Genomic DNA, 1,050,471 nt, shown 5'->3' on the forward strand with positions numbered 1-1,050,471 from the left:
CCTCCTGTACAACCCCAGACAGGCAGCCCATATAAACACAAAGGAGATGCCTACCTATTAATGATGTCCTAACTGAATTGAAATGCAATGCTTCTATCCATCACATTAGTTTGGTAGACCTTTGGATTTGAAAGTGATTTGTTTATAAGAATCGGCTAGTGAAAAATGTTAAACCATAATTTTTAAAAGTGCTGGGCCTCATAGCAGTCTACCTACAGGTGATTCACCACAGCATTCCTGGTAAATGTGGGCAAAGTGAACACGCATTACGAGCAAACGAGTCTGGGCTGGCCATCGAAAGGCTTAGAATCCTACAGCCAAGAGGGATTTTAAGAGACCCCATCCCTTGGCTCCTGACAGCACCAAGACTCTGATGAAGGGCATGTGCCTTAGTGTCAAGGTGGCCCTAGGTTCAAACCCCAGCTTGGCCTGGTGGGACCTTAGGCAAGATCTTAAGCTCTTCAGACTTAGTTTCTTCATCTGCAAAATGGGAATGATAATACATTCCTCACAGGATTGCTGTGAGGATTCATTGCAATTGTGAATGGACACGGTCTAATAGAGTAGCTGGAACACAGTAAGTGCTCAATAATGCTCTCTATATATGTTGTTAAAATTACAAATAAATATCTCCAAGAATGGAGCCTCACTTAGCAGTATAATGAACATCCATCCCAGCAAGATAGAAATAAACATGATAATCTCTGCTTAAATGGTCAGAGACCACAGTGACTTACCCAGGTTCAAGGCTGAGTACACAGAAGAAAAATCACTTGCAGTTCATCTTTCATTCATTCACACTTTGAAATGTTTAGCCTATACAGAAAATATATCCTGTATGTTAAATTTCCCTAGCAGTTTTCCCGAAGGATGCTTCTTAAAAGCAAGTTAGAATGGTATATTCATAGAGTTAGAAAAAAATGTTTGTAGAAGTTACACAAACAACCTTTTTTTAATTTGGGAAATCTTTTTATAAGCTTCTCTCCACTGCTACCACTGGCAAATAGTGAATCAGCTGTTTCCCCTGGAATTCCTGCTACAGGCAGCTCACAATGTGACAAGGCAGTCCTCACAAGTTACTGCCGCTCCATCACCATCAACATCTAAAATACACAGGCAGTGAGCAAGACTCTAAGTCTCATGGAAGCTGAGCCCAGGTTACTGGTTCACTGCCATATGCCCAGAACCTAGCAGCACAGTGATTTGTGACCAAGCAGGTGATCAAGAGATATTTGTTGGATGGATGGATAGGTGGATGGATGGATGGATGGATGGATGGATGGATGGATGGATGGATGCATGGACAGATGGATGGATGGATGGATGCACGGACAGATGGATGGATGGGCAGATGAATGGACAGATGGATTGATGGATGTATGGATGGATGGACAGATGGACAGATGGATGAATGATATGCCCTCTCTGGGTGCTATAGAATAAGTTAAACCTGTTTATTCTCCTTTCATACTATGGCTTAGAGAATACCCTGTCCATTCACAATTCCATTGAATCTAAAGTAAAGATTTGGGGATATTTTATGTGATGCAATTATAGAACTGTAACTATCCTAAGACCTGTAAACAATCCCAGGTTTGCGTGTCAGCAATAAAACTCTTTAAAGTGAATTACCCACTGATTACAGGGGTAGTTGTCAAGTGAAAACAGTCCATTGATTTTCAAATATTAACACTTACAGATGCCTGAGAGATAATTATTAAGAATTGCATTCAGTTCTTCTTTAATCTGTAACCACATATAAGCTACCATCTATTTTGAACTTAATACAAGGCCTAAGTCCTTAATAGAAATGTATGTAATTCTGAATTGATCACAAGGACAGACTTGACAGAACCTGCTCATATTTTTCAAAAATATGTGTCTACTCATTGACAACATGGTCTCTTTCTCAAATTAGTCATTGGACTTACGAACTGTTGTATCTGAGAAGAACCAGATTATTAATAACTCAAGTTACATATATAAATTAGTGCATTCACTTTGATTAATAATAAATGAGGCAAGTCACCCTGCTCCAAACCGATCGTGCCATATCTTGCGTTGTTTTCTCTTTTGCAGAATTTCTTTTCATTTGCTGAAAGTTTTAAGTCATGCCCAATGACTGATTTATTGTTTTCTTCACAGGAGGAGGGGGGAAGCATTAGGTACCTGGTACCCAGCAAAAGCCCAACAAGCAAATTTATCAGTGGAATTCCTCAATGTGACAAAGGGCTGGATGAGGGGTTCCTTGCTGGTACAACCAGGTCACAAGCCTAAGAAGGCTTGACGGGTGTGGCTGGCTCTCCCCCCACGGCCCTGCTCTGTTCCCGATCTGGGCTTTGCTGCCCTGGGCTGGGCTGCTTCTCCTGGCTCTCTGCAGGACCTCCAGGCTCCAGGAATTTGGACCGAGTGGTAGAGACATCGCCGGCAGAGACGGCAATCGCCAGCTTCCTCTCTGTGCTGTCTTGTGATTCAAAGCAGATTCTGCTCCACTTTTTTAAAAGGGGAGCACATGAATGCTGGAGACCCACAAGAACAGAGTCGAGCAAGGAAACGTGCAACAGTGATACAAAAGTCTGTGAGTAAGTGGCTCATTCGAGGTGAGCCATGACAGGGATTTGTTCATGGGGAGCCCAGGGGCATCAAGGTCTGATTGCTGAGAGCGTTCTTGTGGGAGGTGGGAGGTTATAAGAGCTGCGAGAACCCCGGGGCTTAAGAGTTTTGCAAATGACCCTGGGCTGGGACACACACACACATAGAAAGAAAGAGAGAGAGAGCCCTATGTACCAAGGTCATCCAAGCACTGCATTTGTACTTGGCTGTAGGGAGGAAGGGTTGGAAAAAAGAGAAGATGTTTTCTATCTTGGACCTTTACCTAAAATAGGCACCATCGTGCTCAGTGGCCTTGCTTGTAAACTTCTACAGGAGGGTGAGTTGGAGAGAGTGAGTGTGAGCGTGAGTAGCAGGGTGAGCTGCTCACTGGTGAGTCCAGGAAGTGACTCTGGACCTCTTCTTACATCAGTTTGGTATGATACCACAGTCAGACAACTTAACAAAAACTGCTGCTGGCTGGATGTGTGGCATGGTCATTGAAAACATTTTTTTACTTTGCCTTTCTCTTCTTGCATTATTTTCTAGTTAATGATCTCTCTTCCTTGGAAGAGTACATTTCTGGCGTAGGAACTATCTTTGTGAAAATATTCTTTTTTAGAGACTAATTTGCATCACAAGAATTCTGATATTCGAGGTTCAATTAGTTCATGTATCAATATTTTAATGCACATAGGTATTCTCAAAATTTTATATACCACTCATAGAAGACCAGGAATTGAGTCACAGCACTGTTTCTTTCCCCATACAAATGAGTCACTGGGCCTCAAAGGTTCAATCATCCTCTTTATAGATGAAATATAATAACAGATACTAGTAAGATTGTTGGGATGATTAACTGCAAATGTACAAAGTCCTTTTTAACATAGTAGATAATTATTTATTATTATTCCTGATAGACACAGCACAGCTATAAGCTGACTAAATACCAAGAACAATGAGTAGGATTACCTCTTACATTTCTTTTCCCAACATAATGCTTTGCTTCTGATCTGACCAGGGCTTTGCTAAAGTCACACATCCAGTAAGTGGCCGAAGCAGATCTTCAGACCCACAGTTTGGCTGCCAAAGGACCACAGTGAGTATTTCTAATGCTAAAACAAGAGGGTGCAGCTCTTCAGCCCAGACGGCTGGGCCTCAGGGTGGGTAACCAAGACAGCTCAATGCATGTCTCCCACAGCCGTCCCTAGCCCCTAAAAACAGAGCTGGGGGTCCCAGTCCTCTGTGGGACATGGCCCTCTTTCATCACCAGCTTCCAGCCTACCCTGCATCTCTTCCCTCTGAATTGCAGGAACCCTCCCAGCCTCCATGCCGCCTTTCCTGATCACCCTCTTCCTCTTTCACTCTTGCTTCCTCCGAGCGAATGGCCACCTCCGTGAAGGAATGACATTGCTGAAGACTGAGTTTGCACTTCGCCTCTACCAGAGTGTGGCCGCGTGTAGAAATGAGACGAACTTTGTCATCTCTCCTGCTGGTGTGTCCCTCCCCCTGGAGATCCTGCAGTTTGGAGCAGAAGGGAGCACTGGCCAGCAGCTGGCAGATGCCCTGGGGTACACTGTCCATGGTAAGAGGCCTGCCCACGTGCACACTCACCCTCCTGTTCACACTCACACTCTCTCCAGCTCACCCTCCTGCTCACACTCACACTCACTCTCTCCAGCTCACCCTGCTGCTCATACTCACACTCACTCTCTCCAGCTCACCCTGCTGCTCAGGCTACCTGGGAGATAGGGAGCTCAGCTCCCTATGGTATGCACGTGGGGAAGAGTGATCACTGGACAGGTCTGTGACAGAAGGCATTCAGACTTTGGGATGGTGGTGACCCTTGAATTTTAAGGTTCCCTTCTAACCTAATAGGTTTCATGGCAATGTTTCAGTTTCATTTGACACACCCTAGCATAGTGCCTTCCTAGGTGCCAGGCAGTGCTGGAGGTACTTACAAACATTAATTGAATTAATTGTCACAACAGCTCTGTTAAGGATGATAATTTTATTATCATCCCAATTTCAGAGATGAGCAAATAGGCATGGAGAGTTGAAGCAACTTGCTCAAGTTCACAGAGCCAATAAGTGACAGAGTTGGGACTCAAGCCCAGGCTGCCTGGTTTAAGAGCCCATGCTTTCGACCAACCTGCTTTTATAAATCTGTGACTTCTAGCCAGTGCCAGATCTGCCAGCTTATTTCTATGGATTATGTATTTTAGAGCAGCTCTGCCGGCAGCAGCATGAGTCTTTCGAATGCCGGGTCAGCTTCCCCTCTGCTTACGCTCAGTGCCTCAGCTCAATGCCTGGCCTCAGAACCAATCTACCAGCCCCAGCTAAAACAGATACTCACACACATTAACATTTTTCTTCCTAGACTAGGATCTAGGAATTCAGCAAAGACAGAAAAAAAAAAAAAAAAAAAAAAAAAAAAAAAAAAAAAAAGAGGCTACGAGCTCTGCGGCCTCACGTTCATTCAAAGTGGAATGAAGCTGTCCTAGGCAGGGTCATCCCGGCCTACCCATTCTTCACCCTGTGGGTGGGCAGGGCAGTAAAGCCCCACCACCTATACCTGGGTGACACTAAGCACCTTTATTAATCTGTCTGGGCCTCTGCTTGCTCATATATAAAATGGGGATAATAATAGCCCTCAATTCACAGGACTGTCAAAAGCATTCAGTGTGATCAGGAGTGTTGAGTGTTTAGCACAACGTCTATGAACACAGTCAACCTCCGGCATTTTTTACCCTGTCATTGCATATTCTGGCAGGTCTAAAAATGTTCTTCCTGTGTGCAAATGTGCATGGACAAACTAGGCTAGGGCAGAGAAAAGATTTCCCACAAAAATTCACTTCAAGCCAACTTACTCTGCTATTTTAATGTTTCTGACTAAAAGAATGCGGGTCCCCTGGCCCAGAGAGGGTGGAAAGATGGAGAGGAGAGTTCTGTGACCATTCCTCAGGTCACACCACACTATGGACAAGGGAAGTGTTTCAATTCTTCTCTGCAGACAGTCAACATTCCTAGGAATGTGATCTCAGAAATATATGTGACCTTCCTCGATAGAGTAAAATCTGATTATAAGCATGTTTTTATCCATTTTTTTCTTACTACACTCAAATGCAAGCACTTAAGTTAGGCTGATTCGTGAGATCAAGATTCTGAGTCAGTCTTTTGCAATTGTGGATTCTCAGGAGCAGCTTCGGTAGTGAACATATTGTGGACAAGTGATGTCTGCCTACTATTGTCCTCTGCAGCCTCGTTTGGCTGGGGGCCCTGGCCAGGGTGGACTCTGGGTTCCCGTGCCTCCAGAGAACATTAGCCAGGAAACTCGGGGGTCTGCTGCTGCCTCCTGGCTTGGCTTCTGCAACATGAAGGGTGTCAGAGGGGACAGACCCCAAGTGAGTGAGAGTTTCATCCCAGTGAAAACCAGCTGGAGCCAGCTAGTGGAGGAAAAGATACCCAGCATTTTGTCTTACAGGGAGGGTTTGTAGATAACTGCAGGGCTGTGCCTAAAAGGGAGTAGAAGCAGCCTAAGCAAGGGGGCTTCACTTCTGGAAACACTCAGCTTGCATGTGTCAGGAATGAGAAGCTTGGGGTACGCCACTGTGTCTGGACTCACCAGTGGGCAAGAGCCCTCGTTCCAGCTATGGGATGCCTGGGGGAGAACAGAAGCTGCAGCTTGTGAATAATAACATGAAAACAAAATCCACTATTGATCATGGAAAGAAGGAAGCAATCTCCTGTATAAACAGTAAATAAATAGAAGTCCAGCTGCCATCCACGAAGGTGGAAGCTATCGACTCCCTCAAATGCTTATTATTTCCTTGACATTCTTGCAGCCTTTCACTGACATTAATAACACAACCTGTCTGCTGGGTCTTAGGGAAAGGGGGGATGGGAGGAGTTCTTACCTTTCCTCTGTATTTCTCAAATTGAAAGCATAGTTCTACACAAGGCTGAATCCAAATGTTACTCAGGCTCATGACATTCAGTTGTGGGAATGGATTTAAAGCCCCGTACAAGACATATTGACAGCACAACATCCTGGCCACCTCCCATCATTGTCACTGTGACATTGCACATAAATCTCCTGATGTGTTTGAAACCCCATCACCCTGCACCCTGGACCTGCTGTTTTCCCAGCCCTAGAATCTCTACTCCAGCACACATCAACCTTCCTAAAGCAGAAAATTAAGGAAGAATATCCTCTATTCATCTACCGGATGTTGGTAGTGTTTTTCTATTTGACTTCATTGCAGCTTGATTTCTTTCAGATCTAGCATGGTTTCTTCCCAACTTTTAATTGGTGGATCCAGGCTGATTCCTGAGCACATTAGCTATGACTTTTCCAAACTGGCTTTGTATGGTAGATGAACCTTATGAGCAAGAGTGGAGTTGCTGGCGTTCCATCTCAATGCAATGTGTGCTGGAGGTTGTGCTAACTCCTTACTCACACTCACCATTGTCAACTTATCCCAACTTGTTTTTCACAGACAAAAGGGTGAAAGATTTCTTGCATGCTGTTTATGCCACACTACCCACCTCCAGCCAAGGTGCCGAGATGGAGCTGGCCTGCAGCCTTTTTGTGCAAGTGGGAACGCCACTGTCCCCCTGCTTTGTGGAGCACGTCTCCTGGTGGGCTAACAGCAGCCTGGAACCAGCCGACCTCGGTGAGCCCAATAGCACCGCCATCCAGACTAGCGAAGGGGCCTCCAGAGAGACTGCAGGTAAAAGAAAACTGTACATTTCAACAAGGCTAAGGCAGAGGGCTGCAGAGAAAGAGTCTCACCCATCACTTGTCAGAGGCCATGGTGCTCAGGCCACCTTCAATTACAGCAGAAGTCTGTCCTCTTAGGAGATCCTACCCTTGAATGACAGGGGGACACTGAGTCCCTTTCTGCCTCTCTTCCTGCTCTGACCCTCCCCCACACAAATAAACACATGGGCACACACACACACACGAGCCACGAGAGCACACAAGAACACAGAATTGTGCTCTTCAGAGCCTCCCACCTCGGAGGACCCCACAGGCTTTCTCCCATGCAACTGTCCCCCCACTAAGCTCTGCTCTCATTTATAATAAACCACCTGTGATGGCAAAATGCAACAGGAGCCAAAAAAAGTGGTTTCCTGGGAATTTAGGTTAAGGAAATAATTTAAGAAAAAGTTACACACAATAAGATGTTTAGCTCAGTGTTATTGAAGAAAGAGACTTACAAACAGCCTCGCTGCCCGGCAATGAGGTGTGAATCAGTGTAGCACAGCACCTGCATGTTATACGGTTGTAATTATTATGAAAGATAATTAAAATCATGAATGCTTACTGAGTGTTTAGTTTATTTAGTTAGCACCGCTCCCAGTTGATTGTCTCAGTTCACCCTCACAATAATCCCAAGGGGTAGGCGCTATTACTCTCCCCATTCTATAAATGGAGAAACTGAGGCACAGAAGGCTCAGCCTCCTGCCCAGGGTCCACAGGCCAGGATTCTAACCCAGGTGGTCCAGCTCCAGCATCCTTGATCATTTCAAAAGTTTCACAGCAATGTGGAGAACATTCAAGACCCAGTGTTGGTTAAAAAGCAAAATAGGATTGGGAGGCCAAGGCGGGCAGATCACGAGGTCAGGAGTTTGAGACTAGCCTGGCCAACATGGTGAAACCCCGTCTCTACCAAAAATACAAAAAATTAGCCAGGCATGGTGGCATGTGCCTGTAATCCCAGCTACTCGGGGAGGCTGAGGCAGGAGAATCGCTTGAACCCGGGAGGCAGAGGTTGCAGTGAGCTGAGACTGCGTCACTGCACTCCAGCCTGGGCAACAGCGAGATTTCATCTCAAAAAAAAAAAAAAAAGCAGAATAGGAAGTGATATGTACACTATGACTGAATGGAAAACAGTGAGTGTGTGGACAAGGATGGCAGAATTAAATGCAAAAATTAACATCTTTTGTGATAAAGTTCTCTCTCATGCTCTTTTATTTTACCATGTCTTTTCAATTTACTTAAATATGTTTAATTCCCTGCTCACATCCCTGTGCTGCCAGGGCGTAAGGCCAGAGAAGCAGCTCCCAGTGCAGGCTGATTGTCCTCTAAGAAAAAGGGGCAGTTGGCTCAGTTGCTCAGAGCACAGAGTCCAGAGCCAGGCTGCTTGGGTTCAAATCCAAGCTTTCCATGGAGCTGCTAGGGTTCTATTTCAATGCAATCCACATTGCATTGGGTAACTGGGTGGATGGTGGCTTCACCCCTCATAAGTATGTGACCTTGCCCAACTTCTCTGAGCCTCAGTTCAGAGAACTGTTAGGAGGAGTCGGTGAGGATTTGCTAAAGCACTTAGAACAGAGCCTACCACAAAGTGTGTGCATATTAAACAAATAAACAGCTGGGACAAAAACTATCCCCTTAAGGGTGGTCTGTCAGCTCCTCTTTCTGACACTGCATGAAATTTTAACTGCAGCCCTCCAAAGACCATACCTTGAATATTGTTTTCTAAGCAAAGGCTCAGTGAGAGATTCAGCTCAGCAGCGGGGCAGGGTGGGGACTGGGGGCGACAATGTGCAGGATCTCCCATCACAGCACATACTCCTTCCAAGGGTCTGCCTGGGGAGGGAATGTCTAATAATTCCTAGGAAATGGCCCCAAACAGAACCAGGAGCAGCATCCCAACCTGTTCAGAAAAGAATAAAAAGCAGGGTCTTCAGCAACAGCTGGTTATAAACACATATCAATTTGCAATGAACAGATTTTAATAAATACGCTACCAACCCAACTCCAGAGATGACTCACTGCCCCCACCTCCCCTGACTGGTCACCCAGGTGTCAGGACTTCTGAGTTCTCACTTTCCATTTCCCTCTCCACACCCTCATCCCCCAGCAGGGGTTGTCATTGTCGCCCCCATACCCAGCCCTACAGAGCCTCTGACTCTGGCCCTGTGAGGTTATCTTAAAGACTCTAGGTCTAGGATTTTTATAAAATGACCATATCGCTCAACAGTCCCCAAAAGTTGAGAGCAGCTCCTGGTGCCTTGGGTCCCTGACAGCACAAGGAGCTGAGACAGGGAATTAAATATTCTTAAGTAGACTAAAAAGATATTGTAAGATGAAGAGAGAGATCACCTTAAGCAAAAAGACCTGCATTTTCGCATTTTAACTCTGCACTCCTTGTCCGCACACGCACTGGGTTCGGTTCAGTTTCAATGCACATTTAACCCACGGCCCCCTTGCTTTCCTGCTTGCAGGTGGGGGCCCCAGTGAGGGCCCTGGTGGCTGGCCGTGGGAGCAAGTCAGTGCAGCATTTGCTCAGCTTGTGCTTGTGAGCACCATGTCCTTCCAAGGCACTTGGCGGAAGAGATTCTCCTCCACAGACACACAGATCCTGCCTTTCACCTGTGCCTATGGCCGCGTCCTTCAGGTCCCCATGATGCACCAAACGACCGAGGTCAACTACGGTGAGCCCTGCTGGTTTGTCTAAAGGGAGAGGAAGCCTGGGCCTGAGGGCAGGAGAGAGGAGGCCAGGTCCCTGCTCCTAAGGGATCGGGATGTGTTTCCGCAGGGTCCATCTGCTGGACTGGGCATGCATGGCGGAAGGAAAGACTAAGGTGCCCGGAGACTTTAGAGAGGAGTGTGGGACAGTGTGCTCTGACAGGACAGTGAGGACACAGATGTGGAAGAGAAACTCAGTTTCATGCCTGACATTTCCTTCTGCACTAGTAGAGTTTGGACCAAACTGCCACCCTGGGCAGGCACAATAGGCCGGGATTGAATGGCTGCTCCTTTAAGACCGGGTACAGTAGTACCCTGTACACTTATCCATGATTTTGCTTTTTTGAGGTTTCAGTTATCCGCATCAGAAAATATTAAATGGAAAATTTCACAAATAACTCTCAAGTTTTAAATTGCACGCCCTTCTGAATAGTGTGGTGAAATTTCCTGATGTCCTTCTCTGTTCCACCTGAGATATGAACCATCCCTTTGTCCAGCATCCCCAGGCTGTCTACAGTATGCCCGTTAGTCACTTAGTAGCCATCTCAGTCATCAGATCGAGAAAACATAGTATATGCAGGGCTCGTTACCATCCACAGGTTCAGGCCTCTACTGGGGTTCTTGGAGCATATCTGCCAAGGATAAGGGGGCACTACTCTATGTGGTTCTGCACGTGCCATCATCCCCCCCCATACCCAGTCCTAGAGAACCTCTGACTCTGGTCCTGTGAGGGTATCTTAAAGACTCTAGGTCTAGGATTTTTATAAAATGACCATATCGCCCAACAGTCTTTGGCCTGAAACTGCCTCCTGAGGGTGAGGTGGATGCTCGGTTTTATTGTTTCCAGTCCTCTGAGCCAGCCTCTCTCAGGGTCCGACACTGGTTCATTCTCCTGGCTCCTGGGACAGAGCTGACCTCTGATCCACTGTACTCTCAGGTCAGTTCCAGGACACTGCAGGCCATCAGGTGGGGGTGCTGGAGCTTCCTTACCTGGGAAGTGCAGTGAGTCTGTTCCTGGTGCTGCCCCGTGACAAAGACACCCCCCTGAGCCACATCGAGCCACACCTCACAGCCAGCACCATCCACCTCTGGACCACCAGCCTGAGGAGAGCCAGGATGGATGTGTTCCTGCCCAGGTGAGCAGCTGAGTCCCCCTCACAGGTGCTGTGCAGCCAGCAGTCAGAAGAGCGTGGATTTGCACACAGGTGGTCTGCCTCCAGGGTCTGTGCTTAGCCACTGGGATGACTTGTTTAATATGTACCCCCAGAAGTTAGACCAAGAGGAAGTGACCCTAGAGTTTGAGTTCATTTCAGAGCCACCGCTGGCTAGCTCACGGCACAGACTGAAATGAACTAACTTCCCAGAGTCTTTCCAAGACAAGATACTCTGCCTTCACTGGGCTGGACTGGAGCCCCCCAGGACCCCCTGATCCAGCCCTAGGCTGGACCAGTTTTTGGAAAGGAAATGCTCGTGGTTCCCTTGTAGGAACATTGCCCAAATCTCATCCCATCCTAAGAGTATACAACTGTCATTTTCCCAAAACCAAAGAGATAAGATGACTTATGTAATTGAGTCCCCCCAGGACCCCCTGATCCAGCCCTAGGCTGGACCAGTTTTTGGAAAGGAAATGCTCGTGGTTCCCTTGTAGGAACGCTGCCCAAATCTTATCCCATCCTAAGAGTATACAACCGTCATTTTTCCAAAACCAAAGAGATAAGATGACTTACGTAACTGAGCAAGTACAGATAAAATTCTGATCAGAAGCCAAATTAAGGCATAAAATTTTGACACTTTAAGTCTCTATGCAGAAGGTTCTCATTCTTTCTAAATGGAGGTGAACTCTCCTTTAAGAAGACCCAATAGGTACAAATACAAATCAAAAAGTGAAGTGGTGGCATTCTATGTTGCTTTTTCAAAACAAAATCTATTAGCAAAACTCATAACTTTACGAAAAGACTCCTCTTAGGGCTTCTTTAAATGACGAGCTTCTGTGATGTATTTGAAATCAGAGTAAATTTATAACCATTTTTTGACCAGCATTAAGCAAGGAATGTTGTCCAGTAGCCACTAGATGCCTTGGCCTCTCTCCACTGCCTGGGCTTCCAGTAGGCAAAGGCAAAGTCCTTGGCAGTACTCCCTTGAGGAGTTAAAAGTAAATCTATGCACTAGAAGGAAAAAATACGAAGAGAGACCCAGCAAGTTAAGGGCCAAGGTCTAAAGTGAGATCTGGCATAACCCAGGGCAAAAGGTGCACTTAACTCTAAGGTAAAGTGTATCTCTCAAAACTAAATATTTGGACCCCAAACCAAAACCCAAATACTGGATATTTCAACAGATCTCTCAGGGAGGGAGCAGAAGCAACCCTAATCTTCCTATTATATTTGAGAGAAACTCAGCAAGGGAAGGAAGAGCAGCGTTCCGTGTCAAAAGTAGAGAGAAAAAGGAGGCTGGTGCGGGAATTCGCCACAAACTTTTTGGGTTTAAGAGACAGATGGTGGGACTCATCCTCGAGCAGTTCTTCCCTGGAAGAGACCCCGGGGAAATTCCCAGCTCCACTGAGAACTCTCCACCATCCTGATTCTGCTTTTAGGAGCCTCAAACCCTCAAGCAGTGATCCTGAAAAACACTGGCAGGCAGGGAAGGCAAGGCAAGGCAGAAATCTTAGTAACACAACTATTAGTTAGCACTTAACCTCATTCTGATAATTTTTTTTTAAATCTCCTTAAGACTACCAAGACTGCTGTCCAAGGAGGATAGAGGTTTTTAGGAAAATGAAGTTATTTCACAAGTAAAACTAACCAAGTTTTTTCTGTTTGTTTTTAAGCTAGCTTTAAATCCTTTGGGGAACAAAACAAAAAAAGTAAAAACTCTCTTAGGTCTAGATTTAGATATAAACTTTGGATCATGGTAGACACAAAGTCAGCTTTTAGGCAGGGATTTACCTCTCATTCTCTCAAATCACTCATTCTTCTTTTAGTATGACTTGCTCTGCAGTCAGCAGGCATTTTTCATTTAACAAGAGCAAAAAAATTTTGCACACTGTGGGTAGCAATGCAAAATTGTGTGACTATGAGATGTGCTTTCAGGTTAGACATCACCAAGCAGTGCACTAGTAGATTCTGGATGAATTATGGTGTCTAGCTTCCAAAGTAACCTTTTATTTATAAATAAATAAAAAAGTGCATAGGGACTGTTAATCTTCATGAGGGACGCTTAGCATACTAAAGGAATAATCAAGAAAACCAAGAATGTGTTAAGGGTTGTTTATAACCCCAATCACATGATGTCCCACAAGAAAGACTAATAATGCCAAATATGTATGTAATGAATAAAACATTTGATTATTAGGTCAACATAGAAGGCTGAGCATGAGCATGTTTTGATATTAGATATAATATATATCTTCTTAAAATCCACCAGATCCCACATATTCAAAAGGAGTTTTGCCCTTCCTCCCAGGAGCTGCTGATTATCATGGTGTGTGGTTTATGCTTTTCTAGGAGTGTTTCTTTTTTAAAAAATCAAGATATAATTCACATATTATAAAATTCACCATTTTAAAGTACACAATTCAGAGGTTTTCAGTATGTTCACAAAGTTGTGCAACCATCACTACTAATTCCAGAGCCTTTTCATCACCTCAAAAAGAAACCCCATATCCATTAGCAGTCACTCCCAGCTCCCCTCCCCACCTCCCAGCAACCTCTGATCTACCTGCTCTCAATAGATTTGCCTATTCGAGAATTTCATGTAAGTGAAATTATACAATTACATATTGTACAATTATACAATATGTGGCCTTTTGTGTCTGGCTTCTTTGCATAATATTTTCAAGGTTCATAGTAGCATGAATCAATACTATCTTCCTTTTTATGACTGAATAATATTCCATTGTATTGATATAGTACATTTTGTTTACCTATTCATCAATTTATAGATATTTGAGTGCCTAGACACATTTTGGCTTGTTTTAACTTCTTGGCGACCAGAAACAATCAAGTGCACATTTTTTTGTGTATATATATTTTCAATTATCTTGGATATACACCTAAGAATGCAATTACTAGGTCATGTGGTAACCCTACATTTTACATTTTGAAGAACTATCAGACTGTTTTCCAAGTCACTGCACCATTTTACATTCCTACCAGCAATGTGTGTGGAATCCAGTTTCTCCACATCCTTGTCAACACTTGTTAATGACCATCTTTTTATTTTAGCCATTCTAGTTGGTGTGAAGTAGTATCTCATTGTGGACTTCATTTGCATTTCCCTAATGACTAATGAGGTAGAGCATCTTTTCATGAACTTGGAGAAATGTCTTTTTTGTAGAAATGTCTATTTCACAGGTTTTTCCCATATTTAAATTGGTTGTCTTTTTATTATTGAGTTGTAATAGTTCTTTATTCTGGATACTAGTACCTTAACAGATATATGATTTGTAAATACTTTGTCATTTTGTGGTTTTTCTTTTCACTTCTCAATGGTGTGAATTGAGAAGTTGTTAATTTGGATGAAGCTCAATTAATCTATGTTTGCTTTTGTTTCTTGCGCTTTTGATGCCATATTATATTGAATAGACACCACTGTCTAGTTAGGGTCACAAAAATTTAGGTGTATGTTTTTTTTCTAAGAACTTTATTGGCTTAGCTCTTACATTTAGGTCGTTAATCCATTTTGAATTAATTATTGTATATAGTATGAGGTAGGGATTCAACTTTATTCTTTTGTGTGTATCTATCCCTTTGTCCCAATATCATTTGTTAAAATGATTTTTCTTTCCTCCACTGAATTTTCTTGGCATCTTTGTCAAAATCAATTGCCCATAAATGTCTAAGTTTATTTCTGGACTTTCAATTCTATCCTATAGGCATAGATATTTGTATATTTGCCAGTACCACACAGTCTTCATTACTGTAGTGTGAGTCCTTCAACTTTCTTCTTTTTCAATATTGTTTTAGCTATTCTGGGTGCCTTGCATTTTCATATAAATTTTAGAATCAGCTTGTCAATTTTTGCCAAAAATGCAGGAGGGATTTAGACAGGGATTGTGTTGAATCTGTAGATCAATTTGGTGAGTATTACTTTCTAACAATATTAAGTGTTCTGGGCCATGAACTCAGAATATCTTTCCTTCCGTTTAGGTCTTTCTTTGTTTCTTTCAAGAATGTTTTGTGGTTTTCATTATGCAAGTCTTGCACTTCTTTTATTAAATTTATTCTAAGTATTTTACTCCTTTCAATTTTTACTCATTTTCAGATTGTTCTATAGTGTATACAAACACAATTGATTTTTGTATCTTAATCTTGTATGCTGTACCTTAATGAACTCATTTATTAGCTCTGATAGGTTTTTGTGTGTGTGTGTGGATTCTTTAGGGTTTTCTATGTATAAGACCAAGTCATCTGTGAATAGAGATAGATTTACTTCTTTCTTTCTAACCTGGATGCTATTTCTTTTTCTCATGTAATTGTCCTACTCGCCCTCCAGTACCATGTGAAATAGAAGGGGTCAGAGTGGACATTCTTGTCTTGTTCCTGATCTTAGGGGGAAAGTTTTCAGTCTTTCACTGTAAAGTGTGATATCAGCTGTGGGGTTTTTGTAGCTGCCCTTCATCAATTTAAGGAAGTTACCTTCTATCCAAAGTTTGTTGTATGTTTGATGTTTGTTTGTTTTTAGTCATGAAAGGGTGTTGGACTTTGTCAAATGCTTTTTCTGCATCTATTGAGATGGTGATGTGGCCTTTGTCCTTTATTCTATTAATATGGTATATTATATTAATTGGTTTTCATATGTTGAACCCACTTTGCATTCCTGGGATAAATCCCACTTTGTCATGGTGAGATTTATATGGTATTGGATTCAATTTGCTAGTATTTTGTTGAAGATTTTGCATCTATATTCATAAGGTATATTGGTCTGTAATTTGTCTTTCTTGTAATATCCTTGTCTGGTATTGGTAAAGGGTATTTTTTTACTCAAGTTATTTTTGTAGCATTTCTGCTGGATCTGCCTTCATAGCCATACAAGACAATCACTCTAATCTTTTATAGTCATATCTCACTTTTACTGATGTTTTTAGTTTATGAAAAATGATATTATCCAGTTTTACTACCCACCATAATCATATTTAGTTTCAAATAGCCCTTAATTAACTCTTTCTCAACATAATTGAAAAATAATTTAAAAATCACAATGGTAACAATAAGTGCATGGGCTGTGCTGGGGATTGTTCCAAGCACTTTACAAGGATTCATTCATTTAATCTTTACAACCCTACAAACACGCATTACAATTATGGTCATTTCACAAGTGAGGACTGTGACAAAGAGAAGTAAAGTAACTTCCCACGGAGGTAAAGTAACTAGTTTGCAGGTAGTTACTTGATCCAGGATTCAAACTCAGGCATTGGATTCCCAAGTCCATGCTCATAACCACTGTTTCAGCATTTAGAGTTTTCAAAAAGGATGTGTTTTCAGTACTTAAGAAAATTTCGTAAGAGATAGTCCAAAATTTTTTTGAAGAAATGTCAGCATACTTGGAGAAAGTATATTTCTTTTTTGGAAACTATTCTGAAGATTCAAAACATACCTTTATGAGAAAGTGTGATACTTTTGTTTACAGTATGAGTCATACTGTCTTGTATAGCAATGAAGACCTTTGATATTAAATGGTCTTGTTCAATATTTTTACTCTCCTGCAAATTCTGTATTATTTATAGAAAAAGACCATCTAATTTCCATTTTGATCTTTTTTATTTTCAAAGAAAAATAATATCAGCAGCCCTTTTAAAGTATCCTTCAACAGTAAATTTTTAAATGCCTTGTCCCTGGGGAAATATAAAATTGGTGTACTGATTCTTTGTGCTCAAAGGGTTTACTAGGAAAACCAAGGCTTTAAGTTCCATTCTTTTCCCACTGTGCTCCAAAGGCATAAACTGCACACAGCAAATATGAAAATATATTTTATCCAGTATAAACACTCTATTAAATAAAATACTCTATTAATTGTCAATAAGGCAATTAGTCAACAGCCTCTTTTCTGCACCTACTATATGTGAGATGCCACACGAGATGGGAGGTAGCAAAATGTAGGTGACTAGAGCATGGGCTCTGCACACACACAGGCTTGATTTGAATCGAGGTCCATCACATACTCATTATGTCATCTTGGGCAAGTTTCTTAAACTCTTTAAGTCTTGATTTTCCCATCTGTAAAATGAGGATAATAATAACATAGTTATATGAAGATGAAATGAGATAATCCACATAAAGCTCTTATAGTATCTAGCATAATGTAAGCACTCATTAAATATTAATTTTTATTAAGAAATACAAATGAATTGGAGCCTGGCACAGTGGGGCACACCTGCAGTCTCAGCTACTCGGGAAGCTAAGGCAGGTGGATCACTTGAGGCCAGAAGTTTGAGTCCAGCCTGGGCAACATAGGGAGACCCCATCTCAAAAAAAAAAAAAAAGTGTTTAAAAAATGAATTGGGATAGCCACTTTTCTCAGGTAGTTTACAATAACATAAATGACACTAATAGGAAGCCGAATGTTCTATATATCGTAAGAGCAGAACAAGGTATTAATGGGGCTTTAAGAACCAAAGGTCACAAAATAGCTGAAGAAAAGAGGAGGAGGTAACAACTGAAAAATGGATAATAACTAAAAGACAATCAAAGTCAATGGGAAGACTTAGAATGAACAGCAGGAACAAGAGTACAGAGGTGGGGAAGAGCCCTGTGTGGTCAGATTAGGGCTTATGGGAAGGTGCCATGGAAGATGAAGCTGGAAATAAATCTGGTGGAGCCAGCCTGACTTCCAAGTTAGGGACTTTGGACTTCATGTGGTGTGTATGAAAGTATATTGAGTGAGAATTTTGAAAGTTGATGGTTTGTTTTTGCCTTTTAGGTTTAGGATCCAAAATCAATTCAACTTAAAAAGCATTTTAAATTCTTGGGGAGTCACCGATCTTTTTGATCCACTCAAAGCTAACTTGAAAGGAATTTCAGGTAAAAACGGTTCTTCTTCCAAACTTTCTAGCCTTGTATTTGGGGCAGTTTTATCATACTTTGATTAAGGGATTCTCATTTCCACAGAGCCTTCAGTGGTAAACAATCAGAGTCAACATTATGTAAAAGAATAAGAAAGGTGCTCTGTTTTATATAAGAATGTGTTGCTTCTAATAACTGTCAAATTTGGGTTAGATCTTGTGAGGAAGGGATGTTTCTTCAGGCCTTAATCATGGTTTTCAGAGACAACCTTCACCATGGGGTCAATGTCCACAGTACACAGTAAACAGACTCTCCCTCTAACCGTCATGACTAGGAGTGTACCCAAGGCATTGCTGCAGCAATAGATTCTTCATTATGACCTCCTGCTGTCCTATCAGCTTCAGTCACCCTTTGTTTCTATACCCTTTTCCTCCCTCCTTCCCTATACCTTCTCTGTCCTCTTCTAATAAGCTAGTCTTGAAACCTTCCCTCATCTGTCCAATTTCCTTTTTTCAAATTACCCATACTCTTACAACCTTGCCTTAAAATGTTCTCCTTTCCACCAACCACATTGAATTTCTTTGCACAAAATTGAATTGCTACTACCAATCAATAGGTGCTGTTTGCTTATGATATTATAGGAAATTTATATCAAATATAAACAGGGAGTGAATGCCAGAACCTATGTTCTACAATCCTCTCAAGACACCATTGGCTAAACTATTGCCAACTCAAAGGCTCAGGTTTGTTTCTACTCTGGATAGTAAATTATCTGTGCAAAGATGATACTGTAGCTGGTATTTCCATTGGCCTTGACATTTCCCTTACCTGAAGGGCTTGAAAATCACTATTTTGAATTCTAGAACATCATAATGTGGACTTTTCTAAATCTTGGCTCAGAATCTTCCTTCTTAAGGAATCACAGGAAAATTGAGATTTTGATCCACAAGAGAAGTCTTGGTTTGGGCTTTAGATGTGACCAGATTGACAGTTACGTATCAAATAAAACACAGGAGTGAGAATCTATTCTAGAGAGTTTAAAATCTACCAGCCCTGTACTCATTGCCTGAACACGCAAAGAGATAGCAAAGCAATAGTCAAGTTTGGGCATTGTGTCCACAACGATGCTTGGCACACAGTTGGATACCAAGTAAATACTGTTGACTTGGTTAAATGACTCAAACAGAAACTTTCCTTACTGACACAGGCATAATCTGACATTTCAGGCAAAGGAGGAATACTGAAGTGAAAAGATCGGAGGGCAAGGAAAGAGCAAGGGATGAAGAACTTAAGAGAATTCTATGTTTGATAATGTGCAAAATCTAACCAGTGTCTTCTTGCAACTCCAGAGCTCAGCCATGGCATCCCTGTTGTTGCTGGTGATTTTGATGATCAGAGTTAAAAACTGTATTTTCTTCTACATCACTGTATTCAATGAATCACTAGGGCTTACTGACTGTCCCTTCATAACTCCTAAAGCTCTCCCTTTTATGTCCTAAAAGTACATCCTAATGTGCCATCAACCCTCTGTCCTCAAACAGGACTGATCTTAACACACATCATGTAGCTCCCCTATTGGTAAAGGCTTCCAAGGTCCACAAACTCCTCTGGCAAGATCTAATAAATAACCTAGTTTTAAAAGTACCTTTTTGGATACGAAACCTCTTTTTTTTTTTTTAACGCTATTCAAATCTACTTATATTTGCTCAAACCAGCAGAAAGGTAGGCAGGCAGATCTGGCTTATTTAATAATTATGAAGCAATTATCATGTGCCAAGTGTGAAGCTTGCATTCACATTTCCTACTGACAAAACATGCCAGTCTGTTAATTTTCTTTCATGAAGTTTTGTTCCTCTAAAGCAGGGGTCAGCAAACAATGGCCTACCACCTGCTTTTGTAAAGTTTAATTAAAACATAGCCACTCTCACTCATTCATAAATCATCTATGGCTGCTTTCCTGCTACAGCAGCAAAATTGAGTAGTTGAGACAGACACCATATGGCCTGCAGTGGCTAAAATATTTAATATCCGGCCCTTTATAGAAAAAGATTGCCAACCAAATTATTGCTTCTTAATGTCCTTCTTTAAACATAATCAAGAGACTAACCACTTCTCTGCCCAAATGGGCTTTCAACTTAATATTCTAGAGACAGGGCCACCAAATCTCTCCAAGAAATAGTTTCCTCATTCCTAAAATGGGGTAACTACCACTCACCACACATCTTAATTGCAGAAACAAAATCATTTACTTATAGTATGACATCAGCAGAGATGTTGCCAGAGAGTAAGTGATCAGAAAATGCTGGCCTCTCCTCTCTTCTTCCAGTTTACGAGGGATTACCAAGCAGTTTTGTACTATTGATGGAACTCCAACCACCACAGCAAACATTTGGCCTTTCGGTCCCAAAGCCCAGAATCATTTTACTCAAATTCTCTTTCCCCATTGACAAGTCACTTATCTCTTCCTTCTTGGCATCAAATATTTTTTTTGCTGCCTTAAGGACTCATTCAATATTATCTCAAGGCCCAACTGAAACCAGAGTGTAGTTCCCCCCAGTCTCCTTGATATAGATGTTACGCAGCTTTTAAGAGTAATTCCAGTTTCACTCACACTCAAGATGCCAGCTAAAGATAACTCTTCTTAAGCAATCCCAATGGCTTTAGGATCAGCAGGCTTTGATATAGACCCATGCCTCCTAGTCCACAAAATACTCCTTGTGCACAAACTTGAAACTCTGAAGAAACTGTCTTGTTCTTGGCTTTTATAAGTAGGTAGTTTCCAATCTCTGCTCGGTAAGAAGTATAAATTCTCTGTTACTATGACTTAAATGAACAAACCAGAGTTGTTTGGTTGAGTATGGAAGTTATGTAAGTTAACTTATGCCACACCAGATGTCTGGTCAGAATTGCAATAGAAAGAGGTGCGGAGTGGGCTAGAGGAGACAAATGGAGAAAGCAACTAACCATAGCCTAATTTCAAAGGCCATTTCAGATTCTTCTTAGCACTCTCTCTCTCTCTCCTGGGCCGGGTGCTATGTGTCTCTCTCTCTCCCCCCTCTCCCTAACACTTAGTGTTAGCAACTAAGTGACAAGATGAAAAACATAAACTAGAAGCAAGTTCTGGCAATAACATTTTAAAAGCCACTAACACTGCCTACAGCAAATAATTGTAAAGACAAAAGAAACAACAAATGATATGTTTATCCTGATTTATGAGAAGCTGAGGATGAAATGTTGGGACACAATGTTTATACAACGTCATGTTTTGAAGACTTTTAAACCTTTTGAGTATGACCAGCCATACACAAAGAATAATGGTGTCCACCAACAAAGCACTGAAACAATCATTTGGCTGAGACTTGCAGATGACCCATTCTATGCCACGCCTTTATGGTTCTACAAACACCAATCAGCATTTCCTTACAAGTTTAACAAGGTTAAAGAACATTAAGGCCATTCGTATAGTGGTAAGGGGTGTCTATTATTAATTCATCAAGCATTTACTAAACACATTAATGTACCAAGTATTTTTAATGTAAGTTGGGCAAAGAAATATTTAAAATGATTAAGACATCATTTATGCTTCTAGGAGCTAATAGTCTAAAAAGGAAGGTAAAAACCCATAGAAGATGTTATGGAAGAAGAGTGGAGAGTATGCCAGGAGGGAGGGTAGGAAGAGTATCACCCCTTTGCTTTGTATATAGAATGTTGTATTGTAGGAGCAAGCGGGTTTATGGTGGGCTACAGTTTCCCAAAGTATGTTCCCAAAATGCTAATCCTGTAAATCTGGGACAGAGAATGGTGTGGGTGGTTCTATGGTTAAACGCTATGTATTATAATTGTCCTGTAGAGATTCACTATAAAAGTTAGCAGATTAGCAGCTCTAAGAAGTCCCCTACTGAAAACAAAAGTGCAAAACTGTTTAGCATCTCCCACATATAATTAATCATGGAACCCTTTTACAGAATGCCACCTATAAACAATCTTGAGAACAACTTTTGGGAAAATAGGGCGTATGTCCCTCAATGGCACTAAGCAGCTGTCAACACTTCAGGGGAGTAGAAAAAGACCAGGAGAATCCCTTTGTGCTTGACTTCTAGGTTCATTTCATTAGTTCTGTAATATTTCAATAGCTACTCAATAAAAAATAATAGGAATCTGTAATACAAGATCAAGCGGGAGGAAAAATGCAAAACCATAGATGACTCTCAAATTCTCATTTTTATCGCATATGTTGGTCTTTTGAAATGTCAACTCTTACCAGAGATAAAATTTAAAAGATGCTGATGCTGGGGCATGACATAGGCTATGGACCTTGGTTTATGGCTGTGCAAACATATAAATGTCAATTATTGGACCACTCCTATAGTCTGATGGAGAGAAACTGTTTAAATGAAACTCTTCAGTTGCAGTTTCAAAATACTGAAATAGCCTGGCCCATCTAACCAGACTCATCCACATCAACTGGTCTCATTTCTCACACTGCCAAGGTGCCCAGACTAATACAGACACATTTACTGTATTTTAGCTGATAAGGGGTTTCATAGTGAGTCTCTGCTTATTTCACCAACATTCATTTAAAATGTTCAGACACCATCCTATATAGTAATGAAGTCACGGAGATTAGTAAAAGCCTCTCATGACTGTCAAATAACCATTCTTTAACCCTAAAGCTCTTTGTAACTTTGGCACTGCATTTCAGTTTGCTTAATTAGCTAGTAAGAGGGGCTAATTATTGATAGTGAAATTTGTTTCTTAAAGACCCTACAGAAAAAGACCGACTGCTAAAATAAATCAAATTCTTTGCTGATTTTAGGACAAGTGACACTAGTGAATGTTTCTATTGATTTTTACTTCCTCTGGCCCTTCCTGTCCCCTTCACTGATGCTGGAAAATAACTGTTCCTTACAGTGAATATAGCCAACTCCCAACATCCTGTGTACACCTTACAAGATGGATGGAATGCCGCATATTCTTTATTTTGGTCTGGTTTTATTCTCTCATGGCATTCATGGGCTATCTCCTGTATGTGCATGACAAACACAAACCAATTTAAGCATTAATCTAAGATGAAACAAAGCTCCCTCACACAATATGTGTTCATCAAACTGATCATTTTAACATTCATGCCACAGATACCTCCCAGTGGCATGTTGGAGTTGACTAGCATACACTTTCTGAAAGGCGGCAGTGTTTGAGTGGAGAGGAGGGGTGGGATGGGAGTGGGCTTTCAATCAGAATATTCTCAACTCTGCTTTTCAAATGTGTGATCTCAGGTGAGTTCACAGCTCACTCTAAAATGAAAGGATTGGACTGAATGATTTCCTAAGTTTCTTCTGGTTCTAAATCTTTCATTTTTTACTGTGTCATCACGTATCCTTTCATCTTTGGAGCTGTTTAAAAATGGTTAATGATTAGCTTACAAAAATCAGCCAATTCCTCTAAATTATCACTTAGTCCTATTTGCTAAACTTATAATCTGTGAAACTGTTAGCACATAGAACATTTATACTAACCTCTCATTCGCTTTGTAGATTCTAGCCCATGAGGCAAATTAATTGCATAACTGATACACCTAAGTATACAGAATACAGTCATGCAACACTAGACACATTCATATTACTCTGAATTGTGCCTCAATAAAGCCTGTAATAAAAACCTGTGAGTTTGTCATTTAAAAGTGGCTCTTAAAGTGCAGTCCAAAAAGGCATTCAAGGGAAATGATCTCTGAAGCTTGGTGAAAATGATTCCTGGGCTACAGAATCTGCATTTTAACACATACCCTATGATCACTGAAGTTTAGGAAATACTGGCTGAAGGAGGGATTGTAGTTTTAACTAGAAATCATTTCTGAAAATGAACCACTGAAAAAATGGGGCAGTGCTCTGAATATTATTTTGGGAGAGATTACATATATTTAACAAATTAAATATATATAACAAATTAAAGTTTGGTAACATATTGAGTCTTAAGAATTTTCCAAACAGCTACCTGAGCCTCCAGTAAAAACAAAATTTTCCACTCTTTCCCTAGCTACACAGTAAGCAGCATTGGATACTATAAATTTTGTAAGTACATTTTTAAAGAATGTGTTCTAAATGTGTTAGAAAAATGTTAATGAGCAACTCACATTTTTATCATTTTCTGTGGTTAGGCCAAGATGGCTTTTATGTTTCTGAAGCAATCCACAAGGCCAAGATTGAAGTTTTGGAGGAAGGCACCAAGGCATCTGGAGTCACAGGTATGTTCAGAGAATACCCAGTCACACTGCTTACCCATATCTACCTTTCTGAAATTTACCTAGTTGAATCTTCACACTTCTGAATCTTTCCATAACCCCCAAGTTCAGGTGTGGTATAGCATTTTTTAAAAAGGAACACTAAAGAAAACAAAAAGTTTTTGAAAAATGACGGGGAAGAAGAGATATCCATCCCATAAAAATAATTCTGAAAGTTACCTTCAATAAGGAATTTATTCCATGGAATGTGTTGAAAACAGGAAACAGGATTGGCTAAATGGCATCTTTTCTCTTTAATTTTCCCATCTGCACCCCCATCACAACAGTAAACAATGAAATGCCATTAGGACGCTTTGATTTCTTAAAAAATTAACTTACTTCATAACCAATAGTTATTTTCTTAAAAATGCACAGAAAATGCAATGGGATTTTTCTTTCTTTCCTGCAGCTCTGTTGTTATTGAAAAGGTCTCGGATTCCTATTTTTAAAGCAGATCGGCCATTCATCTATTTCCTGAGAGAACCTAACACAGGTATTACAGTATTTTTTGACAGGATTCAGATAATTTATCAGTGTCTCTCTAGCGACAAGGGCTCATTTGTCCACTATCCCCTCAAAAATAAGCATTCTTTCTAGCTGTTTTTATGGTGCTTCAGAAGCTTCCCAGTTGCTGTCTTGTATCCTAAGAAAGGGGACTATTTCATAAGTACAAAGGAAACTTATCCTCCATGTTTTTTACCTTCTCATTCTCTCAGCTCATATATAGTTAATGTAGATTTTTTTTTTAATGCTATAGGTTTCTACTTCTGAAGATACTTGGAAAAATCATGAAAGTAAAATAAATTATAAATCTTGCCCTTTTTTCCCTTTGTCCCCTAGCTTTCTTGTCATTTTAGAGAGTTTTTTCAGGTCACTAGAGTATACCAGAGTAGTCCTCTTGTGATCCTAGTATTCTAATGAATGCACCTGGATTTCTATACTGTTCTGTTGATCTTTCTCAAAAATCAAATGTTTGCCCTAGTACTTTTAAGTCCTACTACATAACCTTATGGTAATCCAAAGATGGTGTGGTACCGGCAAAGCCTCAGTACATCAGAAGGACACACAAATATTCTTAGGCTTCGACAATATTGAACAAAGTCTTTAGATTATTTCTCTTAATGTTCTTCCTCCCCCACTCACAATTACTTAGCCTAAGAAGGAAAAGAGATTCTCAGTTAAGAGTTGTTGGCAAGTCTAAACAGTGTATTAAAAAGAAATAGGATAGAACAAGACTAATAAAATCAAGCAAAGGTGGATCTACTTTAACTAAACATCAGGCATTACTTTTATTTATGGAGAAAAATGTCAAAAGTTAGAATGAAAATTATGCATAGTTTTACATAAATTGTTAAGGAAATACTGTCAACATCATTTTATCTGAGAATCATTTGCATCCTGCTGTACCTTGTGCTAGAAATCAAAGGAACATTTTTGTGACGAGAAAGATATAAACCATTCACTAGAAAATAATCTATTTGGGATTATTTGGAGAGAAAAAGTCCATCAACAGAGTATGTCTTCCTAGTATTTCACCATAATCATCCCAACCACATAACGATTAGATGAAAATATCACTTATCACCCAGAACAGGCGGCAGAGAGCCTTCTCTTAGAAAGGACACGTCAAAAAAATGAAAGATGAGAAAAAGGACAGGTTCTACTCCCTAAGGAAACAAAGAGACAAGACTACATTTGAACAGAAAGGTCATTGCCAAAAGCCAATAGCCAATAAAGGTTGATAGGTAAAAGAGAGATTCTGATTTTGGAATTCAAGTGCATAAAAATGATGTAAAATCCTTAAACAAGGAAAAGACACACCACTATTTCAATGGTAGGAGTTTTCAGAACTGCCTCAGTAATCAGAATGAAAATATAAGGATAATCCAAAACCAGTTCCACAATCCACTGGAATTCTAATAGTCCTTGTGACTTTATTTACCTCTATCTGGGAGGCATTAGCCTACATCACACAACACAGTGGCTGCTCTTCTGGTGATGGTTATGGAAGAGTTTAGAAATGAGTCTCAGCCTTCATTGTTTCCAACTGACAAATCTTACTAAGAGCAACTAATGAATCAATCAGCAAATGGGAAACATGGGAGACATTAAAAAGATTTGAAAACCTCAAGATTAAACTTTCCAAGAATATCATTTGTCGAGCCTTAAGTCATTCAGTGACATAAAGGGCCTAAAAGACATGATGTTTCCCCTAGATGTATTTCCCTTCCCTTTTGACAATAATTCTACAACAAGTATTCTAATTTAACTAATATACCCATTTTTTTTTAAATGAAAAAAGCCTGAGGGAGATGAGATATTAACCTTTAGCTCTGATAGGTTTCAAACCCTCCTGACCAGGTTTTAGGATGAGATGAGAACAGTGGCAGAGAGATAAAGGACAAAAAGAAGAGATGAACAAAACTGCTACTTCTCACCTCCCTCCAGGGTTCATTCAGAAAAATGTATTAAAGGTCATGAGCAATCTGTGAAATGGAAAATAAAACTTTCTGATAAGGAAAGCTGCTCAATATTGGGATAGGCTGAATCTCTTTCCTATATACTCTTGTTAAGTATGAATTTTTATCTGAATGACTTCTAATCCCTCCTACTAATTCCAGAATCTAAATATATATAATTTAGGAACAGACAATATATTCTGGATTTTGTGTAACTCTCAATGAATTTAGCAATGTGACTACAGGCAATTACCTTAACAATTCCATCTATTAAATGTTATCTTGCATTACTTAAAAGTATTTGTATAGAAGTAAACAAAGCTTAAAGAACTGCATATGAAAATACTGTATAATATTAAATTCTTCTTTTTCTTGACAGGGTTTGTCTTCAGTATTGGGAGAGTTTCAAGTCCCCTAGACTAAATGCATGTTCTCCACTTTCATCAATGCTTTTCTTCATAAAGTTATAATTTCATTTTGCTATACCCTTGAAATTTAAAAAAAATGTCTGATAAAGTGTAAAAAGCTAAGGGTATGTGATCTTCAATATTACAAACCTAAAAATACTTCAATTTTTAAATTTTATAAGTTTATTTTGCCTACTCTTAATCCAAATCTATTTTGACCTTCTTTTCTACTGCTTACCCCCCAAACCACTAAAAGGCACAGCAGTGATCATGAATGGTGAGTGAGTCAGGCCATAAGATTGCTTCCTCAGTAAGGATACTCTAGGCCATGTTGAATTGAGGGTGGAGAATGAATAGCGTGGTTTTCCTTATCCTGTGAAACTCAGGGGGGATGCAAAATGAGCAAAGTCATCTTAAAGGTATTTCCTTTCCATTTAGCTTATAAATAAAACAGAGTTTAAGTGTGAGAACAGCAGAGCAGAACAAAGAGGCCTCCAATTTGTTGTGGGCTTTTGCAAGCATGGCATGAAGCTGCTAAAGGCTAGATATTTCAGAGCATGTACTGTACTCCAAACCTACCACTCCCTAACAGCTTCAGCTTCGTGCCATCCACAATCCTAGTGATAAAGGAAAAGGTGTTGAAGTAAGGAAACCAATAATATCCAACGTTGTCTGCTTTTTAAATAGCTTTTAAAGTATCTGTCTATCTGCCCCATACAAAGTCATTCCCATAATCTAGGCAGAAATGGGAGTATGTTGGCATGGCCAACGAAAACTACGAACATATAGTAAAAAGGCAATGCAGATTATGTAACATGTAATTACAGTTAGGCTTAACAAACATGAACTTCAAGTGGTGTATTTTTCCAATGCTAAAAAGCAAGGCCTTTAAAATTCCATTATCTTAGGATGTTTTTAAATGATTACTTTAAATGCGATTATTTCCTAAACCACACAAGAGTAAAATAGAGCATTTATTGATGGAATAACAAAAGTGCTTTTCTTAAATATTCTTCAAAATACATTTGTACAACTTACAATAATATATCCAAAATAACTGTATATACAAAACATTACCTAGTTTTAATGTATGTGCTTTTTTCCCCAAAAATTACAAAGTAACTTCTTTTTTTTTTTTTGGCAAAGTTCAACCTTAACAGAGGTGACAATTTTAAAGGTTGGTTTAAGAAAATAGAACCTGAGGGAAATTGACACGCAAGAGTCAATGACAAGCAAGAGATTTGGAGGAATATTTTTAGTTTGTTAAATTAAAAATGTTTTTTAGAGTGATACTTTTCACATTACAAAAATAAACCAAAATGAAGAAAAGGTCACTGTAAAATGATGGAAAAAGGATCTGTAGATTTGCTTTTAGTATTTCAAATAGCCAACAATGCATGTCAGAAAATGAATGCAAGATCACAACAGTCTTGTATTTACTTTGTATTTGAAGAAGATAGTGAAATAAGTGGCCACATTCTATTTTCTTTTAATTGCTATTAATATGGTTGATCTGATTGGCTCTTCGATGAATTTCATCCAAGAAGTTCTCCAGTTGTTCTATTAGCATTCGTTTTTTAAACCTGTATGAAAAAATAAATAGTACTCTCAATTACTTTTTAATGAATAGTATATATCAGTATAATTTTTTTAAGAAAGGAGAGAAAATTTTGGGAAGATTTTTCAAAGTGAAATGAAAATAGAAAAATCAATACTATGACAATATAAAATATGTTGAAAGATTAGCAAATTATTATCCCAGTACAGTATTATAGTTTGTCCCTAAAACACTCTAGGGCTAAACAATGGGAAAGAGGTTGTTCCTTCCACAACCGAAAAGAAAAAGGAAAAAACAAACAAAAAAACAAAAAACTAATATATTCAAAATATATTCAAGGGCTGCAAACACTCTAGTGAAATTTGGGCTCCCCAAGCAAATACTTCAATAGCTTCTTCTCATGCTCTTCGTAAGCTGAATGTTGAAAGGAATGGGAACAAAGTATGAATATAATCTCCCACAAAATGGAAGAAGAAATGAAAATTGGTCAGCAGCATTTAAAAACCATGGTATTCTATTACAATTTGAGAGCTAGCAAATCAAGGATAGACATATATAATACAGAGTATAGCAAGCAGTCAAAGTTCAAGTAACAACTTTTAAAGATTTTCAGTAACAAATATGGACAGACTAAAATTGCATCTGTATACGTAACTGCTGATGGTTTTAAGAATATCCCAAGACACTGGACATTTTATTCCTACTTCCTTGCTACTTAGAAGCTAATATAAATAGCCACCACAATACTACACAACTCTCTAAAAGGTGGCAGAAGTGAAGTACAGATACCAGGGATATAAATTCCTAATGAGGTTTTAGCTGACAGAATGTTACCATAAAGAGCATAATAGGTTAAATACTCAAAATTACATGAAAAGTTATATCCTTATCTTGATCCTGCAAACTGGCCTATGCTCTAGCCACTCCAAAAGTACAAAAAGAAAAGAAAACCAGAAACAAAAAACCAACTTTATCTAAAATCTTCATGTGTAGCATAGAAGAGACAGGGGGACAAAGTCTAAGTGTGTTTACATTTAGAAGGTGGGACGTGATAAGCCCCAAGTTTTCTTATAATACTAAAATCCCCAAAATCTTGAAGGGAAAATAAAAAATGTTTTTAAACTCATACAACTATGTTTTCCAGTTAATTGCACTTCTTAATTACCATTTATAACCTTTATCCACCTTCTTTACGCAGTGATCCCTCGGTATCCATGGGGGATTGATTCTAGGCCTCCCTATGAACACCAAAATCCACGAATGCTCAAGTCCCTTGTCTAAAATGGCCCAATATTTGCATGTAACCTATGTACATTCTCCCATATGCTCTAAATAATCTCTACATTATTTATAATACTAATACAGTGTAAATACGATATGAATTAGACTGAATTATTTAGAAAATGACAAGAAAAAAAAAGCCTGTACATATTCAATACAGATACAACCATCCATTTCCCCGCCTCCAAATACTTTCAATCTGTGGTTGCTTGAATCCAATGAATGTGGAACCCAGGGATACAGAGGGCCAATGTACTAATGATCCTGGGCTACTGAAACAATCAGAATAAGGCCCATTTGTCCAATTCTTGTCTCCTTAATTACGTTTTCCCATGTAAAAATAAATGACACTCAAGTACGTTATTTTTAGTCACCAATATTAATGTATAAAGGAGAAAAATTAAAGGTTATAAAATATTAATGTAAAGATATCAAAAAGCTACAGAGAAGAATAACAAGAATTCTCCAAGTATCCAGTAATTTGTAGGGAGAAAAGGTCCATAATTCCTGAAGAATGTATGTGTGGCTGTTTTCTAAGTGAATTTCTTTCAATAAACTAAAAAAGAATAAGAATTTATTTATATGTTGGTATGCCATATACATTTATAAACAATACAAGTGCAAAACGGATACTATTAAAATACTGCCTATATAAACTGTGGACTCATTTCATCACCATTTCATTATATGCAATAGTTTATTTACCTTGATGCTTCTTTAATGACATTTTGTAAAAATATTAGTCTTGTTTGTAAACTGCCTTGCACATGCTTCAGTAAAGTGAAGATTCTTTCATATTCTTAAAGCAAAAATAGGAAAAAGAAAAATTAAGTGCCTTTCATTTGTATTCTTATTCAATATTCTTCTTTTGCAGTTTATTATATTAAGATATACTGAGATAAAAACATTCTACATAAAAATTTCACCACTCATTAGAGATTTTATATTTTAACATATATGTAAAAGCAAGTACACAGCAACAAAGATAAAACAACTAATCAAACCCTGCTTTGTAAGTAAAAGTTCCTATTAAGGTATCAAACATAAAGCTTAAAAGGATGAGTAAATAGCTTTATGGTAGTATCACTAAAAAATAAGAACAAGTGGCCTTTACAAAACTCCATCCTTACAGTTTAAAATTCTAACAGCTAACATGGGGGTAACTGGGAAGTGGGGGTAAAAACCAAACAGGTTAAGAGTGTTATTTCAGTTTAAAGTTTTCATATGAAACTCTGCAAGGGCTATAAACATCTGAACTCCAAGGACTGATTTGTCCCCATTTCTGGACCACCCAGGTCATTGTACTACCCCAGGGCAAGTGATCTGTTAACATCCTCTAAAAGAATGCCAATAATACTGAACTTTTTCCCACGAAGTTCTTTTGTGTTCATATACCAGAGAGCTTTCATAACTTTAGTTTTTTGGCCTAAACATATCCTATAATATCATAGTTTAACTACTAAACATAGTGGTAGGCACTATGACAAGAACTTTACAGACATGAAGTCATTTAATTTTCACTATATCTCTTGTGAGCTAGCTGCTATATTAAAATTCCATCGTTGGTCAGAAGAATATTCAAGACTATGGGTTCCTGTCAATTTATCTGTACAGTGTTGCTCTGCTCTCAGTCCCTGCTGCCTACCACCATACCCAGTACCTTGGAAACAGAAGATATTCGGTGTTGGTCAGATGAATAAAGGATCTTAACTGAGATGTTGTTCAAGACAGATCTAGAATCATATGTATTCTTTTACTACAGTTACTTGACTTTTTTTTTTTGCTTTTTGAGCACATACAGAAATCAGATCTGAGGTTCGTCTCTTATTATACATACTTCTTCCTGGCTTTCGGATCTCTTTCATTATTTGTGCTTTTAGTTCAGTATTGACCTCTTCATGGCTTCTGCAATGCATCAATTTCTTTCCTTTGTTGAGTGAAGATGCTGGTATGTTCTCTTCAGCACATTGTTCTTTATCTCTTGGCTCCTCATGATTTTCTAAAAATCCACCAACAGTGAGGTCATTGGTTCCTAAATGGTCATGACCAAGAGCCTCCGTATGATTGGTTGGCCGTTCCAGTAAACCGGCTGGAGAAGATGCTGAAAATTCCGTATCCATAGCATTTGGTGTAATGTCTGATGAAAGTTGGTCTGCAACATGATTTTCAACCACATCATGTATTATCGAATCATTAGTGGTTTCTGAAACTAAAAACAAAGATATGGGGAAAAAATTATGGGATCCAGTCTCAAAGCATACAGTAAAAAAAGCTACAAAAGAACATTACTACAGCAAGTCACAACTGTTTTCCTTGACTAATGCAAGTTAACAAATAATGTGATATAGTTTCTAAGCGTTGCCAAAGATACGGTAGATTTCAATGTGACACATACACAGTATTTACAAAATATTTACAATTTTTACCCTTAGAGGAAAAAATAAAGCCAATTTCAAGTAGTTTTTAGTTTTCTGGTTTATTCTATAGCAATTTTATTGAAACAAGTAGGTTCTTGATACTTCAATGAAATATCTACGATCAAAATTATCACAGTCATCCATCTCTACCTTAGAGAGCCCTAACTCACACATATGCCTTATACATCTGGTATCATTTAGAGGCAAAAGTAAACACTGGGTAGTTTTTACTTTCCACTTATACTTCTGCCTTTAACTGTTCCAAATTCTGCAGGGAACATACCACCAAACAGGTAATGTTTTACAGTATACCCTTCTAACTAGAGAATCTAGTCATCATTTATTTACCAGTGCAGAGCAACCTGGTGCCCACTTCAGCTCATTAGACTACTAAAACTGAAAGCTCACAAGCCTTCCTCTTAACACCAGATTATTAGACTTGCCCCACAGAAAGCAGCTGAATTTTAAGTTCTCTGATTGTTCACCAACCTCCAGGATCCCAGCTGAATTCATCTCTACTGTCCTCATTTCCTGTCCAAACTATAAACTTAGTTTACTCATATTCCCCTATACACTCATTTCCACAAATCCCCCAAATTCCTGACTCTCTCCTAAATTCGATTCCATGATTTGCAAACTCCTCTTTACTGAATATTCTCTACAACAACTTATGTTTTAACTGAAACCCAGCTCTCCTGTATGGAGACTGCTCTCCTTTCCAGACCAAAAGTAGAAATTGCTTTCTCTTGCACAATCTCCATAGGCATGAAAGGACATGGAGTCACTGATTCCTTCACTTCCTAGTGCTATTGCAAAATTACTCCCTTGCACTCTTGTGAGACTCAACCATGACACTCATGCTGTCTCTCCTTATCACTATCTTAGGCCAATCTCCAGGGTACAAGCCTGTAAGACACTGTTGTCTCTGGCACCCAGTTCATAGCCTTCCTTCTGTTGTGCTGAGCCCCTATCAACTCCAGTGGGGATGGCACCAAGTTCAAGAAGCCAAAGAAGAGACCCAGAGCCAGCAAACAAGACAAGGCGTTTTGTTGGGGGCTACATAAAGGGGAGCAAGCTCAGTGGTGGCAAGCTAGGCAGGAGAACCACCTTACATACAGTCCAATGGTGGGCTGGACAGGATAACTGCACGGCCCAGTGGCAGCAGGCTGGGCAGAAAAATGGCATCTGCTTGCAAAAAGTATGCAGTTTATATCGTATTTTCACTTAGCACTCTTCCCCCTAACAACCTCCACCTGGCAACCTTCATTTAACCCAAAACAAAGGGCCTCAATCCGCTGTCTGGCCTGCATTCACTTCACAATGGGTTAGGGGCACAGATGTTCCTTATAGATAGGGAATGGATCTTTGGGTTAGCCACCCTATTCCCTAGCTCAGAACTCCCAACCGCATGCAGGTGTTGTCTGCAAGCAGGGTCATTCTCAAGGTATGCTTCAGTTATTGCTATCAAGCACATCTGCCATGCACATTCCACCCCCAAAGCCCTTCTGACTTCATTCTTGGTTCTTACTACTACTCGAAGTCTGGTGTGTGGACAAGCAGCAGTAGCACCAACAGAGAGCTTGCTAGAAATGCTCATCTGCCTCAGACTGAATAAATGAGAATCTGTAGTTTAACTAGACCTCCCAGGTGATTCACATGCATATTCAAGTCTGAGAAGTGCTGTGGTGACTTCAGTGTTTAAGCAGATCACCTGTTAAGAACCTGGCCTCCCCATTCCCCACCTTCTCTCTAAAGAACTTACACTTACACCTTCGCCTTTCACATCCAGACAAATTCAGAGATGGAGGAGTATCATCTTCACAGTACTCCCGCTACTGCTCCTTAACTCAGCCAGACTTTGACTCTAGCAATTCCTCTACTTTCTTCCTCCTATTAACCATATCCCTTCTAAGTAGCCAATTCTGTATCAGGCTTATATCCCTGTAAGTAAAAGTGATATATCACTTTTACTAATGTCTTAATTTCTCTTATTCTACTGTCTTCCCATAACATCTGCCAAGCAAAATCCCATCTCTTGACTCACTAATCTGCTTGCCCCAGACTTGCATTTGGAATCATGAGTGCTGCTGGAGAAATACGGCCCAGCTCTACAGAGTGGTCACAATCACCATCTCTACTTGGATCCCAGGCACTGTCTAGCAACCTTATCACAATCTTTTCTCTCTCTCTCCCACAGAGATTGTTAAACTCCCTCACTCTCTTCAAACCTCTGACTTTCCCAATATCCCCTTCCGTCCCAGCAGTATACTTCACCTTCTACCTCACAGAGCTCGGAAGAAAAGCAAAGCCATGATTAAGGGACTTCCTTTACCTTCCTCTAACTAAATTGCACACACCCTCGCCCCACTTCCCCCCACATTCAGCGTCAATGGAGGGAGCATTCTTTCATCTGTGCTCTAGACCATTCCCTCTTGCGTTCTCAGTAATTTGTGCTGAGTATGCCTTTTCTCATTTTCATTTTCAACCTCTCCCTCTTTACTGGTTCCATCGCCAGCACTGAAACATGCTCAAGCATCTTTGATACTAAAAACAAAGAAAAATCACCATTTTCAAAACCCTGTGAACTCTTCCAGATACCATGCTCTTTTCCCATCTTCCTTTTACAACTAAACTTAACTGGTCGTTTATACTCATAGCCATTGTTTCCATTTTCTCACCTCTCACTCCTCCCATAACCCCTTGTTAGGCTCTGCCCCTTTACTCCACAGAAATTGCTCTTGCTAAGATCGCCAAAGACCACAGAATCTTTCCATTTCTCTTGATTGAACTGTTTTTTTTTTTTTAAAGTATTTGGGACAACTACCCACTCAATTATCTTGCCCTTTAGCTTCCATGACATTAAATTCTCCCCTATTTTCTCCTAGCTCTAAAATTCTTCCTTCTCAATCTCCTTTTCTGCTTTCTCCTCTTAACTTTGGCACTTTCGAGGTTCTGTTCTGAGCGTTTTTTCTTCTTTTTGCCTTGGTGAGATTTTACTCAGTGCAATAGGCAGTAACCTGCCTCTCATACTACCCCTCTAGCCCAATCCTCTTCTCCTGAGTCCAAACTCAATATTCATCTTCTAACTTAGGATCTCCACTTGATGACCTAATATGCACTTCTAAACTAAACTCATTTATCATTTCTTCTTCCACCCACCCAGTGTCTCTCAAGACAGACGTCTGACTCCTCCCCTGCTCTGGTCCCAACATCCGACCAGTAACCAAGTCCTTCAGTGGTATGTCCAGGTATTTCTCAAATACATATTCTTCTTGAAACCCCACTGTCAGGTCAGCAGCATCTGTTCCCCGGGTTTCCCAACTGATTCCTGTGCATGCACAATTATTTAATAACATCAAATATACAGTCAGTGTCCATATTCTCCAACATGTTTTCTGTTAGTGGAAAAGTTTGATTTTGTTTGATTCTGAGTACAGTTAAGGCCTATACATTGCAACTGGCTTATATATCTCTTAAACTACATTTGAATCTGTAAAATCCTTCCATACCCCTTTTATTTTTCTGGAAAAAATATTTTTTTTCCAGGAAAAAAACCCAACAGATTCTTTGTCCTGTAGAGTTTTCTACGATCTGGATTTTACTAATTGTATCCCACATGTTTCTCTGTCCCCTGTATTTCCTATAAATTGGTTTGATTACATTGATGTTCAATTTTGGTGTTTGGTTTTTTTTTTTTTTTTGGTAAGACAACTTCAAAGGCAGTATTGGATACTTCCATCAGGAGTCATATAATATTTTGTTTCCCTTCAGTTAACATGCTGTAAGTATGACCACTATATATAATTGATAAGTCCATTAATTCATTAGGGTTTCCCTACATTCATTCTTGCTCCTCTCTGATAATAGTCCACACACATTACAGTCAACCTGGTCTTCATAAAATGCTAATCAGATTAGGTCACCATCATTTTAAAGCCTTTCAGTGGATTCTCACTGTCCTTAGAATAAAGTTGAAAATAGCTTCCAAGACCTTCCATAATCTGGCTTCTATCTTTCAGTTCTCACCTTACCTCATTCCTAACACCCTTGCTATACTGGAATTCTTTAAATTCCCTTAATGTCTTTCTCTTTATGCCTCTGCACATACTATTGCTCTAGCATAAGCAAACGGCACAGCTTTTGGCTTAAGCATTAACTTCTTCAGTTAAGTGCCTTGACTTCATTGACTTAAATCCTCTTGCCAAATGCTTCCAGAATATACTTGACATCTTTTTCGTAACATTCAACATACTTCCAATATCTGTTCAATGACTGACCTTCCTTGCTGATTATAAATGAGGGCAGAGATCACTCCTGTCTTCAGTGGTATACCTCAAAGCACAGCATTATCCAAAATAGCATACATATTTAATAATTAGTTGACTTCAACTGAAATTGAAAACCATCTTTCTGTGGATAGTGATAATGCTCCTTTCGAAAGTATTATTTTGAAAGATTTGCAAGTGTATGTTAGAACATAATAGCTAATAAAGCATCATAAATATAAGAAATGTTCAAATGTTCATTAAAAAGACATACAAAAATGATTACATGCTCATTTAAACAAATTTTCTATACATTCATTCACTCATTGTACTACTAATCAATTTCCTTCTATAATCTATAACAAAAATCTCTTCCTTGAAAAGGAACCAAAAGGCAGCAAATAATGTTTAAGAAAAAAACAATTCTTACTTTTATGAAGAGGAAGAGGTTTAATAAGATCTGGCTGTGCTTGAGTTGTAGGTGCAGGTGGTCCTTTTCCCCCAATATGATTGTTTACAACAGGATTCTGCTGTCTGCCTCTTAGTAGTGGAGACATACACCGACGTCTTTTAGGGATCCCTTGCATATTTGGTTCTCCGGGTCGTTTATGTTTATTTTGAGGTCCGGCCACAAATTCATCTGCTTCATCTATCATCATACCCTTTAGCAAAAAAGAATACAACTTTCTTGAATTTACAAACAATGTTTAAATGGCACAACCAGTGTCAATTCCAATGAAGGTAACTATATTCTGTTGATATTTATTAGATACTCTACCAGGAAAATAGCTTCAGCTTACTTTAGTTAAATTAAGAACTATAAAACTGACAGTGCCTACCAAAAACAAATTACATAATAGAACATTTCAAAATTACCTTCTTATCCAGCTTAAAGGGGTTGCCAAATGTATGCAACCTTCGCGGCTGATCAGGATCAAGTTCTCTTAGTGGAGAAGGTACTTGCTTGAGGTATTCCTGGTAGTTCCCCATTTGTGCTATAGGAACACTGTGCACTTGATCTTTCAAAAAGAATACAACAGCAAAAAAAGTTAACCTCCAATTAGTTCTCAAATAATGTTTCCTTATATATGAATGCTACCTAGTGTTATTCTAGACAGTCTTCTTTACCAACATATTCTAAATTTGTTTGGTGCAATTATAACCACTGCGACAAAATATTTTAAAATAAAATTTAAAATACTGATCTCATCATCTAAACAAAACAAAAATTGCCATTAATTTCACACATACATACATTGCCATTAATTCCACACATACAGAAAGTATGTGCGGCCAGGCGCAGTGGCTCATGCCTGTAATCCCAGCACTTCGGGAGGCTGAGGCAGACATCCGGATCACTTGAGGTAAGGAATGAGACCAGCCTGGCCAACATGGCAAAACCCCATCTCTACTAAAAATACAAAAATTAGCAGGGCATGGTGGCACGTGCCTGTAATCCCAGCTACTAGGGAGGCTAAGGAGGAGAATCGCTTGAACCCAGGATGCGGAGGTTGCAGTGAGCCGAGATCACACCACTGCGCTCCAGCCTGGGCGACAGAGCAAGGCTCTGACTCAAAAAAAAAAAAAAAAAGTATGTGTGATCTTACCGTGAAAGACGTATCTCTTCTCTTCTGCGCTATTCCAAATAAACAGAATTTAATTATAGTAGAATTTGTAGAAAATGGAAGTACAGTATGGTAAAAAAAAGAGAAGTCACATAGCTCTTTTATATAAAATTATTGTTAGAACGCTTAAATCAGAGGTGGCAAAGGTTTAAAGTCTCATCTGACTTGATTTATAGTAGGTGCCATGGATAAAGGTGAAGAAGGAATTATCAGAACATGTCATGAAACTGGCCATCCAGAGTTAAACCATCAGATACTGGTATTATCTCAAGAAAATGATTGAGATAAGAAAAATCACTTATTTTAAGTATACAGTTTGATAAGTGTGTGTGTGTGTGCGCGCGTGCATGAATGCATGAGAAAAGCTATAAAAGGAAACTAAACTGTTAAGAAAGGTTGTTACCTCTAGGGAAGAGAATTTGGGGCAACAGTGATGGTAGGAAGAAAGGTAGAGAATCAGGGATGATTCACCTTTTACTTCATTTGTTTGAACTTACAATAAGAATGTTATAGTACTGCAATAATTCTTTGAAATTTACATCACCATGCTATGCTTTTTCAGACTATAAAAAAAAAAAATTAAAAATACCAGTATTGAAACTATGATCTAACCTTCGTCCTGTCCTTTCAGAAATCTGCGAGTGCTCTTCAAAAGATTAGATCTCATTCTTGTTAAGTGATCCAAAAGATTTCGTCTTGGTATGTCATAAGCATTTCTAAATGTCTGTGGCTTCAAATCCTATTAAACAACATTCGAGGACAAAATTTATTGTCAAACATAGAATTACAAGAGACTAAAATCTCTAGCCTGCAGCATAGGTTTGGAAATAAGATATATAAACTAGTTAGCTTAAAAAAAATAAAATAAAGACATATGATATAATCTTAATGTACCGGTTCAGGGCCAAAAGATGAAAATTTGGTAGTGAGCTCAACCAAACAATCGCAATTCACCATCTAACTCTAAAGATTTTATTATATATTCTGGATAAAAGAAGTAAACTCATTTAAGTAAAAATCAATCTCCAAATTTTAAAAACTGAAGTTTTTTAAAAAACAGCTTTGATGTGTAATTTATATACCATAAAATCACCTATTTTAAGTATATAGTTTGATGAATGTTAGTAAATTTATAGTTGTGAAACCATCATCATAATCCATTTCCACCATCCCCAAGTTCATTGTACCCACTTGCAGTCAATCACTATTCCTATCCCCAGGCAACCACGTGATTTGCTTTCTTTCTATGCGCCATTTTATAAATGGAATTTTGCAACATCTAATCTTTTGTACTTGGCTTCTTTCAATTAGCATGATGTTTTTGAGATTCATTGACATTATTCATGTATCAGTAGTTTGTTCCTTTTTATTCCAGAGTAAGTAGTCTATTATATGGACACACCACATCTTTATCTATTCACCAGCTGATGGGCACTTGGACTGTTACAAGTTTTTGGCTATTATGAAAAATGCTGCTATGAATTGGCATGCTAAGCCTACAAGTAGAATGACTAATTATACAGCAAATTTATGTTTACACTTCTTAAGAAAATATCAACTATTTTCTATCAGTAATGTTAGGAGAGTTGCTCCACATTCTCATCAATCCCTGTATTTTTTGTCTTTTAAATTTTATTCATTCTAGCAGTTATGAAGTAGTATCTTGTTATGGTTTTAATTTGCATTTCCCTAATGGCTGATAAGGCTGAGCGTTACTTCATGTTCTTATTTGTATTTGCATATTTTCTTTGGTGAAATGTCTGTTCAAGTATTTTGCCCATGTTTGTCCTTTTATTATTGAGTTATATGAATTCTTTATATATTTTGATACAAGTCCTTTATGTGATATGTGCTTTTCTCCCAAGCTGTAGCTTCCCTCTTCATTTTTAATGTTTCTTTTAAAGAGCAAAGTTTATTTTTTATTTTAATGAAATTCAATTTATCAACATTTTTGCTATGTGCTTTTAGAAATCTTTGCTAACTCAACATCACAAAGATTTTTTCCTATGTTTTCTTCTAGAAGTTTATAGTTTTTGTTCTTACATTTAAGATCACGACCACTTCAAATAATATGAGGTAATGGTCAAATTCATTATTTTGCATATGGATATCTAATTGTTCCATTTGTTTAAAAGACTGTCTTCTTATCCACTAACTTATTTTAATATCTTTGTTAAGAATTGACTGTGTGTGTGAGGGCCTACATCTAGACTCAATTCTGTTCCACTAATCTCCTATGTTTATCCTTATGATGGCACCACACTGCATGGATCACTGTAGTAAGTTTTACAAAAGTTTTAAAATCAGATGATATAAGTCTTCCAACTTTATTCTTCTAAAATTGTTTTGGCTATTCTAGGACCTTTACATTTCCATATAAATTTTAGAATCAGCTTGCCTATTTCTACAAAAAGGCTGCTGGGATAAAGATATCTGTAACCATGAGTACTCACAAAGCATTTTTGGATCATGCTGTGGGCCTAATAGGGTCATCAGTTTAAGTACAAAACTATAGTGAATTCTACCATCCACTACTGCAACTTAAAGCAATTTCTAAACCTCTGTTTTCTCATCTATAAAATAAACAAGTTAGTTTACTCTTCATCAATCTATTCATTCATACACACCATGTACACTGTTTTAATTCTAGCAGTGACAGTATAATGATCATTAGTCTACAAGGGTACAGAAGTACTCTTTAAAGTCTGGATAAACTGAATGTCAGAGTTAACAGAAAATGTGATTTATCCAGTAACATAACAGAACATAACTAGAGTAGCACTAAATTCATGATTATTACCTTATTCAGCAAAGCAACTTGGAACCCAGTGTATTCCTTCATATTAAGGTCTAGCAGTCTGTGAGGGACATCCTCTGAAATTCCCTGGAGGAGTTGTTGAAAATCTTTCCTATATGCCATTGATAAACCATGTGATCGGCTCCGGACTTTTATTCCAGTCTCCTGTACTACTTTTTTGCCTACAGATCCAATGACTCGATCAGATTCTATTTTGGCCTAAAGTAAAAATCAGTCAGAATTATCTTGATAAAATCTAAATTAATAAATCAGATACTAATGGTTATGATCTTCTAGAAATTAAATATATATTTTTTAAGTATATAAGAAGTTAAAAACTCAAGTAGCATAGTTTATGTCAAGTATTGGGTAAATCAAACATAGTTTAAACAACAATGTCTTATGATTTTAAATCATTACAACTCTAAACTTTTGGAGCAGGACAAACACAATTTCAATTTATTATTTTATTTATTAATACCCACTATACTTAAACCATGAAATGTAAACGCACACTAAACAAAAATGTGTATTCCCAATTCAGGGGTGACAGTAAATTATTTTTTTAAAATCATCATTACATAAGACATTTTTACTAGCACATCAATATGGCAAATAATTATGCAGTTCTTCCCTGGAAAGCAAGAAGCAATGTTTTGACTCCTCCCAAACTGCCTTTTGATTTGTAGTTAAGGTAGCAATGTCAGAAGTACTGGAGAAATAATGTATTTCACAGGACATTAATAATTTCACAGTCAGTTAAACTATATACTGCTTGACTACTATAGTATTTATTAATGTGATTTATGGCCAGAATGACAAAATTCAGTGTTTTCTACAAACATTTCAAAGAAACTCCCATTCTGAAAGAAAAATCTGCAGGTTTCAAAACATAAAGAGTTTTTTTTTTCTTTTTTAAGGAAAAATGACTTTCTAATCTAAATTTCTCAAAAGATAAATAATGTTCACATATAACAAGTCTAGGACCACACTCATGAAGCCATTTTCATAAATTAGGAATTATTATACAATTTTCAAATTAATGTTTCAAAACACAGCACACCATGTATGTGAGACAGAATTATGTAATATATGGCTCTAAAATGTAATATATTAATATAATGGAATTCCATTAGAACCATCAAGAACTAGCTTTTAACCTGTTTAACTATCCTAGCCAAAACCATTCAAAATACTTAATGGCTCACTCTATTTCTTGATATTACCTGTTGACTCAGTTTTTTGAGGTATGAAATGACACTGTAACTAAGTCCATATTCCATACTGTCTGCTATTAGGTTAGGTGCTCCCATCATCCTAACAGCTTTCTTCAAGGGCTATAGGAAAAAAGAAAACATCATTCAATATTAAGCTTATTAAAAACTTATGGTTCCATCTATAGTCTGTCTTAAAATTTTCTCCAAAAATTTATTTCCCCTTCTTTTCCTCAATAAGGAAGTAACACAATCGTATTTATGTTTCAGTAAAATGTTTGTCAGTGGGATGAAAGGCCGTTTGAAGTAGTTAAAAAGGATTAGAGGCCATAATAACTCCCCAAGACAAGAAGGATAAGATACTGGTCTTCCTTGGTACCACTGGGAGAAACTAGGTTTGGAATAAATGGACAGAAGACACATTCTAGAGGTAGCTCTGATAAAACATGGGTAGTAAGTGAAAAACACTCAAGGAAAATGCAAGATTTCTACTTTGAGTAATTAGCTGCTCAACCACTCACTAGTTATATGATTCTAGATCAGATTATAAATAAGCTCTCTGTGGCTTAGTTTCTCATTTGTAAAATGGGGATAATAACAATACCTACTCTTACAGGGTTGTCATGGGATTAAATGAGTTAATACACATAAAGCACTTTATAAAACCATTGGGTACAAATTATTAATCATTACTATTATTATCATATGCTGAGCTGAAAAAAACAAGCTCTGAAGGAAACATAAGCATGAGGAAAAAACAATCTAATATTTATTATGGATGTGGTAGTTGAAAGTTAAAAAAACCTTTCAATTGTAAGGAGAGACTGAGAAGTACTTTATACGATGAAAAACATCACTAGCAAGAGTGTCTAGCATTTGTGAAGCAGATAGAGCCAGAAAAAGGATGATAATCATTGACATATTAGAAAGTGTATAAGCACTGGTGTCAAACTGAAATCAAATCCCAGCCCTGATATTTAACACCTATCTGGCTTGGCTAAATCCTCAGGGTTGCTATGAAACGTAAATGAGTCAACATATGTAACAGTTCCTATTCGAAGTGTTTGTTCTTTTTTGTCCTTCTACTTGCCAGGCACTGTGTGCTAGACATTCAACACATCTGTTAGAACTATAAAATGTCATGATTTTTAAAGCTCAAGAAATTAATCTCCTAATTATATTAGGGATGATTTAGAAAGATTATTTATAGCCAAATGCTATAATATTCCTGCATCAAAACAGAATACATAAGTGATTTTAAGTACTTTTGTTAAAAAGTTATCTTTCACAAACTAAATCATGTATTTAATAAAATGCACATTATTGGTTTTACCTACTATGATACACTATTTTGAAGTAATCAAGTCCTCTAAAGCATATGGTTCTATAAGAATATACACTTATCCACCTTACAAAGTGTTTCTAGAGATTTGGGAAATAATACAACAAAAACTATTGTGCACCCTTAAAAAGAAATATAGTCGGCCCTACGTATCTGTGGATTCCGTATTCTGTGAATTCAACCAACCACAGACTGAAAACGTTAGGAAAAAAAAATGGATCGTTGCATCTGTACTGAACATATATACAGACTCTTTTTTCCTTGCCATTATTCCTTAAACAATACAGTATAATAAGTATATACATATTAAGTAACCTAGAAATGGTTTAAAGTATACAAGAGAATGTGTGTAGGTTATATGCAAATACTATGCCATTTTATATGAGGGACTTGAGCATCTGTGACTTTTGGTGTCCACAGGTGAGCCTGGAGCCAATCCCTCACAGATACTGAGAGACAACTATAATCATAAAACTGTAATTTTAAAAGGTAGTGCAACACTCGAGGTTAAAAGCCTAAATCTAAGCCAGACTGAATTTCAGGCTCCTCATCCCCTCACATATTAGCTATGTAGCCTTGTGCAAATTATTTAATTTTTAATGCCTTAGTTTCCTCATCTATGTAACAGAACCAATAATCATTTCTACCTCATAGGGTAACTGTATAAATTAATGATGTTGCTTAGGACAGTACCTGGCCTATGTAAGCAGTACATAAATGTTCTCGTGATCATGATCATCATCACTACTCTGCAAATCACTGAAACCTCTCTTTACCTTTATACCTATAGTGGTCAATTTTCATGTCATTTAATCTATAAAAGCAATAAATAAAAGTTTATAATACCCACAATAAACCATAAGCATAATATAATTAACAAGTTTTTTGTTTTTTTTTGGAGACGGTGTTTCGCTCTTGTTGCCCAGGCTGGATGGAGTGCAGTGGCACAATCTCGGCTCATTGCAACCTCTGCCTTCTGGTTTCAAGCGATTCTCCTGCCTCAGCCTCCCGAGTAGCTGGGATTACAGGCGCCCGCCACCACGCCCAGCTAATTTTTGTATTTTTAGTAGAAACGGGGTTTCACCATGTTGGCCAGGCTGGTCTTGATCTCCTGACCTCATGATCCACCCGCCTCGGCCTCCCAAAGTGCTGGGATTACAGGCGTGAGCCACTGCGCCCGGCCAACAAGTTCTTTTAAATAATATTCTTACCCCGAGATAGTAGGGAGGCATTGTCTTCAAATAACTTTCAAATGACTGTCTCCACTTCAATGTTGGTTTTGCTTTATGCACTTTAAACAAGTCATCTAGAAACGTATAATGTGAACAAACTATCACTACTCATTATTTTCACACATAGAAGTCAAGTCAAAGACGTTTCCTTTTTAAAGTCTGCTTTGTTATTTTTGAGACAGTAACATCAGACATTTTTTAACAAGAAAGTAAGATTTACGGTTTTGTCATTTTCTATCAAATGAAAAGATGCCAATTATGGTCTAAAAGTACATGCAGGAATTAAGTTAGAATCAGAAAATACACAAGGAAAATCTATGCCCTCCCTAGACCTAGACACAAAAGCAGATTTGAAGACAGAAACAAAGCATGCACAATGTTTTCTATAAAATATACCTACTAATATTTTGACTATAACTTTTAAATTTAATGTGATTTCATGGAAGGTAAGTTTTCTCCAACAGCACTCCTCAAAAATGATAGCTAGATTGTACCCAGAAACTAACTTTAGGCTTTTATCAAATTATTTTGGAACAAATTCCTTTATTTAAAACATATTTGCCAAATGAAAATTAAAGTGTAGATAAATTCTTAGAAAATGCACTCAGATCTTGTTAACTATACTATGCGTCTACAAAATGTCTCATTTCAAACAGAAAGCCTACATTACCAATTCTGTTAGAAATCTAACTTGCAGAAAAGTTAGAATATTTAATTAAAAACTTTAAAATGTAATATCTTTGGCCAGGCACAGTGGCCCATGCCTGTAATCCCAGCACTTTGGGAGGCCAAGGCAGGCAGATCACCTGAGATCAGGAGTTCAAGACCAGCCTGGTCAACATGGTGAAACCCTGTCTCTACTAAAAATAAAAAACTTAGCTGGGCATGATGGTGTATGCCTGTAGTCCCAGCTACTTGGGAGCGAGGCTGAGGCAGGAGAATCGCTTGAACCTGGGAGACAGAGGTTGCAGTGAGCTGAGAATACGCCACTGCACTCCAGCCTGGGTGACAGAGCGAGACTCCGTCCACCCCCCCGCAAAAAAAAATACCTTTATTAAATTGCAGACTAAAAAGTGTTTCAATATCATCTTTTAATTTATTGTAAACACGAACAGGTTGTTATATTTTCTTAAAGATGTTCAACATTTTAGAATATTCAAAATATTTTCATTGATTTCCAGAAGACAAGAAAAACTACAAAGAAATGCGCTTTAGGAGAACTTTTATATGCTAAGCCAAGGAGAAAGTGACAAGAATGACTCACCTAAGAGGGGAAGAAGGACTGGATAATTGTAAGGCATCACAAATAAGTTGACACAGTTCAGTGCTGTACTGGCTTTCAAGTAACCAAAAGGATGACCAAGTTCACTGTATTTTGCACTATTGCTCACGTACACCTGTTAAAAAGGAGCAGTTAAAACTTTAATAACCTTTAAAGAATGTTACATAAACCATTGATTCAATTCAGCTTTTTAAGAAACGCCTCACTTAAATTTTGGGGTCACTGTAAGTTGTTCAGCTCACCTGCCAACATGTTTGAGGAGATTTCCTTTCCAGGATAAATTGAGTCAGTGGTGAAGGTTCCAACTCATATTTGTCAAAAGGAAGTTTATCAATAACCATTGGTTCACAGTCTGTACAGGAAAACTTCACTACAGGATGAGATGTACGAGGCGGCTAAAGGGGAAAGTCTTGTAATTACTACTTACATGAAATTTCAGAAACAAAACTAAATATTCCTCATTATCAAAATTTACTCAGTTCCTCCGTCTTGCTAGTAAGAGTTTGATTTACTGCTAAAAGCAACATTAAGCTGAAAGAAAACACTTGAAAATGTAATGCTAAAGTTATGTAATATTCACAAGAAAAAGATAAACACTTGAAAATGTATAGAAATGAAAATATTTTTAGGTCTTATGCAAAATTTAGTAATTGAGTATTCATTAATTTTTACACCCAAAAAATGAGAAATGTATATAGAAACTCTCACAAGTCTTCATTTGTAGCAATTACTTATAGAGAGTAGTGACTTCCAAAGTAATCATAGATCTTGATCAGTTTTTGAACACACTATATATTTCTAATTATACAAATTATAAATGTAGATGTGCGTAACAAAATATATACCAAAATGGTATGAAAATAGGAGAAAAATAACCATAAATAGAACTTCTAATGTTTCCTTCCCTATTCCAGCAATCATTTTGGTAAACTCTATAGGATACACACCCTTATTTTAGAAACCCCTGTTCTAGAGGTATAAAAAAGTAATACTTTTTTTAAAAAGGCATGTTACTCCCCAATCTACCTCTTAATAGTCCTCTTCCTAAAAATCTCACAAATTGTGAACAAAATGAGCTATGAGGAAATAATTTTAAATGTCATAGCTATAAAGGACTCTATTGGCCTCAGTTACTGCTTATACCCTGGTGGTTCACAAATCTACTGCTGGGGCCAGATGGCTCCTATTTCTCTGCTGTATCTAACTACCCACTAGACATAACCTGAATCTTCCACAGGTCCCTCAGACACAATATGTACAATTTGTTTCTTCTCCCCCAAGCTACAAAACCTGTTCTAAAAACCTAGCCGTTATTCTTGATATCTTCCCCTCATCCTCCATATTTAACTGTCACAAAGACCTGGATAAACTGATATCACAAATTCTAAGGCACTTACCAGAACACATAAACATGGTAGGTAGTCATTACTAGTTGCTGCCTTCTGTCAATACTAAACTCTCATCTCTCTAGAAATGTTATCTTCTATTTCTTACCACTTTAATTTGGGCCTTCATCATTTCTCAGATTAGACTAGTACAAATGCTTTTTGCTTTGTTTAGTTTCTAATCAGTCCCTCTCTGATCAATCCTATGGCAGTGAAATATAAATAGGATCATATAATTTCCCTATCTAAAACTGTTAGGTAAAAGTAACAGCCAATCACCTAAAAATAGGGTCTAGACACTTAATATCACATATAAAGATCTTCGATGATCTGGTCGCTATCTGCCTTCCCACCACCACGCCATACAGATTCCATGCTTCAGCCATGCCAAGTACTTATTTTCTCCCTTGCATATTGCAAACAAAGTTTAGAAAAATGAGTTGGCATGTAACAACCTCTAAAAGACCTCTTCCCTCATACCCCTTCCCACTCTGTACTCCAAAAACACACCAGGCTGTCAGGCCCACCTCCTCTGGCTCTGCCCCACCCCTCCATTACAGTTGGCACACTGTACTCTATGATGTGTACGTGTCTGACCTGCCCAAAGATGGGTAATGTTCAGAGGGGAAGCACTATGTTTTACTCATCTTCTGCTCCTGTGCCTAGCATGCACCTGACACACAGTTTATTGAATCAGTCCACAAAACACACTTATTCTGTGAATAAAAATACTGAGATCCAAGAGGGAAAGTGGAGGGAAAGATCCTCTAGAACTTGGCCAAGAAAATTTTGCATATATGATTTTGTTTAATTCCCAAAACAACCCTATGAGATGGAGCTATAAGCCACTTAACAGATGGGAAAATGCTTACAAAAGATAACCAAAGGCACTAATTAATAACTAATAGTGCCGTGATTCAAATTCACATCTTGTAAATTACACTTAACTTCAGTAGGAATATTTCTTCAATATTGTAATTTATAAAAATTTCACTTCCCCTAATATCCTTCAGTTACTAAAGTTTGCCAGTTCTTTCCAATATTATTTATTATTCTCTCTTCCATCATCATAATTCAACCACTTAAAATCTCTTATGTGAACCATATCAATAGCCCTCATAGGTAACCTACCTGCCTTTCAACTCATCTCCCCTTCTAATTTTACTGCATATAACCACCACCAAATCAATTTTTCTAAAGACGTCTGTTAAAAACATCTTCGACTGCTCTTTGAACTCCACTGTTTAAAAGCTAATATTCCTTAACCCTGCATTTAAAGTCATAAGCAATTTGGTTAGTTTAATAGTACTCTCAATGTCCTATATACATGTTATGATCCACCCATACTCAGCTACTTGTTACTCCTCTAAACATACCTTGTTCTTTTTCACTTCCATATTTTTTTCTCATACTATTTCCTTCTCCAATTGAAGTCCTACCTACCCTCTATGGCTTGTAAGAATTTGTGATAGACTGCTAGAGCAGCATTAATAGATAAGGGTTCTGATACTGGTTTTGGATTTCTTTCCATTACAACTCAGGTACTGTATGTTCTCCTGTACATGTTAAATAAATAGAATAGAATAAATAACCAACATGACAATATTTCATACAAATACGGTATCTGTTCTGTAAGAGTTGAAAGAGCTCCAGAAAAGAAAGTAAAATGACCAAAGAAATTGGAAGTTTCTCCATAAAGCCAGACTAAAAAACTATGATGCTTCTATCAGAAAAAAAGAAAAGGTATAATGAAGATACTTCAATGAAATTTAGAAAACCTTAACTTCATGCACTACTTTATTAAATCCCTAATGAATAAAGGAAATATCACTTTATAAACTCAAAATAAAAATTATCCTGAAAAGCTGATACAAGTTTGAAGTACAAAAGGTTTCAAAAAGGTTTTGTTGTATCAAACATTATTAGACTGCTTAATGATCCCTGAAATATAATTCTTATTTTCTAAGGGTAAAATCAAGGAGAACCACTGCCATGCTCTCCCACAAAATATCCCTTAATGCCCTCAGATACTTGGAAAAAAAAATGGAAAAAAAGAGTATACTAACACGACTAAATGGATATTAATTTGTATAAATGTACCCTATTATTTTAAGAATTATATAATGAATACTGATAATTCACCATGATCGCTCAGCAAACTTCATTGTTCCTAAAAATAATTCAGGTAAACAAAATCAGAAAATCTGTTCTAGCTTAAACCTCCAATCTGCAACACTGTATATAACTAAAACCATATATATCAATATGAATTTAAGACTAAGTCCTAAAAAATTGCAGGCAAACTATCAAAATTATTTTCTAAGCCTTCGTTTAAATCCTAAATTGTGTCCCAGAGACAAATCCTCATTTAGAGTCTAAAGAGGAAATTTTGAACCCAGAAGCCAAGAATAAAAATCGCAAGCATAGTACTAGATTCTAAACGAAGGAGATGCCTTTTTTCTATTACTTCATAATAAACAAAGTAACAGGGTTATCATAGCAAAGCAACATAATAAAGCAAGTAACAGGGTATCATAGCACTTTGAACATCTGTCTAATCCCCATAAATTAATCACAGCTTTGACAACAGAATTTAAAACTAATAGGAAAGACAGCTGAATGGTTACTATTACATAGTTACAGTCTCTGGTACTTACTAGTGTTGGCGAATTTTGATCTGGCCAAAAAGACTCTGGAACAGGCCAATGACCTATAGGAACCCCAGTTTTAGGATTTGGTCTGACATATATGAGTTTGTGACAGCTATGCCAAGGCTGAGATCCAAAAGGCCTTGATATATCTGGCTGCCCATCTATAGCAAAGAAATTAAGACAAAGAAAGCATATATCACAAGGGGGGGATAAGCATAAAAAGTTAAATTATATCCATTATTACTTAAATTAATAAAAAATTCCTAATATCTTTTTCCAGGTGTTCCTATTTTTCTTAAATGGCAGAACACTATGTCTGCTGAATATTTAGACTAGATTGTAATTCATTAGACAATAAGTACAAATTCCAACTATGAGTTCGCCAGTTCAAAGGAGGTCCGCAGCATCCTTTGCCTTCCCAACTGGAACACATAAAACATACTTTACGGTGAATATCTGTTTGATGAATGGCATGTTTTCTTCATCAGATGATAAGAGCAAGCACCCAATTTGCCACCTTTATCATCATATCCCAAATGTCAAAAACAGTGCCAGGCACACAATAAATACTAGAATAAATAAGTTTTGCAAATTGAGTATTTCTTAGAAATCATTTTAACCGAAGCCTAAAAAAAAAACTTAATAAGCAAATCTAGACCAAAGCACCTACCTTTAATCTAAAATAACTTTAGCAAAACAGCAACTATCTTCAACAATTCAGCAAACATTTACTAGTACCAAACTCTAAACAAAGCATTAAAATAATTTAAAATAAATACACTGTAACAATTAAAATTTTTTTAAGTTTGGTTTTGTTAAAGCAGACATGACACAACTTATTGTTATCACCCATTCCTTCCCTATAGTACCCTCTCAGTGCCCCCATTCTTTCATCTCTATGATCTTTCTCTTCTCCCAGGTACCTACTTTAGTGGACCACCTCTGCCAATTATCATTAAATGATTCTCTAAATCTTTGTGTGTGTGTGTTTTTTGTTTTTGTTTTTGTTTTTTTGAGATGGAGTTTCACTCTTGTTGCCCAGGCTAGAGTGCAATGGTGCGATCTCCACTCACCGCAACCTCCACCTCCCGGGTTCAAGCAGTTCTCCTGCCTCAGCCTCCCGAGTAGCTGGGATCATAGGCATGCGCCACCACGCCTGGCTCATTTTGTATTTTTAGTAGACATGGAGTTTCTCCATGTTGGTCAAGCTGGTCTCAAACTCCCAACCTCAGGTGATCCACCCGCCTTGGCCTCCCAAAGTGCTAGGATTAGGGGTGTGAGCCACCGTGCCCAGCAATGACTCTTAAATCTTGAAATAGGTAACACACAATGCAGAGGGTCTCAACTATAAACCATCCATTAGTTCTACTATAACTCCTTATATCCACTGGCTATTGGAAATAGTTCATGATTACAGAAGCCAAGAAAAAGCCAGGTGGGACTCAGCTAGAGTTAGAAGAATCAAGCTTAATGGCAAAGCCTGGTTCCTCATTTTTGACCCACATAAACCATTTAGTTTCAATCAGTTTGATCCCTGGTACAAAAGTAGCTAAGGAGTTAAACATCTAGGACTGAACACTTTGGGAATTAAAGGGCATAGGAGAAGCATATATATGTTGAGAGGCAATTGTATAATACTACAAAGAAATTATAAAGTTGCTTATCTATAAATTTTTGAAAAGGCTTTTGACTCATCAAAATGTCAGGCAATAGACAATCATTAATACAAAAAGGTGATGCTACTAGACTACCATTAGTTTACCTTGACTTTCCTATTTAATCTTCCCTCTTTACCAACAGCCTTTCTGTCTTAACAATTTGGCCTTGGCTATCTTAAGGCCAAATCACAGTAAGTTTTCAGTTCTAGTTGAATAAACAATAAAGCAAGTTTTGAATGTCTAAAAGAAAAGTCCAATAATACCTTCTACAGGGGAAGGATCTGGTCCTGCTTTTTCAAAGTTTATTACCACCCCACTTTGTACTTTCTGCACCAAGGACTCCAGACACTGATTAAGCATTCTTGGAGAACACACAGAATATGAACGGCCTGAGATTAAAAAAAAAAAAAAAAAAAAAAAAAAAAAAGAAGAAGAATATAGTAAACTAGTTAGTTGCAAGAATTCCTATCTTTAGCAAGAAAAAAACAACTGTGGGGTTTCTGACAGTACTAATTAACAAAAGTTCAATGGTAAAAGTTGTACTAATTTCATTATCTTATGAAAGAATCCACAAAAATCATTATTTCCAACCAACCAACAATCCCATTTTGTGAGAGTATGTAAATTTTTTCTTCTAATTACAGGTATTTGGAACATAGAATTCTTGGTCTGAACAAAACACAATGAAAACAAGTCACATATTTTATGTTTTTTAAAACATATATATAAAAAACACTATATCCAACTGTTATGCAATACAATTTATCTTTAACACATATACACACACACATCTAGTAACTGTTTCCCCAAAATCTTATTCCTGCTTAACAAAAGTATTATCACTAAGATTTACTGTGCACATAGTAGGTATGCAATAACTACTTGTTTACTGGCAGTTTTTAAGTATTTTAAATATTTGTGTTTTAATATACAGATGGTAGCATGTGCTTTTCTGAATTTCACTTAGCTTATGTAAACACCTGGGAATTACCTGTCTCACGTGAATTCCCCTTTTGTACGTTTTAACTTATACTACTTCTGGTTCAGAAGCATTAAATACTAGTGATTTTTTTAAAAAGATACCAGTGAAAAGATCTTTTAAAGAGGAATTTTCAACAAAAATATCTAGACCTTTTCTATACAATACTTTATATACTAGACACATGTAGCTATTGAGAACTTGAAATATAGCTAGTCTGAATTGAAATGTATAGTAAGTGTAAAATATACACCTGATTTTGTTGGCTTAGTATGAAAAAATATAAAACATCTCATTAGTAATTTTAAAATATCAATCTCATACTGAAGTAATAAGGATATATTGATTTAAGTATATTATAATTAATTTCATCTATTTTTAATTTTTAAAGTGGCTACTATGAAATTTTTTATTACATATGAAATTTGAATCAGATTTCTATTATACAGTTCTGATCCAGACCAACACTAAAAACCCTGACAGCTAAAACTCAATCTTTGGCCAAATATTTTGCAACATTATTTGTAATAAGCTCAATATGATGCCCTACTCTTTTACACATTCAACCAATTATTTCACAACACAAGCTACATCATTACATTTGACACATCAAATTACTCATATCAACTTACACTTAACGTGATTTGTTAAAGGCTACTCAGAAAAGAGAACATTATAAACAATGGCGATTCAAATCCTCAAAGTCAGCTTTACTTAGAAAAAATAAATATAACAACTTAACTGTATAAAATAATGATGATTATAACCTTAACAAATATCTACCAATTACTGAGTATCTATGTGCCTGGCACTGTTCCAATCATTTTATGATTATTAATTTCTTTAATCTCAGCAACAATTGTATGGGTTATTTTCCCCATTTTACAAATGAGAACACCAAGGCACAGAGAGGCTAACTAACTTTTCCAAGTTAGTATAGTGATAGAGTTACAATTCAAACCCTTACAGTGTATCAGAAACTATTCTGGATATCCTTTGTCCCTTGGAAATCCTCTGTGAATTTGAAATCAGTACTTAAAATACAGCACCTATATGAAGTCATGCTTATTTGAAAGAATTGGTAAATTCAAATTTTTTTCTAAGTCAATTTAAGTATATACAAAAAGCAATCCATAAAAAGGCTAACCATCTTTACATGCAAAATATTAGAAGTTTACATAAAGGTTGAGTATCTTATTTCATGAAATTTAAGCATATTCCTAAGATGTCATTAAAAAGCAAAAATTTTAAAGTATATAAACCATGACAATTATCTCTGCTCTCCTAAGTTGTGTCATCAATTAAGAAAACATAAGCAAATTAATCTTAACACGAAATAAAATTACTAATCAGTATATTTTACAAAAATTGGAGAAGAAGAATAAAGTGAGTCACTTGGCAAATAAAAATCTATTAATTATTTTAAAAGTTAAACAGAAATAGCAAATTTTGCTTTCTTTACAAAGTGAGCCTATATCCTCCGTAATGTTCCTCATGTGTACTTATTGTCTATGTCAAAACTTACTCCTTGGGATATACAACACTTTGTGCTAATGCATAAAGTTTCTAGGATCACTACTTGTATTTGTGAAAAAAGTTTTATTAGCACACACCTTCAAGTCAAGAAGCTGTCTCACTTTGGGTTATGTAGAGTCCACAAAAGTCAAACTAAATACAGTGAGTCTAAAGGCAGTATTAGCATCTTTGTCAAATAGAGAAGAAGCAAATGAACATTTCTAAGTTGGTCAATAGTCCTCACAGAGGCTAAGAAAGTTAAGTGTATTTAATCTAGAAATATCTATAATTTTTATAAAATACTTAAAAAATTCTTGATATATTCAACAACATGTCTATTACACATTTTAAAATTTGCTATCATCCTTGCACCTCCCCTAAACCTGCTTCTCCCCAGTGTACCATCTCAGTCCTTGGCACAGCCATCCATCTCTAGTGGTTCAGACCAACTGAATCATCTGGGAACCATCCTGGATTGCTTCTTCCCTTATCGTCCTCATCCTTGGTTCTCTTTTGCATTAAGCCACCTCTCAGGACCTCCAAAGCTAGCATAGAACAAAGTACTACTACTAGTCTTCCTGCTTTCATTCTTGCCACTCTATATTCTCATCTAACAGGTGAAGTGATATTTCAGAAATAGAAATCAGATGTCACCTCCTATAAAAAGCCTTCAAAAGGCTTCACATCATACTTGGAATATAAAAATATATTTATTGTAGCCTAAAGAGCCATTCAATATTTGGCCCCTGCCTACCCTCTAAACCTAGCTATTACTCTATTCTCCGCTATGTAAGCTCCAGCCATGCCAGCCTTCCTGTTGCTTCCAAACATATAGAGAGCATGTCCCTTTCCTTGCCATTTCCTCAAAAAATATTTATTGTAGCCTAAAGAGCCATTCAATATTTGGCCCCTGCCTACCTCTCTAAACCTAGCTATTACTCTATTCCTCCCTATGTAAGCTCCAGCCATGCCAGCCTTCCTGTTGCTTCCAAATATATAGAGAGCATGTCCCTTTCCTTGCCATTTCCTCTGCCTAGATATTTGTGTAATTAACTCCATTATTCAGGTCTCTGCTCAAATGTTACCTCCTCAGACGAAAACTTAGGTAGAATATGCCTAAGTTAGTCTCTGCCTTAAGTTAGTCTCTACTCCCTTACTCTGTTTTGTCTTCATAGTAGGTAGCACCCTACTATCTACTACAATAGTAGTAGGTAGTACTACTATAAAATATCATTTATTTATTTTACATGATTATTATCTGTCACTCAGTACAAAGACGTAAGCTTTCTATTGTTCCTGCTGTACTCCCAACACCCAGTAACAGTTATTTGGCATAGAGTGGGCACTCATTAATTACCTGGTATCTAAAGAAAAATGCTCACAATGACTACAATTATGCAATTAAAAAAATACATAGAAAGAAATATATTATTATTTTGGCAATACAGATGAATTTTTTCCAACATTTCCTTAGTGAACATGAATTACTCCATAATGGGAAAAATAAATGTACACAAATACACACATAAACAACTACTTTAAATTTTTTTTTTTTTTTTTTTTTTGTGAGACAGAGTCTCTCTCTGTCAGCCAGGCTGGAGTGCAGTGGTACGATCTCAGCTCACTGCAACTTCCACCTCCTGGGCTCAAGCAATTCTCCTGCCTCAGCCTCCCGAACAGCTGGGATTACAGGCGTGTGCCACCACGCCCAGCTAATTTTTGTATTTTTAGTAGAGACGGGGTTTCACCATGTTGGCCAGGCTGGTCTCAAACTCCTGACCTCAGGTAATCTGCCCGCCCTGGCCTTCGAAAGTGCTGGGATTACAGGCGTGAGCCACCGCGCCCGGCCAACCTTAAGTTTTAAAAATGCACAGGAATTGTTAGCAGTGATTACATATTTGGATAGTGCAATACCAGTGGGTATTATCTTTTTTGTTCTTTCTACTTTTCTGGTGTTCTCCAAAACTTTCTTTAGTGAACATCCTTTAAATTAAAAAAGAAAGGAAACACATTATTCAGAGATATGAAAAGGTGAGTGACATTTGAGCGGCTTACTCATTGCTAGTAAGAGCATGAAAACGGGCAAATAAACTATCACATCAGGAAGGATTTAGAATGTATATTTAGGGAAGACTTCCTAATTTCTTGACTAAGATTTCTGCATCATTGAAAGATATCACCAAGGATGACTTTGGAACTTCTCTAGAGATGTTCCTTTCAAAGAATAAGCAAAGTAGCTTTAATACATTACTGCCTAAAGGCAAGACTGCTACATGATGTCTCATGGTTCTTTTCAGACTCTTTGATTATACCACTCACTTGACTTCACACTCTGAATATTCCTGATCCTAGTGACAAAAGTTATAGTATATTTAAGTCCCAAAAGTTCATCATAATTCTAAGTCCAAACTAAGTAATTCCTAGTAAGGAATTTCCAATGTGAGAATGTTATAGCCTCCAAGCCTTTCAGAACCTGTTAAGTAAAATCCCCAGAGTTTAAAAAAAAAAAAAATCAGAATTTTTAACAAGTGTGCCAGTTCAAAGCTGGAAACTAAAATTTCATGAATATAAATGTGCACCCTCCCACAGAAAAAAATACGACTGTCACCAAAAAATATTATCTATGTAACAAGAATTGTTCATTAATTTTCAAATGTAGATGACAGGTTGTCCCTTAAAAAAATTACATATATGCCTTTTTTACCCTTTGTTAATTAAATTGTGAAGGCATTACAAAAGTTCACAAAAAGCATTTCTATAAAATGAAAGCATTTAATGACATGAATAACAGTTTTCTATCTATTTCACACACCTGTGTAAGGTTAATCCCTTTTTGTCTGTGAATTTTGCAGATTTCCAAAATCCATAGAATTTTAGAAAAAATGCACCTAAAATATTAATTAGAACTTACATTTTCTCTTATGTAGCTGGCAATGACGAATCTCATTAGCGCACCAACTGTGTCTGCAGATTATGTCACAGGCCCTTATCATAAGTAAAATAGTGGAATGCTAGACTTGCACATTTTAATATCAAATACAGAATTTGATATTAAAATTATTTTAATACAATTCTCAGGTGAGAACTGAAATGCTCCATGAAAGCAAAAATGCCGTGTCTGTCTTACTGACTACTGAATGCCAAAAGCATGGAACGATACTTGGTACACAGTAGGCACGCAATACATACCTATATGAAATCAATCCACCTGTTAGCCAATTCTATATTAAATGAGTTCTGAGTTGATTACATATTGTATTTCAAGATTTCCCTTGATGTTCACTTAGCATAGTACCTACCTAATCTGATGTATAAGTGAAACAGAAGCTGGATAAGACCTCACTATCTGTTTCCTTTAATCTATCAATCTCTTTACCTCTGGGAAAAATTGCACTTAACCAAGCATACCTCATCAAATACACAGAGATGATTCTCAAGACAGTTTTTGCAAAAAATAATGCTATGGTACTTCTAAATCATTGGCAATCTTTGTAGATAAGAAAATTAGTTTAACAACTTCAAATACTAGCATTTTCTATACAAGTAGAAAAAATATTACCATTCCTTGTCATGTCCAATAGTAACCCACATTCTATTCAAATGAAGATCATAGACCATTAGCAATAAATGTACTGTTAAAAGCATATATGCCTATTAATTCCTAATATTAACTTGTTAAATAAAAACAAACATGGAGCTTTTGAATGTACACTTTTAAAACATTCAGATAAAATCTGCTTTAAGTTACCAAATTACTGCCAGCAAAAAACTTACCGCCTGTCACTTCACACATTGGTGTGATTGCAGAGTCATCTAAAGGCACACCTGTCAACTGTTCTGATTCTACTGACATGGTGCCAGGCAACCGCAACACTAATGCAAAGAGTCTCTGATCCCAACGAAAAGGTTCCTTGGTCAATTCACTTCCAGGCAAAGGAGAATTAAGAGGTAAATGAAGCTGAAAGTAGGGAGGAAAAACAGTAATAAGAATTCCACAGGCTATTTTTTCAAAAAGCCTACTTTAATTACACTTATGTTAGAACTGCATCAACTCTACTATCACTTGAAAAACAAGCTCAAATATAAAAGCTTACTTGTTCAGACATAGCTAAAACAGCACATGATACTGTTTAATTTTCTTAAACTTACTTTGAAGATATAGACTGAAAAAAATCTGTATTGTTGGAATGAATTTCAGATTTAGACTCAATTAATTACTGGGTGCTGAATTGCTTCCAAATAAATCATTTCATTTAATCATTAAAACAACCCTGTGATAGATATGTTATTTTTCTTTTCTTTTCTTTTTGAGGTTGCAGTGCAGAGGCACGATCTTGGCTCATTGCAACCTCTGCCTCCTGGGTTCAAGCAATTCTCCTGCCTCAGCCTCCCGAGTAGCTGGGATTACAGGTACGCAACACCACGCCCAGCTAATTTTTGTATTTTTAGTAGAGACAGAGTTTTGCCATGTTGACCAGGATGGTCTCAAACTCCTGATCTCAGGTGACCCACACGCCTCGGCCTCTCAAAGTGCTGGATTACAGGTGTGAGCCACCATGCCCGGTCTTATTATTTTCTAAATGTAAAAAAAAATAGACCTCAAAAAAATGATTTGGCCTCCTGTGTCCAGAGTCAGTACTTTTTTATTACACCACAGCAATCTCAAACATCTTCACAGCTCTTAATATTTTAAAATATGCTTCATTTTATATAAGATAAACAATCTCAAAGCATTTGTAGAAGAGTAAATTTTTGTCACTCTAATTACATTTTAAATGTAGTGATTCTTACCACATCTGAGTAAATGTAGAGAGGTTTGGGGGTTTTTGTATGTGTTGCATGTTTTATTAATAATAGATGTTTCTTCCCTTACGCCTGCTAAGTTAGAATCTTTTCTGAGATTCTTAAGCATCTTAAAAAGTTTTAAATGACTATAATGGGCCCTTCTATACCAACAGAGTAACGGTGTACAAACAGAATCCACATATTCATCTCAGTATCACTCAATGAGGATGACCAGACACCATGTTTCTCATGACATGATGCAATACCACAACATCAACTATAAAGGATTCTTACCAAAAAAAAGAGGAAGAAAGAAAAGATTCGACCTGAATTGAATCAAGCCTTCGGTTCTAACTACCAGTTTGCAGGGAATAGTGGGGATATAGGATCAAGTTAAACACCAGCACAAGGGAGCAATCAGTCAAATCCAGAATGTGCAACATTATTCAGGACAAATGACCTGGTTTCTTCAATAAATCAGTGGCATAAAAAAGCAAAGGGAAGGGAATCCGAGGAGTTAAAACTGTTATAAAAGAGGCAAAAGCGAAGATTTTTGAGACAATCAGGAAATTTCAAGATTATATTACTGGAATTGTTAATAATCTTTTAAGTGTGATAATGGTATTTAAGTATATGGTGCTTAGGAAAACCAAAATCCTTACCACTTACAAATTTTTTAAAAATAAAATCAAGACTCAGTTTAGGGCTTTTTTCTACAAATACTGGAGTATATTTTTATATAAAACATGCTTTAAAATGATCACTTCTAAATTAATTGTCATTTTTATACTAATTTCTTCACAAAGCAAGACCTAATTGTATTGTGTACAGCCTTTCTAAATCTCACACAGAGACGACTTCCAAACTTGATGGGGGTTGAAGTCATTCTACACTAAAATAGACTCAAGTTTCTTCATTGACTTACATCAAACCATTAAAAAAAGAAATCCAATTCTATTCTAGGAAGAGTTTTCCTAGTGAAGCTATGTTATACTGGCACCTCTCTTCAAAAGATTCATGCCATGAGAATATGCTGCAAGACTCCTTCATCAAGATTAGCCAAGATTTTGTGACTCTGGACAGAAGTCATGAGTTCTTTCTCTGGCACGTAAGGCAGAAGGCAGAAGCAACAGAGAAGGAATGCTGAAGAAATCTGGGCCAGGATATTCTCGAGGAAGGTTTCCCAGCCTCACAGGCTCTGTGACAACTGTAAACAGCTCAGGAGCTCCAGGCCCTTGCTGCTATTACCACACCCTGACAGAAGATAAATAAGCAAGCACTATTTACATCATCTCCTTTTACCCTTTAAACCACCTTTAAAGTATTTGGGAAACACAGCTACCAAGTACTTGGTCATTTTCTCTCTAATATCACAAAAATGTCAAAGCACCAGTGGTACTGGGTGAAGTTTCAACTGTTAATGCAGTTGCTTTGCAGAATAATGGATAGATACATGGAACTGTCTTGAGAATGTGGGGGAAAACAGGCACTGCGTGGACCACACACACACACACACACACACACACACACACACACACACACACGCACACACACACAAACTAATCATGTAATGATGAGCATCTGCAACGCAGACAATATAAAATGAAATAAATGGCCTTTGGCTGTACAGTGCTGAATCTAGAATGAATTTCAAATGTATAAAAAAAAAACCCAGCAAGGTTCACAAGCATACTCTAAGCATTTTACACATAGCTATATCAATTTTATAAACTTTAGGCAAATTTTTATTTATTTTTCTATTGCTTCTCATTTCTCCCTCCCCAAATCACCACCAACCTCTCAAAACCAAAAAAGGGGAAAATCCGCTATAGTTTAAATGAATTAGTAAAATAAGGAGTAATGGCAGGCAAACAGAAACAGGAAAAAGATTAAAATCTGAAGGAAAAATCTCAGGAGGATTGACTTACTCCAGGTTTAAAGTTTACAGGTGAAATTCCACTAATGTCTTAAAAATCAAAGGGGGTGGGGAGGTCTTCCTGAATATATGGACTTTGAGAATCAAGGAAAATTGCACATAAATGAAGAAAAATATAAAGTTAGTCACTAGAAAAATATGCAATAAAAATAGACAATTCCCAAAAGCAAAAAATGGGCAATAGATAAGGATACCTATAAACATGTAGGAAGATGATCAAATACACTAGTTAACAGATAACACAAATTAAAATATTGATATCATTTCACAATAAGATTAGCAAAAATTTTTTAAATTTGACAATACCAAGTGATGACAAGAATATAAAGCAATAGGAACTCTCCAACACTTCTGGTGAGCCTATAATTATACTACCGTTTGGAGAACAATTGGATAGTATCTGATGAAGCTAAACATGAGCATACCCTAAAACTCAACAATGCCAACTCCTAGAAGAACTCTCATATTATTTGTATAAGATGTTTAAAAAAAAAAAAAAAAAGCAATTGACTACAGCATTATTTGAAACAGAGGAAAACTGGAAACAATTTAGAAGTCCAATAAGGGAATCAATAAATAAGCTGCAGTCTGTTCACACACCACATCTGAAATGAATAAACTAGAACTCTTAACATCCAACATGGATAGATCTCAAAACAATGTTTTTTGGGTAATATAACATACATACATATAAGAACATATATCCAGAAAGCACAGCTTAACAAATTTTCACAAGTTGAATGCCTTTGTGTAACTAAAATTTGTATCAAGAAAGATAACTTTACTAACTTATGCCCCTCCCCAACTGATTAGTTTTGCCTGATTTTGAACTTTATAAAAATGGAGTATTGTCTCTTTGGTTTATGGCTTCTTTCATCATTGTAAAGGTGAGAATCACCTATACTGCTACATACAATGGTAGATCGTTCATTCCTATTGCCAAATTGTTTATCTGTATATCATAATTAATTTATTTTTACTTTTTAGAGACAAGCTCTTGTTCTGTCACCCAGGCTGGAATGCAGTCACATGGTCATAGTTCACTGTACCCTCAAACTCCTAGACTCAAGAGATCTTCCTGCCTCAGCCTCCCAAGTATGTAGGACTACAGGCACGTGCCACCACACTCAGCTCACTTTTTAATATTTTGTAGAGAAGGGATCTTCACCAGGCTGGTCTCAAACTCCGTAATTATCCTTTTGAATTGTTTGGGTATATTATGAATAGTGTAACTACGAAATTACAGTACATGTATTTGTGGAAAATATATGTATGCATTTCTGTTGAGTATACACCTAGTTGTGGAATTGCTGGATATGAATATGTTTACTTTCATCAGATACTGCCAGTTTTCCAAAGTGGTTATACCAATTTATACTCCTACTAGCAGTGTATAACAGAACCAGTTGCTCTGTATCTCCTTCATCAACACTTAGTTTTGGCTGTCTTTTTCATGTTAGCCATTGTGTGTGTGTGTGTGTGTGTGTGTGTGTGTGTGTGTGTGTGTGTGTGTGTGTGTGTGTGTGTGTGTGTGTGTAGTGGGGTTTTAATTTCCCTGATGTTTATGGAAGTGGAATACCTTTTCATACGCTTATTGGCCATTTCAACGTGCTCTTTTGTGAAGTGACTATTAAAGTCTTCTGCTTATTATTTTTAATTGGGTTGTCTAGCTTTCTCTTATTGATTTGGAGGATTGTTAATCTATTCCAGATGTCTTTTATTGCAGGGATCCCCAAGTTTGTGGCCTGTTAAGGAATGGGGCCGCACAGCAGGAAGTGAGCAGTGGGCAAGCAAGTATTATTGCCCGAGCTCCACCTCCTGTCAGATCAGCAGTGGCATTAGATTCTCATAGGAGCATGAACCCTATTGTGAACTGCACATACAAGGAATCTAGGTTGTGCGCTCCTTATTTGAGAATCTAACTAATGCCTGATAATCTGAGGTGGAACAGTTTCATTCCAAAACCATACCCACCCATGTCCACAGAAGAACCGTCTTTCTTCCAGGAAACCAGTCCCTGGTGCCAAAAAGGTTGGGGACCGCTGCTTTATTGGATACATTATAGTACTGCAAATATCTTCTACTCTGTTACCTCTTCCATTATTTTAGTGGTATCTTTTGATAAACAGAATTTATCTAAATATATTTTTCCTTTCATAGTTAGTGCTTTTTGTTTCCTCATAGATAATGAAGATGCTCTCCCATGTTTTCTTCTAAAAACTTATTATTTTCCCACTTAAAATCAAACCTGAAATACATCTGAAATTGAGTTTGGAGTATGGTCCAAAATAGGGGCAAAGATACATTTTTTTTCCCAAATGGATATCCAATTGATACAGGCCATCCTTTCTATGCTGCACTAGAATGTCACCTCTTTCTTATATCGGGTGACTGTACACGTGGTAGTCTATTTCTGTGTCAAAAACAATATTACATGGGAGGAAAAAAAGGCAAGATGCAAAATGATGCACAGAATAGCATCTCTACACATTGTTAAAAGTAAACAATGTTTAGAACAGTTTTAGATATGTGTAGTAAAAATAAGAAAATGTGGACTAAATGACTATAAATCAAATTTGCAATTGTTGATTACGGGAAGGGAAAGACGGAGGAAAGTGACACTGAGTAGGGGAACAAGAGAGACTACACACTATCAATCTGCAATGTTCTGTTTCACTTATTAAATTTTTCAAAATCCAAAACAAAAAGAACAAGGCAAATATGGCAGAAACTTTTATATTCCTTATTCTTATCCAAAGTACTGAAACATATTAATATGAAGATAATTGTCAAAAGCCAGTAAATTATTCAAGTAGTTTTCTGTACCTCTTTTACAATAATGTCATTATTTTATACAAAACCAAAGACAAGAAAACTTCCTATATGCCTCAACTGAACAAGAGAAAGATTAAGTACAGTAATTACTAACTCCAAAGCTCAGACATTTGTAAGGACCCCTAACAAAGAGTTATTCTTGATCAGCCATTAAAATACACTGCAAGAAGGTAGACTACTTCCTGAAAACTATATATGCATTCACTCATCATTTTTTATGTACCTACCAAATATTAGGTATGTTTAGGCTCTGAGGATTTAAAGATAAATAATAAAATACACCCAGTACTTTAAGAGTTCTAAACAGAAGGATTATGTTCCTGAAGGAATCTGTTTCAGAGCTGTATTTAACAGAAAGAAGAAAACTGAGAATCACAGTACTAGCTAACAAGATATTTAATAGGATTTTTATTTCTGAACACTGGATGGGATAAGAGTTTCATAAGAGCTGTTTTCTGAGAGTTAATCCCAAGAAACTCTAGTACGAGTATTCAAATGGAAGTGTCTGAACTAATGATGCTTTAAAAAAATCTAGCCATTAATAACAATAATACTTTTATAGTGGTTACTATTAGATGCCGCAAGTTATTCTAAACCCGTTATATATATTAATTCATTTAACTCACAAAATAAACATATAAGATAGGCACTATTATAATCCTCATTTACAAACAACAAACAGAGCTTCAGGACTTGTCTGAAGGTACACAGTAAGTGCTGAGGAGACAGAATTCAAACCCAGGTAAGTCTGGCTCTTAAACACTGTGCTCTTAAACACTGTATTATACTGCCTAACCAGGAGTGGAAATATAATCTGCATTTTTTAAAAATCAAATGTTGAATGATTAATATTAAAAAAACTAATTGTATTCAATGAAAAAAGAAAACCTTAATTATAAAAATGACTACTTCTAGAAAAAAATTTTAAATTAATTTCTGTATCAATCTAGTGATTTTAAGTCCTTAATTAATACATCTTATAAACACTGTAGGTTATTTTTTATAATGCACGGTCCTATGCTTTTCCCCTAGTTACTCTTCATACAAAGGAGCGGCAATATATTTTTCTCCCTCTTGCTTTTCCCTTCCATTTCTTAAAACATGGGCAATAACAATAAACAACAATAGCTAGCATATTCTGAACACTTACTATGTGCCAAGCACCATTCCATGAGCTTTACATACAATATTTACAACAAGCAAATGGGATAGATACTATTATTATCCCCTTTTCAGAGATGAACTGTAATATAAGATTGTATGTTAGGAGACATCTGTTTGGAGAACACACTCAAGTAACCCATGCTATATCATCAAGTCTGGAACATCTAGGGAGGGAGGACTGCAATTTTAAGAACTGAATAAACCATGTGTGATTCAATAATATAGTAATTTTCCCATAACCATGATATTGTGGGCCTTTATTAGAATCTTATAAAATTATACTGGGCAAAGTTTCAGTCTAATGGACTAATAAGCAGAGAAAATTATTGTTTACATTCAGTTTATTTTTTGCTTGAATACAAGTGAGGTTTTCCATATTGTTATTTTAAATGATTAATTTTAGTAATATCGCCAACCCAAATATCTTACGTCATCATCTTCGTAGCCAACAGAAAAGGAAATGCAACTTCAATTTAAATTTGGGAAGACTGTCCTATTTTTCCTAGTTTCCCTTGAAGACTTTACTGCCCCTTCACCTTTGAGTCCATCTTCAACTTCTTACCAAAAGAAAAAGAATAAAACCTACTTCTCCATTGGTCTGAAAAACAAATGGCAGATTAGGCAGGTGACAGTTATCACCAGGTATGCTCAATTTTATGTACTTATAAAAGTGCAATTTCCTCTTTATTTGTGACTTTTCTAAAATTAGACTAAAGCTCAACTTAAATTTTAATTATTTAGTTATTCATGGAGCACCTACCATAAACATAGCACGATTTCAGGATTTAATGTAGATAAATTACGCCAAATAAACAAGATTTGAGATCACATTTTAGCTAGCTCACTGTAAGAAAAGCTATTATAAAACCTCAGATAACCAAAATTCTCATACATTATTACTTATTTTTTAAACTGTAGAATGTAAAACATAGAAACCAACAAACAGTAAAAAAAGATAAGTTTATTTTTAAAACATCTTCAACTCAGGAATCTAAACAGATGTCTCCTAGCATATAACCTAATTGGCTGGATGAGGATCAAACCTGAGCCCACCATGAGTCAGGACTGATCTGTACCAACACAAAATTTCCCCTTAGCTGGGCGTGGTGGCTCACACCTGTAATCCCAGCACTTTGGGAGCCCAAGGTCACGGATCACGAGGTCAGCAGATCAAGACCATCCTGGCTAACACAGTGAAACCCCATCTCTACTAAAAATACAAAAAAATTATCCGGGCGTGGTGGCACGTGCCTGTAGTCCCAGCTACTCAGAAGGCTGAGGCAGAAGAATCGCTTGAACCCAGGAGGTGGAGGTTGCAGTGAGCCCAGATCGCACCACTGCACTCCAGCCTGGGGGACAGAGTGAGACTCCATGTCAAAAAAAAAGAAAAAAAAAGAAAAAAAAGAAAAAGAAAAAGATTTCCCCTTTCTTGAACTTGGAAGTTCTGCCAACTGGTTCTATTATCAAAGTAATTCAAATTATATGTACTCTCATAATCATGCTTCCCACTTAAGTTTTAATGACCTTTTTACTTCACAGCCTATCCCACGAGTTTGGAAAAGGGAAAGGAGAAGGATCTGATTCTTTTGTTTCCCCCACAGTATTTGTCATATGAAATAATGCGGTCTAAGCAAAGTAAAAGAGATGCAAAGCTAGAGTTATAATCAGATCACAAGCACCTCTCAGTGTCCTGCCAATAAAAATTGTGCTCCTAGCCAGATGTGGTGGTTCACACCTGTCATCCTAGCACTTTGGGAGGCTGAGGCAGGCAGGATTGCATGAGGCCAGGAGTTCGAGACCAGCCTGGGCAACATAGTGAGATCCTATCTCTACAAATACACACACACACACACAGACAACCCAGGCGTGGTGATGCACACCTGCAGTCCCAGCTACTTGGGAGGCTGCAGCGGGGGGGATAGCTTGAGCCCAGGAGGTTGAGATTGCAGTGAGTCATGATAGCACCACTGCACTCCTGCCTGAGTGACAGACGGAGACTCCATCACAAAACAAACAAGCAAAAACTAAAAAAAAAAAAAAAAAAAAAACTGTGCTCCCTCCACCCCAACACACATAGATACAAAGTTTCCATGCTAATGTAAGTCACGAGTCACAGAACCAGTCTTATCTCCAAGAGCTGGAAGTCTTATTCTTTCCCTGTGTGTGTAACCGGTTCATCTCTATGGCCCTTGTATGTGCCCATACATAGAGAATACAAACACATGAGCTGCAAAGCCTACCTGACACCTTGAACAAGGTGTGGAAAAACACATATTCCATAAGCTGGCACCATAACAAACACTCCATCCAGCTCAATGTATAAGATGCATACTGAGAATTTACATACGTACATACTTCCACTGAGGCCCACATGAAACATAACCTCATATATTCATTCTTGCCTTATTAAGAGATATAAAAAACTTGACCATATATTATTTCTTGTAATTTTTAACTTCATATACCAAATCATAACTTTTCTTTACAGTTTACTGCAGTGGCCTAGTACCAATGAACTCAGCACAGTATCAAAGAAGTAATCAGGTCATGATAAATATACACATTTTATTGTCAACATGTGGGGCCTTTTAAAAAAAATTAAAATAGGGATCAGAAATCAAGCTATAACTCAGGAGTTATTTAATGAAAGGCAACACACTACACATTGTAATCTACTTTCAAAAACATGTAAGTAAACAATTATGTGTTATGATACGTACAAACAATAAAAATATGCATAAAGTACAAAAGAATAAATGATTAGGGGACAAACCAGGGAAGACTTCTCAGAGGAAGTAGCATCTGAGCAAGTGTGAAGAATAATAAGTTTACTGAGAATCCAGAACCCCATGCAAGTTAGGGAGTAATGAAGAGTGAAGATCATGATTAAACACACAGGAGACAAGAAATAATAATAATAAATACTGGGATGAAAACTAAATTAAACTTCAGAACTGGTGGAGAATACAGTGCAAAGGAGGAGAGAAAGATTTTTAAGAAAGCCTTTAATCCTTTAAGGATGGGTTGGATTTTAATATAGGGAGATAGAGAAATAACGTCCAGGGAAAAGGAGTACATGAGGAAAGAAAGAGGAAGTGTTCAGGAAATTAGCAGCCCAGTTGAGGTCAAGCTTAAAGAAAATGCGGAGGAATAATTAGGAAATTTTCTTCATTCCCCAGTCCTCTCAATGTATCTGTCTTTTGGAGTTATACTTAACCTATCAATTCTTGGATTTCCCTACTGTTAATTTTTTTTTCACAAACAACTCTCATACTAAGTCATCAATGGGTTTTTGTTTTGTTTTGGCTTGGTTACTCTGGTAGATGGCACAGTACTCCGAAGCACTCAAAGGTATTCAGAGTCTAAGTCTTACTAGGCCTAGCAGCTTTATTTCCACTTCCATGGAAGCTGGCTACCATGTAAAAAAGCTTGAATTATGCTACTAAATGATGGAGACAGAAGCCACAGAGATGAGAAGCCAAGGTCCCCCAGAAAACTGGCAGCACCAAAGCCCCAGACATATAAATAAGACCATCTTATACGTTCCAGTCCTGGATAAGCCTGGGGCTTATGTAACAAACCCACAAATTCTTAAGAAATAATAAACTGTTGTTTTAAGTCACTAAGTTTTGGGATGATTTGTTACACAGCAGCAGATCTCTCCTTGAGTCATTAAATCCATTGGAGATTTTCAAATCTGGCTTCCAAGCAGCATTCAAAACTACTTCCCAGTCTTTTGAAAGGAATCTTCCTTTGGCTTTCATGCTGAAATATTTTCATGGTTTTCCTTCTCTCCTCTGGCTGCTACTGCCTTCCATCCTCACCCCTAACCTAGACACAACCTCCAGTACCTAACTAGTAAGTGCTGCAGATCCGCAAGAATCAGTCTTAGGTCTTGCCCAATGTATAGTCTCAACCCCCAACCCTACTACTCACAGCTTCAATTCCTATCAATAATCAAATAATAAAAACTGTATTTTGAGCCTCTATCTCTCTCTGAGCACCAAATATTCTGCCTCGTGACACACCCTCCTGAATGGCTCAAAGGGTATGTCAAACTAAACATGTTCAAAACTGAACTTAAGATTTTCCTCTACCCAAAATGGTCCTCTTCCAATATTCCCTGACTCAGTAAAACGGCATCATTTATCGAATAATGGATAACCACCTCCTCCCTGTTTCTTACGTCACCTCCTCCCTGTTTCTTACACCCCCAACTGTATTATATGTCAGCAGGTTTTACTGATTTAACCTCCTAAATATCTCTTGAAACTGAAACTCTTCTGCCATCACCAACCTCCTTGACCAAGCTACTGTCAAAACTAAACAACAATGCTCCAACCACCACTTTTATCTCCCTCTCCTCCACCCCCTACCTCTAAATAAAACCCTTGGATGGCTTCTTATTGCTTTTATATTAATAATATTACTCAGCATGGTCTGGAAGCCCCCTGTATGGTCAAGTCCAACCTTCTTTTCCATCTTGTACTACTATCCCTCTTGTTTTATGCTCTAAGCCAAGTTTGTCCAACCCGTGGTCCACAGGCTGCATGTAGCCCAGGATGGCTTTGAATGTGGCCCAACACAAATTTGTAAACTTTCTTAAAACATTATGAGATTTTTTTGTGATTTTTTTTTTTTTTTTAGCTCATCAGCTATCATTAGTGTTAGTGTATTTTATGTGTGGCCCAAGACAATTGTTCTTCCTTCCAATGTGCCCCAGGGAAGCCAAAAGATTGGACACCCCTGTGTCTAAGCCACAATAGCCTTCTTTCAGCTCTTCATTCTCAAAATATACTCCTTTCAGAGGAAAAAAAAAAGCCTTTGTACATACTAGTCCCTCTGTCTGGTACAATCCTCTTTTCTATTTTTTTGAGTAACAAATCCTACTCTCTTCAGATCTTGGCCCTCCAATGACCTCCTTGACCAGATCTAATTCATTATAAGCTCTCATAGCACATATTCCTCCATCCTGTCTGGTTCATAGAACCTAATAAATATGGCTGAATGAATAAATGGATGGATGAATTAATAATGTGACTGGCTAAGTTGTGAAGGGCACTGAGCAACCTAGTAGACAATGGAAAGCAATGAAACATTGTGAACAGTAGAGTAATACACTCAAGTGGTATGCTTTAAAATAATTTTGCAACCTGCAGGACAGACTGAAAGCAGCCAAGACAAGCTAGAAAGCTAATGCAATCATTTAAAAAAGCACTAGGATGATTGATAACAAAAATAATAGGAATGAAAGAAACAGACTCATAAAAGCAAAAATCCAGGGACTGATACCAAATACAGAGGAAAAAATATAGAATACGGTATGTCCTAATGTTCTGTCTACCTTAACTATTATAGTGTTCATTTAACATATTCAAAATGATAACAAGGTACTATAATAAAGTATGATTTTAAAAAAATACTATAAAACTAAGTTCCAAATAGATGCATACATACACCATAAGAGTGTTTCTGTACGGTATGGCCAGGCATAGTGGTTCATGCCTAAATCCCAGCACTTTGGGACTTGAGGCCAGGAGTTTGAGACCAGTCTGGCCAACACAGCAAAACCTCGTCTGTACTAAAAATACAAAAATTAGCCAGATATGGTGGCACACGCCTGTAATCCCAGCTACTCGGGAGGCTGAGGCTGGAGAATCGCTTGAACCCGAGAGGCAGAGGTTGCAGTGAGCCAAGATCGTGCCACTGCACTCCAGCCTGGGCAACAAAGTGAGACTTGGTCTCAAAAAAAAAAAAAAAAAATTACAATAACATTATCAATGCTAAACTATAACTATAGATAATTGTTAAATAATAGCCCAAATTATTCAGAATCTACCATAAAACATTTAGACTAGAATAAACCATTGAGGTGGGTTTTTTTTTTTTTTGAGATGGAGTTTCACTCTTGTTGCCCAGGCTGGAGTGCAGTGGTGCAATCTCGACTCACTGCAACCTCTGCCTCCCAGGTTCAAGTGATTCTCCTGCCTCAGCCTCCCGAGTAGCTGGGATTACAGGCGCCTGCCACCATGCCCAGCTAACTTTTTGTATTTTTAGTAGAGACGGGGTTTCACTATGTTGGCCAGGCTGGTCTTGAACTCCTGACCTCAGGTGATCCACCCTCCTTGGCGTCCCAAAGTGCTGGGATTACAGGCAAGAGCCACTGCACCCGGTCATTGAGTTTTATTAATAAGTCAGAAAGTTCATTTAAAGCACATTGGCAAGGAATCTTAAAAATTATAAAGGAAAAGCTTTGAATCATTTTGGAGAGCCATTATTTTTCCAGGTAACTGAGAGCACTTAATGCCTCAAGCACAAAAACATCAACAGAAACTTTCTGTAGTATGTTATATATGTCCCTATTTGTGAAACTAGGTTGTATTAAAAAATAATAATCTCTTTCTTGATAACTCAAAGAAGTAGGGAGACGGAAAAAAACTTAAAGACCTCTTGACCACACCAAATATTGCCCATAATCACACAAGTTAAGAGACTGATAATTCATCATTTACTGAATGCTTATAATGTGACAAGGTTTCAATGAGTTACCTTGCTTTAATCATCTTATTTAATCCTCCAACAAACCTAAAACCTATAACTTAGAATAAATTCTAAGGTGTATCATCAATTTAATATATTTCTTTGCTTCCCCAAATTTAACATTAAATGTGCATAAAAATTTTTCCAACTATAGCATAAAATTATCTAGGCAGCTGCATATCCCTTTCTTCTTCCATATCATAGCTCCATAGCATTTGAGTATCACAGAGTTTGAGCCTACGCCTTCCCCAGACTAAGTCTACTAATTAAATTCCTTTTGGCCATTAGAAGTTAAGCAGAGCATCAGGGTCATATTTTATAATGTGTGCTTAATGATCTTGACCTTTTTAGCTCCTTGAGTTTGAAAAATATAATTTCAGCTGGGCACAGTGGCTCACACCTATAATCACAGCACTTTGGGAGGCCGAGTTGGGCGGATAGCTTGAGGTCTAGAGTTCAACACCAGCCTGGCCAATATGGTGAAAACCTATCTCTACTAAAAATACAAAAATTAGCCAGGCATGGTGGCACATGCCCGTAGTCCCAGCTACTCGGGAGGCTGAGGCTTGAACCCAGGAGGCGGAGGTTGTAGTGAGCCGAGATTGCACCACTGCACTCCAGCCTGGGTGACAGAGTGAGAATCCGTCTCAAATAATAATAATAATAATAGTATAACTTCAAGGTATACTAAAGACTCTGAGTATTTCATTCGTACTTTCTATGAGAATATTTATATTCTTATTTCAATTACAAACTACCAGCCAATATAACACTTATCTTTTAAATGTTGGCTTTGGACAGATATTAGATTCCTCAGTAACAGTTTTTCATAGTCAGTGAAACAGTTATGATACCATCTCATAGCTTTGGTAGTTTTATTTGTTTTCTCAGAAATTTGGCAATGTCAACTGCCTTCATTTGTGCTGTCTGATATAGGTTAGGTAATTTATTATTTGTATTTTTTTTGTTACAATGCTAATTCATCATAGGTAGTATTTTTTTTTAATTTTAAGGAACAATTGGTGTTCCTTAAAATTAAATGTCAATGTTAACAAATTAATGTTAAGCTTCTAGATTTCAAGACAAGACAACAATGTCCATTCTCACTACTTCCACCAGTACATTGAAGCAAGAAAAAGAAATAAAAGGCAGACAGATTTGGAAAGGAAGAAGAGTACCTGTCTATATTCAGACAAGATGATTTTGTACGTAAAAAGCTTCAAGGAATCTAGAAAAGCTACTAGGTAACAAGAAAATTTAGAAAGGTCACAGGATACCAGGTAAAGATGCAAAAAAATCAACTGTTTATGTACTAACAACAAATCATCAGAAGTTGAAAGTAAAAAGACCAATCAATAATAACATCAAAATATATAAAATACCCAACATATGTATAAACTCCCATCTGAAAACTACAAATATTGCTGAAAAAATCAAACACTTAAATCTGAAAAATATGCCATGCTCATGGATCAGAATAGCCAATAAGGTAAAAAGTGTCATTTTTCCCTCAAACTGATTTATAGATTCAATGTAATTCCAATAAAAATTGCAGTAAGCTTTCTTATAAAAACTAATAAGCCTGATTCTAAATTTACATGTAAACTCAAAAGACCTAGAATAAACAAAGCAATTTGGATAAAAACAAAGTTGGAGACTTAACTAAATGATTTCAAAACTCGTTATAAAACCACAGTAGTTGACACCATGTTGTATTGACGAAGACACAGGTATCAACAAAACAGAATAGAAAGTCCAGAAACAGCCACACAAAAACATGGCTAACTGACTCAACAAAGATGCTTCAGCAATGAGGAAATGGTAATCTCTCCAATAAAAATGCTGATATAATTAATTATCCATATGTCAAAAATAAACCTCAACACTTTCCTCCCATCATACACAGAAATTCTAAATGAATTATTTATCTCAAAGTAAGGGCACAAACTATAAAGCTCCTTGGAGAAAATACAGGAGAAAATCCTTAGTATCTCAGACTAGGAAAAGATCTCTTAAATAAGACACAGAAAACACAAACTAAAAAGAAAAAATAAATATAAAACTTTACTCTTCAAAAGACACTCTAAAATATAAAAAGGCAGCTAAAGACTGGGAGAAAGTATTTGAAAAACATATATCTAATAAAGAACTTGTATCCTATCCAGAATATGTAAAAAATTCTTATAACTCATTAGCAAGAAGACAGACTACCCAATAAAAAACAGCCAAGAGGTCAGGATGCTCACTTCACCAGAGATACAGATAGAAAATAAGCACATGGAGCTGGGCACCATGACTCACACCTGTTATCCCAGCACTTTGGGAGGGCGAGGCAGGTGGATCACCTGAGGTCAGGAGTTTGAGACCAGATTGGCCAACATAGTGAAACCCCGTCTATACTAAAAATAAAAAAATTAGCTGGGTGTGGTGGCGGGTGCCTGTAATCCTAGCTACTCGGGAGGCTGAGGCACGAGAATCGCTTGAACCCAGGAGGCAGAGGTTGTAGTGAGCCAAGATCGTGCCACTGCACTCCAGCCTGGGTGACAGAGTGAGACTTTGTCTCAAAAATAAATAAATAAATAAATAAATAAGCAAGCAAGCACATGGGCCAGGTGCAGTGGCTCATGCCTGTAATCGCAGCACTTTGGGAAACTGAGGAGGGTGGATGACCTGAGGTCAGGAGTTCGAGACCAGCCTGGCCAACCTGGTGAAACCCGTCTCTACTAAAAATACCCAGATTAGCTGGGCATGGTGGCGGGCACCTGTAACCCCAGCTACCCGGGAGGCTGAGGCAGGAGAATCATTTGAACCTAGGAGGCAGAGGTTGCAGTGAGCTGAGATCGCGCCATTGCACTCCAGTCTGGGTGGCAGAGTGAGACTCCATCTCAAAAAAAAAGAAAAGAAAAGTAACACATGAAAAGATTTTCAATATATTTAGTTACTTGGGAAATGCAAACTAAAACCAAAAAGAGATAATAAAACTTTAAAAACTGAAAAAATTCAAGTGTTGGAAAGATGTAGAGTAACTAGGACTCTCATACATTCCTGGTGGGAATACAAAATAGTACAAACACTTTGGTAAACAATTTTGCAGTTTCTTATAAAGCTAGATATACATTTATCATATGACCCACCAATTATGCTCGTAGGTATACACCCAAAAGAAATAAAACATATGTCTACAAAAAGACTTGTATACCAATGTTCACAGTAGCTTATTCATAATGGTCAAAAAACCCAAATGTTCCCTCTGGTGAATGGATAAGCAAACTGTAGTATAGCCATACAATGGAATATGGCTCAGCAATAAAAAGAAACAATCTACTGACATATGCAGCAAGAATGAATCTCAAGAGCATTATGCTAAAGAAGCCAGCCACATACTATACAGTGTATAGTCTTTTATAGTGTATAGTTTTTTGTGTCCACTGTATAATTCCAAATTCTAGAGAAGACAAAACAATAGTGACAGAGAGCAGGTCAGTTCTCAAGAGAGGGTTACAGGAACTACAAAGGGGAATGAGAAAATTTCTTTGGAGTAACATATATTTTATACTATTGTTGTAGTATTAAATACATTACTTACAATTTGTCAGAATTCATGAAGTTTTACACTTGAAATTGCTACGTTTCATTATATATAAATTATACCTCAACAAAGGGGACAATAACAACAACAAAAATAAGCATATGCAAAATATGAGTGTCATGTATTTAGTAGCCAAACAAGAAAAGGTTCTAGAATGCAAATGCCATTTGACTTAGGATCTAGTGTCTTATATATTGTACCATGCTGCCTCCTTTCTCAGAATACTTCCCTAAAGATCCAGGTGAATATTCTCATTCTGAATCTTTCCACGCGGACACAAAAGATGCAGCACAGAGGTGCTGAGGCTCACAAGCGCACACGTGAGCTCTCTCTCTCCCATGGGAGTACTACAGGTAATTCTTGGGAGAATAACCTGTATGTGCAGCTCTCTCCCTCTTAAGGCAACATAATAAAATGGAAAAACCAGAGTGGTTTCATTATAAGGGATAACTGAAGTACTTTAAACTCTCGTTAACAATAAATTACTTGGCACACATTTCACAACATACCAGTATATCCACATTGTGGCTCAGAATCTGATCCAAACAGACTGGAACACCAGCAAATTCATTCATTTACTTTCAATAAAAATTGATAAAGAACTAATGCTATCAAGTGTGCAAAATTCTCCAGAGTAATTAAAGTTATTGACTTGGAAGAAACTAGATCCACTAGTAGGCAACCCTCAGTAGGTAAACACTGAAATAAGTGCAGAATTATTTATGTATATAATCAAATGTGAAATTTTGTGATATTTATAAATGCTTCAAAATTTTATTCAGGGTCGGAACAGCAACTGTGTTACTATTATGTGGCAGGCACTGAAGGTATAATGGTAATCAAAAAGAAAGACAGGATAGTCCTTCCTTGTCACTGTGGGACAGAAAGGCAGTCAGACAGTAAGCAAATAAGCACAAAAACTACTATTTAATTACACACTATGATAAACACTATAAGAAAAAAGTTTTTTTTTTAAAGGGTCAAAATAGAATCCTATGCACCAGCCTTGACAAATGCAGATCACAGCCTCTGCTGGGTCCCTTACCTGGGTATTTCTTCTCACTAAACCTCCATATCCCATTTAAAATTCAATCTTCCCTGATGGCACAAGTGTCTCTAAGTCTTCTCTAACCCCTGTAAGAAGAATTAGGGGTCTCTCCTTTTTGTATTGTGATAGAGAATAATAAAATCAGTAAAAATTTCTGAGGACTTATCTCATTTAATCATATGACAACCATGAGATGTAGTTATTATCCCCATTGTAAAGATGAGAAAACTGAAACTTAAAATGAGCAAAAAAATTATACCTCTAATAAGTTGCAGAACCAGGAATCAAACTTTGGTCTTTATGACTGAAACACATTCTTTAACATTTTAAATACCTACCTTAAAAGTGAAATGCAAATAGTAGTATGGATTCATGACCTATTTTCTCTTTCAGAAAAAAATATTTCCTAGCTCTGTACTGAAAAAGCCTGAAAATGATGATTAACTCAATGGCGATGCACACTTTTCTAAAACCCATGCTATGGTTTCCATATACCATGTCCTAATACATGGAACCTGACCTGATTTCAGGTCTGAAGCAAAAATGTACAAGATAAGCTCAGAACAACCTGTCACACTAGAAAGCAAAGAAGCTTTCAAGTTTACTTTATCACCCCTTTAATTTCTGATAACTGCCCGTCCACATCTAGTCGCTCCTTCCTTCTACTAATTAAACTCCCCAAATTTTAACTGGACTCACAGCCACCCAAGCAGGGATTAGTTTCCACTCTGCCTTACAGCTAAGTGTGGCCAAATTCTAGTTGATGGACTCTCATTGCAACGTCATTTATGTTTTAGGTCATGCTTATATTAGGAAGCTGTGTGCCTTTACTCCTTCCCACAGGCTGAAATCCAGTTGTATGATGTGCTGTGAAACCAGCATCAACCATTCAGATAAAAGCAAAGACAGAGGAACAAAGTAGAAGAAACCTGGAACCCTAGACAATAGCTTAGAGCAGAACCACTCCACCTCCCTGACTACTACCAGTTCTATCTTTGATGTGAAAGGAAAAGCCTTCTGCATTTTTAAACCAGCTATTTTTGTCCCAAATAGAGAAGCTGAACCAATATCCTAAAAAATATACCTTGCCAGAAGCTTTTCAGAATCCTTGAAGGTTCAACTAGTTGTTTGCTAATTTGTTTTTCTTTGTTGCAGAAAATATGCATTCAAAGAGGCACTGTATGTGTGTTAAGGGCAGGAAAGCACCCATTCTAATCAAACTAATGCTAAATCTTTCCGTGATTTAATAAATAGAAAGTTGGTCCCTCCAACATCTAGTCCAACTCTAGTCCCAATTATTCAGATTTGCTTGGATAATGTAGATGGAAAAGAAGCTTAATAAAAGCTTTTTTTTTTTGAAGCAAATAAAATTTTAACATTTTTGGTGAAACTGAGTGGGTATTTCTTAAATCCTATTTCTCAAATATAATACAGCCGCAGGTCCTATTCATAACATAACAGACAATAACAAGAAAATATGTAAGTACTATCAGGCCTTTATAGATTCATTTCCGTTTCTTCCTTCTATATATGTATGTATGTAGTTCTTCTATACACACACACACACACACACACAGTTCTAAGACTCAAGATTGAATTCCTCAACTTCCTTTCTCTCCCTATGATTTCACCCTCCAACAATCCCAATCCCTACTTTTTTCTAATTATTTCCAAGAACAATTCAAAAGTCAAGAATATCCAAACTGAAATGATGCAGTGGAAAAAGGTATACGAAACAGATCTGCCTATCCTAGAATATATAAGAAACTCACAATTAAAGAACTACTGCATTTTGTTATAGCAACTTAATACCCTGACAAGTATCAGAGTTTTTTTTTTTTTAAAGGAAAGGATGTACTAAATGGCACAGAACCGTTCACTTAAAAAAAAAATCTTTAAAAATCTCTCTATCTGAAAAATTTCAATCTCACAGAAAAGTTGCAGTGATTGTACTATGAGCTCCAGGGTCCCATTCATCTAGATTCATAGACAGTTTACATTTTGTCACATTTACTTCTTTCTCTTTTATATAATAACAATAATAATAATGGTGATTGATATGGTTTGGCTGTGTCCCCATCCAAATTTCATCTTGAATTCTAACTCCCACAATTCCCATATTTTGTGGGAGAAACCCCCATGGGAGGTAATTAAATCATGGGGATGGGTCTCTGCCATGCTGTTCTCATGATAGGGAATAAGTCTCACAACATCTGATGGTTTTAAAAACAGGAGTTTCCCTGCACAAGCTCTCTCTCTTTGCCTGCTGCCACCCATGTAAGACATGACTTGCTCCTCCTTGCCTTCCACCAGGATTGTGAGGCCTCCTCAGCCATGTAGAACTTTAAGTCCATTAAACCTCTTTCTTTTATTAATTGCCCAGTCTCGGGTATGTCTTTACCAGCAGCATGAAAATGGAGTAGTACAGTAATATATAATTATTAATATTTGACAAACTATTTGAGAGTAAGTTGAGTCACCAAGCCTTTTAGGCCAAATACACACACTTCTGTGCAGATGAACATGGATAAAGCCACGGGAATGAAATTGTCTAAGAGTATGTCAGTAAACATGTAAGAAAATCTAAAACTAAACCAGTAACACTTAGGGACAGGCAAATACACTAAGGTCAAGGATGGAAATTAAAACAAAACAAAAAGCCAAAGCAGAGCCAGGAAAGTGTAAACACAGAAGTCAAGAGAAGCTTTAAAAAACAGTGTTCAATAGTGCTGGCAAAACATCATGAAAGAAAAACTAAAAAGCAAATTTGGATTTGGAAGATAAGGACATTATTAGTGATCTTATTAACAAAGGTAGAATCAAAAGTCAGACTGTAATAGATTTAAAAGGAGGTAGAGAAGTCAAGGAGATAACAGAAATGATCTCTAAATTTGTTGCAGAAGGAAATAAAGAAGATAGGCACCAGAGAGGAAAATAGTGTGGGTGTATGAGAGTAAAGATACAAGTTCTTCTATTTGTTTCATTCATTTATTTAGAGTGGCTGAACCAGGAAGTCAGAGTTGTACAATCATCACCACTGTCTACTTTCAGAACATTCTGATCACCTGAAAATGAAACCCTTCTATATACATTAGCATCCTACCCTTACCCCAAGCCTCTGGCAACCACTTATTTCTGTTTCTATGGATTTGCCTATTCTAGACACTTCATATATAAATGGAAACTTGCATCAAGTAGCCTTTTGTGTCTGGCTTTCACTTAGTTTTCAAGGTTCATCCATGTTGCACTATGTGAGAGAATTGTATTCCTTTTTAAGGCTGAATAATAATATTCCATTGTATGGATATATCATATTTTGTTTATCCATTCATCAGGTAATAGACATTTGTGTTGTTTCCACCTTTTGGCTATTATGAATGACATTAATATGATGTTCACTTACAGGTTTTTGTGTAGACATGTTTTCATTTCTTTAGGTATATACCCCAGAATAGAATTATTGGAGTTAGCATAAGGTAACTCTATGTTTAACTTTTTGAAGAACCACCAAACTATTTCCCAAAGCAGCTGCATCATTTTACATCCTCACTAGCAAAGTATGAAGGTTACAGTTTCTCTACATTCTCACCAACATTTGTAACTGTCCATCTTTTTTATTATATGTCATAGTAGGTGTAAACTGCTATCTCATTATGGTTATAATCTGCATTTCCTTCATGACTAATGATGGTGAGCATCTCTTCATGTACTTACTAGCCATTTGTATATCTTCTCTGGAGAAATGTCTAATTAAATCCTTTGACCATTTTTAAATTGGATTGTCTTTTTATTTTTATGTTGTTACAGTTCTTTATATATTCTGGATATCATGCCCTTCACAGATAAATGATTTGCAAATATTTTCTCTCATTCTGTTACTATCTTTTCACTTTCTTGACAGTATCCTTTGAAACAAAAGTTTTTAATTCTGAAGTCCAATTTGTCTAGTTGTTCTTTGTGCTTCTGGTGTCATGTCTAAAACTTGCCTAATCCTAGGTCAGGAAGATTAAGCCTATGTTTTCTTCTAAGTTTTAGCTCTTATATTTGGGTCTTTGACCCATTTTGATTTAATTTTTGCATATAAGGTAGAGGTTCAATTTCATTCTCTTGCATGTGCACGCGTATTCAGTTGGCCCAAAACCATCTGCTAAGAAACTTTTTTTTTTTTTTTTTGAGACAGAGTCTTGCTCTGTCACCCAGGCTGGAGTGCAATGGCGCGATCTCGGCTCCCTGCAACCTCCACCGCCCAGGTTCAAGCCATTCTCCTGTCTCAGCCTCCCAAGTAGCTGGGATTTACAAGCACATGCCACCACACCCGGCTAATTTTTTGTATTTTTTAATAGAGATGGGGTTTCACCGGGTTGGCCAGGCTGGTCTTGAACTCCTGAGCTCAGGCAATCCACCTGCCTCGGCCTCCCAAAGTGCTAGGATTACAGGCGTGAGCTACTGCACCCAGCCAGAAAATTATTCTTATCTCATTAAACTGTCTTAACTCTTGTCAAAAATCGACTGACTATAAATGTATGGGTTTTGCTGCTAGACTCTCAATTCTATCTCACTGACCTATATGACTGTCCTTATGCAGTACAATACTGTTGCTTGTTTTTTTCTTTTAATCCCATACTACAGTGTAAAGAGCAATGGACCTGAAAAAATAAAACAGTCAAGTCCTAGCTCTGCCTCTTAGGTAGAAATCAGCCTTACTAAGACATTTTCCTCACTGTCACAGAATTGAGAATTACAGGAGATGTGAAATTACCTTGTAAACAATAAAAGTTAAACATTTAAGTTTACACATTTTTTAAAATGATTAAGCTCAACCTCATACATTATTTTAGTAGCCAGGAATAAAAGAAAGTAATACAGTAACAGTCCTTCACAATCTGTTTCTAAGAACAGTGCCTAGGCACATGGTAAGCCCTAAATACATATTTATTGAATGAAATTAACCATTTTCCAATTGTTTTGCATTCTCTTTATTCATTTCCTATAACTGCTAAGATCATGAGGAAACAATTTATAAATTTAAAAGCATCCTATATCAGCTTTTTCTTTAGTATATTTCCTTGAAAAAAAAAATCAAGTAAATTTCCCTTAGGCTATTTCTAACTTTAATACTATTATCCAATATAAGCAATGAAGAAGGTTCTCCTCATATCATATTTACTAAGGAAAGGAAAATTAAGAAATTCTAGGCAACAAAGCAAGATCCTGTCTCAAAAAAAATTATTAAAGTCAAAGTGAATCCCATAAAACTTAATGCCAACCCAATTATTTATTGTTAGTTCCTATTGTTACACTCTACAGTTAAAAATGTATATCCTTAGGAATATCCAATGTACATCCAAAAGGAATTTTTGATTAAAAAATCAAAACTTTTTTTTAGCTTCTAGTAGTTTAAGGTCAATATTTGTTCAGAGGAAAGAGCAATCACTTGACAACCTGCAATACGGAAATACTTTCTTCAACAAAGTTTTACCCCAACAAATTGCAAAGGTAAAGTTTTTCTAATTTTTTAACAGCTTTATTGAGAAATTCATCCATTTTATGTGTTCAATGAGTTTTAGTAAATTTACAGAGTTGTACAACCATCACCACCATGCAGTTTTAGAACATTTCCAACATCTTAAAAAGATCCCTGCGCCCATTTGCAGTCAGTCTCCCAAACACTTCCAGGCAAGCACTAATCAACTTTATGGACATTCCATATAAATGGAATAATGCTATATGAGGTCCTTTGCATCTAGGGTAATGTTTTTCAAGTTCATCCATGTTGTAGCATGTCACCAATTCATTCCTTTTTATTGTTAAATAGCACTCCAAGTTTCTTAATTTTATGTCTGGTATAGTTCAACCTACAATCATGTCCTCTTTTATGAGGAAGTAAAAACAGATGAGGTGCCAAAAAAACCTGGTCTTTGTATAGTCCACGCTACTTCTTTCTAAAATGCAAATCTAATAACTTTCTCCTCTACTAAAATCTCTTCAATCCATAAGGTTCCCATCTGTAAGGTTCAATCTATAAGGTTTCCATCAATCTGTAAGACAAAGTCGAAACTCCTTGGCAGAGAATATAGGACGGGCCATGCCAATCTATCTAAGTCTCATTTCCTGCTGCTGTTTTTCTTGAACACTTTGCCAGCTATCAATACTGAGGTACATACAGTTCTCCCAAACTCTCTTCAGTGACCTTTATGTCTTTGCATACATCTACTTCACAAACTTGAATTAACCTTTCAAAATCCAACTCAAGACATTTCCTAGAGCCAGCTCCGGCCTCACTTTCTCAACAGTACCATCCTATTAGCTTGTGCTTTAATAATTTTACATCTTACACTATGCCATAACTGTACCTCTCATATCAAACTCATGAGCCAGTACCTAACCCTGAGTCTGAACTTCACTACTGTTCAATAAGCATCTGTTCACTTTAACAGAATACACTCTACTAGTGGTGTTCTACCCACTTCATAAAGCAAAAATCAATTCCATAAAGTCCACTCTCTAAAACTAATGTGAGAAGAATCTAACAGAAGTAGTACAATACAACTCCAAGGTCTAGAACAGTAGTCTACAAAACAGGGTATACACCAGCGATCAGCAAACTATAGCCCACCAACCAAATCCAGCCCAGAGCCTATTTTTTGTAAATAAAATTTTATTGAACACGGCCACTCTCATTCATTTAACATACTGTCTATGGCTGCTTTTGTCCTCCAACAGTGGAGTAGTTCCAATACACACTATACAGGCTGAAAAACCTAAAATGTTCACTATCTGGCCCTTCAAAGAAAATGTTTGCTGACCCCTAGTATAAATCATGATCCATGTTATACAAGAAGCAAAGATCAGAATTTCCTTTGTATAAATTTTTTCATCTCATCTTTTTAAAGTTCTATTTTAATATATGTTTTTAACATAATAATATTAATGCAGTAGTCACATATATAATTTCTAAATTTAAAAATGTGCATACATTGGGAATGGTACATACTTAATTTTTTTTTTTTTTTTTTTTTTACTAATATAGGTGGTTCAATTTAAAAAAAAAGTTAAGTCTTAGGACAAGCTTTAGCGTTTAAATTTAGTAATCAACATTATTAGCAATCAATGTTACTACATGAATAACTGAGTTCTGTGAGTGCTTCAAATCACAGAGAAAGAGGCCCAGAATTAAACTTTTTCCAAAATACTCAAAACATCTCTGGAGAATCTTTTTCTGGTGCTAAAAAATGTCATTGAAATGATGCAGGTAGTACTAATATTCTTCAACAGAATGCAATAAAATACGAGCTACATAAATCCAAACTTGGTTCAAAGGTAGCTATGTTTTTTTTAAAAAGTTTATTGTAACAGACAAAGCAAATGCAAACTTATCCTTCCAAACCCTGATAATTGGTAATACCAAATAACTGGTATCTAATAAATATACAAATCAAGAGAATACCTTGCTAGCTAAATTAAAAAAAAAAAAAACTATCCATACTTAACAACCAAGTGCAATTTTGTAACCAAAGTGTTCCTTAGCTATGATAGCAAGGCTATTTCCGTCTAAGACAACAGATACTAACCTAAAGCTGTGAAGAGCCCCAGGAAATACCAAGTTCCTCACTTACAGATCTTAAGCTTAGCAAGGTGGTTCTACTAACTCAAAAGCTGGGGTCTGATAATCAGCATCAACCAATTTATAAGCTCAAAGTTAATTACCAATTGAACCTGGATTTATCAGGTTAGGGTTGTCATTCTATGTCGAATCAGATTCTCCAACAAATAGTCATAGCCCCCAGAGAGAACTACACTCTACTCTGCTCACCTTTAAGGCTTTTTCTGAGGCCTTCCGAGATGACTAGCATCAGACTTTTGAGGAAGGCTAGCCATTAGACAAGGCTTTTCCCCACGATCTGACTGCTTGAAGTGACATCCAGGATCAGGTCGATCCTGTATCCAGGAATCATGACCCTCCCTGAGGCACCAGTCATCATGAGACAGTCAGTGCACTTTGGCACTTCTTGAAAACCACTGGGCTGCTCCTTTAGCTGAAAGGAAAAAAAACATCAAAACCACAACAAACAAAACAAAGGGGGAAAAATCAGTAATTCAATCTGAAAAGACAGAGCGTGGGGAAAAATATACCAAAACAGCCTTGTCTAGATCAAAATACAGCCTTGCCTTGATGTAAAGCCCATAGTTTCAATGTCTTTCTAGTCACTGCACTAAGGTTATTCCTAATATAAAAGTCTAAAAAGCTTAATATCTACAGTATTACATCTGAAAAGAACATGTGAAAGTGGAAGTTAAATAAAATCACTATGGAAATACAGCTAAATAAGTATAATCAAGGTATTTATAAATGACTAGCAGCCTAAGGGTTATTTACAAGAGAGTGCACCATCAGAAAACCACATACTCAACATTTTCATTCTCTCAAAATTGAAATCTGACATGGAGAAGCATGAAACACCCAAACAGGCTAAGTTTAACAGAAAAGTGCCAATCTATTAAATAAAAAATTAGGCTAGTATCCTTTAACTCACTTGACACCAGTACACAGAGTAAAACACACACACACTGCTCTTAACCTAGCATTCTGTAGAATTTTCAATGCTTGCTTGAAATAAGCAATTTTAAATGTTCATATCATATGTCCTTAAATTTCAAACAAACTTTAAAAGCTGATTTAACGCTTATTTATTTAAATCTGCTTCAAAGTAAAAAAAAATTTAACTATCAGAATCTGCTCATTTCAATTTTTAAATACAAAATATTTTCCTAAAACATAACGTTAAAAGGCAAGAAAAAGTCTTTGAGGTAATTGTTTTAAATGTTAAATTATAAATCCTTTAAAACATCCTTACCCGAAAGGTAATGATACTTTGTCTGTCAATTACTTTACCTTCCTTTCTCCTCCTTTATTTTTTATCACCCACATCTCAGTTAACATTACCAAATATCCACATAGATGCCCAAGTTGGAAAGTGGAAAATAATACTAAACCAGTATATTTTTACTTATTTGAGAATATGATTAAAGCTATGGATCTCTTTACCCAGAAAAAAGTTCATGCACACAGATGGACAATGTGTAGACAAGATGTCAGGGAATTCACAGAACTCTCTTCAGACCAAGCATGGACCCTAGGTTCAGGGCTCCTGTCAAATACTTTCCTTTTTTCTCCTATCTTACAAATCATCTTTGAAAACCTGCCTAGCTTACCTACCGAACCTCTCAGAATTCTGCCTTCCTGTCCAGCACTAGCTAAGTTTTGGCATTCCCCATATCTTCTAGGTTGTTACATGTAGTTTGCTAACTCTTCCCATCTTACCACCCTCCAGTCCACCTTTCACCTTGCTGGCACAGTAATCTTACTAAAATGCAAATCTGATCATGTGACTCACCTGCTTAAAATCTTCAATACCTTCCCTGCAAATCCTAACAGAATGAAGTCCTGTCTCCTTAGGGTGCTATTACCTGCCCTCTACCTACATTTCAAGCTTCTACTCTTCCTACCTATACTTTCCATACTCCAGGTGTACAATTTATAATCTCCTGATACACTGTTTTCAAGTCTTCATGCTTTTGCATACTGTTTTCTCTTCCTGATATGTCATGGCTCAATTCCTTACTCTTCCCTCAAAACTTTACTCCTTTCTTTACGCTGTCTCAGAACCTTCTGTTTATTTCTGCCATGAGATTTATCTTAATGTATTACAAATGTTTATTTACTTGCCTGTCTTCAAAGATAATACGTTTTCTAGCCTTGCTTAATTCCATCTGTGTGTCCCCAGTACCTAGAACATAAATATAGAACTAAATATAAACGTATGGAGCTGCCGCTATTCTTATACACAGCCAAAGTTACTATGTATCACAACGAAAACTGTTGCTGAATTAATTTAAAATATACTTTCACAATTCAAAATCTAAAGAATTCATTCTGGAAGGGTATTTTTGCAGCAACTGTCTAGAAAATTAAGTGTAACTATCACCAATTCTTTATAAACTGCTCTCATCTGGTAAGGTAGGGTGTGTGTGTGTGTGTGTGTGTGTGCATGTGTGTGTGTATAATGCTAATTACATGGACATCCAAATCAGGAATTATGGCTTAGTAAGGATACCAGAATACTATACGATCCTTTGGATAAAAATTCCTAAGCCAGGGATAAGAAACACATGACAGATAATATAAATTAACTGCTCTTCTCTTCTTAGCCTCTCTCCTCATATATGGGGTCTAAGGAGAGTCCTCAATATAGCACACTGTAAGCAGTAACTGCAGATTGACTGCAGTCAGCACAGAATTTTTGGGGGCTATTCAATAACTTATTCTAAAATATCAAGCAAATTAGAAATTATCCTATTAAAAATATTCACAGAAGGCCAGTTCCATATCCCTTGGAAACCCGTTCCCAAATTTAACAATTCTAAAGGTCAAGAATTATTTTTATCCTAAAAAAATACTTTTTGGTGGCCTTCTAAGTCAAAAACATTTCTAACTTTCTAACCTGTTTTGTTAAAGTTGTTCATTTTCACATGCTTTTTGTGTAGCTTAAAAAAAGTTGTGGTTAGATTGTGTTCTAAAACTATAGTTTCTAAATTTGACTGTACATCAGAATCACATGAGACACTGTAAAAATACAGATTCCCAGGTCCTTACCCAGATCAACTGAAACAAAATCTCCAGAATAAGAACAAAGGCATGTGTATTCTATAAGGCACACCAGGTGATTTTGATGCAGCCTGCAGCCATTTCAAAGCTACTGTTCTAAATACCACAGTACTTTATATATATAAGAGCTAGAATTGGATAATAGAAACATCTCTAAATAAAATTTTCCTTACACATGTAGACTCTCTTATTGCTTATTGGTTCTAATAGGCTAATAAACACAGGGTGAAATTGCTTCACCCTCTGAATAAAAACTATTTTGATATATCTTAACAAAGAATTCTAGATAGCGGATTAGTTACTGTAGCCATACAGCTTTGTTAGAATGATCAACCAGCATTTCTTTTAAATTTCTCCATTGTTGTGTTTGCCTAGAAGTACTCAAGAGTCTTTCTTACTACATGATCTTGAAAAAAAGTATATCAATAAGAGTACTGCAAATGTAAATTGCTGAAAATTTACTATATTAAATTGAAATATTTCATCAACTTCTTTAATTATGCATTATTATAATTACATATTTTTAAACTACTAATAATTGCAGATGTATATATTCCTATAACATACCAGCAGTAATAAATCCAGGGGTTGAGAGAACAGGGCCAAAAATATGAGTAGAAAAAGAAATACAAATGGTCTACATTTAATAAATTCTTATTAAATGTTCTTAGATGAATTGACAGAGACTAACATATACAGTAGTGTTATGCATGTATTTAGAACATCTGAATCGCAAATCAGTAAGACAACAGCTAATCTTCAGATTTTTACTGAGTCCCTAGTAATATCACTATGAAGAGGCTACTACAGGATAAACATGAAAATTCAAACACATGTAACACAGATAAAATGTTTGATATTTTCTATCACACCACTGTGGCATCCCTCAAAATTCCTTACAGATCTTTTTAAAAAAGAGAAAGTTCTCCAAAATTCTAAGTGTCTTGGGAAAAGCAACTATTTTAAATATATGTTTAAAAGTATACAATGAAATCAGAGTTTTGACACCCTATGGCAAATATTTTTAGTGATTTTAGTGAATAAAAACATTTTATGGGAGGTAGGGGAGGGAGCTGTGGTTTTTTAATCATTTCAGATACTAGAAACTGATTTCAAAAATTTCTGGCCTGTCTTTTAATCATTAAGAATTAAATGCACATCATAATTATAATCTTCACCAGTTAAACTAAACCCATTTACAATGCCTAGAATTATCCATATCTCAAAGAATGGTGGACTTTTGCATCAATTTTTGAGAACCCACAAGTTGGAATAGAAGACCCCAATCTACAGCCATTTGAATACACAGCTGAGACTACTCATTCTCTTTCTTATGAAGACATGCCCTTACCGAATATCTATCCCATGAAGTTATAAAAGTAGTTGTCCTAGTTGGGCTTAAAAAGCTGGGACAGCTAATAAGCAAGTAAAACTCTTCCCAACAGATTACTTTGGCTGCAAATACCTCCTCTCAATGTTAGCCTCCACAGCAATCATAACATTGGTAAAGAGATGCAGAAGGACTCGTCAGCATATAGAAATCTCAATATTTGAAAGACAATACTACTATTAGCACTTTCAAGGAAGAGAAAAATAACTGCTACACTATCCTGGAATGTCATTCATCACTAAGAAAGTACTGGCAGGATTTCTTCTGGGCTCCTTTATTGAGCAATATTCGTTAGCCATGATTCCTGGAATCATAGTACAGAATAGTTTTCCATTGCAAAGCAGTACTAGAGAGGATTATCTGCAGATATCAGAAGAAAATCCTTTTCAATAACTCTAATTATAATTTGTTGATTCTACCAAAACATTTGATATATCAGTTATATAACATGACAAACAGTACTGAGTATCTGGACACAGGTATGTTTATCAACATCAAAGGTAACTACTAAGGAAGTAAGTAATATAGTTTTATCGTGTTTCAGAATTCAAAGTCTTATCAAACACACTCCTCGTAAGTGAAAATGCTACAAACAACCAGTTTTATCAAATAGCTGCATTAAAAAAAAAAGCCAAATATATACACATAAAATTCAATCCAAACAATCATCAAAAATCCTAGACAGTTATCCAAAAAGACTACACTAGAAACACATTCATGACACCTCAGACAATGGCCTGGACTTTTATTAAATGAGGCCCAAGGATATAATTAAAATCATAAATTAATGTAAAATGATCATATACAGCTCAAGATTTTCATTCATAATATATCTATTACTTTTCTTTCCTAACTCATAACACATTGCTAAGTGACGAGCTGTCCCAGAGAACAGTATTCCTACATTTTTCTGACAAACAAATTATAAGAAATTGGTTCATTTGGGCCTATACATACTTAGGTCAAGAGACAATATGGCACCACATTTTTCCTGCCGCTAGGAAAACTATTTTCTAGGCTCAAAACAACTTTACACTGGGCTTCTTCCTAAAATTCACAGATATAAGGTAGGAGCCACACCCTATGCCAAATCATCCATAAGATCCTTGAATTCAGTCATTCAAAAATGAAATTATACTATAAAAATTCACATTATACAAGATTTGACACACGAAAGGTAATATTAACCCTTCCCCTGCTTTAGTACTCCCACACACTTAGTATGTATCCTTATTTTATCATTCATAAAACCATTTAATAGGTGATTTCCCCCATAACACTGTGAACTTAAATATTAAGAACCAGATATGTCCTGTTTATCTTTGTTATCCTCACTGCCTAGAAATGCTCTGGTCATAATAGTTTTTCATGGAACACTGAATAAGAACAGAATACCTAAAAGACACTTATGTAGAAAGCTGAAGTAGACAAATAAGAAATCAGATAAATAGAAGGTAAATTTTAAGAACACACAAATTTAGAATCAAGCAAAAAGGCTGCAGCCATATCAGGAAGAAAGCACTGGTCTGGAGGTGCTGGAATGTCTTTGGAATTGATAAATTCTAATCTAGATTTTGGCAGTAGCAAATGTTATAACCTAAGCAAATCACTCTGACTCCCTGGATCTCAATTTCCTCATTTGTAAAATATAAGACTAAATGAGTTCTATATTTCCTCATATGATATAAGGATGATTTTAAAGCAGCAAGAACATTTACTCCTGAAAAACAGCACCAACAGAACAGATATAATATACAATGTTGGATAACATGACTCTTAAGCAAAGGATATCATACAGGTGGAACTATACAACTCCATAAAAAGTAATAGGTCATACCAACACCAGCCACAAGCCAAACAGGAATTATGTACACATATCTCTAATGTGGAAATTAATGACACATTCATACACTGAATAAATCTAAAAAAGAATCAAGTTCTGCCAGAGGCAAAGGTTGAGAGATGTGAAAAGACAGAGATATAAAGGCAAAATTGTTATTCCCTAGTAGGAACCAGAATACAGATCATATCTAGCATTCATGCACGTGCACAATACAAACACAGAAGAACAATACAAAAAGCATCTTTATGCTTTTCTACGAATTGAAAACCTCCTTAAAACAAATCCCATAATTATTTAGGCTAGAATATTTCACAATATCTCACAACATTTAGCAAAAATTAATCTAGGATAACTTTCTAATTGCTCCAACAAGAGAGTCTTGTTGGTACATTAAGAAGAAAACACGCAGGGAATCAAAGACATTCCTAACCTTGAAACAACTCACCGGCCTATGTTCCAACTTCAAAATAATTTACTTTTGCTTTAAAACAAATGAACCTTCCACCTCAGATAATAAGGTGCAACGGTAATCAGTTTTGAACTCAATGACTACCAGATTCAATACACCAATGTTTATAACCAATACTTTTTAAAAATATAGGCTCTGTTGTCAATACTATGCTAGTATTGTAAAAGATAAAAGAGAACTAAAAGGTAAGATCTCTGCCCACAGGAAAATCTTCCTAATCTTACTAGCAAGGTAGTTTCAGGTTATTATAAACACATTGCCCTATTTTTCCAAAATCCTTCCCAAGGAAAGACATAGGAAGAAAGGTGAGCAATTCCAATACACATGTATATTTCAAGATATTTTTAAGCTAGAAGAGGTCCCCACAAAACAAATTTTACAAACAAAACAGATCCAGACATATGGAAACAAAATACATTGTACCCCAAAGGGCATTTCTACAAAGGCAGTAGACAGCACCTCAAATGCATCACCTCACACATAAGAATACTTTACAACAGAAAACAGAAATAACTTCTCAAGCAAAATCATTATGGATAAAAACAAAACAAACATTCAAAAGACTTTTAATTTATTAATATATAAAGTTGAATGAAGCTGTTAACTATTATGTGTCCTATTAAGAAGAAAAATTAATTTGAGAGCTTCAAATTTAAAATGACTTTTTCTTTTTTTTTGAGACGGAGTCTTGCTCTGTTGCCCAGGCTGGAGTGCAGTGGCACGGTCTCAGCTCACTGCAACCTCCGCCTCCTGGGTTCAAGTGATTCTCCTGCCTTAGCCTCCTGAGTAGCTGGGATTACAGGTGTGCGCCACCATGCCCAGCTAATTTTTTTGTATTTTTGGTAGACACAGGGTTTCACCATGTTGGTCAGGCTGGTCTTGAACTCCTGATCTCATGTCTGCCCGCCTCAGCCTCCCAAAGTGCTGAGATTACAGGCATGAGCCACCAAGCCCGGCTAAAATGAATTTTTATTGCTTGCTTTTTATATAATCCACATCTACCTGTTTCTGAAAGTAGCAGGACCACAATTGGCTGCACATGTCAACTAATCTAAGAAAGCCCAAAAGCCCATCAAGTTCAGCTACGGAGCATTCCAAGGCTACTGATTATATATAGACTATAAATTATTTAATCATGGATTATAATCTACCTAAATTTTTCAGCTCTATCTCCATGAATTATATCCTAAATTCCCTTTATTATCAACTGTTCAAATAAAACAATTTTAGCTCTTTTCCCCCAAATAAGAGCAGAGAATTACATCTCTTTAGTGGTTCCAATGCCTCATGAAAGAATAATACTATATACTTTTCTTTACAGCCTACTAAGTACCTTCATATACATTATTTCAAACTTCCAATAACCCTATGAAGTAAGGCAAATGTTATTCTCTTTTTTTCATGGAGAAGGATAGAAATTAGGAAGTCAGGTCACTGGTACAAAGTTTACTGCTAGAAAGTAGATAAACAAAGACTAGGACCCACATGCCCTGACTCCATGTCCAATTTATATTCCACAATGTCACACAAATAAAGTAATTCTAAAAGCTACTGAACTTAAAATGTATACTTTTCCTGCTTAATTAAACCCTTATAAATACCACGGGAATTAAGATACTAAAGCAAATGCAAACAATAAAGCACCATCAAAACAATCACCTTTCTATATCAGCCCATGTTAAAGAGCAGTTCAAATACCATAGAAAAAACACCTTAAAATTAAAAAAATCTATTATATTCATTATACCACACCACACACAACTCTGCATAATGAATGTTGCTGTAGAATAGATAAGGTTAGCTATAAATTTTTTATACAGCTGGGTGCAGTGGCTCACACCTGTAATCACAACACTTTGAGAGGCCAAGGCAGGTGGATCCTGAGGTCAGGAGTTCGAGACCAACCTGGCCAACATGGCAAGACACCATCTCTACTAAAATTACAAATATTAGCCAGACATGGTGGCTCATGCCTGTAATCCCAGTTACTCGGGAGGCTGAGGCACAAGAATCGCTTGAACCCAGGAGGTGGAGGCTGCAGTGAGCCAAGATCGTGCCACTGCACTCTAGCCGGGGCAACAGAGTGAGACTCTGTCTCAAAAAAAAAAAAAATATATATATATATATATATCTATGTATAATACATTTGACTTAGAGGAAACAAAAATGTCCAAAAACCTTACTTTTCCTAGTCTTAACACCTCTTCTTGGCTTTGCTATACTCTAGCCAAGGAGTTTCCACAGTCGTTGGACTGCCAACGACAATCCACTGAAATATAGGAAGAAATTATTAGAATGCTGTTTCCCTTTTTTTAAATCTGAAAAAAACTAAGGAATTCATTTTACTATTTATGACACAGACTGAAACTGTCACCCTCACATAAACTCATAATTACACGTACAAATGAGGTGTGGGTATGCTCAAACATTTCTCACAGAAGAGATTCTTATTCAAGAAAATAAGAACACTGCTACAAACAAAGATGGGCCATAGGAGACAGATGACTCTAAATTGCATCAAATAATCAACGAGAGAACCTATTAAATGTGTTCAGTATCCTACAAAAATAAAGGATTGTTCAACTGCATTTGCATAATCCATGTAATATAAGCACAACTTACTTCATCCTGGACTCCACTGGTGGTAGTCAACTTGCTCCCATCAGTAATTGTGATAATTATTGCTGGCTCCAAGAAAAAAGGGTTTCTTCCCTAAAGTCAAAAAACACATTGATCATACAAAGGTTTAGACTTTGGCTTACAAAGTAAAAAGTCAATTCTCAGAACAGCATATATACAATCTCCCTTTCTAGTTTCATTTTACATGTAGTATGTACCTGTTTGTACATTTTAAGAAAAGATATAGAACGACACATAAACTAAACAGTGATTAACCCTGAGAAAGAGGGATTAGGTAGAGAAAGAGGTGGATTTTTCACTTCTTTATAAATTTGTGTATTGCTTTCATTTTTAGAGGGAGTATATTTATGTTACTAAGAGTATTTAATTTCTTGAAAGGGACCCTAGTAGTTCAATTCTAATAATTTGATTTTTGTAGATATTACAAGTTACAATAAAAAAAGAACATTTCCTGAGAAACTTTCTTAAAAAGGAAGGCAAGACAGTAGGTGAACATTACCACAAGGTATGCATGTAATCGAAATGTCTAAGTAAATAACTAGGTAAATGATTTGAAAGATTTTAAGAGCTATTTCTATGGACATAGTAGAGCTACTCTAAATTCAGCAAAAATTTAACAACAGTACAAGATGAAAAGTTAAAATTAAAAATGGTTACCTAAAGAAAATGCTTGGAGAGAAAAGTACAAAAATAGTGGTAGCAAAAGCAATGGAACAGAGTAGCATGGGTTCTCAAATGCTCTATATAGAAGGTGAGATAACTTCAATAGCTTCCATTCAAATCTCTGGCCAACCCACTCTACTAGCACAATGATCAGTTCTAGGCGACACATCTGTAAGGGACTAAGACAAACATAAGCTTGCCTTTTACATATAAATGGCTCCCATTTGAAGGACTGACAGAACTAAGACCAAAGGATATAAATTTCAAGAGGGTAAACCTTATATTTGAAATCAAAGGTATCAAATTCTCTGCCACTAATGGTACCACGAATTGAATGAAGCTTTCTTGGATAAAATGTAGAACTGTGTATGACAATTTCTTAATGTGCATATGAGCCACTTGGAGATCTTAAAATGCAATTTCTGATTATGTCTGGGATGAAGACTAAGATTCTTCATTTCTAACAAGACTGGCAGCTAGAAGACACTAATAGCCACAGACCATACTTAGAACAACAAGAATGTGGAAGAGTTATAAACATATAATATTCTATGGTCCTATAACCTTTCTCTTACAACTCTCAATTCCTAACATATTATAATATATACGCAATATTTATTGAATGAATTCACAGTTAGTTATATGATTATAACCTAATCATCGTAAAGTGGGAAGGGGGACATGTAATAGATCGTCTTGATCAAATCATTCAACTTGTAAGTGACATGTGCACTTTTCTAATTGGTGCCCAAGAAAAAAATGGTTCTTGGGGAGAAAGATTCCTTTGGTTAAATAAACTTAAAGTATGTTAGATATAATCTCTAGAAGATTCTAAATGCATAGCAGCATTAAAATGTCACAGGAGTCTTGCAGGGAGAAAACATGAATTAATTTATCCCTCCCTTTTCCTCTGTAATATTCATGTTAAAAAGAACTCATTTTGGGGAATTATTACATTACATTATATTGTCTCTCATACCATTCACCCCCAAAATATATAATAAATTCTAATAATATAGGTCTTCTCAGGCAATGTTCATTCCCAACTCTTAGCTTTGATTGTTTCCCTAAAGCAGAATGCTTTTCCTCTTCCCTCCTCAAACCTACCCAACTGCCACTCATTCCTTAAGGCCCAGTTTAAATCTCTGCATTTTCCACGAAGCCTTCCCTGATTACTATGGCCTTTAGTAATCACATCTTTCCATCTCCATATTCTAATAGTGGTAGTTTTTACACTTTAAATTAAATAAATAAGAAGGTAAATAAAATGTTTCTTTAAAATTGGATTTGAGTGGTTCCATGGAGCACAATTTGAATAGCACTTCCCTACAACATCTATCCTCCCACCTTTTCAAATAATTTTTAAATATGAATACACACCATCTTACACAATGTGAATATATCTAACACTGCAGAAGTATACACTTAAAAATGGTTAAGACAGTAAATTTTGTTGTGTTTACCACAATTTATTTTAAAAAAAACACACCATCTTGTATTGCTTGCTATTTTTTCATGTGTTTGAATATGTTGAAGGCAAAGAATATGTCATATTTCTTTCCACACCATTAAGCAGGTACTGGGCACAAAACACTTCAACTTATTCATTGACTCACTGAATATAGCTTAATACAAATCAGCCTGGGTTCACAGAACCATTTAGAATTACTCAAACTTCAAAAAGATTCAAAAAATGTATGTTACCTTTACCTCAATATAAATGTGTACTCCCCAAATTCAACGCATAACAACTCATGAATTTGCTGGGCTACTAGGGTATAAAAAGGAGCACTATCTCCCTCTTGTGTCTTTCAGCCGTCCACTATCTACTCATTCGTGTTGGCCATTCAAAGATTTGAGTGATTACTATTAAGTGTATGATACATAATCTCTACTCTCATACATAATAAACATATGTACACATAACAATAAATCTCTCTCTTGGTCTCTACCAGTATTTTAGCTCAAAAATTGCCTAAGGGAGATAAAGAAAACCAAGAGGTCCTAATAGCTTCGAAACTATATTATCTTGCTTCCACCCTTAAGCTAAACTACTTTTGTTGACTTGGTGCCTTTCAAAAACAAATCAGCAAAGCTCTAAAAGCCACCACAGCATGGATCAAATATTTGTAGTAGGGTCTTCTATATCACTTCTACATTTTAACATAAAACAAAATCAGGCTGGGCGTGGTGGCTCATGCCTGTAATCCCAGCACTCTGGGAGGCCAAGGCATGCGGATCACTTGATGTCAGGACTGCGAGACCAGTCTAGGAAACACTGTGAAAAACCTCGTCTCCATGAAAAAATAAAAAAATTAGCCAAGTGTGGTGGCACATGCCTGTAGTGCCCAGCTACTCGGGAGGCCGAAGCAGGAGAATCCCTTGAACCCAGGAGGCAGAGGTTGTAGTGAGTCAAGATCGTGCCACTGCACTCCAGCCTGGGCGACAGAGTGAGATTCCATCTCAAAAAAAGAAATCAGATTTTCTGACCAAAAGTCTGACACCCATTCACTTTTATTCCTGTATAAGCACACTTAGAATTATCTTTCAGAGGCAAGAGATTAATCATACTTCTAATTAAAGAAAAATAATCTACCATGTAGCAGACTCATATAGATGATGACATCCACCCGAAAGGTAATACTTTTTAAAGGCCCATGTCTACAAAATTAAATTAAAATATATTAAAACTTAACAGAAAGTCTGAGTTATTAAATTTAATTAAGCTAAATTCAAACACTAAAACCAAAGTTACTTTTTCTTAGACAACAAAACAAAGCTTTTAGTTGAAACTTGACTAGTCTTACACAAAATACTCTCCACAGAGGATACCCTTAAACGGGCCTGAAATTACTATAATAACAATAACATTACTGCTATCGTCTTGATAATAACAATAAAGCACTTATCTCATTTGACCCTAAAAAAACTTAGTGAGGTAAAATATTCAGGGAGATTAAATGATATAACTCAAGGTGGCCTAGATGGTGGCAAAGCCAGAACCTTATTAAGCTATTCTAATTCTAAAATCCACATGGTCTTTCTGCACCACCTGGAGGTCCTATTGGCAGCTGCTAAATTCTCTTGGACATAATTCCATACTAACCTGGATTGTGCCATATTTACCCAATAAGGAATGGTATTATAATCAGATTGTTTTCTTTTTAATATATCCTTTCTGCAATAAAATTAACTATAGTAAAACTATTCCTTTACTTGGTAGATTCCTGTGATTCTGTAATTACTTAGCCATTAATTTCTTCATGTATAAAATCAGTGTATCTTCCCCCAACACAAACACACTGAAACAAAACACAATATATACTAATGTTTACTTTTAAAAACAATATAACTTCAACTTTCAGAGAGTATATACACAAACACAAGATAAAATAATAAGTTCTTTAGTGACTTTAAATTTTGGAAAAGTCAGATAAAGATCAAACATAGAAAAGAAAAAAGAAAAATATAATTATTATCCTCATTGTACCTACCAATTATCCCCTGCCATGCCTAAGATTCTTTCCTCTCTAAGATTAAAGAGCTTAGTCAAGAATCACACTAAGAAAAGCAATAATCAGTTACTACAAAAATTAGAATAATGATTAAGTTAATGTAATTTATACACACAAGGTTGTTTTATTATTTCTTCAGGAAAAATGTACTCCCATCTCTATTATATAAATGTTTGACATTAACAAATTTATTTAAGCATGAATTTCTACATCACTAGCAGAAAGTGAACATGCAGTTCCAAGAAAGTTTTCTTATATACTGTTTCGCACTGTTTCTTGCTGCATAATGTCATCTTTCTCTGTCAACATTGTTTACCCAGCAAATTAAAAAAGTTTTAGTTGTCTGCCAGTATTGTTTTTTGTCATGTTTCACAAAAAAATTAAGTTTTAACACCTCCAAAGTCTAAATGAGAGTTACAACTTAATTACTGCAATATAATGTTATTCACTATCTGGTGTCAAGCCTATGCAATTTAATAATTCCCAAACCCTTATATTTAAGAGCAATTATTTTACATTGTTATTCCTAAGTATGTTTATAAAGTCACTCAGTTGGGAGACAATCCTTTAGAATTTCTGTCAATATTCACCTTGGCCATAAAGTTATAAGTAGCCTTTATCATAATTATAATGATATATTTAAAACAAAAAAAAAAACTAAGCTCTGCTACAACAAAGACAGCCAGTAGAGGGACTAAAAGTTTACTTTTGCTATTAGCAGAATAAATTCACGTTTTACTCTCAGAGCAGTGGTTCCTGTCATAAAGAAGTCCAAACATATCACTAGAAAATATAATGCAAAATATAATGTTCTAGCTCTAGAGCTACTTACTAACAGGTGTCAATCTTTCTGTCATTAAAAATTTTTCATTTTAATTTTGGTCAAAAACCTCAAGTAAGAGTTCTGCCACAAGATAATATAAAGCAAAACCTTTTAGTTCACTTAAAATTTCCTATTATAGTTCTCTCAACAACCAATTACCATGGTGTTAAATTACTCAGTTAAAGCATAAAATCTCAATAATAAGAAAATTTAAAGAATTAATGTAAACAGATATTATCTATTATAACCTATGTTATTTTTGAAAGAAAATGCTTTTGAAATGTTACAACAAATTTTGAAAAAAAATTTTGAAAATATTAAAAAAAGGTAATTTCCTCCAAATATAAACTAACCTGATCTCAGGAAAACAATTATTTTCACTTACCTAAGAAACTGAAAATGTAGTGGAGGAGGGGCATAGGAATGCTACCTTACCCTTAAACGGGTCATAAAATCTTCTGATGTGCTAATCATGTTTGTCAAGTCAATAATTCATTGTCATTAATACTGTTAATTTTTTTAAAGGTGGAGGAGGTTCATTAAATTATGGGGATAAATACACAAACTGGGTAATAACATATTACAAACAAAACAGAATTACTTAAGTCAATAAAGGCCTAACAGGCTTACATTTAAATCAATATTCCAAGGCCAGAATTACAAATTTCACGTTTGTTTTAGATTTCAGTAAGATTATTATTTTTATTGTTAAAATCTCAAGTAGTGTAGTATAAATGAGTCTTTTGATGTAGAACTCTAAAATATTCATCTTAAGACATTAACCCTTGTAAAACCTTTGACCACATAAAAAAGATCTCTGAAGGATACGTTAGAAACTGATTAGCCATGGTTGCCTCCATAGAAAGGAAGTAAACAATTGGGTAACTTTTTATAATACTTCAACTTTTTTTTAACCATGTGCATTTATTATATGTTCAAAACAAATACTCTTCAAAATTAAAAATGTGTTTGGTATTCTAAAATAAAATCTGCTAGTATATAAAAATCTGGTAACAGAATACATTAAGGTCTACAGCTACAGAAAACATGTTAGAATTCCACAGTATAAGAAATATATTTTTAGTTTCAAGTAACTCCGTTACACGATTGTGTTCCGATACAATTCCTTTATTCAACCACATAATTCCTGATGTTGAAAATACAACAGCATTAAAAACAGATGGAATACTATGACTTAAGCAAAAGCGGGGGGAATTCCATATATCTGTTTTAATGCAACGACTAAGGAACTCCATCCTGGAATTTGATTTAATAACAGACTGAAGAGTAATAATGTAAGAAATCGTAAGTCACCATAAGAACTGCAGAATCACTAAAGTTTGACTTTGTAAAAAAAAAAAAAATAACATTAGGGAAATTCAATAATTGATAGGACTAAGTATAACTACAAAAGACGATAATATAAACTCAATATATCTGAAATATTAATAATTTGGCAGAATTTAAGTTTTATACTTGAACTGGAATCTGAAGTTTGAATGAAATTAACAAACTGGTCTGGGGAATGCCTAAAAAGTAGTGCCAGGCAAATAGTGTTTATGCTGTCATATAAGGAGTAATTAAGCTATCAGAAATATAACTTTACTTAATAAATAGTAATATTCTAAGAATCTAATACATACATTAGATGGACTGGGGCCAGGCACGGTGGCTCACACTTGTAATCCTAGCACTTTAGGAGGCCGAGGTGGGAGGACTGCCTGAGGCTAAGATTTCAGGATGAACTGGGTAATAATAACTTGGGAAAATTTTATTCTAGTGAAGCATGTAATAAAAAACATGTTAGAAATATGTTTTTTAAAAATAAACGTATAAATAAAAACCAGGATGTAAACATATTTTCAAAGATAGGTGAATGGAGTTATACAGCAATAATGGTCAAATTTAATTTGACCTAAAAGAAATCTGTCTAGTCTCTCAAGATTAATCACCTCCTTGAGTAGACTGCTACAAAATCTACAGATGCTACCTCTGTAAAAGTCTGGTTAAATCCCATCTTGAACTCAGCACTGAACTCAATTTTAAATACTATCACAAGCAGACCTTGAATGTAGGGCAAAGAAGCAGATAAAACCATTCTGGTTACTTCCTTCTACACATCACACTACAAATATGGTCTCAAAAAAAAAAAAAAAATCAATTCACACACACAACTGTCCTACAAAAGAAGATGGCATTCTATGACAGCCTTCTACATAAATATCTTAAAGCCTACAACTGAAAATGAAGAACTGCCTAATAAATGTTTCAGATCAGGAAAGTTAGCAATAAAGCATTAAATTTTAAAAAGGGAAAAAAAAATTCATGAAAAGCACTTGGAAAACTCTGACAGTATATTGTTTCCCATATGCTATGGCTGAAGGCCAATCTGAAAATAATTGGGTAAGGCATAATGTGAGGCTGGGCGTGATGGCTCACACCTGTAATCCAACACGTTGGGAGGCCGAGGCAGAAGGATCACTTGAGGTCAGGAGTTCCAGACCAGCCTGGCCAACATGTTGAAACACTGTCTCTACTAAAAATACAAAAATTAGTCAGGTGTGGTGGCACTTGCCTGTAATCCCAGCTACTGGGAAGGCTGAGGCACAAGAATTGTTTGAACCTGGGAGGCAGAGATTACAGTAAGCCAAGATCATGCCACTGCCCTCTAGCCTGGGCGATAGAACAAGACTGTGTCTCAAAAACAATAATAATTTAAAAAAAGACATAATGTGAGATTAGTTTTAAGGGGCCCTGGTTCGTAAAAAATGTGGATTTTTTGTTTTCAAGGAAAGAAATGGTACTAACCCAACATTGCTAAGATTTTTTAGGAGGAAACAAATTTCTCTAAATCCATTACACAGTACATGTACAGGAGTAAAAGTTTCTAAGAATCCTTTCTTGCTAGATTCTGATTGAAACATTTATTGATGCTTGTGCTAAACACCTTCCCAAGTGTTTATAGATTTAAAATTTTCAAAGTAGATAACATTTTCCGGAAACAAAAAAAATCTAACTACATAATACTTGTGCCTATCATTAAAAAAAAAAAGTTTTATAAGCCTTCCTAACTATACATACAAATCCACCAATAGTTTTACCTTAGAAATGCACTTCATGAAGAAGCAGATGTCACATATGGATGACTGCACAGATTGCTACATGTTTTAGAATGTTACTATAGCTCATTAAAATGGAAACTTTAAGAACATGGCAAGATAATCCCTTGTTACATTAAGATTTACATTCACTATAATCTCATTTGTGATTAGACACTGCCCATTCTGAATTAAAAATAAAATTTAAAATAAAGACCTTCTATTCTTTCTACTAACTATTTAGGCCTGATCTTGTGGATGCAATCTCTTGGTTTTCCTTTCTAACTTATTGGTTTAAGAAATGTGATTACACAAAATTCAAAATTATACATTCATTATTTCATTACCTGCCAAAGTATATAAATAAGCAAGATAGTTCACAACTCAGAAATTACCAGAGGACACCAAGACATCATTTTGCTAATTCCTGATAATCCAAAAGCACTGTACCTTGTCATTGTCTTCCAACATCACCCACTGTCACTTGCAGCCTGACCTTTCACACTGCATATTCAATTATCTTCAATTCCTTATTTAAAATAGATTGTTTTCAATTATTTCAGAATAATTCTGTTATTAGATGCTTCCAGTGTTGAAACCCCATAATAACCAAAAGACTGTTGTTGTTTCCTAGTACCTAACAAGGTTCACTCACTTTAAGACAAAGGGAAAGTTTTACTCTGACACACCAGCATCAACTCTGTCATTTCCTAGCTGCAAACTGCATCACCTAATAGTATACAATTACTTTTTCTCACATATTCAGAACTGTTATCATGTCCATAATAAAGTTTTATAGAAAATATAATCCTTCCAAGGACCTTCACTAGAAGTCCCACACCTCATTTGGGCAAAACTAATAGAAGGAAGATGTCAAAATGTCACAGATAAAACAGGCAATAAAAACAGGTTATATGAAAGCTAGAATAATTTTTGATAGGACTAATCACTAGACTGACATAAATTTGTCCTTTGGTTACAACTAATCCTAACTGTAAGATTTTTTAAGTTATAGTACTTTTCATGTACAATTCTCTCTCTCCATATACCAATAATCAATTTAAAATTATATATGTCCTTCAAAAAAAAATCTTCATATAAAAAAATTCTTCCTAGGCCTATCCTATTATGTCTTTTCCTACACAAATCTACACGACAAATAAAAGGAATTATATATTTTACACTTGACTTTTCTTCTGGAGGAGAGCGCCTCCCCTAAACCCCCATCCCAACCATCACCAACGTGAATTCTAAAATATACAAAGTCCTAGAAATAAACTCTAAATTTTCTCAAAGAAGTTTAAAACCTTTCTTGCTTTGAAAATTACTTTAGCTAGAAAAACTGGATAGCTACTTATGGCTTCTCATGATGGATGTACAGTAAGACACCACATAATGTTTTGGCCAGTGACAGACCACCATATACATGACAGTGGTCCTGTAGGATTATAATACAGCTGAAAAATTCCTATCACCTCCTGACATCTTAATGATCCTGACCCTGTGTGGGCCTAGAAAAATGAGTGTAAATCTTAGTTTTTAACAAAGGTTGGGTGCGGTGGCTAACGTCTGTAATCCCAGCACTTTGGGAGGCCGAGGCGGGCGGATCATGAGGTCAGGAGATCAGGAGGTCAGGAGATCATGATGGCTAAGACGGTGAAACCCCGTCTCTACTAAAAATACCAAAAAAAAACACCAAAATTAGCCGGGTGTGGTGGCAGTAGTCCCAGATACTCAGGAGGCTGAGGCGGGAGAATGGCGTGAACCCAGGAGGCAGAGCTTGCAGTAAGCAGAGATCGAGCCACTGCACTCCAGCCTGGGCGACACAGAGAGACTCTGTCTCAAAAAAAAAAAAAAAAAAAGTTTTTTTAAAAATAAAAATTTTAAAAATAGAAAAAAGCTTACAGAATAAGGATATAAATATTTTATACAGCTATGTTTGTATCTTAAATCTTACTAAAAAAAGTTAAGTTTTAAAACTTTAGAAGTTTATAAAGTTACAGTAAGCTAAGATTAATTTATTATTGGAGAGAGAAAATTTTTTAATAAATTTAGTGTAGCCTAAGTGTACAGTTTATAAAGTCTACAGCAGTGTACTGTCCCAGGCCTTCACTTCACTCACCACGAACTCGCTCACCCACCCAGAGCAACTGCCAGTCCTCAAGCTACATTCCTGGTAAGTGCCCTATCTAGGTATACCATTTTTTATCTTTCATACCATATTTCTGCTGTATTTGTCAATGTTTATATCTGTTTAGACACATGAATGCTTGTAAGTGTTAAAACTGCCTACAGCAATCAGTACAGTTACACGCAATACAGGTAGATGTATAGCCTAGGAGCAATGGGTCATATACCATATAGCCTAGGGGTATAGTCATCTATCCCATCTAGGTTTCTGTAGGTATACTCTATGATGTTCCCACAACAGATCTGCCTAATGGTGCAGTTCTCAGAACCTATCTCCATTGTTAAGCGATACATAACTGTATGATAGGTTATGGAACAACCTTAATTCTGTTTTTGTCAAAGGTTTCAGACGAAAAAGCTTTTATCCTGTTAAGTGTTTACCGTAATACTGAAGATGATGATCATCATCATAAATGAGCCCCTACCATGTGCCAGGCAGGCACTTTTGCTAGATGATTAACAAATATTACTTCCAATCCTCACAAAATTTAAGCATTGGTATAATCACAATTCTATGGATGAGAAACTTGATGCTCAGAGAGATTAAGGGACTTTTCAATACAATATAAGCTAGTGAGTGACAGAACTGCTATATTATAACAGGCACAGCCAGTTCTAACATAGCAGTTCTTTCCATACCACCATGCTGCTTGTTCTGAAAAAAGCAAGATTTAAAAAACCTCTAGTACCCCATTTTTCAATTTTTAAAATTCAAATAAGAGAAAATACATAAAAATGATTAATAGGTTGTGTTACAATAATAAATTATGTTGTACATTCCTTAATCTTTATCACAGTTCTGCAAGATAGGTCTTTTCATTCTATTTGTCTAATGGGGAAAGTGAGGCTGAGAGGTTATATGACTTGTCAGGTCACGAGTGGAATGGAAATTCATAAGTGGATCTGGTCTTATCTTTCTGAATCTTAAGATATAATGCTTAGAAATTTTCAAAACTACCTTAAGTTAAATGAAAACATGGTAGTTAACTCATCAACTCTCCAGGCAAAAAGTTATAAATGTAACCCTAACACTGGTTGGCATACTACATTGGAAAAATCGACTAATGAACAAGGTTAATAGCTCTATATTAACTAGCTACACATCAGAAACTTAAACTATGAAGCACAAAACCAAAAAGTGCCATTAAATACTTATGTATGTTATTAGAATCTAGGCCTTAAAGTAATTACAGTATAAAATCCTGTCAACTATCCCATACGTCCCCAGGCCTCCCCACCTCCGGCCTTTTTTTTTTTTTGAGACAGAGTCCCACTCTGTCACCCAGGCTGGAGTGCAGTCGCACAATCTTGGCTCACAGCAACCTCCACCTCCTAGGTTCAAGTGACTCTCCTGCCTCAGCCACCTGAGTAGCTGGGATTGCAGGCGTGCACCACCATGCCTGGCTAATATTTGTGTTTTTGGCAGAGATGGGGTTTCACCAGGTTGGCCAGGCTGGTCTTGAACTCCTGGCCTCTAGTGATCCTCCCTCCTCAACCTCCCAAAGTGCTGGGATTACAGGTGTGAGCCACAGGGACAGCCTCTCCTATGTTTTTGACCATGATTTTTTTTTTTTTTTTTTTTTGAGATGGAGTTTCGTTCTTGTCGCCCAGGCTGGAGTGCAATGGCGCAATCTCAGCTCACTGCAACCTTCGCCTCCCGGGTTCAAGCGATTTTCCTGCCTCAGCTTCCTGAGGGTGCCTGTAGCTGGGATTACAGGCGCCCGCCACCATGCCCAGCTAATTTTTGTATTTTTAGTTTCACCATGTTGGCCAGGCTGGTCTCGAACATCTGACCTCAGGTGATCCACCCACCTCAGCCTCCCAAAGTGCTGGGATTACTAGGCATGAACCACCGCATCTGGCCATTGATCATGATCTTCACTCTGCATTGCCCCCTAACCTGCAAGGGTTCTGGGTTCTCAGTAAACTTCTATTCTTCAGATGCTACTACCTCTAAGAAGTCTTTCCTGGTTTATCCCCTAGATCGGGGTCCCCAACCCCTGGACCCCATCAGGAATGGGCAGCACAGCAGAAGGTGAGCAGTGGGCAAGTGAGCATTACCGTTGGGGCTCCGTCTCCTGTTAGATCAGCAGCAGCATTAGATTCTCATAGGAGCACGAACCCTGTTGTGAACTGTGCATGCAAGGGGTCTATGTTATGTGCTCCTATGAGACTCTAACGCCTGATGACCTGAGGTGGAAAAGTTTCATCTGAAACCATCCCAACCACCTCTACCAATCCATGGAAAAACTGTCTTCCACAAAACCAGCCTGGTGCCAAAAAGGCTGGGGACCGCTGCCCTAAATTCATTTACTTTCTGCCAAACAAAGGGAGGAAGGAATCCAACTAAAGCTAATTTTGTAACAAACAGTACTTAGATAGAATGTTACGAGAAAGACTAAATGTAACAGAGACAAAATGAAAAGCTTAGCTTTCAAACAAGAACTGAAAGAAATCATACTGCATTACAGAACTATAGACAAAACTGAAGAAAGCAACTCAGATCCACTGCTTATACATTTAAATAAAATGTTATTAAATAATATACAAATCCTTAATAAAATCTGCATAACTGTTCTATCATCAATTACAGTTTTTAAAAATATTTCATAAATGTGAAGAAATTAAGCCTCTGAACCTTTCTAGGCCTTTTCTTCACCTACAAAATGAGGAAAATTGAGTAAACTTCTAAAATCACTTCCATTCTAAAGCCCTATGAAAATAATAATAAAACACAGAAAGTTTAATGAAAACTTCTGTCAGTAAATGCAAATGTTCAATTTTTTTAAGAGTGTATATTTTAAAATTCACTAAGCTTCACACTTCAGATTTGTTTATTTAAGTTACACCTCAATAAAAATGTTAGAGATCAGAAAATACAAACCAAAACAAAACTTTTAAAAAATTTAGTATTTTGTTTAAAGTCTGGCAACCATGGTAAACTTTTATAGACTAATAGTAAGACTAAACAAAAATAAAGTTTATATAAGGAAATTACTTTTTTAAGCTGAGTACAATGGCAAGAACCTGCAGTCCCAGCTACTCCGATGGCTGTGGTGGAAAGACTGCTTGAGCAGGAGTTCAAGACCAGCCTGGGTAACACAGAGAGACTTTGTATCTAAACATTTTTAAAATTAAAAAGCCCCAAAAAACAAGAAAAGTCCACCAAGACTAATTTAATTGTAGAGTATAAATCTGAGTCAAGGTTATTATGGCCAAAAATCATTTTATATATTTGAGAAACATTTCAAACTATAAAATATTATATAATCTCTTTGGAGAAATCTATGACATGAACATGACTAAACAATCCTTTTAACTAATTTTGACCACAAATGACCTTAATTCAAAATACACAAATAAGTCCAATGATGTCAAATATTAGATTTGTTCCTGATCTTTTAATTTCCAGCTGTATATAATTTAATACATAATTATCGATATTCTCCTGTATCGAAAGAAAGTAAAATGCTCTTTAAAGTAGAATATATTATTTGGTTTTTTGAGACAGCCTATTGCCCAAGTTGGAGTGCAGTGGCACCATCTCAGCTCACTGCAACCTCCACCTCCGGGGTTCAAGCAATCCTCCAACCAGGACTCAGGAGTCCTGAGTAGCTAGGACTACAGGCACATGCCACCACCCCCCAGCCATTTTTTTTTTTTTTTTTTTTTTTTAAAGTAGAGATGGGGTTTCACCACATTGTCTAGGCTGGTCTCAAACTCCTGACCTCAAGTAATCCACCTGCTTTAGCCTCCCAAAGTGTTGAGATTACAGGTGTGAGCCATGGCACCCGGCCTATTTTTGACTTTTGTATTTAAGATTTGTTTTGAACAATTTCTAATTAAGAATGCAATAATGGTCAGGAGCGGTGGCTCACGCCTGTAAATCCCAGCACTTTGGGAGGCCGAGGTGGGCGGATCACCTGAGGTCAGGAGTTTCAGACCAGCCTGGCCAACATGGCGAAACCTCGTCTCTACCAAAAATACAAAAATTAGCCGGGGGTGGTGGCGGGAGCCTGTAATCCCAGCTACTCAGGAGGCTGAAGCAGGAGAATGGCTTGAACCCGGGAGGCAGAGGTTGCAGTGAGCCAAGATCATGCCATTGCACTCCAGCCTGGGCAACAAGAGTGAAACTCTATCCCCCCCAAAAAAAGAATGCAATAACATCCTTAGGATAGTGTTTTTCATTTTTCATTTTTTTTTTTTCAGATCATGACTGGAGAATTTTTTCTTTTAGAAAACAGTTTTAGAGTATAAAATTCTGAAGAAATATTTTGCAAATGTTTTAAAAGAAAATAAAATCTGGGTTTGGGGATATTCCTTCTCATATAAATTATGCCACCATTAAATTAATGCTCTATAGGAAATAAATCATATCCATTTTGTACTACTTTGAGCTCAGTTAAATCTTATTAAACTATCCCTTGATTTACCCAACATATGTGCTCCTAAAAGGTTCCCTGCAAATCAAACTTGTGTAAATCTCATCTAAAACGCACTAGGGGGAGCTCCCTATTTGAAAGAATCCTAAAGCATGTGCTTTTTTCACATAAGTATTCTTGCAAAAGAATGACTTTCTGACTTACCTGCTAAATTATTTAAATTGTTTTAACACTTCTTTAAAAACATCATCCTATGCTTATTAAATGCCACTGAGACAACTTTGGCCAAGTTATATTACTTTTCTTTCACACCTGCTTTTCTGGGATACAATACAAAGCCCAAGGAAAAACATATACTTTGTGATACTAATAGATGTTTAAAGCATGTAATAATCAGCTTTAAAGATTTTTATAATTTTAATTTCAAATTTAAAGCTGAAAAAATAGAAAACTAGAGGTAAACATACTAATCTTTTGGAGGAAAAGGATGCTTTTGTCTAGTGAGCACATCCTAAGTACATTTTAAATATATCATCCCATTTAAACCTCTCATCAATTCTATATTAAAGGTACAATGGCTTCATTATTGCCAACTTGGAATAAGAAGTAGCAGAGGCTCAAAACAGTAATGTGAATGCTCAATGTTACATAATAATTCAATGGCGAGGCCAAGATTGGGATTCCAATTCTCACATTTCTAGCCACTGCTCTTCTTTTACACAATAAAGATGGGGAAAAAACATTTAAGCAAGTTTGACAGGAGAGTGCCCTCTCCACCAATAAAAATTATTGAGGCTCAAAAGTTCAGGGATTTGCAGAGACCATTCAAAGGGGAAAGGGCAAGTCTCTTCAACATGGTGGTGGAGAAACTGGATATCCACATGCAAAACAGTGAAGTTGGACTCTTATCTTATACCATATACAAAAATTAATTCAAAATAGATTAAAGACCTAAACAGAAGATCTAAAGCTATAAAACTCTTAAAAGAAAACACAGGAGAAAAGCTTCAGTGACATTGGATTTAGCAATGATTTTGTGGATGACACCAAAGGCACAGGCAATAAAAGTAAAAATATGTAAATTGGACCATATAAAAATTAAAAATTTTGTGCATTGAAGAAACAACAGTGTAAAAGCAAACTACATAATGAGAGAAAATATTTGCAAATCATTTATCTGATAAGGGATTAATATCCAGAAAATATAAAGAAATACTAAAGCTCAACAACAAAAAACAATTTTAAAACGGGCAAAGGACTTGAATGAACATTTCTCCAAAGACAGTGTACAAATGGCCAACAAGCGTATGTTGATGCTTAACATAAATAATTATTAGGGAAATGTAAATAAAAACCACAATGAGATACGACCTCACACCCAATAGGATGGCTAATGTCAAAGTAAAACAGAAAATTGTGTTAGTGAAGATATAAAGAAAGTGTAACCCTTGTGCACTGTTGGTAGGAATGTAAAATGGTACAACTGTTACGAAAAACAGTATGGTACTTCCTCAAAAAATTTAAAATGGAATTACAATATGATCCAGTCATTTCATTTCAGGGTATATATCCAAAAGAACTGGAAGCAGGATCTCAAAAAGTTACTTACACAACCATGTTCATTGCAGCATTATTCACAACAGCCAAGAAGTGGAAGCAACCCAAGTGACTATCAATGGATATGTGGATAAGCAAAATGTGGTACATACAATAGAGTATTATTCAGCCTTAAAAAGGATGAAAAAATCCTGACATGCTAAAACATAAATGAATGTTGAGAACATTATGCTAAGTGAAATGAGCCCATCTAAAAAGGCAAATACTGTATGATTTCACTTAACTGTGATATCCAGAGTAGACAAATTCATAAAAACAGAAAGTAGAATAGAGGTTTCCAGGGACTGGGAGTTACTTGACATAAGAGTTTCAATTTTGCAAGATAAAAAAGTTCTGGATATTGGTTGCACAGCAATATGAATATACTTAACAACACTACTGAACTGCACACTTAAAGATGGTTAAGATGGTAAATTTTGTTAGGTGTTTCTTACCACAATTTAAAAAAAATTTTTAATTAAAGGAATTAAAAAATTTACAAAATACTATTCATCATTGTGTTTCCAGTTTATATTCAACACAGCAGTATTTCAGGTACAGTAATTAACTTACTCTCATTTGAAAAGATGTCTATAGCTTAATAAATATCAAACTCTTATTCATACATTTGTCGATAATCTAAGAGAAACCAAGCACCCAAATGGAAATGGAGTTCTCACTACTTCACCTGCCAGCCTTCAAAAAGAAGCCTGTATTTCACACCACCTATTAAATGGGTACTATTTAGGTAAAGGGAAAAAAAAGTAGTATTAGAACTATAACTGTATTATCTCCTAAGTTTACAAAATAGACCTTTATGCTCAAAAACAAAATTGGTTAAAATTCTTTTCCCTGAGAATCATTAAATTTGATATTGTACGAAAGCCACCATTTTTCAATGAGGTAAACATTCACCATAGAAAATCCTCAAAAAATTAAGCACATATTTTATCTCCTTTTAAGATATCTGTCAAGGATTGTCTTCACCAAGGGCACATAGTAGGAAAGGTGCCATTCTAACTCCTGGAACAATTTAATCAGTACTAATATACTTCAGGTAGCAGGGGTGTGGAATCAGGTCAGTAACAAAAATGGACTTGCAGGCCAGAGTAAAGATATATTGGCTAATCTTAACTAACATAATTTACTGAAAAAAAAGAAAAAAGACAATGTTGAAAATATCGGGCCGGGTGCTGTGGCTCACGCCTGTAATCCTAGCACTTTGGGAGGCCAAGGTGGGCAGATCACCTGAGTTCAGGAGTTCGAGACCAGCCTGACCAACATAGAGAAACCCAGGCTCTACTAAAAATACAAAATTAACCAGGCATGGTGGCTCAAGCCTGTAATCCCAGCTGCTCAGGAGGCTGAAGCATGAGAATGGCTTGAACCCAGGAGGAGGCGGCTGCGGTGAGCCGAGATCGCGCCACTGCACTCCAGTCTCGGCAACAAGAGAGAAACTCTGTCTCAAAAAAAAAATATATATATATATATAGATGGAAAACAGGATGAGAATAAGTTAATAAGAAAATTAACTCATCTACATATAAAACTTTAATCAGACCTCTCACATTTTATACATTTCCTAATTTTAGATATTAAGGCTGCTTCAGACTTTCAGCAGGTCTCAAAGGATCAGCATTATTTGAAACTCTGTTGAACACATGTGAAAAACTTGTGTATCAAATTTATCTGCAATGATATGCAACTTAATAAAGTACTGCTATAAAGGAAAAGATTGACTGAAGGCTATACATTGCTCCATTACTGTAGAAATATCAGTAAATGGTACTGATTATCAAAATTAAATATTTATAACAATGTCTGTAGGCATGGAATTTTTTAGTGGGATATCCAAAGTGCTTGAGGAAAACATTCACTAAGAACCATTCTTTTTTCTCAGCTACTTTAACCTTACTAATGCCCTGCAAATTCTGATAGCATCCTAGCTAATAATTCAAAGATGTTTTATTTGTAGGTATGTTAACTAAGTTAACAAATGCAATATAGATTTAATAGTCTTGTAATTAGTTATGAAAAATCATATATGTGCATATATGTGGGAGAATGGTGGATATCTACATAAATATACAAATATATATATTAACCCAGACATTTAAGAAAGTAATTCAGAACATTAAAGTTTTTAGATGTTCTATAAAATATATACGTTCTATCTTCCACCTAACCTTTTCTCATTTCCTTCAACTACTAACGTTACATACAAGTATTTAGTACTGTGAACGCCACAGATCCTAGTATAGAGCAGGAAAGGGGAAATACTTATGTAAAGACATTGAAGTTACAAAATAAAAGTATTCCACAGCAAACAGGCAGATACAAAGTACTTTTACAAAGAAGAAAACACATGAACAATATCCAGTATTAAATATTTGAGACATCCAAAATTCCTAATCATTTATCCTTGTTGTGAATAGAAATCATGAAATGTTTAAATCAGATAGTTTTATGATGAAAAAAATCTTCTGGAAGAATGTTTTCTTCCAATTCAATACTCTTTACTCATATTATCATTTTCATTTGAAAACAGTGGCTTATTTTAATGCTAGTGTCATTTTTAATGTGCCAATTCAAGACATAAGCATTAATATTATGCTTTGCAATCTTTGCTGATTCATCAAAATAAGTGAGAAGCATCATCCCTCCCTGTTATTGAATTAATAAATCCTGACATGCAAAAACATCCCAATCTCCAGGTTCTTCTCTTGGTCAAAGTGGTAACAGCACAGGACCACCTTTCCCGCAAACTTTTGGTAAGCCTTATAGACAAGAACTAAAGTGTTCTCTGGGGGCAGATATCAACTGGGAAAAGGAAAATACAGGTTTAAATTACAAATGTCCTCAGCCTCTCCATGACAAGCAGTTTTTCGAAGGAAGCAATCTTTAAGAAGTATTTTTAATAGGTAATAGGAGGTGAATATGTCCAAATGCCTTGACCACTTATGAAATGTGATGCAGAAAAAGAGGAAACTAATAGTTCTGCCATACACTAACAACATGACAACCAAATAAAGGTAACCAAATAATGGCAAGTTTTAAATATCTCTTTGAACTCAAAGAGGTAAGGATGAAAACCTTAAGCAGTAAGACTGTGTTGCACTACATATCACAAAGGAATATAAAAGAGAAGGAAATCCACTACTATTTTACAGAAACAAACCAAAAAGTTCATTGCAAATCTACCTAAATTATTAAAAGTTGCAAAATAAAAGCAGCAGAGATGGGAAAAACATAAAAGTATTAATGTGGTAAGAAAGTACATATTTACCTAATTAAAGGATGGAAGTTCAATTTGGTAAGCTCACTCTGAATTTCAGTGTACATTTTAAATGTTATAGAACTAAATTCAGCTATTTCCAAAGACACTTAAGCACTGAAGTTATCCCTAAGAAGCTTAAAATTTCCTAAAACAGAAACAAGTCCATTTCCTTCAATAGGAAGCAAATAAAAGTTGTAGTCACAGAAAGAATTTCCCTGAAATGTACGAAACTCACAAAACTAGGGACTGTGGGACTTGGGAAAAGAATACAACATATACCCAATATATAATTATAGGAATAGTGCTTTTCACTACAACATAAGAACTGAGCTCCTTGGAAATAATATTCCTTTGTTACATGTAACATTATACATTGTTCAGTATCTTTTATTTCCAGGGCAATAATATCATAAAATGTTACAATGGATCACCTTGCATTATTCCTTAGTGAATTATTGTTGATTTAAAGCTCCTCTCATCCTCAAATACATGAAAGTAAGTGCAATAAAAGGACTTGTGGGGGTTAAGAAACGAAGGGTTCTTTCATATTTTCCAGCAGTCTTTTTTTCCAAGGGTTTGGAGTTTAAATCAAAACTCTGGGCCTGAAATTTAATTCAGAGTTCTTCCTGCAATAGTTGTTAACTGTGTATGCTTCAAAAGAAAACTTAATGTTCTCAGCCAGTGACGGTACTCCACTGAAAAACTTCTTACCTTTCAGAATAGTTATACAACATGGTCACATTAAACCCTGATGCAACAAACAGATTAATTTCCTCTAACATCTTTACTAATATAGAAACGAAGAACACGAACTAGTGTCTCTAAGCCACTACAATAGTTGCACATACAACATGAGTGTGGTGTGGTAGGATGCTTTTCCTTTTAGGTCTTTACTGAACTTTCAAGGGATTAAAACCAATGTATGTCAACTTTATAGCAAAAGATTCAGATTCTAATCCTGAATACCAATGCATTTTAGAGGGGGAAAAATGAGGGATGTAAAATATATATAGTAGGGTAAGAGTTTTGCCTTTGAACAATGTGCATATTCTATTTTAATTTGGAATGTTTTATACTTGCATTTCATGTTATGTAGTTTTTGGACTGGACTGTGTTTTTCCACAAAATGAAAAATCAACTATTTTGCCACCTTATTATTCAACCTACCTGCCCATAGTTGTCTATGCCAGTTACTAATCTATTTAAATTTAATAAATCAAAAGCTGTCCTTAGGGATTGGCCAAGAGTCGTAAGTCCTTCAGCCTGAAGGTTTTTCAATTCATTCATAAACGTTGCATGGTTTTCTTTCCATCCAGCCTGAAAAGAAAAACGTAAGATTTTTTTTTTTCATTTTTTAAAGCCATGTACACAGAGCCGTTATAATCTGACGTTCAGCAAGTAGCAGCTTGACTTTTGGTTGGTTTGGCTTGGTTAACGTGTTAATACTGTACCGCTGCTGAGGAAACTCTCTTCCAAAGGTGGCCCAGGAATAACCCAGCTTCCTCTCTAGGTTTTGGTAGTTAACTGCCTTAATACTTTATAACTTCACTGACAAATTTACTACCTAATCTAATACCCAAAATTTGGGTATGTGAAGGTACTAGTGGAAGCAGATGGGAGCCGGACTTAGGAAGTTAACCTGCAGCTGTCCCACCGGCCCTCTTAGGACGAATCTGACAAGACCAATCCTGGCAGCCCCGCATCTGGCTTCCGGGCCGGCCGGGCCGATTCCCCTTTAATGCAAACCGGGGCTGTGCGCGGCCGGGCCCGGCTGTCACTCCGGCTAACTTGAATAAATATCCCCCACAGTTCATTGCTGCCGCTCACGCCGCGGAGGGGAAATGTCGGCCATGTTGATAGCAGCGCCGCCGCCGCCGCCGCCGCCGCCGGGCCGGGCCGGGAGGGGACGGCGGTGGCCCCGCGACTCCGCGCCGCGCTAGGACGCTGCCGAGCGGGGGAGGGGGTGGGAGCCCGCAGGGAAGAGACCTCAGCGGCTGGGAGCGCAGCGGGTGGGGGAGGGGAGCATAATGAAGGGTGAATGGGGGGGCGGGGAGGGCGAGCGAGGAAGGAACAGGGAAGGGAAGGGAGGAAAGGGGGAGGGCGAGGGCTGTTACCTTGATAGCATACGGCGGCTCTTCGAAAGTGACCAGCATATACCTGTCTCCTCTGCTGGCAGGGTCCCGGGCACGGAGCTGCGGGACGGGAGGAGGAACAGGGCGGGCGACAGGGAAGCACAGAGGCGAGGTTACGAGGCGGAGAAGGGGCGCCCAGCGGCCCCGCCACCCCCACAGTACCGCACACGCAGCGGCCACCCCTCCACGCCGTCCCCCACACACAGATCGCTCCCCACACACCGCCCGGGGCCGGAGCCCGGGCCCCGGCCAAGCCCGGCTCGCAGCGCCCGCCCGCCCGCGCGGTGGGGGAGGGGGTCCCCGAGCCCGGCAGCTCCCGCAGTCAGGTCCCCGACACCCCCGCCCCGGCCGCCCTCCCCCACCCTGCCGCCCGCGGGCCGCCGGGCCGGGGTCGCCGCCCGGGCTCGGTCAGTCGGTACCTTCATGAAGGTCTCTACCGCGCCTTTGGCCGTGTCCAGGTAGGTGGTGCCCAGATGGCTGCGCTGGTTCATAGAGGCAGACGTGTCTATCAGGAACAGTAAGATGGGCATAGTGCTGGCCGGGGACACCGGGGCCCGAGGTGGTGGAGAAAGAGGAGATGGTAGAGGTGGAGGCGCCGGTGGCGGCGACCGCCGCTACGCGGGGCGGGGGAGCACGGTCCCCGGGAGGAAAACACTGTCTGGGTCTTTCCTCCGGCTGCGGGGAGTTTCTCCCCCGATAGTTGAGAGGAAACTCCCCAGACCCAGTGCTCCCCGTCGTACCCCCGCCTCCGCCTCCTCCTGCCTGCCTGCCCGCTGGGGCGGGCGCCCAGCCGTCTGTCTGTCGGTTCGTCCCCCCCGCCTCGGGGGTCCCGTCCCCGCTCCCGGCCCCTGTGTGTGTCCCGGCGGGAGACGGGCCTGGCTCCCCACCCCACCCCCGGTACAGGGAGTGGGGACCTGGGAGCTGGCGAAGAGGGGAGTGGGCTGAGGGGAGATTGGCCCTGGGGCTGTTGGGAGAAGTTTCAGGGACTCCCTCCGCACCCCGGCGGTGTCACCACTTTCTCAGCCCCTCTCGCTACTGAAGCGCTTTTCTCTCTCACACTCCGGTTTTAACTCGGGCAGGGGCTGCGGAGGCTCCGCCCCTGACACGTCCCCGAGCCACGTGATACACCGCCTCGCCGTTCTACTGGTCAGGCCCTATCCTCTTATTAGCATATTTAAACAGCTCAGGGGCGGGGGAAGCTTGTAGGCCGGCTCCGGGGACAGTTACTGAGCACGCGCAGAGGCGGGGCGTCGGGTGCGCGCGAGCGGGCGGGCGGGCCGACCCGGAGGCGGGCTTCGGGAAGGGGCGGGGCCGGACTGCGGAAGGACCGCGAGGTGGGGGCGGGGGCCGCGTCCGCGCGCGCGGGGCGGCCGCGGCTGTGAGCCTGCGCGTCAGGGCCGCCGGCCTCTCCTTGGCTGTTGGAGGTGATAGGGGTCGAGGGGTGGGAGAAAGGGGCTGGCGTCAGCTGCCCCTGTGAGGTGGCCGTAGCGTGGACGAGTAAGAAGGGTTGAGTAAAGTGGACAAACACCTGGTTAGGAGAAGAGGGCAGGCCCGCAGCCGCCCTCCGGAGGAGGACTCGGGGCCTCGCGGGCGCCGGAGGAGGTTCCTGGGCCTCGGAGGGCCGCCCCGGCGCGGGCGGGCGCGAGCGGGCGCGGGCGGGGGTGGGGAAGTGAGAGGTTGTTTATGACCGGGGACTAATCTCCTCCGCGAGTCACAGCGCTCCCTCTGGGGAGTGCGGTTGAGGGGCTGTCCTCGCACGGAGCCTCTCTCGGCCTCGGGGGAGCCACGAGAGGTGGGAGTTGGACCCGCAGCGGGCCAGGAGCCCTGTCATTGGAGGACCCGCCAAAAAGGAAGCAAACCCTCTTTTTCTTTATCCAACCCCAAATAGGGCCTAGGGGAAGACTCGCATGTCGATAAATGGTTTGTTGCCCGTTTTATTCTCTGGGAAATACAACTGATCCTACCAAAGAAATAACCTGTCTCTTGCCGTGTTTACTTAGAGCCATAGAATACCTGTTTCAGAGCTGAAGGGGACCTGAGCCCATGATAATCCATTACCTCGTGTGAAAGCGGAAAAACTGACTTCAGCTTGCCCAGATGGCGCAGAGAATGGGTTTCCCGTAACCCCGCCTGTGTCTTTCCTTCAGCCTCGTCCCAAATGCCGTGGGAGGGAAGGCACTCTGTCAAGCTGCTGTCACCTTACCTGAAGTAAGGAGTCCATGCCTGCATGTCCGAGGAAAACAGTTTTCTCAAACACATTAGTTGAAAAACTGGAGACGCTGCCTAAAATACAAGCTGAGTTAGAGACAGCCCTTGTAAGACTAGGTAGGTATTTACAGGGCCTCTCCCACTAGCTTTGTTTTTCCAGAGTTTGTTCTTTATCCGGAAATTCTTAATTTGCCTACTGATCATTTAAAGAAAGGGTTCTATTAACATTGACAGAGAAGAGACACTTTGTGGCACTTTTTAAAAATCTGAGTCTCGTGACTTGGTATAACTTCTGAAACTTGCTGTTAATTTATAGCAGAGCTATTTGAGTAATATGCTCTTCCATGAGTATGAACAATAAAAGAAATGTGATTTTTAAAGAGATTTGGACTACAAAATAAGAGCATGGAATATAGGCTTTACAGCCAGTACTTGCTGAGGATGTACTGTGTATTAGGTGTGGTGCATATAAAAAATAAATAAAATGTGATCGCTGTCTTCAAAGAGCTTATGTTTTCTAGGAAAATGCTACATATTACTAGCTACTCCAAGGCAGAAAGTTGTTAGACACCAAATCAGAAAAAATAAAAATGTATTACCTTGGGGTGATGCAGGAACATTTTCCAAGGTTTCAGCTTTGCCTTAGTGTTTCTTAAACAGATCATAGATCTGAAGATAAGAATCAGAGTTCTATGGCAAAATACGAGTTATTTTACCAGTTATAAAGATGAAATTTGTCTTTCAACTTGATCATTTGCATAATTTTATACAATTGCTCTTTAGTTCTTTATGTTTGTGCTTTTCAAACTGGTCTGTGGACCCCAGCCTACTGAAAACATTCTCTAGGATCATAAGAATTTATTTTAGGAGTCTGTACATTATTCAGTTTTAAGAAACACTGTCTTAAAGGACTGGTAGGATTTGGATGTGGGTAAAGGAAGGGGAAGCTGCTAGTGAAAAGATCTTCCCGACATTGAAAATGTGAAGAAAGAAAGTTAGGACAGCATTGCTGAGGGCTTCCTGAGGAACAGTGAAGTTCAGCTAGGTTGGAGCAACAGGTGCATGTAGAATAGTACAAGATCTAGAAACACAGGTGAGATCTAGACAGTAGAGGGCCTTTATTCCAATCTATGGAGGGTTTTTTCCCCTATAAATTGGAGATTTATTTTTCAATTGCGTTGCTAAGTACAAAGCAATGTTTGAAAGCAAACTAGACTACTGAAGGTTAACATGCATTCACAATGACCTTACCTATTATTACAGTTATTTGAAATCATTTTTCAATGGAGCCATTGTCACAGGATCCTTGGAGTGTCACTTTTCCAGCTGGAAAAATGGCACCTCTGCCCGAGTTTTGGTCGGGCTCATTCTGCCCACCAGGCCCAGCAGGTTGCACTCTGCTCATACTACGGCCTGGATCCCACGCCTGCCAAGTGCAAGCCAGGTGCGGAGCAGCGAGGGGTGTGTGAGCGAGCAAGCGTGGGGTCCGGCCACTGTATACAGCCTGGCATGCCAGCTGCAGGAGGACAGGCAGCTCTAGGGGCTGGCCCCCTGCAAGGCTGTGGCTGGTCCAGGTGTACTGCAAGCAGCTTCCACAGCTGGCACCAGGGAATGCAGTGGCACCTGGAAGCTTGGAGATGCCAGGAGCTGCAGAGCCCCAAAGAGGTTGTCACAGGGAGCTCCTAGGTCTGGGCTCCCTAAAGGACCACAGCTCTTCTCTCCTCTCTTTTCCCCTCTCTTTCCTTTCTTTTTCTCTTCTTCTCTCTTCTCTCCTTGTGTTGCCCACAACATGGCAAGCAAGGGGCATATTTCAGCCCTGTTTGTGTTACAGCTCTTTCAGCCATGCCATTTGGCAGGTCCCGAGTTATTGTCCCACATCCAGGAAGAATGAGGTATGTGGACAAGTGGAGGGTGAGCAAGGCAAAGAGGTGCTTTGTTGAGCGACGGAACAGCTCAGAGGAGACCTGAGGGCAATGAGTAGCTTCTTTCTGCAGGCAGGTGATCCCAATAAGTGTCCAGCTCTCAGCAGAGAGGAGACCCACAATGGGTAGTTCCTCTCAGCAGGCAGGTGGTCCTGTCATCTGCTCAGCTCTCCACAGAGAGGAGACCCACAGTGTCCATAGACCCACAGTGGGTAGCTCCTGTCTGCTAGCAGGTCATCTCATTGTCTGCCCAAGTCTGGTTCACTCCAGGGTTTTTATGGGCTTCTGAGGGGAAGAAGTGTGTGCTGATTGGTCCATGGCGCAGCCATGGGCAGGCCTGGAGAAAGCACCATAAGTTCTCACTCCGTTGCATGGAACTGGCAGCCTGACCCCTGGCGTTACCGGGGACCCACCCCTTTCCGCCCAGGAGCCTGTCTGGCTCCTGCTGCCATTAACCTGCCATCCACAGTGCCCATGGCACCCAGGTTGTTCATGCTGAGTGATACCTACAGGCCTTCACTGAGCTGTCCTTATTCCCCCCTCGGCCTGCCTCCCTCGTGTGCTCATCAGCACCCAAAGTCCAGAGGGGACCGAGGCAGCAGGGGGCTTGCGTGTCAATGCTGCCCCAAGCACGTGCACACCTGGCCGGGTCGTGTCAGCACCCAGGCTTGGTCACAACTTTGCTCTGAAATCAGAGCGGGTGCTGGGAGCGGGGAGAGGCCAGGTAGTGGGAGCAGGCACTTCCAAGCCTGCAGGAGCAGGGGGCTTCCTGGTCCCCTGAGAGTGGGTCTCCTCTCTGTAGAGAGCTGAGAAGATGACGGGATGACTTGCCTGCTGAGAGGAACTACCCATTGTGGGTTTCCTCTCTGCTGAGAGCTGGACACTTATTGGGATGACTTGCCTGCAGAAAGAAGCTACCCATTGCCCTCAGGTCTCCTCTGAGCTGTTCTGTCGCTCAACAAAGCACCTCTTTGCCTTGCTCACCCTCCACTTGTCCGGAGGTGAATGGGTCCACAACCATGACTGGGTGGCTGCAGCTGCACCCAGGAGGGCAGGACTCCCACTCTTCCAACTTGGAAGGGGGCAGGGCTTCTGCCTGTTCCCAGCTCTTGCTGGCTCCATGGAGCACCGCGGCTGTAGCCGTGCCTCCCCGATTGTAGCCAGCGTCAGGGCAGCAGCCACTTCAGACGGGCCGCTGCCATCATCACCATCATGGCTCTTTCTTCCCTGACTCGATGGTGTTAGCAGGTTGTCATACTAGGGTCATAAGTGAAAGTATGTAGTAGAGATAGGGTTAGATGCAAAGGTAAGGAAAGCCAAGTCCAGTCAGCCAGCCATAATCAGAACCTATGCTTATGATGATGACTTCTGAGATCAGAGATTACATGTCCAGTTCAGAAGTCCAGACATAGTGGAAGGTGAGGCGCTGAGGCAGAACAGGAAAGAAATGAGGACATACATAGGTGGCAGTCAGAAACTGGGAAGCATTGACAAGCAGTCCCTAGACAAAGTTGTGAAATAAGCCAAGTTTATTATTATTGACTCTGGTTGACAGTTTAGCTATTGGTGGATGATAGCCTAAAGCAGTGGTTATTAGCCAAGAAATGCACATCAGCATCTCCCATAAGGCTTAAAAAAGTAATGTGCCAAGTGCCCATCCCCAGAGGACAGGAATTCAGTAGATTTGAGATAGGCCTTGGTCATTTCATTTTTTTTTTAAAGTTCTTCAGGTGAATCTTATACATAATTCTGATTAGGAACCACATGCTTAATGTATAAGAATAATGTATGTACCTGGCATCTAGTAGTACTCAGTAATAACTTAAAAAATTCACAAAACCTTAGAGTTAACTGCATTTTTAAGTAGAACTCCTAAAATAAATCTGCACACTAGAGGGAAAAAAAAAACAACCCTGGGTGATCACCAATATATTTAACAATGGATTTGTATCATATGCATATTTATGAATTCAACTATGTTTGGCAAAAAAGAAAAAGAGAAAACCAAATACTGCTGGAGATTCCCGCTCTTCCCTTAGTGAGCTTAGGTCCTGGAGTGAGTAAAAGATGAAAAACATGAATCTCTTCTTCACTCAACTTCTATCTGTGATTCTAGAAAGATTCTGGTTATATTCAGCCTTATTTTTCTAAAATATGGCCCCCAAATGCAAGACAAGTATTTCACCAGACTCACCTGAAGAAAGAGTGAGCTCTTGCAGTGCTAGAGAGAAAACTAGTTAGAGTAGTCTGTGCTGAGCCTTGTAATGTTACAGTCTAAAGAATTAGGGAAGATTTTTCTGGGAGGGCAATGGTCAGAATAGGTATATTGGAGAAAACTTCATCTTTGCTGCTGCTTTTAAAGGAATGTTTTCTTAATGCTCTTGCTCCAATTTAAAAGGGCATAAATAAATTATATGAAAACCTTTGAAAGAATGGTGACCCTGGCTTAAATAATAACCTAAATTGTTGAAATGGAGCTATTCTAACAGAATTAAAACTGATGAATTAGATTCATTTGTAAGAGCCAACCAGAGCCCTTTTAAATTATTTTAAACCAATTAAGCAGGGTAACACAGTTTAAAAATGATTATGTGCCAATGACTTGGTTTATGATATCTAGATGTGCCATCTGAGCAGGATAATCAGATACACTCAGTGTTCCTCATATGTAACCTAACAAAGTTTCTTTTGGCTGTCTTACCATTTCCTCAGCGTTCTGCTATACTACTCTCTTTGAGATCACATTAGTCAATGATATGGAGAGGTTGAGAACATCAAATAACATAAAAGTTATAAGCATAAAAAAATTAGATGCAAAACTGTCCAGCCAATGTAATCAGTTAATACATATCTAAGGAAATTTAATTTTGGTCATACTAATGTTACATCAGCCCTCAAAAGAAAATGCTGGTAGAGATGACTATTAAGAAGAAATTAGATCTTTCCAATGAATGGTGTTTCACAGTAATAGTTGAAGTCTCAGACAATTCAAGATCAGCCCTGAAAATGGGTACATCCAGATTGACAATTAGAATCAAAGTGGAACAGCAGAAGAACATGAACATTGCAGTCATTCTTTCAACTAATATTAATTCCACACCTAATATGTGACAGCCACTGTGTTAGGTCCTCAGAGAATTTATAATCTAGTGGAAAGACAAGACAGATAAACAGATAATAAGAATACAATATTATGATGTCAGCAGACCCCAGGCATAAAATAAGATGACTTATAGGGTTCGTTTGACAATTTGAGGTAACATACCATATTTTATCAATTTTAAGACCATGAGTTGTAACAAACACCATTATTTTTGGACCATGGAGGGGGCTGGAGGGAAATGCTGCTACTTAAACTATGACACATAGAATTTTTCCACATTGTATTGAATTCTGCTAAGAGCATTAGTGATGCAACATTTTTTAAAATAGTATTCCACTATTATCTTTGGGGTTTTTTTTGCAAGCTGTTGGGGTCCATTTTATGAGTTTCAATGCTGGTGCTTTTTTATTCCAACTCAGAGGTATCAATGAAGGGTTTTCAGATCACAACCAGGATTTAAATCCTTTCTTTAAATGATTAGTTGACTGAAATGTCAAGGGTTTGCAGTTGTCTAATCATGCCACCAGGAATAACCAGGAAGTTTGCACATGTTCAGGCTAAGACAACTACATCACAACTACCTTCTGGTGACAGCATTGTAAGACACCATGATTGTAAGATGCCATTCCAGTTTTAGAAATATTGGAAAGATGTACATCTTAGATTTGGCAAAATATCATTTATTGCTGGCAGCTATTAAAATATGTGTTATTAGGAGAATGTACAAAGAGCTCTGTAAGCATTGAGGATAGAGCACCTAACTCTCACAAAGGAAGTGATATTTGGGCAGACAGAAGTCATGAGGATGCATGAGTGGGTAAGAAAGGGCAGTTTAGGGCTGCAACTACATGTGTGGGAGAGTGGTAGGACCGTGTCAAGAAGGGTTTCATGTGCTCAACTAAAAAATTTTTGAATCTTATTATTTGGGTGATAGACAAAGTTTTGGGGTCAGGGAGTGACCGTGATGATATAATTTGGCTATATCAAATCTCATGTTGAAATCTGATCCCCAATATTGATGGTGGGGTCTGGTGGGAGGTGATTGGATTATGGGGACAAGTCCCTCATGAATGGCTTGGTGCCATTGTCTGAGGATTGAGTGAATTCTCACTCTTTGTTTCTGCAAGGTCTGTTCTTAAAAAGAGCCTGGGACCTTTCTCCCATTTCCCTCTTGCTTCCTCTCTCGTCATGTGACATACCACTCTCTTTCCCCTTCCACCATCGTTGGAAGCTTCCAAAAGCAGAGGCTCGCTCTTTCCTTGCCTAACGCAGCCATGGCTTGTGGTCCCAGGAAGCATCTGAAGCGAGTAGCAGCTCCAAAGCACTGGATGCTGGATCAATTGACCAGTATGTTTGCTCCTTGTCCATCCACCAGTCCCCACAAGTTGAGAGTGTCTTCCCCTCATCATTTTCCTAAGGAACAGACTTAAGTATGCCGTGAAAGGAGATGAAGTAAAGAAGATTTGCATGCAGCGGTTTATTAAAATTGATGGCAAGGTCTAAACTGATATAACCTACCCTGCTGGATTCATGGAGGTCATCAGCATTGACAAGACAGAAGAGAATTTCTGTCTGATCTATGACACCAAGAGTCTCTTTGCTGTACATCATATTACACCTGAGGAGGCCAAGTACAAGTTGCGCAAAGTGAGAAAAATCTTTCTGGGCACAAAAGGAATCCCTCATCTGGTGACTCATGATGGTCGCACCGTCTGCTACCCTGATCCCCTTATCAAGGTGAATGATACCTTTCAGATTGATTTGGAGACTGGCAAGATTACTGATTTCATCAAATTCGACACTGGTCACCTGTGTATGGTGACTGGAGGTGCTAACCTGGGAAGAATTGGTGTGATCACCAACAGAGAGAGGCACCCTGGATCTTTTGACATTGTTCACATGGAAGATGCCAATGGCAACAGCTTTGCCACTCAACTTTCCAACATTTTTGTTATTGGCAAGGGCAACAAACTATGGATTTCTCTTCCCTGAGGAAAGGGTATCTGCCTCACCATTGCTGAAGAGAGAGACAAAAGACTGCCAAACAGAGCAGTGGGTGAAATGGTCCCAGGGTGACATGTTAGATCTTTGTATGTAATTGAAAATAATGTGGCAAGATTAATAGCAAAAAAAAAAAAAAAAAAAAATCAGAGTCTCACGCCAGGCATGCATCTTGTACAGCCTGCAGAACCATGCGCCAAATAAACCTCTTTTCTTTCTTTTTTTTTGAGACAGAGTCTTGCCCTGTTGCCCAGGCTGAAGTGCAATGGTGCTATCTTGGCTCACTGCAACCTCCACCTCCCAGGTTCAAGTGATTCTCCTGCCTCAGCCTCCCAAGTAGCTGGGATTACAGGCACCTGCCACCATGCCCAGCTAATTTTGTATTTTTAGTACAGACGGGGTTTCACTATGTTGGCCGGGCTGGTCTCAAACTCATTACCTCAGGTGATCTGCCCGCCTCAGCCTTCCAAAGTGGTGGGATTACAGGCGTGAGCCACAGCACCCAGCTTAAACCTCTTTTCTTTATAAATTACCCGGCCTTGGGTATTCTTTTATAGCAATGCAAAACAGACTAAGACACCCAATAATCAGATTCTTATTTTAGAAAGATAAATTCAGTAGTGATTTGGAGAATAGATTAGAATGAGAGGACAGTGGGCAAGGAGACGAGTTAGACAATTTCTTTTTTTTTTTTTTTTTTAGATGGAATCTCATTCTGTAGCCTAGGCTGGAGTGCAGTGGCACAATCTGGTCACTACAACCTCTGCCTCCCAGGTTCAAGCAATCCTTGTGTCTCAGCCTTCCAAGTAGCTGGGATTACAGGCATGCACCACCACACTCAGCTAATTTTTGTGTTTTTAGTAGAGATAGGGTTTTGCCATGTTGCCCAGGCTGGTCTCAAACTCCTTGACTCAAGTGACCCACCCTCAGCCTTCCAAAGTGCTGGGAGCCACCGCGTGAGCCACAGTGCCCAGTTGACAATTTCTGCATTAATCCACAGAACACATAAAAGCACTGTGGAAGTGGCAACAGGGAAGGTGAGAAGAGGATTATCAAAGACATTGTGATGATAGAATGGACAGGACTTGGTGAACTGAGTTGATGCAGGCAGAATCATGATATTGTGTGATGAAAGCCATCTTGTGTCATATAAGGTGAATATCATCAAGCTACTGATAACTAAATTCTAATAAGATGTATAACTCATTTCTAAAGGACAAATGGTGTTTATTCAGTCATTTGCTTAACAAATATTTATTGAATGTCTACTGTGTGTAGGAGCTGGGAATGTAGGAATGAATAAAACGGGAAATAATGCCTGTCCTTATGAAGTTTACATTCTAGTGGGAGAGGTAGACAAGTGCAATATGTGGTATATTCACATTAAGTGTTAAAGAGGAAGAATAAAGCAGGGAAAGGAAATGAAGTGCTGCAGAGGGAGGTTGGGAGTTTAAGACATGGAGAACGGAAAGGCGTCACTGAGGGTGTCGATGTTTCAGTAGAGAGTGGACAGAGCTGTGCAGATACCTCAGGAAAACCCAATTTTATCTATTTATTTTACTGGAGTGCTGTAGTCTGAATGTTTGTATCCTATCAAAATTCATATGTTCAAATCCTGACCCCCAAGGTGATGATATTAAGAGGCAGGACCTTTGGGAGGTGATTAAGCAGAGACCTCATGAATGAGATTAGTGCCTTTATAAAAGAGGCCTGGGGGAGCTCAGTCACATCATGTGATGACAGAGCAAGAAGGCACCATCTACAAACCAGGTCCTCACCAGACAGCAAATCTGCCGGCACCTTGATCTTGGACTTCCTAGTCTCCAGAAGTATGAGAAATTTCTGTTTTTTGTAAACAATCTGGTTTATGGTTTGTTTTTTTCTTTTGTTTTTGACAGAGTTTCGCTCTGTCATCTGGGCCAGAATGCAGTGGCGCGATCTCGGCTCACTGCAACCTCCACCTCCCAGGTTCAAGCAATTCTCCTGCCTCAGCCTCCCAAGTAGCTGGGATTACAGGTGCCTGCCATGACGCCCAGCTAATTTTCTCGTCTTTTTAGTAAAGACGGGGTTTCACCATGTTGGCGAGGCTGGTTTCGAACTCCTGACCTCAAGTGATCCACCCGCCTTGGCCTCCCAAAGTGCTAGGATTACTGGCGTGAGCCACCACGCCTGGCCAGTTTTATGGTATTTTGTAATTGCAGCCCAAACTGACTAAGACGTGAAGTTTAGGTAAACATTTGCAGTTTGCTATGCTGATATTAAAGTATTATCTGTTGGTAAATATTCTTTGCTGATACTTAATAAGTATTCTTATTAATAACAAGTATTAATAATATGTATTCCTCACTAATGCTTAATACAAATCCTTACTAATAGCAGTATTAGTATTAATTAGTATTAATCAGTATTCTTTGCCAATAAGGGTTCTCACTGACAGAAAATCAATTGTTCATTAAATATTATTGAGATACTTCTTGATCTTATAGTAGACAGGTACTGTTTTAGATTCTGGGGATTCAGTCGTAACTGAGATGGATGTAATCCCTACCCTCAAAGGGTTGCCAGAGAAAACACAGGACTCAATTGAATTGGAATTTCAGATAAAAAACACATAATTTTTAGTATAAATATGTTTATGTGATACTTATACTAAATATACCATGTGATATTTGGAATATACTTATACTAAAATGTACACTAAATGTGTTGATAACCTGAAATCCAAATTTAACTGGGCTTCCTATGTTTTTATTTGCTGAGTCTGGCAATTCTATGCCCTCACTACGCTTATAACCTAACATGCTGGAAGCAGAGATTTGTAAATACAAATAGCGTACAGTGAACAATGCTGTATAACCTGGGAAGCCATAAATTAGAAGGCACTGGGACCCTAAATGTATGGAGAAAAACTGTCAGCCAACCAGGAACATCCACCCTTAAAGCAAGAAATAAACTTCTGTCGTATTTGAGCCATTATGTTTTGGAACCATTTGTGCCATGGTCTATTTGTTATGCCAGCTTAACCTAACTAACAATATGTCCTGAAATCTACTATCATTTCCAAATTTACTACAGAATCAAAAGTTTTAATATACCAACAACTAATAAAATATATGTAAATAAAGGCAACGGGAAGATGGGGCAAACCCTAAAAATGCTTATGCTGTAGTCATCATTCTATTAACAATATAGCTTTAAACCTAAGTATTTTCAAAATGGTCATGAGGGACATCAGATCATTTTAGGAAAATTACATAACTCGATGGCTTCCCTAAGCAACTAATACTACACATTTATACATTATTCCTGGTGATTAAAACATTTTCTTTCAGCTAATTATCGAATGTAGAGACAGGTTTTGTAGGCTCTAAAATTTTAATTAAGACATGGTTTTTGCCTTCAGAAAGTATATGGCCTAATAGAGGAAATAAAGATACAAAATACTAGCAGAATATGATCAGTGCCAAAAGATATGTGCAAATTATATCTCTAATTGGAGTGAGAAATCCATTCTGATTAGAGGGGATTAAAAAGAAGCTGAATGAGGAAGCATTTTTTCCCTCAAAGCTTTACAATTTTCTGTCTTTTTTGAATTTAAAAGTAGAGCTTATTGTCAAGAATTTGAAAAATACAAATATAAGAGAGAAAAACAAATATCACTTCTAATCTCACTACCCAGAGATAGCCACTAATAACATTTTTGTATGTATTCCCTCCTTTATGTTTTAAATAAAATTGGGGTCTTATTATATATTCTTTTTTTCGTGTTTTTCCACTTAACATAAGGTGAGCATTTTTCATATCATTAAATAATTTGTAAAAATATGACTTTTTCATAAATGCATAATTTATCCCATAGATGTATTGTGATTTATTTTCCTCTTATGACAAGACATTTTTGTTAATTTCTAAATGTTTTACTTTTATAAATAATGTTGCATTGAACAGCCCTATACATAGATATTTGTAATAATTCAACTACTATTTTTTGAACACTAGTTACTGCTATGAATGTTGGCGACACATTAGTGAACAAACAGTCCAAAGTCCCTGCCCTCATGGGGAGGAGGAAAGAGAGACAATAAGGATGTAAACCATAAATTACATCAAATAGTGATGAGTGCTCTGGAGAAAACTAAATCAGGGATGGGGAATAAGAAGTGATGATGTAGGGGCCTTGGGATTATAGTTTTAAATAGGATGGTCAGGAAAGAATGATAAAATGGCATTTGATGAAATACCTGAAGGTGGTGAGGCAGCAAACCAGATGGATATTGGAGGAAAACATTCCAGGCAAAGAGAAGCATGTAAAGACCCTGAGTTTGGAGTGGATCTGGCATATTTAAGGAACAGCAGCAAGCAGGCCAGAACAGCTGAAGCAGAGTTCATAGGAAAGCTGTAGGAGGTGAAGAAATCCAAGAGGAACTTCTGATGCTAAGTGGAATTTGGCCTCTATGCCCAGAGATAGGAAAGCATTGGAGGGTTTTGCACAGAGGGCTATCTGATCATTTTGGCTATTCTGTGAAAGTAAACTATAGAGGGTAGAAACAGGGAAAGTCAGGAGGTTATTGCTGTAATCCAGGTGGGCAATGATGTTGGCTTTTAGACAGTGGGGATAACAGTAAAGGTGGTGAGAAATGGGTTTTTATTGGCTTAGTGTGGGGTTTGAGAAAAAGGAGTCAGGGATGACTTAAGGCATCTCCAGTTAGTTCCTTAGGATAAATGTCAAGAATGGGAATTTATTAATGCACTTTTAGAGCTCTTTATACATATGGCCAGATTGTTCACCTGGAAAGTTAAGTTAGTTTATATTTGCAGTATTCTCCATGAGAAAACAGTTTATAAAAGTTTTTGAGAAAAAGCGTTTCAGCTAGAATTTTTTAATAGCTTTGCAAATTACATAAGCCTTCATAGAGAATTATTAGAGATCTGAACCAGTCACTTAAAGCTTGCATGTATATGTTACTACATTTTAACCAGGAAAATCTTTCTGATAGAGATTACCAAAGTCCAGGTGTTTCCCTTTTGAGCCTGTACTATTGAAATAACTAAAACATGGAGTGGGATTTGATAAATGCCAAAAAAAAAAAAAAAAAAGAGTTCCAAATACTATGAGGAGCATTTACCCAAGAGAAAAGGACAAGAAAGAGGAACTTTATAAATTATTAGAGAAGAGGGTATAGAACCAGGGACCTGACTTCTCAAAGCAAAGAGAAAAAAAAATTTATCTTTTGCTCTTAGAAAAGCAAGTAGTTTTTTAAAAAAATTACCAAAACATCAAATGAAGCAAAGACTAAGATGTTAGATTAAGAAAGCCATTGTTGACTTCTATAAGTCTTTTTTTTTTTTTTTTTTTTTTTTTGAGACGGAGTCTCACTCTGCCTCCCAGGCTGGAGTGCAGTGGCGCGTCTCCGCTCACTGCAAGCTCCACCTCCCGGGTTCACGCCATTCTCCTGCCTTAGCCTCGCACGTAGCTGGGACTACAGGTGCCTGCCATCACGCCTGGCCAATTTTTTTGTATTTTTTTTAGTAGAGACGGGGTTTCACGGTGTTAGCCAGGATGGTCTCGATCTCCTGACCTTGTGATCCGCCCGCCTCGGCCTCCCAAAGTGCTGGGATTACAGGCGTGAGCCACCACTCCTGGCCTATACGTCTTTTTAGTGGAATATAGATACAGAAGAAATAAGGTAAATTAGATCACTAGGAGTTGTAGTGAATGAAGTCAGAGAATATATAACTTCTCTTTTTGCACAAAAAAAGATAAAGGAAAAACTCGAATATGTTTTTAGGTAGAAAAAGAGCAAGGAAAAACTGAGGCTGTGAGAAAGTTATAATTGGTATGGCAGGTCTCTGGAGCAGGAGAGGACAGGGTCAGCTTCATAGATGGGGTCATTAGGATGTGAAAGATGGAGCAATGACTTCTCTGAGACCAGAAATAATGACAAGAATACAAGCAAAGTAACTAGCACAATTCCCAGTGTGATGGTTAATTTTATGTGTCAACTTGACTGGATCACAGGATACCCAGGTATTTGCTCAAACATTATTCTTGGTCTGTCTATGAGGGTGTTTCTGGATGAGATTAACATTTGAATCTATAGACTGAGTAAAGCAAACTGCCATCCCTAATGTGGGTGGACCTCACGCAATCAGTTGAGGGCTAAATAGAACAAAAAGGCTAAGTAAGAGAGAGTTCCTTCTGCCTGACTGCCTTTGAGCTGGAACATTGGTGTTTTTCAGGCTCAAACTGTAATACTGGTTCTTCTCAGGTCTTGAGCCTACTTGCCTTCAGATTGGAACTTTACCATCTGCTCTCCTGGTTCTCAGGCCTTCAGGGAAGACTAGAACTATGCCACTGACTCTCCTGGTCTCCAGTTTTTCAACTTCAAATCTTGGGATTTAGTCTCGATGATCATGTGAGTCAATTCCGTATAATAAATCTTAGATAGATAGATAGATAGATAGATAGATAGATAGATAGATAGATAGATAGATAGATCTTTCATTGCTTTTGTTTCTCTGGAGAACCCTAATATAACCAGTATTTAGTAAATGTTTAATATGTGTTGAATGACAATTATAGAGGAAATCAGAAGTGGAGAGGATGTATGCAGAGGGAGCTGTGAGAAGTGAACAGCTGCCCACACTAACCAGTGAGACTAAAGACCCAGCCAAGTTCTTCAGGGAGATTGCTTTGGTAGCTATGAGAATAATATGGACAAGCAAGCAAGTCATCTGGACTCTTGATGGGCTGAGATGCCACGCTGGCAAGCAGGTGGTCAACCTCTAGGAGATTCAACAAGCATGCCTGTGAGGGTTCAGAGTGCTGTGTCAGGAATGTGATGGGAAGTAACAGGCAAAGGCAAAATATTACTGGCATTAAGGAAATGGCGTTAAAGAAAACAGACACTTCACTGTCTACTTGTGTCAGAGCTTCCCCATGGTCATTTAATCTAACACACCTGTAGGCTAAGTGTTCCTACTTTTTCAGAAAAAGAAATGGAAACTAAGTAACATGAATTAACATAGTCCAGGGTCACAAAGCAAAATGGAACAAGAACCTGGATCTGAATTCAGAGGCAGAATGCTGGGTAAGTATGACGGTGCTTATTGTTGGCCCACCTGTGGGAATTGGGGGTTAGGGACAGGTTTCCCAACCTTGTGATGACTACAGGAACCGGGATTCAAGGGAGACACAGGCATAAAGGAAGATGTCAGGGAGACCATTGACAAAGTATCTTGTAAGGCAGGAATTTGCTCACAGGAAAATGGGAAGGATAAAAGGGGACGTTAGTGAGAATATCATTTTAATATTCAGTTCACTAATCTCCAAAGACCCATGTTCTAAAAGAAAGTGTGAATAAAATAGTTTAACATCTTATTATGCAATATCTATCACTGATGATAGGTACATAAGGAGTTCTCATTACATCTAATTAATTTGCCAGATTAACTGATGCTCCTTGTTCCTTCTTTCTTTACTTTTTCTTTTTAGAGATAGGGTCTTGTTCTGTCGCCCAGGCTTGGGTGCAATGGTATGATCACAGCTCACTGCAGCCTTGAACTCCTGGGCTCTAGTGATTCTCTTGCCTCAGCCTCCCTTGTAGTTGGACTACAGGTACAAATCACCACGTCTGGCTCTTGTTCTTTAACACATGCTTGTAGCTCAAAACTAGTAGAATTCCCTCTGATACATTTGTGAACCTCTGCTCCTGCTACAAGTTTTATGGTACTGAAGTCAGTTGCCTTTTTCTCAAACCTGCTTATACCAATTAAACTTGTTATTGAAATTAATTAATTAAATAGATAAACCAGTGAAATATGAAACAAAAGTCAGTCACTAAAGAAATTACTGGCAAATTAAGTGTAAGCAAAACAAGTGCAAAAGTCTCGAAAAAGTGAGTAGAAATTTACAGATATTTTGCTGGCAAATGAAATACATTTGTAGTTTAAGTTAAAATTTAAAATTAAAGATATGTATGTATCATTTTTAAATTTCTCTGTTTAAATTGACTTTTTCCCTTCACCAATCACAATACCAGTGTTGGATAAGGGAACTTTCACTATATTCTGTGTTGTATTTGTATGGTACTTTTGATCATTCTTTTAATAAAAGCACAATCTATCTAGAAAAGCAAAAATAAAGACTGGAGTCCATGTTCTTTTAGTGACTCCATTCAGCACTTTCATGTGAATTCTCAGTACTGCATCTAATACTACATATCTTCGTAAACTGTTCCTCTAACTCTTAGGGAGAATATGATTCTTACGTACTAAAGTTTGTATCATGAACATTTATGGCTCACTTGTATTCACAAGATTATGAGGAATTATGCATTTAGGAGCAGGTTAGGTTGTCATCATCATTGTTTTTTCATGATAAGCCAATGTGTACAGCATGTTAATAGTTTTCTCTGTAAGGAATCTTAGAAATAATTGAGTGCACTTCTCTAGTATTAAAAATGAGTAAATGGACAGGCATAGTGGTGTGCACTTTTAGTCTCAGCTACTCAGGAGGCTGAGACAGGAGAACTGATTGAGCACAAGAGTTCTGGGCTATAGTGTGCTATGCCAAGTGGGTGTCTGCACTAAGTTTGGCATTAATATGGTAACCTCTCGGGACAGGGAACTACCAGGTTGCCTAAGGAGGGGTGAACTGGTCCAGGCTAGAAATGGAGCAGGTCAAAATTCCCATGCTGATCAGTAGTGGGATGGCACCTGTGAATAGCCACTGCCCTCCAGCCTGGGCAACATAGCAAGACCCCATCTGTCTCTAATTTTTAAAAAATGAGTAAACTGAGAACTAGGGTTAAATAAACTTGCCCAAGGTAGAAATTTATTGAAATAAAATTAAGGGAAATGTTTATATAGCCCTCAACATTATGTCTTCTCCATGATATATAACACTTTAAATCCAAGGATCTCAAAACACTTTTAAATCAGATCATTAATTCTTCTGATATCTATGTATCAAATTATTCTGTTTTCTACCAGCTGGTTGTTCCTTGTCAGACTAAAAGTCAACATTTTCTTTGTGGATGAATCAATTCAGAGTTGCATTCATCTAGGAATAACAAGGGTTCACCTGAAAAACAAGGGTTATTTTTATCACATATGTCTGAGGTAGTCAGTCCAGGCCTCATCTGTCCACTGTGTACTTCATAATGTCATCAGGAACATTAAGCTTTCTCTGTTTTCTTGTTCAGCCATTCTCAATATGTGTTTGTCAACTCATAATTACCTAATTCACCTCAAGTATTGTAGGTTTGGTTTGGTAGAACTAATAGGAAGGAGAAAAGAAAGCATGCCAGCTGAGCTGGACTTCCTTTAAAAAAGAGATTTTTCTGGCTCACACCTGTAATCCCAGCACTCTGGGGAGGCCAAGTTGGGTGGATTGCCTGAGGTCAGGAGTTCGAGACTAGCCTGACCTACATGGTAAAACATCATCTCTACTAAACATACAAAAATTAGCCAGGTGTGGTGGTGGGTGCCTGTAAGCTACTTGGGAGGCTGAGGCAGGAGAATCGCTTGAACCCAGGAGGCAGAGGTTGCAGTGAGCCGAGACCGGGCCATTGCACTTTAGCCTGGGCAACAAGAGCAAAACTCCATCTCAAAAAAAAAAAACAAACAAGAGATTTTCTAGAACTGTGCCTAAGTGTCCAACTATTGATCTGATTTGCCAACTATATCACATGGCCATTTCTATTTGCACAGGAGGCTGGGAAATGTAGTTTTTGGCTGCACATATGGCCACCTCCAACCAAACTGAGGCAATTAGTAAGGAAGGCGAGGCTAGGTGTCAGGCGACTGGTGATCTTTGTCACCGCAGGGCTGTTGGCAAGATTAGAAAGAATGTATGTGTGGTTCCTGGTTTGTACCTGTCATCTAATAGATGCTGAAGAACGGGGAGCTCTTATTTTGTTAGAAAAGATAAAACAAGTGGTAATGTTTCCAGATTTCTTTCATAGTAATTGTGCAGTGTTTTCATACATGCAGTGAATTCAATGTGGTAATAAGATAACTTTACTAGAAGAACAAATTTTTACTAAACTGCCATTTTGCACTAAAATACTGGTACCACAACTTTTAAAAACTAATTTGATTAACCAGATTATCATTTGAACAATGGACAATGAATGTGCACTACAGTCTCAAAATTTTAAAATATAAGTAACTTTTTCCTCTACTTGTGTTTTATGAGTTGGAAAATGTTTGTTTATTGTACAGTCACATAATGATGTTTCCGTCATGGATGCACCACATATATAACTGTTCCATAAGATCATAAGGGAGCTGAAAAATTCTTAGGGCCCAGTGACATCAGTTGTAATGTCATAGCACAACAGCTTACTCATATGTTTGTGGTGATGTTGGTGTAAACAAACCTACTATGCTGCCAGTCATATGAAAGTAAAGTATATACAGTTATGTACACTACATAATACTTGATCATAAATGACTGTTACTGGTTTATATATTTAGTATATTAAACTTTTTACCATTATTTTAGAGTATGTTCCTCTATTTATAAAAAAAGGGTTAACTGTAAAATAACCTCAGGCAGCTCCTTCAGGAGGTATCCAAAGGCATTGTTATGGTGGGAGATGACAGCTCCATGCCTGTTATTGCCTCTGAAGACCATGCAGGACACCATGTGGAGACAGAAGACGGTGACATTGAGAATCCTGACCTTATGCTGGCCTAGACTAATGTGTGTGTTTGTGTCTTAGTTTTTAACAAAAAAGTTTATAAAGTAAATAAATAGAAAATAGCATATAGAATAAGGATATAAAGAAGGGAAATATTTTTGTACAGGGGTACAATGTATGTGTGTTTGTTTTTTCTTTTAGGGGGTTTGTTTTGTTTTGTTTTTTTGAGACAGAATCTCACTCTGGTTGCCCAGGCAGAAGTGGCGCCATCACAGCTCACTGCAGCCTTGATTTCCCGGGCTCACGTGATTCTTCCACCTCAGCTTGCCGAGTAGTTGGGACTACAAGCACGCACCACCACGCCTGGCTAATTTTTTGTATGTTTAGTAGAGACAGGGTTTCACCATGTTGCCCAGGGTGGTCTCGAACTCTTAGACTCAAGCAATCCGCCCGCCTCAGCTTCCCAAAGTGCTGGGATTACAGGCGTGAGCCACTGCATCCAGCTGTGTGTGTGTGTGTGTGTCTGTGTGTGTGTGTCTGTGTGTGTGTGTCTGTGTGTGTGTTGTTTGTTTTTTCTTTTTTTCTTTTTTTTGAGACAGAGTCTGGCTCTGTCACCAGGCTGGAGTGCAGTGGCATGATCTCAGCTCACTGCAACCTCCACCTCCCGGGTTCAAACGATTCTTCTGCCTCAGCCTCCCGAGTAGCTGGGACTACAGGCACAAGCCACCACCCCCAGCTAATTTTTGTATTTCTAGTAAAGACGGGGTTTCACCGTGTTAGCCAGGATGGTCGCGATCTCCTGACCTCCTGATCTGCCCGCCTGGGCCTTCCAAAGTGCTGGGATTACAGGCATGAGCCACCACGTCCGGCCGTGTGATTTAATCTAAGTGTTATTATAGGAGAGTCAAAAAGTTTAAAAAGGCGGGCGCGGTGGCTCACTCCTGTAGTCCTAGCTCTTTGGGAGGCCAAGGCAGGTGGATCACCTGAGGTTAGGAGTTCAAGACCAGCCTGGCCAACATGGTGAAACCTCGTCTCTACTAAAAATACAAAAAAATTAACTGGGCGTGGTGGTGCGCGCCTGTAATCCCAGATACTCGGGAGGCTGAGGCAGGAGAATTGCTTGAACTCGGGTGGCGGAGTTTGCCGTGAGTGGAGATCGCGCCATTGTACTCCAGCTTGGGCAAGAAGAACGAAATTCTGTCTCAAAAAAAAAAAAAAAAAAAAAAAAAAAAAAAGGCCAGCGTAGTGGTTCACGCCTGTAATCCCAGCACTTTGGGAGGCTGAGGCAGGCGGATCAGGAGGTCAGGAGATCGACACCATCCTGGCTAACACGGTGAAACCCCGTCTCTACTAAAAATACAAAAAATTAGCCAGGCGTGGCGAGTGCCTGTAGTCCCAGCTACTCGGGAGGCTGAGGCAGGAGAATCGCTTTAACCTGGGAGGCGGAGGTTGCCGTGAGCGGAGATTGCGCCACTGCACCCCGGCCTGGGCAACAGAGCGAATCTGTCTGAAAAAAAAAAAAAAAAGTTAAGAAAATAGTTTATAAAGCAAAACAATTGCAGTAAGCTAATTATTGAAAAGAGAAAAACATTTTTATATAAATTTAATGTACAGTATTTATATAAAAAGTCTACAGTAGTATAATGTCCTAGGCCTTCACTTTCACTCAGCACGCACTTGCTCACTAAGAGCAAGTTCCAGCCCTATAAGCTCCATTCATGGTAAGTGCCCTATCCACGTTACCATTTTGTTCTCTTATATCATATTTTTACTGTACCTTTTTAGTGTTTATATACACACACATAACATTGTGTCACAATTGCCTACAGTATTCAGTACAGTAACATGCTGTACAGGTTTGTAGCCTAGGAGCAATAGGCCATACCATATAACCTAGGTGTGGAGTAGGTTTATACTATCTAGGTTTGTGTAAATACACTCTATGATGTTCACACAATGATGAAACCATGTAGTGGTGCATTTATCAGAATGTAACCCGTTAAGCAATGCATGACTATATTTATCATTAAATTATGTATCGTATCATAAATAAAGCCTATTCAAATGGGCGACGTGTTTAAAAAATAACATCTGTTGAACCATTAAAATTTTACCATAAATATTTATTTGTACTACTCATATATTGTTAAGTAAAGATCTTGACCTTCAAAAGATGTGTATGTGGGGATCACTGGAGTTGTTTGTTTGTGTTTTAGAGACGGGGTCTCACTATGTTGCTCAGGTTGGACTTTAACTCCTGGGCTCAAGCAATCACATGCCATCATTCCTGGTGGGTTTTTTATTTCAGTCACAAGAATTTCTAGTTTGCTGTAGGCATTACCACTACAATGGCAATACCAGAAGTTTTATATAGGGTACTTGATTTTGTGAAGCAATAAGAGGAAAAAGACAAATATTTATTTGTCATTTTATGTATTTTTAAAATCATTTTTCACACATAAAAATGTTAGCAGAATTTCATAGGTATGAAAACAACTAGACTAACATCTCTCACACACAAGATACATTGTGTGCAGTCAATACAATGATAAAACAAAAAGCTGAAAAACAATCCAATGTTTTGTTATACTAGATTTTAATCATGTAAGTCATTGTTTTTAAATAAGTGGGCAAAACAGTTCATATAAAATCTTTGCCTAAATATTTTTCTTTAATGTGAACTAAATAGGAAAGGAGTGGATGTACATGTGTGTGTAAAAAGGAAGGGACTCTAGCCATTCTAAAAGTTCATTGAATTCATTCTGTAAGTGATGAATTCAGTCAATATATAAAGTTCAAACCCAAACTTTTCCCCTTTATTGCAAGATTTATTTTTTCTACATAATTACTAAAATACCTGACTCCATTATCCAGTTAATTAATATGTATATGTATATATATATATATCTTCAAATTGCAGTTTTTAAGCTACCATAGTTCCACCAGTAAGTTGTACATGCTTTTTTCTTTTGAACTTTTTCTTGCTTATTTTTTCTAAGACTTAGATTTTTCCCATCACCTGTAATTCAGCTTATTTTAGATAACCTTTGTCTTTCTTTAACTTATTTCATTTAGCCTAATTTCACTTCTTTCATACTGATGCCACAACCCCTATTTTACCCCAATTTAGCATATGTCTTGTTCTTAATAATGGTACTTATGTCAACACTATCATTTCATTGGCAACATTCTCACTGCTTGAAGTCAGGCTCAATGATGAAGGAGAATTTGTTTAATTTTATTTTTTATTGACAAATAATAATTGTACGTATTCATCATTGTGATTTTTGGATCCCATAATCTATAGGGATCAGAGAGAGTAATTAGCATATCCATCATCCCAAACATTTATCATTTATTTGTGTTGGGAACATAATCCTCCTAGCTATTTGAAACTATGTTATTGTTCACTACAGTCATTCTATATCTATACATGGTATAGAACACTAGAACTTTTTCCTCCTGTCTAGCTGTAATTTTCTATCCTTTAACAAATCTCTCCCTATCCCTCCCTTCCCCCTGAGAATTTGTTTAGGTATAAATATATTTTAGAAATAGCTGAAATAAAATGCACATGTTTAATTCTTTCCATTTTTTCCTAAACTTCTTAACCATCCAGATGGTACTTTTTAAACTTGTTTTCTTTACTCCTTCCATATTTATATTTCTTTCTAGTTTTTCATGATCTCCATTGTAGAATCTTTGTAATACCCAACTTGTTTTATGTTCCTTCCCTTCCCACATAAATAGAATGTGTACTCATTTCACTAAGCTTAATTAAATTGTAGTTTCTCAGGATAACTATATCTTTTATGACTGCTAATATAGTTCTCTCCTTATTTCTGCATTGCCCTCTCCCCCAGAACTCCATTTGCCATCCTCAGCATCCCCTTATCTAGCTAGACTCCTTATCACTGTTCCAAACCCAGTTCAGAAAACCACTCCTGACTCTTGAGCCCTTGGTTCAATACTCAGTTCCAGTATGTAGCAGAGCTTGAGACCATGTCTTACTCATCATAATATCTGCTCAAATATTTGTTGAATTAGTGAATGATTAGGTTACGTGCGTTATTCTAAACTCCTAGTCCGATTCATCTATATTTTTCTAGGTAGAACCCTCATTCTACAGTAATACAATTTTTTTCATCTTGAGCTTTTCCTAAACATTTCACTCTTGTTACTTGCTGTCTCCCTTTAATCCATTCAGCCTTTTGCAGATAAAAAATTTTAATTTAAGTTAAAGTGCTCTTTATTTTTCTCACCAACAAGATCCTTTTATACTTTAAGGACCATTTTCACCTTCATAAGCAATCTGAAACCTATTCAGATCCAGTAGTTTGCTCTTTTTCACAGATCAAGCTAAGCAAACTCCCCTGGCAGGAAGCCACCAGAAATTCCAGTTACAGGATACTGCCATATTCTTTCACAAAAAAGGGCCTGGTAAGTGCAAGTGATGCCCTATTTCTCTTAGCTATCTCTAACCCTTACTCAAAGAAAGGGTAAGTAAAAATGGGTGACATGTTAGACGTTTAAAAATGAAATAAAAATGCATACACATATGGATAAAGTACTTCCTAAAGTATGAGCTGCCTTATTTTCTCAGGTATAAAATTATTTTAGGGAAGTTTCAATAAATCAAATGTTAAGAAACTGCTAAAACATTTTTTTGTGAGTTGCTTTCATTTTGCCTGATTTATAATTTCAACACTCTGCTCTATCACAGAGTATGTAGGTTTGTCTGTCATATCATAGCTTTCAAAGGGATATTCTTATTTTAAATCTCAACATCATCATTAAATTGTTCTAATAATAAGAGGCCTAAATTTTAAATCCTCAGGGACATCAAGGCATCTCATCTGCTATGTTATTCAAGCACTGACAGCATATTGCAAAACATCTAGGCAATAGAGGGCAACAACAAAACCTAATGTTGTTACCTTATTGACAGTTCCTAAGATACATCATAAAATTATAAAATGTTTTGTTTAAAGCTGGTAGGCTATTTTAATAAGCGAAGAAAAGGGGATGGAACTTCTAAGTGTATCTATTTCAAGATACATCTTATAATTGACCCTTTTTCCTCCTTAAATAAATGTATTCCTCCCAGTACATAGCTCAGAGCATTGTTATAACATCCTTGAGAATGAGTCATTTAAAAATGGAGTTAAGAAAAGTTCACATTTCAGCCTTGTAAGTGGTTTAGTTACGTGATGACCTTGAAGATTTAGCTCCAATTGTACAGTCTCGTAAAGGGTACCTAGAATAGCTTAGAAAAGACAAGACCCCAGAATTCACTTTTACGCTACTAAATATTTTTGCTTATTATGGTTTTGTTGAGGAAGGATTGGAGCTGGTAAAAAGGCAACAGGCATTTGTGTAGTGGTCTGAAGTTTGACGGCCAAAAATAAACATAGGAAAAAAATCATGACTTTCAGATGTGTGACTTTGAGATTTGGCACAGGCTGAATTCAAGTTTACCTTTGCACTATTAAAAAAAAAGTTTGCTAGGCAGATGGGTAAACAGTAGAGTTTATCTTACTTTATAATGAGTGTTAAACTATACATGATCTTTAGCCTCAAAATTGTTTATTCACAAATAATAAAGAGAAGCATTGCAGCCATACCTAAAAAAGACCTCATTTTCATACCTGATTCTTTTATCTGCCTTTCACTTATGTTGCTGTGTTTTTAAAGTTATAGCAGTTGTTAAAAGTTGTAAACTTATTTATAAAAACTTATGAAACTTTTAGAAAACTTCTGGTATACACACACACACACACACACAAAGCAGGGGCGCATGCATTTATTTATTTTTAATTGATACAGGCTTTCCCCCTGTTGACTCTCAGCCAGAGACATTTAACTGGGAAACATTTGGAAAGGTATGAGGGCACTTTTCATTTCTCAGTGATGGATGAAGGTCAGGCAGTGAACCACTGACTTTCAGTGCCAGGAACTAAGGATATGAAACAGTCTACAAAATGTGGGACTGACTGTCCCGCACAACCATGAATTATCCCATCCAAAATGCCAATAATGCTGTCACCCTTAAGAAACTCAAAGAGCTCAGCTATAAAAATAAATGAAGTGTTCTTCTTGAACAAGTACAGAAGCAGAGGAGTGTAGGAACTCCATGTGGACTGCAGAGACAGCTTGAGTTCAAATCCAATTTATAGCTGTATGACCTGCATGTTTAACAACATTTAATAATGATCTGAGACTCAGTTGTCCTATCTGTAAAATGGGTATAACAGTAATACCTGACTCATAGACTTGTTTTAAGAATTAAACAAGTTAAAAGATAGAAAATGCTTGGCATATGGTAATCTCTCAATTGATGCTGGCTAGTGCTATTACAAGTTCATTCCAGTCTGTTTTATGTTAATTAGTATTGGCGAGAAAATGTACAAATATATTTTTTGAAACCTGAAGCTTCTAAATTAAAAAATCTTTAGGTCAGAATTCATTATGCATTAGAAGATATTTCTTGATAATGATAATCATAATGTAAACATGTTCTCAGTCACTAAATATATTCAGACAAAGCAGTAGGAAAGGGTTAAGGGAGCATTCCCAGGCTGAAAAAAATTTCTGTGGTCTGTGGAACAGAGAGGGTGTCAGGGGGATGCTTCACAGGGTGTAGAGATGCAGAGGAGGCCTAACTGAATTATAACCGCGAGTTTGCACAGTGGTGAGCATAGCTGATGAGATGCAAGCAAAAAAAGAGTATTGCTGACCTAGGACCATGAGGAAAAACCAAATCCAAATTAGTCAAGTTGGAGGACATTTGTTGAAAACTCCACACTTCCATGAGGTCTGTAGCCTTGAGCCTATCAGTGCCGACACAGAACATTCTGAATAGTTCAATGCCTCTTTCTGTTAAAGAGGAGACGCCTCACTCTGCCGCTCAATCTTGGACTTGTTTGTGCACAGAGGTCCTTGCTTATGTAACACTCGCTTTTAACTATAATTCACAGAGTCCTTTGAACACATAAAGGGAAAGCCACTTTCACTCCTGTTAAGGATGTATAAGCACAAAAAATGAACAGTGAATTAATCCTAGTGTTTTATACATTTTTTTTTAAAAAAGAATCTAAGCCAGAATGAGGTTACTGCCTATGCAGAGAAGAAGACAGCTCATCACAGGTGAGTGTAACACTTTTTTCATATGTACAAATTAAGCAGCCTGAAACAAAAGGCACTCAAAAGGTAAAAGAATACCAGTCACCCCTCTGATTTGTCAAATCAAAGTTCTGTCAACTGTTAGATGTGTTATGTGATAATGCAAACGATAAATGCCTTAATCACAAATAGGATTGGATAATGTCACCATTAGTAGGAGACTTCCAAAAATAGCAATAATAGTACTATGTTGACTCATTCTCTTTCAAAGACTGAGTCACAAAGTACAAAATCCAGTGAGTTAGAATTGATGACAGTAAATATCCTATTCCCCTGTCACTCTTGCTTCCTCTTCCTACTCTCTAAACCTTCACATTGCTATTCAGTCTCCTCCATTATGTTCCCTAGTTGTATATTTACATCTTGTACACACACCCACTTTTCTTCAGAGACCCTCTCTAAAGTTTGCCTTACTTAGATAGCACTGCTGTGAATGTTTCTCAAATCTCTGTCTTCACTATTGTCCCCTTCCTCACACTCCAGTCTTCATGTTACTGGGAGCTTTTAGATAGTGCTACTTAAATACAAATATTCCACCCTGAAATTCACACATTTTCTTCCTACAGTTCACATTCAAATCATCAACATATCTGGTCTGCTATTTACAAAATACATCTAGTATCTGACCATTTCTCACCGCCTCCACCCTGGTCTAAGCCACCGTTAACTCTTCCTGGGTTGTTATAATAGCCTCCTCACTGATCTCGATGCTTCTACCCTTATTCCACTTCTCTCTCTCTCTCTTTTTTTTTTTTTTTGGAGACTGGGACCTCACTTTGTCACCCAGGCTGGAGTGCAGTGGCATGAACATCATGAGGTCTGTAGTCTTGAGCCTATCAGTGCCGACACAGAACATTCTGAACATTCTCACTGCAGCCTCAGCCTCCTGGGCACTCGAGTGCCTCCCACCTCAGCCTCCCAAGTAGCTTGGACTACAGATGTGCACCACTATGCCCGTTTCCACTTCACATTATTTTAAACACAGCAGCCAAAGTGATGCTTTTAAAATAGAGGTCACATCCATGACACCAATCTCGTTCAGAATAAAAGCCAAATTCTTTACAATTTATAAGGTCCTACACAATGAGACTCTGACCTTGTCTGTTACTCTCCTTCCCCTCAGTCTTCTTGTTCCCTCTGGCTAGAATGTGTCTCCCCCCACCCCTCAGGCATCCGCATGACTTGCTTCCTCACCCCCTTGAAGTCTTCACTTGAATGAATTCTCCACGAGGTCTCCCCTGACTACCCTGACCCTAGCTTATTCCCCTTTCCCACTTTTCTTCACAATGCTTTGTGCTGACATAAACTTATTTACTTATTTATTTTTTGACTCTCCATACTGGAAACTGTAGGGACAGGGGTGTTAGTCTGTTTTGTTCACTGATAGATCTCTAGGGCCTAGAATGATGCTTGGCACACGATTACCATTAAATGAACACTTCTTGAATAAATCCCAAATCTCTAACTCTTCTAAAAATCAGCTCCAAATATGGACTATCCTACTTTTCCTGAAGGTCCAGTTTTCTCCTGCTAAAAGTCTATCCAGTTTCAAAACTGTGCAGTTATCTCCTTGTCTCTGTCCATCACTAAGACTTATTAGTTGACAAATCCTTTCAATTCCTTAATGTTATTAGAATCGGCTCTATTGCTGCTATCTTTTGTTACTAACAGCCTTGTTTGGTTCAGGCTTGGACCTGAATCCTATCTCCACCATTTACTGATTGTAAGATCTTGGGCAAGTTTATTTGGGCAGAGGGAGGGAGGAGGTCTCAGGTTTTCTTTATTATTATTATTGAGACAGGGTCTCACTCTTTTGCCCAGGCTAGAGTACAGTGCTGCAATCATAGCTCTCTGCCACCTTGAACTCCTAGGCTCAAGCAATCCTCCTGACTCAGACTCCCAAGAAGCTAGGACTATATAGGTGACTGCCACCATGCCTGGCTAATTTTTAAAATTTTTTTGTAGAGACGGAGTCTCACTTTGTTGCCCAGGCTGGTCTCTTACTCCTAGCTTCACGTGTTTCTCTGGCCTCAGCCTCCTAATGTGCTGGGATTACCAGTGTGAGCCACGGTGCCCAGCCTCAGGTTTTCATTGATCGGATAGTATCTACTTTACAGAATGCTTATGAGCATTACATGAAATAGTGTATCTAAAGCACATATTCATACCTGACACATAGTAAGTGATCAATCTATTCCTTCATGCCCGATCCATGGCAATGGAGTTCTGTTATCCCTTCTCCTTGTCTTATTCTATTTCAATACATCATACCAATGCTACCAAAAAATCTTTTATAAGTGTTGCTTTGATCATGCTACTCAATTACCTACAACTTTCAAAATCTTTCTACAGAGGAAAGGAATTATAATTTGTGTGCCACTATGCCCCCGGTGCTATATGTACATGACATAATTTAAAATGCCAAATCATTCATCTAACATTTATAGCCTACCCAACTCTGCCTTTCCTCTTTCTAGCTTCGATGGTTAATTTTATGTGTTAACTTGGGCAGGCCATGGTACCCAGATATTTGGTCAAGCACCTGTCTAGATGTCTCTATGAAGGTATTTTTTAGATGAGATTAACATTTAAATCAGTAAGCTTTGAGTAAAGCAAATTAGTCATAATATGGATGGACCTCATCCAATCAATTGAAGGCCTTAGGAGAAAGAGTTGAGATTCTTAAGAGGAAAAGGCTGAGGTCTCTCAAGGAATAAGGAAGTCTGCCTCCAGACTGCCGTGGGACTCTGGCTGTAACATCAACTCTTCCCTCCTGGCCTGCCTTGCAGAATTCAGATTTGTCAGCACCCACAATTACATATGCCATTTTTTAAAGGCAATCTCTCTCTTCCTTCATCACTCCCATTCTCCGCATCCACATATACATCCTATTGGTTCTCTGATTAATATACTAGCCATATAAAGACCTATCAGAATCCTATATGTTTCTTATGACCCATCTCTTCACTAATCTGTAACTATTCCAGCCAAAAATTTATTTTTTACTCTAAATTCCTTGAACTCCTCAAACATCCTTCTTTGCATTGATGTAATTTGTATTTGCAATGATTTCCCTACCAGGAGGTCTGCTGTCCCACCCCACCACTGAGTTACCTAGGCAAAGTTTTTTTTTTAGAGTAGAATAACTTTTGTTTATTATACTTTAAATTCTGGGATACATGTGCAGAATGTGCACATAGGTATACACGTGCCATGGTGGTTTGCTGCACCCATCAACCCATCATCTACATTAGGTATTTCTGTTAATGCTATCCCTCCCCTATCTCTCCTACCCCCTGACAGGCCCCGGTGTTGTTCCCCTCCCTGTGTCCATGTGTTCTTATTGTTCAACTCCAACTTACGAGTGAGAACAAGCGGTATTTGGTTTTCTGTTCCTGTGTTAGTTTGCTGAGAATGGTGGTTTCCAGATTCATCCATGTCCCTGCAAAGGACATGAACTCATCCTTTTTATGGCTGCATAGTATTCCATGATGTATATGTGCCACATTTTCTTTATCGACTCTCAATGATGGGCATTTGGGTTGGTTCCAAGTCTTTGCTATTGTGAATAGTGCCTCAATAAACGTATGTGTGCATGTGTCTTTATAGTAGCATGATTTATAATCGTTTGGGTATATACCCAGTAATGGGATTGCTGGGTCAAATGGTATTTCTGGTTCTAGATCCTTGAGGAATCGCCACACTGTCTTCCACAATGGTTGAACTAGTTTACACTCCCACCAACAGTGTAAAAGCATTCCTATTTCTCCACATCCTCTCAGCATGTGTTGTTTCCTGACTTTTTAATGATCACCATTCTAACTGGCATGAGATGGTATCTCATTGTGGTTTTGACTTGCATTTCCCTGAAGACCAGTGATGATGACCATTTTTTTTCATATGTCTTTTGGCTGCATAAATGTCTTCTTTTGAGAAGTGTCTGTTCATATCCTTTGCCCACTTTTTGATAGGGTTGTTTGTTTTTTTCTTGTAAATTTGTTTAAGTTCCTTGTAGATTCTGGATATTAGCCCTTTGTCAGATGGATAGATTGCAAAAAATTTTTTTCCCATTCTGTAGGTTGCCTGTTCACTCTGATGATAGTTTCTTTTGCTGTGCAGAAGCTCTTTAGTTTAATTAGATCCCATTTGTCAATTTTGGCTTTTGTTGCCATTGCTTTTGGTGTTATAGTCACGAAGTCTTTGCCCATGCCTATGTCCTGAATGGTATTGCCCAGGTTTTCTTCTAGGATTTTTATTGTTTTAGGTCTTATATTTAAGTCTTTAATCCATCTTGAATTAATTTTTGTATAAAGTGTAAGGAAGGGGCCCAGTTTCAGTTTTCTGCATATGGCTAGCCAGTTTTCCCAACACCATTTATTAAATAGAGAATCCTTTTCCTCATTGCTTGTTTGTGTCAGGTTTGTCAAAGATCAGGTGGTTGTAGATGTGTGGTGTTATTTCTGAGGCCTCTATTCTGTTCCATTGGTCTGTATATCTGTTTTGGTACCAGTACCATGCTGTTTTGGTCACTGTAGCCTTGTAGTATAGTTTGAAGTCAGGTAGTGTGATGCCCCCAGCTTTGTTCTTTTTGCTTAGGATTGTCTTGGCCGTGCAGGCTCTTTTTTGGTTCCATATGAGATTTAAAGTAGTTTTGTCTGATTCTGTGAAGAAAGTCAATGGTAGCTTGATGGGCATAGTGTTGAATCTATAAATTACTTTGGGCAGCATGGTCATTTTCACGATATTGATTCTTCCTATCCATGAGCATAGAATGTTTTTCCATTTGTTTGTGTCCTCTCTTATTTCCTTGAGCAGTGGTTTGTAGTTCTCCTTGAAGAGGTCCTTCACATCCCTTGTAAGTTGTATTCCTAGGTATTGTATTCTCTTTGTAACAATTGTGAATGGGAGTTCACTCACGATTTGGCTCTCTGTTTGTCTATTATTGATGTATAGGAATGCTTGTGATTTTTGCACATTGATTTTGTATCCCGAGACTTTGCTGAAGTTTCTTATCAGCTTAAGGAGATTTTTGGCTGAGACGATGGGGTTTTCTAAATATACAATCATGTCATCTGCAAACAGGGACAATTTGACTTCCTCTCTTCCTATTTAGGTACGCTTTATTTCTTTCTCTTGCCTGATTGCCCTAGCCAGAACTTCCAATACCATGTTGAATAGGAGTGGTGAGAGAGGGCATACTTGTCTTGTGCTGGTTTTCAAAGGGAATGCTTCCAGCTTTTGCCCAGTCAGTATGATATTGGCTGTGGGTTTGTCATAAACAGCTCTTATTATTTTGAGATATGTTCCATCAATACCTAGCTTATTGAGAGTTTTTAGCATGAAGGGGTGTTGAATTTTACCAAACGCCTTTTCTGCATCTATTGAGATAATCATGTGGTTTTTGTCATTGGTTCTATTTATGTGATGGATTATGTTGATTGGTTTGCATATGTTGAACCAGCCTTGCATCCCAGGGATGAAGCCAACTTGATCATCGTGGATAAGCTTTTTGATGTGCTGCTAGATTTGGTTTGCCAGTATTTTATTGAGGATTTTCACATCGATGTTCATCAGGGATATTGGCCTGAAATTTTCTTTTTTTGTTGTGTCTCTGCCAGATTTTGGCATCAGCATGATGCTGCCTCATAAAATGAGTTAGGAAGGAGTCCCTCTTTTTCTGTTGTTTGGAATAGTTTCAGAAGGAATGGTACCAGCTCCTCTTTGTACCTCTGGAAGAATTCAGCTGTGAATCCATCTGGTCCTGGGCTTTTGTTTGGTTGGTAGGCTATTAATTACTGACTCAATTTCAGAACTTGTTATTTGTCTATTCAGGGATTCTAACTCTTCCTGGTTTAGTCTTGGGAGGGTGCATGTGTTCAGGAATTTATCCATTTCTTCTAGATTTTCTAGTTTATTTGTGTAGAGGTGTTTATAGTATTCTCTGGTGGTAGTTTGTATTTCTGTGGGATCAGCAGTGATATCCCCTTTATCATTTTTTATTGCGTCTATTTGATTCTTCTCTTTTTTCTTCTTTATTAGTCTGGCTAGTTGTCTATCTATTTTGTTAATCTTTTCAAAAAATCAGCTCCCGGATTCACTGATTTTTTTTTTTATGGGTTTTTCGTGTCTTTATCTCCTTCAGTTCTGCTATGATCTTAGTTATTTCTTGTCTTCTGTTAGCTTTTGAATTTGTTTGCTCTTGCTTCTCTAGTTCTTTTGATTGTGATGTTAGGGTGTTGATTTTAGATCTTTCTTGCTTTCCCCTGTGCGCATTTAGTGCTATAAATTTCCCTCTAACCACTGCTTTAGCTGTGTCCCAGAAATTCTGGTATGTTGTGTCTTTGTTCTCTTTGGTTTCACAGAACTTATTTATTTCTGCCTTAATTTCATTATTTACCAAGTAGTCATTCAGGAGCAGTTTTTTCAGTTTCCATGTAGTTGTGTGGTTTTGAGTGAGTTTTGAGTGAGTTTCTGAGTTCTAATTTGATTGCACTGTGGTCTGAGAGACTGTTTGTTATGATTTCCATTCTTTTGCATTTGCTAAGGAGTGTTTTACTTCCAATTATGTGGTGAATTTTAGAATAAGTGTGATGTAGTGCTGAGAAAAATGCATATTCTGTTGATTTGGGGTGGAGAGTTCTGTAGATGTCTATTAGGTCTGCTTGGTCCAGAGCTGAGTTCAAGTCCTGAATATCCTTGTTAATTTTCTGTCTCAATCTGTCTAATATTGACAGTGGGGTGTTAAAGACTCCCACTACTATTGTGTAGGAGTCTAAGTCTCTCTGTAGGTCTCTAATAACTTGCTTTATGATTCTGGGTGCTCCTGTATTGGGTGCATATATATTTAGGACAGTTAGCTGTTCTTGTTGTGTTGATCCCTTTACCATTATGTAATGCTCTTCTTTATCTTTTTTGATCTTTGTTGATTTAAAGTCTGTTTTATCAGAGACTAGGATTGTACCCCCTGCTTCTTTTTGCTTTCCATTTGCTTGGTAAATTTTTCTCCATCTCTTTATTTTGAGCCTAGGTGTCTTTGCACGTGAGATGGGTCTCCTGAATACAGCATACCCATGGGTCTTGACACTTTATCCAATTTGCCAGTCTCTGTCTTTTAATTGGGGCATTTAGTCCATTTACATGTAAGATAAACATTGTTATGTGTGAATTTAATCCTGTCATTATGATGCTAGCTGGTTAATTTGCCCATTAGTTGATGCGGTTTCTTCATAGTGTCAATGGTCTTTACAATTTGTTATGTTTTTGCAGTGGCTGGTACTGGTTTTTCCTTTCCATATTTAGGGAAAGCTGTTTAACATATCGGAGCCTCTATTATTTCATGGTAAAACAAGAATAATAACTTCCTTATTGAATTAATATATGGGGAATGTCCATGCTTACAGTTTTGCAAAACACATAGCATAGTGTGAAAAATGTACCTAATACTATTAATCTCCTGGAAACCTTGTGTGGCAATGAAATGAGCCATATTATGTCCTGTCAGGTTTAGGAATGAAGACAGATCTGCTGGGTTAGGTTGTAAGTGACAGTCTCAGAGCACAGCCAATCTGATTCTAAAATGAGCACATGAGGATGTAAGTATCCAAGACAGATCCACAACCAAAAAGTTAGTTCAAGACAAAGACTGCTGACTAGACTCAGTACTCAAGATCCAGCATACCCACCTGTTCTGGGAGAATGCAAGCAATCACCAGTACTTTACATGGATGGAATGCTCAGGTCAAGAAATTCAAACAGTAAGAATCCAGAACCTGGAAGTGAAAGTACAAAGCAGGTAGGTACACAGTCCTAGGGACTGAGTTCCCCACATCAATGCAGGATGAGGAGTAAGAGTGACTCAGTGTAAAATCAATGAATAACATTATGCCCACTTACCTAGGGCCAGAAATGGTTCTAGAAACAAGATTAAGGCTAACTGTAGGTGATAGCTAGATGACTTCAGCTGATCTGATTAAAACATTTAGAGGAAGAGAGTCAGTAAGCCTGAGGACTTCATTGGTAGCATCTTGAGTGAATCAAGACCTAGGGATACCTCCCTTTTATCTGTGGGTGTAGTCACTTTCTTCATGCATAGATCAGCATCTTTATAAAAGTGTGGTATTCATTTTAGGCAGCTCAGTTTGATTACCAATGGCCCCTCTTACTCAGTTGCATGGCAGGATCTATACAGGAGTCCAAGGACTAGATAGAATTATGGTTGAAATTAAATTTTGCTGCTGATGCCAATCAGTGAAAGGAGCTATTGATTAAGGATAGAACAACCTCAGTGTTCCCAGTCATAGGCCTGGTCAACACTTACTGCTCATGTTAGGATTTACCAGGTATAACAGGTATATCAGTCTGGGTCCCAACAGGAAACAAAGAGAACACTCAAATCAGGACAGTTTAGGAGAGTTTAGAAGGCACTAAATACAAGGCAGGGTTAAGGGAACAACAAGAGATAGAATGAATTCAGATAGCAGCTAAGCAACTACCTCTTGGGCCCAAAGGGAGGAGGAAAGGAAAAGTTATGGAGCCTGTAAGGAAAGAGAATCAGCCCTTGCAGGTGCCTTGAGAGGAGCAATGAGTGACCTTTGGATAAGGACCATAACCAGCTTAAGGCAACCTCTCACTTTCCCCACTCTTCTTGATCCCCTCTGACTAGACCCATCCTGAAGACAAAGGTCATGGTGCCATACAGGGTAGTAGCCTCTGGGGCTGACAGCAGAATGAAGGGTAGAGAATGAATCTGGAGGAGCAAACATAAGCTATCTGGCACCCCTGGGTTTCCAAAGCACAGTAGGATACCTTTCTTACTCCTCCAACCAATCCTTATCTCTTCTTCCTCAGGTTCTTCTTAAACATAGCCATCTGCCAAGGCTTCACTCTCAAAGGAGTCCCTTCAGAACTCTAGCTCCCTCTTGCTCTTACTCATGAATTTCATTCTCACCACTATGCATGATTCTTGGGAATGTAGCCCTACCTCTAATCTAATCCAACTACCTGCTCAGTAACAACCAGATGGCCATTGGCACCTTAAAATCAACGGATCCCAAACCACACCTATAATCTCCCACTATCTCACCCCCAGACTGACTTCTCCTCCTAACTCGTAACTCCTAACTTCTGTTAATATTAGGTTGGTGCAAAAGTAATTGCAGTTTTTGCCATTAAAAGTAATGCTGTGCTAACCAGACAAGTAAGAGGGAGTTATCAAAGGCTTTTTAAAGCACTGAGTTTTGGAGGTAGGTGATGTGGAAAAGCAGTTTCTCTGGGCCTCACGTTGTTACATGCAAAATGATTTGCACCATAATCCCTCCAATTACTCATCATTGCAAGCTCAGCCATGCCTATCTGTGCTTTCCTTTTTTTTCCCCCTCCAATGATTGCAAAGTCCTATAGTTTTCCCTTCCCCTATGCTTTTCTAGTGTGGTCTAATCTCACACCTGTCCTAGTTATGGGCCTCTACCTTTTACCTGGACAGTAGTAATAGATTTCTAAATGCTACCCTGGCTCCAATCCATTCTACACCTATTCCAGTGCACAAACATGTGTTTGTTCCACCAAGTTACCTCACTGATACAGCCATACCTTTTGCCTCTGCCTCCTTGAAATGGGACATTTGAGGAGACGGAGCAATATATAAGATGAATCTTCAAAAAGCATGTTACTCCTTTCAACATGGAGCCTTTATAGTGTGTGTAGACTTAGAGAAGGAGTAGCACATCCCCCCATTTTGCATGTAACAACCAGAGGCCCAGAGAAACTGCTTGTCCACAACATCTGCCTCCAAAACCCAGTGCTTTAAAAAGCCTTTGATAACTCCCCGTTACCTGTCTAGTTAGAAGAACATTGGCTCTGCAGCTTGTCGTTCTACACTATTTCCACAATGAGTTCCCAGCTCATGTTTTTAGTTCTTTATCCTACAGCCACCCTATATATACAGACTATCCTCTGCCTAAAGACAGCATTCTGGAATGCCACTTGTTCTTGTCCTCATTAACGTCTTTGCACATGCTTTCTCTTTGCTTGTATTGGCCTTCTCTCCCATCAATTCTTCAAATTCTACCTGTTGAAAATCTATCCACCCTTCAAAGTATATACCATGGCACTTTTCCTTTAAAATATCTTTTTTTTTTTTTTTTTTTTGAGATGGAGTCTCACTGTGTCACCAGGCTGGATTGCAGTGGTGAGCTCTCAGCACACGGCAACCTCTGCCTCCTGGGTTCAAGCGATTCTCCTGCTTCAGCCTCCGAAGTAGCTGGGACTACAGGCGCACGCCACCACACCCAGCTAATTGTTGTAATTTTAGTAGAGATGGAGTTTCACCATGTTGGCCAGGATGTCTTGATCTCTTGACCTCATGATCCACCTGCCTCAGCCTCCCAAAGTGTTGAGATTACAGGCATGAGCCCCTAAATATCTTTTATATTTAAAAGTGCCAGGCCCCTAAAATATCTTTTATAAAACCTTTCTGGATTTTCTTGGACCAAATATGATATTTTCCTCCTTTGAGTCTCTGAAAAACTTTCAGCACTGTTATTTTACCCTGATCTTTAGAGTATTCATATTTCTTGTCTTAGCCCTGTATAATATTATAATCTTCTTATAAGCATGGCTTATGTTACCTTCTTCAACTGTATATTTCCTATAATATTAGTGCAGTGTATTTTACAGAAATATTTTTAATTCCTCAACCATTTAAAACCGTGGACTTGGCCAGGTGCGGTGGCTCACGCCTATAATCCCAGCACTTTGGGAGGCCGAGGCGGACGGATCACGAGGTCAGGAGATCGAGACCATCCTGGCTAACATGGTGAAACCCCGTCTCTACTAAAAATGCAAAAAATTAGCCAGGCGTGGTGGCCGGCGCCTGTAGTCCCAGCTACTTGGGAGGCTGAGGCAGGAGAATGGTGTGAACCAGAAAGGTGGAGCTTGCAGTGAGCCGAGATCACGCCACTGTACTCCAGCCTGGGCAACAGAGTGAGACTCCATCTCAAAACAAAACAAAACAAAACAAAACAAAACAAAACTGTGGACTTATGATACTTTTTCTCTTTAGAAAGAATTGACTATTTCCGTATACTTTCTCAACCATATCTCATGTGTAATCCACTTGGCAGGAAGGGGTAAGGTTTTCTTTTTAGTGTTGGTCTCTTGTTTACTAAAATGACGATATTTAGGAGAGCATGTCCCATTCCTCTGATTCCATACCATCTTCCTTATCCAGTTGTTAGGAGATAAAAAACAACTAGTCTAGTCTATTTTGTAAGTGAAGTCTCTTTTCTAGTTAAATATTGTGTGCAATATATTTTGAAGTAATGAATGAGTAATCAAAAGATTTCATACATATTGTCTTAGTCTCTGTGCTGCTGTAACAAAATACATGAGACTGGGTGACTTACAAAGAACAGAAATCTATGGGTCACACTTCTAGAGGCTGGAGGTCCAAGATCAAACTCATTTGGATGGTACCTTGTTGCTGCATCCTCCAAAGGGGAGGAACACTGTGTCCTCATGTGACAGAAGGAATGGAAGGGCAAGAGAGAGACCAAACTCCCTCTGGCAAGCCCTTTTTATAAGCGTTAATCTATTCATGAGGACAGAGCCCTCATGGCCTAAACAACTCCCACACAAAACAATATTAAAGTATAACTTTAAGCAGCTCAAGGTCAACATGGCAGTTTTACAATGTCTGGGACCCAGGCTTTTGCTGTCTTATTGCTCTGCCATCCCAGGGTGTGGCATCTGTGTCACCTCCTAAAGGCCCCACCTGCCAACACTATTGCATTGGGGATCAAATTCCCAACACATGAATTTAGGGAGGCAAATTCAGACCACAGAACATATAATGACTGGTATTAGGCATGCTTTCTGTCTCATTGGATATATTTCTGCTGTAATCCTACCTCTGCTACTACCTATCCAGAGGACCTTGGGAAAGTCATTTAATTTCTCTGAATTCTAGAGAGTATGGACTAGGTCTATATTTTCAAGATTTTCTTTTGAGATGAAGAATTCTTTCATCAAAAACAAAAAAAAATTACTTACTCGGACATGCACTATGTGAAACTGGTGAAATCAGAGTTGATGTAGTTTTGTTGAAAACTGAGGAGGGAGTTTGAAAAATGAGGTGTGAAAAACTGTAGGCAAAGTGACCTCAAGAGTTCATTTATGTCTAACTGCTCCATTAACTGTTTTATCAAAGAATACAATCAGGGCTAGAAGAATCAAACTAGTACAGACTGGGAGGGGTTTCTAAAATGGTAACTGATCAAGGGCTTTCACATTGAGAGGCAGATAGCACTTCATACCCATTAGGATGGCTGTTATTAAAAAAATAATAATAACAAATGTTGGTATGGATATGGAGAAATTAGAATCCTTGTGCGTCGTTGGTGGGAACATAAAATGGTGCAGGCACTGTGGAAAACAATATGGTGGCCCTCAAAAATTAAATATAGAATTACCAAATGATCTAGCAATTTTACTTCTAGGTATAAACCCAAAAGAATGGAAAGTAGGGACTTGAGCAGGTATTTGTATACATTATTACAGAATTATTAAAGCAGCATCGTTTATAAAAGCCAAAAGTTAGAAGATACCCAAGTATCCTCTGACAGAAGTATGGATACATAATATGTGGTATTCATGCAATAAATTTTCTTTTCTTCAACTTAAATTTTAAGTTCAGGGGTACATGTGCAAGATGTGCAGGTTTGTTACATAGGTAAACGTGTGTCATGGTGGTTTCCTGCACCTATCAACCCATCACCTAGGTATCAAGCCCAGCATGACTTAGCTATTTTTCCTGATGCTCTCCCTCCCCCCACCCCACCCCCAAAAGGCCCCAGTGTGTGTTGTTTCCCCCTGCATGTGCCCCTGTGTTCTCATCATTCAGCTCCCACTTATAAGTGAGAACATGCAGTGTTTGGTTTTCTGTTCCTATGTTACTTTGCTGAGGATAATGGCTTCCTACTCCATCCAAGTCCCTGCAAAGGTTGAACTAATTTACACTTCCACCAACAGTGTAAATTAGTTACTTTTTCTCCACAACTTTGCCAGCCTCTGTTATTTTTTGACTTTTTAATAATAGCCATGGCAGAAATATGTTTCAAGACCTTCAGTGGATGCCTGAAACCTCAGATAGTACTGAACCTTATATATACCATGTCTTTTCCTCTACTACATACCTGTAATAAAATTTAATCTATAAATTAGGCACAGTAAGAGATTAACAACAAATAATAATAACAGAACAATCATAATATGCCAGCATCACCACTCTTGCACTTTAGGACCATTATTAAGTAAAATAAGAGTTACTTGAACACAAGCACTGCTGTCCTGCAACAGTTGATCTGATAACCAAGAAGGCTAAGTGACTGATGGTCAGGGAACATCTATAGTGTGGATCTTCTGGACAAAGAGAGAATTTACATCTTGGGTGGGACAGAGCAGGGCAGTGCAAAATTTCACCATGCTACTCAGAGTGGTGCACAATTCAAAAATTTATTGTTTATTTCTACAATTTTGCATTAATATTTTTGAACTGTTGTAGACCCCAGGTAATTGAAACCTCAGAAAATGAAACTGCAAATAACAGGGGCTACTGTATTCCCAATTTCACCTTGAGGTTTTGTTAATGAATATCTTATCCTAACCAGGCTTTGTTCATGAGTTAGACGAGGAGGAATGATCCAAACTAGGAAGGTTAGAAAAAAACACACGACTTTAGGCAAAGACAAATAGTTAAATATGAAAGTACACTAGGATGTTCTTGTGGCAGGGATAGCTTGCAGTCAGATGAATTCAGAAAGCAGATCCACAATCAAGATGTAAATCCTAGATAGAAAGGTCCATTGAGAATATGAGTTCCTTTACCCAAAATAAACAGAAAGAGGTTAAGGATCCAGCAATAGGCATTGAGACCACAAAAAAATTTTTTTTCTATCTAGAATGCATCTATTCCTTACGCTTAGAAATTTGTGACACAAAATAATGACTGTTAAAAGATATTCCATGATCTACTGTTATGATTAGAATTAGAGGTTAAAAGTTGCACAGTGAAGTTTGGGACTTCTGCATCCATGGTGGTGAGTCTGGAGCCAGTGGGAGGCTCCCATGTGGAGGCTGAGAATGGCATTACTAATAAGGAAATAAAGATAAGGTGTGGATCCTTGTGAATCTTGAGTTCTGGATCATATTGGAAGTACACTAGCCTGAACTATTCATTCAAGTCAACAATTCCATTTTTTGCTTAACCCATTTTCAGCTGAAATTTCTGTTTCTTGCAACCAAAAGACTTCTATGTTGTATAATCACTGATATAGCAAGCGATTTCTATATAGTTAGAACACTGCCACAAATTTTAGGGTAAAAAAACCTATATTCATGACATAAATATATAATATGTGTTTCTATAAATGGAAGATATATTTCACTGATTTTGTATCTTCTGTCAAATAGTGATATAGAATTGATGTTGACTTAAATAGTAACCATGCTATATATATATGTTTTTATGTGGTTGACATAATTACTTATAAATGTTAGATCTGAAAGGGACTTTAATCCAACTATCTTATTTTATACATGAGGAAACAAGATTCAGAGAAAATGAGTAAGTCTTCAAAGGTCATAAAGACAGTTCTAGAACCCAGGAGGTTTCTTGGTATGTAGTTAAGACCTCTTTCCAGTACATTGAATTAGTAGGACATGATTTGACTTACTTATATTTAAGTCAATGCCATAACATGCCACATATTATTTTAACATTACAATGCATTAAATCAAATACCAAGTTGCAATGGCCAGTTTTAGGTGTCATTTGTCCCAAGTTATTCAATCAAACATGAATCTAGGATTTGCTGTGAAGGTATTTTGTAGATGTGTAACATCTACAGTTGACTTTAAGCAAGGGAGAATATCTTAGATAGTCTGGTTGTGAGTCAGTCAGTTGAAAAGTGTTAGCAGCAGAGCCAAGATTTCCCAGAAGAAGAAGAAATTCTGCTTATGGACTGCCTGCACCTTTCTGACAGCCTGCCCTATAAATTTCACACTTGTCTAGCCAGCCACTATAATCATGTAAGCCAATTCATTGTAATAAATCTCAATATATATATCCTATTGGTTGGCTTCTCTGATTAAACCCTGACTGACACACCCAAGTACTATAAAGTCATTTTAGTAAACTTTTTAAAGAAGAAATCATCAAGTAACGTATTTTTAAGTATATTATGAATAATTATTAAAATTATAATTAACTACAATAGCTTTAATGAGCTTAAAGATATTATTCTACTATAGCACACCATGAATGATAATATTAAAAACTACTGAATTTACATTTATACACTGACTTCCATGCTCCTTTTTAAAAATAATGAATTTTAAGCCCTGGCCATATAATTCAGTAATTTTGATGAGAAAGACATCATCTCTTTTTATTTTTAAAAATAAGTTTCTTGAAATCTTGTCACTGGCCTGTGTTAATGTTCTCATTTTCCTTGTGGTGAATTTATAATCTTTTCTAAACTCTCCATAAAAAGAAAAACTCATAGTCTTTCCTTAATGTTTCAATCTCATTTTCAGTGCCTTAATTTTACTTTCACTGTAAAATGAAATAGAATTGCTATGGTAAGCAATGGTGAATCTTTGATGCATTGCTTTTTTTTTCATTGACACTTTTAATTCTGTCTTAATAGAATCTGATTTCAAGCTCTGTTCTGTGGCCTACAGATATTCTAAGATGGTTTAAACAGTTTGGTTAAGCAATAAATTTCAATATATTGATTACCTGAGTGTATGTATCTATTGATTAATTGTGAATGAATGACTTCCTTACAGATTATGTTATTTCGCATGCTCTTCACTTCTCTGAGTGAGTAGTTCTCAATTATCCATACTCAGAGAAAAAACAGTGGAATGAAAAATCCAAAGTGGCAGATCTTCCAAAAATTATTTACATTTGACCTCATATTTAAACACATGTAATTAAACCAGACAGACATTGTAAAGGGCCTGGAATAACACTTAACATTTTACATATCTGTGGTTCTCAATCCTGGCTATGCAGCAAAATCAAATGTGGAAGTTTTAACATGCATGCCAAAGTCTTGCTCCCAGCGTTATTTGATTCAGTAGGTTTGGAGGGGAGCCTTGGCTTGAGAACTTGCTTGCTTTCCTCTTCCACAGGCTCAGCCAATTCATTGAGGCTCTTCATGTTACTCTGGAATCACAAAATGTAAGAATAAAAGGGGTAGAAAGTCCTGTTGTCCAACCACTTATTCAGTACTCAAGAACCCTAAGCAACAGCCTGAAGTGGTCACCCAGCCTTGCTTAAATCCCTCCAGTGACAGCAGATTAAATTCTTCCTAAGGCAATCTGACGCATTTCTGAAGATTGCTAGAATCTCCCTGAATTTTACATTCATACTTCCCTTTTCAGTCCCCAAGTTAGGATGCCTTACTGTCATTCTTTTGTTTTGTTTTTTGGCTGTTACAAAAGTTTATTTACAAAAAGTTTAATATGAAAATACACATGACCCAATATTTACATCATAGCAAAACAGGCCCTTTGGAGAGGGGACATAAATGTCTCTCCTGAACACAGCCATTATATATCCTTGTTCCAAGATTTCTAACAAGATGACACCATTTCCTTATATCACCACCTTTCCAGTACTGCTCTGTTGCCCACCAGCTGCCATCTCCACACATTCATCCATTACAAGATTCATGAAGGGATCGAATCCCCTGCAATATTCCTTGGACATGTCTGCCACCATTTAATTTCAGTGATAACGTCTTGTCCATAAATAATTTCAACATGGAAAGGTAAGCTTTGCTCATGGTGTCTACTCCATGGACTCACAGAGGTCTTGAAACAGAATTCCCCTTACTGTCATTCTATCACATATACTCCTAGTCTATCAACTGTTGCTGCAGGAAGTCACAAAAAAAGTATTAATTGGATCATTCCGTATCTGAATTACCCACTATTGCTTGCCAATACTTGTAAATTCATATTTTTTTCTGCTCCTCAAATTCCCCGTAACAGCTGAACCAAAACTTTATATATTCTTAAACCTCATCCCCATTCCCACATTCCCAAAAGATGATCTCACCTCTCAGTTTTTTATGTTTGTTTAGAAGATTAAGACTATCTTTTTGTATTTGTCTTTTCCATCTCTACAATTGCCTATTTTCACCATTTAAGATGATACTTATGATGACCCTCTATTTTTAAGAAATGTTCCATATTTTTCCAACTCCTAACAAATTCACTTATGTCCATCACAGTCTTTCATGCCTTGTATGGAACATTTTTCCATAATTTGCCTATTCTTTATTACATATTTACTCTTTTTCATTGCCCAAAATCCTACTTGGTTCTCCTGTATTTTAAAAACAAAATGAAAAAATTTTTTTCAGCCCTGACAACCACTCAATCTACTATTCTCTCTCCCTATTTTTTACACAACATATTTCTAGGAGAAAAGATCCATTAATCTCTATTAGCTTCCTTGAGTTTCTCACTTCATGGTACACTGTCCTCTCCACCTCTGGCATGGTATTGACTTTCTGCTCTACTACAACAGACTTTTCTCAGCCTCACCTTCTGTGACCTCTTCCCAGAATGTTACATGCCTCCCCTTGATGTGATTTCTGCTTTCTGCATCCTTTCTAGCCTTTGATTGATATGCATTCCTCCTACAGCACCTAACCCCTTCTAAAGGGTGTTACAGTATCTGCTGCTTGTCTGATCTGTCCCATTAGACAGGAGGCCATGTATAGCAGTGACTTACACAGAGAAGGCAATCTGTACATATTTGATGAACAACATTCAACATTTTAGAAATTTATAAGATTTTAAGTAACAACGAAGCCACATAGTAAAAATATGTCTGGGTACCCAGCCTGCCTTTTTCCAATTTTCCCTCTCCTTGCTCCTCCTCACTTTCTTCTTCACATTAAAAATAGCTTTTATAGCTGATAAAATTTATGTGAGAAACCAAGCTGAAGCCCAGCTTAACCTCCCTCAACTTTCTCTTTTTCTTTCTGAGGTAGAATACATTTATTATTCATTAAATCATATTTGTGTGCGTGTGTGTGTGTGTGTGTGTGTGTATACACATGTGATACATTCTTATAAAGGATTCTCACCAAACAAACTAAAACATAAAGCGTCCTGCCACTGACAGTTTGACGGGTATGTTTTAAGTTATTTCTTCTACGCAATTAGTACCTTCAAAAAAAAATGCAAGCCAAGATTTGCTATAAATAATCCTGATCAGGATAATCAAACACTGTAGTCATGCGACTTCCTATTTTTCCTTCAGTTTGATTTATATCTGCCATGTTCTTTAGATACAGCTCCTACTGTTTATTGCTGTTAATTCCTTGACACCAAATCTTTCTGAAGGGTGTGTATCATTTTCCATTTTTCCCAAATGTACATGTATGTTACAAATCTTTCCTCTAAGTGGGGAAATTTATAGCAAACAAAAAAATGTTGCATCTGTTCAAATTGTCAAAGAATTTCTGAAAGAATGGAAGTGAGTAAGTTTAGCTGAGCAACAACACCAAAATGATAAATTCTGGGGAAAAATAATGACTTGGGAAAATGCAGATTACAATATATGGACAAAGTCTCAAAATGAGCTCTGTGACATGAATGCAGTATATAATTCGTTTTCAATCATAAACGGTTCATTTGCATAAGCACTTATTAAGTATCCAGCACTGTTCTAAGCACATTGCATGGATGATGGGATTCAATCTTCACTCCATCACTAAGAGGCAGATACTGTCATTATTCACATTTTATCGATGAGAAAACTGTGCCCAAGTCACACTATTTGTAAGTAGTAGATCAAGTATTCAAATTCAGATCTGTCTAACTTGAAAGCTCACTGTTTCATTTCTTCAACAAGTATTAATTGAACACCTACTCTGAGCCAGACATTGAGAAACAAACAGACAATGGTCACTGTCCACATGGAGTTTACAATCTAACAATGGAGAGAGGCATTAATCAGTTAGTAAAACAAATCATTATTTGGATTAAAATTGTCATACACATCACAGGCAAAGGAATATTATGTGATCTATTCCAAACCTCTAGACAGTGACTGTTAGAGGTCCAATAAATTCGGATGAATATTGAATAAGATTGCTTTGAAAGTAAAATGTGGTGGACTTAACCCTGTCTTGGTGGAGGCCAGGGAAGGCTTCCTCAGAAGGTGACATTTAAGCTGAGACTTGAAAGATTATTTGAGCCGATAGGAGGTAGGAAAAGCTTGCAGGGAAAGGGTGTTTTAAGCTGTGTGCCTACAGTGCTTGGCAAGGAAGAACCTTGGCAGATAGAAGGATAGAAAGTAGACCAGTAAAGTGGAAGCATAGATGGCAGGTGAGCATGAGTACATAGGGCGGCCCAAGACAAACTGAGGAGGCAAGAAAGCTATGGTCACCCATAGGTACATGAGCCATATAAAGATTCTCATCTTAATTTTAAAAGCAATATGTTGCCAGGAAAGGGTTTTAATAAGAAGAATATCAGCAACAGATTTCCACTGATCACTGTAGCTAGAGTGCAGTCAGTGAGGAAGTCAGTTACCAGTTGCAGCAGTTCAGACTTGGACAAGGATGCCAGCAGCAGAGAAGAGGAGAAGTGAACAGATGAGTCTTGCTTAGGAGATGAGTGTCTAGATATGAAGGGTAAGACAGAGTGATCAGTCAGGGTGCCTGTATTAGTTTTCTATTGCTGTGTAACAAATTACTCCAAATGTAGCAACTTCGAACAACATCTATTATCTCACACAGTGTCTTCAAAGGTCAAGAATCTGGGAGCAGCTTACCTAGTTCTGGCTCAGTCTTTCAAGAGGTTGCAGTCAGCCTGTTGGCAGGTGTTGTAGTCATCTAAGTTCGGACTAGGGCTGGAGGAGCTGCTTTCAGTCTCGCTCACATGGTTGTTGCAGACCTTAGTTCCTTACCATGTGGGTCTCTCCATGGGACTGCTTGACACAGAAGCTGGCTTCCCCAAAGTGAGAATTCCAGAGAGACTCTGAGACAGGGAGGTGGTGGTGGGGAATGGGGAGAGAGAGGGGGTGAGGAGATAGAGATAGAGATAGAGATAGAGAGAGAGATAGAGAGAGAGAGAGAGAGAGAGAGAGAGAGAGAGAGAGAATGAGAACAAGAAGGAAGCTGCAGTGATTTTTAGGATCTAATCTCAGAAGTAATGCATCATCACTTCTGCCATATTCTACTGGTCACATTGACCAAGTCTGATACATTATGGGAGAGGACTACACAAGTTCATGAGTACGAGGAAAGATATCACTAGGGGCCACCTTGGAGGCTAGTTACCACCACCATGTGATGGCACTTTCAAATTAGGGTAATTTGTGAAATTTCTCATGCACACATGAGTGGATGTGTATGAACAGTTTGTTTTCTTACAAAGGGACAATTTACAAAGATATGTGCAGGGATTAGGCAGACCACAAAGGGATCATGCAAGTTCCTAGAGCTCAAAGGAGAAAGAATTGTGGAGTGCAGGGCCACCTTGAGAGGAGTCATGCTGGGAGACACACACACAGGTATGTGCTGGAGTCACCTCATGGGACACATGAGAGCTGACTGCATCTTTTCCCAACTTGTATTCAATGATGTCACACTGGTAGCCTAAAATCGGTCATGATGGGAATATGGCACCATGGTAATCAGCAAATACTATAAACCAGAAGTTTTTTTTTTTTTTTTTTTTTTTGCAGAAAGCCAGTTAAACATTTACTAGCACACCACTAGGCATAGACAGACTGAAGCAACCTCTTAAGGTGGTAGCTAAGAGAACTCACACCCAGACCCTACTCTCTCAAGGCAGAGGGAGGACGAAACTCAACCAGGAAGCCAGAGAACACAGGAGCCACTCTACATGCTCTACCCAAACCATCCCCTGGAAAAGATAGCAGGGTACAGACTAGAACCGCATAGTAAGGCTACCTATCATGAATGCACTCCCGCCTGGGTGACAGAATGGCTCTCCAGTGTCTTCTTCAAGCAAGTGTGTGGACAGTGATTCAAGTAACTGAAAGAGAAACCAACAAAGTATCATTTGTCACAATATCTCAATTATTCTCTCTTAACCATCCTTATCACTCTTGATTTCCCACATCAATGGGGGGAACTTTGGCAGACAATTGAAAATATCACGTTTTCCGGTCAGGTCAGTGAATGAGTTTTGCTTTGTTTTGGTTTTTGTAAACAATGGAAACTGACCCTGGCTAAGTTAAGAGAGAAGAGAAAGATGTGGGACAGCTCCCAGAATGAAAAAAGAACCTGAAGAGTGAGACTCAGAAAGAGCAGCCCTGGGGTAGAAAGTGGTTGATGATCTCTTCAGAGCATCATTGTTGAAATCCTGGTCCTTTTTTTTTTTTTTTTTTTTTTACACAGTCCTTGACTTACCCTGCTCAAGATACACTAGTCTAGAATAAAATTTGATTGGCCAACTCTCTTGGCAAGAAGCAAGTTTCCTTAACTAGCAGTCCCACTGGGACTGCCACAATGAGGAGCCATTAGTTCCCAACAAGCAACTCACAGTGCTCTTAGAAAGAGGAACAGGAGCTGGGAAGCCAAGGAGCAGCAAACGTCCTCAACAATCTGGGACACAACCTTGCTCCAAGGTCCCTCCTAAGTTGCAGGTGGAGGGGAGCAACATTCAGACCGGTAAAGTGGAAGTAATTGAGAATTAGTTGTTCTTTTAAAATCTTCAGGCATAATGTCAATAATTCAGAATGCCATAGAATCTGACCTTAGAAGAGTTAACATTTAAAAATCAAAGGTATTAACTAAACATTGGAACTAAAATAAATAGGAAACTGGAAGAAAAGCTGAAATGTGCTCCTGTATAAAAGGAAAATCAAAGCCACTGTTGTGCCATATCTGATGACCACATAAGTATGTAAGTATTGTGAGTTTGTAGGAGACTTTCTGGTACACATTGGTTGTAAATATGAGGTCAGAGAAAATTCTTGGCTTTGGCAGGACACGGTGGCTCAAGCCTAGGAGGCCAAGGTGGGCGGATCACATGAGGTCAGGAGTTCGAGACCAGCCCAGCCAAATGGTGAAACCCCGTCTCTACTAAAAAAACAAAAATTAGCCAGGCATGGTGGTGCATGCCTGTAATCCCAGCTACTCAGGAGGCTGAGGTATGAGAATCGCTTGAACCCGGGAGGCGGAGGTTGCAGTGAGTCGAGATTGCACCACTGCCCTCCAGCCTGGGTGACAGAGTGAGGCTCTGAGAAAGAAGGAAAGGAAGGAAGGAAAGGAAGGAAGGAAGGAAAGGAAGGAAGGAAGGAAGGTAGGAAGGAAGGAAGGAAGGAAGGAAGGAAATTCTTGGCCTTTAGGGCTGTGGGTCCCCCTGGTCTGCATTGTTCTGCTCTCTCCACTCCTCCAAGCCCTGCTGTCCTTCAAGACTCAGCCCACATGTTTTCCCTATGAGTCTTCCTGGACCAAATCCAGCCCAATCCATGATTAGTGTTTGTCATCTATGCCATGTACTTGGCACTTTTCAAATGTCCCCTTAGCTTGTTACACACATCTTAGGTATGAGTCCTGATCTTCATTTAAGGTTCAAGAATATTGGAGGCAGGATCTCTGTCTGACAATGATAAGTTGGCTGTTGGAGGTTTACTACAACTTTATAAAAACTTGATCTTTCTTTCTTTTTCTAGTTCCTCTTCTTCCTAACCTCAAAAATATGAACCTTCACAAAGGCTTGCCCTTCTTCTCTCTTTTTTCTACCTCACAATGTTATGTGTTAAAGATTGATTAATGAGAGTGTACATATGAAAGCCCAGGAAGGACTTAGGTGCAGATGTTTTAATTTTGTATGATGCCCTTCCCGCTACAAGGTCCCCCAGCACATGCACATCCCTGTAATGCTTACTAATATTGATAGTATTTGCCTCATGCTACATGTACTTTCTCAATGATCTCATCTACTTGGGTAGTTTCACTGTGGTATTTTAGGAGACAACTCCCCTTCTGCCTCCAGCTGACTCATCTCCCAGCCCCAGGCCTGTATTTCTGATCAGTTGTTCTGTATCCATCTCAGACTCAGCACATCCTGAATTGAACTTATCCTTCCATACAAGCCTAGTCCTTTTCTTCATGGAAGCACTGGATCTCAAGTCATAACTGTGCTAGATGTGAGTCATACTTGAAGTCTCAGAAACATTTCAGCTCCAGAATACCCCTCTCACCCTCCCCTACCCAATATTGGTTGCCAAATCCTGGTTGAGCCTCCCAGTCTTCCTAACGTTCTATTTTTTCTGTATTCCCATGTCCGACCTTCATTAAATTTCAACTCCGCTCCCCTACAACCATAGATCCAAGCTTTTAGGACTCCTGCTGTTACATGTCAACAAGCTATCCACAATTTGTAGCACCAACCAAGCTTTCTGGCCTCATCTCTTCTGTAATCCTCAAATCCAGTACCATCTCCTTATTTCATATTCCCAGAATACACCCTCCACCATCACACAATTAACTTGGCTGAAGCGATTTCCTTTGTCTTGAGTGGTCTTGCCACAAGGATCTTTATAATCCTGCATCCTCCAAGACACCTTACAAATTTTACCAACTAAAATTAATTATTCCTTCTAATAGTAATAACTGCCCATTGTAGAGAACTGAATATGTGCCAGGGCCTTGACATACATCATCACATTTAATACAGACCACAACCCAGCAAGTTAGTTATTATAGGTCCACAATCCCTTATCTAAAGCCATGAGGCCAGTTGTGCTTTCAAATTTAAAATGTCTTTTTTTCAGAAGGGTAATACACTGGTATGTATCTCGGTTTCCCCACCTGTAAAATGGAGGATAAATACAAGCACAGTACGTCCCTTATGGGATTGTCATGAAACAGGCAAGGTGTCCCTTCTAGAAGACCCAAGTGAAATTCCCATTCAAATGCATTTTTTGGGGTCTATTTGTTTGACCGTGATTTTGGCTTTTGAATAATGTGTTACTAGGGAAATAAATGGTTCTAACTTTACAGTTTCCTAGTGTGTAGCAGGAAGGTGATTTGAGCCTTCATTTTCATTGCATGTTGTGTTTCTTTTTTTTTTTTTTTGCAACTGTTACTTCTTTCTGCTACTTAGCCTAACCCCCCCACCCCCCCGTCCCCACCATACTCAGCGTTTTCTATCAAAAGCCCAGGCCTCCTGCCACTGCAGTTAGAACCCTTTCTTCACTTTTCTGGCCTCTTTTATTATTAATTCCTAACTTTCTCTGGCAAAAGAAAAATTATCTAGACAATGATTCGCTTCTTTGACAAAACCACTTCATGACAATTATACTAAGTTTTAGGAATTCAATGTAAGCACCATGAATACATTTTTTCCTTTTATATCACCATGGGTCTGGATGCAGAAGAGACCAAGAATTTAGTACTGGAAGAGACCTTGAATCTCAGCTAGCACATATGACCTGGGTTTGTCTAATTATCTATTATATTTGAGGAAATGAAGGAGCAGGAAGGTCTAGTGACCTGCTCAAGCTTGCACGACTAGTTAGCAAGACAACACTGGCTAGATCTAGCTGATTTCACCCTGCATCTGCTTTCTGTCACTATTGATTAGTTTGTTTTTCCCAAAATTTCAAATAGAATCATATGGTGTGTGTTTTTTGTATCTGGCTTCTTTCACTCAGCATAATGTTTTCGAGATTCATCCACATGGTTGCATATATTGGAAGAATATGCTTCTTTATTGTTGAGTAATGTTTTTTGTAAAGACGTACCACAATTTATTTAGCTGTTCTCCTACTGATGGACATTCAGGTTATTTCCAGGTTTTGCTATTATAAATAAAGCTGCTATGAACATTCTTGTATTAATATATGGTGTTTTGTGAACATATATTTTTATTTCCCTTGGGTAAGAAATACTTATGAGTAAGTTTGATGGGCCATAGGGTGGGCGCACATTTTGTTTTATAAGAAATTGGTGGTTGCTTTACATCCTCACCCACAGATGGGGTTGCCAGTTTTTTAAATTTTAGTTTTTCTAATGGACACGAAGTTATATCTTATTGTGATTTGGATTTACATTTTCTTGATGATTAAGTTGCATTTCCCTGATGGATTTTCATGCACTTACCAGCCATTCCTCGTACCTTCCTTTGTGAGGTGTTGGTTCAAATCTTTTGCCTATTTAATTGGGTTGTTTTTCTTCTTAATAGTGAGTGGTAAAAGTTTGTTTTATATTCTCATTAAAGTCCTTTGTCAAACGTATGTGTTATAAATATATTTTTCCAGTCCGTGGTTGGCATTTTCGTATTTTAAAAGAAGTCATTAGAAGAGCTAATTAAAAACAAAATTTAGGCCAGGTGCAGTGGCTCACACCTGTAATCCCAGCACTTTGGGAGGCCGAGGCAGGCGGATCATGAGGTCAGGAGATCGAGACCATCCTGGCTAACACGGTGAAACCCCGTCTCTACTAAAAATACAAAAAATTAGCTGGGCGTGGTGGCGGGCACCTGTAGTCCCAGCTACTTGGGAGGCTGAGGCAGATGAATGGTGTGAAGCTGGGAGGTGGAGCTTGCAGGGAGACAAGATTGCACCACTGCACTCCAGCCTGGGCGACAGAGCAAGACTCTGTAAAAAAAAAAGAAAAAAAAGTTTTAATGAAATCAAATTTGTCATTATTTTCTTGTATGGATTGTCCTTTTAAAATTTCATTTTACTTTATTTTATTATATGTGTTCAGTATTTCTGTCATAGCATGAATCATGCTTTTCTTGTATCTTATCAAAAACATCTTTTTCTTTGCATACTCCACTGCCACAAAGATTTTCTCCCATTTTTTCCAGAAGTTTTATCATTTTAGCTTTCATATTTATGTCTTTAATCCACTTTGAGTAAATTTTTATGTATGGTGTTAGATAGGGTTGAGGTTCATTTTTTTCATGTAGATTTCTAGTTGCTTTGGTACCATTTTTGAAAAAACTATACTTTCCCATTGAATTATATTTGTACCATTGTTGAGTATCAGTTATCATAGGTGTACGTGTTTACTTATGTATTCTATTTTATTATGCTGCTCTACATGCCCATTGTTTGGACAAATCACACTGTCTTGATCACTATAGCTTCTTGAAATCAGGTAGAGTAATTTCTCCAACTGTTTCTTTTGCAAAATTATTTTGACTATTCTTGGTTCTTTTAAAATCCATTTGTCAGTTTTTACAAAAAGTCTGATATACCATAAATATGATATATCACGGCATTTATTTAGACCTTTTTAAAATTCAGCAGTCTTCTATATTTTTCAGTCTATAGGTTTCATGTATATTTAATTTTCCATAAGTATTTCATTTTTAATGTTACCATAAACAGAATTCTAATTTCATTTTCCAGTTGTTCATTGCTTGTTATATTGTTTATTTTCTTGTATAGAAATACAATGGACTTTTGTATATTAACTTTATATCTCTTCTCTTTTTAATTTGAGACAGGGACTTGCTATGTTGCCCAAGCTCACCTCGAACTTCTAGGTGCAAGTGATTCTCCTGTCTCAGCCTCTTAAGTAGCTGGGATTATCGGCACATGCCACCACGCTGATCTATAGCCTTATTTCTTGAGATTTCATAAGTTCTGTTATATTTCTTCTTGGTTCTTAGGGATTTTCTATTAATACAATAATTTTACCTGTGAATAAAGCCAGTTTTACTTCTTCGTTCAAATTTATGTTTCTTCTGTTTCTTCCCTTCTTTTTCCACCCTCACCCTCCTTATTGTCTTGACAGATCTCTAGCACAATGTTGAATAGAAATGGTGATAGTGGATACGTTTTCTGTATTCCCAGGGTTAGGAAAAAAAACATTCAATCTTTCAACATTAAAGATGATCTTAACCTTAAGTTTTTTGTTTTTGTTTCTGTATTGTAGATGTCCTTTACTAGGTTGAGAAAGTTACCTTTTAATCCAAATCTACTGAGAGATTTTTATCTCTTAATAAATGATGAGTTACATTGATTAATGTTCAAAACATTAACACAATGTTAACCAACCTTGTGTTCCTGGAATAAGCCTTCACTTGTTCACTACATATTATCTCCTTTTTATATCTTGCTGAATTTGATTTGCCAAAATTTTATCTTGAACTTCTTAGGCCTGAGAATCAGGAGAGTCAATGGTATTAGTGCTTGTCCGGAAGCCATCATGCTTCAAAACCAAGAAGAGCTGATTTTCCAGTTGGAGTCTAAAGGTAAGAAAAGACTGATGTCTCAGCTTACGCAGTCAAGCAAGAGGAGTTCCCTCTTACTCAGGGTTTTTGTTCTATTCAGGTCTGGAATTTATTGGATGAAGTCCACCCACGTTAGGGAGGGCAATCTGCTTTATTCAGTCTTCCAGTTCAGATATTATTCTCACCAGAAACTTCCTCACAGGTACATCCAGAGTATTGTTTGATAAAGTGTCAGGATATCCCATGGCCTGGCCAAGTTGATACATAAAAGTAACTATCACACCTCTGAAACAAACATTTGGAACCTTTAAATTTCAAAGTTGAAAGAGAATTAAAAATTCTCTAGTCAGCCACCTTGTTTTGCATGCAATTAAGTGATATCGAGAGATGTAAAGGGCTGACCTAAAAATCACATACATTCATTCATTTACTTAAAAATTCAACATTTATTTTAAAAACATTTATTAAGTGTTAACCATATAATTGTCATTGAAGATATAAAATTAGTAAAAACAGAAAGTCATTGAATTGTGTATTTAAACAAGTCAGTGTTATGGTACATAAATTATACTTCACATAAAGCTGTTACAAGAAATAAGATCCAGTTCTTTCCATCAAGGAGATGACAGTTTAGTGGAAGTGTGAGACAAGCATAAATGATTACAATAACTTGTGAACACGCTATAACAGCTGTATGCTTAGCCACTTAGCACTGGAGTACCAGGGCTCAGGCCTTGGACCGTTTATATTTTCTTCCCATAACCACTCCCTTCATTATTTCATTCAGTGTCATGGCTTTAAAAATCAATTCCATTTTGATGACTCCCAAATTTTTATCTTCAGCAGATATCACTCCAAAACTCTGAGCTCTTACATTCAACTGACAACCTGTTATCTCTCTTTTAAAGGCTAAAGAGCATCTCAAACTCAACATGTACAAAACCAAATTCTTAGCCTTCCCCTCCAAATCTGCTCCCTTCTACAACCTTCATCTCACTTCATTAGCAGCTTCATCTTTCCAGTTGTTCAGGCCAAAAAACCTTTGACTCATCTTTAATTTCTTCCTTTCTCTCATACACTGCATTTAATCCATCATGAAATCCTATTGGGCCTACCTTCAACATAGATCCAGAATCTGACCACATCCAACTAACTCCTCTGCTACAATCCTGGCCCAGGTCCTCATCTTCTCTTGCCTGATTTATCATCTTATCCCCTAACCATCCATATTCTATAGCAACCAAAGATTCTGGGAACCTTTGAAAATGTAACCCAGATCAAGTCAGTTCTCTGATCAAATTCTCCAACAGCTTCCTATCTCAGTCCTAGTAAAAGCCAAAGTCCCTGGGCATGGTGGCTCATGCCTGTAATCCTAGCACTTTGGGAGACCGAGGCGGTCAGGTCACCTGAGGTCAGGAGTTTGAGACCAGCCTGGCCAACATGGTGAAACCCCATCTCTACTAAAAATAGAAAAAAAAATTAGCTGGGTGTGGTGGCGGGCACCTGTAATCCCAGCTACTCAGGAGGCTGAGGCAGGAGAATCACTTGAACCCAGAGGCTGAGGTTGCAGCGAGCTGAGATCGTGCCATTGCACTCCAGCCTGGGTGACAAGAGCGAAACTCTGTCAAAGAAAAAAAAAAAAGGCCAAAGTCCTCACAGTGGTCTGCAAGACCCATAAAATCTGGGCCTCCGACTCTACCTTTTGCCAATCTAGTCTTCATTACTCTTATTTCTGCTCACTCTATTCCATCCACGTGGGCTTTCTAGCTGTTCTTGAAATATTGGCAAGCTCCTACTGAAAGGCCTTTGCATTTTCTGTTCCCTTTGCCTGGAACTGTCTTCATCCGCACTGGCCACTCCCTCACCTCCTTCAAGCCTTAACTCCCATGTTTCCTTCTCACTGAGGTCTTCCCTGACTACCCTATTTCACGTGGTAAGCATCCCCTCTACTCCACACACACCCCCTCCCCTAGCACTTCTTTCCCCCTTCCCTGCTCTATTTTCTCCATAAACACTTACCATCTTCTAACATCCTACATAAATAATTTACTTATTTAGTTCATTGTCTGTTTATCCCCATTAGGCCAAAAGCCCCATGGAGGCTTGTCAGTTTTGTTCACCACTGTTTTCCTAGCATCCAGAACAGTAGGCATTTACAAAATATTTGGGTAGTGGAATAATATGTACTTCTCCAGGACTCTTAAGAGAAGAAAATGAGCGGATTTCTTCTGTGACCAGGTCCGAGTGTTTTTTCGGGTGAGGAGTGCGAAGATGAGGGAAAGGTTGCTGGTTGTTAAGGAAGAGTCAACTGTAGAAGTCACAGTTTAATTGAGTTGTGAAAGATAATCAGGAATTTTCCAGGTGGAGAGGTAGATGGCATTACAGTTAGATGGAACAGTGTGTACAAGGCCAGAACATTTTGCAAAAGCACAGCATGGTCAGAAAATGCTGAAGAGTTGAGTGTTGGATTGGGGAATTGTGGAGCAGGGAAAGAGAATTGGTGGGACCAGAAAGGAGGGCTGGGAGGCCATTCAGAGAAAGCTATGGAAGACAAAGGCAAATTAGACCCCAGTCTCCCAACTTCCTCTCCAGCACCTTGTCTATTGCTTCATACAGCCTCCATTTTAAGTCTAAAACACATTTTTCTTTTGGCTATTATAGGTTAATACCTTCACTACCCATGTCTTCCTTTAGAAAAAAGAATGCTTCATGATCCCAGAGTGTGAAATTTAAGGCAGGTAGTTTAAAAAATACATGCATTTTGAAAAGCAAAAAGCTGAAAGAATTTATGTTTTAAATTAGATTATAAATTATTTATTACTCAAATCCAAAAGACTAAAATAATGGAAACTTCAAAAGAAATGACAGCTGATGCCTAGTGCCAGCCTATTTTCATAATCAATTTTACTCTGTAGAAAACAAAGTGCCATAGAGGGCTGTGGAAATAAATGTAAATTTGGGGGGATTAAAAAATATCCTTTAAATTTTTTAGCAACAGGCAAATGGTTTTTTTAAAATTTATTTTAATTTTATTTTTATTTATGTTGTATTTTTCCATAGGTTATTGGGGTACAGGTGGTGTTTGGTTACATGAGTAAGTTTTTATTTATTTATTTAAAGTTCTAGGGTACATGTACACAACGTGCAAGTTTGTTACATATGTATACATGTGCCACGTTGGTGTGCTGCACCCATTAAATCGTCATTTACATTAGGTATATCTCCTAATGCTATCCTTCCCCCTTCCCCCAACCCCACGACAGGCCCCAGTGTGTGATGTTCCCCACCCTGTGTCCAAGTGTTCTCATTGTTCAATTCCCACCTATGAGTGAGAACATGTGGTGTTTGGTTTTCTGTCCTTGTGATAGTTTGCTGAGAATGATGGTTTCCAGCTTCATCCATGTCCCCGCAAAGGACATGAACTCATCCTTTTTGTGGCTGCATAGTATTCCATGGTGTATATGTGTCACATTTTCTTAATCCAGTCTATCATTGTTGGACATTTGGGTTGGTTCCAAGTCTTTGCTGTCGTGAATAGTGCCAGAACAAACATACGGCTGCATGTGTCTTTATAGCAGTATGATTTATAATCCTTTGGGTATATACCCAGTAATGGGATGGCTGGGTCAAATGGTATTTCTAGTTCTAGATCCCTGAGGAATCGCCACACTGTCTTCCACAATGGTTGAAATAGTTTACAGTCCCCACCAACAGTGTAAAAGTGTTCCTATTTCTCCACATCCTCTCCAGCACCTGTTGTTTCCTGACTTTTTAATGATCGCCATTCTAACTGGTGTGAGATGGTATCTCATTGTGGTTTTCATTTGCATTTCTCCGATGGCCAGTGATGATGAGCATTTTTTCATGTGTCTTTTGGCTGCATAAATGTCTTCTTTTGAGAAGTGTCTGTTCATATCCTATGCCCACTTTTTGATGGGGTTGTTTGTTTTTTTCTTGTAAATTTGTTTGAGTTCTTTGTAGATGCTGGATATTAGCCCTTTGTCAGATGAGTAGGTTGCAAAAATTTTCTCCCATTCTGTAGGTTGCCTGTTCACTCTGTTAGTAGTTTATTTTGCTGTGCAGAAGCTCTTTAGTTTAATTAGATCCCATTTGTCAAGTTTGTCTTTTGTTGCCATTGCTTTTGGTGTTTTAGACATGAAGTCCTTGCCCATGCCTATGTCCTGAATGGTATTGCCTAGGTTTTCTTCTAGGGTTTTTATGGTTTTAGGTCTAACATTTAAGTCTTTAATCCATCTTGAATTAATTTTTGTATAAGGTGTAAGGAAGGGGTCCAGTTTCAGCTTTCTACATATGGCTAGCCAGTTTTCCCAGCACCATTTATTAAATAGGGAATCCTTTCCCGATTTCTTGTTTTTGTCAGGTTTGTCAAAGATCAGATAGTTATAGATGTGTGGCATTATTTCTGAGGGCTCTGCTTTGTTCCATTGGTCTATATATCTGTTTTGGTACCACTACCATGCTGTTTTGGTTACTGTGGCCTCGTAGTATAGTTTGAAGTCAGGTAGCATGATGCCTCCAGCTTTGTTCTTTTGGCTTAGGATTGACTTGGCAATGCAGGCTCTTTTTTGGTTCCGTATGAAATTTAAAGTAGTTTTTTCCAATTCTGTGAAGAAAGCCATTGGTAGCTTGATGGGATGGCATTGAATCTATAAATTACCTTGGGCAGTATGGCCATTTTCACGATATTGATTCTTCCTACCCATGAGCATGGAATGTTCTGTCATTTGTTTGTATCCTCTTTTATTTCCTTGAGCAGTGGTTTGTAGTTCTCCTTAAAGAGGTCCTTCACATCCCTTGTAAGTTAGATTCCTAGGTATTTTATTCTCTTTGAAGCAATTGTAAATGGGAGTTCACTTATGATTTGGCTCTCTGTTTTTCTGTTATTGGTGTATAAGAATGCTTGTGATTTTTGCACATTGATTTTGTATCCTGAGACTTTGCTGAAGTTGCTTATCAGCTTAAGGAGATTTTGGGCTGAGACGATGGGGTTTTCTAGATATACAATCATGTCATCTGCAAACAGGGACAATTTGACTTCCTCTTTTCCTAATTGAATACCCTTTATTTCCTTCTCCTGCCTGATTGCCCTGGCCAGGACTTCCAACACTATGTTGAATAGGAGTGGTGAGAGAGGGCACCCATGTCTTGTGCCAGTTTTCAAAGGGAATGCTTCCAGTTTTTGCCCATTCACTATGATATTGGCTGTGGGTTTGTCATAGATAGCTCTTATTATTTTGAGATATGTCATATCAATACCTAATTTATTGAGAGTTTTTAGCATGAAGGGCTGTTGAATTTTGTCAAAGGCCTTTTCTGCATCTATTGAGATAATCATGTGGTTTTTGTCTTTGGTTCTGTTTATATGCTGGGTTACGTTTATTGATTTGCATATGTTAAACCAGCCTTGCATCCCAGGGATGAAGCCCACTTGATCATGGTGGATAAACTTTTTGAAGTGCTGCTGGATTCGTTTTGCCAGTATTTTATTGAGGATTTTTGCATCGATGTTCATCAGGGATATTGGTCTAAAATTCTCTTTTTTTGTTGTGTCTCTGCCAGGCTTTGGTATCAGGATGATGCTGGCCTCATCAAATGAGTTAGGGAGGATTCCCTCTTTTTCTATTGATTGGAATAGTTTCCGAAGGAATGGTACCAGCTCCTCCTTGTACCTCTGGTAGAATTCGGCTGTGAATCCGTCTGGTCCTGGACTTTTTTTGGTTGGTAAGCTATTAATTATTGCCTCAATTTCCGAGCCTGTTATTGGTCTATTCAGGGATTCACCTTCTTCCTGGTTTAGTCTTGGGAAGGTGTATTTGTCCAGAAATTTATCCATTTCTTCTAGATTTTCTAGTTTATTTGCATAGAGGTGTTTCTAGTATTCTCTGATGGTAGTTTGTATTTCTGTGGGATCGGTGGTGATATCCCCTTTATCATTTTTTATTGCATCTATTTGATTCTTCTCTCTTTTCTTTTTTATTAGTCTTGCTAGCAGTGTATCAATTTTATTGATCTTTTCAAAAAACCAGCTCCTGGATTCATTGATTTTTTGAAGGATTTTTTGTGTCTCTATCTCCTTCAGTTCTGCTCTGATCTTAGTTATTTCTTGCCTTTTGCTAGCTTTTGAAGTGTTTGCTCTTGCTTCTCTAGTTCTTTTAATTGTGATGTTGGGATGTCAATTTTAGATCTTTCCTGCTTTCTCTTGTGGGCATTTAGTGCTATAAATTTCCCTCTACACACTGATTTAAATGTGTCCTAGAGATTCTGGTATGTTGTATCTTTGTTCTAGTTGGCTTCAAAGAACATCTTTATTTCTGCCTTCATTTTGTTATGTACCCTGCAGTCATTCAGGAGCAGGTTGTTCAGTTTCCATGTAGTTGAGTGGTTTTCAGTGAGTTTCTTAATCCTGAGTTCTAGTTTGATTGCACTGTGGTCTGAGAGACAGCTTGTTATAATTTCTGTTCTTTTACATTTGCTGAGGAGTGCTTTACTTCCAACTATGTGGTCAATTTTGGAATAAGTGAGGTGTGGTGCTGAAAAGAATGTATATTCTGTTGATTTGGGATGGAGAGTTCTGTAGATGTCTATTAGGTCTGCTTGGTGCAGAGCTGAGTTCAATTCCTGGATATCCTTGTTAACTTTCTGTCTCACTGATCTGTCTAATGTTGACAGTGGGGTGTTAAAGTCTCCCATTATTATTGTGTGGGAGTCTAAGTCTCTTTGTAGGTCTCTAAGGACTTGCTTTATGAATCTGGGTGCTCCTGGATTGGGTGCATATATATTTAGGATAGTTAGCTCTTCTTGTTGAATTGATCCCTTTACCATTATGTAATGGCCTTCTTTGTCTCTTTTGATCTTTGTTGGTTTAAAGTCTGTTTTATCAGAGACTAGGATTGCAACCCCTGCCTTGTTTTGTTTTCCATTTGCTTGGTAGATCTTCCTCCATCCCTTTATTTTGAGCCTATGTTTGTCTCTGCACGTGAGATGGGTTTCCTGAATACAGCACACTGATGGGTCTTGACTCTTTATCCAATTTGCCAGTCTGTGTCTTTTAATTGGAGCGTTTAGCCCATTTACATTTAAGGTCAATATTGTTATGTGTGAAGTTGATCCTATCATTATGATGTTAGCTGGTTATTTTGCTCCTTACTTGATGCAATTTCTTCCTAGCCTCGATGGTCTTTACAATTTGTCATGGGTTTTCAGTGGCTGGTACTGGTTGTTCCTTTCCATGCTTAGTGCTTCCTTCAGGAGCTCTTGTAGGGCAGGCCTGGTGGTGACAAAATCTCTCAGCATTTGCTTGTCTGTAAAGGATTTTATTTCTCCTTCACTTATGAAGCTTAGTTTAGCTGGATATGAAATTCTGGGTTGAAAATTCTTTTCTTTAAGAATGTTGAATATTGGCCCCCACTCTCCTCTGGCTTGTAGAGTTTCTACCAAGAGATCAGCTGTTAGTCTGATGGGCTTCCCTTTGAGGGTAACCCGACCTTTCTCTCTGGCTGCCCTTAACATTTTTTCCTTCGTTTCAACTTTGGTGAATCTGACAATTATGTGTCTTGGAGTTGCTCTTCTTGAGGAGTATCTCTGTGGTGTTCTCTGTATTTCCTGAATCTGAATGTTGGCCTGCCTTGCTAGATTGGGGAAGTTCTGGATAATATCCTGCAGAGTGTTTTCCGACTTGGTTCCATTCTCCCTGTCACTTTCAGGTACACCAATCAGACGTAGATTTGGTCTTTTCACATAGTCCCATATTTCTTGGCGGCTTTGTTCATTTCTTTTTATTCTTTTTTCTCTAAACTTCTCTTCTTGCTTCATTTCATTCATTTGATCTTCCATCACTGATACCTTTTCTTCCAGTTGATCGAATCAGCTACTGAGGCTTGTGCATTCATCATGTAGTTCTCGTGATGTGGTTTTCAGCTCCATCAGGTCCTTTAAGGACTTCTCTGCATTGGTTATTCTAGTTAGCCATTCGTCTAATCTTTTCTCAAGGTTTTTAACTTCTTTGCCATGGGTTCGAACTTCCTCCTTTAGCTCGGAGAAGTTTGATTGTCTGAAGCCTTCTTCTCTCAACTCATCAAAGTCATTCTCCGTCCAGCTTTGTTCTGTTGCTGGTGAGGAGCTGTGTTCCTTTGGAGGGGAAGAGGTGCTCTGATTTTTAGAATTTTCAGTATTTCTGCTCTGTTTTTTCCCCATCTTTGTGGTTTTGTCTACCTTTGGTCTTTGATGATGGTGACGTACAGATGGGGTTTTGGTGTGGTTGTCCTTTCTGTTTGTTAGTTTTCCTTCTAGCAGTCAAGACCCTCAGCTGCAGGTCTGTTGGCATTTGCTGGAGGTCCACTCCAGACCTCGTTTGCCTCAGTATCAGCAGCAGAGGCTGCAGAATGGCGAATATTGGTGAACTGCAGATGTTGCTGCCTGATCGTTCATCTGGAAGTTTTGTCTCAGAGGAGTACTCGGCCATGTGAGGTGTCAGTCTGCCCCTACTGGGGGGTGCCTCCCAGTTAGGCTACTCGGGGGTCATGGACCCACTTGAGGAGGCATTTCTGTCCATTCTCAGATCTCAAGCTGCGTGCTGGGAGAGCCACTACTCTCTTCAAAGCTGTCAGACAGGGACATTTAAGTCTGCAGAGGTTTCTGCTGCCTTTTGTTTGGCTATGCCCTGCCCCAGAGGTGGAGTCTACAGAGGCAGGCAGGCCTCCTTGAGCTGCAGTGGGCTCCACCCAGTTGGAGCTTCCCAGCTGCTTTGTTTACCTACTCAAGCCTCAGCAATGGTGGGCGCCCCTCCCAGCCTTGCTGCCGCCTTGCATTTTGATCTCAGACTGCTGTGCTAGCAATGAGTGAGGCTCCGTGGGCATGGGACCCTCCGAGCCAGGCGTGGGATATAATCTCCTGGTGTGCCGTTTGCTAAGACCATCAGAAAAGCACAGTATTAGGGTGGGAGTGACCCAATTTTCCAGGTGCCATCTGTCACCCCTTTCCTTGGCTAGGAAAGGGAATTCCCTGACCCCTTGCACTTCCTAGGTGAGGCGATGCTTCACCCTGCTTCGACTCACACTTGGTGTGCTGCACCCGCTGTCCTGCACCCACGGTCCGACAATCCCCAGTGAAATGAACCCGGTACCTCAGTTGAAAGCGCAGAAATCATGTGTCTTCTGCGTGCCTCACGCTGGGAGCTGAAGACTGGAGCTGTTCCTATTCGGCCATCTTGGCTAGCCAAAAACTACCGCAATTTCTTTATCCAGTCTATCACTGATGGACATTTGGGTTGGTTCCAAGTCTTTGCTGTTGTGAATAGTGCCACAATAAACATATGTGTGCATGTGTTTTAACAGCAGCATGATTTATAATCTTTTGGGTATATACCCAGTAATGGGATGGCTGAATCAAATGGTATTTCTAGTTCTAGATCCTTGAGGAATCGCCATACTGTCTTCCATAATGGTTTGAACCAGTTTACAGTCCCACCAACAGTGTAAAAGTGTTCCTGTTTCTCCACATCCTCTCCAGCACCGGCAACAGGCAATTGTTAAACTGACATTGATTTTATATTATTACCATTATTATTTGAATTTTTAAATTAAGCAATGAGGGGTGGGAAATTGTGTGTAGTGAGCTGATCATGGACTATAATATTAGGTTTTTATTCTTAAAAGTACTTTAATTCTCTTTGATTAGTCAATCTGAAGATCGGGTATCTTTTATTATATTAAAAATAGACAGCCTGGGCAACGTGGTGAAACCCCATCTGTACAAAAAAATACAGAAAAAAGTTAGCTGGGCATGGTGGTATGAGCCTGTGGTCCCAGCTGCTCAGGAGGCTGAGGTGGGAGGAACACTTGAGCCCAGGAGGCAGAGGTTGCAGTGAGCCGAGACTGCACCACTGCACTCGAACTGTGCAACAGAGTGAGACCCCCGTCTCAAAAATAAATAAATAAATAAAAATAAAAACAATGAGCAGAACAATTATACATTCATTCATTTATACTTTTTTCTACATCATTCTATGAGCAAGAAATGTAATTTAGTTTTGGATACCAAGTGACCACAAAAGCAAGCAGCTATTTCTCTTTTATTAAAATTCCCATGAGGAGTGCATTGATCTATAGTGTGGAGAACAACCATTCAAATGAATTTTTGAGTGTACAGTCTTATTTTATTAAGATAAAATAGTCATGAGAATCTTCCAAAATTCCTATGGAAATCATATCATTTCCATTGACTTGTATGTATAAAAACTGACTAAAACGTTGTTAATTTCAGATTCTTGTAGAAACCTGTATTTGCCTTCAAATGTCTCTAAGACTTCCTACATTGGAGTACACTCAGCCCTCATCCAGCTTATGCAGGCCTGATACTACTATAACAAGACCTATTTTTCTATACCTAAGCAAATATATTCATAGTATTTTAAAATTGCCTTTTTTGCAACATTTAGCAAGAACCGCACAGTTGTTCTGTCACTCTGACCTAGCAATCCTGCTCCTAGGAACTTACCCATAAGAACTAATTCCACAAAAGCAAAAATCCAGTTGCACAAAGATTTTAACACTATCTATAGCAACCAAAATCTGAAAGCAAAATCATTTTCTACAACAGGAAAATGACTTAGAAAAGCATAGTGCATCAACAAGATGTCCTATATGTGATCATTAAAAAGGACACTAGGAAGTGGTAGAAATGTCAAAAATATTTTGGTAAACCTTAAATTAAAAAGCAGTATTTTTTAAATGACATTTATGTTGTGATTATAAATATACAAAAATAGACGAGCTAGTGGAGGACTAGAAGACAATTTGGAAAATAAAAACAGTTGCTCAGGGTAGGATAGAGGAAATTAGGAGTTTATTTTACTTCTTATAAAAATGTCTCAGAGGCCGAGGCAGGCGGATCACGAGGTCAGGAGATCGAGACCATCCTGGCTAACACAGTGAAACCCTGTCTCTACTAAAAATGCAAAAAAATTAGCCAGGCATAGTGGCGGGTGCCTGTAGTCCCAGCTACTTGGGAGGCTGAGGCAGGAGAATGGCATGAACCTGGGAGGCGGAGCTTGCGGTGAGCCAAGATTGCACCACTGCACCTCCAGCCTGGGCGACAGAACGAGACTCAGTCTCAAAAAAAAAAAAAAGTCTCAAGTTTTGTTTTACCTCAGCTTTTCAATTGAAGTAATATAACTACTTGCTATGGAGAATCAATTTAAACCATAAAAACACGTACACATAGGTCAAAAATAAAAGCTGGACTTTTACAGAATTGATCCATATGTGTTCTCTGTGCATTTCCTCCTATAGCTAACTTTCTAGTGCCATCATTTTTACCAATGTCTTTAAACCTTGTGGAATTGCTTCCAAGATCATGCTGGGCTCCCATCAAACCTATGATACCAAAATCTCTGGGGATTGGGCCTAGGTATATGTATTTTAAATCCACCCTTCCATCCCCATGTAATTCTAACATGCAGTTAGGTTCAGAATCAGAGGCCTTAAAGATGACCTTTCCAAATTGGAAATTTAAAAGCAAACAAAACCTCATTTTAAAGAAATACAAAAGTTATAGTCAACATTCAGGTGACTACTTTCAATTTTGATTTCTTGGGATATAGAAATGAGTGGCAGATGTGTTCACAGTACTACAATCCAAGGCATGATTTTGTGCTGTCCTTGGAAAGCACCAAACTAAAGAAGATCCTACAGAACATAGATGATCCCATCCCGGACCATATCCTCAAGTGACCGGCTCCTGTGCCCACGTGGCCTTGCCAAAAGGCAGCTAGAGGTTCTCAGGTATTTCCCAGAAGGCAAATATTCCTTTCCTCATTAAATTTGCATATGGTGCTCAGAATGCTCTTTGTATCCCAGAATTTCTATTATTTTGATTTCTAGCCATTTTCAGATGCCCAGCTGCTCCCCTCAGGAACATAAAATTCTGTAGCCACCAGGATCCACATAGCAGAGTGGAGGGACACAGCAGAGCTTGGAGTAGGTGCAGGAGGAACAGAGCCCACCATAAATTGTTCTCTCAGTTCCAGCCAGATGCAATGGGGTCTGCCTCTCAATCTGCCTTTTTCTCCAAAATGAGTGCATTGTAATCCATCTTGGCCCTTCCCTTTTCTCTGCTTTGTGGGTTATATGTTATTTTTCCTCACTTCGCAAAAACAGGCCATTGTCACAATTTAATATTAATTTAGAAGGAAGCTGACCCAACAAATTTGAGAAAACCAAGTCCCAGAGAGGATAAATGACTTGCCCACAGTCACGTAACTTGATGATGCCAAGCTGATTTCCTGCCTCAAAAGCCACTTTTCATTATTATGAGGAAATGCATATGATTAACCCACAGTCTGGAGGGCATGTGTTTTAGGTTGTTCTCATAGCAGGGACGATTGGCAGTGACTTCATCCACACCCTCCTACCCAGCCATCCTGAACGGGTGACACACAGCTGAGACATCTGCTGTGGAGTAGGAAGGCTTCACACTGGGGCATGCTGGAGGGACACTTGAGAGATACAGAACCTGTGGTGCTGTCCTTGTTAACAGCACACATTCTTAAGATTAGAGCATCTTAGAGTGGAAAGGAGAAGGGAGATTCATTTGTGTCTCCAACCTACCCTAGGTTGCATGTTAAACCACTCACCACAACATGCAGAGTGGGAGGTAAATAATTCAGTGTATACAGGTTCTGCATATATGTCATCAACGATTGATATGTTTCTGTATTCAGGTTATTGTCAATATATGAATGAGATATAGCCTATATTACTCCAAAGAATTTAGTATTTAAAATTCTATATTCATTTTTGTTAGAGAAGATATTACTGCACAAAGGCCTACTTAGCCCCATATTACTGGATGTGACACTGATGGTTTCAGGAAACTTAACTGCTAAGGACTGAATTATGTCCCCCATCCCAAAATTCTGCAGGTTGAAGCCCTAACCCCCTATGTGATGATATTTGGAGATGGGGCCTTTGGGAGGTAATTAGGGTTAGATGATGTCATGAAGCACAGTCCTCCTGATGGGCTTAATGCTCTTCTAAGAAGAGACATCATCGAATTTGCTCTCTCTCCCCCATGTGAGGACACAGGGGGAAAGTGGCCAACTGCAACCTGGAAGAGGCCCTCCCTAGTACCCGCCCAGGCTGACACTGTGATCTCAGACTTCCAGCCTCCGGAACTGTGGGATAATACATTTCTGCTGTTTAAGCCACTCAGTTTGTGGTGTTTTTTTTTTGTTTTTTTTTGTTTTTTTTTTTGCCTAAGCAGACTAATCCACCAACCTCCAAGAACCATACTAATTCTGTTGGCACACAGCATGGGTACTAGGAACACCAGATGCTCTTTGCTCTGGGCTGCCAAACGTCCAGCTTTGGAGGGAGGTCAAGGATCCAAAACAGTAGCATAAGTTCTAATGCTAGCTCTGGAAGCTATTCCTGTGCAAGGTATCCAGAAATTAGGCATGTCATAGATAAACATAAAAGTACAATTGCACAACGATGTATGCATTCACTCATCCAACAAATATTTATTGAGCATCAGCTATGTGGCAGGCACATAGGTGCTGGGGATATAGCAGTGAACAGAACAGACTCAAATCCCTGTCTGTTGGGGAGGACAGACAATCCATGAAATAAATAAGTAAAATATATAATCTACTAGACAGTGACAAGTGCTAAGGAGAAAAATTAAGCTGCAAGGGTCCTAAGGGATACTGGTGGTGATGTTAAATAGAGAGGTTAGGGAAAGTCTTATTAAATAGGTGCTGGGTGAGGTGAGCTAGGGAGCTGTCTGTATATCACCAAAAGAACATTCCAGAATGAACACAAAAGCAAAGGGCATGAGATGTGCTGGGAAAATATCAAAAAGGCATGTGTGGCAAAAAAGACATGAAAGGAAGTAAGAGAGGGCAGGGGGTGGCATAGATCATACAGCATTCATACCATTCCATCGACTCCCCTTCTCTGAGCAGAGCTGCAGCACGATCTGCTCCACATTTCAACACAGTCTCTCAGGCTGCTGGGTGTGCAGGGTTGCTCAAGTAAAGGCAACTTTGAAATGCGTGCTGTGTGGGTGTCCTAGGGCTGCCAAAACAAACTGCCACAAGCTGGTGGCTTAAAACAACAGAAATGTATGAGCTCATATTTCTGGAGGCTGCAAGTCTGAAATCCAGGTGTCTGCAGGGCTGATTTCTTCTGGAGCCTCTGCCTGAGAATCTGCTCCATGCCTCTTTCCCAGGTTCTGGTGGCGGCTGGCAATCCTTGGCTTGTGGCTACATCATTCCAAGCTCTGCCTCCATCTTCATATAGCCTTTTTTTCCCCCTGTGTGTGTTTCTGTATCTCTGGGTCTCAATCTCCCACTCCTCTCTCTTATAAAGACACCAGTCATTGGATTTAAAGCCCATCCTAATCCAGTGTGACCTCATCTTAATTAATTATATCTGCAAAGGTGCTATTTCCCAATAAGGTGACACTGAAAGTTCTGGATGAGCATGAATTTTGGGGAGAACACTATTCAATTCATTACTTATCACTAAAATACAGCCTTTAGGTTTATAAACTGAAAAAAATAGCCTTTAAAAATAATCAGTACTAAATTTTAGTCTGTTCCTGCAGTTTATAGGAAGGTAAATACCATATGAAATCAGGGTTGGCCTCTTAGCAAGTTAGAATTGGCTGAAAACAAAGTATAATAAAGAAGGCCAGAGTCCAGGGACTCTAAGGGACTAATCTGGCTTTTTTTTTTCAAAGTAATAGTGAACATATATGAATATTTGAAAAGAAAACAAAAAGATATTTTCACAAAACTTTCAGTAATGATGACTTTGGTCCTGTCCTTAGTGAATGGCCTTGACTCTGGCCAGGTCGTTCAGTAGATCTGTGCCTGGGGTCTCCAGTATACAGTCAGGGTAAATTGTTCCAATCCTTTACCAGTGACTTTTTAAAAGAGAACATGTTTGTGCTCCATGAAACAAAAATGTGAAATAAATTCAACCTCTACAAATAATAATCATCAAACCTGAATTCTTATACTGGCACATCTTTTCCCCAAACTCACCCCTTGGGCACTTCTCTCTACAATGCCTTCCAAGGCCAGGTCACCAAACTCCAGGCAGTAGTCTCTGGAGAGAAGATCACCAAGGACAGCATGGGTTACTGCTTCTTTTTTCTGTCCAGTTTGCTGTGGACAGCCATGCTCCCCTAATGGCATTGTCTGAACATGTTTTTATACGGCTGTGCGCCCCTCAGAATAATGTCCTTCTGGGGAGGTTATTTCACCCCCAACACCTGACCTTGTCAAAGGCCTGCCCCTCAGCCCTCGTACGCTAATGCTGCCCACCTGATGATACCCAAGTATGCTCCTGCCCCCTTCCCATTTGCTGATGTGGCATATAGAGCTTTAGCTGGATCACACATGAAATCAAATTGCCTGCAGGACAGCTTCATGTAGCTTCATGTACAGTCCACAGTATGTTGAGAGAGAGGCATCCCACCAAAGCCTCCAGCGCAGCACCCATGGAGACCAGCAGTACAGATATCCTTCATTGCCCTTCTCCCCCTAGGCTACCACCCCCAGGACCTGTGCTCATATTTTGGCACGTTAATACTAAGCCCGGAGATACTGAAAGCATTTATTTTTTTGCATACCTTTTCATTAAAGTTCAGTCTTTTTTGCCTTTCTTTTTGGTCTCCCACTTTTTCATTTAAATGGTAGCATATTAAATACACTATTGTACACCCTGCTTTTTATATAACTGTATTGATGTACATTTTGCATATCATATAATTTACCCATCTCAAGTGTGTACAGTTGAATGATTTATTTATTTATTTATTTATTTATTTATTTATTTATTTATTTTGAGATGGAGTCTTGCTGTGTCGCCAGGCTGGAGTGCAGTGGCATAATCTCTGCTCACTGCAACCTCCACCTCCCGGGTTCAAGTGATTCCCCTGTCTTAGCCTCCCAAGTAGCTGGGACTACAGGAACACACCACCATGCTTGGCTAATTTTTTGTATTTTAGTAGAGACGGGGTTTCACCATGTTGGCCAGGATGGTCTCAATCTCCTGACCTCGTGATCTGCCCACCTCGGCCTCCCAAAGTGCTGGGATTACAGGCATGAGCCACCATGCCCAGCCTTCACTTATTATTATTATTATTATTATTATTATTATTATTATTATTATTATTATTTTGAAATAAGTCTTGCTCTGTCACCCAGGCTGGAGTGCAGCGACACGATCTCGGCTCACTGCAACCTCTGCCTCCCAGGTTCAAGCAATTCTTATGCCTCAGTCTCCTGAGTAGCTGGGATTACAGGCACATGCCACCACACCTGGCTAATTTTTGTTTTGTGCTTTCTGTTTTTTGAGTTTTTTGTTTTTTTGGTAGAGATGGGATTTCACTATCTCTACCAAAAGATGATCTTGAACTCCTGACCTCGGGTGGATGGCCAGGCTGGTCTCGAACTGCTGACCTCAGGTGATCTGCCTGCCTTGGCCTCCCAAAGTGCTGGGATTACAGGCATGAGCCACCAAGCCCGGCCTGAATGATTTGTTTTTTGTTCTTAGTGAATTTACCAGGTTGTGCAACCACACACCATAAATCAGCTTTTGATCATTTTCATCCCTCAGTAAGATCCCTCGTGCCCATTTACAGTTACCAGCCCCCTCCTCACCCAACCCCAGGCAACCTCCTTTGCTCCTGATGAGCAACTGTGGTAAAGTAGTTCTTGGTGTTGTCATTACAGTCTAAACGGATTTGGCCAGTTTCCCTCCCATCCTAGGAACCAGACTTTTTCACCGTGGCTGTCTTTCTGGTCTGAGCCAGAGGGCAGTCTCAATGGTGACGCCAAAGGCTGGGGGAGGAAGGAAGGAAGCTATGGCTGGCACACCTCCATGTGCTTGAATCCACAGGCCCCTCTGCCCCAAACCAAACCACACTGTCTGCCTCCTATGCCAGCTCTGCTGAGAACAACTTTTTAAAAAACTTTAAAACAAAATTTTCAAGAAAAATGACTAAATGCCTCAGTCTTAAATTTTCTCTAATTTTAAAAAAATTGATGTATTTTTAAAAAAATCCTGGATTATAATGACCAAAAATTTTTCCTAAGTGAAAAACACCAAGTTGAGGTAAAATAACACATTACCATGCTCAGGTACACAAGGTTATGCCTGTCACTGACTATTTGGAGTTTTGGTTTTGTTTATTAAGGAAAAGTCAAAGCAAACACAGGAATCGAGAACCACTGAACTCGAATGATGCCTCCATCAAGGCCTTTTTGAAGAGCAATGGTCAATCACAGAATTAAAAGAAAGGCAATCAGGTCAAGTTGTAATGCAGTATGACTTAAAATGCATGTGCATAAAACAGCTATTTCTGCCTCCACCTTCCCCTTTGCTCTGTGAGAACAGGAACATATAAGGTCGTCTATTAATATTTTTTTAAAGAATGAATAAACAAATGAAGGCCTATTATGTCCTAAGCATTATGTAGCCCTGATGTCAAGAAATCCAAGTATAGTGGAGAAGTGGACCCATAAACAAATAATTTCTATATGCAGTAGTCCTCCCTTATCCATGGGGAATACATTCCAAAACTCCCAGTGGATGCCTGAAACCACAGATACTACCAAACTCTGTGTATACGATGCACAAATTTATTTTTCCTTCTTCACAATATCACAGATAGAAGTTTCATTCTTACTGTAGATTTTAGCAACCTTAGCATATGAGTTTTTTCCCTTAGTAGTCTGAGAACTTTTACCTTTTTACTTAACGTAAGCACTTGACAGCATATCCAAATTGCCAGCATCACCACTCTTTCACTGTGGGACCATCATTAAGTAAACTAAGGGTGATGTGGACACAAACACTGTGATACTGTGACAGTCAATCTGATAACAGAGAGGGCAAATAAAGTGACTCAGGGGCAGGGAGTGTCAACAGTGTGGATCTGCTGGACAAAGTGAGGATTTCCATCCTGGGCAGGACGGAGAAGGATGGTGCAAGATTTCATCATGCGGCTCAGAGTGGTGGAAAATTTAAGACTTATGTTAATAAATTGTTTATTTTTAGAATTTCCCATATATTTTCCAACCACAGTTGACCACTTATAACAAAATCACTGAAAGCAAAACTGTGGATAAGAGGGACTACTGTAGTATGATGATCAACAGAAGTAATGTCAAGGTATCATAATAGCTCACCATAAGCAGTGGTTAATTTGGGTTGAGGAAGAGGGCAATGATGAGGGAAACTTTGCCTATGCAAAATATGAGCTATTTAGGAGAAATAAGCATTCTCCAGGAAAGCAAAGACAAAGAAGGTCATTCCAGGCAGATGAAATAGCCTATGCAGAGGGAAGAAATAGTTTAGTCTAGCCAGAGCATAAAACGTAGATAAGTTTCCCCCTGTAGCCATGAGGCACAGGGTAAGCCTGAAAGAATGAAGTCCTGGGTGAGGTCAGATGTGGGAAGCAAGAAACAGTTTGATGGCTGTATTAGTCAGGGCTCTTTAGAAAAGTAGAGCCAATAGTATATACCTATACAATACTACATTGCTTAATGATGGGGATACATTCTAAGATGCTTTGTTAGGCACTTTTGTCATTGTGTGAACATCACAGAGTGTACCCACAGAAACCTGGATGGTATAGCCTACTACACACCCAAGTTATCTGGTATAATCTATTGCTCCTAGGCTACAAACCTAACATGTTACTGTACTGAATACCGTACACATTGGTAACACAATAAGTAATCGTGTATCTAAACATAGAAAAGTTACAGTGAAAATGCAGTATTATAATCTTATGGGACCATTGTTGAACATGCTGTTTGTTAACTGAAATGTATTATGTGGCACAGTGACTGCATATATATTCATATAGAGAGAGACAAAGAGATTGTATCAGGCTGTTCTTGAATTGCTACAAAGAAATACCTGAGGCTGGATAATTTACAAAGAAAAGAGATTTAATTTGTTCGTGGCTCTGCAGGCTCCAACATCTGCTTCTGGTGAAGCCCCAGGAAGTTTCCAATCATGGCAGAAGGTAAAGAGGGAGCTGGCATGTCACATGGTGAGAGCCGAAGCAAGATACAGAGGGAGGAGGTGTCACACATTTTTAAACAACCAGATCTTACATGAATCAGAGCAAGTACTTACTCATCACCAAGGGGATGGTGCTAAATCTTTCATGAGGGATCCACCCTTATAATCTAATCACCTCCCACCAAGCCCCACTCCAACACTGGGTATCACATTTCAGCATGAGATTTGGAGGGGACAAATATTCAAACAATATCAGAGATTGATTATAGGAATTGGCTCATGTGATTATGAAGGCCAAGTCCCACAATCTTCCATCTGCAAGCTGGAGAACCAAGAAAGCTGCTATAGTGATTCAACATCAGTTCAAAGGCCTGAGAACCAGGGAAAGCTGATGATGTAAGCCTCAGTCTGAGGCTGAAGTCCCAAGAACGAGTAGCACCAATGTCTGAGGCAGGAAAAGATGGATGTCTCAGCTAAAAAAGGAAGAAGATTTGCCCTGCCTCTACTTTTTTGTTTTATTCAGACCCTCGACCAGTTGGATGATGCCTGCCCCTACTGGGGAGGATGGATCTTCTTTGTTCAGCTGCTGATTCAAATGCTAATCTCTTCCAGAAACGCCCTCACAGACACGTCCAGAAATAAGGTTTTACCAGCTACCTGGGCATCCCTTAGCCCAGTCAAGCTGACACATAACACTGACTATCACAGTGTTCAAGTTCAAGGAAGTTGGGAGAAGAGAGAACTGGGCATAAAGCAAAGGGTCTTCAACAGAGGACAGAACAGACAGTGTGAGCAATGGTGTAGAATAATGAAGCAATATTTTTGTACTAATTCATTTGCAGCTGAAAGCTGAGAATGTAGGGAAGTGGCAGTTGTAGAAGCCATTGTTTTGATGGACTAGGTGGCATATGGAATTGTTGTATGTGAATTTGAGGATAGGGAGGCAGGTGTACCAGATAAAAGTAAAGCAAGGCAAATACTCTTCAAATACTCAGTTTGTCAATATTTTGTGGATAGGGTTAGTGAATGGGTAAATGTGGACTTGAAGAAATTTTAACAATATCCCTAAAACCAGTAGAAAAACAAAATACTTGAATTATAAGTCAGGTATAAGGACAATTAGGGTGGGCTGAGTCAGGATAAATTAGCATCATGTGAGATCTGCAAACAGTTGCCTTTGTGGTTAAGACATACTCCCCTCCCTTGGCATCCACCATTGCTGAGGCTTGGGTAGCTCACAGTGTAAACAAAGAGGCAGGGAAGCACGAACTGGGCAGAGCCCACTGGAGCTCAGCAAGGCCTACTGCCTCTATATATTCCACCTCTGGGGGCAGGGCATAGTAGAATAAAAGGCAGCAGACAGCTTCTGCAGACTTAAACGTCCCTGTCTGACAGCTCTGAAGAGAGCGGTGGTTCTCTCAGCATGGCCTTTGAGCTCCAAGAACAGACAGACTGCCTCCTCAAGCAGGTCTCTGACCCCCAAGTACCCTGACTGGGAAACACCTCCCAGTAGGGGCCAACAGACACCTCAAACAGGTGGGTGCCCCTCTGGGATGAAGCTTCCAGAGGAAGGATCAGGCAGCAATATTTGCTATTCTGCAGCCTCCACTGGTGATACCCAGGCAAACAGGGTCTGGAGTGGACCTCCAGCAAACTCCAACAGACCTGCAGCTGAGGGGTCTGACTGTTAGAAAGAAAACTAACAAACAGAAAGGAATAGCATCAACATCAACAAAAAGGACATCTGCACCAAAAGCCCATCTGTAGGTCACCAACATCAAAGACCAAAGGTAGATAAAAACCACAAAGATGGGAAGAAACCAGAGCAGAAAAGCTGAAAATTCCAAAAAACAGAGCACCTCTTCTCCTCCAGAGGATCGCAGCTCCTTGCCAGCAAGGGAACAAAACTGGATGGAGAATGAGTTTGATGAGTTGACAGAGTAGGCTTCAGAAGATCGGTAGTAACAAGCTTCTCTGAGCTAAAGGAGCATGTTCTAACCCATCGCAAGGAAGCTAAAAACCTTGAAAAAGGGTTAGATGAATGGTTAACTAGAATAAAGGGTGTAGAGAAGACCTTAAATGACCTGACGGAGCCAAAAACCATGGCACAAGAACTTCATGACACACGCACAAGCTTCAAAAGTCGATTTGATCAAGTGGGAGAAAGAGTATCAGTGATTGAAGATCAAATTAATGAAATGAAGCAAGAAGAGTTTAGAGAAAAAAGAGTGAAAAGAAATGAACAAAGCATCCAAGAAATATGGGGCTACTGAAAAGACCAAATCTACATTTGATTGTTGTACCGGAAAGTGACAGGGAAAATGGAACCAAGGTAGAAAACATTCTGCAGGATATTATCCAGGAAAACTTCCCCAACGTAGAAAGGCAGGCCAGCATTCAAATTCAGGAAATACAGAGAACGCCACAAAGATAATCCTCGAGAAGAGCAACCCAAAGACACATAATTGTCAGATTCACCAAGGTTGAAATGAAGGAAAAAATGTTAAGGGCAGCCAGAGAGAAAGGTCAAGTTACCCACAAAGGGAAGCCCATCAGACTAACAGCGGATCTCTCGGCAGACCCTACAGCCAGAAGAGAGTGGGGGCCAATATTTAATATTCTTAAAGAAAAGAATTTTCTACCCAGAATTTCATATCCAGCCAAACTAAGCTTCATAAAAGAAGGAGAAATAAAATCCTTTACAGACAAGCAAATGCTGAGAGAGGCCTGCCCTACAAGAGCTCCTGGAGGAAGCACTAAACATGGAAAGGAACAACCAGTACCAGCCACTGCAAAAACATGCCAAATTGTAAAGACCATCGAGGCTAGGAAGAAACTGCATCAACTAACAGGCAAAATAACCAGCTAACATAATGACAGGATCAAATTCAAACATAACAACATTAACCTTAAATGTAAATCAGCTAAATGCCCAATTTAAAAGACACAGACTGGCAAATTGGATAAAGAGTCAAGGCCCATCAGTGTGCTGTATTCAGGAGACCCATCTCATGTGCAAAGATGCACATAGGCTCAAAATAAAGGTATGAAGGAAGATCTACCAAGCAAATGGAAAACAAAAAAAAGCAGGGGTTGCAATCCTAGTCTCTGATAAAACAGACTTTAAACCAACAAAGATCAAAAAAGACAAAGAAGGCCATTACATAATGGTAAAGGGATCAATTCAACAAGAAGAGCTAACTATCCTAATTGTATATGCACCCAATCCAGGAGCACCCAGATTCATAAAGCAAGTCCTTAGAGATCTACAAAGAGACTTAGACTCCCACACAATAATAATGGGAGACTTTAACACCCCATTGTCAACATTTGACAGATCAACGTGACAGAAGGTTAACAAGGATATCCAGGAATTGAACTCAGCTCTGCACCAAGCAGACCTAATAGACATCTACAAAACTCTCCACCCCAAATCAACAGAATATACATTCTTCTCAGCACCACACCACACCTATTCCAAAATTGACCACATAGTTGGAAGTAAAGCACTCCTCAGCAAATGTAAAAGAACAGAAATCACAACAAACTGTCTTTCAGACCACAGTGCAAGCAAAGTAGAACTCAGGATTAAGAAACTCACTCAAAACCGCTCAACTACATGGAAACTGAACAACCTGCTCCTGAATGACTACTGAGTAAATAATGAAATGAAGGCAGAAATAAAGATGTTCTTTGAAACCAATGAGAACAAAGACACAACTTACCAGAATCTCTGGGACACATTTAAAGCAGTGTGTAGAGGGAAATTTATAGCACTAAATGCCACAAGAGAAAGCAGGAAAGATCTAAAGTCAACACCCTAACATCACAATTAAAAGAACTAGGGAAGCAAGAACAAAGAAATTCAAAAGCTAGCAGAAGGCAAAAAATAACTAAGATCAGAACAAAACTGAAGGAGATAGAGACACAATAAACCCTGCAAAAAATCAATGAATCCAGGAGCTGGTTTTTTGAAAAGATCAACAAAATTGATAGACCACTAGCAAGACCAATAAAGAAGAAAAGAGAGAAGAATCAAATAGATGCAACAAAAAATGATAAAGGGGATATCACCACTGATCCCACAGAAATACAAACTACCATCAGAGAATACTATCAACACTTCTATGCAAATATACTAGAAAATCTAGAAGAAATGGATAAATTCCTGGACACATACACTCTCCCAAGACTAAACCAGGAAGAAGTTGAATCTCTGTATAGACCAACAACAGGTTCTGAAATTGAGGCAATAATTAATAGGCTACCAACCAAAAAAAGTCCAGGACCAGATGGATTCACAGCTGAATTCTACCAGAGGTACAAAGAGGAGCTGGTACCATTCCTTCTGAAACTATTTCAGACAACAGAAAAAGAGGGACTCCTCCCTAACTCATTTTATGAGGCCAGCATCATCCTGATACCAAAACCTGGTAGAGACACAACAAAAAAAAGAGAATTTTATGCCAATATCCCTGATGAACATTGATGTGAAAGTCCTCAATAAAATACTGGCAAAAGCTTATCCACCACATCAAAAGCTTATCCACCACGGTCAAGTTGGTTTCATCCCTGGGATGCAAGGCTGATTCAACATATGCAAATCAATAAATGTAATCCATCACATAAACAGAACCAATGACAAAAACCACATGATTATCTCAACAGATGCAGAAAAGGCCTTCGACAATATTCAACACCACTTCATGCTAAAAACTCTGAGTAAACTAGGTATCGATGGAACATATCTGAAAATAATAAGAGCTATTTATGACAAACCCACAGCCAATATCATAGTGAATGGGCAAAAACTGGAAGCATTCCCTTTGAAAACTGGCACAAGACAAGGATGCCCTCTCTCACCACTCCTATTCAACATAGTGTTGGAAGTTCTGGCTAGGGCAATCAGGCAAGAGAAAGAAATAAAGGGTATTCAATTAGGAAAAGAGGAAGTCAAATTGTCTCTGTGTGCAGATGACATGATTGTATATTTAGAAAACCCCATCGTCTCAGCCCAAAATCTCCTTAAGCTGATAAGCAACTTCAGCAATGTCTCAGGATACAAAATCAATGTGCAAAAATCACAAGCATTCCTATACATCAATAATAGACAAACAGAGAGCCAAATCATGAGTGAACTCCCATTCACAATTACCACAGAGAGAATTAAATACCTAAGAATCCAACTTACAAGGGATGTGAAAGACCTCTTCAAGGAGAACTACAAACCACTGCTCAATTGAAATAAAAGAGGACACAAACAAATGGAAAAACATTCCATGCTCATGGATAGGAAGACTCAATATTGTGAAAATGGTCATACTGCCCAAAGTAATTTATAGATTCAATGCTATCCCCATCAAGCTACCACTGACTTTCTTCACAGAATTGGAAAAAACTATTTTAAAGTTCATATGGAACCAAAAAAGAACCCAGATAGCCAAGACAATCCTAAGCAAAAAGAACAAAGCTGGAGGCATCACACTACCTGACTTCAAACTATACTACAAGGCTACAGTGACCAAAACAGCATGGTACTGGTACCAAAACAGATATATAGACCAATGGAACAGAACACAGGCCTCAGAAATAACACCACACATTTACAACCATCTGATCTTTGACAAACCTGACAAAAACAGGCAATGGGGAAAGGATTCCCTATTTAATAAATGGTGCTGGGAAAACTGGCTAGCCATATGTAGAAAGCTGAAACTGTACCCCTTCCTTACACCTTATACAAAAATTAACACAAGATGGATTAAAGACTTAAACATCAGACCTAATACCATAAAAACCCTAGAAGAAAACCTAGGCAATACCATTCAGGACATAGGCATGGGCAAAGACTTCATGACTAAAACACCAAAAGCAATGGCAACAAAAGTCAAAATTGACAAATGGGATCTAATTAAACTAAAGAGCTTCTGCACAGCAAAAGAAACTATCATCAGAGTGAACAGGCAACCTACAGAATGGGAGAAAATCTTTGCAATCTACTCATCTGACAAAGGGCTAATATCCAGAATCTACAAAGAACTCAAACAAATTACAAGAAAAAAAAAAAAACCCATCAAAAAGTGGGCAAAGGATATGAGCAGACACTTCTCAAAAGAAGACATTTATGCAGCCAACAGACATGAAAAAAATGGTCATCATCACTGGTCTTCAGGGAAATGCAAATCAAAACCACAATGAGATACCATCTCATGCCAGTTAGAATGGTGATCATTAAAAAGTCAGGAAACAACACATGCTGAGAGGATGTGGAGAAATAGGAATGCTTTTACACTGTTGGTGGGAGTGTAAACTAGTTCAACCATTGTGGAAGACAGTGTGGCGATTCCTCAGGGATCTAGAACCAGAAATACCATTAGACCCAGCAATCCCATTACTGGGTATACACCCAAACGATTATAAATCATGCTACTATAAAGACACACGCACACGTATGTTTATTGCAGCACTATTCACGATAGCAAAGACTTGGAACCAACCCGAATGCCCATCAGTGATAGAGTCAATAAAGAAAATGTGGCACATATACATCATGGAATACTATGCAGCCATAAAAAAGATGAGTTCATGTCCTTTGCAGGGACATGGATGAAGCTGGAAACCATCATTCTAAGCAAACTATCACAAGGACAGAAAACCAAACACCACATCTTCTCACTCATAGGTGGGAGCTGAACAACGAGAACACATGGACACAGGGTGGGGAACATCACACACCAGGGCCTGTCAGGCAGGGGGCGCTGGGGGAGGGACAGCATTAAGAGAAATACCTAATGTAAATGACGAGTTGATGGGTGCAGCAAACCACCATGGCACATGTATACCTATGTAACAAACATGCACATTGTGCACAGGTACCCTAGAACTTAAAGTATAATTAAAAAAATAAATTTTAAAACAAGACATACTCACCTCCCTCTAGAAGAAGTCAACTGTAAGAATTATAAGGGCAAAAAGAGTAGAAAGTCCTGCCTTCAATATCTGGTGCCTCTTGGGATGCACTGGAAAAATTCTAATTGACATTGAATAGGGAGAGAGCAGCTTCTACTCCCAAACTTGTGATGCTTTCTCTAGCACACACAGAATTCTTTTGGATAGATAGGATGTGGTAGATACACTCTTAAAGTGGGTTTTGAAAACCCATTTCTCAGAATTTGCCAGGGTTCAATGCTATATAGACAGTGGTTAAGAACTTTCCAGACCAGAGGACCATGAGATGTGTGAATCATCACTTTCCACTACCAAAGATCACACAAAATGCTGGGCATTAACCCACAAGTTCAGAGAATGCCGTTGTTGCAAGTGGAGAATCCAGTTGACTTGAGTTAGGGTACAGAGACTCAGAACTGGGTGTGGGAGCGTGGCCTTTAGCAGTGGGATACCAGAAAAAGGGAAACACAGTCTCTGTCTCAGGCAGTAGTGAACTTGGGGAGGAAGGTGCAGTCTGAGGTATCAAATTGCAAGGGCACAAGAATTAGATTACAATGGAAGTGAAGATCAGAAAGATTCCTGAGACTGTGGTATGCAGAGAAGGGAACTTACTGTGGAGTCCTGTGGTCTGGTCCAAGGACAATTTGAGAGCTGTTTAAGCTGTTACTGATTGAAATTCCTCTCCCCTCACCCACTAAAAAACACTGCTGGAAGGTTTTCAGTTCTTTCAAAACTGTTCTGAGAGATCTCACTAGAAAGATATGGAGAATATCAGAAACCTTTAAATTTGTTTGGGGAAAAAATAATGCAAAGAAAATTGCGTATTTCTATGAAATACAGTTCTAATTCTAGAGAGTAACTTCATTGTCAACAAATGTTTTGTGGTTTTTATAAACTTCCAAGTAAATAAACTCTTCCGGTATTATTTATTATTGTTGTTATTTTAATTTTTGAGACAGAGTCTCGCTCTGTCACCCAGTCTGGAGTGCAGTGGTGCCATCTTGGCTCACTGCAACCTCTGCCTCCCAGGTTCAAGCAATCCTCCCACATCAGCCTCCCAAGTAGCTGGGATCACAGATGCATGCTGCCATGCCCAGCTAATTTTTGTATCTTTTGTAGAGACAGGGTTTCACCATGTTGCCTGGGCTGGTCTCAAACTCCTGGGCTCAAGCAATCCACCTCCCTCAGCCTCCCAAAGTGCTGGGATTATAGATATAAGCCACTGTGCCAAGCCTGTATTATTATTATATATACCTGGCTAAGGTGAGCAATATCTATTTGAGTCCAGGTCTACATTTCTGGAGTAGACAAACCCAAGCAAACAGTTCTGTTGCAGAATTCTTTTCTAAAAGTTTTTAAAGGGCTTTTTGTTTTGTTTTGTTGGCCTAGATATGCACTTATTCATCTACATAATAACATAATAACTTGTAGACAAAATAATCACTTGGTGACTTTGTCTACAGGAAAACAAATCATGAATAGTTCTGTTTTCATGTTGACACACTCCTGATAAAGGAAATATTGGGGACTAGAGTGAAGGCAGCTCAGTTGATACACTAATGTCTCATTCAAAGAAAACGGAAGCTGGAAAATGTGGACTGTGACTTCATTACCTGAATGAAGTATGGTAGTTTAGGGGGATGAGGTGAGGATATTTGCCCTGTTTCTCATTGCTATAGCACACACTGGTTCTGGAATCCTAGCAAAGCTCCCTGTAGGTCACCATGCCCTCTCCGACCCACGGGAAGTCACCACCTTTTCTTTGCATCATAAATTATTTAGCAAACTATTCACAAAAGCAAAAAATTATAAACTTCCATGAAAATTATTTTGAGCTCTGAATGACTATATCCAAATCAATATTATTTTATTGTACATGATAGTCTTAAAAGGTAAAGCTCAGCTGAAGCTTCAACTAGTTGATTATTTGGCATTTTGAGAAGCCAGGGAATACAAGAGACAGCCTCTTGCTTTACACCACTAACCCTGAGACAGCCGCCGCCACTTCCTGGGTGAGGTTTCCTGAGGCCACTCCTTTAGGCCCATGATTGAAACATGATGTCCTACACCCTGGAAAGGGGGCATGGCCACACTTTGGCACATCTGCCCAATTTGAATGCTCCCGAAATGTTAACAGCTGCAGCTGGGCCTGCCAAAGGGCTGCTTTAGTGACACAAAAAGCCATTCATTATAGTTCTCAATGCAATTTGTGATGTTTTAGTTCTTCTGTTGTTACTGTTATTCTTGAAGGTTGCTTCTTGTTTGGAGCACTGGTTAAAATGGGGATGTCTTTTCCTTAGACCAAAATTATTTTGTGCACACAGACAGTAGTATATAAGTACATTAAATATTCCTTTGGCACAAATGATCTTCCAGATGGAATGAAAACACCTGAGCTATTCAATACAAACCCACATTTTTCATGTGACATACCATGTCTTATATTTTAGTGTTGTATCCTTCAGACTTCAAGTCTTCATCCTGCTTTAAATGTGAAGATTTTTCTTTAATCCAATTTCTTAATGAAACAAGAAACTGTTAGGGAGATAAAAAGTTTAGCATTTTTAAATGTATGTTCCAGGGATATTGATTTATTCACTTTGTACCCCTTGGTGATACAAATGAAAAAAAGGATATCAAGCTAACTTAGAAGTTAGCAGGGGTTTTCCCTTGTAGGATTCTGTGCAATTAATTAGGACAACAGGGAAGCCTTTCATGAAAGTTGTATCTTTGGGCTTACCTTCATGTTCTTTCATCTTAAAATAATATGTTGGTTTCTAATCCCCCTCACCCCACACACACAATTGGTGTGGGTTAAAAGCCAATCAAAAAGCAAAGAGGCTTTCTAATATTCAGATTTTAATGTAACATGAAAAATCATATTTCTAATTTCAAATTATAGCTTTAATTAACAGGGGAAATGTCTTTATAAAAGTAAAAGGGGAAATATCTTTATAAAAATTACCATCTTCAGGCCGGGCACAGTGGCCCATGCCTGTAATCCCAGCACTTTGGGAGGCCAACCGTGGATGGATCACCAGAGGTCAGGAGTTCAAGACCAGCCTGGCCAACATGGCAAAACCCTGTCTCTACTAAAAATACAAAAAAAGTAGCTGAGCGTGGTGACTCACGCCTGTAGTCCTGGCTACTCAGGAGGCTGAGGCACGAGAAGGAGGCACGAGAATCACTTGAACCTGAGCTCAGAGGTTGCAGTGAGCTGAGACCACGCCACTGCACTTCAGCCTGGGCAACAGAGTGAGACTCCATCTCACAAAAAAAAAAAAAGGTTGCTGTCTTCAAACCACAGTTAATGTTTCGATTAATTTATTTTATTTTTATCTGTCAAAAATATTATTGAGTTCCTAATAGCATCTTAGCAATATGATATATTTTATACTTCTTTTGAGCCCAGTATAAAATGGGGATCTGTTGATGAGGGTCTTGTTAACTAGTGGGAGAAATCGTGTATGAAGACATCATTACCAAGCTCTTCTTTGGCATTATAGCAGAAGCTGCAGAGCCTTCTGAAGGACTGTGGTGCTCACTTCTTCAGCTGCTGGGAGTGATGGTGACTGAGCACCTTCAGTGAAGTCCTTCTCCCAGAATTGCCCTCATTGAAAGACTGCCACCTTGCCCAAGGTCATGCTGCCCCCATGAAAGCAGCCTGTATCAATGACTGGTTGGTTAGGGACAGGGCATAGAGGCCCCAGGCCCTTGCCTTAAGGCAGGGTAACTCAGAGGGGTCATTCCAGCTCTGAGCACATGGGGAATCACTTGACCAGCTCAACTCATTCCTCTGCCCAACCCTAAATCCTTCACTCCCCTATAGGTATTTACCCCAAGGGCACTCCCCATTGTGTTTCTTGCAAGCAAATCTCTGTCAGGGTCTGGTTTCTGGGAGGGACCCAGCCACAGTGGCCTTAAATACTTATATAATAGAATTTGGAGGCCCTGGTTTTGTCTTGCTCTGGCCACCATGTTAAGTTACCTCTCTCAGCTTCATTTAGAACTAAAGGTTGGACTAGATCCCCAAAGTAACTTACATCTCTAAAAGTCTATGATGTTTCACAACAAGCACTCGATCTTGATTGCTCTTCTAAAAATCCTAACTATTATCAATGGAAAAGAATATGTAATCAAAATTCAATGACTTGATGGCCAGGCATGGCAGCTCATGCCTGTAATCTCAATGCTTTGGGAGACCAAGGTGGGAGGATCACTTGAGGCCAGGAGTTAAAGACCAGCCTGGGCAACATAGTGAAACCCCCATCTATTAAAAAAAAAAAAAAAGCCAAAAAATTCAGTAACTTGGATTCGATTACTAGTGTGTCTGGCAATACAAAATAGATTTTCCCACAAAAATCCAAATATCCCTTTGACAAAACAAGATACTACTGTAAGTCATCATATTCTGAGTTTAATTCCACAGCTTTCAGCTCCTTTCTTTTCTCTGAAGGGTTCGTAGGTGCAGAGGTAAAACCACTCAATATCTCATTTCCATTTGGAATATGGCGAATGGTCTCAGAGATGGTTGGTTAAATTCATCTGGAATCAGATATTTCAGAATCAAATAATACCGTATCAGTATTCTTAAGTGGTGAATTTTAAAAGAAAGAAGGGACTCTTTTATAACAATTTAACAAAGATAATATGAAAAAATTGTGACCAGTTAGGAAATGAAATACACATATATGAGCTACGATATCACTATTTATGATACATGACTCCACTACTTAAGGCTTCACATCCTTTGTGTCTTGTTTTATCCTCTTGCTTTTTCTGATGTAGATGTGTTAAAGCCATCGCAGTGCTTGCATCAACCCTCTCCTTCTTGGTAGGTAGCTTAAGAGAACTTAAACTTCCTCTGAAAGAGGCACATTGTCAGCTACCACCATCAGCACCAGGTAATTCTTGCTAGGACAAAGTGGGGCTTTTCTTTGTTATCATTGTTGTGTTTTTGTTTTAACAGTGATGAGAAAGAATCTTGGTCCCTGTCCTACAGAGGCAAAGACAAATGGGAAAATATGTTCTCTCCTTTGTTTCTTTGCATATGCTGTTCCCTCTGCCTGGAACACTTCTCCACCGTTTTTTCATCTGGTTAATTCTATTTTTTTTTTCTTTTTCTTTTTTCTTTTTTTTTTGAGATGGAGTCTCGCTCTGTCATCCAGGCTGGAGTGCAATGGCACGATCTCAGCTCACTGCAACCTCCGCTTCTCAGGTTCAAGCAATTCTCCCTCCTCAGCCTCCCGAGTAGCTGGGATTACAGGTGCCCACACCACACCCAGCTATTTTTGTATTTTTAGTAGAGATGAAGTTTCACTGGGTTGGCCAGGCTGCTCTCGAACTCCTGATCTCAAGTGATCTGCCCGTCTCAGCCTCCCAAAGTTCTGGGATTACAGACGTGAGCCACTGTGCTTGGCCCTTCTGGTTAATTCTCACCATTTTTCACATCCTTAAAACTCTCAACTTTGACATGATATCCCCACAGAAAAGCTTTCTGATGCCCCAGCATCGGTTAGGAGGCTTCCACAGTCTCCCACAGACTCCTGTCATGTTCTTAGCAGACAGTCATTTGTCTGTCTCCTTGCTCTGACTAGGCTAAGAAACTTAAGGCCAGGATGGCAGACCTCAGCTTTGTAGCCTTAGTACCTAGCACTTAGGTGTCTGCTATATAATATGTGCTAAATATGGGGTAATTAAATTAATGATGATGAAAAAACCTGGTAATCTTTACAAGCCAAGAGGACTCTTTTCGAACAGCCATGCCATTGCTCTAACAAGAAAAGATATGTACTGTACTGAAATCGTCATTTAAAAATGGCATAATAAGCCAAATTTTATTAAATCCCTTTTTCCCTCTTCCTGGGTACTAAATTGTTGTGGAAGTTACATAAAAGAACATAACTAAGTTAAATGGTGAGAAGTTAAAATAAAATGTCATGTTATCTCAATGAGGTAACCATGGAGCTAGTAACACTAGTCCAAAAAGCCTAACAGACAACAGCCAGGCTGGAGTCATTTTTACACAGCAGCACTGATTTTACTCCTTTATAGAACTGTGGGGGAGAAAGATTAATTCCTCCACATTAGAAGTATTTTACAGAATACCTTTTAAAACGATAAAGACATTGTCTCTGGTTGTTATGGAGAAACAATAGACGTTAATCAAAGTTAAGTGAGTGGTTTTGGTTAATGCTGGGGGATTTACTGCTATGATAATCCAGGCTATGGTTTAGGGTTACCTGAGAGTCAGGTGTGTGGGCTTTCTTAGTATCACGTTACCATATCAACCTTCAGTATGCAGGGAAGGAAGACTTTAGTAAGAATGTGTAAAAATGGTCCCTCCCCAGGAAAAGGGTTTCAGCTTTTCTTTCTGCTTTACCTCCCACTCTGATGATCTTTGGTATACTCGCCACCCACGGGTGTGTGCAGCTCCCTCTCCCATCACACATACAGCCTCATCTCCACCCAGCCAGGGGCCTCGTGCTTTCTCCCGGGCCTGTTAGACCTGGAGCCAGTGAGGCCATAACCATGAGGGTAAAAATGGCCCAGAAAGTTGAACTTGTGATCGTAGGCAGGGCTATCAGTATTTTAATAGATAAAATCTTAATCCAAGAAAACAAATTCCTGATTTTCAAAGTTTCAGGCATCAACAAGCAAGCAGTGGAAGGGGTTTTGGGGCCTTGCCCATGGCAGCTGTCTGCCCCACCTACTTAGACGGCTGATGTGCCTTAGATTTTAGGTTCTTTTTTTTTTTTTTCCATTTTTTAAAAAATGTCTCTTCCTTCCTCCATAAAAATTTGCCTAGGGTTGTGGCCCCTTAAAAAATTACAATCAGCTGGTTGCGGTGGCTCACGCCTGTAATCTGGGAGGCTGAAGCCGGTGGATCATGAGGTCAGGAGTTCAAGACCGGCTTGGCCAAGATGGTGAAACCCCATCTCTACTAAAAATACAAAAATTAGCCAGGCGTGGGGGTGGACACCTGTAATCCCAGCTACTCAGGAGGCTGAGGCAGAGAATTGCTTGAAGCCATGAGACAGAGTTTGCAGTGAGCCGAGATCATGCCACTGCACTCCAGCCTGGGCGACACAGCAAGATTCTGTCTCAAAAAAACAAAAAAAACAAAAACAAAAAACTACAATCACGTGTACTGCTTTGAGGAAAATCCATGATTATGAAAACCTCAGGGTAATGTTTCTTCCCAACATTTCATATTATCTGGAATTATCAAACTTAATATGGTTACAACCTCCCGCTCCCCAAATCTGATCAGAGAGAAAAAAGTTTTGAAGTTAACAGTCTTTCCCCAGCTAATACCATTCTGGAAAAAAAAAAGTCAGCATTCAATCAAGTTTAGACAAGATTTTTTTGGTTGTTGTTTAAGATTGCTGCGATGGTTTCATATTAGACTCCCTTGCCCCTTTCCAAATTGTTTACAATCACCCCTCCTTCCCCAGGGGTTTTAGAATGAATCATCAACTTTCCTTTTTCAACTACACTATTAAATTAGGATACAGCCTGGAACCTAACATTTGTTCTTACAAGCATTTCTTTCATGTCATCAGCTGTAATAGAAACCAGAAATTCAGTAGACAGGCCTCATCTCCAACAGTGCAGAATCAGGACATCCAGGCCCGCACATCTGCCATTGTACACCATTTAAATACACTTAAGAATCATTGTTAAGGGTTGGAGAATTAGTGCTAACATAAAAAAGGCTAAATTAAATGTATATGAAAATTCATAATTTATCTTAATTCAGAAGCAACATATGTCATTTATATTGAGTAAAAAGTTCAAAACAACTTCCTCCTCTGAATCTCAATTTTATGTCCAGTGCCTTTAAAAGACATCCACATGTTAAACAGTGATTTTCAAAATCCAGCTTCAAGAAATTAAAGATGCTTTTAATCCTTTTTTTTTTTTTTTTGAGAACGTTTCGCTCTTGCCACCCAGGCTGGAGTGCGGTGGCACAATCTTGGCTCACTGCACTGAACCTCTGCCTGTCAGGTTCAAGTGATTCTCCTGCCTCAGCCTCCCAAGTAGCTGGGAATACAGGCACCCACCACCACGCCCAGCTAATTTTTTTGTATTTTTAGTAGAGATGGGGTTTCATCATATTGGCTAGACTGGTCTGGAACTCGTGACCTCAGGTGATCTGCTCGCCTCGGCATCTGTAAAAATCCATGGTTATAATAACAGCTGCCATTTAGTGGCATATTATTATGAAAACCAAACCTTTACCAAAAGATATAACTGAGAGGTAAAAGCACCTAGCATCATTCATGAATTCATCCATTCCACAAATAATGCTCTCACTCTGCCACTATGCTAGGGACTAGGGATGTAGCAGCGGACACAATGTACTAAAACCCCTGTCATATGGAGCTTTTAATACAGGGAGGGTGAGGTGAGAGAGATTATAAACAAAATATATCAATAAATATACAGTAAGTTAGATGGTGAAATGCTATGGAGAAAATAGAGGTGGGAAGAAAACTACTGAGAGATGCGGGTGGGGAGGAAGTTACAACTTTAAGTAGGATGGTCAGGGAAGGTGGTATTTGAGTAAGCCATGCAGGAGATGTGACTTTGAAGGAGAGGAGGATTCCAGGCAGAGGAGACCATAAGTACCAAGGTCCTAAGGCAGGAATGCCTGGCAAGTTAAATGACAGCAGAGTCCAGTGTGCAGAATGAGTAAGGGGGAGGGAGTTAAGAGATAAAGTCATAGAAGGTGCTGAGGAGGGGGGTAAGCAGGTTATATAAGCTTTGTAGAGCATTATCAAGACGTTGGTTTTTACTTTGAAGGCAGTGGGAAGATTCTGAACAGAGAAGTGACATGATCGAACTTAATCCTCTAGAAGATTATTTTGGCTACTGTGTTGCAAATAGATTTCAGAAAGGCAAGAATGGAAGCAGGTAGATACTAGGTGCTCTGGAAACACTTGCTTATTGTAAATTGTATTTTTACATTAAGTTCTCTCTCCTTTTTTTTTTTTAATTTACTTTACCTTTAAACAAATTTATTTGTTTTCTTATTCTCCACGTATTTAGGGTGCAATATATTCACATTTGGAAGCAATACAATTGCATTTCTTTAAAACATGGAATAAGTTTCAGACTTTTCACCATCAGGTCAAACTGGTCTCTCATTTGACGTTTCATTTTCTTTTCCCTAATTTGGGCAAAAGGTTAAAAATAGTTTATTCTTCCTGAGCAGAGACAACTGCAAATCAACAGAAGTACATAGCAGTAGCCATAACACTAATGACCAATAACTTTTGAGTGTTCTACATACACTAGGCACAGTTCTAGGTGATCAGCAATGACTTAGCTCCTTTAATCTTCACAGTGACTTGCTGAGGTTGGTACTATTTGTCATTCCCATTTTCACTGACAAGGAAGAGAAAAGTTAAAGAACTACTTGAGATTACCCAGCTGGCACATGGCCAGGCGAAGATTGGAACAAAGCCTGCGGAGCTCAGAACCTGTGCAGTTGACTGTCACATTATATCACTCTTACCTCCCAGCGATCTACAGTAAGGCCCCCACCAAGAGATTGAGGAGAGAGGGAAGACTTCAGGAGACTTGGACTGGAGAGTGTGCTGTAAACTGAGTCTGGTCCACATGATATTATCGTGGTCTGTATCTGGAGGAATGATATGTTAACAGAAGGGACTGGAATGAAAAGACAAAAAGAGTAGAGACCACAGGATAACATATATCTGGGTTTTCCCAGCATTGCCCATGGAATAGAGAGCTGTATTCATTGACCAGGAGTACCCTGATCACGCAGAGTAAGAATACTCTATTGCAGAATGGGACAGCAATATCAGGTTTTTCTGCAGAGTGAATAAAACACCCTTCTAATCCCCCTGTGCTGGTTAATGAACAAATGGCATTTCTGTTTATAAATCAGCCTTTTGTGAGTTTGGTTTGCTTGAATCAGCACCTCCCCCTTCCCTACAACCCCCTCTCCCCCTCAATCACCTGCTATTCCTCTCCCATCTGCCTCCACTGCCCAGAGCTTCATCAGTCCCTCCACTTCCCCCGACCCCTGGGCTGAACTATAGTGACTACGAAAGCTGCCGGCTTGCACCAGCCAGCTAGCTTGCCAGCTTTACTCACCACCATTCTGAGCGGCTGTTCTGAGTTGTTTACAGCATAATACAAATTTATCTGGGGAACGGCTTTTAAGTTATTTTTGTGCCATGGTTTTGATTTATTTAAGCTTCTCCCAACTAATTGAAGAAGCTTAGTACATTTTGGTACAGAAATTTGATTTGTCATTTTGCGCTCTTGATCTGTTGCCTCCCAGGAATGTGTGGTTCCTATCTTATTTGCCATCTGACGCAGGGGAAAGCTTAGGTGGTGGACATTTATATTTTGTGCAGTTAATGTGGCATGGATTCTAGATTTATCTTTTGCTGTAACTTGGTGAGAAAATGCATTTGGAGTTTAAATAAACTGGTAACTGACAATATTGGAAAAGTACCAGAGTTTTTTCATCTGCTTCTCTCTCTGTTTTTGAACAGACTCCCAGACTCCTTCTCAGGTCTTAGCCTTCCATTTGATTCCTTAAAAATACTTAGCACACTGTTTTGTTCACATAGATAAATTTTTGTATATATTGCATGTATTTTGTATATCTGTCTCCCCGTGTGTGTGTGTGTGTGTGTGTGTGTGTGTGTGTGTGTGTATTATATAGGTATATACTTTTAAAATTTGTTTGTTTTTAAAACTCTGCTCTAACAGAATACAGCAGTTGCTTACAGGGAGAAGAACGTGGTGGCCAGGGAGAAGGGTGGAAGGAGATTTTATTTCATTGTTTATACTATTAATATTTTAACTTTTTCAAATTTGCATGATATTTGTGAACTAGCTATTCAAGTTCACTAGTTGATTTACTTTCAAAATAAAACTACTTCAGATTGAAAGAAATTAATTTTCTCCTTATGCAGGGTCAAAAGCACCATATCATTTATGAATAAGAACTTGTTTTCTTAAAAAAATTGAATAATAGGCTGAGCACAGTCGCTTATTCTGGAATCCCAACACTTTGGGAGGCTGAGGCAGGAGGATCGCTTCAGCCCAGGAGTTCAAGACCAGCCTGGTCAACATAACAAGAATTCATCTTCAAACAAAAAAAATTTTTAATTAGCTGGGAGGCTGAGGTGGGCGGATCACTTGAACCCAGATGTTTGAGGCTGCAGTAAGTTATGATTACGCCTCTGCACTCCAGCTTGGGGGACAGAGTAAGATTTTATCTCAAAAGAATAAATAAAAGAATGAACTGAACATGAAATGTGGTAGGCCTGTGCAAAGAATCTACAAATCCTGACCAAGAGTCATAAAGACATAAATAAATGGAAGGATAAACTCTGTTTCTGGATATTTTAATATTATAAAAACTAAGTTCTTCCTAAATTCAAGTATAAATTAAATGGTATCTCAGTGAAAATCCCCCCAAAAATCTGGGAATTGGAGGAAACGGGGAAATGTGCCAAAATTTATATTTAAAAAATATGGAAGGATAAATATGTAAGAATAATGGATATTTTGACAAAGAAGAGTATAGTTAAACATAAAATATAATTTTAAAAAATATAAAGAAGAGATAAGTCATATCAGATATCAAAATGCATTATAATTACTTTAATTAAAAGTATTGTACAGGTATAGAACTCATAGACAAAACGAGCATTAGAATAAAAAGTCCAGAACTGGTTTTAATATACTGAAGAATTTTTATATATTAAAGACACCATTTCACTTGAGGAGAGAAAGGAATGGATTATTTTGTAAATGTTGGAATTGCCAAATAATGGGAAAAAATAAAATTAGAGTCCCATCTCGGAGCTGTAATCAAAAGTTTAGTAGGTTAAATATTTAAATATAAAATTTTAAAAATGAATCCATAAATTACTGAGAGAAAGTATAATTTCCTCTTAGATCATTCATCTTAGATCTTGGGTACAGAATGTCTTTTTTTAAGCAATGCAACATAGGTAGAATTATAGATAAAAAATGTCATACATTTGACTAATTTAAAACTCTTTGTGCCATGAAAATCAAATTTAAAATTAAGAAAAATTGGAGAAAAACTCATTAGATCATATGTAATTTTACATATATGATAAATATGTAGACAGAGCTCTTAAAACTCAATAGAGAAATATTAGAATTCAATATTTAATGTTCAGAGGACATGAATAGGCAGTTCACAAAAAAAGCAATATGCATAGCCAATAAGCATTTTATTAAAAAATTCAGGCTTATTAGAAATCAAAGAAATGCACCCAAAACCAAGATCTTGCTTTTCATCTATTTCATTAGCCAAGATGAAAAATAATTATATATTCAGGGTGACAAGGGTGTGGGGAAAGGGTATTCTCAACTACTGCTGGTGGGAATATAAATGAAAACAATTTAGCAGTGAGTGTTTTTAAAAATCTTAAATATGTACATACTCTTGGATCTAGAAATCCCACGTCTAAGAATTTGTTCTACGGAAATAACCAGCTAAGTGTACACAGATTTATTCACAGGGATGTCCACAGACGCACTGTTTATATAAATAAAAAAAGTTAACATTAAAACATACAATATGTTTAAAAGCAAGTTATTGACAAAATAAGTTATGATGTATCCATACTATAAAATATCATGCTTTTTTTTTTTTCTTTGAGACAGTGTCTTGCTCTGTCACCCAGGCTGGAGTGCAGTGGTGCAAACATGGCTCACTGCGGTCTCCACCTTTTTCTTTTTTTTTCTTTTCTTTTTAATTTTTTAATATACTTTAAGTTCTGGGGTACATGTGCAGAATGTGCAGGTTTGTTACGTAGGTATATATGTGCCATGGTAGTTTGCTGCACCCATCAACCCGTCATCTACATTAGGTATTTCTCCTAATGCTATCTGTGCCCCAACTCCCCACCACCTGACAGGCCCCAGTGTGTGATGTTCCCCACCCTGTGTCCATGTGTTCTCATTGATCAGCTCCCACTTATAAGTGAGAACATGCAGTGTGTGGTTTTCTGTTCTTGTATTAGTTTGCTGAGAATGATGATTTCCAGCTTCATCCATATCCCTGCAAAGGACATGAACTCATCCTTTTTTATGGCTGCATAGTATTCCATGATGTATATGTGCCACAATTTCTTTATCCAATCTATCATTAATGGGCATTTGGGTTGGTTCCAAGTCTTTGCTATTGTAAACAGTGCCACAATAAACATACGTGTGCATGTGTCTTTATAGTAGAATGATTTATAACCGTTTGGATATATACCCAGTAATGGGATTGCTGGGTCAAATGGTATTTCTGGTTCTAGATCCTGAGGAATCACCACACTGTCTTCCACAATGGTTGAACTAATTTACAGTCCCACCAACAGTGTAAAAGCATTCCTATTTCTCCACATCCACTCCAGCATCTGTTGTTTCCTGACTTTTTAATGATCGCCATTCTAACTGGTATGAGATGGTATCTCATTGTGGTTTTGATTTGCATTTCTTTGAAGACCAGTGATGATGACCATTTTTTTATATGTCTGTTGGCTGCATAAATGTCTTCTTTTGAGAAGTTTCTGTTCATATCCTTTGCCCACTTTTTGATGGAGTTGTTTTTTTCTTGTAAATTTGTTTGAGTTCTTTGTAGGTTCTGATTATTAGCCCTTTGTCAGATGGATAGATTGCAAAAATTTTTTCCCATTCTGTAGGTTGCCTGTTCACTCTGATGATAGTTTCTTTTGCTGTGCAGAAGCTCTTTAGTTTAATTAGATCCCATTTGTCAATTTTGACTTTTGTTGCCATTGCTTTTGGTGTTTTAGTCATGAAGTCTTTGCCCATGCCTATGTCCTGAATGGTATTGCCTAGGTTTTCTTCTAGGGTTTTTGTGGAGTTAGATCTCACGTTTAAGTCTTTAATCCATCTTGTGTTAATTTTTGTGTAAGGTGTAAGGAAGGGATCCAGTTTCAGCTTTCTGCATATGGCTAGCCAGTTTTCCCAGCACCATTTATTAAATAGAGAATCCTTTCCTCATTGCCTATTTTTGTCAGGTTTGTCAAAGATCAGATGGTTGTAAATGTGTGGTGTTATTTCTGAGGCCTGTGTTCTGTTCCATTGGTCTATATATCTGTTTTGGTACCAGTACCATGCTGTTTTGGTTACTGTAGCCTTGTAGTATACTTTGAAGTCAGGTAGTGTGATGCCTCCAGCTTTGTTCTTTTTGCTTAGGATTGTCTTGGCTATCTGGGCTCTTTTTTGGTTCCATATGAAATTTAAAGTAGTTTTTCCCAATTCTATGAAGAAAGTCAATGGTAGTTTGATGGGGATAGCACTGAATCTATAAATCACTTTGGGCAGTATGACCATTTTCACAATATTGATTCTTTGTGAAAGAAAAATCAACATCCGTGACATTGCAGAGTCTTGCACTATCGCCCAGGCTGGAGTGCAGTGGTGTGATCTTGGCTCACTGTAACCTCTGCCTCCTGGGTTCAAGTGATTCTCCTGCCTTAGCCTCCTGAGTAGCTGTGATTACAGGCGCCTACCACTACGCCTAGCTAATTTTTTGTATTTTTAGTACAGATGGGGTTTCACCATGTTGGTCAGGCTGTTCTCGAACTCCTGACCTCTTGATTTGTCCGCCTTGGCCTCTCAAAGTGCTGGGATTATAAGTGTGAGCCACCGTGTCCAGCCAAGTCTCCACCTTTATGCATCTATTAAATAATATTTTAATGGTGTGCTTGTGGCATGGGCTATATTTATTATGTATTGGTAAGTTAAATTATAACATGAGAAATATAGTTAAAAAATTATAAATTCTATATGCATTATTTTGGCAAAAGTATGAAAGCAAATAAATCACCATAATATGTGGTTTATGAATTATTGATAATTTTTCTTTTTCATTTATCTTATTTACATCTTTCTATAATTATGTAGTAAAAATGACTTTCGGCAGGGTGCAGAGGTTCATGTCTGTAATCCCAGCACTTTGAGAGGCCACGGCAGACAGATCGCTTGAGCTCAGGAGTTCAAGGCCAGCCTGGGCCACATAATGAAACCTTGTCTCTACAAAAATACAAAAAAAAATTAGCCAGCAGTGGTGACACACACCTGTAGTCCCAGCTATTCAGGAGGCTGAGGTGGGAGAATCGCCTGAACATGGGGAGATAGAGGCTGCAGTGAGCCATGATGTGCCACTGCAACTCCAGCCTGAGCGACAGAATGAGAACCTGTCTCAAAAAAAAAAAAAAAAAAAAAAACTTTCAGCAGGAACGACAAAATTCAAAGACTGAAAAGGAAATAATGGGGAAATAACCTTCAAAAAATAAGAGAATCCTGAAGACAGATCCTCTTTGTAACTGAATCTCTGCATGTAAGTTAGGCTATGTTGCTACTATGTAAAAATACTTTGGACTTTGCCAAACACTGAGCTACAGCTACCCAAGCGGCATAAGGGAAAAGTCTGAACATTCTTTGCAAATTCCTACCTCCACAGCACTATTTAAAAATCTAACTAATTTTTATTACATAATTGTAGAAAGATGTAAATAAGATAAATGAAAATAAATCATAAACCACATATCATGGTGATTTATTTACTTCTATACTTTTGCCAAAATAATGTTTTTAGAATTTATAAATTTTTAAACTATATTTTTCATTTTATAATTTAACTTACTAATATATAATAAATATAGTCCATGTCAATAAGCATACCATTAAAATATTATTTAACACATGCATGAAAGTGGAGACTGCAGTGAGCTGTGTTTACACCACTGCACTCCAGCGTGCAGTGGTGTAATTTTTCATTTTATATTTTTCATTTTATAATTTAACTTACTAATATATAATAAATATAGTCCATGTCAATAAGCATACCATTAAAATATTATTTAACACATGCATGAAAGTGGAGACTGCAGTGAGCTGTGTTTACACCACTGCACTCCAGCGTGGGTGATAGAGCAAGGCCCTGTCTCAGAAAAAAAAAAAAAAAGATGCGTGATATTTTATAGTATGGACACATCATAACTTATTTCATCAATAACTTGCTATTAAACATACTGTTAATTTTTAATGTTATCTTTTTTTAAGTTGTAAAGAATCTCAAAAAGTGAAGCCTGAATAAGTTTTGATGATGGAAACAAATTAGTAGAAACGATCTATGATCTAGGAATTGTTATGTGTATAATAAATCAATTCAAAATCAAAGGCCTATATTTTAGATGCAGCCACAGAATCCATACTGAAGAATTCTTAAGGAGCTCTGCTGAAGTGACAAACTCATTTTATTTACTCTTCATTTTTTCCAACTATACCCTGCCTGAAGCTGGGCTCCCTGTTGTTATACATCTTTAAGAAACAAAAATAAATTCTAGCATAATGGGATCAAAACTTGGTAGTCTCTTATGGTAATGAATTCAGAGATCAGTTATAATGAGCAAAGAGACTACTTCCTGCGACAGCCAAAATCATATGGTACCAAACAGACCTAAGATATTTCTCTTCCACGAATGTATGTGTGATATATGCGAAGCGCATACAGCATGCCCTGGGAGTGTCTGATCATGTATTCTATATTTTGAGCATTATCCACCATGTTTGCTTTTTTTACACTGTGGCTTAACCTACACAAAATGTAGAGAAATCTGTATCATTTGATTATTGATTACTTGAACATGCTGTTAATGAGGTCTTCTTGTGTCTTAGGTTGGGTTTCCCAAGAAGTAGATTCTGAGACAGAGAGTTGTGTGCAGGAGCCTATTGAGAAAACACTTGTGAGGGCATGAGGAAGTAGGACAGCGGCAGAGTTTGGCCTGAGGTGACCTCTTGGGGAGGGGCGCTCAGGAGGTGGGATGACTCATTCAGGTTGTCTGGAACTGAGTCAAGAGGAGTGGATCTTTGCGTCTCCCACCCCTGTTGTAGCCACCCCCTCACCCCTGTGGATAGGAGACCTTGGGAGAGGCCACTTCCCTCATTGAAGGCAAGTCTTTGGGAGGCCTCAGCTGTAACCTGTCAGCAGCCAACACTCTCTGCACCAGAGAGTATGAGGGTCTCCAGCCTGAAGGGGGTTCTGGGCTGGGTGCTATGCAATGGACCAAATATCTGTGTTCTTCCAAAATGTATATGTTGAAACCCTAATCCTCAATGTGATGGTATTTGGAAATGAGGCTTTGAAAGGTAATTAGGTTTAAATGAAGTTACGAAGGTGAAGCCCCTGTGATGAGATTAATGCCCTTATAAAAGGAGGAGACAAAAAGCACTCTCTCTCTCTCTCTCTTTCTGCACTCGTGCACCAAGGAAAGGCCTTGTGAGGACGTAACCAGGAAGAGAGTCCTCACCGGAACCTGACCATACCTGCACCCTGATCTCAAGCTTCCAGCTTCCAGAACCATGAGAAATCAATGTTTGTTGTTTTAGCCACCCAGTCTATAGAAATTTGTTATAGCTACCCTAGCTGACTACCACATTGGACATCACAGCAAACACTACAACCAGTAAGTCTCTGCTTGTATTAACTGGAACATTTCCAAAGCCTGTCCTGCTCAGGATAAATGCACAAAAGAAAATTAGTAGTTGACGGCAGAATTCTTAAGAGAGCAGTTTTGCATTTTTTACCAAGTAATACTTATTTAACTTCTAGGGCAGTAAAGTAAGAGAAATTGTTACTCTCCACCTCCTGCCATTACGAATTTAGGAAATGTAGAAAGTTATTCTGTTAATAAAGATGTGAACTTGCTGTTGAAGAGAAAATGTTTCCGTTATATCTGTTTCCCTGTGTTTTTGCCACTGCAAGATTCTATCCTGTAATTTATAAAGCACAGAAGTTTATTTTTCACAATTCCAGAGGCTGAGAAATCCAAGATCAAGGCTCTGGTGGGTTTCGTGTCTGGTAAGGGGCAGGTTCTCTGCTTCCAAGACTGTGCCCTGTTGCTGCATCTTCTGAAGGGAAGGACAAGAGGGCCAAAGGCTAAGTGAAGGCTCTTTTATGAGTTCCTTAATTCCATTCTTGAGGGAGGAGACTTTATAGACTAATCATCTTTTAAAGGCGTCAACTGTTAATGCCATCACGAGCCATTATGTTTCAACCCCCAAATTTTGGAGGGGACACACTCAAACTATAGCAGTCCTTTTGCATTTTGTTCAGGATATCAAAAAGGCCACTTACATTTCATAGTAAATAGTGAAAAAGCTTGCATTCAAGCTTTATCTTGAAAAATGCAATACAAACTGTGAAATCATATTTATTATACTTCATATGTAACAAAATATAAGCTATAATGACATCTACATACTTACTGTTAGAACTAAGAATAAATGGATTGGAATTTGGGGATGTAATTTTTCCAATGAAATTTTGTAATAGCCCAAATGACATTCTTCACTTTATATTTTATTTGTACAGCATGATAGTGAAGATGGACATTTTGACAAAAACGTTCAAGGATTTTATGAACTTTTCCCAGGGCCTCTCAATCCTTTAATTTTGAACTCATTATTTTTGGAAACATCTCTGCTGTCATTATCCTCCTTGATGTTTCTCTAGTTGTAGACATGTTCACTTCGACACCTAACAGGCATGCCAGTATTAAAAATGTGTCCAAAACAGAACCCTCGATTCTGTTTTCCTTGCATTTTCTTCCCACCTTCACTCTATCTTCTCTTCTCCTCCAGTTGCTCAAGACAAATATCTAGGAATTATTCTTTATTTCTTTCTTTCTCTCATACACTATATCCACCAGCAAGTCCAGTTGGCTCCACAAGCTTGAGCTCACCACTTCTCACCAGCTCCACCGCTACCTCCAAGTAAGTGCCAACCACCTTCAGCCATTGCCTGAACTACTTTAGTGGCTTCCTAAATCGGCTCCAGCTTCTACTCTATTTCCCTACAATCCACTCTCCATAGAGCTGCCAGAGTGATTTTTAAATGGATTTGTTTGTATTAAGTACTACATTGACAAGGTTCAAAATTTAACACACTATAAAAAGAGATGTTCAGAGAAGTCTTGCGTTCACTCCTGCACTTCTCACCCCAGCCCTCCAATGATATCCCTTCCACCCATATATTTTTAAAATCCTCCTAGGGTTTTTAAGGCAAATACAAGCATATTCAAATATATTTTCTGCCACCTTACTGCACAAAAGATAGCCTACCGTATACACTGTTCTACATCTTGCTTTCTTTCCCTTGCCATATGTCCTAAAGCTCTTTCCATATGTATCACTACATAGAGAGCTTCCTTATTTGTTTTGACAGCTGCATGTCATACCATTGTTTATTTAACCAGGCCCCTTTTGCTGAATATGGGAGTCAGATCCATTTTTTGCTCTTACAAATAATACAACAACAAATAACCTGATGCATGTGTTGTTTCTACAAGTGGATATGCATCTATGACATAGAATCACAGAAATACAATTGCTAGATTATATATTTTAGTGTATTTGCCGATTTCAAAATGAAAATTTTAGAGGTGAATCTGATGACAGTTCTCCTGCTTAAAAGACAATCAGAGTGAAAACCATTAGTGAAACCCCTAAGGCCCTCCCTAATTTGGCCCTTGTCTAACTCTTCAATACTGAAGCTATGCCCAAAAGAGTTAAAGAAACCAATGACTAACAAATTCTTGAGTTTGCAGAATGACAGATTAAAAAAAAAAAAACCTACTGAAAGGCTGAAATGCCCTCTGCTTATCAGATAAAAGAAATGGCTGAAATCCTTTGGAACCAATATGACCAACTGGAGTCGGTGCAGAAGGAACTTGCTGACAACACAGCCTGAATTTCCACCGTATGTTTCATACCAACTCCCCCTGAATTTGCACATGTGATACATGAGATAGCATGAAGAGATAACTGAGCATGCCCAAGGACTTTCCAGACTTCTGCTTTCCTTCCACCAATCACCTGCTAATCTCAGAATCCACCCCCTGAAACTTTTCTAATAAAAATACTGTTTTGAAGGCAGCACGGGGAGACAGATTTGAGCTTGACTTCTGTCTCCTTGGGATTGACTTTCAATACAAAGCTTTTCTTTTCTCAAAAACATGGTGTCATAGTATGGGCTTCTAGTGCATTGGAGAGTGAGCCCCTTTTACTCGATAACAATATCAGCTATATTTTTCTCCCTCTTTCACTGTGGACTAAGCATTCAGCTTCCGCTTATTAATCCCATAAAATCCTATACCATTTGCGAGATTTGCTTTATGCATATTAGCAATACAGTACAAATATAGTGTGTTTGATTTGCACTGTAGTTGTATTGTATTGCCACTCTGTATAAAAATCCAGTCATCAGCTAGATACCTACCTAACAAAAAAGTTGCTCCTAGAAGGAAGGAAGCAAAGCTAATGTTTAATGGATATGACTGAGTGGCTTTTATAAGCAGTCATTTGATAAATAAACATTTCTAGGTTATGATGACTTTTAGTCTCCTATACTGCTTCAGACTTCAGGGACTCAGATAATGAATGCTGAGATAATGTAGATGTTTTATCATTCTGTAGCATTGTGATCATGGATTCCAGACACATAAAGGTAAAGTTCTAACCTTATAAAGAAACGACATGCTCAGTGAAAGAGCACTGGGCTGGAAATTACAAGTCCCAGGTCCCGATGCAGAATCTGCCACTAAGTAAGCTGTGAGGGCTTAGGCAAGCCATTTCACTTTTCTCTGGCTCATTTTATTTGTATGAAAAGAAAGAAAAAGGAATTCATTGTGATTCTCAACCTTTTCACTCCCCAAGGATCCCCTTTATTCCTCCCCCCATTTTCATATGTTGAGAAATTGTGTCTACTAAAATATATTCATTAGTAGTTTGTTCATGTTCTCATGTTCATTATTATTAATATAGTCATGTTCATTGTTAATTTATCAAAAAAATATATATATATAATTTCCAATTCAGCTTAGCATTACAAAATTGATTGACATTGGTTGAGTTGATGTAATACCCTCCAAAGCAAAGAAACCAGATTAATTTGTCTGGGTGGTTAATCTTAATTCCTAAGAATTAAGAGGCTGCAGGTTGGGACTGTCTGCATCCAGTTGACTATAAGTTTTTTGTTTTGTTTTGTTTTGTTTTTACAAGTCTGAGAGTCAATGCTATTTATATTTGTATTTCTATTCAGTCCAGTGCTTGTACAAATGGTACCTCAGAGGGTCCTGTGGGTTCAGCAAAGCAGCTCAGGAGCAGAAATGGGGGTGGGAAAAGAGGAGTCTTAGGGCCCCAAAACCTATTTCATCTAGAGCAGCCTCACTTTTTTCTGCTTTAAATGCTAGATTCTGCTTAAGATTTTCTTTTTCTTTTCCTTTTTTTTGAGACAGAGTCTTGCTCAATTGCCTAGGCTGGAGTGCAGTGATGCTATCTTGGCTCACTACAACTTCCCCTTCTTGGGTTCAAGTGATTCTCCTGCCTCAGTCTCCCGATTAGCTGGGATTACAGATGTGTGCCACCACCCCCAGCTGATTTTTGTATTTTTATTAGAGACAGGTTTTCACAATGTTAGCCAGGCTGATCTCGAACTCCTGGCCTCAAGTGATCTGCCTGCCTCAGCCTCCCAAAGTGCTGGGATTACAGGCGTGAGCCACCACACCTGGCCTTAAGATTTGCTTTGAAGAAAGGGTTTAAACCATAAAAATAATTTGAAAAATATGACTTAATTAAACTCAATTACATAGATGAGAATAATGAGGCATAGAAAAATTAAATGAAACTGGCCCAAGGTTATAGAGCTAATTAATGGCAAAATACTCATTCAGTCAATCAACAAATATTTATTGAACACTGTAGAAATAAAAATTGTAAAGCTAAAGCTTTGATTTGGTCTTAGTTTAAAAACAATCTGTGAGTCACTGTATTGGATCAGAAGCATTAGGATGAAAGAATCTTGTTTTCATAAATTGATGGAGAACTGACATTATCGTGTATGTTACTATTGTTCAATAAGACAAGGAAGAGAGGGCAGGGGCATATTTGCATTCAGGTGACCACAGGAGGTTGGGGACAGGTCAGGTTTGGTAAAGGGCTTGTTTCAATTTAAATCTATGGTGGCTCAGGCTCTGATTGTCATACTATTGCTCTCATTAATGTGCACAGGGAAGGAGCCAAGATTAACATTAAGGTTTTGTTTCATTTCCCAGATTAAATATGTGATTAGCACCAAACCTGGAAAAACCCGTGGCTATAGGATATGTGTAATTTAATCTATAAAATGTATTTGTAAAAGCCAATTGGTTGTACATGTTCAACTTAATAAGTTCACTGGCATTATGATAACTTATCCATGACTGGGTATTGCATATGCTTTCCAGTTAGTCCAAAAGTTATAGCCCTTCTAACTTTCTCTTTACAAACTATTTGCAATAAAGCTCATCTTTAGCAGATTCAAATCCAAATATAACACAAAGCTTTGTTCTTGGCCAGCACCAGTCAAGAGCCAGCCCTTCTAGGCATGGAGGATACAGCAATGAACATGTTGGGAGAGTTTCCTGTTTCTATGAACTAGCCCTGGGTCTCTTGCTTTCTGGTCCAACTCTGTTTCCAACACAGCATGCAAGGTTGAAGACGCATTCTACTCTTCTGCAAATACTTGTCGTTACAGCTTCTGCTTATATCTCCACATTATTTATCCATTTATTCAACAAATATTTGTTGAATAGCTTCTATTACCAGACTATACTAAGTGCTGGGCATCTTGATATGAATTAGCTCTCAAGGTGCTCACAGACTTATGAGAATATAGACTCGTACACAAATTTTAAACCAGCATAGTGAGTACAACAGTGGGAGGAGAACAAGTTTCAGTCATAATACACAGCAGCAACTGATTAACTCCCTCTGGCATGATATCCACACTTGAATTTGAAGGATTACTAGAGGTTTCCTGGGCAAACCAATGATAGTGGGAGTGGGAATGGCATATGGAAGGCTACACAGGCAAGAGAGAACATGGCTCATTCTGAGAACCACACCCTGGTTTGAAGGAATATACAGTACAAGGTGGCAGGCAATTGATGGGAGGCAGGCAATTGATGGAATTTCAATCTAATGGACTCTGTTTTCTCTGTGAGATGAGAGTGACAGGATGTTTTGAAATGTAGGCAAAAGCTGGGTAGGAAACTTGGAGGGAGGTTTAAAAGGACTGCTGAATTGTTGGTAAAACAGAAAGGATTGGGAAAAACCTAAAGGCCTATCAAAAGGGAACTGGCTTAACAGATTACAGTCCACCCATGCAATGGAATACCACACAGCCAGGAAAAAAGATATGTATTGATATATATTGATATGGGAAGATCTGTAAGACATAAATTTTTCAGTGAAAAAAGAAAGTTCAGAACTATGTGCTCCTTTATATTTTATGTAAAAGAAAAAAAATTTCCTAATATGCATAAAATGTCTCTGGAAGAATGCAGCAGTAAGTCACAGTGTTGTTGCCCATGGGTAGAGAATCTGGATGGCCAGGAGAAAATGGTTGAGAGAGTTGACATTGTACACTTCTGAATTTTTTAATCATAGGACTGTATTATTTATTCAAAATGAATGAAAAAATATCTAAAATCCATTTGGTAAAATAAAAAAGAATAATTTCTGAGGTCAATGGAAAATTGACTAAAATTACTAAATTTTGTCCTAATGGCTATGTTCCTCTGGAACCTTGTGCTTAAGGCTAACTTGGGAAAATATGAAGGAAATATTTCTTTTCATTAGGAGTTTCTGTTTGGGAAAGGTAACTTGGTTGAGTCATAGGGATCAGAGCTGGAGAGAGATTTACAGAGAAACCTAACCAAGGTTGCTGACTTGGCCCCTCATAGCAGGGTCCCCAGCCAGGGTCTCTTCAGCATCCTAGCAAAGCTGCTTTGGTTACATCAAAGCGGCACCTTAAAAAGGATTTAAAATACTTTACTGCACCTGTTGGTGCAAAATCCTGTTGGTACTAAGCGAGTTAAAACCAAACTCTGCCCTTTAGGAGCTAGGTAGTGGAATGGACACTAATTATTGCCTGACACATTAACAAATAATAACCAAGACTGACTTTTGTGTGTGAATTGTTGAATCAGATTCATTATCTTATAGTCATACCCTTTTATCTCTAACTAAATACAAAAATAAATATTCTGGGTGTTTGACAAGGCGCCTGTGAAGTATTGTCTCTGTGCCAGATAATGTTAGGCATTGGCAACACAAGGACGACTAAACCATTGTCCTTGGTGTCTGGGACCGTATAGAGAAAGACACAAAGAGAAAATTAGAATAAAATGTGACCTATCAGAGAGGCGTGAAGAGAATTCTGTGGGAACCCCGAAGAGGGAGGGAGTAACTCTACTTGGAAGGAGTGAGGAAGGGCTTCATTGAGGAGAAAATATGTAAACCGAGTCTTAAATGGGGAGTTGAAGTTGAGGGAGGATGATTGGGACATTCCAAGCAAAGAGAATCCAGTGTGCTAAAACAACACAGCTCAAAATAACACAGTGTGTTCGCGGGACACCATGCAGCTGGCTCTGACTCCAGCATCAGGTGCCTTTCAGGGAGTGGTAAGAACTGAGGCTGGACAGGCAGGTTGGGACAGGGTTATGAAGTACCTCAAGGGCCTGGCTAACAAGTTTAGGCTTTGTCATGTCGGCAAAACACTATGTTCTCAATCAACGCGCTGAGAGATGGATTCCTTTGCCATTGCTGTCTAGCCTCTTTTCAAGCAGGCATCCTTCTGTCAGCTTCCATATTCTTGTTAAAGGCGGAACCATAATATGGAAGGCAGGTTTGCAGACTTGGTGTTACCTTTTCCATTCTTCTTTTCTATTCTTCTTTCACATCTAATTAGTTCTCAGAGTCTGTGACTCTTCTGTCACAAGCTCTTTCTTTTTTCTTAGCTCCACCATTTAGTAACCATGGCAGGTACAGGGCTAAGCGCTTTATATGAGCCATCTGATTCAATCCCCAAAGCAACACAGTGAGGTTGTATTCCAGTCAAGGTTCTTGGTGGCAAGCAGCAGGTAACTCAAGCAGAAAAGGAACTTACTGGAAGTGTATCAGGCAACCCACAGCATACATAGGAAGGTGAAGCACTGGGAGCCAAGGGAAGAAGTGGAGCACAGAGTTAAGGTTCTACCTCTGCAACAATTTCCCAGGACATGTTCTGCCATGCGTCTGAACTCTCATGCCAACCACAGCAGCCTTGAAAATCTCAAGCTGACCACAGTGCCTTTGCATCACTACCCCTAAGTACAGAGAGATGTGTGTGCACCAACTGGCCCTGCTCAGAGCACGTGTCTATGCCCTAGCTGCCAGAGGGAGGCAGAGAAAGTTTCCCCTTCGTGGCTTCCCACTTAACATTGAAATTCACTCAAGTCAGGAAGAATTTTCAGATACCGGACAGCAAAAAAGACAAACTTCTACTAGTGTACTATTATTTCCTGCATTTCGTGGATGATGGGATAGACTTAGAGCAGGTAGGTTAGTTACCCAATTACCCAAGTAACACAGTTAGTCAGTAGTCGAGCCAGGATTGAAGCCCAAGTCAGTTTATCTGAAAAGCCCACACTGTTATGCAATCAGCTGCATTGCCTGCTCTAAACCATTCCAGCTTTATTTCACAGCCCACACACGAGTCCAGGCTCCCCGCACCTCGTTTGCATTACTGCCTCCTCCCTGGTCTTCCTGCTTTGTGTTCCCCCATCTCAGTTCGTCCTCTACTCAGTTGCTAAGATAATATTTTTCGAGTACTAACTACATTGTGTCAGCCTCTTGTTCAAAAATCCTGTGACTCACCCCTTCAAGAGCCTGCCCTGACTAATATCATTCCACACTGATCACTCCCTCCGTAATCAGTCAAATAATGTTGCTGCTGTGCCATCACAAATGTATAATTCGTACTATACTATCTTGTACTTATTAATAGTCTCTAGTCATTACATTTATATGTGACTTCGCTGAGGGCATGGAACCTGTCTTCTGCTGCCTTTGTGACTTTAACGACAGATACTAGCATTTAACACAGTGTGTGTCTTCTCATTTGTAATCCCAGGACCTTCCAGAATATGTGCATTATGCTTATCAGTGTTATTCTTTGCTGAGCACTTCTCATTTGCTAATTCATTATTAGCTTCCCGTAAGTTGCCCAATTGCTTTCTATGTTTCTTTGCCACATGTACTGTGCCCTACCAAGAATAAGCATATTTAAAAATTGTTGCTAATGATGATAGTTTTATTTCGTCTTTTGTAAATGTTTAACTGTATGATAGTGTAAGTTGAGGAACTTACTCAACTTAGAGTGGTATGTTTTTCTCAGAACTGTGAGGGGAAAGGAAATAGTATTTGGGCATCCTTGCTCCCTTCCTTCTGATTAGGAATGATAAAGGGATCCTAAGCGTGGAGCGTAACGTGCAATTAGGTCATCTGGCTGGCCGGGTTACCAGCTTGAGGTTCCTATTGAGAAGCTTCTTGCCTGGTTCCTACCTTCAAAGGGCAGAGGTCATCTTTAGCAACTAATAATGCCCTGCACCCTCAAAGACTTTTAGATTCCTCCAAATCCAGACTAAGAGAGCCAAGACCAGAGACAGAGACATAAGCCACTTCACCTTCCATCTGCCTGTGCCCCTGTCTCCAGATACTTCTTCTGAGGACCTGTCTCTTTTTTGAGTTTATGATGTCAGATAAGGTCACACCTACACACAAAGCACACAACTTGGTGATCAATATTTAAATTATGAATCAGAATTCAGAAAACCCAAATTTATCCAAAGGATATTCACATGTGCTCTGGGCATTTCACAGATGCCAAAAGTAAAGAGAAATAAGAGTTTCTGCCCTCAAGGAGTTAAGCTTCTATCTGGGAAGACAAATCCATTAAACAAATAATTGATGAACAATGGGAAAAAACAACAAATTAATTCTGCACTGGGTATAAGAATGGCACATGGAAGGGTGTGATCTATTGTATTTGGATGAGATCCCAAAAGGCTTTACAGAGGATGAGATGCTTGAGCTGGGGTTGAGGGAAGAATAAGAGTTATCTAGACAGTGGGGAAGAGCATTCCAGGAAGAGGGCAGGGACATGTACTGCAGAATAAAATAATTAGGCTGGGTGCAGTGGCTCACGCCTGTAATCCCAGCACTTTGGGAGGCAGAGGCGGGTGGATCATGAGGTCAGGAGATCGAGACCATTCTGGCCAACATGGTGAAACCCCGTCTCTACTAAAAATACAGAAATTAGCTGGGCATGGTGGTGCACACCTGTAGTCCCAGCTACTCGGGAGGCTGAGGCAGGGAATTGCTTGAACCCAGGAGGCAGAGGTTGCAGAAAGCCAAGACCGTGCCACTGTCCTCCAGCCTGGCAACAGACTCTGTCTCAAAATAAATAAATAAATAAATAAATAATAAAAATAAAAATAATTGTAAGTAGTTTGGATTCTGAAGATGTTTATCCAGCATCCATTCTTTCCTTCCCTCAAAATTTCCCAGCCATGGAATTGAGGCTGCAATTGTATAATTGATCTCATGCCCAGCTCCAGGGATGGGCCTTGATTGTCCTTAGCCAGTCCACATAATCCACTCCTTGCCACAGTTGGTTCTCAGACAGACATGTCCTCCAGGCCTAAGCAAATTCACCCTGGTATTGCTCAGGCATATTAGTGTAGGGCTGGATATGTGTAACCAGAAAGAAGCCCAGAACTTTGGTTTGATAGTTGGGGAAAGAGATGCACTCACAGTTATTGGACATAGAAGAGGAAGAGGAAGCACATAAACGTGAGCTGTGAGCTGTGGGTTTCTATTTTCTTACCTTATGAGAAGCCAACCAGAAGACAAGGGAATTGCAGAGAAATGGAGCCAATGACCTAACCAAACTCTGATTAAGTGGCTGCTGGTCTCCCCTTCATTGTTTAAAAGATCAGATGAATGATTTGCAACTAAAATCACTGAATTTAGGGCTTGGTGGGGTAGAAGGTAGGAAATGAGATTGTAGAAGGAGGCATGCATGGGCCAGATGATAACTGTAGGCTCCATTCTAGAGACATGGTAAGCTCTCAAAGCTTTTAGGCCATGGTAGGGAGTAACATGATTTGATGTCAGTTTTAGGAAGATTATTCCAGCAGCAATAACAAGGGTGGCTTGGAGGGAGCAAGTCTGGAGACAGCAAGACTACTGTGAAAACAAAGCCACATTTCCACTTCCTTCATCATGTCACTCAAGGTGCTAGTTATAGTTCCTTTTTACCAACCTCAAAAGGGAACCATCTTTTAAAAAATACTTAATTCATGGACATATGTTATAGGATATAAGTTCTTTAGAATCTTATGCCCTGGAAGGAAAGATGCATGTTTTAGAAGCCCATGGAATTTTTCCAGAATTTAATGTAGGAGATCAAAGTTTGGGTTATACTAATTGGGCTATCAATTATATCTTGGTCTCTTTCTGTTTCTGCTTAGGACTTCCAGTTTATTCTATACTGCATCTGAGCTCTTTTTATTTATTTGTGGATGCCGTCTTTTTTTCTCATTGTTTTAGAGTTTTTTGTTTGTTGGTTTTAGCCCTTTTTCCCTAGAGACAGAATGGCAGTTGAAGGGAAAGAATAACATTAGGTCCTTTGGCACAAAAGCCCTTTTCCCTAGGTGTGTGCTGCTCTTGAGGGAAATTAATCTGATCCCAACCAATTTAACTCAAGGGAAGGCATCTTTGATAACAAACATTTGCCCTGATCTCTTTGGCTTCCAGTATTAACTGCCGAGTAAATTCTCTTGGATAGGAGAAATATGGGTATGTGACTCTTCTCTGCTCCATTTCACTGGAAACTGCTGTGCAAAGCTAGTAAGAGTCAATCAGTCTTTCTACTGACTTGTCATTACTGAGCTCCCTTTTCGTGCCTTGCACAGTGCTTGATACTTGGGGCAGTACAACAGGAGAGGAAAGGTGAGTCTTTTCTTAGAAAGGGCTTACAAGATGGAGTGTGAGTTTGGGAAATGCTTTTCCTAAAACCATGTCTGTGAGACCTAAGCATACACAACAACAGCTGGTTCATCTATAGAATGGTTATACTGTGTTAACCCTTGATGCTTATAAAAAGTTTTTTAAAGTGTCATCAGATATATCCAAGGAATTTCAGATGTCATTCTGCCAGGACTCCTCCAGTGACCACATTAGAATTTTGGTCATTAACCATTGACCTTTAATCACAGTCCTTGAGGATAAAGATGATCTCATTCTTTGTTAACAGAATCATTTATCTCCACATGTGTATAATTTTAGGTGGTATATTAAACCAAAAGCAGGCACTAGATGGAAACTATGTTATACCCAAAAGTTCTAGAAAGATACAAATTGTCCATTCCTGTGTAAAGCAACTTTAGTTATACATGAGAGTTTGGGACAGACTCTTCCAAATGAATAAATCATTTTGCCTAAATGGCAATATATCTCATATCTCATTGTGCCCCCCATTTTGCTATTTCATATGGCAATCTTCATTCTCCATAGGTCTCATTTAATTCCTTTACACATTCTATTAAACATTATTTGATGCAGAAGACTCATAGCAGATCTGACCACATAGTTATGCTCTAGAACTTTGACACAAACATGGCCTTTACTTTTAAAGCAAATGCTTGTCATGCTAACTCCTCTTTTCTACTTGCTCATTGTGCCCTAGAGCCAGTGGCCCTCTAATGATAAACTCAGCATGTGAGCCACGTTGAGCTCTGCCCTTGACTGTACGAGAGAGTTAATTATATCGAGCACCCAGCTCACTCCCTGGCACGAGGCAGGCTCTGAACAAATATTTTCTGGAAGAATGAATGATTTCAGACCCTCGAATGACAAACTGAGGAAGAGCTGAGGTCTTCATTCATGGTTTCAGTTAATATTTTTTGAGAGAAACCTTGTTCTAAGAATAGCAGACCCAATTCCTCTTAACCAGATGCACTTGGGATTCCCCTGCTCTCGGTCTCCTAAGGAACAGACCTCACCAGCCACAGTCCTTGTCTCTGACTTTAGCCCAGTTCAGGACTAGTGTATGGGTGGGTCTGTGGTGGCATGGAAGTTATTAGTAAAGAGAAAGCAAAGAAGGAACAGAAACATAAGCTCCCTTCCCTCCGTCTTTTTTGTCACTATTTTACTCTATCACCACTTCCCTAGATTGGTTCCCACTCCCACTTCATCCTACCTTACTCTCCGCGTTCCTCTGCAGAAAATTCCAGGAGAGCAGGTTTTCCTCTGAAATTTAGATAAACCTCTCATTCACTGCTGGTGGGAATGCACAATGGTACAGCCACTTTGGACGCAGTTTGGCAGTTTCTTATAAAACTAAACATACTCTTACTTATGATCCGGCAATCACACTCCTTGGTATTTACCCAAATGAATAGAAAACATATGTCCACCACAAAAAGACCTGTATACAGATGTTTAGAGTGGCTTGATTCATAGATGCCAAAATTTGGAAGCAACCAAGATGTCCTTCAATAGATGAATGGATAAATAAACTATGGTACATCCAGGTGATGGAATATTATTCAGTGCTAAAAATAAATGAGCCATCGAGCTGTGAAAAACATGGAGGAAGCTTAAATCCATATTACTAAGTGAAAGAAGCAAATCTGAAAAGGCTCTATATGGTGTGAGTTCAACTGTATGGAATTCTGGAAGATGCAAAACTATGGAGACAATTAAAAAAAAATCTGACTGGGCATGGTGGCTCATACCTGTAATCCCAACACTTTGGGAGGCCAAGACAGGAGGATTGCTTGAGCCCCAAAATTCGAAACCAACCTGGGCAATATAGCAAAAACCCCATTTCTATTAAAAAATAAAAATAAAAACAGAAAAAGATAAAAAGAACAAAAATCAGTGGTTGCCAGAGGTTGTGGAGAGAAAGGGGTGAATAGATGGAACACAAAGGATTTTTAGGACAGTGAAACTACTCTGTATGATACTACAGTGGTGAATACATGTCATTATACACTTGTCCAAACCCATAGAATGTACAACGCCAAGAGTGGATCTTAATGTAAACTACAAACTTTGGATGATAATGATGTATCAATGCAGGTTCATTGATTAACAAATGTACCACTGTGGTGGGGGGGTGTTGACAGTGTGCTTGGGGAGTGGGCAGGAGGTGGCACATGGCAACTCTGCACTTTCTGCTGTGAACCTAAATCTGTTCTTAAAATATAAAGTCCATTAAAAAGGATAGATAAGCCTTAATTTAGCCCTTTATGTATAGGAAAACCTATTGTTAGCACACACTTGCCTAGTTTAAAGAGGAATGGAGAAGACTGGAAAGGTGGAGAAAGTGTAGAGGGAAGCCTTGCAAAAACCTTAGGCGGCTTCCAACACAGGTGAGTAGGGGGAAAGCTGCAGCCTGTGTTGTGTTACTCCTTGGTCTATGGGAAAGAGAAACTTACTGCCAATAGTGGAAAGGCAAGTAGGCTGGCTGGTCCCTCATACTGGGAAATAAAAGGAAATAAGAGATGTATCCCATGGTTGGAGGCCTTGCCCTCCATATTGCTGGTCATTCTTCCTGCACAGTTCCACTGGATTCCCAGGTCCACAGTTTCCACATTAGACGAAGCATGGAGATGAAGCCATTTGCATTAGAATAATCTGGAAATACTTTATAAAAATTCAGGTTCTCAGGCCAAGCTCCTGCAAAACCAAATTCAGTCATTTGGGAGAGGGTCCAGGAGTCTGTATTTTCAAAAAATTCCCAGGCATTCTGGTGTGCAGCCAGGCATCCGAACCACAAAATCTTATTGCTGAAGGAGTTACATGCCTGCTGCCAGCGAACCAGGAAAGGAAGAGGAAGACAAACTGGAAGATGTTTATCTGATCTTCCTGGTTGTAACTAAAAGACATTCTTCTAGAGAAGCATTATTCATCATGATAGTTAAATGCCAAGTGACCGTTGGTTTTATACCATAAGGATTTTGTGAGCACATCTGAGAACTACCAATGCATAATTAAGTCAGCAAGAACATTCACTTGAGTTCATTCTAAACACCTGACTTAAAAATGAAGGTAGAAGTTATCTGTAACTCTCTAGTCTCAGAATTTTGATCTTTGGAAGGTTGGGCCTTCCACAGCAAGATGGCCTGGCCTTGACCTGTGACTCAGTTCTGATTATTAGATTTCTTCCTTGTTTTGTGACATCCTCTCTACTCCCTTTCTTCTGTCTGTCCTCCCTATGGTTCCCTTCCAACTCTTTCTCATATTTCTCCTCTTCCCTTGGAGTAGCTGTTTGTAGCTATTTGCCAACACTGGATTTGTTCCCTCCAATGAATGTTCATATTTATTCTTCACAACTCTGTAAGATTGGTGTTGTGATTATCCACATGCTACAGATGAAGAAAGGGCAGGGTTCCAATTGATTAAGTGATTTGCTACAGGACACTCTATTAAGTGGTTCTACTCCTACTTTGTTCCTAATTCTGACACCTAAGATCATGCCTAGGTCTCCTGCTCAGAACACCAGTTCCTTGAGCCCCAGTGCCCTGCATTGATTTCCTAAGCTACCATCACAGATTTGAATCTTGCCCTTGATCCTAGCCTGGAGGTTGATGCACAGTCTGCTGACTGACTGCCTAACTGGGTCTCAGAACACTGTCTGCTCCTAGATTCCTCTTGCTTTGTGTGGTTTCATCTGATGAAGCCAGGAGCCCCAGATCCCAGCCCAGCTTTCTGTTGCCAGTTCGGGTTGCTGAGAATGTGCCAGAAAAATGCATGCTCTCTACCAGTAGCAAAGGCCTTTGACTCTGCTATGGGACTTCTTTTCTCCAGCCTCAACTCCATTTCCTAATTGACCTTCCAAGGCTGAGTAGTCGATCCAACAGAAATTACCTTAGTTCAGCTATTGAGAATAATCCCTTTAATCCTCCCCCGACCAAAAAGCTCCAACCACGACCAGAGCTGCGGCCCCACTTTCTGTTTCCTAGACTAGAGTTGTCCAAACTGTGGCCCATGTAATGTGACTCAGGTCTGTGAAAACTTGTCAAGTGGTACACCGACAAGCCTCATTTTAAGAATATCCGTTTCCAGTGCTTGCTTCGGCGGCATATATTCTAAAATTGGGATGACAGAAAATTAGCATGGCCTCTGGGCAGAAAAATAAATACAAGTAAATATAAATCTGTTTCCAGAGCTTTAATTTTTTTATTTCTATTTTTTTAGATGGAGTTTCTCTCTGTCACCCAGGCTGGAGTGAAGTGGCGTGATCTCAGCTCACTGCAACCTCCACCCCCTGGGTTCAAGTGATTCTCCTGCCTCAGCCTCCCGGTAGCTGGGATTACAGGCGCCCACCACTACGTCTGGCTAATTTTTGTATTTTTACTAAAGAGAGACAGGGTTTCACCATGCAGGCCAGGCTGGTCTCTAACTCCTGACCTCAGGTGATCCACCCAGCTCAGCCTCCCAAAGTGCTGGGATTACAGGCCTGAGCCACTGGGCCCTGCCAGATCTTTAATTTTTGTAGGTACTTTTTCCTAAAACCAGTTTGCCTGAGGATGTGCTAACATTCACATCAGACATTCTCCCAATTTCATAGCCTTTATCCATCCTAGAATGTGCTGTGATGCAGTGCCCTGGGTAAGATTAAAAAAACCTCTTGGGCAACAACAACAAATACCAAAATATTGATTTGCAGGAAACTGTGATGATTAATAAGGCAATTGAACCTATAGATCTTTCTGGTGTTCCTTGCCTTTTAAATATTTCTGTTAAGGGAGAAAAAAACAAGGATATTCTGACTCTTCCTTGGAGGTTCTGAATATAAGTATAAGGTAAGTAGAGTGGTGAAAGTAAGGCAGTTTTTGTTTATGACTTTCTTTTATATCGGTCTGCTGTTAAAAAAAAAAAAAGCATCGCTCTGGAAGGAGAGTGCTGTGAGGGTGAAGCTAAGTGACCTGCAGTAGGAAGACTGAATGACCCAAAGACCTTTTCTCAAGTATTTTAAACTAAGCATCTCTTTTCAGATATTCTCAATACTACTCATCCCTAGCATGAGGAATAAGAAAGAAAAAACTTCACAAAAGCCAAATTAGACAAAATTAGTGATGGTGATTCTTTTCTGTGCAATGCGAAGATATTTTAGTACTACCAAGTTTTCAAAACATATTGTAAACAGAACTTACTGTTAAACTTATTCTTTTAGATTCAGCTATTTATTAAATAAGGTACAATGTATTTATCAAACCATATGAAATATTTATGATCAATCACCAACTTATTTTATTCTATAACATGATTAATAGTTTCTACTTATTAACAAAAAATTAAATTATATGCTAGTCCCAGACCAATCACTTTTTTTTTTTTTCTGAGACAGAGTTTTGCTCTTGTTGCCCAGGCTGGAGTGCAATGGCACCATCTTGGCTCACCACAATCTCTGCCTCCTGGGTTCAAGAGCCAATCACTTTTAGTGTATATATTATTTAGTGTATATATTTATGTGTTTATCTTTCCTTAAATATATAAGAAAAGTGTATATCTTTTCTTAAATATATAATAAATTTTTATTATGATTTCCAACCAAATTAATGGAATCATTTATGATTTTTATATTTGATACTTATTTAATTATTCATAAAATTACAACAGAAGAGTTCAACACACACACAATTACTAAAAGAATATCATATCAGGGTTCCAAGATGTCTGAATTGGAACTGCTCCAGTCTATAGCTCCCAGAGTGAGCGACGTGGAAGACGAATGATTTCTGCATTTCCAACTGAGGTACCGGGTTCATCTCACTGGGGACTGTTGAACAGTGGGTGCAGGACAGTGGGTGCAGCGCACCAAGTGTGAGCTGAAGCAGGGTGAGGCATCGCCTCACCCGGGAAGCGCAAGGGGTCATGGAATTCCCTTTTCTAGCCAAGGAAAGGGGTGACAGACGCACTTGGAAAATCGGGTCATTCCTACCCTAATACTGTGCTTTTCTGATGGTCTTAGCAAACAGCACACCAGGAGATTATATCCCGCGCATGGCTCAGAGGGTCCTATGCCCACGGAGCCTCGCTCATTTCTAGCACAGAAGTTTGAGATCAAACTGCAAGGTGGCAGCAAGGCTTGGGGGAAGGGCACCCACCATTGCTGAGGCTTGAGTAGGTTAACAAAGCGGCCAGGAAGCTTGAACTGCATGGAGCCCACCGCAGCTCAAGGAGGCCTACCTGCCTCTGTAGACTTCACCTCTGGGGGCAGGGCATAGCCAAACAAAAGGCAGCAGAAACCTCTGCAGACCTAAATGTCCTTGTCTAACAGATTGGAAGACAGTAGTGCTTCTCCCAGCACGCAACTTGAGATCTGAGAACGGACAGACTGCCTCCTCAAGTGGGTACCTGACCCCCAAGTAGCCTAACTGGGAGGCACCCCCAAGTAGGGGCAGACTGACACCTCACATGGCCGGGTACTCCTCTGAGACAAAACTTCCAGAGGAACGATCAGGCAGCAATATTTGCTGTTCACCAATATCCGCTGTTCTGCAGCCTCCGCTGCTGATACCCAGGCAAACAGGGTCTGGAGTGGACCTCTGGCAAACTCCAACAGACCCACAGCTGAGGGTCTTGACTGTTAGAAGGAAAACTAACAAACAGAAAGGACATCCACACCAAAACTCCATCTGTACGTCACCATCATCAAAGACCAAAGGTAGACAAAACCACAAAGATGGGGAAAAAACAGAGCAGAAATACTGAAAATTCTTAAAAATGAGAGTGCCTCTCCTCCTCCAAAGGAACGCAGCTCCTCACCAGCAATGGAACAAAGCTGGATGGAGAATGACTTTGATGAGGTGAGAGAAGAAGTCTTCAGATGATCAAACTTCTCTGAGCTAAAGGAGGAAGTTCGAACCCATGGCAAAGTAGTTAAAAACCTTGAAAAAAAATTAGACGAATGTCTAACTAGAATAACCAATGCAGAGTAGTCCTTAAAGGACCTGATGGAGCTGAAAACCACGGCATGAGAACTATGTGACAAATGCACAAGCCTCAGTAGCCGATTCGATCAACTGGAAGAACGGGTATCAGTGATGGAAGATCAAATGAATGAAATGAAGCGAGAAGAGCAGTTTAGAGAAAAAAGAATAAAAAGAAACTAACAAAGCCTCCAAGAAATATGGGACTATGTGAAAAGACCACATCTATGTCTGATTGGTGTACCTGAAAGTGACGGGGAGAATGGAACCAAGTTGGAAAACACTCTGCAGGATATTATCCAGGAGAACTTCCCCAATCTAGCAAGGCAGGCCAACATTCAGATTCAGGAAATACAGAGAACGCCACAAAGACACTCCTCAAGAAGAGCAACTCCAAGGCACATAATTATCAGACTCACCAAAGTTGAAATGAAGGAAAAAATGTTAAGGGCAGCCAGAGACAAAGGTCGGGTTACCCACAAAGGGAAGCCCATCAGACTAACAGCTGATCTCTCGGTAGAAACTCTGCAAGCCAGAAGAGAGTGGGGGCCAATATTCAACATTCTTAAAGAAAAGAATTTTCAACCCAGAATTTCATATCCAGCCAAACTAAGCTTCATAAGTGAAGGAGAAATAAAATCCTCTACAGACAAGCAAATGCTGAGAGATTTTGTCACTACCAGGCCTGCCCTACAAGAGCTCCTGAAGGAAGCACTAAGCATGGAAAGGAACACCCGGTACCAGCCACTGCAAACCCATGCCACATTGTAAAGACCATCGAGGCCAGGAAGAAACTGCATCAACTAATGAGCAAAATAGCCAGCTAACATCATAATGATAGGATCGAATTCATACATAACAATATTAACGTTAAATGTAAATGGGCTAAAGCTTCCAATTAAAAGACACAGACTGGCAAATTGGATAAAGAGTCAAGACCCATCAGTGTGCTGCATTCAGGAAACCCATCTCACGTGCAGAGACACACATAGGCTCAAAATAAAGGGATGGAGGAAGATCTACTAAGCAAATGGAAAACAAAAGAAGGCAGGGGTTGCAATCCTAGTCTCTGATAAAACAGACTTTAAACCAACAAAGATCAAAAGAGACAAAGAAGGCCATTACATAATGGTAAAGGGATCAATTCAACAAGAAGAGCTAACTATCCTAAATATATATGCACCCAATACAAGAGCACCAAGATAAATAAAGCAAGTCCTTAGAGACCTACAGAGAGACTTAGACTCCCACACAATAATAATGGGAGACTTTAACACCCCACTGTTAACATTAGACAGATCAGTGAGACAGAAAGTTAACAAGGATATCCAGGAATTGAACTCAGCTCTGCACCAAGCGGACCTAATAGACATCTGCAGAACTCTCCACCCCAAATCAACAGAATATACATTCTTCTTAGCACCACACCACACCTGTTCCAAAACTGACCACATAGTTGGAAGTAAAGCACTCCTCAGCAAATGTAAAAGAACAGAAATTATAACGAACTGTATCTCAGACCACAGTGCAATCAAACTAGAACTCAGCATTAAGAAACTCACTCAAAACAGCTCAACTACATGGAAACTGAACAACCTGCTCCTGAATGACTACTGGGTACATAACAAAATGAAGGCAGAAATAAAGATGTTCTTTGAAACCAATGAGAACAAAGACACAACATACCAGAATCTCTGGGACACATTCAAAGCAGTGTGTAGAGGGAAATTTACAGCACTAAATGCCCACAAGAGAAAGCAGGAAAGACCAAAATTGACACCCTAACATCACAATTAAAACAACTACAGAAGCAAGAGCAAACACTTCAAAAGCTAGCAGAAGGCAAGAAATAACTAAGATCAGAGCAGAACTGAGGGAGATAGAGACATAAAAAACCCTTCAGAAAATCAATGAATCCAGGAGCTGGTTTTTTGAAAAGATCAACAAAATTGATACACCGCTAGCAAGACTAACAAAGAATAAAAGAGAGAAGAATCAAATAGACGCAATAAAAAATGATAAAGCGGATATCACCACTGATCCCACAGAAATACAAACTACCATCAGAGAATACTATAAACACCTCTATGCAAATAAACTAGAAAATCTAGAAGAAATGGATAAATTCCTTGACACATACACCCTCCCAAGAATAAACCACGAAGAAGTTGAATCTCTGAATAGACCAATAAGAGGCTCTGAAATTGAGGCAATAATTAATAGCTTACCAACCAAAAAAAGTCCAGGGCCAGACGGATTCACAGCCGAACTCTACCAGAGGTACAAGGAGGAGCTGGTACCATTCCTTCTGAAACTATTCCAATCAATAGAAAAAGAGGGAATCCTCCCTAACTCATTTGATGAGGCCAGCATCATCCTGATACCAAAGCCTGGCAGAGACACAACAAAAAAAGAGAATTTTAGACCAATATCCCTGATGAACGTCGATCCAAAAATCCTCAATAAAATACTGGCAAACCGAATCAAGCAACACATCAAAAAGCTTATCCACCATGATCAAGTGGGCTTCATCCCTGGGATGCAAGGCTGGTTCAACATATGCAAATCAATAAAAGTAATCCAGCATATAAACAGAACCAAAGACAAAAACCACATGATTATCTCAATAGATGCAGAAAAGGCCTTTGACAAAATTCAACAGTACTTCATGCTAAAAACTCTCAATAAATTAGGTATTGATGGGACATATCTCAAAATAATAAGAGCTATCTATGACAAACCCACTGCCAATATCATAGTGAATGGGCAAAAACTGGAAGCATTCCCTTTGAAAACTGGCACAAGACGGGGGTGCCCTCTCTCACCACTCCTATTCAACATAGTGTTAGAAGTCCTGGCCAGGGCAATCAGGCAGGAGAAGGAAATAAAGGGTATTCAGTTAGGAAAAGAGGAAGTCAAATTGTCCCTGTTTGCAGATGACATGATTGTATATCTAGAAAACCCCATCGTCTCAGCCCAAAATCTCCTTAAGCTGATAAGCAACTTCAGCCAAGTCTCAGGATACAAAATCAATATGCAAAAATCACAAGCATTCTTATACACCAATAACAGACAAACAGAGAGCCAAATCATGAGTGAACTCCCATTCACAATTGCTTCAAAGAGAATAAAATACCTAGGAATCCAACTTATAAGGGATGTGAAGGACCTCTTCAAGGAGAACTACAAACCACTGCTCAATGAAATAAAAGGATACAAACAAACGGAAGAACATTCCATGCTCATGGATAGGAAGAATCAATATCGTGAAAATGGCCATAGAGCCCAAGGTAATTTATAGATTCAATGCCATCCCTATCAAGCTACCAATGACTTTCTTCACAGAACTGGAGAAAACTGGGCCGGGCGCAGTGGCTCACGCCTGTAATCCCAACACTTTGGGAGGCCCAGGCGGGTGGATCACGAGGTCAGGAGATCAAGACCATCCTGGCTAACACGGTGAAACCCCGTCTCTACTAAAAAATAAAATAAAATAAATTAGCCGGGCGTGGTGGCATGTGCCTGAAACCCCAGCTACTCATGAGGCTGAGGCAGGAGAATGGTGTGAACCCGGGAGGCGGAGCTTGCAGTGAGCAGAGATCGCACCACTGCACTCCAGCCTGGGCAACAAACAGAGCGAGACTCTGTCTCAAAAAAAAAAAAAAAAAAGAATTGGAAAAAAACTACTTTAAAGTTCATATGGAACCAAAAAAGAGCCCACATTGCCAAGTCAATCCTAAACCAAAAGAACAAAGCTGGAGGCATCACACCACCTGACTTCAAACTATACTACAAGGCTACAGTAAACAAAACAGCATGGTACTGGTACCAAAACAGATATATAGACCAGTGGAACAGAACAGAGCCCTCAGAAATAATGCCACACATCTACAACTATCTGATCTTTGACAAACTTGACAAAAAGAAGCAATGGGGAAAGGATTCCCTATTTAATAAATGGTGCAGGGAAAACTGGCTAGCCATAGGTAGAAAGCTGAAACTGGACCCCTTCCTTACACCTTATACAAAAATTAATTCAAGATGGATTAAAGGCTTAAATGTTAGACCTAAAACCATAAAAACCCTAGAAGAAAACCTAGGCATTACCATTCAGGACATAGGCATGGGCAGGGACTTCATGTCTAAAACACCAAAAGCAATGGCAAGACAAGCCAAAATTGACAAATGGGATCTAATTAAACTAAAGAGCTTCTGCACAGCAAAAGAAACTACCATCAGAGTGAACAGGCAACCTACAAAACGGGAGAAACTTTTTGCAACCTATTCATCTGACAAAGGGCTAATATCCAGAATCTACAAAGAACTCAAACAAATTTACAAGAAAAGAACAAACAACCCCATCAAAAAGCGGGCAAAGGATATGAACAGACACTTCTCAAAAGAAGACATTTATGCAGCTAAAAGACACATGAAAAAATGCTCATTGTCATTGGCCATCAGAGAAATGCAAATGAAAATCGCAATGAGATACCATCTCACACCAGTTAGAATGGCGATCATTAAAAAGTCAGGAAACAACAGGTGCTGGAGAGGATGTGGAGAAATAGGAACACTTTTACACTGTTGGTGGGGACTGTAAACTATTTCAACCATTGTGGAAGACAGTGTGGCAATTCCTCAGCGATCTAGAACTAGAAATACCATTTGACCCAGCATCCCATTACCGGGTATATACCCAGAGGACTACAAATCATGCTGCTATAAAGACACATGCAGACGTATGTTTATTGTGGCACTATTCACAATAGCAAAGACTTAGAACCAACCCAAATGTCCAACGATGATAGACTGGATTAAGAAAATGTGGCACAATACACCATGGAATACTATGCAGTCATAAAAAATGATGAGTTCATGTCCTTTGTAGGGACATGGATGAAGCTGGAAACCATCATTCTCAGCAAACTATCACAAAGACAGAAAACCAAACACTGCATGTTCTCACTCATAGGTGGGACTTGAACAATGAGAACACTTTGACACAGGAAGGGGAACATCACACACCAGGGCCTGTTGTGGGGTAGGGTGAGGGGGGAGGAATAGCATCAGGAGATATACCTAATGTAAATGATGAGTTAATGGGTGCAGCACACCAACATGGCACATGTATACATATGTAACAAACCTGCACATTGTGCGCATGTACCCTAAAACTTAAAGTATAATAATAAAAAAAGAATATCATATCAGGTCTTTTATTTTTCTTGTTTCCCAAAAATTTATAACTTAAGCCACACATTAGCTTATATTAAGTAATAAGAAAAGCATATTGGTTTACTATTTTAATAAATTATTAAAAATTGATAATTATTGTATATATATCATTGAAATCTTGACTACATTTAATAGTCCATCTTAAAAGATGCATTCTATTATATTATTACAGTATTCTTCAAAATGATATTAATATTTTTGGATGGAAAAAACGAAGTTGGATTTTTATAACAGAAAATGAGTCTGATTTACCTAATTGGTTTGACAATAGCATTTTGATAAGTAGGCTACACAGTGGACTTTTTCCATAAAAATCTGCAGCTCTAATATTTGGTGGAAAATATGTAAGAATGTGATGCCGCCAGGTGTGGTGGCTCACACCTGCAGTCCCAGCACTTTGAGAGACTAAGGCAGAAGTATCACTTGAGCCCCAGAGCTCAAGACTAGCCTGGTAATGAGAACATGTCTCTACAAAAAATGTTTAAAAGTTAGTGGGGCATGATGGTGTGTGCCAGTAGGCCTAGCTACTTGGGAGGCTGAGGTAGGAAGATTGCTTTAACCAAGGAGTTTGAAGCTACAATAAGCTATGATTGTGCCACTGCACTTCAGTCTGGGTGACAGAGTGGGAATCTATCTCAAAAAAGAAAAAAAATTATTTTTTTGCTGAATACTATCACACTGTATGGATATATCACTTTTTTTTCTTTTTCTTTTTCTTTTTTTTTTTTAGGCAGAGTCTTGCTCTTGTCACCCAGGCTGGAGTGCAGTGACACAATCTCGGCTCACTGCAACCTCCACCTCCCGGGGTTCAAGCAATTCTCCTGCCTCAGCCTCCTGAGTAGTTGGGATTACAGGCACCCACCATCACAGCCGGCTACTTTTTGTATTTTTAGTAGAGATGGGGTTTCGCCATGTTAGCCAGGCTGGTCTTGAACTCCTGACCTCATGATCCACCTGCCTTAGCCTCTCAAAGTGCTGGGATTACAGGTGTGAGCCACCACGCCTGGCCGGATATACCACATTTTATCTATGTATCAGTTGAAGGACATTTGGGTTATTTCCACTTCTTGGCTATTACGAATAATGCTGCGTTGGACATTTACATTCAGATTTTTATATGAACCTAAGTTTTTACTTCTCTTGGGTAGATAGCTAGAAGTGCAATTGCTGGGTCATATGGTAACACTATGTTTAACATTTTGAAGAATTGCCAGACTATTTTCCAAAGAAGCAGTACCATTTTACACTCCTGCCAGCAGTGAAAGAAAGAAATTTCACCATATCCTTGCCAACATTTGTTGTCATGTCATTCTAGTAGTTGTAAAGTGCTATCTCATTGGTTTTGACTTGCATTTCCTTGATGGCTAATGATATTGAGCATCTTTTCATGTGTTTATTGGCCATTTGTTTATCTCCTCTGGAGACATGTCTATTCGGATCCTTTGCCCATTTAAAAATGGGGTTGTCTTTTTATTATTGAGTTGTAAGTGTTCTTTAGATATTCTAGATATAAGAACCTCATCAGATATATGATTTGCAAAAATTATTTCCCAACTGTGTGATTTTTCACATTTAACTCAAAAAGACTTCAAAGAACTGAGTGGTGGCTGGGTGCGGTGGCTTACACCTGTAATCCTAGCACTTTGTGAGGCCAAGGTGGGTGGATCACCTGAGGTCCGGAATTCGAGACCAGCCTGGCCAACATGGTGAAATCCTGTCTCTACTAAAAATGCAAAATTAGCCGGGTGTGGTGGCACATTCCTGTAATCCCATCTATTGGGAGGCTGAGGCAGGAAAATTGCTTGAATCTAGGAGGCAGAGGTTGCAGTGGGCCAAGATCGGGCCATTGCACTCCAGCCTGGGCAACAAGAGTGAAACACCGTATCAAAAAAAAAAAAAAAAAAGAAAGAGAAAAAAATAACTGAGTGGCATTGTTACACCAAAACTCTCTCCATTCCCTCCATTTACGTAAATGAGGTTGCTCAGTCCTTACATTTACAAAATAAAATATAGAAATAGAATTGATCCTGAATCCTGCTTAATTCTAACAATAAATTATTATTTATTTTTGAATACAGGGAAATATAAAAACCCAGTCTTGTTCATCTCCAATAAAAATTTTTATTAAAAATTTACTTTTGGCCAGGCATGGTGGCTCATGCCTATAATTCCAGCACTTTGGGAGGCTGAGGCAGGTGGATCACCTGAAGTCAGGAGTTCAAGACTAGCCCGGCCAGCATGGTAAAACACTGTCTCTACTAAAAAATACCAAAAAATTAGCCAGGCATGGTGGCCGGTGCCTCCAGCTACTCAGGAGGCTGAGGTAGGAGAATCAATTGAACCAGGGAGGCAGAGGTTGCAATGAGCCAAGATCATACCACTGCACTGCAGCCAGACTCTGTACCTGAAAAAAAAAAAAAAGAAAGAAAAGAAAATTTACTTTTTTGTTTAATAGTTTTACATAAAACTGTAATATATTTTGGTTCTTTTAACTATTGTGAACTAACCATTGTAATGATCAGTTAATCTAGAAGAAACTGCAAAATTAGAGCTTATGGCCTTAGTATATTAAACAAATTACAGAATTTTAATTTATGTATACATAGTCACACATAAATATTTTTGTTTCAGATAGTATTACAAGGGGAATCAATAAGAGATTCTCAAATGTAAAAATCTTTATAATAAATGTTAATATTTACAAGGTGCTAGAATTCAGACTCAAACATTTAAAATTATACTTAATTTCTGCAAGGGGTTAGAAGTTTTTCAAAATTATTTAAAGTGGTATATGAACAAAGAAATTTGAAAATCATTTCTCTAGAAGTCTACTCCTTTCTGTCCTTGATCCCCATCAGAATGCCCTTTCTTGTGTGGTAGGGAGTGGGGCTAAGTAGTCTTACATTTTCCCAGAGCAGGCAGGAATTCTCAGGCTGGATTTCTGATGGTTTTGTGCCTTCTGAAATCGCATGTAAAATTTAGTTTGTACATGGGTACATGCCTCCTCCTCTAGCAGATGTATAATGTTGATCTGATTTTTAATAAGGTCTGTGACCTAAAAGGTTAAGAACTACTAGGGTAGTCTTCCTCTATCAGGAAGTCCAGAAGCTGTAATTTTTCAGTTTCTCCTACCTGTCTATTAGGACACCTCATTTATTTCATGCTATGCTTTTCTCTTGGATACAAATTACTAACATGTTGCCTTTACCATACTGATATTTTCCTATGCCTGTTGGACATACCTGCAGTTGAGTATTTTTTCCCAAAGTCAGACCCATCCCACAAATTAGGGCAAATTCCAGATTCCAGTGTTTCCATTATGCTTTAATGGAATAGAGTTAAACAAATCTGGACCTGCCTCTGGCTAGTCATTCATTCAACAAATATTTAAAACATGCCTCCTAACATGCCAGGTGCTACTTTAGGGGCTAGGAATACAATGGCGCACAGACAGTCAAGATCCTTTCTCTCCCGGTGCTTCTCTTCTAGAGAAGGGAGACTAACAAATGCACAAGAAACAAACAAGACGATTTTGGGCAGAGGTAAGTACTGTGAAGAAAATAAAGTGATATGACAGTGAGTGTTATGAAGAGGTGGGGTACTTTAGAGGTGGTAGGTAAGACTCTTTTTTTTTTTTTTGAGATGGTGTCTCTCTCACTCTGTCACCCAGGCTAGCAGCGGTATAATCTTGGCTCACTGCAACCTCCATCTCCTGGGTTCAAGTGATTCTTGTGCCTCAGCCTCTCAATAGCTGGGACTACAGGCACATGCCACCACACCCAGTTAATTTTTGCATTTTTAGTAGGGACAGGGTTTTGCCATGTTGGCCAGGCTGGTCTCGATCTCCTGACCTCAAATGATCTGCCCGCCTCAGCCTCCTAAAGTGCTGGCATTACAGGCATGAGCCAATGTGCCCGGCTAGGTAAGACTCTTTTAGGAGCTAACATTGGAGCTTAAGCCTGAACGGTGAGAGGAAAATAACTAGGAGGTGCACATAGCTGGTGCAAAGACCACCAGTAGGAAGGAAGTTTGTGTTTCTGTGGACTTTCTAAGCCATTACTGAGCAGGAGGAGAGGTGAGGTTGGTGAGGCGTTTTATCCCAAGTGTAATGATAAGCACTGATGAATTGAAAGCAGTGGAGGAATATAATATGGAGGAATATAGTATGGTTTATATTTTAAAACGAAAATCACTCTGGCTACTGTGATAAAAATTGATTGCACGGGGTTGATGAGAAGAGTTCAAGAGAAGAAGCAGAGAAACCAGTTAGGCTACTGTGCTAGGGGCCAGAGATTATGGCAACTTCGACCGTGGTAGAGACAGCATAAAGTGGGACAAGTCAAGATATACTTCGGAGGTGGAGCTGACAGGACTTGTTAATGGTTTGGATATGAGTAATGAGAAAAAGAGGAGAATCAAGGATGACTCCTAGGAACTTACTTTTGAACAACTGGGTGACAGATGCAGTAGATTTAAAGATACTGTTTGGGAACATTTAAAACATCTATTAAACAGTAAGTGACAAAGTGGAGAAGTCATTAGATATATTAGTCTGGAATTCAGGAGTGAGGTCAGAGCTGGAGATGAGAATTTCGGAGTAAGGTACTTAAAACCACGGTTGGCTGAATAACAATTCCCCAAATATGTCTACGGCCCAATCCTTGGAACTGACAAATACTGCTAAAGGGACTTTGCAAATGTGATTAAGTTAAGGATCTTGAGATGAGGAGATTATCCTGGATAGCTGGGTAGTCCCATGTAGTCACAACAGTCCTTATAAGAGGGAGGACTGGCCGGGTGAGGTGGCTCATGCCTGTAATCCCAGCACTTTGAGAGGCAGAGGCAGGCGGATCACGAGGTCAGGAGTTAAAGACCAGCCTGGCCAACATGGTGAAACCCCGTCTCTACTAAATATACCAAAATTAGCCAGGCATGGTGGCGTGGGCCTGTAGTCTCAGCTACACTGGAGGCTGAGGCAGGAGAATCACTTGAACCTAGGAGGCAGAGGTTGCAGTGAGCCGAGATTGCGCCACTGCACTCCAGCTTGGGCAACAGAGTGAGACTTCATCACAAAAACAAAAACAAACAAAAAAAGAGGGAGGACAGAGAAGTTAGAATTGGAGAAGGTGATGTGGTAACAAAAGCAGAGACTGGAGTGCCACAATTTAAAGAAGGAGGAAGGGGTTATAAACTAAAGAATACAGATGGCCACTAGAAGCTGAAAAAGGCAAGAAAATGGGTTTTCCCCTCAGTGCCTCATAAGGAATCAACCCTGTTGAAACTCTTGACTTTGGCCCAGAAAGACCCCTTTTGGACTTTTGACCCCCAGAAATACGAGAGAATAAATTTGTGTTGTTTTAAGCCACTAAGTCTGTGGCAATTTGTTATAGCAGCAATAGGAAACAAATAGAGCCGTTAAAATTAGATAAGATCACCTAGAAAGACTGTGGATAAAGAAGAGAAGAGGGCTGAAGACTGAATCCTAGAGCACTGCAGAATTGAAGAGTGAAGTCCAGGAGGAGATAAGTCAGTGAAGAGTACCAGCATCCTAGGAGGAAAACTAAGAAAGTGTGAAGCCATGAAAACCAAAGGAAGAGTGTCAAGGCAAGAAGAGTGGTCAATTGTGCTGAATGCTTCTGAGAAGCAAATTAAGATGAGGCGGAAGAAATGGCCATTGCATTTGGCGAGACAGAGGTTGTTTGATCTTGTCAAGAGAAGTTCTAATGGTGTGTAGATTTAGGAAGATTCTTAAGATAGTTGAAGAGAGAATGGGAAATGAGGATGTGGAAATTCTAAGTCCAAACAAACTGAGTAGTTTTCTGAGAAGAAGAATGAAGAAATGGAGGAGAATGTGCAGCTAGAAGAGTTTTGTGGTTTATTTATTTATTTATTTATTTAGACCGGGGGGTCTCACTCTGTTGCCCAGGCTGGAGTGCAATGGCACGATCTTGGCTCACTGCAACCTCTGACTCCAGGGTTCAAGCAATCTTCCCACCTCAGCCTCCTGAGTAGCTGGGCCCACAGGTGCATGCCACCACAGCCGACTAATTTTTGTATTTTTTGAAAAGACTGAGTTTCTTCATGTTGCCAGGCTGGTCTCGAACACCTGGGCTCAAGTGATCCACCTGCTTCAGCCTCCCAATGTGCTGGGATTACAGGCGTGAGTTACTACGCCTGTCTTGTGTTTACTTTATTTAAAAAATGGGAGACAGAGTAGTGCACGTTTATACTCCACTGGGAAAGATCCAATAGAGAAGGAAAAAGTGGCGCAACATAGAGAGTGAATAACTGCAGGAATCTTCAATGAGGAAAGAGAGGTTTACTCATGCTGGCCTTGAATGGGAGCAGAGTCTTTTTCCGTTGTTACAGAAGAAAGGCAGAGAGTATGGAAGAATACGGATACAGATGCAGGCAGGTTGATAGATCTGATGACATGAAGATGAGACAGCTTCTGATTGCGTCTACTTTCTTTTTTTTTTTTTTTTTTTTCTGAGACGAGTCTTGCTCTGTCACCCAGGCTGGAGTGCAGTGGTGCGATCTCGGTTCACTGCAACCTCTGCCTCCCGGGTTCAAGCGATTCTCCTGCCTCAGCCTCCCAAGTAGCTGGGATTACAGGCATGCGCAACCAAGCCCAGCAAATTTTTGTATTTTTAGTAGAAATGGGGTTTCACCATGTTGGCCAGGCTGGTCTCGAACTCCTAACCTCAAGTGATACGCCCACCTCGGCCTTCCAAAGTGCTGGGATTACAGGCCTGAGTCACCGCGCCTGGCCAACTTTCTAATTAAAGAGAATTACCAGAGACCTACAGTTGTGAGTCTAGAGTGAGACCAATCAGAATGTTTGTGCAATTTTCATCTGCCAAGTTCAAAGCAGATATGAAGTAAGTGAAAAGTTGGATTGGTCAGGATTGGAGTTTTGCCTGCCAAGAATGAGAGAGAGGCAAGGATGCCATGGGTGTTTGCAAGAGACTGTTAGGATAATGGACAATGGGAGTTAAGTAGTGAAAGGAGGGAAGTGAGAACATGAAGGGGATAATGGATAATAATAATATAATGGCAAACCCTACATGGTGGTTACTGGGTGGCAGGCACTGGTTTTAGCTCATTACATATAATAACGTGTAATCTTATGACTACATTGGACAGTGAAAAGTGTGATGGTCAGTGAATAAGAAGTCTCCTAGGAAGCCAAATAATCAATGGGGTGGGAATATTTGAATAAATGAACCTGGAGGCAAGAGAGACAGACAGACTTGAGTGTTTGTAACCCCTGTCATCTGTTATAACTGTGTGACTGCAAGAAAGGCAATTTGCCTCTCTGACTTTCTACGGCATAAGCCAATAATAACCTATGCCTTTCTTTTTTTAGCCAGTTGTGTTTTTGTTACCTGCAACCAAGGGTTCTGACAATTATAACACAATTGTAATTACACAATTACGAGGATAGAGTGCTGGAGTGTGTGGCTCACAGTGAATTTCTACAGTCACTAGCTGTCTTCCTTTTCCCCTTCCAACGATGACCTCCAAGGGCAGTAGATGTCTCTTGTATCATTCCAGGAGCTTGAACTTGTGCTGGTCACAGCAGAGACGTGCTCTGAGGACACAACAGTTCTCCAGCACATGAAGGTTAAAACTCAAGCTCCTAAACAAGGAGCTTGTCCACACCTGTCCATATTTCCAGCCCAATATCTTGACCTTCCTCCCTCCTCAAACTTTGCCCTCCAGCTACTAGAGGTTCCCAGAAGAGATGAGGCAATTCTCTCAACTTCTCACCTCTTGCACATGCTGTTTCCTCTGTCTGGATTTACTAGTTCCAAACTCCAGATGAGCTCTTTCTGCTCCAGAAAACTTTCCCTGATTTAACAGCCAGACACAGGTCAGGGTTTCCAGTTCTCACTGCACTTCACAGCACTTTCATTGTAGCAGCTGCCACACTGATAGTAATTGATAGTTTGAGTACCCATCCCACCTGAAGATGATGTGGCAGGGTGCATCTCTTCCAACCAAGAACAAGGGGCATCAGGCCATGGTCCAAACTCAGCTCCTGTAATGTCGTCACCTTCACCTCTCTCTTCATAAGTCTTTCATTTTCCTAACAAGCATGCAAGGACTGCCCCCACTTTACTCACCCCTCTCCCGAATACTCTTTGAGCTCATGTAACCAGACTGCACCTGCTCACCCTTCAAGACTCTGTCTAGCCTCTACCTCCTCTATGCAGCTTTTCCTGCCCAACCCTCTCCACTGCAGGTCCTGTTAGGCATTTCTCCTGTGTTACCTCAGCTTCCTGAGTCCCCTATTATAACTCTTGCCATCATCACTTCCCTGCCATGACCCGTTCTTTTATCTGTCTCTAGTGATCTGTGAGATTCTTGAGAATTGAGAGGTTTGCATTCAAATCTGTGTTCCCCCTGCCTATCACTAGTAGTTAGTATTTAATAACTACTAGTTATTAAATACTTGAATGATTGACAAGACAGAGATTCTGGCTCTTTGGAATTGAGGGTCAGACTCAGGGTTATGGTAATGCTATTCAGGTTCTAATTCCCATAAAGCCTGGGGTGGGAGCAGCCAGTGCTACCTCCTTTGTAACTTTAAGGGGATGGGGGAAGGTATCTGGGTCATAACTGTAATTGCCACCAGAACCACCTGATGTAGGTGTTATGCCCTATTTAAATAGATGTGGAACCTGAGACTCAGAGAAGTGAAATGCCTGCAGTAGGTCCTACAGCTGGAAAATACCTCAATCCTATTTCAATGTGCTTACAGAATTTCTGCAAAATGGGAGGTGGTAAAGAGTTGCCCTGTGTGCTTTGAGACAAGTTCTTTGCACCTGTTCTCTTATGTCTCTAGTGATCTGTGAGATCCTTGGCTACCAAACACCTACCTTAGAAATACATTTCCACAAGGCCTGTCCCTTTCTTTTCCCAGCTATGGCATTATTTCTCTCACTTTCAGAGCGCTGCAACTCAATCACACCACCTAGACCATTACTACTCTTCGGCTAACTTAATTCTGGGATTGTTCAGTGGAGGTTATCACATAACGACTATTGATGAAAAGAATTAAACTTTGTAAAATATTTTAAGAGATTTATTCTGAGCCAAATATGAGTGACCATGGCCCGTGACATAGCCCTTAGCAGGTCCTGAGAACATGTGCCCAAGGTGGTCGGGGTACAGCTTAGTTTTATATATCTTAAGAAGGCATGAGACATCAATCAAATACATTTAAGAAATACATTGGTTTGGTTCAGAAAAGTGGGACCACTTAAAGCGGGGGCTTCAAGGCTACAGGTAAATTTAAACGTTTTTTGGTCGACAATTGGTTGAGTTTATCTGAAGACCTGGGATCAACGGAAAGGAATGTTCAGGTTAAGGTAAAGCATTGTGGAGACCAAGTTTTATTGTGCAGAGGAATCTTTTAGATAGCAGCCTTTAGAGACAGCAGGTTGTAAAATGTTCCTTACCAGACCTAAAACGGTGCCTGGCTCTTAGTTGGTTATCTCCTGGGTGTAGGAAGGAAGGAAGGAAAACAAAGGGGAAAGGGGATATAGAATGTGGTTTTTCCCACAAGAGACTTTGCAGGGCAATTTTAAGGCATGGCAAGGAAATATAATTTGGGGTAAAACATTTTGATTTTCTTCCTTGTTACGCCAGAGTCAGACTGGAAAGTAAGTCATGACATACATGGTCAAAACCCATCTGATGAGAATTTATGGTTTTTGTAGGCCATGACTCCCCAGACCCCTTAGATAGGAATTTGGGCAAGATAAAAAAGCAGAGCTTAGTCTTCACGATCAACCCCACATGCCAGGCCTTCTGGTAGGCACCTAACATTCAGTCAGTAACTACAGTAACTCTGTCCGTTGTATCTGGAGCAAGCTAAAAAGGCTGGATTGCTGGGGAAATGGAAAGAAGCCAGCACTAGGGGTCTGGGTTCAAGTCTGGAGGGAAGGAGGGGTTGTTTAGCCCTAACTTTGCACTAAAGTAACCTTGGCTGTGTAATTTAGCCATCTAAGAAAACGAGGGGATAGACACCCCATATGATCTCTGAGCTCCCTTGAAGATGTCTGTATGAAAGATTCTCTCCTTTCCGTGTCCCTTCCGTGCCACTATTCCGAGCATCAGTCTGACCCTAGGAGTGGTGACGTCCTACTCAGCTGGGGGCTGCCCCTCAGTTCCCATAGAGGCAAGTCTGGGTCCTGACTTGGCCAATGGCCCTGGAGGCCGCTGAGCTCCTCAGGCCCATAGCGCAGAGAAGTGGGCGATAGGTCATTCCAGGACAAGGGGGCGGAGGCTCCAAGAAACTACGACTCCCAGGAGGCCACTGGGTTCCCTCCGGCAGCCTGGGCCTGGTGCATGTTGGGAGCAGTAAGCGGCCTCCCGCCGCGCTTCATTGTTAAGACCGCTAGGCCAGGTAGCCCGCGCGCATGCCCAGTCACGTCCCAACTAGTTGGGCGGCTTTCCTTCCTGCTGGCTTCTTCTCTTTCCGGTCTTGCTGAGGCGCTCCTTTCCCCGCCCCACCTCCGCCCTCTTTTCAGGGAATTTCGAAGGGGCGTGGCGTCTGGCAAGCGCGTCCCCAGGGGTGTGTATACGCGCGTTCACGGGAGGTTAAAGAGGGAGGAGCCTAAACCTTGGGCGTGGAAGGCAGAGAGAAGACCGCGGGGAACGGAGAGCGCATGCGTCCTAGTGGTGCTGCAGCGCCCGGGGAGTCGCGGAGGGGAGGGGTGAAAATGGGCTTGTGGGACTGACGCACGCGCATTGGGATACCAGAGCCCCGCCTCCGGCTCCAGGTTTCCCCTCCTCCTTCACCACCCTCCCGGAAGTGGAGCCGCCCTCGCGCCCACCAGCGGCTACCCCCTGCGGCAGGCCCCGCCCACAAGGCTCCGCCCCCCCGGCGCTCCGCCCCCTCCTCTGGTAGTGGCGCCGGCTTGCATCCCAGGTCTTGGCGGTTTTGGTGCCTGAAGCAGGGAGCGCGGAGTCGTTCCCGAGAGAGGCGGCCAGGCTATGCTCGCCGGTTTCCGGCGTTCCGCTCCGGCCAGCCAGAGTCTCTGTCTCAACCTGTGTCCGTGCTCCAGCAGTCTCCTCAGCCCGGCCCCGCGGCGCCGTTGGCGGCGGCGCCCCAGGCGCGCCCCCTCCTCCGATGGCGGCGGAGATCCAGCCCAAGCCTCTGACCCGCAAGCCGATCCTGCTGCAGCGGATGGAGGGGTCCCAGGAGGTGGTGAATATGGCCGTGATCGTGCCCAAAGAGGAGGGCGTCATCAGCGTCTCCGAGGACAGGTATGGACTACTGCCATTCGGCCGCGAGGAGGGGCGGGACGGGCCGACGGCCCTCGAGCCCGCGTCAGGGGCTGTGCCTCCACGTCGGCGAGTGTAGACTTGCTCCCCCAAGTTTTATTGTAATGCGCATCCTGGTGGTGCCGGTGTCCAGCTGCGCGCCGCCTCCGCTGTGTGGCTCCGCGAAGCGGAGCCGGGACGGCGGCGAGCGCTCCGGCTTCACCCCGGGCTGGGTAGTGCCTGCGGGAGCCGGGTGGCCCTCGGGCTAACGGTGCGCTGGAGGGACTTTGGTCCATCCCTGAGGACAGGAGGGAAAGAGGGGAGGAGCCGCCCGGCTCTGCAGGTGTGTGCTTGGGGAACGATGCCCTGAGCCGCCTCTGCAAGATAACCAAGGGGTTCGGGGTACTCTCGTACAGCTCCCAGGGTTTCAAACGGAGAAAGCAAATGCCACTCCTTCTTCCCAGACATTCCTACTGAATCCAGATAACCCAGACATCTTAGGCTGAATTCAGTGAATATTCTAAGTTGTACCAAGAGTAAGTTTAGGCTTCTGCGTGGTGCCTTCTTTCCTTTCCCCTCCTTATCTCTTGGAGCTCGAGGAGAAGCGCGTAGAACTTGTAACGGATCACTGCTGCAAATAGCTCTTGAGTTCCTTCCCTTTGCCTGTTTCCTTTATTTTTGCTTAATTTTGCTTAATTTGCAGAAGTGGAACTAGTTGTTCTGCCTCCAAATATTCTCTCTGTTTTGCGTTTTCGCTTTAACTGAATTTCCTTGAATATGCAGGAATAAAGCTGATGAAGCTAATTTCTAGAGTAATGTTGCTTGAAGATAGTATTATGATAATTTATCTGAAATTGTTTCTTTGCTAAAATCTATATAAGCATTCTTACAAAAGAACACTGTAGAGGTACATAACACGGGGATTTTACAGTAAGTAGGTTTTCTTAATATAAGTTCAAATCATGCAGAGGTAAAGTATCCTTTCTTGGTGACTCAAAATTGAGAGGCTGAGCAACAAAGTGCTCGTTGCTGTCTTTATAGTCATTTCCGCACTTAGCATAGTGTGTGGCCTCAACAATTGAGCTCGATAGGTTTGTTCATGTCTTAGGTTCTTCAGTATAACTAGGATGAGTATATTAATGACATGTTCTTGTCTACATCATGCTCAATACAAATGGCGCCTGATTAATTTCCTATGCAGATCCAATGGAAAACATTGTAAACATACACCAGTGGCAAGCATTCTGCAATGAACAGAAGAAATTCATGGCTGAAATGGAGTACATGGATGTAGGACCCTTTTGAAATTCACTGAGAAGCCTTATGAGAAAGTTTGATTTTTTCCATAAAGGCAAAATTTTATTAAAAAGACTGCTTCTGGACCTAGAAATTCTTTGGCACAGTATTGTTTTTATGGGATATATTCCATAAAATATATTGAAGGAATATATTGGTAGATGTCACTTTCCCAGTCTGTAACTACTGGAGATGGAACTGATCAATTTCTAACTGCTGTGGAAAATTCATAAGCAAATTCGTGGAATCAAGAAAAGGAGAAGGGTAGTTAAACCTAAGCTGCTTTAATATTTTATTTATTTTTTTAAGACTAGTTAAGTACGGTAGTGAGAAGGGGAAGAGAGTAGAACAAGGAGTTCAATCTGTAACTGACTGTGAACAATTGAGATAATAAAACTACCTTCAGACCAGCCTAAGCTCCTTTAATATTAAGGTGTTATTATAGTATTGAAACTTCTGATTCCCATTTCACCACATTTACCTTGAAGGAAACAGCTTTACTGGGGTATATTTTCAGGTGTTTGGAGACGCTGAAGTAGTGTATATTAATGAAACTGAAGAATAAATTTCATTTGATTATAGGATGAAAGAAATGCAATGTTCAGCTATATCTTAGCCTAATTTTCACTTTCCTAGTGTACAATGTAAATAATAGAAATTATTTTGTCATGGAGTTACTGTTAAATAAGGTTCACCCATAAGTCTGGAATTATTATTAATATACTTTTTATTATTCAAGTTGACAAGTCTGTGCTTCTTTGGGTCATATACTCAAACATGAACATAACTTTGTTATTTAGAGCTCAGTTTTGGTTATGGTTTTCATTAAAAGAATTGATCTATATTCTTGCTTTCCAAAATTCAATGTTAATATCACTTGATACAATGCTAAATATATGAAAATGGAATATTGATTTTCATCACAACCTACAAAGCCATTACCATTCACTGCTTTAGCTAGAAACTAGTAATCTTCATTCCTGAACTCTGAGGTTAAAGCCGCAAGTAATGTTCCATACCTGAATGGCAGTGTTCCATAAATTCTTATGAAACCCTGGTTTATCTTTTTGACCTTTGACTTCTTCATTGCCTTTATGTGTGCCTTTGAAAACACTTAACATTTTCCATTTTAAACGGTGTTATACAGTATATACTTCATGTCCATTTTATTTTCTCTTCTGTGAGTTCCCTATGGAGCTTTGTGTGTCTTATTCATTGTATCATCATTAGGGCCTAACATGGTACCTGGCATGCAATACGTCCTCAATACACGTTTGTTGTATCAGTGACTGATCTGTTTTTTTGCTGTTCCTGAAAGCACAGCATCTTAACTACTGTAGGCTTTTAGTTGATATTTGTTGAATGAATTATATGATGACCTATGAAAGGCTTATGTGGACAAGTATACACTTGTAGGAAAAGTACTGGACTAGGTGGACTTTAAAGTACTTCAAAACTCTGAAAGTCCATGAATTGCTTCATTTATTCTGTCAACAAACATTTGAGTACTTACTGTGTTCCAGTCACATGCATACATGGTAATGATGAAAATGATAAGGTCCTTTCAAGATGCTCACAATTTAGTGCAGGAATTTTAGAAGAATATTGCTTAATAAAAACAAAACTACTACTTCTGAGATTTAGTATTGGAAAGAGAATTTCAGATGAAGAATGGCTGGATTTCACAATCTGTATTGTCCCCTAAATTTTACCTCCCTTTGGAGGATTCTTTGACTCAAACTGCCCTCAATAGTGGCCTGATAATACTCAAATCCTCAAGCCCAAGAGTGGATAAAAATTCTTGCCTTCAAGTTCCTTTTAGCAGAGTTCAAACAGCCTTGAACTTTACTCAGTATCAATGGAGGAAATATAAAGGAATAGAAGAAATGTAAAAACAATTTGATTTACAAATAAAGATTTCTGGTGCTACCATAATACAGAGCCTGTTTCAGGAACTCCCCACCCTTGTCTGAGTCTGTCTTTGCTTTAGTTGTAGTTAGATTATATACCCAAAGGGCATACCAAACTTTGATATTTTGGATACCTCATTTCCCAGCTTCTTTTCGGACTGTCTTTTCTGGGTGAATGCCATTTTAGCATTCCCTGCCTAGGAGCTTCCTTTCAGACATCTCTGCTCTGTTTTGGTCAAGACTTATGTTTAGTCTGCAGCTTAGCAGGGGCTCCTTTGTTTAGTGGCAGCCTCTTCAAGTGATGAAAGCCAGGAGGGACCTCTCTCCAGGTGGGACCCAGTCCCATGCAGACCTTTGTATCTTCATAAGTTCTTTATAAGCATATCAACACAAGTCAGTAATCTTAGCATTCATACAGAGACTTTCAGTAACTTGGTAGTTTCATTTAGGCAATTATAGTAAATCATTCCCTTCCTAGGAGTTAACAACAGGTACAAACATTGTCCTCTGGGGTTGCCAATGAACCTCCTGCTTGTGGTGGTTAGAGAAGACCAACAATCTCTTCTACAGATGGGTCTTGCAGGGTGAGTAGGAGTTCTTGTGAAAAAGCCTTTCCTGTAGAGGAAAGGGCATTTTAGATAGAGGAGGCAAGAAAACTCTCATTCATTAAGAAGCACTAGAATGTCCTGATTAAGGGTGGACAACGGAGCCAATTGGCTTGAGTTCAGAACTCAGCACTCAGTGTCCTCACATTTTGAGGAATCTGGAAATTAGTATCTGCAGGAGGAGTGACTCTGATAGCAAAAATTACTGAACCCTTTGGTTGAGAGATTTCAGGGTTCTTTTTCTGGATAAAAAGGCCTGTGTTGGTGGTAAGGTGTAGAGAAGGAGGCTGTGGGAGAGATAACTATAGAGAAGAAAGTTACTGGGGAGGGCGATATGGGGAACTGCCTTTCTATATTCTGACTTTATTCAGGACCAATTTATACAACATAGGCCCTGCTATGTTCTCTCTAAGTCCTGAGGGCAGAGCACAAGCAATTGTTAAGAGGGGGGTGAGATTTTTAATCCCAAAATAAGGAGATCTGATCCCCAATGCCTAGCACAAAGGAGATATGCATTATATGTTCCTTGAATGAATTAAGCAATGACTGGTGATCACCTTTTTGAATTGAGATGGACCTGAGGATTTTGTGAGTTTCTGTCAGCAAAGGTATTTAAGTTGAGCCTGAGAGAAGTTTAGCAGCTTGCTTTAGGCCAGGGTAATCAACAATACAATATGGGATGGGAGTGGGAAGGGGCTGGGATGAGGAGGTTGGATTTTTTTCTGCTTCAAGGGCCTTTTTTTCCCAACTCTAAATTACTATGATTCGAAGTGGCCATGACTACTTGACTATTTCCTGAAAAAAATATGTTAAAATTTTATTTCATCTTATGAATCCTCATTGTATTGGTTCATTTACCATTAATTCTTTTTATTATGAAATTACGCTACCCAGTTCTCTGCTTCAACCATTAGTTTGATAATTAGACCTTGGTGCAGTTCAGTTGAGCTCCTGATAGAGTTTTATGTACCATGTATTTTATAACATTTGCACAATTTTCTTAAGAAATGCAAATCAAAGTTTTATAGTGCCAAGCACAGTTCTGAAAGTTGAGGACTTTTCAGAGTGAGGGAGTGAGCGCTCTGAGGTCAGCAAAATTAGAACCCATCTAAACTAATTTTTCAGTGTGTGAAGTCTCTAATAGCATAAAATTAATACACTTTCCACTGCGCACTTGAGACTCATCACTTGGTGGTAATAATTGTAGATTTCAAGGTCCCAAAGAGGGAACTTGTCCTGTATGATTGTGGAAAATTAGACCTTTACTCCGAATTCAAAACATGAAGCACTCTTCATGCTAGCAAATCTTTCTGGAAACAGGCTGCCTCTGTGTCTCCAAAGGTCAGAAATAGACTGACTTTTTAAGGAAAGATCACTATGGGAAAGCTTATTTGAGGAGGCTTACTAGAGGAGGATTAGCTTCAAGTGATCCCAGAGCTCCTGACAGTTCTGAATTTCCTGTTTTTATATTATTAAACCAGAGTCTGTCCAGTACCTCACAGATCTTAATCAGTATATATTCATCCACATATTGCAATGCTATGGGAAAGTTAGGGTGGCAATTCTGACACTCTTAAAATGAGTAATTTTTAAATCTTGAAATCCTGACCAGCTGTCTTACACCTCAAGTGCTGCTAAACTTACTTTGAAAAAGAAATATAGGTAAAAATCATAGGATTTAAGTAGCTAGAATAAACTTTAGAGAGATGGCCTTTTCCAAACAAACAAAACCAAAACTTTAGAAAAGGAAATGTGAGTTTTTACTTGCACAGCGTCTTTCTCTGGCTGTCTGTTTTCACTTTGCATTTGGCTTTGAGAAAGCATGGAGAATCATCTTGATGTCATTAAAAATAACAGTATGGGGGAAATTAAAACACTTTGTGGCATTTAGAAATCAATAAGTAGATTGTGATTTAAGACTACTGCATGTGGTGATTTGTTGATATCTGTAACACTAAACTAAACTGTGTACAGTATATACTTAGAAGAGAATGACCACCATACCAAGCTTTTCTTCTCAACTATTGTCAGAATAGAAAGAATTTAAAAAGAGATCACACTCCTTTATTTTTATATGAGTAGGTCTCCCAAGGAGAGTGTTACAATTAACCTAGAAATTCCCTAACAGAGAAAAAAAAAAAACAAAAAAACTCCCCTTGTGCAACTTCAGCAAGCAGTCTTCTCTTTAAAAAATTTTTTTGTGTTTCGGGGCAGGGAGCCTCTTCATCCAAATATTTTATTTAGTCCTTAGTAAAAATTAATTCAGAAGTATGAGAAACTAACCAGTAAGACCAAAAAAGAAAAGGTCATCTCCTTGTCTCTTGGCAGGGAGTGCTGCTTTATGGTCTCCTGTGCCTTTAATTTAAGGATTCTTGGAAAAGAACTGGGAGTCTGATCTCAGCTCTACTCTGCATTGACCTTGGCATTTTCTGGGGCATTTCATCACTCTAAGCTTCAGTTTGTCCATCTGGCAAAGGAGGGGGTTAGATTTCCTAGCTATGACTCTTGTACTGTGATGTGCTTCTGTAGTGACTAGATAAGTAGTCTCTGCAACCATATCATCCTAAAATCTCAAGTGGAGGAAAGCACGCATTAGGGAAAAAGCAGCATGCTTGTGTGAAACTGTCAGCACCTCATGTTGCAACTGTAAAACGATGCTTTCTAGAGCCTTTGGATGGCAGCGGTTATTTATTCCTGGATGAAATATTAAGAAGTATTTGTTTTGTGTTAGTGCCTAACACCCAGTTGAACTAGATTCACTGCATTCCTACTTCTAGATGAGTCCTTTACTTTCAAACTCTGGGTGGTTTGCCAGCAACCAAGTCAGGGCCTGGGTTATCTAGATTAATGCTTTGGAAACTTTTTAGACCATAAATCATAGTAAAAAATATAGTTAGCATTGCTACGCAAGACTGACATACTCTCTCACACATAGACACACATATGACAGAAACAAAGGTTTTATGAAATGGTATCCTCTTAATGTGACATGCACACTATTTTTTGTTCTGTTGCAGCCCTTATAAGATCCTAGTTGTGACTGTTTCAATTAATTTCATGACCCACTAAAGGATTGTGAACAAGAGTTTGAAATATTACAGAGCTTTAGAAGAACTGGTAATGTTTTGTACCTTCTTTTTCTCCCGTTATGTAGTTTCAGTTTTCTAGAAGATGGAAATGTAATTCAACTTGGGGACCTAAACCCTGCCAGCCTACCCCACCCCTGGCCTGGCCTGCTTTTCTGAAATTCCCATTGACATTATAGAATTGACCCAGTCTGACTGGAAGCCTTCAAGTTAGGAGATAACTGTTCTAAAGCCTTTCAGCCCAGAGCCAGAGAGGGTTCAGAAAAAAAGTAGGAATGTTGGGGGGAGAGGGGAGGGATAGCATTAGGAGATATACCTAATGTTAAATGAAGAGTTAATGGGTGCAGCGCACCAACATGGCACATGTATACATATGTAACAAACCTGCATGTTGGGCACATGTACCCTAAAACTTAAAGTGTAATAGAAAGAAAAAAAAAAAGAAAAAAATTAGGAATGTACCAAATTGAGCATTTGCTATTGTTTGAGTGGCTGCATTTTAACTTCCTGTCCTATGTTAATTTATTACTGAGTTAGGACTCAGAAATGATGCATCACATCTAAATTATGAATGTCGCCAGGTGGGGTGGCTCACGCCTGTAATCCCAGCACTTTGGGGGGTTGAGGCGGGTGGATCACCTGAGGTCAGGAGTTTGAGACCAGCCTGGCCAACATGGCAAAACCCCGTCTCTACTAAAAATACAAAAATTAGCTGGGTGTGTTGGTGGGCACCTGTAATCCCAGCTACCCGGGAGACTAAGGCAGGAGAATCGCTTGAACCCAGGAGGCGGAAGTTGCAGTGAGCCGAGATTGTACCACTGCACTCCAGCCTGGGCAACAGAGCGAGACTCTATCTCAAAAAAAAAAAAAGACAAACATAAATAAAATAAAATAAAAATAAATAAATAATGAATGTCAGTTGTTGACCTCTCTGTGTGACTATGCTTTTCTTTTTAGCTGGGCAGATTTACTTATAACACAGAGCTATTTAGAGATTTTATGTATTTTCCATTGGTTATTAAATTATTATCTCTTTTCCGATTTCTAAGGATCAACTTAAATTTTAAATAATCATCATAATAATCGCTCTGGAGTATGTTTACATTTTAAATAAAGATAATATAGGCCAGGCATGGTGATTCACACCTATAATCTCAGTACTTTGGGAGGCTGAGGTGGGAGGACTAGCTTGAGGCCAGGAGTTCAAGACCAGCTGAGCAAGATAGCAAGATCCTGTCTCTACAACGAATAAATAAATAAAAGATAATAACCACAATAAAGAATTACTGCTCATAGATCCCTTAGCACAATGACTGTTAGTATTTCATATATTTCCTTCTAGTAGTTTCTCTAATGCAGTTTTCAAAAATAAGATTGTAATCATACACTTTTATGTTCTTGCCCTCACTTAAACTTTTGCCAGCACCTACCTAGATTTTAACCATCATTTTAAGTGGCCTCATATTTTTGCTTTCCTTCAGTATTCACTCATATTTATTTAATGATTATACTGTATATACTTGGCCTCTGATCTCCCATCATGAACAAGGCATATCCTACTCTCAGGGTACTGGTGATCTAGTCAGTACATCATAATTTATCTTCTCCCTATTGTTTATTTACATTATTTTCAGTTTTATAAATGTTATGATGAGCATTTATAAATTGTTATACCTATAGGTGTCCCCTTCTATCCCCCACCCTGAGTTTTTTGATTATTTCTTTAGGAAAGATTGTAAGAAGATTGCCATATTATTTTCCAAAAGGTTTATGCCACTTTAAAATGCTTATAGTTATGTATGCGTATGAGAATATTAGTTTTGCCATACCTGACCAGCCATGGATATTATTATTTTAAAATTCTTTTTCATAATTTGCTTGATAAATGGTGGTACTTTATTGATGTTTAATTTGTATTTTTTTGGCTGACTGGTGAATATTTTTCTGTTCGTTTATTTCTAGTTATTTTTCCTTTTGTGAATTGTCTGTTTCTGTCCTTTGTCCATTTCTCCATTGAAGTCTCTTGGTTCTTAACAATTTCTTTTACATATATTCTATAGATAAATTAAGAATATTAACCCCAGGCCTGTTATATATCCAGATATATCTTACATTTTGTTGTTTGCCTTTTCATTTTTTATATAGAAAACATTTACTTTTAAGTTTAGCTGTCAAAATTTATTTATTTTAAAAATTTTTAAATGAGAGACAGGGTCTCACCACGTTGTTCTGGCTGCAGTGCAGTGGCCATTCAGAGGCACATTCCCACTACTGATCAGCAAGGGAGTTTTGACATGCTCTGTTTCCGACTTGGGCCAGTTTACCCCTTCTTAGGCAACCTGGTGGTCCCCAGCTCACATGAGGTCACTATATTGGTGTCTAACTTAGTGTGGACACCTAATTAGCATAGTGCACTATAGCCCAGAACTTCTGGGCTCAAGTGAACCTCCTGTCTCAGGTTGCTGAATAACTGGGACTACAGGTGTGTGCCACCACACACCTTTTTTTAATAATTGAAATTTCTTCCGTCACTCCTAATTTTTGAAAGTAACACTTTTCCTAGGGAGCCACTGATACTCATTTTTCTTTCATCTTAGTTATATAATTTGATGAAAAAATAACTTTTTGATTGGTTTGAGGTGTATTTCATTAGGTGGCATAATTTGGGAAGTATAAATGGATTTTCCTAAAACTTGCTGTTAATTATTTCAACATTACTTATTGAGTGGTCCTTATATTTTCTTTTGTATTTATTTGTGAAACGACTTTTATCACAAATTTCAGTTCTCATAATCAGCAGGGCCTGCTGTGGCCTCTGTTGTGTCTTAGGGAATCTCTTTGCCTCTTTTAGCACCAGTTCTACACTTTTAATTATTGTAGCTAATGAGTTTTTCTTGATTGCTTGCCACTATGTGTCTGCAATGATAGCCCTAATCTCTCTGGCCAGGTCATCTGGCTAATGGGAAAGGAATCAGATATTGGCTCTTTCCAAAGCCTTACGATTTTACAGTCTCAGTTTCCGTGTCTGCAAATTGGGAATAATGACTCGTCCTAGTGTTGTTGGGAGGTTTACATGAGATGATCTTCCTGCAGCACCTGCAGCACTTGGAGCATAGTTGGTGCTCAGTGAAAGTTTGTTTTATTTTTTGTTTATAACACCAGCACACCTCTAAGCAGGTAAGCTTTTTCTGTTGCCATGGTTCCATTAAGACTATTTTAAGACTCACTTTGGATGTACAGAGTTTGGTCTGTTGAACTTTTTTTTGTTTTTGTAGAGTTCTGAGCCCCTTTTTTCTTCTCTATTATAAAAGGGCGAGGTTAACTCTGTCATCTTTATACCACCACTTTCCAAATTTGCCCTGTGACAGCCAGTGGTAAGGAGAGGTGTGTAGTGGGTGGGTGCTGTGTTCTCCTTTGCAGGCTTCTCTCTCTCTCTTCATTTGCTATCTTGCCCTGAAATGGTATGTCCCTTGTCCCCACTGGTCTCCTGGACAGCAGGGGCTGTGTCTTCCATGGCTTCCATAAGGAATACATTTAGGGAAGGATAAAAGTTTAACTAAATTGTTCTTAACCGGAAGCTTAGGCATTATAAACTGGCAACTAGCAGACTGAAGTCCACCGTTGGACAGATTTTGAGTGGTCCACACACAGTGTTTTTAGAAGTTTTGAATTTGTCGGCAAGGTTTAAACATATGGACTTCACATAAACACCCAGATTGCCAGCTTCTCTTGACACATGGGAAGACGGAGCTGTGCCAAGCCATGAAATTATCGCCTGCAGACCCCTTGCTCCTGCTCTGCCTGTTGGGGCTAAGGTCCTCTGAGCTGGCCATGAGAGGTGAAGGTATGCTGCCATGGCTGCCTGCTGGTGGGAAAGCAGCACACGAGACCCAGAAAGCCTTCCTCTAAAATCTGAAGTGCTTCCCCTTTTTTGGACTAAGTAGTTAGAGCTTTGATATTTAGAAGAAGAAAAAGAAAAAAGAAATCAAAAGATAGCCAGAAAACTCATGTTTCTAAAAACTTAGATGTGGGCCAAAGGAGGAAGCATATAGGTAAAAAATCAAGACACCTTTTATAACAGATGCTGATGTACCCAGTAAATATATAAATAAAGGTGGGTATTGGTAAATTAAGGACGGCATTTACCCTTCCTGATTCCCTCTCTGGAGGCATTTTTTTGGGGGCCAGGGACTGGAGTCAGAGAAGCCTGGATTTGACTCTTTGCTCTGCCACTTCATATTTAAATACATTTAAATTCTAGTTTTAGAAAAGCTTAGATTACATTGTTGCTTTTTATTTTGTGCATCTGGATTAATATTCCTGGAGTCAGTTTACATGCCTTGCTGTTAGAATCTCAGTAACCTGTTTTAGTGTTCGCTGGGGGAGAAGGAGTGTTGGAATGGCTAATTCATTTCATTATATTTTGATTTGGGGGATATTTTTGAATTTATATTTGAATAATTAATTCTCTTTACATGTCAAAGCTTAGATTGTTAAACAGTTTTGAAGGATGAATAATTTTTATCTAGAAAATAAAATTAAATTAAGGAGGTTAATCTGCATGCATAGTTAGCTGAATTGGCATGCTGTTTGAATGGATTAAATTGGTTTGGAGTTTGGTTGCAGTGTGACTTTTCTGAGTTATTTTTCTTATTGAGCTTCCATTTGGGAAATTTCTGTCACATCAGATGTGCAAAATATAAATCTTTGAGCTTGATGTGGATAGGATAGGGCAAAGTTTGAGAAAGTAAAGTTCACTGAACCCTAAAAGGTTCTGTCAACCTTAAATAATGAGATTCAGAAAATATGATTTAAATACAGTTTATTTGAGTGCAAAGCTTGAGGATGATCACCTGGAAACACTGACTCCAAGTGAATGGGCTCAGTGTTCCAAAGTGAAGTCAAGGGTTCACTTACATGGGTAGAGACAGAGAAGTTCCAGCAAGATTGCATTGTTCATATAAGACCAGAACATACACCACAACGATTTGATTGGTTACAGATTGCTACATTCCAGGGAAGATTCCTTACTCCATGAGAAGGGACAAGGATCTGAGGGGGTCTTATCTCTGGTGCTGCTTGGCCTTTTAATTATTTACAGGAAAAAAGGCAGAAGTTGCAGCTGTACACCATGTGACTTGGGCTGTGTAGCCGTATTCCTCTCAAGGCTCAGAATAAGTTAAAATTCCAACAGCTTTAAGTTGGAATTATTTTAAGTTTGAACAATTTAATTTCACAGTTCAGTGTAGTATACGGAGAAGAAGTGGTCCAGAAAAGTTCTCTTGAGGCTCTGGGGGCATGTGTGGGCTTGTCTACAGGTAGATTATATTTCTCCAGTGTGTGGTCCTCCTCCCACCTCACTTTAATTTTTTGTTTTCTTTTTAAAAATGTTCTACTTTACTCTTTAATAATTTCTCATTATTGAATTAGTGGAAGTATAGATCATTGTCAGAATTGAACCCAGAAGAACTGTATACTATATACCAAGTTGTTGCTTTATTGATAAGTGAACAAACGGTTGAGTTCTTGAGATTACTGTGTTGAGATTTCCAGTGCTCATAGGCACTTTTCTAAGGGTCTTTGGCTATAATTGAAGTTCTTATATTTTGGTCATAAGAACTTCATTGATGTCCTTACCATTGTATAATTACTGGGAAACTACATTCTTAAGCCTGAAGGACTGAACTTGAACTTGAAGACTTTTGAAGCAATGAACTGTTTTCACATTGCACAAGTAAGTTTGTCCTTTGAGGGATGCTGCTATAGTCACTATTTTCAGGACCCGGCATTGCTTATTTCTGCTTTTTCAAAACTTTTGCTTAAAAAGTTGATCTGTCGCTTTTGTTGCCTAGTAGTTCATGCTTATGTATGTGGAAAAGTGAGGTTAATGATGGCAACAAATCCTGGATGGATTTGCAGAGAGAATGGGATCAAAATGGCAGAAACATTTAGTTACTTGAAATGGAGTTTAGCTAGGAGATTGCAACAATTCGAAATAAAATAATCATAGTACAAAAGAAGTAAGGTTTTAAAAATGTTACTTATTTGGTAGTTTGTTTCCCTTGAAGAAATTCTGAATATTTGAATGAAAAACAGCAGGTAGAAATAGATACTAGCATTTACATTTACAAAATAATCAACCTTGGTGGTTTTTAGTTGATGGTACATGTATATGCAAAATTCAGAAGGCTATGATGAGTGAAGTCTTCCTCCCACTCATGGGTTTTAAGATTTTGTGAAAGGAAAACTGATAGGATTTCCACAAGGTCTAATATATATGCCCTGATATGGATCTCAGTGGGCATTTCTGCTTCAGCTGCGTTAAACTTTTCCCTTATAAAACTGCTTTGGCAGGGGCAGGTGTGGTGGCTCACGCCTGTAATCCCAGCACTTTGGGAGGCTGAGGTGGGCAGATCACCTGAGTTCAGGAGTTCGAGTCCAGCCCGGCCAACATGGTGAAACCCTGTCTCTACTAAAAATACAAAAATTAGCTGGGTGTAGTGGCGGGCACCTGTAATCCCAGCTACTCGGGGGCTGGGGCAGGAGAGTTGCTTGAACCCGGGAGGTGGAGGTTGCAGTGAGCCGAGATTGCGCCACTGCACTCAAGCCTGGACAACAGAGCGAGACTCTGTCTCAAAAAAAGATACAAATACAAATAAATAAAACTGCTTTGGGAGGTCAGGGTCACAGGGATGCTAAGATTGCTGCCTTGTTACTTTTCTGCTGATGCCACAGTGGCCCCCTCTCTGAAAAACACAGCCCTCCTAGGTCCAGGGGGCATGCAACAAGGATCTTTCACACAGGGCAGCCAAGTCTTACCCCTCTACCTTCTCTTCCTGAATATGGAGAAAAGTTCTTGGCCTGATCCCTAAGGAATTCCTCATTTCTTTATCCTAAAATCACTGTAATAGGACTATGTGTACTCAGAAATGGCTTTATCTTGTATTCTCTATCCAAAGAAATATATATGGTTATCCCGGAGAATTTTGCTACTATATCAATGGTAGGGTTACTTGTCTATGTAAATAAAAATATTCTCCTCTATTGGAGAATTTGCTGATGAACTCAATGAACAAAAAATTGTCCAATTAGAAGAGGTGAAGCAGGCTTTCCTCAGACAAATTCAACACGAGATTGATTTGGAGAAGTCACAGCAGGCACTGGTCCAGAAGTGCCATTTACTTTTTTTTTTTTTTTTTTTTGAGACGGAGTCTCGCTCTGTCACCAGGCTAGAGTACAGTGGTATAATCTCGTCTCACTGCAACCTCCGCCTTCCAGGTTCAAGCTATTCTCCTGCCTCAGCCTCCCGAGTAGCTAGGACTGCAGGCATGCGCTACCATGCCCAGCTAATTTTTGTATTTTTAGTAGAGGTGGGGTTTCACCACGTTGGCCAGGATGGTCTTGATCTCTTGAGCTCATGATCCGCCCACCTCTGCCTCCCAAAATGCTGGGATTATAGGCATGAGCCACTGCTCCCGGCCTTAGAAGCGCCATTTACTTTTTTGACACCCAGAGGAATAACATTGCTTTGGTCTTGGAGGCTACTTACTGAGAATAGCTGCATAAAGTATAGAAGGCTATAAAGAATTGCCTGGACTATCATATCTCTGTGCAGAATATTATGGGAGAAGCACAAGGTGCAGAGCATCTCTGCACAGCAAGAAAAGGAGACATTTGTGAAGCGCATGGCACAGTAAAGCTGCTCACAAAGAAGGCTCAAGCACAGCCAGCTCTATTAATGTATCTATCCCAGTTGAGACAGCTGGAAACAGTTGACTGACTAAATGGAAACTAATCTATGTAACAACATGTTTTTGTATTGCTGTCTGCTGAAGTTACTGTATATGTTTCCTAAAAATGAAAAGTTTGAATTTCATGTAGTGAGAGAACTAAGTCCATTGGCCAGTCAGATGTTTCTCACCCTTCTTACTCTGGACTTTGAGTTGTTCCAGGATCACTTTTGAATAAGGAGCTTACTTTTGTTAAAACTTGCTGCCTTACTAAAGATTATAAGTTATAGTTTAAATTTGTAATTAATTCTGCCATCTTGCAATAAAGCGACAATTGAAACAAGGTTTTCCAAGTTGCATAATTTTATGAAGTACTATTCAACTTTTGTCATGTGGGTGAAAGTTAAAGATGCCATTGAACTACAAAAAAAAAAAACAAAAAAAACAAAAAAAAAACAAACCAAAAAAGCCAAAAAACCAAAACTGCTCTGGGGCTTGCAGTGCTTGCATGTGGCCACTGTGACACAAAAACCTTCTTCCTTCCTCCTTCTCCCCTACTTCTCCCTCCCTCATCTCCAGATAGCTGCATTCCCTTAGCACACTCTTCATGTATTTATTAAAGCACTGCCTCACATTGAAATTATTTATCTTCTGCCCTGTGGTCCTTATCATTGTATCTCTCAAGACCTCTAGATCAGGGCTGAGAACACAGTAAGTAAAATTGAAACAATATAGGTTTGTGTTGTGTATTAGGTCACACTGAGGGAGAGAGTTACTTTGAAAATCAGTTGTGTCCTAATGATATATAATGATGGAGTCCCTTAGGTTTCTTTGATACAGAAACCAGCTCTGGCATTTCCTGGTAGGAGACTCAAGTATCTTGCAGAATCCAAGGGATGCATTTGGGCCTTGGGAATAGAACTGAAGACTGGAGCACATGGATAACCAGGAAGTCTCTTCTCCCTACTGCTCATCGGTTTCTGTGTGTCTGCCTCATTCTTTCTTGCTCACACTGACTTCCTCTGTTTCTTTCTTAGTCCACATGGCATAACATGGCTGCCGGCTGCTCCTGAATTTTACATTACAGTCTAGATAAGCAGGGAGAGATTGATCTCAGACTCCCAGAATTGCAGAATTCCTTGGGAAGGAACCTAGTGGTCTGGCTAGGGTCAGCTGTTCACTCTGGAATTATGGCCAGAAGTAGAGTCATGTTGCAGGGATATGGCAATCCCCACTGCAGTCTGTGGATGGGGAGAGGAGGGAAGGGAGGAGGGGGATGTCTCAGAAAGAGATGAAAGATAAACAATCCAGTAGGTGCCCACTACTGGACCCTATGGGCATGAGATGAACCCATGCCCTTTATCGTTGGTCATTGCTTTAGTAGTAGCGGAATAATGAACACTCACAGACTCTTGTGTTTCTCCTGACCTTCATTGCTATTTTCCTTGAAGTCTGCTCATATAGCAGGTGACATGTTCAGATGGCCATTTTCTCATTGCTTTATTTGCTGATTTGACATGTGGACTCTTTTCCTGTAGTGAATATAAGATGAAGAATGGGTAGGTATTTCAATATGAATGTTCTGAGCAAAAGCCATTGTTATGGGACAAATTTTAGCACTGGTGAGTAGACCCCATATGATAACCATATTTTCTAAACTCCAAGTAAAAACACATGGCTCAACAAAATATTTTTTCTTCTGATGGATGAAATTATTAAATTGCATTTTGTGATATATTTAATCAACTGAAATCCAAAAAATAACATGAAACTAGACTACCAAGCATATATGGGCACAGCATATATCCTATCTCAGGGAGGAAGTGGAAAAGCCTCAAGTATATTAATAGTAATTAGTACTAGGTTACTCTTTCTGAATATGTACCATCGGCCAGACACTGGGTTAATCTGTTTATGTGCCTTTTCTTATTTAATTCTAAAAATGATTGTATGAAGTTAGTAGTTTACTTTTTTTTTTTTAGACATAGTTTTGCTTTTGTCGCCCAGGCTGGAGTGCAATGGCGCAATCTTGGCTCACTGCAACCTCTGCCTCCGGGGTTCAAGCGATTGTCCTGCCTCAGCCTCCCGAGTTGCTAGGATTACAGGCACCCGCCACCATGCCCGGCTAATTTTTGTATTTTTAGTAGAGACAGGGGTTTTACCACGTAGGCCAGGCTGGTCTCCAATACCTGACCTCAGGTGATCCACCCGCCTTGGCCTCCCAACTAGTTTACTGTCATTTTAAAGATGTAGAAACTGATGCAGCTAGGAAGAGGCAGAGTGGGGAAGGGCACCCTGATTCATCGGACTCCACACCCCTTCTACTCCACCTCACGATACAATGCCACCTCTCCATGAGGCGCTCTGGAAGAAGATGCAGAGGCACGAGTATGGAGCCTCCATGGAAATCACAACAGGCTGAACTTGTTTTTCAGAGGAAAAGCTAGCAAGTCAGCTAGCCAATCAACAAATGACAATACAAATTAAATAGAAGAGGGCAGATACCCCTAAGACATTCCTTTTAAACCCTTGCAACTCCCTTCTTTACTTGCTGTGAGTATTGGCATTACACAATTGTAGATATGACTTTGAGTTATATTAGGAAAAGCTATGCATTTATTGTTGGAACAGGGTCTTTGAGGAAGTACTTAAGAGCTGGGTGGGGCTTTTATCAGTGTGGTCTAACCAAGTGTAATTAATGTGTTGCATAGCAACATTTCTATCAACAACAGACTGCATGAATGACAATGGTCCCATAGATTATAATGGAGCTGAAAAATTCCTATTGCCTAGTGACATTGTAGCCATCTTAACATTGTAGTGCAACTTTTTCCGTGTTTAAATCCATTCAGATACATAAATACTTTCCATTGTGTTACAGTTGCCTATAGCATTCAGTACAGTAACATGTTGTACAGGTTTGTAGCCTAAAAGCAATAGGCCATACTCTATAGCCTAGATGTGTAGTAGGCTATGTACCATATGGGTTTGTATAGATACACTCTATGATGTTTGCACATTGATGGAATAGCAACTGTACTGGTTTATTTTTCTCACAACAAAACATGTGGAAATAGGTGCTCTTAATCTTTTACTTCTCCATTATCCCCAATATGTGGCTTTCATCCTTGTGGTTGCCCCATGGTTGAAGATGACTCTTTGACCTTCAGCTTCACATCTGCTTATAAATATGTCACAAGACCACCTAGCTGCAAGGAAGGATGAGGGCATTTGTTCATTAGTTGTTTTTAAGCAATTGTAGTTTTTTAGCTGAGCACATTGATAATTGAACAAATTTGGATATTGGAGAGATAAATGACTAGTATGACCTCCCATGAGGCCTTTGGTTAGGGGAAATCCTTGGTACTCATCTGACCAGTGTTCATGCTTTAAGCTTAGGAGTAGCTTTTTCTCCAAATGGGTTCCATTTGCATTTTGTATCCTGTAAAAGTGTTTGTAACTCTTCCCCCTACTCCCAGCTCTGCCCCTTCGCTTGTATTGCAGGATTGCCTTTGCTGCTTGGAACATGTTTCCAGATTGGACTGAATGCTGTGATCTAAATCCTTATACCTGGGGACTTGTGGTTTCTTGAGTTCAAGCATATAGGCCTGGGACTTTTATGACTGATACAAAGTGCTTTGACCATGGACCAACATAAAGTTCATCAATTAATACGGCAAATGGAAATGCCAGAAAGATTGCCGATTTTTGACTGCCTTTAAGAACCACCAGGAATCATTCCTTTGCTCTTCTTGTTTAGACACCACATATTGAACTGCTGGAGGAATTAGTAAGAGCCCAACCACTGCATGTTTCCTACTAACGTTTTTCTTCCAGAACATCTGTAGTAGAAGTTCCCTTGTGGGGCATTGGGTTACAGGTATAGTGAGGTAGTAATGCCTGGTAGGGCCTGGAGCAGCAGGAGCCTCGGGGTTGTGTGCTTCCAGCTGTTAGAAGCCCTGGTTAGTTCCTTGGGGTGCTGTAAAAGGGTGAGAGGCACCTCTTTGGGGATACTCATGACTTCTCATGTTCTGTATACATCAACCTGGCCATACTTTCTCTGTGACATTTTCAGCAAAATATTGAAGGATGTTTTCTTTACATTCTAATGTAAGAAATTTGCCCGCAATTTAAATGATAGACTTTTTCTTGGGCTGTTGTCAAGCATTGTCTTGTAGCAAAAACAGCATGGAAGAAGGAGTTGTAAGACCTGAGTTAAAACCATGCTTTTCCAGTGTATACTTAATTTTTCTGAGGGCCACTTTTCTAGTTTACAAATGGGAAGAATAATGCTTCCTTCTTCATAGGATTTTGGTAAGAATTAAGCAAAATAATGGATACGAAAAAAATCTTTGTAAAGCTTTATTATTAGGGGTTGCTGACTCATATGGCCTTAGGCACAAGGCAGGTAACATAAATGAGTAAAGTGGCATGCTTTACCTGGGTATCAGAAATATTATACAAGAGGGAGCAGTGGGGATTGTGGCAACTGGAGTGTTTGCCTAGTGAAAGAGGGCAGCAGCTTCTTGGCATTAGCTGATGTTTGCCATGTAGGAATGCGGACCCAGTGTCTCCAGATCACTGGATTTTTCCAGAAGTGCTAGAAATCAATTTTTGTGTGAAATATTTACATTTTTAAAGTTAATGCAAAAACATTTTTTTTTAACTCTACAGGACCAAGCATAGTATTAATGCACGCTGGAGCCAGTCTTTTGTGCTGTGAAGAATAATTTCTTTAGAAAATAATACATGCCAATTTGTAATATTTATCGACAAGGTTTCCAACTAGAAAAGACATTTCTATCTGAGTGACCTCCCTCATCTTGCCGCCTCAGAAATCTCTGCTTCAGATTAGCCACTGAATGAGTTGAGAGAAACATCTATGATTCTGCTTCTGCCAAACAGAAACTCAGAGAAGAGGCCATTTTCATGGGAATCAGACTATGTCTTGATTTTTTAGTCAAGAAACAGGAATGTCCCCAAAAACCTAAGGAAAGGGGAGTTTATTATGAGCCTACAGAGTAACTCCTGGAAGCCAAGTTCAGAAGGAAGGTCACTAGACATTATGAATGTCAAGGTTTGGGACAGAGAGACTTGAGGACTGTGTAGGACAATGCTGTCCCATATGGTAGCCACTTGCTACATGTGGCTATTTGAGTTTAAATTTAAATTAATTAAAATTAAATAAAAAATCCTTCAGTGGCACTAGCCGCATTTTAGGTGCTCAGCAACCACATGTGGCTAATGGCTACCATACTGAACAGTGCAGATTGTAGAACATTTTCATCATCACAGGAAGTTCCATTGGACATTGTGGATAGAGTGTCAGGGGGCATAAAGTGGGAGGTCTAGTTAAAGGTTAAACTAAATGATGGTGGTGCCTGAACTGAAGCATTGTCAGGAGGGCACATTGAGAAGGATTTCAGAGTTACTGAGAGGTAGCATAGTTCAGGGATTAAGAGCAAGGATTGGGTCAGATGGTCCCTGCTTTACCTTTACTTAGCTGTATGCTCTCAGACAAGGTACTTAAGGCTCAGTTTCCTAGATGATAAGTGGGGATTATTGAAGCCTTGGGGATGGATGCAATATTGCAGGAAAATAGGTAGAATGAAAAGAGAGGAGGGTGAGACAGCGATCAAAGAGAATGCCGCGGAAGCTGGCACTGAGGAATGGCCATCAGGGAAGGCCTTGGAAAGAGATGGATGCTCACTGTGTTTCAAAAGATGAGTGGATTCTGGATCTCTAAGTTGATCATTGTCCACATATGGACAGCACATTGGATCAAGAGCGGGCAATGGAGTCAGACCTGGGTTCAGTGTTACCACTTTCTAGCTGTAATTAGATATGCAGCAGTTAGCACACAACACCCCATTACCTGGACCTTTGTTTTCTTAGGTACAAAATGAGGATAGAAATAGAATTTATCTCAAAGTTTGTGAGGATTAAGGGATATAATTCATATGAAGTTGTAGTAAGGGGCCTGATAAGTGATAAATACTCAATAGATGTTAGTGTTTGTTATTAGAATCCATCCTTGAAAGGTGAAAGTTCAATAGAGTATCATGGTAGACATGGGTTGTATAAATATGAAGAATTTTCACCAAATATGTATTATGAAAATACCCTGTCAGAAATTTAGAATGTGAAAGAAATAATTTTGGTAAAAATGGAAAGTTTCACATTACATAATTATTACCCGTGAAACTTATTACCCAGAGCTTTGTAGAGAAATAAGTTTAAGTAAAGTTTAGAATTTTGAATTCATTGATGATAAATCCACACTGGGTGATGAAGGAGAATGCAAAGGGTATTTGGTGCATCTGAGAGAGCATATTAAGATTCAAGAGCCATTGTAAATGTTCTCCTTGGGGACGAATGCTCACATGCCTTATAGGAAATGGGAAGAGGACTTTGCCAGCATTTTATTATGATGAGTTGCTTCCAGGACAATTCGTCTTTCATTGTCACTCTATGAGATTTTCCTTCTCTTTCATTCTAACATCAATCGCAGTTAGTCTCTACTCACTTTAAATAAAAAAGCACAACGCAGAGATGGCAAAAGGCAGTGTTGGATGGTGAAGAAAGCCAGTAACATCTACTTGGACTATATCCCCGCTCCTCCACTGACTAGCTGTGGGACTTCTCTCAGAGAAATTAAGTCATTTTAGAAATGTGTCATGGTATTGTGAGGATTAAAGGACAAGTTATACGTAAAGCTCCTAGCACGTGATAGGATTTTTAGATATTACAGAAATGCTTTAATTCAGTTGGTATCTCTAATTCAAAAATTTCGATTTGATTTTTGTTGAGGATTTTGTGTCCCTGGTCTCAAGTACAGCATCAGGCATGTTGTAAGCACCTCAGTAACTGTGCATTAGATTAATCCAAGAATTTATCTAACTCTGTATATTTGGAGAAGAAATTACCTATGCTATTATTTCTATTGCTTTTTTTTATCTAAAGTGATATATCCAGGTTAGATGCTTTTATAACTAGGTATTTGGGAAACAAATATTGTAAATGGGAGCTATTATAATAATCCAGAACTTGGATTTTAAAAGCAACAGCGTGGAAAATTTACCTTTCACAGTGAAACTGGCATTTGACCTTTTATTAACAAATATATTTTGTTCATATCAATGGAATATGAACAGCAACGTCACAACATGCCTATACATGCAATATTGTAATAAGTAAATATTATTGTATTTAGAATTGCGTTAGTTAAAAAATTGCAAATGTAATAAGTCCTGGAATGCACAGTATGTCACTGTATTTTCTGCTTTATAATATAAATATTTATTTTATATAGTAAAATGGAAAGACATTTTCCAGTGTTGTCACTCTTAATTTATGATTCATACTGCCTATCTAAATAACAAAATAATAATTTTTCACCATGTAATTCTAGAGGTTGCTAGTTTCTTTCTCATTGAATGGACAAGATAATTTATCTTGCTGTAATATTCTGTGGCAGAAAGCAGTATCCCTTCAGTACCAGCCGTCACTTGTTCAGTGACTTAAGCTATATGAAATGTAACTGAAAACCAAAAAATAAACAAAAATAACCTCTAGCAGCCAAAATGTGGCATAAAAACTCTGTTCCCTAAAATTTGTATGCTTTTCTCCTCTTAGAAACACCCTTTAGATACTTATATACTGATACCATAACATAGCATATTTCATTGATTCAAAAATCTAGTTTTTCACCTTTAAGTATCTCTGAAATCAGGGTTAGTGACTTAAAACAACAATCATAATTTGTGCAAAGTCCAGTGAGTTGTCTAGGGGAGGCTGGGGTAGCTGGCATGGCCATAGTCTCCTTCCTTTAGTAGACTTGCTTGGATGTGTTCACATGGTAGAAAGGCAGCAGCAAGAGGCCACTTTCAGTGCACCAGCACTTCTCCAGCCTCTGCTCAGATCGTGTTTGCTAATGTCCTGTTGTAGAAATAGACTGCCTCTTGATAAGAGGAGGACTCCAGTCATGTTGCCAAGGAGTGTATATCTTGGGATGGGAGAGATTTCTGAGAACATTTTTGCAAACAATCCACCATGATATTACAAGAAATATCAAAGTTGAGTGTTTTTTTTTTCTTTCTGAGTCATACATAAAATAGTGTATCTTATCATCGATGGCATCTTAGAGTTGATAAAAATATAGTCTGTTGGGTTTCTAATTAAAACAACAAAACATTCAATGTAAAAAATAAAAATAATATAGAAGTATCAGAGTGAAAGTACTCCCCTACTCCCATATGCCATGTCTCAGAACTTAGCTGCACAACAGTTCAGCAAATACTGTTGTGATAGGCTGAATGATGAGGCCCCCCAACATGTCTATGTCCTAGTCCCCAGATCCTGTGATTATGTTACATGTAAAAGAGATTTTGTAGATATGATTAAGTTAAGGATCTTGAATGGGGAGATCTTCCTGGACTATCAGGATGTGCCCAGTATAACCACAAAGGTCTTTGTAAGAGGGAGGCAGAAGGATTAGAATCAGAGAGGACAAGGCAACGTGTAGATTGGAGTGATGTGGCCACAAGCTAAGGAATGCTGGAAGTCTTTAGAAGCTGGAAAAGGTGAGGAACAGATTCTCCCTAAGTGCCTCCAGAGGAACCAGCCGTGTTGACACCTTGATTTTAGCCCCTTAACACTCACTTTGGACTTTTGACCTTCAGAACTGTAAGATAATATATTTGTGTTGTTTTAAGCCACAAATTTGTAATAGTTTGTTACAGCAGCAAATGGAAATTAATATATTTGTTTATTTAATTTTTATTACTTTAAAAGAAATACATGGTTATTGGCCAGGAATTCAAATAGAATCAAATGGTAGAAAGTAAAATCCCCTATTTTTCCTCATGAACTACTCCTGCATCCTATAGGTTACCACTCTTAACATTTTCATATGCATTCATTTCTTCAGAAATAGTCACGTTTGGCTGGGTGTGGTGGCTCACGCCTGTAATCCCAACACTTTGGGAGGCCAAGGCAGGCAGATCACCTGAGATCAGGAATTTGAGACCAGCCTGGCCAATATGGTGAAACCCTGTCTCTACTAAAAATACAAAAATTAGCTGGGTGTGGTGGCGCATGCCTGTAATCCAGCTACTTGGGTTGCTGAGGCAGGACAATCGCTTGCACCTGGGACATGGAGGTTGCAGTGAGACGAGCTTGCACCACTGCATTCCAGCCTGGGTGACAGAGCGAGACTGTCTTAAAAAAAGAAAAAGAAACAATCACATTTTATTTTCTCATTTTTGGACAAGTAAGATTATATCAGATATGCATATTTTGTTCTTCAACTTGCTTATTTAATTAAATATATTTTTGAACATATTTTCAATCAGAATAAATTGATCTACCTCATTCAGTACCACAATGTATTTTACCATTTCTCTATTAGGGGGCATTTAGGTTATTTCCAGGGCATTTTTTCTTTTCGCCTTTTTCTGTTATCAACAATGCTTAAATGAACTCTCTTCTACAAATATCATTGGCTGTCATCTACAGATATAATTGCAAGCAGTGGAATTGCTACTTGAATGTTGTTGTTGTTGTGTGTGTGTGTATGTGTGTGCATGTGCTGAAGTGAGAGTAGGGGGAAGTGTATCTTCCTATTCAACTCTTTGCCTATATGTTATTTTTAACTTAAAAAAATTGTGAAATATACAGAAAAGCACATATGACATAAATGTATGCTTCAATGCACTATTGAAAAGTGAACACTCATATAATCACCATTCACGTCAAGAAATTGAATATTGTTAGCACCTTGTATACCCTCTACTGATCACAACTCCCAAGAGGGAAGCACGGTTCTGCCTTTTATTTCCTGCTGTTATTTTGAATAGAACTCTAGCAAACTTGGTCATGTGTCTTTTTAGTACTCAAAAGATTAGATTTGTGAAAAGGGCTGATTAGGGTATTCATAATAATACAATCAAGCATTGATAGTTGACCTTGGAAAAAGTATAGAAAGTAGATACAAGAACTAAAAATAAAGTGAGAATTTGGGACATTTAGTGTTGGTATAAGCAACCCTCTCTGCAAGACTGTAGCTCCTGGGACAGGATGCCTCCTGTATTTAAGGCATCAAAAAACAAAACAAAACAAACAAACAAAAAAACAATAAAAACCCCAACCCCCCCCCCCGCCCTCCCCAAAAAACCAGGTTAACATATGTTTAAGAACACAGGAGAATATTTTAGAAAGGAGACCATAAAAGTGATTAAAAGAAAAAAAAATAGTGTTTGAAAAGCTATCTTCTTGTTACCTTGAAAATTCAGTGTGAGAGATTGCCTTAATGTACTGAGATATCAAATATATGCATCTATTATATGGTGCATTAAGCAACCCCATCTTTATCTTTAAAAGCTAAATTGATTCTAAGGGAAGTTCCTAGGAGATCTGATTTAGAGCAGCCTTGAAGGTCTAGTTCTTAAGTCTATTCTGCTTTGTAAACTCCCTGGAGGAGTTCTTTCTGATCAATGCTGATTGGTCAAAGATGGAACTGAAACCTCAACATGTATGATTCTTGTCTTTCTTTTTCCTGATTTATACCCAAGTCCAGAGGGTAGCGCTGAAAAAGGCAAGAATGAGCTCCTTCTCTATGAAAGACTTGGCTAGGTTCTGGGGTTGGGGTGGTGAATGTGTGGAGAGGGGTGTGCATAGATGGAGAGTCTCATCCCTCATCTGAAATGGCTTAGAGCTGGGAATGCCTTTTGAGTTGGACTCAGAGTTATCATCTTTGCTAATTTTGCTTCCAAACTTATTTGACTGTTTTTTTTTGGGGGGGGGGGAGCTAAAAGCCAACCATCTATCCCTTTTCGTTGATGATTTTTATGAATATAAAGTTTCAGGGATTTGGGAAGCATGAAAATAATTAAAATGGAAAGTTTAAAGGAATAGTAATGAGTATTATATATTTATAGTATGAAATTTCCTTTATTGTATGAATTTGTTGTATGAATTTTTTTGTATGAAATTACTGGAGAAAATTCTTTTGACTAGTACCCAGGTGATGAATATTAGATTAAGCACATAAAGTTCATTCCCATTTTTAAGTTGTATTACTCTAAGGTATCATTTAACTTCATTTGAAGAGTAAGACAACCAAACCCTCTTTGCATCCAATAATGTTATCTTGTTTAGTAAGGATTGATATGAATGTAACATTTACTTGTAAGACTCCAAGATAAAAGTAAAATGCCAAATCTACTATCTATTAATGGACAACAGTCATGAAAAACATCCACTGTAGTTTGCTCTTATGATTGATTTTCTGGTTGTCTGTATTTTGTGTGTATTTGGTTGTTTTTATACTGTAGATATTGCCGCTATTTTAGTTCTGCCCTTTGCAAGTGTCATTCTGAAAGGTGGCCTTCCTCTTTGGCATTCATCTGGAATTGGGGGGAGAAACAGAGGAATTTGAGTAACTCATCCTTTGCTCTGTTGGTGAGCACCTGTCAATTTATTTCCCCTAGATTCATGATTTTATTTTTGGGTGGTATGTGGAAGTAAGAGAAGTAAACAAAAACTAAAGTTATTGGAATTAATTAAAAATTACATGTGTTCTGCTAATTGGAGTCCAGCTTATGCTAGTAATTAAGAATGCTTGTCTCCAAAAGTATTTATGCAGTTAAGTGTACAGTGTAAGCACCAACAAGGCAGGGATTTTGCTCTGTTCACTGATGTATCCCCAGTGCTTACATACTGCCTAGTACATAGTAGGTGCTCAGAAAATATTTGTTGAATGTAAAATGGAAGTATGTATTGACTGTAAAACCTATTGCTGATGCTTCATTTGGTCAATCTGCATATACTTGAAGAATATGTATAGTCAACAGTTTTTCAAAACCTCACATTTTACTGTGTTAGAAATGGTGGTCATTATAGTTTGCTATTTTGTGATTTTTTTAAAAAAAGAATATCCTTTGTTTTCAATGAATTTATTTTATCGTTGAGATTTTGCCTCAGCATACAACAAATCTCCTTAAATGAATAATAATATATTGGATCTATAAAGCATTTTATACTTTGCAGTTTTTTCTTGCTTTATCATTTGATCATCACTATGGTACTGTGAAGTAAGGGGTTCACAACACTGTTGGTTATCTGTTCAGTTGTCTGCTTCATTCTTTCTTGCTGGTCGAACCTCAATTTTGTTTAGGTATTTACCCCTACCTCACACGACTCAGGACTGAATCCTGATGACTCCAAGTCTGTTATGGTAAATTCATTCCCTTTGCCAGGGGTTTGGTTTAGGATTAGGCATGAGACCCAGTTCTGGCCAGTGATAGGAGCAGGGAAGTCTGCTGGTCATAAGGAAGAAGATACCTCTGGGAAAGGAAAGTTCACTCCCTTCTGGGAAGAAATACACAGGAATGATCCCTGTTTTTCTGCTGCCTGTTGTCATGACTGAATGTGACTACTTGGAGCTACAGTCATGCGCCCATAAGGAAAGGTAGCCTGAAAATAAGTTGACTGGCTGAATGTGGCAGAAAAGAAATATGGAAAGAGCCAGCCGTCAAATGAACCAACCCTGGAGCTGCCCTACTGCTTGACTTCTTGTTACCAGACAATACATTTTCCTTATTCTAGTTGAGAGCATCCTAATTCATATTGATATCATTATTACCTTTTACAGGCAAGGAAACTGAGAATTACAGAGCTTTACATGGAATGATCATCATTAGATGGTGAATTCACTTGTGAAGCTAGGAGAATTAAGACACATACTGATTTCTAGTCTATGGCCTGTTCCACTGTGTAGCTTCTCTATAAAGCAGCCCTGCCACCCTGTTTAGGAGGGAACTGGATTACCAAATTTAGGTATTTATGTATGAAATCCATTTTAGACAGTTCCTAAGTATTTGGTGATTGATTACCTATGACAGATACTGCTTTGGAATTCTTACTGATATCTTGTTACCTACTTTTCTTAACTTGGCTGACATAAATTAGAACTTTGAACACTTTCAAATTGTGTTTCAAATTAACACTTAGAAGTCTTTTTGCAATTAAATTAAATTTTTTTTACTGTTCTATAGGTACACATTTCAAAAAGTTTGTTAAGCTCTGTCTATGCTTGTAGATACGTATGCCAAAAAGTGTATTAAACTCTGAGAAGTGATATAGTCCATTTGTAAAAGGAAGTATTAAAATAATAACTAACCAATGCTTTGGACTAGTTGGGAATAGGGGATTTATGTCTGGCTTTGGCAGTTGTATAGTTCTTTGTTAATGTGGAAAGTTTATGGTTGACCATATACATTATGTTCTGTGCATTGTCCTTCTTTGTTGACTTTCTTCTCTGTTTTCTACTCTATTCTTTCTCCACCTTCCTCCCCCTTACAGGTAGAGGGTGCAGAGATTGTGATCAGTAGCATGTGGTACATTTCTTCTTATTACAGAGGCATATCAGGACAGTGTTCAATGTGAGTAAGGGAGTTTATTCATAGTTGAAAAATTCAATTTAAAAATATCTGATGCCATGTGAAAGACACTTTGGTGGGGGAGGGTTAGGTGTTTTTGAAAAGAAAATTATTCTTGGTGGAGGCCATGGTGGCTGATCATGAAGAAGCTGCAGCCATGTGCGGTGGTGCATGCCTGTAGTCCCAGCTACCTGGAAGGCTGAGGTGGGAGGATCACTTAAGCCCAGGAGTTTGAGGCTGTAGTGTGTGATCATCATGCCTGTGCATAGCCACTGCACTCCAGCCTGGGTGACATAATGAGACCCTGTCTCTAAAAAATAAAAAAAAAGAAGAAGCTGCAAAGATGACAAAGCTCCAGTCTCCTGGAGCTTACAGCATATGCCCCCCATCTCCCCTTCTTTCCCAAGCTGAAATGACTGCCATCCTGGAGAGGACCTCTGTCGAGGGCTCAATCTGCTCTTCTTGCAGGGCTTTTGCTCATTCTTCGGTTCTGAGAGGCTGGCTAGCTAAAGTGAGGACTAAAACAGGACTACATTTTGAGATTGTTCTTTCCAGTAGTAGAGTGGTTAAATAGTTCCGTCAGCTTGTGCATTTCCTTCCTTATCTAGTGAAATACTTTGAAGAACATGATTTTGGACAGTGGTGGGACTTTCCCTGGGCACATTCTGTAATATTTTCTTAATTCTTCATTTCAAGCTACAAGTGAGCCCAAATTCTTGGGAATGGATTAATGACAAAAATACATACTCAGTCTTGTATAATTGTTAAGAATTCCTTCTTAGCTGTGATTTTTTTTTTTCGTGGAAAAGTCTTAGATGCCTAAATTTTATGTCACAGCTAAAACAAGCCATGTGGTGTGCTGATAAGGGTAATTTAACACCAAGTTAGCACAGGTGACACCATATGTTGCTGATTACTGACTTCTCCTTAAGGGTGTTCTTGAATTTTGTACTTGAAGTGTTTAATGATTTGATTTCTCCTTTTAAAATTAAGTATGTCTGTGAATAAGGCCAGGCGTCCCATGTAATCATGCCTGTAATCCCAGCACTTTGGGAGGCTGAGGCGAGTGGATCATGAGGTCAGGAGTTTGAGACCAGCCTGGCTAACATAGTGAAACCCCGTCTCTACTAAAAATACAAAAAATTAGCTGGGCCTGGTGGTGGGCGCCTGTAATCCCAGCTACTTGGAAGGCTGAGGCAGGAGAATCGCTTGAACCTGGGAGGCGGAGGTTGCAGTGAGCCAAGATCGTGGCACTGCACCCCAGCCTGGGTGACAGTGCGAGACTCGGTCTCCAAAAAAAAAAAAAAAAAGTGTATCTGTGAATAGAGAACTTGCCTTTCAAACCAGCATAGCTTTTCTTCAAGGGATTATCTCAAGCTATGAAAATGAAAGGGTTGTTTTAAAATTTATATGAAGATGTTGAGTGAACCCTGATATATAGTTTAGATTCTAGATTTTGCTGCAACGAACAGAAAACCTGACTCATTCACAATGTCTTAAACAAGTAAACGGTTATTTTCCTTTTATACCAAGAAGTCCAGAGGTGGGCATTCTAGGGTTGGTCAGTGGCTCAGAGATGCTATCAGAGACCCATGGTGCTGCTGCCTTTCCATTCAGCCATCCTTAGTGATCTTGTCCCTTTGAAGCCTCACGATGGCTGCTCTCCAGTCAGCATTGCATCTGCTTTCCAGGCAGGAAGGAGGAGAAGGGCAGATGGCAAAAGGCACATACCAGCTGTGCCTGTTCTCTTTCAAAGAGCTTCCTGGAAGCTCAGTTCAGTGACTTCCGCTTACATGTCATTAACCAAAACTGTGTCACATTGCCACCTGTAGCTGCAGACAAGGCTGGGAAATGTAGTTTTGGCCGGGCACGTTGTCACCCTGAACACAACTGGAATTCTATTGGAAAATATTTTAAAAAGAATTATGTGTCTGTTGTCTCTAAACTAATGGGACTCAGGAGGAATGAAATAAATGAACATTTATTGAAAATCTACACTGGGTGTTTTGCTGGGTTCTTTGAGTGCCTTAGCACTCAGAGATCATATACACATTGATGTAAAAGAATAAAGTAAGCTCAGAGTGCACATAAAGAGGTAAAAACACGGGGTTAATTGTATCCTTTGTGGGTGTGTTCTCTCAATTGATTTATTAAGCTTGGAATTAGTTTAAAAACTGTATCTTGAAACCCAGAAATTATAATGGGAAATTGTGACTAATTTAACCATATTCATATGTTGAAAGCCAGCATTCATAAATGAAGAGTTAGAGAGAATATTTGCAACACAAGTTGAAAAGTCTTAGTATTCATAATAGATTAAAAGCCTCAAATAATATAAAAAAGCTAACCCTATTAAAAAATAAAAAATATGGACAGGTAGATATTTCTCCAAAGACAACATACAGATAGTAAAAAATAAAGTTGGAAACAAATAATTAAATCAGTGCAAATTAAAAAAAAAACACTGAAACATCATTTTTTGATTCCCAGATTGGTAAATATTTTTTAAAATGGATAATAAGGATCTAAGGAGAAAAGGCACTTTTCATATATTTTGATAGTACTGTTGATACCATCACTCTGAAGAACAGTTTGGCAGTACCTGTCGATGTGAAATATACACACCCTTTGATTGTTTAACAAAGGCCATTTAAACAGGCCCATTTCTTGGGACAAATTTTACTTCTTGGGATAAATCATGCATTGCAATTAAATAAAAATGTGGAATAAGCTGAAATGTCCATCAGTAGGGACATGGTTAAATAAATTATGTTATGACCGTACAATATAATTATTAACTAGAAAGCTGTTAAGTAACGACTTTGCAAAGTAATATTTATACTCTTTTTGTGACACCATGTCTCTTTCTTTTAAAAAAAAATGTATGTATGCCTATAAAGGAATCAAGGTAAGAGATTTGGTTATTTTTTACTTTTTATACTTAGGGGTTTGAATTTTTTGCTAGGTGAATTATTCTGTGTGTGTGTTTTGCAAGGATAGATTTCTATTTTTTAACCAGTAATGACTTTTTAAAAAGCAGAATATTTGAAAATAAAAGAACAGGCCACATGTGGTGGTTTTTGCCTGTAATCCCAGCTCTTTGGGAGGCCCAGGCAGGAGGATCACTTGAGCCCAGAAGTTCGGGACCAGCCTAATCAACATAGTGAGACCTCGTCTTTATAAAGACATTAGTCGAGCGCAGTAGTGCATGTTCCTAGTCCCAGCTACTGGGCGGACTGAGGTGGGGGGATTGCTTGAACCGAGGAGGTCAAGGCTGCAGTGAATTGTGATTGTATCACTGCGCTCCAGCCTGGGCAACAGAATAAGACCCTGTCTCAATGTGAATAAATAAGATACTGTATAAATTCATGATTCTCATAATGCCAAAATTCAGATAGCGATTTTTATGACTTGTTTTCTGGGAGACTTTGGGGAGCAAATGATATGGCGGGGAGAAAGTCTGGAATAATGAACAATCTGAATTCTAGAATATTGGAAAAGAAATGCTGTCTTCTTTTTTTCAATTACCTAGTACTCACCTGCATCAGTCAGGATAGGCTAGGTTAAATTGCAATAACAGGTAACTTAAATCTCAGAGGCTTTTAACCCAAAGATTTATTTCTCACTCATGGTCCTTGACTCTTGAGAGTCCTGTGTGTCTCTTCTAACAGAGCTGATAGACTAACTGAGGCTCTACCAACTTGAGCATTGCCACTCACCATGATAGGGGAAAAGATTTGGCAGATCCTGCACTGGCTTTTAAAGACTTCTGTCACCCAGAAGTGACACGTGTTTCTTCCACTTATTCTTCATCAAAGTTAGTCGCATGGTCATGGCTAAATTTAAGGAGGCTGGAAAGTGCTATCCTATGATGTGCTTAGAAGGAGGAGAATCAGAATATTTGGTGACACTTCAACAGGGTACTATGAGATGAGTTACCATATGTAAAGCTTTTAGAATAGTGCCTGGCACATAGTTCTAAGTGTTTTTATTTTTAGAGATACAGTCACTTACACCAAGCTAGAAGAATTTCTTAAGAAATACGTAAGAAATGGTTTTCTATTTATTAAATCAAAAGATGTTTGTTGAGTTCATGTCCTTGTGACAAACCTGTGAAAGATAAAATGATTTGTATATATTTAGGAGAGATTTTGTGAAAACTTTTCTTAAATTTTTTGAAAATCTCCCCCACCTCTCAAACATGTTTATTCCAATTTTATAAAGGAAATTTCTGTGGAATTTTGGTGTGCTTATACAAAACTCTTAGTGTTAACTCTAACAGAACTCTAACTTAATCTATTTAATAAGAATTCCTATTTCTGTTAGCCATCAGATGTGTTTAACAGCAGTAACTCCTTAGGTCTGCTTCTAGGTTTGGCTGAGTGGGAAGTTTCATTCCATTATGAGAAAGGAAATCTTTTTAGATCCTTTATATATGAAGTCCAAGTACAGAATTCTTTTTCTTTTTTTTTTTGAGATGTAGTCTTGCTTTGTTGCCCAGGCTGGAGTGTAGTGGCGTGATCTCAGCTCACTACAACCTCTGCCTCCTGGGTTCAAGCGAGAATTCTTTTCTTATTATGATGTTCATCATTCAGTACAAAGTTGTCCTCATCTGGACATCATGAAGTCATTCCTCCCTCTCTGATCTTCTTTTCCCCCATAATCCTCTGTTTTTTCATCCTTAACTGTCCTCAAGGACTCAACTCTTGACTGTAAGTTTCATTCTGTTTTCCCATAAATGAGCAGATTTTTCAGGCCTTCAGATTCCTTAGGGTGGAACATCTATAAGACAAACAAACCTTTCATCTGCAATCTCGGAGGAGGTGGAAAATTCCTTCTGAGACTTTAGTAAAACGGTGAGTTAAATCTCAAGAAATTTCAAGTCATATGTCCACAGCCTGCTTTATTTGAGATGCGGGCTAACATTCTAGGCCTTGAATTTTCCACACTTGTTTGATTTATTGGTTTTATTTTTCTTTAGCCATTGACTGCAAAAAGCTAAGTCATTTTCATATTTAAAGAAATTCATTTACAAAAGATAAAGCTGCCCATTTGTTTCTATTTACTGTTAATTTCAGCCATCATTATTCAGCAGCCTTGGTCTAACTATAGATACTAACATCTAGTTAAGAGAGCCATCACACCTTTTTTGATGTAGACGTACACATTAATGCCCAAATTTGAGATACCTGTTAAGTACAAGTGACAAGCATTCTATTTATTCAATACAATTTTATGTCATTATCTTCAGGCCCCCTGTTGTTAGCGCTATATTTTGGCAGCACTTCCTGAAGCATATTAGTATCAGCACTTCTTTAAGAGAGTACAGGAGAGAGAATTTGTATTTTTTTGAGCACTGACTATGTGCCAGTGCCATGTTATGACATACCTTGTTAGAAGTTTGCTTTAGGCTCACAGATGGCCTCATTTCTCCTACTAGTAGCAATGATATTGATAATAAATGGAGAATTGACAGTTTGGTGCTTTATCTTTCTCTGCTAGCTTCTGAGTCTGTTGAGTGCAGGGATTGTATCTTGTTCTGTGTATCCACAGTGGTGTGGCACAATGTGTTATTAATAAAATTAGTTAATGAATGCCTGTGTATGTGGATGAATAAGTGCACAAATGAGTGGACATAGAATCAGTTATACCACCTGGTCCCTTATCTGGATAACTTTATAATTAATGAATCTTGAAAATGATTAGTGAATGTTAAAGGGTTTCCTAATGTATAGAGTATAATGAAGCTTGCCTACCTTGTATAAGGTGAGCCTACCTCTTCCTGTCACTCATGACACCGATGCAAACCCTCATTGCTATTATGTTGCATCACGGCCTGTGGCTAATTAACCTATATTCTCACAGATTGTTGCTGGGAATTTCTCTGAACACAGAACATCTCAGTTCTAGAAGATGGGAGGTCTGCCAATGCAAAACAATAAAGGCTTAGAGTCCTTCTCCCTGCCTTTTGCCATTGTGAATAGTGGAGGAGGGTGTGTTGAAGAGAGAATGGGCAGTACCACATACCTTTCATCAAGCAGCAATCACAAGACTGCTGGAGCTCATCCACCTTTGCTAAGGCTAGGGAAGTGAACCAAATCTGTGATCCCCTTTGCTGCTCTAAAAATGCTATTACTCTAATGGTGAGCTACAGAGCTCCAAGTAGGAAAAGCAGATTGTGTGCCTCACTGTCTTTCTTTGATTTTCTCTCACATCTATGTCTTTTCTATTATTCTTCATAAGACCTACTTCCTCCATCTTCAAAAAGAGGCAAATAAAGAACTCGAGGCTGCATGTGGTGGCTCACGCCTGTAATTCCAATACTTTGGGAGGCTGAGGCGGGCAGACTGCTTGAGCCCAGGAGTTTGAGACCAGCTTGGGCAACATGGTAAGACCCCGTCTGTAACAAAAAATACAACAACAACAAAAAATTAGCTGGGCATGGTGGTGCACGCCTGTGGTCCCAGTGAGGCAAGGAGATCAAGGTTGCAGTGAGCTGTGATCACACCACTATACTCCAGCCTGGGCAACAGAGCCAGACACTATCTCCAAAAAAAACAACAAAAACAAAAAACAAAAAGCCTCCAGAAGGTATCAGAAGATATTTCCATCCCCTATTTAAATTTAGATAATGAAAACTAGGACTTTCAGATACAACTGGGGACTATTTTCCTCATTCTATCTCATATGTGAGCAATTAAAATAAGGGTCAGAACAAACAATGGTTATTTATGGAGCATGCAGGCAAAGAAAATAAGTCCTGTTAAAAGAAAAACTTTAGACAAATTAAACAGAGCTTAAATGAGCAAGGAATGATTCATGAATTGGGTAGTCCCCAGAACCAGAATAGGTTCAGAATGACTCTAGAGCTGCCACATGGTCAGATAACATTTATGGACAGAAAAAGGAAAGTGATGGATAGAAACAGAAGTGAGGTACAGAAACAGCTGGATTGGTTACAGCTGGGTGTTTGCCTTATTTGAACCTGCCTTGCATAGTTGGCTGCCTATAGTTGGCTGAGACTCGCCTATTTGTTCATCAGGTTAGGTTATTGTTCCCTATGTATGGAGAAACCTTTAGGCCTAACTTAAAGTATGTATGGAGGCAGCTTTAGATCAAACTTAATAGTCCTTCTTTTCTAATAATCTGGGCTGATCCTCCTTACAAGCCCCTTGCCAGTACAGAAATACAGGAGAGGAGGCAGCGCCCAAATCTGGTTCCACCCAGTAAAATTAGTCTGATGCAACAATTTAATACCTTTTAGATAAATGTTCCTTTTAAAAAACGTAAAATGCTGTGCTTCTCATATTTCCTCACTAAGATGGCATCTGGGTGTGGGGTGGGTGGGTTGGGAGACTGTGTGGGTGGATGGAATCCATAGACCCCCATGGAGTGACCTCAGGTCCTTTTTGGCTCTGCCATGGAACAGCTGCTCTGGCCTGTTGCCTGGACTGGAGATGGCTGAGGATGGCATCCCTCCCTGGTGTCCTCTGTTGAAGAGGCGGGTCCTTGCCTGTCTTTGCTTGGCCATGACTGGTGGTGCTCTGGCGGGCTCCACTTCACTTCATCTCTCATGGCATGATTCCCCTCTGGGTCTCTGTCTTATCCTTCATCCTGCTCTTGCCCTAGTGGTCCCTGAAACCTTTGTAGTGGCATTATCTCTCCTGTACCACTGTGGGCTCTCAACCCATTGCAGCCCGTCTGCACCTGCTCACTCCCATCCACCTCTATCCAGACAGGATTTTTCTGGGTCTGTGTAAACAAAAGTCAGGGCCACAGAGGAAGGATACACTCTAGCCGTTGTTCTCTCTGACTTTGCTGTAGCACTGAGTTTTCTTTGATGTAGCTGAGCCGGGGATGGTGTGGTGTGGCCTGTGAGGCAGTCTTTCCCCAGAATCCTAAATGGGAAGTGTGGCAGAACCCCTCACATGTCGATATTTCTCTCATCCGGTGAGCACTGCTTCCAAGAGGGAAGTCGGACACACTCATCTCATCCACTTCCTCTCTTGCCTCTGGCTCTCCTCCTATCTCCCGTTTTCCTCTGTTCCAGGCTTTCCCTCTGTCCTCATCCTGTCAGAGTAGTACTGCCTGCCCTTACACACAATATATAAAACTCTGCCATCAAGTCCTGTTGTTTTTAATATGTTTATTGATGTGAAAGGGATTTAGAATAAATTTTCTCTGAATAAAGCCTGAGGTAAACTTTCTGTCCTCTTCTCTCTTCCCCCTTCCTGCATTTCTGCTGTAGTACAAGCCTTACCTACACAAACGCATACTTTTAATAGATTGGAAGTGGTTATGTGCAGAACAAGTATATTAATAGCTTTTGAATATTAATATACTTGGCCGGGCGCGGTGGCTCACGCCTGTAATCCCAGAACTTTGGGAGGCCGAGGAGGGCAGATCACCTGAGATCAGGAGTTCGAGACCAGCCTGGCCAACATGTTGAAACCCCGTCTCTACCGAAAATACAAAAATTAGCTGGGCGTAGTGGTGGGCACCTGTAATTCCAGCTACTTGGGAGGCTGAGGCAGGAGAATCGCTTGAACCCAGGAGGCGGAGGTTGCAGTGAGCCAAGATCGCGCCACTGCACTGCAGCTTGGGTGACAAGAGTGAAACTTCATCTCAAAAAAAAAAAAAGAAAATACTCTCTTCATTAAATCTAGAGGAATTAAAGGGGTATCAGTTACCTGGGAAAGCAGACTTTGATGCAGTTGAGACTATTTTGAATTGAAGATTCTTATGGACTTCATGTCCTAAACAGAGTTGCAAATAATAAAGTGGCGACTGCCTCACCTCTCTGAAAGTTTTAAAGAACGCAATGTGATACTGGCCAGATTCGTCCTTTTGGGTTCCCTCAGGCCTAAATGGCAGTCAGCATCAGAAAAAATACAGTTAAGATTAGACTGGTTCTGGAGCAGCCATGTGGTACTAATGACTCTAAAACTTGGGTGGAGGGTTGAAAAAAAAGAACTGAAGTATTATGAGAAACAGTCCCTGTTTCTCCCATTATTGCAGTGGGACTTTCTGTCTTTAATTCAATTAAAAATCACATCTCCATCCTTTTTTCTTAAATTTGGTTAAGCTTTTTTTGCTCAGTTTAGCTTGATGTAGAAAGATGAGTGTGTGTGTGAGAGAGAGAAGGGAGGCGGGAAAGATGGATTGTTTAGTTTCATCTTCAACATTATATTTTGGGTTTATAAAATTGCATTGAAATTGGAGGTCATTATTAGTTCTCTTTTCACTAAAGCACAGGATTAATGCGAAGCACATTTGTGCTGTGATTGCTGCAGGAGGCCATGTGCCAAACGTGCTAAGCTTTGCAATATTTGTATTCCTGAAGATGATATTTGAATTTTAAAAGAATGTTTAAGTGGAGCAGTTGACATTCCTCTCTCTCCCCCCCTCCTTTTTTTTGAGTCCCTTCTCCTTTAGTTAATTTCTCTTTGTTTTTATTATTGTTTTTTATTTTAGCCTTGTGAATCTGTCCAAATATTTATAAGCCCACATACATTTCTTTGTAGCCACTGTCTCCTGTGGTGACCCACAGGTGAGTAAATGACTGTTCTTTACTTGGGCAGCAACACACATTCACAGCATTTTCTAGACCATTGGCTCTTTCTCTAATTGCATTAACCATCTCAGATACAGCTGAAGCAGTTTATAAGTTTCAAATTCTGAGCCTGGTGGAGGGCAGATTCCCTCTGTAAAATGAAAATGAACCAGGAGGCAGTTTAGGATAACATTCATGCATTTGTTCATTTATTAAACATTTATTAACAGTATGCCTGGCACTATGCTGGGTTGAAAGCATAAAAACACAGGATACACATAACTGTTCTCAAAAAGTTCACAATTCAGTCAGGGAGGTAGGTAAGTAAATAGTTACAGTAGAGTAGGGGAAAATAAGGATGATCATGATCATGTAATTATAGTTCGAACTGGAATACCTTTAAAAGTGAAGGTATGCTTTACACTTTTTTTTTTTTTTTTTTGAGATAGAGTCTAGCTCTGCCACCCAGGCTGGAGTGTGGTGGTACGATCTCGGCTCACTGCAGCCTCCACCTCCCGGGTTCAAGCAATTCTCCTGCCTCAGCCTCCCGAGTAGTTGGGATTACAAGCACGCACAACCATGCCTGGCTAATTTTTATATTTTTAGTGGAGACGGGGTTTTGCCATGTTGGCCAGGCTGGTCTTGAACTCCTGACTTCAAGTGATCTACCCTCCTTGGCCTCCCAGAGTGCTGGGATTACAGGCAAGAGCCACCGTGCATGGCCTTAACTGTACACTTTTAAAATGATACAATTTATGTTACTTGTTTTTTTTAAAGCGTAATTTTTCTAAAAAAAAAAATGAAGGTAGGTGCTATTAATATTCAGGGCAGGCCAAAAGACATAAACCAGGACAGTCCTGGGCAAATGAGATGAATGGGCAAGCTAAGTAAGAGCAATATGACTGGAAAGATGAAAAGGAGGCTGGAGGAGGAGTGGGGAGAACGACAGGGATACTTTCCTCATGTATAAAATGGGCATGAGGTTAGCACCTAATTCATAGCAGTTGTGAGGATTCAGTGAGTTAATTCAGGGTCCTGGATTACTGCCTAAGGTGAGAGTTCCATTAAAAAAAAAATCTCCATTTTTTAAATAACCACTTGTGACTATACTTGGTTATAGTTGCTGATTTTTTGTGTTGTGTTTTTTACAAGTAGCCTCTCAACAGATGTTTGTGGTTTAATCTTTCAGACCTCATCATTCTATCAGTCAATACCATCTATCTCTCCAGTGCACCACGTGTCAGAATGCACATCCTGTGAACATTGGGAAGCTACCTCGTTTCCAACTTTTTCTCATTCCCATAAGAAATTTTGGTTATTCTGTGGTTCCTGTCCTTCTAATTTTGTGGTCATTTCTGTCTTTCCACAACAGGCAGTTTTTACAGAGTTTTTTTTTTTTTTTTTTTTTTAAAGGAATAGGCACTTTTTTTTAATCTATAGAAGTTATTTCTTCTGTGTCTCCACACCATCCCTGCCCTGCACACCAAGCTTTTAAAACAAAGAGGCAGAATAAAGAAACATAACTAGCCATGTTCCCAGTTTTGCTCAGCATTCCTTTAAAGAGCTGTCTTGGAAGTGATTGACCCCTATTTTAAGATAATAAAGGATGACGAATTAGAGAAAGGACCAGGTTGGGAGAAACCTGTATACGGTGAAATTGATTCATTTAATCAGAGGCTACTCAAGGCATGCACTTTTTCTTGGGGCAGTTTGGACAGATTACTGCTGGATTCTGATAGAGTCAGAACTTGCTGAAAGCGGGAGTTCAGATTTGATTCAATGTATTCTAACCCTATGTCTCAGGCCTTAACTGATTATTTATAGTTAAATAATCAGTTTATTTAACTGCCCCCAAGAACTGTGGTGCTAGCCATTGCTCCTGCACTTTTTCCACCCCTGATTTGCTTTTTCCTGTTCCATTCATTGCTGGAAGTGGCAAGAGTCTTGTGTGTTGAGTTCTTGATATGACTGTATTATCAGACCACTTTCACTCTGCTAATTTTACTTTAATTCACCATGTGTTCAACAACTGTTAGTTGAGCCCCTGACTCTGCACCAGGCACTATTCTAGGCATGGGCTAATATTAGTAAACAAACAAAGATCCCTGCCACCATGGAGCTTATGTTCTTGGGGGGAAAATACATAATAAGCAATGATCATGATTGATAAGCCTATGTTAGAAAATGGTAAGCACTGTGGACACAAATACAGATCAGGAGTAAAGGACTGAGAATGTAGGTATGAGTGGGGGAGGAGGTGAAGTTTTTCCTTTTAAAAAAGGAATGGCTAGGGCACTTCTCACGGAGGCAACATCTGAGCAAAGATCTGAAGGAGGTTGGGGGGTTTGCTCTGGGGCTATTTGGACATGAGTCTTCTTGGCTGAGGGAACAGCCAGTGCAAAGGCAGGAACGTCCCTGGTTTTCAGCAGGCCAGTGTGTCTGGGAGGAAGTGAGAGAAAGGAGAGTATTAGGAGGCAAGATTAGGGGGATGTCACAAGACAAAAAGTGTTGTAGGCCATGGTGAAGATTTAGTCTTTTGCTCTAGTAAAATGGGGAGCCACTGCAGAGTTTTGAGCAGATCAAGATTGGGATTTCACTCATTTTGATAGTATCAACTGACTGTTGTGTGACAGCCAACTAGGTGCAGGGTGGGGTGGGTGAGGCCAGAGGCTGGAGGACCAGTTAGGAGGACATTGCAGTAGGAGACGTAAAAGTGGCTGTGACCAAGGTGATGTGATGGTGGCCAGGGTGGTAAGAGGTGGTAAGTCTGGATATACTTTAATAGTTATTTCATAATTCAGACTTGGCTTGGTATTTCTGGTTAAGTACATCTGATTGGACAGCACTTAAGCCAGAGACATTTCTAGTATCTGCATGGTTTCCTCCTCACTTAAGAGTGCATGTGCCCAGCATTTGTGTGTGTAAATGTTTGCACTGTAACGCTCCTGTTCATCAGTTTTAGTTTGTTCTGTTTTAACGTGGGAAGGAATGTAGCTATCCTTTAGCCTTAACTAGTAATAAAAGAGAAAAGGTAAATCTGTTTATCTTAAAAGTAGTATATCCTTTAAAAAACAAATTGATATTTTGCTTTGTTTCCTCCCATCCCAAGGCAACCATCACTAAAATTCGGTACCCATTCTTAATAAGAGTCCATTAAAAATCCTCCTCAATTCAGAGGGTTTCAGAAATTGGATAAAAAGGTGGCAGTCATGTATAGAATAAGTATCTCTGAACTTGAGAGCTAAGCAAAAATATTACTGAGGCCAACTGAAATCCTATGGAATTCAGCCAAGATTTCACCAGTCCAGAGCACTGCCAACACTGGCTGAGGGCGGAATGCTGACGGGGCAAGGATGAGGCGCAGCCAGGACTTCGAAAAGGAAGCTGATACCAATGGAGGGAATTTTTCACCTGATGCAGCATTTCATATACTTAACACTCCAGTGAGTTCCTCCTGTTTGATTGTTTTAATGTTGTCATGCATTGTTTATATATTTATAAATAAGCCCAGGTAACAATTTTTCACGCACCCTCTGGTCATAGTTGGGTGGCCCGGAGCACCCTGGCAGCCAAGCATGGCCTGCTGGCTGGTACACCAGTGGCCTGACAGCACAGATCTGAAGGAGGACAGATGCAGAAGGGGAAAGAATGTTTCACATTTCACTTGAAATCCTGAACTCTTAAATAAATGAGGGAATGAGGCCCAAGCTTGTCTTTAGAACATACATTCTTCAACAATAAGACCTGGATCTCTTTCCATTTTGTATAAATACTTGAGGCAGCATTTGTACAATAGAAAGAAGATAGGGTTTGGAGTGAGACTGGGCTGGTTGAAATTCAAGTATCTCTTTCTGCTCTCTGTGAGGCCTGAACAACTTAACCTCCTAAGCCTCCATTCCCTTCTCTGTAAAAGAAGTTTTTTAAATATCTGCTTACCAGAGGTGTTCTAAGGATTATACCAACATACACAAAAATATAGGAACATACACAAAATACAGGAAGCACCTTCCATAGCACAAGGCTCAATAATAGCTCCTTTCTCTTTCTCCACCAGTGAGGTTCACGCCATAAATTTTGATGGATGATTAACAGGTATTTATAGTTCAATTTTGTATATCAAATATAATTAACAAGTTGTGTGATTAGTGTGGCAGGGGCTAAAAAAATGAAACACATCTAACATAAATTTTTATTTTAGCATGCTTTTTTTACTATTTGGTGTTCATAAATTCCTCTCTTCAGTGTTTCATATCACATTACTAGAGACAACCACAATAATAAAAAGAGGCAGAGATTAATTTCCATTCCTTGTAGAAGTCACGGGATCCTTGGGGTGTTGCTTTGCCAGCCAGGAACCTCTGTGGCCAGTGGTGCCTTCTGCCTGAGTATTGCTCATGCCTGCTGGACTCATTCCACCCATTCAGCCCAGCAGGCTGTGCTTGGCTTGTGCTGCCAGCCCAGATCCCATACCTACCAAGGGTAAGCCAGGTGCAGAATGGCAATGGGGGTGTGAGCCAGCCAGCATGGGATCTGGCCACTGCACACAGCCAGGCATGCTGGCTGCTGTGAAGGGCGGGCAGCTTCAGATGTTGGCATGGGTGCCGGCTCCATGCCAGCCTGTGGCTGGACCAGGTATACTGCATGCAGCTTCTGCTGCAGGCACCTGTGTCCAGATGAGGGGAACATGGTGGCACCTGGAAGCTTGGAGACACCAGGAACTGCAGAGCCCCAAAGAGGGTGTCACAGCCCTAGCTTGGGGAGCTCCTTGCTCTGGGATCCCAAAAAGGCTGCAGGTCTTCTCTCCTTCTCACTGTCAGTGTGGTGAGCGGGAAGGGGCAGGGAGGGGGACATGTTTCAGCCCTGTTTATTTTGCAGCTTTTTCAGGACCTCCATTTGATGGGTCCGTAGTCCTTTTCTTTTCTTTTCTTTTTTTAATGGAGTCTTGCTCTTGTCACCCAGGCTGGAGTGCAGTGGCATGATCTTGGCTCACTGCAATCTCCACCTCATGGGTTCAAGTGATTCTTCTGCCTTAGCCTCCCAAGTAGCTGGGATTATGGACACCTGCCACCACACCTGGCTAATTTTTTTTGTTGTTGTTATTGTATTTTTAGTAGAGATATGGTTTCACCATGTTGGCCAGGCTGGTCTTGGACTCCTGACCTCAGGTGGTCTGCCCGCTTCAGCCTCCCAAAGTGCTGGGATTACAGGTGTGAGCCACCATGCCCAGCTGGGTCCGTAGTTCTAGTCCCATGTCCAGGAAGAATGGGGCATGCAGACAAGTGGAGGGTGAGCAAGGCAAAGAGGTGCTTTATGCAACAGAACAGCTCAGAGGAGCCTGCAGTAGGTGGCTCCTCTCCATTGGTGGGTTATCCCATTGTCTGCTTAGCTCTCAGCAGAGAGGAGACCCACAGTGGGTAGCTCCTCTCCACAGGCAGGTGGTCCAGTCATCTGCCGGAGTCTGCCTGAGTCCAGGGGGTTTTTATGGGCTTCAGAGGGGAGGAAGTGCATGCTGATTGGTTCGTGGGCAGCCATGGGCAGGCTCAGAAAAAGCACTGTAAGTTCTCGTTCTGGGCCCCAGACTCTAGCTGGAACTGGCAGACTTCAGGCCATCCCTGGCTTGAAGGTGGGGTTTCACTGGGGACCCACCCCTTTCTGCCCAGGAACCTGTCTGCGTCCTGGCATCAACATGCCATCCAGGGCACCCAGGCTGTTCGTGCTGAGAGGCACCTGCAGTCCTGCGCTGAGCCGCCCCTCAGGCCCCACTGGGCTCCCTCCCTGAGCTCCTCAGTGCCCAAAGTTTCAGAGGGGGCCGAGGCGGCATTGGGGGTGCTGGTGTGCAGTGCTGCCCCATGTGCATGCATACTCGACCATGTCACGGCAGTGCCCGGGCTTTGCTTCCACTTTGTTCTGAAATCAGAGCGGACGCCGGGAAGTGGGAGAGGCCAGGGCGTGGGAGCAGGTCTTTTTGAGCCTGTGGGGACAGGAGGGCTTCCCAGGCCCCTGGGAGTCCAGGGATGCTCGTGTCTGGAGCTTCAGCTGGATGGCTGCAGCTACACCCAGGAGCACTGGGTTCCCATCCCACCAACTCGGTAGGGGGCACGGTTTCCACCTGTTCCTTGCTCCCACTGGCCTCACAGAGTGAGCATCCCTAGCGGCACCCCCCCTGCTGCAGCCGGCCTCTTCCGAGTAGTCCCTCCAGATGGCCACGGCTGCCATCAGAAGAAGAGAGGCAGGATGAGCTAATAGAGCCCTTGATGCATCACAGATGCCAGTTAGTTGCTTTACTCTGCAAGTCATGTTTAACTGAATGGAATTTTCTAACAGGTGGAATTGCAGTGTCTAAAAAGGGCCTTAGAAACCCATTGACCAGCATTTAAAAAATAGTGTCGTAACTTTAAGATTGAGCAGCAGACTAAATTCTTCCAGGGTTTTGACCTCTTCTGAAGACATATTTGTGTGCTCTGTGGGACTTTTCTGTTTCTGTGATCCATTTTGGTGGTTTTAAACTATACATTGACAGATTCCTTGTGTGTGAAATGAAGAGTTTGAATAGATTATTTCTTAGGTCCCCTTCAACTTTGAAATTGAAATTCTGAGACCCAAATTTTTAGTTTTAAGCTATGGAGAAGACAGTCTTGGAAAATGCCTATGAAACTAAGGGATAAGTGATACTCCTCACGTGGGAAGTCTCTCAAGCTGTTCTCTCTCTTCTAGTGAGGAAGGCTAACAGAGGAAGACCATGAAGCACACCAAGTGGATAGTGTGGGTTTCTCCCTAGCCTGCTTTGGTCTCTAAACGTTCATGTATATAGATTACAGTAGATTTAGGAATGCAGATGGTTACTGGTATTAATTAGATACCTAAAAGAATTTTAAGTCTTTGGCAATTGATATAACCATGTATTTGTTTTAGTATTATGTTTATGAAGCATGGTATATGAAAAGAGGATGTTATTTGGGTTGATTTTAAATTTCTCAATTTAATATGACTTTGGAAGAGGTTCCTCACTACAAAATGGTCTATTTACCTATTTTTTAATTTTCTCTATTTATTTATAAGGGTTGTATTCAGTAATATAAATGAAATAAAGGTGTGTGAAATGCTCTGTGAACTGTTCTGTACAAGCATTGCACTCTACATAGAGGATAATCATTAATAACATCATGAGCTTCCTTTTTATACAGAACTACTGTGTGTGTCATGGAGAATTTAAAAACCTCATAAACCAATCAAGTTGAAATAATTCTAATTGGAAAACAAGGAGAAAGTACCTATGTCACTGTGGCCAAGGGGTGATTGAGCCTTTTTGTTTTCTTCAGTAACATTTCTCTTTAGTTCTTTGATTTTTTTTTTCTTTTCTTTCTTTCTTTTCTTTTCTTTTTTTTTTGGTTTATACATGTATTACATCTGAAAAATATTGAAAGTACAAAAACAGTATGTGAAGCAGGAGGTATGAAACCACTCATGATCCCACAATCTTGGAGCAACCACTAATGTTAGCAAACATTAATATGTTTCCTAACTACTTCTTCTTTGATCTTAGTATAGTTAAAATCATTTTATATACACAGTCTTATAAACCTTGTGTTCACTTAACATAATATCTCCAGCACATTAACAGTGATAGAGCAGAAATATGGAGCCTTAGCCATTAAAGACATTGAGTTACTGAATCAACCTGGAACTACCTTCTAGTCGTTTTGTTTTAGGTCAGACCCTGTTTTCTTTAAATCACTGAGGTTAGGTATTGTTATTTGCAGCCCAAATCATCTTAAACTGAGAAAACTGTCCTAAATTTCTTATTTATTCCCATGTACGATTTCTTACTTTTATAGCATGTGAACGTAAATTTCTGTAAGTGGAATTTCTGAGTCACAGATTACATACTTTGTTTTTGTTTTCTGATTATTTGTTTTATTTTCCTGTCAGCTCATCATAAGACTTTAAAAAATTATTATTTTAGTGAATTTTTTTGGTGTTTTAAACTGGTAGAGTTCCCTTTCTTTTTTTTTTTTTTTAATGTTTGGGTCACCACAGTGCCCACAACATTATTTCTTTCTTTATGCATACTTTTTGAACAACTATATGTGTGGCACTTTTGCACACATTGCCTCATTTAATAACCCAGTAAGATGGGTGGTATTTTGTTCTTTTACCCAGTTGATGAGGGGTTTCTCTTTTATAGGGGTATTTAACCCATTAGCGTTTACTGAATGTTTGGTCTTACCCTTGGCTTTTTGTGTTATGTTTTCAAGTTATTATGCTTTCTGATTGTTTAGCTTTCACTGAAATTTTTTTTTCAAGTTTTTCTTTTTTTTTTTTAGTTTCTCTTTTTTGAGACAGAGTTTTTTGCTCTTGTCACCCAGGCTGGAGTGCAGTGGCGCTATCTCGGGTCACTGCAACCTCCGCCTCCTGGGTTCAAGCGATTCTCCTGCCTCAGCCTCCGAAGTAGCTGGGATTACAGGTGTGTGCCACCACGCCCAGCTAATTTTCTGTATTTTTAGTACAGACGGGGTTTCACCATGTTGGCCAGGCTAGTCTCGAACTCCTGACCTCAGGTGATCCACCCACCTCGGCCTCCCAAAGTGCTGGGATTACAGGCATGAACCACCATGCCCAGCAAGCTTTTCTGTTTTTTAAGGAAAGAAAACAAGCTGGGCATGGTGGCTCACACCTGTAATCCCAGCACTTTGGGAGGCCGAGGCAGGAGGATCACTTGAGCCCAGGAGTTCAAGACCAGCCTGGGCAAGATGGAGAAATCCGTCTCTACAAAAAATGTAAAAATTAGCTGGGTGTGGTGGCTTGTGCCTGTAGTCTCAGCTACTTGAGAGACTGAGGTGGGAGGATCACTTGAGATCAGGAATTTCAGTCAGCAGTGAGCCATGATGGTGTCACCGCACTGCAGCCTGGGAGATGAAGCAAGATCCTGTCTCTAAAAAAAAAAAAAAAAAAAAAAATTTAAAAAGAAGGAAAACAATTCTCTGTGACTTGGAAGTTATATGTCCAATTTTTGTTCTTCTTGTGGGTAATTAAAATTCGAACTTACTTGTTTATCATTAGAACAGTATCTATGGAGTTCTCCTAAGCCATGTGATCACTTCAGCACATTTTCTTCTTTTCTTCTCCTTACCGTCTAAATTTTGTTGAAATAATAAGAAACATTTGTTCATTTTTTTTTACATTATGCTCCTTCAAGCATGCTTTCAACTTACAATGTTGAAAGCATAATTTGCATTATGATTTCAACATTGACACACATTATTTAGACGAAGACCTTGCCATGTTGCCCAGGCTGGTTTTGAACTGTGGGGCTCAAGCAATCCTCCCATCTCAGCCTCCCAAAGTTCTGGGATTACAGGCGTGAGCCACTGTGGCCAGCCTAGACCTCTCTAGCTTTGTTAGCTTTATTGCTCACTGCTGTTTCTCTTATACTTCTATTTATCTTTTACTTTCTTGAGTTTTTTATTCTATTTTTTCATTTGATTATATATCCTCCCTTCCTTAAGAATATTTCTACAGATAAGGTATGTGGAAAATATATTTTTGATTCCCCTGTTTATTAATGTATTTCTTCTATGTTATAGTAATGATAATTATAGTATTGATAATTCATCTAAATTTAGAATTTGTGTGTCATAGACTTATCCTTTCAGAGTCCTATAAATCTTACTCCATTGTCTTTTAACACTTAGTATGGTAGATGAGAAACCCAGTGTTCATCTCATTCATGTTCCTTTTTATTTTGTTAATCTTGGTGGAGGAGCGGATGTCTATTGGACTCTTTTTCTCTCTGACATTCCAAAGCTCTCCTGGGATGAGCATGGTTCTTTTGTGATTAATTTTGCCAAGCTCTGAATGAATAATTATATTCTTAAAAACTCATTTTGAGTTCTGTTTTTTTTCCCAGTATTTGTTACTTTTTCTTTACTTAAATATTATTTCTTCTGTTTTCTCTTTCTGAAATACCTATTAGACACAGATTTGATCTTCTACCATTCAGGTGCTATATTTTTCAGTCATAATTTCCCATTTTTCCTTGTTTTCTTGTGCTTTCTGGGAGATTTCATGGAGCAGGTCTTTCAGGTTCCCGTTTGGTTTTATGCAGGAGCCAGTCTGCATTTCAGTGCATCTCTTCTTTAGGCTACCCGTTTTGCTTTTCACTTTCATTTGCTATGTCCTATTGCTCCTTTTTCATCTCTCTTCATAATAACTTTTGTAATCAATGATACAGATACAAAAGTTTAAATCTCACTGAGAAAATTTTAAAATGTGCAATCTTAAAAATTTTTAAATGTACAAACTTGTCTTGTTTCTAGCAGTTACCCTAATTATTCAAAGATTTTCACTTCACCTAAAATACTGGGTCTTTCCCCTGTCTAGTTTGCTAGCTTCTCTGTTCACTCATCTGCCAAGTAGGTCTAATTTGTTCATTATTGGTAACTGAAATATGCTTTGTCAGAGGTTGTGTAGGTCATTATTCAGTTCTTTTCATTCCAGGCAAAAATAGGGAAAAACGTTAGATTTACTGTGATTTTTTTTTATCTGCAGCTTAGAGTTCTAATAGTTTGTGTGGGGCAGGGTTGAAGCTGTAGGCAGTGGGAGACAACTGCAGGGCAGACTTTGTCTTTGTTCAGGAACAGTGTCCCTTTTGTGTCTGCCTTGGCAGCTTCTGGCCCACTGGGGTAGTTTCCCTTCCCCCTGAATAGCTGCCTGGCCTAGGCATCCAGGCAGAAACTCCAACCAGCATGGCTGCTGCTCCAGCACCGGCCTGGCCTCCAGCCTCTGCTCCGATCCTGAAGCTGTCAGTAGGCTCTGAAGTGGGGATCCTGGTGGACTTGGCCACCCCATGTGTAGTGGAGTGATTAAGAGTTTAAACTTGAGTCTGATCGCCTTTGTGTTCCAATCTTGGTTGTGCTACTTGAGAACTGTATAACATTGGTCATCTTGTTCAACTTCTGAGCCCCAGTTTACTCGTGTGTATAATAATATTGAAATTTGTTAACGGCTTAAGGCACTTAGTAGGGTATCTGGATCTAAATAATTGATGAATGGCAGCAGTTTTGTTGTGGGTGTTCTGGGAACTGGCTGCTAATTGGCCTCTCCGCTCACTCTGCTGTTTGCTAAATCATTCCTGTTAGCTCTTCTTAAGGGGTCACTTTTGTGGATGGGTCACTTATGAAGTAGCCAGTCAGTGGTGGAGACTTTTTTTCTCCTGAATTAGTTGGATCATTTTAGCAAGAAGTGATGAGGGGAGGGAGTCACATGCATCATCTTGATTCTAGACCATCACAGGTAATTCTTTAAACCACCTGAAGTTTTTAGAACCAAATAAATAAATAGGGCAGCACCTTTTATTGTGTAATTCATTTGTCCCCGTATGATTTTTAATAAATTTTTAATATGCTAATTAGTATATATACTTTGGTCTGTTTCTGAGCTTTCAGTTCTTTCCCATTGGTCATTCTGTTTAATCTGGTGCAGTGCCACACTATTTTAGTCTTTCTTCAGTGACAGGAGAGAATCGTTGTTAAGAGCATGACATTTGGAGACAGGTTGCCTGGGTTTGAATTCTGGCTCCTTTGATTAATTTCTAAGAGGTTAAATTAATTACTTACCTAAATTACTTAACTTCTTTTTGCCTCAGTTCATCTGCTCCAAAATGGACATGAGGATAATCCCAATTTAGAGGACCATTGTAAAGATTAAATAATTCTCAGGTCATTAAAACTGAGCTTGGCTTTATGAGAGTTATTTGAATTATTACAGGGCTTTAACAACCAAGAACTGATAGTGTAGTCTTGCAAAGCCCTAGAAGTGTTTTTTTTTTCAGAAGTAGTGGATGAAAATCTTACTCTGTGAGTTCTGTGAGGGCCAGGAACCCATTTTTACCCTCTCTGTATTCCTAGTACTAGACCTGATTCATGATAAATACTCAATATATATTTACCAAACCTAAGGAAAAGTAGTACTTTAGCCTTTTAATTCACAAAGATTTAAAAATATATCATGAATCCAGGTAAGAGTCAATTAAGCTTTTATAAATTTATAATACTTGTTAGCACTAAGATTGGAAAAGGCAGCCAGGTGCAATGGCTCACGCCTGTAATCCCAGCACCTTGGGAGGCCGGGGCAGGTGGATCACCTGAGGTCAGGAGTTTGAGACCAGCCTGACCAACATGGCAAAACCCCGTCTCTACTAAAAAATGCAAAAATTAGCCGGGTGTGGTGGTGCATGTCTATAAGATTGGAAAAGGCTGTTTTTTTTGTTTTTTTGTTTTTTTCCCCATATATTCAGTACCAGGAAAGAACTATAGTAGAGCAAGGAGGACTTTTTTGTGAAGACATTTGTTTATTGATCAAAACAGTAGGGTGCATCATGGTTGGGTTAAGTGGATTTATCCATAGGTCAGAGTTGGAGTAGAGGGAAGGGAAGAATGCAGAGTCCCCCCATAAGGAAGCCCTAAACATTTATTTACTTATTTTTTAATTTTTTAGTTTTATTTTTTTGAGATGGAGTCTTGCTCTGTTGCCCAGGCTGGAGTGCAGTGGCACCATCTTGGCTCACTGCAACCTCTGCCTCCCAGGTTCAAGCAATTCTCCTGCCTCAGCCTCCCGAGTAGCTGGGATTACAGGTGCCTGCCACCACGCCTGGCTAATTTTTTTTTTTTTTTTTTTTGTATTTTTAGTAGAGACAGGGTTTCACCATGTTGGCAAGGCTGGTCTTGAACTCCTGACCTTCAGTTATCTGCCCATCTTGGCCTCCCCAAGTCCTGGGATTACAGCGTGAGCTACTGCACCCCCAGCAGGAAGTTCTAAACCTTTTAAATGGCAAGAGTTGAGAGAGAAATTATGACGTGATCATCATTTTTCATGCCAGCCTGTGAAGAACAGCAGCTTTGCGTAATTGAGAGAATTTCACAGAACAGCGTGTATTTTGTCTCTGTACCTTGAGGCATAAATTAGACGTGATCAAATCCAGATCTAGCTAATGCACTGTGCAAGGTGCTCTAAATGCCTATAAGCCATTTTTTTCGGCTTCCTGTCTTCTGTTTTCTAAATAGTGAAAACTTTTCACCAAACTTCCTCCATTTCACCTTTTGTCCTCCATGTCTGATTTCTTCCTCTCTCTGAGCATTCAGCCAGCTTCAGAAATAGTCTCATGGTAAGGCTTAGGCTTTTGAGTCAGACTCCCGGGAGTAACTCCTGGTTCTTCTTCCCCATGGCTTGGGAACTACAGACAGGTGAGGGTCTCCACACTACAGTTTCTCACTTCTAAAGGGGAAGTGAAAACAGGATCTCTCTTCCTCCTAGTACTTTTGTAAGGATTAAATGATACAAAGCAAATAAAACACAATGTGTCTGAAAATAATGAATGCTCAATATGTTATTAGTCCTTCTGCTACTATTTAATTTTTTCAACTAATGGAAGGAAAACTGGCAGCTTTACTGTAACCATACCCTCATTCCCCATTTCTCTTCTGGTGTCCCTATATCTGGGCAGTACCAAAGTGTAATTCCCTTCTCAGATATGGAAGCACCTACATACACTTTAACCTGGCTTGACTCTCTTAATGGAAGGAATGCCCACCGGAAGTTTCATCATGTTTTTTTTCAACATGCTGGGTACACAATTTTGTCTTCCCTTACATATATCAGGAACCCCAACAATCGTCCATTGGGTAATTGGTGATATTTCTTGAAAGATTTTGGTTTTTGCTGAGTTTTGTTCGTTTTCAGGTCGATGAGTCTGTTAGCTTCAGCTACCTCTGTAACACACATTTATACATGCATATTTGCAGTTCACACACTGGCACACACACTCTGATTTGTAAACACACTTCAGACTAAAAAATTCCTCATTTTACAATGATCTTAGTTACCTTGGTCATGGTTAACTGGTTATTATCAAAACAGGCCTGTAGGCTATGATCAGCCCTCAGTTAACCTGGGAAGTGCCAGTTCTAGCAGAGAGGCAAAGAGGGAATTAACCTTGACCCATTGAGGCATGATGGAGAACAGCCAGTCCTTGGGCTTCGTGATAAGAAAGGTCTTTTTAATGACGGAAAGCAAAATACCACAGCAATTACCCAGGGTCAGGTATGGAAAGTACTCATGAGACTCCAGAAAGTATATTTACCTAAGGCTTTAATAAAGACAGGATACAGTACAGCAGGGGAAAGAAAACAAGGCAAACGTTCAAGAGGTCTGGGATATTCCAGGTCCTCTGTCATCTGACAGAATGCTCTTTGTCTTTGGATCATGATCCATCTAGATACATGTGAGTGAGATCACTTGGCCTAGACAAATAGGTCAGTGGAACAGGATAGAGTCCAGAAAGAGACCCACATGTATATGGTCACTTGATTTTTGACCAAAGAGCAACAGCAACTCCGTGGAGAAAGAACAGGCTTTTCAACAAATGGTGCTGGAACAATTGGATACACACATGTGAAAAAATGATCTTCGATCCATACCTCATACCACATGCAAAAATGAATACGAAGCAGATCATAGACTTAAATGTAAAACCTCAAATTATAAAACTTCTAGAAGAAACACCAGACAAAATATTTGTGACTAGAATCTGCATTTTAACAAGATCCCTAGGTTATTCTTATGCACATTAAAATTTGAAAAGGACTGCCTGGCACTATAAGGTGTGTTAGTTTTGCAGGTGAAAACTGGGGGTGGAGGAGGAACAGTTGCCTCAGCAGGAGGCCAGCATGTGCAGGGACATAGAGGTATGATGAGTTAGGGCAGGGGTTTCATTGAGCAAGTTCATGCAAAAGTTTTTACCAGTGTGCAGTGAAATTTTTAAAAAAGGGGATGGGGCAATGCAATGAGCATTTTATTTCTAGAATTAAATTTCTTTGTGTTTTAAAATGATAAGATCATGTTTTTCTTAACTTTTTGTAAAATGAAAGTGCTAGCAAATTGTAGATTTTGTTTTTGTTTGAAATAATTTTTTTTTTTTGGCAAATGAAAAGTTGGCAACCCTCTGTTTCACTCACTACCCTTTTAGTTGTTTTTGTTATTGTTTTTTTGACCTATGAAATCCAAATGTTTGTCAGCTACCATGTTAGAGAACTGAGTGTTACAGGAAAGAGGTCCTTATCCAGACCCCAAGAGAGGGTTCTTGGATCTCTTGCAAGAAAGAATTCAGAGTGAGTCCACAGTGCAAAGCAAAAGCAAGTTTATTAAGAAAGTAAAATGGTGAAAGAATAACCACTCCATAGACAGAGTAGGGCATTCCTGAAAGTAAGGGGAGGAATGCGTCCACCCTAGGTACAGTGCTTGTACATATAGGATAAAAAAGATCATGGGGAGATGTGCTCTGCTACAAGGGTTTGTGATAAAGGATTAATTGTCTTAATTACTGTATTTTGCAAGAATTGATATTATTTAAAGCAAAATTAGGAATGCTTTTGTTCTCAAGATATTGGGATATTAGGACACTCCCAAGTCTGGGTCTGTTTAGTAAACATTACCAGTTCTCTTAACCGTAAACATCTAGAGGCTAGGAATACCTAACTTTCTGCGAATGCAGCCCAGCAAGTCCCAGCCTCATTTTCCTAGCCCTCACTCTAGATGGAGTCACTCTGGTTTGAATGCCTCTGACAAGAGTAGTTTACTAATGGGGCCAGCGTTGGGCAGCTAGGATGGATAGGGTCAGAGAAACAGACAGAGGTCAGATGCTGGAGGGCCTGGTAAACTATAGAGTTGAGCGTGGTCCTCAAATCTTTGAAGGTTCTGACATAATTAGATTTGGATTTTAGAAAGATGACTTCCAGGGCCTGGGGGAAGAAGGGATCAGAGAAGGATGAAAAGGAGTAAGGAGACCAGCTAGTATGCTCCTGGGGGTGGGGTATTAATGAGAGAGTGAACTAAGGCAGTACGGATAGCAGAGAAGACAGATTTTAGTCACATTAAGGAGGAAGAATTTGACAGGGCTGAGCAACCTATTGGATGGAAGAGATAACTTTATTCTCTGCGTTTAAATTTTGGTGAATTTAGTATTCCCAAATAAGTGCAAGTGAGTGGATTTCTTAAAACTCTTAGATGGATTGATTTAAATGACTATAGAATGATTGAGCTTCCGTGCAGTGTAGTCCCTCAAAGACGAAAAGAAACTCATTAAAATGAGATCAGAGGGTTAATCCATTTGCACACAAAAATACCCATTCATGAAAAGCTATGCTGTGTGAGTCAGAAAATGCTGATTTCATTCATTTTATTACCTACATAACTCCTTGAAAGTATGCTGGCTAGTAAAAATATTGGGCACTGCTAAACTTTTTGGATTTTTATTTTTGCAGGGCTTAACTTGATACTGATGCATAATGTGCAGAGCAATGATTTACATGTTATGCTTCATTACAGAATGGCCTTTGGCGAAGGGACTATGTGGCTTGTCAGCCTTAGCTCAAGCTCAAGATTCTTTGGAATTTCAGAATCTTTTTGCAGTTTGATAAATTCTTGAAGAAAATTTTAGAAAATAATTTAGTTACAGCTATTGCTTTTACCCCACTTAGCCCTAATAAGGGCTAATAAACAGAAGTTTCTGTTTCTATGGCTTCTCTGTGCATTTAATGAGTTTACATGTATGCTTTTTTTATTGTCACAAAATCAAGGGAGGTCAAGAATATAATGAATTGTCTCTGGCAAGAGACTTTTCTCAACCAAAAATGTAAAGAAATTTTGCTATCGTGGGTTCATCTGCACTTTTGTACACCATGTACTTTGATATATCAAGGAACATTGATGCACAATTCTATAGAAGCTTATGGGAAAGGCTCAATGTGGAAGAAAAGGTAATGTGATTTTGATTTATGGGATTTATTAACATTCATGAGTATACATTATGCATCACAAAAACCCACAGGAAGAAAGGTTGATTATAGGAGGAGGGGTTATCTGTATACTGTGGTTTTCCAAGATAACATGAGACTTTTTTCAGCCATTTATTCAAAATCATCACTTTATTCCAAGCAAAATTGTAGAGGGTAGTAGTTACTGTCGTTTGTTTATTTGACTTGGCAGAGGAAAGATATATCATTGTCTTTTAGATTTTTTTGTTTTATACCTCCTTTGTATCCCTACAAAACATATCAGATTTATTTAAAGTTTGTGAGAAATGGTTAGTCTTATTTTTTAATATAGGCTGGATTATGAGGGCTTTTATGATTCCATCCAGAAACTCAGTACTTGTCTCTTTGTCATAAGGGAAAGTAGATGGATATTCGAAATAATGTAGATTATGTAATGTGGAATCTGAATTATTTTATGCCATTTGGTGTTTTTCAGTAGTGAGGAGAATTTAATCTTCTAATGAAATACATTTAAGCACTGCAGAAGTAGGCATTTTCATCTACTCTGCTAACTTCAAAGACGCCCATATGCTGTTGTCTCCTTTCTCATTGACATATACTACCATCATATATATTGAGAATATTTGACATGAGAGCTTTTAAAAAATTTCTAGCAGGATTATTCTGATACTGTGAATCAATTATTATTATTTTTAACATTTGGGCAAATATGCTAGATAATTAGCCTCAGCTGTTCAAATCTTTAAAAGCACAATTTATTCAAGGTGGTTCATTCATTTTAGAAGCCCAGAATTTGTTTGTTATCTAGAGATAAAGTGTTTTATCTGTGAACTTTTTATTAATATCAATAAAGGATATTAAATCAATTCAGATTGCTAAGTAAATGACAAAAGTGTTTAGTACTGCTTGAATTAATAATCACTACTATTTTTCTATTTATAATCTGTGCTCCCAGAAGAGGCTGTTGTATATAATTTATACAATTGTTGATATGAGTCAAAAGCTGAAGATTTTTAAAAACAGTTTCTTGTGGGCAATTTCAAATATATACAACACACAGAAATAGCAATATATCCGTCATGCAGCTTTAGTTATCAACCTTTGTCAGTCGTATTTCATGCATCTACTCCTTCCACCCTTTGTTGGGTATGGATGTTGGGATTTGCTGTGAACAAATTTTAGATTATTCTATCATTTTACCTGTTAATGCTACAGTACATATCTGTAAAGGATAACTGGTTCCACATACCCTAGTGCCTCTTTATCACACAGAGATAAATGAATAGGCCAGGTGCGGTGGCTCATGCCTGTAATCTCAGCACTTTAGGAGGCTGAGGCGGGTAGATTACCTGAGGTCAGGAGTTCGAGACCAGCCTGGCCAATATGGTGAAACCCTGTCTCTACTAAAAATACAAAAAAATTGCTGGGTGTGGTGGTGGGTGCCTGTCATCCCAGCTACTCCTGAGGCTGAGGCAGGAGAATCGCTTGAACCCAGGAGGCAGAGGTTGCAGTGAGCTGAGATCACGCCATTGCACTCCAGCCTGGGCAACAAGAAACTCCATCTCAAAAAAAGAAAAGAAAGAAAGAAATGAGTAATAATTTCTTCATATCATTTAACATTTTCAAATTTTCCTAATTTGAACATCTTTTTATTATTGATTTATTCAAACAAGTAGACAAAGCTCATACACTTTATTTAAGACAATAAGATTTTGATGTGGCTTTCCCCACCATTTTCCTATATAACATTTATCGAATCATTTAATTCCTCTAGAGTCCTAGCTAGTACCTTCACACACCTGCTGGGGATGATTATATCTTTGCTGTGCTCACTGGGATGATTCATAAAGGATAAAGAGAAATAGAGACAGCGCAGGCAGAAGAGTTGGACTTTCTGTCTTCTGCTCTGCTGTATTTAATTTTGTTAGTGGAAGTTATTTTCTAAAACCACGTTCTATCCAAGTTGGGTCCATCTTATTCATGGAGCATTTATTTATTTATTTATTTGGAGACAGAGTCTCACTCTGTTGCCCAGGCTGGAGTGCAGTGGTATGATCTCGGCTCACTGCAACCTCCGCCCTCCGAGTTCAAACGATTCTCCTGCCCTAGCCTCCCGAGTAGCTGGGATCATAGGCGCCTGCTGCGCCCGGCTAATTCTTTGTATTTTTAGTAGAGACGGAATTTCCACCATCTTGGCCAGGCTCGTCTTGAACTCCTGACTTCGTGATCACCCACCTTGGCCTCCCAGAATGCTGGGATAACAGGCGTGAGCCACCGCAGCCAGCCTGTTCATGGAGCATTTCTAGTCACCACTGAAATATAAGAGGTGGTATTGAAAAATGTGTTTGGCATGTTTTTTATGAGAGCATAGCAAAGAAAAGTGGTTATAATCTAATGATGCATGATTGGATTCCTCTTTTCTCTGAAGAGGTCTGCATGCATTCCTATAGAATATTTTGTCTAATGTTCCAGGATATCAGGAAAATGGGAGTGTAGTTGAGTTACAGTTATCGTAATAATCTTATTTAATCTGGAAAAGGAAATACATTTTGATCTGATCTTGAGCTAATTTCCTTGTCATTAGTTGTCTTCATTTTAGGATTGGCATTTTTCAAAATTTATCTAAGAGTCTGAGATATCTCTCAATTATTGACCCTTTCCCCATTTTCTTATTAGTCTTTCCAGTTATCTATATCTTAGACCTTTTCATTCTAATCTTTTTTACCTTGTTTTTCATGTTCAGCCTTTCACATTTTCCATATCTTTGTCTCTGTGAAGACCGTATTCTATTAAGAGATTGCTTTTCATTTATCTTACAATTTATATATTCTTTCTTCACTTGTAGCTAATTTGATTTATTTGACCCTTGAGATTTTTATTTTATTTTATTTTGTTTTTTGAGACAGAGTCTTGCTCTGTTGCCCAGGCTGGAGTGCAGTGACACGATCTCGGCTCACTGCAACCTCCACCTCCCAGGCTCAAGTAATCCTCCCACCCCAGCCTCCACAGTAGCTGGGACTACAGGTGTGCTCCACCACTCCTGGCTAATTTTATTATTTTTTTTTGTATTTTTGTAGAGATGGGATTTCACCATGTTGCCCAAGCTGATCTGGAACTCTTGAGCTCAAGTGATCCACCGTGGCCTCCCAATGTGCTGTAATTAGAAACGTGAGCCACCATGCCCAGCCAGAGGTTTTTATTTTAATAATAACATTCTCAACCAGAATAACTTCTACAAACCTGCTTTGTGACCAGCCTGTGGGCATCTGTCTTTTTTTTTTTTTTTTTTTTGAGACGATCTCACTCTGTTGCCAGGCTGAAGTGCAGTGGCGCAATCTCACCTCACTGCAACCTCCACCTCCCAGGTTCAAGTGATTCTCCTGCCTCAGCCTACCGAGTAGCTAGGACTACAAGTGCGCACCACCATACCCAGCTAATTTTTGTATTTTTAGAGATGGGGTTTCACCATGTTGGCCAGGATGGTCTCGATCTCTTGACCTCGTGATCTGCTCACCTTGGCCTCCCAAAGTGCTGGGATTACAGGCGTGAGGCACTGCGCCCAGCCATGTGGCCATGTGTCTTTAATTGCTGCACCTTTGGCAACTCTATGAAGACTACAGTTGTGGAGAGAGAGAATCATTCTATTTTCCTTTTTTTTAAATTGTAAAATATATATAACATAAAGTGTATCATTTTAACTATTTGTAAGTGTTCAATTCATTGTCATTAGGTATAGTCACAGTATTGTGCAACCATCACCACTATCCATTTCCAGAATTTTTTCATCATCCCAAGCAGAAATTCTGTATCCATTACACAATCACTCCTTGTTCCCCTTCCCCCAGGATCTGCTGCATTTTTAAGATGACTATCCTGGAAGACAACAGTTAATCCATCTCAGATTCAGAACAGTAGCAGCCAGGGGCATCCTCTGAATCACTGCTCTTTCCATTTACTGTTTCATTGTTTCTACTGAGCATTTTTCACATGCCTGCCACTGTAACTGGCTGGAGGAATATGGTGGTGAGTAGGATGACACAGACCATGCCCTCCCACTGTGTATACAGCCAAGAACAATATTTAAATCTATATTATTCCTCTAATGATATCATCCCGATTTCTCCTACAGGGTGGTATTGATGAACACTCTCATATTGTTGAATTGCTTAGGCTGCCAGTTCAAGGGTGGTACTCATGTTTCTCTTGCCTGTGAGGGACTCTGGCTGTGTTGCAGATGGCATGGCTGATGCTAATAACTAGGGCCCTGTCCAGCCTCCATGATCTTCTGGTGCATTGATGTTCCTGCTACTTCCTTGTGGGTTCTTCCTCACCACTGCTTGGACAATATTCGTTTTTCTCTTTAATTTCCCTTTCTTTTTTCTTTTTTTCCCTGTATTTATATGACCTTTTAAAAGCACTTCCTGTATGCTAAATACTGTATGTGATAAAAATGAAAGTATTGTAGGTACTCTAAAAAAACAAAAATGTTTGAATCTTTATTCAAATAAGGAATTATTGATTATTCAGGGAATTTCTTGTGTCATAGGAAGAAGGACTTGCTAACTAACATTGATTAATGTGATGTGTCCTAACACAGGCCTGTGCAAGGTACAATGGGATTCTGGAGCTTAGTTTTGCCTGAGGAATTGCCAAGGCTTCATAGGGAAAGTGGATATGTGTGTATCTCTGGGGAGAGACAGAGGGAGTCAGGGAAGTATAAAACCCACAACTATGCAAGGACAGGAAGCAGTGCTTAAGCGTTAGTCAGTAAGAGTTAAATTACTAAAAAAAACAAAAGCCAAGTCTGCAATACAAGGGCACTATCTGCAGACACAAAATAGTGCTATTTGTAAGAAAACTACTCCGAATTAAGACCTTGTGGATCATCTTTTCCTTCCCTCTCTCAAGGGTCTTACTACTGACTGCTTAAGACAACCATTTCCAGGTATATTGTTTGTAATTCTCACCTGTTACATGGGTCCAATTAACCTCATGTTGAGACTTCATTTTATAGATTTTAAAAACACTGAAAATGTTGTCACTTGACTGTAATTTTAAAAATTCTAAATTGTGAAGGCTTTCACAGCCTTTGGATTAAGAGAAATGACCCAACTGATAAAAACTCCAAGGGGAGATGGCTGGAATAAATAATACACCTTGCTGATGCAAATAACTGCAAATAACTGGAATGGCGGTGTTTTGAAAGCAAGAGTGCCATTAAAAGCCCAAGGTGTTGAAATATAAAATAGCCATACCTCTTCTCTAGCCACTGATTGCTGAGTTGCTACAGCTGTGAGGAAAAAAAAAAGTCCAGGTGTAAGATTCAGCAAAGTTATTTGGGTCTGTTGTACCAAGGTCATTAATGTGAGAACTGAGCTCCTTGGCAAGAGGGGACCAGAGGCTGGACAATACTGGACAACACCCAGCTTGAGTCTCTGAGTCTTGAAACCGCTGGCCACCTCAATTCACTTGCAGTTTCCACACAGTAGCATCTGTCTATCATGGAGAAACCCTGGAAACAAAAGATACACAGTGCATTGTAGAAGATTGGGTTTAGGTTATTTACTATATGTGGTTGGAATGCATTTGCTGGGAACCTCTCCGTTTGTTTTTATTACAAGTAATTAAAGAAATCTGATAATCATAGAGAAATCAACTTTTAAAAAATCAGCTATGTTTTCTAAGAATCTCTGCAACATTTTCTGCGTTTGAAGCGTTTTTTTTTTCTCTTTAAACAAATGACTATAAAAACTACATCCTGTTGCTCAAAGTTTTTCTATTAGTTTGCAGATCGCTAGGGGCTGCCTTCCTTCTGTTTGTATTGCTGTTGCAGGGTGTGATCTGTAGAAAAGTATTCCCTGGAAATTCAGGGCCTTCAAAACCCAGTGGGCTTCACTTCTCCCAGCCCCTACCCCAAGTTACTTCAGTTGTGGCAAAAATAACAATTGTCCCCTGGGAAATGAAGCTCATTGCTATGGTAACTAATGAAGGTTGCATCATTCTAGGGCACATTTTTAAAAGCCTGATTTCAACATGGGTAGACGCCCCGTCTTATTTTATTCAGTAGCTTAGCAACCTGTGGTATACTGTTTGTTGCCACCCCCAGCCTTCCCTTTTCTCTCAGAAAAATGACCTATATAGATAGTGTTTTATTGTAGGCACGTTTCCACTGTGAATATAGTTCAGCTCTTAGGTGTGCTTATGATGACCTTATTTTCTGGACCAAAATTCAGGACATATTTTGTGTCTGTAAAGTAAAGAAGGATTATTCTTCTGCCTCTCTGCTGGCTTGTGCTAAGGTCTTTGCAGATGTCTTTCTCTTGACCACCCCTTAACTCTTGGTGTTTGTCTTTGTTGTTGGCCTTCTTTTCTTATTCTCTGGTAACTACTCCTTATATGCTGATGTCTCCCAAATCTTAATTTTCAGCCCAGGTCTTACCCCTGAACTTCATGTAGACAGTTTTCTCTGCAACAGCCCTAACTGGATTTTCCCTGCACTCAGGGTGTTCAAGATGAACTCAACATTGCCTTCCACAAAAATCACTTACTGATGAATGGCACCACCATTCATATGACACCCTACATCCAGCCAGCCCCCAAGTCCTGATGCTTCTACTTCCTGACTGCTCTAAAATCTGTCCTCTCTCTTTTAGGCCTTCATCCTTTTTTACTTGGTTTGCTGCCTACATCCTCCAAACTGGTTACTTCAGGGTAACCCGCCTTTTCCAGGCTGCCCCCAAACAAACAAGAACGAGCGTGGTTTTGTGACCAGCTCCTCATCCTCAGCATCGGTGGCCTTCTGCCTGTTCTTTGTCCAGGCTGGATTCTCACGACTCCTGCTCGCCTTGCCTCCCTGGGCGGCAGAGGCAATGCTCCTGCAGAATGTGCTCCTACGCCCTCTCCACTTTCCTCTGCCAAATGCCTTTTCACCCTGCATTTCAGACACCATTATTTCTGAGAAGCTTTGTCTAACCCTGCCTGAGCCCGGGCTCTGTAGTCAGAGTTAGATGCCCCCACGTGCTCCTATCACAGCATGGGCATCTCCATACCTTAGCTCTTACCTTGCTGTGTTGTAATGTTCTATGACCTGTCTCCCCCTGTGAGCTTCCTGACAACAGAGGTGGCACTTGTTTTTCTTTGTGGTTCCAGTGTGTTTCACATACCAGTACCTAGTAGGTGTTTGATAAATGTTTGTCGAGTAAATTAATGAATCAACAAGTCAATGAATGAATGTATATAAGTGCACTTGTGAGGCAGTGGGGGAGAATTCCTAACTTCTAGAGTTTAGTAGTCTTGGAAAATCCAAGTTGTCAGAACCTGTTGTTCACTATCTGCATCACTATAAGCAGACTCCTAAAGATTGCTAGAATATAGCACAAAGGATATGTCTTTGCAGGCTAGGATGGGTAGGGGCATGAACCTGGTGTGGTGCTTTGCCATATCCAGTTGGCCCTTCTTATCTGTGGGTTCTGCATCCATGGATTCAACAAAACTTGGATGGAAAATATTTGGGGGAAGTGGGGAGGAAGGATGGTTGTATCTGCACTGAATGTGTATAGACTTTTTTTCCTTATTATTTCCTGAACAATACAGTATAACAGCTGTTTACATACCATTTACATAGTGTTAGGTATTATAAGTAATTTAGAGATTAAAGCCTACGAGAGGATGTATGTAGGTCATATGCAAATACTGTACCATTTTATATTAGAGACTTGAGCATACAAAATCTGGGGGAGATCCTGGAACCAGTCTCCCATGGATACAGTCATGTGTCACCTAACAGTGGGGATACATTCTGAGACATATGTCATTAGGCAATTTAGTCATTGTGTGATTGCCATAGAATGTACTCACACAAAACTATATGGTCTACCCACTACGTACCTAGGCTGTATGATATATATAGCCTGTCACTCCTAGGCCACAAATTTGTGTATCATGTAACTATACTGAATAATGTAGGCAACTGTAACACAAATGGTGAGTATGTGTGTATCTAAACATAAAAAGCATAAGGTAAAAATATGGTATTAGAATCTTAGGGGGACTAGGTTCAGTGGCTCATGCCTGTAATCCCAGCTCTTTGGGAGGCCAAGGCAGGAGGATCACTTGAGGCCGGGAGTTCCATACCAGCCTGGGAAACATAGTGAGACCTCTGTCTCTGTAAAATTTTTTAAAAAATTAGCCATGTATGGTGGTGAGCATCTGTAGTTTAGCTACTTGGGATGCTGAGGTGGGAAGATCACTATTTGAATTCAGTAGTTCAAAGTGACAGTGAGCTATGATTGTGTCACTGCCTTCCTGCCTGGGCAACAAAGCAAGACCATGTCTCTCTTAAAAAAAAAAAAAAAAAAAAAAAAACCTTATGGGACCACCATTATATATGTGGTCCAATGTTGACTGAAACATTGTTACGCAGCCCATGACTATGTATGTGTATGCATGTATACACACACACACGAGTCAGTTTAGCGACTGTGTCTGATAAAACTACTGCCAGCTTATGTGTGTCAGCACAGTTTAAAACAAGAAAGTCAAATACAAACTAAAAAATTGGGATCTCAGAAAGGGAGCATATGATTCCCTGCTTAGTTGAACATGTGAGTCCCCCTCTGCCTGATCAGACTGGCTACTGTGCTGAGTGCTGTCCCTGAGGTCGCACTTGTCCTGGTTAAGGTTGTAACTGAGGCAGGCACTGAATTTAGTCCTTTGGAGAGAGTTGGGGTGAGATGGGAGGCACGTGGGAATTCCCTGCCCGTCAGTATTTCTTTAGGAAATAAGGGCTGGAGCTGTGCAATTAAGGATTCATAGTTCCCTCCCATCATCTTATGCAGCACAGTGTATAGACTTCTCAGTATCAACCTAGCTTCCTTGCTGCCTTTTTGCACTAGGTGTCTGTCCAGGTGCAATCAGAGGACTTTCTGACAGTGGACAGGTAGGTTGGGGTGGCCATGGCCATAGGGAGAGATTTTTGATTGATTCTTTTAATCTTTCACAAACAATGAGCACCACTTTTGGGCCTGATGTAGTGCTTGACCTTGGGGCAAATATCAAATATGGTAAAATGTGGTTCCTTCTCTGCTTGCATTTATAGCCCAGTCAAGGAGCAAACCAGCACTGATCCTAGTAGAACTTTGATATAAACACCACAATTTATCAAACATCCGTTTTAACCTTAAAGAAGCAATTTTGGGGCTAGGGGAGGGAACTTAGAGGATGGGTCAATAGGTACAGCAGACTACCATGGCACACTTATACCTATAACAAACCTGCACGTTCTGCACATGTATCCCGGAACTTAAAGTAAAATAAAATAAAAATCAATTTTGTTTTAGGTCTACGGAATAGGGCTGATATTTAAAAGTAATTTTAACCTGTTGAAATATGATCAGCTGTATCCAACACAGAATGAAATTATGCTGTTTTTAAATAGCTCAGGCCAGGCGCAGTAGCTCACGCCTGTAATCTCAGCACTTTGGGAGGCCAAGGCAGGTGGATCGCTTGAGGTCAGAGGTTCGAGACCAGCCTAGCCAATATGGTGAAATCCCGTCTCTACTAAAAATACAAAGATTACCCGAGTGTGGTGGCATGCACGTGTAATCCCAGCTACTCAGGAGGCTGAAGCAGGACAATCACTTAATCCTGGGAGGTGGAGGTTGCAGTGAGCCAAGGTCGTGCCATTGCACTCCAGCCTGGGCAACAGAGTGAGACTCGGTCTCAAAAAATAAAAAATAAAAATAAATAGCCCAGTTGCTGAACTGCTTGAGACCCACTATGGGCTACTTCATCTTGGTATTTTTAGATGAGCATTGTCTTCTCCCAGTGTTGGTTTGTGCCTCGTGCTGGGAGCTTAGGAGAGAGGAAGAGGCAGGGAGAGAAGAAAACAGCACGTGCGAGATGGACTGTGCAGTGCATTTGGCCCTGTCCTGTTACTGCGAACCCAGGGCTTTATGTGGGGGATGAAAGGACACTTTCCCTGCATTTCAGCGGTCAGACTTTTTTTTTTTTTTTTTTAAATACTTTAAGTTTTAGGGTATATGTGCACAACATGCAGGTTTGTTACATATGTATACATGTGCCATGTTGGTGTGCTGCACCCGTTAACTCGTAATTTAACATTAGGTATATCTCCTAATGCTATCCCTCCCCCCACCCCCTACCCCACAATAGGCCCCAGCCCCAGTGTGTGATGTTCCCCTTCCTGTGTCCAAGTGTTCTCGTTGTTCAATTCCCACTTCTGAGTGAGAACATGCGGTGTTTGGTTTTTTGTCCTTGCAATAGCTTGCTGAGAATGATGGTTTCCAGCTTCATTCATGTCCCTACAAAGGCTCTGTTCTGTTCCATTGGTCTATATCTCTGTTTTGGTACCAGTAACTTGCTGTTTTGGTTACTGTAGCCTTGTAGTATAGTTTGAAGTCAGGTAGCATGATGCCTCCAGCATTGTTCTTTTGGTTTAGGATTGACTTGACAATGCGGGCTCTTTTTTGGTTCCATATGAACTTTAAAGTAGTTTTTTCCAATTCTGTGAAGAAAGTCATTGGTAGCTTGATGGGGATGGCATTGAATCTATAAATTACCTTGGGCAGTGTGGCCATTATCACAATATTGATTCTTCCTACCCATGAGCATGGAATGTTCTTCCATTTGTTTGTGTCCTCTTTTATTTCGTTGAGCAGTGGTTTGTAGTTCTCCTTGAAGAGGTCCTTCACGTCCCTTGTAAGTTGGATTCCTAGGTATTTTATTCTCTTTGAAGCAATTGTGAATGGGAGTTCACTCATGATTTGGCTGTTTGTCTGTTATTGGTGTATAAGAATGCTTGTGATTTTTGCATATTGATTTTGTATCCTGAGACTTGGCTGAAGTTGCTTATCAGCTTAAGGAGATTTTGGGCTGAGACAATGGGGTTTTCTAGATATACAATCATGTCATCTGCAAACAGGGACAGTTTAACTTCCTCTTTTCCTAATTGAATACCCTTTATTTCCTTCTCCTGCCCGATTTCCGTGGCCAGAACTTCAACACTATGTTGAATAGGAGTGGTGAGAGAGGGCATCCCTGTCTTGTGCCAGTTTTCAAAGGGAATGCTTCCAGTTTTTGCCCATTCAGTATGATATTGGCTGTGGGTTTGTCATAAATAGCTCTTATTATTTTGAGATATGTCATATCAATACCTAATTTATTGAGAGTTTTTAGCATGAAGTGCTGTTGAATTTTGTCAAAGGCCTTTTCTGCATCTATTGAGATAATCATGTGGTTTTTGTCTTTGGTTCTGTTTATATGCTGGATTACGTTAATTGATTTGCGTATGTTGAACCAGCCTTGCATCCCAGGGATAAAAGCCCACTTGATCATGGTAGATAAGCTTTTTGATGTGTTGCTGGATTCGGTTTGCCAGTATTTTATTGAGGATTTTTGGATCGACGTTCATCAGGGATATTGGTCTAAAATTCTCTTTTTTTGTTGTGTCTCTGCCAGGCTTTGGTATCAGGATGATGCTGGCCTCATAAAATGAGTTAGGGAGGATTTCCTCTTTTTCTACTGATTGGAATAGTTTCAGAAGGAATGGCACCAGCTCCTCCTTGTACCTCTGGTAGAATTCGGCTGTGACTATATCTGGTCCTGGACTTTTTTTGGTTGGTAAGCTATTAATTATTGCCTCAATTTCAGAGCCTCTTATTGGTCTATTCAGAGATTCAACTTCTTCGTGGTTTATTCTTGGGAGGGTGTATGTGTCGAGGAATTTATCCATTTCTTCTAGATTTTCTAGTTTATTTGCATAGAGGTGTTTATAGTATTCTCTGATAGTAGTTTGTGTTTCTGTGGGATCGGTGGTGATATCCCCTTTATCATTTTTTATTGCGTCTATTTGATTCTTCTCTCTTTTCTTCTTTATTAGTCTTGCTAGTGGTCTATCAATTTTGTTGATCTTTTCAAAAAACCAGCTCCTGGATTCATTAATTTTTTGAAGCATTTTTTTGTGTCTCTATCTCCTTCAGTTCTGCTCTGATCTTAGTTATTTCTTGCCTTCTGCTAGCTTTTGAAGTGTTTGCTCTTGCTTCTCTAGATCTTTTAATTGTGATGTTAGGGTGTCAATTTTAGATGTTTCCTGCTTTCTCTTGTGGGTATTTAGTGCTATAAATTTCCCTCTACACACTGCTTTGAATGTGGCCCAGAGATTCTGGTATGTTGTGTCTTTGTTCTCATTGGTTTCAAAGAACATCTTTATTTCTGCCTTCATTTTGTTATGTACCCAGTAGTCATTCAGGAGCAGGTTGTTCAGTTTCCATGTAGTTGGGCAGTTGTGAGTGAGTTTCTTAATGCTGAGGTCTAGTTTGATTGCACTGTGGTCTGAGAGACAGTTCTTTTACATTTGCTGAGGAGTGCTTTACTTCCAACTATGTGGTCAGTTTTGGAATAGGTGTGGTGTGGTGCTGAGAAGAATGTATATTCTGTTGATTTGGGGTAGAGAATTCTGTAGATGTCTATTAGGTCCGCTTGGTGCAGAGCTGAGTTCAATTCCTGGATATCCTTGTTAACTTTCTGTCTCGTTGATCTGTCTAATGTTGACAGTGGGGTGTTAAAGTCTCCCATTATTATTGTGTGGGAGTCTACATCTCTCTGTAGGTCTCTAAGGACTTGCTTTATGTATCTGGGTGCTCCTGGATTGGGTGCATATATATTTAGGATAGTTAGCTCTTCTTGTTGAATTGATCCCTTTACCATTATGTAATGGCCTTCTTTGTCTCTTTTGATCTTTGTTGGTTTAAAATCTGTTTTATCAGAGACTAGGATTGCAACCCCTGCCTTGTTTTGTTTTCCATTTGCTTGGTAGATCTTCCTCCGTCCCTTTATTTTGAGCCTATGTGTGTCTCTGCACGTGAGATGGGTTTCCTGAATACAGCACACTGATAGGTCTTGACTCTTCATCCAGTTTTCCAGTCTGTGTCTTTTAATTGGAGCATTTAGCCCATTTACATTTAAGGTTAATATTGTTATGTGTGAATTTGATCCTGTCATTATGATGTTAGCTGGTTATTTTGCTCATTAGTTGATGCAGTTTCTTCCTAGCCTCGAAGGTCTTTACAATTTGGCATGTCTTTGCAGTGGCTGGTACTGGTTGTTCCTTTCCATGCTTACTGCTTCCTTCAGGAGCTCTTTTAGGGCAGGCCTGGTGGTGACAAAATCTCTCAGCATTTGCTTGTCTGTAGAGGATTTTATTTCTCCTTCACTTATGAAGCTTAGTTTGGCTGGATATGAAATTCTGGGTTGAAAATTCTTTTCTTTAAGAATGTTGAATATTGGCCCCCACTCTCTTCTGGCTTGCAGAGTTTCTACCGAGAGATCAGCTGTTAGTCTGATGGGCTTCCCTTTGTGGGTAACCTGACCTTTGTCTCTGGCTGCCCTTAACATTTTTTCCTTCATTTCAACTTTGGTGAATCTGACAATTATGTGTCTTGGAGTTGCTCTTCTCGAGGAGTATCTTTGTGGCGTTCTCTGTATTTCCGGAATCTGAGTGTTGGCCTGCTTTGCTAGATTGGGGAAGTTTTCCTGGATAATATCCTGCAGAGTGTTTTCCGACTTGGTTCCATTCTCCCCGTCACTTTCAGGTACACCAATCAGACGTAGATTTGGTCTTTTCACATAGTCCCATATTTCTTGGTGGCTTTGTTTCTTTTTATTCTTTTTTCTCTAAACTGCTCTTCTTGCTTCATTTCATTCACTAGATCTTCCATCACTGATACCGTTTCTTCCAGTTGATCGAATCGGCTACTGAGGCTTGTGCATTTGTCACATAGTTCTCATGCCGTGGTTTTCAGCTCCATCAGGTCCTTTAAGGACTACTCTGCATTGGTTTTTCTAGTTAGCCATTCGTCTAATCTTTTTTCAAGGTTTTTAACTTCTTTGCCATGGGTTCGAACTTCCTCCTTTAGCTTGGAGAAGTTTGATCGTCTGAAGCCTTCTTCTCTCAACTCGTCAAAGTCATTCTCCGTCCAGCTTTGTTCCATTGCTGATGAGGAGCTGCGTTCCTTTGGAGGAGAAGAGGCACTCTGATTTTTAGAATTTTCAGTATTTCTGCTCTGTTTTTTCCCCATCTTTGTGGTTTTGTCTAGCTTTGGTCTTTGATGATGGTGACGTACAGATGGAGTTTTGGTGTGGATGTCCTTTCTGTTTGTTAGTTTTTCTTCCTTCTAACAGTCAGGACCCTCAGCTGTGGGTCTGTTGGAGTTTGCCAGAGGTCCACTCCAGACCCTGTTTGCCTGGGTATCAGTAGCAGAGGCTGCAGAGCGGTGAATATTGGTGAACAGCAAATGTTGCTGCCTGATCGTTCCTCTGGAAGTTTTGTCTCAGAGGAGTACCTGGCCGTGTGAGGTGTCAGTCTGCCCCTACTGGGGGGTGCCTCCCAGTTAGGCTACTTGGGGGTCAGGGACCCACTTGAGGAGGCAGTCTGTCCGTTCTCAGATCTCAAGCTGCGTGCTGGGAGAACCACTACTCTCTTCAAGGCTGTCAGACAGGGACATTTAAGTCTGCAGAGGTTTCTGCTGCCTTTTGTTTGGCTATGCCCTGCCCCCAGAGGTGGAGTCTGCAGAGGCAGACAGGCCTCCTTGAGCTGTGGTGGGCTCCACCCAGTTTGAGCTTCCTGGCCACTTTGTTTACCTACTCAACCCTAGGCAATGGCAGGCGCCCCTCCCCCAGCCTGGCTGCTGCCTTGCATTTTGATCTCAGACTGCTGTGCTAGCAGTGAGCAAGGCTCCATGGGCATAGGACCCTCCGAGCCAGGCGCGGGATACAATCTCCTGGTGTGCCATTTGCTAAGACTGTCGGAAAAGCACAGTATTCGGGTGGGAGTGACCTGATTTTCCAGGTGCCATCTTTCACCCCTTTCCTTGGCTAGGAAAGGGAATTCCCTGACCCCTTGTGCTTCCCGGGTGAGGTGATGCCTTGCCCTGCTTCAGCTCACACTCGGTGTGCTGCACCCACTGTCCTGCACTCACTGTCCGACAATCCCCAGTGAGATGAACCTGGTACCTCAGGTGGAAATGCAGAAATCATTCGTCTTCTGCGTCGCTCACAGTAGGAGCTGTAGACTGGAGCTGTTCCTGATCGGCCATCTTGGCTCCACCCAGACTTTTTTTTTCCCCCAATACCCTAACCTCTGCTGGCTTAATATGACTCGTAACCATAGTTGTCATTTTCTGAAAATTTTCTTCAGGGAAAAATGTTTTTCATGTTGCTTTTAAAATAACAATTTTCAGAAAAATTAAAATTTACTTCTAAGGCTTTGTATAGTAAAATTCACATTCATTTAGGAAATTCCTAACCATCCAAATGGCACTTTTGATCTCTAAGATGCAGAACCTTTTTTTTCTGTTTTAAACTGCTCTTGTACCTCAGGAGATAAGAGAACAGATATTTTTATATGCCGTACTTTTATTTTTAGGTGTAAAGATTTATCAATTGCCTTCAATACAAGTTGGTATAAGTAGGGTAGTACATTTAGTGAAGAGAGCTCTATTTAATAGGGTATTGTAAAGATTAAATATATATGTAAAGTGTTTTGGGGGCTGTAATTTCTTTAGAAATATTTGTTATTAGAAACACAGATGGTTTCTGTTTGCTGATCTTGCACCTTGTAACTTTGCTTAATTAATTTAATTAGCTTCAGTCGTTTTTTCTTGAGTGGATTATTTAGGATTTTCTATAAGTAGAATTATGTCATCTTCCAATAGAAATAGTTTTACATGTCTCTTTCCAGTTTGGATGCCTTTTATTTCTTTTATTTGGCTAATTACTCTGGCTGGGACTTCAAATAATGTTGAATAGCAGTGATGAAATTGAGCATCCTTATTACTGATTTTAGGGAGTATGTTTTCACTTTTTATTGAGTATGATGTTAAGTGTGGATTTTTCATGAATATCCTTTATTAGATTAAGGAAATTTTCTTCTATTCCTAGTATGCTATGTTTTTTTTTTCGTGAAAGATTGTTGAATTTTGTCAAATGCATTTTCTGTGTCTGTTGAGGGGTGTGTGTGTGTGTTCATTCTATTGATGTGCCATATCACATTGATTGATTTTTCTTATATTGAACTACCCTTGCATTCCTGGGATAAATCACACTCAGTCATGGTATATAATCTTTTTAATGTGCTGTTGAACTTGGCTTACTAGTATTTTGTTGTGCAGTTTTGAATCTGTCTTCATGAAGATTTAAGTCTGTAGTTTTCTTTTGGTATCTTTGTCCAGCTTTCATAGAATGTGTTATAAAGTATTTTCTCCTCTTCCATTTTTCTGAAGTTTGAATAGGATTGTTGTTCATTCTCCTTTAAGTCTTTGTTGACTTCGCCAGTGAAGCCATCTGGTTTTGCACTTTTCTTTGTTGAGAAGTTTTTGATTATTGATTCAATCTCTGCTTGTAATAGGTTTGTTGAGATTATCCATTTCTTCTTGAGTCAGTATTGGTAGATTGTATGTTTCTAGGAATTAGTTTATTTAATCTAGATTATCTAATTGGCTGGCATATAAATTTTCTCCTATAATCCTTTAAATTTCTGTTTAGCTAAAGGTTTGTTACTTTTGCTGATCTTTTCAAAGAACTGACCTTTTGTTTCATTGATTCTCTATCTTTCCCTTTTTTTTTTTTTCTGCTCTAATCTTTGTTATTTCCTTCCTTTGCTGGCTTTGGGTTTAGTTTGCTTTTCCTTAAGGTATAAAATTAGGTTATTGATTTGTGATCTTCTTTTTTAATATAGGCATTTATAGCTATACATTTCTTCCTGAGTACTGCTTTCACAGCCCCCAATACATTTTAATGTGTTGTGCTTTTGTTTTCTTTCATCTGGAAGTATTTTCTAATTTTCTTAGTAACTTCTTCCCCAGTTCTTTTTGTTATTGATTTTAGCCTCGTTCCCTTATACGTGGAGAAGATACTTTGTATGATTTCAATTTTAAAATTTATTAAGAATTGTTTTACAGCCTAACAGCTGAGCAATCCTAGAGAATGTTCCATGTGTACTTCAGAAAAACATGTATGTTCTGTTGTTGTTAGTTGGAGTGTTGTTTATATATCATTAGATCTAGTTGGTTTGTAGTGTTGTTCAAGTCTTCTGTTTCCTTATATGTATGGATGTTCTATCTTTTATTGTAAGTGAAAGTCTCCAATTATTGTAGAAGTCTCTATTTTTCCCTTCAGTTCTGTCAGTGCTTACTTTTCATGTATTAATATTTTAGGGGCTCTGTTCTTTGGAGTGTATATATTTGCAATTATTTTTTTTTGATGAATTGACCCTTTTGTTAATACATAGTGTCCTTGTCTCTTGTAATAAGTTTTGACTCAAAACCTATTTTTTCTGTTATCACTATACCCACCTAGCTCTCTTTTGGTTACTGTTTGAATGGAATGTCTTTTTTATTGTTTCATTTTCAACCTATTTGTGTCTTTGGGTTTAAAGTAGTCTCATTTAAGTAGCAAAAAGTTGGACCATATTTTTTTAAAATCCATTCTACCAGTCTCTGTTTTTAATTTGTGAGTTTAATCCATTTATATTTAAAGTGATTACTGATAAGTAAAGACTTCTGCCATTTCGCTATTTATTTTTTATGTCTTAAATCTCTTTGTTTTTTGTTTCTCAATTTCTCCACTATTGCCTTCTTCTATGTTTGATTTTTTCTCATATACCATTTTGATTCCCTTATTTTTCTCTTCTGTATACCTAAATTTATATAATCTAGTTTGAATTGATATCAATTTATTTTTACTAGTGTACATTAACTCTGCTCCTAGTTAGCTCCGTTCCTACCCCTTTTGTTGCCCATTTACATAGACTTAAAATTCTTGTTTTATGCATATGTCTGTTAATCCATTTAGGAAACAGAAAGAGGAGTTATAAACAAAATATACAGTGATACTTACTTTTATATTTACTCGTGTGGTGACCTTTACCAGTAATCTTTAATTCTTGTATGGCTCCAGGTTACCATCTAGTGTCCTTTTGTTTCAGCCTGAAAAACTCCTTTTTAACATTTCTTGTAAGGAAGATCTACTAGTAATGAATTTCATTAGCTTTTGTTTATCTGAGAATGTCTTAATTTCCCCTTCATTTGGAAGGATAGTGCAGCTAGATAGAGAATTCATCTGTGTTACTATAGGAATTCCATATTGCATATGTTGGTACACTTGATGATGTCCCATAGGTCTCTTATGCTCTGTTTGTTATTCTTTATTCTTTTTTCTTTCTTCTTCTCAGACTGGGAAATTTCAGTTGTCCCATCTTCAGGTTTGCTGTCTCTTCTGACTCTCAAACCTGCTGTTGAGCCTCATTATGGAATTTTTCATTTCAGCTATTGTACTTTTCAATTCCAGAATTTCTCCTTGATTCCCTTTTGAAATTTCTGTCTCTTTATTGATACTCCCCATTTGTTCATACAACCTTGTCCTGATTTCCTTTGTTCTTTGTCTTTTTAAAACTGTTAAAGTCTTGGTATAGTAAGCCTGTTTTAGCTTCTTCATGGATGGTTTCTGTCAATTTCTTTTTTTTTGTTTTCTGTGAATTTCTGTCAATTTTCTGTGAATTTTTCTGTCAGCTTATTTGTTTTTCTTTTCCTTTTTCTTTGTATACTTTGCAATTTTTGTTAAGAACTGGACGTTTTGAATATTATAATGCAGTAATTCTGGAAGTCATATAATTCTCCCTCTCCAGAGGTTGCTGTTCTTACTTGTTGAGTGCTGTAGTTATCCATTTGTTTAGTGACTTTTCTAAACTATTTTTGCAAAGACTATATTCCTTGTTGTATGTGATCACTGAGGTCTCTGTTCTGTTATGTCTAAAGTCAGCCAGTGATTTCCTTAAATGCCTGCATCCGATAAGGATAAAAAAGTTTCTGTCTCTAATTTCTTTTGAAAGACACTGCTTGGGAAGCCCTTCAGCCCTAAGGGTTTGAAACAATAGCCAGCCTTTGCTTAAATCTCTCAGTGAATTTCCAGACAAATCAAAACACACCCCCTACAAACTGTGGAGGACAATGTTCGCTTCCTGGTACAAGCAGGCCACTCAAGGAACATGAGCCGCAATCTCCATGGCTGCCTGCCGTAGGGATGAGGCTGACAGTTCTTGCCAGCTTAGTAGTTGATTTACTGGAGGGACTGATTTTGGACTGTCTTACTCCACCGTCTTCTGTGATATTACTCTGGTATTGATTCTTATTGAGGTAATAATCTCAATATAACAATTTTGTATTAACATGTAAAAAGAACTTGTTTAAGAGAAGAGTGAATGCTGATATGCGTATCGCTATATTAGCAGTATGTGTATGCATAGATTTAATTCTTATAAGTTATTTACCATTGTATCTGTTCACCTCACAAATTAATATAATTGACCAAAAAGACTGAATTTTGCATGTATATGCAAACTTCACATCATAACTTAAATGTTCTTTCTTTATTATATCTGTAGTTGGTCTAGTCTTTTTCCTACTAATTATTTATTTATTTATTTTTAAATTAATTTATTGTTTTTGAGACAGAGTCTTGCTCTGTCTCCCAGGCAGGAGTGTAATGGTGCCATCTTGGCTCAATGCAACCTCTCCCTCCCAGGTTCAAGTGATTCTCCTGCCTTAACCTCCTGAGTAGCTGGGATTATAGGCGTCCACCACTGCACCCTGCTAATTTTTGTATTTTTAGTAGAGACGGGGTTTTGTCATGTTGGCCAGGCTGGTTTCGAACTCCTGACCTCAGGTGATCTGCCTGCCTTGGCCTCCCAAGGTGCTGGGATTACAGGTGTGAGTCACCACGCATGGCCTACTTATTTATAGAAGACCTCCTGATTAGCTGGAGTGGGGCAGGTGGCAGATATCCAATATAATTTAAAACTTAGTCCATTGTGATGACTTAAATAGTATTTTTAGGAAGTATCCAACTCTCTCTGAGATAAAAGTGCTCAGTTTGTCACTCTGCTTTTAACCCTGGGATGGCTTAAGAGTGTGGGGTGAGGTGTGTGGCCTATGATCCCCTGGCAGTGGGACACTGACTTTTTCCATCTGTTTGATGTTCACTATTTCCTCTGGTCTCCGGGATAATACCTTTCAACCTCCTACTTGTGTTTGCCTTGCTGGCGTATGCTGATGATGTTATGGCTAGTATAATTCATGGTCGGGCCTTTTTGTTTGGTCAGAACATCATGATACTTCCCAGCTAGTTGAGTCTTTGGTGTCTGCTCTCTGACTTTTCCCAGGTGTCTGCCTTGTCTCTCTACAGCTGCTGGCCTGGAACTTCATGCACAGCCTTTGCTGCAGCATCACTCTGTTCCATAGCAAGCCTCATGGACGCCACTAGCTCAGAAAATCTGCCTCAGAGCTTATAATTACTTGAGCAAGTTTAGAAAAACTCCCTTGAGACAATGGCTTGGCTTACGAGACCATGGACTGTATAATCATTCTGTTCATGTCAGATACTGCATATTTTTTCATTTGATCTCTTTGTAGTCCCTTCACTAATAAAACCAAATAGTTCCCCAGCCAGATGAATGCTTCTAGCCGTCAAGGGCAAAGGTCAAATGCTTGGAAAGGCAAAACAACAAGAACGAAAATAATAATTTTCAAACACTATCATGATTACACGTGTGGCATGATATTTAAAGAGTTATATATAATTCTGAATATGTAGAAGCCACAAGTTTAAGGAATATAGAATCTTTAGACAGGTATATATGGTGTTCATATATATGTATTTATGGTTAAGATACATAGGTGTGTTAAGATATTCTCTCTCTCTCTTATGTTTTTTTTTAAGACGGAGTTTCTCTCTGTTACCGAGGCTGGAGTGCAGTGGCATGATCTTGACTCACTGCAACCTCTGCCTCTGGTGTTCAAGTGATTCTCCTGCCTCAGCCTCCCGAGTAGATGGGATTACAGGCGCACACCACTACTCTCAGCTAATTTTTTTTTTTTTCAGTAGAGACAGGGTTTCACCATGTTGGCCAGGCTGGTCTCGAACTCCTGACCTCAAGTGATCCGCCTGCCTCGGCCTCTCAAAGTGCTGGGACAGGCTTGAGCCACCGCACCTGGCCTCTCTATATATAATATTAAGAGATTTGTTTTCTATGTATCAGCATTTTCCCATGGCTAAGAATAGTGTGATTTCATGTACATATTTTCTTCTGTTGTAGGACAGTTCGTGTTTGGTTAAAGAGAGACAGTGGACAGTATTGGCCAAGCATATACCATGCAATGCCTTGTAAGTATCCAAATCTCTGTCTTGAAAAACCAGACATGTCCTTCCCAGATTGCCTTCTCTGTATTTTCTTCTTAAGTAGAGAAGACTGAGGTTGGGATTCTCATTATGATGAAAAGTACCATATTAAATCATTTTAGATTTTCTAAGGCTTTCACTATGTAAAGTAAGAAAATTGTTCTGAAATTGACTCTATATTCATAGCTTCTGAATAAGATTAATGGAAGAAGGGCTACAGCACGTAGGCTTTCTGATTACAGCAGTCTCCCTCTCTTTTCCAACTTTTTGTTCAGCTATTTTGTAAAGTATGTCCTTAGGCAATTCAAAATTTTGTCCAGTGATTACATTTGTGAAGTAAATTTGTCCTTGCCTTATTGTTATATCATTTATTCAAATTCAAGACATTCAGCATTGAGCATTCAGTTCTCAAAAGGATTTGCTTAGGATTGAAACATTCTAATTAGAAGTTGATTTCATTTCCCCAAGATCTTATCTGAGAATTATGTCCTTGCACTGATAAATAATGAATCTTCCAAGTACACTTTTAAAAGAAATGTGTGATTCTTAGATTATTCCACTGGCAGAAGTTCCCCCACAGCTGAAGAAGACCTGGCCCCCCAAAATAGGAAATTTCTTTTTAGTCTAGTCTTTTATCTTTAAAATTAATGAAGTTTGGGCATCCTATCCCATGTTTATTTTAGCGCAAAATAATTATTTAAATTTATTATTACTTGTATTAAACATTTCCCTTACTTCCTGCCCTTCAAACCTTAATTAAAATTGACATTGTAGAAAAATCCCCCAGGTTTGTTGTTTGGAGTCCTATACCTTCTGGCTTGCTGCAGTGTACACCTCATCTCTTGATATAAGTATCCCAGTTTCAGAAGCGTATGCCAAAATAAATTCATGCTAAATTGTAGATTTGCTTAAAATTCTGCTTCTGGCAAAAGAGTACTGTAATAAGTCAAACAACAATTTTGCTTGTTTATAAACAAATGATTATTAATGATATAATAATTTTAAATGATTTTCAAATTATCTTTGAGGCTTTGCATGTCTTTAGAATTTTGTAGTAAATAGACGATAATAACCAAGCTGAACAAAGTATTCAATGCTTTTTTTGGGAAGAAGAAACTTCTTGTAATTCTGAATGCTATATCCTTCCTTTACCTGTTTTGCTTCTAGAAGATACTGTCGTGCATTACAGGATCAAGCTGAACTTTCTTTTTAAGCCATGGCAGTGATGAGGGTTTAGATAAATGGAAAAGTAGAGAATTCTCTAGGTTTTTTATTCCTGTTTTTTTGTTTATTTGTTTGTTTATTTGTTTTTGAGATGGAGTCTCCCTGTGTTGCCTAGGCTGGAGTACAGTATTGCAATCTCGGCTCACTGCAACCTCCACCTCCCGGGTTCAAACGATTCTCCTCCCTCAGCCTCCCGAGTAGCTGAGACTACAGGCGCATGCCACCACACCCAGCTAATTTTTGTATTTTTAGTAGAGATGGGGTTTCTCCATGTTAGCCAGGCTGGTTTTGAACTCCTGACCTCAGGTAACCCACCTGCCTCGGCCTCCCAAAGTGCTTACAGGCATGAGCCACCGCACCTAGCCTTTTTTCCTGTTTTTTAAATGATATAACCAGTATTTTTTCTGGTCTTGCTTCTTCATCAAACCTGCCACAGTATCTAACTGTAAGAGATGAGGGAGGGCTGTAATCCAGCAAGTTGAAGTTGGCCTCAGAGATCAATAGGTCCCATGACACTGCAAATAGGAGAGGCTGACCTGGGCAAAATGATGGGGATTTGGGGATGGCAAGCAAGGAATCTTATTGAGATAAGATGAGCGTTAATAGGGACCTCCTGAAGGCACAGGATCCTAATTGCTAACTCATTCCCTTTCCCCTATACAAATACACATACATTTTGGTGTCATCCTGTAATGCTGTCTTTATTTGGATATCACTGAGATACAGAGAGGCTTTTAGTTGTGTTTTCATCATTTAGTAAGCTATATGCAAGAATGACTTAAGTTCACTATAGCTCTTACACCTGGCATAGGTGCTCAATAAATACTTATTGAAGGATTTGGTCTGATAATAAAGATGTGTTTCCCTGAGAGGATTACCATCCATTTTCCTTATGACTGAACATGAACTTTGAGAAAGAGGTCCTTGTGATTATTTGTATACTTTGCCTTCGGTGTTCTACTAAATAGAGTTAAAAAGGGATTACTTTGCTATTCAAAATGTGGTCTGTGGGCCAGTAGCATCAGCATCACCTGAGAACTTATTAGAAATGTACTCTTGGGTTCTACCCCAGAGCTGCTCAATCAAAATCTGCATTTAACAAAATCCCTAGATAGGCTGGGTGGGTTAGATCATGTCTGTAATCCCAGTGTTGTAGGAGGCCAAGGCGGGAGGATTTTTTGAGGCCAGGAGTTCAAGACCAGCCTGGACAATATAGCAAGATGCCACCTCTCTCTCTCTGTCTCCAAAGAAAAAAAATGAAACAAACCCAAACCGTAGATAATTTGAAGATACATTGAGGTTTGAAAACATTGTCTTGTGACATTATAGCAAACATGTTGATGATCTATGTACATGTTTATATGAACACATGTAAAGCCACGTGTATATAGTGTTGATTGGTAAATATATGGATGTAAGTATACATGCTAGTCAATCAGATATTTACTGTGCATCTACTGTATACAGGCCACAGATCTAGATGCCAGGGATTTGCAGACAAACAAGATGTATATGGTCAAGATGATTTCTCTTGAAATCATTTTGAAATGATCTTTTGAATCCATTCAAAAGATTACTACTGTGTAGAGGTGAAAAAGAAAGTTATCTTCATCACAATTGGTTAGAAATTGGCTTTTGTGTTCCTAGGAATCTTACGCATTCAGATGACATAATAATTGACCTGGGCAAGAATTTAAGATTTGTTTAACTTGAGAGAGGCAGAATCTTATTGCATGAGGAAATAAGCTACATTTCAATCAGTTAGAGAACATGAAATAGATTTGAGTTTCCAAGGAATTGTTTTGTAGTCCTTCCTATTGAGAGGGGTTTTGTTAAGAGGTTACTCAGTATTATTCTTAAATAATGGTTATGTGATATTGGTTTCAAAATAAGTAAAAATGCACAATATATTCAGAGGCTATAAAATAAATACCACAAAGCAGATATGATCATATTTTATGTTTATTCTACTACATAATAAGTAGCATTCCAAGTACAGAAGAAAATAAAAAGAAAATATTCTGTGCATTTATTAAAATGACTTATTTGTTAATTTTGTCCATTAAAATACCTTTTAAATATAGTGTTTGTCATATTCCAGGTAAGAGAGTAAATGCATTACAGCTTTGAGAATAATTTGAAGTTTAATGAAAGGAAGAAAGTGGAAGGCATTGAATGAGAAAGAATAAATAGTGAAGGCCAAGTTTGATGACAGGAAACCAGCTTAAAAGGCAGAGTGTGATGAGGTTGAGTGATCTTGGGGGAGTTGCAGACAAGAGAAGGAAGAGCAGACGCATCATGGTCGAAAACACAAGCACTGCTTTGGGGATGTCTTCCTACCCTGTCTTTTCTGAGAAGCTCCTCCTCCGTAGAAGGGAGCCAGGAAAAACCAAGCTGGCCTGGTTAAGGCTGTTTGTCCCTGGGCCAATCTGATTTTCCCAGGAATTTAGAATTTGGAGGCAGAAATGCTAGTCTCAGCCTGGGCAGGGCCATTTTACTGGGAACATATAAACCCAAGCGCTGTGAGGCGTTTGTGTGCATGGAGAAAGAGTAAAAAAGCTGATCTGCAGAAAAGGTAGGGTGAACCAGGGAAGGAAGAACATCTGGCTCCTGATAAAGAGAAAGCCCAAGCAAGTGATGCACAAGATTTTCCTCATCCTCCTAATCCCCTGAGAATCCTGGCTGTGTTCTGCCTTTTGAGCTCAAAAGATACCACTCTCTCTTATTGGATATGCCCATTTGTGCCTAAGTTCACCTGAGCAGATTTCTGTTACTTGTAACTGCAAGTATTTGACTAAGCCCAGGCCTCATAGTACACCTCCTAATTCCTACTCTTTCAGTTTTTCCTGAATCTCTGTGATCTTTAATGAGAAAGGACTGAGTCATGGCCCTATTGGTGACACGGTAGAGTTGAGCTTAACATAGCCTGGGAAAGGTGAGGGCATGTGAAGAAGGAAAACAAAAAGTAGTATTTGATCTTGTTTAATTTCTTTGGATAGTTCATTCAACAAATGTTAAGCGTTTCTTCCACATCCAACATTGTACGATGTACTAAGGATGTAGTAGTTAAATATGGCAGATGGTTCCTGTCTTTGCAGTGTTTACAGTCTGGTGGGGAAGGCAGACATTACATGAATACCAACCATCATGTATGGTGAGTGTTTTAATGTGGGAAGCAGGCATAATGGGGACATGGTCACAAAGTCTGCCTAAGGAAAGTTCATTTTAAACCCTACTCTCTATAGAGAATTTGGGGATGACTGCTGGCTTGTTTTGTAGTTTGCTATAAGCTAGCTGATTTTTATGGATGAATGAGAAATCAGAGCCTTTCCTTATCAAATATTCTTTCAAAAAGAATATCCCCTTGGTGTATCTTATGTAGTAGCTGCACATTGCCTGTGACAGTATCAACTTACAACACACCTATCTGGGACCCTGCATGAGCTTGTAAACCAGGCCCTCAGATTAAGAGTGGAAGTTTCAGTTACAGCCATAAATGTGATTATTTGTTCCAGGCTTCTAATAGATGTAATTTCAACCACCACAGTTGGATCACACTATAGAGAAAAATCATGTAAAAAGCACAAGCATTTCTATTTCTGTGGTTGATTTATTTCATATTTACTTTACAAACTAGGTTTGCCATTCATGGGGTCAGACCTTTGTCCTTTGAGAGGTAGCAGAGGAACCTCTTGCAGGAGTTGGTGGAAAGAGTTGGAGATTTTTCTTACTCTATCAGAGGATTGGATGTCAAGCCTGGCATGTATTGCCAACTTCTCCCTGGGTATGGAGAATAGATCGATCAACTTGGCTGCCAAAGATGTTGTGAATAGGAGGCTTGAGAGGGCTGGAGCCTCAGGCCGGGTGTGTTGGAGAATTGAAAACCCACTGTGGGTTCTGTTCCTGCCAGGGCAGGCAAATGGAATTTACTTTGGCTCCTAAGTATTTATAAATTTTTCCACAAAGCCAAACAAGACATTTTTTTCATTTTTTCAAAGGTAGTTACAAATAAAGAGACACACCTAACGTAGCAATGAAATGACCTGTCTTGTCACCTTCCCAGTTCTCTGCCTTGGCCTGGTGGGATGGCATTTACCCAGTCTGAAGTGTGGTTGGGCCGCTCAGTTTTCACACGAGTGTGGATACCTACCATCTGTTCAGTTAACGTTTAAAGTACAGGAACTCAAGTCCTCTCTGAAACGTGATTTTGAACTGCTTGCTTCCCAGTTTTTATCAAAAGCCTGTTTGAGAGAAAGGCTGTTTGTGGTGAACAGCATGAACGATAGTCTGATTATTCCTTTAAATTTGGAGTTTTCCCACTTGTGTTAGCCCTCTGCAGAAATGCCTTCATTCATTGTGCCCTCAGCTTACACTGATGTGTACATTATATGAAGTGCTTTATGGCTGTTTTTGAAGTAATCATCTACCTTAATGTACAGTGCCCCTTTTATGAAGGAGCAAAAAGGTGGAATATTTTTCAGACACGAGGGCCAGGAACTCTGCTCTCTCAAAGGCAGAACTTCCCAGCCTATGTGACACAGCCTACTGGTGTGGTCTAAATGGATTACATTAGAACATGAGAACTGATCCTCTTAGCTGAGCAGGGAGGTGGAGAAGAGGATGGAGGGAGGGCTTGTCTCTTCTGTTTATTCCAGTGGCTGTACAAATATAATTTTCCATGTGTATTATGAGGCAGAAAAGATTGGGAGCAGTAGCCCTAGGACCTGGTACTTTGTCATTATGGATAATGTGAAACATGAAACTTAACTGAATCTCCTAACAGATCTTTATTTTAATTTTCTTTCTGTTTATACACACACACACACACTCTCTCTCTCTCTTAGTCATAACTTATTTTTGCTTATTTGTATTGTTTGGTTTTATTGGTTTTATTGTATCTGCTTTTAAAGCCATTTCAAATGGTAGGTAATACATTAAATAATCTTAGTTAAGATATCTATGGAAAGGATATTTGAACATAGTCTATTGTTTACATTAAATTCAACTTCCAAAAATGTATTGTTTCCAATTGCAGTATTCAAAATGGCTTGTAGGTTAGACCTTGTGCCTGGGTGGGAAACTGGAATTTCATTTTCATTTTTGCTACAATTTGCTGAATCACTTTGGGCAAGTCCTTCACATTTTCTTTGTTTTGAAGCCTAACAGATAAACTGTTATCTTTGTTCTCAAATTTGCAAAGATATTTTGGTTATTAGATATACCAAATAACTATTTGTAAAATGGCTTCAGGTTCTTGATGTTTAACAATATTACTGTCATTGCTGATACTAACTCAGAGTTATTAGGAAAAATTGGCTACTTTGTGAGGTTGTGGCTGGGTTGGTTTCTTTTTGTCATTTATTGGGACTATAATCTTAAGGTAACAGATAAGTTAAAATTGGGGATTTGGAAAATGAAGTTGATTAATGTGTATATGCTTTTATCTGGAATGGAAATGAGTTATTTTGTAAGTAAGTTGAAAGTGTTAGTTTTCCCATTGGTAAGGAGGACTTTCGGTAACTTCAGACCGTGGAGGTGGTGTTTGTGCTTATTCCACCTCCTCTGCTGGGTGTTTTGGAGTTGGGGAAATAGTTCATGTGGGTATATTAGTGGTATTATAGAATGATATTTCCAATTATGAACTTGGCAGTTCTGCTTTTATAAGGTGGTGATTGTTTTCCTGACTTTTAAACATCTTTAACTCAGTTGAGAGAGTTTCTTGGCAGATTGGGAGAACGTGTGTATACTTGAGATATGCTCATTCTGTTGTTTTAATTTATACCTTACTTCAAAAAAACCTCTGGGTTCCTGGTTGTGAAATGTATTGATCCATTTATTGCTTTCTTTTTGGTATAGGTTATATTATGGAACCATGTGTGATTTGTTGTTTTTACTATTCATATTCTTATAAACCATAATGTAATGTGATCTTTTAATTCTGTACTTACTAAGAAGAAAAAGGTACCTGAGGAACTTCTTTCTCTCTCTCTCTTTTTTTTTTTTTTTGATATGGAGTCTTGCTCTGTCGCCCAGGCTGCAGTGCAGTGGCACGATCTCGGCTCGCTGCAAGCTCTGCCTCCAGGGTTCACGCCGTTCTCCTGCGTCAGCCTCCCAAGTAGCTGGGACTACAGGCGCCCGCCACCGCGCCCGGCTAATTTTTTGTGTTTTTAGTAGAGACGGGGTTTCACCGTGGTCTCGATCTCCTGACTTCGTGATGCGCCTGCCTCGGCCTCCCAAAGTGCTGGGATTACAGACGTGAGCCACCGCGCCCGGCCCGGAACTTCTCATTTTTAATGGAAATGAAGCTAATGGAAATCCAAACTAAACATGCTAGAAATTATTTAATCTGATTAAGTGCAGCATTTATTTAGCATACTCTTCTTTGATTTTCATCTGATGGGGCATTTTAAAATTTAGTGTAGTTAGATCACTTTAGTGTAACTTAAAACTTGTCTGGGAGTGACCACTTCTAATTTGCTTTGCTGATATTACTCAGCCTAGATGAAAAGAAAACCAAATAGTTAATGTTAGTAGAGTAAATAAAATGTTGGATTTAGATGTAAAATGCTTTTTAGTGCTAGAAAATTGAAGTCCTAAATATAGGTATGCTTAATAAAATAAAACGTGTTGAGTACTGCAAATCTAATAAATATTATTCTATTATAAACAGGGCTGAATGAAATAGTGTCCATGAATTAAATTTTTGCTTTGTCGGGCTGTATTGCTCATTGGAGGCTCTATTGAAGACCCTCTTATTGTGAAATCTTGACATTCAACTTCACCAGGATACCGTTAGCACCTGAAGTTTTTATTTGCAGAAGTCACCATTGTTTATTTAGTTTTAAAGTTTGAACCAGAACATCTCATGAGGAAGATTAGTGTCTCCTGCCAAATAATGCCCTTAGCATTGTGAAGCAGTGTGATTGAAATCCGCAGCTTAACCTTCAATGAAACTTGTGTTTATTTGAGCAAAGTTCAACTGGTCAGCAAAGGACAGAAAATACATTAGTCATAAAATGAAAGAATTATTGGTGTACGATACAGAAATTAGAAAACTTTCCTCCCAAATCGAAATATTTTGAGATTGCCTCCTCTTAAGTACATGATTTTTAAATAAACAAGGGCAATTTTAAAAATACCAATTTTGAGATAGAAGTATTAGAAATGCAAATAGTCACTTTCCCTCTAATCCATTTAATTATTGACTCTGCTGAGATTTTTATGCTGATCTCTTGGGTCCCCTTTGTCTAGGGCTATGTCTCCTGTGCTTTCCTCTCTTCAAATTATATGGCCATTAATTTAATCGCCCATACTGGAGCTTCTCTTTGTTTTGATTTTCACTGAATTTTAAGCTGAATATTTGTCTTAAGTTACAAAGACTTCATTTTACCAAACACTCAGTGTTATGAAAGTGTTTACTTTTATTTTCTTTCTTTATTATTTTACCAAATATCCAGAATTCAAGGAAATAAAGGGTCTAATTTTAAAGGTGGGACTCTGACAGGCCAGTCAGATCTAAAGTCTTGATACTAATATAAGAGAATAAGAGGTCACATTACTCATAGACCTGCACAGTTTCTTTTTTTTTATCTTATTTGTGCATTTCATTGCTTCCTAAATTTTTTCCAGTATATTTCTTTTGACTGTCATTAGTCCGAGACAGAAAAGGTAGATGAGAAATCTTATTCAGGTAACATGGAAAATGAGTCCTGTACTATTTACCAAAAAACTGTAATCATTTTTTTCCCTAGATTTTAATAAAAATGTTGGGGAAAATATAGGAAGCTAGAATATAACATCAACAAAACCAGTGGCAAGGCCTTGAATTTCAGTTATTGGGTTAGTAAAGAAGTCTCAGGCGACCTACATATACCATGATATATGTGAGAAGTCTTGGCAAATGGCATCACCTTACACATTTCATTCTATATGGTTATTCTCATGGGGAAACAGTTAAAAGTGGGGGTCATAAATAGATGTTCACAATTTGTATCATGCTATATTTATTTCATCTAGAGTTCAGGAATGCAGTTTTGATAGAGGAAGTCAGTGGAGGGCAGCTGTATTATAATTTTATGGGTCTGGTCAGGCACTTCACTCACCCTTTGGAGAAAGTAATTTTAAGGTGGGGGAATAGACCAGTCCCCAGCCAGTTTGTCTGTAATTTGCATGTTTGTCGCTTCCTCTTATTCTTCCTGCCAAAGGATTCCCTTTGCCATTGGGTCATAGTTACTTTTACTTTAGTGTCTCATTATCCTTCCCCAGAGAGTTTTGCCCCTTTGATATTTGTCTTGCATGGGTGGGAGCCCATTTTGTATGGGCCACAGCACTAGTTTTTTTGCTTTTTTGTTAATTTCTGGTGAGTTGAAGTTAGAAGGATCTGTGTGTCAATCTGTTTACTCCTCTGATCCATAAAAGAAAAGGAAGACTTTACTGTAACAACAAATCGGGGCATCAATATTCTTTTGAATCGGCTCTCTGCTTCTTTGATCTACCAGGGGCCAATCCAAGGCCTGTTCCTGTGGGAGTGTCACAGTTGGAAAATGGTTTGAGGAGCATTGTACGTCTCACCTACTGTGCGCACATGCACACACACACACACACATACACACAGACGTTTGCCTGGTGTTTTCCCAAATGCCTGTTTGAAGGGGTGGTTATGCCTTTGGATGTGCCTGGGAGCTAATGCTGTCTAACTCTGACACTCCCCTTTCCAGAACATCTTGGGTTCAGGCATATGGGTTGTAGAACAGTAAGATTTCTGTTCAGATTTCTTTTGTTTATGCTCATTTATAGAAGCAGTCTTTTTTTTTATTTCAGTAGGTGTTTGGGGAACAGGTGGTGCTTGGTTACATGAAAAAGTTCTTTACTGGTGATTTCTGAGATTTTGATGCACCTATCACCCGACCAGTGTACACTGTACCCAGTGTGTAGTCTTTTATCCCTCACCCCACTTGCCACCCTTTCCTTGAATCCCCAAACTCCATTGTATTATTCTTAGGCCTTTGCATCCTCATAGCTTAGCTCCCACTTATGAGTGAGAACATACGATGTTTGCTTTTCCATTCCTGAGTTACTTCACTTAGAATAATGGTCTCCAATTCCATCCAGGTTGCTGTAAATGGCATTATTTTGTTACTTTTTTGTGGCTGAGTAATATTCCCTGGTTCACCACAATTTCTTTATCCATTTGTTGATTGGTGGGCATTTGGGCTGGTTCCATGTTTTTGTAATTGTGAGTTGTGCTGCTATAAACATGCGTGTGTGAGTATGTTTTTCGTATAATGACTTCTTTTTGTCTGGGTAGATATCCAGTAGTGAGATTGCTGGATCAAATGGTAGTTCTACTTTTAGTTATTTAAGGAATCTCCACACTGTTTTCCATAGTGGTTGTACTAGTTTGCATTCCCACCAGCAGCGCAGAGGTGTTCCCTTTTCGCCACATCCATGCCAACACCTATTATATTTTGATTTTTTGATTATGGCCATTCTTGCAGGAGTAAGGTGATACCGCATTGCAGTTTTGATTTGCATTTCCCTGATCATTAGTGATGTTGAGCGATTTTTCATGTTGGCCATTTGTATATCTTTTGAGAATTGTCTATTCATGTCCTTAGCCCACTTTTTGATGGGGTTCTTTGTGTGTGTGTGTGCTAATTTGTTTGAGTTCCTTGTAGATTCTGCATATTAGTCCTTTGTTGGATGTATTAATTGTTTGTTGTGTGCGTTAATTGCTAAGATTTTTTTCCCACTCTTTGGGTTGTCTGTTTACTCTGCTGATTGTTTCTTTTGCTAGGCAGAAGATTTTTAGTTTAATTGAGTCTCATCTATTTATCTTTGTTTTTGTTGTATTTGCTTTTTTTTTTTTTGAGACAAGGTCTTGCTCTGTTCCCCAGGCTGGAGTGCAGTGGCGCCATCTTGGCTTACTGCAACCTCTGCCTCCCGGATTCAAGCGATTCTCATGCCTCAGCCTTCCTAGTAGCTAGGACTACAGGTGTGTACCGTCACGCCCGCCTAATTTTTGTATTTTTAGTAGAGATGGGGTTTCGCCATGTTGGCCAGGCTGGTCTCAATCTCCTGACCTCAAGTGATCCGTCCATCTCAGCCTCCCAAAGTGCTGGGATTACAGGCGTGAGCCGCTGCAGCTGGCCTGCATTTGCTTTTGGGTTCTTGGTCATGAAGTCTTTGCCTAAGCCAATGCCTAGAAAGGTTTTCCAGTGTTATCTTCTAGAATTTTTATGGTTTCAGGTTTTAAATTTAAGTCTTTGGTTCATCTTGAGTTTATTTTTGTATAAGGTGAGAGATGGGGATCCAGTTTCATTCTTCTACATGTGGCTTGCCAATTATCCCAGCGCTGTTTGTCGAATAGGGTGTCCTTTTTCCACTTTATGTTTTTGTTTGCTTGTCAAAGATCTGTTGGCTGTAAGTATTTGGGTTTATCTCTGGGTTCTGTTTCCTGCTCTATTGATCTGTATGCCTGTTTTTATAACAGTACCATGCTGTTTTGGTGACTATGGCCTTATATATAGTTTGAAGTCGGGTAATGTGATTCCTCCAGATTTGTTCTTTTTGCTTAGTCTTGCTTTGGCTATGTGGGCTCTTTTTTGGTTCCATATAGGTTTTAGGGTTGTTTTTTCTAGTTCTATGAAGAATGATGGTGCTATTTTGATGGGAATTGCCTTGAATTTGTAGATTGCTTTTGGCAGTACGGTCATTTTCACAATATTGATTCTACCCATCCATGAGCATGGGATATGTTTCCATTTGTTTGTGTCATCTGTGATTTCTTTCAGCAGTGTTTGTAGTTTTCTTTGTAGAGGTCTTTCACCTCCTGGTTTAGGTATCCCAAGTATGTTATTTTATTTTTCTGCAGCTACTGTAAAAGGAGTTGAGTTCTTGATTTGATTCTCAGCTTGGTCACTGTTGATGTATAGCAGAGCTACTGATTTGTGTGCATTAATTTTGTGTTCTGAAACTTTGCTGAATTCATTTATTATAGGAACGGTTCTTTACTTTGAAATATGGTGGTGTTTCTTACTATGCATAAAATGATTTGAACCAATAGGGTGAAATTGTCTTACAGTTCCTATGTACCTTTGGTTTCACAATCTATAAATTCTTTTAATTCCATGATGGCAGCAGTAATACCTTATATATCATTGTAGGACATGCCTTGAACATAGTAAGGATTCTAAATTTTTCTTGAAAGAATAACAAGAAATATAGGAAATTGGGGAAAAAACAAGGAATAAGGGAATGGCAATGAAGATTTAAGAGTAGCCTATGCAGTGTTGTAAAAAAGTATTTTAAATCACATTCAAATTTCAGTGGGTTTTCTAATTATAGCATAACCGGATATGGACTTTGGAGGAAATCACACAGGAAATACTTTTAGATGGTCAAGTGGGCAGCTAAATGATAAGGTTGTTCCTGGCTAGTCACTAGCCCCTTGAGGCTGCAATCGAGTTTTGCTTCATATGCTCATACTTACATCTTCATAAATTGTGAGATATTTAAAATTCATTTTAACAGGAATGGCAAAATAAGAGTAAAGACAGTGTTATAGAAATAATCTTGTCATTTGAACACAAGAATAATTTTTCCATGTATCCTTATACTTATGTGTGTATGTACTTTACACAATTGTAATCACAGTGTATTTTTTCTTTAGATTTTTTTTCAGCTAACAATTTTCCATGAGATTATTAGATTCTAATTCTGCACACATGTTATGGGATTATGAGACCTGGCATCTTAATATTGTATAGAAATTGTGCCAACATAGTTTACTGGTCAAGGGCAATAAAACTGACTTTCTTAGGGCAGTGCATTAAATATCATTTGATTGCTGTTTTCAGGAGTGTACTCTTGGGAATCTGGTTTTATTTTGTAGCTAAGTAGAAAGAAGATAGTCTGTTATACTGGTGGAAGTTTTTGGGGGAAATTCTACTAGTTTTTATTTTCTGAATATATCATGATAGAAAATTAGTAAAAAAGTAAATATGCAGTTTAGAAGGTGTTTTTGTTGCTTTATTCAGGGCCCTTTTATAAAGAATGAAAAATATGTTACTAAGTGATATGTTCACTTAGTGGCTGTCAGTAGAACTTGAAATTCTTTTTTAGTTTAAAAATAATCTAAGTTGGTTGTTTGAAAATGGGACTGTGTGTTTGAATGATGTCTTTGAACCTTCTCCAGTGTTTCCTATGTGACCTTGGGTAAAACATCTAATCATAACTGTGAAAAGTAGGAATAAAAAATATTTGATGCTGATTGTGATTATGATAATAGGTAGTTCATGATCTACATGGCTTCTGTGAATATGAAGGGAGACATATAAAAACTGTGCTGGGCTCTTTAGAACAACTATTAAATATTTCAGTATTGGGTAAATTGTCAAAAGACCCCCTATTTAGTGGGAGCAGTTAGGAGCAAGCACAGGTAGAGAAGGCAGGGGCCTGGGAGCTGACTGTTTAGTAAGCACTTGTTGACCACACGTGGCTTCCAAGCATACTTAATTTGCTTAGGCTCGGGTGTACTCAGGCCGTCAGTCCTGCGGAACACGGAGACCCAGTCCAGGCCTGGGTGTACTGACTCACCTGGTTTCTTTCCTACAATGCCAAGCCCTATGATGAGTTGGTTCTTTTTTAGATTGAGACAAATCCTCCTCTGTCATTTTCAATCAGCAGACTCCAGCACACCCCCCAAAGGCCAAAAGCAAAAAACTCCTGTTAATTCACACGCCCCGAATCAATTCTGAATAAAAAAATAGACTTCTAGATTCCTGTGTGTATGTGTCTGTATGTGGGTGGGGAGGGTGGAGGGATAATAAGATCTTTCTTTTGTTTGTCTAGTTCAGAAAGGATAGGTTATTTCTATTTAAGATGGAATTGGAGTGGTACAGAGAGAGTGGTAACAGAAACGTTACACAGCACAAAGTATTGTTAATCTAGTTAAGCAAATTTAGAGTCCATACTGACAGAACCAGCCGAGACCAAGCCCCTTGGAACTTGCCCAGTTTGAGAATATCTTATTTGTTATATTCATTAAAAGGATAACTGAACAACTATGGGGTGGCTGTAAAATTACTGTTTTTATTTTTTGGTGAGTGGATGTTAAATGAAATGTTTTCCAGGAGATAGTGGGGAAAGTACAGCCCCACACTTTTAGCTAGTTAGGCACTCCTGAGTCGATAAGAATCATGGTTTTGTTAATTTCATCAACATGTTCATTTCTTTCAGCTCCATGTTCATGCATGTCTTTTAACCCGGAAACAAGAAGACTGTCCATAGGTCTAGACAATGGTACAATCTCAGTAAGTACACATAAATAAGATTTCCAGTTGAAATACTTCCCTTCCTGTGGAGTATGTATATGTATTTATTAGTTTTTTCAAGTTAACAAAAGAATTTTCTTGCTAAGTAGAATGAAAATTGTAGCGTAGCAAATTATGGCGAGGTAAGAGATTCTAATATAGGGAGAGCTATCATCAGTATCCACTTAAATGCTGACAAGGTTCAGCTTGACCTACCCTATACAGAGTGGCTAGGATGGGGGCAATCGGAGGCCAATGAGTAAACTGCATGAATCTGCATTAGTGAGAGCAAGCTGTGATACCAGTGGCTTTAATCAGATGGTTAATCATGGTGCCTTAAGCTTTGCCACATAAGCAACAGAACAGGAGGAAAATGCTTTCCCTTATGTCTGCATGTCTGATCCTGTCTTTGATACTCTGTGTTCTTTCTTTGTTCCTTCTGCTTCTTGTTTTTTCCAGCTCCCTTTAGCATCTGAATAGAATTCTGTAAATTTGTATGAATTTGTGAAAAAAAGCACAGAATCTAGATTTAGTCTGTAGATAGATCCACATAAATATTAGACCCTTTGATTATAGATGTTGGGGGAACTGAAGTGATTAAAGATTGGAATTTTGGCTTTTATTTACCTACTTAATCTTTCTACATAACTAAGTTTCAACTAGTATATTAACTAATAACAAGACTGATCTAGTAAATTCTCCATTTGGTAAATTATCCAGCGTTGCCTTTAGTCCTGGGCGAGAGAAGCCCTGCTTCAGAACCTATGAATTAGAAGGCCCTGCTCTGCTCACACTTCTGCACAAGGTGGAGGATCTGAGGGCTCAAGGGGATGTATGTGATCAGCCCAAGTCCTCCCTCTCTCCCACTCCATCCTCCCACTACCAAGATCCTGGAATTTCCTGCCCCAAACTGCTCAGAACCTGCTTCCAGAGTCTTCACTGACCTTTTTCCTAGATGTGTCCTTAGAAAGATAAAACCAGTGAGTATGCTCTTAGGCCTGAGAGGTGGCAAAGAGGTAGCAGTTTGCAGTAGACAGGATGTCCACCCTTGAGTGCAGGGCCCCTCAAGGTCTTGACAAAACTGGGAATAGAAAGAGAGGGGGAGTGGGCTGGCCCCCCGTGTCACCACAATATGGCGTGGAACTTAAAGGAGACTAAGAATTCTAAATTTGAACCTGTACCTCCAGCTGGTGAAGGGTGTATTTGTCAAGATTGGAGGATGAGACCATATTTTATTTAATAGTTCAACTGGACTTGTAACTTTTAAACATGTAAACATGGAATGTGGGCCTCCATTTGTAATCTTGCCCCAGCCCCTACAAATGTTAGTGGGCCTAAAGTTTTGTCTTTGATCTTTAGTCAAAACATTTGCTTGGTGTCCTTTCGGGGACTATTAACAATATTGTTCAATATAAATCAGCCTAGTGACAAGTATTTATGAAATTTGTGTAATATCCAATACATTTGGTAGATCTGTAAACTCTGTTTCTTAGGTAGATAGAAGTTTATGACACAAAGTTGTCTACTTTAAGGAGAGCCATTTTTAAAAGGAGGTGTGCGTATGAGATAAATTTATTTTTAAAAGATAAAGGGAGATCATTATTCAGTGGACTTCTGAAGTGTTCATTACAAAGGAAATATGAAAAGATGAACTGAGATCCTTCCATTTCCCAACAGTTATAGGATAGTTTGCGTAACGCTCACTGTCCATGGAAAAACTTAGGTTTACATAACATAGGAGTGGTTTGTTGCACTTTTGAAGTTAATGTAGGTGGTTAATGGATACTGATAAATTTGGCTTTGAAGGCAAGAAAGATGAGCAAAGTAAGTTATGGAGAATTCTAGCTATTTAGTGTATATAAGAGGCGAAACCATCTTAGCCATTATTCTTTTAGTAAATGAAACTGCCAGGGAAGCAAAGCATCAGTCAGGGTCCATCTTTCCAAGTATGTCAGTACAGGGTTGAGACATCAAACCTTAACTTACTCCAGTCTTCTGAAAAAGATTCAGGACCCTGGCTTATATGAAATAATTTCCTTAAAAGTACCTCCTTTGTATTGTTGAGGAAGATGAATTGCATACCCTACCTCTTCTCATCTGTGGAATTAGAAAGAGTTCTATGTTAGGGAAAGATACATTGAGAGAACAGCATGTTTAAGGTTCGGGATTCACATTGATCACTGCAATAACAGGCTCTTTACTGAAAATACTTAGTCTCAGCTGTTTTAATAATTTACTTTTTAGACACGAGAAATCCTAGTCAGAGACTATATATTCTGTTTCCTGGTTATAGCAAATAAATTTTAAGAAGAAATAGTGGTTAACTTATTTTAAAACTAAGAGTGTGAAATCAGAAAGTAACATCATTATTTCACTTTATTTTACTGAATAAAAAGAACACATTGTGTAAGATAGATAGTTAAACTTAGGCAGCTGAGTAGTGAATTAGAGATGAAGTAGAAATAAGACGTAGAGACCATTCTTTCAAAAAATGTGGCCACAAAGAGCAGGAGAGAGAGCGTGAGTACTGGAGCAAGATCTGGTAGGAGACAAGCAGCAAGAGGGTCCTGAACAATTTGGAAAAGTTAGCTGTGGGAAAGAATGGGGACAGTTGAGAGAGCAGGAAAGGAGAGAGAAATGTCATTCAGTTTTGCGATATAGGAGAGGAATGCCTTTTATTTTTTCCTGTGAGGTAGCAGGCGAGGTCATCTACTGAGAGAAGGTAAAGATAATGAGGTGAGAGTAAATTTTCCTGCCTATACCTTTTGCTCTTTTCTAATCATATAGCTCAGAATTCTGCTCTGCCATCTTGGTCTACAAAGTTTTAATTATCTTCCCCACCTCATTAAAATGTTATCTTTTTGTTTGTATTTTTATTTTTGGCAGATGATTCCTGAGCCCTACCAATTGAAATTAGTCACACACGGTACTCAGTAGGTTAGCTATGTTGTATTGTGTATTTAACTTTTGCTTTGCACAATGTTGAAAAGTCTGTCTCTTCCATTAAACCGTTGGGTGTTGAAGAGTTGGCCAGTCCTTTATTCATCTCTCCTCTGGTAGATCTTATTGTGGCTCCTTTTACAAATTGGGAACTCAATGAATAATTTGTTAGTTTATTGACTAAAGTATAAACACTATTATTATTTAATATAGCTGATTGTAATAAGCACTTGCTTAAATTCTGAGATAGTTTATTTGTACAATTCTATTACCATTCAAAGTGTTTTTCAAAATAGAATGACCTTCTGTAGGGGAAAAATTTATGCCAATAGTTTAATTTGTCTTGACCTTTTTCAGTAATGTCTTCTGTTTTAATATTGAGAGAAGTTAGTCAGATTGTGCTAACTGCTATTCATGCTGAAGTGGAACTTTAAACTTTGCATTTTTATGTCTCATGTATTCTAGCCAACTAACAAATATTTAAATATCAACTCTGTTCAAAAGATTATGCTCAATTCTAACATAGTGTGGCTTCTGGTCTCAAAGACTTTATAATTCAGTTAGGGAGACAGTTTTCATTTTTATGAAAAATGAAATTATGAAATAAGTAACACAAAGTAAACAAATAATAGCAGAAGTACCGGTACACCAATGAGTGTGATGTTGGCAAAGCAGTGAGGTCAGAAGACAGTGGGAGATAATGGTCTAGGACAGCTCCCTGGATATGAACTGGATTTAGAAGACTGGCTAGGATTGGATTAGCTAAAGATAGGAAAGTAACGTATTTCAGACAAAATTAATGGAGTGGAGGAAAAAAACCACCGAAACCATGGAGGTACCAAAGGACAAAAGATGTTTGGAGAGATATAAACTAATTTGGTAGAGAATTAATGAAATAATGTGAAAGCCTTGATTCAGGATGAGTAGTAAGCGTTATGTAACGTAAAGGTACTGGATCGTAACATGGAAGATTCTCCCCATCCCACTCCAGGACTTCATACCATATTTAAAGGGGATAATTGACTGGTGAGGAAATGTCAACACAGAAGTAAAGCATTTCCATTAAACTAATTTTCACCAACCCTGAGTAATTGCTATAGGATAGTATAGGGTGGAGAGAGATATATATATCTTTATAAATACTTGTTTTCTTCTCCATCAAAACTTACAGGGAGCCACAGTTTTTATTAATATCTTGCTAAGATAAATGCATGGTCATTGAAGATTTTTTGAAAAAGGCCTTAAAATGGTAAAATCTCTATTCTCTGAAGATTAATCTCATGTGTGTGTTATGGGAAGTTTGATTGGGATGAGAGGATTGATCTATAAATGGTTAGCACTCAGAATAGTGATTATTGTCTAAAAATAACTGACATTGACTGTGTATGGATTTATTGTTGTTTTGGTAGTTCTTGTGATTGTGATTATTATACTCTTACAGTATACATTACTGTTAGTTCATGTGGGTTATGTAGTAAGTTAGTTTCCTAGGGCTGCCATAACAGTACCAAACAGCAGTTTTTCTCTCATGGTTCTGGAGCCTGGAAGTCTGAAATCAGGGTGTCAGGAGGGCCATGCTCCTTCTGAAAGCTGTAGAGCATTCCTCCTTGCTTTTTCCTAGCTTCTGGTGGTTGCTAGCAATCCTTGGCATTCCGTGGCTTGTGAATGTGTCTCTCCAGTTCTTGCCTGCATCTTCACATTGCCTTCCTTTCTATGTCTCTTTGTCTTCACATGGATTCCTTTAAAAAAACAAAACAAAACATGGAGTCTCGCTCTGTTGCCCACGCCAAAGAGCAGTGGTGCTATCATAGCTCACTGCAGCCTTGAGCTCCTGGACTCAAGTAATCTTCCCACCTCAGCCTCTGGAGTAGATAGGACTGTAAGTGTGCACCACCATGCTTGGCTCATTTCACGGATGTTTATTTGTTTGTTTTAGAAACGGTTTTGCTTTGTTGCCCAGGCTGGAGTGCAGCAGCATGATCATAGCTCACTACAGCCTCAAAGACCTGGGCTCAAGTGATCCGCCTGCCTCTGACTTCCAAGTAGCTGGGACTACAGATGTGCACCACCATACCTGGCTAATGTTTTGGCTTTTTTCGTAGATGGGGTCTCACTGTGTTGCCTGGACTGGTCTTGAATTCCTAGGCTCACGGGATCCTCCCACCTCAGCCTCCCAAGTAGCTGGGATTACAGGTGTGAGCCACTGTGCCTGGCTCCACGTGACCTTCTTATGAAGACACCAGTCATTGGATTTATGTCTCCCCCTAATCCAGTATGATCCTGTCTTAGTTACATCTGCAAAGACCCTATTTCCCAAATAAGGTTGTATTCTGAGGTTCTGGGTGGACATGAATTTTGAGAGGATACTGTTTAACTCAGTACATCTGGTAATATTGTATCTACTGTGTTTCCCTAACAGTGTTAGAGCAGTTGATTTGGAAACAGTTTTCTCAATGTGAGACATGTTGTCTTCAGGAAGAAGTATCCAAGGATATTAAAAGAAGATGATTCAAAATCCTCTTGTGGGAGATAAGAAAATATAATTGAAAGGATCTTCTTCTGCAGCTAATGCCACTCTCCTCTAGACTAAGTGATATCTTGAATAGGCCCCATGTCGGGATAATGGTGGCAGAGCTAGGACTTCCCTGAGCCCTAGACAAATTTTCATTGTATTATCCAGGCCAATTTTTTCGTACAAGTAGGACAGCCCAGCTGCAAGGAATTGACCTAGGGTATTCACTAGTGAATTAGGAAGGAGCTTGTGTTATTCTGTGCATCCATCCACTGTTAAAAAATATGTGTTGGGTTGGGGGCAGGAATTTCAGCATTTAATCTAACAAGCTGTTTTGGATGAGTTGTTTATTACCGTGGATTATAACGAGCCTATGGGGAACTGAACCCAAATGGTAAGGTCATGTTCTACGGTGACGACAGATGGCCTCTGAATAAAGCACTTCAGCTGTACCCAAGCAAGTTGACTGTACAGTTAGTTCACTCCGCTGGAGAGACAGTCTTGAAAATTTTCACCTTAATCAGCTTCAAAACAGCAGTGTAATAGTAGACTCTCACTCATCAGTCATCATGATGCATTCCAAGTTTTGTACTTACAGGAGAATTGATGTTGCTTCTGAAATTTTCTGTTTTCCAGGATTTCTAGTGTGATACCATTTATGAATAATATCCTTATCATGAGGGCATAGAAGGTGAATTTGAAGAAAATTTCAGGAAGCTCTGTGTTCAGAGAAATGTGTGCGTGGAATCTATGGGGCCTCCTCCTTTTAAACTGTTACATAACCCTGCCATTATTTACACTAGCTTATGATTCTGTCATTATACCATGGTTTCTACCATAGAAGACCAGCATTTCTGAGTCATTTTATCATTCTGAGTCACTGGACTTCCTAATGTGAAGAGTTCATTTTATACAGCGTTAAGTAGACATTTTCTTCTCAGCTTGTGCTAAGTTACAATAAATTTAAACATATATATTACATATATAATATATGAAAATATATGCATATTTTAATACTATAGGTGTGGAGCTATGCTTAGCAGGAAAATAGTCTTAGAGTGCTGACATTCCAGTTGCTTACTATTTATTCATTTAATATCATTTGCTGAAGCTTCTTTTATCAAAGAAAACTCTTGCTGTATTGTGCCCTTGGTATTTGTGTGAATCAAAGACCTCTGAAAAACTAACCTTCTCCCTCAGTTATGTCATTGCACATGTAGCCCTGTCATCTTTTGCTCAGCACCTACATGTTATCTAAAAACTTGGTCAAGTAGTTGTGAATGCAGATACCAAGAGCATTTTTTGACCTGAGATTAATTTGTTGCACTTCCATTGCAGTTGTGAATTTTCAAAGGCCTTCTTGAATCGACTTTTAGACCAGTTCTGTAGTGTGAATACCCGTAGGAGCACCCAGATTGCTCTGTGTTTTGAATTAGGTACTGAAGAGATTCAGTAGAGTGAGTGGTGGATTGAAATCATTTATGCACTATCTACAGGAGTTACCTTGGCCACATCAACACAGCACATGTACACTTCAGAAAGGCAATGGCTGGGAACTGATGAGGGTATTATGTTCCAAGTTACTTTCCCTTTGTCCTAGGAACCTTATATCTAAATAATCTATCTCCCCTGGAATAATAACTGATGTAATTATTTTATTAATGGCATATATTCAGCATAAACTCTGCAAAGCAGGGACTGTGTGTACTTGACTCTGTTACAGTCTGGCACCCAGTACAATGTCCGTGAATTTTAAGTGCTCTGTAAATATTTATAGACTGAATTAATGAGTGAGTAAATGAATGAATATAGTTTATTGAGTTGATATTACATAGAGGTTCGGAGCACAAGCCCTGGTATCAGACTGCCTCTACCCCCCTCAAGTTGTGTCACATTGGGCAAGTTGCTTTACTCTCTGTGTCTCAGTTTCCTTATCTGTAAAATGGGAGTAATAGTTGTACCAATTTTATAGGGTTGTTATTAGGACTATCTGATATATACATGGAAAGCTCTTAGAACAGTCCCTGTATGTATCAAATGCTCCATAAATATTAACTCCTGTCAGTGTCATTATCATCATCATCAGTAGCAGCATCCTCCATTTGCAGTAACCAGGAAGCCTTGGTTAAAGTCTATGTCATGAGCATTTAGTGGGCCAGTTCCAAGGGGAGGAAATGTCTTAGTCATGGCATATTCCTTAGGATGATTCAACTTATTTCTGGTCCCATCTTTAGTCTTTGCTGTTGCATCACAGGAATTTACCAGTGATTTGCAAAACACGGGCTGTCTTCTGACATGGACACTCTTTTTTCTGCAAAGGAGTTTCTTATCCAAGTTGTTGCCATTTTAATCTTCATCATCCTCAAGAAAAGGGGTTGGGCTTGGAGAGGTGTACAGAGTACTGAAGATGCTCTGAATGGATGACTGGAGAAGATGTAGCAAATTTGTCATCACAAGTGACTCCCTTATTTTCGTGGATTGAGAGTATGGAATAAGGAAAAACTGCAAGCCATTAAGGGTTAAATTGCTTTCTATTGTTTTAGGAATTTGGATTTGATAGACCAGTGTCCAGAGAGCCATCTGTGGTCCTTCAACTTTTAAAATCAACGATAGGAATCAGTCCTGTTGGTATCAAAATTCTTTTCTTAACCATTTGCATCTACACATTTGAAAATATTCTCTGTATACACAAATATTTTGCTGATTTTTACTTTGACTTCATCTTTTATACAAACTAGAGGTGAACCATGGTTCCCGTGTCACTGTCATTTGTATTGCAAGGTTTCAAGCCCAGATGGGCTGGTGTGTGGCATTTTACTGTTACTCACCTTGGAAGGCATTCCTTTCAAGAGTACCTTGACAACAGCAGAGTCATGAAATATATCTTCCAGGGAATCATCTGACGTTTATTCTTTTGCTGTAAAGCTTGGGAACTCACAAGAGCCAAAATGCATGAAGGAAGCACTCATTCTTTTATAGCCCCTGTGGTTGCGGAACTGCTGTCACCTGGTGTTGCTCCACCTACTGTGTGATCTGAGGCAGTCTTGGCAAAAGCCTTCCCCCTTGCTGGCTAGATGCTTACATTAGCAGAGAGGGGAGTGGTATTAGGTATGTCCTAGTCTCTGGGGTTTAGTGCTGGGGTTAAATGCTGGGCTTATATGTCTTTGCTTGGCTGCAGTTGGATGCTACAGTGACCCAGGTTGGTGGAAACCTGAGTAGTTTTTCTTTCCAAGATGTGTGCCCTTCCCTGTTTATTTACAGCTCCTCCTACACTAAGCCTTGAATGCAGGCTCCACACCTCACTCTCCTGCAGCTTCACCTCATTACAGATGGAGGAATAGCTCTTCTCTCAGTTACCAGTGAATGTTTTACATTTTTATAAATACATACTCATTTAGTGTAGGAAGACAACCATCAGTATTAGACCTTAAGCTCATTGAAACAAATTTCACGGTTGCAAAAAGACTTCTAACCATATTGGCACAAAGAACAGAAGAGCTTTTCCATCTGCAGCAATCATGCAAGTCCAGCTTGTTTCCTGGATTGGAGAGAAGTCAAAACATTAGGGCAGCTTCTTCAGCCCAGAGCTATTGCTATGGGTAGAAAAAGAAAGGAGCCAAAAAGATGCCTTCTAGTGGATTGAGTCATATCATGGTTGAGTATTTGGTGTTTTTTTTTTTTTTAAGTTTAGTAAACCCTGAGTTACCTCCAGATTTTTCTGTTGGTTCTTCTTTCTCTGTTAGAGCCTTAGATGTGAGGCTCCTGAAGGTTCTGCCCTCCTGCTGCTTACTCTTTTTTTGGTGATCTGCATCTGTGGCTTAATTATCCTATACCTACAGTTCTCAAGACTGTGGCCCATTCTGTTCTCCTGAGCCTGAGACTGCACTCCAGTTTAGCATATTCTAAATAGAAATAATTCTCTTTCCCTCCAAATATGCTCTTCTCTCTTCCTTCAGTAAATGGCATCAATGAGTAACTCCAACCAGAAATAAGCCCCACATTTTCCCTCTAACCTCACGGTATCAGTGCCCATGGCCTGCTGACTTAGCTCAGACCTGTCTCCAGACTCTGGCCTTCTTTGTCTATTCCCAAGAATACTTTTGAAATTTCCATCTCTTACAGGTTTACTTGGATTGTTGCAATAAGCCCTAGATTGGTTAAACTGCCTGTTGTCTCTAGGTTTCTCCAGCTGCTCCGCCGTCAGATATCCAAAGTTCTATACACATTCCCCTGTGTATAGACTCTCAATCACTTTTAGAAAAATGAAGCTCCAAGCCCTTCATTCTCCCCACTTGGTCAGTCTCACCTGTCACAACTTTCCCACCAAACGTCAAACTTTTTGATTCAGACATCCATGCCTGTGTATATGCAGTCCTTTGCCAAAAATAGATGTTCTCCTTCACTGACCTCCTGCCGCCTCTATGGAACTTCTACCTTCAAGAATTAGCTTTAAGCCCCAAACCCATTCTTATGAGAAGCCTGCCTTAACTACAGAGCAGGGTTGAAAGACTCTTTGTAAGAATTCTCACAGCCCTTAGTTCAAATTTCTACTTTAGTATTTGTGTATCATTAGATTACATGTACATTTCATTTATATAATTTTGTATTAAGTAAGATGTATATACAGTTGACCTTTGAACAATGTGGGGGTTAGGGGCACTGACCCCACCTCCCCTTCCAGTTGAGAATTTGAGTATAACTTTTGATTGCCCAAAAACTTAACTGCTAATAGCCTACTGTTGACTGGAAGCCTTACTGATAGCGTAAACAGTCGAGTAACACATACTTTGTATGTTATATTTATTATATACTATAGTCTTACAATAAAGTAAGCTGAAGAAAAGAAAATGTGACTAAGAAAATCATAAGGAAGGAAAAGTATGTTTTCATTAGATGGAAGTGGATCATCATAAAGGCCTTCATCCTCATCCTATTCACGTTGAGTAGGCTGCTGAGGAAGAAGAGGGGTTGGTTTCAGGGGTGGCAGAGGTGGAAGAAAATCCATGTATAAGTAGATCTGTGCAGTTCAAATCCATGGTTCAAGGGTCAATGTAGTCCCTAAACATGTCTAGTAAATAACACTTAATTTCATTGTTTTCTTTATCTCCATTAGCCGGAGCAACTTGGAGGCAGGAAACGTATGCATTGGCAATTCCAATACCCGGTAGAGAGCCCTGTGCAAATTGGAATGGCAATATTTATTGAGTGAATAAAAGCCAAACCAGTTTCCTTTGTGTTTCCCTCCAGAAGTTCGTTCTCCTTTCACCTTCATTCTCATAATCTAGTCATCCTTATAGAAGTCCTTTCTTCCCAACATTCTGATAGGGAAGCAATTGTTTTATTCTCTTCCCTCCCTTTATCAGGTAGAGCTTTCTCAGAGTTTGTGGGAGAAATGATTAACATACCTTGCCTTCATATAGCAAGGACAGATGTGGTGGTGGTTGAGGTATGAACTTTGCTCCCATAAAGGTCTGTATCTGTAATCTCAGGTCTTCCATCTTCTAGCTTGATCATCATGAACAAGTTGGTTAACTTCACATACTCCTCAGTTTACTCATTGTTGATTGAGGGTGATCTGTGCCTCATGGGGTTGCTGTGAGGATTACATGAGGTACCTTAAAGGTCTTGGCACTCAGTAAGCCCTCAGAAAGTGGTAATTACTGTTTTCATGGCAGAAATTATATTCATTTCAGCAGTAGGTGAACTTTTATTTACTTTTAGATAAGGTTAATTTTATCTGAAGTTAAATAGTAGTGTATTTTACACAATTATTTGCCACCTCAGATTTAACAATAATTTTAAAAACTCATTGTTTTTAAACTAGTTTCTTGTGCGTGCCATTTTTGACAAAAAAGATTGGGTTTTACATGTAATATTGGCTTTCTTTTGGTGTTCATTACTTGCCAAATGTATATTTTTGTTTGAATAATGTTCAGGACTGAAAATATATGAATTTAAATATAGAAAAAGAGATAATTATAACATTTTAGTGTGGAGACCATGGTTATAAACAGCTTGAAAAAGCAACACATTACTGTGTTTTCTATTAACGCAAGAAGTAAAGCATTGGTTATTACTGAGATTAGAGTCAAAAGTATGTACTGTTCTATTTTTCAGTTTTGATTAGGAAAAGTAATAGCTTAGCAATTAGGCTCTCTTTTGTTTTCTTTTATTATTTGAATGTCTGGTAATTGCACATATTTTCATTCAAAATTACTGTGGATAACATTGAACCCCCAATTGAGAAATCTAGTTCCTACTTTCAAGCCTACTATTGATGAGCAAATTGTTGAATCTTTCTTTGATGGCCTATCTAAATGAAAACACTAATAATGTCACACTTATATATATATATAAAGCCACTGAAAAAATTATACTTAATATTTTATAGTATATTATGTATTAATATTTTCATATATTTTAAAAGTATATTAATAGAGAGCTACTATGTAAATTAATATAACACTTAAAATAACATTTTTATTCAATTTTTAAAATATATATTGAACACCTACTATGTGCCAGGCAGTGTTCTAGGTACTTGAGATACATCAAAATATACCCTCCCCTGCTGAAAAACCCCTCCTCTTGTTTATGTTGCATTTACTAATCTCTTTATAAATAACATTATAATTTATATATGTTAGAAGGTCATAGAAGTGATACATGCTATGAGGAGAAATAGACAGAGTAAGGGGGATTGGGAATGTGAGTGTGAGGTAGAGGGAATGGATGCCAGTAGGTTAGGCTTCATTAAGAAGATATCATCTGAGCAGAAGCCTTGAAGGTTGGAGGAGTGAGTCCAGCATTTGTCTTGGGAAGAGTGTTTAAGGCAGAGTAACAGTCAGTACACAAGCCCCACAGCAGGAGTGTTTATAATAGTAGTACAACGAAAATCCTGACTTGAGCTAAAAAAAAAAAAAAGGAGTATTATTTCTTTATTTTTAATATTAATTGATTACCTCTCATATATTGTATATTAGGAACGATGCTGGACATGTTGGGGAGACATGTTAGGAAAACCAGAACTCCATTCCTTAAAATCTATAAAGAAAGATAAAATGATCTGATCACTGATAGCTTTCATTTAATGCAGACTGTGATCAATAGTCTAAAAGAGCTAGAGTCTCTTGAAATTCAGAACAGAAAGCTCCATCCTGCCTGAGGTGATTATATGAAAGCAGACCATTCAGAAGGATAGGTTTGAAAAATGATGACAACTGGGGAAATGAGACACTAGATCAAAGCCTAGGAAATGGGGATGCGCAGGTCACTGTCAAAGATAAACGTAGTTTACTTGGACATGCACTGGAAGGGGCTTGGATTCAAGAAGGATGTGAGGATCTGATGACTAAATGTGTAGGAGAAATTGAGTGGGGAGAAGGGGTAGTTGGCAAAAATAACTCCCAACCAAGCTTGTGTTCAGTCAGTACACAGTTGCTGCTGTCTGCAGCCAGTATCTGTTCTGATTAGCCGGTGTCCATGGCCAACCATTTGGTCCTGCTTCCAGGTGTCAGACTTGGGTAACAGGGATCATGATGGAGGCATTAGTGGTGTGTGGTGCTTTCTGCTTATTTTTCTTTTGTGTTCGTTGTAATGCGTTGTCACCTGGATTTTCTGAAGAGTGTAGTGACTTCAGAATTTGCACTGTAGTTTTTTTCTTTGCTCATAGAGATTCAATGAAATACTCTCCTGAGTTTTAATGTCATTTTGAGGGGGCTCTTTGAGGTTTGTGTGAGTCAAAAGATCAGTGGATAAAAAATCAAGAGACAGATCCACATTTTAAGTGCGGGCTATGCAACATGCAACCAAGTAAGCCTCTGACCCTGAGACTTTTTCCTTAGTATCTCTAGACTTTCATTTCCCCATCTAAAAAATGAGTCATTGTGCTAGGTAATCTCTAAGACCCCTTACAAACTCTAAAACTCCACAAAATCCAAAACTTAACAACCAAAGATCCAAACTTCTTTCACCAGCAGCTTTCCTGAGTAGAGAAACAGTAATTGTCAGCCTCATAACCATTAGGCTAAATATTATGATGTTAGGTGTAAGCAGTTTTCAATTTCAGCAGGCAACTTTTTTGTTCAGAATAATTTTCTCAAAAGTTTTGAAGTATTTTTTCTTTTTAAAAATAAATATCAGCAACTAAACTATCTAAACTGATCTCATATCATTTGCTGTTTAATATTACAGCAGAATTTTTATCGTGTATAAATGTTATTTAAAATGTACAACATCCTCTTTCACTGAAGGGTGGCAGGGACACAGAATACTTTAGCTAGCAGCTTTCTTTGTGTGATACATCAGTGTTCTGGCTTCAGAGTTTGGCCATGAGCAGGATATTCCCCATTCACTGAATAACTTCCAAGAGCATCTGTCCTTAAGATTCTGAAATTTGCCAGAGGCGGTCTTGAAAGTGGTTACATCCAAACCTGTGTCTTTTCTCCCTTCCATCCTCTTGGGAGGGATATGATTGAGAAGCCAACTGCATATGGTTACTTGCAGTCAGTGTTGGGGAACTGGGGGTGGGAGGGCGCAAAAACCTGTTACCATTGATGAGAAAAGATGATGACAGGTAAACCGTGAAGCATCCAGGCAGACTAGAGGGGCAGCAGCCAAACAGTTCATGTGTGGAGAAACCTTGAAATTGCTTTGTTTTGTGTGTTATATGTGTAAACCTGAATTTGAGGAAGAATTTATAGGAAGAATTTGTAAACCTGAATTTGTCTCTTTGTAGGTGATATGTGGAATCTGGAGAGGGAAGCAGCTGCTGTGGTTGCACAAACCCCAGTTATCTTTAGTTTTCTTGTTTCCGACGCTTCCATGTAGTATGGCATATGCCCATCTTAGAAATGTGACATGGGGTTTCCTTATGGAGTTCGGAGCCTAAGTGGGGGATTTGCATTTAAGGCATCCCTTCCCCCAACTTTTTAAAATACACGTGGTCAGAAAAGATTAGGCTCATAGGCATTTGACCGGAGAGGAAAAAGGCACATACCCTCTGGGTTCCTGGGTGAAACAATGTCCCATTGTTTGGTAGCCAGTGAAACCTCTTTTCATAATTATAAACAAACAAGAATAATCTTTGAACTCTGTAGGCACATTTGCAGAATCTGAAATGAAGATTAAGCAAAGCCTAACATAAGTCAGTCACTGAAACCAGTAGTTTTCAAACTGTGATCTGTGAGATGAAAGCTATTTTCATAATAATACTAAGATGTTACTTGCCTTTTTCACTCTCATTTTCTAAGAAATGTGCAAATTGTATGCAGAAGCAGGATGGGGATCTGTCTTCTGTTAAGCTACGCATTAATGAGATTTGCTAAAATGGAAAACAGTGCCACTCTTCTCACTAAATTTTTTGTTTTGGAAAAAATACTTTTTTTTATAGATTGTTATTTATATTAACATGTAATACATTTGCTATTGTTATTTTAATGAATTAATATTTAAAAAATTTTTCCATTTTGATTTAGAACATGATATATATATGTTTTTTTATTATTATACTTTAAGTTTTAGGGTACATGTGCACATTGTGCAGGTTAGTTACATATGTATACATGTGCCATGCTGGTGTGCTGCACCCACTAACTTGTCATCTAGCATTGGGTATATCTCCCAATGCTATCCCTCCCCGCTCCCCCCACCCCACAACAGTCCCCAGAGTGTGATATTCCCCTTCCTGTGTCCATGTGCTCTCATTGTTCAGTTCCCACGTATGAGTGAGAATATGCGGTGTTTGGTTTTTTGTTCTTGCGATAGTTTACTGAGAATGATGATTTCCAATTTCATCCATGTCCCTACAAAGGACATGAACTCATCATTTTTTATGGCTGCATAGTATTCCATGGTGTATATGTGCCACATTTTCTTAATCCAGTCTATCATTGTTGGACATTTGGGTTGGTTCCAAGTCTTTGCTATCGTGAATAATGCCACAATAAACATACGTATGCATGTGTCTTTATAGCAGCATGATTTATAGTCCTTTGGGTATATACCCAGTAATGGGATGGCTGGGTCAAATGGTATTTCCAGTTCTAGATCCCTGAGGAATCGCCACACTGACTTCCACAATGGTTGAACTAGTTTACAGTCCCCACCAACAGTGTAAAAGTGTTCCTGTTTCTCCACATCCTCTCCAGCACCTGTTCTTTCCTGACTTTTTAATGATTGCCATTCTAACAGGTGTGAGATGGTATCTCATTGTGGTTTTGATTTGCATTTCTCTGATGGCCAGTGATGGTGAGCATTTTTTCATGTGTTTTTTGGCTGCATAAATGTCTTGTTTTGAGAAGTGTCTGTTCATGTCCTTCGCCCACTTTTTGATGGGGGTGTTTGTTTTTTTTCTTGTAAATTTGTTTGAGTTCATTGTAGATTCTGGATATTAGCCCTTTGTCAGATGAGTAGGTTGCGAAAATTTTCTCCCATTTTGTAGGTTGCCTGTTCACTCTGATGGTAGTTTCTTTTGCTGTGCAGAAGCTCTTTAGTTTAATTAGATCCCATTTGTCAATTTTGGCTTCTGTTGCCATTGCTTTTGGTGTTTTAGACATGAAGTCCTTGCCCATGCCTATGTCCTGAATGGTAATGCCTAGGTTTTCTTCTAGGGTTTTTATGGTTTTAGGTCTAACGTTTAAGTCTTTAATCCATCTTGAATTAATTTTTGTATAAGGTGTAAGGAAGGGATCCAGTTTCAGCTTTCTACATATGGCTAGCCAGTTTTCCCAGCACCATTTATTAAGTAGGGAATCTTTTCCCCATTACTTGTTTTTTCAGGTTTGTCAAAGATCAGATAGTTGTAGATATGCGGCATTATTTCTGAGGGCTCTGTTCCGTTCCATTGATCTATATCTCTGTTTTGGTACCAGTAACATGCTGTTTTGGTTACTGTAGCCTTGTAGTATAGTTTGAAGTCAGGTAGCGTGATGCCTTCAGCTTTGTTCTTTTGGCTTAGGATTGACTTGGCGATGCGGGCTCTTTTTTGGTTCCATATGAACTTTAAAGTAGTTTTTTCCAATTCTGTGAAGAAAGTCATTGGTAGCTTGATGGGGATGGCATTGAATCTATAAATTACCTTGGGCAGTATGGCCATTTTCACGATATTGATTCTTCCTACCCATGAGCATGGAATGTTCTTCCATTTGTTTGTATCCTCTTTTATTTCATTGAGCAGTGGTTTCTAGTTCTCCTTGAAGAGGTCCTTCACGTCCCTTGTAAGTTGGATTCCTAGGTATTTTATTTTATTTGAAGCAATTGTGAATGGGAGTTCACTCATGATTTGGCTGTTTGTCTGTTATTGGTGTATAAGAATGCTTGTGATTTTTGCATATTGATTTTGTATCCTGAGACTTGGCTGAAGTTGCTTATCAGCTTAAGGAGATTTTGGGCTGAGACAATGGGGTTTTCTAGATATACAATCATGTCATCTGCAAACAGGGACAATTTGACTTCCTCTTTTCCTAATCAAATACCCTTTATTTCCTTCTCCTGCCTAATTGCCCTGGCCAGAACTTCCAACACTATGTTGAATAGGAGTGGTGAGAGAGGGCATCCCTGTCTTGTGCCAGTTTTCAAAGGGAATGCTTCCAGTTTTTGCCCATTCAGTATGATATTGGCTGTAGGTTTGTCATAGATAGCTCTTATTATTTTGAGATATGTCCCATCAATACCTAATTTACTGAGAGTTTTTAGCATGAAGGCCTGTTGAATTTTGTCAAAGGACTTTTCTGCATCTATTGAGATAATCATGTGGTTTTTCTCTTTGGCTCTGTTTATATGCTGGATTACATTTATTGATTTGTGTATATTGAACCAGCCTTGCATCCCAGGGATGAAGCCCACTTGATCATGGTGGATAAGCTTTTTGATGTGTTGCTGGATTCGGTTTGCCGGTATTTTGTTGAGGATTTTTGCATCAATGTTCATCAAGGGTATTGGTCTAAAATTCTCTTTTTTGGTTGTGTCTCTGCCCGGCTTTGGTATCAGGATGATGCTGGCCTCATAAAATGAGGTAGGGAGGATTCCCTCTTTTTCTATTGATTGGAATAGTTTCAGAAGGAATGGTACCAGTTCTTCCTTGTACCGCTGGTAGAATTTGGCTATGAATCCATATGGTCCTGGACTCTTTTTGGTTGGTAAGCTATTGATTATTGCCACAATTTCAGAGCCTGTTATTGGTGTATTCAGAGATTCAACTTCTTCCTGGTTTAGTCTTGTGAGGGTGTATGTGTCGAAGAATTTATCCATTTCTTCTAGATTTTCTAGTTTATTTGTGTAGAGGTGTTTGTAGTATTCTCTGATGGTAGTTTGTATTTCTGTGGGATCGGTGGTGATATCCCCTTTATCATTTTTTATTGCATCTATTTGATTCTCTCTCTTTTCTTCTTTATTAGTCTTGCTAGCGGTCTATCAATTTTGCTGATCCTTTCAAAAAACCAGCTCCTGGATTCATTAATTTTTTGAAGGGTTTTTTGTGTCTCTATTTCCTTCCGTTCTGCTCTGATTTTAGTTATTTCTTGCCTTCTGCTAGCTTTTGAATGTGTTTGCTCTTGCTTTTGTAGTTCTTTTAATTGTGATGTTAGGGTGTCAGTTTTGGATCTTTCCTGCTTTCTCTTGTGGGCATTTGGTGCTATAAATTTCCCTCTACACACTGCTTTGAATGTGTCCCAGAGATTCTGGTATCTTGTGTCTTTGTTCTCGTTGGTTTCAAAGAACATCTTTATTTCTGCCTTCATTTCGTTATGTACCCAGTAGTCATTCAGGAGCAGGTTGTTCAGTTTCCATGTAGTTGAGCGGTTTTGAGTGAGTTTCTTAATCCTGAGTTCTAGTTTGATTGCACTGTGGTCTGAGAGACAGTTTGTTATAATTTCTGTTCTTTTACATTTGCTGAGGAGAGCTTTACTTCCACCTATGTGGTCAATTTTGGAATAAGTGTGGTGTGGTGCTGAAAAAAATGTATATTCTGTTGATTTGGGGTGGAGAGTTCTGTAGATGTCTATTAGGTCTGCTTGGTGCAGAGCTGAGTTCAATTCCTGGGTATCCTTGTTAACTTTCTGTCTCGTTGATCTGTCTAATGTTGACAGTGGGGTGTTCAAGTCTCCCATTATTATTGTGTGGGAGTCTAAGTCTTTTTATAGGTCACTCAGGACTTGCTTTATGAATCTGGGTACTGCTGTATTGGGTGCATGTATATTTAGGATAGTTAGCTCTTCTTGTTGAATTGATGAATTGATCCCTTTACCATTATGTAATGGCCTTCTTTGTCTCTTTTGATCTTTGTTGGTTTAAAATCTGTTTTATCAGAGACTAGGATTGCAACCCCTGCCTATTTTTGTTTTCCGTTTGCTTGGTAGATCTTCCTCCATCCTTTTATTTTGAGCCTATGTTTGTCTCTGCATGTGAGATGGGTTTCCTGAATACAGCACACTGATGGGTCTTGACTCTTTATCCAGTTTGCCAGTCTGTGTCTTTTAATTGGAGCATTTAGTCCATTTACATTTAAAGTTAATATTGTTATGTGTGAATTTGATCCTGTCATTATGATGTTAGCTGGTTATTTTGCTCGTTACTTGATGCAGTTTCTTCCTAGCCTCGATGGTCTTTACAATTTGGCATGATTTTGCAGTGGCTGGTACTGGTTGTTCCTTTCCATGTTTAGTGCTTCCTTCAGGAGCTCTTTTAGGGCAGGCCTGGTGGTGACAAAATCTCTCAGCATTTGCTTGTCTGTAAAGGATTTTATTTCTCCTTCACTTATGAAGTTTAGTTTGGCTGGATATGAAATTCTGGGTTGAAAATTCTTTTCTTTAAGAATGTTGAATATTGGCCCCCAGCCTCTTCTGGCTTATAGTTTCTGCCGAGAGATCCGCTGTTAGTCTGATGGGCTTCCCTTTGTGGGTAACCCGACCTTTGTCTCTGGCTGCCCTTAACATTTTTTCCTTCATTTCAACTTTGGTGAATGTGACAATTATGTGTCTTGGAGTTGCTCTTCTTGAGGAGTATCTTTGTGGCGTTCTCTGTATTTCCTGAATCTGAATGTTGGCCTGCCTTGCTAGATTGGGGAAGTTCTCCTGGATAATATCCTGCAGAGTGTTTTCCAACTTGGTTCCATTTTCCCCGTCACTTTCAGGTACACCAATCAGACGTAGATTTGGTCTTTTCACATAGTCCCATATTTCTTGGAGGCTTTGTTCGTTTCTTTTTATTCTTTTTTCTCTAAACTGCTCTTCTCACTTCATTTCATTCATTTCATCTTCCGTCACTGATACCCTTTCTTCCAGTTGATCGCATCGGCTCTTGAGGCTTCTGCATTCTTCATGTAGTTCTCGAGCCTTGGCTTTCAGCTCCATCAGCTCCTTTAAGCACTTCTCTGTATTGGTTATTCTAGTTATACATTCGTCTAAATTTTTTTCAAAGTTTTCAATTTCTTTGCCTTTGGTTTGAATTTCCTTCTGTAGCTTGGAGTAGTTTGATCGTCTGAAGCCTTCTTCTCTCAGCTCGTCAAAGTCATTCTCCGTCCAGCTTTGTTCCGTTGCTGGTGAGGAGCTGCATTCCTTTGGAGGAGGAGAGGTGCTCTGCTTTTTAGAGTTTCCAGTTTTTCTGCTCTGTTTTTTCCCCATCTTTGTGGTTTTATCTACTTTTGATCTTTGATGATGGTGATGTACAGATGGGTTTTTGGTGTGGATGTCCTTTCTGTTTGTTAGTTTTCCTTCTGACAGACAGGACCCTCAGCTGTAGGTCTGTTAGAGTTTGCTGGAGGTCCACTCCAGACCCTGTTTGCCTAGGTACCAGCAGCGATGGCTGGAGAACAGCAGATTTTCATGAACCGGGAATGCTGCTGTCTGATCGTTCCTCTGGATGTTTTGTCTCCGAGGAGTACCCGGCCGTGTGAGGTGTCAGTCTGCCCCTACTAGGGGGTGCCTCCCAGTTAGGCTGCTCGGGGGTCAGGGGTCAGGGACCCACTTGAGGAGGCAGTCTGTCCATTCTCAGATCTCTAGCTGTGTGCTGGGAGAACCACTGCTCTCTTCAAAGCTGTCAGACAGGGACATTTAAGTCTGCAGAGGTTACTGCTGTCTTTTTGTTTGTCTGCCCCCAGAGGTGGAGCCTACAGAGGCAGGCAGGCCTCCTTGAGCTGTGGTGGGCTCCATCCAGTTGGAGCTTCCGGGCTGCTTTGTTTACCTAAGCAAGCCTGGGCAATGGTGGGCGCCCCTCCCCCAGCCTTGCTGCCACCTTGCAGTTTGATCTCAGACTGCTGTGCTAGCAATCAGCGAGACTCCGTGGGCGTAGGACCCTCCGAGCCAGGTGCAGGATATAATCTCCTGGTGCGCCGTTTTTTAAGCCCATCGGAAAAGCGCAGTATTGGGGTGGGAGTGACCCGATTTTCCAGGTGCCATCTGTCACCCCTTTCTTTGACTGGGAAAGGGAACTCCCTGACCCCTTGCGCTTCCCGAGTGAGGCAGTGCTTCGCCCTGCTTCGGCTAACGCAGGGTGCGCTGCACCCACTATCCTGTACCCACTGTCTGGCACTCCCTAGTGAGAAGAACCCAGTACCTCAGATGGAAATGCAGAAATCACCCATCTTCTGCGTCGCTGACGCTGGGAGCTGTAGACCGGAGCTGTTCCTTTTCGGCCATCTTGGCTCCAGCCCCCAATCAAAATTGTTAATGTGATTTTTCTTTTTTGCTATTAAAAAGATTATTTATGTTCATCTAGCTACATTTTTCTTTAAGAAAAGAATTTAGGAGCACATAGCCTTTATATTAACATATAAGTTGTATCTACTATAATTAAATCATTTTGGTTCTGGCAAAGGAATAAAACAGGGTTGGAGAACCCCCAGACAGACTCAGTTCATTGAAAGCAAATAAAATATGGTAAAGATGACCACAAATCAGTGTGAATGGGAAAAGTTATTAAACAAATGGTGCTGGAGCAGTTGGTTTGCTTTTAAGAAAAAGATCGATTTTAATTCGCACCTCTTGTCTTATACCAAAATTAATTCCAGGAGCATGAAGCAGCATTACATGTAAGTAAAGCCTTAAAAAAGAAAAAGAAAAACTAGAAGTCAGTTGACTGGACATTTATAAACAATCTATCAAGAAGAATGTTGTAAGCTTAAAAGAATGGAAGTCATAAACGAAAATATTATTATATTTAACTACATAAAATGCAGAACTTCCCAGCATTAAGAGAATCTACTTAAATACAGTTTTTTAAAAGCAACAAATAGTTCCGTGGAATATGACAGAGAAAGGAAAATATCCTCAGTCCATGACAATCGTATGCAAATAGATAAGAAAAACAATAAAATCCTGTAGATAGAAAAGTCATGAAAGAGGAAATACTAAGGGCCAGTAAACATTTTAAGGTGTTAAAATGTTTTAATTCTATTTTTATCTAAGTTGTAGTAATTTTAGAATATACGTATCAGCTAGAATTAAATAAAGTAGGCACTCTAGAATACTAATGGAAAGGATATAAATTGGCACAAACTGTTTAGAAAAAATATTGGTAATATTCAGAGCTTTAGAAATATTTTTCCTTTATGTCAATAGTTTCGTTTCTAGAAAACCATCCAAAGAAAATAATCATAAATATACACAAAGATTATTCATAAGGATATTCCTGTTTTTATAATAATAAAACATTGGTGTCTTAGAAATGTAACAGACCGGATGCAGTGACTCACGCCTATAATCCCAGCACTTTCAGAAGGCTGAGGCAGGCAGATTGCTGGAGCTCAGGAGTTCAAGAGCAGCCTGGGTAACGTGGTAAAACGCCGTCTCTACAAAAAATACAAAAATTAGCCAGGTGTGGTGGCTTGTGCCTGTAGTCCCAGCTACTCAGGAGGCTGAGGTGGGATGATCATTTGAGCTTAGGAGGTTGAGGCTGCAGTGAGCTGTGTTCACGCCACTATACTCCAGCCTGGGTGACAAAGCAAGATCCTGCCTCAAAAAAAAAAAAAAAAAAATGAAATGTAACAGTTAAAGACTAATTAGGTAAAATTCTTTATTGCCTTCCAATGGGATATTATGTAGCCATTAAAATTCACTGTTTCAAAAAATAGGTAGTGACATGAGAAATGCCCATCTAATAGTGTTAAGTTAAAAAGGAGAGCTACAAAACATCATCAGTAGTACTACTATTCCAATTGTATGTGTTTTTGTGTATACACGGGGAAAAGCTTAAGAAGCTGAATTCTAATTCTTCAATTATAATTGTTCAATATCTTCCAAAAGATTTAAAGAAAAGCTTCTTAATCCATTTTTTAAAATTAGCTCTCATAGAGTACTTATTATGTGACAGGCACTGCTTTAAAATGCTTTATAAATAATAACTCAGTCCTCATACAGTCTTATGAGGCTAGTACACAGAAGGAAAGTGAAGCACAGAGCTCTTGAGCAACTTGTCAAGATCATTTAACAAGTATGTGTTTTAGCTCGGATTTAAACTGGACAATTTGGTTCCAGTGCCCAAGCTGTTAACCACCGTGCTTTGCTATCTTTAAACCAGAACCCAATGAAGATAGCACCAAAATGGAAAACTATAGACCAATAATAATCTTAAATGTATATGTAAAAATTCTTATTGAATATTGCATATCAAATCCAGTAGTGTATCAAAGGAAGAATACATCAGGGCAAGTTTGAATTCTTTCAAGAAGTTAAGAATGGGTCAGTATCAGAAAACTGTTTAACAATAATCAATTACTTTTATAAATTGAAGGATTTTAACAAATTTTGTTTAATAGATATCAAAAACAAATTCCATTCAATTTAATTAAATTTGGCAGCTACTCTTAAAAATTCCAGATAAAACTAAAATAGCAGTGATTACCTAATCTTGGTCAGGGTTTAGGTAAGTCAACAACAAATACCGTGTTAAATGCTGCAATAGCATACTAGTGCTATTAATACATGTGTATCCCAAAACCAATAGCTATTTTCATTATGTGTGAGAAGTAATTCGTTGAAAATTGAAATGGGGTTGGGGGAAATGCCATTTAAACTATTAAGGAAAAATTGTATATAAGTACTTGAGTATATTACAGTTAAAATATTATTCCTTCCCAAATTAAAACTTAAAAGATATAATGCAATTTTAACTCATAATGCCATGGTTGTTTGTTAAGTAAAAAAAATAAAACATTTCAGTACTACGAAAGATTTAATAAAATTCAAAGGCAGACTATTAGGAGAGAAAATACTGTCAATTCACATATTAAACAAAGGATAACTATCCCTAATAATCAAAGAATTTCTACAATTTAGTAAGACAATTACAAATGCAATAGACAAAAAGAACAAAAGGATATGCCTGGACCATATCATATATACTGCCTCAGATTTTCTTGATTGTACTTGTTTCCTGGGCTCTCTTGGCACCTTGTTCCACCCTGAGGCCAAAGCCCAGAGGATCTGGTTCCCCTGCTACTTCTGAATTACATGAAGCACAGCTCTGCAAGGCCACAGATCTGACTTCCCCAGTGGCTGCAACAGGGCTAGGTGGTACAACTTTCTACAAGGAGGGAGAAATTAGATTCATGTGGAGCTATGATTAAAATGCAAAGGGATATGGGAGACAGATGGCAGATAAATTCCCTCTCCATCCCTCCCTTCAGTGGATTTTTCCAAAACCTGGTGTTTCACTTCTGTCTGTCCAGAGACTTCCTGAATGCTGGAGAAGCAGCTGGGCATCTTGTGAAACTCAGGCGAGCTTGGTAATGCATCACCATCTTTCTCCGCTTTGCTTTGCTTTACCCTCACTTACTGCTGCCGATATTGCACCTTCAAATAAAGCATTAGACTTACGCTTTGCTTCACGCTGTTTTTCAGAGAACCAGGCTACAGCAGAATTTGAACAGAAAATTCATAAAACAAGAAATGAATGAAAATAGCCAATAACCAAAAAGTTATCCAGCTCATAGTGTAATGAACATAAACCACAATGAGATACCCTCTTGTTTCACACATCAGTTTGGCAAAAATTGAAAAGATGAATAGCATCCAATGCTGATAAGATGTGGGAAAATATGCTGTCAAATGAAGATGGGGGTAGGTGAGAAAGTGCATGGCTGCATGCTTCCTGGAAAGTAATCTGGCGGTGTTTATTAAGACATTAAATGTACATAATATTTGAGCCAGCATATCTTCTACATAGACATTAGTTCATATGGATATACTTGCAAAGACCTTTCTCAAAGTATTGCTATGATTGTAAATTATAGCAGACAAATGGAATGTCCACTTAAAATGTGAAGTACTTGAATAAAGTTTGGCATATCCATTTTATGGAATATTATACAGCCATCAGAAAGAATAAGTTAGAACTACGTGCTTCTGGAAAATAGTGCTCTTCTGTATTTTAGGTGAAAACAGAAAGTTACAGAATAATATCTATAATGTGATCCTGTTTTTATACGACAAAAAAAGTATATATGTTCATATATGTTTGTATAAGGGTTTAAAAAAAAGACATGGAGGGATACGCCAGACTGTTAACATTGGTTGCCTCACAAGGGTGAGATTGAAGGTGAAGACAGTTGTTAGCTTTTTGCTTGTATATCCTGTATTGTTTGAGGTATTACAGTGAGCATTAAAAACAACTAAGTGATAGATGGGTGGACAGCTGAATGGAAAGAAGGAAGGATAGAAATAATAAAAAAGAAGGAATAGAAACTATTTTATCCAAAATATTTCAAATGTGTATATCTTTGATCTAATTTCTTTTGAACTTTGGTTGGTCAATCCTAACAAAGTAATTGCAGCCAAACCTTTACATTTTAATTGTTCGTGAGTATTAACAGATAAAATCTTTTAAAAACTCAATTTGGCCATGTCTATCAAAATTTCAATGGTCATACTCTCTGATCCAACAATTCTTCTTGGACTTTTATTTTATAGAAATACTGCTGGAGACATATAAAGATATAATACATTTAATGTAATATTTTCAGTAAGGAAAACTAGAAACAAAGACTCATCAATAAAGAAATATTAAAGTAATATTATGGTCAGGCATGGTGGCTCATGCCTGTAATCCCAGCACTTTGGGAGGCCGAGACAGGCAGATCACCTGAGGTCGGGGGTTCAAGACCAGCCTGACCAACATGGGGAAACCCTGTCTCTACTAAAAATACAATAAATTAGCCGGGCGTGGTGGCGCATGCCTGTAATCCCAACTACTCGTGAGGCTGAGGTAGGAGAATCGCTTGAACCCAGGAGGTGGAGGTTGCGGTGGGCTGAGATCGCACCATTGCACTCCAGCCTGGGCAACAAGAGCGAAGCTCTGTCTCAAAAAAAAAAAAAAAAAAAAAGAAAGGTTATACTACATCCTATGCAGTCATCAAAAAGAATGAGGTTGATGAGTATGTACTCATGTGGAATTGTATGCATGAACTGTGAAAAGAAAACAGCATTGCCAAGTAGTTTTAATGTTTTGTTTTATTATACATTATTACAACTGTACGTTCCATAATGCTTATCTTTGAGAAATGGTATCACAAGGGATTTTTAGTGTTTATTTTTCTTACATTTCTTAGTGTAGTATATTGTGTTTCTATGATCAAAAAAGTAATAACAAGGCTGGGTGTGGTGGCTCACGCCTGTAATCCCAGCACTTTCGGAACCCGAGGCAGGCGGATCACGAGGTCAGGAGTTCGAGACCAGCCTGACCAACATGGTGAAACCTGTCTCCACTAAAAATACAAAAGTTAGCCAGGCATGGTGGCACGTACCTGTAGTCTCAGCTACTCAGGAGGCTGAGGCAGGAGAATCACTTGAACCCAGGAGGTGGAGGTTGCAGTGAGCCAGGATCACGCCACTGCACTCCAGCCTGGGTGACAGAGCAAGATTCCATCTCAAAAAAAAAAAAAAAAAAAGTAATAACAAAAGCTGACAAAATATAAATTTTCTCCATAATTATATGTTTTTATTATCATAGGAAAAATAAATGACCAAGAAATTAGGTTTACCAATGCAGTGAACTGGTAATTTTATTTTTAATGTATATATTAAATCCTAAATGCAAACCTCTATTACGTTGTGTTATTTTATACCTTACATTGTTTTGAAAGGAATTGAGGTATCTTTTGACCAGGTCAGAGAACCATTTCAGTATATTCAAAATAATATGAACAATATGAACTCAGAAAACACTTGGCCAGATAACAGTTGTCTTTAATAAATTTATTTGTGTATGTGTCACGATATTTGGGACCCTGTAAAGTTGGGGGTCAGGGTCAAGGTCCTGTTGCCTGTGATTAAAAGTTGCTAGTGAATTGTTGCTTAGGTACCTCCCAGGTTTCCTTACCCACACTATAAGCACTTTATAGGCCAGCTACTTTACTTCTTTAAAAATTAGTCTGCTCTGGCCAGGTGCAGTGGTGCACACCTGTAATCCCAGCACTTTGGGAGGCCGAGGCGGGCGGATCACCTGAGGTCAGGAGTTCAAGACCAGCCTGGCCAACATGGTGAAACCCCATGTCTACTAAAAATACAAAAATTAGCTGCGCATGGTGGCACGCACCTATAATCCCAGCTACTAGGGAGGCTGAGGCAGGAGAATTACTTGAACCTGGGAGGCAGAGGTTGCAGTGAGCCAGGATCGCACCACTGCACTCCAACCGGGCAACAGAGCAAGACTCTGTCAAAAAAAAAAAGAAAAAAAATTAATCTGCTGTGTCCAGTTGTAGGTCTAACTCTTCCAAAACAAGAAGTGGATGTAGTGCCACTCCTTGAAGAAATAATTATATGAATTTTTAAAGTGACAAGTTGAATAATGTTATTACTGAGAAAATCATGGTGAAGAAAATTCATTTGTAGATAAGCTTCTTAAAGGGGGCTGGAATAGAAAAATGAATAAGCAAAGGAACTTCATTGCTTTGCATATTCTCTCACATCATCTCCTGCTTTACCTTTGTGATGTTTATCACAATAAAATAATATTTCCTTCTAAAAAATTACACAAACTACTAAACTCAGGAAGACCCGGATAGCAAGTAAGGCATTTAGGTGTCTGTCTTCCCATCCCCCTTTTTTTAAGTTATCAAAGAAAAATCCTGTATGCTTCCAAATATTTTGAAAAGATTAATTGTGTTGTTTCTAAACTCAGATGAAGGCATCAATTTATTATACTTTGCAGCTTTCCTTATGTTTTATAATATACTCTTAAAGAATACCTGGATATTTTGCATTTGAATGAAGTCTAAGGACTCAAAACCTGGCTGGATCTCATAAACAATCAGCTTCTACATACAGGTCACTGTATACGCAGATGCATGGGTGAAACAACAGACACTTATGTGTCCCCACAAAGGGTATATATAATGCGCGATACAGAAACTGATTTTTTCAGTAAATTTGACATTCAGACTAATCTCATTACATTGAGAAGTGCCTTTGTGTGACCATTATTAATTACCTACTGTGCCAAGGTACTGTGCCCGGTGTCCTGGGGATACAGGGATGAGTAAGATGCAACCTTCAGATGCTTATAGTAAGTAAGGGGAAATAAATTACTAATCTTAGAAGAAAAATCTTTAAAATATCTAATTTATTTCTTTAGCAGAAATGCCATCCATTTCCTTACTGGTTAGAGCCTTGCAAATTTTTAGCTGTGGCACCCTTGAAAGAAAAATATTTTGAATTAGGTTTATCTTCAAAATTGACCAGTATCAAGATGCTGAACTGATCTGGTTTTCTTCTTGTGCATACACAAAATGTCAACACTTATAAGGTAAAATTATGATAACTGCATTGGATCATAATTTTGATTGTTACTTTTAAAAGGGTACAAAAATTCTGAGTTGATGGGCAAAATACTAATGTTGGATGTAATCGTCATGACAATTTGCTTTATTCAATCTGGTTTTACCAAATATAGTCATTCACTTAAAGAATTTATTTTTGTTTAATATTTTTCTTTTCTTTTACAGGAGTTTATATTGTCAGAAGATTATAACAAGATGACTCCTGTGAAAAACTATCAAGGTAGGGAGTGAGAGGAGTACCTTCATTACCCAGATTCTAAAATACTTCTTGGTGGTTTTCACTGCCACAAGAGAATACATACTTTACAATCATCAGGGAAACAAAACAGAGCAACCTTTTGAGTGAATGTTATCCCTGTGTTTTGAATTAAGAAACTGAGGCCCAATGAGGTTGGGTGGCTTGCCTGGGGTTCTAATTAAGTGCAGAGCCAGATCAGGTCAGCTTGACTCCCAAACCCACAGCCTTTGTCTTCCTACTATACCATGCTGCTTTTCAACAGTACAGCAGGTTTAGAAAGTGGGTCCAGTAAAAAGCTGCCTTAATAGGACTCATCTTGTATTTGGTTAAATGTTTTAAAAGTGCTCAGAGTGTGTTGTCCAAGGGGAAGAATTGTGGTTTTATCATGTCTTCAACATTGACAGGCCATCTGACAACAATTTTTGGAAGGGATTTCTTTATTCAGACTAACAATGTTGTGCAACCAGAAAGTTTGAGGTAGACCTTTTAACACTTAGAGGTCATTTCATCCAATTCTCTTGACTCGCCTTTAATGAGAGGATGATCATCCAGCCTCTACTTTAGTACCTCCAGAGACACAGGAACCATTATGATTTTGGAAAATTCTAAGCATTAAGTTCTTTATTTTAAAATTTGGAGCTAAAATTTATTTGTCTTTATTCTTTAATTTTCTCACATATCATTCATCAAATATTTATTGAGTGTCTATTGTGTTCTAGTGACAGAATTGTAATAGTGAACCAGACAATAGTATCTATGCATAAGCAGTTTATAATCATGGAGAGGATACGGATGGTAAGCAGGCCATTAAAACATTGTGTGATAAGTGCTAAATGTTCCTCTATTGGCGTTTGCTTAGCCTGTTGGACCTACAGAAACTGAGTAGTCTCTCTTACACATGACAATCTTTCAGTTATTTTAAAACAGCAGTGAAAGTTTCTGCCCCTACCCTTCTGTCTCCTGTTTCAATCTTGAGTGTTCTGCTCTCACTTCTCTTTTCCAGCCTATATATTTTACATCTGTAATTTTTATTTTAAGTTACCTGAGCCTTTATTCTTTAAAACAGTTTTTACATGTATCCTATAAATATATGCAATTATTATTTATCAAGTTTTAAAAATACATTACTTAAAAAAATTTTTTTAATTGGCTTGGTCACATATTTGGGATATCATATGGTACATTTAAGACCATTTGAAAATATGATACCTTGTGGTAGGTAACCTTTAAGATGGTTCCTAATGATCATTGCCTCCTGGAATTTACCCTGTACCTCCAGTGTGGGCTAGACCTAGAATATGGCAAGTGATGGATATCACTTCTGAGATTAGGTTACAAAGATACCAAAACTTCCACCTTGTTTGCCCACTCTGTGCTTTTGTGTGCTTGCTCTGATGAAAGCCAGCTGCCATGTTGTGAGCTGCTCTGTGGAGAAGCCCACGTGCTGAGGAACTGAGGGAGGCCTTGTCAACAGCCAGTAAGGGACTGACACCCTAGTTTAATAGCCCACAAGGAACTGAATCCAGCCAGTACTACGTAAGAGAGTTCGGAAGCAGATTCTCCCCATCAAGGTTTCAGATGAGACTACAGTTGCATTCCACACCTTGATTCCATCCTGTGAGAGACTTTTTGACAGAGGCATGCAGCTAAACTGCAGCAATACTTCAGACTCTGAGATAATTAACATTTACTGTTTTAAGGCACTAAGTTTTGGGGTAATCTGTTACACAGCAATAGGTAACTAATACATGCATGTAATCTGATAAGTACAAAATTATATTTCCCTTCTCTCTTTTCCTGAGCACTGTTCTTATATAGGGTGAATTTCTGGCAGCCATTTTACACTGTGGGCTCATATGGAGCAATCAACTCAAGCTCCTCCACAGTTCTCACTTGAATTGTTTGTTTTTTTCTTTGTTTTTTTTTTTTAATTTTTAATTTTTGTGGGTAGATAGTAGGTATATATATTTATGGGGTGTATGTGACATTTTGATAGAGGCATGAAATACATAATAATCACGTAAGGGTAGATGGGGTATCTGTCGCCTCAAGTATTTATCCTTCATGTCACCAACAATCCAATTATACTCTTTTAGTTATTTTAAAATGTATTGAGTTATTTTAAAGCTATATCTTCAGTACTTTTGAAGCTGTTTCTTGTTTTTATTTTTGTTTTTAGCCTAAATGCTGGACTTTACATCCTGTTATTCACAGTCTCATTTTATTTAGCCCATCACCTCAGCTTACCAAGATATTTAGAAATCCCAGTTGTCATTAAATATATTAATTTCTGACTAATTTTGTGTTTTTCTTAAATGTATAAGCATAACATGCCATTTCCTATGTCTTTGTTAAAATAATGTTTGGCCTCACAGGTATACGTATAATGAGCATATCTCTAGAAACTTCTCTTCATATGCCATTATTCTTTGAGTCTCTTAATATTTCATATAAGTTCATTTTATCTACAGAGGATTACAAAAAATTGATAACTAGAGTACTATGGAAACCTATTCTCCACAAATTCCTGGAGATAATGATAAAGTGACACTTCTTGTTGTTTTTGTCATTCTTCTTAATACAATACTAGGCTCATGGGAGATACAAATAAAAAAATTTCTATGAGCCAGAACCAAAGAGAGAACTAAAACTCAGAGTGATACACGTATAATCTGTCATTGCAGCTGTCTTGGAGAGATGGAGAACCAGTAAGAGATAGATACTTGTGTATGAACATGCACTTGGGGACAAGAAATAAGGCCTAGGGCCTGAGTGAGATGAAAAATTGGAACTGAGATTTCCATAAAAGGCTGAATCTCATAAAGGACTGTACCCCCATAAAAAGAGGAACAAGACTTTCCACTAATTGGCCCTGAAGACTACAAGGAAATTTATTCCTGACCCCAACTCTGGATAGAGGATGGAATTTTACCTCGATAAATCAAAACCTGAACTGAAAACTTTTGAGTTTGGAATATAAATTTTAACCAGTTATAACATGCTGGAACTCCATGTTAAGAAATTAACATAAAGTTGGTCCTTGGCCCATAAGACCCCACGGTTACTTGCTAGAAATGAATGCAAGCTCTTTTCAGTTAGACGAATTTCACAAAGGCCCTACAACAAAAACAAGCACTGCTTAAGATGAATTCTTCATTTTTTTTAAATTGTAAAACTAACAAGCAATCAATCCACCATGAGTAAATATTAGCAGATATCACAAACGGGATGATTGGAGTACCAAGAATCTTAGATAATGATCAACAAAGCAAAAGAAGCCATAACATAATATGTTAAATGATTGAAGAAAAAAGTTTCAGGAACAACAAGGAAATAAAACGATTATGGAAAAAACAGGGAGATTTTTAAGAGAACCAGATAGAACTTTTAGATAGGAAAATATAGTCATTGAAATAAAAAATCAGTGGGTAGAATATTAGACACAGACAGATTAGTGGAGTGGCAGATGGATTTGATGTCTATGGAACAACATTTTTAAAGTTATTTTTTCTTTTGGGCAGCAGGGAGACAGGGTCTCAATCAGTTGCCCAGGCTAGAGTGCAGTGGTGTGATCTCAACTCACTGCAACCTCTGGCTCCTGGGCTCAAGCAGTACTCCTGCCTCACCTCCCAAGTAGCTGGGACTACAGGCATATGCCACCACACCTGACTAAGTTTTATATTTTTTGTAGAGATGAGGTTTTGCCATGTTGCCCAGGCTGGTCTCGAACTCCTAAGCTCAAGCAGTCCACCAACCTTGGCCTCCCAAAGTACTGTGATTACAGGCAAGAACCACTGTGCCAGCACATTTTTAAAGTACTAAAAGAAGAAAAAACTTCCAACATAGAATTATATACCCAGAGAAAGTGTCTTTCAAAAACTTCAGTAAAATAAGCATTTTTTTGGACACACAAAAACAAAAAGAATTCATCATTCATAGACCTTCACTAAATGAAATGTTAAGGGAAGTCCTTCAGGGAAAAAGAAAGTGATGCCAAAAGAAACTATGTGTCTACTCAAAAGAAAGAACAGTATTAAAAATGGGAACTGAAAGGTTTTTTTTCATATGTTATATGAATCTCTTTAAAAGACAATTGACTTTTAAGTAAAGACAAAGTAGCAAGGGGTTAATAATATATGTAAATTAAAATGTGCAACAATAACACAAAGATCAGGAGAAATGGAAGTATACTATTGTAGGTTCTAGAATGCTATACACAAAGAGGTATAATAGCACTTAGGGAAAGACCATGGTAAGTTAAAGATATATACTATTAACCCTAAAACAACTTTTTTTTTTGGAGACTGAGTCTTGCTCTGTCACCCAGGCTGGAGTGAAGTGGCACAAACAATTGTGGGCACACCCCAGGTTCAAGTAGTTCTCCTGCCTCAAGCCTCCCAACTAGCTGGGATTACAGGCACCCGCCACCACTCCCAGCGAATATTTGCGATCCACCTGCCTTGGCCTCCCAAAGTGCTGGGATTACAGGCGTGAGTCACCACTCCTGGCCCAAAACAACTATTAAAATAACAAATTGAGGACCAGGGACAGCAGCTGACAGCTGTGATCGCAGCACTTTGGGAAGCTGAGGTGGAGGATCCTTTGAGCCCAGGAGTTTGAGACCAGCCTGGGCAACACAGCAAGACCCCATCTCTAAAAAAAAAAAAATACCAATTAGCCTGTAGTCTTAGCTACTAGGGAGGCTAAGGTGGGAGGGTTGCTTCAATCCAGGGGTTTGAAGTTACAGTGAGCTGTGCCTGCACCATTGTACTCTACCCTGGGTAACAGAGCAAGACCCTGTCTCTAAATAATAGAATAAAATAAAAATAAACAGCAAATCAAAAAATGACAGCTAATAGGCAAACCAAGGAGATAAAGTAGAATCATATAGTAATTCCCAATTAATTAAAAAAAAAGCAGACTAAGAGGAAAAAAGGGGTAAAGAACAGGTGGAAAAATATAAAACAACACAGTAATAGATGTAAACCTAACAATGTCAGTAATCACATTAAAAATAAATGATCTAAAGGCAATTAAAAGGCAGTTAGTATCAGATTGAGTGAAAGGTGAGACCCAAGTATAAACTATAAGAAGTGTGTTTTACATATAAAGACACCAATAGGTTAAAAGTAAAAGGAAGGAAGATGATATACAATGAGAATACTAGTCAAAAGAAAACTGGAGTGACTTTTTAAATATATCATAGATTTCAGAGCAAAGAACATTACCAGGGATAAAGAAGGTATCATGAGGGCCAGTCTGCCAGAAGACCATAACACTCGTAAATGTTTATGCATCTAATAACATGGTTTTGAAATATGTGACCCCAAAACTGATGAAACTTTAGGGAGAGATAGATACAAGTTATAGTTAGAAATTTTAATATTTTCAATAATTTATTGAAGATATTAATTGATAGAATAAGTAGGCAGAGAATCAGTAAAGTACAGCAGACTTGAACAAAACAGTCAACAAACTTGCTCTCATTGACATCTGTAGAACATTCTATCCAACTAAAGTTTGTTTTATTTATACATTATTTTCAAGTACATGGAGAAATATTTATCAAGACAGACAATATTCTAGGCCATAAAATAAATCTCAGTAAATTTGGAAGGATTTAAGTCATGCAAAGTATGTTCTCTGATCAAAATGGAATTGAAGTAGGAATTAATAACAGAAAAATCTCTGGGACAGGTGCAGTGGTTCACACCTGTTAACCCAATGCTTCCGGAGGTGGGAGGATCACTTGGGATCAGGGGTTGAAGCCTGGGGAACATAGCAAGATGCTGTTTCTATTTTAAAAATTGAAAAATTGATCTTTTTTGAAAAGATCAACAAAATTGATAGACCACTAGCAAAACTAATAAAGAAGAGAGAAGAATCAAATAGATGCAATAAAAAATGATAAAGGGGGTATCACCACCGATCCCACAGAAATACAAACTACCATCAGAGAATACTATCAACACCTCTATGCAAATAAACTAGAAAATCTAGAAGAAATGGATACATTCCTGGACACATACACCCTCCCAAGACTAAACTAGGAAGAAGTTGAATCCCTGAATAGACCAATAACAGGTTCTGAAATTGAGGCAATAATTAATAGGCTACCAACCAAAAAAAGTCCAGGACCAGACGGATTCACAGCCGAATTCTACCAGAGATACTAAGAGGAGCTGGTACCATTCCTTCTGAAACTATTCCAGTCAATAGAAAAAGAGGGAATCCTCCCCAATTCATTTTATGAGGCCAGCATCATCCTGATACCAAAGCCTGGCAGAGACACAACAACAAAAAAAGAGAATTTTAGACCAATATCCCTGATGAACATCACTGCAAAAATCCTCAATAAAATACTGGCAAACCAAATCCAGCAGCATATCAAAAAGCTTATCCACCACGATCAAGTAGGCTTCATCCCTGAGATGCAAGGCTGGTTCAACATACACAAATCAATAAACGTAATCCATCATATAAACAGAACCAAAGACAAAACCCACATGATTATCTCAATAGATGCAGAAAAGTCCTTTGACAAAATTCAACAGCCCTTCATGCTAAAAACTCTCAATAAACTAGGTATTGATGGGACGTATCTCAAAATAATAAGAGCTATTTATGACAAACCCACAGCCAATATCGTACTGAATGGGCAAAAACTGGAAGCATTCCCTTTGAAAACTGGCACAAGACAGGGATGCCCTCTCTCACCATTCCTGTTCAACGTAGTGTTGGAAGTTCTGGCCAGGGCAATTAGGCAGGAGAAAGAAATAAAGGGTATTCAGTTAGGAAAAGAGGAAGTCAAATTATCCCTGTTTGTAGATGACATGATTGTATATTTAGAAAACCCCATTGTCTCAGCGCAAAGTGTCCTTAAGCTGATAAGCAACTTCAGCAAAGTCTCAGGATACAAAATCAATATGCAAAAATCACAAGCATTCCTATACACCAATAACAGACAAACAGAGAGCCAAATCATAAGTGAACTCCCATTCACAATTGCTTCAAATAAAATAAAATATCTAGGAATCCAACGTACAAGGGATGTGAAGGACCTCTTCAAGGAGAACTACAAACCACTGCTCAACGAAATAAAAGAGGACACAAACAAATGGAAAAACATTCCATGCTCATGGGTAGGAAGAATCAATATCATGAAAATGGCCATACTGCCCAAGGTAATTTATAGATTCAATGCCATCTCCATCAAACTACCAATGACTTTCTTCACAGAATTGGAAAAAACTACTTTAAAAGTTCATATGGAACCAAAAAAGAGCCCGCATTGCCAAGACAATCCTAAGCCAAAAGAACAAAGCTGGAGGCATCACGCTACCTGACTTCAAACTATACTACAAGGCTACGTTACCCAAAACAGCATGGTAGTGGTACCAAAACAGAGGTGTAATCAATGGAATAGAATAGAGCCCTCGGAAATAATACCACACATCCACAACCATCTGATCTTTGACAAACCTGACAAAAACAAGAAATGGGGAAAGGATTCCCTATTTACTAAATGGTGCTGGGAAAACTGGCTAGCCATATGTAGAAAACTGAAACTGGATCCGTTCCTTACACCTTATACAAAAATTAATTCAAGATGGATTAAAGACTTAAATGTTAGACCTAAAACCATGAAAACCCTAGAAGAAAACCTAGGCAATACCATTCAGGACATAGGCATGGGCAAGGACTTCATGTCTAAAACACCAAAAGCAATGGCAACAAAAGCCAAAATTGACAAACGGGATCTAATTAAACTAAAGAGCTTCTGCACAGCAAAAGAAACTACCATCAGAGTGAACAGACAACCTACAGAATGGGAGAAGATTTTTACAATCTACCCATCTGACAAAGGGCTAATACCCAGAATCTACAAAGAACTTAAACAAAATTTACAAGAAAAAATCAAACAACCCCATCAAAAAGTGGGCAAAGGATATAAACAGACATTTCTCAAAAGAAGACATTTATGCAGCCAACAGACACATGAAAAAATGCTCATCATCACTGGTCATCAGAGAAATGCAAAACAAAATCACAATAAGATACCATCTCATACCAGTTAGAATGGCGATCATTAAAAAGTCAGGAAACAACAGGTGCTGGAGAGGATGTGGAGAAATAGGAACGCTTTTACACTGTTGGTGGGACTGTAAACTAGTTCAACCATTGTGGAAGACAGTGTGGCGATTCCTCAAGGATCTAGATCTAGAAATACCATTTGACCCAGCCATTACATTACTGGTTATATACCCAAAGGATTATAAATCATCCTGCTATAGAGACACATGTACACTTATGTTTATTGTGGCACTATTCACAATAGCAAATACCAAAGATTTGGAACCAACCCAAATGTCCATCAATGATAGACTGGATTAAGAAAATATGGCACATATACACCATGGAATACTATGCAGCCATAAAAAAGGATGAGTTCATGTCCTTTGTAGGGACATGGATGAAGCTGGAAACCATCATTCTGAGCAAACTATCGCAAGGACAGAAAACCAAGCACCGTATCTTCTCACTCATAGGTGGGAATTGAACAGTGAGAACACTTGGACACAGGTTGAGGAACATCACACGCTGGGGCCTGTCGTGGTGTGGGGGGAGGGGGGAGGGATAACATTAGGAGAAATAATGTAAATGACGAGTTAATGGGTGCAGCACACCAACATGGCACAAGTATACATATGTAACAAATCTGCACATTGGGCACATGTACCCTAGAACTTAAAATATAACAATAATAAAAATGAAAACACAATATACCAGAATTTATGGTATGATGCCATAGCAGTATTTAAGGAGAAATTTACAGAACTAAACATCTATATTAGAAAACAAGAAGGGACTCATTAACAGTGACTTTGACTTCCACCTTAGAATACCAGAGAAAGAAGAGTCTCCTAAGCAGAAAAAAGGAGAGATCAGTAGAAGTTCATGAAATAGAAAACAGAAAATAGAGAAAAATCAATGAAATCCAAAAGCTAGTGTTTTGATAAGCTCAATAAAATTGACAAATCTTTAGCCAGAGTTAACAGGGGAAAAAAAAAAGAGAAAATGCAAATTATCAATATCAGGAATGAGTGAAGTGACATTACTACAGAGTCTAGGTATATTTAAAGGATAATATGTAATATTATGAACAACTTTATACTAATAAATTTGAAAACTGAAATTTTAAAAATCTTTGAAAGATACAAATTGTGAAAGATTACTAAAAAAGACATAGATAATCCTAATAGTTCTGTATCTACTAATGAAATTGAATTTAATGTATAGTTAAAACCTTCCCACAAAGAAAGCTCCAGGCCCACATGCCTTTACTGGTGAATTTTATGAAAAATTCAAGGAAGAGGCAATGCAAGCTTTACACAGACTCTTTCAGAAGTTGCAGAAGCGAAAGACTTTCCAGCCCATTCTATTAGATCAACATTACCTCTTGTCAAAACTAGACCAAAATGATACAAGTAAAGAAAACTATAGGCCATCATTCTTTATGATAATGGGTACAAAAAACTAAACAAAATTTCAGTGGATAAAATCCAGCAATATGTAAAAAAGATAATACATCATGATCAAGTGACGTTTATCTCAGTAATACAGTGTTGGATTAACATTCAAAATTAAATTAATGGTATATGCCCAGAAGAAATGAAAGCAGAGGCTCAAGCAGACATATGTACACCCATGTTCATAGCAGCATTGTTTACAATAGCCCAAAGGTGGAGGCAACCTAAATGCCCATCAACACATGAATGAATAAATAAGTTTGGTGTATACATACAGTGGAATATTATTCAACCGTAAAAGGGTAGGAAGTTCTGACACATGCAAATGAACCTTGAAGACATATGCTAAGTGAAATAAGCCAATCAAGAAAAGGACAAGGCTGGGCGTAGTGGCTCACGCCTGTAATCCCGGCACTTTAGGAGGCCAAGGCGGGTGGATCACCTGAGGCCAGGAGTTCAAGACCAGCCTCTACTAAAATATAAAAATTAGCCTGCGTGGTGGTGTGCGCCTGTAATCCCAGCTACTTGGGAGGCTGATGCAAGGTAATTGCTTGAACCCGGGAGGTGGAGGTTGCAGTGAGCTGAGATTGCACCACTGCACTCCAGCCTGGGTGACAGAGCAAGATTCCATCTCAAAAAAAAAAAAAAAAGAAAAGAAATACTGAAGGATTCCCCTTATATATGAGATACTTATTGTAATCAAATTCATAGAGACAGAAAGGAGAATGGTGATTACCAAGGCCCAGGAGAGGGGGAAATGGCGAGTTAGTGGGTAAAGAGTTTCAGTTTGGGAAGGTGAGAAAGTTCTAGAGAGTGAAAGGTGGTGATGGTTATACAACAGCGTGAATGTACTTAATGCCACAGAACTGTATACTTCAGTTGTAAATTTTTTGTTATGTATTTTTTAATACAGTAAAAAATTAAAAGATTACATATGTGGATTACTTAGTGAAGTATCTGAAACATAGTTTAATGTTCCAATAAATATTAATTCCTTTCAAAAAAAAAAAAAGGAAAGTAGTGTTGACAAGGATGTGGAGAAATTGGGACCCTCTTTTTGTTTTTGTTTTTTTGTTTTGTTTTGTTTTGTTTTTTGATACAGAGTTTCGTTCTTGTCACCCAGGCTGGAGTGCAGTGGCGTGATCTTGGCTCACCGCAACCTCTGCCTCTGGGGTTCAAGTGATTCTCCTGCCTCAGCCTCCCAAGTAGCTGGAATTACAGGCTCTCGCCACCATGCCCAGCTAATTTTTGTATTTTTTAGTAGAGATGGAGTTTCACCATGTTGGCCAGGCTAGTCTTGAACTCCTGACCTTAGGTGATCCACCTGCCTCGGCCTCCCAGAGTGCTGGGATTACAGGTGTGAGCCACTGCACCCAGGCCTGGAACCCTCTTAACAGTGTTGGTGGGAATGTAAAATGATGTAGCCACTTTGAAAAACAGTTTGGTAGTTCCTCAAAGAGTTAAATATAAAGTTACCTTGTGACACAGCATTTTTACTCCTAGTTATGTACCCAACAGAACTGAAGGCATATATAGTCATGTGTTGCTTAATGACAGTGACACATTCTGAGAAATGTATTGTTAGGCGATTTCAGTGTTGTGTGAATGTGAGAGAATGTACTTACACACCTAGATGGGATTGCTTACTACATGCCTGGGCTAGAGGGTATAGCCTGTTGCTCCCTAGGCTTGCACACCTGTACAGTATGTTACTGTTATGAATACTGTAGGCAGTTGTAGCACAATGGTATTTGTTACAATAAACATATCTAAAAATAGAAAAGGTACAGTAAAAATTTTGCTGCAAAAGATTTAAAAAATGTTATGGTATGCCTGGATAGGGCACTTACCATGAATGGAGCTTGCAGAACTGGAAATTGCTCTGGGTGAGTCAGTGAGTGAGTAGTGAGTGAATGTGAAGGCCTTGGACATTACTGTACACTACTATAGACTTCATAAACACTGTACACTTAGGCTATTAAAAATATTTTTTCAATAATAAACCTAGTGTACTCTATTTTTACTTTATAAACTTTTTAATTTTTTCAGCTTTTCAACTTTTTTGTAATAACAGCTTAAAACACAAACAACTGTACAAAATATTTTTTCTTCATACCTTTATTCTCTAGGTTTTTTGGTTTTTTAAATTTTTAATATTTTTGTTTTACTTTTTAAACATTTTTGTTTAAAACTAAGACACAAACACACGCATTAGCCTAGGCCTACTTAGGGTCAGGATCATCAGTATCACTGTCTTCCATCTCCACAGCTCGTCCCACTGGAAGGTCTTCAGGGGCCATAACACCCATGGAGCTGTCACCTCCTATCATAACAATGCCTTCTTCTGGATACTTCCTGCAGGACCTGCATGAGGCTGTTTTACAGTTTACAGTCAACATTTTAAAATATATATATAAATAGAAGGAGTACACTCTAAAATACTGATTTTAAAAGCATAGTATAGTAAGTACATAAACCAGTAACATGGGTCATTTAGTATCATTATCAAGTAGCATTATTGTAGGTGCTGTACTTTTATATGACTGGCAGCACAGTGGGTTTGTTTTCACCAGCATCACCACAGACAGGTGAGTAATGCATTGTGCTAGAACAGCCATGCCCTTTCAGCCCCATTATAATCTTATGGTGCCACAGTTTCCATCACTGACTGAAGCATCGTTATGTGGAGCATGACAGTATTCACACAAAAACTCATACATACCTCTTCATAACAACGTTATTCATAATGGCCAAAAAAATGGAAATAACCTCAATGTCCATCAGTGATGAATGGATAAATAAAATGTGGTATATATATACAGTGAGTTATTTAGCCATTTAGTAATGAAGTACATGCTACAAAATGGTTGAACCTTGGAAACTTATGCTAAGAGAAAAAAGCCACACACAAAAGGCCATGTATTGTATGATTACATTTATATGAAGCGTCAGGAATAGGAGAGAATTCACAGAGAAAGATAATAGATTAGTTTTTTCCAAGGATGAGGGAAGTGGGAGTTGGGAATATAGAGTTTCATTTTGGGATGATGGAAATGTTCTTGAAATAGATAATAGTGATGATGCACGACATTGTGAGTAACTAATAAACAGTGAATTATACACTATAAAATGTTTAAAGTGGTGAATTTTGTGTTATGTGAATTTTATCTCAATACAAAATTTTAAAAATCAACAAGTGATCCCAAAACCAAAGGCATTACAAGAAAGAAAACTGCAGACCAGTATCTCTCATGAAAAAAAAAAAAAAAAAAACTAGCAAATATTGACCCCAACCATATGTTAAAAAGAATTACACAGCATGACCTAGTGGGATTTATTCCAGATAGGCAAAGCAGGTTCAGCATTCAAAAATCAATGTAATCCATTACGTCAACAGGTTAAAGAAGAAAAATCATGTTATTATATTAATTAATGTGGGAAAGCATTTGGTAAAATCCAGTTCATTACAAAATATTCCCAGCAAACTGGGACTAGAGGGGAGCTTCTTCGATAAAGAAATATCTATGGAAACCCTGCAGCTAACATCATCCTTAATGGTGAGAAAAGAGATGCTTTCCCTCTAAGATCAGGATCAAGGCAAGAAAGATGTCCCCCTCACCACTCCTGTTAAAGAAGTATAGCCAGACATCAAACCCATGTTTTTTCTTATGAATTTCTGAAGCTTAGTGATAAGTTATGTATCTTTGAAATTTTTTTTCAATAAAAGAATCTTTTTCACCTTAAACAAAAGTATGTGATCTGAGTTTTGGGGGTTTTTTTGTTTGTTTTTGTTTTCTGGTAGTCATAGATAGCCTGACACTGAGAGAGAGAACCAACTTTGACATCAGGGAGAATAGGGTTTTGATTCTTTGTTATTCATTGGTTTTGTAGCTTTGAGCAAGCCACTTAACATTTCTAACCTCTGCCTCCTCTGGCACAGGAAGGCTGCTCAGAGGGCTAAAGCCCCTTATCATCTAGGGCTGCTGTCATCCCCTTGGACTCGAATATGATAGATAGAAGGCTAAAGGCCCCCTCAGTAAAAAGAGGGGTGAGGTGTTAGGGGCCACTTTCTGCTTGAAATAGACTTGAGTATACTTGAACTCATTAGAGAGTTCACTTTTTATTCCATCACTGATAGAACTTGAATTGAGCATTTGATGATAGAGACATAAAAAGATCTTCACGAGTTTCTCCAAGAAGTCACATCTTTTAGTTAAAGCCTGTGTTTTGATCTTGATGGTGACTGGTACTCCGAAAGCAGTTGTGTATTGTAGAGACATCACAGTGTCACTGCTTCCCTATTCCCTTAGATTCTCCAAGCTTCAAATACCAGCTCTTAAAGCATCAGGCATTTGTTGAATGACTGCCCTGTGGCTGTTCATGCTGGTTCTGACTGTATTGTATGGTAGCAATCCCAAAGGGCCACCTTGCTAAGGTTGTATTTGTTGTAAAATGATGAAATCATCCACTTTGCAGGGTCATTACAATGATTAAGCTAGAGAATGTATTTAAGTGCCTGGCACTTGTTAGACATTCAGAAATTGGCAGATGGTATTATTATTGTCAGCAGAGCCGCATTTGTCCATCCGTACTGTCTAACTCTGTTTTCATGACCAAAATGTGAAACCAGTGTCTTCTCTGTGACCTCACCACAGTCATGATGAGTGTGTTCATGCCCCATCAGTCTGCCAGCCCTTGGGAGCAGGGCCCGGTGAGATCCAGGTTGCAGGATGTCAGTCTTTGTTCATTCCAGTCAGCTGTGTTCAGTGACTGCAGATGCCCTCCACTTTACTGCCTGGAATATAAAATAAGAAGGCAAAAATCCTTCCACCTGATTTCATTTGGTAACTGAGAAGCTGTAAGACCTCAGCCAAACTACTCCACCTCATTGTGCCTCACTTTGTCCATATGTAAAATAGGGAGATGGGTTAACTTATATGAATAGCGTCTTCTAATTCTGGAATTGTGTGATGTGATAACTGTGATCATATTGCTCTTACAACTCTAGGAAATTTGCTCTTATTATCATTCATACACACACACACACACACACACACACACACACACACACACTGTAACATAAGGGATACTTCACTTTCTTCTATATGGTTCTTAGGAATAATTCTGTCCTCCTTTCCATGCATTTAATTTCTGAAAGAAAGTGTTCATCTAGAACTTTTGTATGGCTTTATAAGACAGACTTCATGGCCGGGCGCGGTGGCTCACGCCTGTAATCCCAGCACTTTGGGAGGCCGAGGCGGGTGGATCACGAGGTCAGGAGATCGAGACCATCCTGGCTAACACGGTGAAACCCCGTCTCTACTAAAAATACTAAAAATTAGCCGGGCGTGGTGGCGGGCGCCTGTAGTCCCAGCTACTCGGGAGGCTGAGGCAGGAGAATGGCGTGAACCCAGGAGGCGGAGCTTGCAGTGAGCCGAGATCGTGCCACTGCACTCCAGCCTGGGCGACAGAGCGAGACTCTGTCTCAAAAAAAAAAAACCAAACAAACAAGACAGACTTCATTAAAAGATTAACAGTATGCTCCAGTTTTTTTGTAAGTGCACATAAACTGATGGTAGTGATATTATATGAACACTCCTAATGTGTTTTGTGGTCACACTGGATGTGGCTCTCTCCAGTCCAGCAGCCCTAGCGTGTCTGAGGGAGGTGGCCCAGGCCCTTTGGTTACAGGAGCTATGTGTGGCAGTAATCGTTGGGTTGGCACAAGTGGGGCAGGAGGGGGAACATTGGGAAGAGACGGATAGTTTTTTTTTAATACCCAAAACACTCAGACACGCCTGTCTAAAGGGGAATACCCCCACCCCCCACAAGAACCACTGTTCTACCTTGTCCTTAAAATGGTTCTGCTGTTCAGCTTATTCTGGGGTGGGGAGAAGAGAATGGTGCATCTCTGTGGGCCATGTTCTTCCAACCTCCTTAGGATGCTTTATAGGTTGTTTTCTTTTCTCTTGGTTTTCAGCGCATCAGAGCAGAGTGACGATGATCCTGTTTGTCCTGGAGCTGGAGTGGGTGCTGAGCACAGGACAGGACAAGCAATTTGCCTGGCACTGCTCTGAGAGTGGGCAGCGCCTGGGAGGTTATCGGACCAGTGCTGTGGCCTCAGGCCTGCAGTATCCTTTGCTGGACAAAAATCTCTTAGTGGGAACTTAACTGTTGACCTCTTTGATTCATGAAATTTTGGGGTATGTGCAGCTTGAAAGTTTTGTTAATGACGGTTGCCCAGTGTGGATTACAATGCTCATAGAATTTCCGGAGGCACAAATCATTGAGTTCCCATGTAAGTAGAGTGAAGTGCGGTCACTTGACCTGAAATAATAGACTGCTGAGCCATTTGTGAGCCTACTGTAACACGAGGTGTGACATCTAGACAGAACACAGTGCAGATTCATGAACCTCAGCTGTCAGAAATAATTATGGTACATGAAGATGAAATCATCACCAAAATGTAATCTTTGCTCTTTGTACAGAAGTAATTTACACATAGATACCAAAGTTGTGAACATTCCCATTGGTGCCTGGGAGAAGAACCATAGGAATCCTGTTCAGTTTTAAATAGTTATTGAGAGGTTACCATGCCAGGGCCAGAGTGGGTGAGCTGGTATCTACATGGTAATGTTAAAAGCTTTGTTCCAGGAATGAGACACTTTCAGATTATATAGAGGGACGTTTTTGTCCCCCTAATTGCCAGGGTCCTCATGCTCATGGTGAATCCTTGCTGATGCTGGGTAATGCTCACAGCTGCCCGACTAGGCTCCAGCAAGCACAGTATTGACGAGTGTGTAGCATGTGTGGATGCAGGTACCATTGTAAGGAGTAAAGGACCCTGGGTTCTTAGTTTAAAAAGCATACGGTCTCTTTATCTTCTGACAAATTGAGAAGTAGGTAGAAACAGGTCACTTGTCAGCGAAAGCAGGAAGAAACAGTAAGTCCTGCTCTCTAATTTCATCTCCATTTATAAAATGCCTATTCAGTGATTTGCAACATCTGACAAAGTACATTGCAGTTTCTTTGAAACTGTGCGGCATTCAAAGGTATATTTTTGTGTATATATATGCTAGTATCACTCTTATTTTTCTCACTGGAAGAGCAAGGTGAAGAAACTTAGAATGACCATTGTGGAAAGTTGTAAAAGTAGCAAGTTGCCAAGAAGACCAAAGGCAAGGATGATAAGGAATGGCAGGCAGGATCAGCTCATCTTTGAGAGGGTAGTATTACTTGTTAATAAAAGAAACTCCAAACTTTACTTTTTAAAAGCCAATTCAGATGAGCATAATACTTAAGTTGAAATACATGAACTCTCTTGCCAATACATAAATGACTTCTTATAGTGTTAGAGCTGGAAGCACTTAGTGTTAGCACTTAGAGATCACCTAGTTCAACCCTCTGTCTTTATCCATTCGGGCTGCTATAATAAATTACTGTAAACTGGGTGTCCTTTAAACAACAGAAATTTATTGCTTACAATTCTGGAGGCTGGGAATTCTAAGATCAAGGCACCAGCAGATTCAGTGTCTGGTGAGGGCGCTCGCTTCCTGCTTCGTAGACAACATCTCACTGTGTCCTCACATGGTGAAAGGGCAGGGGAGCTCTCTGTGGCCTTTTTTTTTTTTGTAAGGGCACTAATCCCATTCATGAGGATTCATCTACAAACAACATCACACTGGGAATTAGGTTTTGACATATGAATTTTGGGGAGACATAATCATTCTGTCTTCCCTCTCTCTCTCTCTCTCTATTTCACACACACACACACAAACACACACACTGTCACTATGGTGGTGATGGATGTGTTAATTAATTTGACCATGATGATTATTACACAGTGTGTATGTATATCACATCATCACATTCAACATTTTGAATATATACAATCTTTGTCAATTAAATACTTTTTTAGAATTCAGTCTACACTACCCTCATTTTACAGATGAGCTGGCTGAAGCCCAGAAAGGGTCCTATGTCTTATCTGAGGCCACCCAGCTAGTAAGTAGGAAAATCCTCGCAAGAACCCAGGCCTTCTGCCTTGGACTCCTGTTTTTTTCTCATTATACTGCATTGCTCCTTCAAGAAGGAACTAATGGCATCAATATAATTTGGTCTTACTGTGGTTTCTGTATCACTTAGCCAAGCCCAAGGAGTATGGAAAAAAAATACAGATCTTGCCTCAGGAAGCTAACTTTTTAAACTATTTGAAAATAAAAAACAAATGGACAATGTCCAATTTGCCCTGACTGTTGTCTTTGATGTAGGATTATAACCACCACAGCTCCTCCCTTCGGGCATCTCCAGGAGTCATCCTCATTTTGTGACTATTCCCTTTTGCCACACCATGTGGTTTACCAAGCAGAAAGTCATATGATTGGGTATCAGAAGCCTGTATGTGTGAGAGCCTCTGGTTTCAGTTCCATCCAGCCAGCCTCACTGTTCAGGTGGTGGAGAGCTGCAATACTACAGACAGGCCCTCCCAGAAGATTCCCTGACCTCTGCCAGCTCTGCCTTGCCAACTATGATTTTGGAGCCATAGTTCCAACCTTTCCTCTTGAGTATTTTTCCATTGCTAAACACTGATGGCATGACAGCTCTGTGCTTTTGCCAGAGGGTCTCAGCCAAGAACCACGTGACTTTTCTAAGGCTGGAAGTTTTTTCTGGGAGCTGGCTGATAGATTGTTGATAGGCAAGCCATACAGTATTAGGGTTCACATTTAAATTTAGCTTTTAAAAACATTTCCTTCTGAGAACCTCCCACCCCCCACCCTTCTCTGTTCCTTCTTTTTGTCACCCTCCACACTTACAGGGGTTTTGGTTTCGTCGTTGTTTGTTGTTTGTTTGTTTTAGTGATGAAAGGAGGAGGAAGATTTTATGAATCAACATAAAAGATTATGAATAATATCATTAACCCTATTTATCTTCATAATAGACAGCTAATGGTAGATAAGAGACCTCCACAGATGAACTCATTCTCTTCTATCTCCACCTCAAACAGTCATTCAGCCAAGGCAATAAGTGACAGACTAAATCAGATTGAATTCAGCCTTTATTCCTCTTCTTTCAGGCGTCTTAGTGGAGAAGTAAATATGCAATGAAAATAACCAAAATTCAAGTAGAAAAGTAAAGGAAGACAAAGAGACTGGTTCATAAATTGAATTATCAATTTATGAATAACTTCAAATTCTTTGATTGTTTTGACTGATGATCTGAAGCTTCAAATATAAATGACCTGTAATAGGAACAACAAGAATGACAATAATAAGAAGGAGAGAAAAGGAAAAGGGAAAAGAAAAAAATCTCAGATTTGCAGGCCCTGAAAATGTCTTAGATTTTCAGTCTTTTACACATTACTTTGTTCACTGTCAAAACAATAATGTGAAGTAAAAACAAAAGACCTAATTCTCTGTTTTCACAGTGTAGAAACCAAGGCTCAGGGAGTAGGTGACTTGCTCAAGGTCACGTAACTGTTAGCCGGCAGAACCAGGATTAGAATTGGGGGATTATAATTTTTCAGCCAGCCCTCTGCACAACTGGGTACAGCAGAATGGGGTTATTTCCCAAAGACCCCATGGCAGGTAGATGATAGTAAATAGAAATGTGTTCCTTCCCCACTTCACTTGTTAGTCTTTAAATTTGTGAATACTTTATCCAGCATCATTTGTCAGTGTCTTGTTATTTGACCATGTTTTGATAATATTTTTCCTGTTTTCACAAAAATAATTCAAATATTCTCTTTTAGGATTTTGTTCATGTCAGAGATATTTCCACAATGTCACCCTGTGTAGTGGAATGTTTCCCACCTAATGTAATCTCTTAGATTTATTTCTGTTCAGGTAAAGAGTTCTGAAAAGCTGTTAAGATTATGTCAATTTCTTCCTATCATACTTAATGCCAGTCATTCACATCCACTGTTGATTCTTCTATCCCTTTTTGCTTTCTCTCAATTTTGCTGGAGTATTTTAAAGCAAATTCTAGACCTTATATCATTTTATCCTTATATACTTCATTGAAAATATATGGGTTACTTTTTCAGTAATCACAATGCTATTGTTACATCTAAAAATTAACAATCAGTCTTTGATCTCCTTGATATTGTTGAATTTCAGATTTCACTGCTTATTTTGAAAATGGCTTTTGTGCAGTGGGTTTGTTTGAAATTGGATCTAGACAAGATCCACACATTGCATGTGGTTGTCACGTCTTCTAAATCTTTCTTCATCCAGAGCAGTGCCCCCTTCACTTTTTTTTAATGTCACCGCCTTGTTGAAGGTACTGAATCAGTTCTCCTGCACACAGTCCCATATTCTAAATTGATGTCATTTAACTTGCTCCTTTACCTACCCTCCTCACATATTTTCAGTAAACTGAAAAACTGCCCCTATAATCTTGATTTCATTCAGATTCAGCCTTTTAGTGAGAGCATTTGGTTCTCACCAAGTGTGCTTCATAGAGCTTCCCATTATAAGGCACATGGCATTGGATTGTCGCCCTTTCAGTTATGCTGAGATTGATTGGCAGTTCGGGTGGTGACAGCCAGATCCCTGCAGTGCCGTCCTCCATACCAACCTTTTAATGGTTTCATCCATTGCTGAGCTTTGCCTGAACACTTTTTCGTTAAGGTTGCAAAATTGTGATTTTCTAATCCTATCATATTTTTCCCATGTATTTGTTGGAATCCTAAAGGATAACTTCCCCCGCCTCATTAGCTAGGGCTATTTGGTTACCCTGAAATACAATTATTATAGGAAAAGCAAGATAAATTCTTATATCTGTCTTTTTAGTTCCTAATTTTCAGAGTACAGATTTGGTGCCCTGGTCACCTTTAATAGGAATCTTTTTTTTTTCTTTTTGAGAACTATTATGAAATCTTAGGTTGGTTGTTTGTTTTTAAATAATATGTTCAGTATATATCAATAAACTGCCATCTTTTTATTTTATGTTCAAATTATCCTATTTTTGGCCAGTAATAGCTCCATTAAATGGGCTCCAATGTCTTTTTTAACTTTTTTTTTTTTTTTTTTTGAGATGGCGTTTCACTCTTGCCATCCAGGCTGGAGTGCAATGGCACTATCTCAGCTCACTGCAACTTCTGCCTCCTGGATTCAAGTGATTCTCCTGCCTCAGCCTCCCGGGTAGCTGAAATTACAGGCACTGACCACCACGCCCAGCTAATTTTTTGTATTTTTAGTAGAGACGGGGTTTCACTGTGTTGGCCAGGCTGGTCTCGAACTCCTGACCTTGTGATCCGCCCGCCTCGGCCTCCCAGAGTGCTGGGATTACAGGCGTGAGCCACCGCACCCAGCCCAATTTTTATTTTTTAAAGATTATTTTTTAGAGCAATTTTAGGTTCACAGCAAAATTGAGCAGAAAGTATAGAGATTGCCTGTGCACCTCATGACCTCCACATGCATGGCTTCCCCATTACCAGCATCCCCCACCAGAGTGGTATGCTTGTTACAATCGGTGAACCTACATTGGCACGTCACTATCACCTGAAGTCCATAGTTTAGGGTTCACTCTTGGTGTTGTACATTCTGTGGATTTGGACAAGTATATAAAGACATGTATCTGCCATTGTAGCGTCATATGGAATAGTTTCACTGCTCTAAATAGCCTCTGTGCTCTACCAGTTCATCCCTTATCACTGTGTCTGAAATAAGCCCACTTAGCCTTCGGTAGCTTCCTTGCCTTCTGACTCAACATGTCTCAAGTTCATCTTGTACTTTTCCTGTCCCAATCCTGGAATCAGCCATTTTTTTAGTGAGGAACAATATTCAGAGATAGCTAAGAAGTATATATAAATGTGTGTGTATTTTTTAAAAGAGAATAAATCATAAGTTCATATAATATTTCTTATTCAAATTTAACATTATGGGATTTTTACTTTTTGGTTTTTGTACTTGATTCTTTTATCTTCGGCTGAAAATCTTGGTTGTTAAAACATTGGCATAGTTCCTCATTTGGTTTATCCTACGGTTTATTTAAATGGTTCCAAAATAATGAGCAATACTAAATAACAATAAGACTACTGAATGAGATTTTAGATTTCTTTGCAACTCTCTTTGTCCTTAGAATATATTCTACCAGTGATGGGGGCGAGACTTCCCCCTTGTCATAGTTCCCATTTTGGAATCCTGTAATATTTTTCATATTAAAAATACATAAAATTTTTGCTCAGGCATGGTGGCTCACACCTGTAATCCCAGCATTTTGGGAGGCCAAGGTGGAAGGATCACTTGAGCCTGGGAGTTTGAGACCAGCCTGGGCAACAAAGTGAGACATTGAAACATTGAAAATGTTGTGTTTTAAAGGCACTCGAAATCGTTCTAATTATGTGATTATGTCACCAATTTGATAGTTAGGTTCATTCATTTTACTTTGTTTTCAATTTGGGGGATTTTTTGAGATATATATGTGTATGTATATACGTGTGTGTGTGTATATATATCTATATATACACAATTTTTTTTTTTTTTTTTAAGACAGGGTCTCACTGTGTCACCCAGGCTGGAGTGCAGCGGCTTGAACATGGCTCACTGCAGCTTCAATTTCCTGGACTCAAGCAATCCTCCTGTGTCAGCCTCCCATGTAGCTGGAACCACAGGCATGTGCCACCATGTTCAACTAATTATTTTAGTTTTTGTAGAGATGAGGTCTCACTTTGTTGCCCAGGCTCAAGTGATCGTCCCTCCTTGCCCTCCCAAAGTGCTGGGATTACAGGCATGAGCCACTGTGCCTGGCCACAAATTTTTGTACCTTTTAATATGTAAAGATATTACAAAATTCTAAAATAGGAACTATGACAAGGGAGAAGTCTCACTGCCATCACTGTCCCCTGACCTTGCCACTTTTGTTAGATCTTAATCCCTCTAGTGCTTCCCTTTCTAAATAGGGGTGCATACATGCACATGCACACACATACATACACATTTGTATTTCTCTCTGTTTCTTACACAAAGGTAGTATAGCTTATAAACTCTCATATGCGTTGGCTGCCCCCTCCACACACCACTTGATAATATATCCTGGTGTCTGTGTATAAAGATCTCCATTTTTACCCCAGCTGCATAATATTCTATTGTGTGGATGTAGCATAGTTAATTCAGTAAGTCCCTTATTGATAGACGTTTGGGTTATTTTCAAACTTTAGCTATTAAAATAACATGGAGTGACTAGCCTTGGGCATGTGTCATTTTGTATTTTTGCCTGTGTGTCTCTGGGTGGATCTTTAGAAATAGGGTTGCTAGGCTTTGTCAACCAGAGAAGCTTGTTAGAGACTCCATGCCTAGGGCTTCTACTGGTCATGTAGGCAGATCTACCTGGGACATTCCAAAATTCCAGATTCCCAGAAGGAAAGCAGGTATTCAGTGTAAGCCACATTGTTTGAACAGTTAAGGCACAGTGAGCCACTCTTATCAGTTAATGGTGGGAACCTTCCCAAAATCCAAATTCCCAGACACTATGCCAACTTCATAAGCCGACTTTCAGAGGATCACAGTCAGAGCTGCTGTGTTAACTCTTTTTGCACAGCACCATTTTGATTTCTTCTTGAACTATCTATTAATAGTTCCATTCAAATTTTGCCCATTTTTCTATTAGGTTTGGGATCCTTTTCTTCTTGATTGCTCTTTTTATATTAGAGATTTGGGCCCTTTGTGACATAAGTTGCAAATATTTTTTTCCAGTTTATCTTTTGGCTTTGCTCATAATATTTGTTGTGTTTTTGAGTCATAGCTTTTCCCACTCCAAGGTTACAAAGAAACTTTCCTATCTAAAGCTTATGTTTTCATTTTCTACATTTAGATCCCTAATTCATTTGGAATCTGTCCCAGTATACATTGTGAAATACAGATTCTATTTTCTTTTTCCAAATGGCTATCCAGTTTGTGCCAACATCATTTTTTTAAATTCATCTTTTCCTTATTCACTTGAAAAGCTACCTTCATCAGACATTTACTAAATTTCATTGTGCTTTTGGGTTTATTTCTCGACTTTGTATTCTGTTCTGTTAGTCTATTTATGCACCAATACTACACTTTTAATTAAAGAAACTTTATAACATTTTTAAATATCTGGTAGGGCTAACCTCCCTATCACATACCATATTGTTCTTATTTTCAGAGTATTCTTGGCTCTTTTTGCTTATTTATTTTTCCATATGAACACTTCTGGCTATAGAAAACAACATGTGTTGATATTTTTTAAATATATAGATTTATTAATTTAGGAGCAAGAAGTGACATCTTTAAGTTTTAAGTCTTACTGTCCAATAATACAGTATGTCCTTCATTTGGTTAAGTTCACTTTTGTGTCTTTCAGCACTGTCTTCACATTTTCCTCAGATAGGATTTGCGTATTTCTTGTTACATTTATGCCCTGTTTTTTCATTGTAAATTCCCTCATTTAATTTTGAGAAACAATCCTTAATGCTTTCATGATAGATTTGATGTTGAAACCCGGCATGTGTTTATCGGTGACCACTCAGGCCAAGTAACAATCCTCAAACTGGAGCGAGAAAACTGCACCCTGGTCACAACATTCAGAGGACACACAGGTAGGATTAACAGTAAAATCGTCATGTGCTGATAGCACAGTGAGATATCACCTGCTGCATCTCCTGATGTTCAGATATGTTTTGAAAGTGGCAAAGTACAATCCATGCTTGTGCAAAGATACACATGATATGCTTAACTGATTTCAAAATGGTTCAGTAAGATATAACGTCAAACGTTTTTCTGTATAATCCAAACAAAAGAGAAACCAATCTATTTTGAAAATGTTGATAATTTGGTTCTCTGTCATACTGCACCAGAGAAAGCCAGTGTTGGCATACATTAATGAGGCATTGTTTGAGACCATGTGGCCTCGGACGGCTCAAACCCCAGAAGGCCAAAAAGACAGCTGCCTTGGTCTGACCTTGCCCTTCCTGGAGTTAGAAGATGGTGTACAAGAAAGATTCCCACTTCCAAGTCAAATGAAAAGACAGATATACTCTTCATGAGTAGCTAGACTTTGTGAAAAAGGTCAAGTTCCTCTCCAACTTTCCTTCATATCCTTTTCAGGTTAAAACCTAAGGTCCCCTTTATGTTTTTGCTCTGCTCAGGGTCATTTAAGCAAGGTAATATAAAATATTCATGCTTAGCCTTTGAAAGACTTGATAGATGATAATGATTAATTTTTTACTAGTAGTTTTAACATGTACTATTGACTCTAGAACATATCGACCCTAGAAAATGAGTCATCGCCAGTTTTCATGGTTCTTAAAGGGCTTTTCCGTTTTCTACCAGCTACAAACCCATGATTTTGTGTAAAACAGGAGAATACTGAGTTTAGATGTCATATAAGAAAAAAAGTAGGGGAAAGAGGATGTAAAATTGGATAGTAACTGGATCATAAGGGGCTTCCTAAAGGGAAAAAATGGAATGCTAGAATAAGAAACATATAGTAAGGAGAAAATTGAATCCAAGGAAGAAGATTCATAAAAGATCATCTTAATTATTTATGCCTTTGGGAGGAAGAACACATGGAAATATCCCCTATGGATAGGACCCTGGTCTTCCCTGACTGAATTTCTTTTTTAGCCGCTTACACCCTCACCTACACTTTGACCAAGACTGGGCCTGGGGTTCTGGGGGGGACCCAGAACTGTCCCACCTCAGAAGTCTTAAACTTCTGTGCGTCACTGCAGACTTCAGCCTCCTCATCCTCCAATTCCCTACACCTTTCTTCATTCCACTTACTGTTTCCCCTTGTGGCGCATTCCAGCCCGCGGTCCTTCCATTTTGCCAGTGTCTCATCCCCTGCATCACCTTTCCTCCCAGTGGTGCATCGCTTCACCCACGCCTTCTCAGCGTTCTCAGTTCTGTGAATGTAAATATTCTGCCTTCTTGGCAAGCCTGTCTGATTCAGACTAACTCCACCTTTTCTTCTTGTGCAGCCAGCTGCTGGGTCTACAGTAGTCACGCTGCCTTGAGGCTTAGACCATCATTACCATTGCACACTCACGATTTCCTGTGCAGACTCATGAAGTTGCCTAATAATCCCTCTCCCTGTCCTCAGTTCACTCCTTCTCCCAGGCCCCTAAACAGAGACCTTCACCATCCTTCCCAATCCCCCATCGCCATCTCATTCCTTGCCTCTTCCTTCAAAAGCTATCAAATAGAAGCTTTAAAAAAAAAAAAAAAACCGCATATTTCTTGCCCACTGTATATCCCCCTCACCCCAACAAACAAACTTTTTCTCTCCCCACTTCTCCTCTTCTCAGTGCAAGAGAGCTGCCTTCCTCCAGCCCATTCTTCTCTTAGTGCAGGAGAGCTGCCTTCCTCCAGCCCATTCTTCTCTTAGTGCAGGAGAGCTGCCTTCCTCCAGCCCATTCTTCTCTTAGTGCAGGAGAGCTGTCTTCCTCCAGCCCATTCTTCTCTTCTCAGTGCAGGAGAGCTGCTTTCCTCTGGCCCCAGGCTATTTGCAGGGTCTCCACGCCAAAATGGATTGCCTTGATCTCTCTTTTGACTAACTCATTCTTCTCAATTTATTAATATGCTTATGTTTTTTGCCTCTGGTAGAAAAACAAAGCAACACCCTCTCAATCCCATGTCTTATAGCAAGTTCCTTCTTATTCTCTTAATAGCAATGCTTCTTTTTAAAAAATTGTGGTAAAATTTATAAAACATAAACTTTACCATTTTAACCATTTTTAAATGTGCTGTTCAATGACATTAACTACATTCTCACTGTTGTGCAGTCATCACCATCCATCACAGAACCTTTTCCATCTTGTGAAACTGAAACTCTGTTCCCTTGGACATTAACTCCCCATCCTCCCCCTCGGCCCCCCAGTCCCTGGAAACTGTTACTCTGCTTTCTGTTTCTATGAATTTGACTAGTCTAGGTGACTCATAGGAGTGGAATCATGCAGTATTTGTCCTTTTGTGACTGGCTTATTTCACTCAGCATAATGTCCTCAAGGTTCATCCAAGTTGTAGCAAACAACCGTGTTTCTTAAAAGAATATAATTTTCCCAGCTGCTTCATATTTTTCACTTCCAATTTGCCTTCCAGCTCCCTGCAATCTGGTTTGTCGTTATTACGCCACTGAAACTGCTGTCCCCGAGGTGACCAGTGGCCTGCTGGGACACGTTGTAAACCTTGTCGTACTTAACTTTTCAGCAGCATTTTACATTGTGGCCATTCCTTCTGGCTGTAACGGCCTTCCTTTGGCTTTTCTTCTATGACGCTGCTGGCTTTCTCAGGCTCCACTGTGGTCTGCGGTTTCCCAGGATCTTCCCTGGATCCCCTTCTCTTTACGCTGTGTGCTGTCCCTTGTCATCTCAGCCATTTCTCCCAGTCCCAGAGTAAAATTGTCATTGTCCCCAAATTCTTCACAACCCAGTGAGAGAGACAAAAGCTAAAGCACAGTTCTAGTGCATCGTGGCAAGGGCTGGTGGGGAGCAAGCACCTTGCGCTTCTGGGAACACAGAAGGGCAGCCCACTCCAAGGAAGTGGAGGCAGTTAGTGATGGCCTCCTCAGGAGTCTGCCTGACCTCAGCTCTTTGGGCATGTGTAAGTATTGAGTTCGTGGAAAACAACTGAGAAGAGTATCTCAGGCAGAGAAAACCAGCGTGTTCAAGGCAAGGAGATGTGTGAGAGCGTGGCTCTCTAGAGAACTGCCAGTCACTCTTTTTTGGCGGGAACACTGGGTATGAGGGAGGGAGAGGGGAGGTCAGGGTGGAGGGGCAGCCAGAAAGCAAGAGTCACTTCCCATCACTGAGACCATGCTGGGCATATCCAATGGTCACTGAGAGACCATTAAAGAGTTTGAAGCAAAGAAGGTAACCTGATTGGATTTTAAAAGGTTGTCTGGCAGTAGAGAGTGGAATTGGAAAGCTAGTAGGGAACTGTCCCTTGAGATGGGACTGTGACAGTGGGAAAACAAGGAATGGATGGATTCAAGGTAGGATTCAGAGGTGCATTCTGCAGGCCTGGTGATGGACCTGATGGTTCCCAGGTTTGCTTTAGGCAGAGGTGGCTTTCAGCCTGACTTCTTGACTCTAAAGTAATCAGGCACTCACCCACTCACTGTATGGTGGCTGATAGGAGCTCTTTGAGTTTTGTATTGTTGCCTCCAGGTCAGAAAAGAGACAGCAGCGCCTTCTAAGCACTCTTGTCAGCCACATATGGTTCAAAGGTCCCATGTTTTGCAGGCTTGTTCTGATATGAAATATGACCTTGGCATTGTGTCTTATCTTTCCTAAAGAGTTTAAAGCATTTTCACTTTATTTTTATCAAGAAATATATTTGAGAAAAACAGGAAATGGCCTAGGAAGGTCACTAACTAACAGGAAGGCAAATGTAGCAGGTTAGATGGTTACCTTATTATTGTTCCTAAACAGTAGTATCTGCCCATCACTAATGTGGCTACAACACAACTCATTCCTGTAAAGCTAGAGTGAGGACCTTTAAGAGAGTCCATGGTGATTTAGACATATTGTTGAGCTCTTCCTAAGTAATAGGCTCGTTCTGGGCCCTGGGAGGTCCCAAACACAGCAAGTCTCAGTTCTGGGAAAGAGATTTTTGTAAGGACAAAATGAACACCCTAAAGTTAATCCAGTTCCATTAAAGGGCAGCTTTGCAGGTCCCATCACTCCAAATCCAAACTCAGAAGCAGACAGGTCTTCAGTATGTGTCCAGAGTCGTAGCCCTTCACCCCATCATTCTCTCTTACAGTACAGAAGGTCATACAAAAATGTGGGTTAATGAGGGAATCGACCTAGTAGTCATGTCCAAAGGCCAAAGCATAACATTTTTCTAATCCCTAGGGATTTAGGAAACTAGTTTTATGTTCTTATGCTCCCTCTACTGGTTTTCTTTCTGGAGCTAAATGCCAGATGTAGTTCTTTGTTATTTCTGCAGAAAGTAGAATGTATTTCTACGAAAAAGTCGTAAAGTAACTTGAACAGAGGAGAATTTTTTTTTTTTTTTTTTTTTTTTGAGACAGAATCTCGCTCTGTCGTCCAGGCTGGAGTGCAGTGGCATGATCTTGGCTCACTGCAACCTCCATCTCCCAGGTTCAAGCAATTCTCCTGCCTCAGCCTCCCGAGTAGCTGGGACCACAGGTGCCCGCCACCATGGCCGACTAATTTTTGTATTTTTAGTAGAGGCAGGGTTTTACCATGTTGGCCGGGCTGGTCTCAAACTCCTGACCTCAAATGAACTACCTGCCTCGGCCTCCCAAAGTGTTGGGATTACAGGCATGAGCCACCGCACGTGGCCAAAAATCATATTTTGACCATTGGAAATTAATAGTGTTAATACAGTCTTTTTTCTTTTACTTCTAAGAAATTATTTTATTAGCATGAACATATTTGAAACAGGAGGGCTTGAATGTAAATCTGCCAAAGCATACTAATTAATGAATAATTAAATACAGACTTGTTCATGAGCTGTTAGGGCACTCATTGAAGGGAACAGTGTAACTATAACAAGAATAACTAAACAAACTAAGAAAGTCACAGTTCAGTGTAAAGATGCAAGTTCATATAGTTTAGAACTTCAATTTTTGTTTACAGTGGAGACTCACACAGATCCAGTTTATATAAAGTGCAGGTCAAGAGATGTGAATTGTCATCCATAGTCAGTCATCTGCTCTCTATATATATGATGGTGCCAGGAAATGTGGGTGAATAAAACAAGCATAATCTTCGCTCTTATCCATCTTCCAGCCAGCATGGAATGCATGCATTAGACCAGTAGTTACAGAGAATTCATCCAAACATTATGAGTAGCAGGTGCCATGGAGCCCTGATGTGCACAGAGGCTTCTTTGGAAGCAAATAATAAAAGGTCCACTCCTCTTGCGGATAATTAAAGGGAGGCTTCCCAAATAAGTGTGTTTTTGTTTTTGTTTTGAGACAGAGTCTTGCTCTGTCACCCAGGCTGGAGTGTAGTGGCACGATCTCAGCTCACTGCAACCTCCATCTCTTGGGCTCTAGCAATTCTCCTGCCTCAGCCTCCTGAGTAGCTGGGATTACAGGTGCACGCCACCACACCCATCAAAGTTTTTTTATTTTTAGTAAAGATAGGGTTTCACTATGTTGGTCAGGCTGGTCTTGAACTCCTGACTTCAGGTGATCCGCCCACTTTAGCCTCCCAAAGTGCTGGGATTACAGGCGTGAGCTGCTGTGCCCAGCCAGAAGTGGTGTTTAAATAGCACCTTAAGGAGAAAAAGGAGTTATGTAGGTGGTGGGCACATTCCAGACCTGCAGAACAGCAGCCTAGAGTGGGAAAATGTTAGCAGCCACACAAAGGCAAGTGACCTTACAAGTAGTGGTAGGAGCTTCAGGCATTATTCTCAGGTTGGCGGGAAACCAGTGATGAAGTTTAAACAGAGTAGTGACATGGTTTGCATTTTAATAAGCCACTGTGGCAGCAGTAGGTGGCAGATTGACTGGGAACAGAATGGATGGAGGGAGACTGTTTAGGAGGCTACTGCTGGAGTCCCTCGGAAAGCTGACTTTGTTTGGACTGGGGGACAGCAGTGTGTGTGCAGACAAGTGGAGGAGATTTAAGATCTGTTTGGAGAACAGGGGTCAGCCACATTTGGTAACTGCATGGGGTGGCAGTGACTCCCAAGGCTTCTGTCTGGAGCATGTATTGGCTGGTGATGGCATTTCCTGAAACCTGGAGTACTGCTGGGAGAGCAGGTCTAGGAGAGAATAGCACTGTGCTTGAACTGAACACTTCCCTGGGGTGGCAGCAAAGAGACAGCTGGGTGAAGAGTTATGGATCTCAGGAAGAAGGTACAGTCTAGAGATGGAGGGCATTTAGCTTGACAAAAACCCTTGTCACTTCACTCTAGAGCAAAATGCAGCAATCAAAAGGTCAGATATTTTATTCAACAGGCTCTTAGTCTCCTTTAGCCTCATGTTGGCCTGCACATATTACCCTTGAGGGTGTGGTGTGACACTCCCTCTGCTGAGTTACCAGATCACACTCTGGGAAAGACAGACCCAGCAGTTTCCAACCCTGATTTTGTAACACTCCACGTGGTCATTCACTTTTGCAAGGTATGTGGTAAAAGTCTCAAAAAAAATTAGTTCCCTAAGCATTTTGGTAATAGATATTAAATTTCTAAAAATCTTTATACTCTCTGATTCATTTCTACATTTGGGATTCTCTTCTAACTAATTGGAAACCTGAACAAAATTGTATGTGTAAAAATATTCATCTTAGAAAAATTTATACTTAAAAGTTGAGAAAAATCTAAAAATAGTTGAAATAAGATACATACGTGGGAGATATTAGCCAACCACTAACAGTTATATTTATGAGAGTATATAGTAGTATACATTGTATAATTATGAAAACTTTTATTTTAAAAATATTTTGGCGATTTTTTTATTTTGATAAAATACGTGTAACCTGAACTTTACCGTTTCAACCTTCTAAGTGTACAAGTAATGCACAAGTCAGTGACATAAAGTACATTCACAGTGTTGTACAGCCATTGCCACTATCCATTTCCAGAACTTTTTCATCATCCTTAATAGAAGACCTGTGCCCACTAAAGAATAACTAGAAAACTTTATTTGTAAGAATTAAACCATTTTTATTTAAAAATTATTCTGTAGGTCATATTAGGGAGGTCAAAGGAAGGGAGAAGCATAAAATGAAACACTGAAAGGGACCAGAAAGATGGATTAACTTGAAATGAAGTCAAATGAAATGGAAGAAATGCTTTTTGTCATTTAAAGTAGAAACACTGGAAAACCACAAGCATTGAAGCCCTGGGCTCTGCCCCCAGTGTGGGTTGGGGTATGAGATATGTGTCTGCACTGCCTGGAATGCAGGGTAGCTGAAGGTGGTTGACTTCCTCTGCTGCCAGAAGTGTTAGGAGAAAGAACTATACAGTTCATCAGGAAGCCCTGTGTGCAGAGAGATGCAGGAAAAATTCCCTCAGAAGGGAGAGGCCGTTTCCATCAGCAGCTCTCCCCACTGCATCTCTGATCCTGATGTCTTGCACAGCCTTCCCACCAGCCGCCATCCCAGGCTGTCCTGGATGCCTCTTGCTTATTGTCCTCCTGTTTCTCTCTGCCACTCAATGCAGCAGATCAGTTGAGTAAACATTTACTGAGCACCTCCTGCATACCAGTCACTGTGTGCTGTGCTGGAATACAAAGATACATAACCCAAAGTCTGCGGTGGGGACAGACTTATAATCCAACCAAGTTCAATATAGTGGGGTCTGTGTAACAATAGAGATATGCACAGAGACTGGAACTTCACCTGGATTGAAGGTGTTGGGAAGGCTTCCTGGAGGGAGAAAAAGTTACTTGGGTGATAAAAGGCAGGACAGGCACTCCAGACAGGGGAAGCAGTCACATATCCCGTAAGAGAATGGCTCGACCAAACATAACGTGCATGCTCTTCTTGTTCTCAAAAGTAATCCGTCATCTTATCATTGTACATTTTTGGTAGGTAGAATGTAAGTCTTATTTCATTGTATCTGCTGAGCCTAGCACAGTTCCTCCACATAGAAGAGGCTCAATACATGCTTGTTGAACTGATTTGAAATGAATGCTGTGATTTATCATTTATAGGCCAACTTTCAAATGACCTCATTGTTAGGACATTTATATAGAGCAGGCATGGGACCCCAGAATTATTTACTCCCTACACCATCCTAAACTTTTTCTTGTCTTGCAGCTTTTCCTTCTATCTCTTCCACTTTGGGCCCTGGGAGTGTCTGATGAATATACCCTGACTTGCTTTAACCAGATTATCTATTTGCCTTCCTAACTCTCTGTGTTGCCAAGAACTCCCCTTCCTAGCCCTGACCCCTTCTGGCCTGATATAATGTGGCAAAGCTAGAGATTGGTCTTGTTTTTAAGACCTTAATTGATCTCATGATGGCTGGGATAGCATAGAATAAGCTGGTCACTGGCCTTAAGGCTGACTCAACAAAGGACACTGTCACAGAGATTGTATAGATGAGGTCTCCTGTACTGTAATCATAGCTGACATTTGTTGAGTGGTGCTTCCCATGTGCTAGGCACTGTTGTGTGTGTTTATATATGTTAACCCAATTAATCTCAACAATACTGTGGGTTAGGTACTATTATCATCCCTGTTTTACAGATGAGACTTGTGAGGCACAGAAACGTTAAGTAACTTGTCCAGGGTCCTATACCTAATAAAGATAGGGCTGGGATTTAAGACTAGATTCTGGTTCCAGAGCCTGTACACTTATAACACCATATCCAGACTTTCTCTTCTATCCCCGTAAACCATCCTTATCCCATAGTCACCAACAAAGAAGGCAGAGAGCTGGCTCCTCATGGTGCAGTGTTTTTTGTTTTGTTTTGTTTGGAGACGGAGTCTCACTCTGTTGCCCAGGCTGGAGTGCAGTGGCGTGATCTCTGCTCACTGCATCGCCTGCCTCCTGGGTTCAAGCGATTCTTCTGCCTCAGCCTCCCAAGTAGCTGGAACTACAGGCGCACACCACCACGCCCAGCTAATTTTTGTATTTTTAGTAGAGACGGGGTTTCATCATATTGGCCAGGCTGGTCTCAAACTCCTGACCTCGTGATCAGCCCGCCTTGGCCTCCCAAAGTGCTGGGATTACAGGCGTGAGCTACCGCACCCGGCCCCATGGTGCAGTGTTCTTAGATGTGTAGGTATATATCGGTCAGGGAAGTCTAAAGGTATCTGTCACCTGGGTCATGGTAAGCCCTATTTCAATATTTCCATGTTGATTCTGACAGAATGAACAACCCTTCCAATTAAGTCTTTTTAACTGAGTCAAGTAAGCCTTTCTAATCATTCTTTTTACCAGTGCCCACCATTATTAAATCTGATAATGACTCCTTAAAGAACCTAAGCTACCCATTTCACGTGTTATATAGGGGAAATCAAACACTTGCCACCTTTCTCTTATCTAGCCCCCCAGTTGGAGTGGCTTAGTCAGTCAAGCGAGACCATCTCAGAGATTGTCCTTGAGATGGGTATTCCATGACCTAAAGATGTGAGTAGTCGAACAGATGCAGGCATCACATTAACAATAGTAGTCAGCCAGGCACATGCTTCCCATGCACTAGGTACTGTTTTGTGTGCTTATATATATTAACCCATTTAATCTTAACTCATTTAATCTAATTAACCCATTTAATCTAATATTAACCCATTAATAGATGTCATATGCCTGTTTAATCTGCCAAGAACAAAGCCAAGGGCATTTCTTTCATATTCTTACTCCTTCATTCAATCATTTGCCCATTTGTCCAGGCTTATTGAGTGTTTGCTGTAGGTAAGCCAGGCAGAATTCTAGGTTTTGGTTATCCCATGGTGAACAAGCCACAGTTCCCGCCCTCCTAGAGCTTCTATTCTACTGGGGCAGGAGACAATGAGTTTAAAAAAAAAAAAAAAAAAGAATAAGCAGGAGAGTGATGAGTGTAGTCAAGGAAGATGTTTCTGAGGAGGTGACCTTTAAGCAAGAACTTGTGTGAAGTGGAGAAAATGATCTTTATGTTTGCATTCATCTGCTCCTTCATTCAGCAGACAATACAGTTTAACAGACAACACAGTGAGCGGCCTGTCTGCATCCATCACTGTGTTTGGTTGCTGTTGTGGGGAATGTTGGTGGTCGGGGGTGAAGGCTGGGCTACATGCAGTGGCTAACCACATATGCACTTGGGGAAGCCATGTTTATTCTTACATGAGCAGGAGTGTATACCAGCAGCATGGGGTGCAGGTTTAGGAAGATGCTAGGAAGCATAATCCAGAATAGTAGAATTTGGGGTTCCCCCCACTTTTTGATCTTAAAAAATATCTTACTAAGAAGAGTCTTATGACAAATAAGAAAGTATTCTCCTGCAACAAATGTATGAGAGAAACTTCCCTGAAAGCTCTTAAGTGTAGCACTTCATTAGAACAAACTGATAATCTCAATAAGAAAAATGTCAGATTCCAACAAATGAGAAGCTATTTTATGTTCTTTTCAGAATATAATATTTTTAATAATGTAAAAAATGAGTATTTCTGACATTCTTAAGTGTTTGCAGGCTTTGTGCACATCTTAAGTGGAAAAAATTCTTCTTGTTCTCAGTATATAAGGGTTTGATTTACAAAGGGACTACCATAGAAAATCTATTATAATATTTTATAGCCATACCACTACAGTAATCCTAATAACCCACATCTATACTGCACAACAAGTTTAGAGTGGTAGAATGGTCCTATGTAATTGATCTAATTCTCACCACAACCGTATGAAGTAGGTAATGGCTGGGTTGATGTTTTCATTCTTAGTAATAGTCATAGTGGTCATGGTGTTACCATCGTCTGCATTTTACGGTTGAGGAAACTGACATTTAAGAACATAAGAAGTTTGCCCAGAATCTGTAAATTAAAATTCCCAAAGAGCAAACATAATTTTAAATTCTGATATTGTGGCCTAATTAAATCTGATATTCAAGAATAAAAAATCTAATTGAGCATTTGTAAACCCATTTCCTTCTCATCTGTTATTGTCAGGGGTGGGAGGCAGGCAGCAGTTAAGAAAATGTGGTTAATATTTCCAAACAGTGCAATATTTTCCATTCTTCTTAGAATTATGTCTCCCTTTTGAAGGTCAATTTATTGTCTTTTTTATTTTCTTTTGGTCTTTACAGTAATTGATTTTATGGTACATGAAATGTTGGTGAAAAATGCTTAAAGGGTGGGAATTTCCTTGGAGCCAACTTTTTTCTCTTTGGGGACTTATTTGATTGTTCTTTCAATAAGAATTTACTGTATGCCAGGAACTGCACTAGGTCCTGTCTCCGCTGCATTCACATTTCTTTTGTGGGTAAGAGTCTTACCTTATGACTGATGTCTGGTTGTGTCTGTCCTCTCAGGTGGGGTGACCGCTCTCTGTTGGGACCCAGTCCAGCGGGTGTTGTTCTCAGGCAGTTCAGATCACTCTGTCATCATGTGGGACATCGGTGGGAGAAAAGGAACAGCCATCGAGCTCCAAGGACACAAGTAAGGTTGCTGGTGCTTTCATAAAGACTCTGAGAAAAGATTCTCAGCTGACAGCTAGAACAAAGGAGTGCAGCCCAGTCTGTGGCAGGATCTTAGCATGGGAAGGAACATGGCGGGAACACAAATACTGGCCACTTTGATTTATAACTGTGTAAAACTGTGTTTATATACTTATACCCCATTTTATTCCACAGAGCATCTGAGAGTGCTTACAAAAACCATAAAATAAAGTAATGGCAGTGAATAAATAAAAGGTAAAAATTAGAACTGGGAAGAATATAACAGTAAAAATTTGAGAGTGAGGAAAAAAAAGAGCTTAAAAATACAAGCTGTGAAGGCCTACAAAATTTATATAATTGAGTTCAAATGTGGCTTCAAGCTCCTTGGCAGCATACAGAAAAGAGGAGAGGTAAGATCCTTCACAGTACATTTTGTACTTGACCAAATATTTATTGAGTACTTGCCTTGATTCATGTCAGGCTCTTTTTCCTTAAAGGATAGATTTTAGGGGGCTGAGAGGAAGTACAGAGAAAGCCTTGCATTTCCTTGGAGCAGTTCTCAAACTTTGCTGGGTACAGAGAATCTCTGAGATGCCCGGTCCCTGTCTGCTAAGATTGTGGTTGCCGTCCGGAGCGGTGTGGATCTGTGCTTTGACAAGCTTCCCAGGCAACTCCCCACTGGTGACCCTCAGCCCACACCCTGAGACGCCTTGCTGTCCCTGGGGCCAAAGCTTAATCTTTTTGCATAAAAGAATGTTAGATCTGCTTTACAACTCTAGTGCTCATCTGAATTGTTTTTTAGTTGTAAAGTTTTCAAAATGATATTGAGCAACCCTTGACAGCCATAAACAAATGTTTGTAATGCTTCTATGAACTAACCAGTTTTAAGCAACACTAGCTTTTCCTGTAAATCTGCTTGGAAACCCTAGTTTCAAAATATTCTCCTAAATAGTTAAATCTAGTTTGGAATTGTTGGACATAAACTAATTAAATTTTGGATGGCAGGGCCTGTGTACAAATACTTGTTTTAGTTTTAGAATTTAGTGTTAGAGAAGTAGCTACTAAGCCCTTCTTTCTCATGTTGGAGAACAGAACAGCTGTCTGGGGTCACTCCTGGCTTGTGGGGCCACTCAGACCTTGTCATCAGTTCATTAGAGGAATCATTCCCTTATGTTTATCTTTATGACAAGGGAACACACATCCAGGTCCTGTAGAAGGAGTTCACATCATCCACCTAAGAGAAGAAAAAAGGAAGCCAGGGCCGGGTGCACTGGCTCACGCCTGTAATCCCAGCACTTTTGGAGGCCGAGGTGGGCGGATCACAAGGTCAAGAGTTTGAGACCAGCCTGGCCAACATGGTGAAACCCCGTTTCTACTAAGAATACAAAAAGTAGCCGGGCATAGTGGCATGTGCCTGTAATCCCAGCTACTCGGGAGGCTGAGGCAGGACAATCACTTGAACCCAGGAGGTGGAGGTTGCGGTAAGCCGAGATCACACCATTGCACTCCAGCCTGGGCAACAGAGCAAGACTCCGTCTCAAAAAAAAAAAAAAAGCCAAAGCACAGTTGTGTTTAATAACACTATTATCATCTAATCTGCCAGGTAATTCCTGCCAACTTGGACTCTCTCAGAGAAGTGAAATGCAGGTCTTGAATGAAGATGACTAATATTCACTGGACTCATTCAGTTTCACTCCTAACTAGTTTTATTTGTACACAGTGGTTAATAAAGACTGCAAGCACTTTTGCACGATTTCATGCACCAGATGCTGAACTGCAGCAGTGCTTAACACCAGCATCACTGTGTGCAAAGGGCCCTTGACCTGAATGGAAAATGTGGTTCTGGGAAACTTACGCCTACAGTTTGTTACGAAAGGAAAAGCTATAAAGTTTAGATAAGTCTCTCAGTCCTAGAAAAATAAAACTTTAACAAATAGGTCTTCCAGTTTCTAAGTACAGACTTGTCTTTTTAGAAAATGGAATAGACCCTGCTTGGAGTCCATGCTGATAGAATCATGCCCTTAGAACTTGCACAGGTAAGCAGGCAGGCTGCTGAGATCAGGAGCCACCAGGCAGAAGTGGCTTTACACAGGATGAAGGGCAGAAGGCCTTTGCCTGGTGCTTTATTTAATTCAAGCTTAGTAATACATAAAGTGAGCTCTATGAGGGACTCCTTGTCATCAGGTTTTAACCCTGGGGAGGGGTTGCTCTGGTATCACAGAGCCAGCTCCTCCAAAATTTAATTTAAACTTCCTCAGCCTCAGTCAGTGTCACTCTGTTAGAGTGGGTCTGAATGCCAGGGTGTGGATAGAGAAGTCCCTGGAGCTGCCAGAAGTAGGGAGATGGCATGGAAAGAAGGTTTCGGGATCATCTGGCAGAAAAGGAGACCACTTTCAGGCAGGCAGGGAACAACTTTTGCAGCTGCCATTCCTTTACCCTGAAAGTCAGCTGCTGGCATTCAGTGATTCTCGTATTTGAGTACACCTAATATTTTGTGAAAGAGCTTTCAAAACACACAGACTCCATTCAATCTTGCAATAACACTATAAAAGAGAGAGCTCAGATATCATTTTTAGAAGAGAATATTGAGGTATTCAATATTAATATTCAGTATTAAGACCCCAGCTGGTAGCTTAGGTCTCTGAACCTTAATTGAGTCCAGCAGGGAGCTGCTTAGCACCTTTCGTATACCCAGCCCTCAGTAAGGCACTGGGGATACTAAAGTGAGCGTTTATTGACTAACACATGGTCCCCGACATGCCTGGTGATGTGTGCTGATGCTTAGGCCTCAAGGCTGCCCTTTGCTTTCCTACAGTTCCTGGTTAAAGTGACTGATGGTGGCCACAGTTCCAAATTTGGGGCATAATTGGTGAGCCTGGAAACCGGGGAGAGCAGACTGGCCTCCCCAGGATAGGGAGACTGCCTTTCCTTGGTATGGAAATGTCCAGCCATTCTGTTGAGGGACAGCTGCACATGTCTTCTGTTCTGAGTTCCACAGCTTCTTACCATCCTTCAGCAACAGAAAATGTGACATTTTTATAACTAGCTTGATTTGGTGTGTAAAAATCCCATAAAGCAGAGAAAGCTTTAGCACCAAAGAAAGTGATTGATGACAGTGAAACTGTTTCCAAGTCCAAGGGGAAAAAAGCTAAGAAAGTATTCTTTTATACAATATTATCTGCATTGGAAGCATTCTGGTGTATTTATTCCCTGTAGCAAGTGGATCGTGATTGTGTGCTGTGCTAGCTCTGTGGGAGGAAGGGCAAAAAAAAAAAGGTTCCAGATTCCGGGACCAGTTATGTTTGCAAGCATCAGTTACTAGTTGGATGGTTATTACCGAAACATAAACCTGGACACTTATTGTCCCATGCCTACCTTGTCATAGCTAATAACGGTACTTGGTCTTTTTAGAACCCTTTTAAATTCTTACATAATACTGTCATTTCTTGACCAACTTCATGCCCGTAGTTTTTCTTTCTAATAGTGTTTTCCTATCCTTCTAAGACTTGATGGTAATTTAATATAACCTGACTTAAAGCACCAGTAAAGATCTTTGCTATTCCTCATGTTGGAACCCTCCACCAAGACTGGATTCAGCAGCTTATGTGAGGCTAGGTCACAGCCATGGCCCTTGGCACTTCCAGTCTGTGTATTTGCTTTCTCCTTCCAAAATCCAAGCTCTTGATTTCTCTCTTACTACTCTTACCACATATGAGAATTTTGTTGTAAGACCTCAAAGCCTTTTGGTAAAGAAATAGGCCACTTGTAAATAAATATACATTGAGAGAATTTGTGCTTTTCCCCTTGTATCAAGTAAATTGCATTGAAAGTTATAAAAGGAGTAGAATTCTTGCATTCAGCTTCTGGGTTAGAGGACAGGTGGACAAGGATCAGTACAAATGACAGCTTTCTGCTCAAATCTGTGAGATTTAAGAGCATTTCCCACTGTGGTGCTAGGGAACTGTTAGGATAGAGGGGACGAGATGTGTCTTTTTTATTTCTAACTATTTAGCTAAACACATAATAGATCAAAATATCAGCTATGAGAGTTTTCATAGAAGGTAGAATCTTCTCAAAGACAGAAGGGCTGGAAAATGTGGTCATTAGTGTGCAGGCCTCTGAGTCAGGTCAAACTATATTTGAGCTGGCCCTTCTGCCAATGGCCTGCAGCCTCAGGCGAGGCACTGCACCTTTCTGATCTTCAGTTTTCTTATCTCTAAAATAAGGACAAAATTGGAAGGAAAAACCCTCACAAGGTTGTCAAAAAAATATAAATGATGTAATGCATATAAAATAATCAGCCCAGGAGTATAGGCCTGTTAAATGGCGGTTGTTAAGATTACTCTTGTTAATAAAAAATTCCAAGTCAAAAATCCTGCCTTCGGATCTGACTACTGCTTCTCTCTGTAGAATTTCCTATGGAAATATTAACATATATTCATAACTCAGTCAACACATGTTTACTGAACTCCAGCTACATACCAGACTTTGTGTTAGGTACTCAGGACACAAAAGTGAGTTAGGAAATAGCCCTGCCTTTGTGGAGACGTGCTAGAAGTATGAAAATAGGCAAAAGTGGCACCGTTCGCCAGTTTTACTGGAAAGTGGGAGGCCTCAGTGCGGGGGTCACTCTTGGTTTGGATGTTAGATGAAGAGATTCTCATAGTTCTCAGGATTCGGAGGTTACCCAGAACAGAGAATGGCATGAACTAAAATACAGTGGGTTTAGGAAATACAAGTGGACAGAGGGCGAGAGCCTAATCTGAACCTCCACCCTGCCACCAAACAGCAGAACATTGCTGGTCCTCAAACCAGTGCCCCCAGACGGGGGTCCCTGAGTTCAGGTTTAGCCTGGCAGTGGGCCAAGGATCCCTGAGGAAGCAGATCCCTTTTAGGGTGCTTTGGCTTGGGATGACCCTACATATTATTGTCTGGGAGACCTCACTTGTGTGGATTGCTCACAGCCTTCTCTGGTCCTTGGAGCTTGGAAGATTTATGCGTATAGGAGAGTGAGATCTCTGGTAGTAGAAGCATAATTAATTAGATGCCCACTAAATAACCTAAACTTTTCATCAAAGAAACGAACAATGCTATACATTTGAATTGCCCTTACTCTTGAGGGATGAAGAAAGGCTTAAGTTGACCGTTGGGCAGATGTTAGCTTGTGTCTGAGATCTGTTTCTCTAAAAAGGATAAGGTCTTCTCTACCCTCTCCCTTAATCATCAGACACAGGACTGGCTTCATGGGCATGTGACATGTGCAGTCACACAAGGCCCCATTCTTAGAAGGGCCTCACACTTGGTTTAATGAGCTGCTGCCACCATCTTGTAATTGTTAATCAGGTTTTTTAAAGGGACTCTGTATTTTCATTTTGCACTAGTCCCTCCAATTATATGTTTGGACCTGACAGACATATGTTGCTGCTAGGACTGGTGAGAAAGGAAATGAGGCCATCCCACTAACTGTAGTATTTATAGATGGCAGATCCTGGTGGTTGTGAAAAGTGGGGGCTTTGTGCACTTGTAAGAGCATTTGCAGTGCAGTACATGGTAACACTCATCCATGAAATAATGACCAGTTTGAAATGCTTTCTAGTATAAATGCTACAGTGATGTCAGCTGAAACATGAATGTTAGAAGGTATCTGTTCATTCTTCGTAACCCCTAACGTGTAAACCTGGGATGTTCCCTCACCTAGCTCTTAACTGAAAGGTGGTTATATTTTGAATCCCTAAATCAAGAAGTCCCAGAGCAGCTTTATTATCAAACTTGGAATCCAGCATTCATCACTGTGTTTCACTCTTCTATGTTGGAATATTAACAGCACTGGAGTCCCATAAATTATGTATTTGTTGCTGAATGTTGCTGCCAGCTATGAGTGGCAAAGCAGTTCCTTATGTAGCTTATTTTGGTTTTACAAGATCATTGATGTGTATCAAGATGGCTCAACAAATGAAATGTAGTTCAAATCATAGAGTTACGAGTCTGTGCAACTAGATTGATTTTTCTTGCCCTTGAGTGTCACAGTGGTGGCACTCTATACTTTAAAAAGTGTGAAATAACAACCAGGAGAGATAGGGAAAACCCAATTGGCTTTTAAAAAAATGAATACATGTCAAAGATTTTATATTAGGCATTAATTAATAATTAATTAACTGGCAAAGTAAGTGGTTACTGCAGTCCAAAGGAAAATCCAAAGAGTAGACACATACGTAGGCAATGGAGAATGTGAAAATGAATTTGTTAGCAGACGCACAGCTGGCTTCTCCCATGGGCAGGGTGGAGTGTGGGATTAGGTGTGTCTTAACTGGACAAGATTTGTTTGCAGTAATATCAGTATTCTTTAAGAGTTGTAAATAGATTAGTAAAAATACTAAAAGTTGTAGTCCCCTGTAGAATGAGATAGCCCAGAAAAGTGTGCTAGACAACACCTGAAGTTCCGCTGAAAAGATACCCAGTGATCACTTTTTGCCCATTTCAAATCTTTCTCAGTTTACCTGACTGTGCTTCCCCCCTCCTCCCCTGTGATCATAATAATCTCAGTGATTATCCTTCATAAAAAAAAAAAAAAAAACAGGCTGGTCTCATGAGGTTAGTCCTGATTATTTATATTGGTACAGTAAAGAGTGTTAATTAACCATATAGGCCACTCGGATTTGTTTTGCATATCCAGAGCCACACAGTATTCAACAATTTTGTGTTAAGCCCACAAAATTCACTTCTACCTGGAAGTTTTTATAAAGAATCTTGCACTGGACTTTTCTTTTTCTTTCTCTTTTTTTTTTTTTTTTTTTTTTTTGAGACAGAGTCTCGCTCTGTCCCCCAGGCTGGAGTGCAATGGTGTGATCTTGGCTCACTGCAATCTCCACCTCCAGGTTCAAGCTATTCTCCTGCCTCAGCCTCCCGAGTAGCTGGGATTACAGGCATGCACCACCATGCCCAGCTAATTTTTGTATTTTTAGTAGAGACAGGGTTTCTCCACATTAGCCAGGCTGGTCTTGAACTCCCAAAGTGCTGAGATTACAGGCGTGAGCCACTGCTGAACTGGACTTTTCAAAGCCTCTAAAATTTGCCATACCAAGGCTAGAAAACCAAGCCCAAGAAACTCTACTATATTTCACCTACAGTATTTGCAACAACAGTTGAATTCCTCAAAGTTTCCACCATTTGCTAGGTTCTTGGCCTGGTACCTTCCTTACCAGCTGTAAGGCCAGGACCCTGTAAATCAGGTACCAGGCCAGTTTTCCTGGGAAAGCTTTGTAAGTTGGCTGTATGAGTTCTTAAAGTGGCTAGTCATATCTGATTCAATGAGCATCATTCTCACACATGACACTCCAGGTTATACAGTTGATTTGCCCAGTTATATCTTGCGGATAGATTCTCACTGAATCGATGCAAATAACTATGTTTCCATGAAAATTAAGGAATCTCTGTAATAGTTTTCTTAAATTCTGGGCAATCAGTGAGAATTGGGTATCATTTCTTAAATGTTTTGATTTAACTTATAATAACAGAGTTTACGAAATTGTGGGTTAGAGATAGCTTTAAAATAGAGAAAAGGCATCCTCATATATCCAGAAAATAGAACATTAAAACAACATCAACAGTATTCCAGACAAATAACCACAATAAAATTTCCCTCTTCTGTTCATTCAGTTCTGTGAATGAACTGTAATTAATTCTTGTTCTGATGGTTCTTGGTTTAGCAGTTCACATTCAAGAAGCCATCTGCATCCAGACTAAAAAGGGTCCAGAAATCCAAGGAAATCCTGACTCAATCCGCTGGCACAGCTTAAAAATTATCTAAGCAATGTCAGCTCAGCGGTCTGTGCCAAAGAGTCTGTTCTTTGAAATATCAATATTTTAAAATACTTAGTACAAATAGTTCTTTTCCATGAAACTCTGAGGCTGTCCTTTATTGAAGTCACAAACGCTATAGCAGAGCCTTCAGGCAAGGATCAGAATAATACAGAAATTATCTACAGATTATAGAGATTTTGTAACATAAGGGTTAATTTGTAATTGTGACCAATGATATCAGAATGAGGGAAAGTAAAATTCCCCATTGGGATATGCTATTTAACTCTTTCCTAAGAATTGTGATCAGTATTTCCCCAAGGGTAAAAACATACTATAGACAATAACGACATCAGGAAATCTCCACAGTCTTCCAATAAAACATGTAATTTCTGAAATACTAATAAAATGTTTTACCTACTGACTTAACCTAGAGCAGGCTAAGGATCTCTTCTGATCTGACAATTATTCCCATTTACTCTTAACATAGTAACACATGAAACAGATGCAATTATTTATAGTATTTCTTTTTAAAAATTTTTTTCCTTTTTCAGGCAAGGTCTTGCTCTGTCACCCAGGCTAGAGTGCAGTGGTATGATCACAGCTCACTGCAGCCTCAGCCTTTCAGGCTCAAGTGATCCTCTGATCTCAGCCTCCCTAGTAGCTGGGACTACAGGCATGTACCACCACATCTGACTGAGTTTTTAATTTTTGTAGAGACAGGGTCTCACCATGCTGCCCAGGCTGGTCTCAAACTTCTTGGCTCAAGCAGTCCTTCTGCCTCAGCCTCCCAAAGTGCTGGAATTACAGGCATGAGCCACTGCGCCTCACCACATTTCTCTTTTTGTAAGATGAGGGAACAAGTCTTTATGATTTTCTAGGACCTCTCTGGGAAATCTTAGGCATAAAACACATCCTAAAAATTTTATTTTTTCAAAACAGAGGTTCAGTTTGGAAAGGCAAAACCAGAGTTGTATACAGTAAGACCTTCTTCTTCAAAGGGTTCCCTTGTCCTTTGTTCCCTCCTTTCAAGGCCAGACTCCCTTACTCTCTGTGTTCCCTTGCCCTGGGAAACAACCTTCCTCTCAGTCTTTATCTATAGAGCCCACATTCCACATCTGCTACTCACTCTGTAAATCACCCCTCCCATCACAACGCCCCCTCCCCCGACTGCCAAAACTGTTTTCCCACCGGTGTAACCACATCTCTGCACTTCTCAAGCTAGCCAACCGTTTCAGCTTAGATTGTGCTGTCCAACTCTAGCCAGTGGGGACTGGACACAGCAGTAGGAGCCAACGCGTTAGTGATAAAGCCGCTGCTTTCCTTTGTTCGATGTGCTCTTGTGATCAGACTAATGAGCAGCACCCTTCTGCAGAAGTAAACTTTGCCTTGCTGAGAAATCAACTATTGGAGTGTTCATTTCATTTGTGACTTCGAGCTTTATTTCTAACAAGAGTTGTCAAGGGAATTTTAAGTAGGGTAGGACAGGAGCACAGGTGTTTAAGAAGCAATGTCTGGTTATATAATCAAAGCAGTAAAACATTTAAAAATAAACATAGATGATAACACAATTTTAAATAATTTAAAATTCTTTTCACACGTGAGTACTCCTTGTTCTCTCTCTCTTTTTTTTTTTTCTTAAGAGCATTAATCAAGTCAACATAAAGCACTGAAAATAATTCTGGTGAGACACAGAATGTCTGCTAGCTAGGCAGATTCCACAGAAGGTAAAGAACATCCTTTCACATTGTAGGCATTAATCAGTAAAGTAAGGAAGCAAGCCATCAAAACTGAGGGAACTTAGCCAAAATTGTAATGCATCTTATACCTTTTTTTCAGACTAAAGTATTATAAGCCAAAGCAAGTAAAACTGACTTTCCAAGTTTTGTCCTTCATTTTTCTCTTTCATATTCCAGAACAAATAGACACTTTAGTATTGCCCTTTTCATCTTCATTCTCTCGAAAGTATACAATGGAGTTTTCCAGAAGCTTACATGATAAGTGATATTATGATTATGATAAATGCAGAAAGATGATTATCCAGCTCTCCTATTAAGCCAGACATTAGAAAGGCTTGCAAAAATATTAAACAATGTCATTTTTCTCATCAAAATTTTTTGTTTTGGAAAATATCTTTTTTTACAGAATATGTGACTTATGTTAAAATGAAATGGATTCATCATTGCTATTTTCAAATGAAATAATATTTTAAAAATTTCTCAGTTTTAATTCCAAATTAAGTAAATATCGATCATTATCACTTACTAAACCAAAGCTCTTTGGTGTTGTCAAATAAGTTGTAAGAGTATAAAGGGAATGTGAGACCAAAAAGTTCAAGAACCACTGCTTTGATACAAAGCTACCCTGTTTTAATTTGAAAAACAAAAACCACTGTATTTCTTTTTCATTAATGCTCCTGGCATAATCTCAACCACCCATTTAAATTATAATAATTAACCAGAGAAACTAATTTATATTTCATAGAGAAAATTAGGAGGAGGGAGGATATGGACAATTGGAAATCGTCCCATATAATCATTTTAGCAGACTAGCAAAACTCATGAACACACATTACTGAAATTTCCATAGTGACATAAGGCACTTTTACATTCCCTTAAAGTGGCAAAAAATGAACTCCTGTATTGACACAACTCAAAGGTATAGCCTCACTATAGCATAGAAAAATAAGAAGCAAACATATATAAGTATTATACTTTATAATCAAAGTCACAGTATTCTAACTTACTTAGAAATTATCTAGGTATCCAATGATTATTGATTAGCTCAGGTTAACATTAGTCCATTTTGTTACCTAAAGACCTTGGAAATTATCTTTAAGTTGATACGCTACAAAACATAATTGCTATTCATATAAAAAGTTTGTCAGAATAGTTATTCAATTCAGCTGAACACAAATTTCTATTTTTAATAATCTTAAACATTATGTATGAGTTCACTTGACCAGCTATCCTGAATAAATTTAGGAGAAATAAAAATAAAATGCACACTTGTATTCTGTTCAACACTAATAAATCAGAGAAAGATGTAACATTTTAAATTACCTATGTTACTAGTCTCATTTGCCAAATGAAACTTAATTTTATCAACTTGGATTCTTAAAATATTACTGAATTGGCTAGCAGTTTCTATTAAAAGAATTTTTATGTTTAAGTCTAGCAGGTTCAAAATATTAGAGGTTTGATGTTCTGTGATTTTAGGAGGATTCAATTTATAAAAGCACTTGTTTATCAATCAGAACAAGTTCTTTTAATTTAAAAGGTATCGTAATCCAATTTATTGACACCCTCTGGAAATAGGAAGGCATTCCACACACAGCAAGAGGTGAAGGCTTTTCTGGATTATAAACACATAGACACACAGAGCTTAATAGCTTTAGTTTTTCAGCTTCAGCCACAGATCAAGAATAAATAGAAACACAAAAAAATCACCAGTCCAGATATCAAAGAGCTGTTCTCCTTCCCAGTAGAAACAAAATTCTTCATTGATTTGAGCTCAAAATAGACGAACATACAAAAAAAAAAAAGACCAAGAAACTATGTATCCTACTCTCTCACCTAATAGAGAATAGATCTCTGTAATCCATTGCTAGCAATCACTCAGACCATAAAACTAAATTCTCCATCATTTTTGCCGCCAAGAGGGAATAACTTGTCAGCCATGCACAAACTAGAAAGAAAAATAAAACAGAATCAGGAGAGAGAGAGTAAAAACTAGAGAAATGGAGAGCCTGTGAAATTCAAGTCTGTTACTGCTATGGATTCACTCTGGGAGCCAAGTAAAGGCATGCCTGGTCCCAAGCCACTTGTGAGGTGCACACCTCAGGCAACACAGTTTACCTGGCTGTGTCAGGTAAATCCAGTGGGTATCTCAATGGATGACCTCCAAAACTCTTCAAGGATAATTTTTTAAAAGGGAAAATCATGACTCTTGAACAAATGTGAAATGAACATACGCTACACATTTTGATCACTTAAGGAAGGAGGGAACCAGTAAGAAGTTACAGCCCATTCAACAATCAGCTTTTTTCCTTAAAAAGGGAAAAAAGTTGTAACTGACAGATTACCTCTTCCTGGGGCCTGAACATGCCAGGAGCATTCAGACTTATTTTAAATCCTGGATACTCTTCTGACCTTTAACATGCTGAAAATTCCATCAGGTTTCTAAGATCTACACTTGGGGCTCAGAGTGAGTGAGCACATTGGCTGACTTTGCCAAGGTTTCTGCTGCGAGGCCTTGCATTTGTTCTCCTAAACTGTCAATAACCCTTGGTTTCTTTCACAGCGACAAAGTCCAGGCCCTCTCCTATGCACAGCACACGCGACAACTGATCTCCTGTGGCGGTGATGGTGGGATTGTCGTCTGGAACATGGACGTGGAGAGGCAGGAGGTAGGTGGCACAGCAGGGTGGGGTGGGCCCTGTGGTTCTGGCCCTGCCTCCCTTCCTGCTTATTTCTTCTTTCTTTTATGATTAAACCATGAAATAAGGCATGTAACATTAAAGAATTGTAGCATAAAAGGAGTTGTTTGGGTTGGTTTTTTTTTCCCTCACAAGTTGGCATGTAACATTACTGTGATGGAGAGTTCATAAGAATTTTGACTGAGACTAAGCTGTTTAAATCTGTTACACTATTCACAGCAAAAGTACAGGTGAGGAAAAGGAACCATCTATTTCCTGATGATTAGTCCTTTGGTATAAAATGCACTACAAAAACGGAGGACTCACGTGATTTATGTCATAGAAGAAAATAGTGGCTAAGATGAAGCAAGAATCCTTAGTTTGGTATTAATAGAAATACTAGAAATAATTATTGTGTACTTTATAAGTCATGTTCTAAATAGTTCCCCATATATCAATATATCCTTAGTTTTCTAGCACGTATTTACATGTTATCAGAACATTCTTTTTTATGAGCTTTCATTTTAATCTTTGAGCATCTTAACAACGAATATGTTTCCTGCATATCTCTTTTGACAAGTACTTTGAAGTTAACCATTTTCCAATTACGTTAGAATTATTCTGGGTAGACTTTCCTTTTGACAATGCACATTCTTATAATTAATTTCTTGCAGGATACAAAAATTACATAGAAAAGCAACACTTTAAAAAGACAAAAGGGGTCTCCCACCTTCTTTCTGTGCCCTCACCCCAGTCTCATTTCAAGAGAATAGTTGCTATTACCCACAATGTCATGCCTTTTCAAATGCCAGTAATTATATGCTTAAGAAGATTAAAGCTTTATTTGCTCAGATCTTAAGTCCATGGGACTTCTATTAGTAACTAATCAAAATGATCATTACTGTTAGAAGGTGGGGAATGGTAGAACATTGCTTTTGAAAACTATATTTGGCACCATTAATACAAAGGCTGGGATCGTTGTGATGAGTGCCGGTCATGCTAACCATGTTCCCGCATGGCTGGTGATTATGTCCTGGGTTGGGTTCTGCATGGTAGCCTGCTTTGGGTTAGGGACAGTCACACCTGGTCTGTCCTGACTTCTTTCTGGGCCCTCCTAACCAAACCAGGGGAGGGGAGAAGGACCCGATTCTTTTCCTTTGGTGCACGTAGCCTGGACCCGTTATGGACAGAGGCCAAAGGAAGATAACAGTGTGGTGTCCAGAGATGAAACCAGGTGGTTGATGGGCAGTTCTTTGAGCAACCTTGTTTATGAGCCTATTGATATGCAGATATAGAGGCATCCAATACTATTGACTAATTTAAAATCTTATTCAGTGAGTCAACACTCTAAATAAGCAATGGAGATGGTTCCATTCATTTTTTTGCAAGTATCATTTTTATAAACATAAATTTCCTGAGATTTTTGTTTTCATCTTAGCCTCTGTAGAGCTGCTTCGTGGTTATGATAAGTGCTGTGTGATGCTCACCTTGGGAGGTCTGCGACATATATTGAAGTCATCTCTAACCTGAAGTACTGACAGACTTTCTGGAAGAAAAGGCTTGTAGGAGGAAACTTCAGAATTCTATTAAATGGTGTAAATGATGAAATTATAGTTGATATATGCTAGAGCATCAGTGCTGGGTATTTTACAAGGGATGGGGTCATCATTGGCTAATGTTCCCAGTGAAGGATTGAGGGAGGAACATTGTGCTGAAGGATCAACAGAGTCTGGATGTGCTCTGAGCAGGAGCACATGGGCTTTGCAGGCCACGAAACAGCAAGAGTAAGGACAAGGTGAACACGATAGGTTGATGCAGTGCATTAATGCTCATGAGCGGTTTAGAGAAGCAGTCAGAGATGAGAGGATGGCAGCTAGCTGAAAGATAAGGACAGACAATGGAAGACCTTGAGTGGCTGGATGTAGATCGAGTGACATTGCATAGGTTGAACAGGTGTTTTATACAGTTAATGAAATCCATTTTTGTTTTGTTAACTTTTAGCATTTTTTAAAAGTATATATTGTATATAACATTCTTGGTAGAAAAGTTACAAAATGCTCATTAGTAAATAGAAAAGATGTCAATTACTCATACTACCACCATCCAGAAATGTCACTCTGAACATGTTGGCACACATCCTTCCTAACATTTTTCTCTACACATAACACATGTGTAAGACTTTTTTTTGAACAAAAAATAGAATCACAAACATGCTGATTTATTTTTTCCCCTTTATTGGTCCTTAGCTCCCAAATGCCTCCTCACAGATACCCACTGTGATGCGTTTGATGTGTGTCCTGAACACACATGCTTCCTTATAAAAGGTGTGTGTGTGTGTGTCTGTGTGTGTGTGCGTGTCTGTGTGTGTGTGTTTTAAAGTTTACAGAACTCAGCCGGGCACGGTGGCTCACGCCTGTAATGCCAGCTGTTGGGAGGCCAAGGCAGGTGGATCACTTAAGGTCAAGAGTTTGAGACCAGCCTGGCCAACATGGCGAAACCCTGTCTCTACTAACAATACAAAAAAAAAAAAATTAGCCAGGCATGGTTGCAGACGCCTGTAATCTCAGCTTCTCAGGAGGCTGAGGAAGGAGAATTGCATGAACCTAGGAGGCGGAGGTTGCAGTGAGCCAAGATCGCACCACTGCACTCCAGCCTGGGCAACACAGCAAGGCTGTCTCAAAAAAGAAAAAAAAAAAGTTTACGTAATTGATGTACTGTTAGTCTGGTTCTATTTCCAACTTTTGCCACTGAACCCTTTTGAGCTCTCCCATCCTGCTGTTTCTTGTGGTGCTTCTGCATAGGACCCCATCGTGTGTACCATTCACATTTTACTTCTCTGTTTCCCAAGCAAAGGGCGTGTAGACTGGCACAAACTCCCTGGTACCACACAGTGCCCAGATGACCTTATATGTGTCCCCTCACAGACCTGCCCTGTGTGAGACTCAGGGCCATAAACCCAAGAGTGGGATCAATTGAAGGTATATTCTTCATTTTGCTAAATAACCAAACAGCTGTACTCATTTATACTTCCCATGGAGAACAGGGAGTTTTCTGACATCCCACATCCTCACCAATAGTGATTGTTCCCTCCCTTTCTGGTTTTGCCCTTTTGGAGACAGAGGTAAAATAGTATCTCATTTTTATTTGCATTCTCTGCTTAACAGTAAATTTGAGCCTCTCTTCATATATGTTAGCCATTCAGACTTCCCTGACTGTGAATTGCATGCTCATATCTTTTGTATCTTCTGCCATTTTCTCAACTGCTTCTTGTTATTTCCGTATTGATTTTCCAGGGGTTCTTTGTATACAGTAATTTGCAGGAGTTGTTTGTTACAAACTTTATAAATATCTTCTCCTAGTCTCTCTTAACTCTGTGCTGTGATACTATTTAATAACCTGGGGGTTTTGTGTTAGTTTATTATATATTGAACATGTTCCATATCTTTAAATATTTATTTGTTTTTACTACATAATTTTAATGGTAATAAGCTGGTATTTGAGAAATTGTTTCACAAACAAACATTAATACTGCCCCCTCCAGCCTCATCTCTCATTTCCCCATCTGTGCTCCAGCCATCCCCAGGTCTCAGTTGTCTTATTTGTCTGAGAACCTCAGCCTGGGTCAGAGGCTCCTGTGATCTCTCTGCCAAAGCACTCTGTGTTTCTCCCTCTTGGGCCTTCACACACTTATGCTTATGTAAATAATTATTAATCATATTTTCATGATGGTGGAGATTCTTATTCACCACTGCATCCCATCCCCAGGGCCTGCCACAGAATAGGCATTCAGTAAATATTTTTTGAATGATTGACTGAGAAATCACACCTCTGTTTCTTTTAAACACATCCTGATAGCTCCGTAAGTTTCATCAGGGTCAGTGGTTTCCATTGTCCTGACTGCTGGCCACAGTGACCTGTTCTGTGCTTTATTTGACAAGACCCCTGAATGGTTGGACAGTGATTCCTGCCAAAAGTGTGATCAGCCTTTCTTCTGGAACTTCAAGCAAATGTGGGACAGTAAGAAAATTGGTCTAAGACAGGTGAGTGATATGGATGCTTCATCAAAATGTAATTATGTGGAAATAGCTCAACCATGTGATCTTAGAAGAAATAACACCCCTGGGTGGGAGTTGTGGTGAGGGTAAATTATCATCCTGGAGTCACCTCGTGATTGCACAGTAATTTACTCTGTCTACCATAGCTCATTCCTACTGGATTCAGTTTCTGTAGTGGTTGGTTCCCAGTAAGCAGTTAGGGATGTGATTTTAGAATTCTATTGGCCTCTATTGCAGTGCACCTTACAATTAGAGGTGTCATGCTTAGTTCGTATGGAAACCAGACCATGAAATTATATAAGTGTTGTTTCTCTCTCCTTATTTTACTTTCCCTCCTTCTGATTAATTTTAGTTATTTAGATCTACTTATAATACAGCATTTTCACTCTGATTCCATGGTTCTGTTTGGTCTTCCCCAAGGAAATCAAATGTTAGGTCACCTAGGCTTACCATGGCCAAAGTCAGCAGATTGAATCAGGTTTCCTGCATGTTCTCCTTCATCCAGCAGCATAATCTCCTGAGACGGCAGTTTCTCAGACACCCAGCTTTAAGATCACCTGGCCCCTGGGTGGTTCCTCTGTAGTTCCTAGTATGATCATTGGAAAGGACCAAGAATAGGGAAAGCAGGAGAGTGGGGTGGTGTCCCTGTCAGGTATGTTACCCAACAGTCCTTGTTGAATAAACAGAGCCCCAGAGAAGAACACATCCAATGTGTTCCCTTTAGTTCTGGGGCTCTCTTGTTCAGCATCCTCACCTGGATGCAGCTGATTACACCTCTCTGCCAGGAGGGGTGAGATGCAGGGGCCTCAGGAGCTGAGGGAGCCGTGATGAGTATCTATTTTATCTCCCTCCTCCAGCACCACTGCCGCAAGTGTGGGAAGGCTGTCTGTGGCAAGTGCAGCTCCAAGCGCTCCTCCATCCCCCTGATGGGCTTCGAGTTTGAAGTGAGGGTCTGTGACAGCTGCCACGAGGCCATCACAGATGAAGAGTAAGTTCCTGCAGCCTGCAGACCGCTTCAGGTTAAGGCGAGAATCTAATCTGAGCCTTGCACTCAGCGCCGCAACCATCACTCAGGTTGCTCTAGTTTCTGCTGGTTTAGAATATAGTCCACGGCAAGCAGTAAAAGCTCTCCTTTGCCACCAAGAGATTTGTGGTATCCTGTGAGATGAGAGAAGAGAAAATACACTCAAAGAATTCATCTCTGTGTTCTTTCTAATTTCTAGGTTATGTGCCTTTAAAATAGCTGCTCTCAGAACAAACCCTTCTGTCTGCTCATTTACTTGAGAATTACTCAGGAGTATAAGGGCTCAGGATTCACTTTCTGTCCCAAGCTGGTATCTTTACAGGAGTTGAGTGAGTCCATGGGTCCAGAAGGTTTCATTTTCCGGGAAGAGCTAAGTCGCTTTACCCAAGAGGCAAATATTCCCAGTTGCCCAGTTACTCAGCTGGCTGCTTGTCAGACCTGCCCAGTAACCCAGGACATAGGTTACTTACCCCTTGGTGTGCTGTGGAGGTGTGGGGGCAAATCTATGTTATCTCTTTAGTGTTGGCTCATTGAAAGCTGCCCCCAGATGTAAACACAGTGCTCTGCAGCATTTCCCTAATTTTAGTGACTTACAGGAGGATCTGCAGGGTAGCTTGTCTTCTCAATCCTTCCAGCACCTTGTATTACAGTAAAATCATAAGTAGTCTTATTTATCCATATCAAATATAAAATAAGATGCCCTTGCATAAGTATGCATTTATGTTCATTGATTATTTTCTACTCATCATACGTGATGAAATTAATGAGGGTTTTCTCATTGAATTAGAGAGTGCAAGAGACCTTAGAGATAGCCTACTTTAATTCTTCATTTTGTAGCTAAAGGCATAAACTTTAAGAGTTTAAGGGACTTACAGTTAAGCCTAAATCTTCCAAAAATTTAAAGTAACCATTTTAAGATACTGAAGATCTATCCTGCAGATTTAGCTATAGAAAAAAGGAAAAAGAAAAAAATTGTCCTGAGAGAGCCCACTGCAGTGGAGTGGGCCCCTTGAAGCATGATAAGAGCAGTCTCCTAGACTGCACCCTGCACCTTTTCCCACCTCTGTTTCTTCTGCCTCTTCTCTGTGAAAGCACTTGCATTGCCTCTAGAGCACCTAGGCAGCTGACAAAGTCTTCTTACTTAAAAAAAAAAAAAAGTATATGTTAAAAATCCAAACAATAATGATGTTTGTTTTTTATTTTGTTTTGCTTGTTACAGCTTTAGAATACTATAGAAAAACCAAGTCTGCAGTCATACCAGTGAAAAAGGAAAAATGAATGGAGGGGGATAGTTTTCCTATTAGAATGACACTTAGTAATATCATGGGACACTTAGTACTATCTTGGTCCTTTTTTTTTTTTAATTAGACTATTTTACTGGCAAGTCCTTCTGAGCTCAAACTTAGCAAAAGCCCTGTGGTTTTAAAAGCTCGGGTGGAGATTATCACAGACACCATTGGAGCAACATTCTCCAGAAGGACTTTTAGAAATTTTCATCTCTTTCCCATTTTAAAGACTATAAGATTTCTTGTATTTTTTTTTCTATCATAACTGGTCACCAGGGAATAAAGGCAGATCTGAGGAGCATTCCTATCAGTGAAGCAGTTTTAGCCACGAGGCCAAAATTTAGAGCCTAATGTCATCCTAGATCTCTCTCATTCATATGTCACCACCTTTTCCTCTCAGAAGCTTTCTTTGCTCCTTCTAGACGTGCACCCACAGCCACCTTCCATGACAGTAAACATAACATTGTGCATGTGCATTTCGATGCAACCAGAGGATGGTTACTGACTTCTGGAACTGACAAGGTTATTAAGGTAAGATGCCGTCTTATTAAGAAGCTTTCCATCTTTGGCCTCATATAAATATACAGGAGCACCAAGAACATGGGAGGCACTGTTCTAAAGGTTATCCTTGGGTAGCCGGCCATGGTGGCATGTGTCTGTAGTCCCAGCTACTCAGGAGATTTAGGAGGGAGGATTGCTTGAGTCCAGGAGTTGAAGGCTACAGTGAGCTTTGATCACATCACTGCACTCTAGCCTGAGCAACAAAGCAAGACCTCATCTCTAAAAAAAAAAAAAAAAAAGGTTACCATTGAAGGTGAGTGTTTTTGAGAACCTATTACAAACCTGATACATGCACAGCCTCATCCCAGGCACTGGCTCTACACAAAGAAATAAGACAGAGCTCCAGCCTGCAAGGAATAGATAGTCTACTTGGGACAGACTAAAAAGACTGTAATAGGTCACATGTGTAGCAGTCAAAACAGTAATACATATGAGAATTTATAGCACACTGAGCTCTACCTCCCTGACCCATTCTTGGAGGTCACAGCAGGATGAGATAGCTAAAATAACCCACTTTGGAAGCTACCAGATCTCCGTGACTTTGAGAGGAAGTTTAAAATAAACTCTGGGGCTGGGTGTGTTGACTCACACCTATAATCCCAGCCCTTTGGGAGGTGAGACGGAGGATCACTTGACCCCAGGAGTTCAAGACCAGCCTGGCCACCATAGTGTGACCCCGTCTTAACAAAAAAATTAAAAATTAGCCAGACGTGGTGGTTCCTGCCTGTAGTCCAGCTACTTGGGAGGCTGACGTGCAAGAATTACTTGAGCCCAGTAAGTCGAGGCTGCAGTGAGCCATGATTGTGCCACTGCACTCCAGCCTGGGTGACAGAGCAAGACGCTGTCTCAAAATAATTAATTAATTAAAATAGGATAAACTCTGGCAGCCTCAGGTCCTTTATTTTTGAAAACGAGGTATCTTGTAAAATGGTTTGGAAGTTTAAATGGAAAGGACACAGCACGTGCTTGGCGTCCAGTTAATGGATTGAGTTATTTAATGGATTCAATCTATTTGGAGGGTGGAACAAATCTATATTGTCGCTTTCATGTTGGCTCATCGAATGCTGCCTCAGATGTAAACACAGTGCTCTGCAGCATTTCCCTTTTAGTGACTCACAGGAGGATCTGCAGTGTAGCTTGTCTTCCCAGTCCTCTCAGCCATTAATAGATTGAATCTGCCGTGATTCTTCATTAGCTGCATCAAAATTTCAAGCTGTCATTGTCTTGTTTTTGAGCTTTATTTGAACTTTTTTGATGAAAAAAATATTTTACAGATTTGGAAATCATGTTAGTATAGTATGTGGTGGTTTGTTAAATGAAAAAAATGTCCTTGAAGAATTCAGTTCTAAGGACTGTTATCCTCAACACAATTTAATTTTAGTTCATTCTGTATCTTCTTTTTCTTTTTGCAGTTGTGGGATATGACCCCAGTCGTGTCTTGATGACTCTCCCAGGAATCAGAAAGATAGTATTTACTAAAGAAACGGTTGTTTTAACCCAAATCATTACCAGAGTGGTAAAGCAGACATGTGAGAAGTAAGAAAGAAACTAAAGACCCTGAATGAATTTGCAGATTACCCATGTGCACAGTGGGGACCTGGCGAGTGAGCACTCATAAGGGGACTCTTCCAACTTGTTCATACAATATAAAAGAAGCTATTTTTTTAACAAATGGTTTATACAGTCTGGCTGTGCTGCATTGTTTTGAGTGTACCGAAAAATCTGTGTGGGGTGTTTAATTTTTATACTTTTCAACACCCCATTTTACTTGTTGCTTTGTCAGAGAAATAAGGGAAGTATCTACTCAGAGTATTTTGGTCATTATACTTTCTGTGTTTACTTCAACATGTGTCACGTGGCCAGCGGCTTTTTCTTCTTTTCCCTCTGCACCTACCTGCACCTTCTCTGCCTTTCCTAGAGGGGATGTATTTATGTTATTTATTCCCAGTGTTTCTGCTTTCATGTCCTCCTCAGTGGAGAGATTTGGAAACTCATCATGTGGATTCACCAGCCAGCTGCTGGAATCGCCTGAAGAGCGATTTGTTTGTAATGTCTGCCTCATTCATGTTCTTATGAAGTAGAAAAGACTGTGTTTCTGCCTCAGTTGCCTCTGTCTTTCCCACATTAAAAAAAAAAAATGCTGTGAGAAAGCTGCTCCCAACCATGGTTATCACAGAAGTAGGTTATTTTTTTTTTGAGACGGAGTCTCGCTCTGTTGCCCAGGCTGGAGTGCAGTGGTGCAATCTCGGCTCACTGCAAGCTCCGCCTCCCGGGTTCACGCCATTCTCGTGCCTCAGCCTCCCGAGTAGCTGGGACTACAGGCGCCCGCCACTGCGCCCGGCTAATTTTTTGTATTTTTAGTAGAGATGGGGTTTCACCGTGGTCTCGATCTCCTGACCTCGTGATCCGCCCACCTCGGCCTCCCAAAGTGCTGGGATTACAGGCGTGAGCCACCGCGCCCGGCCAGTTATTTTAACTCAGAGCTTCAACGATCAGTGCCTGGATCATTTAGAATTCAGTTGGAGCCTCCTGAGCCTCTTATGTTTTAGCTTTTTTGACGCAGCTCTCCCTCACTCGTAACAATGAAAACAAATGACACACACACAAAATCCTACATCAGCGGCCCTCAACCTTGTTGGCAGCAGGGACCGGTTTCAAAATGAAACTGTTCCACCTCGGATCAGCAGGCATTAGCTTCTCATAAGGAGCACGCAACCTAAATCCCTGGCATGCACAGTTCACAATAGAGTTTCTGCTCCTGTGAGAATCTGACGCCACAGCTGATCTGATGGGAGGCGGAGCCCAGGCAGTAACACTTGCTTGCCCACTGCTCACCTCTGATGGGTGCCCCCATTCCTCACAGGCTATGGACCAGTACCCATCTGCAGCCCAGGGTTGGGGACCCCCACCATACATGCTCTGAAAATAAGTGTCTTTAAGTTGTGTTTTTCTGTGTGACATCATCTCTGAACTTGAACATGTTCATTACGGCAAGATTGTAATCCTGCTGTATTCCTCGCCCTCTGTATTCTATCCCTTTAAAAACTAGATATTTAAACATTTTATCCTAATGTGTTTCATCAGAACACTTTGCACACTTTCTTACTAAAACGGTATGTGGTTGGTCCGAGACAGAATGGTACCTACAGCGCAGGCTATGTTTCTGTGGGAATGGAAAAGAGGACTTTAGAAAGTGAACCTGAAGAACTCTTATTTCTAAGGGAATCCAATCAAGCTTGAGAAAATGAAATATTCTTGTGTGTAGTGATTCAGCTCAGGATATTGAAGTCCCTTTTAAAAATCTTATTTTCACCTGTAAAAATACAATAAAAATTAATGGCAAGCCTGCGCCAGGTGCCTGCCCCTCCTAAGCACTTTACACGCACAGCTCATTCAACCTCACATGTCGGGAGCATCAGGGAGCTCACCAGTCTCTTGAGGATCACAGGCCAATTGCTTGTCCTTCCCGACCCAAGCCCCACCCCACAGTGTCTTGCTCTCTTCTGATTTTACAGGTTTTTTTGGCAGTAATACACATGGGAGTGAAATTAAAATCCTCCCTATTATTTTCCCTCTTTTCCTGGAAAGCCGTTTTTTGCCCTCACAATCATTCATTACTTCTCTAACTAGGGGGAAGTACTACAAGCTGTCCTCGGGCACTGCCCCTACGTGTGTTTCCCTGGGATGGGGCCTTGCTAGAGGTGATTCTGCTGCCCCAGCATTGGGAAGCAGGACCAGTGCATGTGCCCCATGCAGCCACGGTACATGGAAGCTGTCACTTGAGCCATCAGACCAGCTCAGCCCATGTGACCGGAGCTCTGAAGAGGCACACACGCATGTCCCGCACAGGCTGTTAGCACTTGTCGCCTCGCTGCCCTGGTCCAGACTACCCTTGCTTGCGTCAGTCAAAACTGTTGTAACTACTTTGAGTCTTTTCTGCATGATTGCTCTTTGAGAGAACTTTAACAAGGGAATTAAATTTAAAATATTCAAATATCTATTTTGTAGTTTATTACTAGAAGCTGCAGCCACTTACTAAGTTGTATGTAATATAGGACTGTGTGTTGGAAATGAGTAATAGAGCTGAATCACTCCATTTTCCCTTCCTAAACTTTGAGCTTGGCCTGCCGGCAGAGAGAGGAACACAGTATTAGGGCAGCAAAGGCCCAGGCGCCCAGCAAGCCTGTATGGGTTCTGAGATGGGTCTAGATGCGTTCAGACCTCATTCGGGAAGCAGAGTGTCCCTGTCAGATCACATATGTCCTCTACAGTCGCTCTGGCCTGTGACCTTGCACGCCACTCTACCTTCTCCCTCCCAGCCCACAGAGCCACTCAGAGGCTGAAGCCACTTCACAGCCCACTGGTGTTGAGAATCATCATCAGAAAACCACAGATATGTCAAGGTATCCATTGCTCTTTCCTTTTCTCTCATCTGTGTGGGTGCTTGAATTTGGTGAAATGCGTTTAGCAAACCAACTGTGTGTTTGTAATACTGTGAATTCTTGAGTTTTGCATTAAGTGTCTCCCCCATTTTTGTAATTTGTAGAGAAATATGTGCTGGTGTTGGGTGTCTTCCAAGCATTTTATGGAAATGGAGGCTCCATTCCTTAGGAGTAAAAGCTGGCGCCAGCACTTGGCTCTTGTTCTATCTAGGTGAACTCTCATAATTCTTGTTTTACCCTGTTGGATCTGCACTTTACATATATTTTTGCTCTATTACTTAAACATATAGCAGCTCTTACAAATAATGCCTAACATGCCTGTGCTGAGAAAGTGGTAGATCTACACATATCATACGCAGAGTTGTTCTCTACCTGATGGGGCAAAACCAACCACATGCTCTTGGTTCCTCCAAACGAATGACATTACTTGACATTACTGCCTGAGTGTATCTTCACAATAGCAAAATGGTTTGAGATTAAGCATTTGGAATCTTATGTCATTTTGTATGGGGTCAATCCACCATAACGTGTTTCTCATTTGGTTTTAATTATTCCAGAAATCATAAAGTCACAAAACTGGAAGGGATCTTCAGAGATCTAGAGTGTTTCAAGCAGAAAACACATTAGTTATACGGGGCAGTTAGATATGGCTGAGATGTAAACAAGAGAATCTAAAAGAATGTTCAAGGAATAGCTGTTTTTGAACATTACTTAGTAATGGCATGAGTGGGAGGAGAGACTTTCAGCACCTTGAGACCCGGCGCTCTCTGGAACCAGCTTTGTTCCTCTTATCGAAAGCATATATGACACTTTTTTTGGCTCCGGCCCTGTGGTGGGGGAGGTAATTATTGCCTTCATCCACATAAATTCCTTCCTATACATTCCCCTCAGACCACCCCAGAGGCAAAACTGAAATGGAAATCCAGTGGCACTTAAAATTCACCCTGCCCCATTTGGCTGCGATTCCCAGGCTTACAGCACTGCCCTTATGGAATATCACATTTTCATTTTCTGAGATTCATTTTATAAAAGTATAGGCCAGGTGCCATGGCTCACACCTATAATCTGAACACTTTGGGAGGACAAGGTGGGAGGATTGCTGAGCCCAGGAGTTCAAGACCAGCCTGGGCAACACAGCAAGATCCTGTCACTACCAAAAATTCAAAACTTAGTTGGGTGTGGTGGCACACACCTGTATTCCCAGCTACTCAGGAAGCTGAGGCGGGAGGATCACTCGAGCCCAGGAATTCAAGGATGCAGTGAGCTATGATTGCACTACTGCAGTCTAGCCTGAGCGGCAGAGCAAGGCCCTGAATAAATAAATAAAAGTATAATTTATTTTTGCCTAATATTAATCACTTCTTAAGGCCCAAATTTTTGTTTTTAAGCAAAAGGATAGCTCTAAGTGTGGGTTGCAGTTACTGGACATAAATATTCACTAAATGAGATTCCTTTGGTTATGGCTGTTCATAGAATTTTAATTCTATGTCAGTGTTCTTGTTCACTAAGATATTTCGAAGTGAGAGAAAGCATTTTACCAATACATTCTTATTTTTTCTCCTTTAAAATAATATTGAATTTTTCCTGGTACGAAGACAGATATTTATTAACTTGATTGGAAAACACAGAAATTAAGTTCATGTTGAACACTGAGTTATCTAGATGATCCCTGAGATTTGAACGTTCATGTCAACCGTGTTGAGCGCTCACCAGCCACCAGGCTTTAGGCACTGGCAGTGCAAGGTGTCTGAGGCCCATTCTCAGGCTGGGCACAGGTCACACAGTGAGTAAATGGGTCTTTTCAGTGCAATGTGGTTATGATAGAGGCATGCCAGGGTGCCACTAACCCAGCAGGTGTGGCAGGAGGGGCTTCACAGAGGAAAGGGACTTTGAGCTCAGTGTTAAAGGATGAGGAGTGAGTCATAAGGGGGAAAAATGGAAATGACTTTCCAGGCTTCAGAAACAGCATAAACAAAGGCCTGAGAGCTGGAGTCAGTGTGGTGTGTCCAGGGATCACAAGTGGGCTGGAGCTGCCGGAGAACAGCCAAGTGGCTCAGCTGCCATCCCGGAACTGAGCTCGTCACTATCAGATGCTGCTGTTCCCTGGCCTCAGAGGAAAGCAGCACACAGCTCACTGCGAGGGGTTTCCCCAGAGGCTCCTCCTGCAGCCAATGCTATTATTAGTTTATATTATAATAGTATCAGTTTCTTTTTCTTTGGAAATCCCTAGAACTGTTAACTGAAGGTGACTCAGGGTAACTAATTCTGGATCTTTGGGTGCACAGCCTCTCACTGGAGTCTGAGAGGAGGAGGTGGAGACTATTAGTGCACGGCGCGCAACCAGGAAGGACTCACAGACTAACGCCAAAGGTGTGTTGGGCTCAGCTGCTCCACTGTGGAAAAGGAAAGCCCTGGCCCTGTGGCAGGAGGGGATTGTTCTAGTCAAGTGTGGCATTGCACGGACAGGCGGTGCCGAGTGTTTGGGTGCAGACACAGGCAGCTGCTGCCCTCCACTTCCTGCTCTTGCAAGTCACAGATGATTCCAGTACAATGTGGGAGGTCCTCCTTACAGGGGCACTTGCAACGGGAAGGCAGAGAGTTTCGTCAATTCAGGTACAGGTCTGTCTGGGAGACCTGGCCCTGTGGAGGCAGGAACACTGTGCAGGGGCATGGCAGCGCCTGTCTTTGCTATCACATCATTTGCCTTTTCCTTGTAGGACCCAAAGATCTATGTCCAAAACTGAGTCCAGAAACATCTGCATTCCTGTTTAAACTTCAGCTCAGTTTCTTAACCAAGAACCACGTCAACCCTCCAGGGTTGTGGTTTGTATTTTTGCCCTTAAGCATTATCTCCTTTCCACCAAGAAGCCTACTTAGGTTTAACACATGAAAGCAGTGTCTAAAAATTAGATTGGTCCTAAATTGGAATGGGATGTCTTCCTTCTTGCATGTCCCATACCAGGGAATTTTTTTAACACACAGTGTAGAGCCTTTGCCAGAGATGTTGAAAGGGAGATTAAAGGCTTGAGGGATGAATTTGATCATCATTCTTAAAGTCCCTTCCAATCCTGTGATTCTCTGATTCCCTGAGTCTCATTTATTATTGGACATGCCTAGCCCATCACCAGTGACCTGCCCGCATATTGCTGGCTTCCCTTGGATAACGGAGAGGCTATCACCACATGCCTTTGTTGTCTTCCATCATATCAAGTGAGTTGCTTTCTGGACTTTTTCCATCTAGAGCCTGCTAGGTTTGGTTTTGGGAAAAGATGGTGAAGTTTCTTTTCATGAGTTTGTAGGGAAAAAAAATTCTTTTTAAAGATGGTAAGGGTGGAAATAATTAATCATGGTACCATCTCATTAAAAATAGATACCTCAAAATGTTTACCTTTACAAGTCAAGAAGAGTATCTGACTTTCTTGGAAGTGTCAAGAATTGCAGGTTGGCTGAAAAGTTAGATTGAGAATCTGACCTTGTTACTTATGATTCTTTTTTCCCTTGGTTCTCGGGGATGCATGAGAAGGTGAGCTGTCACTCACAAAAAAAGGGAAAATGATTTGAAAAAATGTTTCACATATACACTTTTTATCATTTTAGTGGATGGCAGCCTTACGTCAGTAGTATATGCCAGTATGAAGTATGGACCAAAACACTAGTGTCACTTGTAACCATTGTACTCTTATGGATTTGTGTCTTATACCATTTGCCTTGCTTTTTAAATGACTTTGTTTTTCAAGGTACTGTCATTTTGCAAAAGGAAATCTTTATATGAAATGTACAAAAACCGTTACTAACTGGACAACAGGGAAGGTGCTGGCCCCACATTAGTGCCTGCCTACCACTCTCTACTTCTAACCAGGGACACGGATCTTCCATTCTCTACATCCGCCGGACTGCAGCCCAAGTCTGGACCTGGCTGCAGTGGGCATATTACCATATGGATATCTTTTTCTTTCTTTTTTTGAAGTGAGGAGATTCTTCAGGGGGTCAGGCTGAGAATGTAATAAGCCTGACGTTGGAACAGATTTCTCCCGTGTGGTCTAGCTGGACCCCTCCGGCATTTGCCACACTCCCTGCCAGTCCTGACATTGACTTCCTGAATGTGATTAGGTGGTAATGAGCAAGAATTTCCTAGGATGTTGAAACATCTGTATCCAGGCCCCCATTCAAATGCTGCTGAATATTGTGAATGTTTTTACTCCGCTCACTTTCCCACTGTGCTTTCCTCTAACCAAAATATACGTGTAGCCATTACCAATGTACAACTCTCAATGCGGAGTTGCCTCCACGGTTTAAAATAAATCTCTGTGAAAACCTTTCTGCAGCTATGGTCCCATCACGCTTACATGTGGCCACACACACACCGACAACCTTGCTCTGCTGTTTAGCCCTGTGGGTTCTGTCCAGTTGGTGGGAGGGGGAGGAGGTTCCAGACCACTCCACCTGCTGTCTAGATGCCAGGGAGAGCTGCTGTTTGGAGGTGAAGATGAGCCCTGTTCACCACAGTCTAAGCACAGCACACGGGCTCAAGCCCTGGAGCCCTTTTCCTTCATCATGTAAGTTAGCTTTTTCCTGTGCTTAGTAAACTTCCAGTGAGGAGAAATGACTTCGGGGCAAACACTGCCAGGGAAAGCCTCATTTAAAACTTGTGAGGTTCATTTTATGGAGAAGAAAAATAGGTGCAAAGGCACCAAGTGACCTGCATGCTGTGGAATCACCGTTGAGGGGGTGGCTGGATTGCCCCGTCCTGGTGCTGCCAGCACAGCGTCGCCCACACCCAGCATTGCTGAGGCCCATCATCCTCCTGCAGAAAAGGAGGCATGCAGTTAAATGGAGCTGGTGCTTGCTTGATAGTGCCTCCTTTTGTCAGAAAGACGCTGATGTTTCAGGCTGGCACACCCAGAAAAATCCCTTCCTTGTGGTCCTTGGCTGATGATGAGCCCTGGATCAGAGTGTCTCCAGGACCACTGAGAAGCTGCAGCCGTCTGGGTTTTCCTCTGCTATGGGGGATGAGTTACGTTTATTCCACCATGGACACCAAGAATGTATGTAGATGTATTCTAAATCTCCTCATTGGTTTTATTACAACTTTTCCTGGAGTCACTAAGAGGTAAAATGGTGTAAATTAGAGGTTTTATCAAAGTGTAGTACTAGAATGCCAGATGCATTACTGAAGCCACTCCTAATCTTAAGCAAATGTAAACTAGGCCTCATTATATTGTTTGTGTAAATATGCATCGTCCCTTGGTTATGTTGTGCTTCTGGGACCATGCACAATAAAGGCAGTGTCCAGCCCTCTCCGGGGGTGGGGGGGTGGGGTGGGGTGGGGTGGGGTGGGGGGGGGGGGGGGGAGGGGGGGAGGGGGCGCACAGCACCAGCCTCTGACACTGGAGGAGCTGAGAAAGGGAGGGGAAGTGGAGTTCACAGGGGGGCATTCCTGCTGCCCCCACCCCTGCGTCCCCTAAGACTGAAATGATGGTTCATCTCAAACTTCGAATTCTTTAGAAAACCACATTCTCGAATAAATGAGACTTAAAATAAGAAAAGAACCTGCTGCAGGAGTTCAAGGTGAAGGCCACAACGTCTTCGAGGGGAAGTTGAAGTGGGGTCTTATTCACTGGTCCCTAGACCGCACCTTCTGATATTTTCTAAGATAATTCTGGTACCGCACTGTGTCTGGGTTGGCCTATTTAAATGTCTGAGCCAGCTGTTCCAGGATTTCAATGAGTTTGTCCTCTTTGGCCGGTGAGGAGGACGTTCTAGTGAGAGGCAAGTGTGTAGAAACTGGCTTCCGATCTAAAAGTGAGAGGGAACCGCAGAGAGGTGTGAGCTGCTGCAGCGTGGCTGGGTCCATGTCCCTGTGCTGCTCAGGCCTTGAACCGACGCCTGCTGGAGTGGCAGCACCCTACGGGTGTTAGAACCCATCCCTGCCCTCAAAGGTCCCACAGGGATCAGGCAGCATGGATTGATATGTAAAGTGCAGTTTGGGAACTGGGAGGCTGCAGCCAGGGCTGGACGGGAGACCACGTTTGGGTGATCAGCAGGAAGGGGTGCGGCCATCCTCCCGGATACCCCAGGGGTCACCAGCGCTTCAGAATTCCTCAAGCAAGGGTGGTTCTCATCAAGTACAGAGGAAAGAGAAGCCAAGCAAAGAGCCTGGCTTCCACCCGAGGTCAAGTGCTGTCTTCGGATGGCGTCCACTCACACGCCTGCCCCCTTAGGAGCCCACTGGGAAGAGACGTGAACAGATCACTGCTTCCAAAAATAGAGAAGCAGAGTCCGTTACACCCTTTGCACTGCAGAGGAGCAGAGTCCGTTACTCCCTTTGCAGTGCAGCTTTGAATAGCGCCCCTCCTGGGCCTCGGCAAATTGCAGAGAAAATCTTCCATTCCCAAGGTAGGAACTGCCTCTCCCGTTCTCACAGGACCTTGATGACAGGGTTATCACAAGTCTCCAAAGAAGCTACCAACCTGGAGTGAAGCGCTTCCCAAAACTAACCTCAGCAGGCAAAGCAATCATCTTGCCAAAGAAGCCCAGGCACCCCCCAGGGGACAGTCCCACCCCAGGTTTCACGGAGGGGAAGGTGCGCCTCAAAGGCCCAGCTGCTGCCCCCAGCCCTGTGTCAGCTGCCTTCACAGCCAGGGAGGAAGTCACCTTGAAAGAAGCGGCCGCTGGGCTGTGCGGCTGCGGCAGAGGAGAGGGCCAGCCACAGCACGGTGTCCGCGCCCTGGGCCTCGGAGTGCAGGCGGTCCCTGAACCTGGCGTGGAACCCCGGCATCGCCTGCCTCACACCTGGGAGAAGGAAGGGGCAGGCGGATTAGGACAGCATTCTCCAGCAAATGTGGTTGACTTCCCTTAATTTAAAAAAAAAAAAAAAGTGCAAAAATGAAATGGGATCATAAACTGCTCTTTCTATTTTATAGCACTCACCCAAGCCACTCGGAACCAATTCCAAAGAACCTTGTTACAAAGCCCCCAAGGTGTCACCTGATGGAAAGTGGTGCTCACCAGAGGCCTGATTGAGTCCCCATGTCCCCGGGGCACCAGCACCCAGCCCAGCCCTGAGAGCAGAGTCGCCCGCAGAGCCCTCCCTTTCCATCCTAAGAGAGGATTCTAATGAGCTGTGGGGCTCACAGTGAGGCTGGGCCCAGCAAACCACTTAGTCTCCTGGGTTCAGGAGCCCTCTCAAACCATCTAGACTCAGAGGATCCTGGCTGTTGGTTCCTTGGACTGTTTTAGTGTTTTCCTCTTTTAGGGAGGAGTAGATAAGAGGAAAGAATTCTTCACTTCCTCTGCCAAGCCCCTCGAGGTGTCCCACCCTCTGCATCCCAGGGCTACAGGGAGGTGTTTGCCTGGAGTAGCCTCCCGGTCCTGGCCTGTGCCAGAGCGTCGGGCACTCTACCTGCCCACGCCTTCGAGGACCCAGCCACACGCCCTGGCTCCAGTCCACACCCCATTTTCCCACAGACCTCAGGGAACACAGTGTCTCCACAGTGAGCACATTGGGAAACAAAATAGTTCTCTCTCGAAGCCAAGGAAAGAAAATAAACCAGAGAAAACAACAACTCAGAGCCTTACTGAGATCATGGAATTTTAGAGCTAGAAAGGATCACCTAAGCAAAAGCCCTCCTTTTTTAAATTAAAAATAAACATCTTTTTTTCTTTTCACAGAAGCAATACTTGTTTACTGTAGAAAAATCAGGATAAACTGATAGGCAAAAAGAAAAAATGTGAAAACCTTGTGATGTGTCACTCAGCAGTGACACATGTCCGCATGCTCAGCCCTCCCAGGCCCCTGTGGCCACAGACAGGTTGTGTGCACCTGAGAGCTGCTCTGTAACCTCTGAACAACACGTGGTAAACTGCACCTTGACCCAGATGATAGAGCCCGCTGGTGGGCTTGCCAGGCAGATTTTAAACATCTGAGCTGATGCTGGGATTGTCAGAATGGTGTCCTTGGAGGATAAGAGGCTGGGGGCCCCCCATGGCCTCCTAGAATTCACCCTGGACAGGCAGAACCAAGCATGTCTCCCATTAGGCAGTGAGAAGAATCGAGAAGCCATGCTCTCTGAGCACTCCCAGGCTGAGTCTCCCCTACTATACTTTGCTGAGAACATCCTTTTTGTATTTAAGACAGGAGACTCAGATCTGTACAGGTGAGGACTAATTTCTGCCAAATCTCCAAGCTGGTCTCCATGAGATGCCACAAAGCACCAACACACACCTCTTTCTATAGCGGTGTGGTAGTTACAAAAATAAGATCATGAGGCATGTACTATTCAGGAACTTGGTATCTTCATTTAATGATATAGTGCACACAGGGTTTTTCCATAGGCATGATTGACAGCAGAGTCTTCAGCCCCGAACAGATTTTGCACAGGTGTTCTATAATTTATTAACTTCATCTCCTACCACCAGCACTGTGATAAGCAACCTTGTTTTCCCTATCTTTATTTCTTAGGATGAATTCCAAGGCTTCTGATAAATAGTGATTTTCAGAAAGGCCATGCCAGCAGTGTGTGAGAGCCTGATTCCCAAAACCCCATGGCCAGGCCCGGCTGGGAGGTCTTAGCCTCTCTGGGCCTCAGTTCCCTCATCTGTAAATGGGTGTGATAATAGACAGTAGTGGCCACTCCACAGGGGCTTGAGGACAAATGAGTTAATCCGCAGACAGCGCTGAGACCAGTTCTTGGCGCTGCGGGTGCACCCTGGGGTGTGTGCTGTGGCTGCTGCTGCTTTCAGTTCCCTTGTTTGTGGAGGAGGAAAGAGCTGCAGAGAGCCCAGGTGAGCTGCCTGAGGTCACGGAGTTGGTGAGGCAGATCCGGAAGAGAATTCTGCTCCCCTCCACCGCTGCTCCAACACGCTTCCAGATCATTCGAGCTGTGTCCTTGTGGCTGTCATTTACCTTCATGCATCATTATTTCCAAAAACCTGGGGAGTGGTGAGGCAGTCTGGGCCTCTCCCACTACCTTCCTCAGCTCCTGCTCATTCCTGTCTGACGTGGAAATGACAATGGTCACCGGCTCCCTCTCTCACCAGGATATGCTGTAGTCAGGAGGGCGCCCCAGGCGCACCTGCTCCCGTTCCCACCATCTCCTTCCCTGACTTGCACAGGGCAAGCTGGAAGCAAAAGCTCTGTGTCTGCATGAGGCTTCCCCCAGCTGCAGTCCCAACGCGCCCCTGCCTAAATGGAAATGAAGCTACTCCTCAGTCCTCATTACGCTGGTTTTAGGTCATTCCTGGGGAGAGTCAATCCTGCAGCTGCTCAGGTATTTTTAGATGAAATGTAAGTGGCTCAGCAATTAAAGGCTATGACATACCTGGGGTGTCGGCCCAGCCAGGATGCATGGAAGAAAAATGGATGGCCGGGTGCCCTTGGGCCCACTGCTCCGTCAGAACCACTTGCTGCCTCTGGACAGGAAGGAGCGAGGGGGTGAACAGGAGAGAGGAGGCGCCATTAGGTGCAAGGGCAGGGGATAAGCCCTGCCCAGCCTGGCTTATCTTACGCTGGACTCTGCAGTATGTACGGCCACTTGATGTCACCCTCCTCCAGAATCAGTCTTTACTCAGCAGCCCTGAGTAGGACCTAGCAGGTCCTACCCACTCCAAAGGAGGCCAGAACAAGCAATGAGCTAACCCAGCAAAACACTGAGAGAGGAGGAACAGCAGGCCCACCCCCATGAAATTACACCCCTCAGTGCCCAGGTGTTCCTCGTCCACAAGTCGCCTGGGTGACTCTATTCTTTGCTGCTCACTGAGGGCAGGGGTGGTAACTGTCCTGTTCACTGCTGTACTTCAGGCCCCCAGCACAGACCGGCATACGGTGTGTGTTCAGTTAATATGGGAATTAAGGCCGGACGCGGTGGCTCAAGTCTGTAATCCCAGCACTTTGGGAAGCGGGCAGATCACCTGAGGTCAGGAGTTCAAGACCAGCCTGGCCAACGTGGTGAAACCCAGTCTACTAAAAATACAAAAATTAGCTGGGTGTAGTGGTGGGCAAATCAAAATGATTTGGATTTTGGAGCTGTAATCCCAGCTACTCAGGAGGCTGAGGTAGGAGAATTGCTTAAACCAAGGAGACGGAGGTTGCAGTAAGCATATATATATATATATATATATATATATATATATATATATATATGAATTAACTCCTTCCTTAGGCAGAGCGTAGCAAATGTACTGGACACAGAGAATACATCAGTTATAGACAATAAAAATCCTTAAATCCTCCCCTTTCCCAGCTGCAGTCACACTATTGCCCCATCCCAGGGTAGTTTGATCATGCTTGGCAAAGAACTCCATCTCTGGGCCTCATTTACAAGTGGATGGTTTATTCCCATGTCCTCTGGGAAAACTGTAAAGAAGTGCAGGTCTTTCAAATGTCAGGATTTGGAGTCATGAGATGTAATTCACCAGGATTTGGTCTGGGGTCAGGGAGCAAAACTGGGGCACACCTAGGGCATATAAGCAGAAGTAGTGGAGGTGCAGAGAGTCTCAGACAGGGCCACCTTCGGAAGGCACACAGCACCGACAAGGAAGGCGGAGGGTGCTGGCAGCCTTACAGACAATGTGGGCGCCCTAGCGGGTGAATTTAAGGGCAAGAACTGTAAATATGGAAGTTATATATATCCGGCTTTTAAATATAGCTGTAATAAGCAGAGATACAGCAGTACAGGTTGAGCATCCTTCATCTGAAATGCTGAGGCCCAGAAGTGTTTCAAGTTTCAGATTTTTTCAAATTTTGGAATATCTGCATATACATAACGAGATATCTTGGGGATAGAACTCAAATCTAAACACAAAATTCATTTATGTGTCATATACGCCTTTACAAATAGCCTGAAGGGAATTTTATACAATATTTTTAAAATAATGTGCATGAAACAAAATGTGTGTTCATGAAACCATCAGAAAGCAAAGGTGTGGGATTTTCCACTTGTGACATCATGTCAGCACTCAAAATGATTTGGATTTTGGAGCATTTTGGATTTGGGATTTTCAGATGAAGGATGCTCCATCTGTAGAAATCTACTTTCCGTTCAGAGTGGTCAAGGGTTCTGGACTGTGGCCCCTTCCCTCCCTCAGAATTCAATGTGCCGCCCCTCCCAATGAGCCTCCAGGAAGCCAAGAGCTGCCCAAAGGAGAGAGGAGGGACCGCTCGCCGTCCTCATTCCCTCTGAGCAGCACAGGGCAATGGATCCCCCTGCTAGGATCCTGTTCTGTGTGGGTCTGAGAAACACCGAGAGGAGATGCAGTGGCTTTGTGGCTCCTCCCAGGATGCTGCTGAAAGCCCACATGGGTCTGAGCAGAGCTGTGCTCCCCAAAGGGGAGCCCTCTTGGTGAGGGAACATTTTCAGGTGCTGCATGAACTACTAAGGTCCAATTAATGTGCATCCCAGAGTAAGCCTTCCTTGGAAAAGGGCCCTCGCAGCCCGTGGGTAAAATGCAGTCTCGGGAAACCCACCTCACTGACCTTGTTTTGTGCATAGACCATAGTTCCATCAAATGGTGTTCTTTCGGACTGGAGATCATTGGTGTTCAGTTTCTGAACCAACATTCCTCCTGAGGAGACAGTTATCTGCAATAAAGGTAACAGAGATTTACAAACTAAAGCCTGTGACCCCTTCCACTCTTCACCCCCTGTAGAGCAGTGCTTCTTGCTGTTGTGACCAATGACCACAAAATTAGTGGCTTGAAGCAACACATTGTATTCTCCTACAGTACATGTATTCCCCTACAGTATTCTCCTACATGTATTCTCCTACAGTACATGTATTCTCCTATATGTATTCTCCTACAGTATTCTCCTACATGTATTCTCCTATGGTTCTGGAGCCCAGAAGTCCAAGGTGGGGCTCATGGGCTAAAATCCAAGTGTCAGCGGAGCTGCGTCCCCTCCGCCGGTCTCAGAGGAGACTCCATTCCTTGCCTTCAACTTCTAGAGGCTGGCAGCACTCCTTGGCTCACAGCCACGTCTCCACCCTCTGCTTCCATAGTCACTTTTCCTCTGACTCCCGCCCTCCTCCTTCCCTCCCATGAGGACCCTTGGGACTCCACCAAGCCCACCTGGATACTCCAGGACACGCTTCTCATCCCAAGGCCCTGAACTGAACTGCAGCTGCCAAGTCCCTTCTGCTATATAAAGGTGACATAGTCATAGGTTCTAGGATAAGGATATGAACTTTTGGGTGGGGGGTGGCACAGATCATTATTCTGCCCACCACAGCAGAGAGAAGGCAGCCTACATTAACTGTCTTCTTCCTGCTTTCTCCAATTTATATTTCAACCCGCTGGGGGAGAACAGGCTCCAGTAGCCAGTCCCTTCCCCTCTGAGCAGGACAGTCCCCAGGAAGAGCAGCACCACCCTGACCTGAGCACCCCACAAGCCACCCCTGCCCTTCGGAGGCCTCCCTCCCCAGTGCTTTGCCGACACCCACGTGACAGCCAGAGTGGGGGTCGGGGGTTGGGGGGGTTCAGAGAGGGCTGGGGTCTGAATGTGCTCTTGGCATGCCTCCACCTCCCTCTCAGCCCCCTGACAGAATTGGGGTTTTGCTGTGGATGTGGACAGAATGGCCCCCTTAGGGCAGTCTGGCAGCAAACCTAGGCCCACTGACTTCCCATCAGGAGCAAAGTCCATTATCCTCAAAACATCCCATAAGGTCAACTCACCACTCGGGGGTCGTGTTCTTTCTCCAGCACAGGGATCAGGCCGGTCGTGAGAATGTACACACCTGAGGCAGCACACAGCATCCCATGAGGGGGCCGCAGGAAGCCCCAACTCAGGGGGTCCTGCAGGACTGATGTGGGGACTGTCTGCCCGCACCCGCCCCCAACAAGAGGGCAAGTGGCCACCTGAGGGGCAGTCCCTCCTTCCGAGGATCCTTCAAGCCAAATGTTCCTTTTCCCAGGACTGGAAGAAAGATGCCTTAGAGCCTCATGTACCGACAGGAAAAGATGTCCACACTACAGGAATACAGGAAGGGAAAAAGAAAACTGCCAAACAGTAGATGGGTCCACTTTGCAGAAGAAAAAATGCATCTATATGTCCAGTCTGTGCACAGAAAAATGTGAAGATGAAATTTAGCAATACCGCTAAATTAGGTCTCAAGGGTGGAATTCAGTAAAATTTTTCCTTCCTTTGCTATACATTTCTGCACTGTTTGGATTTGAGTATTTTTACAATGAGCATATAACTTAATGGTTATTTCTTCAATCAAGAAATACACATATAACATTTCTAATGGAATGAGAAAAACACTGAAGTGTATGTGACATGGAAAGACATTCCTAATATATATGGAATGAGAAATTACAAAACATTGGGAACACCACCGTTCCATTTTGGTGAGGAAAGATGTGTCAAGATGAAGAGAAAATGTCTACAAGGATGAGAGTGATGCCCTGAAAGGTTAAAAATGCTCATCTCTGAATGGTGGGATTATTGTTTCTATATTCTTCTTATACATGCCTGTATTTTTTTAAACAATGAATGTTTATTACTCTGTGTTTACAAAAAAGGGAGAGTTTAAAGCCCCTTACCCCAAAGTGAGGCAGGAATCAAGTCAGGGGCTTAAAGTGGCGAGCCCTGGGCTCTTTTCTGGGCTACGCCATGGAGTTTGTGTGTGACCAGCTCTCACCACAGCTTCCTGCACCGCCCGCAATGTGGCCTGCATCCAGCTCGCAGGAGCTGCCTGGCATCGTGGGAAGGGTCCTGGAGGTGGATCCAGGGGCCTCCCTCTGAACCCTGGCTCTGGCATTTACCAGCGGTGTGACCGTAGGCAAGTGCGGTGGCATTTTCAGGAGATAATAGCTGGCCAGCCCACCTCACAGGATCAGAGGAGTTTGTGGTGAAATAAAAATGTGTGCATGTCCTGTGAGGACTGGAAAGTTCTCCGGGCAGGCCGCCTTTGTCCTGCTCTTGCTGTATTATCATTTGTGATTCTGAGTTGTGACTTTCATCCCAGACAGCATTCTTAGTTGTTCACAGCCCAATTTATTTGTAGGAGCCTGCCTTGTTCGTATTTGTGGATTTGTAAAGTCTCCTGAACCCTGGGTCGCTAACAGCTGTTAACCTCCAGCCAGTGGTCTTGGACTTTCTTTGTATTCACCGCTGGTGGCTTTCTCTGTGATTTATGACAAGTAGAAAGGACTTCTGCCAAAAGCGATCTGCCGCATCAGCTTGCCCTGACGGATTGTCATAAATGGCTCTCGTGAGGAAGGGAAATGAAAGCCAGCGCCTGGGCTGGCTCTGCTGCCTGCGAAGGGCACCTCCCCTCTCCTCTCAGGACGGCGAGAGCTGGGGTGAGCCCCTTTGCACCTATCCTCCCTGCCTGGGAGGTGCTCAGCTCTCATTCCCAGTCACCTGCAGGAGGGCTGGCTGGGTCGCTTGTCCCTGCCAAGTACTCTCTCCTCTAGGGGACTGCCAAGTAGCAGGTGCTTTTAAAAAAAACTCCTAGAGAAACACAATAATAATCTGCTAAAATAATACACAATATATACGTATGTATGTGCATACATATGTGTGTACACATATATGTGGGTGTCTGTGTATATATATATAAACTCTTATTAAAAGAATTAGAGTTATAGAATCCCAGAGAGGTTCAGTGACTTATCCAAAGTCCCAGCAAGTTCATACAATGTGGAAAACAGATGGCGCATCTCCCTTTTCTTGAGTCACGTAGCCATGCTGCATGCCAACCCATGCCAAGGAGAAGGAAGGTACCCATTCTGCAAGTCATTCTTTCCTCAGTGAACATGGCGCCAGTTGCTCCTTGCCCAGCTCACACAGATCCAAACAGGCCTGTCATTAACACGTGAGCCAACGTCACTCTCCTGCCCCCAAAGTCCTTCAATACTCTGGCCCCCATTGAATTAAGCAAAAAACTCCTCAGCCTGGTGCAGTAGACTTCTTTGGGAAACATGCCCCATTCCCTCTTTTTAGGGGTAGGCCCCAAACACATCCTGTTTATAACAACAACAAACACATAACTGAGTCTTTGCCCTGGGCCAGGTGCTGCATTTGTCCCATGTGCCCAGTCCACGGGCAGATGGACTGGGCCAGGGGGGAGACACCTGGTCCAAGCTGTCCCACCCAAACTCTCCCTACAAGAGTGTGAAAATGGAATGCTGAATGGAGGACAGGTGACTCAGTGGCAGCCATATGTGACCCAGATGCAAGGAAAAGCAGAGACGGAGAGTGAACGAAGCAGTTGTGATGAGAGTCCATGGACAACAGTCCCAGGGAAGCAGAAGGTCACCTTAGCTGCTGACAGGTTCTCCTGTCCTGTCCCTGGCCCTCCCAAAGCCCAGCTCTGTCTCTGCCATTGAGTTCTGTGAGGGCTGCCCTTGTAGCCCACTAATAAGTTATTTTTTTCTTTAGTCTTCCTGTGTGGGTTCTGGTTACTTCTGACCACACAAAACCTAAGACACTTGGCTTGTCTCAGTTAGGAAGTCCACCAGTTCTCCCGGGATAACCAGCTACCCTTTAAAATAAGAATGTCTCCTGGGCGTGGTGGCTCACACCTGTAATCCCAGCACTTTGGGAGGCCGAGGCGGGCGGATCACTTGAGGTCAGGAGTTCAAGACCAGCCTGGCTAACATGGCGAAACCCCGTCTCTACTAAAAATACAAAAATTAATCGGGCATGGTGGCCCACACCTGTAGTCCCAGCTACTCCGGAGGCTGAGGCAGGAGAATCGCTTGAACACGGGAGGCAGAGGTTGCAATGAGCTGAGATTGTGCCACTGCACTCTAGCTTGGGCAAGAGAGTGAGATTCCATCTCAAAAATAAATAAATAAATAAATAAGAATGTCTCTGGACAGACACAGGAGGGGCATTGTTATAAATGGTTAATGGGTGCTTTTAGTCATTCATATCTTCGTGTGAACCAGGTCAACAACTTCCTTTCCTCTAAGACTTCCTATTAATATCAGGGACATTTGGGTGATTCAAGGTTTTGATGAGAGAAAAAGAGAGATATTTTAGAGTACAGAATCCCACGGGAGGGCAGGCCTAGGAGGAGGGAAGGCACCTTCAGCTACTGGAAAAGTTGCCCAAGGTTAGTCCTGCTCCCAGTAACAAGGAAAATAATTCATTATCATTATGACTCTTTAGTATTTTTAATTTACACAATGCCTTTCTTCCAAGGAACTCATTATGTCGATGGAGGTTCATTACGAGAAAGAGATCTGGCAGTGGAATTTATGTTGGACATAGTCTTCTAAATACGGCAACAAGAACTTTTATTACATGGGTACATGACTTGAAGCAAATCTCTCTATCAACTAATTAAGAAGAGAGGTAAAACTGTGTGGAGCACAGGTGATGCTGAAGGAGAGATGCCGCGTGTTCTTAGAGCACTGTGAAACCCATGTCTGCATCCTCCAAATACTAAATTCATAGTATTTCTGAAATTATATATCTTGAGTATGACATTTTAATAGCATTAAAGGTAATTATTTTTAATGAGAAAAATATATTGCAATTTGTAAATTTAGCATAGGAAAACTGACTGGCATTTCTATTAAGAAACCTTCAAAGCCACCTTGAATTAAAGCTACTTTGGTTACTAGCCAATGGGTTATGTGCTTCCATCCACGCTACTATCTGACGGAGAAAATCATTGTCTTGCTGTCCCTGGGAAGTTTCTGGTGTTAATTTTAAAGGAGCAGACAGCTGCACTGGTGAACACCATTTGGTACTTCTTTTGTACAGTAACAAAAACATAGTGAGCCTGGGGGGCTCACACACTAATCTCACACATTATATAAAGATGATTTCAAAGATTACATTACCTGGAGAAGACAGCAGGACAGAGTCCCAGAGGAAATGAGCTCTTAGAACACATTCAAGGCACTGGCTTCCTACGGGGTATTCTTGGTTTGGGCTCAGAGAGTGGTTAGCGTGAGTCAGGCCTTCCCCTTTGCCCCCAACCTCAACTCATCCCCGCCACCTTATCCAGTTCCACGCACTGAACAAGTATTTATCAAGGGCCACTGAGTGCCAGACCCAGTGCTAAGTACTCAGGATACAGACTGAGGGCACCCTGCCCTCTGCCAGGCATTCCCAGGCATTACACACGTTACTACATGACTAACCTACACTCACGGTCGAGGTAAGTGCTAGAGTGCTATGGGCACATGGGGGTGGGACAGGGGGGGAGGTGTCAGGCTCTGCATGAACTGTGAAGGGACATTTCAGCTAAGACCTGGAGAAGAGGAGGGAACAGGCAGGTAGAGGGCTGGGGATGGGAAGAAGGGCTGCAGGTATGGAGCACAGCCTGTGCAAAGAGGCCCTGAGGCTGGAGAGTGCAACCAGGGCAGCTGCAGCCGAGTGAGCATGGTAGAGGGTAGGGCAATGTGAGGCTGCAGCCTCCAAGGGCAACGCCAGAGACACTCACCTCATATGAAACCAAGGGGTGACTTTAAGCAGAAGGAAACAGATTTGCATGCATAAGGACCACTCTGTCAGCCTTATGGAGGAAGCTTCTGTTCGGGAGGTGGGTACAGGAGGGCACCTAGGGCCCCATATTACTCCACTACATCACAGTGACCACAGTGGCTTGGGCAGAGTGGTCGCAGTGGAGCTGAAGAGCAGGAGACAGACTGGGGACACGTTGTGCAGGGAGTCCAAAGGCACGATCACTGCTTGGATATGAGAAGTGAGGGGGTGTCAAGGACAAGCGGTGACGGAGATGATGCTGGCCACTGGGGTGGGCCCATTACAGGAGCAGACCGGTGAGGGACTAAGGCTTCAGTTTTGGACATGCTGAGTCTGAGGTGTTTGAGATCTGGACCTGGAACTCAGAAGAGAGATCTGGGCTGGAAGGGGGCCCTTGGGAGCCAGGCACATGATGGCATTGGGGCAAGGATGAGATCCCAACAGAGAGTGTGGGAGGAGAAAGGAGGGCACAGGATTGGTCTGGGAGGGATGCCAACATTTAAAGTCCCCGCAGACACGCTGCAGCTGGCTAAGGAGGTTGAGAAGGAGCCAGCCTCCGAGGGTGGAATCACAGGTGGCTTGGAGGCCATCACGCTATGGGAGCACGGACAACTGTGCCCAGTGCTGCCGATGGATGTGGTAGAGGTGCGCTCTCCGGAACCAGGAATATCAGGGTCATAGGTGACCTCAGCATGAGAGTGGCCAAAGGTCAGGGAGATAAGCCGACTGGAGTGAGCTGCAGGATGCCCGGGACTCGGGGACCATGAGAGGCTGGTGGAGGAAGTGCTGTGGAGTCTTTTCTCCAGGGCCTAGCCAGGTGACTGATGTCACCCCCTGCTGTCACAGCCGCAGTATGGGGGTCCTGTGTGCTTCACTGAGATGTATGAAAGAACCTGCTGTACTGCAGGGAGAACCCGAGTATGGGCACTTGGGCCTCAGCTCATTAAAAGGACAAAGGTGCTTATTTGGGATTGTGTTTCTAAAACTCCTCAAATGAATGTTTGTTACCAGCACACCTTTAAAACACTCACCAAATCCCAGCCAGGTAATTAGGTAAGGTCCTGGCCCACAGGAGGACTTGGATTTGGGGCCGGTGCTCCTAGGCCAGAAGACCTAGAAGGGCAGACACCACAGAGCCTGGCGAGGACCCTGCACTGCCATGGAGCTGCCGAGAAGGAAGAGCGGCCCAGAGCGGGGTGCACGGCGCGGCCCAGGAGGCTCAGTCTGGGAAGCTTTTGTGTCTCATCAAAAGCAGCTTCCATGGCTGGCAGAAAACCGAAAATCAATGGGAAAAATGATCTCTGACTTCTGAGCTTGTCCATTCTCTCTCCTTAGGATGGCTCCCCGGTGCAGTTTAAACCAAGAGCCTCACCTGGGGCCCTTCGAGCGGTCGAGGGGAAATGGGGTTCCTAGGAGCTCCAGACTCCACCAGCCTCCCCTGTGTCCTGAAATCTGCCCCCACCTCAAGCTGAGGACACAGTCTCTCCAACAGCAGCTCACTTGTTACTGAGGACGAGCACCAAGAAACAATCATAATGAATAATATGCTTCTTAGGATGAAACAGACTCACTACATGCCAGACATTGAGCTGAAAGTTACAGTGCATTCTTTTTTCTTGTTGATATATATATAATTTTTTAACATAAAGTAAAATCTGTGCGTACGTGTGTGTGTGTACACAGTTCTGAACTGTGACAGATGCAGTCATGTAACTATGCATTAGACTGTGGTGTGATTCGGAAGAACTCTATCACCCCAGATGTTCCCTCACAGCCACTCACATTCCCTTTGTAGTCACACCCTCCTCCTGCCCCTAACCACTCCCTAATCCCGCCCCTGCAGCCTCTGACCTCTTCTTAGCCCCCTAGGTTGCCTTTTCCAGAATGTCCTATAAATGGAATCACAGTCTGCACCCATTGGGGTCTGGCTTCACTTTGGCTGGTGCATCTAAGAGTCACTCACACTGTTTTGTACATTGACATTTTGTGCCTTTTTATTGCTGAATTGCATTCCATTGAATGGGAGTGCCAGTTTATCTATTCACCATATATCTGGGCTGACTCCTGTTTGGGGCGATTATGAATAAGCTGCTATAAACATTCGTGTGCATATTTTTGTGTGCACACAGGGTATTTCTCTTTGGTTAAATATCTTACAAGTCTTTTTTAAATCTTCACTTCTGGCCTATAAAAGTATCATCAACCCCATTTTACAGAATGGGAAAGTAAGGCGAGGGGAGGTTGAAGACATTTGTACAGAGTCAGGTAACTGGAGGAGCTGGACTACAACCCTGCTCAGTGCAGCCAGAGTGACTGAGCGCCTCCTGAGAGCCAGGTGGATTCTGCCCTCAAGGATCCATGCTCTGGGCAAGAAACCCACCCATCAGCAGATGGCTTCTGCTGAGCCACAACAGGCACACAGAGGGGTCCATGGGAGCCCAGAGGGGAGCATCTGACCAGGCTCAGGGGGGGGAATGTGTCCAGCAGAGTCACAGAGGAGCAGTATGAGTTAGCCAGGTAGGGGACATTCCAGGCAGGGGAGCAGCAGGACAAAAGCATAGAGGTAGCACTGCCAGTGGCAAGTTCCAAAATAAGAGGCTGACTGCTACAGGGTCCATATAGGAAAATAATGGGAAATACATTTGGACAGGAGGTGGGGTCTGCTAACAAAGGACTTTAATTCCAGGTTAAGGAATCTGGATGTTAAAACAACATTAGCTGCCATTTCTACAGTGCTACCTCCCAGGCTCTGTGCCTTTCTGGGAGCCTTGAAGGTTTGTGAGCTGGAAGGAGATCTTAGGAACAAAACGATGCATGAGGATAGCTCAGGTAAAGGTTATTGATAAGTAAGAATGCCTGGCACCAAACGCATGCCCTGTCTAAGGAAGCATTCTGCCTTGGAAGCACTGTTCTCTGTTTTCCTCTGAGTCTCCGTACCAATCTCCCTTCATGGATGAAAAGAGAGTTTTACTACATGATTACTGAAATTATGTATGTGTCTAATTCCCCCACTAGGCCAGCAGTCCCTTCCATTTCTCAATCCCCATAACTGGCCACAGCATCTGGCATAAAATGGGCCCTTTATAAATGTTTATGTAACAAGCCAGGCGCAGTGGCTCATGCCTGTAATCTCAGCAATTTGGGGGGCCGAGGCAGGTGGATCACCTGAAGTCAGGAGTTCAAGACCAGCCTGACCAACATAGTGAAACCCCATCTCTACTAAAAATAAAAAAATCAGATGGATGTGGTGGCGTGTACCTGTAATCCCAGCTACTCAGGAGGCTGAGGCAGGAGAATTGCTTGAGCCCAAGAGATGGAGGTTGCAGTGAGCTGAGATCGTGCCACTACACTCCAGCCTGGGTGACAGAGCGAGACTCTGTCTCAAAAAAAAAAAAAATGTTTATGGAACAAATAAGGTGCCTTTGTTCATTAGGTATTTTGATTAATAAATAGTTAACATATTAAACTCAGGTGACCCGTTTTCAAAGAATTAGAATGTAAAAAAAAAAAAAAAAACCCTTGTGGCAGATTATTGTTCAATATTCATTCTCTCCTTGCCACCTCTGTGGGAGAAGTACACTTCTCTGATTCTTGATTTGGAGCTCTGTGAAATGATTTGCTTTGATTAACTGGATATCTGCTGATTTCTGGACTGGTTAACTGGATATCATGTCCAGTTAATCAAAGGGGCTTGGATGCAAGCAGAGGCTTGGAATTGCTCGCACACCTGGGCCTCTGCCATTGCCCTGAGAATATACGTTGGCCAGAATACGCCTTGGTCCAAGGAGGATACAAGATATTTGGCACATACTCCATACCAAACCTGCAGCTTGGAGACACACAGCTGAGCCCAGCTGAGATCAGCCTGCTCAATAGATCTGCAGAAGAGTCAGCAAAAATGCATGCTTATCATTGTACACCCCTGAGATTTTGGAGTTGTTTCATAGCAATAGCTGACGATACAACCCTACACTAAAAAATGCCCCAACCACAATTTTGTTGTCCTTTGTTTAGGAAGTGAGTCACAGACTGGTTTTAGACTACCTCTGAGCCTCAGTTTCCTCATTTGTAAAATCTGTAAAATGGTTATGAGACTGAATGAGAGAATCCAAGAAAAGCCTTCAGTGCAGCCTGCAGCACAGGGACTGGGCTCAGTATGTGCTATTGTTATGAAAGCATCTCTGGACCTGGGGTCCCTGTGTCGAACAGCAGCTCTCACTAGTTACTGGGATGTGCCCGAGGAGGGTGCCACATAACAGAATGTCAAGCGACAACACTCTCTGTCTCACGACGTACATCCTTCCAAAGTGACCTAAGGTGAACTTCCTCGCCTCCTGCCAAAGAGCTAAGGCACCACTGCCTGTTTATCACAGTCAATTAATTGGTGACGCAGCTGTCCTGGTGGAGATAGAATCAGTGTCCTCGTCTTGTGTCCTGTGGTGAGAGAGGCTAAGATGCGGGTGAGAGTTTTAATCTGCTAACGCTAGGCTGTGGCAGGCTGCCAGCAGGGCACTTAGCTCAGCCTCCCTGCCCTCCCCCTCCCATCTGTCTTCACTCCTCATGGACTCTTAATGCCACTGAATGCTAACAGGCAAAACGTATGTGACTGGAGGAGACCTGAAACAAAGGGGTGAGAACAGCCACCCAACAGAAGCTGTCTCCTGCAATCTCTTCCCCTCCATGGCTCAACTGCGCATCAACTGACCCAGGGCAGCTCGCTTTTGTCCCTCAGTAGAATATGAAAATCTCTCCAGGCCCCACCCGCCCCCGCAAAAGGCTAAGAATTATTCTTTCCAAACTATCTAATTCATACACTGTGATGTCTCAACAAAGCCGTGTGCAGGCATGGGTGCTGAAGGCATTTTGCATTTAACTATTCTACCAGCTTCAAAACCCTTAGGATCCAGTGATAAATCCTGCAAATGCTGAGGTTTACGCTCTCCTCCGAGTATCAGGAACCTACTGGTGTTTGGCTGGAGATTGCAAATGTTTCTGACAGCTCATGTGAATCTTAGAAAATAGAAAACAACCTATCCCACATTACATAATCAGGCCAGGAAAACATGTTTCATATTAGAAAGGCAGCCAGCAATTTTCCAGGACTCGGACAGGGGTCCAGGTTTTTTGTCTGGCCTGGTCCTGCTGAAGAATGACAGCACTTTAACCTCTCTGTATCTCCTTCTCTCTCAAGCAAAGACCCATGGAGCTGCCCCTCTGTGCTGGCATGCCTCTTTGTGTATTATACTACTTCTTTCACTTGAGAGAGGATGAATAAATATCAAAGCCCGAGAATTATTACGCTTCTCAGAGAGGTTGGAATAATCAGTAAGATGTTTCTAACACAAACAGGAAATGAAAAGGAAGAGATAGCAAGGTCTTTAGAAGCAGGCTGGATCCTTACAAAGGTGCAACATAACCAGCTAAATAATCAAATAGACAGCCCCTTTAGAGTCTATCAAGCCTGTCCACATTCCCAAGCAAGGCCAAGGTCCCCAGATTACCCCCCTTTTCATCTTCCAAAACCTTTAAGCTTCTCTGAGAGGTGCCCCCAAACCCCAGCCCAGCCTTCCCTGGCATAGCTGGTCACCCCCTCCCAGTACTTCTTAGCACTTATTTAGGATAACACGGTGATGGGGTGAGGGAGGACATGCTGGGATGGGTGGAACTGTGCACTGGTAATGAGCGTGGGTCGTGGAGGAAGTCAGACCGAGGTTCACATTCTGGCTCCTCCACTTGACCTTGGGCAAGTGAAACGATCTCTCTCAACCTCAGTTTCCTCATCTGTGATGTAGGACTACCTCCATTATAGCACTAAATTAAATATAATTATATATATTATATTAAAAAGTATAAATATTTATAAATATATAATTTATATAATTATATATATACATATATAATTATATTATATATTTTTATATATAATTATATAATTATATAGTTTATATATAATTATATAAATTATATAGTTTATATATAATTATATAAATTATATAGTTTATATATAATTATATAAATTATATAGTTTATATATAATTATATAAATTATATAGTTTATATATAATTATATAAATTATATAGTTTATATATAATTATATAAATTATATAGTTTATATATAATTATATAAATTATATAGTTTATATATAATTATATAAATTATATAGTTTATATATAATTATATAAATTATATAGTTTATATATAATTATATAAATTATATAGTTTATATATAATTTATAATATATTAATAATATATATAATCTATATATAATTTATATTATAAATTATATAAACATATAATATATAATTATATATATATAAATATATATAATATACATATATATGCAACTCTCACTCGTGGCCCGGCCGCAGCGAACACTTAGCAGAATTTTGTCAGATGGTGGGTGGATGGGTGAGCAAAAGAGCTGGCTTCATCCTGTGAGGTCACACAAAGCCCAGTACTTGGAAGGACCCTGCACCTGGTTTAATGCTCCGTGGTCACTGCATTGAAATCCTTAATAATTTTTCAACATGGAGCCTCGCATTTCCATTTGGTGCTGGACTCTGCAAATTATGTAACCAGTCCTGCGGAACAGTGCCTCGGGGCCAGCTGCGGCACTCTGGGAGTCTCAGCTGTCCCATCGAGTTATGAGCCAAACTCTAGCATGACCCTACATTTTGGTACTTTTGGTCATTTCAGCAAAGATAACATATTTGGAACAAAGTCAGTGATGAAAATATTTTGTACTAAACCTGTGCCATTTCATACAAGCTTCCAGGTATATTTGTTTTGAAAAATGCAACCTCATCACTGGGGAGAAGGCATCTTCCAACTCCTAGCCTTTCTTTCCTTGAGAAGAGAGTGGAATTAGGGTGAGTTCTTTCTCCCTTGGACCTTCTTCCATCTGCCAGGGAGATGGAGCACGTTTCCACAGTAAATTTAGGCTGGGCGCAGTGACTCACACCTGTAATCCCAATACTTTGGGAGGCTGAGGCAGGAGGATCGCTAGAGGCCAAGAGTTTGAGACTAGCCTGGGCAACATAGTGAGACCCCCACCTCAACAACAACAAAAAATTTTTAATTAAAAAAAATTAGTCAGGCATGGTGGTACATGCCGTAGTCCTAGCTACTTGGGAGGGTGAGGTGAAAGGATTGCTTGAGCCCAGGAGTTCGAGGCTGCAGTGAGCCATGATCACGTCACTGCACTCTAGCCAGGGCAACAGAACAAGATCCTGTCTCAAAAAAAAAAAAATAGTAAATTTAGTAAATTTGGGGACAATGAGCAGGGCTTGCTCAGTTCTGCTCCTCCCCTTCTCCTCTTTCTGGGGAAGGAGAGAAGGGGAGTCCCCGGTGACCAGGTAGGTGAATCCTTCTAATTCTTGGGTTCCATATGAGGAAACCCATTTGGCTCTTGCACTGAGCCATGCCCTTCAACCAGCCTTATCAGTAACAACAGTGATATGTTGGCTTTCAACTGTTATTCCATCGGCTTACTCAATTTGTTCAGTTCTTGGTTGGGAATAGGGTTGCTATATATTGGACACCCTCAATGACTCCAACAACCACCAAAACCCCTGCCATCCATCTTGTGACCTAGAACAATACTTAATTAAAACACCCCCCTCACTACAAGGAAGTAGGATAAGTCCTGGGAAGAGTGTTGGATTCACTGCATCTCAAAGTTGAAAGGCCCCTTGGATTGAGAAGGAGAAACTCCAAGGAGACTAAAAGCATAGTACATTAGTTCTCAATCTTTAGTGTGCACCAGAATCATCCAGAAGGCCCGTCAAACTGGATTTAACTCTTGGCCTCATTCCAGAGTTTCAGATTCTGTAGATCTGGGTGGGGAATCTAAGAATGTGCATGTCTATCAAGTTCCCAGGTGATGCTGAGGCTGCTGGTCTGGGAACCCCACTTGGACAGCCACTGGCCTGATATAACATGACTTCACTCTGCTATTACAGAGTAGCAACCAGAGCCCAGGTATCTGTGCTCTAGCCAATGCGCTTCTCAGTCCATCTTCTTGCCCACTGGTTGCACCTTCCTCAGCCCTGGCTGGAAGTTCCTTTGGTTGCAGTTTTTAGACTTGCACTCAACACTTAAGCTGAACTTGCTCTCCTCTTCAAAACAATGTCTATAAACAGCCTAGCGCTTCCTAGGGAAAAAAACACTTCAATACTAAGTATTTCTGGCACCAACACCTATTATAAGAAACATGAAAAGAGAAAGTGTTTTATGAAGAAAAATAAGTACAATTCAGAATAAACTTAAAGCAAATGTCATCAGGCCCAGGACCAAGAACCAAAAAAGTCGGTCAATTTTTTTTTTACCCTTCTATGGTACATTCTATGTTTATATTGCTAAAAACAAATAAGAAAACTTCTTGTACTTACCCAGAGTATTGGTAGCAAAGTTTTTTTCAAGTCCATCTCTGTGAGCAATCTTTTATTGACCATGCAACCTGCATTATTGATCTAAAAATTATAGTTCCCATTTCAAAATAAAGAAAAATAGGGCCAAAAGACCTATTTCCATCCCCACACCTCCACTACCCCACCCCCAGCTCTTTTTCAACTTTCAAGTGACAATGACAATTTGCTCAACTGATTCTTTACTCCAAACCCTTTGCAGGAAAATACCACTTGTGCAGAGGATTCAGCCACAGAACTGTGCAAAGATCGCCAAGTGAGACAGCTTGGCCAGGCAACCTAATTCATGAGAGAGTGCTCTGGAAATTCATCTAGTCCAGAACGGTCCAATAGAAATATCTAATCTTAAGATTTCTAGTAGCCACATTAAAAAGGTAGTAAGAAACTGGTAAAATTAATTTAATAATATATTTAACCAAATATATCCAAAATAGCATCATTTTAACATGTAATCAACACATAATATTAATGAGATGGCATAGATAATGTTTTTCAGGATTTGAAACCTGCTAATTTATACACTTACACCACATCTCAGTCTGGACTAGCTACATTTAAATGCTCCACAGCCACACTGGACAGCACAATTCCAGACTCTGGAACAACGTTTCAGAGCACATCAGAAACTCTTCGGATAGAAAAGCAACTTAGCTCCAAGTAGAGTATCTGGGAAGAGCACACTGGGACTCTTTCTATCTGAGTCTACCCAGGCTCTCCATGGAGTTTTGTGCTAATTATGTTACTAAAAGATTTGCCTGTCTGCAGGAGGTATTCTTTTGCACAAAAAGAGCTTCTAATTTCAACACACCAATCCCCAAATCTACAGAATTGAGAAATATTTATATACAAATCATCATTTTATAAAACATGGAACATATCTATCCTCCCACAACACCTACCCAGTGGATGGCCCCTTCCTTTCCCCACTAATCTAACCACATGCGTCTCCTCTTAAATCCAATGAGTAAACTTGATTCCATGAACAGGCCCAAGCATAAGAGAGTCTTACTAAGATTCTTCCATAAAGACAGGCAAACATACATATCCGTCCACATCCACAGACGGAAACAATGGGCCAACATGAATTTATTCTCCACTTATGTTTACAAAGCTCACCAGAACATGGAGTTTATGTTCCTGCTTGAAATTTTCAACAAATTTCCAGATTTGCTTGGGATCAGACAAGTCCACAATGTGCAGAAAAATGTTCTAAATTAGAAAGCAAAAAAAAAAAAACCCCTTTTAAAAAGATATAAACTAGCACTTTTAATTTTAAAAAAGTATACAGTTTTTAAAAAGCAAATACTTTGAAATGATATAAAACGGAAAATACCAGTCCCATTCCTCAAAAATAAACCATTGTTCAGTTTTTTGTGAATCATCCAGAAATATTTTAAGCATATACTATATATACAATACATATATTTTAAGATATATATTTTATATATACATACACCACACAAATAGGATCAGACTATGCATTGTTCTACATCCGTGTTTTTCACTTAACAATATGTCTTTTAGTTTTTGGTGATAAAAACAGTTTTTACTTTTTTATTTTATTGTGATAAGGATACTTAATATGAGATCTACCCTCTTAACAAAATTTCCAGCATGCTGACTAGGTACAATGTTGTACAGTGCACCTCTAGAGTTTATTCACCTTGCCTAACTGAAACTTTGTGCCCTTTGACAGTAACTCCACATTTCTCCTTTCCCCCAGCCCCTGACAACCACCATTCCACTCTTTGGTTCTATGAATTCTGAGTACTATGGATACCTCACATAAGTGAAATCGAATAGTCTTTGTCTTTCTGTGCCTGGCTTATTGAACTTGGGTTAGCTCCTCCAGGTTCATCCATGTCGTTGCAGGATTTCTTTCCTTTTAAGGCTGAATGATATTCCAATGTGTGTAGGTATGTACCACATTTTCTTTGTCCATTCATCTGTCGATGGACATTTAAGTTGTTTCCACATCTTGGCTATTGTGAATAATGCTGCAATGGACGTGGCAGTGCTAATGGCTCTTCAGGATCCTGATTTCAATTCCCTTGGATAAGTACCCAGAAGTGCAATTGCTGGGTCAGATGGTAGCTCTATTTTGAATTTTTTGAGGAACCTCCATACTGTTTTCCATAGAGGCTGCACCATTTTGCATTTCCACAAATGGTGTGCAAGGGTTCCAATTTCTCCATAACCTAACAAACATTTTTTTGTTTTTTGTTTTTTTTAGCAATAGCATCCTGAGAGGTGTGAGGTGATATTTCACTCTAGTTTTGATTTGCATTTCCCTGACGACTACTGACATTGAAAGTATTTTTTTGTATATGTGGTGGCCATTTGTTTTTTGTTTGTTTTTTCTTGAGAAAAAGAGTGCCACTGCACTCTGTCGCCCAGGCTAGAGTGCAGTGGCATGATTTTGGCTCACTGCAACCTCCGCCTCCCAGGTTCAAGTGATTCTCCTGCCTCAGCCTCCCAAGTAGCTGGGACTAGAGGTGCATGCCACCATGCTCAGCTAATTTTTATATTTTTAGGAGAGACGGTGTTTCATCATGTTGGCCAGGCTGGTCTTGAACTCCTGACCTCAAGTGATCTGTCTGCCTTGGCCTCCCAAAGTTCTGGGATTACGGGCATGAGCCACCGTGCCCAGCTTGTGTTGGCCATTTGTGTATCTTCTTTGGAGAAATGTCTATTCAAGTCCTTAGACCATTTTCAAATCCGGTTATAAGTTACGTCGTTGTTTGTTTGTTTTGCTATTGAGTTGTAGGACTTACAAGAGGTCTTGGAGATGATTTTGTTACATATGAATCCACCCTATTCGTTTTAATGACTACATAATTTACCTTTGCATGGATATGTCAGGGTTTCCTGCTGCTGATCTTTTTTTTTTTTGGTCAAAAGTTTGCTCTTCAGACAGTATCTCAGGCACATCATAAATAAGATGACAACTTATGCTGTGACCCTTAGTCCTTGCTCATGACACTTTTCAATCTCTGCCTTGTATCATGGTTATCACTGGACACAGCCACCTCCCCAGCAGGCTTAGAACTCCATGAGTAAGGGACCCTGTCTAATGTGCCGTTTCTCCTTATGGTATTACACACAGTCATAGGCATGGTAGTCGACTAATGGATCTTGGCTGTTGAAACCTTTTTCTCTGTACCCAGTACCTAAGTCCAAACTTGCATTCTTAGCATCCAATGAATGCAACGGCATCCTCTCTGAGCATCAGTGGACATATGTGACTTATCACTAACCCAAGGCAGAGGGCACCTAAGTATTGAACCTACAGACAAGGATCTGAGCAAGGGCCACAACTCCTTTGACAAAGCAGAGAAGTTCCGTGCCCTGCCTGAGTTTCCCCATTAATCAAGCTATAAAACTCAAAGCTGTAGTCGAATTTATTTCTACTCATCTTAAAACATATTGTTTTCTCATCTGAGACAAATGAGACAAAGCAATTCCATATTTTCATGACTCAGAAAGTCTAGTCAGGTTGAACACCATATTCAGCTTAAGCCTGGCCCAACTGAATATTCCTCTGCCTTCAAAGGATAGGAAAAATGTTGTCTGTACAGAGCTATTCTCTTTTAAAATGTCTGTGAAGGCCCTCACCCAGCCAGAGCGAACAAGGCTGCTGAGTCATATCTGAGTCAGCCAGGAGCCTGTACCAATGACTGCAAACTGAGTCTAGACACTCCTACCAGAAAGCGCTGTGTAACATGTATACAAAATCCAGGTTAAAACAGCAACAAAACTCAAGTGAACTAAAAGCAATTCTGCTTTAAACATTCCACAAGTTATCTGAGCTTCCTGGAAGCGCCTGAGATGTCTCAGAGTGAAAAGGAGGTAGTAGCAGGGAAGAGAGAATCACTGTCCTAGACAAATCAGCCACGGAGCTGGTGACATGAAGCACCAAGAAAAGAGGAAGGAAATCATCTGTGTCCCTCTGAGGCAAAACAGGAGGCCACAAAGCACCCAGAAGGAGAGGCTGGCAGTCTGCTGTGGCCAGGAGAAGGAACTGGAAACAGGTGCATGTGTGTAAAAGTCCCAATCTGCGGAGCCACACAATGAGAAGGCTCACCTTAGGAGCCACTGGGCCCCACTGTGATACAAGCATGGTTACTGAAATTGAACAAAACAAAACTCAACTGGGACCCTTTCTGCAGACAAGCCACCATCTATAGCGGCTGTGTGACCCAGGAGTCATGAGGTGACATCATGGGGACTGATCCCCCCATCAGAGCAGTTCCCACAATGAGCACGGTAAACAGTGCATGGAGGTGTTTTGTTAAGTAGAAATCATTCTGGAGAAATGAGGTGGTATTTCATAAAACCACTGAGGTCTTGGGAAGCTAAATCAACCATTCTCAAGAAGCTAGAAATCCACATTGGCCTGGAAGAGCTGGAGAGTCGAAATCCGTTTTTTATCATGGTGTGTGATGTTGGTGAAGTCAATCACCCATAAGACGTAAGTGCTTTCACAGAACCTTCCAGCCACATCAGGAGGCCTGCAGGACTGAAAAATGTTGCCCAGGCACCTGTCCCTCTGTGATCTTTCCCTCTAAAACCCATAACTCCAGTGTAATCATCAGAAAGACATCAGACAAATCCCAACTGTGAGAGCCTATCTCAAAAATAGCCTATCTCAAAAATCCCGAGAGCCTATCTCAAAAAATAATACATAAAATAGAAGTTTTTTTTTTTTTAATGTTACCCATGGAGATAACTGCTAGACGAAAGTCTGGAGCCAGGTAGTAAGGTGGGGCTGAACTGCAACCAGAAGCCCGGGGAAAAAGGTACACCCTGTTTCTCCCCTAGGCCCTTTGGGAGCATCGTGTCCAGTGGACTGGTGAGCCAGCAGTCTGCTCTACAGTAACCGGTACTCCTTTCCCCAAGCTTAAGCCACACATAACCTCTCTGAAAGATCATCTCAGCATGATATTCACCTCTCTATATGGCCAAACACCTGATCTTACCAAGCCAGCGTGTACAAGCAGCTGAGATCCCCACGTGACCTTGAGCCTTACCTGGTGCCTGTGCTCCCTGGCTCAGCTGGCCTGCTGCACACCTCACCCAGCCCTCCTGCCCAAGGGACCTTCTTTCTTTGATGTTCACCCAACCATGCAGGCAGGACCAGCTGCTCCACTGCCCTCACAGCTCTACCACACATCTTTTCTGCTACTGGGGGCTTGCAGGCTTCCACCTCCCACTGAGCAGGGCCTAAGCACTGATTAAACAGAACACACTTGAAGCAGAGAATGTAAGGTTGGGAGTGGTAGTAATATTAGTATAAACAATAATGATAATACCAACAATAATAATAGTAGCTACTTCTATTGATTGAGAGCTGTTTGTTCTTAGGATACCCTGAGCTTCCCATCTTGTAGCCCTTATCATGTTATTTCAGTAACATCTAACAGACACCTCTTTCAACAGAGGGAATTGAACGCAGGGATTGATTTCCCAGGTGATTAAGGAAGGTGAGAACTCAACCAGGATCGGTGAAGTAACCCAGAGATTAGTAACAACAGGAAACTACCACCAGCCCTAGGCTCAAGAAACAAAGGGAGAATGCAGTGTGGCCTGAGCCCAGGAACCAGAAGGAAGAACCAGAGAGGAGATTTGCCATCACCAGGGAAGCCAATATCTCAATTCCCCCCTTCCTTTCACCTAGCAATCTTCCTCTAGTAACTGCCATTGGCCAAACCCAGCCAAAAGCTGTCTGGTTGTAGGAGCTGAAGAAACACATACCTTGGGGTTCATACTATTTGTCCCCCAACCCACCCCCACTGTGATACAGAGCATGGCAGCCAGGCCCAGGGCAGGCACAAACACTTCAAGGAAACTGTTAATCACTTGTAGCCTGCACAAGACTGTCTGGGGCTGTGTCTGTCCCAATCACTGTGTCTCCAGCTGTTTGGCATACGGTTCACCCTTAAATACATGTTAAAAAACTAATAAAGTCAAGTTACCCCTATTTTTTAATGAGGAAATGAATGTTCAGGGAAGCTAAGAACTTTGCCCAAGCTCACAGGCCAGAAAGTGCAAAACCGGGACTCGTATCAGAGCCCAACTCCCTCCTTCACACCACGCTTTTGTGTGTGGGCTGCCTACCAAAGGTAGACCAGATGAAGCTGTGGAGTGGGGCCTCTTCATAAGCAGGGAGGGACAGCTGATCCCTGGCAGAGCCTGGAGGAGACATTGAGTCAGGGAAACCACAGACACTGGCATAAGCAGACAGGTACCCTCATCCTGGACGCTCCACCTCTGAGTGCTGGAGGCCACTTATAAACCCGAGAGAGCAGTGAATGTCCTGTGTGTGCATTCAAATCCCGCCAAGTGTATCTGTATGGAGGTGAGGGGGGCAGTAGGCAAGGGCTTGCTTTCTCCCCAGTGCAGGAACATGCTTGCTCCCCTTTTCAGCTCTCTACCCCTCCTAAACATGGTGGAATTAGATATAAGCCAAACAGATCCATATTATCATCATTTTCCATTTAAATATACTTTTTAAAGCCTGTGGCCCACACCACAGCAGGCTGGAATCCAGGCAAACCTCCTCCTGCCCGCGGCCTGAGATTAGTATTCTTGTTGCATCCTGCAGCAGCACCACCGAAAGTTATCAGCAGGCAGACAGCCAGCTTTCAATCTCGAGAACTGCAGCCCGCAGATCGCAGCGGCACTTGCAGACATTAGAGGAAGATTTAGAGACCCTCACACTTGCCGCCAGCACTAAGCCTCTGTAAGGCACCTGATGGCATGAGACTGGCGATTTCCATGAGAAAGGGAAAGGAACAGACACTTGGTGTGAAAATGTTATTTCAAAGTTGATGCAAAATATTCCATCCTAGAGAGGGGCATTCTTCTCTTTGACCAGGGTCCATGCCTGAGGGTGGGTACTGTCTGTCCCTCCCCAGCTTCCCTCCTACAGGCTCTCCAATTGTGGGGTCTCCTAGAGAAGAGGTAGGAATGGAATGAGGATGTTCTTTAGTGACAGTGAGCGAGCAGCCATGACTGAGGGTCCTTTTGGGGGTCAGGGTTTTCCATTCAGGGTAGCCTTATGGCTACACGATGGATCATGGGAATATGATCTATACAGCTGCACATGCCCTGCGACTGGAAAGGCCTCAAGCTTGGTTTAATGTTCTGCCTTTGTTGTGTAGAAATTCTAAATAACTTTTACACAAGGGTCTTGCATTTTCATTTTGCACCGAGCCCCACTAATTATGTAGCCAATCCTGGTTCCAGCTCTTTCAGAAGAGAAAGACCACAAAATGTGAGGCAGCTCTGAAAGCTCGTGTCAGAAAGTAGCTCTCATCAAGACCCAAATGCTGCCAGTGTTTCTCTTTATTAGAGCACATCGGGTCAATGCATGGCTCCGTGGCACCCGGGTGACCCTTGCCGTGTGTTGCTGATGTGGGCTCCCTCTGAGGTGAGGAGACTGGAAGTATCACTGTCCAGTGTAATAGGCCTCTGCCTGCTGGCCTCTGCTGGTTTCACAGGCAGCTCAGGACCATGCGGTCAAGCCTCAGTGCCCACACTTATCCCCTTGTCAAACCTAGCCATTCAAAAGCAGGGCCCAGCTCCCTGCTGGCCAAGGCTGCTTCCAAAGCAGAAGCACAAACACAGGCCCTCTTCAACCCAGGGAAAGCGGGTAGGAGTCCAGCCTCCTCACAGCTGACCATGGAGGCAAGGAAACCCAGCAGGAGGGGTGAGGAGCTGCTCACCTGGTTACCGCTCTCCCGGATGATCTCACCCCTGGCATCTTCTGCTCGGGCTTGATCTCGACAAACCAGGTGAACTGTGCCACCTGGTGGAATTCAATGAAACCATCTGTGAGTTACAGCGAGAGCTACAGAAACCAGCTCTTCCTAATGAAAAATGAAGACATATGGGTTCACAATTGACACTCTTCTGTTAAACCTAAATGGGTGGTTCCCAGAGTTAAGAGCAGCAAGGGTGATGGTGAGGGAGGTACTGGAACCTTATTGCCTACCTGTGCTGACAGTGCGTCTGGAATAACATCCTGATTTTTTGAGGGCCTGAACACATCAATGATAAGGAACATTGATCTGGGTCAGATATGCCTCCCTAGCATCTGGCATAGTAGCTGACCCAGATGTGTTAAACCTGGCTGCACTTTAGACTCACCTAGGGAGCTTTTAAAGATCTAGGCGATAGGCCCAGGACTGGGTATGTTTTACAAGCTCCCCGGTGATCTAATGTTCAGCCAAAGTAGACAGCCACTTGCCTAGCATGTAGTAGAGACTCAAGTATTGACTGAATGTTGAATCCATCAGCAGCCCTCATATTATCCCAGCAAATGCCACACCATCATCAATCAAGGTCAATTTAAAGCAGAATGCCTTCGCCGGGGCAGCTAAGAACGAATCGTTATGGAGTCTGCTTTCTTTACTAAAAATCACCCACTTGATTAAATGGGGTGTTTCATGGGAGGCTACAGGCTAACCACAACACTAGCCCCTCTTCTCTCCTCCTCTCCGCACTTCAGAGTGCTTCCCAGCTGCTAAGATGCAATTAATCCTCTCCCTGACTTGGCAGATAATAAAGCTTCAAATGATATAATAGTCCCCTGAAAATGCCTAACTTGGATTTAGAGAGAGGAAAAAAGAAAACATCTTCAGCATCTTAAAAAGTGATAAATTCACAACCTAGTTCCCCACCTTCTGCTGGAACATCCATTTTTCCTGAAGAGGCTCTGGAGAGATGCAGCAAACTTTTCTAGCCACTGCAGAGCCATTTGGTGACCCAGGATCGTTGAGCTCATGCGGGAAATTCTGGCATTTACCATGAGGAAGACTTCTGCTGACTGAAGACTTTACAGTGCACCTGAAGCACCTCTTTATAGTCAAGCTTAGGGGAGGGAAGCGGGAGGCTGCTCTAGCCCTGGAGGCTGGACCCCAGCAAGGAGGAAGTTTAGTTCAATGCACTCCTCTCTCCAGGTATTTTGGGGGCCTTGGTTCATAACTACCATCCACATCCAAATTGCAGTGGACTTCGAGGCTCCCCCTCCCCTTGTCTCTCACCCCAGGAGAGTCTCATTGAGAAGACATGAGTTAGAGACCAGGTGTTCATGTTTTTGTTTTTGTTTTTTTAATTAAATTCCACTGGGGATTCTGATGTCCAGGGTTTGCTTGAGCCCCTCGCTGTTCTTAATCAGAAAACACTGGGACACGTGGGCAGGACCCCAAGCTCGCCTGAGAATTAATTAAGTGTTGAGGAAAGGGCTCCTGTTGCTCTAGCCACCTGGAGCTCAAAACTCAGAAAGCTGGCAGCTGTGCCCAGAAACATGGGATCGCCATCCAGGACTTCCTGGCCTGCCTGTGACACAGGGTGCCCTCCTCAGTGTGGACTGGCCGCAGTCTGGCCGTGGGGCTCAGCGGACACACGTGTTAGCAGCTGCTTACCTCGCTTGGCGATTTCAAGGGCAGTTGCTTTGCCAATGCCGCTGTTTCCTCCAGTGACCAAAAAGACTCTTCCAGGAACCTGGACCTCCAAGTCATGAGGGACAAAGTCTTTACATGCAGATTCATAGCCACTCCTAGAAAGAGCAGACCCACAGGAAGACCAGCTATAAGGAGTGGGGAACACAAACCCCTGCAGGAGAAAGCCTAATTCTAGGATGGGCATTATTGCTGTCTCTGCCTCTCCCAACACATCACGAAACTCCTTTCTCCCTTGCCCTCCCTGCTGTCACAAACACCACTATCTCAAGGCCTGCATTTCCTGGACCATGATCTTCCCAAACTTTTGAAAATATTGGATATTCCAACATTTTGGCATCCAAATTGTCTTCCTCTGACTGCCCCGATCCTGGGGAGTGGCAAAAAGAAAAAAAAATCCCTTGACAGATGAATTGCTCTTTTCCCTTTTGTGGGGGGCAGGTTTCAGGAAGCTTAGGAGACCATTTGCATTGTGCTTATTGCATTGCAGGACAGATATCCTTGCCTACTTGGAGAAACGGGGGAGATTTGCAAGTAGGGAATAAAGGAGGAGGATGGTAGAGTTATTTAAGCTCTGCATCCATCAGAGGAAGCCAAGGCTCCTTCAGGGACACAAGGTGTGCACTGCACAGCTCTAGGGAGTGCCATTCGGATCAGAATGATGGGATATTTGTATCTGCATTATGATAATGTTCTGGCAGGTGGCAGAAAAGCATATTGCAGAAGAGGTATTTTTTCTGATTTGCACAAAGGCATCATATTGGATAGATGCAATTGTGAGTTCCTTAACTGTTTCTTTTTCCCATTCCTTTCGCGATACCTCTCTACCTTTACTCTTCTAGTATTTCCTGGCTATGAAATTGGCTAAGGGCAGTGGTGGCAGAACGGTGGGGTTGGCAGGTGGAGGTCCAGAGGGCAGACTCTGCCCACGCACAGGCAGGCTGGGGTCTCAGAGCTTACATCTCTCACCCACGGAGCCGAGAGATTTCTCCCGGGCAATGCAGGATGGGACTCTGATCTCAAGGCTCCACAGATGCTGAGAGCCCTCCCACAGGACCTGTTTACAAAAGGGTAGCCAACAGCTGGCCTCCTGCCCCATGCCCTGGTACAGCACAACTGCCAGTTACATGCTCTGGAACTCGGGGAAGTGGCCAAAGGATGTTTATGAGCTTGGGTTTGGTTTGAAAGTCATTGCCACGGGTCAGGCATTGCCACTTGTTTCAGTCAAGCCAGATGTTCTTAAGAGAACAAGAAAAATGTTCCTGTTTTCACCATCTGTAACTCACCAGAACATGCAGGGCAGCTTAGAGAATACCCTACCCATTGCTTCTGCTGTGAGTGGCAAGCAAGACTTCTTATTCCAAAGCCTTCCTGAAAAGGTTGACTTGAAACTAAAAAATATCAGTAACAAGGGCTTGAACAACCTGGGTTTAAGTCACAGGTCAGCCTCTTACTAGCTGTGCAATCTTGTGTGTTGACTTAACCTTTCTGAGCTCTTATCTCCTCATCTGCAGAAAGGGAATAATAAGAGACACCTCTTGGGCAGCCTAAATGAGATGCCGCATCTAAGGCACTTACGACAGCACTTGGAACATATTAGGAGCTCAATAATTAGCAGTTGACATTATTATTTTTTGAGACAGAGTCCCACCCTGTCACCCAGGATGGAGTGCAGTGGCGCAATCTCAGCTCACTGCAACCTCCGCCTCCCAGGTTCAAGTGATTCTCCTGTCTCAGCCTCCTGAGTAGCTGGGGTTATAAGCGCCCGTCACCACACCCGGCTAATTTTTGTATTTTTTAGTAGAGATGGGTTTTCACCATGTTGGCCATGCTGGTCTCGAACACCTGACCTCAGGTGATCCACCCACCTCGGCTTCCCAAAATGCTGGGATTACAGCATGAGCCACCGCACCCAGATGACATTATTATTATCACTATTAATAATGACAGTACCGTCCATGTTCAAACTTGAGCTCATTTGGCCCCCAAGCCTTCAAATCAGTAGGGACTTTGAGAGCATTTTAAACTATAAAGAGGAAACTGGAAGATTTTTTTCCCCCTAAACACAGACGTGAGCCCTGGAATCTCTGTGAAAGGCTTTTCCGGTAGAGGCAAGGGCCTGAGTCAATGAATAGGGGCTTAGCTAGGAGGAGGCATTGTGGGGAATGAGAACTTCCCAAATACAATAGAGCCAGAAAAAAAGCAGTCCACAGGGAACAGGCCTGAAGAGCCCTTCTCCAGGGGCAGGAAGCTGACAGGCTTTTCTCTGTGATACCCAGTCAGAGGGGACATTAGCCTCTGGGCTCCACATTGATCCGTATTAGAGACGAATGTTTGCTGAGGCTGGCTCCTCTGGGTTGAACCTCTTCCTCAAACTCCAGACTGGGAGTGCTGCCAAGCGGGCAGTACCAGCCTGGCCTGCAGGACATGTCCCCGCCCTCTGTCCTCTGCCTTGGATCTTGCCTTCCATACAAGAATTCCATCCTGGTCCGATCTGTTGTTAATAAGACGTCTTTTATGTACTCTGCCCCTTATTGGGGAAGCATTTTATTTTCACTCTAGAAATCAGTCTCTAGATATCAGTCTCTATTTTTCACACACACACACACACACACATGACTTTCCCAAGGTCACCAGAAGGTAGGTGATCAAGCCAAAGGCTGGGTGTTCCATTCTTCAACACCCAGCCTCGGTGCCAAAGGGCAGTCCCCAGACAAGCTGCATCAGCATCACCTGGAAACCTGTTGGAAATGCCCTGCCTACTGACTCAAGAAGTGATTGCTTGGCAACCTGTGGTTTCATGTGCCTTGCCAGTGATTTTGACTCAAGCTTAGAGGACATTTGTACTTATTGCTTCCTGAAGCTGAGGTGACAGGGATGGGGAGGAGGAAGCTGGCAGGTATCTGTGTCTCCCCACACCCTCAATTTACCCAAATATGAAATTTGCTTAGGACCCATCCACACTTGCCCAGGGTTTAGGAGTCTGTTTAAAACTGCCCCAGGGAATTATTAGGTTCAGCAAAGTTTAGGAAACAGTGATTAGATCCTCCTGCCTTAGGAGCCCAATATAAGGAGGCTTTATAAAAATCCTTGTGCCAAGAGAAACGTTGTAAACTCTAACTCCGCGCTCTCACACTGAAGTCAAAACAAGGTTGTTGTTTTTCTCTCCTATTCACTAAATCCACAACAGCAGGAAAACCCATCTAACTTTGCCAGCTGCCTTCCCCTCCCCTCCCTTCCCCCACCAATCTGTGGTGGATTGGGCCCCTTGGCCTCACTTCTACCTTCCCTCAAGGTGGGGAAATCAGAGCGAAAGAGTCCTGGGAGAAATTTTTACAGTCTGCTTTCCTTGGGGCCCACCCCCGGTTGGAAACTGACTTAAGCTTTCATGCTGTGTAATGTGGAAAGATCCAGCAATTAATGGTCATTGCCAGAGGACACCCCTTTGAAAGAAAGAGGCTGCCGCTGTATTCCCCTAAAAACTGTGGGACAGGGCTCACGACTACACTCTCCACCATTCTCTGCAGCAGGGGCTCCTGAGACAGAGCTGAACCTTCTCCAAAACGATGTGGGGTGAAGAGTAGGGAGTTGCAACTCCTACCTCCCCTAGGAGTGCTGGCCAGGTTGCCGTGGGAACTGATAAAGCCCCAGTGCAGGGAGAAGCCTCTCAGAGGTGAGAATCACCTGGGGCATTTGGATGAAATGCCAGTCCAGGCCCCTGTGCAGATCTACTAAATCAGAATCTGTAGGGATGGGGCCTGAAAACTGGGTACTTTTAATTCTCGCCCAGTGATTCTGATGTGCAGACAGGGTTGAGAACCAGCGGTTAGCCTAATCAATTCTAAGAGAAAACCTCCATCTCTCCTCCGTCACAGGAACCCGTCACCTCTTAAAACCACAATGAGGTGGAGAGCCAACTAGGGCACACTGAGCGTGGTCACGGGGCGACGAAACCACCACGCACCGTTCCCCAGAAGCACACACTGGGTGCACCGCCACACTGGCTGGAGACCCAGGCTGGAAAGTTCCAGCTGGAGCCAAAGGTCGCAGTCCAGGTGCTGCATCTTCTTAAAGGAAACACACCCAAAGGCACTAGGACAGAGCCTTGGCTAGCGATTTAGATCCAGCCCTATCTGACGCCGCCAGCAGCACCACGAAGACACTTCCAGGAGCACACCCAGCGGGTCGCCGAGGTGCCGCCCAAGAGGCTCGTTGGCGCCGGGGCCGCCTGACGTCAGTGGGACGGCCCTGGGCTTGGGCGCGCCACAGCCCCGCCCCTCGGGCGCCAGTCTCGGTCGCGGGCATTGAGCGGCTGGAGTCTGGCGACTGCCCCACGCCCAGCCGTGGGTCGCTAGACGGCGGGCGCACCCGTCGTTCTGGACACGCTTAGTCGGCCCAGCGAGAGGGCGAAGGAGCCGCGGGCGCGTCCCCGCCAACCCTGCTCGCCCGCGCCGCGGCGGGCCACGTGACAGCCCGGGGCCCCGCGCCCCGCCGCGCCGCCTTACTTGGTGTACTCGCGCAGCCCCTTGGCGAACCACACGACGCTGCGGTACAGGGACATGCCGGGCGCGCCCCACGCCTAGCCCCGCCGCGCTCCCGGCGCGGCCTCCGCCCTGGTCCCGCCCCCCGGGAGTCGCCCGCCCTGACATCATCCCGGTTATGTAAGAGCCGCGGCTTCCGGGTCCTTGCTCCACAGGGAAGGCAAGGGGTCTCGGGGCCGGCCGGTCGACTCCGCCCCAGCCTCAGAGGGTGGAGTGAGGGCGGACCGGCCCTGGTGGGGGCCGCAGTCGAGGTCCGCAGCCTCCTCGGGGTTGAAATCGGGCATCAGCGCCGTTTAGAGAACACCGTCCTGCTGGGCATGGCCGGGATGCGAAGATGGCCCTGCAACGCACCTCCTAGAATTTGGTTACCTAGAAAACCATGTGGAATAAAACGACGAGGCTTATGATATTTAAAAGACTTCTGCATCGAATTGGTGTTATCATAAGGGTTATTTTAATAACTGGCATTCTCTAAGTTTCTACACCTGTTGGGGGATGCAGTGCCGTGCCACATTTCCCGTCTCCAGCAAGCGCAGTCAGATTGGCGACATCGCAGGCAAGAGGCAGGGCTGGGGCTCCCACCCGAGAAGTAATTGTCTTCAAAGTCTGGACTTTTGCCACTGGTTCTGCGACTTCATGCAATGCCAGGGAGAGCCCCTTGATTTCCCCCAAATCCTCATCAGCCTCCTTCCACCCAAGCCCAGATGAACAGTGTGAGTAAAAAAGAGTGTGGTTGCTGCGTGAACCCAGATCTCAGACTAGTCATCCAGCCCCATTATGTAGGACTCAGACACCCCTGTCCACATCTAACCTCCAGCCCTAACGCCACATTAGAAATGGGGGTCTTACTGCTGCTGTCACTCCTAGTCACCCTGTTAAATTCTATACGGTTTACCCAAGTCGCCCAGAGACTGGGCCCCACTTACATAAGCTGAAGAGACCAGCTGCTTTAATAGCCTCATTACCTAGGATATAGGATCACTGTCCAACCTCACTCCACAGTGGGCAAGTTTTTACTTCAGAATAACTTTTGAAATAAATTTCCCCGGAACAGCTCGCCCCTCTAAACAGGACTCTGAGGCTCCACTACGTTGCTGTTATTCCTGACAGAGTGATGAAAGGAAATTTAAACAAGTGGCATTTTGTAAAACCACCCCAGCCTGGTGTGACTTTCAATGCCTGTCCGATTTGGCTGGGAAAATATTTTAGATCCCCAGGGCTACATACTGTTTTTTATACCCTCCTTTGTGTCAGTGATGGAAAAGGTGTCAATCTGCTCTGAATCTCTCTCAACACCTCAGGAAATAGGCTTTTGGCTCGCAGAGAGGGGATGAGAAATAGTTTTGAACCACCAAGTCTCTTGGAGGGTGTCAGCAGCCCCTTGAAGTAAAAGTGTGGCTGCAAACCCAGCTCTCTGCATTAGCCAGGTGAACCTGAGCATGCTGCATACGCCCTCAGTCTTGGTTTCTTAATATGTAAAATGGGAATGAATATGCGCACCTCGTGGGGTGGTTGTGATTAAAGGCATTCATTATAAAGAGCTTCGTTTCATACGAAGTGATCAGAAGTGTTGGTTTCCCTCAAGTTTTCTTCTCATTCCTTTTTCCCCTGCGCTTACAGCCATGTACATTCAAGAAATTTCCATGAGGGCATGAGGTGTCCAGTGTTAGCCTCAAATCAAGCATCCATGAGGTAGTTAGTGTATACATTATATACATTTAAAGAGGAGGTCTTAGGAAAAGCCAAACCCTGTCTCAAAATGAGCTTCCACTCTCACTTGGATGCCAAGTAACACACACAAACAAACAAAGGGCAGTATGGAGTTCACAAGGGAATGTTCCCGTTTAACTGGAGTCAGCTGAGCTGGATTCTAGTCCAATTTCTGCCAGTTATTCCCTGTGTGACCCGTGTGATAAAATGTATGGAAGGCTTAAAGTGTGCCAAGCATTGTAGATTATAGCACTTAATTCTCACACTGATCCATATGGTTACTCTTGCTATTATCCCCATTTTACAGATGAGCAAACTGAGAGAGGTTACATAACTTGACTCAGGTCACAGTAAATACATGGTGGAGCCAGGCTTTGAGACCAGGTAGTATGATTCCAGAGCCCACACCTTCCCTGCTGCATCATACTAAATGGGGGCAAGTCACTTAGCCTCTGGGCCTCAGTTTTTCTCATCTGAACAAAAAGGGGGCCAGACTAGGTGCCACCCAGGGCTCCTTTCAGCTCCAACTTTCTATACATCTACTAAGAAAATTACATATGGATGCTAAATAAGTTAGGCCCAGGGTGCTTTTAAGAGAAATGTCAAAGTGGATAGGGTTGCTTCATTTCCCAGGGGTGGAAAGCCACTAAAATATTTCTTCTGTGTTCCTGGTTCCAATTTGCCACTCAAAAAGCCAAACAAAGAAATCATCCTCCAGAGTTCCATTCCAATTGATTTAGATCCCTGAGGCTAATTTTGACCAAAATGGAAGGAGAAGCAGAAGGTGTGGAAATCCATGGCTTTCTGCACAACAGATACACATGATGAGAAGTCTGTATCCTCTTACACACACATATACACACACACACACAACCAGTGTTCATATCGCCTTCCACTGAAGCTCATACCAGTTCCTCTAGCCAAGTTGTCATGGCAACCCCAGCTGCCAATGAGATCATGGAAGACAAGGTCATAATGGCAATGGTGCCTTAATATTTTACCTGGCAAAGCCACTTAGTTAATAAGATGAATAACCATAAATCATAAACTCATAGGAAGCTAGGCACCATTCATGTACATGTTTAGTGTACAACTGGGGGTGGGGAATGGAAATGACAGTGAAGGGAAAGGAACAAAAAGGAAGAGAGGATGAGGCAGAGAGCGGAGAAGAAGGTCTCTGATGCTGATCCTTATTTTTCAGTGTGGACCATGCACAGGTGCTGACCCTGCCTGTACATGGATTAAGGAACTGGGCTTTTCCTAATGACAAGAAGTGGGGGGCGGGTCATGGGATCCCAGCCTCAATCACAAAAGCCTTATCAGAAACCCAAGGCAACTGCTTTCTGGCATTCACTCCTAGCAGAAGAGAGCAGCAGCCCAGGGAAGAGGTATGTGGTAGATACCAGCCCACCCTCCTCCCCACTCCGCAGCTGACACAGTCACCGTGTAGAAAGGCCCTTCCTGCTGCCTCCCCATGTCCCTCGGTGCCCATCATCCTTTACAGACTGGCTTGACCCAGGGCTGTCTGTTGCCCATCTGAACCAACTTCCTACCTAACAAATCAATTGGATTTAGGGGTTTCCTTCCTTTCACAAGAAGCTAATCACAATGTGGGCCTCTGGCCAGAACTTTGGCAGTGGGGAGCCGAGGCGGGAGACAGACTCAGTTTACATTGAATGCCTTCTGTGCCATTGAATTTTGTACCATGTGCATGAATCACTTACTTAGATTTAAAACATGCAGAGATCTCCTCTTCCCAGCCCTGTGCACCCTCCAAGGACTGCAGACATTGGCAGTGAGATGGGCCCAAAGTGGGGCAGTAGTGAAGCCAGGGTGGTCAGTCTCCATGTAGCCAAGTTGATGGAGAAAGTGATTTTCCACAAACGGGACTCGTGTTCGTCTTAAACTCTCATGCAGCCTGCTTCTAGGGCTTCAGTTTTACGGCAAGCAAGTTCTGTTCTGAGTGCAAAAGCCGTGGGCTTTCTCTAGTGGTGCCTGGGGCAGGAGTAGCGTGACAGCATGCAGGCTGCTTGGTGAGGTGGTTGTAGCTTGCCCTACCCACACTCTCTGTACCACCTTGTACCCACCTCTGGCCTCAGGAGAAGGGCCACCTACACAGGCGGGAGAGGGATGCAGACCCAAGGTGAGAACTGGGATAGAGAGTCAGAAGGTCCACATTCAGCTCTGAGGCATCTTCAGAAAAGACACTTTACCTCCGTGAGCCTCAGTTTCCCCTCTATAGAGGAGCATAACTGTACAGTCCTCACAGCATTGTAATGAGGGTGAAATAAAGAAAATTTTATCTTATTTAACAAATGCTCTACCTACTATGTGCCAAGCACTGTTTTAATCTCCTTACCAATGAAAACGAGGCACAGAGAGTTTCAGTGGCACATCCAAGATCACACGCATCTGGAAAGGGGCAGAGCCAGGATCCCAGCCTGACGGTCTGGGTCCAGATGCCACATGCTTAACCCCTTCTCTGTAAGGATGAGGGACGTGTCCCACCGTGGCGTCTCATTTCTTCTTTTAGTAACTTCTCTGGGACTGGAAACTTCCACTACTGTCCCCTCCCCTTTTTTGGTTGGTTGATTTGTTCTTGGGTGTGACAGGGTAGCTTATAATTCCCACAGTTTTTTCTACCAGGATTCCTCCCACTCCCAAACCCCTAAGCCAGTGGCACTCAGAGCTGGATGCTGAGCACTGCAGTCACTAAGAGTGAGACTGGGTTTGCAGCCTGGCCCTGCATATGCAGACAATGACCAAATGACCCCTCACTGGCCAGCTATTTAATATTGAGTGACTGTGGAGACTTGGGAGGACTGAGAAATACATTACTTATTTTTATTTTTGACTATGGTAAAATACACACAACATAAATTTTACAATTTTAACCATTTTTAAGTGTACAGTTCAATATTAAGTACATTTACATTGCCGCACAACGATCCATCTTCAGAACTTTTTCATCTTATCAAACTGAAACTCTGTACCCATTAAACAAGAAATCCTCATTGTCCCCTTCCCCAGCCCCTGGTAACCACCATTCTACTTTCTATCCCTATGAATTTGACTACTCTAGGGACCTCATCTAAGTAGAATCACACTTTGCCTTTTTGTGGATGGCTCATTTCAGTTAGCAACATGTCCTCCAGGTTCATCCATGTTGTAGCAAGTTTCGGAATTTCCTTCTTTTTTAGGGCTGCATAGTGTTCCACTGTGTGTATAAACCACATTTTGTTTATCCATTCATCCACAGATGGACACTTGGATTGTTTCAATTTCTTGGCTATTGTGAATAATATTAATATGAACATTGGTGTGCAAATACCTCTTTAAGACTCTGATTTCAGTTCTTTTGTGTGTATACCCAGAAGTGGAATTGCTGGGTGATATGGCAATTTTATTTTTAATTTTGGGGGGACCTTCCCCCTACTCTTTTCCATAGCTGCTGTGCCACGTTATGTTCCCACCAGTATTGCACAAGGGCTCCGACTCACCACATTCTTACCAACTTGTTATCTTCAGAGTTCGTTCCTTTTTTTATTTAATGGCATCCATCCTGATGCGTATGAGATTGCACCTCATTGTGGTACATTATTAATTTTTGTTATGTAACTTAACATACATTTTATACTTTCTGCAATATTCAGGTGTTGCTTCCGTCTTGTATCTGTTGCCGAATATATCTCAGTTGTAGGTATTCACACAATCACATGATATTGGAAGGATAGTTTGGTCCTTAAGTAGGTGGCTTTGATTTTTTTTTTTTTTTTTTGAGACGGAGTCTTGCTCTGTTGCCCAGGCTGGAGTGCAGTGGCATGATCTTGGTTCACTGCAAGCTACGCCTCCCGGGTTCACGCCATTCTCCTGCCTCAGCCTCCTGAATAGCTGGGACTACAGGTGCCCACCACCACGCCCGACCAATTTTTTATACTTTTAAGTTAGCCAGGATCGTCTCCATCTCCTGACCTCGATCCGCCTGCCTCGGCCTCCCAAAGTGCTGGGATTTTTTAATGGTTTCCTTGGTGATGGTGGGATTTTGTTGACTCTCACACTCCTGGGGAACATAGAGAATAGCATCCACCCTAATCAACCTCTCTCCTCTCAGGTGCTCGATGAGTCGTCGCGTCCAGGTGAGTCTCCCTCAGGTGCATCATGTGCCTAATCCAAAGGCCCTGCAACGAACTTCCCTAGGAGCCCGGTTCAGCCAGGGGCCTACTTAGGTACACGACAGGAGGAATGGCAAACAGTTTCTCAAACTGACCTCTCAGCTGTTCATTTGTCAAAATGAACATTACTGCTTTTCCCATTTTGATTCACAGAAATGAGAGACCAGGCAAGTTACAGAGGATGAGCCTCTTAAAATGAGTCCTATGAATACATATTAGTCGTGTTTGAGGCAGAGCTCTGCGCTGGTAATGGAAAGAAATCCATGATCCAGGAAATAGAAAAATGCAGCTTGTCAAATAATATGAATAGTCTGACATAATTTTTTTTTCTTTTTTCTTTTTTTTTTTTTTTGAGATGGAATCTCGCTCTGTTGCCCAGGCTGGAGTGCAGTGGCGCCATCTCGGCTCACTGCAACCTCCGCCTCCCGGGTAGAGGCGATTCTCCTGCCTCAGCCTCCCAAGTAGCTGGGACTACAGGCACACGCCACCACACCCAGCTAATTTTTGTATTTTTAGTAGAGACGGGGTTTCACCATGTTAGCCAGGATGGTCTCAATCTCCCGACCTCGTGATCCGCCCACCTTGGCCTCCCTAAATGCTGGGATTACAGGCATGAGCCACCACGCCCAGCCTAGTCTGACATAATGTATGTAAAAAGTACATATATTTATGCTTAACGATACATAGACATATTCCAAAAGGATACTACAGAATTAACACTGGGTACCTTTTTGGGGACCGGGAGTTGGGGGGGTGCTTCAAATCTTTTACTTTTTACTTCATACTCGTTGACACGATTTGAATCTCTAGCCATAGCATGTATCACTTTTATAATAAAAATAAAGCTTTAAAATCATCATTTTAGGAAAATAAAAAGGGTTGTAAAAGGGGATATACTAGTAATTTATGTCATGCCTCCAGCTGTGGAGAAATAACCCTGGCTTAGGCCGGCTTCCCTGGAAGCAGAGTCTGAGATGAAGCTCTGGGATAAGGGATGTGTTGAGGGTCTGGTCTTGGGAGAAATGAACTAGGGTAAGGGAGGAAGCACTGGGGAAAGGGAAGCGCTGGGAAAGGATGTGGCTTTCCACGAAGCCCTGCTTTCACCTGATCCCGCGGGCAGCTCCGGAGCATAAATGCCTCAAGTTTGACCTGCCCTGAAACAAGGGAGTTGGGCTTTTCCTCCCTCTTCCCCGACTCAGCCCTTAGCTATGGCTGTCGGTGGGGTGAACTGGGAGGGGGGAGAACTGTCAGGCTCCAGCTGGCTCCAGTCAACCAAGGTGGCCCCCACAAAAGGGTGCAGGTGTGCGCCATTAGCGCCAGCACCTGCTGCTGGGGGCGGGGGGGGGGATGCTGGGCTGACAGAAGGGATCCCAGGGGAATCTGGGCTTCAACCCCTTTCCCCAGTGACTTGGGAATCGAACCCAAACTGGCTTCCTTATAAACAAATGTATAAACTGTAAATTGATGTAGGAAATGTTTTTCTTTTCTGTTTTCTTTTTGATGGCTATGGAAAGGTACAGGCTACAGGACACTGTATTAAATAGCAGCTTAAATACTCAAAAAAAGATATAAAGAGTAAAAAACATCAGTTTGCAAGAGTCCGATCAGACAGCAAGAGTTTTGCAGTGGTGGGAAAATCACTGGAAGGCTGGAGAAGAGGATGTGCCAGCCTGCTGTCAGGAAGCAGGCGGCGAGGGTTCTGATCTGGCTACTGTTAGTGGTCAAGAAGACTTTTTTATTTTTTTCACTTCCTTGGCAATGTATATCTCACCACTGATTACATCTCCCTTCCGGCATTGAGAATTTGAGAAAATTCAAAGACAGATTTGAACCCAGGACTAGAAAACCCAGAGAATAAGGCCAAAGAAAGGCAGGGGTGGCTCTAGGAGGCTGTATTCTAAGGCCTACAATTCTATGGGCTGCCTTGACATCTCTGAGCCTCACAGAGGCCCAAGGACTTAACTGTGAGTTCCTCTGTGAGTTCCCCTGCCCTCACCAGGCATGCCCCTGACCCAGCAGGCAAGGTCTCCCACCTGACCAGTACCGTCAGTCACCACCACTCACCCAGGCACCAACCTAATGGGTTTCACCTCACTGCCCGTCTGTGAAATTACTCAAGCAAGACAGGAAACTCCTCCCATGGGAACACAGGGTTACCTGGTCCTCTTGCTACTATAAGGCATGACCCCCACGGCCCCTGCCGGTCCACTCTGTTCGCAAGTGCAAGCCCCATGTGGCCCTGCATAACATGCTGTGTCCTCCTCCCCCAGGCAGTGAGTCTAGTGACTAATAAGCTGCTGTCCATCACATCTGTCCAGTGGGGGAAGGGTTGCATTTGGGCTTCTCCCACTATTTAGGACAGGGACCCCTCCCTCACCAATAGGGTAAGTAGGAAGTAATCAGAACAGAGGGACGTTTTGAGTCACAAGCCTTTTTGGGAACATGCTGTATGTGCAAACTCTTAATACCAGCAGCAAGTCCCAGTTGCTTTTCCTTTGCCTATGAAGCAGAGCTTACTTCTCTGAACAATGCAGTAAGTTTTAAAAGCTGACCAGTATAACAAAGGAAGGAAGTGTCTTAGAGAAAAGAACAGGGCTGGGTGAGGTGGCTAATGCCTGTAATCTGAGCACTTTGGGAGGCTGAGGCAAGAGGACTGCTTGAGGCTAGGAGTTTGAGACCAGCCTGGGCAACATAGTGCGACCCCCATCTCTTAAAAAAAAAAACCCACAAAAAACAAAAAACCAACCAACCAAAAAAACCTGACTGGGCATGGTGGCATGCCTATAGTCCCAGCTACTCAAGAAGCTGAGGTAAGAAAATTACCCCAGTCCAGGAGTTCAAGGCTGCAGTGGGCTTTGATTGTACCACTGTACTCCAGGCTGAGTGACAGAGCAAGACCCCATCTCCTAAAAAAGAGAGAGAGAGAGAGAAAACAACAGATGTATTTGGAAACACTCTTCTCTTATTTCTCTTCTGCTTGCAATGGCAAAATGCTGTCTCCTGGGATATCCAAGATAACGTAGCTGCTGTGATGCTAGGCTAACCTGAAAAGTGAACTACTGAAATTCTATCTCTAGAAAAGACAGACTAGTCGTCTTATTAGTTCTATACTTATAAAAGATAAATTATCACTAGGATTACTAAGAAGAATTTTCTGTTAGATCATTTTTCTCAATTCTCCACTACAGACTCATCTACTCACCTGAGGATTATGAGGATTATGAGTTTTATGGAGCAAAATTTGCCTAGAACAGGTTGTCAGCTTCTGTGGACACAGTCTACCCTCAGGAATCCCATTGGAAGAAAGAACAAATGAAGCATCCCAAGGACTGGAGGATTCTCTTCCCCCAGGGTATTCAAGGAAGACACTGGGGAACAAATTGAACAAAGTTTATTTCATCAACAATGAAAAATGCCCAGAAGGAAATGAAGCACAAGATTCAGTTACACAAAGATGAAAGCTATTGACAACTTGGCTACTTCTCATACTAAAAGAGAAGGAAATAACACGAAGTACTGGAAGTGACATTATATTGTCCTCATGGTGACAACCAGGATGGGCCTGACGTAAGCCAGTCCAGGCTGTATGTGTGGCCCGAGTGCACACATGCGGTTTCTCTGGCCACCAAATCAGAACCAGCTGGGCCCCACAAGTCAGTCTCTGGGGGCTGTGATTCTGCATTGCAAACAAGTCCTTGGGTAGCTCTGAGGGTTCACCAAGGTTTGAGAACCACTAGTGTGGCTGACTCCAGTGAAACAGTCCCACTTTTACTGCTTTCAACTGTCATTTATATAGATTCAGGCAAAGAATGGTTTTTAGAATGATGCCCGATGTAGCAAATAAAATGACCTCAACATATAGTTTATCTTTGCTGCAGTCTTTTCTCAGATGGGAAGAATAGATTATCCCTCTCTGCCACATAATTTGTTCCCTTGAGGTTTCATAGCATCCAGAAAGTTCAGGTGTTCCCATGTCCACTTCCCATTGCCTTGCCAGGTTCCCATGGAGGAAGGCTGCCCAGCTCTTGGGCCAGTCTTAGATGGGCATTTTCATTCTCCAGGTATACACAGCACATTTCACATCAGTGTGGACTGCCTACTTCAGGCCATGCCAAGGATTATAACTTCTTCTATAACCAGGAACTTCTTACACTCACCTCCAGCTCAGTGAAATTATACTAAGAGGTGATCACTTAAAGGGCATGCAGCTCAGTCCTTCCTAGACAGTCTGGGTGTCATCCCTGGATTAAGCCAGACTTCAAAGAACCACAGTTATAGACCATTTGCCTTACTTAGCCCCAGAGCCTCTTTCTTGAAATGTGCCTTATCATAACCATCTCACCATCTCCTGAGGGAGGCCTTAATCAGTTATCATTCAAAGCCTGCTGCACTTGAAGATGTCACCCACTGAACCACTCAGTGTCCCCTCTAAGAATGGATGCACATGAACATTTTCTTTAGGATCTAACCTGTTTCCCCAGAAGGGGGTAATTTTGTTTTTTAGAGATAGGGTCTCATTCTGTCACCCAGAGTAGAGTGCAGTGGCGCAATCATAGCTCACTGTAACCTCAAACTAGGGAAGACGTGTGACCTATACGAAGAGATCATCACCTCTTCCTTACTGCTTTGGTGACAAGAAAACTCAAAGCTAAAAATATAGTCCAGATTTTAGCAATTATTTAGGACCTATGACCAGTATTCTCCATTGCAACTGGGGGTGGGCTGGTGGGGTGCATATGAGAATGAGCACACTTCATCCACCACTCCCTCTGGGAAAGATTTCTGCAACACTCTGGTGATACTCATGCCTACCAGAAACTGAGAATGTCCAATGTTTGAGACCTAGCTACTGATGTATCCAAAGCACTAACCAGTACCTGCCATCTGCTAACAGAAATCTTCATGCCCATGGTTGTTCACAGCTCTTTCCGCCTTTGCCAAGGCCCTCGCAACAGAAGCCTCAGAGGCTTTCATGTGGGAGTCATGCAGGCGCCCCTGGGCCCAGGTCTTTGCTGCTCACAGATGTCCAAGCATTGGCTAAGTGACTGGGAATGGCTGACGAGTCATGGACTGGGGAAAGGAGGGTGGGAGAGGAGCCCATGGAACTCGTGTCCACCCCAGTATCATAGCCCACAGACTCTCCCCAGTCCCCAACACAGAGAGGGCAACGTGGGACACAGTGAAGATGGAATCGGGCATCATAGGTGAGGTAGGATCTGCAAACTGCACACCCGCTGGTCTTCTGCCATGGCTCAAGTGAAAATGAAAACAGAAACTGCCCTTAGGGACAGGGGCAAAAAAAGGGCTGTTCTTCCTTTGTCCAGCAGATGGCACACCAAGCACTTTCTTCTCACCTGGCAGTAAAGGGGGACTAATGGTGACTGCCCGGGGAGTGCTTCTAAACTGAAATGGGAAGGCCCCATGGGACTCACGGGGCCTTTCTCTTAAAGCTACAGAGAAGAATGAGCCTCTTGGTTTGAGCTGACACTTCTGATGAAGGGAGGTGCCTCCATTCATGGCCACTCAGGGATTGGTTTGATGAGAAAGCACAAAAACATAACAAAGTCAAAAAATAAACACAGCTCAGCAGTGTGTAAATATACAGAAATGCTATGCACGTGGCTGAGAGAAGCACAGTTAAGCAGGTGCCACGCACCCCTGGGCACTGCCCTAGAAACACTCATGACAGCATCTTCATACAAAATTCTAAAGCATGGGACTTTTTGCTCATAAAGAGGCTCCCCAGCGAGCACTGACAACAGACCTGGACTTCATCTCTCAACAGCGGCAGCCAGAGGGAAGGTTAGTGGTCACTGTTTGGTGTCATCCTGGACTTCCAGACATCTCATTTTATAAAAGGCTTCCAAAGCCTAACTGGTCATTAGGTTGAGGAGCTATTATTCGATATTTAAGCTCAGAAACCAAAAACAGCTACACTGATGGCACCCCAACTCATGCAACCTGTCCAGAAACATACAAAACTGGTTTATGCCACCCAGCCAGCCACAGATCATAGAGAGGTACTTGAATAGCCAGAGGCAGAGACAGACTCAAGGCCAAGCAAAGACCCTGCAGCAGCCGCACATGGTGCACACGGCGCTGCACTCCGCAATGCCTGTAGCAGGCCAGCCCGCCCCCTGTGTGGAAGCTACTGCTTTGACGTTGTTAGATTTTATAGCTGACCTTGGGATGTTCCACCCATCACGTCAAACCTATCTGATATAGGGCTGGAAGAGACTGCTCCTTCACTTTCCCAAAAGGCAGCTAGAGTCACTAAAAGAATATCTTTTTCCTTTTAATAACAAAAGCCATCATAGCGAGTGAAGTTAAGATATATCTTGTTTGAAAGTCTGTGCACTTTCTATAACTTCAAGGTGACCATGGCTGAATGACAGCAGCAGTAGCAACAACCAACCTTGCTCTTGCACCAGTCATTGAAATTGCACTATGATTTGAAAAGGTCTCCCATTCTTTGCCTCCCACACTTCATACCCTCAAAAACAATTATCCCTTTGAAAACTCTTGTGAGAACAAAATTCCCACTCTGAAAAGACCAGAAGTGATTTCCCCATGTCTAGGAAGGCAAGAGTTTCTTTAGTCTGCTATTATATTCAGTGTCTTTGGGTGGCTTTTTAAATGCCTTCAGGGAAGGTTTTATTACCTTTATGCCCTTCTCTGAACCTGTGTGTGTGTGTGTCTGTGTGTCTGTGTGCACACGCGTGCATGCACACGCATATGCATACATGGTATGCTGGACAAGGCAGCTGTCAGTCTTCATCGGCAGCAAGTCTCCACCTGGAGCACAGGTAGACACAGCCGCTGCACAGCAGGAGCAAGACCAGCACAGTGTGACTGAGCGCCAGGACTCCGACTGCAAAGAGGTACAGGGTTTTGTCACAGTAGTCCTGAGGCTGCTGGAAAGGGGGAAGAAAATCAGGCAGGTACACAGAAAAGACCCAATAGTTTCCCAGGATGAACCAGAGGAAGAGGAAGAGGCTCAGCAGGAGGTGGATGTAGTATCTGTGCGCATTCTGCCTCCAGGGGTATTCGTCATCGTCATCGTCATCAATCACCACGGCCTTGGACAGCAGCCGCCTCATCCTGGTGGAGTCGTACAACAGGAGAGACACCTGGGGCGTGGTGGGGAGCCAGGGTGGCAAGGCAGAGCAGCAAAATAGAGGGGAAGAGAGGGAATAGAAGGTAGCGGTGGTGGGGTGTTGGTAGGGAGAGAGAAAGAGGAGAGAGAGGAAGGTGTTATGAAAAGTGAACAACACACTGGAGTTACAAATGCCATCAAGCAACGAAATTTAATTTGAAGAATGAGAATTAAAACTGTCAAGAATGAAGGCATAAATTCATCGCCAGCATCCTCAGTGGTGTTTTCCTTTTAGATGTGTGAGTTGGTTTGGACAAGGGATTGGCTGGGGTAACCCATCTCTGCATCAAGGTTCAGACTGACTCTCTCCTGTATTGTGCTAGCACATTTGCACCCACACATAATGTAAAAATGACACCTGGTCCGCATGCTAGAGGACCTTGAAATATATCCCTCTATCTTGGGAGGAACCCCTAGCAGACTTTTCCCTGGTACTTCCAGGCCACGTAACAGGCTTGGCCGAATCCAGGTACTGTGAGCCGTTTCCTCCCCACCCCAGCCCCGCCCAGCCTACTTTCTCTCTTCTTGGAAGTTTGTACCACTCCCCATCTCAGGCATCTGGAATTCCCAAGTGGGGCTGTGGACTGAGAGTCCCTCTCAGTCCTCGTACATCTTTCAAGTCAAGAGCACAGACCCTTGTCCTGGGAGTGATACTCTTGGGGGACGGACCATCTGGGCCCCTGGTAGATGGTCCCTGACTCCAGCCTGACACGCCTTTGAAATTCTGCTGCCACTTGGTTACACAAAGCACCACGACCCACCCGACTCTAACTGGCCACAAATGCCTTTGTCACAGGGGAGCACACTTTCCCCCTGGAAATGCAGCAGTGGAAGGACACAGGTGGTCTTTGCTAAGGAATGCCTTAACAGCTCCCCGTCTTCTCTGCCTAGCAACTTGATCTGTGATGTTTTTGAAAGCCTGACCTGTGTATCTGCTCTCTCTGGCTTCCTAGGCTGCCCACCTCTCCCAAGGCCACACTCATGGCACCCCTAACCCTGGAGAGCAGGGCATTAGAAAGAATCCTTGGATGACGGAGGATGTGGCCGACTGGCAGAGGCGGGAAGAGATGCTGAGCTTGAGTGAAATGGAAGGGCAAGCAGGAGCCAAGAGATGCAGCTAACTGGGCTCCAAACTGTAAAGAGAAGCAAGGATAAAATAAAGAGAGACAGAGAGATGGGAACAGCAAACCCCAAGCTGTGCCTTTGGGTAGGTGATGACTCCCGGTTTGGACTTGTTCCATTTAAAATTTTGGATGGAAATGCAGGGCCTAGCGGCCCGCAGGGAGCAGAGTCAGAGCCTGGAGGTGAACAGAGAGAAGTGAGGACTCCTGGCAGAGATCTGGGGGTTACCCATGAGGAGGTGATAGTGACTCTGGGAATGGATGTTGTACAAAAATAGACCCCGGTGCTGGGCAAAGCGCTTGACATACATTATCTCAATGAATTCTCCCAGCCTGAGGCTAGAGGTACTAAATAAACATGGGCGCAGGACCAAAACTGGAGCCATTGGGCCAAAATGTCAACAGCAATTTTCTCTGGGTGGTGAAATTTACAGATGATTTTGATTTTCTTCTTTGTGCTTATCTGCATTCTCTGATTTTCCAAAATGGAGAGTTATTACTTATGTAAAGATACAAAACCTAAGGAGAGTGGTTAGTTTAATGCTTGGTATGTGTGATCTTTAATGTCCATCCTAGCCTGGGGCTGCGTATTATCTCTGTTGCCCAAATGAGGAAACTAAGGCTCAGAGAAGTTAAGTCACTTCACTGAGATCCACAGTGAGTAAGAGAATGAGAAGGGCAGTAGTTCACATCTCTTTGACCACTGTCTACACCACAGTACACTGATGATTAAATCGGAGGAAATTAAATTGGAGGGTTCTCGCCTAAGACTTGCAGCCCGGCTGGGAGGCAGAACATCTCCCTAAGAAAAGGAAAGTGAGGCCTTGGGGGAGTTCAGAGAGCCACCCACAGTAGAGCTGACTCTTCCAGGGAGGGCTGCCTGGAAGAAGGGGCATACTTGGGACCCATATGCACAAGGAGAGGTGCGAGGGTCCTCCTCTGAGGGGGAGTGGTGTGGCAAAGGTGAAGGGTGGTGGGTTTAGGGTAGGGGAAAAACCAATTGCCTGTAGTAGGTTGGCTGACGGTGGCTGTGTGGTTGGGAAAGCCCAGGTTGAACACCAGCTCGCCGTTTCCTCACTGTAAGCTGGAACTGAGAGTCCAGCTCAAGTTTCCATCACTCACATGCATTTCCCTTCCTTGCAGGGCCCCATTCCTTGGAGGAATTCCCCCACCCACCACGTGTCCCCAGATCTGGCTGCCCTCCCAGGACTGGTTCTTGGCTACAATGATGCCAGGAGAAAGGAACCAGCCCAAGGAAAGAGCCGTAGCAAGTGGGTCCCACTGCCCAGGCTTCCTGGAGCCACCTGGCCCCCTTCTCTCCCACTAACCTTTGAGGTTGTGAGCTCTTCCAATCAATGACCTCTTAAGTTAGCCAGAGTTGATTTTTTGTTCCTTGTAGTCAAAGAATCCTTCCTGAAGCAAGTACCTGCCTCAAAGGGGCACGGTGAGGACTGAATGAATTCCAAATGAGGGCAGAGCCGTCAGCATGGCATCAGCAAAAAGCACGTGCTTACTAGAGGTAGCAATTGCCACTAGGAAGGGTGATGTGGGAAGATGAGGGGGAGTGCAGGGTAGGCAATGGTCACTGAATCCGTGTTTTGGAAACTGTCTTTTAACATGACCCTCAGTAACAAATACATTTTATGCCAGGTCCTAGTCACTGGGTAACTGCATGTCCTTGTTGGCTTAGAGAAGTCCTGGTTTATGCTGTTGCTCTGGCAGGATGATTATTAGGGCCCCCTTGTACTCTCAAAAGTGTCTCAGTTAGGATGATAAATTACACGGTCAACTCACCCAAACACACACATGTCCATATGTAAGTATCACACAAAACTTACTAGGCACTCTAATTTTCTATTTTATTTTTTAAAAAGCAGGTCATAGCCTACTTAATTCATTTCCTGATCTTTTAATGGGGCATGACCCTCAGTTCTTTCTGGTAGCTCCATGAAATGTCAGCTCACATCCCTTCAAGTTTCTCTTCATAGAATGCAATACTGTGAAGCTATCTGATGCATTTCACGAAGGATGTTGGGACCCCCTAGGCATGTTCTGAGGTTGAATACAAACCATCATTATCACAGGCAAACTTCTGCCTCTGGGGACTCTAATCCTGTTTGCCGCTGCTCTAATGGTTATGGACTCACTGTGTATTACCTTGCCATCATGAGCACAAAAATTTAATTTGGCTTCAAACGGTTTTAGATTGCCAGGGCAAAAAATCAATGCTGCTTATTAGGGCCTTAGTTTGTTCACTAAAACAAATTACCTTTGGGTCCTGGGCTGGCTTTCAGAAAGGAAAAGTTTGCTGTTTTTAAGAGGAACAGACCCCACGGACAGTAGCATCTCTAAAGGAAAGTTCCGCTGGGCAGCTTGACGATGAGTGAGAACAGGAGAGGCAGAGGTAATTACTGCTGAAAACGCTGCCCTTGTTTTAAGCATCTCTATGGCACTCAAACCGTTAGAGCCTTCCCTTAACACTGTGGGGGCCATGGGGAAAATGTGGCCCCGCTGAGCCAAGAGCCTTTGGGTTTTCTTGGAGCTGAACAGAGTCCCAGGTAGATCCCATGGGGATGTTGTGATGGGGATGATTGTGCGTACTTGTACATTTTAGGACACTGCCCACCAGATTGCTGTTAGGAGATGGGGACATTTAACAGTGAGGTTACCTCAAACACAAAAGCCTCCTAAGGTTTGCCCCAAATCAGACGTCTCCCACGACAGAGTTGAGCTTGTGGCTACCAACTGCATATGAGAACAGCAATTTTCAAGACGTTCCTTTGATGTCTTAGATCAACAGTATGACCAGCGCCACTGGCCAGGATCTCCCCAAGGATCCCCGCACCTGAAGGCAGCTGGCAAAGAAACCCAACACTGGGTCCGAATGAGAGTTCATACTTGGCACTCTTGACTCTGTTTTCTCTTGTGTTACGGCTTTGTTTTAATGAAACCAACTTGGGAAAATGGATGCTTGTGTTTTCTGGCTTTGATATAGAAAGTGGTGAGGTGGGCTTGGAAGACTGGGAAGAGTGGTTGATAGACAGAGGCTGACCTAAGCTTCTCTTGGTAGGTGTAACATTTCTGTGGGCCAGGGATCTTGAAAACAACTGCAGGCTATGCACGCCCCTGATATTTCTTCTTCAGTTGCTTTTTCTGTTTAAACAAATGTCAATACAGCCCAGGAGCAGATTAACTACATAACCTTGAGAGTCACAGAGAAGCACTCCTACCTCAGGCATAAGAATACTTTAATAGTTGATTGATAACTGCAGCCAATTAATCCTATGTTAGTCAATTGAGAACTAGGAAGTACAGTTAAAAGCAGAAATAGGAACTGCTAAATCAAACGTATTTTAACCAAATGCAAACCCTGCCTTCAACACGAAGCTTTTTTTTCTTCAAAAAAAAAAAAAAAAAGCAAAAAAAAAAAAGCAGCAGCAGCAGCAGCACAGAGAAAGACCATGATTTCACTGGCTGAATTCAATGGTATAACTGGCAGTCAGGGACTCCTCTGCATCAACTCTTGTCAGACCAAAGCCACAGCTTAGCACATTGAACTCAACAGCAGGAAGGAAGCTCTTGCAAATATGCACAACCCTGGGTAAATGCCCTGCATCTGGAAAAATCTGTGTCTCTGGAGCTAGCCCCATCACTTCAGCAACCACGCTTAGGTGGAAGTTGTTTTGGCTCCCCTGTGAATAGCAGGCAAATAACAGGTGCATTCCAGGATGCCTGTGAGTTAATTTCTACAAGGACTACAAACAACAGATAAAGATACTTTACCTTTAAGGTACCGACGATGCCACCCACTAGCAAATATAAAGGAATGAGGGGCTGTATAGGGCAGTCCTCCAAAAATTTCATTCCTACATAGGGCAAACAGAAGAGGATTGAGAGAAATACATTCGAGAGCACAAAGCCCGGTTTTGAAAATGAGTGGAACACCTTCAAAAGCCAAAATGTTAATCATGCAAACCATATGCTTGTGGGATCTGCTCAGCCTCACCAGTCACTTGATCCTCAGGAAGCTCAGTGGATTGACACCGCAGAAATGGCTCTCACAGCGGAGTGGCGATAAATACTCCCGCAGACAGGGCAGGGACGAGGTGTCGCTGCACCTTTTTTCTGGGTATTAACTGGCTATGGGTTGCACTCTGCCTTTCTGAATAGCCAGTGTATGAGAACTCAAGTTTTCAAGGATTCAGGATTCAAAGGATCCCTGTAAATATACGGTTTTCTTGATATGCTTAAAATAAGGTTCAATTTATGAGTCACATTTCCAAAATGTGACTCTGTGTGAATGAGGTTCTCATCTACTCTGCTTCCAGGGGCCAGGTGGCAGGGAGGAGCCGCTCTTCCTCCTTGTGCAGCGAGCCCTCTGCCATGTTAGCCACAGTCACCATATGATCACCATTGACCATGTCACTCACTGGACCCCATGCTGGGAAACACGCGTGTACTCACATATCCTTAGCTACCAGATACAGAGTACTACCAAGCCAGCCTACCCAGTCTACCCTTTCTTAATGGTAGTTTTTCTCCCCAAAGCAATGCTCTGTCTACTTTTCTCAGGTCTTTGTTCCCTAGACCTATTAACCAATGATATGATGTGTCTATTTAAAATATAAAGAAGAAATGCCCATTTCCCTCAGGGACCAGTCTGGCTCAAACAACCAAGCTCCAGATGAATTCTAACACACACCTTTGCTATGGGAGACACTGACTGCCCAGCATGTGCCCTTGTTGGGTAGCAAGGCAGTGTGACCAGTTCTGACCAGTGGGCTGTGGGACACCTTGGGGCCAAAGCATTTATTTTTTTTGAGACAGAGTCTTGCTCTATTGCCCAGGCTGGAGTGCAGTAGCACGATTCAGTCACAACTCACTGCAGCCTCAACCTCCCAGGCTCAAGCAATTCTCCCATCTCAGCCTCCTGAGTATCTGGGATCACAAGGATGTGCCACTATGCACAGCTAATTCTTTTTTTCTTGTAGAGAAGAAGGACTCACTATGTTGCCCAGCTTGTTCTCAAACTCCTGGGCTCAAGTGATCCTCCTGCCTGGGCCTCCCAAAGCGTGGGATTACAGGCCTGAGCCACTGTGCCCAGCCCAGGCCAAAGCATTTAAAAACTGATACATGATTCGTTGTTTGCTTCCTCTGCTTTGACCACCTGGAAACCATGGGTGGAGATGGATTGTTCTCAAGATTGAAGCAGACTGGAATATCACGTCATCACATTGCCTGAGAAGTCCCCATGCCCCCCTGAGCCATGATGGAATTTGCATAAGCAAGAAATAAACTCTTACAGTGTTAAGCCACTGGGATTCCAGGGTTAATTTGTGACTGCAGCACAGTTAAGTTACCCTGACTAACACATTTGTCAACAGAGTCCAAGAAAGGGAATTCTTACTGTAGAACCAAAGCCTCCTGTTTAAATGACATTTAGACTTTTAGCTTTGATTTGGAATTTTATTCCCTATAAATGCCTTGATACTTAAGCAGAGGGAGTAAACTGTTTTTCTATGACTACACCATATTCCATTGAAATGAACAAAATTTTCTAGGTATACAGAGAGCCATAAATTCAGGGCCCAAAACAGAGTTTAGTCAAATATACATGTTGATCCAATCATCAACCTATAGAGGCTTGTCTTTTAGTTATCTCTGATGTTTAGGCGAATTTGTTATTAAATGGAAATACTTTCCAAGTCTCAACACAGCCTTTTCACACAAAGACCTTTAAGTACTTGGTGCCAAATTTGTTGGACATGGGCTGCCTTTCAATTCAAAAGCCAGCTGTGAAATGAACATTGAGTAATGGCTTAGATATCTGCTCATTCCCAGTGAATAAAAACAGCTGCTGTTCACAGGAGAGTCAATCAGTGCACAGATGGCTTAAAACGATCCTAATAAATTTAATGAAAGCCATCTTTCCCCCTGTGTTCTCATGTACTTCTTAGGACCTACCTTAACTCTAGATTTTCTTTCTTGTCTGATCTGCAGTATCACGATTATTCTTTTTGGTTTTAGATCTCTCCCTAGTTCAGTTGATAACAACTACCAAATGTAGTGATTTTTAAAATATTTGTTATTGTGATAAAATATCTCAACAAAAATTGCCATTTTAACCATATTTAAGTGTACAATTCATCGGCATAATTACATGCATCATCTTGTGCAACCATCACCACTATCTATTTCCAAAATGTTTTCATCACCCCAAACACAAACTCTATAACCAATATTGCTCTAGGAGCAATAACACCTCCAAAACCCTCTTTCTGCAGTGGATGTGGTGATTTTAATATAATATCCATGGGAATTGGCTTGTGGGGTCTTGTCTCTTTTATGCAGCCTTATTGGTGGATGAATTGTTGCAGTTAAGTTCATTTGAAAGATAACTGGCTGGGTGCGGTGGCTCATGCCTGTAATCCCAGCGCTTTGGGAGGCCGAGGCGGGCAGATCACTTGAGATCAGGAGTTCAAGACCAGCCTGGCCAACGTGGTGAAACCCTGTCTCTACTAAAAATATATAAATTAGCCAGGCATGGTGGTGGGCGCCTGTAATCCCAGCTACTTAGGAGGCTGAGGCACAAGAATCGCTTGAGCCGGGTAGGCAGAGGGTGCGGTGAGCCGAGATCGCTCCACTGCACTCCAGCCTGGGCGACAGAGTGAGACCCTGTCTCAAAAGAAAGCAAAAAGAAAGGTAACTAACCACAGGGTCCAAAGGCTAGGGTTCTCTTACCTTACAGATTTTGCATAGAATGCCCTCTGGAGAGTACCCCCAACTTCATAAGCAGGGCATGCCTAACATCTTGTGAACTCTTCTTGGAAGAACAGAGCCATATAATAAGTGTTAATTTTTGAATTGCACTGTAATAATCATAGCACCAGGGCCTGCTGAAGTGACTGAATTGTTCACTCTTACACTAAATGGCCCCAGACTACTTGGCTGTTTCAGTTCTCTGCAAACCTTAAAATCTTATCTTCTTTTTTATTTCCTGTCAGGCTGTTAGCTTTCATGTCTTACAGATCTAAGGATACTGTTTTTGTTTCCATTTTTAGTATTGTGGCTTTAGCAGGGGTGGCAGGGTGAAACTTACATAACAAAATAAACCATTCTAAAGTGAATAATTCAGTGGCATTTAGTGGATTCACAATGTTGTGCAACTACCACCTCCATCTAGTTCAAAAACATTTTCATCACCTCAAAAGGAAGGCTCCTACCCATTAAGCAATTAGGGTACTGAGTGTTTCGTTGTTGCTGTTTTGCAACAACTCCTATGCTCTTTTACTTTCTGCTCCAATATGCTGTGAGCTTGGACCTAGAACACTGGGCCTGCTGAGCTGCTTCTTTTTTGTTTTTGTTTTTGTGGTTTTTTTTTTTTTTCGAGACAGGGTCTCAGTCTTGTTGCCCAGGCTGGAGGTATAGTGGCACGATCATCCCACCTCAGTCTCCCGAGTAGCTGGGACTACAGGCACACGCAACCACACCCAGCTAATTTTTAAGTCAAGACTTGCATTTTTTGGTAGAGACAAGGTCTCACTATGTTGCCCAGGCTAGTCTCAAACTCCTGGGCTCAAGCAATCGGCCCGCCTCAGCCCCACTAACTGCTGGGATTACAGGCGTGAGCCACCATGCCCAGCCATGCTAGGCTTCTAGGTAAATAGGGGTAGCTAGGTCCTGTACACAGGGCTCCCATTAGCAATGTTCAGGAGCATGAGATTAATTTCACTGACATGTGATAACAATTTTTAGCTACTTAAGGAGCTTCCCCCATCCTGCCCCTCCCCTGACCTTCGCTAGACCTCACACTTCTGGATTATGAGGTTGTTTAATATACGTGATTAATGGAAATATTTACTCATTCATTCAGCAAAAAAAAATGTATAGAGTGCCCATACATCACCTAGCACCAGGGGCATTTTTTGTATTGCTTGCAACCTGCTTCCACAAGGGAACATAGGAACTGGGAAGGGACTTTGGGAAACCTCTAGCCCAGTCACTCCCAAACTTGGGCTAGAGGGATCAGAATCATCTGGGGACAGATTTCTAAAAGAGAGTGTCTGTCCCCACCCAGATATACTGCATTGATATCTCCCAGGGTGGGGCCCAGGAATGTGTATTTTTTAAATCTTCACCAAGTCATTCTGAGACGGCACATAGGTGTCTGGGAATCATCGGGCTGGCCAGTTCTTCTTAAACACGTATTTAATGTTTAAAGATTACATGCCTTGGGTCCATGCCCCCAACCTGGCTGACCTGTGGCGTCCAGCAGCTCGGAAGGCAGCTTACCTATGAAGGTCATGGACAGCGGCAGAGCCAGGAAAGCACAGAGCACAACAACGAAGCAGGCTGCAAGGAGAAGAAGGGGCAGGCACTGGGTTAGAAACACACAGACCCCTGCATTTCATCTTCACTGCAGTTTCTTAAGCATCCTGTGAAACCTGACTTTCTCTCCAGTGGCAAGTCAGCAGACAGGAGGATAAGGTCGCAGCTCGCCTGGGGCTCCCACACAGTGGATGCAAGCCAAGACTTGCATTTCTCAGAGAGCTGAACATCTCTCGTGATCACTTTGCCGATGCCAAGGCCCAGATATCCTGCAGGACCTCTCCAAGTCTGACAGCTTATGGAAAAGGAGTTTATAAACTGCCACTGTGCCCGTGCCAGGACGCCAGAAGCTGCCGGCATCCACTGAGCCGGGCAGGATTCACCCTGTGCTTCCTGGGCGCCTGTACCCAGGGCAGATGGTTCTTCTCTTCCCTGGATAAAATTCACTGACAACTCACTTTATCACTGAAAGTATTTGCTTCACAAAATCTTCTTCCCTTTCCATTCACTTGGTTATATATTCCACAGCCCATGACATTAGATGGGCTCCTAAAACTTCTTGCTGACACACAGTATAATAGAGCTTTGAACTGGCTTGGGGTTTTTCTTTCTGTTAATGCCACCAATCCAACTTTTAGACATTGGGAAAGAACAGAGGAATGGGGGCTACACAGGCTTGGGTCCAAATCCTGGCCCTGTCACTCACTGGCCATGTGGCTTTGGGCAAATTCGTTGACATCCTGAAGCCATTTTCCTCTTCTGTAAAAGGTGGTGACAGATGTATGCACAAGGACCTCAGGGTATGGCAACTTTTGTGATTAGGCAATTACTTCCCTGCTTTGCTTCTTGGTTTCCTCATCTGTTTTCCAGATCGGCAGATATATCTGCAGATATAGGTTTTGCTTGGCCAGCATTTTTTTTTTGAAAGTGTGAATTTGAATGCCTCTTGGGTAGGCCTGCCCCCCAGTTTCCACTGTCAGAGTCTTGACAGCATCACACATCTGTGCTTTCTGCTGAGTCCTGTTGTCATGCTGAGAGCAGAGGATCTCTGAGTGAACGTCATGGTAGCTTCTGTAGCATCTACTCCTTCCTCTCTAGGTCATCACCTTAATTATTTTCGGGTACCCCCACCTCCCTACCTCCCCATTCTGCTGTGCCGTTTATGTGCTCTGGCAGAAGCTGATCCCACCCTGGCCATAGAAAAGGGCATGAAGTTTCACCCTCAATTAACCAGCAGAGCCCCACTTACCAGCTACGTTATTAGTGGATGGGCTCATGACTTATACTGGGAGATTTACTGAGAGTCAGGAAAAAGCTTTCTCACTCTGCTGACAGAACTTCCAGAAACAAGGTTTCTCCCTCCCTGGCCACTGGTGAGGAATTGAATTACTCTGGGGGTGGCTAGCAGCCTTCTTGCCATCACGAGGGGAAGCCAGCCTGCGAATGAGAACAATGCCCTGAGAGGCAAGAGAAGAGGTAAAAAGAAACTGGGTCCTCAGTGACATTCATCACCCATGGAATCACACCACCCTTGATGCTAAACTACTTCTGGACTTGCCATTTATAGGAGCCAATAAATCCCCTTTTATTACTTTAGCCAGCTTGAGTTGGGCTTTCTGTATTTATACAGAGCCCACTGTACCTGGCTTAATCTGCAAGGTCCTTTGTGGTTTTGAATTGTCAAAGATCTAGGATTTATCTGGGAATTTGTCTTCTCTAGAGAAGAGCTCTAAGGCTGCAAGTGCCTCTGGCCGGGAGCCTCATGTGCACACCACCAAACGCCAGCTCTGATCTTGCTACCCACAGCGGGTAGGGTGCACAGGGCAGGGTGCTGCCCCTCTCTCAAAGAGACCCGAGAAGTTGCCCTCCATGCCCACCTTGACCTTCACCTCCAGGAAATGTTGATGGGGGCAGGCATGCAAAGTGATTTGCCCCAATTTCCACTCCTCCCCTCAAACCACCCCGAGTTGTATACAATGCTATCACCAGAGCCAGCTTCAAAGGCGTGCAACTTAACGGCCCCAAGCATCTGGTTTGACGCTCTTCTGTTGCCATCTTGAAATTCTAAATAAATTTCTCTCGAAATCGTGTATTGTAAGTGAAGTTGGACAGGACAGTGAGGAATACGTGTGAGCAGAGGGAGCCTGTGAAATGCTCGTGTCTGCTGCCCTTTACCGCCAATATTCACATTTACTCCGCAAGACTCAGGGCCAATATGAGGAAAGCGTGTTGTGTCTTCAACTGAGTAAGCAGGGGGCTGACAGTCCTGAAAAGATTTACTTCCATTTGAACCAGAACTTGCTTCAGATGCAGACAGAAGGCAATGATGTTCTAAGAGACAGGAACAACCAAGGAACTCCACCAACCCCTTTCTGACCCCTAAATTAGTATACCTTGTCCTCTCACAACTTCCTCACCTATCTGTGAGCAGAAGCTGGAGAATGTGGGTAGAATGCACCCATATCAAGAAGCAAAATGAAGACTTGTTAGTTTTGTACAATGTTTCCAATGTTCCGATAACAACAAAATGTGTATAAGAGCTATTAAACACAAGTTGTGTCATTTCAGTGACTCAACATATGAGTTAAATGCTCTTAGAGTTGCATTTAAAACTGACATTATACAATATTAAGATGAATGGTAAAATATATACTAATAATTACACATTTTGATTTCCCCCTACTTAAAAATGATATTAAACAGCAAATAAAAAGGCCAAAAGAGAGACTGCAGAAGAAAGGAAAAAGCTTTTTATATTTTAGTCCCTTGAACAGTGCTTCTTTCCTGCTTTTTGAACAAGGTGCTTTGCATTTTTGTTTTGCTCCGGGGCCCTGCTGGTCACGAGTGACCCAGTGCTGCTGGCAGGTGTGGTGAATTAGAGAGAATTTCAGTTAATCTAGCCACATCTGTTTTAATTCTCAACTTAGAGTGGGGGTCAAGGAAGAAATTTCTTGCTGGCAAAGGATAGAAAGTCAAGGGGTTGATGAATCCTTCTGCATTTTTGACCTTGGAGCTTGTTACAAGGATGATAAAAAGTGATCGGCATCCTGGAAAATCCTTCCCTGTGCTGCAAGCTTGAGGCAGATGGTGCCACCTGGCCACATATATAATCCAGGCAATGAGTGACACAAAGAAATGGAGCAGTCCCCAAGGAGGCATCTGCCACCCAAGCTTCCTACCGAAGGGTGGCAGAATATGCCACCCCAAACTCTGCAGCTGTGGCATAAGGGTTATTTGGAGCTAAAGGCACTTAAAAAATAGCAGATGGAAGAAGGGTACCCTGACCCTCCCCTTTCCTGTCTTAAAAGTGGGAAACAAAAGCCCCACATAGAGGATGTCCTCCCTATACCAGAGGAAAGCACCATTCTTATCATCAAGGATGGGACATTGAGACCAAGAGAATTCTGTACAAACAGATCTTGTCAAAATCACTCTTATCTTCCCTTAGCCTCCCCACATAGTTTGGTTCCTTTTCTACAATTACCTCTCTGTTCAGCCATGTATAAAAGCATTTGGGTTTTGCTATTTCTTTGGGTTTCCACTTCTTATGAAGGCTCTTGTGTCATGTAAAACTTGCACTAAATTAGTGTGCTTTTCTCCTGTTAATCTGTCTTATGTGAGTTTAATTCTCAGGCCCAGCTGAAAAGCCCTAAGAGTGGAGAGGTAAAATGTTACCTCCTCTTCACTACCTCCCGGCAGGGCTGAGAGAGATGCCAGGGCCAGAACACTCTTAATGACTACCTGGAGGAGGCTGTAAAGACTCACCACCTGCAGCCATGCAGCCAAGCCACCTGAGTCACAGCCCACTCCGCTCCTCATTACCTGCAGCATGGACTGCAGGACTCTTAACCTCTGAGGTTTCAATGTCCTCATTGCAAACATGGGCACGATTACAAGACTTTCCTAACAGACTTGTCAAAATCATCAAATGTCATAATCCGCATAATCTGTGTAGGGCACTAAACGCGGGGTCTGGCACATAATAAACACTGATAAATGCCGGCCATTATCATTACTATTATTATTTTCCATTCCTGATGGAAGGAGACCCAGGCTTCCCCTTTATTTCAGCCCCCACTTCAGAATCAAATGAAGAATCGAGAAAACAACAGGTGAGGTATACACTGTGGTTCTCATGGTCTCTGAGCAGAGATGAGACTGTTCTACACCTTAACTCCCAAGTGGATGCGGCCTTACTCCCTGGCCCTGTTCTCAGGCTGTGCCCTGGCTTCATCCAGTGAGTCCGCTTCTCTGGATCACCACTCTAGGTCTAAAGAGGCTCACTCTTGCTCGAAGTCTAATGAGGCTCACTCTTGCTCGCTGCACCTCAGAGCCATGACTCTCAGGGTCTCGATGGCCGCTCTAGATCTCACAAACCAGGATCAGTACAAATGGCGCCTGGGAATCTGCATTTAAAAGCAACTTCCACCCTGGCATGGTTGCTCACACCTGTATTTCTGGCATTTTGGAAGGCTGAAGCAGGTGGATCTCTTGAGCCCAGAAGTTTGAAACCTGCCTGGGCAACATGGCAAAACCCCGTCTCTGCAAAAAATACAAAAATTAGCCAGGCGTGGTGGTGCGCCTGTGGTCCCAGCTACTGGGGAGGCTGGCTGAGATGGAAGGATCGCTTGAACCCAAGAGTTCAAGTCTGTAGTGAACCATAATCCCGCCTCTGCACTCCAGCCTGGGCAACAGTGCAAGACCTCATCTAAATAAAATAAAATAAAAGCAACTCCCAGGTGATCGTAGCCTGTTTCTGTAAGCTGGCTAGAGAATCTTCAGGGGCTTCCTACAGCTGTCTGCTCAGCATGGTGTGAGGTGCTGGGGTTGGGCTAGGTTGTAGGATCCACTGGGATGGAAATCATCAGCAGTTACCAGCACGAGGCCTTCTTTACCACTTGGTCCTAATAAGGACACCCAAGCCACAGTCAGGAACTGGGGAGCCCCACTCTCGCCTGATCCCCCTGCCTCCTGGGGCATCTGGTTACACACTCCTCAGTCTTTGGAGCTCTCTGGAACAGAAGCTGAGCTTCCTGGTGATGCCGCTGTTGCGATGGCAGCGGCTTGACAGCAGTGACCACCACTAGTTAATACTGTCCTGCCTTCTGGTCTATTGAGCACCAATTCCAATGCAACTCAGAGTGCCACATTCTGGCTTCTGATGCCATGAGAGTCTCCACCTAGAAAGTCAGTTTGAAAGAGCTGGGTGAAAATAAACTCAGCTTGAGGGTCCAAAGGAGAAAATAATTCAAAATTAGAGCAATAGTGGGAGGATATTAGAATCAAAACGTTGGAGTCAAGTCATTCTTTATGCTAAGAACACAGATAAGCTGATTCCTGACTTACTGAAGGTTGGGAAAAGACAGACTATTGGGAAGGGTGCCCTCCTCAGGGTGGCTTTTGGGTTGCTGGCTCTGGATCCTCACTCCCCTCTTGCAGTGCATTTCAGGGTGGGCTGCTCTCACGACTGCTGATTGCTGCTGCCCGTGATTGTCAGAGGGAGCAGCATGGTAGCAGGTGTTAAAGATACGCTGCCATACGGTTATCAGTCAAAACAGGTAGCTGGGAGAATTCAATGCATTTTTAAATGGGTAATCATGGTAGGAAAAGTGGGTAGCTTTTGGTCTGTTCTCAAGGATCTCCAGAGTCTGTTTCCTATGAATAGCAAGTATTAATATATCCCCAGATCTTTTGCTTAGTTTAGTGCAGAAACTGAGACTGGGACCCAGCAGTTTTTCTCTGCAACACCATCCTTCGGGGCTCCACTGAGCTATCAAATACCCAGAAGGCAATTGGCAAAGAGTGCAGGAAGAGAAACTCAAACTAAACTCCTCTTTCCAAACTGCCCTCTCCACCTCCCTGTATCTGTAATGGTGCCCAAACCCCAGTCACCCAGACCACTTCTGCCCTCTCCTGGTATGTTCAGTCATTCTGCCTCTGCCTCATGTTTCCACCCACCCCTCTTCTCCAGCCCTGCACAAGCACCCTGCATTGCCACAGCCACCCACTAATCCCCAGAGGTCACAGCCAATAGCAATTTGCATGAGGGGGTATTTTTATTAGCACTTAATCCACTTTGAATATAGATGAACTTCTTTATAGATATTCAGCTATTCATTCTTGCATTCGACCAAGGTTTGGGTAGATGCAAAGTGAGCACGAGAAGCCTCGGCAATGCGGACTTCACCACCTCTTAAGGGAGATGAGATGTGCACCCAAGGGACAGTACAAATCAGTGTGTGGAAGCGACCAGCAGGGGCAGTGCACACTGCAGTGAGGAAGCCTGGAGGATGAAAGAGTCCCCAGGAAATCAAGGAAGGCCTCAAGGAGGTGATATTGGTACTGGGTGTTGACGGATGGGTAGGATTTTTGACGGGCTGAGTTGTGGGAAGATGGCTTTTCTGTCAAAGGAAAAAAACCCAGAGGAAACAAAAGATTTGAGAGACAGAGACACTCAGAGTGGTTTGGGGGAGTGGCAAATCATGAAATGGAGCTAAGCGTCCATCATCCATCATAACAGAGAAAAGAGAGATCAGATGGAAACTAGATAGTCAGAAGAGAGGGCATTTCTGTTTTGCATAAGGGTATTTGGATTTTATTAGGAAGATAAAGAGAGTTGTAGGGTTTGCAATTGGAAAGCAGCTATCAAATAATCATCAATAATATCATCAAATAATAATCAAAGCTGAACCTTTGGAGAAAATGGGGACTAAAGGGGGTGGCTCTCGGAGTGAAGAGACCAGCGAAGTGGCTGTTGCATAACTCAGCCTGGAGAGCAACTGTGAGGCTCCAGCAGCGCCTTGAGCACCCATTAGGTGTGGGAATGAAGGGAAGAAAGGAGTAAAGAATGACTGAAGTGCAGTGCTCGGGTGACAAGAATGGTGGAGGCACTGACGGAAATGTGAGGGACAGAAAGAGGAGGGGCTTTAGGGAAAGGATGTATTCGGTTCAGAATTCACTGCATCTAATGTGCCAGGGGAATGAACTGGAGTGTGGGTTTGTAAAACCACCTCCATTGCCTGCTTTTGAGATTTTCAGTTGTTCATGTAACAGGACGAGTTAGGAAGAAATATTGGACCCTTCCACAATACTGATGTTGCCATCTCTTTCTCTGATCCCTGAAAAGAGAGGGCAACCTTGTGCTTCTTGAAGCCCACCAAGAGCAATTCTATGGGATTGTCCCAATAAAAAGGGATGCAGGGGAGTCCCCCAAAGAGGAGGAGCAATGAAGAGGGGGCTGCTGAGGGTGGAACCTTGGGTTGGTGGCCCCTTCCTTGCAGTGTCCAAAAGGAATTGCTACTAGAAGCACCTAGGGAGGCGGCACCAGGTCCCCAGGCTCGTAAAGACCCCGACATCTCAAGCTTGACACCGGTGCTGACCTGATAGCAAGGACAGAGCGTGCTGCTGTGCAGTTTGTGCAGAGAAGAGAGGGCCTGTGTGAGGCTACAGGGCTCAGTGAAGGTTGGAAATCCTCTCGCTTGGAAGAGAGGCGCACTTTTCTTCCAATAAAAGCACCGTCTACTACTAAACTGTGTCCTGGAAGCTACCACTGCCGGGGGCCACCTTTTAAACATTGCACAAAGGGTGTGTAGAGGAAATAATGGCTTACCACAGAGCAGGAGCACACCCTGCCCCAGACCCCCAAAAGAGGAAAACGTGATTCCTCCTCTCCAACTCCCACACTTGAATTCTCGTGTGACCCACAAAGCCCAGGGTTGATGTTCCTGGTACTCTGGCAAGTAGGAGCTCAGGGTCAAATTAATTTTATTTAAAGAGGAAGAAGTTTTGAAGTTTTAAAAGTACATTAAAAATAAATTAATGTGCTATTTCTCCTGGCCAGAATTGTAGAATAAAATCTACCACTCTCTGTTTAGTATGTTGAGTTGTGTAAATTTCTCTCAGAGCTGAGGGGCTGCAAACACCACCTAGAGTCACAGTTCCTTCATCCAGGCCTGAGCAGAAGGTCTTTCTCCTGGTGTCCCCCTTGAACACGGACTTTGCTGGGCCCTTCTCTGCTGCTGTCTCCAAGTGGAGTTGAAGGGGACTTCCCAGGACCCCCTGACAGGTGCAACAACCTGGGTTCACTACGCTTGTCCGTTTAATTGAGTTATCCTATGAGGGCTAGAGCCCTGCACACGCTGCACATGTATTCATCAAGATTTCACTGCTGCCCAGTGATGAAAGCGATCCTCCAGGGTGGCAGCAGGCCGCAGGGAAGCAAATGTTCTGCAGCAGAGAGCTTGACAGAGAGAGTGCCAGATAGGGAGGCTGAGAGCCAGAGCTGCACAGTGGCCCAGGAGAGCTCCAGAAAGCTCCCCCAAGTGGCTTGCTGGGGTCTGAGAGCACGGAGACCACCCTGCTCCCTGGTTGAACGCCCAGATAAACAAGCCACTCCTCTCAGGCCACCACCACTTAGCAAACTCCACATGTGGATAGGGACAGCACCAACCAATCTAAGGGGGATATCTGAAGATTGTTCTTAAAACATAAAATAAAAATAAAACTTTTATTTTCTTTCTTTTTTTTTTTTGAGACGGAGTCTCACTCTGTCACCAGGCTAGAGTGTGCAGTGGTGCAATCTCGGCTCACTGCAACCTCCACCTACCGGGTTCAAGCGATTCTCCTGCCCCAGCCTCCCGAGTAGCTGGGAATACAGTCACGCGCCACCACACCCAGCTAATTTTTTTTGTATTTTTACTAGAGACGGGGTTTCACCATGTTGCAGGATGGTCTCAATCTCTTGACGTCGTGATCTGCCCGCCTCGGTCTCCCAAAGTGCTGGGATTACAGGCGTGAGCCACTGCACCCGGCCAAAACTTTTATTTTCTAATTACATAAATATGTAGTTTTATAGGAAATGTGGAAAATGTAGAAAACCAGAAAGAAGTCAATTTAGAAGTCATTTGAAAGGAAAACACTATAGTATATGCATTTGCATCTATGTACTATTTTATCAGGTCTGGGATCAGGCCAAGGAGGCCAATTTTTCCCAGCCTAAATTCTAAAAGACATATTAATTATGAAAATTCTTAAACATTCATACAAATACAAAGAGTAATAGAGCAAACATTCAGATACTTGCCACTCAGGTTTCCATCTGCATGCTTTTTAAGTTTTTAAATTTTTTAGTTGGAAATAATCCCAGTGTGCATCTCCTGGGGATAGTCTCTTATTAATATAGTACCTTAGTACAGTCGCAGCTTCTTAAATTTACATTGATACAATATTTTAATCTGCCATCCATATTCCAATGTTGATGACCTAATAAAGCCCTTGGCTCCAATCTAGGGTGAAGTATTGCGTTTTGTTGTCATGCCTCCTTTGCTTGCTATGGTTTGAATGTGTCCCCCAAAGTTCATGTGTTGGAAACTCAATCCCCAGTGCAAAAGTGTTGGGAAGTGGAGCTTAAATGAGAGGTGATCAGGCCCTGGGAGCAGAGTAAATGGGTTCATGTCATCACTGGAGTGGGTTCATTATAAAAGGGGGAGTTCAGCCCTTTTTCTCTCACCCACGTGCTGCCTTCCTCCATGGGATGACACAAGAAGGCCCTCCCCAGCTTCCGGCCTCTCATTCTTGGACTTCTCAGCTTCCAGAATGATAAGCCAACAAGTTTCTGTTTGTTATAAACTACCTAGTCTGTGGTATTCTGTTATAGCAGCACAAAATGGATTAAGAGACCTCCCTCAAATCTAGAACATTCTCATCAGCCCTTTTTGTTTTGTTTTCTAGGATGTTGACATTTTTGAAGAAGACAGTCCTCTCTGCTCTTTTTTAGTAGAACATTCTTCACCTTGTATTTGACAGATGTTCCCTTGTGTTTGGATAAAGGCTGTGCATTCTTGGCTGGATTACTGCATAGGAGACGGCCACCTGTCCCTCACTGGTAATGTTCACTTTAAACCCCAAAGTGTGGCCCACTTTCTCCACTGTATGATTACTATTTTATTCCTCCCTTGCAACCAAGTACTGCTTGTCATCAAAATTTCCTGTTAGATTTAATGTCTATTGATGATTCTTGCCTGATCCAACCTTTATCTGAGGGGGCAGGTGGGAGGAAGTAGAAGTCTAGGCAAAGAAACACATGTTGGAAGGCCCAGGGGGAAAACAGAAGCTGGTGTTCTTAGGAAACCTAAAATGTTTTTGTCTGGCTGGATTTTCCAGAGTGAGAAGGGAAGAAGAAAGAGTGATTCAAGAGGTAAACGGGGACCCAATCACAAAGGGTTTCACAAGAGAGCAAACGCTTCTGTTTTATTCTGCAGGAATGGGGAGTCACTGTGCAGTGAAGGACCTCCCCAGAGGAGGTGCTGAGGGGATGGGCAAGAGGCAGCAAGAACAGTTAGGAGGCCTTGCCATTGTGCTGGCTGAAGACAGAGTTATTCATACAACGAGGGCAGAAATCTCAACAATCAAGGAGGCCATCATTAGGCCAAGGTTGGCCTAGACCTTGACCTGCAGATTTACAGTGCAGCCAGGAAACATCCCTTTTTCTGGGAAACCCTGAGCATAATACTTCCTCTCTTGCCAACCTGGTGTTGCCATCAGCACTTCTGTTGCATAAACAGGTAGGATGTATGTTGGGGGAGGTGGTGGTAACTAATTTCCCGAAGATGTAGAGCAACAATATAGCTGATGGAGTCTCCTTTCCCTGCCGGCAGTAAACCTATGAGTTTTCATCCTGCCAGAGCATCAGAGGCCCTGGGCAGAGACTCCAGCACCACTGTCCCACTCTGGCCCTCACAGCAGTAGGTGTGCTCCAGGGATGAAAGGGGGGTGGCCCTTAGAGCTGTCCCTGGGAGTAAAATATCAGGGCTGTGCGTTAGGAGAATGAGATGGGCACTGGGCCCATCAGCGAATGGAGAAGGTCAGTTGTATCTGGGAGGTGGCTCTTCACTCATTTACCTGCTTAGTCAGCCAGTGCCTATTTATTGAGCTCCTACTGTGTGTCAGGCACTGCTGGAGGTGCTGGCATGCAGCAGTGCGGGAAATGTCATGGGAGGAGAGGTGGGAGGTGGACAGTGTGTGCTAAGACACGGTAAGTACAGGTAAGGAAAGGTGCCCAGGCACCCATCTGTCAGCCCCTTGTTCTGCTGACCCTCCACCTTAGTCCGCCACTACCCACTGACTGCAGCTTCCTGATATTAGTGCCTGGAGATGAGTTGCTTAAGGCTTCCCACAATGTTCCCTTTATCCACATTTCATCTGTAAAAGTTAGACCATACATCTCACCATGATGTAAAAGCTTTCATCCCAGGGACCCCCAAGGCCTGGGATCTGATTTCGGGATCACTTTTGGGATATTCCAAACACAAGACAGACTGGGTCTTCTGTAATATGGTCCAGCCCCTCTGGACAGAAAGGACCCCAGCAGGTGATAGTGGGGGAAAATCCAATTTAGTAAGGAGACAGGTTGAGGTAGGAGTAAGAGAAAGCTACCCAGGTCCAAGGTGTCACATTGCCCTGCCGTGTCGCCCAGCACGGCTGCCATCATACACTGATTGTAGCAGTGACTCCGTTCACACACATATTTTTCAAACACATATTACATGGAAAACACATACAGTGAACTATGGAAAACTGAAGATGAATAAGTAAGGAATGGAAGGAGAAAGCAGCCAACCGAGGGCCGGACACTGTCTTCCCCAGCTCTACCACCCTGGGGCCACCCCATACCAAGCACAGCCCACTCATATGATCCACTCCAGCTTTAGCTCATCGGGTGATCCCAGGGCTCTCAATCCTACAAAACCAGGGCATTTCTCAGAGCTGTGACTCACCATTGCTGGCGATTTTAGAAATGCACTGATGACATGTTTTCTCCAGACCTCCTGGCATTGTTCTTGCTCGCTGACAAAGTTCTGAGGATCAAAAATAATTCATTAGAAAGGATGGTGGAAGGATTTACTCAGCACCAATAACCAACCCTCTCTGTGCATGTCAGTGGTGGCCTGCAGGGTGGTCTCAGTCAGCCCGGGTGGCCTGGGTGCCAGTGTCAGGTGTGGCCTTGTTAGTGGTTAGCGGGGCTGAGAAAAAGACCCCCTTTTCCACAAATGAGAGAACCAAGCTCAGAGAGGTTAAGAGGCTTGCCCAGTGATACCAGCCAGGAAGATACAGGCCTGGAGGGGGAGATGGTAACAGTTCTCACTTGCTGAGCAATGGCTGCAGCCAGGCGTTGTGTTAACTCTTTAAATAGGTCATCTCATATTTAATCCCACAACAATCCTATCTGGGAAGTGTTACTGACTCTGTTTTACAGATGGCGCCTTAGAGACCCTGAGAGCTTAAGATTCACCCTAAGGCCAGAGCTGGCAACTGGCAGAGCCCAAACTTGATCCAGGTATGGCTCCAGGTACAGAGCAAGGGTGCCCTCACTTCCTGACGCAGCTGCTGCACTCCCAGGGTCCAAGCGGAAGAGGAACCACGGACTTGACCAGAGCAGCCTGGGTGGAGACCCGAGCGGCCTGGAGCACCACCCCGGCTCCCCTGTGGACCTGCTGTGGTCTGAGCAAGTTGGTTGACACTGTGAGAAAGGGCTTCCCTTCCTTGGAAGAAACAGCCATATACATTTTAAATCCACAAAAAAACTCCAGCTCATCAAGACGGCAAATTTTCCTGCCTGGTGAAATGAGGTAGCCCCGTAAAGACACTAGGAGAGGAAGGGAGTCACTTTGTTCCTGAGGCTGGGTGTGCATAGTTCCACCACTTCCCACCACGTCATTGCTTGGGAGTAAGGCCTCCATGGGGGCTGGCTGATCCAGGCAGGATCTGGGGCAGGCATCCTTACTTCATACAAAAGTCTCCCCAGGAACCTGTCCAGAGTAGCCGCGGCTCCATTTAAAAGCACGATTTAACAGGGTCCTTGTTCCTCATACTGCAGGGGTTTGCAAACCAAGGGACCACAGCATTTTAGCAGCACTACCTGCAGGCCCTCCTGGGTGAACTAGGGCTTAGGGCAGGGGGAACAGGCCGTGATGTGGAAGATTTGTGGTCTGAGGACAGAGATGGTCATGATGACAGAAGGAGAGCTTGCTTTGACCAGAGCTGTGGCTCATAGCAGGCAAGTCACTCCACCGCCAGCGTCAGCATGGGCCTGCAGGCAGGAGCCATGCAGCCCGCAGCTTCTCTCTGCAGCTGATCCACTGCTAGCACACAAGCACGGTGGTTCGGCTGAGACTCGGGGTTCTTATTCCCCATCACTGACCTTCTAGGACATGTCATGCTCAAAACTTGGCTTTATGTCAACAGGACCTTTATGGCAGGAAGCAGTGTGACCAGAGATAGTCAGTCCCCAACCAGAGGCATATCACCAGCGCCCTGCCAAGGTCTTCCACATGTTACCTAATTTAGTCTCCCCAGTTCGTATGCCCCATTTTACAGAGAAAACCAAGATTCAGATCAATTTGTTTGCTCAAAGTCACCCAGCTAGTAAGTGGTAGAACTGGGGTTTGAAATGAGGCCTCCGAGACTCTATCTGAAACCTGGACTTTGTGCCTTCAAAGCCCACAATCTCTCCACTTCACCCCAGAGCAATAAAGGGGAAGAAACCTGGAAAGGAGAGGCTTCCCAAAGTGAGTCAGGGACTAAGCAAGGAGGTCACGGTGCCTCCCTGGTCAGTCCTGTCATGCTTGATCCTATTTAACCAGGCAAAGATTCTTATCCCCATTTTACAGATGAAGAAACTGAGGGTCAGAAAAGTGAAGGACTTGCCCAAGATCACACAGCCAGATTGGAATCCAGGTGTCTTAAAATCTGCCAAACTTGAGGTGCCTACTCTCTGTTAACCAGAACGGACTTTGACAGTTTTGACTGCAGTGAGATGATGGGACACAGAGTGGCAGGGCTGAGCACCCAAGGTTTTCTGACCCCCCAATCCCTGGGAATCCCAAAGGCAGCGCTTTGGATTCCAGGGGTCCCTCTGCTGTTTCTGCCTCCTGATGCAGGCTCCCTGCCCACTGTTCTCCTGGAAGCAATTGTGGGGGATGCGCATGAGTCTGTCTCCCTGGCATGCAGTAGGTCTTCAGTAATGTTTAATGAATAATTCTATGAACTACTATTCAAATGTCTCTTCACAAGGCTCCATTTTCCCCCACAATGTTCTTGCAAAAACTGTGGCTGTGATGTCCTTATACACAGAAAATCAGGAACACCACAGCCCTGAGGAAACCACAGCCTCCTTCCACATCCTTTGACTCGGGATTCTACCGATCAAGGTGAAATGAGACCAGTTCTCTGGCCCAATGGGGTTTGCCAGGTGCACATCCGTTTGTTACATAACAAGTAGGCCCCAAGCCATGGACAAATGGCTACTGTATGAATTACAGATTTATTGTTGATGTCCACACTTCATGAGGTTGATTGCCACACGGGTGTCACAGAAGCTAAGCCACTTAAAACCCTGCCTGGAAAAACAACCCTCCTGGATCCAATGATAAGCCCAGTTATCTAAAGGGGCCATGGCCCATCACGGCTCCTAAAGGCCCGGAAGGTCGGTTCCTTTCCTCACCCTTCTTAGGGAAAACAGAGGGTGCACTTCACATAACAGGGAGAGTGTGTACTTCACATCTTCCAGCCACGAACCACAGCATTTTTCTCCCGGATCACAGAAGGGATAGAACACAGGGAGGAGACACAAGAGCCATCTCTTTACACTTGCCTGGTGGAGTCGCCACTGATTTAGAAACTTCCTTTGAAATGTGTTGAATGGTTTCTATCAGCGCCTACAAACTAAGACATTCCAGTCTTCAAATCCACAGCAGCTTTGCAGAAACTAACGAGATGTGTCTGTGTCACATTATAACAAGACATTTCTACCTTGGGCCATTCCCTGAGGTAAGAGGCCACACTTTAATCTCCTGTGAATCCTGAAGAACAATGTTTCACCACAAAAAGTAATAGAGCTGCATATACATTTTTTTAATGCAAATGTCCTAAATTGGCTGATCCCTTTAGCCACTAACTGCAAATAAGGTGGAAACGTCAGTTTGAAAAACAGTGATATCTTTATTGATAATATCAGACCACAAGAGGTGGCAGCCAATAGAACACATCAACACAAGTTGCAGGTATTAGATCCATTTTATAAATGAGGAGACTCTTATTCTTTCAAGCTTGTTATTTTCATAAACTGGCAAGATGGATGAGAACTAAAAAAAGAATGATGTGCTGTGAATTCTGTCACGCCTTAAAGAATGTTCCCTAAGAGACAGGTAGCAGTGGCAGTAGAACTCAGCTTTGGCATCCAGCCAGAAAGGGAAGACAGAATTCCCAGGTACAGTCTCAAATGCTGGCCGACAAACTTTGCATATTGTGTTCAACTTCCCTTACAAGAAATAAAATGTTAAACACACACACACACACACACACACACACACACACACATCATATGACCTCGCACATGTAATAATGTCTGCAGATCTACGTAAACACATAGAAAAAGATCAGCAGCATAAACACTAAACCACTGTGAATAACTGTTCCCTATGAAGGCAGGTACAGGGATATGGGGCCACTGGGGCTGGGGTAGGGGTAGGGAGGAATGTGCCGCGGGCAGGCGTGGGTAGTATTTTCATTTCCACTTTATACCCAAATATTGCCTTGCCTTTTCCCCCATTAGCAGGTTTTACCATTATAATTTTAAACTTCTTTTTAAAACCTCTTAAAATTCAAGAAGTATTATTTGAAATGAAAAGTAGTTTGCTTTCCAAAAGTCCAGAGATTTTTAAAAAGTAGCATGTAGGAGATAGATAAGCAGAAAAGGAGTAAGTCCACCAGGGAGCAGACACAAAAAGAAGAGAGATGATGTGATGGTGGTAGGCAAGATTTTTCTCTTTTGGAATACTTTCTTTAAAAATTACAAAAGCGAATTCACAGAAAAATTAGATCAAGGAGAAAAGAAAATCATTAGTCATTATAAACAACTGCAGAACTTCCAGCCCAACTGTTAGTATTTTGGAGCTTTTAAGTATATGCATATATACATATGCCTATGTGCATGTACACACATTTTACATGGTTGCAATAATCAGGCACATTAAGTGAACACATCACATTTTGACATAAGCATTCTTTCTGTTACCATTTGGTCTTCAGAACTCTCATTTTTGCAGCTGAATTATATTCCACAGAGTACGCTATATCAAACTATATTTCTCCATATCTTCTTGTTGGATATTTACTTTTCACTCAAGTAATCCTAAGAGACATTTCTCTCCATGAAAAGTGCTTTGTTTCATGCACACATAGATCTCTTGGAATAGTTATTTAATTAAAAAGCATAAGCAACTTTTTGGATTTGAGGTAAAATTGACTTATAAATGAGCTGTATCCATTTCCAGTGCCACCAGCAATATGAGAGTGGCAGTTTCACCACACCTAACCAGCACTGGGTGGCTGAAAGACTAATGCATTTTTATTACTCTCATAGGCAAAAGTGGAAATTAATTATTTTAATTTACATTTTTGATTGCCAGTGATATTTTGCCAATTCTTTCTAGGCTTATTTCCCAGTTGTATGTTCCCCCTTGTGATTTGGTTTTTATGACCCATGATATGGATTTATTTCAATTCAGAGGAAGCCCACAAAGAAAGCTGCAATTTGAGAAAATAGCAGTGAATCTGCTTTTTGATTCACAGAATTCACTGTGTGAATCTGCAGATTCAAATACACTGCAAAAGACCTATTCACTATTATGGTGAGGACTTGAACAACTCACAAAAAACTGCACGTTCCTTGGAGCCCTTTGAAGCGGCAGCTCTTCCAAAAGAGGGTCCCTCAACAGCAAGAGATGCCCAATAGAGCAAATACATACTAATGATGGATTCATGTCAATACAATCCATTAAATGATTGACTAAAATCTGTAATGACACAAATTTTAGTCAATTTCTATACCTTCTATATCTTCTACTAAGAAAACGTACATTTTTTCTTATTTGATAGAAAGTTTTCTTATTTGTTAGAAATCTGAAACAGGAAGAGATTGGGGTAACAGGCCGGGCAGTGCCTTCTCTCCAGTGTGAACAAACAGTGACTTGCCAGTCTATCCTTGTGCATGCTGTGATAGGACTGTGTGTCTCACACCTGCCTCTGCACCTAGAAGGGCAGTGATAATAGCCCCTGCTGCTTCCTCTCCTAGCAGCTGAGTGATAATAAAGGGCACGATGGGAATTAATCAATAATAATTGCCAAATGACATGCTCAATGCATTTTCAATTTTCAGTCCAATTGACATATCTCACTGGTTCTCAACCAGAGGTGATCTGATCCCCAAGGCACATTTGGCAATATGTGGAGACATTTTTAATAGTCATGGCTGGAGCAGGGCTGTCGATAAAGAGACCAGAGATACTGAAAAACATCCTACAAGGAGCAGGGCAGTCCCCAACAACACTTACCTGCTCCAAAATGTCAATAGGACTAGGTCTGAGAAACTTTCTATGTCTGTCTAACATTCCCAGTTTTAGAGTTCAAATTTGTAAAATTCCACTTTTGTTAACCTCTGAGTTGTGTCATGAATCAACAGTAAACATATATATATGTATATATATGTGTGTATGTGTAGACACACACACACACACACACACATATATATATATGATTGTGTTTTTACTGATTGGCTTGGTAAATTAAACTATTTATTCCTAAATCAGCTGTGAGGACCAACTCACTCTTGGTTTTGAATAACATTGAATATTAGACATTAACCATCCCCATACCTGTTCCTTCAAAGCAGATGTTAACTAGTATTGTTGAATATTTTCAACAAACATTTCGGGTGCTCAGGACACAGTCCTTTCTTATCTGTAGCTCTCTATGTAACCTGTGCTGTTTTCTCTCCTAACCATGCCCGAATGCATGAATTCAGTGGAGGTTATCGCATACCTACTGTGTCTCAGAGTCATTCCACAACCTCCCTAGGATGCCTTCATTGTTTGGCTCCTAGGAAATGAAAAATGCACTTCCTTTGAGCTCTACCACCCCTTTAAAATGACCAAGTCAAAGCCACTTGCTCACAGCCCCAATAGGTAAGACATGGAGGTGATGCCTGTGGTCCCCACTCGCTGTCCTGCAGCCGGTAGGTTGTTTCTAAGAGTCCCACACAACTTGCCTTCGCCCTGCAGTTAATTATTCCTTTACGATTGTTCTCTTCTCCAGAAAACCCATCTCCCTTAGACTCAGTGAAGATTGTTTTCGTTCCCTCCACACAATTAAGAAAAGCACTTCCACAATGTAGTCATTTTCTTTCCAGGAAGCATAATCAGCACATTGGCATCTTCCTAAGAATGATTTCAAGAAACCCTCTGCTAGGACTGTCTCTCCAACTTCACAGGCTGCCCAGGGTTGCCGGACTCACCTGAGCTAAGCAGAGTGGGATCCAGAATCGGGCAGCACTCAGCACCTCTGTGGTCCCGAAGTCCAGGGCTGCCTCTGTGGGGCTCCTCTTGACTTGGGGCTCCCACTCCCTGTCGCACGTTTCTTTCTCCCTTTCTCTCCTGCAGCACAACAGCAACTCGTGGCTTTTCCTCTAAGGGGCGGGTTCTCTCCATTTCCCACTCCCACGTGTGGGGAGAGCAGCCCCACCGCCGGCTCATACCCCTGCAGTGTTCCCCAAGCCCGCAGGGGGGCAGCAGAGCGACCCCGGGAGCTGTGGAAACATGGCCGACCCCTTGGAGTTAGGAATTCCCGCGGGAAACATTTCATGTCAGTCCCTTAGGCACTAATCCTACGGACTTAGTTCTGGTGCGAGCCCCTTCTCACCCCTTGCCCTCCCTGCATGTTGGTGGCACACGAGAAAGGGTGGACCGAACAGCGGCTGCTTAGGAAAGAGTGTGAAGGTACTCAAAGTGGGCTGAGGTTATGAGAGGTGCCCTATGGACTTGAGGACTGCCACATAGAAAAGGGATTAAATTGATTCCGAGTCATTGCAGACGGCCAGATCTAAGATAGAATGAAGTTACAAGAAGGCTGAATTGTGCCCCATGTCATAAACTTTGTAACAGTGGCCTTCTTAGACCTGAAGCAGGCTGCTTTGTGAGGCTGTTGTGTGTTGGTATTGTAAGCAAGCACCTAGCAGTAGAAGTTCTCAACTGCTAATTTATAAGAAGTGCCAGAGATTCTTTATTGAAATGCAGATTCCTGTACCACCTCCCAAAGATTCTCAATCTGTAGGTCTGGGCCCGGACCCAGGAATCTGCAGTTTAGACTCTGCTAAGTCTCCTGTAGGTACTCCATGGACCACACTTTGAGAAACTGGCATCACATGACTTAAAGGCATTCTCCAACCCTGACATTCCAGGTTTTTTGTTGTCATTTCGGTGGAAAAGGCCAGTCTACTGGGGAGGGACTGGGGTGAGGCAAGAGAAGAACCTATTATGTAAAATGCAAGGAGCTGCTCCCTCTGAAGCTACCCCTGCATTGCACACCCCTGGGAGGAGGGCACCTCTCCGGGCTCACTCTAGGGCTCGCCCTGCCACTCTCCCAGTCCTGAATCCAATGTGACCACTTCACACCACAGGACAGGGTGAGGCAGAGGAGCAAGGGGAGGAGACCTGCTAGAGGAAAGGACATACAGTCACAGTCATGAGCCACATAACAATGTTTCAGTCAATGATGGACCACACAGATGGTGGTTCCTTAAGATTATAATGGAACTAAAAAATTCCTATCACCTAGTGATGTCATAGCAGTCATAATGTTGTAGTGCAACACATTACTGATGTGTTTGTGGTGATGTTGGTGTAAACAAACCTACTGCACTGCCAATCACATAAAAGTAAAGTACATACAGTTATGTACAGCACATGATACTTTACAGTAATAAAAAACAACCAAGTCACTGCTTTATGTATTGACTATACTATACTTTTTATCATTATTTTAGAGTGTACTCCTTTACTTATATATATTAAAAAAAGGTTAACTGTAAAAATGCCTCAGGCAGGTCTTTCAGGAGGTATCCAGAAGAAGGCATTGTTATCATAGGAGATGACAGCTCCTGCCTGTTATTGCCCCTGAAGAACTTCCAGTGGGACAAGATGTGGAGATGGAAGATAGTGATATTGATGATCCTGACCCTGTGTAGGCCTAGGCTAATGTAATGTATGTATAATGTATGGGCTAATGTATGAGTCAAAATTAAAAAAAAATTATAAAGTAAAAAAGTTACAGTAAGCTAAGGTTACTTTATTATTAAAGAAAAATATTTTTAATAAATGTAGTATAGCCTAAGTGTACAGTGTTTATGAAGGCTATAGTAGTGTGTAGTAATGTCTTAGGCTTTCACATTCACTAATCACTCACTCACTGACTCACCCAGAGCAACTTCCAGTCCTGCAAGCTCCATTCATGGTAAATGCCCTATACAGGTGCACCATTTTTTAATCCTTCATATCCTATTTTTACTGTACACAATGTTTAGATACACAAATACTATGTGTAGTATTTTCTATGTTTAGATACACAAATACTTACCATAGTGTTACAACTGCCTACATTATTCAATACAGTAACATGCCATGGTCTCTGGCCTTTTGGGAACAGTACTGGTCCCTAGCCTTTTAGGAACCGGGCCCCACAGCAGGAGATGAGTGGCAGGTGAGTGATCATTACCACCTGAGCTCCACTTCCTGTCAGATCAGCAACGGCATTTGATTCTCACAGGGGCACAAATCCTTCGTCAACTGTGCATGCCAGAAATCTAGGTTGCACACTCCTTATGAGAATCTAATGCCTGATGATCTGAGGTTGAACGGTGTCATGCCAAAACCTTCCCCATCCCCACCCTCATGAAACTGGTCTCTGGTGCCAAAAAGATTGGGGACCACTGGGTGTGTAGTAGGCTATACTATGTGAGTTTGTGTGAATACATTCTATGACATTCACACAATGGCAAAATTGCCGAATGTCACATTTCTCAGAACATATCCCCATGGTTCAGTGATACATGACGGTACTTGAATCTTCTCTTATCTCACACTGAGTGAGTGGAAGCAGAGTGACTGTGAGCAGTGAGGTCAGAGTCTTAAGGCTTCCCTGCGACAGTGGTGGGGGTCTGGGAGCACACAGTGACCATGAGCCTGGCCTGGACGTGGCCAAAAAGGGGCAGCAGTCTTTTTTGAGCACATTTTAGCCCTGACATCAAAACAAACAAAATTTCAGGTGATGAGGCAGTCTTCCTGGGAGTTCAGGAAGGGAGAAAACAATTGCAGGTCACTCAGGAGCTTTTCCACATGTCCCCGAACATGCAGCAAAACATCAAAGAATATTTTTCTGCCAACAGACAACTGTACTTATGAGTACAGAAATAGGAGATTTTTGTGGGGGAGAAAGTAGGAGTCTTTGGAAAGTGATTATGAGACTCCAAAGGTAATGATAAATGATAGTAATAATAATAGCTCTATCAGTTAGGAAAAACGGGGAATCTGATATGGGGAATTAGTTACAAGAGCCACGGAAGAGCTGAAAAGTCATGCACGATGTCGTGGTGGAGTAACCCAGAGATTAGCAACTCATAGCGGAAGCAGTTGCTAACCCTAGAGATGTGAGTGGAAGACCACCACTGGAAATGCTGCCCAAAGCAAAGTAGGTGCGATTAATACCCCCACTTCACAGGTGAGTAGCATAAGGTACAGAGAGATTAAAGGCACATGGCTACTAAGTGTGTAATGAACTTCAACTCAGGCCACGTGATAGAGTCCACATATGGCACCATTCCACTACTGCCATATGAATAAAGGGCACATTAGGGGAGATGATAGTAGAATTGAGTGAAAGTTGAATTCAGAGTATAAATTTTTAAATGCTTGTCTTTAGTTGAGGTGGTTCTCCTCATAAAAGTGAGTTCATTCATTCATTGAATGAATACTGCTGACTCCAAGCCAGATACTGTGAATAAAAAGATTACTTAATAAAATCCATGTATCCTATAAGGACTTTTGATGCAAAAGAGTAGTGAGTGAATGAGCACGTGCCTGAGTTTAATTACAAAGGCAACTGTGAGTTAATGAGGGTAGGCCTGACTTCTTGATGGAAGCTGTAGAAATGAAGGGAGATGCTAAAGTTGCCCAAAGACCAGGTTGTGCACCCCCAAAAGGAGCAATCAGAAAGCCGAGGGACACTGATGAGTGTTCACTCTCACTCTTCCCCAAGATTGCACAAAAGGTTGTCTTTGTCTTCATCTTTGCTTGTGTGTTATTCCCCAGCAAATTAGTTCTATGTAAACATCCTAATTCTTTTCATGCTTTCTTTGGAAGTTTTCCATTCTGATGTCACTCTTCTATTTGAGTCACCGTTTCTATATTTACCATCTATTCATCCTGACGGCTTCCTAATTTGGGAGAAAACCTTCAGGGTCCCTCACTTCGACTTCTACCTGAGTCAAAAAGCATTTCAATATAAGTTTTCATTTTCCTTTTGACTTTTCCCAGCATTTTAATTTTCCTGAGGACAATTTAAGAAAAAGAGAAACAGAATGCATGGTCCCAAAACTAGTTCACAGTCAGGAAGAAGAAGAGTTAAATGACAGGCACCCCTGACCCATGCTGCAAACTTGAGGCCATTATGCTAAGAAATAAGCCAGCCACAGAAAGGCGAATGCTGTATGACTCCACTCACGTGAGGCACATAGAATAGTCATAGAAATGGAAGTAGATTGGTGGTCACCAGGGGCTGGAGGAAGGGGAGCACGGGGAGCTGCTGTTTAAGGGATGTGGCGTTTCAGTTTTGCAAGATGAAAAAGACTGGTTGCACAACAATGTGAATATTCTTAACACTACTGAGCTGTACATTTTTCAGTGGTTAAGATGTTGAGTTTTATGTTATGTGTATTTTAGCACAATTTAATAAGCAAACAAACTCCTGGATCTGAGAAGCTGGGGGAGTCAAGGCCTAACATTCTAAGGGCCCTGTGGAACCCGGCAGTTGTCCAACGTGCTCCGGAAAATCCCGGGGTCTCTTCAGCCCCAATTTCAGCGGTCGCAGGGGCCCTGTGGGAGGATGCGCGGACACGCCGCTGTCAGGTTTCCCGCCTCAACCCTTTTACTCAGGTCTGAAGTGGCGCCTTGGAGTGGGTGTGAGGAAAGGAATAACCCTCCTGTCTTCCTGTCCTTAACCTGGGCTCCAAGGCCGAGGGTCTAAGTTCCCAGGGGGGAGTGTCAGGGTTGGGAAAATGCACAACGCCACCTACTGGCGCCTCTTTGCCCTCCCTCCCCACCGCTTCCTGCCGTCTGTGGTCTCTCAGTGGGACCTGGGCTGTCTCTTTCAGAAACAGGATGGACACAGTGGCTCATGCCCCTGACCGAGCACTTTAGAAGGCCAAGACAGGAGGATTGCTTGACACCAGGAGTTCGAGACCAGCTCAGGCAATGTATTGAGACTAAAAAACAAAATAAAAAATTAGCTGGGCGTAGGGGTGTGTGCCTGTAGTCCCAGCTACTTGAAATGTTCCCCTGGGGAAAGAAAAACCCTTCTGTAATTTTGTTTGAGATTGCATTAAGTTTATACACAAATTTGGGGAGAACTGGCATTCTACTGCTATTATCAACTACAATTTTACGTTGTTTCTCTCTCCCCCTCTTTATTAGGTATTAAGCCAAATCACCTATTAAGTAATGATGATTTCCTTATAATATTTATACTTGTTTTATTTCTTTGCCTAATAAATTGGTTATTATTTATGAAACGGTGAATGCTATCCACTTCTTTATTTTAATAATGTCTTCTGGGATATTTTTAAAGAATGTAAAAACTAGACAAGGGCCCTGCCCAGTCAGAATGGAGGCACCAGTCAGCTGGTACGCTTACATCAATGAGCAATTATGGGCACACAGTAAGCCCTGAGTCTTTTATCATCAAGCATAATGTTTGCTGATTTATAATAAATTTAAAATAATATTTTAATTCTTATTTTACCAATAATTTTTTCTCAGGATAGAGTTAAAGGTCTTCATAACTTGGTTTGGACCTATCTTTCCAGTCTGATATTTCTCAACATGGCTCAGCAAGCACCTAGCCCCAGTAAGTCCTTCAGCCACTGTCCAGAATTTAAAACGCCCAGTCATGTGAAACGAGGGTTTCCGGATCTGATCCCCGCGGCTCCCATGCCCTTCTCGTGGGCTGTTCTCTGAGAAATCCTTCCCACTAATAACTTGGAAAAGCACCCAGTTTTCAGGATGTGGCCTAGTCCATATCTTCTCTGAAGTCTTCTTTGGCTATCTCCTGCTTTCTGTGCAATCAACTGAACTCCAATCAAGAAAGAGTTGGTCCCTTTCTCCTTTGCACACCCCCAGTATATCCTGCACACACTTCTAGTATGGTGTTTTTTACACTATATTTGTATTTAATTGTTTCCATTTCTTCTGCATTTGTGGACTGTGAGCGCCTCCTAACACTGAGCACAAGGTTTGATGCTTAATTAGCACTTGACCAATATTTGTTGAGTGAATTAATAAATTAATGAATGAAAAAGTGAATGCCACTCTGAGCACAAAGATTTATCATGTAAAACTAATATTTTTAAAAATGTTAAATGGTTGCATTTTCATTCCCCTTAACTTTTGATGCCATGGTAAAGAAAAGAGCAAATATCACTGTTTTGATGATCTACTGGGGCATAACCGCACCAAACAAAGGAGTATGAAAAATTATGACCATTAATTATTATACTGTCTCTCAGTTCTAGGGGTTGGCAGGGCTCCGCTGGGAGGTTTTCACTTGGGTCTCTCATATGAATGCAGACAGACAATGGCTGGGGTTGCAGCCATCTGAAGGCATCCTCACTCACATGCATAGTGGTAGCTGATGCTGGCTGTGGCTAGAACCTCAGCTGGGGCTGTGGGCCAGAAGACTACATGTAGCCTCTTCATGTACCCTGGGCTTCTTCCCAGCACAGGGGCTAGGATTTAAGAGCCAGTGTACTAAGAGAGATCCAGAGAAAACCATTCACCTTTTATGATCTACCCACAGAAACAGTGGTGCACTTGTATTTATCAACCAGCTGTGTGTGTGTGTTTGTGTGTGTGCAATTTGCTGCCCCCCATGATATAGATAATCTCTCTGTGGTTGTTTTCAGGCTGTGAGCATAGAGCTGCGAGAAGATTAGCATTCTCTGGTTAGCTGGTAGGAAGGGTTCCAGCATCCAGCTGTCCTCAGCAGTTCCACAACATCAATTTCCCTGCACTCTGTGGGTTGAAGCAACTGAAGGCTCACCTGGGTTCAAGTGGAGGGGATGACTCTGCCTCTTGATGGTGGATTGGACAGGTCACAGTGTAAGAAGAGCATATGGATGGGAGATGTTAAAGCCAGCTTTGGAAAATCCAATCTGCCACAATCACCAAAAACAAAGATCCAAAGGAATGCACAGAAGAAAATGGAATGTAGAGAAAATCCCCTGAAATTGGCAAGGTGAGGAAAAATTCTTCCTTCACTGGAAAAAGAAAATGGGAGGAGAAGGCAAGGATGAAACCTCTGCTGGGATAAAAAGTGTGATGGGGAGAGGCAAAAGAATAGAAACCAGATATATATAGAGAAAATCTGAAAGTAGAGGTCTTTTCCCCTGCTTTTTACTTGAAACTCTAGAAATAGAACATTTATTTATTTATTTATTCATTCATTCATTCAATAACTATGTGTATTATGTGCCAGACACTGTTTTAAGTCCTGGGAATGAAACAGTAAACAAAATAAAAATCTCTGCTACATTCATTTGCTGCACTCATTTGCTCCCCTAACAAAGTACCACAGACGAGCTGGCTCAAACAACAGCAATTAATTTTCTCATGGTTCTGGAGGCTGGAAGTCTAAGATCAAGGCGTCAGTGGGATTGGTTTCCTATGAGGCCTCTCTCCAGGCTTGCAGGTGGCTGCCTTCCCTGTGTCTTCACCCTGCGTGTTTCCGTGTCCTGATTTCCTCTTCTTGTAAAGATACCACTCAGATTGGATTAAGGCTCACTCTAATGACCTCGTTTTAACTTCATTACCTCCCTTGCAGTGAGCCGAGATCATGCCACTGCACTACAGCCTGGGCAACAAAGTGAGACTCTGTTTCAAAAAAAATAAAAATAAAAAAAAAAAATAATAACTTCATGACCTCTTAAAGGCTCTATCTCCAAATAAAGTTAGTACATTCTGAGGGACTGGGGGTTAGGGCTTCAGCATATGAATTTTTGGGGCCACAACTCAGCCCCCCTCACCTGCCTCCATGGAGGTTATATTCCAGCACCTCACAGGACACCATTTTACCAACATCATGTGGCTGAAGCAGAAGAGAAATGGGGGGAATGGCGCACCCAGAGGGAAGCCTGCAGGCAGTAGCATGCTCCTCAAGGGGGGCAGACTCTGTGGAGCAGGTCATGCTCCTGAGCTACCCATGGGATTGGGGTGTTGCTCTTCTGCAGCTGGGACCCAGCCTCACATAGCTTTCCTCTGCCCTCTCCTGCTTCCTTCACTCCCCAGCTCCAGAGAGCCTTCCTCATCCCCCAGTAGATCACAGGCACTGCTTCGAGAGACTTGTAAAAACAGTCACATTGCTTTACACCAAGAGGCACTGATATCTGGCTGACCCATACTTCCTGGTGTTAAATTAACCATTATACAGATAATAGCCTGATCCCTCTAGCATACAATGATATATTCCACTTACAGACAGAAAATAATCTAAGTGGTGTTATTCTGAGATACTATGTCTGGTTTCCCATCAACCATCTTTCTAGTGCTTTCAAAACCAATGGAACAACTTGCCAAACTAATCACTTAATTAGGAATGTGAAACGGTAGTTTCTTTCTGATTCTATCACTCCTTCTACATAGACCCATCAGCATTCTTCTCCAAAGCTTTCTCACATCAACTGGGGCTTTGGCGTCATGGTGTACAGTTTCTAAAGAAAAGGCAGGATACATTATTCATTCTGTTTCATTTAATTTTCAAATTTTCAAAGAAGATGACTTACTAGCCTTAATTGTCACCTTAGATAGTGACAAATGAGTTTTTTCTTTCTCATTTTTTAGTATCATGAATTGTTAGAGATTCCATGGATTTCAAGCAATTATAAACATTATTCTTTTTTTTTTTTTTGACAGAGTCTTTCTCTGTCGTACAGTGCAGTGGCATGATCTCGGCTCACTGCAACCTCTGCCTCCCAGGTTCAAGTGATTCTCATGCCTCGGCCTCCCAAGGAGCTGGGACTACACACAGTAATTTTTGTATTTTTGTAGAGACAGGTTTTGCTATGTTGACCCAGCTGGTCTGGAATTCTTTGCCTCAAGTGATCCGCCTGCCTTGGCCTCCCAAAGTTCTGGGATTGCAGGCATGAGTCACCATGTCCGGCCCCCTGGGTCCTTTTGATGTGACATAAAAGTTTCCTTGCCTTCTAAAAAAAATATGTCACAAGTTCACTTTATACTTTCCATCCCCTGTGCCTAGAAAATAGTCACTTACCGGTGGAGCCCTGGCTCCTCTTGGTGGGGAATAGTATTAGAGACTAAGATCTGTGGATAGGGGGTATGCATTGCTTCTGTGATATTGTTGCTACCGGTCCATTTCAATAAACAGAGCTATACCATATATATTTTTAAAATCATGAGTACTTTTTGATATTTAAAAAATAAATCTAATACTATACTCTTTTGTGTAATTTATTTGATTTTTATCATTGTATCCCTTTTCTTTTATACTGAAAATTTTGAATCCTAACATTAACGTAATTATTTATATGCTTTGTCATACAATAGAAAGAAATGTTTCAAAGTAACAGTACAGCACTCCTACAAAAATAAAATGACTGAGTTGAAGTTTCAAATTTATTTGAAGTTCTTTTCCTCTTTAGAATATATCCCGCTAAGGAGGGTGAGTCAAAGAAGTGTGCCCTAGGATCATGTGAAATAATCCTTCCTCTGTAGGGGTATGGTATATATTTGATGTATGGTTATGTTCATGTGTTCATTTCCAATTTTAAGATTTGTTTAAAAGAAGAGGTACTACAGCACTTTGGGAGGCCAAGGCAGGCAGATCCCTTGGGCCCAGGAGTTTGAGACCAGCTGGGCAACACAGCAAGACCCTGTCTCTACAAAAAGTACAAAAATTAGCTGGGTGTGGTGGCGTGCACTCATAGTCCCAGCTACTTGGGGGACTGAGGTGGGAGGATCACTTGAGCCTGAGATGTGGAAGGTGCAGTGAGCCATGATCATGTCACTGAACTCCAACCTGAACTACAGAGCGACATCTTGCCTCCCCTGTAACCAAAAAAAAAAAGAAGAGGAAGAAGAGGAAGAGGAGGAGGAGGAGGAGGAGGAGGAGGAAGAAGAAGAAGAAGAAGCCGCCCTACATTTGTAGTCATTTTTTTTTTCCACTTAATAATGTATCCTGGGAATCTCTCCAAATCAGCACGAAAATACCTTTGTTTTACCTTTTTTTTTGTTTGTTTGTTTGTTTTTTTGAGACAGAGTCTTGTTCTGTTACCCAGGCTGGAGTGTGGAGTGCAGTGGCATGACCTCGGCTCACCACAACCTCCACCTCTTGGGTTCAAGCAATTCTCCTGCCTCAGCCTCCTGAGTAACTGGGACTACAGGCGCACGCCACCATGCCCAACTAATTTTTGTATTTTTAGTAAAGACAGGGTTTCACTATGTTGGCCAGGCTGCTCTCAAACTCCTAACCTTGTGATCTGCCTGCCTCAGCATCCCAAAGTGCTGGGATTACAGGCGTGAGCCACCGCGCCCAGCCTGTTATATTTTTTTTTACAGCTGCATAGTACTTTGCTCTGTGGATGTACCAGTTTATGTAAGTGGTTCCCTATTGCTACAAAATTGAGTTACTTCCAATCTTTTGGAATCACAAACAATACTCCGATGAATAACCTATACAAGTATCTTTCTGTAATTGTGTACACGTACCTGCTGGATAAATTTCTAGACATGGAATTGCTGGGTGAAAAGGCAAATTCACGTGTAATTTTCTTAGTTTCTGACAAATCCCCATACATGGGGGTTATAACAGTTTGTATTCCTACCAGCACTGTATAGCAGGGCCTATTTCCTTCCAACTCTGCTAACAGAGTGTATTGTCAAACTTTTGGATTTTTGCCAGTTTGATCGATGAGAAATGCAACAGTTTTCTTAATCAATTGCATTTCTCTAATTATAAGTATGGTTGAAATTTTTTTCATATATTTAAGAGCCATTTGCATTTGTCTGCAACCAATTTGTTCATATCCTTTGGCCATTTATCTATTGGGTTGGTAGTCTTTTTCTGCTCAATTTCAGAAGCTCTTTATAAAATGGGCACTGTGGATATAGCAGTGAACACGACAAAGTCTCTTCTTTCACAAAGCCTGCTTCCAGGGCATGATTCCTTTATGGCTGGTGTGGCTAGAAACAGTTCTCTTCTTTCAATACAGAGACTGAGGCCATGAGCAGTGATGATTATGTTGTCATTGTCTTCATCTTTGAGCAATTTTCCAGTTTGATCTACTTTTCCAGGAAAATACAGTTGACCCGCGGCCGGGCGTGGTGGCTCAAGCCTGTAATCCCAGGACTTTGGGAGGCCGAGGCGGGCAGATCATGAGGTCAAGAGATCAAGACCATCCTGGCCAACATGGTGTAACCCCGTCTCTACTAAAAATACAAAAAATTAGCCGGGGGTGGCGGGCTTCTGTAATCCCAGCTACTTGGGAGGCTGAGGCAGGAGAATTGCTTGAACCTAGGAGGTGAAGGATGCAGTGAGCCAAGATCGCGCCATTGCACCACTCCAGTCTGGGTAAAAAGAGCAAAACTCCGTCAAAAAAAAAAAAAAAATACAGTTGACCCTTGAACAATGAGTGCTTAGGAGCACTGAACCTCTGCATAGTCAGAAGTCCATGTGTAACTTTCAACTCCCCAAAAACTTAGCTACTAATAGCCTAATGTTGACCAGAAACAATAGCATAGTCAATTAGCATATGTTTTGTAAGTTATATGTATTATATACTGTGTTCTTACAATAAAGTAAGCTGGAGAAAAGAAAATGTTAAGAAAATCCCAGGCCAGGCGTGGTGGCTCATACCTGTAATCCCAGCACTTTGGGAGACTGAGGCAGGCAGATCACCTGAGGTCAGGAGTTTGAGGCCAGCCTGGCTAACATATAGTGAAACCCCATCTCTACTAAAAAATACAAAAGTTAGCCGGGCTTCGTGGCGCATGCCAGTAGTCCCAGCTACTTGGGAAGCTGAGGCAGAAGAATCGCTTGAACCCGGGAGGCAGAGGTTGCAGTGAGCTGAGATCATGCCACTGCACTCCAGCCTGGGCAACACAGCGAGACTCCATCTCTCAAAAAAAAAAAAGAAAGAAGAAAGAAAATATATTTACTATTCATTAAGTGTAAATGGATCGTCATAAAGGTCTGCATCCTCATCGTCTTCACATTGAGTAGGTTGAGAAGGAAGAGGAAGAGGAGGTGTTGTTGGTCTTCTTGTCTCAGGGGTGACAGAGGCCAAAGAAAATTCATGTATAAGTGGACCTCACTGTTCACACCTGTGTTGTTCAAGGGCCAACCATAATATATCCCTAATGGAATAAATTAATTTTCCAACATAGGGGAACGTACACTCTGGCAGTAATTAAAAATTGTGTTCTCAAAAATGTTTAAAGAAATTGGGAAGTGTAAATGATATATGAAAAAGCAAGCCACAGAACAGCATACACAGAATAAAACCAATTGCATAGAATATATGTAGTCATAAGGATAGGAAATATATTAGAAGAATATACCCCAAAATGTTCATACTGGTTACCTTTGAGTATTGGGATATGGTTGATTTTCATTTTCTTCTTCATCTTTGCTCTATTTTCTGATTTCTTTTTACAATGAACATGCATTACCTTGAAAATTGGCAAGAATGGTAAACTATTTTTAAAATAATAGCATTGAAAAGATTAAGTTAAATTTGTGTCACTCATGAGGCACTGATTTTAAAATATTTAAGTTAAACTGTCTATCTTGAGTGAACAGAAAATATTGATTTTGTACAAAGTGTGTGGCAGGGGGAGAAAGTATATCCTTTTCAATCCCGTGAGCTCGCTGATGTTAACTGATTTATTTTCTGTACTCCATTCACACTCAGCAATAATAATCTTATTGCTATTTCCTCCAGAGGCTATTATAAGGCTTACCCGAAATAGCAAACATTTTATGAACTGTGAATCACTGAGGATCCCAAAGTTTCATGTAAGAATACTTCCTCAACCCATCTAAATCAACTCTAGCTCAATTTCACATTTCTATCAGTGCACGATCACTTTCCAGGTATTGAGACTGGGTACTTGAAACCTTTCCTTCACTTCCTTCATCTTCATGCCATGCAACCATTTGATCACCTTTTGCATCTTTCTTCAAAATATTTATTGTAGCAATCTGTTCTTCTCTGATTCCCCAGCTATGATGCTCATTGTGACTCAGGCTATTTGATGCCTATGTTATTATAGTAACCTTCTACTTTAGAGAGGTATGGTCTCTGAGCAAAACTGCCTTGGTTCAAATCTAGGCTCTACTTCTGTGTAGCTTTACGCAAGTTTCTGAAATTCTCTATGCACTTCCTTCTTCATATGTGAAATGGAAATGGTATTAATACCTAATTTATTAATTTATTCTTAAGATTAAATGGGCTATATATGCAAAAGTACTTAGGACAGTGACCGATGGCATAGGAAATCAACAAATGCTAGTTATTTTAATTATTATTATTGATTTATTTACTGCTACTTTGGGCCTTTTGGTCAGGTCAACATTCTAAACTTCTATTATGTCACTCTTTTGGTTATAATCCCCATATGAGTACTGCACTAGCTAAAGGCTGACTGGGTTGTTTGGGCAAAATATCGTATTTGGAACAACATGAGGAACTGGACATCTCAGAGATACCTAGGCAGGGAGAAAAATTTTGAGACCAAGACCTGAACAAGCAATAAAGACAGTGGAGGTGAAGATTCTTTTCCCTCAAATTATTTGTTGATTTCAAATTGAAAGCAGTGAATGAAAGGCTGAGAAGTTTGAACAGAGATTTCAGCAATGTAAAGAGGTCTAAGGGATAAAATTGCACCTAAGGATCTATCAGCAAGGAGAGGTTCTGAAAAACATCACAAGCTTTTGTTTGAAGAAAGGGTCAACTAAAGAAGCATATCTCACAAGAAGCGAAGCCCAGTTTAGAATTATCTCAATTCCCGACTGGATTTGACTTCTAGCCTCTCTGCCTACCAGAAGCAAAAATAAATACCTCTGGAAGAAGTTACCATGCTGAAGAGCCTCAGAATATTGGCACTCTATCAAAATAACAAGCCGTATAAGAAAATAAGTTTTGACAGAAAACCAAGAGGGAAAAAAAGACAAGAGAAACATATCCACAGATGAACTAGATCTTGAACAATAATAAGACACAGACTTTAAAATAACTACAATTAATAAATGGAATTAAAAATCAAGATGGATAAATTTGGTACCAGAAAAACTGAGAACCAAATGAATATCCTAGATTGGAATAAAATTTAATAAATAAAATTAAAGACTGAATAAAAACAGTAGATTAGACACCGCTGAAGAAAGAATAGTGAAATGGACTATAGGACAGTAGAAAATATACAGACTAAAGCAGAGAGACAAAATAATGGAGAATTAGAAAAGAGCATAAAAATGTTAATATAAGGAACCCAGTGAAAATGTTTAACATATATGTTATTGGAATTCTGTTAAGTGAAAAAGAGAAGAAAATAAGATGACATATTTAAAGAAACATGTCCAAGAATGTCCTAAAAGTGATGAAGGTTAGTAAGATACAGAGATACAATCACCTGATGGGTTCTTCCTGCCCCTGCACAGAAAAATCAATTCACTGAGACCACAGCATTGCAGTAAATAAAGAGTTTAATTGACAAGAGGTCAGCTATATGTGAGATGGAGTTATTACTCAAATCACTCTTCTTGAGGCTCAGAGGTTAGAGTTTTTATAGATGATTTGGTGGGCAGGGGACTTCTGATTGGCTGGGGATGAAATCATAGGAGTGTTGAAAATGATTCACATGCACTGAGTCCGCCTTTGGGTGGGGCCACAGGATTGGTTGAGTTATAAATCATGGATTCAGGCAGGATCAGTTGATTGCCAGGAAGTCTGAAAAAAAATCTCAAAAGACCAATCTAGGTTCTACAGTAGTGATGTTATCTACAGGAGCAACTGGAAAGTCATAAATCCTGTGGCCTCAGGCCACATGACTCCTGAGCATTAAGGGATTATAGAAACCATACCTACATTTTATCAGAACTCAGGCCCCTCCCATAATCCTAATCTTGTGGCCTTTCATTAGTCTTACAAAGGGTGGTTTCAGTTCCCCAACAGGGAAGGGATTTGTTTTAGGGAGGGATTATCATCATCCTTGCTTCAAAGTTAAACTATAAATTCCTCCCAAAGTTACCTAGGCTTACACCCAGGAATGACCAAGAACATCCTGGAGGTCAGAAGCAAGATGGAGTCAACTATGTCAGATTTCTCTTACCGTCATAATTTTGCAAAGGTAATTTCAATCATACAAGAAATACTTCAAATCCCAAGCATGAAAATACAAAGTAAAGCACATCTGGTCACATCAAAATAAAGCTGCCAAAGACCAAAGGCAAAGTCTTAACATCGGGTAGAATTTTAAAAAGCATACTTCCTTCAAAAAGCAACAATTAGATTGATGCTGACTTCTCAACAGAAACAACAGAAACCAGACTAACTGAAAGAAAATAACAACTAACCTATAATTCTCTAACCAGTAGAAATACACTTCAAGAATGAAGGCAAATGGGATTATAAAGGATAATACGTCTGAAAAAGAAAACAAAGGCACTTCTATTTGGATTTCAGTGTTGTGTAGTACCTAATTATGTTTTCCTCCTTTCTATTAAAAACTTAAGAGCCAATACTATGATAATACAAATTCATCAGAGACAAATGTTGATTGTTATCAATTGTTTACAGAGATTAAAATTCATTTCTTATCTATGTTTTGAAATCACATTACTATGAAATTCTCTATAATGTAAAGAACAGGAAAATGAAAGTGGCATTTGTTTACACAGCAGTGGAAACACACTAAGCAAACCATTCTACCGATAACACCTGTTAGCTGGCATTAAAAAAAAAAAGGTAAAAGTATTTTCAGCAAATAAACAGTAAGAGATTTCATCACAAGACCCATACTAAAGAATATGATTTTTTGAGTACTTGAAAAATTATCCCAAACAGAAGCACAGAGATGCAGGAAGAAATGAAGAGCATGAAAAAAGGTAAAAATATGGGTAATTACAAATGTATGTTGACTAGCAAAATCTTGTGGAGTCTTGAATATACGCAGAATTAAAATTTATGACAACAAAATGAAAAAGGTAGAAGGGGTATAAGTGGAGTTAAAATCATCTAAGATTCTAGCATTATCAGAGAAGCAGTAAAGATAAAAATCCATTAGACTTTAACAACTCAAGGATGCCTATTATAATCTCCAGGATAATTGCTAAAAGAATATATAGCTAATGACATAATAGAGGAAAATGGAATAATAAAACTATTTAATTAATCCAAAAGAAAAAAGGAAAAGTAACATTTAACAGGTAGGACTAGAAAAAAAATGGTAAGAAAATAGATTCAAATCTAATATAAATCAGTAATTATATTAAGTGTAAATATTTTTAAAAACCAAATAAATGATAAATTGTATTACAGTAGAAAAAACAAAACTCAACTATATGTTCATCACAGGAAATACACTTTAAATATAAGGGCACAGAAAGGTTGAAATAAAAGGATAGAAAAGATACACCATGCAAACACTAACAAAAGCTGACGTGCCTATACTAAGATCAAAGTAGAACTTAAGGCAAGAAGTATTACTAAAGATAAAATGGTGGCATTTTATAAAAATCAAAGTGTCAATATGCCAAGAAAATATAACAATTGTAAAATATGCATGTATCTAATAATATAGCCTCAAAGTATATAAAACAAAAACTGACCTAACTGGAAGAAATAGATCTGCAAGTACCTCTCTCTCAGTAACTGATAGAACAAGCAGCCAGAAAAATCTATAAGGATATAGAAGATTTGAACAACACAGGTAAAGACTCAACCTAATTCAGACATAGAGAGAGAGAACACTGCATCAAGCAACTGAAGAATACCAATTATTTTCAAGTGGACATGGAACATTTACCACAATTGAATGTATACAGGGCCATAAAGCAAGTCTTAGCAAATTGAAATGATTGAAATCAGAGTATACAAACCATATACTTTGTGCAAACCATAATGAAATTGAGCTGGAAATCAGTAACAAAAAGATAATTGGAGAATCCCCACATATTTGGAAGTTAAGCAATGTACTTGTAAATAGCCAATAGATCCAAGAAGAAATTCCAGTGGATATCAGAAAATATTTTAACTGAATGGTAATTAAAAGGTGACATATCAAAACATGTGAGACGCAGGTAAGTGTACTTAGATGAAAATGTTGTAGGACTTTCTCCTTAGCTCAGCTAAAAACCGGGTTCTTTGGGTTCTTGTCACATAACCAGGAAAAGATTAGGCTTGTGGACACACAGAAGGGTAAGAAAAATGAAATTTATTGGGTGTAAAGGGAAAAAAACTCAGCAAAGCGAAAGGGGTTCCTGTTAACAGGCCCCCATCTCACAGACTGAATCCTAGGTTGCCACCCAGAAACATGAGAGGCCAAGCTCCTTCCCCCCTGCAAACAGTGCGAACTTCCCGAGGTCCCGCCCCATCCACCCGGTGGCAGGTCGGAGGTTCTCCTGGGAGCCCTTTTTACTTGGCTGTTTCGGAAACTGATAGTCTTAAGCACACATATTAGAAAAGAAGAATGGTTAAAAACCAATGATTGAGACTTCCAGAATGACTGAGTAAGGGTTAGAATGGATTCTTTCCATCCTCAAATAATTTTTACTATTTGACCTGTTTGGCAGTTCACTGAAAAGCTTCCTTCACAGAACTTGTCTTTATTTGACTTGACTCAGAGCTTACTCTGTGCAAATAACCCTATCCTCAGGGCATTTGTAAAAAAAAAAAAAAAAGTGGTAATTGTTTAATATCATAGCTGCCTGATTTGGCATTACTAGCTGGGGTTAACCATAGGCTTGACCAATAACTGAAAAAGAAAAACTGGAGAATAAGATGGAGACTTTGAAAAGTTTTGATATATTCCTGAAAATTTGGGTCACATGCATGTGACTGTGCACATGGCTGAGAAAGACCTGAGAAGGCCATAATCTCTCACCTCAGGCTGACTTTGAGGCTCTCACAAGAAGGAAGTGAAGGCTAGGCAGAATCATAAACTGCCTGCATGATCACTAAAGGTATGCCCAACCTGCACCCCCGACCCCCAACCAAACACACACACACACACACACACACACACACACACACACACACAGCCACCCCCTCAGCAAAGGAAAGGAGACATCAGTTCGTGGAGATCTCTGTCCAGTCATTAGCTGATCGTTAAGCTAATAAGCAGACTTTAATGCCCACACATGATAAAAAATATAGACTTCATAGAATTTGTCCAAGAAAGTCACTAAATGAACAAATAGCAACAGCAACAACAATAAATGCCAACAACAAAACTTAGGAGTAGAAATCTCATTTTTAGTTACTATATTATTTTAAGTGTCCAACTTCAACAAAAATTTTTGAGGCATAAAGAAACAGGAAACCTTTTATTGCAAACAGAGTTATATATAAAGGAGGAAAAGAAGCCAGTAGAAACTGTTATTCTTTTTTTTTTTTTTTTTGAGACAGGGTCTCACTCTGTCACCCAGGCTGGAGTTCAGTGGCACGATCATAGCTCGCTGCAGCTCAACCTCCTGCACTTCCTTCCTCAGCCTTCCAAGCAGCTGGGACTACAGGCATGCACCACCACAATTGACTAATTTATTTTAGTTTTGTAGAGACAGGGTTTTGTTGTGTTGCTCTGGCTGGTCTCAAACTCTTACACTCAAACCATCCTCCCTCCTCGGCCTCCCAAAGTGCTAGGATTACAGGCATGAGCCACCATGCCTGGCCTGAAACTGTTATTCTCTGAGTAATTGTCTTTTTGGTTATAAACTGTCTCTGAGGAATTGCAGACATTGGGCGATTAAACCAAGATTTTTAGTCAGCTATTACAAATGTAGTTAAAGAACTAAAAGAAACCATTCCTAAAGAATTAAAGGAAAACAAGGCCAGGTGTGATGGCTCACACCTATAATCCCAACAGTTTGGGAGGCCGAATGGGTAGATCACTTGAGCCCAGAAGTTTGAGACCAGCCTGGGCAACATGGAGAAACCCCATCTCTACAAAAAACACAAAAAATTAGCTAGGTCTGGTGGCGCACGCCTATAGTCCCAGCTACTTGTGAGGCTGAGGTGGGATGATCACTTGAGTCCAGGAAGTTGAGGCTGCAGTTAGCCAAGATCATGCCATGCCATTGCACTCCAGCCTGAGTGACAGAGACATGTCTCAAAAAAAAAAAAAAAAAAAGCATTAAAGGAAAGAATTAAAAACTATGCCTTACACCGAAAAGAGACAGAAAAGTATGTGTGCATACATATATACATATGTGTGTGTGTATATATGTATATATATACACACACTTTGTATACATATACTTTTATATAGATATATAGAAAAAATATATATATAGAAAAGTGTGTGTGTGTGTATATATATATGTATATAGAAAAGTACATATATCCTTTTCTATATATAACCAAATAAATTCTGGAGACACAGTGAAAATTTCTGGAGAAATTCTGGATGGACTAGGGATCCACTGACAGATGAATGGATAAAGAAATTGTAGCATGTATATAAAGTGGAATATTATTCAGTCATAAAAAGAGAATCCTGCCGTTTGTCACAAGATAGATGAACCTGGAGAACATTATGGTAAGTGAAATAAGCCAGACACAGAAAGAAAAATGCTTCACAATTTCACTTATATGTAGAATCTTAAAAAGTTAAAAAGAAGAAGAAGAAGTAAGAAAAAAGTCAAATACACAGACAAAGAATAAAATGGTGGCTGCTAGGTGTGGGGAGTGGACGGGAAGAGGGAGATCAAAGGGTACAAAGTTGCAGATATATAGGATAAATAATTTAGAGATCTAAGGTACAACATGAGGACTGTAGTTAATAACACTGTATTAAAGATTTTTGCTAAGAGAGTAGATTGTGGGTGCTCTTGCTACAGTGCACAAAAAAGGGTAACTATATGAGATGATGGATATGTTAATTTACTTGACTATTTAAAAATTCTACTACGTGACAAAAATTCTGGAGTTGAAAATGAAAAATTAAAGAGGGGTTCAACAACATATTTGAACTGACAGAAGAAAAAAATCCATGAACTTGTAAACGGGTTAATTGAGATTATCTAATCTAAGCAACAGAAAGAAAAAAGAATGAAGAAAAATGAACATAGCTTTAGAGACCTGGGGGACACACTCACACTACTAGTATTCATATAATATGAGCCCTAGAAGGAGAGGAGACAGAGAAAATGGAAGAAAGAATATTTGAAGAAATAACGGCCAAAAACTTCTGAAATTTGATGAAAAACGGCATCAATTCTGCATATCCAAGAAGCTCAACAATCTCCAAGTAGAATAAACCTCAAGACCAAGACACATTATAGTCAAACTATCAAAAGACAAAGACAAAGAATCTGGAAAGCAGCAAGAAAAGTGATTCATCCCACACAAAGCCCCCACCAGAACATGACTTCCTAGAACCATGCTCCCGGAACCAATGCTGACAGATTGGTAACGATCTGTAACAATCACTTGTGAGGTAACAATCACTTGTGAGTCATCAACAGCACTGCCCTATCAGTGAAGTCAAAGACTGAAGAGGAACTCTTTCAAACCTTTCAAGTGCCCCCTCCTTTCCTTAAAGTCTTTTATAGGGGTCCCCTTCTTGGCCATCTCCATCCTGTGAGTCAGGACTGAAAGGGCACAGACAGGTCACCGCCAGCATTGTTGGGGCAAGCCTGCAAGCATGCATCACTGGGGATCTGACATGACAATGGCCGCCTGCCCCCTCTGAGGGCTACAGGACTTACCCCCGTGGGAAGCAGCTAAGCAGTAAGTAACTGTTGGCTTTAGACTGTATAGTATTTGTTCTAAGCATAAGGTAATATATAATATTTTCCTTAAAAAGAAGCTCCTAGTCTTACAGTATAACCAAAAACTAGGCATGTATCTTTAGTGCATGTTTTTATAGCTATACAGATACACATCTACAGTTTTATATTGTACTTTATATTTTAATACACATCTACCTATTTGATATGGTTCTTATTTTCTTTCTTTCTTAAAGAAAGTTTAGTGTTCACTTGAGAAAAACTTGGAGGTGAATGTTTTCCAACATCCTAACCCAGTAGATGCCCATTCATCCAGCTACTATTTCCTGAACACCTATCCTGTGGCAGAACATTTCGCTGGATGCCAGACATAGAGATGGAAGATGAGGTGTTTCTAGTGGGACAGGAAGGGCACATGCTCAGTCTGAGCTTAGGAGAGATGGCCTGGAGGAGGTATCTGAGTGCTGAAGGATTCGCTAGGTGAACTGAAGTGAGGTTGGGCAAGGCTATCCAGGGAGAGGGGACCAGCATGACATGGAAGTGAGGGAGGACCTCGCACATTGGAGGGATTCTAGGCTAAGAGCCATACAACATAGAAAATCAAATTTCCAAAATGCAGTTAAATTCAGTTCAATTCAACCAACATTTTCACCAATTCCCTCCTATATAGGTGGCGTTATAATAACTGCTGGGTTACAGAGATGTCAGGAAGACATGTCCACACCTAATTTCAATCAAGTGTGACAAGTAACAGTGGAGTAACAGACAGACAGTATCGCAGAGGTGGCGAGGAACTTTGTCTGGAGGGTCCGAGTAGCTTTCAGAGGGGAAGGGATGTACAGGAATTCAAGCCCACCACAGGAACAAAAGGGGCTCTCAGTAGAGGATGCGGCATGTGCTTCACCACACAGGCAGGAAACTGCAGGCAGAGTGCCAAGAGCTGAATAGAGCCCGTTAATACTGGGCCTTAGATTTGGAGTTGGGTGCAGGCTGGGTAGGAAGGAGAGGGAGAAGCAAGCTGGAGTTGGGCTGCACAGGGCCTTCCTAGGGCGTTCAGCTTTGATCTTTGGGCTACAGGGTCTTTGAAGGTGTGTGAACTGATGTGATAGGACGAGAGAGTGTTCTAGAAAACACCTGTAGGGCTACAGTACAGGGGCAGATGAGAGGGTAAGATCAATACAGAGAGCAGCGAGACTGTTACAGGCATCCTGGCCTGACCTGGCTGTGGTGGGGGAGATGGAACAGGGGCATGGTTTCAAGAAATGTTAAGGATCTGGATCTCGGCTAGGAGGGCTTGATGGTTCAGGAGAGAAGTCTGGTGAGGGAGAGGGAAAGGTCAAGGATGTGCCCCTGGTTCTGGTTTGTGTGACTGGATGGATGGTGATGCCACCAGCTGTCCACAGCCTAGCCACTGTGTCTTCATATGCACGCGCACACACACAGACACACACACACACACACACACACACACACACACCAGCTATGTGTCTTTTCTCCTCCTCCACTCCCTGTTCCTAAACCAGAAATGGAAAAATACAGAGAAAGCCCTGAAAATTTCCCCAATAGGTCTCACGGATGATGGGTTGGTGAGGTCCACTGAGTGAGGGCCAGACCCTGGCAGCTTCCTCCAGAAAGCACAAAATGGAAAACAATGCTGTCAGCATGTGCATGCACTCCTTATCTGACAACACTGAGCTCTTTACTGCACTCTAACCACCTTCCTATGTCCAGCACTTTTTCTCATCCCATGATTCATGTTTGTAGTTACAGGGATTGCTATGGATAATTCTGCTATCTGATTCCTCAGATATATGGCAATGTTTGAAGATCTTTCTCCTTCCCTCCCTCCCTTCTTTCCCTCCCTCTCTTCCTTCCTTCCCTCCCTCTCTTTCTTTTTCTTTTCTTTTTTTCTTTTCCTTCTTTCTTCCTCCCAGCTTTTATTTTATTGTGAAATATACTGTATTGACTGGGGTACATAAAATATCCATGTACCACTTAACACATTTTTATAACAACACACATGAAACCGCCACCAAGCAAAGAAACAGAGTCCTGCTAGCACTGCAGAAGCCTCTCTCAAGTACTCACCTAATCACACCCCTTAGTCTCACCTCCTCATCCACACTCCAAATCCTCCCACACCAGCAACTATTACTCTGACTTTGGGACTCACTTCCTTGCTTTTCTCTTTCTGTGTTGAAGTATGTTCCCCTAGACAATGGCATTTAGTCTTGCTTGTTTGGAACTTCATTCTTTGAAATTCCCTGATCCTGCTTTTCTCTTTCAGCATTGGGTTTATAAGATTTACCCATGCTGCTGTAGGCAGCCATGCTGTCTGCCATGTGGATATACTGCCATTTTTTATTCCACTCTATTGGGATGGTCATTGGATTGTTTCCAGAGTTGAGCTCTTATGAACAAAGCTCCCTGAACACACTTGTACATGTATCCTAGTCACAGTTCCTAAGTTTCCTCAGGGTTTATACCTGGGACTGGAGCTGCAGGTCATCTGGTGTCTTTCTTATTGTTGCATATTACTAAATATTGTGTGAGGGCCTTCTTGGTCCATGTCCCTGGAAACATTCACCATCGTCTCTCACCTTTTTGTTTTAAACCACTTTTCCCAAAATAAACTCCTCTCCTAAAATACACTCTCCTCCTCCCCTCTGAGGTCAGTGGGCCTGTCTTCTGTGTCCCAGGCTCGTAACAGAGGACATTCACACGTGAGCATGCCCATAGGCAGATAGGAACAATTCTCAAGTGAGTACACCAAAACCTAAATTCATTCGGATTGATTTAACAAACGTAAATTCTTCTTGGCCTCATCATGTCACACCTATGTGTTCTGATACCCTAGTTGAGAGCCACTGTCCTTCTTGGCTGAGTGTCTACGTTTTTAGCAGCCTTGAGCTTGAATGTACTGACTGCCTCTCCAGCTCAAAGCCATGACCACCCCACATGTTTCTCTACCAAAGCTTGTCCCTCACATACACCACCATGGGGACAAAGAGCAGTGATTACCTTTTCTCAAATTCAGTAGTACAGAACCAAGGGCCGTCCCCTGGCATGTGATACTCATAGATCTGTCTTTCCTGCTGCCCCCACAGGGTCTGACCAGCCGACCTGGACCTGGCCAAGGGTCCTGTCATCCCTCATGGCCACCCCGCCATTCCGGCTGATAAGGAAGATGTTTTCCTTCAAGGTGAGCAGATGGATGGGGCTTGCCTGCTTCCGGTCCCTGGCGGCATCCTCTCCCAGTATTCGCCAGAAGAAACTAATGCACAAGCTGCAGGAGGAAAAGGCTTTTCGCGAAGAGATGAAAACTTTTCGTGAAAAAATAGAGGACTTCAGGGAAGAGATGTGGACTTTCCGAGGCAAGATCCACGCTTTCCGGGGCCAGATCCTGGGTTTTTGGGAAGAGGAGAGACCTTTCTGGGAAGAGGAGAAAACCTTCTGGAAAGAGGAAAAATCCTTCTGGGAAATGGAACAGTCTTTCAGGGAGGAAGAGAAAACTTTTTGGAAAAAGTACCGCACTTTCTGGAAGGAGGATAAGGCCTTCTGGAAAGAGGACAATGCCTTATGGGAAAGAGACAGGAACCTTGTTCAGGAGGACAAGGCCCTGTGGGAGGAAGAAAAGGCCCTGTGGGTAGAGGAAAGAGCCCTCCTTGAGGGGGAGAAAGCCCTGTGGGAAGATAAAACGTCCCTCTGGGAGGAAGAGAATGCCCTCTGGGAGGAAGAGAGGGCCTTCTGGATGGAGAACAATGGCCACATTGCCGGAGAGCAGATGCTCGAAGATGGGCCCCACAACGCCAACAGAGGGCAGCGCTTGCTGGCCTTCTCCCGAGGCAGGGCGTAGCCAGCATGCAGGTGCAGGGCCCTGTGGTCCAGACTCCCCTGGGTTGGGATTCAAGTCCAGGGTGAGCCCATGTGCTGGAGAAAATACACACTTATTGGTCTCCTTGCTTTGAAAGATCCAATAAAGTCCTGAGGCAAGGTTTGGAAAACCAACTTCTTTGAGGAAGGCTGGCTGCATTTTTTCCAGGTTTTGTGATGATCCAAGGTCATGTTCCCACCTCTGGGCCACAGAGATCGGTCCCAGGCAGCTCCCAGTGACCCCAGCCTGTGCGGGTGTTTGGAAGTGGAGACGCTTTGGCTCTCTTTAAGAGTCAAAATGGGGAGGAGAGGCTCGGGCCATGCCAGCTAGAGATACACAGGGACAGAGAGGAGCTGAGATGCCGCTGTCTCCGCCACACTGTGGGGAGGTCACTTCTCCTTCACTTGGGGCAGTCTTGGAGGCCTGGAGAGGGCTGGCAGCATTCCAGTAAAGGCCTCTGTGCTGTTAACTCTTCATTTGTGCCTCTTCCTCCTCTGGTAGGGCATGTGGAGGACACAGGCAGAATCCCTGTACAACCCACTCACTGGTAGTTCCGAGTTCCACCAAACGTCTCAGCTGCCCTACTCAGGCAGCGTGAGAATGCGGCCTTGGCGTGGGGGCTGAGACTCAAGAGTGCGGCCCCCAAGAGCACTGACGCCCCCGATGAGGGAGTCAAGTTGACCCATGGAGTGGCCTGGGCAATGCATGGGCATGCTCCCTGTCCCTGCCCTCACATATTCCCACTCACATAAGTCTCATGGTCCCTGTGTTTCTGTATTATACATTCTTTTTGGGGGGCTTCCTGCTTTCATCTATTTTAAAATTAAAATACCCTAGGGAGTAGTACATTCAATGAATGTACATGAATGTGATCAAGCAACTTATGTGCCCAACTTTTCTTCTGGGGGTGGGGAGATTAGATGGCCTTTATAGGGAATGCTACACAAATGACCAGAGTGAGGGAGTAAGGGAGTAAGAAACGCCACGACAAATGTGTCCTGCTTCCCCTTTCCTTAGGCCTGGCCTTCACTGTTATTAACACATCAACTTACCTCACCGTGGTGGGTCCCCTACTACTAGACAAGCACTTTCTCATGCACCTCCTCATGTGACCTTCACCACAGCTCTGTGGGCTGGCAGGGAAGGTGCATAAACCCATTGTACAGATGAGGAAACAGAGACCTAAAGAAGCAATGTGAGTGCATGTGGTTCAGCAAGTAGCAAATAGGAGGGCCAGGACCAAAACCCACATTGTCTGTCTCTTGGTATTGTGGCCCTTTCCTAATGCAGCCCTGGGTCACGGAAAGTGACTTGGCTGATAATGGTGTCAATACTGGGAGAGCCTTAAAGTACACTAGGATTTCACAGTGGCTTGGGGGTGGAGAGATAGGGAGAGGAGAGGACAGGGATCTTTACAAAGTCAAGGGTGAACAAATACCCTTGGTGCCAGGAGAGTGGGCCGACTCCCAGGAGCAGCCAGGCCTCTGAGGCTTCAGATGATTGTGAGAAAGCCTGGGTTACTGCACGACCAATGGAAAAATTGGCCCTGGGAAAGTCTGGGTTCCCTGCAAGTCCTCTGATTCTCAGAGGAAGCAGGGTCAGAGCAGTGGGAGCAGCTTTCTCCTTGGTCACACACCCATCCTCAGCTCTCCATGGGTCCCAGGGCAAGGACTTCAGCAAGCCATGGGGAACAGGATGCAGGGTGGAGAGAATTTGATTTCAAGAGGGCTGCCAGGGGCCCACACTCAAGACCTGGACAGTGTGGGCCATTGGATGGTAGTCACACTGCAGGAACCCCAGTGCAGAGAAAAGCTGCAGATTCAAAAATCCCCAGAGATTCTGCCAAAGACAAAATTCAGGGTGAAGGGAGATGAAAAGTGTACTCTAGACCTCCACAATTGCAGACTCCTTTTATCTGCTGTGGAAAGGAAGTTCTCAAAGCTTGGTTAGTGAACTCAACCTTTCTTCTTGTTCCCTGCCATCCAACAAGAAGGTGTGCAGCCAGCATCCCTTTGCTACATAAATCATTTAATTCATCATCCACTTATGTATTTATTCACCACCACTGTGCCTTGCCAACACTATGCTATGTTTGGGAATGAGCTAATTCTTGCCTACAGGAAGCTTTCCGTCTAGTGGGGGAGAGTCACACAATCACAATGTCATTATTTGGAAAATTTGGCAAATGCTAGGAGGGAAGAGGCCCATGGGGCTGCCTCTCTGAGAGAGCACTACAGCAGTGCATGTCACTCGAGTGTGCTTTAAACGCTATGCAAAGATGCACAGAGATGAATGAAACCGAGTTTTAGCCAAAAGGAAACCTAAGGATAAGTAAGCTGTGTACAACTAATATCTGGGAGTCACTTGACCTTCAGCATTGTTTCACAGATAGAGTGCAGATAACATTCACAGAAACATCTCCTAACTTCTGGGCTTTTATTAATCCTGTTAGCACAAATGCAGATAGATTTCTCCACAACCTCAGCAGCAGCCAAAGCTGGCTTCCCTTAGCCAGCACCTGTGACAGCAAGGCTGAACTCCTGAGAGAGTTCCTGGGTCTTTCGTAAGACAAAGCACAGGCAAATATCTATGGAGCGGCTCAGTCTCCCTGCTTTGAGCTCCTGGCAGGGAGAAATGTCATTTATGGTGTTTCAGAGTCCTGCTCATTTAGCTGAGTTCCAGACTCGAAATGAATCATCTTTTATTCCAAAATCATAATGCAGATACTAGAAGACTCAGAGGCGCCAGAAACAGCATCTATTGTCATAACTTGTTTCACCACTAAATTCATCTTCCCCGCAAAGCCTGAGCTGTGCCTCCACCCAGAAGTGCTTACTCAAATTACCCAAAGCTGCCAGAAGGGAAAGGAAATATTTTTGAAATGCAGTGGGTTCTCCAGTGTCTTCTCTGGTTTAAACCATCTGTGGTTTATCTCCAGGAAAGGGGCTACTCACCCAACCCCTCTCCACCTTGCCATCCCTAGACTCATGCAAGAGTTTAGATAGAGAAGGCATCCCACTGGCTGTCTAGTTGAACCCCCTTATTTTGTAGATGAAGGAACAATGCTCAGTGAAGAGACTTTGGCTGTGGTAAGGAGTGGAGCTGTGTCATGACCAAGGTCTGACTCTAGTTCATCTATTGCTCTCTCCATCCTCACATTATTAACCTCAACAAAGCTATTCCTCATTGCCCCGAGGAGGGTGGACCATGTCCTAAGTTCTTATGTGCCAGCATTAGACGTCGTGCTATCAAGAATTCTCTTGTCCCTTTAAATGGTATCAATGGGGCTAGCTCCACCCTTGTCCCTAAATTAAAACTCGAGTAGACACCATGGATTCTTCCAGTCACTTTAAGTTAAAAAACCCAGTCCCAATTCAGTAATTTTTTTTTTTTTTTTTTTTTTGGAGATGGAGTCTCGCCCTGTCGCCCAGGCTGGAGTGCAGTGGCACGATCTCGGCTCACTGCAACCTCTGCTTCCGGAGTTCAAGGGATTCTCTTGCCTCAGCCTCCTGAGTAGCTGGGATTACAGGCACCTGCCGCCATGCCCGGCTAGTTTTTGTATTTTTAGTAGGGACGGGGTTTCGCCATGTTGTCCAGGCTGGTCTCGAACTCCTGACCTCGTGATCTGCCCACCTCAGCCTCCCAAAGTGCTGGGATTACAGGTGTAAGCCACCACGTCTGGCCTCAATTCAGTAATTAAGATGTTCCATTCACATGTAATAAAGCTCTGGACCCTCAAGTAGGCTCTGCAGGAATCAGAAATCCTGCAGTCGAAGAGGGATGAATACTTCTTTTTCTCTCCTGGTCGTGCTCATGTAGGTTTGGATCCTTCCGAGGTGGAAGTAGAGGGGACGGAGAAGCAGGATAGTTCTTCCATGACTGATCCTATTCAAGAGGTCTAGCTTTGACCCTCTCTGGATTCGACAGCTGTTTAAAGCTGCTGCTTCTAAGTCTTTATGGTGGCTTTTGTGGTTCCTTGGTTACCCCTTTCCCTGTGAAAGTCATTGATGCCAAGGTGAAGTCACTTACATCAGGCCTAAGCAAAGTGGAGCCGGGGGGTGGGGGGTCATGAAGGAGGGGATCTCACACTCAAACAGCATGACAGTGCTGTTGTGGTGGGATAATATTTTGAAATATATAAAAGTTCTTTGGCTTTTTTTTTGTGTGTGACTATCTATTTAACCAGAGCCATCCATTTTATTAGGACAAATTAAAAATACACATAGAAAGGGTCTTTATTCAGTTTTTGGCTTTTAAAACAGGTTCTTGGCCCATTTCAGAAGCTTTATGAGAGGAGGAAAAAAGAAAAAACAAAGAATAATTTTCAAATTAAAGGGCAAAGCCCAGAAGAAACGAGAATGAAAGAGAAGAGGAGGGGATGTCCAGTTAAAGATAACAAAGCAAATGCATGCACTGGCTTCTACTCCCTCCCTAAGTCCCGATAAAACACAGAGAAGGGGTTGTTTTTAAAAATCAGAAATAAATCCACAAGAACAAAAAGAATCAGAAAGAAACCAATAGCAACACAATTTTGAAAGCAGAAAAGCTGAGGAATGAGTGGAAACGGAATTAGCAAAAATAATAAATCTGAATTCTAAGCTGGCAGTGGGGAAAGCCAAGAACCAACCCAACTTATACTACAGAGCCACCTCCCTCTCACCAAGGCTGGAAAATTAGCAGGCCAGGTGCTTCCTGAAGCACAGGGATAGATGGAGCCAAGGACAGGAAGACTACGTTTTCAAGAAGCAAACTCTTAGATTTTCTCCCCTACAAACTGCTCCTCCATTTTGTAGAAGATAGGAGGTTTATTCTTTGGGGAGGACAAAACTCAGGGTCCTTAAACTGCAGATATCAGATATTGCAGAAGATGGTGGTATCTCACAAAAAACTGGCAAAAAATAAAATTGTACATTATGTGTTGAGACCTTCCTCCTCCCCATCTCCCGCCTGGCCACCTCCCCACCATAGGAGCCAACCTCCCAGATGACTCCCAGTGATTCTCCCCCTCTGGTATGCATACCCTTGGACCATCCCAACCCACACTGAGTAGGGCTGATCTGTGTGACCAATGGAATAATAAGAAAAATGCAGAGTATGACTTTTTTTTTTTTGAGATGGGGTCTCGCTCTGTTGCCCAGGCTGGAGTGCAGTGGCGCAATCTCGGCTCACTGCAAGCTCCACCTCCTGAGTTCACGCCATTCTCCTGCCTCAGCCTCCCGAGTAGCTGGGACTACAGGTACCCGCCACCACACCCAGCTAATTTTTTGTATTTTTAGTAGAGACAGGGTTTCACCATGTTGGCCAGGATGACAGAGTATGACTTCTAAGGCTAGATCATAAAAGACACTGTGGCTTCTGCCTTGCTCTCTCTTGAATCACTTGCTCTGGAGGAAGGCAGCTGCCATGTCACAAGGACACATGGGGAGGAAATGAAGCCTCCTGCCAATAACTAGCATCCCTTGCCACTTGCCAGGAATGTCAGTGAGCCACTTTGGAAGCAGAACCTCCAGACTGAGCAAGATGGTTGCAGCTGTTCCACACCTCACTGTAACCTCAGCTAGAACCACCCAGCTAAGCTGTTCTTAGATTCCCAACCCACGGAAATTGTAAAATAATAAATGTTTATTTCTGTAAGCCACTAAGTTTTAGGGTAATTTGTTATGCAAAAATAGATAATAATCTCCCCCTACACACACACACACACACACACACACACACACACACACACACACAGAGACGCCCAGAGGCTTTCCAGCCTTCCTTCCTCACTCAGCTCCCAGAATGCTGGCAGCCAAACTTGTCCCTTCTAACAGGAGAATGGAAGCATCTTCCCCAGGGAATTTGACCAGCTCAGGAGAATAGGCCTAGAAGTGCTAATTCTGGGAACTCACCCATGCACACAGAGCTTCTAATAACTGTTTTATCGCTCCTCTCTTAAAAATGAGCAGATGTCCAAGGATCACTGGGCACTTTTGGAAAGCCTCTAATATGATAGAGCCTAAAATTAACAGAAAACTGTAGCTTGGAGGAAACAGAGAATATACAGGGAGAAAGAAGCTTCTAAAAGATTGTAAATTATTATTAATATCCGTAGAGAGATAAGAAAGATATTGCATCACTGAAACAAGAACAAAATGCTAGGAATATTCAGAAAACCAAAAAAAAGAGTTATTGGACAATATGACAGCAGGAATGAAAAGTTCAAGAAGTGAGTTGGAAGATAAGGTTGAAGAACTCTCTAAGAAAGATGAGCAAAAAGACAAACATAGATAGAGGAAGTTTAAGAAGAGAGAGAGAGAGGCTTAGACCAGGAGTTCCATGCTCCACATACTGAGATCAAAAAAGAAAGAAAAGGAAAAGAACATAGGGGAAGACATGCTCAAAAAAATCATCCAAGACTATGTCCCAGAACACAAGTTTGCAGATGGAAAGGGCTCATGAGTGCCCAGAAGAGTGGATGAAAACAGATCCAACCAGGACACATCACTATGGAATTTCAGAATACTGGGAGCAAAGAGGAGGCCTAAAATCTCCTACAGAGAAAAAGAGGAAGAGAGACAGAACAAGAGCAAGTAACAAAAATAAAAATAAAGTTATATAAAATAAGACAAGCAATAAAAATAGCTTCAGATTTCTCAATGACACCACTGGAGGGTGTTAGAACAATGGAGGACAAGGAAACATTGATGTCAAAATTCTGAGAGAAATGATTTTCAACTCCAAGTTTTATTCTTAGATGAATCATCAAGAATGAGGGTAGAATAAAGGCGTTTTTCAGGCACATGAGATCTCAATTTACACGAATGCCCCCTCTTCTGGGAAGCCCCACCAAAATGTGGGGGTTAAGCAAGACAGGGGTAGAGGTGGCATCAGGAAGCAGGAGATCCAATACAGTGGTCAGGGGAGGGGAGATCCCAGGGGACAGCTGTGGCCCAGGCCCAGGCAGAACCCCAGTCCAGAATGGAGCAGTCGGAAGTCATTAAAAAAGACAAGACGAAATTAATGGAACTCCTAAAGTAATTGAAGGTGTTAAAGGAGAATGAACATTGCTGGAGGAGAGTTTGAGAGTGAATTAGTAGTAAGTATGGAGAAAACTCAGCAACTGAGAGAAAAACAACAGTTACATATTAATGTCAAACAAAGAGTTGTGCAGGAAAGGAAGAACAGTGTGGTCTACTACATACCCAGCTGTGAATGGCATTTATGTAGTTATGTAAAATATAAATAGCACCGAATAGTGATCCACCCAAGTTACAATACACAATATTGGAATGAGAGAGGGGATGGGAATCTGCTCATTTTTTAATTGTGGGAATTCAGTATATAATGCCTAACACTAAAAATTTTAAAAGTAGTAAGATAAGCATATTACTTAAAGCAATGTTTCTTGAATTTCATCATACATCGGAATCAACCAGAGGGCTTGTTAAACCACCAGTTGTTCTGCCCCATCCTTCTGCTTCAGCCACACAGAACGTCTCTCACTTCCCTGCAGTGTCTAATTCCCTTGTGATGTTGGACTTTTGCATGTGTCACTACAGTAATTGGGATGTTCTTCCCTCAGCCTTCACCAGGATGAGCTCACATTCATCCTTCAAGTATCAGCCTAGATATGGCTGACTCTGAAGAGCCTTTCCTGACCTCGCGATCCTTCTGGGGTCCCTCTTCGACCTGTACTTCCCCTGGCCCAGCACTGGTCACCCATCTTCTAGCAGACTGTAAGGTGAAGAGGGCAGAGACTATGCAGGGAATACTCAAAGGCTTTGTGGCTGCCCAGCACCTTTGGAACACCCTTCTTGTGTCTGGGGAATTTCCTGTCTCATCTGTGAAAGTCAGAAATGTATTTCCCAGCCTCCCTTACAGCCAGAACTCAGACATGTGATCCAGGCTCCACCAATCACAGGCATCCATGCCAGATCTCAGTGAAGACAAAGATGCCATATGAAAGTCACTGTGTGAGGGCAGGAAATCAAGCTTTTAGAAGAGCAGGAACAGAGGCCCTGGCAGAGGGGTCCCTGCCTGGGACAGTAGTGTGAGCCAGAGCCCACACCCTGCTGCAGGGGCAATAAGGGCTCTTTTGGAGCAATCCAGAACTATTTTCTGCATAATGTTCTTGGCTGTGTAGCCACTTACCCTCACTCTCTGGCTGTGGGGGAAATTTCCTGAGCTACTTAATATCCTTCGATAAATGCCATCTCTAATAAGCTAGCAAGAGTGGGTTTCTTTCTCTTTTTTTAACTAAGAACCAGGCCAAGATAGAGAGTAACTGTCTTGCTTTGAATTTTATCCTCAGTGCCTAGCAAATCTTGGGCATGCAATAGATACTCAGTACGTGTTTAATGATACAGATGAATGAAGGAAAGAATATTTGATGACCTCTGACTTCCCTGAGGGAAGGAGTGTGAGGCCACAGTAGGCGCTTCTCATCCTGCCCCTTCCCAATGAGGAACCACACATCTAGGTTTGTATCCAGGCCTTATAACCCCACACCCAAATGCAGACAAAGGAAAGATGCCCCCTTGATCCATGGAGGATCCCGTTCTGAAGATCATGATCACCTCTTTAACCCCAGGGAAGGGTGAGTCATACGGGTGAATTCTCCCTCTCATGGCTGCAGGTGGGTAGGAGCACACTTCAACATTTGTTTCCCTATTTTTATGCCCACTGCGAACTCCTCCAGCCAGAAGCGCTGGTTTTGCTCGTGTTTTATGGCTGTGCTGTCTGTGCCTGCCTCCCTCCTCCTCCACAAGTTGAAATGAGCTCTTAAGTAATATAAAACAATGCTTCGTGACAGCCTGACTGGGGTTGGATTGCTAGGGGCGGTCACTGCACACTGAGCTGCACATTTGCAGAACTCAGAGCTCGTTGCTTAGCAACAAAATGAGATGCTGGATTAACTGGTTCTAGACCCACATTTCCCTAACCAATGCGGCTTTAACCCTTTGCTGCAGAGCAAAGACCCCAGCAAAGCCTTGAGAACAGAACAGTTGCTCATATTGGTTGAGAGCTTACTCTGCTTTAAGTACTGTTCTAATGCTGTGCATCACATTATATCTCAATTAATCCTCACAACAACCCAGTGAAGTGGTGCTAGTATTAGCTTCGGTTACAAATGAGAAACCTGAGGCATAGGGAGCCCAAGGTCACACAATCAGTAAAAGGTGGAATGGGGATTTGGACCCAGGCTGTTTGGCTCCAGAACTCATTTTTTTTTTTTCAACCAAGTTAAAATGCTGCATTCAACAGCCACTTTCAAATGCCTTTCCCTTAAAGCAGCTAAAGTAGGAAGCTCACCAATGGACATACCTGCTTCTTTAGCAGCGTGCAAAGTGAAGTTTAACACGCTACTTACACTGCAAATGCTCACATCCACAGATGACCTGGTTTTGATGCCAAGGCCTTTACCACACATAACACATGACCAAGAAGATATTCTGATGACAGTTCCTTGGAATTCTACCCACCTATCCCTCTCCAGACCCACTGGAGGGTCAACCAGACTCTGACTTGGCCCAGGGGTTATTTCTTGACCTGGTTTGGGGTGATGAGAGGTTGCAGCTGTGCAATGGGCACAGAACTGGGAAGAAAAGAACCTCCTTGCAGGCGCTGCTGATCAGGGCATGAGCGCAAGCCCACACACAGCCTCCTGGTCAGGCTCAGCTCCCACTTGCCTGTACAAAACCACCCAGACATACCTTACTGAAGGCCTCCAGGTATGAGACCTGTGGGAGACAGCTGTCTTTTCCTCCCTAGCCACAAAGATCAGTGCAAACCCCAACTCCAAAACCAAAGCCCTTTACTTCTCCCCTGCTCTTCCTCCCTCCTGGGTCTTCACCCAAGGCAATTCTCTCCTAGCTACTTTTCCCTCTCTGCCTCTGGTCCGCTAGGTTTCCTAGAGCGGATCTCTTTTTCTAAGTTGGAGCTTCACTGACCGGCTCCTTTTCATCCTCAGCCCTGTGCCCTCCCTCCAGTTTGTTCTTTGCAGCTCTCCTGGGGGTGTTCCCCCCCAAAAAAGGAACAAATGTCACTGGAGGGTGACCAGGAACCATTTATCGGTGCATTGGCCTCTTGGCTTCTGGAACATATTCCACAAACTCCCCGGACTCCACCATGACCTCTTTCCAAATTATGTTCTCTTTTAATAGCTCCTGTTGGATTTTCCTTTGAAGTATGGTCAACAGACCACTACATGGCCCCTGGTGGTCTGTCTATTAAAAGATCTTCAGGCAGGGAATTCAGGGTGTCATGAAATCATTTCATTAGCACATATTTCACCAGTTTGAAAGGAAGCTTAACTGTGGGTACAGAAATCCTGTTAGGTTCTCAATAATCATTACCTATGCACAGATTCACACATCTACAAAGATTGTTCTGTGCCTTGGTTAATACTCAGTTAACTTCACATCATTTGCATTTAGGATATTATTCACTTTTGTTAAATTTGTACACTCTGATTTTATTATTGTGTGGTCTTATATCCTCATGATTCTAAAATGGAATCATTGAAGGGAGATGATGTTTTTGGGAGCAATGGGTGGTGAGCAAGCAGGTAATAGAGGGTCTGGAAAATCAATTTTTGGTGTGTAAATTTGTTATTAGGTATTGGGAAACCATTAAAGGTCTTTGTTTGCTCACTTGTTTTTGCATGTGAACATGTATTTTGCTGTTTATAACCCCAACTATCTTATAGGAGGTGAGATTCCATTAAACAGATAATCCTTTGTTTGAAGAGTACTTTGTTGGGTTTGAGGTGCAAGCTGGAGAGCAGGATGGTGAGAGGTGGATTTCTCTGGAAATCTGGAAACTAGCAGGAAAAATCTGGGACCTCCAGTCAGCAATAACTCCAGAATTTCTACACTGCATGAAACTGAAGATTTGGTTAGAAGGGAGACCCAAAGCTAAAGCCCCTTCTTCCAGCCAAAACTTGACACTCACCAGTGTTCCTAGGAGTGGCCTGAGAGGCAAGGATTGAGAACCAGAGATAGAAAACAAGAAGCTTGGCAAGATGCACACAGCTCTGTCCAACCTGCACAATGTGACCCCCTCTGAAGGCCTCTTCCAGTCCCAACTTATCATTTAAATGCTGTGTAACTAAACACTTCAGAAGATTAAATGTGATAACATAGGTAAAATGCCAAGCACACAGAAGTCCCTCAATAAATGTCTACTTCCTGCCTTTTCTCCCCATGACATATGCTGCATTACACTAGAAGACAGGGCAGAGGTTCTGCCTTGTCCATCTCTGTCCCTTCAGCTCCTTGCACAGAGCCTGGCTTACGTAGGTGCTCAATGAATGTTTGTGTGCTTCAGAGAATGGGCCATAATTTACTAAGTCATTCTGCTAAGCTATGTATTAATAATTGAACATTGTGCTTGTTTTAAAATTTGCTTCATTATAAATATCACTACAATGAATATATTTGTCCCAATTTTGGATTGTTTCTTTAGTTAAGGCTCAAGAAAGTAGAAACAGTAAACCAAGAGGTAAATTTCTCCAAATTATTTCCCGATGTGTCTAAATTGACAATTCTACCAGAGCTTTCAGCATTTTTCTTACCAATTTGTATGAAGTATTTAGATAATGAAGACATTAACTCCTGTCTTATTTGCTGCAAATTCTTTTCCCACTCTTGTTGTACTTGCTGTACTACTTAAGTACCGATGTATGATTTTATTTCAGTTATACTGTGGTCACTTTAAAATTTTAAGAAACTTAAAATTATAATTTTTTTCTGGAAAATTTATACTTAGGCCTCTCCCATATATAAGTGTGATAAATAGTCATTGCTATTTTCTTTTGTTGTACCCCCCCTTGTATTAGTTTGTTTTCATGCTGCTATGAAGAAATACGTGAGACTGGATAATTTATAAATTGCGGTTCCACGGGGCTGAAGAGTTCCACAGGGCTGAGAAGGCCTCAGGAAACTTAACAATCATGGCAGAAGGGGGAGCAAACATGTCCTTCACATGGCGGCAGGGAGAAGTGCCAAGCAAAGTGGGGGAAACGCCCCTTATAAAACCATCAGATCTCAGCTGGGCACGGTGGCTCACACCTGTAATCCCAGCACTTTGGGAGGCCAAGGCCAGAGGATCATGAGGTAAGGAGATAGAGACCACCCTGGCTAACATGGTGAAACCCTGTCTCTACTAAAAATACAAAAAATTAGCCAGGTGTCGTGGCAGGCACCTGTAGTCTCAGCTACTCAGGAGGCTGAGGCAGAAGAATCACTTGAACCCGAGAGGCGGAGGTTGCGGTGAGCCGAGATCATGCCACTGTGCTCCAGCCTGGGTGACAGAGCAAGACTCTGTCAAAAAACAAAACAAAACAAAACAAAAACCATCAGATCTCACGAGAACTCACCATCACAAGAACAGCATGGGGGGGAATGCCCCCATGATCTAATTACCTCCCATGAGGTCCCTCCCCCAGCACCTGGGGATTACAATTCAGATTACAATTCAAGATGAGATTTGGGTGGGAACACAGAGCCAGACCATATCACCTCTCCAATAGCTTATTTTTTAAGTAAGTAACTCTCGAATGTATTTGGAATTAAATTGGTATTTGATATATGGAGAAAGGTAAGGGCCAGAGAGATTTTTCTATACTGCTAATGAGGAATTTCCTTACAGTGTATTAAATGACTCTTCCCTTCACTATATGAAGGCTCTTTTGTTACATATTAAATTTATATGTAATATATTTGTATTTCTTGTTTCTATTTAATGTTTCGTTGCATGTGTTAGAATTTCCAAAAGGACATAATAAAAAGATGGTAACATTGGGCTTCAGGGTTTTGCTCTCAGTTCTCATGACAGGTTGATTTGTATTTACACAGAGATTCTGGTAATTTAAGGCCCAGCAGAGCCTCCCTTAGGAGATACTGTGCACGAGAAAAGCCACAGTCCTGGGCCCCACAGATCACAAATAAACAGACAAAGATTTTTGAGCTTTGTAACCACTTTGGTCAATGGGAACGTAAGCAGAACTGGGCCTCTTGGCAATGTATGTCTCCTTTTCCTCTAGGCTGAGAAACAGAGAAAGCCAGTCTGCAGGAGGAAAAAAAGAACAAAACACACTTGCAGAGATAGCAAGGTGAGAGCCCAGCACAGGGACTTCCTGTGCTCTTTACAGCATGCCAGTTTCTGGTCCCTGACCTCCTAAGCCCAGGTTCTTCTATGACATAATCCAGTACCCATATAAGACTTTCGCATTTTCTTATGTTAGCTCATGTTCCTTTTTCTTGAAAGCGAAAAAGTCTTAAGTAACAGTAACTCAAGGGATTGGATGAGCTGTCTACTGCCACGACTCACCATCACTCACAGAAGTAATCCATCAAACTCAGGGCTGAGAACATTGCAGATGACTTTAAGGGGTTTCCTGTGTCATCCAAACCCATCTACAGAGAATGTAACAATTAAAACTTTGTACAATTCAGAGGAAGATTTGGAATAGGGGTTGAAGTTAAGATGAGTGGTCGCTATATAAAGGCAAATGAAAAACGTGTCCTTTACCTTCTCACACACACCTGCCCAACATACACATGACCCTTCCACTTCCACCAGGAATTTCAGATCACCTGCTTTGTGCCAGGCACCAAGCATACAACGGTGACTTGCAAATGGGCATCGTCCTCAAAGACTTTAAAATACAGTGGGAGGATAAGACTTAATTTCAACAGAATGTGGCAGGTGCTCAAAGAGAAGTTTGCACAGGGTGGTTAGGAATGTGGAGAAAGGTCATTTAGTCCAACAAGAGGGTCCAGGAAGGGCTTTCTAGAGAATAAAAGGAGAGAAGGAATCGAACAGGGAGTCAAGTCATTATGGATGCCTCAAGTTGACACCCTGGTTGACAGCAAAAAGAGTCAGATGCTCCAAATATTCTCTTGTAACAACCAGAATTCATCGCTCTTCCCTTTAACATGCCATGGGGCTGAAGGGTGGAATAGTTGGGGGTGGGAGGGGTCGTCAACGAAACTGTAGATTTTCTGTTTTTAAGCTCAAATTTGATTTGAGAACATTAGTAATAGAACATGCATGGGTAACAAATGATAGAGTCTAGTTTTGATGGGTGCTTATTTTTGGAAAGTAGTAGGTGGCTGCAGTAATTTTGAAGTTTCTAGATTGTTGACTTTCAAATTCAATTCCTTTCACCAAAAAAAAAAAAAAAAAAAGTAAGGACTCTAAGCTAAGCTGTGAACAAAGAAAGACTGAGAATCTATTGAAATACTTGAAGAGAACCTGTATAATTATGAGTCTCCACCCTGAGGCATGGGCCTGGAGTATTAAAGTATTTGGAAATTAGAATCAGTTATTTTTAAAAACCTGATTGGGAAAACCAAGAAGGTAAGTAAATGATGAAACATACAGGGATTTTTGTTTTAGTCACACTGTTTGTTGTACAAAGTTAAATGACAGAACAATACAAAGGAAAAAGTCAGTCGGTCCCCACACTACCTTCCCACCCGTAGAAATTACACTCTGGTAAAATAAAATAAAAAAAATTGACAAAATAAACATATGCTAATGACTAAAAGGAAAAATCTAGAAGTTGAAATTCTTCAAGACTATTTTTTTCCATTGGGGCCACATTTTTGAATGTGGGCAGCAGGCCCCACAGTCCCATGGGTGCCACAAGAAAACCACAGATCTTGGTCAGCAGCATCTAACTGCCAGCTATGGAGGGGGTGAGGGATAAAAGACTACAAACTGGGTTCAGTGTATACTGCTCAGGTGATGAGTGCACCAAAATCTCACAAATCCCCCCTACAGAACTTACACATGTAACCAAATATCACCTGTTCCCCCAAAAACCTATGGAAATAAAAAGTGTAATAAATAAATTCCAGCCAAGGTCCTGGAGAATGTTGGGAAGAGGTGACTGAAGTGATCATGGCCTACACTGAAAAGTTAGGTGAACTGCCATTGCATAGCCAGAGTAAAAAGAGGCTGAAGGATAAGCCAGTAACAATCACCAAGTATTCTGGGTGTGGCCGAACAACTGAACAACACTGAATGAAAGGTGTGGAGGAAGCAGTAAGCAGGGATTTAGGTCATACATGCTGAGGCTCTTACTGTGATGGCTGTTCTCTTCTGGAAAGGAGGTAAAAATCTCTTCTCTGGGGCTGTAGGAACAGGGTAAATTATCATTCACCAGGGATAGTTCTAATATTAACAGCCTGAAAGGTTATAGATGACATGGATGGTGTGCCTTGAAAGTTTATTAAATTATAATAACTCTTTTTTAAAAAAATCAGATAATGAGAAATGAAGGAAGGACTAGAAAGGCGGCAGGAGGAATGGAAGAATTTGAAATCAACCTATCTGATGGAAAATAGAAAGAAGAAGTAGGAGGAGTAAAAGCTTCAAGGGCTGGACAGAAGTGGGGAGAGGTGTTAGTGAACACAAAGCTCTAAAAAACAGCTGCTGTGGTCTGAATGTATGTGAGCTCACAAAACTCATAGGTTGAAATCCTAATTCCCAAGGTAATCTTAGCAGGAAGTGGGGTCTTTAGGAGGTGACTGGGTCATGAGGATGGAGCCCTCATGAATGGAATTAGTGCCCTTATTAAGGAGGCCCCAGAGAGCTGCCCTCCCACCATGTGAGGGAGCAGCAAGAAGACACCACCTATGAGCCAGGAAATGAGCTCTCACCAGACACCAAATCTACCAATGCTTTGAAATTGGATTTCCCAGGCTCCAGAACTGTGAGAAATAAATTTCTGTTACTTATAAGCTGCTGAGGTTATGGTATTCCATTACAGCACCCCAAAAGAACTAAAACAGTAGGAGTGCAAGAGAGAAAGAGGACATGAGGTGTTGGTAAGGGTTGTGTGGTGTTTAAGAGTGGATTAGCATTTAATCTATTTTCTATGGTGTGAGACTAAAGAATTTAAAGACAACGATAAAGAAAAATTTATTTAAAACAATTTCATTTACGAAATTGTGTTTCTTTGAATGTGACGTTGTTTGAGGACTGAACCACATATGTCTATGATCTTGTTGGGACTGCATAAATTAGCCACTCATTTATTCATCAAAACCTCATTCAACGTCTAATATGTGCCAAGCACAGTCCCTGAGATTCTATGACGTCATTTAGTTACCCTAGCTGTTTTCAATAATTAATATATACATTGTTAACTGTGCTTAATGACATTTTGGAATTGGACTGTTGGGTCTTTATATTGCTGAGACTCCTACTTCCTATTCAAAGAAAAGCTGTATATGTGATCCCCAGGTATAAGCTTGTTTATTGTCTGATCTTAAATAGAATATTGAAGCAGTAGTATCCCAAATAATTTTCCTTAACTAGCATTTAACCTTGGTTTTGTAAATTAGCGTCCTAAGAATTAAAAACCAGACAGGTAGAAATACCAAAGCATGGTCACAATATCTCATAATCTAGTTACTTCTTCAAATGAACCAACAGTTATAAAAGTGTTGAAGGGACACAAGGGTGGCATGGGGGGTGAGGACAATTGCCATCAGAACCATGAAAAACCTGCCAAGAATATATTAAAGTGGCTTCAGAAATGGTGAAACCTAAGTGATGGTTCTATCTACTCTGTAAAAGTGTAAATATTACAAACTTTTCATTAAAAATAAAAAATAAATATAATAAAAATAAGAAATAAAAAATATAAAATAAAATAAATAAAATAAAAACCAAAAAAATAAAAACAGTTGTGTTACAGGATTCCTTGGAGTGCCGCTTTGCCAGCCAGAAATGTCTGCAGCTGCCATGACCTCCGCCCAGGGCCTTGCTCAGGCCCACCAGGCTTGCTCCACCCACTCCACCCAGCAGGCTGCACTAGGCTGGTGCCCTGGCCTGGTTCCTGTGCCCACCATGCCTCCAGGCTCAGCCTGTGGCTGGACTGGGTGTGCCACGAGTGGCTTCCTTGTTGGGCACCACTGTCTAGACGAACACAGTAGCACCTGAAAACTTGGAGATGCCAGCAACCGTGGAGCCCCAAGGGGTGTTACAGCTCTTGCCCAGGGAGTCCTGAGGTCTAAGCTCCCAAGAAATGTTGCAGCATTTGTAGTTCAGCAAGCCAGCCAGGAGGGAACGGTGCCCAGTGGATTCTCTTCTTCATACCTGCAGCTTGGCAAATGGGGGCATGTTACAGCTCTCTTGTTCTCAACTGCCCCCAGCTCAGTGAACAGGGGTATGTTACAGCTTTTTTCCCACTCACCATTCAGCAGCTTTCAGGTTCTTGTCCTGTGACCAAAGGAATGTGGTACGTGAGCATCGAAGAGTGAGCAAGACAGAGAAGAATTTTCTTGGGCAACAGAAAAGCTCTTGACCCGAGAAGGGGCCTGAAGTGGGCAGCCCTCAGCTGCGAGAGGGGGCCCTAAAGTGGATGGCCGTCTGTGAGGCTGAGTCCGGGGTTTTTATGGGCTTAGAAGGGGGAGTGCATGCTGATTGGTCCATGGGTGAGCTTTGGAAAAAGCACCATTCAATTGGTTAAAAGGCATCATCCAGAAAGAATCAATAGAGACAGAGAGGGTAAGACAGGGACTCTAGTTGTGGACTCTATCTGGGCCCGGCAGCTCGGTTTTCAGGCTTTAAACTGTCTTTGGCTTGAAGTTCAGGTTTCACCAGGGACTCATCCCTGTCTGCCCAGGAATTTGTCTCCTGTTGCTACTGGTTGAAAACACAACTAATGACGACACTTGAATTGTGCCTACACCTGGCTTGTGTTTGCCAAGTGCACTTGTGAGTTCTCCTCCACCCATGTAAAGCTCTGCTTCCCTTGATACAACCATTCCTTTGTCATTTTATATTCCAGCTTTCATCCATTCTGCTCTTTCCCTTTGTAACTAAAATACTTTAAAAAGATGTCAAAGTAAAAGTCTGTGTTGCCCTTTTAGGTTGGAAGAGTGAGGGAAACACTGGCAACGTGGAGAGACTAGGTTTTCAATTACCATCAGTAAGTGATACCAACTACTTAATCACTAACATTTATTGACCAGTGTTCATGTAGCATCAATAAAGAGGTGGAGAATGATGCACCCTCAGGCCAGAATTCTACAGTAGTTAAGGTTTGCTTCCAGAAAAGCCTATCCTCCCACATCCCTAACATTTCCACAGTAAATAAGGAAATGACCCATAACCTGTATTTGACAACATGCAGGATTCAGGGTTGATCTTACATTTTCCACAGATGGGGAGCCTAGAAAGTGAAAATTGGTTGTGGCAATGTTGACTTGGGTTTGAGATTGTTTCTGTCTCCTATTCACTGTGACTTTATTTAGATGTCCCAGGCTTTGCTCTCTCCTTTGCAAATATTATATTTCATAGGGTTAGTTTGATAACAACATGAACAAATATGTGAAATGAATAGTTGATAGCCCTAAAGCAGTGTACTAATGTATGGTGTGGACTATGGTATAGCCTGACAATTAAAATGTTGGAAACTGGAAGCAGATCAACTTGTGTTTGACTCCTGACCCCTCCACCTGACTTGGTCATGTATGCTGACATTGGTACATGACCTCAGTAGTGTATGGTGAGGTCCTCTGACATTGGAGTCAGACTTCCCAAGTTTGAACCCTGACTCTTCCCCTCGCTAGCTGTGAGAGCTTGAAAATTTTCTCTGCATTCCTTTATTTCATCATCTATAACAAGGAACTTAAAATGGAGCCTACCCCAAAAGGCTCTGATGAGGATTAGCTGAGCTGATATATGTAAAGCACTTAGGACATCACCTGGAACACAGTAAATGCTTGGTTATGATGATGATTAAACTCTCCAAGTCTCTGTCTCCCTGTTTGTAAAATGAGGAAGTTATAGCTAGTCCATAGGGCTGGTGTAGGATTAAATGAAACAGTGTTTTACCACCTACACAACGGTCTCAGGCACAGAAGATGCTTTCGGGGTCCAAGTGGTTGGTGCCATGATTTGTATGCCAGTCAAAGTCAGTCATGGTAATTCTATCCTCTGGCCACTAAGCTTAGAAGTGAGCACCTGACCCATTTCTGTCCAATAAGATGTGAAGTTCAGTCTGCTAGGGGTATCCATGAACACTTTTGTCTCTCTTGAAAGAGACCAACAGGAAAAGACTCATTTGTGTCTGGATGTGACACTTATTCCTTTTCACTCAATTTTCATATATAGCATGTATTAATCCGTTCTCACAATGCTATGAAAGAATACCTGAGACTGGGCAATTTATAAATAAAAGAGGTTTAATTGACTCACAGTTCCGCATGGCTGGGGAGGCCTCAGGAAATTTACAATCATGGTGGAAGGCACCTCTTCATAGGACAGTAGGAGAGAGAATGAGTGCCAGCAGGGGAAATGCCAGACACTTAAAAAGCCATCAGATCTCGTGAGAACTCACCCACTATCACAAGAACAGCATGGGGTAAACTGCCCCCATGATTCAATTACCTACCACCGGATCCCTCCCACAACATGTGGGGATTATCAGGATTATAATTCAAGATGAGATTTGAATTGAACCATATCACAGCATAACAGCAAATAAATGGGCATGTATAAAATTTGCAGTTGCCAATACATTACAGTAGAATAAAATCTCTGTAGAACAAAAAGACTTTTAAAGAAGCCAGGCTCTGGGCTGGCTTTACTATTTGTACAGAAGCAAGTTTCCCCTCCTAGACACTTCCCTTTGTATATAGACAGTCAGACTCTGGTCTTGTGGAATTGAATGTCTTAGACACACGACCACATTACCAAACCACAGGATCCCAGATTTCAGCCTCTGTCCCATCTGAAATCAAGCCAAACAAATAAATGTCCAATGAGATCAAAGAATTTCTAAAAATATAGCGAGGGCCATATACAAAGCTTGCCAGCCTTATGCTCCAAACAGAAACTTGGAGGTCATGATGTTTCTTGGATCACTCAAAACTCCATAAAGGAAGAAGCTTGTAATCTTCAGAAGGCTTTCTTCCATGTTCAGCTTCCCCACCTGGTACCTAGACCTTCCATCACACCCATCATTCTCCTTTATTTGTGTAAGAATTTTACCCTCAAGGTACTGGTTTGGGAAGGTGGTGTAGAGATCTCAAGAGAGAAGAGACTAAGATTAATGCAGATGACAAGCATCCAAATGACTGCAGACTCTGGAAAAAACAAAGAGGTGCTGAAGGAGAAGTTGGGATTAAAAAGCCAGCAGGTGGAGGACTTTGGTTTTAGTTTTAAATAGCTGTCAAGTTATTAAACAATAATATTCACATTTGTTGAACAGTTAGTACCTGCCGGGCAATCTTCTAAATGCCACACATATAGTAACTCACTTAATCTTCAAAATACCCTATGAGGAATGAACTTATATTATTCCCATTTTAAAGATGAGAAAAGACACAGAGCTGTCAAGTGACTTACTCAAAGTCACAAAGCTAGTAAAGGGCAGCACTAGGATTTGAAACCAGGCAGTCTATCTCTAGAATCAATGCTCTTAACCTCTCCACTGTTGGTGTCTTAAATAAAGATTATTATCTTTTTCTATAGATAAAACATTTTCTGAATTTTTTACATCATTCTTACTTCAAGTTATACTTACTACAACATAATCCATTACAAGCAAAGATTTGGGGCAGTATCTTGGAGGTGTCATGATTCCATCTTAGTAAGTTCCCAATTACAGGAAATTTCCGGCTGGTAAATAATTAAGTAGTGAAAACTAAAACCAAATATACTTTGGTCCCTGTGCTAAACAATGCTGAGACCAAGTGAAATAACTTAGTCGCTCCAGGAAGTACTTGTTTCTGAATGATAAGACTGCAAACCAACTAAAATAGTTAACTTCTGAAGACTTAGCTGACTCCTCAAAACTAACTTGAAGATCTTTACCTTACCATGCTCACCAATCCATAACTGTTATATCAGAAATTCTACCCAATCCCAATCAGTTCTCCGCTTGCAAGACCCACCTTAAAATTACCCAGCCTAGGATCTAAAACTCTATAAAGGTCTTCTCCTTATTTTCCTCTTTTGAGCCCCTACTAAGTCCCTACAAGGCAGTGTGCTCTCCACTGCGGTAAGTCTCATAAACTTAGCTTTGTTTGGTGTAAAGGTTTACCTGGTGGTCTTATGGGGGAGTTGATAGTTGTCATTTGAATGCCTTCACCAACTGGTGGTTAGCCGCCCATACTTCTTAGAGTCACTCTATAAACATCATTAACTGACTAGCCTGGACAACTGTTTAGCAATTACCTGAGCACTGCTTCCATTCTTAGACATCCTTCAGCTGCAGGATTCTGAAGAATGGGGCCCCAAGATGGCAAAGGAGAACCAAGGGAAACAGTGATTCAAGCCGTCTCTATTTTGTTTCTTTTATGATTTGTTAAAAATAAAAGGAGATGATATTAACAAAATTTTTCATTTCAAAAATGAAGACCATCTTTCTATACACCTGCTTTATTTGCTGACAGACTGCCCAGGACAGACAGGACATGCCCAGACAATGAACGTTTCTGCTGTGAAAGTCCTTGGCTTTGAGCTTGTTCCTCCACACTAATCCAGTAATGCATATCCTTATGTGGCTCATTTTCTGGCCTACTTAAAGGGAATTAGAGGTATTTGTTTCCACGACCAGACCACAGCATGAGGAAAATTGTGAGCCTTCTGGCACAGTAAATCCTTGAAGACTCTGCCAACTCTTCTCAATCCTTCACTTCCTTCTCCTCCCATTCTGGAAGATTCCAGGCCCACTGGGGAACAAGGGGCTGCTGAGAGCAAAGGCAAGTTGGGCCATTTCTAGTTCATCTGCCTCCTGCTCTGCCTTATGCCTCCTACCTCCCAATGCCCAGTCATCTCTGGTTTTCTGGGACAGACATGAGTTTATTTCATTTCATTAACATCTTTAAACATATACACATCTATATAACTTCATATAAATGGTAAAGTGTGATTGCATTATACATATTGTAATTTCACTTGACACAATCTTTTTTTTTTTTTTTTTGAGACGGAGTTTCGCTCTTTGTTGCCCAGGCTGAAGTGCAGTGGCGCAATCTCAGCTCACTGCAAACTCTGCCTCCCAGGTTCAAGCGATTCTCCTGCCTCAGCCTCCCAAGTAGCTGGGATTACAGGCGCCCACCACACCTAGCTAATTTTTGTATTTTCAGTAGTGACGGTGTTTCACCATGTTGACCAAGCTGGTCTTGAACTCCTGACCTCAGGTGATCCGTTCACCTCGGACTCCCAAAATGCTGTGATTACAGGCGTGAACCACTGCGCCCAGCCTACTTGATGCAATCTTATAAAAATTTATTTCCTCTTTCAGGGATCCCACCTCTGTAACCTCCCTGTCACATCAGTCCCCTCCACAAGCACCTTCCAGGCTACCCGTGTTAACAACCTTTGTGATTATATACCAATAGAGATGCATATAAGATTTGCTTTATCATTTACAGTCACTTTATAGTCACCCTATGCACACTTCATGCATCTTGCTTTTCTCACATGACAGCATTTTATAGGAATCACTCCAAGTAAATTGGTACAGTTCTAATTAATCCTTTTTCTTTTTTCTTTTTCTTTTCTTTTCTTTTTTTTTTTTTGAGATGGAGTCTCACACTGTCGCCCAGACTGGAGTGCAGTGGCTCGATCTCAGCTCACTGCAACCTCTGCCTTCCAAGTTCAAGCGATTCTCCTGCCTCAGCCTCCCAAGTAGTTGGGATTACAGGCACCTACCACCACGCCTGGCTAATTTTTTGTATTTTTAGTAGAGATGGGGTTTCACTATGTTGGCCAGGCTAGTCTCAAACGCCTGACCCTGTGATCCACCCATCTCAGCCTCCCAAAGTGCTGGGATTACAGGTGTGAGCCACTCTGCCCGGCCAGTTCTAATTAATTCTTTTTAATGGCCACAGAGTCTCTCTGGTGATGTGTATTTCACCATGATTTTTTTAACCACTTTCTCACTGATGGGTATCTACATTGTGTCCAGGTGTAACTGTTTGCCACAATGACAACGCTCTGATAAACACCCTTGAACACATTTTCGTTATTACTGGTGGTTTTCTAGCTGTGAGATAATTTCTTAGCAATAAATTTCTGGGTAGAAGAGTATCTTTTTTATTTTAACAATTTTAATAGATATTGCCAAATTGCTTTTCTAAAAGGCTTTTCTAAAAGTATTCACACTTTTCCTCATATCCCTTCTGTTATGGAATGAATTGTGTCCTTCTAAAATTCATATGTTGAAGCCCTATCCTCTAAAGTGACTATATTTGGAGATAGGGCCTTTAAAGAGGTAATTAAGGGTAAAAGAGGTCATAAGGGTGAGACCCTGAACCAACAGGACTGTGGCCTTACAAGAAGAGGAGGAGACACCAGGGATGCATGCACAGAGAAAAAGGCCCTGTGAGAACATGATGAGAAAGTGGCCATCTGCAAGCCAAGGAGAGAGGCCTCAGCAGAAACCAGCCCTGCCGGCACCTTGATCTTGGACTTTCAGCTTCTAGAACTGTGAGAAAATAACTTCCTGTTGTTTGAACCACCCAATCTGATTTGGTTTTTGTGTGGGGGGGGGGGGGGTTTGTTTGTTTGTTTGTTTTTTTGAGATGGAGTTTTGCTCTTGTTGCCCAGGCTAAAGTGCAATGGTGCGATCCCGGCTCACCTCAACCTCCGCCTCCTGGGTTCAAGTGATTCTCCCGCCTCAGCCTCCCGAGTAGCTGAGATTACAGGCATGCGCCACCACGCCCGACTACTTTTGTATTTTTAGTAGAGACAAGGTTTCTCCATGTTGGTCGGGCTCATCTTGAACTTCTGACCTCAGGTGATCCGCCCACCTCGGCCCCCCAAAGTGCTGGGATTACAGGTATGAGCCACCATGCCCAGCCAATCTGTGGTATTTTCTTGTGGCAGACCAAGAGGATAGGAACAATGAAAACGGGGTGCATGGAGGGGCCTCCCAGACTCCTCCATGGGGCGCAGTCCAAGTGCCTGGGAGTGCTGAGCAACACTGGTGGTGGCTGTGAGGGACCTCAGCTCAGAGTGAGCTAGAAATGCAAGGATGCAGTCCTCATCTTTGAGCACTCTAAATACAGAGGGAGCTACAGTTGTTCAATGGAAACAAGGTCTATACACCCCCTGCTATAGTTTGGAGGTTTATCCCCCAAAAGCTCATGTGGAAATTCAATCTCCAATATTGGAGGTGGGGCCTAATGAGAGGAGTTTGCATCATGAGGGTGGATCCCTCATGAACAGATTAATTCCCTCCCTGGCTAGGGGTGAGTGAGTACTTGCTCTGTTAGTTTCCACAAGAGCTAGTTGTTAAAAAGAGCCTCTCATCTCCCTCCCCTTTCTCCCTCTCTTGCTTCCTCTCTTGCCATGTGATCTCTGCATGTGCTGGCTCCCCTTCACCTTCTGCCATGAGTGGAAGAAGCCCAGGACCCTCACCAGAAGCAGATGCTGGCATCATGCTTCTTGTACAGCCTGCAGAGCCATGAGCCAAATAAACCTCTTTTCCTTATAAACTACTCAGCCTCAGATATTCCTTTATAGCAACACAAAAAGACTAAGACATCCCGCAGAATCAAGTGCACACAAACTTATGTTAAATGAAATGTACGGGAGGCTTGTGTTTTGGACTGAGCTCCTGCACTAGGACCCAACAGACCAGACCAAACCAGAATGGAGTCACTCGTGCTAGGTGCATGAGGAACTCTGAGCTGACTAATGTGATTCTTGTTCCTTCTTTCTGCTTCTTTAGCCCTTTTCTGTCTATAAAACTAAAGTCCTCTGCTCAGCTCATCTTTTTTAAATCTTTGGATAGGTTACTGTTCAATGCATGAATGCCCAATAAAAGCCAATTAGATCTTTAAACTCAATTTGTTGAACTTTGGTTTGCCACTGTTGTCATGAATGTTGTACACAAGTCTGTTTGGGTGAACATGAGGGCCCAGGGAAGGTGCTACTGTGGTAACATCTTTTTTAGGAGGGCTGTGACATGAGATGTGGCCAGATTATGTACCAGACACAAACATAAGAAATGGGCTTGTGTTTGGGGCACACATGGAATGTGCTGGCAGCCACAGCCTAGTGATCATTCAGCCAGCTGGAATCAAGGAAAAGCCTTCATTATGAGGTTCCTTCATTCCCTTTCTCTTCAATCTTCTTGGAAATTTCTGCCTAGGAAGAAAAATTACCAAGAGAAAAGCCTTGATTTTTTTTAAGAGCTTATAGTTTACAAATCAATTTCAAATTATTTCATTTGCTTTTTTTCTATAAAGCCTTATCCCATGAATAGAGATTATTTGCCATTACCTGACAGATTCCTATTAGCCAACAGGCACACAAACAGTAAAGTTTAGCAATTTTTATGACAAGCCTAATTTAGGTTCTGTCTCCCAACAGATTTGCTAAGGAGTTTTCATGCATTTACTGAATTGCCCTGAAGCAGAAATTTGCAAACTCTGCTTTGAAAAGGTCCAGGGATTTCCAGAATGAGCCCAGGCTGGGGGAGGTGGTGAGGAGGGGATTGGGGCTCCTATGCCCAACTGAAGCACAGCACCTTCACTTTCCCTGCTTTGTGCATTATTTTCCTCAGTGACATGACATCTGCACGAAGGATTCTGCAGGGGTGGGTTGCGGGAGAGGGACAACTACTGTTCTAGGGAAATGGAAGGAAAAAGAGGCAGGACTGTGTCTTATTCATTTTTGATTCAAACCCCTAGCTTCTAGTCCTGAGTATTTGGAAAGAGTATTTGGAGGAGGGAAGGGTGAGCTTGATCAGGATTGTTTGCCCACTGGGCAGTGGGGGTTGGAGGGGGGCAAGGGCAGTCAATAGAATGGAATTGAAAGTCAAATAAAAGCTTTGTAAGGTCAATGATTTTTTGAAAATATGTGTAAAATTGTGTTAACCAAAATTCTGAATATCAGGTGTATTAGTAATGCTATGCGAGCTCACATTTAGGGATTTGGCTTTGTCCCAGTGGCAATATGGTCCATTTTCATACCCAGATGTGGAAGAGGTGGGGAAACAGGGCTCAGGGAGAAGAGCTGAAAGGCTCTCCTTTCCCTGCCTCATCTGAGTCTCCTGTGGCACCTGCTGACTGTGGGGAAACTCAGGAAGAGCAGGACTAGTCTCTGCCCCTCAGGGGTGGTGGGATCTGAGACTCTTGGTAGACTGGGAATCTTTTCCTGTCAACCATCAATAGATATACTGGTTTATGTTTATCGAAGCCTGGAAGTGGGAACATCTACTCCCGTGTACACAGTTTTTCATCATCATTGTCATCTCATCTCAGCCTGGAACATCTGCTGTGCCCCAAAGCATGCAGACTTGTGTGGCAGAAAAATAGGGGGCACAGGTGGGCAAGTTATCTGTTTGCTTTCAGACCCATTACCCACCTTCCCCTACTCTGCTTGGTATTGTTGGGGGATGGCTTCTGTGCCCACTTGCTTCCTGTTAGATTGAGCCAATGGAGGCATGGATGGAAGAAGAGGGAAACTTGGTAATACACCAGCTCCACCTCCCTTTCCAGTCTTTTCTTGGACAGTGACTACATCTCTCTCTGTAGGTGACCACATTTCCTCCTTGGACCCAGCTCCATCACACAGCCTCTTCTTGGCTTCCATTTCCCATTCCCCATGATGGCCTTTCCCCCATGGTTTCAGCCATAGGGTCCTCAGGTGCCATCTCATGCAGCCCCTCCTCCACAGTTCCAGCTCACAGTTCCTGGGTCTGGTGGCTCAGTCCCCTCCCTTTGTTCCTCCGTCCTAGCAGTGGTAATGGCTTCCTGCAGTTGCTAATCTCTGGGTTGCCTCACCCTCCCCTGGTTTTATAACGTCCTTCTAACTAGCCTGCTGTATTAAATTCCGTCCACAAAACTCCCTGCCTTTCTTGACTGCACCCTGACTACAACACAAAGGTAAATGAACCTAGTAAAAGTTCTTGGCTAATTTGTTCAGCTCTTCCCATTTTCTGACAAACATCATACATCCATCCTTCATGCTCCTTGAGTTGTCTGCACATACTCCTTAAACATCCACCTGTCCTTGGCAGTAACAATGAGCTCCCTGGCAAGGACTTTGTACCAGGGCCTTCTCTCCAAGGGTTCACAGGAACAGAAGTCAAACTAAGGAGACCTTCTCAGATGGAGATTAGCTTAGTTTGCTTTCTTTGCAGTTCTCAAGCATTTGTTTAGAGGATTAGGAGAGAGCTTAAACTATATCTGTGTTTTAGCCATTTTAATTTGCCAGTATTAAATGCATCAAAAGCTCTGTCTCCCTCAGTAAAGAAGTACATGTGAAAAGCATCCCAAATTACAAAGTCTGGGCCTTGTTTCTGTGCTGAAGTATTGTCCCTCCTTCCCTGCACCCTAATCTCAGATCCCCCTCTTCCTTTAGCTTCACCAGGACCTGCTGCTTCAGAATCACTGTGGTCCTGAGACTAATCAGGAAAAAACAGCAACAACAATGAATGTGTGTTTTTCTGGGATTCTCCCCAAAACAATGTTTACTTTAGAGGAGCTGTACAAAAATCTCTTCCCCTGGCTCACACCATATGCGCTTCTGCTTGGCCTCTTCACATTTAGAATGTGAACATTCAAATGATCAGCATCAGCTGAAGACTCGATCACCAGGGAATGTGATCGTGCTCAGAGGAGGCCACACAGTTGGTTCTGCGTTTGGGAAAATGTTTTTTATTTAATTAATATTATTTATTGGATAGGTGCCCAGAATTAAGGTCAGTCCTGAAAAGACTGTTTTTTAAGATGTAAAAATAATTCCAAAAGCTTGTCATCTTGTTGTGGAGAAAACAAATATAATACATGAAATCCTCAATGCAGAACTTTGTATGATTTAAATAATAACGAAGATAACAATAGTAATAAATGATGAAGACAGTAGTGCCGTATGCAGAGCAAAGAAGGAAGAAGTCATCACACAGGACGGAGCCTGGAAGGCCTGAGACAGGCCAGCAAGTTTCTAATCTTCAAATTGAGATTAAATGGATACAGACACACCACCCTCTGCATTGAAGAACTGCTTGGGGAACAAGTTTGTAGTCATCACAACTTTAGAGGTTAAAAAGTGTCAGCAACAATTCAAATCATCAAGGAGGGAGTGGGATGTATTGGGACAGATAACTGTGAAAGGACAGGGACAGAAGTGGCTGCAGGCACAACTGGATTCAGGAACTAAAGCAAAGGCATGAGTGCTCTCCAGCTCTCCACACCTCGTGTGTTGGGCCTGTTCTCTCTCCCTACAGACACTCTTTCTTTGTGAGTCAGGGGACTGGGACATCAGCACAGGAAATACCAGCTTTATGCCCTCCCAGGTAATAAAAATCCAAGATAGAAGAGCCCTACATGTGGAAGTTCAGTAAAAGGACTCTGATTGGCCGGGTTTGGGTGACGTATTCACCCTTGGAGCCAATCACTGCAGCTGGGGATGAGGCGATGGTGGTTGCTGGGGAGCTAGGTTCTGTAAATCTGAAAATTACAGCTGCAGGGTGAGAAGCAGATGCCCAGTGGATGTTCAAAGGAAAGGCGTGAAAGGACTGAGAAGTTTGCAAAAGGGCAAACCCAAATGTGTAAATGGAGCCTGCAGTCACTTAAAGCACTGGTCCCCAACGTTTTTGGCACCAGGGACCAGTTTTGTGGAAGACAATTTTTCCATGGACCAGGCTGGGGAATGGTTTCAGGATGATTCAAGTGCATTACATTTAGTGTGCACTTGATTTCTATTATTATTACATTGTAATATATAACGGAATAATTCTACAACTCACCATGATGTAGAATTAGTGGGAGCCCTGAGCTTGTTTTCCTGCAACTAGATGGTCCCATCTGGGGGTCATGGGAGACAGTGACAGATCATCAGGTGTTAGATTCTCATAAGGAGTGGGGAACCTAGATCACTGGCATGCACGGTTCACAACAGGGTTCATGCTCCTATGAGAATCTAATGCCACTGCTGATCTGACAGGAGGTGGACCTCAGGTGGTAATTTAAGTGATGGGGAGCAGCTGTATATACAGATGAAGCTTCGCTTGCTCACCTGCCACTCACCTCCTGCTGTGTGGCCCAGTTCCTAACAGGCCACGGACAGGTACTGGTCCATAGCCCAGGGGCTGGGGACCCCTGACTTAAAGGAAAAAGGAACTTGGATCAGCCTGGCTGAGATGCATGTGGTATTGGGGTGGTTTGTGGGGAGCTGCAGAGAACCCATAACCAGCATAGGCTCTGATAGCATTGCCCTCTTCAGCTGCCATAGTGGGGTGGGAAACTGCCTCTGAAGGTGGTTTTCTAAATATTCCTTACGGATGGGGCTCACACTCTGTAGTAACTGCAGGGAAATCGAGCCACAAGACAGTGGCTCAAGTCAGATTCTCTGTGCTTTAGGCAGGGAATGGATTCTGGCTGTCTCTTGGATAGCCCTGAAAAGAACTCTGGTGGGAAGGTGCAGAGGGGTGTTTGCTATGGGCTCCACCTGGGACATTTATACATCTACCTGTGGGACAGGGCCTGAAGCTAGGGCTACCAAGATAGCAGACCAGGCATTTCCTCATCTTCAATCTCCTGTCCCCTCACTCCTCCCAGCTAGACCCTGACACCACTGCCTACATCCCCCCTCCCTCTGCCCTGGGATGGGGGAAAAAATAAAACAGCTGAGCATGCAGCTAATGATGATATTTACAGCTACCAGTAGGGAGTGTTCCCAACGCGCCAAATGCTTAACATCCATGATCTGACAGCCCCCCTGTGATGGTAAATATCCTCTCCACTTTTCAGATTCCAATACACAACCCCTGAGACTCAGGATGCTCTTGCCATGGTCTTTTTTCCCTTTTTAAATTTTTAAAAAAATTTCCCACATAACAACCAACGTAACCACAAGCCTCTTCTAACGGCTGCCTGACCCTCCTCCTCTTAGCCTAAACACTTCATCTCTTTTCTGTGGACAATGCCTGCTTTCGAAAGCTCTTTTCTTCAGGGAGAACAAGAGTCTGCTAAATTCTATTAGTGTTCAGCAAACCCCAGGGCCCCAGTCTCAACTTTGGCACAGGGAAGTCCAACACTCCGCATCCCCTTCCTGGAGAAGCCAATCTGCGGGAAATTTAACTCTCAGCCTACAAGAAAGCTTCAGACTGACTTGTCTTTTTCTCCAGCTCCTTCTAGCTGTGCCATCGGGGACAGCTTGGTGAATATAAAAGCTTTTCAAAGCCTATAACAAGCCATATAGCTCTAGAGGGGTGTGTGTGCGTATGAGAGAGACAGAGAAACACGTGTGTGTAACACAAATGTATGTTTTTAGAATAATTATTGAAGTTTTCTTATCATTTCAGAGACTCGGTTTTAAGTGAAGGAACTATGTGAGCAGCAGCAGCATGTCCAGGAGAGGGCACCCTCTCACAGCCTGGCTAAAATGCTCAGGGCAGGTCCTGGTTCTGCAGTCACTGCCCTCTGGGGAAGGTTGTTCAAGTTGTCGGTGCACATGCCCCATGCACCCAGCCGGATGCCCTGAGAGGGGGATGCTGTGATTATCAGACAAAGCCTGTTGCGACCACCAGAGGAGGTCCATCTCTTCCCATGAGGCACCCCTGCAGCGGTCTTCTTACAGTGTCTCCAGAACCCGGCTGAGTACTTCCAACTGTGCACTGATCCTTGCCAGAAGCTTGGCCAGTTTGGTCGGCTTGGGGGCCTGACTGTTGTGAGAACAGTGGTCTCAGTTGGTCATGTGCTCAGGACAATTCAGAGAACTTAAAGAAACCCAGGTACCTGGGCTCCACTCCAGACATACTGAATCTGAATCACTGGGGTAGGGCCCAGGCAGGTATGGATTTTTGAAACCCCACAGGTGATTTAGATGAGCACCTTGACAGGAGTTAGTCTGCCGCAGTTCCATGTACACCATCAGAAGACACAAGACTCCTGAGTCAGAAACAAAGCACAGCAAGCAGCATAAACTTCATGTTCAGGTTGGTTCCCTTTGTTCTCTGGCACCACAGGGTGATGCAGAGTGGCCCAGGTGAATACAGAGCACACATTGGGTTCATCACAGCAGAGGAGCCCCAAGTTTCAGAAATCCAAATCTTCTGAAAGGCTGAAAGGACTGCAGGTAAACCTGCCCAACTTTTACACCATAGTAAGACATTGTCTTTTTTTTATTTTTTGGAGACAGGGTCTTGCTGTGGTGCCATCATGACTCACTGTAGCCCTGACCTAGGCTCAAGCAACCATCCTATCTCAGCCTCCAAAGTAGCTGGGACCACACACGCATGCCACCATGCCTGGCTAATTTTTTTTTTTTTTTTTTGTAGAGATGGAGTCTCATTATGTTGCCCAGGCTGATCTTGAACTCCTGGGCTCAAGTGACCTGCCTGCCTCAGACTTCCAAAGTGCTGGGATTACAGGCATGAGCCACTGTGCCTGGTCAACATTATCTTTATTATCATACACAGTAAGAAAATCTGTCTTCCCTGGAGGGGGACTCTTATTTTTGTCTGCCAAGATGATTTCCTTTATAATTTTCTTGAAAAAATAGTTGAAAAGATAACTAGAACAAGGCTGGGTGCAGTGGCTCACGCCTGTAGTCCCAGTACTTTGGGAGGCCGAGGTGGGTATATCACCTGAGGTCAGGAGTTGGAGACCAGCCTGGCCAACATGGTTAAACTCTGTCTCTACTAAAAATACAAAAATTAGCCGGGCATGGTGGTGTGTGCCTGTAATCCCAGCTACTCAGGAGGCTGAGGCAAGAAAATCGCTTGAACCCAGGAGGCGGAGGTTGCAGTGAGCCAAGATCATGCCATTGCACTACAGCCTGGGTGACAGGGTGAGACTCCATCTCAAAAAAAAAAAAAAAAAGGGCTGGGCGCGGTGGCTCATGCCTGTAATTCCAGCACTTTGGGAGGCTGAGGTGGGTGGATCACAAGGTCAAGAGATTGAGACCATCCTGGCCAACATGGTGAAACCCCATCTCTACTAAAAATACAAAAATTAGCCAGGCTTGGTGGCGTGCACCTGTAGTCCCAGTTACTGGCTGAGGCAGGAGAATCGCTTGAACCTGGGAGGCAGAGGCTGCAGTGAGCAGAGATTGTGCCACTACACTCCAGTCTGGTAACAGAGCAAGACTCCATCTCAAAAATAAATAAATAAATAAATAAATAAAATATAAAGATAACTAGAACAAAAGTGCAGTGCCCCTGCTCATAAACATGCAGAAATGCAAGAAACTCCTGGGGATTTTTCTCCTGACACACTCCTGGTTAAGAATCACTAATGCAGGATATTGTTCTATATCTACATGCTTTTCAGTTTTCAAAGAACTAATTGAGAAATGAGCTCCTTATAATAGAGAGGATGGCTGCCTCATGGATGGAGAAATGGGCAACTGACTTATGGTGTGATGGCAGCTACCACTACATAAATATCATGCATTTTCTGAATGTTTTACAAAACAAACATCAGATTCACATTTGCAAAAGTAGGAGTAATGTAAGGGTTAAACTAAACAATATATGCAAAATGTTGGCACATACTAGATAATAAACATCAGTTCTCTCTCCTCTTCTGCCCTTTGCCTACTTCACAGCCTATCCTGGCTGCACAAAGCCAACAAGAATGGCTTAGACTTGTATCTTTTTCCTGCTAAGACGGCACTGCTGGAAGGAGTCCTTTGGGTCCTTTAAATGTGTTCCAGGAGAGGCACCCAGCATGCTAAAAGGGTAATAAAAATGACTGTGCCACCGGCAACCTGTTATCTAGGACTTCCTGATCTACCACTCACTCGATTCTACCTTGTACCTGCCTGTCATTCCTCCTCACTTTCTCTGCCTCAATCCCCGCTCCAATCTCACAGTACTAAACCTGTTCTCATCCACTGCTGATCACTGCTGGCCTTCTCAAGGCCACCTTCTAGAGACTGTCTAGACTGCATGTCTTACTCCCACAGCTCTTACTTATTGATTCATTTAGTAAGAATAATGGTAAGTAAATGAAACTATCTCTATTCACAGATCATATGATCTCTTATCTGGAAAATCCACAAAACACGCTTTCAGAACCAATGAACAAGTACAGTAAAGTTGCAGGATATGAGGTCAATATATAAAAAATCAATTGTATTTCTATATACTAGCGATGAATAATCTGAAGATGAAATCAAGAAAACAATTTACAATAGCATCTAGAAGAAAAAATACTTGAGATAAACAACATAGGTGCAAGGCTTCATAATCACACTGTATCCCATAAATATATACAGTTATTATGTGTCAATTAAAAACAGTAATAAAAGCCAGAAAAGGGTATAGCAACTGAAAGGTTTTTCCAGTATACTTCTAATCAGCAACATTTGGCACTTGCAAAGAAAATGCAAGTCTTATACACTAAAAATTATAAGATATCATGAAAGAAATTAAAGAAGGCCTAAATAAGTGGAAAGACATGCCATCGTCATGAATCAGAAGACTTAAGTATTAAGACGGCAATATTTCCCAAATTGATGAACAGATTCAACACTATCCTCTCAAAAATGTCATCTGGCTTCTATGTAGAAATTGACAAACTGACCCTAAAATTAATATAAAAATGCAAGGGATCCAGAATAGCCGAAACAATCTCACAACAAAATTGGAGGACTCAAGTTTCTCTATTTCAGAACTTAATGCAAAGCTATAGTAATTAAGACCGCATGGCACTAGAAAAGGCTAGACATGTAGCTTAATGGAATAGAACTACATTTTTATTAAATTATGAATAGAAATAAATCTTTACTTTTATGGACAATTGATTTAGACAAGCCTAGGCAATCATATGGGAGATGAACAGTCTTTTCAATAAGTGGTGCTGGGACAACTGGATATTCACCTACAAAAGAATGAAGTTGGACTCCTATTTCAAACCACATACAAAAATTAACTCAATATGGGTCATAGTCTTACATGCAAGAGTTAAAACTATGGAACTCTTAGAAGAAAACCTGGGAATAAATCTTTATACCTTGAATTAGGCAATGGTTTCTTAGACACTGAAATCACAGGCAAAAAAAGAAAAAAAATGTAAATCGGACTTCTTCAAAATAAAAATCTTTTGTGCTTTAAAGCACATAATTAAGAAAGTGAAAAGACAGCCACAAAATGGGAGAAGATACTTGCAAGTCATAGATCTGATAAGGGACTGGAGTCCAGAATAAATTAACTCTTACAAATCAACAAAAAAACGACAACCCAATTTAAAAATAAGCAAATGAGTTAAACAGACATTTCTCCAAAGAGGATATACAAATGACCATGGAAAGATGCTCAACACCATTAATCATCAAGGAAATACAAATCAAAACCACAATGACATACCACTTCATATGCACTGAAATAAAAAAGACAGACAATAACAGTGTTGGTGAGGATGTGGAGAAATTGGAACTCTCATGCATCATTGATGGGATCAGAAAAAAGATGCAGCCCATGTGTCAGTTCTTCAATGTTAATGTAAAGATACAGTTAGCATAATAGCCTAGCAATTCCACTCCCAGGTGTCTCTCCAAGAGAAATGAAATATATGTCCACACAAAGACTTGTATGCAAATGTTCATGCCAGCATTATTCATAATAGCCAAAAAAATGGAAACAACCCAAGTATCCATCAACGAATGAATGGACAAACAAAATGTGATATATCCATAAAATGGATTATTATCCAGCAATAAAAATGAATGATGTATTACTGATACATGCCACAACACGGGTGAACTTTTAAATCATTATGCTAAGTATAAGCAGCCAGACACAAAAAGCCACACGTTTTATGGTTCCATTTATAGGAAATGCTCAGAATAGACAATTCTGTAGAGACAAAAAGTAGATACAAGGTTGCCAGGAAAGAGAAAGGCATGACTCCTAATGAGTACAGAGTTTTGTGGGAGAGAAGGGTGGTGAAAATGTTCTAAAATGTTAAAGTGGTGATGGTTGCACAATTCTATGAATATACCAAAAACCACTGAACTATAAACTTTAGAGGGGTGACATCTATGATGTGAATTATATCTCAATAAAACTTTTCTTTTTTTTTTAAGTGAGGCCCAGCCTTCTCATACTTGTGATGTTAACGTCCACACAACCTCATCTGTACTCACAAAATTGTGAAGGAAGAGAACCTGGGTCCACACACACTTTAATGAAGCACGGTTCCTGAGTGTGGCTGCATCTGATCCAGCTAGAAAGTTGTGCCTGGCATTTGACCTGCTAAAAAGCCAAGTTCCACACGGTCTAGAGTTCAATGCAGAAATATCCCTCGTACATATAAAGAAACCACTCCTGCTGGAGGGGTGGCGCCCGGTGGAGCTGCCTGTGCCCCACCCGCCCTCCCATGCCTCACACCCCTCTCAGTTGTCAGTTGCCCCTGGAACAGGTACTTCTGGAAATTCATATAGCCAAGGAAAGTCAAAAATGAAGAAGAATCCAACAAAAACACAGAAATACATCAGTTGACTTGGGTCAATGGCATTACTAACTACCCCCGGAGAAGCCTGGACACATCTTCAGTGTCTCTATTTTCCTTTCTGCCCTCCCCCAGTGCCCACTCCATCCAAAGTCCCTTTACAAAGCTCTGTGACAGTGGCTCTCCTAAGTATCTAGAATCTACCTGCTCTCCTAAGGCTCACTGCCTCCCCGAGTTCAGGCTCTATCAGCCTCCTCCCTGCTTTCCCTACCTCCAGCCCAGCCTAGCTACAATCCTCTGGGCAGAAGCCCCATTGGGTGTGTTTACATTCCAAATTTGTGCAGAAAATCCACATAGCTTCATTGGGTTACCCAGTCCAGAGCAAAAATGCCAGGGCTTTCTCACTCTGTCATCCAAGTTCAAAATCCAAGAGAGGAGAGTTTCAAGAAGGAGGAGCTTGGGAAGTTATCCACTGGGGTCAAGCTCCATGGAAAGGTCATGTAATAAAAAAACTGAAAAGCATCACTTGGGATGTGGTATCAGGGGGGTTACTGCAGACCTCTGGAGAAGCCATTTCAGGGGTGAGGTCAGAAGCCAACATGCATTGGATGAAAGAATAAATATAGGCAGATTCTCAGTTTTGTAAGATGTAAAAATCAAGAGAAGCAAAATGAAAAAAAGCACTGATGTTGAAGACAGTTTCCCAGTTGCCTTGTTACATTTTCAGTGTGGGACTGAAGGGGTGGTAGGCATTGCTTCAACAGAATCACAACACATTTTGCCCTTCTCATGGCCTGGCGCCTGGAAAAGCTTTGGGAATTATTAGCTGCTGCTACTGATGTTGAGGGCACCCACATGCCTTTAGAACCAGAATCTAAAATGTTCAGCCTCTCAATGTCTAAAATGAACTGCTGAAATGTTGCAGATTTAAAAATTAGAGGAAAGTTATTTTATTAAATACATTTTAGAATATAGGTTTTATAGAAAGTATGTTATCATAGCTACTCTAGAAGCTGAACTTGGGAGAGTCCCATGGTTAGAGGGACTGAGCATTCTGCCAACAACCAGCCCCACCTTGCCAGCCAGGCCAGTGAGCCACCCCAGAAGCAAGGCCACCTGCCTCAGTCAAGCCTGCAGGTCACTTGCAGCCCTGATGGACAGTCTGTGGGCAACCTCCTGAGAAACCCAAACAGGAACCATTCTGCTAAGCTGCTCCCAAATCTCTGACACACACGGACTGTGAAATAACAAATATTCATTGTCTGTTTAAGGCACTAAGTTTTGGAGTCATTTATTTTGAGAAACAGATAACTAACACAGCCCTGACAGCAATCGGTTATTGGCTACGTGATGCTGAGGGATTGGATAACTTCCTAGCATGGTGGCTTCTGCTCTGCAAGGGCAATTCTTCAGGAAGCAGGTGGCTGCAGTGAGCAATACTCAAAGCTGGGAGATGAGTGCATCCGCCTGGTAAAGGGGCCCTGGGCAAGGCACCAATAGCATCCACTGGGGGTGTTGATTATAATCTAGTACCTAAATATAGTTTGGGTTTTGACAGGTCAGTTTGTACACAAACACAATTGTGGAAATATTTTGCACTTCTTTTGAAGGTCTCACCTCCTTAGTGTGTGTATCCAGGAGGTACACAACTAGAACTGCATGCATGAGGCAGCAGCAGTGGGAAGAAGCAAGGTGATCTAGAGACACTTTATTTATTACTCACTAAGTCCCAAAAACTGCTTGCAAATATAGAAAGTGCAGGTAGAGATGATCAATAATAACTAACTATAGTGTCTTCCCTTCATTGCCATTGACGTCTTGGTTTCCAATAAGACACTTCATAACTCATTCCTAAGTGCGCTGTTGGAAATGGGAGGGAGGGAGAGGTGGCACACGAACGAGGTCAGGGAGGGAAGAGAGACTCTATGTCAGATGACGATGTCTCAGTTGTCACTTCAGGTTCTGGCTGCTCTCTCCACTGTACAAGGAAAGCCACCGAATAGAGGGCAAATTGCTCCCCCTACTCTCCCCAGAACATCCCTTTTCCCTATCCCTAGGTGTAAGTGCAGGAGACCCTGAGCATCTAATGGAGTCAGATGCTAAGTTAAACACCCAGAAGTCCCGGTTTCTATGGGGCCAGAGGAAAAGGCAGAGTGCTATTTCCAGACTTCAGTGGCAACTGAAAAATGAAAAAGACTCGTGTGGGTGTGGGGCAAAGGCTGCCCCAGAATGCCCAAACTTTAGCTTCAATAAACCTATCATAGCCATAATGAGGCAGTGCTGGGGCAGAAAAGAGAACCATATAGGGTCTTCTGCTCTGGCAGAATCACACCTGGTTGTGCAACCAAAGCGTCTTCTCACACCTGCCTCCTATGACACCATTTGGGTTTCTCCAACAGTCTTCCACGTGTGTGTGTGTGTGTGTGTGTGTGTGTGTGTGTGTGTGTGTGTTTTAGAAAGAAGCATCTGGTCACCAGAAACTCAGAGGCCAATAACTCTTAACAAAAATACATTTCACACTGGACAAGTGAACACTCAACCTAACACACAGCACCTGTGGCCCTGGGATGCTAGGCATGAGGTGGTTTTCTGCAGTGCTGCTTCTCATTCACCATCAGCATCAGAATCAGCATGAGCTTAATGACTGCTTGTTGCCTGGTTTGCAGTGATGATGACAATGACAGTAATGTTAATGATGATGATGATGATGATGATGTTAATGAGCCCATGAACCAGATTTAGTGCTGCTGCCTATTTTGAAATTAAGAAATACATGATGACAGAAACTGAATTCAGGTAGCAGTGGGCTAAAGGCAGATGACTGATGACTGCTTGGTGACTAGCTTATATGCAATTCTTATGATGACCCTAAGGTAATTGTTGTTGATGATGATGATAATGATAATTGATGATCATGATCATGATGAGTCAGATCTGGGAAAACATCACCTGGCCTTCAGCAGCTAATGCATAGTAGTAACGAATAATTTTCTCTGGGCTTGAATAGGAATTCATGGTATGGACGTGGAAAAGAAGGAGGCTCTAGATCAAAAGAGAAAAGATAAGCATGGTCCGTTTTCAAGATATTGTGAAAAGTACAGGTTGAGCAATCCAAAAATCTGAAATGCTCAAAATTCTGCAACTTTTTGAGTATCAATATGATGCTCAAAGGTCATGCTCAAAGGAAATGCTCATTGGAGCATTTTAGATTTTAGATTTTCAGTTTGGGAATGCTCAACCAGCAAATATAATGCAAATATTCCAAAATCCTAAATCTAAAACACTTCTGGCTCCAAGCATTTCAATTAAGAAACATTCATTCTGTACTGATGTGGAGGCTGAGAACCTTGAATTTTATTTACCAGGTAGGGGAACATCATCATTAGTAGTGTTTCTTAACCTCATTAGTACTGACATTTTGGAATAGGTAATTGCTGTGGGGGTCTGTTCTGTGTGCTGTGGGGTGTTTAACAGCATCCCTGGCCTCCAACCACTTGACGCCAGTAGTACACCTCCAGTAGTTACTGTGTAAAATATCTGTGGACATTACCTAATGCTCCTGGGGGAGGTCAAAAGCACCCCCGTTGAGAAGCATTGAGCTAAGAAAAACAGCAGACAACACGAAGGAGTCAACAGAGAACGGCCCTAAGCAGGAGAAGAAATGTCAGGCTGAAGGCAGTTCGTGCAGGGAGAGAGACTGTCCTCCCTCTTCCAGAGAAAAGAGCTGTCACGACACTGGACGAGGGCCCAGAGGCAGGACTTCAGAGCAACAACCTCAGAGAGCCATGATTCCAGAGCAGTCTCAGTGCCTGCTGTCACCACCTCGGACAGGGCAGGTCCCACTCACCTCGGCTAGAGCCGCACCTGACTCACCCAGTCAGAGATGCCACTGCCTTCCTGAGGCCCTCTCATTTGGAAAGCACCTTCTTCAGAGCAACCCAAGGGAAGCCGGAGTTCCTCTTCAGCAGGGCTTTGAGATGCTTTCTAGCATGCCAGGTCCCTCCCTTCACAAAGGAAACACCCAGAGAGCAGGGAGGCAAGAGGCAAGCCCTCCCTCGCAGCAGCGCGGTCGACCCAAGCAGGAAGTGGAATCCTGCAGGGAAGCTGCCCAGAGACCCTCTGCCTGCCACAGATCCCTGTAAAAATGGTAGAATAAGTGCTAGGAAATGCAAATTGTGATCAAGGGCCACGCGACACTTAAAAAACTACACCTTGGTTTCCAAAGAAACAGAATGCTATTATGAGAGGCTCTGCCTCATTAGCCTCGGTTAATGTCAGCATGTGTCTGAGGACAATGTCCCATGGTTCTATGATGGAGAGCAACTCAGCTGTGATGCCACCTTCTCTTCTTCAATCGGATTGAGAATGAAGGCTTCACCTGGGGCTCTGAAGCAGACAGGTAGGAGTCTCACTGAGACACCTAGACGCAGAACAAATGACTCACCAGGATGAAGCTCCACCACTGCACAGCAGAGGAACGTGCACTGTACCCAGTGGTGACTTGGGGCTCGGGCTCTGGGAGCCAGTGTGGCTCCTTACTGGCTGTGTGTTCTGGAGGGACTGAAATCTTCTCCTAGCAAATGGTGGACCAGGCTGGGGTCCCTGGAGCAAAGAGCAGCATGCAGGGCTGGGCTGTACCTGGGCATGTCAGTACCCCCTGCAAAGGTTAACTTAGCCCACGCTAAGGGGACTCCCTGAGGCATCTAATTCAAAGGGTGAAATAATCTAATGAGTGCAGCCACACAGAATGAACAGTTATGGGGCAGAGAAGGGATTCACTGAAACAGGGCAGGCTTTGTAGGGCTCCCATAGCTCCACCCTTGGGCCCAGGGCAACTCCTAGGGCCCCAAGCCAATATTGAGCCCCCAGCAAGACAGGGAGCCCCTAGAGCTTCAGTATTCTCATATGAAAAACTAGGATAATGAGGCCTAACCACAGGTGACTGTGAGAACAAGGAAGAACATATGAGAAAGTGCTTCTTGGGCCCTAAAGTGGGGAGTAAATGTTGGTTGTTATTGGCCTAATGGCATATGCTTTACAAATGGTACTTTCATTGTAATAAAGCATCTGCATTTCTACAGGAGAAGTTCTAGAGTTATTTTAACTCCTGATAAGAAAATAATATGTCCATGAGAGACCCTGACCCTGAGGCATTCAAACAGTTTGCAAACAGGCCTGGGCTCCCTGCCAGCACAGGCAGGCACTCCCCGGGATCCCAGGCCCTAGGGCAGTTTCAGAGACAGCAACCCAAAGCCACGCCAACCCTCCTCTAAAAGTACAAACAGTCCCTGCAGGCTCCTGGACAAACACCCAGCTGACCCTTGATGCTGGGGACCAACAGTGAAAGGGAAGCTATACCCTGACTCCACATTAGCAAAGACAAATGAGCTGGAACTCAACTTCTTTCTGCTCTTCCTATTTGATCTGGTCTGTTCAGAAAGGCCTTTGCAGTGCTCTGAAGCCACATCTTCTGTAGCAGGTTGTTTGCAAAAACAACTGCAATGACCCTCCCCTCCGACATGGTTAATGTTCCTCTCCTCTCAACGTGAGCAGGGATCTGGGGTGCATCTGTGACTTGCTCTGACCCATGAGATGCAGCAGAAGTGATGTTGCATAACTTCCAAGCTGAGGCTTTACGTGGCCTTGTGGCTTCTGCTGTCTTGAACGGCCTTTGACATCCCCTAAGGGAGCTCACTCTAGAGCCCTTCATGAGAGGCCACATGAAGACAGAGGCTCTGATACCATATTAACCATGTCTTTTTATGTATTCTGACACTTCGACATCTAGGGCCTTGCTGACCTTGGCAGGCCTGTCCCTCCCAGGGTTAGCCAATTCCTAGAGACAGTAAACAACTTGCCCTTGAGCGTGCTTTTCACACACAAACTAACCAGTTGAGAGCTCATGCCCCCAGCTGCCTACTTCATCAGCCTTCCACAGGACTCACACATTCTAGGCCACTATTCCTCTGCCCTAAGCACCCCAGGGCCAGGTACCAGACAACTAGGGACAGCCCCTATACCCAGAGCCTGCTGAAATTACTCAAACTACAATAGCTAACCTTAACCCTGCTCACCTTGCCTCACTCATTCCTTCCCACGGAAACCACCGTAAAGGCTCTTGCCCATGTTTTTCCATCACACCTGTCTTCTCGCTGACCATACTGCCTCCCTATTCAGTGCTGCATGGCATAGTACTTTCCCTTCTGTTGGGATCTGTGAGTAACAAACCATCTTTTCAGTGGTAATCGACACTTGATCTGTTCATCTCTCCATACCTGAAGAATAATGCAACCTATATATATTTTTTAAATCAACTATAATTTATTTAATTAAACATAAATTTACTTTCACATTTGTCTACAACCACAGTAAATACAGTTCTTGGAATAAGGACAAAGCCTTTAGAATTTAAAACCTCCCCACCTGCAAGATTACATATATAAAACTCCCACTACTGTTTAGATAATAGTGGATTAATCAAATTAAAATATACTATCTAGAATAAAATAAAATGGAAATAATTTACTCAGAAGATTCATATTTAAATCATCCTTATTTACAAAATACTATCCTGAGAATTATAATTCTATTAAGTTTCAATTTGAGCAAAAGTGTAATCACTGAAGTAACAGCAGTTACTTCAACTGAAAATGAGAATAGTCAAAATGACTTTTGAAGACAGCAAAAATATTATCAGGTGTCTTGCTGTGGTTCTGGATCTTCAGCAGCAGGCTCATTTGAAGGCAGCCTCAACCCTAAAGGGAACTCACTCTATCTTCAGAATGTGGGGGTCGGGGTAGGGGCAAAATCCAGGTCTTGGGGGAAGGTAAGGAGGAAAACCCCTCGGAAGACAAACATTTCTCATTGCAAATGGAGCATGTGGTGGACCTGGGACATCCTTTGGTGGAAAATAATCTGGAGAAGCTCCAAACATGGTTCCTGGAGGAGGTGGAGGGAAAGGAGGTCCTCTTCTCATGAACCAGCCCCTCATATCCACTGGAAACAACTGACCTCTGATTGAAGCAAGAGGTGGAGGAACAAAGCCAGGGCCAGTTGCTTCAGTTTCAGCAGGGAGAGATGAATCAGGCACATTTAAATTACCAAGATTATCTTTGGTATCATTTCCACTGGATTCCATTTCTGAAGGCGTTGACCCATCCATTTTATCCAAAGAAGGTATATTAAAACTTCTGAGTTCTGCTGGTCCAGAGCGTCTAGCACAATTAGAATAAAATCTGTCTTGCCTTTGTGGAGGAAGAGCTGAATCAGGATATGATTGTCCTGGTGGAGGAAACATCATCCTACAGTCCTGTTCCCATGGAGGTGGCAGGGGCCCAGTGTCAGAAGGAGCCTTGTGAGGATCGGTTAACCTATCACAGCTTGATTCTCCTCTTTCACTGGTAATCTGGTGGTCCAGAGGATTCCCTGGGCCTCTTGGGCCTCTTCCTCCTCCCCTGGAGGGAAAGGTGAGGGTCTGAGTGGACCCTCCGACAAAGTTGGAGGATAGAGAAAAGCTCTCGTTTCAGATGAAGGCCGACCCAATGGTGAGGGACCATATGAGGAATGCTCTCTGCCAAATGCTGTATTTGGAACATCAAGTGCATAAGGATCTTTTTCTAAAAATTTAATTTTAAACTCTGTTTCAGCTAATTTTTGTCTGTTGTGAGCGTTTTCTTTCTTTAAATCATTGAGGTTTCTTTCAGCAGTCCATGCTGCCAAACAATTATCATGTGCTTTTTTCTCATGGTATATAATCTTCCCTTGATAAAAATGAATAGTTCTCTCAAGTTCTTCTTCAAGATCTTTGGCTCGCTTTCTGCAGGTCTCCAGCTCTTCAGTGGCATGGCTCATCATTTCGTCTACTTTAGAAAGTTTCTCTTTCTCTAACCGGTTATTTTCCTCTACTATTAATTTCCTGTAGAGTTTCATTTCATTTTCTTGATATAACTCGGTCATTACTTTAACTTTCTATTGAAGTTTCTGATTCTCACTTTCAAAATGTGTGTTTTCTGACTGCAAAGATGCTTGTTCCATCTGAAGATTTTTAATATGCTCTTTAAGCTCTTCCTTGGTTTTATCAACTTCAGATAACTGAATATAAATTTGGTTTCTTTCTCCTTCTAAGGTTGTTAAAGCAGCATTTAACTTAGCAGCATGAAGCAGTTTCTTCAAAGCTCCTTTTGGAGGATTATCTAAGTAAGCACCATCTTTCAATTCACTGTTCATTTCTAATTCCAAGTTACCATCATCCGTTATGTCTTCTTCCAGCACAGCAGCCTGATCTTTGATCTTTAGCAAGCGTTCAGTCAGTCTCGATGTGATTTTCTTTATCATTTAGAACTCGTTCTGCGTGTACTTTGGAGTCTTCAAATGTTATTTTCTGTTTATTAAGTTCACTCTCTTGTTCTTTCCATACTTCAGCTTCTTGCAAAAGCTGTTTCTGCCTTTCCTGAAGTTGACAATTTTCACTCGAAGCATCTTGTATTGCCATCTCCAGTTTTTCTTCATTCATTTGAAATCTCTTGAAGGTCATTTTGGCTTCAGCTAGTAGTGATTTGAGGGATTTTGACTCATCTTCTAGAGACTGTATCTTTTTGGAAATATCCACCATCACCTCATCTTGTTCAGAATGTTTAGATTTCTCTTCTTTTAACTCCTTTTCTAGACAGAGTATTTCATGCTCCAGTTCAGAATTGGACCTGTTCACCTTTTCACAGTTTGCCTCCAAACTTTGTGCTTCTGTTGCCTCCTTCTCAAAGCTGGCATCCTCTAAAGGTGACTCTACTTCATAGCCTTCATACTCTTTTTGAACAAGGCTAAATTTTTCAAGTAGTCTACATTTTTCTTCAATTAGTCCAGAAAGCGCTACAGCAAGCTCTTTCTCTCTTCCCACATAAAGCCGACTCCTAACCGATCTAAAACTTCTCCACAAAAAAAAGGGAACAGCAACAAATCCAAGGACAGCTGCACATATCACCAATTCCCATGGAAAACCATAAGGATTCGAATTTGGTCTCACACCTTCAGGCAGTGCTGCCATAACCCTGGGTAGCAACTGCAGGACCAGCCCCAAGTACAGCTGAGGGGTAGCCCTAGGCTCCTCCATAGTGCCAAGGCTGCTCTGGCAGTGGCCAAAGTAACCACGGCCTGTCGAGGTCACAACAAGCGGCAGAGAATATGCAGCCTTCCGTTTGGAACGCAAATCTGCACCAGGCAACCGGAGTGGACCACTGCGGAGTCAGCTGCGGGGGGATGTGGAGGACGCGAGCACCCACAGGCCTGACAGGCCCACGCTGCCCACCCCAGCCCCCTTGTTACACTCTACATCCTGAGGCAGCACTAAAACCTGTATTTTAAAACAATACCACATGCAGAGACTCAGGTGACCCAGCATCCCAGCTATGCCCATCCCCAAGCTGACACCCTAGCTAAATGCAGTCTTGTGCATGAGCCCAGGTGAGGCCAGCAGAAGAAACTCCCAGCTGACAGAATGATAACGAATAACAAATCACTGTTTTAAGTCGCTAAGCTTTGGGGTCTTTCATCATGCAGCAGTAGCTAACTGAAATACCTGCCACCTTATCACTTTGGTGTTTCAGTATCTGTTGCCTGAAACCATTACTTTGGGTGCTTGACTAAGATTATGCCCCATGGTAAATTGTGATAAGTAATTTTACAGCTAAAATATAAATTTTCTGATTGACCATTACTTCATGGAAGAGAGATTTATTAAGCTCCTCCCAGATGAGGCAGATTATGCTTTTTAGGTTAACTCCTTCCAGGAAAGGGCTCACCTCTGCCTAGCATGATCCTCAACTGTCCCACGCACGACTGAAAAACACTAATCTCATCCCCAGAAGATCCAGGGCACTTAAAACAGTGCTGTCACATAGAGAGTGTTCCTCTTAACTGTCCATCAAATGTACCTGCTCTGTGTCCGTTTCTGAAACACTGGCAATCCTTCAACACAGATGATGCCCTGCCCTGCAATGAGCTGTCACCTCCCGCGCATGCACATATCTTCAACTCATCCGGAAAGCTTGCTCCTTCAGGAGAGGAACCAACTACCTAGCAAAATGTCCTTCACGTACTAGATGTTTTATAAATATTTTTGCTTAATTGGTTTCTGGAGACTCTGGGTTTTTTGCTTTTTGTTTGTTTTTGCTAGGCACCAGTTGGCTGCTCTAAGCCTGGGCCCACGCTGACCCGACAGTGGGTGTTCACATTGAAACAGAGGTCACATCTGCCACTCCCCTGCCCACAGCCTCCATTGACTTCTAAACTTGCCCGAGACAGAGCCTCCCAGCCCTCCATGCACTGCCCAGTTCCATCTCCTCCTCTCTGACCCACTCCCTCCCACTGCTCTGCTTCTGCCTTCCCCTCCTTGCCTTTCCCTGAACACAACAAGCCCACTGCTGCCTCAGGGCTTTCCCGCTTCTTTCCTCTGCCTGGACCACCCTTACTTCCGGCACCCACATGGCCGCTCCCTCAAGGATCTGTCTGAATGTCACCTGTCAGTGTGGCACCTCCCACCCTCACCCTAGCCTTGCAGGCTCTATCTCACTTCCTTCCTTCGTCTTTCTCCATAGCTGTCTTCCTCCATCATGGTCTGACAAACCAGATTCATCTATTTGCTGATCATTATGTAAAGGTCCAAAAGGGCCAAGATGCGGCGGTTTTCCCTGTTTTCCCAGTCCCAAGCACAGTGTGTGCAGCAGGTATTCGGTAATTATTAAGAAGTGAATGGACACATGAGAGGGAGGCAGAGCTCTTGAGACCTGTTTCCCATTCACGCTTGTTCTTTGTGCTGCTACCAGTGGCTGTTCTGCAAACAGCCTTCTCCGTATCACGTGGGGACAGCAGCCTCAGGAGCACTGAGCCATGCCTGGCACATCCTCCACAGAGCTCCCAGCCCCTAGTACATTATCGGGAAACTGATCTCTTACTAAAAGCTGTGGGAGACTGGAGAGAGGGTTTATATGGTACACCCTTTGGCCACACTTTCCAAACTTCCCTCTAAACGCCTTTCTCTTTCTTTCACTAAACTTCCTCCCTAATTATTGCCAATTTGTTTCTCTAGGACCACTCCAGGAAGCCTCGCCAGCCCCTAGACCCAGTAGGTGATGCTCCACAGCTCCACATGCCCCAGACATGTGGGCTACCAGCGGCACTGACCTCGGTGTCTGCCTACTGACCCCTGCTCATCCACCCATCACGGCTTTGGAAGCTCAAGGGCAGGGACAGTGGCCCCCATGTCCAGTGCAGTCCTGGCACATAGTTCACATTTAATGCATGCTCACTGAATGGATGAATGAATACATACACGAATGAAGCAGAAAAAATACTTAGGAATCTGAAAAGTTAGACGGATGGAAATGACAATAGAAGGAGCTTCAGAGTTAGAAAATTAACACTTGTGAACCCAGGATTCTGCCTGCCATTCAGGACTAACAGGTGTCCACTAAACAAAGCTTTCCAAGGAAAGCAATTTCACAGCTTCACCACTTCCTCTTTCTGGGCAAAGCCTGTTAATTCACACACCAAATTAATAGATGAGTGGGCAAACTGCATTCTCAGGGTTCAGTCTGTGCTCATGTTATCCTAAAGCTAACGCTTCGTGTGGAATGCAGTTGAGAACCTTGGGTTGAAGGTGAAAGCTCCTCCCCCTACTCTTAAGACATCCCTTTCCCCCAAATGGCAGGGTCAGGAGCTTCAATCCCTTGCATAAAAAAATTCTACTGAGATACACTGAATTTTAAACAAATAACCAAGGAGCTAAGTGAGGCAGTTTGCTTTTACCAGTGGCATTTTGAAATTTACCAGGAAGGTTTTTAAAAAATAGTATTGGCGCCAAAGAAATGGGAGGGGTGTTCCTGAAAAGGACAGTGCAGCAGAATGAACCTCTTGGAATGACTGTAATTATATTGTCTCCCTGCTCTCTAAGCCAGTGACAACGTGTGCTTACTGAGCTCTTCCCTGATGAGCAGGCCCCTCAGTCCTCTTTTTCTGGATTTGCAGCTGCATTGCAGGGGCAGCTTAAAATAACCCAAACCCAGGCCAGGCTGCAACCGATGTCGGACGCTCTAGGCTACAGGGCTTGGGGCAGCACCACCTAGAGTCTGCAGCCATTATGGTGCATGTCCTTCTGGGGGATGCTAATGACCATGAAGTCTCCAGAGGATTGGGCCAGCCAGGAAATACAGCCTGCCCTCATCTATTAGCCTTTTCTCCTGGAAAAGATGTCTGCAGTACAAACATCTGATGCCTCTGGGAAAGAAATACTGCTACACATGCTCTAAAGATGACAAATAAAATCACCACAGCCTGTTGTCATCAGGCAGGCCTGTGGTGATCAAGCAGCATGGCTGGGATTTTGGGTGCATTTGGGAGGACCCAGGCAGAAAGAGAATGCCAGAGGCTGTCAGCCTGCTGCACAGCTGCAAACACGTTAAGAGAGACAGACAGGCAAAGCTGACATCTGTCAGGGAACAATTAGCTGCCATCAAGCCCTTACCTCTGTTCAGCCCGCTGCAGGTGTGAGATGTTTGCAGCTGTCCTTCGATTCTAACACAGTTTCTTCTTCACACACATTGAGAAAAAAGGAAGCTGAGAGTACATGCTGCAGGAAGAAGTCACTTGATTCCCAAGGTCAGTTTAGCTCAGGAACAACAATCACCAGTTCCACGGGTGCTACAGGCCAATACATGCAGAGTTGGATCGTGTAATTTGTCATATAACGCCTCATTTAATCCATGAATAACTCGATGAGTTGGGTCATATTAAGCTCGTTTAATACATAGGGAAATTGACACTTAGCAGGGCTGAGCAGCACTGTCACCAAGGTGGAGAAAGCCAGGCAAGTAGAGGTCAGCCAGGTATGTCTGTCGCACTGGAAACGCCAGTGTTTTCCTGCTCACCTTGCAGGTCTTGAGACTGACTGCAGCATCTCAGGCCAATTCAGGGACAGGGGACAGGGGCTGGAAGAGACATTCCTCTTGGGGACCCAGAGCTGACTCCTGGGATTCCCTACTTAGCCCACCTGCCACCATGTAAGGCGGGCGATGGAGCTGTGAGTTCAGCCTCTGACTCTGCTACTCTGGGCAACTCCCACAACCTCCCTGAGTGGCAATGGTTAATTGCACTGTCTGAGAGCTGGCCACAGAGCGCATTAGCTGAGAGATCCTGGCTCCTCGGAGTGTGGCCCACAGAGCAGCAGCCTCACAGCACCTGGGCACCAGCCCACATCTACTGAGTCAGAATCTGAACTTTAACAAGACCCTGACTCCAGGGGCACATGTTAGAGTCCAAGATGCCCTTTTGAGGCCCACGTTTGAATTCCAGCTTCAAATCCTGGCTTGGCCATTTAGTGGCTGTGATTTCGGCTGTTACTTAATTACTCTGTCAAGAATCGATTCAGGTTTTGTGGGCCTAAATCTTATACAATCTGGAGTATTTTCCTTAAGAAAAGAAGGATATAAAATTACAAATACAAAATTAGGTACAAAAGTGATGTTTAGAATGTAAATACTTCACGGCAAATTACAAATATTGAAGAGCTGGAAAGTACTGCAAAAACAGTAAACAATATAGAAAAATCATTTCATGTTTTTATCAACGAATACACTTCTGCAATACTTTTATCCTGTGCTTTGGGGCTCTGATTGACTTTTCATCTGGCTATGATTTTATAAAAGATAATTCAGCCTTTTCCCTAGCAAGGTTGATAGAAATGTTTCATTATCGATAGTTGGAATGTGTAGAATATGCCACTTCACGCATAGACATACTCATTAGATACAGCACTACTATTGATTTCTGCCCTAAAGATACAACAGCTGCAGTGAATTGTATTTCTTGGAATTGCCATTGAAAAAGAAAACAATGCATGATGTGCTTAAAAGTATATAGGCCACATTAAGTATGTTCCTGACAAGAGAGACCTTTATTGATGAGAATCGACTCTGCTAACAATTTTACATGTCAGATAATTGGGAGAATTCTCCAGAGTAGCTTTGAACTCCACATGCTACAGATCTGGGGTTCCTCTACTGTTCATGTTCCTCTACATATACACAGAGACACGCCTCTGTCACCATGCCCCTGGGTGAGTCAGGAGGTGGACAGTGGGAGTAGTCCTGGGTCCTGGAAGTCATTCCTATACAGGGAGCACTTGATACACAGAAGTGGTAGCAAATCATCTGAATAGATCTCGCTCATTCAAACTAATCGTATCCCCAACTCAATGACCTTTTCCCCTTAAAATCACTGACACATGGCCGGGTGTGGTGGCTCATGCCTGTAAACCCCAACACTTTGGGAGGCTGAAGCAGGCGGGTCACGAGGTCAAGAGATGGAGACCTTCCTGGCCAACATGGTGAAACCCTGTCTCTACTAAAAATACAAAAATTAGCTGGGCATGGTGGTGTGCACATGTAGTCCCAGCTACTCGGGAGGCCGAGGCAGGAGAATCGCTTGAACCCGGGAGGCGGAGGTTGCAGTGAGCCAAGATCACACCACTGCAGTCCAGCCTGGGTGACAGAGGGAGACCTCTTCTCAAAAAGAAGAAAAAAAATCACTGACACTTAACACTGGGAATGTGTATGTGCTGGAGGGGACACCAGCATGAAGAAACCTATCTAAACCAATTATAAGTGAAATATTAATAACTAACTTTGCAAAACTTGCAAAACACATGACCAAGAGAACCCATGGCTGGGCCCCTTCCAGAGCCCCTTCCTGTGCATTACAGAAGCCTTGAGGGAGAAGCTTCAGTGAACAGCCCAGTAAACGGCCCAGTGAATGGCCTCTGTACTCTGGTCTCAGTTCTTTCTCCATGAAACAGCAGGAACAATAGTACTTTACATATGGGCTGTGTGAGAGCTGGGGAGAACAGATATGTAAAGGGTTTCTATGTACTTATCAGGGTGCCTGGCATATATTTAAGGTTCAACAAGTGGTAGCTATCATCAACGCATTCTTCCCTTATTGAAAACGTCTTATTTTAGTCTGCATTTTAGTTTAGAGAAAGGAGCCACATGGAGCCAGGTGCTGGCTTGGATTTGGCCCTTCCAGCCATCCAAGCATGGATCGAGCCCAGCCCTCTTTCCTAGGTTTGCATCCCAGGTAGGGCCTGGTTCCCTGGGGCACCATTGGCCCAGAGCCCCTCAGGGTCACCTCAGGTCGGTTATCCAAGAAATCCTTAAGTTTCATCTTTTAAATCATCCATGTAAAATTTATTTTACATCAGTGATTTTTCTTCTGAGAATCCTATTTAAACACGCTCTTTCCCCCTTCAATTAAACCAGCAAGAATTCAGTACCCTTCTACCCCTTCAACTCTTCCTCCACCCCCTGAGCATTCCCATGCATCATTCTCCGGCATCATTCTCACTGCATCCTCAGGCTCTGGGAAGCTGCGTGATCACCTGAGGTGATCCAAACTCAGGTCTGTCTCGCTCACCAGTGTTTTCTCCATTCCCTTATGCGGAGGAGGACAAGTAAGGCCCCATTAACGCTAACCTGTGGGCTTAAGCCCTAGCTGCCCGTCTGCTGACCAGGTGGACATTCACTAAAGACCATGAATATGACTTATAGGTACCAGCCCACCCACCTCCTAGTCCCACACTGCACCTGCAAACATCACCATGGAGCTCCACAGGGCAACTGTTCCTTCCTCGTCTAAGTGACTTGCCAGTGGACCAGCGACATCCCAGGTCTCTCTCTCTCAACAAATGGCAGCAGGTTGGTGGGGATGTGATGCTGCCAGGTGAAGGACAAGTTTTATTAAGCCTGAGTAAAAGACTGGGGGTAGCTGGGGACAAGGAGGAGTCTGAGCACCCAGAGAGGGTGCTCACAGAAGGAAAGAGGGAGACAGCAGAAGCAGGAATTCCAGAGGAAATAATATAATTCAAGAACAAAGATGGACAGGCACACCTAGGTTCCTGAATATTCCATCTTCTGCCACCCCTGCCCTGCTCACATATCCAGGTACCCTTACACACCTGAGCCAATCCAGTGAGCTGTTTTCTGGGAGATGCTAGGGAAACCCAGACACTACTGAGGACTGGTGCTACCAGCGAGTCCTGTGGTTTAAGGACAGTGTTCCTCAGGGCTGTGTAGAAGGGCTCTGCACTAAAAACAATTCTGCTAATTACTAAGTATGTGTTGGGCAAGTTACTTAACATCTCTGAGTTCACGTTTCTGAGCTGCAAAATGCATTGATGGGGCTTAAACAAGACGACCAAAGTGCCTGCAGCAGGCTTAAACGAGACGACAAAAGTGCCTGCAGCAGCTACCCAATAAATCACAATATCATCACAATTCTGGGTTGACCCCGGTCTCTGCCCCAGGGAGTTCCAAATTCTCATGTCCCAAACTGCAAACTCAGTGTCCTCCAAGAATGTCGCCCTTCTCCTCCCACCTCTAGATGTTTCAGTAACTTCTTTCCTGTTTATTGAGAGATTCATCCCAGTGTCCTCTCATTCCCTTCTGTCCCTCTGGGAATTTCTTCCATCAATTTTGCTTCCTTTTTCATACCTGTCACCTGAGCTTCCAAATATCGATCTCTCTCCATCCTAAAAATATTTCTGTGCCTCATCCCTGCATGCTCAAAGGTGATCTTCCTTCTCCTCTTTACCATCACAGTTCTCAAAATAATGATTGGCATTTCTTGAATGTTTCTCTCGAAGGCCCTCTGTGAACTCCTAGTGCCAATTCCAGCAATGCCTGGGGGTCAGCACTTCCTCCTGCCACCTCTGCACCTTCAGCTGTTCTCCATCCTGGAACTTTCCTGACAGCCCCCTGGTCCTCATCTCAAGTCGTCTGTAACATTTAATGTGACTGACACTTCCCTCTTTAAAAATCTTTCTCAGTGTCTGGATATTTTAGAAATGCACAAGGCAGTATGAAGGGGTGGAAAGACATGGCGTCCGGGATTTACTTTAAATTACTTCAGCAAATAAAAAAGAGAAAAAGAAAGAAAAGGAGGAATAGAAGAAGCAAAAATGATATGGCAAAACCTTGACAATTATTTAATTCAAGATGTTCAGGGTGGGCATATGGGGATTCACTCTTAGTCTCTGTATTTCTACATACAAAGCAATTGACATTTTCCATGTAATTTTTTAAACTATTTTTATTTATTTAGTTAGTCTTTGGAACAACGTCTTGCTCTGTCATCCAGGCTGGAGCACAGTGGTGCAATCACAGCTCACTGAAGCCTGAACCTCCCCAGCTCAAGTATCCTCCCACCTCAGCCTCCCAAGTAGCTGGGACCACAGGGACACGTCACCATGCCTGGCTAATTTTTGAAATTCTTTTTTTTTTTTTTTTTTTTTGTAGAGACAGGGTTTTGCCATGTTGCCCAGGCTGGTCTCGAACTCTTGAGTTCAAGTGATCCACTCACCTTGGCCTCCCAAAGTGCCAGGATTACAGGCATGAGCCGCCATGACCGGCCCCATAATTAGAAATTATTTTTCTTTCCTGGACCTCCTTATGACACATCTCTCCTGGCTCTGCTCCTTTCTGAAACCTCCTATTCCCATCTTTTCCTTCTCTTTCTCTACCTGCTTTGTGAAAAATAAGTGCTTCCCAAGGCCCTTGCTCGCCTCTGTGTGAAGTGCCAGTGGCCAGTGCCGAGGCCCGGGTGAAACTCCCCAGCCCACTGATTCACCTGAGCCTGCTGTGAAGGTGAGCCAATGCTATAGCTTTAGTCCTGCCCTCTCTACAAACACCAGACCCACATGTATTTTTAAAAATTTACACATATTTAAAATATGTATATAAATACAGAGAATAAGAAGACAAAATCCCTGACCCACTACCCAGATTTAACCAGTGCTGACATTTTGGTACATTTGCTTCATAGTTTTAGAAATAACAAGTTACAAATATAGCTGAAGGCCCTGACACACCTCTCCCAGACCCCATTCTCTTCCCTTGCTCCCCATAGGAAACCACCGATCTGAACTTGGTATATAGCCCCAGACCATGTTTGTACTTTGACCACAGAGGCTGGTGTCTAGAACAATTCATAAAATTATTTTTTTTAATCTTCATGACTCTTTAAGTATCTGTAATTTTTTTCACTCAACACTGTGTTTTCCCCATATTGATACACACAGATCCTGTTGGTTCATTCTGAACGCTGCAGAGTAAATACTTTCTCTTATGACACACATCGCAAGTTGTCTGTCCACTTCCCTAAGCGGACGTCTCAGCTGTGTCCCGAGCAAACGGTGCCATGGTGACCTGCCTTTGCAGGTCTCCTGCTGCGCACCTGCGTGAGCATGTCGCTCTCCTCACCTGCCAGCGTCCCTGTGACACTTTCTTGTGCTTGTTTGCTTTTCTGACTCCCCCACTCAAATGCAAGCAGAGAAAGTATTCACTTCATCTCTATGCTATTAATGCATCATGCCTAGCTCATAGTGGATTAATATGAAGGAGAAAAGGAAAGAAGGAAAGGAAGAAGGAAGGAAGGAAAGGAGGGAGGGAGGCTTTCTATCACCAGGCTCAGGAGCTAAGGACTAGGCAATACATGGAATTATTTTGTGGAAGTCCAGGTATGACGTTGCAGTGAGGAATCCAAGAGGCATTTTAATAGCAATGTATATGCCTGCAACCAAAGAACATACTCTCAGCAAGCGTTTTACCTCTCAGCAGAAAGATGTGAGCTGCTGCCTGTATTTTGCACTGCTCCTGAAACGGGTCTGATAACAGCTAGTTGTAGAATATTTGGTGTCATTTTCCAGATGAAGGGAACTACATGGTCTCAAGCCAGCTAAGACTTAACAGAGAAAAGATAAGACTTTGACAGTAATTCAGCCAACGTGTATTTCCACTCCTGCTCTGTGCCAGGCAGCACAGGTGAGCCCTGAGGAGGGTCTGGGTAGGGCATGGCCTCTTCACTCCCCTACAATCACTCACCACATGAAGCAAATCATGTCACGCCCCTCCTTCAAGCCCTCCAATGTCTCCCAGCAGCTTTGCAATAAAGTGTCAACTTCTTGCTCTGCTGGTCTCTTTGAGATCTGGGCCTGTTCTTCCTGCCTCCCTCCATCCTACCCATGTGCACCAGTGCTGACCCTCCCAGCCGAGTCCCCTTAGGGCTTTCTCACTCACAGGGCAGTATCTTCCCATGGCAATCCCCCTCCCCACCTCTCATCACTGCCTCCTCTACCCTGCTGTCCTGCTACAGTGTCTTCATGGCACTTTCCACTGGCAGAAATGACAGGATTTGCCTATTATTGCTGTCTCTTTGTTCCACTAGAATGTAAACTCATGAAGGGCAGGAGCCTTGTCTGAATCGTTTCTTGGCTGTAGATCCCTCACCTACAATTGCGACAGTCACCTAATGAGTATTTGTTGCAAGTGGACTTCCGGTGGCCTTCAGATTCTCTGCCCCATCGTGCCTGAGGCCCAGCTGTGAAACTGCAACATTCCTGCACTCCAATTATGGATTCCCCTTAGGCTCAAACTCATTTCATTTTGCTTCTGATAACTGCAATTCACAGCTCTGCGACGCCTGGTGGGAGAGGAGCTAGGCAGAGAGCTCGCTGGATCAGGAGGCAGCCATTGAGTGCTGACCCTGGTCAATATGCAGACATTGATCTGAGAACGGAGAAGCGGCTGCACATTTCTCAGGCTGTCAAGTACCTGCAGTGACCATGAGCAGTAAGGTGTGTGGCAAGAGATGGGGCAAGCCCTGGGTTTTCCTTCAAGACCTGGTGCAGAGCAGGCGTTCGGATATCTAGCAGGTTTGCCTCTCAATCCATAAACCTGGGTCTCTAGTGAACTGCTATTCCAGCCTCTAATTCCACTGGGCTGGAAATTACAGATTGGTTGTTACTGGACTCCAGGAGGCTCCCAAAGTCTCACAGGAATCCAGGAGACTTAAATGATCCAAGGGCAGGAAAGAAGGCTGCTCATCGCAGCCTAGCAGCGGATTTGCTCCTCAGTCTTCAGTGTCTAAGCTCAGAGCAGTTCCTGCAAGTCTACCTCCAGGCAAGGGAATCTACTGAGGTGGGGCACCCCTGGGGGCTGTGCCTCTCTAAGGCACACCAGGTACCCTCTTCCTCGGAGCTCTTGCTGTCAGTAGCCCACCTAAGCACACATCCAGGCAACACCTGTCCTTTGCTCACCCAGGCCACAGGGGAAGCTCTGGGCAACTCCTCTTCCAGGACATTAACGCAGCATAAGGGGATAATGGTCTGCTCTACCTTCAAGCCGTCAGAACTTAAGGGGCTCAAGCATCTTTTTCTCACAGACATGTGCCCCCTGCTCTCCCCTCTCTCCCACTCAGCTGGGGAGCGGAGGTCCAAAGCATTCTCTCAGAAACTCAACCTGATGTAATCTTTCTCACATTCTTTCTCATCAGTATCCCTCCCCACCCACTGTGTGCGTGTGTGTGTGTGTGTGTTGGGGATACGTGTGTTGGTTCAGCCTGATCATGCAATCTCTCCACTCATTTATACGTGTGGGTTGTGCTTTTTAAAACGTAACTGTCAAGACTTAATGTCTTTGTTTTCTTGTTCCTCCCTCACACCTCTCTGCAGGCAGCCCTGGCCTCTTGAGCAGGGAGTGTCAGAGGGTGGAGATGGCATATCAGTTCATCCTTTACAGACCATCCAACCACAGGAGTTATCGCTTGAAAAAAGGTTTCACAGTTCGTTGGGAAATGCTGGGCACATGCCCTTTTCTTAATGACTCACGGGGCAGATAAATACAGGAAGGGTCATCTCCAGAAAAGAGCCCTGTTTATACACTAGTGATTCCCAAATGCGCTCAGCTTCAGAGGCTTCTTCAGAGAAGTCTTGGGTGGGCGTGGCCCAGGCTTAGGCTCCTGTTCCCAGGACTGCTGGGTTGTATTTCTATATACAAAGCAGTTGATACTTTTCACGGTAATTTTTAAAATTATTTTTATTTATTTAGTTTTGGGGACAGGGTCTGGCCCTGTCATCCTGGCTGGAGCACAGTGGTGTGATCACAGCTCACTGCAGCCTCAACCTGCCAGGCGACAGCAGTGACTCCTGTGGGACAGGGATCACACCTGCAGAAGAGCTTAGGTGGGTGGATTCACTTCCTGTTGCAGCTGTAACAAACTACTGCAAACTTCATGGCTTAAAACAACGCAAATTTGTCCTCTTACCGTCCCAGAGGCTGGAAGTTTGAAATGGGTCTTATGAGCTAAAATCAAGATGTGGGCAGGGCTGGGTCCTTCTGGAGGCTCCAGGGGAGGATCTATTCCTCGCCTCTTCCAGCTTCTGAGGCCACCACAGTCCTTGGCTTGTGGCCCTGCCTCCATCTCCAATCGCATCCCTCCAACCTCTTCCTCCATCATTGCATCTCCTCTCTGATCCTCCTACCTCCCTCTTAGAAACACCCTTGTGATTATCTGGGGCCACCCACATGGTCCAGGATCCTCTTGCCATGTCAAGACCCTTAATCACATGTGCAGGGCTCCTTTTGCCCTTCACAGGCTCTGAGGATTCGGATGAGGATGTCTTGGGGGCCACTGTTCTGCCAGCTGCAGGGTGTGGTGCTGGAGGCATGGAGTGGGCTGTCTGAATCCTCCATCAGAGTCCAGTGATGGCAATGTAACCTCACGTGGAGCTGGCTGGATGATTCTTGGTGACAAGCCTCTGTTGGCAAATCCTGATGAGCCCTAGGCACTCTGCACTGCAGCCTGCCAATGCCAGCAGAGATGGGAGACTACACTTTTGACAAACCAAGTCCAGTCCTAGACACTGAGATCTGGGCTGCGTCTCAGTCCTCTCTGCCCCATCGCCTGTGATGGGACCTCTCCGGAGACAGAATGCGATGGGCTGGTGAGGAGCTGCTCTGTGACCTGACAGGCTTCACTGGCACCACCACAGCCACCTGGGGAGGCGATGGAATGGGTGGCTTGCTAAGGCCAGGAAAAGCAACCGTGTCAGTTGTGCCACACCCACACTGAGATCGGTTGAAAGCCCACAGCCAAGCACCAGACCCTCAGGCAGCACATCTCACAGTGGAAAGTGCCGGCAGCCACTCAGATGCTTTGGGGCTGGCGCTGTGGACTTGAGAGCCACTGGTGAGACAAACAGCTCCAAAGCTGCCTGTTCAAAGAAGAGGAGAGAAAAAGAAGGGAGGCGAGAAGGAAGGGATGGAAAAAAAGGAAGATGGAAGGAGAGAAGGGAGTAAAAGAAGAAACAGGAGGGGAGGGGAGGAGAGGGGAAGGAAGGGGAGGGGAGAGGAAAAGAAGGGAGGAGAGGACAGGGGGACAATCCCCCAAGCCCAATTAGCCCTCAGCCACCCCTGCAGAGATGAGCAGCTGTCCTCCAAAGCTAGGAGGCACTCTGGTTTCATTGCAGGTGAACATCAAGAGAAAATCTCACCCACAGGCAGCAGTTTGGTCCTATTTTCCCCAGGTGGGTACCTGCCTTTTGGCACCCCTCAGACAAAGCCCCTTTGGGGGCTCTATGAATTATCTCGAGTTAATAATAAGCATCAGGGCACCCTCAGGGCTTGGGGCTGGGTAAAGAAGAGGAGGAACAACCTACTCCTGATCAATTTTGAAAACCACGTCTTCCTCAACCTTTCAGCTACCCTCCCACCTTACAGCTGCTTCTCCCCAGAGCCTTGCCCTCTAGTCATTCCTGTCTGGGACTTGCCACCTGGTGGCCTTCTAGAGGTTGGCGCCCTATTCAGATGTCCTTTGGACTCTCCTCCCCCACTGTTTAAAACTAAACAACAACCAAAAAAACACCCCCTCAGGCCTGGCTTAAGTGGCTCTCACCTGTAATCCCAACTCTTTGGGAGGCCAAGGCAGGAGGATCACTTGAGCCCATGAGTTCCAGACCAGCCTGGGCAACACAGCCAGACCCCTTCTCTAAAACAAAAACAAACAAAAACCTCTTTTCCTCTTTCCCCCAGTCCCAGGAGACGGGGTGCTGGGTCTGTTGATGGTCTCCACAATCCTGCCAGTGGGGTTGAGTCTAGGGATGGATCCCCCATCTGCCCTGTTAGTCTTCCTAGGACCCCCACTTCTGCATTCTTGGGGCCACGGTTCAGAGAAGGGGGCAGAGAGGGGATGGTGGAGTCTCCTGAGTTGGTGGAAGAGAAAGAAGAGAGCACTGCTGGCTGTGCCTGCTTCCTTCCGTCCTGCCTGAATTCTGCCTGTCTCCAAACAGTGTGGCCCCACTCAGCCTACTCATCCCCTTTCCTGCTCTCCCCAGCAGCCAGGATGCACCCCCACTGCATACAACAATCATGCACCACCTGGACCATAAGCCCTCTCTCTTCCCCTCCCGAGCAAATCCCTCCTGTGCCTGACCTCACTCAGTTCTCACCCTCTCTCAGCAGCATTCCCAGAAGATCTCTTCTCTGTATCTGATACAAACTGTATTGTGGGAGGAGAGATTCTGTGGTCCCACCAGTATGTTTGGGAAATGCGGATTTTACGCTGCAGGACTTCTCAGAACCTTTGATATAACAAGATCTGCCGGCAAGGGGCGAGCCAGCACACGTAAGCACCTCAGGCCCTTGACACCTCTTCCTCTGGGAAGCCTTCCTGGCATTACTAGACATTACTCCTTTCTAAATTTCTCTTGCACTTAGAAGGAATGCGCCACTGTTTAGCTCTTTCTTAGTTGCTCATTTGTTTTCCCAAAACTCCACTGCCTTCGTCTAGGCACCCCCTAGCAAAGCAGCTTGAGGACAGGAGTCCCGTTTCATACCAGGCTAAGCACCTGGCAGGAACATCACATTTCATCGACTGACTTCTAAAACTGATTAAAACTAGCAGAAAATTGTGTCAGCTTTCTGATAATTTCTCCACTTAATTGCCATCTTACATCATCAGCAAAAGTACTGCCGGTGAGCACTTTCCATAGAAATTGAAACAAACAAGGAAGTGATTCTTAGAACAGATGCTACCAAAGGTGGAATTAACTTTTTTCTTTCCTTGTACTAATCTAGATGGTTTATAAATAGCAATACACACATCCCTACACATCACACATACACACACACCCCTACACACAACACACAAATATAGACACATAGAGCCATCCCAGACAGCCCCTCGGTTCCAGTAGTTACAGAGATGCATAGAGACGTGTACCAGAGCCTTCCTTGGTAACTCACGCCCCTTCCACACTTCCTCCCACAGCTTGCCAAGGAGAGACACTCTGCCCATTCTGCCCTGACCATGTGGCTTTCCCCTAAACATCCCTTACCCACCCAGGCCTCCACCTTCATATTCTTCCATGAAATCACACTTCAGTGCCAGCCCAGATGCCACCCTTCCTCCCCAAAGCTGAGACCAGACATGATTTTTTCTCCTCATCAAATCCCTTTCCTAAAGCTCCTTCTGTCATTAGCTGTGTGTGTAGTAGTGTGTTTATGTGTGCAATGGTGTATGGTGTGGTGCATATGTGTATGTAAATGTGCATGAGGTATGTGTGTTGTGCATATGTGTCTATGTGTATGTGGTATGTGTGGCATATATGTATGTGAGATGCGTGTGGTATGTGGTGTGTGCAGTGTGACATATATGTGCGGTGTGTGTCTATGAGTGTGTGGTATGTGGTGTGTGTGGTGTGTGTGTGTGGTGTATGTGTCTATGCGTGCGTGGTATGTGGTGTGTGTGGTGTACGTGTGTGTGTGTCTTGTCTTCCCTGCACTGGTTCCTTGAGGCAGGCTCTGTGCCTTCCCTGAATCCTCCCAGGCTCAGCGTGGGCTCAGGACTTCCCTGGGGACCTGGAGATGGTAGCCCCTCCCGCAGTGACCTCCTTGCTGTGGCTTTTCTCTTCCTCACTCACTGTGGACGAAGCCACCTCCAGCTCCACAGCCCCCGTTCTGGTGACTTCCCACTTGCTGGGAGAGGCCAAGCTAACCTGGGTCCCTCCAGGAGATCCGCTTCATGGGCAGTGGACACAATTCACTAGTCCTCCCCACTGCCGAGGTGAGGGCGTAATCAGAGTAAAGCCATGGATGACACAGGGGAAAGCCCTGGAGCATTAGAGCAGCCTGAATGTTTAGGCTCAGGAAGAAGGGAAGAGCCCGTGAGAGGCAAAACAGGTTAAGGTCCCTTCATGGCTGGGGATGGGGGGTGGGGCGGGTTTGTGGGTGTGGGTGTGGGTGTGTGTGCGTGTGCATGCGTGCACACGCACAGTGGGTGGGGACGGGGCACGCTGGGAGCAGGAGGGATGGAATTATCCTCTGAATGCTCTGAGGTGGGACAGGGAGCAAGGATAATTGACAGTGATAGCATAAGTAACATTAAAACATTACTAGATCATTCTGTGATGCATTCATACTTCTAAGCATCATGTTGCACATCATAGATACATATAATTTTATCTATCAATTTAAAAAATAAAATAATAGAACAAACATATATATAAAAACACTGTTATTCAGAAAAACAAAGATTAACTAGAGATTGGTGGAGCTTTAAGGGGAAAACAAAGCTCCCAGCCTAAAGCATCTAGTGCTTCATACTTTACAGGAAACACCAATAAACCCAAGTAAGTGTATCCTAAGTCACAAACAGGCAATATCAGCTTCTTTGAGGTTCCCAGAAGTAATACATGTTAACATTTTTAGCTGGATCTAAGCTTATATGGATTTTGGCATTAATTCCGAACATTAAATAGGAAGGAGAAAATGGAAGTTTATAAAACACCCATGTTCCTCCAAAATAAATAAATAAATAGACGATCCCCTCACTGCTCCCCACCCCACCCCGGGAACTATTAATAGCAGGTTATTCTGTGATTAAATTCACACGATGCCACGGCCCACTCGCTGCTGTGATGGAAGTACCATACCACCGTGCTGGGTTTATATTTAGCCCCCAAAGCTGGGTCATCAGAAACAGCAGAGCAAGATTGTTCTATTTTAATCAAAAATTAGTACATTCTTTAGGAATTCATATCTAAAGGTGATGTAATTCTGTCCTGGAGAAAAGGGAAAGATATTTTAAAAGGTTGCTGAAAATGATCGAATTACTGAATATAACGCAGGTGGGCTGAATGAGATAAGGTCCTGTCTTCTAAAACCAGACTGAAATGCCACATTAAAACTCATCACTTTCCTCATCTCCACACTCTTGTTCACTAGCACCCTTTACACTCACGTCCTCAATCCCCAGTGTGCACCAGCATCATTCAGGCGGTCAATAAATATTTTCCAGGAGCCTGCATCCCATTCCATCCCAGATGCTCCCTGAGAGCTTTTACCTCTCCAGTCCCTACTTGGGGATGCCACATCAGTGCCATTCTAACGATGACTGCCTTTTATGAGTGTCTGCTGTGTGCCATGCACTGTGCTAGGCATTTTATGTACATAATTCCCCTTAACCTTCACAAGCCACGGAGGCAGCAGTGAACTCATTTTACACCGATTCAGAAGCCCAGAACGGTGAGTGACTTCCTTAAGGGGTACAGTCGGGTTTTGAACTCAGGTCTGCCCCAACTCCAAGGCCAGTGCTGTTAACCTCCCCTACATTCCATGGTCTTCCACTGGACCCAGGGCACACTGAGGTGGAGGACACATGCAAAGACCACCAAGAACCAAGAGAACTGGGGGTCTGGCCTGGTGTCCAGTAACTGGAGAAACGCAGCTCTTTTTAAAGGCAAACTTTTGTTATCAGTCCACTAAGTCTTAGCAGCAGACCCCAAAATAGGAACTTCCTCTGGCCCAACACAGAAAGATGGCTTTTACCTGCTCCAGGAACAAAGGCTGAGGTGGGTTTTTTTTTGTTTTTGTTTTTTTGTTTTTTTCCTAGAATACAGACATCATCCCTCTTAACAGCAACGATGACAACAGCCGCTAGCATTTCTTGAGCACTCCGGATGTGCCCGGCACTATTCTAATTGCTTTACTCAGATGACCTCATCATACCCTCATGGCAGTGCTGTGAGACAGGAACTATTATTATCCCCATTTGTGCAGATGAGAAGGCTGAAGCCCCGACTGCACTCAACTGCGAAGAGGTAGGATGATCTGAGGGAGACGGCATGACACATTCACTGCCTGTTGAGATCGCCTGTGACCACTGCGTACCTTGCACTTGTGTGTGGGTTTCCTGTGGACTGCCCCTTCCATCCTCCTAGCTCAGGGCAGTAACGAGGGCGGTTCTTATCAAACAGATGAGAAAATAGAGGTCTGCAGCAGTGTGTAAAGTGGCCCCCAGGGATTTGGTGAGGATCTATTTTCTAAGCTACCAGGGTACTAGCTTTGTAATCAACTGCTGAAGACAGATTTCTGTCCAGGGGTTTGAGGTGGAGTTCTGTAGACCCAAACACAGGTGGTAGAACATGGAGCTTTGGAGCCATCAAAAATACTGTGAGCCCTTTAAAAACCTTTTCTTTTAAAAAATGTTCAAGCCTTAAAAAAAAGTTATCCAGGCTGGGTGTGGTGGCTCACACCTGTAATCCCAGCACTTTGGGAGGCCAAGATGAGGGGATCACGAGGTCAGGAAATCGAGACCATCCTGACCAACATGGTTAAACCCCGTCTCTATTAAAAATACAAAAATTAGCTGGGTATGGTGGTGCATGCCTGTAGTTCCAGCTACTTGGGAGGCTGAGACAGGAGAATCTCTTGAACCTGGGAGGCGGAGGGTGCAGTGAGCTGAGATTGTGCCACTGCACTCCTGTTTGAGGACAGAGTGAGACTCCATCTCAAAAAAAAAAAAAGTTATATAAACTTGCAAGAATATTTAACATGAAGCTCAGATGCACACGATGATAAAAATACGTTGACTGTCGAGTCATCCTAACATGTACTCTGCACTAAATGCATATCTGAGGCTCTAAAACCCTGGGCTGCTAGTACAGGTGTTGCATATATTGTAGCATGGAGGTATCCAGTGGCAGGGCTAACCTCCAGCCTCATGCTCTTCCCCTTCTCCCATGTTTTCCTTCTGATACTTGCATTTCTAGATGCATAAAAAATGATTAAATTGGCTCCAGCTGCAGACTAGGAGGTTGTTTTGGTCAGACAGACACGGGATGGCTCTTGAGATAAGCCACACTGTCCTGCCAAAGGACACCTTTCTTGTCCACGAAAGGGGACCAAGGGATGCTGAGGAAGTACAGATTCTACTCCTAAGGAAAGCACCAGCATTCACCTTTGGGAGGAAGAGGGAGCTTTCCAGATGGAGCATAATAGATTACAGGCTTTAATGCCAGTGCCAAATGGGTTTGAACGCCCCTTCTGTGTCCCGGACAGTCAGCTGAACAACCTGAGGCTTCATCCCATCTGTGGAAATGGGACAGTTATGCAAATAGCTCTTAGTGCCACTGTGAGGAGGGCCAGACAGGCAAGATGAGTGACAGAACCTGCCCAGGCACCCAGCACTCAGCAGCCTGGAGGTATTTGAGCATTGTCTGTCCCCTGACCTGACCAGGACCTGGATCTGCTCTCAACAGGCCTCTCTAAGGCCACTGCAGCACCTCTGTCTCAGATGGCTGACACTTGGTCAGGTGTCGGTCAACAAGGAGCAGGAAGGCTTTGCTCCCTCCATGTCCCGATGTGGTTCATCCACAAAGGACACGCCTCCATGAAGTCATGTTCACTGGCTTTCCTTTTGGGGCTGGGGAGGGAGTATTTGCCTTTCCCCCCAACTTTCTATATTTCTATACGCTTAATTTTTTGCTATAAGCAGTTATTATGTTTAAATTGAGAACAGTTAACAGCCGTCTCCATTTCAAAGGGCAAAAATGTTAAATTTCCATTAATTCTTTTCATTTTAGCCCTTAGATGGTTTTACATCTCTGTTTATTCATCTTCCTGAATAAAGGAGATTCTGGGATTTCACAGCATTACTTAGCATTCTCATATTCTATCCTGTAATTTCAACCACTGTCATTGTCTTCACACAAAGAAAAACAGCAAAGTAGACATCTCCCTCTGGAATGAAAGCCTGGACAATGGTGTTTACATGCCTGCCCAAGGTGAGTTTGAAAATGAAGAAAATAGAGCAGTTTGATTCCTCCTAGCTCCACAATACTTTCCAATACCAAATCAGCTTCCTCACACATCAAGGTAATCTGCAAAGGGAAACTGACAGTCAGCATAAGTGGCTGCTTAAAGCATTTCTTTGCACATACGTTCCTTGTTTTTTTCTAAAACAAAGATGCAATTAAGAAAAATGTATGCAAATAAAAATTGTCTAACTCAATTGTATACACATTAGGAAATTTACCTACTAAAACACTGTCATAATTTTTTAGAGCAAAAAAAAAAAACCCCTGCAATTCAAATAATCTCTTTCTAATTAAACTATTTGATTGGCTGATTTTGGTCTATGCTGGATTTATAAAAAATAAGTTTTTATTTTTAATCTTTAATAAAAAAGTTTTTATTTATTAATCTTGATTCCTTGGTAATCTAGCAGAATAATTTGAGAATCTATTTTCTAACATGTCAATTTCCAGATGTCATTTTTGAAAAAAAATGAGAATTACTGCATTTGTTTATTAAAAAGGTAATCCCATCACAATTCTTCACGAAGGTCTTAAAAGACTAAAAGTTATTTGGAATGCTGTGATTTATTCTGCCTGAGGAATATATCAGGAAAATGTGATCAAGTTTTAGAAAGTATCCAAAGGATTATAAATCATTCTACTATAAAGACACATGGACACTATGTTTATTGCAGCACTGTTCACAATAGTAAAGGCTTGGAACCAACCCAAATGCCCATCAATGATAGACTAAAGAAAATGTGGCACATGTACACCATGGAATGCTATGTAGCCATAAAAAAGGATGAGTTCGTCTCAAAAAAAAAAAAAAAGGATGAGTTGATGTCCTTTGCAGGGACATGGATGAAACTAGAAACCATCATTCTCAGCAAACTAACACAAGAACAGAAAACCAAACACCACATATTCTCACTCGTAAGTGGGAGATGAACAATGAGAACACATGGACACAGGGAGGGGAACATCACACACTGGGGCCTGCTGAGGGGTGAGGGATTAGGGGAGGGAAAGCATTAGGAGAAATACCTAATGTAGATGATAGGTTGACGGGTGCAGCAAACCACAATGGCACATGCGTACCTATGTAACAAACCTGCATGCTCTGCACATGTACCTAGAACTTAAAGTATAAAAAAAAAAAAAAAGAAAGAATCTATCTTCTAAAGAAATGGGATCCCTTCCTAAGGTGATATCACCCTCACTTTTCACAATGGGACATGCACACAACATGAAATTTCTGTACCCAGGCATCCGGAAAAACAGTCAAGCACGCATGGCATGAAGTCCTCCAGGGTATGCTGGAGGGCGGGGCTGGCCATCTAGCTATGCAGTCACAATGAGCCATGAGATAATCACCTCAATGATTCTACAGAGATGTGTAGGTACCAAGATGTGGATATGGGGGGGAACCTTGAAATATGATAACGGACTATGCCACCAGCATGTCTCTGGAACCTATGATCAGGCAAGGTTCTAAAGTACGTAGTCTGTGTCAATGGAGATGTCACAATGTCTATTTCCCTTTGAAGGAAGGTGAGTAAATGTCCCAGTTTGCCTGGATAGTCCCGGTTTAGGCCAGTTGTCCTGGCATTAACTATTCATAGTGCCTCCTTCCACTCTTTGAAGTGTCCTGGTGTGGGTGAAGATTACACTGTCAACTCCCTTCAGGTGTGGCTCACTTATACCCCCCGGCCACCCCAAGATGCCCACAGAGCTTTCCCAGCAGAGCCCACTAGTCAAGATTTTTCTGCTCCTCCTCCTGACTCACTCCCTCAAGGCCAAGGAACCCAAAACATATCCCTCCTGATTGAGATGTGTTTGAGAACAGCCTTTTGCAGACACTCGCCCTAGAACAGAGGGGTGCAAACGATGCGGTAATTTAAGCCTGTGTCCGATCCAGCAGGGTAGGGACTTTGACAGGAGCTGCCTTTCAGCGTTCTCCCCACACGCCGCTGAGGCAGGCCTGCATTAGAGAAAGGGACTCACACCAGTGCTGGGGATGGCAGATCAAGGGGGCTCTGCCCACCCTCATTCCCCCTACTGTTAAAATCCTATCCTCCTCTGCCCCCTAAAAAGACATGAAGCCAAGCCAGTGCCTCACAGAAGCCCTCGTGAAGACAGGACGGCACTGGCCTCTGACCACGCATCTCACTCACAGGCAGATTTTTAGAGGAATGACAGGAACTTTATTCTAATATTGCATGAAATGTTTTTGAAGTAGAAATGATTATCTGACAAAAAAACTCCTTACACTTTGACCATCTAAAAGGTTATTTTCTATAAAATTATATAAATATTTCCATGTCTATATATGAACACAATGTTTATGGTCCTAAAAGTTTTAAAAATCAACAGAATTAGATTCTTTAGATAATGATCAGCCTAGCCAGAAAACAACATTCCCCAAGCAAGCATAAAGAGAGGACACAATTACTGACGGATTGCGGAAATGTGCTGCGGGCTGGAGTGGGGGGGCTGAAAACAACGAAAACACAATCAACAGCACGCTTGGATTTTATAAAATAAAACCCTGCAAAAACTATATGTAAAAAGTGAAACTAACCATCCAAGGTGAAGGTCAGATGACCTCCTGAATCAAGTGCATTCTGAGTTGAAACAATGAATAGATCACCTGGTAGATTTCTTCTTCCAGGAGGCAAGGACCTTTTCCTTGTTTATTCTTATCAGGAAAACTTCTATTCAAGGTAGAAGGACAATTAGAGTGAAGCCTTCACAGCTGACAGACACGGCTTGTCCATTGGCTATGTCATCCTGGGCAAAGTCCTCAGCCTCTTGGAGCCTGTTTCCTTGCCTGTAAAATGTGGACAGTAATAGCTACCCTGCTGGTTGGTTGGGAGGATTAGACGTAATCTATCAAAAGTGCTGCTAAAACTGCCCCTGGCAAGTAATGGACACTGAAAAAAATCACTAAAACTATTTTGTGTGGGAGAAAAGGGTTTCACCCAGAATTTAATCCAACTCTACTAGTTTGCTCCCAAGGGGTTCTGTCAATCACAACCAACTTCAGAGTCTAAAACTGAACCCGTTCTGCTGCTCTGAGAGCCACTGCCAGGTAAACAGATGCTCCCTTCGGGGTGCTGTGGCCACTCCTTTTCTGAAGCCTCTGGGCAGCGTGCAGAATGCAGGCTCAGGGAGGCTGTGTTTTCCTCCTATTTGGGCAGTACCATTTCCTCCAAGCCACACAAGGCCAGGTGCTAGTCACATGAATTCTCTACTGAACCCCAGGAGGTGACAGTCAGAAGACTGAAAACGAAGCCCCTTGGGCCGTGCAGGGAGGCTCCTGCACACATACGTCTCCCATGGGGCGAACGTTTCAAGCACCACAGGCTGGGCAGGGATATGGAAGGACGTCCTGAATCGCGAGAACCTACACCCCACAGGAAGCCGAGTCCGGACTCTCAGGTCAGGCTCTGAGACCCTCACTCCAGCTGATCAGCAACAACACTCTACTGAGAAGCCACCACTCCATGCAGAAGGGGGCTTTAAGCAAAAAAGAACTCTCCTCAACTTGAAGAAGAGTGTGGCAAGCTCCCTGGCTGGGGATGTGTGAGCCAGGAAGCAGGTTCAAGCTGAAATGCACACTCCAGAGCATTGGAGAAGCGCCTGAGAGCAGCAGCAAAGACCACAAGGACATTGGTCCCACCCTCCCAGGTGACAGGCAGGGTTGCGAGGGGTCCCCACTGACAAGCACACAGGAGAGAAAAGGAACAGACTATGCAGGAAGAAAGCAACAGGCACACCTGAGGTAAACTGTGGTCTCAGAAACATGATGCACACAGATAGGCGTCATCAGAAAGAGCCTGACAGTGAGGTCTGCAGTTCTCTGGAAAGGCCCAGTGAGGTTTTTTGGTCCTGATGAAACTGTTCTCCATTTCATAGCAGTCATCCTAAATACTCCAAGCAGAGGTCTGTGAGGAGGGTGACTCGCCTCTCACCTTCTACAGTCCAGCCAAGGACTAGAGTCCAAGACAAAGCCCATGCTGACGGTCCCGTGAGGCCAAGAGGCAGGCAGGGCCGTCCTCTCCAGGCCAAGCCCAGCTGCACCCAGACAAGGCCGTGTGCTGCAGGGCAGGATGACTGGACATATCCAGGGAGTGGAAGTCCCCAAAGCTGGAGGCTAGCTCAGCCCATCCTGCTGTTGGCTGTCCTGCTCAGCTTGTGGTGAGTGGAGGCAAGTCCCTGCCCCGGCCCGCCCGCCTGAAGTCATCAGATGTACTGTTCCTCATCCCTGCCATTCAGGAGCAGAGACCACTTGTCCCCACCATCGTCTGCTGCAGCGCTGTGCCGAGATGGCTTGTCGGACGTCAGGGAGGACAGCGACACCTGGCTGACATAGCTGACCTGGTCCCACGGTGTGGCCCTGGGGGAGTCCCGCCGCCTGTCATCCATGCCTATGTGCACACTGACCTGGGATGCCGTCAGGGGCTTCATGTGGCCATGCGCCTGTGCCTCATATCTCTCCAGGTCAGGCTTCTTATAGCTGGAAAGCAGGAATGCAACAGCATCTGAGCCATTCTAGAAACAAGGCTTTTTTTTTTCTAAGCCTGAAGGCCTCTCATCCATCTTTTAATAACATTCAGTATCAAAACCTCAAGAGTTTCCAAGGAAAAGGACATTAAACTCCCTATGGTTCCAGGAAAGCTCACCTGATTTAGAAACTTCCTAAGCAAATGCCTTGCACATTGTAGGCTGCCACTAACTTTTGTTAAATGAATGCACTCATAAATAAGTGAACATCTTTTTTAAATAAAAAAGTGATAGATCATACACAGGGACCCATGTCTGCTTGATGTTCACATAAACAGCCCTTGAGGAGCAGAGTAAGGGCAGCCCAGCACGTGAATGGGCAGCAGTGAATTGCCTGCTCATGGTGCTGATAAGTTACATGCATGCACACCAGGCTCCATGTGGGCTGCCACTGCAGCATTTGTCCCAGGTGAATGAATGGGGAATGAGAGGCAAGTTCCACTGTGCTAAGCATGCAGAATGACAAGGCCTCCTGGGAGCCTCCCACAGATGCCCCACCTGAGGGGACTCACCACTTGAGCTGCAGGGATGAGAGCACCACAGACACAGAGGAGGCTGCCATGGCCGCTGAGCCCATCCAGGGCTGCAGCACAATGCCGATGGGCATGAAGACACCTGGGGAAGAAAGAACTCGCACTCACACCTAGGCCTGGGGAGAGGAGCCAGGAGAGGGCTTCAGGCACCGGGCTGCCCCACCCTCAGCGGCCCCCAGTGAGGTCTCCACCTGGCGTGCTCAGAAGCCCCTGCCAATGGATCTTGCCCACAGGCCCCCCAAAGTGAGGCTTCCTAGAAAGCTGGGTGTGGGATGCTGTTGAGTGGGCCTGGCTCTCTTCCAGTCACCCTGATGTTCCCAGAACCACCCACAGGTGGCATCCCATTTCAGGGTGAGCTCCAGGGCAGCGACAAACCACAAGGGGTGGGAGAAGCGGGAGGAGAAAAGCGGCAGGAGCTGAGGGAGCCAGTTGCCCATCCTGTAGCCACAGTCTCATAGAGGACAAACACGGCTGATGGCCACAGTCCTTCTCTAGCAGATGATCTCGCCTCCAGGGCTTCATGACATCTTTAGAAGAGGAATGAGAGCCAGGTCCCAGGACAGGGTCAGGAGACAGGTATGGTCAACTTTGTGTGGCAGATGCACATACACTGGGGGAATTAAGCTCCTGAGCCGGCTCTGGGGACAAGAAGTAAACCCGCCTGACTCACTGGGCTCAGGAAGCCAAGGCCCTGTTACACAAGTCACCACTAACCACTCAGACACAAGGGAGACTGAGGCAGGAATGCTGTGATTACAAACTTGATCTCTCCTCAGCCCATGGAGGAGCACTCTGGAACTTTTCATTGCCATGTTCCTGGGGGCAGGGGGCAGGGAGCAAGGGGTGGGGGAGAGATGGTTCTTAAGGAGGGGGAATGAGGTGGAATTACAAAGCAGAAAAATCTATTTCTTTTCTTTTTCTTTTTTTCTGAGATAGGGTTTCACTCTTGCCCAGGCTACAGTACAGCGGTGCGATCATGGGTCACTGCCACCTCCAACTCCTGGGCTCAATAAATCCTTCTGCCCCAGCCTCTGTACTCCCAGATGGGACTAAGGTGTATGCTACCACGCCCAGCTAATTTTAAAATTTTTTGTAGAGATGGAGTCTCACTATGTTGCCCAGGTGAGTCTTGAACCCCTGAGCTCAAATGACCCTCCTGCCTCAGCCTCCCAAAGTGCTGGAATTACAGGCATGAGCTACCATGCCTGGTCAAAGAGCCATTTCTTTCCATGATCATTTGTGTAACTCAGAGTGAAACTTGGGCAGGATTAATGTTCAGGATAAGGTTCTGAAACACCAATAATTGTGCCTAGCATGTAGCAGATACCCCATAATTCTTACTAATGATTATTTCTCAGACTATATGACTTAACAAATGGCTCAGAAAATAAGGCCACAGTAAAATAGGGATCAGAAAATACAGCCAAGCATCTCCATTAGCTTTTTAGAAAGGACCAGAGTGAATGAAGGTTTCAGGTCCTCTCCACAGTTTCTCATTTAAAGACATATAAAGCAGGGGACATGAAAAAAAAAAAAAAAACCAGCCTTTCTAAAACGCCTCTAGCCAGCCAGTGAGTGAGCCACTCACTAACCCCAGCAGGAACCTGGGAGAGAGAAGCCTTTCTGGGCGCAGCTGGAGCACAGTGGGTAAGAGCTGCCTACCTGCCGCAATGGGTATCCCAACCAGGTTATAAATCAGTGCCAGGACCAGGTTGATGCGTATCCTTCGGACAGTCCTCTTGGAAAGGTGAATGCTAGCCACCACATCCAGCAAATCATTCTGATGGAGAGGAGCACACAGTGAGGAAGGGGTTTGCCCACTGCCCTCCCAGCACCCACAGCCTGGCTGCAGCCGCGCTCACTCTGATAAGGACGACGTCGGCTGCCTCGATGGCCACATCCGTGCCGGTGCCAATGGCAACACCCATGTCTGCCTGGGCCAAGGCCGGGGAGTCATTGACCCCATCCCCCACCATGGCGACTTTCTTCCCTTTATTCTGGAGCTCCTGGACCTTGGCCACCTTGTGCGAAGGCAGCACCTCTGCAAAGACTTTGTTGATGCCAACCTAAGACAAAAGGAAGGCAACGCCTAGTGTTGGCAAAAGATAGCAGATAGCAGCAGAAACCTCACGTTACCCTTGCCCCCTCTGCCCTCGGCCTCTGGGTCCAGTCAGTGATGTTGGTCAACCACACCCTGCAGGTTTGCTGTCACAGGGCCAGTTTATCCCTGGCTCCTGCCCCAACACCCTGCACTGGTTTAGGCCCTGTCCTTTTCTGGATGTGCAAACAGCCCCCTTGCTGGTCTCCCTGTCCACAGCTCAGTCCTCCAACTGTCTTCTCCATGTGCTGCCCCCATGGTCTTTCCAAAGCATCTGTCCGGCCATGTCCCTCTCTACTCTCCTGCCTCACATCCTCCAGTAGACCCCATGCATCTCCCAGAGGAGGGCAGCTCAACTCTTGGGTCTGCTTTCGAGGGTCCCAGAGTCCCAGGGTCCCAGGGTCTGGCAGCTGGTGCCACACTCAACCATACCATTCAGCTCCCCGCGGCATCTCCAAACCGCCGTGCTACTCTGTGCCCCTGGGAAATGCTCCTGCTGCCTGCTCTGTCCTGGGAAGGTGCAGTTTTCCTTTCCTAGTCCCTTTCCCGCTTCTCAGATCTACACAGTCACTGGTCCACCTTCCTGCAAGACCATGAGCCCGTCAAGGGCAGACCCCCCTTCACTCCTCACAGAGCCTGGCCCCACACCTGCCTGTCACATTCGTGGTGCTTCATAAGTGCCTGCTGAATAGATGAACAAGTGCTAGCCAGAAAAGGGGGGAAGGACGCTAAACAGGTCCATAATTAGCAAGGAGGACCATGGAAAACAGGGGTACTGCTGCTTCCCTCAAGGAACACAATTAAGCTTTCAGAAGCCTAGAGCTCTGCACACATTTGGAGGTGCATAATTTCTAGGAATCCAAACTGGAGCCGCTGCTGTGTGAGAAGTCAGGCAGCCATCCAGTGGTGCTGTCCTCACAGACCAAACTCAGCATCAGGGGCTGCTGGAGAACTGCCCAGGAGTCACTTATATGAGCACCCCAGTGAGAAGAGCTGAGCTGGCAAAATCTTCCCTTAACATAAAGGTTAGAAAATGTCTATCTTAGCCCTTAAGCCACATACTTTTTTTTCCAATGCAAAGACTGGGAAAAGGTTAGAGAACCCTGGAACTCCTTTTTTTCCAGGATGCATGCGCCCAAGCTCCAGGGAAGAGATCTTCGCACAGCACCACAGTGCTCACGTGCAACACTACATGGCCACAGAATGAAGCACGTGGAGAGAAAAGCATCCAGCGAGGGAGAAAGAGCAGGAGTACAGCTCAGTGCTGGGCCAACTGGTGCTTACTTTTGTCTCTAACTGCTTTTATGAGCTTTACACAGTTTGCAACATTAAAGGGCTGTACCTGGGTGGCAATGGCTCTGGCTGTCTTCCGGTTGTCCCCCGTGATCAGAACCACGTCCACACCCATGCTTTGCAGCGTGTGCACAGCCAGGGCAGCCTCCTGCTTGACAGCGTCTGCGATAGCGATCATCCCACAGAGCACACCTGGAGCAAACCAGCCAGCATCAGCAGCTACACAAGTTGGGGCACCCCGCACCAAGATACCACACTTGCAATGTTCTCATCATATAATATTATGTGCAAAAAACAAAACATCAAATTATATAACACAGTGTGGTTTTTTTGCTTTTTAAAAAGTACATGCATTTACAGATGTACACAAAAGTCTGCAAGCAATATAATTGAAATCTTCGCAGTGGCTCCCCAAGGAATAGGATTATGAGTGATTTCATTTTCTCCTTTATAGCTGAATTTTCCAAACTTTCTGCAAGGAGCACGTATGACACTTTGCGAAGTGCCTGGCTTGTAATAAGAATTCAGTACACATTGGCTACTAAAATTCAAGAGACATAACAGATATCACTTAAAGTGATAAATGTCCAAACTAGAAAATCAATCCTTCGTCTTTTCCTGCAGAAAACATTTCGGCAGAATTTCTCTTTGAGTGAATCTTTAGCTATAGAAGCAGGAGGGCTTTTAGGGCTGAGGTGTGAATGAGAACAGAGTAACGGATGACATACGAGAGGGCACGACTCCTTTAGTTGTGCCAATTCTGGTTTGATAGTCGAGGGGCGGGTGGATTTACAAAGACTTAGAAAAAGGGAAAAAAGAGAGAGAATGTGAGAGAAAGACATATTTGGCTGGAGCATTCAAAAGGTGTCATATATTTTATTTCTTGCTTGCATATACTGTTACTTCTATTAGCAGAAAATAACATTAACAAAGTAAAGACTCTAATCTCTCTGGGATGCAAAGCCCAGGATAGAATCTGAGCACTAAAACACACGCAGTCTTTTTTTTTTTTTTTGAGACAGAGTTTCGCTCTTGTTGCCCAGGCTGGAGGGCAGTGGTGTGATCTTGGCTCACCACAACCTCCAACTCCCGGGTTCAAGCAATTCTCCTGCCTCAGCCTCCCAAGTAGCTGGGATTAGAGGCATGCACCACCACACCCGGCTAATTTTTTTATTTTTAGTAGAGACGGGGTTTCTCCATGTTGGTCAGACTGGTCTCGAACTCCCGACCTCAGGTGATCCGCCCACCTCGGCCTCCCAAAGTGCTAGGATTACAGGCGCGAGCCACTGCACCCGGCCAACACACAGTCTTGAGACCTGTACTCTGTGCAACACCAGTCTGTATAAAGCAGATAGAAGGGCAGGTGCGGTGGCTCATGCCTGTAATCCCAGCACTTTGGGAGGCCAAGGCAAGCGGATCACCTGAGGTCAGGAGTTCGAGACCAGCCTGGTGAAACCCTGTCTCTACTAAAAATACAAAATTTAGCTGGGCGTGGTGGCGGGGGCCTGTAATCCCAGCTACTCAGGAGTCTGAGGCAGGAGAATTGCTTGAACCCGGAAGGTGGAGGTTGTAGTGAGACGAGTCACACCACTGCACTACAGCCTGGGTGACAAGAGGGAAACTCAGTCTAAAAAAAAAAAAGAAAGTAATAATAAATAAATAAAGCAGACAGAGAAGGGTGGCACGGATCTCATTATTTAAATGCATCCTGTAGTTAAACCTGTTGGGAAGTGAATGCCTGCTTTGTCTGCAGGGATGAAGGAGAAGGATGACTCTGAACTGCCCACCTGGACAAGAGCAATGATGATGACACAGACAGTTTAGAATTCCAAGGTCAAGGAGACTGAGGCCAGACCAGAGCTGCTCTGGGGCCAAGATGGAGCCGGTGGGAAAGAATGAAGAGAAAAGACAAAAAGACAATCTTCTGGAAAACAGGCCTGAAATTAAGAGAGGAAGGTTTTTGTTTGTCTTCTTTTCTTTTATAAAGGAGGACTCTTTTGCCTGATATCTGCAGAAAACTGTATTTCTGAGAGAGCAGAAGGAAGGCAGAAGCAGAAGATACCGTCAATAGCCACCAGGATGGCTGTCTGTCCTTTCATCTCGTGGTCTGTCATAGCGTCACTGACGTCGCTAGAAATGGTTAAACCGTTGCGCCTCAGCCACTCACGGTTTCCAATCAGCACAGAGAAGGTCTGGGGGGCTGCATCTATTCAAAAGAGGCTGTGGTTATTTCTAAATGGTCCAATTTCACTGTGAACTAAAAACCATGCAATCCTTTTAACAGCAAAATATCCTTTTAACCATTCTGAAAAACTGTAACCTTGTAAGCACCTCTTGTGACAGCATCCTTTAGGACAAAAAAAAAAAAGTAAAATTAATGTGTAGGACATGTGGGTATGAATTAAGATGGGGCATTAATAGTACACGCTACATGGGTGGAAATGGTATAAACGTATTAAACATAAGGCAATGTCTGTCTTTGTCTTAGAAGTATCCACTGATTCTTTTTCTGCAGGGATTAGAAGCACTTAGGTATTTGCCCAGCACACAAAGCAAGTGTTGACTACATTCATTACCGCTTGGTATCAACAACCCCAGGTGAATCAACAAATAATCAGACACGTCTACATGAAATGTTTAAAACTGTAACTTCCGAGGCTAATGCACCTCTCACCTATCACTTTCTAACAGCGTGTGCTGCTAGCTGAGGTGTCACTGAACGGCCAGGCTCTGGAAGCTCTCATGGAAAGGCCATCCTGGGGTTTTAAAGGCTGGAAGGTGGTGGACGGCTTCTAACCACACAATCTAAGGCACAATTTCAGTACCAACACTTAGGAAAAACACTAGTCACAGATTTTGAGTGTTTTCCACCCTTTATTCTGGTGGCTGGCAAGCTACCTTGAGAATAAAAAAAGCCATTCTTCAAAAGCAGCTGTCCCTCCAAGCAGTGTCCCTTCCTGGCTTGGGCAGACATTTCCCTCTGCTTTCCCTGACTTTTTCTGCCTGGTTTGTAAATACCAGAATTCTACCATACAGAATGGAAACAGGAAGAACAACAGTGGAATTCCCGTCTGCCTACTCTGTAGCTTATGAGAAGCAAGACCGATATGGGATAAGAAAGAGGAGAATCAAAATCATGGGTCAGCTAAACAATGCTCCATGAATTTAAGGCAGCCATAAGCAACAAAATTTAGATGCACCCAAGAACATGAGAAAAACTTTCCTGGGTGTGGGGAGGCAGGCTTGGGTGCCTTAGCCATGAACCGTCTGCCGCACAGCAGAGGCAATCACTGCTGGGCGTGGTGCTCTCTGTGGTTTCACCCACCTCTACTTTTAACCAGCTGCAGAGACAAAAGCCAGCAATACCTTTTTCTGCCGGAAGGCTGCCAGCCTCATTCAGGTGACTGGCTGGTGCACTCAAAGGGCGCTCACTGTGGGCCAGGATGCCTTCCACGTTGCTGACTTTGCACCCAATTCCACAGCCTGGCACTGCCTGGAAGTCCGTGCAGTATCCCAAGGTCTCTGTTCCAAGTTCCTGGGAAGGTAGAAAGAGAGGAAGAGGAAACTGTAAGCCAAAAGGGGTGAAGTGAAAGGGAGGGGTAGGCGGGACAGGGACACAGGGTGAAGGTGGCAAGAGAGCAGCGGAAAGCGGGAACTGAGAGAAAGGAGGGGAGGGAGGTGGAACAGATGGGAAAGGTTAAGATAGTGACTAGTAACTTGTAATTATTTCTCCCTCCTTTGGTAAAGATATTATAGCTGTAAGTTGGATGAGACTATTTTAAACAGCCTAAAATCCTTCCCTGGGTGGGTGCCTCATGACAGTGAACAGGTTACCAACTGGAAAGGAAAAAGGCAACTCATATCAAACACCTCAAATTAAAGAGGACTGCAGGTGCCAAAGAGAGGGAGATGTGAATTTTATGTTGCAAATAATTTCATAAAAACAATGGAATAAGTAGTGTTAACAAAGTTCTTTGAGGCTATCAAGAGATAACTGCCTGTATATCAGACCCTGGAGGAGGAGGGGACAAGGTGGCAGGGTAAAGGAATGGCTGGGGTTTCTGGACTGCCCGTCCTCCCCCAGGCTGTGAGCTCCCAAAGGGTAGAGTTCACATCCCACTTCTATTGTTCTCCTGAGCCTGACGCCTGGTGATGTTCAGCAAATGGCTGTGACACCAACCTCACTTTATGACAACCTAGAACTGTGGCAAGGGCTGACTGTGAGCCCCTCATCTCCACTTGCTGCAGAGGACCCTTCTAAGCGGTTTTCCAGACCACACAACAAGTAAAGGATGACTGAGGGTGAGCAAGATTCTCCCTGAAATGTCAGAAGGGTGAGGTGAGAAAGAGTGGGCTGTCTGACCCTACATGAAGGACAAAACTAGAAATGAGGTTTCTGGAAGAGCCCCTGATCAGGAAGAGTTGTCAATTGTTTTTCAAGGCAATGATGTCACCTTTCTACATTTACTGCTAACAGTATTGCTCAGACTGTTTAAAAGTTGTCAGGGCAATATTCTGTGTGACACGTTCTGCTGCCCCTATATTCAGACTGAAATTAAGAGAAAACAAAATAGAACCTTTCATGTGGAGAGACCAAAAGAAGGCAGTGCTTCTCCACGAAGTGCCAGGAACTTGCTGGGCACTCTGGCTCACCTCTGCTGGTTCCTCTCTGTCCCAGGTGCTCCCAGGGGAGTAGATTTCTCCCTTCCACCCCAGTACTCCCATTTCATGTTTGTGTCCCCTTGCACTAAGCAGTGTCAAAGCACTGAGTTTCCAGACTGCCCGTACTCCCCAAGACTGTGAGCTCCCAAAGGGTAGAGTTCATATCCCACTCCTGTTGTTCTCCTGAGCCTGGCGCCTGGTGATGTTCAGCAAATGCCTGTGACACTGAACTCCCTTTGTGATAACCTGGAACTGTGGCAAGGGCTGACTGTGAGCCCTATATCTCCGCCTGCTGCAGAAGGGCCCTCTAAGTGGTTTTCCAGACCACAGAGAGAAGGCCTCCTTGAGGGCAGCTAGGAGAGAAGGACATGGTGAGGAATAAAAGAGCATTGGCGGGGAGGGCAGGGCCACGCCCAAGTCCACGTACCTCTTTACAGTATTTGGTGACTGCCACGCCCAAGGGGTGTTCACTGCTGGCCTCCGCAGTCCCCACCACAGCCAGAACCTTCCTGAGGGGCAGTGTGGCCACATCCCCCAGCAGGAGCACCCGCATGACCCTGGGGACGCCATGGGTAATGGTGCCAGTCTTGTCAAACATCACAGTCTTTATCTGCCAAAAACAACCACAACTCACTGACCACAATACAGATGGAGGGGCTTCCATAGTCACAGTCCGGAGGCAGAAGTTCACCCAACCTGCCTCAGACAGGAAACAAGACACCTGCACAGCTTCCTAACGTGATCCTCTGTCGTTCAATCTCAGGCTTCAACAACTCCCACTGCAAAGAAACTGTTTCCCTATGTGTCCAGTCAAACCAGCCACACTGAGGCTTGACCTTGACCAGGCAAAGCCAGAAACCCTCAGTCGGCTGTACAGCAGATGGCACAGCACTGTCCCCCAGACAGTGACACCATCCACATACTTCCCCACGTCAGGTCAGGAGTCAGGACCCTGAGGGACACCTGCCTCCCTGTCCACTGCCATCCGCCGAGCCCAACCTCATCTTCCTTTTGCCTGCCTAAGTGCAAAAGCTACTGGGAATAGAGTCCTCACACTCTGAGTTCAAGAAAGGACTATTCTATGGCCATAATGACAAACAAACCCCCAGAGCCAGTTTTAAGTTGGTCACACTTAGTCAATGGCAGTCTGCAGAGTCCCCACACCTCTGGGCTCAGATATGGGCAGCAGCTACATTCAGGTACCTGCACTTCCATGACCAGGGCCAGTCGAGCCCTGAGCCCTGCTTCTGAAAGTCCAGTAACTCCTGAAGTGTATAATTTAACCCATTTAAGGCCAGCAGGTTGCTCTTCTCAGACCATGTCCCACAAGCAGGGTTCTCCCTTACAAGCAAACAATAATTCAGCTTTTTGTTTCTGATGCTGAGTGGTGGCCTTCCTTCAACACACTTAACTCATCTTCCTCCAGGGATTCTTGCCAGCTTTCAGCGCAACCTTAACACTGCAGCCAGAATGATCTTCCCAACACACGATCCAGTCACATCACGTGGGTATGCCATCCCCTACGTGGCTTCTAGGCTAACGTTCAGAACCCTTTACTAAATCTTCAGCCTTTGGATTCTGGCCCCTCCCTCAACGGCCTCATCTCTGGTTCCTCTCTCTCAGTGATTTTCTTCCAGTTCCTCATTTGCTCATTCAACAGATAACTTCTGAATGCGCTTGATGTCTCAGGTTAGATGCTGGGGATACCGCGGGGAGGGGAAGTTCCACCTCCACAGGTGCTTTCCACCTTCTGTCCCCATTTTGGAACACTCTTCCCCAGCTCCGTTGTCCAGCTCTCACTCAACAGTAAGGTCTCAGATGAACGTTCGTATTCGCTTCCCTGACCACCTGCAGCACCCTTGTCCCTGAGTCGAGCACCCCAAGTCTAGGATTGGCCCTGTTCAAGTGTCCCCAGGACATCAAGCACCACCAGTCAATACTCAGTATCTCGTAATACTCAGTCAGCTTTGCTATTTACTTTTTCACTGTCTGTCTTTCCCCCTGGTGGGCTCCTTGGCGGCTGGAAACCATGACCATCGCCAGAACCCAGTGCAGGGCTCACACGCAGTGAGTGCCCAGCAAATACTGATTAAATAGGTGAAAGTGTGGAAGGCCAGAGGTTAGTAAGTTGGGCAAAAGGAAGACTCTTCACAAACACCGTCACTCACTCTTCACTCCCCAGGGTCACAGGACCCACCACTAATCCCACAGATGTCACGGTGGGGCTTTTGTCCTGAAGCCTGGCTACCTGGGTGTGAATCCCAGCTCTGCCTCTGGTTAGCTGCAGGCGTTTGGTCAAGTTACCTAATCTCCTCCTGCTGCAGTTTCCTCATCTGTAAAATGGGAATGATAAGCACCTACCACACAGAGTTGTTAATGCAATTAAATCAAGTAATGTTGATAAAGCGTTCCATTATATGACTGGTGGCTACTCTGTTGCTACTGTTGTTATTCCCAGTTATACTTGACTTCCTATTCTATGTAATTAACACTGCTGTCTTGAGTGGCTCTCAGGCTTTTCTCTCAATGTGAAATAGTAAACAGATACTACTTTCATCTCTCAGGATGGGGAAAGCCGTGGTACAGGCTGACCTTGTGTGCCATCTCCAGGGGCTTGCCTCCCTTGATGAGGATGCCATTCTGCGCGGCCACCCCGGTGCCCACCATGACAGCCGTGGGCGTGGCCAGCCCCAGGGAGCAGGGGCAGGCAATGCACAGCACCGTGATGGACGTCTGGAAAGCAAACCGGATGATCACCTCTGTCTGGGAGATGTGCTTGTTGGGGTTCTGAAAACAGGACAGAGTCAGAGGCAGGTTGAGAGTTCAATAAGGAAGCTCCCAGAACTCTAATCACATAAGGACATTTCAGGGGGGCACTGGACACAACGTGACGAACTTGGGTTTCGGAAACAGATGGTATTCCACACTGCTCTGCCATCACAGAGAACACGTTACTGCTCTCCACATCCCAGCTATCCAACTTCATCCTACAGGTTTCCCTCAAAGAGGCATTACAGGAGCAGAGTCAAATAAAAGCCCTTGACAGGGGAAAGCAGACTCTGGAGATGGACCACACAGATCCAGATCCTGGTTTCCTCATACACAAAATGGAGATGATAATGCATAGCTCATAAATTGTGGCAAGGATTGAATGAGGCAATACACATATAAACATATAAATATACACAGTACATAACACCTGGCATAGGAGCGGCATTTAAGAAACAGTAACTATTATCGTTATTTTTCTCATCATTAGGAAAGCTTAAAAAATGCTATTCTAAGGTGATAATCATATAAATGAGAAAAGATGCAAGGATATTTACCACAGTGTTTTGTTTTGTTTTTGTAATGACAAAAAATGGAAACAACCAATAGGGGATTGGTTAATTAAACTGTAGGTGTGACGTATATAATGGGATATGAGGCAACTGTTGGAATGATGACGGAACATACTGATATGGAAAGGTACCAGCAGCACTGCAAAATTAAAAAGCAAGTACAAAATCGCATGTGCTGGGATTTATTCGTGCAAAAATCTCTGCCTGTATCTGAATATAGCATTTCAACAATACTGGAAAGGTATCCACCAATATGCAAAAAAATTACTTCTAGGGATATGATTTGGAGGTATCTTTATTTTCTTCTCTGTATTTTTCACTATTTTTTCTTTGTACCCAAAACAAACAAAATATGACCTACTTTCCAGACACTTGGTATTATTTGCATTCTGAGAGCTTGAATTATCTTGGTTTATTTTTAAAAATGGCTGGTGGCTATGGAGTATAATCAAGAGATACTATGTTCACTTATAGTAAAAAGCACAGTTGTCTAAGGTAAGGCTATGGACCACAACCTCTTTAGCTTCCATCTACATTTTATTATTTCACTCTGAAAGGCAGGATTCTAAAATAATGTATTATTAAAGGGGTCTTTTAATTTTCATAGAAACAGTTATATTTAGGTAGAGGGACATATTAAGATTTTTAGACATAAAGATTATGTAATCTTTTTTAAAAATACACTAATTCTTGCCAAAATCACACCTGGCATTCTGATAGGACTGGGTGGACTTCTGGAAGTTACCATGAGCCCTTCTCTACAATGACTTTTGTATAGCAGAGAGATGAGATGACAGTATCTTAAAGGAACATGCAGTACCTCATTTGCCAGCATCCTCCCTGATATTGCAGATAAAAACAAAAGAAGCCAAAGTAAGATGGAAAGGCATGGAACAGCAGAAAGCCACAGATTCCAACTTGTTTAGGACTGAGTCTTCCCATGGCCACATGCCAATGCACTGCTCTCCCGAAAAAGCCGAAATTATAGGCAGTCAGGTGCCACGGATAGCCACAGGCACATTCTACCAATATATCTGTAAGTTACTTTTAAGGGCACTGAGGTTCCTTAGATGTCAGAAAGTGTTTAACTTGAACATTTTTCAATTTAAGATGGGAAATTTGAGGGAGAAAATACATCCTAGTAAATGACATGTGTCCTGAGAATATTTGATATACTTTTAATTATGTGAAGGATTTTTTTTAAAAGAAAAAAATTATCCATTCTATATTTGTACTTTTTGCTACGTTGCCCAGGTTGGAGTGCAGTGGCTATTCACAGGCACGATCATAGCACACTACAGCCTCAAACTCCTGGACTCAAATGATCCTCTGCCTTAGCCTCCCAAGTAGCTGAGTCTACAGGTGCATCACCACACCCAGTATGGTTTCTCATTCTATGGCTCTATGGTATAACAAGCACTAGACTGGGCTAGGAATAAGATAAGGTAAAAAATTGTTCCGCTCATTGTGCCATTACCAAATACTGTTCTAAGTGTGCCATCAGCTTTTTAAGTACATTATCAAGGTTTCAACCTCAGTGCTACTGACATTTGGGGCCAGATAATTCTTTGTTGTAGAGGCCTGTGATGTGCCTTGTAGGATGTTTAGCAGCATCCCCCCAGTCACAAAAACCAAAAATGTCATAGCTCCCAACTGAGAATCACAGATGTAATATAGCTTTTATTCCTCAAGCAGATATGTTTTTTTGAGGGGTGGCCTGTATTTTCCTTTCTTTTTCTGAGGTTTAATAAAACCATATTTCCTAAGATAGTGTTCTTCAACCACTTTTTTAAACTCAAAAATGTATATTCCATTGCCTCACATACAATGTTTAGTAAATATTTAATTATTATAAAAAGCTATTCACGCCTGGGTGCAGTGGCTCACATCTGAAATCCCAGCACTTTAGGAGGCCGAGACAGGCAGATCACCTGAGGTCAAGAGTTCGAAGCCAGCCTGACTAATATGGTGAAACCCCATCTCTGCTAAAAATACAAAAATTAGCTGGGTGTGGTGGCGTATGCCTGTAGTCCCAGCTACTTGGGAGGCTGAGACAGGAGAACTGCTTGAACCTGGGAGGTGGAGGTTGCAGTGAACCGAGATCAAGCCACTCTACTCCAGCCTGGGAAACAGAGGGAGACTCCATCTCAAATAAATAAATAAACAAACAAACAAACATAAAAAGCTATTTACATTACTTGGGAAGCTGGGATGTCAAAGATGGTACTGGTAAATATATACATCAAAACATATTTTTCTTAAAATGTGTTAAATAATATTATCATGCCATTGACATTTAAAGTGAACTATTTTCTATGATGTATGCCTCATAACCTCAAAAAGGACCAATAATACATATTGTAAATGCTTCAAGCATTACAACTGAGCACCAATTGGTGTCTGTGAAAATTATCTAAGTAGAATGTAAAGGAGATCTTTAATAGAAACCTGCAGAAGGAGAGTGACTGTTTATCCTACTCTGGCTTAGATTTTGCTGTCAATAAGAGAAGCAAGCAAATAAAATGTAACGAATAATTAAAGCCCAGTGAATCTAAGATATGAAAGAACAGGATCAATGTCAGTAGATTATTTAAAACACAACCACCATATAGCCCAGGGCATTCAACTTACAGGAAAGTATTTCTGAACAACACCAAAATCGATAAAACCGATTACAATCCATACCACCAACGTCAAAGTTGACATGATGATGATAAATGGGACAAAATATCCACTAAACCGGTCAGCCAGCTGCTGAATGGGTGCCTACGAAAATAAAACACCAAGACCATGGGAAATTACAACCTATGAAGAAATAAAACACCACAAGCATGGATAAGGATTGGGATAATCTCCTTCATTTAACCACATTTACTAATCAATCTCTACTCAATAAAACTGTCTGATTTCCCAGAACTCTTCACATAATTTCTAAAACGAGAAAGATGAAGTTAGTTTTAAAAATTTCTTCATTACCTTTGACATCTGAGCCTCTTCCACCAGTTTCACAATCTGAGCCAAAGTGGTGTCATTGCCCACGTGGGTAGCTTTAATGAGCACAGAGCCATGTGCATTTATAGACCCCGCAATTACAGTGCTTCCGGGTTTCTTAGTGACTGGCATGGCTTCTCCTAGACATAGGAAAGAGACAACTGTCACTTGCTCAGCCCCATCCAGCACTCATGTGACCTGACAGCTGCTATGATATCCGCCTGAGGGAACATGAAACAAGCCATCTCACCTGTGATGAGGGACTCATCAGCCATGGTATTGCCTTCCAGGACTTTCCCATCCACTGGAAACTTTCCCCCAGGGACCACCTTGACGATATCACCCCGCTGCACCAGCTCCATGGGGACTTGCTCCTCCCTGCAACAAACGCCACTTATCACTCACATGGCCACTCATTCGCTCACTGGGTCAGGTTCTAGGCCAGCTGTTACACTAGTTACACTGTATTTGCTTATACTGAGCAACAGTATTCATTTGATCTGTTCATTTACAGATATTTATCGTGCAGCTGCTGAATACCAGGCATTGTTCTAGGCACTGGTGATACAGCTGTGAATGGCACAGCAAAGGCCCTACTACCTCATGAAGACAAGTTCTGTGGTGGAAATGGACAACAAGCAAGATAGAATCAGGTATTAAATATTAATAAGTGCTGTGATGAAAATAAACCAGGATAATGTGACTGGAGGGCTTCTTAGAGTGGCAGAGGGAGGAGGAGACATGGAAGGGCTTCTCTGGGAAGTAACATTTAAGCTGAGACCTGCATGCCAAGAAGGTCCAACACACAGGGAAAGGAAGTTCTCGGAGAGAAAACAACTGACACAAAGGTTTAAGGCAGGCAGGAAGGGTGCGTCTGAGAAACAGCAAGAAAGCAAGTGAGGTTGGCAGGAAGTAAGTGACGTGCAAGTTGAGGTCAGAGAAGCAGGCAGAGTCCAGATCATGCCGGGTCTCCTGGAGCACAGCATGGGTTTTGGATGTAAGGCTTTTAGCAGGAAAGTGACACAATCTGATTCACATTTAAGTGATCTCTTTGGCTGCTGCATGAGAATGGGCTGTAGGGATGATCACAGGAGTGAGGGGGAGAGTCAGGCTGTTGCAGCAGCCCAAGCGGAAGATGGAAGTAACCTGGACTACAGAGAGAGGGAGAAGAAATACACAGCATATTCTTAGATCGTGTTAACAAGATGTGAAAATGCACTGAATGTGAGGGTAAAGAAAGGAATCAAAGATGAGCTCCAAATTTTCATTTTGAGCAACTGGGTGGATAGAGAAACCATTTAATGAGATGAAGATGATTATGGAGAAGCAGCTAAGGGAGGGTGAGGGAAGAGAAGGGGAAGGGATGGAGAGAAATGGTTCATTTTGACATGTCGGGTTTGAGATGCCTATTTGACTTCCACGTAGAAATGCCAACTAGGGAGCTGAAAATATGAGTCTGAAGTGGAAAGAAGAGGTCAGAGGTAGAGAACAAACCTGAGAGCTGTCACATGCAGATAGCATTTAAAGCCATGAGATCATATAAGCGCCCCTAGGAGTGACGGAGAAAACACAGAAGGGGTCCTAGAACTCATCCCTGAGACACTCCACTATCTGAAAGCTGAGCAGAAGCTGAAGGACCAGCCAGTGACATAGGAGGAAAATGAGAGTGGGGATGAGGAGGAGGAGGAGGGAGCACCCATCCAACCGCACCAAACGCTGCACAAATAGTTCCACAGGGGAAAATATACGTAAAATTCATCACACTCTACACGTAGGGTTTGTGTGTTGCAGTGAATGTGAGTTACACATTGAAAAAACAAAAAAAATCAAAGAAACAGACAAGGGGGAAATACTGGTGAGAGACTGAAATGAGGACTTAAGCAATGTTGGATTGGGGTATATGGAAATTACTTGATGGCACTGGCCAAACCAAGTTCAGAAACTGGTAAAGGCAGAGACTCAACTAGAATGGGCTGAGAGAGTACGCAGTGAGAAGGCAAAGACAACAGCGAAAGTCACGTTTTTAAAGAAGGCTTTTGTGAAGGAACAGAAAAACAGAGCAGTAGAAGGGAGGGTGGATTAAAGTGGGGATTGTGTCTTGTGCATACATGTGAACTGTGTGCTAGTGGGACATGTCCTGCAGAGACAGAGATGCTGAGGGGGGAGAGGAGAAGACGGCAGGAACAGAGACAAAGCCAGAGGGAGGGCACCCACGGCCCAGGGCCAGCTTCAGCAGCAGCTCACTAAAAGCATGGCATGGGCCCAACAGAATTAATTGTATAGGTAATACTGGCTCATGAGCTAATGGTCAACAAGCCAGAAGAGCATGCATGGAAAGCACGCAGGGCTCTGAGGTTATTTTACACCTTCCTTTCATTCTACAAAGACTACATTTAAACTATCACAGGGACAAAAGCCATCTTACTTACTTGAGAAGGAGAAATAGACATTTACTGAGTGCTAGGAACTGTGCTAGATTTTTACATGTTTTACCTCACTGAATCTTCCCAGACACATACAAGGTGAGTCTTATTACCCCCATTTCAGCAAAACCTGAAGATGTCTTAGAAAGGCACAAAATTGAACATACATGCCCACTTATTTAAATGTTGCTATGTACAAATATATAAAACTTAGTAACTACCATATGCAGGCATGTATGTTAAATATTTGCATCATTATTTTCCTTTGTAAAAATTGTTCAGGAACAGTCTCTGTGCTATGAGGATTCAAAGCTTGTGTGGCTACTTCCTATGATTATGTGAGATGCTTAGTATGCCACCTGTACACAGTAAGTGCCCAATGAATGCTGGTGATTTTTATTATCACCTAATTGACATTTTCATATTGATTGGCCTCTTGTGTACCAGGCACCAGGGTAGGCTGGGGTTACAAACAGGACAGAGTAGAGCCTTCCTCTCAGGAGGTTTATAGCCTCATAACTAAAAGCAGACACACAGATGGACAGATAAGACACACACAGAAAGTTCAATCATGGCAACCAAAATAAATGGAGTACTGAAAAGGAGACTTTCAAAGACTGAAGTCTTTAGTGCTGGGAGTATACCTGTGTAAATCTGTTTGGTGGCTGAATGAGCCAGGAGAAGGGAAGGATCTCGACAACCCAAGAATATTCTCTGCTTATTTTTAAAGTCCTCCAGCGATGGAGAAGTCCAGGCTGAATATTGCCCTTGAGGCCCCCTCTGTACAACCTGGAGGATTTATCATCCCACAGAGGTCTCCACATGGCCTGAGAAGCCCAAGTCGGGAGGAGGAGCTCCCTGCATTCAATTTAGAAATGAAAGACCCCAAGAACTAAAGGTCAGACCCTCCTCCAGCAGAACCTAATCACTAAGTTTTAAAATGTCCACTTCTGTAAGGAGACTTAAAATTGGCACGAATGTACAGTTGGGTGTCTTTCTAAGAAATCTTTAGTAATGCTAATCTCTGTTAAATCTAACTTTGAATTTCTCCTTTGATCTAAATTAACCACATCTTTCTAACTCTAAGCAGCTTACAAGGAATAGTCCTTTATGAGAATTAATGTGGCTCCTACTGGTGAATCTCAATAGCATGTATTCTTCAGAAGCTACTATTCCTCTCCAAGTGCTGAGCGATAGGAACCCTCTTAATTCAAAGACAGTGGTTTGTTTCATAGCACTTCATCTTTAAGCGTTTCTGCCAGGAATCCGTTTACTTCACTTGTCTCCTCTCTTCTACTCCCCTTCCTCATTAAACACAAGTTAAGAAAACAAAGAAAAAACTTATAGCATTATGGTCACTGGTCTAGATATGATTTGTAATTTGTTTCCCCATCGATTGTAAAAAAAAAAAAAAAACACAAAATTTCAACGTGGGAGACTGGGGATGGGGCTATGCAAGCCTTTTAATATCAAGCACACACATGCATGTATGCAGTATGTTTCTTTAACATCTGACAGCAGTTTCATTCCACTAGTGAGTATCTCAGCACCCGCCATGTTTACATCCCAGGGTGGCTGAGGCACAGAGTGCTCTGAGAGCACTGAGGAGCCACAGCTGAGCCAGGCCTGGGGAATCAGGAAAGGCTTCTGGAGGATGCAACTTCCATGCTGAGCCCTGAAGGCAAGGAGCCAGGCAAAGGATAAGGAAGAAGGGAGTTCAGAGGGAAGGAAGGATGTGTGCAGAGGTCTGCAGAGAGAGGCAGTCCCTTCCTGGGACCTGCCAGTGGTGCAGGGCAGCTGGAGCACAACGCAGGGGATGGCAAGACAGACTGGGCTCAACAGGCATGCAGGTGGATGCCGGGCCTCACTGCCACGTTAGGAAGGTGGTTTTGATCCTAAGGACAGCATGCAGCCATTGAAGGATTTTCCAATATGATCAATTTGTGCTTTCAGAAAGCACTGTAATATGATCAATTTGTGCTTTCAGAAAGATCACTGGTTTGAATATGGAAAAATACTGGATTGATAAATGGCTGCAAGCAGTATGAAGAGACAGCTGCAGTGTTTTAGGGGCAAGGCCACGGTGGCCTGGACCAGCATAGTGCCAGTGGATGACGCTCCTAGAGACGGAGGTGCTAGAACCATGAGGATGGACTGCAGATGTGTGAATGAGGGCAGGCAGGCATTGTAGAGGACACACTGGGAGCTGGCATGAGGGTGCCTTTGCTTGAGACAAACAGGCACCAAGGAAGGGGAATATTTTTGGGGAAAAAGTAGGGGAAGGTGAAGAAGAATACAGACAGGCCAAGTCTGAGCCTTTACCAGTCACCCAAGAAAAACACTCCAACCAGCAGGTAGTCTCTGGGATCTAGACGTAGGTTTGAGAATGAGCTTCTCACGGCTGTTAACCAAAGACGTGGGAGAGTGAGACGTCCCAGTGACGGTGTGTAACACACAAAGACAGAGGCACTACCACCAGAACCCCAAGGACCATCCACAAGGGAAAAGGAGAGAAGAAAGCCCATGGAGACTAAGCAGCAGCAGCAGCAAGGCAACTACAGTGTGCCAGACGGATCGCACCTGGAAACGCTGCCAGCACCCAAGACTTGGAGTAAAGAGAAAGCACAAGTGTCCCCAGCAAAGGGATGGTCAGAGGAAGAAGCCCAAGCCTCAGTGAAAGAGGGCAGTTATGCGAGAACCTCTGGGGGCCTTCAGATGGTGCCATGGACCAAAGGCACAAGCAGAGGCCCAGACGCGGGAGGGCCCTGTGGGAGGCAGAGTCACTGGGAGACCAGTGTCCAGTGCACCTCAAAGCACAGAATGGTTGAGCTCAGGGCAGGCCTAGACTGCGGCAATCCAGGCAGCAGTGGGTGCAGCCTTGGCCTGGGACAGAGGGGTGGGCTCAGGGTGTGCTGTCAGGAGGCAAGTAGGAATGACCACACCCAAACAGTGAGCCAAAGGCAGAATGAACTCTGGTCTTCTGGCCCCTAGCTTAATAATGTCCTGTCATGTTGCATGGTAGTAGTCAGGCCGTGCGTCCCCAGCCAAAAAATGAATCGGCATTCTTGGAAAAGAACTGAGTTATGACAGGTGCTGCACACACCCCGTGGGCACTTTGGCCAGCAGATGCCTTCTCCTCCTGTTCAGATCCCTGGAATAGTTCCAAGCAACTGCAGTCAGTGCCATCAGAGGCGCCTCAAACTGTACCGAAGACCCTAGCAAGGCGAGTTGGAGGAAACATGAGTCAAAACCAACACAGCTGCCAGCGGCTTGGCTACTCATCTGAACGTTTTCACTTCTCAGAAACTTTCATGCAATTAATTTATAAGAGAAAAAAAAAAAAGAAGCCAAGGCATGTGACTGCTGCAGACCCATGGCACAGTAGAGCCCAGCAGGCCAGGTGCCGTCACACAGGGTCCTGTTTGGGGACAGCGCAGCACAGTGGCTGAGGGGGGCTCTGTGCCTCCAGGGTTCCAATCCCAGCTCTGTTGCCTGCCTGCCATGGACTCTGGGGATATTACTCCACCTCACTGCACTTGGCTTTTCCTGAGGAAAGCTGAGATGATGACAGTGCTGCCTCACGGAACAGCTACAGAGTGGAACTAGACGATCTGTGGCAAGTGCTGGGGAGTGAGCCTGGAACACCAGAAGGACTCAAATCTCAGTTGCCAGTCCTACAATTGTGATGAGCATTTAAAAGCCAGGATCCAGAACAAAACCAGTGCCACCGCGCGGCAGCCAGCCTGCACCTCATGAACACTCATGCATCTGTGTGGCCCTGGTCAGTTCCTCTACTCACCTGGGGCGTGCCCAGGGCCAGCTGCCCCAGCCCTGCAGACCCCATGGGGAAGCAAGGGGTCTGTCTCAGCCTTCACGCCCAGGCCTCCAGGACACAGCTAGGGCAGGCTGGCTCCAGCAACAGTGTGATACATGGACAAGGGCACACAAGGGAGGGGCAAGGCACAACGCCTCTGACAATGGGAGTGGTTAGAGTCTGCATGACATCGGAGGATAAGAATCAGAGACACCAAAAACCACTGAGAAAACCAACAGAGAAAGGTTCCCGGGTAGAGGCATTGGAGGAGACGCCTCTCCCACCAACGGGGCAGGAGCGGGAGGTGCCACGGAGGAGGCTAGCTGTGTAGGTTGAGGGACAGGGAACTGGAGGGTTTCCATCTGAACACTTCTCCTTCCAGTAGTCCTAAGCGAGACCACAGGCTAATAGAAAACGTGGTAGGACCAGGGAGAGATTTTAGGAATATGAAGGAGGGGTGAAATAACCATTGCCTAGAATATAAAAAAGAAGCTAACCCTAAGGAAATACAGAAGCCTTAATTAGAAAAATTTCCATATTATTAAATATGCATTAAGAGTCAGTGTGTGTAAAGGTTAAGAAAATAGACTCTGGATCCACCAGCCTGGGTTACATCCCAATTCCATTACTGAATACCTGTGTGACCTTGGGCCAGTTGCTTAGCCTCTCTGAACCTCAGCTTCCTCATCTGTAAATTAAGAGTAATAATAGTCTCTTCCTCAGAAAGTTTCCATCTTTGGTTAGATTAAATACAAAGAGATTAGAATAGTGTCTAGCAAACAATAAATGCAACAAGAGTTTCCAGGAATAATAATAATTATTATTTTTAATATCAGGCAACCTTAAGAAGAAGATAAATTTCTCCTTCAATTTTTATTCTTTAGCAAGTTGAAGTCCTTATCTCTCTGTCTGAATGTGTATCCTACTAGGAAGGCCTAGTTCATACTCTATGTTCTCTGTGAAGTTTCCCTTGACCACCACTGGCCTTCCTCTTCTTAATTCCTGGAATACTAATCATCTACACCTCCCATGTGCCATTTGGCACACACACACCACCTACAAATCTTGCTAGTTTTATAGTTCAATGCCTTGCTTTCGTAGCTGGATTGAGAGTGGTGATCTTACTGTGTCTCTGCCCACACTCACAAGGTCTATTGCAATGTCAATACAACATGGGCATCTGATGCAGCTCACATAGATTGATAGATACCAACCACAAAGACATTTGATAACCATAACTCACCTGATGATTAAATTGTCCTCACCAAGGGTCACAACGGTGGCTTCTGTGGCTTGGAGAGACATGAGTTTAGCCAGGGCTTCTGAGGTTTTGCTCTAGGAAATAACCAGAATGTGAAATGAGAGCTATCGAAAGCAGACCTGTCCAAACCCAGCCTGAGAGTCACAAGCGTGGTGTTAGAGACAGCTGGTGCGAGAGAAACAGCCACACGGCACGATAAAAGGCTCTGCAGGTGGGCGTTACTTGCTATCCACCACACATGGCCACATGTCACTTCCACACTGATGCACAGTGCCTGTGCCACTAAAGTCTGGGAATTACATTTCAGACTGGAAACAAACATCAGTCTTCCCACTGACCATTTTCTTTTAGGTTCAATCTAATTTCTTTTAGGGCCTGAGTTCCATTCTCTTGTAAGATACATTTCAGTGTTGGGGACAATGAAGGGTGTTAAAAATGGCATGACCTTGAGGAGGATGTATGGATGTCCAGACCAACTATGTATTCAGTTTTGCACCAAGAGACAATGTAGGCTCTGCCCTGAAGGCCAGGGTTCTTTAGTTTACACAATACACCTGAATGATGGTTTTAATAATTAACCAGATTAGCTGGGATTTCAGAAGTAGTGACCAATTTGGAGATTAGTGACTAGAGCACCTTAATTATATGGAGGTTTCCTATTTCTTTAAGTCTGTCTCTATGCTGTGTATAATTAGTAATTCTAAACATGGTGTTCAGAGGAAGTGAGATTTGTTTACTGAAGGAGCAGCTCTTTTCTGAACCTGAAGCTGCTGTTACCTTTGCCAAGTGTTCCAGCCACCGGCCTAGGGCAATGAACACGAAGAGCATGGGGGGCGTGTCGAAGAATGTCACAGGGCTCCTCTCCGCCTTCTCAGCCACAGCAACCACCAGGATGACCAGAGAATAAACATAAGCAATGCTTGTGGCCAGGACGATGAGCACGTCCATGTTGGCTGACCTGTGTCTCAGAGATTTGTAGGCCTGCACGTAGAAGTACCACCCACCGAGGAGCTGAAAGACAAGGACACGAGGAGCTGAAAGACAAGGACAGTGAAGGCTGCCAGCAAGTAGGGAGGAGAGTTCAACGAGCGACACAGGGCCAAGGGCCCTCGGGATGGCAAAGCCTCTAGCTTTGTGCACAGTCGTGACAGTACTTCTTCCTCTGTGATGGGCGTTTATGAAATATACTTTCCGATTCAGAGGGCTACTGTCCACAGGAATGGATGACCAAGAGCATGTGAGACCTTTAAAACCCAGTGCATACAACACAAATGTCCTCTAATAAGAGAATGGTGAAAAGTTGGGGGAAAAAATCACGACTCATTTGTACTGTAGACAGCACAAGGCATTCCATTCCCTAAAGAGAATGGGCTGTATCTATAAGCCACTGGCATAAAAGATGTCTAATACATGGTTAAGTGAAAAAGCCAGCTGCACATCAGTCTATCTTGTATGATCCCATTTCAGTTAAAAAAGTCTGTATCTGTATTACATGAACATATACATACACATACACAAGTGTGCATTTTCTCTATATAAAGATTTGGAGAGATTAATGCCCAACTATTAATATCACCATAGCAACACTGGGGAATGAGATTGGGCGGGAGGCAGAATGTGATCAGTGAAAGGGCATCTTCCTCTTTTCTTCTTATACTTCAGTACGGTTTGAATTGTTAGTAATAAGTGTACATTACACTTATAATCAAACAAAATATAGAAAAACACAAATTCAGGCTGGGTGCAGTGGCTCACACCTGTCATCTCAGTGCTTTGGGAGACTGAGCTTGGAGGACTGCTGGAGGCCAGGAGTTTGAGACCAACGTGGGCACATAGCAAGACCCTGTCTAGCCAGGCATGGTGGCAGGCGCTTGTGGTCCTAGCTACTCAGGAGGCTGAGGTGGGAGGATCGCTTGAGCCTAGGAGTTCAAGACTACAGTGAACTATGATCACGTCACTGAACTCCAGCCTGGGTGACAGGGTGAGACCCTGTCTCAAAAAAAAAAAAAAAATCCAGCCTACCAATGCTTGCCCCCAAATAGCCCCTAAACATTCCAATATTAGGACAGGGATTTAGTTTTATATTCCAAAATATACGCATAGAGGGCACACTTCCCACCAGACACACAGCTAGTTCCTTAATATCACCACCAAAGCAGACCTTTCATGCCTTTCTCTTTTAAATTATAACTTCCTGAAAGATAAGGACCATATCTCCAGCTTTTAAGATAGAACACTCAAGAGTGGCATGGGCTCAAGGGTGATCCAGTTGTTGCTTCCAACAACGAACGTAAATTAACCTAAACAATATGCAAATTGGAGACACAGAGTTCACCACACCTTGCAGCAAGGAGGCTGCTATTCCAGGGACAGTTCTGATCACTTGCAATCAACTGAAACTGACAGTGAAACCAGGCCCTTAGTAGTCCCCCACACTGGGGGGCCCCCAAGCCCCACCTACTGGTCATTAAGAGAGAAAAAAAGCAGTAACTGCCTGGGTGGGGCAGGAAAGCTGCAATAAAGTGCCATTTAAACCAAGCTAAAGCACTATGTTTGCGCTTAGCGGGCAGAATATCTGAGGGCCACACACAGCATGGAGGGGAGAGGTCTGCCCACTTTCTCATACATACCTGGACAAAGGTACACAAGATAAAGAAGATGAGATTTAGAATGGACAGTCCTGGAATGATGTTGTGGTCCAGGACCATGGACTGGTGGGGCTCGTTGCTGGGTATCAGCATATAGATCATTAAGGCCATGACAGGGATGCCAAACACCAGGCTGCACAGGAAAGACTTCTTCCACCTGGAAAGCAAATGCAGCAACACAGATATATCAGATGCTGCTTCTCACCTGGATTACAAGCCACTCCCCTCCTGAGGACACAGTTTAAGACCTGCCCTCATCACATGTCTGGGATAGACCACCAAGGGTTAAAATGAAAGTAAGAACTCTCTCTCTCTGACACTGGCCATCTGAGGGAGCATCTAGAGGTCTAAACATCACTATAAGGAGGTTCCAAAGATGTTGAGGCTCAGCCCCTGCCTTCACATACTGTGGTTACCTCCAATTTACGGGTGAGGCAAGTGAGGCCCCAAAGCTGAAAATCTAGCCCCAAAGGTGCCTACCATCCTCGGCCTATGGTTGCCTATAGCTTTCTTTTCAAAATGCAATCTTATACAGACCCCCAAAGAAAAAAATAGACAAAAGCAGTATTTTATTAGTATAAACTTATACATTCTATCTTTAAACAATTATTTAAAATAGAGTCCATGAGAACAGTGATCACTGGCTGTCTCAATGAACACCATAGTTTGGAATCGGGGGTCATGGCGGACAGCTGTGGTCTCATGTTAGCTGCAGCATGCATGAAATTCCAACCGAGTGGTTGTGGAACCTCAAATGCACCTAAAACATGACATGAAAACCACTGGCCTTTGAGGCTGAAGTCTTAGGCTGTTGGACTGCTACCCAAGAACCAGACCCCCAACTGGCTGTTCAGATGCCTCTCCTGTAAGCTCCTCCTGTGCCCCAGGCATGCCTACTGAACCAAGCCACAGCAGTCCCCGAGGGTACCCGCCACCAATTCCTTCAGCCAAGCAAACTTCCACTCATTCTTTGAGGCTCAGATCTTATGTCCCCCGCTTGGAGTTTTCCTAGACCTTCTAGAATCTGCCAGAGCCATTGATTTCATTGCTCACTCACTCTTTCTCAGCCAGACTATGGGCCCCTCCGAGACAGGGAAAGTATTTATCCCCAGCACCTAGCACACTGCCCTGCACACAACAGCAGCCTTTATGGTGCTGAATGAGTAACTGGCCATCTGAAATAATGAATGATCTCAGGTCTCCTGCGCCTGGGCCATTTTCTTTCCACTCAGCCATTATGCCTGCCTTCAAATTCTAGTTCTAGAACCCATGCAAATAAAGTCTGAAAACATTGTCAAAGGAAAAAAATCTACACTCTCTCCCTCCCTCCCAACTTAAGTGCTGTCCAATCTGTTAGCTAAAGGTAGCTAAATTGAAATTCCTTAAAAATTAAAAATTCATTTCCACAGTCACACTAGCTGCATTTGAAGTGCTCACTAGCTACATGTGACTAGCGGCTATCACACTGGGCAGTGCAGATACAGAACACTGCCATCATTCCAGAACTTCTTTTGGACAGCACTGTTTCAGAGGGTTCACATTACAAGGGTAAAGGCAGCTAATCCAGGAAGAAGGCATCATGGGAAGACAAGACCAGCTGGCAGAGTTGGGCCCAGGTAGAGGAAGGGACTTAGATGAGAGCTGGAGTTTATCTTTTGTGTTCTACCTACTGCTTTATTTCCATCTTGTGGTCCAAGTGATGAGCGTTGGGGTTTCTCTGGGCCAGGGAAGCATGAAAGCCAATTTCCTTGTCATTAAAAAGAGAGGGGTGGGGAAAAAGGAGGAAGGTACTTGGTTAAAATATGCATTGGTAGAAAGCACTTTTCAGCTTTGGAAATTAGAAAGTGAATCTAAAAGTGCCTCAGAAGACTTTGTGGGTTTTCTGCTTACAACTTCTTTACCCAATAGCCCTACAAACCCTGTGCAGAAGTTCAGCACTTCTGGGAAGACAGCTTCCCCAGACCCCAAAGCTGAGCAGTGCTGACTTATAATTTATACTCAGCATTTTTGAGTGAAGGAATCCCAAATACCTAATGGTCAGAAACCTTCATTCCATGTATGAGGAAACAGAAGGTCGGAGAGGATAAATACCTTGCCCAAAGCCCCACCCTTCTCAGAAGAGCTGGACCCAGAGCTCCAGCCTCCAGCTTCCAGCCCAGGCTTCTTGCCACTGCGGCAAAACTCGGCTCCTTCAGCATGTGGAAGCACAGCTTCCGCTGTGCCCCAACAGAGTCTACACCGCAATCTTGTGCTTTGCTCACAGTTTAACTCAAGCGCTTCGTCACCACTTTCATCTGACCACTATATCTCTGATACTCTTTATGAATACACACAGGAAGAACTGCCAGGAATGCTCTTGTCTGGTAGCACAATTAAGAGAAGGGCCCCAGAACTCTGGTGCTGGGACTTTTTTTTTTTTTTTTTTTTTTTTGAGACGGAGTCTGGCTCTGTCGCCCAGGCTGGAGTGCAGTGGCGCAATCTCAGCTCACTGCAAGCTCCGCCTCCCAGGTTCACGCCATTCTCCTGCCTCAGCCTCCCGAGTAGCTGGGACTACAGGCGCCCGCCACCACGCCCGGCTAATTTTTTGTATTTTTAGTAGAGACGGGGTTTCACCATGTTTGCCAGGATGGTCTCGATCTCCTGACCTCGTGATCCGCCCGCCTCGGCCTCCCAAAGTGCTGGGATTACAGGCGTGAGGTGCTGGGACTTTTACACAAAAATTAAAACTTGGGGTGGGAGGAAGAGCAGCTGAGACTGTCTAAAGATAAATCCTTTTACAAGTAATACCAGCCTAATTATATTAGCAAAAAATGGCCCAGAGATGCAAGAATGGAGGACAGACATTAGCAATATTCCCCAAATAAGGTCAGCATGGATGCCACACCACACTTAGCAGGCTGGGTAGCGTAGAAGCAAGTGAGATATCAGAAATCAAAAAGGGTTGGCTGGGCACAGTGGCTCACACCTGTAATCCCAGCACTTTGGGAGGCCGAGGCAGGTGGATCACCTGAGGTCAGGAGTTTGAGACCAGCCTGACAAACATGGCGAAACCCCATCTCTACTAAAAATACAAAAATTAGCCAGGCGTGGTGGTGCATACCTGTAATCCCAGCTACTCGGGAGGCTGAGGCAGGAGAATTGCTTGAACCCCGGAGGCAGAGCTTGCAGTGAGCTGAGACCGTGCCACTGCACTCCAGCCTGGGCAACAAGAGCAAAACACCAACTCAAAAAAAAAAAGAAAGAAAGAAATCAGAAATGGTGACTAAGTTGTGTTCAAAAGCACCGCATGGGACTCTCCTTGCTGTTGACTGCCTCAGTCTGATGTCTGAGCCTCATCAATGCCATATCACTACTGTTCTTTAAGATTTGTGGTGTACTAGACTCACAAAGGCCACTGAGCTCGGAAGCACAAGACCTGGGTTTGAACACCAGTTCTGCTGTCCGTGAGCTGGGTATTGTGAGTAAAGTTACTTAACCTCTCTGAGCATCTTTCCTCAGCTGATAAAAAAGCTATGCTGTCTGCCTCCAAGGGTGGGGCCCTGGACCATCAGCAGCATGATCATTTCCATGTCAAAAAGCTTTCCTGGGGCTAGGCACGGTGGCTCATGCCTGTAATCCCACCACTTTGGGAGGCTGAGGCAGGTGGATCACCTGACGTCAGGAGTTCTAGACCAGCCTGGAAAACATGATGAAACCCCGTCTCTACTAAAAATACAAAAATTAGCCAGGCATCGTGGCAGGTGCCTGTAATCCCAACTACTCGGGGAACCGAGGCAGGAGAATCGCTTGAACCCGGGAGGCGGAGGTTGCAGTGAGCCGAGATCATGCCATCACACGCCAGCCTGGGGGACAAGAGCGAGACCACGTCTCAAAAAAAAAAAAAAAAAAAAAAAAAAAAAAAAAAACTCTCCAAGGCCGGGCACAGTGGCTCACATCTGTAATCCTAGCACGTTGGGAAGCCCAGGCAGGTGGATCACCTAAGGTGTCAGGAGTTTGAGACTGGCCTGGCCAACATGGCGAAAACCCATCTCAAGTAAAAATACAAAAATTAGCCAGGCATGGCGGTGCATGCCTGTAGTCCCAGCTACTGGGGAGACTAAGGTAGGAGAATCTCTTGACCTGGGAGGCGGAGGTTGCAGTGAGCCGAAGTCATGCCACTGCACTCCAGCCTGGGCAACAGAATGAGACTCTGTCAAAAAAAGAAAGAAAAAAAAGCTTTCCCAGGCCACATAACAGACAGCATCTCTCTTTAAACACACACACACACACACACAATGAAGAGAAAATTCAGGATACTACATTAAGCCTGCTATAAGAGGCTTCATTTCATAAGCGATTTTATAACATGTAGTTCCCACTAAACTTAATTTATCCTTACTAGCTGTTACAAGTTAATCTTTTTCAGTTTTGACTGCCTTAACCCATTCAGATCACCACTGATGCTCATTCTCTTATAGCCTAGTATTGTATAAAATGTAAAAAGGAAATAGCATGTCTGTGGACAAACCGGGAAGGGAGTAAGAGGCAGGGCATGCATGAAAATTCTCACTGATTTTCCAAAGCAGAAGCGGCCAAGCTCCCCACAAGAAGAGTGGCCTGGCATAGTGGCAAAATGTGGATCATTTTTTCCAAGGCCAACATTCCTTTGCTCTACAGATACTTGGTTTGGGCAAAGATCACACTTAAAAATTACAATTAGGCACTTTAACCCTATGTACAGGGTATCTTAACAATATTGATGTTTCTTAGGGAATATCTAAAATTAAAACAATAATAATGCCTTTTCCTCATCTTTCTCTTACCCATTCACTGACATCCTCCCTCAGATTATTTACTATTTACTTACCTTCAGTTTATTTTTAAATGACTGAGCTTATTTCCATGGGAAAAGTTGAAGAATTTTGGTTATTTTCATTTTTTCTTAGCTATATTTTCTCATTTTTCTTCACTGATTATATATTACTGTTTTTAAAAAGGTGACTACAATTTTTTAATGAATTACTTACCTCAATAATTTTGATAATATCCCGTGGACCGATAATTTCCGGATCAAACTTAACAAGGGCTTTGCTGGTGGCAAGGGCAACGGAGGCATAAGTGATGCCATTTGTCCTCGTGAGTTTGGACTCTATGTTGTGGACACAGGACGCGCAGGTCATCCCTGTGATCTGCAACACAGGATGGCAAGAATCCCACAGACGCAGGATCAAGGGAAGCCTGTGAAAGCCAGTCCGGGGAGTCTAGGTAACAGGCAGCCAAGAGCCTTTCCCTCCTCAGCACTGCTCTCAAGACCCTGGACTCCACCTCCAAACCCCGCATGTGAGATTCTCAACGTTCCTCCAGCGGCTTCAGGGACTAAAGAGTAGCTCTTCCCCAAAACAGGTACAAGAGACAGCCAATCGTGAAGCAGATGGCAACTGACCAAGGCTTGACTTCCGGCTCTGATACAGATGGGCTTTTATAAGCTCCTCTCCACTGTCTGTTACCTCACTGGCAAAGCCGGGATACTAATGCCTGTACGGGGATGTGCACTTCTGTGAAACTCGCTGCACTCCTGAAATACTCTCTGTAATCCTGAGTGTTGCTGGCATGCGGTCTGCAGCTGCTGCTAGCATCCTCCCTATTTTAGTGCTCTGCTGGCTCCAAGGGTAATGATGTTAATACCTCTTATTAACAGAAGAAAAGTGGCTGATGCAGGAGATGTAATCAAAGGTGGTCCCAAGGTACAAACAGGCTGTTGACAAGTGAAGGGAAGGACACTACCAGAAGGAGAAGCTTGAAAAAGACGACAGGCAGGATAGCATGATGTATTCAGGCAAACATCAAAAGCCAGGCTTCTCTGGACACAGGATGCTCGAGGCAGAGGAGGGAAGGCTGCAGGGCTGGATGGGTCCACAGCCTGAAGGCTCTCAAGCAGCCAGCTAAAGTGCTAGCACCTGATGTGAAGTCACTGAGGGGTAATGAGCAGTGGAATGATGTGACTGGAGCTGCATGCTGAAATTCGCATCAGTGATCCCAGAATAAATACAAAAAGAGCCAAGGGTCCCATCTGGAATTAGGGAGGAAGAAGAGGGGAGCTCATCTGCAATCAGAATGCATTCAACTTGGCCCAAGACCCAAGGAAAAAATGGGAATGCAAGGACCACCAGGCAAACTTAGGAGCTTATCTGTTGGCAGGTGACTGCCAACAGAATTTTAAAAATCAAGTATCCAAATATTTCAATGGTACTTCTCTGCTCTCCTTTTGTTTTTATAACAACAACAATAATAGGTAGCATTTATTGTGCACTTGCAACATGGCTGGTGCTGTCCTAGGCATTGTGCTGCTCACACCAAACCTAAGAGGTAAGTCTCAAAACCGCAGTACTGAGAGGTTTAGGAACTTGTCCAAAGTCGCGCAACTAGTGACGGGTAGAGCTGAAGCACTTCCCCAGATGGGCTGGCTCCAGAATCTGCTCTGAGCCACTGCCATCTGCAGCATGAGGTGAGTCTTCTCCAGGTTCAGAAGTATCCCTGCAGCGACAGGGCCAAAACTCAAACCCGGTTTTTAAAGCCTACACCACTTGTGCCGTACCATGTTGTGTATCCTGACATGGGAAAGAGAAGTCTTAAGTGTGACGTGCTATTCCTGGGATATGTATTAGGCAAATATGAAGCAAACAGACAATTCACTCTTCTGAGTATCAGTGGTCAGCATTTCCTAGAAGACTAGTTAAATGCAGAAATTCACATAAAATCTGAATATGTGATGACAATGCAACTACTGATACAGCACGGTTTTTTTAAAAAAAGAACACTACAGACACAGCATGCTGCCATGCCGATGTAGACCCCACTCTGCACGCCAGCCCGCCCGCACCCACCACGGCCACAGTTCAGCAGCTGGAAGGAAGATGGCGCCTGCTGGACAGCAAAGGCTTTGATGAATACATGAAGGAGCTAGGAGTGGGAATAGCTTTGCGAAAAACGGGCGCAATGGCCAAGCCAGATTGTATCATCACTTGTGATGGCAAAAACCTCACCACAAAAACCAAGAGCACTTTGAAAACAACACAGTTTTCTTGTACCCTGGGAGAGAAGTTTGAAGAAACCACAGCTGATGGCAGAAAAACACAGACTGTCTGCAGCTTTACAGATGGTGCATTGGTTCAGCATCAGGAGTGGGATGGGAAGGAAAGCACAATAACAAGAACATTGAAAGATGGGAAATTAGTGGTGGAGTGTGTCATGAACAATGTCACCTGTACTCGGATCTATGAAAAAGTAGAATAAAAATTCCATCATCACTTTGGACAAGAGTTAACTAAGAGAATGACCAAGCTCAGTTCAATGAGCAAATCTCCATACTGTTTCTTTTTTTCTTCATTACTGTGTTCAATTATCTTTATCACAAACATTTTACATGCAGTTATTTCAAAGCGTGTTGGATTAGGATTATCCCTTTGTTTAATAAATAAATGTGTGCTAAAAGAAAAAAAGAACACTACAATAAAAAAAATTGTTTAAAAGAAATGGACACCTTTTCCAATAATCCTCTTGCTTTAGATTTTCCACATAGAAGTCTGAGCAGGCAGAGATGTCCACATGTAGATCCAGAGGTTTGCAGCAGAGACCCTGCCCCTCTTGTTGGGCACCTCTTGTGGGGCTGACCGAAGCTGTGTCCCAGCAAGTATCAGCTATGCCCTCCAGACACAGGGAGGCCCTACCACAGCAAAGAGTTTGCTCCACAAAGAACAAGGCTTATCAGGAGCTCATGGGCCTCTGTGTCCTCAGTGCTTTCCCCTCAAACATCCAGTTACCACTAATGGCACTGACAAAACACACAAAGGAAGTAGAAACCCTCTGGCCTGGGTAAAGCAGCATCATTCAACTCTCTGTGAGTTCTTCTAAGTCTCCCTTTGCTTACACAAAAAGAGCTGTACAAAAAGTACAGAAGTGTTTTCAAACATAGCATGTTCTAGGCATCAGACACATCCATTGTTTTCAGTAATGTGTTGGCATGTAGACAGACGGGAAACAATACCCCCCCACCCAAAACACTGGCAACAATCACTACCTGGAGCATTCCCCTCAGACTGAGTGTTGTGGAGCACTTTGGCCCTCTAGACACCCATGCACCTATCACAAGTCCTTTTCTCTTAGAATGGCACTTTCTACCACATGGACTTCCCTCTTCTGCCTTGAGATAGTTGCAGGCATGCTAGCTTCTTTTTAGGCTTGAAGGACTGTGCTCATGTTCAACTCCCCCTAACCACCCAGCTCAGGGCAGTCCACCGTCTTTAATTCCTGTTTCTTCTATACTCCTGCAGCTCACCATCTCTTCCTCCTAACACCCTGAATACTCTCAGTGGGATCCTCCCCATGACTGTTTAACGTAACTGACCTTTCTTAAAATGAACAAGTCATTGTTGTCGGCTTCAAAGGAAAGTGAAACAAACAAAATACCCAACAACAACAAACCAGACACGTCCAAGATGGGGAAATTTACTAATCACAAAGATGGATGCTGTCCAAAATGCAAACTGTCAGAAGCCTGTAACCCCGTAACGCACCCACAGTACTTACTGTCAGCTCAATGTTGCCATCGGAGCCTGCGTAGTCCTCCATGACTGCTGCCTCAAAGCCCAGGTCCTGGATGAACTGAGCTATCTCGAGTGGCTGGATGACCTCTGGGTCATACTTGACCTCTGCCTTTCCTGCCATCAAGGCAACCAACACGGAGAGAACACCTGGAACCATCAGGTCATGGCTGTAACACTCTGGGTGGGCAGGGCCTCTAGGGTGACACAGTCAATATAACCGAACAAAGAAACACATCTTCCCAGAATCCTCTAGAACAGCAGTTTTCAAACACTGTTTGAAAATGAGGCTGCACATGAAGCTTGCTTGGAAAGCCTTCGACAATCACGATGTCTGGTCTCTAACCCAGACCAACCAAATCAGAGTATCTCAGGGTAGGTAGCAGGCATGTTTTTTTCTTTTTTCTTTTTTGAGATGGAGTCTCACTCTGTTGCCCAGGCTGGAGTGCAGTAGCATGATCTCGGCTCACTGCAACCTCTGCCTCCAGGGTTCAAGCGATTCTCCTGCCTCAGCCTCCTGAGTAGCTGGGGTTACAGGCGTGTTCCACCATGCCCAGCTAATTTTTGTATTTTTAGTAGAGATGGGGTTTCACCATGTTGGTCAAGCTGGTCTCGAACTCCTGACCTTGTGATCCACCCGCCCTGGCCTCCCAAGGCATCATTTTTTTTTTTTTTAAAAAAAAGCTCCCCAGGTGATCCTAATGTACAGGGAAGTCTGACAACCACTATTCTAGAAGAACAATGCTTCTCAAACTTTAATGGACATATGAATCACCCGAGGACCTTGTTAAAATAGAGCTTCTGACTAGTCGGTCTAGGATGAGGTTTGAGACTCTGCAGGTCCATCCAGCTCCCAGGTGATGCTCATGCTGCCTGCCCATCGACACATTCTCATCAGGCTTTAGAAGACACCAATGAAGCAAGGAATGTGGTCTGCAGTTATTGACTGCTGTTACCAGAAGGATATCCTTTTTTTTTTTTTCCTCCAGACACTTTCATACAAGGAAAAAATAAAGAATTTTCAAAAGTGGTTTTCCTTACTCTTTTATAGTTTCTAATGACTTTCAGGTATGAAAAAGAAATCCCACAATCTTGCTAACACTATTGTTAGTTTTACATGGGAAAAAAGCCTCATTCAAATAAATTAAAGGAATGAAGTGCTTCAGAAAGGATGCCACATGGGATAAAAATGAGGATTCAAGTCAGGAACAGAAACATAGGCTATAGGAGATTATAGGCTAATTTTATGAGCAGTCAGACCATGGATAACAAAGGATCTCCTATTAACACCTCCATCTGCTAACAGTCACTCTAGAGCTGCAGGAAGCTATAATGCATAGTGAACAAGAGGCTGGAAAAACATGTCATCTGAATTCAGGGCTGATTCTAAGGGCCAGAGAGTTCAAGTAAAAAGACACATCATTGGGGTAAGAAAAGAGAAAGTGATTCTGGTGGCAAGGTAGAGTCATGGTTAACAGATTTTCCAAACAAATAAATGGATCAGAATTTTGTTGTACTTTCAGGTTTAAAAGTATTGGAAATGCATTCTGGAGGACAAAACTTTGACATTTCCACATATTTCTGTCCTGTTGTTCCTACAAACACTCTCTGGTTTACAGGAACAACAAGAAAGAATATTTGAAATTGGAACTTCTATACAAAATGCAGGTTATTTATTTTATAGTAAGGGGTTGATGGGATGGGAGGGAACAAAATATGGAATAATACTAGCACAACCTAATTGAGAAGTCTATCCACAGAAGGTACTATGACCTTTAAACTGGATTTTCAATGGCTAACTTACTCAGAGATATATTTTATCTCAAACTAAATACTTCTTAAAGAACACAATGCCAGTTATACAAGGACATTAGACAAACATTTATGCTATATAATGAACTTGCTACCTGGTTATCAGGGCTACTGATAAACACAGTTGCTGGGTATTCTGAAGGGAGAATACAAGGTCTATATGCAGCATTCCTAAGTTCAACATGGGCGTTCATCTCTTACCAGCTTCTTTCTGCAGATTCCTTTCTATGTTAGACACACAGGATGCACAGGTCATGCCTTTGATCTGTAAGAAGCACTTCTGCGGTGCCACTGCTCTGGTTGATTGTGGGGACTTTGCCAAGATGTCCGGGGCATGGTTTGCAGGGAACCTCCCAGCGTGGGGAGCCACTTCCTGCACAGATGTAGGTGTACCACCAGTAGTTTGCACCATGGAATTCCCAGCACTGTGACTTCCAAGAGGGTTAGTAGAACAGCTTTCTAGGATAAAATGTCAGAAAATATTCAAATTAGAAGAGCAAATAATATGTTTTTCAGAACAAGAGGTTTCAGGGCTCTTGGTGAGGGTTCATGGTCCCGGCTCCCACCAAGCAGCCTCAGCCCCTGGGCTCCAGTAACTACCTTGTCCCTCAGCCATCCTGGAGGACGGAGCTCCCTGCTGTTGTTAATCTCTGGGGTTCTTCCCATTGCCTATTTGGATTTCCAGCTCTCTAATACCTTTGTAAATAGTTCTCTATATTAAATTCTTCCACTGAGCTACCCCGTAACTTCACCTTATCTTTCATTTCCTTCAGGAATACTTACTGCATGCGGGGTGCTATTGAGTCCAAGGAGAAATAAATCACGCTGGCCGCAAGGCTGTCCTCAAGGAGCTCCTAATCAATCAAGAAGGGCTCTTCAAATACAAACTGGCACACTAATGGTTTATTCCAAATTAAAGTTGCCAGGTAAAATACAGGACATCCAGTTAAATTTGATTCTCAGACAAACAACAAATAATTTTTACTACACATATGTCATGAATATTGAGCTGGACATGTTTATACTAAAAAACCATTCATTGTTTATGAAAAATTAAAATTTAAGTAGATGTCCTATATTTTTATTTGCTAAGTCTGATACCCTAAATACCTCTTCGGCTAAATAAAATTCTCATAATCCTGCCCAATTAAAAAAATCACTATTCTTTTCTTTCTAGGTTTATTTAATCAAATCCAATTATTCTGTAACATGTAAGTTCAGTGCTAATTTCTTTGTATCACTAATAACCTGATTGCACGGTTGAAAGACTTTAAACATCACACAAAAACAGGCAGATGTTTACCTTATACTATATTTCTTACCTATTGGGTACAGGATTTACTGTTCTACTGTGTTTTCCTTATTGATTTTTGTTTTAAAGAAACTCCTTCCTGAAACTTGATACAAAAGACAAAGCACAAAATGGGGCCAGGCCACTTCACATGAATGCCCACTCCCTTCAGCAGTAGGTGTGTGCTGTGGGCACAGAGGGGAGGCAGCAAAGACTCACAGCTGAGTGAACTTTTCAAGGACACAAACTTTATCTCAGTGACCACAGGAAATGATGTGGGAAACCAAAGTTCAGCCATCCCTGAGCACTGAGCTGCCAATGGGCTTGCCCACGCCACCAAAAGCAGCTCTTCCTAGTGTTGGGCCCGCTGCTCCCTACAGTACCGAGCTCCAGCCAAAAGGCTGAGGAAGCCAGCCATGTCCTGGTCCAGTCCACAGAGACACGCACGGGCAGGGCCCATGTCTGGGACCTAATCGGTTACAACACACCACCCACACAGCTGCCCCTCACAACATGTGCCCCTTCCCTCCTTATCTTCAGCATTTCTCTCAACCATCTCCACTCACCTATCATCCTCTTTATCCCTAATCTAAGCTACTAGTGGTCTCCACCCTTACCACCAGCCAGGCTGGGCTCCCACCTTCCCAGGGTCCTGAAGCAGCTGCCGAGGCCTCCAATGGCCTCCCCTAGTTAACCCGCGAAGATACGATTCAGACCTTGGCCTCTGCAGCTCGCATTATGTCCAGGGTGACTAGGAGACCCCTCCTCCTCCACTTCTTTCCCATCTCACAATCACTCTTTCTAGGTCTCTGTCATCTTCCCACACTCAATTCTGCATTTCTGGCCCCACACTCTCCCTCAAAATTCAAGGCCCTTCTATCCCACTGTCCTCCAGCATCTCAGCTAGAGGCTCATCTCAGTTACCCCTTTCCTCCATGGCCCTCCCCATCACACACCCCTCTTGGTGACCCCAAGCTTGGTGGAGCTGCCCTCCTGAATGTCTTTCAAACCCACCTCTTTCTCACCCGGCCTCCTACATGGTCTCATTGCCTCCATGGACACTGTACTGTGACACCACACCAGTCTTCTAAAATATAATCTGACTTCGTGCTTCCTCTGATTAAAACCCATGATGGTGGCTGAGCATAGTGGCTCACGCCTGCAATCCCAGCACTTTGGGAGGCTGAGGCGGGAGGATTGCTAGAGGCCAAGAGTTCAAGACCAGCCTGGGAAACACAGCAACACTCCGTCTCTACAAAAAATAAAAATAAAAAAATGAGCCCGGTGTGGTGGTGCACACCTGTAGTCCCAGCTACTCAGGAGGCTGAGGTGCAAGGATCACCTGAGCCCAAAGGTTCAAGGCTGCAGTGACCTATGATCATGTCACTATCCTCCATCTTGGACAACAGGGCAAGACCGTGTCCCTAAAAAAATTTAAAATTTTTTTAAATTAAAAAATATAAAAGCCTGGTGGCTCCCTCACCTTTACCTCTTCTCTTATATTCATCAAACGGGGAGAAAAAAATCATTGATAAATCCTTTCCTTAACTCTCATTTTTACCAGCATGGTCTCTAGGTGATGAGACTAAGGTTCTGTTGTTTAGCAATAAAATCTTTTGAGAAGGTGATAATAGTTCTCTTGGTAAGAAAAGGGCCTGGATGGTCCCACAGTGCTCTATTTCAGGATACAGAATCAGAATTCTCTCCAGAAAAGAAGCCCAAATCCAAGGAGGTTTGCATTCAAGTCAGCCATGGTTTGACTGTCCCCCAAATTTCATGTGTTGGAAACATAATCCCCAATGTGGCAGTGTTAAAAGGTGAGGGCTTTAAGAGGTGACTGGACCATGAGGGTTCTACCCTCATGAATGGAATCCACTCATGGATTACTGGGTTATCACGGGCGTGGCATCGAGGCTTTCTAAAAAGAGGAAGAGCCACCTAAGCAACCACGTGAGCATGCTCAGCACCCCTGCCATGTGATGCCCTGCCCTGTGGCACCAGAGTCCCCACTGGCAGAAGGCTCTCACCAGATGTGGCCCTCAACCTTAGACTTCTCAGTAACTATAAGAAATAAATTCCATATCTTTATAAATTACCCAAATTCAGCCATTCTGTTATAAGCAATACAAAACAGACTAATACAAAATCCCAACTATACGAAAAGCAAAATCTAGACACTTGGAGATTGTATTTCCTCTATCTTAACAAATTTAACATGCAAGGAAAGTTTGCAGGATTTTGTTCCACTGTTGACATGGGAGGCAGGGAGCAGGGCTCACCTATACCACCATCCAGGAGCTATAAGACACAAAGAGAAAAGGAGACAAGCTCAGGACATGCCTCAAACACACTACGTACCAGAAACGACTGAAGCCTCAAATCCCATGTCTTCTATAGCAGCTCTGAGTTCTTCTGGGCTAATTACAGAGGGATTATAAAGAACTGTTGCAGTCCCTTCGGCCAAAGACACCGATATTTGCTGCACCCCTTCCAGTTGGGAGATCATGCCTTCAATGGAATGGACACAGGATGCACAGGTCATGCCGGCAATGGCAATCAGAGTGGTACTGCATGTGCCCTGGACCTGGTTTCTCGGGGGGGAGCCAGGGGAATGAGAACTGGAAGACCTGTGATCTGTCCCACTCCCTTCGGCTCCATCAGGAAGATAAACTTTAAAGTTCCCAGGTGGAAGTGCCTCGATAGCCCTCTGCAGAGCCACTGGGCTGGTACAAGAAGGGTCATACTGTACTTGGGCAGTTTTGTTCTCCAAGGACACTTGAATACTTTGAACCCCTAGGAGCTGGCCAATATTTTCTTCAATATTCAAGACGCAAGACTTACAATGCATTCCATCTATTCTCAGTTGGAGGGTGACCACATGGCTTCCTTGGTGCCCCAAGGTCTCAGAATTATTAAAATTCTGGTTAGCAGAAGATAAAGGTCTCTTTGGGTTAGTGCTTTGTAACCGCTCAATATCAATTGGTCCCAGGCTTAAGGGAGCCACTTTGTTCTTGATGGCAGCTTCAAATCCCATGCCATTTACATGGTCCCTGAGGTCTTCGGGCTGAATGAGATAAGGCTGATAAGTGATGACGGCCTCTTGGTTGCTGAGTGAGACTTTGACTCTCACTACTCCTTGCAGTTTCCGGACCTTGCCTTCAATGGAGCTGACACAGGACTGGCAGGTCATGCCCTCCACCCGGAGCTTGACCACAGCCTCCTGGGCAGGCAAGGACCTTGAGGGCCAGGAGGCTGCCTTTCCTTCTGCAATGCTGGCCTCGAAGCCCATGTCCCCAATTTGATGGCAAACTTGTTGCAGGCACACAACCGATGGCACATATTTCACAGTGGCACTGCCTTGTTCCAGGGAAACCTTCATGCTGACGATGCCTTTCAAATTGGAAATCCTGTCCTCAATGGACTTCACACATGACTGGCAAGTCATGCCCAAGATCCTGACTGTGCTGGTGGCCACCTGAGAAGAAGGGCCCAGGCCATCCAGACCACCTTCATAGCCAACATTGTCAAAAGCGAAACTCTTCTTCATTGCTGGTTCCCAGGCACGGGTAGGCAAAGAAAGCTTAGATAAGATCTAAAAAGAAAAGAAATAACATTTTTTATCCTTAAAACCAAATATTTTCTACAACATCCCAGCTTCTCTGGCACTGAGAAAATGGAAAACAATGCCACTGGTGTCAAAATATCCCAAGGGTAGAAGAACATAACATACACAGAAAGCAAGCTAAAGGCAGAATCTACAAAATGAAAGAGCTCTGACATTCTTCTCTGACAGAAGCTAACTGTCTGTCCTCCTTAGTGAAATGTCGTTCTCACACAACAGACGTGGAGGATTCTGAGGGAAAGAAGGAAAGCACGACACAACTTTACATACGGAATGCAGCACGGCTGGCCTGCAGCAGAGGCAGAGGGCACAGCGGCTCACGGTGGGAAGGCACAGGTATCCCAAAAGAGGTCCCCACCTCTCGCTGATACCTCCCCACAGAACTTAGTCCTTTCAGCTCAAACTTTGGGGGTCCTGCTGAAATACAAACCCCAGAATAGGCAACACCTTACTTCTGTATCTCTTTCTAGGGGTGTCTGTCTGATTATCTTAGCAGAGGTTAAATGTGCTTAACACCCTTCAGGTACACGCTCCAAATGCAGACTTCCCAGGACCATAGGGTCGGAATCCAAAGGTGGGCCACATGCCCGTGAAAAAGCTTTGGAGGTATGCTCCCTGGGCGAGGTTTAATGAGCACCTGTAGCTGAGCCGAGGGGCGGGAGGGGAAAGGCTGGAAGAACAGGAAGTTGAGTTTCACAAGGAATTTCATAGTTCTGCCTGTGACTCAGTGTCACCGCCCTCCTGGGTGTTCAGGAGAGCTGTAGTCATTACCTGAAATTTCAGGTACATCACTTAATTAAAGAACCTGTTTTCTTAACACAACACAGTACAAGTGTTACTCCCTGGTTTCTACACAGGATGATGTAGTCTCAGTCATTCTATTAACAAGCAAAATCTTCCTTTCACAGGCTCCCAGCCTACAGCTGTCTTAACTAGATGTACTTTTTACACCAGAACTTCCGTGTGCTTCAGAAATTTGGGAACAGGCCTTTATACATGATACATCATAAAAAAGCACATTTCTCTCTACTTGTACAGAATCCTGCTTGTCTTCAGATGAATCTCCTTTACATGGAATGATCTTCTCCTTTTTCCTGGGCATAAAATGCAGACCTTGCCAACCGGCTTTTGAGCAGCTTAACAACACAAATGTTTAAATAACTTCTAAAATGCAAACTATATAAATGTTGATTTCTATATCCACAAAGGTTTGGGATTAATAATTACATAGAATTTTAAATATTCACTGTAGCATTTCCTAAGAGAAAAAAGGGAATAATTAAGTAATTTGGGGGATAGCAGTTCAAAAGATATTGCTGAATCCAGTAAATACATGAATGTTTAACGATGTTAAGGATGGTGATACATTCTGAGAAATGAGTCATCATTGTGACTTCATCGTTGTGTGACCATCATAGAGTCACTTACACACACCTAGCTGATGTAGCCTACTACACATCTGAGCTGTATGGTGTAGCCTGTTGCTCCTAGGCCACACACCTGTACAGCATGTTACTGTACTGAATACTGTAGGCAATTGTAACACAATGGTAAGTACTTGTGTATCTAAACATATCTGAACATAGAAAAGGTACAGTAAAAACACAATATAAAAGATCAAAAAATGGTGCACCTGTATGGGGCACTTATCATGAATGGAGCTTGCAGAACTGGAAGTTGCTCTGGGTGAGTCAGTGAATGAGTGTTGAGTAGATGTGAAGACTTAGGACACTACACTACTGTCGATTTTATAAACGCTGTAAACTCAGGCTACACTAAATTTATAAAAAATAGTTTTATTTCTTCAACAATAAATCAACATAGCCAGACAGTGGCTCATTGTAATCTCAATGCTTTGGGAGGCTGAGGCAGGAGGACTGCTTGAGCCCAGGAGTTCAAGGTTATAGTGAGCTATGATTGCACCACTGTACTCTAGCCTGGGAGACAAAACAAGACCCTGTCTCTGAAAAAATAATAATAATTTATTAATTAACCTCGGCTTGCTGTAACTTTTTTACTTCACAAACATTTAATTTTTTTTTTTTTTTTACTTTCCACTCTTTTGTAATAACACTTAGCTTAAAGCACAAACACACTGGACAGCTGTTATCAAATATTTTCTTTAGATACTTATCCTATAAGCTTTTAAAAATTTTTTATTTTTAAACTGTTTAAGCATTTTTGTTAAAAACTAAGACACAAACACATACATTAGCCTCGGCCTACACATGGTCAGGATCATCAATATAACTGTCTTCCATCTCTACATCTTCTCCCACTGGAAGGTCTTCAGGGGCGATAACAGGCATGGAGCTGTCATCTCCTATAATAACAATGCCTTCTTCTGGATACCTCCTAGGACCTGACTGAGGCTACTTTACAGTTAACTTTTTCTTTTTATAAGTAGAAGGAGTACACTCTAAAATAACAATAGAGTATAGTAAATACATAAACCAGTAACACAGTCATTTATTATCAAGTCTTATGTACTGTACAGAATTGTATGTGCTCTATTTTTATATGACTGGCAGTACAGTAAGTTGGTTTACACCAGCTCACCAAAAATACATGAGTAATGCATTATTATGACATTACAACAGCTGTGAGATCACTAGGCAATAAGAATTTTTCAGTTTCATTGTAATATCATGGGACCAGTGTCATATGTGCAGTCCATCATTGACTAAAACATCATGACTGTATAGTAAGGATGACATGGTATAACAATATTAACAGACAACTGACTAGCCACCTCGGACACCTACCTGGAAACGTCTACGTCAAAAGACATTTCAGGCAGATCAAAGATTAAGATGTAAAAAAGAAATAACAAAAACACTAGAAGAAAACACAGGAGAATATCTACAATAATCTCAAAGTGAGAAAAGCCTAAATATGACCAACAAACCAGAACAAAACCAAGAAAATCCAAAAGCTATAAAAGATTTGACATAACTAAATACAATAAGGACAAAAAATTATTCAAATGAAGTCAAAAGATAAAAAGCTGGGGGAAAAAAGATTTGCTTCACATAGCATACATTAAGAGTTAATTTCTTTAAATACAGAGAGTTCCTCCAAAAAAGCAAAAGGCCAACAATCCAAACAAAAAAGAAGACAGTTCATCAAAAAAGAAATGCATGTGGTTTTTAAAATATATGGGAAAATATTAAAAAGAAATGTAACATTCCAACCACACTGGCACAGTGCTCACCATTTGCTCCAGTGCACAGTCTTCCTACATTGCTAGTGGGAGTGTAACCTCTCTGGAGGGCAATTTGCAATACCTATTAAAATTACAAATTTACGTACTCTTTTACTCAGCAACTCTACTTCTAAGAATTTACCCAATAAATATATTTGTTCATGTGCAAAACGAAGCATGCCATGGAGATATTAAACGCTGAGAAAGATTAGAAACATCAATATCCATCAATAAGAGGCTAGTTAATTATTGTACAGCCATAAATGGAATATTATTCAGCTCTTAAAATGAATGATGTGACTCTGTATGTAATGAAATAAGCTGATATCTAATATACTGCTCAGCAACAAAAGCAAGGCACAGAAAATATCATATATATAGTATGTGTTTGTTATCTGTTGCTACATGACAAACCAAATTTAGTACCTTACTAGCAACAGCTCACAATTTTTCAATTCGGACAGGGCTTGGCAGGGAAAGCTTGTCTCTTCTCCACATAGCACCACTGGGGGTGGCCTGAATGGGGCTGGCAGTTCTACTTCCAAGAAGATAGTTCATTCATCACATGGCTGCCAAGTGGATGCTTGCTGCTGGCTAGGGGCTCAGATGAGGCTGTTGGCAGGGACCCGGTTCTCTTCCATGTGGCTTCTCTTTATGACTAGGTGGGGACCTCACAGCTGGGGGCTTCTGGGTACTGAGAGGGAGTGTCACAATAGCAAGCACTCCTCTAGAACACATTTCAAAGTGCAAGCTCTTATCAAACCTCTGCTTGCATCACACTTGCTAACACCCATTGGCCAAAACCAGTCACACGGCCAAGCGCAGTCAATATGGGCAGGAATTACACGGAGCTTGAATACAAGGGTGTGTAGTTCACTGAGAGGGCTACAATTCTATCATGGTGCTAGGACTACCTGTGTGAAACAAGAGAATATCATACAAATGGATGCTTGTATAGGCATGGATTATCTCTGGGACAATGGAAAAGCTAGTACAGAATTTGAGGAAGATTAGGCAGCTGAAGAGGACCAGGTGGCTGGGATACAGAAAATTACTTTCACTATATAATTTAACTGTACAATACACACATTACCAAAATCTAAAAATTAATTTAAAATTAAAATAACATGAGCACAAAGAAGACTCAGAACAGTGACTTGATTGTAGTTGGTGTTAATTAAATACTTCTTTAATTAAAAAAGAACCAAGGATAAAAGAAAAACTAAGAAGATATTCAAAGACATTCATTTTCATATAGTACCTTATTAGGCAAAAACCTCTTCCTCATAATAAGAAAGACATAACCCTCAACCATCTAGTTTGTTGGAAAAACAAATCCCTCATAATAACCCAATTTACATTTTTTGGTCCTCGCTCCAACTACAACTTTACAAACCCCAAACCATAACAGTGGCCCTTAATTTCTAGACTGTTGATTCTATGTTTCTGCCAAAAGGGTTTGCAGAAGTACTGAAAGCAATTTCCTATTATCAAACACTACTCAGAGGGCTCCCTTTCTAGACAGGCAGGTTTTTAAGGGCAAGCAGTTACAGAAGACAAAGCCTTGCAAATAACATATCTCTACAAAACACTAGAGTATCTGTTGGTCTAGGAACAACCTCATTAAACAACTGGTAGTGTTTGGATAGTTTTAAGTGTAGACACAGGGCATATGCATGCTTTTAATTCAGTTCTTCAATTAAGATGATCTTTGGGGGAAAAAACTCTCCTGATGAGTTTTAAAAAACAAACACAGGTTTAGATTTAAAGGCCCATCAAAGAGTCACAGAAATGGAGAGCAGGCCAGGGTTCCACATGGATATCCCAGAAAGCCTTGTGAAAGCCCTAGTTTATCTAATTCCCACTAGATTCTGCACTCCTTACGGACAGACATTTGGGACATTTTCTGCAGACCCAACACCAGGCTTTAGAATGACTTTTTCTAGCTTTTGAATTTTTGATAAACAATGGTAGACGTCAGGATGAGAAAGGACTGGAAGCACAGGAGGCCACAGAAGGGAGTCCAAAAGTGAATTTCAATTCTCTGCTACCTCTCTAGGTGCCCAAGTCACACGAAATTTGCTGAGAGTGCCAGGGCTTTTAAAATAAAATACAGGTTAAAAAAATAACTATTGATTCACCAAGATGAAGCCAGAAAGGAAAACAAAATCTCTGGATAAGCCATTCTGATATGAAGAAATCAGAAACTGGGTGGCATGTTTTCATGAAGGGTTTCAAAGCCAATCTGATAGTGAAAAAGCAGAAACAACATGCCTTGTTAGAAAGTGGCTGTGATCACAAATCAAAAAATACTAACTCATGTACAAGTGAAGGACCACTGGCCACTTCGGAGGTCTCTTGATCACTCTTGGATTCCCATCAACCTTAAATAGGATACCACTCAGTCCCCTGCTGCCTATCCTCAAGAATTCTTTCACTTTGAAGGATGTATAACACCCATAACAACTTATGAGGCAAACATGTTATACATGCATGCAACTTTTCCAATACATCATCTCCCCCCATACAACTTAATACATCTGAACTTTCATGGGATTCAAAATACAAAAAAGTCCGGATTCTTTCATATGCACACAGATCCAATAATAACAAATAATTAATGATTCTGAGTGTTATTTTATGAGGATGGCATTTTATATCCCTCATGCTTAGGGCAACTCTAGAAGGAGATATTATCACCATTTCACTGTTGAAACTGACTCAGAAGCTTATCCAAGAGCACAAATCAACATTAAGTAACAGAGCTGGGATTTAAATGCTGCTGAGAAATCCGAGAGGCTCTGTATTTTTTAAAAACAACTTTTAGAGTAACCTTTTCTTTTCAGCCATGTTAATTATAGGAAGAGACTACAATGCAGAAAAGTGAAATGAAAATAAACAGCCGTACCTGCAGGCAGCAAGCCAGGCTAACACGCAAGACAGCTGAGCTGCCTGAGCCCTGGCTTCACCCACTAGTATCTGTCACCTCAGGAAAACTACAGCAGAATATCCACACTCGCTCCACTTTCCTCAATATCCCTAATCAAGGCAACCACACTTACAGGAGAAGGCTGGACACAAGACACAAGTCAGAGAAGACAACAGCTCTGGAACACGTACATCCTGAATATCTGGAATGAGTACTGCCTTGCTCGGCCTTATCTAAGAATTCTCTGGATGCCACAAATTCACAGGGGAGGGCACAGGTCAAAAATAATGCCTGACTCAAGAAAGGATCTCACCCAAACCATCCCAGGCATCCAGGCCAGTGAGGGTTGGTCTCTAAAACCCCCACTGAGGAAGAATCAATGTCCCATATTAACCTCTATAAACATTAAGTATACAGGGGGATATACGTAAATATCAGTAGAGAAAATTCAGGTTATCTTTTGGTGAGTTATGAAATACTGATTTTTAAAAATATCTGTACATAGTTCCAATTTTTCAAACTTAAATTAAAAAAACAAGTGTTACTTTCACAAGCAGAAAATAAATGTGATTTTCCCATTTGTCTAAGGCAAGCCTGTCCAACCCATGGCCTGCAAGCCACATGCAGCCCAGGATGGCTTTGAATACGGCCCAACACAAATTTGTAAACTTTCTTAAAACATAATGAGATTTTTTTGGGTGTGAATTTTTTTTTTTTTTTTAGCTCATCATCTATCATTAGTGTTAGCATATTTTATGTGTGGCCGAAGACACATTCTTCTTCTAATGTGGCCCAGGGAAGTCAAAAGTTTGGACACCCCTGCTCTAAGGCAAGGAAGAAAATGTTTTGTTAAACCATTCTAATTTGGGCAACAATATTATTGACTGTGATAAAGATAACAACAATGATGAATTGATGACACTTTTGTACATTGCTTTATAGTTCAAAGAGCATTTTCACATATATTTGTTTAAATATCTGTCTTTCCTACTTCTGAATTTCTTGAGGGTATGTCTGAGAGTTTTAAGTATGAATTCCAGCATTATCTGAGCAAATCCAGGCCTCAGTTTCCTTTAGGTATAAAGGTTTGTGTTTTGGATAGTTTTAAGTGTAGACACAGGGCACATGTATGCTTTTAATTCAGTTCTTCAATTAAGATGATCTTTGGGGTAAAAACTCTCCTGATGAGTTTTAAAAAACAAACACAGGTTTAGATACAAGAAAGCTCCAGCTGGCATCTGGCGGGAGTAATAATAATGCCCATCCTACAGTTGTACATGAAGGCTTGAGAGCTATTGGGCCTTAAAAGATTAACATCAGCTTGTGGCAAGATGGCCGAATAGGAACGGCTCCAGTCTGCAGCTCCCAGCTAGATCAACGCAGAAGGAGGGTGATTTCTGCATTTCCAACTGAGGTACCCAGCTCATCTGGTTAAACAGCGGGTACAGCCCATGGAGGACAAGCCAAAGCAGGGTGGGGTGTTGCCTCACGCAGGAAGCACAAGTGGTTAGTGAACCCCCTCCACTAGCCAAGGGAAGCCACGAGGGACTGTGCCATGAGGAATGGTGCACTCTGGTCCAGGCACTACACTTTTCCCACGGTCTTCACAACCCACAGACCAGGAGATTCCCTCGGGTGCCTACACCACCAGGGCCCTGGGTTTCAAGCACAAAACTGGACAGCCGTTTGGGCGGACACCAAGCTAGCTGCAGGAGTTTTTTTTTCATACCCCAGTGGTGCCTGGAATGCCAGCAAGACAGAACCGTTCACTCGCCTGGAAAGGTGGCTGAAGCCAGGGAGCCAAGTGGTCTAGCTCAGCGGATCCCACCCCCACAGAGCCCAGCAAGTTAAGATCCACTGGTTTGAAATTCTCACTGCCAGCACAACAGTCTGAAATCGACCTGGGATGCTCAAGCTTGGTCGGGGGAGGGGCATCCACCATTACTGAGGCTTGAGCAGGAGGTTTTCCCCTCATAGTGTAAACAAAGCCACAGGGAAATGGCAACTGGCTGGAGCCCTCCGCAGCTCAGCAAAGCTACTGTAGCTAGACTGCCTCTCTAGATTCCTCTTCTCTGGGCAGGGCATCTCTGAAAAAAAGGCAGCAGCCCCAGTCAGGGGCTTATAGATGAAACCGTCATCTCCCTGGGACAGATCACCTGGGGCAAACGGTGGCTGTGGGTGCAGCTTCAGCAGTCTCAAAGGTCCCCGCCTGCCAGCTCTGAAGAGAGCAGTGGATCTCCCAGCACAGTGCTCGAGCTCTGCTAAGGGTCAGACTGCCTCCTCAAGTGGGTCTGTGACCCCTGTGTCTCCTGACTAGGAGACACCTCCCAGCAGGGGCCAAAAGATACCCCATACAAGAGAGCTCTGGCTGGCATCTGGCGGGTGCCCCTCAGGGACAATGCTTCCAGGATGGAACAGGCAGCAATCTTTGCTGTTCTGTAGCCTCTGCTGGTGATACTCAGGCAAACAGGGTCTGGAGTGGACCTCCAGCAAACTCTAGCAGACCTGCAGCAGAGGGACCTGACTGTTAGAAGGAAAACTAACAAACAGAAAGGTATAGTATCAATATCAACAAAAAGGACGTCCACTCAGAAACGCCATCCAAAGGTCACCAACATCAAAAAGCAAAGGTAGATAAATCCATGAAGATGGGGAGAAACCAGCGCAACAAGCCTGAAAATTCCAAAAACCAGAATGCCTCTTCTCCTTCAAAGGATCACAACTCCCTCGCCAGCAAGGGAACAAAACTGGATGGAGAATGAGTTTAACAAATTGACAGAAGTAGGTTTTAGAAGGTGGGTAATAAAAAAACTCCACCGAGCTAAAGTAGCATGTTCTAACCCAAGGCAAGGAAGCTAAGAACCCTGAAAAAAGGTTAGAGAAATTGCTAACTAGAATAATCAGTTTAGAGAGGAACATAAATGACCTGATGGAGGTGAAAAACACAGCACAAGAACTTTGTGAAGCATACACAAGTATCAATAGCCAAATCGATCAAGCAGAAGAAAGAATATCAGAGACTGAAGATCAACTTAATGAAATAAAGCGTGAAGACAAGATAGAGAAAAAAGAATGAAAAGGAACAAACAAAGCCTCCAAGAAATATGAGACTATGTGAAAAGACCAAACATAAGTTTGACTGGTGTACCTGAAAATGATGGGAACCAAGTTGGAAAACACTCTTCAGGATATTATCCAGGAGAACTTTCCCAACCTAGCAAGACAGGCCAACATTCAAATTCAGGAAATACAGAGAACACAACAAAGATACTCCTCAAGAAGAGCAACCCCAAGACACATAATCATCAGATTCACCAAGGTTGAAATGAAGGAAAAAATGTTGAGGGCAGCCAGAGAGAAAGGTCGGGTTACCCACAAAGGGAAGCTCATCAGACTTAACAGCAGATCTCTCTGCAGAAACCCTACAAGCCAGAAGAGAATAGGGGCCAATATTCGACATTCTTAAAGAAAATAATTTTCAACCCAGAATTTCATATCCAGCCAAACTAAGCTTCATAAGTGAAGGAGAAATAAAATTCTTTACAGACAAGCAAATGCTGAGAGATTTTGTCACCACCAGGCCTGCCTTACAAGAGTTCCTGAAGGGAAGCACTAAACATGGAAAGGAACAACTGGTACCAGTCACTGCAAAAACATACCAAATTGTAAAGACCATAGACACTATGAAGAAACTGCATCAACTAATAGGCAAAATAACCAGCTAGCATCATAATGACAGGATCAAATTCACACATAACAATACTAACTTTAAACGTAAACAGCCTAAATGCCCCAATTAAAAGACACAGACTGGCAAATTGGATAAAGAGTCAAGACTCATTGATGTGCTGTATTCAGGAGACCCACCTCACGTGCAAACACACACACAGGCTCGAAATACAGGGATGGAGGAAGATTTACCAAGCAAACAGAAAGCAAAAAAAAGTCGGGGTTGGAATCCTAGTCTCTGATAAAACAGACTTTAAACGAAAAAGATCAAAAGAGACAAAGAAGGGCCTTACATAATGGTAAAGGGATCAATGCAACAAGAAGAGCTAACTATCCTAAATATATATGCACCCAATACAGGAACACCCAGATTCATAAAGCAAGTTCTTAGAGACCTACAAAAAGACTTAGACTTCCACACAGTAATAGTGGGAGACTTTAACACTCCATTGTCAATATTAGACAGATCAATGAGGCAGAAAATTAACAACGATATTCAGGGCTTGAAATCAGCTCTGGACAAAACAGACTTAATAGACATCTACAGAACTCTCCACCCCAAATCAACAGAATATACATTCTTCTCAGCACATCGCAGTTATCCTAAAATTGACCACATAATTGGAAGTGAAACACTCCTCAGCAAATGCAAAAGAACAGAAATCATAACAAACAGTCTCTCATATCACAGTGCAATCAAATTAGAACTCAGGATTAAGAAACTCACTCAAAACTGTAAAACTACATGGAAACTGAACAACCTGCTCCTGAATGACTACTGGGTAAATAATGAAATTAAGGCAGAAATAAGTTATTTGAAGCCAATGAGAACAAAGACACAACATCCCAGAATCTCTGGGACACAGCTAAAGCACTGGTTAGCAGGAAATTTCTAGGACTAAATGCCCACAAAAGAAAGCTGGAAAGCTCTAAAATCAACACCCTAACATCACAATTAAAAGAACTAGAGAAGCAAGCACAAAGAAATTCAAAAGCTAGCAGAAGACAAGAAATAACTAAGATCAAAACAGAACTGAAGGAGATAGACACACAAAAAACCCTTCAAAAAAATCAATGAATCCAGGAGCTGGTTTTTTGAAAAGATCAACAAAATAGATAGACCGCTAGCCAGACTAATAAAGAAGAAAAGAGAGAGGAATCAAATCAATACAATAAAAAATGATAAAGGAGATATCACCACCGATCCCACAGAAATACAAGCTACCATCAGAGAATACTATAAACACCTCTAAGCAAATGAACTAGAAAATCTAGAAGAAATGGGTAAATTCCTGGACACATACACCCTCCCAAGTCTAAACTAGGAAGAAGTCGAATCCCTGAATAGACAAATAACAAGTTCTGAAATTGAGGGAGTAATTAATAGCCTACCAATCAAAAAAAGTCTAGGATCAGATGGATACACAGTCAAATTCTACCAGAGGTACAAAGAGGAGCTGGTACCATTCCTTCTGAAACTATTCCAAACAATAGAAAAAGAGGGACTCCTCCCTAAGTCATTTTATGAGGCCAGCATCATCCTGACACCAAAACCTGGCAGAGACAGAACAAAAAAAGAAAATTTCAGGCCAATATCCCTGATGAACATCGATGCAAAAATTCTCAATAAAATACTGGCAAACCAAATCCAGCAGCAAATCAAAAAGCTTATCCACCATGATCAAGTCGGCTTCATCCCTAGGATGCAGCAAGGCTGGTTCAACATATGTATACCAATAAACGTAATCCATCACATAAACAGAACCAATGACAAAAACCACATGAGTATCTCAATAGACGCAGAGAAGACCTTCGACAAAATTCAACACCCCTTCATGCTAAAAACTCTCAATAAACTAGGTACTAATGGAATGTATCTCAAAATAATAACAGCTATTTATGACAAACCCAGAGCCAATATCACAGTGAATGGGCAAAAACTGGAAGCACTCCCTTTGAAAACTGGCACAAGACAAGGATGCCCTCTCTCACCACTCCTATTCAACATAGTATTGGAAGTTCTGGCCAGGGCAATCAGGCAAGAGAAAGAAATAAAGGATATTCAAATAGGAAGAAAGGAAGTCAAATTGTCTCTGTTTGCAGATGACATGATTGTATATTTAGAAAACCCCATCATCTCAGCCCAAAATCTCCTTAAGCTGATAAGCAATTTCAGCAAAGTCTCAGGATACAAAATCAATGTGCAAAAATCACAAGCATTTCTATACACCAATAACAGAAAGCCAAATCATGAGTGAACTCCCATTCACAATTACCACAAAGAGAATTAAATACCCAGGAATACAATTTGGCAAAGGATGTGAAGGACCTCTTCAAGGAGAACTACAAACCACTGCTCAAGGAAATAAGAGAGGACACAAACAAATGGAAAAACATTCCACGCTCATGCATAGGAACAATCAATATCGTGAAAATGGCCATACTGCCCAAAGTAATTTATAGATTCAATGCTATCCCCATCAAACTACCACTGACTTTCTTCACAGAATTAGAAAAAACTACTTTAAATTTCATACGGAACCAAAAAAGAGCCCAGATAGCCAAGACAATCCTAAGCAAAAAGAACAAAGCTGGAGGCATCACACTACCTAACTTCAAACTATACTACAAGGCTACAGTAACCAAAACAGCATGGTACTGGTACCAAAACAGAGATATAGACCAATGGAACAGAACAGGGGCCTCAGAAATAACACCACACATCTACAACCATCCGATCTTTGACAAACCTGACAAAAGCAATGGGGAAAGGATTCCCTATTTAATAAATGGTCTTGAGAAAACTGGCTAGCCATATGCAGAAAACTGAAACTAGACCCCTTCCTTACACCTTACACAAAAATTAACTCAAGATGGATTAAAACTTAAACGTAAGACCTAAAACCATAAAAACTCTAGAAGAAAACCTAGGCAGTACCATTCAGGACACAGAAATGGGCAACAACTTAATGACTAAAACACCAAAAGCAATGGCAACAAAAGCCAAAATTGACAAATGGGATCTAATTAAACTAAAGAGCTTCTGCACAGTGAAAGAAACTATCATCAGAGTGAACAGGCAACCTACAGAATGGGAGAAAATTTTTGCAATCTATCCATATGACAAAGGGCTAATATCCAGAATCTACAAAGAACTTAAACAAATTTACAAGAAAAAAAAAAACCCTATCAAAAAGTGGGTGAAGATTATGAACAGACACTTCTCAAAAGAAGACATTTATGCAGCCAACAAACATGAAAAAAGCTCATCATCACTGGTTATTACAGACATGCAAATCAAAACCACAATGAGATACCATCTCATGCCAGTTAGGATGGCAATCATTAAAAAGTCAGGAAACAATAGATGCTGGAGAGGATGTAGAGAAATAGGAACACTTTTACACTGTTGGTGGGAGTGTAAATTAGTTCCACCATTGTGGAAGACAGTGTGGCGATTCCTCAAGGATCTAGAACCAGAAATACCATTTGACCCAGCAATCCCATTACTGGGTATATACCCAGAGTATTGTAAATCATTCTACGATAAAGACACACACACACATATGTTTATTGTGGCACTATTCACAATAGCAAAGACTTGGAACCAACCCAAATGCCCATTAATGATAGACTGGATAAAGAAAATGTGGCACATATACACCATGGAATACTATGGAGCCATAAAAAAGGATGAGTTCATGTCCTTTGCACAGACATGGATGAAGCTGGAAACCACCATTCTCAGCAAACTAACACAAGAACGGAAAACCAAACAGTGCATGTTCTCACTCATAAGTGGGAGCTAAACAATGAGAACACATGGACACAGGGAGGGGAACATCACACACTGGGGCCTGTCGGGGATGGGGGGCTAGGGGAGGGATACCATTAAGAGAAATACCTAATGTAGATGACGGTTTGATGGGTGCAGCAAACCACCATGACACGTGTATACCTGTGAAACAAACCTGCACGTTCTGCACATGTACCCCAGAACTTAAAGTATAATTTTTTAAAAAAAGATTAACATCATACATGTTTGAAAACAAATGACTATGAAGACAAACATCACCTCATTTGATCTTCAAACATGACCCAGGAAGGTTCGAGTACTCTACATAGTTTTCTCCATTTTACTGATAAGGCAAACTCATTATTAAAACTAGTGTACATATTCCCCCAAGCCCTTCACTCTGGCCTTGAATCCTGTTTCACAATGGTCCAGAAAGACTTTCCACTGACAATTATTTAAATTTTATCTACTTTAAAAATGAAGGCATTCATTCAAACACATAGGAGGGCCTACTATGTGCCAGGGCTATGTGTGCATTAACCCGATCTCTGCCCTTCTGAGGACAGACTGTAAACTGGGTAATTCTGTGCAAATGACTATTCATTGCCTATTTGCTTCTCTCAACCACAGCAAGGGAAAATATTAACCCTTACTGAGAAACAAAATGTAGCATATCTGACACTTGCCTAAAAAAAAAAAGAGTGAGTAAAATTAAAAACAAAATTAACAAACCTCACCACATATGTACATACAAATATGTTATTTTCAATATACAACAAAATGAAATTTAGAAATTCACAAACTATAAGACAGGGTAACGTCTCCAAGGAGCACTTCACAATATTATCTCAGAAAACCCATTCACAATCTCGTGCTACACAGCTTTATAATCAACCGTTTCAGAGAATGTGCTGCTTTTAATTTATGTCTATTGTAAAAATTATTCCATCTAACTTTTATCAATTAACAGCATTTTCCTGCTTCAGAATCTTCTCTAATAACACTCTGTATTTCAAGCCTTTCCCAACAAAGAGGTTTTATTTTATTTTTTTTACTCTGTACTCCAAGGAGTATTGGTTTCTGCCTAGAATTATAGGTATGACACATAAAACAAATGTATTCCTTTAAGACATGTACAAACCTAATGTTTATAAATTAGCACTACTCTATAAATGCATGATGGGAAATGCTACTTAAAATAATCCTTAGAAAAAGAAATATTAAGTATCTAATAAATCTTTTTTAAAATTAAAATAACATTTATTCTAACATTAATAAAATAAATGTTATTTTATTAATTTAAAAAGTCTGATGATACAGTAAACAAGAGTATAAGGAAAAACAGTTCTTAACCACTGTTTGTAGAAGGCTAAATTTTGCCTAATTGCTCTTCAAAAAGTATTACTGCTTTTGTCCTAGAAATTCCACTTCTGGGGATTTTACCATATAGATATACAATTACATATTAATGTTCATTGCTACATTCAAATAGTGAAAAACTGGAAACCATCTCAATATTCTTCTATAGAGAACTGGCTACATAAAATATAGTCCATCGAACAGAAATCTACGTCATGATTTTTTAAAAATAGGTGAATTTACATGTATTGACGTGGAAAGACTTCCATGATGTTAAAAAGAAAAAAAAGTGCAGAACTGTATTAAGACAGTCCTCTTTATCTCAGAGAGGAAAAGAACTACACTTCTATACTTTGCTACTAATGTTTGTATCCAGCAGATACTACTTTTAGGAAAAACTAAATTCAAGAATCCACTTGAAATGGTCTCTACAAAAGCAAATAAAATAATAGCGAATGCTGATGATTCCATAATGACAGATAACTTCTTTAAATGACTAGATTACACCACTTCATTTATTGTTTTTCCTTTATTTTAGAAGGGATATATCTGTGCCAGCCAGGTCATCCTGATTTCAACTAGGCAAAAATAAAACCGAACCCAGCCTGGCACAATGGCTCGCACCTGTAATTCCAGCACTTCGGGAGGCCGAGGCAGGTGGATCACGGGGTCAAGAGATTGAGACGATCCTGGACAACATGGTGAAACCTCATCTCTACTAAAAATACAAATATTAGTTGGGCGTGGTAGCATGCACCTGTAGTCCCAGATACTCAGGAGCCTGAGGCAGAAGAATCGCTTGAGCCTGGGAGGCGGAGCTTTCAGTGAGCCAAGATCGCGCCACTGCACTCCAGCCTGGCGACAGAGCGAGACTCTGTCTCATATTTAAAGAAAAAAAAAAAGAACCTAACCACCACTTACCTAAGAACAAAATTCCTTATTCTGGTCTCTAAAAATGCTAAGTCCACCATGTAACAACCTTATAGTCACCATCAGTTCAATGTGTCTAACATCAATCCCCCCTGCTGCAGTATAAATCTACTTCTAGTTCATTCATTTGTTCACTCAGTCAATAGCTTGATACCATGGACTGAACTCTGTCAGATACAGGATACGATGACAAATTAAAACAGCAGCCAGTGTGTACCTGTAGTCCCAGCTACTCGGGAGGCTAGGGTGGGAGGATCACTGATGGGAGGATCCCTTGAGCTCGGGAGGTGGAGGTTGCAGTGAGCCAAGATCTGCGGCAACTGCACTCCAACCTGGGTGACACAGTGAGACCCTGTCGGGAAAAAAACAAACAAAAAAAAACAGCAGCCAAGCTTGGCCAAAGAAGTCAACAGAGTCATGAATAAGGAGGCTTAAGCAGTTGTTTCTGGAAACAAAGGGTAATTCTGTATACAGCTGGAACAACTTTCTAGTAACCTCCAACCATTTCCCACGGGCCAAGACAAGTAGAGGAGAGAGTTAAGGAGGGGCTAGAGAAGGGAGAGCCTCAGTGGCAGGCACCCATTCCTCTCCAGTTCACCATTCTGGGCCTGAAAGGTTGTCTGTGGAACCTTTAATAGGAACACCTGGGCCAAAGCACAGAGCCCCTGACTTCTACTCTGGTTAGCGTGCTCTCCTGGAGGGGATTTGCGGGGAAGGCCCTCCTCCCTATTTCCCCCTTTTCATAATTAATTCCTAGGAACCTCAAGAGACTTAGCCCTGCTCACATCAGCAAACAGAAACTTTCTAATGTGGGAGAGGAGCAGGCGGAAAGGTGCCCTCCAGACTCTGAGCTTTTACCAGTTATGCCTTTTAAAACAGATCTTTTTCCCCTCTCTGCCTGTCTGAAACATAGAAGAATCAAAGAAACAGGTTTTCCAAAGTCATGATTTCATTCTACATTGTACAGAATGTACTCTGCATTATGTAAGAAATGTAAAAAAAAAAAAAAAAAGAAATTAAAATATAAGCAAACAAATCCGCTAGGCATAAACAGCAATTTTTAAATGTTTTATTCATAGCAGCGGCCTTTCTGAACAATGTGCCACCTAAAAGCTAACTTTCCATTCACTATGAATTAGCAGTTTTCCAATACTTTCAAAACTCTATTTTGCCCAGTGTATTAAATAATACTTCAGTGTTCCAATGGAAAAGCAAGGACTTGTCATCAGACGGACCTGGGATTAAATCTTTCAGGAAACCTAAGCTCTCACTCAGCTTTCTCATCTGTTAAAGGTGGACTGATGATACCTACTAAAGTTGTTAAAATGATTAAGTGACAAGAGTAAGGTTCCTACCATATACCAAGTGCTAAATGTTAGTTCTCAAGGTACAAAGCTGATTTATAACAGACTTTGAGTCACAACTGAAATTAACTTTTGGGTTGGTTTTTATAATCATAAACCAGCTACTGCAAATTTCTTCTATTTAAGGATAACTAAATTCTTTCTAAAAACTAATCCTAAATTTAAAAGTGGAACTGCAATAAAAAATGATAATATAGGCCAGGCAGGGTGGTTCACGGCTGTAATCCCAGCACTTTGGGTGGCTGAGGTGAGTGGATCACTTGAGCTCAGGAGTTTGAGACCAGCCTGGGCAACATGGTGAAACCTCATCTCTACTAAAAACACAAAAATTAGCTAGGTATGGTGTCAGGTGCCTGTAGTCCCAGCTACTCTGGAGGCTGAGGCAGGAGAATCACTTGAACCCAGGAGGTGGAGGTTGCAGTGAGCCAAGATTACGCCACTGCACTCTATAGCCTGGATGACAGAGCAAGACTCTGTCTCAAAAAAAAAATAAAAAAAAAGATAATACAGATCTACATATATATTGACATGCAGAAATGTCCACAAAATATTCAGTAAGAAATGCAAAGTATAAGATAGTATGTATAATTTGATCCCATATTTATTTTAAAAATATACATTATGTAAACATAAACATACATACACATATACACATTCATATTTGTTGGGAAAATGACTGCTTTTTCTTTATACTTTTTTGTATTCTCCTCGTTCCATCGTAAATTTGTTTTTTATATAGAGCATATGCTACTTTTATAATCAGAGCTTTAGAAAAAATAGAACTGCCAGGCACGGTGGCTCACATCTATAATCCCAGCACTTTGGGAGGGGGAGGCAGGAGGATCATTTGAGCCCAGGAGTTTGAGACCAGCCTGGGCAACACAGGGAGACCACATCTCTACAAATAAAAAGAGAAATTGGAAATGGTGGCATGCACCTGTGGTGGCAGCTACTTGGGGGGCTGAGGCAGGAAAATCATTTGAACCCGGAAGGTCGAGGGTGCTATGAGCCATGATCATGGCACTGCACTCCAGCCTCGGCATCAGCAAGAGACCATGTCCCAAAATAAAAAATTTAGAAAAAAACAAACAAAGGAAAAATAGAGTTGCAACTGTGCTCAGATAGATTACTGGGTTATCACAGTCCTATCCAGACCTTCAGACAACTCATCAAACATATCTCAGAGTTGGAAATTCTTCTGAAAAAGCATAATTTTGGCAGAGGTAACACTATTTTGCATTTGCATGATAATCTACAAAGTGCTTTCACAATCATATGAGGCAGGATTTATCATCCACTTTGCAATGAAGAATCTAAAGGAGAGTGTCCAAGACTCACCTGCCCAGGTCCCACAACTTGTGATGGGTCTGCACTCAGATCCCCTCCACCAAGGCCTCTTCCCCAGCCCTCCTTTCTGAAGAGGCTCCCCTAGTCAGCTTCAGGTTGCCCCGCTAGTCACAGATTGGTGCTGGCCTTAAAAATCGCCAGCACACATCATATCTCAAAACTTCAGATATAGACTGGAAATTGTAAAGTAACAGTTTGGACATTTTTTAAAAATGCCTCAAGCATTTGCACCCCAACATATTTAATATTTCACTATTTTAAACACATGGCTAAAAGTATAAATGTTCACCGTATATTGTATAAACCAGCAACATATGAAAAGCCTGATTAAAAGATTAAATGCTCTGTCACTCTTTAAAATTCGAAGTGATTTAACACATTAGTTTAGTTACTGGCTTAATACAGTTTAAAGAGACATAAAATGAAATTTATAAAACTACTTTAGAAAACAAAGTAATTAAAATTGTATCTATCACCTCACTTCTCTCCCCCAAAACCACTCGAACCTCTGTGTAGAAGCTACCCAAACTGGCAGCCGCTGAATAATTCTACATTTCATATTTTTAAATTTGCCGGGGAAAAACTTTAAAGGAGTCTCTTGGAAATTTCCACAAATTCAGAACACCAAAAAACACTTTTAATATTTTAAAATAAATACTTCCGAGCATAGTTATATCCTTGGTTAAAAACCTGATAGCAAAATGCAGAATCTTTAAATACTCAAAAGGAGTTTCTGTCTTCAATATCCAAGTACCCTGTGATTTCAACGTATGTAAATCTCTTGCATAGCACATTTGAAAGTTCTTTTCACAAAATTTCCTTTAGTCTTTGGGACTTTAACCAATGAACAGCACAAAAATAAGTCTTAGAGGAAGCAAAGTACTTATGAAACCTTCCTTTGCATCTAACTAGTAAATGCCTTCAAAAGTTGTTTTTTATTTTCGTCTGACTAGGTCAATGAAAAAGACCCTGTACACACCACCAGTCTGCTCAGAAATGCTGCTAAAAGGCACCATTTTTACAAAACGTTATACTGTCTTACTTTTGGACATGACCTAACCTTTGGAGTAACAAAACTTCAATTTGCTTAAGAAAAGGAACTTCATTTTGCAGCATTTTCAAAATGTTTAGTTAAAATGTACAGATTAACAAAATAAGGTATACACTATAAAACATATTAGTAAAAAGAAGGAAGGATTCATTTTTGTTTGACTTGCATTGTGGAAAACTTTTGCTTCATAAAGGCTTACAAAATATTCTGAAAATAAAAAGCAACAAAACCCAAACTTCCAAGCCATGGTGTAATTAATCAGCTTGACTCCTGCCAGGTGCTACATTCACACTCTCATTCCGCTCCCCAGACCTCTCCCCAATATCCCACACAAGAGACATGGAGAGAAACCTCCATCTTTAAAATGGGTCCAAGCCCTTCCAGGCTTTTTAGCCCATCTGCAATTGCACTGACCTGACTGGAACTCATTTCCCAGGTTCCATTCAAAACTCTCTGTGGAAATTCTCCTTCCTCTGACGATGGAGTGCCTTCCTCCACAGTAGACACTGGCCTGGCTGAATGCCTAACCCCAGGGCTCTTCCTAAAGGACCACTGCTTGTGGACAGACAGCAGGGTCACATGTTGGTCACTCAGAGTTGCCAGGAAGGACTGCTCGGGGCTCTGGAGCACATCACCCCTGGCTTTCTCTTATCGCTGAGTTCACGGCCACGGCTTCCCTCCTCACTAAAGCAGTTCACCTTCAGCAGACTATTTGGTTGTGTTAGAGAGAAATGCTTTAGAAGTGTCCTCCTAATTAGCACGGGGAAGACACCCTTCTACTCCTGACCCAGCCCAGGAGAGGCTGCCAGCAGTCTTCAGTCTGGCAGCAAGCTTTGGGAACTTGGGCAGGCTGCACAGTACTGCACCTATTTGCTTTTGTTTATCTACAACCGTCCCAGCACTTGGCACCCTCTCACTCAACACACTGCGTGCAGCACTGCAGATCTTTGCACACAGCCCATACACACCCTCACCCAGCGCACACTGGACACCTGGCCAAGGTGTCCATGAGCACAGCATGTAATCACTTGCCAGAGTGCAGCAGTTTCCTTTTGGCCATGTGCACTCCCAGAAACCCAGTCTAGAGGCAGGAGAGATATGCCACTTCCTTTTATTACCAAACTGCTAGCACTTTCTTGGAATTGCTTCAGCTGCTTCTTCCACAGCTCCAATGTTGGCAGGGTGCAGAATACTTGGTGAGAGAAGTATTTCCTAGGCAACATGACTTGCATTTTCAAGAAGATGTAAGAAAGTTCCATGTTTCCTGCAGCTTTGTTTTCCCTTGGACCAAAGGCTTGACTTCAGTAAGAACTGACTGCACAAACTGGCTAACAAGGCTCATCTGTTTAAGCAGCACCATGGCCAGGAACTAAGGCACATTTCAGGCTTCTCAGGCTACCTGCTGTTCCACATGGGGATTAATAGGAGGAGACACACGACACTGTGGTAATTCCAGCAGCAGCCTGCTCTGTCGGGCAGCGCTGCCTCCATTCCCACCCCACCACTCGGGGACCAGAAGGAGAGACCACATCCCCCATGGCAGGAACAGCTCCACCACAGCCACTAATTCCAGCCATACCTCCTGCTGCAAGTGAGTGTGGAACTGAATTCAGGGTAAAATGATCACTCTGTCTCTCCGTGTTATTCTTCACAGCAGAACGTACCAGCAGGGGGTCACTAAGGTGTGCACCCAATGAGGGCACTCAGAACACATGCCCAAGGTCACTGAAGGCTGCCTCCTCATAGGTTGCCCACAGTGACACTTCCTCCCCCATTAACACTGTCATCCCTGCCCCAAGAACTCCTGACTGAGAGATCTGTTCTCTTTGAGGAAAGGCAACCCCAAGGCTGGTCCATGCACCAAAGCCCCTTAGTGCCTGCTTTATCCTGCTGCTTCTTACTACACTTGCGGCGGTTGCTATCACTTCTAAAGCACATGCTGAGCAACCAACTCCTCCAAAATGTGTCTGGGTTTGTTTCTTATCTCCTAAGTGCTCAGCCAAAAAACAAAGAACCTGCCTCAATTTCCAAGAAATATCATTCAAACCCATTTTCATCAAAGGAAAGGTACATTTGATGCTAAAGGCCTTGAGCCCCAACCCTAGCCTCCCTGCCAGAGGCCAGCACTGCGGGGCTGTGCAGCTGCCTCTATGGGAGCCCATGTAAATACATCAGGTGCATCTGTGATTGCTTTCTAGTGATTCTTCAGGTCTTGCTTATCTATGTCTCTCCCTTCCTGATAGGATCTATCAGGAGCCCCACATGCCCTGCTGACCACCTGACATTTCATTTATGGGGCATCAGAAGTAGATTTTCCAGGTAACTGAAGCTCATCGCTTTGAGCATTAGATTTTTTAAAAATTTTGTCATTCTGGGTGAAAATATTCCCCAAAGTGACATCTATTTTTCTTCTGCCTTTTAAAGTGAGTTATTGAACATATTTTAACTTTTCCTTGGTGACATGAGATCATTATAAATATAAATGCTTCTTCTGTGCTGTGCCTATGAATAGCTAATAAGGAAAATATGTTGGGATCATATGTCCCACATGCTTTTAAATAATCTATTCTGTTAGCTCCATGAAATTGAAATACTTCACCATTCAAACCATTTCTAGATGGTGGCTCAGACCCAGAAGACAGCCAGAAAAAGGGGCTGGGGCCAGGTTAGAAAGGGCAGAGTCTAGACTTTGTCCTGTGGGTGGTGTAGAATCACCAGGAGTTTCTGAGCAGAGAACTCACAGAATCATACTTGTGATCTGGAAACAGTTTGGGCAGAAACAAGAATGAAGACCCAGGAGAGGAGGGATTACAAGGGGCAGGAAATTTAATAGTAGAATACGATTAAACAAACGAGGAGGCCTCCCAACTCAGTGACTGCTGGATCACAGCAGGTGACAAAAAGTGGGGGCCTGAGGATGACAATGCCATTTCCAGTTTCACAGATTGAACACACGGTGATGACTACACCAAGATGAGCGGGGAGGGTGGGAAGAAGGCAAGTCTGGGGTAAACACAGTGGCTTCTCCTTTGCTCCCATAGAATCTAAGAGACGTGTGGAACAGCCAAGGCATGGGCCACCTTCCTAGGCTACAGCATTAAGTCCAAACTCCTCTTTCTAGCACCTTCCCCTTTCCTCACACCTGACCCTGGCTTCCCTGCTCCTCCCCTTCCCGGCACCATCTAATCCTTATCCTTTAAGTCCTGCCTCTCTGTGGAATCCTGCTAGCAGCTCTCTCCCTTATCTGAATTCCAGCATCACTAATGTCAACATCAGGGTGCCAGCAGGTGGTCAGCCTGTAACACTGCTGGAGGACAAGTCTTCTCTGTCCACTGAGGCTGCAGTCAGCTCAGTCCACACTTGTTACTGATGCCTATGGGCATGTGCTCACTTTGGGAAACGTGGTCAGATCCTGGAACACAAGGATCTCATATCTTAGCTGCCCAAAGACCTAACATGGTGATGAACAATATCAGACATTAAATAAGTATATTTAAGCAGTTAAATATTTATATATTTACATTTGAATAAGTATATTTAACCATATTTAAATAAATGAGTTGAATTATATACTGCCCAGAATGTGCTTTCTACCTAGAATTTCATGGTACTTTTTGTCCCCCTTACCACAACGCAAGGGCAAACTCTATCAGTCCCTCACATATTTCTTCTAGGTCTTCAAGGATTTCCTTGCACTAGATTATTCTGTCTTCCATATGTACAAATTTCACAAGCCATTTTCCAGAAGAAAATTCATCTTCTTTACCTCCTATTAACCTTCCCAGTCTGTGGATCTTTCCTGTATAAAAATAAATATCTCTTTGGTGTCCTAAACAATCTTGTTGCAACCTGAGAAGCCTGGGCCCAAAGGCAGATGGGCAGCTCATGTTTCCATGAACCTCCAGGACAAAGGGCTCTTTGGAGGAGGGACATCTGGTTAAAATATTTCAGCACTCACAAACATTACCTGCTCAGTCCAGCTAGAGGCTCACACTGGGCAGGGCTTCCCAGACGAAATCCCCAGGCCATCCCTCCCAAGATGGGGAGAGGAGTCCCGGATCCTGTGACAGGACAGGAGGGCAGAGCCTGACATTAAAGCTGCATATGTTGGGTTCCCAGGAAGAGAACATGAGCACTGAAAACAGCACAGCCACCAACAGTCAGGGCTCTAGCAGCCCAGCCTTCAGAACAGAGGGGAGTGTTAACCAAAGCAGATTATTCACAGCCTGAGAGCCACGTATTTAAGTGTATGCACAACAGAAGACCAGGAGAGGAGCACAAGACACATACTGCCCTTGGAAGTTTACTGGCAAGTTAGGAGAGAAGAACAGTAGTAAAGAGCAGTATTCAAAGTCTGAATTCCTCAAACACTAGGTGCTGGGTGCGGGGGAGGGAAGGACTGGTGGGCTTTAACAGAGGCTTGGCTTCTCCTCCCCATACCGCTGCTGATCTCCAAGACTGAAACAACTAGCTCAGCAGGACTTTCATATCAGCTTATTAACAGGAGACAGGCACAAACAAACACATACCTAAGTAAGCTCACTGAAGGAGTTCTCTTAAATAAACTGCACTTGGCTGAACAGTCTTGAGTGAAAAACGATTATGATAGTTCTAAATTACGAAGAGATGGGATGGCCAAAAAGAGAAACAATGGGATTATCGAAAAGTAAAAGCCAATGTTTCCATTTCACAGTTCATTCCATGCACCTTCGACTTCACTGGCTGCCCTCATCATCTGGCACCTTCCTGCAAAACTCCAACACGGCTTTACTCTCAGTTCCACTTGGCTTCACGCCTGTCCTCTAGCAGCTCAACAAGAATGTGACAGAACGCACATCCAGGCTGGCTGCCTACACTCTGATTCAGCACCACGAACTGCGGGAGGACCCGTGCTGCCACCTGGCAGTCCAAATACCCCCTAGTCCGCTCACCCTTCGCTCTCCGCGACAGTGGTCCTATCCCCTCTCTGGCTCCTCAGGTCCCCAGTGCCCACCCCCATCCTTACTTTCAGCCAGTGACACACTGCCCAAGGTGACCAGTCCTTGTCTCCAAGCTCAGCCTCCAAGTTGCCCCACCTCCTGATTTTCCTCCTATCCTTCCCACCAACAGCTCCTACTCAGAGTCTTTCGCCAGAGCCTCCAAGTCCCCAAACCTCCAAGTGCTGCAGTGGCCCCCAGCTCAGCCCTTGGACCTCTTTTCCATCTCTACTCATTCCTTGTGCACTCATCCAGGCCAGGAGAGGTACACCTTTCTTAGCTCACTCAGGCTGCTATCACAAAATACCTTAGACTGGGTAATTTATAAACAACAAAAATTTACTGCTCACAGTTCAGGAGCCTGGGAAGTCCCAGATCAAGGAGCCAGCAGATTCAATGTCTGGTGAAGGCTGTTCTTTGCTTCACAGATGGTGCCTTGCTGCTGCATCCTCAACTGGCAGAAGAGCAAAGTGGCTCCCTCAAGCCTCTTTTATAAGGGCACTAATCCCATTTGAGAAGGCAGAGCCCTCATGGCCAAATCATCTCCTAAAGTCCTCACCTCCTAATACCACCACCTTGGGGGTTAGGTTCCAACATATGAATTTGGCAGGGACATTAACATTCAGACTATATCACCACCTATAGCCTACAATTCCCAACTCTACACTTACAGACCCAAATGCCTCATCACCATCTCCTCGGTGTTTCATATGCATCGCAAACTTAACTTGTCTACAACAGAGCTCTCAATATCCTGCCCTTCCCCTGCTGCTCCCACAGTCTTCCCCACCTTAGTAAATACAACTCCTTCCTTCCACTTGCCCAGGAAAAAATCCTGGATCCCTCTTTGATAAGAATAATCTCAACCAGGCGCAGGGGCTCATGCCTGTAATCCCAGCACTTTGGAAGGCCAAGGCAGGAGGACCACTTGAGCCCAGATGTTTCAGAACAGCTTGGGCAACATAGTGAGACACCACCTCTTCAAAAAATAAAAAATTAGCTGGGCATGGTGGTGCACACTTGTAGTCCCAGCTACTCAGAAGGTTGAGGTGGGAGGATCACTTGAGCCCAGGAGGTGGAGGTTGCAGCGATCTGTGATTGGACCACTGCACTCTACCCTGGGTGACAGTGTGAGATTCTGTCTCAAAAATAATAATTAAAATGAATTTAAAATTAAAAAGTAAAAAAGAATCATCTTCTTCTTTCAAACCCACATGTAAATGTTTAGCAAATCCTGTTAGTTCCACCACCAAAATGCATCCAGCATCTAATGACTTCAACACATCCACAAGAACCCTGGTCCAAGCCACCAGCTCATCTCACCTGCACTATTGCTTAGAATCTCCTAAGTGACCTCCTGGCTTCTGCTCTTAGCCCCTAACGTCTATTCTCAACACAAAAGTCAGAATACCTTTAAGAGGAAGTCACAAGATGTCATTCCTCTAAAATGCCTCCAGGGGGTTCCCATGTGCTTAATAAAACCTAAAATCCTTACAATGATGACCTGTAAGACTATACAGTTGCAGCCCTCCCATTACCTTCCAACTTATCCTCACACTCCTGGCCCCTTACTCATTCTGAAACAGTCATTCTGATCTTGCTGTTCCTTAGGTAAGCAAAGCATACACCTGCCTCCGGAACTGTCTACTAGCTTAGAAATACCTCCCTCCAACATCCCATATCCAAAGGGCTCACTTCCTCACCTCCATGAAATCTTTGCTCAAACGTCAACTTCTCAATGATTTCCCCCAAGTGATCCTATCTAAATTTCATACACTCCCAATTCCCTATCATCCTTCCTTGTCTTATTTTTCTCGAGAATTCTCAATCACCACCAAATGCAATAATACATCTTTTACTTACTCTTTTTAACAACTATCTCCCCAGTTAGGATATAAGTTTCACAAGTGCAGGAATCCTTCACATTTTTTTTTTTTAAGGACAGGGTTTCACTCTGTCACCCAAGCTGGAGTGCAGTGGCATGATCTTGGCTCACTGCAGCCTCCGCCTCCCTGGCTCAAGTGATCCTCCCACCTCAGCCTCCCAAGTACCTGGGGCTACAGGTGCATGCCACGATGCCCAGCTTGCTTATTTATTTATTTATTTAGTAGAGACAGGGGTTTCACTATGTTATCCAGGCTGGCCTCGAACTCCTGAGCTCAAGCAATCCGCCTACTTTGGCCTCCCAAAGTGCTGGGATTACAGGTCTGAACCACCACACACAGCCTCTTCACATCTATGTTGTTCAGTCACTGATTTATTCCAAGGTCTAAAACAGTGCTTGACACTTAAAGAATTTCTCAATAAGTATTTGTTGAATGAATGACAAAGAATGCCAAGCAAAAACAACTTACAAATGTGTTTGCTGTAAAAAGACTGCTAAACTTTCCGACAATACTCAACATTCAGGGCCAGGCGTGGGGGCTAACACCTGTAATCCTAGCACTTTGAGAGGCTGAAATGGGAGGATCACTTGAGCCCAGGAGTTTAAGACCAGCTTGGGCAACATGGTGAAACCGTGTCTCTAAAAAAAAAATTTTTTTTTAATTATCTGGGCATGGTGGCACATGCCTGCAGTCCCAACTACTCGAGAAGTTGAGGTGATAGGATCACCTGAGCCCGAGGAGATCCAGGCTGCAGTGAGCCTGCCACTGCATTCCAACCTGAGCAACAGAGAACCTGTGAAACAAGAGGCGAAGGGAGGGGAGGGGAGGGAGGAGGGGAGGGGAAGGGAGGGGAGGGGGAGGGGAGGGGGGAGGGGAGGGGAAGGGAGGGGGGAGGGGAGGGGAAGGGAGGGGAGGGGAAGGGAGGGGAGGGGGAGGGGAAGGGAGGGGAGGGGGAGGGGAGGGGGAGGGGAGGGGGAGGGGAGGGGAGGGGAGGGAAGGGGGGAAGGGACAGGAGGGCAGGGGAGGGGGAGAACAGACGGTAGGGGAGGGGAGGGGGAAGAGAGGGAGGGAGGGAGGGAGCAAGCCTCATGCAAAAGCTGGCTCCCTCCTCCCTCACTTACTCATTCATTTATCCCTTCAAGCCAGGGATCTAAGCTCAAATACAGGCATCTCTCAGAGATACCCATGGGTTTGGTTCTAGATCATCACAATAAAGCAAATATCCTAATAACGTGAGTGACACAAAGGTTTTGGTTTCCTTGTGCATATAAAAGTTATGTTTACACTATAGTCTATCAAGTGTGCAATAGCATTATGCCTAAAAAAATACATATACCTTAATTTTAAAATATGTTATGGCAAAAAAATGCTAACAGTCATCTGAGCTGTCAGTAAGTCATGGTCTTTCTGCTAGTGGAAGGCCTTGCTTCAATGCTGAGGACATTGCTCTGGACTAGGCTTTGGCTTAAGAGAATGTTGTGTCTGGTTTGATCTTATGTTCAAATCACTAAAACTTTCTCCATATCAGCAGTAAGGCTGTTTTGCTTTCTTATCATTTATCTGTTCACTAGAGTAGTACTTACTTTCCTTCAAGGACTTTACCTTTGCATTAAAAACTTTGCTAACTGTTTGGCACCAGAGGCCTAGGTTTCAGCCTATCTCAGCTTTTGACAAGCCTTCCTCACTAAGCTTAAACATTTCTAGCTTTTGATTTAAAGGGAGTGGACTCTTTCACTTGAACACTTAGAATCCATTGTAGGGTTATTACTTGGCCTAATTTTAATATTGTTGTGTCTTAGGAAATAGGGAGACCTGAGAGGGAGGGAGAGACAGAGACATGAACTGCTGGAGTCAGTGGAGCAGTCAGAATGTACACATTTATAGATTAACTTTGCCATCTTACACTGGCCCCAAGATGATTATAACAGTAGCATCAAAGAGCACTGATCACAGATCACCATAACAGATATAATAATAATGAAAAATCTGAAATATTGTGAGAATTACCAAAATGTGGCATGAAGTGAGTATATGCTGTTACACAAATGGCGTCAGTAGACTTGCTCAGTGCAGGGTTGCCACAAACATTCAACTGGTAAAAAAAAAATACAGCATCTCAAAAGGGCAATAAAGCAAAGGTTTGCCTGTACTGTCACAAGTAGGCAGTGACTTAAATGAGCAGAACAGGCCATGCGGGGCTTGCGGCCACAGGAGGAGCTCATGCCCCACCTGGAGAAGGCAGCTGTTCCTCAGCTCCAGCCAACTGCTGTCAAAAGGCCTGGTGTCACCAGAGCTTCCAAGAGAAGGTGGATAGCTGGAGTTTTACATAGTAAAATCTTCCCATTTTAAGATGTTGAAAACTGGCCAAAGTTCTAGCCAATGGAATATAAGGCAAAGTTGTTTGTCAGGGCTCCTAAGCAGGCTTCCTAAAAGACAGCAGGACTGGCCGGGCGCGGTGGCTCACACCTGTAATTCCAGCACTTTGGGAGGCTGAGGGGGGCGGATTACCTGAGGTCAGGAGTTCAAGACCAGCCTGGCCAACATGGTGAAACCCCGTCTCTACTAAAAAAAAAAAATACAAAAATTAGCCGGGCATGGTGGCACATGCCTGTAAACCCAGCTACTCGGGAGGCTGAGGCAGGAGAGTTGCTTGAGCCCAGCAGAGGGAGGTTGCAGTGAGCCAAAATCGTGCCACTGCACTCCAGCCTGGCTGACAGAGCAAGACTCTGTCTCAAAAAAAAAAAAGAGAGAGAGAGCAGGATTACCCTTGCCTTTCCCTTATTTCAGCTATGTGCAACTTGAAATACACGGCTGCAGCACCAACAACTGTTTTAGGCCATGAGATATCAGGAAGATGGAGTTGCATCCTAACTTGTGTTAACAAATCATTAATCAGGAAGCAATTAGGCTGAGATGACTCCAACACTTCAGGTTCCTATGTAAGCAAACCAAACCCAACTCAATATAAACAGTAAAACAAAGCTTAACCAATCATAATCCATTAACTATCTCTAACTAGAGACTTCATCAATCAGGAACCACCAACTAAACTCTAACTAGGGTCTTTTTATTCCTTATTTTTATTTTTTTCTCCAATCTCATGACAGCTTATAACTAGGCCTTTCTACTTTAACCAATCAATTATTCTCTTTGTTTTGCTTCCCTGAACACTTATAAAGTCTTTCCCTCATTCCCCCTAGATGGAGCCCTGAACTATGTAGTCTGGCACTGCCCAATTCATGACTCTGATGGTACTGTCCTAGTGGGGGCATTCTGTGGTGGCTCTTCCCCATAGACGTTTTCTGCCTGGGCCCCGGGTTCTCCAAGACATCCTCGGAAATCTAGATGAAAGTAGCCACACTCCACAGCTCTTGAACTCTGCTCAGCTGCAGTTAGCACCACATGGACACCAAGGTTTATAGCCTGCACCTTCCAGAGCAGCAGCCCAAGCCACACCTGAGCCACACCCGGGGTGGCCAAGGAGCACTGCAGAATGCCGGAAGCAGAGGCTCAAGGTGGCCCTGGGCAACCAGACCCATAGCCCTGCTGGCGGGGTATGGTCCTCTCCCTCCTGCCCTCATGGTCCAGGCACTCTGGGCCTGTGACAGGAGGAGCAATCCCAAAGACCTCCCAAACCCCTTTAAGGTCATTCTTCCCAGAAGCCTTTTTATTCTTTATGATCTAGCCAGGCTGAAAATTTTCCAAATCTTTCTAAATTCTGCTTCCCTTTTGATTATAATTTCTGTCTTTAATTTGTTTTCTTCTTGCATTTTCTTATAAGCAATCAAGAGAAGCCATGCAGCACCCTGCATACTCTGCTTAGAGATTTCTTCCACCAAATATCCTAGTTCATCACTCTTCATCTAGTTCATCATCTATCCTCCACAAAGCATTAGGGCACAGACACAACTGACCCACGTTCTCTGCCATTTTATAAATAAAAACAGAATGGGCTTTTCTCTAGTTCCCAATAAAATATTCCTCATTTCTGTCTAAGATCTCATCAAAATGACCTTTGCTGTCCATACTTCCACCAACATTCTGATCATGACCACTTAAGTAATCTCTAAGAAGATTCAGGTTCTGTCTATAGCTCTGTTCTTCTGAGCCCTCACCAAAATAATCCTTAATGCTTAGTTCATCGCTATCTAGGCTTTTTCCAGCATGTACCTCCAAACTCTTCCAGCCTCTACCCTTTACCCAGTTCCAAAGCCAACTCTGCATTTTCAGGGATCTGTTATACCAACACTCCACTTCTTGGTACTAATTTCTATCTTAGTCCCTTTGTGCCTCTGTTGGGAACAGGCCCCCCAAAATCTGGCCATAAACTGGCTCCAAAACTGACCATAAACAAAATCTCTGCAGCGCTGTGAAACGTTCACGATGGCCGTAACGCCCACGCTGGAAGGTTGTGGGTTTACTGGAATGAAGGCAAGGAACACCTGGCCCGCCCAGGGCAGAAAACTGCTTAAAGGCGTACTTAAACCACAAACAGCATGAGCGATCTGTGCCTTAAGGGCATGTTCCTGCTGCAGATAACTAGCCAGACCCACCCCTTTATTTCGGCCCATCCCTTCGTTTCCCACAAGGGATACTTTTAGTTAATGAATATCCACAGAAACAATGCTAATGACTGGCTTGCTGTTAATAAATTCGTGGGTAAATCTCTGTTCGGGGCTCTCAGCACTCAACACGGATACTTCCTCGATATCTATGCTATGGCATCAGTGAGCAGTGTTCATGTTACTGGGCCATCTCCATCCCTCCCATTGAGAAGAAAATGTGTGTCATGTAAAGAAGCACTTAAATCCATCTCTGTCACTTGCTTAGTTTATTACCCTGCTCCGTAGGTACCAACTGCACTCTGTTGCTGCTAAAACGACCACTGGCCTCTAATACTCAGGACAGTTGAGTTTGGATAGCCTAGTTTCTCTACTGAGAAGACAATTCCATAAAGAATAAGGGTAGAAGACCCAACTTACAGTTCTTTTTCAGGCTTTTCAGCCACCTTTGGTCTGGATGGGGATGATCATTTCCAACAGTCTCTAGCTGGTCTCCCGCAGCTCCCTGCCCAGTTCACCCTCTGCCTTGCAGGAGTGACTTACGCTGTTTTCCTGTAGGGTAAAGTCCAAACTCCTAGCCTGATAAACAGGGTCTTCCACAGACCTTCCAGCCTTCCACTCTTCCAGCCTTGCCACTCCCCTCACAGTCCCCTAAATGCCTCTTTCCATTTCCAGTCCTCTGGACCTTTATACATGCTGGTCTCTGCCTTCAACGCCCTTCTCTCCATGCTCCTGTGTGCCCAATCAATGTCTGCTCTTCCTGAAAGACCCACTCAAGCACCACCTCCCACTGAAGGAATTTTTCTGCCCCTTCTGTGGGTGATGTACCATGTAGACAGCTCTGTCCCAGCATGCATCCAGCACAGGGGCTGACCTCTCTTCATCTATGCATCCCCCTGCTTGGCCCAGTACCAGGCAAACAGAAAGTGCTCCACAATGTTTGTGGACTGAAGGCTGAATGACCAGGTCACTGCTGCCCCACAGAGAGGCCTCTGAAGAGAAAACAATGTGGAGAAATCATGTCGAGAATCCATTCATTCAAGAACAACTGTGGTGCACCTACATGTGCTGTGGGAAATAGTTTTTTAAACGGTAAAAACCCGCTTCCCATTTCAAGAAGCACAGAGCTGCAAATAAAAGCTATATTCATTAAATAATCATACCAGGTGGTATGACCAAGTGTCAAGTAAGTTTTGACAATAAAAAATCGCTGAGAAAGTCAGGCAGGCCTGGCTAGGACTCAATCCTAGATCTGCCTCTTATTAGCAAGGTACATCGGGCAAGTTACTTAACTTGTGTCTGGCTCAGTTTCCCCATCTGTAAAGCAATGATGAACTCTGATCTCCTGTTCTATCACTCCCACTCCTTCCCTATGCCACAGCCACTCTAGCTTTCTTATTGTTCCCCAAACTCTAACATCATGTCTTCTGTACTGTTTCCATTCATGACACTTCTGACACCAAATGTGTGGGGTTTTTCTTCACACCAACCAATGCTCACTCTCCAGACACTAACTGGGTGCCCTACAATTCAATTCAATTCCGACACCAACCATCTGGAGTTAGCACGGACCCCACAGGTAAGGGTTCAGGCCCACAAGACCACAAGAATGCCCACACTTCACATGCCAGTCGCTGGGTCTGGGCCATCTGTACTCCTGACCAACTGTAAAGTCAGGAGGTTCCTACAATCACCTCCTCAGGTTGGGTAATTTGCTAGAACAGCTCGCAGAACTTAGGAAAGCACTTTATTTACTATCACCAGTTTATTATACAAAATACAGCTAAGAAACCACCACATGGAAAAGATAGGGCAAAATATGGGAATGGAGGTTTCCAGGAGCTTCCATATCCTTTCCAGGCACCACCTTCCCAGCACCTTGATGTGTTCACTAACAGGAAGCTCTCCAAAACCCATCATTTAGGGTTTTTAAGAAAGCTCTATTTGTGATCCACTGCGTTGGTTAAAAAAAAAAGGCCAGGCACAGTGGCCTCACGCCTGTAATTCCAACACTTTGGGAGGCCGAGGCGGGCGGATCACGAGGTCGAGAGACAGAGACGACCCTGACCAACATGGTGAAACCCCGTCTCCACTAAAAATACAAAAATTAGCTGGGTGTGGTGGCGTGCGCCTGTAATCCCAGCTACTCAGGAGGCTGAGGCCGGAGAATCACTTGAGCCCGGGAGGCACAGGTTGCAGTGAACCGAGATCCCGCCACTGCACTCCAGCCTAGCAACAGAGTGAGACTACCTCTCGAAAAACTAAATAAATAAAAATTTAAAGAAAGCTCTATTCTGCCGGCATCACTGATTAGATCATTGTCCATTGGTGATTGGCACAATCTCCAAAGGTTGGAGCACAGGGCTGAACGTTCGAATCCCCTAATCACATGGTTGGTTCTTCCGGCAATCAGTCTCCATCCTGAAGCTATCTAGGGGCCTATCAAGAGCCCTCTCATTAACAGAAACTCAGGTAGGGGTGAAAGAGATTTGTTATGAGTAACAAAAGATGCTCTTATCACCATCTCTCAGGAAATTACAACGGTTTGAGAAGCTCTATGTCAGGAACTTGGGACAAGACCAAGTATATATTTCTTCTTATCACATGACTGCCGTAGGACTCTCACACTTTACGGTTTCTCAACCTAGGCTACTTCTCTGAAATCTGAATCATTCAGGTCTCTACTCAAATCCTACCTCCCAAGAGAAATCATTCCCTGACCACCTACTTAAAACAGCATCTTCCTCTCCACCCATGTCAATCCCTATCTTATTCCCTTATTCTGCTTTCTTTTCTTTTCTTTTTTTTGAGACAGGATCTTGCTTTATCACTCAGGCTGAAGTGCAGTGGTGGGATCACAGCTCACTGCAGCCTCAAACTCCTGGGCTCAAGCCATCCTCCTGCCTCAGCCTCCCAAGTAGCTGGTTCGACAGGCACACACCACTATGCCCAGCTAATTTTTTTTTTTTTTGTATAAACGATGTCTTGATATGCTGCCCAGGCTGGTCTTGAACTCCTGGACCCAAACTGCTTTATTTTCTTCATAGTACTTACTAGTACCTGAAATAAAGCTATTGAATGAAACCAAAACATTTCACCTCAAAACAGACTTATTGGAAATATTTTGAGATGGCCGTTCAGAGGGCCTACAGACAAAAGTAGTCCTACTGTGAGGGAGATGAGCATCTGTTGAGAATCTCCATTGATGCAGCCAGTTTTTCTCAGAGAGCCCTTCCTTGTCTGGATCTGGGTGAGATTAGCTGAGTTTGGCACCTTCAAGGTCTGAAACATTTCTTCTCCCTGAGGGCTGCTACCTGTGAGGTTTCATCTACATAAGACCACCTTTGCTAGCCAGGTCTCCTCTTCTCTCCCTCCTATAACCTGATTTACAACCATAACCTGTTTTTGGCCAAGCTTAGAGCCCCCACACTTTCTGTAACCTCAGGATAGTATAAATGTGGCAACCACCGTGCCTTCCTTTGAGACCGTATTTTGTAAGACTCTCACGGCACGTTAGTAAATGTGTATGCCTTCTCTCCTATTAATCTGCCATTTGTCAGTTGATTTTTCAGTGACGCTTCACGGGGCACAGGAGAAGTTTTCCCTTAACTCCTACGCTATACATTTGTTTATCCCTTTTTTTTTTCCTATCTCCAACTAGGATGTAAATTCATGAGGGCAAGGTCTTGGTCCTACCTAAATCCCCAGTGTCTAAAACTTTGAGTACTATGTGTTTGAGCACATAGTACACAAAAAAAAATTTGTTGAATAAATGTTGATAACAAGATATAATACCTACATCAAAGGGTTTTTGTGAGGATTAAACGCGAGAGTGCACATAGAGGGATATGAGTGCCTAACACAATGCCCAGCACACAGTAAGCTCAATAACGCTGGTCAAAGCTATTATCAGAGGATTCCAGAAGACAGGTCAACATGGGCAGGAGCAGTTACAGAACGTTTCAAGGAGGTGGCAGGTCTTGAGCTTGATTTGGAAGGATAAGGATTTCTTTCTCTAGGTGGGGACACTGTAGGAAGTTGAAATCTCCTCTGTACAAGCCACCCCTCCCAACATTTCTTCATACTCCTATCAAATGCATAGTCATCATACCCTACAAACCACCTACTAACCAGCCTCTCTCTGTCTGTCCACTAATCCATTAGTTTTCATTTCTGTATCACCGGAGCCTAGATGAATTCACTACTAAAGGGCACCCAGCAACGTCAGTGAATTAGTTTCAGAAATCTGTGGAAAAGAAACAGCCTACTGTTCTGTCCAGAAATCCAGGCCTAAGTATCTATCCTAAAGAAATACTGTCAGCATTAAAAATCATGTACAAAGATGTTCACTTGCAAGAGAGAGAGAAAAAAAGTAGCAAACAGAACGTCCACCACTAGGAAACCATGAATAAACTATGATGCGTCCAAACTGTGCAGAGGTTGCACTGAATTAGTTAGTGAAACAATCTCTAAGATATATCGTTAAACTGAAAAAAGAGAATACACATACAGTGATCTCATTTAGGTAAAACAAAAATTTTAACACCTCATACAAACGAAACCTAAAGATTTCTCTGAATGTGTGCATATTACATATACATACATGTCTTGTTAACCACTGTATCAACTCAACACTGTGTGCCTGAAACATAGTAAGTTCTCAATAAATATTTGCCGAATGAAGACAAATGTACGTGAATAGAAAAAGACTGAAAAACAGATCTGCTTTTTGTGCAAAATATTTCTGTGCTGTTTCCATTTTTAAAAGACTGTCTTAATGTATTACTTGTACAATTAAAATGAATTTAAAACAGTTATAAAAGTTCCAGGACCTCGATATACCATATCTGGTCCAAGCACCAGGCTGTGAGTAACTTCTCCAGGTAACTAACTTCATCGTTTTGAGCCATTAGGGCTCTAGCACAGCAACTCGACGCTCACTTTATCTCTCCAGCATCAGACCCCTTAAAAGCATAAAGATGAATTTTGAGGTGCGGGGTTTTCCATTGCTCCCAAACATCAGTTGACGGCACACTTTTTCTAAAGGGTCCTTTTCTCCCACGCCAAGACGTCCCTGGAGCTGGGGTCTGGCTCGGCCTTCCCTGCGCACCCCCTGGGGGCGAGTAAGCGCCGAATGCGGGGAGGAAAATCCTCCTGGTGGGAGTGAGCACGCTGCGCGGACGCGGGGGAACAAAACTCACTTTCCGACTGGCCCCTTCTCTGGCTGTCATCTGTCTCTCCTGCTCAGGCATCGTCCCGCGCGGACACCGAATTCTTCTCTGATCCGGCTCAGAGCAAAAGGTCACCTGGTCGGTGGAGGACAGCGTGCTGTTAAAGTCCCGGGAGAGGAGGCGCAGAGCGTGACGGCATCGGCGCGGCTCGGCTCTAAAGCAAAGAGGGGTCCGGGAACCGGCCCTTCATTTGGGACCGGGGAAGCCGCAGCCCTCGCCACACGGATGATTCAAAGTTGCGCGCCGCCGTCCTCCCGACCTGGGGGCACGGGGATGAGAGCGTGAGGGGAGAGTGGGCCTCGGACCCTCGCCCACTCCCCAGGTGGCTGGGAGTGCCCACCCTGGAACTGCCGGCCCCGCCGGTGCCACAGTGTCCTCTGCCGTGCCGGCGCCGCAGGGCGGAGGCCCGTCCTCCTCCGCGGTCTCGGCTACCTCGCGCTGGTGCGCTCCGACACTGTACTGGGATCTCACGCGTGTGCGGGAGCGGGAGGGCAGGTGAGCGGCGCAGAGCCGGGCCGCAGACTCAGCTCCCAGGGCTCACCCACCGCCTGCGGGGAAGGTGCCCGGCGGCGCCGCGTCGGGTCCGCTCTGCGCTGCCTCCTCCTCGGACTCTGCGCCTGGCTGCTGGACGCCGTGGGTCCCAAAGGAAGCAACCGCGGCAAGAGTGAACTCCGCACCTGGAAAATCGATCCGCGGTGCGCAAAGGCCAGCCAATGGCCTCCAACGGGCGGCGGGCTTTGGGCTGGGAACGGGGGCGCAGGCGCCCAGGCGGGGGCTTCTAGTGGGGGAGGTGGCCGAGGGAGGGAGCGACGGCTGTCAATCACAGGCCTCGCCCTCCTCAGCCCAACCCCCACTGCTGTCCCGCCCACGGGGGCGGGAGCCGTGTGCGCCACGCCGAACACTAGTCTACGCCTCGGCATATTCTATTGGCTGGAAGGCCGTGGGAAGCGGCCACCAGTAACCAATAGTAACGCACAATTGGCCCGTGGGGGCCGGGCGAGCACGGCTTGCTTTCTCAGGAGCCAATAGGGAAAAGGAAAGTGAAGCGTTTCCTGAGTTCGGGGGTCGGCGGAAGATGGCGGCGGGCGAAAGGAGCTGGTGCCTGTGCAAGTTGTTGAGGTGAGGAGCCGGTCGTGTGGGCTCACAGACGTTTTTTCTTCTGTAGGGGTACTTGCCCGTCCAGTGTAGCTAAATTTTGCGGGCAAAGGGCCTTCCTTGTCATGAATCTAAGGTAATTTCTCAGGCCAATGAGCAGTCTTTCTTTTTCTTGGGGGTCTTCTATATAGACTGGAAAAGACTAGGTCTTAAAGACTCAATTTACCGCGTTTTCTTCTGCTTCACTGTTGGCTGAGGCGTCGAGTTCCCTTCCCTGCTTCAGCTTTTTTTTTCCCTTTCACACTCCAGTTAGTCTGTCATAAATTATTCATATTCATTCCTCATTTTTCTTCACGATTGAGCTACGAGACATTTTCCAATCTATCATGTCTCTTTTCGGTAAAGAAGAAACCGGATCTTCCTTCTCTTCTTAGTTTCTCCTCTTAAACTCACCAAAACTGCCATTGTTAACACGTCACTTAAATATAAAGCTTATGTTGAATCCTCTGCTTTTTGATAATCTGTTATTTTAATTTTTATGATTGATGTAAGAAGTTACATAAAATATTATTTTATTTGTATCACGTGTATACGCTGTTTCTTCTAGAAAAATTAGAAAATAGATAAGTAAGAGGAAAAAACCCCAGGAATGCTACCATCCGGAGATAGCCACTGTTAACATTTTGGTGAAAAAACTCCCAGGCTTTTTTCCACCTTTGTTGTTGTAGTACTACTGTATTTTAAATGCCTTGCCCTCCACTAATAAAACAGAAGGCCTAGTATATTCTACCTACCTAGTTTTTTTACCACCTACATATTTTTGTTCAGGCTGAAAATTTATAATTAACACCATAGCTTCCTGAATAGCAGTATATACCTAATTCTTTCAAAAGTTCAGGCATTTCTTCTTCATTTTTGTCCCCTCTACTTCAAATTCTGTAATCATTACTTTAAACATTTTGAATGAGAAAGTCTATTATCAGAGCCTTTTGGTTCTTCCCTGTCATACGTAATATTCCTCAGTGCTTTACATTATAATGTTTAAATAAACTCACTAACCAGACTTAAAGGACAGGTTTAACTTTAGTCATTATGCAGCTTTTAAGTTAAATGTTTAATAGTTCAGTTTGAAAAGCTTGTCACATGAATTTTCCCACCTAAATTATTTGAAGGAATTGCCAGAAAAACCTTTACATTATATGGGTCAGCTGCGTTTTAAATAAGCTTTTGAAAGATTGTCCTGAGAAAGCAAACTGTCCTCTGTAGTGTTGCTTTTATGAATTCATATATTCCAAATGTTAAATAAATGATAAATCTTACCACTTTTGTCAGACTCTGTTCATCCTTTAAGGCAGTGGTTCTCAAGTTGTGCTCCATGGACCATGCAGGTCCCGAGGCCCTTCAATGGATCCTCAACAAATCTGTTTTTATAATAACATTAACGTAATATTTGCCTATTTTACTATGTTGATAAGTGCAAAAGTGATAGCGGATGAAACTAAGTTATAGTGGATTTTAATTAACAGTGTGAAAAGGTCATTGATAGGGTTTCAGAGTCTGTATTGCAACTGACATTAAGAAATTGCATAACTTGTCAAATGTGGTCTAGCATCAGAGAAGAATATCTGTAACTAGCTGAAAAGTTAAATATATTTTAAACATAAGATCAATATATATTAAAATATACTCCCTTTTCCTACTACATGTCTAAGTTAGCCTGAATTTTCTTCATATACTTCAACAAAAACAACATATCACTACAGATTGAATGCAGAAACAGAAAGGAGGAGCCACTATCTGGTTTCACGTTAAGCCAGACATTAAAAAGATTTGCAAAAAGTGTAAATCATTGGCACCCTTCTTGCTAAATTTCTTTTTTTGGTTTGGAAAATATAGTTTTTTAATAAAAATATGTTAATGTGTTATGAAAGAATTTTTATTTTCAAATGAATTCATAAAAAGTTTAAAGTTCTTTAGTTTTCATTTCTAATATGCTAAATATTGGTAGATATAAGCAGTGTAAACCACTGGTTCTCGACCAGGGGTGATTTTTGCCCTTCGCAAGACATTTGGCATTTGGCAATATCTGGAGGGTTTTTTTTTTTTAATTATTTTTTTTAGAGATAAGAGTCTTGCTCTCTTGCCCAGGCTGGAGTGCAGTGGCATGATCATAGCTTACTACAGCCTTAAACTCCTGGGCTCAAGCAATCCTCCCACCTCAGCCTCCCAAAATGTTGGGATTACAGGCATGAGCCACCATGCCCAACTGATAATTTTGATTGGGAGGGTGCTACTGGCATCTAAGTGGGTCAAGACCAAAGATGCTACTAAATATAATACATAGGACAACCTCCGCAACAAATAATTATTTGGTCCAAAATGTCAGTAGTGTCAAGGATGAGAAACTCTGATGTAAACAAAAGCTATATTGTATCCTCAGTAAAATTTTTAAGAGTATAAAGGTGTATAAAGAATATAAAGACCAAATTATTTTAGACCAATTATTTCAGCTTTGAAATAAAGTGCTCATGTGGGATTTCAAATAGAGTCAAATACCTCTTCAAGTACACAGTAGGAAATCCCACGAGATTTGTTCACAATAGGAACAAATGAGGATTTGTTCACAATAGGAAATCCCACATGAGAACTTTATGTCAAAACTAAATATCAATAAAATATTTACTTCTGGCCAGGTGTAGCAGCTCATGCCTGTAATCTCAATGCTTTGGAAGGCCAAGGCAGGAGGATTACTCGAGGCCAAGAGTTTGAGACCAGCCTGGGCAACATAGCAAAACCCTATTTCTACAAAAAACATTTTTTTAATTAGCTGGGTGTGGTGGCATGCACCTGTAGTCCCAGCTTCTCAGGAGTCTGAGGCAGGAGGATCGCTTGAGCCAAGGAGTTTGGGGCTGCAGTGATTGCTATGATTGCACCACTGCACTCCAGCCTGGGTGACAGAGTGAGACCCTGTATCTAAAAAAAGCAAAATTTACTTTTCTGATGAATTTGTGTGTTTTCATGCGGGCAGTGAAAACTATGTGATATGGTTTGGCCATGACCCCACCCAAACCTCAGGTTGAATTTTATCTCCCAGAATGCCCACATGTTGTGGGAGGGATCCAGGGGGAGGTAATTGAATCATGGGGGCCAATCTTTCCCATGCTATTCTCGTGATAGTGAGTAAGCTCACGAGATCTGATGGGGTTTATCAGGGGTTTCTGCTTTTGCTTCTTTCTGATTTTTCTCTTGCCGCCACCATGTAAGAAGTGCCTTATGCCTCCCGCCATGATTCTGAGGCCTCATAGCCATGTGGAACTGTAAATCCAATTAAATGTATTTTTATTCCCTGTTTCGAGTATGTCTTTATCAGCAGCGTGAAAATGAACTTGGTACCATAAATTAGTACCAGTAGAGTGGGGTGCTGCTGAAGAGATACCCAAAACTGTGGAAGCGACTTTGGAACTGGGCCACAGGCAGAGGCTGGAACAGTTTGCAGGGCTCAGAAGAAGACAGGAAAATGTGGGAAAGTTCGGAACGTCCTAGAGACTTGCTGAATGGCTTTGAACAAAATGCGGATAGTGATATGGACAACGAAATCCAGGCTGAGGTGGTCTCAGATGGAGATGAAGAACTTGTTGGGAACTGGAGAAAGGTGACTCTTCTTATGTTTTAGCAAAGGGACTAGAGGCATTTTGCCCCTGCCCTAGAGATTTGTGGAACTTTGAACTTGAAAGAGATGATTTAGGGTATCTGGTTTAAGAAATTTCTAAGCAGCAAAGCATTCAAGAAGTGACTTGGGTGCTGTTAAAAGCATTCCATTTTAAAAGGGGAACAGAGCATAAACGTTCAGAAAATTTGCAGCCTGACAATGCAGTAGAAAAGAAAGACCCATTTTTTTAGGAGAAATTCAAGCTGGCTGCAGAAATTTTCATAAGTAGCAAGGAGCCTAATGTTAATCCCAAAGACCATGGGGGAAAATGTCTCCAGGCAATGTCGGAGACCTTCATGGCAGCCTCTCCCATGGCAGGCCTGGAGGCCCAGGAGGAAAAAGTGGTTTTGTGGGCCAGGTGCAGGGTCCCTGTGCTGTGTGCAGCCTAGGGACTTGGTACCCTGTGTCCCAGCTGCTCCAGCCGTGGCTGAAAGGGGCCAATGCAGAGCTAGTGCTGTGGCTTCAGAGGGTGAAAGCCCCAAGCCATGGTAGCTTCACATGGTGTTGAGCCTGCGGGTGCACAGAAGTCAAGAATTGAGGTTTGGGAACCTCCACCTAGATTGCAGAAGATGTATAGAAACACCTGGATGCCCAGGCAAAAGTTTGCCGCCGGGGCGGGGCCCTCATGGAGAACCTTTGCCAGGGCAGTGCAGAAGGGAAATGTGGGGTTGGAGCCCCCATACAGAGTCCCTACTGGGGCACTGCCTAGTGGAGCTGCGAGAAGAGGGCCACCGTCCTCCATACCCCAGAGTGGTAGATCCACTGACAGCTTGCACCGTGTGCCTGGAAAAACCTCAGACACTCAACGCCGGCCCATGAAAGCAGCCAGGAGGGAGGCTGTACCCTGCAAATCTACAGGGGCAGAGCTGCTCAAGACCATGGGAACCCACCTCTTGCTTAAGCGTGACCTGGATGTGAGACCTGGAGTCAAAGGAGATCATTTTGGAGCTTTAAAAATTTGACTGCCCCACTGGATTTTGGACTTGCATGGGCCCTGTAACCCCCTTGTTTTGTCCAGTTTCTCCCATTTGGAACAGCTGTACTTACCCAATACCTGTACTCCCATTGTATCTGGGAAGTAACTAGCTTACTTTTGATTTTACAGGCTCATAGGCAGAAGGGACTTGCCTTTTCTCAGATGAGACTTTGGACTGTGGACTTTTGGGTTAATGCTGAAATGAGTTAAGACTTTGGGGGACTGTTGGGAAGGCATAATTAGTTTTGAAATGTGATGACGTGAGATTTGGAGGGGCCAGGGCAGAATGATATGGTTTGGCCATGTCCCCACCCAAATCTCAGTTTGAATTGTGTCTCCCAGAATTCCCATGTGTTGTGGAAGGGACCCAGGGGAAGGTAATTGAATCATGGGGGCCGGTCTTTCCCATGCTATTCTCATAATAATGAATAAGTCTCATGAGATCTGATGGGTTTATCAGGGGTTTCCGCTTTTGCTGCTTCCTCGTTTTTCTCTTGCCCACTGCCCTGTAAGAAGTGCCTTACGCCTCCTGCCGTGATTCTGAGGTCTCCCCAGCCATGTGGAACTGTAAGTCCAATTAAATCTCTTTTTGTTCCCCGTTTTGGGTACGTCTTTATCAGCAGTGTGAAAACGAAGTAATACACTGTGTAACTACACAAAACATCCCCTATTTGCCTAGGCTACTAAGCAGCCCAGAGCCCAGTCTGCTATTCACTACTACTATGTATGTAAATACAGCCTGCATACCTGTGTCCATCATCAACCACCATCCCAACATACACACCATCTTTATTCTATTTTCCCTGGTCCTGACTTTTTATTTAACTTTTGGCATTTTATTGTTTTTAAATCTTATAAGCCCTCCTCAAATCCTTTATAAAGGATAGGCAGAGTATGAAAAATATTAAGTTAGATTCCAACTGTATTGGCAACCCTAAAAGAAAAGCACCTTGGCATTTTATTTTAACATATTTTAAGCAACATCTGAAGAGGTAATAAACTTTTGCATCCATCATATATTCATTGGATGCCTTCTCTGTGCCAGGCATCATACTTGGCATTGGGGACATGGTACGAGCAAGCCTGGGCCCTTGCTTTTGCACAGCTTCAATCGACCTGACAGTAATGGAGAACCTTTTAACAGTCACTTTGTGAATGAGTTTACTAATGAGTATTAAGTAGAACATTAGTGGGTTTTTGGCAGCTCATTCAGAGGTACATAAGGGAAGGTAGTAGTATTAGATCATGTAAATAGAGCAAATACAGAACTGGAAATAGAAGTGGAGAAATCTAAGTTCCATTCCTTTATCCCAGAAATTGTTCTACTTGAGGTGAAGTGACGGAATGAAAAAGATTTACTATCTTACCAGACTTTAGTGGAATATTGATCATTCAAAAGACATATTTTTTTTGGCATCTGACCCTCAAAATGACAGTATATAACACATTCTTAATCATGTCTTGTTTAGATTAATAGTTAAATTTGTTTTAATCCCATAATATATATACTAAGTCAGGAGAAAGGGGGTTCAATGTTGATTTTTACTGCTTATTAAAGTATGTTCAATTGGTAACATGCTACAGGAATTGGAACTAAAGGGGACTTATCCTTTCAATGTTGGATATTTAGCAGCATTAGAATTTTCATACTTGAGTATTTTGTTAGCAGACTTGTTAAAGACAATTCTCTCTTTGTTACTAATATATAAAGTAGATATGTAAAAGCAGACTTTAATTTGTAATTTTTTTAATGTATATATCACATTGATTCTCAACTTTGTCCTCTTATTTCAGGTTTTTTTATTCATTATTCTTACCTGGGCTCATTGTATGTGGAACTTTATGTGTGTGTTTGGTCATTGTCCTTTGGGGAATCAGACTGCTGCTACAGAGAAAGAAAAAATTAGTGTCAACTAGCAAAAATGGGAAAAATCAAATGGTGATTGCATTTTTTCATCCATACTGCAATGCTGGTGGAGGAGGAGAAAGAGTTTTATGGTGTGCTTTAAGAGCCCTGCAGAAAAAGTAGGTATCCATCTTTCTTAGCTAATTTGCTATATTGTTCCATTTCTTAAAAATTATTATCCAGAAATTCATCTTTCTTTTTTTTTTTTTTTTTTTGAGACAGAGTCTTATTCTGTCACCCAGGCTGGAGTGCAGTGGCACGATCTCGGCTCACTGCAAGCTCCGCCTCCCAGGTTCATGCCATTCTCCTGCCTCTGCCTCCCAAGTAGCCGGGACTACAGGCGCCCGCCACCACGTCCGGCTAATTTTTTGTATTTTTAGTAGAGACAGGGTTTCACCATGTTAGCCAGGATGGTCTCGATCTCCTGACCTTGTGATCCGACCGCCTCGGGCTTCCAAAGTGTTGGTATTACAGGTGTGAGCCACCGTGCCTGGCCTCATCTTTCTAAAGTACCTAAAGTAAAAAATGAATTCCTTTTTAAACTGTTCTTCAGTAAGAAAATATTTCTTTCATGTGCCCACATACCTTATATGATCTTATTTGATTTTAGTTACTATGATAAAGAAATAGACAAACCCAGGCATGGTGGCTCACACCAGTAATCCCAGTACTTTGTGAAGCCACGGCAGGTGAATCACTTGAGCCCAAGAGTTTGAGACCAGCCTGGGCACCATGGCGAAACCGTGTCTCTACAAAAAATTATCTGGGCATGGTGATGCGCACCAGCTTCTCCGGAGGCTGAGGTGGAAAGATTGACTGAGCCTGGGAAGTCAAAGCTACAGTGAGCTGTGATTGTGCACTGACTGCACTCCAGCCTGGGTGACAGAGTGAGAACCCGTCTCAAGGGGAAAAAAAAAAAAGAAAGAAAGAAATGGACAGTGGATGGGGAAAACATCTGCCCTTTTATGGCATAAATTAATGAGAATAACTGGTCCCCTTGGGAGAGCGTATACAGAAGAGATTAAGTAATAAACAGAAATATACCAAGTATGTCAGAGCACTTTAAGCCTGAATACTTTCAGGCAGTTGTGGCACACAGGAATAATCTTTATGAAAGTATCTATTTGACTCAAATTTTTATATCATTACCAGCTGGATAGTCTCAACTTACCATGTTAGAAGGAATATGGTGTTATACATCTTTTAATATTTGAGGCTTCGTCATCTCCACCCCCTATACCCCCAAAATATTTATGATTCCCTTTTAGAAAGGAAAAAGCATAGTAGGTTCCATTATTTTATCATATGAGGAAAACTGTTACTCTTCATGGTTACCCTACTTCCTGGTACACACCCTTCATTCAGTGCCAAGGCCTTCACACAGAATTCCCTTAGCTATACTTTTCTGTAATCCTGGCCCATCCTAGCTTCCAGGCCCTACCCCTGTATTTGCTCTGCCATCTTCTGTAACTGCCTGAATACAAAGAATTCTCGTAATTCCCAACTCCGTGATGCTTTTCCTACTCTCATTGATAATACTTTTTTCTTCTCTAACCAGATTATCTACCTCTTGATGGCGGTGGTAAAGTTTCGTGATATCTGTACACATAGTCCCCAGCAGCCTCTATTACTCCTAACCCATCTACAAGGAGAAAAAAACCAATCATTAATATGACTTGGAAGATACTTTTTCATCTTGCTCTGGCCACATTGTGTTTCTCATCCCTCCCCTTTCCTTCACAGGTACTTTACTCCGACATGCAGAACAAGGAGCAGCTCCCTGAACACATCATGCTCTCTCTAGAGTCCTTCCCTTTCTATATAGTGTTCTTTTCTTCTGAAATAACCTTTTTCTCCCCAGTTAATTTCTACAAGTCTTTCCTAACTCAACACATACTACAGTGCACTTTTCATTCGACCTAGCAGTATTTATTGGGGACCTGCTATGTGTCAGGCATTGTTCTGGGGGTTGAGATTAAGAGAACAAAATCGATCAAGTCCTTCTCTCCTGGACGTTCGATTTTAGTTGAGAGACAAGATAATAAGCAAAGAAGAAAAATATCAAATAGTGAGACGTGCTATATAAAAAGTTAAAATAGGGTAATATAGGAGTGACTTGATACTTTAGATAGAGTGATCAGGGAAATATCTGATAACAATCAAAATCTGAATGACAAAAACAGCTGCATTCACTGCATGATGATTGTATGTTAGGTATTGTTTGAAGTGCTTTACATGTGTTAGCTTACTTGATCCTCAGAACAGCCTTTTGCAGTTGTTACCATTATCCTCATTTGACAAAGAAGAAAACTGGGGCACTAGAGCCCATGTTCTGAACCACATGCTAAACTGCCTGCCTTATGAAAAGACAGTGAAAATGAGAAAAGAGAATTCAGAGTAGAGAGAACAACCACTGCAAGTCCCCTAAGGCTGGTTGGAGCTTAGCGTGTTAAAAAAAAAAGAATGCCAGTTTGGCTGCACCCTGGAGGGCAAAGGAGAGCATGGGAAGGGAGGTGACAGAGGGAGGCAGGTTCCAGATCACACAGGACTTGAGTGAGCAGGGAAATTAGTTTAGATTTTATTCTAAGTGCTATAGTAAACCAGTTTTGGGGTTACTGTTCTGTGACATGGTTTAGGGGCTGCCATGTTTGGTCTCCATCGTACTGTTGCAATTAGATGGCAGCTGGGGCTGGAGGCATCTGAAGCCTTTTTCACTCACATTCTGGTTCTTGGGCTGGGATAACTGGACCTGCTGGGGGCTGTCGGGCATCTCTCTCACTGAGGAGCTTCTTCATGTGACTTGGTTGTGCTTGCATACAACATAGCAATCTCGGGCTGGTTGGACTCCATACATGACAGCTGTCTTCTCCTAGCATGAGCATTCCAGGAGACAGGAAGTAGGAGCTGCCAGTCCCTTAGAGTCTATGTTGGGAAACTGGCACAATGTCACTTTTGCCATATTCTGTTGGTCAAAATAGTCACAGAGCCAGGTGTTATTCCAGGGGAGGGGACTTAGATGCCACCTCTCAGTGGGAAAAGTATCAAAGAATTTGTGGCCCGGCCGGGCACAGTGGCTCACACCTGTAATCCCAGCACTTTAGGAGGCCAAGTCTGGCAGATCACTTGAGGCCAGGAGTTTGAGACCAGCCTGGTTAACATGGCAAAACCCCTTCTCTACTTAAAAAATACAAAAATTAGCTGGGCATGGTGGCACACATCTGTAATCCCAGCTTCTCAGGAGGCTGAGGCACGAAAATCACTTGAACCCAAGAGGTGGAGGCTACAATAAGCCAAGATCGCGCCACTATACTCCCGCCTGGGTGACAGAGCGAGACCCTGTCTTAAAAAAAGAAAGAAAAAACAAATGGAATTTGTGGGCATTTTTAGGCTACCAGAGATCACAATCTTTTTTCACATTTTAAAAGGCTCATTCTTGCTGCTGGGTAAAGAGTGACTGGGAAGGGGCCAGAGAGGAGCAGTTAGATTGTCATCCTTTAGGCTTCCCCAGCATCCTGTGGGTGTCTTTATCAATGCGTAGCACACAGTTTTGCAGTTATTTGTTTTGCATGTCTGTTTTCTCCACTGGACTGAACTTCTGAAGATAAAGACTCTCTCTCATCTCCATACCCCCAAAACCTGGCATCTCATACTAGATGCTTAATAAATGTGGGGGTTTTTTTTGTTTTTTTTTTTGAGATGGAGTTTCACTCTTGTTGCCCAGGCTGGAGTGCAGTGGTGCGATCTTGGCTCACCACAACCTCCGCCTACTGGGTTCAAGCGATTCTCCTGCCTCAGCCTCCCAAGTAGCTGGGATTACAGGCATGTGCCACCACACCCGGCTAATTTTGTATTTTTAGTAGAAACAGACTTTCTCCATATTGGTCAGGCTGGTCTTGAACTCCTGACCTCAGGTGATCCACCTGCCTCCGCCTCCCAAAGTGCTGGGATTACAGGCGTGAGCCACTGCACCCAGCCAATAAATGTTTTATGACTCAAACAATAATTATAAACAGAGGGAGACCAAAGTATTACAAGTCATTAAAGAATATACTTTTAGATATTTTCATACTAATTATATCTAATTGTGATATAGGCACAAGATCTAGCTTTTAAAGACTTGCATTTTTCAGATAAAAACCCTGAGTATTGCTTTAGTATTGTGATCCTATCTGAAGACAGGTTTGTTGAATCTTAATTCTTGTTTATAGTATTTTATTACCATTTTTTTTTACTAAGAACACTGTCAAAACTTTTTAGTATTTCTTTAGACCATCTCATTCATAAATCAACACTTACTGTTGATGCCTGTTCTGTGTGAAACCCTCAGTGGAGGAAATAGCAAAGAACTAGAAGTCATGGTCTCATTTGAAGGACTGTACTTCTAATTCAATAAAAAATGTAGAAAACATCATTTTTAGTATGACCAACATGGAGAAACCCTGACTCTACTAAAAATACAAAATTAGCTGGGCGTGGTGGTGCATGTCTGTAATTCCAGCTACTTGGGAGGCTGAGGCAGGAGAAGCACTTGAACCCGGGAGGCAGAGATTGTGAGCCAAGATGGCGCCATTGCACTCCAGCCTGGGCAACAAGAGTGAAACTGTCTCAAAAAAAAAAAAAAAAATCAAATCTTCTTTATAACTGTAAGAAAATAGTTATCTACAACTTTTTGCTTGATTTGAACCTAATATATTCTTTCTTTTTGTTGTTGTTTTTTTTTTGTTTTTTTGAGACGGAGTTTCACACTTGTTGCCCAGGCAGGAGTAGTGCAGTGGTGTGATCTCGGCTCTCAGTCTCTCAGGGTAGGTAGCAGGCTTTTTTTTTTTTTTTTTTTTTTTTTTTTTTGAGATGGAGTCTCACTCTGTCACCCAGGCTGGAGTTCAGTGGCATGATCGCGGCTCACTGCAACCTCCGCCTCCTGGGTTCAAGCGATTCTCCTGCCTCAGCCTCCTGAGTAGCTGGGATTACAGGCGCATGCCACCGTGTCTGGCTAATTTTTGTAACTTAATACATTCTTAACCATTACATTCTATTTTAGGTATCCTGAAGCAGTTTATGTTGTTTATACCGGCGATGTTAATGTCAACGGTCAACAGATACTAGAAGGTGCTTTCAGAAGATTTAACATCAGATTAATTCACCCAGTGCAGTTCGTTTTTTTAAGGAAACGCTATCTTGTGGAAGATTCACTGTATCCTCACTTCACACTGCTGGGCCAAAGTCTAGGATCCATTTTTCTTGGCTGGGAAGCTCTAATGCAGTGTGTTCCTGATGTTTACATTGATTCAATGGGATACACTTTTACGCTTCCTCTGTTTAAGTATATAGGGGGTTGCCAAGTTGGAAGCTATGTTCATTATCCTACTATCAGCACCGACATGCTCTCTGTAGTGAAGAATCAAAATATTGGATTTAATAATGCAGCCATCATTACCAGGAATCCTTTTCTCAGCAAAGTAAAGCTCATCTACTACTATTTATTTGCTTTTATTTATGGACTCGTTGGTTCTTGCAGTGATGTAGTCATGGTCAATTCTTCTTGGACTCTAAACCATATTCTGTCACTATGGAAAGTTGGGAATTGCACTAACATTGTTTATCCACCTTGCGATGTGCAGACATTTCTGGACATTCCCTTACATGAGAAAAAGATGACCCCAGGACATTTGCTGGTTTCTGTTGGCCAGTTTAGGCCGGAAAAGAATCATCCATTGCAGATCAGAGCCTTTGCTAAATTGCTGAATAAGAAGATGGTTGAGTCACCTTCTTCGCTTAAACTTGTCCTCATTGGAGGTTGTCGTAACAAAGATGATGAACTTAGGGTAAACCAACTGAGAAGGCTGTCTGAGGATTTAGGAGTTCAAGAATATGTGGAATTTAAAATAAACATTCCATTTGATGAATTAAAGAATTATTTGTCTGAAGCAACAATTGGTCTGCATACCATGTGGAACGAGCATTTTGGGATTGGTGAGTTTGGCCTTTAAACAACTTGTTTGGTGCCATGAGATACACATTTTAAGTTCTTTTGATAAAATGATAATACTCTGGAAATCTGCATCATGCCCTAATTCTCTTGCCCTCATCCACCAAATACGCTTTCCTCATTTGAGACCTTGTAAGATAGTAGTTAATAATAGCAGCTAGTATTTATTGACCAATTCCTCTGTGTGGGCCACTGTGTTGAGATTTTTACATGTATTATCTAATTTAAGCCTTTCTAAACCCCTATTTGATAGGTGTTATTGTTATTCCCATTTTATAAATAAAGAAACTCAGGCACAGGAAGGTTTAGAAATTGCTCGAGTTCAGTTACACAGTAAGTAAGTGGTAGAGCCCGGATTCTAACCCAGATAGCCCCTGCTCTTAACAGCAACATTTTCTCTCTCCATCTAACCCCACTGCATACTTACTGGTACAGATTCCTGGGCCCTACCCTAATCCTACAGAATGGCCAAATGAGAATCTCTGGACAAGGCCCAGGTAGATGTATTTTGATAATGCTGCTTAAGTGATTCTGTTATGCATCAAAAGTTGAGAACCACTGTTTGCATAGGGGCTTCTCACAGTAACTCTTTTAGTCTTTTATTGATTCTACCCTCACCATTGGAATGGCCCTCCTCTTTGTGCCAGATTGCATCATAAGTCTTCAACTTAAATCTCCTTGCACTTTAGTCTTTCTTGTTTATTCTGGCACAAACTGCTATCTCTATTCTGACCTGTTAAGCACACATTTTGCTATAAAATCAAGTACTGCTTTGTGTTTAATTTGGGTCCACATATATTTCTCAAGTGCTTTGTGCCTCACACTGTTAGTTGTTAGGGGAAATGAGGATAACATAAAAGTGACATTTCCTAAACTAAGACTACAATTTCTCTTATACTCTTTTTACTCCTAGTTAGTAGTGTAGTACTAGGCCCAGACATTAAGCAAGAACTTGTTGACCCAACCTGTTGCATGGGATCTGACCTCCTGTGCTTCCTTCCATAGAAACTTACTAAGCATTCAGTCTGCTGAGCACTTGGGTGGATGCTAGGGATGTGGTGGAGACAGGAGCTGCTTGGCCTGTCAGAGGCTTCCCACCCTCTGGTGGTACCAACAGGCTACACAGGCAAGTGCCGTGCCGTGCTGTGCCGTGTGCCAGGTGCTATGCTAAGAAAGTGCAGGGTTATGTGAAAGCGCCAAAGAGAAACCTAACACAGACTTGTGCGGGCAGGGAACAGTTGCCCAAGGAAGTGATGTGACACTTGAGCAGGACCCGAACAATACAGGTTAGCCAGGAGAGAGGGGAGAGTCTCCAGCAGAGGGAACAGCACTGTGACAGGAGTGACAACAGATGCATCAATAGGAACATTCAGCAGGAAGACAACAGAGAGGTGATATAGGCCAGGTTAAGCCAGTGGAAAAAAATAGCAGGATTTTAAGTATTGCATGTAAAAGCTTTCTGATTTCTCCAGTCCATTCTGGCCACATGGGGAGTGGATCAGTGAAGAGCAGGGAGAGCAAGACTGGAAGGGCAGTAAGATGAGCCGGCCTACTGTAGCAGCCCAGAGGGAGGTGCTCGTGAGCTGAACTTCGTAGGTGAACATGCTTGAGAGACATTCTGCAGTAGTATTGACCAGGAATTGGTGATTAACTGGATGTGTTAAATGAGGGAGGAAGAGAAGACTACCTAAGGTTTTGGGAGCGGGGCAGCTGTGAGAATGGTGTTGGCTTTCTCCCAGAGGGGAAATCCAAGAGCAAATGCCATTGATGAGCCAAGTTTTGAACCTGCAGAATTTGAGTTCATCTGTGGGACATGTGAGGGCATGCGTCCAGGAGGTAGTTTTGTATATAGGAGTCTGAAGTTGAGAGGAATCTGGTCTGGACATACAAAATGAGGATTGTCCTTGTGCAGGTAGTTATCAAAGCTCCCGTGGATGTGGTTAAGATCGCCTGGGGAATATGTACAGAGCGAGAAGAGGCTCTCAGTACAAAATGCAGAGAACAGGAACAGCTGAGAAATGGGGAGAAGAAATGGAGAGGGGGGGAAAGCCATCCAAGTGCAGTGTCTTAGAAACCAAGGAAGAGAGTGTTTGGAGAAGAATGGAGAGGGCACAGATTCCAATGCTGCCCAGATGCTGGGGAAGGTAAGACAGTCACTGGTGACCTGGGCAAAAGCAGTCTTGAGGGAGAAGTAGAAGCAAAAGTCAGACTGTGAGCAAAAATCAAAAGTTGAGCACTCAGAAGTGAACAAGTAGAGTTGGTAAGTGCAAACCACACTTTCAGTAAGTTTATCTGTGAAGTACGGGGAAGGGGAGAAGAGACAGTGGCTAGGGGTGGGTGTTGCAGGACCTGAGGAGGGGCATGTGGTACCCTAGCTTCCTAGCTGATAGGAAGGAGCCAGTAGAGAGGGAAAGGGTAAAATTGATTAGATGCAGGTCTCTGAGAAAGTACAGGATGCTCTCCAGCTTCAAGCAGAATATGATATGAGCTACTGAATTCTGTTCTGCAGGGATTTCACCAGTTTTAAAAACATTTGGAATGATTTAATTTCTATCCTATACATACATCCAGGATGATATCAGCTCTGTACCATCCTTCAGATAATTGGGAAAGTAGTCACTTGAATCATTCCCTGAAGGGCTTAATTCTCCTAGGAATACGGCTAAGAAAGGCTGGCTAGAGTAATTTATATTTCATGTGTATCATTTGGCAGAAACTAACCACAACTTTCATTTAGTTCAGCACTGTTGTTGGGCATGCAGTAGTCTCAAATATGCCAGAAATCCAGGCAGTAACATAAGCACGGCGATAGTATGCTTCACTTAGGTGATTCACTTTTTTATTTTTTCTGCTAATGTAATTTGAACTATTAAAATTGTTTTTATATGTTTTTACTCCTTTTGTTTTTCTAATACCGCTTAATATTCTACCATCTTGCTAACATTCTCTAGTCTTCTTTTTTAATTATCTGCGATATATCTTTTTTAATAGGCTAGTCTTCCATCTACTTGTCTATTTTAACTAAGAATAAAGCAGCAGGCTGGGTGTGGTAGCTCACGCTGGTAAATCCCAGCACTTTGGGAGGCCAAGGTGGGAGGACCACTTGATGCTAGGAGTTAGAGGCCAGCCTGGGCAACATAGTGAGACCCTATATTTAAAAAAAAAAAAGTGAAGCAGTATTATTATGAAGCTTTGAAAACTAAAAAACTTAAAATTATTTTATTTTGTACTGTAGAAGTTGAATAAGCAAATGTCTAGACATACATTTAATTAAGTTTCTCATAAGTCCCTTAAATTTTTTGAAGATTTCTATTCATCCTCATTCTTATGAACACACTCAAAAACTTAAAAGATTACATGATTTTTGTTTTTTTCTCAGGAGTTGTGGAGTGTATGGCAGCTGGCACAATTATCCTTGCACACAATTCGGGGGGCCCAAAGCTTGACATTGTGGTTCCTCACGAAGGAGATATAACTGGCTTTCTGGCTGAGAGTGAAGAAGACTATGCTGAAACTATCGCTCACATTCTCTCCATGTCTGCAGAAAAGAGACTCCAAATCAGAAAAAGTGCTCGTGCATCTGTAAGCAGATTCTCTGATCAGGAATTTGAAGTGACATTCCTATCATCTGTGGAAAAGTTATTTAAGTAATGCCATATCTGTAAAATTAAAGATATTTTATATAAACTGGTTAAACACCTTCATATGTAAATATTTTTCTAAATTCAATCTCATTTGTCAAATCATTTTACTTTAGAAAACAGACAAAATTTTCTTTTAGAATAAAAGGAAGTGTTGAAAAGAAAATGGATGACTAGCCTTCGGCTTCCATTCTTGGTATACATGAGAGAGGCTGGCTGCTGAGATGAATGTGAACCAGGTTGCGGAGAATCTGGCTTTGAGCCAACAGGAAGAACTAGTGGATTTACCAAAAAACTACCCCTTGAGTGAGAATGAAGATGGGGACAGTGATGGAGAGAGAAAGCATCAAAAGCTTCTGGAAGCAATCAGTTCCCTTGATGGAAAGAATAGGCGGAAACTGGCTGAGAGGTCTGAGGCTAGTCTGAAAGTGTCAGAGTTCAGTGTCAGTTCTGAAGGATCAGGAGAAAAGCTGGTCCTTGCAGATCTGCTTGAGCCCGTTAAAACTTCATCTTCTTTGGCCACTGTAAAAAAGCAACTGAATAGAGTCAAATCAAAGAAAGTGGTGGAGTCACCTCTTAACAAAGAAAAAATTGAACAGATCCACAGAGAAGTAGCATTCAGTAAAACCTCACAGGTCCTCTCCAAATGGGACCCTATCATCCTGAAGAACCAGCAGGCAGAGCAGCTGGTTTTTCCCCTGGGGAAGGAGCAGCCAACCATTGCTCCCATTGAACATGCGCTCAGTGGCTGGCAGGCAAGAACTCCCCTGGAGCAGGAAATTTTTAACCTCCTCCATAAGAACAAGCAGCCAGTGACAGATCCTTTACTGACTCCCATGGAAAAGGCCTCTCTCCAAGCCATGAGCCTGGAAGAGGCAAAGATGCACCGAGCAGAGCTTCAGAGGGCTCGGGCTCTGCAGTCCTACTATGAGGCCAAGGCTCGAAAAGAGAAGAAAATCAAAAGTAAAAAGTATCACAAAGTCGTGAAGAAAGGAAAGGCCAAGAAAGCCTTAAAAGAGTTTGAGCAGCTACAGAAGGTTAATCCAACTGTGGCACTGGAAGAAATGGAAAAAATTGAAAATGCCAGGATGATGGAAAGAATGAGCCTTAAGCACCAAAACAGTGGGAAATGGGCCAAGTCAAAGGCAATTATGGCCAAATATGACCTGGAGGCTCGCCAAGCTATGCAGGAACAGTTGGCCAAAAACAAAGAACTGACACGGAAACTCCAGGTAGCCTCTGAGAGTGAGGAAGAGGAGGGAGGCACAGAAGTGGAAGAACTCCTTGTCCCTCATGTAGTGAATGAAGTGCAGATGAATGTGGATGGACCGAATCCCTGGATGTTCAGGAGCTGCACCAGTGACACCAAAGAGGCTGCAACACAGGAGGACCCTGAGCAACTGCCAGAGCTTGCAGCTCATGAGGTTTCTGCAAGTGAGGCAGAAGAAAGACCAGTGGCAGAGGAAGAAATTTTGTTGAGAGAATTTGAGGAGAGGCAATCCCTTAGGAAAAGATCTGAGCTTAACCAGGATGCTGAGCCAGCAAGCAGTCAAGAAACAAAAGATTCTAGCAGCCAGGAGGTGCTGTCCGAATTGAGGGCACTATCTCAGAAATTGAAGGAAAAACATCAGTCCAGGAAGCAAAAAGCAAGTTCAGAGGGGACTGTTCCCCAGGTCCAGAGAGAGGAACCTGCCCCAGAAGAAGCGGAACCTCTATTGCTACAGAGGTCAGAGAGAGTACAAACTCTGGAAGAGCTAGAAGAGCTGGGAAAAGAAGATTGTTTTCAAAATAAGGAGCTTCCCAGACCTGTGTTAGAAGGACAGCAGTCAGAGAGGACCCCAAATAATCAGCCTGATGCCCCTAAGGAGAAGAAAGAGAAGGAGCAACTGATCGACCTACAGAACTTCCTAACCACACAGTCTCCTTCCATGAGGTCTTTGGCAGTTCCCACAATAATAGAGGAGCTGGAAGATGAAGAGGAGAGAGACCAAGGGCAGATGATAAAGGAAGCTTTTGCTGGGGATGATGTCATCAGAGATTTCTTGAAAGAGAAGAGGGAAGCTGTGGAGGCAAGTAAGCCAAAAGACGTGGACCTGACACTACCTGGCTGGGGCGAGTGGGGTGGTGTGGGCCTAAAGCCCAGTGCCAAGAAAAGACGCCAGTTTCTCATTAAAGCCCCTGAGGGTCCTCCAAGAAAAGATAAGAATTTGCCAAATGTGATTATCAGTGAGAAGCGCAACATCCACGCAGCAGCTCATCAGGTACAAGTGCTTCCATATCCATTTACCCACCATCAGCAATTTGAAAGGACCATCCAGACCCCTATAGGATCCACATGGAACACCCAGAGGGCTTTCCAAAAGCTGACTACTCCCAAGGTCGTCACCAAGCCAGGCCATATCATTAAGCCCTTAAAAGCAGAGGATGTGGGCTACCAGTCTTCCTCAAGGTCAGACCTGCCTGTCATACAGAGGAATCCAAAACGAATCACCACACGTCACAATAAAGAAGAAAAACTGTAGGTTGAGTAGCTGGAGAAGTGACAGTCAGGGGCCCTGATTCCACTTCCTTTGGTCCAGTTTTACTCTGCTACAGGGTGGATTCCAAAACTGGCTCAGCACATTGCATGTAGTTGAGCCACATTTTTTAAAAAAAGAAAATGGATGACCATTAATTGACTAGTGTTTTAGAATTGATCAGACATTAGAACACAGAAAAATTCTGGTACATTTAAATTCTGAACAATACAGTGGATGACCCTTTTGAATATACCTAATGATTTCCTTAAAAAAGAAATTTTAAACAGACTTGTTTAATCGTGTTCTCAAAGCATACAGTCAAGAGGTGGGACTGACTGATGCTTTATAGGTGTGTGTAGGGTGGTAGAGGCCAAGGTGCTGCCAGCAATCCTTTCCATACTAGGTACTGGTGAAAATTGTTTTTGTTTATGCTGTCAGCACATTTGTGTGGGTCTCTCATTGACCCTTAACAGTGCCGCATCTCAGCTTGGAAGTCAGCTTTAAGTCATTCAAGAGAACCTCAGGTTGTTTTTCTGACAGTGATGATATGATATACAGATACATCCACAGGGTATCTATTACCAGCATAATGCATTGTAAGATGGCAAGGTGGCATTTTGAAAGAGCGCTGGGCAAGCAGTTAGCACATCTGGGCCTACCTTCAGCTTCATCATTTACAAACGTCTGACCTTTTGACACTAAAGCTGCTCCTTTATCTTTCTGAGTCTCAGATTCTTCATCTGTAATCTGGAGTTAATTCCAGTCCTTACTACCTTTTAGAGTTGGAATGAGATGGAAAGTAGATGAAACTAATTTGAAAATTACGACAGTTAAGGGCTGGGTGCGGTGTGTCACGCCTGTAATCCCAGCACTTTGGGAGGCCAAGGTGGGTGGATCATGAGGTCAGCAGTTGAGACCAGCCTGAACAACATGGTGAAACCCTGTCTGTACTAAAAATACAAAAAAATTAGCTGGGCCTGGTGGCAGGCACCTGTAATCCCAGCTACTTGGGAGACTGAGACAGGAGAATTGCTTGAAACTGGAAGGCGGAGGTTGCAGTGAGCCAAGATTGTGCCACTGCACTCTAGCCTGGGCAATAAGCAAAACTCCATCTCAAAAAAGAAAAAAAGGAAAAAGAAAATTATGAGAGTTACTTAAAGGTAACATTACATACTAAATGCCTTCTATAATCCTATATTTATTAATGCATTACAACTCTGTAGATTGTTAGTTACTAGGCCAGTAGCTAGGAATTGGTATAAATTTAATGCACCTTCTATCCTGAATAACTAGCATGGAAAAGTGAATATATGCGTGAGCAGATATGGCTATAAAGACCTATAGCTTTTGCACTTTATGCATATATAATCAATCCTTTCTAGTTCAGTGAATTGACTCCATCCACAGGCTGATTCATCTTTGTGTTAAGGGGCAAATGAAAGGGTATATTATTTCTTTGCAGTCTCCCCTCAGTCATTCATCAATGTGGCCAGCTTATCTACTCCCAATTATGTTGTTGATACATCTCCAAGCCATCTGTCATCAGATCAAAAAGCAACAAACAGAGGGTCAGTCACAGGATGTTCTGACACACCATTGTAACTAACTTTTTGTTAGAGATGATCCCGTTTAGAAAAAGACGTAGAAATTGGAGTGAAAGGAACCCTACAGATTAGCCCAGTTCTCTCTTATTTTCAGCTTTACAGACAAGAACAATTTAAATCTAAAGAATTTAGTAGATTCCTTCAGTGTCACAAAGCTGTTTCATGAAAGAATCAAGATTATAACCTGGATATTCTGACTCCTGGCCCAGTGCTTTTTCTTACTTTGTAGCTACACTTTGAAGTAAGATTCAAACTGTTATCCACTCAATTGCCTTATTCCTGAGGATGTAGTGAAGGAAGAAAAAGTTTCCTGGAATTCCGTAAACTATATTTTAAGCTTATTTCTTCAAAATTATTTTCATATATCACAGATATATCATTGGAAGATATAATTTGCATATATGTTCATTATCAGTGTTCCTAATTTGGTATTACATGTGTTCTATTTTTTTCTGAATGATAGCATGAAAAGTGTCAAAGTGGTTTGTCCGCTAGCGTCTGTCTGCAGAACTTTCAGGATGACTATTAATTCCTCTCAGATGTCATTTTTGAGTGGTCCAAGCCTGCTGTTTTAAACCCACAGCAGTGGAGATTTGTATTCTTATTTACAGTTGTGTATTATAAAGTGTGTGTTACATAGGTTTTGTGTAATAATTATTTGTAAATATTATTTAGATTTGTATTTAGACATGATTTACATCTAATATAGATACAAAGTCTGTGTCTAAATATTATTTAAAGAAGTGATTTTTCATTCTCTTGGATTCTTTCCAGTGTGGTGCCTTTTATATGCCTCACATAGTCTCCTTGTTCTCCTACTAATATTCCCAAGCTCCATATGCCAATTAAAGAAGAAACAAAAATAAAAGTTTGTCTTGCTTGTGAAACATTAAGAAGAGGCTGTCAGGTTTAATAAACTTTTTAATGAATATTTCGGACATAACAAAAAACTGCAGAGCTTCGTACACTTGATTTAAATAATTCTTGAGGGATTTTATAAGGTCATCTTATAGACAAAATTATAAGAGACCAGTGTGATTATCAATGCTTTCAGAATACTTGTGTTTATGTAAATATACCCCAGAGTCCAGAACTCTGATATATTCATATATATTCACAATGAGAGGATGTCTGTGCCAAATCTGTCAATCAGTACAATAGAAAAGTTAATTAATTATATAACTACAACACGTAACACAAATTTTTAGAAGCAAATTATGTCCTGTAATTTACCCCCCTCCCCGCTGCTCCTCTGCTAACTCATTTTCCTCTTTTCCTACTCTAAATGTAAGGCAACCCTTGGCTTTGGAGAAGCATCTGTTCCAATATTCTGGTGCTATGTGCTCAGTTGTACTATATGCAAATGTTACTAGACACAGAGGAGGTCAAAGTGTTGATACACTTATTGCTACCATTTACAGAATGATCAATTTGATAGCTATCATACATGGCTAGCAAGAGGCTGATTTTTCTAATAAAAAATTTTTTAATGCATACAGGTCTGATGAACAGTTTCAATTTAACAGATAAGGTCAAGGCTAAAGCCAGAGTAAAGTAATCAGAGCCATGCCTCAGGAACACGATTTAGCTAATAGTGTGTGTAAAATGGGTAAGGTCTAGAATTAATTAGGGACTAAAACCAGCTGAAAATGTTGCAGATATGTATACTTATCACAGTGAATACTTCCAATTTACAGCAAAGAATTCAAAATTGTTGAGTAAAGCTTGGTGACTATTACCTAAAATAGACTAGACTTTAGCCAAGCATCTTATCATGGGAACAAACCCGATAGCCTGACGTGCTTTTTTTTTTTTTTTTTTTTTTTTGAGACAGGGTCTTACTCTGTCACCCAAGGTGGAGTGCAGTGATGTGATCATGGATTATGGCTCACTGTAGCCTCAACCTCCCAGGCTGAAACTAAAGTGATTCTCCCACCTCAGCCTCCTGAATAGCTGGGACCAGAGGTGCACACCAACACACCAGCTAATTCTTTTTTTTTTCTGAGGGGTGGATAGAGATGGGTGTTTCCCTGTGTTGCCCAGGCTGGTCTCAAACTCCTGGGCTCAAGCGATCCTCCTGTCTCAGCCTCTCAAAGTGTTGGGATTACAGGCATGAGCCACCACACCTGGCATGTTCATTTACCATCCTTAAACCTTCTTTTTTTTCTTTTTTTTTTTTTTTGCGCTTAATTGACTTGATCTTTAGATGTTTGAGGTTATTAGGGATCATGTTTCATTTCCCTTGCTTTCAAATACAGTTCAGAATAAGGATTACATGAAGTCACTAGCAGTTTTACTATGTCTGAACTAGTCCTGAAAGTAAATAAACATGCACATCCTGAGCACTAAAAGAGTTGCAGAATTAATGATACTCCAATCTCTCAGGCCATGTGTCAGTTGGAAACTAACACAATGGTGAGAACATTTTAAATATTTACAGCCTCATGATGTGAACAAACAGCATTCTCCCTAAAAGAGTAGACTGTAACTCTACACCAAGTTGAAAGAACAGTCTGTCAAACATCAGGAAATAGTCACAAAAAACTGGACGTACCTCAGGTGACTCCTAAGACTTGCATTCTCCACATTTAATGAAAATTATATGAAATATAAATAGTAAACAGACCTTAGAAATAATCTGACCCACCTTACCTCATCTTTGTTTTCTCAGTTTAACAGTGTATCGGTGAGACATTTTACTTTTATTATAGAGCAGATATTTCAGGCAGAATTCTACCACCCTGAAATGTAACCACCCTCTCCTTCCTAAGCCCAGACATACTCCTTAGTATTTAAATAAACATCTGTTAAGCTCCAGGCCATGTTCAACGTTGGAATTGTTATGATCAATTTTAAAAAGTTAGTTTTCCTACACCAAACAGCTTACAGTCTTAATGAGGAAATGTTTTTAGCATTTATTAATTCAGGAAACATTTCTGGCACTGTGCTAATAACTATATAAGAAAATCATTGTAAGATATAAAGACCAGATATAGTCCCTGCCCTCAACCTATACACCTGAAACTATTAGAAACTATTGAAACTATTAGACAAAATGGCCATGGTCATTTAGTGCATAATTAACACACCATGCCTTGTTCTTCTTGCTCAATTGCCTTATTCCTGTGTCAACATCAGCTTCAAAAAAGTGTATTCAATACAACAAGAAACTTCAAAATCACAGTTTTGTAAAATGGCAGATTATGTTAAATGAGTGAACCTGTATATTGTATTTGTTTTCTATTGCTGTCCTAACATTATCACAAACTTAGTTAACACAAATTTATTATCTTAACAGTTCTGCAGGTCAGAAGTATGAAATTGAACTCACTAGGCTAAAATTAAGTTGTTGGCAGGGCTGCGTTCCTTCTGGAGGCTCTAGGGAAGAATCCATTTCTTTGCCTTTTTCAGATTCCAGAGGCTGTCTGAATTCTTAGTTTGTGGCCTTGTCCAACATCTTCAAAGCCAGCAACATCAGGCTGAGTCCTTTTCATGCTGCGATCTGTCTGGTTTTCTCTTTTGTCTTCCTCTTCCACTTGTAAGGACCCTTGTGATTACACTGCACCCACGTGGATAAACCAAGATAACCTCCCTATTTTAAGGTCAGCTGATGAGCAAACAATTTCACCTGCAACCTTAATTCTCCTTTGCCATATTCGCAAACTGTGGGGATTAGGATGGGAAGTGTTTTGGAGGGGGCGTTGAGCCACATTACTCTGCCTACCACATATATTAGCTGAAAGCTTTTTTTTTTTTCTTTTTTTGAGACAGAGTTTCGCTCTTGTTGCCCAGGCTGGAGTGCAATGGCACAATCTCGGCTCACTTGCAACTTCCATCTCCTGGGTTCAGGTGATTCTCCTGCCTCAGCCTCCCAAGTAACTGGGATTACAGGCATGCACCACCATGCCCAGCTAATTTTGTATTTTTAGTAGAGACAGGGTTTCACCATGTTGGTTGGGCTAGTCTCAAACTCCTGACCTCATGATCTGCCTGCCTTGGCCTCCCAAAGTGATGAGACTGCCCGGCCTAAGATTTCTTAATAGAAACTTTAAAGTAAAAATATTAATGTCTATATTCAAAAGTTCTACTTCCTAAATTGAAAGAAAAATTAATAAATCCTTGAGATTACTAGAAAACCCTTACTGTAAATGAGCATTTATGACCTGTACCCAAATAAATACTATAGGTAATAGACACTAACTTATTACTTAAGAAAAAGTACAATCATCACACTTGTATATTTTGACTGGTTGTTGATGTTCCTTGGTCTTCATCAGTAATACAAATGTGGTCATTAGATGTAGTAGAAATATTCTCCAAGCCTTCACTTAATTCTTCAGATTTCTGCATACTTATCCCCTCTCTTTCTCTTGACTTTTTAGAGTCCTTAGAGGCACTGGAGGCCTCTTCTGTTTTTTCTTCCCCTTTGAAAGTAGCGAGTTTTTCTAAGGATTCTACTACTTCATCTCTCAACTCATCTTCAGATTCTTCAAAATTTCTGAAATAATAAGCAGTAAAAATCAGCATTATGATATTAAAGTACTGAAGAATACATGTAAAAACTCGTTTCCCTTTTCTCCATCCCCAGGTGAGCAATATAAAAGTTGCATTTTCACCCAGGTTTTTCTAAGCATGATAAACAGCTAATGCTGGGAGAATCAGTCTTCTGTTGAGTTGTACATTGTGTTAAACACCCTTTATTATATTTATTAATGTCCATCATCTAATGTTTAAGAGGAGAGGAAGAGAGAATTAAAAAAAAGAGAAAAAATAATTGCCGTACATCGAGCCCTTACTATATGTCCACCAATATCCTAGGGTACTTATACCATATTTCACTTAATATTAACAACATTTTGAGGTAGACATTATCATCAAATTATAAATAAAGAAGCTAAGGCTCCAGAGAGGTTAAAAAATGTGTTGAAGGTCTCACAGCTACTAATTCATAGAACCAGGAATTAAAATTGTGTCTAAGACTGCAACATTGGTATTTTTAGAAAGGAAAGGGAATAGATCAATAAGACAATCTGCATCAACCTAAATTAAACCTAAAAGTAACTGCACCAACCTAATATTTAAGTAGCAAGTGTGAGGTCAGGAGTTTGAGACCAGCCTGGCCAACATGGCAAAACCCCTTCTCTACTAAAAATACAAAAAATTAGGTATGGTGGCGCACACTTGTAGTTCCAGCTACTCAGGAGGCTGAGGCAGGAGAATCACTTGAATGCAGGAGGCGGAGGTTGCAGTGAGCCGAGATCGCACCACTGCACTCCAGCCTGGGAGACAGAGCGAGACTCCATCTCAAAACAAAACAGAACAAAAAAAGTGGCAAGTGGAGGAGATTGAGAAAGAGCTGGTAAGAGCCAAGAAGATGTGTATCGTGGAAGCCAAAGGAGTAGCCAAATAGGATGAGGACTGAGAAATGATTACCTGACTTGCCAATTTCAAGGTAATAGATGACTGTTGAAAGAATATTTCAGATGAGTGCCGTGCAGCAGGAGCCAATGTACAGTGGGTCCAGAAAGCAATGGAGATTAACAAAGTGGTGACAGGTGGGGACTACAGGCGAGCACCACTATGCCCAGGTTTTTTATTTTTAGCAGATAGGAGGTCTCACTGTGTTACCCAGGCTGGTCATAAACTACTGTGTTCAAACAATCCTCTCACCTCAGCCTCCCAAAGTGCTGGGAGAGCTACTCAGGAGGCTGATGCAGGAGGATTGCTTGAGCCCAGGAGTTTACAGTTGTAATGAGCTGTGATCATGCCACTGCACTCCAGCCTAGGCATCAGAGCAAGACACTCATCTGAAAAAAAAAAAAAAAAGGTGGTGACAATGAATTTAAACTCCTCTTTCAGCGAGCCTAGCTCTGAAAGGAATGGTATTATTTAGAGAACATGGGGGCAATGGTTTTTGGTTATTGTTGTTTTTAATGGGAGAGAGTTGGGCATGTTTATATGCTGAGGGAAAGGAGGTAGTAGATATTCAAAACAGGAGACAGGTGGAATAACCAATAGGAGCCAGGTCACTGAAAAGAGGCTGGGTTTTAGAGCACCTGCAGAGCATGGGCTTTCAAGCAGGAAGAGGGACAGTTTTTCCTAAGAAAAAGAAGATAGGGAGAGAAAAGGAGAGAAGGACTCATGGATATAGAGAAGTTATGGAGCTAGAAAACTGATTCTGCAGAACGCGTACTATCTCTGTGAAGGAGGAGGCACAGTCACACGATGAGCGCGTGTGGATGGGAGTGAGCTGAGGGATGAGGGTTTGGAATCACTGATACACTGGGAAGGAAGCTGACCAGGCTTAGGATTGCCAGTCATCATGGAGGACCCCACTAAAACTGGAGACCATAAATTTGGGTGGACCAGTAAGTGCAACTCCCACTTACTGTTACCATTCCTGAGATAGGTGCTTTACACAGATCTTTCCTTTGTCTTTGTTCCTCTACTAAACTATGCTGTGTCTAGGTATAAATTTATTTTCGTTGTTGCTGCTTGATAATTGTTTTATTTCCCATATATGATGATTCCTGGCTTCGAATAATTATAGAAAGTTCACAGCTGGAATTGATTTGCATACTGTTTTCTCATATTCTTTTCTTCTGGAACACCTTTTCATATACATTTGACCTCATGCCTCTTCTCTGTCACATTTTCCATCATGTTTTTACTTAGACCTATCTTCCAGTTACTAACTCCTTTATTACCTGTACCTATTCTGTTTTTTAAACCATCAGTCGAATTTTAATTTCTATTCATAGATTTTTTTCAACTTCCAGAAGTTCTAGTGAATTATAAAAATTTTTTGCTATGGTCTGAATGTTTGTGCCCCTGTTCCCAATTCATGTGTTGAAACCTAATCCTCAATGTGATAGTATTAAGGGGTGGAGCCTTTAGGAGGTGATGAGGTCATGAGAGCACAGCCCTCATGAGTGGGATCAGTGCCCTTATAAAAGAGGCCCAAGGAAGCTTGTATGCTCCTTCCACCAAGTGAGGACACAGCTAGCAGGTGCTGTGTATGGAGCCAAAAGCTAGCCCTTACCAGACACCAAATCTACTGGCACTTTTTTTTTTTTTTTTTTTGAGAGAAGTCTCGCTTTTGTCCCCCAGGCTTGAGTGCAATGGCTCAACCTCGGCTCACTGCAACCTCCGCCTCCCAGGTTCAAACGATTCTCCCGCCTCTACCTCCCGTAGCTGGGATTAAGGCACCTGCCACCATGCCCAGCTAATTTTTGTATTTTTTAGTAGAGACGGGGTTTTACCATGTTGGCCAGGCTGGTTTCGAACTCCTGACCTCAGATGATCTGCCCACCTCAGCCTCCCAAAGTGCTGGGATTACAGGCGTGAGCCACTGCACCTGGCCTCTACTGGCACCTTGATCTTGGACTTCCTAGCCTCTAGAACTAGAAGAAGTATATTTCTGATATTTTTGTTAACTCGTCTAAGGTATTGTGTTAGAGTAGCCCAAACAGGCTAAGAGAAACTTCCTGCTCTTTACTGAGGGACTATATTTTTCTTATGTTTGGATTCCTGAATTTAATTAAATTAAATAATTTTAAATATACAGTATTATAGTCTTCCTAAGATAATTATATTATCTGAAATTCTTTATGATCTAATCAGCATTTGTTCTATTTGCAATCTCTCATAGTGGATTCTGTTTTTAAATGTTCAATTGTAAGTTCATCTTCACCAGTGCTTCAGTGAAAAAATCCAACATTTATCCGTCCAGAGTGTCTTATATTTACTTCTAAAAATCCCAGGAGTATTACCACCCCTTAATGTTAATTTTAGTGTTAATTTCTCAACATAGATGTTTCCAGCCCATACAAGTATTGTAATTCAAGCTCCAAACACAAGTGAAGTCAAATCTATGGTTATAAATGTCTTAGGGAGAATTTTTCTTCCAGAGATTGGGCTAAAACAGACAAGCCACATTACTGGTATTTTTTTTCTAGACCACACTTGCTCTTCAAGGGTCCCAGCTAGCAAGAATGGAGGGGGACCTAAGGAAGAAGACCCTATTAGATATTTAGGAGGTATACAGGAAGAGGAAGGAAAGGAAGAAAAAGCAATTTTAAACCCTCCAAAACAAAATGAGCCCACAAACTAAAATTCTAACACCTGAATAAATCTAATGGTAAGACAGATGGCATAAAATTAGTAAAAGAAAAAAATTGGACCATGAACTAACTCCAGATGAAATTATTTTTTATGGAGGATTTTGATAAGTCTCCTAAAGTAAGTATGCCCAAAAAGATAAACTAAAGCAAAGCATTTAAATTTTTTAATTATGAGAAATCATTATGCATTAATGAAACAAGACCATATAAATATAAGAAAAAATAATTATCTTGGGCATGAAATATATAATCATTTAAATTAAAAACTCAATAGATGGTACCCAGATAGGCTTAGAAAACAGTATTCAAGGATTCATCCACACCTGTAATCCCAGCACTTTGGGAGGCTGAGGCAGGTGAATTGCCTGAGGTCAGGAGTTCGAGACCAGCCTGGCCAACATGGTGAAACCCCATCTCTGCTAAAAATACAAAAATTAGCTGGGCGTGGTGGCACAAGCCTGTAATCCCAGCTACTCGGGAGGCTGAGGCAGTAGAATTGCTTGAACCCAGGAGGCAGAGGTTGCAGTGAGCCGAGATCACACCACTGCACTCCAGCCTGGGCAACAAGAGCGAAACTCTGTCTCCAAAAAAAAAAAAAAAAAACAAAAAACAATTCACCTGGAAAGGAACAAAGAAGAGAATAAAAAATATGAAAGTTCAATTAGGTACTACTGGAGATAATTGAGAAGATAAAAAATAATATCTAATTGGAGAATCAAAATGGATGCAATAAGAAAAGCAAATATTAAAATTTTCCAGAACTAAAGAAAGTCATGTGTTCTTAAAAGAAAGTGAAGCAAGCAGGATAAAAGACATTTTTAGACCTAGACATACCATAGTGAAACATAAGAATGTAAGGAATTTAAAAAATTATAAAAGTATCAGGGAGAAAGTTAGCATCCCTATAAAGGAAAACCAATGAGATGATAGTTGATTTGTCATCAACAATAATAGAAGCCAGGAGAAAAAATAGTTGTCAACCTAAAATTATGTGCCCAGCAAAATTACTGCTGAAGACTCAAGTCAAAACAAAAACAATCTTTGATATGAAAAGAATAAGAAAGTTTACTACTCACTGACATATCATAAATAATTACTAAAGAATATACATCAACAAGAAAAAAACTGAAATCAGAGGGAAAGCATGGGATAGGAAAAAAATGGCAAGTTCAGAAAAATGATAAACTAAATTGGCAAAGTGAGTTACATTTGAGAATATGTATATATTAATACATATAATAATATATATATTTGTTTGAAAAAAAGGTAAAATTGGATGAAATGATTTGATATCTGAGACTTAAAGTATTCCACACTTAACAAAAAAAAAGTGTGGGGGACATGAAGACAGAAAAGAAACAATGTTGATAATTGTTGAAGCTAGATGATGGATACATGAGGGTTCATTATGCTGTTCTCTACTTGCACTATAAATGTTTGAAATTTTTAATAATAAAAAAGCTTTTTAAGTAAAATTATACTTCTATATTAAAATATCAGAATAAAAGGGTTTTGTGGTGATTTAAATTGTGTTTTTCATATTTGGGAGGAAGGAAGGAATACTGAGCAACTTTTGAATTTGTTAGATCAATTTGTAGTAGTGTATAAAAGCTAACCATTAAAAGATTAGAAATATAATCTGTATCTTCAAAATTATTATAGGGGGGAAAAGTAATATAGAAAAGTTTGTCAACCAACAAAAGCCTAGGAAAGAAGGGTAAAAAAGAAATAAGAAAAGATAATAAATAGAAAACCAAAATGGTATGGTAGAGTGAAATCCAAATTTGTCAACAATTATAATAAATTTTACTAAATTAACATTAAAAGACATTTTCACATGACAAGGAGCACATAAACCGACTACATGCACTTTATAAGAAATACAGCATAACAAAATCACAAAGAAATGATGAAAATAAAAGAATAGAAAAATACATATTATAAAAGTACTTAAAAAAATAAAGAAGTTAGAATAGTAATATCTGTATCAGACCAAATAGAACTTAATGCAAACAGCATTAATAGGAAAAAAAAGTGACAATGTAAAAAAGGGACACTTTACCAAATTGATATAACAATCATAAATTAGAACACAGCTTCTACGTATTTAAAGTATACTGAAAAGGAAAGCAAATGATGAGAAATCAAAATCACACAGTTGAAGATTTCAGTGTATCTCTATTAGGAAGTGATTTTTTGTTTTAAAAAGGCTACAGAACATGTTAACAGAAAATGTTTAAGCTTGATACAATAATTACATAGAACATATGTACTCCCCAAATAGTAAGAATATGCATTTGTAACAGGCATAAAATTGACCCTGTGCTCAATAGTAAAAGAAGTCCAATAAACCTTTAAAATCACTAAAATTCAGATGATAGTCCCTGTCCAAAGTGCAAATAAATTAGAAATCCAGATTTTTTTTTAAAAGTGATTAAGGCCGGGTGCAGTGGATCATGCCTGTAATCCCAGCACTTTGGGAGGCTGAGGTGGGTGAATCTCAAGGTCAGGAGTTCAAGACCAGCCTGGCCAAGATGGTGAAAACCTGTCTCTACTAAAAATACAAAAATTAGCCAGGCATGGTGGCAGGTACCTGTAATCCCAGCTACTCGGGAGGCTGAGGCAGAGAATTGGCTTGAACTCCGGAGGCAGAGGTTGCAGTGAGCCGAGATCACACCACTGCACTCCAACCTGGGTGACAGAGCAAGACTTCATCTCAAAAAAAGAAAGAAAAACAAAAGAAAAAAAGTGCTTAAAAAAATACATTAGTCAGAAATTTCTGACTTGAATCATACCATTAAGAAAATGAACACAAATACCCAGATGGTGAGAAAATGTTAGCAAAGCAGATATCTGACAAAGAACTAGTAGCAAAGATATATAAATAATTTTAAAATTATAAAGACACCACTTCACACCTAGTAGATGGGTTAAAAATGTTAAAACTGACCATACCAAGTGTTGGTAAGGATGTTGAACAACTGGAACTCTTACACACTGTTCACAGGAATGTGAAATAGAATAACCACTTTGGAAAACAGTAAGTTAAACATTTACCAACTGTGATGGTTTATACAGAGTGTCAACTTGATTGGATTGAAGGATTCAAAGTATTGATCCTGGGTGTGTCTGTGAGGGTGTTGCCAAAGGAGATTAACATTTGAGTCAGTGGGCTGGGAAAGGCAGACTCACCCTTAATCTGAGTGGGTGCAATCTATTCAGCTGCCAGCACGGCTAGAATATAAGCAGGCAGAAAAATGTGAAAAGAGAGACTGGCCTAGCTTCGCAGCCTACAGCTTTCTCCTATGCTGGATGCTTCCTGCCCTCGAACATCAGACTCCAGGTTCTTCGGTTTTGAACTTGGACTGGCTCTCCTCTCTCCTCAGCCTGCAGATGGCCTATTGTGGGACCCTGTGATTGTGTGAGTTATACTTAATAAACTCCCCTTTATATTCCATTACTTCTGTCCCTCTAGAGAACCCTAATACACCAACCATACAACTCTGCCATTCCACTCCTAGGTATTTGCCCACAAGAAATGAGAACTTAGGTTCACATATAGAATATACACAAATATTCATAGCCAAAATCTGGAAACAACATAAATGTCCACCAACAGGTGAATCTACAAACAAATTGTGGTATATCTACACAATGGGATACTACTGAGCAATATAAAGGAAATGAACTATCAATATATACAACAACATGAATAAGTCTCAAAATTATTCTCAAACAGTAGGGTTTCTAGGCAATTTAAGGGTGTTGTTTCTCTGTAGTCTAAGCCAAAGCCCAAGATAGAGAAGGGCCTATATCAAAAAGATTTGTGGGTCTGGCTGTTATCTAACGAAGTGCCTCCCAATAAGAGTTGCAGAGACCTCTAAGATTTTTGAAAGAAATATATATACAGAAGCATAACCAGGTTGGACTGAAAGGGACACAGACAGTATGAAACGAAAAGAGGCCTTTGGATTCCAAAATTCTGCTGGCAAGGAGGCTAAGAAAACTCCTTCTTTTCCTCCTTCCTTTGCTAGACAAGGTGATTCTAATGTCCATATGGAAAAATAAGCAAAACAAGCCTGAAAATTCTGAGGAAGAGTATTTAGGGGACCTAGCCCTCAAAATAATAAACTATATTATAAACAATGTGTTTATAAATCAATAATTAGACTAGAAAGAATAGGAATTGAATGCAAATACGTATAAAAACATACCATAACAGTAGCATTTCAAATTAGAATAAAAAATCTTTTTTTTTTTTTTTTTTGAGACGGAGTCTCTCTGTCGCCCAGGCTGGAGTGCAGTGGTGTGATCTCGGCTCACTGCAAGCTCTGCCTCCCTGGTTCACGCCATTCTCCTGACTCACCCTGCCGAGTAGCTGGGACGACAGGCACCTGCCACCACGCCCGGCTAATTTTTTTGTATTTTTAGTAGAGATGGGGTTTCACCGTGTTAGCCAGGATGGTCTCGATCTCCTGACCTTGTGATCCGCCCTCCTCGGCCTCCCAAAGTGCTGCCGCGCCTGGCCAGAATAAAAAACCTTGTTAAGTAAATGGTGCTGGAATAAGTGAGGAGTTATTTGGGGAAAAAAAAAAGTTGGGGGCCGGGCACGGTGGCGAACGCCTGTAATCCCAGCACTTTGGGAGGCCGAGGCGAGCAGATCACGAGGTCAGGAGATCGAGACCATCCTGGCTAACACGGTGAAACCCCGTCTCTACTAAAAATACAAAAAATTAGCCGGGCGTGGTGGCCGGCGCCTGTAGTCCCCAGCTACTCGGGAGGCTGAGGCAGGAGAATGGCGTGAACCTGGGAGGCGGAGCTTGCAGTGAGCCGAGATTGCACCACTGCACTCCAGCCTGGGCGACAGACCAAGACTCTGTCTCAAAAAAAAAAAAAAAAAAAAAAAAGTTGGGACCTGCACGGTGGCTCACCCCTGTAATCCCAGCACTTTGGGAGGCTTAGGCGGGTGGATCACGAGGTCAGGGGTCTGAGACCAGCCTGAACAACATGGTGAAACCCCATCTCTACTAAAAATACAAAAATTAGCCAGCCATGGTGGCGTGCGCCTGTAATCCCAGCTACTCAGGAGGCTGAGACAGGAGAATCGCTTGAACCCAGGAGGTGGAGGTTGCAGTGAGCCGAGATCATGCCACTACACTCCAGTCTGGGCCACAGAGCGAGACTCCATCTCAAAAAAAAAAAAAAAAAAAGTTGGATCCACACTTTGTAGTGTAATATGAATAAAGTTAAAGATGAATAAAATATTTTACTATAGAGAAAATTAAATAATAAATATATTTTTAAAATCCTGGGATTGACAAGGCACAGTGGCTCATGCCTGTAATCCTAACCTCTTGGGGGGCCAAGGCATGAAAATCACTTGAGTCTAGGAGTTCAAGACCAGCCTGGGCAACACAGCAAGACCCTGTGTCTACAAAAAAAAAAAAAAAATTAGCTGGGCATGGTGGTGCATGCCTATACTCCCAGCCACTCAGGAGGCTGAGAGGCAGGAGGATCACTTGAGCCCAGGAATTCAAGGTTACAGTGAGCCATGATCGGGCCACTGCATTCCAGCCTGGGGAAAAAAGTAAGATCCTGTACGTTTAAAAAAAAAAAGAAGAAGAAGAAGAAAGAGTTTAAGACCAGTCTGGGCAATATGGTGAAACCTCATCTCTACAAAAAATAAAAAATAAAATAATTAGTCAGGCATAGTGGCAAGTGCCTGTAGTCCCAGCTACTCAGCAGGCTGAAGTGGGAAGTTAGATTGAGCCCAGGAGGTCGAGGCTGCAGTGAGATGCGATCATGCCGCTGCACTCCAACCTGGGTGATAGACGGACACCCTGTCTCAAAAAAAAAAAAAATCCTAGAATCTTTGTTTTATAAAATAATTGATTAATCTAACTAAACAAAAATAACATGGCACAAGTCACCATAAACAAAATAAAAGGCAAAAACCAAGGAAAATATTTTTGAATCATGTTACAGATAAACGACTAATTTCCCTGAAGTGCAGAAAGTTCCCAAATCAATACAATGTTAATACCTAAATTTTAAAAATGGCCCATGAATGAATTTTCCTGAAAGAGGAAATCAAGATGGCTCTTTAGCATATGGAAAGATAACCTCACTCATAAAAGAAATGCCAATTAAAACTATCATGAACTGACTTTTATTTAACCTATCAATTATGCAATAATCCAAAAATCTGACAACACACTGAGCAAGAGAATGGGGAAATAGGCACTTCTAGATACTGATGTTAATAGGTGTAACCTCTGTGAAGGACAATTTTATGATATCCAATTTACAAGTGTACATGCTCTTTGACCCAATACTTTTTGTTCTGGAAATTTAAACTATACATATACTAGTTTTTGAAACAATAATATGTATTCAACATAATACTGTTAAATGAAAAAAAAAAAGCAAATTATAGGACAGTGCACTATGGAACCATTTATATAAAAAGACACATTTACACAAGAAATATATTTTTGCTTATATTTGTATGGAATTCCTCTGGAGAAGTACACACAAGAAGCAGATTAGATTGGTTGACTGTAGGGAGGAGGACTGTGTAGCTGATGTAAAGAGGTAGGTAGTAGGAAGACTGAAAAGGGTCTACTTAAAAAATTTGGGACGTATTTTAAAAGTAAATCATGGGCCAAGTGCAGTGGCTCATGCTGTAATCCCAGCATTTGGCTCACAGTTTACTTTATGGAGGCCCAGGTGGGAGGATCACTTGAGGCCAGGAGTTCAAGATGAGCCTGGGCAACATAGCAAGACCCCGTCTCTACAAAAAACAAAAAAATTAGCCGGCCATGGTGGCATGCTACACCTGTAGTCCCAGCTATTCTGGAGCCTGAGGCAAGAGGATCACTTGAGCCCAGGAGTTCAAGGCTGCAGTGAATATGATCATGCTGCCACACTCCAGCCTGGGCAACAGAGAAAGATCCTGTCTCAAAACAAATGTTAAGTAAATTATAATAAAATTTTAAAAATTCAAAGGACTCCAAAATTTAGAACTAATAAGAGAGTTTAGTAAAGTTACAGGATACATCAGTAGTGTTCTATACAGTAGCAGTAGTTCTATACATTCCTCTTGAAAACACAAGAGGAAAAAAGGGAGAGATTTGTTAAAGGACAGAAAATTACAGCTAGATAAGAGGAATAAATTCTAGTGCTCTATACCACTGTAGGATGACTATAGTTAATAGTAATGTGGTATATAGTTTTAAATCACTAGAAGGAGGATATTAAATGCTCCCAACACACAGAAACAATAAATGTTTGAGATGATGGATATGCTAATTACCCTGAACTGACTGCTATACTTCATATGTATTGAAACATCACTGTGTATCCTATGAATATGTAAAATCAAAATTTTTCAATTAAAAAATAAAATTAGGCAGGCACAGTGGCTCACGCCTATAATCCTAGCATTCTGGGAGGCTGAGACGGGAGGATCACTTGAGCCCAGGAGTTCGAGACCAGCCTGACAACACTGTGAGACCCCATCTCTATAAAAAAAAAATAAAATTAAAATACAAAAAAATCCCATTTAAAATACCAACAACAACAAAATTAAGTGGTACCTATGCCATAAACAAAATTATAAAAATACTTAAAAATACAAAGAAAAAAGAGACAGAGAGAGCTATACTATATTTATGGATGTTAAGATTCATAATCACATCAATGCATGAACAGATAAAGAAAATGTGGTATATATACAGGATGGAATACTATTCAGCCTTTAAAAAGAAGGAAATTCTGGCATTTGTGACAACATGAATAAACCTGGAGGGCATTCTGCCAAGTGAAATAAGCCAGACACAGAAAGACAAATGCTGTATGAGCTCACTAACATGGAATCAAAAACAATCGAACTCATAGAAGCAGAGAGTAGAATGGTGGTTTCTAGGGGCTGGGGGTGGGAGAAGGTGGAAGGGAAAGCCAGGAGATGTTGGTCAAAGAGTAGAAATTTTCACTTAGACAGGTGGAATAATTTCAGAAGATCTATGGTACAGCATGGTGACTATAGTTAATAACAATTTATTGTATACTTGAAAATTGCTGAAAGTAGATTTTAAGTGCTCTCACCATAAATAAATGATAAGCATGTGAGGTAATACATATATTTATTAGCTTGATTTAGCTATTCCACAATGTGTACATATTTCAAAACATCATGTTGTATACCGTAAGTATATATTAATACAATTTTTATTTGCCAATTAAAAATAATTTTTAGGACAAGTGCAGTGGCTCACACCTGTAATCCCAGCACTTTGGGTGGCCAAGGTGGGAGGACAACTTGAGGCTGGGAGTTCAAGACCAGCCTGCACAACATAACAAGACCTCATGTCTACAAAAAATAAAAAAGATTAGCTGGGCACGGTGGCATGTGCCTGTGGTCCCAGCTACTTGGGAGGCTGAGGTGGGAGGATTGCTTGAGCCCAGGAATTCGAGGATACAGTGAGCTGTGATTGCACCACCACACTCCAGCCCAGGCAACAGAGTGAGGCTCTGTCTCAAATAACAATAATAATAATAATTTTAAAAGATTCATAATCCCAAATATGCCAATTCCCATAATCAATAAATAAAATGTCATTCCCAGCAAAATCCCAACAACGTTTCTCGTGCTTTATAAGAGAATGCAAAGAGGTACAGCAGGGGTGTCCAATCTTTTGGCTTCCCTGGCACATTGGAAGAATTGTCTTGGGCCACACATAAAATACACTAACACTAACAACAGCTGATGAACTAAAAAAAAAAATTGCAAAAAAATCTCATAATGTTTTAAGAAAGTTTACAAACTTGTGTTGGGCCGCATTCAAAGCTGTCCTGGGCTGTGGCTTGGACAAGCTTGATATACTCTGTATGATGAGGAATGGGCAACAATAGTTAAGATAATTTTGAAGAAAATGCTGTGAAGACTACTAGCACAATGTGTGAGGACTGGCCCCACCAGGTATCAGGAGGTACGATGGAAGCCATGGAAGTTAAGACAGAGTATCACTGACGCAGATGTAGAAAATGATGCCATTGGAGAAGAATGGAGAGCCGAGAACCAAACCCGTGCATTGTAAAACTTGATCTTTGTAGCCAGGTCTCAGTTGGCTATTTTGAATGTCTCAACTGCAGCATTTTCACTTTGTACCAGTGCTTGACTTAGGTATCGGCAAATGATCTACTTACGTATCATCATCATCAGATCTTGGTTCTAGTTGTTCCTCATCTACTTCAATGCCAGAGACCATTTCTACCTTCCCTTCATCTTCTTCTTTGGGTAGCCATTGTTTTAATGTTCCCATTGCTAAAGAAATGACAGAGAAAGATATGAAAGCATCCCAGCCTATATACCCAATGAGGGGCATATACCAAAAACCTGATAGTGAACATCAATATAATGGTAAACCTTTTAGCCATTTCCATCAAAACAGAGAATAAGAAAGGGATAACACAACCAGACAAGAAAAAGTGACAGGAATAAGGATCAGAGAGGAAGAGATAAAACACCTCCACTTTTGGGGTAGATGCTTTCATTGTATTAGAAAAATTAAGAAAATCTTTGTGTAAAAAAAAGATTTACCACAGTTGGACCACTCTTATTCTCCACTGTTTCTATAACCTGAGTCTCCCACCATGGTTAGACTTCATCATGAATGCCTGTAGGGAAAACCCAAAGCACACACACACCTTCATCTTTTTTTTTTTTTGCAGTTTTTTTTTTACTTAAAATGTGCTTTTTTTTTTTCCTCTTGGGAAAAGGACTAGACTGAAGATAGCACAATATTTCATTTCTTTTTTTCTTTTTTTTTTTTTTTTTTTCTGAGACAGAGTCTGGCTTTGTCACCCAGGCTGGAGTGCAATGGCGCAATCTTAGCTCACTGCAACCTCTGCCTCCCAGGTTCAAGCAATTCTCCTGCCTAAGCCTCCTGAGTAGCTGGGATTACAGGCACATGCCACCACACCTGGCTAATTTTGGTATTTTTAGTAGAGATGGGGTTTCACCATGTTGGTAAGGCTGATCAATATTTCATTTCTTTATAGCAATGCAGCACCCCCTCAACTACTCTAAGATTCTACAATTATAAGATGTGCTTTTATTTCATATATCAATCACAAATAAAATGTTCCCAATGAAATGACATGTTTTCTTAGCCTTTAGAATTTATATTCCCTAAATATAAATCATTGATTTATATTTTATAAATATAAATTAGTATAAGAATGCTTTTAGACTCTTCTCAGTATACATTCTTAATCCTATATCACTCTTGTACATTCATAAGAAAAATATAAGTGAAATAAACTGGATACAATATAACTAAAATTCTTCACATCCAGTCTAACTCCTCCTATGAATTACTTTTTTTTTGGACATATCAAACTTTTTTGGATCCTGATTCAAACAAAAACATCATAATGAAACAATTCATGAGACAATCAGGGACTCCTGAATTATTTTCTGAGTCCCTGATGTCCATTTTAAATTTAAATTTTATTTTATTTTTTCTGTATCTGAACTGTTTTCACTCACAACACTTCTGACACTAAATATGTACAGATTTTTTTCCCCCATGATACAGGAGATAAAAAGAAATTATTTAGACTGATAGTAAGGGCAACAGAGTCCTCAGCAGAATTTCTCTTTTAACAAAAAGCAGCCCCCAAATCATTTCTTTTCTAACAAACAGCAGTCTGAAAAATCGAGCTGCAGACATAGATAAGCAAGTTGGAAGCTTGCATGGGTGAACGCTGGCAGTTGTGCCAGTGGAAAAGGGCTACCTTAAAGCCAGATATGTTCAACGTGGAGGCTCCATCTTCCCTTTTCTTTGTCACCACATGTACAGTGAAAAACCAGGCAACATGGCACCAGCCAGGTAGAGAACCCATCTGCATAATCAAAGATTAGGGTAGGGTGGCCAGCTTCTTCAAGTGCTATGCAAATGGCACACCTGGTTCAACTAATCTTTCATGCCCTGCATAAATCAGACACCGCCCGCTCAAACTCATCTATAAAAATACATTTCATGGTGGAAGCAGCAACCCATGTTCTCCAGGACCCCTCTCTCTAGCAGAGAGCTTTTCTCTTTCTTTCACCTAGTAAACTTCCGCTTTTAACCTCACCCTGGGGTCTGTCCACATCCTAGTTTTCCATGGCCATGAGACAATGAATCTCAGGTATTTATCCCAGACAACAATGCTGCTTCACTCACATCAACCAACTCTCTGACACCAACTGGGTGTCCTACAGTTCAATTCAATTCCAGCACTAACTACCCAGAACTCCAAGGGTTAAAGGTTAAAGAAGGGCTCAGTCTCAGAAGACTGTTCTCACTTCAGAGGCCAGTCTCAAGTAGCAAGTCTCCAAGTTACCCACACTTCTGTCTGCATTGGCTACATGATCGGGGATTTTCACAACTCCTCCTCAGGTTAATAGTCTACTAGGATGGTTCACAGAACCCTAGAAAATACTGTCACTGGTTTATTATTAAAAATACAAATGAAAAGCCAGATGCAAAGGTACATTGGGCGAAGGGTCCAAAGCACAGGGGCTTCTGTCCCTGTGGAGTTTGTGGTATACCACCTTCCCACCACATGATGTGCACACCAACCCAGAAGCTCTCCAAACTCTGCCATATAGGGGTTTTTATAGAGGTTTCATTACATGGGAATGGTTGGTCAAATCATTGGCCATTGGTGATTGAACTCAGTCTCCAGCCCCTCTGTCCCCCTGGAGATAAGGGAAGGAGTCTGAAAGTTCCAATCTTAATCCTGCCTTGGTCTTTCTGATGACCAGCCCCCATCCTGAAGCTATCAAGGGGCCCCCAACAACCAGTCATCTCCTTGGCCTACAAAAGACACTCTTACTACTTCAAAGATTCCAAGGGCTTTAGGAGCTGTGTCCTAGGAACCAGAAACAGAGACCAAATATGTATTTATCACATGGTAAAAAACAGATAACATAAATTTACTCTCTGCATTTTTTTTTGAGACAGAGTCTCACTCTGTTGCCCAGGCTGGAGTGCAGTGGCGCGATTTCGGCTCACTGCAACCTCTGCCTCTCAGGTTCAAGTGATCCTCCCACCTCAGCCTCCCAAGTAGCTGAGGGTACAGGTGCACACCACCACGCCCAGCTAATTTTTGTATTTTTAGTAGAGATGGGGTTTTGCCATGTTGGCCAGGCTGGTCTCGAACTCCTCACCTCAGGTGATCAGCCCACCTTGGCCTCCCAAAGTGCTGGGATTACAGGCATGAGCCACCATGCCCAGCCTCTGCTTCCCTTTTAAATATAAGTTCCAGTTTCAGATCATTTCTTTGCTCACACATATGAGCATACATAGGCTGTTAGAAGCAGCCAGGCCACATCTTGAACACTTTGCTGCTTAGAAATTTCTTCCACCAGATACCCTAAATCATCTCTCTCAAGTTAACAGTTCCACAAATCCCTAGGGAAAGGGCACTATCCAACCTCTTTGCTAAAGCATAACAAAAGTGACCTTTATTCCAGTGCCCAATAAGTTCCTCATTTCCATCTGAGACCTCCTCAGCCTGGACTTCATTGTCCATACCACCATCAGTGTTTTGGTCACAATTTAACAAGTCTCTAGGAAGTTCCCAACTTTCCCTCATCTTCCTGTATTCTTCCGAGCCCTCCAAACTGTTCCAACCTCTGCCTGTTACCCAGTTCCAAAGCTGCTTCCACATTTCCAGGTATCTTTATAGCAGTGCCCCATTCTCAGTACCAATTTTCTGGATTAGTCCAATTTCAAACTGCTAGAGCCTGGGTATTTTAAAGAGAAAATAGGTTTCATTGGCTCTCAGTTCCACAGGCTGCACAGAAAACATGATGCTGGCCATCTGCTTGGCTTCTGGGGAGGCCTCCAGAAACTTACAACCATGGCAGAAGGCAAAGGGGAAACAGGCATGTCTTACATGACCAGAGCAAAAGGAAGGTGGTGGGGGTTCCACACAGTTTTAAAACAACCAGATCTCATGAGAACTTTATCATGAGAACAGCACTAGGGGGATGGTGCTAAACCATGAGAAACCACCCCCATGATCCAATCACCTCCCACCAGATCCCACCTCCAGCATCGGAGATTACATTTCAACATGAGATCTGGATGGAGACACAGATCCAAACCATATCAGAACCCTTGTACACTATGGGTAGGAATGTAAATTAGTATAACTACTATGGAGAACAGTTTGGAGGTTCCCAAACAAACTAAAAATAGAGCTACCATATGATTCAGCAGTCCCACTGATGGGTATATACTCAAAAGAAAGGAAAGCAGTATATCAAAGAGATAGCTGCGCTCCTATGTTTGTTGCAGCACTATTTACAATAGCTAAGATTTTAAAGCAACCTAAGTGTCCATCCACCGATGAACGGATAAATAAAATGTGGTGCATATACACAGTGGAGTACTATTCAACCATAAAAAAGAATGAGATCTAGTCATTTGCAACAACATGGATGGAACTGGAGATCATTGTATTAAGTGAAACAAGCCAGGCACAGAAAGACATACATCACATGTTCCCACTTATTTGTGGCACCTAAAAATCAAAACAATTGACCTCGTGACATAGAAAATAGAATAGTTACCAGAGACTAGAAAGAGTAGTGGGGGAATAGGGGAGAGGTAAGGATGGTTAATGGGTACAAAAAAAAAGAATAAATTAGACCTACTATTTGTTATCACAACAGGGTGACTATAGTTAATTAAAACTTAACTGTACATTTTAAAGTAACTTAAAGAGTATAACTGGATTGTCTGCAACTCAATGGATAAATTCTTGAGGGGATAGATACCTCGTTCTTCATGATGTGCTTATTTCATGTTGCATGCCTGTATCAAAACGTACCCCACAAATATATACACCTACTATGTACCCACGCAATTTTTTAAAAAATAAAAAGTCCTATCAGGTGCTTCAGATGAGTTCTCCTGAATTCAGCCCTCCTACTCTAGTTGAAAGTCTAGACTTTATTTGGGATACTTTTCAAATTCTCTCTTAGTGAGGGCTTTAGTCTCTGTCTTTTGGACAGGAGATTCGGGTAAAGAGTTCTGCAGAAAATTGCCTTTTTTCTTCCTCTGTTTCACAGCAGAAGGTTGGGGTCAAGGTTTTTCATCTCTGCCTGAAGAGAGAAAGTTTGAATCAAAGGATTGGCAGTGTGGCACCAGTGGTCTCTTTTTACATAGTGTGCTTTTAAGATTGCAGCTGTTTTCTATTGTTTGAGATTGTGGGTTGGTTTTTCATTTGTTACCAATTCCAGTTACAAAAACACCAGCTGGACTTATATATAACATTTATGGGGTGTCCTCTTGTAAATATCTAGGAAACAGAACCCACCTAACCCAGGATGGTCAAAAGCAGCAGCAGCCAAAATGAGATCCTTTCAAATGTCTAAATTCATTCATTTTGTGTGCACAATTGGGAAAAAAAGAGCTAGTTTCAGAACCAGACAAACTGAATGGGACACCTATTTTATTTTTGTCCTGGTTGAAATCCAATAAGAGATTTGGAAAGTTTTGTTTTTATTTGTTTGGTTGGGTTTTTTTTGTTTTTTGTTTTTTTTTTTGAGATGGAGTCTCATTCTGTCGCCCAGACTGGAGTGCAGTGGCGTAATCTCGGCTCACTGCAACCTCTGTCTCCTGGGTTCAAGCAATTCTCCCGCCTCAGCCTCCTGAGTAGCTGGAATTACAAGCATGGGCCACCACGCCTGGCTAATTTTTGTATTTTTAGTAGAGACGGGGTTTCACCATGTTGGTCAGGCTGGTCTCAAACTCCTGACCTCCTGATCCACCTGCCTCGGCCTCCCAAAGTGCTGGGATTACAGGTGTGAGCCACCATGCCCGGCCCTAGTGTTCGTTTTTAAATACCACAAAGAATTATAAGGCAGAGGCTTTTTTTTTTTTTTTAGAACTCTGTGGTCAGAAGTCAGGTTAATTAAAAGTTTAATATTTAGGCTATAAACGTTTTTTAAAGGCCTTTTCTGCTTTTTCTTCTTTTGGATGCTGTTTCCAGAATTTTTTTTTTCAGTTGCTTCCTATCTTTTTGGCATGACTTCTGCTGAGAAAAATGTACAACTTCTCACTGGCCTTTTAGTTAGCTTTAAAACCTCCCCAAATTGGCTCCTATATGAGTTGTTCTTCTATTTCCTTCCACTTCTGCTCCTCCTTTCTTTTGCCATTTTCAATAACACGTGAAGAAATCTGCAGGAGACTTCTAATGACTCTAAAACCCCTCGAGGAATGCAGAAAAGGTGCCACTCATCCCTCCTTAGGTTGGTCTGTTTTCCTAGTGGAGTACAAAGAGTCATGGGCAGGTTCCTCTCAGATCTAAAGCTCTACTGTCTTTTGCAGTAAGTTACTTGATCAATATGACTTTGGGGTACCAGGGATTACATTGTACTGTGAGAGAGAACTGATTTTTGTGTGTGCAATGGCTGACGAGTCACTGATAAAAGCTGTAGTTTTGGAAGTGGCTGACAGCGGCTGCAGTTGTGAAAGGAAAATAAATCTCAGGACCGATATATCACTAAGGCAAGAGAAAAGCTGAAAACTACGTCAGGCAAACCTGCCTCCCATTTTATTCCTAAATAAGATAGCTACAATTATAAAAAAGCTACATACCTCCCTCACAATTTGCCCACAAGGAAGTTCCTTGTAGGCCTCAGGATCTTTACCCTAAAACAATTCTGTTGAATTTCACCCTGGCAATGTAAACTGATAGCTGATCTTCACAGGTACAGGACAGAAAGTCATTCCTCTGCTCACCTGAGACAAATCATATCTGATTGCTTCTGCCCTATTGTTTATGTAAAAATGCAGATTCACTGAGCCAGACTAAATTGTGTATTCAGTGAAAGGCTGATCAAGGACTCAAAAGAATGCAAACTTTTGTCTCTTATCTACCTATGACCTGGAAGCCCTCCCCCCGACCCCGCCCCCGCCCTGCTTCAAGCCACCCCTCTTTTCTGGACCAAACTAAGGTACAATTTACACATAGTAATTGATGTCTCATGTCTCCCTAACATGTATAAAAGCAAACTGTACCCTGACCACCTTGGACACATGTCATCAGGACCTCCTGAGGCTGTGTCACAGACGCAGCTGTAACCTTGGCAAAATAAACTTTCTAAATTGAGACCTATCTCAGATATTTTGGGTACACACAGTGAATGGTTGTTACTGGATGGGGCTACTTACTTCTTTGTGCATTTAGATTAAAAGACAGGTTTGAACACTTGGAGGTTATGGGAACACCACCAAGGTATAAGACTACTATTGGGGACGGGCTGCTCACAGAGTAGCTTGACTGGCATTAGGTTACCCATCAGCCTCAGGGGAATGTATCTGAAGCAAGGAGCACAGTCTCATGGTGTTTCCCTCTTTGTGGGGGACCCAGGATTCAATATAGAAGTGAGATCCTTGATTTTGAAAGATTTAGATGCACTGCCTTCCAGTTTTGCCTGCTTTTCACATATTAAATATTAGGCCCTGTTTTAAAACTCTTTGTAAAAAAAAAAGATTTATATCTATAAAGGAAATCTTCATTTGTAAGGCCTCCCTCTACACCCAAGCCACCAGAAATTTTTAAGATGGGAAAGACGTTGGTTTAAAGTTCACATAACAAACCTTACCTTTGTTCCAGACATCTTTCCTGGCAATCTTGTCTTGACTAAACCTTGACTGTGCCCTTTTTTTTCCAGCAAACAATAGTGTTTAGATCTAAGTTCTGTGCCCTTAAGAGTCATCCTTTCAGAAGTACAAATTTAGGGTTGGCTTGCTAACAATTGTTTAGGGCAATGGAACAGTCTAAAGTTGGAGGACATGGTGGCTCAGGCCGGGTGCGGTGGCTCACACCTGTAATCCCAGTACTTTGGGAGGCTGAGGCAGGTGGATCACTTGAGGTCAGGAGTTCGAAACCAGCCTGGCCAACATGGTGAAACCCAGTCTGTACTAAAAATACAAAAATTAGCTGGGCATAGTGGCATGCGCCTGTAATCCCAGCTGCTCCAGAGGCTGAGGCAGGAGAATCACTTGAACCTGGGAGGTAGAGGGTGCAGTGAGCCGAAACTCCAACCTGGGTAACAAAGTGAGACTCCGTCTCCAAAATAAATAAATAAATAAAATAAAAAATAAAGTTGGAGGAAAAATTATTTGAAAACTGGCAAATGAAAGCCTTATGAAGCTACAAAACCTGCTTCTGTGTGTATGTTTATATGTATCATGTGTATGTGATTTTGTAACTGAGTGCCCTATTTTTAATTTTTTTTTCCTCCTGAAGCCCTCTGTATTAACTTTTTAGTAATGAAATAAAAATCTTGAGTTTCTTTCCACCAAGCACTCCCTTGCATTTCTGGCGTATCTAATTATGTTTGCTTAGAAGTTCCAGAGATTGAATTTTGAGACAATCCAGATGCCTATGAAATTCTCCCCCACCAGGAACTTAAAGGCTGCAGCTAATTTACAACCCAGACAAGCCCGAGATGGTACCAGCCCAATTCACCAGATGGGGCAATAACTCAAGATAAGTCATTGGAACAAGTCACGCAGACTTGCACCATCTCGCCCCACATACCCTCCATACCAAACTTCCTCTTCTTAAGCCCTAGCATTTTGCCTGAGTATTCCGAAGTGGTTTTATTAAGGCAGGAGCCTGAACCATCTCCCCACTGCTAGCGCTGAAAAATTAAGGCACTTTCCTTCTACTGCACCTTGTCCCTGTTATTCAATTTTGCAAGCGGAGGGCAGCTGAACCTGTGTTTTCTTGATATTTCACTACCAAAATATATGAATGAGCTATAGTTAATTGGCTTAAAGCAAAAGTAAGTGCTTAAATGAAATATTTTATCAGAAAAGTAGAAATGCACTAAAATGCCTTTTAATTCTTGTAACTTGGGTAAATTTTTGGTAAATAAGACTAGTTTTTTGGTTTAATGAAAGCAGCAGTGTCATTTGATCAGCAAAACGTCCATGTATTAACCTTAGGGCTTTTGCTTTGGTGGTGACTGCCTAACATTCACAAACTGTAGAAATGATTAATAAAGAAATAAGATGATGGCTAGATTTGTCCAACGTTTCCTGAAAATTTCCAAACATAGTTGTTATTAAGAAATAAACAAATGTAATGAAATAAGAGGCTTTTGTTTGTTTGTTAAGAGTTGGAGTCTCATTCTGTCACACTAACTGGAGTGCAGCGGCACAATCATGGCTCATGGCAGCCTCGAACTCCAGGGCTCAAGTGATCCTCCTGCCTCAGCCTCCCAAAGGGCTGGGATTACAGGCATAAGCCTGGCCAGGTAGAAGTTTTAATAATAATTAGGTTTTCCAAAAAGACAGCAGTAACCTCTGCAGACTTAAAAGTCCCTGTCTGACAGCTTTGAAGAGAGCAGTGGTTCTCCCAGCACGCAGCTGGAGATCTGAGAACGGGCAGACTGCCTCCTCAAGTGGGTCCCTGACCCCTGACCCCCGAGCAGCCTAACTGGGAGGCACCCCCCAGCAGGGGCAGACTGACACCTCACACGGCCGGGTACTCCAACAGACCTGCAGCTGAGGGTCCTGTCTGTTAGAAGGAAAACTAACAAACAGAAAGGACATCTACACCAAAAACCCATCTGTACATCACCATCATCAAAGACCAAAAGTAGATAAAACCACAAAGATGGGGAAAAAACAGAGCAGAAAAACTGGAAACTCTAAAAAGCAGAGCACCTCTCCTCCTCCAAAGGAACGCAGTTCCTCACCAGCAACAGAACAAAGCTGGACGGAGAATGACTTTGACAAGCTGAGAGAAGAAACCTTCAGACGATCAAATTACTCCGAGCTACAGGAGGACATTCAAACCAAAGGCAAAGAAGTTGAAAACTTTGAAAAAAATTTAGAAGAATGTATAACTAGAATAACCAATACAGAGAAGTGCCTAAAGGAGCTGATGGAGCTGAAAACCAAGGCTCGAGAACTACGTGAAGAATGCAGAAGCCTCAGGAGCCGATGCGATCAACTGGAAGAAAGGGTATCAGCGATGGAAGATGAAATGAATGAAATGAAGCGAGAAGGGAAGTTTAGAGAAAAAAGAATAAAAAGAAACGAGCAAAGCCTCCAAGAAATATGGGACTATGTGAAAAGACCAAATCTACGTCTGATTGGTGTACCTGAAAGTGACGGGGAGAATGGAACCAAGTTGGAAAACACTCTGCAGGATATTATCCAGGAGAACTTCCCCAATCTAGCAAGGCAGGCCAACATTCAGATTCAGGAAATACAGAGAACACCACAAAGATACTCCTCGAGAAGAGCAACTCCAAGACACATAATTGTCAGATTCACCAAAGTTGAAATGAAGGAAAAAATGTTAAGGGCAGCCAGAGAGAAATGTCAGGTTACCCTCAAAGGGAAGCCCATCAGACTAACAGCGGATCTCTCAGCAGAAACTCTACAAGCCAGAACAGAGTGGGGGCCAATATTCAACATTCTTAAAGAAAAGAATTTTCAACCCAGAATTTCATATCCAGCCAAACTAAGCTTCATAAGTGAAGGAGAAATAAAATACTTTACGGACAAGCAAATGCTGAGAGATTTTGTCACCACCAGGCCTGCCCTAAAAGAGCTCCTGAAGGAAGTGCTAAACATGGAAAGGAACAACCGGTACCAGCCGCTGCAAAATCATGCCAAAATGTAAAGACCATCGAGACTAGGAAGAAACTGCATCAACTAACGAGCAAAATAACCAGCTAACATCATAATGACAGGATCAAATTCACACATAACAATATTAACTTTAAATGCAAATGGGCTAAATGCTCCAATTAAAAGACACAGACTGGCAAATGGGATAAAGAGTCAAGACCCATCAGTGTGCTGTATTCAGGAAATCCATCTCACGTGCAGAGACACACATACATTCAAAATAAAAGGATGGAGGAAGATCTACCAAGCAAATGGAAAACAAAAAAAGGCAGGGGTTGCAATCCTAGTCTCTGATAAAACAGACTTTAAACCAACAAAGATCAAAAGAGACAAAGAAGGCCATTACATAATGGTAAAGGGATCAATTCAACAAAAAGAGCTAACTATCCTAAATATATATGCACCAATACAGGAGCACCCAGATTCATAAAGCAAGTCCTGAGTGACCTACAAAGAGACTTAGACTCCCACACATTAATAATGGGAGACTTTAACACCCCACTGTCAACATTAGACAGATCAACGAGACAGAAAATCAACAAGGATACCCAGGAATTGAACTCAGCTCTGCACCAAGCAGACCTAATAGACATCTACAGAACTCTCCACCCCAAATCAACAGAATATACATTTTTTTCAGCACCACACCACACCTATTCCAAAATTGACCACATACTTGGAAGTAAAGCTCTCCTCAGCAAATGTAAAAGAACAGAAATTATAACAAACTATCTCTCAGACCACAGTGCAATCAAACTAGAACTCAGGATTAAGAATCTCACTCAAAACTGCTCAACTACATGGAAACTGAACAACCTGCTCCTGAATGACTACTGGGTACATAACGAAATGAAGGCAGAAATAAAGATGTTCTTTGAAACCAACGAGAACAAAGACACAACATACCAGAATCTCTGGGACGCATTCAAAGCAGTGTGTAGAGGGAAATTTATAGCACTAAATGCCCATAAGAGAAAGCAGGAAAGATCTAAAATTGACACCCTAACATCACAATTAAAAGAACTAGAAAAGCAAGAGCAAACACATTCAAAAGCTAGCAGAAGGCAAGAAATAACTAAAATCAGAGCAGAACTGAAGGAAATAGAGACACAAAAAACCCTTCAAAAAATTAATGAATCCAGGAGCTGGTTTTTTGAAAGGATCAACAAAATTGATAAACCGCTAGCAAGACTAATAAAGAAGAAAAGAGAGAAGAATCAAATAGACGCAATAAAAAATGATAAAGGGGATATCACCACCGATCCCACAGAAATACAAACTACCATCAGAGAATACTACAAACACCTCTACACAAATAAACTAGAAAATCTAGAAGAAATGGATAAATTCCTCGACACATACACTCTCCCAAGACCAAACCAGGAAGAAGTTGAATCTCTGAATAGACCAATAACAGGATCTGAAATTGTGGCAATAATCAATAGCTTACCAACCAAAAAGAGTCCAGGACCAGATGGATTCACAGCCGAATTCTACCAGAGGTACAAGGAGGAACTGGTACCATTCCTTCTGAAATTATTCCAATCAATACAAAAAGAGGGAATCCTCCCTAACTCATTTTATGAGGCCAGCATCACCCTGATACCAAAGCCGGGCAGAGACACAACCACAAAAGAGAATTTTAGACCAATATCCTTGATGAACATTGATGCAAAAATCCTCAATAAAATACTGATAAACCGAATCCAGCAGCACATCAAAAAGCTTATCCACCATGACCAAGTGGGCTTCATCCCTGGGATGCAAGGCTGGTTCAATAATATACGCAAATCAATAAATGTAATCCAGCATATAAACAGAACCAAAGACAAAAACCACATGATTATCTCAATAGATGCAGAAAAGGCCTTTGACAAAATTCAACAACCCTTCATGCTAAAAACTCTCAATAAATTAGGTATTGATGGGACGTATCTCAAAACAATAAGAGCTATCTATGACAAACCCACAGCCAATATCATACTGAATGGGCAAAAACTGGAAGCATTCCCTTTGAAAACTGGCACAAGACAGGGACGCCCTCTCTCACCACTCCTATTCAACATAGTGTTGGAAGTTCTGGCCAGGGCAATGAGGCAGGAGAAGGAAATAAAGGGTATTCAATTAGGAAAAGAGGAAGTCAAATTGTCTGTGTTAGCGGACGACATGACTGTATATCTAGAAAACCCCATTGTCTCAGCCCGAAATCTCCTTAAGCTGATAAGCAACTTCAGCAAAGTCTCAGGATACAAAATCAATGTGCAAAAATCACAAGCATTCTTATACACCAACAACAGACAAACAGAGAGCCAAATCATGAGTGAACTCCCATTCACAATTGCTTCAAAGAGAATAAAATACCTAGGAATCCAACTTACAAGGGATGTGAAGGACCTCTTCAAGGAGAACTACAAACCACTGCTCAAGGAAATAAAAGAGGATACAAACAAATGGAAGAACATTCCATACTCATGGGTAGGAAGAATCAATATCATGAAAATGGCCATACTGCCCAAGGTAATTTACAGATTCAATGCCATCCCCATCAAGCTACCAATGACTTTCTTCACAGAATTGGAAAAAACTACTTTAAAGTTCATATGGAACCAAAAAAGAGCCTGCATCGCCAAGTCAATCCTGAGCCAAAAGAACAAAGCTGGAGGCATCACACTACCTGACTTCAAACTATACTACAAGGCTACAGTAACCAAAACAGCATGGTACTGGTACCAAAACAGAGATATAGATCAATGGAACAGAACAGAGCCCTCAGAAATAACGCCACATATCTACAACTATCTGATCTTTGACAAACCTGAGAAAAACAAGCAATGGGGAAAGGATTCCCTATTTAATAAATGGTGCTGGGAAAACTGGCTAGCCATATGTAGAAATCTGAAACTGGATCCCTTCCTTACACCTTATACAAAAATCAATTCAAGAGGGATTAAAGACTTAAATGTTAGACCTAAAACCATAAAAACCCTAGAAGAAAACCTAGGCTTTACCATTCAGGACATAGGCATGGGCAAGGACTTCATGTCTAAAACACCAAAAGCAATGGCAACAAAAGCCAAAATTGACCAATGGGATCTAATTAAACTAAAGAGCTTCTGCACAGCAAAAGAAACTACCATCAGAGTGAACAGGCAACCTACAAAATGGGAGAAACTTTTTGCAACCTACTCATCTGACAAAGGGCTAATATCCAGAATCTACAATGAACTCAAACAAATTTACAAGAAAAAAACAAACAACCCTATCAAAAAGTGGGCAAAGGACATGAACAGACACTTCTCAAAAGAAGACATTTATGCAGCCAAAAAACACATGAAAAAATGCTCACCATCACTGGCCATCAGAGAAATGCAAATCAAACCACAATGAGATACCATCTCACACCAGTTAGAATGGCGATCATTAAAAAGTCAGGAAACAACAGGTGCTGGAGAGGATGTGGAGAAATAGGAACACTTTTACACTGTTGCTGGGACTGTAAACTAGTTCAACCATTGTGGAAGTCAGTGTGGCGATTCCTCAGGGATCTAGAACTAGAAATACCATTTGACCCAGCCATCCCATTACTGGGTATATACCCAAAGGACTATAAATCATGCTGTTATAAAGACACATGCACACGTATGTTTATTGCGGCATTATTCACAATAGCAAAGACTTGGAACCAACCCAAATGTCCAACAATGATAGACTGGATTAAGAAAATGTGGCACATATACACCATGGAATACTATGCAGCCATAAAAAATGATGAGTTCACGTCGTTTGTAGGGACATGGATGAAATTGGAAATCATCATTCTCAGTAAACTATCGCAAGAACAAAAAACCAAACACTGCATATTCTCACTCATAGGTGGGACTTGAACAATGAGAACACATGGACACAGGAAGGGGAACATCACACTCTGGGGCCTGTTGTGGGGTGGGGGGAGGGGGGAGGGGTAGCATTGGGAGATATACCTAATGCTTGATGATGAGTTAGTGGGTGCAGCACACCAGCATGGCACATGTATACATATGTAACTAACCTGCACATTGTGCACATGTACCCTAAAACTTAAAGTATAATAATAAAAAAAATAAAAAAATAAAAATAATAATGTTTTCTAATGTGTTTACTTAAAAAAGGTTTTTCAAATCCTTTTGGTAACTTTTTCTCCTCAAGTTTTGCTAAGCTAAATTAAATGATAGGTATTCATTTTCTAGATCATCTCCAAATAACATATAATGCTAAGATATTAATGACTAATTATGAGTTTATACTCTTAAACTTTTGGCTTCATACTTCAGAGAAACAAAGATACTTAGATGTGTTAATAAAATGTCCTGTTCCACATAAAAAAATTCCATTAGAAAGCCTCTTTCAAAATATTATAAAATGTGTATTCATTAACTGTTGGGACTCAACTGACAGTTAAAAATTACTATGTTTTTGTAGTGGTAATTAACTTTGTAAACTTTTTTTTGTTTTTTTTTTTAGACAAACTCCCACTCTTGTCCCCCAGCCTGGAGTGCAATGGCGCCATCTCGGCTCACTGCAACCTCCGCCACCCGGGTTCAAGCGTTTCTCCTGCCTCAACCTCCCAAGTAGCTGGGATTACAGGTGCCTGCCACCATGCCCAGCTAATTTCTGTATTTTTACTAGAGACGAGATTTGGCCAGGCTGGTCTCGAACTCCTGACCTCAGGTGATCCACCTGCCTCGGCCTCCCAAAGTGCCGGGATTACAGGCATAAGCCACCGCGCCCAGCCTAACTTTGTAAACATTTATCAGCCTCCAAGAATATCTAGTACCTTAGTTTTTCTACTTGTTTTTCAACCTCACTTCACCACAAAACCAGGTCCCACACCTCACACTCATGCAGATGCTCCTGGGATCCCTGCTTGTCTGCAGTAGCTTTTCTTGTAGCACTTCACACTTGAATATCTGATATAACACCAAACCCTCATTATGATGTGATTTCCCTCAAACTTTATTTTTTATTTTTAGAGACAAGTTCTTGCTCTGTCAGCCAGGCTGGAGAGCACTGATCATAGTTCACAGCATCCTCTAACTCCTAGCCTCAAGAGATCCTCCTGTCTCGGCCTCCCAAAGTCCTGGAATTATAGGTGTGAGCCATTACACCCAGGCCCCTCAAATTTTAGAAAATGATGGTTGGCTTCCCTTAAAGCAGTGGTCCCCAACCTTTCTGGCACCAGGGACCAGTTTCATGGAAGACAATTTTTCCATGGGGGCAGGGAAGGGGAGTGGTTCTGGGGACTTCAGATCATCAGGCATTAGATTCTCATAAGGAGCACACAGCGTAGATCACTCACATGTACAGTTCACAATAGGGTTCATGCTCCCATGAGAACTGAATGCAGCTGCTGATCTGACAGGAGGCAGAGCTCAGGCAGTAATGCTCACCTGCCTGCCACTCACCTCCTGCTGTGTGGCCTGGTTCCTAACAGGCCACAGACTGGTACTGGTCTGCGGCCCAAGGGTTGGGGGCTCCTGCCTTAAAGTAAACAAAAGCAGAATCTTGCTAAAAATTGGAGGAAAAAGACAAATGATATTATGTTGTATTTTTATTGTCCATGGGATAGTAATTTGAGTCCAGTGAATAGCTGTCAGAAATAAACTGACTCAGGTAGAGCAAAACAATACTGGATCATCAGCTACAAAGCCACTAGCCCTACTTAAACTTTTCACCAGTTGTCAGCTGATTGCATTAAAGAAAATTACACCACTCTCCTGGAAAGCTCATGTCTTTTGTCAGTAGCATTTGGAATAGGATTGGACAAAGCAAATCAGCTTCTGAAAAGGCTAGACACCCTCCCAGTTCTCTCTCCCAGCTGAAGGTATTTTTATCCCCTTTCAGCATTTGCAAGTCTTGACAAAATTCCTCTGGGGACTGGTTATGTTGTTAAAAATAAACTACATACCAAATTCTCCTTCATCGGCAGAAAATGAGCTACTCGTTAGATGTGCTGCTGCCAAAACACTCATTAAAGTTCCTGGAGCTTCATGCTGCCACTGTTTCCTGTTTTCTGGAATGCCTTCAATCACAATAACTTGGCCATCTGAAGAGGAAAGTGTTATTAAAAATAAAAATGCTTCTTCACTGGCATTTGTATAAGATCAAAGAATGTTAAAACCTTGGAGGTAACCTAATCCCACCTCTCATTTTATTATTAAAGAAGCCGAGATATAGAAAAGTTTAGTGACTTCTTGTCACATAGCTGATGAGGGGAAGAGTCATTCATTGCTTTGTAAACTGGCCTTTTTGGTGTGATAAAAATTTTTATTCTATTTGCCTATTTTAAATTGATTTATAACTTAATAAGACAATTGAGGGGAAACTCAATTTATACACATAATTGCTCATTTCAGTGATATACTTACATATTTCAACTTACAGCACATGTACAAATTTTAGCTCCCTCTCAGCCCATGTTATCAAGAACATAGGAAATAAGTAATAAAAATCTTTACCACCTGTGAAGATAACATCCAGAGGTTGGAGGCTGCTATGGCCCTCTTCTTTTTTTTCTTTCTTTTTTTTTTTTTTGAGACAAGTCTCACTCTGTCAGCCAGGAGTGTAGTGGCACGATCTTGGCTCACTGCAACTTCCGCCGCCCAGGTTGAAGCAATTCTCCTGCCTCAGCCTCCCGAGTAGCTGGGATTACAGGTGTGTGCCATCACACCCGGCTAATTTTTCTATTTTTAGTAGAGACAGGGTTTCACCATGTTGGCCAGGCTGATCTTGAACTCCTGACCTCATGATCCGCCCACCTCAGCCTCCCAAAGTGCTGGGATTACAGGCGTAAGCCACTGCACCCAGCCTGCTGCTATGATCCTCTTCTAAGGAAAGGCTATGTGAGAGGTTCAAATGTAAATGAAGGAATTTAGGTAGAAAACATAATCATACCCTAAACACTCATAACATTTAAATAGCACATTGGCTTCAAAGCAATTTATATGTATCTTTGAACTATTAACTCTCGAAATCTTGTAGAGATAGCTACTCTTTTAATTCTTATTTTACTGGTGGAAAAAAAATGACCCTATGAAATCGCAAAAAAAGTTGTTGAGCTGGCCTTGGAAGGTAAATCAAGTCAGCTGTCCTTCCTCACGCATTTTCCCTCACTCTGAGGAAGGTGGCATCCGGGATTTTTCCTCCTTTATATGTGCATGTCTAGAGTGGTCATTTGTCCAGGATAATTAGCAGGCAAGTCTCTTTAGGCGTAGGGAGATATCAAAACAACATATTTGAAAGTGTCTGATACAAGATCTATAGGGTGTATAATGAGAAGTAGACTATCACATCAGGATGAGCACTGGGCTGTACGGGTCCTTGGTTTTCCCTTCCTGACGACTGACGCTAAGTACAGACTCACCGTCAGGCCCCGTGGGGCAGGTGGAGGTGATGTCAGCCACTGCCATCATCTGCAGCAGAGTCTGAGGCACTCCTCCATCCCACTGCCTCCTGTTTCCCACAGCAGCTACAGTCTGCGTGGAAAACCCTGGGTGTAAGAAAACAACTCATTAATTCGAAAGCAGTCAAAGTGTGACTAATTGTCCCAAACATTTCTTAGGAACTCAGAGGCAGTTTATCAGCAGGTATGTTCAAAACCAGAAAAATGACCACCCTTGTTCTAACAGATATAAGACTGAAATGACAAAAAGGTGTCAACACTGTTTTACTTTTACTCTTAGTGTTTGACTGACTAGCCAATATTGCTAAATGCTAAGGAAATATCAGTGACACAAATGGACTTCCTTGAGGCATCTATGAGAACTTTCAATCTAGTCTTTTTCCACAGAAACAAAATCTGTTCCATTTTCTTAATTTAAAAAATAACTTGTTCTGTCTTTTTCCTTATTACTGTTTTCACTATAGAAAATCTGAAAATCAGGTAGGTAGAAGAAAAAAAAAATCACCCATAATCTCACTGTCCAGAGACTATAATAATTTCAATTTTTCCCTTCTGCATATGGTTTTTGCTTTGTTTTGAAACAAAAAATTGGACCACATACTACATGTCCTCTCAGAGCTTGCTTTTTTCAATCAGCTACAGATCATATCCAGGTTATTAAGTATTCTTCTATACAGCTGTTTTAAAGCAAACATAATATTCTGCTTTATGAATGTAATATAATATAACTAATCATTTCCTGCCAGATTTTTAGGTTGCTAGTGATTTTTCACTATTAAAAATAATACCATTATATAATGACCTCATTTGTAGCTAAATTTTTGTGGACATTTATGATTATTTAAACTAGATACATTATTGAAAATGACAATTCTACGGGTTAGTATGATTTGCTTTATTACAGCTTTTTGTTGTTAAAGTTGAATTATTACTAATTTATTCTGTGTTTTTTTTTCTATGTATTTTGAACAGATAGCTCTTTCCTGTTCAAAAAAAATTACCTCGGCCGGGTGCGGTGGCTCACGCCTGTAATCTCAGCACTTTGGGAGGCCGAGGCGGGCAGTTCACAAGGTCAAGAGATCGAAACCATCCTGGCCAACATGGTGAAACCCCATCTCTATTAAAAATATAAAAATTAGCTGGGCATGGTAGTGGGCGCCTGTAGTTCCAGCTACTCGGGAGGCTGAGGCAGGAGAATCGCTTGAACCCAGAAGGCGGAGGTTGCAGTGAGCCGAGATCACGCCTTTGCACTCCAGTCTTGGTGACAGAGTGAGACGCTGTCTCAAAAAAAAAAAAAAAATGACCTATGTTCTTTTATTTCATTTTCTAATGTATAACTTTTTACCTATAACTCTTTTTTAAAAAATTTATTTTGTTGTATCATATTATATAGGGTCTGATTTCACAATCTTCCCCAAACTGTTAACCAATTGGCCCAGCAGCATTTATTTAAATAATCCTTTCTTTTCACTCTGACTTGTGATGTTACTTTTCATTTGTGCTGAATTATGATACATACTAGGATTTGTTTCTTTCTCTTCTCACTGTTTTAACTATTTGGATGCTACTATCATATTGTGTGAATGACTATAATTTCTGTAATATATTTTGACATTTGGAAATGTAAGTACCACTTCACTGTTCTTCTTTTTCAAAATTTTTGGCCACTTAAGAAGCTCCAGGATTCTCCAACCTGCCAAGATCTCCCTATACCATTAAAAAAAAAAAATCCTACTGTGGTTTTGATTGAAATAGCCATAAATCCACATATTGAGGGAGGAGAAAGAAAGAATCAGTTAGGCAGGCAGTTAGGGCAGGTCCTCAGAATTCTTTCAAACAAAAGAACAGTCTGAAAAATCAAGCTGCAGACACAGATAAGGGAACTAGCACAGGAAGCTTGCCTAAAACATGCCCACAGCTGCACAGATAAGGGAGCAAAGCCCAACACAGAAATGCCTTTGTCCTTTGTGCAATCAGTGGGCCTCTAGCAAATAGTTCCTTCTCCTTTTGTGGGCATGTACATGGTGGGCCCCAGTGAGCACATTCCTTTCCTTTTTGGGGCATACTTTGGACTGTGAGCCAAGCCTCTGTGAACCATCACTCCAACACTCAGCTGGTTGTGGGCCAAGGCTCCAACTGGTCTTTACACCATGTCATTTTTTTTTTTTTTTTTTTTTTTTTGAGATGGAGTCTTGCTTGCTCTGTCGCCCGGCTGGAGTGTGACTGGAGTGTGGTGGCACAATCTCGGCTCACTGCAACCTTCACCTCCCAGGTCCAAGTGATTCTTGTGCCTCAGCCTCCCAAGTAGCTGAGATTACAGGTGTGCACCACCACACCTGGCTAATTTTTGTATTTTTAGTAGAGATAGGCTTTAGCCATATTGGCCAGGCTAGTCTCGAACTCCTGGCCTCGAGAGATCTGCCCACCTCAGCCTCCCAAAGTGCTGGGATTACAGGCATGAACTACCATGCCTGGTCAACCATCATGTCATTTTCTGAGTGGTGCCTTTTCCAAAAACAACCCCCAGCCAGTCAGCATACTAGGAGAACAGGGTGGAGCTGCCAGAAATTCATGCCTTATGCAAGTGAAACACCCAGCCCTATCAGGTTCCTCATAAAAGCCTTTGTACTCAGCTGTGAAATGGCAACCCTCTTGGGTCCCCTCTCCACAGTGAAGAGCTTTCCTCTTTTGTTTATTAAATTTTCGATCCAAACTCACCCTTAGTGTCCACCCTCCTTATTCTTTTGGTCATGAGACAAAGAGTTCTGGGTAATACCTCAGACAACGATACTGCAATATTTATTTGGAAAAAATATTTCCAATATATAGCACCGTTATTTCTCTCCATTTATTCAAGTGGTCTGTAAATACCTCAGTAAGGTTTTACAGTTTTCTTTCTATATGCCTCACAATTCTCATAAAATTTATTCCTAAGTGGATGAATACACAAATACACACACACATACACACTCATATATATTTGCTGTTATTACTATAAATGAGATCTGACAACGAACTGAGGAAAACATTTGCAATACATATTACAGGCAAAGGTTTGATTTAAATCAGTCTTATAAAGAAAAAAACAAACATGCCATTTTCAGTAGAAAAAAGGATGAAGGGCATGAGTACATAATTCATAACAGAAATATGAAGGGTTGGCCGGGCGTGGTGGCTCACGCCTGTAATCCCAGCACTTTGGGAGGCCGAGGTGGGCAGATCACCTGAGATCAAGAGTTCAAATACCAGCCTGGCAAACATGGTGAAACCTCATCTCTACTAAAAATATTTTAAAAATCAGCTAGGCGTGGTGGCGCACACCTATCCCAGCTACTCAGGGAGGCTGAGGCAGGAGAATCGCTTGAACCCAGGAGGCGGAGGTTACAGTGAGCCAAGATTGTGCCACTGCACTCCAGCCTGGGCGACAGAGGGAGACTCCCTCTCAAAAAAAAAACAAAAAAAGAAAAAAGAAAAAAAAATGAGAAATATGAATGGTCAACAAACATATGGAAAAATTCTTCAGCCTGAATAATAATCACAGGAATACAGATTAAAATGAGAGACAATTTTCAGTATACTACTAATGAAGGTTTTTTTTTTCTTTCATCTAAAAAACAGCCAACCCCCTCTGCTTTTCCCAGCAAACTGATGCAAAGATAACCATTGAATTTACCCCTTACACAGTTGACTGCTTTCCCTGAGGCCATTAACGGCTCCTGAAGGGCCAAATCCCACTCACCTCATCTGGCCTTTCTCTTCCAGTTGATGCTGCCAATTCCTGTGCCTCCTCCATGACCTGTCTCTCCTCCTTTGGCTTTACTCTCTCCTGATTCTCCAAAGTTTGTTTATATAGTGGTAGGGTTATGTCCTAAGCTCCATTTCCTTCTCACTCTAGTCCTTCTGCATAGGTATTTTGACCATCACCAAAGTTAAAAACCACGGATATGCTAAGGGCCACCAAGCTATATCTTTATCCCTGATATGCTCCAGGCCTTCAGTCTTATATAGAATCTGCAACTGATGCTCTATAGACCTAAATCTCAACATGTTCCAAATTTAGATCACTACCTTGTCTCTCCCGACCCCATTACCCTCCATGTGATGTATTTTTGGTTGATGAAAGCTTCATGCATTTGAATTAGAAAACTGGGAATATCCTTGAGCCCCTTCTCTTCCTCAGTTCCCACACTCAGTATCTATTCTCCCTGCACCACTCTGGCTCATGCACTTGGACTCTTCTCCTGCCTTCAGTCTTGCCCTCCATGCCATCCTTTGCTCTGCAGCCAGCATGATCCTTCTCAATCACAAAAATGATGGCATGCGAAGCCCTGGAGGAGTGCGGACCTCCCTGACTCTCCACCCAGCTCGCACTTCAAACAGTGATTAACATTTCAGGCTCAGAAAACATGTTTTGTGACTCTTTTGCTCATAACACTTCTGTGATATTGAGAACAGGGCCCAGATTTCATGCATCTTTGAGCTCCCTACCACCAAGCAGTCTTTGGCACAAAGGAGATCCTCAATAAGATGCCTGCTGAATGGAGATTTTTCCAGAAGGAAATGAGGCAGAGAGTATTCCAGGAAGAGGAAACTGAGCCAAGTGAGTTCTGTAAATGCTGTAGGAAAAAATGGTCATTCCAGCTGTAGGAGAAAATGGGCATTCCAGCAGGCTGTATGGATCCCATTTTCCACGGAAGGAAAGAGGCCATGCTGGGATGAGAAAAGTGGGTCACAGCAGAATTAGGCCATGTAGTGTTAAATGTGATAATATGTGGAATGGACCTTATTCTGTGGGTATTATCCAAAAAAAAATCTGAGCAGAGTAATAATATGCCAAGATAACTTTAGTAACTGATATCGTTTGGCTGTGTCCCCACCCAAATCTCATCTTGAATTCCTGTGTGTTGTGGGGTGACCCAGTGGGAGGTGGTTGAATCATGGGGGCGGGTCTTTCCCATGCTGTTCTTGTGATGGTGAATGAGTCTCACGAGATAAGATGGTTTTAAAAAGAGCAGTTCCTCTGCACAAGTTCTTTCTCTTTGCCTGCTGCCATCCATGTAAAATGTGACTTGCTTTTCCTTGCCTTCCACCATGATTGTGAGGCTTCCCCAGCCATGTGGAACTGTAAGTCCAATTAAACCTCTTTCTTTTGTAAATTGCTCAGTCTCAGGTATGTCTTTATCAGCAGCATGAAAATGGACTAATACAGTAACCATTTAGAGAATGAAGGGGAAATACTGGAGAAAGGAGGTCACATAAGCAAATAAGGCAATACAGCGAGGGGAAGGAAAAGGGAAAATGAAAAGACAGCACTTAATTTAGGCACCTAGTATGTGCCAGGTCGTTTATACATCAAAACTCACTTTGGTCCTCACAATTACCCTGTGTGGTTATTCCTACTACTATTATCCCCTGTTCCTAAGGTGAAACTGAGATTCAGTGTTGGAATAACTTGTGAAAGAAAGGTCACATAACCAGAAGGTGGCAGCAACAGCTGAGATTCAAATTCCCATCTGTCTCTGAAGCCTACACCACACTACTGAGAGATGACAGAGCCCTAAACTAGTAACAGAGAGAATGAAGGAAGAGGAAGACTCCAGAGACATCTCAGAATAGACACTATGCTAAGGGTGCACCCTGGTGACAGCACTGACTGTGAAGTTCTCATAAGATCAGTAAACAACAAAAAGGGAGGGGTCCCAGGTTGGGGGTGGGGATGGGGGAACAACTGTTCTGAGAGATGACTCATCACAGACAAGCTGCTGGCACATCCTGTTCCCAAATACCTCATTCCTTCCACATGTAGCCCAAGCAGCAAAACCTTATCTGCACACCTTATCAGCATGTAGCTCCTCCAATATGACCCTATAAAACTTCCCTCTAGCCCCTGCCTCTTAGCAGACAGCCTCTTCTCTGCTGTGCTGCCCATTGCACTCTTGCAACATATCTTTGTACTTTAATAAATCTGCCTTTCTTTACTTACAATTGTGTTGATAAATTCTTTTACTGCCCACAACACTGGCCCCAGCCAGTTGCATCTGTGACACTAACCAAAATAAAGCGTCACTGGGAAGAGCACAGAAGAGCTTGACTTTACACAGCTGAGTTTCAGATACTGGCAACACTTGTCCATGGAGCTTCCCAGAAGACAATGAGAAAGACTGGTAAGTCTGGAGCTCCTGGGAGAAGCCAAAGCTGCAAGAGGGAGTAGGTATGGAGCAGGAGAGGAGGGCTGGATCTCAGGGAGTGTGGCCACTGCATGGGTGACAGGAGAATAATAAGTGTGTTTCTGCCTTGCTTAGAGAGGGCAGAAAGGGGTCAAGTAACAGTGGAGCCGAGGCAGATGCATGGGGACAGAGTTCAAATGGGTTGCTAATAAAACAGTTCCTTCTCATTTACAACTTTCAAGAAACACGTACCTGCTTCTGGGCAGTGAAGTTTTTCAAATGCTTTGTCTGTATAATCTCCATGCTCCTTTACACATTCATATTCCTTAAACTTCATGCCATCCTCAAAGGTCAAAGTTTCATTTAGTATATCCATTGCCTAAATCAATTCCACAGTGTTTCATGATAAATTAGCCATATTTTGAAAGAAAGAAAAACCATATTTTTGTGTTCCTAGTAAAATTAATTAGCAAGGTATATAGTAAATATTCAACAAATGTTTACTAAACAAATCCATAGAGTTTTAAAACTAGAGCTATGTTAGATAAAAACAGAAATGTTTTCATTTCTTCTCCATGTTAACAGTATCAAGCACTGGTCATAAGGCAACTTAATTTTATCTAGACTTTCTGACTTCAATATTATTCCACTTCAGCTCCATTCTACAGTGCTCTCAAGCTTTTCTCATTCATGCCCTGTTTTAAGTGTACAACATTCTTAACCAGCTCCCTAAATCTGCTCCTAGTATTTTGTAGTCAATACCAAAATGACCACTTCTGTTTCAAGCAGATCAAAGCAAAGAATAAGAAAGAGTGGCAGTTAAAACTTTTTGGACTCCATTCTTTCATTTCAGCAGGGCAACGTCAGCACCTCACTTCACAGAAGCTCTGTGAGAGTACCACTTCTCAAGTTCCCACTCAGAAGCAGGTCCCCAGATCTGCTCCACTCTGATGTCTCAGCTCTGGGGCATTTAGGAATTTATAGTTGAACAGAGGTGAATGCTAACTATCACCACTCTAATGAAGTCTTTATGTAGCAAATGCTCATAAAAATAAGAAATGCTAACATGAAAATGTTTTAAGCTAATAAAGAACATTAAATAAAAACACTGAGCATCGGGTATAATTATTCATACTTATATTGACTTAAAAGGTGAATTCAGAAAACGTAAAATGGAAAAATAAACCAATTAATTTTGACATTTGTTATAGATCTGATAAAACCAGGATAAAAAAAGATTTTAAAATCAACTAACAAAATGAAATTTGGATTTGCTGTATTGGATTTACTGTATTGGATTTACTGTATTTACTCCTTGCTGTGGCAAGGAGAGCCCAAATGCATAAATGAGATTTACTTAAAGTTATCAATAACTAATTAAGACCTAAAATAAATGTGCCTGGTTTCAGGGTACCTGTTCAATTTTTTAGGTCAGTATATTAGTTGTTGACAATGTATCAGGTCTTCTATTTTAATTTGGCTATGATAAAAATTAATATTATGAGTAAAATAGCTCTTTTATTTAAAGAAGAGTAAATTAAAATGTAATAATTTATCTAAAGAAATAACACCAATAAAATAAAATGGGAGAATAAAAAGTATTTGGAGGACTCATTTGAACATCAAACATTTTTCTTTCCCTTTTTTTTTTTTTGAGACGGTGTCTCACTCTGTTGCCCAGGCTCAAGTGCAGTACAGTGATCTCAGCTCACTGCAACCTCTGCCTCCTGGGTTCAAGTGATTCTCCTGCCTCAGCCTCCTAAGTAGCTGAGACTACAGGTGGGTGACACCACACCCAGCTAATTTTTTGTATTTTTAGTAGAGATGGGGTTTCACCATGTTAGCCAGGATGGTCTCAATCTCCTGACCTCATGATCTGCCTGTCTCAGCCTCCCAAAGTGCTGGGATTACAGCTGTGAGCCACCGTTCCCTGGCCTTGAGCACCAAACATTTTTCTAGAAATATTTTCTAAAATTCTAGGCATCCAAATAAGAAAAGAAGAAGTCAAACCATCTCTTCACGCTTATGATACTATAGGTTGAAAACCCAAAGACTCAACCCAAAGGTTCCTGGAACTGATGAACAACTTCAGCAAAGTTTCAGGATACAATATCGAAATACAATAATCAATAGCATTCCTATACACCAATAACATTCAAGCAGAGAGCCAAATCAAGAATGTAATCCCATTTACAATAGCCACCAAAAAATAAAATAAAATACCTAGGAGTACATCTAACCAAGGAGGTGAAAGATCTCTACAAGAAGAACTACACAACACAGAAAGAAATCATAGATGACATAAACAAATGGAAAAACATGCCACACTCATGGATTGGAATAATCAATATCATTAAAATGGCCATACTGCCCAAAGTAATCTATAGATTCAACACTATTCCTGTCAAACTACCAATGTCACTTTTCACAGGATTGGAGAAAAAAAAACTATTCTAAAATTCCTATGTAAACAAAAAACAGCCCAAATAGCCAAAGTAATTCTAAGCAAAAACAACAACGCCAGAGTCGTCACATTACCCAACTTCAAACTATACCATAAGACTACAGTAATCAAAACAGTATGGTACTGGTTCAAAAACAAACACATAAACCAAGGAACAGAATAGAGAACCCAGAAATAAAGCCACTCATCTACAGCCATCTAATCTTTGACAAAATCGACAAAAATAAGCAATGGGGAAAGGACTTCCTATCCAATAAGTGGTGCTGGGATAGCTGGTTAGCTACATGCAGAAGAATGAAACTGGACCCCTACCTTTCACTGTATATAAAAATCAGCTAAAGATGACTTAACAATTTAAAAGTAAGACCTTAAACTATAAGAATCCTAAAAGAAAACCTAGGAAACACCATTCTGAACATGGGCCTTGGGAAAGAATTTGTGATTAAGTCCTCAAAAGCAATTGCAACAAAAAACAAAATTGACAAGTGGAACCTAATTAAACTAAGGAGCTTCTGCACAGCAAAAGAAACTATCAACAGAGTAAACAGACAACCTACAGAATAGAAGAAAATATTTGCAAACTATGCATCCAACAAAGGTCTAATATCCAGACTCTATAAGGAACTTAACTGAACAAGAAAAAACAACCCAAATTTTAAAGTGGACAAAAGATAGAAAGAGACACTTCTCAAAAGAAGACATACAAGCAGCCAACAAATATATAAAAGAATACTCATCATCACTAATTATCAGAGAAATACAAATCAAAACCACAATGAGACACCATCTCACACGAGTCAGAATGGCTATTACTAAAAAGTCAAAAAACAAATATTGGCGAGGCTGCAGAGAAAAGGGAATGCTTATGTAGTGTTGGCAGAAATGTAATGTAAATTAGTTCAACCACTGTAGAAAGCAGTTTGGATATTTCTCAAAGAACTTAGAACTACTGTTCAACCCAGCAATCCCATTACTGGGTATATATCCAAAAGAAAACAAACCATTCTACCAAAAAGACACATATACTCACATGTTCATTCCAGCACTATTCACAATAGCAAAGTCATGGAATCAACCTAGGTGCCCATCAGTGGTGGTCTGGATAAAGAAAATGTGGTACATATACACCATGGAATACTATGCAGCCATAAAAAAGAATGAAATCATGTCCATGCAACATGGATGCAGCTGGAGGCTACTATCCTAAGCAAATTACATAGGGATAGAAAACCAATTACATAGGGATAGAAAACCAAATTCTGCATGTTCTCACTTATAAGTGGGAGCTAAACATTGGGTACTCATGGACATAAAGATAGCAACAATAGATACTGGGAGCCACTACAGTGGGGGTAAGAAAGGAGGGAAGCAAGGCTTGAAAAACTAACTACTGGGTATTATGCTCAATACCTGGGTGACGGGATCATTCATATCCCAAACCTCAACATCACACAACATATCCAGGTAACAAACCTGCACATGTACCACCTGAATCTAAAATAAAAGTTGAAAAAAATTATCCCTACAGCCTGTGAAATAATTTCATGAAACATGCTATTAAGATATATGTATTTTCTGATACCTACTAATGGAAATTTAGACTTAATGGCATACCTCTTCCTCTTGGAGGATGTTTTCATCAGAAATACATTTGTCGAAATTAATTTCAAACTTTACCCCCTTCTAGGAGAAAGCAAAAAAAAAAAAAAGTTTAGCAATTCAGTAAAAGCCTTAAAATTACAACTCCCTAGGTCAATTTTGTTTGACATTATAGATTCTTAAAACCATTGGTCTCATATCACAAAATAGAGCAATTCTATAAAATACTAGGGGGAAAATCATGCAGGCAACCGAGATCACAAGGTGGCTCCCCAGCCAGCTATTTAATATGGAACCCCAAGACAAAAGTATTTCTTACCTTAGCTTTATATTTCTGTTCTGGATTTTTACTTTCCTTTGTGTTCTGAAGCCTCATTTGTTTCAAGTCTTCTTCAATGTCCTGAAAATTTAGAGAAAAATACAATTCTATCACTGTATGTTTACATGAGTTGATTTCTGCGTTAAATCTGATGATTGATTTAATAACAAAAACAAGCTTTTATAATGGAAAGTTAATAATAATTAACTAAAAACTTGGGCAGAGTATCCATTAACTTGAAATATTAATACATTTAACACTTGCACTTCAGTGGGTGGAATTCTATAATGTGACAATACTTATCACTCCAGTCCACTCCAGTCCAACCCAATTCAATTCAAGAATGTAATTTTGACTACAGGATCTTTCCCTTAAGAGGCTTATGATCTTAATCAGGAAAATAAGCAAAGTGCGCAACTCATGATGGTATAAAGGAAGGAGAGGGCTCTGAAAATTGGCAGGCAATTTCAAGTAGGAAGAGAAGAAAACTAAAAGTGGATGACAAGAATTTCAAAGGCACAATTGAGATGTGAACTCCATATTCGGAGGTTTCTTAGCATCCTATCTTGGGCCATCTGCTCTTCTCTTCCCTAATACAAGGGGTTTCATTCATTCCTAAGGATTTAAATGCCACTGTTAAGCAGAGACTCTTAAATGTGTATCTTCAGGCTTCACTTTTCCTCTCCTCTGAGCTCCAGACTCACATATCCAACTGCCTACTTAGCATTATCTTCATCTTAATATTCACTCCACAAATTCACACTGAGCACTCCCCAGGGGCCAGACACCCTCAAAATGGGTTAGCACAGTGAACATGACCAGAAAGGTCCCTGCTGACATGAAAATTACATTTTACTGGAGTAGGATAGGTAATAAATGAGTTAACGAATGACATAATTTCAGAAAGTGTTAAGTGCTATCAAGGGAACAAAATAGGTTAACAGGATGGAAAATGAGTAGGGAGTGAGAGTAATACAGGCAAAGCTTATCTGGCAATCAATTTAAGCCCTGGAATGATATTGGACCTTGGCATATGCCAGTCTGGGGAGAGCATTTTCCATGCAGAGGGAACAGCGGGGTAAAGGCTCCAGAGCAGGTATGTAAACTCTCACAACTTCTCTAACTCAATGTCCAAATGGAACTCTTGAGTGCCTTCCACCCCTCTCCAGCAGTGGGCACTGAAAACGTATGCTTTCAGCCAAGACAGAGTATCAGAAACCAGATTTAATTCCGCACCTGAAACAACCAAAGAGCCAAATCAAACATATAATAGATAAATGGTTTTTAATACATTAGACATCCAGCAATGAAAGACAGTAATCCCTAAGAAACAGAAAACCAATGAGACAAGCCCTGCAACTGCCCCAGCCTCCTGTCTTGAGAGAGTTTGCAAGCCATGGTGCGGGGATGGGGAACTGAAGAGGTGCAGGGATGGAAACCGAAGATGAGTGTGGCCGACTCCCTGAGTTGATAAGACAAGGCTTGGGGGTATTAAGGTGCTAGAGTCTGAAAGACAAAGACCCAAAGAGGAGAGAGCTGCACAGAGAGAACTGAAACACTCATACAATGTCAAGGGGAGTGTAACACAGTGCGACCATTCTGGAACACCATTTGGTAGTTCTTTGAAAGTTAAATATACACCTACTATATGATCCATCCATCCCAGTCCAACGTATTTACCCAAAAGAAAGAAAAGAAGCATATGACCACATAAAGATTTGTACATGATAGCCAGGCATGGTGGCTTACACCTGTAATCCCAGCACTTTGGGAGGCTGAGGTGGGTGGATCACCTCAGGTCGGGAGTTCGAGACCAGCCTGACCAACATGGTGAAACCCTGTCTCTATTAAAAATACAAAATTAGTCAGGCGTGGTGGCGCATGCCTGTAATCCCAGCTACTTGGGAGGCTGAGGCAGAAGAATCACTTGAATCCAGGAGGCAGAGGTTGCGGTGAACTGAGATCGTGCCATTGCACTCCAGCCTGGGCAACAAGGGCGAAACTTGTCTCAAAAAAAAAAAAAAGATTTGTATATGAATGTTCCTAGCAGCTTTATTTATAATAGCCAAAAGCTGGAGACAACCCAAATATCCATCTACAGTGAATGGATCAATAAATTTTGATACATTCATACAACAGAATATACTCAGCAATAAAGAATAATAATGAACTATTAATATGTGCAACATAGATAAATCTCAACATTATTATGTGAATGAAAGTAGCCAGAAAAAAGAGCACATACAGCACGACTCCATTTATGTAATCCAAACAAATCTAGAAAATTCAAACCAACCTACAGCGACAGAAAGCAGATCCGTGATTGCATGGGGATGAGATGGGAGGAGAGGTAGGGAGAATAAGAGAGAGGAGTTTAAAAAGGGCGCAACAAACTTTTGCAGGTGATGGATATGTTCACTATATTGATTGTGGTGATGGGTTTCATGGGTGTGCATGCCAAATTTTATAAAGTATATACATTAAATATGTGTGGTTTATTATGATCAATTATATCTCAATAAAACTGTTTTTTTTTTAAAGAGATGGCGGACTCAAGTCCTAATCTGTGGCAGTACATTGGAGTAGTGAGCAAGAGACTGCACACCAGCCTAGAGTTCCTGCCTCAAGATCCCAGACTCCATGGCTACACAGTTAATCAGTCTTCACAGGGCCAAGAGGGCCTTTCAGATGACATGACCCTGGAGAGCTTGACAGCACACTAAGGTTGAATGTCCCACCCACGGGAGTAGATTGGGGTTGGAATCTGAGATCCTTGTATTTTAAGGAAAGTAAAGTAATGGAGCACTTATTGTACAACTGAGACGACCAGACTATCCAAGCAAATCAGACAACCAACTTCACAAATATAAGTAAGATAGATAAGTCATAGTCCTGATTTCAGACTTCATACTACTGCAAGGCAGAAAAACCCTTCCCAAGTTTGCAGGGCAAATAGCTAATAATGCTTCAAACTGACACAGGCTGGTATATGAAGTACTTGGAAATGCTGTGGAAATACAGATGAGGCAGTTATTAATTCTAAGGGAGAAAGAGAAAAAAGCTGCGCTAGAAACTTCACCAGGAGGTCTGATAGATGTGTTCTGCAAGAAGAGAAGAGAGGGAAGGGATATTTCAGTAGAGAAATAAGCATTTTACAAAAGCCTGGAGGTTAAAAGGAAGATGTCTTTTTAAATAAGTAGGGCTTTAAAAAGTAATCTGAGACGTTTAGAGCTTTGGGTATGTTTGGGGGAAATGTGAGCAATGAGGCTGGAACATTCTGTTAGGAACAACTCACAGAAGTCTAGCATGCCATGCTAAGAAAAATGGCAGTCGCCATTGATTGTCATGTAGAGAAATAATGTTCAAATCAGTATTTTGGAAAGATAACTCTACAAGTAGAGACTTTTTTAAAGTGTCTTATTATATAGCTGCATATTCCCTTCAAAAAAGATAATTAAAACCTAAATCCAAAAATTAGACAAATTAAGTGATAATTATTTCCTTTACAAAAGTTTGCAAAGGTATCTGCTGCTGGATTGCTCTGGAGGACAGCCTTCAGGAAATATCAGATGCCTTTTCTTTTTTTTTTTAGAGATGGGGTCTCACTATATTACCAAGGCTCGTCTCAAACTCCTGAGCTCAAGGGATCCTCGGCCTCCTAAATAGCTGGAACTATAGTCTCGTGCCACCATTTCTGTCTTTCAGATGGCTTTTTTGTTTGAAGATATTGATTAGAGTGCCGACAGAACTAAGGAACGGATACTTTATTATACATATTTGTAGTAAAAGTTCTGTAACCTTCTTATAAAAAATCTAAGAAGTAGAGAGACAATAATCATTCCTACTCACACCAATCCAGATACCACCAATTACCACCATTGGCATTTTGGTGTGTTTTCTTTCAAAGTTACTCCTCTTGCATAAAATATACAAAATTTTATTCACCCAATTCCTGATACAAACTTTTTGAGGCAAGGTACCATCATTTGTTTGTGTTCTTCCAGTGGTTTATTTTTAATTACCTGACTTATTAAAAACTTTAAGGCACTGGATTTACTCTAACCAGGTTAAAAAATGTGAGAGAAAAACATGTCTGTAACATCTGAGCCGTGTTTTCATGGAATGTGACTGTGATCCTACTGGCACCTTTAAATGACAAGTTTATAATACCTTGAGGATTTTCCATTTCTAGTTGATTCTGGACCAAGCTCTAATAATAAATATAATTTAAAACACAGAGAATTACTCTAATTATAAAGATAATAATAATTCGGTCAGGCGGGGTGGCTCACGCCTATAATCCCAGCACTTTGGGAGGCTGAGGCAAGTGGATCACCCGAGGTCAGGAGTTCAAGACCAGCCTGGCCAACATGGTGACACCCTGTCTCTACTAAAATACAAAAATTAGCTGGGCGCGGTGGCAGGCGCCTATAATTCCAGCTACTCAGGAGGCTGAGGCAGGAGAATCGCTTGAACCTGGGAGGCGGAGGTTGAGGTGAGCCAAGATCGTGCCATTGCACTCCAGCCTGGGCAACAAGAGCGAAATTCCATCTAAAAAAAAAAGATAATAATAATTCTTAGTATGGGCCAAATCATTGAGAATCTTCTTACTAAGCAAAAATAAAAGCACACTTGGGCTTCTTATTCGCAAAATAAATATAACTCCTTGGAAAGTAAAACATTTTATGTAATTATTTTATGTAATCATAAAAGCATTATTTATCAGGTCATTTCACAGGTTTAATAATTCTCAGAATTGGTTGAAATCAACAGATTCATCTTGTATTATAATTGCATTATCTTTTCTCAGAAGGGAAAAAAACTCTCTTGAGATTTATTTGTTATTTCAACTCTGCCCAGGCTCTTACCTCCACCAAAAACGTAAGGTTGAAATGGAAGAGAACTTGACTGTCAGATTTCCTGACCAATGTGTCTGAGACACTGACTTAGACCCTCCAGAGAGTGGAACGTTCTTATACTAAATAGCAGCAGTTCTCAAACTTGGCTGCTTACTAAATCACCCAGCAAGCTTCTGCAGACAGAATGCCTGGGCCTCATCCCAGACCATCTGGGGCAGAGAGAGGCATCTGAGTTTTTAAAAGTTCTGGTAAAAAGGCGGTGGCTCATGCCTATAATCCCAGCACTTTAGGAGGCCGAGGCTGGTGGATCACGAGGTCAAGAGATAAAGACCATCCTGGCCAACATGGTGAAATCCTGTCTCTACTAAAAATACAAAAATTAGCTGGGCATGGTGGCGCATGCCTGTAGTCCCAGCTACTCGGGAGCCTGAAGCAGGATATCACTTGAACCCAGGAGGCAGAGACTGCAGTGAGCCAAGATCGCACGACTGCACTCCAACCTGGAGACAGAGTGAGACTCCGTCTCATAGAAAAAAAAAAAAGTTCCCTACGTGGTTCTGCTGCACAGAGAAGGGTAAGAGCCACTCGGGGTAGAGCACACACACTGCAAGCACACACATCTGATCACAGCCATCATTACCTGCACAGGTGCTTCTCCCTCAGATGCATCTTGATGGACAGGCAGGTTACTCTTCTTCACCAAATAGGTTTTATGACTTATTTTTGAGTTCTCCTTTAACACAAATTATACACAGTCAACAAGATTGGTTCTGAGTGAGCTCTGAAGGCTACTTGGCTGATGCGCGATCAATGATGAAATGGCTGGACAGAACCCTTTTTATAGCTCCTTTTCCCCACCACAGCTTCAGTATTTCCCAAATCCTTCCTCCATAGTCTCTGTAGAAATGTCTGATATCCACCTTTTTTTTGTGTGAGATGGAGTCTCACTCTGTCACCCAGGCTGGAGTGCAGTGGGGCGATCTTGGCTCACTGCAAGCTCCGCCTCCTGAGTTCATGCCATTCTCCTGCCTCAGCCTCCCAAGTAGCTGGGACTATAGGCACGCACCACCACGCCTGGCTAATTTTTTGTCTTTTTAGTAGAGACGGGGTTTCACTGTGTTAGCCAGGATGATCTCGATCTCCCGACCTCGTAATCCGCCCGCCTCAGCCTCCCAAAGTGCTGGGATTACAGGCGTGAGCTACTGCGCCTGACCAATGTCTGCTATCCATTTTTGCAGGGCTCAGGCTGCCCATCCCAGATCAGCCTTAGACATAAGGCTGATGGTGGCTCCAGGCTGCCCATGAGCCAGGCCTCTGCTCCAGAGAGAACAACCTCCAGGCTGCCCCTCCCAGCACACACAGTCCTCTGTCCCAGCCTTTGCATGGTTCTTTCAGAATGCCCACTCTCCTCCTTTAACTCTGCCTCTCCAAATTCCACTCTTTAGGCCCCACCCACTTCTTCCATAAAAACCCGCTTCCTGCTCATTCTGCTCATCTTGGCTCCTGTGCACCTACAGGGCTTACTCTGTGATTGTTTTATACATGTGTCTCGTCATTCCAACCATTTATAAGTAGAACTGCATATGCCAGAAAGAATAGTGGTTATAATTGTATTTTTTTATTTTTTGAGACAGGGCCTCCCTCTGTTGCCCAGGCTGGAGTGCAGTGGAAAAATCACAGTTCACAGCAGCTTCAACCTCAGCCTCCTGAGTAGCTGGGACTACAAGCATTTGCCACCATGACCCACTAATTTTTTAAATTTTGTGTACATATGGAGTCTCATTATGTTGCCCAGGCCGGTCTCAAACTCCTGGGCTCAAGCGATCCTTCTGCCTTGGCCTCCCAAAATGCTAGGATTACAGGCATGAACATGAGTAGGGGTTTTAGAGTCAGATTTTCATTTCATTTTACTTTATTTTTTTGAGACCGAGTCTTGCTCTGTATCCCAGGCTGGGGTACAGTGGCACAATCATGGCTCACTGCAGCCTTTAGCTCCCAGCTCAAGCAATCCTTCTGCTTTAGCCTCCCAAGTAGCTAGGACTACAGGTGCAAACCACCATGCCCGGCTAATTTAAAGAGTGTGTGTGTGTGTGTGTGTGTGCGTGCGTGCGTGTGTGTGTGTGTGTTTAGAGCTAGGGTTTCCCTATGTTGCCCAGGCTGGTCTCAAACTCCTGGGCTCAAGCAATCCTCCCACCTCAGCCTTTCAAATTGCTGGGATTACAGGCATGAGCTACCGTGCCCAGCCTAGAGTCAGATATTTAAATATTTCGTCTGCCTTGTAATAGCTACGTGACTTTGGATGAGCTACTTAACTTCTCTGTACAGGGGTAAATAAAAGAAAGTATGAATGTGATATGGTTTGGCTCTGTATCCCCACCCAAATCTCACCTTGAATTGTAATAATCCCCATTTGTCAAGGGTGGGGTCAGGTGGAGATAACTGAATCATCGGGGTGGTTTCTCCCATACTATTTTAATGGTAGTGAGTAAGTCTCACAAGATCTGATGGTTTTGTAAATGGGAGTTCCCCTACACAAGCTCTCTTGCCTGCCTTCATGTAAGGCAAGACTTTGCTCCTCCTTTGCCTTCTGCCATGATTGTGAGGCCTCCCCAGCCATGTGAAACTGTGTGTCTATTACACCTTTTTCTTTATAAATTACCCAGTCTTGGGTATGTCTTTATTAGCAGTATGAGAGCAGACTAATACAGTATGTGAAAGCTCTAGTTCATGGCCTGGCAAACACAACTGAATTGCACCATACATTCATTTGACTTATATGAATTTATCTGTATGCACTGCGGTGGGAGAAAGAGAGAGAGAGATCAATTTCAGCAGCATGGTAGCTCTACTCAATGAGTGTGTGGCCAAGTGCATGTGGGATGGGAGACAGCTGTCTCAGTGCCTGCAAGCTTCTCCTAGGAGAGCATTCCAGGGCACTGAGTGTGTTCCTAGTGTTTCAATAGCCATGTGTCTTTCTTACAACATGGTTTCCAAACACAGGCTGGCTATTTCATGTGAAGCTCTTCTGAAGAAGCAGTGATCTGTGCCAACTCTAGAGACCTTCTTGGGAGATGGAAGGATGAATTTCCAATGTGGCGCCTTTAAGAGATTTTTAAGAATCAGTTCAACTGCACTCAGATTTTGCCTTAAATAGCCTTTAGAACCTTACCCTGCAGAGAGTTGAAAAAATGCTAGTGTGTTGGGTTTGTTTTTTTCCCGCCTTCTGGGCATGAACTTACACTCATTTTGGACTTTCTGCATCTAATCCAGCTCTGGTCTAAAGTTGCCACTCAGTAAATATGTATTGAGTGATTCATGAAGGAAACAATCAATAAGTACTTTTAATAATAGCCATTCCTGAGAATCTCAGATATCCTTATTATCTTGTGTAGTCTCTCATAAACCATAATAAACTGAAGCTCCAATGAGGTCTGACAGCTTTCCTATTAAAAAAGAAGTCTACATGATTATCTCTATGATAAAACTTTATCTTTTCTATAAGGAAATTATTACTTTTAATACCAGCTCAATTTAGTTAGCTCTAAATCGATAGAACAATGTTTCCCCTAGAAGAATGAATTTACCTCTGGTTCTCTCCCCATCTTCTTTCTAATTTCTTTCATGTCATTGTGGTACTGTTGGCGTATTTCCTCTAACTGCTTCCAATATTCCTGGAAAGCAAACCCAATCCAGAAACTTTAAATGTTTATGAACACCATAACAAAAATAATCTTTCTGCAGCCTACAATTTCAAAAGTGTGTAATATAAAATAAGGTTAGAAAAATATGTTGCTCCTAAAGATGATAATCTGCCTTATGTTTTGGCTGCAGTACTTCACTCCCTGTGAGACAGTGGCTTTAGCTACAGAGCTCAATTTTATATATAACCCAAATGTGTTCATGATGTACACTTACTTTATAAATCCCACTTTTATATATAACCCTCTTATGCACTGAACTTTGTTCCTCCCCAAAAAGAGATATGTTGAAGTCCTAACCCCCAGTGCCTTAGAATGTGACCCCATTTGAAAACAGGGTCGCTGCAGATGAGACTACTTAAGATGAGATCATACCGGTGGGCCCTTAGTTCAATATGACTGATGTCCTTGCAAGAAGATGGCCATGTGAAGACAGGGACACACAGGAAGAACAGCATGTGATGAAGGCAGAGAATAGAGTGATGCAACTGCAAGTAAAGAAACGCCAAAGATTGCCAGTGACGCACCAGAAGCTAGGAAGAGGCAAGGAAGGATGCCCCTACAGGTTTCAGAGGGCACTTGGTCCTGCTGACACCTTGATTTTGTATTTCCACTCTCCCAGAATTGTGAGACAATACATTTCTATTGTGTTAAGCCACCTAGTTTGTTGAACTCTGTTACAGCAGCCCAGGAAACTAATACAAATCCCAAACCTGTTACTGATGGACCGTTACTCTATGAATCTCAAGGTGAAAAGCTTTATGAACTTAGCCATATCGCATTATCTGAGAAAGTGAAATACCTAACTCTGTATCCCCTATAACACTCAGCATGGTGTTGACATATTCAGGGGCACTGTAGGAAATAGAAGTAACTCCCTATTACAGTACAAAAGACAGTAATACAAAGAAATACAAGGGTAGCCCTGGAATTAAACAGTTTTTAACCTGTTCCTTCATTTCGTTTTTCCTAAATGGCAGCTCCTGGAATCTAGGCTCTTCTCCATTACTTCTTAGCTCTTGTCTCTGGTTGTAATTTGGCTCGGCAGAAGATGGACGAAGACCCTATTTATTGAATGAAATAATTTATAATGCATTCTTTGATTTCGGAAACATCTTCTGATTTGACCTTGACTTTTTCCTATAAATAAGAATTATATCACTAAGCAAACTCAGTATTTGGGAGTTTTTTTTGTGGTAAGTAGTAGAATTTTCTTAATTATAAAGCATTAAAAAATATATATTTTTTCTGTTTGAGAGCGTCTCACTCTGTCACCCAGGCTGGAGTACAGCGGCATGATCTTGGCTCACTGCAGCCTCCAACTGCTAGGCTCAAGCAATTGTCCTGTCTCAGCCTCCCGAGTAGCTGGGACTACAGGTGCCCACCACCACACCCGGCTAATTTTTTATATTTTCAGTAGAGACGGGGTTTCATTGTGTTAGCCAGGATGGTCTCAATCTCCTGACCTCGTGATCTGCCCGCCTTGGCCTCCCAAAGTGCTGGGATTACAGGCATGAGCCATCAAGCCCAGCCTTTCTTTTTTTTTTTTTTTAAGACAGAGTCTCACTCTGTCACCCAGGCTGGAGTACAGTGGCGCAGTCTTAGCCCACTGTAACCTTTGCCTCCCAAGCTTAAGCAATCCTCCGGCCTCAGCCCCCTCAGTAGCTGGGACTACAGGCACACACCACAACACCTGGGTAATTTTTGTTTTTTTGTGTAGAGATAAGGTCTCATTATGTTGCCTAGGCTAGTCTCGAACTCCTGGGCTCAAGCGATCCACCCACCTCAGCCTCCCAAAGTGCTGGGATTACAGGCATGAGCCATAATATCTGGCCTAATCACTTTTTTGTTGTTGTTTTTTGTTTTTTTTGTTTTTTTTGAGACAGAGTCTCGTTCTGTCGCCCAGGCTGGAGTGCAGTAGCGCGATCTCGGCTCACTGCAACCTCCTCCTCCTGGGTTCAAGTAATTCTCCTGCCTCAGCCTCCCGAGTAGCTGGGATTACAGGTGTGCAACACCATGCCTGGCTAATTTTTGTATTTTTAGTAGAGACGGGCTTTCACCATGTTGGTCAGGCTCGCCTCGAACTCCTGATCTTATGATCCGCCCAACTTGGCCTCCCAAAGTGCTGGGATTACAGGCATGAGCCACCGCACCTGGCCCCTTGTCACTTTTTTAAATGTGCAGAAGAATCTTTAACAAAATAGAACCAAAGCACTACAGCACTGCAAGGAAATTTGAAGCTCATCTACTCTAAAAATTGTCATTTATAGAAAGGAAATTAAGGCTCAGATAGGCTGAATGAACTGTCCAAGGTCTCACAGAAGAGATAGAGCCAAGGAAGAAACCGGACTGCTAAGACTCTGATTCAAGCCTGTTCCCATTATTTTCTTTAGCTATTAAAAACTGGGGACTCGGGCCAGGTGCAGTGGCTCACGTCTGTAACCCCAGCACTTTGGGAGGCCTAGGTGGGTGGATCACCTGAGATCAGGAGTTCGAGACCAGCCTGGACAACATGGTGAAACCCTGTCTCTACTAAAAATACAGAAGTTAGCTGGGCGTGGTGGTGGGCGCCTGTAATCCCAGCTACTAAGGAGGCTGGGGAAGGAGAATTGCTTGAACCTGGGAGGCAGAGGTTGCAGTGAGCCAAGATCACACCACTGCACTCCAGCCTGGTGACAGAGCGAGACTCTGTCTCAGAAAACAACAACAACAATAAACAAAAACAAAAAAAAAACTGGGGACTAGTAGAGAGTATTCTTGACCTTCTGGTGGAATGAACTTTGACTTGAAAATCTGTGAACAGAAAAACTATTAGGAAATTCCTAATTGCTTCCCATATTTGGTATTTTACTTACCAATTGCTTCTCCACTTTCAACTTATATTGTTGAGCTTCAAATTTTCTCTGAAGGTACTCAGCAGGCCTTAGAAAAAAAGAATGTTCAGCTTAAGTAGAAACTTGAACGAATCTTAGGCACCAATTTGACATGTAATTTTCAGTTTAGTAATGAGATTCACAATTCACCAGTGGCTTGAAGTTCCAAGTTCAAGAAGTAGTTCACAGCTACAGAATCTTTACATTGGAAAAGAAAATTTTGGAATCAAAAGGAAAAAAGGATAAAGAGTAACAAGTGGGGATACAGGAGAGGATTAAACAGAAAAATATTCTTATCCAGTGATTTTTCTTCAGGACAAGATTCAGTCCTTCCATTCTCTATAATATGTTGTGGGGAGGAAAACAGACCCACACCCAGAAGTTCTCATGCTTTGTGTAGGTGTCTAATGTACAGGTTGTCGCTCCTGATTTAACAATAGCGGCTAGATGTGGTGGCTCACGCCTGTAACCCCAGCACTTTGGGAGGCCGAGGTGGGTGGATCACAAGGTCAGGAGTTCGAGATCAGCCTGGCCAACATGGTGAAACCCCGTCTCTGCTAAAAAAAATTAGCGGGGCGTGGTGGTGGGCACCTGTAATCCCAGCTACTGGGGAGGCTGAGCAGGGAGGCAGAGCTTGCAGTAAGCCAAAATCGCACCACTGCACTCCAGCCTGAGTGACAGAGTGAGACTCCATCTCAAAAAAAAAAAAAAAAAAAAAAGAATGGCTGCATATCTGTTTCCTGCACCACATACTGAGCTCCCTGAGAGCAGAATGTGTCCCTCCATCCATCCCTTTATCTCCGCATATAAATGCTTAATGAGGAAAGAAATAATGGTTTAGCTGTCTCTCCAAATGTTTAAGGTATTTTTCCAGCACAATTTTAGTCAATTCCAGTCAAACAATTTTCAAGTTTATACTCACATTTTATGTATCTATCTTTTTTTTGGCAGAATTTTCTGTAAAAGATTTCTGTAATTATTGGTTGCTAAATAAAAACCGCATTTCAGACCATAAGTTTTTTGGAATACGAGTAACTTCTAAGGCTCCAAAGACAGAACTGTAATTTCAGAAATAACTCCTTTAGGAATGAACATCATGATAAGCATCCCCAATTTACAAAGAGGCAAGTTAATAATCAGGGATTTAGAAATAGGATGAAACGACAAGCTAAAGTCTTTGAGTCTTAGTTCCTCAGCTGTAAAGTGGGCATGGTACCATTTCACAGGAATTGATACGAGGATTAGAAGAGATTAGGGCTGTGAAGTGCCTGACACACAGATAGTTCTTGAATCAAATGAGGGTAAATTGTAGCACTCATCTGTCTCATAAGCCTAACTGGCACATGTATCAATATCTTCATGAGAAAAATGATTCCAACACCCAGGTGCTGTCCAAAAGACATTCTCTATCTCTCTGTCTACCTATTCCCTCTCCACCCCCCAAATCCTATACAAATTCCTCTTCCTCGGCCGGGCACGGTGGCTCATGCCTGTAATCCCAGCACTTTGGGAGGCCGAGGCGGGTGGATCACAAGGTCAGGAGATTGAGACCCTCCTGGCTGACACAGTGAAACCCTGTCTCTTCTAAAAATACAAAAAAATTAGCCAGGTGTGGTGGCAGGTGCCTGTAGTCCCAGCTACTCTGGAGACTGAGGCAGAACAATGGTGTGAACCCAGGGGGCGGAGCTTGCAGTGTGCCAAGATCGCGTCACTGCACTCCAGCCTGGGCGACAGAGCGAGACTCTGTCTCAAAAAAAAAAAAAAAAATCCTTTTCCTCCATCCCATGGCCTGTAATTGGACCTCCAGCAGACAGAAAGCTGGGGATGGGGGAGTATACAAAGAGGAGGGGTTACCAGGCATCAAAGGGGCATCCAGGAAAGAGAAGGACCCTTCCTACTGTTTCATGTGAGAGCTTGGGAGATAAAATCACATGTGGTCAAAATAATTGATAGCTTGACAGCTCTCAAATCTAGACAAAGAGTGGAAGATATATTTTCCCAGTGGTTGAGAAAAGAGAAAGGGAGTTTTGTGGCTGCTCCAGTTCCTCTGTAAAATCTATGTCCCTCACTAATTGAGTCCAATATGGATATTACAATTTGAACAGACAGAAGACATAACTTTTGATAATTGTGGAGATAATTAAAAATGTGTTATGAAGATCGATAAAAACCACAACAGTGCCCAATATCTTTAAAGATAAAACATATGCTTTTCCCATTATATGTTTCTGAAGAAATTATTCTCTTATCATTCTTGCTTATCTCATTTTCACTATTAATGAGATTGCCATCCCATAGTATCTTGTATTTTTCATAATTCATCCAAAATTTCAACAATAAACAATCATAGTCGCCAAAGTAACAAATTCTTAACCCTGAACAAAAAAAATTGATGACAAAACATTTTTAAAATAGAACTCTTAGACTTAAGTCTTCAGGCCTCTGTTAGGTGTCAATTATTCTGGACACAGGAATATCGACATCAGTGTGAAAAAAATTTGAAAATATTGTAGATCTGCAGAAATCTATTATGGAGTAAATTTTTTGAAAATCTACCATAAGACCAATTTAAGAATACTATTTTCTTTCTAATATGTCCATATTTTGAAAATCCCTAGAACATAAATGCTGAATGAAATATATCTTATTTCTCAAAATGTCTCAAATGATCATTTGATTTTAATGATTCAATTATTGATTCATATTAGTAACCTCTTTGAGAAATGAAATATACACAACTATTTTTTCACCTGCCATATAGTGGAATTTAGTAGGAGGAAGAAAGAATATTAAAAGGGCAAGGGTATGGGTCTGTGCCTACAGTTAAGTGGCTCTATGAATAAGAAAATAAGCTAGATCAGACTTGAGATGAAGAAGGGTAACAGGAAAAAGAAGATAATTTATCAATTACTTATCAATTGTGATAATCTATCAACACATTTATTGCTTTAATTACAAGACTTTGTTACTTCTGTAGGCTAAATTATAATATACATTACATCATAATTACAAAACTTCTCACAGCACATGTAATTCCCATGTAATTTATAAGAACATGTAATTGTTATAAGCTTGAGATGTCAACAGATTTGCTTTGTGTAACATATATGACATTCTGATGGAAATAAAAACAAAATCTTTCTAACAAAAAAAAAAAAAAGAAAGAAAGGCTGGGAATACTGGCTCTTGCCTGTAGTCCCAGCACTTTAGGAGGCCAAGGCAGGTGGATCACATGAGCTCAGTGGCTGCCTGGTAAGAGGGTACCTGAGAATTTGAAGAACCAACTAACGTGCAGGTATAGGGCTGACATAGAAAGAAGGGACTAACATGGCCAGGCATAGTGGCTCATGCCTGTAATCCCAGCACTTTGGGAGGCTGAGGCGGGCAGATCACCTGAGGTCAGGAGTTCAAGATCAGGTTGGCCAACATAGTGAAACCCTGTCTCTACCAAAAATACAAAAAATCAGTTGGGCATGGTGGTGCACGCCTGTAGTCCCAGCTACTGGAGAGGCCGAGGCACGAGAATCGCTTGAACTCAGAAGGCAGAGGTTGCAGTGAGCTGAGATTGCGCCACCACACTCTAGCCTAGGCATCAGAGTGAGACTGTCTACAAAAGCAAACAAAAGAAAAAGGTCAAGGGAACTATGTGTTTAAAATGAAGATTTGGAAAGTTCTTCTTGGATTATTTGTGTTAGGAGAATTTGGATTTCTGAATAATAAATGTTAATATATAAAGATATTTTTAGATTAACCAAAGCTTAAGCTAGACCACAATATTACCATTGACTTGGGGATGGACCATGCCTCGTTTCCTGACCGTAATCCTCAACTCCAGTATTTTCTTGAGGAATAGGGTGATAACTTGGTTTGTGGGCTCTCCTCCTCAGCATATCAAGTTGAGCATAATAATAATCATAATGTCCACAGACAGCAGCAAGTTTGGGTCTTTCTATCATTTTTATCTGAAGAAAAGAAGAGGGGATGTTTTTAAAAACCATAATACAGGCTGGGTGCGGTGGCTCACACCTGTAACCCTAGCACTTTGGGAGGCTGAGGCGGGTGGATCACCTGAGGTCAGGAGTTCAAGACCAGCCTGGCCAACATGGAGAAACCGCGTCTCTACTAAAAATACAAAAATTATCCAGGCATGGTGGCGCACGCCTGTAATCCCAGCTACTTGGGAGGCTGAGGAAGGAGAATCACTTGAACCCAGGAGGTGGAGGTTGCAGTGAGCTGAGATCATGCCACTGCACTCCAACCTGCACAATGTGAGTGAGACTCCATCTCAAAAAAAAAAAACCATAATACAAATTTATAATACTTGACAATATGACAGTGACCATAGCTAAGATAAGGCACTGAAGGTGTATTTTTGCTGTTTTTCTTCTATACTTTTTTTCCAGAATAAAATAATCTTAGAGTCCCCAAATCCTAGAGTACAAAAAGACCTAAGTACTAGATAGTATAGTGGTTTACAATTTTGCTAAGGTATGGATATGAATCATGCATACTTCATGGCTAGTATGTGAAAAATACTTAGCTAGTGAGTATGCCCAGGCAACCCAAGATCCAAAACTAAACTCAGAATTATTGTTTTCTATTTTTCATAAACTCATTTATACCTTATCATACTTTACAGGGAAATAAAAAGCATAGTGAAACTCACACATATGGGGACTTGCAACATTTTTAGTTTCTGATAAATTGACTAAATGCAAAATGGCATCATGACTTAAAGGAAAGAAGATGCTGAATCAGAATCATTCTTCTAGAGAAAATATAAAAAAAAGGTCATATAACAGCCATGATGGGCATATCACCATCCCAGCCCTCACCACCCTTCCCAACCAGAACAGAATAAGAACAGGAGAACCAGAAATGACAGTTTATCTTACAACTGAGTAGAAGCCACTGAGCTAGAAGACAAGAAACAGATCAAATTAAGATATAAAAGCCAGTCAAGACCTTCTTGCTAAAGAGCAAAGTGGGGTCAATTTAACCTAAAGCGTGGCAACTCTGTCTAGTTTACAGTTTACAGTTAATAATAAAAAGAGAAAAAAAGATAAAACTACTGGAAAGACCTAGGAACTAATAGTTGGGAATATGAATAACAAGAACAATTAAAACCAAAATGTCCTTATGTAAAGAGGTAACATGTTATATTCTTTGTTGTTTTTACTGCTATATGGTTCATATATATGTTAGATTGGACCATATGAAATTGCACATAATTGGCTGGGCGCGGTGGCTCATGCCTGTAATCCCAGAACTTTGGGAGGCTGAGGCGGGCGGATCACGAGGTCAGGATATCAAGACCATCCTGGCTAACAAGGTGAAACCTCGTCTCTACTAAAAACACAAAAACAAAATTAGCTGGGTGTGATGGCGGATGCCTATAGTCCCAGCTACTCGGGAGAATGGCACAAACCCGGGAGGCGGAGCTTGCAGTGAGCCAAGATCGTACCACTGCACTCCAGCCTGGGTGACAGAGCGAGACTCCGTCTCAAAAAAAAAAAAAAAAGAAATTGCCCAGAATTGATCATCGTTAATCTAGAAAAATGGCATTTTCATATAGTTCTATTTAAATATTTAAGTAAATGTATAAAATTTAGTTCATTAATCTAAATATAAATTATATGTTTATTTTTAAAATATTTTCTTTTCTTTTTAAATTCTGAGACAGGATCTCACTCTGTCACCCAGCCTGCAGGACTGTGGTGTGATCATAGCTCATTGCAGCTTCAAACTCCTGGGCTCCAGAGATCTCCTGCCTCATCCTCCCAAGTAACTGGGACTACAGGCACATGCTACTGTGTCCAGAAAAAAAAAAAATTTTTTTTTTTAATTTTACTTTTTGTAGAGGTGGGGTCTCAATGTGTTGACCAGGCTGGTCTCGAACTCCTGGGCTGAAATGATCCTCCTGCCTCAGCCTCCCAAAGTGTTGGATTATAGGCGTGAGCCACTGCACCTGCCTATTTTTAAAGTCTTTTAAAGCAAGAAGTAGTTTTCTTTGTTTTACAATTTCACCTGTATACAACCTAGAAGAAAATGCTACTAATGACTTGTTGAAAAGTGGTAAAAAATATAGAAAAGTATTGAAAGGCAATAAACATTTTCTTTAAAATTTTCTCTAACATCCCAACAGTAATAGGAATATCAGAGGTAGTTCCTGTGGAAATCAATTTTACCTTTTCAAGGAACTGGAAAAATGTCAGCGTGTTCAACAGTTCGGAATTTAATTCAATTAATCCTCAAATCTTTTAGATGTGTTTTCTCTTCTACAGGTCTGATAAAGAGTCCTCTGAATCACAACATACTTTTCTTATTTCTTTAATAAAATTAAGCCCTTAGGCTGGGCACAGTGGCTCACGCCTATAATCCCAGCACTTCGGGAGGCTGAGGCGGGTATATCACTAGAGCCCAGGAATTCAAGAACAGCCTGGGCAACACAGTGAGACCCTGACTCTACAAAAAATAAAAACTAGCTGGGCATCATGGTGCATACCGGTAGTATAGCTATTCAGGAGGCTGAGATGGTAGGATCACTTGAGCCTGGGAGGTCGAGTGATATGCTTTGGATTTGTGTCTCTGCCCAATCTCATGTTGCACTGTAATTCCCAATGTTGGGAGACGAGGCCTGGTAAATGGATCGTTGGGGCAGATTTCCCCCTTGCTGTTCTTGTGATAGTGAGTGAGTTTTCATGAGATCTGGTTGTTCAAAAGTTTGTAGCAGCTACTCCTTCACTCTTTTCCTCCTGCATGTAAGATGAGCCTGCTTCCCCTTCTGCTATGATTATAAATTTCCTGAGGCCTCCCCAGCCATACTTCCTGTACAGCCTGCAGAACTGTGAGCCAATTAAATGTATTTTCTTTATAAATTACCCAGTCTCAGGTGTTCTTTATAGCAGTATGAGAACGGACTAACACAGTACATTGGTACCAGGAGTGGGGTATTGTATAAGGATACCTGAAAATGTGAAAGTGACTTTGGAACTGGGTAATGGGCGGAGGTTGGAAGAGTGTGGAGGGTTCAGAAGAAGACAGGAAGATGATGGAAAGTTTGGAATGCCCTAGAGACTTCTTAAAATCATAGTGACCAAAATGCTGATAGTGATATGGTCAATAAAGTCGAGGCTAAGGAGGTCTCAGATGGAGATGAGGAACTTATTGGGAAATGGAGCAAAGGACACTTTTGTTATGAATTAGCAAAGAGGTTGGAGGCATTGTGCCACTACCCTAGGGATCTGTGGAACTTTGAACTTGAGAGTGATGATTTAGGGCGTCCGACAGAAGAAATTTCTAAGCAACAAAGTATTCAAGATGTGGTCTGGCTGCTCTAGCACCCTATGGTCATATTTGTGAGCAAATAAATGATGTAAAACCAGAGCTTATACTTAAAAGAGAAGCAGAGTGTAAAAGTTAGGAAAGTTTGCAGCCTAGAAAGAAAAACCCATTTTCTGGGGAGCAATTCAAACCAGCTGCAGAAATTTTCAAAAATAAAGAGGAGTCAAATGTTGTTAGCCAAGATAATGGGGGAAATGCCTTGAAGGCATTTCAGAGACCTTTGAGGCAGCCCCTCTCATCACAGGCCCAGAGGCCGAGGAGGGAAGAATGGCTTTGAGGACCAAGCCCAGGGCCCCACTGCTCTGTGCAGCCTCAGGACATGGTGTCCCGTATTGTGGCTTTTCCAGCTCCAGCCATGGTTAAAACGGCCCAAGGTACAGCTCAGGCCATTGCTTCAGAGGGTGCAAGCCGTAAATCTTGGTGGCTTCCACATGGTGTTAAGTCTGCAGATGCACAGAGTGCAAGAGTTGAGGCGTGGGAGCCTCCACCAAGATCTCAGAAGATGTATGGAAAAGCCTAGACGTCCAGGCAGAAGCCTGTTTCAGGGGGACCCTCTACTAGGGCAGTGCAGAGGGGAAATGTGGCATTGGAGCCTCCACACAGAGTCCCCACTGGGGCACTGCTTAGTGGAGCTGTGAGAAGAGGGCCACCATTCTCCTGACTCCAAAAACGGTAAATTGAACGACAGCTTGCACCACACACCTGGAAAAGCCGCAGACACTCAACAGCAGCCTGTGAGAGCAGCCGCAGGGGCTGTAGCCTGCAAAGCCTCAGGAGCAGAGCTGCCCAAGGCCTTGGGAGCCCACTCCTCACACCAGTATGCCCTGGATGTGAGACATGGGGTCAAAGGAATTTGGAGCTTTAAGATTTAATGACTGCCCTGCTAGGTTTTGAATTTGCATGGGGTCTAAAAACCCTTTGTTTTGGCTGATTTCTCCCTTTTGAAATGGGTGTATTTACCCAATGCCTGTACCCTCATTGTATTTTGGAAGTAACTAACTTGTTTTTTATTTTACAGCCTCACAGGTGGAAGGGACTTGACTTGTCTCAGATGAGACTTTGAATTGTGGACTTTTGAGTTAATGCTGAAATGAGTTAAGCCTTGGGGGACTGTTGAGAAGGGATAATTGTATTTTGCAATGTGAGAAGGATATGGGAATTGGGAGGGGCCAAAGGTGGAATGATATGGTTTGGATTTGTGTCCCTGCCCAAATTTCATGTTGAATTGTAATCCCTGATGTTGGAGGAGGGGCCTGGTGGAAGGTGATTAGATTATGGGGACAGATTTCCCTCTTACTGTTCTTGTGATAGTAAGTTCTCCAGAGATCTAGTTGTTTACAAGTGTGTAGCACCTCCTCCTTTGCTCTCTTTCTCCTGCTCTGGCCATTTAAGATGAGCCTGCTTCCCCTTCTGCCGTGATTATAAGTTTCCTGAGGCCTCCCCAGCAATGCATCCTGTACAGCCTGCAGAACTGTAAGCCAATTAAACCTCTTTTCTTTATAAACTACCCAGTCTCAAGCAGTTCTTTATAGTAGTATGAGAACAGACTAATACATCCAGGCTGCAGTGAGCTGAGACATGCCACTGCCCTCTAGCCTGGGTGACACAGCAGGACCCTCTTTCAAATAAATAAATAAATAAAGCCCTTTATCAAATGAAGGGCAATAACTTAAACAATCGGTTTTTAAAAAAATGTTTATATACCAACACATTTTCTAAAATGTCTATATATCAAGTAAACACTTAGTAAATACACTTGCAAATGGTTCTCTAATTTTACCATGAGCCTTCTTTAAAAATACAATTCTTTAATTAAAAGACAGTAGCCATTTTATCATTTACATACCAGAAGCATTTCACTAGTATGACCTAAAAGATTCAACACTCTGCGGAAGTGAATTCAAATAATTAAACACAAAGAATCACTAGGGAAATATCAATTATTGTATCATAAAAACTTCTCAATCCTATACATAATATGTTAGAATTAAGAATATTAAATGCAGAGTGTTTTCTGTTGCTATGTTACTCACTTTTCCTATACAGAAAAATCTTATTAGAAATTAGAAGAATTTCAGTTATAAAAAGAAAATTAAGCCTAAAGCATACTTATAAGAGCATACAGCATTGTTTCATAAAATATAAAAACTAGAAGTTGTCCAACAAAATACCATTATAATGCTCAGTACAGAATACTTTATTGTAAGTACAAAATTTGTGGACTCCAAACAATAAGCTTGTACCTCATGAACATGTGCAGATAGGTCTGTCAGAATATACCATAGCTTAATGGGTTAAAAAAACAAAAGAATGAATAAGACCTACTATTTGATAGCACAATAGACTGCCTATGGTCAATAGTAACTTAATTGTACATTTTGAAATAAGTTACAGAGTATAACTGGGTTGTTTGTAACTCAAAGGATAAATACTTGAGGGGACAAACACCCTATTCTCCATGATGTGCTTATTTCACATTGCTTGCCTGTATCAAAACATCTCATGTACCCCATAAATATATACACTTACTATGTACCCACAAAAATTTTTTTTTTAATTAAAAAATTAAAGAAAAAGAATATAACAGCTGGGTGCAGTGGCTCATGCCTGTAATACCAGCACTTTGGGAGGCCAAGGCAGCCTGACTGCAAGGTCAGGAGTTCGAGACCAGTCTGACCAACATGGTGAAACCCTGTCTCTACTAGAAGTACAAAAATTAGCCGGGGCCGGCCGCCATGGCTCACACCTGTAATCCCAGCACTTTGGGAGGCCCAGGCAGGTGGATCACAAGGTCAAGAGATGGAAACCATTCTGACCAATATGGTGAAACCCCATCTCTACCAAAAATACAAAAATTAGCTGGGCATAGTGGCACACGTCTGTAGTCCCAGCTACTCAGGAGGCTGGGGCAGAAGAATCGCTTGAACCCGGGAGGCGGAGTTTGCGGTGAGCCGAGATCGCGCCACTGCACTCCAGCCTGGCGACAGAGCGAGACTCCGTCTCAAAACAAACAAACAAACAAACAAAAAGAATATACCATAGCTAAAAAACACAAAGGAGGGTTTAGAATGACTTACAGATCTGGCCTTCTGGGCTCCAGCTGGTGGTCTCCATTCATTTCTATGCAATATAGCATTCCTTTTAATTGGCATAGATATCCTTGATCTTGGTGGGCACTTTCCCTGGAATCTCACTTTTTGTATTTTACACTCTTAATTAACCAAAATAAAACAGCTTCAATGTTTTAAAAATTGTACACCATTAATACTGATACTTGTAAGAGTATAAACATAAGCTACATTTCATAACACAGTAAGTTTACTTTTTAGCCAGAGATATTTTACACACAGTGAGAGTACCGATGAAAAATTAATATGCAATTTCTTTAAATGAAAAAAAACCATTTTTTCAGAGTCCCTTTGCATATTTCTAGTAATACATAACATCACTTTTTTTCAGAAAAATAGAAATTAATATTAACATTTACAGAAACAATATGTATGGGGTAATAATAAAAGTTATTAAATTTGGTCATTAGAGTTTGGGTTATCAGGCCACTCCATTCATGCCACATTGTTTGGAATTTATGAGTAGATCTTCTCTCTTTTTTTTTGTTGAGACAGTCTCACTCTGTCACCCGGGCTAAGGTGCAGTGGCAGGGTCTGAGCTCACTGCAACCTTCACCTCCCGAGTTCATGCGATTCTTGTGCCTCAGCCACCCAAGGAGCTCGGATTACAGGCATGGGCCACCAGGTCCAGCTAATTTTTGTATTTTTAGTAAAGACATGGTTTGGCCATGTTGGCCAGACTGGCATCAAACTCCTGGCTTCCGGTGATCTGCCCTCCTTGGCCTCCCAAAGTGCCAGGACTGAGGTATGAGTAGATCTTCTAATGCTTGTCTTTATCTCCATCAAAATTTGTTCTTGGGCTGAGTAAGGCGGCTTGCACCTGTAATCCCAGCGATTCGGGAGGCCAAGGTAGGAGGATTGTTTGAGCTCAGGAGTTCGAGACCAGCCTGGGCAACACAGTGAGACCCCATCTCAAAAAAAAAAATTGTTCTTGTTCTCCTATCTTACCTAGATTAGAAATATGGACAATACACAGTCCCATACTCTGTACTTGTCTATTTTCTAAACATTCTCAATCTAGACTGGTATACAACAATGTTAGTCAAATTAAATGGCAAAGAGGCTCATTCACTTTCTCTTTAACTTTCCTTGATTTTAGAATCTCTGTCTCAAAGGATAACATTTCCCTGTCATGGATTCCTTTGAGAAGTTTTCTGCTCCTCCTGATATTGTAAGTCCAGGCATTCAGTTACAGCTAAATTCTGGGGCTTTGACTTTCACAGCATCAAATGAATTAGTAATTTTCTCTTTCTTAATGTACTCCTCCCTCTGACACACAGCTTAGCTGATTCTTGACACCAGGACTAAAATAGTTTTCTCCGGCCTGGCGCGGTGGCTCACGCCTGTAATCCCAGCACTTTGGGAGGCCGAGGCGGGCGGATCACGAGGTCTGGAGATTGAGACCATCCTAGCTAACACAGTGAAACCTCGTCTCTACTAAAAAAATACAAAAAATTAGCTGGGAGTGGTGATGGGCGGCTGTAGTCCCAGCTACTCGGGAGGCTGAGGCAGGAGAATGGCATGAACCCGGGAGGTGGAGTTTGCAGTGAGCAGAGATCGCGCCATTGCACTCCAGCCTGGGTGACAGAGCGAGACTCCGTCTCAAAAAAAAAAAAAAAAAAGTTTTCTGTATTTATTACTACCATAAAATATCTCCTGCCTTCTTTGGGAACCACAAAGTAACAGTTCTTACTGCTACCAATTAGGCCCCAAGATCCTAACTTCAGCTCCAATGGTCCTTTGCAACAGAATTCTTAATTGCCAGTCTATCCTCTTTCAGAAAAATAAGTTTCATCTCATCATCCATGTCTATCTGCAACCTTCTCCCACTCTGTCCCTTCACTACACAAAAGTTAAGTTTGGGCTCAACCTCTTCAAGCATCTCTATTAGCATGTCCTCTGCTTCATGGAGGTTTCCTGACTAACGAGAAGGAACCCTGCAGGTCATGCATGAGCTAGATATACAACTTTCAGGCACAGTCACTAGTTGCCATTTGACAAGATGATTTTTCTCCTGCTTATACTGCTTGTATTTTTTAAATGTCCACTTTCAATATGTTTGGTGAAATTTCCTTGCATTACTCTCTGTGTGAGACATGTGTAATAAATACTTTTGATTGCACGCCAAAGTCACACTTACTCTGGACCACCTTCCCAGCATGTCGAGAAGCTGGCGCTCCTGCTCTGCATATAAGCATGTGACTGAATTCTTCCTGAATGACCTAAAACCGAACACACGTGTCAAGGACCTGCAACCCAAAATCTCTGCCAAAATCCAAACAGTCACCTCAAAACTTACTTCAGGAGTCAAATATTTGGGAATAAGATTCTCTAAAAAGGGCCTTTTCAAAATGGAATTTATGGATGGTCGGTCTCGAGGAGATACTTGAAAGAGCTGAGATATCAAGGAATGTAGCTCACGAGAAAACCCTGGAGATATTGGGGCAAAATGTGCTTGACAAATCTTCAGAACCAGCTGCTGTAAGTTGTTACCCTCAAACTGAAAGGACAAGGAGCAATGACACTAAATCAGAGAAAAGTTACTAAAGTAACAAATAAGAAAAGTGTTAAAGTAACAAATATACCAAGAAGCGAAACAATGTTTTTAAATTGTAGTTAGAAGCACTAGGGTCACCTGTAATCCCAGCAATTTGGGAGGCCAAGGCAGGAGGATCACTTGAGCCCAGGAGTTCAAGACCAGCCTGGGAAACACAGTTAGACCTCATCTCTCCAAATCATGGTTTTTAAACATTTGCTGGGCTTGGTGGCATGAGCCTGTGGTCCCAGCTACTTGGGAGGCTGAGGCAAGAGGATTGTCTAAGCCCAGGCGGTCAAAGCTGCAGTAAGCCGTGATCGCGTCACTGCACTCCAGCCTGGGTGACAGAGTGAGACCCTGTCTCAATCAAAAAATAAAAAAGAAGCACTATGGTCCACCCTAAATTGTTTTCATCAACTAATCTTTCATGAGCAGATACTACAGTTATTCAACAAGATGCCATGTTATTTAAAACAAGTTTTTATTTTGTTTTAATTCTGTCTTACTATCAAAATAATGTTTACTCATAATAAAAAACTGGAAGGTATAGGAAGTTATAAAGACAGGGGAAAATATGTATAATTTTACCACTCAGAGGTATAGCTCCTTCTGATCTCTTTTAAAAATGATGTTTATTTTACAAAGTTGAGGTCATATTGATATGAAATTTTATCTCTTGCTTTTTAAAATTAACATAAACATCGTTTAATTTCCTCTAAAATGCTTCATAGACCAGAAATCTTCTATTGTATGAAACCAATAGTTATTTATACATAATAATATTCAACACCATGGTGTAGCAATAAAGGTACGCATTGGCCGGGCATGGTGGCTCACGCCTGTAATCCCAGCACTCTGGGAGGCCAAGGTGGGCAGATCACCCAAGGTCAGGACTTCAAGACCAACCTGGCCAACATGGCAAAACCCTGACTCTACTAAAAATACAAAAAAAATTAGCCGGGTGTGGTGGTGGGCACCTGTAATCCCAGCTCCTCGGGAGGCTGAGGCAAGAGAATTGCTTGAACCCAGGAGTCGGAGGTTGCAGTGAGCTGAGATCGTGCCACCGCACTCCAGTCTGGGCAACAGAGCGGGACTCCATCTCAAAAAAACAATGGAGTACACATTTTGGTCAGACACTGGCTGTGCAACCCTTGACAATAATTAATAACAATAATGACAGCTGTGGAGAAAAGAGTTGATGTAGCAAGCTCTCCTCAGAAAGGCCTGCTTACAATGTTGGCCCATGGCTGGTGTCTGGGAACTAAGATTTCAGAAGGATTCCCACCATTCCCTGAATGTTAAGAGTGGCTATCTTTGCCTCAGCTATTTATGTGAACAAAATGGTTTATGCTGAACACGTGCTTTCTTTCCAGGAGTCTGGAAGTTTGGCATATGCCAGGTAGAGGGTGCCTATGTGACCAGTCCCCAGTAAAAATCCTGGGCACTGGGTATATCTGATGAGCTTTCTTATAGATCACATTTCACAGGTGACGTGGGTAACAATGCTGGAGGATTTGGCACATCCCATGTGACTTCTGGGAAAAGACTCTTAAAAGCTTGTGCCTGGTTTCCTATGAACTTTGCCCATGTACATTTTCCTTTTGCTGAATGTATCTATTCATACACTAATTAATTAATTAATTAATTAATTTTTTTTTAGATGGAGTCTCGCTGTCACCCAGGCTGGAGTGCAGTGGTGCGATCTCAGCTGACTGCAGCCTCTGCCTCCTGGGTTCTAGCAATTCTCGTGCCTCAGCCTCCCAACTAGCTGGGACTGCAGGCACGCGCCACCATGCCCGGCTAATTTTTGTATTTTTAGTAGAGACGGGGTGTCACCATCATGTTGGCCAGGTTGGTCTCCAACTCCTGACCTCAAGTGATCCACCCGCCTCAGCCTCCCAAAGTGCTGGGATTACAGGCATGAGCCACCACGCCAAGCCCACACAATTTATTTTTAATGGAAATATGCTACACATACTATTCTCCAACTTGGACTTTTTACTTTATAATATTGCTTGGACATCTTTCCATGTCATCTATCATTATTTTAAGTAGCTTATCCATATAATTTTTAACAATCTAATAAAACCAAACATTAACCTTTTTCTCCCAGAAGTTAATTTCTTTTCTACAATTCCAATAATTCAAGATTAGTCTGACAATGAGCATACTTACAGGATGTTTAAGTGTGCAGAGCTCATATAAGACACAGCCAAGAGACCAAATATCCCTAAAGAAGATAAGAGTTTACATGCCAAGAAAATAGCTATAATTCTTAATAAAAGCTTTTATCCTTACAGTGCCTTAAATTTGTGTCACTTTATAATTTTATGTAAGTTGATCAGCTTTTACAAATGCTTTCAGATATATCATCAATTCTTATTAGAAGATAAGAGGTAAAATGAAAACCATTTGTAGTTTGTCAGATTTCTAGTCGAAGAAAGGCACACAAACTTTGCTACAACCTGGTGGCTTAATATTTAGTTCAGCTTCCTGCTCAAAAACAATGTATGTATGATGAAATGTTGAGCAATTTGGAGGAGGCAGGCAGAACTCAAACATGGATTTGTTTTGACTCAAAAGGTAATATTTGGTTGATTTTGAAAGATATATCCTACTCAAGGCTTTTGACAGAACCAAAGTTATATTATGTGATAAACATAGTATCTGATTCTCAATAAACATTTAAAAATATACTTAAAATATATATCATGAGCTTTGCTCCTTACAGATTTAGTACTTCATAAATATTTATATGTGATTGGTTTGAGGAGTTATTTTATAGAACAAAAAGCACAATTAAATCTAAAAGATCAAAAAATGTCTAATCAGAAGTCAAGGAGTCAAAGCAAGAAGGAATCTTTAAAGTGAGGAGTGAGGTAAATGGCTCCTCTAGCAGCAATGCTTTGTGCATGAGTGTGTGTGTGTGTGTGTGTGTGTGTGTGTGTGTGTGTGTGTGTCAGAGAGAAGGACAGAGAGATAGACTCATACTAAAAGTTTGAGTACAAAAGATGGTAAGTACAATAGACGGTAAGATTGGTGGGAAACAAATTTGTGGGATTTTTTTTTAATAATTTTTTTTTTCATTAACAAGGTTTCACCATGTTGCTCAGGCTGGTCTCAAACTCTTGAGCTCAAGCAATACTCCCTTCTTGGCCTCCCAAAGTGCTGGGATTACAGGTGTGAGCCACCTGCACCTGACCCAGGAAACAAACATGAACTTTCTAGACCTTCTAGAAACTCACTGACCATTTCATACCACACAGACTTTTGTCTTTACTAGGGCTTCCACAGACCCAAACTTCTCTTCTGTTCCCAGAGGACCCTCTGCAGCCAGGGCAGAGAATTCATATGCCCCCAGGGCTCAGGCAGTACTGCAGCCACCTGGGGGTTGGGTGGGGCCAGTTGCAGGCCTGAGACCACTCTGCATATTGAGGACTGTGGTGAACCAGTCCTCTAATGAAGCCAGCGGCTACCCACCTGATTATTGCTAAGATCTTCCAATTTTCAGAGGTACAAACTATGCATATTTTAAAGTCTTTCAATATTTAATTTTTTTTTGGATGTAGTGACAGGGTCTCACAATGTTGTCCAGGTTGGTCTTGAACCCCTGGACTCAAGCAATCATCCCCCTCAGCCTCCCAAAGTGCTGGGATTATAGGCATGAGCCACCATATCCAGCAGCATTTAAATGTTTATTCAAATTCTTGAAAAGCAGTACAAGCAAACAAAACAATGCAGCTGACCCAAGGCTGTCTGTGGCATGCCCTGCTCTGAACAGCCTACTTTCCGTCCAACACACCCTACCTGAATTCCTGCACAAGTAACTTGAGGCCAAACTCCTTGGTGCCAGGGGATGTCTCAAAAAAAAAAAAAAATCCCTGTTATTTTATTATGCAGAGAAATTCTTACTATTCTTTTTGTAAATCTCTATCGTCTGAGCTTTGCTTTCCATTTGTCTCCTTCAAAGTCCAATAGCCAAGTATCTCTTGGGCATTTTTTCCTAAACAAAAGGACAATTAACTTCCAAAGGGAACTCAGTCTTCCTTATCGCCAACTTGTTCAATGGCAGCCAGCTTTGAAAAATGAAATTTTTTTCCTTCTCCTTATAGGAAGCAAAAGCTCCTCTTCACCTTTTCTTGCAGTATACAGCATTACTGCTGAGGGCCAGGTGCAGTGGCTCACACCTGCAATCCCAGCACTTTGAGAGGCTGAGGCGGGCAGATCACCTGAGGTCAAGAATTCAAGACCAGCCCGACCAACATGGTGAAACCCCGTCTCTACTAAAAATACAAAATATTAGCTGGGCATGGTGGGGCGTGCCTGCAGTCCCAGGTACTTGGGAGACTGAGGCATGAGAATTGCTTGAACCTGGGAAGCAGAGATTGCAGTGAGCCGAGATCACGCCACTGCACTCCAGCCTGGATGACAGAGCCAGACTCCATCTCAAAAAAAAAAAAAATTATTGCTGAGAACCAGACTCTGATATCACATACATAAAAACTAACTGGGTTTTAAAGCTGGAAGATACCTTGAAGATTACCTAGTCAATACTCTCATTATTATGAGTTAGGGAACTGAGGCCCACAGAGGTCAACTGACTTGGTCAAGTTAGCAACTGAGCCAAGACTAGGATTCCTAGCTCCTAATCCAGTGAGTGGTCACCAGACCACATTGTCTTCTACTTCATCCTCTTCAATCTTTCTTGCAATAGACTAAACAGTGCTTCAAAGATATGAACATATAATACAAAAATGGACATCACAGTGACTGCAATTTTCGATGTTTTTTTTATACCACTTGTATCTTTAAATGAAGAGAAATGGCTTTCTTCTAAACAAGTTTGAAACCTTCAGGTAACACTGCTCAGAGATAGTCACTGGGATCCCCATTTTGTGGCAGGCCAGGTCTTACCAATGCAGGCCTCCATCACAACTGTTTCTATACTGACTCAGTGGTGAAGTTAAATATTAAAAGCTAAAAAAGCCAGTGCCCAGCCAGGCACAGTGGCTCACACCTGTAATCTCAACACTTTGGGAGGCTGAGACAGGCAGATCGTGAGGTCAGGAGTTTGAGACCAGCCTGGACAACATGGTGAAACTCCATCTCTACTAAAAACACAAAACTTTAGCTGGGCATGGTGGCAGGCATCTGTAATCCCAGATACTCAGGAGGCTGAGGCAGGAGAATCGCTTGAACCTGGGAGGTGGAGGTTGCAGTGAGCCGAGATCGTGCCATTGCACTCTAGCCTGGGTGACAAGAGCAAGACTCCATCTCAAAAAAATAAAATAAAAAAAAAAAGCCAGTGCCCTTATACAAAGGCTGTAATGTAACAAAAGCCCACCAAGAGTTTTGCCTAGGCCTTTCCTGGGCCTTAAACCATGACAAAATAATGAAGGAATTCTTAACAGGAGCCATTTAAGATTAAACAAGTTTTATTGGTGGTCTGAAGAAACTCCCCAGGCCTCCACAAACAAGTTTATTGGAGGTCTGAAGGAACTCCCTAAACCTCCATGATTTAGCAGGAGACAAAATAAGGGTAATCACCCCAGGACCTAGACCCATTTAGATTAAGCTTACTGAGGCTCCAGAAGAAAGTCTTCAGGACTCAGACCTTAGTTATAGATTAAAAGGAGTTAATCAGTATGTCTTTAAATGAATGCACACTTACACATAGACATATAGCTTAGAAGGTGTATAAGCTCTGAAAAACTTTGTAATTTTGAGTCGGTCTGGTGATAATTTCCAGGCCTTCTCCCTGTACTGGTTACAGAAATAAAAACTCTCTTCCTCCCCAGTTCATCTGTATCTCATATTGGACCGCGAGAAATAGCAACCCAACCCTCAGTTTGGTCCAGAACAATTTCACACATGAAGAAAATGAAATTACAAAAGTACCATAAGAAAGAGAGAAGAGATTTGAATTTTAGTTTCCGGAATCTTCATTCAGTGTCATCCATCAGATTTTACTGACACTTTCAAACTAAGAGTCAGCAACTTACATTTTATTGTTGTAGGGTTTATTCTGACAGATCTCTGGGGACAGGTAGTAAGGTGTTCCAATACAAGTTCAAGCAAGTTCCATGGAACTAGTAAATTATATTAAATAATAAATCAGCATGATTTTTTATTGGAGTAAGAAAAGTCTTAAGACATGGACATGCAAGAAAAAATGTGAAAATGGATAACACAAGATTTGATGCATACATGTGTTAGAAGAAAGCAAAACACTGTATGTTGATAAAGTAACTAAATCAGCTGATTTTTAAACTTACAATTCACCTCCCAAAAATTTACACATTAAAATATATTTTTTACGGCTTAAAGACTCCACAAAGAGATGAAATTGTCATGTTATAAAAATCTCTCAGATGTAGAGATTATCAAATTGCAACCTCATGATTTAAAACTTGGAAAACACAAAAATGAATAAGGGAGAAAAAAGTTACCCAGAATCTTAGCACCTAAAACAACTATTGTTAAAATTCTGATATATTTCCTTCCTGTCTTTTTTCCACACATATTTTTCATATAACTGTGATCACAATGTATTTAAAATTCAGAATTCCATTTTCTTTGCTTAGTATAACAAAGTTATCAAGAAGTCTTCAAATAAATGTTTATGATATATTCAGGTACATGGCCATGGCCATGCCAAGCTTTATTAAATTTAACCATTTCCCAATTATTTAGGCATTTACGTTATTCCAAATTTCAAATTATTCCCTTGGAAGAAAGTCCCAGAAACAGAATATTTAAAAATCTCTTGGTACATATTGCCACCAAATTGTCTTCCAAACAGGTGCACCAATTTATTCTGTTAGAAAGTGTGTAAACCAAAAATAAAATTCTAAGCCTCCCAACCAACTCATAAACCCTCCCTTTGGCCAAGGACATTCCAAAGTTAACCTGAAAAATTAGTTCAGGCCATGATGGGAAGCAGGGTCCGATATGCCTCATTATCTCCTCCTCCCCTTTGGAATTCAGGCACAGTTGACCAGCATTAACATTAAAACAGACCTTAAGACTGACAAAGCAGACTCCTTGTAGCAATAAGATACCAAAGTCCAGCCTGACTCTAGTATAACATCACATGACAGATAGCAGGCCTGAAAGGAATCAAAATATTTTACCCCAAATCATGTTTCTTTGTCCATATCTTGAAATAGTCCTACAAAGGCATCTCTTGTGGGGAAAATCTACATTCTGAAGAAAATTCCCTTCTTTTTCCAAGGCTTTTTCCTGATCCAGGAAAAAGTTAACTAAGAGTCTGGCACCTTTTTAAATCCGATAAGAGGAAACATTTACAATCTATTCTCTCTGAGGCCTGCTACTTGGAGATTTCATCTGCATAATAAAAACCTTCATTTCCACAACCCCTTATCTTAACCCAGACACTCCTTCCACTAATTCCAGGTCTTCAGAAAGACTCTTTCAATCAATTGCCAATCAGAAAAGTTTTTAATCCACCTATGACCTGGAAGCTCCCTCCCATTCTTCCCAGCTTTGAGTTGTCCTGCTTTTCTGGATCAAACCCATGTACATCTTATTGATGTCTTGCATCTCCCTAAAATGTACAAAACCAGGTTGTAGACCGGCCACCTTGGGTACATGTTCTTAGGATCTCCTGAGGGCTATGTCACAGGCATGGACCTTTGGTCACTCATATTTGGCTCAGAATAAATCTCTTCAAATATTTTACAGAGTTTGACTTTTTTCATTAAGAAGTGTAAACCTGCCTATTTCACTATATTCTCTCTAGCTTTATGCGTATTACAGTCACATCCATATTTGATAAACTGGAATCACACTACAGAATATTAGCAACATCATTCTATTACACCACAATTTATCTTGAGAATTTTAATCTCAAAGTACCATCTGATGTAATGCATTTACATAAAGCTACCTAAAATTATTTAGACAACCAAGATTTTAATATCTTCTTAATCCATGATACCTAAAAATACATATTTGGGCTATTTTGACTAGAAAGAAAAATTATTTTCAAAGTACTTACTTATTCAGGACTCTTGCTATACCAAAGTCCCCAAGCTTTGCCACCATTCCGTTCTTGCTAAGAAAAATGTTCTATAAATGGAGAAAATGTCATGTTGTTTGAGGTACTTCAAGAAAAGATCAGTTCTGTCTTAGTCTTCTCTCTGAGCTGTTACCTGAGCTTTTATGTCCCTGTGTAATATCTTCCTGTCATGAATATGTTTTAGTCCTAGAGAAATCTGTACAAACCAACCGAGGATCTATAGAGAGAACACAAAACAAAGCCATTGAATAGCCTGGTAGTCACTGAAATGCCTTCATGGTAACATGCAAAAAGAAAGAAATTATACACACACACACACACATACACACATATAGTGTATGTGTATTTATAGGAATGAAGTTAATAGGTACACTTTATCATATTATTATTTTCATTCTACAACTAAAAAAATGGAGGCACAGAAAAGTAATCCAAATATCACTGATAAAATCAAGGGAAATTCCACATGCAGAAAAAGATAAGTAGAAGCAAGGGAAAGAGGCATGCTGTTCATGATTTTCTTTTTTTCCTACTTAACCCTGGGGTGCTAACTGCATCGTGAATAGTACACAAGCAGCCCTGTTTCCTGATAACCTGGGAGCCATTGGTTCTTCCTTTACAGTGGAAGGAAGGTGACAAGGGTGGGGAGAGAAAGAGGAAGAAATGGGGGATCTGTGAGGTTAGGAATTGTAATAAAATATCGATATATCTAATATAAAACCAACAAATACTTTATCTTTGAAGTTTAATTTTATTTCTAAGTCATGATTTGATTTTATCTGTTGACCATGAGCCTCTTTATGAAAATGTGTTCTATGCCTACAGAGATTTATTTAAACTATTCTAAAATTTCACTGGTTCTTTGTCTGCCAAATTATACAGAAAGAGGAAAATAATAGGAATAAAGCTATATTCCAGACATTAATATTCAGTTGTAATTTTAGTTCATTCCCAACAAAAAGAAATGTAACTCAAAATTTTGTCATGAGAAGCATTTTTATAAAATGTGGCAAAATAATACCTAGATAAGAAAAAAGAGTTTCTATCAATATGGAATTTAATATATAATATAAATGAGCATACAAAGAATGCTTGATTAATCTTACAGAAGTTAGAGATATTGATTTTTTAATCCTTCATATATTGAAAATATTCAACTTTAAGAGGAAATTATATGGGCATGATGCTCTTACATGCTAAAATAGAACAAAGAAACAATGGCCAAAGGAAAGATGGTGGGCCTTTCCTGTGTGCTTCTTGAGGCAATGGCCTTACCATCAATCATAAAGGAGCTAATTCAGATTCCTCTCCACACATACAAACCTGTCTCCTTCATGAGTACCACTCCCAAGAGGGTTCCAGGGAGGCTTGGAGTATAGAAGAGAAATACATTTGTGCAAAGAGAAAGTGGGAGAGGCCATTATTCTTCATCTTTTATCTCCCCCTCTTAATAACCAATGAAACTAAACAGGCATTGCCAAGACAAGCTTCTATCCTCCCTAGCAAAGTGGGATATCTAGTTTTAAACAGAGCACCAAATGGTAAAAGAGAAAACAGTGAAGCTATAAATATGTTACATGTTAAATGGCTAAGGAACACTCACATTCAGATTTTTTTTTAACCATGAAGACTTATCTCAGAGGCATCCTACATGAGATTTTCCAAACAGACTATCTTTTCTCAAGAAAATCTCACTCTCTAAAAAACAATTCAGTTTAAGTTCAATTGCAAACTTGTTCTGGACTGAATCTACCAAGAATATTGATCCACTATTTTATGGTTTCAATTTCTCTACCAAAACACATGCTTTATATCAACATAGTCTACTACTTATGACATTATAAATTTAATTCTCCCCCCACCACACATACATAAAATTAAAAAGCAAATTAGAAGTTTTTACCTGATCTTCACTAAATAACACACCCCGTTGTCTATTGATCCTTTTCATGAGATCCCCTCCATCACAATATTCCATTACAATAAACAGCCTGCCATTCTCTGTAAGAAAAGGAATCATTTGGTGCTGGAAGGATTTCAGATATTTATCAGTCATGTTCTGGCTGTGGAATCAAGATGGACTGGGTTCTAATTCCACTATACCATTTATATTTCTTAGCTCTGTGACTCTGGGCAAGTCACTTTAACTTCTCCGTGCCTCGTTACCTCATCTGTAAAATGGAAATATTATAGAAATTTCTTCTTTGGATTGTTGGAAAGATTAAATGAGTTAATCCATGTCAGATGCTTAGAATAATGCCTGTACATAATGAGAGTTTAAGAAATGTTGGCTATTTTTATTAATACATTCCTTTGAGAGGTTAGAAATCTGCTGTAAAAATAGCAGCTGTGACTCTTTCATAACACCCCAGGAAGAATTAATAGCCCCTTCTTGAATTTGGGCATAAAGCCATATTTATATGGCACTTATTTATCTACGTTGTTGAATACAATAGAAACTCTTATAACTGACCTCTGCCTAAACCACTCACTAGATTACAGGACACTCTCCATTGCTATTGCCCCATCAATGTTACCACTAAATACTACTAGGCTCTCTAGTATGTCCAAGTACCTCTGCTCTTACCAATTGAACTGAATCTTACCAAGATCATTTTGTTTTTTCCCAAATATGTTTACGCCATTTATTCTTGTCTTTGTAACAGAAACTGATGAAATATGAATAGAAAATGAAAGGTGATTATTTTCCAAAAGCTATGCTGAATATTTTGGAGGACTCAGTAAAAGTGAGTAGTTTTAAAAAAAAAATAGCTATTGACCTAAATGTTGATGGGATGAATGAAATATAACTGGAAAACTTCTAAAAGGATTATGTACAGACTATCCACAAATCCTTGCTCCACATTAAAGAAAAGAAACTAGAAATTCTAAATAAGACACATAACTTACATAAGAAAGAAAATTCAGAACTATAGTCAGTGGACTCATAATCTACCAACTATAATTCTGAATTTTCTTGAACTGTAGTGAGTTATTCTTGTCTTTATTACATAAACTGATGAAATATGAATAGAAAATGAAAGATGTGATTATTCCTCCAAAAGCTATCCTGAATATTTTGGAGGACTCAGTAAAAGTGAGTTTAAAAATAAATAAATAAATAACCATTGACCTAAATGTTGAATGAAATGAATGAAATATAACTAGAAAACTTCTAAAAGGATTGTGGACAGATTATCCACAAACACCTGCTCCGTATTAAAGAAAAGAAATTATCCTTTGACAAATGCTTGTAATTTCCTTAAATTTTTTTTCTTTTTTTTTTTTTCTGGCCATTTCCACTCAAAGGATGATTACGTCTTCTTATGTTAAAATATGTCTGTATAATTGCTAGGATCTAAATGTCTTTGTCTTCCCCAAATGTATATGTTGAAATTTTAACCCCCACAGTGATGGTATTAGGAGGTATAGGGCTTTTGGAAGGTGACTAGGTCATGAGGGTGGAGCCCACATTAATGGATTGCTGTCCAAGAGAGAACCCTCTCCCCTTCCACCATGTGAAGTCACAATGAGGCGGACCATCTATGAACCAGAAAGTGAACCCTCACCAGACACTGAATCTGCCTGCACCTTGATCTTGCACTTCCCAGCCTCCAGAACTGCCAGAAATAAATTTCTGCTGTTTATAAGCCACCTAGTTTATGGTATTTTGTTATAGCTGCTGGAATAGACTAAAACAGATGATTTCCTGCTCTAACCAGCTTTCTTCATTAACCAACCAACTAACAGCTGGGATCTTGTTAGAAAAGAAGGATTTCTACTCACTTGTTTGTCTACACTTCATTCTTTTGTACCTAAAACAGTAGTTAGCACATCAAAGGGGCTTAAATGTTTGTTGAGTGGATTCATTAAAAACAAACAAACAAACAAAAAAACCCCGAAGGAATACAAAACATACGCGCCAAAATCAGTCTTATAAGCAATTGTTGATAACATTTTCCCCTGTAGTACCCACTAAATGCCAAAATCTCTTGCCAAATATCTATCTTTTGCTATCCTACTCTTTAAAGTACCCTAACCAACTTTACCGTGGATATCAGTAACCTGGCAGTGTCTACCCTTGGTTGCTTCTAATTCACAAACCATGCATCTTCTTTCACATATTTCAATTTTTCCTCCTCTCTTCTTTAAGAGACGATCCATTCATTTATTAACAAACTTCTATTGAGGACATGCAAAAGCAAGGAATGCTGTGTAGGAATAAAAAGCAAAGAAGCCATCCATTCTACTGTTAAGGAGGCGAAGTCTAGTTGGGGAGTCCCTCAGCATTGGGTGAAAAGTGCTGTGAAGAAGTCTGTAGGCTGGAGGGTGTGGAGAAAGCGCATGCAAGTAAGACTGGAGATCTAGGAAGGGTTCTGAGAAGATGCTTCCCCATATGCCTTAATATCTAGAGATCGGTTATTTTCAGGAATGTGTTACTTTTAGGAGAATTGATGTTTCTTATCATTGAAGCTCAGTCATTAAAAGGTCTGCCACAGCAATGAAGGGATGGCAATTTCAAAACCATGGAAGAATCAGAATAATGAAACAAAGGAGACAGGATTTCATCTCACTTCCTTTTCACCAACCTTCAACTCACTCAACCTTACACTGGCTTTTGGTGAAAAACTGACTAAAAATTCATCATGACAGAGATACCTTTTTTTTTTTTTTTTTGAGACGGAATCTCGCTCGGTCACCTGGGCTGGAGTGCAGTGGCGCAATCTCGGCTCACTGCAAGCTCCGCCTCCTGGGTTCACGCCGTTCTCCTGCCTCAGCCTCTCCGAGTAGCTGGGACTACAGGCGCCCGCCACCATGCCCGGCTAATTTTTTGTATTTTTAGTAGAGACAGGGTTTACACCGTGGTCTCGATCTCCTGACCTCGTGATCCACCCGCCTTGGCCTCCCAAAGTCCTGGGATTACAAGCGTGAGCCACCGCGCCCGGCCAACAGAGATATCTTAAACTACTGGCCAGGTGCAGTGGCTCATGCCTGTAATCCCAGCACTTTGGGAGGCCGAGGTGGGTGGATCACCTGAGGTCAGGAATTTGAGACCAGCCTGGCCAACATAGTGAAACCCTGTCCCTACTAAAAATACAAAAATTAGCCAGGCATGGTGGCGGGCACCTGTAATCCCAGCTACTCAGGAGGCTGAGGCAGGAGAATTGCTTGAACCCGGGAGGTGGAGGTGCAGTGAGCCAAGATTGCGCCACTGCACTCCAGCCTGGGTGACAGAGTGAGACTCCGTCTCAAAAAAAAAAAAAAAAAGAAAAGAAACTACTTAATGTCAATTAGCATTATCTGACTGTAAAATAAGGATTTTTCCCCATTAGCCACTGTTAATTTTATATTTATTGGAAGTGTCTGGAAAAATCATTTATGCTCTCAAATTTTCCATCTGCTGTAAAGCTCATGGATCACTGACACTTCAAAACAATTGAGGGGCACTAAATAACCTTTTTATTTGTCAAATTCCAACATTTATTAAACAATTATTATAATTCATTCTAAAATGCACTTTTAAAAAATCAAGGGCCTGGCACAGCGGCTCTCGCCTGTAATCCCAGCACTTTGGGAGGCCAAGGCTAAGGCAGGTGGATTGCTTGAACTTAGGTGTTTGAGACCAGCCTGGGCAACATGGCGAAAACCTGGCTCTATAAAGAAAAAATATACAAAAATTAGCCAGGTGTGGGGGTACATGCCTGTAGTCCCAGTACTCAGGAGACTGAGGTGGGAGGATCCCTTAAGCCCAGAAGGTCAAGGCTGCAGTGAGCTGTAATCACACCACTGCACTCCAGCCTGGGCAACAGAGTAAGACTGTCTCGGAAAAAAAAAAAAAAAAATCAAGATTGTTTCTTACAGACATTGGCATCTTCCAATCACTTGCTGTAGACCCAGCAGGCTTAATGTTTTCACTGCCTAAATAATTTTTAGAATACCTTAACCAACTTTGTTTGCTTATATTTTCTTTTTTATGTGTGCATTAGAGTAATATAAAATAAAACTCTGTGTTTAAATAAATGTAAACGAGCTCTTTCCGGCCAGGCACAGTATTCGCAGCACTTTTGGAGGCCATGGCGAGAGGATCACTTGAGGCCAGGAGTTCAAGGCTGCAGTGAGCCATGATCCAATTACCCCAATTGCAAGTAAATGAAATCTATAACAACCTAAATAAGCTTAGAAGAGGACCATGAGCCACAGATAACAGTCCCAGCTGACACTTTGATTTCAACTAGCTGAGACTCCGGGCAGAGAATCCAGCTAAGCCAACCTCAGGCTTCTGACCTACAGAAATCAAGAGATAATAAATAGGTGTTGTTGTTAAGCCACTAAATTTGTGTTCATTTGTTATGTAGTGATAGAAAACAAATACAACAGCATGGGAATTTTTGCCTATTTTGTTTGCTGATATATCTCCAAGACCTAGAACATGCCTGGCATATAACAGACACTTAATGAATGTTTACTGATGGAATTTACATGGAATTAATTTAGTCTTAGGAAAATATCACTACATTCTCATTATTTTTCTTATGTTGCTTCAAACCAATAAAAACATCCTATTTTCTTTTTTTTTTTTTGAGACAGAGTTTCACTCTTCTTGCCCAGGCTGGAGTGCAGTCGCGCAATCTCAGCTCACTGCAACCTCTGCCTCCCAGGTTCAAGCATTTCTCCTGCCTCAGCCTCCCAAGTAGCTGGGATTACAGGCGCACACCACCATGCCTGGCTAAATTTTTTTGTATTTTTAGTAGAGACGGGGTTTCATCATGGCCAGGCTGGTCTTGAACTCCTGACCTCAGGTGATCCGCCCGCCTCGGCCTCCCAGGGTGCTGGGATTACAGGCATGAGCCATTGCGCCCGGCCAAAACATTCTATTTTCTATAGACAAACATTAGAGCCATGGTTCTTATGATCAGAGATAAGTGATTTGAGGGAAAACAAGCCTTTACCTACACTCTCTAAAAGACAGAGGCTACAAGGCCTCTGAGGCTTTTAGATAAGCTCAGTAGTTCAAGTCCCAACAATCAGCGAAGCAAACTCAAAGGCATCACAATAGCTCTAGTTTTCCTAAGCACAGGGGTGCTCTACTTAAAAAGAGTCATAAGAAAATGTAAACTTACAGTATCAACAAACACAGCAGAGGTTATGTATACTGTAAAAATGACCTTAGTTCTGCAAAAGCTTCCAGTGGTAAACTGTCCTCAAAAATCAATCTCACATGGTATAAGGAAATACTCCAGTCTCTAAAAGTGGTCCAGCCCATTTGCTCATTCAGTAAATAGGTATTGAGCAGCCATTGTGTGCTACATGCCAAGGATCAAGTGGTGAGCAAAACAGATGGAGCCCCAAAATTCATTAAGTTTACCATGTAAAGGGCGACAAATATGAAACAAATTCATAATTATATAAATAGACATATGTAAGTACAACTGCTGTGGAAGAGAACCAAAGGGAGCTGTAATTTGAATTGTGAGTTCAGAAAAGGCCTGAGGATAAGTAGGAGTTAGCCAGAGAGTCACAATAATAACCTCAAACAAAATAAAGAAGAGAAAGATCATCTTATAGCATTATCAGTAGCCAATGGACAGGAATGCAGGGCACTTTATTCAGTGGCTTTCCTGGAAAGTTATTCCAAGCAACCCAATTCCAGACCATGTGTACTGTTCTGCTCCCAGGAAGACCTCAGAAGAGTCCCAAGAGCTCTTTTTAAATACCCAGAAACCAAAGAAGGGCCATACACACAGAAGTACCTTGAATGTAGTGGTTTTAATCAGTAAAGAACACAGTGCTCTGCACAGTTTACATACTCGAGACACAGTGGCTGTATTTATTTATTGACTGACTTTTACCCAACTGATGATGCTTGAAGATATTGAGGTTAACACTTCTGCTCCATGAACTACTTATCAGTCTTAAAACAGCCCTGCGCTGGGGGCTGGGCTGGGGAATGACCCTTCATAAAACTGTCAGCTCATACAGCCCTGTCACAACTTAAGACACACCTGACATACTGTAGATTTGTTTATTGTCTATCTCTTCCCACTAGAATATAAATTTCATGAAAACAGGGATTTTCATCTGCTTTGTTCACTGCTATATTTCTGACACCTAGAACAATGCCTGGCATATAGTAAGCACTCAATAAGTATCAGTTCAGTGAATGAATGCTGTCTGACCAACGCTCCTTCATTTATTATTTATTTTTTACCTTTGGACTACAGTGATGGGTGGAGGCAGAATTGTATTCAGGTGTACGGAGGAAGGGACTTCCTTCCCTAAAGTTGTCAGCAGAATTGTATTCAGGTGTACAGAGGAAGGTACTTCCTTCCCTAAAGTTCTCCCCCTCTCCGTGGCAGTGTGCTAGGCTATGGTGCGTGGCTGTTTGCTGGCTCTCTGTAAGAGGATTACACAGTCCCATCTGTTGCCTAAGGATATGCAGGATCTCATGTAAACAGAGTACCCCCCAGCACACACACACAAACACACACATCCTAGCAGGGCTTTGAGAGTGATAGTGTGGTGGGCTCTGTGTTTTCCCCTCTTCTCTTGCTTATGAGAACAGCTGGTTCCTTATCTGAGCTGCTCCTTCAGCCTGGGCCCCAGACTCAAGACCCCAGCCCACCACAGCTAGCATGTAATCTAAGTGAGAAATAGATGTGTCTTATTGTAAGTCACTTAAATTTGGGGGTTGTTACTACAGCAAAGAAGCTAATAAGCCAGTCATTAATTTTTTGGGAGAGTGAGAATTAAGGAGAGGCAGAAAAACAAGAAAACATAAGAAAGCCGTCTACAAAAACTTACTAGAGAGGCAATAATGAGGACGTCTCAAGCTGCAATTTAAGTAAATGGGGAAATGACCCATTTACAAAAATTAATTTATACACAGTCCTTACGAACAAATCTTTTTACATATGTCAACATGCCTATACTTTATAAAAATACTTAAGGAATATTAGAAAATCAAACCTTGAAATGAATTGAAGAAGGCTACAATGTTGGGATGTTTCATCTTTTCCAGAAGAATCACTTCTTTCTTTGAAGCTTCTTTTTCTTGTATGGGCATCTAAATTACATTAAGAGACAGAGTAGTCTATAAAGCTAACTTGGTTTCAAGAACATGCTTTCTGCTCATTTCCATCTAAAATTCTCTAGGATTTCACTGGCTTTTAATGTCACTTTGAAAACGATCTTTCAATGGCAGGAAACAACATTTCTAGAATTAGCAGAGTACCCTACATCTCATCAATGGTTTGTTGACAATCATCATCAAGAAAATAAATATTTCTGGTGAAGTTTTGCTATATTAAAAGTTGGACTGGTGGTACCGTGTTCATTATCTAGCCATATGGAGCCACATTTTAATATCTATCTTTCAGTAGCAAAGGAATTCTTTATAAAAATGCAACATTCCAGGAGCAATCACTGCTGAGAAGAAACAAATGAAATCTAAAAAAAGAAAATGTGTCATATCCCACAGAAATCAGGCCAGTAAAATTTTGTATTAAGATGACTACATTTTTCATTTTCAAATAAAAATTGTCTTGCATGACCTCGTTTTAGAAGTATATGGGTGTATTTTCTTGTTCTACTTTCACCTATAGACAATACTTGCCAAGGGGTTTGGTGCCAGTACCAGTGGCCACACCTCATTTCTACTTTTTCTTCCTCACTCTTGATGCTTTGCTGACTTGTCATTTCTACCCTGACTTCCAGCCCCTGACTGCCCCGCTTTTCTGATGTCCACGGGGCCTCCACCCATTAGAGGTCCTCAACATTGGCCAGATTTCTCATTCTCATTTAGACTTAAGAACTTCTTAAAAATTAATATTCTCAATTCTAGCTTCCCTACATCTCAGCTGAAGGATCCTTCAGTAAGTTCCTTAACCCCTCTAAGCTTCAGTGTTTCCTGCCCCAATTTAAATTGTATAGTCAGTACATAGGAGTTTCAAAACAAAAACAGCTAAATTACTCCTACCAGCTGGATACATTTAGCAACTTAAAAAATTCCTAACTACTATTTATTTAAAAGAATATTATAAACAAAATTAAAAGACAAACAAAAGGTTAAGATACAATATTTGTACCATATATGACAAACATATTTACAATATAAAAATTGATGGCAAATAATTTTTAAAAAGGCAAACACCCCAACAGAAAAATAGCAAAGTACAAGAATAGTCAACTCGAAAAAAACAAGAGAAATAAAAATGGCTGATAGAAAAAATATTCAATCTCATGCAGTAATCAAAGGAATAAAAACTAAAGCAAAATTTGGCTGGGTGTGGTAGCTCATGCCTGTAATCCCAGCTCTTTGGGAAGCCGAGGCAGGCATATCACTTGAGGCCAGGAGTTCAAGACCAGCCTGGCCAACATAACAAAACCCTGTCTCTACTAAAAACACAAAAAATTAGCCAGGCGTGGTGGCACACACCTGTGGTCTCAGCTACTCAGGAGGCTGAGGCAGGAGAATCCCTTGAACCTGGGAGATGGAGGCTGCAGTAAGCCAAAATCACACCACTGCACTCCAGCCTGGGTGACAGAGTAAGACTCCATTGCAAAAAAAAAAAAAAAAAGGAATAAAAGCTAAAACAAAATGTAATATAGTATTCCATGTATGAAATTGGCAAAGATGAAAAGAATGTCAATAACCACTATTGGCCAGAAAGCAGCAAAATGGACACTCATTTATTTCTGGTAAAACTACACAAATTGATAAAATATTTCTGGGAAGGCAGTTTTACAATATATAATATGAATCTTTAAAATGTTCATTTTTGCGGGGGGTCTGTATCCTGCTGAAGAAATTTTTTTTTTTTTTAAGACAAGGTCTTGCTCTATCACCCAGGCTGGAGTGCAGTGGCATGATCTTGGTTCACTGCAGCCTCTGCCCACTGAGCTCAAGTGATCCTCCCACCTCAGCCTCCTGAGTAGCTGAGACCACAGGCAAGCACCACCATACCCGGCTAATTTTTTGTATTTTTAGTAGAGATGAGGTCTCACCATGTTGCCCAGGCTGCTCTCGAACTCCTGGCCTCAAGTGATCTAGCTGCCTCAGCCTCCCAAAGTGCTGGGATTACAGGCATGAGGGAAATGTTCCTATTTTTGACTAATTCTTCTAGAAATTTATCCAAAGAAGATAATAAAAGTGTACAGAAGAGTTCTCATACAAAAGACTTTGTTACAGTGTTTTATTGCTAGTTTTTAAGTTACTCTAATAATGCATGCTTGTTTTAAGTCAAATAGAAGTGAATAAGGTAAAAGTGAAACTTCCCTCTTTCTTTCTCATCTAGCCCACAGATGAAAGCCCATAGGTGGTAACCTTACTCTTCATGGCAAAAATGCAATTACTTTTGTGCCAACCTAATACTATATTCCCTAGGGATAACTGTTGTTAATAGTTAGAGCTTTTTATTTCATGCATATACAGGCAAGCATATATACATAGTTTTGTTTAATAAAAATGAATCATACTTTACATATTAAATGTTATTGAATCGTAGCCAAAAAACCAACCAAACAATGTAATTATCTGAAAATAGAAAAAGTTAAATAAATTACAGGGGTGTTTTGCTAGCTTTTTTTTTTTTAAGACAGAGTTCTGCTATGTTGTCTAAGCTGGATTTTAACTCCTGGGGTCAAGGGATCCTCCCAACTCATCCTCCAGAATAGCTGGGACTACAGGCACTTGCCACCATGCCCAGCTAAATTATGGTATTTTTAACCTGCTACCACTTTAATGCTATGCAGTCATTAAAAATAAAGGGAGGCAATGTAGTATCATGGAAAGAGCAGAGAAAGACTTAGACGGATCTGCTGATTACTGTGCATCCTGGAGCTAACTGCTTAACCTCTTTAGCCTCAGCTCTTTCACTTGTACAGTGAGAGTAATGAGAGCTACCTTTTAAGTGGTTGTGAAGATTAAATTGAGTTGATATACATAATAAAACACCCAGGATGGTGTGACATATAATGGACACCCTGCAGGTGGTCCCTTTATCATTAGTGTCAACACATTTAATATCATTAAATGACAACATTTTATTATATAAAAATATTGAATGAGATGAGGAAATATTCACAACATATTGCTAATATAAAAAACTGTTACAAAAGAGTATATCTGGGCTGGGCACAGTGGCTCACACCTGTAATCCCAGCACTTTGGGAGGCCGAGGCAGGCAGATCACGAGGTCAGGAGTTCGAGACCAGCCTGGCCAACATAGTGAAAGCCTGTTTCTACTAAAAATACAAAAATTAGCCAGGCATGGTGGCACGCGCCTGTAGTCCCAGCTACTCAGGAGGCTGAGGCAGGAGAATTGTTTGAACCTGGGAGGAAGAGATTGCAGTGAGCAGAGATCACGCCACTGCACTCCAACCTGGGCAACAGAGCGAGACTCCGTCTCAAAAAAAAAAAGAGTATATCTACCATGACACCAATCATTCTAATAACTTTTATACTTATACATTAAAAATAGTCTAGAGAGAAATTCAGCAAAATGTTCATAGTGATTAAGAAAGAGGTTATATGCTATTTTTATTTTCCTCTAAATGGTCTTATTTTCTCCTTTGGCTCTTTTCAAAATTTCTACAATGAACATTTTTATTTTCACAATTGAGGAAAGATAAAACACTTTTATTTGAGCCCAGAAGGAAAAGAACACGTTTGATAATGGTATGATGATAAGAGAAATATTAGCTTTTTGGTACCTGTAAGAAAACAAGCAATTTAGTTCTGGGGTCTAGTGTAGGGAGTAGGGAGGCATTAGAGAGAAGAAATATAAATTTCTCTAGATAAGAAGTAATGAAAAACTACATGAGAGTAGATAGGAAGAAAGAAGTAATAAATGTTAATATTGTGACAGATGTTATAGGCAAATTCGATAACATAAAGAGATACGGGAAAACAAGAATAATGAGGTCTAATATAAGATTCTACTTATTTATGGCATAGTGACAAGAGTAGTTCATGAGTAAAGCGATGAAAAATTGGTGCTCTATTAGAAAAATATAGTCAATTTTTGATTATACTAAAGAATGGGAGAGATGCTATGAAATGCAGTAATGCATATTTTTACAGAGATTCACCTCTCAAATATTTTCTCTTTACATAGAATTAAAATGGTTTTATAATTCCTAAGTATATACCAGCTTCACAGTAGAGCAAGAGGGCCTGAAAGCATCTGTCCAGTGAATCATCTATCCAATAAGAAGTTATTGAATATCTCCTGGCACCAAGCATTAGGTGCTGTGTGGAATACCAGCACAAAACGCACATGGACTCAGTCCTCACAGAACATATTACAGCTAAATAAGGAGGAGAAGGCACAAAATAAACAGCCAAAGCATGTCCAGAAAGAAAGCAGTCAGTACTATAACAGAGGTTCCAATAAAAGTTATGCAAGTTTACAGAGAAGGATAAATTCTTTAGAGTGGGAGGATTCTGGAGGTATGGTAGAGCTCAGCCTTGAACAAGTGGGATCTTGATGCTGGGAGATCAGCAGGCAACGACCTTGGAAGAAGTAGCCCCAGAAGCAAATGCAGAGGCTGGAGTGGGGAAAAAAAGTAGGGTATGTGATAGGAGCGGTAGTTTTGGAGCAAATCAGAGAGGGTCTCAAAACTTCTCTGAAGAGTGAAACAATAGAAAAGCACAAGGCAGACCAGGCACAGTGGCTAACACCTGTAATCCCAGCACTTTGGGAGGCCAAAGTGGGAGGATCACTTGAGGCCAGCCTGGGCAACATAGCAAGATCCTGTCTCTAAAAAAAATTTCAAAATTAGCTGGGTGTGGTGGCGCATGCCTGCAGTCCTAGCTACTCAGGAGGCTGAGGCAGGAGGATGGCTTGTTCAAGGTTACAGTGAGCTATGATGATGTCACTGCACTCCTGCCTGGGCAACAGAATGAAATCCTGTCTCAAAAAAAATGCACAAGGCAAACCCCACTTTCTACCTTAATAATAACAATTTGTGTCTCTTTTTCTTTGTACATATATGAACATATTTGTAGGTATACATATATATGGAGAATATATATATTTTTCCAAAGATTATATTATTTTACACTTACTATTTTCTCAAACATTGCAAACATTGAAATTTTCCCATGTCAATGCTTCACCTACAACATGATTTCTAATAGCCACTTAGTTTTTTATAAATTACTTAACAAATTACCTACTGTTGGACATTTGTTTTCTAACTGTTTATCTGTGGGGTTTTTCTTTGAATAAACTCCTAATTTCTTAGTTTTCTACTGAGTTTCAAATTTTTGTATGATGACTTCAAATATGGATTTTATCTTTTTATTGATTTAGTAAAAGGCTAACACCATTAAGTCAATACTTGCAAATATTTTTGGCACCTTCTCAGTTTTCTTTGAATTTATTTATAGTGTTTGTTTTGACATACAAAGGTTTTCTATTTTTATGTAGTCAAACCTAGGCAACTCTTTCTTTACAGCCTCTGTCCCAGTGAAGGTTTGGGGGCATGGCTGGAGCATTATCAAAATTGGGCTGGAGCCACTTGAAGGATCCAAGTGACCCAGGGCCTCGACAAAAGGACTGAAGCAAATTCAAGGAAGAGGAAGAGTCAACAGTATTCGCCAAATAATTGAATGTGGAGAGGGAATAAGCTCACAAATGATCCCAAGGTTTTCAGGCTGGCAACCATAAGGACACTGATGACATTAATACAGCGCAGCACATAGGAGGTGAAGTGGGTCTGCTTACAACAAGGAAGAATCACTATTAATACTTGTTTTTGGGTACAATTGTGATACCGAGCCTCCAAGGTGGTCTCAATGATTGTCATCCTAAATTCTTGATGCACAGGATCTCTGAGATAATAAATGTTTATTCTTTAAGCCACTAAGTTTGGGGTAATATGCTACACAGCAATAGATTAATAACATAAATGTTGGATGGGCGCGGTGGCTCATGCCTGTAATCCCAGCACTTTGGGAGGCCGAGGCGGGTGGATCACGAAGTCAGGAGATTGAGACCATTCTGGCTAACACAGTGAAACCCCGTCTCTACTAAAAATACAAAAAATTAGCCGGGCGTGGTGGCGGGCGCCTGTAGTTCCACTCGGGAGGCTGAGGCAGGAGAATGGCATTAACCTGGGAGGCAGAGCTTGCAGTGAGCCGAGATGGCACCACTGCACTCCAGCCTGGGCGACAGAGCGAGACTCCACCTCAAAACAAAACCACAGATATTACCTGAAGTTATCTAGCTGGCAGAAGAAATGCAGAACTAGGGTACTGAAAGATGCCAGGGGTAGAGACAGAGATTTAAGAGAGATCTACTTATTGGTAAACACTGAAGTGGGGCAGTTTAGGTGACAATGGACAGAAAAAGAAAATCAGAAAAGGACACATGGTTGAGGACATACACAGGGCGAAGACAGAGATAAGCCTGAAGGAGAGCAGTCAGATAAACAAAAGAGAGTGAGCAGAATAATGTCATGGGAGGAAGCTACTGCGGGCCACTAGAATAAGAGGACATTATTATGAATATGCCATGGATTCACAAAAAGAGACCTATATTGGGAAATAAATCATTATCCCTGGAAGCCAGTCATCTACTCTTGAGCTTTAAGTTTGGGTAGGTTTTCTTGCAATTTTTTGTGGTAAGATAAAATTTATATCATTTTAACAATTTTTAAGTGTACAATTCAATGGCATTAAGTATATTCATATGGTGTAACTTGGGTAGTCCATTTTGCACACACTTTGTATGGAACTTTTTATGCTACTCTCATTTATAAATCCTCTAGAAGCTGACCAACAAGACTTGCCTTAGAATTAATTCTAGCAAACAATGGACATTGTTGTCCCAATATATTATGAAATGAACATATCACTAAAGAGGGTGACATAAACACTGACCAAGGTGGATTTAGCAAAAATTATTAATTTTTAATTAGCTATATTTATATTCCAAAATCATTAGACCAACAATTACATATGGTTTTCCTCTATTCATTCAGTGCACTCAATAAATGTGTTTAGCACCTATTATGTGACAGGAACTGTTCTGCATACTGAGGAAGACAAGCAATAAACAAATGAATAATTAAGAGAGCAAAGTAACTGCAGAGCATTATACATGCTAGTAAGAAAATAAACCAGGCCAGAAGCAGTGGCTCAAGCCTGTAATCCCAGCACTTTGGGAGGCCAAGGCGGGCAGATCACTTGAGCTCAGGAGTTCAACATCAGCCTGGGCAACATGGTGAAACTCCATCTCTACTAAAAACACAAAAAATTATCCAGGCATGGTGGCATGCACCTGTAGTCCCAGCTATTCAGGAGGCTGAAGTGGGAGAATTGCTTGAATCCCGGAGGTGGAGATTGCAGTGAGCCGAGATCATGCCACTGCACTCCAGCCTAGGTGACAGAGCGAGACTCCGTCTAAAAAAAAAAAAAGAAAACAAAACAAAAAAGAAACCAGGAACCAAGGTGGTGTGATAAGGTGATAAGGTGTGATTGTGGCTGGGGGTCTACTCTAGCTAGGATGTTTGCAGAAAACCCCTTGTAGAGGACCTGAATAAGGAGAGAGGAAGTGCACCACAGAGAAAAGTCAGGGCAACAGAGGAGGCTGGCATCTCACAGGGCCTTGCAGGGCACCCTAAGGAGGGCCATAGGAGCCACAGAGATGGGATCTTATTTCTTTTCTATTTTCATTAAAAAAAATTTTTTTTAGCAGGGACAGGGTCTTGCTATGTTGCCCAGGCTATCTCGAACTCCTGGCTTCACACAATCCTCCCACCTTGGCCATCCAAAGTGCTGGGATTACAGGGGTGAGCCACTGCGTCCAGCCTCTTTTTAAAAATGAGATCATTGGTTGCTGTTTGGACAATGGACTTAGGAGGCTGAATTAACAAAAATCAATTATGGCTTAAAATTCGAAATTATAAAAAATAAAAATTTCCTTTTTATATTGGATTAAAAGCCAGCTGAATATCCCACTGAAAATTAACAGAAATTTGAACTTCTTAACTTTACCTTTTCAAAATTGATCTCTTTTATGACACAGTGCTTGCTATCTGATTTCCCTTTAGCTAAGTATGCTTTCCCGAAGGCACCTTGCCCGATGGCCTTAATCACATCGTACTTATCCATGGTCTCCAATGGGCTGAGGTTCCTGGAATTAAGAGTAATGTAAATTTATCACACACGTCTCATAAAGACTAACAAAGTCAGAAAATGGATGACTAAAGTGTAAAAGAACTCACTTAGCTAAAACTTTCCTCCCAGCCTTGCCAAGACAGAGACAAATAACTTTCCTTGTGGCCACAGATAACAACTGAAATGAGACAGAGTTTCTTGGTCAGACACGGGTCATAGCTCAGCTTTGATACACTTTTGCCCTGTATTCTCGGGTAAGTTACTTAACCTGGCAAAACCTCACTTTCCTAATTTCTAAAATGGAATAACAATACCTGTTTTGCAAGTTTGTTCTGAGAATGAAAGATACTATATCCGGTGTTTCGCACCTTTATAAAGCAGGAATGTCCTCAGGCTTGTGCACTTTCATAGTTCAGCCTTTCTTAGTGGGGACGTACTGCCCCCTAGGGGGAATTCTGGAAATATATGGGGGTGGGGAAGCTGTTTCCCCAAGATTCAGAGGCATGAGGTTTACAGGTGGTTGGGGCCTGAGATGGTAGGATTCTGCGATTCGAGAGACAGTCCCGCACAATAAAGGATTACCCCGCGGCCCTACAATCTTGGAGAGTCTTCCTATACATTCCTGTGCGTGGAAAAATCCGTTTGTGGCTAGAACCAAACTCTATTTTACATCGAAATGCTAAATATTTTTGCAGTTTTAATGAACACTTTTTTTTTTTTCAAGGAATGCAACTACATGTAAATCAAGGCTTCATTGCACTTCGGTTTGGAGGTTTACCAAGAATTGTTCACCATTTGGGAAAACCACGCGCTTCACTGGCCACGCTGCTCCTGGTCCCGGAGACCCAACAATCTGCATTTGCTGCCGTCACGTTCAGGCGACTCCCCAGGCGCGGCTACTGGCTACTTCTCTACATTTTCCAAGGGTAGTAGTGCCAAGCATTTTCAGATTGAAATATGTACTTTCTTACTTATTGCTTTCCTTCTATTTCCTCTTTATGCTACAGTTAGGGCATAATACAGTTTTGTTGTTGTTGTTAATGGGGTGAGCAGGGGGCTTGTTTTCGAATAATTTCATGTCAGGGTAGGAAGTCGGTACTGGGTTGCAGGGCGCTGGGAACCAGCTCCGCAGCCGGGAGAGGCTGCAGACACCGGAGGATCGGGTTCTGAGAGAGACGCATACGGACTTGGGGCCGGGGGTGACTCGCCGGGAACTGAGGGCCCGCGACCCTCCCGCCCAGGAGGCACCAAAGGGTGGAAGCCCCCAAATTAGGAAAATTCCTTCTCCCCTAGGGCCGCCCCTGGAAGCGGCCGCGGGTGGGTGGCAAGACGCTTACCCGTACCCGACCTCCGCGTGTGGAGCGTTGCCATAGAGACCGACGCGCCCTGGACGCTACACCCACACAGCCTAGGACGCTAGGCCTTTTCTGGGCCGCCCCCGCCGCCCCAGGCCGAGACTCCATCCCTTTCCCCCACCCTGCCCGGCTCCCGAAGCCCTGTGGCGGCTCCGGGCAAGAACTAAGGGCGGCCCCTGCAGCGTACCTGCTCCGCCGGCTCCGCGGGGCCAACGAAGCGTCCCGGAAGGATCCGGGTTCCCGGGGCCGCTGCGCCTCCCTGCGGCCGGGGCGGAGCTGCGCAAGGAAACGCGGGCGGAGCGCGGGTCTGGAATGGCCTGGGGACCAGTCCACCTCGAGGCAGGGTCAGGCGCCAGGGAGTCTGGAGACCCGGCAGAGTCACCCCGCAACCGTCCCGTTGCCTTGGGTCGGGATTCCTTTGCTTTGCAGTCTACAGTAGCGCTCCCCGCTCTTGCTTAAGGTGCACCAGACGCTTCGCAAACGTTCTCTCTTTTCTTTACAACCCCTCAAGGCAGTAGTCTCCCAGTTTTACAAATGAGCTAAACTGAGACAGGAGGAGTGTTTCTTGTACAAGGTCTCAAATATTGCCAAAAGGTGGACGTGAGACTGGAACGGCTTCCTACTCTTTGGGCCACAGCGGCGGCCTGCCAAGGGACTTTCTAACCAAACCAGCGCTGCCCAAGCGTCTGCACGCACGCCCAGTGCCCATCCCATCCTGCCCCATTCTGGATTTGCCCATCAAGCTGCTGTCTAAAATGTTTAAGTAGCTGAAAAAAATGTAATTTTCAGCAATTGTAAATAGTGACGCAAGTTAAATATATCCAATTGAATCGAAACACTACAGTAATATGGTACCCTCCATCGTCCATCTCACACACACACACACAAAAGCCCCACAAAAACCTCTCAAAAATCGTAAGTTTACATCATTACTTTTCCTTCTTAAAATCATCTCTCCGCCGCCCCCTCCCCGTCCCCGCCACAAAAAATTTCTTCTTCTTGTAAGCACTCTAGTCAAATTGGATTAGGGCTGAACTAAAGGCCTCATTTTGATCTAATTGCATCTTTAAAGTCTCTGTCTCCGAATATAGTCTCATTATTAGTTATTGGTGTTAGATTTCAGTATGTGAATTGGGAGTGGCCGCGGCGGGGGTGAATGCAGCCCGTAACAGGAGTCCAAAAGTTGTTTAGCAGTTGGAATATCCAATGTTAGTTTCTTTGGCAGTGAAATTCCCTCAAAATATTAGTAGGTATATGATCTACTTGTTTTTGTTTAATTACATGTATCAGTGACCACACCCAAATTTCTTCCCTAGAATTCTTAGACATGCTTCATTAAATCATATCTTCATTCTACTTTCCTGATAGAATTTTAACCGTTATCTTTTTCATACTTGAAAGTCTTATTGATCATCCTATCATACTGCTGAAAGAAGTATATAAATGGAAATTTATATTTCCTGCTCATAGAACTTTATTTTTTCTGGATTGTTAAAATTACTAGTACTACACAATTGATCACAATAAAATATATCACAATACTGATAATTATTAAATATAAAAAATAAAATTGTATTGAAAATTCATCTCTTTAAGACCTGGATGGGCTTCCCATGCACCGTTAGTTCCTGTATCCATAGATGAATGCTAACTTCTTGCTACAAGGAAGTTTAACACTGATTCTCTTCCATTTTCTTAAGGCTGTAAGTGCTGAGAAATAAGTACATAGTAATGAAAAGTTTTGTTAAAAGTGTCCCTCAATTTTTGTCTAGTTGTGTCTCAAGAATCATAATCTGTCACCAAAACTGGTTTATAATCATGAACTGATAATTCCATTAGTCTTCTGAAATTTTATTAAAAGCAAAACCCCATAAGCCATTCTGATTTTGAAAAGGATTTATTATCCAATACTTATCCAGTCTCTCAGTAACTGTACATAATTTCAAGTTTTTTTGTTTGATGGTTTTGAAATGTTTATGCCCTTGGGCAATGCTAAGATTGAAGATGACTAAGAGGTATGGAATACAGTATATATGGAAGCTGAGTACCTGGAAATATCCTGAAAACTATCCATGCCTGCTTTAACTCAAAAAATCTTCAAGAGAGTGGTAAGCTAATTTCAAAGAGCTAACCTAAGTAATTTTGGGAAATGGTATTTGACTGGAAACCATGAGACAATAGGAAAGATACATAAACTCTGTACCTTAGTTGGTAAATTTGTTTCTCCCAGGGGTATGGGTTAATGATTTGGAAACTGCTTTACAAATAGACTAGGATTGAACAGCTAAGCAGATGGTGGATGGTACAAGCCAGTTTTCTCATTGTCAGGGAGAGAAGTTACAGAAAAGCGTGAGAAGAAGGCTAGAATGAACCTTGTAGTACTGGGTTAGTTGGAGACATCAGTATGGACCCATGCTTAATTTAATGTATGTACAGATGGAGAGATACAGAAATAACTGTAGAGATGTGTGGATGGATATACAATTATACAGTGTATACAGGTTAGTATACACACATATACTTCCTAGCTCTGTCTGCTGAGAGGGCCTAGAAGCAGTGACACCCCAGGAGCAACAAGCACACCCAGCACCCAGATCTTGGTTTCTAAACCAGTGGGAACCTTGTTGAAATGGATGATTTTGGGGCTGGGGCAGAGAAGGTAAAGATGAGTCTGGACCATCTTGTAGTGCCAGAAAGGAAGTGCTCCAAAAGAACCAGGGCACCTCAAAGGGACACAGGAGGTGACCTGAAACAATTCCCAATGGCCAAAGCTAGAACGATTTAAGCAAGAAAACAAACGACTTATTATTGGATTATACTCCCACCCCAGAGGTGGAGATTAATTCCTTTGCATTTGACTACAAGCTGGAGTGTGTGACTCACTTATAGTGAACATAGCATGAACATGGAAAATTATGAAGTTGATAGTGGAGAGCCTGGCAGACACTGCCTTCATCAAGTGATCAAGGTGAACAACACCAGGAAGAAGTCATGCTGATGCTCCCTGAAATGATGTGATGAGAAGGGCACTTCACCTTTTGTGATTTTCCCCAAAATCCATAAGCTTAGTCCAATTGTGAGACAAACCCAAATTGAGCAACAGTCTACAAAATACCTAAGCAGTACTCAAAAATGTCAAGGTCCCGAAAAACAAGGAAAGATTTAGAGACTGCCAGAGACCACTGGAGATGAAAGATATCTAAATGTAAATACAGCGTATGTGTGAGTGGAGGGTTGGTTCTATACCACAGGTTTTACATGTTAAGATTTAAAAACTGTTAAATCTTTAAAAGATGTATATATTCCAGATTTCAGCAACTGCTTGTTAATGACCCTAAATGTATTTTCCCCCTACTCTTCACTTTAGCACCATTCCCTGTATTTGTCTGGCTCACGTCTCTTTGAGAGGTGTTGAGCGAAGCCTGTTTCTTTAGTGAAATATTCTCATCTCACTGAAGTGCACACTATTAGATGAGGTTAACACACGACAGGACCCAGCACATGTGTGCCATGCCTCCTATTCGTGCCACATCACTCTCTAGTTTCTGATATTTACCATTAACTGCTCCTCACCTCTGGCCTCTTCCTTCCTCATCTACAGGACTGCCATCTTCTGACAAGATCTGCAGACCACCTCAAGCTTCCCAGGGCTGACCCTCCAACCCAGGCTCTTTTGTGCATCCTATGAGGGACTGTATTTAAGGACAGCTGGTAGTTGGTGAAGATCATTGGAATGATCTTCAAACTACTCAGAATCAGGTCATATTGAAAAACTGCACACATTACTAAATCATAATTAAATATATTTAATTCTCAAACCTTTAGGAAATGTAAAAAGAGTCACATAATAATAAACACACGTCATAATGTGAATAATATCATACGGGCTGCTATAAAGGTCTGTGGTCAGCATCCCTCTGAGGTAGGCATTATTATCTTCATTTTATGGTTGAGGAAATTGGGGCTTGAAGAGGTTAAGTAATTTCCCACAATCACACAAGTAGGTAGTGGCAGGCTAGCATCCCATTTCTGTTCTATGGGACTGCAAAGCCCGATGCTCACACTCATTCCACTATACCTTCTCCCTTGAGTTCAAAAACTTACAGGAGTTCTAGACTTTTCAAACTCATGATACTAATCAAGAACGATTTTAAGTATTAAGAGTTTCCTCTGCTTCACTCTGTTTCCAAAGGAAAATATACATCGCATGAACTCATGATCATCTCAGCATGAACTCCTGAGTGAAGCCTCTCCTCGGCGTGACTCAGGAACATTTCCTCAGGCATTATCTGTCGCACAGGCCTTGCCATCCAGCTTGCTTCTTCAGCTCTGACACCCAGTCGGGGTTGTCATCTTCCTCCTCAAAGTCCCTGTGAAAAAACAATTTGGACCATAAACCTCTACATTAGGGGCACAGTATCTGTTGATGAGTTCAAAGTGGAATACCACCATAACAATACTTAAGCTTTTGAAAATTGAGTTCCATAAGGCAACTGAAGGGAAAAAATTGCCAGTTCTTCCAAAAGATCACTTCTTTGACTGTTTCTAAAACTTTTAAAAATATAAAACCTAATATATTAAAAAATAACAAGTCCAAGCTGAAAGGCTATAGGTGTAAGGCTCAATCAGGAATTTGATAATCATATTTTAAGGCATTACCCATCCCAGACAAAAGATCAGGATATAAATATCCATTTATGATGAAAAGTAATGTAAGAGGTCCCTACTAAATCTGAAATTATCATGGTCTAATTTAAATCACACACACACACACACACACACACCCCACCCCAGCTACAGCTTTCTATGCATATCACAACGTACGTGTCCTCCTCATCTAGCCCAGGCTCAAGTCGCTCTGGATCCAAAATGAAAGAATCGTGACCTCCATCAACACTGTCGGATGCTTCTGTTTCTTCAGACAGGGGGCCTTTCAAGAACCCTTCTGAACCTTCAGGAGATGTTAACAGAAAATATACCAATTTAAACAGTATTTACTTATTTCATGCAGTTTGATTAAAATCCTCTGTAAGCTTGCTGGCTGAGGACAATGCCATGTCCCATAACTCTTTTGTAGTGTCTCCCCACATTACCCAACATGATTGTGGGCATAAAACAGGCCCCTGAAGCAGAAGCACCGGGATGTGGATTAAATTTATCAACAGTACTTTATTCTTTTTTTTTGAGTCAGGGTCTCACTCTGTCACCCAGGCTGGAGTGCAGTGGCATGATCATAGCTCAATGCAGCCTCGAACTCCCAGGCTTAAGAGCTCCTCCTACCTCAGTCTCCCAAGTTGCTGGGACTAGAGGCGTCCAGAACCATGCCTGGCTAATTTTTTTAGTAGAGGTGAGGTCTCGCTATGTTGTCCAGGCTTGTCTTGAACTCCTGAGCTCAAGCAATCCTCCTGCTTCAGCCTCCCAGAGTGCTGGGATTACAGGCGTGAGCCACCACAGCTAGCCTATAAACAGGATTTTCTTTAAGAGAAAAAAAAGACTCGGAAAATTGCCATAAAACCCTCCCAATATAAGAATGTATATCAAGGCATTAAAAGTTACCTTTGGAAGTTGGGTTATAGTAATTTCTTTTTTCCTTTGAACTTTCTCCTCCCAAGTGTTCACAATGGGGAGGAAGAAAAGTAGGGAACTGAAGGAAGACCACATGCATGCTTAAAAAAATTTTCCAGGTATAATTACTTTTAGATTTTTCACAAACAGCATGAAAACCTAACCTAAAAACATGGGCCGAATCTTCTAAAAGGCATTTCAAAATAGAACTATGACATATTTTTTAAACAGGGACTTTCCTAAAATGACAAAGACTTCATCACTGGACCAGACACAAAATCCAGGACCTAAAATTGCAAAATTGAAATTCATAACCGTTAACCTTCCTTAACATTTTCCTCCCATGCATTAGCCTCTCCTTAGGGCTTCCATGATCTTTTGTGCACAGCTCTATCTGAATGCATATATCACAGGGCACTATAATTCTTTATCAGTGTGCTGACCTCCCACGTAAAGAACTCCTTCATCCTTAGGGCAGGAATTGTGTTTTATTCTTTTTTTTATCTTAACCTATGTTAGGCATTCAATAAATACTGACCAAATAAACAAATACAACTACATCGTTGCAATAAATATAGTCAGAGTTGCCATACCATTACATGCTCTACTTGGTATAATTTATCTTAGATCTTAACCTAGCAAGATGGCTTAGTAATTAAATTATCATAATTATAATACACATACACATATACATATCTAATACAGACCACTGGCCTGGATTCCTAAGGAGAGTATTATTAAAAAATTATTTTATACAATGTTAGTTAAAAATCTGTAAAAAAATTTAAAAATCAAATCCTAATTGTTCATCCTTTTTGAGCTCTATTCAATGTAACAGAGTTCAGGTATACAACAAAAGAAATCTTGGAGTTGTTGCTAAAGCAATGGCATATTTGCATGATAAAAATGGGCTCCTCTTCAAAGAAAGTAGTAGCAGGATTATGAAAATAAGCAAACAAATGAGCAAACAGAAGTAATGTAGCTCCATGAAAAATTTTAATTGTAGCTTAAGACTGGCTATAAAAGATTAAAAAACACCTAAAAATACAGTGCTATGAATTACTTTATAACTTTGAAATCAAAGCGTTTCTGGGAGGAGGGAAACCCTTTGAATTGAGTTTTGGAAGATGAGAACATTTCTGTGGATGGATACTGGTGATGGCTGTACAACAATGTGACGTACTTAGTGCTACTGAACTGTACACTTTAAAATGGTTCAAATGTAAATTTTATGTTATATATATTTGCCACAATTTTCAAAAAGTCAAAGGGTTTCCAAGGTCACATACAGACATGAATTACCTGGTCTATATATTGTGTATGTTTGAAAAGCCAAGCTGAGATCAGCATTCTTAAGGATGTTCAACAAAGTGTCAGGGGTCTCTTTGAGCCACTGCTTACGAGTAGTATTTTTGCTGTACTTTATTACAGAACCACCTAGTTGCAAAAAGACAAAAATTAGTGCTGAATAAAAAAAGATTTTTCAGCATGTACTTTCCAGATCATATTTTCAAGCGAAGTTAGTTATATTTGACTGTTAACTAAAATCTGCTTCATTCACCTGTATGAGCAATGCTCTGATGTGTGACGCCAAATATCCTTCACAGACATTAAAAGCCTCTAAGTGCACTAAGTAACTATTAGAAAAAGTTCTCTAATAAAATAATAGTATTCAATCTGACTACTAACCTCTATCGTCCTCTGCTGTTAAACTGGAGGTGAGTATGGATGCATTTTCCAAAGCTGTAAGAGCTGTATTGGGAACATTTTTCTCCCACTGTCGTCTATGAAGATTTGGTGAACTGGCTTTCCTCAGATGGACTGACTTATTACCTGATTTTAAAGTGTGAAAAAGGAATGCCAAGCATGTTAAATTATGTATCCATCTCTGTCCACACATAGACTCTAACAAATATGGAAGTGTTTCTTTTCTCTTTCATATTCAGATCTATGTTTGAAAGATCAATGTTCTTTCTAATCTAAGTAGGAAAGGAAATTTAAAAAAAATCCAAAATGAAAAGTTAAAATGAATCATTACAGTGACTGAGTTAAAAAAATAATATGTATATAGTTACATATTCTATATTATACAAGAATGAAGCCCTGGGAGGACTTATATACACACAGTATGCTATGCTTTTTATGGTGGATAGCACAATAAATACTACTCTTTCTAATGACTCTTACTGATAAATGCTATTCTCTCTTTTGTTGCAGGTAAATAAAATATTCCTAAAACATTAAATAAGTTACTAGATAAGCAAACAAATATCAGCTTGTACTCTTGTTTATGATACCTGAGACCTAGTAACATAAAAATTGGTATTTCCTCTGTATTCCCCAACTCCTCACCTAAGAAATGATTAGAATTTGAATAACTTACCTTTTTCTTCTCTGTTTACTCTTCTCAATGCACTTTCAACTAAATTTTCATTAATGCTTTCCAAATCAGTATGGCTATCCTTTCTATCTTGTTCTTCCTCTTGCTTTAAAAGAGATTAACAATACAGATTAAATAATGCTTGAATTGCTACAAAAAGGTAAACAAATATGCAAAGTCAGCCGTTTTAATTTCAAATAAAAATTAATGGATTAAAATACATGAATAATCATAGAACCCCAAGGACATGTATATTAATAGCCATCTATATCTATATGTATTTAATAACATATATATGTACATTAACCATAAACCTACATACATGTATATATTAATAGACATACACATTAATAGCCATTAATATCAATTATTATAAATATGAAGAGGATATATTAAAATGACAGCTATTTGGTAAGTCTTTACTAAGGAAAAGACTAATGAAAAATTTCAATATGGTTTGCTGTACTGGGCTTTACAAACTATAATATCAAAATGAGATATTTTATAAAGTTGCCATATAGAATCAAAATGTTCCCACTTAATTCAGTATCTTTCCAAATTAAGCCCTTGATTTATTTCGTGAAATATAGTAATACACTATCTAGTTTACTAAATCTGCATATACTTTGAGAAGTACATATTGAATGCCTAAACAGTCCCAGGCAAACAAATTCTCAATTATTTATTGAATGAATAAATAAAGAGTAGGCTTGGGTAGCATGGTGGGTTTTCTTATTTCTAAGCAGTGGTTCTGAAACTTCTCTTCCCACACATGTAGGGAACATAAAAATCTGTCACTTAACAGTGGTAGCTCACTTACAGCAGAGATTTCAAAGCCTCCTACACTCAAGAATGACATCAGAATCTTGGAGGAGTAGTGGTGAGGGGCAGCTGTGAAAAGCCCCCCAGGGGATTCCAGTCTTTCCTTCCCATTGAGGATCACTGCTTTCTGTGTCTGCAGCAGCCTCCCACATTCCTCTGGGCGCTATTCAACTCTGCCTTCATTGCCATCATCCTTTGCTGGCCTGCACACAAGTTTTCCTACCTCAAGTCCTCCATTCCCTGACTGACTTTTTGGCCTTTTCTCCATTTTGTATACATGTTGCACCCTTTTCATTTTGCGAACACATATTGCTGTGTTCACTACAGGTGGTATCAAACTACAGCGTGTGGGCACAGATCATCTGCAAAGGGCACAAGGAAACATTTTAGGGGATGGAAATTCTTTTCCTTTTGAGACAGAGTCTTGCTGTGTTGCCCAGGCTGGAGTGCAGAGGTGCGATCATAGCTCACTGCAGCCTCAACTTCCCAGGCTCAGGCGATCCTCCCGCCTCAGCTTCCCAGTAGCTGGGACTACAGGCATGTGCCACCATGCCCACCTAAAATTTTTAATTTTTTGTAGAGATGGGGTCTCATTGTGTTGCCCAGGCTTGACTCAAACTCCTGGCCTCAATCAATGCTCCTGCCTCTGCCTCCCAGAGTGTTGGTATTACAGGCGTAAGCCACTCTGCCCCACCTGGAAGTTCTATATGATGACTGTGGCAGGGGTTATATGGATATTTAAATACCATCACCAAAATTTATCAAATTGTGCATAAAAATGGGTAAATTTTGTGGCATGTAAATTATACCTAAAAAACTGGAAAAAACAGACATTACAATGAAAAGAAAAAAGTATAGAGGTCTGTATTCCATTTGTAGCAACATAATGGTGGGGTGTTGTTATTTATTTAGAACCTATGGTTCATTCAAAAAATTTAAAAGTTTAATTACTAGTACATTCCATGAAGAGAGCAATTTGTTGTCATACAACATCTTTTCCTTTTTGAATTGAAAGGTTAGGCCAGGCAAAGTGGCTCACACCTGTAAATCCCAGCATTTTAGGAGGCCAAGGTGGGAGGATCACTTAAGCCCAACAGTTCAACACCAGCCTGGGCAACATAGTGAGACCTCATCTATATAAAAAGTTAAAAAATTATCCGGGCATGGTGGCATGCACCTGTAGTTCCAGCTACTCAAGAGGCTGAGGTGGGAAGATCCCTTGAGCCCAGGAGGTTGAGTCTGCAGTGAGTGGTGTTTACACCACTGCACTCCAGCCTGGACAACAGAGAGAGAGAGAGAGAAGGAGAGAAGGAAAGAAAGAAAGGTTAACTGAAATACTGAAGAAAAAATCAATAGTACACAATTTGCTAAGGGGGGGTGTGAAACATGGATTGGCTGTTAATATCCACAGCTTTAGGGAAGCTTCAGTGTAAAAGAATGTCACAATTGCCCAGGGCTAGATGAACAGGACCCCGAATGCCAGCCTGAAAATTGATTCTTGGGATAACAAGGAGGTGCTACAAGGCATTGAACAGAAAAATGTTAAGATCTAAATAGTAATGTAAATGTTATTCAGCTTCAGCACAGCAATAAAAAGGAATGAAGTTTTGACACACAGAAGAACTTAAAAACATTATGTAAGTGAAAGAGGCCAGACATAAAAGGACAAATATTGTATGATTCCACTTACATGAAATACTTAGAATAGGCAATTTCACACAAAGATTTGAGCAGCTACCAGGGGCTACCAGATTTGAGATTAGAGGCTGCCAGGGGCTGCAGTGATGGAAGAGGGAGTTATTGCTTAACAGGTACAGAGTTTCTGTTTGGGATGATAAAAAGTTTTGGAAATAGACAGTAGTGATGGTTGCACAGTATTATGAATGTAATTAACACCACTCAATTGTACACTCAGAATTGGCTAAAATGGCATATTTTATGTTATGTATATTCTACCACCATAAAAAAATAAAAAGCAGGCCAGGTGTGGTGGCTCATGCCTGTAATTCTAGCACTTTGGGAGGCCAAGACAGGCAGATCACATGAGGTCAGGAGTTCAAGACCAGCCTGGCCAACATAGCAAAACCCCATCTCTACAAAAAGACAAAAAATTAGCTGGGCACGGTGGCTCGTGCCTGTGGTCCCAGCTAACCAGGAGGCTGAGGCATGAGAATTGCCTGAACCCGGGAGGCAGAGGTTGCAGTGAGCCGTGATCACGCCACTGCACTCCAGCCTGGGTGGCAGAGGGAGATTCTGTTTCAAAATAAACGAACCAAAAAGCAGCCAGGCCCAATGGCTCACACCTATAATCCCAGCACTTTAAGAGGCCAGGCGGGAGGATCACTTGAACACAGGGGTTTGAGACCAGCCCAGGTAACATAGCAAAATCCCAACTCTTTAAAAAAAAGCCAAAAAAAAAAAAAAAAAAGCTAGGCATGGTGGCACATGCCTGTAGTCCCAGATACTTGGGAGGCTGAGGTGGGAGGATCACTTGAGCCCAGGAGTTCGAAGATGCAGTGAGCCATGTTCACGTCATTGCACTCCAGCTTGGATGCCAAAGTGAGGCCCTATCTCAAAAAAAAAAAAAAAAAAAAAAAAAAAAAGCCAGGATAACACAAGATTTTCATAACTGAAAGCAAGACAAAATTCTTCCACATCTGTATTGAAACCACTATCATCAATAATCAAAAATGGAGGCCGGGCACGGTGGCTCACGCCTGTAATCCCAGCACTTTGGGAGGCTGAGGTGGGTGCATCACAAGGTCAGGAGATCGAGACCATCCTGGCTAAAACAGCGAAAAACCGTCTCTACTAAAAATACAAAAAATTAGCTGGGCATGGTAGTGGGTGCCTGCAGTCCCAGCTACTCAGGAGACTGAGACAGAAGAATGGCATGAATCCAGGAGGCGGGGCTTGCAGTGAGCCAAGATGGTGCCACTGCACTCCAGCCTGGGTGACAGAGCAAGACTCCATCTCAAATGATAATAATAATAAATGGAAAAATAAACAATAAATGGCGACCTAAAGTGGCTCAGCTGACAGTGCAGATGAACAGCTACCAGTTATTTCACATGCCAAAAAATGAAGGAAGAAGTACTTAACTAGAGGGACCAGGTCACAGTCTTCCAAATATCTTACGGCACTTAAGGGTAACCCAGTATCCAGGAGGTAGATATTTCGTAAATATATTTTTTTTGAGATGAAGTCTCACTCTTGTCGCCCAGGCTGGAGTGCAATGACGCAATCTCGGCTCACTGCAACCTCCGTCTCCAGGTTCACTTGATTCTCCTGCCTCAACCTCCCGAGTAGCTGGGATTACAGGCGTGCACCACCACGCCCGGCCACCGCGCCCGGCCTCATAAAAGTAATTTTAAAGCACTTACCACTGTGCTTGCTTCATTTCCCAAAGCTATCCTGATTCTGCTGGGGTTTGCTTTTAAAAGAGAGAGAGAAGGTAGAAAGATAAAACACATAAAGGATCATCCTATTAAGTTCCTAATATGATCTTCATACAGCTGGAGAAGTGAGTGAGGTTATTAAAGTCAAAGAGTCAAAACTCTCTGATATCCTGAATGGGAATAACAAGCTTTAATCACCTAATAATACATCTCAGTTATTGAAAGAGGCTATTTCCACTGTTTCATTCCTAAAGTTAAAATCTAAAAGTTAAAAGACATCTCTATTCACTTATGCCAACCCATTTAAGCACTAAGAGGTAACATACTCTGCATACTTAAGGTTATTTTCCCCTTTGGTGCATGCCAGCTAGTGGAGTCCGTGCTTTTCCTGTTAGCTAGCACAGCTGGTGGAATAAGTATCCCTAAAAAGAAGTGAGCTGTTATTAACTCAGAAGAGACCAACAGGAGGAGTCAGGAGAGAACCCTGGCAATTGATCCCTTTGGTAGGAATGGCTATGCCTCATAGTGGTTCATGTCCCTTATTCATTCAACGTTCTAAAAAATTGCTATTGAACATGGATGATGATGCACTGAGAATACAAGAGTGAGCAAATCAGACGCAATCCCTGCCCTGTTCCATTTCATTATTCTGGTCTGTCTACAGATTAAACTGGAGATGCCATCAGACATATGGTCCCAGTCTGGTGGCATTTCTCTAACTACTTTATTCCTCTTTTTAGAAACTGTAACACTATACTTTTTTGGCCGGGTACGGTGGCTCATCCCTGTAATCCCAGCACTTTGGGAGGCCAAGGCTGATGGATCACCTGAGGTCAGGAGTTTGAGACCAGCCTGCTCAACATGGTGAAACCCTGTCTCTACTAAAAAAAAAAAAAAAAAAAAAAAAAAAATTAGCCAGGTATGGTGGTGCATGCCTGTAATCCCAGCCACTCTGGAGGCTGAGGCATGAGAGAGAATTGCTTGAACCCAGGAGGCAGAGGTTGCAGTGAGTTGAGACTGCACCACTGCACTCCAGCCTGGGAGACAGAGTGAGACTCTGTCTCAAAAATGAAATAAAATAAAGTTAATTTAAAAAAAAACCCTACATTTTTCCAAACTACCTTGAAATTTTTTTGTCTCTTTTTTTCTTGCCCAGCATTTTAAAACTAATTTCCCATTACCTTGAGATGTGAACAAAAGCCACAGAATAACACCTATGCTAAAGCAAACTGGTAAAACAAAGGTAACTGGCTATCTCTTTTTTTTTTTTGGAGACGGAGTCTCGCTCTGTCGCCCAGGCTGGAGTGCAGTGGCGCAATCTCGGCTCACTGCAACTTCCACCTCCCAGGTTCACGCCATTCTCCTGCCTCAGCCTTCTGAGTAGCTGGGACTACAGGCACCTGCCACCACGCCCAGCTAATTTTTTGTATTTTTAGTAGAGACGGGGTTTCACCATGTTCGCCAGGATGGTCTCGATCTCCTGACCTCATGATCTACCCGCCTCGGCTTCCCAAAGTGCTGGGATTACAGGCGTAAGCCACTGCACCCAGCCGCTATCTCTTAACTAATGGAGAAAAGGTTGAGTTATAAGACTGAAGGGTTTGCATCCTTCCAAAAACAACACTTAAAAGTTAAGTTTAAGAAAACAATACAGTTCTCAAAATGTTTCTTTTGTAGTATCTGCATATAACATTATGATAAAGAGCACCAGGCAATAGAGGTTTTGCAACATGTCCCAGCAGTGAATGATCTCCTACACTTCTTAATTCTTCTCCTGTATTCCATTCATAGCTACTATCTCTGTTGGATTTCTTCAGAAGGAAATCACTGATGAGAAATGAAAGGGAATAAAAATAGCTTTGAAAAAATTCAGAGATGACAACTTCCAAAGAGACAATAAATTAAATTTGATATTTTCTCAGGATAGGCTATAGATGTATGAAAATTTCATGTAGCTATTATGTGGATGATTCACAGCTTTGGAAAAGGCTCTGGTTTTTGTCTTTAATTAGGGTATTTTACTGTTTAAGAGCAGTTTTAGGCCAGGCACAGTGGCTCAGGCCTGTAATCCCAGCACTTTGGGAGGCTGAGGTGGGTGGATCACCTGAGGTCAGGAGTTCGAGACCAGCCTGATCAACATGGTGAAACCCCATCTCTACTAAATTCAAAAAATTAGCCAGGCATGGTGGCACATGCCTGTAATCCTAGCTACTTGGGAGGCTGAGGCAAGAGAATCACTTGAACCTGGGGGGCAGAGATTGCAGTGAGCCGAGATTGTGCCATTGCACTCCAGCCTAGGCAACAAGAGTGAAGCTCCATTTCAAAAAAAACAAAAAAACAAAAAAACAAGCAGTTTTAGGTTCACAGCAAAACTGAGTGGTGAATACGGAGAGTCCCATATACCACCTGTCCCCACACACATATCACCTCCCCAATACTAACATGCCACACCATTACAGTTGATAAACCTACTCCGACACATCACTACCACCCATCACCCAGAGTCCACAGTTTACATTAGAAAAGCTTCTCTTTTTAAAAAGTCTGTTTATACGATGGTTCTTCAGAAACTTGGGATACATTTTCCTACAAGATTAGTGCTATATTTTCATGGATAGATTCTTAGGTCAGCCCACAGAAGAAGCCTTCTACCTGACCTACACAACAAGCCAGAGAAAATATGGAACTAATAATGACAGCATAATCTTTCCGTCACTAAAATATCCAAAACTAGGCTGTTTTAAATCCCAATTTTTTCAGGGATCAAAAAGTATTCAGTACAGAATTACATCTAAAGTAACAAAAAGAAAAGGTTCATTTGAGGAGTATCTGTGATAATCATTTCTAATAACTTAAAAATTATACATTTCTTTTCTGTTATAGTATATTTTTAAAAGAGCACTTAACAAAAAATACTCTGTCAAAATTCTTACTTTTTTTTCTTGGTGTATTATGCTTCGAATTTTTTATTTCTTCTAATACCTCCTCACCATATTCCATGATGATCTGAAATTTAAAGTTGAGAATTTAGAGATGTGAAAACATACTTTTCTATAGATACTGCCGTGATGTCATTTCATCATCAGCATTCTTTAGCACAATAATATTTCAAGTTGAAAAACAAAAGTACCACTTTAAAAAGTACATATAGGCCGGGCATGGTGGCTCACGCCTGTAATCCCAGCACTTTGGGAAGCCGAGACAGGCAGATTGCCTGAGGTCAGGAGTTTGAGACCAGTCTGGCTAACATGGTGAAACCCCGTCTCTACTAAAAATACAAAAAAATTAGCTGGACGTGGTGGCGTGTGCCTGTAACCCCAGCTACTTGGGAGGCTGAGGCAGGGGAATTGCTTGAACCAGGAAGGTGGAGGTTGCAGTGAGCCAAGATCGCACCACTGCACTCCAGCCTGGGCGACAGAGCGAGACTCCATCTCAAGAAAAAAAAGTACATATAATTTCGATAGACAAATGCAGACATTTATATATGTCTAAAAAAGGTCTGGAAGGATATACAAACTGTGATTATACTTGGGGAATAGCATTGTTGGGGGGAAGAGGAATGAAACGAAGTTTTAACTTTTTATTTTTTAATATACTTCTGTATCATTTGGTTTTGATGAGCACATGTAATGTATAATGTTAAAAGATAACAAACCATTTTACCATACACTTGAAAACTGTTCACAACCAATCCAACACAGATCATACCTCGGGAGGTAAGCACTTCTGGACAAGCCGAGCTACGATGCCTCGAGAGAGAAGCGTTGTAGCCGAGGGGCGATGTGAGGGATTCCTTTTAAACATCTGCTTGACTAGGAACTGAAGTTCATAGGAGTAATGAGACGGCAGTGGACTGATGCACCCTTGACATACTTTGAGGATAAGATTTTTCCAACTATTTGCCTGAAACTGAAAAGGAAAATTGAACTTTACAAGCAGATACAGGGGAAGAAATGGAAGCAAGAAACTACCAGTTATGTAAATTATTCTAATTTTATAAACATATCTGCTGTCTGGTCATTTTTCTTTCTAGAGGTGTCCTTAAGATACCATTATATAATCTTAAGGTGGCTTAGGAGAAAGTTAAACATGAATGGTAAAAAGCTTCCCCATCTAGAAAAAGTATTTCCATCAATGCCTGCTGTGACTACCTTATTAGTCCTATGTTTTTTGCAGATATACATTATTAATATATATTGAAAATCAAAGTAATATATACACATGGCCTTTTAAAACATCAACTGATACTAAAGGTTTATAATAAGTGTAATATCCCTTTGCTCCAGCCCTTCCCAGAAACTGCCAGGCCTGCTCCATAGCAACATGCACTTCAGACTTTCCCAGTTTTCTACAGGTGGTTTTTTGGCTTGAGTGTGATGGTGCAATCACAGCTCACTGCATCTTTGACCTCCTGGGCTCAAGCGATCCTCCCACCTCAGCCTCCCAAATAGCTGGGACTACAGGCAAGTGCCACCGCGCCTGGCTAATTTTTAATTTTTTTTTCTTTTTTTAGACGCAGGGTCTTGCTATGTTGCCCAGGCTGGTCTTGAACTCCTGGGCTCAAACGATCCTCCCACTTCGGCTTCCCAAAGTGCTGACATTACATGCATGAGGCACTGCACCTGGCCAGACTTTTCCAATTTTAAACTTCTACTGCAAAATCCTTTTTAACCATTCCTGTCATTAAAGCAGCTATTAAAATTTGATGAGTAACACCGTGGGATATACAATGACAGACTGGAATAACGTTTTTAAAGTTTTCCATGTATAATAAATATATCAGAACTAACATTAGATGTCAGCCTTGGTAATGCTTATGAAAGAATGTGTTGGCATTCTACCTTGAAAGTGTATTGCCCTAATACCTACATGAGGGGTTGATAGGTGCAGCAAATCACCATGGCACCCATTTACCTATGTAACAAAGCTGCGTACTCTGAACACGTACCCCAGAACTTAAAATAAAAATTTTTAAAAAGATATTTTATTAATTCATTGCTAGTTACGTTTGAAAATGTTTTCTGCTGATCTGCATATTATGTTTTTATTTATGGTATCTTTTGCTATGCAAAATTTAAAATTTAGTATAGTCAAATTTATTCATCATTTTTCCTTAATAATTTCTGCTTGTCGAATCTTGTTTAAGAAATGATTCTACACCTCAAGGCTATGATAGATGTTAATTACAGTGTGGGGTATATGGAAGCTTTTTGTACTATCTTTGTAATTTTTCTGTAAATCTAAAACTGTTTTAAAATTTAAAAGAAGTTTATTTTTTAAAAAGTGTATTGTCCTATGAATAAAAAATGTAAGTGAATATATGAAAAAGAAAAATCAACACATAACAAAGGACAAATTGTGATGACAAATACTACTGAATCTGCTTTGCCTCTGGCTTTTTAACCATTACACCAACTATCTGTGTTTCCTAAAGGTTTGAGAACAACTTTTGTCTTCGAGCAGACAAGGGATGACAGATCTCATGCCAAATATTCAGGGCACTATAGTCCTTAACACTCATTCTTGCTAGAAAAAAGAAGAATGTGTACACGTAAATTATGAAAAAGATACAATCAGGAAGTAAAGAACTGTAAGATGTTGCAATTTTAAAAATAATTTTATTTGTAGACTATGGTGGTTCTCAACTTGGGCTGTACATTGTAATCACCTGTTTTAAAAACATTAATGCCCAGGACATTTTCAGAGATTTTAATTCAATCACTGTGCTGTGGGCCTAGGCAGCAGCATTTTAAAGGTTCCCCAAGTTGTTCTAACTGTGTAGCTATCATTATAAACCACTTATATTCAAGGAAGATAACCTCTCATTAATACCAGGTGTCTTCAGTTTGAGCTACTTTCATCTGGTAGTGGTGAAGATTGTTTCTCAACCATTCACCCTCTCCTGAGCTCTATGTGCCCTCAAGTACATCTGTAAAAAAGCTAACTTTCAACCTGTGCCCAAAGAACAGAATTTATTTCTATGCAAAGCTAAGAACTAATAGGAATTAGCCCTGCAGTTGTTGTTCTATGTAATAAAGAATGGCTGAACAAGCGGGACAAGTTATTTAACCTTTTTTTTGTTCATATTTTTAAAAATATCTTGAAAAAACATAATAGGGCAAAGTCTATGTTTTCATGATATTTCAGTTAGAGAGGAAACTCATATAAGTGAAATCTAACTGCAAAAAGCTGAGGAAAAAATGACGCGGCCACTCTTGCAAAGTTTGCTGCTTCCTCAAAAAGCTAAATACAATTACCATATGACCCAGCAGTTCCACTGCTAAATGTAAACCTCAAAATTTGGAATCAAGGACTCTAACAGATACTTGTACATCATTTGTTCATAACAGAATTATATACAATAGCCAAAAGACAGAAACGACCCAAGTGTCCCTCAACAGATGAATGGATAAACATGTCTATACACACAATGGAATACTATGCAGCCGTAAAAAGGAATGGAATCCTGATAGATGCTACAACATGGATGAACCTTGAAAACACTGTGCTAGTGAAATAAACCAGACACAAAAGGGCAAAAGTTCTATAATTCCAGTTGTATGAAATAGCTAGAATATGCAAATTCATGAGGCAGAAATTAGATTGGGGGCTGGGGAAAGGGAAGAAATGGGGAGTAACTATTTAATGGGTACAGAGTTTCTGGTTGGGGTGATGACAAAAGTTTTACAAAGAGATAGTAGTGGCCGGGCATAGTGGCTCATGCCTGTAATCCCAGCAGCACTTTGGGAGGCCGAGGCGAGTGGATCACCTGAGGTCAGGAGTTCGAGACCAGCCTGCTCAACATGGGGGAAAATACAAAAAAATACAAAAAAAATGTCTCTAGTGAAAATACAAAAAAAATTTAGCTGGGCACGGTGGTATGCACCTGTAGTCCCAGCTACTTGTGAGGCTGAGGCAGGAGAATCACTGGAACCCAGGAGGCAGAGGTTGCAGTGAGCTGAGATTGCACCACTGCACTCCAGACTGGGCAACAGAGCAAGATTCCATCTCAAAAACGAAACAAAACAAAACAAAACAAAAAACCCCCAAAGAGATAATAGTGGTGGTTGCACAATATTGTGAATGTAATTAATGACAATGAATTGTATACTTAAAAATGGATAAAATGGCAAATTTTATATTTATTTTATCAAAATAAAAAATTAAGAATAGCAAAAAGAAAGAAAAGAGGAAAAGAGAAAGAAAAAGAGAGAGAGAAAGGTTATGTATTGCACAGCCAAACTGAATAATGGAAATTTCCTATTAGCATATGCTACAAAACTAACTCACGGCAGATGACTGCACTGGAAACATATACAAACTTTTATAATGACTTCATCCTAGGGAAGCAAACTGCCAACTAGAATCTGTCACATTATTAGGGCTCAGCTAGATATGACAAGCTGCCTTTTCCATTTTGCACGCCATACTTACTGGATGCTTAAGGGTACAGAGTTCATACAGGATGCAACCCAAGGACCAGATGTCACTGAAAGCATAAAGAAGCAATGTAATCACAAGCGGGTTACGTATTTTCTAGTACAAAAAATAATTTATTACCTTTAATAAGAATAGATATCACAAGTAATTCCTAGGTATTAAAACATGTAATTTTGGTCTAACACCTAGATACTTCCTAAGAGTAGTGTTCACAATAAAACTCTCTGCTTTTCAATCCCCACCCCTTTCAAATTGGGGCGGTTGAGATATCACTTCAGTAGCATTTGGGAATTCAGTAGCAAGAGGGAATATTTTCGGACTCAGATGATCACAGCTGGAAGAAGGACTCTGGAAGGCATCCAGTGCAGTTTCTATTCCGACCACCCTGGAGACAGCACCCAGCCTTTGATCACATCTCCCGCTGGGCAGCTCTCTACTTCCCACACAGTCTGCTGGATGGCTCTAAGGGATAGGGTTCTTCCTTTTCTTTGAGATGGAGTCTCGCTCTGTTGCCCAGGCTGTAGTGCAGCGGCGCAATCTCAGCTCACTGCAAGCTCTGCCTCCCGGATTCACACCATTCTCCTGCCTCAGCCTCCAGAGTAGCCGGGACTACAGGCGCCCGCCACCAGGCCCAGCTAATTTTTTTTCTGTATTTGTTTTAGTAGAGACGGGGTTTCACCGTGTTAGCCAGGATGGTCTCAATCTCCTGACCTCGTGATCCGCGCGCCTCAGCCTCCCAAAGTGCTGGGATTACAGGCGTGAGCCACCGCGCCCAGCCCACCTTTTCTTTTTTTTAAGGGATGGGGTCTCACTGTGTTGCCCAGGCTGGAGCGCAGTGGCTATTCACAGGCATGATGTCACTATACTGCTGCCTTGAACTCCTGGGCTCAAGCAATCCTCCTGCCTCAGTCTCCCAGGTAGTTGGGACTACAAGCACACACCACCAGGCCCAGCTCCTCCGGACTTTTCTAAATGATATTCTTTTTTATTTTAATTAATGGTTTTTACCAACTATTTCCCCATTTAGTTTTTTTAAATTTCAAATCTACAGAAAAGTTGCAATGTCCACATGCCCTTATCTAGGTCCCCCAATCATTCTCATTGGCCATGTTTGCGTGCTAATCTCCCTCCTCTATATGTATCTGAATCTCTTGAAAAAAGGTTGCCCACCGGGCGTGGTGGTTCACACCTGTAATCCCAGCACTTTGGGAGGCCGAGCCGGGCAGATCACAAGGTCAGGAGTTCGAGACCAGCCCGGCCAATATGGTGAAACCCTGTCTCCACTAAAAAATACAAAAATTAGCTGGGTGTGGCGGCGGGCGCCTGTAGTCCCAGCTACTCAGGAAGCTGAGGCAGGAGAATCACTTGAACTCGTGAGGCAGAGATTGCAGTGAGCCAAGATTGCGCCATTGCACTCAAGCCTGAGCAACAGAGTGAGACTCCGTCTCAAAAAAAAAAAAAAAAAGGTTGCAGATATTGAATACTTCATCCCTACATACATCAGCATGTATCTCCTAAGAACAAAGACCTAAACTTTCCCCATAAACACAATACTGTTATCACATCCAAGGAATTTAATCTCAATTCAGTAACATTATTTAATATTTACTGCATACCCAAATTTCCCCAATTGTCCCAATAAGTCCCTGTAGAGCTGTTTTGTCCCCATTCAGTCAATTCTACTCTTAAAAAAACCTATTTAGTATAGATTGTCATACCCTTTTCAGAAAGCAAGTCAGCAAAAAGTAACAACAGCCTTTAGGTGTTTCTCCTCCTAGGAATCCATGCCAAGAATGTCATATAAAACAAGGACAAATTTAGACAAAAGGTATGTTAATTACAGCACTGTTTATGAGACTGAAATGTAGAAATATAAGGCCAACAACAGAGGGATTACTAAGTAAATTTTGGAAGTGCCATATAGTAAAATATATGTAGCCATTAGAAAATTTATGAAGAGTTTAAGTATGTGGGGAAATGACTATAATATAAAACGACTAAAGCAAATTATATATAAAATATATCAACCAGTTTTAGGGGGAAAAGTAAATGAACAAAAAAACATCAAAATGTTATTGGCAGTTAAGAAAAGTGGGTGATTTCCATGTCCTTTCTTACACGTCTATTTCCAACCTTCCCTGCACATCCATCCCCACAATGGGCACATATAACTTATATTCAGAAAAAATACTGCATTTTAAATCATTAAGATCTTCATATTAACCTCCTGCAATCAACTTACCTATCACAAGTGCTTATAATCTAGCCCTGTAAATACCAACTCAATGACACAATCTATTCATTCTCAGATGTTGCTGTACACTGGAATCACCCAGTGATCTTGAAAAATTACTGATGCCTGCTTCTCACCCTTTGCCATTTTGATTTAATTAGTGTAGACGCAACCTGGCATTTGGGATTTTTATAAGTGGGAGCAACAGTTTGGGAACCACTGATATAATTCATACCGTCCCTAGAAATGACTAGCCTTTCTTTCAGCGTTTGCTCCTCTCAGCTATAATTAATAGCAATTGGAAAACTATTACTTTTATCTAGCAGCCTAGCAATATAGATTAGCAATATAGATTCCAGATATATTTCTGCTTTCAGATACATTTCTTAGAAACCAATATGATCCATGCATCTGTTTTGAAGTGACGTCAGACTCTAGCATCATTTGCAGGCTAAAATGCCTGTCACCAAATGGGCACCCTGGCATCAAATATGCAGCACTCACCTTTTATTGTTATAAGGCAGGTTTTCCCAAATTTCTGGAGGCACATAATAAGGTGTTCCCACATAGGTACAAGCAAATGCCATCGGACTAAAACCATAAAAAGGCAACGAATGATTACAGAACATTCCTGAAAATGGATGTTTTGATTACTGTCACTACCGTAGAACAGACATACATACTTGGAGAGAAGACGGGCAGATCCAAAGTCTCCCAATTTCACTTTTCCATTCTGAGTGAGGAAGATATTCTGCATTTAAAAAGAAGAGCTCAGATTATGTCTTCTACCATCAAACATGAGGCAGATAAGCTGTCTTCCAAAGCCTGCTGATGATGGAGATTAAGGCTAGAAATGCTGACAGCTGAGTCCCAGAGCGGAACACAAAACACCAAGATCCCCTCTTGATCCCTAGACATTCCCCTGCATGGAAACTCAGGATGAGTGCTTCAAAATCTAACAAGCAAGTTTTAGGTTGTATCAGCAGACGCAATCGACCCGGTGAGAACCTGTGTCAGGGTGATGCCACATGGCAGGCCCAGGTGTCAACCGTTTTCCATCTGAGAACACATGGACTTAGTAAGTGGTCACTAAAAGAGAGCTAGGACACATTAATACACACAGTCACATGCTGCATAACCACATTTCAGTCAACAATGGATGGCATATATGACAATGGTCCCAGAAGATTATAATACCATATTTTTACTGTACTTTTTCTATGTTTAAATATACAACTACTTACCATTGTATTCCAATTGCCTAAGAAATTCAGTACAGTAACACGCTGTACAGGTTTGTAGCCTAGAAGCAATAGGCTACACTATTTAGCCTAGGTGTGTAATAGGCTATACCATCTAGGTTTGTGTAAGCACACTCTACGATGCTCACACAACAAAATCACCTTACGATGCATTTCTGAGTACTTATCCCCCTGTCGTTAAGCGATGCATGACTGTACTACTACAGAGATTTCAATGACTTTTTCTCAGGTATTACCTTATTTGGTTTGTATAAATATTAAGTCAAAGGGTACAAAGTTTCAGTTATGACAAGTAAGTTCCAGTGATCTGTTGTACAACATGGTGACTATAGTTAATAATAATGCATAGAATACTTAATAATGCATAGAATACTTAAAAAGTGCTGAGAGTAGATCTTAAATGTCCTCACCACAAAGAAATAATAAGTACGTGAGGTGACAGATATGTTAATTACCTTGATTTAATCATTTTACAATGTGTGTGTATATATATATAAAACACGTTGTACGTCATAAACATACATAATTTTTGTCAATTATATTTTAAGAAAGGTGGGGGAATTTAAATTTGAAAAGTAAATAACAAATATTAGGCTGACAAATATTTCTAAACTAAACAAAACTGTCCCAAAATGCATGGGATAACACAGTAAAATGACTGAATTAAGTACTTTTTTTTTTTAAGTCCAAAAATGTACTCTACTCACCTTGGACTTGATATCTCTGTGTAGCACACGTTTCTTGTGAATGTGATTTACTCCAAGGCACATTTGGGTAAACCAATTAAGTATCTGTAAGAAAAAGGTATGCAAAATCTTCAAGAATGCAGTAACTGGCTCATGTTAACCTACAATTCCAAAGAATCATCTCTAGGCCTTAGTCAACCAGGATTTTACATAATGTGAGTACAGAACTCCTATAAATTACATAGTTCAACTAAGATTCAGTGTTACTTGGAGAAATTGAGAAAAGCTGTGACTCCCATATTCCATCATCTTATGCATGATCCAAATAGCAATTTATTTTAGTAAAACTTCCACTTATATTATTCTTATATTCAACCAAATAAAAATATTTCTTAAATGCTTATATAAAGGTAGTTCACCAATAAGAAATACACTACAGCTTTTCTAGTGTAATCATTATGTTGGATTTTCATTTACTTCTGCAGAATATCCATACGGTAACATCAAAAGATTTCATTATATCATAAATAATCCTTTGAGGTCAATAGTTCCTGCTTGTAAGTCCAAGGTCAACAGTACCCAGAATTTCTAGGTGTCTTGGGGGCCTACAATTAAATGTCAAACTAATTTTTTTTTCCCTCTTGCTACGGAGATTCTTCCAGTTCAAGCCAAGGTTGACTTCCTTCTACGGAACCCATATTTTTAACAATATAGTTTCCAAATGAATAATATTTATTTACATTTATTTACATACTTTCATAACATGCTATAACCTAAATCAAACTAAGCCTCATTGGAGCAATTTAAATATTTTCCATAGCCAATTCATTAAAAAATATTTAGTATGCAATTTTCCACTAAAAAGGCAGCAAGTCTTAGACTGAAGGGACCACTTCAAGCTTTAGGAGGAAAAAGATTGAGAATAGGTACTCCCAAGAAACAGAAATGGCAAGCTTCATTCTTCTGATGTTTTAGTAATACAAAATAAAATAGACCTCTCTTCTAAAATTTCAGTACGATAAAAACCAAGATTTTAAATATCTAGTACAAAATATGGTGATACGATCTTGAAATTATTCTAAACATGAAAGTTTTATTTCATAATAATTTATAACCTATAGATTTTACTTCCTAAAACCATTTCAGGCAGCCATATCCTGAGGACACTAAGTGGTAACACCAATACAGAAATCAGTCATTTCTATCTACCTTCTCGGGTAATTACAGACATCAATGCTTTTGTTTTAACTTATACAAAGTTTATGAGAAAAGTGGCTTCTAAACCTTGAGAGAAACTATGTAAGTCAATATCTTACCATGTCTTCAGGAAATAACTTTCCTTTCTGCTGTTTAATCTTTTGCATTAGATCCCCTCCATCACAGTATTCCATCACAATATACAAGTGTCCTTCAGCTAAAACAGATATAAGCTCTTTAGAAAAGCTGTAGTGGCTATAAATCAAATTCAGAAATGCACATATCTGGGGGAATTCATATTTACCTTCAAATGATTCTTTGAAGGCAACAATATTAGGGTGTTTCATTTTGGCTAAAAGAACAGCCTCCTTCCTAGAATTCTGTGTATTAGAGAAAGACTAGAAAAACATTTTAAATAAGCATAAACTTAATACTGCATTTTAAAATACATAACTTTACAATAACATGGTTTATATGACATTTTAATGCTAGATGCAGTTTTATAACACACTTTGGCTCAACTTAAGTTTGTCAAATGACAAGAGAAAATGCATGTTGATTTTTCAACTCTAGCTATATTTTCATGCTTGAGCTGACCCCTTCATTGTATTTTTATTTTCTTTTTTCATTCCTTACACATACAGAATGTAAATAGTTTTAATATCAGCCTAAGTATCACCTGACTTAGAGAGCCAGTATACCATCAAAAATAGTGTATCTTTTGCTTGATGACTTGTGATATAGAAAAAAAGAAAAAGAAATGTTTTATCCTAAAAGAAAAAAAAAAGGGAGTGAGGGATTTCATGTTTTGACTGTCTGCATCACTTAGAGGAGTCCACTGGTCCAGATAAAAAAGAGTATGCTGGTATATTACTGCATCAAGGATGAACAAAGATGGCAAGCAAAGTAAGTTTCCAAAACCATTCATCCCTAACTTACTCTATGAGGATGAAATTCTGAATGATTCATCTTACAATCAAGAAATTGCCATTGTTAGTTGGGTGTGGTGGCTACCTTCCCCAGTGGCTGGGACTATAGATGTAGACTATAGATGTAGTATAGTCCCAGCCACTGGGGAGGGTGAGGTGGGAAGATCGCTTGAGCCCAGGAGTTTGAGCTGCAGTGAGCTACGATTGTGCCACTACACTCCAGCCTGGGCAATAGAGCAAGACCCCATCTATAAATTTTAAAAAAGAAAGAAAAGAAATTGCCATTGATTGTGTAGTAACACAAGGGTTCTCAGACCAGCAGCATTAGCACCAACTGGGAACTTGTTAAAAATGCAAATTCACAAGCCCACCTGGACCTACTCAATCGGAAGCCTGGGGGTGGAGCATAGCAATCTATGTTTTAACAAGCCCTCCAGATGATTACGATGCTCACTCAAGTTTGAAAATCACTGAACGAAGTCAAGAATACAGTGGGAAAAAAATACCTAGCACTCTGAGAACTTTATTAGAATGTATTTTTTAAAAATCGATCCAAAATATTATGACATAGTCTTCATGTAATGAATTCTTTCATAGGACAACTATGACACATAGTAATGGTCTACAAGGAAATAAAACCTATAAACTGATCCACAGAGTAGGTTTACTGGTACCAAAGGTTAGCATTCGTTCTTCACTGTATTTTTATGATCCTTTTTCATTAGTATTGCACCTGAGTTGCTCTGGCAAAGATTTCCTGCACCATTAGGTATACAAAAGTGGTAGTTATTACCAATTATTTGCTGAAATAAAATTAGCAGTAATCACCACCAAAACTTTTACTGTTTTTCTCCCATTGTTAATTACAATATCCTAAGAACCACATATAATGTATCGAGCCCTTGTAAAGCTAACGAATAAACCAATTACATCTTTTGCATGAAGGAGAAATTCCATGTTAAAACTCAAAAACTTATTATTTATTTTTTGAGACAGAGTTTTACTTTGTCACCAAGGTTGGAGTGCAGTGGCACAATCTCAGCTTACTGCAACCTCTGCCTCCCAGGTTAGGGTGATTCTCCTGCCTCTGCCTCCTGAATAGCTGGGACTACAGGTGCACGCCACCACACTTGTCTAATTTTTTTTTATTATTTTTACTAGAGACGGGTTTTCCCCATGTTGGCCAGGCTGGCCTCAAACTCCTGACCTCAGGCTGGTCTCAAACTCCTGACCTCAGGCTGGTCTCAAACTCCTGACCTCAGGTGATCTACCCGCCTCCACCTCCCAAAGTGCTGGGATTACAGGTGTGAGCCACTGTGCCTGGCCAAAAACTTATTCTTTTATATAAATTGCATGTATACTTTCAAAGTGAGCTAATTTCTTTAGTAGTGACCTTGGGAAGCCTTATTTCTTTCATGGCAAACATCTGATTACTGCTTTCATGCTGAACCAAAAGAGCTCTGCCGAAGGAGCCCTCCCCAATCATTCTCAGGACCATGTAGTCATCCATGCTGGGGCATCCACACAGCTGGGCTCCACTCACGCAGTCACCATGGGCTCTCCCAAACTGCATTCAAAAGCAGAAACATTTGAGAATTAAATGTACTTTCAAAAAGCAAAAATTAATTCAAAGTAGCTCTCATAACCATGATAAGAGAAAAGCAAATTATTCCTTTTGAAGAGGATCAGTGTATGCTACCCCAAAATATGCCACTTTCATGTAAGAATTGTTTTGAGCTGAAACCAATTTGCTCTTTGCCCTCCCTTTTTTGTATAAATGCAGGGCATAAATTTTCCTATGTACAGGTAATAAATATCCATTTGTAAATGTGTCTTCCTTTCCAGTACCAGGAAGAGGAGAGCAACTCTTACCAATGGGGAAGGCACCAACTTGGAGTCCACATAACAAACCTTACTGAATAACCCTTATCTTATGTTAGCTTCCGCCATATATTTACCTTCCTACAATTTACCCAAGAAGCATTCCCCTACTTTTGTCTAGTTACTTCTCTACAATTTATCACTCTTTGTTAAAATGGCATATGAGCCCCCTGGTCTAACCACTTCTTTACATTTATGCATAAACCTTTTTTCCTGTTAATCTATCTTTCATCAGTTTATTTTGCAGGGCCCAGCTACTGAACCTAAGAGGGTAGAGAAAAAATGTTTTTCCTCCCCTATACTACATTCAACAGGTAGACACTGAGCACCAACTCTGAGTCAGATGTTATAATCTGAAAAATCTCTCATAGTCCCTGCCAACATGGACATCCCATGCAGAGATAACCATAAACCTCAACAAATGTAGGCTATTTAAGCTGAAGCCTGAAGAATGAATGAAACTTGGCTAGACAAAGAGGAGGAAAAGAGTAATCAAGGAAGAGGAAATTGCATATTTAAGAGCTAAAGAAATTACATTCAGTTCAAGAAATTGAAAGAAGAATGTAACAAGCTGCTGAAGCATTTTAACCAAGAAGGCAATATAATCATATTTGCATATTAGAAAAAACATTCACTCAGATTGCAGACCAGTGGAGGAGGGGCAGGAAGGCCAGCTCAGAGACACAGGCCAGTTAGGAGGCTCCAACAATAGAAAAGGCAGGAAAATAATGAAATGGAATAGAGTGGAGGCAATGGGGTCAGAAAAAATGGGAAGGAAAGATGTAAGAACAGTTGACAGGATTTGTGGTGGCAGATTTATGGGGGGCAAGCAGAGAAGGGGGCAAGGTTGACTCCCAAGTTTCTGGCATGAACCAGATGGTTTCTTGGCACTCCCTGAGAGAGGAAAGGCACAATGGTTGTGTGTGTGATTTTTCTGGAAGTGGGAGTGTTGCAGGGGTTGGGCAAAACATATTGATAGAAGACAGACATGCGTTTCATTTTGGACATGCCGAACTGGAGGTTCCTGGGAGTCAAGAGAGATGTTAAACACACAGTTGGAGTCCTTGACTTCAGTCTCCCATCTATATTTCCAGGATGAAGCAGCTAGTGGGACTGCTTAGCACAGAAGAGAAAATGGATAAAACGTTCCTAACACTTTGCCTGGTACATACAAGGTCCTGAATAACTGGCAGCTATTATGATTATTAAAACCTTAGAAAAGTGATGCATTCTTTTTCATTGCAGGAAAAACACTGTAATGAATTTACTTGATTTTTCAAAAAGCTTACAGTGTTTGTTTTTTATTTTGAGACGGAGTCTCGCTCCTGTTGCCCAGGCTGGAGTGCAATGGTGCGATCTCGGCTCACCGCAACCTCCACCTCCCAGGTTCAAGTGATTCTCTTGCCTCAGCCTCCCGAGTAGCTGGGATTACAGGCATGCGCCACCACGCCCGGCTAATTTTGTATTTTTAGTAGAGACGCGGTTTCTCCATGTTGGTCAGGCTGGGCTCGAACTCCCGACCTCAGATGATCCGCCCGCCTCGGCCTCCCAAAGTGCTGGGATTACAGGCGTGAGCCACCCCGTCCGGCCCTAGTGTTCGTTTTTTAATTACACCACAAAGAATTATAAGGCAGAGAGAGCATGACAGGCAAAGCAAAAATCAAACTAAAACCTCTACTATAGTGACCTGTAAAAATTCCAGTTTGTATTCCTGTTTATCACAGAATTACCAGGAAATCCTAGAAATGATTTCTTCATATAACCAAACCAGTCATATACATTGTCTTCGAAACAATGTTTTTCCAAGATCGATGAGGTCTTTTGAGTGTATATAGATGTGAAAGAAACAAGTCCTTTACTACTATTCTAACACCTGGTATTACACGGTTTAACATGGAAGCCAAGTTTCCCCATGATCTTATTCTTCGTTTCTTCGGGGCTTTATTCTATGCAATGGAGAGTAACTGAAAACTAAGAGCAACCAGACTTCTTAGCTGAAAACCACATTTGATATTTTCTGCCCACATTTGCCTGTTACTCAATATAACACCCATATGATCATTACAAGACCTGAATACACTCTGGACATGGCAAAAGTATATCGGCCCCTTCGCATGCCTGCAACAATACTTTTAAAAACCTAATAAAGTGATTTGCAAATACCCAGAAGTGGGATCACCAGTGAGATACGGGCTAAGTTCAGAAAGGTCCCTGAAACCACCTTTACAGATATATAAATAATGCGAGAAATCTAACATGACTGACTCCATCTTGCTTCTAACCTCACGGGCTAAGTTTTCACCGTGTTGTCGTTTTCTTATTCTAGCACAGAGGCTAGGATAACTGGGAGAGGGATTTCGTGTAAACTTCAAGACAAGGGAAACTGACCCCACCCCCTTCCTGGGAACCAACGAAGCCGCCCCGAGTTTCAGACGCTCTTGTGCTTTCATCCCCAGCCGGTCAATTGTTTCAGTTCCCCAGCCCGGAGACGCCAAAATGCCCTTTAAAACCCTCGCCCCCGAATTCTCGGGGAGACAGGTCTGAGACCCTGTTCTGGTTTGGCCAGCCCTGCGCTTATTAACTTCTTTTTTGCTGCAACAGCGGTTCTCACTGGTTCTTTCCGGGCAGCGAGCGAGAAGAATCTGTTGACCCGGGGCCGTCGCCCGCGGGGCAACTGCACCGCGGGGGAGCCCAGTCGCCCCGCTCACCCGTGAGGGCCCTTTCTCCTGGAAAAGCCGCTCCGCCCTGCTGACCCCCACGGCACCGCGCGCCCAGACCCCAAAGCGGCGAGGGACTTGCGGGTTTGCGGCGAGCGGTCCAGACCGCGGGGCGGAAGTGAGGGGTGCGGCCGCACGCCCGGAGCGCGTCTACCCCTCGCTCCCACTCGGCTCCGCGCCGCGACCACGCGCCGCGCTCCTTGTTCTAGAGGCAGCCCGCCAGGGCGGGGACCACTCACCCGCTTCTCCGGCGACTCTAGTCCACTCCTTGGCCTGGCAACCGGCGGCTTCCGCGGGGCGGGCCCAGCGGGTCGTCTCTCGGGTTGCGGGTGAAGGAAGCCGCCTGGGTCTGGCGGGAGGCACTGTTCTCGGAGTAGCCGGGCCTACGAAGAGCACGTTTTAAAGCTGTTGTTCCACGTTGCAGTGGAACAGTGCTATTAACATTGAGGGAAATTGTCCCCCACTAACTGAGTTCTGTCTGCAGGTTAAGTGAAAGCCTATGTAGATAAATTTCACGGGCACAGCACTCAGTGCTAGCTAGAACTTACTAGCTATGTGACCTTGGGCAATTGTGGAAGGCGGGATAATGCTTCCGCCTCAGGATGTCCACATCCTACTCCCTGGAACCTGTGCGTTTGTTCTCTTGCTTGGCAGAGGGGGTTAAGATTGCAGATGGAATTAAGGTTGCTAATCATCGGACTTTAAAATAAAGAGACGATCTTGGAGTGTGTGGTTGGGTAATTACAAAGTAATTACAGGGGTTCTCTAAAGTGGAAGGGGCCCAAAAAGAAGGTCAGAATCAGAAAGCTATTTGAAGGTGGAGGAAGGGGCAACAGCCAAGGAATGCAGCTGGCCTCAAGAAGCTGGAAGAGGAGCAGGCACAGTGTCTCATGTTTGCAATCCCAGTGCTTTGGAAGGCAGAGGCAGGAGAGGAACACTCTAGCCCAGGAGTTCGAGATCAGCCTGGGCAACATAGTGAGACACTCGTCTCTACAAAAAATTAACTAGACATAGCGACGGGCACTGTGGTCCCAGCTGCTCGGGGGGCTGGGGCAGGAGGATCACTAGAGCTGGAGAGGGCTCATGATCCCACCACTGCAGTACAGCTTTGGTGACAGAGCAAGAACCTGTCTCCAAAAAAAAAAAAATAAATAAAATAAAGGAGGAGGTGGGAGGTGGAAAAGGAGGAGAAGCTAGAAAAGGAGGGGAAAAAAAACCAAAAAACAAATTGTTCCCCAGAGCTTCCAGAAGTAACAGTCCAGCTAACCCCTTGATTTTTTTGTTTTTTTGGTTTTGTTTTGTTTTTTGAAACAGGGTCTTGCTGTGTTGCCAGGACTGGTTTTGAGCTCCCGGGCTCAAGCGATCCGCCCACCTCAGCCTCCTGAGTGGCTGGGACTACAGGAAAACCACCATGCACGCTGACGCCTTGGTATTTCTGAACTTCAGAACTGTAAGGTAATAAATTCGTGTCGTTTTAGCCACTTAGGTTGTCACAGTTTGTTACAGAAGCCTTAGGAAACTAATACAGCAGAGTAACTAAATCCCTCTGTATAAAAGTATAGAACCTACCTCATAGGATTACTGTGAACAACATCTGGTTACCCTTTACTTGTAAGCGCTGAACATGTTCATTATAACGTGTCAACCAGAGTCAGAGAGACCGAAATCCAAGTAAAGTTTATTGGCAGTCTGAGAATTGCAGTTCAAGGAACACAGATTCCAGAAGCATTTGAATTGTGTCCTGACCAGCTACTTTTGGGTAGGGTTTTTAAAGGAAGTAAGAAGTCAGTTCTCACTAGTTCATCCATAACCTTCGTAACCCACTATTTTGATTGAAGATAAAGCGTTATCATGACAGTTCATTGGTTTCTAGGCAAAAGTCCTTGATTCAGGGGTTTGAGAAAAGTTCAGTCCTCAGCATAAAGTCCTTTTCATAATGGCAGCAATTTTGTCTGCAACATCAGCAAGTACATTCTGCAGTCAGGCAGTTGTAAAATGGCATTCAGGAACAAAATGGCTTTGCTCTGGCCAGCTCCAATTGCCTTCCTTCCACAATGTCAAAGTTAATGTACAACTATTCTGTAGTGTGGTGATAAGAGAAGGGAAATGCTACAAATCAACATTAACAACATCTGCACTGCTTTCTTTGTACTCTATACAAAGACTAGTTTCAATTAAAAACAAACAAGGCCAGGCACGGTGGCTCAGGCCTGTAATCCCAGCACTTTGGGAGGCCGAGGTAGGCAGATCACCTGAGGTCAGGAGTTCGTGACCAGCCTGGCCTACATGGTGAAACCCTGTCTCTACTAAAAATACAAAAATTAGCCGGGCATGGTGGCTGGCGCCTGTAACCCCAACTACTCGGGAGGCTGAGGCATAAGAGTCATTTGAACCTGGGAGGCGGAGGTTGCAGTGAACCAAGATCGTGCCACTGCACTCCAGCCTGGGCGATAGAGCGAAACTCTGTCTAAAAAAAAAAAAAAAAAAAAAAAAATACTACCCATGCCTGTACTCAGAATGCTGCTCTTCAGAACTGAGCAAAAGACAGATTTCTATCAGATTAAATTTGTGACAGCATCAGGGGAGAAGATGACAAAGGTGCTTAATGCTTTTCTTTCCCACCCAATGTTGGCAGTCATGAAAGGGATTCTTTCCCTTGTTCCATCGGTGTATTAGTTTGCCAGGGCTGCTGTAACAAAGTCCCACAAGCTGAATGAATGGTTTAATCGAATTTATTATCTCATACTTCTGGAGGCTAGAGGTCCAAAATAAAGGTGTTGACAGTGTTGGTTTCTTCTGAGGGCTGGAAGGAAAAGATCTGTTCCAGGCTTCTGTACTTGACTTGTAGATGGCCTTCTTCTCCCTCACATTCATTGCCTTTCCTTTATGTGTACTGTCTCTGAGTCTAAATTTCCCCTTGTATAAGGACACCAGTCATATCAGATTGAGGGACCATCCTACCCCAGTGTGGCCTCATCTTAACTAATTACATCTGCAACAACCCTATTTCCAAATAAGATCACATTCTGAGGTACTGCACATTAGGACTCCAGCATGTATTTTGCGGGGGATGCAATTCAACCTGTAACTCAGTAAGAATAGACTGGTGAGGGTGGGGAGAGGGGATGGTGAGAGAAGGTCTGGCCCCCTTTTTATGCAGCTGTTGCCAAGCTGTGGATACCTAGCCAGGAGAGCTTCTGGATATATCCAGAAATAATAAAACGCCACTTCTGAGATGACTGGGAGTTTTCACTCTGTATTAACTGCTTTGTAGTCTACAGTTATATAGACTTTCTTATACTTTTTAACTTCGGTTTGGTTTAAGAGCCACAAGATGACTCACCGAATATATTTCCAGGCATTAAAATAGATGATCTCTGACCCTCACCAGGATTGTTATGTTTGGTTTTTGTTTTGTCAAAGGGGAAAAAAAAAGTTGAGTAGAGGAAGACCTAGAACAAAAAGCAATTGTTCCTTGCTTTTTATCTCCCCAGCTTCAGTCCCACTTCCAAAGGGCAACCACTTTGACCTTTGTGGTTTTAAATTCTCCTGATGATCTTCAACTGTATGAATAGGATTAAGCTGCTATTTTGTGACACTATTGACTCTTGCAAGGACTGATAAAAAGTCAGCTTAATTCACCCCCCTAAGGTGCACATGGTAGTTAACACTATGATTTAGTCCTATTGTTCACTTTAGTAATTTTAATATCCTTAAACTTTTGTTTTTAGTTCTATTAAATACAGACAGCGCCTCTTGGTTCTCCATTTCATGATAGGAAGAACTCTTACTTCCCTTGAACTCCCCACCTCTGCTTCTACCTCCAAATTTCTTATTTTTTAGAAATGAGGCCTCCCTCTGTTGCCCAGGCTGGAGTACCTCTGGTGCAATCATAGCTCATTGCAGCCTCAAACCTCTGTACCTCCAAACTTTTCAAAGCTGTACTCTCTTAAATTTCCACAACTGATAACATTTATATTCCCTTCTGTAACTAAGTCTTCTTTTTTTTTTTTTTTTTTGAGATGGAGTCTCGCTCTGTCGCCAGGCTGGAGTGCAGTGGTGCCATCTCAGCTCACTGCAACCTCTGCCTCCGGGGTGCAAGTGATTCTCCGGCCTCAGCCTCCCACGTAGCTGGGACTGCAGGCGCCCACCACCACGCCCAGATAATTTTTGTATTTTTAATAGAGACGGGGTTTTACCATGTTGGCCAGGATGGTCTTGACCTCTGCCTGCCTCAGCCTCCCAAAGTGCTGTGATTAGAGGCGTAAGCCACCACGCCCGGCCTAAGTCTTCTATAAGTTGGTTCTAATAGATAATAACCAATAAGCAGCATTAACATTATGAAAATGTTGGTCCACAGCAGAGCTAAGCAGTATGCTCGGCCTGATTTTCCTCTGTGTAATCACAATGTCTCAACCCTGTGCTGTTCAGTTTCTCAAAATCATGGTTACTTTGTTGTTGTTGCTTTGCCTAGTACTTTTTTGTTGTTGAAAGAAATCTGTGCCATCTTACCCATTCTATTTTCTTGGAATATTTTTTTGAAAGCCCACTGATGACTCAGTTTAATTCATATTTGTATTGTGATTTTCTTGTAGAGTCTTTTAGGAAATATAATTTCTAGGTGCTTTTCTTATTTTCCTTTTCTTTGCCTGAAGTATATCTTCAAGTTCTTCCAACTGTATATTCCATGAAATACCTTTGTTTCCTGGATCCCCCATTCTTGCTCAAATATGAACTGGTGACTTAGTCACCCACAAAACTGACATTCTGAGTCACATCTGCAGCTGCCTGAATCCCATGGCTTCCGCAGGAAACTCTGCTCTTTTACTGATGGAGTACCTGCTCTAATAACTCCTCCTTAAGAAAAGGTGTCTGGCAGGTAAGCTTTCTGAGTCTTTGCATGTGTAACAATGTCTTTATATTGCCCTCACAAGTAATTTGACTGGGTAGAGGCGTCTCAAGTTGAAAATCATTTTCCCCCTGAACTTTCAAGCTATTATTCCACCATTTTTAGTGCAGCTGATGATCAATCTAATGCCAGCATGCCTTTTGTTTCTTGTAGAAGTTTGTGTTCCCCTGTTTCTGGAAAGCTTTTGAATAGCTGGTCATTTATTAAACAAATTTTATTGAGCTCCTACTCTATGGCAGCCACAAGGGCTAGGACCTAGGAACACAAGGTGAAGACTAGATTATTTCTAATGAAGTTTCCCACATATCCACCAAAGACAATGCTTGAGGCATCTTCCTTTTTCTCAGAGGCAGAAACCAAATTAGCTTAACTGAAATACAGAGATTTTATTTTTTTAATTTATTTTTTGAGATAGTCTTGCTCTGTCACCCAGGCTGGAGTGCAGTAGCACAGTCTTGGCTCACTGCAACTTCCGCCTCCCAGGTTCAAGCAATTCTCCTGCCTCAACCTCCCAAATAGCTGGGATTACAGGCGCCAGCCACCAAGCCTGGCTGGTTTTTGTATTTTTAGTAGAGGCCGGGTTTCACCATGTTGGCCGGGCTGGTCTCAAACTCCTGACCTCCAGTGATGCGCCTGCGTCGGCCTCCCAAAGTGCCGGGATTACAGGCGTGAGCCACCGCGCCCAGCCCAGAGATTTTATTCCTAGAGCTCCAGAAAAGTGGGCTAGGTAGATAGCGAACATGTTAGATGCTGGTGTTAGCTCACTGCGATATTAATTTAGATGTGTGATTATAATGAAGAAGAACACAATTTAACAGAAAATCTTTCTGTTCATAGTGTTTTCCTCTACTTTCCACCTTTCCCATATCTGTTTTGGTCTGACACTATAGGGTACATCACTGTGAAATCAAAAACAAGCAAGCATGTACCCTTTGTCCTCAAAGGCTGGCATGCAGGCCTATGAACTTGGAAAGACAACAAAGCTTTCTAGTATGATAAACAAAGAAAATGGAGATTAAAAAGTCTGGTTTCCTCTTCCTGGCATCAGCAAATACCAGCTGTCAGAGAGCTCTGAGTAATCTACCCCTCCTATTCCTAAAAGGTAATTAATATTAAAACATTGCCAAAAGGAGGTATATTTAGATTTTCAATTAAAATGACACAAATGAAGTGGCAATGCAACAAATATGAGAGAAAAATTTTAAATTGTAGTATTTATATTTGTGATGTTTTTCCCATCTAATTCCACTCTCTCCAGTGGTCCCTGAAACATCACCAGCAGGCTGACATCCTGATAAACTCTAAAAGGAAGGAAAACATAATCTAAAAGGCAGGGTGGGTGTGGCAGAGGTCACCACGAAAAAGAAGGAAAGTGCAGCTACTCAAGGGATACAGATAAGTCATTAGGGTCAAGGGTTGAAGCGAAGTACATGACATTGCAGACTGCCCATATAATAACTAATGACAGACTTCTAGTAAAGGAATAAAACCTTTAGGTTCTTTTGTTCAGCCCTTACTGCCAAACAAAGCAAGTTGTAAGACCAGTCCTAACATTTCATCAAGCAGCAGGAAGCTTCCTTCCATTGGGAAAAGCCAATAGAGGTGTCTCTTCATACCTTCTTATTACAAAAAAAAAAAGGGCCAGCTTTCTCCTGATGTTTCTGCTATTAGAGAAGATTTGTAGGCTGGGCGTGGTGGCTCACACCTGTAATCCCAGCACTTTGGGAGGCCAAGGCAGGCAGATCACTTGGGGTCAGGAGTTCAAGACCAGCCTGGCCAACATGGCAAAACTCCATTTCTACTAAAAATCCAAAAATTAGTCAGATGTGGTGGTGGGTACCTGTAATTCCAGCTACTCAGGAGGCTGAAGCACGAGAATTACTTGAACCTGGAAGGCAGAGGTTGCAGTGAGCCAAGATTGTGCCACTGCACTCCAGCTTGAGTGACAGCATGAGACCCTATCTCAAAAAAAAAAAAGACTTGTAAAGTTTGTGATGGCAGAGTGGAAAAAGCATATTTAGAATAATGTATCCATGCATGTCCTAGCAAATCCTGTTACTCTCCCGGAACCTCAAATGTCTTGTCTGTGGCCAGGCACGGTGGGTCATGCTTGTAATCCCAGTATTTTGGAAGGCCGAGGTGGGCGGATCACAAGGTCAGGATTTCGAGACCAGCCTGGCCAACACAGTGAAACTCTGTCTCTTCTAAAAATACAAAAATTAGCAGGGCATGATGGTGGGTGCATGTAATCCCAGCTACTTGGGAGGCTGAGGCAGAAGAATCACTTGAACCCGGGAGGCAGAGGTTGCAGTGAGCCAAGATCGTGCCACCACACTCCAGCATGGACGACAGAGCTAGACTCCCTTGCACGGGAAAAAAAAAAAAGTCTGTCAAGTGTAGAAGACTGAAAACGCAAACAAAAGTGATTCTAAATTTCTACAAAGACTTATTTCCTCTATTTCCTTCTTTAACTCATGCTTCTAATTTAAAAAGCTTCGCTGTGCACTGTAACTGACGCCTGTAATCCCTACACTTTGGGAGGCCAAGGTGGGTGGATCACGAGGTCAGGAGCTCGAGACCATCCTGGACAATATGGTGAAACCCCGTTTCTACTAAAAATACAAAAATTAGCCAGGCATGGTGGGCATGTGCCTGTAGTCCCAGCTACTCGGGAGGCTGAGGCAGAAGAATCTCTTGAACCCAGGAGGTGGAGGTTGCAGTGAGCTGAGATCGTGCCACTGCACTCCAGCGTGGCGACAGAGCGAGACACAATCTCAAAAAAAAAAAGCTTAAACTGTAAAATTCTAAACTGTTCTGTTTTATATATACCTAAAGTTAATTAGTGCATTTTCTGAACAACATGATAAAGTTATGTTTAAGAACAACATACATGCACCAGTTCCCCCGCTGAGGTATCTGCTGCCAGTTTGGTCCAGGAACACGTAATCAGCATCCTGGTCCCAGGTAGTGGCATGGTCAGTACCTACTGCCCATTTCCTCAGAAGACAATACTGTCCTTTCCAAAATGTTTACTATTTATTTGCTCAGAACAGATAGGTCTTCATTTGACTCACTACCTAAACCACCAGCTTCTTAACGTTATCTCTTTAAAGCAGAATTCTTATAATTTTGTCGTCACCTGGACTCAACTCTCATCTGAAAGTTCTTCTTGAATATCTGTGGTATCACCATTTCTAAGTAGCTCAGCAGTCTAATGGTCATAGTTAACTTAATCAGTCAAATATGAAATCTGTTTGATGCTGCCATTGTAGGAGTCAAATTCTTAATGTATTTATAACTTAATAAATTGCAATTCAGAGTTATGACACCAAGTTAACTTTGCTCCATCCCTTTTTAGTTGAGGTTCCAGATTTCTGCTTCAGGTTGGAAACTGCCAATGCAATGTTCAGAGCATGTCCTACTCAAAAGTCACATCTTAACTTTCATAGCCACATGACAGACCAAGCCACATTTGCTCTTGTTTACATTTTATTATCATTATTAGTAATAAACCAATAAAAACTGAATAACAAAGGAAAAAGCTCAAGATAAATAATTTCTTCCTTGTGAATTCAAACACATGCATACACACACATCCTCCTCTGTGTGTTACTTCCTCCTCACATTCTGTCCTACGGTACAAATAGTTACACAAAAGTCTACAAAACGCGAGTAGCAGACCCTAGCTGTGTAAAGCTCAGGCTGATTCTCAGGCTAGATCACCAGCTTCTCCACGCTAAGTGTACTTGTGGTTTCATCCTCTTCATTTGACCCAAAATATCCTGGGAGGTCCAGCATCCTCTGCTCAGCCTCAGTGAGGCCAAGTGACATATTGTCATAGAAGGCAAACTTAGGATGAGTGGGGAAGCTTTGACACTTGTCTTTTCTACACTGAGAAGGGTTCAGAGGACTGACCCTCTGGTAGCTATCTTTGGGGAATGTGGGAGAAGACTACTTCCTTGAGATACTCTTGTGACTGGGGGACGGTCCCCGACGAGCTCTGCGGGGCTCTGTTCTCTCAATTCCTGCCACTAATCCTGCCTGGCGATCCCCAAGGTCTGGTTTCCTCAAAGGCTGCCCCATGGGCCTTAATAAAAATTTTAAATATACTCTCACACACACACTATATTCTAGAGAAGAACTATTGTATCAAAATCCTAGATTTGAATAACTTATTATTTTAAATAATCAGTAACTAAAATCAAGCAATCCATCACACACAGAGGGGAAAAGGTAATATTCTGAGTCATAAATTTTTTACCCTGTCTGATAAAAATAGAAGCCTAAAAGTTTAAATTTTTCCTGGATTTAAATTTAAAGATAAATTTTTCAGTGAAATATCCTCAATAGCAATTTTACCAAAGAGGCCTCCTTCTGAAGGCCACCTCTGAAATAATTAGAGGATAAATGTCAATGGCATGATACTAAGATATTACTTGGCCAGGCGTGGTGGCTCACGCCTGTAATCCCAACACTTTGGGAGGCCAAGGCAGGTGGATCACGAGGTCAAGAGTTTGAGACAAGCCTGGCCAACATGGTGAAACCCCATCTCTACTAAAGATACAAAAAATTAGCCAGGCGTGGTAGCGCACACCTGTAATCCTAGCTATTCAGGAGGCTGAGGCAGGAGAATCACTTGAACCCGGGAGGTAGAAGTTGCAGTAAGCCGAGATCACGCTATTGCACTCCAGCCTGGGCAACAGGGTGAGACTCCACCTCAAAAAATAAAAAAAAAGAAAAGAAAGATATTATTCAAGAAAAGAACTTAGGAGCCAGGTGCAGTGGCTCATGTCTATTATGCCAGTACTTTGGGAGTCCAAGGCAGTAGGATCACTTGAGGCCGGGAGTTCAGAGACCAGTCTGGGAAACGTAGCAAGACCTCGTCTCTACAAAAAAAAATGTTTAACAAATTAGCTCAGTATGGTGGCACATGCCTGTAGTCCCACCTACTCAGGAAGCAGAGGCAGAAGGATGGCTCGAGCCCTGGAATTCAAGGCTCCAGTGAACTAAGATGGTGCCATTGCACTCAAGGATGGGTGACAGAGCAAGACTCCATGCCGCCAGCCCCTAAAAAAAGAAAAAAAAGAAAGGCATTTAGGCAGTTCTAAATAAAAACATCTTAGTATTTTCTATTGTTGAAAGAAAAAATTTATTTTAAGTATATGTTAGTAAGCCAAGAGACTTTCTAAAATACTGTTAACATCTAGTACAATTTCCAGTAAAATTCAATTTTAGAACTTGCTTCAGAAGGAATTTCACTTTAATTGTACATACTTGCTTATTCCAAAATATAATTATACAAAGGAATTAAAGAAGTTTCTTACTTAAAGTTACACTTAGAAGCAAGATGGGATATAAAGCACACAGATATAGAGCTTTCATAGCATTAAATGCGGCCTATTCAGCTTGGTTGAAGGATAGGATGTTCTCTAGTCAGTTAAATACAGTAAATTCCAAATGATAAAAAAGGAATGTGAAATCCTTCAGTTTCATCTATACCTTGCAGTTATTTCAATCATCACTATTTTAAAATATGTTAAGTATAGATCTCCTATCACATACTATGGCTAACAAAATAATAGAACTATAACTTTGTATTTAAAATTGAATCATATCTCTGCTATAAAATGTATAAATATAGAATTTTACTACTTATAAAGCTTACAATGAACTCATTCAACAAATTAAACATCTACTATTTACAGTCCAAGCTCAACAAAAAGAGTAGCTATTGAATACCCTTTTCTCAACATAGCAGTGGAATTATTTGGATTGAGTTCACAAGACTTCTTTGTGTCGGCAACAGCAACTACGTAGAAACAGATGGGTTTTTCGTCAGTTATTTACAGATCCTAGCAAATACACAAAGTATGAATCAGTTTTAGATTTCTAAGTTTTCGAGTTGATAGAAACACCAAATGGTTTTAAATTAGGAAAAGCTAATCCAAGACAGAATTCAAATAAATAATACTCTTGTACCTTCCTTTTGGCTTAACATTTAGCTTCATTCTTAAAGCTCTTCAGTCAATGAATAAAGCTGTGTCACAAAATTCATCTCCTTTTCTCATTAGCATAATCTATATAATTTGGCTGGGTGCAGTGGCTCACACCTGTAATCCCAGCATTTTGGGAGGCCGAGGAGGGTGGATCACCTGTGGTCAGGAGTTTGAGACCAGCCTGGCCAACATGGTGAAACCCCGTCTCTGCTAAAAATACAAAATTAGCCAGGCATGGTGGCACGTGCCTGTGGTCCCAGCTACCTGGGAGGCTGAGGCAGGAGAATCCCTTGAACCTGGGAGGCGAAGGCTGCAGTGAGCTGAGATCAAGCCACTGCACTCCAGCCTAGGCAACAAGAGCGAAACTCCGTCTAAAAAAAAAAAGATATTCAGTTTTTCCCTATCCAGATTCTTCATCAGAATAACTTTTTAAAGTTACACAATACAGAAATACATTACTTTTTAATATAGATAGGGTCTTGCTATGTTGTTCAGGCTGGACTCGAACTCTTGGGCTCATGTGATCCTCCAGCTTTGGTCTCCCAAAGTGCTGGGATTACAGGCATGAGCCACCATGCCTGGCCACATTCATTTTTATAAAAAATACAAAGAAGAGCATTTCATTTTAATACTCTGTCAAATAGTAAATATGATACTATTTTTTATCAGCATACCCAATAACTATGAATGAAATCTATATACATTCTCCACCCACTGAAGGAAAATGAGACATCCATAAAATTTAAATAGGTGTTGCTCAACATGTCTGTCACACTTGAGATACTGTACCTTGTATGAAAGACCAATTTAAAAATCCTCAAAGACAACCTTTATTTCATTTGACTAATTTGTCATGGGTAAAATGTATAAGTAACTTATTAAAAAGGGACAATATACTTTGGAAGAAAAATTACCACAGTAACTCCCAAGAAGAATGTGACAATAAGCTCTTTGACAATAATATTGTGCATCATCTGGTTTCTGTTCCAAAGCCTTAGTCAGCTCCTACAAAAACAAACATGTGGAGTGTCAGTAACAGTTTGTAAAAAGCCATGAAATTCTAATTAAAACAATTTTTAATCAAATAACTTATTATCAGAAACTATTTGGAGGAAAGATAACAGGGATGTAATCTTGGAGTTTTTCCTCATAAGAAAATCTCCCCTTCTCCTGCCCCTCCTCCCAAAAGTAGACAATCTAACATAGTATCTCTGTACTGTAAAGCATTTAGTTCCTGGCCTATAGAACTCTATAAATGGCCATAATTATCATCTCACATATTCTGAAGAGTTTAACTGATATACACTGACCATTACAGATTTTCTCCTTCTAATTTGGAGAAGATTCAAACTCCATATAGAATTTGAGATTTCTAGAAAATGTGAAGCTGTCCAAAAAAAAAAGACTAAAAGTTAAATCTAGAGCTCAGGGAGGTTAAGACAATCAATACATACACCATCAAGCTTACCTGGCCCTCTCTTATCCTCTATCAATAGCACACAACTCTAATAAAATGCAATTAAACATTCTGTTCAAAGCCCAGATACAATCTCATAGATGGCTATAGCAACTGATCAAGAGTTAACATTAGAGAGATTAAGACTTTTTACCCTGTGCAGTCACAACATATAGGTGTGGTAGCTGGAAAAATAATGATGTAAGAGATTACACAATTAGGGAGATCAAGGGCAAGTACAGGAACACTTTTATTTTCTGCCAACTGCCTACAAACTCTGGGGATTTGGTAGTTTTCTTAAATGGTAAAATTATTTCAATAGCCGCATGTGTCACTGACTTAGCTTTAACCTAGTTTAATTCTCACAAAGCAATGAATACAGATGCCCCTCAACTCACATGGGGTTACAGTCAATCAACAGAAAGTGTGGCTCAAACTAAGAGAGCAAAGAAGCTGTAAGATGCTACTTCAAGGGCCTCACTTTGTACCTTGCAGGCTGTTACAAGGAGTTTGGACCTTAGGTGTGACGGAAACCCATGGAAAGTTCATTGTTAGTAGGAGAGAGACATGGTCCAATTTACTTTTTAAAAATGTCATTCTGGTTGCTGTATGGTGAATACATTATAACAAATCAGCACTGGAAACAGAGACTTCTTAGGAAACTACTACATTAAATCTAGGCTAGAAAAGGCTGTTAGCCACAGAGGTGATGAAGAGAAATACAGTGAGCTGGAATATATTAGAACCAGCAAGACTTGCTAATGGGTGAACATGTGGGATAAGAGAAACTGAAGATCACTCCATGGTTTGGGGCTTATTTAGATCTCTACCTGGCATGCAGTAAGCAGTCAATGGATGATTTTTCTCCTTGCAGACTTTTTTCAACCTTTTCCCCAATCTCTACTTTGACTGCATCTCCTTTGCCACAAAATGTAAAAATATTTGCCTCTCTAGTCTTAATCTTCTCAAAGCCACTAGTAACCCCTTATCAAATCCAACTGATTCCTATCTGACTTGATCTCTCTGTGGCCCCTGACAATAATAACCAGGATTTTCAGCTTACCATTCTGTTGCCTCTTAAAAACTAATGTTTTCTGGGCTGGGGGCAGTGGCTCACGCCTATAATCCCAGCATTTTGGGAGGCCGAGGCAGGTGGAACACCTGAGGTCAGGAGTTTGAGACTAGCCTGGCCAACATGGTGAAACTCTATGTCTCTACTAAAAATACAAAAATTAATCAGACATGGTGGTGGGGTGGAACCAAAGAATTTACATCAGCTGGGTGCAATGGCTCATGCCTGTAATCCCAGCACTTTGGGAGGCCAAGAAGGGGTGGATCCCTTGAGCCCAGGAGTTGGAGACCAGACTGGGCAACATGGGGAAAACCTACAAAAAATACAAAAACCAATTAGCCAGGCATGGAGCAGACCTGTGGTCCCAGCAACTCGGGAGGGTGAGGTGAGAGGACTGCTTGGACCCTGGGAGGTGGTAGTTGCAGTGAGCCATGATTGTGCCACTGCACTCCAGACTGGGTGACAGAGCAAGACACTATCCCCCAAAAAAAGAGTAACATTAACTCTGAAATAGTTGGCCTAGGAACCCAGTTTGATGGAGGAATCTGAATGCTAAGCTAAGGATTTTGGAGTTTACCCTACAGGTAGCAAGAAAGGCATTGAGGGTTTCCATATATGAACATTATGTATTCCCAAGGGATATTTTTACTTGATTTTTTTGAGACAGAGTCAAAAAGAGAAGAGAACAGAAAAAACGAGAGAAAAATACAGGAAGGCCAGTATAGAACTGTTAACAATTCAGGAGCTGGCAAGCAAAGACACACTCAGAGCGCTTCTCTTTGCTTCCTTGCCCTCTGAACTGTTCAATAAATACTGAAAAACACAAAGCTAACTGCAGTATTTGTTTCAGACCTGCTGCTGCTCTCCAATTTAAAAGCAATACAGGAACATTAAATTTGTCACAGCTGAAATTGGTAAAGGCAGACCTCTACAGGTGCTTCTTGACTTACAATGGGTTTATTGGGAGGGGAAAATATTGTAAGTCAAAATGTCTTTAATACACCTAACCTACTGAGCATCAGAGCTTAGAAACGTACTCAGAACACTTACATTAACTTACATTTGGGCAAAATCATCTAACACAAATCCTGTTTTATTATAAAGCATTGAATAGCTCATGTAATTTATGGGAACAATGTCCTGAACGTGAAAAACAGGATAGGTGTATGGGGACTCAAAGTTCGCTTTCTACTGAATGTGCGTCGCCTATGGAACCATCATAAAGTAAAAAAATTCTGAGTCAAACCTTCCTAAGCCCCAGACCGTCTGTATGTGAAGTGCTCCCTAAGGGGCACTATGCCAGATACCATGCCTAAGTGTTTTCAAACTTTCTGTACCACATTCAAAAGGAGCATCTTCATAAAGATGTTACTGACATCGTGGAAAATATTAGTCTTTCCTTTCTTTTGCAGCTGACAGGATTTTTTTTTTTTTTTTTTTTTTTTTTGAGACGGAGTCTCGCTCTGTCGCCCAGGCTGGAGTGCAGTGGCGCGATCTCGGCTCACTGCAAGCTCCGCCTCCCGGGTTCACGCCATTCTCCTGCCTCTGCCTCCCGCGTAGCTGGGACTACAGGCGCCCGCCACCACGCCCGGCTAATTTTTTGTATTTTTTAGTAGAGATGGAGTTTCACGGTGTTAGCCAGGATGGTCTCGATCTCCTGACCTCGTGATCCGCCCGCCTCGGCCTCCCAAAGTGCTGGGATTACAGGCGTGAGCCACCGCGCCCGGCCGCTGACAGGATTTTTAAAAGAAGCTCTAAACCACAAGCATATTCCAGCAGCTGTTTGTTCCTCCTAGTATGAGTTACTTCCTCCCTCTGCCACCGTCGCTTGTATTCTAGTTTGAGGAAATATTAAGCAGCACAGTAAATCAGTCTGTTTTCATAAATTGCTTAGTCCTGGAATTAATATATTTTATAAAACAGGTTTGCTTTAGCTCCTTAAGATTTGGTTACTTAGAATAAAATCTTCCCAGTTTAACAGGCAACTTGCATACATGTATAAATACATGAACTTTAAAAGCACCTTTAGGATTAAGAGGGTTTTGTTACCTGTATTTACAGAATTTAAAGCTGATTACCTCAGCAAGTTTTAGAGCAATTTTAAGAATAGTAATAAGACAAGAATCTTAAGATAACACATTCTGTAGAACCAAGAACTTTAGAACCAAATGTGTAAATGGTTAAATGAAGGATGTTTTAACAACATGGTCTCAACTGTGGAGGTATCATCATCTTTCAAAGCTACCTGCAAAAAAGGGACAATGTCTTCACTGGCTAGTGAAAACTAGAAAAATTTAAGGAATTCTCAGCAAATTTCTTATCTTTTAAAATACCCATGGTCATCCCTTAAGAGGGTAAATGCACCTGTCATTAATAAGTAAGTGAGTTCATAAGCAATACTACCTCCAGGATTTTTAATTTCTTGGCAGGGATAATAGTGACATTAAAAGCAAGCTTATACGTTCCTATTAATAAGGAGCAGTAGATTTATTCAAAACCAATTTCTGCTTCAAAACACTTCCAAGCATATAAAAAATGCCATCCTTAAAAGAAGGATTCCCTATTTGATTGTCTCAGTTTATTATAATATGGATGGGCTTTGCATTCTAGATAACAGGCCCTTTGTCTGCTGTTTTTGTATAGGAATTATCTCGGAATCTGATAATGCTGGGACTCTACTGATGGCTAGGTACTGCATATCTTTGTTATGTGCCCATTTCCATTCATTCCTTAAAATATTATGAAACACTGTTACAAACAAAATATAATGTATAATTATAATATAGCTAACATATAGCATAATATATACAACATATAATAACATAAAAGCATGATGAAATGACCACCTGTGAACCTGCCGTCCAACTTGAGGAACAGAATGATAGTATTGTCGAAGCCCCCGGGTGTCCCTACTCAATTACCCTGTCTTCCTGAAATGTTGATCATTTTCTTTACAGTTTTATCACCTTTAGAGCTAAGAAAGTATATTCAAAATTTGGTTTTAGAATTTTATAAAATTCTCTTATATTGCATGCATTCTGCTGCAACTTACTGTCTTTAGGACACCGTGAAGATATCTACACAGTGTTTTGAAATTCATCTAAGTATCTACACTCTAAAAGTGAATATCTGGCAGAAATAATCTCAGTCAATGAATTTTATAAACCCCTGAAATTAACATTTACCTGCTTCATTGTTAATTGGGAACTCCCAGTTTCCCCTCTTTAATCCACTGGATCAGCTCTTCAAACCCATTCTGAAGGGATGTTCATTTTCTGTGGCTTACTTAGCAAATTCCACATCCCAAAGTGAAGGTGATGTGTCTGTATAAGGCATTTTAAACAAGAACAAGTCAGTGTAAACATCTTTTTAAAAAATGTTATAACCAATTCTGAATTGTGTATTTTTCATACCTTGACACTTATAATTACAGTATATAATAGAAAGTTGTATCACTGAGATTTAACTGCAACAAAAATTATGTTAAAGACTATAACTAGGCTCACGCCTGTAATCCCAGCACTTTGGGAGGCCAAGGAGGGGAGATCACCTAAGGTCAGGAGTTCAATACCAGCCTGACCAACATGGTGAAACCCCATCTCTACTAAAAATACAAAAAATTAGCTGGGTACGGTGGTGCATGCCTATAATCATAGCTACTTGGGAGGCTGAGGCAGGAGAACTGCTTGAACCCCGGAGATGGAGGTTGCAGTGAGCCAAGATTAGGCCACTGCACTCCGGCCTGGGTGAAAGAGCAAGACTCCATCTCAAAAAAAAAATAAATAAAAATAAATAAATAAAGACTATAACTACAATAATGGCAAGCTTAACTTTGCTTTTACAACAATGCCAGGTAATCACTGCCCCTTCTACTGGAAAAAAAAATTAAATTTTTATTTTGTTTAAAGGTATTTTTATGAATACAAATTTTTTTATACAATATGTGACTTTGATTTTTAAAATATAGGCTTATTTTTACTCTATCAAAATTAGTCACTAATGTACTACTGTTAACAACCAAAGAAGTTAGATCAACAGAATAACAATAAAACTGCTAATGAACACTGAGTACTTCCTCTGTGCTTAAATTTTTTTATGCATTAGTACATTTAATCCTCACAACCAACCCTATGAGTTGGCTAATTACCACCATCATATTACAAGTTTCAATAACTTTTTTACTTTTGAAATTTCAGATCATCTTTTGAGAGAATGAGCCTTATTCCCACCAGTTACTGCTGCTGGGAACATAAAATGGTACAAACATCTTGGAAAGCAGCTTGATGGCTTCTTAAAAAGTTAAAAATACATCTATTATTCATCATAGCTATTTCATTCCTGGATATTTACCCAAGAGATAATACATGTCCACACAAAGACTTGTACACGAAAGTTCATGGCAGCTTTCTTTGTAATAGCCAAATGTGGGTTGTAATTTGGGAAACGATCCAAATGTCCACTAACAGGTGAATAGGTACAAAAATGTAATACGTCGGCCAGGCGCGGTGGCTTGCAGCTGTAATCCCAGCACTTTGGGAGGCCAAGGCAGGCGGATCATGAGGTCAGGAGTTCAAGAACAGCCTGGCCAACATGGTGAAACCCCATCTCTACTAGAAATACAAAAATTAGATGGGCATGGTGGTGTGTGCCTGTAAGCCCAGCTATTTGGGAGGCTGAGGCAGGAGAGATGCTTCAACCAGGAACCAGGAGGTGGAGGTTGCAGTGAGCCGAGATCACGCCACTGCACTCCAGCCTGAGCTACAGAGCGAGACTCCATCTCAAAAAAAAAAAAAAAAAAAAAAGTAATACAGCCATACAACTGTATACTATCCAGTAATAAAAATGCATTACTAGTACATGTTACAGCATGGATGAATCTCAAATCATTAGCTGAGTGAAAGAAGCCAGATGCAAAAGAGTACGTACTGTGTGATTTCATTTATGTACAATTCTAAGAGATGCAACCTAATCTATTTTAACAGAAAGCAGATCAAAGGTTGCCTGCATTGTGTGTGTGTGTGTGTGTGTGTGTGTGGCAAAAGGACATAAGGAAACTTTTAAGGGTCATGAAAATGTTCAGATTTATAAGTGGGAGTTTCGTGGGTGTATCTATTTGTCAAAACTAGTCGAGTTATATACTTCAAATGTGTGCAGTTTGTTGCACACAAATTACACCTTAATAAAGTTGTCAAAGGCAAATGAATATCAATATCTATCCCTTGGCTACTTTTTTTCCCTGTATTTTTGGTCCTGAATTATTTTTTCAAACATTTTTGACCTTTCTGGGCTAGAGGCATAGATTGCATATGATTTATCCTCCACTCTACCTGTTTACACACTTTTGTCAAGCCCCCTAAAGCATGTCAACAAATAGCTCATTTACTCTTCTACCTGGGTAAGCCTTATTTTATCTATTTGCTTTTTCTGAATGGGTTTCTGTGAGCCTTTATGTGCAGAAATGTGTCTAATCACACACTGACTGGCAGAAATTAAGTATTTTCACCTAGATCATCTGATACTGGGTAACTATCACAGTTGTTAGGCTTAACTAGCCACATTTACAGAGCAATCACACCAATAAAATAACTATCTCAGTTATCTTTTATTTGGTGGACACTGACCGACCTATGTCTTTTCCATCATCATTAGGATCATCATTTGCACTTGCTAATAGTTGCAAACATTTATTAAATGTGTACTACGTTCCAGGCACTGTGCCTCACACTTTTCTCAGATGACCTCATTTAATCCTGGAGATGTATGTACTAACCCCCATTTTATAGGTGGGGAAAGGTTAGTGCAGCAGAATCAGAATTTGAATCCAGTTCTACACAACACCAACACTCTTTCTGTTGAGCTATACTACCTGTCGACTCTAGGATAACCAGTAGGGCCTATGACAATATCCTTTGTAGCAGTGGTAAGAATTTAGTGGGGAACAAGACGTGGGAATCATGGAACAGAATAACTCAATCGGTCAATAAAAAAATTACTGAATGCCAACTATATTTCCAGCATTGCTTGGGATGTAAGATAACAACAATGAACAACTGCTAAATTTAAGTTTCCACATTTTGTTATTCTTGTACTTAAATGGAAACAAAAAACATTCTTTAGACTCATGCAAGTACAGCATATTCAAATAGTAACTTCATTAAATTATTACATAAATTTGTGTGCTACTTTCCTCACTAGAATATAATCATTTGATACTGTTTTATAAAATACATAAAATTTAAATGCCTTCTTGCCAACTAATTTCAGTTTTAGAAATAAGATTATTTTATTTTAAAAAGCAAGCGGGCTCCTTCCAGAATCCAAGTGTCTCTTTTGGCTGGACAACAGCAGTTGCCCTGACAAAAAATTCCTTTCTGATGCACACTTAACGGATACCATTTGAGCAGGGGAGAGGTGATTCACTGTCCCTATGCATTTTGCGTTTCCTTTTTATCATACACAACAGAATGCGGTTTTTGTAATACAGGGGGTTGTTCTTTTAGCTTCACCTTCAGTTCTAACGAACAAACATTAATTGAATTCACTACTTTCCTTTATAGATGTATATTTTATACTACAGTTTCTTCAAAAAGAATTTAAGATTTAAGATAACTAGTTCCTATGATCTGTAAGCCACATGAGTAGATGCTATAGGGTATATAGACATGAATGAGATCTAGCCTCTAATATAGTTTATTAAATAGAGGGAAAATCAGAAGTTCATATAAGTAACTGGTAGAAAGATTAAATGAGCCATTGGAGGCTGGCCTAGGAACTTATCTATCACGTACAACATTTTTTTTTCCCCCTTTGAGGGGGGTCTCACTCTGTCACTTAGGCTGGAGTGTTATGGCACAATTGTAACTCATTGCAGCATCAAATTCTGGGCTCCAGTGATCCTCCCACCTCAACCTCCCAGGTTGCTAGGACTATAGGCATGCACCACCATACCCAGATAATTTTTTTCCATTTTTTTACAGAAAGGATCTCACTATGTTGCCCAGGCTGGTCTTGAACTCCTAATCCCAAGCCATCCTGTCATCTCAGCCTCCTAAGTGCATATACAACATTATTTCTATCAAAGTCCAAAAAACTAACTTCTATTCATTAGAAATGCTCATCACTTACACTCTGGAGACCATCTGTATTGAGTTTCTTCATTTATTTTACTAGTAAACCAAATTTAATGCCAAGCAAGAGGACACTAATTTCTCCTTTAGACTTAAATGGTAAATTTCTTACCCAAAGAAAAGGGGAAGAATAGAGAACAAAGACCAACCATGTGTTAAGAAAAAAACACAAGTCTCTTAAATATATTCCTTGAATGTTCTTCCCATCTCCTGAACAATCACTAAATCACTTCAGTAAGTTATTTTATAAATGCTATCTCCTCTTCTAGATAGCAAGCTGCCTAGGGACAGGAACCAGTATGTCTTTATGTAATAGCATAGAGATACACTGCAAATGGTAGGTGATTAATAATGTTCTAACCCAAATTAGGGGCTAATCTGGACCTCTGGATTCATGTAATCGGTAGTACTCACCTCCCATTACCTCACAGAATGCAACATTTCAAGAGGGAAACCAAACCACAACTAGCAATCTCAACAACTGTAGTGTGGTATGTCCCCCACCAGGTTACTGTATATGTGTGTTGCTTGAACCCTGAAGGCTGGGCAGGGAGCCAAGGCCACAGTGCCTAGCTGAGGAGCAGGTGTCCCTGAGAACCCAAACATCCTAGGGCATACCTCAAAACATATCAAGGAAAACAGTCTCATCGTGCACACACAGTAGGCAAACAGCCAGAATATAAGCTTAAAAGCAGCTTAGAGATAAGAGGCAGGGTGACTCTACAGCTGCCCAGAAATGTCCAGTAGGTAAGTTCTAGTAAACTCATCTATTCATCAAGCTGGACTTGCCCAAATTATTCTTTGGTCTCTTGATGCCTTCCCAATTTGGGGGGACGTTATAGTCCCGAGTTTTCTTTCTAACAACCGCCACATTCATCATTCGGATCCAGGCCAATGACAGGAGGGAATATTAAAATATCCGACTATTACACCATCAAAACCTTCAGGACATCTTGAAAAGATGGAATATTTCTCCACCTGAGAAAGTTATTCTTAACAAACCTGTTCAGGTGCTTCTTTAGTAACTGTCGTCACGTCAAAACTATTACATCTCTTCCCCTTGAATATGTTTTTCCTAAGACAAAAAAAAAAAAAGAACATTTTAATGAATAGATTTTAAACTGTCAACAAAAATTATGAGAAAAAAATTTAAGTGAAATATTCTATGTAAAAATTCAAAATAATTCCACTGACACACATCAAACATCTTACCTAAATTGCCACATTTTTAGGACTGATAGACTAAAAACAGAAATGTGCACTTCAAGTTTTGCTTCATAATGCAACAAATCAGTTACAGCAACTTAATTTCCAAAATATCTAATTGAAAAGATTAGCTCAATTTGCCATAATTTTTATTTGTTCCCTTTTACATTAAGTTTTAAAAACTCTATGTTGTGAAAAACTATAAAACTATGCTAAAAAGAAGCTGTTAAAGTCAACATTTGTTTTTAAGGGCAGAAAACACTGCAATGTTTAATTACAAATTATAATTACAAAAGATTGCATAGGTAAATCACAACATTCCCTTTCATAAAGCATTCTGTAAAATAACTTTCTTTACATGACGATTTTTAATTAACTATTGAAATTAATATCAGAGTTAATAAGTAACATTTTCTTGCAAACTTGATAATCAACTGCTTTGCGCATCAATTTACATATTTACTTGAATAAACTTACTGGCAGATTAAAATCCAGTTTATAAACTGGAGGGTTAATTTTAAAAATAATTTCAAATTCTTTTTTATGGACTAAGTTACTTTTCTCTACTAAATAGAACTGGAAAAAATGCAAATACCATATGAACGTTAAATAATGTGATCTCAAGTCATACAAGTTTTCCTCTAGCAGATTCCTAAGTTATTTGTAAACAAAGGTTTTTATGCTCCAGAATTTTCCTCAGTGCCTTGCATTCTTCTCCCTCAACCGAACGTCCGGTGAACAGGATGGTGGATTAAAACAAGTCACGGCAGAGAGGAAATGCCTTGGTAAAGCACTGAACTTCGAAAGAGGAATGTACAACAGAGAAAGGGAATGGACATTTGCTGAGCACCTACTATGTACCAGATAGTTTATACGTGGTTTCTTTTCTATTCCTCAAGAAAGCCATTTAAGCTAGGTTTCACTTTCAGCATTTTATAGCTGGGGAAACAGGCTGATGAAGGCTATAAAAGGTGCCCCGGTCACAGAATTAGTCAGTGGCAGTGCCAACATTCTGAGAAAGGCCAGTGTGAACTGTCAATTTCCAACAGAAGCAATCAATCCAGGCCTGGGTTGTCTGGGGTTGATACCCTAGACCCTGCCCAAGTCATAGCAGGGTGAACAACTTGGCATCTCACCATTGCTTCCCCTTACTCCCCTTTAGCTGGCTTTTTAACACACTGAAGACACAGGAACCCCTTTCCTACTTGTTAACTTCTCCTCTGCCACCTAATTTTTAAAATATTAAATATCAAATCTAATATTAAAAATCAAATATGCCATCCCAATGTAGCTGCACAGTATTATATGCAAGCTGAATGATTCAGTTAAATTTTCTCCAGTATTAACTGACTCAGTTAAATATTCTTAAGTAAAACTCCAAGAACACTTTCTACTTTATTCAATAATATGTAACAGATCAGAAATCACTTTAAATTAGTAATTCAAATAATATTCCAAAGTCACCATAAATTCTTGAACTTCGTGTGTTAACTGCTAACCACCTTTTCCAACTTTCCTGTATAAATCAGTAATTTAACACCCAGAAAGAGTTAACTCAAGTGCCTGATTTTACTTAAAACAAATCCACGGAGGCCAGGTGTGGTGGCTCACGCCTGTAATCCCAGCACTTTGGGAGGCTGAGGCAGGTGGATCACGAGGTCAGGAGATAGAGACCATCCTGGCTAACACAGTGAAACCTCATCTCTACTAAAAATACAAAAAATTAGCTGGGCGTGGTGGCGGGCACCTGTAGTCCCAGCTACTCAGGAGGCTGAGGCAGGAGAATGGTGTGAACCCAGGAGGTGGAGCTTGCAGAGAGCCGAGATCCCGCCACTGCACTCCAGCCTGGGTGACAGAGCGAGACTCCATCTCAAAAACAAACAAACAAACAACAACAAAAAAACAAATCCACGGAATACACAATCTATTGAAAACACTCCAATTGTGAGCATATCCTGCTATAAAGACAGGTTAGGCCGGGTGCGGTGGCTCACGCCTGTAATCCAAACACTTTGGGAGGCCGAGGTGGGTGGATCACTTGAGGTCAGGAGTTACCAGCCCGGCCAACATGGTGAAACCCTGTCTCTACTAAAAATACAAAAATAAGCTGGGTGTAGTGATGTGCCCCTGTAATCCCAGCTACTGGGGAGGCCGTCAGGGGAATCACTAGAACCCAGGAGGAGAGGTTGCAGTGAGCTGAGATGGCACCACTGCAGTCCAGCCTGGGCGACAGAGTGAGACTCCGTGTCAAAAAAAAAAAAAAAAAAAAAAAAGACAAGTTAATTTTTGTCCGGCCATGCCAAATATCTGGCTCCTCCTTCCCAACTACCACTTTCAGGATTTAAAGGAGAGAAATAATAGAAACTTTATGCAAATACAGAACAACTTTAGATTCTAAAATAACTATGTAAGACATGGCTCAGCATCTTTAAGAACTTCAAATGGCCACACATAATCTATCATTTTAAGGTATAGGGTGCAATGGCACGATCTTGGCTCACTGCAACCTCCGCCTCCTGGATTCAAGCAATTCTCCTGACTCAGCCTCCTGAGTAGCTGGGATTGCAGGCACCCGCCACCACGTCCAGCTAATTTTTATATTTTTAGTAGAGATGAGGTTTCACCATGTTAGCCAGGCTGGTCTCAAACTCCTGACCTCGTGATCCGCCTGCCTCGGCCCTCCAAATTGCTGGGATTACGGGTGTGAGCCAACGTGCCCGGCCTACGCCTTTCTTTCTTTTTGTTGATGGTGGGTCATTTCTCTAACGTATAACAAAAGATAAGCATGTATAGAGATATAAAGGGTAAATGAATACACAGTATTAGGCATTTATATTTATTTATTTATTATTATTATTATTATTATTATTATTATTTGGAGACAGAGTCTCACTCTGTCACCCAGGCTGGAGTGCAATGGCGCAATCTCGGCTCACTGCAACCTCCACCTCATGGGTTCATGCCATTCTTCTGCCTCAGCCTCCCTAGTATCTGGGACTACAGGCACCCGCCACCACACCCGGCTAATTTTTTTTTGTATTTTTAGTACAGACAGGGATTCACCATGTTAGCCAGTATGGTCTCAATCTCCTGACCTAGTGATCTGCCCACCTCGGCCTCCCAAAGTGCTGGGAAACAGGCATGAGCCACCGCACCCGGCCGACATTTATATTTAAAATGAAAAATAATGATTCTCACAAAATACTCACTTGTTCAGAATTCAGTCAGCTCTATTTATTCTTAATCAAAGTACCCCTATTCATCGTGGGTAGATGTGAAGCATGGCCTATTTTGATTTAAGGTATAGAAAAATGCAGGACTGGCTAAATCCAGCACATGGTTCCCTCTCTAGGAAGTGGTATACAGAGAGTAAGAACACAGATGTAAATGCATTCATAATGCTCACATATCCAACAGCAATAATACACACATGCAATAAGGTAAATCTACAGTCAAGGTAAAACCAAACTACACAAACAAAACCCAGCAGACTACAAAGCCTGATATCTGTTTCTAAGATCAGCGGTCTTCTCCTAGCCAGGATAATTGTCATAGCCTTTGTCAAACTGAATCTGATGCTCTGGTCTTATATTAACTCTAGCTGTAGCACATTTGGCAATTTTCATATCTCATATTTTGTTACTGAAACTGAAATAATAAAAAGGTCAAGTGCATTAGAAATCTTAGCTACAGCCGGGCACAGTGGCTCACGCCTGTAATCCCAGCACTTTGGGAGGCCAAGGCGGGCGGATCACCTGAGGTCGGGAGTTCGAGACCAGCCTGGCCAACATGGAGAAATCCCGTCTCTACTAAAAGTACAAAATTAGCCAGGCATCATGGCAGGCACCTGTAATCCCAGCTACTTGAGAGGCTGAGGCCAGAGAATTGCTTGAACACAGGAGGTGGAAGTTGCGGTGAGCCAACATCGCACCACTGCACTCCAGCCTGGGCAACAAGAGCGAAACGTTGTCTCAAAAAAAAAAAAAAAAAAAAGAAACCTTAGCTACAGAACAGTAATAAACTTTCTTAAACAGGAGAGTGACATCATTTAATTCTTATTTCATTGCTATGCACTAATTATACAGCATACAAAGTTATGTTTAAAAAAGTAATCTACTAACATTCACAAAACACAGAACATTACGATTTATGTTTACTTCCATCTTTTTTTCTTTTTGAGACAGAGTCTTACCCATCTTTTAAAGATGTTCTTCAGACATCTTCATTTCAAACATAAAAGTGTCACATGAAAAATTATTTCGAAAAGGGCTGGGCGTGATGGCTCACGCCTGTAATCCCAGCACTTTTGGAGGCCGAGACAGGTGGATTGCAAGGTCAGGAGATCGAGACCATCCTGGCTAACACAGTGAAACCCCGTCCCTACTAAAAATACAAAAAAATTAGCCAGGTGTGGTGGCGGGTGTCTGTAGTCCCAGCTACTGGGGAGGCTGAGGCAGGAGAATGGCGTGAACCCAGGAGGTGGAGCTTGCAGTGAGCCGAGTTCATGACACTGCACCCCAGCCTGGGCAACAGAGCGAGACTCCGTCTCAAAAAAAGAAAAATTATTCCAAAAAAATGAAAGTACAATCAGTATCTGTATACCTATCACCTACATTCAATAACTAAATTAAAACCAAGAGGTAGACATATTTATTTATTGCCTTGTATTTGTTCAAACACAAACAAAATGAGTCACTGAACTGATAGTCCAGATATCTATGTTTTCCTTTTTTTTTTTTTTTTTTTTTTTTGAGGTGGAGTCTCGCTCTGTCGCCCAGGCTGGAGTGCAGGGGCACAATCTTCTCAGCTCACTGCAAGCTCCGCCTCCCGGGTTCATGCCATTCTCCTGCCTCAGCCTCCCGAGTAGCTGAGACTACAGGCGCCTGCCACCACGCCCGTCTAATTTTTTTGTATTTTTAGTAGAGAAGGGGTTTCACCGTGTTAGGATGGTCTCAATCTCCTGACCTCGTGATCCACCCGCCTTGGCCTCCCAAAGTGCTGGGATTACAAGCGTGAGCCACTGCGCCCAGCCTTATCTTTTTCTTTTTTTAAAAATACAATTTCTTTCAGAGATAGGGTCTCTGTCGCTCAGGCTGGAGTGCAGTGGTGCCATCATAACTCAATGCCGCCTCAAACTCTGGACTTAAGCCATCCTCCCGCCTCAGCCCCCAAAGTAGCTAGAACTACTGGCACATGCCACCATGCCCAGCTAATTTTTTTATGGTTTGTAAAGATGGGGTCTTGTTTTGCTGCCCAGACTAGTCTCAAATTCCTGGCCTCAAATGATCCTCTCACCTCAGCCTCACTGTGCTGGGATTATGGGCATGAGCCATCACACATGACCATTTCTTTCAACTTCCTGAAATACATCTGGTACACACGCTCACTGGGAACAACAGATTTAGATCACTCTCCAAAATGAAGCAGTGTTACCACTTACTACAATGTAGGCAGCAAGGAGTCTAACGTAGCATAAAATAATGAGAGATGAAGAGAGTAAGTGGAAAGATGTCAGCTTAAACATAAGAATAAGAGGAAAAAGAGAAGGAAACAGACCTGAAGATTGCTATACTGTGCATAAAACCAGCAAGCTATTTAACTGAAAAAAAAATTACTTTTCTCAGAAAAGCTATCTTATTCTGTTATATTTAATAACATTACTGAATTTATCATTTCTTGTTTCATGGACAAGAAACTGTAACTTCCTAAAAGGAAAGTAACTATTCAATTGGTCTCTTAAAACTGTATCTTACTTAAGACATATGTTTTTTAAAAACTTGAATTGCTAAAATTCCACTTATACGTTATATTCTGTATGTAAATTCTACTTATGTGGTCTGTATTATGTGTATTACTTACTAGCCACATGAAAATGGCCTATTTTGAGATATAAACATTACTAACCTAATGGTTTGATTCACTTACCTAATTAGGTCTCTCTCCATCTCTCTGTGCCCCTGACTCTTCCTCATGCTACGGAGCTGCCTGAGCAGTTTTGGCTTGTTTGCTTGTCAAAACAGAGCAGCAGATGCAGCTGCCACCAACTCAGGACTCAGGGGCTCATTTCTGAAAAAGAAAATGAAAACCAAATGAGAAAGAAAAAAGAGAGACTGCTTATTATGCCAGTAGTTTAGTGAAAAGTAAAATGATTTTTTGGGGAAGACTTTCTATTGTTCAAAAAAGTTATCATTCAATTCAATTTCTGACAAAAGCAAGAATTCTCAACTATTAGGTATCAGTTTTATATAAACTTTGAAATGTTAACTCAGAACAATATATTAACATGGAGGGATGAGGGATCAGCATCAAACATTATAAATTAGTGGAATTTTCAACTAGATGCTATTGCATTTCAAAAACAATACATATTGCAAATAAAAATTGAGGCAGCTTAACCTGTTCACAGAAGCTTTACTCAAAATAGCCCCAAACTGGAACCAACCTAAGGTCTATTATTAGAAAGAAAAAACAAATTGTGAGATATCCAAACAATGGAAGAGTACTCAGCTTATGCCAACATGACTGACTCTCATAGACATTAGATCAAGTGAAAGAAGCTGGACATGGAATATATTCTGTATGATTCCATTTCTATCAAGTTCCAGAACAGGCAAAACTAATCTGAGGTGAAAAAACAAAACAGCAATTGCCTCAGGACAGAAGGCTACTGATTGGGAATGTGAAAATGGGAAACACAGTGTCTTGGTTAAGTGTGTGGGTCACATGGGCTTATCCATTTATCAAAATCCTCCAGCCACCAGGTGGTGAGAAAGCCCAGGCCACAAAGAAAGCCACATGTAGGTGTTTCTGCTAACACCCTCAGCTAAGGTCTCAGCTGACAGCCGGCATCAACTGCCAGACCTATGAGTGAGCAAACTTCAGATGACTTCAGCCTCAGATTTCTAGGTCTTCTAACTGAGGCCCCAGACATCAGAGAGCACAGACTGGCCTTCCCCACTGTGTTCCAGCCAAATTGCTAACCCACAGAATCTGTGAGCATAATGAGTGAATGTTTTATGCCACTAAGTTTGGGAGGTAGTGTAACTATGGTAACCATATCAATGGGGATTTAATATATAATACAAAGAAAGAAAAGCAGGCTATGCATGAAGTTATGATGACAGTGCCTCATGAAGCAAAGATCATGACTCATCTAATCCCATGCATCCTGGAAGTCCTTGAAAAGCGGGGAGGGGAGGCAAAAATCATTAAAAGACACCTTTTAAAAACTCAAAACAGATGCACCTCATTCACCAGTCTTTTGATGTAGGACCAAAGCCTCTTTTTTAAACACAGGACCACTGATAAAAGGTTCTAAGGCATATATTGTATATACATCGCACCCATCCTGCAATATTTTCAATTTTGGTTTAAGTGGAAAAGTGGGGCAAGAATGTGAGACAGCTTACAAAGCAATCTAAGGGTATGATGCTCCTGCGTATGTATATTTGTCTCACTCATGCCTAATTGGAAAGAAATTGTTTACGTGACCTTTACTGACTCTTTCCAAAGCATTCAACTCACTTTACCATTTCTGTAATAGTTAATTAAATTATAATAAAGGGCATGAGGGGTCATAAACAGGTCTGGTAGCCTTAAAAATGCCATTCTTGATAAGTATTCATATATGTTTGTGTGTGTTATTTACTTCCATATACTTATATAACTGTTTTCTTTCTAAAGGAGGAGGAGGAAGTACCTATTATGGGTACCGATTGTCTGAATTAGCTTACTCTGCACCCAATTATACTTTCCAGAGGTATTTTTGATACCACGTAGAAACCAAGAAGTTCCATTAAAATGTTAAACCATTCTGGGAAACAGAAGCCTATATTATCTGTTTGTTCTGATAAGGGAAGTCAGTGATGGGTATCCTAAGCCACACACCTTACTACTTCAATTAATGACATCACTGAAATACATCATTATGTATCACTAAAAAAAAAAAATACTGCCATTTAACCTACAACACAATGCCAAGATATCACTGATTGCACTTAGAATTAAATATAATACCCTTTTGACAAGCACAAGTAATTATAATGCTCTGAGGAAGCCAAGAAAGCTGAAAGCATGGATAGTTATTGGTCAAAGGAAATTATATAGAGCAGTTGTAATCAACATGCTAAAACTTTATTCCAGAAAAAAAATCTTTAAAATGGAAAATTTCAAATAAGCGAGTCCTTTACAGACATGAAGCTACCTTCAAATCAAGATGTAAATGATATTGTTAATTAACAGCTTAAAGAGGCAGTTAAGTGGCAGTTAATAACACCGATAAATATGTAAGAGTATGGAATTCTCAATGAGATCTCTTTTCCTTTCACTGGATTGTGTGCAGATATCCTCTTGTTATTTAAATATAATACAATAACAGCATTTCTCAAGTAATTATTAGAGTCCCTGTGTTTACAAGCTGATATTTATTCTTCATTAATTCAACATCTCCCAAATACTTGTATTAAAAATATTTTTGCCAAAAGAAAAAGCTTACTGGAGTTTCAAAAATTAGTTTCAAACAGCCGGACATGGTGCCTCACGCCTGTAATCCCAGCACTTTGGGAGGCCAAAGCAGGTGGATCACAAGTTCAAGAGATCGAGACCATCCTGGTTAACATGGTGAAACCCCGTCTCTACTAAAAATACAAAAAATTAGCCTGGCGTGGCAGCATGCGTCTGTGGTCCCAGCTACTCAGGAGGCTGGGGCAGGAGAATGGCGTGAACCCGGGAGGCGGAGCTTGCAGTGAGCCGAGACGGTGCCACTGCACTCCAGCTTGGGTGACAAAGCGAGACTCTGTCTCAAAAAACAAAAACAAAACAATACAAAAAAAATTAGTTTCAAACAACATTCAAATTACAATTAAATTTACCTCCTTTGGAGCATGCTCTGTAGCTCTTTGAGGCCCGCCAGTTGTAGCTTTTAAGTGAACTTCTGTTGGGTGGCTTTGTTGTTTGTACATTTACTGTGCTCAATTCAACTTTCGTGCCCTTAATAATGTCTAACAAGTCTTTTTTCCTGTTTTCCTTTACACTGTCTTGGTTCTCTGAAGTCTTCTTGGAAGTCTCAACAGTTCACACTGCTCAACTTTCTTGCTACAGATAGCGCCATTAGCGCCAAAATATCTTTGGATATTATTTTTTGTCCTGGAAAGATGCATTTAAAAAAATGAAAAATACAGTGCAGGCTAATAAGGAAAAAAACTATGTGTCTAAATTTTTTTCAATTCAAGCCTTTTCCATTTGCTTTTTATAATTATTGTTAACAACCATAGCAGCAGCAACTTACCATTTATTAGCATACACTACATGCCTCACCTTGTGCAATATGTTTTATGTACATTTCTCATACCCACATTAACTCCCTAAGGTCTCCATTTTGCAGATAAGGAAACTGAAAATCAGAGAAGTAACTTACCTAAGGTCATGCACCTCACAGCTCACTAAGGCCTAAGACACACTGGAGTGCCACAAATAAGTAGAGGTATGCTGAGATATTGATCACCTGCTCCTTGGGGTGGCCAGGGGAGGCCTGGGGGTGCTGGTGCTCCCAAATCTGTTCCTTCCCACCATTTACCCCAGAGTTTGGTAGAAAAACTCTGACATGGTTAATAAATGACAATTTATTATTCTCAAATCCAGATCTGACTGACTGCAAGTCCTTGATCTTAACATGATATAACACCTCTTTAAAAAGTTATAATTAGGCCGGGCGCGGTGGCTCACGCCTGTGATCCCAACATTCTGGGAGGCTGAGGCGAGTGGATCACGAGGTCAGGAGTTTGAGACCAGCCTGGCCAACGTAGTGAAACCCCGTCTCTATTCAAAATACAAAAACTGAGCCGAGCGTGGTGGCACGCACCTGTAATTCCCAGCTACTTGGGAGGCTCAGGCAGGAGAATCGCTTGAACCCGGAAGGCGGAGGTTGCAGTAAGCCTAGATCACACCATTGCACTCCAGCCCAGGCGACAGTGCAAAATTCGTCTCAATTAAAAAAAAAAGTTATAATTAAATATGAAAATAAATTTCTATCAATCAAAAAGATTACTTTCAAAAACTGAGTGGGTGTTAACCTGATCATCATTTTCATCAAGCTACATGCCACTTACACTTAACCCATAACCACTTGTAAGCTAAGCTAAAATGGAACAGAAAAGAGAATAATCAATGGCTAGAAATGTCATTTTTGCTTTCTTCATTAGATACATTTATGAAAGAGAACACCACAAATGATTGCATCTATATTAGACTCATGCAAAAGATGTCCTAATTCTAAGTAACCCAAATACCCAATTTTATTCTGTAGGGTTAAAAATCTCTTTTGGTATTTGATTACTGAAGAACTTTAAAAACTCTGAATGTGTTGGTTTCAGTAAGAGGGTATATTTAAAAAATCATTCATTAAATATAGTGAATATCTACTCTGTGCTGGGCACTATACTAGGTACTGACAATATATTAGTAAATAAGAATTTCATAGTCCCTACTTTTATGAAGCTGATGTGCTACAGCACTGCTTCTCAAACTTTAATATGCATAGAAATTATTTTTTTTTTTTGAGACAGGGTCTCACTCTGTCACACAGGCTGGAGTGCAGTGGCGTGATCTTGGCTCACTGCAGCCTCAACCTCCCCGGGCTCTGGCGATCCTCCCACCTCAGCCTCCTGAGTAGTTGGGACTAATTTTCTGTAGACACAGGTTTCCCCACGTCACCCAGAAACTCCTGGAATCTGCCCACCTAGAACTCCCACCGCCCACCTAGGCCTCCCTAAGTGCTGGGATTACAGGCCTGGGCCACTGTGCCTGGCCCATAGAAATTATCTATGCTGTTGCTAAAATACAGATTCTTTGGTCCCACCAAACTACTCTGATTCAGTAGCTTTTTCCAGGAGACACTTGAGAATTTCCATTTCTAACAAACTCCCAGGTGTTGCTAATGCTGCTGGTCAGGGGACCACATTACAGTAGCTATGTTACCTATGTTATTTAATCCTTACAATCTTAAAGCACAGATTTTATTATTCTCGTTTTACAGAACAAACTGCTGCCCACAGACGTTAAGTTAGTGGTTACGAATCTCTAGAGGTTATACAAATCACATAGGCAGCCGACTTAAAACACAGATTGCTGAGATTCTTAGTTTGTAAGCTTGAAATGGGGTTCAGGGATCTGCATTTTAAATACGACGCAGGTGCTTCTGATGCAGGTGAGCTCAAGAGCTGTATCCGACCTTAGGTTAATACCATATCAAGTTCTCAAAGCCAGATAATGGTAGCCACAGGCTAAGGATAGTTGCATGAAAGAGAAAATGCAATTTCAAAAAATGCTGAACCAAACTATTTGATCTGCTTATGAAAACGTCAGAGGCTATCAAAAGAGGCACTTTTAAATTAGAATGAAAAAACAATTGCAAACTAGTATCCTCATACTAAGTACACAAGGACTCTCATAATATTCAATATATGGTACAATCTAGGAAAATAATCTATTATTTTACATTTAAAGTTAATATTGGCCGGGAGCAGTGGCTCACACCTGTAATCCCAACACTTTGGGAGGCGGAGGCGGGTGGAACACCTGAGGTCAGGAGTTGGAGACCAGGCAGGCCAACATAATGAAACCCCGTTTCCACTAAAAATTATGAAATGAGCCCAGCGTGGTGGTATGTGCCTGTCCTTTAAGATTGTAAGGATTACGTAACATAGGTAACATAGCTACTGTACTCGGGAGGATGAGGTACAAGAACCGCTTGAACCCAGGAGACAGAGGTTGCAGTGAGCCGAGATTGTGCCACTGCACTCCAGCCTGGGACACAGCAAGATTCTGTCTCAAAACTAATTAATAATAATAATAATAATAATAATAAAAAATAAAGTTGGCCGGGGACAGTGGCTTACGCCTGTAATCCCAGCACTTTGGGAGGCTGAGGGGGGCAGATCACCTGAGGTCAGGAGTTCGAGACCAGTCTGACCAACATGGAGAAACCCCATCTCCACTAAAAATACAAAATTAGCCAGGTGTGGTGGTGCATGCCTATAGTCCCATCTATTTGGGAGGCTGAGGCAGGAGAATCTCTTGAACATGGGAGGCAGAGGTTGCGGTGAGTCGAGATCAGCCTGGGCAGTAAGAGCGAAACTCCGGCTCTAAATAAATAGTTAATACTAAAGGTATTTTAACAGAAAGGTGGTAATCAGGGGAATGAATCTCACATATAATCTTTACTACCGTGTTTTCTTTCAAGACTGCTATCATACCACAGAAAGCAATCTACGTTATAGGAAAACCATGTATAAATAACTCCATAACACTAATATAGGCCGGGCGCGGTGGCTCACGCCTGTAATCCCAGCACTTTGGGAGGCCGAGGCGGGCGGATCACGAGGTCAGGAGATCGAGACCATCCTGGCTAACACAGTGAAACCCCGTCTCTACTAAAAAAATACAAAAAATTAGCCGGGCGTGGTGGCGGGCGCCTGTAGTCCCAGCTACGCGGGAGGCTGAGGCAGGAGAATGGCGTGAACCCGGGAGGCGAAGCTTGCAGTGAGCCGAGATCGCGCCACTGCACTCCAGCCTGGGCGACAGAGCGAGACTCCGTCTCAAAAAAAAAAAAAAAAACAAAAAAAAAAACCACTAATATAATAAAATTCTAAACCTAACCTCCCACCTGAGTTTGTTTCCACTGACAGCATCTCATCAGTACTTCAAACGCAACACCTTCAAAACGACATTCAAGACGTCCCCTTTCAGACTGATTTTCCATTTTTCACACTTCTATATTAAAATGCCCCTGACATAAACAGATTTTTTTTGTTTGTTTTCTAAAAACAATAACATATGTAAAAATCTTTCTCAACCCCGGATCTGCATTCTTCTGCTAACATTAAGGATACCAACTCCAGCGCAGCCAGTTGAAATCTTTGCTCTCTCTGACCACCCTACCATTATCCCATGATGTCACATCCCCCTTAATTCTACCTGGGCAATTTTTCTCCTCCATTCAGCTGGTCCTTCCCATCTTCACTGCTACTAACCTGCTTCAGCACTGTACTTCTGAGTGTTATGCATGGAAGTTACACAGTGGAATTAGGCTTTCATAACAATAAAGTACTCGGAGGATAAACAGCAAAACCAAGTATGCTGCAACATCTTTTCTTTCCTGGCTAATTTCAACCAGTGGTCCTTCAGATTTCATCAGACTTTTCTTCCAGAAAGGATATCCTGAGTCGCCCCTGCAATGGTTAGGTGTCCCTATTTGCTCCTCCAGCAATTACTTGTTGGATGAATGGTGTACTCTGTGCTTCCATACACTATCTCAGCAATTACTTCACTACACAGCACTTGAATTGTCTACTTGCTGGAACTACACGCTCCGTGATGACAAGACTGTCTTACTTGGGGTTTATGACCAGTACTGGCACGCTGTAAAGTTTTCCAATAATGAACTAAAGAATAAACGAAGGAAACAGAAATGAGACTATCAAATAAATCTTGGGAAGCAAAAGCTAAAACAACTTCGCTTTTGGAGCTTCGATAAACTGACAGGAGTTGATGACAAGACGAATGAGGCACAGCGACCAGCTTGTAATCGGAGCACTGTTTTCCAGGCACGCTATGACCTTGGGCAAGTCATCTTATCTTTCTGGGATTTTTCTTTTCTCAGATGTAAAGCAATAGCTTCTAAAACCCAGCAGGTAATACCTTCGACCCCGGGAAGTCGGAGGATAACTGAATGTACAGCACGGGGCAGGGGGATGCCCGAGGACCTGCGGGGCCAACAGCGCTGAACTGCGGTACCTGACCGTTCCATGCCGAGCAGCGAGTAGCAAAATTGCAGCCGCTGATGTCTCCGGGCTTCCACAGGACAAAGGGTGGCAGGAAAGGGTGCTAAGAGGTAGAAACACCGAGACTCTACGAACACCGCGGAGACACAAAGCCAACCAGGAGCGCAACTGTAACAGTGCGTCCCCATGCCAAACACATCCCCCGCGCTCTCCTCCGTTTCCGGTCTGGCTTGTTCCCCTCCCTTTGCTTTCCGGTGGGCAACAGGGGTGGGTAACTGTGTTCCGGACTCGCCCGCGGGCCGGGCGGAGCCAGCTACCTCCAGGCGACCCTACCCACCCCGCGATTCTATTCCTGGAGACTGAGTCCTCGCCAGTGTTCAGTAAGGTTCGCTGGCCTAGGAGGATCCTAAACCGCCGAGACCGCCGAACGAGATAGTGGAGGGCGTGGTCAGTTGTGCGAAAACTACAGACGCAGTCTGTTTTTATGTTGTTGTTTTTTTCTGAGACGGAGTCTCCCTCTGTCGCCCAGGCTGGAGCGCAGTGGTGCGATCTCAGCTCACTGCAACCTCCGCCTCCCGGGTTCAAGCAATTCTCCTGCCTCAGCCTCCTGAGTAGCTAGGATTACTGGCGTGCGCCACCACGCGCGGCTAATTTTTTTTTTTTTAATTTTTTTGTACTTTTAGTAGAGACGGGGTTTCACCATGTTGGCCAGGCTGGTCTCGAACTTCTGACTTCGTGATCCGCCTGCCTAAGCCTCCCAAAGTGCTGGTATTACAGGCGTGAGCCACCGCGTCCAGCCGATCAGTCTGTTCTTTAACAGACACTACTGTGCGTTGTTTGGAGGGAAAGGGTCTATAGCGTTCATCACGTTCTCAAACCAAAGAGGTTTAAAAAAATTGCCATAGGACCTGCTGCCCGATGAAATAGCGTTTCTTTTCAGTCTTTATTCTTGATGTAGAGTCAAAATAACACTTAAGTTTCGTTTTTCACAAGTGATTTTAGGCCAGGCGCGGTGGCTCACGCCTGTAATTTCAGCACTTTGGAAGGCCGAGGCGAGTGGATCACCTGAGGTCAAGAGTTCCAGACCAGCTTGGTCAACACGGTGAAACCCCGTCTCTACTAAAAATGCAAAAATTAGCCGGGCATGGTGGTGCACGCCTGTAAATCCAGCTACTCAGATTCCCCGCGGGCGCGCGGGAGGCTGCCAGCCCAGGCCCGGGGAGTTGGGCCAGAGCCAGGTGCAGGGAACCGGCTCTGCGGGAGCGTGGGAAAAAGCTGACGCGCTCTCGCGAGTTCCCACTTAGGGAACTTAAAAGAGAGTTTTAATTTGTCCTCCCTGCCGTTCGGGGGCGCGTGCGCGTGTGCTGCCCGACTAGCCCAGGATGTAGTGAGCCCCGCGGCTGCCGCTGCCCCCTTAGACCCAATCAGAGGGTGAGTGGGAGGTGACACCGGTCAGCCTTTCCCGCCCCTCTGTCTCCTGCTGCCGTCGGGAAGGCAGAAGCCGCGAGGCAGGCCAGTGGTACATGGTGCTCCCGGCTTAACTGCACCCTGCGTGGCTCCAAGGGCTGGCCAGGCTTTCGTGTCGCAGGTTCCCGCTAAGTGCAGGATTCAGATCTTACCACGGTTCTTTTTAATAGTGAGGAGCTGTGGCCGCGCGCGGTGGCTCACGCCTGTAATCCCAGCACTGTGAGAGGCCAAGGCGGGCGGATCACGAAGTCAGGAGATTGAGACCGTCCTGGCTAACATAGTGAAACCCCGTCTCTACTAAAAATACAAAAAATTAGTCGGGCGTGGTGGCGGGCGCTTGTAGTCCCAGCTACTAGGGAGGCTGAGGCAGGAGAATGGCGTGAACTCGGGAGGCGGGGCTGGCAGTAAGCGGAGATCGCGCCACTGCACTCCAGCCTGGGGGACAGAGGAAGACTCCGTCTCAAAAAAAAAAAAAAAAAAATAGTGAGGAGTTGCCTCTGTGCTATGTGGAGATTAGGAGGGTGTTGTATTACTCTTGATAATGGAGCTTGTGCTTTCGACCTGTGAGGACTCAAAAGTTACGTTTTAATTTGATCATGAACATACACAAAGCAAAGTCTTATGGATATTAAAGGATTATTTATATATTCTAATTTTCATCGTAGTTTAAAAATAGTCATAAAGAGGGCCGGGCGCGGTGGCTGACGCCTGTAATCCCAGCACTTTGGGAGGCCGAGGTGGGCGGATCACGAGGTCAGGAGATTGAGACCATCCTGGCTAACACGGTGAAATCCTGTCTCTACTAAAAATACAAAAAAAATTAGCCGGGCGTGGTGACGGGCGCCTGTAGTCCCAGCTACTCAGGAGGCTGAGGCAGGAGAATGGAGTCAACCCGGGAGGCGGAGGTTGCAGTGAGCTGAGATTGCGCCACTGCACTCCAGCCTGGGCAACAGAGCGAGACTCTGTCTCAAAAACAAAAAAAAAAAAAAAAAAGAAAAGAAAAAGCAGGAGCATAAAGCAGTCACACTAAGCCTCCACTGCTCAGGTGTTGAGTAGACACAGCAGAGCACTGCTGTGCTGCAGGATGGGCGCAACCAGGCAGCCAGGCTCCGCCCCTTTCTGTGGCACTCGGGACAAGTTTTCGCACCCTCTCTGGGTCTCAGTTGCCTTATCTGTGGAAAAGGGAATCATGTTAGCACCTACCTTGCAGGCATACTCTGAGGATTAAATGGGTTAAATATGGAATAGTGTTTACAGCCGAGTGTAGCACACAGTAAATACTATAGAAGTGTTTGTAGCTGTTACAGTCAAAATGGAAATGTGGAATGGAATTTGAAAGTCTATTTAAAATTAGGGAACCTATGCAAAAAAAAACAATTTTGGGTGAGATTGCTAAATTATCTAGAAGGTTAGTAAACACTGTTATTTATTTATTTATTTATTTGAGAGGGAGTCTTGCTCTGTCAGCCTCCCGAGTAGCTGGGATTACAGGCGCCCGCAACCGCGTGCGGCTAATTTTTGTATTTTCAGTAGAGATGGGGTTTCACCATCTTGGCCAGGGTGGTCTCGAACTCCTAACCTCGTGATCCACCCGCCTTGATCTCCCAAAGTGTGGGGATTATAGGCATGAGCCACCGTGCTCGGCCAACAACACCGTTCTTTATAAGGATAGCTTCTGATTTCTAATGTAGCCACTTCTAGAGAATATCAAAACCATTTTTTTTTTCAGCAGTGACTACTTCTGGACGTGAGTGAATTTTCATTAGTCAACCTTATCAAAGAGTCCAGGAGAATATATTGTTGTTGTTTATAGAGTGTTAATATATTGCTACATTCAGGAGCTCAAGAAAATGAAAGAATGTTAAGAAATCAGAATATTAAGGCTGGGCGCTGTGGCTGAGGCCTATAATCTCAGCATTTTGGGAGGCCGAGGTGGGCAGATCACCTGAGGTCGGGAGTTCCCGACCAGCCTGACCAACATGGAGAAACCCCGTCTCTACTAAAAATACAAAATTAGCTCGGCGTGGTGGCACATGCCTGTAATCCCAGCTACTCCAGAGGCTGAGGCAGGAGAAGCACTTGAACCCAGGAGGCAGAGGTTTCGGTGAGCCAAGATCGCGTCATTGCACTCCAGCCTGGGCAACAAGAGCAAAACTCCGTCTCAAAAAAAAAGAAAAAGAAATCAGAATCTTGTTTCCAGCTATTAATAATTCACGGTGCTGCAGACCTCTTGAATCATCATTAAGTCAGAAATCTAAGTGAAAATAGTGTTGCTCTTGCATTCAGTCATATTATAAAGCACTTAGCACTGGATATTATGAAGAGTTTTTCTGTGTTCCAAAGTATAGCATATCTTTGGAGGAGTCCAGCATGAGAGCTTAGGATCAGTCCTATCCTGAGACACAGATAGGCATTCTTTGTTTTCTGCAGTGGGATGAGCAGATAGGAAGGACCAGCACCAAGAATCTGACTTGATATGGGGGTTGCATGGATGCAGAAGAACCACAGGGAAGGGGTTGGTCCAGCTGCCCAAAAGAAATCTTTGAAGCCCATGCTGACCAGTATCTAGAGTCCAGTACAACAGTTCTATTTACTGCCATATAACACAATAATGCTCACCCAACTTTTATAATCACCACCCTGATTCCAAAACACTCTATGAATAAATGATCATTTGAAAGTTGATAGCCAATGATTAGAAGTGGGAGTCAATGACTAGTGAAAAGCTGAAAAACTATGTTATGCATGGTATTCATAATAGCGTAGAAATACTAAAAACAGGTTAACTCTTACAAAGTTACAAAAATCACAGCAAAGATATTAAAATTGCACGTTACCTTAATGGTACAAGCAATTTCAATTCATCTTAATGAACTTCTTTCTCATGATATTTAATGTACCCCAGATTCATTTCTAACATTATTTAATTACTACACGAATTCTAGGAAACACTTAGATCTAGTAAATAATACGTCTTGGAAAGATCTAAGTGAATAAATAATACATCTACAAAGATTCAGAAAAATTTAGAATATTCTGTCGATCTGCATGAAGTAATCACTTTCATGCTAGTGGATCACAAAAAGGTAAACCATGAAGCCACTTCTCCCAAGTGGCAGGATGGCAGAACACGAATGTCATGGCCCAGGTGAGGCTTACAGGCTCTGTCGCTACTTTGCTTGTGCAGCAAAATGTATCCTATTCTGCTGTTTGTTTTATGCCATTTTCCATCATACCTACTTTGTCTATGTACTTCACAAGCAATCAAATGTAATTTATTTTATTAATTGCTTTTTAGCCACGAGAATTGCCCATATACGTGACTTAATTTCCCAATAAATATGTCTGTAAATCTGTGTCTTTTATGTTCAAAGTAATCCTTTCCCCTAAAATCAACTCTGAATTAACTTTCAATGCCTCTGTGTAAAAAAAGTACATAAGACTGTTTCCAACAAAATCGGGGTACAGCATAAATACCTGCGATGTGGAAATGAGATAATAACACCACTGACTGCCCACTGCACACTAAACAATTTACATCCTCATCTCATTTAATTTCCTCAGTGACATCAGGATTATCCAACAAGTGCAGTCATGTGTCTCAGCAGGTGTATGAAAACCTGTAACAAGGAGTCCAGGAATGGTCAACATTTGGAAATCCAACTAGCCAGGCCAGCAATGGCCTCAGTTTTCTGAGGTTTGCTCTTTGTGAAATAAGCCTGCAGAATAAACCCAGTTGTCCAGCAGTTTCAGCTACCTACTTCAATTGACTTGTGGTTCTACTAGCAAAAGTATTAAAGGATTATGGACATCTTTCCAAAGGCAGTGTACTAGCTAAAGGCACAGAAAGAAGGAGAGAATGAGGCTGGATGGGTTTACTGGGGGCATAACTCATCGTGAGGTTTCCTGATCTGGGTGAGGGATGATGTGTGTGGTATATACTGGATGCGGTATTTCCTTTCTTTTTTCTTAGGTGGATTAAGAGCTGCTTTGTCGGGCCGGACGCGACAAAACAGGGATCACGCCTGTAATCCCAGCACTTTGGGAGGCTGAGGCAGGCGGATCACAAGGTCAGAAGATCGAAACCATCCTGGCTAACATGGTGAAACCGTGTCTCTACTAAAAATACAAAAAATTAGCCGGGCGTGGTGGCAGGTGCCTGTAGTCCCAGCTACTCGGGAGGCTCAGGCAGGAGAATGGCGTGAACCCAGGAGGCACAGCTTGCAGTGAACCAAGATCACGCCACTGCGCTCCAGCCTGGGCGACAGAGCGAGACTCCGTCTCAAAACAAAAAACAAACAAACAAAAAAAAACAAAAAACTGTTTTGTCTCTGCATCTTCTTCCAAGTTGGGAAATTTTTATCTTTCTTTCTGGATCTGTCTGTCTGTCTATCTATCTATCTATCTGGATAAATAGATCTCCAGCTGGTCTATCTTATAAACCAGATCAAACTACAGTATCAAACACAGCCTAAAACAGCACTTTAGGAGGCCAAGGTGGGTGATTACTGAAGCCCAAAAGCTTGAGACCAGCCAGGGCAACATGGTGAAACCTCACCTCCACAAAAAATACAAATAAATAAATAAATTAGGTGGGCATGGTGGTGTGTGCTTGCAGTCCCACCTACTCTGGAGGCTGAGGTGGGAGGATTGCTTAAGCCCAGGAGGCAGAGGCTGCAGTGCCACTGCACTTCAGCCTGGGTGACAGAGCAAGAGCCTGTCTCAAAAAAAAGAACGGCAGCAAAAGATGAACATAAGTGCATGTTTATATAATATATAGGTAGATGATATTAGTGTAACTGTATAACACTATGTGAAAAATGAAGCTTTAGTCCCCTTGGAATACACAGGTGAGTATGACTTGTTCCCTGCTTCAAGGGGCTGGTGATCTAGCAGAGATCACAGATGTGGAGCAGGTAAACTAACAAGATAGGCAATGCAACAGGTGCCAGGCCTGTGGAGGCCCAGAGAGGTTGCACCCAGATGGATGAGTTTCCTAGATTTCATTAGCTTCTTCACAAGCACTTTAGTGCCCAAAGCCAAAGGACAAAGTAAGAGGGAGGAGCACGGAGAGCCCCTCAGCAGCAGGACTTAGGGGAGATGGGACGGAAGATGAAGTGGTTTCGTCCCCTTCAAATTAGATTGTCTAGGTACTTGTCTTTCCCCTCCATGTAAGATGACTCGTTCTTAGTATATTCATGTGTAAAACTGCTTTGGATTTTAGGTGCATGGAAGACCAGGATCATGTCACACTAGTGTGTATTGCACAGCATATGACATAGAACTATGTTGAAACAGTGCTTAGCACATGACTTTTGGAGACGACAGAGATATGACCAGGCAGAACTGTCCTCAGATCAATTTCTAAAGTGCATGAGAGTACTCTGGTTCCCCCAGCCCATCCTCTTGCCTTCTTGTACTCATTCTCCCCCGTCCCTTGGCCCCTCTCTGTGTTGCCTTTTAGCTTCTCAGAGCCTCCTTGCTTTGGGTCTCACCCAGACCTGACACCCTTGCTGAGACCTCTCTAAATTAGCCTTTCGTCCCCTTTCATACCTGTCAAACTCCTCTCTCATCTATCCACCAAGGGGGGGGGCTATGTTGTTAAACTAACACTAATGTATATGAAAGCCCACATTGCTAGCTTACACTTGTACTATCTCATAAAAGTTAATTTTTAAAAGAGGTGCTTTCAAATTTCAATAAGCAAAGGCTTCAGCTGAGATTATTTTTTTTTTCTTTCCTGGCCTCTGAAGTTATGCTTTCAGGAAACTGCTTCTCTAAGTGTTAACCTAAGCTGGCCCTTAGATGCATTTGTTATGTTCACGTGCCCTCCGGAGGCAAACATAGTCTCTTGTTAGATAAAAGACATGCCTGCCAACGACCCACAAATGATTGGCCCCCGTGCTGTGGGGTCCATTCATTCCCATCTTTGTGCATTCCCAGCACAGCCCTGCCGCAGGGCCTTCAGCTTAGGCATGGAAAATTCTTTGGCCTGGAATAGCTGTCCCAAAGATTGTCCCATGACTGATTCCTTCATACCATCCACTTCAGCTCAGCAGTGCTTTCTCAGCCGTGCACCGCATCTAGCCAAGTCGACCTTTCCACTCTGTCGTGTCGGGCTGTTTCCTTGTCTTCCGGCACTCAGCACTATCTGAAATAATCTTCTGTTCACTCAACACGTTCATCAAGTGCCTGACCTAGGCCCTGTCTCATGCACTTGGGATAGATCAAGGTACAAATGCAACATGTTCCCTGCCCTGGCGGAATGTACAGGTCTTGGGAAACACGTGGTTTCCTTTCTCATCATCAGCCTCCCCGCTGGAATGTAAGCTCAGTGAGAGCAGGGACCCCTCATCGAAGGGCAGCCTCATTTACTACCTTATCCCAAAAGCCTAGAATTGTGCCTGGTACATCCTTCATGGTCAATCAATATTTGTGGAATGAATAAACAAATGTTTATATTAGCTAGACACAATGGCTGAGGCGAGAGGTTAGCTTGAGGCCAGGAGTTGGAGACCAGCCTGAGCAACATCGTGAGACCTCTGTCTCGCAAAAAAATCTTTTTAAGTTTATATTTTCTATCAGGATACACAACTAACATTTTAACCTTATTTTGCTGTGACAAAGTTCATTCATTCCATTATCACAAGTCTATAAAATGAGACAAACTGTATACCTCATTATTATTCAAATGATCCATAACAATAGTTAGCATTTATTGACCACTAAGTATTAGACACTATAATAGTGTTTTATATGTATTGTCTCATCTTCACAAAATTTCCTGAGGCAAGTAACACCATTTTTCACTTTTAAGATGAGAAATTTGAGGCTTACAGGAGCTTCTCACTATCACAAAGTCATCAGGTGGGAGAGCCAGCTTTTGAGGACTGGACAGTCGACCCAGAGTCCATGCTGTCAGCCTCCTCCACACAGCTACATTCACATCAGGAAGTCTGTATTACTCAGCGGCTCCCTCTACCATCCTCTAAAGAAACCCTGCATTCTCTTAGCAGGGCCTGTGAGACCCCTCAAGATCAGCCCTGCATCCTTCGCTAGTCTCCTTCCCATTACCTCTCCTTCTACCCTGATGGGAGCCCCTGCAGCTCCCAGACATGGCCATGCCTTCCCCCACCTCCTTGCGATCCAATGCTGTGTTCCGTTCCTCTTCCCTACCTAACTCCTACTCCTACTTCAAGGCTCAGCTCTTGCCCCAAGCTCCAGAACCTTTCCTGGTCCTCTGGGCTGGGTTCTGTGCCCATACTCTACTGCTCCCAGCCCCCTGTGCCTGGCTTTGTGATTCTCAGTGAACGAAATGAGGTGCGGCTTTTCATCTCCAAATTTCCGGTTCTTAATTGGAACAGAGAAATTGACTAAATACTTTGAATGATGAACATTTGGGAATTGGCCATGTTACAAATTTAGGCACAGTGAGGCAAACAATCCCATTGTAAATAAGAGGGTTAGTGCTGGGCACAGTGGCTCACACCTGTAATCCCAGCACTTTGGGAGGCTTAGATGGGAGGATTCTTTGAGGCCAGGAGTTCGAGAACAGCCTGGTCAATATAGTGAGACCTCCTTCTCTACAAACACACACACAAACAAAATAATTAAAAATTAGCCAGGCAGAGTGGCACAGGCCTGTAGTCTCAGCTACTTAGGAGGCTGAGGTGGGAGGATCATTTGAGTCTCGGAGCTCAAGGCTGCAGTGAGCTATGGTCACGCCACAGCACTCCAGCCTGGGTGACAGAGCAAGACCTTGTGTCTTAAAAAAAATAAAAAAGGTTAGAATGTGGCCCATGGAAGTCCTCAAAGGTACAATCGCATGAAGCTGAGAAGCAGCAGCATGGAGCAGGGGGTACTCAGAGCATCAACTGGCAGAACCAGATCTTTCCTCTCATTCCCACCCCAAGAGACTTTTCCGATTCATCCAGCTGGAAGCAGAGAAGCTAGGATTTCCCCCTCAGGTGTCTGACCCAGAGCTTGCATGATAATCTCTAAGGCAATGGCATCTCAACTCTGCTGGGCCTTTATTTGTGTGTCCTTTCAATGGTTATATTTGCCTGTGTTTGCCCAGAATAACTAATTTAATGAAAGCATTTTAAAAAGATGTTATAAATGGCTAAATATCTAGTGATAGGTGCCATACAAATATTTAGATACCAACGGTCTAAATCCAGATTATTTTTACTGGGGGAACCATTATTAATGTAATTATAAAATAGTACATTGTGGAAATGTACACACAAGAGAGAAGGAGAGAGAGAAGAGAAAGAGAGAGAAGCTGCATACACTTGCTATTTCACAACAATGATGCAATCCAACAGTTTACAAAGATAATTCCTTTAGACAGATACTGACTAAAACTCACCAGGGGCAGGGCCCTGGGCCCGGCAAGGAGTTAGTCACAGCTCCTGGGCCTCAGCAGGGAACACTGAGTAAGATACAAGTACTTGCCCTTGCTGGGTTTGATAGCTCACAACTGTAATCCCAGTGCTTTGGGAGGCCAAAGCAAGAGGATTGCTTGAGACCAGGAGTTCAAGAGCAGCCTGGGCAACATGGCAAAAACCCATCTCTACAGAAAAATACAAAAATTAGATGGGGGTGGTGGCGCATGCCTGTAGTCCCAGCCATTCAGGACACGGACATGAACCTGGACCCAGGAGTTCGAGGCTGCAGTGAGCTGTGATCATGCCACTGCACTCAGGCCTGGGTGGCACAGCAAGACTCTGTCTCAAAAAAAAAAGTATTTTCCCTTGAGGTTGGAGCCACAAGGACCATGAGTTTAGTAGGGGCTCCTGCCGGCTACTCCAAGCAACTCTCCCAACACTCACTGCTCTCTTCTGCAGAAACAAACTGCTTCCATTTCCCCAAATGTGCTCTGCCGGTTCACACCTCTGTGCCTTTGCATGTTTCCTTTGACTGGGATGCTCGGTCTGTGCAGAGTGGACATGTGTCATGTTTTTTGGCTGCCTAGCATTGTTTGAAAACCCTGGCTATGTTCTGGAAATTTCCTAACACATGAGTGAGTCCTACCTCTTCAAGGCAGATGCCAGAGATCCCAATCAGCCAGGCTTCTATGCAGAGCAGGGTACAGGCACATGACCCAGCCTCCCTCCATCAGCTGCATCTACATGAGATACCAACTTAGAGATGAGCAATCCAAGGCAGTGGACGCAGTGTGAAAGTGATGTATCAGGCAAAACTGGTAACACAGGCAAACAGCTCAGAAGGAGCAAAGGTTACCGGGCTGTGGCCCTGGTATGAGAAGGGACAACATCGCAAACCATCACATCCAGAGCTCTAGGGGGGCAGCAGCAGTGGTTTCCACTGCAGGCCAGGTCTGCGGTGGGCATAGGTTCTTGTTGCAGGAAGCTATTCACGGCATTCCACCTCCCCATCCAGCAAGCAGAAGAGTCACTCTACAACCTTTTAATCCTTTTAATCAATCTCTTCTGTGCTTCTGTTGATTACAACTAAAAGCCTGGCTTATTTGCAACTATCCTGGCCCCTGGAGTAGATGATACACCAACTACATTCATCCTCATAACAAAGGACCAGATGCCATTTATGTTGGCATGGAGGTCTCCTGTGGGCCTCCGCTGAAACTTCTAGTCCATCCCTCACTCATTCCCTCCGGGGATGCCCCCCTACCCACACACCTCTTGCAGCATACCCCCCTGAATTATAGTTGCTTGTTTCTTCCTCCTCTGCTTCGATAACGATTTTTTTTTTCTTTTTTTTTTTATGAGACGGAGTCTCGCTCTGTCACCCAGGCTGGAGTGCAGTGGCGCGATCTCAGCTCACTGCAAGCTCTGCCTCCTGGGTGCACGCCATTCTCCTGCCTCAGCCTCCCGAGTAGCTGGGACTACAGGCGCCCGCCACCACACCTGGCTAATTTTTTTTGTACTTTTAGTAGAGACGGGGTTTCACCGTGTTAGGCAGGATGGTCTCGATCTCCTGATCTCATGATCCACCTGCCTTGGCCTCCCAAAGTGCTGGGATTAGAGGCGTGAGCCACCTCGCACGGCGACAGTGATTTCTTTGAGGCTAGCCATTGGCTCTTTCACTTCTGCATTTCCAGCAGTTAGTTTGGGTTGACAGCATCCAGCACAGGATAGGTGCTAAAGGGAAGTTTGTCATGAATAGGAAGGGATGCTCCAATTTGGCTTCTGAGAACCAGGAATCAGAAACAGGTGCTCTGGGGTGGCTGCATCTAACATAGATCTTGGTGGATGGCAGGGATTTCAACAAGCAGAATTGGTTGGGATCATCCTGCCCATACTGACATGTAATCTGCTTTTTAAAAATTATCATAACCCTCAGCATTTTTCTATATCCTTAATATGCTGTAGGGGACATTCTCAGTTGCCTAACAACACTTCCCTCACCCTTCTTTTTTTCAGGTGTGAGTGGTGATGTCTCAGGGAAGGTGGTCCCTTCCCACAGCCCCAAGGGGATGGGTCCTCATTGTTCCAAACCAGGGGTTGACAAACTACAGCCTGCTAGCCAAATCTGGCCTACCACCTGTGTTTGTATGGCCTCATACCATACAAAATGCTTTTTACACTTTTAATTCGCTGGAAAAAGAACAAAAAAAATGCTTTGTAAGAGGTAAAAAATATATGAAATTCAAATTTCAGTGTCCACAGTGACACTGGAACACAGGCATATGTATTTGTTTCCAGTGTCTCTAGCTGCTTTGGCTCTACAAGAGCAGAGCTGACTAGATGTGACATGGACCCCATGCCCTGCAAAGCCTGAAATATTTACTGGCTGGTCCTCTTCAGAAGAACTTTGCTGACCCTATTCTCAAGCGATCATGCTAACACCAGTCTCCTCTGAGTGTTGATTTTTGGGAGGAGTATGAGACCCATTTCTAGGCAAATGAAACACAAGGGGAAGCCTGACAGACGGCTGCTGGGAAAGATTGTTTTCTCTGATGAGAGGAAGATATGTGAGTGTGCTTCCTTCCTGCCTTTGGATGTTGCATGTGCGGATGTGATAGGCAGAGCTGTGGCAGCCATCTTGCAGTCATGAGGGAAAGGCTAAGAGACTTACAGAGAAGCTGCCCCAGATACTTTTGAGCAGTTAAATTAATCATCTCTGGAAACTCCTACTTCTAGAATTTTTTAATTCTAGAATTTAAATTTCTAATCAGCAGCCAAGAACATGTAATGGGAACTAAAATTGCATAATCAAAAGGAAGTTTTCTTCTTTCTTCTTTTTTTTCCAGATGGGGTTTCACTCTTGTCGCGCAGGCTGGAGTGTGCAATGGAGCGATCTTGGCTCACTGAAACCTTGGCCTCCCGGACTGCAGCGATTCTCCTGCCTCAGCCTCCCAAGTAGCTGGGATTACAGGCACCCACCACCATGCCCGGCTAATTTTTTTTTTTGTATTTTTAGTAGAGACGGGGTTTCACCATGTTGGCCAGGCTGGTCTTGAACTCCTGAAATCAGGTGATCCACTAGCCTGGGCTTCCCAAAGTGCTGGGATTACAGGCATGAGCCCCCGTGCTGGGCCCCTCTTCTTTCTTATTAACTAAAAATACATTTGAGTCAGAGATGTTTTATGCTCTTGATCTATTTGCAACCCCAATTAACTCACTTTGTTAAAACACGCCCCACATGGTGTCAGGACCAGGGATACATTTTGTGAAATTATTTCTCCTTTTAGTGTCATTAACCAGTGCATTATGGAATTCTGTAGAATAGCAAATGCTCATTTTTCCATGCAGCCATTCTGTCTGTCCTCTCACCTCTGACCCACATCACACCTGCCACCCATCACAAAGCCAGTTGCGGCCGGGCGCGGTGGCTCACGCCTGTAATCCCAGCACTTTGGGAGGCCGAGGCTGGTGGATCACGAGGTCAGGAGATCGAGACCATCCTGGCTAACACAGTGAAACCCCGTCTCTACTAAAAATACTAAAAATTAGCCGGGCGTGGTGGCGGGCGCCTGTAGTCCCAGCTACTCGGGAGGCTGAGGCATGAGAATGGCGTGAACCCAGGAGGCGGAGCTTGCAGTGAGCCGAGATCGCGCCACTGCACTCCAGCCTGGGCGACAGAGCGAGACTCCGTCTCAAAAAATAAAAAAAATAAAAAAAAAAAAAAATAAAAAAAAACAAAGCCAGTTGCATTGAAGTCTCTGACTTGTGCAATCCCCAGTGTAGCAAACAGTCACCTGGAGCAGAGAGGTCAGTGTGTTGACATGTTTGCTGTCTGGAGCCTACATGTAAAATGCTCTTGAGTTGAGCTACCTCTATAGAGAGCAGTGATCCATGTCCCTAAAATGCTGTTCTCAAGAGGCCATAGGATCCCTAGGAAATTACACTCAGAACAAAGTTTGCAAGGACACTTTCTTGATTTAGTGCCAACCACGTGATTTTGAAATCAGTTCTCTGAGCATCTGAGAAATAGGAAGCATTTTGACATCAGTATCTTCATTTCTCTTCCTAAAATAAAGACAGCAGAAAGAGCACTGTTGTGGGGGATTTTAAGCTGCTGAGGTGATTTTTATAAAATACTGTGGAAGGATATCTATCCCGAAGAAAGAACTTCCAGTTCTTGCAGCTCTCTTGCTTTTAACAAGAATCTCTGGGAGGGAGCACCACACAGTGTAGCGGCTGAGCACCTGACCTTCTGAGTTGGACAGAACTTTATTGAGTCCCTGCTCTTCTCTTCACACCTGTGTAACTTTGGGGAGTGACCTGGCCTCTCTAAGCCTTGGTTTCTCCCTCATCCTCATTCTTCCTGGCCATTGGGCTAGGCAAAGGGACACAGCAAGTAAGTTGGACAGTGGACAAATGGATGAGAGTTTGTGCAAAAAAAGAGGTAACTTTGTAGATTAGGGATTAAAAATCTGAGCAAAATTCAGATTGTTTCTTATAGAACAAATTGAGGCTGATGGTTGCAAAGGGGAGGCGTAGAGAGGAGAAATGTGGAAGGCTCGACAATGATGAGAGTTTGGAATAGCCCTTGTGAGGACAGGAGAGGAAGGGGCTCAAGGAAGACAAGACAAAGCATTAGGCTGGGGCCCAGTGGCTTGCAGAAAGTACCAAGCGCCCTGCACGGTGGATTCTTCCAGCAGACTGAGCACAGGGGGTTCAGAGGAGCTGGTAATGCAGTCATACTGTGGCTGGGGTTTACAAAAGGTTAAGTGACTCACTAAAGGTCACACAGGGACATTTACACAAACATCCTGGCCCCAAGTCCAGTGCTCTAATCTGTAACAGGGTCTATCCTTTTTTTTTTTTGAGACAGGGTCTTGGTCAGTCACACAGGCTGGAGTGCAATGGTGTGAACACTGCACACTGCAGCCTCGCCCTTCCAGGCTCAAGTGATCCTCCTGCCTCAGCCTCCCAGTGTTGGGATTATAGGCATGAGCCACCATACTCAGCCAAGTCTGTCCTTAATCAGGGAGGGTTCTTTGGGGTCTCATTTTCTTAAGCTGCAAAAGCCACTGGACCAGGTGACACTGCCAACCCCTCTAGGCTGCTGTAACTGTAGTTTCGGCTCCTGGATCTGCTTCCAATTAGTTATGTTCCCTGTCACTTTGGGTAAGTCATCCCAGCTCCATGGCTTGCTTCTGGAAATCAATTATGGTCCAGAAGCCCAAGTTCTAAAGTGCTGATTCTGATGAGTGCCCATTTACCAGGCACTCTGATCCCATCATAGCATCTACTACAGCCTGGGAGGTCTATTCATGTGTGCATTCATGTTAAGCACTATCACCAATCAAGTCACTTAAATTACATAGGTAATAATTCAACAGCACATCCAAACAAGGCTGAAAGTTGTAAAAGAAAATTACACCGTGTGTGTGTGTGTGTGTGTGTGTGTGTTTAAGAGACAAGATTGCTCTCTGTCACCCAGGCTGGAGTGCAACAGTGCCATCATAGCTCACTGTGGCCTCCATTTCCTGGCATCAAGCGATCCTCCTGCCTTGGCCTCCCAAGTAGCTAAGACTATAGGCATGTGTCACCACACCCTGTTTAAGGAAGAAGATTGTGTTGAAAATGAAAATCAATACACAAAGGCTGAACCAAAGCAATGGGAAGGCGGTGGCTGCGTGTTATGTTGAGTGGCTGTCTCAAGTAGACCAAAACCCTTCTGACCCTTTGTCTTAGGGCATTAAAGAAAATTACTCCGGGCAGGCCGGGCGCAGTGGCTCACACCTGTAATCCCAGCACTTTGGGAGGCCGAGGCAGAAGGATCACTTGAGGTCAGGAGTTCGAGACCAGTCTGGCCAACATGGTGAAACCCCGTCTCTACCAAAAACATAAAAAATTATCGGGGTGCGGCCAGGCACAGTGGCCCACGCCTGTAATCCCAGCACTTTGGGAGGCCGAGGCGGGTGGATCACTTGAAGTCAGGAGTTCGAAACCAGTCTGGCCAACGTGGTGAAACCCCGTTTCTACCAAAAAATACTAAAAAGTAGCCGGGCATGGTGGCAGGCACCTGTAATCCCAGCTGCTTGGGAGGCTGAGGCAGAAGAATTGCTTGTACCCAGGAGACGGAGGTTGCAGTGAGCCGAGATTGCGCCACTGCACTCCAGCCTGGGCAACACAGCAAGACTCAATCTCAAAAAAAAAAAAAAAAAGATACTACCTTTCTCCTTCCAGAAGCAATGTGCTTTACCTTTGGGATGAATCCATTTGATACATAGTGTAGTGTTGTTCAAAGCATGGCAGAAGACAGAGTAGTGTCCATTATTATTAATACCTTGTGAGTCAGGGTGAGGGGTGGAATGTGCCCAGTACTGCTGGAATACAGCTCAGAGATGAAGCCCCTTGTCCATTGTCACCTGACTGGGATAGGCAGGTGATGTGGTTCTTCACTTCAAGCCTGGCAGTCTTCAGAACCCTTGTAGTGCAAAAATAACACCATACAGTCCCTCCCAGGAAACGCCACTTACTGTCCTTACTAGTGTTGGGAAAGAAAGGAGGACACTCTTAGAAATGTCTTTAAAAATGAGACTGATAATGGACTGTGTCTTAGAGCCATGAAAGGAAAGGAGAAGTTGTAGGATTTGCTGGGAATGTCAACTAACCAGAGCCTAGTGGCCTGAGCCCAAGGGCAGGCGGAAGCTTCCTTGGCACAGGAGGGTGCTGCCTGTGATACGGGGGGCAGTGCTGGCACCATGCAAGCTACTCCTTAGAAAGATCAGCTTGAATATGCAGGAAGAGCAGGACCCTCGGCTGAGGCACATGGCGGAATGGGAAGTGCATGATGGTAATTTAGTTCTCCAGAGTTCTTGTTGTCTTGGGACCAGGAGGCATGGTTGGAATGCCGATTGCCCAAAGGGAAACTGTGGACTACTCTGGCCTCCCACAGAATTCCCATAGTGGTTGCAGCTCCCTGGACTGGGGAGGCCAGAGGGGGCGTTGCCCAATGCTCTCCTTATCCAGGACACCCCCTACCCACCACCACCAACAGATGAGTATGGTCATGAGTGTGGTCACCTCTCATCCAGTCATTAGCTCAATTGGGAAAAGAAATTGTTGCTCAGAGAAGAGCAAAGTGTTTTTCTATGAGCCAAAGCTTGGCCAAGGTATGCTAATGAGGAGCACTAGACAGAATGCCTCACAAACACTGATAAGGAGCACTCGGAAGGGCACTTCTCCCAGGACAGAGCTCACAAGGAGTGTCCTGGCCCCAGAAGCAGGAGAACTGAAGGCTGGCAGGAGTCTGCCCGGTAGTCTCTGCAGTTCCCAGTAGGCACTGCATGCCTTTAGGCTACAGCCTCCCAGGCCCTGTGCCTCATCTTCTCCCCCACACCACACTGGGGAGGAGGCTGACCCTGAGAATGGTGCAACCATCTGCCTGCCCCTGGGCGCCTCTCACCAGCAGGTGAATGCTGTTGGGCTCAGTTCTGTCTGCAGTAGGAGGGTGTTTAGCCACATGACAGGGTCTCACCTTTGACATTTTATATCCTTCAGTCAGTCTATCAAAGATCTAGAATTTATTGTGATAGAATTAAAAAGTTTACCTTTTCCTACTTATGGGCATACAGGTATTTGGGTGCCATCTTTATAATTTACAATTAGTTTGAAAGATAGAAATTGCAACCGTATGGTTGGGAGCCTGGTATGTAAGGCATTTGCCGGTGGGCATGTTTTGAACATGTATTGGGCCCTTATACGTACTGTCACTTATCTGTTCCCATCACCGTTGGACAGGTATTTCTCCCTGTGCTGGCAACACAGACACACTCCTCACTAAGGCAGAGCTGCCACAGGTAGTCTAACTCCTGAGAACAACAAACCCCTTTGCTGGGGGGAAGGGATGGGAGGAGGAACAAGAAGTGAGAGGCGGCTGGGCAGAGGACACAGAAACCTCCGTTCTACTGTGAGGCCCGAGGAATGCAAATGGAAAGTAGGACTCCCACTTATGAGATCTTGTAGAAAAGAGGCCCAGAGAAGGGGCAGTAGATTTGTGCAAGGTTATACAGCTAGATGGTGTGAAGACAGGGCAGGACTGTGGTCCCTGGGTCCCTTGTCTGATGTTGTTGCGGTCTCTGCATTAGTGCTCCATAATGGGTCTGTGGTGTGCCCCGATGTAAGGGTTGGTTTGGAGCATTTCCACCCTGGCTCTCTGGACGTGGAACTTGCTGGGCTTTGGGATTTTTCTGTCAGCCATTGATAGGAGCAGAGTGTTGTAGTGTTTTGTGGCAGAGGCCACCCATGGAAGTGATCGACTGTAAGCACAGAGCCAGCTGCAGCCCGAGGTGATGTGGATGGAGCCTAAATGTGTTGTTCTGTGTGTCTCTCCTTTTCCTTTTAAACAAAGTTTCCCTCACCACACAGGTTTTCAGCCAGCTCATCTACTCTCAAGTGCTGGGAAGTTCATATTTCCCTATCTGCAGTGGCTGTAAGAGATCTAGAGACCTAGAGAGCTAGTATGATAGTATGAAGGAGGATTTGAAGAAGTTATTTAGGTAATTAGATAATTATTGAAACAAGGCAACATGGATCCCAAAAGTTAAATAGTCTTAAAGGGAAACTTGGTACCACTTTAAGACTTAGTCATTCAACAACTCTGAAACAATGCAGTCACTACTTTGAGTACTGTTGCAGTGTGCCTTGTTTGGCATAGTTGGGGAATGTGGCATTTCAGATCACTGAAGTTTATCCCCTCAAATGCCAAAATTAAAAACAACCCCAAACCTTTTTTGATTGGAATTTCTTGAAAATGATATGCTTCCCCGCCCTGTTAAACTGAACCTTTATGGATGGCCTCCAGAGGGGTGTGAGGGTGTCATCTCTGCTTGGGTGGGCCTGGTCCTGTGATGTGAGTCTGCTTCTCTCTTCTCATCTCTCTGCCCTCTTCTTCAGAGCTGTCCCTTCCTTGAGACACTGTCCCTGCCCTGATAGGTTTCCTCTATATCTCATGATTTACCGACTCTATGTCAGGGACTGAAAATCCAAACCACCACCCTCGGTAAAGTGTTACGTATGACGTAGTGTGAGTGCTGTGGAATAAGAGGCTTGGCTGGCCACCACACCGCCTAAAGAATGTTTTTGTGTGTCCTGTAAGGAGAATAAGATCAGACTTCTGATCTTATTCTAGGCAAGTGGAGAAATATAATCTCTGTCATTTATTCATGGCTTTATGGACTTGATAGATCTTTGAGAACCTACTAGGTGTCAGGCTCCGTGGTTAGTACTGGCATTCAGAACAGTCTTCACTCACTTGAGGGCACAGTGAGTACCACGATGATGTCATCAGTGGTAAAGTACATGGGAAGGTAGCTTACCCTCACAGAGGACGGGAGACAGTTGTTGCTAGCATTTGTATATTCATTAGTCTCCCACATCCTCCCAGTTGGAAATGTAACTGTCCCAGATAGAGAGCATATGTGTATTGTAGGAACCTGTAATGCCCGAACTGTTCAGGATGATCACATTAAAATATTAATGTGCTGAGTTAAATGCTTTATTCAGCTTATCTGCATCTAGGCTATCCAAATTACGCAGCCACTTAAAAAATTCTGACCATCACCTCTTCTCTTGGAATAATTAAATTATTTTGATGTAATTCAGATCTCATTTTATCGTAGCCCAGCAGTACCTGGGAGAGAATGACTCTAAATTTATGATAGTAAAATCATATTAAATTGTATTTCACTAATTCAGAAATGGGGATAATTTGACAATTAAAGGCAGAAGTGTGTCATTCCTCTCCTGGAAGAAACGAACAGTAATGATGGGATCACAGAGATTGTATTGCTTGTTGCTTAAAAAAGAGATCAAGCAGTTTTCAGACTCTTTGGAAAAGTTGGTTTATCTGCCAAGAAATAATTGAGAATTATTCTTAATGGCCCCTCCCCCAACTCCACTTTTCAGACTTTAGATGGAATAACTATGCATAATGTCAAAGTCAGGAAGTTGCATTTTTTAAATTATACTTTAAGTTCTGGGGTACATGTGCAGAATGTGAAGTTTTGTTACATAGGTTTACACATGCCATGGTTGCTGCACCCCTCAACCTGTCATTTACATTAGGTATTTCTCCTACTGTTATCCCTCCCCTAGCCCCTCACCCAGCAGGCCCCAGTGTGTGATGTTCCCCTCCCTATGTCCGTGTGTTTTCATTGTTCAACTCCCACCTATGAGGGAGAACATGTGGTGTTTGGTTTTCTGATCTTGTGATACTTTGCTGAGGATGATGGTTTCCAGCTTCACACACGTCCCTGCAAAGGACATAAATTCATCCTTTTTAATGGCTGCATAGTATTTCATGGTATATATTTGCCACATTTTCTTTATCCAGTCTATTACTGATGGACATTTGGGTTGGTTCCAAGTCTTTGGAATTGTGAATAGTTCCACAATAAACACACCTGTGCATGTGTCTTTATAGTGGAATGATTTATAATCCTTTGGGTATATACCCAGTAACGAGATTGCTGGATCAAATGGTATTTCTAGTTCTAGATCCTTGAGGAATCGCCACACTACCTTCCACAATGGTTGAACTAATTTACACTCCCTCCAACAGTGTAAAAGCGTCCTTATTTCTCCACATCCTCTCCAGCATCTGTTGTTTCCTGACTTTTTAATGATCACCATTCTAACTGGCATGAGATGGTATCTCATTGTGGTTTTGATTTGCATTTCTCTAGTGACCAGTGATGATGAGCATTTTTCCATATGTCTGTTGGCTGCGTAAAAGTCTTCCTTTGAGAAGTGTCTGTTCATATCCTTTGCCCACTTTTTGATGGGGTTTTGTTTTTTTCTTGTAAATTTCTTGTAAATTTTCTTGTAAAGTTCTTTGTAGATTCTGGATATTAGCCCTGTGTCCGATGGATAGATTGCAAAAATTTTCTCCCATTCTGTAGGTTGCCTGTTCACTCTGATGATAGTTTCTTTTGCTGTGCAGAAGCTCTTTAATTAGATCCCATTTGTCAATTTTTGCTTTTGTTGCCATTGCTTTTGGTGTTTTAGACATGAAGTCTCTGCACATGCCTATGTCCTGAATGGTACTGCCCTGGTTTTTTTCTAGAATTTTTATGGTCCTAGGCCTTACATTTAAGTCTCTGATCCATCTTGATTTTTGCATAAGGTGTAAGGAAGGGGTAAAGAGATCAATGCAGCAAGAAGAGCTAACTGTCCTAAATATATATATATCCAATACAGGAGCACACAGATTCATAAGGCAAGTTCTTAAGAGACCTACAAAGAGACTTAGACTCCCACACAATAATAGTGGGAGACTTTAACACCCCACTGTCAATATTAGACAGATCAACGAGACAGAAAGTTAACAAGGATATTCAGGACTTGAACTCAGTTCTGGACCAAGCGGACCTAATAGACATCTATAGAACTCACCACCCCAAGTCCACAGAATATACATTCTTTTCAGCACCTCATTGCAGTTATTCTAAAATGGGCCAAATAATTGGAAGTAAAACACTCCTCAGCAAATGCAAAACAATGGAAATCATAACAAACAGTCTTTCAGATCACACTGCAATCAGATTAGAACTCAGGATTAAGAAACTCACTCAAAACCGCACAACTACATGGAAACTGAACAACCTGCTCTGGAATGACTATTGGGTAAATAACAAAATGAAGGCAGAAATAAAGATGTTCTTTGAAACCAATGAGAACAAAGACACAACATACCAGAATCTCTGGGACACATTTAAAGCAGTGTGTAGAGGGAAATTTATAGCATTAAATGCCCATAAGAGAAAGCAGGAAAGATATAAAATTGACACCCTAATATCAAAATTAAAAGACTAGAGAAGCAACAGCAAACAAATTCAAAATCTAGCAGAAGACAAGAAATAACTAAGATCATAGCAGAACTGAAAGAGATAGAGACACGAAAAATGCTTCAAAAATCAATGAATCCAGGAGCTGGTTTTATGAAAAGATCAACAAAGTAGATAGACTGCTAGCCAGACTCACAAAGAAGAAAAGAGAGGAGTCAAATAGATGCAATAAAAAATGATATAGGGGATATCACCACTGATCCTGCAGAAATACAAACTACCATCAAAGAATACTATAAACACCTCTATGCAAATGAACTAGAAAATCTAGAAGAAATGGATAAATTCCTGGCAACATACAGCCTCCACAGTCTAAACCAGGAAGAAGTCGAATCCCTGAATAAACCAGTAACCAGTTCTGAAATTGAGGCAGTAACTAATAGCCTACCAACCAAAAAAAGTCCAGGACCAAATGGATTCACAGGCAAATTCTACCAAAGGTACAAAGAGAAACTGGTACCAATCCTTCTGAAACTATTCCAAACAACGGAAAAAGAGGGAATCCTCCCTACTTCATTTTATGAGGCCAGCATCATTCTGATACCAAAACCTGGCAGAGACACAACAAAAAAAGGAAATTTCAGGTCGATATCCCTGATGAACATCGATGTGAAAATTCTCAATGAAATACTGGCAAACCGAATCCAGCAGCACATCAAAAAGCTTATCCACTACGATCAAGTCGGCTTCATCCCTGGGATGCAAGGCTGGTACAACATACGCAAATCAATAAACATAATCCATCACATAAACAGAACCACTGACAAAAACCACATGATTATCTCAATAGATGCAGAAAAGGCCTTTGATAAAATTCAACACCCCTTCATGCTAAAAACTCTCAGTAAACTAGGTGTCAATGAAACATATCTGAAAATAATAACAGCTATTTATGACAGACCCACAGCCAATATAATAGTGAATGGGCAAAAACTGGAAGCATTCACTTTGAAAACTGGCACAAGACAAGGATGCCCTCTCTCACCACTCCTATTCAACATAGTATTGGAAGTTCTGGCCACGGCAATCAGGCAAGAGAAAGAAATAAAGCATATTCCAATAGGAAGAGAGGAAGTCAAATTGTCTCTGTTTGCAGATGACATGATTGTATATTTAGAAAACCCCATCGTCTCAGCCCAAAATCTCCTTAAGCTGATAAGCAACTTCAGCAAAGTCTCAGGATACAAAATCAATGTGCAAAAATCATAAGCATTCCTATACACCAATAATAGACAGAGAGCCAAATCATGAGTGAACTCCCATTCACAATTGTTACGAAGAGAATAAAATACCTAGGAATACAACTTACAAGGGACGTGAAGGAGCTCTTCAAGGAGAACTACAAACCACTGCTCAAGGAAATAAGAAAGGACACAAACAAATGGAAAAACATTCTATGTTCATGGATAGGAAGAATCAATATTGTGAAAATGGCCATATTGCCAGAAGTAATTTATAGACTCAATGCTATCCCCATCAAGCTACCACTGACTTTCTTCACAGGCTTGGAAAAAACTACTTTAAACTTCATATGGAACCAAAAAAGAGCCCGCATAGACAAGACAATCCTGGGCAAGAAGTACAAAGCTGGAGGCATCACGCTACCAGACTTCAAACTATACTACAAAGCTACAGCAAACAAAACAGCATGGTACTGGTACCAAAACAGATATATAGACCAATGGAGCAGAACAGGGGCCTCAGAAATAACACCACACATCTACAACCATCTGATCTTTGACAAACCTGACATAAACAAGCAATGGGGAGAAGATTCCCTATTTAATAAATGGTGTTGGGAAAACTGGCTAGCCATATGCAATTCTTAAATATTTTTTGCAAGCCTTCTTTTGCATTTTGATGAAGCTTTAAGGGCTCCTCTCGGGTCCAGGGAGAGATGGTAAACACTAACCATTGGCAGTTATCATGACACTAACCCTAGTGTAGGTTCTGGGGATGTTGTAGGGTGGTTTCAGTTCAATCTTTTTCTTCTGTTTAGAATTTGTATTGAAATGATTTCACCTGGCTGGGCATGGTGGTTCACACCTGTAATCCCAGCACTTTGGGAGGCCAAGGCAAGTGGATCACCTGAGGTCAGGAGTTTGAGATTAGCATGGCCAACAGGGTGAAACCCCATCTCTACTAAAAATACAAAAATTAGCTTGGCGTGGTGGCAGGCACCTATAATCCCAGCTACTTGGGAAGCTGAGGCAGAAGAATCACCTATACCTGGGAGACGGAGGTTGCAGTGAGCCGAGATTACAACACTGCACTCCAGCCTAGGCGACAGAGACTCTGTTTAAAAAAAAAAAAAAAAGAAGAAGAAAGGTGGGTTCCCTTGCATTTTCTCAGACATTTCTGACCCTTCAACTCCTCAAATCTGGTTCAGACAACCTCTTCCACTACTCTGCATTTTGCTAATGGTATAAAAGTGGCCAGACACGGTGGCACATGCCTGTAATTCCAACACTTTGGGAGGCCAAGACGGGTGGATCACTGGAGGTCAGGAGTTCAAGACCAGCCTGGCCAACATGGTGAAACCCCATCTCTACTAAAAATACAAAAATTAGCCAAGCATGGTGGCATGCACGTATAGTCCCAGCTACTGGGGAGGCTGAGGTGAGAGAATCACCTGAGCCCAGGAGGTTGAGGCTGCAGTGAGCCAAGATCCTACTACTGCACTCCAGTCTTGGCAACCAGAGTGAGACCCCATCTCAAAAAAGTACAAAATAAAAACAAAAAATTTTGTTTAATTAGCCAGCCGTGGTGGCACGCACCTGTAATCCCAGCTACTCAGGAGACTGAGGTAGGAGCATCACTTGAACCTAGGAGGTAGAGGTTGCAGTGAGCCGAGATCGTGCCACTGCACTCCAGCCTGGGTGACAGAGTGAGACTGTCTCAAAAAAAAAAAAAAGTGTTTAATAAAAAAGTAGCATCCAGCACCAATGAGGAAATAATAATGATTCCCTGTGGACACAGGGCTAACCACTGTTTACAATGAAAAGATTACCTCCCTTCAGAGTTCCCCCAGGGCTTAGGTGACATTGGTTGTGAGCAGGAGTAGTGGATTTCAAAATAATACACCTAAATTACTCTAAGAACAAATATTTCTTTTGACTTCACTTACAATTTTATACAAAAGCAGAAGTTACTGAAGGTTACTTCTCCTTCATATTTACTACGCCCTTCTTACCCCAACCCCCATGTCTGTGTGTAATTAAAGGAAGCTTGTTAAGTAAGCTACCCATTGAGTGCTTGGAACAAGAGAAAAGTGTGTGTGGGGAGTTGGGGGACTGCTTGTGTGAAATATTTCTCTCTTCTGGGTTTAAAACTTAGTCTTTGCTGCCAATCTGTTAACAGTTTGTAAACCGAGTAGAAGGAAAAATATAAATTGGCTTTCTAATAAACCTGAAATTACAAATGTGAAAAAAAGCAGGGAATAAATACTTGACCAAAAATGTATACGTAAGTGGGTGTTGGGGGATCACAATTTTTAATTATCTCTCAATTATTTTGATACGAAAGTTCTATTTCAAAGTTCTTCAAAATGACGCCTAATGTTCCTAAGTACTGTGTTCCAAATGTATGTAAATACGAGATGCAAACTGTGAAATACATGCCTTCAAAAAGAAAAAAAACCTGACATTTTATCTGTATATATTTAATAGATTTATAAAGAACATGTGTATACATATATCAATATAGATGTACCAGCAAGGAAGATTTAGAACATATAACTATGTGGCAGGGTTAGAAAGAACATAATTCTTTCCCAGAAGGGGTGCAGGGAACTATACTTAATCAGCTACCAGTTACAACATAACTTAAGTCATTTCTCATCAAAATATGTCTCTACTGCATATTCTGGTTGATAAATTTTCCATGTTTTCTGTTTATGAAGATTATCCAATTCATTTCTTTGTAGATAAAGCCTAAGAATAGAAAAAAAAAATTGTTACATTTTATCTTGGGGCTAACTGAAAAGCCATGTAGTAGGCACCCTTGTTAGAGCTTGAAGAAACATACAAAAAAAAGACTTGCTCACCATGAATAGAACCTCAGCCCCTTTTTTGTGTCTCAGTTGGCTCCTTCTACCTTTTCGGTGAGACTTAAAAATATCTTAATCTTCAGCAACACATCAGTAACACATGCTACTGATTCTTTTAATGTTGCTTTTTATGGAATTAATGACATCTAGGTTTAATACAGTATCTAAATTTCTATATGTGACAGAAATCAGTCTGATTAGACATGTATCAAAACCCAATAATAAAATACTATATCTCTTTTAATTTATGCCTGAGGTTGCAATTTTTTGAATTTTTGCAATCAGCCCTTGGTGATGACCTTGAGCAGTAGGATATAAATAAATCCCACATGCTTAGCATTCCAATAATGGAACACTAGGCATAAATTGGTTAACCCATTTATGTATGCCTACTGTTCTAAAAGACAGAAGTTGGCATTTTTGGCTAAACAACAATCTCACAACTAACAAAAACAGCTTTACCAATAGTATATAAATTTAAATACTACAGAAATCCTTAGAAATTTATATAAAAGTGAAAATAAAGGTGATCTAACTTATTGCTTCCCCAAAATGAACATGGTGTTTCAAAGGAAAAAAACTGTATCCTTTACCAAGAATCAATTTGAGGAGCAGCAACAAATGAAGCTCCACCCAGCTCTCACATTTGAGGGACTTTGCTCATGTTAGGAGTCAAAGCTTATTGTTTGTATGCATCCAAGAAACAAATTTGTAAAAAATTTCCATCCAATCCAAAGTTCACTCTATCAAAATCTATTAAATGTGTATGTATTGCAAGTGTGTAGACCAGAGGTTTAATTTACTGTTGCCTTGCTGGACTTAAGGAGTTATTAGATCCAGCTCAGATTTGAAGAAAAGACTAGAACTGGTTGTAACAATAACTACCAATTCATGCCACATGCAATCATAGCCACTGCCTCAACTGTGACCTGAAGCATTTTAAAAATATTTTCTCTTTTTGTATTGAAGAGTATCGTTGATACAAAAAAATCTCAGTTTTTCACCAGCACAGAACAAATGCTACTTAAAGTGGAGAACTTCCAGACTGAGAAATAAGTTTCCAAATATGGCAGAAGGTTTTCTGGGAACAATAATCTCCAAATCCAAGTAATAGTTGTTCTGTTTTTTTGCTTTTTTCTTTAGACAGAGTCTCACTCTGTCGCCCAGGCTGGAGTGTAGTGGTGCGATCTCGGCTCACTGCAATCTGCCTCCTGGGTTCAAGCGATTCTACTGGCTCAGCCTCCTGAGTAGCTGGGATTACAGGCATGTGCCACCACGCCTGGCTAATTTTTGTATTTTTAGTAGAGACAGGGTTTTACCATGTTGGCCAGGCTGGTCTCGAACTTCCAACCTTAGGTGATCCGCCCGCCTCAGCCTCCCAAAGTGCTAGGATTACAGGCATGAGCCACCACACCCAGCCTCCAATTAATAGTTTTTAAGAAAGTTTTCCCAATTCAGTTATTAGAAACCCATGTTTAAATGGCAGACTATCAATTTTAATGATTTTTTAGTTGTATTTCTTAATACTTACTGTGTCTTGTAACTTCTCCTAGATATAAGTGTGTCAGTCAGCTTCTCAGCTAGCTGAAGCTTCCCTAGGTCCTCCCTTCCTTTAGCACAAAATTTGGTGGTGGTTCGTCATTGGTAAATCAGCACCTACTGAGGACCTGACAGGTTGAAGGTACTGAGCAGATTCCTATTGAACTTCTCTGGGAGGAATTTACTTCCACACTTAAGATCTGATGATAATACTTTTGAGCTCATAACACAGTCCTATGGCACGGAACTTGAGGATGCTGCAACCAGGGGTCTCAAGAACAACTGCATTTTTAAAATAGCCAACGTAAAAGGAGTAAGGCAATGAACAATGGTGGCTCGAGGATTTTTTGTTTTCTATAAATTAAGCTTATGACAACCAGCAAAAGACTTGCCATTACATCTTATACATAGACATTGAAGATTAGGTTGTTTCTATGGGTTGATGTTATATCCATACCTGTTATTTTGTATTAAAGATGTGTTAAACCAGAAGAAAAAAGGGTAGTTGTGATAGTATTTAGGAAAATCCTAAAAAGAAAAAAAAAATTTTAAAAGTAAAATTGATGCCAAGAACTAATCATTCCAAAGAAATCAAAGTTCCTTCCTTTATTCCTTTATATATTTATCAAATAATTATAACCATTCAATATGTAGCACTCTGCATTCTATAACAACACACTCAAGACACAGAGGAGGAGGCTTAAGAAAATGCTATTGCTTTCTCTTGCTGTTTCTATCAAAATTTTCAAGAAATAGTTTATTTTCCATGATAGATATTTAATTTAAATGCTGAAATTTGAATCTGGTTTAGATAGTGCTAAACAGAATCTACTAAGGACCTATGCTTATATATAGCCAAGTATTTTTGTAGTGAATTCTTACAATTTTTTTGTGCCTCAGCATCCCTTTCAAATATAAATTGGACTTTCTGATATCAGAAGCAGGGTTCAGTCACCCTTGACAGTTTCCAGTTCACCTCCTCCAGGTTTCTCAATGTGACTGATCCCAGTATCTGCCTTATACAACCTTCTGTTGGTGACTACTTCATTATGGGACAGCTAGATATAACCTCCCTACAGACCCCCATACTCTGCATGGACCATGTGGATATATCAATGACCACCTCTCAGTCACAGCATGACTCCATGGAACTCATGACTGCTTGCATTGAATCCACCACTTAGACCTCCCCATAGGAAACCTGCTCAGGTAACACCTTACATCCCAATAAAGGCTTCCACTCTCAGGTCCCTCCCTCGTTCTCGCTATTGCTCCCCACCCATCAGTTGAGCACAGGTCTCCTGGATGGCTCCCCCTTCCGGTTAGCCCTGCGAGGTGTGCTGCCCTCTTCTGTCTGGAATTAATAAAAAACTGCTTTGGTTATTTCATGTGTTGTATTGTGCTGCCTTCTCTGTGTTTCACCCAACTGAGTCACCCAAACCTAACTCTCTTTCAAGTCAGTGCTCCCAGCTACTCAGGAGGCTGAGGTGGGAGGACTGCATGAGCCCAGGAGGTGAAGCTGCAGTTAGCTATGGTCATGCCACTGCACTCCAGCTGGGGTGACAGAGTGAGACCCTGTCTCAATTTTTAATATTAAAAATGATGCAAAACAAAATGTAATCACTGCTATGCAGTAAAACATACCTTTGGTTTTTTAGCATCTTGGCTTTTATTTTTTTTGTATTTATTTTGTATTTTTTGGATTTGTGAATTAATACATGTAAATTTAGAAAAATTTAGAAAATGTACAATTTAGAAAAAACAAATGAACAAAAATTATTCAAATTACATATGTTCTTTTAAAAAAATTGTTATAGATCTGATTTATTTTCTCCCCCTCCCTCTATGGGATGACATCTATCATCTCCCTTGTTGGGAACTGTAGTAAAGGAAACCTTAAATAAAACCATTCAAAAGTTCAGACAAGAACAATGGCAGAGGCCATTTCTTGATTACTCACCAAAGAGGAAACTTGCACTTTCACATCATCATACAGAGGTGGACAGTTGAACACATCAATTATTACCCTGTCTGTTTCAGTGTCATGAAATACCTGTGAATGAACATGGAATTTAGAACTATAAACCTAGCTAATGATAACAATGAAGTTCCTTTTCACTTATCAAGACTTCCTATATTTATCAAGTACTTTTGGTCTCACAGACCAATCACTACATGTATAAATAATTATTAATAATCTTTTCTAGTTGCAACACTGTTGTTTGTATGTATGTGTGTCTGTACGTGTGTATGTGTGCGTGTATATATATACATATATATATATATATTTTTTTTTGAGACAGTCTCACTGTCACCCAGGCTGGAGTGCAGTGGTGTGATCTCAGCTCACTGCAACCTCTGCCTCCCAGGTTCAAGTGATTCTCGTGCCTCATCCTCCCGAGTAGCTGGGACTATAGGCACATGCCACCACACCCAACTAGTTTTTGTACTTTTAGTAGAGATGGGGTTTTGCTCTATTGGTCAGGCTGGTCCCAAACTCCAGGCCTCAAGTGATCTGCCTACCTGGGCCTCCCAAAGTGCTGGGATTACAGGGGTGAGCCACCATGCCCACCCTGTTGTTTATGATTTTTAAAGGCCAACATGTTTGAGGGTTATCATGAGGCACTTTTCAAAAGTGTCTCCCTTTTCAAAAGTATTGAATTTTCTATTAGACACTTTAATCAGTTAAATATTATTATTTAATGTGTGTCATTTGATTTTCATACATTAGGGCCTCTTTTGAGAATATGTTGAGAAGCTCAATTTTAAAGCTAGCCTTGACATTCGAAAAACAATGCTTAACTCACGGTTTTTTATTTACTAAATTTATAAAATAACAACAGGGGTCTGTAACACTTGGGGGGTGGGCCCACCTGCCCCTCCCAAGAGAGGGGAGGGTGGGGTCCCCCTGATCATCATGTTTTATCAGAACTCTTGTGTTTGTCAGTGGGATCTTTGGACTTGACCATTACCGGCTGCGGATGGAGTGACCAAAGATAGTTCAAGTTTTGGAATGAATGACTTTGAAAATATACTATTTCTTTGACTCACTCTCGTATAAATAATGGCACCCACAGTAAGAAGGATCTATGCTAGGCCCTGTGAAAAACACAAAAGGAGGTGCAGACTCAGTTGGTCCCTTCAGGGAGCTATACACATAAGAAATAATCGCAGAGGCTGGGCCTGGTGGCTCATGCCTGTAATCCCAACACTTTGGGAGGGCAAGGCAGGCGGATCACGAGGTCAGGAGATCAAGACCATCCTGGCTAACACGGTGAAACCCCGTCTCTACTAAAAAAATACAAAAAATTAGCCAGGCGTGGTGGCTGGCGCCTGTAGTCCCAGCTACTCTGGAGGCTGAGGCAGGAGACTGGCGTGAACCTGGGAGGTGGAGGTTGCAGTGAGCCAAGATGGCACCACTGCACTTCAGCCTGGGCAACAGAGCGAGACTCCGTCTCAAGACAAAAAAGAAAAAGAAAAAAGAAAAAAAGAAACAATTGTAGAATGGAATATAATTCTCAATCTGTATGATGAAGACTGGGTGTGCTCTTATGCACCATTGAAGGCTAGTTAACAGGAGGTGCAGAAAATTTCATTGAGGAGGTAGAAATTGAATTGGGCATGAAAGCTCTGAAAATAGAATCTAGTCCATACAGAGGGAAAAAGACCAGCAATAACGCAAAGTAGAAATTAGAAAAACAACAAAAAAGGTCAGGCAGTGTGGCTCATGTCTATAATCCCAGCACTTTGTGAGGCTGAGGTGGAAGGGTTGCTTGAGCTCAGGAGTTTGAGACCAGCCTGGGCAACATAGCAAGACCCAATATCTACAAAAAATAAAAAAAAAAAATTGGGGGACTGCTTGAGCTCAGGAAGTTGAGGCTGCAGTGAGCCATGATCGCACCACTGTGCTACAGCCTGGGACAGAATGGGACCCTGACTCAAGGAAAAAAAAAGGAAAGGAAGGAAGGAAGAAAAGAAAGAAATAACCAACTAACTAACTAAATAACTTAGAGTTGTGTTCCAAGAGCCAAAGGGGATGACCCAGTTTATTTGGAATGGAGTCTGCTGGTCGAGCTACTGATAAAAATAAGCTCAGGTATGTTAGGGCTATTATATCTTTAGAGTTCAAGAGCCAAGGAAATAAGAGTGAGGCTTTTGAAGAATATCGTGGGGTATTTCCTATGTGACAAAGAGGCCTGATAATTATCACATATAACATTTATTTAGTAATTTATAGTTTACAAAGCAACTTCATATATATATTATCTAATTTAATTCCCATAACACTTGAGGTGTGATATTTATTCTACAGGTAAGGATGTTAAGCCAAAGATGTTAACTGGCTTCCACCATGGGCATGCAGTGTGTCTTCTGCTCTACCTACAACTTTTCACAATGGGAGCAATATTTCAGTACGCATATTTCAGGATTCTATACATTGCATTATATAAGAATCAAGAAAAGGTAAGGAGAGGATTGTAGAAATCTAGGCATGAGCAAATGAGGTTCTGGACAGTTAGTGGCAGTGAGAACAGAAAGGAAGGCGAGCACAGAAAAATTTCAAAGGCATCGTCAACAGGGATTGATGCCTAACTGGATTTAGGGAGCCGAGGCAAAGAGAATCAAAGCCCAAGGCCTGAGTGGGAGAATGCTGGTACCATTTGCAGAAGCAGAGAAAGGTCCTTGATAATTCAGACTGGCAACAGCGTTTCAGTTCAAGTGGAAACTGTTCATGTTGCAGCTCTTGCATCTACAACTCAGTGGGCGACTAGAAATACCTCATCAGTAAATGAACAAATAATAATTTAAGTAAGGGAAATGGGTGATTCTTTAACCAAGAATAAAGCATTTGCTAAGAACAGAAAGCCAAGGATCAGGCCTGGGTGAATGCCCTCAGTTGGGAGAGGCCAAAAAAAGTGGGTGCAGTGCAGAGAGCGAGGGAATAAGATTAGTAATAAAAGAATTTGAGACAAAGGCCTGGGTAGGAACTCTAAAAGTTTATGGTTATTAGACCCATGAAGGAAGCTTTCTTATTGTTTCAGAAAAGGTATATAGTTTTAGGCATTTCTTCATTGTAGCAAAACATTGACTACCAGGTCCCTTTTGCTTTGGATAAAGAGATTCCTCCCCAATTCATTCACTCGTGCACTGTTTCTCACAGGGTCATCCCACAGAACCTCTGACTTAGAAGAATCACTTGGGACACTGCTAAGTCTATAGATTCCTGCCCCCATTCCAGATTTCCTGAATCATACTTTAGAGTACAACCTAGGAATGTAAATCTTTACAAGCTTTTCGGTGGTTTTCATGCACACTAACATTTTAGAATCAGTGCTATATAATAAAAGATAAAATGACCGAGAAGAGGAGAATATGGCTAAAAATGACCAGACATGTAAATTAAAATCCTTAATACATTCCTGGGAACATGCTCAGCATTTGTGGAAAAGTGAAAGGCAAAGCAACACTGAACAGAAATAAATTCTGGAAAGTACCCTGAAAAAACTGTTTTGAACAAACAGGTTAATTTATCTCTGGTTTGCATTCAAATCCAGTGACACCACGATGGTAACCAGAAAGCATCGTGGAATCTCTTTATGGTAAGTGATAGTTTAGGGAGGTCAACGTTGCTGGTTTGACATTCAGCCTTAAAACAAACATCAGATTTTTTTATATTCACATGTTTTCTCTTACCCGACAATTGTTTAAGGAAGTACAGGAAAAGACAATCTTTTTCTTCATTACTATTTGGACTTTTAGATCATATCCATTGCCTGTTCCAACATCTAAATGAAATTAAAAATTTAGGTTGGTTAGTGTGAAGATCAAAATGTCTTGCCAATTAACATTATGGATTAAAAAGAGAAAAAAAATGGCTGGGCACGGTGGCTCACGCCTGTAATCCTAACACTTTGGGAGGCTAGGCAGGTGGATCTTTTGAGGTCTGGAGTTCAAGACCAGCTTGATCAACATGGTGAAACCCCGTTTCTACTAAAAATACACAAAAATTAGCCCAGTGTGGTGGCGCATGCCTGTAGTCCCAGCTACCTGGGAGGCTGAGGCAGGAGAATCGCTTGAACCTGGGAGGTGGAGGTTGAAGTGAGTCGAGATCGCACCACTGCACTCCAGCCTGGACCACAGAGTGAGACTTAGAGCAAGACTCTGTCTCCAAAGTATGTGTATATACATTTAGGGAATGTATGTGTATATATATTTAGGGAATAAATATATATATATATCTATATTTAGGGAATATATATATATGTTTAGGGAATAAATATAGATATATATATATTTAGAGAAGGTGACTTGACACCTTTCTTGCTAATGTGTTGCTTTCTTCAGACTTCTAATCATAATGATTCTTAATAAGAAATACTGTGGTCTAAATTACTTTGGCCCTACTTTAAGTCTAGCTCCTGATGCAATCTCTATAAAAATATAGGTTACATCCAAAAATTCCCACGGTATTCAACATATATTTACAGACAAAGGCTCTTTTGCCCTTTTTTTTTTTTTCAATTCAAATGACCCGCTTCCTTAGCATTTCCTCAAAGGCTTTGTTTCTCAGGCTCCAATTAATTTTTTATTGCTTTCATCTCAACTCTACATTATTTTTAATTTAAAATGGCACAAAACTAAAAGTAGAGAATTAAAACAAATATTCTAATAAACGAGTGTATTAATTATTCTTGATTGATCATCTCATATGCCGTTTGTTTTCTTTTCATTTAATTTTGTTTTCACTAACACCATGATATTCATTGGTCATTAGAAATCAGTTTCTTGCCTCAGTTCCCTCTTTCCCATTCCAGGTGCAGAACTTCTTTCTATTGATGTCCACCAGAAATCAGTGAAATGTAGAATGAAACTCAGGAGGCTAAAAATACTAGGCTCTCTGTGTGGACACAAGCACCCCGGCACCATGGCACCTATAACACCCAGCAGTGGCACCACCTCAGGTCCACACGCTGGCTGTTGTAAGAGGTTTGCTTTAGGGGTTCAGATGCATCGCCTCCCTGCTACCTCTCTGGCAGTGGGAGTGGTGAGACCCCATCCCCTCCACACAGACACATCCTGCTTTCCCACCTCTACTGAGTGTTAAGCTGTGCAGGGGAAGCAAGGTTGGTGATGGAGAAATGGACATGGAAATGGAGGCCAGTTTCTCTCTGCACTTTCTTTCTCAAGTCCCGGAGGTGTACGACTGACCAATTTCCCTGCGTCCCTGGGCAACAGTGCATCCCAGCTTCATCTCTCTGCTTACATTCTGGAAGCAGGCAAATAGCTCTCGTGATGTTTATATGGATTTTTACAACTGCTAATACTCGGTAACAGCTAGGCGGGTGAAAGATACCTCCATAGAGCCCCACTCTCTCCCAACCCTTTCCATTTTCATGTAGATTCAGGCAGGGAAGACCTAAGCGCTCCTCCTAGGAGGCTTTTCTTGACCCCCAGCACTGTGGCTGGGAGTGAGAGCCACAAGGTATGGGAGTGGCTGGGAGTGAGAGGCTGACAGATGGAGGACAGAGGGGAAAGAGAGAGCCCAGGGGGATGAGAAAAAAATATGCCTCTGAAAGAAGGTAAGAAAATGATATGATATGGAGACACCTCCACCAAGACAAACTCTCAACTAGAGGTGGTTATGAGAAATAACCAGTCTTGAAGGCACATGGGTCCTCCTCCTCCCTCATCAGAGGCTCACTCTGCCCTGAAAAGTCCACCTTGGGTTGTGACCAGAAGAGCAAAGAGAACAGGAGAGATGGGAAGGGGATGAAGTCCTCCAAATTGGTGATGGAAAAGAAAAAGTGAAGAACATCTAAGGGCTGGCAATCAATGGGCAATTCCAGGAGGAGGAGGAGCATACCTAAGGAGGAGTTTATGCATGAGGATACGTAAAAAGACAGGTATAAGTTAGGATCATCTGTGTATATAACAATGAGCAAAACCCTGCCAGAGTGGGAACCTTGGCCCTCCTGCCCAATTCTTCAATTTTACATAAACACTTACCATGAATCGAATAAATAACGAATCTTTTTTTTTTTTTTTTTGAGACGGAGTCTTGCTTTGTCGCCCAGGCTGGAGTGCAGTGGCGCGATCTCGGCTCACTGCAAGCTCCACCTCCCGGGTTCACGCCATTCTCCTGCCTCCGCCTCCCGAGTAGCTGGGACTACAGGCGCCCACTACCACGCCCGGCTAATTTTTTGTATTTTTAGTAGAGACGGGGTTTCACCGTGTTAGCCAGGATGGTCTCGATCTCCTGACCTCGTGATCCGCCCGCCTCGGCCTCCCAAAGTGCTGGGATTACAGGCCTGAGCCACCGCGCCCGGCCAACGAATCTTTTTATAAACAGTGTTTTTCTTGGAGGGAGATTCCAGTTGTAGCTATGTTTCACTGGTGCAAAATATCCGACATATCTATTCTGAAAAGCAACAGAAGCCTTACTTCAAGTGGAGATGAAAAGCCTAAAGTCAGCATTCCTGTTTTTAGTTTTCCCTTTTTTTTTTTTTTTTTGCATAAAGGTTAAGGGCAGTAAATAATTAAGGAAACATTTACTGGATGCCATTATGTTACTAGATATTTTGAGGGATGCTGCCTCACAACTATCTACCTTGCGGAAAAAATACTGAATTAAGTGCTATGGGGAAGTGACAAGGATGGAGCCAGGTCTTGTTGACAGGCTGCTTATGGTTGAGAGGGCAACTAATCAGAACCAACAACAAAACAGTTACAGCATCAGCAGTGTGCAGATAGAAGCTTAGTTGTGACTGAGTTAGAGGAAGGTGTGTGGTTTAGTGAAGAGCAGGTTCCTGGGCATGAGAGAATGCCATATGTGAAAACTCAAGAGGAATACCTCCATATCTCAGTAGCAGGTTTCCTGTCATTCTTCTCTTGTTCCTGACAGCTAGAATTTCTTCACTTTCCATTTCCCCAATTCTGTTTTCACAAGGAAGCCCCGGAATTCCCTTAGCCTTGTCCTTTTCCTAGGGCAAGCTGTTCACAATGGCTCTCCTTGAATCTATCTTCAAGGAGTTGAAGAGCTCTGGTACTGAATCAACTGGTTCAGAACTCAAAAGTTGGCTGGGCTGATGGCTCACACCTGTAATCTCAGCACTTTGGGAGGCCGAGGTGGGCAGATCACTTGAGGTTAGGGGTTCGAGACCAGCCTGGCCAACAGGGTGAAACCCCGTCTCTACTAAAGCTACAAAAATTAGCCATGCGTGGTGGTGGGCACCTGTAATCCCAGCTACTCGGGAGTCTGAGGCAGGAGAATTGCTTGAACCCAGGAGGTCGAGGTTGCAGTGAGCTGAGATTGCACCACCGCACTCCAGTCTGGGTAACAGACAGATTCTGTCTCCAAAAAAAAAAAAAAAAAAAAGTACTCATAAGTTCATGGACTCTACCTTACCCATTGAGAAATGTTCATAGAAGTAACAAACTGCCATACTTTCCTTTAGAAAGGGCCAGTCATGAGGAAGGCTCATGAAAGTTCTTAACTTAGGAGTAGATGTAGTCAGTAGAATGGCCCACAATGCAGGATCAGAATGTGATGGTATCCGAGAATCACCACCAGACACAGAGGGCACTCTGTCCTGAGGTCTTGCCAACACATCTCTCAAACGTGCAGCTGAGACCCTGTGTTGCCTTCTCAGTCAATCAGAAGAGATTCAGTTGCAGCCTTTGGTGTGCTAGTTCTGGACTGAAGTTTGGGAAACTATGCATGACTACAGAAGAGATGGGGATGGGGAGACGTGTGGGGTGAGTTGCTGAAGGAGCTCTATCTAACATCTCCTTGGCTCCTGCCACCAGATTCTCCACCTTCCCCTAAAGGCTGTAACCTGCCAGGGCCCTCAAGCTGCTTTTGCTCCCATGCTTCTTTCTACTACAACTTAAAACAACATGGACTGGTAGTAGAAATTCATACAACCAACCCATAGGAGGTACTCACTACAAACAAAGAAGATATTATGAGGAAAGGGTGAAAAGTTGGGTAAGCCATGGGCCTTGCCTTTAAAGGGGAAACAGAAGTCACCACTTCAAATAGCTAGAGAATAATGCAAAGTGATATCATCCCTAAGAGAAACACAAAGGGCTTTAGGAACTGAAAAAGCAAGAGACTACTTCAGACTGGGAAGGGAAAGGGACTCTAGGAAAAGGGGCATGAGCAATGGCACGAGGGAATCAAGTGTCCATAGGCTGGGAAACAGCACACAGTCTAAATGTGTTAGAGTGTGGGATGTGTGCATGCACATAGCGGAAGAAAAGGTTGCAAAAGTCAAACTGTGGATCTTGAGTGCCAGGTTGAAACATTTAGTTTATTGCTACTGGCAGTGGGGACATATTCTGGATTTTGAGAATGGAAATGGCATGAGTAGGGCTGCACTTCAGTAAATCCACACATTCCTTTTCGCTTAGGGTCTATGACTGTTCTTTGTTTGGTTTTGTTTTTGGCTTGGGTGTGGGAGAAAAGTATCAGTGGATAAGGCTGAGTTCTTTTGCCCAAACTAAACGGGGACAGTAGTTAGTGTTCTTATAACAGGGCCAAGAGTACTTATTCAGTTCCCACCACCTAAAGAAAAACTCATTTACAGCCACATCCAAATCTATTTGAGAATTCCCAACCCACTCTCACTTCGGTTTGAGGGGCAATATAGAAAAGGCAATATAAATGAGAAGCTGTGCACAGCATGGGCTTCAGAGTCTGACATCCAGATTTCAGTCCTTGGTTCAAAAGTTAATTTCTCTGAACCTCAATTTTCTAATTTATGAGAATCATAGTAGTGCCTACTCATAGAGTTACTGAGAATATTAAATGAGATAGTGAATGTAAAACTCTTAGAATGGTTCAGCAAAGTCTAGAATGTTGTAAATGCTATACGACAAACATTCTGGTTTCTGCAGTAAACAAATTACAAGCAATAAAAAATGGCAAGAAATCTATGAACTAAAAGAGACTTAGGAGACATAGCAACCAAATGAAATGTGTGGATGTTGTTTGAATTCTGACTGAAACAAACTAAATTTTCAAAGATTTTAAGGCAATTTTGGAAACAAACATGGACTAGAAATTTGATATTAAGGATTTTTAAGGTGTAATATTTCAGATATGATAAAAGTTATTAAGGGTTTTTTGTTGTTGTTTTAAGAGTACTTAGATGTCATACTAAAATACTTGTGGGATAAAATGATCTGATGACTGAAATTTCCTTCCAAATAATCCAGGTTTGGAGGAAGCAAGAGTGGAGAGTGGGGTTGGGGGTGTGAGTGGAGTGGGAAAAGTATGGATGAAACGTGGCTGGTTGTAGGCTGAAATGATTGTTTGCACTGAAGTGATGACTACATGGAGATATATTGTACGATTCTCTGGACTTTTGTATATGATTAAAATTTTCCATAACAAAATTATTTTTAAAAGAAAAAATAGAGTAACAGCATATGTTTCATATAGGTGTTATGGGTTTTCAATGAGATATGTAAAAGTGCGGTACTGTCTGGTATATAAAAGCGTTTTTGAAAAGTTTATTTCCCCTTTTCTTTCTCTTTTAAAATACACCTCCCCCACAACACACACACACACACACACACACACACACACACACACGGGAGTCACCCACAGTCTTTGTGATGTTTTGCAAGGGTTGAATTGCCCTAATAATGATCTGTGAAAGACTTATATCTTTTTTACATTGAAATCAAAGGCTGGTGATTTTAGATAAACTTCAGGGTCCTGGAGCCTTAGGTATTGGACTTTCCTGCTTTGGGAAAATAATCAACTCCTGAGCTCCGTAAACAATAACCAGTATAGAATAGAAAGCAGGATGCTCTGAGGAGAAGCCAGACCCCCCAACGTGTGGGTGGCACCTGAAGCATGACCCTCAGCATCAGGGAGGGACCAAGGCCTGTCGCAGGGTGCCCAAATGCTGCTGACTGATCACCAAAGGAGAAGAGTCTAAAATGAAACCAAATAACAGATGGCAATCTTAACCCACTCCCCTATAAAAGCTCCCTTTCTTAAAAAGAAAACTTACCTGAGAAGGAGTTTCTACTCCCTGATATTTAGTGCCATTGGTTTTATCTGTTCGCCGTTCTCCAAAATAGTACAAGCTTTCCTACAAAAAAGGAACCACGGTTCATCTGCACTCTTTCCTTTTCTATATTAGGTACCTTAGTCTTTCTAAAACCACCTTCTTTCCTAAAGTCAGTGATTTTTTTTTTTTTATGGAGTCTTGCTCTGTCACCCACACTGGAGTGCAGTGGCAGAATCTTACCTCACTGCAACCTCTACCTCGCGAGTTCAAGCAATTATCTTGCCTCAGCATCCTGAGTAGCTGACACTACAGGCGTGTACCACCACACCTGGCCAATTTTTTGTATTTTTAGTAGAGATGGGGGCTTTGCCATGTTGGCCAGGCTGGTCTCGAACTCCTGACTCAAGAGATCCGCCTGCCTTAGCCTCCCAAAGTGCTGAGATTACAAGCATGAGCCACCGTGCCCAGCCGCAGTGGTCTTTTGGCAAAGGCTACCCAAATTACCAAAATTAACAAAGTCACACCAGACTTCTCTCATTCAAGGTTTCGTAAAGACATAAAAGTTTAGAGCTGGAAAGACCTTAGAAATCATCTGGTCCAACCCTTCTTTCCATCTTACAAATGAGAAGACTGAGACCAAAAGAAAACTACGCAATCTGCCATGGAGATGCTGCAGCCAGTTAGAAACAGCACAGGCCTGAAATACAAGTCTCTGGTTTTCAGTCTAGGGCTCTGTATCAGTGGCTTTCTTCTTCTTTTTTTTTTTTGTATTTTTATTTATTTATTTATTTATTTATTCATTTAAATTGATCATTCTTGGGTGTTTCTCGCAGAGGGGTATTTGGCAGGGTCATAGGACAATAGTGGAGGGAAGGTCAGCAGATAAACAAGTGAACAAAGGTCTCTGGTTTTCCTAGGCAGAGGACCCTGCGGCCTTCCGCAGCCTTCCGCAGTGTTTGTGTCCCTGGGTACTTGAGATTAGGGAGTGGTGATGACTCTTAACGAGCATGCTGCCTTCAAGCATCTGTTTAACAAAGCACATCTTGCACCGCCCTTAATCCATTTAACCCTGAGTGGACACCGCACATGCCCCAGAGAGCACAGGGCTGGGGGCAAGGTCACAGATCAACAGCATCCCAAGGCAGAAGAACCCCTCCCAGTACAGAACAAAATGAAGTCTCCCATGTCTACTTCTTTGTACACAGACACAGCAACAATCTGATTTCTCTATCTTCTCCCCACCTTTCCCCCTTTTCTATTCCACAAAACCGCCATCGTCATCATGGCCCGTTCTCAATGAGCTGTTGGGTACACCTCCCAGACGGGGTGGTGGCCAGGCAGAGGGGCTCCTCACTTCCCAGAAGGGGCGGCCGGGCAGAGGCGCTCCCCACCTCCCTCTCGGACGGGGCGGCTGGCCGGGCGGGGGCTGCCCCCCACCTCCCTCCCGGACGGGGTGGCTGCTGGGCGGAGGGGCTCCTCACTTCTCAGATGGGGCGGCTGCCGGGCGGAGGGTCTCCTCACTTCTCAGACAGGGCAGCCGGGCAGAGATGCTCCTCACCTCCCAGACGGGGTCGCGGCGGGGCAGAGGCACTCCCCACATCTCAGACGATGGGCGGCCGGGCAGAGACGCTCCTCACTTCCTAGACAGGATGGCAGCCGGGCAGAGGGGCTCCTCACATCCCAGACGATGGGCAGCCAGTCAGAGATGCTCCTCACTTCCCAGACGGGGTGGCGGTTGGGCTGAGGCTACAATCTCGGCACTTTGGGAGGCCAAGGCAAGCGACTGGGAGGTGGAGGTTGTAGCTAGCCGAGATCACACCACTGCACTCCTAAGCTGGAGCATTTCTAAGGCTTGTGGTCATTGTGATTTTTGTTTTGTTTTTTTGTGGCAGGGTCTCACTCTGTTTCCCAGATGGAATGCAGTGGCACAATCATGGCTCACTGAAGACTCCACCTGTCCGGCCAAAGCAATCCTCCCACCTCAGCCTCCTGAGAAACTGGGACTACAGGAGCATGTCCCCACGCCCGGCTAATTTTTGTATTTTTTGTAGAGATGTGGTTTTACTATGTTGCCCAGGCTGATCTTAAACTCCTGGGCTCAAGTGATCCTCCTGCCTCAACCTCCCAAAGTGCTGGGATTACAGGCATGAGCCTCCCCATTGGGTCCAATCATATCTTTAAATACAATAGGACATATCCCCGATTGTTCTCTGCTTTTGAACAAGAGCTGAGAAATGACACCACTGCAGCCAAAAGCCTGTGACTCCTCTATGTGGGTTTCACATTAAGAACCACCCCAAAGTCCACTGTATTGCTACCCTGCCTTTCGCCGTCACTGAGAACATCTTACAATGCTGGGCAGTGTATGGGATCTCTCTAGGCTGTCATACTTCCACATGCACACACAGATGCTGGAACTCCCTGGTGTAGTGACGAGTTATACCAGGGCCACGTGAGGACTGCAGAGTAGCAGCCCATCACGTCAACCTTTCACTCATTCCTGAGTTCACATTCGCCTTTCCCATTCAGGAAATTGAGAGCTTGGGAAATTCATCTCTCCACCATCTCCAATCTGAGGACCGGGGATGTTAAACTAACCTTCAGGTACAGCTGTGGTAAAGGATGAAGTGTCGACTGATGCGGGGATGGAATTTTGTTTCTAGAACATTGATCCTTGGGTCGTGCTTTGCACAGAGGAACATGCTTTCTAGAGAAATGCACACACACTCCCAAAGGCATTCACCATCACTCCACACGGACTCTCTCCTCCATATCTCCCCACCCTGATGCACCCTATTCCTATTTAAATGACATCACTGCTTCTGGGAACTGCAGTGGATGGCCACAGTTGTTGACTAAACTCTTCATTTTTTTACATCAAACTGCCCAACCTCATTTCCAGCAGGAAGCTCAAACCAGGGTAGTTCTCCAGCAAAAGTAGGGAGGAAAGTGTCACCTTTCTCAAAGCTAAGATTTTTCCTTAGCAAATGGGAGATCCCAGAGTGCATACTGTAGAGCTGAATCGCTGAGTGTGTCGAGTGTGCTGCCTGGATCAGGTCCCAAGAATCCAGCGAGGGAAACTGCCAATTCTGGCGGTAGAAGAAGCTTTTGGTAACACTTTTCATTTCTTATCATCTTCATTGAATCTCACTTCTTCACATTTACCAAAATGTCTACTTTTGAGCCATGGCAATTCTTTGAATCTTCAGATCCACCACATGCTGATCACGCCTTCCTTTTTGTCTGTACTCTGAAGAATCCCAAACAGGCATTTTTGAAAGAAAGTCTCAACATTGCTGATGGTGTGTCCAGAATTGGTGGGTTCTTGGTCTGACTTCAAGAATGAAGCCGCGGACCCTCGGTGAGTGTTACAGCTCTTAAGGTGGCGCGTCTGGAGTTTGTTCCTTCTGATATTTGGATGTGTTCGGAGTTTCTTCCTTCTGGTGGGTTCGGGGTCTCGCTGGCTCAGGAGTGAAGCTGCAGACCATTGTGGTGAGTGTTACAGCTCTTAAGGCAGCGCATCTGGAGTTGCTCTTTCTTCCTGGTGGGCTCCTGGTCTCGCTGGCTTCAAGAGTGAAGCTGCAGAATTTTGCGGTGAGTGTTACAGCTCATAAAAGCAGTGTGGACCCAAAGAGTGAGCAGCAGCAAGATTTAAAGCAAAGAGTGAAAGAACAAAAGCTTCCACAGTGTGGAAGGGGACCCGAGCGGGTTGCCCTCTTCAGCAAACTAATAGAGGAACAGAAAACAAAACAACACATGTTCTCACTTATAAGTGGGCGCTGAATGATGAGATCACATGGACACATGGCAGGGAACAAAACACACTGAGGCCTGTTGCGGGGAGGGCCTGATGGGGGGAGGGAGAGCATCAGGAAGAATAGATAATGGATGCTGGGCTTAATACCAAGGTGATGGGTTGATCTGTGCAGCAAACCACCATGGCACACATTTACCAATGTAACAAAACTGCACGTCCTGCACATGTACTCCAGAACTTAAAATAAAAGTTGAAGGAAACAAAAACAAAAATGAGGCCGGACATGGGAGCTCACCCCTGTAATCCCAGCACTTTAGGAGACCAAGGTGGATTGTTCACGAGGTCAGGAGTTCGAGACCAGCCTGACCAACATGGGGAAACCCCATCTCTACTAAAAATACAAAAATTAGCCAGGCGCGGTGGGGGGCACCTGTAATCCCTGCACTTTAGGAGAGCAAGGCGGATTGTTCACGAGGTCAGGAGTTTGAGACCAGCCTGACCAACATGGTGAAACCCCATCTCTACCAAAAATACAAAAATTAGCCAAGCACGGTAGGGGGCACCTGTAATCCCAGCTACTCAGGAGGCTGAGGCAGGAGAATCACTTGAACCCGGGAGGTGGAGGTTGCAGTGAGCCAAGATCGCGCATTGCACTCCAGCCTGGGTGACAGAGCGAGACTTCATCTCAAAACAAAACAAAACAAAAATAAAAAACCCTTTATAAATATTTGTTAAATTGGTAGGATTGTTAGCATAATTTACAAAAATTTTATTCACATTATACTATAACATATCTAAATAACATTCGTGTTAACAAATATCAAGGATTCTTTGATTTAAAAGTGGTGAAAAACAAGCTAAACATAAGTTTTCTATACACCCATATATTTTCCAATAGCATGACACTGTCCAGATATTTAGAAATAGGCTATCTGGGAAGGAAAGGACTTGCTGAACTCCAGAAAATATAAAGTAGATACAATTCAAGGTTTTTGAACCTTGGAAAAGGAAGGGTAATTTTCTATAAATAATTTTTTCACAACTGTGTTTCTTATATTCATACCCGGGTATCTTAATTGGTGTATTACCAATTTGCTTTGCTAGATAGAGATATGAGGCCCAAGAACTACAAATTTCTTCAAAAATGAAGCATAGCTCTTGATATTTTGAAAAACATAATTTATTTATAGAAGAGAAACTACAGCCTGTAAGACGTCTTCTTAAGGGAGACGATCTTCCATGTAATAAATTGTTGGCCCCAGGGAGAAACGTTTGCTGGGATTGATGGTGAGTAGTTTACTAGTTAATATTTCAACAGTGTACTGAGTAGATTTTTTCATTTATTCGCCCACTTATATATTCTTTTTTTTTTTTTTTTTTTTTTTAGACGGAGTCTCGCTCTGTCTCCCAGGCTAGAGTACAGTGGCGCGATCTCTGCTCACTGCAAACTCCGCCTCCTGGGTTCACGCCATTCTCCTACCTCAGGCTCCCCAGTAGCTGGGACTACAGGTGCCCACCACCACGCTCGGCTAATTTTTTTTTTTTTTTTTGTATTTTTTAGCAGAGACGGGGTTTCACCGTGTTAGCCAGGACGGTCTCGATCTTCCGACCTCGTGATCCGCCTGCCTCGGCCTCCTAAAGTGCTGAGATTACAGGCGTGAGCCACCATGCCCGGCCAACAATTCTTAATTAATGAAAATACGCCTATCTGTAACGGGCCCTGGACAGTTACTCATCATGAGCCCTTCTTTTTTAAGTCTTTCACAGATCGTCGCAGTAAACAAAACTTTAAGACAAATTAGATAAAGAAACATGCCCATCCGCTCTGAAAGCTTGGTTAAACCAATTTTGAAGACTAAATTGTAACTTTAGACCAGTTTGCCATCCAAAGGTTTCTCTTTCAGTTTCCTCTAAGCCAGGAAGAAGTTTCAGGAGATTCACAGGTTATGTAAATGAGTAAAGCAAGATAACAGGGAGTGTTAGAAACTCTGGAAAACTGGATTGTATCGGCCCCGTCAAAAAAGAATTCAAATTAAAATGTTTTGTCCAAAATTCACGTGTGGGCCTGAGTCAGTGCTCAGGTAACCAGACATCAGCCTTTGTTTTTTAAAAAGTTAGTATACCTAATTGAATGAAGTTTACATTAACTGGCATCCAGAGCTGTTTTATACAGCTCTTTCCTCAACTTCTCTTACCAAATTCCTAGATGTTTATTCAGAATTGACCTCTCTCCTGCTTCATCATCTAGCAACCGTACTAACACCATACATAGCTTGCTGCTGTCAGCAGAAAGATACTATTGAGGGATATGGCTAGCTGCTCTTAGGAACTCATTAAAGCTAGAGAGGAACTGCAGTCATGCAACATTCATCCAACAGGTATTTATAGAGCACCTACTCTGAGCATAACGAAATATCACAAAGGCATCTAGGGCAGGTTTTTCCATTTGTCCACCCCTGTTGTACCAAAAGGATTTGGATTTAGCAAATCAAGGCGTCAGTTTCCTTTCTTAGTCCTTTGGATAAACTGGTGCCTTTCATTTACCAGGAGTAAAACATTTTTTCCTTGTTATTTATAACTAAAATCACAGCAAATCTGCTTCTCATCTTGTATTTCTGAAATTGCTATAAAGTTATTCTGAACACTATACAAGTCAGTTCAGCCTACATATGTGGAGTGCAGGTACTCTACTCAACCATATGTGGAGAGTCAAAAGGCCTTTGGCCCTTATGGAGTTTATGATCTAAAATGATCACTTACGGCTGGACGTGGTGGCTCACGCCTATAATCCCAGAACTTTCGGAGGCTGAGGCAGGAGGATTGCTTGAGCCCAGGAGTTTGTCACCAGCCCGGACAACATAGTGAGATTTCATTGCTACTAAAAATTTAAAAATTACCCAGACATGGTGGCGCATGCCTGTAGTCAGGGGGCTGAGGCAGGAGGACTGTCAGCCCAGTAGTTCAAGGTTGCAGTGAGTTACGGTCAAGCCACTACATTCCAGGATGGATGACAGAGTGAGACCCTTTCTCTAAAAAATATAAAAATAAAAATAATAAAATGACTGCCTACAACTCCGGTACACATTAAATGAATATACAAAATCATAGTTGCACAAAAAACACAGAGCTTATTTTAGGATGGTAAAGTTTATAAATTGGTTGCCAAAGCAGAGTATTGGCTGATACTTTAGTTCCACTTTTCTGTTTAATCTCAGAACTCAGGTTATTCCTCTCCTCATTTTAGTTAAGGAAACTGAAGCCTGAAGGATTAAATGCCTCACAAAGTCCATAGAGGCCAAGAGACAATAACTCGGGCTTCTTGGTGGGTGACAAGCCACACTCTGCCACCACACTTAGATGGCATCTCCCTTTCTGCACTGAATAGCAACCGCCCAATCCTGGGCCACTGAGAAAGTGTCTTAGGAACATGTTAAATGAGAATTTCATGTTAAATGTGAGGTGATGATGAAGAGTAGTATTTTTATTGTTCAACTTAATAAACCAGAATAAAAATTCTGTGCCAAGAAAAAAGTTCAAAAAGATGGTGAGAATGAAGTTTATTCCCTCCTGGGGCTCACAGATGCTTGAGGAAGATAGACATGTGAAAACCAATTCCTGCAAATGCAATCAGTGCTGTAAATGAGGTACTTGTAGGAGAGGACAGAGAGGAAGCTTCTGTTTCTGCCTGGGGATATCAGGGAAGACCTGAGTAGGAGCTCACCAGATAGACAAAGCATGGAACAGCATCTGTGCATTGGGAACAGCATGTACAAAGTACACTGGGAACAGCATGTACAGAGGAGATAAGAACGAGTGTGGCTTCTTTAAAGAATTATAAGTAGTCCATACCATATGCAGAATATTTGTGTCAGGGTAAAAGATGTGACAGATCTTGAAGGGCCTTCCATACCGTGCCAAGAAGTTTGGATGATTTCTGCAGACAGCTGAGAATCACAAAAACGGGGACTCTTTAAGGGGAGAAGCATGAGCAGGTTGGCATTTTTAAATGAATGCTCTGGCTGCCACGTGTGGGATGAATTAGAGGAAGGCAAGGCAGAGGCAAGGGAATTTTAGAAAATTAATGAAACAGGACAAGCAAGAAATGATAAGGCGGTGCAATGGGTATAGAGCGAGCCGGGATAAGACGGACAGTTTGATGTCCTACTGCTTCAGAGTGCTTGTGAAAGGAAGGAGAAGTTCAAGGTGACTCTTAAGTTTCTGACTTGGGGTATCAGTTGTGTGTTGGTGCTTAACCTAAATACAGAGCAGTTTGGGGAGGAAAAAAATGTGTTGGGATTCAACATGGGAGGGCCATTTCAATGATGGAAGGAGCAAAGTCAAGAGCTGGAAATATATGCTTGAGAATTCTCATCTTGTGGATGGTATTCAAATCCCCAAGTGTAGATAAGCTTATCTGGAAAAGCGTAGCGTAGGAAGAGAAAGATAACAAGGACAACACCAGAATGGCCAATATTTAAGAGTAAGAAAAGAAGCTGGCAAAGGGAAATAAGTGGTATGAAAACAGGAGGATACTCAAGAGTGTGGTCATGGAAGTTCACGGAAGCAAGTGTCAAAGGTCCCTGAGAAGTCAAGGAGGACATGGAAAAGGACACAATAAATCTGGAGATAAGAAAATGCATTTATTTGTTCAAGTCAGTGAATATGCATGAAGCACCCAGTAGGTGCATCTCCTATTCAAGGCACTGGGGATAAAGCAGTGAACAAAATAGAAAATAAAAATCCTGGCCGGGCAGGGTGGCTCATGCCTGTAATCCCAGCACTTTGGGAGACTGAGGCGGGCAGATCACGAGTTCAAGAGATCAAGACCATCCTGGATAACACGGTGAAACCACGTCTCTGCTAAAAATACCCAAAATTAGCCGGGTATGGTGGTGGGTGCCTGTAGTCCCAGCTACTCGGGAGGCTGAGGCAGGAGAATGGCGTGAACCCGGGAGGCAGAGCTTGCAGTGAGCCGAGATCGTGCCACTGCACTGCAACCTGGGCCACAGAGCAAGATTGCGTATCAAAAAAAGAAAAAGGAAAGAAAATCACTGCCCTCTAGGATTAGATTCTAGTCGGAAACACAGACATTGAGCAAATAAATATGTGAATATTTAATGTATTGAATAAGTGCTCTGAGGAAAAATAAATCAGGTAAGGAGGATATGGAATTGGGGTTGGGAGAGGTATGAATCTAATGTAATAGAGTGATGAAAGGTTTCAGTGAGCAAGTGCAAAGGTTTGAAATTAAACTGATTTTTCTGGAATGTGTTTCAATATAGGGAAAGCAAAAGCTAGACTGCAATTAATTGAAGAGTGAATGGAAAAGAGGAAGAAAATTACTAATAAAAGAGGAGCAATGGAGTAGGTAACTTCTCCAAGAAGCTTGATGCTAAAGGGAAAGCATGAGTTCCTAAGCACAGGTAGAAGAGGTAAAGAAAAAGTCGGAAAAAAAGGCTTAGAAACAGATAGGCGTGTAGGTTGGAGGATACAAAGCCAGGATGTGAAGTTGCACAGTCTCTCAGAGGCCATCTTTCACTCTTGTCTGTGAGAATATTGCTCCCTAGAGTTGTGAAACAGGTGTTACCAACTCATCCGGTATACTAACTCCATCTTTGTTATAAATTGGAAAGAAAGAACATCTATTCTCAATAGAGCAAGTACAGGCATATCATGGTGGTTTTGACTGGTTGGGATACAGACAATAAACAAACACAGATGTAGAATTTATCAAAAAAGCTAATGTCACAATGGAAAGGTAAGTTGAAACTAGGAATAAACAAAATGTTGGCCACATAGCATTGGAAGCTCAGAGGATGGTGGGCCACTCATGGGGCCCTTTACTTACACTGTCTCATTTAGTGTTACCAACAGTCCTGTGGCCAGGTGCGGTGGCTCACGCCTGTAATCCCAGCACTTCAAGAGGCTGAGACGGACAAGAATGGTGGTTAGAGTTCAGTCCTGTTTCCCCTTACCTGAGGTCCACTTGACAGTGGTTGGCATTTTTATCTGTATGGATCTGGGTTTCCAAAAAATTCAGCGTCAAGATGTTCTTTCATTTCTATAGGAAACGAAACATTTTTTCCTTATTCCAGGATGTTCAATTTACTTTTTTGAGGCTAGCTAGGTAGGTACCTGGAATTTCCCTTGAAGAGACTCAAGATTTTTCCTTTATTACTATACACGGGAAGATCCAAGCGGGCCCTTAAGAGGGGTCCCTGTTAGGTCTCTACTGGATGCTTATGCACGGTATCACATCATTTAGCTTGGAACAAACCTAGGGGAGAGATAACATAAGAAAAGCACCAGAAAAGGGGTTAGACCTCTGGTTGAATGTTAGAACTAGGAATATTTAGAGACAGATTTTCCCCTCAGGTAAAGGAGGAAAAAAAACACTCTTAAAAACTTGTCCAAACATAAAAGTTGTATCTTGAGTTCTCTAACAGAGGCATTTCAAACTATGCTATACAGACAAATGAATTATATGGTACAGATATTGAAAAGCTGAGTGTATCAAAGCTTGAATTTTATTTCAAAATGGCATATTTTGGGTCAAAGTATGAAAAAACAAGGGCATAGTTATGTTTTTGTTAAAGTGAAAAAAATTAGGTAAAGTTTATGTAAGTAGACTGATGACTTTTGAAAATATATCATTAAGCATGTACTTAAGTGTCAAAAACCTCAAGTCAAATCTTACAATGTATTTCAAAAGCAAAGCTAAAATTCATTCATTGTGGTTAAACTGCATTTCATAAAATATTTGTTGAAATAAACTTCATTAAAACATAATTATACAGATATTTTAATTGTATATATATCAAGTACACAGAATAAAAGTCCTACTCTCTAGAACATGAGAAGTCAATAAATAGAAAAGATATACAAAGTGGAATGAACATAAAAATGACTAAGCATGTGATCTTCACATTCATACTGTTTTTCAACTAATCTTTTACAATTAAAAAGTCACTTATTTGAAACTGTAGAGTTGATATATGCCATATTAGTTTGGAACCTTACAAAACAACTTTAGTGGTGTTATTTATGTGTGGAGAGAAAACTGTGTATGTAACTATCATGTTTCAGGGGACATGACTTAACAGTGAAGTTTTTTATGTTATAGGGAAGAAAACAAGCATTAGTATCAGGTATCTTAGAAATGCCATCTAAACTAGAATGACATTTATTCAGTATGATATGTTCTTTCCCTAACTCCATTCTAATTGCTTAAAAACTATCAAGTGAAGTTACAGAAGTTAAACCACTAAATGTGGCATCTTTTCTTACACAAAGTATCTTCTCTTAGAAATGCGGTATTTAATTAAGTAACCTTCTTGGTGACCCCAGTTATAATCAAAAGAGGCCACGAAACTACAGACTACTGACGAAAAGTGTCAGTGCAGACACTTTCCATCAATCAACAGGCAGTCCAAGGGACGCAAGAGAACACAAGTCTGGGTAACATGAATTTGGTAAGAAAGCAGGCTAAACCTCCTGTGTCTTAGTATTCGAAGTGAGTCATTCTATACAATTTTTGACTAATCCGAGAAAGGCCAAAAAAAAGAAAAAAGTATTCTGTTTAAAGGCAGGGAGGTACATGACAACTTTTAAAAACATGTCAAGGCAAACATACATTTTTACCTAGAATACCTCATTTGCTAATTATGCATCATTACTATACTTATATTTAGTAAAGTGAACAGGGTAGTATTATAACCTGTTTATATTCAAGGAACATAGTAAACTAGCTGACAAAATTTACCTTTCTTAAAGAAAAAACTCAGTCGGTTGAAATCGACAAGGTAGGATTAGCTTTCTAATGTAGAGGACTACTCTTGCCATAACATGAATGTTAGTAAAGGAGCTCACTGCCGTGAATGCTTAGGATACCATAGGTACATGGCCAACTCCAGACCTAAGAGCAATATAAAGCTACTCAAAACAAAACACCCCACAAATAATAAAAACCCCATTCCCTATCAGAGCTTTATTTCTCTTATGTTGTATCAGCCTCATAGTACACCCGGCACAGTGCTGCATTAGGGCGGCATACAAAAGCATCAGTTTCTCTTCCCAACTCCGTTAGCTGTTCCAATGAAGACACACAAGGATAATGATCTTTTAACATATCTGGCAATTTAGAAGTTTTCTCTTGAAGACGTCGAGAACGTCTCACTGGTGTTAAAAACTTCAGCTCTTTAAATGCGGAATTTGTTTCATCAAACTGCACCTTCTTTTTCACACTGAAAATTAAAACAATATTCCAGAGTTCAAAAACATGTTAACATTTTCACTCTGTACTTTCATGATATGTACCATACTATACAGCTTGTATGTTATAAGCATGTAAAAGCATGTAATTGTCTTTTAGAGAAGTACTATAAGCTCACTGAAGTGAGAAACTTATCCTTTTCTCAATTTGTCATTACAACTTGTATACAGTAGATACCTGAGTATCTGTAGAACTGGCTAATTCCTGAATGCCAAAACCTACTGTTATTAATAACACACAGATTAAAGTAAATTCAAATAAAAGTTTTCTTTTTCAAAATGGCAATAGTTAGGGAAAGTAAATACAGTATTTAAGAGGTGAAATGTTCTAATGACATTCTATTTGTTTAAAAACTTTTCTGTTTTCTTTTTTGTTTTGAGACAGGGTCTCGCTCTGTCATCCAGGCTGGAGGACAGTGGCATGATCTTGGCTCACTGCAACCTCTGCCTCTTGGGCTCAAGTGATCCTCTCACCTCAGCCTCCCAGGTAGCTGGGACTACAGGCACACAGCACCTTGCCCGGCCAAATTTTTTTTTATTTTTTGTAGAGATGGGGTTTTGCCATGTTGCCCAGGATAGTCTTGAACTCCTGGGCTCAAGTGATCTGTCTGCTTCAGCCTCCCAAAGTGCTGAAATTACAGGCGTGAGCCACCATGCCCGTACTGAAATTTCTATATTAATAAATGGTAGCTGTAATCTGAAGCTATCTCAAAGATTTTTAAATGCCATTATTTATTATCCCCAAGCATGAAAACAAATCATGGTACATTTTAAAAGTTTACCTTTGCAAGTATGGCGTAGTAGACACATTATATTTAATTAAGCAACTTGTCCTCGTTTCTGTATTGGGGGTTTTAACATCATGGGTTGGATCTTTTGTTTTGTTGTCTTGCTCTTTTTCACAATCTTGAAATAGCAAATTTCTATGATGTTTACTCTCCATTTCCAGTTTTTCTGCATCTACATCAACACCTGTATCTTCAATACTGACTTCTTTGACTTCTTCCTTGCTTGCACAAGACTTCTCCATATTTTCTCCTATAGAAAATACATTTATAGATTAAGCTTTTGGCTGAATTTTAAGAACAAAATCAGAAGACATTAAAGTTGTTCCTAGTTGGCCACATTTTCAAAATACAAGAACACAATTGCCATCTCTGAACCATTCCTTTTCCTCAGCAAATACTGCTGCCAACTATATAACAAATACTATTATAAAATGAAATAAATGCTATATATGAAATAAGAACAAAGGATTATTAAAACCCACAAAAATAAACAACTAACTTTGCTTGTGGTATAGGGAGATGGTTAGGGAATGCTTCACAAGCGAGATTTAGGCTGGGTCTTAAAAATGAGTACTTGATCAAGACCAAGGAAGACAACCTTCATATGGCACATAAAAGAAAATGATCTATTAAATTAACATAACGTTAAAGAGCCAGTGTGTTTAGAATATAGGGTAAGGAACAAGGTTAGGAGTGGGAGCAGGAGGTATTGAGCTTAGATAGGTAAGCAAGAGCTAGATTGTAATGAGCTTTATATGAAAGAAGTTTGGTAAAAAAAATTCACCAGAGACAGACATAATTAAATTTGGTCAATGTAAAGGACTGTCTAGAATGGCAGAGAATGAAAAGTAACAATCTGTGATGGCAAGAAGACAAGGTTGTTGTAATAGCCTAAGTAAGTTAGGAAGAGATCAGATAGGAAGGAAGAGTCCAATCTGAGAAATATTTCTGAGAACATTTTTTTTTTTTTTTTTTTTTTTTTTTTTTTAGAGACAGGGTGTCTGCCGTTCTGTCACCCAGGATGGAGTGCAGTGGCATAATCTTAGCTCACTGCAGCCTCAACTTCCCGGGTTCAAGTGATCCTTCTGCCAAAGCCTCCCAAGTAGCTGGGCCTAAAGGTGTGTACCACCATACCCAGCTAATTTTTACATTTTTTTGTAGAGATGGGGTCTCACTATGTTGCCAAGGATGGTCTCGAATTCTTGACCTCAAGCGATTCTTCCACCTTGGACTTGTGGTGTTGGGATTATAGGCGTGAGCCACCACACCCACCCAAGTCAGAACTTATTAACAAATGAATACATGACTGTGTAGGAATGAGTGTGCAAATGTATTAGGAGAGTCTTATCCAACATTTCTTAAGAGTCATAAATGCCAGAGAAGAGTTTTTTCTTTTCTTTTTTGGGAGAAAGGGATGTTGGGTATGGGAAAGGGATACTGGGCATGGGAAAGCAGTGAGGGCAGACAAAGAGTTCAAAATAAAACATGTTAGGCTGGAAATACTTGTGAGACATCCTGGTGAATCCATTGAGCTGAAAAAAAAAACCTCTGAATTTAATTATTAGGAAAATTATTAAAAATTTTTACTAAGAGAAGTTTTAGTTGCATGATAGTGACTGAGTTTTAAGTGGAAGCTGAAGAAGAGAGAAAAGAATATAGATTAATTCAACAAATATTTAAGTGCCAAATATGTGTCAGGCATTGCATTAGCACAGGAGACTCAATGGTCAGGAACATCAGACACTGTCCTTATCTATTGAGTTTACATATGCAAAAGACAGGACAAACAACTACATAGTACAATCAAATGCATCAAATATTGCATAGGGAAAAAACAGGGAGCACAAAACAGGTGCACTAAACCTAGGTTGAGAGGAGAGGGGATGGTATATCAGGGAAATCATCAGAGAAGGCTACTCCAAGGAACTAACAGTTGAATTGAAGTCTAAAGGATAAGCAGAAATTAAGAAAAAGTAGAAGATTGTCTTGGAGAGACCTGGAGGGAAAAGAGAGTAAAAACCTTTCAGGAAATGGAAAAAAAGAAAGAGAAATTCAGGGATGTAGGGGAGAGGGAAAGAGAAGAGGCTGGACTCAGGAATTTATGCAGATGAGTGACAGAACATTTTGGTTGCAGTGTTGAGAATGGATTGGAATGAAGAGCAGAGAGGCAGGAAACTTAAGTTTGAAGACCACTGTTACAGTCTTGGTAAGCGTGTAGGTCATCTTGACTATACAAAGGAGAGTAGGAATGGAGTGAAGTAGATAGATCTTAAGAAATACTTAGGAAGTTAAACTGAATTTGATTAGCTGGGGAAAAAAGGTTGGGAACTGGGAAAGAAAGAAGGAGTATACAATCACACCAAGATTCTGACCTGGACAACCAGACAAGGCCATTCATTAAGACAGAGAACTAAAAGAAGAATCAGGTTTAGGGGAAAATTATGTGTTCAAGTTTGGCTATTTGTGTTTCAGGTAGCTGTGAAACACCCACGTGGTGCTTGTTTCTTATTATTTGTCCTTTTTTTTTTTTTTAACCCTCTTCTGAACTACTTCGACCACTTATGTTCTTTTGCTGTTCACAAATAACTGATTTGTGAAATTGGTTTTATATCCAGAACTTACAATTATACATTTCAGAAAGCCAAGAGTTTATGGATACCTCCTTCCCCCATCTAAAGACTAATGATACCTGCTAGAAAACACCAACTAGTACTATCCTATAAGATAGGAAGAGCAACTTAATCAGAATACTGCTTTTATCTTTCCACATATCTCCAGAAATAGAATTATGAGAGATCTTTTTATGAAATTTGAATTTCCACTTCGCTGTCTTTTGTGAATAAGAGACAGGACTGGGTTATTCTTTTTTTTTTATTTTTCTTTTTGACACGGAGTCTCACTCTGTCACCAGGCTGGAGTGCAGTGGTGCGATCTCGGCTCACTGCAACCTCCACTTCCTGGGTTCAAGAGATTCTCCTGCCTCAGCCCCCCAAGTAGCTGGGATTACAGGCACATGCTACCATGCCCAGCTGATTTTTGTATTTTTAGTGGAGACGGGGTTTCACCATGTTGGCCAGGATGGTCTCGATCTCTTGACTTTGTGATCCACCCGCCTAGGCCTCCCAAAGTGCTGGGATTACAGGCGTGAGCCACCATGCCCGGCCAGGACTGGGTTATTCTTAAACTTTTCTCCTCCTTTTGTTTGTGGTACACTAGTCTTTCCTCAGTTTTCCCTTCTCTCCCTCCTTCTCAAGCTCCTTCACTAAATACTACTAGTAAGATCAGATCATATAGATGTTCCGTATGTTCCCTTGGTACATATTAGCAGTCACCATAAATTGAAACAATCCCTGATGAACTAAGCATGCTGCCATTAGAAGCATGACCTCCAACACAGCCATTAGCATATTAACCCCAATGAACAAGTTTTTTTTTTCAGTTAATACATGTAATCAAAAACTTACATAACATACTTAATTTAGAACTTTAGTATGCTCTTTGATTTTTTTTTTAAGGTTTAGCCCTTCAACCTAGATCTCTACATCTTAAATTAATTTTGCATACTAAAAAGGTACTAATACTGTTCTGGAAAGCAATCTGGCAGCATATATCAGGAGACTTTAAAAGTTCAAACTGTTGGCCGGGTGCGGTGGCTCACACCTGTCATCCCAGCACTTTGGAAGGCCAAGGTGGGTGGATCACCTGAGGTCAGGAGTTCAAGACCAGCCTACCTAACATGGCAAAACCCCATCTCTACTAAAAATACAAAATTAGCTGGGCAAGGTGGTGCATGCCTGTAATCCCAGCTACTCAGGAGGCTGAGGCGGGAGAATCGCTTGAACCCAGGAGGCGGAGGTTGCAGTGAGCCGAGATTGTGCCACTGAACTCCAGCCTGGGCAACAGAGCAAGACTCTTTCAAAAAAAAAGAAAAAGTTCAAACTGTTTGACTCTTGTTAAAATTAATCAAAAGAAAATAACTAGATATATAGGTGATGGTATATAATACGCACTCAAATATTTGTTGACTGTATAATATACAGTTACAGCAAATAATTGAAAACCATTTTTCTAAAGTTAATTAATATTAATGACTACAGTTTAATGACTTTACTATGTGTCATAGACTATGATACTTTATAAATATTATTTCATTCAATGGTCCCAAAAAATCTGTATTTTACAGATAAGAGGGTATTTTTTGCCTAAAGTCATATCAACTGGCATAAACTTTATCTGAATCTTAAAATGTTTTTATGACTGGCAACTAATGAATCTCTTATCTCCATCTACTATCCCCAGCAAAGAGAATTCTTGAATGAGCTTTTCTAGCCAACACAACAGATCACAGAATTTAACAGGTGAAAAGTCTAGATATCTAGTCAAACTGCCTCATTTTAAGGCAGACAAAGCCTAGAGAGACAATGCAACTTTCACAGACATTCAGTGACAAATCTAAATATTGAGCCAGATCTCCTAATTAAAAATTCTTTATACTACATAAAGCCACTTTATCTCAGAGGTAGGTCAACAGAAGTATGAGGAAAGAAACCTACATATTTTAAAAATTTAAAAAGATAAAAGAAAAACTAATTCAGCAAAGAAACAATAAAACTACAATTCACAATGAAATACCATCTCACACCAGTCAGAATGGCTATCCTTAAAAGGCCAAAAAAATAGCAGATGCTGGCAGGGTTGTGGAGAAAAAGGAATGCGTTTACATTGTTGGTGGGAGTGTAAATTAGTTCAACCATTGTGAAAGACAGTGTGGCGATTCCTCAAAGACCTAGAGACAGAAATACTTTCAAACCAGTAATCCCATTACTTGGTATATACCCAAAGGAATATAAATCATTCTATTATAAAGATCCATGCACGCATATGTTTATTGCAGCACTATTCACAATAGCAAAGACACAGAATCAATCCAGATGCCCATCAATGATAGACTGGATAAAGAAAATGTGGTACATATACACCATGGAATACTATGCAGCTATAAAAAGGAATGAGATCATGTCCTTTGCAGGAACATGGATGGAGCTGGAGGCCATTATCCTTCGCAAACACAGGAACAGAAAACTAAATACTGCATGTGGGAGTTAAGTGATGAGAACACATGGACAGCTAAAGAACAACACACACTGGGGCACATGGGTTGGAGGAGGGAGAGGATCAGGAAAAATAATGGATACTAGGCTTAATACCTGGGTGATGAAATAATCTGTACAACAAACCCCCATGACACACATTTACCTTTGTAACAAACCTGCACATCCTGCACACGTACTCCTGATCTTAAAATAAAAGTTAAAAAACAACAACAACAAAAAACTACAATTCACATGAAGGATATAAAATAACTAAAACTTACCTAAATTAGCTTTTTCTTGACTCTTCATTGTTAGAATATCTACAATCGTGTGTCGCATCTCTTCAATAGGCTTAATTTTTTTAATGAAGAAAGCAGATCCATGTAAGTTTTATTTTCTCTGACATTAACTAGGTATCCAAGTTGCGATTAAATTTTCATACTGTATTTTAAAGTAACAGAGTGGCTCTTAAACCATGCTTCTCAGACCACTTACAATTAAGATTGAAAAATGGCTGTCTTGGCTGGGCACGATGGCTCACGCCTGTAATCCCAGCACTTTGGGAGGCCTAGACGGGCAGATCATGAGGTCAGGAGATCAAGACCATCCTGGCTAACACGGTGAAACCCCGTCTCTACTAAAAACACAAAAAAATGAGCCGGGCGTGGTGGCAGGCGCCTGCAGTCCCAGTTACTCGGGAGGCTGAGGCAGGAGAATGGCGTGAACCCAGGAAGCGGAGCTTCCAGTGAGCCGAGATCATGCCACTGCACTCTAGCCTGGGTGAGAGAGTGAGACTCCATCTCAAAAAACAACAACAACAAAAAACGAAAAATGGCTGTCTTTTCCAATTTATTGAGTAAAAATGAAGGATAGAATTTCTTTTTCTTTTTTTGAGACAGTCTCCCTCTATTGCCAGGATGGAATGCAGTGGTGCGATCTCGGCTCATTATAACCTCAGCCTCCCAGGTTCAAGTGATTCTCCTGCCTCAGCCTCTCGAGTAGCTGGGATTACGGGTGTGCACCACCATGCCCAGCTAATTTTTTGTATTTTTAGTAGAGGCAGGGTTTCACCATGCTGGCCTTGAACTCCTGACCTCATGATTTGCCGGCCACCCAAAGTGCTGGGATTACAGGTGTGAGCCACCACGCCTGGCCTAGAATTTCATATTTAAAAACTTCCTCCATAATTTTACTTAAGTCTTGTTCCTCCTTTTCTCTTACATTTAAGTCTATGGTTATATTTTTGTTTCATATGCTATGAAATGTATCTCTGAAGAGCTAAGGTTGATCATCTCAACATATTTCATTCATTCAAAAATTTTCAAAAAATTACTAAGTGCCCATTATTTACCTAAGCATTTGCTATGTTCCATCCAACACAATCAAGATTAGGGAAGGTGTAATTCAGTCTTAGTTCCAGAACTGAGTCCTGAATTACTCAGCTATCCTGCTTTCAGTTTTCTTGGCTAATTTTTTTTTTTTTTTTTGAGACAGGGTGTTGCTCTGTTGACTCAGGATGGAGTTTAGTGGCATAATCATGGCTCACTAGTCTTGAACCCCAGAGCTCAAGCAATTCTCCCACTTCAGCTTCCCATATAGCTGTGACCACAACTGTCTACCACCAAAAAAAAAACTTCAAAATTTTTTTTTTTTTTGCAGAGATGGGGCTCTCACCCTCTTGCCCAGGTTGGTCTTGAACTCTTGGACTCAAACGATCCTCCCGCCTCGGCTTCCCAACGTGCTGGGATTACAGCCGTGAACCATCATGCCTGGCCACTAATTTTAAGAGATGGGGTCTATGTTGCCCAGGCTGGACTCAAACTCCTGGGCTCAGGCAATCCTCCCACCTTGGCCTCCCAAGTAGTTGAGACTACAGGTATCCACTACTGTGCCCAGCCATGTTGGCTAATTTTGATTCTTGTTTTCCAGCAGCTTTTCCTCTGGTGTTACATCTTGCTGTTTACATTATTGCTTTCTATGTGAGCCTTGGCTCCAGTTTTGCATCCTTGCTACAATGTCCTTAGCTGCCTTAAGTAATGTCCCTTCTGATACAATGTAGTAGGGGCCTAACACTCCCCTCCAGGTAGCATTCTGTCAAATATAGTTACCATTCTAGAAAGTTTTACACATGACAGCCACTGAGAGACTATCTGCTGAATATCTGATTTTTTATTTACGTGAAAAGTCAAATAGCACTCATTGATTTTGTTGAGACAAAGGTGAATAGATCTTTCTTAAAAGGGAGTTTTAAAAAATTATCTATGTAAACAATCTCCAAGAATGTGTTTCTGAGAAACCTGGTCAAAAGGAAATATATTTTAAGAACATGTATCCATAAAAACAAAAACCCAACCAAACGAAAAACTCAAGAAATGATTTATTCTATACCCAAAACTTTGTGTATCAATACGCTAGAAGAGATAAGGAGTATGGTATCAAGCCACTATAGAGGTAATAATGTTAGAGAAACTGGTTTATTGCCATTTTTTGTATGCAGAAAGGACCAATATATAGTGTATATATATATGTGTGTGTGTGTGTGTATATGTGTGTGTATATATGTATGTGTATATATGTGTGCATATGTGTATATGTGTGCATATATGTGTATATGTGTGCATATGTGCATATATACGTGTATATATACGTGTATATATACATGTATATATATGTGTGTGTATATATATGTGTATATATACATATATGAGTACATTCGGGTTTACTCTTAAAGAGTTCTCACACAAAACCAAGAGAGCTTGATAACATTTAAAAAGCGAATTTAATCCCTTTTGCTTTATATTCAATAAACAAATTTTAATATTACATTCAGTCTCCCAGTAAACTTCCAACCAGGAAATGCATACAATAATATGCTAAAACATTTCATGCAGAAAGTTTCATTAAATATACATTTCAGCTTATATCCATTTTCTAAAATCTGATTATTCCCAATACAGGAATAAAAGACTTAGAAAGCCAACAAACAGCTTTTATAATGCAATCCTTGCAGCCTTTAAACATTTATTACCACTACATATACAAAGAAAATTTTCTTAAGTTATGTTGTGATGTGTTTCAAATTAATTCTGAATTGTCTACTACACTGTAATCGTAAAGATCAGTAAATTTTTATCTTACCTGAGCCCCTGCCAGAATGGCTTTCTCATAGATTGCAATAATATTTTCAATAGGACTTGTGATTGGTTCAATAAGTGCAAGACATATCCAATACTTAACAAGCTTTTTGGCATCTGGAATATTTTTAATCAGGTCATTCAGTGTGACCAGTATATCTTCTTTTGGACATCCCTAAAAGAGCAAGAAATAATGTGTGTAATATTTTTTAGCTTACAAAGTATGAACAATAATTGAGCCTACTATAGTCAAGATCAATGATAACGATAGCCCTAAGCATAAAGCAAAAAAAAATGAAACATTAGTTGAGAAATTTATTAGTAAAAAATGAACACTTATTTGATCTTGATTTTATCCTCATATATATTGTGGGATTCCATTTGTTAATACCTTCTACCAAATGTTTATGAGTAAGAATAGTCTGCAGAGTTTTTTTCCTCTTGTCTTTATCAGGTTTTGATATTAAGATTAAAATGAATCTGTAATGGTTTATGTCACAGTTACATATAATTAAATAATAGGGCAGAAAAAGTTCATAGTATCAAAAGGAAAAACTTCAACTGAGCAGAAATAAACTCTAATTCTATTCTATTAGACTCAAGAGTTTTCCTGATTGTAACTTTTACTGGTGTTCAGAACCACAAGAAGTTAAAAGATGCTCATGAAGAGTAAAGTTTGAAATCATACCTTGAATTCAGTTTTGCTGTGGATCTTACACACTAGTGGGTGACCAAAACAAGATTAAAGAGCAGTCAGGAAACAAAGATATTATCTATTATTAAACAGAATATTGTTCTGGAGCTGATTATTATACTCCATAGGATTTTGGTCCAAATAGCAAAATTCTGCAATAAATTCAAAAACATGATGATGATGTTGGCTTAGATGAATGGGATTTTGTTTCTTTTTTTTTTTTTTGAGACGGAGTTTTGCTCGTTGCCCAGGCTGGAGTGCAATGGCACAATCTCGGCTCACCGCAACCTCTGCCTCCCAGGTTCAAGCGATTCTCCAGCCTCAGCCTTCTGAGTAGCTGAGATTACAGGCGCCCGCCTCCATGCCCAGCTAATTTTTGTATTTTTAGTAGAGACAGAGTTTTACCATGTTGGCCAGGCTGGTCTCAAACTCCTGACCTTGGGTGATCCGCCCGCCTTGGCCTCCCAAAGTGCTGGGATTACAGGCGTGAGCCACTCCACCTGACCAGATGAACGGGATTTTTTTTTGAGTATTTTAGGTAACTTAATCTGTGATAATAATGACTCACACAGTATTTGTGTTGCTAGTCTTTGGTAAAATGTGTAATGAACGTAAAAAATAATGTGTAAATATAATGAATAGATGTAAGAAACAAAATATTAGAAGCAATAAGTAAATATCACCTCAGTGTATTACATATTAATTATCTCAGAGAAACCAAATATTTGTAATTCAGTAAAAAAACCCAATTATCCCTTTGATACAGGCTGAGTATCCCTAATCTGAAAATCCAAAATCTAAAATCCAAAACTTTTGAGTATCAACATCACAATGCAGATGACCATCATTAACACTGCAGAAAATGTAACTATAGGCGACAAGGTGAAAGTATGCAACAGGCTTATTGAAGAACTAGAGCAGCATTTATCCAGAACAGAAAAAGAAATCATGTCCCTTTATAAAATCAAAGAGAAACTTCTAAGACAAAAACCATTGCTAATGAGGCAGATGACTCTGAAGTAAATATCTTAAAAAGCCACCCAGCAGAATGCCTCCTTATCCCTAGAGGACCCACTTCCTGGTCCCTCAACTGCTTCTGGTGTTTCTTCTCACCTAAAAAAATAAAACACAGTGTAAAATACTTCTTAATTAAACACAACATCATAGATGGAGATTGAAAACGTGCTGCTGTTTGTTGTTGCTATTGTCTAACTAACAGCTGATACAGGCGTTCTGATGATGCTACTGTGCTGCTTAATTACTCTGAAAGTATTTTTCACTGTATTAATGTATCTTTTTTTAAACTGTTAATTAATTATGTGTGAATAAGTGTAAGAGAATAATTGCTTATTGGTAGCATGGAAATTCAGAGTGAGGAATGATGGTGTTGCCAAACAACCAGACTGTCCCATGGGTGGCTGACAAAGTGACACCTTTGCTTTCTAATGGTTCAATGTATACAAACTTTGCTTCATGCACAAAACTATAAAAAGTATTCTATCTTTAGGCTACGTGTATAAGCTGTATATAAAACATGAATGAGGCCGAGCGCAGTGGCTCACACCTGTAATCCCAGCACTTTGGGAGGCCGAGGTGGGTGGATCACATGAGGTCAGGAGTTTGAGACCAGCCTGACCAACATGGTGAAACCCTGTCTCTACTAAAAATACAAAAAATTAGCCAGGCGTGTGGTGCACACTTGTAATCCCAGCTACTCTGGAGGCTGAGGCAGGAGAAGGGCTTCAACCCAGGAGGCAGAGGTTACAGTGAGCTGAGATCACACCACTGCACTCCAGCTTGGGTAAGAGTGACTGTCTCAAAAGCAAACAAACAAACAAGACGTAAATGAATTTTGTGGATCCCATCCCCAAGACAACTCATTATGTATATGCAAATATTCCAAAATCCAACAAAAAACATCTTCAATTACTTCTGGTCCCAAGCATTTTGGATAAGGGATACTCAACCTGTATATTTATATGAACTCAATGCAAAATGTAGTCAATTAAAGGCTAATAAGCTCACAATTAATGAATGAAGCAGTGTATCTCACAATTAAATAATTGTTAAAATAATCTCACAGTTAATGTTAAGTCAACATAGTATCACCAACATCACCTGGTCAAAAAGACTGACAATATAATTTAATGAAATAATGCTTATGAAGGTAATTTGCAAACTATAAAATGCTAAGCAAATATAAAGACTCTACCTCATTAATCAAGTTCAGGCATTCAGAAAATGTGTTGTTTACTTTTTCAGTAAATAATCTTTGTTCATCTTCTTCTGCCATGGTAGTCCAAAAAGACCCAACTGGTTTTTCATTTTGTCCTTCAGGCTCATGCTGAGTAACTACTGAATTAGGGGGCCTTTTTAGCACTCTTCCTTTGCCAGCTTTCCACTCACTCAGACGAGCTCTATAGTTAGAAGCAGATATAAATGTTACTTTGAAATTGCTGACAGAACTCTGTCAAATAGAGAAAAAGTTAAAAGAAAAAGTCATATTTTTAAGTAATCTTACTCTAATGGCATATATATTGTTCACAAGCTTGAAGAAATATTAAACATATCAAGGTCAATTATGCTCAATGATTCCATGAATGCATTTTTTGATTTGAGATTATAAAGTATTTCCCAATTATTATTAAGCATTTACCTTAGATTTTAAAAAGCAACCTTATAAAACATACTCAAACACAAAAACTTTTAGGTCATATTGTTCCACAATATAAATTTGCCTGCATATCACAGAAGAGAAACCATGAAAGAAAATTCTAATGCAGTCAAGGAAATTATAATCCAAATCTACAAACAGTACTTTATTGAAAACTAAGGTAATAAAGAAAATTATATCTACTTACTTTCTCTCTTCCGAGGTTTCTTTGGGCTGAGCTGATCTACTATCAACAGTTGCTTTTCCTGCAGTATGTCTTCGCTGGTCAACGGGCTCTGACTTTTCCATCAATTTATCATTAGACAATGAAGCAGGCCTGGCTACAACTTCAGATGCTATGGATCTTGATAGTGCCTTATTTCTTATTATACCTTGAGAAGAACTGGTTTTGACACTAGATAAAGCTGTTTTTGACTGTAATAGTTCTTTTTCATGAGGCCCTTTCCGGATTGTAACATTGGCAGAGGTTCTACTGATGCCTTGTTTCACAGTGTCCCGGGTATTACTGTGATGACTTCTAATAGGAGGTCGCACAAGTTGTGTGTTCTGAGATGTAGTGCTCACAAATTTAGTAGTGGCAGTCATATTGGAGGATCTATTACTTTTCACTGTTACACTGCTGGTGTTTACAGGCTGAGGTTTTGTGGCTTTAGGGATAGTGGCTGAAAGTTTCTTTGCTGCTGCAGAACTCTCATCTTTGACTTGTAGAGGTTTTCTAAATGAATTAATCTTAGACTGAACAATCTGGCCACGATAAGATCCAAGCACAGGTTTCTTGGGCATGTTAGCATCTTGCTTTTGTTTTTCTGTAGTCATTTGTTTCTTTTTACTATTGTTTTTAAGGTGAAATGCCTGGCTTAATGTCATATGTTGACTTTGGGGATCATCTTCAGTTAGTAACAAATGTGGAGTTTGATTACTATCCTTAGGTTTACGTATGTCAATTACTACAGTTGAATTGGTTAGTTCATTTGAAGGTTTTAAAGGAATACAATGTTTCCCCACCACTGTATTATTTTTGCTCTCTGCAGGTCTCTTCATGTTTTCTTTATCAGCCTAAAAGAATTATTTAAGAAAAGTGTTTAGGAAAGGCAAAATGGAAAAGGGGACAGTTTAAGAGTGCTATGTCCACATCTTACCATTTTTGTTTTAAGTTTCAGCACTTTAGTCCCTTCTTGAACTTGGTCCTCAGATGTCACAACTCTCTGATCTCTACTACTTAAAAACAAACAAACAAAATGATCAATCAATCCTGTACCAAGGAGGCTTCCTTTTGGGGAGGAAGAAGAGGGCAATGTTAACAATTAATTGACTTACTAATTTTAAATTTAAAAAAGACCTGAGTTGAAATTTGTCCTAAGCGGCCAGGCGCGGTGGCTCATGCCTGTAATCCCAGCACTTTGGGAGGCCGAGGCAGGTGGATCACAAGGTCAGAAGTTCAAGACCAGCCTGGCCAAGATGGTGAAACCCCGTCTCCACTAAAAATAAAAAATTAGCCGGGCATGGTGGCAGGCGCCTGTAGTCCCAGCTACCTGGGAGGCTGAGGCAGGAGAATTCCTTGAACCTGGGAGGTGGAGGTTGCAGTGAGCCGAGATCATGCCACTGCACTCTAGCCTGGGCGACAGAGCGAGACTCCATCTCAAAAAAAAAAAAAAAAAAAGAAATTTGTCCTAAGCAATTTTTTTTTTTTTTGAGATGGAGTCTCGCTGTCACCCAGGCTGGAGTGCAGTGGCGTGATCTTGGCTCACTGCAACCTCTGCCTCCTGGGTTTCAAGCAAGTTTCCTGCCTCAGCCTCCTGAGTAGCTGGGATTACAGGCACACACCACCTCACCCAGCTAATTTTTGTATTTTTAATAAGAGACAGGATTTCACCATGTTGGCCAGGCTGGTCTTGAACTCCTGACCTGAGGTGATCTGCCTACACTGGCCTCCCAAAGTGCTGTGATTACAAGTGTGAGCCATCACGCCCAGCCCTAAGCAAAACTTTTAATTATTTTTAACAGTGTAAACAGGCCGGGCGCAGTGGCTCACGCCTGTAATCCCAGCACTTTGGGAGGCCGAGGTGGGCAGATCATGGGGTCAGGAGATCGAGACCATCCTGACTAACACAGTGAAACCCCGTCTCTACTAAAAATACAAAAAATTAGCCGGGCGTGGTGGCGGGCGCTTGTAGTCCCGTAGTCCCAGCTACTAGGGAGGCTGAGGAAGGAGAATGGCATGAACCCGGGAGGCGGAGTTTGCAGTAAGCCAAGATCGCGCCACTGAGCTCCAGCCTGGGTGACAGAGAGAGACTCTGTCTCAAAAAAAAAATGTGTAAACAAATGGCTGAGGAATTTAAAGATATTTTCTAAAAGTCCTAACACTCTCTGCCCATAGAATTTGTAAGTACTTAATAATCTTATTTCAAATCATTCTCAAGTCATTCAAACAAGTCTTCAAATAACCTTTAGTAAGTAATACCTCCTTGGGTTAGTTTTAAGTACTTACTAACAGATGTACTACATTGAAAATACTTTTATTAAAGAGCCCTCCCAGAAGTGATCCAAAAATTACCATATGCCATTCACAGCTTAATTTATATTAGGATACATTAAGAATATGCACTGCTGGTTGTGGTGGCTCATGCCTGTAATAGCAGCACTTTGGGAGGCCGAGTTGGGGGGATTACTTGAGCTCAGGAGTTCGAGAGTAGCCTGGGCAACACGGCAAAACCCCATCTCTACAAAAAAATAAAAAATTAGTTGGGTGTGGTGGTGGGTGCCATAGTCCCAGCTACTTGGGAGGCTGGGGTGGGAGGACTGCTTGAGCCTGGGAGTTGAGGCAGTGGGCCAAGATCCCGTCACTGCACTAGAGGCTGAGTGACACAGAGTGAGATCATCTCTCAAAAAAAAGAACGTTAGTTTCTAGGCGGTATTGCAAAGAAAATCCCTCCTCAAGAAACTGACTTAACTTATTTTTACAGCTATAAACTGGCTAAGGCAGACTGTGAGCATCTCTTAGCAAGTGATTTTAACAATTTTGTGTACTATAACGACAGGAAAAAATACGGTCAATTAGACATGCCATTGATTTTAAGACAGATCCTAAGTTCAGAGATCGCATTAAAATGCGTGATCTCTCATTCTCTGAAAAAAAAAATGAGGCCAGGAACAGTGGGTCACACTTGTAATCCTAGCACTCTGGGTAGAGAAGGTGGGCAGATCACCTCAGGTCAGGAGTTTGAGACCAGCCTGGCCAACATGGCGAAACCCTGTCTCTACTAAAATCAAAAATATTCGCCAGGCATGGTGGCAAATGCTTGTAATCCTAGCTACCCTGGAGGCTGAGGCAGGAGAACTGCTTGAACCCACGAGGCAGAGGTTGCAGTGAGCTGAGATCGCGCCACTGCACTATAGCCTAGGCAACAGAGCAAGGCTCCATCTCAAAAAAACAAAACAAAACAAAACAAAAAATACATATATGTATATTTTACATTTGACATAATTTAGTAGTTAATAATTTTGCTTACATTGCCTTTCATATCTATTTGTTCTGTCAGCTTGGAGAAGGAACAGAACTTTGACACAACCTGTACTATACATTTTGAACAATGGTGAAGGAAGATCAAAATGTGCCACTTAACAGGGTATCTTAGTAGCTAACTGCCAGCTAACAAAACAAAACTCAGGATGACAAGAAGAACCCATCTTACTCACCTGTCCAGTGGGGAGACTTAATCCTATTCTGTCTTCTTATTATAAAACTGCCCTCAGAAGGGTTACTGGAAATGAGTCTTAGGATATCTATACTTTAGAGATTGTAAAATATAATTGTTTAATTCTGAAAAGCTGCAACACAGGTCGGTTGTCTTATTTAATGATTCACTGCTGAGGTGATAACATTTAAATTGACATCTGTTTTCCTTTTTTTTTTTTTTTTTTGAGACAAAGTCTCGCTCTTGTCACCCAGGCTGGAGTGCGATGGCCTGATCTTGGCTCACTGCAACCTCCGCCTCCCGGATTCAAGCGATTCTTCTGCCTTGGCCCTCCCTGGAATTACAGGCGCCTGACACCACACCCGGCTAATTTTTGTATTTTTAGTAGAGACGGGGTTTCACCATGTTGGCCAGGCTGGTCTAGAACTCTTGACCTCAAGTGATACACCCGCCTCAGCCTCCCAAAGTGCTGGGATTACAGGCATGAGCCACTGCACCCAGCCAACATCTGTTTTCTGAAAGGAATAAATGTAGTACTTAAGCCACATGAAGCGTTTTAGAATTTTCTTTTCTTCCTATTAAGAGTATTATAAACCCCTGACCTTGTTGGATTATTTAAATAAGTGGTTGAGAGTCACTGTCTGAATCCATATTATCTCTACTTATTCCCTAGTAATTTCATTCCATCCTAAGGTTTTTAAGTAAATATCATCTGTATACTAATCAATTCCTGAGTTTATGCTTCCAGCCCCAACCCCTCCCCTGAACTTCAGACACACAACTGTTTGGCATATCTGCTTGGTACCTCAAACACAGTCAAAACAGAACTCCTAATTCCCCAGCTCCTCCTTCAGGCTTCCTATTTCAGTATATGGTTATCACCATTCATTTACTTATTCAAATAAAAAACCTAGGATCACCTTTTTGTCTTAAACAAAGAAGTAAAAGATTTATTTGTGAAGGATAAACTGTTTATTCCAAACTAAAGCAACTTATTAATATAAAGTTAGAAATTATTTTTAAAATTTTAGAATGCCAAACTTACACAAAATTGCAAAAATATAAACAGGTCAAAGAATATTTGTACACTCTTTACCCAGGATCCACCTATTGTTAAAATTTTTATCCCATTTGCATTATCATTTCCACTCTCTGAATATGTGTGTGGGTGGTATATACAATTTTTTTACCTGAGACAATTTTTTTTTTTTTTTTGAGACGGAGTCTCGCTCTGTCACCCAGGCTGGAGTGCAATGGCGCGATCTCGGCTCACTGCAACCTCCATCTCCCAGGTTCAAGCGATTCTCCTGCCTCAGCCTCCTGAGTAGCTGGGATTACAGGCACCCGCCACCATGCCTGGCTAATTTTTTGTATTTTTAGTAGAGACGGGGTTTCACTGTGTTAGCCAGGCTGGTCTTGATCTCCTGACCTCGTGATCTGCCCACCTCAGCCTCCTAAAGTGCTGGGATTACAGGCGTAAGCCACAGCACCCAGCCTAAGCCTGTAAGGATGTTATTACTGGTTATCCCTAGAGAGTGAGGGGACCTTTTGCCTTTCTGCTTCATCTACTTTCACGGGTTTTTGTTTTTGCTACAGCTATGTACTATCTAAAATATTTTAACAAAATAATAAAGATATTTCTGTGGAGGGTTGAGACTACAACTAATAATCTCTAAGCATTTGGGAGGGCCACCCAACCCTTCCCTGATGAACTCCCCCATACACTGAGTAAAAAGCTTTGCTAAATAATAGAAAGACTGACCTTTGTGCGGTGTAAATAGTAAGTTGATAATCTAGTCTATGCACATACTTTGCTTTATAATTGTTTTTTTTCCTTAGACTGTGAATTAATTTACGTAGAAAACGATAATCTAGGCCGGGCGCGGTAGCTCACCCCTGTAATCACAGCACTTTCAGAGGCTGAGGTGGGCGGATCACAAGGTCAGGAGTCCAAGACCAGCCCGGCCAACATAGTGAAACCCGGTCTCTGTTAAAAATACAAAAATTAGCAGGGAATGGTGGCGCTTGCCTGTAGTCAGTCCCAGGTATTTGGGAAGCTGAGGCAGGAGATTCACTTGAACCCAGGAGGTGGAGGCTGCAGTGAGCCAAGATCACGCCACTGCACTCCAACCTGGCAACAGAGAGAGACTCTGTCTCAAAAAAAAAAAAAAAAAAATTAATAAAACGATGATCTAATGCTGCACCATCCAATAAAGTAGCCACTAGCCAAATGTGGCTACTGAGTGCTTGAAATGTGGATAGACCAAATTGAAATGTCCTGTAAGTGTAAAATAGACACCAGATTTTAAAGACGTTGTACCACAAAAAGATGTAAAAATAATATGTAAGCAGTTTTTCTAAATGTGGCTACTAGAAAATTTAAAATTACAGATATGGTTTACTTTACATTTTTATTGGACAGATCTGATACAATTTTACAGAAGTGAAAAGAAATAAACTTGACCTTACCTGGATAACATCTCATTTTCCTGCTTGTATGCAAAAAGCGTTTTTCTTCTCAACAGATGTTCCTTGAGTTTTTGTCTTCTTTGCTCTAGATAACAAAGGTAAGAGCTACAAGTGAATATTAGTTAAAACATCAATAACGGCAAATAAATCTTGTTGACTAAATGAAGAGTTTACTTCCAAAGCTGGTTCCACCTGAGGTCACATCTATATAACAGAAAATTCCCCAATTCAATATTGCTTTTGAGAAATCACCTTATAAGAGACTGTTACCACAACAGGTCCCCAAAACCCCTCTGCATAAGAATCACATTCTCTACTCCCTGTGAAAAATCTGGAGAACATCATTTTCTACATACAGCTCCTGAAAGCCAAGCTTTAAGAAACTAAATGGTAGAAGTGAGGCACTAGACTCGAAAGTTCTAATTTACCAGAACTGGGTTAGATGAGAACTACTTTCTTCTGCTTTCCCGTGTGTAGAATAAGGGAATAACAATATTAGTTTTGAAGACCCAACCAACCCTCGGTTTCCATAAAGTCGAAGGAGAAGCTGTGAAATTGGAAATAACACATGATGCGAAGCCAGCCCTGCAGAAATTCGCTAGGGACCCAAGAGGCGGAAGACCCAGCGCAGGCGCAGTCGGTCCCTGAACCCGTGCAGCCCCGCCCCCAAGCGGACCCAGGGTCTCCGACACCGGCCCCGGCCTGAGCCCCGCGCGTTTCCCCTCGCCTAACGGATTCCTTCTTAGGAGGGCCCATCCCAGCCAGCAGCGACCGCACAGTAACACCACGCAGCGGTTCCTGTTTTTATCATCCGTTCCACAAGGCCAAGAATGAGGCAGGGCGAGGCCGACGCCGCGTTCAGGGATCTCACAGAGCGGGGGAGAGGTGAAGCGCGCCAGCGCGGCCCCGAGCCCCGAGCCCCGAGCCCCGACCGCCGGGCCCGTGCCCGCCACCGCCACCGCCACCGCCACCGCGGCCTTCACCTTTGAATGCGGACTGCGCCCTCTGACTCGGGGGCAGCTGCAGGTCCTGGGGCACGGCCGGTGTGCTCATCGTAGCCTCGGGTCGGGGGATGCGTCCCCGCTTTAGCGCCGAGATAGAACTTCCTCGGGCCACCGCCGCCGCACACTGCACACACCGGCCGCGGCTAAGCCGTCAGACGGCGCGGCTGCCGTCTCCGCCCATTGGTTCCTGCGTGAATTGAATAAGCCAATGGGCGTAGGGAGGCGGAGCCTGGACTGCAGTTGCCGGGGCCGGTCTGGTGTCTGCCCAGTTCGGTTGGGACTGAGTCTGCAGGTTTCAAACCTAAACAGCGCTCTTCATCCTGGACGTGCGATGGGGGAGGAGTCGGCCTGCTCAGTCCCCACGACATAGCAGGACTAGGTTGACAAACAACCGAGATGGGACACATCTTGAGTCCCTCACAGTCCTTGGAGGAAGGCAGACGAGAAAAAGACAAGAAAAGTGTTGATTGGCTGCCCTTCTTATTAAACATCGGCGCGTTCACTGACGAGGACGTAAACACCGATCTGGCGTACCACGAGGGTGTGTATTTTCCTTTCACAAATACTGATTCATTTTGAGCATCATAACTCTGAGGTGGGACGTTATCACCACTTTTTCCACTGAGAGGTGACAGGTTCAGAGGTTGTTTGTCCACGTTTGCACAGCGTGTGAAGGGGAACTGAAATTGGGATCTACTTTCCATACCTTTATTCTAAGCAATTATCAAATGCAAAAAAGGGAGGAGAGGAGGAGAAACAGAAAAAAATGAAGATAAACCTCATCCCCTCCTCAAGGTTATATATAATTCTCCTTTGAAGATAAAATAGCATTTGTTACAGACGTTTTGTGTTTGTGCGGTTAAGTGTGCTGCCATAATCTTCGTTTTTCTCATCTAAAAATACCACCTTCATAAAACCCACACAAACACTCAATCCACATGACAGAACGAAACAAGTCAGGGCTAGAAGGTTTTAAGAGTGGCAGTGGGGAAGTGAGGGCGAGTCTGGACTGCACCTGCCTGGTTTCAAGCACTGGGTTTACATTTCTTGCCTGATCACTGCAGTAAGGCTGGACTGGACTCTTTCAGCCAGGTTTTAGGTGCTCCGGGGACACAGACGGGAGGATGTGATTTCCCCGTTTACCCTTCCCAGGTCTGAGGGCCTCTACAGCTGGCCCTCGGCTGTGGTCAGTTTTTCCCACTTCTGCCTGCTTTTTTCTTCAGACATCTTATGGTAGCGTCTTGCTAATGAGGAATTTGGTTTGAGATTTTGTGTAGTTTTTTACTTGATGAAATGTCCTAGTTTTAGTTTAACATTGTCCATCACCATCCTTAAGATATAACTTGCTGTTTAAATACTTCTGTCATTATTGTTGATTATTTACTAAAGTTTCATCAGACAGGTGGGGCAACCAGGGATTTCTATTAAGTGAGAACAAAATACAGTGACTCAAAAACCTCCAAAACATTATGCTAAGTAAAAGAAGTAATATATGAAAAGTTACATATGGTATGATTCCATTTATATGAAAGATCTAAAATAGATACATCCATAGTGAAATAACTCAGAATAGTAGTTGCCAGAGGCTGAGGGTAGGGGGAGAATTGGGAGAGACAGTTTAATGGACAAGGGTTCCATTACCTTGAAGTAAGTGAAATGTTTTGGAATTAGAGGTAGTGGTTGGGTGACATTGTAAATGTATTAATGCCATTGAGTTGTTCACTTTAAAATGATTAATTTTATGTTATATATGTGAACCTCAATAATTTTTTATAAGTGGGCATGGTAAAAAAAGAAATTGACTCAAAGGATACCATGGAGATCTCAGTACGCTGAGATGGTGAATAGGAAAACCTGCAAAACTGCTAGGTTTTTCAACATGGCAATTCTCCTCTAATCTCCAGACTCACCCACTCCAATGATATGTCTATTTTTGAGACACTTTTTAATATTACTGCTACACAATTATTGCAGAGAAAGCAGACCTTTTTCTAAAAGATCCAAAAAACAAACAAACAAAAAAAACAAAACAAAAAAGATTTCCTTTCAGAACAGTTCTTTGCCAACACAGCTGACCATGAAACTGCAGGCACCTGGAGTACTGATGATTAATTAGTGTTAGTCGTTCCTCCTGTGGTCATGTGAAGAAGGTAAAGTGCCTGTGAGAGAACAGGGAAGGACAATCTGAAAGTTAGGAGGACAATGGGGACACAATGGGGTCACAAAGTCTGGGGAAGAGAGAAGCTGAAGAAAGAGGTAATGGACCACAGTGTTGGGCACTACAGAGGTCCAGTAGGATTGGGACTGAAAGGAACCGTCTGATTCAGAAGGTGGGAGGTCCTGGCAAAAACATCCTGGGGATGGCTGGGCGTGGTGGCTCATGCCCGTAATCCCAGCACTTTGGGAGGCCAAGGCGGGTGGATCACCTGAGGTCAGGAGTTCAAGACCAGCTTTGCCAACATGGTGAAACCCTGTCTCTACAAAATATACAAAAGTTAGCCAGGCGTGGTTGCAGGCGCCTGTAATCCCAGCTACTTGGGAGGCTGAGGCAGGAGAATCGCTTGAACCAGGAGTCAGTGGTTGCAGTGAGCCGAGATTGTGCCATTGTACTCCAGCCTGGGCGGCAGAGTGAGACTGTCTCAAAAAAAAAAAAAAAGCATAGACCTAAATGTAAGAACCAAAACTATGAAGCTTCTAGAAGAAATTATAGGAGAAAATCTTAGTGACTTTGTGTTAGGCAAAGATTTCATAATCAGTATCAATCTCTGGTTTGTGGAAAAAAGATTTCTTAAATAGGCAAATTCCATGAACTATGAAAGAAAAAAATACACTGGACTTCATAAAAATTAAAACCTTTTGTCTATTCATTTATTGCCATATATAAGCCACATGACATTTCTCCTTGCTCCAGCCTGGATACAGGAAACCCTTATACGGTTGTCTATCCCAGCAGCTATCATATGCCAGGCTTCTATTTGTGTCCTACAGACTGTGCATCCCTCAAGGGCAGAAAACATACCTTGCAAATGTCCTCACTGCCTAACATGTTGATAATTGCAAAGCCCAGGCAAAACTGCACAGTTCCACATCTGATTAGGACGCTTAGGTCACGATACTTTCAATTAAAAAAGACTAAAAAGTTGGTAAACAATCAAATGCTCAAAAATCAGGCAATGATGGTAAATTGTGATACATATTGATAGCATATTACAGCAAATCAAATGTTTTCAAAGAACTTTTGGTTATTGGGCATATGGTCATGATGGAAATTGAAAAATATGAAATACAGAAGACACTGTTTAGAAATAGACCAAAATACACACAGGATTTTGGAACATGGTAAAAGTAGCAATTCATTTCGGGGGAGAGATGGCTTATATTCATTGGAAAGAGCCTTTCCTTTCTTTTAAAGCCTAGCCACAGACCACTGACTCCACGACTGGGGGAAATATGGAGCCCTGGGGGCAGAGAGCAAGCCTGCCCTCTGTCCCTCTGCCCCTGTGCCCCTCTGCCCACGTGGGCACGCAGCCTTAGTTAAGACCCCAATAAGTGGTAGGCTCTCTAAAATGTGTTCACAACCTTTAAAGCAGTCATTCTATTTTAGGAAGACACTCTAAGAAAATAATCCTAAAGAGAAAAATATGTATCAGTTGTAGAAGGACATCTATAAGGTGCTCCATTTATTTATTTATTTATTATTTATTATTATTATTTTTGAAGCAGAGTCTCGTTCTGTCGCTCAGACTGGAGTGCAATGGTGCGATCTCGGCTCACTGCAACCTCCACCTCCCGGGTTCAAGCGATTCTCCTGCCTCAGCTTCCCGAGTAGCTGGGATTACAGGCACCCGCCACCATGCCGGGCTAATTTTTTTGTATTTTTAGTAGAGACAGGGTTTCTCTATGTTAGCTAGGCTGGTCTCGAACTCCTGACTTGTGATCCGCCCGCCTTGTCCTCCCAAAGTGCTGGGATTACAAACGTGAGCCACCGCACCCGGCCAGGTGTTCCATTTATAAAGCAAAATACAAAAATGAAATGGCTAGGGGCACGAGGCCGCCTGGTGGATGAGAGCAGCGGCCATGGATGGCTTTGCGCAGACCAACAAACAGCTAAATTATAGAGGAACTACATATTGAAATGTAAATTCACGCATGAGGTCTGTGTTAATATTGAAAATGCCTAAATAAAAATAATCTTTTTTTTCTGAGCCTGGGGGTGGGGGCGTGGAGTGGCGTGGGGGAGTTGGGGTGGAGGGGGAAAGGGTCTTTCTATGTCGCCCACTGGTGTCAGACTCCTGGGTTCAAGCAATCCTCCCGCCTCAGCTTCGGAAGTAGCTGGGAATACAGGCGCGCGCATCAAGTCCGGTTAAATAAAATCTGTTTCCCCCAGTTAAAAAAAAATTAATTTGTGTGGGTACATAGGTGTATATATTTCTGGGGTATATGGGATATTTTGATACAGGCATACACTGTATAATAATCACATCAGGGTAAATGAGGTATCCGTTACCTCAAGCATTTATCCTTTGTGTTACAATATAATCTTAAAGGGAAAAAAAGAGCAGCACAGGTAGTACTGACTGTAGCTGTACAGAAACAATGCGTGCCATAAATATTCATCTGAAAGAGAGGGGTTATGATTATTTACAATCATTAGTGAATGTGGCAACATTCTGGGCACTGACAAGAAAACTGCCACGAACATGCAGGCATAACGCACAATAAGCAAGTCCAAGCTGTGGTCGGGGCTCCCTCGCGTCCCTGTAAGCTCTGAATTTAGAATGGGGTGGACCGCCTGCTGATCAAGGGTTCTAAAAGGCCGGCGGCTAATGGACCGCCAGGGGGCGCTCCACGCACGTCTCCACGTCCCCAGGCGCACCTCGCAGCCGCGCCCGCTCGCTGCCAGGCCGCTCCCTCCGTCCCTCACCCGCCCCGACTCGCTTCCGTCCCGTCCGACGCTAGGGGGCGCCGCAGGCTGCCCGGCGCGCTGCTCGCGGCCTCGGAGCGCCGGGGCTGGGTGGCAGCGGCCATGGACCGCTTCGTTTGGACCAGCGGCCTCCTGGAGATCAACGAGACCCTGGTGATCCAGCAGCGCGGGGTGCGAATCTACGATGGCGAGGAGAAGGTAGGGCGTCTGCCAACCTTCCCAACGGGCTGGCGGAAGGGACCCCCGGTGGGCGCGCGGCCCGGCTCGGCGCGGCCCGCTCCCCGGCCTAGCTCACGGCCCTCGGCGGCCCGGCAGGCCTCTGTGCGGGGTGCAGCGCTCTTGCGCTCCCCGCCGGTCGGTAGCACGCGGCGTGGGGCGCTCGGCTGCCTCCCCAGCGCGGGTCCCAACTTTGGCAAGGTTCCCAGCAGGCGCGGATCGCGGCCGCTTCCCTCCGCCCGGAATGCTTCCGGGAGCGCACAGCTGCAGTGCCCGGGAGAAGGAGCGCTCGCAGTCTGCGGGCGCCGGGCGGCGATCGGGCAGTCGACTTCCTTGGCGTGGTTCCAGACCCCCTGACGACACCAACCTCGGCGTCGGCACCGGACAGCCCGGTTCCGCCTTTCTGTGAGGAGGGCGCGGTGGCCGTACAGTCCGTGCCCCAGCGGAAGCTTTAGCTTGGACCTTATGCAGTCGGAGGGATTAGCATATCTGGGCAGAGGGGTGAGGGATTGCTTCGAAAGGATTTCCTAAAGAGGTATCAGTGCTTCATTGGAATGCCCTTGCCAAAGGCTATTGGGTTTTTGTTTTGTTTTCTAATTGCTTTAGAAAGGCGTTCTGAGCGTGTTTTGTAAAGTGTTATATTAATAGTAGACCGTGCCTTGTAGTGCAAGCATAAATCTTAGAAGGTGCGTTTGCAAATCGAGAGGAGAAATAGGAAGTGTAAGTAAATATTTTGTAGATACTTTGTTGAAACTATGAAATATCTTGTCCTGGATTGAAATGGATAAACTGGAATTAGAAAAATTTTAAAACTCATTTACCCACAAGCATTTTTGGTTTCCAGAAGTTTTAATTTGCTACCTCTCTTCCCTTGCCGTTTTATTAACGACACTTTCCGCTGTACTTTGATATAAGTTCCTCAACTCAGCTTTTCCTGGTAAGTGCTTACAGCTATTTAGAGGCACAGGTGACATTGGACCCAGGTCCTCTGACTCTCTTAGGGCATTTTCTATGGGCTGTGTTGCCTGTATTATTGAGTAAAGGTCTTTTCCTTAAATAATTTGCTTGGACCTAACTTCACTTACTGCCTTAGCACTTCTTAATTTAATTAATTAATTTATTTATTTTGAGACAGAGTCTCGCTCTATCGCCAGGCTGGAGTGCAGTGGCGCGATCTGGGCTCACTGCAACCTCCGCCTCCCAGATTCAAGCGATTCTCCTGCCTCAGCCTCCTGAGTAACTGGGATTACAGGCGCCTGCAACCATGCCCGGCTAATTTTTGCATATTTAGTAGAGACGGGGTTTCACCACATTGGCCAGGCTGGTCTCTAACTCCTGACCTCAAATGATCCGCCCGCCTGGGCCTCCCAAACAGCTGGGATTACAGGCTCTTGAGCCACTGTGCCCAGCCTGCCTTAGCACTTTAACTATCTTGATCTCAAGATGAGTCTTCCATCCCCGGATTGGAGTGACAAGCTATTTTTTTCTCCTTTCTTACCAATTTACATCTTTGTGACTATTTAAAATGGGAAGGTTAATCCACCTCCCCTTCCTCGGCGTTTTGATTTTGCCTCCCCTTTGAGAGGAACCGAATGTTGACAGTGTTAGATCTGTCCTCAGAGACTCCTCCAGTGCCACTCCCTGAGGGAGCACTAGGAAGTCATGCTTTTGCAGAGCATGGCATGATACTGTTCTATGGAACTCCAATTTGAAGACTAGGAACACCTTTGCTGGCAGGCAGTATAGCAGTGATAGATTTAAAACAGTGTAAAATGACAACCATTAGTAGTTTTATATGAAAGATACATTGTTGAAGCAGCAAGTTTTAATTTTTACTTTAAAATTTTTGCTGCTTGTATTAGCAGACAAGTATATAGATGTCAGAGGTTTAAGAAACAAATCATGGGGAAAACATTGCTTTAGACCCTGTGATCTAGTCCAGAATTAACTCTTCTAAAAGCTTGAAATTGGAGTGGAGCTCTAAGAGGAGTCTCCTTACCACTGTGCCCCAAAGCTGGACTTAGTGACTTGCTGAGCTGCCTTACAGCTATGCGGTCCCTAGGCTGAATGGGGCACAGGCTGACTCCTGGGGGAAGGTGCGGTATCCTGGCTTCCTTCATCTTTTGGAAGGTTTCCAGACCTCCTGTGGTGCTAGAGACTCTACAAGGTTACACACATTAGCCCCCAAATCTGGTGAAATTAGTCTCCCTTTTAGGATGCCTCACTGGCTCCTTTGGCCTAGGGACTGCAGTCCAGATTGCTTAATCTTCATAGTTTTGCATCCCAACCCATTCCCTGGGCAAGCGTGTGCATGGCTGTCTTCTAGACTAGTCTGATGTTTCTGGAGCACAGAAGGTGTGCCTTGCTCATCCTTGTATCTCCTAGCTGGTTGTGGGTGTGAAACACATTTTTTTTAAACCCGAATAATTAAAGTACCTACTATGAGCCAAGAGCTGTATATGTCATCTCATTTAATCCTCTCATCAGAATATGAGGTATTTTACTGAATGAGAAAGTAACGCCAAGAGATACAGTGACTTGCCTAAGATCCACAGAGAGAAGATTTAAATCTCTGTTGATCAGACTCAAAGCCTGTGCTTTGTTCATGGAGCTACAGTGAGCCGAGATTGTGCCACTGCATTCCAGCCTAGGCAACAGAGCGAGATTCTGTCTCAAAAAAAAAAAAAAAAAAATGACTTCATAATGTAGCAGTCACCGGTGTCACCCTTGATATAATGTTTAATACAGCTAATCTTCCCAAAGGGGAACTGTGACCCCACAGGTGATAGCTGAGAAAACTGTGAGCTGTCTAAGGTCACACAACTAGTAACTGGTGGAGCTAGAATTGCAAACCAGATCCAATGGACTGCTCTTCCCACCGCCCAAGTGCCTCTTATGAATACATGCAGACTCGCTTGTTTATACAGGCACAGTTTTCATGGGCTCATTATGACTAGATAATGTGTTACTTTCATAAGCAGTGTAGACAGGTCATTTGTTTGACTTCACAGACACTTCTGTAGCCTCAGCCAATTTAAAAAATAATGTAAGGTTAGTAATGTGTAAAGTGGCAAGTTGGCAGCATATATCAGAAGATTTAGAACATTGTTTATTCTTTTTCAGCTAACTCACTTTTAGGAATTTACCCTTGGGAAATAATCAGAAATGCATAAAAATATTACATATGAGAATGCTCATCTCAGCATTATTATGTATTGCATATAATATTATTATATATGGAAAAATTGGAAGCAATCTGAATGTCCACCATAGGGATTGGTTAATTAAATTATGGCATGGGGCCAGGCGTGGTGGCTCATGCCTGTAATCCCAGCACTTTGAGAGGCTGAGGCGGGTGGATCATCTGAGGTCAGGAGTTTAAGACCAGCCTGGCCAACATGGTAAAACCCCGTCTCTACTAAAAATACAAAAAATTAGCTGGGCGTGGTGGCGGGTGCCTGTAATCCCAGCTACCTGGGAGGCTGAGGCAGGAGAATGGCTTGAACCCGGATGGCAGAGGTTGCCGTGAGCCCAGATCGCACCATTGCACTCCAGCCTGGGCAACAAGAAACTCCATCTCAAAAAAAAAAAAAAAAAAAAAATTATGGCATGCCCTAATTAGCATGAGGAATTGCCAATGATAGGCTAACTATATTTTCTAACTATACTATTAATAATAGTTATGAAACTATCATTCTATTTAAAGGTTATATATGTATACATAAACATCTGTGTATATATACATACACACTCTGGCTGGTATGAGTTATTATTTCATTTTCTTTTTCAGACTCTAAATATTTTCGAGATTTTCAACACTGAACATGTATGACTTTTATAACAGAAAAAATGTAAATTAAAAAAAAACAAGTTAAGAACTTTTCAGTGAGTGCTGAAGTTAGATCAATTTTTAAGCAGTTAAAATTATTCTAGGTTCTGAGTGGTGTAAGCAAACCAGCCTAAACTTGACTGTCAGGTTTAGATCTTAATCCACTGGAATCCCGAAAGGGAACTGTTACACAATTTCTTCACTTAGAGCAGCAACATTTTACATTTGCACATTGTTAATTGAGGTAGCAGTGGAACATAGGCTGGCTCCAGCCTTAAATTAACATGTATGTGCTTGGATTTCAGTAAGATAACATACGAAGTTTCTTAATCAGAACTATTATGTTCTATAATGCAGCATTATGTACTTTTTTTTTTTTTTTTTCAGACGGAATCTCGCTCTGTTGCCCAGGCTGGAGTGCGGTGGGGCTATCTTGGCTCACCGCAACCTCCGCTTCCCGGGTTCAAGCGTTTCTCCTACCTCAGCCTCCCCAGTAGCTGGGATTACAGGCGCACGCCAGCACGCCCGGCAATTTTTTTTGTTTTTGTTTTTTTTTTTGTATTTTTAGTAGAGATGGGGTTTCACCATGTTGGTCAGGCTGGTCTTGAACTCCTGACCTCTTGATCTGCCTGCCTCGGCCTCCCAAAGTGCTGGGATTACAGGCGTGAGCCAAGGTGCCCGGCCTTCTTTTTTCTTTTTTTTTTTTTTTGAGATAGAGTCTCGCTCTGTCGCCCAGGCTGGAGTGCAGTGGCGCGATCTCCGCTCACTGCAAGCTCCGCCTCCAGGGTTCACGCCATTCTCCTGCCTCCGCCTCCCAAGTAGCTGGGACTACAGGCAACCGCTACCACACCCGGCTATTTTTTTTTTGTATTTTTAGTAGAGACGGGGTTTCACCGTGTTAGTCAGGATGGTCTTGATCTCCTGACCTTGTGATCCGCCCGCCTAGGCCTCCCAAAGTGCTGGGATTACAGGCGTGAGCCACTGCGCCCGGCCTTTTTTTTTTTTTTTTTTTTTTTTTTTTTTTTTTTTTGAGACGGAGTCTCCCTCTGTCACCCAGGCTGGAGTGCAATGGCAGGATCTCAGCTCTCTGCAAGCTCCACCTCCCGAGTTCACGCCATTCTCCTGCCTCAGCCTCCGGAGTAGCTGGGACTACAGGTGCCCGCCACCAAGCCTGGCTAATTTTTTGTATTTTTAGTAGAGACGGGGTTTCACCGTGTTAGCCAGGGTGGTCTCGATCTCCTGACCTCGTGATCCGCCTTCCTCGGCCTCCCAAAGTGCTGGGATTACAGGCATGAGCCACCGCGCCCGGTCAGCATTATGTACTCTTAAGATAATTAAATATTTGCTTTTGGAGAAGGGAAATTTACTACTCATTGGCAAAGAAGAGATTTAAAAAATATTGTAAACTTAGTTATTTGGTTTTGCATAGATGAGATTAACCAAAATGTTTGAAGCCAGACTGAACTAAGTGCCAGAAGTACATATGTTTTATTTCTGATTCTGAGAAAAACATGGACTCATAAGGTCTATTCTCTGACATGTTGAAGTTTGTTGGTGGGACAATCTCTCATGAAGTGTATTTAGACTAGATGGTTCAGAAGGTCTGTTATCATTAAAGTTTACTAACCATATTATTTACTACTTAATGCTATTAATAATACAATCAGACCTTACTCTTAGAAAACAATTTTTTAAAATGTATGTCAAGAAGTGTGTTATTTATTATGCAAGGACTTTTTGACATATGTTCCTATGTGTGCTTGATTTAACAAAAAATGATTTATATATAGTTCAGAGTTACATGAAGTTATACATGCCTGTGATCGATTTTTTTATTTATTAGACATGTAACAAAGTTGTTAAATATGGATAAGCCAAAGGAGAAACTTGAAATAATCAATAATCCTACTACCCATAAGCAGTTACTTTTAGCGTATTCTGTGTGTGGAGTCATGCTATATATATTTTGAGACCTGCTTTTTTCTGTATTAATATCATAAGTCTCTTTATTATCAACCGCATAAATAATTTGTTGTTTAAGGATGATATATAGTAATGCTCCAATTTATTTACTTTTCATATATATGTGTGTGTATATATATATATATATTTTTTAAACGGAGTCTTGCTCTTGTCACCCAGGCTGGAGTGCAGTGGCGCGATCTCGGCTCACTGCAAGCTCCGCCTCCCGGGTTCATGCCATTCTCCTGCCTCAGCCTCCCGAGTAGCTGGGACTACAGGCACCCGCCACCACACCTGGCTAATTTTTTGTATTTTTTAAAGTAGAGACGGGGTTTCACCGTATTAGCCAGGATGGTCTCGATCTCCAGACCTCGTGATCCACCCGCCTTGGCCTCCCAAAGTGCTGGGATTATAGGCGTGAGCCACGGCGCCCGGCCATATTTTTAACATATTATTTTAAACTCAAAACAATTCCAGTCTTATTTTAATAAACTGGACACTCACTAAAATGCTTTCCTTAGAATTTATGTTGTAAGGCTGCCTTATAAATGGGACTATCCTTGTAACTGTTTTTTGTTGTTGTTGTTGTTGTTGTTTTTTAGCTCAGACTTAGGATCAGATATAACTTTTAAAATAACTGGATATTCCTGGAAAGGACACAAGGAAGTCCTACCTTGTGGCAAATTCCACTTTCTAGTAACTCGAGTTAATAGAAGCTTCCAATATATATCTTGTTTATAGAAGCTTCCAATATATATCTTGCTTTTAACAGAAACACAGGGGTTTAATTTATTAATCTCTTGGGTTCCAACTCTAAAATTTGCTTATTTATGTAAATTTCAGGGCATAATAACAAGTAGTAAGGGTTAAAGTTTTGGTCCTGAAGACCCAGGTGGCATTTCTTTGTGATTGTATTGTAGTTTTGAAGAACATTTAAAAATTTATATTTTGAATAGGTGATACATACCCAAAGAGTATGTCCTAGTCAGCTCGGCTGCTAAAACAGAATAGCATAGCCTGGGTGGCTTAAACAACAGGCATTTATTTCTCATAGTTCTGGAGACTGGGAAGTCTAAGATCAAGGTGCTGGCAGATTTGGTTCTTGGTAAGGGCACTCTTCCTGGCTTGCAGATGGCCACCATTTCCCTGTGTACTTGCATGGTCTTTTGTCAGCACGTGTTCATGGAGAGGAAGCCCTCCTGTCTCTTCCTCTTCTTATAGGGATACTAGTCCCATCATGAGGGCCCCACCTCATGAACTTCTAAACCTAATCACTTCCCAAAGGCTCCATTGCCAAATACTATCGCGGTGAGGGTTAGGGCTTCAACATATGAATTTGGGGGTTTTTGTTTAATGCTAATGGGTTTTATGCCTTCTTAGAAAGGTCTTCTCCCCTCAGATTATTTTAAAAATTATCTCATGATTTTTTTCGAGTGCTTTTATAATTTTTTTCGTTTTTTACTCAATTGTTTGATCCTTCTAGAATTCATTTTGGTGCATTGTATTAGGTATAAATCCAGATGTGTGGGTTTTTCTTTTCCCTACCTGGCAACCCAGTTGTCCCACTGCCATTGATTGAATCTCCATCCATATTTATTTTTGTATGTATTTGTATCTATTCCTGGATTTTGTTTTCATTAAAAAATGTTATGAATGTTATACATGAATCCAATTGCAAAGAAATTCAATCAGTAAAGTGTAGAGGTAAAAAAGAGCTCTTTGCTTCCCTTCTACCCCTTTCCTCACAGTTTTTCTGAGATAATGATTGTTAACAGATAATTGTGTTCCTTTTAGACCCCTTTCACTACTTGTGTGTCTGCAGACACACACATATACTGCATATGTAATATTATAAATTGCTGTAAATCACTTTCTTTCCCACTCATCCAATGTCTTAGAGTTCTATGGTAATCCATGCAGTTCTACCTCGTCATTTCTTTTTAACCTTTGCATGCATTGCAGAGTATGAATGTGTATCATACCTGGTTGTTGTTTGCATTTTTTTCTAATTCTGTCAAGACTATACAAATAGCTTATGAAGTATGTAGCATTGGTTCTCTTTAATTTGTGATAAGCCTATTCTAAAAGTAAAATGTTTGTTTATATGATTAATTTAGTATGGTATAATTCATGAAGAAGAAAATCGGAACCACAATGAGTGATATGTTATTAATATTTTGTGATGCTCTTTCTTTCTAGATAAAATTTGATGCTGGGACTCTCCTTCTTAGTACACACCGACTGATTTGGAGAGATCAGAAAAATCATGTAAGATACAGTTTTTTGCATCTGTTGTAGGTTTTATTTTGTTTATTTATTTTTTAGAGACAGGGTCTTGCTGTATTGCCCAGGCTGATCTGTAACCTCTGGGCTCAAGTGATTCTCCTGGCCTCAACCTCCCGAGTAGCCGGGGCTACAGGAGTGAGCCACCATCGTAGGTTTTAAATCAACTGGAGCTTTTTCTTCTTTTTTCATTTCTAATAAAACTTATATAATGAATGCAATAATAAATTTTACTTTTCTGAATGCCAAAGGAGTGTGTCCCATGTAATTTCTCTGAATGGAGTGCAAAAACAGGAGTTAGCGTGTCGTCCCTTATTCAGCTCCAGAAAAATCCATGTAGTTACTGGATGGAGAATCATGTTTTTTAAATACTAGTCAAATTCTACTCTATATCTAAATGTTCCATGTGTAACAGTGGAATAATTCCCCCATCAGTTGTGAGGGAGTCTTTACAAAGAGCTGGTATGTCCTTAAAACCACTGGTTGTCCTAGGTTGTTGAGAATCAGGAGGCTAGGCCTGCCATCAAGTGCATGCTTTTACCTAGATAATGAGATCTGTCTCTAAGTCACTCAGCAAGAGGAGTCCCCCACGCACCCCCCCCTTTTTTTGAGACGGAGTCTCGCTCTTTCACCCAGGCTGGAGTGCAGTGGCGCAATCTCGGCTCACTGCAACCTCCGCCTCCCAGGTTCAAGTGATCCTCCTGCCTCAGCCTCCTGAGTAGCTGGGATTACTGGTGCGTGCCACCATGCCCGGCTAATTTTTGCATTTTTTAGTAGAGACGGGGTTTAGCCATGTTGTTCAGGCTGGTCTCTAACTCCTGACCTCGTGATCTGCCCACCTCGGCCTCCCAAAGTGCTGGGATCACAGTCGTGAGCCACCTTGCCCAACCTGTTTTTTGTCTTTTGTTTTTGGGAAGGAGGAGAATTATATGCATATAGAGCTGATATCTTTATTCCCAAGAGCTTCAACCTGAAAGTATATATACATTAATCTCAGTGTTGCCAGTAAGATAGCTATCTCATCTGTTTTTATTTTCCTGATTGTTCCCCCAGACCCCTGTGAAATTTTAGTACCACAAATAAACTATATACTGTACTGTAGCACTTGAAGGGCTGCTAACCATTACAATATCTGACTTTTTTGTACCTGGGAACTAATTTTTGTCTCCTAAGTCTGATATTGCCCCTGTTGATAATGCATGCCTTAGAGCAGGGGTCCCCAACCCCAACCCCCGGTACTGGTCTGTGGCCTGTTAGGAACTGGGTCACATAGCAGGGGGTAAGTGACAGGTAAGCGAGCATTACCACCGGAGCTCCACCTCCTATCAGATCAGCAGACGCATTAGATTCTCATAGGAGCAGGAACCCTATTGTGAACTGTGCATGCAAGGGATCTAGGTCGTGCACTCCCTTTGAGAGTCTAATGCCTGATGGTCTGAAGTGGAACAGTTTCATCCTGAAACCACAACCCCTGCTCCCCAGGAAATACTGTCTTCCATGAAACTAGTCCCTGATACACAAAAGGTTGGGGACTGCTGCCTTAGACTGTTAATATTGTCTAATCCTTTTAAAAGTAATATATATTCAGAAAATAAATCTTTTTTGGGGAGGATAGAGTGGCTGTCCTTAAACCATGTGTTGATAAGTTAATCTTAGTATAATTTTTTGATTATCATATAAAGAGGTCAATTTGGACAAATTTTAGACTTACTACATTGCTAGTCACATATAAAAATTAAACATAACTGTTTATATATGTTAAAAATTGGGCTAGGCGCAGTGGCTCATGCCTGTAATCCCAGCACTTTGGGAGGCTGAGGCGGGCGGATCACCTGATGTTGGGAGTTTGAGACCAGCCTGACCAACATGGAGAAACCCTGTCTCTACTAAAAATACAAAATTAGCTGGGCATGGTGGCACATGCCTGTAATCCCAGCTACTCAGGAGGCTGAGGCAGGAAAATTGCTTGAACCTGGGAGGCAGAGGTTGTGATGAGCCAAGATTGCGCCATTGCACTCCAGCCTGGGCAAAAAGAGTGAAACTCAGTCTCAAAAAAATAAAAATAAAAAATTAAACATACTGGCTAGACACAGTGGCTCATGCCTGTAAATCCCAGTACTTTGGGAGGCCGAGGCAAGGGGATCACTTGAGGTCAGGAGTTCGAGACTAGCCTGGCCAACATGGTGAAAGTCCTTCTCTCCTAAAAATACAAAAATGAGCCAGGCATGGTGGCTCACATCTATAATCCCAGCTACTTGGGAAGCTGAGGTGGGAGGATCACTTGAACCTGGGAGGCGGAGGTCGCAGTGAGCCTAGATTGTACTACTGCACTCCAGCTTGGGCAACAGAGCGAGACTCCATCTCAAAAAAAAAAAAAAAATTAAACATATGAATAAAGGGATACTACATCAATATTTTCTGTTTAAAACTGTTAATAATTGTATGTGGGCATATGAGTGAAGTATGGAAAATTATAAAGAAGAGAAAGTCATCTACATAAATGCCCTCAAAATTATTTTGATGTATCTGTTTTGTTTTTTGCTTTCAGTGTAAGAAAATATTACGAGTAAAATGTTTTCATAGAAATATTACTCTTAGAAAATGCACCCATTGTGGCTGGGTGCGGTGGCTCACGCCTGTAATCCCAGCACTTTGGGAGGCCGAGCCAGGTGGACTACGAGGTCAGGAGATCGAGACCACCCTGGCTAACACGGTGAAACCCCGTCTCTACTAAAAATACAAAAAAATTAGCCGGATGTGGTGGCAGGCACCTGTAGTCCCAGCTACTCGGGAGGCTGAGGCAGGAGAATGGTGTTAACCCGGGAGGCAGAGCTTGCAATGATCCGAGATCACGCCACTGCACTCCAGCCTGGGTGACAGAGTGAGACTCCGCCTCAAAAAAAAATAAATTAAAAAATAATAATAATAAAGAAAATACACCCATTGTAAAAACAAAAGCTAGTTACAGCTTCTTTTAAACTTCTTATGTTCTTCCATGCAGCCAGATGCCACCACATTACTGTTTTCATTTAATTTTTCCTTAAGTTCATTTAAGGAGTAAAATCATTATTGTTTTTCATTATTTTTATTATTAAGGTATATGGCACTGTAATGCTATAACACAAGGATTTCTGACAAGTGTTATGGATGTTGTTTAGAGTCTTTCATTTAAGCTACTGATTTCCTCCTAGGAGTGTTGCATGGCCATTCTCCTTTCCCAAATTGTGTTCATTGAAGAACAGGCGGCTGGAATTGGGAAGAGGTAAGTCTGTGTATAGCACAGTCTTTATTCACAGAAAACATTTCCTGTTATGCTATTGGTCAAGAGGTCCTATCTTAGACTCGATGTATGAATCCATTCTTAAAGCATGAATAAAGCTAAGGTTTGCTGTAATATCCTTGTTTATTATACATGGGTCATAATAAAGAAATGTGGCCCAGTTATCATTGTCTTTCCATAGACACTTTGCTTTCACATCCCTGTGTACCTGTCATTTCATACTTAAAATCGGAAATAACCTATTTGAGAAAAATAACTGACTTTGCTCCTGTTTCTGGCCTGATGATTAAGTTTGTTTCTCAAGTTTGACTTGTTCAGGTAGCAGAATTAAACAGCATATAATAATAGTTATTGTACAAAGCAGGACATTTATCAGAATAATAGGGGGTACAATGAACAATTAGACCAGGGTAACAGGGATACAATGGGACTATCCCAGGCACACCAGGAGATGAGGCCACTCTGGTATAAAGGCGTAAGTTCAAATGTTCCTGTTTATTCAAATGTACCGAAAACTTGGCTTTATATTTTAAGTGAATGTAATTGAGGAGACATGAACAAATATTATCGGCATGGGATATTTTTTTCCTATGTAGGCTTATCTTTAGGTTTAGCATAATTAGGCACTTCAGCAGAAGTTAAACAATGTTGAGCTTCACTGGACATGCAATGCATGCCTTGATCATAATGTTATGATTTACTGTAAAAGATTATTTATTTGATATAAAAGAAACTAACCAACGTTTTAAAAAGATTAATAAGCCATAGATTTTTTTTAAGCCATAGATTTTTAGGGTAGGTTGTTCTTATGATTTATATTTTCCCCTTATCAATTTTCTCCATTGTATTAAGTTCTAAAAAGTAAACTTTAAGGTTGTTCCAGGTTATCTGAATTTTCCTTTCCTGTGTTCCAAGGAAATCTAAACTAAAAAAAAAAATTTAAAATATTTACCTTCATGTTAGTGTCTTATTTTTTAAACATGTCCAGTGAGGAGGACTTCAGTAATATGCCAAGTTACTTTTCAAGTATTCTCTTTAGTTCCCAGCCCCTCCCCTCAAACAGTTATATTTGCATTGATTTCAAGATGTGTACGTTTCACCTTTTAACATCTCTGAAGATGCTTTTTTTATTTCATAATTTTTTTTTTTTTGAGGCAGCGTCTTGCTCTGTTGCCCAGGCTGGAGTGCAGTGGCACTATCTTGGCTCACTGCAAGCTCCGCCTCCCAGGTTCACGCCATTCTCCTGCCTCAGCCTCCCGAGTAGCTGGGACTACAGGCGCCCACGACCATGCCCAGCTAATTTTTTGTATTTTTAGTAGAGACGGGGATTCACCGTGTTAGCCAGGATGGTCTCGATCTCCTGACCTCATGATCCACCCGCCTCAGCCTCCCAAAGTGCTGGGATTACAGGCGTGAGCCACCGCGCCCGGCTTTATTTCATAAATTTAAAATTTAATGAAGTATAGTAATTGGATGACTTGATAAAAGAATGTATAGAAAACTTGGCATAGACTTTTTATGCTTACTGTGGAGCTTTTAAACTTTTTTCGATTATACTCATTAGTTTTTCATTGGGTGAGCTTTTAAACTTTTTTCGATTATACTCATTAGTTTTTCATTGGGTGTCCTTTCACACAATCTGATAGTAGGGCTGAGCGTTTTTTTTTTTAGTTTCAGAGACTATGAAATGCTTTTGCTTAGTTATCTTATCATAATTGTCATAGTTTTGTTGCTCTACTTGATGGTTTGTTTCAGACAGTTCTATGATTCTGCTCACATAGTTTATTTTCTCACTTCACTTAAAGAAGTTTACCACAAGGGAATAGGAGGAGTCCTTACAAGGCTGGCCCCACCCATTCACATTGAGGAGGCCCAATGCCTGGTGTTTCAATTTTACAGTGATCTTTAGGTAACCATATGGTTCCAAAAAAAGAAAAGTAAAATTGAGTGGTAGGTGTGTATCTATAGCATAATCAATAAAGAAAAAGCACTAAACTAGGTACCCGGGATACTTTGAGTTTTTTAGTTTCCCAAATCTTTATAGAAGATTGCTTATTGACTAGGTGGAAAAAAAAAAAAGCAGGAAAACAGACTTATTAAGCTGACCAAATATAGTGGTATTTTTAATAGCATAGAAGATTATGATAGTCATAAAGATAATGGTAGTTTGTGTTCTTAGAGCCACAGCATTTTGGGAATTGTTTTTGTTATTGGATATCTTTCTAGATCATGCTGTTGATTGAGTGGCATTTTCCAACAAATGATACTGTAGAATGTTAGTTTTGGATGGAATTTTAATAAAATATCAGCTGGCCATTTTTACAGATAAGTTTTCACATTTTGTTTTCAAATGAATAAGGGTGTATGCTTTGGCAGAAATTATAGGCCCCCTTATAACCTCTGGGGATGTTTGTAGTTGGAAAACCATAATCATAAACTCAAAATTTTGCTAATTTATTTTGACCTTATTTTCTAAAGTCACACTCTAATTTAATCTACAGAGCTAGTAACTTGAAGCTTTTTGGTTCATAGCTTTGGTTCAAGTTTTAAGTAGAGAGATTTTTGAAAGCTTCATTAATATTGAATTAATACACACTTTAAAAGGATGCTTTTTGGGATGTTTGTTTCTACATGAATTTTAAAAGTGATTTGAAATACATAAAAAGTTATAAAAGTAGAATTAGTTATATTTTTTTGAAAGGCAATTCAATATATTACATTTGTTCTTTCTTCAGTGCCAAAATAGTGGTTCATCTTCACCCAGCTCCTCCTAACAAAGAACCTGGCCCATTCCAGAGTAGTAAGAACTCCTACATCAAACTCTCCTTCAAAGAACATGGCCAGATTGAGGTAAGTTTCTACATGAATAAAATCGTACTAGAAAGGTGTGTGTGTGTGTGTGTGTGTGTGTTGTGGCTTGTTAACATGATGGAAGGTAGTATTATACAACATACCAGATTTCACCATATTTTTACAATAAAATTTTTATTATATCTTAAGCCTTAGCAGTGAGTGGAGAATATGAAGTTTAGGTTTCAGTGGGAATGGGAAGCAGAGGTTGTGGTCCCAAGGAAGGAACAGAGGCTGGAAAATACACTAAGTCATGCCATTCGCCTGCTAGCAGAGTTTTCAGTGGTATAGTTTAGTTAAAGGAACAGAGTGTAAATGCAGTGGTATGTTGAACTATCTCAGTATCTGAAGGTTCCCCAGCTTTAAATCAGGCTGTCTGTCTTGATTAACTCCAGTTAATCTTAATCACTTAAGTACTTATTCTGCAGTATAATAGTTTGTATGTTCTGAATAAGTTGCTGTACAAGAATTCTTAAGATAATTAGAAGTGCGTATTTATTCTCCCCATCAATATCATAAATTATTATTAATTTTTTTCTATATCACCTCACCCAGTGCTCCTGACAAGTGATCACTAAGCAGATATAAGTGATTGACTAAAGTTTTTCTCATTGAAGTTGAAAAATATATTTGATTATTTGTGAGCATAGGTATGTTTTGGTCCTACTTTTTGGTTTTATATTTTAACTAGACAAATGATTCTCTGCTTCCTTCATGGAGAATGGTTGTATATTTTTCCTGGCACTGTGTTTGTTTCATTATAGATCGAAAACAATCCACATACACAGGATTGTTTAAAGTAAGTCTGTTGATTTCATTGTCACTCATCTCTTTGTTGAGAATAGCCCACTTTATATAGAAGGTCAGTTCCTTCTCTTTTTTTTTCTTCCTTTGTGCTTTCTGAAGCTGATCCAAGAAAAGAACTTCCTTTGATTTTCTTTGATGTCTCTGAGAATTCTGGGCTTGCTGCAAATGAGTGAACAGACTTTTATACTGAAGAAATGTTAAGTGGCCGGGCGCGGTGGCTCACACCTATAATCCCAGCACTTTGGGAGGCTGAGGCGGGCAGATCACCTGAGGTCGAGAGTTCAAGACCAGCCTGACCAATATGGAGAAACCCCATCTCTACTAAAAATACAAAATTAGCTGGGTGTGGTGGCACATGCCTGTAATCCCAGCTACTTGGGAGGCTGAGGCAGGAGAATCACTTGAATCGGGGAGGCGGAAGTTGTGGTGAGCCTAGATCACGCCATTGCACTCCAGCCTGGGCAACAAGAACAAAAGTCCACCTCAAAAAAAAAAAAAGAAAAGAAAAAAAGAAAGAAATGTTAAGTAATGATTTATACAAAGATGTTACAATCTGACTGAGTCATTTAAAGTGTATTTATTTGCGTATCAGTTTTACAGGCGTTTATCAGAGGAAATGACCCAAAGAAGATGGGAGAATATGCCAGTTTCCCAGTCATTACAAACAAATAGAGGACCCCAGGTATTTTTAAAACTATTTGCTAATCCAGTATTTTCAACTCTGTACTTACATCTTCATTAAGAAAAAGACTCTGTGATTGTAGAACTTGCCCAAAACAAAATACTGCAATGGTATTCTTATAAAGAATTTATTTTCGGTGGGGCGCGGTGGCTCACGCCTGTAATCCCACCACTTTGGGAGGCCAAGGCGGGGTGGATCATGAGGTCAGGAGTTCGAGACCAGCCTGGCCAACATTGTGAAACCCCGTCTCTACTAAAAATACAAAAATTAGCCAGGCAGGATCGTGCACGCCTATAGTCCCAGCTGCTCAGAAGGCTGAGGCAGGAGAGTCACTTGAACCCAGGAGGCGGAGGTTGCTGTGAGCCAAGATTGCACCATTGCACTTCAGCCTGGGCGACAGAGCAAGACTCCGTCTCAAAAAAAGAAAAAAAAAATTATTTTCACAGCACCTAATTTAGTGCTGTCTATACAGCAGACGCTTAGTAAACATAAATGACTGCTTACCAGCGTAATTCTTAGGGTGATAGAAGGTAGGGTTCACTCACTGCATTCTGTTCTTCATAATCAGTGTGGCATTTGAGAGAATAGACAGTACAGCTGGGTAATGTTTTCCAGGCCTGTCTAAATTAATCACCAACACTAGACAGGTACTCAAATATATGAAAGTAGCTTGAATAATAACTTAATTAAGAACCAAAATTTAAACTGTGATTTTTTTGTACATTTGAGACCCTATTAAGTATCTGATACGTAATAGCTTGCCAAAGAAGGAAAATGATAGGAAATTTAACTTATATCTAAAATGCAGAGTCAAATATGCCATTTATTATATATTTGGTTTTTCTTGAATGATTTTAAGATCATTATGTACAGCAAGAAACAAACACAGTTTTGAAGGGAAGCTAAATGTCCGTGTATGCTGTTTTTCTTTGGTTCTTTGTAGGTCCTTTCCCGCCATTGAAAACACAATGTGGTTGGTTACAAAAGATTTTGTTTCCTTCCTATTTTGTATGTTTTATTTTCTACTTCTTTTTTTTTTTCAGCCAGGAAGAATAAGGGCTGTAGGAATTGTAGGTATTGAAAGGAAACTGGAAGAAAAAAGAAAAGAAACTGACAAAAACATTTCTGAGGTAACTGTTAAATTCTGGCTCTCCATCTATTCCAGCCATTTGTGTCTATTCTTTTAGATACAGCTGTGACTAATTCCCTTCTGTAATTTAGAATATATTTCATTTGCCTGAAGCTACATAGTCTCCTATTCTCTTTAACAGGTCTACCTCGGGCTGGCAAAATCTAACCAAAACCTTTTTCTAAAAGGAATAAAAAAGAAATGCAAATTTGTTTGCTGTTAGAAAACATCATAAAATGTTGTGTGTAGATTTTACAGTCTAGATGAAATTGATTGGCGGATACTCCTAATGAGTTCAGGGTTCTCTGTATAATTATTTTGGAAGTTGAAGTAACTTAGTTGAGAGAAAAATGCTATTCTGTGGCCACTCTCTGTGGCCAGATACCACACCATTTTATGTTGATGACCACCCAGGGATTAGACCAGACATCAGTAAGAACGGCTCAAAGCAGCCCATCACTTCTACTGGGGGACAACCCTGAGCATGTACATTCCAGTGTTTCTGAGGCTTCATGATATATGAGGAAATTCAAGAGAAGGGGAAAGAACTCTAGCTAAAAAGACCAGTTATGCATTAGATTCTGTAATTAGTTAATACAGCTAAACATATCATTGGTTTTTCCATGTTTATATAAAAATGGTCTTGGTTTTTTATGAAATGATGCTTTAAAGTAAATCTTTGGTTTTTATAGTAATTCATAAGTAAAATTCCGTTGATGGTTGCTTTTCAGAGAATTTCAAAGATTTATGTCAATCAAGTAAAGTCTTAAACTACAAATAGTTATTTAAATACTTATTTTGGGCTCACTAATTGAAAATATAGATTACTGTTGGGGAACCAAGGGCATTTGACCTATTAAGTGCCCATAGTAGGTTTTTCTGGATGTGTATCTGTGGTGAAGTTGTATATTTTCCTCAACCCTGTATTTTCCCCAAATTGGCAGCTGGATCCAGAATCTCTGTCACACTCATGTTCTGTCCGTTTGGCAAAACTAGAGGTGATGCTGTGTTCTTTCGTCAGAGGCACATCTTATCTCTGTCATGTTAGCAGCTGTTAATATTCAGTGCCTAGATCTATTAGTTCATTGGTGGTGGTAAATAGTGATAATTCTGTGTTTATTTTTCATTTATTAGTTGGAATACTTTTTAAAGAAATGTTTCCCTTATCTACTATTTGGTTGTCCAGTTCATATAGGAAAGGCAGGATAATTGCATTTTCCTTTATCATCAGGGTAATAAATTGTTTCCTTATTATCTTTTGACAATGACTAATTAGGTTTGTTTGTTTTTTTGTTTTGTTTTGTTTTGTTTTTTGAGACGGAGTCTTGCTCTGTCGCCCAGGCTGGAGTGCAGTGGCTCGATCTTGGCTCACTGCAAGCTCTGCCTCCCAGGTTCACGCCATTCTCCTGCCTTAGCCTCCCGAGTAGCTGGGCCTATAGGTGCCCGCCACCAAACCTGGCTAATTTTTTGTATTTTTAGTAGAGACAGGGTTTCACCATGTTAGACAGGATGGTCTTAATCTCCTGACCTTGTGATCCGCCGCCACGGCCTCTCAAAGTGATGGGATTACAGGCATGTGCCACCGCGCCCAGCCAACTAATTAGGTTTTTTTTTTAACATGCCATTATGAATTCATGAAGTTTAGCATATTTGATGGATTTCAATCAGTTATAATTATTATCCTATTTGAAGCTCAAATTGTCCCATCTTTGGCCAGTGGGAGCTGCTTCAAGTTGGCCATCTGAGTGCTTTTGTTGTGACTAGGTGAACTTTGCTAGCTTCTTCACTATCTGGTGTTGCAAAAGCTCCAGGACCATCTTGTACATTTCCTGCCTCAGATCCGGAATCAACCATTTATCTGAGAAACTCTGGTTTCTTTCTTTCTTTTTTTTTTTTTTTGAGACAGAGTCTTACTCTGTCGCTTAGGCTGGAGTGCAGTGCCGCTATCTTGGCTCACTGCAACCTCTGCTTCCCGGATTCAAGCGATTCTCCTGCCTTAGCCTCCCGAGTAGCTGGGATTACAGGCGCGCACCACTGTGCCCAGCTAATTTTTGTATTTTTAGTAGAGACAGGGTTTCACCATGTTGGTCAGGCTGCTCTCGAACTCCTGACCTCGTGAACCGCCTGCCTCGGCCTCCCAAAGTGCTAGGATTACAGGCATGAGCCACCGCACCCAGACCACTCTGGTTTCTTTTAGTGGGAAATGATATTTCAGAACCACAATCTGCCTGCTAGTAATATTCATCAGTATTGGGTTGATCTTTGTTTCTAGGCTTTTTCAATGGACAGAGCTAGAATTTTGTTGTTGTTAATATAAAGTGCCTAACAAGAGCGTACTTATCTTTTCTATTCAAATTTAAGATGACACTACCAGATAATTACTAAAGCAGTTGAAAAAAAATTTTATGTGTTTTCCCCATTCTTTGTACATTTGAAAAATAGGTGCACTGTGTTTACACTGTCTGAGCATACAGCCACTGTATACACTCTCCGCCTCAGCTCCAGCTCTCATTGACTCTTAGTTTTATAAGTACCTCCATGTTTAGTACCACCAGTCCTTATGCTGAGCTCTCTGTGGTCGCTTTGGTTGTCTGAAGCCTCATTCTGTAGTAGATTTTTAAGGAAATGATCATAGGAACAATATTCCCTGTGTCTGCCATGTTTGTCTTCCTTATACATGAAGGTCAGTTTTCTTGGATTTAAAATCCTCAGCTCACATTTTCTTTCTTTGAGTGCCTTCATTATATTACTTTCTTTCTTTTTTTTTGGTCTGGCATGAAGTGTTGCTATCAAAGAGTGATGATAATTTTATTTTTTCCCCTTAAAAAACACTTGCTGTTTTTCCTAGATGGGCAAAGGATTTTTAAATTTTACTTTAAAGCCCAGTAATTTTACTAGAATGTGTCTGTGTATTAGTCATTCTGAGTTGTTATTCTTAGGTGCGTGCTGTGCTTTTTCAGTATATAGTTTCAGGAATTTTTTAATTTCAGGGAAATTTTTCTGCATTATAACTTTCTTTTTTTTTTTTTTTTTTGAGATGGAGTCTTGCTCTGTTGCCCACGCTGGAGTGCAGTGGCGCAATCTTGGCTCACTGCAACCTCTGCCTCCCGGGTTCAAGCAATTCTCCTGCCTCAGCCTCCCAAGTAGCTGGGACTACAGGTGCGTGCCACCACACCCAGCTAATTTTTTGTATTTTTAGTAGAGATGGGGTTTCACCATATTGGCAAGGCTGGTCTCGAACTCCTGACCTCGTGATCCGGTCGCCTCGGCCTCCCAAAGTGCTGGGATTACAGGCGTGAGTCACTGTGCCCAGCCTGTAATTTTCAACAATTGTTTTGATTTTTTTTTCTTCTGGGACTCCTATTAGCTGTATGTTGCAGTTTCACTGCCTTTCTTCACAATTTGTGACTCTAATGCTTTTCATTTCTTTCCTCATTTCTTTTTTATTTAGAAAGTTTTCCTCTTTTTCACCTCTTTGAAGGTTTCATCGGTTGTGTTTATTCACTAATGTCTGTCTAGTGTAGACTTTATTTCTGAAATGACTTTTTTCCTTTTATTTTTAATTCTTTCGAGTCCTGTCACCTATTTCTGATTTATATTGATCCTTCATAGCTTGTATCATCTTCTTAACATCTTTTAGATGTTAGATATTATTTTGAAATAAAAGGTTAATAATGGACCCTCCCGTAATTGAAGAAGGCACCGTCCTCCCCATTTTAGGCACTGTCCTCTAATTGGTCTGCCTTCCTTTCTGGTGAATCCCTATTGGCTCTCTTGGGGCTCTTGCATTCTCAGGTCTGTGGTTACATTGTTGCTTTTCTTTTCTTTCTCCTGCCTAGATCCTGGCATCCTGCAGGTCTTGTGGCGCTTAGTGGTTTGCCCTACCCGCTTGTATCTTGAGGGGTTTTTGCTAGTATCCTTACACTTAGAATTGTAGTATATGTTTGGTTTTGAGATCTAGTTGCCCTGTTTTCATGTTGTGATTTGGAGAGATTCAAAAACTGTGCTGCCATAGCCACCATCTTTTCAGAATCATCTATTCTGAGAAGATTAATAAAATTTCAACATTTTAGCATTAGAAGGTTTCTTATTATTCAGAGAAGAAATTGTCTCAAGAGTAAGTGACTAGATTTGGAACGAGGCAGATGAGAACCCAAGTCTCCTGATTTGCAAGCAGTTTGCTGGTGGTGACAGTGCACCACATCACCACTCTGTTCGCCACCTAGAACGTGCTGTCACCATCTTCTTTCAGCGGTGTCTTGTCATCCTCTTTGTGTCGACGCTTTTAGAGATAGCATGGAGCAGTGGGCTGATTTTGCGTTACTTGTATTTTTGTTTCTGATACTGCCATACTAACTCAATGTTATGTTGAAAATAATGTTTTTCTTAATTTATAAAGTAAGTTATTTTGTTTCAGTCTAATTTTTTTGGAGTCACATAGTTCAAAGGATTCTACATAAGCATTGTGCTCACCATACAGACCATTAATTTATTCAGCAGGTCATTAACCATGCAGATCATTAATTTATTCAGCAGATATTCCTCCCTACTTTGTGCCAGGCCTTGTATCAGAGGCTGTGGATACTGTGGTGATGCACAGACACAGGCAGGCAAAGAGGCATTATCCACGGTGGGAGAAACACCTTGCAAGGAGAAGATATAGGCTGCAGCAGGGGTGTATAACATGATCCCTAACTTCTGTTGAGGTCACGGAGGGCTTGCTAGCAGCAGGAATATGGAAGTCAAAGGCTGAAAGATGAATAGGCTCTAGCAGATGACCAGCATGGATAAGAAGAACCCAGGAAAAGGGAATGGAATATGCAAGGCACATTCAAGAGTACTGAAGTGGAAAATCAAGAATATACTGAGTTACTGACGCTAATAGCCAAAGTGATAACTAAAAGTAAGTAAGAAATCATGCTGTAAGTCAGCTTAAGGGGGTACTCCTGGTTTTAAAACAGGTGCTGTTTTTCTCAAAATTGGAGTGGAAATTTGACTATAGGTGTGGTAGAGGGATACAAGGTTCCATAAACTGGCAGATGCAATTATAGAATGGATATGTGCATCTCTTTTGCTTTAATTTTTATTGTAGGTAGTTTCTTTACTCATTTTTTGATAGTTGACTAATTCCAAATTTTATAATAATTATAAAAATAAAAGTGAGGAAGCTTTTCTCTGTGTTTTATAATCACTTAAAATATTTATGGACATTTCTTCTAAGGCACAAAAATATTTACTTTTTTTATTGCCTATGTATAAGTTTACAGGACTTATTTACGTATTCTTTGTGGACTCTCAACTTAGCATATTTTTTCTACAGCAACATAATATAATAAATACAGTGATTTACCATATACAATTTAAAAGTGTTATCTTTACCAGTTTTCTTTACACAGATAAAAAAATCTGTTAATATCTTATATATTAAAAGTAAAAACCTAAGTGTGCAAAATGTGTGTTTTATTTTTGAAAACTAGGTTGGTGTGTGATTTGCCCTCTATTTAAATGTTAGAATTGACTTAGTTTCAGAGCTGGCGCCCAGAGTTTCTCACAAAGGGTTTCCTGCATCTGCTGGCTCTAGCTGATAAGAATCCAGTGTTTAAGCCTTTTGTTTATCTAAGGAAATTCCTGTTAGGTGTGTGCACATTCCCCTTTGTTTTCAGTTATTAACCTTAGTGAGTTGGCCATAAGAATACGCAACACACTATTCTTTTAGCAAAATCCTTTTGCAGATGGGGGATGCTTTCCTGCAGATGGGCATAAGCTGATCAGAGCCACTATTACATGTTTCAGACCACCATATGGACTGATATTTCAGTTAATGACAAGCTGCTTAACTGGTTTTAAAAAATAACATCTGTATGCATCAATTAGATAAGATATTCTGCACTGGGAGTATATTTTCAGTAACTTGAAATAATTTATTATAAATATATTTAAATTCAAAGAGGCCTTTGAAGTAGTTTTTTGCTGTAGCAAATTAAACAGTTGATTCTATGTAGATACATTTAGATGGTATTTGAATGTTTTTCTTTTGTGATAGCCACCATATCTACAAGCATAATGAGTATGATAATCAGAGGCTGATTATCTTACTTAAACTGATTATCTTACTTGCTAAACTTACTGTTTCAGTTAAGTAATACCTGTTTAAAGCCAAAATTATTGTGCCCAGAGAACTATTCCTGCAGCTGTGTATTGCCATTTTCAACCAGGAAGCTTTGTAGTGCTTTTGATTCTTAGAGACTTCCTATTAGAAAATGATTTTAGAAAAAACCAGTGACAGTGACAGAATTTCTTACTTTTCTCAAATAACAGTAAATAATATTTTCTGAACTACTGTTTATATCACCTTTTGCTTATTTAATCAATAATAATTATTTTCTTTGAAAATGTGAAGTTCTTTTGCAGTTTGTTTGGAAAATGTATGGTTTTTTAGCTAAAATGAAATTTTAGAATAAGGTAGATTTATTATTTATATAAATAGTTATTAACAAATTGATATTTGCAAGAAAATGTAAATTTTTTTTTTTTTTTTGAGACAGAACCTTGCTTTGTCGCCCAGGCTGGAGCGCAGTGGCGCGATCTCGGCTCACTGCAAGCTCCGCCTCCTGGGTTAACGCCATACTCCTGCCTCAGCCTCCTGAGTAGCTGGGACTACAGGCGCCCGCCACCACGCCCGGCTAATTTTTTTTGTATTTTTAGTAGAGACGGGGTTTCACCGTGTTAGCCAGGATGGTCTCGATCTCCTGACCTCGTGATCTGCCTGCCTCGGCCTCCCAGAGTGCTGGGATTATGGGCGTGAGCCACTGCGCCCGGCTGAAAATTTCAAATTTTTATGGGGAAAAAATAGAGGGTGCTTCATTTTTTTAAGTCATTTTAATTCTTTAGATGGATTTCAACCAAAATTCATTTCTCATTTCAGGCCTTTGAAGACCTCAGCAAACTAATGATCAAGGTATATGTCATTTATAAATGCCTATTAAATTCATACCAATTATGATACAGTTTTTGAAATATATTTTGTTAGCAGACATTTTGGGGACAATAGTGCTTTTCAGTCTTTACTTTTTATTTGACAGGCTAAGGAAATGGTGGAATTATCAAAATCAATTGCTAATAAAATTAAAGACAAACAAGGTGACATCACAGAAGATGAGGTAAATAAGTTGCTTTTTTTAAGGCATTTGAAACTAGATAACACAAATAATGCAGTAAGGTTTTTGTGGTTTACATTGGCTTTCTGAATGTACTGTTTTATTTATTATTTATGTTTTATTGTTTATTTATTTATGAGACGGAGTGTCGCTCCGTCGCCCAGGCTGGAGTGCAGTGGTGCGATCTCGGCTCACTGCAACATCCGCCTCCCGGGTTCAAGCGATTCTCCTGCCTCAGCGTCCCGAGTAGCTGGGACTACAGGCACGTGCCACCACGCCTGGCTAATTTTTTGTATTTTTAGTAGAGACCGGGTTTCACCGTGTTAGTCAGGATGGTCTCGATCTCCTGACCTCGTGATCCGCCTGCCTCGGATTACAGGCATGAACCACCACGCCCAGCCTGTTTTATTTCTTTTAGGACTTGAGGATATGTGAAAGTGCCAAAGAAAAGTTAACCGTAAAAATTATATTAGTTCTATCAGGATTAAAGGCTATTTCAATGCCTTTTTTTGGAGTGTAGAAAACAGAAATACTGAAATGTACAAGGAGTGGCTGTTTTATACATATCCCTAAGTTTCATGTTTGTTTCATTCAGTTTGTCTACAGTCTAATCACAGCCATTTTCTTTTTAGTTGTACTATTTGGTTGGCATTAAATATAGCAGAGGCATTTTCTGAATCTCCTTTCACATCAAACTTATGAAGTAAACAGAATATGAGAGACCAGGAGAGAAGTAGGAAGGAGAATAATTAGATGTATGCAGGGAACTCCTGGAAATCTGCTCCCTTATAGTTCACAGCATAGAAACACAGTAGAAGGAATGGGGATATGTAGACATAATTGAGTGGAATTGAATTTGTGATGGAAGAATTTCAAATATTGAGGTGGAGAGACTAATTCTGCATTTTCTCCTTTTTTATTATAGACCATCAGGTTTAAATCCTACTTGCTGAGCATGGGAATAGCTAACCCAGTTACCAGAGAAACCTACGGCTCAGGCACACAGTACCACATGCAGCTGGCCAAACAACTGGCTGGAATATTGCAGGTGCCTTTAGAGGTAAAAACTAAACCTATGTGTTTTTTTTTTAAACTGTGTTAAATTAGCCCTATGTCATCAGAAATGTTAACAAGAGCATAACTACTTTCATGATATGGTTATTGTCAACTGACATGTTTTTTTTTTCTTTCAGGTATATTAAATAAGTTCATTGTGCTTATTATTCTTTGTAATTTTCTAAGTTGTTTTTAATTTTCATTTTTGACATCTATAACTTTCTAAATCTATTTGATATGAAGTTTTCCTTATTTTTAAAAAGGAAATATATGATCTTTCTCTGAATAGATATATTTCCATACATCTAGTCTTTACTATTTAGTACTATTAATCATTCCATAATACAGATTCATCTTCTAGTCTGATAGTATTCAGGCAGTCAAGAGTTTATTAAAGCACTTGTATTAAAAAAGATTTCAAACCTATGCCAAATAGAATAGTATAATGAATCCTCTGTGGCCATCATCCAGCTTCTACTGTAAACCAAGCTCCACTCAAAATTACTTTAAAGCAAATCCCAGACATCACATCACTTTATCTGTAAACATTTCATTATGTAACTCTAATGATAAATACTCCTTTAAATACAACTATAATCCCCTTTCATAATCTAAAAAATTAAAATAATTTCTTAATGTTATCTAATATCTAGTGTTCACATTTTCTTTCTTTTTTTTTTTTTGAGGCGGAGTCTCGCTCTGTCACCCAGGCTGGAGTGCAGTGGTGCAATCTCAGCTCACTGCAAGCTCCGCCTCCCAGGTTCACACCATTCTCCTGCCTCAGCCTCCAGAGTAGCTTGGACTACAGGTGCCTGCCACTCCACTGCGCCCGGCTAATTTTTTGTATTTTTAGTAGAGATGGGGTTTCACTGTAGTCTCAATCTCCTGACCTCATGATCCGCCTGCCTCGGCCTCCCAAAGTGCTACATTTTCTTTTTTTTTTTTCTTGAAACAGAGTCTCACTATTGTCGCCTAGTCTGGAGTGCAGTGGCGCAATCTCAGCTCACTGCAACCTCTACCTCCCGGCTTCAAGCGATTCTCCTGCCTCAGCCTCCTGAGTAGCTGGGATTACAGGCGCCCACCACCACGCCCAGCTAATTGTTTTGTATTTTTAGTAAAGACAGAGTTTCACCATGTTGGCCAGGCTAGTCTCGAACTCCTGACCTCAGTTGATCCCCCTGCCTCGGCCTCCCAAAGTGCTGGGATTACAGGTGTGAGCCACCGTGCCGGCCTAGTATTCACATTTTCTCTTACAGGTGGTCTGTTTCAATCAGGATTCATTGCAGTTTGTTGGTTTGTTTCAAAAGTTTGTTTGTTTGTTTGTTTTTAATTTCATGGGTTCTTCTCCTGCCTCTTACCTCCCACCCCACAGTGTGTTTCCTGAAGAAATTAGTTGTTTAGACTATAGAGTGTGCTTTTCTGGTCCTATGTATTTCCTATAAACTGGTATTTATAATAAAGGTTTGTTAGGGTTTTTTAAAATTATTATTGCAGGACTATTTCATAGAGGCTGTTGTGTACTTCCATCAAGAGATACATAATGTCTGATTGTCTTTTTTTTAATTTTTAAAAAATTTTTTGTGATGTTAACAGCCATTGACAGTCATTACCTAGATCTGTTATTTCACTGGAAGTTGCAAAATGGTAATAGTCTTATTTAATTCTATACTTTCTTCATTTATTAGCTGTAATAAGTTAAAACATTTAAATGTATTTTTTGAAACATGGTGTAGAGCCCCTTTTTTCATTTAAGTAAATGTTAAAATGGTAATGAGGCCGGGCACAGTGGCTCACGCCTGTAATCTCAGCACTTTGGGAGACTAAGGTGAGCAGATCATTTGAGGTCAGAAGTTCGAGACCAGCCCAACCAACATGGTGAAACCCTGTCCCTACTAAAAATACAAAAAAATTAGCCGGGTGTGGTGGTGCATGCCTGTAGTGCCAGCTACTCAGGAGGCTGAGGCAGGAGAATTGCTTGAACCCGGGAGGTGGAGGTTGCAGTGAGCTGAGATTGTACCACTGCACTCTGGCCTGGGTGACAGAGAGAAACTCCATCTCAAAAAAATGAAAATAAAAATAAAAATAAAAGTGGTAATGACATTAAAATGCAAGTATTGAATCTAAACTGCCTTGTGGTATCTGAATAGGTTCTCCTTTGTATAAATAAAGTTTTTTATAAGCTTCTTAAAAATTTTTCTGATTTCTGATTTCACTGTGATTATGATTTCTGTTAAGAAATGCTAACTGGTGTAATTGTAACAGAATACTTTTTTAAAAATTTCATATTTTAACAGGAACGAGGGGGAATAATGTCACTCACGGAGGTGTACTGCTTAGTAAACCGAGCTCGAGGAATGGAAGTAAGGATAGAAAATTTAAATACTCTTTTAACCAAATGTAGATTTTCTTAATACAAATTCTGAATACAATTTGAGGAAGGGTTGTGAATATCAAAGCTATTTTGAGAAGCACTGTGGTACAGTGAAAGAATACTGTCCTGGGATCTAGGAGGTAGATTCTTTTCCTGGTTTTGATAGTGATTTGCTTAGTGACCTTCAGTAGCTTACTTAGCATCTCTGAGACTCAGTTTTCCTTCTTCCTCTTTTCTTTATTTTTATTTTTTGCTATTCAAAACTTTTTCTATTTTTCTTTATAATTGACACAATAATTGTACATATTCATGGGGTACTATATGGTGTTTCAGTGCATGTAAACACTGCATAATGATCAAATCAGGGTGTATTAGTCCATTTTCACACTGCTGATAAAGACATACCTGAGACTGGGCAATTTACAAAAGAAAGATTTAATTGGACTCACAGTTCCACATGGCTGGGGAGGTCTCACAATCATGGCGGAAGGCAAGGAGGAGCAAGTCACATCTTACGTGGATGGTGGCAGTCAAAGAGAGCTTGGGCAGGCAACTCCTGTTTTTAAAACCATCAGATCTCATCAGAAACATTCGCTATCACCAGAACAGCACAGGAAAGACCCGCCCCCATGATTCAATCATCTCCCACCAGGTCCCTCGAAAATATGTGGGAACTATGGGAGCTACAAGATGAGATTTGGGTGGGGACACAGAGCCAAACCATATCACAGGGCAATTAAGGTATTCATCACTTTAAACATTTATCATTTCTTTCTGGTAATAACATTAAAAATCCTCTCTTGTCTGTTATATGCAGCCATAAAAAAGAGCGAGATAATTCTTTTGTGGGAACATGGATGGAGCTGGAAGCTATTATCCTTAACAAACTAGTGCAGCAACAGAAAGCCAAATACCCATATTCTCACTGATAAGTGGGAGCTAAATGATGAGAACTTATGAACACAAAGAAGGAACAACAAACACTGGAATGTACTTAAGGGTAGAGACTAGGGGGAGGGAGAGGAGCAAAACAGATAACTGTTGGGTACTAGGCTTAATATTGATACCTAGGCAATGAAATAATCTGTACAGCAAACCCTAGTGACACGAGTTTATCTGTGTAGCAAACTTTCACATATACCCCCTAACTAAAATAAACATTTTTTAAAAAAACAAAGATAGAATCAACCTAAGTGTCCATCAGTGATGAACGGATAAAGAAAATGTCAGATACATACAAATGGAATACAATTCAGTCATAAAAAAATGAAATTACATAATTTGCAGCAACATGGAGAAACTGGAAGTCTTTATGTTAAGTGAAGTAAGCCAGACACAGAAAGACAAATATTGCATGTTCTCACTCATGTGGGAGCTAAAAAAGCTAATCTCATGGAGGTAGAGAATAGATGATAGATATCAGAGACCGGGAAAGGTGTATAAGTGGGAGCGGGGAAGAAGAAATGTTGGTTAATAGGTACAAACATACTGTTAGATGGAATAAATTCGAATGTTCAATAGCAGAGTAGGGAGGCAACAATGTATTGTATATTTCAAAGTAGCTAGAAGGGAGGACTTGAAATGTTCCTAAAACATAGACATGATAAATACTTCAGATAATAGGTACCCCCAAATAACCCTGACTTGATCATTACACATTTTATGCATGTGTATTAATAAAAATAGCCCCTGTACCCCATAAATATGTAAGATATTATGTATCAGTAAAAAGTACTCAGGGCTGGGCACGGTAGCTCACACCTGTAATCCCAGCACTTTGGGAGGCTGAGGCGGGCAGAATACCTGAGGTCAGGAGTTCGAGACCAGTCTGGCCAACATGGTGAAATCCTATCTCTACTAAAAATACAAAAAAATTATCTGGGTTTGGTGGTGTGTGCCTGTAATCCCAGCTACTCAGGAGGCTGAGGCAGGGGAATTGCTTAAACCAGGGAGGTGGAGGTTGCAGTGAGCCGAGATTGCGCCATTGCACTCTAGCCTAGGCGACAGAGCAAAACTCCATCTCAAAAAAAAAAAAAAAACCTACTCAGAAACAGAAAAAAAAAGAATACACTGCATTGCCATTATCTAGTCACCCTGTGTAATATAGCAACAGAACTCATGCTTCCTGTCTAACTGTAACTTTGTATCTGCTGACCAACCTCTCTCCATCCCCTCCTCCCACCTACCCTCCCCAGCCTCTGGTAGCCACTCTTCTACTCTCTACTTCTATGAGATCAACTTTTTTAAGATTCTACATGTAAGTGAGATCAAGTGGTGTTTGTCTTGCTATGTCTGGCTTATTTCACTTAACATAATATCCTCCAGTTTCATCCATGTTGCTGCAAATGAAAGGATTTTATTCTGTTTTGTGCTAAATAGTATTTCATTGTATATATGTACCACATTTTTTTTTAACCTTTAAAATTTTTGTTTTGTTTTGTATTTTTGAGACAGAGTATCACTCTGTAGAGTGCAGTGGCACAACCTTGGCTCACTGAAACCTCTGCCTCCCGGGTTCAAGCAATTCTTGTGCTTCAGCTTCTCAAGTAGCTGGGATTACAGCCGTGTGCCACCACACCAGGAGAATTTTCATACTTTTAGTAGAATCGGGGTTTCCCCATGTTGGCCAAACTGGTCTTGAACTCCTGACCTAAGGTGATCTACCCACCTTGGCCTCCCAAACAAAGTGCTGGGATTACAGGCATGAGCCGCCATACCCGGCCCCCAAATTTTTATTTTTTCTTTTTTATGGATACATAATAGTTGTACATATTTATGGGGTACATGTGAAATTTTGATACAAGCATATAATGTGTAATGACCAAATCAGGGAAATTGGGGGTCTGTCACCTCCAGTGTTTATCATTCCTTTGTGTTAGGAACATTCCAATTCCACTTTTCTAGTTACTTTGAAGTATACAATAGGGCCGGGTGCGGTGGCTCATGCCTGTAATCCCAGCACTTTGGGAGGCTGAGGCAGGCAGATCGCCTGAAGTCAGAAGTTCGAGACCACCCTGGCCAACATGGCGAAACCCCATCTCTACTAAAAATACAAAAATTAGCCGGGCGTGGTGGCAGGCACCTGTAATCCCAGCTACTTGGGAGGCTGAGGCAGGAGAATCGCTTAAAGTAGGGAGGTGGAGGTTGCAGTGAGCCGAGATCACGCCACTGCACTCCAGCCTGGGCAACAGAGCAAGACTGCATCTCAAAAAATAAATAAATTTAAAAAAAAGAAATATACAATAAATTATTGTTAACTATGGTTGCCCTATTGTACTACTGAATGCTATATCTTATTCCCCCCCCTTTTTTTTTTGAGACAGTCTTAACTTTTGTCACCCAGGCTGGAGTGCAGTGGCACAACCTCGGCTCACTGCAACCTCCACCTCCCTGGTTCAAGCAATTCTCCTGCCTCAGCCTCCCAAGTAACTGGGAATTACAGGCGACGGCTACCACGCCTGGCTAATTTTTGTATTTTTAGTAGAGACGGGGTTTCTCCATGTTGGCCAGGCTGGTCTTGAACTCCTGCCTTCAGGTGATCCACCCCCCTTGGCCTCCCAAAGTGCTGGGATTACAGGCATGGGCCGCTGCATCTGGCCTCTTATTCCTTCTAATTGTGTTTTTGTACCCATTAAACCAACCTCTCTTTATCCCTCCTTCCCCACTACTCTTCCCACCCTCTAGTGACCATTTTTCTACTCTCTATCTGCATGAAATCAATTTTTTTAACTCCCACATATGAGTGAGAACATGTGATATTTGTCTTTCTGTGCTAGCTTACTTCACTAAACAGTGTCTTCCAGTTCTATCCATGTTGTTGCAAATGATGTTGACTGTTGTGAATAGTGCTGCAATAACCATGGGAGTGCAGATTTCTCTTTGATACAGTCCTTTCCTTTCTTTTGGATATATACCCAGCAGTGGGATTGCTGGATCATGTGATAGTTCTATTTACAGTTTTTTGAGAAATTGCCATACTGTTTTTCATAGTGGCTGTACTAATTTACCTTCCCACCAACAATGTGTAAGAGTTCCCCTTTCTCCGCATCCTTGCCAGCATTTAGGGAGCTAGTTTTCTTACCTTTAATATAAAGGGCTTGGACTGAATGAAACTGTTCAGCTCTAATATTTTCTCTTTGTATTGTGATAAATAAAGTTGTTCAGGAAGCCCTTCCTCTGCAATAGTTAACTCTTTTGAATCAACTCGGTTGGAACAAGTTGCCTTGTAGATAATGCAGAGGCAAAGCTGCCCTGCCCCTTTGGCTGGGTATCAGCAGTGGCTATTCTTCAGCTGTCCTTCCTCCTTCACATCCAGATGTCCTTGGCCTCCAAGGTTCTGTCTAGGTATTCTTTGTGCCCCAGCAGTCACCTCCATGCAAATGGCTCACCCAGTCCCATGAATTAAGCCCCTGCTCTGTGTTTTTATCTGAATGCTGATCATAGCTGCTATTAGTCAGTACTTACCATCCACTGGACACTCTGCACGTGTTACCTCATTTATCCTCCCAATAACTCAGTGACATGGTTACTTTTACTGTAGGGGATAATTTGAAGAATAGGAAATTGAAACTTAGAAAGATGAAATAACTTGAGCAAGGCCACAGCCAGAGACAGTGGTTTGACAGGTATTTGGATCTGGGCTGGCCTGGCTCTGGAGCCATCCTGTGGGACTGAAAGCTGTGCTTGTCATCACCACACTATGCTGATTTGTTAAGGCTGCACTGTCCACAAGGATAGCCACATCATGTGCTGACTGGGGACTTGAAATGTAGTTAATCCAAATCAAGATATGCTGCAAGTATAAAAATGCACCAGATTCAGAAGACTTCGTACAAAATAAGGAAGTGTTAAATATCTCATTAATAATTTTTTGTATTGATTATATTTGAATTGGTTCTATGTTCAATCTTAAAATATATGCATTAAAATTAATTTCATGTTTCTTTTTACTTTTTTACTTTTTTTTTTTTTTGAGATGGAGTCTCGCACTATTGCCCAGGCTAGAATGCATGGCGCGATCTCGGCTAACTGCAAACTCCGCCTCCTGGGTTCAAGCAATTCAACTGCCTTAGCCTCTCGAGTAGCTGGGATTACAGGCACCTGCCACCGCGCCCGGCTAATTTTTATATTTTTGGTAGAGACGGGGTTTCACCATGTTGGCCAGGCCGGTCTCGAATTACTGACCTTGTGATTCACCAGCCTCAGCCTCCCAATGTGCTAGGATTACAGGTGTGAGCCACTGTGCATGGCCTCTTTTTTATTTTTTTAATGTGGCTATTATAAAATTTACAGTGACATATGTGGCATGCATATTTTATTGGGTACCACTGCTTTAAGGAATAGAAGTCTTTGGTTCCTTTGTCAATCTTTTTTGCTTTGTAGTGATTAAATCACCTAAAATTATTGATAAATGGTAATTTTAAAATATACTCTTCTGTTTTAGTGATCATTACCATTGTATAGCATTACTGGATTTTTTTTCCCTATTAGTTGCTCTCACCAGAAGATTTAGTGAATGCGTGCAAGATGCTGGAAGCACTGAAATTACCTCTCAGGTAAAGGAACCTCTGCAGGAAGTTTGCCACCTGCAACCATGATTCTGCATGGGGTAGATGGGAAAGCCCAGCCAAGTTTGCCATCCCTAGTGTCAAGCCAGATTATTGCTCTTGAAATTATATTATTTCATGTTTATCAGGGCTGGGCATGTCCTAACAGGGCTAGGAGTCAGACTCTTGTGGATTTGGGGGAATGAGATAAGAATGTGGGTTCTTCCCATGAGATCAGAATAACTAGCCCCTCTTCCCTTAGACATTTTGTGTTAGTCTCTGGAGATGTTCAGCTGTGAATATTCTTTTCCTTATTCTTAGGTTTAAAAAAGTAGCCAGGTGGCTGGGCGTGGTGGCTCACACCTGTAATCCCAGCACTTTGGGAGGCTGAGGCGGGCAGATCACCTGAGGTCGGGAGTTCGAGACCAACCTGACCAACATGGAGAAACCCCGTCTCTCCTAAAAATACAAAATTAGCCAGGTGTGGTGGCACATGCCTGTAATCCCAGCTACTGGGGAGGCTGAGGCAGGAGAATCGCTTGAACCCGGGAGGCGGAGGTTGCGGTGAGCCAAGATCATGCCATTTGCACTCCAGCCTGGGCAGCAAGAGCGAAATTCCTTCTAAAAAAAAAAGCCAGTAATTTTATTTAGCATGTAGATTTTAGTTCATAATTTTATTATCTGTGTATTCATGAGCTGTTTATGCCATTGTTGCTTGGGTTTGATATGTTTTAAGTGTTGTTTTGTTTAATATTGCCCTCATATCTGGGCATAAAAGAAGGTATAAAAGATGTCCTCCTTTTCAGCAGTTGAATATCCTAGATAATTCCTGGCTTTGTTCTCGCACCTGTGGTTTTCAGGCTCCGTGTGTTTGACAGTGGCGTCATGGTAATTGAGCTTCAGTCTCACAAGGAAGAGGAAATGGTGGCCTCGGCCCTGGAGACAGTATGTGAAGCCGATTTTCTCCAGTCTTTAGAGCTTGCTATGAAGACCCGAAGGCTTAGCAACTCAAAAAACAGGATTTCCTTTTGAATTTAACTTTACTGAAAAAGTAACATTCACACACCCAAATAAAAACGGTTTATCACTAACAATGAATCAATATTAACCAAAGTCATACATTAAGAGCTTTTTGAAACTTCTTGACACTCTTAACATCTTACATGTAAGGAGAATTAGAATTAGTGAGGTGCTTTCTTTTCTATTAAAGCTCAGTATTGAGAATAGGTTTTTAACTTTATCAGATGTTACAACACAATTAAACTTTTTCTTCCAGTAACACCTACATAAGCAGCTTGATAAAACGCCACAAGTTTTATGAAAATAATTGCTTCAAAAAATATAAAAAGCAACTGTAGTTTAGATGGATTTTACTGGCCAAACTGCCAATATTACTCATTAGGATGCCTGAAATAGTACTGTCTTCATAGCTTCTATGGTGAGCCTGTCTAATTTGAATAACTTATATTTATTATCCTTCTCATTTTCAACTAGATGAAAACCCCAAGACTACAGATATTTCTACCACATATTTTAAACTAAACCCATATGTAAAGTCCCTTCGCTGGAGCGTTAATATGTACTCAGAATTTGTTACATATTCCTTTTCAGAATATCAAATAGTTCTTTTTAGGCTTTAGTACAGTGACTGTTACATTATAGAGAGCTTGATCTTGATATTTGAGCCTCTACTATGTCTCTTCTGGGTACTTCAACTTTTGTAGGATTAAGCATTAGTTAAGATTCAGTTATAGTGTGAATGTTCTTTGGATTTTAGTAGGACATTCAGTAAATTATTTCTTGCATATACTGGTATACATTCTGCCTACCATTAGAACCCAGAGTGTGTTTAAATTAGTGTCCTAAATTAATTACATTTTTTTTCTGCTGTGTGTTTCTATTAGGTTTCAGAAAAGGGATCCCTAACATCGGAAGAGTTTGCTAAGCTTGTGGGAATGTCTGTCCTCCTAGCCAAAGAAAGGTAAGTAAGGTTCTTACCTTTCATTACAATGTATGTTTGTGTGTCTGCATGGACAGATAATTGTGTGGGGGTTTTTTCGTTTTTTTTTTTTAGGTTGCTGCTTGCAGAGAAGATGGGCCATCTTTGCCGTGATGACTCAGTGGAAGGCCTGCGTTTTTACCCAAATTTATTTATGACACAGAGCTAAGGGTTTTGTATTTAAAATCCTTTTTGTCCATATGTTTGCGTCATGTAGAGGTTGTATGACATTGAGCTAAGAGATAAACCCCGATCAATTGAGAATTTATTAGAACTTCACAGTGCAATGTAAATCTCTTTTAATTTCTCACTAAATATGGTCCAGGAAATTTATTTAGTATACACATAGGAAAATTCAGAAAAGTGAATGCCAATATGAATTTAAAATCATGCTATAGTGCAGAACCCTCAGAGTTTAACTTGGAATATAAAATGATCCTCAAATCTAATCATTTTATAAAGAAGGGAATTTAGTTTTGCAGAGAATAAAAAGAGCAGTTGCATGTTCAGACAGGTTAGATTATTATTTTGGTGTAACTGAAATTCACTGATTGCACATGACAATGTTGGGACAAAATATACTGCAGCATGCTATATGAGGCTCCTCCCCAGGGCTTTTAGAAGCAGTCATAGACATGTCTTCAACATACCAAATAAAATACCTTTAAAAATGAAATAATTTTATTTGACACATATATTTATATATATTCTATCTAGTTTCTCTTTGTTTTTTTAAGTGATGATTTCATGACTGGCATTTAAAGAATGCAACTGTGTCATTTTGTTTCCAAATGCTGTGGATTTTGAAACTGAACTAGAGAGCTGTATAGACATGCCCAGAGTTATGATTACAAATTTAGGAGGTAGACGGCTCAGGAATTCCCTGGGATTGTTGTGCTGGTGGAATGGCAGAGGGAACTTCACAGGAACCTCAGTGTTCTTTTACCTCAAAGCCACAGACAGGAAATAGAAAGTGGAAAAGTAATGTCTCCTTTTCTTTTCCATAAGGAGTTTCAACACTGAACTTTAAAAAGTCTATCATATTCCAGCAATATTTTTTCTTTGTCCTTTATGTTATAAGTTGTGTGGAAAAACTACTTCGGTAAGAAGTGTTACTGAGATAACAACAACTGGCTAATACTGCATGTAGATTGCTTAGGTTTTAAAGTGACTGCCTGACTTCACATGTTATTGCTACAGCCTCTAGTATGTTCGCATTATCTCAAACTCAGGGACCCCACAGGACAGGAGACACCCTTTCTGAAACTGAGTTGGAAGTGAAAGGGTGGTGATGGTTTTGGCCAAGCCTGCGGGAGGGAAAGTATTGTATTGGGAGCACCCTTGGGACCAGGAAGAGGGATGCCCAGGTTCACACTCTGGGATCCCTAAGACATTGTCAGTGGGTAAGGTGGAGGGCCACTGCCAGAGGCTGCTGCAGTGCCCTTTGGGAAGTGCCAGGGACCCTCAGCTGCAGACCCAGGGGATCCCAATCCCTTATCTCTGCCTGAAAAGTGGCTATTCCTGCTTCGTATCCTCCAGTGTCACAGGAATGCTGTGCCTGAGACATCCCACTTTAGTTTTTGTTTTCCAAACCTGTCACTGACTCTTCATTGTGGTGACAGATCCTCTGGTTCCCCCATTGCTCAGCCTCAGGTTTATTTTGAGGGTAACTCAGTGTCTGACTGCCCAAGTCTTTTAGGGGTTAGTTGGACCATTGTGTAAGCTTGTTTGTATGTCTCACCTCTTTCTGGTTGGTACTTACTGTCTCACAGTGCTCTGGCAAACTTGTACACACACACACACACACTCTCTCTCTCTCACCTGGCTAAGGCTTTTAAAATTATAAAGATAAATAATCTGTTTCACCAGCTGGAGTGAGTTGCAAGGAAGATTGCTGGAGCTACTCAATCTAGCGCTAATGGTTTGGATTCATTACTGCAAACCTACATAATTTAACATATTTGTTTACTTTAGTGTGACAACTGATGAAAAAAAATGGAGCAATCTGAATTGTATAAAATGACTTAAGAAGGAAGAAAAGTGATATATAAATATATTTTGCAAATGTCACATTAATTTAAAAATGAGTATGATTGATTTTATTTTTAAAGTGGGCATTCTTCACTGTTTCGAGACCTTTGTATGTATTTGTGTATTTTTATCTTTTTTTTTCAGGCCATTATTATAAGGTGTTATTTTGGCCCTCTAATGTAGAAGTTATGTTTAAATACAACCAATCAGGCCCTAAGTGCAAAAAAGTTCTGTCTTGGTGCTTATCACTGGTATAATTATTATTTTTTTGTTTTCCTAACTTTGCTCTTAGGAGCATGAGCCTCTTTGTAGCTTTATGGTAATGCAATATTTCTGGTCATTTACTGTCAAAAAAATTTTTTACATTGTGTTAGTGAAGACTGTGTTTTCAGGGTTAAATGATTGGTATCAATGTATATAGAGTAAAATTATTGCAAAATTTAAAAATGATTTTTCTTGGCATTCTTTTTAAATACTCTGAAACGTATATGCAAATGAGAAACCTTTACTCATACTAAAGCCAGTTATGTTAAGAATTTTTCCTTTGGATTTTATAATTAAGAGTTGCTTATAAATACTTATGACATTGAGCTCTTACTGTTTTAGTTGTCTTAAAAGAATGGGACATGTCATGAACTGGTTTCTTTTTTTAAAAAATTCTTGATGTGAATTCCACTGTTGCCTGACCATGTATGTTCAGATGAATGTACTCTTTCTTGTTCCTTGTTACCAGATTAATCTGAGAGAATGTGGATTCATCCTGTCATCTTTCTCATACTCAAATACTTAAAATGGTTCTTTTGCCCAAAAGTCTCAGAGTCTTCATTTTGGTACAGTGGAGTCACAACTTGTAAGGTGGTTAGGTTTTAAAGACCGTGCCTAAGGACAAAATTAAGCGTGCTCAGAATGGTCCTTGAAAATCTCCTAAATTACCAATATATTTCTCTTTGTAGTCTTAAAGTTTAAATCCCTGTGGAGTGATATGTAGGTATGAATATATTATGCTTATATTAAGTACAAAAATACAAACTGCATATCAAGAGATTCTTATAGCATTAATAATTTCCATGCATGTGTCTTTTTCCAGTAGGTATGGTTGAATTTATGTAAATGTATTGCTAATCCCGTCCCTTACGATCTAGAGTATAAGCTGCGCAAGGGCAGAAGTTTTTATCTGGTTTGTTCATGGATGTATTCTAAGAGCTGAGAACAGGGCCTGGACACAATAAGCATTCAATAAATATTTACTGAATGAATGAACTCCTACCTATATTCCTATTTATAATTTGGCTCCACTTTATCCTACTTTAGCTCCCATTCAATTCAGTGAAAAAAACATTTTTTTGAACACATAGCAATTTTGTGTGAGCAGTTTTGTTGGGCACTGGTAGTGGGAGGGGATACAAAGATGAATAAGATACAGCTGTGTCCTTAAGAAAAGGGAAACCTAGTTGGGGAAACAGACATGTAAGCAACTTTCACTGAAGATGGAATGAAGTAAGTGCCATGGAAGGGTCATATGTACCATGCTGGGGAAGACAGAAAAAGGAGCCCTTAGTCCTGGTGGAGGGCTTTGGAAGGGAAAGGAAGAACTAGGCTCACAAAGACCAAGAGATTGTCAGCAAGTGGAAGGTGTTGGGAAAAGGGAACAGCAGAGGTGTGCCCCTTCCTGCTCCTGGATATTTCCCTTGTCTGTCCAAACCTTTCTTTACTTCTTCCCACTCACCTCCCCTCTCCCACGCCCACCCCCACCAATCTAAATTATACTTTGCTCAATCCTGCCTGCATCAGAAATGTTTCCAATACACAGCTCTATTATTTCTAAACTCTACAAGAGTTACTGTCTTTTCCATATGCTTAACTATATTTTGTCTTGTTCTCTTAAATGTTGTCTTGATACCATAAGAAAATAGAGAAACTGGGTTTAAGTTCAAAGACTGTCGTGTAACATTTCTTTTGAATTCTCACTGACCTAGGTCAGTGACTACATGGTAGATTCCTAGTAAAGTATTAACTGAATTGAGTGATTTTTGAATTATAGTAATGAGTCATACACGAGTTGCCTAGCAAACCAACTCTGTCTTTTACCCTCTTCCCAAGAGGTTTCTCAACCAGACTTGTCAAGGCTTAGCCTGTCTGAGTGAGATCTAATCTGTCTTACTCAAATATGGCATGTGCCATGTCCATGATGTGGAAAGCACTCCAGAGTAGTTGTTATACACATGTAAGTTCTTGTTATTACAGTGTGGAAATTGGGCCATTCGTCTTCTTCCTTGTGTCCTGATACGAAATCATGAGTCAGTTATAGCTTTCATCTCAGAGCATTACCCAGAGAAATAAAAGCTCTCTCCATTTGTATAAATGGAGTTATTGAGATAATGTATAAATTTTATACAATTTGCACAAGATTACTAGATCAGTCGCTGACCCAGAAAGAAAACTGAAGGTATTTTGAGAGCCAGAACAGTTATAGTTCAATACTGACCATACCACTGTTTGTTTGAAAGCATTTTTTCCTTTCATTTTTATATTGCCTTCTTTTAGAAAACGTTAAACTATATCTTTTTTTTTTTTTTTTTTTTTAAGTAGAGACGGTGTTTCACCATGTTAGCCAGGATGGTCTCAATCTCCTGACCTCGTGATCCGCCCGCCTCAGCCTCCCAAAGTGCTGGGATTACAGGCGTGAGCCACCGCGCCCGGCCTGAAAACGTTAAACTATATCTTAACTGTCCAATAAAGACAGCAGTACAGTTTGGCAAGAATTCTAATGGAGACAAAATTGACCAATCAGTTCAATAAAGCTGTTATTTAAAAAATGACCAAGCGTATTGATAGAGCCACTTGTACCTGGATTTCCTCCCTTGAAGAGTAGCTTTTTGGGGAAAAAGTATGTGCCTGAAAGATTAATGCAGAGAAAGCTGCCTCCGATATGTTTCACTTAATCACTATAATATTTCACAATAACTATTATATGCTTTCTACAGTGAAGGGAAGGAGGGATTAAGAAATCTACCCAGATTTGCAGTGTCAGGGCTGGAATTTAATCTAGGCTTATCTAAAAGTGTATCTTTTTACTTGCATGCAGTGTAAGGAGGAGGTCCAACTTCATTCTTTTGCATGTGGCTATTTGGTTATGCCAGCACCATTAGTTGACCATTAAATGGTCTTGGCACACTTGTCAAAAAACAGTTGACCATATGCTTGCATATGGGTTTTTTTGTTTTAAAAAGTAATTTTTAAAAACTCAATTGACCATAGATATGAGTTTCTGAACTTGCAATTCTAGCTATTTATCTATCTTTTTGCTAATATCACACTGTCTTGATTACTACTGCTTTGTAGTAAGTTATTTTTTTTTTTTTGAGACCGACTCTCACTCTGTCACCCAGGCTGGAGTGCAGTGGCACATTCTCGGCTCACTGCAACCTCCACCTCCCGGGTTCAAGCAATTCTCCTGCCTCAGCCTCCTGAGTAGCTGGGACTACAGGTGTGTGCCACCATCCCCAGCTAATTTTTTTTTTTTTTTTTTTTTTTTTTTTTTAGTAGAGATGGGGTTTCGCTGTTGGTCAGTCTGGTCTCAAACTCCTGACCTCAAGTGATCCGTCTGCCTTGGCTTCCCAAAGTGCTGGGATTACAGACATGAACCAGCCTGTAATAAGTTCTGAAATTGGAAAGTGTGAGTCCTCCAAATACGCTCTTCATTTTCAAGATTGTTTTATCCTGTTCTGGGTTCCTTATACCCCCATATAACTTTTTTTTTTTTTTTCCAGACAGGGTCTGGTTCTATTGCCCAGGCTGGAGCGCAGTGGCACAATCTTGGCTCACTGCAACCTCTGCCTTCTGGGCTCAAGCAGTCCTCCCACCTCAGCCTCCTGATGGCTGGAACTACAGGTGCACACCACCACACCAGATAATTTTTGTACTTTTATAACTCCAATGCCTGCTCTTTCCACTGAGCTTTTGCTTTTAAAACTGAAATGTCAGGGACTGGGTGGTATGTATTTGAAAAAGAATCCTAGCGTAAATTGGTGAATGGAAATTAGACTAGATAATTCTACTGGCAGTGAAATTGGATGATCACCTTAAAGTCTTCTTTGAAACTTTGGATGGATTTAATTAGTATTGCTAGAAGTAACTATTTGACAAGATTGGTTGGTCTCACTCTGTCACGTAGGCTGGAGTGCGGTGGCGTGATCACTGTTCTCTGTAGCCCCAACCTCTCGGGCTCAAGTAATTCTCCCACCTCAGCCTCCAGAGTAGCTGGGACAACAGGTACATGCCACCACACCTGGCTAATTTTTTATTTATTTTATTTTTTGAGATGGGGTCTCACCCAGCCTGTGCAGTGGCATCATCTTGGCTCACTGAAGCCTCCACCTGGGTTCAAGTGATCCTCCTGCCTCAGCCTCCCAAGTAGCTGGGACCACAGGCACGTGCCATCACAGCTGGCTAGTACATTCTATTTTTGGTAGAGACGGGGTTTTGCCATGATGCCCAGGCTGGTCTTGAACTCTTGAGCTCAAGCGATCCACCCGCCTTGGCCTCCCAAATAACTTCTTATTTATTGTGGCGATGGAGTCTTGCTGTTTTGCCCAGGCTGGTCTAAAAGTACTGGGCTCACGCAAACCTCCTGCCTTGGTTTCCCAAATTGTTGCGATTACAGCCATGAGCCACTGCACCTGGCTGACAATATAAGTTCTTAGAAAATTTTATACCTCTGGTAACATACAAGTAAATACTTGTGCTACCTTTTTAAAAATGAAGTGATAGAGTCAAAGACCTGCAAATCACATATTTTAAAATATTTTTTAAATGAGGTACAGTTTACAAACTGCAATGCACAGATCTTCAGTCAGACAAGTTTTAACAAATGCTTAGTAAATCCATGTAACTCACACTCCAAACAGTAGAACATATCTGTCGCCCCCTAAAAGTTTCCTGGTGCCTCTTTCCTGTCATCGCTCTCCAAAGGCCACCACTGTGCTTTGATTTCCATCACCAGATATTAGTTTTGCTGTCAAATGTTATATTCTGCATACCAGATATTAGTTTTGCTGTCAAATGGTATATTCTGCATAAAAGAAAAGCAAGTGGTAAACCATACTGCATAGTTACTCAATTTAACAAGCACAGCTGTTAAGGTGGAATCTATCCTCTCATATTTTCCCAAAAACTTAAAACTCTTTTTTAAATTTTAGTTTTAGATTTGGGGGTGCATATGCAGGTTTGTTACAAGGGTAATTGCATGTTGCTGAGGTTTGGGCTTCTATTGATCCTGTCACCTAGATAATGAACATAGTACTGAGAGATGACAGCGTGCTGGCAGCCCTCACAGCCCTCGCTCACTCTCGGCACCTCCTCTGCCTGGGCTCCCACTTTGGCGGCACTTGAGGAGCTCTTCAGCCCGCTGCTGCACTGTGGGAGCCCCTTCCTGGGCTGGCCGAGGCCAGAGCCGGCTCCCTCAGCTTGCGGGGAGGTGTGGAGGGAGAGGCGCCGGCGGGAACCGGGGCTGCGCGCGGTGCTTGCGGGCCAGCACGAGTTCCGGGTGGGTGTGGGCTCGGCGGGCCCCGCACTCGGAGCGGCCCAGGGCAATGAGGGGCTTAGCACCTGGGCCAGCAGCTGCAGAGGGTGTGCTGGGTCCCCCAGCAGTGCCGGCCCACCGGCGCTGCGCTCGATTTCTCGCAGGGCCTTAGCTGCCTCCCGGAGCAGGGCAGGGCTCGGGACCTGCAGCCCGCCATGCCTGAGCCTCCCCCACCCTCCATGGGCTCCTGTGAGGCCCGAGCCTCCCGGACGAGCACCACCCCCTGCTCCACAGCGCCCAGTCCCATCGACCACCCAAGGGCTGAGGAGTGCGGGCACAGGGCGCGGGACTGGCAGGCAGCTCCACCTGCAGCCCTGGTGCGGGATCCACTGGGTGAAGCCAGCTAGGCTTCTCACTGGTGGGGACTTGGAGAACCTTTATGGCTAGCTAAGGGATTGTAAATACACCAGTCGGCACTATATCTGGCTCAAGGTTTGTAAACACACCAATTAGCACCCTGTGTCTAGCTCAGGGTTTGTGAATGCACCAATGGACACTGTATCTAGCTACTCTGGTGGGGACACTCTGTATCTAGCTAATGTAGTGGGGACGTGGAGAACCTTTGTGTCTAGCTCAGGGATTGTAAATACACCAATCAGCGCCCTGTCAAAACAGACCACTCCGCTCTCTGTAAAATGAACCAATCAGCAGGATGTGGGTGGGGCCAGATAAGAGAATAAAAGCAGGCTGCAGGCGCCAGCAGTGGCAACCCGCTGGGGTTCCCTTGCATGGTGTGGTAGCTCTGTTCTTTGGCTCTTTGCAATAAATCTTGCTGCTGCTCACTCTTTGGGTCCACACTGCCTTTATGAGCTGTAACACTCACTGCGAGGGTCTGCAGCTTCACTTCTGAAGCCAGCGAGACTACGGACACACCGGGAGGAACGAACAACTCCAGACCCGCCACCTTAAAAGCTGTAACACTCATGGCGAAGGTCCGCAGCTTCACTCCTGAACCGGCGAGACCACGAACCCACCAGAAGGAAGAAACTCTGAACACATCCGAACATCAGAAGGAACAAACTCCGGACAGGCCGCCTTTAAGAACTGTAACACTCACCGCGAGGGTCCACAGCTTTATTCTTGAAGTCAGAAAGACCAAGAACCCACCAATTCCGGACACAGTACCCAATAGGATGTTTTTCAGCCCTTGCCCCTTTCTCTCCCTCCCTTGACTTGGAGTCTCCAGTGTCTGTTGTTGCCATCTTTATGTCCATGAGTACCCGTTGTTTAAGCTCCCACTTATAAGTGAGAACATTCGGTGTTTGGTTTTCTGTTCCTATGTTAATTCACTTAGGATAATGTCCTCCAACTGCATCCATGTTGCTACAAAGGACGTGATTTTGTTCTTTTTTTATGGCTGTTTAGTATTTCGTGGTGTGTATGTATCACATTTTCTTTACCCAGTCTACTGTTGATGGGCACCTAGGTTGATTCCATGTCTTTGCTATTGTAAATAGTACTGTGATAAACATAGTGCAGGTGTCTTTTTGGCAGAATGATTTATTTTCCTTTGGGCATACACCCAGTAATGGGATTGCTGGGTCGAATGATCTTTCTGTTTTTAGTTGAGAAATCTCCAAACTGCTTTCCACAGTGGCTGAACTAATTCACATAACTATAAAAAGAACTTTAACACTTGCAGAGTAGAGTTTTAAAAATGTTTAGTTATTTTTAATAACCAATTCTGACCCCAGGGAAAGAAAATGGAGATGCACTTTACCTGAACTATGTTCTTTTGAAACTCTTCAGTGACATTTGGGAAAGCAAGTTTACAGCCCACATGCTGTGCCACTTCAAGGACTTATTTTTGTGGTCTCCCTGAAGAAAATGACACTAGAGTAGAAGTGATTGAATGTGAAGTGTCAGGAGATTGCTCGCTCGTCCTTCGTTAAACCCCTGGTCCGGCTGTGTGCTGTGGACGCGGGTGTGTGTTGAGGGGACCTGCGTCTGCCGGGACCGCACCCCCTCCCGCAGGACCTTGGCTGGCCGCGCGTTTCCTGCCTGTTTCCTGTCCAGCAGCTGGCGAGAGGGGGACGGGCAGGAAAGGATGCGCTGCCCAGAAGGGGCGGGAGCCGACCACGCCCGGTCCCGGGTGCCCCCCGCCCTCCCGGTGCCCGCCCTCCCCACGCCGTCGGGGGCGGGCCCGGGCGGGGCTGTGGGAGCCGAACGCCGCGGGGTCAGGGCGTGCAGTCTGGGACGCGGGATGCTCGGCGCTCTACCTCGCCGCCCCTGAGGCTTCCCGTTCGCCTCGCCACGCGCCCGGACGGCCTGGGGTCGCTGCCCGTCAGTCTCGAAAGGTAAGAAGCGCCCTCCGCATCCCGGTGTTCGCGCCCGTGCCGCGAGACTCTTGGAGGCTCCTCTGGGGTCGGGAAATGCCTCCGGACTCTGCCACCTCACCGCAGCCTGAAGGCGCAGGTGGACGGTGGCGGCCCCTCCCCACACCCGCCTCGGCCCCAGGGGACGCTTTTAAGGGGTATTGGTCTCCACACCTCGGAGTCCCGAATTTAAGTGAACCTGGCTCTGCCCTGGCTCAGATGTTGCCGAGTGACTGAGACTGGCCACAGAACCTTGAAAAATCGCGTCTTGAGCTACTGTTTCTTTCCAAAAAGAAATCCTTTCTGATATACAAAAAGTATGAAATACAAGGATTAAATTAAATTAAAGACGGTCCTCATTAAGGAGGGCTTTAAGCTGACGACGCGAGGGGTAGACTTCCAGGCGTGAACTGGGCTTGAGGGCATTTGGGAAGCTGAGTAGATGGGGCGAGCCAGGGCGCCCCAGGAACGCTGCACCCAACCTGTGGAACCAGAGCAGAGCAAACTCGAATGAACAGATAAATGAAGCCTGTTTACACGAGCTGCTTTAGAGCTACAGATTTCCTCCCGATAAATACTATTCGTATATATACACACAAGCATGTGCATGTTGGTAGGAAGGGACAAAATAACTGCTTCGTTTTCCATTTTATTCTTTCACGAATCATTGGTCCCATGGACATTAGTGTAATTCATTTACTTTTTCTGCAGCTATGAAGGGAGATTTAGAAGCGTTTGTCCTAGCTGGTTTCAGCAAACACATGGGGTCTCAGGTTGGGTGATGCTGTTAGCCGTTGAGAATATTCACAACTTTTCCCCACCTTCTCAGCTGATGCATTTAGAATTTGTCTATAAAGTTTACATACAAGAATGCTATGTAGAAGTATTTTCAAATGTGTATAAAATATATCTAAGTTCTTAATTTCTTAGAACAATTCTCAATGCAAACATTGTAAGAAGTCAGTCGAGGTATTGGGAACAACATGTTGAAAGAAAATAAGCAAGGTAGAAAGAAATTAAAGAGACATATTATGACTAATGTTATGATCATATTCCATATTATGATTGACAAGTAGGCTGGTCTGTTTTATAAGTCTTTTTCCATTCAGCTCTAAATATAGATTGTCTCACCATTCTATGTTTTACCGATCATTTACATAAGAAAGAAAATGTGTTATAATCACAAAATCAGTAATGATTTGGGGCTTCAAAAATAAAAATGTTATTGTGGTGGAAGCAAACAAATCTGAGAGAAGCCAGTTCAACTTTTGAGAGCTTGCTTCTTCTTAATTTGGTTACCAGGTCTCAGTGACTTAAAAGAAGCATTGTAATTGTCTTAAGTGCTCACACTTGCCCAAGTGATGTGATGCGTTCTGCAAGGATCTTACTGGCTGACTTTGGCCAGGTTTCCCGGTCCATGTTCGAGGAAAGAATTGGGTCAAGTCTGTGGCTAATTCCACCCGAAACAATTTTCTTCTTCTTTCCTTTCTTTTCTTTTTTTTTGAGGTGGGGGTGGCGGGGAAGAGGAAGGAGCCCTAATCATCTGCATAGTTACACTTCAAATCTCTGTTTCCCTTTCAGGAAGTACAGTATTTCCTTTGTTCAGCAGCTCTTGCTGAAAGAAAGCTAATAAGACACACCAGTTTCCCTTCCATTGAATTCGGGCTTATTTCAATCAGTCTTCTTAATTCCACTAATTTGTGCTCTTATTTGAAGAGATGTAACATGTATTTGGAATATAATATACTTGCTTATTAAAATGATTAACTGTGGGCTGGGTGTGGTGGCTGACGCCTGTAATCCCAGCACTTTGGGAGGCCATGGTGGGCAGATCACGAGGCCAGACATCTGAGACCAGCCTGGCCAACGTGGTGAAACACCGTTTCTACTAAAAATACAAAAATTAGCCAAGCGTGGTGGTGCACACCTATAATCCCCACTACTCAGAAGCCTGAGGTGGGACAATCACTTGAACCTGGGAGGTGGAGGTTGCAGTGAGCCAAGATCATGCCACTGCACTCCAGGCTGGGTGACAGAGCAAGACTCTGTCTAAAAAAAAAAAAAATAAATAAAATGTGAATAATGGGGGGGACCATAAACATTAAGAAAGTATATATTTGGTTATATTTAATATTAATACATAGTTTGCTAGACTCTAGTATGAAAGAACTATCTTAAATGCCCAGTATCTTATTCTATAGTTGAATAGTCTATATAAAAATAAGTGCCTTTTCCAGCCGGGTGTGGTGGCTTACGCCTGTAATCCCAGCACTTTGGGAGGCTGAGATGGGCAGATCACGAGGTCAGGAGATCGAGATCCTGCCTAACACGATGAAACCCCATTTCTACTAAAAATACCAAAAATTAGCTGGGCATGGTGGTGGGCGCCTGTAGTCCCAGCTACTCGGGAGGGTGAGGCAGGAGAATGGCGTGAACCCGGGAAGCAGAGCTTGCAGTGAGCCGAGATCTCGCCACTGCACTCCAGCCTAGGCGACAGAGTGAGACTCCATCTCTAAATAAATAAATAAAATAAAATAAGTGCTTCTTCCAACAAATAACTGAACCACAGGCCAGCAAGGTCTTCCCTGCCCTCTTAGGTAGACTGGGAAGATTGCTGTGTGAACCACCGATCTCGTGATGCATACCAGCAGCAACAAGTATTGCAGGACTGATGAAGATGATTGTTATTTGTCTGTTTTCTCCTTAGGCTGCCCTAAACAAGGGAAGTCAGGGCCACATGGAGTTCACATTTAATTGTAGTATTCTGGGGTATCTTTTTTTTTAAAAAAGCTTTGATCACTTGGATGTAGCTCCTAGGAATTGATAAATGAAGCAATCCTGGTAACACACCAATTGTGCAAGGAAATGTTAGCCCGTTTGTGGACGCCAGGCAGGGAGCATTTGGGTATACAAAGCACAATGCTAAATTAAAGTTTAGCAGAAATTTAGTAAATTGATCAGTGTGAAATGCCAAGCAGATAAATAATGTGAAAATGTATCCAAATTGGCTATTAACTTTGATAAAATTAAGCAAATAACAATAAACTCTCCACGTCAGGATGTGCTGTAAAGAGAAGAGACTTTGGTGTTGTGCAAAGATAATCTTAGTGGGTGTTGGGCATACCTGCGTATTCTTGACCTGTGAGTTATAATGGAATGAAAAGGGCTTGTATAATTATAAGTCATTGCCCCAGGGAAAATTAGTGTCCTCTCTAGTTTCCTTTCAATATCACTTAGAAAGTTTGAGTTTTAGAATGGTTTTGTCATTTAATGATTACTGTTTTGTCAATCACATTGAATGGAGCCATCATTTTTTGAGGTTCTAATTTCAGGTGTTTTTGGGGAAAAAAATCACAATCTGGACGTGAGAAAGGACATGAGGAGACTAAAGACCTGGGATTTTGTCAATCAGAATGAAACCAATGTTGAAAGACTTTTCAAATCTATTGTTGGTGGTACTCTGTGACTATGGTGAGTATTGTGAGTATACTTAACGCTATTGGTAGCAATAAGACATAAATATGACATTTATAAATGCATTGATGTTGATGACTCTTCATGAAGGAGGCAGGGTAGGGTATATAATGCAGTGCTTTCTCAACTGTGACCCTTGCAACCCTGGGTTCTCTTATGCTTCAGTGATTCTGCATGATTGATTCGTATTTCACTTTATATTTTTAACTCTTAAAAAAATAAAAAAACCAACTCTCTCAAATTTTAACAAATTGGAGGCAAGCATGTTACCTTGAGTTCTCTTTGATTTCCCAGTAATTCAGTGTGATAAATCACTTCATACACACATGCAATGATGTTGTGTATATTAGGGTTCTACATAAGATTTCACTTGACAGAGTTTTGGTGCTAACATACATTTGGACCCAATCTGAATTTCAATCCTTGAAAGTTGCGTGCTCTTAGAAAAGTTTCTTAATCTCTTTCAATCTCAGCAATAATATTGACTTTACAGGGTTGTTATGATAATATCAAGAATGCAAAACACCCTGAATGAGCAAATAGTAGGTGCTTAAAGTCTGTTCTCGTCATTCGTTTCAACTAAAAATTGAGTTCATTTCTCAGAGAGCTTTATACAACTACTGAACAATAGAGTCAACAATATGATATAATCTTCACTACTTTTGATGATTTCCAAATATTTCATAGACATCTAAGCAGTTGATTGCATGGCAGTGGAAGTTGTTTTTGAATTTGGTAAAGAAATTGTGATCCAAGATATAGAGGACACTGGCTTGTGTAATGTGAATGGCATAGCTGGTTAAATGGCCCAGAGCCTGTGCTGTTCATTTCATTCAGTAGACCTCCTTTCTCAGTCTTTTCTTTTTTAAGAAGTTTATTTATACAAGAAGACACCGGATTTAAGGAAAGCCAATGTGGGATTCATTTATTTTAAAGTAATTTGGCCGGGCGTAGTGGCTCATGCCTGTAATCCCAGCACTTTGGGAGGCCGAGGTGGGCGGATCACCAGGTCAGGAGATCAAGACCATCCTGGATAACATAGTGAAACCCCATCTCTACTAAAAATACAAAAAAATTAGCCGGATGTGGTGGCAGGTGCCTGTAGTCCCAGCTACCTGGAAGGCTAAGGCAGGGAATGGCGTGAACCCGGGAGGCAGAGCTTGCAGTGAGCCGAGATCGCACCACTGCACTCTAGCCTGGGTGACAGAGCGAGACTCTGTCTCAAAAAAAAAAAAGTAACTTATCCCTTCTTAAAAACTGATTACTCTGGCTGGATGCAGTGGCTCACGCCTGTAATCCCAGCACTTTGGGAAGCCGAGGCGGGCAGGTCACGAGGTCAAGAGATTGAGACCATCCTGGCCAACATGGTGAAACCCCGTTTCTACTAAAAATACAAAAATTAGCTGGGTGTGCTGGCACGCACCTGTAATCTCAGCTACTTGGGAGGCTGAGGCAGGAGAATCACTTGAACCCGGGAGGCGGAGGTTGTGGTGAGCCGAGATCGTGCCACTGCACTCCAGCCTGGGCAACAAGAGCAAAAGTCCGTCTCAAAAACAAACAAACAAAAAAACAAACAAAAAAACAAAAACAAACAAAAAACACAGATTACTCTACATGTAACAGGCTTCTACAAAAAAGTATGTGTTCTTGGTTTCATAATGATAAATAAAGCATCACAATTCTCCATTTAAACAAATTATACAAGGGTGTTTGTTGTTAATAGTAAAATTTCTTACTGGAATATGAAAATGAAAGTTGAATGAGCATAAAAAAAGAGCATAGAAGTTGAGTGCACAAGCCACTGATAAAATAAAAAAAGTAGGTATTGTCGTAGATCTGTTTTACCCTGCTTTATCTCTACTTAATACTGATCAAAATATAGCATTACCTGTATATTACAGTAGTCAGGATGTGGTAGAACCAAATTGTAGTTTTTTGTTTGTTTGTTTGTTTGTTTGAGATGGAGTCTCACTGTTGTCGGCCCGTGGTTGGAGTGCAATGGTGCAATCTCGGCTTACTGCACCCTCCACTTCCCGGGTTCCAGCAATTCTCCTGCCTCAGCCTCCTGAGTAGCTGAGATTACAGGCGCCCACCACCATGCCCAGCTAATTTTTGTATTTTTAGTAGAGTCAGGGTTTCACCATGTTGGCCAGGCCAGTCTTGAACTCCTGACCTCAGGTGATCCACCCATCTCGGCCTCCCAAAGTGCTGAGATTACAGGTGTGAGCCACTGCGCCTGGCCCAAATTGTAGTTTTCTAACAGGAGTTCTAAAGTAGCAAATTCTCCCTCTAGTACATACCTCCTATCTGCTGCTGCTGGAACCCATCAATTGCATCTTTGTTTTCCATTTCCAACGGGGCATGTGTGTCTTTTTCATTGACTGGCTCCCATCAAATCAGAATCTGATCTGCTTCACTGACAATCCCTGTCATACACAATAGACTGCTTTTTTTTTTTTTTAAGCCAGTCAAATTTAGTAGTTGGGGGTCATATACCAACTTTGGTGACACTAATGTTAATAAGTTCTGATAACCTGCCACCATTGGACCAGCCTGCAATAGACTTTCATTAGTTAACTAAGTGGTGTATGCCTCTTATTCTTAAATGGACCACAGAACCATCCTGCCCCCTTCAGATCCAAATTAGTATGACTTTGTTCTCAGTCTTAAGCACTTGCTTGGGCTGTGGTAAGTGCTGGGGTCTCTTTACACAGTAGTTCAAGAAAGGTACCAGGTTGGGTCTGATCCAGTACACAAGCTGCACCAGAATCAGCCACCTTCCTCAACTTTGAGTCATCTCCAAACAAAAGGGAATATCCCTCAACTTGTTTTTGCTTAATTGGAGAAAAAAAGAACTTTATCCTATTATGGTTTTCAAACAAGTGATAATCAAGCATTCAAGTCATCCAAGTTTTATGTCTTTTATTTCACCTCATCTCAAATGAGAACTAGGTGAAATGCTGTGCTAATTAAAAACTCCTCTGTGTGCCAAGGTATTCATGTGCTGATTCTAATAATCATTGATTGCATATATATAAGGGTATTTTAAAGACTGCAACCCCAAACAAAAAAACACATGGGCCCCTTTGGACATATATATTCATGAGGCATCTGTAATAAGAATAATAAATTCATACTTCCACAAGTTGTTTTTCAAACCTAAAGGGAACTTCAGTCCCTTACATCTAGAACTGTTTCTTACCCTAGCCACGGGCCAGCTGACTGTTGTATTGCCAAATTCTGCCTCCTTTGATACATATTTGGATAGGATTCAAAATAGAAACAAGGATTCTTGTGTGTCTATTCTTTGCACTTTTCACTTAGGCTGCTCTGCTGGGTCTCTTTTTAAAAGATATGATTGATCCTAACAGAATGATACTTGAGAAGTAGTAGTCATCTGTCCTATTTAGGCAAATAAAAGTTGCTGTAATGTCATTAAATTGCCAAGGACAAGCCTAGTTATTTCAGAAATGTTCACCCTATCCCTTTGGTTATCCATGCAGCATAAAGTGTCAACATTTCTTATCCATCTAAATATGTCTGCCTCATACAAACTGAGGACACTGATTCCTTTACTGGTAGAAATTCCCCAGTGCTTGTCTTGAATATCAGAAAATAATAACTTTGAAATAAATTTAGGGTCTTACATTTAAAATAATCCAGAACAATTTGTATTGTGTCATTTAAATCAAGCTTTCTCTTCACTGTATATCCATTTTCCCCAAATATCTAAACACCAGAATCTTTGATTAACAGTATGAGATACTGGGTTTTTAATCCTAAAAATTATTATTCTGGTTGTATAGATTTTCATTGCAGATATATCACATTGTTGAATGTTGTGAATTCAGAGTATTTACCACTAATTATTTTAAACCTAACTATGAAAGATGAAGAAGGAACAGAACCACTTCCATGGAAAGAGCACAATGGCCAGCTTCCAGGATCTGTGCTCAGTATCATTTTACATCATCCCTGGCTCAGTTCTAACTTCTCTTGTCTAAAATGCTGTTTTCTGCTGGGTGCAGTGGCTCATGTCTATAATCTTAGCAGTTTGAGAGTCTGAGGTGGAAGGATTGCTTGAGCCCAAGAGTTTGAAACCAGTCTCTACAAAAAGAAAATTAGCTGGGTGTGGTGGCATGTGCCTGTAGTCCCAGCTATTCGTGAGGGCGAGGTGGGAGATCGCTTGAGCCCAAGAGGTTAGGGGTACAGTGAGCAGTGATTGCGCCACGGCACTCTAGTCTCGGTGACAGCATGAGACCCTGTCTCAAAAAAATATTTAAAAATTCTGTTTTCATCAATGTCACTAATAGTTCTTCTCAAATGCACCTTTTAAAAACCAATTCTGACCACTTCATTTCAGTTCTTGGAGAAGCTGAATATCTTCTCTTGAGAGAGCCAGGCCATGTAGCACTAAGCAACGACACAGTGTATGTGGATTTCCAGTATTTTGTTGGTGCTAACGGGACACTGAGGAATGTATCTGTCCTGCTGTTGGAGGCTAACACCAATCAGACTGTAACTACCAAGTACCTCCTGACCAACCAGTCCCAGGGAACACTCAAGTTTGAGTGCTTCTATTTCAAGGAGGCTGGTGACTACTGGTTCACAATGACTCCAGAAGCAACAGACAACAGCACTCCATTCCCCTGGTGGGAGAAAAGTGCCTTTCTGAAGGTGGAATGGCCTGTCTTTCACGTTGACTTGAATAGGAGTGCCAAGGCAGCAGAAGGCACCTTCCAAGTGGGCCTATTTACCAGTCAACCACTGTGCCCGTTTCCTGTGGACAAGCCCAACATCGTAGTGGATGTCATCTTCACCAACAGTCTTCCTGAGGCAAGAAGAAATTCAAGACAGCCGCTGGAAATAAGAACCAGCAAAAGGACAGAACTTGCTCAAGGTCAGTGGGTTGAGTTTGGCTGTGCACCCTTGGGGCCAGAAGCCTATGTCACCGTGGTGCTGAAGCTGCTTGGGCGAGACTCAGTCATTACCTCCACAGGACCCATTGACCTGGCCCAGAAATTTGGATACAAACTGGTGATGGTGCCAGAACTCACATGTGAGTCCGGGGTAGAGGTGACGGTGCTGCCTCCACCATGCACCTTCGTCCAAGGAGTGGTCACTGTCTTCAAGGAGGCCCCCAGATACCCTGGGAAGAGGACCATTCACTTGGCCGAAAACAGCCTGCCCCTGGGAGAGAGGAGGACAATTTTTAACTGTACTTTGTTTGACATGGGGAAGAATAAGTACTGCTTTGACTTTGGCATTTCAAGCAGAAGCCATTTTTCTGCAAAGGAGAAGGAGTGCATGCTAATTCAGAGAAATATAGGTTTGTATTGAGATTTTTTTTAACATTTTAAATCAAATCCTTCATGTAATCAAAATTATTTAGAATTTAGGTGAACCTTAGGTGAATTGTACCATCATTTTTATGGTTCATGCCTTATAATGTACCAATTGGCATTATCACCCTTAGCTGAAAAATTAAGAGTACTGGTAAACCTACTTAAGCTCTTTACATCTCATTTCCCCATCAGTAAAATAGGGGCAATACAAGTACATACTTCAGAGTCGTGGAGATTGAACGAAATCAACATGTAACACTCTCAGGATAGTGCCTGGCATTTAGGAAGTGCTGAATAAACATTATATTAGATTTTTTAAATCCCATTATTAAATCATATGGTAAGTTCATGGCAGAGATTATTGGAATTCAAAGCCAAATCCCAAATTAGCAACTTCTGTCCTCCTCTAGCTGAGCATGTCTCTTCTCTCTTAAGTCATTCATTATAGAAATGCGGCCTTTTTAGTGAGAAATCAAAGCAAGATTTCTAAAAATGTATTGGGATTCTGTATTCTTTGTGTAATGCCCCACCTAATCATGAAGAAACAGGGTTATGACAATTCCATTAATTCCCTATGCTGCTCTTTGCATTTCTTTCCCTTTTCTTGGGGGAAAGTCTGGTCTTATTAAGTAGTTTAATTTGGCAGAAATGGTCTCGTTCGTTTTTTATCTTTGTTTTGTTTTGTTTTGTTTTGAGACAGAGTCTCGCTCTGTCGCCCAGGCTGGATGGAGTGCAGTGGCGCGATCTCGGCTCACTGCAATCTCCGCCTCCTGGGTTCACGCGATTCTCCTGCCTCAGCCTCCTGAGTAGCTGGGACTACAGGCGCCCACCACCATGCCCGGCTAATTTTTGTATTTTTAGTAGAGACGGGGTTTCACTGTGTTAGCCAGGATGGTCTTGATCTCCTGACCTTGTGATCCACATGCCTCGGCCTCCCAAAGTGCTGGGATTACAGGCATGAGCCACCGCGCCCAGCCGGCTTTTTATCTTTATCCCTGGTAAGCCCAGTGTCCCCTGACTACACAAGCCTGACTTTGTAAACCCCCAGTGTTCCTTGCTACAAATTTACCCACTTCCTCTCCTTAAGTCCCTTTCCTTTGGCTTTCTCCTCTGCCACTGGCCACTTCCCTCCTTGCACTTCCTTTTCTATCCAGCTTAGATTCCATGGCTCATCCCTTTAACCACCCTCCTGCCAATATCCTAAACTCCTTAGCCTCGTCCTTTTGATACGCCTGCCAGGACACACCCCAGCTCTGCCTGTATCCAGCCATCTGCCAGCCACCCACTGCACCCAAGTTGCTAAGGCTGAGTGACAAGGTTACATCATGGTGGCCTGATGCCACCGTGGGTGGATCATGCGTTCACCCTTGGCAGGGCCTGCATGCTGCTCAGCATGTCACCCAGGCCAGGTCTTGCTCCTGTTCTACACAACAAATGAGGTACAGGACTCCAAATCTAGGCACACTTCACCCAGTGTCTTCATTGACCTTGATTCTGTGACACCACACTCGCCCTGCTCACCTCCCACCTCCCTGCTTGCTTCTTCACAGTCTCCTTGGCCCACCAGTTCCACTGCCTATCTCCGTTAAGTGCTGGTTGTCTTCTCATTTACTCTTCACACACTTGCCAGGTGATTAGCCTTGATGCTGATGGCTCCAGATGGACGTCTCTTCCCTGCTCGTTCCCTGCCTCCAGGTGCTGCATCCCTCAGATGTCTCCCTGGCACCTCAGAAGCAGAATTTCTGGACTAAGACTCATCCTTGTACCCCCTAACACTGCTTCTCAGTGTAGGACTTCACCAACCATCTTACTGTTCAAACCAGAAGCCAGAAGTCTTCCTCTTCTTTACCTCCTATAAATGCTACATTACTGAGTCCTATGGCTTTGTCTCCTGAGTGTCTCAATCTCTCCACTTCTCCCCAGTTCCAGTGACACCACTTGGGTTAAATCTCCATTACCCCTTGCCTAGACTCAGAACAGATTCCTAATTGGTTTCCATCTGTCCACTTCTTTCTCTCACTGCAGCCAAAGGGATTGTTTAAAATTCAGGTCAGCTGAGGCTATTCTCCTTCTTAAAACCTGTCATTTCACTAGGCATGAGGATGCAAATCCATAAAACCTTCCATGGTCAGGCTGCCCCCACATCCCCGCAGTCACCATCTCTGCACTGGGGCCCAGGACACCCTCCTCTCTCCTTCTCCTGGTTAACATTAACCCATCCTCCAAGTCTCCACTTGGGTTACTCTTCCATGACCTCAGGTTCAGTTCCTCTCCTGGAAGCTGGGGCAGCATCTTTTCGTTCCTCTTTGATGGCATTTATCACTTCTGCCATTGCTTGTTTAATATCTTTCTCCCCCTATAAATCCCCTCTGCACAGCAGATGGGGGAAGCTCATTTGGTGGCAAAACCTGACTCGTGCTGCTATGAAGCTTTTTATCGTCTTTATTTGGCCCACTTAGTATGCCTGGCACATTCAGAGGTGCTCAATACATGCTTATTAAGTGAAAACTGAACTCAGATTTGGCTAGTCTCAACTAGGTATTAGGAGAAAAACAATTAGGTTGAAAGAATTTACTCATCTAAGATATTCTTTTTTTTTTTTTTTTTCTGGGACAGTCTTGCTCTGTTGCCCAGGCTGGAGTGCAGTGGCACAATCTTGGCTCACTGCAAACTCCACCTCCCAGGTTCAAGTGATTCTCCTGCCTCAGCCTCCTGAGTAGCTGGGATTACAGATGCGCCCCACCACGCCTGGCTAAATTTTGTATTTTTAGTAGAGACGGGGTTTTGCCATGTTGGCCAGGCTGGTCTTGAACTCCTGTCCTCAGGTGATCCACCTGCCTCGGCCTCCCAAAGTGCTGGGATTACAGGCATGAGCCACTGTGCCTGGCCCAATATTCTTGCCTTTTCAAAAGAAAATATTCATGGGGAAAAAAAAACTGACTGAACTTAGCAGAAATGAATCAAAGGAAGTCAATAAATTGGGGCCATTTAATTAAGGTCACATGGGGGCAGGAGGTCCATCTTGGTGGTTTTCGCAGCTGCTGGGCTTTCCACAGATGCTTCCATTCCATGTCTAAAGGCTGGAGTTTTTCCCACAGCAGCAGCAGCAGGAAGACGCTGGAAAAGGGCAGAACGGGAGTGGTTCTCTGTGTGTCCAGGTGGAGGGTAGTCAGGGGCTCCCTGTGGGGCTGCCCCATGCAGCCAACTGTGAGACACATTAGAACAGTAGGGCTGGGGGCAGTAACTGGGGGAGCTAAACATGCCTGGAGACCCTGGCTCTTGGTGTGGCAGACCATCTCTGACTCTGTTGGTCTGAGAAATGAAATTTATGCTTGAGACAGGAACCTCAGTGACTTCCTGTGTTTTTAGTATAAAATTTATGACTGAACTGGGTTCTCCTTTTATTTTCTATCTCTGACCAGTAAAGAGTGTCTTTTTTGCCAAATGGTACCATTTAGGGACTCACCATAACTTGTGTAAGCCACTGACTCACACTGAATTTATTAGTTCCTTTTGAAACTAGAATAATAGTTTTTTGTTTGTTTGTTTTTGTTTTTTGTTTTTGAGATGGAGTCTCGCTCTGTCGCCTAGGATGTAGTGCCGTGGTGCGATCTGGGCTCACTGCAGCCGCCACCTCCCGGGTTCTAGCAATTCTCCTGCCTCAGCCTCCCAAGTAGCTGGGAGTACAGGCATGCACCGCCATGCCCGGCTAATTTTTGTATTTTTAGTAGAGACGGGGTTTCACCATGTTGGTCAGGATGGTCTTGATCTCTGTGTTTTTATGTTTGTCTCTTCCAAATATGTCTGAGGATCTTAGGATAATATGTAAATAACAATTGATAGCAAATACATAATGGATTTGCCAAAAATGACTATTTATAATCTTTATTCCACTTAATGGGATAAATATTTACATAGTGATTACTTTGCACCAGGCACTGTTCTAACTGTTTTATGGATATTAACCCATATAGTCCTCATAACAAGTTTATGAGTTCAACTCATTACATTGTCAATTTTATAGGTGATGAAATGGAGGCACAGAAAGGTTAGTAATTTGTCCAAGGTCAGTGGTGTTTAAATAGAAGGGTCAGAACACAAATGCAGGTAGACTAGCTTGGGAGTTTAATTTGACCACTATTCTGTAACTGCCTTCTATGCAATTGACTGTCAATCCATGTATTAAACAGTACAAAGCTTTTAGATTGAAAAAAAAAGGCTCTGTTTTTTCCTCCTTAACTTACTGTTTCATCTTGTGCCACCCATCTCTTGGAACACCCGTAACCACTTGGGAGCCCACAGGCCCAAGCATAAGTATGATTTGTTCAATATAAGGAAGCCTTGTCTATGCAAAGAAAATCTGAACTGCTTATCCCAGGTGCTACTGCTCTTCCTACTGCTTATAGCTACTCCCTTATGTCTATAGAATTTTCTTATAATCATGATTTGTTTAGTTACCTTGGTTTCTTGAACAAAATGCCTTGCAGATGTGAATATTTCAAAGCTGTATTCCTTCAGATAGCTTTATGGGTAGAAACAAACCTCCCTTTTCACATTTAAGGCATATTTTGCTTATTCAAAATTAAAACCCTCTATAATAGGCTGAAAGGCATTTAGCCTGGACAAACAGGTTTGTTATGTAGTGTGAGCACATGTATGGACGTCTAAACAAGACAAAACAAAACAGCCTTTCATTGGTGAAGTAGGACTATTTGGAGTATTGGTCATTTTGCTCTTCATTTCTAACATATGAACTACAGTTATCTAATGAGTTCCCATTTTGCCAAGTATTTTCCTCAGAGTTATTAGCGGAGATCTCAGGGATCAGATGGAGTTACTTAAGACATTTACAAATATTTGCCTACTTAAATTTGATCATTGCTTTGAGTGATTTCCTGTGTTTACTGTTTGATTAATTTGATTTAGAAATGGAGACATAAAAGCTTAGCTTAAATGTTCATTTTGTTTTATTGTTTGGTATCCTACATGCTATGATTTTACTTTTTTTTTTTTTTTTTTTGAGAGGAGTCTCACTCTCTCCCCCAGGCTGGAGCGCAGTGGCGTGATCTCGGCTCACCGCAAGCTCTGCCTCCTGGGTTAACGCCATTCTCCTGCCTCAGCCTCCTGAGTAGCTGGGACTACAGGCGCCTGCCACCACACCCGGCTATTTTTTTGTATTTTTAGTAGAGACGGGGTTTCACTGTGTTAGCCAGGATGGTCTCGAACTCCTGACCTTGTGAGCCGCCTGCCTCGGACTCCCAAAGTCCTGGGATTACAGGCGTGAGCCACCGTGCCTGGCCTAGATTTTACTTTCAAGGGAAAAGAACACAACATTTCAAAATGAGATTTTTTTGACATTAAGATTTTTGCCGGCTGCGGTGGCTCACGCCTGTAATCCCAGCACTTTGAGAGGCCGAGGTGGGTGAATCACTTGGTCAGGAGATTGAGGACCATCCTGGCCAACATGGTGAAACCTCATCACTACCAAATATACAAAAATTAGCCGGGCATGGTGGCACGTGCCTGTAGTCCCAGCTACTCAGGAGCCTGAGGCAAGGGAATTGCTTGAACCTGGGAAGCAGAGGTTGCAGTGAGCCAAGATTGCACCACTGCACTCCAGCCTGGGCTACAGAGCAAGACTCCATCTAAAAAAAAAAAAAAATATATATATATATATATAGATATAGATATAGATATAGATATAGATAATTATATATATATACTTCTGGCAGGTATGGTGGCACACCCCTGTAAATCTCAGCACTCTGGGAGGCCAAGGCAGATGGATCACTTGAGCTCAGGAGTTTGAGACCAGCCTGGGCAACATAGCAAAAACCCATCTCTACAGAAAATGCAAAAATTAGCCAAGGATAGTGCCATGCACCTGTAGTACCAGCTACTCGGGAGGCTGAGGTAGGAGGATCACCTGAGCAGGGGGAAGTCGAGGCTTCAGTAAGGCACGATCACACCACTGCACTCCAGCCTTGGCAGCAGAGTGAGACATTGTCTCAAAAAAAAAAATTATTCTAAGTCCCCTGTCTATCATTACCCATCCAACCCCAAGATCTATCAGATCCTGCCAACACTAGCCACCAAAACATACTCTGCATAAAACACTCTCTCCATTCTTTATGGACGAAAACTTCTAATGCAGCCAAAGGTACACAAAGCACTACAAAACATAAAGAAAATGTGTAGGGCAGATGCATTCTCAGGTGAGCCAAGTGGTGCAATCTTTGGAGTAAGTAATGGAATATGAGTTCCATTATTTATATATACATATAATTTTTTAATCTAACAAATATACTTTTTAAAATCAAAACTGATTTTTTTTCTGATCCTCACTAGTGGAATTTTTATTTTTAGTTTGACAAATGACTTTATGCACTTAAATAAATTATATAAAGTAAAAGAGTTCAGAAGGAATAACAAAAGATTCTTAGCATGTGTAATTCTGCCTTTTGTGGTCCTAAATATGAGCATGGAGAGGGATAAACTATATATTGACTTAATTTTTAATTCAGATTTTACAGTAGTCGGATTTCCAGTAGATTTTCCCAAAATAAATCACAATACTATAACTCAGAGAGACTTTAATAGGAGATTCTCAAAGCTTTTCAAGCAGGAGAGCTTAGTATGGGAACATCTCTGAAGCTTTGAAGACAAAGCCAGCTCATTGTTATGCTGTATGAGGAGCTCCAGTGTGATCTTGGAGGCACAGAACCAATATTGTGTTCACTTGGACCTCTAGATGGAACATAATTAGCACATCTCAGTTGATGTTGGTCCAGGATACTGGTTTGTAGTCCTCCCACTCTTGTGAAAATCCTTTTAATTGCTGTAAAGAACTCATATTCCATTACTCACTCCAAAGATTGCACCACTTGGCTCACCTGAGAATGCATCTGCCCTACACGTTTTATGTTTTGTAGTGCTTTGTATACCTTTGGCTGCATTAGAAGTTTCTGTCCATAAAGGATGAAGAGAGTGTTTTATGCAGAGTGTGTTTTGGTGGCCAGTGTTGGCAAGATCTGATAGATCTTGGGGTTGGATGGGTACTGATAGACAGAATTATTAAAATAATTCTTTTTTTTTTTTTTGAGACAATGTCTCACTCTGCTGCCAAGGCTGGAGTACAGTGGTGTTATCATGGCTTACTGAAGCCTCGACTTCCCCTGGCTCAGGCGATCCTCCTACCTCAGTCTCCCGAGTAGCTGGTACTACAGGTGCAAGGCACTATCCCTGGCTAATTTTTGCATTTTTTGTAGAGATGGGTTTTTGCTATGTTGCCCAGGCTGGTCTCAAACTCCTGAGCTCAAGTGATCCATCTGCCTTGGCCTCCCAGAGTGCTGGTATTTACGGGAGTGCGCCACCATGACTACCAGAATAATTATTTATAGGGAAATTACTCATTTCCCTATAAATGAGTAAATGAGTCCCTATAAATGAGTCTGGCAGTGATTACATATCTGCTTGGATGAGAAATTCACATTTATCAATCAATAATGGCTGGGAGGGTTTTGTGTGTATTTTGAAGCTCCGGTGTTAGGTACATCCTCATTTAGGATTAAGGTTCCTTGCTGAATTGACCCTTTTATCACTATATAATGTTGCTCTTTATCCCTGGTAATATCCCTGGTTCTGCAGTCTATTTTGTTTGATATTAATGTAGTTACTCTAGTTTTCTTTTGATTAATGTTCATAAGGCATATCTTCCGTTTTTTTACTTTTAACATATATATATATGTCTCTATACGTAAAGTGGGCTTTAAAAAAAAACATAGTTGGATTGTGCTTTTTTATCTAATCTGACAATCTATGTCTTTTAACTTAGTGTTTAGATTATTTAGTTTTATCATTATATGGTTGGATTTATTTTGCTGGATTTATATTTGTTACATCCATTCTGTTTTTTCATCTTTTTTTCTGCCTTATTTTAGATTAATTGAATATTTTAATGGTTTACTTTACACTATTGGTTTATTGTTTATACCTTAAAAATTTATTTAGTGGGCTGGGCGCCATGGCTCACACCTGTAATCCCAGCATTTTGGGAGGCCAAGGAGGGCAGATCACTTGAGATCAGGAGTTCAAGACCAGTCTGACCAACATGGTGAAACCCCGTCTCTACTAAAAATTCAAAAAACTTAGCTGGGCATCGTGATACACACCTGTAATCCCAGCTACTTGGGAGGCTGAGGCATGAGAATCGCTTGAACCTGGGAGGTGGAGGTTGCAGTGAGCCAAGATCACGCCATTGCACTCCAGCCTGGGCGACAGAGCAAGATCTGTCTCAAAAAAAAAAAAAAAGTGTTATTTAGTGGTTGTCCTAGAGTTTATAATATATATGTTTACTCTCAGTCTACCTCCAGGTATTATATTGCTTCACATGTAGTATAAGGACTTTTGAACAATGCACTCCCAATTCACTCCTCCCATTCTTTGTGTGATTGTTGTCATAATTTTACTTTATATATGCTATTAAACACTTAATACGGCCAGTTGTGGTGGCTTATGCCTGTAATCCCAGCACTTTGGGAGGCCGAGGTGGGCAGATCACCTGAGGTTGGGAGTTCAAGACCAGCCTGACCAACATGGAGAAACCCCGTTTCTACTAAAAATACCATAAGTTAGCTGGATGTGGTGGCGCGTGCCTGTAATTCCAGCTACTCGGGAGGCTGAGGTAGGAGAATCGCTTGAACCCAGGCGGGTGGAGGTTGCGGTGAGCTGAGATCGCACCATTGCACTCCATCCTGGGCAACAAGAGTGAAACTCTGTCTCAAAAACAAAAACAAAACAAATAATACATTGCCGCTATTTTGTTTTAGGCTATCAGTGATATTTTAGAGCATTTAAAAATGAGAAAAATGATTTTTACCTTTATATATACCATTGCCAGCACTCTTCATTTCTTTATATAAATGCAGATTTTTGTCTGGTAACATTTTCTTTCTGCCCAAAGGATTTCTTTGAACATTTCTTGTATTGAAGGACTGCTAGTAATACATGCATGATCTCCATTTTTGTTTTTCTGAAAAAGTCTTTATTTCTCCTTTATTTTTGAAATATATATATACATATATATATATTTTTTTTACTGGGGTGGTAGCTTTTTCTTTCAGTACTTTAGAGATGACATTCTATTATCTTCTGGCTTGGATAATTTTGTCAAGAAGTCAGCTGTAATTCTTATTGTCATTCTTCTCTGGTGGTATATTCTCCCACCCTTCAGCCACAGCCTTCAAACTTTTTGGTTTGGTTTTGGTTTTCAGCAGTTTGGGTACAGTATTGCTTTTTGTATTTATCCTGCATGGTGTTTTCTGAGCATCTTGGATATGTGGTTTGGAGTCTTTCATTAACTTTGGAGAGTTCTTGGACTTATTTATTGTGTCCTACTCTATCTTCTTCTCCTGGTATTCCAATTACATGTATGGGAGTCTGATATTGCCCCACAGCTCTTAGGTCTTCTATTCTGTTTTATGTACTCTTTTTTTCCTCATTGTGTTTTTTAGTTTGGGACATTTCTATTTACTTGTATTCACATTTACTGTTTCTTTCCTCAGCTGTGTGTCAAGTCTATTGATGAGCCTTCTTCATCTGTGTTACCATATTTTAAAATTCTAATATTTCCATTTGACTTTTTAGTTTCTAACAGTCTGATGAAATTTTCCATCTGTTTATGCATCTTGTTCACCTTTTCCACTAAAGTTTTTGGCATATTTATCGTAGCTATTTTACATTCTCTCTCTGAGAGTTTTAATATCTGGGTCAGCTCTGAGTCTGGTTATCTTGATTACTTTGTCTCTTAATAGTTTTATGGTTTTTTTCCTTGCTTTTTGTGCCTAATAATTTTGAGTTGAAAGCTGGACACCTTGTTTGAAACTATAGACATGGAGGTATTTATGCCTGGAAATGGTCATACCTCTGTTTTTGCTAGGCCTTTAGTTTGGGTATTGGGTTAATATAGTAAAGAATTGAGCTATGTTTGGGTTTTTACCATTGTTATGGCTACCCTCAGTGCTTATCACATTTGACATTTTTCTAGTGTTATTTTGTGTTTAGGGAAGGCATTGCATGACTATAGGGTTTTTCTCCATGCTTCTGTCCCACCCTCAGCTTTAGGTGTGAGCCTGCACATCAGAGAGGCTTTCATTTTTTGCTATGCCTCTTCCCCAGAAGTAGACTGTTGTTATTTGATATTTGGCACTTGCTAGCCTGGAGTAGAGGGAGGGCATTCCCTTGTACTAGTTCAGCCTCAGTCTTAGGCAAGTGCTGTGTTCCTAAGTTTCAGGAATGGGACCTTCTTGATGATCCTGCCCCTCCCCAGTGGTAGACGATCTCTAATAGTCTGGGTCCAGGATATTTTTGGCTCTTCCCCAAGGGTGAAGGAGTTTCTTTTTCCATTCTCTAGAAGCAGTTGATATCAACTGGTGCTCTTAGGATAATAGGGTTTGAGGCCTTTCCCCAAGTGGTTGAAGCTTTTATTCACTAGAGGAAATGGAGAGAGGACAGGTGAGGTTCTGTGTCTTTTCCACAGTGCTGCCCCTTCCCTCCTTGGGCCTCCACCATGAGGGAGGCTTTGTCTGGTCTTGCATCTGCCCCCAGTGCTTCTTGTATTTCATGAGATCTGTGGAGAAGAGTCTGCAAGTGGGTATAAATTCTGCTTGTGTATGTGAGTCATAGGGGTTCTATATTCTGTGCTAGTCCACTAGGCTTTTGGCAGTTCATTACATTTTTAAGTGAACTCTTCTTACCACCTTGTATGCGGCCTGGTGTCTGCCCCTGGTAAACAAGAGTTGCATCTCATTTTTCCTTGGAAGATGCTATCTTTCCTTATATTGCAGCATAGTTAGTTGTCCTGCGACCTCAGCTCTTTTTTGGGTTCTGGAAAGGTTAAGATTTTTAAATTATACAGCTTTTGTTTGTTTTAAAGTTAGGAGCAACTCTTTTCAGCTTTCTTCATTTCTGGGAACGCTTTAACTCACGGGCTTTTCAAGACCTGAGATTTGAGTTTTGCTGTTTCATTTGGGTGCAGTTAAATACTGATTCTCAAATGAACTAGCATTAAAAGCATAACTTATATCCTTGCAGAAACTTGGGGACTGTGGCAGCCATGGAGCCAGTGTAGTGCCACATGTGGGGATGGTGTCAGAGAGCGTCGCCGAGTGTGTCTCACTTCCTTCCCCTCCAGTCCTGGCTGCCCTGGAATGTCCTTGGAGGCCTCCCTGTGTTCCCTGGAGGAGTGTGCTGGTAGGTATTCTTGCTTCCTTCGGGAGTCTCTCCTCAGAGCCTTCATCAGAAGGAATATTGAACCCAGGCCTGCCTGAGAGTTACCAGTCTAAGATCAGGAGTAGACTCATTAATGCTCTGTGATTGCTGTTGGTTGTACTAACCCTGTATTTGTTAGTGTATCTAAGACTGGGAATAGCTGGGAGAGTAGCTTACCAGTGAGATAATGGGATTTACCACTGTAGAAGATAAGGAAATAATAAGGAAATATTAAGGATTCAGACATATTAAATAATTTCTAAAAATGCAAAAAATGGGGAAAGGATCATTTCTTCATAAGATTTTTTTTTTGTTTTTTCTCCCTCTGTTTCTCCCCACCAAAACTGTGGAAAAACAGTTTTCCTTAATTTTTCTCCCTATCAACCCAGAAAAGCCAGGGGACCACATAGACCATTATTTGTCAAAATGGGGCAAGACTCCCTGTCCTATACCCTGAGTGGCCTAAGTTATTCCTTACTGCCCCTACCCAGAGGGACATTTCTTCATGCTGTCATCCAAGGACTGGCCTTTCCTGCATCTTCTAAGCGTCTTCAAGGCACATACTAGTAGCTGGTCAGTGAGTATTTGATCTAAATAGTCTATAGATATGTTGCTCACACGGCTCAGTTAGGTTTGCCCCAGCTTGTGGAGCTAAATCCTGTTCATTTACCACGAGTTACACACTGAATAGTCCTTGCTTTTTCCACACACCATCCCGCCTCCTGACAGACAATCCACATTTACTTTGCCAGCCTCTGCTCTGGTCCTGACTCTTAGATAAAAGTCCTTGTGTCAAGGATTTTATCTTGTCCTTGTACTCTCCAGTTCCAGGTTAAAAGACCATCTTAGTTCCTTGTTTCTTTGGGATATGGAGGAGTTATGTGCTTTTCTGTGTTTGGATCTCAGAGTACCTTTTAGCCCAAACCACAGGCACCTGGCAACATCTCAGCCAGTGTCCCCACCTGTGGCCTTAGAAAATCCTTTTTGCTATATCATTTTTCCAGCCAGTATCATAGGCTCTGTTCCCTTCATTCCAGCATTTTTAGGACATTATTCTTTCTCCTATTTTTTTTTCTTATTGTAGCTTCCTCTTCTCGTAGCCTCCATCTGCCTTTCATAGGCCCCACCCTGAATCCATTATTTCTTCAGTGATATACTGTTGTCTAAGGCTCTCTTCTCTGTCTGCTCTTTTCTTTATAAGTCCTCTTCACTTTCCACAGCACCTTCCTTGTGTATAACTTCCCTCAAATACACCTTATTCTCTCAATTCTGGGATGGGATCATGTGTTCAGACATTTCATATCTGAGTTCCATAACACTCAGATGAATTTAAACTCAGTGGCCACTGGTGACTACTAATCTTTTATATGTGACAATATTTATTTATTGTTATTACCATTAATTGGTTATCTGCTGTGTGACAACACTTAAAATACATTATCTCACTTAAGGCTCACCGTAATTCCACAAGGTAGGTATCATTATGCTGGGCTCAGACCTCTTGAGAGCTTACTGCCTGCCAGGCATTTTTCTAAGGACCTTGCACACATAAAGTAGGCATATTCTTATTTCCACATTGCAGATGAGGACCCTGTGGGATAGGGAGGGTGGGTGGCCTGTCCAAGATCATGAAGCTAGAAAGTAGGGGCACTGGATTTGACTTCTTGCTAAGCTATCGATCTTGAATACCTTGCCTTTATATACAGGCCAATCTGGCTTTCTAGAAGAAGCATCAACAACCTGGAATTAACAATCATTTTTGAGAAATGTGATATTATGTCATATTCTGGCATCTTCTTTTTTTTTTTTTGGAGACGGAGTTTCGCTCTTGTTGCCCAGGCTGGAGTGCAATGGTGCGATCTCGGCTCACGGCAACTCCGCCTCCCGGGTTCAAGCGATTCTCCTGCCTCAGCCTCTGGCATGTGCCACCACGCCCAGCTAATTTTTGTATTTTCAGTAGAGACGGGGTTTCTCTATGTTGGTCAGGCTGGTCTCGAACTCCCGACCTCAGGTGATCCGCCTGCCTCGGCCTCCCAAAGTGCTGGGATTACAGGCGAGAGCCACTACGCCCAGCCGGCATCTTAATTCTTTAATACTGAGTAGGAACTGGAAATTTGTGCATTCTAAGTTAGCAAAAAGGTAAGTCCTACAGACTTTCCTGCCCCTACTGTAAATGGTCCTCAGATATTTTGCTTATGTAGATAAAAATGATCATTTCTTCCAAGTGTGCTCTTTGTCCTAGTCAACCTATTTTCCATTCTTTGGAAATGTAAAGATGTATTCACAGGCTGCATAGCATCAACAATCTCCTTTACTTCAGCTGAAAGAGGAAAAACTAGAGATAGAGATGGGCGAGGCCAGCAGCTTTTGGGCTTTTCTCCAGCTGTGATTTTAAAGGAAGCCAGCCAGAGTAAAAAGATAACAGAGTCAAGTGAAGAGGTTCATGGTGTGTAATAGCAGTGCTGCTACCCACTGTCATGAGCAGCCACTGCAGGTGAAGGAAGTGATACATCAGGGAAAAAGCCTTTCATCATTCAACTGTTTTTACTTGTTTGGGAGTTCAGAGGTTGGTTTGGCTTTAAAAGAATGTTCTTATGCCAAGGTCTGAATGTAGTTCTACATTATATGGTCTATCTTATTCAACAAGAGAGTAGTATAATTAAATTGCTGTTGCACTGATGTTCCATCTGGTGGAATATTGATCATTTTGCTATTGCCTTTTTAATAATGAAGGAATGAATCAATCAGTTAAACTAGTGTTTATTGAGCACTATGCAAGTTACTGTGACTGTGGTCGGGAATGTATTAATAAGATATGACTGTCTTGAAGGGGCTTATAGTAGCTCAGAAGGCACATAAACAGGCTTAATACTCAGTACAATATTATAGGGCCTGCAATGAAAAATGTACCCACAGCTTGCTATAAAAGCTTTCAGGAGTGACAATCCAAGCCCAAAACATCTCCAGTCTTGGAGGAAGTGATACTTTTTTTTTTTTTTGAGACAGAGTCTTGCTGTGTTGCCCAGGCTGGAGTGCAGTGGCATGCTCTCAACTCACTGCAACCTCCGCCTCCTGGGTTCAAGCGATTCTGCTGCCTCTGCCTCCCAAGTAGCTGGGACTATAGGTGCACACCACCACACCCGGCTAATTTTTTGTATTTTTAGTAGAGACGAGGCTTCACCATGTTGGCCAGGCTGGTCTCGAACTCCTGGCCTCAAGTGATCCACCCACTTTGGCCTCCCAGAGTGCTGGGATTACAGGCATGAGCCACCACACCCGGCCAAGGAGGTGATATTTGAGCTGAAGTTTGGAAGCTGAGGTGTCAGGTGAAGTAGGTGAAAATGGGAGTTTTAGCAAAGGGAGCAATGAATGAAGGCAGGGAAGATGGCACATTAAGAGACCTGGAGAACTGAAAGTAGTTTAGTGTGTCTGGATGATAGTGTGCCAGGGAGGGGTGGGAGACGTGAGGCCAGCTAAGTAAACGGGATTAATATCCTGAGGGGCCTTGAAGGTTGGGACCTGTGTTTTCGTGGTATCTCTATCTGGTTGTAGCAAGGCGTATAAATCAGAAGGTTAGGCATGGCAGCAGATGTACCTGTTGAGAAAAATTTTTCAGGAACCTATGTGCAAAACAAAGTGCCAGCAATGGTGATGGAGGGAGAGGAGGATTCAGACTCTGTATGTGGCAAGTGATGGAGAGGGAGCATGAAGGATGAAACCCAGGATTCTAGTATTGGCAACTGTGTGAACTGTGATTCCATTCCTTTGAGATCAGATATATCAGAGGAAGCACAAGTTGTAGGGGAAGATGGTGAGTCTTGGGCATTTTGAGATGGAGGTGGTGGGACAGCCAATGGAGATAGTAGAGCTAGTGGAGCCAGGAATGGACTCTAGCTCTCCTTGGATCTAAAATTCATGCTCTTCTCTCTAAATTACATAAGTGAATGTTCTCATTGAAACCAAAAGGGAGAGAGAGAGTTGCAAGAGCTATATAACAGTAGCCAGTGCTGCAGAACGAACTCCTTTGAATTTGACTATTGGGAGGTCATTCATAACCTTGGTGGGAACTGTTTAATTGGAATCTTGGGGATAGGTTGCAGGAGACAGGTGATGTAGGAGCAGTAAGCAAATGCAGACCCCTCTTTTCAGTAAGCATGGTTGGGAAGACAAGGAGCAAGATAGGTCTGAGAGCGTGAGAGGGCTGGAGAAGGGTCTTTTTAAAGTGCAAAGAGCTTGAGTATGTTTATGTGCTGAGGAAAAGGAGCTAATAGAGGAGCAGCTGGAGATAATTGCTGCAGAGGAATGATGCCCCTGGACAAAGGAGTCCTAGAAAGCATTTGCTTGTGGCCTCACCTTTTATAGGAGGACAGTTCTCCCACTGATTATGTGGAAAAAAGGTAAATAGAGGTGTGGCTGCTAATAAGTTTATGGGGCAGAGGAGGATTGCAGAAGAAGCTGGGCATGTACTTGCCTGATGGCTTCTATTTTGTGTGTGTGTGACCTGTTAGAGTGCTAAGGAAGTGGATTGGATAGGCGGCTTAAGAAAGTGGTGAAATTGGAAGCAGGTGTTTTAGGGGACCCATGGAAGGATTTGTGGGCAGCTGAGGTTGGGTGCTGTGACTGTGCAGGGGCACTGACCTGCATGGTTGTTTATTTTCTCCACCAGTGCAGCAGCTAGGAATTCACGTGTCTGAGGTTCACATGTCTAGGGTCAGACTTCTGCTGCAGAGCAGGGGAAGGGGTATAGCTCAGTATTAGAGGTCAAGAGAATTGAGGTTGTTGGAAGGAAAATGGTTTCAGTAATGGATCATGGTTGTAAATTGGTTAGGGGGAGAAGTGAGGTTGGGAAGTGTCTGGCAGATGGGAGAAAATGGAGGGCTGGAGAATCAGAAGTCTTAATGTAGTAATAGTGAGTGAGTGAGAGTGGTGAACACAGCTAGAGAGTGGGTTGAGCGGTTTAAGATTTTAGAAGAGGAGCAGAGAGTGGGAAGGTACTATATGTTGGATGGACCTGAAGCCACCTGGATGGTCCTAGCTCTGGCATAGTGAGGGAGGCTGGGACCCAGGTGCTAGAGTGACTGATGGCTAGCAGGAGGTTGGGAGATGATGGTGTTGAGGGAGGAGTAGAACGGTGGTTGGCAAGGATGGCATGGGCATCAAAGGAATGTAAGTTTTTTATGGAGGTGAAAGAGCACAGGTTGGAAAGAGCAATAGGAATGAGCTTGGGGAACACACTCTGCTTCTTGCCCTGTTTACTTATAAAGAAAGTATGTGTAATCCCAGCACTTTGGGAGGCCAAGTTGGGAAGATCACGAGGTCAGGAGATCGAGGCCATCCTGGCTAACATGGTGAAACCCCATCTCTACTAAAAATACAAAAAAATTTAGTGAGGCGTGGTGGTGGGTGCCTGTAGTCCCAGCTACTCGGAAGGCTGAGGCAGGAGAATGGCGTGAACCCAGGAGGCGGAGCTTGCAGTGAGCTGAGATCGCACCACTGCACTCCAGCCTGGGTGACAGAGCAAGACTCCATCTCAAAAAAGAAAAAAAAAAAAAAGGAAAAGAAACTATGTGTGACAGCTTCCACTGAGAGGGTTGGGGGAAACCATGCCCTGCAGGGTAGCCTGGCTTCAGTTGGGACAAGGAGGTGAAGGTGGTGTTCTGTGGAGTAGTTAGGGATGTTGGGGAATTTGTAATCAGCTGTCCCCTAGGGGACAGTACAAAGAGTGGGCAGTGGGAGGACGGGTGGAGAAGATGAAGCACAGAGCTGGTGGTGGTGACACAAACATGGGAAAAAAAGCCATAGGACTGGTGACCAAAGGGGAAAGAGAGGGGAGGGTCAGGTGGCATTAGTTGGTCTCAGGTTTCCAGGTGTTTCGGTGGCAGTACAGGTGGAGGCTCCAGGTGGTGCCTGCATTATGATGAAACATTTTGATGACCGTGGGACAAACCAGTTTGAGGAGGGAAAAAGAAGAAAAGTACCCCTCACAGTGGAAGGTAGGAAGGGGAGTGGATGGCTGAAAATAGAAGAGAGAGAATGCAGAGGCTTTAACGCTTAGGAAAGACAATTTCTGGATAATAGAAGGGGGAAATGAGTTGTATTATGTATTGCCAAGTCTTACTTTCGTCAGTTAATTTCCCTTAAGATGTACATATGTAGGAACCTAAATTTGGCCTACCTAAATCATTTTGCATTTCACATTTTATACTTCCGATGTGCCTCTCAGAGGTACATTTAACAATAGGTACCACGTTTACATTATCCTAAATGAACACTGACTTTTATCTTGAAAATTTCTGGCTGGGCGCAGTGGCTCACACCTGTAATCCCAGCACTTTGGGAGGCTGAGGTGGGCAGATCATGAGGTCTGGAGTTCAACACCATCCTGGCCAACATGGTTAAACCCTGTCTTTACTAAAAATTTAAAAATGAGCCAGGCGTGGTGGTATGCGCCTGTAGTTCCAGCTACTCAGGAGGCTGAGGCGGGAGAATCACTTGAACCGTGGAGGCAGAAGTTGTTGCAGTGAGCCGAGATCGTGCCACTGTGCTCCATCCTGGGCGACAGAGCAAGACTCTGTCTCAAAAAAAAAAAAAAAAAGAAAAAGAAAATTTCTACATGCTACTTCTGTGTGGAAACTTGGAGGCCAATTCCAGCAGGAGCTGGTGAGCATGGGAGTCACCTTGATTATGGCTTACCAGGTCACCTCGCTTCTGTGGGTCTCTGTTTTTGCAGTGTTTCCCTTTTGGTGATCTTGTTTGGCTTCAGCTGCCAGCAGAAATCCATAAGTAAGACCAGAAATCCCAGTCCTTGTTTATTTTCCATCATTCCTTAACTGCTAGATAATTAGAGTGAGTGACTCAGAGACCTTAAAACCGTGCAGAGCAAACAATACTAGAAAATACATATTTGGGCTGGGCACAGTGGCTAACACCTGTAATCACAGCACTTTGGGAGGCCAAGGCGGATGGATCACAAGTCAGGAATTCAAGACCAGCCTGCCCAATATGATGAAACCCCAGCTCTACTAAAAATACAAAAAATTTAGCCAGGCATGGTGGTGCATGCCTGTAATCCCAGCTACTTGGGAGGCTGAGGCAGGAGAATTGTTTGAGCCTGGGAGGCGGAGGTTGCAATGAGCCGAGATCACACCATTGCACTCCAGCCTGGGCAACAGAGCAAGACTCCATCTCAAAAAAAAAAAAAAAAAAAGAAAAAGAAAAAGTAAAAATACATCTGTTCCTCTGTGTTTTTTGTTTGTTTGTTTTGTTTTGTTTTTTGCAGCTTTCCAGCCATCCAGCCCATCTCCTCTTCAGCCCCAGGGTCCAGTGAAGTCCAACAACATCGTGACTGTCACTGGTATATCCTTGTGCTTGTTCATCATCATTGCCACTGTGCTCATCACGCTGTGGAGGAGGTTCGGCCGGCCAGCCAAGTGCAGCACACCTGCTCGACACAACTCCATCCACTCCCCCAGCTTCCGGAAGAACTCGGACGAGGAGAATATCTGCGAGCTGAGCGAGCAGCGCGGGAGCTTCTCGGATGGGGGAGACGGGCCCACGGGGAGTCCAGGGGACACAGGCATCCCTCTGACCTACAGGCGGAGCGGGCTGGTACCTCCCGAGGACGATGCCTCTGGCAGCGAGAGCTTCCAGTCCAACGCCCAGAAGATAATCCCACCTCTGTTCAGCTACCGCCTTGCCCAGCAGCAGTTAAAGGAGATGAAAAAGAAAGGTCTGACGGAAACTACCAAAGTGTATCACGTGTCTCAGAGTCCCCTGACAGACACTGCCATTGATGCGGCCCCCAGCGCTCCCTTAGATTTGGAAAGCCCGGAAGAAGCTGCAGCAAACAAGTTCCGGATCAAATCCCCATTTCCCGAGCAGCCTGTGGTCAGTGCCGGGGAAAGGCCTCCCTCCAGGCTGGATCTAAATGTGACTCAGGCCAGTTGTGCCATAAGCCCCAGCCAGACTCTGATCCGCAAGTCACAGGCGAGGCACATGGGCAGCAGAGGGGGCCCGTCCGAGAGGAGCCATGCCAGGAACGCCCATTTCAGGAGGACAGCGAGTTTCCATGAAACCAGGCAGGCCCGGCCGTTCCGAGAGAGGAGCATGTCCACTCTGACTCCACGGCAGGCCCCTGCCTACAGCTCTAGGACACGGACCTGCGAGCAGGCAGAGGACAGATTTAGGCCTCAGAGTCGAGGTGCCCACCTGTTTCCTGAAAAACTGGAGCATTTCCAAGAGGCAAGTGGAACCCGTGGTCCATTAAACCCTCTCCCTAAATCCTACACTTTGGGGCAGCCCTTGAGGAAACCAGACCTTGGGGATCACCAGGCAGGATTAGTGGCAGGAATTGAGAGAACAGAGCCCCACAGAGCTCGTCGGGGACCGTCCCCCAGTCACAAGAGTGTCTCAAGGAAGCAGTCTTCTCCCACATCCCCCAAAGATAACTACCAGAGGGTCAGTTCTCTGAGCCCTTCTCAGTGTAGAAAAGACAAGTGTCAAAGCTTCCCCACTCACCCTGAGTTTGCCTTCTATGACAATACGTCATTTGGCCTCACTGAGGCTGAGCAGAGGATGCTGGACCTCCCAGGATATTTTGGGTCAAATGAAGAGGATGAAACCACAAGTACACTTAGCGTGGAGAAGCTGGTGATCTAGCCTGAGAATCAGCCTGAGCTTTACACAGCTGGGGTCTGCTACTTGCGTTTTGTAGACTTTTGTGTAACTATTTGTACCGTAGGACAGAATGTGAGGAGGAAGTAACACACAGAGGGGGATGTGTGTGTATGCATGTGTTTGAATTCACAAGGAAGAAATTATTTATCTTGAGGTTTTTCCTTTGTTATTCAATTTCTATTGATTTATTAGTAATAACAATGATAATAAAATGTAAACGAGCAAATGTGGCTTGGTCTGTCATGTGGCTATGAAAGTTAAGATGTGACTTTTGAGTAGAACATGCTCTGAACATTGCATTGGCAGTTTCCAACCTGAAGCAGAAATCTGGAACCTCAACTAAAAAGGGATGGAGCAAAGTTAACTTGGTGTCATAACTCTGAATTGCAATTTATTAAGTTATAAATACATTAAGAATTTGACTCCTACAATGGCAGCATCAAACATTTCATATTTGGCTGATTAAGTTAGTTATGACCATTAGACTGCTGAGCTACTTAGAAATGGTGATACCACAGATATTCAAGAACTTTCAGATTAGAGTTGAGTCCAGGTGACTTGACAAAATTATATGAATTAATTCTGCTTTAAAGAGATAATGTAAGAAGCTGGTGGTTCAGGTAGTGAGTCAAATGAAGACCTATCTGTTCTGAGCAAATAAATAGTAAACATTTTGGAAAGGACAGTATTGTCTTCTGAGGAAATGGGCAGTAGGTACTGACCATGCCACTACCTGGGACCAGGATGCTGATTACGTGTTCCTGGACCAAACTGGCAGCAGATACCTCAGCGGGGGAACTGGTGCATGTATGTTGTTCTTAAACATAACTTTATCATGTTGTTCAGAAAATGCACTAATTAACTTTAGGTATATATAAAGTAAGTAGAACAGTTTACAATTTTTTATAGTTTTTACAGTTTACAATTTTTTACAGTTTAAGCTTTTTTTTTTTTGAGACGGAGTCTTGCTGTGTTGCCCAGGCTGGAGTGCAGTGGCGCGATCGCAATCTCAGCGCACTGCAACCTCCACCTCCTGGGTTCAAGCGATTCTTCTGCCTCAGCCTCCCGAGAAGCTGGGACTACAGGTGCTCACCACCAGGCCTGGCTAATTTTTGTATTTTTAGTAGAGACAGGGTTTCACCATGTTGGCCAAGCTGGTCTGGAACTCCTGACCTCGTGGTCTGCCCGCCTCGGCCTCCCAAAGTGCTTGGATTACAGGTGTAAGCCACCACGCCCAGCCAAGCTTTTTTAATTAGAAGAATGAATTAAAGAAGGAAATAAGCCTTTTTAGACATTTAGAATCCCTTTTGTTTGTGTTTTCAATCTTCTACACTTTACAGACAAAGATTTTTTTTTTTTTTTTGAGATGTAGTCTAGCTCTGTCACCCAGGCTGGAGTGCGGTGGCATGATCTTGGCTCACTACAACCTCTGCCTCCCGAGTTCAAACGATTCTCCTGCCTCAGCCTCCTGAGTAGCTGGGATTACATGCACCTGCCACCAGGCCCAGCTAATTTTTGCATTTTTAGTAGAGACGGGGTTTCACTGTGTTGGCCAGGCTGGTCTCGAACTCCTGACCTCGTGATCCACCTGCATCAGCCTCCCAAAGTGCTGGGATTACAAGCATGAGCCACTGCACCTGGCCACAGACAAGACATTTGAGATTCAGGGAGAATAACAGGATTGGCTAGGACATGCACGGATAACATTATTCTAAATATCATGCTCTTTCCACTCTACCATCACAAACTTTACAAGTCTTTTTTTTTTTTTTTTTTTTTTTTTTTTGAGACAGAGTCTCCCTCTGTCACTCAGGCTGGAGTGCAGTGGCGCAGTCTTGGCTCACTGCAACCTCCGCCTTCTGGGTTCAAGCAATTCTCGTGCCTCAGCCTCCTGAGTAGCTGGAATTACAGGCATCTGCCACCACATCCGACTGATTTTTGTATTTTTAGTAGAGACAGGGTTTTGCCATGTTGTCCAGGCTGGTCTTGAACTCCTGACCTCAAGTGGTTTGCCTGCCTTGGCTTCCCAAAGTGCTGGGGTTACAAGCATGAGCCACCATGCCCAGTCTACAAGTCTTTTCTAATAGCAGAAACATCAGGAGAAAGCTGGCCCTTTTTGTTTGTAAGAGGGTATGAAGAGACACTTCTATTAGCTTTTCCCAATGGAAAGAAGCTTTCCACTGCTTAATGAAATGTTAGGACTGGTCTTGCAACTTGCTTTTTTTGGCAGTAAGGGCCAAACAAAAGAATCTAAAGGTTTTGTTCCTTTATTAGAAGTCTGTCATTAGTTTTAGTAATCACATGGGCAGTCTGCAATCTCATGTACTCCTTTCAACCCTTGACCCTAATGACTTATCTGTATCCCTAGAGTAGCTGCATTTTCCTTCTTTTTTGTGGTGACCTCTCTAACTGCCACACCCACCCTGCCTTTTAGATTTTGTTTTCTGTCTTCCTTTTGGAGTTTATCAGGATGTCAGCCTGCAGGTGATGTTTCAGGGACCATTGGAGAGAGTGAAATTAGATGGGAAAAATATCACAAATGCAAATACTTCAATTTTCTATTTTTCTCTCATATTTGTTGCATTGCCACTTCATTTGTGTCATTTTAATTGAAAATCAAAGTATACCTCCTTTTGGCAATGTTTTAACATTAATTACCTTTTAGGAATAAGAGGAGTAGATTACTCAGAGTTCTCGGACAGCTAGTATTTGCTAATGCCAGGAAGAGGAAACCAGATTTTTTAATCTTCATTTTCTTTGTTTATCATGCTAGAAAGCTTTGTTTTCTTTCCAAGTTCACAGGCCTGCATGCCAACCTTTGAGGACAAAGGGTACATGCTTGCTTGTTTTTGATTTCACAGTGATGTACCCTACAGTGTCAGACCAAAACAGATATGGGAAAGGTGGAAAGTAGAGGAAAATACTATGAACAGAAAGATTTTCTGTTAAATTATGTTCTTATCTATTATAATCAGACATCTAAATTAATATCGCAGTGAGCTGACACCAGCATCTAACATTTTCTCTATCTACCTAGCCCACTTTTCTGGAGCTCTAAGAATAAAATCTCTGGGCCGGGCATGGTGGCTCACGCCTGTAATCCCAACACTTTGGGAGGCCGAGGCAGGCAGATCACCGGAAGTCAGCAGTTCGAGACCAGCCTGGCCAGCATGGCAAAACGCGGCCTCTACTAAAAATACAAAAATCAGCCAGGCTTGGTGGCTGGCGCCTGTAATCCCAGCTATTTGGGAGGTTGAGGCAGGAGAATTGCTTGAACCTGGGAGGCGGAGGTTGCAGTGAGCCAAGATTGTGCTACTGCACTCCAGCCTGGGTGACAGAGCAAGACTGTCTCAAAAAAAAAAAATAAATAAAATCTCTGTATTTCAAAGTTAAGCTAATTTGGTTTCTGCCTCTGAGAAAAAGGAAGATGCCTCAAGCATTGTCTTTGGTGGATATGTGGGAAATTTCATTAGAAATAATCTAATCTTCACCATTGTGTCCCTAAGTCCTAGCCCTTGTGGCTGCCATAGAGTAGCAGCTCAATAAAATTTGTTTAATAAATGACCAGCTATTCAAAAGCTTTCCAGAAACGGGAACACAAACTTCTACAAGAAACAAAAGGCATGCTGGCATTAGATTGATCATCAGCTGCACTAAAAATGGTGGAATAATAGCTTGAAAGTTCAGGGGGAAAATGATTTTCAACTTGAGACGCCTCTATCCAGTCAAATTACTTGCAAGGGCAATATAAAGACATTATTACACATGCAAAGACTCAGAAAGCTTACCTGCTAGGCACCTTTTCTTAAGGAGGAGTTATTAGAGCAGGTACTCCATCAGTAAAAGAGCAGAGTTTCCTGCGGAAGCCATGGGATTCAGGCAGCTGCAGATGTGACTCAGAATGTCAGTTTTGTGGGTGACTAAGTCACCAGTTCATATTTGAGCAAGAATGGGGGATCCAGGAAACAAAGGTATTTCATGGAATATACAGTTGGAAGAACTGGAAGATATACTTCAGGCAAAGAAAAGGAAAATAAGCACCTAGAAATTTTATTTTCTGAAAGACTCTATAAGAAAACCATAAAACAAATATGAATTAAGTTAAACTGAGTCATCAATGGGCTTTCAAAAGAAAAATATTCCAAGAAATAGAATGGGTAAGATGGCACAGATTTCTTCTTTCAACAACAAAAATATACTAGGCAAAGCAACAACAACAACAGTAAACTAACCATGATTTTGAGAAATAGAAACACAGGGTTGAAACATTGTGATTACACAGAGAAAAATCAATCACAGCATACTACTTGGCTCTGCTGTGGACCAACATTTTCATAATGTTAATGCTGCTTATTGGTTATTGTCTATTAGAACCAACTTATGGAAGACAGGCCAGGCGCGGTGGCTCACGCCTGTAATCCCAGCACTTTGGGAAGCCAACGAGGGCAGATCACGAGGTCAAGAGACTGAGACCATCCTGGCCAACATGGTGAAACCCTGTCTCTATTAAAAATACGAAAATTAGCTGGGTGTGGTGGCACATGCCTATAGACCCAGCTACTCGGGAGGCTTGAGGCAGGAGAATCACTTGAATCTGGGAGGCGGCGGTTGCACTGAGCCGAGATCATGCCACTGCACTCCAGCCTGGCAAGAGAGTGAGACTCTGTCAAAAAAAAAAAAAAAAAAAGAAAGAGAGAGGGAGGGAGGGGGAGAGAGAGAGAGGGAGAGAGAGAAAGAAAGAAAGAAAAAGAAAGAAAGAAAAAGAAAAAAATAGTTACTGAAGGGAATATAAATGTTATCAGTCATGGATATCTAGGAGAGTACAGCTTTGAAAAGTTTGGAGGTAGTGGGGTTTGAGGCTGCAATGAGCTATGATTGCACCAGAGGTACTCCAACCTGGGCAACAGAGGGAGGCCTCATTTCTACAAAATAAAATAAGAAGTTTGGAGGTAGAAGCAAAGGTGGGGAGTTCAAGAGAAATAGGAGTTCAAATCTCCTGTCACGAAATGGAGAGCCAAGAGGTGCTGTCTATATTTAATAGAACTAAAAACAAAAGTTTAAGGATATCAAAGTTACTAGAGTGGACAATAGGACTAAAAATTGTGATGTTAACTATCATGTGCACCTTAGGGGGGTGAATTAAGCTGACTTTTTATCAGTCCTTGCAAGAGTCAATAGTGTCACAAAATAGCAGCTTAATCCTATTCATACAGTTGAAGATCATCAGGAGAATTTAAAACCACAAAGGTCAAAGTGGTTGCACTTTGGAAGTGGGACTGAGGCTGGGGAGATAAAAAGCAAGGAACAATTGCTTTTTGTTCTAGGTCTTCCTCTACTCTTAACCTTTTTTTTTCTTTTTTTTACATTGACAAAACAAAAACCAAACATAACAATCCTGGTAGGTATCAGAGATAATCTATTTTAATGTCTGGAAATATATTCGGTGAGTCATCTTGTGGCTATTAGGGGGAGGATTTGCTCCTAGTGTTAATGGATCTCCAACCTCCCCCACACCATTTTTTCCCTTCCTTGGGGATCTAGATGGTTCATGCTGACAGCTGCCCTGCCCTGCTGATGGTTCTCTGGTCATTCCAGCTGTGGCAGTCTCTCACTGCCTGCCTCTTCTCAGGATGCCACCTCTGCTGCCAGTGTGGGTGGGTGGGTGTGGTGCCCCCCCATCCTGCTGCTGCTGCTGTTACCAGTTTCTCCCTCAACTGTTGCCAAAACACATCACGTGGCATTTTATTATTATAAATTGATTGATAAAAGTTCAAATGTATGAACTTAAAAGTTTACTATTTAGCTCATAATTATATAATTACTTGTAATTAAAATTTTGCTTTTTCTGAGTTTTATACCATAGAACCACTTTAAAAATAATTTTTCCTTAAAAAATAATGTATGCTCATTATAGAATATTTGAAAAACAAAATTGCTCCATTCCTCTTCATCAGCTTGGGGTACAAAAGGAAATTTCATTTGGTCAATATTAAATTAGATGGCTATATAGGCTGAATAGGTTGATGCCTATAATCCCAGCACATTGGGAGGGAAAGGCGGGCAGATCATCTGAGGTCTGGAGTTGGAGAGCAGCATGGCCAACATGGTGAAACCCCGTCTCTACTAAAAATACGATTAGCCGGCTGTGGGGAGGCGGAGCTTGCAGTGAGCCAAGATCACACCACTGTGCTCCAGCCTGGGCGACAGGGCAAGACTCTGTCTCAAAAAAAAAAAAAAAAAAAAAAAAAAAAAAAAATTAGCCGGGTGTGGTGGCACGCGCCTGCAGTCTGAGCTGCTTCGGAGGATTCTCCTGAGGCAGGAGAATTGTTTGAACCCAGGAGGCGGAAGTTGCAGTGAGCCGAGATCAGGCCACTGCACTCCAGCCTGGGTGACAGAGTGAGACTCTGTCTCAAAAAGTAAAAAAATAAAAATAAGTAAATAATTAAATAATTAAATAAAAAGACGGCACTGAGTCCAATATACCACTGTTAAAGCTTCTCTTTAAGGTCTCTCTTTCCTTCAGTGCTTTGGCCTGAAATAACTCCTGACCCCCCAGGGATGCTTACGCTTTCTCTTCCTGAGGTGTCACTCTGGCCAGAAATGTGGAAGTCATCCTAAACTCTTTCCTCCTTATTCTTCATATTTACTTAATACTAAGTCCTTGGAGAATTAAGCACCTCGCCCAGGTCACAAAGCATCCACTTAGTGCGCCTTAGGAGCCAAAATCTAGTGCTTAGGAGGCTTGGGCTAAAGCACACTGTTTTTTTATTTAATTTAATTTAAATTTTTTTTTACTGCTCCTTGCAGAGCAGGAGTACCCCATAGGCAGTATGCCCAGAGTAGCCAAGCACACTATTCTTAGGTAGGGTTATGCTTATTGTGGGTGGCAATAAGCCTTCTTAATGGAAGATGTGGATGGAATAAAGCTGCCTCAGGTGCCCCCAACAGCTCCCACCCCGGAAACTTCTCTTGGCATTGTTGCCATCATTTAGCTACTAAGTGGTAAAAGTAGCATTCACTTCCTCCGTGAGTTTGATGTCAAACTTTTTTTCTTATTTTGTTTTTTTTCAAAACTTTATTAATAAAATTTCCAAGTAATCAAAAAAGTTGAAAGAATAGGATAGTAACATTCATATATTTATCACCAGGCTGAAACAACCATTAATATTTGCTATACTTATTTATCAGGTTGAAGTATATGAAATGATAATAAAAAGGCCGGGCGCTGTGGCTCATGCCTGTAATCCCAGCATTCTGGGAGGCTGAGGCGGGTCGGATCACTAGGTCAGGAGATCGAGACCATCCTGGCTAACACGGTGAAACCCCGTCTCTACTAAAAAAATACCAAAAATTAGCCGGGCGTGGTGGCGGGCACCTGTCTTCCCAGCTACTCGGGAGGCTGAGGCAGGAGAATGGCATGAACCCGGGAGTCGGAGCTTGCAGTGCGCCGAGATCACGCCACTGCACTCCAGCCTGGGCGACACAGCGAGACTCCGTCTCAAAAAAAAAAAAAAAAACAACAAAGAAATTATAATAAAAATTGAATAGAAACAATTTCATGTAGTTCAATTTACTGTACATGTGTTGTTGAACAATTTGAACATTTCTTTCAGATACACATGACACTTCAGAGTGTATCTTCCAAGAATAAGGTTGTGCTTCGGCCGGGCGCAGTGGCTCACGCCTGTAATCCCAGCACTTTGGGAGGCCGAGACGGGCGGATCACGAGGTCAAGAGATCGAGACCATCCTGGCTAATACGGTGAAACCCCGTCTCTACTAAAAATACAAAAAAATTAGCTGAGCCTGGTGGTGGGCGCCTGTAGTCCCAGCTACTCCGGAGGCTGAGGCAGGAGAATAGTGTGAACCCGGGAGGCAGAGATTGCAGTGAGCCGAGATCGCGCCACTGCACTCCAGCCTGGACGACAGGGAGACTCAAAAAAAAAAAAAAAAAAAAAAAAAATTAAGGTTGTGCTTCTACAAAACACATATTATTATTATTACACCTAAGAAAGCAATTCCCTAAAATATTCTAATATCCAGTCTATGTTCAGATTTCCCCAAGTGCCCACAAAATGTCTTTTATAGCCCTTCTTTTTCTGATTCAGAATCCAATCAAGATTCATGCATTGCACTTGATTATGCCTTCTTTTATTCTACATTATCCCCCAAAATACCCTTTTGTTAAAAATGACATTGACTTTTTAAATGGATGGAGCCAGTTGTCTTGTAGAATGTAGATTGCCCTTTATTTTTTTCTGGACTGTCTTTTCAAGGATGTTTAGATAAAACAGCCTTAGATGGTGAAGATAGCATCTCCCTCTGCAGCAAAGTAATTTAAAATGTTTTTATTGTAAAGAGCATATAAAATTTGCCATTGTTAATTGTAGAGTTCAGTAGTGTTAAGTATATTCACATTGTTGTAGAACCAATCTACGAAATGTTTTCATCTTGCAAAACTGAAACTCTATACCCATTAAACAACACCTCCCCATTTCCCTCTCCCTCCAGCTCCTGGCAACCACTATTCTGACTTTCTGTTTCTATGAATTTGAGCACTCTAAGGAACTTCACATGAGAGAAATCACACAGTATTTGTCTTTTTGTGACTGGTTTATTTCACTTAGCATGATGTCCTCAATGTTCATTCATGTTGTACCATGTGTCAGAATGTCCTTTCTTTCTAAGGCTGAGTAATATTCCATTGTATATTTACAACATACATATTGTATGTTGCAAATATGCCACATTTTTCTTATGCATTCATTCATCAATAAACATTGGTAATGCTTCCATCTCTTGGCTATTGTGAATAATGCTGCTATGAACATGGCTGTAAAATATTTCTTTGAGATCCTGTTTTCAATTCTTTTGGCTATATACTCAGAAGTGGAATTGCTGGATCATATGGTTATTTCTATTTTTAGTTTTTTTGAGGCACTGCCATGCTGTTTTTCATAGCACTACACCATTATACATTCACACCAACAGTGTACAAGACAGTGCACTCTGTTGGCCAGGCTGGAGTGCAATGGCACAATCTTGGCTCACTGCAACCTCCGCCTCCTGGGTTCAAGCGATTCTTCTGCCTCAACCTCCCGAATAGCTGGGACTACAGGTACGTGCCACCACGCCAGGCTAGTTTTTTGTATTTTTAATACAGACGCGTTTTCACCATGTTAGCCAGGATGGTCTCGATCTCCTGACGTCGTGATCCACCCTCCTTGGCCTCCCAAAATGCTGAGATTACAGGCGTGAGCCACCACACCCAGCGTAACTTGTATTTTTAGTAGAGACAGGATTTTACCATGTTGGCTAGGCTGGTCTTGAACTCCTGCCTCAAGTGATCTGCCCGCCTCGACCTCCCAAAGTGCTGGGATTACAGGTGTGAGCCACCGCGCCCAGCCTCATTGTGTTTTTGGTTTGTATTTCCCTAATCATTAGTGAAGTGCTTGTGGGCGTGTGTATATCTTCTTTGGGGCAATGTCTTTTCAGATCTTTTGCTCATTAAAAAAATTGAGTTGTTTTGTGAGCCATAGGAGTTCATTATATATTTGTATATGAACCCCTTGTCGGATGATTTACAAATATTTTTTCTCATTCTGTGCATTGCCTTTTAACTCTGTTGATTGTGTCTTTTGATGCACAGATCAATTCAGATTTTAACAATACATATTAGCTTCTATAATTTGATATTTGAACACTTTTTCTCACACTGATCACCTTAGTTTCTAATATCAAAATATTTGCTTTGTCCTAAAACATACACAAAATAGTCACAAAATCAAAGTGCTATCTTTACTACTAAAAATAAGATACAGTATGAAGTTCGATATGTTTTTGAAATTCTTTTTGTCCTTAGAATATACAGTAGTAAGATGTATATCTTACACAGTGTTCAAAATTCATTCCAAATTTTTGTCTCTGTGTGGCTATATTATCAATTCAACACAGAGTTTGGGTAATTTGTTTCAGTCTGTTTTTAATTTTACTGTTAGCTTGTTTTTTCTTTTCTTTTCTTTTCTTTTTTTGAGATGGAATCTCTCACTGTCACCCGGGCTGGAGTGCAATGGCGTGATATCGGCTCACTTCAACCTTCGCCTCCCGGGTTCAAGCAATTCTCCTACCTCAGCCTACCGAGTAGCTGGGATTACAGGCATGTGCCACTATGCCTGGCTAATTTTTTGTAATTTTAGTAGAGATGGGGTTTCACTATGTTGGCCAGGCTGGTCTTGAACTCCTGACCTCGTGATCCACCTGCCTTGGCCTCTCAAAATGCTGGGATTACAGGCGTGAGCCACCATGCCCAGCACTGGTTTTTCCTTGAATATGTAAAATAGTTACATGGATTAAAAAGAAAATCTCTATACAGAGATATATTCAGAAAAGTCTTGCTTCCATTCCTATCTCTTTTAGCCCATTCCACAAACTTCTACCCCAGAGATTTTTTATTTGACCTTCAGTATACATTTATGCACAAATAAGCTATATATTTATATGTTTATATTTATATTCTTATTTCCCCCCATTCCTTACACAAAATATAAAAATACTGGTATCTTGAAGCACTTTACTTTAAATGCATGAATCTTAAACTCTCTTTCTACTTAAAAAAATCTGCAAATAAGGGTCATAATAACCTCATGAACTTCAGAAATTTCTGATTCTAAATGGTAAATTATGAATACCTATTTAAGATGGCAATGAAGGATATTCACTGTATCATCATGGAAATGTATTACTATCTTGCCTTTGTCGTTCTTATTCTCCTTCCCTGTCTACGGTAAATATACAGCTGCCTGAGAGAATGGATTTACAAGCCTATATTCCCATAGTACTTTGCTCATAAACCAGTTTCCCATTCATCTCATTGTTTTACAGTTATTTATATATCTTTTCCCCTAATAGTGTGTGAGCTCTGAGAGCAGGGATCATATATCCTATTCTTTTTTGTATGTAAAGCCACATGCTACAGGGGAAAGTTCATTGTCTTTGGAATTTTGGCTCTATCACTTCCCAGCTGCATGAGTTTGTGCAAGTTACTTCACCACTGTGGATTTCAGTTTTCTCATTTATAAAAAATAATATCCTATTGCAGGACTCTTGATAACACTAAATGAGACAGTGTAAGTAAAGGGCCCCATGAGTGGCCCACCATCCTCTGAGCTTCCAATGCTATGTGGCCAACATTTTGTTTATTCCTAGATTCAACTTCCTTTGCATTGTGACATTAGCTCTTTTGATAAATTCTACATCTGTGTTTGTTTATTGTCTGTATCCCAACCAGTCAAAACCACCATGATATGCCTGTACTTGCTCTATTGAGAATAGATATTCTTTCTTTCCAATTTATAGCAAAGATGGAGTCAGTGTAGGGGGTGAGTTGGTAACACCTGTTTCACAACTCTAGGGAGCAACATTCTCACAGACCAGAGTGAAAGATGGCCCCTGAGAGACTGCAACTTCACAACCTGGCTTTGTATCCTCCAACCTACACGCCTATCTGTTTCTAAGCCTTTTTTTCCGACTTTTTCTTTACCTCTTCTACCTGTGCTTAGGAACTCATGCTTTCCCTTTAGCGTTGAGCTTCTTGGAGAAGTTATCTACTCCATTGCTCCTCTTTTATTAGCAATTTTCTTCCTCTTTTCCATTCACTCTTCAATTAATTGCAGTCTAGCTTTTGCTTTCCCTATATTGAAACACATTCCAGAAAAATCAGTTTAATTTCAAACCTTTGCACTTGCTCACTGAAACCTTTCATCACTCTATTACATTAGATTCATACCTCTCCCAACCCCAATTCCATATCCTCCTTACCTGATTTATTTTTCCTCAGAGCACTTATTCAATACATTAAATATTCACGTATTTATTTGCTTATTGTCTGTGTTCCCCACTAGAAGGTAATCCTAGAGGGCAGAGATTATTCTTTTTTTTTTTTTTTTGAGACAGAGTCTCGTTCCGTGGCCCAGTCTGGAGTGCGGTGGCACGATCTCGGCTCACTGCAAGCTCCGCCTCCCAGGTTCACGCCATTCTCTTGCCTCAGCCTCCTGAGTAGCTGGGACTACAGGCGCCCACCACCACGCCTGGCTAATTTTTGGTATTTTTAGTAGAGATGTGGTTTCACCGTGTTAGCCAGGATGGTCTCGATCTCCTGACCTCGTGATCTGCCCGCCTCAGCCTCCCAAAGTGCTGGGATTACAGGCGTGAGCCACCGCACCCGGCCGGGATTTTTATTTTCTATTTTGTTCACTGCTTTATCCCCAGTGCCTTGAATAGGAGATGCACCTAATGGGTGCTTCATGCGTATTCACTGACTTGAACAAATAAATGCATTTTCTTATCTCCAGATTCATTGTGTCCTTTTCCATGTCCTCCTTGACTTCTCAGGGACACTTGACACTTGCTTCTGTGAACTTCCATGACCGCACTCTCTCTTGGGTTTCCTCCTGTTTTCATACCACTTTCTTATTTCCCTTTGCCAGCTTCTTTTCTTCTTACTCTTAAATGTTGGCCATTCTGGTGTTGTCCTTGTTATCTTTCTTTTCCAACTCTACGCTTTTCCAGATAAGCTTATCTACACTTGGGGATTCGAATACCATCCACAAGATGAAAATTCTCAAGCATATATTTCCAGCTCTTGACTTTGCTCCTTCCATCATTGAAATGGCCCTCCGATGTTGAATCCCAACACATTTTTTTTTCTCCCCAAACTGCTCTGTATTTAGGTTAAGCACCAACACACAACTGATTCCCCAAGTCAGAAACTTAAGAGTCACCTTGAACTTCTCCTTCCTTTCACCAGCACTCTGAAGCAGTAGGACATCAAACTGTCTGTGTTATCCCGGCTCGCTCTATGCCCATTGCACCGCCTTATCATTTCTTGCTTGTCCTGTTTCATTAATTTTCTAAAATTCCCTTGCCTCTGTCTTGCCTTCTTCTAATTCATCCCACACGTGGCAGCCAGAGCGTTCATTTAAAAATGCCAACCTGCTCATGCTTCTCCCCTTAAAAAGTCCCCGTTTTTGTGATTCTCAGCTGTCTGCAGAAATCATCCAAACTTCTTGGCACGGTATGGAAGGCCCTTCAAGATCTGTCACATCTTTTACCCTGACACAAATATTCTGCATATGGTATGGACTACTTATAATTCTTTAAAGAAGCCACACTCATTCTTATCTCCTCTGTACATGCTGTTCCCAGTGTACTTTGTACATGCTGTTCCCAATGCAGAGATGCTGTTCCATGCTTTGTCTATCTGGTGAGCTTCTACTCAGGTCTTCCCTGATATCCCCAGGCAGAAACAGAAGCTTCCTCTGCGTCCTCTCCTACAAGTACCTCATTTACAGCACTGATTGCATTTGCAGGAATTGGTTTTCACATGTCTATCTTCCTCAAGTATCTGTGACCCCCAGGAGGGAATAAACTTCATTCTAACCATCTTTTTCAACTTTTTTCTTGGCACAGAATTTTTATTCTGGTTTATTAAGTTGAATAATAAAAATACTACTCTTCATCATCACCTCACATTTAACATGAAATTCTCATTTAACATGTTTCTAAGACACTTTCTCGGTGGCCCAGGATTGGGCGGTTGCTATTCAGTGCAGAAAGGGAGATGCCATCTAAGTGTAGTGGTGGCAGAGTGTGGCTTGTCACCCACCAAGAAGCCCGAGTTATTGTCTCTTGGCTCTATGGACTTTGTGAGGCATTTAATCCTTCAGGCTTCAGTTTCCTTAACTAAAATGAGGAGAGGAATAACCTGAGTTCCGAGATTAAACAGAAAAGTGGAACTAAAGTATCAGCCATACTCTGTTTTGGCAACCAATTTATAAGCTTTACCATTCTAAAATAAGCTCTGTGTATTTTGTGCAATTATAATTTTGTATATTCATTTAATGTGTACCGGAGTTGTAGGCAGTCATTTTATTATTTTTATTTTTATATTTTGTAGAGACAGGGTCTCACTCTGTCATCCATGCTGGAATGTAGTGGCTTGACCATAGCTCACTGCAACCTTGAACTACTGGGCTCACACAGTCCTCCTGCCTCAGCCCCCTGACTACAGGCATGCGCCACCATGTCTGGGTAATTTTTAAATTTTTAGTAGCAATGAAATCTCACTATGTTGTCCGGGCTGGTGACAAACTCCTGGGCTCAAGCAATCCTCCTGCCTCAGCCTCCCAAGGTTCTGGGATTATAGGCGTGAGCCACTTTGTCTGGCCATAAGTGGTAATTTTAGATCATAAGCTCCATAAGGGCCAAAGGCCTTTTGACTCTCCACATATGGTTGAGTAGAGTACCTGCACTCCACATATATAGGCTGAACTGACTTGTATGGTGTTCAGAATAACTTTACAGCAATTTCAGAAATACAAGATGAGAAGCAGATTATAAATAACAAGGAAAAAATGTTTTGCTCCTGGTAAATGAAAGGCACCAGTTTATCCAAAGGACTAAGAAAGGAAACTGACGCCTTGATTTGCTAAATCCAAATCCTTTTGGTACAACAGGGGTGGACAAATGGAAAAACCTGCCCTAGATGCCTTTGCGATATTTCGTTATGCTCAGAGTAGGTGCTCTATAAATACCTGTTGGATGAATGTTGCATGACTGCAGTTCCTCTATAGCTTTAATGAGTTCCTAAGAGCAGCTAGCCATATCCCTTAATAGTACCTTTTTGCTGACAGCAGCAAGCTATGTATGGTGTTAGTATGGTTGCTAGATGATGAAGCAGGAGAGAGGTCAATTCTGAATAAACATCTAGGAATTTAGTAAGAGAAGTTGAGGGAAGAGCTGTATAACACAGCTCTGGATGCCAGTTAATGTAAACTTCATTCAGTTAGGTATACTAACTTTTTAAAAAACAAAGGCTGATGTCTGGTTACCTGAGCACTGACTCAGGCCCACACGTGAATTTTGGACAAAACATTTTAATTTGAATTCTTTTTTGACGGGGCCGATACAATCCAGTTTTCCAGAGTTTCTAACACTCCCTATTATCTTGCTTTACTCATTTACATAACCTGTGGATCTCCTGAAACTTCTTCCTGGCTTAGAGGGAACTGAAACTAGAAAGAGAAACCTTTGGATGGCAAACTGGTCTAAAGTTACAATTTAGTCTTCAAAATTGGTTTAACCAAGCTTTCAGAGCGGATGGGCATGTTTCTTTATCTAATTTGTCTTAAAGTTTTGTTTACTGCGACAATCTGTGAAAGACCTAAAAAAGAAGGGCTCATGATGAGTAATTGTCCAGGGCCCCTTACAGATAGGCGTATTTTCATTAATAAAGAATTGTTGGCCGGGCGCGGTGGCTCACGCCTGTAATCCCAGCACTTTGGGAGGCCGAGGCGGGCGGATCACGAGGTCAGAAGATCGAGACCATCCTGGCTAACACGGTGAAACCCCGTCTCTACTAAAAAATACAAAAAAAGCCGGGCGTGGTGGCGGGCGCCTGTAGTCCCAGCTACTTGGGCGACTGAGGCAGGAGAATGGCGTGAACCCGGGAGACGGAGTTTGCAGTGAGCAGAGATCGCGCCACTGCACTCCAGCCTGGGAGACAGAGCGAGACTCCGTCTCAAAAAAAAAAAAAATAAAATAAAATAAAAAATAAAAATTAACCAGGCATGATGGTGGGCGCCTGTAATCTCAGCTACTCGGGAGGCTGAGGCAGGAGAATTGCTGGAACCCGGGAGGCAGAGGTTGCAGTGAGCTGAGATCCCGCCATTGCACTGCAGCCCAGGCTGATAACAGCAAGACTCCGTCTAAAAAAAAATAAAAAAAAGAATTGTTGATTTTGTGCATTCTATGTACCAGCCTAGGTGCGTGGGAGGCTTAGAGAGTAAGAACTTACTCAAGAGTACCCAAGAGTCACTAAGGCAGAGCAGGGACTCCTCCATCTGCTGATCTGAGCTCCGTGTTTTATTCATTGCTCCACGAGGTAACACATGATTTTCTACTGTACTGGGCACTGAAAAGAAGGCTGCCAGGTACAGTGACTCACGCCTGTAATCCTAGCACTTTGGGAGGCCGAGGCAGGCATATCACTTGAGGCCAGCCTAGGCAACATGGTGAGATCTTGTCTCTACAAAAAACACAAAAATGAGCTGGGCATGGTGGTGTGTGACTGTAGTCCCAGCTACTGAGGAGGCTGAGGTGGGAGAATCACCTGAGCCCGGGAGGGTATGGCTGCTGTGAGCTGTGAGTGCCCTGCACTCACTCCAGCCTGGGTGACAGAATGAGACCCTGTCTCACAATAAAAAAAAAAAAAAAAAAAAAAAAAAAAAAAGAGAGAGAGAGAGAGAGAGAAGGAAAGGGAGGGGGGAATGGGAGCAAGTTCATAATTTCTTTTCTTTTCTTTTTTTTTTCAGGCGGATTCTCGCTCTGTTGCCGAGGCTGGAGTGCAGTGGCACTATCTTGGCTCACTACAAGCTCCGCCTCCCGGGTTCATGCCATACTCCTGCCTCAGCCTCCCGAGTAGCTGGGACTACAGGTGCCCGCCACCATGCCCCACTAAGTTTTTGTATTTTTAGTAGAGACGGGGTTTCACCGTGTTAGCCAGGATGGTCTTGATCTCCTGACCTCGTGATCTGCCTGCCTCGTCCTCCCAAAGTGCTGAGATTACAGGCGTGAGCCACCGCGCCCGGTGCATAATTGCTTTTCTTTTCTTTCTTTCTTTCTTTTTTTTTTTTTGAGACAGAGTTTCACTCTGTTGCTCAGGCTGGAGTGCAGTGGCATGATCTTGCCTCACTGTAACCTCCACCTCCTGCGTTCAAGCAATTCTCATGCCTCAGCCTCCCGAGTAGCTGGGATTACAGGCGCCTGCCACCAGGCCCGGCTAATTTTTCTATGTTTAGTAGAGACATGGGTTCACCATGTTGGCCAGGCTGGTCTTCAACTCCTGGCCTCAAGTGATCCACTCACCTCGGCCCCCCAAAATGTTAAGATTACAGGCATGAGCCACTGCGGCCAGCCACAAATTCATAATTTCTAAATGAGCAGCCTAAAAAAGGTCTGCTGCAAGATTATAATGAAATAAAAATAAGTAACATTTATTGAGTGCCTACTATATGCTGACATTGTCTTAAGTGCTTACATGTATTAAATTAACTCACTTAATTCTCACATCCACTCTATAAGGTATTATTCTCATTTACAGATGAAGAAAGTGAAGTACAAAGAAGTTAAATAAGTTCTTTGCCCAAGTTAAGGAATGGTTGAACCAAGATTTGAACCCAGGCAGTCCAGCTCCAAAGTTTACGTATACATAAGCTATGTTGTAGCTATTTGCCTTTTATTTCATGGAGGGTGGAGAGGAGGAGAGGTTGGAGACAGTAAATTAAATTCTACCCTGCATTTAAAATTCAATGAAATATTTCTGCTTAAAAGTCAATGATGTAATCTTTATTGGTATTCTCCTTGACATTCATCATTTTTTTTGCTATAGCATCCCATTATACAAATGTTCAATTCTTTTGGAGAGCTCTGGAACTTTAAATTATTTTTTGAAGCTAATTAGATGGAGACAGGCTTTGTTTATTAGAAAAACAAGAGAAAAAGCATGGGATATGCAGTTTTCAGCAGAAAAGTCACAGCCCCTCTTCCACAAAGCCACCATCTGTTTCTACTCTACCATCGCAGAATCCAGATGTTCTCACCCTCCTAGCGAATGCTTTCCAATTGGAACTTCTTGTTCAAGCAAATCAAAGCAGAGCCAAGTTTTCTGTAGGTTGGACTTTGGCTTGTTTTGAGCCATCCATTATGAAAAAAGTGCAAGGCAATTCTGTTGCTTTCATGCTGTGGTCTCAGTCAGCAACACAGACCCGTCATTTATTATATTGAACTTCAGTTTTTGTATCTCAAGGGAAAAAAATTTAAATTTTAAATCCCAGGTAGTATAGAAAAAATTCCTTCTAAAATATTAGAGGAATCGGGAAATTGCTATGGGTTCCCTGCCCACAGCTGTAAAAATAACATTACGACAGGAGTGGGGTTTTTTTTTTTTATCTAGCTTTTTAAAAACCAGTTGATTATGAGGATTCATAAGGGGATATTCACAAGTAATGATTGTTGAAAGTTATATGAATAAAAAGAGGATAGACATTAGTGAGCAATTTTAACTTAGTCTCCATATATTTAAAATGTGATTGAAGAATAAGGGAAGCTTTCGAAAAAGAAAAAAGTTGCTCCAGATTCCTAACATCTTTTTATTTTTGGTATTCCTTTCCAGCCTGTGACATTGGTGCATAATTAATGGATATAAGGCAGGACACATATTTATAGTGCTCAAGTTCTATTACTTAGCTTAAGTTTCAGGACCCACCTTGTAAGACAACTCATGTGAAGCAGGAGACATCCCCTTGACCCCACTTAAAAACAAATTTTAGTACAATTTACGTTTGGAAAATTTGGCTATGTTCTAGAGTTCAAGAGGGTATGGTGACTATTAAACTCAACAGCTGTTCGCTTCTTTTTTGTAGAAGTTGTACAGACTTGGTAAAGCTTATGTCTGGCAGTGTTGAAAAAAAGCAAGGCTGGTAAAACCAACGGCAAAGCTAGGGGATGATTGCAAATTTTGGATGGGCTAGGAGCCATCCTGAGACGGTTTTGCTATGGTTGGTGGTGGTGTGCTGATGATAGGACGTGCTAACAGAGGATAAGAAGGGTGACAAGATCCAGCTGCAAGTCCATATACTACTTACATTTAAGGTATTCTAAGATGTTAAAGAAAGAACTTTCCAGTGTTTGTACAAGAACTCAGGACCACTATTTTTATTTCTAAATATTAAATCTAAATGGGTATCCTGTGGGCATTGAAAGGTTAACTCCAAAGACACTGGTCTGCTTGGCGTCTGCATTAGGCCACCGGTATAAATAATGCCAGCTAACAAGCGTTGAGGCATTACCATGTGTGAGGCACTGGTGAAGATATTTGATGTGAATTTAATAATTTAATCTTTTTTATTGTGGTAAAAAATACATAACATGAAAGTTACTATCTTCTTTTTTTTTGAGACAGAGTCTTGCTTTGTTGCCCAGGCTGGAGTGCAGTGGCGCAATCTCAGCTCACTGCAAACTCCGCCTCCCGGGTTCACGCCATTCTTCTGCCTCAGCCTCCCGAGCAGCTGAGACTACAGGTGCCTGCCACCACGCTCGGCTAATTTTTTTTTGTATTTTTAGTAGAGACGGGGTTTCACCGTGTTAGCCAGGATGGTCTCGATCTTCTGACCTTGTGATCTGCCCGCCTCGGCCTCCCAAAGTGCTGGGATTACAGGCGTGAGCCACGGCGCCTGGCTGAAAGTTACCATCTGAACCATTTTTTTGTTTGTTTGTTTTGAGACGGAGTCTCGCTGTTGTTGACCCAGGCTTGAGAGCAATGACGCGATCTCTGCTCACTGCAACCTCCACCTCCCGGGTTCCAGCAATTCTGCCTCAGCCTCCCAAGTAGCTGAGATTACAGGTGCCCACCACCACGTGCCGCTAATTTTTGTATTTTTAATAGACACGGGATTTCACCATATCAGCCAGGCTGGTCTTGAACTCCTGACCTCAGGTGATCCACCGGCCTTGGCCTCCCAAAGTGTTAGGATTACAGACATGTGCCACCATGCCCAGCCCATCTTAACCATTTCTAAGAGTACAGTTCAATGGCCTTAAGTACAGTTACATTGTTGTGCAGCCAGTTTCCAGAATATTTCATCCTTCCAAACTGAAACTCCATATCAATTAATTCCTCCATTCCTGTTCTTAGCCCCTGGCAACCACCATTCTACTTTCTGTCTCTATAAATTTGACTACTTATTATACCTCATATAAGTGGAATCATACAGTATTTGTCCTTTTGTGACTGGCTTATTTCATATATATATGAATACACACACACACAGCACGCACGCATGCACCATTTTGTTTATCCATCAATAGACAATAGGTTGTTTTCACCACTTGGGTATTGTGAATAATGCTGCTATGAACATGGGTGTGCAAATACCTCTTCAAGATCCTGCTTTCAGTTCTTTTGGATATCTACTCAGAAGTAGAATTGCGGGATCATATGGTAATTCTATGTTTAATTTTTTGAGGACTCGCTATACTGTTTTCCATAATGTCTGCACCATTGTACATTTCTACCAGCAATGTATAAGCCTTCCAATTTCTCTGCATCCTCACCAACACTTGTTATTTTCTGTTTTTGTTTTCATTTCTTAATAGTAGCTGAGAGGTTTTTCCTGACTCTAAATACACAGAGTTTTTCCACACCAACAACCAATTCAACCAATTCTCTGGCACCAACTGGGTGTCCAGCAATTCAGGTCAGTTCTGATACAAACTTCTAAGATTAGCACAGACCTCATAGGTTAAAGACTCATTCCTATAAGACTGTCCCCACTTTGGTTGAAAGTCCCAGGGGTCACCAATATTTCTGACTGACCAGCTATAAATTTGGAGTTTCCACAACTCCTCAGGCTTGATAATTCACTGGAATGGCTCACAGAACTTAGGAAAACACTTTACTAAACATTTACGGGTTTATTATAAAGGATTCATACAACCCAGGAACAGCCAAATGGAAGAGATGCATAAGGCAAGGTACTGGGTGGGGGTTGGGGGTGGTGGGACGGAGCTTCCATGTTCCCTCTGGGCACACTACTCTCCCAGCACCTCGATGTGTTCACCAACCCAGAAGCTCTCTGAACCTCATCCTTTAGGGGTTTGATTGGTTTCATTACGTAGGAATGATTGATTAAATCATTGGCCATTGGTAATTAAATTTAATCTCAGGTCCCTCTCCCTACTCCAGAGACTGGGGAGGGAAAAGGAGTGGAGGTAATGGGAGCGGCTGAAGTTTTAATGATGTAATCCCCTGGTTGGTTTTTCTAGTGACTAACCCCCAACCTGAAGGTATCTAGGGGCCCCTGCTTTGAGTCATCTCATTAGCATACAAGACAGTAAATTCCAAGAGTTTTAGGAACTTTGTGCCAGGAACCAGTGGCAAAGACCAAATATTTATTTTTTATTATACCATAGTAGCCATCCTAATGGGTGTGAGGTGATATCTCATTGTGGTTTTGGTTTGCATTTCCCTAATGATTACTGATGTTGAGTTTTTCATGTGCTTGTGGGGCAAGTATGTATATCTTGAAATGTCTATTCAAGCCCTGTGCCTGTTTTTAATTTGAATTATATGGTTTTATATTGTTGAGTTGTAATTCTTTATGTATTCTAGATATAACCTTTTATTAAATATATGATTTGCAAATATTTTCTCCCATTCTGTAAGCTCCTTACATGTCTGTTGATCAGGTCCTTGAATGCACAGTAGTTTTCATTTTACATAGTTTGATTTATCTATTTTTACTTTTCTTGCCTGCACTTTTGATATCACATCCAGGAAATCATTGTCAAATCCAGGGTAATACAGCTTTTCCCTTATGTTTTCTTCTTATCGTTTTTATAGGTTTAGGTCTTATGTTTAGGTCTCTGATTCGTTTTCAGTTAATTTTTGTATACGATACAAGGTAAGGGTCCAACTTCATTCTTTTGCATGTAGATATTCAGTTTTCCCAGCACCACTTGTTGAAGATATTATCCTTTCCCCATTGAATGGTCTTGCCACCCTTATCAAGAATTATTTAATCTTTACATCCACTTTGTGAGATAGATGTCCTCAGATGAGGACACTGACACCCAGAGAGGTTAAATAGCTGGTCCAAGGTCACATTGAGTAAATTGTGGAGTCAAGATTATAACCTAGACTAAAGTAAAAACTTTTGTGCATCACAGGACACTATCAACAGAGTAAAAGACAACCCACAAAGTGGGAGAAAATATTTGCAGATCACACATCTGATAAGGGATTATTACCCAGAATATACAAAGAAATCTGAGAATTCAACAACAAAAAAGCCAAACAATCCAATTCAAAAATGAGCAAGGAACTGAATATATGTTTCTCCAAAGAAGATTGATAAATGGCCAACAAAAACACCTGAAAAGGTACTCAACATCTTTAATCATTAGGGAAATACAAATCAAAACTACAGTGAGCCTCCTCTTCACACCAATTAGGATGGCTGGTATCAGAAAACAGAAAACAATAAGTGTTGGTGAGGATATGTAGAAGTTGGAACACTTGTATATTGCTGTTGGGAGTGTAAAATGGTGCAGCCTTGTGGGAAAATAGTATGGCAGTCCCTCAAAAAAGTAAACGTAAAATTACTATATGATCCACTTCTGGGTGTGAATATATAAAAGCACTGAAAGCAGGAACTCAAATAGATATTTGTTTACTGACGTTTTTAGCAGCATTATTCACTGTAGGCAAAAGGTGGAAATAATGTTAATGTCTACTGACAAATGAATGGATAAACAAAATATGATATATACATATAATGGAATACTATTAAGCCTTAGAAAGGAAGCAAATTCTGACACATGCTACAACATGGATGAACTGTAAGAACATATGCTCAGTGAAATAAGCCAGACACAAAAGGGCAAATATTGTATGCTTCCACTCATATAAGGTACCTGGAAAAGCCAAATTTACAGAAAGAGGAAGTAGACAGGTGGTTGTCAGGGGTTTGGGAAGGGAAGAAATGGGAGTTCATGTTTGATGAGTAAAGAGTTTCGTTCAGGAAGATGAAAACGTTTTGCAGATGGATGGTGGGGATGGTTGCAGGACAATATGAATGTACTTAATGCCACTGAATTGCACATTTAAAAATGGTTAAATTGTAACCCACGCAATTTCCTCCACAGCCTACAGTCTTAACCACAGTATTATAGCTGCCTTTCTGGTGTGCGTCTTCTTACAGATTTACAACTAACATTAATGTGGTGGGTGCCCTGGCAAATCCACTGAGATGTCCTCTTCAGCCTGACTATATAGAGGTCCAGTCTGACTTGCGCCCGCTCAGTCTTTTGGCTTTGTCTTCTGGATCCCGGGAGCCTGAGGCAGGAGAATCACATGAACCCGTGAGGCGGAGGTTGCAGTGAGCCGAGATCGCGTCACTGCACTCCAGCCTGGGTGACAGAGCGAGATGCCGTCTCAAAAAAAAATTAAATGTGATAGTAGATATTGAGCATCTTGTAGACTTTTTGCTAAACATAGCTTTTAAATACACACATTTATTTTTACTCCTGCTGAAACCCTGCCGAAATGACAATAAAGAAATACAAAAAGGCATGCATGCCCAAGCCCAAGTAAAATGGGAAAAGTAGAAAACAGTGAAGACAAAAAAAAAAAAGATGTCACCAAAGTGTTAGAGAATAGAAATTGAATGGAAGCAGAGCAGATACTGAATTAGTACTCACTGTTCCACTCTGACATGACCCCACTGATTATTTACAGGCAGTGTCTGTTCTGTGCTCCTGCACCCCTTCTAATTAAATATTTTTGTGGTCACCCCTCAACAGAGGAATGGTAATTGACTTCGCAAGTTGAAACCTAAACCTAAGAAAGCTAAACCTAACTGCCTGAGGAGAGGGATGCCAAAGAGAGGGAATCAATTTGTTCCAGAGAGCACCGGGAAAGTTCAGGATTTGGTATCACCAAACATCATGCAGAGTTGGAGTGAGGAGGAAAGGCTCAAAACAGGGAGATTTAGATTCAGAATCAGAATTCTTATCTGCAACTCTGAAGTCAAATAAGACAATGAAACAACTCTTTCAAACTGTAGGAGAAAATGTTTTCCAGTGAGGTATTCAGTATCAATTAAACTATTAATCACAACAGTTTTAGATATGAAAGGTCTCACAATTTTACTTTCTATGTTCTGTTTCTCATTAAGTTACCAGATAATGTGTCCTATGAAAATGGGAGACAGAGAGAGAAAGAGAGAGAAACAAATTTCTGTTGTTTTAAACAATCCAGTCTGTGGTACTTTGTGTTATGGCAACCCTGCAAACTAATACAACAGGGTTAGCAAACAAGCCTCAAAGTTTCATTTGCAGAGCATATCTTATTCTTTAGACTGTATATTTAGTTGGAAGCTTTGATAAGAGGATGATGGAGATTTTAGGAGTGATTTAAGCCTCCTGAAACTGTCACTTGGTATTACCACTGGCTAGATCCCAAACTGGATGAGTCCAGTGAAATGAATGTGTTTTAAAGTTATTTCACATGCATAAGCTTGTTATGCAATATATTTTAGGGCAGTAACATCTCTACACCACTGTGTAGTAAAGACCTTGAGTGTTTCTCTATTTCATCAAAGAGGCAGATATGAAGCCAAGAGAAGTAGGTCTGTGAGCCCATACTTCTAATAAAGCTTAATAAGACTGGCTACGTAAGACATCACTCATTGATATCTCATGTCTCTGTTTTAGGTCTGAATTTTTGATACTTAAAATAAAATGATTTAATGTCTTTTTCTACCTCATTATTTGCTTTTAAATTTACTAATTCTCCTTAGCCTAATTTCTTTTAGCTGTCCTGGAAAGACCTCTTTCAATAACTCACAGAAAAGCATCAGCCCCATCACCGCCACAAAAAATAACAAATTAAGATTTCAGAATTATCACTTGGTAATTTACTTGAATTTTTTATTGTTTTGTTTTTTACGATGAATATTCGTTTGTTTTTGTAGATGCCATAAGCTCAAATTCTACTTCCAAAATATGTTTCAATTTGCCTGGGTCTTTTCATCTCTACCCTAATGCATGTCCATGTCTCTGAAGATTTACTACAGGAGCTTCTTCTGTTCTCTTTCTTTTCTTCTTTTCTTTTCTTTCTTTCTTTTCTTTTTTTTTTTTTTTTTTTTTGAGAAGGAGTCTCGCTCTGTCGCCGAGGCTGGAGTGCAATGGCGCAATCTCGGCTCACTGCAACCTCCGCCTCCCGGGTTCAAGTGATTCTCCTGCCTCAGCCTGCCGAGTAGCTGGGATTACAGGCACCTGCTACGATTTCCAGCTAATTTTTGTATTTTTTTTTAGATGGAGTCTCACTCTGTCCCCTGTCTGGAGTGCAGTGGTGCAGTCTCGGCTCACTGCAACCTCCAACTCCCTGGTGTAAGTGATTCTCCTGCCTCAGCCTCCTGAGTAGGTGGGATTACAGGAACGCACCACCACGCCCAGCTAATTTTTGTATTTTTAGTAGAGACGGGGTTTCACCATGTTGGCCAGGATGGTCTCGAACTCCCGACCTCAGGTGATTCACCCACCTCGGCTTCCCAAAATACTGGGATTACAGGCATTAGCTACCGTGCCCAGCCCCTTCCCCTTTTATATTTGCATTCCCTCCACAGAAAATAATGAACCATATGACTCTACTTCCTAAAAGTATTCATCAGGCGCACATGCTTAATGTGGCCTACTAGGCTGTCTTTTTTTTTTTTTTTTTTTTTGATAAGGAGTCTTCCTCTGTCGCCCAGGCTGGAGTGCAGTGCCGCGATCTCGGCTCACTGCAAGCTCCGCCTCCCGGGTTCACTCCATTTTCCTACCTCAGCCTCCCGAGGAGCTGGGACTACAGGTGCCCGCCACCAGGCCCGGCTAATTTTTTGTGTTTTTAGTAGAGACAGGGTTTCACCGGGTTAGCCAGGATGGTCTCCATCTCCTGACCTCGTGATCCGTCCACCTCGGCCTCCCAAAGTGCTGGGATTACAGGCCTTAGCTACCGCGCCCAGCCCTTTCCCCTTTTATATTTGCATTCCCTCCACAGAAAATAATCAATCACATGACTCTACTTCCTAAAACTATTCATCAGGCGCACATGCTTAATGTGGCCTACTAGGCTGTTCTTAATTGGACTCCAGCCATCCTCCCCTCCTACCACTATTCTTTTCAAGCACTGTACTCTAGTCACATGGTCTCAGGTTCTTCAATACACCAAGCTGTTTCCTCCTCAGGGCCTCTGCACATGCTGTTCCTCTTACCTACCATGCTCTTTTCTCCACTGTTTAGTCTCTTCCATAATTATAGTTACATTTCACTTGTTTTGTCTATAGGTTAGAAAAGTTAAAAGCCAATAAATAGCGTTTAAGAAATTATTTTGTGCATATGAGTCATTATAAAAACAAGTAGTGGTCGGGCGCGGAGGCGCAGGTCTCTAATCCCAGCACTTTGGTAGGCCCAGGCGGGTGGATCACAAGGTCAGAAGATCGAGACCATCCTGACGGTGAAACCCCATCTCTACGAAAAATACAAAACGTTAGTTGGGTGTAATGGCGGGCGCCTGTAGTCCCAGCTACTCGGGAGGCTGAGGCAGGAGAATGGCGTGAACTCGGCTCTTGCCGTGAGCCGAGATCGCGCCATTGCACTCCAGCCTGGACGACAGAGCGAGACTCCACCTCAAAAAAAAAAAAAAAAGGTAGTAAGATTGGACCCGTTAAATAAATAAAAATTCCACTCTGCCCGGGGCAGTGGCTCACGCCTGTAATCCCAGCACTTTGGGAGGCCGAGGCGGGCAGATCACAAGGTCAGGAGATTGAGACCATCCCGGCTAACACGGTGAAAACCCGTCTCTCCTAAAAATACAAAAAAATTAGCCGGGCGTGGTGGCGGGCGCCTGTGGTCCCAGCTACTGGGCAGGAGAATGGCGTGAACCCGGGAGGCGGAGTTTGCAGTGAGCGGTGATCGCGCCACTGCATCCAACCTGGGCGACAGAGCAAGACTCCGTCTTAAAAAAAAAAAAAAAAAAAAAATTTCCACTGTTAAGTATTTACCCAAGAGAAATAAAAGCGTATGTCCACAAAAAGACTTGTACTTAAATATTCATAGGGCTATATTCCTAATAGCCCCAAGTTGTAAACAACCCAAATTCTGTCAGCTGAAGAATGGATAAACAAAGTGTACTATATTGTACAGTGTAGTATTAGTCAACAAAGCAAGAGAACCTTGAATACATGCAACAATGTGAGCCTCCAACATAATATATTGAACAAAAGAAGCTAGATAATATATTAATAGAAGAGTGGTTATGGTACGATTTTTTTTTTTTTTTTTGAGATGGAGTCTTTCCCTGTTATCCAGGTTGGAGTGTAATGGCATGATCTTGGCTCACTGCAACCTCTGCCTCCTGGGTTCAAACGATTCTCCTGCCTCAGCCTCCCAAGTAACTGAGATTACAGGTGCCTGCCACCATGCCCGGCTAATTTTTGTCTTTTTAGTAGAGATGGGGTTTCACCATGTTGGCCAGGCTGCTCTCGAACTCCTGACCTCGTGATCTGCCCGCCTCAGCATCCCAAAGTGGTGGGATTACAGGTGTGAGCCACTACTCTGGGCCATGATATGATTCTATCTACGTAAAGTTAAAAGGCAAGCAAACCAATCTATAGCTATGGAAATCAGAACAACTATTGCCTCTGGGTGTATGTGTGTAGGGTGTGGGCATTGGCAAGAAAGGGCGCAAGGGAACTTCCAGGGGTGATGCCAATGCTCTGTATCCTGCTTTGGGTTACGAAGGTGTATACCTTCGTCAAAACTCATTAAACTGTAAACTGAAGATCTGTGCTTTTTATTGTGTATGAAATATATCTCAAAGAATAACATAATCTTATGTTTTTGTAACTTGGCTGCTCAAAAAAGACAGTTTCAAGAATCAAGTCCAATGAATCATTTTATTTTCTTTCTAGCTTCCTTCACTTCTCCTGGATCATACTCAAAGCTCATGTATGTTATTAATGAGAGAGGTTATCACACATGCCTCTCTATAGGACTCTTATTTTACATGTTATTTTATGATCTCACATATTTCATTTTCAAGCCTACATCAAATTAGAAGTAGCTGAAAAGTACAATGCGGCACACTGGTAATAGTGAGTAGGGTGATACCTTGACAGCGAAGGTGAAAAAAAAACACTAAAAGTATGACCTAAGAATTAAAAAAGAGTGTGGGCCTAGAATAATTGAGACATGAATCAGACATGGCTATGCATTTTTCTAGACAAAGGGCATCACACTTTATAATAGGACTCATCCAGAAATGTTAAATTAAATGTAATATACTCTATTTTAAACGTGAGGAAGGATAAATACATGAAAATTCCACAGAGAACAGTTTAGAAAATATTTTTGTTTTGGTGCTCAAAGGGCTAAAACATCAGCTATCTGGATTAATCCAGGCAACAATTAAAGCCACTCCATGGTAGAGCCTGGCACTGGTGGTAAAAGAGCAATCTTCAAGAAAATGACTGACATTAAACAACTATGTGGAGCTTTAGGCAACTAAAGCGAGTCATGCAGTACCAACAGGTAATGACTTAGCACCATTACTGCCCACGTGTCATTCTCTTTTTGCTATAATGATGCTGAGTAATTCAGAGAGCATGTGCTTTCCTTGAGTCACGTGGGTGTGAGCACTTCATAGGGTGAGGCCATAAAAAGGTCTTGCTAGTTCTTCTGAAAGCAAACCATTCTAAAGGGGCTCTCAGAGAGTTTTCTGGATTATTTCTACTCTATATTTATTTTTGTTTTCATTTTTTATATTTTTTAGAGACAGGGTCTCACTATGTTGGCCAGGCTGGTCTTGAACTCCTGGCCTTAAGTGATCCTCCTACCTCGGCGTCCCAAAGCACTAGGATTGCAGGAATAAGCCACCATGCTGGGCCAATTTTTTTGTTTGGTTGTTTTAAGAGATGAGGTCTCACTTTGTCACCCAGCCTGGAATGCAGTGGTAGATCATAGCCCCCTGCAGCCTCGAATTCCTGGGTTTAAGCAATCCTCCTGTCTCAGCCTCCCAGTTAGCTAGGACTACAGGCCCAAGTCACCACACTCAGCTCAGCTCTCTGAAGATTTGATCATAGAAATTTTCCAGTAAACTTGAAAAAATAAAAGAAAAAAACTAATTAAACTTCCTATAACAAACACTGTACAAGGAGAGGTAAAGTATTAAAGACACTTTGTTGTGTTGAAGAAGAAGCATGATAAGTAGAATTTTGAAATAAGAGAAAAAGGTGGAATGGCCAAGAGGAGAGGTCTTCTGATTTTAAAGACTAAAGAAAATCTTGCTGAAATTAGATAGCCTAATGAAAAGGAGAACCCTCCTAGTTTGAGGTATTGCATCCCTGAACTCAGACTTCTATTTTAATTAGATGCTGTGTTTCTGCAGGGATGAAGTCCCCATGGAAGAATTCTCACAGGGAGGCAGATGCTGTTGGAAGGAGAGAGCCTGGAATGTCCGTAGTGGTCAAGAGAAATGTGTATGTGGGCGTGTGGGAGGGTATCAAGGGAAGTGATCACTGCCAAGCTGATTTATTTTTTAACTGCCAAAGCATTCCTGGGATATTCTTCCTGGTTGCTAGGATTAGAGAGCTGGTAAGTTTCAACAATACGTCTATCTATTCCAAGTACAAGCATTTTTTTGGTAAACATTTTTAATCCTAAAAAGACAACGATAAGATTAAGGAAACTTTGAAACAAAATGACCACTCATAATTCCACTACTCTTTAGTAGGTGATATTGTATTTTTGTGTTTTCTTCTAGTCTAAACACTCTCTTTAACAAGACTTTTAGGTGAATTTTCTGTTGGCATAATATCTGTTAAAGCAGCTTCTAACACCCAACAAGCTAGGAATAATTCTACAGTCCTGCATCACTCTGCATTTAGGTGGAAAGTTGAACCTCAGAGATAAATTATTAATACCTGTAAATAAAATTTCATGACAATTTTCAAGATTCTGCATTTCCACAACTGCTGATCAGTGACTGTGTAGCTTGCTGAAGTAAAGGAAGGCAAACATTGTGGGTAAGAGAACCTCTCCATAGCTCTCCAGAAGGGGCCGAAGGGTCGTCCATCCTAACTCACTGTTTAGTAAGAAAATTGAGCCCCAGAAAGGTTACAGAGCTAATAAGTGCTAGAGCTCAGACTCGAACCAAGGTCTTAAAAAATAAAACTTAAAATTTTAAATAACGTGAGACTTATGGAAAAGTTACAAAAATAGTGCAGAGAGTTTATGTATAACCTTCACCCAGCTTTCCCTAATGTTAATAATTATGCAGCCATAGTTAAATGATCAAAACCAGAAAATTAACTTAATTCACACTGGTACAATACTATTAAATTACAGACCTAATTTGAATTTTATGAGTTTTCTCCCTTGTGTCTTTTTTTTTTTTTTTTTTCTGTATGTTCTGATTCAGAATCCCATGTTGCATTTAGGTACCACTTGTCAGACTTCTCCAATCTGAGAGACTGTCTCACACTCTGCCTTCAATGACCTTGACCCTTTTGAAAAGTCAGGGTCAGCATTTTGGGAGGCCAGGGTGGGTGGATCACCTGAGGTCAGGAGTTAAAGACCAGCCTGACCAACATGATGAAACCCCATCTCTATTAAAAATACAAAACAATTAGCTGGGCGTGGTGGCAAATGCCTGTAATCCCAGCTACTCGGGGGGTCGAGGCAGAAGAATCGCTTGAACCAGGAGGCAGAGATTGTAGTGAGCCAAGATGGTGCCACTGCACTCCAGCCTGGGCGATGGAGTGAGACTCTGTCTCAAAAAAAAAAAAAAGATTTAAAAAAAAAAAGATGGCATCTGGCAGGTCTCTCCACTGTACACCTACTATGTTTTCTTTTGTGATTGACAGATATCTTGGAGGAGATACACTGAGACTATGCTAATATCCTGTTTTACCTCAAACTTTCACCCAATGATTTTAGACTACCAGTAGATCTTGTCTGCAACAATTATTATTGTGCTGTCCACCCAACAGTGACTTTGTATTTTCCTCATTTCTCCTGCATTCATTAATTACAATTCTCCTGTAAGGTAGAAGTATCACTTCTCCCCCATTTATTTATGTATTTATTCATTCACTTATTTATTTATACTGATATATATGGACTGATGGATATTTATTTTATTCCACTAGTTTAGAATCAAATATTGTCATTATTTTCTTGGTCAAACTGTTCCAACTTTGGCCATTGGAAACTCCAGTGGTGGGCTCTTCATCCTTTTGACTCTGTCATTGGGGGGTAGCTGTTGTTGTTTTGAGTCCTTCCTTATTTTCTGATATCACAAGATTTTCATGCTCAATTAGATTTTCCCTGACCCAGACCTGGAATCAACCACTTTTCCAAGGAACTCTATGAACCAAGACCTTCTAATGTAAACCTCTTGTGCTCCTTCCATTGGCTCACGTTATATCTGAAACAATTTAGACTTGAACCCTGTACAAAGTTTTTCAAAAATATACTGCAAAGACAGGTGGAGTCTGTACTTGTTGAGCTTGTTCCAGTCGTCAAACATAGTTTATGTTACTCCCAGTGCTCCTCTGTCCACCCTATTTGTACCATCAGCATGATCCAGACATGAGGAAGATGAGAAGCTAATGGAAGTAGATTAAAGCGTAGACAAGGGTATAGATGTAAACAGAGGTGATGTGGATACAGATGACGACATGGATAGGGAGGCTGGGAGAATCTCTAGATGGAACTCAAATATGCACAGCTAAATTCTTTTTTCTTCATCACTATGCAAATAAAAAACACAAAGCTTTTAAAAGCAAGTCCAGAATTTTTGAAGTTTACATTTTTCTGGCTCTTTTGACTCTGCCTGTAGGGAAAGTGCTCTCTGTGACTTCAACTTTTCTTCTCTCTCTGCCCCCACCTCAAGTTGCCTCTGTCAGCTGTCTGGGCTGGTTTATGGGGTCATGGCAAACCTGCTTCTCCATGAGTCTCACACACTCACTGGGTGTGTATTATTATATGCCCTGTGTTAGGGATGAATAAAATTAAACATATGAATGTTAGATAAGAACCGAGTTAAATTCACGGAAATTAACAGAAAGACTGGAAACAAACAAAAAAACTCTAGATTTCCAATCTTTCCATAAATAATAGGACTTTACAAAAAAAAAAAAACCTAGAAGAACTATTCCAAATAGATGAGTATGAAATGTCTGCAGTAAGTCCTATCTTCCATTTCAGAATCCAAGAACACTCGAGAGTAACAACTGCACAGTTTCCTGGGGTATATTATGAGCACATGATTGTTTTTCTGCTTTATGAACAGTAATTCCATACATTTTCTATAAAGATGACACTATACTTTTTCTATATCCTTGTCAGTGTGTGTGCATGTATGTGCATGGTGTGTGTCTTTGACAGAGATAGAGGAAAAGGGGGAAAGAGAGAGATAATGTACTAGTTTCTTATTTTTACAGGAAATTTAAGACATGTCAGCACAAATCTAGACTGAGACTGACTCATTTGGCAGGAAGAATATGTCTACATGCCAGAGTAAGCAGAAAATGGAGTGAGATCTCAAGAAAAGGGAGTGGGAAGGCAGTTTACAATTTAAGATATGAATAGAGGTGGCTTATTAAAATTATTTTCAGCCGGGAAGAGGAGGGTGGCTCACACCTGTAATCCCAGCACTTTGGGAGGCCAAGACGGGCGGATCACAAGGTCAGGAGATCGAGACCATCCTGGCTAACACTGTGAAACCCCGTCTCTACTAAAAATACAAAAGAACTTAGCTGAGTTTGGTGGCGAGCACCTGTAGTCCCAGCTACTTGGGAGGCTGAGGCAGAATGGCGTGAACCTGGGAGGTGGAACTTGCAATGAGCCAAGATGGCGCCACTGCACTCCCCCTTGGGCAACAGAGCGAGACTCCGTCTCAAAAAACAAAAATTATTTTCAATTTCTCCTAGTCATGTTGAATTTTTATCCTGACTTCCACAGTGCTTGTTTCAAACTATCTAGAAAATTTCCTCCTCCCGTTTGATTCCAACAATCATTGAGCCATTAAGTCTAACGTATTCTACCTTCTCTACATCTTGTGCACTCATCTCCTCCTTTCTATTCCCACAGGTACCCACCTGATCTCAGCTCACTGCAACCTCTGCCTCCCGGGTTCAAGAGATTCTCCTGCCTCAGCCTCCTGAATAGCTGGGATTACAGGTGCGTGCCACCTCGCCCAGCTAATTTTTGTATTTTTAGTAGAGTTGGGGTTTCACCATGTTGGTCAGGAAGGTCTCAAACCCCTGACCTCGTGAACCGCCCGCCTCGGCCTCCCAAAGTGTTGGGATTATAGGCGTGAGCCTCAGCGCCCGGCCTTATTTTTGGTTTTGTTTTTGTTTCCTTCAAGCGAACTCCCTCACCAAGTGTTGTCTGGACTGCTATAGTCTTATTCTCATTCTGGACTGCCTCTGAATTATTCACCCCTTGAAACTCATCCTAAGCACGTTCTCTTACTCAGTAAGAGCCAGCCGTTTCTCTCTTCGTGCAGCCAGCAAACCTTGTGTTAACCCATTCTATAATTCTGCCCTGAACGTATTCTAATTAATAGTTTACATACTTTTCTCCCCTACTTGACGGAGACTGTGAGCTTCTTGAGGAGTGGGGATTGTGTCCTTATTTTTGTATCCCAATGCCTAACAGTGTCGGGCAAACTAAGTGTTTGGTCAATGAATAAAAAAATGAACATATAGGTGGAGGGTTGTGGTTCACGCCTGTAATCCCAGCACTTTGGGAGGCCGAGGTAGGCGGATCACGAGGTCAGGAGATCCAGACCATCTTGGCTAACACGGAGAAACCCCGTCTCTACTAAAAATACAAAAACTTAGCCGGGCTCTGGTGGGGGGGCGCCTGTAGTCCCAGCTACTTGGAGGCTGAGGCAGGAGAATCACTTGAACCCGGGAGGCGGAGCTTGCAGTGATCCGAGATGACGCCACTGCACTCCAGCCTGGGCGACAGAGCAAGACTCCATCTCAAAAGAAAAAAAAAAGGAACATATAAGTGGGTGAATAAATGAAAAAATCTACTCAGTACACTGATGAAATATTAACTAGTAAACTACTCACCATCAATCCCAGCAAACGTTTCTCCCTGGGGCCAACAATGTATTACATGGAAGATCGTCTCCCTTAAGAAGAGTCTTACAAGCTGTAGTTTCTCTTCTACAAATAAATTATGTTTTTCAAAATATCAAGAGTTATGCTTCATTTTTGAAGAAATTTATAGTTCTTGGGCCTCATATCTCCATCTAGTGAAGCAAATTGGTAATACACCAATTAAGATACCTGGGTATGAATATAAGAAACACAGCTGTGAAAAAATTATTTATAGAAAATTACCCTTCCTTTTCCAAGGTTCAAAAACCTTGAATTGTATCTACTTTATATTTTCTGGAGTTCAGCAAGTCCTTTCTTTTCCAGATAGCCTATTTCTAAATATCTGGACAGTGTCATGCTATTGGAAAATATATGGGTGTATAGAAAACTTATGATTAGCTTGTTTTTCACCACTTTTAAATCAAAGAACCGTTGATATTTGTTAACATGAATGTTATTTAGATATGTTATAGAATAATATGAATAAAATTTTTGTAAATTATGCTAACAATCCTACCAATTTAACAAATATTTATAAAGGATTTTCTATTTTTGCTTTTTGTTTTGTTTTCTTTTGAGATGGAGTCTCACTCTGTCACCCAGGCTGAAGTGCAATGGCGCGATCTCGGCTCACTGCAACCTCCGCCTCCCGGGTTCAAGTGATTCTCCTGCCTCAGCCTCCTGAGTAGCTGGGATTACAGGTGCCCCCCACCGCGCCTGGCTAATTTTTGTATTTTTAGTAGAGATGGGGTTTCACCATGTTGGTCAGGCTGGTCTCAAACTCCTGACCTCGTGAACAATCCACCTTGGTCTCCTAATGTGCTGGGATTACAGGGGTGAGCTCCTGCGTCCGGCCTCTTTTTTGTTTTTGTTTCCTTCAACATTTATTTTAAGTTCTGGGGTACATGTGCAGGATGTGCAGTTTCGTTACATAGGTAAATGTGTGCCATGGTGGTTTGCTGCACAGATCAACCCATCACCTTGGTATTAAGCCCAGCATCCATTATCTATTCTTCCTGATGCTCTCCCTCCCCCCATCAGGCCCTCCCCGCAACAGGCCTCAGTGTGTTTTGTTCCCTGCCATGTGTCCATGTGATCTCATCATTCAGCGCCCACTTATAAGTGAGAACATGTGTTGTTTTGTTTTCTGTTCCTCTGTTAGTTTGCTGAAGATAACAGCTTCCAGCTCCATCTGTGTCCCTACAAAGGACATGATCTCATTCCTTTTTATGGCTGCATAGTATTCCATGGTGTATGTGTACCACATTGTCTTTATCCAGTTTATTATTGATAGGCATTTGGGTTGATTCCATGTCTTTGCCGTTGTGAATAGTGTTGCAATAAACATACAGGTGCATGTATATTTATAACAGAATGATTTATATTCCTTTGGGTATATACCCAGTAATGGGATTGCTGCGTCAAATGCTATTCCTGCCTTTAGATCTTTGAGGAATTGCCATACTGTCTTCCACAAGGGTTGAACTAATTTACATTCCCATCGACAGTGTAAAAGCTTTCCTTTTTCTCTGCAACCTTGCCAGTATCTGTTGTTTCTGGACTTTTTAATAATTGCCATTCTGACTGGCATGAGATGATATCTCATTGTGGTTTTGATTTGCCTTTCTCTAAAGATCAGTGATGTTAAGCTTTTTTTTCATATGTTTGTTGGCCACATGAATGCCTTCTTTCGAGAAGTGTCAGTTCATGTTCTTTGCCTACTTTTTAATGGGGTTGTTTGTTTTTTTCCTTGTAAATTTGTTTAAGTTCCTTACAGATTCTGGATATTAGGCCTTTGTCAGACAGACAGATTGCAAAAATTTTCTCCCATTCTGTAGGCTGTCTGTTCACTCTGATGATAGTTTCTTTTGCTATGCAGAAGCTCTTAGGTTCAATTAGATCCCACTTATCAATTTTTGCTTTGGTTGCAATTGCTTTTGGCGTTTTTGTCATGAAATCCTTACCCGTGCCTATGTTCTAAATGGTATTGCCTCAGCAATACTCAGCCTCAGCCCAGTTCTGTGCCCTTGCTGGAGAGGTGTTGCGGTCATTTGGAGGAAAAGAGACACTCTGGCTGTTGTGTGGTCTCCCTGATGTCCTGGAATATCCTGGCCAATTGAGTGATGTTTTTTCTCTCCAGTGCATCCTCCCTGACCAGCCAGCTCTTCCCTCCCCAGCTCTTGCCCTGCAGTGACTCTGAAAGCTTGTTGTTCCATTTACTGCTTACACTCACTTTATTTCATAGAGTAAAAGGTGCTTTTCAAACATAAGTTTATGTTGTTTGTCTTCAGCTCCCCCTCTATTCTCTCACCATGTCGTTGGCGTGGAGAAGCAGGAACCTAAACATGGGAAGTGAACATCAAAATATGTCATGATCACAGTGTGCTTCAAGGTAAATACCACTTCAGCACGATATCCATTTGTATAAAGCTTAAAAATAACTGTCACAAAGTAATATATTTTCAGATCTATCTATATTTACATCTACATCTCCCCTGTCTATACATAGATACATATCTAGACTATAAAGAAAAGCACAGGGATTATGAACATAACCTTCAGAAGAGTGGTCACCTCTGTTGCGAAGCAAGGGGACTGGATCAGAAAAGAAATTCCAGCAGTCCTGTAGCTTCCACAGGACTAATGTTTCATTCTGCATGAGGTCATGGGTTTATGGATGTTATTTAATTGTTATGCTTCATAACTTAGATGCACATCCCATGTTGAGAATATCTCTTATAGAAACAAAGCACTTGTATTTAAGAATGTGTAAAAAAAAAGGGAAAATAACATAAAGAAATATAGTTACTATATAAGCTTCACGTTTGTTCTACTTATACATGCTTATCTAAGTGTGATACTTATTTTTTTGTAAAGGCCAAGTTTAATGATTAAATATTATGAGCATTATCCTATAATACACAACAATAAAAATAATTTATGTTCTAAAACTAGTTTTTTAAAAAAACTTTAAGCAATATAACAAGCACATTATTCAGTTAAAAATAAATACGCATGCATAAATATAATAAGGTGTATTATGCCGATAAAAGAATATTGAATATGAAAGAGTGGAGAAAGTCTGGTAGCATAAAAAAGAAGTAAATTATAATGCTTTCATATGAGGATTTAAGAAAGTTCCAGGGCGTGGGGGCTTATGCCTATAATCCCAGCACTGTTGGAGGCTGAGGCAGGCAGATTGCTTAAGCCCAGGAGTTCAAGATGGGGTTTCACCATATTGGCCAGGATGGTCTTGATCTCTCGATCTCAGCTGATCCACCCGCCTCGGCCTCCCAAAGTGCTGGGATTACAGGCATGAGCCACCATGCCCGGCATTATTTAAGACTTACTAAAGGCTGGGTGCAGTGGCTCATGCCTGTGATCCCAGCACTTTCGGAGGCCGAGGTGGGGAGATCACTTGAGCTCAGGAGTTTGAGACCAGCCTGGCCAACACAGTGAAACCTCATCTCTACTAAAAATACAAAAATTAGCACAGTGTGGTGGCGTGAGCCTGTAATCCCAGCTACCAGGGAGGCTTAGGTGAGAGAATCGCTTAAGCCCAGGAGGCAGAGGTTGCAGGGACCCGAGATGGTGCCACTGCATTCCAGCCTGAGTGACAGACTGAGACCCTGTCTCAAAAAAAAAAGTCTTACTATAGAGGTATAGTAATCTATAGGTATGATATTAGCATAATAATAGACAAAGAAGCCAACAGAACAGAATAGAAACCAGAATGATGCCCATATATATGTATATATATCAATTGTATTTCTATATACTAGCAAGAGACAATTGAGAAATGAAATAAAAAGGACCATTTGCAATAACATCAAATACATAGACCTATTTATTAAAAAATCATAAACCCATATAAATGAAAAAATATGCCATGTTTATGGGTTGGAAGAATCAAGTTTGTTGGGTAACAGAGTGAGACCCTCAAAAAAAAAAAGTCTTACTGTAGAGGTGTAGTAATCCATATGGTATGGTGTTAGCATAATAATTGATTAAGAAGCCAACAAGCTAACAGAACAAAGACCAGACTATACACATATTTTATATATATATATGCCCATATATATACATAGTCAATTATTACTGACATGGTGTTAAGGCAATTAGTTCAATGGGGGAAAAAGTCTTTCCAATAGACGGTGCTTTTCCAATTGGATAAACATATGCAAAATAGAAAAGAAATAAAGAAACCGGACCCCTCCCCTTACACTATACACAAAAATAAAATTGATATGAATCGTATATCTAAGCCAGTTTTTCTCAACTGTTCTTGCATTATCACCGTCCCCCATTAGGAGTGTTTTAAGACATATTCTCCCTCTAATCACCCCCGGCTCCACCACAGCCAAAATAAAGAAAAATAGATTGTCCTTAGTTTGGATTCCCACAGAAGTGAACTCTGTGAGACAAGGATTTAAAATACCCGCAGGGAAGCGGAAAACAGACAGGGAGGGGAAGGCAACAGATACCGGCTATATTATCAAGCATGTCATCACCAGTGCCAGCTAGAGCTTTCTCCCACTGCAGAGCTCTGACAGCAAGTGTAGAGCATGTGCTTCAGAGTCTTCCTGTCCCAAGGTCAAGGGGGCTAGGGTATGCATAAACCATGGCGCATCAGTCATTGGTTGAGATCTCTGCTCAGGGCTTATTAATCCCCTTCCCTTCTGGCCTGTTTTGAGTGAGGACCTAGAAGGTTCTGATGGCCAGGGAAACCCTCAGGCAGAGATTAAGGTGCAGGTGTGAACTGAAATAGGGAAGCTTGAGTGGAAATGGATGGCCACCGACATCTTCTGCTACAAATACCAAGTGTGAGCTGGGATGTGGAGTACTGGAAACTCTGACACTGGCACGATCACTTTGGAAGAACCGTTTGATTATTTAGGCTGAACATATGTATACCCTCTGGTCCAGTAATTCCACTCCTAACTCCACATCCAATAGAAACATGAACACAAGTTCATGAAACGATATGTATAAATGTTCACATAAGCACTATTCTTAATAGCAAAAAATCAATAATTCCCAAATGTTCATTAGCAGTAGAATGAATAAATACAACGTGTTACATTTATACAGTGGGAAACTCTACAGCAATGAGTTTGAACGAACTACAACTATATGCATCAAAGTGGCTGCATCTCATAAGCATAATATTGAGGGAAAGAAGGTAGAGAAGAGTATACTGAATAATTCAACTCCTAAATGAATTATCCTATTAGAAATCAGAAGTGAGTCAGGCAGTGGTTAGCCTCAGGAGGGCGGTAACTAGAAGGAGGCTTCTAGGTACTGGTAATGTTTTGCTCTTTGGTCTGAGTACTGGTTATGAGTACTGAGTACATACTGTACTGTGTATTTACACTGTGAATGCTCATTGAACTTTATACTTGTGATTTGTGCACTTTTCTGTATGTTTGTTATACCTCAACCAAAATTTTACACCTCAAAGAAGTCAATGCTGGTCTTTGTCGCCTACCTCTCCACACCATAAAAAGTGTGATTAAGGCTGGACACAGTGGCTCACGCCTGCAATCCCAGCACTTTGGGAGGCTGAGGCAGGCAGATCACGAGGTCAGGAGTTCGAGACCAGCCTGACCACCACGGTGAAACCCCATCTCTACTAAAAATACAAAAATTAACTGGGTGTGGTGGTGCGTGCCTGTAATCCCAGCTACTCAGGAGGCTGAGGCAGGAGAATTGCTTGAACTTGGGAGGCAGAGGTTGCAGTGAGCTGAGATCGCACCACTGCATTCCAGAGTGAGACTCTGTCTCAAAAAAAAAAAAAAGCGTGATTAAATAGAGTGATCAATGAAACAGAACTGAATGTCTATAAATAGATCCTAATACATGTGGCACTTTACACAATGATAAAGGTGGCTTTTCAATTTAGTGATAAATAGAAAATTCAACAAATGGTGTTGGGATAAATGAGTAGCCACTTGGAACAAAAATTAGTTTAGCTCTACTTTATATCTTACACCAAGGTATATTTCAGACGAATAAAAGATTCTTATTATTTTTTTAAGAGACAGGGTCTTATGCTGTCATCCAGGCTGCTGGAGTCCAGAGACTCACTACAGCCTTGAACTCCTGGACTCAAGTGATCCTCTCTCCTCAGTCTGCT

General features: G+C 41.3%; 15 protein-coding genes, 4 long non-coding RNA genes and 2 pseudogenes across 74 annotated transcripts; 11 read left to right on the top strand and 10 right to left on the bottom strand.

The window, feature by feature from the left end:
- The first annotated feature begins 3,813 nt into the window (after positions 1-3,813).
- SERPINE3 (serpin family E member 3) lies at positions 3,814-25,046 on the top strand. Its single transcript, XM_004054534.5, has 7 exons — positions 3,814-4,174; positions 7,089-7,322; positions 9,826-10,035; positions 11,007-11,205; positions 17,984-18,084; positions 24,221-24,307; positions 24,753-25,046. The coding sequence occupies exons 1-7, from the start codon at positions 3,919-3,921 to the stop codon at positions 24,938-24,940; spliced, it is 1,275 nt and encodes a 424-aa protein (XP_004054582.3). The 5' UTR covers positions 3,814-3,918; the 3' UTR covers positions 24,941-25,046.
- INTS6 (integrator complex subunit 6) lies at positions 9,067-116,039 on the bottom strand. Of its 5 annotated transcripts, none has more exons than XR_010130644.1 (19): positions 114,974-115,103; positions 114,027-114,176; positions 93,298-93,387; positions 58,185-58,368; positions 52,180-52,305; positions 50,265-50,419; positions 46,465-46,617; positions 46,205-46,337; positions 44,920-45,014; positions 42,379-42,489; positions 41,156-41,371; positions 38,968-39,094; positions 37,607-37,749; positions 37,161-37,392; positions 31,886-32,257; positions 30,754-30,847; positions 28,650-28,792; positions 17,121-17,280; positions 9,067-9,254 (listed from the first exon to the last, which is right to left on the bottom strand). XR_010130644.1 is itself a non-coding variant. In XM_063697614.1 (19 exons), the coding sequence occupies exons 1-18, from the start codon at positions 115,519-115,521 to the stop codon at positions 28,699-28,701; spliced, it is 2,664 nt and encodes an 887-aa protein (XP_063553684.1). In that variant the 5' UTR covers positions 115,522-116,039; the 3' UTR covers positions 16,806-17,280; positions 28,650-28,698. The 5 variants fall into 5 exon arrangements, 4 of the variants coding, with proteins under 4 accessions (XP_063553684.1, XP_004054580.1, XP_055215872.1 ...); XM_063697614.1 differs by lacking the exon at positions 9,067-9,254 and adding an exon at positions 115,411-116,039 and having other exon boundaries at positions 16,806-17,280; positions 114,974-115,051; XM_004054532.5 differs by lacking the exons at positions 9,067-9,254; positions 17,121-17,280 and adding an exon at positions 115,411-116,039 and having other exon boundaries at positions 28,171-28,792; positions 114,974-115,051.
- WDFY2 (WD repeat and FYVE domain containing 2) lies at positions 115,346-429,894 on the top strand. Of its 7 annotated transcripts, none has more exons than XM_063697623.1 (14): positions 115,348-115,449; positions 117,139-117,316; positions 130,495-130,641; positions 323,365-323,432; positions 337,911-337,984; positions 366,370-366,424; positions 381,953-382,103; positions 390,423-390,535; positions 401,869-401,995; positions 414,094-414,199; positions 418,147-418,248; positions 419,121-419,251; positions 420,996-421,104; positions 422,547-429,894. In XM_063697623.1, the coding sequence occupies exons 3-14, from the start codon at positions 130,634-130,636 to the stop codon at positions 422,574-422,576; spliced, it is 1,074 nt and encodes a 357-aa protein (XP_063553693.1). In that variant the 5' UTR covers positions 115,348-115,449; positions 117,139-117,316; positions 130,495-130,633; the 3' UTR covers positions 422,577-429,894. The 7 variants fall into 7 exon arrangements, with proteins under 7 accessions (XP_063553690.1, XP_063553693.1, XP_063553692.1 ...); XM_063697621.1 differs by lacking the exon at positions 115,348-115,449 and adding an exon at positions 116,348-116,415; XM_063697622.1 differs by lacking the exon at positions 117,139-117,316.
- On the top strand, positions 120,180-124,407 carry LOC129526246 (small ribosomal subunit protein eS4-like; annotated as a pseudogene).
- LOC134757031 (uncharacterized) lies at positions 141,918-205,721 on the top strand. Of its 2 annotated transcripts, none has more exons than XR_010130646.1 (3): positions 141,918-142,020; positions 169,234-169,329; positions 204,676-205,721. It is a non-coding gene; the product is annotated as an uncharacterized lncRNA (long non-coding RNA). The 2 variants fall into 2 exon arrangements; XR_010130647.1 differs by lacking the exon at positions 204,676-205,721 and adding an exon at positions 180,929-181,090.
- DHRS12 (dehydrogenase/reductase 12) lies at positions 417,645-465,516 on the bottom strand. Of its 2 annotated transcripts, none has more exons than XM_063697624.1 (10): positions 465,418-465,516; positions 460,877-461,010; positions 459,176-459,258; positions 452,565-452,657; positions 451,413-451,493; positions 438,246-438,539; positions 437,050-437,154; positions 434,897-434,987; positions 432,231-432,368; positions 417,645-419,421 (listed from the first exon to the last, which is right to left on the bottom strand). In XM_063697624.1, exons 1-10 carry the CDS (start codon positions 465,471-465,473, stop codon positions 419,330-419,332), a joined length of 1,167 nt encoding a protein of 388 aa, XP_063553694.1. In that variant the 5' UTR covers positions 465,474-465,516; the 3' UTR covers positions 417,645-419,329. The 2 variants fall into 2 exon arrangements, with proteins under 2 accessions (XP_063553694.1, XP_055215884.1); XM_055359909.2 differs by lacking the exon at positions 417,645-419,421 and adding an exon at positions 430,935-431,372.
- On the top strand, positions 464,532-474,654 carry LOC129526248 (uncharacterized). The gene is made up of 3 exons (XR_008670865.2): positions 464,532-464,585; positions 464,788-466,166; positions 474,524-474,654. It is a non-coding gene; the product is annotated as an uncharacterized lncRNA (long non-coding RNA).
- TMEM272 (transmembrane protein 272) lies at positions 469,930-598,031 on the bottom strand. Of its 2 annotated transcripts, XM_031001319.3 has the most exons (5): positions 506,290-507,124; positions 499,715-499,795; positions 487,905-487,964; positions 483,396-483,478; positions 469,930-478,465 (listed from the first exon to the last, which is right to left on the bottom strand). In XM_031001319.3, the coding sequence occupies exons 1-5, from the start codon at positions 506,525-506,527 to the stop codon at positions 478,103-478,105; spliced, it is 825 nt and encodes a 274-aa protein (XP_030857179.2). In that variant the 5' UTR covers positions 506,528-507,124; the 3' UTR covers positions 469,930-478,102. The 2 variants fall into 2 exon arrangements, with proteins under 2 accessions (XP_030857179.2, XP_055215888.1); XM_055359913.2 differs by lacking the exons at positions 469,930-478,465; positions 483,396-483,478; positions 487,905-487,964; positions 499,715-499,795; positions 506,290-507,124 and adding exons at positions 579,948-595,338; positions 597,908-598,031.
- On the top strand, positions 526,737-531,068 carry CCDC70 (coiled-coil domain containing 70). The gene is made up of 2 exons (XM_004054538.4): positions 526,737-527,061; positions 530,168-531,068. The coding sequence occupies exon 2, from the start codon at positions 530,215-530,217 to the stop codon at positions 530,914-530,916; it is 702 nt and encodes a 233-aa protein (XP_004054586.1). The 5' UTR covers positions 526,737-527,061; positions 530,168-530,214; the 3' UTR covers positions 530,917-531,068.
- Positions 572,722-575,608, bottom strand: LOC101154403 (cTAGE family member 2-like; annotated as a pseudogene).
- Positions 596,671-604,062, top strand: LOC134757032 (uncharacterized). Its single transcript, XR_010130648.1, has 2 exons — positions 596,671-596,808; positions 603,579-604,062. It is a non-coding gene; the product is annotated as an uncharacterized lncRNA (long non-coding RNA).
- On the bottom strand, positions 597,439-677,373 carry ATP7B (ATPase copper transporting beta). Of its 11 annotated transcripts, XR_002008539.3 has the most exons (22): positions 676,527-677,347; positions 638,928-640,161; positions 635,480-635,737; positions 633,453-633,616; positions 629,894-630,055; positions 626,558-626,634; positions 624,870-625,044; positions 623,017-623,250; positions 622,222-622,313; positions 614,992-615,119; positions 614,727-614,881; positions 614,382-614,516; positions 611,002-611,196; positions 608,837-609,019; positions 607,114-607,282; positions 605,810-605,953; positions 603,797-603,939; positions 602,219-602,422; positions 602,019-602,136; positions 600,336-600,438; positions 599,037-599,776; positions 597,439-598,087 (listed from the first exon to the last, which is right to left on the bottom strand). XR_002008539.3 is itself a non-coding variant. In XM_004054539.4 (21 exons), the coding sequence occupies exons 1-21, from the start codon at positions 676,575-676,577 to the stop codon at positions 599,503-599,505; spliced, it is 4,398 nt and encodes a 1,465-aa protein (XP_004054587.3). In that variant the 5' UTR covers positions 676,578-677,373; the 3' UTR covers positions 597,439-599,502. The 11 variants fall into 11 exon arrangements, 10 of the variants coding, with proteins under 10 accessions (XP_004054587.3, XP_055215867.2, XP_055215871.2 ...); XM_004054539.4 differs by having other exon boundaries at positions 597,439-599,776; positions 676,527-677,373; XM_055359892.2 differs by lacking the exon at positions 676,527-677,347 and adding an exon at positions 646,459-646,540 and having other exon boundaries at positions 597,439-599,776.
- A 183-nt stretch (positions 677,374-677,556) lies between these two features.
- On the top strand, positions 677,557-693,924 carry ALG11 (ALG11 alpha-1,2-mannosyltransferase). 2 transcript variants are annotated; one of them, XM_004054547.4, is made up of 4 exons: positions 677,557-677,675; positions 684,131-684,361; positions 689,281-690,212; positions 693,608-693,924. In XM_004054547.4, exons 1-4 carry the CDS (start codon positions 677,632-677,634, stop codon positions 693,877-693,879), a joined length of 1,479 nt encoding a protein of 492 aa, XP_004054595.4. In that variant the 5' UTR covers positions 677,557-677,631; the 3' UTR covers positions 693,880-693,924. The 2 variants fall into 2 exon arrangements, with proteins under 2 accessions (XP_004054595.4, XP_055215881.2); XM_055359906.2 differs by lacking the exon at positions 684,131-684,361 and having other exon boundaries at positions 677,567-677,675.
- A 169-nt stretch (positions 693,925-694,093) lies between these two features.
- UTP14C (UTP14C small subunit processome component) lies at positions 694,094-698,860 on the top strand. The gene has a single exon (XM_055359905.2). The coding sequence runs from the start codon at positions 694,094-694,096 to the stop codon at positions 696,389-696,391; it is 2,298 nt and encodes a 765-aa protein (XP_055215880.2). The 3' UTR covers positions 696,392-698,860.
- A 35-nt stretch (positions 698,861-698,895) lies between these two features.
- NEK5 (NIMA related kinase 5) lies at positions 698,896-794,987 on the bottom strand. Of its 5 annotated transcripts, XM_055359898.2 has the most exons (23): positions 794,970-794,987; positions 793,535-793,605; positions 793,305-793,443; positions 785,270-785,366; positions 778,206-778,303; positions 776,436-776,519; positions 776,282-776,352; positions 770,437-770,491; positions 768,025-768,225; positions 767,866-767,947; positions 765,675-765,808; positions 759,034-759,215; positions 755,236-755,302; positions 753,328-753,444; positions 752,267-752,353; positions 749,323-749,415; positions 743,824-743,904; positions 743,520-743,588; positions 739,694-739,820; positions 733,236-733,361; positions 731,781-731,918; positions 715,323-715,440; positions 698,896-702,490 (listed from the first exon to the last, which is right to left on the bottom strand). In XM_055359898.2, the coding sequence occupies exons 3-23, from the start codon at positions 793,419-793,421 to the stop codon at positions 702,220-702,222; spliced, it is 2,415 nt and encodes an 804-aa protein (XP_055215873.2). In that variant the 5' UTR covers positions 793,422-793,443; positions 793,535-793,605; positions 794,970-794,987; the 3' UTR covers positions 698,896-702,219. The 5 variants fall into 5 exon arrangements, with proteins under 5 accessions (XP_055215873.2, XP_063553687.1, XP_063553686.1 ...); XM_063697617.1 differs by lacking the exons at positions 733,236-733,361; positions 794,970-794,987 and having other exon boundaries at positions 793,535-793,599; XM_063697616.1 differs by lacking the exons at positions 749,323-749,415; positions 794,970-794,987 and having other exon boundaries at positions 793,535-793,598.
- A 3,585-nt stretch (positions 794,988-798,572) lies between these two features.
- On the bottom strand, positions 798,573-825,844 carry NEK3 (NIMA related kinase 3). 8 transcript variants are annotated; one of them, XM_004054548.4, is made up of 16 exons: positions 825,532-825,844; positions 822,088-822,261; positions 820,070-820,163; positions 819,885-819,982; positions 818,590-818,673; positions 817,304-817,371; positions 817,125-817,211; positions 814,382-814,436; positions 810,656-810,856; positions 809,881-809,953; positions 806,933-806,982; positions 802,731-802,833; positions 802,037-802,180; positions 801,650-801,784; positions 799,607-799,733; positions 798,573-799,152 (listed from the first exon to the last, which is right to left on the bottom strand). In XM_004054548.4, the coding sequence occupies exons 2-16, from the start codon at positions 822,202-822,204 to the stop codon at positions 799,068-799,070; spliced, it is 1,521 nt and encodes a 506-aa protein (XP_004054596.3). In that variant the 5' UTR covers positions 822,205-822,261; positions 825,532-825,844; the 3' UTR covers positions 798,573-799,067. The 8 variants fall into 8 exon arrangements, 6 of the variants coding, with proteins under 6 accessions (XP_004054596.3, XP_055215891.2, XP_063553695.1 ...); XM_055359916.2 differs by having other exon boundaries at positions 825,284-825,541; XR_008670868.2 differs by lacking the exons at positions 798,573-799,152; positions 825,532-825,844 and adding exons at positions 800,063-800,241; positions 800,339-800,426 and having other exon boundaries at positions 799,603-799,733; positions 822,088-825,518.
- A 7,828-nt stretch (positions 825,845-833,672) lies between these two features.
- LOC109024800 (uncharacterized) lies at positions 833,673-861,105 on the bottom strand. 8 transcript variants are annotated; one of them, XR_010130655.1, is made up of 7 exons: positions 860,850-861,105; positions 855,929-856,202; positions 852,984-853,124; positions 846,855-846,927; positions 841,911-842,048; positions 837,112-837,202; positions 833,673-836,053 (listed from the first exon to the last, which is right to left on the bottom strand). It is a non-coding gene; the product is annotated as an uncharacterized lncRNA (long non-coding RNA). The 8 variants fall into 8 exon arrangements; XR_010130653.1 differs by lacking the exon at positions 855,929-856,202 and having other exon boundaries at positions 833,673-835,268; positions 835,941-836,053; positions 860,850-861,097; XR_010130650.1 differs by lacking the exon at positions 855,929-856,202 and having other exon boundaries at positions 833,673-835,268; positions 835,941-836,010; positions 860,850-861,092.
- Positions 861,106-886,240: 25,135 nt separating this feature from the next.
- LOC115930406 (phosphatidylinositol 3,4,5-trisphosphate 3-phosphatase TPTE2-like) lies at positions 886,241-900,331 on the bottom strand. Of its 2 annotated transcripts, XM_055359930.2 has the most exons (5): positions 900,204-900,331; positions 893,872-893,963; positions 890,138-890,230; positions 888,635-888,705; positions 886,241-886,522 (listed from the first exon to the last, which is right to left on the bottom strand). In XM_055359930.2, the coding sequence occupies exons 2-5, from the start codon at positions 893,917-893,919 to the stop codon at positions 886,420-886,422; spliced, it is 315 nt and encodes a 104-aa protein (XP_055215905.2). In that variant the 5' UTR covers positions 893,920-893,963; positions 900,204-900,331; the 3' UTR covers positions 886,241-886,419. The 2 variants fall into 2 exon arrangements, with proteins under 2 accessions (XP_055215905.2, XP_063553696.1); XM_063697626.1 differs by lacking the exon at positions 900,204-900,331 and having other exon boundaries at positions 886,247-886,522; positions 893,872-894,010.
- Positions 900,332-910,746: 10,415 nt separating this feature from the next.
- CKAP2 (cytoskeleton associated protein 2) lies at positions 910,747-931,955 on the bottom strand. 4 transcript variants are annotated; one of them, XM_004054558.5, is made up of 9 exons: positions 931,762-931,955; positions 930,779-930,863; positions 925,754-925,832; positions 924,802-925,670; positions 924,153-924,357; positions 921,251-921,421; positions 918,394-918,463; positions 913,014-913,269; positions 910,747-912,203 (listed from the first exon to the last, which is right to left on the bottom strand). In XM_004054558.5, the coding sequence occupies exons 1-9, from the start codon at positions 931,829-931,831 to the stop codon at positions 911,957-911,959; spliced, it is 2,052 nt and encodes a 683-aa protein (XP_004054606.3). In that variant the 5' UTR covers positions 931,832-931,955; the 3' UTR covers positions 910,747-911,956. The 4 variants fall into 4 exon arrangements, with proteins under 4 accessions (XP_004054606.3, XP_018895120.3, XP_055215897.2 ...); XM_019039575.4 differs by having other exon boundaries at positions 925,754-925,829; positions 931,762-931,943; XM_055359922.2 differs by lacking the exon at positions 931,762-931,955 and adding an exon at positions 931,297-931,642 and having other exon boundaries at positions 925,754-925,829.
- Positions 931,956-932,180: 225 nt separating this feature from the next.
- VPS36 (vacuolar protein sorting 36 homolog) lies at positions 932,181-976,723 on the top strand. 7 transcript variants are annotated; one of them, XM_055359926.2, is made up of 14 exons: positions 932,181-932,323; positions 944,913-944,981; positions 948,188-948,258; positions 951,012-951,126; positions 952,526-952,615; positions 953,659-953,745; positions 960,670-960,702; positions 960,827-960,904; positions 961,827-961,961; positions 964,252-964,317; positions 969,819-969,883; positions 970,735-970,819; positions 971,779-971,855; positions 971,949-975,164. In XM_055359926.2, the coding sequence occupies exons 3-14, from the start codon at positions 948,197-948,199 to the stop codon at positions 972,040-972,042; spliced, it is 987 nt and encodes a 328-aa protein (XP_055215901.1). In that variant the 5' UTR covers positions 932,181-932,323; positions 944,913-944,981; positions 948,188-948,196; the 3' UTR covers positions 972,043-975,164. The 7 variants fall into 7 exon arrangements, with proteins under 7 accessions (XP_055215901.1, XP_004054603.1, XP_055215898.1 ...); XM_004054555.4 differs by lacking the exon at positions 932,181-932,323 and adding an exon at positions 936,651-936,904; XM_055359923.2 differs by lacking the exons at positions 932,181-932,323; positions 971,949-975,164 and adding exons at positions 936,742-936,904; positions 976,491-976,723.
- A 4,355-nt stretch (positions 976,724-981,078) lies between these two features.
- THSD1 (thrombospondin type 1 domain containing 1) lies at positions 981,079-1,010,789 on the top strand. Of its 4 annotated transcripts, none has more exons than XM_055359919.2 (5): positions 981,079-981,782; positions 985,120-985,271; positions 989,638-990,603; positions 1,001,711-1,001,869; positions 1,009,167-1,010,789. In XM_055359919.2, the coding sequence occupies exons 2-5, from the start codon at positions 985,214-985,216 to the stop codon at positions 1,010,543-1,010,545; spliced, it is 2,562 nt and encodes an 853-aa protein (XP_055215894.2). In that variant the 5' UTR covers positions 981,079-981,782; positions 985,120-985,213; the 3' UTR covers positions 1,010,546-1,010,789. The 4 variants fall into 4 exon arrangements, with proteins under 4 accessions (XP_055215894.2, XP_018895117.3, XP_055215895.2 ...); XM_019039572.3 differs by having other exon boundaries at positions 985,133-985,271; XM_055359920.2 differs by lacking the exon at positions 1,001,711-1,001,869.
- The last annotated feature ends 39,682 nt before the right edge of the window (positions 1,010,790-1,050,471 follow it).

Source organism: Gorilla gorilla, chromosome 14, assembly GCF_029281585.2.
Source record: "Gorilla gorilla gorilla isolate KB3781 chromosome 14, NHGRI_mGorGor1-v2.1_pri, whole genome shotgun sequence".
Classification (NCBI taxonomy): domain Eukaryota; kingdom Metazoa; phylum Chordata; class Mammalia; order Primates; family Hominidae; genus Gorilla; species Gorilla gorilla.

What these genes read in the sequence shown, in the direction of transcription:
- SERPINE3 (XM_004054534.5), top strand. Translation starts at nt 3,919, where the DNA reads ATGCCGCCTTTCCTGATCACCCTCTTCCTCTTTCACTCTTGCTTCCTC. An exon ending in GGCCTCCAGAGAGACTGCAG is followed by an intron (nt 7,323 to 9,825) that starts GTAAAAGAAAAC and finishes TCCTGCTTGCAG; the next exon opens with GTGGGGGCCCCAGTGAGGGC. An exon ending in AACGACCGAGGTCAACTACG is followed by an intron (nt 10,036 to 11,006) that starts GTGAGCCCTGCT and finishes CTGTACTCTCAG; the next exon opens with GTCAGTTCCAGGACACTGCA.
- INTS6 (XM_063697614.1), bottom strand. Translation starts at nt 115,521, where the DNA reads ATGCCCATCTTACTGTTCCTGATAGACACGTCTGCCTCTATGAACCAG. An exon ending in AGCCGCCGTATGCTATCAAG is followed by an intron (nt 114,177 to 114,973) that starts GTAACAGCCCTC and finishes TTTTCTTTTCAG; the next exon opens with GCTGGATGGAAAGAAAACCA. An exon ending in ATCAAAATTCGCCAACACTA is followed by an intron (nt 46,618 to 50,264) that starts GTAAGTACCAGA and finishes TTTCCCCTTTAG; the next exon opens with CCGCCTCGTACATCTCATCC.
- WDFY2 (XM_004054535.5), top strand. Translation starts at nt 247,617, where the DNA reads ATGGCGGCGGAGATCCAGCCCAAGCCTCTGACCCGCAAGCCGATCCTG. An exon ending in ATCAGCGTCTCCGAGGACAG is followed by an intron (nt 247,754 to 323,364) that starts GTATGGACTACT and finishes CTTCTGTTGTAG; the next exon opens with GACAGTTCGTGTTTGGTTAA. An exon ending in AACATTCAGAGGACACACAG is followed by an intron (nt 390,536 to 401,868) that starts GTAGGATTAACA and finishes CTGTCCTCTCAG; the next exon opens with GTGGGGTGACCGCTCTCTGT.
- DHRS12 (XM_055359909.2), bottom strand. Translation starts at nt 465,473, where the DNA reads ATGTCCCTGTACCGCAGCGTCGTGTGGTTCGCCAAGGGGCTGCGCGAG. An exon ending in GGGCTGCGCGAGTACACCAA is followed by an intron (nt 461,011 to 465,417) that starts GTAAGGCGGCGC and finishes TGCTCTTTCTAG; the next exon opens with GAGTGGCTATGAATCTGCAT. An exon ending in AACATAAACTCCATGTTCTG is followed by an intron (nt 451,494 to 452,564) that starts GTGAGCTTTGTA and finishes TATAATTTTTAG; the next exon opens with ATCAATAATGCAGGTTGCAT.
- CCDC70 (XM_004054538.4), top strand. Translation starts at nt 530,215, where the DNA reads ATGGCCACCCCGCCATTCCGGCTGATAAGGAAGATGTTTTCCTTCAAG.
- TMEM272 (XM_055359913.2), bottom strand. Translation starts at nt 582,765, where the DNA reads ATGAATCTCTCAATAAACAGGAAAGAAGTTACTGAAACATCTAGAGGT.
- ATP7B (XM_004054539.4), bottom strand. Translation starts at nt 676,577, where the DNA reads ATGCCTGAGCAGGAGAGACAGATGACAGCCAGAGAAGGGGCCAGTCGG. An exon ending in GGCTGGAACACTTGGCAAAG is followed by an intron (nt 622,314 to 623,016) that starts GTAACAGCAGCT and finishes GTTATTTCCTAG; the next exon opens with AGCAAAACCTCAGAAGCCCT. An exon ending in TCATCCCTGCAGCTCAAGTG is followed by an intron (nt 599,777 to 600,335) that starts GTGAGTCCCCTC and finishes CCTGCTTTCCAG; the next exon opens with CTATAAGAAGCCTGACCTGG.
- ALG11 (XM_004054547.4), top strand. Translation starts at nt 677,632, where the DNA reads ATGGCGGCGGGCGAAAGGAGCTGGTGCCTGTGCAAGTTGTTGAG. An exon ending in TGCCTGTGCAAGTTGTTGAG is followed by an intron (nt 677,676 to 684,130) that starts GTGAGGAGCCGG and finishes CTCTTATTTCAG; the next exon opens with GTTTTTTTATTCATTATTCT. An exon ending in TTAAGAGCCCTGCAGAAAAA is followed by an intron (nt 684,362 to 689,280) that starts GTAGGTATCCAT and finishes ATTCTATTTTAG; the next exon opens with GTATCCTGAAGCAGTTTATG.
- UTP14C (XM_055359905.2), top strand. Translation starts at nt 694,094, where the DNA reads ATGAATGTGAACCAGGTTGCGGAGAATCTGGCTTTGAGCCAACAGGAA.
- NEK5 (XM_055359898.2), bottom strand. Translation starts at nt 793,421, where the DNA reads ATGGATAAGTACGATGTGATTAAGGCCATCGGGCAAGGTGCCTTCGGG. An exon ending in TGTTATTTAGTGAAGATCAG is followed by an intron (nt 776,520 to 778,205) that starts GTAAAAACTTCT and finishes TTCTCTCTATAG; the next exon opens with ATCCTCGGTTGGTTTGTACA. An exon ending in AGATGGGGAGAGAACCAGAG is followed by an intron (nt 749,416 to 752,266) that starts GTAAATTCATTC and finishes TTTGTGTTAAAG; the next exon opens with GAGAACTCAAAAATAAGTCA.
- NEK3 (XM_019039931.3), bottom strand. Translation starts at nt 822,267, where the DNA reads ATGCAGTTTGGGAGAGCCCATGGTGACTGCGTGAGTGGAGCCCAGCTG. An exon ending in ACAGAGATATCAAGTCCAAG is followed by an intron (nt 817,372 to 818,589) that starts GTGAGTAGAGTA and finishes TTTTAAATGCAG; the next exon opens with AATATCTTCCTCACTCAGAA. An exon ending in TAATACACCAAGAAAAAAAA is followed by an intron (nt 806,983 to 809,880) that starts GTAAGAATTTTG and finishes CTCTTTTAAAAG; the next exon opens with CAAACCCCAGCAGAATCAGG.
- LOC115930406 (XM_055359930.2), bottom strand. Translation starts at nt 893,919, where the DNA reads ATGAAGAAAAAGATTGTCTTTTCCTGTACTTCCTTAAACAATTGTCGG. An exon ending in AAGTGCAAGTTTCCTCTTTG is followed by an intron (nt 888,706 to 890,137) that starts GTGAGTAATCAA and finishes TTTTCTTTTTAG; the next exon opens with GATTTTCCTAAATACTATCA. An exon ending in TCTTTAATACAAAATAACAG is followed by an intron (nt 886,523 to 888,634) that starts GTATGGATATAA and finishes TTCTATTCTTAG; the next exon opens with GCTTTATCTACAAAGAAATG.
- CKAP2 (XM_055359922.2), bottom strand. Translation starts at nt 931,534, where the DNA reads ATGGGCCCTCCTAAGAAGGAATCCGTTAGGCGAGGGGAAACGCGCGGG. An exon ending in GAAAATGAGATGTTATCCAG is followed by an intron (nt 925,830 to 930,778) that starts GTAAGGTCAAGT and finishes GTTTTTAAGTAG; the next exon opens with TAGAGATCAGAGAGTTGTGA. An exon ending in ACTACGCCATACTTGCAAAG is followed by an intron (nt 912,204 to 913,013) that starts GTAAACTTTTAA and finishes TTTAATTTTCAG; the next exon opens with TGTGAAAAAGAAGGTGCAGT.
- VPS36 (XM_004054555.4), top strand. Translation starts at nt 936,809, where the DNA reads ATGGACCGCTTCGTTTGGACCAGCGGCCTCCTGGAGATCAACGAGACC. An exon ending in AAACAAATAGAGGACCCCAG is followed by an intron (nt 952,616 to 953,658) that starts GTATTTTTAAAA and finishes TTTTTTTTTCAG; the next exon opens with CCAGGAAGAATAAGGGCTGT. An exon ending in TCAGCAAACTAATGATCAAG is followed by an intron (nt 960,703 to 960,826) that starts GTATATGTCATT and finishes TTTATTTGACAG; the next exon opens with GCTAAGGAAATGGTGGAATT.
- THSD1 (XM_055359919.2), top strand. Translation starts at nt 985,214, where the DNA reads ATGAAACCAATGTTGAAAGACTTTTCAAATCTATTGTTGGTGGTACTC. An exon ending in GGTGGTACTCTGTGACTATG is followed by an intron (nt 985,272 to 989,637) that starts GTGAGTATTGTG and finishes ACTTCATTTCAG; the next exon opens with TTCTTGGAGAAGCTGAATAT. An exon ending in GCTAATTCAGAGAAATATAG is followed by an intron (nt 990,604 to 1,001,710) that starts GTTTGTATTGAG and finishes ATATCCTTGCAG; the next exon opens with AAACTTGGGGACTGTGGCAG.